The 1,025,461-nt window shown below is 38.8% G+C and overlaps 23 protein-coding genes and 4 long non-coding RNA genes across 92 annotated transcripts in view; 11 read left to right on the top strand and 16 right to left on the bottom strand.

Annotated features, from left to right (window-relative positions):
* Positions 1 to 61: 61 nt before the first annotated feature.
* DCAF17 (DDB1 and CUL4 associated factor 17) lies at positions 62 to 16,570 on the bottom strand. 8 transcript variants are annotated; one of them, XM_075153200.1, is made up of 12 exons: positions 16,214 to 16,570; positions 14,842 to 14,945; positions 13,390 to 13,480; positions 12,338 to 12,477; positions 11,481 to 11,559; positions 11,214 to 11,321; positions 8,934 to 9,041; positions 8,310 to 8,415; positions 4,704 to 4,846; positions 3,211 to 3,320; positions 2,718 to 2,805; positions 63 to 589 (listed from the first exon to the last, which is right to left on the bottom strand). In XM_075153200.1, exons 1-12 carry the CDS (start codon positions 16,376 to 16,378, stop codon positions 464 to 466), a joined length of 1,368 nt encoding a protein of 455 aa, XP_075009301.1. In that variant the 5' UTR covers positions 16,379 to 16,570; the 3' UTR covers positions 63 to 463. The 8 variants fall into 8 exon arrangements, 5 of the variants coding, with proteins under 5 accessions (XP_075009303.1, XP_075009301.1, XP_075009305.1 ...); XM_075153201.1 differs by having other exon boundaries at positions 64 to 589; positions 11,214 to 11,303; XR_012674090.1 differs by having other exon boundaries at positions 506 to 589; positions 1,874 to 2,805.
* Positions 16,571 to 16,623: 53 nt separating this feature from the next.
* Positions 16,624 to 57,534, top strand: METTL8 (methyltransferase 8, tRNA N3-cytidine). 15 transcript variants are annotated; one of them, XR_012674094.1, is made up of 16 exons: positions 16,624 to 16,743; positions 17,568 to 17,680; positions 24,766 to 24,921; positions 27,799 to 27,890; positions 31,937 to 32,325; positions 32,882 to 32,931; positions 35,420 to 35,483; positions 35,816 to 35,955; positions 39,068 to 39,174; positions 39,269 to 39,334; positions 40,478 to 40,704; positions 45,366 to 45,489; positions 49,013 to 49,060; positions 49,401 to 49,456; positions 53,232 to 53,331; positions 55,687 to 57,534. XR_012674094.1 is itself a non-coding variant. In XM_075153205.1 (12 exons), the coding sequence occupies exons 2-11, from the start codon at positions 17,676 to 17,678 to the stop codon at positions 40,666 to 40,668; spliced, it is 1,260 nt and encodes a 419-aa protein (XP_075009306.1). In that variant the 5' UTR covers positions 16,624 to 16,743; positions 17,568 to 17,675; the 3' UTR covers positions 40,669 to 40,704; positions 43,704 to 43,978. The 15 variants fall into 15 exon arrangements, 13 of the variants coding, with proteins under 13 accessions (XP_075009306.1, XP_075009312.1, XP_075009314.1 ...); XR_012674093.1 differs by lacking the exon at positions 49,013 to 49,060; XM_075153205.1 differs by lacking the exons at positions 45,366 to 45,489; positions 49,013 to 49,060; positions 49,401 to 49,456; positions 53,232 to 53,331; positions 55,687 to 57,534 and adding an exon at positions 43,704 to 43,978.
* Positions 57,535 to 57,804: 270 nt separating this feature from the next.
* On the top strand, positions 57,805 to 68,924 carry LOC142083591 (uncharacterized). 2 transcript variants are annotated; one of them, XR_012674095.1, is made up of 3 exons: positions 57,805 to 57,918; positions 58,908 to 59,782; positions 59,897 to 68,924. It is a non-coding gene; the product is annotated as an uncharacterized LOC142083591 (long non-coding RNA). The 2 variants fall into 2 exon arrangements; XR_012674096.1 differs by lacking the exon at positions 58,908 to 59,782 and having other exon boundaries at positions 57,811 to 57,918.
* A 3,210-nt stretch (positions 68,925 to 72,134) lies between these two features.
* TLK1 (tousled like kinase 1) lies at positions 72,135 to 142,650 on the top strand. Of its 6 annotated transcripts, none has more exons than XM_075153193.1 (22): positions 72,165 to 72,564; positions 97,967 to 98,085; positions 101,929 to 102,000; positions 107,712 to 107,787; positions 110,386 to 110,432; positions 110,800 to 110,886; positions 112,011 to 112,100; positions 112,954 to 113,046; positions 114,269 to 114,379; positions 116,107 to 116,243; positions 117,475 to 117,663; positions 124,876 to 124,942; positions 128,530 to 128,627; positions 131,912 to 131,993; positions 132,278 to 132,369; positions 132,432 to 132,545; positions 133,339 to 133,508; positions 134,690 to 134,825; positions 135,168 to 135,251; positions 137,368 to 137,479; positions 137,771 to 137,878; positions 140,893 to 142,650. In XM_075153193.1, the coding sequence occupies exons 1-22, from the start codon at positions 72,414 to 72,416 to the stop codon at positions 141,067 to 141,069; spliced, it is 2,412 nt and encodes an 803-aa protein (XP_075009294.1). In that variant the 5' UTR covers positions 72,165 to 72,413; the 3' UTR covers positions 141,070 to 142,650. The 6 variants fall into 6 exon arrangements, with proteins under 6 accessions (XP_075009297.1, XP_075009294.1, XP_075009295.1 ...); XM_075153194.1 differs by having other exon boundaries at positions 72,170 to 72,564; positions 132,456 to 132,545; XM_075153197.1 differs by lacking the exon at positions 72,165 to 72,564 and adding an exon at positions 90,643 to 90,663.
* A 21,084-nt stretch (positions 142,651 to 163,734) lies between these two features.
* On the bottom strand, positions 163,735 to 179,147 carry GORASP2 (golgi reassembly stacking protein 2). Of its 2 annotated transcripts, XM_075153190.1 has the most exons (11): positions 178,830 to 178,985; positions 173,712 to 173,839; positions 171,291 to 171,371; positions 170,297 to 170,500; positions 169,812 to 169,898; positions 169,226 to 169,356; positions 168,473 to 168,605; positions 168,222 to 168,345; positions 167,770 to 167,856; positions 165,588 to 165,683; positions 163,735 to 164,788 (listed from the first exon to the last, which is right to left on the bottom strand). In XM_075153190.1, exons 2-11 carry the CDS (start codon positions 173,742 to 173,744, stop codon positions 164,469 to 164,471), a joined length of 1,296 nt encoding a protein of 431 aa, XP_075009291.1. In that variant the 5' UTR covers positions 173,745 to 173,839; positions 178,830 to 178,985; the 3' UTR covers positions 163,735 to 164,468. The 2 variants fall into 2 exon arrangements, with proteins under 2 accessions (XP_075009291.1, XP_075009290.1); XM_075153189.1 differs by lacking the exon at positions 173,712 to 173,839 and having other exon boundaries at positions 178,830 to 179,147.
* A 22,815-nt stretch (positions 179,148 to 201,962) lies between these two features.
* GAD1 (glutamate decarboxylase 1) lies at positions 201,963 to 233,656 on the bottom strand. Its single transcript, XM_075153188.1, has 17 exons — positions 233,373 to 233,656; positions 231,977 to 232,123; positions 229,997 to 230,059; positions 224,460 to 224,618; positions 223,473 to 223,715; positions 220,694 to 220,784; positions 215,960 to 216,072; positions 214,452 to 214,567; positions 214,269 to 214,348; positions 214,010 to 214,064; positions 212,823 to 212,939; positions 212,600 to 212,664; positions 209,099 to 209,177; positions 207,326 to 207,475; positions 204,843 to 204,950; positions 204,045 to 204,134; positions 201,963 to 202,410 (listed from the first exon to the last, which is right to left on the bottom strand). The coding sequence occupies exons 2-17, from the start codon at positions 232,044 to 232,046 to the stop codon at positions 202,237 to 202,239; spliced, it is 1,773 nt and encodes a 590-aa protein (XP_075009289.1). The 5' UTR covers positions 232,047 to 232,123; positions 233,373 to 233,656; the 3' UTR covers positions 201,963 to 202,236.
* A 36,534-nt stretch (positions 233,657 to 270,190) lies between these two features.
* Positions 270,191 to 272,472, bottom strand: SP5 (Sp5 transcription factor). The gene is made up of 2 exons (XM_075153947.1): positions 272,422 to 272,472; positions 270,191 to 271,847 (listed from the first exon to the last, which is right to left on the bottom strand). Exons 1-2 carry the CDS (start codon positions 272,470 to 272,472, stop codon positions 270,795 to 270,797), a joined length of 1,104 nt encoding a protein of 367 aa, XP_075010048.1. The 3' UTR covers positions 270,191 to 270,794.
* A 22,870-nt stretch (positions 272,473 to 295,342) lies between these two features.
* Positions 295,343 to 483,683, bottom strand: MYO3B (myosin IIIB). The gene is made up of 33 exons (XM_075153187.1): positions 481,809 to 483,683; positions 480,161 to 480,295; positions 476,649 to 476,753; positions 476,287 to 476,386; positions 472,546 to 472,622; positions 460,316 to 460,461; positions 435,401 to 435,466; positions 421,941 to 422,096; positions 409,581 to 409,677; positions 408,573 to 408,689; positions 407,628 to 407,732; positions 404,787 to 404,870; positions 403,928 to 404,130; positions 403,449 to 403,547; positions 402,741 to 402,855; positions 402,222 to 402,348; positions 401,867 to 402,077; positions 400,621 to 400,768; positions 400,239 to 400,392; positions 398,174 to 398,262; positions 396,608 to 396,737; positions 383,045 to 383,124; positions 378,831 to 378,908; positions 372,380 to 372,585; positions 362,059 to 362,170; positions 360,964 to 361,126; positions 360,175 to 360,255; positions 350,776 to 350,896; positions 340,998 to 341,061; positions 339,971 to 340,109; positions 297,746 to 297,852; positions 297,325 to 297,371; positions 295,343 to 296,000 (listed from the first exon to the last, which is right to left on the bottom strand). Exons 1-33 carry the CDS (start codon positions 482,055 to 482,057, stop codon positions 295,865 to 295,867), a joined length of 4,047 nt encoding a protein of 1,348 aa, XP_075009288.1. The 5' UTR covers positions 482,058 to 483,683; the 3' UTR covers positions 295,343 to 295,864.
* A 35,872-nt stretch (positions 483,684 to 519,555) lies between these two features.
* On the bottom strand, positions 519,556 to 640,956 carry UBR3 (ubiquitin protein ligase E3 component n-recognin 3). 9 transcript variants are annotated; one of them, XM_075153141.1, is made up of 40 exons: positions 640,682 to 640,956; positions 625,814 to 625,953; positions 625,253 to 625,411; positions 623,422 to 623,565; positions 622,766 to 622,815; positions 618,203 to 618,269; positions 614,199 to 614,329; positions 608,625 to 608,853; positions 604,583 to 604,762; positions 603,688 to 603,821; positions 601,654 to 601,740; positions 599,631 to 599,696; positions 599,453 to 599,542; positions 598,449 to 598,577; positions 598,308 to 598,360; positions 597,500 to 597,633; positions 596,939 to 597,023; positions 595,370 to 595,512; positions 591,956 to 592,052; positions 590,058 to 590,199; positions 585,991 to 586,095; positions 584,884 to 585,057; positions 584,626 to 584,655; positions 582,708 to 583,168; positions 578,633 to 578,721; positions 570,660 to 570,809; positions 570,006 to 570,139; positions 566,428 to 566,538; positions 563,996 to 564,208; positions 563,065 to 563,201; positions 557,316 to 557,401; positions 546,792 to 546,897; positions 538,611 to 538,711; positions 531,581 to 531,705; positions 527,888 to 527,995; positions 527,278 to 527,388; positions 526,259 to 526,435; positions 524,353 to 524,562; positions 522,618 to 522,757; positions 519,556 to 522,013 (listed from the first exon to the last, which is right to left on the bottom strand). In XM_075153141.1, the coding sequence occupies exons 2-40, from the start codon at positions 625,887 to 625,889 to the stop codon at positions 521,896 to 521,898; spliced, it is 5,082 nt and encodes a 1,693-aa protein (XP_075009242.1). In that variant the 5' UTR covers positions 625,890 to 625,953; positions 640,682 to 640,956; the 3' UTR covers positions 519,556 to 521,895. The 9 variants fall into 9 exon arrangements, 8 of the variants coding, with proteins under 8 accessions (XP_075009242.1, XP_075009236.1, XP_075009237.1 ...); XM_075153135.1 differs by lacking the exon at positions 640,682 to 640,956 and adding an exon at positions 639,867 to 640,395; XM_075153136.1 differs by lacking the exon at positions 640,682 to 640,956 and adding an exon at positions 639,867 to 640,395 and having other exon boundaries at positions 564,008 to 564,208.
* Positions 640,957 to 641,200: 244 nt separating this feature from the next.
* On the bottom strand, positions 641,201 to 641,750 carry LOC142083582 (uncharacterized). Its single transcript, XR_012674088.1, has 2 exons — positions 641,475 to 641,750; positions 641,201 to 641,383 (listed from the first exon to the last, which is right to left on the bottom strand). It is a non-coding gene; the product is annotated as an uncharacterized LOC142083582 (long non-coding RNA).
* On the top strand, positions 641,238 to 652,562 carry METTL5 (methyltransferase 5, N6-adenosine). 6 transcript variants are annotated; one of them, XM_075153186.1, is made up of 9 exons: positions 641,790 to 641,918; positions 642,425 to 642,546; positions 643,207 to 643,321; positions 643,771 to 643,952; positions 644,352 to 644,434; positions 644,738 to 644,789; positions 645,482 to 645,531; positions 646,125 to 646,176; positions 646,558 to 646,675. In XM_075153186.1, exons 2-8 carry the CDS (start codon positions 642,438 to 642,440, stop codon positions 646,131 to 646,133), a joined length of 600 nt encoding a protein of 199 aa, XP_075009287.1. In that variant the 5' UTR covers positions 641,790 to 641,918; positions 642,425 to 642,437; the 3' UTR covers positions 646,134 to 646,176; positions 646,558 to 646,675. The 6 variants fall into 6 exon arrangements, with proteins under 6 accessions (XP_075009282.1, XP_075009286.1, XP_075009283.1 ...); XM_075153181.1 differs by lacking the exons at positions 641,790 to 641,918; positions 646,125 to 646,176; positions 646,558 to 646,675 and adding exons at positions 641,238 to 641,412; positions 652,415 to 652,562; XM_075153185.1 differs by lacking the exons at positions 641,790 to 641,918; positions 646,125 to 646,176 and adding an exon at positions 641,238 to 641,412.
* SSB (small RNA binding exonuclease protection factor La) lies at positions 646,326 to 671,255 on the bottom strand. 4 transcript variants are annotated; one of them, XM_075153167.1, is made up of 12 exons: positions 671,210 to 671,255; positions 652,040 to 652,114; positions 650,449 to 650,552; positions 650,107 to 650,281; positions 649,845 to 649,952; positions 649,644 to 649,744; positions 649,327 to 649,398; positions 649,200 to 649,242; positions 648,344 to 648,484; positions 647,793 to 647,976; positions 647,490 to 647,621; positions 646,326 to 646,773 (listed from the first exon to the last, which is right to left on the bottom strand). In XM_075153167.1, the coding sequence occupies exons 1-12, from the start codon at positions 671,234 to 671,236 to the stop codon at positions 646,676 to 646,678; spliced, it is 1,260 nt and encodes a 419-aa protein (XP_075009268.1). In that variant the 5' UTR covers positions 671,237 to 671,255; the 3' UTR covers positions 646,326 to 646,675. The 4 variants fall into 4 exon arrangements, with proteins under 4 accessions (XP_075009268.1, XP_075009269.1, XP_075009271.1 ...); XM_075153168.1 differs by lacking the exon at positions 671,210 to 671,255 and adding an exon at positions 670,830 to 670,877; XM_075153170.1 differs by lacking the exon at positions 671,210 to 671,255 and adding an exon at positions 657,315 to 657,367.
* KLHL23 (kelch like family member 23) lies at positions 657,545 to 664,839 on the bottom strand. The gene is made up of 3 exons (XM_075153165.1): positions 663,517 to 664,839; positions 661,838 to 661,990; positions 657,545 to 661,252 (listed from the first exon to the last, which is right to left on the bottom strand). The coding sequence occupies exons 1-3, from the start codon at positions 664,727 to 664,729 to the stop codon at positions 660,942 to 660,944; spliced, it is 1,677 nt and encodes a 558-aa protein (XP_075009266.1). The 5' UTR covers positions 664,730 to 664,839; the 3' UTR covers positions 657,545 to 660,941.
* PHOSPHO2 (phosphatase, orphan 2) lies at positions 668,465 to 671,291 on the bottom strand. Of its 3 annotated transcripts, none has more exons than XM_075153176.1 (2): positions 671,210 to 671,291; positions 668,465 to 669,790 (listed from the first exon to the last, which is right to left on the bottom strand). In XM_075153176.1, exon 2 carries the CDS (start codon positions 669,786 to 669,788, stop codon positions 669,063 to 669,065), a length of 726 nt encoding a protein of 241 aa, XP_075009277.1. In that variant the 5' UTR covers positions 669,789 to 669,790; positions 671,210 to 671,291; the 3' UTR covers positions 668,465 to 669,062. The 3 variants fall into 3 exon arrangements, with proteins under 3 accessions (XP_075009277.1, XP_075009276.1, XP_075009278.1); XM_075153175.1 differs by lacking the exon at positions 671,210 to 671,291 and adding an exon at positions 670,830 to 670,956; XM_075153177.1 differs by lacking the exon at positions 671,210 to 671,291 and adding an exon at positions 670,299 to 670,823.
* LOC142083576 (cilia- and flagella- associated protein 210-like) lies at positions 670,933 to 678,481 on the top strand. Its single transcript, XM_075153166.1, has 9 exons — positions 670,933 to 671,003; positions 672,140 to 672,366; positions 672,661 to 672,834; positions 672,929 to 673,122; positions 674,079 to 674,235; positions 675,216 to 675,355; positions 676,199 to 676,391; positions 676,964 to 677,128; positions 677,625 to 678,481. Exons 1-9 carry the CDS (start codon positions 670,955 to 670,957, stop codon positions 677,937 to 677,939), a joined length of 1,614 nt encoding a protein of 537 aa, XP_075009267.1. The 5' UTR covers positions 670,933 to 670,954; the 3' UTR covers positions 677,940 to 678,481.
* A 1,303-nt stretch (positions 678,482 to 679,784) lies between these two features.
* LOC142083580 (cilia- and flagella- associated protein 210-like) lies at positions 679,785 to 686,436 on the top strand. 2 transcript variants are annotated; one of them, XM_075153179.1, is made up of 8 exons: positions 679,785 to 679,905; positions 680,078 to 680,234; positions 681,166 to 681,322; positions 682,352 to 682,491; positions 682,786 to 682,978; positions 683,300 to 683,464; positions 683,926 to 684,030; positions 686,027 to 686,436. In XM_075153179.1, the coding sequence occupies exons 2-7, from the start codon at positions 680,137 to 680,139 to the stop codon at positions 684,001 to 684,003; spliced, it is 831 nt and encodes a 276-aa protein (XP_075009280.1). In that variant the 5' UTR covers positions 679,785 to 679,905; positions 680,078 to 680,136; the 3' UTR covers positions 684,004 to 684,030; positions 686,027 to 686,436. The 2 variants fall into 2 exon arrangements, with proteins under 2 accessions (XP_075009280.1, XP_075009279.1); XM_075153178.1 differs by having other exon boundaries at positions 679,811 to 679,905; positions 680,081 to 680,234.
* Positions 686,437 to 691,196: 4,760 nt separating this feature from the next.
* LOC142083583 (uncharacterized) lies at positions 691,197 to 692,902 on the top strand. Its single transcript, XR_012674089.1, has 2 exons — positions 691,197 to 691,422; positions 691,925 to 692,902. It is a non-coding gene; the product is annotated as an uncharacterized LOC142083583 (long non-coding RNA).
* Positions 692,362 to 720,944, bottom strand: PPIG (peptidylprolyl isomerase G). 3 transcript variants are annotated; one of them, XM_075153160.1, is made up of 14 exons: positions 720,625 to 720,944; positions 718,745 to 718,889; positions 711,976 to 712,055; positions 711,791 to 711,865; positions 709,505 to 709,612; positions 708,951 to 708,995; positions 706,898 to 706,985; positions 705,754 to 705,783; positions 705,526 to 705,665; positions 696,794 to 696,998; positions 695,565 to 695,732; positions 694,940 to 695,024; positions 693,935 to 694,071; positions 692,362 to 693,637 (listed from the first exon to the last, which is right to left on the bottom strand). In XM_075153160.1, the coding sequence occupies exons 3-14, from the start codon at positions 712,034 to 712,036 to the stop codon at positions 692,518 to 692,520; spliced, it is 2,262 nt and encodes a 753-aa protein (XP_075009261.1). In that variant the 5' UTR covers positions 712,037 to 712,055; positions 718,745 to 718,889; positions 720,625 to 720,944; the 3' UTR covers positions 692,362 to 692,517. The 3 variants fall into 3 exon arrangements, with proteins under 3 accessions (XP_075009261.1, XP_075009260.1, XP_075009262.1); XM_075153159.1 differs by lacking the exon at positions 718,745 to 718,889 and having other exon boundaries at positions 720,625 to 720,911; XM_075153161.1 differs by lacking the exons at positions 705,754 to 705,783; positions 718,745 to 718,889 and having other exon boundaries at positions 720,625 to 720,901.
* A 50-nt stretch (positions 720,945 to 720,994) lies between these two features.
* On the top strand, positions 720,995 to 743,406 carry FASTKD1 (FAST kinase domains 1). 13 transcript variants are annotated; one of them, XM_075153147.1, is made up of 18 exons: positions 720,995 to 721,193; positions 721,883 to 721,986; positions 725,835 to 725,921; positions 726,867 to 727,366; positions 727,721 to 727,789; positions 728,771 to 728,896; positions 730,062 to 730,460; positions 731,637 to 731,747; positions 732,389 to 732,502; positions 732,912 to 733,043; positions 734,055 to 734,541; positions 735,067 to 735,181; positions 735,884 to 736,012; positions 736,773 to 736,904; positions 737,957 to 738,070; positions 738,345 to 738,486; positions 739,546 to 739,660; positions 740,690 to 743,406. In XM_075153147.1, exons 4-18 carry the CDS (start codon positions 727,032 to 727,034, stop codon positions 740,777 to 740,779), a joined length of 2,610 nt encoding a protein of 869 aa, XP_075009248.1. In that variant the 5' UTR covers positions 720,995 to 721,193; positions 721,883 to 721,986; positions 725,835 to 725,921; positions 726,867 to 727,031; the 3' UTR covers positions 740,780 to 743,406. The 13 variants fall into 13 exon arrangements, 12 of the variants coding, with proteins under 12 accessions (XP_075009248.1, XP_075009250.1, XP_075009255.1 ...); XM_075153149.1 differs by having other exon boundaries at positions 721,015 to 721,082; XR_012674087.1 differs by lacking the exons at positions 720,995 to 721,193; positions 721,883 to 721,986 and adding exons at positions 723,429 to 723,887; positions 740,269 to 740,396 and having other exon boundaries at positions 740,690 to 740,739.
* KLHL41 (kelch like family member 41) lies at positions 738,480 to 752,727 on the bottom strand. 2 transcript variants are annotated; one of them, XM_075153163.1, is made up of 7 exons: positions 751,238 to 752,727; positions 748,347 to 748,504; positions 748,147 to 748,254; positions 747,117 to 747,302; positions 745,251 to 745,397; positions 744,273 to 744,409; positions 738,480 to 739,022 (listed from the first exon to the last, which is right to left on the bottom strand). In XM_075153163.1, the coding sequence occupies exons 1-6, from the start codon at positions 752,345 to 752,347 to the stop codon at positions 744,298 to 744,300; spliced, it is 1,821 nt and encodes a 606-aa protein (XP_075009264.1). In that variant the 5' UTR covers positions 752,348 to 752,727; the 3' UTR covers positions 738,480 to 739,022; positions 744,273 to 744,297. The 2 variants fall into 2 exon arrangements, with proteins under 2 accessions (XP_075009264.1, XP_075009263.1); XM_075153162.1 differs by lacking the exon at positions 738,480 to 739,022 and having other exon boundaries at positions 743,410 to 744,409.
* Positions 752,728 to 753,432: 705 nt separating this feature from the next.
* Positions 753,433 to 766,483, bottom strand: BBS5 (Bardet-Biedl syndrome 5). 3 transcript variants are annotated; one of them, XM_075153171.1, is made up of 12 exons: positions 766,346 to 766,483; positions 764,606 to 764,688; positions 763,696 to 763,761; positions 761,833 to 761,882; positions 761,016 to 761,143; positions 759,992 to 760,127; positions 758,885 to 758,980; positions 758,298 to 758,360; positions 757,319 to 757,453; positions 757,121 to 757,204; positions 755,268 to 755,291; positions 753,433 to 755,152 (listed from the first exon to the last, which is right to left on the bottom strand). In XM_075153171.1, exons 1-12 carry the CDS (start codon positions 766,405 to 766,407, stop codon positions 755,051 to 755,053), a joined length of 1,029 nt encoding a protein of 342 aa, XP_075009272.1. In that variant the 5' UTR covers positions 766,408 to 766,483; the 3' UTR covers positions 753,433 to 755,050. The 3 variants fall into 3 exon arrangements, with proteins under 3 accessions (XP_075009272.1, XP_075009273.1, XP_075009274.1); XM_075153172.1 differs by lacking the exon at positions 758,885 to 758,980 and having other exon boundaries at positions 766,346 to 766,481; XM_075153173.1 differs by lacking the exons at positions 758,298 to 758,360; positions 758,885 to 758,980 and having other exon boundaries at positions 766,346 to 766,482.
* A 2,083-nt stretch (positions 766,484 to 768,566) lies between these two features.
* LOC142083569 (uncharacterized) lies at positions 768,567 to 805,766 on the bottom strand. The gene is made up of 35 exons (XM_075153133.1): positions 805,610 to 805,766; positions 804,252 to 804,820; positions 803,089 to 803,109; positions 801,572 to 801,631; positions 800,624 to 800,677; positions 800,281 to 800,325; positions 799,434 to 799,460; positions 799,103 to 799,147; positions 798,435 to 798,479; positions 797,741 to 797,794; positions 796,405 to 796,473; positions 795,669 to 795,737; positions 793,681 to 793,749; positions 790,971 to 791,039; positions 790,461 to 790,529; positions 790,301 to 790,369; positions 789,067 to 789,135; positions 787,786 to 787,857; positions 787,130 to 787,198; positions 785,763 to 785,834; positions 784,803 to 784,871; positions 784,325 to 784,393; positions 782,278 to 782,346; positions 781,050 to 781,118; positions 780,271 to 780,339; positions 776,478 to 776,546; positions 775,701 to 775,769; positions 774,786 to 774,866; positions 773,930 to 773,965; positions 772,743 to 772,779; positions 772,059 to 772,616; positions 771,175 to 771,368; positions 770,445 to 770,535; positions 770,271 to 770,360; positions 768,567 to 768,841 (listed from the first exon to the last, which is right to left on the bottom strand). Exons 1-35 carry the CDS (start codon positions 805,764 to 805,766, stop codon positions 768,630 to 768,632), a joined length of 3,555 nt encoding a protein of 1,184 aa, XP_075009234.1. The 3' UTR covers positions 768,567 to 768,629.
* Positions 784,835 to 787,867, top strand: LOC142083570 (uncharacterized). The gene is made up of 3 exons (XR_012674085.1): positions 784,835 to 784,915; positions 786,681 to 786,841; positions 787,709 to 787,867. It is a non-coding gene; the product is annotated as an uncharacterized LOC142083570 (long non-coding RNA).
* Positions 805,767 to 832,309: 26,543 nt separating the features above from the next.
* On the top strand, positions 832,310 to 964,295 carry LRP2 (LDL receptor related protein 2). The gene is made up of 79 exons (XM_075153132.1): positions 832,310 to 832,403; positions 851,584 to 851,691; positions 853,857 to 853,979; positions 855,171 to 855,287; positions 863,352 to 863,462; positions 863,584 to 863,697; positions 864,952 to 865,068; positions 865,901 to 866,044; positions 867,462 to 867,581; positions 869,942 to 870,070; positions 871,796 to 871,965; positions 874,204 to 874,427; positions 875,227 to 875,433; positions 877,085 to 877,287; positions 877,922 to 878,062; positions 878,969 to 879,172; positions 880,052 to 880,244; positions 881,416 to 881,541; positions 881,837 to 881,967; positions 882,733 to 882,870; positions 883,782 to 884,063; positions 885,247 to 885,486; positions 886,129 to 886,248; positions 886,626 to 886,742; positions 887,455 to 887,832; positions 888,736 to 888,984; positions 890,197 to 890,408; positions 890,880 to 891,064; positions 892,010 to 892,238; positions 893,348 to 893,525; positions 895,642 to 895,770; positions 900,782 to 900,948; positions 904,449 to 904,592; positions 905,569 to 905,678; positions 906,871 to 907,048; positions 907,400 to 907,613; positions 908,097 to 908,336; positions 908,470 to 908,658; positions 909,769 to 910,689; positions 911,242 to 911,407; positions 912,259 to 912,417; positions 917,010 to 917,299; positions 918,617 to 918,820; positions 919,216 to 919,458; positions 920,551 to 920,676; positions 922,371 to 922,490; positions 923,326 to 923,457; positions 924,354 to 924,555; positions 925,010 to 925,305; positions 925,820 to 926,336; positions 928,295 to 928,447; positions 928,922 to 929,092; positions 930,366 to 930,589; positions 930,999 to 931,176; positions 932,105 to 932,301; positions 933,901 to 934,146; positions 935,086 to 935,214; positions 935,939 to 936,058; positions 936,630 to 936,746; positions 937,011 to 937,127; positions 938,544 to 938,681; positions 939,471 to 939,593; positions 940,531 to 940,659; positions 942,588 to 942,719; positions 943,704 to 943,835; positions 945,990 to 946,133; positions 946,599 to 946,764; positions 949,221 to 949,349; positions 950,658 to 950,878; positions 951,314 to 951,493; positions 952,227 to 952,346; positions 954,640 to 954,730; positions 955,305 to 955,372; positions 955,527 to 955,647; positions 957,758 to 957,887; positions 960,058 to 960,177; positions 960,273 to 960,383; positions 961,594 to 961,665; positions 962,770 to 964,295. The coding sequence occupies exons 1-79, from the start codon at positions 832,310 to 832,312 to the stop codon at positions 962,929 to 962,931; spliced, it is 13,992 nt and encodes a 4,663-aa protein (XP_075009233.1). The 3' UTR covers positions 962,932 to 964,295.
* A 2,302-nt stretch (positions 964,296 to 966,597) lies between these two features.
* On the bottom strand, positions 966,598 to 973,947 carry LOC142083849 (retinol dehydrogenase 7-like). Its single transcript, XM_075153896.1, has 5 exons — positions 973,878 to 973,947; positions 970,971 to 971,288; positions 969,126 to 969,384; positions 967,720 to 967,883; positions 966,598 to 966,886 (listed from the first exon to the last, which is right to left on the bottom strand). The coding sequence occupies exons 1-5, from the start codon at positions 973,945 to 973,947 to the stop codon at positions 966,654 to 966,656; spliced, it is 1,044 nt and encodes a 347-aa protein (XP_075009997.1). The 3' UTR covers positions 966,598 to 966,653.
* A 4,435-nt stretch (positions 973,948 to 978,382) lies between these two features.
* Positions 978,383 to 1,009,917, bottom strand: DHRS9 (dehydrogenase/reductase 9). 2 transcript variants are annotated; one of them, XM_075153130.1, is made up of 6 exons: positions 1,009,773 to 1,009,913; positions 988,296 to 988,402; positions 984,454 to 984,801; positions 982,578 to 982,836; positions 980,815 to 980,978; positions 978,383 to 979,940 (listed from the first exon to the last, which is right to left on the bottom strand). In XM_075153130.1, exons 3-6 carry the CDS (start codon positions 984,770 to 984,772, stop codon positions 979,714 to 979,716), a joined length of 969 nt encoding a protein of 322 aa, XP_075009231.1. In that variant the 5' UTR covers positions 984,773 to 984,801; positions 988,296 to 988,402; positions 1,009,773 to 1,009,913; the 3' UTR covers positions 978,383 to 979,713. The 2 variants fall into 2 exon arrangements, with proteins under 2 accessions (XP_075009231.1, XP_075009232.1); XM_075153131.1 differs by having other exon boundaries at positions 979,748 to 979,948; positions 1,009,773 to 1,009,917.
* ABCB11 (ATP binding cassette subfamily B member 11) overlaps positions 997,081 to 1,025,461 on the top strand; it is a 43,678-nt gene continuing 15,297 nt past the window's right edge. The window contains exons 1-18 of the mRNA XM_075153895.1: positions 997,081 to 997,183; positions 1,002,711 to 1,002,732; positions 1,004,143 to 1,004,190; positions 1,004,286 to 1,004,334; positions 1,006,284 to 1,006,525; positions 1,008,196 to 1,008,283; positions 1,009,151 to 1,009,284; positions 1,011,115 to 1,011,286; positions 1,013,042 to 1,013,166; positions 1,013,926 to 1,014,100; positions 1,016,430 to 1,016,543; positions 1,018,528 to 1,018,638; positions 1,019,578 to 1,019,703; positions 1,020,491 to 1,020,694; positions 1,021,942 to 1,022,112; positions 1,022,489 to 1,022,690; positions 1,023,411 to 1,023,489; positions 1,024,430 to 1,024,565. Of these exons, the coding sequence (XP_075009996.1) occupies positions 997,108 to 997,183; positions 1,002,711 to 1,002,732; positions 1,004,143 to 1,004,190; positions 1,004,286 to 1,004,334; positions 1,006,284 to 1,006,525; positions 1,008,196 to 1,008,283; positions 1,009,151 to 1,009,284; positions 1,011,115 to 1,011,286; positions 1,013,042 to 1,013,166; positions 1,013,926 to 1,014,100; positions 1,016,430 to 1,016,543; positions 1,018,528 to 1,018,638; positions 1,019,578 to 1,019,703; positions 1,020,491 to 1,020,694; positions 1,021,942 to 1,022,112; positions 1,022,489 to 1,022,690; positions 1,023,411 to 1,023,489; positions 1,024,430 to 1,024,565 (2,274 nt within the window). The 5' untranslated portion in view covers positions 997,081 to 997,107. The remainder of the gene's footprint in view (positions 997,184 to 1,002,710; positions 1,002,733 to 1,004,142; positions 1,004,191 to 1,004,285; positions 1,004,335 to 1,006,283; positions 1,006,526 to 1,008,195; positions 1,008,284 to 1,009,150; positions 1,009,285 to 1,011,114; positions 1,011,287 to 1,013,041; positions 1,013,167 to 1,013,925; positions 1,014,101 to 1,016,429; positions 1,016,544 to 1,018,527; positions 1,018,639 to 1,019,577; positions 1,019,704 to 1,020,490; positions 1,020,695 to 1,021,941; positions 1,022,113 to 1,022,488; positions 1,022,691 to 1,023,410; positions 1,023,490 to 1,024,429; positions 1,024,566 to 1,025,461) is intronic.

The raw sequence follows: 1,025,461 nt of genomic DNA, 5'->3' as shown, positions 1-1,025,461 counted from the left end.
AAAGGAAAAGTGTTAAATACCTTATCCTGCAATCTAATCAAAGTAACTGGGAGAGAAAAATATACGTTAGAGATACTATATCAAAGACTAGAGGAACCTAAAGCAGAGAAAAAAAGAAATATGTTTCTTTCATTTCATAAAATGCTTTATAAATGTTTAAAGGAAATGTTTGAATGGAGAGGCGGTAATGGTTCGTCACATTAACATCTCATTTCTGTGCCGCTGAAGTCGCATAGAGTTATGACGGTATCATGTGGCGTAAGATCAGTTCTTAAAAGAAGAGACTATCCAAAGCACAAAAGTCAACCAAGGAGAAAAGACGACAGACAGAGAGCGGAAATTAAGTAATTAGAAGTTAAGACAAAGACAGCCACAGAAGAGGATAAAGAACTCAAAGATTAACACAACTAATGGTTACAGCCACTGCACCTGAAACAAGAATGACTTCTGGCTAGCTAACATCTTAAATAATCCATGAACTGCTCTTACTCACTACATCAGTTACCTCTTGTTCTGGGTCATCATCCAGTAAGTTAAAACGCTTTTTCACCACTCGACCAGAAGCCGTTACAGTAACAGCGTCGTTCACCTTTAGAGAAAAAAGAAAAAAGTGGTTCTAGACTTTGGAGCATTTTAGTTTCTTCCTGTCTATTTTACAATGTATCTATGTCATGTCTTTTGCTTTCTGACCTTGTTTTAATCTGTCGGACTTGTTTTACTCATTAGCTATGCATGGCCCTAGTGTTGCTATCTCTTCTTTATGAGGGCTCATGAACTCAGTGGCTTTAGTTGAGATATTACTGATGTTTACTCATATTCAGAGGTTCTCAGTCCTGTAGAGGTGGCAAAGGTTCTCGGCTACCATAATTTTTAGAACAGAAGTGACTGGAGCCAAGAATGCTGGAATGAGAATTAAGACAGCTAAGTCACCACCAATTTGTTTCTTAAACTTTTATTCCCAGAAGATGGGGAAAGTAGCAGCTTAAACCACCACAGTTGCTTCTACTGGGCATCATTAATACCAGAAACATTCAAAACTGGGGTATCAGTGTCTTAATGGAAGTCAAAAGGAAAAGGTACAGCATAGACAGGATTAGAACTCATATTTCTTTGCTCTTATTGCAACAGAAGTTATCTAAACACCACCCTCCCCCTCCCCCCCCCCCCCCCCCCCCCCCCCGAAATGTATGGCAACTCATTAGATGACAAAGCCTATCCTTTCTGAATTCAATGGAAGTTTTATTCCTGAGTTAGTGTAGATTTTTAATACACAAACTTTTCTTCTGCAGAGCTTCAAAATTAGTGTCACTGATTTCTGGTACTTTACAGTACTCATCAACTATAAAAACTTGCTTTTATGTAAGACATAACCTTGTATACTGAATCAAAATGACAGTTCCAGGCACTGCCAAAAAATTTTCTTCACGAGTGTGCTCTTTAACCTTTTTGCCATTTAGATTGTCTTCGTGATTCTCTATCACAAGAGACTTCATGAAACAACCAAGGTGATTTAACAGCTCACTTCTACCAGGAAGTTCAGATCATGCCCTCGCCACTTGGTTCTACCTTTCTGCACTCTGCTGACCCACTGATGATTCAGTTCTGTTCTGTTCCAGCTCCAGTTCAGCTCACCAAGCAAGCAGAAAAGTACTCACCTTTTCTGCTGGTTTATTATTCTATTATTTTAGTGCACTGATTTGGCTCACCAAGGGTTAGGTGAATGCCAAATCTGTCACAAAGGAGTGACAAATGTGCATGGCCAAGAAAAAAACCAGATCTTTGGAAGCAATGATTGTCTTTGTTGTCTTATGAAGACTTACTCCTAAGTTACGAGAGACTTGAAACATTTCTAGCATTTGTATGGTCAGCTTACCTGATGTCCTGGTTTCGGCTGGGATAGAGTTAAATTTCTTCCTAGTGCTGTGTTTTGGATTTAGTATGAGAGGAATGTTGTTAACACACTGATGTTTTTAGTTGCTAAGTACCCTACTAGTCAAGGACTTTTCAGCTTCCCATGCTCAGCACATGGGAGGGAGCATAGCCGGGACAGCTGGCCCAGCTGGCCAACGGGGTATTCCATACCATGTGATGTCATGTTCAGTATGAATGATAGGCATGTTCCAGGAAGTAGCGATCGTTACTTTGTTATCGGTCAGTGTGGGTGGTGAGCAATTGCATTGTGCATCACTCATTTGTATATTCTATCTTTATTATTGTTATTGTTATTTTCCCTTCCTTTTCTGTTCTATTAAACTGTCTTTATCTCAACCCATGACTTTTCTCACTCTTACCCTTCCGATTCTCTCCCCGTCCCACTGCGGGGGGCGGAGAATGAGCGAGCGGCTGTGTGGTGTTTGGCTGCCTGCCGGGTTAAACCACGACACCTGAGCACCAGAGATGCACATAATTATCACTGGTGGCACCTTCTTTTGAAGGAAATCTGTCACCATCTTTTAAGTATGTTTTATATCAGTGGTACATGGCTATACCATAAAGAATGCTGAAAACTAAAGAAAAGACTGGAGGTTTCAGAAAGCTATCCTGAAAGTGTTACTGGTTTTAAATTTTTTTTCATACAGCTTAAAGTCCAATGAAGACACAGAATGTCTTTCAATAAACTTTGAATTAAGCCCATGAAACACAGTGATTACTCGCATACACAAAACCCCTATGTATTGCTCAAAATCATACATTGTGACCTCGGACACTAAACTCACAGAGTTTTCTCTGTTGGCCACAATCGTAAAATCTTCTGCAATCTCCATTTGATCTGTATTATTTTTAACTTCCTTAAGCTTCAAGACTCTACAAAAGAAACAGAAATTACAAAATAAGTCGTGTATTCTAATCCACCTACTACAACACTTCTATATTTATAATTTTAAAAAATCATGTATATTAAAACATCAGAAATAACTGAAACTGAAATAAATTATTCTTGTAATTTACATTGATCAGTGAAATTTTAACACCATGGTGCTTCAACATTTTTCATATCAAAATCTAGTATCGCCTGCCAGTGCCCACATTCATCACGTAGAAATCTGCAGATGTTTCTACCAGAACTTGTGATTCTAACAAATTAATAAATTTTACAGTTTCTAGGGCTCGATGAGTGTTTTGGCCTACAAATTGTCAAACTACTGAATTTATGCAGTTATTCAACTTTTCCTCTAAGGAAAATAAGATTTGAGAAAAAAAGGCTCATACTTTATCAAATTTGGTCCCACGTGGATTATTCTACCTGACATGTCTGGATGGAAATATATCCAATCAGGTTCCAGTGAACAGCATTTCATATCCTGTATGCCATTTTTTGCCTGAAGAAGGAAGGGAAAGCTTAGAATATTAGTATTTTGAAAGTCTCACACATCTAATTAAAGAGGAAATACTGAGCTCCTCTCCACATACCTCTGAAGGTTTTTAAGTATTGCTCCTAATCATGACCAGAAAGGATGGCAGTGGAACAATAATACTACTACTAATAAACTCAGTTCCAATTCTCAAGATATTCCATGGAACAGTTTCAACTTTTTAAATATGCAATAAGCAATGCCCTTGTACCACAGCTATACATGGTCCTACCTCTCCTGAAACTAAGCAAAAAGAAGATTTAGCCTACATTCTGCAAACACTTCAACAATTCCAGTAATTTGAGTGTCAAAGACATGAGATGTGTCAAGACGTGAGAAAAGCATTAGCACAAACTTTAACTTGAGCTTCAAACCTTAGGCTCAGCCTCTTTTGTGCAAATATTTGTGGAGCGTGTAAGCCTGGGATAGCTTGTGATTTCAGCTGCAAGCTGGTCAAAATCTTGGGATTTTGGCAGTGGCTTTTTGTTGTTCAATTTAGCTGACCCTGATCATTCAAATTTTCAAATTTCACATAGAAAAAAATAGGTGAGAAAGGATTGTCCCTTTGAATCAAAATTGATCTTCAGTTATGGTTGTGAAAGATCTGTTTTGAAAACAAGAGATAGGAGGGGGATCATTGATTTGATCAGGCTACTAAAAGAGATGAGGACATTTACAGATGAGAAGTTTTTTAGTGAAGAACCCTGAACTAACAGGTCTAGAAGCTGCTTGTATTACAGAAGTATCTTCAGGTCAAATCCAGATCCAAAATAAAAGCTGAGATGGAGAGCTCACGCAAAAGAATATATGATGAATAGTACATAAACAAAAATAATTAGGAATGCTGGATTAAACTGAGTAATAACATCTTTCTAGGGAGAGAGAGGGATTAAACTGAGGGGGAGAGAGAGAGAGAAGGTACAAATCAGGGATAAACTACAAACATTAAGGAAACTTATTCTGCAATTTCTTAAAACTTAAAATGTTTCTTTAGTCATGCCATTTGGTAGGCTGACTAGTCAGAAGTGCATTAAGATGTTACCATGCAAGGAATCAAGTAATGAGATTCTGCTTGAGCCTTAACTTTTGGGCCAAGAATACAGTGCTGTGTAGCACTGACAGTGCTACGATTATATTGGAATGAAGGAAATAGCAGCAGCAGTACTAATTCAAAAGCATTTTACACATGACTCCACTGGATAGCAGATGTAACACTGTGGGATGATCCTGTGAGAGCATCAGACTGGAAAACAAGGGTATTGTTACCTCGAGCACTACTGTTCAGAAGAAGAGATGAAGACAAACGTGATACACATTCATTTCAGAGAAGCTGCTATCTGAATATATTACCAAAGCATTGTCTTTCAGAGAACAAATATGGAAGACTCCTTTATGTTTTTTCTTGTTAGGTGTGATGATATAATGCCAAGGGTAACCTCCAATTTGAAATGCATTCTCCAGAGAAGATGCTTCAAATAGCAAAGGTGGGGTATCTGCAAATATTTGGTAATGTTAACAGCATTAGTAGCAGAACAATCATAATTCCATTGAGCCTTACAATTCTAAATTCCAATAAAGCTATTAATTCTTCAGAACTTTTGAAGACTGGTGGAAATACATTGGCTGTGATCTTTTTCCTAGCACCAGCTAAGCTACCTCATCTAGCATTGATACCTTTGACTTACTTCATTCCAAATGAGCTGGATAAGCAGAGACATAGCAAACAATTAAAATTAATCCAACTCATCTGAATGAGAGAAGACGTACACATGAACAGATCAAAGAGCATATCAAAAGGGTCACTATTCTCTTGGGAAAAATAGTGATAAATAGCTGGAAACAGGCTAACAGCAGCAATTTCAAATAACAGAATTAAATGCAGAAAGATACCTGAATCTGAATATTCCTTCTCCTTTTGCGTAATACAACAAAATAGTCTGGACCACAATGAATGCAATCTGTAGCTGAGTTCATAAAAATCAACAAAATTCTAGGAATTTTTATAATTAATGGCAAAAGGTATCTAGCTTTCCCTTCAGTTCAGTTGGGATAAATTATATAGATGTAATACGCCATTCTTACAAGTCTTCTGAGTACTAAATGAGAGAAGCATCTTTGAACAAAATGCACTGCACGGAGCTTTACAACTTCTACCAACTAGCTAAATAAAAGCAATTTCTACAGCTGCTATAACTGAATCAATTTTAGACTGAAGATCAGCTCTTTCTAACAGTACAGAGAAGTGCTGGGAAAAAAAATTGACAAAATGTGGAGAAAATCTGCAATTACAATGGGCATTTAAACAGGCAGATTTGTTGAGGAGAACAAGGTTCTTATCTGGACTTATGTGTCCCAAAGGTCTCATCCAAATTTTGACTTGTTCTTGTCCTGCTTAGTCTAGATAATTATCCAGATCCTAGCCAATGGTGCTAAGATGTCACAGGACATCAGAAATTACGTTTACATAGTGCTTCTCTCTTTTTCCTTCATTCATGTTTCCAAGAACTTAGCCATTTAGATTGAAAGGGATTAGTTCACTGCCCATGGAAATGAAGTCTTTCCTACGCTGGAAAGTGGCTGTCTTCTAGTTGTCTTTTAGCCTAACACATAGAAAATGGGAGATTCTGTGCAAGATATAACAAAGTATAGGTTATAAAAACCAAGGCACCTGCTGAAAATGTAAAGAATGTTGAAGATGAAGGCATAAGCAGAGGACCTACTGATATTAAAAGCTGGCAGAAAATGAAAAATGAGTCAAGAAAATTTGTTAACATTTTACCCTATCAACTTTTTCTGTTTAAATAAAGCATATATAGCAAGGCCCCTCAGAAATTCTGGTAGATGGACTAAATGATAGATTTAAATGCATTTCAGTAATATATCAATCCTAAGCAGTACAGGCTGCTGATAAAATATGCCTTTCTTTTTACGTTTATTTGGCAAAGATTTGCAAGATCATAGCCACCTAAATCACTGTGACAGCACCACTCTGCTGCCTCAGCTCCCTCCTTCCTGCTATGTGTCACTTGCTCTTGTTGCTCAGCACCTCCTGTTCTCATTGTTTTTAAGTCCTTTCCCTAGCATTGCCAGTTTTTAATCTCCAGTTGAGCTTCTTTGTTCACTTCCTTAAAACTCTCCAGCCTCATCTAAACATAAAGCCATAAGGTTGTTCCTGGCAGCACTAACAAGTATTTGTTCTAAATGTAAAAAAAATCTAAGCAAAGTATCTTCCTCTCTGTTTTTTTATGAAATTACTGTATTCTCTAATAATAAATCTAACTACAGTTTTAAGTTCTGGACCTTTCAGAAAGTGACATAATGAAGATTTATAGGTACCTTTTCCATTCCTTCCACTGTGACCAAAATAAAATTCCTTACCAGTCAGTAGTTGTAAGTGACATGGTAGGTACATAGTAGCCTATAAGTTTTTATCTCTATACACTTCCTCTTGGGTACCTAACACACCATAAAAACAGCACCGTAATAACTGTCATCCCTTCGGGCAACTTCTGTAGGGAGGCTAGGACTAAATAAGCAGGAAAATTACACATAGATAAATTATAGTAAACACAAGCTTAAGCTCTGAAACTGTTAAAATCTCGCCCACTGAAGCATTACATCACATTGAACAGTCAGTCGGCCATCTCATTCTTAAAAGAAAACAGCTCAAAAACCACAGGAATGCAACTATCTGCAAAGAGCAGCCATGGCAATGTCTGTCATGAGTTCAAAACTTCCTAACCACAAATTCTTGAATACGATTCAAGATCAAAAATGTTTTCTTGAGTACATTGGTTTTAAATCTCAAACCTAAAAACTACAATGATCTATAAGACATGAGAAATCTGGAATAGGCTTCCTACTAAAGCTCCCACAGCGTGTTTTCCACAGGGCCCCTAACATTAAATTGTGGTTTTGCAGACTGAGACAGAGAGGAAAATGAGGAGAAATTTCCCTTTACAGAACCTGAGACATCAGTTATAGCAGCCTATCACTTTTTTTTGATAAAACATTGCATTGTAACTGAAAGCCTTCACTATAAGTCTATATTTTATCTTTATGTATTTCCTCAGGTTTATATAAATCTGCTTTGGTTTGCCTGTTATTATCTGATACTGTTTGCGAACATAAAGATCAAAAGCATTTTTTATGCGGACAGTCACCTGTAAAAACCATTGAATACAGAAACATTCAAAAATAAAGAAATAAAAGCATGCATTATTTGATATTGGTGAAACCTACTTTTTTTTTTTGGAAGAGCCTCAAGTGTGAACTTGTGAGAATGTATTTTTAAAGTAAAAAAAAAAAAGTTTCAAAGAAAGTCTCAGGCTTTGGTCATTCATTAAGATTCTTAGCACCAAATTCTAATCTCAAATGCACCAACAGAAATGATTGTTTGGTTTCAGAGAATTTAAAGTCATTACATAAAGCAGAACATTCATAAGTTAATGATTTGAGGCATAAGAATTGTTTTTAATAGATAATTTGTTCTCTCCTCAGGAATTAATTTTATTGAAACTGGCAGATTTCTGACAACTTAAGAATTATCAAAACGCAACTCGCATAAATTGTATTCTGTCTCCTTGAATTCCCTCTGCAAGTTAGGTTAAATGTTTTCACATACTGTTTCTGGGTGTTACTAACAGCTGTCCTAGCCCTTCCTCTTTCTCAAGAGCAGTTGTGTCTCAGAAATAAGGAAGGGGTTCCCACTTCATGCATTGCATATGAAGTTTTTCAAATAGCTTAGTTGCTGTACTGGTTTTCTAGGTAAGTCCTATGTAATTAATTCTTGTAATTAGAAGTAAAGCAAAGCACATTTTTACTATAACGTAAAACCAGAAATATAGCTACAGCACAATATGAGTACAGTAATTTTAATGTTTTTTCTTGGTGCGAAATAAGTCATAATTAATCCACAAAAGCCACCAGCCAAGATAATACAAAGATCATAAATACCTGTTATTTTAATGTTACATGGAAGACCAAATGGATACTTTCCTACAACTCCCACTTGACCATTCCAGTTGAATTCATGTCCCAAATCAAATGGCTGTTCCATGAACTAAAATAACACAGAACAATTTAGCTTTATTGATGCGTATTTACTTGTTGTTTAGTTTTACTGCTCTGTTACTACTGCATTCTTTATTAGATACTGCTTGAAGTCTTATTTTTGAATTAACGTTTGATTTTTGATTGGAAGAATATAAACTCAAAAGTCTCACTGCAGTTCTGTTTCAGATGAAACAATCTTCCATGCCCATCAGTTTCTAGCCTTAACACTCATCTATAACCACAGTAAAGAAGAGCAGACCCTAGCCTAGCATTTACATAGCTCCTCTCTATACGCACTTAAGTGCCTGTCTGACCCTGTAATCTCTTATATTTTGCCACCTGTAACCGGTGCGGGTAGAATTTTCTGATAGTGTAACCATTTGCGTCTTCTGCCTGTAAATAGATTTAGGCAAGAACTCTACCCTTTGACACAGTCCTCATGTACCTATGTGGCATAACGTGAATATTTATGATTTGTTGCCCCAAAATAGCATGGACTGTATGAAAAATTTCGTATTTCATTACCTGTTCAGCGATGGCCTGGAAGTTATAGAGCCTGACCAGACCCATGCTATACATTACAATCAGGATTCCATTAGAAACAGCAACATCTGTCACACTATTACCAAATATCTGGAAAAAAAAGGAGAAGAAAAGTATTTTATTAGGGAAGAAGTAATTGAGAGACATGAAAAGTACTGACATTATGTCCTTAATTTTGCAATTGCTTGAATTTTTTATTCTTGCCTAAACCCTATGATCAGTGTTTTAGTTCATGAAGTTTTCTGTAACTCATCTGTTCTGCTGAGTTTCTATAATACTTTGCACTGCAGTAACACCTGAGGTTAGATTAGTCATATTGTGCAAGCAGATACATTCTCTAACCAATTCTCAGTATATCTTCATATCATGTTACCCAGTTATTATAATACATGAATAGATTATATTACCCAGCATCCCACAGGAATGTTAGCAAAGCTACCAACTCAGTCTAAAAGTACTGATTTCTGTTCTTTCTTCATCACCAGGGTAAAATACTAGTCTAATCGTGGCTCTATGACTGTGTACAGCTGTACTAAAACTACGTTACCCAGCTGCCACAGAATACAGGATCTTCTCTGAATCCAAATTAGACATATACATGAGAACCTGATTTACCCCTTTTAACAATTATGCAGTATTCATTTGTGCCAGCGCTTAACAGATCTCCACTGAGAAAAACCCAACAAACTAATTCTTAGTATTTAATGATTAACAACACGTGAAGTTCATAATTTTTTTTAATAGAGATGCTTGGAAATGTAGTTTTCATTTCTTTAATCTGAATCACTATGTGGAAAAGCAATTAAAACAAGGTTAAAACAGGCTTAAAAACCATTAAAAAAAAAAAAAAAGAAACCCAAAAGCTGTAATACTCCTAAGTCTTAAAACTATCAATGATCTTGTGATCAGTTTGGTCCTGAAAGGTACATTCACTCCTGAGACCTTGCCTCTTTATTTAGTCTTATGGCTCTTTCTCAATACATTTGTTAGCTTAGGTCCCAGTGTCTTCCAGACCCAAACTCTAATAGTCTTCCAGTCCTAAACTCTCCTTTCTATCCTTGAGACCTTAGCTATCTGAACTCAGAATTTATTGTGGTGTACCATCTTAGTAAAGCTGATGCATTAGGTGCATTCTGCAGTCTTGAACAGTAACCCTAATCCTAACTTTAACCTAACAGTTACATTCCACTGATCTGTATCAGGTTTGGCATTGCATTCACTGGTTGCTTCCTCTGCTGGGTGTATTCTCAAATCCCAAATTCTGCCCTGACTTTATTCCTAGCTGTAACAATTACTTTGATGAGTACTCAGTACAGGCCCAACTGAAGAAGTACTCTTTTAGACGTTTTGCCTACTATGACCATGATGAATCTGGCATGCCATTCTTAACCAGATTGAGAATAACTTTGATACTGGTAGCAACTATTTTTTCCAGTCCTAAATACTGATTTTGAACAGAACAATGCACAGTGGTCCTAAACTTTCAGGAGCCCAAATGAAAAATGTTTAACCCCACTCCTTCACTTGCCAGCACAATCTCAATTACAGCCTCAACCCAACCCAGCACCAGCTAAAACCCACTAGTAGCTCTGGACCCCAAATGAGACTGTAACTCACAGAGCTCTGAGGACAGAGTTTGCATGTTTGTACTGTTCCATTTGTAAGTTATCTCCAGAGCTCTCTTGACTTAAAATAGACTTTTTTTTTCACCAGAACAGTAAAACTTGCCATCTGGCTTGAAGTTTCCTAATATATACATTCTTACTTACAGGTCACAAACCAACCTCAGAAAGGTTGTTTGCTCTTAACTGATAAGGCAAGACACATATTTACATTTTGCCATTCAATATCAATGATAATACAAGTTTGAAACATTTGTAACTGCATATAGAATTTATAGACTATTACTAGGAGTGGGTCAGAAGCACATCTATCTTTCTTTAAAGAGGTGAAAAGAAGTCTGCAATTAGGATTCCCTAATTCTTATGACTGCTATAAGTAAAGGCTAAAGTCCTTCTACATGTCAAAGAGTAACCCAATAGCAGAATGCATTTGTGTTTTCTCTTCTGGTCATTTGAATTAAGAATCTTCCCCCCAATGCCCCTATCAGACACAAGAAGAACATTACTGCTAATTCATGTTTCAGGGCACTATCCTTTCATAAGGTGTAAGTACGACTTCTGAAATTCTGGGACAATTGCCTAAACCATGCCCCTCATACAACTACAGTACAAATCACGATTAATAGAGGAATTAACTCACCTTTTTGTTTATTTCTAGCATTCCAATGAATGAAAGAGGCAAAACTTGAAATACAGCAAGATAGAACAGTACAGACTGTTGGATACCTGCCTGGGAAGGATAACAATACTGAATACAGTTATTACATTTGAGGCATTTATTAATGGTAGTATATCTTTATCTTCTACCATAATAACAAACCATAATGTCTCCATCTCTGTCCTTGTAAATTTTTTTTGATGGATTTTGTAAAAATTTAAGAATGAAAGATTTTTTCAACAAACTTACCTGTCGTGCTGCTGCAGGGAGCTTATTCTGAGCTGACTTTACAACCATTACCTCTTGAGGAGTATCCCAGCTCAGATACCTATTTGTGAAAAGAAAGGCCTATCTTAATAATTTGAAAATCATTTAACAGTAAATACATTATTTCATATAAAATATAATCTACGATAACTAGGCAGATCCCTGTGTCCAGGCAAACCGTTCAGTATCTGATTTGGGAGAAGTGCTTGAGATGTTTGCTGTTTGCAATAACGCAAAACCCATGGAACTAGGAATGGCTTATTCCATAAAGGATTGTGAGAAAAATTCTGGAAGTGTGAACATTCACTATCTTCATTTTTCTCCTTCCCTTCAAAAATCACTGCTTATCCTTCAGCTTAAAGGAAATAATTTCTTCTGAGAACTGAAAAGAAGATGCAGTTTACCAGAAGCAGTAACTGCTCTGCTTTTAAAGAGCAAAATAGCTACCCTATGGAGCAGAACGCTTGCAAGTTAAAAATGGCTTAAACTTTAAACATATTTTCCTTACGTTTTATGAAGTTTGTTTTACAGCTTTTGAAGGTCCTCTCCTGGTATGTTGTTATTGCAACATTAAAGGCTGTAAAATTGCCAGAGAAAAGCCAACAGTAGCCTAGTTTTTGTGGCTTTTGCGGAACTTGATGCCAAATTTGAGTCTGTAATACTTGAGATGCTGAAATTCTTCTATGGAAAACAGCATGCAGGAACAGTACTCCAGGTAATATGCTAGACTAACAAACCTGAAGTCAGCCATAGGATAGTACTAAAATAAAGAAGATTCCCTTTCTCCAGTATAGTACTAATGATTGTTTATTATATAAAGCCTAGTCAATGTTTAATACCTGAATTTGCAACAGGAACCAGCAAGGTATACTTTTTCCAGTATTTCTCCACTATCAGCAGAGAGACGTAGAAGCCAGTTCTGCACTGTCAAGACTATCAGGGAAGATTTATAGTCTGATGGACTTGGCAGCATTTCCCCCTACATAACAAAAAGTTATCAGAAAAAAGTTTGTACCAGGAGGATACGTAACATTTTGACACAGTAACAAGAAAACAAAAGTTAATACGCACTCCTCAAAAACTAAAGATGGAAAGCTGCCTGCTAATCTAAGCTCATGCCTGTGCTAAACAGTCAGCTATCACATAAATAATCTGTTGTCACACTTTTTGCAAGGCAGTTACCTTTTCTAGAAATGACCTTTTAAAACTTCTTTGCCTTGCACAAATGAAGTATAACTGCTTATTGATCTAATTGATACCAGTCTTGAAGAGACAATTGTTTAAGTATTGCAGAATAAGACATTCAGTGGTAACTCAACAGTAACTGCTAAGAATGGTATTCACACTGCATTTTTAGGCACCTCAAGGACGGGATCCTAAACTCTGTGGATAGTGGATGAGAGAAAAACTCCTCAAGGAGGAGGGAAATTATACAATCTATTAGGTAGAAACAGCAGAACAGCTTTTGGGCAGAGTTGCTTTAATGGGTCTTCAGTTTATCTGCTTTTTTTTTTTTTTATGTCAACAGATCTGGTAGAAACTAAAACTCCCACCTACTGCCCTTGCTAATTAAAAAAATAAAGAAAAAAATTAAAGAGAATTTATATTGTAAGGAATTAGTTATTTGCATAAGCATAAAGGCACTGTTTTTAAAATCTTCCACGAAAGCTCACAAAAAAACATTTGAATGCACTATTGAGAAATTCAGAGAAGTATACCTCTAAACAGTCAAAATAAATAAGCACATGTTGCAAACCTTAAATGACCTAACTCCATAAAAACACTGAGAAAATAGTTCACAGGGAAAGAACACTCTATTCTAAATATGTTTCACTGAAAGATATTAATTTGGTTTTTTGCACAACAATGCTCTATTAAAAAGTAATCTTACCAGTGGGCATTCCAATAATAAAGCATCTTCTATTTTTTCTGACTTAGAACACTTTGGCTTTTGATAAAGTATTCTTGGCTCTTGTGCAATGCTGGAGGAAAATGATTGCTAACCATTAGTCTACTTTATAAACTACTTTCTATCAACAAGTAATTTCATACAGTTTTATAAATCCTGCCTTCTCTTTAGGCAGGTCAGAAACCTGAACATCTTATTTTTACTTTGTAAATATAACCTGAAATTGCTCTCAAAATAAGGCCTAATAAACAATAGTTAGTATAACATAATATTTAAAAGCTAACCTTTTCTATATTTTGTGGTTTGGTAGTGTGGGGTTTATTTTGTTTTTAAATAACAAACTTAATAGTAACGTTCTTACTTTAGTGATATACATTAAAAAGAAAGTATATTCCAGAAACTAACGATCATCCTGGAACCTTCCCCTCAAGCTCTTCCAGTGTTGCCTTTCATAATATAAAGGAGTGGCATCATGTACAGATATTTAAAAAAAAAAACCTACTACTAGAATAAAAACTTCGCAGTGTGCACAGTTTTCCCCTTAGAGAGAGGATGAGACAAAGATAAACCTCAAAGATGCTAGACAGGTTAACCCAGTACTGGAAAGCATTCAGACAATGTAGGAATAAAACACGGCTAAGTAGATTTAGATCGCTGCTGTAAGCGATAGATTCATTTAATTAGCTCTCAGTGGTTTACACTGACAGAGTAGTTTGTCTTTTACGTATCATCTGACACTGTCTCAAAACTGTTCTGACCACAACTTACTCAGCAACGCACTTCTCCAAGTCCCTGCTACCTCCCTCACAAGAGGGATGGGCAGGGACAAGGACTGGTGTATGCAGGACTTCCCGTCCTCTACTCTGCCCTGTGCTGCCTCCTAAGCTGTGCCTCTGCAGCTGATCACGGAACAGGAGAGTACATCAGATCAGAGTACATCAGATCAGAGGACTGATCCGCAAAATACATTAACAAAAACCTGCAAGTACTCTGCACCCTGTACTTTTACATGAACAATAATTCACTTCTTTAATGCAGAATTTAGAGACATAAGCTTGTTACATAGGCTGATTTTGTGACACATTCTTTAGCACACTGCTAGTTACCAGATCACAAAGAACTACCGTTCATTTGGCTTTTTAGTACAAAATTATAAAATGCTGATAATCTTCCACTCCTGTTAAAGTGCTCTGAAAGCTGAACTTATACAGTAAAATCAGACTTTCCTTCACCAAAGCAGGTGTCACATTAAGACACAACGGCATCTGAGTGTAATTTAACAAAGATTTATGCACCAGGTTATTTTTTGTTCATAAGTAAATTCCACTCAATTCACAGAGGCTATTTGGACGAGTAAAGTTAGTGACATGTCTAAAACAGAATCACAGTATTTAAACCGTAAGCCAGGGTAACTTTTAATTGTAAATTTATTACCTGCTAATACAGCACTGGTAATTGTCTAAGTAAATTCTTCCTCTTTCATAGGCAATAGGAGATGCAGAATGAGTTGTCCAAACGTTCTTGAATTTAGTACTTCCCTGAAACAGACAGTGGTTGTAACAGCGATGGCTTTTGTAACAAACCTTGCTTTTGGAAAATATTTTATTTGGCTCCTGCAGCTTAATAACTTACTTTAATTGAACCTTTGCTGTTGAACACATAAAGAAAAATCTTACCTTTTTTTTTTTTAAACCAAATTAAAACACCTATTTTAGGGAAATTTTGTCTTTTTTTAAACCAAATTAAAAGATCTTTTTATTAGCTATTATGGACAGTGTGGGTAATAAATATTTTGTCATTAACTTGCCTGCATTAAAATTAAAACTGACAACTAAACTTTAATGGCAATTTTTAAAATCAAGGACAAAACTCCCCAGAGTGTAAATATGCACATAACTCTTTTATATGTAATTTATATGAATTTACTGAACATCTGACTCCATTCTGCTGTTGGTGTTTTGTGTGAAAAGTAGAAAAATGTGTTTACAGTTATTTGCAAAAAGTGCCCGAAATGTTAATGGGATAAACTGCTCACGTAAAGTTTCTTGCATGCATTAGAGACATCAGGAGCTCTGTACCATTAACAAAGGTTCCAGTAAGTATTTGTGCAAGTCAGATGCAGTCATTTTTATTTCAATAAACCTTGCATGCCAATTGATCTAGTTGCATAAGTGGACACTTAGCTGACTTCCAGTAAATATATTTTCAATGTAACACAACTGCCAACGCACTTCCACATATTCACTTTCAATGCATTTCTATCAACTACTGCATGGGAGCAGTAATCGTTTTCGTAAAAAAAACAAGTTCGCTTTATTCTGTAATTGGTTTAATTCTTATTTTTTCCGTAACATAAATTTCACTGACACATCAGAGGTATGTTTAGCTGAAGACCTCTGCTGATTATCTTATTTTGTTGTGAGAACTTCATTCAAATTTAACACTGATGCTCCCTAAAACACTATGAATTTAATATTGGTATAAACATTAAGCCATCTTAAGGGAAGAAATAAGTGATATAAAATCTCATAAAGGCTATTTCTAACATGATTATTAGATTTACAAGTGCTTCTGCAGTTTCTCCACAGCATAGTCCTCTCTACATTTCTAGGTCTGAGCCTCATGAAATAATTTAACCGTTTGTAATTCTCTTCAGCGAAACTGCAGCTTTTTTCTCCCCAGTCTTGTCAGTCAGCGTGGCCAGGGACTTCTCAGGCACCCGGGTTGAGGACTGACGCTCAGGCCACCCCGGCTGAAAGCCAGTAGGCGCAGGGGTTCAGCCAGCGCCGGAAAGCATCGCTGTTACCTGACACATTATCTTTCTGAGGAGTCCCAGGTTTTTCCTGTGGGCGACACCAGCATCTCTGGCATAAAAGCCGTGGGCCCTGCGGGACAGGAGGCGGCAGACGCTGTGAGCCCCGCGCGCCCGGGAGGCGGCCCCCCGCCCGCCAGCGGCTGCCTGCGGGCACATTCCTGGGCCTCGGGGCAGGCTCGCCTTCCTCCCCCGCCTCTGGCTCGCTCTTGGCGGGGCGAGCAGCCTTGCAGGGCCCGGGCCCGCGCCGGATTTCTCTCACCCCCCGCCCTGCCCGGCGAGAGGTGAAGCGAAGCGGAAAAGGCGCGAGCGGGCGCTCGCTCTCTGCCTCCCGAGAGACGCAAACTGAGGCCTTCCGCCGCGGCCGCGCCGCCCCGGGGCGGGGACAGAACCGCCGCCGCGCGCAGGCGCCCAGCCGGCGGAGCGCGCACCGCGTCTGCCCCGCCGCCACAGAGCCGAGTTACCGCAAACGCCAGTCGACAGCAACCCCGCACCGCCACCGCCTTCCCCCCGCGTCCCGCCGGGTACTGTAGTTTTCGCGGGCGGAACTGCGCGGCGCGCCCGGACTACATCTCCCGCCACGCCCCGCGGCAGCCCGCCTGCTCCCTCAGGCGCTGCGGACGTCGCCCGGGGCGGGCGCTGCAGCCGCGCGGGTGCCCCCAGCCAGCGGGCGGGAGCGGGGTCGTTCCCCTCTAGGGGGGGTGCTGCGGCGTGGCCGCTGGTGAAACGCCGTACGCAGGACCGCGGGGCAGGAGGAGGGTCTCTGCGCTGAGGTCGGTGAGAGCCGCTGGCAGTGGTCGCTCGCCGGTACCGGCGGAGCCGCTTCCGCACCGGGACCTCTGCCCCAGGCCGGGCTCCGCTGCGGCTGCCTTACCCTGCGCTGAAGGGACTGAAGCGAACGCAGTGCGCGTCGGCATGCGGGGCGTGTAAATGGAAGCATCTTACCCGCTGCCTTTTTTGAACACGGGCAGGAAAGTTTCGGTAGCCGGAGTTCGGTTAGGAAAACGCGGGAGCCGATCTCCTTTACTTTCACTTATTCCCGCTGGAGAGCAGAGCCCCCCGCAGCCGGGCGGCGGGAGGCGCGCGGCAGGGCCAGCGCCCCCTGCCGGAGAGCGGGGGGCTCCCCGTGGGGCACGGCCGGGTGGGAGCAGCCGGGCTGGCGTCTGCGAGTGGCGGCCAGCCGTGCAGCGTGCCCGTGGCATCGACCACGGGTGATTTTGGATACTGCTGTGTAGGGTGGAGTGTACCCAGGCTTGGGGGTGGGGGGAGCGTTTAAAGGATTTGTTTACAACTCCAGGGTCAACAGCAACTTCTTGAGATGTGTGACACTTCCTTTTTATCTTTTTAGAGCTACATCCCAAAAGTTGTCACTATCACCAACAGCTACTTGCCAGCAGAGCAACTGAAGTCTGTAGAAAAACTCGTTTCCCTTCCTTGCCAGAGGCCAGGCGCCCTAATGGGGTAATGTGGAAGTTGCTGATCTTTTATGTGTTTCCGTGTCTTTGTTCTTCAGGATCTCTGAGTGGAACCTTTAGTCTTGGCTGATACTGTAACAAAAGACAGATTCCTGTGATTTTCTGGTGCTTTGCAGTTATTTGGATGAGTGAGCTAAACGCACAAACAGTGGTTGCGGTTGCTCCTCCAAAGAGCGGGTTGGGACAGTATGCAGGTGGGTCTACAACATTGCCAGGGACTTCAGAGCTGACAGGGCAGGTTGCACCTAAGCAAAGTCCATGTGGACATCCAGAGTCTTGCAGGGATGTAAATGAACGAGGTTCTTCAATGTAAATTATAGATAGCAGTAAAATTCATGTTGCTCTATCTCTGTTCTCAGCATCTTTAATAAAAGAAAAACACACTTTGTGTTGAGGCAAATCATATTTTGTTAGGCAATACAGTTACATGTTCCGTATTTTGTAGAAAATAGTGTTGAAAAACAATTTTAAGTGATTGAAAGATATATTTGGAGGCTTAGATGTATGTTCACTGTGCATGTATGTGTCCACATAGAGTCAACACAGCTTTTTGGTTTTTTTTTTTTTTTCTTCCTATGTGAGCACGAGCCAGCAGAGGGTGCACAGGTTAACTAGGAAGCCTTAATTCTGAGCCATGTTTACCATTGATGGCTTCCTCTTGATCTTAAACTTGTGAATAGATTAATTTGTAAATCAGTTTCGTGTTGTATTCTGCTGTATAAATAACAGGAAAGGACCTCATGGAAATGAATTACCTCATGGAAAAAGGGGAAAAATAGGGGAAAAAAGTAAAGGATTGCACAGAATACCTACGTATTTAAATCACGTATCCTACAAACACACATTGATATGTGGGAAGACAACTTGTCTGTAAAGTTAAACAAATATGCAGGTATTTACAGGATTGTAGCCTAAAGAATTATTTGTGAATTTGCCTCTTTATGTTATGTAATATTTAAGAAATTTGTACCAAAAGTGACTAGTATCTTCTTAATTTCTATTATTCAAATTATTTTAATAAATAATATTTATAACTACACTCTTTCGGAGTGTGCCTATAGTAGGTGTTACAAACAGGGAACAGTAGAACAATTAACACTGAAAATGTTATTATAAATAGATTCAGTACAAAAGTAGAAATTCCATTCCAAGAATGATTCTAGGATATCAAAATATAGTTTTAGCTTCAGTTGGAATGAAAGTATTCTTCACAAGTTGAAGTATTTCAAATTCAGTTAAAATACTTTATTGAAGCTTCATGTTAAAGACAAAATAGTCTTGGTAGTGCAGTCAGAACATCTCTATTATAAATTGAAATGATGCAGTTTCAACAAAACACTTGTCCTGATCAAAACAAAATCTTTCAACATTCCAAAAAATAATAAAAATGTTTGAATATATTAAAGTGTTGGCAGAATTGCTATATTTCTTTAAAATACTGCGATTTTCTTGAATCAGCATTCTTTGACGAGCTTGTGTCAGTTTTGTCACCTGCCTTTGCAAGTGAAAAAAGAAGTAGGAGCTCAGGTTTAGTTTGGGATAGAACAAATTACATTAGTCACCTGTAGCAACTGAACTCCACATTTTATCCATACAATTAATTCAAATAAAATGCTTTTGTTAGTTATTTCATGTTCTCATTAATTGATTAAAGATTCAGTAAATAAAATACATCTATATTTCTAAGGTAAGTGTTTCTTTCTTCCTTGTTGGCCATTCATGTCTCTTTGATCTTGCAGTTACCGTTATTTTATTTTTAGTTGCATTTTTTCAAACTGTCTTCGTTAGCTTAAAAACGTATTAACTAGTGTAGTTGATTCCCTCAGTACTGAGGAGAAAGCTTTCTTTGCGTCCACTGTCTTCCGAGATCAATAGATGCATATGCCAACAAGAATTAATGTTGCAGTTCATAGCCTCAATTGAAGAACATTTCCCCTTTTTTATAGGAATGATATGATTGCTTCTTAAAAATAAAAGAATAAAAATACAATTATAAAACCTGTAGTTTTATAAGATATTGCAAAAATGGTTTATATAGCAGAATAATTCCAACAGGAGTATCAAGATGGAGAATAGTGGCTGAGAAACAGTTCTCAATGAGTACAAAATTAGGAAATTAAATAACTTTTTTTTTTAAACTCTCAAGGACTTTTAGCTCTTTGCTTGTCCCTAATAGCTGTTTGTCTGCTTTCTTACTTTTAGAAGTGATTATATAGTACCTACATGCATTATTTTATCCCAAGTAATGTACCTTCAAGTTCTGTTGCTGATCTCCTGGGTGTATGGTGATTCAAGTAAATGTTCTCAGTAAATGAGCAGTTTTATCTCCATCCTTCCCTGTCTCCCTCCCTCTACCATTGTATAAACTATTTCCTCTTTGCTCGACTCTTTTTAACAGGCTACCTGGCAGGCTCTTTTTGCTCAACATTTCTGTACATGTGGTTAAAATCATATCTGGTGGGGTTTGGTTTTATCTGCTGTTGCTTTTTAACCAATGTTAACTGTGTTGTCTCTACAGGAGTCAGAATAAATCGAAGTAATGTTTTGTTTTGTTTTTATTTTCCCCTTGGTAGTCAGTGCTCTGCAGTAGTTTTACTGAAGCTGCTGTGTGCCCACAGGGAGGTCTGCATCATTCCTGGTGATGATGCATGAGAAGGAAAAACAGTTGAGAGTTTTAGATCTGCTGAGTTTGAAAAGTTGTGAAATATCCTATTGTTTCAAATGTGCACAATATTTTTGAAGTATGTCATTGAAAGACTAATCATGAAGCCCCAAGAGGACATGTTTAGTCACTTGGTAGAATAGGATAGCATTAAGCATTCACTTAATGAATGAGTCTGGTTGACAGTAAAGTCCCCTTCTCCCCACCCAACCCCCATTTGAAATATTAAGAAATATTAGTATGTATGTATTTTAAAAATAACCACTGGTAATTCATAGTTATACCTTCTGTGTTACCGTTATCTTGAAGAATTTTTCACTTTGTTTCCATGATTGCCACTTGCATCTGTAAGGTGTTCTGAGTTTTGGTAGTGTTTGATGGTGATAAAACAGATCAGCTACGCTTTACAGGAGAGTGTTGGGGATTGATTGTCAAATGGTGTGTAGATAATTTTCTGGGTGCCAAGCAGAAGTAATTGTATGAAGTTCATTGTTTCCAGAATACTTTTCCATTTAGAAATGTAACATAGCTGCACATACTCTTCCTAATATAGGCTCTTTTTTTTGTTTATAACAGAGACACTACAAGTAGGCTTAGTGATTGGAGATGGAAGAAGTTGTTAGCTTTGTAGTTGGAGATCAGTCAAATGTCAAAATCCAAATGTTTTCATCCAATAAGTTCATTGATCTAGGTTCTTGGACAAAAATGATAGGTTATTTCTGTTGGTTTTTGTTTGTGTGTTTTTCCTCTGGCATCACTTTCAGAACCGATACTTCTCCAGGATTTTACTCATCAATGAAGTGCTTTACGTATGTTTTGGTGTATGATTCATTATTTAAAAAACAAGATTAGAACAGTTCTTTTCTCCTGTATCTAGTTTTTCCTCTGTGGATGTGACTGCTCAGAGGCTTTAATGCCAACATCAATTAGAAGTGTATTATTTCAGGTCTAGCTGGCAGTTGATGTGTATACCTTCTTCTGCATGTCCACCTTCAAAAAGCTGTACTAAAGGTGCTGTGTTAGATTGTTTGGGGAGGGAAGGAGTTCTAAGGCAGTTTTCTTAAAGTTTCTCAACTAAACTGAGGACCTGATCCGTATTTGTAACAATGACAAAATTCTAAAGGCTAAAAGGCAGTGCCTCACAGGGAAAAAAGTCTTCCATGTTGCTTTTCAGCATGGATACCAAGTGCATTGTTTCTTTAAAGTTTTTTCTGAAAAATAGTTATGCTGCCACAAAATATAGGCATTTTTAATGTAATTCAGGTTCATGATAATATCCTTAAAGATGAAGGTTGAATTGCTTTGATTAATAATCAAACTTAAAGCCTTCCTGACCGTGGCTCTGAACAAGGAAATAACTCCTAATTCTTTTAGACAACAACATTTCTTGCTGTCATGGCTTCAGGGTATGATCATCTTATCTGACAACGAGAAAGGGTGTTTGCCTGTTTCATTAACAAAATCAATTAGAGAAACAATCGCGCAATGACTTGCTTCTGAAAATGTAATTTAGGCTTCCAAGTCATTTAGATGCTTTTTGAACTTTTAGAGCCAGGCTGCCCATTAATCTCATGACCGGTGGATCACAGTAACTCTCAGGGATATACATGCATGTCTCCAAGGAGTTCCTTCACATTTAACACTAGATGCAACAGTAAACTTAACTCCCCCACTTACCCCACTCTCCCTGCATTTTCTTGATGGTTCAGAATTTATCAGCTAAAATTGTGCAATTATCACTCAAAGGATCACATTCTCATAAAAAGAGTTGCATCTCTGGATTTTACTGATGCAAGATCATCTTAGTCATCTGACTATAATTCCCATCTGTGCATCTTTTCATGTTCTTACTGAGATATTTAGAAAGCCAAGAAAAATTATGTGACTAGCCTAGCAGCTGAATCATTGTATTTTATGTTGAGTATCAATGCTGGCACAGGAAATGCAAGATACCAGCTCAGGTCTTTTTGAATGATTGAAGAAGGAAGAGAATTTGTAAACAGTTTGCAGTGTAATAATGGAATCTTTATCCAGGCATTTCTATAATTTAATAATGATAATTTTAGATCAGATTGTGGTTTGGGGTTTTGGGGGATTTTTTTATTTGTTTTTGTTTTCAAGAACATTGCCTTTATGTAAATTACACATTTCGCAGAAATTGTCATGGTGTCTTAATTTTCATGTCTCATAATTATTATTTCATAATATCTGTTGTGGTTTAACCCGGCGGGCAGCCAAACACCATACAGCCGCTTGCTCACCATCCCCCCACCCCCTCCCCCACCCCAGTGAGATGGGGAAGAGAATCAAAAGAAAAAAAAAAAAAATTCATGGATTGAGATAAAGACAGTTTACTAGAAAAGGAAGGGAAAATAATAATAATAATAATGATAGGATATACAAAATGAGTGATGCACAATGCAATTGCTCACTACCCACCAACCGATGCCCAAGTAGTGATCCCCCTCCTCCACCAACCCCCGGTTTATGTACTGAGCGTGACATCACATGGTATGGAATACCCCGTTGGCCAGTTGGGTCAGCTGTCCTGGCTATGTTCCCTCCCAGCTTCTTGTGCACCTGGCAGAGCACGGGAAGCTGAAAAGTCCTTGACTAGTGTAAACATTATTTAGCAACAACTAAAACATCAGTGTGTTATCAACATCATTCTCATACTAAATCCAAAACACAGCACTACACCAGCTAATAGGAAGAAAATTAACTCTACCCTAGCTGAAACCAGGACATATCCCATATACGGTAATAATTATGCATTATGTTATGAAAAATGCATACATATTTTCAAAAACAAAGCATGAACAGTTTGTAGTAATTAAAGTATAAATTGGAATTGGTTTAGTTGCTGAGCCACATTTAAAAAAAATAGAGCCATAATCAACTCCTTAACATTAGAAGAGGTTTTAATTTTGTAATAGGACTAAATGTTACATTTTCACTGTATGGTGATGCTCCATATCCTGGTAACATTGCAGTTCCAGCAGCCAAAATTTATCAGTGTTTTTATTTGGCATTGACAGCCAAAAGGCAAACCCCATTTTATTTAATCTTTGACAAATAAAATTAAATTTTAATCTTTTTTCCTCTTTTTTATCTCTCTCCCCCCCCCCCCCCCCCGTAGGCTTAAAATAAATAAACAATGCCCTTTTTAAAGCATGACTCATTCAAAAGTACACCTTAAATGAGGAAGTGTTTGTTTAATTGAAGTGATTCCTTTGCCAGGCTTTGTATTGATGTGTACAAGTTAATCTTTTTTTATTCATAGTACAAGACTTGTGATCAAATAGTACTATTTTCCTCAAGATAAAAATCTTCATTTTGTAACCAATTTGCTCAGAATGTTTTCTAATAATGTCTTGTGCCTGTTCTTTTGTAACTACATTTTGTATATCCAGTGCATTAAATTTGTACGTGTGGTTTATACAGAAGAAGCACTCAAAAAAAAAAAAAAAAGGCAGGAAAAAAATAGGACTAAGAATAATTTTTAAAGTCATATGCAGAGCACTTGAAGGAAAAAGAACAAAGGCACATCAGGGTAAAAGTAGTAGGAGGGGTATTTCATTTTACTCATCTCCTAGGAAGCCTACATTAACGAAAATATGCAAAAATAAAAAAAAAAAACACCAACCAAAAAAAAGCCCAACCAGACAAAATGCTCGTACTAGCTACACACACTTGTTATCTTTCGTTATTAATTCTGTATGAAGACATTCCAAGTAAAGTAAAATACAGCAATATAAGGCAGAATTCTACATGTAATAGAAGAATCTCAAGCACTTTATAATTTGCATGAATAGAAATTTAACATTTAAAACCATTCATTTTAAAGAGGGCATTAAACAGGTATCAGGAGAATACATGGCAGAAATTTTGGAAGGCTTTCTGGTGCGTAATGTTTACACTTAAAAAATCTTTCATTTCCTATCTAAAAGCATAAAACCACAGTCACAGTTCTAGAATGAAATCTTTTGAAGACAGTTACCTAGTGAGTGGGGTGAAAAATGTCAATCTCAATGACAGTATGTACCCGCTAGAACAAGTGGTTTCTTTACTGATCATTTCTTGTCTTCTTAAAAGTACAATGTAAAACTTGGTTTATTGTTTTACTGTGTATTTCTTTTTTTTCCCCTGCCTGATAGGACTTCGAAATGGTACCAAATAATTTATCTTTCAACTGGTTTCATTCCAGTGGCCTACTTCGGGATTATTTGGGCTTTCAGCACACTCAAGGGTTGTTGCTAGTTTCTAAAAAGCATTTAAATTGATTATTATAATAAAAGATTATTACTAAAGCTGATATTGGCGCTTGATTATTTGACCAGTTTCTCATGTAAGTGACATAAACAATTAAGTTACAGCAAAACTGTAATTTGAGTTAATTGTGTTTTCAGGTCTCTGAACAAAATGAATTTCATTACAAGGCTTTCTGCTTTATGTCTGAGGAAAAGCAAGATGCAACAGAGGCACCAAAATAGTAGACGACCAGCTGTTCCACTTGGATCACGGATTTTAACTGATCCTTCTAAGGTTTTTGAGCATAACATGTGGTGAGATGTTTCTTCAAGGCTGATTTTCATGTATTTTTGTATATTATCATTTACTATGATGAATAATGGTATGTGTGTATATATATAACAATGGACTGCGAGAATAGACATGTAAAGGTAGTGCTAGAGAAAACTTGAGATTGTCACAAGTAACCTGACAGTTACAAGTTCTCAGTAATTTCGTAAAAAGCTGCTGAGCAAGTAGTTACGGAACGAAAGGCAAAATATTGTTGTAGATCAGTAATGAATTAGGAGACAGAAGGTGCAGAGATAAGATAGTCCGTGTTATTTATAATGGCAGAAAGTTACTAGTTAGGTAATATGGGATGGATTGCGAAGATGGGATTGAAAGGAACTGGGTTGTTCAGAAAGTGGATCTGCAGATGAATCCACATAACTCAGAAGAGAAAACAGTGAAACTGAGTTAGAGCAGGTGCTGCATGGAAGTTGTGAATGTTTTGATAAATCAAGAACCTGGCTATGAAGTAGGGGGAGCTCCTTGGATCTGAAGCTTGCTGAATCGGCAGGGTTCTCACTAGGGAGATAAGGGGGATCAGGATGAGTGGTGGTTGAGCTAAATAGGTCATGCAGGGTGAGCATAAGAGATTCATCTTCCCTAGCATTGATGTATGAGGATTTATGTCCTTTTGTTTTCGACTCATCATCTTTGGTACCTCATAAAGTGGCATCCTTCCTTTTGCCTGTGTGTGAATTGGCAGGGAGCCAAGAGCTGCTGCCATTGCTGCTACGAATACTAAGCAAATTAAATTTGGGAACTAATGCTTTAGATATTTGCTGTGGTGCTTTTCTGTCATTTCGAGAGAGAAGTAATGAATGATGCTAAACTTTGGAACAAAAAATGTTCTATTCAGGTTAGTAATTGGCATAGTTTTCACATGTTAGTTTTCACAGGTAATTAAACCCTGTGTTAGCAAACAAGTTAATGGAAAAGGGCTAAGTTGAATAAGCTGAACTGAAAGCAGCATTGCTTGATCTTGTCAGGCCTACTTATGTTAACAGTTCCTGGTGTGGTTAAAATGGATAGCTTCCTTTGCTGCTGTCAAAGTTCAACTTAAAACACTTCTGTATTTAAACACTTCTGTGCTTAGAATTCTTCTGTATTCTGTGTTCCTGCCAGCTTGTAGTGCTGAAGGAGCTGCCTCATTTGAAGCATCCAAACTATGTAAATAATTTGCATAAGAACTATGCTATGTCCCCTCTTCGGCAGATTTTGATGAAGTGCTGCTGCAGTCCTGTTGTTGGGGGTCTTCCATATAGAAATTTCTAGGAAAGAGCCAAAAGATCTTTCTTCAGCTTTATGAATTTCCAAGGAGGGACAAAAGGAAAAAAAGTTGTTGCTGAAGATGGAGGCCTTCAGGCACCTATAGTATTGTGTGTAGAGCCCTTAAGGGCTCTGACAGACACACAATGATGGATTAAAATTGATCAGCTAAAGCTTATACCACAGCGAGTCATCTGTCAGAAGGGCTGACTGTGTATTATTGCCATCTGAATAGTCCTTGGTTTCAGCTTGCTAGAATAGGCAAGGTCAAAAACGGTGATAGCAGTGAGGGAAGTAAGTCTTTCCAAGAGGACGGCTGCCTGGTAATGCTTCGGTCATTCAGTTTTATGCTACTGTAGCACGTCTGTCAGAGCCTTGACACTGCACAGGAACATTTGGTATACGAACAAATACAGGAAGGGGAGAGGCAACCTGCTGGGGACAATAATGAGAAATATTTCAGTAGAGATGCGGAAATCAAGTCTGAGGGAAGCAGACAAATACATACCAATTAGTCTCCCACAATTAACAAAAGAGGAACAGTGAAGGTCTAAGAATTAAATTACCTATATGTCACCAAGAATGGAACAGGAAGATGCTCGTTAGCTTTTAGAGACAATCGACTCTTTTCAGGTTGGCACCTTGTTCCTTTTCCCATAGTAACCAATGGAATTTTAGTCAGGCTCTCAGTTAATTGATTTCAGTAGGGTTAGGATCTAATAGATTATTTGAATTATATTAGCTAATTTAATTTGATTTCTGAAACTGTTCAGACTGGATGATTTGGAGAGACACTGATTTGCTTTTAAAAGCTGCCAGCAGCATGTTTTTCGGCACTCCCCATTGTGGCCTGATCCAAACACAGAATCTGCAGGGAAGGCAGTTTAGTCATCAGGGTCAGATCTTGGCTTGATTCTGTGACCATTTAATGGATTAATATAACATTTAGTGAACCACTTTACACAAATATCGATAGCATAGACTCTGGAACCGTTGCAGCACTGCTTGTCTTGTCTTATTGTCTTGTCTCATTCTTCTTTTTTCTAAATGTTTCCTGTCTCTATTCCCCAAATAAGTAGAATCCTGTTCATCAATTCCACCTGTTCCACTTGAATAGGTGGATTATGCTCCCTGTTTCAGGAACAGCTGATTGCTTTGCTAAATGACCTTTGTTCCTCATCATAAACATTGGTAATGTGAGAAGTTTCTTGCATCAGGGTGTTTATTGATAGGTCTATTATTATATCCAGCTGAACACAATTCTAATGGGACACTCAAAATACATTCCTATAAATGCACTCAATTTACAAGATATTGTTTTCTATTATTAAGAAAAAAAATGCATACTACTTCAGCCTCTTTGCAGTTGGAAGATTTTTCTTAATCACTTGAGTTTTACCTAACTAGTAATTAGTTTTTATCTATCATACACTGAAACTTAGTTTTTAACTGTCAGTCCCCTTGTGGTCATTTGCATGCATTCAAAAAGAAAATGTATTTGAGACAGTGTAGCTAATTTGTGACTCTTTTCCCTGGGGAAAAAAAGATTATGGAAAATCCTATTTAAAGGCTGGTTCTTCAACTGCCTTTTCCAGGGACCACATGCAGTGGTCACAAGAAGAAGAGGAGAATGCCAAGGAAAAAGCGGCAGAGAACTCACTTGTGAAAGTCCAATGGGAAGACCAAGGTAACAAATTCATAATGGCTTAAAAATTCCTATTTTAATGCTATTTATTAAAGCATTTAAAGATGCTTTAAAATCCAGGAACACTCTTTTTACTTCTACATTCTCGTGTCTAAATTTGTTGGGTGGTTTTTTTTTTTTTCATTTGTTGCCTCAAAAGATTGTCTCAAAGTGTGTTTTTCTAGCAATTCACTTACTTGTTTGAGCAATTTTGCATTTTGGGGGGGCAATAGGCTCTATGTAAAACAAGTACATCACTGTGGTGCAGTTGCAAGTTCTGGCTCCTTTTGCAGTTCTTCAGAATAAAACTCACTCCTACGACACAGGACTGTTACTTCATCAAAGGGAATGAATTTGCAGCCAGCTAGGGTGCTGGGGATGAAAGTTCCCATGTACAGTATTCAAATGCTTTTTAATGATTTGTGGGCTGTTTAGAGAGCTAGTGTTTGTACATTGCACCATATATCAGTTAAGTGCCATGAAAGTTGCACTGGTCCCAGCTGGTCCCAGCTTGCTGCCTTGGCCAGGCTGAGCTGGGAGTGCTTCAGGAGGCAGTGTGTTCACTTTGTGTGGAAGGTGTTCCAATGCATCATGCTGAGTCTGCTCTGTAAACGATTAAGGAATTTCGTGCCTGTCTTCAGAAGGGAAACAATGTATTCTGCGTTTCTGAAGAATGATAGCTCTAGGTTCAAACTGGCAAACTAAACCCTAGACTAAACTCTAGGATAGTTATGTATGTAAAGCTGGAGTATCAACTTGATAGTAACATAGAAGACTGGATTCTTAGTTTGTTCCTTTAGTAGATAGGTATTCTGAAAACAATTACTTGAACGTCCTGGACCTCAGTTTACTTAGCGTGTCTTGAACCTGTAAAATTAGATAGTATCACTATGATCCTATCGTGCTCAGTTTCGTTGATGTAACTAGGGCACATGTTGGAGTTTATTTGAATTACCTGTGAATGTGTCTTGAATTGTGTGCCCTTCATCACTTTGAATGCTCTGGGATTGTCATCCTGCCCTTTTCTGTTACCTCTCGTATCCTTTATCTAAATACAGGAGTACAATGTTTGTTTTTCAAAAATGACATCTCATATTTTCATTTGGTTTGTAAAAAAATTTGAAAAAGAGCCCATAATGGAAAAGTAAGCTGTGTAACCATGTGGCTCACGGAACCTTTCATTCTTCATCTATAATCAATTAGAACTTAGTTTGTGCTGGTGAGAAATGGAATAGGCAATACACAAATGCCTGACAAGAAATACAAGAATCCAAGGACATTTCCTATGAATGCCCCTCTGTTTAGAACTTGAATAGGTGAGCATTGCTGATAGTGTTCCTTCAGAAAGCTTCAGCTTCATTCTGCAAGTGATGTACATTTTGGCCTATTTGTGTAAACAATGAACTAGACTGAAGCTAATGAGCAGATTATTTTGGGGCCTTGGAAACTGCAGTAAGGGGGGAAAAGACAAGACAGATTTCAACAATACTATTATATCACTAGAATAGAATAGTTCTGGTGAGCCTCATTAAAACAAGAGAAGTTAAACTGAATTAACTCATGATACTACCTTTAGGAATTTGATTTACTTGTTAGCATGTCCAGTTTCTTCTCAGGCATGCCTGCTAGTGTTGAAAGGTTCTGTTAAGGAGAAAAATCAATTGACTAAGTAAGGGATTTTTTTGTCTCAGAAGGTTATATGTTTATTAGTTTTGTCATTTTTACATGCTTTGGAAAATTTAGTAGTCAGGCTACTTAAATACACAAAGTGAAACAAAAAATTGATAATAATACTGCATGCGTGGTTATTACACAGTGGTGCAGGAGTGACCAGTGAAAGAATGGAAAGTAAAGTGTTCTTGCACTTGAATCTATGGAATACCATACTAATACAATTTGAAAGGCTGACTTTAGCCATTGTTTTCCTTCAATTTTGAATTCTGGAAAACTTGATGGGAATTTAAGTAGAAGGATTCTGAACAGACTTGTAGAAAAGTAGTGACTATAACAAGGGGTGATAATGATTTAAGAACCTTTTGAGTAGGTTTGTGTTTTATACTGAAGCTGAGCAATCTATGAATGTGTGACTTACACTATTGAAATCTGATATATATACCTCAATCAACTCTGCACTTATATTGTAAAACAAGTTTGTACAATTACACTGCATGGCTGGGTCTTGCCCTTTAATAATACAATGGGATGTATTAAATGTTAAATTTTAAAAATTATGCAGATTTCTAGGACAAGGCATTCTGCCACCTCCTTGCCACTTCCCACTGCCTGTCTGTGCCTCTAATGATAATTCTCAGCCTTGTTTATCTCTGAAAAGCTGTAGCGATTTAGGAAATAGTATATTAAGATTTAAATGAGAGTAGTAGGAGCAATGCACCATATATTTACTCTGTGCATTTATATTAAAAGAATTAATGGGTCAGTGTGAGTAGGCACAAAATAAAGGCAAGACATTATATGATGTACACTTAGCAAGAGACTTCAAGGGTAACAAGAAACAGTTCTGTAAATGCTTTAGGAATGAGGGGAAAAAACAAGAAGAAGATTTGGTTTGGTACTTAGGAGGGATGAGGAAGGGAATTAACAGGAATTAACAAAAGAGACATAGAAAAAGCTGTAATTCTTATCTTTTTATCAGCCTTCCTTTGAAATGGTGAGCTGCAGTCCAGTGGCTAGCACTATTAGTGCTAGTGAGGAGCAGGAAAGATCTTGTTCTCGTACTGAGAAAGAACAGGTTACAAAGTACATCCGTAGAGTACATGGATGACTGGGAAAGCAGAAAAGAGAATATTTACTTTTTTAAAAAGGAGGTTGGAAAAGAGAAGAGTCAGATAATTAGTTTCAATTCCTGGAAAAATACTGGAAGAGATAATCCAGAGCTTGCAGACACTGAGTTTGGAAGAACAAAGGAGACGAATACTGGCCAACAAATATTTTTCAAGAATAAATCATGTGAAATCAAGCTAATTTCCTTCTTGGAGAAGGTTACAAGCCCTGGGGGTAAGGAAAAAACAGCAGACGTCCTGAAATTTATCCTTAGTCAGGCTTCTGACTTGCTTTACTTGACATTTTCATAAGCAAGTTAGGCAAGCGAGAGCTAATGAAACTGCTTTTGGGTGAATGAATGCCGAGAGAGATCCTTTCAGAATGGAAGGCTGTGCTGGGCGGAGAAGTGTTTTGTTCTGTGTCCAGTTCTGCTTGGTATTTTCATTAGTGACCTCAGGAAATGGGAGACTTGAAGATGATATTAAGTGAAGAGATGTTTCAAGTATGGTGAAGGACAAAATTAGGATTCAGAAAGATCTGGACAAATGGTGGAAAAAAAGGATCTGAAAGACATAAATTTGCTAAAAATAAATGCAGAATACTTTGCTTAGGAATAATTCCTTGAAAAAAATACTAGTTTTGGAACAATTGGCTAAGTAGTCATTTTGCAGAAGAAGATGTGAGGGTTGTGGTGAATCACTAGCTGACTCAGCAGTGTCATGCTGTTGCAAAATGGCAAGCTGGGAGTCATAAACAGGATTACAGCCTGTAAGCCTTGTAAAATATTCCTTTTGCTCTGCATTGATAATGCCTTTACCAGAATACAGCACCAAAAAGTAATAAATCAATTTGAGAGAAATTAATTTCAGTTTAGTATTTCTTGAATAGGAAAAACATGGAGAAAAGTTTAATTGAAAAGATGCATTGCTTTTATAATTTGAGACATGAAAGCTTGTCTAAGAAACTTACGATTGCATATTTTGGTGATGCTGTTCTATTATGTCACTACATTTGTAAAAAAAAAAAAAAAGATGATACAGAAAGCCTGTCTGCCCCATCCTAAGTGACATAAAATCTAATTAAGCCCTTGTGGGAGTTATTTTGAGCACAGATTAAGGTAAGACCCAAATTCCGAATGTTTTTATTTAAATGTGTACAATGTGGGAAACTATTTAAATTGTAGATTTGGGGTCCAAATTCCATGTTGCTTTACAGTATTTTGTAGCTAAGCTCATATTCACCAAGTTTTTGTTTTGTTTTAATTTCAGATAAATATGAGAGAGAAGCCAGTAAATATTGGAATGAATTTTACAAGACTCATAAAAATAACTTTTTCAAGGATCGCAATTGGCTGTTTCTGGAGTTTCCAGAAATTCTTCCAGAAAAAAGGAGAGAAGAGTTGAAAACAAAAGAAAGATCAGAACACGCAAAAAAACCCAGTACCAACAGTTTTTCACACAAAAATGAAATGTTTGAGGAAGGAGAAAAATATTGGAAGAAAAATTATGGAGGTGGTTCTACTTCTGTACAAGGATATATATATAATAAAAAACAAGTAAAATCTCTTACTGACAATCCTCAGGGTAAAAACTGTGGAGAAGAACTTGGCAGGCTAGAATCCTTCCCTGGTAGTGATGCCGCTTACAGAATATTAGAGGTAATGCACTGCAAATGTTCTACTCATCATATAGAACTCCACTTAGTAGCTCAAAAGGCTGATAAAGATGCTTAGTAAGTATCAAGAAAGTAAACATTTAGAATTTGACATACTACATTCATTTATGGCAGAAACTTTCAGAGAAACCTAGGATCTGGGCTTTGTTTTCCCTTTAAAGTTTCTCCCAAATCAGAATTTAAGGCTAGATTGTCAGATTCCATTTTCACTGGAAGTTGGGTTTCCTAAGGAAAGTTATGTCTTAAAGTGCAAGTACTTGACGCATTCTGACGCCAAATGGTGAAATTGGACGAGAATATTGCATTTTCCTATGCAGTTTGAGAGATGGATTCTCTCTTAAGTTTAGAAAGACATTGAGGAGAAATGTGATCATAGAAGTGATTTGAGAATTGTGGTATGAGCTGTTTATACCTTTTCTGTCCAACATACCTTCAAGTCTAATGGGTCCTACCTACCAACTAATTTAAGACAAAAATAAAAAAAAAAGAGGTTTTATTTGCTCATGTATTTTGACTTTTTGTTTCTCTCCTGATTTTAGGTTGGTTGTGGTGCCGGAAACAGTGTCTTTCCTATTTTGAAAGTTCTGTGGTATGTAGTGCTGGATTTTCAAATATGAAAGTTCTATTCTCATCTTCTCCATTTTCTTCAAATGTTGGTGCTAGACCAGTGCTGCAGGAAGTGTTGAATGGACTGTTTTACAGCCCTGAAATTCTGATTGCTTGCAGACCACAGGTAATGTTGGTAGCATTAGTACAAAACACTCCTCATACTGGTCAACCCTAGTCTTGGGGGGACCAGATTTGCTGACAAGGTTTGTCTTCAGGTGCATTCAGACTGATTTCTTGTAGTTAATCTCAGGCAGGTGAAATGCTCTCTTGTCGTATATGTCACCGTAAAGCTACCAGATATCTCTTCAAAAGGCCGAAATCAGAGACAGTAGATAATGGCATGTGATCTACTAGTAAGAAGATGTATTATTTCTGAATTTGGCTGGTACACTTTGTCATATCGCTTCAGGTTTTAGTGTCAAGGAAGGCACAAGACTTGTATTGCATTACTTAATTCCTTGAAACATCTTAGTCCACTTAGCTTTCGGTTTTAGAAAAAGCTGTTACGACAGCATGTCCTCCCTTCCATGGAGGCAGGAAGGTTTTATTGGAAAGGCTGTGTATGTATCAAGGGTTGAAATAGATTTCTTTTTATTCATGCCTCTTTTTATTCATGCCTCCAAGAGCTTGAGTATGGCACAGTTCATTATTCTATAAATGAATTCTGATTGCTAGCATCACCATTATACAAAAATACTCCATTTTGCAGATACGGAAACAGATAGCAGGAGGAATCAAGTGATGCACCAGGGTCGTACATGAAACCTATTTGTATTAGCAATGCATCTTCATCCCACAGCAAAGGCTTTGCTTTAGACAGCATGTAATGAAAGGGGAGCCCTGCTTCATATGAAAAGTTTGGAAAGTAACATTATATAGGGAAAAGATATCATGTGGCTGTATTAAAAAAGGTGAGACAAACTTTTGTGTTTTCCTCACAGGAGGCCTTAGTCATAGGCTGGCATTTCTGATAATTAAGAATCCACTCATTAGGTATTTTTCCTGGAGATCTCTATTCTTATGCAAATCCTTCAGTCAATCACATTGGTTGGTACATTGAACAACTCACACATTTGTCTTGTATATGACCTGATGGAAACATCTCTTATCTCTTAGCAGGCCTGGCTTTATAGCACAGTTGGTTTTACTCTGAATTTATAATACAAAAATGACCTTTTGTATGCATATAAAAAGAAGCCAGTGTCAAGTATGAGTGTACCCTGGCTACAAAAAAATTTTCCACTTAGGTTTGTAACGTAACTTTTAAACTGCTTCCCCCTACCCCCCTTAAAATTCAAGTTACCGCTTTTGAATACAATGCATCATGAAATCACCATCCAGCTCAAGCTGTGTCTTTGTTTTGACTTTCTACATAACTCTTATTGTGGTCTAAAAAAATTGAAATAACATCCTAACAAGTCAATTTAGGTAATCAGCTTAACCTTTCCCAAGGGACTGACTGGGACCAAAGCCTGGCTGCTTGTCCTCATCCATGATAAATATCTAAACTCATCAACTCTCATGGTGGGCACATGCTGATAAAAGTTTTGCTCAGCAACAAGGATGGAATATATTTTAGTGCACAAGGGTTCTCCTGTTGAGCCCTCAGAGAGAGGTCGCTAACTCAGCTGTGTATACTGTGACATCTTATAGGCCAGAGTTTATTGATTCCCTTTCTAAAGAAACCATCTGTCCAAAATCTTAAATATTTTTTAAAGGAGATTAATTCATCTTGAGTTGACCATGAGGTCATCCCTCAGTAGGTTTTGAGGGGCTTGCTTAGTTTCTCTTAAATGATTTTTTCGGGGATGAAAAACATTTGTTAGAGTTACTAGTATCTGATGAATGGTACGAGGAAATTTGCAGCTGGCGTAGTCTTGGATGGGAAAGGAAGGGAAAACAGTGCTACAGGAAATTCTTATTCATCTTGGCTTACAAAACAGAGGGGATAATGGAGGGAAACAACCAATACTGCTTAATCTAATCAAAAGCACAGTAAGGGAACCCAAGCCTCTACAGAACTGTGGATGACTTTTGCAACACCCCATCCTTGCCCAAATCATATTGCTAATTAAACTGCATACGTGGGCTAATGATAGAGACTTAATGCAGTGCTTCTGTAAGAAAACGTGACCTATTAATGTGCATTTATGTAATACAACACCAGGATATTGTCATCAATCCTGACAGCCCTCTGTGACCTTCTTTCTTTTCCTTTTCACTTCCTCCCTGACAAGGCTATAATTCTCCTTTTTATACTAACTGCCTGTTGGTATTCTTATGAATTTGTCTGCCCTATTGGTTCATTACAACCTATGTGGCTTTCCATGTGCTAGACATCAATAAGGCATGCTTGATCAAACCTGTGGAGAACCCCAAAGGGCCCTCTGTAGTTCCATGAACACTGATGTAGACTTTAATCTTTTACAATAATAATTTTTTAACTGATGTTGGTTTTGTTTTCCTAGCAATACACCTGGAACCTTTCTATACTGTTGTGATTTTGCTTCAGGAGCGGTGGAGCTGGTAAAGGTAATTCATATACTCACTTTAGAGTACCTTATAAGCCTGTAATTCAGGAGGCTGCCAGGAAGCCGTCTTCATGAAAAAGAATGTGATGGCTTTGACAACTTTCAACTGAAGTTTTCAATATTCCAAAGAACAAAGTCTTACTCTATGCAGAGAGGAATGAATACCATCAGTGAGCTTGCTTCTCAGCTTGAGTAAGATACCAGACAGAATAGGCTTTTATACGAGATGTTTTACAATGCTGAATAATTGAAGAAAAAAGGTTTCTTGAGTCACAGGAAACGTATTAACTACTACTGTTCTCTCTGTGCCTCTTTTCATCTTTTTCCTGACAGTCACATTCGTCCTACAATTCAGCCTGGTGTTCTGCCTTTGTTCATGATGTGTGTGATGATGCTGTACCCTATCCTTTTCCAGATGAGATCCTGGATGTCATTCTCCTTGTCTTTGTGCTCTCTACTATTCATCCTGACAGGTAAATGAAGACTAAAGGGCAAAGCAAATGGATTAAATCTCTTTTATTACTGAAGGTTTTCAAGAATAGCAAAAGAAGATGATGAATCTTTAATTTATTATTTAGTAAGCTACAATATATATAAACCAAGGTATTTTAAATGGTGTTTCCCATTTTCAGGCTTCAAGAGAAAAGCTGATCAGGCTAATTCATTAGTGAGCCTCCTGTCTCTATCAAAATACAAGGGGTATATTGTAACTAAATACATCCCTATTAAAAGTGACAGTGATTCAAGAAAATTACAAATTAAAAAAACAGACTGCTAGTCTTCTAGAAGGAAATTATTTTTAGTGATCAAACCCAAATATTTATGATTTAACACCTTACAATATGTTGATAAAGACTTAGGTTTCTGATTTAGCCACACGCAAATGCTTACATGCAGGCCTTTTAAACCAAAATGCATTCATAATTTTGTAACTTGTTTGGATTAAGAAAACTTGATCTAATTTTCATGCATAGTCTTATGTTGAGTGCTGTTAGCCTTCTTACTAATGCCTCTCAATGTCTAATGAACCAAACTTTATGACTGTTAAGGCTGGCTGATTGTGAAAATGCCCTTTTTTTTAATGGGAAAAATGCAAAAGAGGGCATGTAAGTTAAACTCCTTGACTCTTCCTTTAACTAGATCATATGAAGGGAAATACACGCTGTATGTCTGGTAATACATTTATTACTTTAAGAATGCCATTAAAATGGGCTTGGCAAACAGAACAGTATTTGCCTAAGTCTGAGAACTGTTTCCCTGCCTAAGTTATTAATGATTAGCTTTACAGAAAAATCTCTCATATAGGATATTGCTCCTTCCTGTTTGTTCAGAGATGAGCACATGAGTCATGCAAAGCCTGGGTCCAGATTTCAAAAACAATTCAAGCAGTAGATTTCAGATCTCTGTAGCTGCAGTGATGCTGCCAGGAAGAAATTGGACAATAGAGACGCATTCATTCAGTCGCTTTGCCTGTAGAAGCAGTAATCAAATGTTCTGTCAGAATTTCTGTGGATCTTTTCCTGTTAGTCATTTGAGAATGTGTTTGTCTCCCCCCCCCCCCCCCCCCCCCCATGTCAGCATCTAAAGGGTGACATGGATGCTTTTGTGTGTGTGTATCCACACATAAAGATTTCCGTGTAATTATCTGTGTTGTAAGACCCACTTTCCAAAGATTTGTTAGTCATTACTGTCATCTTGTAGAATTAAAATGACTGCATTTTAAGGCAAACGTAATCCAGATTTGTCTTGCTCAGTATACATTTTTTCTGGAAACTTTGAAAGTGGGAAATGAAAAAGAAAACCAAGAGAATGATGATGCAGAACTTATGTACTTTGGAGACCTGGAGAATATACATGAGAGGGACACATTTGTATTCAGCACAATTGTTACTTAGTGATTTCTCTTGGGCTGTTGTGTTTAGTTTTTGATAATTGGTTCTCTTGTACCCCACTTTTAACACACTTCAATTCTGCTAGAAGTCCCCTCTAAAAGTTGGTTGCAGAATTTGAAAGGTATTAAACTTTCTTCAAGCTATATAATTAATGTGCTCTAGTCCTACGGGATGAGATTTCTCAAAGCACTTACAGTTTTTGTGCATGTACATTTTTTTCTATGTGCACAAAACTTACATTTATGTAGGCAAAGTCTGTAATTCTGTGCACAACTACCTGTCTTGAACAGTCTTTTATTCTTAGGTGGTGTTGCCTTTTCTGTCTGTGGCAGCACACTTGGTTGCCTGTGTTGAGCATGAGCAAAGAGGACAACTTTTAAAGCACTCGGCTTCCCCTAAGGGAATTCTGTGCTTAAAAAACGTATGCTGCTTTTTGTTCTTGTTTGTTTGTTCGGAGGTATGATACTATTTTCTGCTGAACTACCTCCTAATTCTGTCCCTTAAAAATCAAGGTAAGATGCAACTGCTGTTGCATAAGGACCAAATTGCATTAGTTGAGTTCTGATGTTCTTGGGGCAAGGGGGTAAGGCCACCTGAGAGACAGGGATGATGTAAGGATGTTGTCTTGGTACACAGTAACGGTATGCTGATTTTGTATATTTAAGTAGGACTTTTCTTTAGCTCTTTTCAGTTACAGCACCCTGCCTTTCCTTTCCATTCATTTTACATTCACTCTGGCTCCACATGGTCTATCCGCTTCCCTGTGGGAGGAAGAGTTGAATTAGGCAAGTGGACTTTTCTACCTTGCAGCCTGCCAGGCGCAGACTGCCTTTTGTGATCTTTCATGAATGTGGAAAACCTGAGTCCTTCAGTTTATTCTGAAAGAGTGAGGCAAACCCAAGCCATTATTCATTAGTAACATATTTTGTAGAGTAATGCAAATGTATTTATAAGAAGATCTAGGTAAGGTTAAAAAGTGAGAATGAAGATGCTCTTGTCTAGTGAAGGGGAAAGAGTACTGTGTATGGTACTTATTCCTATACATACAGCAGGCTGGTGTAATCTTGATAAGGAAGAGCTGATGTTAGAGACCACTAAGATTCACAAACTTGTCAGCATTTTGGAGGATGCAGACTTTCTTCCTCTAACTAGCAATATCTCCAGATGGAGTTCTGCCAGATTCCCCTCCTGAGGTACTACTCAGATACTTCTTTCCATCCTCAACCATTAGGTGTGGAGATTTTGTGTGTATGATCAGTACCTCCATAAAGAAATCAGGTAAGTTTTTGTCTGCCTTCCAGGCCCTTGATTTTGTTACATACAGCAAGAAGGCTCAGTCTACCTCACCAATGCACATAGCTATCTGTTCATTCATTGTTTATCATATATCTGCCTGACCCATATGACCCATATACTCAAAAACTGCATTTTAATCCATCCTTGAGATTCTGTTGAAGTGAAGGAAAAGCCTCCTTTTCTCTTTCCAGTTTGTATTCTCTTACAGTTCCTTTTAAATTTTTGGTTTAGAGGCTTTTTTGTAAAGAGTTCTTTCTGTTCAGTAGTGCCTGGCCTTTTAATATTAAATACAGACACATATTCTCACTGTAGTTTCGGAAATCTATGTATATTCCAAGCATCTAGAAAAAAACAGTTATGTTTGCAAATTTCACCAGTATCCCATCTATTTTCTAAGGATGCAAGGGGTTGTAAATAGGTTGGCTAAACTACTGAAACCTGGAGGAATGTTGTTATTTCGAGACTATGGAAGATATGATACAGCTCAACTTCGTTTTAAAAAAGGTAATTCCTGAATGCTTTTGTAGTTCACTGTTCATTTTAACTCTTTTTGAAAAAAAGTGACATGTCCTTTTTCATTACTGCTCTAATTTCTTAGGTCACTGCTTGTCAGAAAATTTTTATGTACGAGGAGATGGAACCAGAGTATATTTCTTTACTAAAGGTATGAAATGGTATAGTTTTATAGAAAGGGTTGAGTGTCTCTCAAGATGATTTGGGTTATAAAAGCTCATCTTAGAACAGAAGTTTAAAGAAGGTTTTATTGGCTTTTTTTTTTTAATTCTCTGCTTTTACAAAGCCCAAAGCTAACTGTTGTAAGAAAATAATTCCCTTTATGTGTACACTTATTGCATCAGGGATCCTGCAAGATTGTTTGCAGACATCACTGGAAATTTCTCTTTGTCTAAGCATCTTGTGTCTAATGGTAAGCTCAAATTCTGTCGTTTAAAGATGTACTTGATTTCTTTCTTACAATTGAGATAAACATGCTTGTAAGCACAGTTGGTAGCAGTGCTCTGATATTTTGTTCTGTTACGTTGGTGAATCTCTTTCTGCAGGAGCTAAATTTAAATTTCTGATTATGGATACTGTTGCTCTTTGCCTGTCCACTCACTTGGTTCTGTTAGCAGTCAGCTTAGACTGGTATATTTTAGCCCAGCTACTGGAAATTATGAAAGTAAGCATCACAATACTTTTTTTTTTTTCTTTTTGCCCTCTACAACCTAGACTGTAAGCAATAGAGATGGATCACGATTTATCCCAGCCTGAGTAATTTTAGAAGTGAGAAGGAGGATCTGGGACATGTATGGGAAATCACTTGAATTCAAAGAGCCCTCTCAGTTTTTAAATGTCTTGTTCTGTGCTTACTCATGACAAAGAAGCTTAAAGTTTTCCAGTGGTGACTGACAAGAAGGAGATAATGGTGTTGGCATAGATGTGTGGATTGTCATTTAGCAGGTGAAATAGCTTTATCTCAATAATACGCGAACAGTGACCAAATGGCATGCGTTTGTTTTCCTCAACTCTGGCATACTGAACCCTCTGAAGAAAGGGGATCTATGAATGCCATGAGTAATAACCAATGTGGTTTGGGCCTCAACATAACATTTTTTACTGTAATATAAATCGAGAGCCGTGAAAATGAATTTCTAACAAAAGACTTCTTACAGGCAGTTTCCTTGATCTTTCAAATCAGAAAACAGATTTACTTCCAGCTTTGGTTGAACTGCAGGTTGTTAATTACTACATTCTACAAATGTCTTTTTTTTTTTTTTTAATTACAATAATTCTTCATATGAGAAAATAGATGAGATATGGAACATGTTCACCTTGGCTGGATTAACTGAAGTACAGAATTTAGTTGATCGGCGATTACAAGTAAACAGGAGGAAAAAAGTGAAAATGCAGCGAGTTTGGATACAAAGCAAGTTCCAAAAGCCATTGCTGCTATCTCTGAATAATCCTGAAGAAATCACCGAAAGGCACCCTTATAGATAATTGTACCATGAACTCCAGAAACTGAAGCAAATTTGAGTACGTATATTTCCTATAAATCTTGTTTTAGCCACTGAAAAGGAGAAATGTATTGAACTGAAAATCTTTCCCTGATTTTTTTGTGAATGTATGTGTGTGAAAATGATCTGGAAAAAAAAAGCAAGCGTTTCTGATTTCTGCTTTATATGCATTAAAAGGATATGCATTAATCTATTCATAACTGTGACCAGGCACTATTTTACTTCCTTGAATATGAATAGTCAATTAGTATAAGCATGTATCTTGTTCCTGTTGAAATTCACAATATGTAAAAAGTTTTAGACTGAAGCATAATTGTTTCAGAGATTTAGAGAAACAGAGTATCTGTTCTTACTATCACTACAAGCTGTGCTGTATTAATTTCTGAGTCATGTCTCTTTTAACCACTGTGTGTCTTGCAACCGTATTTCCTCGTTGGGGGAAAATTTCTTGGTGCATAAATAATGAAGACAAAATCTCTTTCTGATTTGCATGTAAGTTATAATTTCATACTAACTGCATGTGATATGCATAGGTATCAGATTAGTCAGTGGTTGGCGTTCTCCACTGTGACTGACTTATTCCATCTACATGCTCATCAGAAACATGCCAAACTCAAGTTTCTGTAACAGCTTAGTGACACATATGTTATATTTAAAGTGCCACAGGTTGTAAACTGAACATCATGTAGAAAAGAATTACCAAAATGCCAAAACAGAGCTGAAAGCAAATAGTTAACATTTGGATAAATATAGGCATTATTTTTATGATATGTCAGATATGCTAGAGGGAGGAGAAAAGAGAGTAGTCCAGAGTACATTTTATTAATATTGTTATGGGGTAATGTAATCATGCTAAAATGGTGATCTACATGACAGCTGAGATATTTATGTTGTTTACAGAGAGAGGTTGCTTTCTTAGGGCTTGAGTTTTAGAAAAAAGACACATGTTTTTGTATTGACCCTTTGGAGAGACAGTAAAAGGACAGGACTACACTAGTACGTCAAGTGATTTTAAGTAGAAAACCAAAATGCAAACACTGTTTTCAGATGCAGACCATGATACTAGCTGTTGAGCTAGTATTTAAAGATGCCACTTCTGCTATTTAAATGTAATTTTACAATCACTTAGCCACAAGGAGGAGAGGACAAGAAACAGGTGAATGAATAAAATACATCTCTTACTTCAACAAGGATATAGAATGCACGTAATCTATAACATGCATGCAGTTTTGAGTGCCATTAATATAGTGACACTCTCAAAGTCTCTTTTCTTGCTTTTGTTTAGTCTGAAGGATAAGCATGTCACAGCTGACAACGCATTTTTTTGCAAGTTGTTAGCTGCTAAGCTAAGTAGAACTGATTATCTTCTAGGAAAAAAAAAATCTAAATGTAGATGCTAAGTATCTTCATCCACTTTGACAAGATGAGGGACCTGCTTAATTTCCATAAACCCAGTTCTGTTTCACAAATGAAGTGCAATAAGGGGTCTTTGAAGGTAGGATCTCATCCTACATTTCTGGTGTATTCTAAACTCCCATTAAAGTAAGATACTGTTTTATGAATTAAGTGGCTTAGGAAGCTTTGGTTAGCAATGGCATTATTGTAACCTGCAATAAAACTCTTGTGGTATTAATCAAAGGTTAAAACATAGCTGTGTTTCTTCAAGCCCTAAGTCTTAAGAGACTGTAGCATCTGCATGGGAAATGTAAATAAATATCTGCTTATATTTTAATTAGATTGCTACCCTGTGCTATTAATCGTGACTTCTGAGTATGCGTAGCTCTTAGTCTAGTACAAAGCATTTTCAGTTGTAGAATTTTCCAGGGGGGTGATGGTGATGATAAGCTCTTGAGCATCATGCAGTCTTATTCATGTGTGTGATGTAGATTTTCCGTGTGTAGAGGCTAATGAAATGTGTGCTTTGGCTCTCACGCTGATATGTTGATTCTGGCAAGATTTTAATATGCCACATTGTTAGTTTAACAAAAATGTGACATCAGAAGAAACCAAACCCTGAATTCTGGTATGGCCTTGAGCAAAATTGGCTGTTTCTCTTCCACACCTTGCAGCGTAAGTATTGGCTGCCTCTTTTAGAATAATGATGCCTGTTTTAGAAGTAATAAGATCAGCTACTATTTGTAAGTGTAGAATATCACTGTAAAGTGAACTGTAACTAGTCTGAACAGTTGTAAGATTGATAGAAGGGGAAATGGACAAAGATGTTGTTCCCAATAAGAACTTTTGAATCTGAGTAGGACTTTCTGTATTTTGGCTTCGTGACATTTCAGTTTTCAAAAGGCTTAATCAAGGACATGTTTTTAAAATACTTTCAAATTACCTGTATTGGTTGGGAAAACTAATATTGCAATATTGCCAAAAGAAAGGCAAGTAGAACTACTGAAATAAAAGGAAGAAGAGAGACGCAGACAACTATATATGAAATGCAGTTTAAAATGGCTTATTGTTAATTCATTTCTGGGGGAAAGAAAAATTAAGGTATTGCAAACAAAGTGTGCCCAGTATAGAAAAAGGCTGTAAGTTTCACTTTTGAAATCTGAAGTGTCTTCTTTAATCAGATACGTACCTTAAATCTCTAATTATATAAATTTATAGAAGTACACATTATATAAATACTAAACATTTTAATTGTTAATTGCAAATTTTTTTTTTTTTGGTTCAGCATGACTTCCTATGCTCGTAAAACAGACTTGTGAATGTGTACAAATGGCAATTAGAGAAAGATAATATTGTTAGAATTGAGCTTTGGCTTCATTGGCTTTGGCTCGCGTTATCAATAGTGTGTACTTTTTGCCCATCTCCACTGGTATTGCATTACATTTATGTACAGGGATACATGAGGATGGTACTTATTCATTTAGACCTTGCTTAGTTTTTAAGCAAATACAAGACAGCTACAAAGTAAAGAAAGTGACCAACCTTTTTTCTTCCACTAATTCTGAAGTATCTAGGCAATAACAATTAAGTCATATTAAAAATACTGGTTTTTTTTTTTTCCAGCAAAACCAAGGCAGGTGCTTGTGCCATATCTACAAATCTACTGAATCTGAAGAGGACAACCAAAATGCAGGGCAGACAGGGAGACAGCAGGAACCCTAGTGACACTAGGGAAGTTTCTTGTATTCGAAACTGCTGTTTCTGTCTTGTCTTTTGCTTGCGACTCGGCTAATCTGCAGATTCTGCTGTTTAATAATGACTAAAAATGTGTAACAAACCATCCTGAAATTTGTATTAAACACCACTGGAAATCACTTAACATAAATTTTGCTACTTCATTTTGATTTGTGGTGTGATCTTTATTCACTGTGCCGATGTGCTCTTTGATCTGTTGACATATGCCACATTTCCCCTCTTTCCTGTGCATAGTAGACAGTTAAGCAGTTTCCACAGGAGCTATATACACAAACATTTGCAGTAAAGTTTGCTGGCTGGGTTATTTCTAGGATCGAAGCAAGAGAATTTTATTTCCTTCTGTACAGAACAGATTGCTTTTTCTTTTTGTGTGAATGCAATGAATGGTATAGATGCTAAATTAATATAGTGGTATTGGCTGTATTTTTTAATTATTTTAAGCCAAATATACCTTAGGGTGTGCTGTTTGTAATGGCAGTGATAATAATAGACAGTTCATACATAAACCATTTCTTCTTCATAGAGCGTCCTCATAATGGGTGGTTGAACAACCCGTTGGAGATAAACTATATATACATATTATAAAAATATTAAACATTGCTATTGTTAATAATACAGGTCACTTTGCCTTTCAGTATCTGTGAACTTCTCTCCGTGTTTGGAACAAAGATTGGACATGAGGGGTTTTTTACATCAGTTATGTGCCAGTCGCCCACTTCTTGAGAATCAGCCAGAAATTGGACAAGTCTAAGTCTGCTAAACACAATTACAGTTAGTATATAGTCAGTAAGAACTACATGGGTTGCCATGGGCATCTTAGCAGGTTCGTTGTCGTACCTGCTGGTCCAGGCATATAGGTCATGCCTGGGCTGGGCTTTGAGCTGAGAAGGGAACTTCTCTGTCCAGTGACCATGCTCCACCCTTTGCTAGTACCAAGCAACTAAAAGAACTTGCCTGATTTGAAAGCAAAAGCCATACAGGCAGAAGGGGAGGAAGGTGAAGATGCAGCTCAAAGGCAGACAAGAGAAGGAGTGAGTGTTTCCTCTGGGAACTGGGGTAAGAAGGAAGCTTGGATGGACTGACAAAGCAAGAAAAATGAGAAGCAGAACTGAACAGGGAGCTGAGGAACAGAACACCGTGGGCACCATTTGGGGAGAAGATGTGTAACAGGAGACAATGTGGCAGGGTGAGGACATTGGGCCTAGAAACAAGTGAAATGAAATGGAGGAGGCAAGAGGAAAAAAGGGACTGATCTGTCACAGAAATAGGGTGAAACCTGGGTCAACAAAGAAATGGGAGTAAGGATTGGAGGTGGAAGGACCTATCTTCAAAGTATTTTTCTCCCAAGTGGTACTGTATTTTCACATCATAGTGGAATATTATAGGCTTTGTCTTTTATCCATATGTGCACAGTGTATTTCAATTTATTACTAAGATGGAATGTTTCATTTGTTGTAGTTTATATGTCCTATGCACGTTTGCAACAGTGCAGGCAGGTTTATGATACACCTGCTTTTGCTTTTTCCTTAGGGATCAATGTTTTTACCTTCTTCAAATAGAACTCTATAGTGACAGAAGCTACAATCCTAACCTCAGGGGAAGCAAATACAAAAGAATAACAAAAGTGTCTGCATCCTGATTGTGTTCAATCAAGGTAGGACAATTAAATTTACTCCATATGTTCTGATGTTGTCCCATTTAAATCAAGACCATATCTGCAGATTACCACCTTGAAGTGCCTCCCAATCTCAGTTCCTGTTATACTTGCATCTGTTCAACAGAACTTAAATGAATTTATATAAACTAGAAACACAACTTAAAAGGAAAATAGCAGAATAATCTTTAGGCTTTATGTGGGATTACAACAGTTTAGAGAAGGAATATGTTTATTATTTTAAAACACTCTCACGGTTGCAGAGAAGCGCTCATCCAAGAGGCTGAAAATTTAAGTTATTTGAGGTATAATCTACATCATCAAGAATATTAAACCGTGTTATGAAGCTTCATATACTTAACGTTAGCCAAAGGTATCTTGTCAATTGTTACCGTGAAAAAGGAATTAACAACAGGATAGTCCCATTTTCAGAGGATGTTTTTTTGATCAGGTTACTACAGTTTTGAAGGGAACATGAAAGATTAAGAAAGCAAGTGAATTAGTTTAATGATGGCTAAAACCCACTGATGGTATATACAATTTAATAAATGCTCAAAGAATAATCTGAACATTCCTGTGTATTGATATTAAATGAACTTCTAAGTTTTATGGAAATTTTATGGAAATTTCTAATTTTATGGAAAAATAGAATGCTATATAGTTATAAATGTGATGTAAAAACAGAATGCTCTGTAGCTACTGCATAAATCCAGTGTATAGTCTTCTCTGTAGTGTGTCCTGTTCAGCTAGAAAAAAGATGCAGTAGAAATAGATGGTGAAAATTCCTAGAGACATAAAAAACCTTCATATGAAGGCAGGTTAGGGAAATAAACGATAGACATTTTTTTAGTTATGTTTTAGTATTTAGAAGGTCTAGTTTATCCCTTTACATGATACAAAAAGCAAGGTAAATTAGTCAAGTTGGCAGACAACAAACCTACGTCGATAAATACGTACAGTGTGCCCTATAAAAACACAAGGAATCACAATGTTCACAAGGCCAAAAGATTGGTGAGTTACCAAAAATATTAGATTTTTCCATTTTTATTTTTATATGTGTGAAAGAGAAAATCTGCATATTTACTGTTTAAGATTTTAAAATGCCTCCAATTAAAAAAAAAAACAACAATCCTACCACCTTTCTCATTACCTTTTGTGAGATCCTAACATTGTTCAGCAATAGAGCTGGACAATAAACCTGAATACAGAATGAGTCTAATAGGCAGAGTTTACTGCATTACTGAAAAAAAGAGAACATACTAATTGGCATGACAACATGTAGTCCTGTAGCCATCATACAGCAGTTAGTATTTTACATAGAATGACAAATTCAATACAGTGCCTGAGAGAGAGGGAGGGAAACATCAGACTTACCACACTTTCCTGTCATGTACGACAATATCACTGTAAACTGGCATTTGGATAAGCTAAAAGCCAAAGAATGAAAGTAATTAGTTTGCTAAAAGAGCATACAAATGGTTAATTATGCTTGGGTCAGACTGGCTGTATTGGAGGGTTTCATTGCAGAGGCAACATTCTTTTTTTCATTCTTTAGTGTGAGGCACACTCTAGCCTGCATTTCCTCCCAAATAACAAGTGCTCTTTAAATGGAGGAGCTGCATCTTTGAACTTGAATAAAAGAGTTGTTGTGCAGCGTAGGATTTAGCAGATGGGCTTAGAGAATCCGAACCTACCACTAGTCTTTTATTCTACACTAGGCAAAGCTTTGCCATTTTTAGTGGCTCTGTTTGCCACATACCCTATTAAGCACAGTAGTCAGATGTCATTCTGAGGAATCGGGCAGCTTAGTTTCCAGTGACATTGATTACACTCAACTGAGAGGGGATGAGAAAGAGTGGTGGGTGGAGAAGTGAAAAGACAGTGTGAGGCATTTCAAGGAGGAGGTTTGCACTCCAGCACTTGCATGTGGGTGACAATCCCTCTGAGAAACAGTTTTTACTCTGAAGTGGAGCAGAGTTGAATCCTCTGTGCTCACTTCAGGTTTAATCTCCATCCCCGCAAACTACTAGTGCAGCCTGTAGTTAAATGTGCATTTACTTAAAATAAAGAGAAAATAACAGTAGCAAGAAGCTGCATCTTTAGAATGGAGCTGTGATTTCACAGAGAGAGAGCCTGGCATGTTAATCCCTGGCATAAATGGGTGTAATTCGCAATGACAAAGCTAAGCCTGTTTACACATGGGCTGAGCTAAGCCGAAAGATGATACACAATGCTGTTCAAAATCAATCATTTAATCCCTTTTAAATTTTTGTGATCTAACAACCAAAGATGTTTGTGTTAATAAAAGATGGTGTGACAAAGCTGTGATTGTCACTGAGCATGACTTGCTTTGAGATAAAAATTATGACAAACACACTCATAATCTTATTTTAGATATATATTTCATCTTGTTATCCAAGAACGAATATTAGTGAGTTGAATAAATACTCAGTGATAGTTACCAAACTGTGAAATGAAGTCTATTTTTTTAAATTGGAAACAATCTGAGCTAGCTTATACAAAGAAAGAAGAGCAAAATCACACTGGCAATAAGTCTACGTTTTACTTTACTGAAGTTTACAAGGAATCAATATAATCAACAAAAACCTTGGTTTTAGTTTCTTTTTATTTTGCATGTACTTATTTTAATAACATATGAAAGCAGATGAAAAGGAAACTGCGTGGCACACAGGCTGCAAAGCACGTATTATTATATCACTTAAGATATTTAACAAACTACTAAACCACACACTTTTCTTCTTGCATCAATTGGCTTGAGGCAGAGAATCAGAAACAGTAAATATTTATTTTAATTTGAAACAGTGTTAATAAAAGGCCTCAGGGTTAAATCTCAAAGGAAAAAATCTTTGAATCTTTGACCCAGATTCCCAATGTCATTTATGTCAGTGTAAGTCCAGAAGACTCTTAAAGTCTATGGAGTTGCTTCAAGATATAGACTAGTTGCTTGCAATTAGAATCCAGATTAGCTGGTGCCTAATACTCCTTGTAAAAATAAAAATGCAAACAGAGTTACAAAAATATTCTGTCAGTAAGAACATCTACATTTATCATTGAAAAACTGAATTCAAAATCAATTGCACAGAGACAATAGCTTTGTTCACTACTCTTACTTTGTTTAAGGGCTGAAATTTGGTTTGGGTTTAAGATGCTCACATATCTGTGTTTATATTTTAGGATATTCAGAATTTTTTATCCTACAACATTTTCTAACGGGTAGTAAGTATTATGAAACTTGACAACCAGCCAGATAAGCATGGTTGATTAAGATAAGTGATTTACAATAAAATGCTTGACATGTTCATTTTTGCTATGTTTCTCTCTCAAATACCTGAGAAAGTACCTGTGAGAAAGTATGCCTATTTTTAAACTTAACGATCCTTTGAAGTCCAAAATAACAAAATTTGTGAAGATAAGACTGAAAAAAACAATAAGGGAAAAAATGGCTTTTTTAACGCATTGTCAGGAAATGAAAATGCATATCTATGTTTCCCTATCTTTTTAGATTTCATGGAAATTGTGTTATTCCATTACCAAAAGACTTTGCATAGTGGTATGTATTTCCAAGGAAATACCAGTAAAGCAGTATAATTTAAACTTACATTATGCTTTGGGCTTCCATTTTTTTCACAATTGTTTATTCTCCTTTTCCTAAATCAGTCCATCAGATTAAAAAAGAAAACAAACATAATAACACTCTTGGAAAGCCACAAATTGTTGATGATAATGCAGGCAAATATTAACTGAGTGTTGTTTCCAGTGGATGTTCCTGCCATCTGCGAGATCAAGAATGGAACGGTTTTATCTGCTATGCTACCAGCAATTTTTTTATTAGAGGTATACTGTATGTATATTTGTGATACTTCATATCATTTTCATGTTCTTGTTTCCAGCTACCCTACTTTCTGAGGTACGTTAATACTGTTGGAGATTCCCAAGTGGAATGTAGGTAAGTATTATTTACGCATTACTTACATTATCTAAGTATTACTATTTGTGTTCGTAAAGTGGATAAATACAAAGTTTAACATAAATCTCCACGTGTAACTACATGAACAGTGACAGCTTCAGGCCTCTTGGTTTTCATGCCCAGCTTACTAGGCGAGATCAGCAATGAACATGCAAACTTTCCCCAGGGGAGCCTAGAGCAACTTTTTTATCTCTCTGAGAGTGCTGCCAAGTATTTCAGTGCTCCCTGATTTAAAAAAAAAAACCAAAACACAACAACAACAACAAAAAAAACCCAAAGCAACAAAACAGTTATTGCCGAAGAGAAGCCTAAAGGGCTTAGATTATATACATACATATATATGTGTGTGTGTATAAAAATAAAATGAGAGCATAGAGAACATCAGCAGGCTGGGAGGTAGAGAAATGGAAATTGGCTGGCATCCAATTAAAGAGAAGGCGAGGCATGAGAAAAAAGAGGCATTTAATATAAGGTAAAAGAGAAGGGTTGTATGCTTAGAAGTTCTTCCTAAAACCAATGGTAATATGGGATGAGAAGTAAAAGAAAAGTTATCAATGGACTTTCAGTTTTTGGTCTGGAAAAGTGTATAACCCATAACTTTCATGTTTGGACTTTCTAAGCACTTTTATACAAGGGGCCTGCTGGGGATCCACATTCTTCTGCAGTCAGTATGGGTGCTGAGTCATCAGGAAAGATGGCCATTTGGTTTTACGTTTCTAAATATAGAGGTGAACATTTAAAGCCCTAATCTGGGAACAGTGGACACTCGTATGCAGCTTTGGTGACCTGAATGATTTCATTCTTAACAGTGCTCGTATCAGAACCAAAGCTGTGCCTGTGTTACACGTACTCCTGAAAATCATAGCTCCTATGACAAACAAAAAAAAATTAATTAAAATTTAAAGAATATTAAAAGAAATATAGAAGAGTGGCAAGTTTCAGTCTCTGCTAAGCATCAAAACTCTCAGGATAGCTTGTGTGCTCTTGCTCTATGCAGAGGAGGTGGAACAAGTAGACTTTGGGGGAGGGAACAGAAGAGCAACCTATCTTAGGGAAGGAAGCTTAGATTAAGCCTTAGAAGGGGTGAATTTTGACTCTTCAATTGGGCTTTAGCTATTGTGTTCAGAGGGTAAGGAGTGTGAGTTTGTGGGAGTCTGCCTGGAAATTGTCAGTTCTCTGAATAAATATTATCAGAGAAGATTTGTACTAACTTTCACCTTTGCAGTTGGTATATTATACCAACATTCAGTACATGGGTTGGTGGTGTTTTTTATTTCTGATGAACTTCTGCACACTTGGTTTGTTTGTTTGGGAACTTTGCTAAAATAGAACCTTTGACATTCAAAATCCTGTGACAGAGAATCAGAATTACAAGAAGGCGTTTTCACTTTCACTGTAGATAAATTTGTATGATCCAGTATTAAATAGTAGGAGCTCCTTCTTGAGAAAGCGAGGTTTTACATTGGTGATTCAGTGTCTTATTTTGACAGCATTCTGTGCCTTCTGCATAGATCCTAGCTGAAGAAATGCTGGCTGAGTGCTTCGCCACCTGAAAGTGTGGGGCAGGGAGGGAGAAATCCTGTCTGGTCAACAATTACCTCATTGCCGACAGTGGCGACGCGGCTCTCTGCCAGGGCAGGCCTCAGCCATTGCGGCTGCTGGGTGCCACCGAGGTGCCGTGACTCACTCCTGGTCCCCTCTGCACAGATCTGCTGCTGCAGAGCACGTGCAGCATAGGTGCCATCTCCCCACCCAGCTGCCGAGGTCTTCCAGGAAAGTCAGTCCTTGAACGAGCTGTGAGGTCTGATGGATGTTGTTCTGGCAGGCGAGGCGTGGCCCAGGGGCGCGCCAGTGCGTGGCTCTGCTTTACGTGGAGCAAATGCTTCATTATTTAGATTGATTGCAGTCCAGGTGGGCAAAACTCTTGGTGATTTTTGGATTAAGGGAAGGATATCTAGCAAGTGGATAGTAGCAGAGGAAAGACTGTTTTGAGGGAAAATAGTTTTTTCTATAAACTTTGTATCAAACTTTCATCCCGAGTGCCCACAGTTTGTTTCAAGAGCTATTTTTTGTAGGTGAACAGAACTTCTTGACAGGGTGCAAAAAACCTGTAGCTATGTTAAGCGACAAAGTACTAGCCATTGCATCCAACACGTAGTGCTTTTGTACAGTGGCAGTTCACGTGCAGCTGATCGGCTAGTCAAGGGAAAAAAGTCATTACCTTACTATAATATGTGAGCTTCAAAATGAGACTGTGCCCTCATTTTCTATGAGAACTTAAAACATGCAAAGTTTGAGGTTTTAAAAGTTAGTCAGCCATGTGTGAGTTACAAAACCACAACGAGTTAGCAACTCATGTTAAAATTTGAAATGAGTGGTTTTTATTTGCTGGTAGCTCAAAACCAATTCTGTCAGTTTCCTTCCAACTGGTGTAAGACTAAGACAGACGATTTTACAAAGAAAGGGGATTTCTTGACAATATTACAGCAGGATGATGAGAAGAATCTGTTTCTGTTTGAACTAGGGCGGAGGACTGCACTGGCACTTGTCTTAAAAGGCACCGTTACCAGCCTGCCCCTAGCCATGGACTTCTTGTCTGCTGCTCTCTAACACCTGCTGAACTCGTGGAGTTTCTCAGCAGCATGTAGATGGAGTCAAGATCTCTGGGCTCCAGAAGATAAATGCCTAATACATGACCTACAAGTGTATTTCTGCTGCCTGTGATAGATATAAAGAAAGCAAGAAAGTCCTGTTTTATTCCACTAGGAGAGAAATCAGTAAATGTTATATTATCCAGCCCTTTTTATTGGGACTTTCTAACATGTTCTTTGGAGAGGACTGAATCCTGCTTTCAGTTATGCATGGTATGCTGAAGGTATTGATTTGAGACTTCATTACCAGTCTTCATTATAATTCTCTTTATTTTGGGTGCTGTCTTTGCACAGCATCAAAACCAGAATTTGTCTGTTTTTCTTAATTGAACTTCTTACTGTTATTTGTCTATTTTATACCTACAACGTTCAAAACGCTAGTTATTTCATGTGTGCTACCGTAATGGATGAGACCTTGGTACAATTAAAAAAATACAGAATGCAGCTGAGATGAGATAGAGGTATGAAATCTGACTTAGTGATTGTCTAAAATATAGTCACAATTCCAGCTTAAACTCTAACATTGTGTGACCAGTTGCTACGTTTCATTTGAACCTTGTATGAAAAGAAACATGGAAAATGCAAAATATTTCCTGTATCCACAAAACTGCTAGTGCTTCTCTTCTCCAGTGAAAGCGACTCCCCTATCTCTTTAACAGTGAGATATACCCAGTTAGGTAGCAGTAATTCCCAGTAGTATCATTCGGTTTTTGTTTTCTTGTGGAATTCAATGCCATTTTCATTCAGTCTTTTTCTTCATCTGAAGGCCCTGAAGTTTCAGTCATCCCTGTTAATTCTGAAGGTGCTGCTATATGAGTTGTGGTGAAACTAAATTTCCATAGAAAATGCAAATTTTGTGTATAAAATATACTTGCGGATTTCTCTAATGAATGTGCCAATGCCATGAAGGGCCCACAACAGTTTCCTAGTCAGTGGCTACTATTATGCAGCATTTAATTTATGCACAAATATAGTCCCTTTTGTAGACACCATCTCTAATATGACATTTTTAATATAATAAATATAATATAATAGTTTTCTTTCCCATGATTCCTAAGATCCTAGCTCAGAATTAATATAACAAATATTGTTCTGACCCACAGGAACCACGTAAAAGTTTTGCCACCAACTTCACTCAAGACAAGATCTCATCATGAAGAAATTTCATAGCCAGATCTGCAGCTATTGTGCATACCTGTTCAGGTAGATCTGTTGACACTTTGATGAGTTTGATATCAAGTGTTGCTGGGCTACATTTTCTGGGACCTTCTTGATATTTGTGGTTTTACTCTTCCAGATAGGAAAATGTAGAGTCTTTTGGCAAAATGAAAAGGAAAGAGAAAATCCTGCTGCTTGAGTATGTCTGTGCATTGCTGCGTTGTCAGACTCACTTTTTAAAATTAGTTTTTCAGTTCTTCTCAGAAGTGCGTTAGTAAAAGATTAATATTGGTGTTCTGCAGTCACAGAACAGAAGCAGTCCAGAGTCTGTATCTGCTCCTTACAGAAAAGGCCTATAATAGAGGCAGCAGGATGACTTAATACAAAGAATTTTGAAAAAGGAAACGAAGCTGTTCTGTGATCTCATTTATTAGACAGAGAGAGGGAACTGAAGAGTAACCTTTAAGGAACTCAAATCGCACCTGAATAATTTGCATTTAGAAAGGATGTTCCTTTCGTGTTCAATTGGTTTATTGAACCCGTGTTAGATTCCTGCAAATGCTGCACAGCTTTTGCATCTCCAGTACTTTGCCTAAATGAAAGACTAACCTTTGGAATCTGGCTTGGCTATATTACATTTATGTTTAGTCTAATAGAGGTGATGAAAGTAATTGAACTGAATGGCACAAATTCCCTTGGTCCTTCAGAAGCAGCTTTAACAACAGTCTCGCTTGGATGTTCAGACTGACAGGAATTAACATCATTCCTATACATAGGAACATGCTCCTGCTTGAAACAGCCTTCACAAATTCGTGTGTCAGTAACCTTTTACGAGGGCAGAGTGTGGTGCCAAAGGAGGAAAAGTAGAGTATACTTTTCATTCCCGTGAGAAATTAAAAAGAAGGCAAGTGCTTTGAGTGGTTAGCAAGCCTGCCTTCATTTTGATTCTACTGATCTGCCACAAAGAAACTTGAAACAAAGCTCACGTTACTGAACAAAAATATTTTTAAAATCAGTGTCTTAAGGAGCTGTGGGGTTGGTGTGAATGTGGTCAGAGCTCATTTTTTTCCTCTAATGTACAGTATATGTTGACAGTAAATTATTCCTGCAGATAGTGGTCATGAGAAGTTTTGCCCTGGGGGTCAGACAAAAAAACTGTATCAGAAGTGTGAGAGAAATCTCGCTGTGTAGGACCTCTATATAATACACCTATTTCCATCCCTTTCTGTTTCAGCATTTTGGTGTAGATCTCTCAGGTATCTTGTACAAAGTCTTTATGAAAAAGGTAGTATTTAACAAGGTATTTGAGACCTGTAACGTTTTGGGATTTGTTTGTGATTTTTAAGCAAAAGCAAAATCATATTGAAATCAGACATGAATCTAGTTTGTGAATTACATTCGGGAAGTGCTTTGTGGAAAAATACTCATAATCACTAACAGGGATTAGGGATTTAATATTCTACTTAATATACCCAGCATTAGACACATCAGATTGTAAGTAGCATTTCTGAGTTTATTCATAGTAATAACTACTTGCTTGTATTAAGGCAGGATGATAGTTTGGTTCTGATGCTGAAAAGCAGGAAAAAGCTAATGTCTTTGTGAACTCTGCACTCACACTTTCTTTATGGGAACTTTGCAATAACAGTGCAATTGCTCTTTTGAGCCAGAGTCTGCGATCTCCTGAGTTATTCTGAATGTGTGCTAGCCTCAGTTATTGGCGTCCTGATCCCCAGATGGATTTTTTCTTCCATTGCCCTGCATCATTCCTTGCCAAAAGGGTTACTCTTACCCTTTACCATGCGAAGGAGGGCTAGAGTTTGGAATGACAGTACTGAAAAGTGAAAGCTTCTATTAAAGAGAAATCATAACTTTTTTCCCCAAAAAACCTCTGTAGACTTTGCTTTCAAATTGTTGAATCCCATGCCAAGAAGCTATCCAGTAAACAGTTTGCCATTGCCAAGCATCAGGACCAAATAACAAGAGCCATGGATAACATAACCACCTTCATGAAGGGCCACTAAAGCTTTGTATAAACAAAGGATTCTCAAACAACCTGGATATTTTGTACGTGTCACATCAGCAAAAAGGGCATGGCTGCAATCCTGGAGTTCAGTACAGCTGCTTAACTGCAACGGGTCATGAAGCTGTGTAAGAAATTGTCCCATCCTGGTGAATAATCATCTCACGTCACTCATTGTTAGCTCATGGTTGGGTTAGAGCAAGGGTGATATGATTACATGCATAGCAGTAACTTTGGTACTTATGACTTGCAGCTAGTGTAGAACAATGCTGCATATTCTCAGAGATGGAGGATACTGCCCATTTGTCTTCTGTTCCTTGCTCTGCCTGTTCAAAGAATAATAAATTAGCATCAGTATCCTGCTCTATTTTCTCTAGGCGCTCCAAGAATGAGATTTGGACTATTTAAGGGATCTACCAAAGCTCAGAAATAAAACATGTGTCATCTAGAACAACGGATCTTTCTGCAGTAATAGCAAAGCTTGACTGTGTGAGAACAGAGCTTTCTTTGGAAATGGTTCAGCTCTGTCTCAGAAGCCACAGAAAAGGAACATTTCTTTAATGTTGTGTACTCCAGCGTAAGTACCCATATTTGTGTGCACGTGAGTGTAAAACAAAATAAAATTCCAAAACAAAGCAAGCTGACTTGCTCCTTCCCAGCTCCACGCAGAGAAAATCTTATAACTGCATAGATAGCAGTTGTGTTGCTTCACGCATGCCTGAGACGTGGTCGGGAAACAATAAAGAAATACATAAAAAATAGAATAAAAAATAGAAGCTAATGTGCAGAAATGTCTTGCTGCTGTTTTGCTTGCCTCTAAATAATGTTATAAATAAATCAGTATGTGCAATTGACCATGGATTATCCTTTACCCCTGAGGATCTAAAAAACTTGATTTGGAACAAGTTTTACAGGATATTTTATAACTTCTTTGGATTTTTTTTTTACTTTTTAATAACTTGGCATATGAATTTGTGAATGTACTGTGGTACCATCATCAAAAAGAAGATCAAAATAGTGACTAGAATAAGTGAAAAGGAGATAGAACTGGCACAAAATCTGTATGGAACAAAGAAGTTACATTTATTATCTAAAGTACAACTCCCATTGGGAACTTGGGTAGGTATTATACAAATCATGATGGAATATGTCCTCTAACGAAGGACCATTATTATGGGAAGCAGGCAGTCTCCATTTAAAATAAAAAGCTAGGCACAATTATATATAAAGCTTGTTAGCATGCAAGCAGCTGAAGGAGCCCTATGTGTTATTAGGCACTTACCCTTACTACCTAAAGTGGAATTGTCTGATAGGAAAATTGGGTAGGACTTTCTGTGAAAAAAATGCAAATTGTATACAAAGTTGTCTGTATGAGTCTTATGACTGACTTCAGTGCTTTAAGGTTAAGTTTTGTTGGCAATGAAACAAATATTTTGGCTGTTCCCGAGGTCTGTGACCTTTTTTAAGTACATGAATAACAAATACACTTGATATATCTGATAGCAAACTATGTTCACTTTGCTTCCCTAGGATCCTTAAACCTTGACTGAATCCCATCATCTGAGCCAGGCATTGCTTTCTCTGTTGTTTCTATGACAGTTGAATGTGAATGTTGAATCTATCTTTGGAAGGCAGAAAATGAGATACATTGTCTTTTAGTGGTCAGGTCTGATAGATATGCTCTTTTATGTGTTGGCATTGAGTCTTATATAAGATTTTGCAAAAGTGAGAATAAGTTTTCCCTAGAGAGACAGATGAGGAATAAAGGATTAGTACATCTCTCCATACAATAACTCCTAATGTGAAATTCTAGCCCTATTTATAACAATGAGAGCATTGCCACTGACTTCAGTAGGATCACAATTTTACCCCTAAGGTGCAGTTGTGCTTTCCTAGGAAAGCTAATGTATAAAATACAGCCTCTGCCAGCACATCATCAATGCAATAGCATAGAAAGAGGATAACATTCAATGACATCCATAGCCAATAATAGCTGCTGCGAGCATCCTGTCGAGCAGTGTATTAATGTTAGTCACCAGCTTTCTGGGTTTGTATATGATTATTTTCTTCGTACCTGAATGACGTAGACTCAGGATGAATTGGGGTTCTTTGTGGAACTGTGGTTAGCATTTGTTTTTTGTCATTTTTTAAAAACTCATCTAAGAATGTCAGATGTGGTAAAGCTTCTTTGATTTTTATTAATAAAGCACACCATTTATAACTAAGTTTTTTAAGCCCTTCAAGGCACTGTTTAATTTTTCAGCTCTCTTTTTTGTTCTATCTAGTTCTGTATTAGCTTCCTATCCTCAGGTCTTACCTTTTGTAAAGCAGATATTGTCATGCATGCGTTTCTGGGAGGTATCTTGCACCTTATGAAAGAAGGAAAAAGTGCAGTCTTCACTGACTTCAGTCGGTAGTGTGCTGTGGACATCAGCACCATTGGGATCCCAGTCTTCACTGACCTCAGTCGGTAGTGTGCTGTGGACATCAGCACCATTGGGATCCCAGTCTTCACTGACCTCAGTCGGTAGTGTGCTGTGGACATCAGCACCATTACAGTATGTTGCCTACAAGTCATGGATTGAAGACTGTTGCTCCATATCTTCCAGGTAAGACTAACATACTCTTTTTGATAGGGCTGTTTAGATGTCAGCTGAGAAAATAACTCCTTGATGTGTTTGCATGAGAATGAATCTGTAGATAAAATTAGATTGCGTAATAGTTTCCTGCAGCTCCCCAGATTCTTGTTAGAGTAGTCCAAAATTTAATTCAGTCTCTCCCTATGAAATTGAATCTCTACTTTGTACTTCTGATTGCTTCTCTCAGCTCGATTAATGACATGGCAGCACTTGTTCTTTCTCTGAATAGTCTCTGGGTGCCTCCTGCCAGAGCAATGGAGATCACCTTCTGCTGAGCTTATACATATATGCAGCAATAGCAGCCACAATAGGTGCTTCAGTGCACTGTGTAATATCTTCTTCCAAGTTAAGGAGGCTCTTATACATGAGTCAGTTTTTCCCTGCCTGTGTTTGATTGCACACTTAAAATCAGCTGACTCTCAGATCAAGTGGTGCCTTGTAGCTTTAAGCTCGGCAGTGGCTGTTGTCTATGTTAGGGAATTCTTCTGTCGCTGTAAATGGTAAAACAAGATTCATACTAAAGCTGAACCTGGAATTTCTTTGCAATGATCCTCCCTGAGAAACTTCAGCTTTCTTGATTGCAAATAGGAAAACTCTTGAAGTGTGTGCATATGGTAGAGAGAACTTAAGAAGGGAAGAAAAGGATTTTATTGAATAATTTCCAAAAATGAAGTGAAAAAAATTGATGTATATCAAACCAGAAAGAGTAGAACAGTAACGTGAGGTGACAGAGTCCTTTTAGAGTCTGAAAGTACTGGAAGTTCTACTCAAGACTGGGCAAAGTTCTGCATTGTGGTATTGGATGTCACCATCCTGAGATACTCAGTTTGGCACAGTCAGACCACTTCACTGCCTCATTTCATGCTAGTGTGTTTCAGGCTACGTGCTGAGTATCTCCAGTATTTGGCTTTTTGTACTACAAAATAGATGCAATAGATTCAATTTTCCCGTTCTTACAGGCAATATCTTTAGCAGTATGCCCTGAAATGCCTTATGGATTCAACCTGTCCCTTAATCAATGTTGCGGAGGATGCAGTTTTGATCTTTTTCTCAAATACATGAACTATAATACTACATTCATCCTGGCATACATCTGTCAGACCAGACTGAAAGCATTCAGTTAGAGACACTTCATTACCGGAATGAGGCCAACAAATTGGAGACAATCTAAAAAAGGGGGATTGAAATATAACATAGATGGGAAACAGAGGATATCTCAAAATAAAGTCATAATGGAGGACTTAAATTGCACAGACAGCAACAGGACATCTTCAAAATATGCTACAGTATCTGCATACTGATACTGACTTTTACAAATATGCAACAAATATGGATTGTTTGTGAAAAGAACAGCTATGGGTCAAGATGTAACATAACAGAGAAAACAACTCTGCAAATATAAATATTTATTATTAGTGGACAGTAACTGCTTCCTACTAAAATTGGCAAGAATGATGAATCCAACCCTCTTAATATTTATTGGAGAATTAGGAAGCTAATGAGAGAGTGCAGCAAAAAACCCTCTTCTACCTTCTAGAAAAATCAGCAAAGCTAACATTGCCAGACCATAATGAAGAATACTCCAGTGTACTAAGAGGTACTAGGCTGCAGATCCACCACTAAAAACTACCAGTGCTTGATACTGAACCAAGGAGTGAAAAATACAAAATGAAAAATCCTGCATTGACTGAAGGACGTGCAGAATTTTTTTCCATCTGTAGTTTTTGTGATTGTTAATACTTCTATGAAACACTGCTGGATTGCTATAGAGCAAATTACAAGCAAGAGATGAATGTGTCTGGTTTGATCTTCAAGTCTCTTTGTTTAGGTGCAGGTAAAAGTCAATGTCATCTCTGCATACTGTGGTATGTTTTAATATCTGCTGTTACTTTCTAGGTTGGTTTGTAATTTGAGTCCTTAACTTATGACCTTTTTTTTTTTAATTTAGCCATTGATTACACCCCAGAAGATGTGATTCACTTGAACTACAAAATCCCTGTTTGTTGTGGTACTAATAAGCATTGTGCCTACTGAAAGCTGCAGCAGAAGAGAAAGGGAGGAGGCCTAATAGGTTTGACACCATCTTTTGTCTGTGTTTGCAGCAAGGGGAGAGGGAAAGATGTCTGGGAATTGTCTTATCATCATATGCACATATACATAAGCATTTTTATTTGTTTATCTAATCTCTTGGATGCTTTTTCAATGCCTGTCTTAACCCTTTGTTCTTGAAGGAAAAACTATATGACAGGCATTTAATTTTTTGCTTTCTCAAGAGCAGCTAGTGTCCCTTGTGTTGAGAAGAAAATGGGACCGTGTGGAAAGCTAGATATCAATTAATACATCAAAGGGCAGTTTGTGGGGTTTTGCCTATAACTAAGGTCTAACTGAGTTGCAGGACTGTGGGAATTTCGTGTTTTCCTATACACTCACGTATTGCATTCTTACCTCTCCTACTTCTCTACTTTTCCTCTGCTTCTCTGAAGTGGCCAAATGAAAGCAGTATAATCTTGTTGAATATATTCTATGGTTCTTGCAGATGAATTAGATGAACAGCTGCTGGGAACAGTCTGGGAATACAATTTGGTGAAAAAAAGAGATGAGATACAAACAGATTCCCTTATGATGCCATTCATTCTATATGCAGTATTATACCAGAGGGGTGGAAAGATGGGAAGGCCTAAAATTCAATTTCAATTTGAGCTGGTTTAAAAAGAAGCAATTCTACATACATTGCACCCACAAAAACATGTATTTACAGGCACAAACTTTCACTTTGTAGGTAGAAACTGCACAGTTGGTTGTATACATTTGGTGTTTTGCATGCATAAGAACTTACTTTTACAGGCACAACCATTGTACTTTCTTCTCAATATTTCCCAAAGACTTAACGCTAATTCTTACATTATATAGTTCATATCTCTTCTGTGTGCTTTAAACAAGGTTGGGAAGGGGGAGAAAGGCCTACATTTTGGCATGCAGGATGATCAATAATCCAATCCAGAAAATGAAAAGGGACTCACTGCTATGTATCAGTGTTCCCGCAAAGGCCTCCCGCTCGTATTTCTGCATTGTAAAAATCTGGCATGCAATTGTGTGTTAAGAGTGGGAATTAAAGCTAATCTCCTCAGTTGCCTTATGAATGTCATACACCAACTGAAGCAATAGGCATTTTGCTTTCTTGTCTTGCTACCTCAGTAAATTCCTTCTCGGGCCCTTTTTACCTAGCAGTGTCTGGGAAACACACACAGAATTAAACACGCCTGTCTACAGAAACAGGAGAGCCAAACAGAAGAATTACATTGATCTTTGATAAATTACCATTTAGTGTAGTTCTCATAAGTCACACTGTTTTGGAAAGGTTGATCAGATTTTTTGATGGGGATCTTGCTAATATAGAACACGTTATGGCCTTTGGCCACACATCCCATATTTTGAACCACATGTCTGTGGTTTACCAACTTGTTTCCTTTTATCCCACTGCAGGCCAGTAGTAGGAATTGGATTCTTTTCTTGATTGGTTGGGTGGGACACATGAAAATCCTCGTATGCTATGTATGTTTTGTAAACTACAAGCCTGGTCTGAAAACATAACCATTTTAGAGTTCTAGAAAAGTAATTTTAAATAAATATTTTAAAATGTTATTCTGGAACAGAATTTTTTTCATGCTTAGATAATTGGAAGAGGCCTTCTTGGTAGTTACGAAAAACGGAAAAACAAATATGTATTTTTTAAAACTAACTCTTAGAAATCATCTAAAAGTTTAATAGTAGTGATGAAGACTTCAACACGAATGATGTTTTTGTTTCTTTAAAAGGGATTGCATTAGCTCAGGATGAAAGTGTCATTAAATCAACTGTAACTATAGCTTGACACTTTGTGCCTCTGTGCGTATGCATAGCTTGATATAATCTAAGTAGCAGTAACGGTGATACCTAAGGCTACCGTGGATAAACACAGAAGGTTTCTGATGACAGCATCTTAAGCACAGGAGAAAAGCTCTCGTGTGGTTTACGATACCATCATAACCCTGAGGTGCTGACAGAGCTTCATTCACAGTTTTTCTGTGAGTTGTTTTTCTGTATTTCATATGTCACTTTTGTTTCTTGTTGAAAATCATAGATATTTTTTCTCTTTAAATAAACCCAGACTAAAATTAAGAATCAAAATCAAAATACCTTTTACTACCCTGGTTATTTTAAAAGAATTCAAAATCTCAATTTGACATCTTGATGGTTATAAAATGGATGTTTTGGACAATAGAACTGTATTTTAAGAAATAATGTAATTAATCAAGAATAATATTTTTTTAGTTAAATTTAACACAGCACTATGATTTTTGCCATGTGGTTGATCATATCACTCAATATGACAGTCAACTCCATCATCATTATTAACAGAATATAGTGAGTGTTGAATGAAGCTTTTGCAAAGATACATACGTGCAAGCTGGCTAAAAAAATGTTAATAGCATTTGCTTATAAAAATGTGGGGTTTATACATCTGTTTTGGTTTTTTTTTACATGTTTATGTTTTAAAATTGCTAACGTTAGTGTTCTTTATTTTTTCATTTTCTGAATTATTTCTTATTTTACATGGAGGTTTGTTCTATTTTACTAAGGCGTTGGCTGCCTACAACAGTTGTACTGCCTAACCTATAGCAGCCAAATTAAAGGAAACAGGTTCTCCAGTACTGAAATCATTACAGGAAAAAAAAGGAGAGGGGCAGAAAAAGACCTTAAAAGGACATCCAGTCCATCCCTGTTCTGAGGCAGGAAATGGGTAACTAGGTCATCCCTGACAGATGTTTGTGTAGGCTGCTGTTAAAAACCACAAATGAAGGGGATTCTACAACCTTCATAAACCTATTCCATCTAATCTAGACTTAAAGTTGAAAGGATTTTGTTGTTGTTGTTGTTTCTGTTTTTTTTTTCATCTAGTCTACTCTTCTTTGCTGCAAATTAGGCAATTACTTGTTATAATTCAGGTGTGTACAAAGAACTGTTGATCATGGCTTTCTGTATGCTGCCTTTTAAAATATGCATTTTCCCCCCAGTCATCTTTTTCTGAGGAAGCCAAGCCCCATTCCTTCAACCTTTCCTTGTAAATCATATTTTCAAAATAACTTATCATTCTTGTTGATTTCATTTCAACTCCATCCAAATTGTTGAAATTGCTCTTGGAGTGCATTGCCCAAAATTGCACAGAATGCTCCAGCTGAGGCCTCAGCGGTACTGAAGATTGCAAAATAATTAGGTCCTGCATCTCACATACTGCACACTTCCTAATACATCCTGGAATGCGAAATGCCTTTCTGCAACATCATCATGTGGTTGGTTCATATTTAGTTTGAAATCCACTTGAACCTTCTATCCTTTTCTGCAATCCTGTTGCCTTGTTAAAGTGTCATCATACTATATTGATACACTCCGTTTTATTTTTGTCATGGGTAGTACTTAGTTTCTCTCTATATAATATGAGCTTGTTGCAGTTATACTGTTTCTCACGTTATCTAGATATTTTGAATTCTGATCTGTTTTCCTATGTGTTTGAACCCTCTTCCAGATTTTTTGCAAATTCTACAAGTTTACTCCCTGTTCTATTATCCAAGCTGTTCAATGAAAAATTGAATAGAATAGGATGGATGAGAAATCTCTGAAGGATGTTACTGCAGTGCCATCCTGCTTTGTCAGGAAACTGTCGATAAATACTATTTGGGAGAAATATTTAACTACTTGTGTGTCAACTCTTACTTGATTTCATCTACACCATTTTTTGTATTGCAGGCAAAATTAAGAGAGGACCCAACTAAACGCTTTGTTAAAGCATGGATGTCACATTTATTGCTTCCTTCTTATTCAATAGGCCTCTTGCCCTTTCTAAGAAGGAAATTAGAGAGTTTGACACAATAATGATCCTAAGATTACATTTTAACGTCTTATTGCTTAATTGTTTTCTATCATATTGTTATCTTCATGCCTATACACTAACTGCCTAATAACCTATGATAGTATCCCTCAGAGATGGATGAAGTATTTATGAAAGTTAGGTCAATTGAACTCTAATTCCTTAGACAGGCACTATTTTCATCCTTTCTAGTCTTCTAGGACCTCCCTTGTATTCCACGAATTCTCAAATAAAACCCCCAAACCACAAAAAAAACCCCAGAATCGTCATGCAGAGATTATTTTATCTTTTTAAGTGCTCCAGGGCAATTTTTAGCACATTTTCCTATGGAAACACAGTTTATATGACCACACTGTATGACCAGTCAGACCACACCATGCCTTCTGAACTTGTTAACTCACTTTCCAACCGAACTGGGCTGAGTAGTGGTGGTCTCAAAGGTACCACATTTCTACAGTTTTTGTAAAATAGAGGTAAATAGAGAGTCTTCCATGGCAACAAGGAATTCAGTGTAAATGAAACCATGATATCAGGCATTGGAAAACTCACAGAAGAATGTTATGAATATTCCAGCCATAAATTTCAATCAGAGCTTTCGCTCTGGACTAATCCAAACAGGAGACACAAGGCTACAGGGAGGCAGGCTTTATCCACTGCTTTCTGAACTACGCTTTTAAGTCAGCAGGATCGGAAACTGGTGTGTCTTAATATCACTTAACCCATTCCCTCCCTTTTCTGGTCTGTGCTTCTTGGACCTTTGTTAAAATTAATTGCTTTGCGTATCTGATGCTAAGATTTTTGTAGACACATTAGGCAAAACAGAGCATTGAATATTTTAGTCTTCTCCGTATCACATTATTTGCTATCTGTCTTGTTAGATATTGGATTTGAACCTCCCTTTGTCTCCCTTACTTCGTGTGTGTGAGCGCAACCTTTTACTGTATTGTGTCACTAGGTCCTTTCCTAATTTAACTCATTTTGCCTCATGGCTTTCCTGATTTGTTCCCTATGTGAGTGTGCTATTCTTTTAAGCTCATTTTTAGTCATCCGTTCTTGTTTCCACTTTTTTGTGTGATTCCTTCTTTGTTTTTAGTTAATCAAATAGCTCCTGATGAAGCCTTGCTGCTCTCTTTCAGTGCTTTCTTTGCATCAGGGTAGTCTGCTGTTGTGCCTTTAATACACTTCTGTCGGCTCTCCTATGCTCCCATTTCCTTCTGTGTTTCTTTCAAAAGATCTACCCACCCATTCATTCCCTAAGCCAACTAAAATCTGCTTTTGGAAGCCCATTCTCTTTCTGCCACTCCATGCTTTCTTTGGCATCATTAATTTTATTGTTTTGTGATCAGTTTTATATGTATACCTTCCACCTTTGCTTTAATCAGGAAGCATTAACTGATAAGCTAAATAATATGGAAAACAGCCTTTCCTCTCGTATCTCAACTGTCTGAAATCACAAGTAGTTGTTCTCAGTACCCTTCAGGAATGTGCTGGGCAGCTTGTCTCCTATACGGCTGTTTTCCAAGACCTTGTGTGTGTGTGTGGAGGGTGAGAAGGAAAGATTGTCCCAAATCTGCTGACTATGGGGCTGTTATCTTTTCCTGGGAGGCACACGACGTGTCTGGACAGAACCAGGCATAGGACACTGGACTAGGGGGGTTTCAGATCAGATGGAGCAAAGCAGCTCCCCTATTCCAGCATTGCGGAGTGAGGCAGCAGACCAGCTAACCTGGAGCTGGAAGGGAACAGAAGCAGGGAATCTGTAAATTATAATGCTGTCATTTTAGTATCTAATATTTTGTCATCTATCAGGCTTATTGTTGATGTTATTTGGCCAAAATTTGAAGGCCTGATTCAACAATTACAAAAAAAACCCAACAACCCTAAACTGGTATGACTTTTGCCTGAAAAAAGCATCAAGACATGCCCCATTGCTATTAGAAACCACATACAGACATGGCTTTCTGCAAATACTGTCTGTCTCTAATGGCTTAAAATCAAAGGCAACAAAATAAGCTCCAGGAAAGACAGGTACTTCAGGAAAGAAGATATAAAGTGTAAAGAGTGAGACAGAAGTATGAAAGATGTGTGGAAAAGCATGAGCTTAAAAAAAGATGGAGAGGAAGCCTGACAGATAAGAGGGGCCTGTTTACCTGAGAGCAGCGCTATAAAAGGAAGTCTGAGTGTAGGAAAAAATTGCAGGGAGTAGCAGACAAGTAGATTGCAAGGGACATGGGAAGAAAAGTGATAGAATAAAATGAACACAGACAGGTGGAGAAAAAGAAAGTGAATGTAGATTCCATCAGGATGGGTTTTTTTATTTCTTCACCAGGAAACATTTAAAACCAAATTATTTTTTATTAAAATGACATACGCAAGACGGGGTTGTAAAACTGTCCTTGATTCTGACTGGAATGTAGCTAATAATCTTAGTAGCTAGAGCAGGGAGACTGGAGTCGAGAGGAACATTTCTATGATAAAAAACCCCCACGATTTAATTTTTGTGTTTGGTTTGAAGGGAAGCTGTTTGCAGGCTTCTTAGAGATTTGGAGTACAAGTAATCACAGCAAAGGTGGATCACTGGATCTGACTGATGGTGATGATATCAAAGGTATGATAAATGCAGTTTATGACAAGTATATGGATGATAAAAATAGATCTGTGCTTACATGGTGTTTGTGTCTATTTCTCGAATGTAGGCTTAATGTGATACCATTTTTTTCATTTTGGCTTCTCTGCATCTTGATATGCTGGTATATTTAGGAAAGATATTTTTGCTAGTATATTTTTTATGTATGTTTTTGTTACCTTGCAACTCAGAGTTGCTAGCAAGTGCTATATTAAACAAATTATAAAGCATGCAGTGCAGTATATGGCTCAGGGAGACAGCTCTAATTCAGTGAGCCTCAAAATTGATTTAATCAAGATCTAAATAACTTTTTCCTATAAAAATATTATTGCTCTAAATCAGTTTTAGAAAACTTTAACTAAACTTGAAAATTAATGTTAGTACAATTGCAACATTCCTATTTGCTCATAAATAGAAATGCTATGTGAGAATCAGGTGCAGAAGCTGTTACAATCTGAGATGGTGTTCTATGACAGCAATGCACTTGCTGTCACAGTCACTTGGCATTTTACCTTGTACTAGTGCCAAAACTGCATTTTGAGTCTTCTGAGCCACAGGACACAGACTGGAAGATTCTAGTCGTCATTCCAGCCCAGACTGGCCAGGAGTATGTTGGTCTGATACAGGGAGGGTCCATACATGTGCTCAGCTGTGTCAGAAGAAGGAAGGACAGAGTGTTTGAGCTACAAACTTCCAGCATTCACCAAGAGAGAAAACAATATTTTCTTCTCCCAAGTTATGTTTTCCAGCATACTAGATTCCATCTAACCTAGAAATGTCATAAATACATCATTTTGATGATGAAATAATTTGGGCGTTTTCTACTTAAGCTGCTGTACCAGTATGTCTATTTAGTTACAAGAATATTTTTCTCCTATGATAGTTAAATTAGATTGGCTGCTGGTGTTAGTATACTTATAGGGTGTGTGTACGTCCTTCTATATATGGAGTAGGTGTGTACATGTGTGTATACATATATCTATGTATAAAATTCATATATATTGGCAAATATACTGGCAAATATACAGTGTGGCATACTGTAATAGCTCATGCTTTAAGAAAATACTACTACAGGTCTGTTATCCAAAGTGCTAGGATGACAGGGAACTAAAAGAATTTGAAGCCTTCTTAACAAACAAAACCTCAGTTTCACTGGCATTGCAAATAATTGATGGGCTAAATCAAAGGACTTGAATATTGCTTACAGAAGAGAATTGCTTGTTTGAGAAAAGGATAGAAAAAAGGCTGGGTTCTTCTACTGTCTGTCGAAGAAGGTAACTTGCTCCAAGTCCAAGAAGATGGAAGACAGCTACATATTAAATATTTCTGATTAAATATATGAAAAGGTAAAAAGAAGAGATGTAATACCCTTGTTGGGCACATTGTAGAACTCTTAATCAAAAGAAGCAGGTGAAGGCAATAGATACCAAAAGCATCCAAAATAAAGACACTAATGATCTCTGATTCCTGACATTTTCCTGATCTCTAGCTGATAGAGACTGATATAAGTTTGCAAGCATATAATTTAATACTTTTCCAGGGATGTTGTCATTTATCATAATTCTGGAAGCTCTTGACTTTCATTCCTAGAGATACAAGCCTGTTAAGTCAAGTTCCTCTTCTACCTCTACTTCTTCTGATTGTCCTGTGAATTTGAGGCCTTCCTTCTAATTATTGACATAACTAAAAAATGGTCTTATTTAGAATCTATATGTAAACATATGTTATTCATATAATCGGTTACTTGACCTGATCAATCACTACTCCCAGGTATTGCAGTATCTGCTGCTTGCATGAAACCTAAGCCAGTGAATATCAAATTGATTTTGGTGGGAAAAAGAGAGATAAGACATACCCAGTTACTAAGAACATGTATTATTTGATGTTAAAAGAGTACCTATTTTTCACAAGGACACCAAAATGTATTTGGTGCCTGTGAGCAGTGAAGGTGAAGGTCTCAGAACAGGGAAGAAACTATAATCTCTCTGTAATTGGTCCCACAATCATAGCATATTCTTCCTCAAGAACATCTGGGATAAACTCTGGATTTTACCACATGCAATGTTTGAAATGATGTCTCTTTGTTCTGTAAAGGATGTATGTAAAAGTTCTGAAATTGACATTTAACCTGAGTGCACCATTATCTTTATAGGTGCAATACAGATGTCTCTAGAAACTTGCTCCTGTTGTAATCTTCCTTATTTTCACTATGCAGCCCATCAATTCTTTTCTTTAAGACCTTCCTTCACTGTCTGCCAGTTAACTTCTCTTACTTTTCTAAAGATTTAGGGGTGGATTGTGAACTTACTGTGCTAAAAGTTTTTTGCACAAATAATTCCAGTGGCAAAGTTGAAAGCTCTCACGATTTTAATGTTTTTTTTCGGGATTTTTGTTGCTTGGCTTTTTTATCTTTGGAATAATGGAATTTCATTATGCTTTTCTGTACTTCAAGTGTCCTTGATTTGAGGGTTACGACTGTGATAAACCTTGCTAACTTCCATTTGACACATTCTCATGAGAAAAATAGCACATAAGCATTTCACTCCTCTCCATTCTGATCTGAATTTTGAGATCCTCTTCCTTAGCCATTAGCAAAACTAAATGAGCTTTCTTGGGCTTCACCTGGAGTCAAGCTTTTCCTTGTAGGTAGGTATGTGGCACCTTCTTCATGATTATCCAGTGCAATGTTACTGAAAGGGGATTTCCCCATATCTACCACCTCCAGTTATGCCTGATGTTGATGATATGCACTGTTTACATAGGAAACCTTGATAGCAGACTATTCTGCTCCTGAAAACTAGAAGGCAAAGAAAAAGATCTAATATTTATTATATTTTTTAAAAAGAATGAGTAATATTTATTCAGTACTATTTGAGTTGGATTTAGTTTTTAACATTTTGGGTGGGTGACACTGAGTTCACTGCTCACCACTGTGAGAGAGAGGTTATCCATCTGGCTACTGGACCATAAAGTTTTCTTGCAAAATGAAGGCACGGCATTCAAGGAAAAGCATTATGTACATTTATGATGCTATGTAATAAGGGAAGTCTTTTAGAATATGTTTGGAAATTTCTAAAAGGTATTAATGAAGATGATGTTCTCTCCTGCTGCGATACCATCCAACTAGTAACACTGAAGCAATGTGGCTTTACAAATAAAGGGATACCTTAAAATCAGTGTCCGCTCTAACACATTAAGAAAGTAGGTTTTCTATGAAATACAGAGGGCAAATATACCCACTCCATGTGTTTTTAAAGTTTTATAGATGGTCTCATCTGGAGATGATCTATATAATTCACATTCTGCTTTCAGTCTACATCAACAGCTCACAAAACCAAGAAATACAGCTCTGCTGTATTATGAAAAGTAGACCCCAACCTGTATTTTGCAGCAGGTACCCATTTCTGCCAAGCAGCAGGCACTGTGTTCAATGAGTGCTCTGCTGGGGAGTCCTCATGCCCACTCACTCCTGGTCCCTCAGTGAGTGGCTTCTAACACATGACAAGATATTGCAAAGATCTGATTATTTTACATAGCATTAATGTATGACAGTTTAAAAGACATCTCGGCATTTTTATAATATTTAAACTGCATGTGTGATAGAAGAGGTAATGAATGGGAGCTTCCTCTTCATATCCCTTCATATCATAAACCGATGCTTTATTTAAACAAGGAGTCCCAACCATATCAGTGGAATGACTTACAGGCAACAGTTTGTAAGCAAAAGTGGCAGAAAGAATGCTTGTTTATGTATGTTTTTGTAAGGGTAGCAGGGGTTTGTATTAAGTGGATGCATATGAGTATAAACAGACTGAGTTTCTTTAACTTACTACTTCTTACTTGGCAGATTTTAAAACTAGCATGCTGCAGCAGGATATACTCATCAGGAAAGGAGGTGCACATTCACTTATGCTATCGTATGGATTATGGGATTATGTTTTGTTTTTAACCTTGCAAGAAGTTTCTATGCCAGCTGCTAAATATTAATATTGCAGTCAGGGTGAACTAGCACTGTTTTACTTCATGCCTAAGTACTAGCAATTTCCTGGTGTAATTTGCTTAGGTAAAGCCTGAGAAGTCCTCTCTAGGATCAAGTCCTTAAAAATAAGTAAGTCTTGGTTGAAGTATCAGATCACTTCTCTCTGCCAAAAAAAATGTATAGTTGTTAGTAAATGTGTGTCCTGGAACAGAACTTATTTAGCAAGTAAACATACTAATTTTTACTTCAAGTTAATACCGAATTGCTAAGAAACTTGTAGCTATGCTGTATACTTGTGGGAGGTGAAGATCTTAGATAATTTGACAGATGTCACTTTAAAAGAAAGAGACAGAATTGGTAATATCTGTGTTGTGCACAGATCTGCAACCCAACATCAGTAATCTACTCCTGCCATTCTCAAATAGAGGGGAAAGTAGGTTAGTAGATGGCCAGGATGTCTCCATACAGCAACCACAAAATGAGCGCCATGCAAGGCTGATGAATATACTACTTTGTATACGCAGAATGCAATATATCTGCAAAACCATGGGTTTTTTTAAGTAATCAAAGTCGTCATACCTAAGTTGCACTCATAAATTAAAAGGCTTTGTTCCAGAACTGACTTTGCCATGTATCTCACATTCTCAGTGAAGATTACGTTAGTTTTAAGGAAGGAAAAACTGAAAATTGGGTTTAAATTCCGCTATGTCTGCACTTTAGTCTAACTCAAGGCAGAGAGGTATGTTTTGAAAGATGTGCAGGTCGGGCTTGGTGCCCAGCTGGGAGCCTCAGCCTGTTGGGTGAGGCAGGTGAGAGGTGGTGGGGCCTGGCACATGGCTCCTGCCCGAGTTTCAGCGCATCTGGTGGGAGCTGCTGCTTTGCAGCCAGGCAGGTTGCACCTTTTCCCTCAGGACAACAGCTTCTCTCGGGTCCCCGCGAGTCTCTACCGCCACGCCGTCCTGTTCGGGAAAAGAAAAACACGTGAAATGCGGCAGACCCCTGTCAGCCCCCGGAGAAGCAGCTGCAAAAACAACGTGCACCGTGCTGGGAAGCGCCCCGTTCAGCCCCGCTGGTGCTGCCCGTACTTACCGCAGCAGCGGGCTGGGCTCGCCCCGTGCAGTCCCACGCCGACGTGGTGCCGGCTGGCGCGGCCCCGGCCCCGGCGCGTACGGGCTCCGCTCCCGCCCCCGCGCCTTCCCCCGCGCCCCGCCACCATGGTCATGGTGGCGGGGCGCGGGGGAAGGCGCGGCGGCCGGCGCGGGGGCTCCGGCGCGGGCGGACCGGGCCGCCCAGGAGACCTGGAGGGAGAGAAGCGCCGCGGCCGCGGCGGAGCCACCTCCGGCCCCGCCGCGGCGGCCGGCGGAGCGCTGCCCGCGGCGCGGAAGGTGCGCGCCGTGGCGGAGGCGGTGGCGGGGAGGGAGGTCCCCGCCGCGGGACTGGCGCGCGTGGGGGGGGGGGGGGGCGCAGGCGGCAGGCGGCTGCGGGCCGGCCCAGGGCGGGGGCCGAGCGGCGGGGCCGGTGCGTGCGCGGGGGGCGCCGTTCCCCGCCCGCCGCCCCTGGGCGGCTACGGCGTGGCTGGGCTCGACTGGGCGCCGGCGGAGCGCGGCGCTCGCTCGGCTCGCGATCGTGTTTGCGCATGACCCCTCCCCGCCTGCGCCCTCCCCTCCCCTCCCCGGCGGCAGCGGCGGCGGCGGGGAAGGTTAGCCTCAGACACAGGCGGCTGCTCGGCGGCGGCGGCCGCGGCGACGCAGTGCAGAGGTGCGGGCAGGTTGCGCTGGCCCCGCGCCCCGTCTCTCCCGCGCCCCGCCTGCCTCCGGAGCCCGCTCCCCGCCGGCGGCCTCCCCGCGCCGGTGTCGGGCCGGCCCCCCGGCCATGAGCGCGGCGTTGGGTGTCCCCCCGCCGCGCCGCCTCCCCCGCCGCCCCCGGCGGCTGCCGGGCTCCAGGAAAGTAGCTTGATGAGTGTCCAAAGTAGCAGTGGAAGTTTGGAGGGGCCGCCATCTTGGTCCCGGCTCTCCACGTCCCCACCGAGCCTGCAGGGCTGCTCCGCGGCGGCGGCGGCGGCCTCCCAGCTCCACGGCGCGCCGCCCGGCAAGCCGCCCAAGGAAGGTAACCAGCGCGCCGCGGGGCTGCGCGGGGGGCCCGGCCCTCGGGGAGGGGCCCGGCAGCCGCCGCCGGAGGCCGGTCCCGGGCTGGCGGGGAGCGGCGGCGGGAGAGGCTGGTGCCCGCGGCGGTGCGGGGTCAGCGCTGGGCCCGGTGGCGGCGAGGGGGAGCCTCGGGCGCCGGGCGAGCGGGGCTCCGCCGCCCCCGCCCGCGCCTCCCGCCGCCTCTCGTTAGCGCGGCGGCGCCTCGTTGTTCCCTCCTGCCGCCGGGCCGCGGAGGGGGATCGGCCGCGCTCCCTCGGCTCCCGGGCCGTCCGCCCGCCCGCCGCCGCTCGCGTCTCCTCCCGCGGCGGCTCTCCTCGGGCGGCCGCTCGCCGCGTCCTCCCCGAAATCGGTTCCCCTCCGCCAGCGGCAAAGTAAAAGTGCTGCGCCGGAGGATGCGGCCGTGGTTGCTGGATGGGGGGAGTCGGGCACTTTTGGCATCATGGAGGTGGGGAGGAGAGAGGGGCCGAGACCGGCGGGCTCGTCCCCGTGGGGAAGGCGCCCTCGGGGGCGGCCGGTTTTACGGCCAGAAGTGACAGGGCGCTTTACGGCCACCACGGAATGACTGCAACTTTCTCCTGTCCTCCATCACGCCTTAGATGATAATATTTTTCTCCTCCCTCCCCTGCTCCTCCCCTCTTGTGTTACACCGACAGCGACAGCAGGGTGTTGTGGGTGTTTGCAGGGAATATCTGTATGAAGGTTATGAGCAAACAAGTCCCTTCGCTATTCCCTTTCGGGTATTGTCTGGTTTTCCTCCTTGCGTTGAAATGTGTTGCCACAAGATGTAGCAGTTATACAGCTAGTGAATTGCTCGGTGCTTTTAGCTAAAATAACTACTTGCTGAACGCCGGTTAGTGGCGGAGGAGAACTTTTATACACGGATACTTGCGTACCGAACAGTTGTATAATTTTACTTGATTTGCCCCAGTTTAATGAATACCATGTAGCGTTTCTTTTAGTGTCTGCAAAACGTCATCGCCCAAGCAGGAAACTTGCTAACTGAAAATAGAAATAATAGTGAAAATGGGGAGTCTTTGTTTTTCAGGTCTTCCTGTAGCTGCTTGCTTGCTTTTTTTTTTTTTTTTTTTGGTTGATAAGTGATGTAAGGGCTTGGTAACAGGGATTCGACATCCTGACAACGTATAACGCAGTCCGTGTTTCTCCATTTTCCATGCCAGCAGTTGTCAGACTTGTATCACTCTGTGTCACTTTTGCACATGCTCCTGCAGGTAGATTGACATTAAATGCTCTAGAAAATACCTGGAAAGGAATTATGGTATATGTTAAAGATGCTGAGTAAAGTGGCAGGCATTTTGTGCTCGTCTTCTCTGGGAACCTGAAGCTCTTAGAAAAACAACAACCGCCAGCCAAATATGTAGTTTAAGTTTATCGAGGTTTCTTCAGTGTTGCAACACTTGTTATGAATATGTGTGCATATAATATTCATGTAGAGTGTATACATGAGGTATTTTTAGATGTATTTCAGATACCCAGCATACAAGCCTGAAACGATCATTGCAACGCAACTTCTACATCTATTTATTTTAAAGAAAAATGGTGTTCCTTGAGTACCTCTATTTAGATGAGGAAAGACATTTTTGTGAAATTAATTTTTAATGTGACGATATTGATGCTTTTTAGTTTTTTCTTTCTTACGACTCATGCAGTTGGATTTTTTTGGGTACTGTAATTTACATCCTCTAATAAGGTTCAGGGGTTACAGAGTAGTCAAAACCCTGGTGTTTGCTTGGTGCTATAATGTACATTTGCATGGTGTTCCTGGGTTGTGTTAATTGTGCGTCCTCACTAGGTAGTTCTGTTTGAAAATCACATAAGCTGCCAGCCATGCTTAGGTTTATATTTTGCATTCATGCTTGTGGGATGTTATCAGCACACTTTATGTGTGTACATTTTACAATGAAGTACCTTGCCTGAAAGCAATAGGCCCCGAAATATGACCATGTCAGTATGTTCATAGACATTGGCTTATATATGTGAAAGAATGATGTCAGATCAAACTAATAAGCGTGCAATATTTGCAGTGCTGTGTATTTATAGGAGTTTGTGCTCTCATCGATTCTGAACTTGTGATACCTTGTGATGTTAACAGAGGTTATGAGCTTTGGAGCAGTGCACGAGGCTGCCAGCCCACACTGGATCAGAGCTGCATCACTGCTAATGCCTGTGCTGGTTTTGAGTGGGTAATATTTCCAGATACAGTGCATTCGGCGCTTGGGCTGAGCTTGTGGCCCGGCCTGGCCTTCTCGTTTGTGGATTCAGATCCCTTTGGTTGGCTTCTGTGACACACACGCCCATGTTGCCTTTGGATGTGCAGGCCTTCATGAGTGCACTACGTGTGCTATGGTTTATCCGACCTTACCTGTGATTCACTGTGAAAGTTTGGCATGAACTCACATCTCTCAGATGGACTTTTAAAGGTTCTGATTTATTGAGAACAGAAACCCCCAGCACCCTGATTTAGGAAGTCCTAAAAATATTCTCTGAAGCTCTAATATGGAGAAAGCAAAAAGAAAAGCTCTGGCATATATAACTATCGCACAAAGTTATTTTTTTAAAAAATTGCAATGCCTTGTCAGTATTAAAAAGGGATTACTTGGGAAATACAGGTGAAATTAAAGAAAATAATTAATCTTCTTTGAAATGCACTACAACATGGCAGCAACATTTTTCATTGGATGTTATCTTCTATATCTTGACTTACAGGGGCATCATGGCTTAGCTGTATAGATTTGAATTTACATTTTAAGGTTTTAAAATGGAAAGACTGGGGTGGACTTGAATACAGTTGCATCTGTACACTTTTGTTGTACCAGAACTGTCTCTTGTTTGCATTTCAATATAGCTTGTGAGTGTTTGTAGTTCTGTCAATTGCTTTATATACCAATAACTTATGTGTGGGATATGTGGTCGCTTATTCAAGAGCCCTGCTGTAGATGCTGTCAGGAATTTAGGATGACTGTTATGCAGTATTATTTTACATACAGTATGTGCCTGTGTGGCTAAATCTTGTGCCACAGCTCACATAACTGCAATCATACAACTTCATGTTTGAAGTTTCTTGACTTTTGACTGCTTTATGCATGTAACTAAAAAGACCAAAGCACCTAGCTGGAAAGTGCTGTTTTGTAAATGGGCGATATTCAGGCCATTGCTGACAAGGCAGAGAGACAGAAGAGATTTTTGGGAGATGCATGTGTGTGTCTTGGAATAGCTTCTCTTTTGAGATTGGGGCAGTGCCACAGTGTCTGGTAGTCAAGCATGATGCTTTGCAAGTTATTTTTTGTGTGTGCTGTTGGCTTTGAACACTTTACTAAAAGCAAAACAGAATGCCAGATACAATTTTGAATTACCATGACAGGAATGTGAAATTCAGTTTTCAAATTTCAGCCCAAATTAACGTATGATGACAAAATGGTAAATAAACTCATGACATGTATTTGACACTCTTTGAAGAACTAATGTTGTAGATGTAGCAAATTTTGTTGGTGCCTTTTTTTTTAATTTGATAAATGTATGTTATTTGTATTTATTGTTACCTGAAATGTGATGGTAGTTGTCCGTCTGAGCATAAAGGTACAGTTTATTTCCTCCTTAAGTTTCCAGTCTAGAAAATGTTTCTAGATGCCAGGTTGTGTCACATATGCTACATACGGTATTAGTCCATGAACATGAGAACTACCTGATCTTATTAAAACTTCTGGGGTTGTTTTTTTCTGTTGTTTGCTTGTAGTGTAAAAACTCAGCTGCTTTATTTGCTTAACCAGTAAGTTCTCAGTAAGTTTGTTGTTTTTTATCATTCAGCTGTAGATAGAGAATTCTATGGATTTGGCCGATTCATGTGGGAGCAGAGAAGAATGGGAACACTTCGTGTTTAAAGATGATGGTATATTTTTACTCAGGATGAACAAGCAATCGTAAAAGGTTATTTAGGCTGGCTGTGGCATGAGCAGGTGTTGTGTAAGACTTTATGTTGTTCCACTGATATGCACAGATTCTAGCTTGTGATATTATTGCTGGTTTTGTTGCAGATGCATTTCTCAGTGAGCTGATGCTTACGCCAAATTCTTCAGAGATTTTGTAGTGTGCCCAAATGAGAAATGGGAAAAGATGACCTTTTTTTTTAATATGGGCCCTTGTTTGAATCTGGTTTTCTAAAAGGCAAGTGCTACAGAGAACAGAGCAAATTAGTACTTGGGTGATTGTTTTGTTTTAATTCTGTTTTAACTTGCCTAGAATGGAATTTCCCATTAACCTAGTCCATTTTAAATGGAGAGAGAATCAATATCTTTAAGGACAGGCTGTATTTATTTATTATTATCTCCATTCAAATAAAAAGGCTTGTTACTTCTCTCGTTCTTTTTTTCCCCTATACGTTTTTTTTCTTGTTTGCTTTTTCTTTCAGCAAGTAAATCTTTTTCTTCAGCAAGCTGAAGTAAACTTGCTTATTAGTAATAACTCTGATCTACAATTAGTCTTGACATTTCTTTGGATTTTCTTAGAGCCTGGTAATCCTAAATGATTGCAAAATACTGTTGGGACTCCTGGGAAAGGCTACTGTATATATGTGTATCATGGTCAAAGTTAGGTCTATAGAATTTTGCTACCTGAAGAATGGAGATTATGGAAATATGACAGGCTTATGCTTTCTGTATTCTTGATATAAGGTTGTGCTTTGAAGTAGTACTTGCTCCCAATCCAGATTACTCCCATTACTAAATTTCTTGCCCCCATGCTGAGTTTTTTTACACAAGAAAATTTTGTAGTAAATTGTGTTTATGCAGTAGAGTATTTCCTGAACTGTAGCTTCCCTAAAACATAAAAGCACACAAGCGGGGGGGAAGAAAAGCTTTGTCTTTATGAACTTTTTTCTGTTTGGCCTGGTGTGTTTCAGCTGTAAAAGAGGAAAAGGGAAACTTGGTTTGCCAAATTGCTCTGAGTGGAGGTGAAGGTGGGTAGAGGAAGAAGAGTGGTCAGGGTTTCTGTTGAGAATGCCGGTGCTCCAGTTGTGATTGCTGGAGAGCGGTTAAACATGGCCACCATAATATAGCCCAGTTTCTCAGGTGGGTTTGCAGGTGGAAAACTTTTAATGGTTGCTGAAGATAACAAGGGACGAGTACTGCACTTCATGTTCAGTACTTAAGGATCAAGTTCGGTAGCAGTAGAGAAGGGTTAGTGAGCATCAGAAGGTATTTTGAATCCTACATCTTGACTTCATCCTTATTGGGGTGCTTTGTTCGGGATAGAAACTAAGGGTCTGCTTCCTTCCCAGGCACCTTCTCTCTGGAGGGCTTTCTCCTTTCTTTTGTTCCCGAGCAGAGCGCTGGGATATGCCAGCAGAAGAATCCTGGCAACCAGCCTTTCCCTGGGGAGGATGCGGTAGGTGGCGGGAACATGAACGCTTGTGAGCTTTAATTGACCTCAGTCAAACTTAGTCCCAGCAGAGGGGTGCAGAAGGGCTTAAGTGAGGTTGGACGTGCTGAAGATTGACGGGGGAAGGCTGGGGCTGTGCGAGCCTTCGGGGGCGGGTCCGTGCTGGAGGGATTGACTGAAATCAGGGTGATTATATTACTAATTTTAATCATGACTTAAATCAGCGAGCAGGAAATCCTGATTAAATAATTGTTTTTAATTTTATTTTGCATTTGTGCTTAATTATTTTTCCTAAAGAAAAGTTGATTCTAATTGGTCTAATTTGATCATGCCTCTTGCTAGGCAGGAGGGTACACATCTATATGCATTTAGTTAAGTAGTTATGCAGCTTAGATTCTTAATGTTTAAGAAACATAATTCCCCATGCTTTAGACAGCTTTTCGCTAACTTTATTAGCTAAATAAAATGAAACCTAATTGTGCTAGGTACATAAGAAGAAACAAATATATCCAAATGTGTTTTGCATTTAAACCAGATTAAGTAGAATTGTCTGTAGTTTGTGAAATGAGTCAGTTATTTCTGGTCACCGCGCCTTGCGAGATTCGGCATTAGTAGATCAAATCCAGTCACCATTCCTTCTTGTTCATCATTTGGAAAAGAAAAACGGGCTTTCCTGCTTTCTGAGTTGTCAATTGCTCTTTAGCAGTTCCGAGTGAACCAACTGTTGAAGTGGTTGAACAAACGAAAATGGCAGAAGCGGTTGCTGGTGAAAGCTGGTCGAGTGCTTCAGAGCGCCCATCTGGGCGGCTCGACGGCGGCTTCCAGCGACGTGATGGTTTGGCTGCCAGCAGAGCATTAAAGTTTATATCGTTTGAATGTATTTTTCCCTTGTATGAATTTAATAGATCATAAACTTTAAACCTCACCATAGATTCTTATCGCTCCAAGTTTAGCTTAAATGTTTTAATGCTGGAGCGTATTTTTAAAATATGCAAATAAGAAAAATTACCCACCCTGTGCTCAGAAGGCCTTTTTAGCTTTAGCTGGAGAGGCTCTGGGGCTGACAAATGTCCTCCAAGGATTTAGAGGGAAAGCTAGGGGTTGTTGGATGATTACACAACTGTGACGGGAATCTGATCGCTTTGGAATGGGAAACTTAATTTACTGGAGATTTTGCGTAAAAGTAAACGTCACGGAGAAGGTCCGTGTTCTCTGGGACCGCCTCTGCTTGCTGAGAGGTGGCAGCAGGAGCATTAGGCAATGTATCTTGCCTCATCATATCTGCACAGTTCTAAGTGGATGGAAACTTAAAGGCCACGGTGCTTTCTTTATAACGTCCTTAAGAACAAAGCACTCTGCACTTCAGATTTTAAGAGATGAGGATAGTGGTAAGAAACTCCAGAGTGCCTTTTACAGGAAATGAAGCCCGACCATAATTACTTGGAGATAGGCAAGTACTGGGTCCCCTTTCTTTGGACTTCTAATACAGCTATACCTATAAGAAAAAAGGAAGAAAAATACCTTTTTGAGGAATAACAGGAAATCTTGATGCTTTTGGAAAAATCCATTGTATGATTTCACATACACCCAACCTTTTAGATATTTAATTTTATGACTGTACCTTGAGCTCAAAGCATATAGATGCTTCAAGCACTGTGTCCTGCAGCCGTACCTTCTGGTGGACTGCAAGTTTTTATTTTTTTGATAAGTAATAGAACCTCTGAATTGTATGCATAAGGGCAACAAATTGGAAAGTAATGTTAAATATACCAATAAATATTTAAGTTGCTTTTCATAACTCCTGTAAGTCTGAAAGAATATAATTTAGATCCTGGTCTTCACTCAGTGGGTCTCTGATGCCCTTGGGATCACGCAGCTTTAACGACAGAGGTATTTCCCATTTCTCTTCACCACTGAACTCTTGGACCTCTTGATTCTATGGAGACAAACTCAGATGATGCTACAAGTAGGATTTCTAATACTTCTTTCTTTCACCCCTGTGGCTTAGGCTAATCGGGCCTGTACACTGCATAGTTGTATTTGTTAAGTATTGTTTTTTCTAGTTAATGCTGTGTTCTCATAGGTTCCACAGTTTTGTCCTAAATTTTGCAGCTGTACTTCAGCCAATGCTTTTTTTTTTTGTGCCCTAATACCCTCTTTCTAGCTATTTTGGTCCTCAGGAAGGTTGCGGTCTTTGCTATTTCTTAGCTTATGCCTAGTAAAAGTGATGAGAGAAGTAGTGTCCTTTAATAAGTTGGTGTTTTCATTATAAAGCAATTGAAAATAAAATCCACACATTATTAATAATATTCTCTTTAACATCAGTAGAGACATGTATTTTTAAATTAATATATACAGAATTATAATTTAAAATATGTTTGTTTGTTTAGACAGGACAAATTTTTTTGGTTGACACTGGTGACTTACAGCAAGCTTTATATTTTTCCAAGTGATATTATTCTAAAGACCACCCGTATTTGCACATACAAGATTGTAATGAAACCAGTTCTCTTAATAAATATGTTGTTTGTATGCTGAAAAATAGAGTAACTTTGAAATAGCTTTGGTTTTTTATCTTTTACAAATATTATGGTAGTTTATGTAGGAAAACATTTTGCAGGTATTACGCTAGAGGTCTTAATTTATTGGCTAATTCTTTTAGTCTTGTTGGGTGATGATCTGTTTCTAACAGTTCTGTTAAAAGTTGTATTAAAAGATGCATCAGAAGTTTTGAAACTGTTCAGAGTAAAAGTCCTTTGTTGTTGCTAAGGTATGTGCAGGAAAGTGTCCTGCTTCCCCTTCCCAGCTCTTTTCCCCCCGGTGTGTTCCCTTCACCAGCCGGGTGAGAACTTACATTGTGGCGAGAAGAGTGGTGATGGTCTAGGTGGTGTAATTATCTTCATGAAGTAATTTTTTTTCTTTTAGTTGTGGTAGTGGTGATTATAGATTATTAAGAGTAGGTTTATCGGTATTAGTCACTAGGTTTTTTGTATGGTTTTTGTTTCTTTTGCAAGTCAGTTATTCTTTGAGCTGGCTGTTGTTTGGGAGTGGTTGCTGTGTCTTTGATCCATGTTTTAGAAACTTTTTGATAATTAGTGTTGCATCTTAGTTTCAGTAGTTTTATTCACAGTACTGAACTATGGTGAAAGGCTCTCCTGCAAGTTTTCTACAAGCTTTAACTTTGAATAAAGTGGAGTAATTCTTGTTAGAGTACCTTTGTATTTAGTATTATGAAGGGCCATTATGAGGAGTGGGATTTTCATATTTTAAAGTTACTGTAGGATACAAATAGAAGTAATTCCTGAAGGTGCAGGTTTAGAATTTTTAAATGAGATACAAAAAGCACTTTTTGCTATGCATGTTATTGCTTCAGTACGTGATTGCTTTTTGTGAAGTTCATTGCCTATTTAATTTACCTCTACTTATATAATCAGATTGCATATTACCTCTTTCAAATTAAATTGTATTATTAAATGATTGTTATACTAATAATGCCTAAGAGGGGTAACACCAGTATTCAAGCTATGAAAGAAAATATCATGGTCTTTGCTTCCTTGTCAGATTGTATTTTGTATTGTGCATCCATAGATTTTTTTTTTTTCCAGTCCCTTGCTTGATACATGCTGTCACGTCCAGAACATCCAAGTGGTTAGTATTAAGGAAGAGGCAATTTTATATATCATGCATGTACACACTTTTATATATACACAAAATGTGTGTGTGAAGTCTTGATGAGCTGTCTGTTTAGTCATAAGGAATACTAATGTTGTTGTTAGGACCCCCCATCGCCCATAGCAGTCTCATAAACAAGCTAAGCTTACACAAAAACTTCATCTGCTTTTTAGTAAAAATGTTCTAAATTCCTGTTGTCTCTTATTACTTCTTAAAAACTTGTTTCATTTTTTCAAATATGTAATTTTGTTAAACCTGCTGATCAGTATTGCAGATGATACAAAATTTGGCTGCTAGATTAATCATGCTAGTTTTGCTTTTTATATTGCTGTTCGCTTTTAAACAGAAGAATAGAAACATGTAGAGTTCACAAAAAAGCAGTCTGGTTGTGTATTAGATTATATATTAATATTATATTTCTTGTATTTTTCTCCCTATTTGTTATACTCACAACATATATTATAATTTGAGAATGAAATATTGAAGCTATGGCAACAAAATAATTTCCAGTAAATGACCTTAATAGTGATTTCCTCCCCCTGCCCCGTGTTGTGTGATTGAAAGTTGACCTGATTTGTTCTCCTGGCAAAATCGCAACGTGCTGTTCTCTCTGAGCCTTTCACTTGTTTTCCTCTTCTAGAGAAGTGCAAACAACAGGCACCAGTCTCTGCCAGCGTCTGACACCACCTTCCTGCTGTTTTCCTTACATCTCTCTTTTTCTTGAAGTTTGTTCATACAGATGGGGGGGGGGGGGGGAGAGAGAACCTGCTATTTTTACTTTTTTGTTGTTGTTCTTGCGGCTTTGAAATCCTGTCTCTCGAAGGGAAGCGAGCGATGAGGCAGCAGCACCAGTGACTATCAGAAGTTACAGAATTTGGCGTTGTGCCACCATCCCTATGGCTCTGTGGGGGGGGTGCGCCCTCTCCTAGACCAGATCCCTCAGCCTGCCCCCTCCCGCCGCCGGTTTCCCTTCCTGACTGGTGCTGGGCCACAGGGGTGACCTCCAGTCTCGTCCTGCTCCTCTGCTTCCCTAAACTGTCATTTTCCTCCTCAAATCGCAGTCCCCCTGCTCAGCTTTCATTTGTGCATGCTCTTGATTTTGCTGGAGGGAGGGTAGTCTTTGGTAAAGGGAGTGGGTCAGTGCGGTAGAAGCAGGAACCTTCCGGACGTTCAAGCATCGACCACCCACACCCAGCTGGAGGTGCGCTTGATGACAAGGGTTTTGCGAGGATGTAGCTGGGAGTCTCTCCCCTCGTGTCCTGCGGCGCGTCACCGCACGGGAGCTCTCCCGCTCTAGAGCCGGCAGCAGCGGCGAGTGCTTCGTGCAGGTAGGAGCTCGCAGCCGCAGGTGCCTGTGTCTAGGAAGACTGGGGAGGAATGTTGGTTTATCTTGGGTGTCAAAATTCTGCTTGACCACCAGGTACCACTTGAGAAGAGGTGAAATCCAGTTTTAAGATTGTTGTGGATAAAGATCCAAATGAGGGATTTTTGGGAAATAACAGATTTTGTTAGTATTTTTTCAGTCTTTACTAATGGAAATTCCTCGTGTGTTTAAGGTTTAAGTCAAGGCAGGTCATTACAATTGCTTTTTGTTACATCCATTGAGTCATTGAATCTATTGGGCTTGTTGTGTGAATGATCCAAAGATACTGAGCAGAAGAGTTTATTTCTGGCAAAATAAGACATTTTTAGTACAAGTTCGCTCAGGTAAATAATCATGTTAGTGTGTAGTACTCGCAGAACAGTATTTTATTATGTGAAAGCAGTAAATGAAAACAGTGAATTAGTGATTCAGGTAACTACCAAAATAGGTAGCGTGACTAGCTGTTAGGGATGTAAAAGGGTTTTGTTAGAGACTAAACTGATTTTTTTCTAACAGTTATACCAAAACCTGTATGGTGTACTCAGTCGTTTGTGTTTGCATTTGCCACCTCACATTTAGAAGTTTTCCTGCGTGTAGACTTCATCACGCGTGCATGCGAGCGGTGGCAGTGCGGTACCTGCCGCCTCTGGGGACGCGCAGCCTGCGTCGGCCCTGCCGGTGGCGGTGGCACCCGCTGGGCGCGGGCAGGGCCAGGAGGGTGGCCTCCAGCTCCACTTTCTTTTTCTCCCTGGGAACTGCTCTTGGTGAAACTTTCTCCTTCCTGATGTGTTTTTATGCAGTTGCTTTTACTAGCTCTTAAACTTCAGTTGCCTTTTCATCACTGAGGTAGGCCACTAAAGCAGCAGGCTGGGTGGGGAGCGTGGCGGCTGTGGCAGGTACCCCCCTGCATCTGGAGACTCGTCAGGGCGTTAGTGTTGCCTGACTGCACAGGCACTGGTCTCGTTTGGACTGTCTGCCTTTTCTAACTGATGGAGGTAAGCCTGGCTCTGTTCTGGATCCTCTGTAAGTCCGTCATAGATTTGTTGATAGATTTATTCAGTTTTTAAAAATCTCCTGTGTGGTTAGCTTGGTCTTTAGCTACCCCCAAAGTCAGGAGTGTGGAAGCAGTTGTGTTAAATGTACACCGGGTGAAACGCATCCCGGTTTGTCAGCTGTTGGTAAGGTGTGCTCCTACCTCCCGGTAGCACTGGCTGTTCTGTCTCTGTCAAATTGGCTATAGGCAGTAGGCTGTGGGAAGCCCGCTTCAGCCATTCAAGGAATTTCATGGTCCTCCCCCACCTCTGGTGTGAGCTATTTTAAGGAGAAGTCCTGCTTTGTCTCCTATCAGTTCGGGAAGAGAACTTGGATCATGCTTGGTTTTGCTTAAATTAGGGCCACAGTGGTCCACAGAAGCCAGTGTAGCATCCTTATCCTTTAACTAAGAAGAAATGTGGTTAGTTTTGTAGGGCAACAAGTACTATGCAGCTGAGTGTTCAGGTGCTTCTACGTGGTGGATGATGTTAATTGCACATAAGTATTTTTACTGGTGTCTTGAAATATGTTTTGAATATATACGTGAAAAAAAATTTTTTTTTTTAATTTGCAATATCAAAGACTTGTAACTCTGTAACTCTACCCTTTCGTAGTTTTTGGTTGCCCTCAGGGCTTTAACTGCATTTATGTTACGAAATTTTATTCACGTGATCGCAGACTTTGTTCCATGAAGTCTGTTCTTTGCTCAGCCTGCAAGATGGGCAGTTCTCAGGAAGGGATCGTGTTGAAAGGAATAAGAATCCCTTCTTTCATTCTTCTAAAACTTGAATGAAAGTGATAGTATAGCAGAAAAGAAAGCTGGTTTAAAATTAGGTGATGAGTGCTGGATGGCAGAAATGGCTGTAATGCAGATTTCTTTAATGGTAATGCTGAGCAACACTGAAACTGAATTTTTGACAGATGATTACATAGGATGTTTCTTTGTCTGTGAACTGGGGGGTGCTGAATTTTTAGAAATGTTCAGTACACAAAGTTGCAACCGAATTTAATGTATACTGTTGGTATCGACAGGCTTTGTAGCTGTGCTGTAAGAAGGATGAGTACAAAGTTTAAAATATTTTTTCCTCTTAGCCTTGATTTTTAACTGATTCAGGTGTGATTTCATACAAGTCTCATTTTTTCCCAATCTGTAGAATGGGAGCAATGCTGCAAGGTCCTAGGAAAATGTAGGTGTAGTCATTAACATGTCGGCTTTGTGTGCACGTAATTTATCTATTTGGAGCCATATTCTGAGCGGCTCCTCCTTACAAAGGACTTTGAGGAAATGAGTTTCTTCCCCTATTCAGCGAAGCTTGGATTGTCTTGTCAGTTCAGAGGCTGCTGGTTGAGTTGTAAATTAAAAAAAAAAGAAAAATCACAAAACCCTAAGGAGCCGTACCTAGTTGCCTGATCCTTTGGGCACCACCTAGCCTCTAGAGAGGGTGCCTGCAGGAGAGCACAGTGAGCCCTCTCGCAGGTAAGGTGGCCCCACTCGGCTCCAGGGGCAGGGTCCCCGCAGCATGAGCTGCCCGGTGGTGTGGTGGTTTCTCACGAAGCTTGTGGTTCTGCAGTCTAAATCTCTCAATATAAATTTTTTTGTTTCAATTTTTAGTATTTTCTATGCTGTGTGCGCCATAGAGGTATCTTGAAAGGAGGAAATTGACAGTGTTATTTGAGGTTAATACCTTTTTTTTTTTTCCTTAAAATGGTGTAATTCAAAAGCCAAAATAGTTCATGAGTCTTGTGGTTACAGTTAGAGGTGAATGTACTGTCCCAGTTTAATCTTAAAGGTGTAATAAGCTTTTTTGCGTGTTTGATGTTAAAATGTGGCCTCTTACGTAAGTATATGGGGGTTGAAGTTCTAGTGATCACAATGTTATGAGTGAAATAGATTAATATATTTGGAAAGAGTTAGGAGTTTTTGTTTAATTTCTTATTTGTAGCGTGTTCCTCGCCATGTAATGGCAAGAACAATATAGGTTAGGAGTTATGTACTGTGATCAGCAATTTGTTATGTCCTGTGTGCCCCAGGGAGCAGAGCACTTGCCCCGGCCTCGAGGGTCAGTGGGCTGTCTGCGCTGGGGAGATTTTGACGATCATGAGGGCAGAAATGGCAGTAGGAGCTACAGAAGTAAGGAGATTAGGAAGTTCAGGGAATTAACAACTGAAACACACTCCTATTGACACAAATACAGCTTTCAAATACTGAATGACTGGTATTATAACTCAGAAAAATAAGATAAATTCATTCGATGAAATTGTTGGGTTTTTTTGGACTACCTTTCTACCCTATAGGTAACTCCCAGACAAATTTATTTGGGGAGAACATGCACAATTTATATTTGTTCCTTCATGGTTTACTTTTTCTGAGTGAGGGTGAGAACCAAAAATGCTGTGGGAAGGGGCATTGCTAGCTCTCCTCCTGCTCGGTAGGTGACCTCTGCTTTTAACTTCCTTTTCACTCCTTCCTTAGATAGCAGAAACTACTGTTTATTTTTGGTATGTGCAAAAGGCCTGTGTCATTTTAAATTCTTGCAGAACAGCCATTTCATGTACTGGAGCATTTAGAGCTCCCGGTTTGTTTCCTTATAAATGAATGCAGCAAATTAAGTTTGCTGTACTTTCTGGTATTTCTCCAGGTAGATATTTCATCTTCAGGACTGCTCCAGGCTTTTAGTCCTTTTCAGCATAGAAATAGATAGAGGGATGGAAAATAGTGAGCTTTTGTTCAGTGTGATGCACTTTTTGAGAGTATCACAGATCTGGTGTTAGCTTGAGACCTGTTAGTCTGCATCGCCAACAAGTGACCCATGAACTTGCCGTGTGCTTCTCCCTGCTCGCTGCCTCTTCCCCAAGGGGACAGGGAGCGTCTGGTTTTGCAGCAAATGAAGCTGAAATGGGCAAATTCTGCTTCTCTCTTCCTGTTTGGATACCTTTTACAGAGCTGTCTTGAAGCAACAGTAATTGCTGCAGATTCCTCTACACAGAGATGAAAAGGGAGCTGGTAGAGATAGGCAGGCAGCACGTCACCTGCATGTGTGCGGCCCAGGCTGTATTAGTTTTTATCTCTCTTGACATAATGTTGTGTTCAAGGCAGATGTTTGCTACCTAGGAGGACAGTCTTTTAGTGTTCCTGCTACAGATGTCTTGTGTAACTTTGGCCAAGACGTTAGGTGCTTTCTGTAAAATATAAATAGGTTTTTCCTACCTTATAGAGGGATTATAAGCATAAACTTCTTGTCTGTGTGTTGTATATTTGTTTATCGATCGTAGTAGTAATGCAGTGTAATACAGCAACACTGATACTGTCCTATGGGACACTAACAAGGACTTTTTTGCTTTTGATTGACCAAGGATCTCCAGTAGACTAAAGCATCCCAAAGGGGTGCCATCATATTTTCTTCTAATCTTTCTTCTAACTTGGTGGAATGCAAACATAAAACAATGCATTTAGTGTAGTTTTTCCTTAACCAGAACATTGTTCTTAACTCTGGAGAAAGAAAAGTTACTGCTTTTGACCTTACAACTGTGTAATGAATCTTCCCTTTCCAGGAGAAAGCTGCATGGAACCTGGATGTGATTGTTTAAGGCCTTATGGGAGACTTTAGAGAGGTTAATGGAGGCACAGACTATAGTGGTCAGAGACAACAAGAAATATCAGGAGGATGTATTGGTTGGCTAGCCAGTTGCTGCCAAAACTGGCAGTTGTCTTGAACAAAACTTTATTAAAAGCACTTTAAATGAGTGCTTTGTATCTCTGATTATTCCATCACTGTAGCAGATGTTCAAATCAGATGCTGTCATTAAAGAATAGTTTTACTGAAGATGCATTTGTTTTTCAGTATCTATACATTTGTTCTGAATGGACTAAATGCTTAGAGTAGTACTTCAGACAGTGAGAGTCAACTAGTCAATAAACCTGCTCTTGGGTATCACTATCTTTAGCTGTGAAGAGTGCAAAACGGTCAGTGAAGACTATGTTAACAAATCTACTTGTTTCTTTGAAACACTCTGGCTCTGCCAGTTTGCTATTAAATGGTAGAAGTTGGTGGTGTTGAAAAGCTACCAAAATCTTTCTGCCAAATCAGAACCTGCTCTTTGATCGCTCTTGGCAGTTCAGAATAATCTAGAGAACAATTGCAGGTGAGTAATCCCGGTTTTTAAAAAAGCAGGAAAATACGACACTTGGGATTACATAGCGACAAGTTTCAAAGGAATGGATACCATTCCTTGTAACGAACATATTCAGGATATCACCTATCTAGTTTGTATATGTTCAGAGTGTTGACTTCTTTGTCAGGCTTGTTCTGCATACGGTATTGTAGCCAACAATTAGGAAATCTGTTTTTAGCATATTTTTTATTATTTAAGCTCTCAGTTGTATGAGTAAGTCTTTGAAGTAGGACATTTCCAGAAGGGATATTATTCACTGATGCTACTTTCCTATGGAGTATTTTTTGTAGTGGCTTTTCTGTTTAATTGATATAGGAGGGCTCTCATGATGGGGAAAGATCTTGCAATTTGGGATTTCAACATAGGAAGTACATTCTGATCTTACCTAACTCAATATTGTTTTTAAGAGCCTAGAAGGGATTACTGGACATGGAGGGGGATTTTGCATGTGGGCAGTTCTTCCTCTAAGTGGACTGTTCTGCTGTTTGGACACAGCAGGTGTTTCTGTTACTGTGCCCTTGAACTGATCTGTTGAATTCAGTTTTTGTCTAGTTAAGGTGTGTGGGAGCAGAGGAAAAAATACAGTGACACCGATCTTCAAAATGTAGTCACCTTACTGCTGTTGAAGGGTGGCAATTCCAAGATAAAAAGCTTTCAAGATACTAGTAATATAATGTATGTTCTTTCAGTTGTCCCTTCTTCCCTTCATTCACTGCACTAAACATCATTCAACAGACTCAGGAAGGACCTTGTCGTGGTTCTGTTGCTCATAGCAGTATTTGCTATGCTAACGCTTCCTGTACGTGGTGCATGTGGAGTTATATTAGAAGTTTGGGAAATGGATAGGTAGATGCAATGTTGAATGTTCTATGCTATATTTTATCTTCTCTTTATTAATTACTCTATACTTGCCAACTCCTATCATTAATATGAGAAAAACTACTGCAAAAATAATGGTGTAGTAATTTCTGGGGCAAGATGAAAAAAATCTGATTTGTGAAGAATTCCTTCAGGAGAAGCTAGCATAAAGAAAAGTCTGGCTAAAAACTCACCTCTTACAAGGATTTACATGCTAAGTAAAACTAGATGTTGACTCTTGTTTTCAATGAACAGGATTGGAATAAGACACAGCATGCCATGGAATGAAACACATTGTTTCAGTGAATATTGCAAAAAAGCTTTCAGACCCATCAGCACCATTAATTGTTAGGCAGACTTCGGTCTTGAAAGTTGCCATAGGCATGCATGTTATCACTTTGCAGGTTTGGGATGTAATTTTTAAAGGTGCTCAGTCAGTTGGGTTTCCTCTTTCTTTTCAAGTCTTTCTATTGCCTACATTAGTGCTTATCTTTCTTCGGTACTGTGCTGCACCTCAAACAGGTTGTGCTTACACCTGTGCAATAGGTTTGTTGTCTGTGATGTTGAAGGAAAGTGCAATTACTTTTATGCAATATGTAGGGAAAATGCTGTCACTCAGAAATAAGAGCTGTTGGTTGCTTCAGGAGGCCAGTGCATCGTTTTTGAGCCATATGTGGCTTTCAGGCAGTTGAGTTGTACTTCCAAGGGGTAGGATTGGTAGAGGCACTCATCAGAAAGGAGGCATCACTGCCTTGCCTTGGACATAGTTGCATGCCTGGTTCAGCCCCAATTACAATAGAACAGACCCTTGGGGAGCTATTGTTCTCTCTGTTGTATGAATCACTCCCTGAGCTCTGAATGAGCCATTCTGAGTTCCCATCCTTGTGGCATATACCCACACGCATGAGTATATATTGTTGGTTTGTGGCCAAATAAAGGCATTGGTAAGCAACTTGTAAATTCATCTCTGCCTCTGCTGCCTACAGCCGTCTGATGAGACACATAATGGCCAAGAGATCTTTAGAACAGGGCGTCTAGCTGAAAGGCAGAGAGAATTAAACATTCTTAGATTGTTAGCCACAAATGTCTCCTAGCTGATCTGGAGTTGGCCCAAGTGGTTTATTCATAAGTCTTTCTTCAAGGCGTTAGCAGAGGTTCCCTCAGGAACATACTTCTCTGTAATTCACTTTTCCTTTCCAGGTTGTTGGCCAGACAATTGAAATCCAAAAACTGGCAGCATAAAGATGAAATCTAAAGATCATTACAATTTTTTTAGCGTTAAAGAATTGATTTCTGTTGTAGAATGATTTGCAGAAAATTACTTATCTATCCAGCAGCCAAAGTTTTTTCTTTGTTTTAGATCAAATTTCTGGACTGTTGAACCATTGGGAAAAGTGAAATAAGCAACCTTCAAACAGCATTTTTTAAAAAGTGAGCTACAGTCATTTGAAAAAACCTTTGGAAAAGACTTCCAAAAAGAAATAGGCTGCATCTTGCGGAGAGGAGGGACACAGGGAGTATTCTCCTGTTTTTTCAGCACCAGAAGAATTATTATTGAATGGTAAAGTCCAGGTAACCCAACAATCTAAACAAAATGCTCTTCCTCATCAGCTCTTTAGTTCGTGAGAAATTGGTCCGAAGTTGTTGCGTTTGGGGTTTTTTTTTCCTCCCCATCAGAAAAACCTTATTTCCTCTACTTTGTATTTTAATGAGTTTGCATCCAACAATTGTACAACTGTAATCAGCAGACACAAATTTTATAAAAGCACTTTGGAAGTGGATTTTCAAATCATATTTGTCAAAAACTGCTGTCTTCTGATGTTTATAGGGAAGATGTTTTTCTTTATAATTTGTTAAATTTACTATAGTTGTGCTTTTTTAGGCCAAAATTTCCCAGTTATATTATTTCCCTTCTACAAGTTTTAGGTAGACTAAAGCCTGATCTGTCTGCCTGCTAATTATCCAGCTTTTTCCCTCCTTTCTTTCACCCCCCAGCCTCCCATAAGCAGTAGTCGCCTTTCGCTTGCCCGCATACCTTTGCCCATTCTTTTGGACACAGTCTTTCTCATTTTAAAAGGATCAGTTTGTGGAATAAAAATTCTCTTTAGATTATTAAGAAAAGCATTTTAAGTTCACCTAGGCACCTTAGCAGTGATGGGAGTGTGTTTGTTAGGAGACAGAAGTGCCTAAATAGAGAAGATAACTTCAGTGAGAAATGCTATTTTTATACTTCTTTTTCTGTGTTGTATGCTTCAGTGTTACCGGCTCAGGGACTGAGAAATACTGCATTTTCACTGTGCACTTAAAAAGACTCTTGGTTAATTAAATGGATTCTGTTTTCCTGACCCTGGGCTTAGATATGTGTCTCTCTCATTAGGAATTTCTTATCACTTAAGATCTTTTCAAACAGCTAGTTGCACTTGAACACCAGGATGTATTTTTCCCCTTTTCTGTTGCATCTACTTCTGCTGTTTGACTTCAGCTACAGTGGAGGTTTTAAACTCTAATGTAGTACCCTGTACTTTTTCATGTCGTCTGTTGCTTGGAGGTTAATAGTAGCTACGTAGTCCTCTGTAAAAGAAGTCAGTCCTCTTGATTGGAAAGCCGGTGATTATAAGCATTTCTGAATTTCCCGGTTAAACTTTGTCATGGGTGATCTGTAGCTGTTTGTTGTTATTCTGTTAAGTATTTTGGAAGAGCTGGAACCCTGCAGTCTTGGTAAATGGTGTCCTGTAGGTTTTGGTTATGTAGCTATTGTTAGGAGGTAAATATAGTTCTGGGATTTTGTTTGTTTATTTTATTTTAAATCTCAGAGACTGTATCTTGCTGCTCTGCTGACTGCTGATTTAGGTTGAGTGGGACCTTCTTGACTTCTGAGGCCGCGGTACTGAATGACTGTGGCCTCAGGATTGTGATTCATGTTGGATGGTGATGCACTTCAGAGCCTTCTGCTAAGGGCGGGGCTGTGTTTTTGCTGTTATCTTAGAATTGAATTCTTCTCAATTTACTGCTGCTTGGCTTTATGCCATCATACTAGCATCTCAACTTAGTTTTTTAGCACATTAGTAGTTTTCAAGGCTGTTTCCAATTCTGTTTTCTGTGATTCCCCAAAACAGGCTGTAGAAAAAGGCTATTCAAGACATGGTTTAGCAATGGTCAGCTTTGTGGGTTTTTTTGATTCATTTCTCAATCTCACAGCCCAAATGTTCTATTTTTAAATGGAACAGGTGTCATTTTTTCCAATTTAAAAATCAAGAAACTTGCATTCACTCCATACAGTTTGATGTCTTACTGTATTTTGGTTTGCCTTGCTTTTTGACTTGTATTTTAGAGCTCTGTGGTTCCGTCACTGACAACTTGTTCTGGGTTGCTTTATTGCCCATTGGCTTTATAAGGGACTGAAGCATATATAAAGTATAAGCTGTAATAAATAGAAAGTTTTACTATTAATAGGAAGAGACTTTGATCAACATGACGATGACTTGCTAGTGTTTACCTAACCACAAAATAGTTTGCTACCAAATAGTTTGTTTTCTTGGAGGTAGAAATGTTAGTTTCATTACCTTGTTTTCCTGGAGAATGAAAAAGTCCTTTCTGGTTGGTTCTGCAGTAAGGATAGTCCAGAGTTTAAGAAAGTTAAGAGAGAAGAATGAAGTTGTGTGCATGGTTTGGTTGGTTTGGTTTTAGGTTGATTTTTTTTTTTTTCCAAATAAGACAAGAAAGTAGCTCACTTAAAAGGAGATAAACGTGGATGCAGAGACAAAATGTATCTTCATGTTGGTGAAAGAAGAAAAGAAAAGTAGTTGTGTGGGGTTGTTTTTTTTTTTTTAGGAGACTGTTTAAGGATTTAAAAATCTGTATTTTTACTAATTTTCTGTAGTCTGTTTTGCATTTGGTATTTTAAAGCTTTCCTTTTATCTGCTGGTATACGTGTATTCTAGAATGACAAGAGCTGTCATACTCAGTTGTTATGAAGTTAAATTATTAGAGCATCAACATAATGGGATAAATGCATATTTAGGATATTCCAAATTGAAATAAACAGTTACTTAAAGACTTTAGGGATTGCATTGCAATGCTGTTAAACAATGGGTTCTATACTTGGAATGGTTACCATGCTTAAAGTTTGGTGTTCATAACTTCAAGGATTGTGTGATATCTTTAAAGGAATTTTGATTTTTAAAGGGGGGGGGAGGGGGGGGAGGAAAAAAGCTGTTATCCAGGCTGCTTTTATTACCATTTGAAATGTGTACCCTTTTTTTTTTTTCTTTTTTTTCCCACCCCTCACCCTTTTAGCTGGATACTAGTTAGCTTTACTGATCTAAAGGATGCTACTGTCAGTGAAGAGGCTGTGTGGTGGTAATATTATCAATGTTAATGCGAAGTGTTCCTAAAAATATGTTGTACATAATTCTCATACTATGTGAGTTACCATAAAATCTGAGTGTCTACTAGGAGAACATTAGGAAATTCGATTTACATTTGGGCTATTGTTGAACTGTCTTCTTCTCTTCAATAGATAGGTTTCTGTGTTGAAGTATTTTGCTTTGGCATTAAAAGCTATATGCATATAAGTCTGTTAAAGAAACCAGACCAAACCAGTATGCCTTTCACTTAAGTGAAAGGTGGTTTGTGCTGGCCTTGAATTCAGGAGAAGGGGGCCTCAATCTAATCTGGAGGGTTGTTCTAAGAAGAATCTGGCTTCTGCATAATGAACTTTATCTTCATTGTAGAAAGCTGACAATGTGTGAAGCTGTTGATCTTTCTTCATCTCGAAGCTGTAATTGATTGCCAGATAACAAGAGTCCATTCAGGGTAATAAGAGAGTCGAAGATAAAGATTGAGTCTTGGAGCTTGATTCCATATTTAGTGGAAAAGAAAAACATGTCTGATCTGTCAAGCCTTTGTGTTTGGGTTTGCAACGCTGCTCTGCAGTCTAGCAGTGTTTGAGATAGAGATCGTAGTATGTGTGTATCCCAAAAGATCCAGTTTTAGGAGGTGAAGACTTGCAGTTGCAACTCTGATGAACTTTTTCTCCTAAAATGTCAGTTTTACTGAGGTCTGAGCAAGTATTTGGTTAAATAACTGGATCTTTTGCAAGTATTTGTATATTTGGAGGCGTGGGGCCTTGGGGTACAGGCGTAGTTGTACTTTATTATTTTCTGGTCACCAGTTCTGAAAAATACAAACTACCATGGAGAATCCTCTGATTCCTTACATCTCTGTTTTGCTAAGGTAGAATACGGTATAATTGATTATACCGAATGCCATGAAAAAGCTTACAAATTGCTTCTCTGAATTTATAATTTTGACTTTTGACATAACCCATTGCTTAACAAATTCTTTGAGAAGTTTGGAGTTTTTTTCAAAAGAGTTCTTGCAAAAAGTGTCCTTTTCAGAACAAGAAATCTGTATATTTTATATTAGTTTTTAGAGGAGATGTTGTATATGGTTCTGAAAGATAAATTAGTATGGAAGATACCACCACTCCCAAAAATACAACAGCTAGGTAGTATTGGTAACTTTTTAAAAAAATTACTAGAAGCAGCATTCCAAAATCTGTAACAGTTACAAAAAATAAAGAAAAGTAGTTTTTTAGGGCTCTTCTGTGAGTTTCGGGTAATCTTCCAGGTGTTCTCTTTTGGAAGATAGTAAAAGTTTGAATGGCAGTGGTAGCAATGGCAGTCTTTCATTTAGCGTCGTAAATATGCTGTAAGTACTTGTGTAATGTGGTTGCATGTCCTTTGAGTTAGTGAGTTGGGTCTCAGGAGTAGGAGTGAAGTTGGCTCAAGTAAGAAATCTGGGTATATTTTCAAAACTGTAAGTTATGTCAGTCTTGTGGCCAGCAAGGTGTTCTGTGAGCAGGAGAATTTATAAGGTCTGGTGTTTAAAAAAATTCTGGTTTTTGTCCCTTACCTGAAGTGCCTTAAAGCTTACAGTACCTTTAAAAGTAGGTAACTTGTGCTGAGCACTGAAGGATTGTACAGAACTGCATGTTCTTGAAAAGACAGCTGTGTGTCTGGGAGTGAATGGTGTATTTTAAATTACAGCACAAACGAGGAGGACAGCTTAATAGATCTTCCTAGGATTTGCTGTGTGTTGAAAGAAGGTTTGAATCCAGCTTTTCTGTCTTGTCCTTCAGATCACAAGGATGGCAGAGTGTACATGTTAATTGTGTGTTGCTTTTTGGTTCTGGATATTTAACAACAATAACAAAACCCAAACCTAAACAAAAACCCCAAACACAGCAACAAAAAACCACTCCAGCAGAAATAATGAAGAAAATACATTAGCGTGTGTAGGCTTTAAAATCTGAGCAGAAAAAAAAATGAAGGATTGTATTTAATCTGTGCTGTGGACTACCCCTCTACCTGCTAAATTACCATTCTGACTGGTAAGGTAACCCAGGGGCGCTGATCTATTTAGTGCATTAGTATCTAGATACAGTACGTGAGACCTGCAGTAGCAATTTTACTCTGCAGCACTTCGAATAAGCCTTAGCTATCCACAGTGATTATTACTTTCCCATATTTCATAAAGTAAACAATATAGGGTATGGTAGTATCTGTTTCTGTAATATATGCGTGGTTTGTAATCCCTAGAATTATGTCAGTAATTTTAAGTAAGCTCTGAACTTTTGTGGGCAGTGACTGTCAAGTAGGCTAGTAAATCAAAATATTGCTAGTCCTGCTTCATTAAACGAGTTACTTTGGTAAACTAAAATTGTTTATTTCAGAGTGGCATGCACTTAAACACTTTCACTGTTACGAAGCAAAACAATAATCGTTTAAACTCACCTGACAAATCCGGTGTGATTAGTTTCTTACGCTCTTTCAGAGCAATACTTTCCCATTAAGGTACAGATCACATACATACTAGGAAAGATATGCTGTACACATCTGCTTTTTTTAAAAAAAAAAAGCCTTATTGCCTTATTGCACAATGTGTAAATATAAGAAATATTTTTTGTGCATATGAGAAGTGTACAATTTGTTTTTGAAACTCTTGGAAGCAGTACACAAGCACATTTTAGGAAGCAAGAGTTTAAAGAGGATTCCTGATTGTTCTGCACTGTGCATACACGTAGTAAAACAGTCTTTACCCCAGAGACCTTACAATCTAAAATATGTTAAAATTGGAGGAATTTTTACTAGGCAAGTTCAGAAGCGGCATTACAACTGCTGATAATAAGCCAGCTGCAGTTTCAAACTGGGTAGTTCCCCTGCATTGCTGGAAAAGAGACCTCCAGCTCCATATGTGGCTGCATTTGGGTAAATTCCCCCACCTCCAGAAACAAAACGCGGTATCCTCAACCTGCCACCTGTGGTTTGATTTTTCAAAAGAAGCCTCTGCCAACAACACATTTCCCAAATATCTCTTTCCCCACTGTTTTTCTCTTGGTGTGGTTTTCTTCCGTCAGAGGAGGTCTGGGTACCTGGCTCTGCGGTAAAGGAGCATGGACACCACACTCACCGTCATCTGCCTTCCCGCGGGAACAAGGGCAACTTGAATTAGCCAAATAGCAGAGCCAGCGCTTTCCCTACCAGGAGGGTTAGCTGCGTGGCCAGGAGTAGCCAAAATGTGTGGTACAGAAAGTTCTGTCTTGTTCTTGAATGTTAAAGGTTTGTGAGATTCCCGAGAGTCATAAAAGAAAGTGTCTCGTGTCTTAGGTGAGGAAAGCTATGCTGATGCCTTGGTTGTTAGGATGCCTAGCTGATGGGTAGAAGTTAACAGGAGCACTTAAACTTTGCAACTGTAGTTTTCATGAAAAGGGAATTCCAAAAGCTTTTTTTCATAGTACCATTTGAATATACATAGTTATTACTTGCAGTCCTTTCTGAACTGCTGTGTTGTCCTGTGGGACTGAAAAGCACAGACTTGATAAGTTGTGTCTTAGTTGGAAAAAGATGAGGCTATATCATTGTATATGGTACTTGAGGGATATGCTATTAAAATAGTGCATAAAGACTTCGGCATCAAATATCTTATTTAAAATAAAGCAACTGAAATGTTTCCAATTGAAGATAAACTGAATGTTCAAGTAGTTGAAAAGACAAAAACAAAGAATGCAGTTTGTGTAAATACGGAAGACTATTTGTCTAGATCATCTTTCAGACTCATTAAACAGCCGTAAGTGATTTAAATACAAATTAGAAAGCTGCACATCATGTTGCAGCCTACTCATGTAGGCTGAGCTCATCAGAAACTCCTTTTGTTCCTCCATTTCCTTCCACCTCACTTTCCCTGCCGATGCCAGCAGCACTGCTTTACCCCCTTGAGCAGGGCTCCATCCGAGGCACCACCTCTGCAAGGGTCTCGGTTACTCTTCGTGCCTTCCGTATTGCGGATCCCGCTCCTTGCTTCTCTGCCCTTTGAACCTCCATATCACCCTGCGTTCTCTTGCACATGTTGGGGACCTTCTGATTTTCCTTCTTTTCCCTATGATTCTTACTTGTTTGTCTTGGACATTGATACGTTGATAGCCTAAACAATTAATTTCCTAAATAATATGGAAAACAAGGGGATTGCAGAATTGGAAGGTTTTATGCTGGAAAGTATTTTGCTCCTGTCAGCTAGTTTTTAATCTAGAAATAATTGCCTGTTTGGCATATCGCACACTGCAGGCTCCATGTCTCTTACAGGCCTCTAACAGGTTCTAGTTTTCACCAAAAGTGACAGGGCTATTCCAATACACAGAACTTTCCCCATAATTTCTGGAATTCATTGAGTGCATTCGTTATTAGGTAGCAGCTGGTGAACCATTGTCAAGTTGAGGGTATAAATCCTTTCTTTGCATAGTGGTATGTTTGGCTTGTTTGTAAAATATTCCACTGCAGATATTAGGGAATATAATTGATTTATTTATCTTTTTTAGGAGCAATGGATGAGCTTCATAGCCTGGACCCAAGAAGACAAGAATTGTTAGAAGCAAGATTTACAGGAGTAGTAAGTGGCAGCACTGGGAGTACTGGAAGTTGCAGTGTTGGAGCTAAAGTAAGTTCTAAGAGCAGTCATGCAGATCTATCATCTTTGAAATACTAATTTATTTCACACTGTCTCACTTGTATATTGCCCATGTGATTTACTTGCAAAAGTACCGGGTTGGAAGAGGCTCTCAGGAAAATTCTTGTTAGTCTGTTATTTTGCTTTGAGATAAGATTGTTTATCCTGAACGTATCGGTGACATACGGACATTGAATTGTTCTTAAAAACACCAAAGAATGGGCTTATACAGGCTCTTTTGTGGTTTTGCCCTAGTGCACATGTGATCAGAGATGGAAGTTTTTCCCATATTTAAGTGGAGTTGTCCCTTCTGCAGATGGCGAACTACTTACAGTTCGGCTTGAAATAGACACAGGGAGTCTGGTGTGACCTCTGTTTTTAAGATTAAATTTGTTTGAAGACTAATATTTCTAGATTAACAAAGCCAAATTCTTTCAACTTTTCCAGACATTTATATCAATTTTACCTACTTTCATTGTAGACTTTCTGCAGTCTGTCTGTTAGTATCTAAACCAGGATGCAATACTTGAGGAAAAACCTTAAGAACGTTGAATAGCAGGGTTTAATTACCTTCCATATGTCATATATTACCCTTCAGTTGATACATCTGCAAAATAAATTTGCCTTTATTACAAATTCTGTTCAAGTTACTAGCTTCAACTCCCAAGACTGATTTCTGCAATAATATTGCCTAGCCAGAGGTACTCCATTTTGTATTTGTGCATTTGAATGTTCTTCACCAAGTGTAGTACTTAATCAGCTGATGTTAAAAAGATATAATACTAATTTTTAGGCACATTTTCCCCATGGCCAAAGTACTTTTGAATTCTGTTTCCAAAGTGTTTGCAGTGCCCTCATATTTTAAGTATTTTACACAAACTTGGTTAGTATTTTTTACTTCCTATTCCACATTTTAATTACCACTCTGAACAAAATACTACCCGATAGCAGACGTTGATGAAATTTCTGGAGTCGTGTCATGTATTGATGACTATTAACAAACTATAAAGAGTTGAAATCAGTGCATAGTGATCTTGCATCATACCTTCTTGATTTGTTTTTGGGGGTGGCATGAAGGTAACTGCCACAAAGCTGTAAAAAAGGTGATATATCACTGCTGTTACTACCATCTTAACCAAGAAGTGAGTTAAATGATCAGGGGAAGGATCAAGTTGGATTGACACAGTGTGGTTGATGCACTGTTGTTTTCTCTTTTTATTTAATTGCCTTCTAATTATGACTGCAAAAATGTATACTTGCCATATCTTATGATTAAAATTAGATAGAGACAAACCCACTAATTCTGGCCCATCTTTGTTTCTTTCTTCCTTGGGTTCTCTAGTACTATTTACTCCCCTATTTTATTAGCTCATTGTAATTGCTCAGGTAATTGCTCATAATTCAAATGACTATTTGTCCTTTTTCATGACTAGATCTGTACCTTCTTTTAACTTCATTTAACTTTTAGTGTATTTATAAACCCTTCTATTAGTTTTTGATACAGCTGTGTTGGTCCCTTGCCTTATTGCCAATCTCTCTTCCTCAGAATCTGTCTACTGCTGTGTGTGTAATACATTTTCTTTAAAAGTAATTACCAAGTTTCTTGGGGTTCCTTTTCTTTAAACTTTGATCCCTGTGAGTTGCTGCTTACCATTTCCATAAATCTGTTCAAGTCTTTTTTTGTTGTCTGTTGTTCAGCTGATTTCACTTTTACCCAAATTACATTCTACTTTCAGGTTCTCAGTTTTTCATCCAAATTAGCCAGGAAAAAAAAAGAAGAAATTTAAAACAGCTAATTTCCTTTTTCACTCTGCCATGTAAAACATAAATTTCTTGTCCCTGACACATTCTAAGATCTGTTTGAACAGATAATTGTATCTCAGCCAGTTGGTTTCCAAATGAATAGCTGGGTAAAGTTGGTTGTTTTTTTTTTTATATTACCAAATGCTTTGATAATTGTATACTACTACCACTGTCTTCTGATTGATGCAGATCCTCACCTAAGACACTGTTCTTCTTACCTTTGACCAGAAATATTCCACAAATAATCTTCAGTATACAGAGCAATATCTCTTCTTTTTCCTGCTTACTTTTTATTTTGTTTTGGGAGGCAGGGAGGTAGAGGGGAATACCTCTAGTCTATATCTAGTCCTGTGATTTATCCCACCATCAGTAAAATGGCAATTATATCAGTTTTGTTTGTAATTCTTTTCTTTCTGACTCTTCAATGTATCCAAACAGGTAACATGAAGTATAGTAGCTGATCTGGGCTGTGTTTGGAATTTTTTCTTTTTTTTTTTTTTTTTTAAAATATAGTCTTTAGTCTTGATGGGGGATGTTGAGAGAGGCTTATCTGATTTTTATTAAAAATCCTGATTAAACCTTTTTGATCTGATGTGCAGAGGTAACTGCGAAAATGTGATGTATAAATATGATCTCTACCGGTCTGCTTTCATGTTGAAGGCAAAAAAGAGAAAACTTCCTCTTCGCATACATACCCAAATCCACATGTACCAAATGCTTATTTTCCTAACCTAGCAAGACAATACAGAGGTTGCAGCTGCATTTACTGGTTATTTTTTGAAACATTCTAGGTCATTATTCTTCTAGTAATTAAATTGAGATGGACTCTTATTTGTTGGGACTACTATTTTGAAAGCCTACCCTTATCTACTGTTTTGCTGAAGAGTTTTGGAATTGTTGGGGGGGAAAAAGCCCATCATCTTCAAGCTTTTCCAGTAAGCAAGGGTGAAAATATGAATATAGTTTACTGAGATTATTGTCTTAGCTGACTCCGATGACGAGATACCAAGAGATCGCAAGGAAGAACTACGTATAGGCATTTCTATACTAGAGACTGCATGGGGGGGAACACACATGGAAATTTTGTGGATTTAGTTAACATTTCTCCAGAAATTTTAATTCAGAAATGATCTAGTTATTCAGAAGATGTCACAGATCAGAATTGTCGTGCAAACTGATGCAGTGCTGGAATTTAACGCTTTGAAGCAAGCTGAGTATTTGTTAGTTGTTGAATTAGTTGTTGTTTCACTTCAAAGTATTTGTTCTGCCTTCCTATATGGAAGAGAATAATCCAGCGGTATAAGATTTTTTTTCTTTTAATAAAAAGAAGCTCAACTGATGTTGGCATCTTTTGTTATGTGAATGTGGAACAGACTCTTTCAATAAAATGTCCTTGTTGCCATTCTGTGTTCGAAAGATCTCTGAATAAATCATCCGTAGGAAATTTCTAAATAAATATTGTAACTTGAGACTATTTCACAGTTTTTATCTTTTTTTTTTCCCTCACGAGTCTAAATTTGTTACTTTGGGGGAAATGGTTTGTTTTAAGAATGTAGAATAATATTGTCAATAGGTTGTCATTTTCTGTCTTTGAATGGATTAAAAAAAAAAATCTTTGCAATAGCCTTGTATCTGTCTTGCAGAAAATTAAACCCTCCTTTTCTTTGAAAAATGAAAATGTTTAGTAGTCTCTTGCACTTTGAGCAGTATTGGCTTTTTAAGCCCATTCTGTGCAATCATTTGGTCGGTTTTTCATTGGATGTTTTGCTATTCCCAAATAAGACTGAAAGATTTTTGAATGTTCTAGGGTTTTACGTGGCTTAAAAGCAGTCGAAATACAGAATTTACTGTGCTCTGTCAAAACAGCCACCTGTCAAACTTCTTATCCCCCTTGCAAGTCACAAGTGCTCTACAGTTAATCAATTTTCCTTGCAAGCATGAAATTTTACTTCTGTAACTGTGGATGATAATAGTGGATTAGCTGTTTTATAAATCTGTATATAATATTTAGTATTTTGTTTGTCTTGGTAGGCCTCAACAAATAACGAAAGTTCAAATCACAGTTTCGGAAGCTTGGGATCTTTAAGTGATAAAGAATCAGAGGTAAGTATACGGGGCAGATTCATTATTACCTCAAAAATTTGATGCTAACAAGTCATAATTTTATATTGCACTTTGATCTCTTATTTTATATGGAAGCTTTTAAAGTAAAATGCAAAATACACAGCTAGATAGGAAAAAGCATACATTACTAAAAGGTACCATCTCTTGGAGGAGGAGACATGACTTCATAAAAGTTTCTTTGGATTTTTGGTCATGAAACTAGCTGCTTCTGCTTCTTTATTATCTGTGTAGTCATGCTGTCAGGATACATAGAGCTTTTGGAGCTGAAAATGCTTAAACAGTTTGCTGCCTTTTGTTTAATAAGTTTTTCATCAGCACAGATAAACTTTGACTGGTCTTTGGCTGCATCTTTGAAAATAGGCTAGAAACTAGTTTGTTATGTTTTCTTTAAAAATACGGATTTACTCCAAGGTCAGACAGTAGCTATCATTTGCATTTGTAAAAGCTGCAGTTGGCAGTGTGTATTTTCTTACCTAGTACCACTTCCTAATCCAAAAAAGGATTCATACTCTTACTTGGTTGTAATGGGCAGAGTGCAGACTTCCCTGGAGCAGAAGATTTTCCTGTTAGTGACCAACATGGACATAGTTGCACTAATGCAGCTCTTACAGTTTACCTACTTTGGGGTCGGTGAGTCCCTCTGACAGTTTTGCCTGTGTTCATCACAGATTGCATTGATAAGATTATACCCATTGTAAACAAGAGCGTATTTCTAGCCCAGGCTGGACCTGTGTTTGAGTATGTGTCACGCCGGAGGGAGAGCTGTTTGGAATGTGCTTTTGATGTTATTTTCACATGTTAAAGCTTTATTTTGGGGCCTAATTGTTCATTCAATCAGTCACTACGAGACACTGATGTTTGCTGTTACACTGGGCTGACCAGCAAGTGAATTTAGTTGGTTCCCAAGGCCAATACCTTATAAATAAATGTTCTCTGTGTGTGATTTCATGTTTTCCTCTATGAAAAAGGCTCTGCAATGATTTTTTCCCCTTGCCTTTCCCAGCTGGGTTTTCCTTTCAATTGTATATAGGCTATTTTCTTAACCAGAAGAGTCTGTCTGCCTGTTGGTTTTCTTCGTGGCTTTTCCTAGAAATACTTTGGGCAGTGTTGCAGTGATGCAGTTCTGATGTAGGTGTGGGAATGGAAATGTGCCACAGTAGCCTGACGGTTACGATGCATTATTGCAATTCCTTGACAGAAGAACGTGTCTGTGAGTAGTCGAGTGATCTCAGAACACTGACTACACGTGTAATAACTTTCTTGGTGGAGGAAAATGATATTTTACGTTTGGATACATGAGATAGAGAGGCAAGGTTTTTCCAAGGCACGTAAGTTTGAAAGTTCAACCCGTATCTTCAGTCTCTGCACAGTGTTTTAACCTCAAGCCATGCTTCTGGGTAGGAATAATTTATTATTTAAAAAAAAAATATTCTAAAACTTGGATTCTAAAATAAAAATAGATTTTTTTTTTTCCTAAAAAGACCTTGCACAGATCTCCAGTGCACAGTGCTCCAGGTTTCTTCTGTGTTTTCTGAAAGATAAGTCTTAATGACATTGAATAATGAAATATGATTTCTTGACCCATTTTCAGAAGTTGTCAGTTGTATTCACTTAAATTAAATTATAATTGTAGTACCAAATATGTTAATAAGTTTTCAGAGTTTTGTTCTTAAAATAACATCTGGTTCCATATATGCTGTAATCCTATAAAAAGTACACTTTAGTTCTTAACATTGCAATGGTTGTGGGATTTTTTGTGTGGTGTGGTTTTTGGTGGTGGTTTTTTTTTTTTTAATGGTGTGACAATGAAGGTTTCATAATAATAGGGAGTTCCTCTTGTGGATGGTAGTGTAGGAATACAGAGACTTACTCATATGGGAAGCAGTGCCATCATTTGATGTTGAGAGAGAACTGTTGTATTACAATAGATTCTGGGAGGAAAAAAAAAGTACAAATGCAAATCTCAGAATCATTGAAATTAATTTCTAGCAAGAATGACAGTTTCTGATCAAATCGTGGTAGTACATTCATGTCGTCATTCTGTGCTTTCATCACTAAATGGCGCATTAAAAGAAAGAAAGTCTTTCACACTTAGCTTTCAAAACAAGGTGGGCTTCCCACACACACACTCTCCTTTTTGTTTTTCTGGTGTGAATTTTTTCCTTTTTACTTTTTGCACATGGGATTGCAGAAGATACAACTATTAGAACTGTAGTCTTTTTTTTTCTGTCTGATGGATGTGTGAAGAGGGGCAACTTATCTGAATAACAGTTTTAATTGAGATACTTCAGAAGTAAACTTTGATCTGCAAAATAACTTGAAATCAGGCTTTATTTTGGATTCAGTTCAGCATTGTGAGCGATAAACATTAGCTGGATGTTTGATCTTAATATCCAGACCTGTATTCCAGTTTGTTTCTAAATGTAAACATCATTTTTATTTTATTAAATGCTTTGTTGCTGTGGTACATAGGTCTTAATTTGAGTGTGTATTAGCTACTTGTAGTTAAGATAAATTCTAAATTGGCTACCTCAGGTTGTGAACAAGTGCTTTTGGTAGTCTTCCAGTATTTCGGCCTTTCTCACCATTCCTCATTGAAGTAGATTACTCCTCCTTGTTTTGGTTACAAATACATTTTTTTATTTATAGCTAGTATTTTCTATTCTCTGTAGATAATTATTTAAAGGAGGACAGCTTTGTCTATGGCTTGATTTGTCCAGTTTGATTAGTTACTTAAATGTTTTGCTCTGCTTGCTTGTAGCTGTTAGTTGCTGCAGTTCCCAATAATACAGAACCCTCATTATAAATGTAATTTCAGAAGTAACTAAACGTTTGATCTAATTGGAATTTATAATGTGTTGCAGAGGAAAACAGCACTGCTGTATTTGTTTGCTGTAGTTGTAAAGCTTTGAAGGGAGGGTAGGATTTAGAAGAAAATAATTGTGGAAAACTATCAACTCGTTCATTCTGCATATGAAAAATATTAACAACTTAAAAAATCATAACTATTAAGCATAATGGAGATCTAAGTGTTGAGAGACCAAAAAAAAAAACCAACTTTGATTTTATTACACATTATTTTCATTTTTTTTTTCTCTACAAAAATAACTTCCTGAGTTATGCTGTTACCAGTTCTACAATAATGGTAGAAAATATTTAACTGTACATAAAATATATAAAAATACTTATCTGAGTTTTTTTTTTAAAGGAGATTAACTGGTTGAGAATTGGTATTTGGAAATGTTTGTTTTATGAAAGAGAATGTGAAAGGCCAAAATTTAAAACTGTAAGTGTGAAGAGAAGGCTCAGGGGAAGCACATTAAGATTGAGGGGTAAACTAGGATCAAGACCATGAGGTATGAGGCTCTGCTAATATGCCAAGCTGTGGGTAACTTTAACATAGCTTTACAATTTAACTTTCGATAAGTTCAAAACTATTTTGTCTTGCTTATGAAATAGTGGGATTTTAATCTAAATCTTGGCTGTATGTAAATCCTTCTGAAGGGACTGAAAGTAGCTTCAGTCTTTGTTTATCAGGGGGATACTCCTCAGTCCCATTAGTCTTCAGTTTCTTGTAATTCATATGGTTCCATTCATTAGAAAGGATTTTGGAGAACATTTTCTAGTGATTGATGTACGCTGTACACTGCCATGTGAATATTGTACTTAGAAAAGGTGAACATGACCTTGTTGGGTAACCTCATTAATAACCTCATTAGTGTGCTAATACTTTTTCATTTGGAAGGTTAAATTAAACACTGAAAGAAATCAGAAGAGCTTAAGGAAGTAGACATTTATGAATTATTTGAGTTTCAGTTTTAAAACTATAAACCTCTTTAAATGTCTGGTTTTTAAATACAAGACCAGTCACTGCAGTTGGAAACTAATTTTGGTGGTGGAAATCTTAAATGTTTAGTCATTCATTAGCTTCTAAGCAACTTTTTTTTTGCTTGATATAGTAGGTAAAACTGACTGCATTAGAATGATAACTGCAAAATTGAAAGCTGGAAAATAAGAATAACATGAAAATGCTTGGTTAAATAGTTTCAGTTTAGTTTTGTGGAAAGATAGCTTAATGTTACCTATTTACCTGGCAGTAATTGCAAATTATTAAAGTAATATTTCTAAGCTATGCTTTCTGCTTTTAGAATCATACAGTCTTAAGATAACTTCATTTCCAGGAGTCTGTGTTGTACAGTTTGCTAATGTATGATAGCACTGTAAAAGATGCAGATTTTGGCTGGAAGAGTTTATTTAAAATAAAATGTATGTAATTATAACTTCATTTGTAGCCTGATAATACAACAGTTAGAATTGTAAAACTTCCAAAGATGTTTTTATGAAGCTACGCACAGAGCTAAAACTTCTGAAAAATTCATGGTATAGATACGGAAGACCTTTCTTGTCCTGACTGTTCTTTTATAGACTGATAATTTTCCTCGTATCACAGGTAACTTAAAGCAGTTCTTTGCCATAATAAATATTTTAGGATGTTTGTAGTAAGTTTATATTTGGAGATATGCACGTGAAGATTTTGGAACTGAAACATACTTGACATGCTTTTAGTGATGAGTTGAAAGTTGAATTTAGATATCATTTGCTGTATTGAGAAAGAATACTTTGAACACAAAGTGACGAATACAGTGAAATGATAAAATGATGGTATCATAAAAAAATTAAGCATCTTATCACTAATCTCAAATTTAGTCCGAGATGTTAGGGACCATTGATTTCTTGATTGTAAAACAGAGTTCATGTAATGGCTTCTGTGCTTTCTCCAGTTACTGGTGTGTGGCTGCTTGGAGGCTGAATACACACACAGCTGCAGTATCTTTTCCTTGAACCAAAGCAACTTGTAGAATTTAACTTACACTGGGGAGACTAACTGGTTTGAATCCTCAGATCAAGGGAGAGCAAATATAATTTAGAGATGCTTCTAATCACAGCCCTTTCTTGTTATCTGTGTTGTACATGCTGATTGTAGTTTCTAGGCAACTATATGTAATATTTTTTGAATAAATTTTTAACAGATCTGTATTTTTTCACTTATCATTGATGTTTTTCTTTGACTTTCTTGAGATACAGATATCATGGGGAGGGGATGATGACACTTTCCAAGTGGGTAGATACTCAAATTTTGAGCAATTACTCTCTTTTTTAAATCCCAAGCAGGTTCTAGAAATCTACGGTTTATATTAGGTTGGAGATGACATCTGCACTTCCGAAAATGAGTAACATTATTGGCTTCCTGTTGAAGCACTAGAACTTTGTGTTTATACTGTGGCAATGTGTAGAAAACACCATCAAGAATCAGCTTATTTCACTAAGTATTAAGCTTTAAAATGCCCACAACTATAATCTGAAGATTGGTAAAGTGAAACCAAATTGAGTGTTCGTAAATCCCAGAATGGATGAAAAGGTATAGTTCCTTAACAATTAATATGTAGAATTGCCTTTTGGGAAATTATTTAAGAATTATTTCTCACTTTCTTAAATATCTTTTCTAGCTTGTATTTATCTGATTGACCAAGGATCATATTATCTACTTAAACCAAGGTCTGAAATTACATCCCTGCTGAATTGTGAAATCATGTTTTATGAATGAGGATTTAAATTTATTTCACAATAATATAGCAATAATATAAATAAATAGAGCTGCTGTTGGATCGTGTTCTTTTTGTTGTTTATAGACTCCAGAGAAGAAACAGTCAGAACCTTCCAGAGGAAGAAAAAGAAAAGCAGACACTCAGAGTGAAAGCAGCCAAGGTAAACTAAAATGTAAATGAATTCGATAGTTATTGCATGTATTTAATCAAATTATAATGCACAAAGTTTTGACTGTTGTCAAAACTTAAAAAGCCTTAAAAATTCTGTATATTATTGCTTGCATAAGACAGGTGTTGGGTTTTGGATGATGAATTACGTATCCTCCTCCCCCTCATTTGTCACTGGAAGGGATGGGCAAGTAAAACCTGAACTGTGCTGGTAATTGCCCATAAGAATTGTGTGTTGCTGCATGTGTAACTTGCAGCTATGGTACAACTCTGTGTACTTTTTAAGACTTGTAGCAGCTCTTCTCATCCAGAATACCTTTGTGGTTTGTATTTCTTTTCAGTAGGTAAGGGGGAAAAGGGATTACAGATTATAGTATCTGATTGCTTGTTTTTCAGGTATATTTAAAATTTTAATTTTATTCTTCCTTTTCTGTGGATTATTGTATAGTGTAGTTGTCTAGAGGGATGGGGAAATCGGGATGAGACCGATTTCCAATTTAATATTTACAAGCATAGTTTTTGTTGTTCTTCTCTTTAATGTGACTTTTGGAGGAGGAGTGGTGGAAATTTAACCTCAAGACAAAAATTCATCACAAGGGGGGAGGAAATTGTTTAGATAATGTCTGTATTAGCTTTTTTTGGTTTCTAACTGAGCTAGGAAATGGCACTTCAGATATATATCAATGGGCTCCATATCTGGAAGTCTTCATAATGCAACATGCTATTAGTAGAAGAATTATGTAGTTTGACTAAAATTAATTTCTTTGTAAGTGTTGCTTCATGGAGACCTGCTTTGTTCAAAGAATGTGAATGAAATTTCCTATTTCCTTTGTTCTAGTAGCCTATCCTTCCTGCTACCAATGAGAGTTGAAATTAGAGATGATAGAAATTTTAGGAACTTTTTGGCATAGACAATATGATTATAATGTCTCATAATTACTATTTTACTGTCAGCAGCAGTGAAGCTGAATAGTCGGCACTGAGATATTCTCAAGGAACTGGCCTAGGAAACTGCAGCATATTGGAGTGGTACAGTACAGTTGAAGCACAGCAAATACTGCTATTGTATTGAAAAAAGGAGCAAGAGATACATCTCTTGTATATTGCATATCTAGGATTTTGACTTTGTAATATGCAAAATAATCCATAAATGTTAAAGAAAAGTATTTTTTAGAACGTGGCAGTAATTGGAACGTGGGATAAAGTCAGTGTAAATCTATTCATAATTGGCTGTGCCAAAATAATTTGATGTATTTCTTCAGTGCAGAGTTCTGTAGCATGACATAGAATAGATTTTTCTATACTGAAAAGGAATGCAGTCTATTTCATTTATCTGGATGAAAGCAAATTTTAATTTGATAAAGCAATATATGAGAATTAAGAATGAAGACAGAAATCACTAGCAGAATTACAGTGTAGGTAAAGAACTGGCTAGAGGGCAGTAGCAGTGATATGTACGCTAACTGAGTAACTACTGGAGGAGTTAGCTGTGTGCTGTTCTAGGTCTTTAAACTATTTTATCTAAATATTTCTGTTAAAAGTCTTGACACAAAAAGGACTGCCAGATGTTTCTGTTTCTTTGTGGTATTTCTTAGTGACACAAAGTTATGCAGCAGTGCCAATACAGAGGCATATTGGACTAGAAAGAATTCTTCAGGGCTGAAGCAGTAGAAAAGCTTGAAAATCTTTGCTAAAAAGTCCAAAATTACATTTTTGGACCTATGGGTAATGATCTCCCAATTTATCGCAAAAATTTCTTTCTATAAAGGAAAAAGCTTTGAACAATGGTCCATTTTCAAGATGTCTCCTAACAGGTAGTCTGACCTGTACAAGAGACAAATACAGTCTTAAGATTTACCAGTCATCTTAAGGCGAAATAGAAGAACGCATTTATGCCATTGGGTAAGGCATTGCTGCGATCTCTAGAAGGCCACATATGGGTCATGTCCTCACGTGGAAGAAAGATTAATTCACATTGGTGCTCCTGAAGTCTCAATACTGATTAAGATAAAAGAAGTTCTACTCTCTCATTCTGCTCTATTTATCTCCCTAGTTAACCCTGTGAGTTAGCTGATGCATAATCAGGTTGGGAGGAGTGGAAATACTTGTCATCCTCCATGCCATGTTATTGGCACTTAAGGAAATCCTTGGGCTGAACGTTTGGGCACAATAACTCACCTGGAGCATATCATGTTAATAGACTAGGTTAATTTGATATTTTGGAAGTGGGTGAACTTTGAGATAGTGCTTGAAAAGGGGAGGGACTTAGCACTAAAGGTTTGATCAGGACGAGAGATGAGTTTCCTGTTATCTAGAAGAGCTCTAGGCTTGCCGCTAAGTCTGCACTAATCTGGTTTAGGAACTGAAGTGTGACTTAATTTCTGATTTCTTAATGAATTGAATATGCAAATCTCTTTGTTGTGGCCAGTTCCTTAATTATCCAAAGAGGGAGATCACATATTAGCACATCAAAGAAAACCAATTAACAAGTGGTAAGACTTTGCTATAATTACTGGATAGGTAAAAATGTAAGACACATCTATAAGTAATTTATTTAATCGATTCTAATGTATTAATGTATTTGTTTCAGGAAAGAATATTGGGGGGCGTGGTCACAAGATTAGTGACTATTTTGAGGTAAGGTTTTTGTGTGTTTGTAAAATTTACTTTAGCTTTAAAATATACTTTTAACTTTTTTTGGATGTTACCAAATTTTTGCTTGTAATGGATAGGCCTCTTGAGAGGATACTTTTTTTTTCTTTATATAAGTTTATGACTATTAAACCTTGAAGTTGAGATGCAGTGGTCTTTTGGTGCAGTCCGAGCTAAAACACAAAAACCATTTTCTTTCACGCTTTTCTTTAAATGGCCAAAGGCTACACTAATACAAGTAATACAATCTAATTTACAAATTCTGTGTACAGGTGAGCTGTATCGTTCAGTAGATGTATAATGTATTTTAATAAGAAGATTGACTAATTGGAGGGCCATATCTTCTCTACAGTACCAAGGTGGAAACGGCTCTAGTCCAGTGCGAGGCGTACCTCCTGCAATCCGATCTCCTCAGAATTCACATTCCGCTCCTTCTTCTGTAAGTTTGTGAACTTCGTAACTGCTGGAGATACTTTCATAGTCTAAAAGTAGCATAATTGGAAAGAATCTATATTCAAGGGAAGAGTTTTTAAAGGAGGGAAACCTGGGAAGGAATTCATTTTTTCAAGAGGAAAAAAAAAAAAAAAGATCCAGTTAAATATTAAAACTAAAATTTTTCGTTAACGCTTGGACTTTTTTCTTAAAACATAATTTTTAAATACAAAGTAATTATGTAGAATGTTGAATAAATGTTAAAATGTTCTAATGACATCTATTCACAAGCCTCACCAAAAAAGGGGAGGATTTTTGTTACTTATGAGGAAACTGAACCCCTGACTCTGAACTTTAAAAGCTCAGTGTTTGATAAATCGTAAGTTTTTAAATAATTGACACCTAATTTGCCTGTATCCTTTTAAAATTCTCTTCATTGGTCATGCTAATTCATTTTTTTCCTCCTCATATGTACGATTTCAGTGTTAAGCATACCCACATGTGATTCTAAATGGACAAGCAGATTCTGCCAGTTACAGAAAGGATTTGTTTTCTCTGCTGGTAGACCTCAGCTTTTATTCCATGTACTTTGAACTTCAGGCATCCTCTTATTGCTAACAGTGTGGAGTGTAATACAGATTGTGGAATTTGGCTTGAAAACGGTCTCATTTGCACAAACTAGTGGGTTTTGGGAAGTTTCAATGATGGGATTTGTGTTCTGATCTGCACTAGCCTCCCTTTTCTGGTTCTCTCATGGGAAATAACCACTCCAAAAATAACTCACATTATTGTATTTTTGAGTTGTGAAAGCTTAGAATCGGAAAAATAAGACTGCGTAAGACTGACATCACCTTACGTCAATCTTGCATTGTCTTAAATCTTTCAGTCTGTTTCCCAAAAGTGACAATCTTAGTTTTTTCAGAGAATATATTGCATCCTTTCTGAACTGCAAGTGATATATAACAGCATAGTGATAGCTCTCAGTACAGTGCTCCAAGTAGTATCTTCTGTAATAAAGATAACTTATTTCTCTATTCTCTATGATTTTCCTGCCAAGGCTTGTAAACAAGGCTATGTTCATAATTGAATATTACAGTCGTATCTAAAATCCTTTGTTTTCATGCATTCCAGGTTCGACAGAATAGTCCTTCTCCTACTTCATTAGCTTTCGGGGACCACCCTATCACGCAACCAAAGCAGTTATCTTTTAAAATTACTCAGGTAACTATTTTTGAGTAGAGCTATCCTATATCATTTCAGACTGTAGGAAAAACTGATAGATATGTTTATTTCTTTGTCTTTCAACTTATAAACTCTTAAAGGCTTTCAAAAGCTTTGCTTTTTACAATCCGCCAAAGCATTTTTCTTTTAAGTTTAGCAGCTCGTAATTTAAATCTGTCTGATTGGTTTTGTATTCTGCAGTTGCCCTGCTTCCAGCGTTGCACTTCATGAGTAGTTAGATGACCACGTCGTTGGTAGGCTTTTGCTCAAGATTTTAGCTGTTGTGTGATCTTAGAAGTAGAGGCTGCTCTTCCAGGCAGTATTTGAAGTGACAGCTGCTGTTGTCATACTGCATTTAAAATATGACATTGAAGAAGAAGAATGAGATGGTAATCAAAATGATCAAGATACGGTTCTATCATGACTTTTAAAAGCCGAAAGCAACTGTTTTATCCTCTCTGCCATTTCTGACATGATCTGTTCTCTTTCACAAGTTAGTCAGAACAAGGCTACTTCACCTGTTGACCAAATACAGAGAATTTAAAGTAATTAACTGACATTTACATTCTTGCTCTGTTTTATATGCTTTTTTGTGAAGAATAACTTTTCAATTAGTGATGAAATCTTTTAACACTGTTAGTGGTTTGTCCCAACTGTTCACAGTCATCCTCATGAAGAGGGAAAGCAGTTTTGAATAAAAACCTTCCATGTCACTTTCGAAACACATGAAAATAAGATGTGCTGGTCGTCTTGAATGTTTTAAAGTAGTTTGTTTCTCTACATAACAAACATGAGAAAAACAATGCTGTAATTGTTAAAGGAAAGGATAAATATTTCAAAATGTTCTTTTTAGACTGATCTCACAATGCTGAAATTAGCTGCACTAGAAAGTAATAAAAATCAAGACTTGGAAAAGAAAGAAGGTCGTATAGATGACTTACTCAGGGTAAGTGTTAGACACGGGGTAAAGATATTTATTCAGAACAACAGGCAGTGATTCTGAGGCAAATATTTTAAATGTTTGAATAATCCTTGTTTTTAAAAATTACCCTGGAGTTACCTAAATTAAAAGGTGAAACAAGTTTTTAATTTTTGTAAACTTTTTTTCTGAAAATCCGAGAAGTCTGTAGAATGAAATGCATAAGGTTTTTCTTCTGCTTCTTTGCTATGACTTGTTAATGATTAAATATGTTTATAGACTTTCTGAAGGTACAAAGAAAGCTGATGCTGTTTTGCAGGCAGCTGATTAATTCCTTAAATTCATAATACAATTTCACCTAACAGGTGGTTTTTTGTTGTTCTAATTGTGAATAGCCGTTATCAGCGGGACAACTGTTGGCAGTTTCAGAATGGAGGTGATTGACAGAAATTATGACGGGCAATAAATAACTACTTCTAATAAGAAACCTATGCTATACTATGCTCTAAGACCTGTTTTCAGAAAAAAACCTTAATGCTTGTGCTCTTGAAAGAAGTATTGGAAAGGTGATATGTAGAAATATGAAACAAAAAACTCTGTGTTCACAAGTTGTATTTGATTTAGTGTTTATATGTGGACAAGTACATATTAACTCGTGCAATCATACATTATAAAATTGTAGAATGTTCTAGCACATGTTCAACAGTATGGGATAGACAAACCTAACCTTTTAAAAAAAAAGTCATTTATTTTTAAACAAAAAAATATTGCTGTGTTTTTTTTAAGGTAATAAGTTAAATATAATTGGAACGTAGGGAACTTGTTAAACTTTCTACTCAGATAATTGAAACTTTTATCATTGTGAATTTTTTGTTTCCTTTTAAATTAAGTTAGGATTTCACATGACTTCAGCAATCAGATATAAAGGATCTGGAGCTAAAATTAAACTTTCAGTTTAACACTAGAGGACTGGAAAAGTGATCGGTACAATGTTTTTATATAGTATTTATATGCTGAATGCTCTGTAATACAGAATGCAGCTGAGTGTAAGGGAAATAAAAAGGGAAGCAAGATGTCCTTCTACAGATTGGGATAGATCTATGAAATGAGATTTTTGCCTATATATATATATGTTTATGCATGTTCCTTACTTTAGTCATGTGAAGGTAGATACCTTTATTTTCCATGACAGCTGATTAAAAAAACAGTGTTTCAATATATCTTTTCATATTTTCTATATATTTGTTAGGCTAACTGTGATCTTAGAAGACAAATAGACGAACAACAAAAGCTACTTGAAAAATATAAAGAAAGGTTAAACAAATGTATTTCAATGAGCAAGAAGCTTCTAATTGAAAAGGTAAGTTTACTGCTTTTAAAATGTTTGAAAAACTGAGGGTGCTGTAGAACTCCATTATGATTCCTTCATTTTCACTTTAATGTTTTCACTTTAGTCTCGTGAGATTGAAACTTCATATGCATGGTCTCTATCTGGCAATAAGTGTTTTTATAAGCCTGAATAGGCAAAATAAAATGTTGAGCCTTTTTCAGATAATGGAAAATTTAAGGGTTTTTTCCCCATCATGAGTAATTCAGATATAGCAAAGCATAAAATATAGGAATTTAGGATGTGGCCAATTTTCTGGACAAACCTTAAGAATAAGATTGCAGTGGATCAAAAAATTTCTGAACATAATCTGTTGTGGAGAGGAGATGGATAAAATCTCTTTGTGAGACACTTAAGTGGCTGAAAAAATTTTTAATCTAAAATGAGAAAATGCTATGTTAGCTCAGAATTAATGGAAACAAGGAAATGAAGGTGACCATTTACCTTCATACTACTATGAAAGAAATACTTATTTCAAATGTAATGCCAATTATATTTAAACTAGCAGCAATTTCTTAAAAGACAAGGATACCTTGTTTCTCTCCCTCTTCCTTAAAATAGCCTTATTTAAAAAAAAAAAATTCTAACAGAAAGTGAATAGAAAATCAGCTTATTACAGATTAGGATATAAAAAAAATTAAGGTAAACTGCCGAGTCTGTCCCCTGACACTGGCTGCTAGATGCTGCTGTCAGATAGAAGGGCACAAACTGATCCGTTAGAGGATTAGAGAGAGCTTCCTCGCTAGCATGCCATAAAAAAGTTATTGCAGTCCTTTTTAAGTTCCAGCATAAGGGGAATGCAGGGAAAAGATGCATCAGATCTGTTCAGCATGATGCTAGGTGGGCACCTTCAGACTGAGAATATCACATAGGTAATTTTTTGTGAAAGGCCACGCAGGTCTCCTCTTCAGTCTAGAAGTCTGCACAAAGATCCTAATTCTGTCAACTTCTCCCTTTTTTGTGTGTGTGATTTTGGGCCATAGGCATTTCTTAAGAAGCAAGCATTTGTAACAGTTAAAGAAGTTTCTGTCTGTCCATCAGCAGTGTTCACAGTGCTCTTTCTTCTTGTGCTGAAGCAGACTAGGCAGACTCGGTCATTTATCACATCCCGAGGATGCTTGTGGTAGTAGTGACTGGTTCTGAGAAGGGCATCTGTTCCCATTACTGCGAGTGAATATCTGATTGCAGTTAAGTCTACCTGTGGTGCATTCCCACGTAGAGATTCCTGAGCTCAGTCAGTTTGGTACAAGTAGTAACATAGACGCTCTGTCAAGAGAGTTTCCAGGCTAGGTATAGTAGGTGCACTCTTTCTGATATCTAAGCAGGCTCATTTAGTATAATAGACATGTACAGACATAATCTTAATTATATGCCTGTATGATGGTGTTACTCTATCAGTTTTGCTGTATTTACAAGTAAAATGTTTTGTTAATTTTGAAGAACAGTGAACTTTATAGGAAAACCGAGTCAAACCCAGATTTTTTTTTTTGTGCACAAATCGTCATTACTACCAGTTCTGACAACTACAGATGTTTGGGTTCTACAGAAATTAGAATAAATGGAGTAAAGTAAGAAAAGACATTTTCATCTACTTTCCCTTTATCCCTTAGAAAGTTGTTGGAGGAAAAAAACCTGAGTGTTTTACTGACTTTTTGAACACTTTGGTATTACTAAATATGATTTTTTTTTTGTTTTTCTAGAGCACACAGGAAAAGCTGGCAAGCAGAGAGAAGAGCATGCAAGACAGATTACGCCTGGGGCATTTTACAACAGTTCGTCATGGTGCTTCATTTACTGAACAGTGGACAGATGGCTTTGCATTTCAAAATCTTGTGAAGTTAGTCAATGCTATGTTCTTAAAATTCTCACTAATTGTTAGTTCCCTCTAGTGGATTTTTTTATTACTAAGGTTCTAGGATTGGAGCGGCTTTTCATACATTGTATTTTGCTTTGCCTTTTGAAGACTGAGAATACAGTACAGAACTCCCTTAATCAACTGAGAGAATACTAACGCTGGGTGTCTTTGAAAGAGAGTTTGGTTTCACTTCATTTTAAGTATCCTTAGAAAAGCATGAACATACTAAACGAACAGCACGTAATTATTCAGCTCAGCTCGTAGAAAGAGCTATAAAACGACATCAGTGCTTTTTCAAGCAGCTAACCATGTATCACTGGTGATCACTGGGGCAGATGAGGTTTGTGAACTTCTCACATAGGTGCTGCCTGCGCACCCATCACTGTAGCAGCTTTTTCAGGCATTCAGCCCCTCGGTGCCCTGAAGGAGTAGTGGCAAATCTGGCACCCTCAGGTAGGGTCTAGTGCAAGTGGATGGGCGAAAGCAGCTCCCTGGAAAAGAGCTGCCACAACAGGTATTTCAGCAGAGATGGGGCCAAGGAAAAGGGCTCTGGGAGACCATCAGAGATGGTGGTAAAATAATTGTGCCATGCCTCAAAAGGTGTTCTTTGGTAACGAGTCTGATTCAATCTTTGGAGAGATAGATATAGATATAGATATAAAAGTAATTCACCAAAATTTTAGTTTTCAAAGGGCAATATGTAGTCTTAGCATTATGTGATTGCCTAGGGCATTGGTTTTTTAAGACAATCTTAAAAACAATCTGTATATGTGTTTTGCATAAAAGCTGTAATTGTTTGCCATACAACCAAACTGATGATTTATTTGGGAATGGTCAGATCAAATTCAGTATTTGGCTTATAAAAATCAAGTACGCTATTGACGCTGTTACATTTCTTTTGGTGATATAAAAGAAGGTATCCATTTTTTTCTTTTTCTAGTGCAGAAATCATGTGTAACACTTTCAAAAACAAAACAAAACAACCCCAAAACAAAAAAAAAACACACAACGTATTTCCAAAGTAAATTGTGCTAAAACTTTAGCAAAATTTTTCCACCTCATGAAGAACATTGGTGTTCTTTTTCCTAGGAAACATTTTCACGTGTACAGTAAGTTTTCTAAAAATTTCTTAATGCTTTATCAGTTAAAAAGATAGTTCTTTAAAAAATGCAAAATGATGAAACTTTAATAAAGCTTTTTCTGGCGTTTACAGGCAGCAAGAATGGGTGAATCAACAAAGGGAAGACATTGAAAGGCAAAGAAAGCTCCTGGCCAAGCGAAAGCCTCCAACTACAAATAATTCTCAGGCACCATCTGCCAATTCTGAACCCAAGCAGAGGAAAAATAAAGCTGTGAATGGGGCAGAAAACGATCCCTTTGTTAGACCCAATTTACCACAGCTGTAAGTTTAACATTTCAATCAGTCTTTTACATAAATTCTCAGATAATGTCTGTGTGAGTTCTATTCAAATAACAGCATAAAAAGACACTCAGTATATTCAGCATCTATATTCTCACTGAGGACTTGCTGATGTTAGGGAAATTTGCACCACTGCCTATGAAGATGTCGTACAATTGTCCAATTTATTTTTGGTAAAGTCACCAGCGAAAGGCCAATTCTGTGTTTATGCGATGTTCTTTCTGTTTTCCTGATTTAGAGGAGTCCTTATTCTGGTTTCCTACTCTTGTAATGTCAATGATACCTATTGAACTTTTCTTGATCCACATTGGTTTAGGAGCCTCTGCTTTAGTTCGAGATCATTTCGTTTTTCATATAACAGTCTTTAGCTGACAAGAAAAGCTTTTTTCAGCCTTTAATATTTGAAGACATGTCTAAAAACAAACGGAAGGGAAAAAAAATTTTTTTTCCCCTTCTGAATGCTAGATCCTGAGAGCAACTGTCAGAAGTTACTGATCCCATTTCACATATTGATAATGTTGAAATTTTTTGTCATTTAAACATAAAAATTGAGAGCTATCAAAGAATTCTCCATTTTTCAAGTGACATTTTTTCCTGCAGACAGAAATGGTATAATTCAAGACACAGACAGATGTGTTCTTGACATTTAATTTGAGTATTTTAAAAAGTTGCTGCTTGGAGATACTAGTTATTGCCCTATTGATACTAGTTATTGCCTAAGAGGCCAACAAATTAATCTGTGTTACTTTGCAGAAGTAGGCTACATGTGTTGAACATAGTCACCTGTCACCTCTCACTTGTGGAGGTAGTAATTTATACCTCTGGGGGTGGGGGGTAAATAAATTACTCTGGTTAGATCTGTGAAATCCGTATGTTTGGACCATCAATTTGAAGACAGCTGCATATGTTTTGCATAATGCATCATTCTTAAAGTTCATATTGTGAAATTGTTTGGCTGTGACAAAAATACCATGAAAATACAGTAGTAAGGTTGGCGATGTAAGCAAATCTTGATTAGTGTTACTCGTGTAGAGAGCTGAAGAGTCATTGCTCAAATTGATTTTAGTAATACTTATTGCCTACGTTTCTTCTTCTTAAAACACAATTAATACTTCTGAATAGTACGGTAAAGATTACCATCATGTTAAAAATACGTTTTTGTTTGAATGTAATACCTCTTGTTATTAAAAGTAACATTTAAGTAACAGAAAAAAGCCGAAAAATTACCGAATTTTTAATTTGCTAGCTTTTGGCCATGTCTTCATTCATGTTAAATTTCCGTAATCTTATTGTTGCTTATTGGAGGTGATAAAATGTACATTTGGGAAAAAATACAGAAGATATGTTCTACTTACTAAGTAGGACAAGGTCAATTCCTGATAATAGATTTCTGAATATTTTCTGGTGTTATGCAGTTTTAAAAAATTTCCAAATGACTAAAGACTTTTCAAATTTTCATTTCCTGTGGCTTAACCAGTTACATATTAAATGGCACATGAAAATGGCACTATGAAATTGCCAAGAGAACAACCAGAATTGCCCTTTTGTATCTAATGCTAGCATAAATGTAAGCTGATTGAATCAAAACTGTTTTGCCTTTGAGTATCCTAATTTGATCATTATATAATCTAGATATGAGATTGCTTGCCTATATGATAAGCTTATAAATTTTGTTTCAGATCTTTGAGAAGGTCTGCAATATGTCCTGAGATCACAGAATCATTAAGCCACATCATGCTCTTAGGCCTTTAGTTGAAAGGGTTTTTTAAATGTTTGTATTTAGGATTCATTGTAATTTTGTAACAGTATTATGTGTTGACTCCTCTCTGCTTCTCAGTACAGAATTAAATATGTTTTGTGTATCTTGGTAAAACAACTATTAATTGTGCACTTCCGTTTTAGAGTAAATTCGTCATCTGCTGTATGTGGTTCCCTCCTATTACATTGTGCTTGTCACTGCTCCTGTGTTACTTTGAAAGTAATGATCTTAATTAGTATAGCCAAATGGAAGAGGTTCTGTTTATATGAGACATGGGGAAATGCAGAGCTGCTTGAGATTAATGAACTGAACCAGTAGTAAATCAGTACAACATATATGCAAGTGATTAGGCAGATCTTTTTTAAACAAACAAACAACTTGCTAGAGTTGTTAGCAACAAGTATCTCTACCACTGCTTTGTTTGATTTAGAAAATGTCTCCAGCTGCAGGTATTGACAAGACAAAATGATCTATAGCTTTGTAACAAGCAGTATTATTGAAGCCCTTTCTGAAAACAGGTGTTGACTGTTTTGAAATGGATTGAAGGTGTTGCCTGGGGCATTCTTGATAAGGGCATTGTTCTAGTTTAGCTGAATATACTATGGTCTCTGATACAAATTTAAAAGCAAAATTTTTGCACTGCAGTTATTAGTGTAAATGTGGCCATCTGCCAGTGATCTGTGAGTGAATGGTGGGTTTGGTGTTTAAGTAACATGCAACAGATGAGTCTAAACACTGTCCTAGTTCTCCATCATTCTTTCCCTTTTTGTGGCCCAAACCAAAACTAAGAAGTAGTTTCAATTTTGATAGATCTCTTTTCTACCGAGCAAAGTAATTTTATTAGTTTTACATGAAAGGAATAAATTGAAATTTATTTAAAGAAAAAACATTTATTTGAAGCAGAGGTTGCCACCTTAGCCTTGGAAAAATCTGTTTGAAAACTTTATTTCAAATTCTTTGGAGACTTGAGAGATTATAATGCTAGTTCCCACTTCTGGGAAGCAGCTCTTATTTCACTAGACAATTATTTCTGGGAGCAACGTTTTATTTAGTGGAGGTGGTGTAGTCCTTCCTGTGCAGCTTCAGCCGTGTCAGTTGTACTCACTTCCCAGTCACCTCTTCCTCTGCTTCCCACTTCCTCCATGGGAGTCTGCATGCATCCTTGTCCCTGCATGCAGTTTGGAAGGGGAGAGCAGAGGGAGCTGGCAGAGTTTGTTACTGTAGCTGAACAAATGCATCATTTACAGGGAGCATTCTGTTCTGTATGGAACAAATAAAAATATTTTCAGAAACTTTTTCAGGCTGAAGTGCCAACAATGTGTCTAGGCTTTACAGGACAAGTAAAGACAGCTCCTTTCCTGAGGCAGTCTCTTTCTAAGGCAAACATGGAAACAATGGACAAAAAGACCTCATGGAAGGCTTTGACTTGGTCAGCGTCTGCCTGTCCTTGTAGAAATTTGAGGAACTAGGGTGAGAATAAGGTTGGACCGAAAAAGGAGCGCTTCAGAAATTGTAGCCAAAAACTTGTATTGGATGTGTGTATGGCTGTTTGGGGGCATGGCCGCATTCTGCTGTGCCTGTTTATCCAGGATGATTTTTGAACTGAGAAAAGGTGAGAGGAAAAATGGTTGTAAATGTGCCAGGCTTGATCGTCAAGACAACCAAGGAGCACGTGGCCATTTTGTTTTTTTGTTTTGCCTGTACCCGCTACTAAGAGTGTTTTGATCATAGAAGAAGGTTTTGTCTGAACTTGTGAGGAAGAAGTGCAAAGAAGATTGGTTATGTCTACCCATGCATACTGTGTCAAAGTCTTTGAAATTTGGCTATGAAAACATTGTTAAATGACTGGAAGGCCTATTTTTGCTAATTTAAAAAAATGTTTAAAATGGTGATAGTCAAGCCTTTCAGGCCAGGTAAGCTGTCCACTTTCTTCCAGTGACAAGTGAAGGTGGCACACCATGGCCCTACACGTCACAGAAAAATTACACTACATGCGCAGAATATGTCCAGTGCTTTTCTGGGAATTTCAGGAATTCATTGCATGTGTATATATGATTTGGCTACAGACAGTTAAAATACAGCGTTTACTGCACAGTAATTTTGAGTGGAAAAGATCACGGTCGGGACCAGACTGTTACCAGATTAATTCATGCAACCTCCCAGCTGCCCTTCTTCCCCAACGCTCCTCAGATTAGCCTCAAGCCTGGCTATCCAACTTAAGTTTGTTTAGTGGATGGCAGCAGCCTGTTTCTGGCCGACATCCCTCCCCTGTGCTTCTCAACCTTTCTGTCTCCGCATCTGATGAGACCTGTGTGTCTCAGGTGATGGAGGAGCAACCCCTTCTGCGGGAAATGATGGTGTCTCATAGGTGACTTCTGTTTTCAGAAGGTGCCTGCCGCTGCCCTGCAAAAGGTGGTGGTCGGGTGGATGCAGGTGGGAAGTGATGGGTTGATGGGAAGCAGTCTCCAGGCTGGATGTTTTCAGCCTGTGCAGCGGCGTGGTGGCCCATAGCCAGAAAACAGACAGCATGCACACTGTCATTGTTTTACTGCTATTTGTTGTATGCTATTTTAATATGAATATAAAGTACAATATATTTATAGATAAAAAGTAATAGACTCCTAAAAAAAAAGTAAATGTTTCTGAATATGAGGGAATAAAGTTTTGTTTTTCATAAGTAAATGAACAAAATCCAAAGTGACTATGTTTGTGTACAGTTCAGCATTTTATATGCCTTCCTCCAAAATGTGGTGGTCAGTAATGGCAGTTTCAAATTGCTGTGAACCATGCTGTGCCTCTAATAGAGTTAGATTTGTAAGGAAATAGAAAAATGGAAAACAGTCATTTATTGGGATATAGCATGGAAATATGGAAAGAGTGGCTTTGAATCTTAATGTTTTCAATATGACCTCTAACTTGTGCTCTGTGCTTAAGAGGGCTATTTAAGAACTTTTTGGAAGGCAGTACTTGCTAGAGCTGTCTAGGCACTATGTCAAAACTCTGTGTAGATAGCTGAGGTTTTATAAAAAGGCCCAGATTTCCTATATTATGTTAGTTTTTCAGGGGGTCTGTGGTTTTAGGGCTCTTGGTGTTCAATGAAAATTCTGGAAGGTCATGTCATAAACTTCGTATTTTCAGTGTGTTTTACTTGTGGTTCAGCTTTGCTAAGCCACCTAAATACTCTTCTTTCTGAGAAAGACAAACTTTACTCTCTGTGTTTCTGGAAATGCACCAACCTGTAATTTATACTGCAGACAAGAATCTGGAAAGAAGAATATTCAGCCTCGTACACATTGACATTGATCCTTTGCCTTTTTTAATTGAGAACTTAATCCATGTTAGAGTAGTTCGCTCTTTGAGTAGAAGTATAGAAAAAATGTCAGGGATGCTGCTGTGAGCTGTGTAGCGTGGCCTTGATGCTCTCTTTGATAGGTCTAGCAGATGCATTAGAGCAGGAACTAGAGCATTGTTTTCTTAGGTTCTTGTTATTTAGACTGTACTGAGAATGCATTGCCAGCTTTCCTAGCTATCGAGACACCCCATTTCACATTTGCTTTAATGCCTCTTCTTTTAAGAGGTAGCATAAATTGTCTAAACCCAGAGGAGATTCTGCCAGGAAAAGAATATAAACATTCAGTCCTAAAATCTGGTACAAGGGACCTTTTGCCTTTCCTGGAGAGGCAAATTTTCTCGCTCTATTGCCTTCAGAGTGTTTGGGGATGTCTGTTGACTGGAATACAAGGCTGCTTTTCATTCCAGTAGGAAAAAAAGATGCAGGGTAGCTTTGTATGATGCTTCTTAAAAGAAAGGATTGCTTCCTTCTCAAATTCTGACAGGATGTGGTCATGGGTGCTTTTGTCACCTGATCTGAGTGTTTTCTATACATTATAAACCATGGTTCATTACAGACCATCAAGCAAAGTTGATGGAATAACTACAGTCTTGTGAAGCTGTTTCCAGCTTCTTGGAAATTTAGGTGCTGTGGTCAAAAAAGAATCTAGCAATTTCACTAATATTCATGGAGAATATCTGGTCAACTCAATCTTCTCTCCTGGCCAGGTAAGAAAAGGGGCAGCGAAATTCAGTATTTATGAAATCAGATATAGGAAAGGGCTCTGTGAAAGTTTCAGAATCACCAGGTTTTATCCTGAAAAAATGCACTCCTTTTATTAACAACTTTTGAGACCCAATAAATACAGGGTTTAGAATTTTGAAAACTATGGCAAACTTAATCCAAATTTAAAAGGGAGGAAGAAGTCTTACAGTTTATTAGATTTCTGCAAATTTTATCGAAGTTGGCATTTGCTGTAAGAGAAATCTGAATTAGTGTCCCTCGCCTCTGGGGAAACTACTGGTGATTCTCAAGACACTCTAGTTCCTTAGACTTGCAATATGAACAGCATGTATAGCCTTCAAAACACTTTGTGTAACTTACCTTCCCAGGACAGTTAATAATTGAACCCGCTAAAATATGGACTTTGTGAAAACGCATTATGCCATTAGTTTTAGCTTTGTGTCGTACAAGAAATAGTAGATCTAGGCAAAACAATAAAATGTTTAATGTTAATCTGTTCGTAGTTATTTGTGTGAATCCTTTCAAGGAGGCCATACCTCTCTCTTTCCCCGTCCCCTGTTCTCCTTCATCATACACGTATGGTTTCTTTTCTGGAACTTGAAGTCTCTTTGGTTTCTTTTCTTTGGTCGTTTGTCTTCTGTGTCTTTTTTGTTCATTTGTCAGATGGATACTGCATGCAGTCAGTTTGTGGATTTCTTGGTTACTAATCCGTATGAACAGTCTAGATCCTCTGGATGATAATTGACTTTGTGTCCTAGCAAGTCTACAGACAGTGAGGGACCACTGAATTAATTGGAATCTTTTCTCAAAGGAAATTGAAAAGAGAGCAAGCAAAAGAGTCGCATGCCAATTCAAAACTGAATTTGTGGTCTCATGCAAAATGTAGTGTTAACAAACTTGGAAGGTATGGTTTTGCACTATGTTCTTTAAACCACAGCTCAAAAATCCGGTGTTATCAGTCTTGTCTAGTTGGTTTCTGGATCTCCATCCTTCGGTTCATTAATTGTTAGAGTTGAGAACCAAGCAGTGGACTAGCATCAGCTAAAATACTGGGATGGTGATATGATTCAGGGTGCACCCAGATAATCTAACAGACTATCTGAGAGAACAGAAATGGTCCAGTGGGAGAGGCAGTTAATATTCCAGAATACCAGACAGAGGCATTCTGTAAGTACGTTTTGACTCTGAAATTATGAACCAAGATGTTCAGATCATTCAAAAATGTAGTCCTAGTATTGTGGTAGTAAATCATTAACATAAGATACTGTATTTAATGTAGTAGTTAAGTAAGAATGCTATTGTTTTGTTTACCATCATATCAAAGCTATAATTACATGTTTGGTTTGGTTTGTTTTTTCAGTTTAACTCTAGCAGAGTATCACGAACAGGAAGAAATTTTCAAACTTCGATTAGGACATCTGAAAAAGGTATGCATATGGTCTGTTATTCTAAGTTTTTTTTTGACTATGCCCAAAACTATAAAAATAAGGAGAGGGCTTGTTGAGAGCTATCTGATTGGAAAACTTAATACTAAAAGTGCTGTACAATTTTATGCCTACGTGCAACTTACCATAAACACTGGGAGTACAGGGAAGTAGTAGTGAGTCCATCCAGTGTAACGCCGTACTGATACCTTGAATCCTTGTAACAGTGATGATGGCACCAATACTGCTCTTGTTTCAGAGCCGAGAACATGGAGTCAGCCAAGTTTGATATACGGGCTTTTTACATTAGTTTTTGACCTTTAAAAAGGTCCAATTTACAAAGCATTGCATTTCTGAATGAATATCATGTTTTGATCATCTACAGTGCCCACTTCAGTTGTTATCAGTTAGCATACTACCTATCACAAGAGAGAACGTAATTTTCCTACTTTTATGGAAAATCTTTTCTCTGCATCTTAAGTTATTTTTGCAGTCATAAAATCTATGCCAGTTTTTGACTTTTGAAAAAAACAGCAGTACTTTTTTCTTGAAGCCCGTCATTCTAATAAATATATGTAATGAGATAATTATGATATTAACAAACTATTGCTTATTCAAGTAAAGCTTTTGAGGAATAACCTGTGAAAAGGAATGACAGTTGAAGCAGGCAGAAATATCTCAACAAGTGTGAAAGAAAAGTACCTTTATCTGCTGAACAGTAGTTCTTGAGATGTTCAGTCAAAACAGGTCATAGTGTTTTTCCTACTGAAATGTTGCAAGAGTCTGTTTCAGGCCTGTTCTCTTCAAATGTACAAGTCACCTGTTACAAATCCGACTATAATAAACTGAACTGGGCCCCTTGAGAACACTGATGCTGCTTTTTAAAGAACATGCCAAGAAAGTACTTGAATCTGTGGTAGGGAATCTGCATATAAACTTGTTGGCACTAGTGAACTAGACTGCCCACATAGTTCTTCATTGTTAATGCTTTAGAAATAGCACAAGCTTCACATGAAATTCTGTTGTGAAATTCTGTAGGTTTTTTTCCATGCTTTAACTTTTTTGAAGTCTAATGGAAATTTCAAGTAACATTTCATGAAGGAAGCTGTTACAAAGTTGTTTAATACCTGAATTGTGTTTTCACCCTGAGCATCAATGCTGGGGTACTCTGTATAAGAAGGAACTTCCTTGACTAAATGCCAGAGGGGAAACAAATGTTATTTCTTAGCAAATAATGTTTCAATGTATCTGAAAATAATAATAAAAATACATACTTGCATTTTAATTCTTACGTGCGATACAGATTTTGTCGTTAACTAAGAAAAACAATTTTGTTATCTTCTTTTTACGTGGCTATATTTCTTACCTAGTACTTCTTTGCCAGTTACATTTTTTTCTTCTTCTGCATATGCTGTTTTGCTGTCTGCTCCTCTTCCTTTTCACTCTCCAGATGCTTTCCTGGTGCTCTTATTTTTGGTGCCCTTTGCATGCTGCCACCACCAGTTTTCTTTTCCTTCTGCTCCCCAGGAAATTCTTTTCCAGCTAGCAGCTTTGGTCCTGGAGAGAGGCTCTTGTTTTCTCACTTCCTTTTATATAGCAGTGACCTGAGGCAGCTAAGCTGGTTCATTCTTGCTTAAAGGTATTCACAGCCTGAGTGTCCTAAATAACAGCTGGAAACAATGCAACCAGCCAGCTCTCTTTGGACTAACATTGGCCTATGAACCACATTTTGAGAACCACTGAATTGCATAATATATGAACAAAAAAGCCCAAAAGAGGCATAACTGATGGATTTTTTTTTTTGTCAGCCTTTGGGAAGAACATAGACAATTGTGTGTGTATAAGTGTGTGGCCTTTTGCGGGGGGAGAAGGGCTAGAATTCTTTATAAAGGACTATTGGGTTATGAGGAACTGCATATCATTTCAGGGTATTTAACAGAGAACCTGTTAAATATAAAAAAAGAGTTTAACATTGTATGAACAGGAAAAAAAAAACACAAACTTGACATTATATGTTAGGAAGAACAAATGGTCCACCAAAATCTGCTAGCAGATTAGTGTTACTTAGTCCAGTTTTTAAATTATTAGAAATTTGATTTTCATTTCCTGAATGGAAGTTCATATACTGTCTTGTTTTGGGATGAGAGTTTTTTTCCTTAGCTTATGGAGAAGGATTCAGGATATCCACTGAAATCATCTGGTCCGGACTCTTCAACTTGTTGTAAATGTGGTCATTTAGTGTGTGTTTTAGATTATATAAATACAGTTGTTGTTTCAGGATGTGGTTTTATTGTATACAATGTTTGGAAGTACCAGCTTTACAGCATTTTCTCTCCCTCCGCTGACTTCTGCCTCCATCCCCTTGTGCTATGCCGTGTTGCCGTGTTGCTTTTACCAGCACCACCAGGTTGTGCAGTCACAGTATAAATTGGATTGGAGAACCGATCTAGCTTCTTTCCAAAACCAAATATGTATCTTTTTGTGAGGCTTGCCTTCCCCCGCACCCCCCTTAAAAAAAAAGAAAAGATTGATCAGTTTTCCAGTTTGATTCACCATGTGGCTGTACAAGAGGCTGTGCCAGAATAACAAGAGATGATGTGGGGCACTGCTTCCACTGGCACTGCTACTAAAAAAATACGTATCAGATGCCAGGCCTTCTTTTTCCTTTTCAGCTAGAATAATTCCATAATTATGAGCTTTCTGGTATGGACTAATTTTGTCTCTCCTTTATTCAAACTTTGAAGTTCTAGAGGTACTAACTCCAAAATTGATATAACCCTTTCTACAGTGTCTTCCAATATGCTTTTCACTTTGAGTATAGATACATATTAAGCATCATGAATTCCACAAATTAAGCATCGTGAATTCTTTACATTTTAGAGAATCTGAATAAACAACTATTTCAGTGTTCTTTAATATGTAGCATAAAGATGAGATGATTTTAAGTGCTGAAATTAGTTAGGGAATGTGCTCATACCTGACATGCTTCTTTTGAAATTGCACTCGGAATCTTGGGCAATACACATTCTACATTTGTAATGTTAATAAAATACAAATGGAAAAATCTTTTTAAATTAGCTTGGTTTTGGTGTCTTGTATCATCACCTTAAGAACATTTCTGCTGTAATGACTTATTCTTTTATTCTTTTTTTGATTTGCACTTCAGCCTCAAAATATTTTAAATGTCTTTTCTTAATTTGTCGGTTTGTACAAAATCTATAGCTGCACATATCTCAGTTTTTTCTTCTTTGTACCTCAATTTCAGACCGCTTCCCAGATAATTTCTCTCCTTGGCTGGGGTACAAAACCCAGCTGCCTCTCATTTCAAATAGCATCCCTACAGTGCAGAACAAAACTGTGAACATCCCATTACCTGTGGGTTCATGGACAGAAAGGTTCCTTGAAACAGGCTTTTGCCTTATCTTTCTGAATTTTTCTGGCTTTAAGAGAAAAGCAGTGCTTTCTTCTAGTTCAGCAGGGTTTTGTAATGTAATGTTCCTCCATCACCACTAGTATTGATGCGGGGGTAAAAATATCCTTTTCAAATGGGGAGTAAATGAGCTTTTATATTTCATTCTTTTCATTTGCAGGAGGAAGCTGAAATACAAGCAGAACTTGAACGTTTAGAAAGAGTTAGGAATCTTCACATAAGAGAACTGAAAAGAATAAATAATGAAGATAATTCACAGTAAGAGACTTACTGTCTTAATTTTGCGTGTTTATTTTTAAAATAATGCTCTAAAATCACGTTTTACCTACAGAGGAGATGCTTGTTCATAAATTTTGTTTGGTTCTCTTTGTTTATATATATATTTTAAACACCAACTTATTTAAACTTTAAAAAAAAATAGAATTACTTATAATTTGGTAAACTTATTAATGGTTTTATTGAATATGCAAGAAATAACATATATACACAGCTTATAGTGCAAGAGAGCTGGAACTTGCTAGACCCTATTACTAGGCTAAAATAAATACTTCTAGGGGAACCTAGTGCAATTCACTTAGCTGACAATAATGCAAGAAAATGGCGGGGAGGTTTGATGGAACAGCAGCAATTTTGTGAAGCAGTTAAAATTAGTTTCAGTTTTATTGCACTGTAAAAAAGAGACATGCAGTGTTTTGTATTATGTTAAATGTTACTCTATACTTCAGCTTGCATGACAATATATCATAATGTTAAATTGGTATTTAATATTAGCTATTACTATGTAGATTTGAAAGTAATAATTACACAACTAAAAAAATTAGTCTGTTTTACATGGTGGCGAATACAAACACTAACACCACAGTTTCACAGCACTTTAAGCTGGCACTGTTACTTGAAAGGAACTGGTTCTGCCTATCCCCGACTACTTCATTATGCCCTAGCCCTGTTTCCTTTCACATGCTTGCAACGGCATTTCTTTACTGAACAGATGCTGGAAATTGATCCAAATTAAAACCAGCTCCTGTGGTTTCTTTTTCTGGATTAATTTTAACCCCAGATCAATTTCCTGGTCTAGTTCTTTGCCCCAGTTGCAAAAATGCTTATGCTGCCATGAGGAGAGAGGGCAGTGTAAAGGTGGAATGAGCAGCCAGGGGGAAGGAGATGATGGGACTGGGCTTCTTTCTTTCTGCACTAGTAAATGTTTATGAAACAGTAGCCTTAAGACTTCAGGATTTTTTTTTTCCCCCCACTTTTTAGACACAATAGAATTATATATAGTCTAAGACTTTTAAACATTAAAGCAACAAGATGTGAAACTATACTTACCTGTCTTAATGGTCCCCATACCTACCCTGCAGGAATACAGAAAATTTTTGTTATCATGTGGCTATAGTGCTAATTGATAGCTAGATTGGTGTTGTGTTTTGGATATGAAAAATAATGGGTGTTGATGCTTACAATTCGATGGCAGAATATTTTCTTTTAAAAATAGATGTCCTACAACAATAAACAAGCAGTTCTTTGCAGGTTAAATGATAACCTTTTTTAATCTTCAGTGTTTGCATTAGAAGAGGTTTGGTTTTTTTTAAAAAAGGGATCCTTCAACAAGAAGGAATAAATGCCACAGAAAAATTACTGGCTTTGACTGTATAAATACTGTGTATGTGGGGCAAAGAATGTCCAAATTACAGTCCCAGTTGAAAACAGAGTTACAGGACATGGACAACAGAATACTGCAGCTTCACTGCTCATTTTCTGCAGTCAGTGTTGACACATTCTATGGTACAGAACGAAAAGCTTCAAATTGTGTGTTCATGTTTTTGTGGGAGTTTAGACTTGAGTATGTACCAAGTGGCCAAGCTACAGCTTACACTCATAATATAGAAGACAGAAGCAATGGAGAAGTAATTTAGGTCTGTAGCCCCTGCTGTCTTTCCTAACGTGTGTTGGCAACTTGGCCATTTGATAAGCGAGAGGGTTCTGAAGCAGCTGTTGGGTCCTGACTCAAATCCTGTTGGGTTTTCAGCTTCCAGCTGTGGTGCAAAGCTGACCCCTCTTTCTTGTTCTAGCGACGTTCCCCCCTACGTCCCTCTACCCATGTATGCTCTCCCCAGGCGTTCCAAATATAAAGTAGGCAGCAAACTCAGCTGTTCGGGGTTCCAGCCTTCACAATGAAGAGTAGGAAATACTGCCCAGTTTAGAGATGGGTAAACTTGTATGTCTGCATGTGTTCTTCACAACTGCACTGGGATAACAGGACAAGTTGAGAGTGCGGATTAGCGTTTCCCTGTCTAGGTTTAGAGCCCACGTGATGCTGGGGCTACCTGCAAGGTGCAGGTTCTGAGCCTCGGAGAGCCACACAGAGTAGCGAAAGCAGCAGTGGAGAGGGAAGTTGGTAAGGTTCACAAGATTGACCCTACTAGAGGCATACATGTAGTAGAAGGACCAAGAAAATACAAATCTGAATTTGTTGAGTGTGGTTTTAAAGAATTGGGCTGCTGGTCACATGATGTTAATCGCCTAATGATGCTACCTCCAAATTTATTTCTTCTGCACTGAGTGCATTACTTACTGTTTGTGATTTTTTTTAAAATGTCTTTAGCATTGAAATATGTATTTTCATAGTGAGGAAAAGGAAAGTTTTATGTTTAAAAGGGACACAGTAAGCAAGAACATGCATCTTCCCTCGAATACTTGACTATCTATGACCGTACCTCCAAAACTGTAGAGAACATGAAAGGATGGGATGACCTATGGGCAGACTAGCCCTAAACCCTTCCTTAAAGTTTTCTATGGAGTATAATTGGCAGCTGGCCCTACATTCATGAGTATAGTTGTCTCATCATTGCACTAGAAATGTGATGAATATTCACCTCCCTTTCCCCTGGTTGGATGGAAGGATGTATTTTGTCTTCTGCACATTTCAGGAGAGAGTATGGTCCTTTTCTCTGTCGTGCAGCATCATTTTGTGTTTGGAAGGAGTGTTTTCTTCTTGCTTTTAATTAGAGTACGAGCAGATAATTCAGTCCTTTGGTGTGTTTTCCCCATATTGCTGTTTGTTAACTTCTTAGTGTTATATAAAATCCATTTGGTTAAAAAGAGGCAGGTATGTACAACAGGTCTGGTCACGTTTCATGTGAAATTGGAAGAATATCCTCATCATCTGTTCCAGAAAGCTGAAGTTTGAGACTTCTCTAAAATTTGGCACAACAAAGAGAGAGCCCTTGTATCGCATGTTTAAATTTAAGGGTGCTTTTCTTATCCTCACAAAAATAGAGAAAAATAACAAAAAGTTTGCCAGAATTGACTGGTTTGACAATGGTGTTGTGATAGCGTTTGTACACTAAATAGTCAAAAGGTACTGAAATTGGCCATGTTATATAGATATGCCGTAAAGTTACACATGGTGTAATATTGTTCAGCATATTATATATTGCTAGTAAAAAGAAAGCTCCATTTGAGAAGTAATACTAAGAGGCTTACATTTTAGACTCTATTTGTATACCTTAAATAGAATTAAATCAATTTTTTTTTCTTTCGAGATTTAAAGATCACCCCACGTTGAATGAACGGTATTTGTTACTCCATTTACTTGGCCGAGGTGGCTTCAGTGAAGTATACAAGGTAGAGTGTGTTGGGTCTGCTAAATCTAATGTTTGAGCCATGTACATTTGTACATTTAATTTTCGGGGGAAGGGAGGGCATCTAAATAAGCAGAAGGATTGTAATGTGGTATACTCTAAACACTGGTTGAGCAAACTTCGATTAACCCGTGAAGGGAAGTAGCATTACAATAGACTTGTCAACAGACTTCTGAATTACTTGCCAATTTTTTTCCTCTCTTTATTGGGTGTTATTTTTATCATCTTTGGTTATAACTTTCCCGTATTTGTGGGTTTCTTTTTTAGGCTTTTGATCTTTATGAACAAAGATATGCTGCTGTGAAGATTCACCAGCTTAACAAAAGCTGGAGGGATGAAAAGAAAGAAAACTACCACAAGTAAATATTAATGACTTACGCTTCATATGTTAAATTGAATAGCACTTTATTGATTGTAGAAGGTTAATGTATCCGTCTTCTTTTAGACATGCCTGCAGAGAGTATAGAATACACAAAGAACTGGATCACCCCCGGATAGTTAAACTATATGACTACTTCTCCCTGGATACAGATACGTAAGTACATAAAATGATACATTTTCTAGAACTTGGCAAGGATTTTAGTGCTGTATATTAGATAAACAGAAATGAAGAGTATTTGAACAAACATAATATGTTCTTGCTTTCAGCCAAAGCGTTTAGGGTTTCCTTAAAGGGACTTTAAAAAAAATAAAACACACTAGTTGCAGAATTTTGTCTCAGCTAAATATTGCAGGCCTTCTATATGATGAAAACAGTGAAACAGATGAAAACAGATTTCTATGTGGTGAAAACAGTGTTTTGCAACACCTGACTACCAAGCCCTACAGAATGTCCTGAGGGTGAAAGGGACATGCAGTGCTGTCATGTTTTTGGGCAGAGCAGGGGCTGCTGCAGGGCAGCTCCGATAGGCTGCTGTAGCTTAGACAAGTTTCCAAGACTAAATGGCGTCAGGAGCGTTATTAGCCTTAGTGTAGCCCATGGTCACGGGGCTGCACCTCTTTGCATGAAATTGTGTCACATCTTAAGGAATAGTGAATATATTTTTCTATTGAGAAATGTGCCTACATAAATAAGGGGTTTTTTTAACTTAACCTCTCATCAGTGTGGATCCATTTTCTCTTTTGGCGAGTATGAATGTTCTCATTGATGTCAGTTTTGATAAGCTAATAGTTATGCCATGTGTTCTATTAACAATTTCATTCATCTAGTTTAATATTCAGGCAGCCATTCCTAAACTTGCCAGTATCAAACTAGGTTGACATAGCTCTGTTTCTGATTGTGCAATTTGATATGTTATTTAATTTTGTCTCCCTGAATTCTACCCTAGGTTTTGCACGGTGTTAGAATACTGTGAAGGCAATGACTTGGATTTCTATCTCAAGCAACATAAATTGATGTCAGAGAAGGAAGCTAGGTCCATTGTAATGCAAATAGTAAATGCACTACGGTATCTCAATGAGATCAAGCCCCCTATTATACACTATGATCTTAAACCAGGTAAATGAGGAACGTTACGATTCAAAATGTCAGGGTTTTTTTTAATCCTTTATTTTGTTTGTAATTCATGCCTGAAAATACCAAAATTATCTTCTGAATGTCAGGCTTATTGTAAACAACTGAAAAAAGTGTGTGCTTTTCTTTATAGTTTTATTGACAAAATTACCTGTCTTTTCTTTGGAAAAATGTTTGTCATAACTTTTCTACTTTGTATTATTTTGATTTGAATTTGTAGAAAAAATCATATAGCACATAGATAAATACATTGGTATTTAGCAATATAAATGGATAAGATCATTAGTTGGTTCGATCCTGTCTGATCATTGTGGAATGCTGATGTGTAAATAATTTTTCCCTTATGTATTTCTTGGCCTGTAAAGGATTGAAGTAGGTAATCAATCACTTTCAGCATCCCAGCATAAGCACTTCAAAACAGGACTTTACAGAAGTTTTCATCACAAGTAATAAGCATTGTCATAAACAACGTATTCTGTCTTGATTCCATGGCCTTTGTTTTACCACCTTACATAGATGAAGCTTGTATTTTTCATGTACTTTAATCTGCTACGCTTCCAAACGTGGGGTTTGTAATGTAACTCTTAGTGCCAGCCTGTTTGCTTGCTGCTGTGTAATAAATTGTTCATACAGATTTCTCTCATATTACGGAATTGTACAGAATGTATTCTTAGTCTCATTAGTTTTTGTTCTTAGAGGAACTTCATCAAATAACTTTTATATCAAGAAATTATTGTACAACTTTAACACATGGAGTAAGATTAGTAGTATTGCAGCAATTTCTTGGCATAATTTTGTGGCATATGCAAGCCCTGAAACCTGCAGTGTAGGATTTGTTCTGGGCAGAAAAATATGAAACTTCATTGTAACTGGTATACTGCTACGTTTTGGTGTTTCCTCACTACATTTTGGCGTTTCCTAGCTGTCCAGCCAGCTCCCAGCTGAGGGAGCCATTTCAGATGATGATGATAACCTAGAGAGTTCTTGAGGCTGCACTGAAATGTGTCATAGTCAAGTTACTCTAGACTTGAGGATATAAAGATGATGTAAAGTTGTCATTTACCCCTCACGAAGTTAGATGTTCCTGAAAATTGAACCTGGTTTTGAAAATAAAGCATTCTGTTAGCTTTTTTTGAGGTAATTTTTTTTTTCCCCTCCCGGGATAGGTAATATCCTTCTTGTAGATGGAACAGCATGTGGAGAAATAAAAATTACTGATTTTGGCCTGTCCAAAATAATGGATGATGATAGCTACGGTGTGGATGGAATGGATTTAACTTCACAGGGAGCAGGAACTTACTGGTAATGCCTGGTTTGATTTTGCTGTTTAGACTCTGGGACATTGTTCAGATTTCATAAATGCTTTCTTACAACGCTAATTTGGAGAGAGAGATAGAATTAAAAATATTAACATGGATGACAAAGATTTTTGTGCAGTACTGTGAATGTTGATATTTCCAAATTTTAGAATGGTAACATAACAAGTAAGATAAGAGAGTGTGAGTGTGTGTTGTTTATTTTATATATATATATATATATATATATATATATATATATAAAAAATATTTTAAAATGTGGAGATGATCACTATGATTTACAAACATGGTTCCCCTGAAGAAGCAGGTGTTTAATCTTTGGCTGCAGGTGGTTGAAGATGTTTGACAGGGCTATGATGATTAAGTGTGGGTGCTTAGTCCTTGGAAATCTTAGAGCAGGGATTACCAGCAGGTAATGTCCTTAGGACAAAAGAGTATTTACTCTTCCATCCTAAAGGTTAATGACAGCTCAGCAGCTGTGATTTGTTTTTTGTGTGCACTTGCATGCTTGCCCAAAAACCTGAAGTTTTAGAGCTGCCTGCAGAACAGGAATGACAATAAGCATTTCATTGCTTACAGAAAAGCTGTTTCTAGAATTTGCTCTCTAAAGATGCAGCTTCTTTGTGGCACAGTAGCTCTTTCAGCCTGGTAGCTGTATCAGAGTGGGTGGAATAGAAAGCCTGTATTGGCCAGGTTATTACTTGTGAATTCATTTGCTCTTTCTCTCCTCATTCTGCCTGTAGCAAGATCAGAGTCAGGAGCTGAAACCTAATTCTAAACAGAGAAGCCAGTGTTATTCCCATTTGCTTTGCAACTTTTCCCATATTCGGAAATTGCACGTAATAGAGTTTTTGCCTTTTCCTTCAGATTTTTTAAGAAAAGAAAACACACATACTCTTCCACAAATGCTAAAGTGCACATACTGTGAAAAGACGGTTATTCAAGTTTAAGTATTTTAAAGTGTTAGGCTTTTGGTACTCTTTTTAATGCTTTACCTATTTAAACACCAATTTAAATATTTTATTGTAAGAATGTATGTAAAAAAATTTTGGCCTTTGGATTTCATCTAAAATGCCCCAGGCACTAGTGGTGCTGTAAACTAAGACATCAAAAAAGGTCTGTGACATTACAGGTTCATGATGAATCCCTGCATTTCTAATTCACACTTTCTCTGAGCCCAAAATCTTCATTAAGGAGAGAAACATTTTGAGTGAGTTTGAGGTGGGGGATGAGTCTGTTTAGAGCAGATTGCACAAACTGTCAGCAGCGTAGTCCTGGAAGGGGTTTCCTCAGTCACTAGGTGCGGTTACCTGCCTTTCCAGGCAGTTAGGTCACATTATCTCTTTTGTAAACTTACAGACGTTTGTATTAAATTTAGTTAGTGTTTTGTCCCCAGTAATCTGATTTGAAGTGTGTTCTGTAACCTCAGTTCTCTGATCATTAGAAACCTAATCTTCTAATTTACAGACTGTGTTTATTTGTGGCCAGTTTATACTTGTTTGTTCCTGTGCCAACACTGTCCTCCCTGAAGTAGGTTGTTTCCCTTCCTAGTCCTTGCTCCTTGGTGTTTTTATAGCCTTCAATTTTTTTTCCCTGAATTGAAGGCTCTCCATTCTTCATATCATTTTAGTAGCTTTCTTTGCACTTGCATCACTTGAAGCTCATTTTTCTTGATTGTTGTAATCAGAATTGTACATGAGTATTCCAGAGGAGATTTTGTGATACTGTGTGAAATTCATATTTGTGTTGCATTCTTATCTCATTTTTCTGCTTATTTCCATTTCCACAAATATTTCTTCAAAATTTCTTGTAAAGCCTTATATGCTGTTAATGAAAGAATGTCTGGTCTGTAGTTGCTCTAATAGTTTTTATGCCTTTTTCAATTTTAGATATTACAGTCAATAATACTTAACTGCCCCCATATTGATGCGTTTGGGAGGGTTTTTTTGTTTTTTAAAGGAGGTTCCATTTTACCAGTTCTTTTGTAATTCAGGAATGGCACAGGAACTTCTTCAACTTTTAGCTCATTAAGTATGGCTTCCTGCAGATTATAGGAATGGAAATAGCAATCACCTTTGTCTACCATATACCCCTCTGGTTAATGTCGTCATTCTTACTAAAAACTTAGGTAAGGGGTCTTTAAGCCATATCTATATTATCTTTACAGGCCTTGCTGTAAAATGCCCTGTATGGCTTTCATCTTTTCTTGCTCTGAAAGATGGAGAAAGTTCATATTTAACCTAGGATCCCAATTAAAAAAAAAAGTGATAATTAGTGATTTTGGTAAAGAATGTTAGTATTTGTGCTTGTATGAAATAGACCTATTTGACTGACTGACTATACAAAAAATGGTAATGTCAGTTTTGATGGGTGTGCAAGATGTCGGAATGAGATCAGAAGGCAACTGTACAGTTGTCAAAAGATCAGAGATGTGTACGTGAAGTGTTTGTATAATTTGATACTTGAACAAGTTGTAGTGATGCCATACATCTACTTGCAGACACTGAGATGCATGTTTTGTTTTCCAGGTACTTGCCTCCAGAGTGTTTTGTAGTTGGCAAAGAGCCACCAAAGATTTCTAATAAGGTTGACGTATGGTCAGTTGGAGTAATCTTTTTCCAATGCCTTTATGGTAGAAAGGTAAGGAAAATGTTGTTCGAAAATCTTAAAGTTTTAGTGTAAATGCCTGTTTCCAGTGGACTGAATTATAGTCATAAAGACATGAATCTACGTGGAAAGTTACTTGTGTTACTTTTTGATGGTGTGTGTTGATATTGCAAGAAATGTAGAAAATCTTGACTGAAACGTCTTTATTTACAGAATGGTTAGCAGTTTGTATTAACACTGCAACAACTTACTATAGCATAAATATTTATGAAATCAAAGTAGTTGGATAACTCTCATGAAGAAAATCATGTGCTTATTTTTCAGCCATTTGGCCACAATCAATCACAGCAAGATATCTTACAAGAAAATACAATATTAAAAGCCACAGAAGTTCAATTCCCTGTCAAACCTGTTGTAAGCAATGAAGCCAAGGTAACTTTCATATGATCTCTTGAGTAACAGTTAAAACATTCATCATAAAGGATTCAGCTGTAAAATTGCTGTTAACTTAAAAATGCTGTGGGATGTAGTAACTAAACGTGTAGGAAAACATAATGGAGAACTAGTATTTTGATGTTTTTATTTAAGCAAACTTATTCTGGGACTTCTCAACATTATGTACTTCAAAGCGAGACTATATATATATTCCAGAAATTTGCAAGTGGTTTTAAAGTAGACCGCCTCAAAAATTGTCTGCTTTGCTTTTTCCCAGAGGACCTTATGTGTCTCACTCAAGCTGTCTCACTAGAAGTTCTTGTGAAATACTTCTGCTAACTAACAAGCTCTTTCTGAAAATAGCAAATGTTTTTCTCTGCAGCCTTATTGGCTTGAAGAACTATTTGACTACCAAATACCTGGAGGATATGCCTGCTAACACTCTTCCCCTTGAAAGGTCACATAGTATGTGTGTATGAACTCAAAGCTGAGTTTAGAAACATAAATTCTTAAGATTAAGAATCTGTAAGATACGTTGATGCTGATTCAGGAAATAAGACTGCCAAAATAGTTGATCTGCAGCAAACGTGTGGATGGCAATGTTTCCTGTATTTAAAAATTTTGTTTTTAAACACCTGTAGTATCAAACTCATCTCCACAGACTAGCTATTCAGAAACAGATTAAGGTGGTTTCCCAAATGATTGCTGCTCTGAGCATCCTTAACACTAATCCAATTCTGTGAATATGAAAGAAAATATTATATATGTGTTACTTGTTTATAAAACTGTCCCGATTTTTGAAAGATATATTAATGGCCAGATGAAGTAGAGCTGTGCTCGTTGAAAAAAATGCCAGGATAGTAGAATGCCTCTTCAGGTTTCAGCAACTAATTAAACATACCTAGATTTGGGACACAAGCTGCAAAAAATTTAGGAATGGTTAAGATTTAGCTTCTAAAGATTAAAAGGAAAGGAAACCTATTTCTAGAGGCTGTAACTTCCCAAGAAAATAAGTCTTTTGAGTACATAAACCTGCTGTTACAATTTGTGGTATATTTCTGTTGGTTATATTTTCTAAAAGTAGTGTTAGTTGAGCGAGTTGCAGTTAAGGTTATGAAAATTTGCTGGAAGAATTGTAGTTTGTCCTGGGTTTTTTGTTTGGTTGAGTTTTTTGTTTGCTGTTTTTGTTTTTTCACCCCCATTTGGAAAAATTGTGTCCCTTGAATGCAGTTGACAAATACACATTATATAACTGATAACATTACATGTTAACAGTTTATATCCCTGTCTTTTAACTTTGCTGTTTTTTGTAATTAGTAGTTTTTATATGGGAGATGTAGAGAAAGAGTAGACAGTTCAGCATGGAGAATTGGCAACTTATTTTACATTCTCTGTGTATTCCATGTTCTGTTTGTTTGTTTGAAAGACTAAAATAAACTTTCAGTGTTCTCCACTGTTATTAATATTGTCACGATAGCTGTAAGAGAGAGGGAGAAATTATTCTCTGGTGGAAATGCTATAAAACAATTTCAGACTAACTTGTAAATTCAGACCATTTATGATGACTCTGTAGAATCCAAATTGTCTTTCAGATTTATAGGCCTGGCAGTTGGAACAGAACAGCTTGTAAACTGAAATTCTCATTTGGAAAACATGGAGATGAAATAAATATGGAACCTGAAATGACACTGTTAGTTAGTTTTCAGACTGCGACTGTCCTTTGATCCTCCTCACTTTTTCCTATTTTGTGCAATGTTCTCCTTTGCATCGCAATCGTGTCTACAGTGCCACGGAAGCATGAAGTATTTTATAAACACTTTGGACACAAACTGTTACTCTGAGGATCTTGCAAACAACTCCTAACAATTCATCTGTTATGAAGGATTTATTGTGAAGAATTTGATTAAAATCCATAACGTCCAAGACCATGTGAATATATATTAACAGATGTGCATGATTTTTATTTTGTACCTTGTTCATGCTGGATATATAAACGACAGAAGTAAATTCTAGCAGGATTCTTTGGAACTTGTATCACAGACTTTTTCCTTTAATCTCCAGTTTTTAATTGGAGCAAAGAACAAACAGCTGAACAGATTTATCAAAGAAAAGATATGTAATTCTTTTAAATTAAGTTCTAAATTAAGTAATGATGTGCTAATCAGTTCTGTAGCAATAATAAGGATTTTCTATCATTAAATGTTGAAGTCCAAGCTCTCAGGAGACCAAATGTTCCGTGTATGCTAGACATAAGACTTTACAGAAACTTTCAGCACAAAATGATTGGCATACATCGTACAGACCTAAACATAGGATAACATCGTGTCTCAAGAACAGTCCTGAAGCTAGCTACAGAATTTTTGAATTTATTAGATATTTTTAAGCGCATGGGATTGAGTTTTTTCTGGGAAAGGAGTTTCAGCTAGGTAGTGGTTTCTTAAATAGTCTATTCGTTATTTAATGCGGATTGAACATGGCGACCACCATTGTAAAATTTCACGTTTTGCTCTATTCTGTCATGGCACACGTGGTAATGCCTGCTTTCAAAGGTCAACTAAAGCATTGAAATTCTGTCCCTGCATCTTCTGTCTACTCTTCGTCTACCACACAGCTGAGTGGTTTTAGAAGCTCCGTGAAGCTCCTTTCTACTTTTTCAATCCTCTGACATTTGCTTCTGATTTTACTAAGTTGTTCAGGGATAACACTTGCAGAATTCTAATTGTCTGAGATGCTAACATTTTACTTGTAAATATAGTTCCTAAACATGGAAATACATATTTGAAGTGTGATTCTTTTAAGACAATTAATTTGTTGATTTTTTTTTTTTCTGCTGTGTCATTACATTTTTTCATTGGACTCAGTAGTAAAATGTTACACTGTCATTTGAATTGAATTACATAAGAACAAGCATTTGTTTAGAAACTAGTTTATCCAGGAGGACATGCATATTTGCTTGTAAGCAGATGTAATTATTTTGAGTGGTATTGTAACTTTTTACATTTCTCTTCTAGGCCTTTATCAGACGCTGTTTAGCATACCGAAAAGAGGATAGATTTGATGTCCACCAGCTGGCTAATGATCCTTATCTTCTCCCTCATATGAGGAGATCAAATTCTTCAGGAAACTTGCATATGACTGGGCTAGCAGCATCCCCTACACCACCTACTTCAAGCATTATTTCGTACTGAAATTTCTCCAACCGAGGAATGGCATGATACCTTTGTGTAGTTTCCAGATGCAGACTTGAGCTTGAAAGCATTTGAGTGTTTTTTACACAGGACAAGTTTGATAACTCTGTTTTCAGACTGAAGTCCTCCTACATAGTGTCATTTGTATGATTGGAATGGATCATGGACTGTGAATAAATGTACCCTTCTGAGAAATACCTTTGAACATTGAAGGATGACACTGCCTGTTACACACTAACAGGTATACTGTGTTTAAGACTGAAGAAAAGGTTTTTAGTTTTTTCTGGGGAACATTGTAAATAATCTTTTTAATACTTAAAGTACATTTGGTTGATACTGGAAAGTTCTAACATGAAGGGTAGTTTTTCATTATTTAAATAAAAAAGGGTAGTGAGCAAATTTGAAAACACAGGAAAAATTCCGTGCCTGGTTATAAACTAAGTAAACTGCCATCTTTCCAAGACATTGATCTTTTGAAACCAAAGGAAGGAGTGTGAGACGGTCAAAGATATGTTCTGTATCAGATTCCTCAGATAAAATCGTAGTATTCTAGTTGGCAACTCAGGCTTGTACCTCCAAAAATGTGGTGGTGTTTCACTGAATTTAGATTGGAAGGGTGATATGGAATTCCTGGTACTTACTTCTCAAATAGATTGCTAATTTTGAAATCTGCTCAATTTTCTAAAAATACTATACTTGCTGTGGTATTGAAACTTGTGAAACTTTCCAGGCTTCTGGTAAAAGCAAGCAACAGTATGAAACCAAATGCAAACAGGTCATGTATAATGTTCTATGCAGGAATAATGATAAATTCCCTTCTAGCTCTATTGTAAATTGTTGTACAGATGTCACATTTTCAGTTAAATTTCAGCAACTTATTCCTGTACAAATGTTTAAAGTATGGCTTTTTCTAATTGGATATTGTATTTTTTTTAAGTCTCCCTCAAGGCGCTTTTAATTGCTGCTAAATGACGTTGCTTTTACTTTTGCAAAAGAATCAAATGACCTCCTTAAGGTGCAAGTCAACTGTATGTTATAGAGAGATTAAGAGTAGGTAATTCATTAACAATCAAGGCATGTAAAACAGGTCTGTGTTGGCAATATACAGTACAGTTCTTTAAGTCAGTTTATTGCGTTCTCAACCTGCAGAGCGCATTGATACTAGATGTAGAAGTTGCTCATGGTTATTCTCTATTTCTGGAAGTTCCTATCAACAAGGAAATGTTTCTTGTGGCTTGTACAGATATTTTAAAATGTGAAACATTTTCTAACTGCCTTGTATGGTAGAAACTTTTTTTTCAGAACAGTGTATCTCTCTCCCATTCGCTATTCTTTTTACTATTCCATTCTTGATGCTGAGTACCTATATGTAATTTTGTCCATGTTGCAGAAAAAGGAGGCTGTATTACCACAGGTTTTCATTTAGTATTGTACAGTTAAACTGTTGCTCTTGTTTCTGATGTTGCAAGCCATTTTGTTTTCATTGTATATAAGGAAACATTAACTGTCTCTTTAAGATGCTGCTGAAATTGTAGAGAATGTAGCCAAAACAGTAATAAACAATGACAGTTGAAATTTCAAGGTTTTCATTGCATGTTTTTGCATTTCAAGGAAGGGCAAACCAGCTAACCATATCACTGAGCTACGTTTAGCTATTTAAAGCAAACTCTCTTTAATTACAAACAAAAGGCCAATAATAGAATAATTAATTTAAGTAACGTTGGAGGTGAAAGGGGAGGATTCCATGAAACTTAAAACATCTGTCGTAATGAAGTAACCAAAACATCATTTCACTGAATAGGCCTCACAGAAACAACTTGTAAGTATTTCAACGGGTCCTTCTAGAATTCTTTAACTGTGCAGTAGAATTGGCTCATAGAATAAAATTAGACTCAAATAGTGACTCTGCCTTATATTACAACAGAATGCTGGGGCTGTATCCTTTTCACCCTCTACAGCGCAAGACTGAGTGCAGGGTTCAAGGAGAATGTGCCATAGCTGTAGGCTCACATTAGATTTCATTCCTTCTTACTCTGCATGTGTCAATATTGGAAGTTAAATCGAAGAATGTTTTGCCTAAGGAAAAGATGTAGGATTGTGTTAACAGTATTTTTATTTATCTGGAATGTATTATGGTTACCCCTAGTAAAGGGGAGTTTGGCAATCTATTAGAGAACTACTTAAGTAACTGGAAATTTTACAGCTACCTAAAAATAAGGGGGTTTATGCATTGCACTAATTATGTACAGACTTGTTTTTTGTGTTGTTAGCATTTGGGATAGGCTGTTGTGGCTGAACACATGGCACTTACTCCAGCTTTACAAATACACATTTCTGAAACCTAAACACTCACTTTAAATAAAATTTCATATAGAAATACATGAAAGAAAAGGAGAGTCACCATCTCATCTTTTGAATCAAAGTTGTGAGGTTTTTACCTGCAATATACACAGTTGTGTTTGTGTTAACGTCTTACAGTACTGTTAATAAAAGTTTTGTATCCCCACGTGGAGTCATTTTGCGGTCACAAGAAGACATCTGAGTTAGTGTGTTTGGTGCCTGATATTCAGCAATTTGTGCTTGGGATGGAAGTACCCCTGAGGCTGAGTCTAGAAGCCCGAAATACTACTGCTTGTGGAGGAATGCTGATCCACTCCTAGGTAATTCACGCATCGGTTGTTCAGTCTGTATTTCATGCACATTTTACTAATTTCATCAAGTGTCATCTATCACTAGATTTCCTAAGCTCTCTTCTGATTTAGCAGCAGGTAGACAAAAGGGATGGAGTTAAACTTCATCAGGCAGTTTTTAATGAACCTTGGAAATAACAGGCTTCCTTTACTTTAAATTCATAAATACTTTAAAATTTCCTGGAAGATGCTAAAATACTACATTGCTGTATAATTAAAAAAAAAAAAACAACTACGTATGAAGCAGAGATGACTGTAAGAGAAGTTGTGCACTTTTAGCTACGATTGTAGTGCTACAGGTCTTTGCAGCCAGTTAACCGTGGTTGGCTTGTTTCTGGAAAACAACCATGTTTTGGCACTATTTTGTTCTATTTATGTTTGCACTGAAGTTCTTCATATTTCAGTGTGGAACATTATTCACCCTTAACTTGGTCTACGCTAGTTGATAGATACCATTTTCATGGAGGCTAGTTAATATTTTAATTTTCTAAAAGTGCTTTTAACACTCGCAAGAAGACTGGAAGGGCATCGCGTTGCTGGCCGGCTGCCCAAGTGCTATTGACCGCACACACTATGGCTACGAGCAAACCGCTGCATAATTGGAGAGGCTTTCAAAAGCCCACAAAGCCGCGGGCCCTCTCGGTATGCGAGTCACGGGTGCGCGAGGTGCCGAGCCGCTGCCGAGGGGTGCTCTGCGCCGCCGGGACCCCCTGCGGGAGCGGGGGGCTGCTGATGGCGGCCTAAGCAGGTGACTGGCTAAGGTGGGTTTTAAAATAAGAAAGCCCTGGAAAGGAAAACATGCCCTGGGATTGAAGTGTCCTGGGTGCTCCTGCTCCAGCTTTGATGTCTTCCCAAACATGAGGAAGCCACAGGTCTGAGGCAGGGCCACCAGCCTGGCCAGGCCTGTCTTCCTCATCCCACAGCTCTCCCGGCCAGATTTCAGCTCTGCTGGGGCTGAAGCTGCTCCTGTCACGGCACAGAGGAGCTGCGACGGCTGAGGGGCCCTGGCAGGCCAGGTGGTGGTAGCCACCCCCTCCTCATTCACCGCCATGTTTTCTACAGAGGGCTGGAACAGCGAGGGACACTGCTGGGGGAAGGGGGCTGCCAGGAAGGGTGAGAGGTGTCTCTGGGACATTTATGTATCTTCAAAGAGCCCCCAGGACTTGCTGGTCTTCTCCAGAAGTGGGAGACTGCGTTGGGGAGCGGGACTGGGGAGCCTGCCCCTGTGGGGGGGCCTGGGCAGGGTGTCAGGGCAGGAATGGCCTCAAAATTTGGAGGCAGAGTGGTAAGAGAGTCTCCCGATTTCGGTGTCTAAAACACTTCAGTCTCACAATTGCTGTTGTATTTTTTAAAAATATTTTTTCTGCACATCAACTGCTGTCAGAGGGAGGACCCTGGTGAGGGGTGCCCGGCAGCACAGACGACAGTGTTCCACCGTCGTGGTCTCACACTGTGTGACCACCAGCCTGCCACGTCTTTCTGCCACCACGTCACCGGGGCCAGGGCATTGTCATTTCCACAATCCCAGCGTGATCCTGCCGTGGGCTTCGGGGTGTAAATACCTCTCCTGAGGCCTGAAGCATACCTGGCTCCAGGCAGCCATGGATTGTAGAGTTGAAGACTGTGTTGTGTTCGTAGGAAAGGTAAGACTGCAAACATTTTGAGAGACATAATAAATAATCCAGCAATTTCATGTCTCTGTGACCACAGATTGATTAAAGGAGCCTAATAAGACAAACAGAGCTCCCCATGACTCACCAACCTGGGGGCCTGGCATTACATACCTGCCACCTGAGGCTGATGTGTTTCCAGGTGCCCTTTCCACAAACAAAACAGGTTTTACTTGGTCCTCAATGCTTACTAGGCAAGGATCCCTGAAAAACTCTCTAGTCTCTTCCAGTACCCAAGTTTGGCTCAAGTTTACTTATATCCAGACAAATTTGTCCACCTTATTCTTAAAGATGCCCATCAGTGGAGGCTGCATTACTTACCCAAGCAATCTACTCCAGTTTTTCCTAGCATCCTGTCTTTCTTGCTGCTTATTAAGCCTATTATTTCCAGTCCTATCCACTATGGCATAAAGAACAGTTCCCTGCCATGCGTAGTACACGAGCCTTGCTTTCTGTGCAGCCTCCACGTATTTCATTTTGAACTTCATGCATGCTTCTTGAGTATCCTTTGGAGTTAAGGTTATTATCCTCTGAACAAGTAAGGTTCTTGCATTATTTATTTCAGATATTTAACTCCTAATGGAATGTTAGGGAAACTCTTGCTGTTGAAGAAATTAATTTTTTCTATTTTGCTCTAAGTCATTGAGTCACCTTGCAATCTTTTCATTGTGCTATACTTCCCAAGCCAGTAAAATTCTGTGCATAAATCAAGGGAAAATACTTTCCCTAGAAATCTCATTTTGTATCTAGAGCCTCTAGAGCTAATCAGGTATCATTAAAAAATTACATGATGTTTGAATTTCAGAATCCCCTTGTGCAAATCTATGGGTATCTTCTTCTGTGCATCATTAAAACATGCACAGAGACTTTCTGTCTAAAAAGCGGTGGAGATCAAAACCACATTTGCTATATCCTCAGAGGATGTGCTACCATCAGACCAGCAGGTCAGCTAGCAAAGTAAGGTGTTTTCTTGCTCTTGTGTGAAAGCTATGCTGTGGTATTCAGCAGAGCACAACTCTGCAGCCCAGTGAAACAAGTGTTTCCTGGGAAGCGAATACCATGCCCTCAGCCCCGAGCCCTGAGCCCAGTACTGATTCCGTGGTTTGGCAGTTGTACTTTCAGTGTAAAAAACATGAGCAGTCCCTGGACATCACCCTTGTGTTTGCTGTTACTCTTGGGAAACCTGTTTACGCATACACAGGGTTCGAATCAGTTTTGCAGGTGGCCTGGGGTTGTGGCTTCCTGTTATTTTTAGTATTGATGCACACGGGGGTTGCGTAATTGCTCCCTTCACCGAGACTGGAAGGACAGTCCTTAGCAGAGTCATTGACTTCAGTAAGGCCCGGGTGTGTCTATAGCTCAAAGAGGTGTAAGTGCTTCAGTGCTTGGAAGTGCCTGTCAGTACCTTGCTGAATCAATATCCTAGTTTATTTTTGATGTTGAAATTCTGAAATATTTATAGTTCAGGACAGAGGGAAAGGAGTCTTTAGGCACTCTTAAACCAGCTTCTTCTAAACATTGTTCACTAATAGAGAACTATGATAGTTTAAAAAATCAATAGTATGCAGCTTTACAAAAGGCAGTATATTATGTTAAATACATCGGCTGTATGTACAAGCATAGGGGTTTTTTTTTATTATTCTAGCTGAAGGGACAAAAGTGCCACACACATCTACAAGTTCATGGCTTGCGTATAATAGATGCAAAGATGCAAAGATGATATTTCAGATTGTAGTACTCTTAGGTAGGATCTGGCAATATGTGTCTCCTATTGCCCAAATGCCTTTTAATCTAAATTTATATATTGTCTGCACTGCAGTGGAATAACTGAACTGGGGCTTGTAGAGAAGGAGACCCTGTGATACTTAAACATGCAATTGAGTTTGTGGATTAAAAAAATAAATGAAGCCAGGACATGAAAAACAGAAACTTGAGAAAAGTTTGTTGTAGAAGACAGTTCATGTGGGGTTTTCTCCTCATATGAGTAGGTCTTCTGTTCCTTCATCTGAAGTGCTTTCAGATGGCATAGTCCTTTGATATTCTTTGGTAATTTCTGTGCATTGTTACAGTTTTTCTCCCTGTACCCCCCGTCCTCTCATCATGCTCCAGATGTCCAAAGCCATGCTTTGGCTTTCCTCCCTGCAGGTACAGCACGATGATTAGTGGAGGGTGCAAGCTGACTTCCAGCCACCCAGTGCTTCAGTGAGCGATACAAATCTGGTGTGCAGCTCGATGTCGTGAAGTGACGCACTAGGCAGCTGAAAGATGGCGGTGGCTTTGGGGTGACAGTGTGTATGTCTCCACTTGCTCAGCGGTGCTTATGCAGTGGCATTGCTTCTACGCGCGTCTCAGCATGCAGGGAAATGGTGCTCAGGGCTGGGAGGTAGGCAGTGAAGCAGAAGCAGAGCAATCACATCTGCAGCTTTTCTTCAGGTCCATATTCCAAAATCTCAGTTGCTTTATCACACAGTAGTTACAGTGATTTTTTTTTTTTTGTATACAAGTGAAGACCAGGACATCTTTCTTCTTTTTCTGTGTTCTGCAGCCTTTTCCCAGCCTTCCTGAAATATATCAGCCTTCACTGTCCAGTGCTATTATGAGGGTGTTGGAAATCTTTAGTTCAAAGGAAGCTCCAGTGTTGCAGTCTTGTGTCCTCTGCTACTGCACATACGTGTAACCAGGGCAGCAGAGGGTCAAGTTATGGAGACTGTATGTTGAAGTAGTGTCTATACCTTCCTCATGCCTTTCCTTCCCTGCCCAGCTGTGCTGATATGTGTGATACCGATAACCAGCCTTGTGCCTTCTTCCCTTCCTCAGAGCTGTGCAGAGGTCTTTTCCCTCCTGGGGGAGGAAAGGCAAGTATCTGATCTTTCACAGTTGACAACTGTGCTACATCTAGACCCACCGCCCCTAATTTAGACTCAAGTAAGAGACAGTGTGCGGTCCGTCAGACCCCAGCTTTTGTAAAATCTCAGACATATCAGGAGACCCAAGTGCCTCTTCCAGCCCTCAGACATTGGCCCTACATTTTCTAGAACAGCTGGGCTGGTGCTGTGTCCTGAAGTGCTCCAGCATGTCACTGTGCAGCCATATTCCACAATGTGTGGAGGACGCACTCCTGAAACATGCAATGGTTAGCAATTGGATTGATAGCAAAGGCTTCTGTAAGAATCAGTGTAATAGAGGGGTGATGTGTGCAGGGCCTTGAGGAATACTATCGGAATACACAGGCATGTATTTTGCAGCGTGAGTGCTTTCCTATTCATATCTCAGTAATGCTTCCAGAAAAAAGTTCTCAATGGTGTGAATGCAAGACAAAGACAGAAGAAATGGTTGGGACATACTCATGACTTTAGCAGGCCTGGAAGAAAAGCTGGAAAAGGGAACTGACTTCCCGTTAGCATTGGTGAGAACTTTGCAGGACAGAGAACTGTGCTGCTTTGTGCACGCGTGAGCAGATCCAGTAGATCTTCGCTTGCCTTCATTGGTAGAACAGCAGTTTCCACTAAAAATGATGGGACTAGCAAGGACTTAAAGGGTTCAAAGAATTAAAACATGTTCCCCCATGCTCCCAGATTTCTATCGCATCTGCCCTTAAGCTGAGCATGACAGAGGAACAGGACCTGCCAAACGGTCGCATACATGGAGCTGACTTAGCGAGAAGGTGCAGCTTCTTTCCTTCTAGGTTTGTCCCTCTAATCAGCCACATGAAGAGTTATTGCACAGCTTTGTACATTTGCATAATGGAAAACTTTCTTCATGACAAAAATAATCACCCTAACTAGTGCACAAATGGTTCTTTTCAGGCTTGCAGCTGTGGCTCAGTGGCAGCTGGCAGAGCTCTCATCACTGATTTCAGCACTGGAATACCTTCCCTGCATGCCCTTCTATTGCAAAGCCAGGTAAGTAACATACTAGTTGGCAACCTACACATGAACACTTGCCCAGAGTGAATTTGGAGCATCTTATTCCATTGGTTAAATGTCAATTCACGTACAGTTATATGATACCACGAAATCCTCATGTTCCTTGTAGGGTTACATAAGGATGTATCAGATGCTGAGCCTGATCTCATAAATTGTCTTCTTAAAGCTGTCAGATGTCAGGACAGTTTTATTACTGAGCCCAAACACATTCCAATCTAACAAATTAGCATATCATAAAGGTTATTGTCCTATCACCCAATTAACAAAACCTGTACAGATAAAATAGATTACTCCTCTCTCTTCCTTTATCATCTGTCAGAATTCCTGTGTTTTTAATGAACCTCATACTTTTCCACTTATATTAATATCTTAATCTATTGGTAAAATGAAAACCTTAATATATAGGTAGCACATTAAACAAAACATGGTCTTAATGGTGAAAACTGTAAAGATAGGTTTTTTCACCTTATCTCAGAGACCACTGAGAGGAATTCAGCTGAATTACATCGAAATAGCTTTTCTATTTTAGGGCGTGCTTTGATGTGCTCTGCTAACATCATGCAGCAATGTGAAGGCCTCTTTTTTTTGTTCAGTGAGTCAGGTCATGTTTTTCTCCTTTTGGGTTTTGCAAATGATTACTTAGGTTGCAAAGGATTTTGCTAGTTTTGTGCTAAGGAGCAACACAGTCGGGGCACAGAGATCATGGAGAAAAGCCGGTATGAGCCATTCCTATTTGAAATTGGGAAAAAGCAAGCAGGAGTCAGCTAGGCAAGGCTCCAGATGGATGGTGTGACTGAAATGACACTTCAGCTGTGCTCACTTAGGTAACTTGCTGTATGTCCAGAACACTTTCAGACTCAGCCACTATGCACTGGGTGGATATAAGGTGAATTGCTATAATGGCTAGTGACAAAGTTTTACATTGTGTTTCATATTCATATTCAGATATACAGAAAGAAAGCCCAGGGCACAAGGGGAAAAGTAGTGGTGCCTGAACCACCACAACTTTATAAGCAGCAGTTTGCTGCTCATAAATCAGCCTCGGTCCAAAATCAGGGAGGTAGATCAAAACTCGGCTTGCCACTGGAGGTCTGCATCAGACATACTTGCCAGCAGCCCGGGGAGGAGGAAGCACACGGTTTCCCAGCGCCCACTAGATGGCAAAGCAAGGTGCTGTATCCAGGCTGCTAAACATCTGCTTTACCTGTCTGCAGCTCACACTGGCGTGACACAGAGCTTGGGCACGGCAACATCAGAGCAGTGGATGCTGTGACTGAGCGGTCATCCCTCTGGGATATTGGACCAGGGCTTCTCTGTCTCCTGCAGGCAGAGGATTTAAATACTAATGACACTAATTTTCCTAGAAATTGGCATGGGGTATCAGTATTTGCTAGCATTTGGTTGTACTTGGCTAGCTATTGATTGAACAAATACTAAAAGAAAAGTGTTTCTCTTATAGCTTATGTAAAGCAGGGAGGGATAGCTTGTAACAAAGGGTGGAGGAAAACTTACTGGTTTATACAATCCATCTAACTTGGAGCAAGAATCTTGAAATAAGAATCAAAGCTTCCAGAGTAAAGCTTGACTTCTGTTTGGAGTTGACGGCAGTATTGAGTTGTAGCGTTTGGGAAAAGGATCTGTAAAAGAACTTGACTCCAACAATTCTGAATTTTGTCTCCTCAATTTTTGTGTTAAGCCCTAGCCTGTTATTAAGAAACTTCGGACATCTAGGTGCTCAAATACTATAATGATGAATCTATAAAATGCATTGATAGATACCTAATAGTTTGAAGCAAGACTCACAGAATATATTTATAATTGAAAATGGCTGGAAATATTGTAATTCAGCTCTTCTTCTCTCTGCTCAGGACTTTATTATTATTACTGCCATTCTTGTCATTTGAAATGACACAATCACAACTCAGAAACCTTTAAAAGTACCATTTTATCATTTTCAAGTCATACATTTCCTTGTAATGGTCACTGTTTACAATTTTTAACATGTTATTCATAGGACATTGTGCTGATAAAGATGAATTAATGATAGGAGGTAGTTCTAAACTAATTTCTAATATGGTGAAAGAAATAGTGACAGCTACTGCAATATATAATCTGCAAGAGAGTTTTTCACTTTAAAAATATAGTGTAGTAGTTACTAATCCTAATAGCATGGCTGTTGTGTTTCAGGGCAATTAAATACCCTTTTACCATTAAAGATTTTGTTGTATTTTTGACCCAAGGCAAATACTTAATGTGAAAATTATCTGAGTGCTTCACATAAGTTGATTCTATTAGGGTGTGGTTGTAACTGTGTTAAAAGTTTCTATCTTAATAATTAAAAATATTGTTTTGCACTCATTTCTGTATCTGGAGGGGAAAATGCTGTTTTATAGCTACTGAACTAAAGTCACAAAAGTTGTGAGAGCTATGATGCTCTTGGTCTTGGTCCAGGGTTTAATACCACTCAGTTTTACATTCCTAGCTGGAGATGTGGTTTTTGCCATCAATGTAAGCTAACCCAGGGCTCACCCCCACGCCCTTCGCACCCACAGCCTCCCTTGCCTCCAGACCAAGGACCACGCAGCTGTGTGCTAGGTCTCATCAGCCATCAGGCCTGGGTGACAAAACCCTCTCTTCGGCTGGATTACTTCTCAGCCACATGGGTGCGGGCACCAGCTCTGGGAAGTGGGTGTGAGCACCGGTGGGCATGAGGAACAGGGGGAGAGACACTTCTGGAAATGGCAGCATCTTAGCTTGGTGCAGGACAGGGCTCTACTTTCAGCTTAGGTGGCCCCACTGCCTGGCTCTGCTCCCTCTAGAACCGCTGGAGGAAGAGGGGCTTCCCCAGAGGCAGGCTTACCCTCACAGCTGGGCTTTGGTGTGCCGGCTTTCCCTCAGGAGGAGCACCTCTCTTAATGGGGGCAATCAGCTGGCTACCCTACCAGCATGCTCAAATTTTCATTGTGTGGACATCTTGCCAGAGATTTTCTCCTTCCCTCCACAGTTGCACAAATAACTTCCTTCTCCAGGCATGATCCAACAGTGTGCTGTATCCAGCTGAAACAACAGGGGGAAATTCAGACACAATGCAATAAAGCAACTGGAATTTGTTTGTCATAAACCCCAAGGGCATGTTCTCATTAAAGCAATGAGTTGTATCCAGCAGTTATGTTCTTTCATGTTTGCATTACACCCCTCTAAACTGCCAGAGATTAGAGTTTGCTTTCAGTGTTGTCTGTGGGTCTCTGCTCGGTCTGACAGGGAGGAAACTTTTCAGCTTCCTGAAAAGGGCTTGGAACAAAGAGCGTTCTTCCACACGACAGCTATTAATCCTACCCTTGCGGGTGGCATACTAGCTTCATTCACTGACCAAAATCAGCCATGTTAAGAGGAGGGCAAGGGGATGAGGAGAGATTATCTCTCACTTGACAGATAGAAAACAGCAGAGATGTTCTGCAGCAGCAGGCAAAGCCACCAGTAGGAGATGTGAGTCAACACCACTTCCCGTGGGGCCCTCAGGTAGCTGGTTAGTTTAGTGTTTCTTTTGCGCCATCACACAAATACTTGACCAAGCCAATGCTTTTTTAGCATATGAGAGAGACCTAGCACACAGCCCATGCTGGTCTGTGAGTCTGCTGAGAGAGTACGAAGAACCAAATTTTCCACGAAACAACAACCACAGCAGCCACCACAGTGATCTGGGTGCTACCAGCATTTAAGCACTCAGCGCCATTTCTGCATAATTATCTCTAGAGAATAGGAGTTACAAAAAAACACCATCTTTTTTAAGCGTTCCCTGACTAAACTAATGTAGGAAGAACCTGGTGTTCTAATTATCCCATATCCCACGGGCACGAAAGTGATTATTCCTGTAGGTCCTGCATGAATTCAAGCATCTGAAGCTCATATCTAATACTGCATCTATGTTCACTATCCTTTGGACACCCAAAGCTGAGCCTACACCGAGCATCAGATGCCTTTGCACACTGGGAAAAAGCAATTACAGCTGTTCTTGGCAGATACGTACTAATCCAGGATGCAAATGTAAAATGTTTTCATAAGTGCAATAAACTTGTAATTTTGACGGCAGTAAAATTCTCACTCGATCAATAGTCTTTATATGTGGTTAGATTAATTAGTAGCATTTCTGAGTCAAACAAAACCACTGATAAAGGATTAGCAATGACTGGTGCCATGCTAGGCAGTATGTTTGCACTCACTGTGCTTTTAGAAATGCTGACGACGTTTTGGAAATCTTTGTCTTCTAAGATGGGGCTTCTTAACACTGCATTTCTAACCAGACTTGGAAAGGGAAAAAGAGTGTTTGCCTCTCTCCTCCCCACTGAACTGCCCCATTCCTTCCTTTTAGCATTGGCTGGTGCAGAAATGCTTGTTTAAACCCCACCTTTCTCAAACTGGAGAGATTCCCTCACTGATGTTTTGGACCGGTACATTTTACATGGTCTAAGAATAGGCTTCCTCTCGGTGAGCAGCGAACTGGCTCTGGGGGCATTTTCTCCTGGGAGTGAGGGAGTGGGTCTCCTCTCAGCTGAACTCTGGTAGAAGACCCAGATTTATGGGGTCTTTCTAGAATCCTGCTGAAATCTACTAGTAACTGGACTGAATCACATAGTTAGAAGTAACATTTGTTACCAGGTTTGTAGTGAAAAACTGGTAAAGAGATTAAAGTTAATCCCAAAGAGGGATGGATTGGGTCAAGTGCTTGACCGAGACTGGGGAGATAAGACTCAAATTCCTGCAAACTTTGTTCTTTTGCATTTAAAGCGATAGATAGATAGACAGACAGACACATACATACACACATGCGTATTGAAAATATACTGCCTCTGCCTTGTTAAAACTATAGGGCCCTGTAGCAGGGACCCTCTCCATGTGTTCACACAGACCCACCACAGGAAGCTGAGAAGTCAGCTGAGACCTCCGGACTCTCACACAATGCAAATATCAAACACAAGCCATTGCTTAACCAACATTTTTCACTTCTAAGGGGTGAAGTGTCAGCATCTTCTTTATTTATGACTCAAGCAGACAGGTCCTTAAAACTGTTGATCTTATAGGAGAGAGAAATATTAGATATGGAGAAGATTACAACAGTGGAAGCAAACACTTGCCCTTGTGAATTCTTATGAACTATATTTAGAATTTAAATCCAAGCATAATTAAACAGTGCTAATGAGACAGAGGGACTTATCTTCATTTGGCGTATAATTGGTATCACTGATTTCCTCATTCATTTTTTCCTAGTTTTAAAGCCTTCTTGTTCCAGTGAGATTCGATGGTAGAAGTTACCCTGCAGAGAGAAAGTATCTGGCCTGGAGCTTAAATTCAGCTGGAAGCCTTTTAAGGAATGCAACTGCCTTGATAGCATCAATAACTGACAGCAGACACCTGTGACTGTGTAACCAACAGTCAAGCAAAGCACTCTTTTTGAAGTGTACCCTTGAAAAAATGTCATTTTACACAGTATTACAAAGACCATAATGGGGAAGAAAAGCTCACCCCTTCCTTCCAGTGAGGGAAACAAAACAAGAGTTTTAATAGTTGTAGGTATATAATCCACCACTATCAACTGAGGTTTGAATTTCTTCTCAAAATATGCTCCAACTCATCCAGGAATGTGAAGCTTGCACAGGAACTCTTGGTGACATTTTGTGGTGGGCATACTGCAGCAGGTCAGGGTGGAAGATGGTAATGATTCTGCCCAGCCTTAGTAGCTCTGAGCTCATAACCAGAGCAGCAGCCTCTGTTACAGCTCTGCTCCAATAGCTGATTTTATTGCTGAGCAAAGGACAACAGCTACCTGCAGCAGCAGGAGCTGGACATTTTTTTTTGACCTAGTCAAAGCCAGTAGAGAAGTGGGTGCAATAGGCAAAGTCAAGTTTAGCAAAGTCCCATTTTGCTTTTCACTTGTGAATTTGGTGGGACTCAGGCTCCTTTTTATTATGTACTACTGCCTCAAATGGATACAAATTTTTGGAGGTTTTAGTCCACAGCTGTTGCTGCAAACTGCAGCAAAATCAGCTGTTTTCTAAGAGGTCACAATAATGACTATGACTCTGTACATTTCAGTGCTGCCATGCGTGCCAGGGTGCTTGTGTCTACCGGCTGACAAGGGTGCTTAGAAACATCATTCACTTAAGACTTCGCTGTGCTTCACATCCTAGTGGGAGTGCTTGCAGCCAGCTGGAATCTGTTCTCAGTGACTGCCTGTAGAATAAAGATTCTCCAAACCCTCCTCCCTCCAAAGTGACCACCGCTAAATAAATGCCCATCCACCCACCGAGCCAAACCAGTTCAAAGAGGAGCACTACAGTGTCTGTGAGCAGGCTCTGCTGGATATGAAGAGGGTAGAGTGAGATGAATCCCACAAAACAGCAAATGTTTTTCATCTTGCTCCAGTAATTCATCACAGGCTTATTCTTTGGGTTGCTGAACCCAAGACTTTTCTGGAAGGGGATTTGAACACTTCCCTGCTAAGACTGTTATGCAGATTAATCTGAGACAGAAATTATTACAAGCGTTTGGTCTAAAGTTCCTTTTGCTCCGTTTCACTGGACCACTCTCACTATATCACCCACAGTAAATACCCCTCCCTCTTTTTGAGGCTGTCTCTTTTGGCTACTTAGGGCTCTGTTGCTGTTCCAGGAGGTGAGACTTGGAGCTGTCCTTCCCCCTCATCACTGCCTAGCTGAGCTATTCGGTCAACCCACTGGCTACTCATTCATAGTCGATAATACTGGTTTTAACTTTCCCGGGGAACAATCATTTTAGAAGTTGTTCTGCACCCCCAAAAATATCTTCATCTGCTTATATATTTCACAGAATGGTATGTCCGCTCATGCTGCTTTTTCACATTAATAGTCCAAGTGTTCAAGCACTTAACACTGCCCTGTGGTTGAACAGCAATGAGAAACACCATTGGTAACCAGAAGAACTGAGAGCAGCAGCAAGTACAGCTGCTCAACCGGTGAGCAGTCCAGTGCCACAACCACTTGTCCCTTGAGCCCAGCTGAAAAGATGCCCTTTTTCAAAAGCAAGATTTCTTTCTGACTGAGCTGTGAAACAAAGGTCCTGGGTGGCTACAGCCATGAAAAATCCCACGGCTCTCAAAGTATCAGTGACTGAAGTCTTATCAAATTTGAAAAGTCTATCACTGCCTTCTGCTGCCTTAAACATAATTTTCAATTATATTCCTTTTTAACCAACTTAGCTTAACTGCTGGGGAATCCCACTGTCAGGATTAAGCAGATGTTTTATTTCCTGCCAAAGGTGGGTGAAATAATAATCACCAGCTCTGCCTCATTGGCTGCCATGTGGTCTGGAAAGGTGCCATATGCCCAGTGCTCCAAGACTGCTGCAGACGGGAGGCTGAGGGCATTATTTATTATTTGCCTAATCAATTTAAATACTCTTTCTTTCAGAAAGCACATTTCTAGTGCTTATAAGGAGATACAGATATAGGACTCATCAAACATCCTCCTCTAGTGAAGTGCACCTGCTGTTTAAACAGCCAATACCCCCCTTGCACGGCACATGGGGCTTGAAGCAAAGACCTTGCACTTGAAACTGCACTGTGCTCATAGGCTGTTCTCAGCATCACAATCAGTCGTAGAGGTTGTTCAAGTTCAGCCCCGTGTGCGATAATAACAGCTTTCTGTTACTCTTAATCCTTTTGAAGAGTTCTCCTTGAAGAGAGCGCAGTACCTCTCCTCCAGCAGGCAAAAGGTGTGAGCATGAGCGAGCTGCTTGTTGCTAACCTGCCTCTTGAAAACCGCTGCTGTGCCTTCACAGTGACGGGATGTGGTGTCTCCGGTGTCAGGTGCAGGGCAAAGTCTGCGGGCACTCTCTCCCACCAGGTGACTCGTGATCCTCCCTCAGGCCAGCCCACGTCTTCCACCAAAGCCGCAGAGCTCTGAGGTGGAGCGCAGGCTGCGGCTGAAGGGGGGCGACCAGGGTGTGCAGAGCACACCAGGCAGTGGATGTGGGTGCTGACTTCCGCTCCTTTCTTGGAAGGTCCAAGAAGAAATAGTGCAAAAAGCATGGGCACTCCCACGGGAGGATGGCAAATGAGGAGTCCTAGGCAAGAGGTGACAGTAAGACCCCTCTGCTCTGTGGAGTAGCAAGCAGAGTGCCAAATGCAGTGATTAGTAAGGAGAAAGGCATCTGGCTTCTGTCCTTTCACAGTTCTCTTTCAGTATCTCACTTCCCATACACTGCAAGAAATCTCCCTGTGTTTTTAGCAACTCTTTCTAACCTTTCTGAATGACACTACAAGGCCCCATCTAGACATGACATGGGGAGTAAGGCAAAGAGAGAAAAAGGGGAGGAAGATGATATAGTGGACAAGAATCTGAGATGCCTTCAGGCCTTATCCTGAAATACTACCTCTGTAGCAAGGGATATGGCTGGAGCCACCGAGGCAGCAAGCCCTTTAGAGAAGGGCTAGTAATGTACTTTTATTGAGAGATGATGTTGAGTTGTCAGAGGCAGAAGTTTGTAGGCATTGCGAGGACAGGATTCAAGGCTGGAGCAAATACTTCTGCAAGTTGGTGAGAGACCCTGGAGCAGACTACGCTTATACTGAACTCCAGCAATGTAAATCTGCCAGGTAAGGATGCATGAGCATGCCTCTGTATGAGTGACATATGGCAGTTTCCAAGGAGCATTTGAAAAATGTTTGGTTGCGTTCCTCAGAGTTCTCAATATTTCACCCCGAATTCCTCAAAGTCTTTCTACTCCTTTATGATGTGTACTTTTACGCTAAAAATATTCAGAAGCACAGCGCAATCCAGAAGAACATTATATTTGTTACCTTTTTTGTAGTTAGGAATGAAAACAATCAAGAAGTGGGTTAGGAACAGTAAGTTCGTTTTCACTATTAAACAGTTAGTGCCCAGAGAGCAAGTGTGGTTTTTTGGGTTTTTTTTGGTTTTCTCTCTGAATAGGTGTTACTGGTAAGATGGGTAAGAAATCTTTTTCAAATAAAAATGTAACCTTGAAACATAAGGTAATTGTTTTACAAATTCAGCCATTTCCAGTGCCCAGCATGTTATTTGGCAATACACAGACTTCCAGTTGGTTTCTATTTTCTTAGCAGTTGCAGTTGCTCTCTAAAAGGATTTTACCCAAGTACTGTTTATATGTACAAAAACATTTCCTATTGTCAGACTTCTGAGCCTTAGTAAAGTAGTGTCACGGCCTGGGTCCACGCTTGTTCTGTTCCCTGTTTCATGTGAACACAAACTCACCTGAGGGCATAAACAGTGTTGCAAAATAGCTTCTCGTATCTTTTCTTACAATTCTGGCTTTTAGCATCATAGTTGATAAAACTTGACTGATGCCTAGTAACTGTTAATACTGAGCTGCTGTTTATAAAAATTTCAACTTTTGTTTCCACGTTCTAATGTTTCTTAAATAAGTAAGTTGCACTATTTCTCTGAGCTAGCTTCAATTCCCAGATTCTTTCTTTAAATTATTTAAGCACTGCCTGATGGCATGTGCCAATCCAAGCACATTGTATGTGCACAGCTCCAAGCCCACACAATGGCTACTTAGAAACACCAGGACGGGAGGTTTGAAATCTTCAGTTTCTTTTTAAAGACGACTATTTCGAAGACTCAAAAAAGAGAATTTCAGGGGAAATCCGCTTGAAGGATAAGGGTGAGATGGTAGCAAGATGGTCACTGCTAAGTCTTAGCTACTGAACTGTCTGTATGCTTGCTCGCTCTCTCCCCAGTGCAAAGAACTATTTTGTGGAATGCTAATGGAAGCTCTTTCTCTTATAGCAGGTGAGAATGTAGTGGTGTTGGCTGAAAATTTGTTATTCGTGACTATTGTTCATTTAGGAGCAAGAACACTGAAATGAGCCATTTGTTCATGAAAGCTGCCAGCAGAGGATGTTGGCTGATAAATTGCAAGGGCTGGGAGGAGATGTCTTCAGGGAGTAGGATCCAGGCAGTGCTATAATGTCCTTTCTGCACATCAGAAGGTCCAGACAAGTCGACCCTCAGTGACCCCCACTACATCCAGTGCCCTTTGTCAAACGTAAAGCTCATAGCTCTGCATTGCTTTTGCTAATATTATAATCTTCCATTGCAGGATTTTCTTAGATAACTAGCAAGCCTATGTCAACTACAGGCTCTGCGGCTTGAGTTCATCACTCATGTTTCCTTTTTTTAGCTCCTGTTGGGGTTTCATAGCTCACCTACGCTGCAAGGGCCATGAACGAAGTACGTGAATATGCAACCACTTGCTGGCAGAGTAAACAGCTCGCAGGCAAGAGGACTGTTATTAAAATGGGTTGTTTTGTTGGCAGAAGTGGCTTTCGCTGTTGCCATGGGTTGCCCAAGGTGAGCCTGACCTCCGTGGTCTCTGAAGCTCTCTCTTGTGGGTGAGCTGAGCAATGCTGGAATGCAGCTTTTAAGATGGATTAACTGTGAACCTAACACAGGAAACGGTTCAGAGAGGGTAAAAATACTACATTGCACAACTAAGGATGAAACATACCTTTTGATCCCATAGGATAAAAGTTCCAAGGCTGAGCATGTGATTATTTGATAGGGCTGTAGTCAGCTTGTCCGTGCAGAGTAATGTTTGCAGCCTCCTCTTAGGGCAAAATTCTGCCTTTCCGGGAGCAAGGGAGGGCAGTGGAGAGGCAGGCATGTGGCTGATGGACAGAGAAGGGATTGCACTTTCCCGCTGTGAGTGAGTAAGGCCACAAAACCATGCACCCCACCCAACCCTTCTCAGCCAGAGCAGGTGTCCACATGCCAAGTCTGTGGCCTTTGAACTGTAAGTCTTGATGCAGTTTCACAAGCCAAGTATGTCATAGCACAAGACCAGCACTTTGGTACTAACTGGCAACTGAAATAACGTGCAAAGGCTGTTCCTAAGAAACACCAGGCATCCACCCCAGTGAAATTCTGATTTGCTGGCTGCACCCTGGCAACATAATATATTCACAAGGCCTTAGGATAAACATGAATTCAGGCTTCTGGAAAAGGATGTATTTGTTCCTTGCTCAGCTTACTACCTCTCTAGCCACCCTCTGCAAATTTCTTAGATAGTCTGTAAAATGGCAGATTACTATGCTTTAACTCTTTCGCCAGGCTGCAGGGGCAGAACTGTTGGAGATTCGCCTGAGCTAAATAAAGTTTTCTGTTTGATTGGGGCAGTGGGTTGTTTGCTTTTGTTTTTTTTGAGATTGGTTCTTTCACCTTAAGTATGTCACTTTAAAATTGTGCTATGGTAGGTGTTTGCTCCCCATTATACTACAGCTAAAAAACCAGTTTCTACCACAGATGTTACAGGCAAAACAGTTTGAAGATTTTTGCTTTCTGAGCTAAAGTCACTACTAGAAGGCGGAGCACAGTGCAAGACACTGTGTACTGAGCTGCGCAAATATGTATTAAGCCATTGGCACTACCATGAAGAATGTACAGAGCAGACTACGAAGCATGAGTTAGTTATGAACTACAAACACAAATGAAGAAACACTTTTGCAGTCTGATTCTTGCCTACCATTACCGGATTCAAATCTAAAATGAGACAGATTCTAGGTGTCTAAGTCCAAGTGATGAACCAAAGAATCGGAGCTTGGTGCCAGTGGGGCCTCCATGGTAGGGAGCGATTGTGAACACATTTATTTGACTAGTACAGACAAAGCCTGTGTATAATTGAGGAAGACAGGGCGCCACGATCAAACATCACTGATCCTTATCCTGCTCCCTTCAACTTAATTCCATAATCAGCACTTACATCACTGAGAGGTTGGAAATATTACCCAGGCCTCTCCTTCAGCGTTACGGTATCTCAAACGAGTCCCTGCCTGTAAGGATCTGCTTTCTTCAAAACAAACTTTCACCCTGCCCTGTGGTTAGCTTGGCTTAAGTCAGCAAACTGCCAGCAAAATTCTGGAATTTAGAAATAGCTTAAGCTCAGCCCATTTCTGCCTTCAAATCAGTTCGTTTTACAGTTTTCTGCGATTTCTTAAAGTACTATCATTCAGCATCCAGCTGGCATCCATTTGACTACAGTTGCTGCTGGGGGGGGCGGGCAGGAACCAACAAACCACCCTCACTGCTGAGCTGCTAAATTCAGCAAAAAGAAACTATTGCACGCCATCTCGTGGCCCTGCACAGCTATTTCCCGGGAAGAAATGTTGGAGCTCCAATTGCAACAAGGAGGTTTAATGTTGGACAGGATTGATTTTTTTAAAAAGATGGTTGTCAGGGGCTCGGAAACAGCCCGCTGTATGACCCCACCAAAGCTACGAAACATTCTCCATTAACGCTTTGTCCACACTCCTGCCTTGACCTTGCAGCCTGAGCAGCTGCCTCAAGCTGCAAAATGCATCTCTTCAGCATGTGCTCATGGTTTCTCACGCAGAGCTGTAAAGATGGCCCTGCACTCACCACAAACATAGGTACCACTGAACACCACTGCCCCCAGAGCAGCCTTTGGTGGAGCAGGAAAATACCTTGTTCATTTTACAGTATGTCACACATATGATAATCATTCTTAATTATACGCAAGGCTGGGGATGTTCATGGTACATCTGTCTTCCTGTCTGCTGTCAGTACTTATTAAAGAACTCCATGTGTCAATGTTTTAAATGAAGTTACAAATAGGCATATTAGCTTTATTAACAGCTGAATATATGAACTCATGGAACAAGGTTAGATTGGCTGTCAGTCCCTTGGTATATCTTAAGTCCTTAAACCTCCTTACTCTCTTTTTTGGGGAAAAATAAGTCATTAGAAGACCCTTGCCAGAAGTGATTAAGGTACAATTTCATTAAATCTAGTTGAGGGAATTAAAAAACAGGGACGGAGTGCAATAGTAGGACTTCACGGTCCTTGCTTTTATTTTAAGTGGTAAGTTTTTGACTTCTCAATGTTTATGACTTTTTAGCTGGGAGATTACAGTTTAAAATCTGCATCACTGAATCATCTCCAAATTTGAAGTCATCTCTAGCAGAATTGCTGATGGTTACACTCAAACACTGTCTTACTTCCACTACTCTCATACATGGCTGGTATCTATAAAGTCGGCAACGAGGGACCTTAGAATAGCTAACAGAAGTGCATGACTTCAGACTAAGCATCTTATTTTGTCAGCTACTAAAGACAACTGCACAACACCTACAAGTTTGTAGCATGCTGTTGGAAAGCATAGGAACACGACAGCTAACTTCAGACGTTACTCCAAAGGACACTGTGCCATTCTGTAAGAACAAAAAAAAAACTACCCAAGGATTCTAGTTCAAGGCATCTGATTACAATCAGCAATTGCTCTAAATTTGGTATGTGACAAAACTTCTATTTCTACTGTTCTTGGGTTAGATAAGGAAAATAATAATGATGAGGACACCAGCTGTGGAAACATGCAAGGAAATTACAGGAAAGACTGTTAGACCTGTGAGGCTTTAAGAAACTCAATACTAAGAGACTTTCTCTGTATACAGCAAAGAAAAGAGGGAACATCCTTCTCATGCCAAGGTTTAATTCTGAGGTATGTGACACTGGCTTTATAAAGGTAAATCAAAAATACATTCTGAGAAACAGTGAGCCCCCTACTTAACGCAGAGGGATTTCACACTCCAAGCAGCTGAGAAAAGAAACTGTTCACAGTATAAAAAAAACAAAGTATTTGGGGTGTCTTTGACACAAGCTTTTGACACAACAGGTGATGAGGAAATGTGCAGTAGTGGAGCAGAGGAAAGACAAATACTTAAGTGATAAAGATGAGACAGGACAACAGGTATTAGAGAATGTCTCGAAGAATTAGTTCAAGTGGAAGCCTTATGATCAGCAGGTAGATGCAGCTACTATTCCAAACAGTGATCAGGCACACTACATTGCCAGAAGTGATTATGTAGCTATTGAGACAGACTTTAGCTCCAGCCTGCTGATGATATGGCTGAAGTTTGCATATGCTTGTAGCAAACACGTATAAATGAAATCCCAGTAGTATAGAAGGACTGGAGTAGTACAGAAGAGTTTTCCATATCAACTATACCTGATACCAGGAGCAAAGGCTATCACTTGGAGTACAGCACACACACCAGTTTATACAAGTGTATAATCTACAGTTAATCTACAATTTTCATCCTGAACATCACTTTAAAAAGCCAAGTATGAATCATATGCAGACAGATTTCATGACTCATTGCTGCAACGGATCTAACCACTAGTGCTGATCCTGCCTGCCATTAAGAAGTCTGGTGTTCCCTCTTGGATCCATTCCTCTGGAGGGGAGCCCTTTCATGGATCTCTACTAGAGAGAGCTGAGCTAAACACAGTTCAATGAGATTTTAAGCATTAAAGAAATAAATGTGCTATTTTGTCACACAAAGGATAAAATTCCAGGAATTTATTGCTGTATGTATGCTTAATCCATTAATTTGTCTTACAGTAGTCATGAAGTGCCAAATTGTGTGCTACATTTAACATTTCCTGTATTCCCTTCCAAATGCCATTTTACAGTGGGTGTATGAAACAATGCAGCAGCAGTCACAAAACATGGCTTGAGCATCTCTCAAGAGCTTAAAAATAAAGATTTGTGTACAAGCTGAATAACGAGATGTCAGTTAACAGGTCACTCAGCAACTTTAATAGAAATACCTTCAGGTGGAAGTTTTGCAGTGTTAAAATTTACAACTCCGACTAAACATTCTCATCCCCACTGTAGTAACAAGATACTTGCAAAGAACAAGAACTATGGTACGTAAATGTCACACGCAAGAACCGCTTCATTTCTATCAGAAGCAAAAATTGCTAATTATAAGCAAGGACAGGCCTAGCAGGCTAAGGCTGTCAGCCTATATTAAAAACATATACCTCCAGGTTTGGCAGTGGAATTCTATTTACCACCTTGACTTTTTTTTTTTTTGGTTACATACAAGTATTCTTCCTCCCCTCCCACCACACACACTTTATAAACCCCCTTTTATTTTTATTATACCTCCATATTATTTACAGGACTCCTAAAGATTAAGTACAAACTAGTATGAAATTAATGATAGCTTGCTCTTCAAATATGTATCCCATGGCTAAATAAATACCAAGCCAATCCAACAGAGCGATCTGGAGTTACGATTCAGAAGCTTGTGTATCTGTGACTCCAGATGTTTTCTCGTTAACTGTAGAGGATTCACTTGATCTGTCAACAATAGTTGCCTTAGAGGTTGGGGTAGCGCTATCCAAGGTGAACGTAGAGGTCTGTTCTACATTTACAGTAGTGCCAGGGTCGACAGAAAAGCTTCCAGCTTGAGTAATGGAGGGAAGCAAATCTGTAGGCACTGTAGATGCCTCTGTGACCAAAGGAAGCAGAGGAACACATTTGGGTGGCATTGATAGAGGTGTTATTCCCATTAAATTCAGAGGCGGCAAGGAGGGAAGTGATGGCAAACCTAAGGAGAAATGAAAAAAGGGGAAAAAAAAGGCAGTGAGCTGCTGCGTACCACAGACAGATCTGGAGAGATTCTCTGTTTGCTTAAAACTTTTACCTTCTCTAATATCCTATTTATTCTTGGAGAGGAGGAAGCTTTTTGAACTTAGTTTGAGCATGATATACGTGCAGCACTGACTCAGCAGGCTAGTTTCAAGCCTGATAATTTTCAGATTTTGGAACTTAAGAATCAGAATAAACTCAAGTGTGCTTCCACCTCCCAGAGGACCAGGTATTTAATGCATTAATACTGATGATCAGAATTTTTTGGCATTCACTGAAACTGCCAGAGACAAGAAGTTAACAAAAACCTTATTCAATGTAAGCTTCCAATTTCTTTTTCCTTGCTCCATGTGCACCTTCAGCAGTTTTGTTTTATTCAAAACCACAAATCTAATATTAGTTCATACTTTTGGCATTCAATCAGGGTGCTTCGATCTCCTCATCTAGCATACAAGGAAACACCTCATATTTTCTTCTACCCATAAAGCTATATACTTTCATTCTTGGCACAATCTCTTTTAAGATCATAAATCAGGTAATATAAGATGAAACAACTAAATACAGACACAGGTTTAGAATTAGTTTATCTAAAGACATATTCCTTGTCTACCTAATCGGGGCACTACTGTCAACTCCCATCTCAGGCAAATATTCAATTTATCCTCTTCAGGACTCTGCCAGAGGCTCTAAATGACAGCGTCAAGGATCGTCAAGGAGAGACCCGCTATTACAGTGTTTCAGTTTGCAGAAGCACATACCAGGCTGTATGATTTCTGGAACGATGTGTGGTGCAGGTAAATTAAGTTTGGATAGATCAGTCAGGTTGGGAAGTCCTGCTGGTAATGGCATCAGACCTAAGAAAAGAGTGGAAAAGTTACAGCTGCAAACTTAAAATTGTTTTTTTCTAACTGTTTCTGACATCTTACTGATCATTTAAAGTTACTTTATATTGCTTTACATCTTAATTATAATTTTTACATATAAAAATGTAAATTCACCTGAGTTTCAGCTTTTAAATTGTACAGTGAAAACAGATACCTATTGCAGGAAGTCTGGACTAGCAAATACATAATCCCAACCTTTCAGATTTTTCTGAGGAAAGCAGAATCTTATTTCAAGGAATTAGTAGGTTTGCATTCCAAGTTCATTTTTTAACAAAGGTAGTTATTTCACCGCAGCACTGTACATGGAATGGAAGCCCTCCATTCCTAATTTGAATGGCTGAAGATAATAATAGGATGAAATACATCATATTTCTGATCTCTAATATTGATTACTCTATTAGTCTTTTCTACTTAGTTCATAACTAGAGTTAAACACAAAAGTATATAGAAAAGGCAAGACAAAGTAACTTTCAAAGCCAGGAAGGACTGAAAATAGAAGAGAAACACATGATGAACACACCCTTCCACCATTGTGTTTGCTATGGAACATCTTCCCACTCTAGAATTTCCTGTCTTAGAAGGGCTGCATTTCTGGGACAAGGGCTCTATTCCTACTTTGTGTTTAGCTCAGGGAAGGCTAATTCTGAAATAAACTGTTGATACTACAGTAACAAGAGGGAGAGGAGAAAAGTATTAAAGCAAGGCCACTGCACACAGATTTTGATTAAAAACCAGTCATCTTTACCTACCTGTGAATTCATCAGCCACAAAGGCTGACATAATCTGACTCAAAGAGCTGTCAGCTCAGCTACGAGCAGCTTTGGTTTGAACTTTTTTTAAAATCTGAAAAAGGCTGAACTTCACACAAATTCACTCAAATTTTAAACCTCCTGTATATTTAATACTTACAATTCCACTAGTATGGCCATGCAAATTGCAAGAAGTATTCTAATAGCTTTCAAAAAAGCAATGATTCAGAGAAAAAGGTGAAAGGAAAATTTTTATTTGCAGATTTTGGGGAAGAGGTGGATAGGGGGCTGGGGAAGAAGAGGACATTAACAGAAGGTGAACTTCTTAGCAGTTTGCTATTTTTTCTAAGCAGTACAAGATTAAAGTTTTCTGCCCTTGTTTGCATGCATTAGCTCTACTACACATTTTTTCTATGTTAGAGAGCATACCTCCAAACATTACTTAAAACTTTTGGACACATCTTTATCCACTTGTCTCATAGCACACAAAACACAACTCCTTCAGTGTTTTGGAATGCACGATTGAGTCCTGTACCAGTGCACCAATTACATGGCAAAATCCTATACAATCCTCATCTTACCCACTCTGAATAATTCTGGAATACTAGTGCTTGAAACGTTCGTTATTATCAGGAAATAATGTGCACCACTTTGTAGACAGACTCTTACTTTTATCATACCAGTTTAAATTACTGAATAGTTCAGAAACAGTAACTGCAACATATAGTTCTGTATTGTGAGCCCTCTCTTTATACTAGGAAGAATGATCAAGCTGAGTATTAAAATGGAGTTTCCTAAAAATGGAGGTTTTATGGGTGAAAGGAATGCAGAAATAGGCAAGACATCCCTTCTCAGATCTTTTTTCTGCCATGATGTCTGAGTGCAAAGGACAAACCAGAAACTGTGATGCTATTTGCAAAAGTATTTTGCAACATACAATTTATGGACTATGGAAAGTTAACAACATATCAACTCAAAAAACGTTGCAAATAGCAAAGCTAATACCTTCCTGAGAAATCCTGAATGCTGCATCTAAGGGGGGGGCAGGGGACCCTAAGAGGTAAATGATTGTAAACTTTGTTGCCAACTCAGTCCTCTGTGCTACAGACATGCTGTGCACATACTCTAAGAAAAAAAAAAATTCTTAACATTGTAGAGGTTGTATAGAGATCTTTAACATGAAATGTGTAAGTTGTATGAAGTTATACGCTCCCACCCCCCAGAAAGCAGTGGAAAAGACAGCTGTCTTCCCTTGCTCCTTTAAGATTTTTGTTTCGGAAATGTCTTAAGAAATTTTACCTACTCACCTGGTAATGTAGTTGCTGGGTTAACTGGTGGCACAGCGGTAAGGGACTGACTGACTTGTGGTGGTAATAATGGAACTGTTGGAACACCTGGTGGAGTATACAGGAAAACAACATTAATTTTAAGCATACAACACTTTACTTCCCTTCCTCAAGGAGTACAAATAAATAATTGCTTACAGGAGAATTACTATTTGCCTTAACCATAAAATGTTGATGAAGAAAAATAGTATTCTAAATAAAACGCATCGTATTTCTGATAGAAGTTGTTTGCAATTATTTTGTAAGCACGTAGGGCACAATTACAGTATTCTAGCCTTTGTTGTTGAGCAAAGTTTGGGGAAGAGAAAATTTTATTCTCTCTTCTGCCTTCTATTAAATTGATAGAAACATCTGTCAATGCAAAAAAGCCAGAAAACCGATGCATTTCAGAAGTCAGTTACTTCCATACTAACCTGTACTGAGAACATTACTGACAGTAGTTGAGGGTGAACTAATAGAAAGTCCTGAAAGACTCTGTTCAAGGCCTGCTGACCCAGGGGGTAATGTGGCTGAGGGATTAACTGATGACAGCTGAACCTTATTGAAAGGAAAAAAGGAAAGTTACACCATTAGGGTTTGTTTCCACAAGAACCCATAGAAGCAGAAAAGCAATGTAACATCATAATCCACTTTTTACGAAGCCAAAAAAGTGACTACAGCTTACCTCTGTGAAACCATCTTTGAGGGGACTGAGAGATGGACTAGGCAACTGTCCTGGGAGAGAAATTTTCTTTCCCTCTTCAAATGGGCGCGTAGGTATCCTATGCAAATATCCATAACCAATGCCACATCCTAGGCTTTTAAAATACGAACATTTAAAAGTCTGTGAAGTGACTTTACAACTACAGACTCCATAGCAAGCAATGCATGAAAGACTCAAGACACCAACCAGTTTCAAGATAAGTGCTGTACAACTTTCCCCTCCCCCCAAATGTTGCCTCACTTTCTGTGGAGAAATAATCAATACGAAACAACCGAAAGGAAATTCTGTAGCTTTTAGCAATAAACATTTAGCACAAAATAAATTTCACTGTTATTTAAACCAAGCAGCTATATCAGGTATACAGCTTGGAATTCAAGTCACAATTGTTATTTGCAGTCCTCTGTTCTGGCTACTTCTTGTTCTGGTGCAATACTTTTAAGAATATATTACAGCCTACTGACTATTTGAAGCCTAATGCAGAAAGCAACTGTCGCACTTTGTGCATTTTTGCACTAGCTAATTTACTGTATAAATACACACCTCCCATTAGTAACTAAACCTGAATGTCGAGTAAATATATAATTTATTATAGCAGAAACGCCTTGGATATAACAACACTCTTTTCCTGTCTTTGTAGAAAACTTCAGCAAGCAGCTTTTAGGCTAGTGCTGTAAGAAAGTCATCCTGTCCTCCTGTAACACATTGTCTCCTTACCTGCCTTCTCCACCCCAGGCAGAATTTGGAGTAATCACCACTTCCCGACAATTATCTGTGTCTGTGTTGTACACATGAAGTTTTAATGGCTTTGCTTCATGTGTTTCAATAAGGGAAAAGAGATCTTCAGACTGCAAAAGGATAAAAATGAGTAAGGGCTTTCTTGTCCTTATCATTTGACATTAGAATGATCATCTTCCTAGTCCTAACTTTCTGTAACAGAACCTGGTAACTGCCACATGTTGCAGTTGTTGCAGTGCTGCTGTTTCATCACAAGGCCAACTTTAAAATGTGCTTTGCTAGCGCAACTCAGAAGACATGTGGCACAACCCAGATTTCAAATCTGCTATTTGAAATATTAATATTGGAGTACAAAAAAAGTTTCTATCTGACTTCATGAAGATATTTAAGAGCAGTTTTTATTTCCAGAATTGCATGTAAGCACAAAGAAGAGGCACCATGCCAGAGCTCCTTCCCCTTTGCATTAACTTACTTCCATTAGCACTGAACAGAGACAGAACTGGGGATGTTTCAGACTGCCCTGGTTTTAGTTTAACAAAAAAAAAAAAAAATCTTATATACTTACCTCATTCATGACGGTATCTGCTCCAATGATATAGTCACTATAAGGTCTAAGTCCAGCTAATGCAGCAGGAGAATTGGGTTCCACTTCCTAGTTTTAAGATGGAAAGTTACAAAACACTACATAACTGTCAGGGTGTAGCAGAACAGTCAGATGTGCACTTCAGACAAGTTTTGAGTCAGACGGACAAACTGTCAAGTTTTCAACACAATGAGTAGAACAGTCAGTGAACTAGTGAAACAGTGGCTAGATAACAGTCTCTTTTGATACTGCTAGGAGGAGCTCTGAGTATTGTACAAAACCACTGGTTTAAATACAAGATTTGACAGTATACTCACAGACATACAGTTCTAGTTCAAAAGTCTTTCCAAACCCAAAATCAATGAAGAGAAAACAGACCAATTTGTGCACCCCCTTGCAAGTTACTTTTCAGTAAAAAGTTTAACAGTAAGCAAAAGTAAGAAAAATACTTGGAAGTCCATACGTACCAAAACATGCCATACATTTTCATTGGCCCCATCAAAGCTGCAGAAACGAATGCTCACGCCGAGCAGGCCCTGTCCACCCCACATGTTACTGGGGGTCACTGACGTTTCTCTCAGTTCCAGTGTTTTGCTACTGTATACTAGCATTTTTACAGGTTTTTCAACATTTGCTTTCAACAGGTCCTTGAGAGTGTCATTGTCTTTATTCTGTGAATGTTCAAACAAGAGTTTGGTTGAGTGTTTAACACAGCAAGCATCCAGTTCTATAGCACCACTTTTGTATTCCAAAGGTCCTATAAACACTGTGCATTATCAGGATATGTACCTACAGCTATTTTATAACAAGCTTCCAGTCCCTCCACAATTTTAGAATACAACTCCGGTGAAAACCTGGGGTTTCACAGTAACAGGTCATGCTTTCCAAACATGAAAGCATTTTAATTAAACCTGTGATATGATGCGCCTTGCAGCTTTTCAGAGGCTTTCTTGAATCCAGCCATACTGGTGGAGAAGCTTACCCACAGCTGTTCTTTTCCACTGCTATGATGGTTTGTTTTCTCACTACAGCTCTGCTTGAAAACTTTCTCCCACGATTCCTGCCCAGCTAACAGCTTTGACAACAGCTCTTTCAATCAACTTGTTTTGACTGGAATGAGTTTGCAAGTTCTCACATAAGCAGTTTTACAGACAGAACTGGGGGGCACTAACACAAGCAACTAGTGCTGGATCACTAGGTAGTACTATCTTCTGCTGGCGCAGATGTCTGCAGAGAGCATGTCTGTCTGTCTGCATCCTTATTCTTCAGCTAAATTTTTGATAGAATTATAACTACAGAGTGAAGGAAATTGATTTCTGATGCAGTTAGGCTTTCTCATTTTAAACTAAGGAGAAATATTTTATATACATTTAAATAAAACAAATGCATTGGCTTACCTATAAAAATAAGATTCTCAACACATTGTTTATATTCGGAGTTATAAAACAGCAACACACTTACCAATCTTGAACCATTAATGGACACGATAAAATCAAAGAATGGCTCCAATCCAGCTCTATGCCCTGGTGAGTTTTCTTGTACCTAACAAAGTTAAACAAGAATTTAGCAAAAATGTACCAATGCTGATTCATGGATTAGAATTATATTTCTACTTGTGCAAACTGTACTTTTAGAAGCTACTGATGTCTGTATGTATGATTTTTAGATGTTCAAATATAATCTTTTGACAAAAAAAATCCCTCCCTTTAAAAAAAAAAAAGAAAGGAAAAAAAAAGAGAAACATTTACAAAGAATCAGTAATTTATAAATTAGCAAGGAATGACACAACAGTAGCCACTCCCTGGGACAAGCACTGCTTAACAGCTGCAGCAGATAAATTGTAGATATTTATTTCAGTAAAGGAGATTATGGTCAAAGGACAAGCTTAATGAATTCTGAAAAAGTTGGGTTAAAAAGCAGTATCTTTCCACAGAAGTACCAATGTTGGACCTTGTTTTTTATCTTACACTTACTAGAGGAAAAGGAGAGTCACATCTGTGTAAGCACAGGTTGTTATCTCATGATTAAACATCACCTGTTGACATTTTGAGACATCTGTACAACCAATGATTCATTAACATACCAACAAGCTGCAAGAAAAGGCACATGTGCAATTTTGCAGCCATGGCAGAGCAAGTAATTCAACCACTATACTAGGACAAGGCCTAAGCATTGGATACACATTGCTCCCAGAAGCTTAAAGTATGCTTTTAATTCCAAATGGAGTAACTGAGAGACATTTTGCCAGTGTTGTTTTTTCATTATTACATGCCTTGCTGACAGACAAAAGTAACTCCAATATGGCTATCAGATTTTTCCTACAGCCATTTCCTACAGCAAAGCATATCTATCTTTATTTGTAAGCTGATTCATTTTACCCGCTGGCTTTTTCTTTTACGTGCTACACTCAACTTCCAAAAAGATCTAAAAAGTGCTACCCTTTACAGTGTGGTTTCTTACATTACGTGCTATTCCATCTGACAGAACTGGTACAAGTCTTCTAGTTTGTTCAATACCAGTCTGATTCTGCAGGAATTGAGTTTTCTTAATATTACTCATCTAGAACAAAATATTCTGATATGGCCTTCCTGCCAAAAAAAGGTTAAACGAACAGTTTTATGAAAGCTGAATTAAAGAACTCTGGTTTCCTATGGTCATGCTCCATAATTGCATTCTCAGGCTTGAAGTTTCTCTTGTAATTAAGTCATTCAAAATATCCTCTCCTCTGATGTGGGTTTTCTAGTAGGATGAGCTTGTCCCATTTGTTGCTCTTCCCTCAAGCTTAGGAAGGTTACGTGACAATACTTTAATAGCCTCTCTCTCTCATTCCACCACCTATCACACGTGACAAATAAGAACGTACATTCTGTGTTTTTAATGAGCCTGACATAAAGGCTTTATACCACAATGAAATCAGCAGATGGTGTCAGATGTTATTGGGAAAACAAGAATTTTAAAGACAGAACACGTCTTTCTAAACCTCATCATTAAAAATCAGTAAATCCAGCAAACTGATACATTTATTCAGATAACACGTCAGATTGTTAGGACTGGATATATGTCATGGCCTTGAAATTATGAAAAGCCAGACTTCATTCATCCAGCAGGACAGCTGCAAAAGCAGTCCTGACATGGTCCATTCTTTATTCAGAGATTTTCTTCCATTTCCAAATGAACTTCTTAAAAAACCCCAAACAACAAAACCCCTACACCCTGACACAATATCCCTCCCCCACAACCTCCGACAGATTACATCCTGAACACTGTGAACCAACAGTGACCAGGATTCAATAAGGTAATCTTTTAAAATGAGAAGGAGTACCTACAATAAATGAGAATTACATATGTTCAGCATCCATCAATGTCAAGCTCGCTGACACCTGGGATGTGTAGATTTGGTATTCTAAGTAAATTTTTTATAGTCTGCCCCAAACTGATGAAGAGTTTCCAAGTTCCGAAAGATTAGTTTGCAAAAAGTATCTTCAGATGTTGAACACCTTCCCCCAAATCCATCCCAATCCTGAACATCTCTAAGTGGGCACATAAAAGCTACCAGGAAGCTGTATCTAAAAGAAACAGAGCTCTTATAGTTGCATCAATCATACATGCACCTCAGAAGCATGTAGCTGCATCCCGTCTGTCAGCACATTTCTTCATGCTGCCACGCGCAGGTTCAGTCACAAAAAGTTTCCTATTTCCCTAGCTTGTTTGGGCACGACAACACTGACGGAAAAGCATTTTTATGCCTGGCAGTCCCAGAAATGCAAAACAGAAGTTCTGAGTTCATTCCACGTGAAAAGTCTCCTCCTTAAAGAAGCGACACACTCAGCCCTGCACAACAACCACACCGACCCCGTACAGTTTTATGTCGCACCACCTTACTTTCAGCCAGCTAGCTGCACAATTCATCACCATCACGCAGTGCCCAGTGCACAGCTCAGCTCTCTGCTCAAAGCTCTGTGGCCATGGTTCTCTTCCAGGAACTACAGCAACAAAGGATAGCCAGGGACCTTAGGAAATACAAGGGCACAAAAACCTTCTTATTAATGATGGAAATAAAGTTTTCATGTATACGTACATAAACTCTAGGCCTCCTGAGCAACCTGGCTTTGTGCAGCTTTGCTGTATGCACCAAGTAGGCATTCAGTAACTTGCCTTTGTAATCGAATAAGGACTGAGAAATAATCAAGTATATCATTTACAACAGATGCCACTGCAGGCAAGATACCATCCATGGCAGCTTGGGAAGCTAATTCTCTCAAAGCCGGCTGTTATTTCAGGCACCTGTGGGTAAATGCCTTGACTTTCTAACAGTAGAGAAAAACAGTGGAACAGACTATCTGGAGAAGCTGTGGAACTGCCACCGCTGGAGCTTTTTAAGAGCAAGCGAAGAAAACCTCTATCAAGAATGCTGAATGTCAGAAGGCAGAAAAGGGCTGTATGACTCTTTCAGCCTCGCACAATACTGCAGGACTTCAGTTTCTCACCGAGATGATAGCACTCAGGCAGCAGGGCTGCTGAGCACATAGACTACACACTAATTACTTCACTTTTAATTCAGTGTCAAGAATTAAACGGAGAACAGGTTTCAAGGTCAAGACACTAATTTTAATCTGCATTACAAAAAGACTTATTTTTTGGCAAATACATAAAGTTTCTCTTTGCTGAACACTTTTCCCAACACTATCACTCTATGTCTACACGGTATATATTGTAGATTACACATTATAATAAGGCTGCTCAGCCACACAATGGTCACAAATTTAAGCCCCAAGTGAGCAGTGCTACAGTAAATGGAATCAGGCGTGGAAACCCTGATTTTCAGAGGCAGATGAAGGCTCTCACCACTTTTGAAAGTCAGATAACTTATACCAGTGACCACTTAAACCTTCAGAAGCTTAGCTTCAAGCACTAAATACACAACTGTCCAGGAGCTGAAGCTCTGAAGCTTTTTCTTCCCCCACACAAGAAATGCTTCCTAATATTTACTTTATTACCAACAAAATGCTGAAAGAGTTTTTTTTGTAGTTATTCCTCCCACTCTGTAATTGGCAATAAAATTTCGTTATGTATCGTTTATAAGCTATTCCTGTTAGGTCTGACAGAATCTACTTTACTTCTGTCAGCTATTTTAACACATTACACGGTATAACTGTATTGACTTTCCTTATGAAACACTCAGTTTTCAAGAGAAAAAGCTTTATAAGCTTTTTGTAAAAAAATAGATTCCCTATCATAGCATCAAATTTTATTTTAGCACAGAGAATTTAACTCGAGCTTTTAAAATGTTAGACTCCCTTAAAAAATAAGTCATCTTTTTATGGCAACATGTTTGTATCTCTACTACAATAATCAAAGCACTCAAGTAAAAGTTAGAAATCTAAACTTTGGGCACTGCTGTTCAATATCTTTTAGGGAGAACAGCACATAACACAGTAGCATACAAATCTCTCGCAGATAGAAATTCGTACATCATCTATTAGTTGAAGAAATTGTCAAGTCATTATCAAACTACAGCAGTTTCGCATTGCTGAACAAGAAAGTTATTCAAAATTTTCCTTCATTCTGTTTTGAAGAGCAGAAACAAATGCATACTGAGCTATACATAGAGTCAGACAGTTACTCTAATCAGTCACATAACTTACGTTAAAGGAAACTTATGGAGGAAAAAAAACAAACAATGGAGAAAATTCCTAGAAGTAAATAGCATTGCATCCTACCAGCCTGGGAGGTAGTTAAGAGAAAGATTTATGAGCACATTACATGAATCAGTAAATGACAGCCTAACAGCAAAAGCACATATGATGAATAAAAATGTATTCCAAAGAATTGTTTCAAACAAATGACTGATTATTAGGTCTACCTATGAAGAGACTAGGGCAACAAAACAGTTTGTAACTTTCTCTCCCTCTTAAAAAAAAAAAAGGCTACATTTCAATGTCTAGAAACCCCAACAGCGCAATCCACAGCAACTTCTCCTGTCAAGTATGCATGGGATGAAATTGCTTTCCTTCGACAGCACTTCAGTCCTGGAGTGTTCCTATTTCCTGTTACAAGTGCACTGATAATAAAGCTCATAATGAAAGCAATATTGCACTGAATATTAGCAGGAGCAGCCAAAAAGATTTAAGTAATCTGCAAAAATTACATCAGAAATCAATTATGGTATTGTTCACTTGCTGTATATATTTCTGCTCCTGTTTGAAGTGAGCAGGCTGAGAGACTTGCTGCTAGTTTTGCAGGGAGGCACCACATACAATCTAAAAGTCTCACTGTAAGAAACAGTCTTGGTTTCCTCATCCCTCCGGCAACTTGTACTTGGCTCCTATAGTCATTCTGAACAACCTTAACTCACTTGTTTCATGGCCTTGTAAAACATATTTTCCACTTACCTGCCCTATCCAAACAAATTCTTCCAATAACTGAAAAGATTTTCTGACATTTCTCTAGTATTCCAACAACTAATGAAATCTTAAAAATGACCACTATATACTATTTACAGAAGTTTGGTGTTATCAAAGGAATCTGACCTTATCTGAATCAGATCTGTAACACAAAGACTACTGCCATTTTCCTTTTACCATTCTCGTTTATCTGATTCTTTCTGAGCTCAGTATTTTAAAGTCTACTTGAGAATAAATTAGAAGAAAATAGCAGTATTGCTCGACCCCAAGTTCTACCAAAGGTCGGTCCACGCAGACAGAGCACTTGGGCAGAGCTCCTCTAACAGTGCGAGCTGAACACATCTGTCTTTAACAAACTTACTACAGAATACCAACAGGAAAATTAAACTTGGAAAACTATAGAGGAAAATTCTAGTCACTTGTATGCCACATGCATTTCAATATAAACACTCCAAATTACAACAGTGAAAATTCAGAATTTTTCTCTACTCTGAATCTACGCTTCCAATTACATATAAGCACTGGACTAATTCCTGTTAGACTGAGATCATTATGGAATTTAAGATGCCTGTCCACAGAAAAAAAATAATTGCTTATTGTTGTGGCATCTGAAGATATCAGCAAGAAGATAAGGCAGTGAAAAAACACAGACATCAGCCTATGTAAGACAACAGGCAGGTCCCTTCCTGCATTTAATGTAAATATGGCTGTCCTCTCAGAAATCAACTTCTTGCAACTTCTTTAATGTGCACCTACCAATTACATTTACAAAGACTGGCAATCAACCACTGCCACTTCAAGTCAGAGCAAAAACATTACAACCAAAAGGTGCCTAAATAAAAACAGAAAGTGCCAGATTCAAGCAAGATTACAGGAAAAAATGAGTAGAGACTTCATAAAAGAGATGCATCTCAATTTACTAGCATGCTTTAATCAAACAGCATGAAATGACGAATCCGACATAACTGATACTCTAACTGCAGAGTACTTACTGATTTTACAACCCTCAAAAATAAAAAGCACGTGATATTTACGCTATAGTATGCTAAAAAAAAAAAGTCTGCCACTTTTACCGAACTGCAAAAGTGGTTTTTGGGGGAGAAAAAACAGAATGGATTGGCATATATTAGTAACATTGGATTGTTATATATTAGTAACATTAAAAGGGAGAAACAAAAACCACCATGACTTTAGCCTATATGTAAATTTTAACAGATGAATATTTGGATTTGATCAGAACATCAATGTTTGCTTCTCAAAAGCAATATGCAGCATTTTTTAACACTTGAAAGATGATCTCTGTTCTTTTTTCACCATGGTATCCTACATACAGTTATAGCTCACTGCTAGCAAGCTAGACCAAGTAAGGAAGTACTAATTCACGTGAGTCGAGGTCTTGTGCTCTTTCACGTGTCTAAAACGTGGGGCTAGCTCTAGACAGAGAGCTGATCCAGGAAGGTCCGATGCCAACAAAAATCTAGCCCCGCACGGTGCCTACAGTAAGGGTACTCACACTCCAGCTAGAGCAGCAAAAGCGCTATGGTGTGGGCAAGGCTATCAGTAACTCCGGCAAAGTTACTGTATTGCCCCGTGCATCAGATTCAAGGACACAGCCCAGGTACCATTCTGCTCACTGAACGTGAAACATGCTACAGGACGGACTTTCAAAAGGCTGCTCACAAGACCCTCACTGCAGCCTATCAAAGTATTTTGTTGCACACAAAACCAAAATTTTGTGGCCACAGTGTGAACGAAAACTATATAACTGTGAAAAATAACACTGCCGTCACTATGAATGCTGGAGAGCAGCTCTGGCAGGTGCGACGCCCGTCATCTAAATACCTTGATCTAACACCCCTGGAACTACTGTCGAGGGGTGAAGCAGCTGTAGCTCAGATCATGGCGCAAGGATGGAGATAAAGCCTGACGTGTTACCCAAGCCAGGCACCTGAAGGGTGGCAGCTCTTAAACCGCAGTTGGAAGGTGCGCAGGCTGGTGCGCTAACAGCGCTTCTCCTCAGCGGAGGAGAAACAGCCTCGGCCCTCAAAGGCTGCCCGGAAAGCAGCATCACCTCCCACGCACCCTCCCTCTCGGCCTGCTCACAAGCCGAAGCGCAGACGGAGCAACCTGACGACACAGTCCGGGCCACCAGCCGGGGAGAGGCGGCTCGGAGCGCATCCGGGCTGCCGCCGCCGGCCGGGACAGGGCGCAGGCCGCGGGCCGGGACAGGGCGCGGGCAGTGGCAGCGCGGAGCCGAGCCGAGCCCTTCTGGCGGGGCGCCCGGAGAGCCCCGCGCGGAGAGGGGCGCGGCAGCTCGCCGCCCCTCTCCTCCGGGAAAGGCGGCCGGCAGCGCGGACCCCGCCGCGGATTTCACCGCCGCCACGAGCCGCGGCGGAGGCCCGGCCACGGGCGCCGGGAGTCCCGGCCGCCGCCGTTGCCCAAGCGCCTCACCGCCGAACGGGGAGCGCGGCGAGGCCGCCCGGCCCGGGGAGACCCTCGGGCCGCTCAAGCGCAGACCCGCGGAGGGAGAGGCCGCCGAGGCCCAAGGGCCGCCGCCGGCCTAACGGCCCCCTAACGGCGCGCCCGCCGCCCTTACCCGCAGGACGTGGTAGCCCTCGGTGCCCCCGCCGGGGATCTCGACGCTCTGTGAGGCGCCCATGGCCGGGGCGGGCGGCGGTGGCGGCGCTGTTCCCCGCACAAAGCCCCGCTCACCAGGGACGTGGCACTCGCTCGCTCCCGCCCCCTCCCGTCCGACTCGGGGGGGGGGCGGGCGGGCGAAGGCCGCGCGCGGGGCATGCCGGGAGGCCGCACCGCAGCCTCCGGCTCCCGCCGCAGCGCCCCCTGCCGGGCACTCCCGCCGCCGGGAGGAGGCGGAGGCCGTACGGCGGCCGCCCTAGGACAGACCTCGTCTGCCCAGCCCCTGGGGAGGTGCAGGCCGTACGGTGGCCGCGATGGACCACGGCCCTCCCGCTAGTCTCTGGCGCGGCGCCGCCCCCTGGCGGCCGAGGGCGGCGCTGGTAGGCGCGGAGCGGGAAAGGGCGGCGGTGCTAGGCAGGAACAGTTAATTAATGTATATTAGTGTTAATTATATTAATGATGTATAGTAAATGGGTGCACAGAACATAACGAGGGCAAGCTGCAGCAGGCCGTACCTTCCGCTGGCTTCTCTAACCCCACAGCTCGCTGTGGGAGGCAAACCCGCCACATCCGCGCGCTCTGAGCCCCGCCCTGCCGCGGGCGGGAGCAGCGGGGCTGCCGGGGCGCGTGGCGGCGGCCGGTGGCCGGAGGCGGGCGGAGGGGAGGGCCCGTGCCTCGCGACAGAACGGCTCGGGCGGAAGCGCTGTCCGCGCGCGGCGCCGTGGCTGGCGCTGAGGCGATCGGGGTGGGTTCTCCTTGCCGGCGCGCGGCGGGTCGCGACAAGCAGCAGCGAGAGGAGCTCTGCTCTCCCGCCTGCCCGCGGGGGAGAGCCGCCCGCTGGTGAAGCGCACCGCGCGTCCTGCATTAAAATCCAGCCCCGAGCCCACCCGGTGCCGCAGCGGGGCTGGAGGAGGCGGGCGGTGTTTTCTCAGGGAGTGTCGTGGACCTGAGGTTTAGACAGTCTCCTTCTGAGAGCGCCCCTGTGCGTGGAAGGCCCCAGGTGAAGCTTCTGCACAGCCTGCCCACGCACACCAGTGCCTCCGCGTTCTGGTGCTACAGCCCTGCAAGGGGAGGTGACCCCGCCGAGGGGTGCTGCCGGCGCTGGGCGTTTCGGTAATGCAGGAACAGCATTTGTTAGTGAACGGGAAGGCAGTGTTCAAGATCCTCAGCTGAGCACAGAAAGGAAATTCAGATTAGCACGATCAGAAACCCCTACCTCACTTCTTTTGGACTCATGTCCCTCTGTGTTACCACAGTGTTTTACTGGTTCGTATGAAAAGCCTCTCTGCACTGTGCTCGGGATTTACCCCAGTGCTGCCTGCAGAGATGACCGACCCCCTTCCCATCCTTGGCCACCTCCCTGTGCCCAGGTGTTTCCAGCGGAGCAGCCAGCCGGGCACTCTCATCAGGCATGGCCAGTTCTGAATTGTGTCTGCACGCCAGTTCAGGCATGCTTGCATCCCTGCGCAGTGCCTCTCCTCATCATTGCAAGAAATCAACGCTAGGATACCCAGAGGCAGCAATGCAAAGTAAGAAGGCAAAGTGAATAATGCATAAATAAACTATATCTTACAAGAATTTCTGTGCTCTTAACACAGTACGAGAAATTTGTTACAGTGAGATGATAAAGTAAAAGTCACACAAATAAGGCTAAGAACTATACCAGCTTAAGCAAATCTTATGCTTCCATGCACATGCCATTTAGATTCAGGAGGAAAATCTCAGCCATATTCATTTCTTTCTTGCTATTAGAGGTTCATGACAGACAGCAGTATAACACAGTGTAATCCAGGGACAGCAGCTGTGGTTCACCACCCTTTATCCAAAGCTTCCTAAAGGATCTATAGCTGGTGGCAAACTACCACCCACAGTCATTCTTTCACTCTCTTCTGGGAGAGTGGCTCCTGTATGACACCCCTCCTTATGCTGCTAGGTAGGCACTGTCGATTTTGTGGATTGCCTGTAGTTTTCTGTGGCCACGAGGCAGATGCTAGCCAGATGTTGTCCTCCTGGCTGACTGGCTCTGTGACGCTGGCCCCTCCTTTTTTGAGGACAAATCTATGGGTGAAAACCTTCATTTGGTGAAGGCTCTCTAGGATACATTCAGTTTCTTTGCCTTGCCTTTGGACTGGAAGACCATTGAATTACTATTACTGTGTTAAGAAAAAAAACCCAACAACTCGAGCAACACTGCAATAGGTTGCTTCTCTCCTGAGCCAAAGCCCCATAATTCCAGAGCATTTTTAGACCACACAGTAAATTTCAGTGACAATTCTGCTTCCCCAGAGATTATGAAGAGGTGAGTGGCTCTGGAGCTGACAAACATCTCATTAATGGCAGGCATTTCCTACTCAGAGTTTATGTTGGGTCAGATGTAGCGATTGTTCATGTGCTTCACTGAAGACACTAAATCCTCACTTCAGCGTGTTGCGTACCTCATCTTTAAAAAGTTATCTCTCAGCAGAGGTTATTATAACATGAGTACTACGTCGCAGTGAAACACGCTGTAAAATACCTCTTAGAGGCCCTTTCCCACGTCATTAAAGATTGTAAAGAAAAGATCTGAACTTTGATTTCTTTGTGAAAAAAAGGTGACTGTTATCCCAAACTCGATACTTCTGTCCACCAACACCAGAACCAAAAAGAGTAACAGTGTTTTGTCATTGAAAAGTTGTCACTTTGATGAGTATGTGCTTGAAAATCCCTGATGTGAATACTAGTCTTTCACACACTTCCATCTGGCCTCTCAACCTGTAAACAGCCTTGAAGCTGGGATTGGCCAAATTGCTCAGTGCTGATTTTATGAGCCTAACTTCTGATTATCCAGTTCCCAGTAAGTGGCAAAGCCAAAACCACCATGTACAAAGTAGAAGGTGAAGAAGGCCCATGTCACCGGCAGTAACACTTCCGTGGCTGAATTCTGCTCCTGCGACCACTGAGAGGTGTGTGAGGGGCCAAGGAGGAGGCAATTTGCAGCAGCTATTGCATCCAGCTGTTTGTGAAAGGAAATAGCAATTATATCTGTTCTGACTGTTGTTGCAAGAGTGAAATGTTGTCAAAGGAGGAATGCTCTCCATGTTTCCTAAAGATGCTAGTGAGAAAACAAGGTGACAGAGATCTTGCAATTCCATGAGTCTGCTCAGACCTTACACACTCTGAGAGCCAGTCAGTACCCTTGCATCAGTAGTCAGTTTGTCTTATTCTCACAGAACCAAAGAAATTCTAGTTCCCTCTTCCTCAGGAGATCTGTAAAAGTTTCATGCCTGCATATGGTGAACCCAGAAATGGGCAGCCATATTTTGTTCTTCTAATCACTCAAATCAACCCCTTCAGAGAAATATGAACCTGGCCCCTCTCTGGAGACATAAATTACATGCATTGCTGCAAGACCTGAGATGCTTTTTATTAGGAACTTTTGCCTTACCACAGCATCTCAGCTTTCCATCAAAATGCCATCACTCCATTTGGGCTGGTTCTACCTCGGTGAAGAAAGATGTTCTCTGCAGATATCCATTGATTCCCATTAAGAGCTGAACTAAACCACCAGATTTTTCTGAGGAAATATCTTTGAACTTTGTCCAATGTTCTACGGTGAAAGGCTAGTCTGTAAAGAAAAAGAAACATTTAGAACCCTCTTAGGTGAAAAAGACACAAAACTTACCTGGAAAATAGGGAACAAGATTGCCTGAAAGTATCACTTAAGACCTAATGACAACAAACTAGCAGAAATTAACTAACAAATATAACCTACCTGTTCCTTTCTGTCTGTATCTCAGCAGCTGCACTTCAAAAATAATTAAAGTTAATGAGCTGTGCTTTGTGGTAGAATCAAGAAAACTTAATTGGCATAATTAGTTGTGAGATAGCAAGTGCATCTTCCTGGATAACAACATGTCATCATTTGATAAGAATAATAATGAATTTAATAAATAAATCAGGGCCCTTCTAATATGTTAATAAAGTAATAAAGTAGAAGGCACACATGTGCAAATGATGAATTATTAGTTTGGAGACTGCATACAACTGTCTGAGTAAGATGGATGGGGAAATGGCCTTTTTGAAACTGTCAGCTACAGCTCTTGGCTAAAATCCAGTTTGCAATAGATGAAACGGCCACGCTGCCCTTGCAGAGAACGTGTTGCAAACGCTTTCAGCGGGGGCCAGCATCCCTCCGCAGAGCAGGATATGCAGTGGCTGAAGAAAAGCAGCTTTTTTTTTTCCCTCCTCAAACCCTTCTGTATTATTGGTGCTGGGCAAACAGGAATAAAGATGGACAGAGAAACCCAAGGACGTGTAGCAGGAAGAGAGCTACTGAAATACAGTGTACAAACCAGCCTGTCTGACCCAAACCATTTAGAGGCTAAGACAGGCAGAAAATGATGATTTATTGCAGAAACGGCCTTAAGCTCAAACATAGACAAATACACCAGAACAAAAGCTTTTGAGGCATTATTAAGAATCAGTAAATAGAATCATTTTAATTAATGGGTGCCTTTAAAATTAAATTAAGTGAATACTGCCAGAGTTATGGGAAGGCCTGCATCTCCAGTGGATAAAGTTATAAAAGGGATTGTCCCAGTAAGCAAACACTAAAAGGAGATTGTTTTAGGCAGAAATAGAGCAGCAGTATCCAGTGACTGAGAAGAGGGTGGGTCATAAGATAGCTCTTGGTCATAACATTTTTTATCCCTTAATCAATGTATGACCTCATTCATTCCCGCTCTTAATGTATTGCCCAAGATGAGGAATTGCAGGTCAGAATATCTACTTGTTGAGTCCAGTCTCAGCAGAGCACGACTGGGGTTGGAAGGAGCCATAAAGAGTCTGATGTATGCCTAAGAACAACTCATCTGTTAGCGGTGCCCAGAGAGATTTTATCTCCTTTGCAAGCGTACAGGGAACAAACTATGGCTACTTGGAAGGCATCCACCTGGCTCTGCACCCTCAATACTTAGAGCTTCACATCAGTAGAAGGCATAAAGCACTGATCCTTCAGCTCTACAAAAAAAAATAGCTCTACCTTGCACAAATGGCTGGTAAAAGCCTGCTGACATATAGAAGCCTTACACCCATCCATTAGGCAGCAGGAGTACTCACATACACTCGCCTCAGTCTCAGTTTAGGAGCAGTAGGTGTTTTGGAACTGAGGTTATCTAATAAAAAAAAGTAAGGCAGCGATGGTCAGCACGGGTGCAAATGTGAGAGGTGTGAGACTGTTCTTGACCTGCTGCTGGGAACAGCTGTGAAAAGACCAGACCATGTCTGAAATGTAAAGAGAAGTTAACAGTGAAGCACTTTGAATGGAAGCCAAGCATTAGTGAGCCTCAGACCAAATAACCCCCTGAAACTAGGCAGGCTGTGATTAAATACTATGGTCTGATGCTCTAAAAGTTAATTAAATACAGGAGTAATGTGAGGCTTTTGTAAAGCTGTTTTTATGGTCATTAGTTGCTATGCAGCTGGAAAGGGAATAAAATGCAAAGGAGGAAGACACTAGCTGGACAGGTTGCTCTCAGGCATAGTCTTCCCAGTGAGAATGCTGCAGGGCTGGTTCTCCTCTTGTGCTCTGCAAGGCACAAAAAGACCCTCCAAACTCAGAAAGCCTAGTCTTGACCACTTGACATTTTTTACCGCTATAAAAATCCATCAAATTAGTGATTTACACTAATGCACAAGGGAGGGCAAGCAGTTTCTGTGAGATAATTAGGAGTGACGTGTATCCAGCAGAGAAAGAGCTGGAGCTAGTAAGCCTTCAACTGAAAACTCTAACGTGATAATATGGCAACATGCAGCAGCTTCCTTATGTCAGTGGGAGGGAAGGGCCACAGTGTCAGCAGGACCAGACCTAGCACACTGCATCTCTGTAAGGGGAATGCTCAGGTGGCAGATAGCTGGCAGAATTGCTCTCTGCTTTTCCCCCAGAGCTCCTAGCATGGGCACGTATTAGAGATGTAGTTAGTGCTGTCATGCTCTGGTTATTATCAGGAACAGTTCCTCTGGCTGCTGTAATTTGCACGAGGACTGCAGATGCCATCAACAGATCAGAGGGAGAGAGATTGTGAAGGTAATCTACAGTCCTCCTCCCCAAGTGAGCTGAGAAGAGAATCCAGGCTTTTATTTCAGAAACCAGAAACTCAGCAAAATGAATTTGTGGAGGTGCTATTAATAGAACAGAGGAAATTAACTAAAGCTTTCATTACTTTGACTCTTAGAAGTGATTGACTTCGCTGTAATATGGGTTAACTCTGCATGTCTTCCCAAAGCTGCTGAAGACCCAGTAGTTTTTTGAGTTAGACACTGGTAAGTAGTTTTCACACAAATCTGTAAGGGGCACAGGTTTGACAACTAAAGCTACTATAGTCACAGGTTTCTGAGAGAATGGCTTTTTGTACAGTCTTTACTTGCTTCCTGTGGCCACAGTGGTTTCACCTGAGACTGTAAGACTGTAGATGAAACTCCAAAATAGACATCTTCCGCTCCTACAAAGCTTTGAAAATGTGTGCCTGAATATTGGAATGGGCTTAGGAAAATCAATGTCCTCACTCCTCTGCCTCCAGAAGTTATTCCTCTCAACTTGCAGTCCTTACTCTGGCTTGTTGTCCCATTTCGTATAGCCATCAGACCCTGATTTCTGGCCTAAAGCATAGTGTTAAGCATTTTTACGGAGTGTATGACTAAGAGCAGGCATAATAGAGGAGAATAACCTTTAAATACACTTATTCACTATAAAAGATGCATTGGTGAATGGTTAAGAAAGAGCACAGAGTTAATGAAAAATGTCAGAATGTTTCAAAGATTTGCTTGATTATTGACTAGGAAATAACACAATGTACATGAAATCACAGACAATAGATTTGCTTCACTGTTAATAAAGAAAAGAAGCCTCTTTAAATTATATTGGGTTGAAAACAGGGTTCATAATAGAAACACTGATAGAATCTTAATTATAGAAGCAATTGCACAGACTAAGGTTCTGGCCACCCAATTTAGGAATTAGAATGCAAGTATTTAAGAGGCTTAATAGGCCTGCTACTATTCAGATAGCAGCTGGCTTTGGGAGTACGGTAGCTAGGGGTGCTGCAGAAGAAGGGCTCATAATGGAGGATAAATTAAGTAATTTCCGACCACTTCATTACATGATACTTACATGCATTGTCAGTCATTTTTGACCCAAGTGGTTAGCCTAAAATCTGGAGTTTTAGAAATTGCTTACAATAAGAGACTTGGGTGACGGTCAAGGATTTGCTGCTGCAAATCCTTTTATTTACCAAGGACATGTTAAATCCTGTTTTCTTAAACATAATAAATCAAACAAGAGAAATGTTTTTTTTTTCACAGAATCCCTTCTGTACAGTGTCTTGGGTGTTCAGTACTTTGTACAGTGATATGTACTATTTCAGCTATAGTTCTATAAAGGGCTTTAAATTCTTTTTTTTTTAATTAAGAAGTCAGCTACGCTTTGCTTTACCTAGAGTTTTTCTAGAGCCCTTTATCTAGAGCTCAGACTGAAACATAAATGACAGACATTGGTGTACATAAACCAAAAAAAAAAAAAAAAAGCCCTACTTCTGAGTTTCCCGACTCAGATTTTATGCTTTTGTATAAAACAGATGTACACCTTGACTGTATTATCAAACTGCCAGGATCTGCTGAGGGATGTTTAGAACAGCTGTTGATGAAGACTCTCCTGGAAGAAAGCAATACGGGAGAAAGGCTTATGCTAAAAAGACCTGCATTTAAAAATGGATCATATATTAAATCCTTTAGTGTCCCATCCTGAATAATGCTCCATTTATTGTGCCTGCCACAAAGGTTGAAAACATGGCCCTTCTTGGCAGAAAGTCCAGACCTTTTCTATAGGCCTTACAGAGTTATTGCAGACACGCTGAACATTAAGAAAAGAAATTGCACTTGGCTTGACAGACTTGACCAGGCAGAAATGTCAAATATAATTCTTGAGTATCAGGGATAAAACAAATCCCTATGATGGTTTCATCCCCAATATTTCATTTTATAGATTTGGCCTTCATAGGTTTGGCTGTCAGTGTACAGGAGCAGTTCTAAAAGCCGTAAGAAACAGGAACTGCATATGTACCAAGGCACAAATACCAGAGAGTTGCCTCTACCAGAAACCCTGGCATTTTCTTCTGTCTCCCTAAATACAGAACAGAGACCAGCCAGTCTCTAAACACTGTCGTATGCTACGGATGTGCTATTACTGGGCTTCTACCACTTCGTCTTGCCTGTGACAGGTGAACAGCGTGAGAGAAGAAGAAATACAAAGGTCCTAGAAGGTCCCTCTTTACAGAAAGAAGGAATAAAACAAATGTTATCATGGGAAATTTGAGATAAACAGGACAAATACTCCACTCAGACTCTGACACAGGGATGACCTGACCCCATAGGCTACACGTTGTTCACAATACTCCTCTTCCCCCCTCACGGAGCTCCAGCCCTCTGACAGCTCTCCTGTGGCATTCATTAGTCACAGAAGGGCACATTCCTCCATCTTCTGGACAGCTACAAACTAAACACCATTAGCCTCTTTCCAGCCATGCTTGAAACAATACATTGCTAGCTCAGAGAAAGCAATCTGCTTTAGCCTCAGGAAAGGATCTTTTTAGTCTTTGTTATATTTTGAGTTGTTTTCATCCCTGACATGTTCTATGAAAGCTTCCATAACTGTGTATTTCTTAAGCTATTTTTAATCCTCCTTCAGAAAAAAGCCCCCAACACTCAACTCCTTCTCCTTTATCTTTTTTTTCCCTGAGAAGACTTTTGTGATTTATTTTCTTCTGCCCCAGTAGCTGATAACTTCTTTTCCTTCAAGCCTCAAGGAGAAGGATTCTTTTATCTTCCGCAGCAAGGAAATATATTTTTTGAACAAAAGTAGGATCTAGGTTTTTGCTGTTATTTATCACATCACTGAGACAACAGGATGCCTCTGCTGGGACCTTGTGAACATACTTTATTTATTTTGAGATTAGATTTGGAAGTTTGAATGCAATCAAACAAACTGGTAACATAAGATAATATATGCCCCAGGAGTGGCAATCCTCTGTTCTGGCAATCCTCAAATAACCACCTTAAAATCCTAGTAAGAATGCCACTTGATAGCATTATGCTGTAGGTAGAGTTTGTTAAAGCCAGAGGACCCTTCTCTTAATAAGTTGTCACTGGAGGGAACAAACGAAATTGGTTAAGAAGAGAGAGAAAACTTGGGATATAATCAGATCCTATGAGCCTAGCCATAAAGCTGTGTCATCCCAATGCAATACCCTACCTTTCTCCTCAAAAACTTGACTTTGTGTCTTCTCACATGTGCTAATGAGAGCAGCTAGAGGCTGGAGTTGAGGTTAATCCTTCCTTCGCTGGCTACCTGAGTGGTCTTGGCACTGTTTCCAAAGAGGAAATGCTATGGGACTTCCCGAGTGAATTAGCAAAACCAATGAGTTTTAGAAAGAGAAAACGTGTCAGAAGTTACTTCCACAGCTACCTAGCTATGTGAAAATAAATTGAAGTATTATAGCTCATGCCAAGATGCACCGTCCCTGGACAGGCATTTATTTCACGTGGTTTGCCATATCACTGCAGGCAGATGGAGCTCTCTCTGCAGTGTCCCGAAGGCAGCAGCAGAGGGTGTCGCCCATGTGTTGAGCTTAAGAATCAAATGAGCAGTTTGTCATCTGAAATCACCGCACTGAAAGCCAAATGACACAGAACAATAATGCTTTTCCGCGCTGCTGACAAGAATGATTCAATGGTCCTCGCTGGTGCCACCTGCTCGAACGCTTTTCTCAGCAAGCACAAAGTTTGGGATATAGGAGCTGGTGAGACCAGCTGGGTCCCATGGGGATGTGCTGGAAGATGTTTTATTTATTTTGAGATGAGATTTGCAGATGTCAATGCAATCAACAGAATTGGTGATGTACTGTAATGTACCAGCTGGAAAGACCCAGCCAGTTTCTGGAGCTGCCCCTTTATCCTGCTGTCACTGGCTGTCCTCTGGCTGTTCTGGGCCGATAACCATTAGAGCCGAGGGGCTTGAGTCCCGCAAGGATCAGAATATCTCTTTGAATGCAGGGACTAGCTTTTAAGTTATAACACACTGTGAAGAGTGTGGTGTTATTCTTGAATCTTAACCATTAGAAGGCTTCTTCCTTCCTGCTTGCACGGGTAGCATTTTGCCATGTGTTAGAGAGAACTAATGAACAAAAGCATTAATTCAGACTTTCAAAGAGGTTTCTGGAAGATGTTTTATCTGTTTTCAGGAAGACAGACAGCACCTACCAAGTATATTTCTTTGAGTGTCTTGCCTTGGTATGGTCTCAGACCCAGTGAACTATGAGATGTTCCAGGTGGTTTTTAAATCTCACCACAAACTTGGATGTTGTCCTAAGCCCAGTCACTAGTGGAACAGGGATCTGGGCTGAGAAGCTGCTAAGAAAGATGCGGCAAAGCAACATCAAGGATAGGAAGAGTTAAATGGCTGAAGAAAATCGAAGACAGATGATCGTTTGGGATTTTTCCTACTTACGTCAGCATGAAGGGGGAAAAAATGCGGTCACCACAAAGAGTCTAACAAACAGAAGCACAGAGGAAATTGCTGCGGCCAGGAAACAAGCAGGGGAAAGGCAGTTTACCCACTGGTTTCGATGGAAGCCACAGAACTGCTTAGAAAAGGAACAAAGAGTGCTGCAAGAGTCAGAAATTGCAGGCTAAGGCCCAGAACCAGCAGGAGCTGAAGGAGGCACAGGCTCACAGTCATGGGCCTACCCGGGAGCAATTCTCAGATCCAGGTCTCGATGTCAGCTCTGTCCTCCCCCAGATGCCTGTGTGCTCAGTTTTCCTCCCCCGGCCTTCCCTCCAATTGCCTTCTCTCCACCTATGGCTTCTCTGCAGTGACTACTGAAAGCCCAGTAGGAAACACAAAATCTACTGGCTGGGGGCTGTACGCAAACTTCAGAGTTGTATTTTTTTCGTATTAAAATATTAAAGTCAGTGGGACTGTTTCCATTACAAATCTCTATTTTGTATAAACAAATTTTATCTGTTAAAATATACAATGGAAGATTTGTGGGGGTTTATTAGCTCATTTCAGTTTTACCTTGTTTTTCCTCCTTGCACCCTCCCTGGTAAAATTGGCTACTCCCTTTTGCTCAGGCTTTAAAATGTCCCTCATGCAGACGCTGAGCAAATGAGAACTGGAAAGCAGCAATTTCAAAATTTGATCAGTGCAAAATGCAGCCAGAATGCAAAGTTACACAGACATCTTGGAAAAGTGGTTCTGATTTGTTACAGTTGTTTCTTTTTTTTTTTTTTAATACACAACTCATTGACCTAACTCTATCGTAATGAGAAATAGCGATATCAGAGAGCTTATAAAATAATTACTGTAATATGGGTAACAGTTTAGAAAATCCCACTCAGTTCAAAAAAATACAGGTTAGTTTCAAGTTCCCTTGAAAAGTTATCATTTGCAAAGTGTTTAGTGCAAAGTGTTAGCAAAGCTGTTGAAAGAGATCAAAGCCCAACAACTTTAAAACCAGCAACACAATTTTAAAAGACTGCCTTAGTCAATACCAGTCATTCATGAAGTAGTCCAAGCACATCAGCCACAGAGGACCCCATCACCCTACCTGTTCAATATTTTCTTTGATCTTAGGGAAACCCCTGACTCAATATAAGAGTTTTCTAATGGTTGACACCCATCAAAAATATTAAGATGACTGTGGGGAATAAGTTTTTTTCTCCATTGTAAATACACAATATAATTCTTCATCGCCTGTGAGATATTTCCAGCAGTTTAATATTATATTTGTTCAGGCCAAATAAATATAAATTGTTAATAGAGCTAAATCTTGAAATTTGACTCTTCTGATGTCTGGTAAGGGGATGGAAATATTTCATTTTGGCTCCTCCCTTTCTACTGTGTCTCTGCTTGTTTGTTTGGGGTTTGTTGTTGTTGTTTTAGTTTTTTGTAGATTTCTATTTAAGACTTTACTAACCACGTCTCCTCCCAACTCCAAGTGGAATAATCTGCTCCCACTTCCAGGTATGTGCTAAGACTTCTCCATCACATACAAAAGGAAAATAGGAGACACCAGAGATCAGGTTCATTCTCATTCTTCATCCCTGGAGATATTCAAAAGCAGTCTGGACTTGGTCCTGGGCAACCTGCTCCGGGTGGCCTGTTTGAGTAGGGGGCTTGGACAAGATAACCAGTTCATTCACAGAGGAAGTACAGTGCCCACCATTCTTACACCATTGCATGCAGCTGTTCCACAGCAGCAAAGTTGGGCAGGTTAAAGTTGTTGAATGTTCAGCCATGGAATATGAACCTGAAGTTATAGCTGGACACCCAGGTGCAGGCTGGCAAAAGGGATGCAGAGCATCTCCTGTGGTCACCCTGGCCTCATTCTCTGCCAAGCCAGTCTATTTCTTCCACTGTTGCCCCATTCCTTGTAGAACCAGAGCAGTACACCTGCTTCTAGCCCATTAAGTTTGGCCCTAATTTTCCTTTGTGTAATTTCACTAAAATTCAATAGAATTACACCAGGGTGAAGTAACTTTTTTTTTTTTTTTTAAATGTTAGGTTCTAAACTACCTCCTTATTTATACTGTTAGGTCTTAACCTGTTAGAGAGCCATCACCAGATTACAACTTAACTGCATAAATTAGGAATGTAATTTGTTGATGGTTTCTTGTTTTGTTGTTGTTGTTTTTAAACAGCAATCCCACTAAATCCCAGGAATTACAGTCAACTGCAAAACAATTGCAACCATTACTGAACCAGCTAAAAGCAATTCAACAGCTGCATCTTCTAAAATGTTACTGAGTCCAGAGACCTACAAATAATACAGACTCATAATACTAGCTACAATTACGATGTGGCTTATAGAGCATGGATAACTATGAATTACATGATAAAAAGCTTCAATTTATAAGGTAGTTTAAAAGTTATTTGTACTGTGTAGTGTATAACAAAAGAAAGCAAAACCAAATGACAGCTAAAATCTTTCTAACATTTTATATATTTTTATATGTATACGGTTTAGATCTATTATTTCATATTGTTTTCTTTGCTTCTTATAGAATAACTGATCAAGATGTTGGGTCTGACGCAGAGACAAATATGTGTATACACACACAGTCCTCCATGAGAAGATTCTGCATAACTTGCTATATAAAAGCTTTTCAAACAGTAATTGATTTATTTAAAAAAAAAAAAAAAGCAAAAGTGTGAGTGTGACTTGGTTTTGGTGGACAAGAACCTACCAGATCTCACCTCCCATTCTGATTTTATAGTGTAATAGGGAAACGGACCTCCATTTTTCTAAATCCTTGGTATTCCATCTTGTAACTGCTGAACAGCTGCCCAGGTTGTTGAATCTGCATTTCAGAGAGCACATCAGACTCAAAGCAAGTAGAGACAGAATAATCTGTTAGCTCACATTACTTGCTTCTAGAAATCATTGCAACAGTTTTCTATATAGTATATTTTCCACTGTTTTGCTTTGCCCTTTGCCATTTCAAATTATTTTAATAATGAAACTTCTGTTATTTAGCCTAGGAAACCAAGACATAATTTGATAGACATCTGCACTATTAGAAAATTAACCTGATTTAAGATAGCTAAATATAAGTAAATAAAGTGGGTAGAAGAAAGCTTTATCTCTCTACACAATTCCTCTTTGCACCCTTCACTGAGCGATGTAGATGGTAAAAAGTACTTCTAGTGCCTATGGATGTAATAAAAATATATTACTGCTAGAAAAATCCTGTGCATTTAAAGTTATATAAATAAGCAGGGAGGTATTCACATACATTTCAATGTCAAATGTATTCCTACAAAACAACATACTGTAAGCTGGTATTGATTTGAAACTATATGCAATGAGTGTCACTTACTCAGTGTCGATTCTATTATCAAGTTATTTCTTAGCTTCTTCTGATGTTTTACCACTTAGTAAATTATTCAGCCTGAAGGGTGTTGTATATTTGCTTTTTGCCTGCTGGGCAATTTTACTATTTTGAAATTGGCCCTGTGTGACTCTTCTTTGGTGTACCACCACCAATCATTTTAAGTCTCTTCCACCTTTCATTGGTACCTGAGAACCTCACCAAAGTCAGTGTGTCTGAACTAGTTTTGTTTTCTTGTGTTAGGAGAACCTCCCAATCTATTCTTCCATTCAAAAACAGGTGTAAAAGACTAGTTTGGTAGCCTAGCAGAGAAGCTTTTCTTGTACACTCTTTCTTACACACACATATTTGAAAGGATCGGTTGATCCATTCATTGGAAGGATGAGCAATATGCAGTGCTGGGAAGATGGATATACAAAGCATTATTTACTTCTAAAATTTTGTGGAGAATAATTTGTTGTTGTGAAGAATAAGGGAAGAATAATTTGGTTTTGCAAGCCTAGAGATATCCACTTGTATATGAATTACGCTCATTTGGAAATTATCTAGGTAGGTAGACAGATGAATTAATAGTTTACTACATAAACTCCAAACTGAGGACACAGTTTTTGCTAAAATGTGAAAGGGGAAGAGGCATTCCTGTTGTATATTCAAGTCATGTACATTTTTCTGAGTGTCCAGCCAAGTCTCTATGGGGTGTAATCCAGTGATTTTAGTTCCTTCTTTTGACCACTTTGCCAGCTTAATGGAAACAGCTCTGGACTGAGCTACAGAGTAAATGAAAAGAGTCTCCAAATTCCCCAGAGACCCTCCATTCTACCTCTGGACTGCTTCCAGAACACCAGTAATTGTACAATTATAGCAGCATTATATATAGAAAATCAACATGAGTTCTGAAGTCAGTCAACAATAGCTAAACATAATTATTTACATTACAGTCACAGAATTTCTGGGAGGAAAAAAAACCCACAACCTAAATTAGGCTTTCAGGAAAGGCAAATTGTAGCAATTACTGGCCTAGTAGCTCTTTTTAAAGTAATGTTGATGTATTCAAAAGGAAGAAATTTTGTTGGGTTTTCTTTCAACTGCAACGCTAGCTCTAATGCTGCAGTCAGAGTCTGTGTGTACTCACTTAAGAAAGCAGAGGGAGCTGTTTGATGGCAATTACAATTCTCACTGCTAGGGAGCCAGGTCACAAATTAGCAATCTGTGACTTCTCATCATATCTTGCAAAAAGACAGGCCTCATATCCTTGGGAAGACAAGAGAATATGCATTGCATTATACTGTAAGATAGAGCTGGTAATTAATTTATACCTACAGAACAATTACATTTCACTAAGACTGAGTGAAAACAATAAAAACTACTCCCTGATATGGGGTATTTACAGCATGGAAACGAAACCTTGTTCTTTTGTAGTGGGAAAAAAACCCCTCTTCTTGAAAAATATGTAGAATAATTGAAGAGCCACGATGATGCAAAACAGTATAAAGAAATACAATAGCCCTGAAACATAACATAATCAGGTCCAAGTAATATACTTTTAAAAAAAGCGTGACTGAGATAAGTGAATGTACCGAATTACTGCAGCAGTATACCTACCGACAAATTAAAACAATGGGTTATTAAAAGTCATAGTTGCAATGAATTAGTAAAAGTTGTATTTTCCACAAATAGGAAATCCTGCTGTAATCAAAACCACTACGGTTCTTTGGTTCAGCACTGTCAAACCCAGCACGTAGAGATCTCACCTCATTGCCCTTGGAATAATCAAGAGCCGTGCTAGTGCGTTTAGTGGTTTAGTGGCAGAAGACTGAATCAGCTGAAAGAGACAGTCAGTAAGGGCCTTTTCTTCAAAGGATGCTCATAGTCAGACACTGCAACAGGGAACCATAAAAAACCTCAAAGCAATGGAAATGAAGAGTTCATCATGTACAATCTAGTGGTCAGTCTGGCCCTGTGCCCACAAGCACAAATGTCAGTCTTACCCTGCAGGCAGCCCTCCTGAAAGTAAAGGAAGAAGCTTAATTGAGATTAATGGCCTTTTTTGCTGGGGCCCAGGGAAAGTCCTAATTAATAAGGCAGTGAACATAATTTATAACATGTGAAATCTTTAGAAGACGTATAAAGCACTGGCCAACATGACACTGAGTGAGAAATATCTTATGCCTCTCTCACTTTGCTTTTTAGGGCCACTTTTACCTGTTCAGTTTAAAACTGACACTCAAGTTGTTTTTTTTTTTGAAGGCCAATACACCAGCATTATCCAAACTCTTGCTGATGTCACACCAAGTTAAAGTAATTGCACTTACATTTGTTGATTTTGCTTGTAGTGACATTTTTCTAGGCTTTCTTGAAATGTTAAACTTAGTTTTTCTCCATTTCCTATCACCTGCGATGATCTTACATATTTTTCCTCACACTGTTGTGGGACAACACCTTTCCACATAAAACAAAGCCAAAAATTTTCACACAATAATTCCTGCCTCAAACCAACTGTTCTCAGATGAACTAGACTGGTATCCTGTTAAAAGGTATACAATTTAAGAATTTCACATGATAGAGATTTAATCATTCATATAAATACACCACACCCAAACATACTTTCAAAGGTAAGAGAAAATAATTTACTATTGCCTTCATCACATACTTGTTCAATGTTATACTTCAAGAATCTTTGCAGATGTCCTGAAAAGTCCTACACAAAACAGTCAACATCATGCAAGACTTCATTTTTTCTCATACACACTGAGTATGTACACGCATGTGTGCTTGTGTTTTATATCAAGAAATAGAAATACACTCACAAATACACATATAAAGTATACTTATCCAGTCTGAAATAATTATATTCAGATGCTGAACAGATTACCTAATAAATATCAGAAATAAATCCAGGTGTGTAATATTTTATCTTCAAATTTTTCTGTTATCATCATTACTAAACAATGTTCCACTTCTCCTCAGTAGACAGATCTATTAAAACAGAGAACCAGATTTTTTTTCTTTCATTACCAGGTCTACTTAAAAACTTCTGCTTGCATCTTATATTTTATTCTAATCATAATTTTAATTCTGCTTTGTTCAGAAGTCTGATTCTTCCAAATGCTCTAATGAAACCCAAATCCTTCCATGTTGTGCAGCCATCCTTCCTTTCAACCTTTGCTTCCAGTCAGTGCTTGCATCTTCTCATTTCCTCTTCACTAGCTTAGTTGCAGTTCTTGAGTGAGTAGTACTCCCGATTCACGTATCATCACCCTAAGCATAACTATCACAATTTGCAAATTATAAAACACTAAAGAAGAAATTCAGGCAGATGTAATTCTGTTGACTGCAGCAAGCTATACCTAACTACAAGCAGTCTCATTGTGGTCCTAACATTTTATTGAACAGTCTGTATGTAAGCTGAACATTCCTTAATACTCACACATAATACAATCATCTTCCGTCATTTTTAGTGCTTTACATTATGGTATTTGCATGCTACACTAATGGACTTAATAAGTTTCTTTGCAGCGTGTATTTTCCTCACGCCTAGTTTGCTGCATAAAATTCTTTAACTTGGAAAGAAACTGTTCTTAAGAAAACTCATCCTACTTGAAGGATGCTCATCCTACCCTAAAGCAATCAAAATCAAATTTGTTACATACTGTTAAAATCAATGACAGTTCTATGGATAATGCATAAAGCAGTAATTAATCAGAATTTGTCTATATAAAGAAAAAAATCATCTTATACTTTTATAAATTCAAAATATACTCTTATTTTTCAATGAATTTAGTATACAAAAAAAAGAATTAAAAATATTTTAACTCCCATAATAGAATAGCAGCTTGCCCCAAAATATGGTCTAGAATCCAAAATTTTTAATCACCTTTTTCATGTTATACGTGATATATATCAAGTATATATCATGCATAGATAGATAAAGACATATCATGTGCCAAAAGCTTTGCCACAAAAGCTTTAATTCATACTATATTTACACAGGGAAAGACTTGTATTTTGTAATAATTATACTTCACTCAAGTCCAATTGGGAAAAAAAAGTATTTCCCTGAAGTTATGGCATTCGTATAAATTTTACATTTCAACTATTTTATGCTCAAACTCAGTTTCTGGTGTATTTTAAAACATCTATGATTCTATATAAAATACATTGAGTTTGTTTGATGATAGTCCATTATGCATAGCCTTTTTTTAGAGAATATAAGAATTTCAGTATTTTTTCCTACCTCAGACTTAGGGTCTCATTCTGTTGTTTTATTAGGAAATGGTCTTTCGTTTCTGAGAACGGGAAAGATTGATTCATGCAATCAGCAGCAATTCTCCCATTGACTTCTGTGGTGGCAAGATTAAGCTTCCCTTGTACACCTTTACAAAATTATTCTTACAAAAACATATTTACTTTACTCACAAAATAAAGCTGACAATATCTCATTTATTTGTGTTTCAAGGAAACATTTTTACTGTAAAAGACTGTGCATTATAATGCTCAATACAAAGTGGCTGAACAAAGAAACCTAGTTCTAACTGACTGTTAAGAATACTCACAGATTTTCTGCTATGCAAACTTTAAATGCTTTTGCAGTCAGGCACCCAGTATCCTGTAGTACTGATTCCACAGTGTATTCTTGTATGACCGCGAGGGCTCCTTTTGCCATCTCTATCATTCTGCCAGACAAGCACAGAAGTGCTGAAATATAACACTATTCAAAACACCTTTAGGCCTGGTCCTGTCCTGCATTTTTTTACATACAGGAAAGTACTTTTTCAGTCAAGTAGATTTTTGATTGCATGAAAATATCCTAGTTCTGATTGTATGCGGATTTAAATGAGCTTAATAAACAAACACTGAGATCAACCAGTGGCATTGCAAAGTGTGCAAAGGTAAGTGTGTATTCAAGTCTTCCTGGGAGTAAGACCTCCGTTACAAGAAATAAGTTTTATAAATATATCCGCAGGTTAAATAGCAGGGCTTTTACCACAAGGGCTTGATCCTATTCTTTTTACCCATTCCAAAGTTCCTGTTTACTTTCTTGGGTCCTCGTATAAGTTGGATGAGGATTTCAGAAACCACAAAACACCACGCAAAGATTTTTAGATTCTCTATTTTTAGCATTTCTACACAGTACTAATGTCTCGACAATCCTATTCAAAGCCATCAAGGTTCAGAGCTTGGGGTTCTTCCTCAGTCTGTGTTGGTACAAGCTCACATTCAATTCACAATTAAAACTAAATAGTAGCCTTAGCATTTGCCTTACTGTTTTTAATGTGAGGGATAATGTTGTATGGCTTTTGTCTCATATTCTTAAGGAAACAAAGGAGCTCACAAAAATTATATGAGACAAATTAGACAGTTTTAAGATAACTTTTATTGAAAAATTAAAACTGCATTGCATATCTTCTTCATAACTTCGACATTTCTTAAACCACAAAACAGAGATTCTGTTTAAAAAATCTCTTCATATTTGTCTCCGTTCAAAAAACAGATTATGAACTAAGTCAATGGTGATTTTGAAATCTTGGGTTATTCCCAAGGCCCCTGGTTCTGTCTGCCTGTTGTGAATGGTATAATCTAACTATCTTCTCTAAAAGTACCTTTAATAATACAATCAGGATTTTTCTCATTCAAAAATCAACAGCTGCTATTGATTTTTATCCAATGGTCAATCTTTTCCAAATAAATTACCTCAGTTAATAAGCACTGCAGCTATATGTCCAGCTAAGGTCTTGCCTATTGTTTATTTGATCTGAATTCACCCACACAAAATTACAGTGATTGTCCGTGTGATTTTAAAGGCAAAATTGCTACCTTAGAGTATATTTTAAACCTCAGAAAAACAAAGTTACTCAACCTGGAATCACAATGCTTTGAATTAGTCAACACTTCTGTATATCCATACTTCCTGATCTCTCACAGTCAATAGTGTATGGATTAAAAAGCAAGAAAATTCCAGGTAAGCTTTTGTCTGAGAAGCTGTAACATGTTACTCAGATGAAAATTACCTACTGAGAAGAAAACATAGATGAGTTTTCTCACTGATGACCATAACTGCCTCTGTTAAAATCAGCTAACCAAGTGAGAAATTAATAATAGCCCTGTGCCTGCAGAAGCAGGTACATGTAATAGGGAAACACTCCAGAGTCTGATATTAGAGTTGAAAGCTTTGCAAAAATCTAATTGTGGGTATCATCTGTGTCAAGACACAATACTGCAGAAAAACAAGATAAAATGTAGAGGGTAGGAAGGTAAATTTAAACCCCTTGTCTTTAGAGAAAACATCTCTGTGATAATTGTCTCACTTCTGAAACAGGCAGGAGGACCTCCGTTATTCCCACCTAGCTGAAACCATCAATGGCAATTCGTAGAACCTCCAAAACACAAGATACTCTATTAAATGAAGAAGCAGAAATTTTAGTGAGCAAAACATTGTATATGTGCTGAAGAGATCTAGATCTATTTCTGACTACATTACAGGCCTGTCCAAGGTTTCCTGTATGAATGCCAGTAAGCCATATTATGGTCTTCCCTATAGTTTCATGATCAGTTACATCAGGATGATTCTCTTTACCTAGTTTATATGCTTCTAGGAGATATAACGCTTCAAATACAATAAATTATTATTAGAATATTGAGATGATGATCTGGATACAAGGTCCATGGGGTCAAAATATTACAGTTAGAGGATTAAGGGTAAGTTGGGATCTTTAGTAATACTGTTGCTGAAATATCTTGACTAGGGAGGTGGAGGAAGTCAGAAATTCCCACCTAAGAACTGGTTGAAGAAATCACAAGGACCATAGTGCTGCTTGTGTGGAAGATGTAAAATCCTCTAGTGAAGCTAGGTCAGCAGTTATACATCTTTGCATTGATTATACTAGTTCATATTGTTTCTCATAAACAAGAAGGACTGAAGGAAATCTTTCAATCTTCTGTAGCTGCCCTTTGAATAAAGTAAAACTGTGACAGAGACCAGATTTCAGGCAGAAGCCTGTAAATCAAAATGTGACATGTACTTTCTCTTCAAAACAAACTTCTTTCTGTACTCTAAAAAGAGCTCTCAATGAGAAGCCCTCTAGTTTTGATGAATAGCTGATATCTATAAAGAATGGCATTTAGTATTATGGAAATTGGTACTGACGTCAATGTTCACGCTGACTACTTCAGGCCTCAGGTCATACAGCATGGATGTTTACATCAAGAAATGTTAAGTATTGGAGACATGGTAAGATATCAGGGTTATAATTAAGGAAGATTGAGGTTTAAGATCAAGAAGGCAAGAAACCAACTACACTGTCTTGAGGAAAATAATCTAACAAAAGAAATACTGTACTGGTGAGATTACTGCGGGGGTTCATGACATAAAAGTAACGATGTAGATAATCTTTTGAAAGTCATACTCATAAATCTAAAAGACAGTGACAAAATTATAATAATTTTTAGATTCAACTCAAATGATTTTAAGAAAAAAGTTTTACAGAAGGTTACAGAAAAGGGAAAAGCAATAGTCCTATGAAAAGCTGGAAAGGCTGTGCTATATGATATGGAATTTACCATGACAACATCTTCCTTCTCCCTGCTCTGACCCAGCCAAAGATGTGAGACAGCATCCTCAGAAGACAACCAGTGGGACCTGCAGGATGGAAATCTCCTGGCTGTAGGCTGTTCTTCCTCAGGACTAAAGGGGGCCAGGGAGGCTGCAAAAACTGCATAGCGTGACTGCATTTCACTGAATATTCCTAAAATAATTTAATTTTATTACTGATTTGGGGAAAAAAAAAGAAAAAGCAATTAATTACTGACTTGCATAGAAGATAGCCATAGAAGCATGTATGAAAAGATTTGAAATTAGCATATTCCATTTATCATCATGACAGTAACTCAGTAGACAGAGGATTACTGAATCTTCATTTTGTTCCACTACTTTGCTTCCAGTATGGAGTTTTCCACTCGGTAGTATTGATTAACTAATGATTAAAACTGAACAAGCTACAGATGACTCTGGTGTCTATACTTTGAAAAGTCTAGCCAGTTTAAACTGTTGTGACAAGCCAACAGTATTTAAAGATTCTGAGATTACTTTTGGTTTTATTCATTTTATAAGCTCCAAACACACAGTGAATTCCATTTCACTAAAAGAATGATGCTGGTTAAAACTCCCAGAGAAATGCTATAGACCTTCAAGAATCTTCCCACAGAATTTAGTTAAGATGGTCATAGAGATTAGTCCTGAAATACAACTCAAAAACAGGGACCTTGGTTAGCAACCAATATTCACTAGAAAAGCATTCAGAACACTAATAGACAGTCTGACATTACAATAAATAAAACTGAAAGTTCTAATAGATTAAAGGGATCTCATAATTTGACAGTCTATACACAATATCAGAATTCCTTATATTCAGTAAAATTATCTGTAAGTTATTTTAAGGGCACTAGGATTTAAATGAAAGTGTCAACTAATATTTTTGTATTTTTTCTTTGGCTCACAAAGACACTAAAATACATAAACATTATTTAGAACTTCAATAATATATAAATAGGATACATTACAAATGGAAGAAAATACAAGACAACTCTTCAGCATGGTAAATCTCTGCATATAAATAAGCAAATATTTCATATACCTACAATTCAACAGTTATCTTGCTGTAAAACTATTACATTTAAATCCTTTTACACAAAGTCATTTAACAATAATATACACAATCTACACAAATTAACCTCTAAAAATACAGCAATAATATACCTGTTACAATGACTCTGCTACTATTATCCCCTGATGTGACACTAAAGAGGAAATACAACTATTTTACTCAAAGGTGCTGTTAGAGATTGCTGTTTTGTATGTGAGAGAAGCACCAACAATAAGATTTAATACTATTATACATTTTCTTTAGCTCCTAAAAATCTACATTTTAGAAATGTTTCTATATGTCTATTTTTACCTGGCAGAAGAATCTGTAGCACATTATCCACATCATTAGTTGTTGAAGGAAAAGTTAATTCTCTTAAAGTGGAAAACATGCTGTGGCTTCGATCTAAGTTTATAACCACTTTTTAAATATATATATATATATATATGTATGTGTATATATATATAATTATATATTTATTTATTTATACTGTACATATATACTGTGCAGAGTTCTTAATTTTCTATTTTAGTACTTATTAATTTCCTGCTGACTACAATAAACAAGACCAATGTAAGAGTCAATAGTACTTCAACTTCAAGATAATACATTTTCCCTCAGTAATATGATCTACCAATACATATATGTTTCAGTAGCCTATAGGTTTTTTGTTTAAGGATGTCTTAGGAGATTGGAACTTACAGAAAGAGAATTTCCTTAAAACATGTTCTGCAGAACTGGCTTAAAAAAATAGCCAGTGCTGGAAAACAGTGAATTAGAGAAATAAATAATTCAACCACTGTACTACAGCTCCTGCCCCAATCTCTCTATTTCCTCAATGAGGAAGTCAATGTCAGACTTAGTTGCTGCTGGGTTTGAGATGACCATTCGGAAGAAGTTGACTTTATCGCCCTGAGGCTGATATCCAACCATGGTAGTACCTGACTCCATCATCAGTGCTTTGATTTTCGGTGCCACCTTTATCATTCAAAAAAAAAAAAAAAAAAGACAGACAGAGAGAGAGAAAAGAGTAAATAAAAAAATTTATCCTTTCTTTGTATGTCACAACATCTCTTAATTGGGAAAAAATAAATGGACAGATCAGAAAGGCACTAGTTTTTATAAAAAGATCTGTAAGAGAAAGAGCTTGAAAAACGAAATACGTAGGACTGGATATTTAAAGGAAAATTGACAACAATAATATCCATCTTTTCGATTAGTAGACTAATAGCATCCTAGAGTATTCACTATGTAATAATTTTATATATTAAATGTACATGTCATTTCTCTGTGCTGAAGATTTTGTCATGAAGAAATATTTTCAGTCTTTTAATGAAAACCTATTCCAGAACCACTTTTTGGAGGGTAACGGATATTTTCCATGAGATTATTATGTATTCTCAAAGTCATTTTCGAGGGGGGAGGGGGGACAGGGAACAATGATGGAAATTATTCAACAAGATCTATGTCATAAAGAATATTTTCCGTTAGCATAAGCCATGGAAACCTTCCAGTAGTTTTGCAGTACTGTGCATTTACTGCAATCTCACTTCCTCACTTTAATTTACAAGGAATAATGTTCTGACAATCTTAATATCTGATATTGACTGAGCACAGTTTTGCCATTTCTTTCTCCTGCTTTACTCTCTGCCAGCCAAGGTCAGATGTCTGCTTTTTTATTGTTTTGTGGGATGCTTTATAACGTCCTCTAACATTTAACAGGGTCGAGTCAAACATTTCATCCTTCTTCCCCGTCTTATCTATCTTCCTCTTCTCTCTTTTTAGGCAATTTCTTTACCTAACATGTCACTGGATTGACCCAGGAATTTCTATTCTCTTCGGTTCTCTTTCCCCAGTGTGATGCAGACATAAAACCCTCTACAAAACCTCCCAAGTTTGCCCATTCTTCTTCCTTCCCAAACATAAAATATTGCAATTAATTTTGACAACTATAAAATCATTCTTCTGTCTCCTGAATGTTTTCCATTCCACTTCTGTCTGTCTAAAATGCTACTACAAAATTAATGTATTTCACTTCTCTCAAGTCCTAAGTAACACGGTACTTTTCCTGGTGGTGCCTCTAGAATGCCTTCACTTCCCTCTATCATTTCTTCAAATAAATTTATCCCAAAGTCCTCTGAAGAATATTCATTTTCACTGAAACGCATTAATGCATGGCTAACCAAGCACATTTAAAATCAAAATAAAGACCTGGGAAGGACTTACAGGTTTCCATGTCCTTTACCTGTCCCAGCATTTTCAAATAATTAGCCTTCCATTTCTCTTGCTGTCCTATTCAAACAGGACTGGAAAGTCTTTGTGCCTAGCTACTTTTTAAAGATTCATAACACTTTTGGGAGCACAGAAGTGATACAAAACAAAGAATAATTGAGTATGTTCTGTATCTGGTTCTATAGGGGAAACGTGACTTCAGCCTCAGTATAACTAGGAGACAAAGGTGAACAAATATCAAGGTCATAACAAGCAATTGGAGAACTGACATCCCAGAATTTGGAACATGTGTCAACACACAGATATATTATTTTTAATAAACAGAATACTTTGGGTTGAAAGAGTAGACTATATTTTTGCATTTAACAAAAACCACATACCCTGTGCAACTTTTCTCTTCTCTCATCACAGTCTGGCATGCCCCTGAGACTTGGTGGAATATACCAAAAACATACATTTGTATGCTCTGGCTGCAAAAAGAACCAAACACATACATCAATAAACAAAATAATACAGATCAATCACACACTGAAGGCTAGTCAGCAGCACATTTTAGCACAGACATGGAAGACAAAATATAGTATCCTAGTTCTGCATGTTAAAACAAAATAAATGGATTGCAGTACTGCTGGTTGCACCTGCTGTCTTAGATTCCATATACATTGTCCCATTTACAATGCTTTAGGGTGCTAAATGAAGGGCAAATGCTTTTCACCTTCATGCAGTTTTATGAGGAACTGTTTTCCAGGATCGCGGCAAAGGCAACCCAATTTTCCTTTTCTTAGTAAATGGAGAGACGAAGTATATTTGTTATTCTATCAACCAAGAGCTTACGCAGTGGCACTAGCAACAGAAGATACAGAAAAAATAGCAAATTCTCAGTTATGTATGTTAATGTGGAATCTCAGCATGAGTAGATTGTATTAAGGTAGTTTTCATGCCCTAAACTGAGAAGTCCTTTACAGAAGGGAAGGAGAGGAGATAAATCTGACATTTATGATAAAAACCACATGCATTTGGCCAAAAAACTGCCCAGATGCCAATAACCATGTAGTTCCTTAGAAAATAAGAGCAGTTTTGCACAGCTGGCTTGAAGAACTGTGAGAAGCGTGAAGACTGTTTTTGGAACTCCATACAGATTTGGCTCCTACACACAGGTTAAATGAAAGAAAACTTACCTCCCCTTCAAAAACCATCTCAAATTCTTCTCTGTTTTTGATTTTAGTGTAGAGATATTCTGCCAGCTCCAGGCATTTGTTGATCTGATTTTCAAATCCTACTGTGCCCTGTTTTAAAAAGAAAGTAAGTATTAATTATATGGTCATTTTTCCACCTCCAATGCCATCATCTTTTCAGATAGGCTTCGCTCTTAAATGTTTTCAGTCAGAAAACATTTAGCAGTGCTATTTCTTTTTATTTCTTCTATTTAAAAGTAAAGTTAATCAACACTACAGAAGTGGCTAAATGTGGCCTAACTGTAATCACTATTTGGTTTTGGTCTCATTTTAAGAGAATTTATTATGATAATAACAAGGGCTTTTGATATTTTTATTAGATTATTTTTAGCTCTTTTTTTTTTTTTTTCCAGTTTCCAAAAATATTATGACTATTAAGTCTTGGCTTCCCAGCTCTTGCTGAAAGACTGGGAACATGGAATGGGAACTCAGTTGAAAGGGTAAGAGTTGGGAAGTAATTTATTTCCTCTGAACACTTTGCTAGAAATTTGCATTTTAAAAAGTCAGCAAACAAAAGCCTGCAATATGTTTGCTAAAAGTAATTTGCCTACCTACTGATCTTTTGTCATATCTGATTTGTTTTGAAAGATCATAATCCCAGAAAAAGTAGATGAATGTTGAAAATAAATCAAATTGAACAAGAGTTGTGTTTTTTTTTTTTAAAGTACACTTCTGAACATGAATAAAGACGTAAGAAAGACAAGTACACTCTTAAATTATTGCATATTTGGGGTAAGTTCTTTGTACTGAATAAAATGACTGAAAGTAAAATCACAAGAATACTTCTGGACCTAGGCTGTATATTTCTACTGTAAGGACAAGAGTATGGTCACTCACGGTGGCTAATGCTGAAGGAAAAATTTCCATAGCTCCTAATATTTTGTTTTCTTACCTTTTTAGTAATATAATTATGCAATCTGCTAGAAACACGTTCTACCCAATACCTCAGAGAACTCAGGTCCAAGAAATCTGAATCTGTCTCAAGACCAAACAGAAATCCAAAGTAACTAATTTCTGGAGAAATTTAAATTCCAGATCAACTTAGCAATTTTAATCTATATTATTTTTAAAGAACCACATCCACAGATATCCTACTTCTGAATTTTAAATATGACCCACATCCATTATGGTTTCCACTGTAATTTTTTTCTTTATTGTGAAGTGCTCTACTTCTTTAGTGAAGCCAGTCTAACAGGTGAATATAAGAGCAGAGATAGAATCAGCATGCTAGTTTTAACAAAATGTGTTTGGCTGGTATTTAGAAAATGTTCAGTCCGTGCTTTGATAGTGTCTGTAATCAGCACTTGGTAATTAGAACCATAAACAACACGCTTCAAAGCTGCTAGTCACAGTCCCATTCTAATGTATCATAAGCAGTTTCACATTACTGGTTTACAGTACCAAAATGGTTTATTTTGGAGGAAGAACTGAGTCTGAACGGAAATGTACTTAGCCTGGTAATCAAACCTATGCTAAAAGTAATTACTAAAGTAATTGGTAAGTATTTTGTGTTGAAGTGTTGTGTTTCTGTTTCTGAAGTACTTTTTAAAATAAACAATAACTCTACAGTCTGTTTTAAAGTAACTGTATATCTAAAGTTCTGTTACTTTCTTCCCTCAGTCTTCAATATTGAGGAAATCTGCATGAAAACATCTTTTAGCATCACAGGTTATTTACTATTGCTGTCTAACTCTCACCCAAAGTGAAAACTGTTTTATGATTGTACATTTTGCCATTAAATTTAATCTCAGTTTTATAAAATATTAGACTGTGGACAGGTTACCCAACTGAATTCTCATTTTGTCAGCAGAAGAGCAAGAAGAATAGTAATAAGATGACTGCAGATAAAGAAATAAAAATGAAATGTGTTTTCTTGACTACATGGACTCTCATTTCGTAAACATGTAACCCTGTATGTAAGCCTGTGCTTAAATTCAGCCATCCAGGCATACCACAGTAGTACCAAGGAATCAACTGTTAAACCATTAGTCAGGCAAAGCTTCTTAAGAAAAAGACTGTGTTTTCAAAGTTGCTTATAAAATCCATGCATAGAAACATGATGTTCAAAAGGACCTTTGTAAGTCGTCAAGTCTACTCTGCTGCCACTACAAGCAATCTGTAATAAAATACATATGTAAGTGTATAGAATCACAACAAAAGACCATTTCGGTGTCCTGCCCTCACCGGTTTTACTGCGGAACTCATATAGTGACTTAAACCTTTCTTCTAATTTCCAGCTGAATTTATTGGTGGCTAACATTATTCTACAATTTAAATGGCTTTTTTCTGACTTAATACTCAGATATCTGTGTCTTTAGAGATTGTAATTACACAAACATTTATGTTAAAAAAAGCGTTTCATTACATTAGACTTATAAATTAAATAAATACATTTCTGATTTTCCAGCTGAACTTTTATTATTTACCTTTGCCTTCCACATCAACCAGAATTTGAAAATGTCCACATGTCGACCACACTGTATTGCCTTATCTCCAGTGTCATAGGATACATCATACTGTTTGTCTTGCTGGAAAAGATAGCCTGCACACATTTGATTGCAGCCTTGAAGTATACCCTGTAATGAAAAACATGTACTTACATGACTTATATGGCATATGTGCACATGAAACTGTATGCATTAATAATATATTAAAAATGTATTTCAAATATATACAGAAGAATTGTTCTTTAATGGGCCAAATTATAAAATACTGACCTTGTTTTGTAAACCTGAGCCACAAAAATAATTTCATAACCTAAGGTGGTTCTCTTAGAAGTCCCTGAGTAGTCATATGGTTTTACACACCCACACACCCACACCTGAAAAAACATTCTCAGATTAATTTGGATTTTTAGTTTTTGATACTAACTTTGTCCACTTCACTTTGTAAGGCTATGTTCTTAAGACTTAAATTTTTGATGCGTTAAACTACATGCTAGAATAAAACTGAGGTCTCTCAGTGCAGCAGATAGCTACAGAAAACAAAGAAAAAAAAAAGTAATTGAAGGCTTCAACTTTATATATTGTCCACCTTTATGACACTTAACATTAGTGATAAATATATTTAAAATGACCTAAACCAGATGTTTTTTTCTTACAAATAAATATGGTCCACAGACCAATAGAAACCTATAGATTACTGGCAAACATCTCTGAAGGAAACACAGAGGAGCAAATTCCTGTATGTTACACAGAAGTCTTACACATGTGACATTTCTAAAATGGTTTGCATCTCCTTTAGAGTTTATTAGTGGTTCTTTGAAGATGCTTGAAGACACTGGTGTATCTGATAAATAAAAAAACACCTATCAAAGTTCTCATATAGAGAATAAAAAATTTTGCCAAAACCCTACAATAGTTAGCATAATAAGCATGCATGCCACTAAATAATGGCTAGTGCTTCCCTCCAACAGATTCCCTCCAAAGTATTTTATAAAGGGAAATAAATGCTGCAGTCTTCAGTTTACAGATGGGTCACCTGGAAGAGCAATGGCAGACCTAGGGCTGGAACCCACAACTCCTTTATCCCAGTTCTATGCACAGGGACCACTTCTTCAACTAACCTCTTCTAGTAGCAATTGACATGCCAGAAATTAGTAGACAACAGAATTAGACCTATCCACGGATGACATGACTATTTTTTTATCATCTGAGGAAAATACAAATTGCTTAAAAGAATTAAGACACTGGTCTTGCTTTTATTGATGACAACAATCTAGAAGAAAGCCCTAAAAATACATATGGAGTCATAATAAAAGCAGCATGCTTTCTTTTCAACAGAATTAAGAAACTTTTAAACCACTGCATAAGATAAAAATATTGCTTTTTATTTAAGCAGTTTAGACTGTCACCAGTTACTAATACCAAGGGTCTATGTTCAGTATATCATAGAAACAATGGGGCAGGTGCTCAAATGAAGCATATTAGCATGGCTCTAGTGTTATTAGAATATGCAAGGATTCAACTGCTAAAGATCTGACCCATATTATCTACAGCTTTAAGAAAAAAAAAAAAACAAACTCAAAAACAAAACAGAAAAGATAAAACAACTTCCTAAACACAATGTAAATCCACACAATTATTCCTTCCAAAAGAAGCTTTGAAATTAAATGGATTTTGCACTACCCTCTTAAAAAATAGGACTTGATATTTACTTTTTTTTTTAAAAACTGCTTAATTATTAAATATAAGGCAGACCTTTTCCCGGACAAGAATGGCAGAACATTGTAACAACACTCCCATCATCTTGTGTGGATTCCAAGTGACTGAGTTGGCTCTGCAAAAAAATTACACATTCAGATAGGTCTGGAAAACAGGAACTTAACCTGAAGCAGTCACTTTTGTTTTCTGCTTTCAGCTGGAAATGTATGGAGTTTTGACCATGATGATTTCACTATGGAGATTATTACTGTCTCGAGTGTCTTCTTTCCCAGCTATACTGTCCAGGAAAGGAATTTTTCATGCATTAACATTGCAAAGTCAGACTTCTGATTAGTTTATATTATTACTAATACCAGCTAATTGGTGTCAGACTATGCTTATTAGCTGATATAGTAACTTCATCCCCAGAAGACTCCACTTCTAGAAATAGCACTAATAAAACTAACAAAAACAGTTTGACAGGTTATATCAATTCAAAGCACTGATTGGGGGAGGGAGGTGTCAGAGAATTAAGGGAATAATATGAATTCTGGGACAATACGGTTCTTCACTGAACAGCTGCTGGAAAAGTAGAAAGCAAAGGAAAAGACACTTCTCACGCTTATCTGCTTTTCCAGTTAGAGCCACAAGAGGCCTTTTCTGTACTAGCTTATCAAGCCCATGGACTGTTAAAAGGCTATAAAACTTTACATCACAATCCTACCATTCTGTATGTAAAGCTTAAAACTTTTTACGTGTAGACACAGGTGGATGCACAAGATCACCTAATTTACTAGCCAAACAGATGAGATGTTCTGTATTTTTAACATACTATCCCAGACAGTTTAATGATGATGCTAAAATAAATGTGCCAACATTGCACATCCATTGACCTCTTCACCCTAAGTAATTAATTACCCAATGTCCCCTTGATTCACTGTGTGTTCCAGAGAAGGAAAGTGTATAATCATATTTCACAGACTGTGCATGTGTTCTCACAATGTGGTTGAAAGAAAATTCAAAGATATTTCCTCCTCTTCTCTCAGAGGACACAGGCACAACCACAGTTTCTCTGTTTTGAGCAACACAATGACTCCTTCACCTCAGTCTGAGGACCACTAATTCCGTAAAGATTCCAGATAAAATTCCAACCTCTGTCTGCGCTAGGTTAGACCATAGCACCCCTCAGCCAAAAGAACAGCGCAGCTTGTGCTGTACCTGGGGAGCTCACATCCCTCTAAAACCTCCTGCTTAGGCAGTGCAAACCAGCAGATATATAGCTCAGACTTAGGAGGCAATTATCTTTTAAAAAACTTCACTAATAGTTCAGATGGAGTAGTTACAAACAGGAATTTATATAATTTATATAACAGCTTATTTCCTTTTGAGAGCGCTATGGTTTCAGTTTAGCATGTTTATTCAACTTTAAGGGTTCCAAACAAAGACAATTTCAAATTGTTTTTGCAAGGAGCATTAGTTTTACTTTAACATGAAGACGTCGCTCTCTACCCTGCACAGCCAGCCAGCCGGAGGCTATCCCACCACAGGCAGTCCCAGCTCTGTACCGTGGCAGCATGCCAGCCCTTACACGCCCATGTCTCCGGGCAGGCCAAATCTGGCCTGAGCGTTAGCAATAGACCCCGGCTGGGGCCCGTGACAGGCAATTACGCAGTACACGTGGGCCCCGTCCCATGTTTCAAGATCCGTACAGCTGACTAGAAAAGAAATAATATCACGCTTCTTGGCCTGCTGTTTTCTGTATTTGCTTAAGAATACGGTCTTAACTAGCACCTCTGGGTTGACCTCAGGTCAAGAGAGGTGTGCCAAACTGCTGTGACCAAACCTGTGTAGCTTAAGGAAAGTATTTTACAATGCTGACCTCATATTAGACATGTTGCCATAACACAAGTGACTGGCAAATTGGATTGGGCAGAGGTTGACATTATTCTGCTACTTCAGAGTACTCCCGCCACGCCACACACTGCTGTCCCTGCAACAGAAAGTTTTCCTACTGATCCTTCTGTACATTATTCTTTATCTTGTACTTGTTCTTCACTTACTGTATAAGACACCCACCACTAGGAAAGTTTGTTTTCCCTAAGGAAGAGCACTGCTCACTGTTCTCATTTTACAGCTCTACCCAGTGCCCTCGTTCAGCATGGTTGACTCAAGAAAGCAATTTGGTGCTAATTTGAGAGTACGTGGGTACAGCTTGTTTCAAATATTTTTTGCTTGTGTGGAAGCTGATATCTGCAATGATGGCAAAGATCTTATGTTTCTGATTCTTCACCGCTTTTCTGATTTTTATTCAGACAGGCAGCCTTTTATGGTAGAGCAGTTTCAGAGGAAATCTAGAGACAAACACACCCACGAGGTTATAAACATAGCATCTTCTACAGACTACAGCCTTGTCATCGTTGGATATGGGAACAAAAGGCTACACAAGGGACGACTCCTCCACATCTGCCAAAGACTACACATGAGACTCCTCCTGAATCTGAATTATAAGGGCTGGGGGGAGGGTCACACTCTCACTCCGCTATCACTTCCAACACAAATGCTTTGCCTTTTTAAATTTGGTTCAATTAATTGTTTTATAAAGGCTGGCTTCTGGTCTCAGTGGGCGTCTTGGAAACCTGGGTTATGTGCTTGAGGGCACACAGGCACTCTTTTCTGCAGACTGCACCCTGGCATCTACAAGAACTTCCTGCTTGTTTCATGTAATCCCCCCGTGGCACCAACTCATAGGCCCCTTTACCCTGAGACGTGGTGAGTATCTGTGACTCCTGGCCTCCCTGTCATTTCCCTCAATCTTCTGTCTGGCGCCGTAGAACTGTGCCAGCTTTGTGCTATCATAGTTCTTTCCAGCCTTATAGGCACTGAAATTTGCCCCTAAAAATTGCTGCTAATTCAGTCTCGGCCACATGTTCCTCTCTTTGTTGTATACACATATATATTTATGTGTATATATACAAAAAAGCAAGACAAAAGCAAGCATATAGGTATATTATAAACTTTCATTTACAGAACACTCATTTTCAGGCAGAACCTATGCTCTTTATTTTCTGGAAATAACTGCAAACATCTTTCAGGAGAGAATCTCTACAAATTCCCACCACGTCATGGCTTCCCATCGTAGGTATTCATGCTCAAACACCTTCTCTAGGTTCCTCATTTCCCACTGCTGTTCTCAAAGCTCTACGTTTCAGAGATTGTCTAGCCCTCACACTTTGTTTTTTCCTCAAATCCTCCTTCACCCATTCCCAGACTTATGATCCCTTCAAAGCTATGCATAGAACAATCTCCCTTCCTTTTTGCCAACCAGTATCCTCCTTCAAATTTGCTGAAAACTTACCTTTCACTCAGCTGTACATCACTGTTTTCTTCTGTAGTATTGTTTCAGTCTTCAGTGAACCTTTCCTGTCTGTCTTCCTTTTGTTTAATTTAGTGTTTAAACTCCTTATTGCAGCAAATTCATCTTTTCATGAATTTGTGAAGTGTCACGTACCTTATGAAAGTACTTAAATAACAGTATTACAAATAAGTACCATGTAGTACCTTTCTATTCCATTCAGTTTATGACGATGCTTTCGGGACATTAAGAGTCCACCTCCCCAGGCAGCCTGGAAGACAGGAAAAAAAGAGAAGACATTGTTTTGGAAAAGACTAATATATTTTAATTTACTCAGGATCTAGTAATAATTTTTTTAATTCAAGACAAAACACATGTAAACAAAAATCCTCTTTTGCCTGAATAATAGCACTTCATTTGGTTACTTACATCTACATGGAGCCAGAGATTATATTTTTCACATATATCTGCAATCTCCTGTATTGGATCAAAGGCTCCATATACGGTTGTGCCTGCAGTTGCATTTACAAAAAGAGGAACGTATCCCTACAATAAAAATAAAAATATTAAATACAAAATCCAACCTCTTTCAGAAAAAAAAAAATGTGAAAATCATTTTAGAAATGTTGCTATCCCATTTTCCAGCCTAAAAATGTTTTTCTTCCCACGTGAAAGGTACATATAAAGCAACCATAGAAACTAACAAATTGTATACATGGCAGGAACAAACTCTGGTTTTATTGTACTGTAACTTCACAAAATTAACTAGTCAAAAGGTAAAGAATATTATTTTGTCTAATCTCTTTCAAGGAGATTCAAACGTTCTAGTAGAAGACTAGCAATAGTCAAGTAAAGTTGAGACTTTTACAGCAGTGTAAAGGAAAATTAATTAAATGTGATTTTATAAGTTGTGATTTGAAGGCTTGAAGTTGTTCCTTTAGTCTTTATCTACTAATAAATAGAACAAAGCAGAACAAAGCAATCCAAAACAAAAGCAATAAATGTGGAACTATCAGATCAAAGTGAGTCAATTTTGATTTAGATGAAATAAATGTGAATGCCCAAATGTAAAGAAGTTAAGAAATAAAAAAATAATAATCTTGATTGTTCTAACTGGTGTTTTTATACAAAATTAATGGATTTTTCATTGCATTGGTTCAAGAAATAACAATGAATGCCTCAATGCTATATTTATAATGCTATATTTACTATACCTGCAGCCTCACACTTGAAATCTATGGGAATTTTTAGGACTTCAATAGATTTTTTGATGGTTTTGGCTAAACTTTAAAGTTTGCATAAAAGTAAGTTTAGTTTCAAGTTTTCATACTTTTTTCCATATATTTCCAAACAGAACATTCTTTTTTAAAGTCATAAAATACAGATGTGGTTCAAGAGTTGAAAATATTTTGTTTTTAAACAGTAAATGGAAACCTTAGCAAGACATATAGATAATTCCCTAAACAATACATGAATGTATAATTAAGCAGATGAAAATATTATTATAACATTTGTGTCATTATAATGTTCTCTTTTAATGTTAACCCTCAGCCTTCAAAAGAAGAGGTAATTTTACTAAGCCAAGCATTTAAGCACTAATTTTTAAAAACACAAACCTTTTGTTTTGCTTCCAAAATTTTTGCCTCCAAATCAGCTGGTATTATTTTGCCTCTGTAATTATTGTAGAAACAGAAAGACAAAGAAAATTAAAGATTGCATACAGAAATACTAGCTACAGTTGAAATAATTTAATAGGATTTTCTCAACAGGCCATTAGCAACTTGACACACTGTATTGAACCAGCCCTTAAGCACAATACAACAAATTTAACAGATGAACACATTTAATTTATCAAAACCTTAGCGTTCATACTACCTTTCATTGCATTTTATCAAAATCACATTGTCTGTTCCAAATCCAAGTGCAGCTCCAGCTTTCTTTATTGAGTAGTGACTCTGCAGCAAAACATATGCACATTTAATGCAGTGGTTGCTTAATGATGAAGCATCTTCACAACATACATCAATAAATTAAGACTTAGCAGCGTATTAAGCTCACATGTTCTGAGGTGAAGAGAACCAGTTTAGGGACTGCAGCCATGCCTTTGGTTTTGACCTCAGGGAAATACTTGTAGCGTGCAGCCATTATGCTGTACATGTTCGAGATCGCTCCTCCTGTGAATGAATAAATGAACAAATCATAAAATAGTGATATTGAGAAAAAATGCATATTAGACTAAAGACATACAAGTCTCATTTGCATTATGCAGTGGAAGTGGCAGTGAACTATGAAAAAATAAATCTCTGAAATGCGTGGTCATCTGTCTAAACAGCACAGGGACAGACCCTCTAGAAAGTCATACTGATAGTTAGAATTTCCTATCCATCATCTCTTTCAATTGCTAACATTTTGTAACACATTCCTAAAAAGTTCAGCTTTCATCGTGCTGCTTTTGCATAACTTCTTGTTAGCAAGAATAACAGGGACTTATCAAATTGTCAGAGACTGAAGAAATGTTGCGTACTGGGTGGATTTATCCCATCTCACTGTAGATATGAAAGTAGGTCCCTAAAAGGTAGATTTCCACAGCTTAGCTAGTTATTCTAAGCTTCCTTATAGTCAGTTAAGGGAAACAAGGCACTTTGCAGGCTATGATTCAACTAATCTATTTTGACACTTACTTTTGAAAAATGTGAATTGAGGGAAAGCACGTATTTCTCTTCGTTTACTGCTAAAAATAGCCCAGGACAGTTAGCTCAGTTCTACAATGCAAACCTCAAGATTTAGTAATTTGAATCTCATCCATAAAGTCTAGGATAAATTATTCCTCTAATATTTCTTCATCAACAAGAACACTGAGAAAGATCTGTATTTTTCTAGCAGATGGGACTGGAGACCAAGCAAGTGTGCATTCCTGGATTTTATGCGGGCTGTTCCAAAAGAAGGTGGAACTGTCCTTCATCCTCTGAAACAGGATGGTGTGTTCCCTACCCCAAACACGGAAATCTGGAATTCTGCTGGGCGCACACATGGACCCGGGACTTCCACATGGTTTACCAGTTTTTCTGTCACTGCTGACTGTTTTTATATCACCTTCATGGGAAGATATTTTGTCTTGGTCTTCAGAATCATACTTGTGAATCCAGTCAGATTGTGTCCCAGAAAGTGACAGGCAGTCACAGTCTTTTTCTGACTGTGAGCCCAAATCCTCACTGACCATCAAAGAAGTCAGTACATGATTCTCTAGAGCTATTGGTCAGCAGGAGTTGTTGTTGCTCAGCACCTCCAGAAATGAAGCGCAAAAAAAGCGTGCCTAACTATGTACCGGAGCTCGTAGTCAAGTTTTAAAATGTTGGCCAGCAATGACACATAACCATACTCAAAGATTCCACCCCCCAACTTTTTTGTGGGATGCTTAAACAAAGCATGTACTTCAGGGGGGAAATTCCTACTTCTAAATATCTGGTGCATTGTTTTGTGTTGCAGATATTGTGGGCATTCAGCTTATGTTTATTTTAACTTCTGAAGTTTTAGTCAAACCACCAAAACAGAATGGAAAAACTCACCAGGTGAGAATATTCCATCGCCATCTTTATTTGACCATCCAATAATCTCTCTCATCTTTCGAAGCGTTATTTGTTCCATGAGGACAAAAACAGGGGCAATTTCATAGGTAAACCTGCATGGATAAAGCAAACAAAACCAAACAAACAAGATCAAATACAGATTCTAAAAACACACAACAAATTCCCAGTCTGATTCTTTGTGAAAATTCTTAAGATTCCAAAAACTTTTCCTATAAATTGAGGTTCTGATATTGCAACCTTTACCCAAGCAAAAATCTTCTGGAAGACAATGCTGGAAATATTGGTCAATAGAAACTGCAGTATTAGCTCTTTTGCAACTTTCTGTATAACCAACATAAGACCTAATGCTCACCATCATAGTGCTGCTGACTGCTGTACAAGATTGTACTGTAAAACATTTGTTTCCCAAAGTGCCAATTTCACACTTGTGGAATAACATATTGCCAAATCCTTATGAAAACAGTGAACTTCACTGAGCTAAACACAACCATAATTAGAAGTATTGAGCCAGGGCTTCAAAGTCTAAATAAATTAATTATGTGGATTTATTCTGTTGATGATCTCCAAGGACAACTTATTTCTGCAATACCATGCGATCAATAACTGTCAAGAGTAATTATAAATGATGGTTTTCTAATTACCAATTACAAAAAACAAGTCAGCAGTAACTACTGTATCCACTTCATGAGGGAAAAAAACATTGCATAGTCTGATATGCCCTGATGTCACAGACAAATATGTGGATGGAAAGTGACAGCCATACAACCATTTTTGGTGCTCAAGGTATATGGATGTTCACATGCCACTGCTGTAAACAAACTCTGCTTGCTGTGTATGCCAAAAAAAAAAAAAAAAAAAGAAAAAAAAGGTAAAAAACAAGGGGAAAAAAGGAAGCAGAAAGAAACTAAACAATCAACAACCAAAGGAATCTATGAGAATATGACACTCCGACACTTTGGATCTGACTGATGTCTTCCACTTGAATAATTTTGCCGAAATGTATGTGTTGACTGTCTAATACTAAAATGACATTTTGAGAATAGATACAGCAAACTTTAAGGAGACATGGTATGAAGAAGGGAATGTGTGCCTGAAAAGTTTGTCTTTTATTTACAGCTACAGTTAGTTTCACAATCCTTATGTGTCCTTAGTCCATCAGAGAAACACCACCACTATTTTGAAAACTTTCCTTTAAGATTAAACAGCATTTGTAATTTAATTGTTGTAATTGCTATTTTCAGAAGCCAAAATACTGCTTATTTTGCTTTTATTATCATTAGAACTGTCAGAGACAGACAGTTGAACGCTGATCTGAAGTTTGGGTGCTGCCAATATTTACAGAGACACAAAATTAATAAACCAGTTGGTGTCTGCTAACAGTGGAGTTTTGTTTTGGTTTTAAGCACTACAAGTCTAGGATATATTCCAATCTTTATTTAGGCAGAATGACCAACTGAAGTCAACAGGAACTCACTGTAGCCTAATACAAGATATTTTTAAGTCAATGTGATTTTTTACATCAGTTTAAACGCATTTTGAATTTTGTTCTGAGACCTTTTACACTGATCCCTACATACTTCCTGGAAGTCTTAGAGGCTTGTACAAAAAAATATATAGTGTTAAGCAAGTTTTTTGTATATAAAATATGAAGTGTTCACAATGGAAATTGAATATACTTAAACCCAAGTAAAACAGCGTTTATTTATTTTATTATGTAATTATTTTCTGAGTCTCCAAAGACTGACAAAGAATAAAAGAAGACTGCAGATGATTATAAATGATAAGGCCAATGGAGCTATATTAGATGATGGCTATGATTTAAAAATCACATCTTGCTAAAGTTCACTTATTTGTTTTACACTTGAATGATTTTGAAAAATTCAGTTAAACACAGAAAATGTGTTTGGCTTGGAAGGAACTACCCAACTTTAAAACCAATCTCCTGACAAAAAATGCTGATTAGATTTTTCATACAGTTACAACCTTTACAGGTATTTCTATGAATTAACTAAAACAGTCGTGAGTCTCAGCTTTTTACTAAACAGAATAAATGAATGCGGTTTTTTTGCCAGCACAATTAAGTGCTGGCTTAATTCTGCTCTCACCCAAAGGCCAAATCATTCTAACTACCTGTTCTCCTGTTTGCCAGTATGTGAAAAGCATTCTGAGAATAAACATAAAGCATTTTACATCATTTTTCTATGTTACATTTTCATAAGCGAAATTGCATAATACTGAAAATACCAATATAATTCTCTCATCTCGGCCAACAGTGGGCATAGAGAGAATTTCCAGATAATATTACTGCTTTCTAATCTCAGCTGGCTGCTGCATGGTGAGTGAACGCCCTGCACTACAGATCCCTAGAGCTGAATGAATAATGGCAACTTCTGAAGTTTCCACCCCGAAGGTCTTATGATTAGTGATTGAGCTATGAATAGCACATTGATACATTATTTCCAAGTCAATGTGGGAAGCTTATTATGTCTAATTTATTATCTTCACAGTGACATTTAAGTAACATTTCCTAATGACAATTCAAAATTTTAAGAGTGTACAGATGTTTTGATTACTCAAAACTCATTTGCGAAAGAAAACACATATTTTTTAATTGTTCACAAATATTTTAAGTATTGTTTATAGGTGGAAAAGAAAAAATGGCAAATGGAAAACATTCCCTACCATAATCCAGCGTTAGTCACTTGTGCGTTACATGCTTGTGTAGCTGAAATAGGTTAGAACAGTTTCTAGGTAAAGGTCAGAACCTGCTCTTCTGTGCTGGAACACTGCTCAAAACAAATAATGTTCCCCAGAGCTTACAGAGATGATTTGGCTATTTTTAATAACCTTCTCTGTCAGTTCTTTGAATCCTATTTTACAAACATCTTTAACCTTACTTGCAATTACTGTGTTATTTGAAAGCATATCATGTTGACCTTGGTTTGCTGAAAAAAGAGAGAGCAATGTATTATTTTGCATTTGCTAAACCTCATACAAGCAAATAGATTCTCAATTTTCATGCTTGCAGAGAAGTATTTTCAAGATATATTCTCGTTTAAAGTATAAATGGATCAGAAACTAGCTTTACAAATCTAGCTATTTAATAATTTACTTCTAAAACCAAACAAAGGCAAAAGCAACCTCATTTAAAAAAAAAACAAAGTTACTTTTTCAGAACTGAGTGAGTTTGATATTCTTAATAACGATGGCAATATTTCATAATACTATCACAGACTGCCACAGAGCTGAGTTCTATTATGTCCTACCGGATTTGTGCAATTTCACTGATAACAAAAGGATAACTAAGCTAGGATAACTAAGTTAGTCAAAGGAAAAGGGGCTTGCAAAAAGTGACACTCTCTGAAGTATGTTTTTGTCAGAGGAACAATATTTAAGCAAACTTTTCTTTTAGAAATGTAATCAGATTTGTTTTCACTTTTAATTGTGGTGGGAAAAAAAGGCACTTGGCAATACTTGTTTTACAATTAAAATATATGTTTTCTGGGTTTTCTTCCCAATCAGCTTTTAAATCTGAATATCTCATACCAATTTTTAGCAGACAGAGAATTAACTGAGAAGACAATTATTACAAAGAGCAGGCTGGTTTTGGCTGGAGCACCTTAGGTATTTTTCTTTATTGCTAATGTCACAAAACAGGCACAGCTCGTAATCTACATAGAGCTACTAGTAATCAGCTATACTTAATGAACCATTTACTCATGGATAGGCCAGTGAAAATATTGCTCATTTTCCAATCTGCAGATACATTTCCTGTGTTTTGCCAATTAGCAACAAACTACCCAAAACAGAGGTAGCTTTAGCGTTAAAACACATCCAATACAGGACTAAAACAGAAAGCAGTCTGTTACCTGCCAAGAATTTGGACTCCCATCACATTTTTGAGCATCTACAAATCAATATCTAAATAAAAACTGGCTAGAAGGTTTTTTTAGTTTGGTGGTGTTTTTTTTTCATTAATTACACTCTTTATTGCAAAAATTCAGCATAATAAATACCTTACATTTACATCTAGCTCTCATTAATTTTGAGGTCAAGATAAATTAGGAAATGTTTCCTCATTGATAAGTTCTAGGTGTAAAAGTTTACTTTTTTTGTACGTCCATTTATTTATTTACACACAACTTCAATAAATCTTAGACTAATTCCTTCATTAGCATCAAATTAATTTTCAATGTTACATTTTCAATCATTTTGAAGACACCCAGAAGTCACTTCATTACCAGCACATGAACAGGACAAGATGGTACCCCAAGCCTGCTACCTCTGAAGTCAACAGGAGAAAAGACAATGAAGTTTTACATATTTTGTATTCTAGTGTTAATATATGAATAGCTGCAGAATTACTCAGTCTAGAGGCAAAGCTTAAAAAAAATCGGGAAAAGATAAAGAAGATTGGTCCAAGAGAAGAAAAATAATTTCATATTATCTTAGAATCAGTATGTTTTACTTACCATGTGCTCTGGGATATTTGCATTTCCACTTATCAGAAATGTAAAACTGTTCAGCTTTATATAACTATTTTCACTGTATTAGTGCCACATTAAGAAAAATACGAGACGCTTTTATTGAAGACACAGCAATCGGCATTTAAAGAAGAAAATTATACACGTCTATGACCATACATGGCTACCATGATAGATGGCAGCCCCTCTAAGCACCAGTCACAGACGCTGACGACAAGACACTGCTTACATGTTTGTATTAGCAGTTGATGTCAGCCACTCCCCAGCCAAGCCGATAATGTCCAGTCCTGTGGACAGCTGATTGAAAAAGCGAGGGTGACCTGGGAAGAGAATTGAGAGCAACTTAGAACAACTCCACCGGTATCTCTCAGGTTTCAGCTTCAAACCGCCCAACCATCCTGACACGCAGGATAGCTCTGCGCTCCTCCCGCACTTGCAGCGAAGTTTTCGAAGCAAGTCCTGCTTTGGGGAGACCGCCAGCCAACACTCATGGATGTCTTGTTAGACTTGAAAAACGGCTTTGGAGGGAGCTCCTGCATGGAATCATTGGTGTTTAAATTAAAAGAGAGAGCCGACTGAGCCTGTAAAACACCTCCGGAACCTGTGCACGGGCTCGGGCCGGCCCATCTCCAGAGGCGGCCCCCACCCCCCGCCGTGCTGTGAACTCGGGGAGGGTGGGGGGTACTTGGCAGTAAAAACCTGCAGGTGCTGGGTCATTTGCATTTGAATGGAGAAAGAGAGGAAGGCTCATCCGTTTGTAATTAGACTGTAGGGAGAAGGAAGGAGCCAGTCCCTTGCTGAGCTGCGCGGCCGCGGGGTCTCCGCGGGAAATGTCCTGGTGCGGCGGGACCCGCTGCAGCGGGGCGCTGAGCGCCCCCAAAGAGCCCCCCGGTACTGGTGGTTCCCCCATATGGTTTAAAAGCTAGGATTCACCTCATAAACAAAGGCTTTGCTATCAAACCGAAGCCAATCATATTCCTGTATTTCAGCCAAAGTTGCTTTAACAACTTTTATAAGCAATAATCCCGACTACTGGAGGTCCACTTTTCTAGCATAAAGAGAAGAAATTCCTAACAAATGATGACGGGCTTTGAGGGGAAGGTGTCATGGTTTAGCCCTTATCTCTGCTCTCTTGGGAAAGGATACGCAGATAACACACTGGGGACAGCCCAGCCCGAGAGGGGGTTCAGCCCGGAGGGACCCTGTCACGTCGCATTTGGCTCAACGCTGGGCCATCAGCACATTTTGACATAAAGAAATAAATGCGATTCTGCTCCGAGCGATGTCAGCGGGAACCCTTCGGAGGCGTGAGCCTGCCGGCGCTGCCACGTCTCGGCACATCCCGAAGAGGAGGCTGCCGCGGAAACTGGGGGAACACGGAGGCGAAGCGCCCGGGCTGCTCCCGCCCCGCGGAGCCGAGCGGCTCAGGGCTAAAGCCCAGAAATATCACCACGGCTTAGCTATTTTCTTGGCAAAGCGGCACTTCTCTCCCTTGCTGTGACACACAGTTTGGGAAGTTAATTTTAAGAGACATTTTGCTGGCCTCCCAAAGCTGTGAGCGAGCCCGCGGTCTCCTGAGGTTGGGCTGCAGATTCAACCCCGCTGGCTTTAAAGGCAGCTTCGCCTGGAGAGAGAACGTGAGCCCCCGGGGCCCGGGAAGCCAGGGCGTGTGTCCTGGGTCGTCACCGGGCCCGAGCAGTTCTTCTGTAAAGCTGCATCAGGTACTGCTTTGAACAGAGCTTGTGTCTGATCGGATACCTGCATCTCAGCTCCCGGGAGAGGTCCCGGTCCCGCAAACGCTCCAGGGGAGGTCGGATGAGGAGAAGAGCTTGGTCGACATCCCAGCGTAATGAATACCGGAATAACGGTACCAGTACACAGACCGCAGTGACTCCGGCTTTCCTGCCGGCCACCTGTTCGACAATCCACGGGTTTGGAAGTGAAATACGCTCCCCTTTTTAAGGGCACAAAATCAAAGTATACCCCTGACACTCTTGAATAAATCAAACCACCATGTAAACGGGAAAAGACAGGAAGCTAACCGCCACATTTGCGGTCAAGTTTTTCACAGCTGCATAACCAACCAGTGGAGAAAGCAGCGCCCCGTCCTTCGGGAGCCATCGCTCGCAGCTGCCGAGCCAGGGGCTGTCAGACAAAAGCCTCCCTCTACCAGCTCCCACCGCCCCGCCACTCCAGCTCCGCGGGACGACTGTCGCCCGCCATGGCAGCAGAGCTGGCCGAGCCGTGCCGTGCCGTGCCGAAGAGGGCTGCTCGCCGGGCAGAGCTCAGCAGCCCTGAAATGCTGGAGCAGGGCTGGGGAGACACGGCCCCCGCTCCGTTATGGCTCCAGTTCCTGACCTGCTTGGGTACGTACAGCAGTGCGGGTTGGTCGCCAGCCGAGCTTTCTGCCGAAACAAATGTAAAACGTTTCAGGCCAAACAGCCTGAAAGAGCACAGGCTTTGCTCTAGAGCCTGGCTACAGCTCAGCCAGTAAGAGAAGTGATTATAAACGGACATTTCTATCTGATTCAGAAGGACCTGGACAGGCGGGGCTCCTAGGTAATGGGCTGAAATCCACAGGGTTCCTTTATTGATGATTCCTACGATTTCAGTCTCTTTTTCATTAAACGTCTGGTGAACATAAAGAAGAAAAACTGCAAATTCAGTGTCATTTATGCCCTCATTTACCTAATGATATTGCTCCCCTGAGATATAGACAGCTCGCATTTCATCAAGTGAAGGAGATTACGTCTTAAAAACTTGTTTCTGGGCACAGCAAAGAGCACTGAGCCCTGCCCGCCGGGGACGGATGGAGCATCAATAGCTGAAGTTTCTGCAGAGACATTTCCAGTGCCCGCAGACAGCCCTGGGGCTGAGCCTCCAGGGAGGCGAAGTCGAGGGCGTGGAGAGGGTGTGGGCTTACATCCGTGGGCTCAAGCCCGCTCCCTTCCCGTGGGCCAGAGAAAAGCCCCAGGAGAGGCTCTCCAGAGTAGTGTGCGAGAACCTACCTGTCCTCACTCCGTATTTCAGCGTGTCCCGGCAGTCCACCAGGATCTGCTCCAGGGACTCGGGGTTGTCAGAGAGCTCCAGGTTGAAGCCCTCCATGCCCTCCAGCAGCTGGTGTGGGTGGTGGAAGTCCAGCACTTTGGTGGATCTGTCAAACGTCTTCCTCACGTAGTTGAGGAGGATGTCCACGACCTCCAGCAGGAACTGCATGGTCTGCTCCTCGCCATTCTTGGCGGGCAGCAAATCTGCGGAGCAAACCAGCTGTCAGCGCCTGCTTTGGGAGCGAGAGGCGGAGATGAACCAGCCCCGGCCGCCCGCAGCGCTTCCAGGACCTGGAAGCCGCGGCCCCGGCGCAGCCTGGCTGTAGCAGGACGGACGCCCGGCCCCGGGCTGCCCTACTCGCTCCCCGGCGAATGAAACCCCCCGCTCCCCTCGGGGGTCCCGGCCCCTCTCGCCCAGTGGGGAAGAGCGAACCCAGGTCGCCCACGGGCACAGCGGGGGCACCTCCAAGGCACCCCGGCCAAAAGCATGCCCTGCAACGCTAACGCTGTGCGGTGCGGGGCACTCACCTCCAGGGGGCCAAGAGCACCCCAAACCCGCACCTGCCCTTCTGCAACGCTCCCCCCCGTAAAAGGATTGATTTCCCTTCCCCACCCTCCTCGCCAATGGCCCCGTACCAGCAATCACAGACCGTTTCATTGCTATTTTACTGAGGAGGAAATAAAATATAAAATTACTCTCCTCCCGGAGGCTGGAATGATCGCGGAGGAACTGCTGGAGCTGATCTGTAGAGGATCAGCCCAAAGTACGTAAAATTGCATTTCAGTAAACTTGTGCAGCTCTCAGCAAACACCCACACACAGAGCTTCCTTCAAAAACAACCAGCAAAGGCACTGTCTGAACGTGGCTGCACTCCCAAGGCAGGCGAGGGCAGACGACTAAGGGACGTGCCCGAGCTGGAGCAAGCAGAAGCTGTAAAGAGCGTTTACCTCTGGCATACAAATTGGAGAAGTCTGTCTCGGTGCGCCGGAACCTGGATTCCTTCTCGCTGTTCTCGCACGCCAGCAGGCTCTTGGAGGACTGCCTTTCCTTCAGGGAGCTGACGATCCGGCCCTTATCTTCCAGGCTGTTGGTCCTTTGCAGGAACCCTACATCATTATTGAAAGGTGCACAGGTGAGAGTTTTCTCACTTCCCAACATGTTTAGAAATATCTAAAGCAGCTCTCTAGACAACAGTTCCAAGCAGTGTTGGCTCTGGATCTGACTAATGAGGTCAGGAATAAAAGTATTTATGGGGTTTATTTGCCTCCAGGATGGAGAGCTCAAAATGCCATCAACTGCAAAAACCCAGCCATGCAAAAAACAAATTTTCGTCATTTAGTGCAGTGGTAAATTCTTATTAAGTCGATCAGACAGATTCCACTTCAGTAATCAGCTACTGGAAGAGGGTTCAGGATGAGTCAATGCTATTTCAGCCTGCAGGCGAAGTTTATGGACCTAGCAGACAGGGGCAATGATGTATGATTAAAATCAGGGCCACTTTCAGTCCTCGTGGTGCTCTCACGCACAAAAGGCATGAGAACAAGCAGCCATTCTGAAGCAGCCGTCCTGAGAGCGCCAGAGCTCTAAGGACACCGGTAGCACTCATCAACCTCACCTTCCTGCTATCAGCACGTGTCAGGAGATGCGGATTTTCCACCTGAAAAGATGCTTTGATACTAACACTAATTATCCCCGGGGTCTCCAGGAGCTCCGCTCTCACCGGAGACGCAGCCCTGGCGCCCACGACCGGATCACAACTGCTGTTGTTATTTGCAACAGCAATAATAAATCCCCTCACCCCAAGAATTACGGCGGTGGGCGCCACGCAGGGCTCGTGGCGAGTAACAAGACCCGTCTACTTTAACAAGGCAGGGAGAACAATTAATTTTTAGGTTTTGATCCATAAATCCGTGCCAGCTAAAACACGCATAGTGTTGGGCTTTTCATTATTAACAAAGGCAACGGATTTTGACCTCCCGGGCTGCAGCGAGAGTGCCTGTTTGTCTGGAGGAGAAGCACGGCAGCGCCGGCCTCCTTTTTTCTTTCTTTCTTTTCTTTTAAAACAAGTAACAATTGAAACCAACGCTCGTCACGGCTGGGGATATCCGCCAGAGAGGAGGACTTTGCAAGGAGGAAAACCAACGCTGTAACTTCGCTCACCCGCGTCCCCCGACGCCGCTTCTCTCCCTCCGCTTCCCGGCCATGTGACCCCGCTCTCCGGAGCCCCGACGGCGAACCGGGAACGCGGGCTCCTCCCGTCGGGCGCCCACCGCCGGCCCGCCCGGGCCCCCTGCAGTTTGGGCAGGCCCCGGGGGCTGCACCTCCATGCGGAGAAAAGGGAGCGACACTGAGCCGCTGGGCGAATGGCTCCCGGCACGGTACCTGTGCCTCGGACCCTGCTGCCAGCCTGACAGTCCCGTAGGAGCTACCGAAAACGGAGCCCCCGGCCGGCAGCCCCTTCTGCATCAGCCGGGCACCCAAACAAGTCTCCAAGAGGGTTGTTCGCAGGCAGATTTGTCAAGCCCGTCCTTTCAGTGAACACTTCACGTTTTGCCTTTTAAGATTGACCTCGTACTAATTAGTTTCTTTCTATGATGCTTTTAGGAATACGAGTTATACGAAAAAAAACTATTTAAGGGAAACTTTCTTCGTTCAAAAGTTAAGAATAGCCGTCCAGGATCGATGACGGTTTTTTGGTTTGTTTTTGTTTTTTTTTTTTTTTTTTTTTTAGTTTTGTTGTTACTGCTTTTAACGGTTCTTGCAGCGATCACTAGCTCCTGCAACAGCTAGTGCTGTTCGCCTGCTCATTAGGTGGCGCAGCTGACACCGAAGCAGGTGCAGTCTAGACTGAATTCCGGAGCAATCCTCTTTCCCCAGGTCCTGTGGCTTCATTTTGCTTGATTTTTCCACTTGTCTTTCTTCTAGGTTCTCCTGGCGATGCTCAGTGGGAAGAACTACGTGAGAAGAGACGTCTGCAAGAACAGCAGCGCTGCCCCCGAGAGCCGTGCTCCCCCCAGCTCTGGCGCTCTTCTCGGCGTGCGGACACACGTCCCTCGGAGCCTCCGGCGGGAAAGGAGGAGGCAGCGCTTCCATAACCGAGAAAGGCTGCACTTGCCTCCGCTTCGGCTCGCATCGGGCTCAGAGAGGCCGGGGCTTCGCTGAAGGGTCTGGCCTAACTAGAGCTGCTCCAGGGAGGCGGCGGTGACAGCACGCCGGGGGCACGGAGCTCACCCTTTGCCCAAACGACTTGGCAGCGGTACTTCCCCGCGGGGGCTCCCCGGCCCCGAAGCCGGCAGTGAGCGCAGGCGGCGGGGATCAGCTGGGGCTCGGAGCGGATTCGCACGCGACCTGTCAGCGTGCGCCGCGTGGGGCCCGCGGGGCTGCGCGGTCGCGCGTGGGGCGGCTCGAGGGCAGAGATTAAAAAAAAAAAGCCTGAATGGGTCACTTGCTGCCGCCCGACATCAGCTCATTCGGCTGTAGATAACGTGTCGTTCGCCCAGGTCCCTCGGCCGCGGCAGTATCTCACGGACCTGGGGGGTCCGGTACACGGGGGAGCCCAGCGGGGCAGGGGCAGTCCCCCGCTTTGGGGCCGTCAGACCCTCTTGTTCCCCGAGCTCCTCCCCCGTAGGGCAGGGAACGCTCCCCAGCGCCGACCCGGGCTGCAGGGAAGCGCGGCAGCCTGCCCTCGAGGGCTCCTTCCACGCCCGAGGGGAAGCGCAGGGCTCTAGCAAAGCTTTCACCGGTATCCTATGCGAGAAGTAACGTTGGTGTAGGAGAGATCCAGCAAGTAGCAGCGCATGAAATAGCGTCCGCGCTGCTTCTCCTGTAGCAGCGGAGGGCGCAGCCTTTCCCAGCAGCAGCAGCTACCTCCCGCAGGTGCTCCACTGGCAGGTATTTTCATCGATGCGCTTTAAGAGACCGAGTTTTTAAAAGTCGAGTGAAACCAGACTAACGAGGGAGTCCCTCGGTCCCCAACGTGACCACAAATCCGGCGTGATTTCACACCAGACCTCGCATAAGGCAGGCGTGTGAACCCCCCTGGGCCTCGCCACCCTGCAGGGACCGCAGCTTCCGAGGCAGGGACAGACCTGCCGGGTCCCGGCCCGTGCCGTGGCCGCCAGTCGATGCACGTCGGTGGCGGCTGCAGGAGATCCTGGTTCCCTCCGCGGCCAGGGGGTTCAGCACCGCCTGCGTGACTTGGCGGCATAAATCCCACTCGCTCCGGAGACGAGCTGAGTTTCTAACTCACACGGCTGCTTTTGAAATCCCACTCTCCTGCGTTGCTCGCGGGGCTGGGAATCATCAGCTGGCGGGGGCCGAACAGCTGAAGACGCACCTGAGCAATTTTACTACGTCGAGTATTTCCATTGATGCCAAGCAAATGTTAGCAGGATTGGTCCCAGCAGCGGTAATAATTGCCGAGGTGGGAGTGAAAGGTGTAGCATGCATCTCCAGACACAGGGGAAAAACTGCCCGTACTTTGCCCGCCGTGACAGTCCATTAAACCGCTTTAAAATATGTTCTCTTTTTTTAAGTGGATATGTGCAGAGACGAAGAGCGTGGGGGTGTGGCAGCGGCAGGGCTCTTTTCAGGCGGTGGCTTTCAACCAGAAAGGAAAGGAGCTAATCCTTAAATCGGTCAGTTGTTTGAGAAGAAATGACATGCATCTTGGATATGTAATTACTGAAAATGTCGAACACATAATATACAACACAGGTGAAAGAACCGACTCACTGTTCAAGACCTGCCTTTTGTCTGAGCTCAACCCTTATTTAAAGTTTGCATTCAAAATTAATCGATTTCTGTGTGATACACACAAAAAGAACAATTCCGAAGCGCCTGGTTTACTACAGCTTTGTGACTGCACAATATTTAGGGTCCGGAATGATGTCTTGTGAAAGGTAAGGACGAGGCGATATCATCTGTAATAGTCAAACGTCAACTTGTTTAGCATGTTTAATTAGGATTCTTGGCAACCTTAATACTTCATTCTATACATTTACCAAAGGCAACCTTCCCTCTCTGTCTTTGTGAAGGTGTTAGATTCAAGTGGGAGGGCTCATACGAGCAAAACCAGCGCTCGAATCTGATTATTCCTAATCACCGCCACTATTCAGGGTATATTTTCCGTGTAAAACAGAAAGGAACCAGAAAAGGAAAATTGAACACCAAACCCGAGCCAAAAATACAGCAGCCCTGCTTGTTTTGAACTCCCTTGACAAAGCCTCTACTACACTTCCTTTTGCCTTTCTCAAAACCAAAATGGTGGGATATTTCATTTTCAGTGTATTTGATCTCATTGAGAGAAGCTGCGATGTCCCTCTGTAACCCCCGTCGTCTAGCAACACGGAACAAGCCTAACGGTGCGTTACTTTATCAGTTCTGCTTGCCGGGCTAAATTAAAATGATGATGAAAAAGCCGATTGCTCCAGCCACTGAAGGGACTGGTAGGGAAACGGTCCATTAAACCCAGATCAGGAGCTATTTATAGAACTAAGCGACTACTCGTTAATGTCGCCGGCGTGTACCAATGAAATCTCGAATAGACATAGGGCTAAACATTCGCACCCTGATTCTTTTCCAGTCCGAATTTCCATGTAACAAAACGTTTAGCGAATGAGTTTCGACTTGGGCAGGTAGGGCAAGGAGTTTAAATTTATCTTTGCTTTGAAAAAAGGCCCGTTTCTCCCACGAAATAATCCCCCACTCCCCAAAAAAGAGGTATCTGGGGAAAATGGGAAATAATTTCTATTCATAAGGGGCACGGGCTAAGCTGAACGATTCTCCGCATCAGAAAATGAAGATTTGACTGTTGTCTGCGAAGGCTACTGAGAAATCTGGAGAAGGAAGACAGCTTGTTATCTGCAAATGAATCTCTTGCTATAACGTTGCGATCTGATTGTGCATTTGTTTCCCTTCCTGCATTTCATGTGCCTGCGTGCTGACTGGCTGCCAGCGCTATCTTACCAGCACAGCAAGCTGACGAATTGCTCTTTAATAAGGCTCTCGTTAATCTTTTTCCCCCAGGAGATCCGTATTTTCTAGTCAGATAAGGTTGAAAAATTTCAGACAGGGAAAGGCGGCCAACCCCCCCCCCACTCGTTCCTCGCCGCCGGCCTCCCCGGCGGGCCCTGCGCTCCCCCCGCCGGGGGCGGTCGGCGCCTGCACACCCCCGTTTATCGCAGGAGCAGCGGCGGGGCCCGCAGCCGTCCCTGTCGCGGCGGACAAGGCCTCGGCCAACGCAAACCCAAGGGAGCGCACGGCGGCCGGTGTCAGCGGCGGGGCCGGGGCCGCGGGGCGGAGCCGCCGTGCGGCCGGCAGGGGGCGCCCGAGGCCGCGGCCGGGGGACGGGGGCGCTCGGCCGGCGCTGCCCCCGGCGCTGGCGGCGACCCGCCGCGGGAGGGCCCCGGGCCCGGCAGGGGCAGGGCGCGTCGCGAAGCGTGGGTGTGTGGGGTGTCGCACAGCGAGGCGCGGGCGGACTTACCGCATATCTTCAGTCCGATCTTCCTGGTGCACCCGTGAGCCACGCCGCACCACGAGTCGTAACCTGGAAGAGAGGGCAGAGTCGTTCCCCTGGGGCGACGGGCCTGCCCGGCCGCCGTGCCGCCCTCCCGGCCCCTTGCGCAGCCCCCTGCCGCCCCTCGCCGGGAGAAACGGCTGCTTCCCGAGCGTGGCGGGCGCGGGGCAGCTGAGGCTCGGGTGGCAGCGAGGTGACTCGCTGGCCCGGCGAGAGGAGAGGGAAAGGCACCCGGGACACGGACGTCTAATAATTTACTGGCGGGGCTCCAGGGAAGTGGCAGCTTAAAATAAAGTGGCGTGAAATGGGGTCACAAAAGAGCTCAGGAATTAATTGGGTGAAAAATAGTATTTGACTAGATGATCGGACTTGCATGACTAAGCCGCGGCCGGACTGACGAGCCGCCGACCGCCGCTCTAGGCACGCTCCCGGCCGGGCCCCTGCCCCGGAGGACCACTGCGCTCCGCGGCTCGGCCGGGCCGGGCCGGACCACTATATGGCGGCCCCGGGGCCGGCAGCCCTTCGCCCGCCGGCCCTGCGCGCCCGAGGAAACACCGCCGAGAGGCTCCTGAGCGGGGGCAGCGCCGGGGGCGCGACCGCACCGACGGAGGGGACAGGGCTCCCAGCCCCTGTGAGCCGCGGCCCGGCCACGCCCCGGTCAGCCCTAGCTGAGCCCGGGGGAAGCGGGGAGCGAAGCCCGGGGCTGAGGCGGAGGGGCACCTGCCTCGGCCCAGGGCACAGCCGAGCCCCTCTGGCCCCTCGCCCGCGGCAGCCGCAGGGCCGATAGCGGCCGCGGCGGACCCCAGGGGGCGACCGGGGGGGGGGTGCCGGGTCCACGGCGCCGAGGGGGCGTTGGGGTCTGAAGGGAGAAGGCGGCTGGGACGTGGGGCGGCTCACCTGGGCGGGGAGGGCAGCGGCCGGGCCTGCGGGGAGGGAGAACCGGGGGAAGCGCCTCAGGGCTGCCGGCCGGGCGAAGGAGCCCTCTCGGCGGGGGCGCTGCCTGTGCCGGCGGGCGGGGAGCCCCGGGCAGGCAGGGCGGGGTGCCGCTGTCAGAGGTTATTTCATTTTTAGCCGCGTTGCCATTAATTCGATTTCTGCGTGTGACACCTCAGCCGAAGGCAGCAGAGCCTGTCACCCCCGCCCGGAACAAGACCCGGTGCTGCCTTTCGCCCCCTCCCCCGTTCCTTCCAGTTGCAGAGTAATGACAATAATGAGTCCAATGCTCGTGCCTTGTAGCCCTTTCAGGGTAAAAGCTATTCCCCGCTTCGCTGTGCTTGACAACCTTTCATTTCTCGCCGTTGCCCGCTCTTTGTCTCTGATGCTTTATAGCATCGAGCCTCTTTTTTATTTATTTTCGGTAGGCGACGGTCTGAATTGCCTGGCAGGGCTATAAACTGATTCTCTATCCACCTGCAGCAGCCTCTGCCTCCCACTCACACCTCAATAACTCAAGGCGAATTCAGAGCAATTAGGAATACAAGGCTTTGAAAAGCTGCAATTAGCATCCAAATTTCGCTTGATTACAGGCTTCAGCGTAGGCTGAAAGGAAGCTGCAGCATTAGCATTTATAAAATGTAAGGGGGGGGACACCCGCTTTAAGCCACTGGTATAACTTCGCCCATTAACTGATTCATTTTCTCTACACCCCTTACAACATCCCGATTTTTTGGCCATCTGGGGGTTCACTTTATTGTCTAAATCCCTCAAATGTGGGTGTAGGATAAAGGCAGCGCTGGTCGCTGAGGTGGGCGTTTTATCCGCCACGGACCAACCTCTCCCGCTCCCACCAGGAAGATGGTTTCTTTGTGTAGAGCACTTTCCGCACCTTGTTTAACGGCGCGGAACAGGGCTTCACGGATTTATCGTTTCGTTTCGAAATTGGTCTTTCCAAGCCTAGGTGGAGAAAGCCTCCAAAATACTTTAAACGAGGAAAATATTAAAACCTACTTGTGGGTCGTAAATTAGTTGGGGTGGGGTCCGGAGCGTCGTTGGAGGACGAGGGAGCGGAGGAAGCCATCCCTTCAGAAAAGCCCCGGTCCCCGGAGTCCGCGTTTCCTCCGATATTCCTCCGAGGGGTGGGCAGCAAGGAATTTGCTGGAAGGAAGGAAGAAAAGGCGGTTTTAGTATCCTGGTCTCCTGGAGCACCGCACCGGAGTCCCGTCCGGACGCCGGCGGGCGGCAGCCTGCAGCCCAGCGTGGGCCGCGCAGGTCCCGGGGCGGCGGCAGGACGAGCGGGGGCCGGGCGGGCAGGAGCCGGCCGCGCCGGGGCCGCGGGGCCAGGCGCAAGCGGCGCGCCGGGAAAATGCCTCGACAGACTGAAGAGCGAAATCGTCCCTTCGCTAGATGCCGAGGCGCTACCCCCCGCGCCTGAATGACGGATTTAGCAGAGCATGAGGTCTATCGCAATTATGTCGGTGGCCGCTGAGCAGGGCAATTATGTGGCTCGCGTCAAATGGAAACCAACGTGCAAAGCGGGCTTCGAAATTACCAGCCCAAACAACCTACAATCCCAAACGAAGCCCATTTCTGTGCGTTATCATCCGAGCCCCAAATACACGCCAGGGTAAGCATTCAGGAAAGACTGACAGATAAATCTCCGCCACCACAAAGGTGCATTTTGCCCAGGTCCAATGACAGGCGCCACACACATGTGTATTTGCACACACATGTTTCAGCAAATGGGGACCAGTACGTGCTCCAGCACTAAGCAGCGCTCTCCCGTGCCCGCGCTCGCGGCACAAATGGCAGGAGAAGGCATGTCTGTCTGGGGGAAGGAAGGTGCTGGACCAGCCCTCGCTCCTCGCCAGATGTTCAGCTCTTTCCTGGCGGACACGGCGCTCCGATAACCGATACAGGGTCGCTGATGGAGAATTGCCGGGTCAGTGCCCCGCTCGTCTCTTTGTCCCCACGGCTACCTGCGATTTATTTTATTCCCCTTGTAAAGAAAATGAAGGTCGCGGTAACGAACGAGCGCTTTCTTTGTTAGCCGCTTTTTTCAAGTCGGTAGCTACCGATTCATTTCCACTGCTGGGCGGATTTACGCCCGCGTGTAAACGTAACGGATCAATGATTTCAGTGGAAAACAGGCATTTCGCTTTTTTTAAGAGGAAAAAGAAAACAACTATAAAGCAGAAGAGATTCTCTAGACAATGCCTGGAAGTGAAGTAACAGGTTAACACAATGTCTAAGGCGCTGGCTGTCTCAAAATACCCGTTATTCTTCTATAGGTACGACAGCGACCAAAACCGATTTTGGGGGGGGGGAGGGAAAAAAAAAAGCTCCAGATCCTGAAAGACGTTCCCAAAGGTTTGAAAAAATAGGATGCTGTGTAGAGGAGACTTACCGAGGGGGCGAGTGGACCAGTCTTACTGCCGGAGTCCAGGCAGGCAGGGCGACTCCAGCCTGGGAGCGACCCGCCGCTTATAAACTCCGCCAGAAACGACGTCGGAATACCAATCGCGCCGCGGAATTTAATGCGAGATGACCTTTTTTTCCAGAAGTGCTCGGATTTGCTTTTTTAAAGCGTGAATCGCCGGTTGATCTGCTTCGACGCAGGCATGAGTCACAGGGCTGCCACCACCCCCTCCGCGCCGCTCCGCACGGGGGCTGGGGACCGCCGGGGCGGCCGGCTGGGGCGGGGAGGGGCGGCCCACCCGGCCCCGGCCGCCGCCGGTCCGCTTCGCCCCGGGGCGGCGGGGCTGGCTCCTGCGGCGGGTGGGGCTGCCCAGCAGCGGCGGGGCGGCAGCCTAGGTGGGGATTTCTGCCTTGCGAGTCCCCTGCTGGGTCCCTGGCGCGGGCGGCGCCGGAGGCTTTCCCTAGATAGCGCTGGCTTGACCCGAGGTCGCGGGATGTGCTAACAGGCGGCAAAGCACCGCACACATCGCCGTACCGGCAGAGGCAACGGGACCGATCTCCCGCTCCGACCGTCCCTGCGGCCCCGGCACTCCCCTGCGCACGGTGCGGACCACGAGTGAGCCAGGCGGGGTCCGTGTTAAATGTAGCTTAGCAAAACCACCTCCCCTTCGCGGTGCCGAGGGCTCGACGTGCCCCGCTGGCTCACTCGGCGGCCTCCGCGGCCGGCGGCCAGCAGCGCCCTCCGCCCCGCTCTCCGCCAGAGGGTGGCAGAGGCTCGGGCACCGCCGCTGGTGCCGGCTTCCCGGCCGCGGGGGAACACCTGGGCTTTGTGACTTGCCCTCAGCGCTGCCGTTGGATTACAATTTCACACGAGACACCCTTTTGCTAAAACGCGGAAATCAGGACAACATTTCTTTTGTACACCTGCAACCCCAAATCTGTGTTTCTCCACCCCACACCCCGAACGTGCTCCGCCAACGCTTTGCGGTGGGGACCGCGGTGCTACATTTCAGCACGTCGCGGTAGCTACGCAGCTGCCTAAACCAAACCCTTCTCAAAAAGGGGCACGTAAGGGGCTGCAAGGAATCTGCAATGAGGCGGGAGGAGGGGAAACAGCCCGACGGAGCCGGAGAATTTAATCCCGTGCGGGGGTGCTCGGCAGCGGAACGAGCAGCGGGGACGTGTCCTTCTTGAAGGACTCGAAGGAAGAGCAAAAACTTACAAGCCCTTTTTGGAAAGGAGGCCGGCCGACTGACAGCCAAGTACCCAAGAAGATTGCTTTGCCAAGCACACCTACTGTCTAGGAACTGGACGTGTCACGAAAACACCAACAGCACAAAAGCCAGCTTTTAAACACAGCTTTAAAGGTATTAACAGCCCTAGATGGCATGACCTTTTCCCATCTATTCCCGGCTATCGTTTTAAAGGTAGTTTCAACCAAGCGGGCAAAGTGTTTGCTCAATGCAGAGCGTGAGATATATTAATGTAACTGTAGCTAGTTGTCTTTATAAACGTAAACAAACGTTCATAGGAAATCGTGACAAGATTGGAGTGCAAAGAGTCAACGAAAGACCAAACAAAGAACTTCTAAGCCATCAGTCACTGCAAGGCGCGACCCGGCTGGGTCTGTGCCCGGCAGGCACACAGCGTGCGCTCTCGTTCCTTCCCCTCTGGCCTCCCAGAGGCGCGTGGGTCTGGAGTAAACAGACATGTTTTAACATAAATATTTACATCCTCGGAGAAGCTGAGGCCAGTCAGGGGAAGGAGCCAGACAGTCAAGACCAGCGGGCTTTCCGCGGCACGCTGGAAGTAAGAGTCGTTCTGGCACCTCGATGCCCCCGGCGGCGCGGCGCCTCCCGCCCCTCCGCGCCCCGCTCGGGGCCGGGCCCGGGCTCCGCCGCTCCGCTCAGCACCGCGGACAGCGCCCGTCCCGCCCCGCCCGCGCCGGCCCGGGGCGGTGCCCTGCCCCGGCAAGGTCAGCGGCACGGCCCGGGGGGACGCGGCGAGGGCAGCAGCCCCGCACACGGCCCCAGGCGGGTACGCAACCCCCCTCGCTCCCGGGCGGGCAGGAAAGCGTCGAAACCAATGCCCTCGGAGCCCGGCCCCGGCCCCCTCTAGGTGGTGCTGTGTCTCAAGCCCAGACCCTCAGCAAAGCCGGCCTGCGCAGCGCCTGCCCGGGGGCGGCTGCGGCTGCCCGGAGCCGGTGCTGACGAGGGTCTCTTCTTCGTCCTGGCCCCGGCGGCGACCGGAGGAGCGGGAGGCAGCAAACCCTAAGGCTCCGCGGGTCTCCCCCTCGCTGTCCCCGTCATCTACAGCACGGCTGTACACCGCGCGAGGAAACGCTTGGTAACTCTCATTTGCAACGGACCCCCTTAAAAAACCGACCTAAACCCAAGCCACTCCAGCTGTGGAGGCTTCATTCAGTACTCGCCCCACCAACTGAGACCTTTGAAACACCCTTGCCAGATGTACAGGCCCAGGCGGGGCCACACAGAGGAGTACCGGTTTCAGCGAGAGAAACCTCCAGCCTTGCTGCCTGCCCTTTCTGCTCAACCCCTTCGCTGTTTTCTCTTTCCGTGTGTCAGTCCCTTCCCTGCGGCTATTGCTCGAGTGCACTGTAGGCCCAGGTTACAGAGGATCTCTTTGCAGGTTGGAGACCCAGAAGACTTGGGTTTTACTTTGAACCCAGACACTTACTGAGGATGTGAAACACGCAGGAAAAACCACTGACCCACAGTACCAGCAAGGCAGCAGGATGCAGATGTGTAATTCCCTTAGTTGAAGCTTGTAACCAGCGCGTTGGTTAGAACTCACTTAAAAAGGCCAGACCATGGGTCTCTTTTAAGTTCACCTCCATCCGCTAACTGAACATGCTAAAATAGGAATCTTGTGTACCCTGGGTGGGCACAGGAATGAAAGTGATGCAATAAATATCTTTAGCAACAAAGACCAGTCAATAGTTGTAGTGTTTATAACTGTGGGTGTATAAAAATTACTGTTGAGCAGAGGAAAATCTTTTATTATTTGTATTGCAGCCTGTGGCTTTGATGAGCCATTGTGTTAGGAGCTGCATACAGTATTTTTAGGAGACAGGAGCGCCTCCTGCCTACACTGTAAGGAGTTCACAATGTAACTATATGCCAATGGAAAAGCAAATAGGGGAAAGGCATTATGCCATAATGTTTCTTGTTTCTTCATATTCTGAACTGTAGTCGTGTTATATATGCATTTATCTGCAGGCAGGGCAGTAAATTGGCCTTCTGGTGATTATTATGATTGTGGTTTTTCCCTCCATGAGTGTTCTCTCTCTGTTGCCTTTTAATTGCCATTTTGTTTGGATTGTGAATATTTTAGCTGGTTGGGATCAGGTACGCTCTTTCATTAAAAATGTATGCAAGAGTATGTACACTGAACATCTGTGATATTCCTGAAATTGTGGTTTTGTATTTTCATCTTTGCAGCCTGTGATTCTTTTCTTTTTAATCACACAGTTATAATAATTTGTAATCCAGTACATTATTACAAAATATATTCATTGCATCAGGTATCTGTTTCTTTTCCCACCATTTCTGATACACAATTATGTCTCATTTACCTGTATCTTTGATAGAATGGAATAATTTAAATGATAAATTTTCTTAACTCCTGACAAAGAAAAATTGGAAAACTGTTCAAAACTAAGTATTTCAGAACGTTCCTGGCTATCATCTGCAGTGCTAAAAAATACAGATATAAATTACTGTGTATTTGTAACCAAAAAAAAAAAAAAAAAAAAACATGCCAAGAAAAACTAACAAACTATTGCTCTAATTATTTGGCCCTGTCCAGAAAATTCTACAAATGGAAATTTGATGAAGACTACAGATTTATACTCCTATTCTACAGCTAACTTTTGCTGTTTTGTGGCACTTGGTAAAAATGTACTGAAGGTGAGCAATACGTTTGCTTTGGGTTTTATGATCCGTCAGTCACTGATGTACCCAACTGTCGCATATTTAAGGATCATGTCCATCAGTCGAATTTCAAAGGCAGCTCAAGATGAGCTGCCAGCTAGAACATTCGGCACTGCTGTGATGAAGGGCATTTAGAAAAGTCTAATCTGAAGCACATTGTTTTACATACTTTGTGGCTTCTTGTTTCAGGATGTCCCCTTCTTGATCCATGCTGGCACGTGTTGCTGTCCGTTTTGATCTGCTTCATCTGAAAAACATCCCAAAAACCAACCCACATCCTGAAACAATAGCAGCAGCAAATCCCAACTCTCAATACCCCCAAGCAAACATGGAAGTAAGCAAAGAACCCCCTTACTTCCAAACTGTAACAAAATAAAACCCAGCGGAAAAGCTTATGTATCCAGATGGATCAAACAACATTACTTGAGTTGGGGAACTGTGATTGTAGCATGAAAAAATAACAAAAGTGATAGTACACCCAGTAGGTCCGCTCTCTACTAGTTTTAGGGAATTGCAACTGTTTACCCTGTGTTTGAAACAAAGTTCATTTCCCGCCTGCCCCAATAACCCTGTGGAGCCAAGACAGCTAACGCCTGGATTTTCCCCTGTGGTATGTTGTTACAATTGTCACACGTCTCGCTGAATTACAACTTTTTATCCCGTAGGAGGGCATCAGTTTACAATGAGGACGTTCAGTGATTTCAGTAACGCTGCTGCAGGAGATAATGTAGTTTGGCTCTCCAATCTCAGAATGAATTTGGAGAGCTAGACTCTGGGATTTTTTTAATACATGATGTATTTAAATTAAGCATATTTCATAAATAATCCTCAGGAAACAAGAAACATGGGCTTTTCTGCTGCTTTTAAAAAACACTTCTCAAATCGTTACTCAGTCTCAGGTATGGGCTTTCCTAAGTCTCAAAAGTTTTCAGGATCATTACAAGTTGTGAGCTTAACTAGGGTTTTTTTCTTTTTTTCTTTTTTTTTTTCTTTTTTTTTTTTCTTTTTTCTTTTCCCTCTTTTCTCTCTGGTTGATAAGTCAGGTTTTGCCTTGATGAGTTTGCCAGTTCACCCTGAATAGTCACCAGTACTAGTGAAATAGTAGGTCCTCTGCAGCACCATACTTGAAACCCTTCACCCATCTGGTTTCTTTTTAGCTACAATATTACAGAAATCAAAATAAAAAACTTTTCCAAAAAGGAAGGTTAAGTGCACCTGATTGAAATGAAAGTGGTTTAAGCAGAAAACCAACACCTAAATTTTATAACAAGGTGCAAACATAGCACAGAAACACAAACAGGATGATATGAACAGCTACACAAACGGACAACTGGCACACTGTACTCTGAGAAGTTAAGATACTGAGTTTGTCCACCAGATGGGCAGGTAAGAAAAAACTTCTTTTTCTCTGTTCGACTGAGTAGTTCATATTCCCTAATCTGAGCAGATTTCATTAGCACTCTCACAATAAACAGACTCCTATTTTGAGGTAATGGAGGAGTGCAGGAACTTTCAGCAAAGCCATCAGCTGTTACACATGCCTCTCTTTTCAATGGAAAAACTCTTTTAGTATGGAAGATTATGAGAGCATTGAGGGGCTCTCATTTTAAGGAAAAACCACTTCTCCCAGATCAAGCGACAGGTGATTCACACTGAAGACATAGGCTCCCAGGCAGAAAGTCAGATTAAAGTTCTCATGTTCCAGATCTATTTATGTAATAAATTCCTGTCCTCTACTTTGGCCCTTCAAAACTTCTCTGCAAGCCCACATTTACCTAATGCTCTTGACTCCTCTTGCTGGCATTTTGATAGCTGCACCAGAAGATGACCAGAGGAAAAAGCAGAGCCGCTGTCGTCTGGGATGGTGTTAGCAACTCAGCACTAGAACAGGAGACACAACTTAGCCATGCTATCTTTAACAGTTCATATTCAGCCACAACAAAGTTTTTTAAAGCTTACACACATCAGATAAAAAGCAGCACTGCTCTGAACAATGATTCAAGCGTAACCTCTCTCTTTATAATCTTAAGGGATACTTAATGTTTGCAAGGGTTTAAAGGAAATGTCTGGGAAGGGATTCAAGAGAATACAATGGATAGTGCTCTGGTTTCTGGCAGCCCTGTTCTCTACAGGACAGGTAACAAGGTTACTTGCACTCCTCTCCGGCTACAATGAGAGAACACCAACCTGGGACTTCACTCCTCAACTTTCTTCTACCAGTCACCTTTTCTCTTCAGAGATTAATAATCTCTTTAAACAGAAGGCTAAACTAAACTACACTGAAGGTAAGGTGAGCTAGCAAAAATTTTGAAAGATTTGACAGATATCCAGGCTCATGCTATTCATGCCATACAGAAAAGCTTGAAGTTAGAGATGTAGTTCCACTGGCTTCTTCCTTCACAGAAAATTCTGTACAAAGGCTTTAGGGATCTGAAGACCAACATGCAGCTTTTCTAGGACGTAAAAGAGTCCAGAAATTCCCCCTCCCATATCTGAAATGTTAGACCTGGAATCTGGCTTGTGTATTGCTGTAAATTGGCCCTCCATGCCTCCAGATATTAACGTGTCCATTGCTTGCTAAAGGCAGGCTATATAAAATGCTGCAACAGATTGCAGTCTGCAGTAAGTAAGACGGGTATGACTGCATTCTGGTTACTGTTCTTTAACATGTCACTGTATTTATTTGCAAGTGAACAGGCTCTTCCTTGAGACACATACAGCATGGAATCTAGGTGAGTGAAGGATAACTGCCAAGAGTTTTAAGAAATTCTTGTTCAAGTAAAGGCATTACAGATTGATCTGCTACTTTAATACGTTTGTTGGTCAACAGCCAGTTTGAAAATGCAAATTTTAAACAAAAAAAAAAAACCCACAAAACATGCAAAGTCCTTTCAGAAACTATTTGACCAATTTCAACCACTCAAAAGATCAAGAAACAAGTGTTTACTTATGAGGTTTAAAAACCCCACATTCAGCAGAAAGTGAAAACTAGTTTTATGTTTTACAGTTATAAATATAACTTGTGTCATTAGACATAAGAAATGTAATCCAAGATATTTAATTAAATACTTAATTTCCTCAAAAATGTAGGTAAAGACTGGTTTTAAAAAAAGTCTACTTCCCAGACAGCCCTGAGAAGCCCTGAAAAGCATCATTAAAAGCCTTTAACGCTTTCAGCTGAGGAGGTAAAAATCTCTTTACTATGCTTTGCATATTCAGTTTTAGTTAGTCAAAATAATCTCTATCATTATCGAAGTCACTAGGTTGATCCTCCCTACAGGTTCCTAATTTTGATTAACCAGACAGAATTCATTTCAGTAAAACTTCATAGCCCTTCAGAGACCCTCCATATTAGTCCATTTATCTTTGCTTATGCTTTTCTGTCCAATGCCTCAGTAACGGTATGTGAGCTTCTCCTACTCTCATTTATGGACACTGTATGAAGATAACAACAAAATAGCTATGGCAATCATTCAAACTTCAGAGCACCTTAAGCACTCCCCATTCCCAGGGGGCCACTTTCTGAGTACTGTAACATGTATCTCGTTTTTTTCATGAGCGTGGGACGTGCCCATTTTGAAAGTAATTTGGAAAAAACCCCACAATTATCCTTCTCTTTCACTTTGCAGTAATTCTCTACAAGAAACATGAAGAACAAGAATATGCTGGTAATGACAGGGACTCCAGGAATGACCTTAGATGCCACCAAAATACAGAGACATTGTACCTTGTACCAAGATGAAGTATTGGCGAACTGCAAACGCACCTCTGCAACACAGGAAGATCTCTTCAGGTAAAATAAATTATCTCAAAATCTGTGGTTTCATGTCCTTTATGTTGCTGGGGTTAAACAAAGAAACAGACACTGCAAACCTAAACCCTGTTAAGAGCCACAAGTATTTGATAAGCATCTTCTCTGTCATGTTTACCCAAACAGATCTGCATTAGGAATTACTGAAAAAAAAATAGCACAACACAGAGATACCACAACAGGTAAAGGCAATAAGAAACGAAGTGAAGTTTTCTTACATAGGCACATCTATCTAAGTATGAGAATATTAACCAATTACTTCTCCAAGACTTATAAACTTAGATAGTCTCGTTATTACTTGAGCATTTATTTTTCATATGAAAAAGAACATGCGAAGCATTTATTCAATAACATTTAGACACATCATTGGTAAACAGAGTTTTTTCTTACACTTAGGTAAAAGGAAAATATATCCTTAAAAATTATAGCACAAAATGACTGCTATATAGTCTTAAACATTAATATCAGGCCTTAGAATTTCTGTAATGAAAAGCAATACTAAACTTTAATGTACTTGTGTTTAATAAAATATGTTTATTGTATCTTTTCTTCTGCCTATCCAGAACAGCATGTTAGCTATGTTTGGTTTTCATTAGTTGACTCTACTGAATGTGATTACACTCAGTTCAACTCTCCATCCCCATATAACTTAAGGTTTTGTGCAATAAAATTCTTACTATTTTTAAAAAATAAACTGTAATTACAGTAAGAGTTGGGTACAAGCCTTACCTGCAGCAGCACGGCTTAATCAAAGTATTTTTTCATCATTTAAAACAAGAGAGTTGCACTATGTGTCGAGTTAGATGCATACCTTTTTACAGGCATGCCAGCCAATTTATATCCAAACTTATAAAAACATTTAACTTATTATCTATTTCTTTCAACATTGTAACATGGTTCACTTAGTCCTCACCATGTGGACACCAACTGATTTGGGGTAATACATATGGCAGACATCCCACATAGATGTCTGCATTAAAAATGGCAGAAGATATTAGCACAAAATGTAAACCATCTTGAGTTTATACATCCGATCTATTCATGAGATACTCTACTAAAAGGGAATTTGACTCTCAAGAGCATATCTGAATAATTTTAAAGTTTTAATGCCAGTCCAGAAAAATCAGCATATTTATAAAATAGGAAGAATTACTCCCAGTCTATGATTTTTCCCTGTCATTTTTAAAAGCATGAATATGAATTCATTTAGGTCTTGAGCAAATTGTTCTTTCTTAGAAAAATCTCCAAATTAAAAAACAAGCAATAGGAGCTGAATGATGTGGCTACTAAAATGAGTATCAGTGATTCAGGAATGACAACCTGAAAGAGGTTGATAATTTTCATTCCTTTCAATTTAAGTGAGAAGGGAGGTGCTCCACTTCTCTCTGGAAAGCAGCTGGCTTACTTATCTTTCATCCATTTCTAGAAACTAAACTTTTGTTCTTTCTACAGCCTAGCTGTGGCCAGAGAAACAGCTGAATATCTGCGGTAAATTTACTCAAGAGTCTCAATCCTATAAGCAGACCAAACTCACCAGGAGAATGAATTCAAACTTCCCCAGTTGAATATAAATATTTCACACTACAGTGACAGCTACCATTGCTACTGTAGTTCATGCCATCTCAGTCTATAACTTTTATAAATGTTAACAATAAATTAATACTAAATTGGTACAAGTCACAATCTTATCAGTCATGTAGATTTTCTGATCAATTTTACAACTGACACTTATTCAACAGTGCTATATGGTTTATCTCCAAATCTGGCCAAGAGACTTTCACTGAAGCTATACATTTTTACAAAGACCTCAAGTAAGGCTTTTCAGTTGAAATATTCTTAACAGCTATTTCATTAATTTCAAGGCTATAAAAATCACAACAATTTTCAGCAAGCGGTGTTTTTATTTTAAGGCAGCATTCTGTCACTCAAAACTACATCATCATTTTGCAGCATAGGGAGTTTCATATAATCATGCTGGAAGATTCATTTTCCCCTGTTCAAGTGGTGCAGAGGAATTTAGCAAGTCTAATACTCCTAAAATACTGTGTTTTGCTTAACCGACAATCTATATCACAGTTTCCGTGTGACTTGCTGCTCCAGTGGGAAAATACTTCATCAATTACCTCTGCATACATCAAGTTCACATGTGTCATCAAGTTACAGAACAAGGTAATTTTTGCAGGTATAAGTTTGAAAATATTACAAGGACCACAAAAATTCTAAGACCTGATATTAATGTTAGTAAAGACTAGTGAAATTTGTAGAAAAATTATGATACTTCAACATGCCTGTTGGAGAATCAAGATCTTCAACTGAAATACTGTAGAATCTCCAAACTAATTTTCCTCGGAATCATCAGAACTTTCTTCATTTTCTTCATCATTGCTATTTGAGCAGCTAGTACTCTTTGCATTGTTATCACCTGCTTTCATCACTTGTTTCTTCATCATCTTCACTCTCCCCACTAGCAATTTTCCGTGTTTCTTCTGCCATAAAAATACACAAGATCATTCATTGCTGCATTGCATTTTATATTAAAAAGAAGTTCAAAAGAAGCAAGTAGGGCAATTAGTTTCACCTATTTTCAATTAAATCATTAAATACTGATTAATCCTTTCTAGCAAGAGAAGAAAGCCCTGTAATGATTGTGTGGCAGACTGCAAAGTCAAAACTATGAAGTCAGCTTGTATTCTGAAATGTGCTGTGACCACTTTGCACTTGGAATTGGCTCAACATAGCTCTAAAACCAGCACAGCTGGTCACCAGAAAATCACCCGTTTATGGGAGAATGCTCAGATGAATTAAGCCACTGTTTAAGCTGCTTTGTTGTTCCTGTTTCCTGTAGCTACACAGCAGCAAGAGAATGGAAGATTCCCACTCTCTCTACCCCTTGCCCCCTTTATACCCTAATTGATACAGGGCTAGGAAGTCTTGATCACAAATAGGTGATGTAAGCTAAAGTTTATATGTGAGAGAAGAAAACATACATCTAAACCAGGCTTGGGAGTATCCAAAGATGGATTAAACTAATCTTTGTAATTCTTTCCTTCTCATTATTTCCTTCTCATATTACAGAATTCGGAGGGACTTCTTGAGGTTAACATCCTTCAGCCTAATACCCATTTCATGACAAACACAGCTTACATTTTGGCACAATTCAATTGTCTTGATCACAGGTAATATCTCAGAGCATCATCAGATGTCTTTTTGTGAATCTATCTGGGGTAGTTTAAGAACTGATTTCCTTTACTAATTTTTACATATTCTCTGCTGGAATTTTCCTGCCTAAGTGCTACAAGACTTTTCTTGAGCGTTCATCTTCCACTTCAGTGCACGATGGGCCAGATTAGTTTAAGGTCTTTATTGATACTTTGGACTAAGCTAGTTGATATTATATTGAGACAGATGATGGGAGCTCACCTGGTCCGTTCTACTTGTTCTGAGTTTAGAAGACTGTTTCTAAATTTGTAAGAAGATTTCTGACTCTTTTCTTCCCCCCTTCATATCCTGTAAAAAGAATACTTGCAATTGAACACTAACAACTAGAGAATGCTTACTCTGACATTTTATAGACCAAAGTAGCCTATTTAAGATTGAGAAAATACTTACATTACATCTGGATTTTCTACATTACTGGCTTTTTAAACACAAAGTCAAGTTCCTATTGGTACAATAATTCTCAATGTTTACCTGTGAAAGACAAGAATGCCTCTACAATAAATATTGTAGTTGTGATTCTCAAACTTACCCATCAACACCTTTTCTTCAAAAAGTGGAAAAAACTGTTTGGCCTCAGTATTTTCTGGTTTATAGATCAGAACTGCAATCTGACAACATAATATATTACAAACATGTATATGATGACAAAATAAACAGAAAAAACCTAGAAATAAGTCTGCCACTTACGGTTCATCAAAGTGTAATTATACCAATGAAAAACTTTACATATACACATATCAGAAATGGATATTCATAACCTGAAGAATAGCAAGCTTACTGTTACAACCTATGCTCTTGGGTAGTATCATAATTTTGAGTGTCTGCAATGCAAAAAAAAAAAAAAAAGATTTCTCAATTAATGGCATTAATAATTTCAGGTAAAACTTTAATTCTAGAATTAGGATGGAAAGAAGACAAATGACATTTAAGAGCAATAAGATCATAGAGATCTTATATAAAGATTGTAAATTGATATAATCATTATATCATAAATAAGAATAACAAACACAGAAAATTCAGACACCAGGTTAAACCTGAAAAAAAACCCCAAATAGTAAAACATGAAAAAGCTTTAATACTATTTTGCAAACCACATGCACACATGCACCATAAAGTGAGCAAAACCAATTGAATTCAAAAATTTTACATGCAAGAATAATTTTGAGGTGAAAACTGCCCTAATTAAGGCCCTCAAGATTCAGTTAGACAGTGGCTGTGCAGTTGTAATTTTTTATAAGATAGTACAAAATTCACTGTTCTTGTTACAGCAAAGTGCCCAGTATTTGGGGTTTTGCCATCCTGCCTCCCTTATCAATCTTCCTTCCCTACTGCATTTTCTGGAAAAAAAAAAAAAAAAAATTAAATGAGTTGAAATGAAGGTTCCCTTCTGCATCCTAAAGAACAGTGCATGCAGGAGCTTTTGACTAGCTAATGATCAGGGAGCCAGGAGAAATCAGCTGAGGTCACTTGGAGACAACAACAGCAACAGAGATGCAAGAATATAATACTAAAACCTACTCCTCAATTAACTGATGGCAAGCAGGCAGGCAAGAAAGAAACAATTGTAACCCAAACAACCCTGTGTCTGAGGCCTCCAAAGCTGTGCTGCTTGGCAAACATAGCAAAATACAAAAATATATTTATCATCAGAAGTTGTTGCTGAGAACTCATGGTAATAACTGACACAATGTACCATTTTCATCAATGAGTATTTTTCACTGTAGGCCAAAATCCCATGTAAACCTAGGTCCCGGTATGAAAGGCTGGCTAAATATGTAATTAATACCGCTGACAAATCTTGACAAGAATTAAGAAGTATTCACTGCAGAATTGGTGCCCCAGGTTACCTGAGTCCATAATACTTAGTCATGCTGTTAATTTGTTATTTTAATAAAGGAAAACTTATGTCTCCCAACAATTCTGTTGGTGCAGTAAGTTTTCCCTCTTCATTTTCACTTTGTTCATTGTTACTTTCTTCTTCATCATCTGATATTTCTCCCAGTAGCTCATCATTATTTTGATTTTCAATAGTATTTGGCTCAATTTCAGCACCAAGTTCATTACTGAGTGCTTTCTTAATGTTCCTAGATTCTTCTTCATCTGAATTAAAAAAGTAGAATAATCTATTAATGACAACGATAGCAAACAATAGCACTTGCAGAGCATTTTATATGTTCAGACTAACTCCCAAACATTTATTTATTAATGGTGATCACTGATAAGGTCTTTTTGTATATAGTTTAAAATATTTTCTATTTAATGATTACATCAGAAAGGTTCCTTTTAAAAATTTACTTAAAAGAGCTTATGAACTTTAAAAATATTAATATTATACCTAAAGAAAAAAATAACAATCTCCTACTGCAAGAATGCAATGGGACTGAGATAGCATCTTCCACTAGTAAGAACTCAAAATGCTAGCTGTCTAAACCTCTCTTGTCTATACACCCATTTGATTGTAAATGCAATCCTCCTGTTGACACATAGGACAAAAAGCTGAATGAATGTGTTCATCAGTGATTAAGTTTTTGAGTTTAAAAATCACTCTTAGGCTACAAACAGAATCACCATACTGGGCTTGATTTAGTCTCAGTGATACCAATCTTACCAGCTTTGTCCCATACGATTCAGTTGCAAAGAAATTTTTGTAAAAGTAGGCATCAAAGAATATAGTAGCAAGGAAAAAAAAAGTGAAGAAAATTTAAAATTTTATATTGTATGAAAAAGTCAAAGAACTGACACAGAGCAGAACGTCTTTATGGAAACATCAGTTGCCGTTCCAGTGTAACAATGAGTGACACAGATTAAAGGAGAGAATTGACATCTTTACTTTAGATGAAAAAAAACCTGTATTGTTGACAAATAACTTTTTTTTTCAATCACACAATTCATTTTCAGAACACGTAAAAATATATTGACCAATTCAGAAGATAATGCTAAGTTGAAAACAGATCACAGGAAACTAAATATGTACTTAAGACTTCCTTTGTTCCTAACATAACATTGTACGTTGTTTCAGACTTCTAGGATAGCTTGAATTCACTGCAATCTTGCAGGAAAGTTCATATTTCTTTCTTTTCTTTTTAAGAATTAAATTTGCTTGTTATTTTTCACAGTAAAGAGTTTTGTCTTTAGTAGAATGCATACAGCCAAATTCCTTTCTTTGAAATTGGCTGTTCTCTAGCCTTGTTCTCAGTGGAAAGTCACAGGCTAAATTCTGCCATTTTCCTAAGGGGCTTGTTTTCAAGAAAGTTTGGCCCCTCATTCCTTGGAAACTATAGTGAAAGGGAGCGTCTGCTGTCAATTTTTAAAGAAAGTAATTTCTCAAAAATTTCTCTGAATATTTTGGGGACAAACCCTTCATGCAAGACAGTGTTTCAGGAAATAGAACAAAGCAAAGTCAAGGCAATGAGTCAGTACTATGTATTTTAGGTCTACCCAACTGGGAAGGCAGTAGGAAAAAAAGAACTAAAATATGTGATTTTGTACAAACCTGCACATGTGTGTAGAGGTCCATACAAATAAGGGAAGGCAGTCAGGAATGAAGAAAATCAGAAAAGGGTGCATATGCTCAGAGGGGAGTATGCAAGAACAAGACTGGATGGAATATGAGAGAAATCTGATGCATTTTCCTTAAGAGATAATCACCTTACTCCTCCCATCCATTCCCTTAATTAATATCCCTTCTGTTTCAAAAGTACCAACTATCTTTTCTCTTGCAGTCTGACTATAGATATCAATTTAAACTCAGACCACTGTAGTCTTAACTTACACTTAGCTTTGAAGTCTTCCATTTCAATATTAGACCTGAAGAAGTGCCTCTGTGTCCAGTATTTATCTACTTTTCCTCAGTTCTGCAAATTGGTCCAACAAAAAACATTACCTCTGTCCTCACACCTTGCCTATGTCTTTAGCTCATTACAAATATAAAAATGCTGTCACAGGAGTAATTCTCACACTTGTTCTTTCCTTGCTGGCATGACGAATATTTAATAATATAATGAGAAAAGGAATAATTTCATCAACAATGTCCAACACAGCCCCTACACATAATGGCCTACAATTCGGTAATTTTTTTTTTCCCACTCCACTTGGGGAGTGGGAATTGAGATTAAATCCCTGCAGGCAAAAGAAACTGAGTTTCAAAAAACCTCAGAATGTACAACTACTCAGATTTCAGGAAACGGGAGAACAGCATTCTCACTCCATCTTTTCCTCTGTGCTAGGAGAAAGGATGGGTGCCTAATTCTTGGAAAAGGCTCAGGTTGGAAACTCTTCTGAGGAGACTTATACTCCTATTTCCAATTTACTGGCTTAGGAGGCTTCTCAGCTCAGCATGTTGAATTACAGGCATCTCTCCTGGGACATCTAACCCTTCCCCATAGTGGCTATTTATTTATCATTAATGCCAAAAAGGAAAAAATAGAAAAAAAATGGAAAAAGAGAACCCTACAAAAGATATTTGCACGGAGAATTAACAATAATTCACTTCACTTCAAACATTCATGTCCAACTTCCTTGATTTTTGATTTCTAGATACAAGTAATATAAATAAGGTTTCAATAACTGGTCATTGTATTACTTAAAAAAAAATGTAATCTATTTCTATAGTCTGAAAATAAAATTTTCACTGAACTCCTCTGTAGAATTTCTTTACACTAACCAAATCTTCTTGTCTGCCACACAAAGTTATTGATGTAATCAGAATTTCAGACTCTCCAGCTTCAGAAAGTACAAACTTTATTTTGGAGCAATTATTCTGTAGCTTGTCTGTCATCAAGTGTTAGTTCCAGATCAATCTAGCTAGAGGGCATCCACCATGTATTTATTGGACTCTGTAACATACTGCTAAAAGCCAAATCTTTTCTTTTTGTTACTACATAAAATACTATTCTCTACAAAGCTATATTCAGGAGATACAGAACTAAAAAACATGGTTCCCATAGCCTGAAGTATGTTTACAGGCAAATGCTTTACTGAGATAAGCACTCATCCCACGGGTGAAACTTTCTCCATAAAGCCAGATAAAAACAGGTGCCAAGACAGCATATTCTGACCTGAGGGGGAAAAAATTCTTTTGCACAACTGAGCTGCACAACTGTAAGTTGCTTATAAGATCTACTATAAATCAACCCATCGTAAGTGTCTCAGTTGAACAGTCACACCTACAAACCATGGGTAACTTTAAGTAAATACAAATCGTACCTGTATTTTCTTACATCATCTGGGGAGGAATGCTGGATGAATTCTTATTTTTCACACTTGGATGAAACATCGCATATATATTTTGCAAGAAATTTTCTAGTGGTGGGGGGAGGGGTGGGAGAGAGAGAAAAAAGAAAACACATGCATATAAATATAAGAAATACTAAAAATTGCATCATTATTCACCAAAGTGATCTCTAATAAGGTTTTACAGCCGCAGCAAAAAAGATACCCTGTGACAACCCTATACTAAATATTAATTCTCTACAGAACAATTATGTACAATGAGTTCGTTGAAAAATGAACGTATGTGAAAATGAAGGACAAAATAGTTCTAGACATAGTATGATGTATTAGTAACTCACTCTTGAAGCTGAAAATTACTCATTTATACAGTATCAGAAAGGAACAGTCATTCAGCTTGCTACCTTTCTCCTTTTGTGCTTTCCACAAAGAAGGAAAAAGAAATATTATCTCATATTTTAACAAACCTTCTATTATCCAAGCTTTTCAAGGAGTATGATGAACAATGAATTTTTTCTTTGCAATTAATTTCAAGGCAACTCAGATCAAAGTTGGGTTCACTGAAAAAAAACAGGTTTTACAATAGCTCCAAACTTTAGAATATGTTTATTTTAAAGTCACGTCCAGCAGACAAAAACATGCATCTCAAACCTTGTTTTCTCTGGCTGCCTGTTTTTCTCCCCTCTGTTTGTGTTCACCCGGGGCAATGGCAGATCATGCTGACTGCAGCTGCCTCATCTGTGCCACCAGTCTTTTTGGGACATCTACCATGTATCAGAAAGACAAGCTGGGATAGAAAGTATATAGTTCTCGGCACATCTTGCTAACCTGCAGTTCAAGACTGTGGTCATGAACAGGTGAAGGGAGGAGCCACAGAGGTCGGTGTGGCAAGATTTCTTACTGAGCTTTTCCTCCCAATGGCCATCAGCCACCTCCTATTGACAGACCTCTCACTGACCAACCATTAAAAGAACTGGATACTACCTAAATCGTTCAGATGATTTAAAACCTGTTAAGAAAACCCTTCCTGGTAATATTTACATAGCACTTATTAATCAAAAGTACCTAGCGGGGTGAAATCAGACCTATTTTTCAACTGGTATTTTAGAGGGATTTTTGCAAAGGAGACACCATTGTTTACCACTTGTGGTCCAAATCCTAAACCAATTTATAATAAAAAAATCAACGATTTTCCACACAGAGAAAACAAAATACACTGTCCTCCAAAATTATAATAATATTCCAATAAAAATGCAGTGTTTTTCAGCTTTTGCTGAACAAAGCTAGTGAGCTTCCAGTCTATACCATGGCAAAACAAGGTTGTGATCTAAACATGAGTCCCAAGAAAAGGTTCTTTTGCATGTTTATTTTTCACTTAAACATAATTTGTGACACAGAAAGCTTCCAAACAGTAAGTACCCATCTGGGGCTGACAGCATCATTATGTTCTTGGACACATATTAAATGATGACAACAGTGGAAATCTTATTTATTGACTCTGCATCTCTCAGCAGTTCCATTCACTTCCTTGAACGTTTTTGTTTACAATTCACAGACATCTGCCTCCCCTTTTTAATGGTTCCTTGAGAATGACACTGAAAACATTTAAGCAACTGAAAGTGCTATGAAGTAACTATGTTAAAGCATAAGGAAAGCTTATTTCTGCTTATTGAACCTTCAAATCCCCTCAATTATTTGTCATTGGAAGTCTTATAAATAGATCAGTATTATCAGTAGCTTCCACAAACACCAAATCACCATCAGCGTGATCAAATCACACAGTATTTATGCTGTTGGTTATAAGGGTGGTGAAAATAGTACTCCAATAAATAAACCCAGAGACAGAAGATTCAAATGTGAAAGTTCATGCTACAGCTACAAAATTCAGAGAGTATTTATCTAGTGTTCTAAAAGGTTTCTCTTCATCTTTCAAATCCAGACCAACAATTTTAAAAGTCCAATTATAACAGTATAGGGACATGACAGAAACAAGTTTCTTTAAACAGAGTTTAACAACCACCCTCAGAGTTTCTGCATAATGGTGCCTGCTCCAGAAGTGTATACTACTTCCAAATGGCACATACATACAAACATTTGAACCGCCATTTATGCCCAGAAGAGGTATTGCCTGAGTAGTTATCAGTCTCTCTCAGTGCCACGTGCAGCCCCAGGCAGAGTTGCTACTTTTGCCTCCATATGGGAGAAAGCAGCAGGACTAGAGGTACGCTTTCTCCTGGACAAGTTCCTGGTGCTGCTTTGTTACATGTTTAATGTGGTAGCCGAGCAAACTTAAGCTGGGGAACCCTTGAGCAGGGCTCATGAATAGAAAGGCAGTAGTCATTATGTGTCACAACTTTAGTAAACTGCACATATAGTTTCACATTACACTACAGGCAAACTCTATTTTTTTGGTCCAGAACATGCTTGTCTAGAGCGAGTATTCTTTTCAAGATAACCCACCTGGAAAGCCATACAAATGGAATAAGCAACACTAGGTCTATAGTCTTAAGGGATACAGAAGTTCCTTGACTGAGTAAACAACTTTAAACTTCAGCAAAAATACAGAGGTCTTCAGCAAAAATATAGAGGTAATGAAATAACCACTTAATACTGGAATGTGTTAACCTAGTATACACATTACAGTCAAATAATCTTCCTGTACCAGAGCTGAAGGATAAAGAATAACTTCTTTTTATTCTACCTTTCTAGAACTACTTTTTAATTAATTATGCGTGTACATATACAGAATTATGTGACTCACTCTTTTTGCAGGGAAAAAAGTCTTCCCTGTAAGATGTGGCAGAAAATCACATTTCTGATTAGCATTATACCAGAAAAAATCTAGACGTACACCCCTGAAGTCCTTAGCATTATCCCAAGTTTACATTAGCACAAATAAGTTGCCAGTCTGGCAACTCAAGATGAGTTTACAAATAAAACCTATAAATGCAAAATACAATTTTTAAGAGAGTCACAGACCAAGAAGGTGAAAAATACCAAGCTTTCAGATTATCTGAAGCAAGAAGACACATACTTCAGTTGATTAGATATTTAGGTTAGGTATCAGGAAAAAACCCCACACAGCTTCATTATGAGGGTAGTCAAACACTGTAATAGGCTGCGGCTGCTCAGTGCGGCTGTGAAATCTCCATCCTTGGGGATACTTGTTTCTTCACTGGATGAAGCCCTGAGCAACACAAGTTGGCCCTGCTTTGAGAAGGGTATTGGACCAGGTGACCCTCAAAAATCTCTTGCGACATATATTATTCCACAATTCATACACCTCTTTCCAAGAATACAAAAATCTGAGTCAGCATTTGCTATGCATACAAGTTCAGCACAGAAATTCTAGAAATTAGGTCTCAGTACATTTTCCATATTGAAATTGCCTTTCCACTGCCTCTCCCAGGGAGGAGCAGAATCTTGTCATGAAGCATCATTCTGATGCACTGAAATAACAGGATATCATTACTTCAAGATTAGAAGTATAAAAAAAGCATAGGATCTGGTTTATTTTGGCATACCCATAGCTTTCTCTTAGCCTTATAAGAACTTTAGCTTCAGTGCTTAAGGTTTTCAAAGCTGTGAAGATAATATAGGGCAGAAAACTGCACACATTAGTGCCCTTGATAAAGTTTCTGTTGATGTCAGGGCACAGAATCAGCCCTGGAGAAATATTTTCACAATAATTTTTTCAATTATTGATTCTAATTGGGATGAATTTACATATTCTATACAAAACAGACATGTTACATTTATTTATCCATATGTTTATCTACAGTAATAATAAAAATATTTTAAAAATTAAATGACAAGTCACAGAACATGAAGATGTTGAGTTCCTATAATGTACCTTACCCAATACTAATAATATTTTTTTATTTGATCTAAATAACAGTGGTGCCAAGTGAACCACAGGTTAAAGAGTTCATCCATGTATTTCCAGTCTTTCAAAATTAATTGGGTGAAAAATGATTGCATTATCGAGCTCTAATTGCATAAAAAAGCATGTAATATGTCAGCTGCAAAACCAAAGACATCTTCTTACCGTACTGCTTGAATTGATTCAATAGCCACTTCTGAAAAGCAAATACAAGACAGCTGTTTCACATTTTGATTCACCTGATGCAAATTTTGTTCCTCAACTCTAAGATTTCTTTAACTTGAAGCTGTATGGTGATCTTTTAGAAGTTCCACTTCACATATGCACTACTGAATTGCTCAATCCCATGCTTACTTAGATTTCCCTGATTAAGTAACAAGTATTTTAAAGCAAGTATCATTTTAAAAGTTAGCAATTATTAAATAATTTATCTTTTGGTCCCAAAATACATAATTTTTCATTTTGTCTATCTGTTTGCTCCCAAAATAGAAACAATAACTTTAAAAAGTGTTAATTTTCTATTCACGCTATTACTAAATTCCTGAGGCAGTGAAAATTTTCAGCAATTTCAACACAAATCCAGACAAAGATACAAACTGAAACTTTGGCATCATTTCATCTACTGCTTGAATATTTACAGCAATGGAATTTAAAACATCATTCAACAGAATATCTAAATAAGAAATGAAACTAATCTATTGCCACAAAGGAGGTGTATATCTAAGTTCTGGAGTAAGCTGATGCTTACCTTCTTGGTCTCTGTCCTTTTTAAACAATTGTACCTAGTGGAAAATAAAAAAATAAAAATAATAAAAAAACCAAAACCCTGTGCATTTTTTTTTTTTACAGTAGACTACCAGAATTTGTCCAAATAGAGATGCAACATCAAAACAAATAGAACACGCTGTTTGTTTTTTTTTTAAATATTGGGACAGCATGTTTTTACTTAGCTTCAGTTACTGAAGCAATTAATTCATATTGACTTAACGTCTAACTCAAACAAAGAAAAAAACCCAACAAACAAAACAAAGAAAACTAGTCAGGACTTTCCCAGTATTTTCTACAAGCTCTTGAGGTGGGCTTCTTCCCTGGGGTCTTCATCTCTATTAGAAGCGATCTATCCAGCAAAGTGCTGACGTATGTGCTCACGCTCTACCCGATTACGCAAACAACCGCAGTACATTCTTGTGTCTGTTGAGATCACTGAAACTTAAATGTGTGTTTAAATTAATTTCTCTGCGGATTCCTTAGTAAGCAAACCACATGAATGCTACTATTATGCTCTTTAGCATTTATGAGGTGCTAGAATTTGTAATTATCTTTTCTGAGGGCCTTGATTTTCCACTATTAGCAAACCTTCAGCAGTACAGACTGATTATGTAGTACTAGCGGATCATCACAACAGAGCAATATAGAACAAATGTATAAGGATTTTTAAAATGTGTCTAATGTATACTCTTTGTCATTAGAGAAACAAAAAATTAAGCTCCTATCTTATAACTTCCACATATGTTACTCTAGAGCCATTTGAAGACCTTATTTGCTACATCTTATTAAAATCATGTTTGAGCCCAAAAGAGTTATTTCACACCTTGCATAAGACAGGTACCTTGGCCCATCCCTTGGATAACAGCACTTTAAAACTTATCCGGGAGAGAACAGACAGCATACAGCCCCTCCTGATTCACTGAGCTATTGTTGGCATTCAAGGAGAGCAAGTGGGAACAAGATAGCTCTAGAAATGGGGTAAAGCTATAGGCCATGCATTCCCTTTTCGTCTGCCTAGCAGTTCCCAAACCAGGTAACTAGGAAGGGTTGTTTAACATTTTATGACTGTAAAATGGTGAATTTCTTCAGCATGAAGCTGAAGCTAGTATTATTCTAGCTTCTAGTATACTGCTGAGCTAGTATTGTACAAGCAAAGAGACACCCAGAAATTACTGTGAATTCAAAATGGAAAAGATTTATTGCACTTTCACAAGTACCTAACCTAAAAAGCTTCCAGTAGCTACAAAAAACTACCTTTTTTCTCAACTGTAGCTACAGCATCTCTTACATAACTACATGAAATCAAAATACAAGATTTGAATGTAGAAGTTTGAACAAACATTTATGAAAAAAGCTTAAAATCTGACACATCACAAAAATGATGTCAAGTGCAATAAGTGCCATACTTAACCTACTTTGCCCTTCAGAATGTGCACTTTTTATTATAATTCTAATTTGGTCCACTGGGTGGATTGCTCCTCTTTTATCCACTAGGCTTGATCAAATCAGTGCAATAGAAGAACTGCTGATGCATGAAATGATAGGTCAATGTAACCTTGTCATGGAGTAATATCCCTGCAAATCACAGTAAACAAATAAAACAATTCATTTTATGTGCTCTAGGTATTAGGCATAAATTATCAAAACCTGAAGCGGGAGCATTTTTACCTCAAATATAATATATTGCTGCATACTACTATATGAAAAACTCATTTAAATAACTTCTTAACACACAGTAAGGGGAAGAACACTTACAAATAAATGGTGGTTGTAGTAGCCATTACCAAATCCCCTTCATCCACCACCGGACTTCCCCAATCAGTATAACTGATTTCTTCTTATGGCCTTTGTACAATGAAGGCTTTCTAAAACCTTTTGGCATCAAGATGTGTCTTTCTTTTCTGGCCTTGTCCATTACAGATGTCTCTAGAGTAAGTTCATTTAAACAGCAGGCACAGTATATTTAGCATAATTTTTACATAAAAGTTCTTTTTTTTTTTTGCAATTTGTATTTTTTCATTTTTAATTAGTTTACCACAACAAAGTTAGCATTACATTGTTAAAGTTTCCATGTACTTAAAGAGATTTGTCTGTGAGATGATTCATGATCATATAAGAAAATACTTTGTAAGACAAGTGTAAAGGTAGTAAAAAACTGAACTACCACGCCAGCAGTCACATGCTAAGACATCATCCTATAAAATATATTGGAAACATTGATGTGTGATTTTATTCTTAGCAGCGTTAGATGTTCTATAAGAATCTCTGCTGTGCATTGCTATTAATACAAAATCTTTTTTTAAAACTTTTAGAATAAGCTACACATATGTTTGTGTGAGCATATACACACATTTCTACAGAGTAGGGTTGGTAAATACAACTTACAGGAGCTTACAAGGCTGGTGTTGTGTAATTCTGAAAGTATATACTCATCCTGTTTTTATGTAGTGACAGTAAAATGTAATTTAAACAAAATTTAAACAGTATTTCTAACTGGAGTCTTTAATCTTGAACAGTTTGCTGTATGTGACAACTGTATAGAGGACAAATTATGGGTACTGCAGAGTATCTAATGTGTGCTGAACTTCTAGGGTTGGTGGTTCTTTCCTAAAATATCTTTAGGTAGTTTAGGGATACTTTTCTTAATTAAAAGTGTTTAATTTTATATACAAACACAGAGAAACTATTTTAAACTTCTGGGATCAGTGAATGGAAAAAACCTTACATGATTACTTTATGTTAGACAATAAATGTTTAAAATACGTATGTTATACATAACTGCATAGATTAACATGAAAAAAATAGTGCAAAATAATTTTGAAGTCTGAAATATAGTGTTTATAGTTTTACATTTAACAATGGGAAAGTGGTGTTGGAAACAGGTATTGAAAAGATTTCATTTTTCATTTGGGACATGAGAGGGAACACACTTGTGTTCTCATGACATATCTCAAGTAGAGATACTCTTGAGAGTACTCTTGTCAGAGTGATTTTTCAGAAAGTGGATGTGTCAACTACACAATCTACACTGTAAAACCAAGAGACTATGCTACAATGCCATTATTAGTTTTAATCAGGGTCTGCCTGGCCACACGGAAGACAAGATACAAATATTAATAGTATTTCTTAAAAAAATGAACAAAAATTTCAAAGTAAAAAATTAGATATTAAAATATGCTATTTATGCTCTCATAATTAGCTTAATAACAAACACACTTTCCAATGTGTTAAGAAAAGACTTGGAAATTAGAAACTCTACTTAAAAAGAACCCCACATTATCTGTAGTCACAGATAGCTCATAAGAAAATACATCTGGACGGATCACTTCTGGCATTCCAAAAACCTGAGAAAATAAAATAAAACATAAAGAAATAATTTTTAAACAAGTTTGGCGACCATATCCACTATAAAATCTAGTAGAGTTATCTGAAAGCTCCTATAAACAGAATCAGCTGGGTTTTCTTTAATCTTAGGCTGAAAGGGCCTATGACACAGTAGCCATATGCCAAAAAAAATATTAAGAACATTCAACAAAAAGATCTGCAACTTCTCTGGGTCAAAAATAAAGCTATCTATTTTGTGGCCAGTCTTAAGGATATATGCATTTTCCTATAGCATACAGATCAGAAGCTCAGAAGCTCAATAACAAAAAGCAGAATTCCTCAAACTGCAGTAGCTGTGCATCCTTGAAAGCAACAGACCAATGTCTCTCTGCTCTCCTTGCCAGCACTGGCATTTATAAACATTTTCCCCTTGCTGCTATCTCTCTTTGAAGCAGCCAAAGCAAGCCGTATTTTGTTGCTGGGTTTTGGTCTCCCCTCACAGAAGGCACACAGCTGTCAGGGAAGCACAATGTTTTATGTTTGAATTCCATTGCAGGGCCAGACCCTGCTCCCTTAAAAGTCAGAGAAAGTTTTTCCTTTGACTTAATTAGGAGCAGAAAGAGGTCTTGAGTAGCAAGTTTCTTCAGTAACGTGTGTATTGCAATGGAGTAAAGAGACAGGCAGAAAACAGTGCTACCACCTGAGGAAGTAGCCGAAATTCAGACATCTCATTGACACCCCAAATGCAATCCTACTTACTCTTCTGACCATGGATGGAAAAGGCCACTGAAATAACCACGGCAGCACAGCATAGGTGATTAGCAGATTTCCCTATGGGTGCCTGTAAATATGCCTATACTTAAGAGTTGCTCCACATACTACAAGGCCTCTCCCAGAACACCGAGAGCGGGCAGCACCACCGCATGGCTGCCGCTCTTACCCTTGCCTCATTCTCACCTGCTGTTACTTTTTGTACCCTGGGAACCGATGAGACCCAGTACTCCCTCCTGCTCCCCCAGGTAGGTTATTTTTCAGTTGACTCATAGCAGCTGGATCTGGTTGAAAGACACATTGCAGGGGCTGGTTCAAGAATAGGAACAAACAGCTCAAGCAGAAGGAGGGAATTAAAAAAGGGAGAAGTAACTACTTAACCTGGCCTAAGTAGCGCAGACTCTGAATGTTGAACCACATCTCTTGCGACAAACATCTGTCACTTGAAGCATACACCTGAAACTCACCAGATCTTGTACGTTGTCTTGGGAATATATAGGTAAGACCATTAAAATGTGTTAGGAAATTTATCCTGAGAGAAATAAAGTATCAGAAGGGCTATCACCTTTCAGATGTTAACATCTTAATCATTTTTATCTTTCTATATGATGCAATAAAGGGACAAGATAAAAGTCAGGACTATCTGCTTGTCAAATCACATTTTATTCTTTAAATTAAATCAGCTTTCATGTTATACAGGCATATAAAAAGGTTTGGAAAGCAGTAAATCCGTATATTTTAACTCACTCCTTTAACTCCAAAGTTTTCCACTGATGGGAGAAAAGCTCTGGACTTCACATACCATGCGTCAGCCTACAGTGACATTTTGCAGTCCAAGGACAAGCTGTGAGGAACACAGCTCTGAATGGAAATGCTGGCACGTATCTGACCTTCAGAAACAACAAACTAAGACAACGCTAGAGCTTACACCACGGCAGTGAAAGACGAACAAGCCATGGTACAGAAATAAAAGCCGGTAGTCTCGATACCGAGTGACTTTTTTTTGAAAAAATATTGAGGGACTTGGACCTACGGTTCTGTGAAACGAGTTTCAATTTGCCGCAACAAGGTCTAAAACGTGCCTCACGTTCCCGGCAGGTTTATTTTCTCAAGTCCCCGCATCTGCCATCCGTCCCGGAGCAGAACGGGGCGAGCCCACCTGAGGGAACGGCGCCTCCAGCGGCAGCGCCGCCGCCCTGACACCGACCCCACGGCGGGCGAATTACTCCTCCGGCAAGCGCCGGGCGAACGGCCGGGCAAGCGGTACCTCGAGTACCCGCCTCTCACCTGGGGGAGTAAGGCGCGGCCATGTCAAGGAGGCCCGGGCCCTGGAGGGAGGCGGGCGGGCGGCGCCCCCCGGCACAGGGCTCGGCGGGCGGGGCGCCGGGGGCTGCCGGGCGGAGACCTCCTGCTCCGGGGGCGCGGCTGCCACCGCCCGGCGCTGCGAAGGGTGCCGGGGGAGTCGATGGCGGGAAAGGCCGGGCTGGGGTCGGAGGCGAAGGCGCCGAGCCGCTGTAGCCCCCGGCCGCGCCAGGCCGTTGTGCGCCCTAGGAGCGCGGTGCGAGTCCGTGCGGTTGGGAATGGCCCGGAGAGTGGGAAAAGGCACCGCTCTGCGCGATCCCTCAGTGTTAAGGGGCATCCAGGGAAAGCTGAAATGGTTATAAAGCCACCATGCGCTTTCTTTTCAGAGAGGATATGACCCAGTCGCACAAACAGCTATCAAAGGACGTTGCGGACCCACAAAGCGTAAATCCAGTCATAAAGGGATGAGACAAATCTGTGATGGATCGGCCTATCTGCGACTATTAAACACAACAAACGAAATGTGATTCCAGCTCAGGAAGTTTCTGAAGCACTGTTCCCCAGAAGCTGAGAGACCATGCCAAGGGGAATATCTGTTTTATATATGCCTTGTTTTTAATCCACTTTCCTTAAGCATCTGTTACTGGAAAACAGGCTCCTAAGTTAAACAGACCTTTGGTCTGGCTCATGATAGTTATGCATCTCCATTATGTTTACCATTTCCCCTGAGAAAACCGTTTCAAGCTTCTCCGTTGCTGCTTGCCAAAGGAAGCCGCGTGTAGCAGGGACCCTTCCTGCATTCTGGGACTCTCTAATGATTATTTGGTTGGCTCCCGGGGCATGTGCAGCTCTGCAGCTTCCTTAAGGTCTTACACACACAAGCCCCCAAAGGCACTGAAATTATTTTAAACAGATGTAGCTGGGATACTGTTAGGTCTTTCCTGAGAGCATTGCAGTGAAGTGGGTAAAATACTCTGACCCCAGAGGCATGAATCAGAGCCCTCCTAAGAAGTTAGAAAAAGCTGTATCTCGGTGGAGAGGTGTTAATAAAAACCTCATCACTGAGGCCTGACAGCTGAAGGTGGCAAGATGTGATCCTAACTACACTGTTCTGTCGCCACAGGCCACAAAAACTTGTGGGCGTTAGCTGTGTTAATTAACATGCCACCTATCCCTGGGCAGATCGTTAGAGCTGACCCAATCTTTTGCGAACCTCTTCAGCTGAAGTGTTGCTTATTGCAGCCTAGTTCAAAGTGATTTCCTAATGACTTATTTTAAATGAAAGTAAGTTTGATAAAAGTCAAACTGTGAGAAAAGTGTGACTTTACACACACAAATGTTAGAATTTATTTATAGAATTCAAATTGTAAAAATCCTTGGTATTAATCATCATGAATATAGCTCTAAATACATCTCACACTAACAGGCATTAGTGATATATTCAGATTACTTGGTTAGGATTAATAGAGGATCAGCTTTCTGATCAGCAATTAAAAAAATGTTGCACCTTTCTAAAAACAAGTACTCCTTGTGTCAGCCGAGCTGCTGAAGACAAATCTTTTCTTTTTAAAAATTCTAATTTTGACACTGGGTTGTAACCTGTGCATAAGAAACTTCTATACATGGAAAAGGACAACAAAAAGTCAGGTCGGCCACTTAGTTTGTCTCTGACTGATGTAAGACTTCATGGCTTAACCAATGAGAAGGACATCTCCTGCAGGCAAAAAATCAGATGAGACAATTTTGTGCTTTTGATTTACCTTTTTGAATAAATGATGATAGATAAAAGTGATATCACTATAAAAAAGTGCTGTGGAATCAGCAGCAAGTCAAGAGGTTTGGTTGCTTTGATTAAGGTTTTTCATGTGGCATTGAGATGGTAGGAACTCAGTCATTTCTGCAGCAAGATTTCATGAGAGAGACTGCTCTTACTGCTTTTGAGATCAAGAGCAATATATTCAGGACATATTAAGGATGGTATATTACATAGTCTATTAGTTTTAAAGGGGTGAGGCATGCCTATAATTGGAGGTTATCTTGGCTGGATCATTTATCTTATTCTATTTTATAAAATGTGCTTTGTTGTGTGCTGTGCTTTCCTCTTATACCTTTTAAATAGGAAGGAAAGTTTTCTAAACTGAAATAACAAATAATTAACACATAACTGGCATATGCTCCACAGGTAAGAGGCTCTGCTGTGATTTAACAGTCTGGCCATGGGAGCAAGATGAGGACTGCAGCACCCCTAGACTATTGCTCCCCAGAAGGAATTGTGCAGAGAGGAACAACTCCTTACCCAGAGGCAATGGATAACTGCAGCAGTTCCCTTGAAGCATAAAGCTCCTGTTGTGAGAGTACCCAGTCAGCTCAGGGAAAACAGAGCCATGTCCCAGAGCATCTCACCTGCTCCGGGGTGGCTTGTGCCCCTGTAGGGCACACAAGTACTGCAGCTGTTTCTGGACCTTGTGCAGAGAAGGCAAATTCCACACGCCCATACCCCACGCTGTCTTGCAGATCTGTACAAAAACCACGGGGAATCTAAGCCTACATCATCATTCTAATTGTTTTTACCACCATCTAAGTTTTTCATCTTTGATAGTGTGTGTATCTTAATTAGGAGCTGGTTCTCAAGTGTATTGAAAAGCAACCGAACAAACCAAATAATTGTATAATTCTAATACATCATTCTGAGTATTCAAAATATCTAATTGCTGTAGCTTATTAAAAACAGGCCTAAACTTACCCTCCTCCTTCCCCTTTCTTGAACACGCTCAGTAAATGGCAGAGGCTCTAACATCTACATCGGAATCCAGATCTGAGTATTATAGCTGATACCTGACACCTATTTTAAATTAAGTCTAGGATGAATGAATGCATATAATAAAAAGACAAATGAGGTTCTAATGTACTTAGGCACCTCATAAAGAATTATTTTAACGTAACATGCTATTCTGCTTTACTGGCTGTTTAATATTTCTTAGCTGATTAAAACTGTGGTTCTAATGAGAAAAATAATTGAGTAGTAAAACTAGAAGGTAATTCCCACATTTAAGTCTCAGTGATTTCAGTACTCTGCAATCACTGTATTTAGCTTAGGAAACTTTCTTCTTTATGCGTACTGAGGTATTTCAAAATAGCGTAATTGTGCACAATGATTTGGGTTTTGGGAGACAGGGGAGAGAGCAAACTCCATGAAGGCAATGCAACCGCTGCAGACCGAAACATCCTACAGAGAACTTTGGGGCTGTACCACAAACCCTCTTGAGTTGTGTGAGAAGATTGGGGGAAGTGAATCAGCTAAAGGTTTCTAAAAATTCTTGCGTCTTGTGTCTCCCCTCTGCATTCAGGGGTAGAGAAGGGAACTAGGACTCTCTCTTAGTGTTGATATTTGTGAGCATAAGCAAATGTGGCCCATGAAAAGGAAAGGTTCCCTAGCTGCTTTGTCTTCTGCCTCACCCTCCTGATCGATAGAAGAGTAATGATCTTCAGATCCATGAACCTCTTTCTTCCCCTTGTGGGAAAAACTTTTACAAGCCCTTCCTCCGATGAGAAAAAAACACTTCCCTGTAGACTGCCAGGATGCGCTGAGCATATGCAGTGTTGTTCTTTGTATATTCAAGATCCCATTGGGGTAGCAGAGCTACAGTTCCAGTGTTTACATGCATTAACTGAACTGCTCCGGCCAGTTTTAAATAGTGTTAAAGAAAACCTACTTCCCCTAACAAGATTGCTCACGGTTCTGATCTCTTTAACTTAACTATTCAAGCACTGAACATAGCCTTGATTACAGTACTTTGCAAGTAACTTCTCAGCATCATTATAAAATTTATTCAAGCATTTTATTAAGAAGCTCAGACATAGCCTTAGGTCTCATGTAGGCACATAAGAAGATTTGGTTAATATTTTGGAAAATGTAAAAGTGTACTCTTTGCCTGCTCGAAACTATTTCTTTCAGAGCAAATTAACAGAAAGAAGTCAGTGGAGTCACACTGCTGAAGGATCAGGTGATGCTGAGAGGAATAGGCCTCCTATATTGGGCTATGAAAGTGAACAAGCAACATGTAAAGTAAGCAGACATCAAGTGTTTGGATGTTCTTTGCAGGGTTCAACAAAAGAAAAGCACTAAGACTATTCCTGATCAGAAGGAAAGCAAATTATTTGGATGTAAGGGGAAGAAATGAAGCCGTTTCCACGCTCCTTTGGGATTAACATGCGGTAGCTGAGACCACCTGACATTCTCAGGCTGTGTTCTCTTTCCTGTCTAATCTTTAATGAGTGAATAGTGCACATTTTCCTTTCTCTTCTTTACATGTGCATCCTAGACTTGTGGAGAGCTGTCTAAAATAAGGGGGAATGTAGCAGCGTGACTGACATCTCCTTTCCATACAGATGAGAGAGCTGCATGTGGAGATCACAGGCACGCCATCTGATCCTGAATAAAGCATGTGGGATATGACCCCAAGTGAAGATACGGGCTTTGGTCTAATAAAATTTCTTTTAACCTGCTTTATAATTAGAGCCTGTTTTGAAAGTGTGCTCTGTGATGGCTGGTTCACGCTAAAAAGGAAAATGAAAAAAGTTTTTGAGTAGTATATAGGTTAATACTGGAAATTTGTTTAAACAACTCAGTACTGCTATAAGAATAGGGACTTACAGATAACAGGAATACACTGCTTTTGCAGACAACCCTACCTTTTAAAAAAACAAAAACATAGGCACACACTATTGTTTCTGATGAAGCTGGTGACGTGGGTATTTGTAAACAGAAACATTTAACTTGTGAAAAATATCACAGCTTATGGCATTTGAATATTATTTTTCATTTCAAATATAAGTATCTCCTAAAAAAAGTGTTGTTCTTATTTTTCATTTTCCCCATTGTGGTTCATTGTTCCTCTATACTAAATGCTATGGTGATGTAACACTCAGTTCAGGACATCTCAGTCACAGTCACGGTAAAACTCCTGTGGTAACAGGAAATTACAAATGTAAAAAAGATTGCCTTTTAGGTTGGGACAGGTTGACAGGAAGGGCAAATTATGATGTTGCCTAAAGTGAGTTACTTGCTCAGTATGGCATCGATGGCCAGCAAAAGCTGGTGACCGATGCCCTAGCGAAGGGGAATTACGATGAGCTAGATGGAGATTCCTACCTTAAGGCAAAGGTTACATTATATTGTTAGGCTAGAGAAAACAATTAAATCCAAAGCATAAAAAGTCTGTGCTCACTTGAGGACGAGGTAAACCAGGCTTCGACCACATGCTGCTGCAGTCACAATTGTGGCAACCATGGGGGAGAAAAAACCGTAACCCTTAACTGAGACATCTGCACCAGCAGAAGACTCTACTGTAGACGCAGCAGCACTTTTGCTGGTACAGCTTTTTTTTTACTCTGGAGGAGGGGAGGCAAAAGTGCAGGAGAGGAAGGGTCGCTACAGTTATGCACACATTAAAATGGCTTCTAGTACACAATATTCCTACACTGGTAAACTGTTCATTGCTTAGACAGAGCTAAAGGGGATCAGATATCATAAACTGGATTATTATGATTTCTTTGGTAGTTCAATTAGATGAAAAGAAATTCCTACTACCACTGTCGGAGAAATGTGAACCTATAGAAAGACTTTGTACAAGGCCTCTGCACCATTCAAGAGTGCACTTAAATTGTTCAGCGCATAGCGACTCAGTTCACACCTCACTACAAACTCGCCACTTCTTCAAGAGTTCCTGGCCACTAACTTCAGTACATCGCAGCATGGGATTCACCGCACAGCCACCTGCAGAGGAGATGGACCCCTACTATGTACCTACACGCCCTTGATGGCTACCCGTAACCTTTCTCAGTGAGCACACAGGATTTGTACACAGCCTCAGGTGGGGGTCCCGTTAACACGGCTGAGCAGTGACGTAATCACCAGACCTGGGTCAGGGACATGCTGGGACTTTGTGTGTACTTAAGTAAATGTGTACCGCAAAAAAATTAAGAGATGATGAGAAGAAAAACAGGATTGATGGCCTCCAGGTTAAAGGCCAAATCTCACTATCCATCATCTCCCACTGACTTGTCACAGCCACAAGGTCAAAATACATGTTTTCTTTGGTTTTCATTATCCATAATGAAACACCTATATGACTTCAAATCAGTTGGGAGTAAATATTAACACGGAATAAACCCCATAAACTTATTTAAAAGACCCTTTGAATTACACGCACTTCTGCTGATTTTCTCTGATCAAGACTATTCATTCAATCAGCCCAGGGCCTTGGATCCTTCTTCTCTATGCTGCACGTTAACACTTACCTGACAGTTATGAGCCTCGCTGGTTGCTGAACACTTCCAGGTCCTTGGTGGCTTGGATGCTGTTTAAATGCAAAGTTATTGAAGATACCTGCTAAGCAATTCCTTTGGAGGAAAGCTTTGCTTTCAAGTTCAGTAGTCTCAAAGACTTTCGGAGCCTGTTCGGTAAGCATTTTTAAAAAGTTTGGCAGGAAAATCTAAGAGGTCTTTTGAGTTGACTCCATCATGTGCCAGAGCAGCAGACCCCACAACTTTACCAGAGGATTCACAAGAATCTCATAAAAGGTGTAAAATAATTGGAGAAACTAAAAAAGAGAAAAAAGATTCTATAGCAAACCGTAAGATCTGACAGTAAGATAGGCATTATACTTTTGTTTCTCACCACTCAGTATGGGGATAAGCTGACAAGATCTATTAAATGTTACAAGGCTCATTTAAAAGTGCCTAGATAATTGTGCAACTACTTGCACAGAGATATAAATTTACCCTATTTATGAACTTTTGAGGGTCGGCTAAAAACCTTTAATATCACTGAACAGTAAAATGTATCTTTCGTCTGAGAGTTTCAAGACATCAGCATTTTATATTCCCTATTTCTTCAGTATTCAAGACTAGTATTAGATATAGGTGAGAATTTACAAACTGAAATGGTTAAATTGTAGTTACTTTAAAACTTAATGCAATCTCTCAAAATCTGCAAATAATTTAAGATTAAATATATCCTTCAAAAATTACATCTATAATTTAGTATGGAAGGAAGAATTACACAGCGATGGTTTTAGGAAGGGCATCTCTCAATATAGTTTAAAAAAACTTTATCCTACTTTTTCTATAATAGTAGTTGAGGAGGTATGAAACAACATTATAAATTTGTTGGATTATTGCAGCGAGAATCTGGTCAGTCAGGACCAAAAGGTGAATCCTGCAACCTTCTCCTGGGTGAAAGTCTTATTCAAATCAATGTGAAAGCTTTGTTGTGATAAAGCCCCAAATTTGGATTACATGATTTGGCCCTTAACTAAAAATAATTTAATTAACAGCATGTTAAATAAAACTATCTGAAGAACAATATTGGTTGCGTTTTTTTTTTAAATATTCTCTACTTAAAAGTTTGTCCAAGTATGAAAGTCACTTTTCAACTCAAGTTTTTAAACTATATCCTGATTTTTTGGTAAAGATTAATTAATTTGAATTAACTATGTGATGAATTAGTTTATATGATGTGTCTATTATACCAATGACATTTAAGATTTAAAATTCAGCAATGAATTGACCTTGAGCAGCATATGTACTCAAAATGTATAATTAAAAAGAATATTAATCATTTAATTTTATAAAATGAACAGCTGTTCTAGTTGATTGGAAACAGCTAAAAGTGTAAAATGTATTTTGTGAATGCAAAATTAAAAGTTAATTTTATTATAGAGTGCAATTTGCCAGCTAGAAATAAATTCTTGAGATGTAAGCAATATATTTTTGTAACGCTCTACCCATACATCAGAAAGGTCACATGTATATTTAAATGCCACATTACTATAAAAGTTTAACGATTTCAATTGAAAAGCTATCATATGATTTAGCTATTTAGAGACAAACATGAAACAGCTATGATGGATATGCCCTCTTTTCCCAATGAACTATTTAAAAGCTTTGGAGAGAAATAATGTTTCATTAAATATTTTTTATATTCTAAATTGTTACTTTTACTTACCTTGTGTCATGAATCCCTAATTTTCTGCCCCCCCCCCCCCCCCCCCCCTTTTGGTACTGTTCTCACAGATTAAGGTTTTCATTAGCATTTGACATCATGGGTTTTCACTTAAATGCATCTCTCTCTCTCATGACAGGTATTTAACTAATTTTTTAAACTAATTTTGACTGTACATATTTTTAACCTGTTCACTTTCATGCTTTAAATGTAGTCATTATACAACGTGCATAGGCTACAACACGCAATTGCTTTTTTTTTTTTTTTAAATCAGATACCACCACCCCCTTGACATGGTGCTGGCACTGCCTGGGCTATGGTCTTTTGCTTAAAACCTAAATTATTTGCAGGCTCACACTTAAGTGAGTGGTAAAACTTTCAGTATTTCAGTACAAGTTTTGCCTTGAGGTATGAGTAAGAACCCAAAACAGTCTGGCTAGACCAGACAATATAGATGCTGGGTAAATTCAGTTTGCCACCCAACTGGAGAAAAATCTTTCCATAATGGTCCAGCTTAGAAATCATTATGTCTACGATTATCAGGCTATTTTCTGCTTGTTACATCTGCTCTAATAGGAACGGTTCTCTAGTTATTAGTGAGGCTAACTTGTGCCAGAAACCATCTAATACATTGTTTCAGCTCACATTAATACTTCGTCTTGATCTTGGAACTTACTTAGCAGTGAAAGGCCATTACCATGTGGCAACATCCAAGTCCATTATTCTATCCTGTAAGCGGACATTTCGTACTCTGGGATGCTGTCGTTTCCCCTCTACTGCTATACTGTCCATTTTAAGTAGGTCTGATCCGAACACAGAATTAAGCAGTCCTGAACTCTGTAACACTATGTTCTTAATGTAACTTAATATCAAAGAAAGGAAGCAGGTTGCCACTGTATGCCATGAAACATAATGTTATTCCTGATGACAAATTTAAATCCTATGTCAGCAGTAAATGGGATGCACTTTTGCCTCAAAGACTTTTTTGACTAAGGACTTCTGGATCAGGTCCATCAGTTATTTCCTGCATTGCTGTCGCTCATTCTGGAACACTAAAGGTATCTTCTACTTAATATCCTTCAACAACATGCTTCTAGAGCCTAAATCTTTGGCAAAACCAAATGAGAAGTTAAACATATTTCTCACAAGGCTTCTATAATAGGACAGGTTATAGAAGATTCTTCAGTAGTAAAGAAGATAACTGCTTGGTTATTAATTTAGTAAGTTGACCCCAAGAACATGGTGTGGGAAATTAATTCAGAATCATAAACATTAAAATATTGTTGAGGAGCTGTACCATGGTAACCGTCCATTAACTTCTCATTATTTCAGATGTGAGGGTTCTGGTGGTATTGTCTCATCTCATTATTTCCCAAGACAATAGATTCTTTGCAGTATTTGACATACATACAAACACATCAGTTTTACACGTTCTGTCATTACAAACATTTATCGAGCTGCTGCTTTTCTTGATTCAGAAGTCCATGGCAAAGTGTATCTCATCTCTATCATTACGGCTGTGCCGAAGCTTGTTTGACAACTGCCACCAGAGGAACCCATCTGAGGCTGAATGGCTCCAGATTAGTCCCAGTGAAGTTTCAATGGCACTTTTTATTTGGCTGTCTCATTAGGTAACCAGAAAATAAAGCTAACTTGGTAAAAATTTAAGGAGCAAATAACGTATTCTCTGTGTTAAAATGCAAAATTTAGCAAATCAGGTTCCTTATTTGTTTGTTCAATATAAATCTCAGTTAAAAGAAGACATAGGGAACTCGCTACAGTAAAAAAGGTCATTGTTTTTAAAGAAATTTGCCAGATGAATGTATGCCTAAACTCACACTTCCTTGATGCCCAGTGAGACATAAGGAACCCTAAAAGCTGTCACTGTCTACCAAGTACTTTTAAACACAGTTTGTGCCAAGTGTCTTCCTCTGTGCAGGAGAGTGGCTGCCATTTCATCACACTGAGAGGGTAACAAGCATCTCACACTTAAATTCTGCGATTTTACAGAAAGTTAACATATGGAAAGCATGTTTTGGCTGTGCCGTGCCACAGGGACGGGAGCAGCTGGTTGTCGCAGGCTCTGCAGCCTCGACCTCTCTGAGAAGGGGCATTATTAACTTTGACTACTGCCCACCTCTGCTCAAACGTATATCCCAGTCTGTAGTACTTGACCTGCACGTTCACTCCCGGTATTGGCACCATGTTTCTCTTTTCTCTCATGGCTTCATGTGCAGGAAACAAAATAATGACAATAATAATAATAAAACCAAAACCAAACCAACAGGCCAACATCAGTCCGAAGAAGCTAGGGATTTTAAAGGTGTTTACCATGAGCAGCTCCTAGGTCACCGTGCGCTGAGCTCCGCTTGACCGCGGCGATGACGCTGGACCCGGCCCGCCGCCTCAGCGCCCGCCCGCCGCCTCAGCGGGAAATGGCGGGAAGGCGGCGGCCGCGCGCGGAGGGGTCCGGCGCTCTCCGAGCGCGGGGCGAGGGAGCGCCCGGGGACCATCAAATGAAACCGACGCGGCGGGACCTTCCCTGCGTGACCCCAGTGTTAACGTGTTTATTTCACGCTGCAGTCGCGGGTCGCTTTACAGAAACATCTCATGCTGGAGCCCCGCACGGGGCCGAGGACGAGGAGCGAAACACTTGTATTCAAACAGAACTATTAAATAACCTGTACACAAAACTTCAGTCTTTTCCCCTGAAAGCACCGAGGGCCGGGCCCCGGAGCGGCCGGACCGACGCTGCCGCCCCACTCCCGAGCGCCCATAAGCTCCGACCCCCGAGGCAGCGGCCGGGACGGCCCCGTTCCCGTCCCAACGGCCGCGGCCTCCCCTCAGCCGCGCCCCGGGGCGGCAGGGGCGGGGAGGGCGCCTGTCCCGGGAGGAGGGCGCGCGGCGGCGGCCCCGGGGCTCTACGAGCGTCCGGTCCCGAGCCTGAGGGTCCGCGGGGGCCGTGGCTCCTCCCGGCACCGCCCCCAGCCGAGCCCGACACGAGTCCGAGAACCGGCCGCCCTCTTCCCCGCCGCCGCCCTGCCCCCGGCTGCGGGGCGCCCTCAGCCCGGATCCCCGCCGCGGCGCGGCTCAGCTCGGCCCGCAGGCGCGGCGGCCACCGCCGGTCCCGCCCCGCCGCCCGGCGGTCACAGGTCGCGGCCGTCCTCCCGCTTGACGCCGTCCGCCGCCGCCTTCAGCTTCTTGTTCTGGTGGGTCTTGACGTGCTTGGCCAGGTGGTCGCTGCGCATGAAGCGCTTCCCGCACTCGGGGCAGACGAAGCGCTTCTCGCCCGTGTGAGTCCGCAGGTGCCGCTGCAGCTCGTCGGAGCGGGTGAAGCTCTTCCCGCAGAAGAGCCAGTTGCAGACGAAGGGCCGCTCGCCCGTGTGCCAGCGCAGGTGCGCCTTCAGGTGCGAGGTCTTGCCGTACACCTTGCCGCAGCCGGGGATGTGGCAGATGTGCTGCTTCTTCTTGCCCGGCTCCGCCTCCGGGGCGCTGCCCGCGGCCGACTGGCAGTTGGGGCAGCGGCAGCGGCGGCACCTCCTGGCCGTGGCCGCCAGGGGAGACTTGGTCTGCAGCAGGGCGGCGATCTGCGTCTGGTACTGGGCGAAGTCCGAGTGGCCCAGCACCAGGCTCCGCGGCAGCGCCGCGGCCGCGGGGAAGCGGTGGCCGCAGCCGCCCGGGGCGCCGGCCTGCTGGATGCTCCACCAGGGGATGTCCTCGGGCGGCGGGTTGGGCGAGAGCTGCCGGCAGGGCTGCGCGGGCGGCAGCAGGTTGGAGTAACCGGGCGGCAGGGCGGCCTGGGCGGCGTAGGGGACGTAGGCGGGAGGGCAGCTGGACGGCAGGGCGGCCATGGAGGAGGGCAGCATCTTGACGGGGGAAAACTCGTAGGGGTAGGAGGGGTCCGCCGGAGGGGTGAGGGGCAGTTCGTGCGCCCCCCCGAAGGAGGGCTGCAGGTGGTTCTTCTGAGGGGTCAGCCCCAGGCTGGGGTGCGGCGGCGGCAGCCCCCCCGGGGAGTGCGCCGGCATCTCGCCGCTCCACGGGTGGAAGATCCTGGAGGGGGATCCCAGCGTCGGGTCGTAGGAGACCTGCAGGAAATCCGAGGGCGCTGCGCCCGGCTGTCCGATCCGGCTACAGGTGGCGGCCAGAAGAGCCAGGGGCGAGTGCTTAGCCAAGTCTGGGGAGGCGCTGGGGGTGCGGTCCTGCGCGGGAGCGGGGGGGAGGGAGGGAGGAGAGCGCGTTACTCGCCGCCCGCCGCCGCCGACCCGCGGGAAACTTTCTGCGCCTCCGCCCGCGCCGCCTGGCCGCGCGCTGCCGGGGGCGCCCCGCCGCTCCCCGCGCGGCCGGCAAACTTACCGAAAACAGCGCACGCCAGGCGAGCAGGACGGGCCCGCCCTCCCCCCCCCCCACCCCGCCCCGAGACCGCTCCCGCCTGCGGCCGGTGCCGCCGGCCCCGCCGCCTCTCCTGGGCCGGGGGCGCCGGGGGAGCGGCTGGTGCGGGCAGGGGACAGCCCCCGCCCCGCGCCTCCCCCCGCCCCGGTACGCTGCCTGGAGTTACCGCTGGGCTCTTGGCGGGAGAGGGAAGTTGCCGCCCAAGGAGCCCGAGCCCGGCTTACTCACCCCCGCGGGTGTCCCTACCTACCTCTCCCGGGCCGCCCGCGGGGTGAAGCCCCGGGAGGGAGGCGGCTGGCGCCGGCTACCCCCGCGCAACGCGGGTCACAACCGTGGGACGCGGCGCCGGGCGAGCCGCCCCGGGCCCCGGGCTCAGGTACTGACCTGGAGGAAAGCCTGGAGCGAGTCGTTCCGGAGGACAGCCACCGCGGCCATGGCTACTGCGCCCGGGGCGAAGGGAAGGCGCCGGGGCACCGCCGAGGCATGGGGACGCCGAGGGGAAGACGAGGAGCTGCCCAGTTTCCTTCTCGCTCTCGCCTTCCCGCTGATCTCTTCGCCTCTGTGCCTGTCCCACCCCCCGCGCTGCGCGATCTCCGCGGACTGTCTGACTGCACCAGGATCACCTCCAAGAATTTGATAAGGACTTTGCTGGGCCGCCAGCCAGTCAGAGGGAAGATTTATGGCTTTGAAGTTTGCCGCTACCCAATCATCAAAGAATAGCGGCTCTTTCAGAAGCGAAAGCAAATCCTTTGAATCCACAAAGCTCCTATGGTGTGTTTGTTGGTCTGGATAAAAGAACTGATTATTAGGGGGGATGGGAAGGGAGGAGATAAAGGCGGGACAATTAATGAAGTAATCACTATGTGGGAAATGTATATACACAAATAATTGGATTTTCTTGATCAAAGGACCCCTTACCGCCTGGAGACCCTCACGTTGGATGTGCAAGACACTGGATCCCCCCCTCCCTCTTTTTTTTTTTTTTCCCCTCTGCAATTAAGGATTTGTGGCAGAGCCCTAAAGTGACAATGTGTCTTTGTTATCGCCCGAGAAATCTGCCTCCGGATTCCGCTGATAGTGTTTGATGACTCAAAGTAACATTAGGAGCACAGCGAGTTCACCTGATCGGGGCTGGTCGATCCCAGTCGTAAAACTTCCCTGGAGTAATTGTCGGTGGTTCCTCCCCGCTCCCTCCCTTCGCCCGCCCTTCCCCCGAGGCTGAGGGATATGCCCTCGATATGACTCCGCAAACAACCGCGCATTTTCCCCTCTGGTAGCTGGGTTTGGTTTCGCTTCGCTCAGCCGGCGCTAACCCCGTGTTATCTGCAGCCCCCGCCTGGCGCGGGGCCGGGCGAGCGCGCTCAGCCGGGCTGGGAGGAGGGACGGCGGGGTGCCACCGGCAGCGAGACTCCCGCAAACAGACACACCGACAAACCGGCCAGCCGAGAAACCAAACGGAAAAGTTTCCTCTTCCCTAGCGGGAGCCGGGTGTCAAAGACGTAATTTCTTTAAATGAAGACAGGAGTCTCCCTTGATAGCGCTGCCGGAGGCCGGCTGCGCGCCCGCGGCCTGCCTGGCCTGGGCCGTGGGCGAGAGCGGGTCTGGGGGCTCCTCGGGAGCACGGGCGCTATTACCGGGTCGCTGCCGCCACCCTCTCGCCCACCTCCTGCCACAAAGCCAAACTCGGCCCCGAGGGCTCTGCTCCCTCACCCCCCATCTTTCGGCCTGTACGTGTACATACATACACATGTGTGACTATGAAGAATCTAACCTGCTTTTCTTTCGACCCTGTGCAAGGCTATTTCCCCGGTAACCGCCACCGGGCACATCTGGGTCGCAGCCTAAGCCACCGCCTGCTGCTGCGCTCAATGGGCCGCAGAGCTGGCGGGACCCCTCGCACTGCGCCGCCTAGCAAGAGGCAGGCGGGGCTCCGCGCCCCTCCCCGGGCCCGCTCAGCACCGCGCTCCGCCGGGGGCCCTGGAAGCGCGCTCCTTTCCTCGCCGCTTCCCCATCTGCTCCGAGGCCATCGCAAACGTGTAAGCCGGTCTGTTTGGCCAGGTACCAAACGAGGACGTTCAGCTCTATCGGGGTGTGGGGGTGGGTGTGTGCCCTTTCGGGCAGATGCCGGCTGGCTCTGGTCCTTCGGAGCTGTTTGCCCAGGTAACTCGATCCTCCCCGCAGTCGCTGGGTTCAATTGTATTCACACCGCCAGTGAAGTCTCTTTAAACGCCAGCACACAGAGATCTTTATCTGGCTTTCCTGTGGAAACAATCACTGTCCGCTCAAAGACTTCCAAGAGTTTTAGGGCTTGAATTAGATCGGTTTCTTTGAAGGGATTAAAGTGCCAAGTCCTCTCCCACGGCTCCATATTGAGTCCTGGGGAGAAGTAAAAGCTCGACTCCGTGTAACACTGATCCCCTGGCAGCAGCCACTTCAAGTTCTTCCCCTGTGCCAGGTAACCGCTTCACCAGGTCGGTAACAGGGAGATAAGCGCCCCGCACCCAGCTTTTACCACGCACTTATGCATCGAGGCAGGGCTCGCCACTGCCGCAGGAGCCCGCGGCCCAGCAGCAGCCCCCGGCAGGCCGTGAGGCCGTGGGCGGCGGGGTTCCCCATCTGCCTGCGAGGGTGCGGGGCTCGCGGGGTCCAGCACCTCCCTTCAGCGCTGTGCCCTCCCCCGCACACAAACACCCCCAGCGCCTCCGGTGCGCGATCCAGCGGGAGCTGTGCCGCGTCCGCACGGGACACGGCGGGAGATGGGGAACCGCAGCGAGCCCCGGGCCAGCAGCGCAGACGCGAGGGCGCGCACACCCGCGCACACACCCGCCCGCAGCCATCGGGTGCCCCGGGCTCACTGGCCAAGCTCCAGCCGTGCCATTGGAGCCGCATCGGGGCAGGAGCGCACCCGCCTTCCCCCCGCGTCTGGGCTGCGGCCAGGGCAGTCGGAGCCGAGGGGGGACCCCGACGGGGGGACCCCGACGCGCACCTCTGGTCCCTGGAGGAGCAATAACCCGCCAGACAAGCGAAACGGCGGCGCTCGCACTTGCGCCGTCCCAAAACTTCTACATCCCCAAACTTGTGCCAACCCCGGGCTCCTACGAGGTGCCCGATTTAATTCCTACCTCGATTTTTGTTAATTCGTTTTATCAAATAATTGCCAGGATAATAATCTGAACAATATTTATAAATGAAATGAGAGTCGATAGGTAGTTCAGGAGACACTGAACATCCCGAGGTCCCCCCCAACCTTTCAGGTATCTTACTTCCCCAGATATCTCGATGAACCAAAATGATTTGTCACATTACAAAAGAGTTAGTGGAAAGTTGGATAAGTTTCTGTACAGTTGCCACACTACAAATGCCATAAATCTGCATCCAAGAAAGCACATTACTTAAAAATCGAGAATAATTTCTCATTTCTGGAAGAAACCAATGGGCTGAATAATGAAACGTTGCAGTCGTAATTTTCTGTACAAATAATTAGTGTTCAAACTCGGAGCATTTCAGTCTCCAGAAATGTATTCTTAATGAAGTGATGTTCAGAGCTGTCATTAAAAATGCAGGGCTGGAAGATCAAAGTACAATATTTATTTTAGAAATTTGTTTCAGTTATCAGGAGATACAGGTATCAAGGCCAAATGTCAATTCAGTTACACAAAGCACCATTTCCATGAGAAATGGGCTGCCGCTGCATCCTAGTGTAAAGCAAAGAGACACCATAGACGAGGAGCAGCGCGGGAGGCGGTGCAGCGCCCGGCGGAGGGGGCTCCCGGCGGCGCAGCCAGGGCCAGCGGCCGCTCAGAGAGCGGCGCGGACAAGCGCACCCCGGCGGGGAGCTCACTGCCGCAGCCCCGCTTTGGCCCGCAGACGAAGGGGGACGGTCCCTGCCGGCGGGGCTGCAGGGGCCGGAGCGGCGCTTGGGCCCGCCGGGGAGGCAGCGGCAGCGCCGTCGGGGCCGGGGCCGGGGCCGGGGCCGGGGCCGCGGCCGGGGCCGGGGCCGGGGCCGGGGCCGGGGCCGTTCCGCCCCGGCCGGGGCCAACGCGGGCCCGGGCCCCGAGGGCACGGCGGCCTGGATGCAAGAAGAGCTGGAGCCTGAAGAGCTCCAGCCACGGGGCTGAGGCGCGAGGGGGGCCCGGCTCCCCCAGCCCTGCTGCTTCCGGGGGCCCGGCCTGCCGCGGCTGGCGGGGAGACCACTGCCTCCACCACGGACACCAACCCGCATCCACGGGGCCAGAGGGACTCAGGCTGCGCTGGGTTGGATGCTAAGTGGTGATTTAAAGACAGTGGATGTAAAACTTGAGTCACCATCACCATCTTCATTGATAGGTGTCTTCAAAATCAAGATTTTTCAAATTCAGGTATCCTAGAGTGAATGTCCCACCATGCAAGGCTCTTTGGACCCTGGTTTGAATGCAGGTAGCAGAGAAAAAAAATACTTGGGAATAACAGCTGCTTGGGTGCCAGTGGTCCCTTCCATGGTCTCTGCTGTGCCTCTGCCTCCTGGGCCCTGAGCACCCCCCTACCCTAGAGCCTGTTGCAATGAGCAATGATGGCTCACACTGCTATTGCCTCCCATGAACTCCCCACCCAGGTCCTCTCATGACATCCCCTGTCCCTCCCAAGACCTCTGCAGTCCCCTGCCTTGATCCCCCCAGTCCCTCAGCTCTTTCAGCACAGCTGTGAATGACCCTGGGAGCCTGCCTGCCCCCAGCTTGGGGATCTGGGGCTGCCTTAAACGAAACACTGTTCTTCAGCAATTGTGACAAAGAATTAGAAACAAGAGCCTTTTTAAATGAGCAGTTGCATTAACACTCAACCAAGCCTTCTAGTCAAGTTCTCCATGAGAGTGTGGCAGGCTTTAAACCTGAACAGGCTTTAAATAAGCTTGCTCCAAAAGGCAGTGTCTTCACACCATCCCTCATTCTGTCTGGTTTAAAGCCTTACTAAAGCAACTGTCTGGTTTAAAGTCTTACTAAAAGAAACCATCTATCCACAACAGCAAGAAGTTTCATCAGAAGCTAAATTAACCTATGTGTATAGCTCCACGCGTGTGTGGATACACTGCCAACAGTTCTGAGTTACATGCCATTAATATTATTTACTTCAGCATAGTCACATTTTTATGGTAGGCAACATGACTGGCATAATAAGAGGAGTCACCAATTCATATTTTTAACATGCTAGTGTATATGGTTTGTTTATTGGCTTCAGATTACCAACAAACAGTTTTAACACAATTGTATCTCCTATATCTCCTTTTAACAGTTTAATTTGAACATCAGTAGATGAAAATAAAAGAAAGATTAAAAACTGCTATGGCATCTCCTGCATTTTTCTGTGCATAAAGGAAAAACACAAAACCCTAGACAAGATCGGCACATGCAAAGGCATATTTAGGATTTAAAGGCTTGCCTCAACATTTCCCAGTCTAGGTGTGGATTTCACAAAGATTAATAGAGGATTTCCCAAACTTCTGAAAGCTGAGCTGCACTTTAATAAAAGTAGAACAAATTTTATGCCTCCCTACAGTTTTACTGCCTGTTGTTAAAGGTTTAAGTACTGTAATGTATTCATCTTCTGCTTCTTCCTTGGCTGGCCCTTTGTGACTCCTCCTCCTGCTTTAGGGAATATCGGTGAACATTTTTGGATATACTTCCTCCCCTTGCTTCCAGACTTTAAAAAGGAGTCAGACTCTTATACCAATATTGAAAGTGTTATTCTTGGCTCCACTTGGAATGCCTGGGACACCTTTCAGTTCAAAACGATCGTTTCAAACTCTCTGGAAACACCTTTCTGTCTCTGGCATACACGGCTGCATTTTCTTCACCACTCTAATAGCTAGAAATGGACTTCGATAAAACGGAAAGCAAGCCAAGACTCTGGTGAGCAGCTGAAGAGGATATGCTGTGTATACCCTGCTTGTCCTCTCATTTTGGAAACATTAGGTAAAAAAAGTCTGTGCATTTTTGGTGGAATGCATTTGTTTGGGGAAGACTGGATGGGAACCTTTCATTTTATGAGTACAGACACATATAGTCACTCTTTTCTTGCATTGTAATTATTCAGTATGGAATGAAAAGGTAATTAAACTGTTATTTGCCTCCTTTTAACTACAGAGAGTATATTATTTAAAAACTGGATCTCATGGTAATTAATTTTAGTTACTTAGTTATTGACAAATTAAACAGCTGTCTGTGTCTCTACTGTGTTAAAACTGGAAACAGCACAAAGTTTAGACAGAAAGATCATTGTTCAACCTACACATAAATATTGGATGATCATATGGCTGCCACATTGCTATCGATTTGGCTGAATGGATTAATCCAACACTGTAAAAATACACCTGTTACTTAATGAACCTGTGTTGTAATTTTAGAACATTTTGGTACAGAAAAGATTAAGTATTTTCTAATGGCAATATTTTTCAATATTTCAAGAATCACTTTTGAAATAACCCATTCTTCAAGGACTACTGAACAAGAGTGTATAAAAAATTCATAATCTTTCTTATAAAATGCAAGTGCTCTATACAAAGTCTTCAACAACTCCACTTTAGCTGGGGAAAAAAAAAAGACAGGAGGAAAAAGCCCAATAATGGGATTGTGAGGGTCAAAACAAGGACACAGATATGGGACATGACCATGGACATTGAAGGTGTGTTGGGTAAGAGATACTGTCTTCACACCGAGGCAAATAATCTGAAGACCCTCTCTACAGACCCTCTGTGTATAATGCTTTTAAGGTAGCTTGTTCCAGTAATACATACATATTAGTGAAAGGCAGTCAATGCTTCTTGTGCCTATCAACTACGACATAGGTTAGTGCCCCCCAACGTGGGGGGAGTCTTTGAAAGGGACCTAGAAAAGCTAAATTCCTAAACTGAGAGAGGATTTTTTAAAAAACACCAGTCATCTTAGCTGCCACCATAGGCCCAGGATCCCAAGGAAGATTGAAATGACTTATCTCTCCTTAGCTGAACATAAAGACTTAAAAAACCTGCCCTCGTAGACTGACAGAAAAATCTTTTTAGGAATGCAGTGCATGGTATGTTTCTGTGTCACTTCATACCTTGATGCCTTAAGTGATGCAGAATAATACATAAATAGGTAAATGCATAAATTATGTGAACTATTCAAATATAAATTTGCCCCCCTCCAATTCCAAAAATAAAAATACCATCAATAAAATTATTTCAAAGGTATACAATGCTTGTATTATGCTTTCCATCCTCACACAGCTATAGAAATGTGAAGTCATTCTCACCATACTCTTACACTGTAGAGTCAGCTTTCTTCCCCTTCTTTACAGAGGGAACAACTGTGGCCATACACACAACTGCTCCAGGCTTGGAAAGAGGAGCTCCTTGCCTCAGTCCTGCACATAGATTAACAGACTGCTCCTCACCGAACACTTAAACAAATTACTCCAGCTCAGCTCAAACCTCAGGAGCACTGGCCGAGGCATGTACCTCCTGCTGGCTGGCTGGCCATGCCAAACCAAAGCAAACAATCCTAATCTGGGAATAAATCACATCTCACTTCACTCTTCAATCACCCCTATTGCTTAGGGACAAACAGCTTGACCAGCTGTTTGAGAACCCAGGACAAGAAGAGCAGAAAGGATATTCCACTTAAAGACAAGGGTGTCAGCATGGCCATGACTCCTGCTCCAGTCTAATGAACAGCGTCATTTTTCTCACACTTCTGGAACCTCTGAGATGGAGGGCAAAAAGAAATGACCTTCAAATGGGTACTCTTTTTGGCTTCTCTCCCTCAGTAAATCTCACATCCCTATTTTTCCTACTACATGCAGGAAGCCCCCATATTCTACTAGAATTGAGCTGAGAGAATCACATATGAAAGAGAGAATGGTCCATGGTGAAGGATAGATAATGCAATAAAATGGAAATGTATTCTTAGTCTAAATTACTTATACCTTATGCTGGGGAATGAGAGAGAGGCTACGGTGCTGCAGTGCTGGGACTGCAATGCCCGAATGATACAGCTCTATTACACGAGCCACTTTTAAACCCAAGTAAGTGGATTCAGGAGAAATCTGTGGTTGACAACCACTGACTGCTTCATAGGAGGCCACATTAAGCCACAAAGAACCATTTTCCAAATTTTTCATCTTAAAATAAGAAAGCCTGGAGAAAAAACAAGTGCAAAGTCATGCAATTTCTTCAGTGTCATCAGATTAACTTTATAAAATGCTGTCATCCTTACTGATGCACTAGAGTATGGGGTCGAAAAATAAGATTCTTTTTCTGTTAAAATTCTTACAGGAGTCAGTGGAATAGATGCCCATAAAAACTGAATCAGGCTCATGATTTGCTACTCTTTTTCACTTCCATTGCTACACATGCTAAGTGTACTTGGCACATGGAGTGATTCAGAAAGAAGCTGCTCTACAGTGCCAATGATTCTCTTTAATGGGATATAGTTATCAGTTGATTTATGAACTTCTCCTGCCTGTTCCCATTTACTTAGCTCTAAATTAAGAATAAGATCATTTGCATTTTAGAAGTAAAACAGTCTTTATAAAAGTACAGAGGAATCAAAATCCCTCTTAAATCAAGTTTCAGAAATGTACACAGTGAGGTTAAAGGCAGTTCTAGCAATGGGCATAGCCTTATCCATTAAACTCTACAGCAAAGACTCAAGAGAAAGCATTACATTTCCAGTTTTATCTAGTTTTCCATATTAGTATAGCATTCCCTTATCTCAGGAATTTAATGTAGGAGAGACAAAAGGAACTTTCTGCCTCAGCTTCCTGAAACCCTGATGACCTCCTCCTGGGAGATCCTATGCTCTCTGTTAATTTAGATACCATATGCCTCATTGGTCATCAATTCAGTTGCCGCTCTCCGTTTTATAGCCCTCACAAGGATTTTGATCATACTATCTATAAAACTAATCACTTCCTCTGTTTATTGTTGCTCTACCAGTCAGACAAGCCCCAGCTGATCACTATTGTCTTATACATACTTACAAATAGCACAATCTGGTCAGCTTTGTTCTTTCCTTTGGTATATGCTGCTCCGCTATCATTTATACACTATTTGCAGTGCTCAAAGTAAAGCATCAAAAACTGGGAAGCAGCAGAGGAGGGAGAGATGCACAGACTCTGAACTAACACTACTAATCAGATGTCTGGAACTGGGAGGCAGTAGCCTGGAGACCAGGACTTTCTTGTTACGTTACAGCAGAACTTTTATCTCTGCTAACGTTCCTGCAGTCCCTTGATTGACCAGGATCTGAGCTCCTATTTGTGTGTGTTACAGGGTGGATATGTTTGATCTCCTTTTCCTGTGCAAGCCAGGATTTTGGGAGGGGTCAGAAGCAAAAGGCTAACACTCTAGGTGGAGAGGCTGAAAAGGTAACCTCTGAGCAGGCACCACATTAGTGCTGAGACTGGCTGGAGAAGCTAAGAATGAGCGTGGACTCACACATACGGATGCTGGGGTCACTGGTAATGAGAATACCAAGATGAATGGAGCAGTTCGCTCTGCTCTGAGTGATTGATTGAAGCTGTTTTAATCTCTGTGGGGTGTTCTTTTTTGGCTAAAATAACATTTCACTCAGAAATCTCCTACACAGGCATATATAACCTCCTCTGACACTTAACCCATATATATATTCAACCTAGATAAGGGGTGGAAACTTTATGTCTCCACTTCCCTGTTCTCTCCTGCCACCAGCCAGTAATGCAATTGTTTTTCACAGTTCGTTGTTCTTCTTTTTGTAAACTTGCCAAGTTCACCAGTGACAGGGTATGTAAGGAAGGAGAATAGTGCCCAGATGTGTGGGGCATATTCAGGATATTTTTCTGAGTAACAGGAGTGCAGCTGTAGAGCCGGGTGAAAATATGGGAATTGGATCAACAAGCAAAATCTTGAGCCAGCCCTGAGTAAGAAGGTGGTCAAACTGTGCAATGAATGTATTGAGAGGAGCTTTAGTCAATATGAGCACATCGTCTTTAAAGCATTTATATTCACAACTCCTCTATAAAGTAGTAGTATGTTATTATTCCATTCTTACCAAAGGAAACACAGGGATACCGCATAGCTTGACCCATGTTAATCCTACTGAAGAGCAGGGAGTTGGAATGAACAGCCCTACTGAAGAGCAGAGGCACACAACTTGGGACCATATCGTACGATGTTTCACTTCATTCCCCTTACAAAATCCAAACTCTTTTCTAAATCCCTCCCACCCCCCTGATTTCATGTCAGTCTCTTCTGACACTTGTACAATCTCTCAGCAACTTTGAATTATGAGCAGATATTGATCTTTCCGTGGGAAAGACAGCCAAGGAGTAAAGCCCAGATAACCTTGGGCAGGCAGAGAGGCAGCAATGAGACTGTGTGGAGGCAGTTAGGAGACAAACATGCAGCCTATGCAAGTAGACCAACAAGCCAACATGCCCACAACACATATATTTCTACTCTTTCTGGTGGACAGTGATTAGAGCATATGGTAAGTAAAAAACCACTTTGCTTACAAAGAGAAAATACATATTAGGGGGGCTGTACTGAACAGTCAAATGTGCCTCTGTAACTCAAACACTGAACATACTGAGCAGAAGTAACTAGATACTTGCTAACTTTTACAGCCCATCCTTTCTCTGCTTTAGCAAACTCTTCACTACAGGATTCTGTCCAAGGCTCTGGTTTCACTTGCCAATCATCAAAACGACCACTCTCCGTGGTGACAACTCCCCTGCAGAAAGACCTGCAAGCTTTGCTACTAACACAACTTTGGGAATTCAGTAATGCTACCATCTATATTTCCTTGATCTCACACACGGGAGCAGTCAGAAGAGCTAATTTTTCTCCACCTCCAGCAGACCCTCTCTCTATGCCAGTTTTCTCCTCACCTGAGTCAGTGTTCCACCAAGTTTTTCCAGTGAATCCTTCTACTACCGTATATGATCAAACACAGTGAATGTAGATCTATGCCACGCGGTTATCTCCAGTGCCTACCGCTGGTTGCAGAACAGCTGAGCTATGGTAGCATTGTATGTAATACAAATTTCAGGTTTTGATTTAAAAAAGTGAATAGCTTTGTGGCCATCAATCTGTTTCCTGGCCATCAAGAATCTGATGCTCTGCAAATACATGAGGCAGCAACACACAACCATATTGCTGGATCAGCCAAGTTTTGGGACACTCTTTTTTCCCTTACCAGCTCTTTGCTGATCCATGTTTGGCTGGTTCCTTCTAACAGTCTTACAGGCATTATTTATGAGGTAACTGGCACGTTCACATCATGGAAGTTTGGAGAGTTCAAAAGAGCAATAAAAGTTTGTGGTACTTTTCATTCCTGGCCATTCAAAAAAATTCAGAGGATGCAGAAAATTATTTCTATCTAACCCTTGTTCAGCACCCTTCCTGCATGTCCTAAGTTTCAATCCAGGTTTTGTTGTTGTTATTTACAGTTATACATTGACGTACAAAGAGCTAAATGAAGACTCATAGGATATTGAGAACAAGCTTGTAATCCTGCCTCTCAGAGTGTATGTATGTGAGCTATTGTTAAACATGATTTTCCAGCTACTGATTAATTATTTTGTCAAAAACAAAACCAGTGTGATTTTAATGAAAGTACCCAGATTTAGTCTGGCTGAGCAGACAGATTATGTATTTAATTGTAAATGGGCTGTAAACATCTCAGATCTTTACGTGTGGAGAAAATAATAGTATCTATATTTAGATATTTGAGTGAAGCTTGGGTTTTTACAGGATTGAGTTGGAAAAATCAAAGTGATACATTTTGATCTCTTGGTATTTTTCTGGTATCTCTTGATCAGCTTAATTTGAAGGTGAAAAAATAAATGTATGTTAGAGATATCCAGAGATACCCATCTCTGTGCAATTTGTCTACAAAAGCAAATAATTTCTTGCAACATAATGAACTCCAGAAAAATAAGGGGAAAATAAGATTTTTTTTAGACTATATCATTCATACAGAAGAAAACAACCTCCTCAGATGAAGGATTACAACCATTTTTGCTACAATATGCTTATAAATATGAAGTATAAATCACAGCAAAACTATTTACATCAAGCCGTCTTATAGCATATTTATGGAGGTTTGTTTGGAGAAGTATTTGCTAATTAAATATACTATTTATTACCTACCTATGATTTTTATCACCTACCCAGTATCTGGAGTTCCAACTATCTTTCTGGAGTTCCAACTACTAAATTTCTAGCATACTGAACAATTACTATTTTTGAAAATTAATAATCCCAGAAATTTTTTTTCCTATTCTTGTGCTGGTATTTTCTGTAAACTTATGACAGGAAAGATTCTTTCCAAAGGTTATAGTAGATTTATAAAAGATAATGGGTTTAATGGTTTAAAAACCTGATTCCTTGCAGTACTGTAGGCCTAGAAAAAAAGATGTTTTACTTTGAACCATCAAAAAGTAAAGATTTTTTGTGGCTTTTGAAAGGGGAAACAGATGCCAAGATACCAATTTCAATATCATGGCAACTTCCTACTGTAGAAAAGCTAGGAATTTTATACCTGATACATTTTATTTGTCTTCGATTTTGGAATTCCAATTATTAGTCCATTTGTAATTTTGTATTCTAAAAAAACTTACTTGGAATCATGGTAACTATGCCACTTGCCTTCTCGAGAAGCTTCCAAAGCATCTCAAAGTCGTTTTCTACCATAGGTGTTACATGCATCTTAAGATGCTCTGCAAGATGATTTAATGCTTTATTATAGAACATGATGAGGATAATCTTCAAAATTTACTAAAGGTTACCTCTTCCATGAAACCTAATAGTTTGTGTCTTTTTTTTTTCCTCTCTCAAGTAGCTTCCTCTCTTTTCTTCTAAGTCTCCCTCATTATAGTTTTCTACTCCATTGTCCCCAAGTCCATTAATTTTTCTCTTCATCAAAGATCATTAATACTTCTCTCTTCATGTCCATCCTTTAAAATTCTTGTTCCAAGTGTCACCCAGAGATTGGATACAACAGAGATTAGCACTGTAGGAAGCCGCAGGGTAAAACAGGAAGGCTTTGCCCTCTCAGAAATAACAAATCATGTGCTCTCCGTTTGGTTCTGTGCAGCAGTTGGAAGAAGCAGTGAAGCTGGCACCTTGTCACTGTACTGTGGCAGAGACAATCAAGAAGCCGCCTCTAATTCTTTTTGACACAAAAGAAGACGGGAGAGAGAAAAACCGTGACCACCTTGATCTTCAGCTCCCCTTTCCTGTGAGAGCAGGATGACAGTGATGTTTCCTGCATGTTGTGGCTGAGCAGAAGAAAAGTTAGGGGTATCTGAAATACTGAACATTCCCAAGAGAACACCTAACAGTCCGCAGAGTATCGTTCATAGCTCAAAAATACCTTAAAAGAAAGAAAAGTAGCCTTTAACCCAGTCGAATCAATACCTGTCATAAACACTGCATCTCCTTTGAAAGTTTATATCACTGTACTTTTAGCTTGTCAGCAACATTTCTAAGTACTAAGTGTACTTCTCTTATTATCAAAGCAAAGAAATACTTATATCCTCAGAACTTCCATCTCCAAATTAAAAAAAAAGAATTTAATAAACGTAAACTATAAATGAAACAGTGACTGGAATTTCTTTTTGAAAACACTGTATTGTGTTACTACTGAGTTTCTAATAGAGAAAACTTTTTCAGATTACTTATACCTAGGGGTTTAATGACAGGTAGGCTCACCTTCTTGAATTTTACTGTTGCATAGGGAGTCCAGAGTGTTGTCCATCTTGCACTTTACCTTCTATTTTCTTCATAATTTGCAGATACACTCTAAAAATCATTGGGAATTTCCAGCTTAAGTGAAAAAATATGCAGATCTAAGTTCAACAAAGGTAGCCGTTTCCAACAATCTCCAGCAAACACAACACAACTAACAGCTGAATGTTACAAACGGGGCCTCAGAAACAGGGCTTAACAATTTTGTTTAAGATCACAAGTTCCCAACCAGCACTTGAGCCACAGAAGAATGTCCATTAGCTGCTATAAAAGCAAAATTGGTGGGGCTTTGTGATTCAGTGGAGGGCCTGAAAGGCACACACAAGCAGACACACACCAACACACTGGAGAGTAGTATAAATTCTTCAGTTTGAGTAATTTCCACTCTTTTTTGTTTCTCTCACTAATATCAAATCATGTTTCGTTTCAGTTAAAAACATTTTTCTGCTCTACATTTAATCATGTTCACATTTCTTTCCGGTTTAGTTCCCACTAGTCTCTTTGCAGTATGACCTTATATTGTGAAGAAAAAAAAAATCTGTAGCTAGAGTTGTTTTGTCCCACTGTTGTTTTCTTTAATCTTTTGTTCGATGCATGGAAAGATGCTAACCTTTCTGTGGTATCTTAACCGCAGTGATCTGGGAGCAAAGCAAATGAGATTTAGTAGATATGTTTCTGTTGTGATTATTAAACTTCATATGCTTTGCTATGTAGGCAATGTGTTTTATTTCTCTTAACTTGAAAGAGGTTTCTGTCTTATTGTTGCAATTTATTAAGGGCAAACAATCTAGGGCTTATAATAGGCCTGTAGGCAGAACAAAGCCCTTGTCAAATGGAAGGGTTGGCTGCTCAGCTGGGTAGCATGTAAATGCGCAAAAAGAACTGTTCTGTTCAAAGACACTAAACATGCTTTTTAAATAAAACATCTCATATAATTGAGAGGTGCCATTTAAGTGTTGTGTTGGAAATGTTAATTTAAAAAAAATTAATTTAACTGAAGAAATAGAGTTGCAGTGTATTTTTTTGTAAACTCTCATAATAAACAAAATCCCACATATCACTAAGGTTTTTATTGGAGCCTAAACATTGTATGTTTCTAAAATGGCAGTTTATTGTCATGTGTTATGCCAGTCGGGATAAGTTCACTGATTGCTGTATTCACCTGGGCAGACCGTGTAAACTTGATCTTATCCAAGACATATTTTGGGGTTTATTTTTAATATACGAGATCACTCTGCCTGTTACGTTGACACAGTATCATGTCTCAAAAAGTAAGACAGTTTTTCATTCTACAGCTCATTTAAAATTTCTCATTATGCGCCTCCTTTGCAAGAGCTGAAATTAAAATGACAGATAAGGATAACAACATAATAGGCATTTTTTTATGCACTGGTCCACTTGGGCACAGGCGGTTCTTTTGTTCCTCTTCTATTGAAATGGATAATCAGGACAGTATCATCAATTAGATTTTTCACTTTAACTTTTCATAATGTTTCCAGACTTCACTATTTGGCAAAGACAATTGGGACAGATTTCTTTATTTTTTCCTCTGGCCTAAAACTCAAAACCCCCCACTTTCCAAACTGTTACCACCGAAGAGTTTATTAAATGGCTGAAAAAGACAGCTGGTCTCACCATCTGTTAAAAATTTTCAGGGGCCAAATGAAACAGGTTACACCTTTAGCCATGCCAAGTCTTCCAATACCCCCTCCCTCTCACAGCCTGTGGAGGGCTAATCTGAATTTCACGCTCTGATTTTGCTATTGCTAATGTCTGAGCTTCTTATGTGTGCTTCTTGTAGTTGCTTATATTAGTTCTCTAGCAGTAACAAAAGCTTCTCTCTCCTTTCAACCTAGCTCATTTGCAATCAACGGAATCCTGGCTCTATAGCCTCCTTTACAATAAGATACTGTACCTTGAAGGAAACCCACAGAGAACCTAATATCTGACTTTTTTGAGCAACAGAGAAAACCAAGGGTACATTTCTGTTGTTTTGCAGCCACTTTTCTATAAATGCTAATGGAAGTAATTCAGATGTGCCAACAAAGACAGAATCTGCAACACACTGCAGGTGTGAGGGGGCTGAAACAAAAGGGATGCTAACCCTAATGGTATTTCTTGTCATTAACAATTCTTTGATGTTCATACTCAAGGCTCTCTTTTATCTTGTAGTTTTTCAGCCATCTTTGTTAACATGCAGTGCAACTAAATCTTTTTTTTCCTAACCTTTAAAGACATCTGCAAAATGTTTATGCTAAGTTAGTTTCCATAGCAGCTTTCTGTAACACACATTGAAGTAAAATGAGATAAAGCTTGCAAGGTTATTATTAAAACATCAGTAAGTTCCTATCATTAAGTGAAAGGAGCAGATCAATAAAAAGAAGCTCTTAATGTTACTTTAATAAGGATGAGTTTCTTGTAACAGGACTGGGGATTAACTTCAGTGTAACAGAAGCAGTGTTTATAATATAGCAGCTCTGTTGATAAGAACCAGTTTGTTTTACTTGTACTCATTAAAAAAAGAATTACAAATATCAGTAAGTTCCGATATTTAAGAGCATTTCACAATATAATATATTTAAGGACATTCTAATTTTCCAGAAGGGATTTCTCTACCGCTAAGTGGGCAATGGCATTCAGTCAAGGCGCTGTAGGTGGAGTTTCTCCATATCCATCTGTCTTTCCATGACTTACAGATGGAAAAACGCTGTGTCTTTTAAAATGTTCAACTCAGTAGGATGACAGTAAAATGAAATGAACAATCAAAGCACATAAGATGCCAATCTGAACTACTGCACAGCACTACCAGTAGACCCAGCGTTTTGCTCTCATCCCATCGGTCATGTCCTGTTAGATCACATCCCATTTTATCACAGTCTGTTGCATTATTGTTGCAGCATGCTGGAATGTTAAATGAGCAACATAATCAATACCAATTTCCAATTGGAATTCAGCTGTAAATCTGCACTGAGTTAAAAATGCTGGAGATTGCAATACAAGTTACCAAAAGATACAATTTTATGAAGCCTCCCATTTTGTTTTTCTTTCAAAACTTCATTTCTAACAGATCAATTAAATCAAATAAATTAAGTATGGGCTTGCATTAAGTACAGCAATTATCTTTGAATTTGGATGTAAACTCGATCACATTAAGAACATAAAGAACAGTGGTTACATTCATACTTTTTCTTCTTTTACAGCTTACTTTCATCTTGAGGCATAAAGGCAAACTAGGAACAGTGTAGTTAATATATTGTCTTGTCCCAACTTTCAGCTGTACGGATTGATGGACTGAGCTGCTTCTCTCATTTCATCTACAGCATTCAGCAGTCTTAGAAATGTGTATGGGAATTTGGGATCTTATATTATTGACAATTTTATCAAATTAACGATTATTTTAAATTATTTTTCTTGCAATGGCACTGAGGAGTGCTCATTCCTGGGGTGATAGAAATTACAAAACTAAAAGTTTCTGTTTCAAAGATTGTGATCTCAGTAAAAGCCGTTCTGACATAGAAGCCTTTACATAATCTCTCCCGTTGCATTAACTGTGTTAATTTGTTGCTTACAACAGGGAGCAGCAGCAAGAACAAAAAACCACTGAATAAACTATTTCACACAATTTTGTGGATGTACCTCCTCTGCATTCCTCTCCCTTTGCTAAGGGCCCCAATGTAGCACCTCCATATCGTCATTTCCCGGCTATACAGCAATGCCATACTCCAGCACCCAGATTTCTGAGGATCACTTCCCCCAGAACCACAAGACCCTGCTACCCCTGTCCTGGCCTCACCCATCCCCACCAGTGCATTACACAGCACGGCACCCCAGTTGTGCTATTCCAGTTTTAGACAGGTCTTCATCAGAGATTTGCCATGATCAGTGGCACAATAATTTTCGGAAACAGCCCTGACAGGCCTCCCTCCCTCCCTCCCAGCACTGTATTCCAGTCCAATGGATGGCATCCAGCCCTTGTTGTGGTGACATTACTTTCACTGAGAGATCAAGATGAGACTTTCAAGTCTACTTTTCAGTGGTAATGGGTCAGAAATTGGGACTTGGGTCTTTTGCAGAAAAATGCAGACATATTGATCTACCTACTTGCCATCTTCATTTGCCAACTATTTTATAAAATACTGTTTAAATTATTGAAAAAATAATCTCTCTCTGCAACTTAGTTAAAAAAATAGGCCTGCCAAACAAAAGCAAGGAATTTAATCCATTACTGGCCTGATCAATAATATGTAATCTGGTTTCTGGAAACGTTACTCCAAGATGCGTTTTTCACTTATCTGCTCCTATGTCCTTTAACATCACAGCACATGAGTACTACAATAAACACTTCCCTGATAACACAATGTATATATTTACTGTTCTGACTGATACTGGATTTATACATGTAATAAAGTAATTTCCAATAATTCTTGAGAAATCCATTAAGACGAGTTAGGGCACCAGCCTGTGTTTAAAGACACAGTGCACTATTACTATGAATTGTCGGCCTCCTCCCTTACCAGTTCCAGTGCCCAGCACAACGGAGACACAAAGCCTCTCACCGAGTTCTGTAACCTTTAGCTCTGGCCCAGAGGACTGCTCCCCGGCCTTTGGTTTTCACAGCATCCTGTGCTACTTCTGTCAGTCTGGGAGTCCTACTTTGCTGTCAAGCAGCAACACTTTCTGTTAACTAAGCATTCTGCTACTAAGCACTCCTCCCAGAGTGACCAGTCTTAAAGAAAAGGCACATGAAACGTATTTCTAGTGTTAACAACAAAACTGACATTTCTCATATTTTGTTGTCAGAGTTAAAAGCAGGATGGATAAGTTTATTACATGCCATGTCTTGTGCATATATTGGTACTAAATCTACTTACCTGTTTCTTATAGGATGATACTTTTGTGCCATATGGCTTTATTTTTAATTGTATGTACTATATGTATCTGGTTAACCAGAAGACATTTAAAAATGCCAGAGCTTGGTTGTCTCTCAAAATTCTCCTTCCATTTTGAGGAAAAAAAAAAAGGAATAAGAAAGAAGAGTATGGTAGACTTCAGTTATTTATCTCATTGCCAACTATTTTACAATAAAAAAGCAATACCCATATACAATCATAATTCTTACAAAAGGAGGTAAAAAAATTATTCAATTATAACATTACTTTTTTTTAAAAAAGGTGAAATTTTTAAATTGGGACTTAAATTCCATTTTACATCGATTTAAATTTGGTGTAAAATAGCTAGTAGTACAACCCAGACATCTTGACCTCCAGTCATTTGCTTCCACCACAAAACTACCTTCTTACTCCCTCTCCATGAAATCATAGAACTTTTTCCCAAATTATGTATTTCCTAATTTTCACTAGAATAAACTTGTGAAGAAACTCTACTTACAGTGATGGACCTGAGTTCTAAAACATGAGATTTGATCATCTGTCCTCATATACATGAAATCAAGCAAAGATCAATGGATACTGAAAAAAGACCACTGTGTATTAAAACTGCAGACTTTAGGCATACAAGTCTTGCACTATCACAGACAACCACATAACGGAATATATGAAAATCATCCTGTTTTCCTACTGTTTATTGAATTCAATATCAAATAAGAATAGACCTAAGAACACTACCTATCTTCAATTTCATATTTATTTTTAATTTTTAATATCGTCTATATTTAAAACCATACCTGTTTTTCAAGATGATAGAAGACATAAATAAATAAAAAAAAATCATTCACAATAATGGATGTTGGTCATGACAATGAAGGCTAGACATTATGCAGCCAAGACTATCTTTAAATAAAACATAGCAAAAATTGAAGGGATCTAAATATAGAAAATAGCAACACTAGAAGATTCCTTATAAATCCGTATAGTGTGCAACCGTTTATATTGACTGAGAAGTGCACCAGGAGTATGTAAAAAGTAGTATAAAGAAAGTAAATTGGTAGTTCCCTTTTACCTTCTGACAGCACAAGTCAGGAGGTCTCCAACTCAATTAAAAAGGACCACGTTTAAATACATTCCTTTTGTTTAAAACTGAAACAATAAATCCACTTTGTGTTTGTGTGCATGTGTGTGCCGTGTATAGCGTTTAGCACCACAGTGTACCAGAAGTCAGGAACTTAGTGGAATTAAAACACAATGAGACAATTGCTTGGAAGTATAAACATTCACAGTTATATAAAATACAGAAAAATATCATATAAGTATATAATTATATAAGCATTACGCTTATATTAGCAACTATGCTAAATGACATAAGATAATCAGTAGTTGCCTACTATTAGGAAGAAATTTTCCTTCCAGGAAGATGACTTTGTAATTGTCCAGTGTGGGTTACTTTCTGTACCTACAACTGAAAAATTTGGTTTTGATTGTTACCACCAAAAGGAAAATCAACTTTTGGTCTGATTGGACTTAGCAAAGTCTTCAGCTTTACATTATTTATAGCCATATTTTATAAGCTTCTAAGTAACAACAACTCCTTGGATGGCCTGATAAGGACCACTTAAAAGACCTGCAGTGCACAAAAGCCCTTTCCACCACTCTTACAGTGTATGAGTGAGGGAGGTCACAGTGGGGGCAAATTTAAGATGGCTGCAATTTACGCCTATTCTAAGGTCCCTTTATGTTACTAAAGTGATGTAAATGTTTAAGTGAGAAGCACGTTTAAAATTACCAAATGAAAGGGGCTAATCTCCAAAAGCTCCCTGCCCGATTTTTGTTGGCACAGAGAGAAGTTTTTAAGTTGCCATAACTGAAAGGCGGAAATTGTCCTCAGCAAGAACCAGTTTCTAGTGCCATTAGTGTCTGCAGAAGAAATCTACTAAAATCCCTTGTTGAGCTTCACCCTTTTCTCTCCCATCTGCTGAAAACTTTAATATATTACACACTGTCTAAGAAATTTTCTTCCTCCTAACAGGATTTAAGCTCTTTACTTTTATAAAATATTAAGAACAGGATATGTTATGAACTATTAAGCAAAATACATTAATATTTCAGGATAATATACGTGAAAGGAAATAAATCAGAACAATGCTTCAACGGTATCAAAACCAAACGAGAAAATCTAAGCAATTCACGTTGGTAGCTCCCACTGACCATGATCATCACACTGACATGTCTCTTGTACTCCTTTTCATGCACAAATCAATCAACCCAAACACACACACCCATCAATGTGGGAAAAGAAGTTCAACTCTTTGGCCAGTTTTAATGCGACTGCTTGGCTCTACAGCAAGCTGAGGATATGGCCTTTAATAATCTAAAGGCATGTATGTGCTCTAAAATGAGGATGAGAGAAGACCACTTAATAGGGGTTATCTGGTGAGGGTAAAGTGAATTGATCAAAAACAAACGAGGAAAGGGGAGTAAGTTATGAAATAATAAAATGCACAGACCAGGTTTGTGCACAGTTTTTAGCCAAGAAGTAGCAAGAATGAAAACACACTACTCAATGGCAGTTTTTACATAGTAACTTCAGTATAAAAATATTAGTGAAATTAAACTAATTTGAAAAATTATAGCAGATGTAGATAGTGGCATTGCATATAACAAGGAAAATATCGTATTTTACCCTTTCCATGCAATTAAAGACTGCTTAAAATCTCTTTGAAGTCCATTTCTGATGGCTGAGATTGATACAAGCCCAACAATTGGGACGAAGGAAAAAGAAGAAACCTAAGGAATGTACTTAGGGAGTGTGCATTTTCCTTGTGGTTTACTATTTAATGTTCTGAATCAGCTCTTGTTAACCCCATTCAGCAAAGCACTTAATCACGTGCTGAAATTTCATTGATTTCAGTGGGACTTAGGCTTTGGCTTAAGTGCTTCACTGAATTATATATTATTTTTCACTTTCCCTTACTTATTTATGAAATTAATAGAACTACACAGAGTAATGTATTACTCAGTGTAAGGTAAACTGTTGGGTTTTAGACAGGTGACGTAATACCTAACCAGAAACCTCACTACCATTTAACTAAAACAATTGATAAACTCTAACTGTGCATAATAATGATGTGAATTGCAGTAATAATAAAACTTTATTTTCCCAAATAGTTTTCATAAAGGAAGGATGGAATCACAAAACATCGATATTGCTAGAACTCTGTGTGATCTATGTGAATATAAGAATAGAGTAAGTAATTTGACTCTTTTAAAATAATGTTATTTTCCATCCAGATATGTTAGAAATTAATGGAGAATTTATACATTGCATAGGAAAAGAAAAGTTATATGTTATTTCTGATGAGGTATCATAACAAATACTTGTTCTTGTTACATTTTGACAAAATGTAAAGAAACTGATCTGCACATACGCATTCATATTAGTTGCCATTCATATTTGCACTGCATTTTTGAATATCATTAATTCATCTGCAGCTACTCAGCAATACTCTATTGTTTAAGGAGTCCCTAAATTTTAAAGGCTCTAAAGTGCCTTTAAAGTACATCTACCCAGATGTACAGCAGAGGACAATGAGGAGTGAACTGAAGGACTTCAATCTCTGGCAGGATTTTAACTTTTAGTTTCAACCTTCTGTCACATTTTGGGTGAAGAATGAGTGAAGGATTGTTCCTCCTGGAACAGCTGAATCCTTCTCTCATCCTCATCTCCCCTGCCTGACTTAATTTCTGTGTTTATTAGGAGAGACAAAGCTTTTGCTGAACTATCTATTTCATTACCTTTTCTCCTTTCAAACCCTATTGTGGCTTAAGGAGCCCTGACTGTACTTGGGTCTCATTTCCCATGCCATCTTTCCTTGTCCTGTGGTCAAAAAGTTGGTGCCAGTGAATCCTGATAGTAAGAAATTCTGTAGCTTAAGGAACAGGTGTGAACTGCACCTCCACAAGGAAGAAGGTTTGTTAGCACACATCAGGGTAAACCCATTGGAGGGGAGATAGAAACAAGAATCATCATTAATTCTATATAATACATGGTCAGATTTAATCAGCATGGTTTCTCAAAAAAAAAAAAAAAGAATAATTTTGAGGAAATTTGTAACGCGGTACACATGAACGTTTTATTTCCAAAAGTTTTTGACAAGAGCTTGTATGGAAAAGAAGCAAAGAACTGTCACAGATCGAAACTGTGGCTCAGAAACAGAAATTAAAGCGTAAGACGAAATAGTCAGCTTCTGTCACGGAAATGATTACCAGCAAAGCGTCTCAGCGTTCCATAGAAAGTTACATATTGTTTCATTAAGGATTTGGAAAGAAAGTGAAAAGCAAGTAGAAAAATTTGCAGGTGACATTTTTTTCCCTGCTACATACAAGAGGGCTGTGGAAATGTAGGAATCACTGGAGCCCAGAGATACAGGTTAAGAAAGAAATTAAATACTTGCATGGATAAGAAGAATAACGAGTCATACTGATGGTTTCAGTCAAAGGACTATATGCAGCAGTGTGTGAAATGTTAGCTTTAAAACTGTTTTGCTTCTTATATTTGAAATAATTCTTCAAGCTAAACTTATGGTAAACTAATATATAAACTAATATAAGAAAAATATTTACAAGATAAATTGAGACACAATTATTATTTTAGATTATTTTACTCATTTTTGTAGTGTTAAAAGCCATACACAGCACAGAAAGTTATAAAGGGTAATGTTTAATACCAGTCTGACGAAATACAAAACATTTTCACTATGACCCCAAATGAAAATTTTTAGTACAGAGTTCTTTTAATCCAGTTCAGTTCCTTGATCTTATTTTTCACACAGCTTTACCAGCAGTTGTGCCAGCACAACAGAAGGGATGGCACAGGGTGGGAACAGCAGCCAGGGGGGAGCAGGGAAGAAGGGGTCGGAACGGTATAAACTAACCTTGCTGCTAAAGGAACGCGTCCATTATCAACATCAACACATACAGATAGTGCTGCTCCCCTTTACTGGAATTGCTTATAGAAATACAGCTAAATGGGACAATTTACAGCTGCAAAATCAGGTCTAAATTAGTGAAAGTAAGTTACTAGCTGAAATAATATTTTTGAATATATTAAATAAACATACATGCACAAAGTTAATTAGAAGATTACTAGCATGAAAATACTCTTACCAGTATTAGTCAATAGAGTAAGTGAGGTTCAGCTTTGAGCAAAAGACACACCTCTTGAAGGAGGAGGAGATGGGGAACCGAGAAAGCTGCCATCTTCAGGGATAGATTCAACAGCTGACAATGATTTGTAATACTCATCCTCTCCATCCAGCACTTTGATTTGGCTTGAAAGAAAACAAACAACATTTATTAAGTTAAAAAATTAATTCTGTCCATATCTTCAGAAATAGAAACTTCTCTGTGGATGTGAAAATGAAGAGTCCTAATACAAGAAAGGAAAAAAAAAGATGGGATGATTTGATGAGGAAAAGATAGCTTTTATACATACTTTTACTTTGCTACTACTTTTTTATGATTATACTCTGAACGGTTCTGAGAATCAGTGAAAGGCAGTATAGTCTTTCAGTTTGGGTGTACAGAATGATAGACCAACTATTTGCATCAAATGGGCATTTCATTTGAGCAATATGGCTTTTTTCATCTGTATATGTTCCACAAGTAGGGTATGATTTTGATAACGTATTTCAGCTGATGGCTTGCTGTGACTACGAGCCAAAGACCACATCACCAATTTTTGGGGAAAGCCCTACTGACATCAAGGGGCTTTCATTTTCCTGTGATGTATGATGAGCACTGCAGTCCCATGTTTTTATTCCCTGAACAGGAATACAGACTTTTAAACTAGGGAGGGACATAAAATAAACTAAATCTTGTGCAGTTGTGCAAAATTTTGGGCTTTAACCTTGACTCAAAGACCTCCTATTCATACAGTTATATTCAGAAGATTAATTAAAAACAGAGGAAATAATACAGAAAGTTCTTGTATATTTTTGGAGTAGATGCATTTGCAAGACCAAGCATCCATCAGTTCTCTCTGGTCCATGTGATCAGTCAACGAAGTATTTTGGCAATTGTATAGTAGCCAGCCCGGCTTTTGTAAATTGTTTCCAGTGATTTTTACCTATCACCAGGTGATAAATGCTCATGTGACAATGAGAACTGACTCAGTTCAACAGAAAAGGAGCAACTCCCTTTTGGGCTGAGTGGCCTCTCTCTCAGTTCTTAAAATGTGCTCCCCCAGGAGGGCTGAAGTCCATTGCGAGTGTGCTGCTGCAAAGCTGGCAGGGCTTCTGTCCGTGTTCTAGGTCAGAGAACTTCAGTTCCTGAACTGACCTTCAGTGCCCTTCATCTGGCACCTTTCGTTAGTGCTAAATGCACTTAAAAACATGAAGAAAGCTATTTTTTTGTAGTGGTAGTACTCAGAGAGAGCTGGGGAGTGTATTTTGTAAGAATCAGTTCTAGTGTCTGCAGACAGCAGTACATGCAAGTTTTACATTTGCTTCTGCAGAAAATGTCCAACGTCAATGCACAGAAATATGTTAATTGTTTATTTTTAGAAATCTCTCTAGAAAGTTTTGCATATTCTGTAATATCACAAAGGACGACTTCTGTTTACAGTTGCTTAGAACTAAGAAGATAGATATTTACCCAAGTTTTCTTGGCTTCCTCTTGCTCCCTTGATATTCTAGAGTTCCCTGTGGAGAGGGCCAAGAACACACAGTCAAAGCAAAGCAGCAAGTCGTTAATTTTTAATTCAAAGTGATTTTGTGTTGAATGCAAGCAGATGCTGATAATATCAGAAGTCACAGCATAATTTTTTTGATCAAAGGGCTCAAGTGAGCCTGATGAAGCATGCATCTTGCTCGTCTTTGATAAACCACATCAATTATTCACCGTGAAGGCAGACATCCTGACATGAAAGCAACAGATAAAGAGCATAAGCACATGTTCAAGACGAGAGCAGAAGAACGTGGGGGTGGGGCTGGAGGGGCTGAAACAGGTATTAATAACAGAATTATTAACTGGAAACAAAGCCAGTAAAACAGCTTTATTGCCACTTTGAACTCACATTTAACTGGTTATAGTACATGTTGTCCTCAGGGCTATTCAGCATTTTGGGCTGCTGACATCGTCGACGAGGTGTTCTCAGCTTCTGTTCAAGACAGTTTTCTGAACCTACAATAAGATAACACAATTTAGTTTTAAGCTGTGCCAGGTGCTGTGAATGTCTTAGCGTATTTTAGTCTGTAAACAGTCTTTTCTTCTGTCCTATTTGGTCCTGGATTTATTAGCAAGTCTGTCCTATCCAAAGTAAGCACACAGAAACTTGGGGATCTTTGTTTTCTCTTTTGAAACTTACTTCAAACACAAGTGTTTAAGCAGAACTTCATTTTTACTTTTATAACATTTTTAATTCTTCCATATATCTATATCACACAGCTCCTTATTCATTTCACACTTTATCTTAGTATCTTCCGTTATCAAAGCAGGAAATGAGGTATATTGTGACTAGCTAGGGATATATCACTCAGCAGCAGCAAAACCATTTTTCTACAGTAGACAGTAATAAAGCCTTTTGACTGATGAGACTTAGTCTATTATCAACATTTTTATTATATAAAAAGGCTACCTTCTTGACATGGCTCTCTGTTTAATCAGAGTAATCGGACCGGTTTGGAATTATGCTTTCTTAATATAATTTGTGATGTGCTGTAAAGTAACAGTTGCTTAAAGTCATCTGGAAAGCAGAGTTTAAAGATGAAGGATATATTTCAGAAGGGGTGGATTCTGAAAAGAACTAACAGCCTTTTTATTCCTTTTTTTTTCTATTAAGGAAAAAAGACATTATGGTGTGCTGTACTCTATTTTACCAGGCGTTTTCTGTGGCACATCCTCTAGATTACCAGGAAAACTATTTTCAGGATAAATCAGAATCACTAGGTTACTAAAAGACACTGTGGGGGGTAAGGAAAGTTCATTTACTTTTCAAATAATTGTCCAAATGCCTTTGATCTGATATTTCCCTGTTAAAAATTATTTTAGTGACCGTATGAATAAAAACAGTTTTTGGTGGCACTGAAGGAAAAAAATACATCTTACCACATTTGCATTCCATACTGTACGGGAAACTTGCTCCGATACAAAAGACCAGCACAAAGATCAAGTAGCACATGAGTTTTAAACACTTCAAAACTGAAGTCAATATGGCTTGTGCGGATGCAGGGCTCTAATCTCACAAATCCATTTGTAAGATCCTGACTTAAGGAGCAGGTAATATTACAAAGGAGGTTTATTATACACCCAGGTTTACAGCTTGCAACTATTGTACTTTTCTGCAATTACCAAGTGAGGTAGAGGAGGTGGTTGAACTTTGGCCTTTTCAGCCAAATGACTGACTGTTCTGGGAGATTTTCTCTCTTTCACTGTCTTTCTCTCTCTCAACAGTAAAATTTGAAAGATATTATTTTCCTCTCAGTGTGGGACTGCAATGTCTGTGTGCGAGGGGAGCACTTGTTTCATGCCAACCGTCGTGTTCCCTCACAACATCTGGGAGAGAGGGTGGGTTAAATGGCCACCAGGGAACTGACTGCAGAGCTGGGTCTAAAATTCAAAAACAATTTTATAGAGAAAGGTTACATTTCTCCAGTAATACAAAATAACTTTGAAATAATATGCTCATGCTGCTTGCTAATTTAATACCCAAAGCTTCAATGCTTTATTCTTTCAAGTTCAGTAAACATTTATATTTTTGCTGAAGAGATTGTGACAGCTGAGCCTGAACCTTTGCTACTTACCTGTATTGTATATAAACAGACAAGGCAGAAGCTGTTCCAGAAAATATGTCTGGGGAAATTGGGTGCCCAAGTAATATCTGTGTCTTTGGAAAGTTTTTTTCTCTAATATTTAGATAGGACATAGGTGCAATTTTGTTGTCTCTGAAGTCTCTGGAAGTTTTGTGGAAGACCTGCCATAACTACCTTCTATTCTCCCTCTGTTTGCTCTGAAAGTTACTTAGAGCTTTCTGTCTCAGGACAGCAGGGTCTGCAATTTTTGCAAGCAATGTTTTCAGCTGCAAGGCCACATGAGTTCCTTTTTACAGCAATTTTACAGCAGTAGTTCTCAAATAGCTCTCCACAAATAATTTTTTTATTCTAGCAAGAGGCTGTTATGAATAAAGACTCAGGTCCTCACAGTTCTGCATAATTTCACACACCTCTCTGCAGCTTGCCAGAAGTAAAAACACAGCACACAAATATTTAGAAATTTTCAAACAGTATGATAATACGATGCGATATTCTTTTTCTCTTTCCCCCAAATGCTGTTGTGGCCTTCATGTTATTTTTTCAAAACACCTATATGTATAGCCTTTGTTTTAAAAATGTCTTTTATTCATTAGGATTCTGAGACACTAATATTTTGCTCTAGCTTTTTATCCTGACACTTAATTATTTCTGTGTATTCTATGGGTGGTCTGCAGCTTGTGTCCTCCAAAGGAAATACCCTTTCAGTGGGCCCATTTGTCTTAGTGTTTAGTAGCGTACTACACGAACAGTACAAAATCTGGTAACATTTATCATAAACTACCATATCTGGAGAAAACGGTATTAACATGTGCTCAACACTCAGCAGTTGAATAGGCATTTAAAATGCTGTTCTAAAATATTTTGCTTTGATGACAAACTTAAAGCCACCAGTAAGAAAAAAGTCACTTGTCATTTTAATAACAATAGCAGCAGCATCAGTATAATTAACAGGGTATTGTCTACACTGCACCCAAATTGTGCCAAGTGCCTCTGGCATGTCCAGGCTCCCGAGTTTGCTACAAATTTGGAGACCAGAAGAGAGAGTCAGCACATACTTCCTTCAGGTAGTAGACAAAACGCCTACTGCCAAGTGCGCTGCGTCAGCTGATCTAGCAAGTGTAGGGTAGCTGAGGTTCTGGGCATCCTCCTCCTTTCCTCACTTGAACCCAGAATAGCTGATACACATGGGTGAGCTGGCTCACGTGGATGCTTCCCTAAAGCTATCACAAAATTGATGTTGCTTACAGTGAAGGGAATTAGAAACTGGCAAATGGGTAAATCTGTTTGAGTATAAAGTATCTATGGCGTTTCTGTTTACTCCTCTATTACCACTATTGGTTATCCTTTTTATTTCTCTGATACATAAGAGCCCAAGCCAATAGACCAGGACCTTGCAGTGCTCAGATAGATTAAAGAGACGTGTGTTTTCAACTAAATGCAAAGTCAAACATTCAAGTTACATTTTTAAGAACTGGGAATTGCATAGTTGGAAAGCAGTGTCTCCAGGAGAGACCTGGGAATCATCATGGATATGCAGCTGAATATAAAGTAGACTGGGTGCAAAGCAAACGACTACTCAATAGAAATAGAAAAACAGTTTTATCGTTGAGTGCAGAATTATTTTAAAGTGGGTGCTGCAAACTACAGAATGTTTTGAGAGCAAGAACAATCTGAAATCTGGAAAACCTGCCATGTGGTGAGAAATTGAAGACAACTGTTCTACTTCATTTTTTTCAAAAGAAGGTTAAGAGGGGATTTGAAGCAAATCTAAAGCCCAGTATAGAAAAGGTGGAAGGTTTTTCACCTTCTGAAACAAAAGTCTGAACTGTCTAATGGTCAGAAGTGGAAGAAAATTTCAGACCAGAAATACAGCACATAGTGAAAACAATCAGTCAGGAGAAAAAAAATATTTAGCCGTATGATGGAAGCTCAGATTGAGATTGGACGCTTTTAGAAAAGGTATGTTTTGACTCAAGCTAAAATTAAAAACTATTCAAGATATGACATAGATCACTTCTAGCTTAATATGGATTAATATCTCTAATGTGATTTTTATCACGAGTCTCAATCTGCAGAAGATTTTGTATTGATCTTTTGATTTCTGGGATATACTTTCACCTCTGAGTTTCCATTTCTTCTTTGATTTCTTATGGCTGAAATGGAAATATTTTTCTTCAATTAGCCATCACATCCATCATACTAACAGTTTTTATGACATATCTTGGCTTGGAGATGATTAGCACATTTCTTATGCCATATCTTATTTAGATGATTTTTCTGTTTAAAAATCCATCCTTTCCATAAGCTGCAGAGGACGCTTTCAGAAATGCACAAACTGCCAAACAGTAAGATTTAATGAAAGACTTCAAAATGCTCCTGACACAAGGACTTCTGCATCTAGGATTTGGGTCCTGACCGATACTTTCAAAACAGTACCTGCAAAAATATATTTTTCTAATGACTTCCCATGAGGCAGATGACTTCACTTGATATTCAGTGAAGATCTCACCTTAGATGATGTCCTGTTTGTCTTGCTTATCTTGGTATTGAAAACTTGGGGACCAGGCACTGGGCACACTCTTCAGAGGACCTGAGAATCATCAGATTTTGCTCTCTGAAATGAAGCTGCGGTCTTCATAAACTGTTCATGATTAAACCCTTCCTTCAAAACCCCCTTGATGCTGATAACATCGCCAAACATGGCTAATTTTTCCTATATGGAGAATTCTGCAGAGAAAGTGGTGATGAGGCAGCTACAACTGCATTTGGGACTTGTAAAATCTACTGATGCGAGTCAGATTGTTTTAAGGTTGGTGCAGCACAGAGGGGGCTCTAAACTCTGGATGACATCTTACTTTTATCAAGGAATGCACAGAAGGGATCTTTGTAAATGTGCCCATGCCACAAACCAGGCTGCGTCGCCAATTCCCTTGCTGAAGGGACTCCATCCACTACAACACATATTGAAAGGTGGTGCTGAGTAGTCTCATTTTCCTTCTGAAGCCACTTACCCAAAGAAGGTTTGGAAGGGGTTAATCTTGTCTCTTTTTCTGTTACAGGTGAACACAAACCTAATATCACAGGAAAGGTAGTCCTTCTCTAATTACTTAGATGGGGAGATTTAGAGTACGAGAAGGAGCCATTTAGGGGACCATATATATTATTAACAGAGTAAGCAATAAAGTAGATAAATCAGTATGACCAAGAAAAATAGTAAGCATGTGGCTGATTTCCAATCTATAATATCAGATGAAACATGAAAGTGCAACCCTTAATTATAAGCAAATATTAGCACAGACTCATGGGATCTCATCATAACATCTCAAGGTCTACATTCATGAAAATTTAAGCAATGTTTAAAATCATGTTAATTTGTTCTTTGTTTGTTTCTTTTTCTGCCAGTCTAATTTATTCCAAAAGACTTTGGTTCTCAAGCCTGGATATATTGATCATGCCTATGTAAAGCATTGTTATAGCCTGGGGAGAAGACTTTTGTGGAAAAACTTGTCTTTGTTCTCCTTTGATAATTTATATGTATTTTGATGTTTTCAAGCTTTTCCAGTTTTGAATCATTTTTCAAGGCAGCAAGTTAACTTCACTTTTTCTCTTGAAGTCTTAGGCAAATGCAGAAATGACCTCACAGACAGTGATGATATACATCCTCCTCCTGGACCGGATGCTAAGTGGATAATTATGTGCAGCATGTTGATTTCAAGGAACAGCTACATTTTCTTCTGTGCCATACAAGTCTGTTCAAGCAGAGGACTCAAGGGGCTGGTGATTCTGGTCCCACTCATATCAGTGGCAAATGGGAGTGACCGAACGTCACTTATGCAGTAAAAAATGCTGTAAATGAACTAGGCTTTATGATTTTAATTATTTCAGCTTTATTTTAAAAAACAGAGATTTACGAAGGGCACATAATGCTGTTTAGCCATGAGTGTTCATACAAACATATTTCCTCCCTTTCTCATTCCCATGATTCTCCACTATTTGCACAAATTTGCATCACACCATAAGGGAGTAAAATGAAAAATTTGTCTGAGAAGCAGAGTGAACACTCAGGCAGTTAGCCCCCACTGAGCTCCTGCTGCGCCTGCCTGCCTGCCATACACAAGCCAGTTAACACAGAACTATCTTGCACATCCCTGTACTAAACTGTGTTCAGTGTGACTTTAGTATGAGCACACATTAAGAGATACCAGGCCCACATCACAGGGTATTTGTACACTGCCTGTTAAATGCTACCAACTATAAACGCATCAGAAACAAGGACAGGATAACAGGTCTAATAGGCTTCACAGAGCAAGTACTGTAGAATAATCTGTAGCTTCATTTGGGAATAATGAAGTTATCAGGTCTATGCTATATACTATAAATTTAATTATATTATGGTAGTTCTGCAAAAACACTGGAGGCTGATAGAAAATAAACACACTGTCTCTGAAAGATTTTAATCTCAGCACAGCAAAACCACACCAAGAGATAACAACATAGGGTAGGAGAGAACAAAGAGCAAGGCTACTTGGTGACTTAAGTAATGAGGTGTGTCTCTAATATCTTCTTTTCCCTTCTGAAGTTAATGAGAGGGGAAAGAGAAAACTACAGGAAAGAGAAATGGACAGGAAAAAGACAAAAAATGAAACAATCAAATAAGATACTGAGAAACTAAGGAAGGGGAATAAACAACCATTAATGGTGAAGCAGTAGAACCTAAGTTGTGGCAGCAGAGGATTTGATTAATCTAGTAACATCAGGAGCCTGGAGGCATATTGGCATATTTAACACTATTAACAATTGTAATTCTCTCCAGGATACTTCATGCTTACCTAGCAGTAGCTTCAGAGCTCTGCAAATGTTCAATATAGTATGACGGGAACCATTCTTGCCACCAAATTCCCTCAGTCCCTTCCTCTACAGAAGAGTGTCCAGGAATATTTATAGGGGCTGGTGCTCTTCATGCTGCTAGTGACAAGCAAGCATGAAAAGAACAATAAATCCCATGTCCTTTGAGGAGTTACAAGGCCTCAGCCCTTGCTAACTCTTACAAAATATCTTACTGGAGCGTCACATGAGTGTTGCTAAGGGAAAGGACGTTAACTACTTTGAAAAATATATATTAATGCTTAGAAAGAGTGATTAATCCTTAGCAAATCCTGCAACTCCAGTGCACTCAAAGCTCTTACTTGGATTCGGTAGGTAAGAATAGTAAGTTAGACTTAATTATTTTCAGTGTCAAGTGCTTTGTAGTCTAAGTCTGTAGCTCCAAATGTAGTTACCAGATTCACTGAAAACACAGAATCTGGACAGGTAAAAAGTCCTACAATAGAAAGATTTAAAATAAAACAAAACCAAGCTTCATGATCACCTCAGTTCCCTCACACGACTGTGGTGAACCAGAATTCTGTTTATTCAGATGGAGTGTGCTCATAGCGCCAAGAGCCATGGACTGCTAGGGAAATTAGTGTAGCCTCTTTGATGTCATGTGCATCCCAGAATCTGTAACACCCTGCTAAAACTGCGAGCATAGCTTTTTGTTTATAACCCTAAACAGAACCATTTGAATACACACTGAAAGAACTCGTAACAGAAGCAATGCATTTTCTTCCACCCAGTGATTCATTACTTACGGCTTCATTTTGGATACTGCAGTTCTATGCAACGCCATATGCTTTAGATTATAAAGCACACTAAGCAAATCATAAGTTTTTCAAGATGGTATGTAAAGGCTGTTTTTGCATCTGTTTGTTGCCAACAACCCAGATGATACTGTAATTAGAACAACAAATATTTTATGTGAAATCAATCATTTAGCCGTCTCTGAACCCTGAGACAATGGCTTTTAGATACACTTTCTTGGGAAACAAGATCCATAAATAGTTAGAATCTTGGCTTTTGTTGTTTTTTTCTCCTTCCAACACAATTCTGATCCTTCAGTATTTGTCAGTTCTTTCAGTTTCTATTGTGAGTGATTTAATTGTAGAGGGAAAAGGCAGAGATTAAACAAAGAATACCAAAGAACTAAACTGTCAGTGACTAACATGGGTAAGATTCAAACCTGTCAGCAAACAGCATGCTTCTACAAGTACGGTCCTGAAGACATGTCTTCCAATACACGTTGAATACACACACCCCCTCATATGCCCTGCATGTAATAACATCTAACAGTGGGTTCCAGAGGTGTGGCAACTAGTCAACTAACCAGTCAAAGCCCAAGAGGTTTACACAGCTACAACTTTAAATTCAGGAAAAAAATCATGCCAGACCACCCTGAATGGCAGAAACTACTTCTGGACAATGAAGAAAACTTAACTGATGATTATTTTTCTTCCCCTCCTTAAACTTGAGTCAAGGTGGTTGTGGAAGCTGCTTTTTGGTTAATTCTTGTGATCTTTTTAGAAGAGACAGTTACTGATGAAAACCAGGCCATTTCAGGTATGCTGGAATTACCACATATCACAGCCTATTTCCTGGTTTTAGAAGACCTGCTTAATCGAATAGCCACCAGGTGATAAGAAATAGCTATCTTACATTATCATGTGAGGTAAGTGATGTCTCTCTTGCTGTTTGAGCGATACTGTATAATCAATACAAGTGAATGAAGAATTTCACAGGGGAAAAACCTACTGAGAGCAATTAAATACGGAGAGATCACTTCCGGATCGGGAAATCCCTGAGCCACAAACCATGCTAGACTGGAGAGTGTTCTGGGCAAATATCTCTGTTTGCCCTACTTTTGTACTATACCCTAGGCTTTTGCTCTTGGTTACTGTCAAAGAGAGGAAATTAGGCTAAACAGACTTGGACTGGACTGGAAATGCTCTTTCTTATGGTGCGGGTTTTTTTTTTTCTTTTCTTTTGTGAGGTTGCTAACATTCAAATGACCAGGAAAGAAGTCCACTTAAAATAAATTCAAGCAGACCAAATCCCCAAGAGACACCTGCACCTGAGGTTGAGCTAACTCCTCACAAGGTGCATATCAGAGTCTTCAATGCAAAGATCATTTCAAGGTCAACTTTAACTGCTTATGGCAGGATGGTTGTATTACACTTGCCTGTTTGTCAGCACTGCACCAGATCAGCCTGAGCTTCTGGAAGGCAGAAGTAGAAATCCCATGCAAAGAGGAATACAAAGGAAAGCCAGGCATTCTTCAATTTTCTGGCCATGCTCCATTTTCCCTTCTCTGTAAGTATTTGTCTGAGGTACTAATCTTGAAGTAGAAACACCGGGACACATACACAGGCATTGTGCACCCAGAGGCTCGCCATGATACAAGCTTGTCCCATCAGCATTATGTCATAGTTGGGACTCAGCCTGTTGGTGCAGTTTATTTATTTAGTGAAGTTAAAGAAAATAGGATTAGAAAGAACCTCAAGTGACTATTTTGTCCTTCCCTATCTTCCAAAGTAAAACCACATCTCATGTTGGAGGTATAAGAAATTTTCAAAATTGCTCAGAAACAGAAGATATCAAAAAAATCCTCACAAACATAGCATCAACAATGGAGCCACTCATTATTACTTCTGCACAATAAGATGACAGTTATTCCTTCAAAGAAGAATTGGGATAATGATTTAGTCAATCTGATTGATTAAATAGCTTTGGCAACTTTAAAGTATCAATCCTAAATATCATGATAGTATCATCAATTTTAGAGATATTCTCCAAAGTACATTTGGACCTGCTAATGCACAAGTTTTTAAACTACAGATTGTGGGTCTCAAGAGCTGCATATCATGTGCTAATATGCCTCAGAAAACTCACTGGACACTTGGCACTGGTTCATCTTGTGGATTCTAGCTAAGAAAAGCAAAGCATATGGGGAAAAAGATGAAACAAACATAAAAAGTAAACACTGCGATTAACTTTTAAAAATAAAAAGTCAAAATATTCAGTGCATTAGAGAACAGTAACAAATCACAAATACCTTTCTAATACTGCTTCTCTACAGAGCCAACTACTGAAGTTGCCAAAAATGCATCATACAAATTTGGGGAGTTAGTCTGTGCAATCAAAAGTAGGGCAGGAGGCAATCTGTAAGTTCACACTCAGTTAAGATGTGGTTCATAATGGGCCTGTGTTTCAGAGTTGCTGTCCTAGCATATAGCCTGGATGCTTTTAAAGGTAATCCCTCACCTTCTTCCAAACTGTAATAATAGCATTTTTATCCCATACCCTCAGAGATTAAGCCACTTGATTGACTTTGAATTCTGGACACACAGGAAATTTGTATTAATTTAGCATAATGATGAGGCGCAATAAAGGCTCTGTGGAACCACAACAGCATGGTCTCTAAGGTTTTGTTCATTACAGAAACACAATTTGCATATCTAAAGGCTTGAAACCATGGGTCCATATTGCTACAACTAGTATCTCAAATTTGAGTGTAGCAGATTCAGCATATATTTCAAAGAATAAATGGTAGAAGCCCAAGATAAAACTCTCAGTAGATTTCTTCATTAAGAAAGAAGTTTTTTTCTGAATTCAAGGTGGTTGGCAGCAGTAACTTTTAAAAGAAGTATTAAAGAAAGCTTGACTGAAGCCTGCAAAAATGCCACTAGTTAGATATTTGCTTCCCAGTGTTGCTACAGTGATCTGGTCTGACATTTGTAAATGTTTGAAGTGAAGAAGGTATCTTGGCTAGACAAAGGAAACTAATGCTGCTGACCTACGTGCTACAGCGATCCATTCTTTTAAGGGGTTGTTAATTGCTACTGGGTCTCTTGACATTAGACCTACAACTAGCGACGGTTCACAAGTGATCTACAAATCAAACTCAAGCCAGTAAATTCTGAGGGAATATTTTGAAAGAGAAACTGAAGAAGCATGAGCAAACTATTCGGTCAATGACAGAGTTAGAAAAATAAGTAGGACTAGAAAAAACCTTCAGGCTTTAAAGATGTCTGTACCCTGTGAAAGAGCATCTAGGGTTTTTTCCTCCTTTCAAATCCAAATCAAAAACCTTTTATTGACAACTTGCACTATGAATCTTATGGTAGAATGCTAAACATGTATAAAAATAAGGGGTCATTATTTCCAGAGGTGTAGTTCATTAACTTTCATCCTGAAAAGGTAGATGGAAGCTTCCAGTAGTAGCAAAGTGTATTCAGAACATGTAGAAAAGATGTTTAAAGAAAACTGAGGGAGGTCTGCAAAGAATTTCAACACTGGGATTTAAATCCTAATAAAGCAATTTTAGGCTATGTATTTCATGATATCCAGCCACACCATCTGCAGTAAGAGTTTGGGGAGTGCTGAACACATAGAATATGTGTACTTTTCATTCAGTCCTTCCTAAAAGCATTTAAAGAAAAATTTGGCAAAGACTTCAGCTCATGAGAGCAGAGGAAGACATAAACATATGTGCACATATACAAATAAAGTGAGTTGACTTTCCAATATTATAGTGACTTGCTGATGTGACAATATGTTGTTTTGTTCTGAAATCACCTTTCTTGACAGGGCACAGCTTGCATTAGTAAATCAGCTCCCTGTATTATATTCCCCTCTGAACACAGTCTTTGTACTTGAGTGTCACTTATTTTAAATTGGTAAATGCTACAGAATTAGTTGGATTTTTTATTTTTCTCATAAATACATGACTAATTCTAGTGACTTTGATGACATTTTATTCCTCAGAGCTTAACGAACCTTTCTTTACCAAAGTGAGTGGTGATTTCAGGGTTCAAACTGAGGCACTAGGAGGGCTGATTTTTGAACCATTACAGCTCATGCCTTCTGGAAGATCAGGCTCGTTCATGGTATCTTAGTGTAGGTATACGGAATTTCTTTTCCCTCCAGAAAATACAGACTAAGTGATTTCAGAAATTTTTGGGGGGAGTTGATTTGGACATGTTTTCCACCTCTTAACTACTATAGATCTTCGATTTTTTTCAACCCCTTTCTTAGAACTCTGTACTAGATTCTTAGCTGGTAATTGAATAATATATCCCTATAGAATAGCTTGTGATATAGCAACATCAAATTCTGTTTGTGTACTGATTCTGCATTGCAAAGCATGCAAAGTTGTGAATTAACACTTTATTAGTTACTGTGCACTAATTCCTTGTGCAAATGACCTACAAAGGACCACACAGAGTTACAACATGAATAAACTAGTGCATTGCAAGTGTACCTATTGCCACGGAATGCCACTTCTGATTTATCTGTTTCGGATAGATGAGAAGTATGGCCATATTAACATAACTCTCTTCCGTAACATATCCTGCTTCTCAGTAGGACTAATTAGCTTAGGCACGGCACTGCACTCATCCAGCTATACTGCCTCCAGGATCTGATTCACATCTAGCTTGAGCAGCTTTGCAAAGCACTGGCATGCGCTGAGTCGCTATATCAAAAATTTATATTATGGCTTATTCTATACTAACTTTCCCACGGAGACAAAACCTAAAAATCAGTTTTACCGCAGTGAACAGATTCATCAAAGTCTCCTGTTGAAGTAATGCCATAATAATAATGACCATATCCTGTCCCCAGCAGAAAGGCTCATACCCTGAAAAGGCTAACATTGATGCACACTTCACTACTAGAGTTAGTTCCTCTGAAGCCAGCCCCAACACTAAGCATATGAATACAAGGGAAAAAATGGAAAGTATCAGAAAACCACGTTGATATTAATATAGTTTAGAGAAATATGATTAAAATGGAAATGTATAATAGAATTTTAAACTCCTTCCTTTAGAAAGGACTGCCTTAATTATTTTTATTATTAAAAAGCCCTATGAAGTAAAAGGCTATGGGCAGAGAGAAATACGCATTTCTCTTCATTTGTACAAGATATAATAAATTTTAAAAGTCCAGCACTCACTCTATCTACACAATACTTGAACTAACTCATGAAACAGTTTTAATTCAGAGATAATTGAGAGCCATACACTTTCTACAGACACGCAATAACATGTAGGAGTACTTACGCTAATCTTTGATGAAAAATTCTTATGTTAGATTCTTCAATAAAATAAGCACAAGAATAACTTTTGCTTTCATGGAAAGTATCAATTCCACATGTAGCTGCTCAGCATTGTCTAAATTAAATGAATATGAGCTGGTGGGTGGACAGAGGCAAACTGAAGATAATCAGCAAAATTTATGTTTCCAAATAATGTACAAAACACATAAATCACTTCAAATAGGCCCATAAAATTATTGTTTTTGAAAAAAATATTTGAATTATAATATAGCAAAAAGCAAAGAAACATGACTTGTGGACCATAAGTTACAGTTCATTGTTTGCTTTCACAAGGTAGAGTGGCAGGAAATTATCTCCCTCTCATCACACATTTCATTTTTGATTAGGTGATTTTGCATTATTTGTAACTTCAAAAAGCCGTCACAAAAATATGAGGTGCCAAAGATATTTTTTCGTCTCTGAAGATGCAATTTTCTAGAAGAAAACTGTCTACAACACCATATACAGCAAAACAAGATTTTCAGTTTTTACTGCAAACACTCACTCATGCCAGCAATCTACGTGAAGTCAATGTGTTATGCCACTGCACAATGATGGATCATGTGAGGCCTTGTAGGACGGGACCAGCATTCTTTAAAATATATGTTATTATTTAATGATTTATCCCTTTTTATTACTGTCAACCAATAACATGTACTTGTTCAAAACAAATTACTGTTCCTTCATCATTATGTTGACATCATTTTGTTCAGAACAATCCACAATACAAAAAGGGCAACATTATTTACACAGAACCATAAAATCTTATTTTTATTTCTAAAATACATAGTAGAAGTTAACTACGCTTATCATACTTTTTTGCATTCTGTATGTGTCTCTGCTATTAGGACTTGATCTGGAAAGTTTATGCAGAGATACAAAACACCTTAGGTAACTGTTTTGGCATATGAAGTCTTAGCTTTATGCGTTTTGTGTATTTATTTTTTAGAGAAAGAGGGCTCTAGTTACTATGTTTCAAAAGAAAGCCTTGCAGGGTAGGATGCGAGCAGGCAGGCTACACAGCTGCTGTGTGGCCTGTGATGAGAAGGTGCCTGTACCACCTGGCAGTGACAGCAAAGGGCTAGTGTCCTCATTATACTCATCCTTCTTTCTCTTTCCCCCATGACTGCAGACAGCCAGGGCTAGGATAACAGTTTGAACATACAGAGGATTTGCAACATCGGCCTTGCGAGGGATGAATTTCCCAGTCATCTCTGCTGAAGTGTTAAATTCAAATGTCTAATGATGACATTCTAAACATCACCATTACTTATTTCACTGGCGCTCAGTGCACACAGGGGAAGAGATAGTCAATCATATTATGAAGAGCTACATGATGTATTGCTCCGCCTACACAAGAAACAGCAGTAGCTTGTGCTACTATTCAAGAAAGACTTGAGTCCCCAAACACTAGCTATGGACCTGGGCCCACAGAAAGGAGGCTGAGCCCATCAGAGTTCATCCTTCTAATGAAACACTATGGTAGGAGAGGGTTCAGGGGGACCAAAGAGCTGAGAGAGCACACTCGATTACCTTTTCTAGTTTTATTTGTGGATGATGAAAATAGTCAGAAGTAAATGTTTCATGTCCTGTCATGTATCGCATCATTGAAGAGGAGGCAAAGTTTGTACTTCATGTAGAACCAAAGGGACAAAACCAGTAATCCTGCCTTCAACTGCACTTTTCTTATCCTTTTAAAGAACTTATGGCAAACCTGTGGATAAGAAGTGCTCTGCCAAGTGTAACTAAGATGGCATCCAGCCATATTTCTAACATCTAATAAAACCAGAACTATGGCAATTTAACTTAGTATCCATCAGAAAAATGTGCTTATTGTCCATACTCAATGGGGAAAAAAAAGGCAATGACACCACAAGAAGTGCCTATGCTTTTTTTTTTTTTTGGATGGTATCAAAAAAGTCTTTTCTAGATTACTGGATTTGAACATGAGAAACTACTGAAGTAGCGCACAAAGTCAATGAAACGATCTCACCAGACTTGCCAATGTGCATAAGGCGTTTTATCTTTAAAAATAGCCTAGTATTTAGTTGTATAAGTTCCAAATAGTGTTTAATGGGTGAAAATGCTTAAAGATTTCTGAAAGTTGTTCCTACTTCTTGGCCATTAGCATGCCGTCCCAAGATAATTTAAATCTGCTTTCAGTTCTGGGTACTTAAGATCACAGCCCTCCTTATTTCTAAAGGGGGGGGATTTCCACCTATGTAGAAGAGAAGCATCCCAATAAAAACTATAAAGCACAGCCACTAATGGGACCTCTTCAGGAAGTGCCACGACCAGACAACTGTAACTGCACCTGAGTTAGTAGTTAGTCAGGCTGCTTTTTTATTCAATTATTTCTTTACTAATACTGGAATTTTAGGGCAACAGAAACTTTTTTGTGAATTCAGGTCATATTAGCTAACAGTTTCAGCTGAAATAACATGAAAAAACTTCAGAGATGTTGAAACAATTCATTCTGGCATCTCAAAAACAAAACATTTTGATTTTGTCACAAGGGGACTCCTTTCCCAAAACAGAGGAGGTAGTGCTGCCACCCCTGATATCCAAAAACTCACTGATGAGGCCATGTTCTTGGGTTGTGAAAGATGTAGCTTCAAACACCTCCTTTAACTGATTTGGTACAGGGACTTGAACCCAAACATCACGCTTCTCAGGAGAGTAACCTAACTGCTGGGCTAGAAAATATTCTTAGGTAAGTTTCTCTCAGCCTCGTTTGTTGAAAGTGTCCCACTTTGCATAAAGTAGTTAAATATTCATTGAAACAGAGATTGAAAGCCAGGTGCTGGCCCCCTTTTCCTCTAACTGCTCAAATTACCAGGATCTCAAGTCATTCACATGCTCTCTGTTTCTGTGGCCTACTTAGTATTTAACGTACATTCCACTGATGGGAGAAAGGGGAGAAGGAGAAAATGCTTTCTTCTCTGAACTTCTGTATCTGCCTTGGGCATAGCCCAGGCCGGTGAAAATATGGATCAGTGAAAGTTTTGAGCCTTACCTTTGGAAGGACAGTAGTATGAAAGGTAAGAAATTATCACTTTCCAACATGTAGAGTAGTTAAAAATAAAGTAGTTTAATGACAAGAAATAGTATTATTTAAAGGAGAAAGAAGTGAGACATCTGCATCTATTTGTATCCAGCGTTTATCCCTACTGGCACAATTAATAAAAGCTATGCATAAATCGCACGAAGTTCATTAAATCCACTGGCTCAGGCTGCTGACTAATTGGTAAATACACACTCGATAAAAATGTAAAATGTATGCCAACTCCACATTTTAAAACTGGTTTCTAGTTAAGATGTGTCTGCTTCCCAGTTGCTTTTCCAACAGAGCTCGATTTTCATGGTTATTAGTCTTAGGAAAATAATAATGCCCAGAACAGTGCCAAAAGATCTTAGGCCCTAAAGTAGGAAAACAAAAAGCAGCTCCATTGAGCTTACAGAGACTAAGGAGTTAGCTATCTTGTGTCTAGGGTGATTTTCTAATGAACTTGTCAGTCTAAGGTCTGCTGATGCCAACTGTGACATTTCAGTAGACTCTTTCAGGCACTTAAACTCCTTAACGAATGTGGACTTCAGCAGTTGCTTCTGCAATGTTGCCTTCAACTAGTCTGATGTGAAGGTATCATTGCTCAGCGAAACTTTGATCGAGTCAAATCTAGCAATTCTGATAAAACAAAGGTCCACGAACTATGCAGACCTGTGCAGACAGACAGTCTGACGCTGTCAGAATTAGACACAAATAAAAACTAATTATGCAAAACATGACGAGTGTGAGAGCGGCTGAGGCTGGAGCCATCTACCCCAACATTTCTCTAAAGGCCACAGAAGACCCATCTCCACTCATTTGGACAGGCTGAAGCCTCTGTACTCCCCAGCCCAGCACACCCTTCTTTTCAGAGGAGGCCAGCACCCAGCCAGCCACCAATTTTTATAGATAGAGAGTTCAGCAAAAGACTTTAATACTTACAATGCCTTTTAACAAATCCATGGAAAGCCTTATCTGAAGGGTGTCTTTTTGCCACCATCAGTGATGGCTCTGATTGTGGAGGGCCTTCCTGACATCAAATAATCCCAGAGGCAGAGAAGCCTTGGGAGCTAGCCCAGCGCTTTGTCTGGGCCTGACCTCAAGTTTTCTGTATTTAAATTTTTTCCAAAACATGATTTAGAACAGATGTCACTGGACACCAGACCTCTTCTCCAGGGCTGGAGTAGAAAATCACAGCAAAAGAGGGAGATATAGAGCAGCTCAATTTACATTACATGAGGATATTGATCTGCATAGCAAGGAGAGGGCGGAATCTATCCATCTCTAATTTTAGTTTAAGTAGACTCACATTCAAACATCAGTGCTGGTTTCCCTCTATTAAGGCTCAAGCAAAATGCTTGGTTTGATTGTGAACAGCCTTATAACTAAGTGGAGTATTTTGGGTTAGGGATGGTTTAGGACCATCTCTGCTTGTATTCTCTATTTCTGCCATTGACTTTGACAGTGCCTGAACAACATATTCAAAGCACTTGCCTCAAACCACACTTATGGTGTGCATGTTTGAAACAAAGGATGAAATAATGTTGACAAACAGTATTATGAAATTGATATAGATTTAATAGTGGCTTAATGAAAGAAATAGGAATATGAAACTCCCTTCTTCTCTAGACAATGTGTGGTGAAATAAGCTGTCCGCAATGGAGGCAAAAAGCTCAAAAAGAAACATTTGGAAACAATACAATGACATATGGTCCCATATGTTGAAGTTATAATGCTTCCTAATTCCTTCAGGGTAAAATTCACCCTTCTCCTGAACAAATTCCAAGTAACTGGGATTTGCCTGTGAGGACTGAAGGAAGAAATAAAATCTGCCCTCCATACACAGACAGGAGACATGGCTATGAAGCAGCTTCTCTGCAGTTGCCATTTTACCCCTGGATTGGAGCAGCACCAGTAACGTTTTCTGATCCTTTTCTGGGTATTTATAATTGCTGAGCCACAAGCTCATCCTCATCTCTTCTCCCTGGTCAAGTCAGCTCAGTGAATGCTTTTCCTGTAGGGTGCTCCATGGTAAAGAGGGCATGTGCCCAGCTTTCTGAATCATGGTAGGACAGCAGAATAGCTAGAGTTGCTTTAAAATTTTCGTATATAGAAAGCTGCATGTTGGTGCTGATAAGGCATGCCCAGGGCTCCAGGGCACTTACATTCTACAGCAGTTTTAGATGATGCCTTTACAGCCCTTAGTTTTTTGAGATACATGATTTCCACTCATAATTCCTGGTCCCTATGCAATTCACTATCCCTGGATGAGGGACGGGGAGAGGAAAAGGCCTGCAAAATCTCGCAACAGTTTTTTTGCTCTTAGAGTGTGCTGAACACAAGTGGTCAAACATCTATCCAGCAATGAAAGTGTCTCATATCTAAATGCTCTGAATTAAACTGTGATATAATAGTAATTGTTGGAATTTTGGCACATTTTGTGTGGCTGCATTACTCACAGGATCAACTCAAGGCACAGGCAACTGCCTAGGTTAACAAATTACTGGAGATACTGAAGTCCTCACAATTCTGTTGAGTCCTCACAGCTCTGGAAAGCAAGGCTACCTAGGGCTAAGGTACACACTTGCAGTTTTCATCACTGACCCTTATGGATGTAACATCGCACTGTAATACCTCTGTTCGCACGTGAAAGGGAAACTTTTCTCACAATCCTTATTCTTACACTCCTTATTGATGGGATGTTCCAAGCTTCAGGTGCTCCAAAGATGACATACACTGCTATTTGCCTGGTCATTAAAGTGCAGCTCAATGGCCATTTTATAGGTCATTTAAGCTGTATTTTAATTTGCTTGTTTGTCACCATCTCTAGTCTGTTTCAGGAGGCAGTAATTAGCTGTATTCATTGATCTAATTTCTTTGTATATGAATAGTTTTGAAATTGTATGTTACTAAAAAGTTATGTATTTGATTCTAGTTCATATTTTTAAAAATTTGTTAAATACCATGGCCTCACCAGCCTATCTGTTAGGAAGAGGTACCTTTGCATTTTGTACATGGGTATCTCTACAGCCCACTAGGACTATCGTTACACGTTCAGCCAAATTCAGCAGACTATGTTCTCTGCTGCTGATTCTCCTCCTTCTGTTTTGACTAGATCATGCAACTGAGCTGGCTGATACATAATTCAGATTAAAGAAAAAGATAAGATGATTTTGTGTTTTACGCAGATGTGTTGGTAGTAACAGGAATGACCTGTGAACATTGGAGGGAGTAACACTGCAGTAACCGGCACCTCCGCTGAAAAATGACCTGTGAGATGATGTCTAGATTCTTCAGCTCAGCTGAAGTACATCAACAGGGAGGGTGATTCAAAAGGTATGTTCATGAATAGTATCAGAGAAAGATAAAAAAGTGTAGCAGATATGAAATGAGATTAATCAACTCATTAAAAAAGTTCATTTAGCAGAAATCCTACTGTGAAATGGGAATAAAGGCAGAAAAGCCTTTGTCCCCAGTTTGCTAGGTTGAGGGAACTAAGGCAATATGCTGAAATCAAACCAAATTTTTTAGTTTTATTTTCCCTTAGCTGTGACTAAATAAAGCACAGGCTCATTATTTCCTGCATTCCTGAAAGATACCTTTGTTCTTTACTTTTTACATCAAAGTTTGCATTAAGAGAAGTTTCTGGGGAACTGGCATTCTTAAACATTTCATCCTCCACAAATCAATAAACCTAAACATACGCAGTGGCATCTTGCAGTGCCCAGGCACAAGATGAGGAATCTGAAGAAATTGCAGGATGCTTCTCTGAGCTGCTAGTCTGGAAATTGGCAGCATGCGACATCTGGGAAAGACACCTCCCAGTACCAGACACCAGCTACAACATCCTCTGCATGTAGCAGGACAGCGCTTGAATCTCAGGAGCCCTTCAAGACTTTAACATTCAAAAAACTCTTTCATGCTCAGAGATTTGTGAAAAGACTCTCACACTATGGCTTGCACACATTGACTTCTACAAATGGTCAGTAATACTTGTATCACACACATGGCTACCAGCTTAGTTGTCACAGACTTCTGGAAGTTTGTTTTCTCAAAGGCAGAAGAATTCACATGTGCCTGTACTGAGCATCCTGGCTTCAGGAAAGGTGCAAAAATGGCCAAGAAAATGATAGCATGTGCTGCAAAAGATCTGGCTGAGTATGGACAAGATGGTTGTGTCAAACACTGCTTTGAATGAGTTTTTGTTCTTGAGTATTATCTGAGTTGACTGAGATTCTGCTTTGCTACCTTAGCTGCCCAATTGACTCAGTTCAATAGTGCTGTCCCAGTGACGCCGATCTACAGCAAATACTGGAGCCTAGCATGCAGACCTCTAAACGTGAGGCGTTGCACAACCCAGGCTTTCAGAAGGAATTTCTACTACACAGATATGCCTCTTCAGACAGAGTTGGAGCTGTAGAGAGACCGACCTTAACTTGCAACCAGATTGGAAACCATAACCCTAAGGAAAGACAGGCACTATCCTAGGGAAGTAGTGTATGCTCTAGGATGAGCATCTTCTCAAGCCAGCTTTACTCATTTGGGATCAGCTCTAAGTAGAAGTCCACCAGAATGCTTTTTTATTTTTCTCCTGGAAGACAGTTATAAAGCTGTCATAAACTCAGAGATGGATATGAGATATGATGGGGATGAGGGCTTCAGATCTCCGATTCCCCCACTAAGAGCAGCAAAGACCTTTTAAGCCCATAGGCAGAGATTAAGAAGTACTTTACTTTGCTTCTCCAGCTGGAGGACACGGACAAGGGTTATCCAGACAAAAACTACAAACGACAAGGAAGGATGCAAAGAAAATATTTAGGCCCAGAACCACAATAAACTCCCAGAATAAACTTCTGCCCAGTAAATTTCTAAAGGGCACTAAGCTAACCTTAAGGCTGATCCAAGATGAGTTTTATTATCTGATAGATACAGAGCCAACAGCACATCCTAAACATACCTAAACAGGTACTATACATGCTGTGCTACAGGAGTGAAAAGTCTTCCCTCTTCGGGAAATCCCTGTCTTGAAGGGAAAAGATGATTATCCCTCTTCCAATCACCACCACTTGTTCTTCCGCAGCTCTGAAAAGGGCAATGAAGGCTTTTCCATGGCTACTAGAAACCATTTCAAAAGCTAAACCAAGATGGGGCTGAGGAGGGAATGGTATGGGGAGGGAAGGAATGATAACTCCTGCATATTTATCTCCAAAACTACTCATTGTGTTAGTTATTTGCCTCTCTGGTTCTTGTCTCTGTAGGTCAAAATGCTTACTGACAGACACTCTCTCTGTTTATTCGGTGTCTATGACACCTCTATCAGAACGTGAATCAGCATCAGCAGTGTGTCAGCCTGTGCTGGTGATAAGAGTGATGCCTGCCAGTCTCCCCCCACTATAATGTTTACATTACTTTTTTGTTTTAAAAAATACGTGAACTTGACACTAGCTGCATTAGACCATCACCAATACTTGGAAAAGTCATCTCTCTTCTTGTTTAATATTTGGAAATACTTAAAGAGTTTGAGGAAAATATTTTCATGGAATGTTTGATGTAAAAAATGCTCCAAGGCAGATAGATTTTTTCAGTTAACATTTCAGAATTGCTTCAAGACTGGATGAAGGATCTGATGAAATACTTCTATGTTTTAATTTTCCAGCTGGAAAATGAAACTCTATTTAATATTTAAAGGGTCTTTTACAAAATACACAGACCTATTAAAAACACTACCTGGGCTATTCTGCAGGAAAGGGAACAGAAACAAACACGCCTGGAATACAAGGCCCTGCAGCCACTCAGCAGTCCACAAAACAACTTTGGTGAGCGTAACCACATCCTTCCTTCCCAGGGAGGCTATTCCCCACAGAAAGCACAGAGCCAATGCACTCTTGCCAGATACTTGAAATGACGACTGAGGGGGAAAAAGCATCAACTCACCCAAAAAGCTCAGCTTCTTCTAGATGGATTGGGGCTGACTTAGACTGGCTGTAAAGAAAGGGCACAGTGTGCAATTACTGCATCTACCTAATATTTCCTGGAAGAGGACAAGAAGCAGATGGGTCTACATCCCCACTCATCAGCCGGCTGATTGGCTAAATTGGCTTTACATACATGCAGCTGGGAATGTTTTATAGCACTCTCCTTCACATTCTTTCTCTAGTGACTGCATTTTTCTTCTTACATCAAATTTCCTCTGGCATTGAGAGGGCAGCTCCTGGATAACTTTGCTCCATATGTGTGGAACAACTGGTACCTGCTTGATGTGTTGCTGCACTATTTGCTCTAGAATGGAGTAGCACTTTAAAAGTGGATGGAAGGTTGCAGAAGAATTGTGATTTGTTGATCCACTGACAAAACAACTTTGTCCTGACCACTCTGATCTGGCAGAAGGGAACACAGCAGCAACAGTGGAGGTTTATTCAATCTTCAGAGTGTTTTACTGCCTTCTACAGCAGAATCATTACCACCTTCAGCTGGAAGATGGTCCACTGATCAGAGCCTGTTTTCTCAACCTGCAGAGGGCAAGATTTGCTGTGTAGTGATGACTACTTGTTGTTGTTACTATAGAAACACATAGGAACCATAGACATACAGGAAAGAATTAGAGTTTGAGTAGTGCACAAGACTGAGCAAGATACAACATTTTAGACTTTCCTCTCCACTCTGGCAGGCTCAGCTGTGTCTCAGACAGCCTTGGTGTATACATACTCTTCACGGCACAAACGAAGAAAAAGCATTCTTTCTGTTATCCTCAGGTCTTTTTCAGCCTGCTACAGCAAATGATGCAGTTTATTCTCTCACTTACAACACTCTGCAGTACTAGCAAAACTTGTTTTCTCATATTTCAAAGATAACTCTTCACAGGAAGCTCACTCCTCCTCTGCTAGAAGTATATGCCATATCCTTTAATATTTATAACAAAGACTAAATGGAGAACCAAAGGTCTACAGTCTTAGAGATCATGATGCACTGAATGTATCTCATATGTCTTGCTAGGGCTAATTTGTCTGCATGGAGTGTTAGGTTGAAGCTTCTAGTTCCATTGCATCCGGAGCCAGTTTTTCAAGTACTTGCTACTGTGCTGGGAGCAAACATCCCAAGGTACTTTCACCTATAAATTCCATAACAGTGAAATACAGAAATCTAGTCTAGCCCAAAGATGTGACAAATTTATGACTCATCTTGACCACTCTTGTCTAAAGTTTTCTATGAAGCAGATGACAACGTTTTCTTCACCCACTGTTGCAATCTGCATATGAGAGTTGATCAAAATCCAACAGGATTCCCATGAATTAATCTATTTCAGGGCCTAGCACTGTTGCAGGCACGTATGCTTAGGCAAGTTGGAAAACATTCGTATTTCTGCTTCTTGGATAATGAAAGGGAATTTCCATTTTAAAAGCTGGTAGTAGAGCTGATGGTAGTTTTCAGTTTTAGAATCATCTGAGATGCTTCAACAGAAAGGGATACTGCAGTGATACTGCAAAGCACTACGAAACCAGAATTTGGCCTAGCATATGAACTCAGTCTCACAGTTAGAATCTGTGGTTGAAAACTGTTAATTCTTAATTTATTTAAGAATCAGATATTAACTTTGCAATGACTTCTTTTTCATCTGCATGCAAGATTTTAAAAATAGGACTGATGTTTCCTTTAATTAGTATTTGATACAGTATTAATATTCCTATTTATCTTCTACATGCCATATGGATTAAATTCTCATTACTTTTGATCTTAATACTTTTAAAATATGTAAATCAGCAGACAGACACCCTCTTTAAAGCAATGTTTGCACACCACATCTATTATTGCCTTGGGCAATAGGAAAATATCTGCATTGCTAAAATTCCAGAATTGTGAGGAAATCCTGAAAAATTAGATATTAAACTGATCAATCTAGACAAATTATATAATAACCAAGTAAACGTCAGTTCTTTAGCTTCAGCTGTACCTAGAGATGACATTAAAAGTGGCCAAAGACTATTACAGAACATGTGCTTAAAAGGGATCAACTAAGTTAATTTCTGGAAGAAGAGGAATGTTTTCACAGATTGAGCTAATTCCAGATGCAACACCTTAGAAGAATACCATACTTTTTTGAAAAACTTACTTTTAATCTCAGACATTAAAAATATAACGATTTGTTTTCAAGTTTACAGAAGATATTGTTATCTTAATTCATCTCTTACTTTTCCAACACTATAGCACACTGCTCACGAATAGATTTGCATGGGCATGTATTTCTATTTATCTGAATACTACGGTTAAGCAGAGAGGAGAAACTTATGGGACTTATCAATACAAACAACACGCAAAGAGGATACATGGGACTAACCTCTCTGTTCACACTGTAGGTAATCTCTGATGACATGGGAAGCATTTGGATTTAGTGTTAAATGAACACGGTTCATGAATTAGTCTGAAAACAAAAGCCTACCCAATCATTTTACATTTGATCTTCCTATAATATATAATAACATATTTGCAGGTAGGCCTATTAAATCTCTCTGCCCACGTTATACTGCTGAAGTGTATGCCTGAGAGTTTTCAGAAGAAATTAAGAAAATATAGCTCTGAAAAACAGGGCTGACCCCTGCCATGCTCTGACTGAGAGGTGGAGGGAGGACACTGTGCAGCTGCAACCACGTTGCATGCCCCAGAGCATGTGTGCGGTGCCTGCATGGGGTATCCATTCCCTACCTTTCAGCCCTGGAAAATCTGTATCATCTGTTGAGAAATACCACATGAAAACTAATGTCCTGGTTAAAAAAAAAATTTTAAAAATTGCTCTTCAGTATCAGAAAAGGCATTTTCAGGGAAATTGGGCACTGCTGGGTCCATTTAGTCCCTCTTATTTTTATTTTTTCTGATCTCATCTAAAATCCACTGAGTTCGTGAGACCTCCTCCACTGTCTTGACTAAGCTCTGAGTACAGGCCAGCAGCCTGACAGCCTGATGTATTCTAGCACTTACCTTTTATTTTGGTTGTCTTGGGTACCTACAGGACTAAATACTGGTGTTTATTCAAATGTCATCTAAGAGAAGAGAGCACTCACATGAGGCCATGTTTGGCAGGGTTCATACCAAATGAAAACCTGAGCCTGAGCTCTTTAATGCTATGGTACAATGGTCGTGTATAGACCATGACTTCCCTGGGTGCACACCAAGCAGAAGGTCCGCAGCTTGCTTCCTGAGAAGGCAATGAAAGTTTCATAAGTAAAAGAAACAGAAATTTGGCCCTTTCTCTGAATAACAGTTTAGTTTAAGGCCTAGTCTACAGCAGCAAATGCTATCAATGCTTTCTTACCATCATCTGGGTTGATAAAAGTCCTCAGCTAGAAATACTGCTGGTTTTTTTGACCAGAACAATTCATTCCATCTGGCAAACTGCTTTAAGAACTGCTTTACTGTGATAAGATGCCTTTCCAGCAAGGAGGTTTGCTGGCATACATCTGTGGTACAGTTACATTTTCAAAGTCTTCTAACTGCAGATACAGCCTAACTGGCCAGTTCTGTGCATGGTAGTTTCTCCAATGAGGAGACTGCTAACTCTGCTGAATTAAAGCAGGCTTATTTTCAGATGCCCTCCTGCATAAGACTACATTTGCTTCACAGAAATCTGCAGGCTGTAGTCATACACATACACCAAAAAGAAGGCACATCAGTGTCCTTAAACTTCTGGGAATCTGATAAGCACTACAAATATTATTCTGAAATTCCTATGCAACTAAATTAAAATGTTTTCTCATAGTTATTTGCAAAGGCATCATTAGTAGGGTATTACTTATCTAAACAGCAATTGTACATCCACAATTGTGTTTAGAATAGCTAGGTGACAGAATGTCTTAGAAGTAATTTAAATTTCCCCTTTAAGTGTCTTAATGACACTGTAGGGGACAATGCAGCACTTAGTTATTGCAGCTTAAATGCTTTATGTACTTACATCACAATTATTGCTCATTACTGTTTCACAACACAGATACTATATATTATCTTTGTCTTAAACGTGAAACATATCAAATAGGAAAGTCTGTTCACAGCCATAAAGTTGCCTATATTGTTCAACCCAGTTTACTTTTCAAGTCGTACTATAAACTCCTAATTCTAAGCAGTCACTTTGAATCCACATCTCCATCTTTTTTCACATTGAATGGTCTTATTTAGGCAATGATTGTTACAGACTTTAAACCACTGCTACACCCTGAAGTGTTGGGCCCTTCATCATCAACCTCTGCCTCTCCTGCATTTGTTATATGCAGAAGGAGGAGATGTTGCATACAAGCCTCTGAAACTCTGTGTTAATAAATCAGGGATCTCTTGGCTACTGAACTCACAGCTCTGTTCTCTAGTTAGTTCACAAGTATTTCATATCAAAGGGATGCAAATGTGAAAGTTCAGAAATAAAGGAGTAGCTTTCAAATTTGAGGCTAAATAAAAAGCCTGACAAGCAATGCCATTACTAATCTGTATCACTTTTACTCAGTCTCCCTTCCTGAAACTTAAGCACAATACTCCACAGTGGGACTCAACTTCACTTTCACCTCTGCTCCAGGTAGGAGACTTACTTTGTTCAATCATAGAGCACCTACAGAAACTGCATCAGAGTATTTCATGAAAGTGACCCCATTAAAATAAATTCAAGCAGCTATTACAGGCAAAACTTTGCCTCACCTTCCATTTTTTTCATCACTAGGATGTGGAAAGCCTCCTTCCCTGCAATCCCACGACACATGGCACATTCACGTGAAAATAATCTTGGACTATCCCACTGGAAACAGATTCGTAAGCACCTTTGCAAGTGCCAGCTGAACTCTGTAGGCTTTGCGTGATGGTGGAGTCATGCTGAACAGCTGGGTGGGCTGTAGCTTATTCCAGACTCCCATGGCTGGTCAGTTCTCCCGGTAGACAAGTGCTGGAGCCAACCACTTCCTCATCTCCTCTGTGCCGTCATATACCCACACTGAAGCAGACAGAGGGTATAGTGATAGAATATAGACTACTTTCATGGGCCATACAAGAGAAAGGACAGTTCTCAAAAGCTCTCACTCTCCTGACCCAGCAACACAAGCCGCACATTCACATGAGAATAAGGCACAATCAGGATATCATATTAACAAAGTCTATTGTTTTCAAACAGCTGAACTGTTTTAGATTAATGATGACTTCTTTTCCTGTGTCCTAGTAAAAAGGGGCCTTGTTTCAGTTCTAGATCACTCCTGGCAAGTCAGCTGGGAACATGCAGAACACAATGTACACCAGATTCCCGCACACTGCTGCCTTCCTGCCCTGAACTTTGTCATCAACTTACATGAAAACAGGCATAGGCCCATCCCACCAAAACTTGTTTTGCTCAGTTTGTTTTTGTTTCAAAAGGTCCTTCAGGGGAAAGAATCTGGTCAAAAATCCAACCACAATTCAAATTGTTTATATAAAACACACTTGGGGCTCAAATCTGTGGGAGCAATATTTTTAAATGTTTGTGTTTTTTGTTTCTGATTTGTTGTTCTTACTCAATGTTCTGATGTTGGTATGAATAAAGCCAGACAAAAACCCAAGCATTAGTTTAACAAATGTAATCCAGATACAATGGCCTAGATTTACAGACCAGCCATGCTTATTCATGGTGAAGCATGAGGATGCATGACGAAGTTGAGCATAATAGGCGCAATTTACAGTTGCCCTGAGGCCTCTTCAGAGAACACCCCTAGCACAGAAGGCCTGTTTGCTGCATGCAGAGCCAGCTCTGTGTCTTTGTTCCTACTTGTCCCAGGATAGGAATCATTCTAAGGCAGGGCAGCACAAACCTGAACAAAAGCCACTAGGATACAAGGCTGCAGTCCTCGAGAAAATCAAACCCCCTCTCTTCTCCCGTATCCTCTCCTTTTTTCTAGTTTCAGTTATTGATGTTGAACTGGAGAAACCTCTGCAGATATGGGGACATCTTCCCCTGCTACACCTTTTCAGAGGTTACAAGAGGCATTTGCCCTGCACCAACCCAGCGCCTGCAATCTTCCAGTTAGCTTGCAAAGGAAATGGTGGACACACCTCTTGTACAGTTAGACTCAGCTCTCCTACAGATCATATGTACCAGTGATAATTTTCAGAAGAACTCAGCTACCTCTCAAGCACCAAACTTAGTAGCCAGGTTTCCAAGGCAAAATTTGAAACACTCACCAGGAAATGATGGTCATTTAGGCTTTGGAAACTGTAGTTCTGTTTTTCCGCCCAAAAATGACTTTTGGAAACTCTTAATAAGCTGACCCAAAATTCTACTGAAAATGCATCCTGTAATGTTTGCTTATTACTTTGCTGGTAGTAATGTTCCTCCAGTCAACCCAAATATACACATCTTTACCTTTCAGTAAAAATTCAGTATTTCCATGTTAGAGAACCCCTTCAAGCTTTCTTTGGCTCAGTTTTATCCTTCTCATCACTCCTTTAAGCATGTTTACTCTTCTGAGGTTGGCTTTTTCTGACTACAGTAAATGGAAGTGCAAATCCAAAGGCAACCAATGATATTCTCATTGCTGAGAATTCTTATTTGGAGAATTTATTTGACAATATTGAGGGAATATGCGTGTCATCTGCCACTTATTTTATTTTATTTTTTAACAGAGCATAAGCAAGAACAGAAAAATATGGTTTCTTTCAAAGTCTTTTTGTATTATTTCTTCATCAGCTACAGGCTCTAAACAGAGACCAATCTGGGACACACTTTTTCAGCAACAAGAGATAAAAGATCTTGGTAACCCACTGATAAAGGCTGACCTTAAAAATTGATCTTAAATTGTCTGCCAACTCAAAGAATAAATCTGGCCCTGGTTCTCAGAAGCAACTATCAATTCAGTTGAAAGCTGTTTGTTCTAAAGAATCATGCAAGGCACATCTTGTTCTGCTTCAGATGACTCTACATAGTCATAGGACTTCAAGAAGAGGTAACTAGCCACCACAAGAAGAATGTGAACTTGACTTAGAGCTCTTGCCAAAATTCCAGTACATTTGGAAAGGTAGATAAGATGCAGAAAGTCATAGGTTAATGAATTCAGGCCTGACTCTAGACACCCCTAAACTAGGAAATGTTACGCTCTTGCTTAGGTCCAACACTGAATAAGGAGATGGACACAAACAGAGGAATAAAAATTAACATTAGGAAATAAAACTGAAAAATTCTTCAATCCTTTTCTGCAAAGACAAAAACTGCCTGAAAGCTAAGTGTGACTCACTTAAAACCAAACTGTTTAATTTATGCTTTCAATGATCCTCATGTAATCCACAAAGAAAATTATGGCAGAATTTAACCCAGTGTGCATTAGTGGTTTAAGAGTGATTTATTTAGATCCTGTTGAGATCATCAACATTTTTACAAATGTAACTACCAAAAGGTAGAGGGCATTATAGTTGTATGGCTGCACTGGATGGGACAGTGAAGTACAGAATGTAAGAAGTGCTGGAAGTCCAGTGGAGGTAATCTTAATTTCTCCTGTCTCAGTTAACTTCTGGAATGTTGTTCTAAAGCTGAGTGAATTGCTTAACTGACTGTGCTGTTTGGAGTCTTGTGTTTTACCTTGTCTCTTCTTCTGATGTGACATTATGTATGGACATACTTTGCTCTTTTTTTTTTTTGTTTGTTTTGGATAGCCCTCAAAATTCATAAATAAGAAATAAAAAAGGGTCACTGAAGAAAAGGTTGTATTACACAAGGGAAATTTCCCCTTATTTCATCTGGTCTGTTCTGTATCTTCAAAGATTTTGAACCAATTAATGCTCCACCCTTTCAGAGACACACACTTCCCAAGCAAAATGAAAAACTATGTTGCAAATGATGTAAAATGTTGCAAACTAATGATCATAGAATCATAGAATCATTAAGGTTGGAAAGACCTCTAAGATCATCGAGTCCAACCATCAACCCAACATCACCATGCCCACTACACCATGTCCCTAAGCGCCTCATCTACACGTCTTTTAAATACCTCCAGGGATGGTGACTCAACCACTTCCCTGGGCAGCCTGTTCCAAGGCCTGACCACTCTTTCAGTAAAGAAATTTTTCCTAATGTCCAATCTAAACCTCCCCTGGTGCAACTTGAGGCCATTTCCTCTCATCCTATCTCTAGTTACTTGGGAGAAGACAACCTCCTTTCAGGTAGTTGTAGAGAGTGATGAGGTCTCCCCCGAGCCTCCTCCAGACTAAAAGTGGATGATGCATTGATATGGGCACTACTGCAAAGGAAGTAGTTCGGTAAATATTACTTACCCTTCAAAAAGATTTTGCCTTTCAAAACAGAGCACGAAGCATACCTCTCCTACAGCAATAGTGACGTACTCCTTTCAAATGCTCTAAAGCTGGAATTAAACTTTTCCCTGAAAAACTTCAGCAACTAGATAGGAGAAAAGCAATGCTACAGAAAGCAGTAGTACATTTCACTGCTAAGGCTACCAAGCGTTCTGCAATTATTGAAACTAAACTCTATTTTTTTTTTCCCATTACTTTTTCGTCTCATCCTCTTCTTTCTCCTTTCTCTATGTCTGCAAGAGTTTTCTTCTTTGATGGTATATTCCTTCTCCACTCCACTTTTGGCTTGTTTTTTACTTAATGTCATCTGTCCATGTCTCTCACCTGTTTTCCCTATATGTGAAGTTCTGCATGGTTTCATCTGTCATGGACAGTGTCTTCTACCCTATTGATATACTCCCTCTCCAAGAAAAGGTTAGGTTGGTTCTTCTTTTCCTTTTTTCTTACAAGCCTCTTTTTTTTCTTTTTTTTTTTTGGAAACAAGCAGTTAAAAGTAAGACGAAGAAGTCAATTGCCCATCCTTGCAAGTCACACCACAAACCACTACAATTCTACAAATAAGTTACAGAATTTAAGCTGCAAAGTGACTGATACTTACTGCTTTTCTGACTGTGCATGTTTATGTTGTGGGTGGGAAGAGAAGAGGGAGTTTTGTGAATTAACAGTGATTTTCTTCAATGTGTGTCAATGATTAGCTTGTGCTGTGTGGTACTACCATGCAGGCAATCTCTGAATTAAAAAGTTTAAGGCTGCAAGTTGCTTACGATGATGAAATGTGATAATGAAAATCCTGCTTCATTTACAATGCCCTGAGACGTCTCTGCCTGTGGCTCTCTGTGATGACTATGTTCTTCCCAGGAAATGTTTTAAAATAGACTACAGTTTGCAAATAAAAATATCTAATCTACTAATGTAAAATTTCATTTTTCTGAAGCACCTTTGGATACGAAGTTGAGGAATTCACCCTTCTTGGGCCCTAAATCAAGGATCAAAAGGCACAAAGCATGAACCTTGATACAGCAGAAAGAAAACTGATATATTGTGTAGACTCAACCTAACAGCTGTTCTGAATACCATTACAAGGGGCAGACCCTTATGAGGAGATTAAGAGCAGTATTACTCCCAATTTATCACTTTCTTATGAATGAAAAATTAATTGGAAGCACATGGACAACAACAGATGAAAGAAATTGATATCACTTTGTCTCTAAGTCTGATAAGCAAAATATGAGGGGTGAGCTCAAACTGGAGTCTTATATCTGTGCCCTTTTGGGACATTAGGGGAGACAGGATGCAGATCTGAACTTCATATATATTCACCTGTCTCTGAAAACAAATCAAGAGCGCAAAGATTTTTGTTACACAAATATCTCTTTTAATGATTTTTAACTCTAGCAGCTGGTTGTTCTAAATTTTTAAAACTACACCCATATATGCTGCTACTCAAATTAACTCACAGTTTTTTTGTAGAGCTGCAGCAAACTTTTTTTCTTACAAATAAGTGTTTTAAAACCCACAAGCTTACTGTTATTCATTTGATAGTCATGCTCTTTATCATCGTAACTAAGAAAATGCAGTAAAGAACAGCATTAAAAGAATGTAGAAAAAACAATTGCACCACTTTGCTGGAGGGCATTTTTGGTGTTTGCATATCCCACTACTACAAAAAGAGGCTGGAACAATGTAGTATTTTTTTCCTTATTCTGAATGTGACTTTTGTGTGTGTGCATGAAGCAAACATAAGCACACTGGTGAGAGGGAGTCCTGAGAACAGCACTACACTCACATGGCCACAAAGAACCAAAGACGTACTTCCTAGCCTACAGAGAAAACAACTAGCTGCAGCTGAAGGTAAAGAGCTGGTATAGCCCTCCAACCTAAATACCACGCAATCACACATATTCTCTATATTTGATTCCTAACAAAATGTAAGAGAGTCAGATGAGGAAGGACATGTTAAAGATGACTGAGTCTTCCATGGGTATTCTTGATGCTGTTCAGCTTGTTAGCTATCTCTGCATTCTCCCTGTTAGACTTAGCCCGGCTGCTAGGGCAGACCAACACGGCAAGCAAGAGGCGATACTTAGTAATTATACAGTTGTGTTTCCTGCCTTCTCACACTGTTCATTGCTTATGCTTCTACATAAAACACTGATTTGTACAAGGCAGGACAAACCTTAAAGTCAAAGAATGGGTACTAAGATATTTTTAGGAAAAGAAATATTAGAATTCATAGAACTGTTCTTTCATATACGTTGTGTTATGGCTAAGATACGCTTGTTGCCTGCCTGAGCACACATAGGAAAGCAGCTTCTCTTTCTCCCATTGGCAGCAATAACAATACTTCCTGTGATTTTGGTATTCTTATCTTCCCTTGGGGGAAAGGTGTTATAAGTAGGGAAGGTGGGAGTGTGGCATTATTTTTCTGGTGTACTGCCAATGTCAGCCAACGCATGAGCACAACTGGCTCCCAATAATTCTCTCCATATGCAAGGAAGATCCTCAAGAAAGATGATCCTTGCCTGGGGACAGAAATGAGCTCTGCAAGCTCGTAATTACTGCTACAAGCTAGTATTTGCTATTGCTGTATTCAACTTAACCATTATAATCAGCTGAGGTTATCCATGAAAGAACTGAAATATAAAATACTTCTAGTGAGTAGAGAGAAGTTATGATGGAGAGCCAAGGAATACAATCACTGTCATGAGCAGAGCTAATGAATAACTGGTATAAGATAATTTCTTTCCACCCAAATACCTCACAACCAGTTAATGATTTACTGAATGGAATACCTATTTATCAAACTGTATCTATGAGTAACTTGTAGTATCTAGATCTTCACATTGGTTGCAAATATTTTGCCTTGAGTATCTATCCTTTACTTGTCAGAGTCATTTTTTTTTTTCATTTACATTGATCAACCATGCAAATTATATTCCATGGTTTGGGTTTCTACTAAGCTGTATATGATTTTTGGCAGTTAATCACAATCCACTAGAATAATTACCCCAACTAGAATACAGAAAAAAATCCCAAAACATGCAAAGTATATAAGATTTTGAAATCTAAATTTTTTTCAGAAATGAATTTGTTATGGTACTTTCTGTGCTATCCCACACCTCATGTACCATTCTGTCACCATCACATTAATTATGATACTGCTTTTACCACCATGTTTTCTCTTCATAGTATCTGTGAAGAACTGTAAAAATATAAATAACTCAGGAAAACATACAGAGTCTTCTAGAAAGAAAGATCTGAAATCCAGCTATTACTACTTAGCTGTGGGGAATTCAGCAGTGAATTAACTTTTTAAAATATCAGCAAAGAACCAGAAATTATTTGGTAACATACAGATAGCAGATGAAATCATAGCTCTGTCAAAGCCAATGATTAACTGTCTTAGCCTTTTTCTTACAAAATAACCTGAAATAAAGACACTATCTAAAGTTTTCTAATAGTGGGAAAAAATTCTGAATTGTCTCTTTCTTTGCAAAACATAAAATATAATTTATGAAAATATTATTATAGTTATTCTCTTAGCAGAGAACTTTGTGTGCACCCTCACAGCTCTGTACTTACTGTACTTATTCTAACAAAGTTTACTTACATAAAACGGTGCGGTTTTTTAGAAACAGAAGAGTAATGAATTAGGAACCACACTATTTGCCTGAGTAGATCAGTCATCTGAGATACGCTGCTGGTTCAGAGCACTGGCAACTGTGGCAAAATAATAAAAATAAGGCTGCTAGAGAATACTTAGAGAAATTTCAAGCAATAACAACAGAACAGTGAAGTACTGCATGATAAAAAGCTTAACTACCAAAAAAGAAATGGCAAAAAGAAGTGCTCAGACAAATCTGTATGTCATGGATAGAAAATGAAGACAGAAAGAGCAGGTGAACTCCATCTTGGATCAGAAAGATAGTGGTAGACATTATGCGTTAAGAGGAGAAACTGAACCCCTATTAAAATTTGGGGTTTTTTGGCACAGCATTATTGTGTATATATTATTCAACTTTATTAAATTTCTCATATTTCTTACTATTATTTTTCAATATTTCAATGAGAGAGATCTGCAGTCTCTTTTTACTGCAATGCAGCCATTATGAGCTGAATTTCAACTTCTTTTATATAGAACAAGTACTGAGCTGTCTCTGGTGAATTTTATTGTAGTTTAGCTGTGCAGTTTACTTGCATCTTATTTTATCTCTCACCTTTGATACTAATCAGTCATGGCTGCAGGTCAAATCTTTTTGCATTGGAAACAATCACAATAACCAATTCAGAAATAAACCAGGCTATAATGAAGTTCACTGCCTAGGGCTAAACATAGAGCTAACGTGTTTAACAAATCAAAGCTTGTATTTATCACTTGTCACTGTTTGTGTCTTTGTCTATTGGAGGGGAAAAAACAATTAAGAAGCTGAGCAGTAAAGAAAAACTGAAGAACAGCCCAATTTCTTTTCAGATTTGTTGGTCTGTTACTTTGGCAAAATGCAGACTGCAAATCATGCCATCACAGAGTAGCAAAAGGTTTAACAGAAACCATCTATGGGTGAACCAGTTCAGAGTACAAACGTCATCAGTACAAGTCTCAGCTGAAAACTTTACATAAGGCTGAGAGAAGTTCAACTGACTTCACTTATGTTTGCAGTCAGATTTTCTGAATCTATACTGGAACTATATGGTGAAGAACTGAAATACTGAAACTGAGATACTATGTTTCTCACCCTAACGGTTAGTGAAGCTAACAGGCTCCTGCCCAGCACAAATCCAGAAAGCAGCAACTCAGTCTTTCCATGGGATGGGAGGTGATGATCCCTCCTGGGGCCTCCTGCAGGGTCCCACCACATGCAATGCAACACACAGTGATAGGCTTACTTGCATCAACAAAATCCATCTGCATAAATATGCAGCCTCACAACCCTGGAAAGGTGATTATCCTTTCTTATAATGATAGAAACAATAATGATTGCTTTGAGATGTAGCTTTATTTTCAGCTTATTTTCTCAAGAGACATCCTAAAAAATATCTTCTCCTTCCTATGATCTCTACTTATACATTTGTAAGGTAAAACGAATGATTTGGAAACATGATTTCTGTTTACTAAGCCCAAAGCCCAGCATTTATCCCAGGTATGAAGGGGTCAGTAATCCGGTGATACTCTTTTAAGGAAAAAAGAAAAAGAAGCTACTTTTTCTCCTGCTCATGCCCAGTCAGATTTTGGCTTAAAAGCCACAGAACACTACTGTAGCAGGATCCTTTAAATGGAAATTCATTATACCACACACCACACCAGCAACTCCTCTGCCCGAGGCTTCAGCTGTAACACAGCTAATAGTAATTCCTCTGCTATAGTGTGGTATGTAGTAGGAGAATACTGTGGAGATCTCATAGGCCTCACACGTAGCTACAGCATGCTCAGTACAATCAGATCATACTATTTAACACTACCTTGGCCTTTTCAGTGTTTCCTCTAACATTCAGACTGTCCCATGATCATGCTATTTTATTTGCATTTTATTTGCAAAAGAATGACCAACTCAAATCTGATCCACTCAAAAAAACCCAACCCAAATCCTCTGCCCCAAAAAACCCTAAACCCCAGATATGTAGGGAATTTTTCATGTCAATTTTTTATAACCAAGAGACCCAATTCTCTTTACTGTTACGATTCTACTGACTACAGTCAAGTTTTTCATGATTTACATTCCTTCAATGTAAAATTAGTCTCAGTGGGGGGCTTAAAAATGATGAAACGAAACTCCTGATTAAACAACCGAAAATAATTCTAAATAGATTACAAATTCTTTCACTTAAAATCCTGAATGATAGGATTCTGAAATTAATGGCATCCATGTGTCAGTATCACCCCATCTGCCAATGACAACTAGTTGAAAGTCCACGCAGCATTTCACACTACATTATGTAGCAGCAGTATTGTTTTCCATTTAAAAAGGAAGGTTTGCTATAACGGAATCAAACAGGAACTGAGTTACACAGAGAGAAACAGCTGAATGCCTTGGATTGATCTCTCTCTCACTTGCAGAAAGTGGCATCTTTGGTTACATGCATCCAGATCTTGATACCACATCTTGTGTGAGATGCTGCCTGTTCTTTACCATAATATCTATTACAGTCATGCTGGGATATTGACTTTCTGTGAATCAAATGATAAAAAGTGCCCCCATTTCCAAATTACTAGTGATTATTGCTTTGCTGTTATATAGCTGTTAGGTTTTTTAAAACAATGTACAAATAGGAATTAAATGAGATCAGAGTTAAAATTATGCTACAATGTTAAAATATCATGTAGAGTAAGATGATTTCCTATATTTAAGCACCTTTCACTTGCAAGTGCAAGACATCAAATCAAGACTGTACTCTAGGGCTGAGATTGAGGCAGCTTAGAGTATTTTCAATAACAAAGTCTGACTCAAAGAAAACTCTACTCTGAAGCAAAGACCAATCACGTAAGTATATTCTCTGTGGCTTGGGTGTTTTAACACGATTATGGTTCTGATAGAATTAAAGTTGGATCACTTCTTTAAAACTGGAGTATTAGGTCTGGCTGAGATGGAGTTAATTTTCCCCATAGCAGCCCTCATAGTGCTGTGCTTTGTATCGGTAGCTAGAAAGGTGTTGATAACACACCAGTGTTTTGCCTACTGCTGAGAGTGCTCGCACAGCATCAAGGCTGTCTTTCCAACATTGCCCCCCTCACCAGTAGGCTGGAAGTGGGCAAGATCTTGGGAGGGGACACAGCCAGGACAGCTGACCCAAAGTGCCCAAAGGCATATTCCATACCATAAGACGTCTACTCAGCAATAAAAGCTAAGAGAAAGGAGGAGGAGGGGCGGCATTCGTTATTACGACGTTTGTCTTCCAGAGCAACCGCTATGTCTATGAAACCTTACTTCCCGGGAAGTGGCTGGACATCACCTGCTGATGGGAAGTAGAGAATAAATCTTTTGTTTTCCTTTGCTTCCATGTGCGGCCTTTGCTTTTGCTTTATTAAACTGCATTTATCTTGACCCATGAGGTTTTTTTCCATCTTATTTTCTTCCTCCCTTGCCCTGCTGAGAAGGGGAGTCATAGAGCAGCTTGGTGGGCACCTGACGTCCAGCCAAGGTCAACTCACCACATGCAGTTAAGCCCTAACAATTAATGAAGTAATCATTATTTTAAATTTCCTGTTTAGGGTGATGAACCTATAAATATCATCTGTGTGATGACAACCACAGAGTAACTTTTTGGGAATAATGTCACCCATGCCCACAACGCCCCTTACTAAAACTTGTCCACATTAACGTCTGAGGTGGGCAGCAGTCTTCCTCCCCATCAAGCTATAACATTTCATTATCTACTTGCCCTCCACCAGTGCGAAAAATAGTGATTACCTTCACATGTTTCTCCAAACCCAACACAGCTACGTTCACCAAACCACATTTTTATGATTGGTTTCCAAGAAAGGAAGAGAAAAATGAGTGACATAAAAATAAAAATACATATTGCAAGGGAAACACTCAAAATGGGTCACTGACTTGTTGGGAGTCCAGCTTGAAACAGGCCAGGCCCTAATATCCACTAGTTTTGAGAATATAAAAGATTAAGGAATCTAAAAGTCAAAGGCTATATTGGAAATGGCCTGTTGACTTTTACAACTATAGTGCACGTTTCACTACCTCAGCCTCAGATTGTGGCTATAGACACTGCAAATGGCATAATACCAGATCTCTCAGAACCCTGGCAAATTTCTCTACCTCTCACAAAGTTTCAGCATTGCAGACAATAGTGTGAGGTGCAAGGCATAAATTGAACATCATCAGAAGACATATACTGTTCTCCCACAAGAGAATGTCCATGACCAGAGACTCTTTGCATATTTCTTCACTTCTTCAAAATGTCTGTGTTAGCATTAAGAATTATGTCATCCTCTGATCAATGCAAAGATACTATTAGCTTTCCTTTTACAAACATATTTCCTTTGCACCTCAGAAAATTTGTCATATTACTTTTGAGGCAAAAGTTACATTGGTCAATTAAAAAATGCTATTCTAAGGCACATGGAGGACAGGGAGGTGATTCGAGACAGCTAGCATGGCTTCACCAAGGGCAAGTTCTGCCTGACAAACCTAGTGACTACATCAGTGGACATGGGAAGAGCTACAGATGTTGTCTGTCTGGACCTCTGTAAGGCCTTTGACACAGTCCCCCACAACATCCTTCTCTCTAAACTGTAGAGATACGGATTTGATGGGTGGACTGTCCAGTGGATGAGGAATTGGTTGGATGGTCACATCCAGAGGGTAGTGGTCAACGGCTCAATGTCCAGGTGGAGATGGGTGACAAGTGTTGTCCCACAGGGGTCTGTATTGGGACCAGTACTGTTCAATATCTTAATCAATGACATTGACAGTGGGATCAAGTGCACCCTCAGCAAGTTTGCAGACGACACCAAGCTGAGTGGTGAAGTTGACATGCCTGAGGGACAGGATGCCATCCAGAGGGACCTGGACAAACTTGAGAAGTAGGCCTGTGTGAACCTTGTAAGGTTCAACAAGGCCGAGTGCAGGGTTGGGACAACCCCCAGTATCAATACAGGCTGGGGGATGAAGGGATTGAGAGCAGCCCTGCCAAGAAGCACTTGGGGGTACTGGTGGATGAAAAGCTGGACATGAGCCGACAATGTACGCTTGCAACCCTGAAGGCCAACCGTATCCTGGGCTGTATCAAAAGAAGGGTGGCCAGCAGGTCGAGGGAGGTGATTCTGCCCCTCTACTCTGCTCTGGTGAGACCCCACCTGCAGTACTGCGTCCCGCTCTGGAGCCCTCAGCACAGGACAGACATGGACCTGTTGGAGCAGGCCCAGAGGATGGCCACAAAAATGATCAGGGGGATGGAACGCCTCTCCTACGAAGAAAGGCTGAGAGAGTTGGGGTTGTTCAGCCTGGAGAAGAGAAGGCTTCGGGAAGACCTTATTGCAGCCTTTCAGTACTTAAGGGGGGCTTATAAGAAAGATGGGGACAAACCTTTTAGCAGGGCCTGTTGCAACAGGACAAGGAAGAATGGTTTTAAACTAAAAGAGCGTAGATTTAGACTAGATATAAGGAAGAAATTTTTTACGATGAGGGTGGTGAAACACTGGAACAAGTTGCCCAGAGAGGGGTAGATGCCTCATCCCTGGAAACATTCCAGGTCAGGTTGGGTGGGGCTCTGAGCAACCTGATCTAGTTGAAGATGTCCCTGCTTATGGCAGCGGGGTTGGACTAGATGACCTTTAAAGATCCCTTCCAATCCAAACTATTCTATGATTCTCTAAAAAAACAAAAAAAAAACCAACCAACCAAAAATTCCCTATGAAGCACTCACTTCTCATTAATAATTTAAAACATTCTCACTATCTCTCTCGTCTAAGGGAATACTACTACTGGCCTCTGGAGATTATATTTATATTATTTTGATTGTTTCAGTACTACTTTATTGTGACTAGAATAATTAACTTCTGGCTTAATTGTTACTATTGACTGGACTCTCCTCTCCGTCCAGGCAGTGTGTCACAGTGGAGACACTGGAGAGAATCCTTGGCTTTGCCCCACCACTCTGGCAGAGCCCAGGGGAACGTATGGGCAGTGTAGAGGCAGGCCCTGTGACTCTATGCAACCACACTGCATGTATGCACTTAACTTGCGCTGCATGCAGTTTGGCCATGCTGCTCAGTCTACAACCCAGTGTAAAGGCTTTTGAAGTGAAAAAGAGGCTTTTGTTTCTGCACTAATTACAGAGTACAGTCTTTGCAGGAACTTTGTGGAAAATTCCTGGTCTATTCTTCCTTCGCCAATCTACTACTGAGAACGGGTAGCCTGTGCTATTAGACAGCTGGATAACAAGATGGGAGTGAATAGTCTGCTTGATTAATACAAAAACATGTAAACTCACATATCAACCATTTTTCCCCTTTTGTGTTCTGCCCTCCCTTGACTGCACTAGAGCTTCACCTACTGAGGCCTCAAGACAAATAAGCAGCCTGTCTTCTCTTTGTGCTTAAGCCTGGCTACAGACTCCCTCCTTCAGCAAACATCAACACTGCTTCATAACTGGGTCATAGACCAGTGCAGAAACCTGTCACATTCCCTTCCCTGTTGGCTTCTGTGTTCCAGATCCACAGCACTACCACCAGGCTGACAGACTAGTTCTGCCTGTAATGTAACTTAAAGAGAAATAAAAATCATACTATAACATTGCAGAATAATGTTTCACTATGAAAAATAACAGTCTTCACATTGTTTGGACCACCTAGTGGACAGCTTTTTTTGTGGGAATAACAACTTATGTAGTATAGCCCTACATTATAAAACACATGGATTTTATACATGTGTTCTTATTCCAATATTTGCTATTTCACTTGGTTTTCATAATAGGTCTAACAGTATTCTCTTCTTAAAAGTATACTTCACACAATAAGACTGAATACAGATTGAGCAGTGTGTGAAAGCAGCCGAATTTCTGAACGCAAGCCATGCTTTTAAAAGCACCCACGGAAGTTGTTATTCTTCAGCAGGTTTACTTCCTTAATAGTTACTCATTAAAGTGTGATTTATATGATCATCTATCTGAATATCTTCATGCTTAAGTAGGAAATTCCTTACTTCTCTGTATTTGCATGCTTATTCATTTACACATATGTGTTTCTTAAACAGTTCAGACCAACAGTTGCATTTATCTCTTGTTCAAATTCTATTCTTCTATTGCTTCACATTTTTTGAAGTCTCTCTAAATTACTGGGTAATGGCTCTGAATCACATGCTTGCTAAGGGTGTAATTCTGCCAGTTTTACTTTCTCTAATTGTTTTACCTCAGACACAATGTCTTTCATTTCAAGGAGACTAGTTGCAGGGTAACATACAATATCCAGTGAGAGTAAGGATGACAGATTCAGGCTCTGACTGCTTTCCTTAAAAGAATTTGTTGAAGATATTTCTGTTTGACAGATTTATTGTTTAATATGTAATAATTTAAGATAGTAATGCACATATCCCCTGCAGTCCCACAATATGGATTCAAAACCCATACGGACAGAAATGCATGAAGAGAGAATAATGGACTTCTCAACCTGCTGTGTTTACATACTATTCTGTTTTTAGCATGGAAAGCACATTATGCCTGTGTAGAAGACTAAAAACATTGAATTTGCATTATTTCCTGTAACAGAAGGATCTCCCTATAAATAACTATCTTCTTACCTTTACATTGTAAATTGTTTAAATGAACTCTGTAAAGTTTAAACACACAAATTGCAGGATTAGGGCTCAAGTATTCAGATAAATATTTGTAGACTTACAAGATGAAAAGTGTCCTATTAAATATATAAACAGAAATGTTAACATATGGCACAAAATTATAAACAATTAATTTTCAGTAATAACCTAGAAATTAATGTATTATCATTTATATTTTGGCTCCAGTTACAGATATCACATTATCAACCTACTTAATCTTAAACTGTGGAAGGTATTCTATGATCCAGTATTAAAGTCTGTATTCACGGATTTGCAAGGACACAATGACTACAATAACAGAGAAAAGTATTCTGATAGGTAATGATTTCCTGGAATATTCAAAGATAAACCAGTTAAAACTCAACAAATATCATAATGTTTTACTTCAAGTTTTTAAACTGTTACTGACCATGGCAAAAATAACATATCAGCAAATAAAATAAAAAACCACATTGCATAGGTTGTAGAATTATTGCAGACTTTCCTGTGTGGCTGACTGAATCTTTGTGCGTGTGAACAAACAAGTTGTCTTTCATTCTGCCAAACATGAGAGATTTCATTACTGTCTTCCACTTTTCAGGCTGGAAGGCAAAGGAAAGCTGAAGATCTTGAAAGTCAATTTGATTTCATTAAAAGGGCATTTCCAGATTATTAACCACATTTTTAGTAGAAACTATATTTTAAAAATCTTTATACTTCTGTTTCTGTAATTCAGGTACTTAAGGGCTTTTTTATATTTCCAGGTTGAAAATGTGTAGAAGAAAGTTAGTTCCTTTATGTTTCCTGCCTTCCAAGGGATTGTTAAAAGACCTCATCAATATATAAAGCAAGTTACATGCTGACAACATGTAGCTTATAAATAGTAAACGAAAGATCTCTGTTACTTTACTATATTTCTTACCTCCTTTTTTAAGGGATCTCAAGGGACTTGACAACTGATGATCTGCAGCTGACTGGGATTGGCTAATTGATTGTGAATCATTCATTTTGAACAAATGTTTTCGAATAAATGGAGAAGCAGAAATCTCATCCAAATCCTTCTGGAATAAAGAATGCTGGTTTAGGTACATAAGAAATGTATTGATTCCACTCTGCGATGATAACTTATCGTTGTGATCTCACAGAAAGCAACTTATTTTCTACGACTCTGTGAAGTGTCTAATGCTAGATTTAAGTTACACAAGATTCTCGTGGCTTTCAGCAATACTGGCTTAGCACCCATGTTACAAACATTTGTTTACTTTCTCCATTTAACTTATGTACCCGCTTTCCTCATGCAGTTAAATCATAGCATGCACTGTATGCTGATTTCCTCTCATAGTTAATTTGTATCTTTAGAAAAAAGCTATAGAGCTATAGGAAGGTATTAATCTGCTTAACATTTCTAAGTACATCATCCAAGGGATTTTGTTTTTTTAATCTTACATATGCTCAGCAGAGTTACTGGCAAAAACTGTACATTTTCTCCATTTCATCCTTTCAACATCAAATAGTAAGCAGCAAAAATTGGATCAGACTTCAAAGACTATGCTGTGCTCCAAGTCACAGAGCGACTCCTCCATTTCACATATTGAATTCGAGCAGGATATCAAAGTGCTACCAAAGAACCTCAGGTCCTTACTAAAAAAGAGTCTCTAACATCTGTAGAAAGTGAAGTGCACAGACAAATCACCTCAGGGAGCAGCTAGCATTTATTCTCAGCAGCAAATTTCCAGCCTTTTGATTCTCTTATTCACTGTACCTCCCTGTCTTTCTACAGAACTAAAGTTCTTAGCAAGCAGGCTTTTGTCTCAAAGACTTCAAAACATCACTAACGGTTTCATGTTCAGATGGCTACGCCAAGCAGCCATGAACACATTGCAAAACTGTGGACTCAGGAATTTGAAGTTATAATGTGATGTTATTTTAGAATATAAACTTAGTAGTACCTTTTTTGTTTGTTTGTCAAGAAAATCAGGCACCACAGGAGAAGACTGGTTACTGGTTTTCTGCCTAAAAACAAAGAAAAATAAAATATGTAGTTTAAATATTGTAATTTCTTCATTCTTATAAAAGGTTTACTGGCATACACATTTTTTTGTTAATTTTCCCTTTTCCCCCTCCCCCAGTTTCTAAATATGCACATACAATCAATTCAGAGAAAACACAGACCAGTCCCATTTCCTCTTATAAGGAAGTGCATGTTATTAAACACAGTAACAGGCTATGAGCAATGAATTTGTCATTAAAAATGTGTGGATACATGCATATGTGTAAAATGAGTTTATGAGAATTCTATGAAATTGAAGTCATGTATTAAAATTAATTTGACACGATTTTATATGAAACTTTTTTTCCCAGGGCTGTGAAAAGCTGTTTTCACAAAATTCAAACTTAGACATTCAAAATCTGACAGATGAGGCAGAAGTGAAACACATGGCTTTGTGTTCTCCTAAAGCCATTTGGGTTAAGCACAGAGGAAGGAGTAAGAGTTCTTAGATTTTTTGTCTATATCTGTTATTATTTTACCATCACATTATGTCACCATAAAAATATTAAAGGCCAACTCCTACTCTCATTAATGCTAATTAAAGTATCATAAAAACCTTCTGCAGGCCCTGATCCTTGTTGGCAGGCCTTTGAAGTCAATGGATCTCTTCAATAGTAAAGTCCACCCAGACAGAACTTGCTCCAGAATCTTTAGCTATGCAAAACCAAAAAAAGACGCTACCAATTTCATTTGATGGATAAAAAACTGAAGTTCACAGATATTATTTGATATGCTTATGGTCCTAAAACTGGGATTAAAAGCAAGATTTTCTGATTGTCAAAACATGCCTCAGTCATTGCATCATCAATCTCCAACCCCCTCACAACCTTTCTGAAAATACAATTAATGGCAGTTGCATTTCTACTTATAGATGAAAACATCTGAAATCTAAGTTTCAGTCATAGATTTTGGTTTAGACGTATATATCATAGTTTTTTTCATAGATGGGGAAAAGCTTTACAAGGTACTAAGTAGCTCTTTCAGTTTTACACAGGTTATTACAACTGAATACATTTCAGCCCTTTCACTCACAGTGGAAGGGGGAATATAAAGAACAAAAATTGCTTTACTGATTAAAAAATACAATGTATGTTATCTGAAATTTCATTTTTTGTCAATATTTATGTTTCAGTCAGCTACACTAGTTAAAAATTACATATGTAACAACAGAACAACATGTTGGACTTTAAAAAATATGTCTGGCCACATGTTCATTTTACCTTTCAAAATGCACCTTTAAAAATAACACTACTGAAGGACTTGAAACATTTTAGACTATTATGTATTGGATTTGATAGCTGTATATCACCATGCATATGTATTAGATAATACATTTATTCTGTGACATCCACAAAGGCTACTGAAGTATTTCAAGCCTTATTTGCAATAGGGTTTAGGCTCTTAGGTTAATTAAGTTTGCCTGAATGTGTTACCCCAGCTCAAGAGCATTGACTTGAATTGTTTCAAACTAACTACAACAATGATGGCATCACGGTTGTCAATAAGCTACCTCAGGGTGTGGGAACAAAATGAAGCTTTCATGAACATGGTAAACATTCAACTTTTCTGTAATGTTGCAATTTTGCGAACAAAGTTTGGAATTGCTTGTCGGGTTTGGGGAATTTAAATACCCCTTTATTCTTTGACACTAAGAAAGAGAAGGAAAACATTCTGCCTAAACTGTAATTTGAATTTAAAGTGGTGTTTTCCTTGGAGGAAATGGAGGGAACCATTTTAAAAATGCATTCTCATTTTGTACTGGCACACTTCTTGTACAGGAAAGTATAAAATATGTCTAGGATAGTATTTGACATTGCATTTGTGCATGCACTATATTATCTGTAAAGTTCTTTATTACTATTTATCTTGTACATATATTATTTAGATAACTATTTATTTAGTGGAATTAGTTAGATAACTTGCCACTTTTCCCCAAAATCACTCAAGCATTTATTGAGATGATTCATTCCCCCACGCCCCAATACTGAAGAAAATAAACCACATATGAGCTAAAAATCATTAATAATCCTCAAACATCACTGTCGTGGATGTCAAAATCAAAATCTGCTGTTGCATCAGTATGTTGCAAATGGCCTACAATGCAAAACGGACTGAATCATCATCTAAATTTAAATATTCAGATTTTGGGGTGGTTTGGATCTGGATCTAAATCTGCAGCTTGAACTAATCTCTACCTTCTATAAAAAAAAAAATCTAGAATTTAGTATGGTTTTGCCAGCACTTTAACTTTGCCAGGGCTTGAACATTGTCTAAATGGTTAAAGCATGAAGGTAAAGTTCAGTAACTTGCCTTCTGTACAGCTTAAACTAGCAAAAATCAGCCTCTGGGATTCTGAAGCCCTTAGACGCCGAATCTCTATCAGGACCCCAGTGATGCCATGTTTCTGACTAGAACAATCCAAAGTTGGGTTGTATTTGGCACAAGATACCCCATCCTTCCACAGAATGTACTGTTGCTGATATAAGTATGTACTTCATGATTACTAGCTTTTACTCATGAGCTTTTTGTTGTATTTTTTTCCCCCTGTCCTGTTGAGATGGGGGAGTGACAGAGCAGCTCAGTGGGCACCTGGCGGCCAGCCAAGGACAACTCACCACAATGTCAAACGGGCAGGGAACACTTCTGAAAACATGGCATCAACTGTAGATGCTAAGCACCTTGAAATCAGCCTCTGAGCTATTCTGAAAATTTGGCTGGTATGCAATATGAAAAATGCAATAGCAACAGGAGGGCAGCTCTGCAGTAGTTAGTTCATATGAGCCCATCAGATAGCTAACATTTTCAAATATGACATCTGAGGCTGATTTTGAGGTGCAGGGTATTTTCAGGTTATCTTTGAAGAAACTGCTTGTCCTATGGTTTCCAAAAATTTTTATTTTCCACATTTGCAGGAAAGCAGTGTTTGGGTCAGAGAGATGAGATCCAGTCAGCAACTTACCTGGGAAGGATGCAAGAGATCCGGGATCATGTGCCTGGTTTCAGTCAGGCAATACAACAATTTGCTGCTGAATGTTCAGCTACTGAGCTATAATACTCCTCAGTCTTCACATATGGACTGTCTATAAATCACTCAATTAGCAAGAAACATTGACAAAAAGAGAAACATTGATTCTTAGGGTCTGTCTACACATCTGTATAGTGTACAGCCACACTATCCTCAGCATTGAAAGCAGGCAAACCATAGCAGCATAAAACTAGTAGCGCAGACTAATTTTTGCTGGAGAAAAATAGCTAGTTTTGGAGTTATTCTGGCCATTACGAGTGTAAGTCATGGAATTTGGGCTTTCATCATTTAAATGCTCTTGAAAATGTTAGAAATACTCCTAGATATTTCACTAGAAAGAATACAGCTCATTTTGCAGAAATAATATATTCCTGAACAGAACAAATATAACCCTTCCAGCATCTACATGGGTAGATGAAAAATTCCAAAAGGATGGGGAGGAGGAAAAAAAAAGATGACACTGAAAAATCGTGCCCCGATTTCCATTTACACCTTTATAAATCATGAGTAACTATTTGAACTTATGAACGATAAAGTAATTAGAAGTTCACATGACAGCAGAATCAGGCCCAATGGGTTCCACTGCATGCCACAGGAATTGCAGACCTCCTATGTCCATCACAAGCAATAACCTTAATGTTTGCTATGATTACAAATAGGAAAGTGAAGCAAATAAAGGAAAGCAGAATGTCTTCATACCAGCTTTTACTGTGGAAAGAAATGAAAATTCATATTCAAAAGATGACTTATACAAGAAACCACAGCGTGGTCTTGACAGAAAATGAAATTATCCAAGGAGGAAATTATGGAGCAATGTTAGAAAGGTGTAAGCAGTAAATCACCAGGACCTGATGGCATTCATCTGAAGGTTCTGAAAAAAAAATAGGTTTAAAATGCGGAGATGCGACCCTTTCAGGCAGCTATCCATGAAGAATAGAAGCACGCTAACACAGTGATTTTTTTTTCTTTTCCTTTTAAACAAAAGAATCCAAGGAAGGTTTTGTTATTTGACTGACTGAGTGACCCTCACTTTAGTGAGAGGCAAACTGCAGATCAAGTCAAAGAAAGCATAGCAGAAGATAGAAGAGTTTTTATACGGAACAGTTTAATTCACATTAAGCCAGTTTCTGAAGTGATCTGTGCTCATGTGACTGAAATCATGTTTATTCTCTACTCTCAGTGATACACGGGATATTATGTTTATGTGCTAACACACCAGTGTCCATGTAGGTGAATCCACATTTCAGTGGGCCTCCAGCTATTGCAGAGCATTCAGAAATAAACATTGTTCATTTTTCAGGCACAGCATCAATGCTGTTGCAAGTAAAGCTGACCCAAGGAGAATTCCTCTAGAACAATTTTTATACTTACTCCCTACACTGATGCAGCAATGGCTCCTGGCACTAAGATGCTATAAAAGCGGCTGACTTGCAATGCCAAACCCACTGGTACAGAGATGTTACATTTCAAGAAGTCACTGTTTTTTTCAAATCATAAAAAGAACCTTGGCAAATCATCTAAGCCATCCCCATTTTCAGAGAAAAATCAGCTACACCTACTCTTTTTTTCTTTTTTTCATAAGTTTGTCTAAGCTGATTTTCAAAACCGGCAGTGATGAAGATGTCAAAAATTCCCAAGGTAACCTACACGGGGCTTTACTCAGCTTACCATCAGTGAGCTTTTCTTGATGTCTAACCTAACTCTCCTCTGCTGCAATGTAAGCCCATGATTTCTCGCCTGATTCTCAATGGAGAACAGTTTGTTCCTTCCCTCTTCACATCAGCCTTTCATGATTGGAGAAATGATTCTACAGGTACCCTCAGTTTTCCATCTCCCTTAGAGATCTCCCTGTATCATGGTTTATACAGATGTGATCTTTTTTGTTGCTGAGGGACTGGCTCATTTTCTTGAAGTGCAGTGTCTAATATACTACACTAACTTAGGTCTTGACAGTGATGAGAAAATGTTATGATGCACATGTGAGGTAGTATGTACCCTCATTGCTACCACCCAGTGTAAACTTTGGACCAGGGTGCCATTACTGACTGACATTCATTTTGCAGTTCATTACAGTCCACGTACCTCTGTTTCTAATTCTAATCCTGCTCTCTTAAACCCTTGTAACCATCACTCACTTAGTACTGATACAAATTTAGTAATCAGATTCTGCTTCATCAGTCAAGCCATTAATGAGTAGAAATAGACCTATTTCTGGAACTTGACTTTCAGACGCGTATTTCCTGTAGAACAGAGAAACGCTGATAATTATTCTTTGTCTATAACTTTCCAAACACCTAAGTTGATATGCCTGTGTAGTTTTGTTCAGGCTTTATTATCCAATCTTGATTACCTAAGTCTCATGTGAATGTCACGAGTTTTACTAAAATGAATGGTTTCTGAGAACCTATGCTGACCAAAGCGTGAACATGATACCAACTAGCTAAGAAGAGAGAGATGTACGGAGAAAAATCACAATGAATTTGACTCAAGAGTGTAAACTGCTGTTCATGTCGGGTATCTTCTAACATGTGTCCTTAACACACAGAGCTCCATAAGGAAACAAAGGAGCAAGGGAAACTCACTGACATACAGTTATAGTTATAGACAAAACTGATGTGTAACAAAGTCACTTTCTGCTTTCTGCTGTACTACATAGTATAAGGCCACTGATCATGTACATATAGCTAACTTATATTGTGAGATTTAGCAGTCAGTGAGCTACAGTTCAATGAGCTAGCGGAAAAAAAGAACAATACAGGAAGTATTTTCCAGGGTAAGTATCAGATCAGTATTATTTAACACAATTTTCATTTGGGAGGGAAATGGATAAGATGATGGTGGAACATGCAGGTTACAGATGCTTTGACAAGATTCTAAAGGGATTTAAAGATATTTGAGGATGACAGCTCTGAGCAAGAACACGCACAACGTAGCGTAGATTAAGGTCTTTAGTCACTGAACTGTAGATTAGCCTGCTAAGAACAAGAACATTTATGAAAAATATATTCACTAGAGATCTGTCAGTCTAACAAGTTAAAAATCACAGGACATTTTAGAAAATTACTTCTCCCTTCTCCATAATTAGATTATTCCTAATTAGCTCAAGACATCCCTAATACTAACTTGAAATTGTAGCTATGCCATTGCAAAATGCAGCATCTTTGATTTCATGCGTTGACCAATTGTAAAATGGAGGCAGACATGAGGTGAGGCTGGTGTCTATGCTGGTCTCATGAGGGGGAGACCCTGTCACACTCCTCCCTTCTCTGCTGCCTATTCAGGTCTCTGCAGAAGAGTAAATCTGCTGTCTAGCAGGGTTGTAAAAAGTCCTCTGAAAGGTTTTCACTTTCCTCATTTGAATTTAGTCTTGACCATGTTTGGCTCTTTAAAATAACTCTGCCCTTTTTAAGTTTTGAATGAGCTACTTTGGGAAAGGGTTTGATTGTGATTCAGTTCCTTCACACCACGCAGGCCTGCAGGTTCCTCTCAGTGGCTGATGATGTCAAGAAAAGGCTTGGCAAGTGTCACACAGACTGGGTTTTGAAGGGGAATTCAGACTTAGTGTCAGTCTCCCAGGTACACAATTAATCCCATGACCCTTTTTCGGTAGAAGGAGTCACAGGCAACTCCACAGCTCTGTGGAAGTGAATGGAAAAACATTTTTTCAATGAGACAAAGCCACTTCCCTGCTAACGTTTACATTATTTTCCTATACCTATTTCTATTCCTGTCAGAGATATTTGCCAATTCTCAATGTGTCTTTAGTTACTTATGACATCAGCATCATATAGGAAAGATTTTTGCATTGAACACAGTTAATACTGGTCTTTAAGTCAAGCATATAAATGCAGGAAACTTTTAACATGCAATGTAAAATGAACTAATGTGTGCATTTAATTAGCATCCTACATCATTTATTAGCTTGAGTTTGCTTATGTCCTGCATTCACTGACTGAAGAGCATGAACTAGGTGTACAGATTCAATTTCCTTGAAGGAATTCAATATTTTTTTAAAGTGCCCATTTCTTCTGAACACTTTGAAATTCATTACTTAGTAAAACTGAGTGCTTTATATATATTACAATACTGTAACTTCTTTTTTTAACGGATCTTTGAAAAAGCAGCAGGTTGTCATACATTTAAATGTATAGTTATATTCCTGTGCATGTAACAGAACAGAACTGTATATGATTTTGCTTTCTGATCCTGAGTACCTTTAAGCTAATTTTTCATTTTCCACAACTATCGCTTAGAAAAAAACTGAAACAAAAATAAAAGAAATGAAAAGAAATGAAAGAAAATGAAGAGAAAAGAATATTTTATTATTCTATACTTTAGTTCCACGGTATGTGAAGCCACAATGAGGCTGTCTTCTCTAGGGACAGATTACCAGCTACTGTGTTAAACATCTGCACTATTATTCAGCAGCCTTCCTGTTTCCTACAAGTTTCCTGTATGACTGAACAGCCATATGCTTAAAACACAACAGCCCAGTAACAGTTACATGTAAAGTGAGGCTTGATTTACAGGAAGTAAGTTATCGAATTTAGTCCTAAGATTCTGAACATCACCTGTGAAATGCTGAACATTTTCAAGTCTCAGTGAAATCACTGGAACCTGAGGCCATTGCTGGGAAATTTATAGGATTAGGCTAATAATCTGCAATATTTGTTGGGGTTAAACTTGAGAACTGCCAGCAGTAATGGCAGTTAGCAACTCCAGGCAAAAGAAGGTAAGAATTTATTTATCTGTCTGATTGTGCATAGCAATCAGGACTGCGTGCAAGACCTGAATGGCCAATGTATTTTACATGGGCACCTTCAGGCCAGATATCTAAAGGCATTTAGACATTGATTTCAATGTAAGTTCGGTGGGTGAATATCTTTAAAAGTCTGTATATTTGTGCTTCATAGAGCCCAAATTCACCTCAACAGTTACTGAACCATAAAATCTTCGTGAGCCTCAAGGGGTGTACAATTAAGCAAGCTGTACCTAATCCAGAAAAATACATTTGTGTGGAGAGCAACAAGGAATTCCAGAAACAGTCTAATACAAAAAGGAAGGAAAACCATTCCTGGCTAACTACACATAAAACAGATGAAGGAAAAAGTTTAAAGAGGCTGTGTGCCTCCAAACAAGTCCAGGTGAAAGCTCTAGATCACTAAAAAGAAAAAAAAAAGTCTATTTACATTGTAAATAATTATAATTTGGGATGCCAAAGACTGATAATAGACAGTTTATTAGTGCTTGCTTTTAACCATCAGTGCAGACTGGAGAACAAATGACCATGTGATCATCAATAGTTCTAAAGAGATCACAAGATACACACCCCTTAAGTACTTAAGAGACAGAAGTAGCTGCATGCACGTGAAGGGAATCATAAATTAGGAAACTCATTGCCCCAGTGAGCAGTGAGGCAACCCAAAGACAGAGCTATGATGGTAAAATGCAGTGGGCTCATTTTTTTCCCTGAAAATCATTACCAGAAACAATTATTTATTCATTTATTTAGTCCTTGGCCAATGGCCTGAACCTTTTTCTTGCTGAAAATAGAATACTGCAAGGGAGAGATTCTGCAGCACTATTAACCTACAAGAATGCAGGTGGTTACACCTGAACAAAATCCTGTAATAATGCACCAGAGCATGTAGCAGAGATTATTCAATCTAAATCAATCAAAGTTAGCATGGAAGTTAACATAACTCAATGTTATGAGCGTACACAGAGAAAGAAATACCATTTTGGAGAAGTTAACAGTTATTTTAAAAAAAAACCTTTTTAATGGAATAACAGCATCTAGTTACAGTCAAGCAAGTAATAGATTTCCTCAGAGAACTCTTAAGAGGTGTAACAGAACCTGCATTTATATGCTGCATAGGAAGTATATAAAATAACAGAAACAAGAACTGGAAGGAGCACTGAGATGTCCTCATGCCTACGCCACAGCAGGAGAGTCTCATAACTCTTAGTCACTGAAACTTGCTAATCAAAGGGATTAATCCAGCAAATGCAGCTACCTCTCCTAGAACACTGTTGGAGAGACAGACTTTGACAACAGCTAAAGACATAACAGATCCCTCTTGCCTCTCATACCCAAGGAATTCTCAGGGGGACATTTGTCTGGAGTGACTCCATTGGTAAAGAAGGTTAAAATACCCTTCCTCTACAAAGAGGAGGGCATCACTATTACAGTTTACAGTATTCCTAGGCTTTCTGTCAGTGACTTGTCCATCTGCTTTTTACAGCTCTTTTCCCTATCTCATTGCTGGTCTGCATGGAGCTTTACAGACACAGAAGGGTAACTTTCTTCTCTTGAGAATTTAATAACATGCACTGCAGTCAATTCTGAAATGCTGAGCCCTTGCAATCCTGGCTGCAATCTCGGTATTCTCGGTATTTCCGAGAAGTGCACAGAAACAGGACAGCAACCCAGGACAAACACCACCGCAAATAAATCTAACTCCACTAACTGGGAGAACATTGAGATGACTAAGCTAATGGGGGGACTGGCTAACTTACAGGTGCTCATCCTCAGAAAATGGCAGACTCCCTAAGAGTTGGCGGAATCATGATGACACGCCTGCTCCTATCAGATCTCATTATGTGGAAAATGACTTCTGTTAGATAATAGACAGCAAAGGATTCAACTCACCAGTGCTCTTCACAGCCAAAATCAGAAGTAGAGCAGCTGCTCGTAAGCTGAGGACCTGCTACAGAGCCAGTGCTGTTTTTCAATCTTGTGTAGTTTTTACGAACAATATATCCCCTGAAAGCTAAAAAACATAGTTACGAATCAGAGAAAAATTCTGCAGAGCCTGAAACGCAGACTGGCACCTGGCTCTGCAGTGCAGAGCTGAATGCCCTCAACTTTTACTGAACCAGTGGACAGAAAGAACACTTAACACCTCACAGGGGTGGCTCCAGTGTCTGCAATGTTAACAACAGCTGGAAATTATACAGGGCCTTACACTCTCACTGTTATAGTGACCACTTGGCGCAGCCCAGTCAAGGAAAACAGGTCTCGAAATGAGAACATGTCTAATTTAAATAGGAATCCAGCTTAGAATGTATGAAAATACACAGTAGAAAATCAGAAGTTTTACCTGCTTTTATTGTGGGGTAGGGAGGTAAGGAGCCAGGGACAGATATATTCAATTAAAACTAGAAAAATTAATAATGTCTTTTCCTATTTTTCAATTAACTGTAACCATAAAAAAAAAACCATTTAAAATACCTGTCATACAAATAATCAGGAAAAAAAAAATCTACAGAGATTGGAATTTATACCATTCATAAAAAAAGAGCAGAACAAAACAATCACTAGAAATACTAAATGAAGTAGCAAGCATGCAGTGAAACGAAATGGCAAAGAAAATGGCAACGAATAACATTTTGAAGCTATCTACATCTTTTATTTCCATGGACTGTCTCTGGATTTGGGTACCTAAATAACTTAATCACTTCTGTAGTTATCTGACATGAATTTGCTTGAATTCTTGACACCTGTGAGCAGTTAGTAATAAAGCTCCAGCACAAACCACAAATAGCAATACATACTGCACTTAGGATAAAAAGACTAAAAAGTATTGCAATGTACGTTTAAACCCACAAATTTTAAAATTTTATTTTTGCCGGGTTTATTTCAAGCATTATTTTAAGTAGAAATACCTTGATAAAAGGGGAGAAAGGGCTGAATAATGAAGAAAGTAAGTACAGTATCAATGCCATAGTTGAAGTGTACAACAAGCAGTTGCTGAATAAGAAGGCTGAGTGTGGAGAGGGAAAGGAGCTGTTTATTAGTCTAGCATGACTGCAACTTAAACAGTGAGAACAATATGTAAAAGAAAATTGGAGCTAAGATCAGGAAATACGATTTTGAGGAAAAAAAATTCCCTGTTCAGGAAAAACTTTTAAGCACACTAAACACGTGCAAAAGCAGAGTCAGTCCGGGGACTAATTATCCAAAGGAGGAGGAAAAGAACCATCTCATTGGGGTTCCTAGAGTCTGGGGTTAAATATTACAGCAGGATGTAGGATAGGCACAGAAATGGGGTCTAGGGCAACCTCACATAGGATCAGGGTCAAGATAACATTGTAGATTACAAAGGGAAATCAGGAGGTAGAATAAATATAGAATACAGAATAAATTGAGAACAGAGAAGTTGATCGGAAGATTAACAAGTTTTCCCTGTATCTCGCGCCTCTGATTTTATGAAAACACTACAAGAAGGCATTACCTACACAACAGAGAATAAAGACCCTGTAGAATTTGTAATCCCTCAATTATTACCAATTATGAGATAACTGATTTATTTCCCTTTAACTACTCTTATTTCCCATTTAACTACTCTTACCAATTTAGCTCCCCATTCATGGTTTTTTTTGTGTAATGAAAAAATGGTGGAGGAAACAAAATAGAGCTACCTCAATTGCATCTGCTCTTTCCCTTAGGAAAGCGCTGTAACTAATCCCTTCTTTTCCATTTTAATTCCTGTACAGTGTTAATGGTCTTCTTTTCAGCCACCTACCTCTACAAAAATACGTGGTGTTGCAGTTATTTGTGCAATATAAGAAAATGAAAACCACCTGAATAGTTCAAGCTGTGGTATGCAATGCACCATAAGAATCTAAGCATTTCAGTGCTATTGAGGTTTTCAGGGTAAGAAGCAGCAAAAATTGCCTTTTAATGAGAGGTTACTAAAATGAATAACCATTCACTTTACAGAAGGCATGACAGAAGTTGGGCCTGCTGAGGTGTTGTACCGAATACAGAGCTCAGGTATCATGAGGCTGAGGAACTTTCTGCCCTGAATAATCAGACTGGAAAAGTCTGCCTGTCTGGCAGAGATGAGGCAAGCATTCACTTGCCCCATGTGATCAGGCCTCCAATCCTTAACCATCCCCTACTGACCAGACAAGGAGCCTACTCCGATATTGGCAGCAGAGACTGCTGGCCAGCAGCCAGCCCTCTGCATCTGAAACATGCTGAGTATCAGTCAGTCGATGGACTACTATAAAGATAAAGAAGCACTGAAACAAATGAACTAGTAAGATAAACTTCAGTTTTATCCTTAGTAATTTCTTAACTTTTAGTAGTTCTTTGCATGTATGTGTGTGTGTGTGTCTATAAAATCAACCCTGATACCTACTGTGATTTTATTTTTTAAACTTCTTTTTTGTTTTCCCAGAGACTCTTATTAATGTCAGTATAACCATTTTGGTCTTTCGCTCATTCACTACATAAAACCTGCTATATCTAATTTAATAAACATAGCTTTTACCCTGACTTTTGTTTTCATATGTATTTTCAAAACCAACTCCTCTTCAACTTAACATTTCCAAAAGCTGGTTTCTAATATTCTTCTAGAATACCTTGAATCTGACAGGTAAATGGCTGTATTTTTCCTGCTTTCCCTTTGACTCCTGGGATAACTGAAGTAGCAGGGTAAACAAACTTCATTGAGCATTTGTAGGACTGCATCTTTTCAACATTTATTAACTGGATCTATAATGTTTCAAAAGAAATGCATATGCAGAGAATTCTACTGGGGAAGTCTGAGAGGCTGGGAAGCTGCTCCATCGCAGCAATTTGCATTACTGACTGGTGCTGGTTTTGACACTAAGCACTTGGCTCAAAGAGTGTGAAATTAGCAGACTCATGTTGCTACTGCTCCATGAACAATCACTGCATCATTGAAGAAGAATGATTACCAGCTGTCACCTCATTTTCACCTTATCCAGTCTATATTCCAAACTTTCCAGCAACAGTATCTTTAACCCTGATCTTTACATAGCCAAAGATGACAGCATCTGAAAAGCAACATAGAAACTGAACTTAATTTTAGCACTTCTATTAGTAACTCAGCGTTAAATGTTTTATGTGCCACAATTTAGGACATGAATTTTTACTTCTTGTATGGATCAATTCTCACACAAAGCGAATTTTCTGTCAGCTCCACCACCTAGCAAACCAAGAACATATTTATCTCAGGGAGTCTGAAATTTGGTGTCTTGCAGTTAAAAACCTTTATTTTAAGGTCTAAGTACCAAGGCATATACATTACACACAATGTTGCACAATTCCAGATAGGAAAAGTCCAAGCATTTTCCCTCTGATTCCCATAGGAAATATACAGTTACAGAGCAAATTGTGAAGCACAATGTAGAAAGATCAAAGCTGAACAATCACAGGTCTATACAAGAAGTATAAAGGAAGGAGATGAAGTAGTATTTTAAACAGCAGAAGGATTCATTCCCCGTTGTAAAAAAACACGTTAAACAAATATTCTCTACACAGACACATTCTTAATCTATAATATCACCTAAAATAGCATATAACAGCAATTTGGAAATGAAAGCTTATGATTGCTGAAGAGAAGATATCATGGTAGTTTGTAAGCAGAAGTTGATTCGCTACAAACAGCATATCACTTTCTTAATTTGCCTAGTTAAAAGAGCATTCAGTAGCTTAACTAACAACATCTGAGAGGATTTGGAGCCCATGAATCTGATTCTTCACTCCATGCCAAATTAATTCTAATGAACAGTAAAAGGGATGGAGAGTCACATCCTTTGCTGGGTCTCGTGAATACCTCCCCTCTTTCACCTCTCACTCTGGATGGATATTGGGTGATGCCTGTTTAACAGCAGAAAAAAAACCTCTTGTATTAAGTTCTCTGGCAGAAGCATTACGAGAAAGCAAGTCACGAGTTCTCATGTACAAGCAGTAACAAGCAGTGACTATTAGGAAGACTTACCAAGGCTGCCATCAGGACTGGTGTCACTGATGCACATCACCACTTGGACATACATTTTTTAATTACCATGCATTACAGTCTCTGATCTTGAGACTTTGTCAAAGAAAAAAAAGTGAAGATGACTGTGAAACTCTTTGTCAGCATCAGCAAGGGAAAGGAATAGGTTTTCCAATGTATTGTTGGACAATGTATGTTGTTGTCCCTTCCTGATTTTAGCAAGGGCATGAAATCCAGTAAGAATGGTCTCCTTTTCATCTCCTCAAAAACAGGAGAGAAAACCAAAAGGAAATGCAGACATATTCACATCAGCAGAGCTTAGCTCAGAGATGGGGACAGAATATAGGACCTCATACTTCAAAACCATAAGGCCTTCTCACTTTTCCTTACATGTTCCCTGCACATGAGCAGCAGGCTTTTAATGGGTACTAGAGATAGATACTAAAAGTGAAGAATTACTGGACGCCCTAAGCTAATATAGAACACAAAGAGATGGAAGAGTAAAGTTAACCAAAGCTGTGCAGCCTGTACAAACCAGTCAGGTTTACCCTGAATGTGAAATCAAGGTAATACAATGAGTCAGTTCAGCTACCTTTAAGAGAAACACATACATCTCTTCAATGGTTCTTACACTGACAATGTAGTTAAAAGGAAGAAAATTAATTATATAAAAAAGTAAAACTGGATCTGCTACTTAGTGGTTGTTATTTTCAGGAAAATTAAAAAAGACATGTATTTTTAGATATATTTATGAAGTGCTTAGAAGTTTTTGGAACATTTTACTCATGTAATTCTTAGACCTGTACAACAGTATTAGCCGAATACATGTACACACACATGTACATAGTGATATAAATAGACGGATAAATACAGGGTTTTCAAGAAATACTTCCTCGTCTTCTACTGAAGCCAACATTAATCTTTGCTGTTGAAAATCCCAAAGGTAACACTTTTAATAAAAGCTTACATTTATTATAAATGTAAAATAGTAAATTACAGCTGTTCTCAGGCCCTTTTTTTTATTATAATGGAGTAAATTTTGCCAGAAGCACATGTTAGAGATACGTAAATAGTGAGCAACACTGCATGGGCAGAAGTTACAGAAAGAAAGCAATTTACAAAAGGATGATTCATCTGGTTTTCTTCTGAACATCCACCATTTTTTATTAAAAAAAAAAAAAGAGCCCAAATCTTGAGTTCTTGATAAAGAATTTTCCAATACAATGTGACATATGGTAAGTGTGCGAGCACGTGTTGGAGGAGGAGATGGTGGCTCAATGGATTAGTCATTTGCCTTTCACCTCTGGAAGCATAGTTAAACTCAGTCCTGACCAGAGCTGCACAGTATATTCCAGATGGCTAAAGTGGGCCTAATTAAAATGAATTCAGTGATGTCACCTCGGATCTAAGTGAATCGCGTGCACCACTCATTTGGCATTTTGGCAATGTCAGTTCACAAATGAAATAACCAGATTAAAATCCTCCCTTAAGTCTTTTGGGACAACAGTCACACTGCATGGAAATACATGCTATCATAACTAGAAAACGTACTTCTATAATTGTATTATCTGTTGTTTTAAACTCTAATTAATGCATTATTCTAATACAAAGAAACATTAAATGAGACTTGCATGGGGGGTAAATCAGTGCAGCAACATTTCAGTCAGATGATTCAGTGGATATACACTGATTTAAACCAGCTGTGAATCTGGCAACATAATTTTAAAGAATTCTTTATTTTAACAAAATATTTTTCCTTTTATGTAGACGTATATCAAAACAATACAAATCCCAATTACAAAGAAATACTCAGAACTGCAAAGTGTTGTTAGCTCAAACACTTTACACAAAATCATTCTTTACAATTGGTCTCTAAGTTAAAAATTAGCATTTTGTAACCTTCACAGTTTGGGAAAGTGTGACTGGAAGAAGTAGGAAAGACTTTGTACCCTGTGTACTATTTTAGCCATGAGTCTAATAACATCTGTGCATTCTGAGAACCCGTGATGTAGATATGCTGAAGTAGGCTAGCTTTTTCTTCCCCACCTAATTTAAATTCACAAATATTTTCTTTCCTAGCAAGGGTGTTTTCCCCCATCTGAAATAATGACTTTTTTTCATGTAATATAATACACTCAGGAATTGTAGCATCATGTATATTGTGAGGGTTGTTTTTTTATTAAGTTTGTTTTTTCTTCCAACATTTCTTCAATGGATAGTGAACTGCTGGGCCCACAGAGATCTCCAGACCACCAGCTCATGTATTTGAAAGGCATCTGTTTATTTTTAAAATGCAAATGCAGCCTACCTCAAAGACTGACTTGCAAGAAATGAACAATCTGAACAAGTCAAGAGGTTTCCAGTCAGGAGCTGTGTTCCTCCTTTATATCAGGCTATGATCACTTGCTGTCAAAACCACTTAAACAATATCCTGGAATCTGAATGAAGTCCCCCCACAATTAAAATGAGCAGGATAATCCTGCAAGAATTATTCAGGCAAATCATTTTTCACACAGTTTAAAGTAATGATAAGGTCATTTACAAAAGAAATCAGCGCCTTTGAAATGCTGACTTGTAGACAGAGGACTGCCTGGAGGAGGGCCATAGATAACAGTGAAGACTGGCCTCCTAACACTACCCTCGCAGTCTTTGGAACTGATTCTGATGAAGAGAAGGCCCAATAAGGTTAATACCCCTACTTTGATCTCTGTCAAAGCGTACCAGCAAGAATTAATTTACATTTCAGATGAAAAAGGTTGACAGCATGAAAAGGCATCTTGTTTCTGGTATGTGAATGTGCTGTAATAGATCGGGAATTCTGAAAGGAAGTTCTGAGGAAGCTAAAGGGATAAGCCGAGCGGCTGCTTTTATTGGGAAAGAGATGAAAGGAAAACAAATTTCAATATGCGCTGCTCTGTAGAAACATGTAAGCCAAATGCTTCCTAAATTTCAAGGCCTGCTTGAGTGGGGGGCGGAAAGGGGGGGCGGGCAGGGAGGGAAAGGAGAGACAAGTACATATATTTTAATTATACGGTTTTGCTAATGTCTGGATGACAAATGCAAACAATCTATCTCACTGCCTGAAATGGCTCATTTTTAAAAAAAATACAAAGGTGATCATACTCCATTTTACTGAAAAGCTGCCTTGAACTACACATTCACATTACAAGATGTGCAGGGAAGGAAGAGATTTGGAGTTGCTTTTGTCTCCATGTCACTAGGCACTTGGACAGTGTAATGTAAACAACAGAAAGACTGTCAGTTTATTTTAAAACCTGGAAAATGGCCACCATTAGCAAGCATGAGCTTTGATTTGAAACACAGAATAATTAGCATGTAGAGAAGAGAAAATGTGCACAAGAAGATTTTTCAAATAAGAAGTCCTAGATACAGGTTTCCAAAGGCAGACAGAAATGTGTTGAGGATTATTATTATTATTATACCCCTTCGAATGCAGCGCCAAAGATAGGAGGAGCAGACAGCCTAATTAATGCGAAGGTGCACTGTGTCACTCTTAACCCTATAGTCCTAATGCTTATTCACCCAGACTGATCACTGAAACTGTCAAGGGCCAGGTTACAAAGGAAGACAAGTGTGTGTGTTGGTGGGAAGAGTGCTAACAGCATTCCTCTAGCATTCGGTCCAGAGGGCTCAACAGAAGTGCCCAAATTCAAGGGTATGTGTACACTCCCACTGCCTCTGCTCTGCCATGTTCAATGCAGCATCTAAGACGTGGCAGGAAGGAATACAGCTCTGAATCTCTCCCACGTGTGCAAACAGCAGAATAGATCAGTTGCTTTCTCTAAAGAGCTAGTAATGAGCATGCATCTACACACCTAAGAAATCTGGCTGGATAAAACTCTAAGGCAGAATGTCCCCTGCAGTCTCCAAGTGATACTGCTACACACCAGCTTCCTACTGAACCTGAGATAACTCTCATCTTAAGGAACTGGTAATAGTGGGACAGTGATGGGTCAACTGTTTCACTTCCCTTTTTAACGCAAAAGGCTGTTGTAACTCAGGAAATCAAAGTCCAAGTATGGCCAAGAGTAAACATAGCAAGTACTGCAGAAAATAGTTGCAGAAGGTACTTTAAGATGTACTCTCTATGCTATCATGAAAAGAATAGAAAATGACAACACAAAGGAGAGGAAGAAAGGGAGAGTGCTTATGCAGTCCTTCAGTGCTTTTTATAATGGGAGAAAAAATTTCTCCTTAACAGTTCTCCATTTAATAGAATATTCTGCATTTGACCCTAGAGCTATAGTTCATGATTCTACATAATACTATGCATGCAAAGCTATAAATTATTATTTTATCTTAACAATACTCTGTTCCTTTCTGTAACTAGACTGGTATTCTGTTTTCTGCTAAAAGCCACAGCGATGCTTAATTTCAGAGTAGCAAACTTAGACAAAAGACAAACAAATTAATTTACTGCAAATGGCTTGAGAAAGTAGAAGAATATTTAGAACACATCTTTTTCAGATTGACTTTAGACTATATGACACAGAATAGAGAGGTGACAAAGCTTAAGGAATTATAGCACAGGAAGCTAGTAGAATAAAGGTGGTACCTTGGTTATCTGTAAACACATTTGCTACAATGCATTTTTGATCTTTCAACCTGGGGTTGGACCGAGAAGGTGTATTGCACTGCATCATATGGAGGCTGCTTCATATTGGCAGCATCTGAAAACACCATTGAGTTCACGGCACCGGTTCTTAGATTCCTGCGCCATATGGTACCCTGATCTCTACCAGAGACCTACACAGCCCTATGGGCCTGTTCCTCCAATAATCTCTTTAAAGTTTATTCAAATTCATAGTGATATGGCTGCATAGGAGTCTGGCAGAGAGTCAAAAGATTGGCCAAAGCTGGCAAACCCAGCAAGCAGTCAAAACAAAAACCTGGCAATCTGCCAAGATCAGGGCTTGACATAAAGGCAGAAGTGCATGTCCAGTGCCTCCCATCCACACTTTTAGTCAAATCAATCCAGTGCTTCATAGCAGCGCTACATATAGTTGAATCATACTGACTGTGCTTAGAAGAATCTTAACAATTAACTCAACAGCTTTTAATCAGTATGTTTTGTTTCCAGAGAAGTACTTACAAAAAGCCCAAAGTGCCTGATACCTGTCACTGATATCATTTGATACTGAAGAACAAACCATCAGAAGTAATGTTTTTGATAGCTTTTGTTTGGACTGTATGTATTTCTCTTGGCCATAAACACTGACACATGAAATTACCCACAGCAAAATAGGTGTTGGCAATTGAAATAATGTTTTAATTACCTGCTTGAATATGTATAGCGGCATCAGTTCTTCTGTTCCTTATTTCCTTGTACTTCCTGCGAGCTTCATATCCTCTCCAGGCTAAAAATATAAAACCATGTGCTGGAAATTACATTTATTTAAGGAAGTGCTACAGAGTCTACAGAGTCAGAGATGTGCTGAAACTTTCATCCCTCCTGCCATAACCACCCCCAATACCCTTCCCCACCCACCCAGATGTTGAACTCTGGGTTCACGACTGCAGTATTCACATCCCCACAACTTCAAACACTGCTTCACTCGTCCAAATTTTAATTGTCACCATGTGCTTACTGATGTCCTAACCCAAAAGGCAAAGGTGCATGATCATGTCAGCACAAGAACTCCCCTCCTCACACAGCTCCCTAAATTCGATATAAGGAAGCCTGCTAAATTACTGATAATCAACCTCTCAGGCCCACCCCACGACGTATGTTATCTGGAATTCTGGTATACGTGGAGGGGGGGAGGGCACGCTACTGCATTTCATTTATGTGCTGCACGCTAGTGTAAACATACCTAACAATATTTTCATTTTGTGCACAGGCATCACATCCAAAATACCAAAATATTTAAATAAAGACATTACCACATACTAAGATGACACCTTAGAAGTAAATCAATAATATTTGCATCAATAGCTGGAGAGAAAAGCACCTCCGGTTATTTTGATTTCATAATAAACTATGACGAATGAATAAATAATGTATATGCAATTTCACAGCTTGAAATGCAAAGACACTCAATGAAATAGGGAATGCGAACACTTACCTGACTGTATGGTAGCAGCACTATTTTCTCTTTTCTCTTTGACTTTCTTGTACCTCCTTGCTCCAAGCCATCCCTTGATATAGGCTTGCATGACCACCACCCTCCCTATAACTTCTCGCAGGAACAAATTTAACTGCTCTATATGGTAATACTTTAGAAAAACCTGAAATGGAACAAAAAAAAATCAGTATTACATGCAGGCAGTAAATAACCTCTTGCATTCTGCCTTTTCATTAGTCTTATGAGAGCCTATTTTAGGACATTGTTGCTGAGAAAACTGGTAAAATACTGGTTGCTGATATAAGAGCAATCTTGTGAATCAAATACTTGCTCTCAGTGTGCTTGTGGAATTTCATTATTGCACTGATTATAATCACCCTATTGCAAAATAAACCACATATTTACCCCCTTTACAAAGTAAATTGGCCAGGAGGATATTTTCAGGTATCAACAATTTTGAAATATAGCCTTTCTTGACAGTGGGAAGAGAAATCCTGGGTTGAATTTGTTTTTAGACATAATATTGTCTAACAGCATTCTGCTTCAGGAGGCAAATCCTATGGGTGCTTACATACACTTTATCTGGGTCTTGAGCAGGAAAATTCTCCTTGTTTTTCCTTTGTGCACTGTAAAACAACTCAAGATACTGTATAACATCCTTTTTACAGAAGTTATCCACTCCATTTTAAACCATGAAGAAAGGCTCTTGACAGAGCCAGAAGGATTTCACCTGAAACGCCACAAATGGATAATGTACTAACCAGGCTCGCAGGATGGGCCAGAGTGTGAAGTTTCAGTCATGCCATGATTAAGAGCAGGAGGAACTTCAGTGAGGCACTACCAGAGCAGGTACTGACAGATGTACTGTCCTTATCATGGCAGCCACGTGCAGAATGCATTTTGGGGAGGTACCTAATGCACCCCTTCTCTTGCAGCACTAACTCAGCTAGCTTGGGAGGGCACCTCCATAACCTGGAAGGCTAACTGGAGCAAATTCCTTGCTCTTTTTTTCATTCATGCAGTACTTTTCAAACCACTATTAGACATGTTTTGCTAAAAGGATACTATCCTTGAGAAAATGTTAGCACTCTCTACCTTGGTTTTCCCAAGAATCCAGTTGTCTAGTTTAGATTTCTCCAAAATGGCAAGACAGTTTTCTCTGCTACCAAGCGGAGTCTCGTGTGCCTTGAATGCAAGGTAATAATACCTGCAAAACCAAATGACAAAGAAAGAATTGACTTAACAATCAATATGTACTTTCACTACTCTTCTTTAGCTCAGAGCTGCATCTCTAGAACTCATAGGCCAAATTCTCCCTTATACTCAGTCCTCTTCGTAAATCATGACACAGCTGTCATGAATGCACATTTGAGCATATACATGACATAGGAAAATAAGTGGTACCATAGTGGTGACAAGAATCTGCTGCATTCTAGAAATCCCCAGTAGGTGTAATCGTCTATAAAGGTCTTTCACAAACCAGTGCAACTTAGGAAACACCCAAAGTTGCTCTGAATTTTTCAGGCAAACGAGTGAATGAATGATAGGGAGGAGACGGAAAAATGCTAGAAATCAGAGTAATAGAAAGGAAGACAAAAATAAAACCTTTTGCATAACATCTCTAAAATAAGCATGCCATCTACAGAACTGCATAACATACTTTGGCACAGTTACATCTCACTGCAAGTCTGCAAGTTCTGTTGAATAAGCAGGTGCTCCCTGAGGTGTTCAATGGACCTTTACAGATTTCTGAGTGGGAGAAAAATCACATACTAGCACCAAAGAAAGAGAAAAGCACCAAAAGTAAGTTATTCATGACCTGATGCCTGTTTCTTATGAGAAATGCCAAAAAAGGCATTTCAGAATCTTTCAATATTTTAGCTACTGGTATTGGTCATTTTTCACAAAGAAATATAAATGGCCTTGACATTCTTTGAGAAGCATAAATCCACATAAGAAGTCCAAGGCTCCTGAGCTTGTAATAAGATCACTCCCATCAATGGAACTCAGGGGAGCATCCCATTTTCAGTATGCCTAATAGAAAGACTGATGATTCTCAATCGGTGAAGATAAAGGCTGGCACTAGGAGGGTAGGCAGTACAGTGATACAGTGATACTGACTGATTATTGAAGCTGAAAGGCTGCCACTGTGTGTGAAGAATAAAGATTAGTTTACAGTAAAAACAACTCTCATCTCAATCTCAATTTACAGACAGCAAGATGCTTAGACTCCATGAATATCCACCTGTGTTTCACACCTCCAGAAGAGGTAATATATGTGCATAATTAAAACAATTGGTATTGCTATCATATCGGCAAGGATTTTCTCAGTGCTGATGGTTAAACAGAACTAGCAGCTATTTAAAAAAAAAAACAAGTGAATTACTCCTCATATGAATGTAATAATTTTCTTTACTCTCAAGGATTTCTGTGGTTATGATTAGGTTTGTAAGTCATTAGCCATGATGTCTTTTTTCTGTTTGATTGGGATAAACAATTAATTGGAACGATTATGATCAATTTTAGTGGCCTTTGAAGCAGGCCCATAGTAAACAACATTGACTTTTCTTTTGTCCATATTCCCTTGCAAAGAACAGTCCCCAACAATTATGTGAAGTAACATTATTGTGCAAATAATTAATGAAAAAGGGATACAAACATGTTTGAACTGAATTAAGAATGAATGGACCAATCCCTACCTGTAAAGCCACCATGCATTAATGAAGAATGGTTTTATAGTATTTAAGTAACTCTACCTGCAAATAGTTACGTTAAGTAACAGCAAGAACATATGCCAGTTAGTTTACAAATTTAAGGTTATTTTAGCACAAGTACACTGTTAGATGGTAGCAACTGCCACCTCAGCTCTCATTTATGAACTGCCATGTGTTGTCTTGGTCTTTAATGAGTTATACTTCTACAGGTGCTACTCTATTTACGTTGTGTTTGAGAGGAACTGGCAGGTTGAGCAAACCATTCTCCTAATTATTAGCATGGGGAAGAGCCATCAGATGTTCTTTAAAACATAAAGAGAAGAATCCGACCAGTGAACCTCAAAGACAGATTCCTCTGTAGCCACATAGAGGCAAGAAAATATCCCACCTCATATTGAAGAAAATATGGAGAAGCAATTACAAAGAATGGAATAGCGCAAGACTTTTTTTTTTTTAATCAGGAGAATGTGATTTTCAAATATTAATTCCAGTTACTCTCTAGATACTAGCTCCAGTTGTCACAAGAAAGAAAAAAGAACCACTAAAATAGTCAATAAAGATCAAAAGCGAACAAAATGATGTCTGAAGGCAGAAGCACTGGAATCAGTCCTGGACCAGAGACATAGATATTCACCAACTGGAGACACTGCCCACTCTGAATAATGGTAGGAGATTATGTATTACTGAGTTATTTTTAACACAGTGACTTTCTCAGTAACATGATATTGCAAATTCTTTAGTCAAGTCTTTAAAAATACTAAGAGTCATGCCATTTAGTAGGTATGGAGAAACATGGTGTATTTGAAAGAAGAAAAGTACATTTCCACCATCTTATTACTGAACTTAATGGTGCCAGTTTTCACAAGACAAACAGTATTATAAGTTGCGCTAATAAAACTCAGATTTAACAATTTCAACAGATTCTTGACAGATACATCAGGGAAGTTGCACTAATAGTAAATTGCTGTTTGCTTCAAAAGCCATTTCAGATAGCCATGTTATTTACACATGTATGTAACTTAAGCAGTTCCTTTCCTTAAAAGGAAGGAATGAATCAAGTGAGCAATAATATCAGTTTTCTCATTGTTCACACACATTTTAAGGCATGTTGTAGTTGGGAATTTTAAAAGCACAGAACAGTTTTTACAGCACTGATGCAATAAAACAGTCAAGGGGGATCTCATAATTTTTGAATCTTACTATCTTATCAATGACATTCTAATTACTGAGAAGTTGACTTCTTATTTGTGACAAATACCTGACTAAAAATTATTTTTGAACTATGCAATTTACATGCATGACTATACTGTTTTGTTTATGCCAAACTGCAATATCTTTCAAATGTAGTATCCTCTCCATTAGCTCTCTTTCATGATCTAGAATGTAGTTGCTTTTGGTACTCAGAAAAAAAAACATAAATAAAACAATACCCATTTTTCTTATCAAGTCCTGTTTTAACAATGGTTTTATAAATTTAAATTTTTCGGTCTTCTAAGAAAGCAAGCTATTCAGAATGACAGTAACTTTACAAACCTTGGGAATAACTTCAGTTTCTGTATGTAAACATACTGTCTCCCAACATTTCATAAAAAATTCCCCTAAATGGTGTTTTTCCAAATGTTTTGATTGATCCAACCACTGCACAGAAGACTCCTGTAACTGGTTAAACACACTGGGATGTCAGATTTTCAGCATCAGGTCTTCCTGTTCCTTTTCAGTTATGTCATCAAAAATAAGGCAGAAATGACTCTAGTCATCAGAAATAAGGTCTAGCAATATGAGACTGGAAATTTTTTTTTTATTATTTCTCCTCCAGAACTGCTTTTGGAGTTTGCATTTTGCACATAGATTAGTGTTCCAAAGCTCAAATCCATGTTTTTTTTTTTAAGCAAACACTTTGTTTTCTATCTGGTGCCTGTTTTCATGTCTGAATCACATAACTACAGATGCACAAGTAGTTTGACCTGATGTGCCCAGGATAACTGTATGGCAGCACAGCATGTGCCACATAGGGTCACCCAATTATTTTACATAATCTAAAATCTTTGTACAGCAATGGACCATATAGAATATTTTGGAGGAAGATAAAATGTTTCACCTTAATATATCTGGTATAAGTGTGCAAATAATGTACATGGTGAAATGGTAGAGAAAACGTCTGGGAATGCACCCAGAACTTTGGGGTATATGCAACTACAACTGTTCATTTTGATTTATTGGCCTAATTTAATGTCTATCATATTTATGTAAATCTACTGTACAGAGATCACAGAGTGATCTCTAATTACAACATTTCACTAAGAGAAGAAACCAGATACTTAATTTCAGAAAAGTAGAGCTAGAAATCACATTTGCTTCCAGATAAGATGAAAACTTCACAACTCTACTTTTTTATTTCCATATTTGCATTTGTTATTCCAGCCGAAAATGCAGTAGTCTGGAATACTTCAGTGATCTTCTATGTTAAGCCAATACTTTAATTTCTGTTTTTAAAAATAAAGTTTATGGTCCTTCATGTGTTGTTTCATAAACATGCACATATTTATGCAAAAATACATTATTTTCTTGGGTTATACATCCTGCTTGAAAATTTCCTACACCTGACACATATTAATCTACCTGTTTCCTAAAAGTACTTGACTAATCACATTCTCAGTAGCAGTAAGACTAAGTAAGAGGAAAGTAATTTCCCCTCAGAAGAACTAATTTCTCAGAGCTGATGAAACTCTGCAATTATGTATTTCTTAACTAGTGGTTCTTACACTGCACTACAAACTATCCTTCATGGACATGAATAGTGTTCCAGACAAAACATACATTAAAATGGGATTAACTGTACTTAGTAGTCATTAAGGATAAGCCAGCATTTTTTAAAAGTTGAATTTATCCCCAGATCAACAGCTGCAAAGCTAAGACATGCAGAGTTAAGGTTAAACGTTAAAGACATCCAAATATGCTAAGATATGGAAAACTTCAGAATGATGCCATGCATTAACTATCTAATTATGGCCAAGACATTTTAGTGTTGGTGGTTTTAGATTAGATAAACTGATTGTAAACAAATGGTTCAATTTCTCTCCCCTCCTTAAAGGGTGAACTGTGGAACGGTTCAATAAATAGCATTTAAACAGCACAATTAACTACTATACCAGTGTCTCTTACTAAAGTTCCCTTCACATTCCAGACTTAAAGGCAGCACGAATTCTACACAATTAACTCAAAAAAGTAATGATTAACCCTTTTTCTCTTTAAAACAAATCTTTGTACTAAAATATACTGGCCTGAAGTAGAGAATGGATAATGAAAAGCATGAGGTGCAAGAGGGCAAAATCCCTTTCTAGCCAGACCCCCAGCAATAGTAGGGAGATTCTCAACATTCCAAAAGACATTTGTTCCTTCTCAGCCCTGGAGCTGGAAAGTTTAAAAAAAACCACATGTTTTTAGCACTGAAAGAGCCATTAAATAAATTTCAAAAACTCCTAATTTGTGTTGGTTGTATCTCACCTCTTCCGGAAACTTTCACATCTGAATTCAGAAAACTAATTACATTTGACTCTATACTGAGAGTATGAATGAAAAAATGTAAATGAAAAATCATCTAAGACGCTCTTGAAATTCAGTAACAGATACCTAACACTTAGGTTGTAAATCATCAGATAAACATAGAATCAAAGAAATACTGTCAGAAAAGCATAATTTGGTCCATTCTGCATACACAATTCATAAGGGGTTAGCACTTTTAACTTCTAGAGTTTTCCTATCTTCTCTATCCTGCAACCGTTTACCAGTGTTCTGTGAATGACAAGAGTCTAGAAAGTATATGTGGAAGGTACAGTAGTTCACCATATTTAAAGTGTACAGGAACATTATACAGATCTGGTGAAATCTTAAAGTCACTGAAACAAATAACAAACATTTCCATAAACAATAGTAAAATAAAAATACGGGGTCTGTTACAATTTTGTTTTAAAAGCATGCATTTCTTTTCTCTTTAGCAAACCTGTTGATTTCTAATTTAATTCAGTGCTTCCCTGATTTTGAATAAGAAACAAGTCTATCGCCACTGGGGTTAGAAGAAAGCATGTAGTGAGGTACCATGTTTTATAGGATTTTGCAATATTTGACCAGTTTTTATTCCTAGCTCCACTCAACGCAGAATGTGACTCATTAAGGTCAATGAGGCTTTATATGGTCATGAGAAATGTAACACTGATGCTTTAGAGACTCTGTGTACCAGGTGTACCAACACTGACCTTATGCAAATTTCCACTGTGAGATTGAAAATGCAGAACCAGCCTCACTGGGATCACTGTTACGGTAATAGCACTGGTATTGCCATGAGCCTATGATCTGAGTAACATCATCTGGCTACTGTGGCGTAGGTGGCGCTTATAGGAAAAGTCTATCCTGCATCCTAATGCAGTACAAACAACTTTAATGCACAACTTAAATGGGTAGAGAAGAACAAAAAAGACAATCCTTAAATAAAACTTGTACAAAACTTCTCAACACATTCCCACGTGCTTATGAGGCACTTCAAGCATGACAGCATTTAGCACCATTAGACTCTCAAGCCCCTTATCTTTCAACCCATGGTACAGTACATGCCTGTGGTAGTGCATCCCCCCACACCTCCTGGGCTGCTCCACGATCACAGAAACTCCTGTTAAACCTTGATCTTGGTGTAATGAGTCAGGCGGTGAAGCGTCCCTTTACCATATCAGGAACTCTTCTGCAGCTGAGGTTAGGGAATGCACCAATCGTACCAGAAACTTCTGCTGCCTGGCCCAAATGGAGGACGAGAGCGGGGATAATTGTCATCCCCCGATACCCTTATCTGAGTTGTAGCTCAAGTGGAACGATACTATTGTTACCGAAACCTTCAGAGTTTTGATGGATGACTAAAGTCAATCATCTTGCAACCCTATAAACAGCGGTCCCAAGTGAGACCCTTTGAGCTCTCCTGGACCACAGCAGGCTGCGCCCAGCATCTCCCTCTGAGTGGAATGCTCCTCAGAGTTTGCAAACTTTCGAGTTTGTGATATTCGGAGGACCATCACTGACTGGCACGGGGCCTGGGCTGCAACGCTCCTCGAGGCTCAACCCTTTTGAGAAATGCCAAGACATTTGATGTGAGTATTTCACTGAATTCAAGGAGGCTTTTCAACAGGTATATCTTTGTATATTTATCTATCTTTGTATCTGTGTGCGTGTGTGTGAATTGATGGAAGTACCTGCTAGCAAATATAGTCTGCTAAAATCTTATGATCTATCTTAGGATTGTGAATGAACCTTAGATTGCTGCTAAACACATATAATCCCTTAGACATATACCATTGACCAAGTCTGGGACTAGGGGTTGATCCAGCCGGCTCTACTCTGAACTTTCTGACTCAACGGGAGGGTCTTCTTACCCTTTTTGTATTAGACATAAACCGTTGTCCAAGTCTGAGATTAAGATTGGATCCAGCCGGGTCTTCTCTTAACCTCGTGACTCAACCGGAGGGTCTTCCTTGACCTTTTCGTCCTCAGCCTCTGTATAAATCATTCCAACTCAATTCTAACACGATAGCTTGATTTTGGCTGGGATAGAGTTAATTTTCTTCCTAGGAGCTGATACAGTGCTGTTTTGGATTTAGTATGAGAATAATGTTGATAACACACTGATGTTTTAGTTGTCGCTACGTGGTGTTGCTAAATCCCCCTAGTCAAGGGCTTTTCAGCTTCCTATACTCTTTTCCTTTGTATGCTTCTTCCTTGTAGTAAGTGATAGAGTGAACCTTGCCATTGAACTCTGTTAAGTTGCGCTCTTATAAATTTCTATTAAAATCACTTTCTGTTAATACCTTCAACAGTGATTCTTTGAGCAGCCTCTAAACCACTCATTCACGATAATGCCACATTACATAAAACGTATATACAGCTGGGGGATATGTGGTGAGGACACACCTGCATACCACATCATGTCATGTGAAGCTCCAGGGGCCTGGGCACTTGGATATAGCAAGGAGCATCCCATCCAGTGGCACTTTCAGCGCAGGTCCCCACTAGAAAGCACACACCTCCCTTAGCTGCTGTGCGGTGCATGGTCACTATGCGGCCCCACAAGCCAGGCACACCTGGTTGCCTGATCAGGTTAATAACCTGTGTTTGAAACCTGGGATTCCAGCCTGAGAAAGGGGCCATGCTGCTTCACAGCAAACACTTAAGACAGACACATGATGGCATGGGGTGCGAGACAAGGCCAATGGAGATGAAGTGCCTAAGACTTGACAGGTCCACAGTGTTTACAGGGGCTGCAGATTACATTTTCCTACTTTAAGTAAAAGAATATGTATATTTATATACATAAAACAGATGGTTGTATACTTGGCTGAAGAAACATTGTGTGAATGAGTTACAATTAAGTCCTCTCCTCACCATCTGTTTTTTAACCCAATAAACTACCTCCAGGTTTGCAAGACTGAAATAATCTGTTCTACATGAAAACAGAAGACAGTAAAGAGTAACATTAGACAGAGCTTTATCTTTTGTTTACCTCCCACCTGATAAACCCTGAATGGTTCTGTTCCCTGCCTTTGATTGTTTTGTCCTCATATTTCCTGCTAAGAGTTTACAAAACAGCATTATTGAACAGGCAGATAAGAAGCACACCTATTTGTTTAATAACATCAAGGGAGAAAAATTGCTGGCTCATCCATTTTGTTCAGTTGCTCAAAAGGATCAAAATACCAATTAACTTGCTGGCTTAGAAAATCTTTGATATCCTCACATTTACTGACATTTTGAAACTCTTGTTCATACTTGCCTAATGTCTTTTTGATTATGAACAAAGAAGTGCCAATCTGTTTAGCATTTGACCTGTTTTCTCAAACATTTTTATGTATTCAACTACTTAGTTCCTAAAAACACTTGACTACTCACGATTGTAAGTCGAAGAAAAATGTTTCTTGTTCCATTGATAGCTTTTTAAAGCATTGTTCATTTTTTTTTCAAGAGTAAAACAGAATAGAATTTGTTTAAAAATAAAGCATGAACCTTCCCTCTCCTGAGCAAGAACATTCCCTCTCCTGCCCCCCATTTATATTCTGAACTCACGGAGTCTTCTATGCTGTTGGGCAAATTGCTAAATCTTCCCCCCACCACTTCCCTTGTCCTGTTGACTTTCTTTCCTGAAAGAATTACATCAAGTTGGACTAAAAACTTGGGGAGTATCTGACAAGATGTTAAACACAACTTGCCCTCATCTGCAGGAATGGAAAGCTACAGTGAGCGCTGCTTTTATTACCATTACTTTTCAAGGTTGTACTCAAATTCAGTGCACTTTTGAATGAAAAGAATCTACTGATAAGAGGAGCCTAATTTCTCCTCAATTTACACTAATTTCAGTGGAGTTAATCTTAGTTCACTTATGTGTAAATTGGATAAAAGTTAAAGTTAATAATTCTGCCTTCAGCCCCTTCAGGATCTTGCAAAGATGTGTTAGTGATCACAAAAATTAATCTCTTCCTTTGTTAAACCTACTTTAGAATATGTGACCTTATTAAAATTAGTCATGTAACACAAAAAAAAGTTGGGGGAGATCATGTCTGAAAATTAAATTGCTTTGATGGACAAATGAACACGTTAGTTATCCTTCCTGGGATATATGTCTCTAGTATTTTCCTATTACGTATTCATTTGGCATACTAATATATTATAAAGCAGAAAATGTCATAATTTTTCAGAATGAATTGATTAAGCTATGGTTTATCATTCAACATCTCTCAATGCAAGGACCCCAGATTTCCAGCCCAAATGACTGATTTACACACATAAATTTACCCAATCTCTGGGTTTTAGAAAGGCCTGTGAAACTGTTTATGTCTCTTCTTTCTCAAAAACATAATCAGGTTCTTCCCTCTAGCATCATATGAATGACTTGCTTTCAGTAGATTCATTAACTCTGTATTGTCTGGATGAGCAACCTTCAGTTCAGAAAATACCACTAAATGCTTGATTTAGCCTTTCACTACTTGTTCCTACTGTTGAGTAGTTGGTTGCTTATCGGTACTGCTTCTGCTCCATTATAATCAATCCTACAGACTGGAAAACAGTAAATTCTACACAAAAACATACTTTAAATCTAGAGGAAACCATAATGATCATATAAACATATTGTCATCATAAAGACAATAGCATTTCCTGAATCAAATTTATAACATTTTGAGATTGAGAACAGTATTAAAGCCAGTAATAGTAGCCATGACAAGGGTTCTGGTGAACAGAGTTCTGGTTATAATTCATGATATCTCCAAGATAAATGACTACGAGGCTATTATGAGGAATACTTCTAAATCTAAAGCTTTTGTATCAGTTCATTCTCAAGCATGTGCACATTCTTCATACGATGGCTGAAGGTCACTGACCTTCCAAATCCTTGTATTATCTGAGCATGATGCATAATTTCCACTTGTTGCCTTTACTGAGGGAGCCATGGGGATGGGCTTGCTACTAAATACTAAGTGCTCACTGCTGGTCTCACATTGACTTTTCTCCGTAAGAACTCAGATATCTCTTGTATATCTGATAGTCACTGCTCTCATTAGAGAATCAGACCATACATGTACAAACCAATGTTTGTAGAACTTTCTGTACTTAAACATAGAATACATTTTATTGAATGGAGTTTTAAAACAACAGCCATATTATAGAAGTCTTACCTTTTCACAAACTCTTCAAAAAGGATGCGATGAGAATACCCTTTTTGACGTATTTTGACAGTTTCCAGAATTCCAGTGTATCGTAGCTGCAGTAGAACTCTCTCATGAGAAAACGTCAGTGCTTCTCGATCATCGTTAGGTTTAATGCAGCGGATAAAGTGAGGCTGTCCAACAACCATTTTGGATAAAAGATCCATGAGGGAATACTAGTGAGGAAAATAAAAAAGATGCACACACTTGACAAAAAACTTCAATGCAACTACTCAAGCAGGAGATATGTATTTGTAAACAGTATGTAATGCTTGATTATATTTTAATCTGTAATGTTAATCTGCATCGACATGTTATTAAACTTTAAGCTTTTGGCTAAAACCCAGAACATATTAAAAGTTTTCAATTGCAAAAAAAAAATTATTATTCTAGTTCTTATTTCTTACTTCTTACACTTTTCTCTTCGTCTCTCCTTATACCACATTTCTGTAGTTGAAGAAGGCCCATATTAAAAAAAAAAAAAAAAATTGAAAAATGTCCTAACTATAATTCTACTGTAAGCACATTTGACCAATCAAAATCCCCAACAGAAGCACAAGCTTTACTGTGAAACAAACAATCACGGAAATTCACAGAAAATCATGGGGGAAGGGCTGCAAGAAGTCATCAGTTCAGTCCTCTGCCCAAAGAGAACACTAGATGTATCTGTACCATTTCAGGCACATCTCTGTTTAATCCAGTTTTCAGGATATAGAATCATAGAATCATTAAGGTTGGAAAAGACCTCTAAGATCATCGTGTCCAACCATCAACCCAACACACCATGCCCGCTACACCATGTCCCTAAGCGCCTCATCTACACGTCTTTTAAATACTTCCAGGGATGGTGACTCCACCACTTCCCTGGGCAGCCTGTTCCAAGGCCTGACCGCTCTTTCAGTAAAGAAATTTTTCCTAATGTCCAATCTAAACCTCCCTTGGCGCAACTTGAGGCCATTTCCTCTTGTCCTATCGCTTGTTACTTGGGAGAAGAGACCAACACCCACCTCGCTACAACCTCCTTTCAGGTAGTTGTAGAGCACAATGAGGTCTCCCCTCAGCCTCCTCTTCTCCAGGCTAAACAGTCCCAGTTCCCTCGGCCGCTCCTCATCAGACTTGTGCTCCAGGCCCTTCACCAGCTTCGTTGCCCTTCTCTGGACACGCTCCAGCACCTCCATGTCCTTCTTGTAGTGAGGGGCCCAAAACTGAACACAGTATTCGAGGTACGGCCTCACCAGTGCCGAGTACAGGGGCACGATCACCTCCCTAGTCCTGCTGGCCACACTGTTTCTAATACAGGCCAGGATGCTGTTGGCCTTCTTGGCCACCTGGGCACACTGCTGGCTCATGTTCAGCTGGCTGTCAACCAGCACCCCCAGGTCCTTTTCCTCCAGGCAGCTTTCCAGCCACTCTTCCCCAAGCCTGTAGCGTTGCATGGGGTTGTTGTGGCCGAAGTGCAGGACCCGGCACTTGGCCTTGTTGAACCTCATACAGTTGGCCTTGGCCCATCGATCCAGCCTGTCCAGGTCCCTCTGCAGAGCCTTCCTACCCTCGAGGAGATCAACACTCCCGCCCAGCTTGGTGTCGTCTGGAAACTTACTGAGAGAGCACTCGATCCCCTCATCCGGATCGTTGATAAAGATGTTGAACAAGACCGGCCCCAGTACTGAGACCTAGGGAACACCGCTCGTGACCGGCCGCCAACTGGATTTAACTCCGTTCACCACAACTCTCTGGGCTCGGCCGTCCTGCCAGTTTTTTACCCAGCGAAGAGTGCACCTGTCTAAGCCGTGAGCCGCCAGCTTCTCTAGGAGAATGCTGTGGGAGACAATGTCAAAGGCTTTACTGAAGTCCAGGTAGACCACATCCACAGCCTTTCCCTCATGCACTAGGCGGGTCACCTGGTCATAGAAGGAGATCAGGCTGGTCAAGCAGGACCTGCCTTTCATGGACCCGTGCTGGCTGGGCCTGATCCCCTGGTTGTCCCAGACATGGCTCGTGAGCGCCCTCAAAACGAACCGCTCCATGATCTTCCCCGGCACCGAGGTCAGGCTGACCGGCCTGTAGTTCCCCAGATCCTCCTTCCGGCCCTTCTTATAGATTGGCGTCACATTGGCAAGCCTCCAATTGTCCGGGACCTCCCCAGTTAACCAGGACTGCTGGTAAATGATGGTGAGCGGCTCGGCAAGCTCCTCCGCCAGCTCCCTCAGTACCCTCCGGTGGATCCCATCCGGCCCCATAGACTTGTGAACATCCAGGTGGCGTAGCAGGTCATTAACTTCTTCCTCTTGAATTATGGGGGGTTTATCCTGCTCGTCGTCCTTGTCTTCCAGCTCAGGGGGCTGAGTACCCTGAGGATAACTGCTCTGACTACTAAAGACTGAGGCAAAGAAGGCGTTGAGTACCTCAGCCTTATCCTCGTCCTTGGTGGCAACATTCCCCCCCGCATCCAATAGAGGATGGAGATTCTCCTTGGCTCTCCTTTTGTCATTAATATACTTGTAAAAGCATTTTTTGTTGTCTCTCACGACAGTGGCCAGGTTGAGTTCTAGCCGGGCTTTTGCCTTTCTGATTTCCTCTCTGCACGACCTAACGAGATCCCTGTACTCTTCTTGAGTTGCCTGCCCCTTCTTCCAAAGGTGATAAACTTTCTTTTTTTTCCTGAGTCCCAGCCAGAGCTCCCCGTTTAGCCAGGCCGGTCGTCTTCCCCGCCCGTTTTTCTTGCGGCACATGGGGACAGTCCGCTCCTGCACCTTTAAGACTTCCTTCTTGAAGAACGTCCAGCCTTCCTGGACCCCTTTGCCCTTCAGGACTGTCTCCCAAGGGACCCTCTCGACCAGTGTCCTGAGCAGGCCAAAGTCCGCCCTCCGGAAGTCCATGGTAGCGGTTTTGCTGGCCCCCCTCCTTACTTCACCAAGTATTGAGAATTCTACCATTTCATGGTCGTTAAGCCCAAGCCAGCCTCCAACCACCACATCTCCCACCAGCCCTTCTCTGTTTGTGAACAGCAGGTCAAGCGAGGCACCTCCCCTAGTGGGCTCGCCTACCAGCTGCATCAGGAAGTTATCCTCCACACACTCCAGGAACCTCCTCGACTGTTTCCTCTCTGCCGTGTGGTATTTCCAGCAGACGTCCGGAAAGTTGAAGTCCCCCACGAGAACAAGGGCTAGCGACTGGGAGACTTCTGCCAGCCTCTTGTAGAATATTTCCTCTGCCTCCTCGTCCTGGTTAGGTGGTCTATAACAGACACCCAGCAGCATATCTGCCTTGTTGGCCTTCCCCCTCATCCTTACCCACAAGCACTCGACCTCGTCATCACTACCATTGAGCTCTAGACAGTTGAAGCACTCCCTAACATACAGGGCTACCCCACCGCCTCTCCTTCCTCGCCTGTCCCTTCTGAAGAGCTTATAGCCATCCATTGCAACACTCCAGTCGTGCGACCCATCCCACCATGTTTCTGTGATGGCAACTAAGTCATAGCTACCCCGCTGCACAATGGCTTCCAGCTCCTCCTCTTTGCCGCCCATGCTGCGTGCATTGGTGTAGATGCATTTGAGCTGGGCTGCCGATTTCTCCCCCAACATTGGCGTGCGGTCCCTAGGCTCTTCTCTAGTGAGCCTGGTTTTATCCCCTTCCCCCTTCGAACCTAGTTTAAAGCCCTCTCGATGAGCCCCGCCAACTCATACGCGAGAATCCTTTTTCCCCTGTGAGACAGCTGAACTCTGTCCATCGCCAGCAGGCCCGGTGCCGTGTAAACCTCCCCGTGGTCAAAGAAGCCAAAATTCTGCCGATGGCACCAGCCCCTAAGCCACGTGTTGATCCGATGAGTTTTCCTGTTCCCTTCAGTATTCCTCCCCGCCACTAAAGGGATCGAGGAAAACACTACCTGTGCTCCCGATCCTCCCACCAGTCGCCCCAGTGCCCTGAAGTCCCTTTTGATCCCTTCGGGGCTTCTCTCTGCAACCTCCTCGCTGCCAGCCTGTATAACCAGTAGAGGGTAGTAATCAGAGGCCTGCACAAGACTAAGGAGCTTCCTAGTAATGTCCTTCACCCGGGCCCCAGGGAGGCAGCAGACTTCCCTGTGGGATGGGTCTGGCTGACAAATTGGGCCCTCCGTCCCCCTCAGAAGGGAATCACCTATGACAATTACCCTCCTTTTTTTCTTAGCGGAGGCAGTCGTAATTTGTGGGGCTGGCTGCCTCGCCTCGGGCAACCCCCTGGATGGGCCTTCATCTGCGTCCTCCCTTGTCTGCCCCTCAAGTTCCAGAGCCCCATATCTGTTCTGTAAGGGCAACTGGGAAGGTTGAGGTGAGGGAGGCCGGGCAGGGGTTTGCCTGGCACCCCGAGCAGGGACCTGTGTCCATTCCCCTCCGTCGCCTGGGTCTCCTCCTTCTGCCTGGTGGCAAGAGGGCAGGGGTTCCTCCGCTTCTTGCGGAGCCTCCGTGTGCTGCCCTTGCCTCAGGGACGGTAGGGTGTGGCTCCACCAATCTATGTCCCTCTCACACTCCCTGATGCTCCTTAGCCTCTCCACTTCCTCTTTCAGCTCTGCCACCAGGCTGAGCAGGTCATCCACCTGGTCGCAGCGCACACAGGCATCGTCTCTGCTGCCCTCCTGTCCAAGGGACAGCCTCAGGCACTCCCTGCAGCCGGAGACCTGGACAGATGTGTGTTTGCGTAGGGGCTCCGTCTGGGTTGCCACGTTTCTCCTGGCAATGGCTTTTGTCCGAGTGGATACCATGGCCAGGTCCTCTTCTGGGACGGCGACGACCACGAGTTGAGCGAGCCTCTGGAGCCTGGAGAAGGGCTGCGCCCTGCTCGCACGCCCTGCCGGCGCCAACTGCCGCGCCACGCCCTGTTTGCCGCGCTCCGGGTCGCTCGCGCTCCCTGGGGGCTGCTCTTGTACCTGGGGGGGTTTGGCCGCCATCCCGCCTGTCCCCGCCCACGCTGAGTCAGAGCTGCCGCTCGTCAGGAGCTCGCTCCTCCGGCTCGGGGGAGGGGGGCTGGGGCACGCTGTCGCTCCCTGCGCTTTTGCCTTCGCGGTTTTTGCCACGGTTTTGCCGCTTCAGGAAGGGTCCCCTGGCGCGATCCTCCGCTCCGGAGCCCTTCGCCTCGGTGGCTGCATGATCTCCCTGGACAATCTACTGAAGTGCTGCATTATCATGACTATTCATAATGTTCTTAACATCTAACCTAAATCTTCCTGCTGAAACGTAGGTCCGTTATTTCTTTTCCTATCCACTCTGGATGTGGAAAACAATTCATTCCATTGCATTTTACACTAAAACGAAAAAAGTGTGATCAGATCATAGATATCTGCTTTTCCAATGAAAAACTCCTCTGAATACTGATACTTCTGCTCCATCCTCACCTCATTAACCCACTGTATGAAAAGTATTTGTTGCAAATACACTCAATCTCGAAATCATGTACAATTCCAAGCTGACTGGTCACTTTGCTGTAGGCTGCATCCGTATTATGGTGTACTTTCACACTCATTCCCCCACTCCACTTTTTTTTTTTTTTTTACAGTTCCTACACAGCTGACATCTGCGTAGTTCTTTGCAAGAGCACTCTAAATCCACACTTGTATTACTAGACAAGTCTGAATATGTGTCCTTGTACCCTCCACACTGGGGCAACATCTCAGTATACATCAGCTTCCTCTATGCCTTTCCTTACACTATTTTGCACAAGAAAAAAGGTATTCCTACATGGCATGAAGCTTTGACCCACACTGGCTAGCACAGAACTGTGAACTTCCCCATTCTGCGTAGTACAAGTACGGCCCAAGGACTAACTGCTCAGAACTTTTCCACTCTGCAATGACCGCAAGAAAAAAACATTAACCAACAGCCTTGGATTGGCATGTGGGTTTCCTGACTTCTAACTTTCCAGTTCCAAAATTCTCAATGCCTTTTCCTTACCTGTTAGATTTAAACACACATGCAGAATATACATTACCCCAAACAGGATTACTACTGATAAAATGGCAATGTATATGATTTATAACAGTACTTCCAAAAGATGGATTGTTTTTACTTATTAGCACAAATGACAAATCTTAATCTTTAAAAGTAGGTATGCCTGAGCTTGTGAAAAAATATGAATGCTGTAGTAATGACAGCTATTTTATTTGCACAAAATCAGTTCTCTGTTCACGAAGAGGCCTGTTCTAGACCTCCAGCATTTTAGATGGAAATAGTCTAGACTCTAGATTCTGTTATCAATGTACTCAGCAAAATTATAAAAGTACAAGTATGAGGAAACAAAAAGAAAATTTATGAGTCTACAACACAGACTCACAACAAAATAAAAAAAATTATCGTATTATTCTCTTTGATCTCACAATCCCACAATATTTTAGATATATCTATTGTTCTTATCACTAAAATGTTTGTTTACAATTTAACTTTTGTACCCTAAAATAGGAAGCCATAGTTTGCCGCTTCATGTTAGTTGTTTCCTCAGGGTGTCGCATAACCTCCATCGTGTCAACCTGGAAGACAAAACTCAGATGTTAGAGCTGTTCCAGAAATACTGCAGATCCACCCCACCTTGCCCATGAAAGCTGGGTTCAGTTTTTGTTATGGTCATTCCTTCAGGTGTGAGTACTTTAGAGTACTTTATCAGAGGTAGGAAGGCCAGCTTCTAACAGATGCAGGACGTGCTGATTTCAGAGATTGCTCTAAGTGTTCCGAATGATTTCATACTTTTGTTATGATAACATAACACTCAGCCAATGAAGAAGCTGTCAAGATGCAAAAACTCATTAACTGATTTCTAAAAAGCATTTCTCTCTACAATGAACTCCATCAGGTCTTATTTTCTATATAAGAAGAGTTACCATTTTTGTAATGACCAGGAAGTCAAAATGAGCTGCCTCATTTTGCTCATGTATGGAAAAAATGTTGTTGTCGGATAACAAGTGGCAAACAAAGTAGGTAATCTCAGAATATATAAGTCTTTTCCTTTCTGCTGTTGTGGTTACTATTAATTACTTTAAATTGCCACTTTGATGCCAAGAATTTCAGCAATCTTACTCTGCTGAACTGCTATAGCTTCAAATACTGCTTTTTCAGCATTTCAGAAGAGTTATTTTTAGAGGGTATACATGGACAGCAAACATATTGCTCCTTGTATATTTTAGTTATATTGTCAGTACAGCTGTTCTTATAAAAATGAAACCAGAATTTATGAATGAGTATAACCATGGTTACCAATCACAAGCAGATTGTGTTGCTGTATTACAGCTCAACAAAATTAAAGAAAATCAACCAGCATCCTGTTTGCATGGAGCATTAACAACATTTTAGCATTCACTCGCTTTGTGGCATTTTACCATCTGCTCTGACCAGGTGGCATTTGTATAAACCAGATAATGCTGTTGTCAGCACCTGTGTTACACTTCCTGGACTTTGCTCCATATGATCATTTCCAACACTCACTGACTTAAGACCACTCTTCTGAACACTAAAAGTAATTGCTGAAAGATTACAGTTCTCAATAAAGTAACCGTGTCTCTTACCTTCAGGAGATATTTAGGAGACTGCATGCAAAATATAAAGGAAATGAAGCACTAAGTAGTAATACATCAAGAAAATGGATTTTTTGTTGGGGAAGAAATCAGAAGAAAACTTGTGAAGACAAGATTCAGAATACAGATGGTGCAAAGGGAGACAGATTTCTTTAAGGGTGACCATAAAAATTTCAGTATGTTTTTGTAATCTGTGATGTTCTAGCCCAGAGTGGTATATGTGCATTAGTACGCATCTCAAACTAACACATGAGGAAAAAAAGAAAGATGCAGTTTGATTTCAGTTTTAAGGATGTTAACAGAAAACTCTGTAATATATCCCAGGAAAAATGTCTTATCAGCACAGATAACATCAAACACCTTATGAGGTCACCTGACAAAGTAAACATCAATGACTTAATCAGAACAGCAGGCATGTCCATGGGGAAGGATATGGGAATGTTTCAAAACTATCTTGGCAAGACAACTGCTTTTTGAGAATTGGTCTCTAAACCTCTAGTAAAGATCAGGTAGAAGACAAAAGCCATACCACTGAATATTGACAGTAAGTTCAGAATAACTGGTAACATTTAATGTTAAAAGACAGGCAATTTAATCATGAAGAACATCAAATCAAGAGCAAAAGCAAATAGTTTGAGGACTGCCCTGAAGCCCAAATGCCCATGAATTTGAGCTTCTATATTGGATTCTTGTCTGTCTAGAAAAGCAGAGACTCTTAGTGATATTGTTGGTGGAGGTTCAGCACTCACGATCTCTCAGTCGTATCTGGAATATCTGCTGGCCAATAAAGGGTAGCTTATGCTCTACCTGTAAGCATCTCCTTTTCACAGTTGCTTATTTTCACCAAACCTGTAGAATCTTACGATCTTTGAGACTGCCACTCTGTCAAATATGGTTTACTACAGCCTGCTGGGTTCAAAAGGATTTTGTTTTGTTTCGCGTTTTTTTTGGGGACGAGTGAACACACAGAAAGACAGATGGTCAGAAACATTCACAGAGGTGATGTAATACACTTTTTCTCAGAAAATCAGGACAAAATCAGTATCGTGAGATTCCTTTTTCTATGGATGGAGCTGTAAATTCAGATCTGTACAATCTGTAAGGACTAGGATCAATTTCCAAATCTTTTTGACAAGAAATATTTGAAGTTTCCATTAGAAAAATTCTGATATACCCTGAAGCTAGGGAGATTTTCCTGTAAGAATTTTTAAAAGTTTTGTCTCTGGTTAATTTATAACATTGCGTGTCTATGAAGCCATGCAGTTTTATGGTAGGACAATAATTGCACGTACAACAGGCAATAGCTTTATCACAATTGGCTTGGTAGAAAATGATAGAACATGTAAGTAAGAATGTCATGATATAATCCTGTGTTTTAAATCACTAGCTACTCTCTTTAAACTAAAATGAAGACTATTTCAACTGTTGTCACAGTTTTACATGAGAGTAGTAGTGACGAACAATATACATTTATACGATTACAACTGAAATGGAAAACAGCTAGACCTACAAAAACCAAACTGTTTCGTCACTAAAAAAAATTGCTTATAACAGTTTTGAAACAATATTAAAAGAATGATTTATGACATCATGTCACCTTATGAAGTCACTTGAAATTATTACTTTCACATATTGACCACACCTGCTGCTGGCATGGTATGAAATACTGTAAAACCAAAAAATACATTAAGCAAAAAAGCTCATAAATTAAATAATAAATGAAAATTTCCAAACTTCCAAACAAAATTATTACATTTGGATTTTTTTAACAAATTGTAAAATAGTAATTTAAAATCTTCTTCCTGAAGTTGTTTTAATTGGAAGTTTTATGAAATTATAAGAAAGATTTTTTTTCAGCTAGAAACTATTTCAATTAACATTTTCTGAACAGGGCTGCACTTTATGCATGTCTTTAACTCCTTCTTTAAAAATTTGAAGGGTGAGTAAAAACCACTTAAACACTACTTAGTAACTGATTGTGTTTATTAAAGCTCTAAAAGAGAACTGCTCTATTCTATTCCAGCTGTATCAATAAAATGCACGCTTAGAAAGCTTATGCTGAATATAGCTGGATGTGGAAGACAATGTGTGTATAACACAAGAAAATTGGAAAGGCCATTATCTGTCCTTCAGCACTGAAAGTGTTTATATTAGAAAGGAAATCTCTGAAATCCACATCTGTATTTGCAGGTACAGTGAAGGATATAGATGTCTAGGTGACATGAATTACTGTATCAACATTTGAGCATGAGCTCCTAATAACAGGAGAGAATGAAAAGAAACAGAAAACCCAGAACGTAAAATTCTGTAGACTTTTGAACAGTCGCTGTTACCACATTTGTTTTTAAAAATTATTATTGTTTGCTTTGGAGGCACCCCCCCCCCCCAAATCCTTAACTAAGCTAACTCTAACAGTACTACTTAGGAAGCAGGTAGGTGGTGTACATGCTATCAGCTTGAGGCACAAGAGTTTTCCTCACAAATTAAGTGTACTCAGTTGGCAACACATCCTATTGACTGCCATACAATTATCCCATCCTTTTGCAGTTATGCCACATACTTTTATGGCAAAATTCAGCAGCATTTAAATTCTACAGTTGTTCTTTTTAAAGAATAGTGGTTTTGCCGAGTCGTTCTTTTCTGGTCATCTATCAGTCACAAATATCCCCTGGTTTTTCACTTGCAAGTTGAATAAAAAAGGAAGAGATCGGTTTTTTATTTTGCCTTTCATACTGTTAAATACACTACTCAAATTTTGCCTAATTAAGTCTCTTTCTAGGCCAAAATTGCCAGAGGAAAACCTTGACCCCATTGAAATAAAGAGGAAAATTGCTATCAATGTCAATGTAACTGAGATTTCACTCAAAAAATCTAAAGATTAATCAGTAGTAAATCGATTCTTCACTGGAGTCTACAATAGGGTCCTCACTAAAACTGGAAACAGTGCTCCCAGCTGAGGTGCATGTTTTCTGATATTAAGGCAGACTCTCATTTGGTAAGAACCTCACTATATACCTACATCAGCTAAGCATCGTGTCCATAGTCTCGCTGTAATATTTTATGAACAATTGCCTGTCTTCAAAGGGAACACTACTAACCTTGATACGCCCAGCACTAAGCTGTGGAGGCAAAGACCTAGATGCTGCTGTCACTCTGGCTCTTGCTTGTGCCAAGTTACCTGTTCAAAAAGAAAGAAATACATACTGCAAAAACTGTTCAAGAAGCTTAGCAGGTAAAAATTTGTATGGTGGAAAATCAGTTTGTACAATCACACTAAAAATAGCAGACACCACCACACTTCTTCCACACCCCGCTCATTACCAATTGTGCCTGCAGAGCATTCAGCACGGGCATGACAAAGTGCAGTGTTGATTTAAAAGGGAGGAAAAAGTCAGTGATGAGGTGGTACATCGCTGACCTTAGCTACTGAGCTGATGAAAACAATGACAGCGCAAAGGCATATAGCTCAATCACTAGTAATCAATTTCTCTGTGACTCATTGAGAGATTTAAAAGAGAAAAAGACAGCAGAAACAATCTTGTTTCTATGAAATCATGTGGATCCTGAAGTGTTTAGACAGCATCTTAAGCTCACAAACTAATGAAAGAGATGAGAAAATGATAAGACGGTATCTTTTTTTGACCTTTTGACATATAGGCCTGCTTAATCCCCAATCTTATTGTCCCTTGGGGTTTTTAAAGACTGACTCAATTCCTCAGGCAAAAACATATTGTGGTGTTAACTGAAAGACGAGTGCCTTTTTTTTAAATATACAGTATGACGTGTCCTAAACTTTTTCCTCTGTACTTGTAGAAAGCCAAAGTCATCACAAAATAGCTTTTCAAAATAAGGCTCAGAGAAGAGAAAGGAAGTGATTCGGGACTGTGCATATGCAAGACACTCTGTATATTTCAAAGTTTTAGCAAGTCTAGCACAAGATGTCCAAATGTTTTCTCTGGCTATATCTTCAGAGGCTAAACTGTGATTAATAGCATTGAAAGAACCCTTTGAAGCAGGATTGGTGACATCAAAGCCCTAATCCATGGGTGGCAGGATTTTTATAATGAGTGGGAAGCATTTTAACACATTTCAAAGGATTTACAGCATGAATAAACAATAGACCTCTGCAGATGTACCACACACCTTTCAGAACCAGAACACATAAATAAGTGTCCATTTTAATTTAAATGTAAATAAAGTGTTAACACTTCTTTCAGATGCTAAGTGCCTTGTTTGCATCAACTCCAGTGTTTAGCTGTTTGCTTTACAGAAAGCCAGTAACTCTAAACAGTCTTCGGAGTTTTGCTAAACTATTTATTACATAACTGGTAACGAGGCAAGATGGGAAAAACGAACACCAAGAACACTTAATCGCTGGTAATTATTCCATAAGGGAGCAGAGCAGACCCAGTGTCCACATAACACTGAAACTTTCCTCTGAACAAGAAAAATACCAATCCCCTGAAAACAGTCAGGGGGCCAGCACTCAAACACAGCAATGACATTCTTTGGAGCGCTTCTAACATTCTGTATTCATTTCAAAAAGTATTTCTCTTTTAAGCTGCTGGCATTGGGATTGACACAGTGCTGCAAAACTGGCACATTGTTTCCAGATCTAACAGCGTATGTTACCTGACAGTCTAAATCACAGTGCAGAACACAAGGTATGTCCACATTTTTGGAAACTGCTTTAGGCTATCCTGTGTAGGTTAATGAAAACTGCAACTCCGTTTTGAAAATTTGGTATATCTATATGCACACATGGTACATATGGTATATACATATATCTCTCTAAAGTTAAAATGAGGACTTTAATGAGCAAGTAGTTGGTGAATGTATTTTTCTCTTAGCTGTAATTTTGATATTTTTCTATGTTAGAAATTACTCTTCTGTGCCTTTTATGGCTAAAGTAGACAACCTGGAAAGGTTGGTTTTGGCTAGGCTTCGGATTAGCAAGTCTAAAGCTTGAAAGCCTTGCACTGGAGAACTGATGACACAAGATGGGATAAAAGAGGGGAGCTGGGAGAAGAAACAAATTTGAATCAGATTATTTAAAATGACTAAAATTTTGTTGCATTTTATAACAAGTTACAAAACTCTATTAACAAAATAAAATTAAAAATGATAAGATAGTTGCTCCAGGTTTACCACACTCACTGCTGGCATTAGGTTTCTAGGCTTCATAATTAATATCCCTGAGCTCTCCCTTAGTTCCTCATGCAAAACTAAAACTAAACTTAATGTTTCTGATCTGGCAAACCAAGCAAATAAATAAACCTTTTTATTAATCAAAAATCTTTCATGACTTCACAAACCAAAAAAACCCCAAAAGTGGTCAGTTCCTACTTGAAAAAAGAAAAGCTTTACATATTGTGATTTTGTTCACTAGTTACTTCCTTCTAGGAATGGATTCTTATCAGTGCTTATTTCATGTGTCAAGTGAATTCCTATGTAATTACTAACTACTGAATCAGATGAAATCCATAGAAAAAATGTTATCAGGATTTTTTTTTCCAGATCAAACACAAAATGATGCTTCAGTAAAAGTTCGTGAATTAGTCATCTCAAGCAGTTCACATTCAGGAAAATAAGTACCTATCTTTAGCATGTATAAGGCATTGAAACTAATAAATAGAACAAATGTGGTTTGAAAATTAGTCTGCATAATAACAAATATTTCACCCAGAGTTAGCATGGTGTTTATAGTCAGTAAACATTTGGTACCTGTCCCTGCATTTGATTTTCATTTACAAGGTCATTTATTACTTTACACACCAAAAATAATTAAATGTTATTCCACTTTGTGAAGAACATCAATATTTGAAGAACAAATGTTTTCAGATAATAACATAGCCAGTTAAAACTGCCCTGGGTTCCTTGAAAGGTTAAACCGGTTAAAGGTTAAAAGACTGCACTGTGCCTTTCTGAAGTCTAGCTTCACACCTATTATATGGAAAATACAAGTGACATCCATGTAGCCTTAAACAAAATACTACCTATATTAAATCCAAATCCATAAAATGGACCAATTAAGCAATTTAAAACCCTCTCAAAATTTTCTTAGTTTTTTTGGAAAAGGCATTCATGAGGGAGGGGTGAGAAGTTAATGGTTAAAACTAGGATTAATCTTTTAAACATATACATGTTTAATTTTATTCACATACATTTCCTTTTCAGTTCAACAGACTGTTCATCTGAAAAATTAAGGGTCCTACCTATGTGTCTGCCGGATCAGAGACTAAGGTCTCTGGGATTCATTTGTGTCAGTGGGGTAGTCAGTCAGCCTCAATGTTTCTCTTTTTTCCCTCTGTTCAATACAGTTAGGAATGTCATTAACACTTTGAGAAGTTTCACTCTTTAAAGTTTGTGAAATGCTCCGAGGGCTTCCAACAGAAGTCACAGCACAAAAATCCATGCACTCACTGGCTAAGCTCACTGTGCCAATGCTCAGCAAAACTCCTTTTGTCTTGAAGCTGTGTAGGAGATCTCACATCTCTGCAAACATATTCTTTACTGATGCCTCCTTTCAGCTAGGTGAGAAAGACCATACTGTCAAACCATACTGTATCTCTTCTATTATGCAAAGCCAAGCAGGAGAGGTTTTGAAAGTATTTAAAGTATTTACACAGCACAGAAAGAAGAAATGGGTTTTCTTCTTTCAGGTTGGACTTTGGAAGTGCTCTCTAGATCTCAGAAAGGACTAGTCAGCATTCCTGGCTTCTCACTTGCATCCCTGGCACTTACTCACTGTGTGATCTGGTCAAATTAATGATTTGTCCAGCCGTTGACTTTCCATACTAATTAGGAAAAGTACATGCTCTGGCTGGATGTTCTCATGTTACTTATGGTTTGTCATTGCTTCATCATTCTTAAGGTGATGTGTTCTGTAAGTAGTATCAAGTAAATATTAGTAATATTAGCACTGTATATACAACCTCATTTTGGTTATGTCTGCAATAGATCACTTCTCCCAAAGTAAAAGCATGCCAGGTAAGAATTACATTAAGCTTTGATACAACATTTAGTTTGTGAAGTGCAAACGACTTACAGAGAAAGAGCCTAATGACAATGTCACCTTACTGTACAAGCTGTACCAGGGATATTACTATTATATAGAGGGCACAGTACAAGCTCTTTCCTTATCCTCATATATTTTATTAATTTCTTTCATGCTTCTGGTTCAGATAAAGAGGGGTTACTTGAAACACCATGTAGATACAGTATAATATGGTCAGAAATGCTACAATGCATTCATATTTCATTGACACTTCTTCTAATCACAGCTAAGCACTTGCACTCCAGAAGAGGTACAGAGTCAGACAATGTGTTTGACATACACAGATCCTTCTCTGTCTTTCCTTTCAGTACATTTTATCTAGCCTAAGGAAGTCGACTGCTTATCTCCATAATGCATTTTCATCTTCTGCTACTGTAAGACTAAGCTTTTCTTAGCTCAACTATAAATGAATACATGTACTTTTTTTATTGGGTACTAATTTGGATCTGGTCACTGACTATCAAAACTCTATTCTTCTGAGTCACTGAAGTAATTTAAGCTAATCTTGTGCAATAAAAAGCTAAGAATCCAATTTTCTCATATACTACACATTTTACACAACAATATATTTATAAAAATACTGTCTGTAGAATACATCTATCAATACAGACACACTTCCACTGCTGCTTATTCTGAAAAGAGAATCACTTTACTTCCTATTCAGAATAAGTAAATAAAAACTGAGAAATAGTATTTCCAAAATCAGATCCATATTACAAAACAGAATCTGATAACCATGAAAACTTAGTAATAGTGAGGCCCACCTGGGAATAACCTAATTATGAGTAATTGCTTCAGGAGCAAAAAAGATGCACTTTTTGGCCCAGATTATTTGAAACAAAAAATCCATGCCATAGTGAACTGATCCGATTCTCAATCAGACTAAGGGTTCCTTCAGTCTTATTAGCATGAAGTAGACACAGATCGTATTTACAGATACTTAAAAGCTTTACATTGCTAGACTGGGATTGGAGAACCTGAGTGTAAATTCAGTACTGCTATGATTTCTACTGCATACATTGCAGACACTTCAGTGGTCACTTCCCATGTTAGTATGGCACACACTGGCAAACACACAGCATGATGTTTACAGCAACAAATAAAACTTTGCTTGTAAGCATCATCCCTGTTATGTTTAAATATTGTTTTAACACAGTAGGTTAGTAGACTTCATGTAGACTGCCAGGGAAGACACTGACAGCAGCTGAGATGAAATGGAGGTCAAACTGCCTACTATATGTAAATGTATGATCTCAGTAAGAAAGGTCTTAAATTTTACCCTTACCTAGTAAAGAAGAACAGATTATGGTATATAATTAGTTAGTGGTAGTGCCCAAGATATTTTTAAAACTCAACCTTGAGTATTAATGGCTACTTTAAGCAACATGCCCAATTTTCCAGCTAAATTGAATCAGACATGTGTAGCTGTCTACTCAATTGGGAGTGTGTTCACTGAAATGCAGACATTTCCTGAAATATCACAGGCATATATGTGATCATAGGATACACAAGCAAACTTCATGTGATTCTCAGAACATCATAGTCCCACGACATGACCAAACTTAGAGACAGCAGGCAAAGCACATATGCTATAGTCTGATCACGTGATAGACAGGTTCCCAGGCACAGGACAAGGGAGAGTCATGCGGTTCTGGAAAAGAGGGTGGCAGAGGGGGAGTGGATTGCCTGCTGCACAAACTCTTTATCTGGCCACAGCCAGGTGGGCATAGATTGGGCACCTCTGTCCAAACACAGGAGTAATGATAGGAGTGGCACACTAAGTACAGCTGAGAGCTAGCTATCTGAAGCTGCATCCGGACAAAAATGAAAAAAAAGAAAAATTGTTTGGAAAAAGCAATTAGAAGTTATAGTGTAAACAATGCTGGAGTTTTCTACTGCTTGATGCCCAGCATCTTCTTTAGTCAGGTCTGTAGCCTGACTAGCTGGAGACTTGAATAATAGGCTGGAGACTGACTGACAGGCTGGCCACAGTCTGGTCTGGTCAGTCTCCCAGTTGCTGCATTACAGAACAAAGTGGCTCAGCTTTTTATGATTTATACATTGTCAGAAGACACGGGCCACTTCTTTCGGATATGGTCCTAAGCAACTTCCATCCACATCTTCGGTAGTGTACGTTTTGATGCTTTGGATGTAATCAACTCAGGACAACAAGCCTTGAAATCTCTGGGGAACAGCAAGACAGTACAGAACGCTGCAGTCTGTGTCATCGGCAAAGTACCTCACCATCAACACGAGGTTTTCTGTTGCCCCAGCAGATTGCCCTGGTTCCTGTACCACATCTGTAACTGAGATAGAAGAAAACTACAGAGGTGTATTTTCTGTGAAGACTTCATTGTCGAGGAATTCTCCATTAATTTTCAGCATTAGCCAAAACTCCCTTATTCTAATTACCTCTATTCAGGACAGACAAGAAGTTTATTTCTTCTTCCAAAGTTATGTGGAAGAATACTTCTAAAAACATATACAGGTTGAAAATATGGTTACCACACATGCTGATTCAGCTCTGCTGAATTCAGCTCCCTCATTGTTTTATGTAATTGACATCCTTTCTCTTGCATATTATGTACGATTTTTTTTCCCCAAAATCATATATGCTTTATCTAGAAAAGTAAAAGTTTGATTATGAAGAACATGGTCGTTATCTCAGTATTTTATCTATGCTCCCTCACCAACATGAACCAACAGCAAGCATCCTGGTAGATCACACTTCAGCATCTCATCTCTGATGATCTCAGGACTGTCCTCAAACACTAATTAAGCTTCACAGTACTCAGTTTAGCCTGAGGCCAAAATAATTTTCTACAAGAACAGTGAATAAACAGGAAACCCAGAAGTCAAGAACTGTTTGTATTTCCACAGTATGTTCCCTCTCCATACAATGTATAAAACATTTTATGGTATATACTCCATCACTTAGGACCTGCTGCTGAAGCTGCTCCATACATACGCAGTCTGATCAAAATCCTACTAAAGCCAGTAAAGATTCCCAATGAATTCAGTGGTAAAAATTCAGATATAAAGATGTCACTGAAAGCACATGGAATAAAATGGAGGAACATTTTCTCTGACCTCACTATGACTATCAGTTTTCTCAGTGGTTAAGACCCTAAGCTAGACAGGATAAAAACAGTGTCAAAACCAGCTTTTGATAAGAGAAGAGCTGGGAAATATAAGCATGTTCTTTGTAAAGGACACACCAAAAAACATTATGGATATTCAAACCAGCAAGGTTATCTGAATATTCAACAAATTTATCTGCTCTACAAACTCACTAGCAAATTTAAAAATAATTGCTCTTCTAGGATTTGATCTTGAGAGCTACTGAATGCTTCCAATGACGTAACAAGCATCTTTGACACAATTTGACCTTACAGCACACAGTGCCTGTAGAAACTGCCTAGTAAACTACTCATTAAAACAACTACTGTATAATGTTCTCTGAATATTTCTCTATTTAAATTCCGTATATGCTGCACAGTGAGATCCCACAGTCTACTAGTGAATATTAAAAACAGTAACATCTTCTGTGTAATACATCTTTTGCTTCCTCAATAACAACGCATCTTTATTTTAGTTAGTATACAATGAAGTGTTAAGATTAATTATTGTTCACTACTGTGACATAACGTTCATTATAAAATTGAGAAGTTAGGGTAGAAACATGAAAATTGAAAAGATATCTCCTCTCTTCTGAGAGAAAGGTAAAGAAAAATTATTCTCAAGATTTGTTCTACACAGAATGGCCTATTATGAATCAAATCAGTAAGCTCATCAGGATCTGTTCTTAAACTTGCCCACTTGTACTTTTTTTTAGGGTTCAATTTGCAAGCACTTTGAGACAAAAAAAATCTATGCCTTTTGCCCATTTTCAGCACAATGTAATCTGTGAAATCTCATATTAAAAACAGTGGAATTCTGCTTGGGCAACACCCTTTACCAAACATAAACATGATAAATCTAACTTGACCCTTCTCAGCTGTTGTGCTTACTGCCATGTGCAATTCCAGAGATTCACTGACACACTTTATTTATAGGGAGTTATTCTCAACAGTAAATAATTGTTATGTCTTATATAAAGCTTTAGCAGGACAGAGACCTTAACTTTGATCTGATAAATGGTTCTGTTTCTAGATAAGTTCCATTTTTAGGGCTATTTTAGGGAATGTTTTGGATCCTACTGCTAGCAAGTCTTGTGAGTATCTGTCTACTGTATTTGTCCTATGACACAAAACCTTAGGATATGAAGAAAAAGAAACACTGAACTGTAAAATGCTCAATGGAAAAACTAAATAAAAAGTAATTCAACACTCTATCTCTCAAAATCAGTTAAGCTACATTTAATTTAGTTTACTGATGTCCCACATCTGCAACCCAGTAAAGTTCACAATTGTTACGTTGCACAGCTGTGGTTTAAAGCCTCTCTTTGCACACAACACACTGGCAGCAAAGCAAAAACAATTAACTTTTATATGCTTTTAACATATGGACCAGTTAGAAGTAGGAAAACCTCTGTGTCCTGAGTGAAAATATATAGTTTCCATTAACTTGACCCAAATTCTTACAAAACATAAATTCTGATTCATCTTTAAGTAGAGAGATTATAATTACAATGGCTTTGTTTCTAATTATTTGACTTAGAGTGTCTGCAGTTATCTCTTAGAGGTGAAAACACTAACACAAAAGTACCATTATAGAAGGATTTTATTGTAGGATGAATTAGTAAAATTAAGATGTATTTCAGTCTTCTGCTCTATTGTGATGTGTAGAATTAAGAGAAAAAAATGCGCTAAGCCCAAATGGAAACATGCTATATTTCAGTCCGTAAGTAAGACACACACCAAGCCAAGAGACCTGCCACTATTTATTGCTAGAGTAAGGGCTTGTACTCAACAGGAGTACACAGTGACAAACATGACAGGTCAAATCATGGTTCCACTGAAAACAATGGCAAAGCATCTACAATTTCAACTGGCCAAGATTTCACTCTATGCCCAGTAGTATCTGTTCAAGGGACTGAAATGCAAGAAAATCCATTTGTTTCCCTCAGTTTCTGACTCTTCATGAGGAATCAGCTGCTATCAAAGTTACAGGCAAATTAATATTGAGATAGTATTCTTGTCACCAAGGAGTGGTGAAAAGCGGTTCTTTAAAGTGATTTTGCAAAAGGCCCTAGTTCTTTTGTTCTTTAGTGTGCATAAAGAAAACCTGAAACATTTTTTTCACGTTCTCTCACAGCACATGGTCCGTTAGTTGTTTGTTTTGGTTTTTTTTTTATATGAGACATACATTGTTTATAATTACTTTTTGTCTGAGGGCTATAAGCAGGGCTGGAGAGTCAAAGGTACAAAGAACAGCCTGAAAATCAATACTGAGGAGGAGAAATGACCATCAGGCAGGCTAATTATAATTAATTTGGTTTTGGAAAAAATCTATTTTCCTCAAATTTTGGACAAAAAAACATCCCTTGTTAAAGCATCGCTATCCTAACTCTTCAGTGAAGGTTGTGAAAACTTTCATCCCAATTCTCTTTGACAGATTATGCTCAAATATCTAGGCATCATGAACGTGGAGTGTTTATTAGCAATGGATGATATATTGATACTGTATCACTCTGAATGTGTGAGCAATATCTAATGCTACCAAAATTATTAGACGTGACATTGCTGTAGCAGTAATGGTACTCAGCTCTATATTTATTCTATGCAGCCAAGCCCAGCCCCTACAGATCCTCAGAGCTAGGACAGGGATGTTTCCCAGCATCTCTACTCTGGTGGTAGGAAGGCTGGAGGATTTCCCCTTCCCTCCCTCCAGGTGGCAACTCCCCCCCTCTCTCCAGCAAGGACCTAAGGCAGAGCAGAGCAACCCTGACAAAAGCTCTAAAGGTCTGTGAGTCATAGAAGGGGAAAAAGTCTGCAGAGATTGTGTTCCAGGCGTAGAGAATCATGTTGTGCTGCAGCTTTTCTGAGAAGATGAAACCCCTCTGGCATACCTCCCTATCCCGCCAGCATGATCTGGTCAGCTGGGGAACATAAGGTAAGAGAGAGGAAAAGTGGAAGAGAGAGCTGCAGTCTCAAAATGTCCCAGTGGTGCTTTGCCCAAGCAGTCCAATGGTACCACCACTTAAAGGTGATGCTGCAAAAATTCTTGAATATCAGCACAGAGAGTCAAATGGTCTGACTCCTCACTGATACCACTAGTGAAGGTACCAAGGCTCTCCTTAATTTTTCCAATTAAAGCCCTCTTCTCTTACAAGGAGACCCTATTTTCTAGATCACATCATTCCTTTTCTCTCTGATGTTTTAGCTGCAACAGTGATAAACTAAAACTAGAGACAAGCAGGAATGCATTATATCTGAATGGCAACATGCATATTCAACTGGAGTATGGCAACTTTTTTTTTGTGGCTACTTCTCTCTTGTATTTGGGGTAAATTCTATTTTAATTTCAGAATATACAGAATTCTCAGCACAAGAAGCTGAGAAAAAGTCTGTAGAAAAAAGTGACAAATATGGAAGCAATTGGGAGAACTGGTAGGTTAAATCAGAATATGTTCATTCAGTTTTGAGGTTAAAGGTCCCTAGAAAGTGCAAACAGATTCCAAAACGTGTCGAACCTGCCTAAGTTTCCACTGAAAGATGACAAAACATGCTGTACACACTACAAAATTAGTGCCATAATGTTTAAGTTCTGGTGTCGCACTCTCTTAACTATTACAAATGTATATTTAATGTCCTGCTGTTAATTTCTAGCCCTTTAAACTACACAGCCTGCTACTGTGAAATAGAAGCATTTGTTAAGAGGGGATAAGTATATTTGATAAATTTCAGGGATTAACATGATCTTAAATTAGTAAAAGAATTTAGTCTTTTTAATATTTATTTTCTTGCTGCTGCTCAGTTTTTGACAGTGGAAGACATGGCAGTTATATAAATATACTTCAAACAGAGGATATTCTTAGGATGGGAAAGGCATCTTTTTGTTCTTACTGGTATTTAAGAACTACATTTTCAGCAACTATCAGACCCATGTTACCAGTCTCAAATTCCCTCTTGCTTCTGGGATAGCACCACCTAGTGACTATTACACATATTGGAGATTGTACTTGGCAAAAACCACCTACGCTGCAAATTCCAGAGCTAGTTGCAAGCAGATGTGAGAATATGCTGTCACCCATCTTCAAACAAAACACCAGAGATACTGGCAGAAGGCTCATTTCAGATCAGGGTTACCTGGAAAGATGCAATATGGCTTCCATGTAAATTATTAACTTTCACATCAGTTGGTAATCTACAAAAAGCTGGAGAATATTGTATCAAGATTATTAATCTTAATCTATATTTTTTCTGGTTTGCTTTAGGAATGAAGCACATGTTGAGTGGCGGGAAGAGGGCTAAGAGGCAAGGACAGAGTATGATGGGACATTTACATAGTCACTATTCTTTTGTTTACAAAAGCCTCTTTGTAGGAAGTTAAGAGAATAGCATTATCTTTCTTCACTGAGCAGAGATGAAGCAGCATTGCCAGCGATACCTTCTGTTCTCAGCCAAACTTTTCATTTATCTTGCAAGCTGCCAAAACTAAACCTGGCAACAATCTGATTTTAGAACACACAGGCCCCAACACAGGATGTGAGTGCCAATTATGTTAGACAGCTGGAAAAAATAGACCAAAATCACAGAGACTTTTAAAAAATAAAAACGACATAAGGGTTTTAAGTTATTCTTATAACACCATGCACAGGAGCACATGCACAATAATTTTTTTAACAGGATGTCCTGTACCAACTTGACAGAAATGCAGACAACACTCAACTTGCTGTGCGCTCTTCATGGAAAGGTAAATGTTCTATAACGGGAGGCAGAAAGCACGCAATTCATGTAGGTAGGAAAGAAGGAAGGAATGTAAGGAAATACACCAACATGGTAACTATACATTACTGCAATGAGAAATATCTTCTTGCTGAACCTTTTATGCATCTTGGGCAAAATACCCACATTCAGCGCTGCTGCCACTGAAGATATCTCTAAAAAGCCAGAGGAAGATAAGTTTGCATGAAAGCATCAGCATTCTGATTTAAAAATAGCAATAAAATCAAAAGTATAACATTTACAATAATTGCGACTGATAACTGGGACAAAGCACCTAATCTGTTTCATTCTGACAATAGCTCCAAGGTATAAAATGGCTAGTAAAGAAGCGTGTGGAGGCACATTTGGCCAGATATAAGCTTTCTTTTTTGCTTTGCTTGATCCATCCAGCATGAGTAAAAGAATCTCTTTTACCAGTTTAACACGGACTCAAATGTCAGAAGTAGACACAAAGATTCTTTGTTCCCCACTTGGGCACAAACCAATCCTACTCCATCTTAAACTATATCTCCCTCCATCTAAGCTTGTCATAGCTGAAAGAAGAAGCAGATTCCTCATTGGATCCTCACCTCCCAGGGACCTCTAAAAGCATAATTTGAAGGGGTAATCCAGAGCCTTCTAATTACAGGAAAAGAACAGAGACATTGTAACAGGAATCTATCTTATGCTGAATATAAACAGATATTTTGCTATCAGCTTTACATGTGCAAAAAAGGCTCCAATATTCTGCAGATGTTCTTTTTCTACACAGAAATCTCAAGAGAGGTTAAAGGCATCACCAGAGGCTATGACTGGGCTACTGAGGGTCCAGAAATCCCAGACAGAGCTGCTGCACAGGCACAGAATTGCATCTACAGCCCATGTACAATAAGCCTACACAGCACTACCTAATGCATGTACACTTATTTCTACCTAAAAATACAACAACCTAATTTGCATATGTCACATCAGATCACAAGAATTTTGCAGTCTAATACAATCCATTGCATTTAGATTATTCCTTAGTATTACATCTTTTTCTTAGCCATTGTGAAAAAGATACTTCAAAAATGTGGACAGTATTGAGAGATGTGTACATTTGTTGGCTTGTTTGCATGTATACTGCAGAACTATCATTGGTATAGGTTACTGGTATTGTGGCATCTATCCATGGAGTAATCAAACTTCATCTTGCTGTTTTATTTAGCTATAGATCTGTGCACTTTCATGTAAGTCAGTGTCAACAAGCTTTAAATCAACTGAATTAATTAATTCTAGCAGATTAGTATGTTTTTTATAATTTGTAAGAAACTTTAAGTATTGAATCAATGCATCTAAATAGATGGAATTTACCACCAAAACAACTCGATCTACATTACATGATTTATGAACTGTAAGACACGGTACACAAGAATCTATCAATGGAGAACTGATCTTAGTAAAGGACTAACAACAAAGAAACTCCCGTATTTTCATCCTGCTCTGAGAATGAGTTCTTGCCCTACATGTCAGATAATCTCCCTTTGAGTGAGGAATGAATTTTGCTGCCTGGGTTTTTTGGAAGAATTCATGTCCACATATTTAAAAAAAAGAAGATCATAACATTTTAGATATCTAGGAAACTTTAAACACCAGAGCTAAAAAAGACTTTAAAAAGTTGTCCAGAAACAATTAGAGTTTTAGAGGAGTAGGTAGCTGAAGAGATTGCAATGTTAGCAAAGCAGTGGAGAAAATACCTGTTTTTGTTAATGGGCTAGAGAACAGCTGCTGAAGAAGTTTGTTCTCTGAAGTTCGCAACACCACCACTACATCAGCAGGAAGAGTGTCTCTGTTCTTCTCAAGGAATGCACAGGCATCATATAATACCTAGCATGGGAAATAGAATCAGAAAAGTTGCCAAAAAGGGTTCCCAAAAACTACTATGATCTTTAAAATGTGAACAGTCAAGATGACCAGGTAGAACAGTTTGGCTCTGACAAGCCAATGAATTACCTGCAAAGCACTTAAAAGTGTACAGCTACAGCAGTGTCTTCAGAATGTGAACTGGTTATAAACAGCACCTATATTCATAGCATGTCACTGCGCATCAGATTGGGTTAAATGGCATAAATCATGTTGTATTATGCTTTGTCATGTCAAACTGTGGTACACATGATGCAATATAACAGAGATACCTCATTAAAGCTTAAGTTGACAGTTTACGTGTGAAAGTTGCACATCTAGGTACATTAAAATAGGCTTCCCACTGCTTTGAAAATGACAGCAGGAAAACAAAACATTCATCTATTTAAATTATTTTAATTGTTTTTATTAGAAATTAATGCCTGGCTATTTGTATTCATATAAGAATTAGTTAATTTTGCTTAACTTTTTATTTTTCTTTTTTAAATTGCAGTAATTTTTTAGACTTCTTTCATTATCACTATCAATATTCCTCTCTAGCCTAATTCCACTGCAGTCCATTAGTTTACAGAGAAATTGAATGTTCTCCTGCAACAGAGAACTGGCCAGTAGTGGTTTTATGACTTGGCTATTTGGGTACAAAGAATTTACTGAACCTGTGTGAAATTTTACGGTTATTCTTAACAAGCCAGAAAGCTGGACAAAGTTTACTAGAACATAACTTAAAATTTTGGAGTCTTATAAATGAGCCAGAGATGAGACTTCACTGATAACTATATAAAGCATGGCTATTTCATTTTTATTTTGTTTATAAACAAAGATTTGGACCCAAAATCACAAGCAAAACTCATGGTATGTGAAACAACCGGACCGTTATTCCCCATATAAAATAATACGCGAACTGCTGAGAACAACAGAAGTTAGGTGCTACAGAGTACAAGAAAACATCTGTGCTAGCTAGCTCCAGTCTTTCCAATGCTCTCTATAGGATTTTAAATTCTGTTACAGATGCCGCTTTACACTGCATTTTATCCATATACTTATATATGCACACACAGAGAACTACTTGTAGCATTCACACGAAGTTAACAATTGAGTAGCCTGTTCTGGCTCCACAGAGTTGCTCCTTTGAAGTCATTGCAGTAATAGTGTTTCTGGTGCCAGATTTCTTTCAGAATAAAAGGTGGTTACTGTCTACACAATTTGTGAAAGAGCCCTAAGGATAGGCTCTAAAATGAACTACTACACATGAACATTTTATTGTAGATTCTAGGTTTCCGTAAATGTTATCATTTTGTCTCTCAAAATGAGAAAAAAATTCATAAAGCAGAAACTTTGGATAAAACAAATAATGACCATTCCACTGTTATTTGAACAAAATAAAAATCACATGACCTTACCTTTCCAGCATAGTGCTGAATGCCAAATGACAGTTCTACTCCTTTTGGTCTCCAAAAGTATTTGCATCGTAAGTTATCTTCAAATTTATCTAGACATTGATAAGAGACATATATAAGTGATATAAGTGATTTAGCATGCTAAGTAAAATCGTCATCCTAATTAGGGAGACTCTGCTGCTCAGGAAGCCAGAACTACCATAAACACATATATTATCAGACTGCTCAGAAATAGCTAAGCCAGCTTCTCTGTGCTTTGTTGCAAGCTGCCACTTCTGAATGGAACAGCTCAATCTAAACTAGCCCAGTAAGACTGTCTTTCAGGTCCCACTGTTTGTGGATAGTTTTGTGCATGGAAAACTATCGAAAGAGAGACCAACGAGAAGGTGTGACGACTTCTCATATTTTGCTATGAATTTGCTTGTATGTATATATAGGGCTTGGGGTGGGTTTATGTCCACTATGTACATTCAAAGCTGTGCATATATCTCGCTTGCTTAAATGCCTATTATTTGTATTTTCCCTATCTTCCTTTCCCCACTCATTTAGCTTTGTGCATCATGTTTTAAGTATATGTTAATGTCCCCAGGCTGGGACTATCTCTCATTTACCTTTGGACTTCTACAGAAAAAGAGGCTTCTATCTAAAACCTCTTCTAAAGAGGCTTTCTGTTTCCCATGACTACCTCTAAAGAGCCGACAGAAAAAGAAACACCACTTTCTAAGAAAAATGTCTTTTATGCCCTGTGATATTTTGTATGCTCTTCAATATTCTGTAATGAAATTAGTGCTGATGCTGTAAAACTTGCTATTATATTTCTTTATATGAACAAGCAACTAGAGACCTGAGGCCAGATCAATTGATAAAATTCTCTGTCATGTTGTGTAGGTCAGAAAATATTATCAAAATGTTTTTCCTAATGTTAGAATCCATTAATATTTTGTGTTAGGTTTTTCTTTCTATTAACATTTAATCAAGCTTGTATTTGAAGCAAAAAGAACTAAATTTGGAATTTCGGGGGTGTGGGGAGGAGGGTGGTGGAATTAATGATTGTCTGGCACATCTGGAGAGGGCAAAATATCCCACTTTCCTGTCTCCTTGAGGGACCCAGCTGTAGTGTGTACAGATCAGCAGTAAGACTGATCAGCCCTGGACCAAGGAAAGTACTTCTGTGAAAGTGTATATTCAATATTCACTATTAACTGATTTATAGGAGCACAGGGAAGCACACAGCTTTAGTACACAAATGAGGACTGGAATGAAACCATAACATTCATTCTATCTGTGACCTAAATTCAAGTTTCAACTCAGCCTAGCAGAAGTGAAAAATCTTGTACATATATCGTGCAATTCAACAGGCAGCTGTTATTTTTCTCTCATAGTTTGAGTCTCTGCTGCACATTCCATTGAAGGAATTGGAACTCTCTTTCATATCGCAGGAAAAAATGTAGCACTAGTAAATAAACGCAAGACAACAGTTTTAAACATGGCATGCACTGCACGTTTTAAAGTTGGCACCAAGATTTGCTAAAATATACCTAAAATATGCATGAAGGAAGGGAAATATTCAGCCAGATGGCACAGCAGAAATAACACACACTTTCTATTTATGATGAGATAATCTGGAGTGAAGCAGTATTTTCTAATTGGATAAACATGGGCCTAGGAGCCTGGGAGATCTAAATTTTACTCTCGACTCTAATGCTGCTCACAGGGTGGTCCTAGACACAAGATTCCTCTATGTCTCAGCATTCCCTTCAATAAATGGGGATAAATGCTGCTTGATATACCTCACATACAGGGACAAGACACAGGTTATTTCCTTGTAACACTAGAAAGACAATAAGCTCTTGACACCTGATATATAAGATAACTTTTGCAATATAAAAGGAACAGAAAACATGTAAGTAGAGAAAAATGATGAAGCATAATGAAAAATATTCTTAACATGTCAAATGAAATGGCACAGCATCAGCAGAACAACTAGGCTAGTAAAACTTCAGGAAAGATGTCATTCCACCCTCTCAAAAGATATTTGTTATTTCCCAGAATTTTTGTTTGCACATACCAACTAAAGTTAGGTCTGTTGCCTGAGGAAATCGACTTTCTTCATCTAGTAGAGACAGGAGACCCATGGGTTTCTGGAGGAACATATCTAGAAGTGGACGGTTGTCCTCATACTCCACTGTAGTAGCATCAATTCCCTCACTCTGATATTCCACCTGCAAAGTCACCAGCACAGTTTTAATATTGAACCAGTAAAAGCAACGTCATCATTAGGACATTTATGATGCACAGCAGTACTCTATAGGCCCCAACAACATTATTTACAAAACTTCAACTGAAAGAGGTCATTATCTTGGATTGAAATCACATTCCCATTTACTCCTGAACATGATCTATGGTTCAGGATGGCTGATTCAACTAGACCTCATCAGAGTTGAACTTACCTGCTCAAGTGCAAAGATATGTTGATTGAAATAAAACTGGATCTGTTCATTAGCAATATTTATGCACAGCTGTTCAAAGGAATTTCTTGCAAAGTTCTCAAATCCAAATATGTCTAGTATTCCAACATTCATCCCATTTTCAGCATTGCTGTATGTGAAAATACAAACAAAATTCATCATGGGCAACACCAAGTTAAAATAAAAACAAACAGGGTAATTAAGATTGCACAATTGATTCAATCTGCTGCAAAAAGAGAGGAGAAAAAGTGTGTTTGAACCTAAGACAACTTGTGCATTTCTTCAGCATCGTTAACACTTTTGTTTTCCACTTGCTTCTTGCAAATTTCCATGAAGAAGGCAGGAGAATCATAGGTACATAATAACAGACACTTAGTTATTAAAACAAGTGGTTTCAATAGGCAGATCCCAAATAAAATCTATTGTCTGCTCCTCTAGGTAGACAAAAGATGTCAAGCTTTAACAGTATGTTTTTGCTATACTCAGTCAGAAGGGTAATTACCGAGTCTGCTGCTGCTACAAGCTGGACGGTTAAGAGCCCATGTGCTAGCTCAAGTGTACTTATACCACAGTCACCACTAGAACTGCAAGTCTGGATGAGGATATGCCTATATGATATAGTGAAGTGCCAAGTAGAGATCTCAGATCAGAGGCATTTTCACATCACCTAAGGGGTTCTCTAGTTTCTAAAAATCTCTACAGCTGCTTGAAAAGACCAAAGCAGACAGATCAGTACCTGGCAATGAAATCATAAGGATGCACAATGTGAACGTTTCTATAATTATGAAAAACAAAAAATCATCACTTACATCTCAAGTAGCAGCACAATAATAATCCAAGATCTGTATTTATTACTAGCTTACAAAAGCAGAAGAACTGTAAGGACTGTGAATACATACTAAAGGTTTTTGGTGTACTCCAATTATTTACCAGCCTTTGGTATGCTTTTAATGTTCACTACATAGGAAACATCTTTTTAAAGAATTGTACAGCACTTTAACTATTCAATTTCCATTGACTTCAATAGCTAAATTCCACTCAACTCTTTGAAAATGTTGGGGTTAATGTCCTGGAAACAGAATTCAGTATCACAGCATGAGAGCCATTTTGAAGCTTTAGCCAAAATAAACACAGCACCCTTTCTGTAAAATCAAAAATATACAAATGGATGAACCCATCAAAGACATATGCACAGTAAATACACATGATTCAGTGATGTGTAACTTGCCATATATTTTTATCTGGCTGAAGCAGCGTATTAATACGATTTACGATCCAGCTGAAGAGCCGGCCATAAAGTGCTTTAGACATGGCATCTCGCACGTCAGCTGCTTTGTCCACTGTGTTTGTTCGGATAATAGTCTCCCCTCGTGTTACAACACAGTGGGAGGTTAGGGCCTCTTGAAGTTCTTCTGACCCAATACTTAGTAGTGCAGCAGCTAAAAGACAGTGGAAAAAAGATACACGACTATGATTATGCAGTGGAAATCACCAGCATTGCCCAACTGTTACCACGAGTTAGAGATTCTCACAAATACAGTCAAATTGCATTTACAGAACTGACAATGCTAAAATGTATTTACCATTATCTAAGGCTTCTGGGTTGGGAATCTCACTTTTATCTGTTTGGTGTTGTGAAGAAATGGCAGCAAACTCAATATTTCCGGTATTTAAGATTCCAGTCAGAATTCTGTACACTGAGTACACTTCCTGTAAAAGATGACAAGAAGCACTTTTAAGGAATCCAATTAGATATATAGATCACATTTAGGCTATGAAAGAAAAAGGTGGGCATTGGAATGGCTATTAAAGCCTGTAGCTCGCTCTGAGACCACGTTCTACAATTCAAGTAAGCTCCTATTGACACAGAAAACAGCATGATACAGAATTGTCAATGGACTTGCCTGAGTACCAACTGAGACCTCAGGCTGGTCTTGGCTTCTGAGTGTGTGGTTATGCTTCCACAGCTCACTTCTGTCATAAGAGAGATTCTGTGGCAAAGGTGTGTATTCACAAAACCAAATGGCAGCCTGTGCATAGGCAGCACTGGAAGTGATTTTTATAAAGAAGGTCAATAATGGTTTAGCAACTGGATCTCTTACCTCATCAGTGAATCCTATAATTCTAAAGCAATGCTGAATCGCTTCAAATTGTCTTCCATAGGAATCTTTAGTAACAATATCATGCATTACTCTTCCAGTTTCATTATCAATATATCTAAATAGAGAGGGAGAAAGAAAGCACCATACTAGTAGATATGCTAGTACAACCTCCAGTGACTTCAACGCAAGTATCTCAGTAACTGAAAAGAACATTTATTTCAATATCTTCCCATTACATACTTCTAATTCATAAGAAGTTTTTGTTTCTGTTTCACTAACTTTTGCTTATTCTTTGTTAATATCTATTATAGTGTTACCAACATTTCACACACATCCCCTCACCCAGATCAGATGCACCCAAAGTACAAACACCAATTAAAAAATACAACTCCAAAGTATATTCTGGGTTCTTACTAAAGCATTACAGTAACAAATCATAAGGTGATTGTCCTGATTTGAAAGTATGACAGAATATCTACATAATAATAAGCTTGATTCTTCCTCCTCCTCTTTAAATAGGTCAAGTTCTCAAACAAATACAAATAATGTAATGCCTTATTGTCCATCCTTTTCTTTGCCTGGGAGGATTAAAAAAAATCCTTAAGGGATGGAGAAGGATTAAGAGAGATTTTAAGGCATCATACTGAAAGCAAGAGCTGATCAATAGCTAATTACAACGAACAGGTAAAACAAGTGAGTGATAGTTACCTAGGAGGTTTTTTATCAGGAAGTCGATATTCAGAAAGTTTCTTCTGATGATAAAGGCCAGCATAAATATAATAAAATATATGGAAATTTTTCTCTCCCCTGGAAAAAAAAAGTATCCTTTTAAAGCACATGTGTTTATTCTTGTGGCATCTTGTACAATGTAAAAGTAGTTGTTCTTATCATGAGCTCACTGAAGAAGGTAGCAAATCTCCCACTTGTTTTAATGGTGTAAATGTGTGCATGTTTTAATGTGTAAAACACAGAAAACCCAGCCAACCACCATATTTCTCCAAAGAATGGAGCAGCTCTGGCTTCAACTCCAAAAGAACCTAACTGATTATTCTTGACATCATAGCACTGTACAAAGGATCACTGCTTTAGCAGAAGATACAAAAGCATTTAAAATAAAGAATTTTGGAGAATTAAAGGGAATCCAAACATTATATAAATGTGAAAGGACAGACAATTAATACACCTACACAGCCTGTTTTATGACCCTTGATTTTTCAAGTAGATATTCAGAAATCTTTGCCCCCATTACAGCTCCCGTAGGTGTAAACATCATTTCCAGATATTTTCCAAAGCGACTTGAGTTGTCATTGATGGCAGTGCAGGCATTCCCAAATGCTTCAACCAGAGGATTCACCTGAAGAATTTTCTCACGCAAAGCACGGTTATTGGCCTTGACAGAACAGATACAGATTAGAAGAATCATTAAAAGAATATATTGCTTACCCACAATCCAATTCTTGCTTCAGAAGCATAGCATCCCTTTTTTATGCTTGTATGCGTTAACCTTTCGACTTACACAACAGGGCCAACAAATTGAGGAACTCTCCCACAAGTAGGAAAAAACAAATTCTTCTTTCTTTGCAATCATTCTGCCTCTGAGGTGTCATGTAATTAGTTAGAGTACCAAAACCATCAAAAACTAAACACACCTACTTAAGGTTGACCTCACACACTTGATTTTCCCATCATTTTGCACTAATAGCATTACTCATAACATTTAAATGTTTATGAGCTGCTAAGATGAGAGCCATAGCAAGATCTGTCATTCTTTTTTATATAATGAACAATGGTATATGTGATAAACACTGTAGATAACTACAGGCACTGAACACTCGAGACCTGGCACCTTCTCTTTAAAAAAATATTGAATGGCTTGGTGTGGGTGTATCTTAATTCAATACTCTCACATGCATGATTACTCTGACCCTAACTCAAGTGGGACAATTCACATGAGCAGCTTTAAGTATTAAAGATTAAATAAAGTGGAAATTGGAGGTGGGGTTGGGAGGATTTGTTCATAGTTTTACATGATTGGCTAAGAAATACCTTTCCCAAGAAGGTCAAATGTTGGACAATCAGATGGGCACTTTCTGTCTTTCCAGCACCACTTTCCCCGCTGATGATAATGCACTGAACACACAAAACAAAACAGTTAAATGCACAGCTCACCACATGGTCGATTTCAGCTATTACTGCTCCTATCTGTTATTTAATGTTTAGTACCAAGACTACAAAATACTTTAAGGTATTCAACTCCCTTCTCAACTCCCAACTCAACTCCCAACTCCCTACTCAACTCCTTTCTGAAGGGAAAGATCAGCAAAGGCTCAGTGTTATACTTGATTTCCTAGATACTAAAATGTGTCTCACAATGCCTGGTAGCAATATGCATATGTGTGAAGCAGTGACTGAATTTCTAAGGGCTAAGACACATAAACGAGTGACTACGTCTACAGGCTAACACACGCTATGCACATGTGTGGCTTGTTTCAAATGCTTAAAACTCAGAAAATTGCCACAGCTCAGTTGATGCGACATAATTCAGCAGTGCATCTGAGCTCACTGCATTGACTTCATATGAATCAACATGAAACACAGGGTACAGCTGTATTTAACACACTGACCAAAAGTCTGCTCCTGGCTTTAAAACTAATCTTAAATAATTGCTGCTGTGTAGAGAGATTCTTCTGTAGGTGACGCTGATATTCAAGCTAGAACAGCAAACTAGCATCTAAACATTTCAGAAAAATATGCATCTGTTCATTGGATGATTCTGGGAGAACATAGCCATCTTCTTCCTGAGTCAGCAGTCCTTAACACATGGTATTTTACAGGCTCTTCAAATGGCTTCCAGACTCAGGGATTAGTTAGAATGGTCTAAATCACTTGGTATCCTCCTCTCTGCTGTTACGCTTCATGGACGAGAAGGAAGTAGAAGGCTGATATACCCTGAAGGCCAGTTCACACCTGAACACTGAAGCGTGAACACTTCAGGTCATAGCAAGTAAGAATTCTAACAGCATTTATTATTTTCCCATTTTTTCATATGTTCCACAGATCACCAGTACAAATATTAGCCTACTTATGGTACAGTATCAACTGACATATAATTAAAATGTTAACACTGAGCAGTTGCATAGATTCGTGTGTTTTTATGCAAACACCTGAAAATTATTTGCACTACACTGTGAACATACAAGATTCTTGGCTGGGAGAAGATACAAGGTCCTAAAATACTTGATGCGATGACACTTCATATAGAACTGAGCTTTGTGAAAAGGTTTGAAAGGTAAAGCAGTTCTCTGGTGGTGTCTTGTGGTGTCTGATAGCAGGTGTAGGGATTGACTCTAAACAAAGTATGACATTTGAAGCTCATTTATTTGCTTCTTGTCGGGTATATTTGTTCTTCTTGGAAACAGATAACCCAATGATGGATTTACAGGATTACGATACCTAAATTAATTGTCTTTGTGTGACTAGAGAAGTCATGTACAACAGTTTATGCAGTTAAAGCCCATGAGTTCTTGTAGAACTCATAAAATTCTTGTAGGACTGGCCAGAACTTGTCTTTAGCTTCAGGAGAAATGTTAGACCTAGAGTCAATTTTCAGGCTTCACAGGAAAATACAAGGTAAAGCTCAATGGATAAAACAAACAGAATCAATACGTTTTTGATCTGGTTACAGTGTTTATCTAATGCACCTTTACCTGAAGAACCAACATAACATTGGCCAGGTAATGGAGATGAACACTCTCCTGTAATCCTTTGCAAACAGAAAATAGGAAACTGGTTTAGATCTAAATGCAAATTACTTCTTAAACAGGTATGAAACATATAATATTAAAGATGTACAATGTTAGCCTGATGGGCTGATGTCAAAACTAATTTTTTTCACCAGATAACAAGTTCTTACACAACTTATTGTACATGAGTGCTTGTTTTCTTTAATGAGTCCATCAAAGAGCATATAAGCCATTAAAGAAGTACTAGCCATCTCAGGCCACTGTACTTTCACATACTCAGTAGAAGTCCTTTTTTATTCATCTTCAATGTCCCTTTTATTTGTCGTCTTTACTTGCTATTTCCTGATTGCAGGTTTTTTATTATTTTATTCTGCTTTTGTGATTTTAAAAAAGCATTTTCTATGAATTATTGTGTGATGTGCAGAGTAAAATCAGGAGGATTTTACAAATAAAAATAATTATTAGCCCTCAATATTCATGTATATACAGAACATCAAATTAGAAAGAGTACAAAGTTACAATCTTAAGAATGTAATAAAAAGAAATCTAGCTTCTACAGCATGGTATTTCATTCTCATTAAAATCACTGCTATATAATTGGATTTGTGTCCTTATTAAATCTATATTAGACCTATCCTTAATATATTTTACTAGAAAAATTAGTTAATGGTTCCTATTTTTTGTGACTTGTAGTTAAAGGAACTGATTATCCATTGCTTGATAGTGTCTTTATGCAACCAAAAAGTGGTTCAAACTCTGTTAATCTGCTATGGCATTGAGACCCTCCTATTTTACACAGGTGTAAATTATTACAATACCCAGTGCAAGACAGGCTAGAATCAGAGTGTGCAGCAACACTCTGCAGCTGGTGTCAACTGCCAGGACTTCATGGGTGTCCAGGAAACTATACTGGTCAGGTAACCCTATCATCTTATGTGACCTTTTAGTTTCTTTTATGCCATTGTGTCCTCTTTGGAATTCCCAAACCTGACTGGATTTCTACTCTGGTTTTCCTGACATAGGAATAAAAGGTTTAAAGAAAAAATTTCCCAAAGTACAACACAACAGAACATTAGCCATAGCCATGTAGCATAGTGGCAGTACGATTAATGTGAAATCTAAATCAAAATGAACAGATTCTTGCCTGATCTTTGCTGAATGTAACCATACTTTGGTAGGCAGCATCCGCAGAGGCAAATATGTGGGGGGGATTTGATGAACGCTTCACACCATGGTAAAGCTTGGAGAACTAAATTTAAAAAAGAACACACAATAGTCAAAATACGCAACTTAGCTACATAATTAAAAACTGAAAAGAGGATAGTGACTATCTTCTGCCTGTTCAACAGAAGGTAGTTGCCTGTTTTACCACAAAATTTCCAGTGAATCACCTGGAAGAAGAGTGGTAATTCTTGGCACTGCCCAACTTCCAGAATACATATTACAACATCTAAAATGCACTCTGATGTTTCCCGCACAAGACAGTGAAGAGAACTGTATCACATGGAACAGAATTTCAAACACAAGCATTCAACCTATACAAAAGAAACTTCAAAGATAACAGCGAATCTGAAATCTGGTCCCTCTACCTGCAACCCTGATTTAGGCACCCATGGAGACTAAGATTTATGGCTCCACCCCTCTTCATATTTGTAGGGAATTAAGCTGCCTTTATCTTTACAGCATTTGATTCACTTGTTTCTTTTGAGCGGCAGCTGATGGCACAGGACACGTAATAACCCAATAGTCAGAGCAATTCTTTAGGAAGCAACAGCCTCAGCATGAGGAGGTTCACATAACCATCTTCTGTTTCCCAGAAGAAAGCCCTAAATGCCAGATGAGGCACAGCTGTGGCTGAGGTAATCTTCATCCCTCCTGTGGAATTTGTGCCACCAAGCAGAAAGGAATGAAATCAAATGAGACCAAATTAAAAAAAAAAAAAAAAAAGTGTAGCCACACTTTTCTGGAAGAAGAAAAGACTGCAGTTTAGTCTGTGCTCCTAATCCAACATTACTTAAGTATTCTACCCAGTGGTGTTAATATAAAATGTAAAAAGTGAGTACTGTCCACAGCTTGGAATCTCTCTTACCTGGGGAGAATAAATGCTGAGATTCTGGAAGGGGTTTAAGGCTATTAAAATGTCTCCAACATAAGTATAAATTTGTAAGTCAGCATAGCGTTTCTGCAGCTGATGGATAATTGTATCCTGAGAAGATTACAAAAAGTTTGATAGTTAAACAGTATTTTCCCAGTTAGGAAGATTTTTGTAAATATACTGAGAACACTGATTAAGAAATACTTATTATAAGTTTTACTAATTATTTTTCAAATGCCAACACCACAAAACCAAACAAATGTTTTCAGAATTCTTGTTAATGCCATAAAACTACGTTAAATGGCAACTCCTACTTCCAGATTAGTACATATTTTGTTATGCCAGCCTGAGAAGCAAACCTTCTGAAGAGAAAATGGCCATGCACATTATTGCTGCACTTCATAGTACATTTCCATTTAATTTTTTATTTGACCATGAAACAAGGATAATAATTTTTCAAGGATTAAATTTTAAGTGGTAGTAAGAGACTGTTTTAAACAGGACACTAGCACAATTTAGTATTATGTCTTTTTTTTGCTGTCATGCAATTTAAGGATCGTTAAAGCAAAAATTTACAGATACTCTGCATATAGGTGATATAGTGAAATATGCAACTGATGTTGGTTTATCACGTTTTATCCAGAAGCTGTAGATACCATATTACTCTATAAAAATTAATCAATTTTAGGAAAAATCACTTAAATCTAGATCTTCATGACTAAACTTCACATTTCAGGAAAATCACAAAATAATTTAAACTAGCATCACTTGTAATTAAATTCTTCCACATAATAGGATTTACTGCTACTGCTTTTATGTCACTATATAGAATATTAATGAAGTGATGATGGCAGATCAGTCACGTGACAATTCCTTTGCCATGGTGAGACAAAAATTTGCAAGAAAGAACTCTTCTCATTCTGTTAGAAGAAGCCAAAAAAACAGAAACAGGCAAAATGTGAGGCACAATTGTCAGAAACTGCTACTCAGACAGTACAGTACCTCGTCTAGAACTTCTAGATTTACCAGATCATCATCTAGAGAGTACTTGTCAGCTCCATCCACATGGTAAGGTCTTCTAGTATGTATTCGTTCATGCCTGGAAGTTTGTTAGTAGAGCACCAGTGTTATAAAACTGTATTGAAGACAGCAAACATTAAGAGGCAATCGGAAGTCATGGGTGGGTGTTTTTGTCATGCAGAAAACACAGACACGCTCTCTGAAATGCATATTTTTGCTTGAAATATCCTTTTATAAAAGCAGTATGTCAGCTTGCTGTCCAGTATAATATCTGTTTTCTCTTTCACAATATATAACCCTATCTATTTATCAATGCTCAGAGATGAAGATTGATCTGTAGGCTTACTACTCTCCACTCACACAGTAAAGTATAAAAAAATTCTCCCTCTTTTCCCTTCCCTTCTCGTTCTAAGTTAATAAACTACCACTCTGTTTAATTAAATCTTCAACCCACGTACCCAGCCCATAGTATTGTCATCTAACGAAGTTATAAGAAGCAATAAGTAGTATAAAATCCTTCTGTTACCTCGGTGTATGCCAAAGTGCCTCCTCAGATGACCTTAGATCTGGCTCAAAACAACATTTTTGAACCACAGCTGCCATCAGAGTCTAAATTGTATGGATGTTCAGTCAGCTTGCGCTCAGAGATTTAAGCCACACAATAAGCAGCAGAGACAAACTGTCACATAACCCCTTTATAATCAGATTATACTGAAGGAATCTTTGAAAATGCTGTGTATATGTTTTTAAACAACACATCTTGTTGAAACAGGGACAAATCAAGAGGCTGTAATATGTCTTCCACAGAGAGGGTGAAATATGAATGCTGTAAGCACAACTAGGCTTTTCTTTACAGCAAACATAATCAAAGCATAGTAGGAGGACACCCACCGAGATACAGTCTGCATCCTGCTGAGTAACATTTAGCATTGATCCTCAATGACAGTCCTTGACAGATTGTTTCTGCATTGGTTGCCATGTAGAAAGTAGGAACCACACGACCACACATCCTGAAACAATGCTAAATATTATATCAAGCACTAACAAAATGGTACTGTGACTTGGCAGGAAACACTGTTCATCTATAATGTTGAAGGTTAATGTGAAGATGTAGCAGGTCTTTTTTTCTCTCTTTCTTTAATCATATCTTCATATACTCATGGAATTCTGTTCCAAAAGCATGAGGCTTTTGCTTTTTTCCCCTTTTTCCCCTTTCTACATTTGAACCTACTCAGCCTTCATTCAGTAAAGAGAATGTTTTCATATCTAAGAGCTATTATATCATCAGAAGAATTATTGCATGGAAAGCCCCTAACAAAGAGGAAGGAGGAAAAGAGTGTTAGCTATGAGTGCAGCTTCACTGATAATTGTGAATCACATTTAAAGATCCTAATTTTTTTATGTCTATTTTTATTCATTTTCCTTATTTACTTTTCGCTACTCGATGAGTTCTGGAAAACTATTCTGTAATGGTTTATTTGAATTGTAACTAAATAAAACCGTGCAAACTGTTTTGTCAGCTAGGAAATAAAATAGTGGGAACATAGCAGGTTTTGCTGACAGTCCCACTTACATTTTACATCCTACATTCCCAGACATGGTAGTTTGCTTGATGTTGTACATACGAAGAAATGAAAGAAGGAGAACACAAATAAGCTATGAAAGAAAAATTGTTACAGTGGGTATTATTTCCCGTGGGCAGCATGGAGATAGTGTGAATTTGTTGAAAGGTCCATTCAATTAAATTTTCCATTTTCAGATCTTTGATAATGTGGTGAGTTGTGGGTTCTTTTTGGCTTTTTTTTTTTTTTTTAAGCAGTCACTATATTCAAGAACATCAACTTCGCTGACAAGCCAGATCCTCAAAGAAGTAGGAATGCATGTAAGTGGCCTAATGTACTATTGTTTTTTCTAATTATTGTTTCCATTTCAAACCAGAATTTAACCTCTTCACTGCAGAGAAAAATGCTGTTGTAAATAATGTAAATCATTTAGAGGTGGCAGTACCCCTCAGTCTACAGATGAAGCAAATATTTTAACAGTTGCTTTACTTTATGGAGATGTAACTAACAAAGCGATGGCTACACATTATAGCTAACATAACTCATCTGTGAAGCTTTTTCTTCCTGGAGGAAACCATCACAACATTAAATTGCAACAAGCTGCAAGTACCTACCAGAGCAACAAGCTGCAAGTATCTACCAGAGGTGCAGGGAGGAGTGGGAAGAGGGCACATTCAAATCTAAGCATCTCTAATTGCAGAATGGCTTTGTAAACTTATCTGTTATCTGATTGTGTATTAAATTCCCGCTGTTTGTTCTCCTTAAGTGATAAATGAATCCACTTTTTTATTGGAAAGGGGTTTTATTAACACTATGTAAATAAACAACTAAGGAAACTGGTCTTACTCAAATACAAGTAAAACATATATACCTTTGTGCATGTATTTTCTTGTGCTTAACTCATTTTCCTAAGTACATGATTAGGAAGAGGATATTAGGAGCATAACATCACATTAGCTTCAAATCTCCTGCTGGCCTCATCAGTTTTCTACTGCCCTATGTCCTGCAGATACATTGACAGAGTAGGAAGGAAGAATAGACAGCAACCTTTAATTATTTCCACAATTTCACATCAGAAATACAATCTGCTTTTAAAATGTTTTAAAAAAAATTCTTAAAAAGCAGAAGGAAACACTCTTAATTGGGGAAATAATTGTCGATGTATTTTTTGCATTAAAAGTAGAATTATCAGCCATTTTTTCAATTACCCTTCCTTTCTGAGGACATATAAAATGTACAAATTCTAAGCAAAAGGAAAATCAAAGGTGTGAGGTTATTTGCCTTAAGGTTCCAGCAATGTTCTGAATCATCCCCTGGAGGATGTAGCCTCTTCACTGACAAAAGAACTGGCATAAAGGGCCAGTCACTCAAGGTACCTTATCAAACCTGAAGAGCAGCATTAGATTTATTCCAGAACTCTAGTGATGAGCACTGCCTGTTGAAAAAGGTTCTCTTCTCCCAAGCATCTTCCCTTTGCCTTTTTGTTGGGCAGGAATAGCTGGAAGGGACAGAGTTCTCCCGGATTTTGGAGGAGGAGCAAAAGCGAGAAGCATTTCTCCCTCAGGAGAAAAATTTCATGAAGAGGGTGGGAAGCATGCATTTGTTCTACTTGTGGGGAAGAGATAGTTTGAAAGAAAATAACCTCTTTTTGTACTAGACACCAGCCATAGTAATAGAAGTGCATTGTAAATAGCTCATATGAACCTGCTATCAAGCTGATGACGGGGAAGGAAAAGCTAGATGGACCACATAGACTTCTAGATTGAAAAGTCATCTTGCTGACAGGTCCAACCTGAGGAAGAAAGCAGCATAGACCAGGAATTTTTATCTTCATTGGGAAGCTTCCTCTCTGATCTTTCTCCCCTCCACCGTTAACATTCTTTTATGAATGCCTTTATTTTGGCCTCTTGGTGCAGCTAAGCATTTACATTTACTGTTTTTTTTTCTAGGACTCACATAGGAAGAACTGTTTCTGTACTTGTTCTTCTTTACATTATTACCAATTGTAAAATGAATTAAAAAACTGAGATTTACAAGAAAATTACTCAACACAATGAGAAAGAAAAAAGAGTGGAGAGTGTGCTACTGCCACACAGAGAAACACAGCCTATTTCCTGTGTATTGCCAAGGGTGAATTTTGCTCCTGTACATCAAGTTTCAGCCTGGAGTAATTTGTTGGAGCAAGGCCGTAATAGAAACACTGACACAGCCTTAACTACAATATAAATGCTGCAGCCATAACAGGAATCTGTTCAACCTCCAGTAAAAACACATACACTATAATCAGACCAAGGATCACTTCTGGGGGCCCGAGTAGCTTTGTGATTTTTAAGAAAAAAAAGAAAAAAAAGGTTTTAAACTAATTTGCCTAATATTCATATAGATGAACGCTAGAAGAATTGCATTAAAATACATTGTGTATAGCATCAGAGGACTATTTTTGGTTCTGTTTTTGTTATTATCTCTGAGCCCAAAGGAAATTACTGGCTGGATGCAATCAAGTTCCTTGCAGTTAATTGCTTTCAAAACTAAATGTGAGCTGGCAGAGAAGCTAGATATCTGGTTGTAAGAATTACTTCCTTGGATGGACTACTGCTGTAGTCCAGCTGGCTAATAAGAAGGGGGAAGCTGCCAAGCCACCGTAGTCTCATCATAATATCTGACAAGGTAGCCTGAACATACCTGGCCTTCTCAAACTATTAGATGCTTAGATTTCTTTTTGCTTTTTTTCATTTTTTCTTTTTTTTCCAGGCTTCTTCAAGTTTGATTCTTCCTGATGTACAGATTTGCATTTTATCCTTTAAAATGCGAGGTTTCATAACTGTCTGTTTCTCATTACAGAAACAAACTTGTAAATGGTGACCAGCAGTAGCACACTGACCCAGCATGACCCAAAACAGTAAACTCTGAACTCTTTACTGTCTACAGTAAACATTGAAGTTTTTTCATTCTTTTAAAAACTGAAACCGGAGGTTAGTAGAAGACCTTTTCGGGTTGATTCCTATGAAGCAGCCTGTTTACAGACAGGAACATAAGCTAACTAGTCTATAGGAAAACATCTAAGAGAATAATGAGCCACATCTGGAGTTGGCCTCTTCAAAGCTGCTGATAACTAGGAAACTGCCACTTCGAACCATATAACCAAAATAATTTGATACTTAATCAACATTAACTCTCAAACCTCAAATCAATTATAGAATTTTCAGGCCAGGAGTTATTAATCACTTGAGGAAATATAGAAGACCATGGTTTTGCCCAACTTCGGCTACTGTGACATTTGATAGACAGGGCTAGCAAAATAAATGTAGATGGCAACTGGTGATTATTAAATATTTTTATTACCTCACAATTATTAGAGACTTATCTACTGCATTTCATATAGCTGCCCCACATTAACTCCCCCTAAAGAACAGCCAAATGCCACACGGAGACCCACACTATCTAAAACTTTGCAAGACGGCTTATAAGAATACTACCAAGGGCAAAATTTTTAGAATGCATTCTGTGAAGACTCTTCTTCCCTGTTTCCAATTCTAAGCTTTTAATCATTTATTTTCCTCCGTGATGTTCTGCTCCTCTACCACAGTCAAAAAGCAGCTAATAGATCTGCTACTACATTTGAATTTCTCCATCTCCTATGCTGTTGTGACTTCTTTTTTTTTAGATTTTCTCCTGCATGCTATAATGGATAGAGCAATCTGTTATTTTAAGATTGTTCATAAATAGATTATTTCTTAACTATTGTACATTCAAAGGGGGAAAAAAACCCCAGAACATTTTCATTTCATTCACTTCTGCTGATGGTCAGTATTTTCAAACCTTCAGTTAAACATTAAAAATCCTGCAGTTTTCCATTACTTCTACTCACAAGCCACCAAAACATTTTATATTTTTCATTTTTTTATGGAATAAAATGGAAAGTTTACTTTTTTGAGAAAGTCTTCCTAAAGGATGCAAGATTTTATCATCAAAATTTATGCAAGGAAGGGCTTGGACAATAGACAGGATATTGGGGTTCCAAATTTGAGTTTCCCTTTTAAATGTCTCCATGATAAGCTCTATGGTATTTTTAAACATTATTTATGGAACTTGAGATACTGCTTATTTTGAAGGACCTTGGAAGTTGAAAAACATGTTTTTCAACTTTTTTAACACTGAATCAGCTGCCAGCTTTGCCAGGTTTAGATTAAGTCCTGCAAGGACAAAAAAATGGGGATAATACTTGATGTTTACAAACAAACTCCAGAGAACATGCTCACTTTTTGCGGTACATTTTGCCAATGCAGACAGCACAAAGAGTCATTTAACATTTAGGAATATTAGGAAACAGATTAAATCCCTTCTGACTTCTTCCTTCGGCAGGCTGGCACTCAGCCTGGATGTTGGAATCTCTTGTGCTATGAATCAAAAAAGCAACTGACCACACAAATGAGTTCAGGAGATCAAAAGGCGTATTTGGAAAGTGAGCAGCTCTATCTTATAATCACCCTTAATGGATTATCAAACACACCCAAACACTGTTTAACAAAACTATAATCTACACAAACAGAGCAAATGTTTACTGTTAAGTGAGAATTAACAAAATCCATAATCTGTAACGTATCTTTGCCTAGAGTCTTCCCAGACTCTAGGGCAGAAAGAATGAAAGAAAAAATGGCTAGAGCTTCTGGCATTATGCATGTTTCTCTTCATTAGCAGGTTTACAGTGACCAAAGGTATAGTATGGTGTCCTGGTTTTGGCTGGGATAGAGTTAATTTTCTTTCCAGTAGCTGGTATAGTGCTGTGTTTTGGATTTAGTATGAGAATAATGTTGATACACACTGATGTTTTAGTTGTTGCTAAGTAGTGCTTACACAAGTCAATGACTTTTCAGCTTCCCACGCTCTGCCAGGTGCATAAGGAGCTGGGAGGGGACACAGCCGGGACAGCTGACCCAACTGGCCAATGGGGTATTCCATACCACATGATGTCATGCTCAGCATATAAAGCTGGGGGAAGAAGAAGGAATGGGGAGATGTTTGCAGTGATGGTGTTTGTCTTCCCAAGTAATCGTTACATGTGATGGAGCCCTGCTTTCCTGGAGATGGCTGAACACCTGCCTGCCGAGGGGAAGTGGTGAATGAATTCCTTGTTTTGCTTTGCTCGTGTGTGTGGCTTTTGCTTTAATTATTAAACTGTCTTTATCTCAGCCCACGAGTTTTCTCACTTTTCCCCTTCCGATTCTCTCCTCCATCCCACTGTGGGGGAGTGAGCAAGCAGCTGTGTGGGGCTTAGTTGCCAGCTGGGGTTAAACCACGACATACGGATTTATAGAACAAGTTCTTGCCTCAGACAAACTGCTATCTATTTTTTGTAGGTATAATGTATTAAGTAAAGCTATTAATAGCCATTTCATAAATGGAGAAACAGAGGAATATTGAGGGTAAGTGATATAACAGAGGTTACACAGTAATTCAGAGAGAGACTGAGGAATAAAACACAAACCTCTACCATGTTTTTATATTATAATTCAGAGGGTGCCTAAACAGTCTTGGTATTTTACTGACATGCAATTGCATGAATCTCTATCTTGAAGAACTTATTCCTGAAATACAGCAAGATTACTATCAACTTGACTTGTGTACCCTTCTTTACTTAGAGAATACAGAATTAGCAACAAAGTCTTTATCAACACTCAGTTATTATTACTGTACCAAAAACATTTTTATAATTCTGCTTATCATTCTGGCCAATGTTTGCATGTTCTGTTGTCCACAGCTTACTGTAACTTAGATTCCTACTTTTTTCCAGTTCTGCAATTTAATGCTACATAAGGTACAAGTCTTTAGGAATTAATTATATTTCCTGTTCTCACAATGTTATTATGCACAAGGACACTATTTGAATAACCTGAAAGCATTTCACAGTCCTTGTGCGAGTATAGGATTGGTAAAGCAAAAAAAAAAGAAAAAAAAAACTGAGTGAGAGCCTGTGACAGAATCCTCTCTGATTTTAAGAAATGCTTTCTGCCTAGAGGCAGCTATATATTGATGGGAATAAAAGTGTTCTGGCCCCCAAGGTGAACTACAAATCAGTATCCATGTGTTAAAAAGTAATGATGTATTTGACTTTAGAATAGACAGGAACGAAAAATTCAGCATTGCTGGAATGAATATATGTGAAGCAATGTTCTGATGTACTAACCTCTATTTTTTAAGGATTAAAGAACTTTTATAAAAATAGAACTAGTGGACTATTTAACACCGAATATATTTCTTAGAATTAAACTTCATATAACTGTTTCTATGGCAAAGCCGTTAATGAAAAGTATATTGTTAATTAGCATTTATGCCCTGGCATTGGTAGAAACCAGACAAAACATACACATAGTTAACTGATAGCTTATAAAAGGGATATGGAGAAGAGAGAAAGATAATACCCAGAGCTCATCCTTATGCAGCTGTGACATTGGACATTCTCACAAAGTTTTTCCCCATGAGAGTATAAGAAACAGGCAATGCAGGAGCGGAGTGCTGATGCTGAAATTTCAGCTTCACTCAAGACCATGGCAAAACTCAAGGTCTAAAAGATGCCAACAGATGAAAAAAGAATCTTCTTCCTCATTACAAGTGTGGAAAGAGGCGTATCCTGGCTGGATTTTCTGAAATTGAAAACACCTATTTGCATAAGGAGATATCTGCATCTCACTGATGAAAATAATTTAGGGAAAAATAAAGCTGGTGGAAAAGTTTTGAAGAGCATCTTTTTCAGTTAAAAAAGCAGGAGCAATTGTTAATGCCATTTTCATTTTAAAAGTAATCTTTTACTAGCATAAACCTTTTCTTTTTATTATTAATTTCTAACCTAAAGGAAATAATAGAGTATAAAGCTCTCTAGTAAGTTATCTCCTGGCAAAGTGACAACAATAGGTCTGTCAGCAACAAACTGATGATCACAACAAATGTGTGCATTAGTAGGCTCCTTTGAGCTCAGCAAGGACAATGAAGTGCCCCTTCAGTTCAGAGGTATGAACAACTGTGCTGAAGTTAAGCCTAGCTATACTGCACACAAAGAAGTTTATAAATAAAGAATGAAAGAAACTGAATTAAGGAGATGCTTCAGTCTGTGGCTCCAGACGTTGACCCATATAATGCTGCCAAAAGGGGACAGCTAGCTTCTTTCTACCCCTCTCCCCCTTATTCCTGGTCATGTGAAGTATTCCCTCCTTTCCTTCAGCTGTATCAGTTGAGGCACCCCTCTGCAATCACTAACAGTAGAAAATCATCTGCGTGTTTCTGCTGGCTTAGTTTTTTTCTCTTTCTTTAGAAGTTCTAGCTTAGGAGGTTTTGACAATCACTGGAGCTCCAATAAAAACAGCATCATGAGCTTGTTCCTGGGAGCTATGGGAAAATGAGAAAAGCCAGTTCTCTCCTTTTCAGTAGCAGTGAACTGCTACATCAGCTCTCCACATCTCTCCACCATACCCTCTAAATCAGTAGTACTGACTTTCTAGTCTGCAGGCTTGCTCTCAGGCACAACGACCTTAAGTGATGTCCCAAAACAGGCAAAACTGGCATGGCTCAATTGGAAAGAGAATCCTACTAAAAAAACCACAGGTGCTGACTCAGTAAAGAATCAAAAGATGCAAATGCAAAGCACTGATGCTGGAAGACTTTCGAATGAGACAAAACCCAGATACCTCCTGATCAGTTGTCATCACCAGTGACTCCCTGGATTCCCTCACAGTAGAAGTGCTGTTAACACCAGCATCCTGATGATTTTCCAGTTTCTGGAAATTTTCAGCCTGAGCTCTGAGAACATTTTCTTTTACTCATCTTTTAAATGCTTGATCTGTAGTGTTGCTGTACTCCTAAAAAAGGGCATCTACTTTTCTTTATCTCTGAACATCAGGGAATTAATGCATATTTCATTGTACCTGTCACGGGCACATCAATACAGAAAAAACATGCACACATATCCAATGGTATAATAGAAAGGTTTTACTCAACATGGGTTTTGATTGGCCTATTTACTTTGAAGTGGTGACTATACATTCAGATGACTTCTACAGATCACCACAAATGAATGCCAGTAAATTTGTTTACAGTACCATCTGGACAGGTGTTCTTCTGCATGTCAGATTCTGTGCATTACAGAGTTTTTAAGGGCTTTTAATTGGTACCTATTTTCCTAGGGGGTACTATCTCCCTATTACAGAGCCAAGCTCTTTACTGTTATGAGACTATGCCTATCCTCTGCGGAAAATTATAAATAGATGCTCCTGGTAGTTGGTTCTCTTGTAATAATCTTCTGTTTGTAGTCCAGTATTAACTGTCTGGCCCATAGACTTGATATTTTGCAGGGATATGCTTTTGCATTAAAGTTTGTACCAATCTGATCAAGTTTCAAATCTTTGGAAAATCAGCAAATTCTGAACAATATGTTTTAGATTTCAATGGTCAATGATCACTAAATTTTTGTCCTCACTGAGCATGCTTTCACCCCTGATCAAAGTGGGCTGGTGCGTCAAAGAACAAGTAAGGATACCATAGTATAATGCTACAACAATCAGAAAGACATTCTTTAATAGCAGTTAGGCCCATTGGCTTCGAAGTGAAGCCAATAGCAAGGCCCACTGGCTTCAAAGTGAAAGTAAAGACAACTATTTCTCTAGCAGCCTAATTATTTCTCCCCTCTTATCGTTCACTGACAGAGGAAGAAGCCACCTAATTCAGAGGCATGGCTAAAAGCAAAACAAGCGTCCAGAAAAGAACAAGATGGTACGAAGAGTCTGCTGAGAGTAGAGCTTTAAGAATAGAAGAGAAACTATAACAGACCTGGGAAAGGTGAATTCAGTAATGAGAAAGAACAAGAGGGCTGCAAGCTACACTGTCAGGTGAGGAGGAACACCAAGAACAGAGAAATGGCTGGAAAAATAGAAGAACCTGGACTTGCTGAAGAAGGTGGAGGATAGAAACAGAAGCTATTGGAGTGGTAGAGGAAGAAGACACAAGAAGCTGACTCTAAGAGCAGAACAAAGCCTTAAGGACAAACAGAATGAACAGTGAATGGAGACTGATGGGAAAGATGGGTCAGATAACAACTTGAGACAGGGAACCTGGGACAGGGAACCTGGAACTAGTTGGCCAAGTAAATTTGGGGGCATCAGGGACAATAGTAGAACTTAGACTGGTAGAGAGGATAAGAGTAGGACTAAACCCATTGCAATTGAGTCCCCTTCACCACTGCAATCTGCAGGTGCTACTGCACACAAGTTGCAAATAACCACCCTTGGCAAACAAAATATTTAAGATGGGTTACGTGGTGACAGGATGGACAAGGAGTTAAACTCCCTTACGTAAGCACTGATTCATACTGGGGATGCTGGGAAGCAAAATCCTTCCTACATTCCAGTAATGCATAAGCATAAGGTGCAGAAGCTTGTCTGTCACAGCACTTCCAGGTAATATATGGAAAGGCTTGAGGAAAGAAATACTGTCTTGGTCTTAATTCCTTCTCACCCCACATTATGGAGATAGATCCCAGAAGAATGTATTGGAATATCATGAGGAATCCATTTCAGAGCTCCTCTTAGCACAAGGATCATTTCATTCTGTCTATATCTTCTATTTGGTCAACAGCTGGGAAAACTCTGATACCTTTTGGGCCAGCCAATCCACAGCTGTAGGCAATCTGATCTGTGAGGTGTTACATGGGGGAGGTCTGCTTAGGAGGCTAGATAAAGCAGAAATTTCTACTGTAACACTGGTATAGCTCCCTCATCCACAGCAAGCAGCTCCTGGTATATTTTTCCAGAAAAGAAAAAAAAAAAACAAACCACCACAGAAGTCAACTTCACCTTGAAACTGTACTTAGAGCTATGCTTTTATTTTAACTTGTACATTTTTGTTTGGGCTTTTAGCATTTAAGCTACAGAGTCTTATGGCATATAAGTATATACATGTTTATGACTTATGAATCATGACATTTAATTTTCTTCATCAACATTAGCAGGTGTTTGTTTATAATAATGGGCCAGGGCTTATCTCACTCTAGACAAATTTCGTATTACAGAATGATTGCTAAGCTTGGGAAGGTGGTTCATTTGCATTTAATTCTCTTTTGAAACAGTGAAATTCTGCCACCCTCTGGACAACAACTAAACTAAGACATATTTACAATCAGCCTCAAAAGTAAAAAATCCCACTGCTGCTGACAAACACTCATTGCATTTTAAACAGATTTTAAAATTAATTACTAGGCTGAATGAAAAATAGCAGTTACTATTAAACTACAGACAAAACAATTACTTTAAGTACTGAATAGCCTTCTTACTAATAGTATCTAATCAAACAGCAAACTTTAAAGTGTTCTGTTCTTAACCTTTTCTAGTAGTCACTTCATTGTTCACAGTTGTATTTTTAAACATCTGCTACCAAAATATGATATAATTTTTCATCATGCCAATATGTATTTTCACAAACCAGAACATTCTGGAATTATTAGCATCTCTGTGACTGAGCCAAAAGTGAATACATATAGAACAGAGTTCAGTGGGAGAAAGAAGGCTAAGGAGAAGATTGCATTATGGCTGATCAAATTAGCTTTAAAAAGTATCAATGGGAAAACATGTCTCTCGCATTCACATGGCATGCAGCACTTATTGCTAATAATACTGCTAGACAATGCATTAATAGCATCATTTGAAACAGTAAATGTCTGTGCATTCAAAGTTTCAACTTGTGCTTCCAGGATTAGTGTCGAGAAGGAGGGCTGCAGCATATATGTTGTACACAGTACCTTGTTTTGGCTATGGAGCCTAGCTGCTGTTGTTCTTGGATGAGCTCAGCCAGCTGTTTTTGCAGAGACATATCTTTACCATGTACTTGTTTAATAAACGGATGCTCCAAAAGATGGGTGACTGAAGGACGCTTTTCAAAATCCTTGATAAGGCACCTGTGACAGAGAAATAGTGGTCTCAGGCAATGATGTTATTTCATTACGGCATGATTTGAGTCGGCTTACTGTGTGGCTGTTATTGTACACTAGTTTCTTTTTCCACAACTTCGAGTTCCTCAGTACGCAACAAGACTCTTCCTCTACATTGGAATAAATCTGGCATAAAATACTTAACTAAGTGAATTCACTCTACAAGTATACTAGTATAAAGGCTATGAATTTGAGCTTATTTAATCTCTCTTTTTAACTCTAACTAGCTTACTATGAAAAAATGGCATCGTATCTTGTAAGTGCTGTGCGGTTAGTATACATTAAACATCACCTAAGATGAATAGACAATACTTCATTCACTTTAATTTTCTACCTATTCTCCGATAAGAGTTTGACTAAGAACTGTAGGATATAGCCTATTAAAAACCACAAGTGAAACCTCTGATACAACACTAGTCAGAACACTTTGATATAGAGCTTTGTTTTGCTTTTAAAATGAATGTTTCAGGTAGCTCTTCTATATTGCAACGATAAGTGTTAACATAAGAATCATAGACAATTCTGCAAACCTACATAATTCAGACTGGAAGAGAAATGAATGACTCAGAATTAAATGCTAGCCAGGGTACCAAAGTTCTGTCTGTGATAGGAACAGGTGATCTAGTAATGAGTAAAGAGATACATCCTATGAAATTAGCATAAAATAAAATATCATGCTAATTTATATAATCAAGATTTAAAATTGAGGAAGCTATCGTTAAAGCTGAATTCTTTTCTGTACAATAAAACTGAAATAATACAGTCCAAACAGAAGAATGATCTAAGAGGATTAGACTGCTTTAAAGTACCCTCTAATTCTTTATATTAAAGTATTCTCTTTATCTTGCTCAAATAATAATATTGACAGTATTTGAGAATGTGAAAAAGAAATGCTGCAATTCAGTATATATCTCCCTTCTAGCACCTATCATTTCAGCCAATTATAGCCCAAGATGAGTTTATTTGATGAGATGCATTCGTATTACATACTTCACAATTACATTTCATATTTGCTGATATTAAGTGATACACCTAAAGTACTTCCTTAGCAGGGCTAAATATCACAAAAAAAGATTATCTTTTTAGCCAGAAGTTCAATGAAACTTTAAAACCTTTTAGAATAATTTATATTCTAGCACTATCAATAACAATTTGCAAAATTTAAACTACATCTAAAAAAAAATCATACACATGAATTGATTTCAAATACTACCAAACACATTAGCAAATGATTAAAGATTAGCCTCACCTCAAATACTTTACTGAAGCCTAAAGTCTGGTCTTAAAATGATCCTGAAATATCTTTGAACATAACTTCAATACTTTAGGTTCCTGAAAACCATTTTCCCAACCTCTTCTTGTTATATCTAGTCCAGAAAAGACAGTCTGTAAAATGTGATACCAGTTTTATAACTATTTTGGCAAATTTTGCTATAGGCTACAACTGTAGCCTCCTGATAGAAAGACTAAAGTAACAGAACCTGCTTTATCTCCATCCCTCTGAGTGCGAGGCTATAAATACCAGTCCTTCCCCCCCATGAGGAGATCCATCATTAGCCTTCAACAGGTTCTGACAACCCACACACACACTTTTCCTTTTGTGATCCATGGTTTTTAGAAGTCAATACACCCACAGAGACAATATGATCCATGCCAATCCTGGTTAAATTTATATGTTTCCTGAGAAAAAGGAAAAAAGCATTTGAAAAGAAAGGTAACATTAATCAGGAAGGCAGAGGAAAAAAAAAAACCAAACAACAAAAAACTATGTAGTATACAAAATCAGAGATTGATGGCAACTATCTGAAGTGAAGATTTCAGTTTGAAAAGCTCATCACTCATGATTTTTACCATTCTAACAATAATAACAATTTTATAGTATTTATGCTATATTGTTAATATATAAATTTTCTTGATAAATTTGATTACATCAGGAATTTTTCAGTAATATAACTGAATCCAAGTGAAGCTATGTCATAGAATCATAGAATAGTTCGGGTTGGAAGGGACCTCTAAAGGTCATCTAGTCTAACCCCCTGCAATGAGCAGGGACACCTTCAACTGGATCAGGTTGCTCAGAGCCCCGACCAACCTGACCTTGAATGTTTCCAGGGATGGGGCATCTACCTCCTCTCTAGGCAACCTGTTCCAGTGTTTCACCTCATCATAAAAATTTCTTCCTTATACCTAGTCTGAATCTACCCTCTTTTAGTTTAAAACCATTACCTCTTATCCTATCACAATAGGCCCTAATGTCATAGCAGTCGCTTTTCAGATAACAACAACATTAGAGTTTAAACAGATTCTCTTCAAGAAATTACACAGTTCCAGACAGAATATCTTGTGTTTACCAGAAGTGTGAAGAACATACAAATCTTTTACCTGGTGGTATGTTGTTATTAATATGAATTCTAGTGTGAGATCTGGAACAATGCACACTCCAAAGACATTCTATGGACAAGATCCAGAAGTTGCAAGAGAAATTTTTCCATATAGATGGCCCCTAGGTGAAATATCCAAATGTCCAGGATACTGCATTCATTAAGCCGAACAAGAAGAGACGGAAGGAAAACATTTTAGGGAAAAAAGTTCTTAGCTTCTCTATTATGTGCCTGAAATGCTAGCTGTTTAGGTCTGGCAGGTGTTTTAATGAGCATAGGTAAGTTCCGTCAGGGAAGTGGTCTTGAAGACTACTTTAGGATTACCTTTGCTTCTGTTGCATTCTCCTGCCAATCCCCCGCTGACTATTCACTTTGCATGCATGTAACTCTTCTGCTTTGCAACTATCAAAGTTTATATATTGTTTCATCTATAGGCAGCCTTCATTCTCTGGTAGTAGGATATTTTTGCAATCTGTGGTCACTTAGGATTTCACTGAAACACAAGTAAAACTTCATGAATTCATAAGATGACCAAGCTAATGACACAAGACACATCCACATGATTCCGTGATCAAAGTCTCTGTTCCAAGCTCAGACAGAACATACCTACTATGGTGTCAAGTTTGTGCCTATATCGGAAATACAGAGCCCTTTCAGATGGTTAGTGAGATGCCACAACAAAGCAGAGACCTAGTAACTAATAGCCACGCAAGGGTGAGGGACAGCTGCTTAAATTCACATCTGTAACTTCTTGTGTGAGTACTTCTACTCCAGTTCAGGGAAGAGACTGACAGAAGAATGTACATCTCCACTGAAGTTGGTTTAATCCATCAAGTTAAATGGCAAGTTCCTAGCACATCAGGAACACAGCAGTCACTTCCAGAAACTACTCCTTATTATATCTCAAGTGCTAGTAACTGGCTTGCAGCTTAGTCACAGTAGGTGCTGTGGGCTCAGTGCGTACTCAGACATTCAGTGCCAATTTGGTGTATCACCAGGCCTGCTGCGATGGAGTGCAGGATGGAGAGCTGTCATGTGAGACTGAAAAGAGAGTCCTTATGTTTCTCCTCTTGGTGCAGGTTCCTTTGTCCTACTTCCTCTTTATGTAGACAAGACCTATTAATATTCTGAGGTATATTTACATGCTCTGCTTCTACACACTGTCATTTCAACTGTGTTGCTTTTAGTGCCACACTGAATGCATGCTGCTGCTGTTCTTAGTCAACATTACCTGTAAAATAACAATTCTTGGGCCACCACCTAAGTGCTAGGTGGTGAAAAATGATGCATCAGACTGCCAGTGTCACTGCGGGTGTTCAGTAAGGTATCATCTCCTACGCTGGCAGCAGTACTGACATTATACTGCTCTTCAGAAAAAAATAATTTAATACAGAATATCAGCTCTTAAGATGCTAAACACTGCATGAAGGTGAGCATTATCACAGTGTTTTCTACTGATCTGCACCCTGAAATAGAACTATAATGTGTGAAAAAGTTAATCAGATGGGTGCCTGAGTCCAAAGTTGCCAGTACATTCAGTCAGGAGATGTATTCCATGTAAAGGCCAGAAAAAAAGAAATCAAGAAGTAATACACAAAAATCAGCAATATTAACATTTGAAAGATGAAGAGTACAGTAACAAAACAGCTTTTATAATGTCACTTATCAGAAAATAATCTTATTCAATGCAGCCAACAGGAATCAGTGTGTGCATTGTGCAAGTAAAAAACATATTAAGAAGTCATATCACTGAAGGAGAAAACTAAAATATCTTCAGATGCTCATCTAAGCATTCATTTAAGACCAATTTGGACAGTTAGCTTAGGCATTGTCAAACATCAACCATGCTGTAATTACATATAAAAGCAACAAATGTGCTGCACCTGCAAATTAAGCCAATTTGTTTGGCCCATGGAAATTAAAAAAAAAAAAAAAGTGGTGAGACTGCCTTGCATTGAGCAAATTGACTAGCAAATCATGGGTTTCATATAAGGTATGATGAAAATATGATCATATTTGGTCTGCTATTTTTTGGATCTAAAATAATGGGAAGGCTAAGTAAGTAGAGATAGAAAACGAAACAAACATTGTACATGTTTGCCTCGACGAAAGTCAATCCATTACCTAATTTGAAATTCTAGTATCTTCCATCATGCTTTCTTAGCTGAAAATTAATTCTCAGAATTCATTAGTGTCACTACATTAAACATAGGTTGCAGCCATTTGCTGCAATCTCGCAGCCAGGCTCCTAAGCTCCATTTCCATTCTGCCACAATTACAGGCAAAGATGAAGCATTTATTAGCAGGGGATAAGAGCAGACTCCCATACACATAGGCCCGTCTGAGATGGCCTCTAAAAATTCACTGGCAGCTAGCACTTGGACAATAACATTGTTGAAATTGCTAGTTCTCAACAATGTAAACTGCCATCTTGCAAGTAGCAAATCAGACGACTGAAAAGGAGAGATATTTATCAGCATTCACAAGCTAATATTTACTAATGAATAAATGGAAAGAAATAGATTTCACAGGAACTGCAGTGGTGGTCCATGTCTCCCGTGTATTCCAAAGTAGAAAACAATTACTAATGTCATTCACTATTGCAGCCAAACCTAAGTAGAGCAGCAGCAGTTATTTCTTTCAGAAATTCTTTTTCATCAGATCTATTATGATCTATTTGGCCACAAGTACTTTCTTTAAAAGTAAAGAAACCAAGCAGCTCCAACCCTTATAGCTTAGTTACATTACGATTTATCTCTGGTATTTTGTCTTCTTCAATTATTACATTTTGTGAATGCTACATTTTCTGATGATTTCTCATCTGCTGGCAGTGGATTTCTGGAACTTATTTTGTCTCATAAACCAAATATTCAACCAGACATCTAGCCACTGTTTATCATCTACATGCACAGAAGATGCATATGTTATTATTTGGAAGAAATGATGACTGTATATCAGACTCTATTAGAGCTGGGGAATCCACACTACAGCCTCAGAGTGACAGAGATATAACGTCTCCAATCTGTTCAACAAATGGTTAGATAAAGTCCTCATTGCCACTCCTCTGGTCCCTATCTCTCTGCCACTCCCTGGCCCATCAGGGTGCTCTCCCCATCATCTGCTCCTCACACAGCTCTACACCGCTCTCCCCTGCCCTCCACTGAAATACTTCACTGCTTGTGCAAGTACCTGCTGCCTAGCAGTGAGGAATCTTTCCAGGACTCTCCTATTGGGACAGAAGAGCTTTCCAGGGTCTTGAACAGGAGTTCAGGTCATCCTGAGGTGCTGAGATCCTCTCCTCCCAAACCCAGAAAAAACAGTTACCAGGTTGCCCCCAAAGGTAGAGACGGCTCAGCTGGGAATCTAGAATGGAGACTTCCCAGAGGGAGAGGAGAAAGACTAAGGTCATATTCTCTTGATCCTCTCCCTAAGCAGGGAGAAGGAGGTCTCTGGGTTCTGAGATTTTTTTTTTTCTTCCCCATACTTTCCTGGCTACTTCTATCAGAAGGTTGTTTCACTGTGGAAGATTAACAAAATCAAGAGCATGACCCCAACTGGGTTACCCCTCCTACTTAGAGAAATGGAAGGACACACACTGACAAGCAAGATCATCTAGGCCAGGTACATCAAGTCAGAAAATTTCCAGTCAAGGAAGGAAAAATAACAATCTCAGACTGTTTTTAACGGGTTAAAATGCTCTGTTCCTCTCTGTCACTCTGACTGTTCCTCCTACCTCTGTACCACACATAGCTGTAGCAGACACTGGTCAGTCACAGGCAGCAGAGAGGTGGAGAAGAAAAGACATTTCATGAATTACATTTGTAATAATGATGCAGGGATGTGCCTGCTTCCCTAAAGCCTCCCTGCTTCCCATTCCCAGGCCTGCCCACCCCCCACTGCTGCAGGTCACTCGTTTGCAGAAATGAACTGAAAAGCTGTGACAGCTTTGCCAACAGCATTTCTGGTTTTAGTCCTAATTCAACAGGACATACAGGATACAAATAACCTTATCTTCAGAACTATATATAGTTGCCCCTTTGGAAAAAGCAAACGCTGAGCACTAAGGGTATGTATATAGGTTAGACAGGTCGCCTGCCTTGAACCAGCACCCCCTGATAAGTAACAAGGATTTTACTGTTCCTTCTGCTACAATCAGATATAGGATGAAAGATTGAATTTATGACAAAGTACTCAATCATCACGTGCATAATATAAATTCTGATAGCCAGAACACATTTATATCTTTATTGATCTGCCTTTTGGAAGCAAATGCTGTAAATTACTAATCTTCCCTAACAATGAAATACTCTAACATTGAAATGTCACCAGCACCTGTTTTCTTAATAAATCTTCTTTCAGTTTAATTTTTAACATCAAGCACCATATAGTGTAATTTAAAGCACATATCTGAAACCTAAAAAAAGTTCACTCACACTGAAATTGTAAAATTAGGTGTAGTAAATAGCTTTACATCTTCTAAGGCTTCAAAAATTACAACAGGTTTCCCAGCCTCCTTTGGGCTGAGTAGACACAACAATTTATTCTGGCTCATATACATGGTTTAGAGAAGAAGCAATGGAAACTCTATGGAGTGGCACCTCTTGCAGCTCTTAGAATGGGCCAGACTTTGCTCATGTTGAAACCCTTAGAATTTTACCAGAGACAATAGAAATTCTAGAGACAGAACAATTCTAGCGTCCCAAAAACACCAAATATATTTATTTATTGTATGATTAAATTGGGGGGTTTGTAGCCTTTTACCAGTAATGGGCCTGCTCTATTTCTTTGGCCTGTCCTTGAAGACCCAAGAACAAAAAGAGCCTTCAGAACCTTTTACAACAGAAGCTTTTTATTAGAAACAGTATGTTTTGCATTTGTACCAAACATTCTCCCTTAGGTATCCATCCCCCTTTGGCACTACAGCATGCAGCTGATTTGAGGCAGTTGGAGCACAGAGAAGGTAGGAGATAAGGAACGCATAGTCTGATACTGGCAGTTTCTTTCTTTTACATCTTATGTCATAGCTGGAAAGGCAGCTAAGGACAGAGACATTTTTCTCTCCTTTGGTGTTTAGTGCATTCTTTCCTATCTTCCAGTAAATAAGGACAGCCACTAAAAAGGCAATTGTAGATCCACTATGCCATAATCACAGAGCAGCTAGTAAAAGTTTCTCACTTATACACCATTAAGCTGACTGCCTGATGCCCTCTGCTGTGAAACCCCAAATCCAGCCATGCTATGATGTCTTCATTTGAAGTAATTCACAAACACCTGGGCAGATGAGATCAGGTTAGTTCTACCAGTTGGGAGTCCACAGGCAGTAGCAACATTCTTCCCATTACTGTGTGCCAGACCTGGTCTGTACCCCATGTACAAGAGGACAGCAGGCGCATCTGTGCTTCCTGGAGCTTCTCTTAATCTAAAAGTATGCTGGACTGCTTCATTCCCAGCTCTGCTGAGTGACTTTGAGCCAGATGCCCTTTGTCTCGGTTTCTTCAGTTGTAAAAGAAGGAATTGAACTCTTGTCTCTATTCTACAAGTACAGATGACTTAAAAATCTACTGACAGAAATAAGGCATTACTATTCTACTGCTGCTTCATCAGCCCAATGCAAAGGTACTATTATCAGGCAGAAATGCTGGATTATTATTTGGTTTATATTTTTTGCAACTCCATTTTTTACTGCTTTCCTATTTAGGTACTTCTGCCTTTCATACCATCAAACATGCATTCCAAACAAACCTGGATCATCTAGAACGCATCTTTTCTTTGAGAACTAGAATAATTTAACTGGAAGGAATAAGTCCACCCCTAAAAACAAACTAGTACAAAATCAGCACAGATATATTTCACTTGTCTTCGCTCCTGCCATCTTCCTTCCTTCCCACCCTGCATGTTAGTGTTCATGCCTACCACTTCTGTCTTATGTCCTCAGTCTTCTGCCATGCTCAGTCTTTACTTTTACCAAATACTATGGAAATGAAAGCCATGTAGTAACCGGTGGTAACATCCTGCCTTTACATTTCCTTTCAAGTAAAGCAGAGAGATGGCAAACATTAGCTACTACAAAAGTCTTTCCTTCCAATAAATGGTAATAACGCTAGAGCTCCAGAAGCATCTAAGCTTGAAATTAAGCTTAAAAAGCATTCCAGTGAAAGAGCAATAGGCAGAGACTACTTGAGAAACTAAAATACTGGCACTTAATGACAATAGGAGCTTGAAGAAGGGAGTAAGGAAACTTTGTCTCATCAGACAATTACTTCACATGCTCTGATACTATAATCTTCTATGCAGTATACTATTCCTAGAATTGCCAATACTTCTCAAATAGACTTGTCACTCCACCATGGATACATATCTCTCTGACTACACTATACTTACTACTGTTAGTGTTTATAATTGAGAATAGCAAGCCAATAAACCTACAAACCATGGGAACCAAGGGAAGAATGAGTGCTTATCACTAATGGTAAGGAACTCTATACTTTAACTGAGTGAAAAATCTTGATACTAGGACATTTGTAAAATCTAGCACGATTCTTTACAGGGTCAGGACTTCAAACCTGCATGGGAGTTTCTCACCTCTACCTAAAATTGCAGTTTTTTACTACAACTGCTCATTAGAAAGCTGAAGATAATTGTATCCATTATATATGCCCATTCATCTGTATAAAAACATCTCATGCAATACTCAAAAGTGGTGGTGATCTTTTGTCAGTACTACAATTTAGTATTTCAAGTTCATCTGTAGACAGATTCTCAGAGTCTACATCAATGAATAAAATGTGAAAACTTACAGATTTGGTGGTAACCTTACACGTCGCAATTTGTATCTTTCTGACATTTGCAAACCTCTTTGTCTTCTTAGACACTGTGAAATTAATGAGTTATGTCAAATGCATATCATGTTCTCAGTGACAGAAACAGTAAAATGTTCTTTATGTAATATGAAAAGAATGTCACTAAACAACTGCTTAGATTGTGAAAAAATTTGATCTGCATTCAGAGAAGTTAAATATAAATGGAGCACTTAAAACCTATATAATCTAGATGATCTATTAATTGAATAACTCTGAATGTAGACTTATCAATATGAAATTCAGCTTGCGAGGCTGTGTTTAAATCGAGTACAAAAAATTAAGTTTATCAAGACTAAAAATTATATTTGTATTGTATTTGCAAAGTCATCGCTAAAATAAAAGTTACATTCTGATGATAAATGTGACCATAAATCCTGTAACTTCACATTTTGACTTTAGTACTTCCTGAATTTCTTAATTCTTTAATTCCCTCCAGCTCAAGAATGAGTAATTAATTCAAAGAACCATAATAGCTAATCATTGGTTAAATAAATTTAAAAGAAGAATGTCTATTCCTGGAGATACCATTGCTCATTTTAATTAAAATTACCATTTTGTGATGTAACGTAAATAAAGTTTATTGTATCCTTCTGCTCCAAGAACTTACTAACTCTTCTATCTACCCACCTACCCTATCAGTCAAGGTTTAAACTGCCAAGAAAATTATTTGCAGCATGTGAGATAATTGTAATGAATGTGGTTTTTTTATTAATTTTAACATACAGCCTGTGTTATTTTATGAACGAATTCTGAAGCACTATATGTCTAAAATGGTGGTGGATACAAACTGTTATCCTAAGAGAGCAATGTCATCTATGCTGTAGCTATCCAAAAAAAAAAAAAAGCTTCCTGAACATTCATGGGCAACGAATAGAGTGAAGTCTTCAAAATTATGTTATTTCTCTTCAAAACTATGTTATTTCAACATAGAAATAAACACAGGTAAAGTATATTGTTTATAGGACCCAATCCTCCAGCAACTGATGTGGTTATTTACATGGCCTTATAGGAATGGTAAGCCCTATTAATATGCACATAAAAATAAACAGATGATTAATTTTCTCACATTATGAGCAGAGCAGCCAAGTTCTTCATGGACAATTACAGTAGTACAGGTAAATAGGCATACACAGAATTTTACTGACCTTTTAAAAGTATATATGTGCTGTGTGTATCTCAGAAGATACCAAATACAAAATTAGGCTGCTGCCAGAGATGGCTTGGCTGAAATTGTGTCTCGTCTGTATTTTTTTAAAACAGATCTAACTCAGATTAGCTATCTCATTGTAAAAATCCTTATGAGGACAACATATGACAGTCTTCATCTCAAGTCAAGGTTAACAATGCTGGGAATAGAAACATAAATTCACCAAGCTAAGAACTATCTTGATCCTCTCTCCATTCAGATTTTGTAAATAATGCATCTGACTTTAAAATGCTGCTGCAAAATCATATCTCTTGAGGCAGTAGAATCATAGTTAAAAAGACAAAATTCATTTCTGAAAAATATATGATTACTATTTTAACAGTTTAAAGAGTTACTTACAAGAGTACATTGAAACTTCCAGCTCAGGCATGTTGTAAATCACTATAATACGTGAGAGAACACTTATAACAAAAATGCCTCTTGAGACAGTGGCATTTCAAGAGATGAGAATGGGAGATGAAAAAAGCTACAATGACCAGGTTTGGCAATCCTGGCATAAATAAAACTATTGTATAAACAGAACTGAAGTCAAAACTATGCTTAGCCAAAGCTGCACACTTGGTTTTTGTCAGTACACAGGTCTGGCCCACAACTTGAACCAGATAAGCTTGTTATGCAAATGATGTCAGCCATCAGGAAGGAGGTAGATAATGAAATTACTCGAAAGCTAACCACTCATCACAAGGGTGACAGAAACATCAGGCAAGGTCCTAACATATGGATAAAAGGCAGTATGGAATTTATACAATCACTGCTTTTAATTTTTCATAACTAAGCTGTCACAAGGTGGGCATCAACAAATGCATAACTAACACATATAAATGAGCCAATTATCAGTAATGGCTAAAAGGTTTGCAGTTGTATGATCCAATGTTTTTGTTTTTTTTTTCCTAGAAAATCCACTAATGTAAATCCAAGCCTCCAAAAAAATATCTTGTAACCTCTGCATCATAACAACTTTACTAACACATGCCCAAGAACAAAGCAATGTCACAGAGAATTCCATTTCAGTGTTCTCTTAAAGGTAGCTATAAAACCAGCGTATTTATTACAATTGTTGCATTTCTCTGTGTTAAGAGATTGCATATGAGCATACTTCCTTACTTCATTGTGCGAATTACTGTAAAAATGAAAAGCAAGATTTGAGAACCTGCAGATGTTGCTGGTGAGAGGAAGTAATTAAGTAAAAGTAATTAAAAATCAATGTGATTAAAAATATACAATTTGAAGATATCAAAAACCCAAAGGACAAGATTAAAAACAAGTATAGTCATAACTATAATGTCTGACTTCTTTTATGAACAATGCATGCTGAACTAAAGGACTGAACAAATGTTAAGAAATGTTAAACTTAGTTTTTTGTATTGTTCTCAAGCTCAGCAGGGATTTCTAAAAAGGAAGCCACCAAGAAAGAAAAACCTGTATAACAATGCTGAAGGTTAATGCACAATGTTTCTGAGAGTAATGTAATCTTATTTACCAGGTACACTGACTCTCTAAAGCACAAGTGGAATATAACCCACCAGTGCTAGACTCCTCCAGAATATAGGCTACAGTCCATAAATATTGTAAAAACAATGCTTCTCTATAATAGAATGGAATTCATCCACCACCCAGTGACTTTTGTAATTAAACACTAATTCCACCATAGAACACAATGTACACTGCTGTGTAAACAAGGACATGCATTATGAAGAAACAGAACTTGGGTCAATCTGCTCTAGAGGAATGTACTTCTACTACCTACACTGGAAGAGATTTTGAGTTACATTGCAGTAACGATAGTAATGGTCTTCCTCTGTAAGCCAACCATTACAGTGTACCTCACCTTCCTGCCTGATTAAAGATCAGCATAGTAAATACAAATATTTTTCATGGATTATTAATAAAATTTGCATTAGTCTTTCTATTTTTAACTTCTCCTAAAATGGGAAGACACTACTACACAACTGACTGAAAAAGGTATCAGGTAGGGATATTGTACTCCACGAGTAACTAGATACATTAAGGAACAGAACAGATTCAAAATGCAGATGTGCATATTTTCAAACCTATCTTGAAAAGTCAATACTGAGGAGTGGTGTTCAAAGTATTTGCTTATTTGAACAGTGTAAAATTCCTGAGAGTTTGATAATATTACTCCCCATGTTACACAGTTTAGGCTGTAATAGGTCACAATGAAATCCTGAAGAACCCTAAAAATCACTCATAAAAGTTGCTGTAAGATTTTTTAATATAATGCTAGCAACTACTAAATTGTGATTTCTTAGTTTCACTGTAAAAAGAAAAAAGTAAAGCAAAAGCATATTTTAGTTCAGTGACTGCCACATCCAGTACCAGTTGGTGACATCTAGGTAACATATTACACTCTTGGTACATCTAGTGCTGAATTACATATATTGGGTATACAACCTGCTGAATATTAGTAAAGTGGAAAAAGGCAACTGTTTTCTTTTTTGTCTTTCAAATTCCTACATTAAATTGACCAGCAGCCATTTTCACTGCCCCTTTTTTCTCCTTGACACAAAATTACACTGCAAAACCATCATGGAAATCAGGTATATTTATCAACCTGTCCCAGGTCCATCAAAGTCAAGAAGCAAATGAACTAAGGAGTTCAGAGAAGCTGTGAAGCAAATTACATGAGAAGATCAAACTGTGCTGTATAGCTTTCAAAAAGTGAAGCATGGTCTAGAGTCTATGAAAAGAAAACTGAACTTAAAAACCTGCAAAAGCAACAACTCCATAAAACAAATTCTGTTTTTAGATTGACACATGTAGGCCTTGCTGAATAAGCTGTTTTTAAAAGAAAATAAAACTCACTGTGAAATGAAATGGTTGAATCCTCTGCACCATTTTTCAGGATGTAGCAAAGTAGGAGGAGGATTTCTGAAAAAATACAAGGTTTTGGGGTTTAAAATGTTAATGTTTACTGGAATTATCTCACAAATAGTCAACAAAGATGATACTGGTTCCACTAGGGAGAAAATGATGACCGAGAAAGTAATGTTCAAATTGTCTGTGTCCCTTTCAGATGCCTGTTGGGCTTTTCTTGCTGCTTCTTATTCACTGACAGTTCTCCTCTTTTCATGTCCTTCTCCTTTTATGTCAATACCTTTGAAGCTGGTAGTCAGTATAGCTGACAGTGCACTTCCCAACATTTCTCTTTCAATTCAGCCTGACTCAGGAAGGATTAACTGAAACTGCAATATTAACCTAGCCATCACACCACTTTAGGTCTTTACCCCAGATCACTGACTCTGACCAAAACTTTTTAAAGTATGGATATCTTCATCATAAGGACTACCAAACTGTCAACAATCTGTAGGATTTTCAGTCCAGCTTTCAATCTGTATTCAGTTTGGATGACACTGTAAACTCTAAAACTATTAAAAACAGATGTTATTTTTAAAGTGACATTTAGCAGACAGTATTTTTACATTACATAGTAAGACGGCCTTCCATAAGAATAATCTTTTAAACTCTGATGTGTTCCATGTTAGTTGGCATATAATTACTTTCCTTTCTGATTGTTACTCTTATAGTTAAATTACATAAACATACAGAGCAAGGCCTACAGATCATATTAAGTGGACCAAAATTTAAGCAGCTCAAATTTAAGTGGACCAACCTATAGCAGGAAGTTCATGAATCACATATTATATTATATTATACTATATTATCTTCCAGAGGTTTCTTCTGCAACTTAAGATTTGATAAGTACTGAAGTCTATTAAACTTTTTAAGATTAAACTTGTGTTTTATGAAACCTTAATGATTTGTGTTTTGCTGCATTTGAGGGCTCAATGAAAAAGGTCACATATTACCGAACTGGCAGAAAAAAAAAATCACAATAAGACTTATTCTACAACAGAAACACTCACTAATATGCTGGATTGTATCATGAATCACCTCGTTTATACCAGGGCCACATTCCACAGCATGACACTGCTTGGAAACATCTCACAAAACAAAAAGGCAAACAGCATAAACAACGTAAATTAGTGCTGATCTGCTTAGCAGTCTTGAATTTTTCACGCATATTCATTCAAAGAGTAGTTCCATTTAACAATTACCCTTAAAAATCCAAACAAAATGGTTTTAAAAAAAAATCACAATGTGGCTTCATAATAGATGGACCATTTTTGTTCATCTGTATCTATTCAAAACAAATGCAGCCATCTAATTTCACTGCAGGCTGACATGTTTTCTGAGATTAATATGTTATTACTTTTTTCATTACAGAAGATTCAGGGAACACAGTTTTTTTCATGAAGTGAAGAAATCCACAATGTTTGAGATGTGCATCACATCAAATTTATCATTAGGAAAAAAAAAAAAGATTGGTTATTTTCAATGACAATAACATTTCAGGGTTGTCTTCCATTTATCAGGCTCATATGTTCATGCACATCACAGAATCTGATTTTTTACAAGCATAAAAAAACCACAGGAAAGTATTTCTAGAGATACTCCCAGAAAAAAAACCTGTATCAAAGAAAGGTAAACTTTAAAAACCTGTTTCTCCATAATGAAAATGGTTATCAGTCCACATACATCCCACACGCATGAAAACTGCAAACAGCCTTAAGGGACAGCCAGATGGGGTTAGTATATATTTTTAGTCTTTATTTTGCAGGAATGGTACTCTATCTGACAATTTGGATTCTGATAAGACCAACTTTTATTGTACTGTGAAGTACAGTGTATTTCTTTTTCAAATGATACCTGCACTGTCTACTGAATATTTGCTGTGAAATTTTGAATTTCACCACAAAGTAATTTGCTTTTTCAAAAAAGCTCAGTTACTATTCATGAAATACGTAGTTTTGTCTTTTCTGTTCGCAGTGTTCTTAAAGGCTTTCCATGGTGGTAACAACGGTGCTTACAAAAAGCATATGGTTTGGAGGCTCTATTAATAATCTCAAAAGGAACTTTTTGAAAATAGACACAGAGATACTTACATTAGTTGCAGATGTTATGATGGAAACAGGTAGGATTTCATCATGGATGAACAGACCAGCAGAGCAGATGTCATTCAGGAAATACATTTAGTCATTTGCGGATTAATGATTAATGGAGAAAGCCATGTTTTTAATCTCACGGAACATGTTTTGTCCAACAAATTACTAAGCTACTAAGCTCTCACTGATAGCTACTCTCTTAGAGGTGGCAGAGCATGCCATATACCAAATCAACACAACCAAGGAATCTATAACTTTTGCATTTGTTGACAGAAGATACTATGTTATTCTTAGTACCCTTGTAGTAAAAACATAGAACTAATGGTCCTCTGTCCTTAAGTCACTAAATTGATGCTTCAGGTACCCCATCTATAAAATTGAGCTGATAAACATGACCAAAACCTTAATTCATTAGCATCTGTAAAGTACATCGGTTCCCCTTGATGAAAGACGTTACTTAACTACAAAGTACAAAATCAGCTCACCCTTTTCTGGTGTCATGTCCATAAAGAATTTCCAGAAATTGGCATAAGAGGGTCAGATTCCTACCTTCACTTTACCTAAGACACCACAAACTGTTTCATGGTGACAGCAGAAAACACCATTGCTTCCATGGCCCCTCCAGAGGTGAATTTCTGCAGTAAGGACTCAAACTCAAGTTCTAGGATAACACAAAAAGCCAGATATGCAAGGGTAACTCACTTTAAGCTTTTTTGTGAGCACACTAAGTCTTTTGCAGTTTGAAATTAATAATCCATTAAGATACCTGCAATTCATATCACATTAAAGAGAAAAGGTAAACCAACTCACATACGTTATCAGATGCTAAACCACAGAGAAGCAACACTTGCCTCACCACTTCAGCTCAAAGATCAAACTAGGGCCATTTGTGATTCCAGACTATATTAAATCCAACACATGGAGTTCTATGGCTTTTGTATACTTGCATCAGCCAACATCACTGCATTTCACCAACATCTGGCTGTTTCTGCAATACTTGGAACACATTCATAGAAAAACTAAAAAGCTACCTCTTGTTAACTTGCTGATGTAAACTTATTCTACTCCTTTCAGTTAAAATTAGAATGCTCTGCATGCAACATTTCAATCATCCTTGCCACATATACAAGAAGCTGAAAGACAATATAGTCTTATTTTCTACTATAAGTGATGGAAATTGTGAGAAATAGATATGAGTATTATTGCAAAAAGCAGGTATGGGCTTGTCTTTTGAAAATGTCCTCTTTTGATACAAGATGAGTAATCAACCGTTTATGTCCCAACTTTGTGTCTTTTTTTTTTCCTTTAGTTCTTTCTATAATTCATAATTAGTCACAGAACTACATGCTTTATTTCCTTAGACAGATGCATTGCTCTTGTGAGGAGTTTTTCTAGCCTTGTATTCAGTGCTTTCCATGGTCATACTGATGCTGTTTTTCACTGGGAGTTTTGCTTCAGTGAGGACTGCAGGACTGAGCCTGTACAAGACACCCCATACAGGAGCACAATGTTCCTTAGAACATGAAGACATTAGCAAGCTTATCAAGCAAGAACTGCTGCTGAATTCTGAATGATACACACACAGTTATGTGCTGGAAATATTTTAATCTGTCAAGCTTTATGTGTTCCCTGTCATTCAGCCTGCCTCCAAAGTCACAGCTGGTAAAACAAAATCAGTCATTTTACCACAATAAGGCCAATGATGCAGCTCAGCGAGCACCATTCGTCCTTTATGTTAAACTGTGAGCCTAATTACAGATCACTGATAAAAGATATTTGTTGGCAATGAGAAAACAAATATTTTCATCTTAAAATACTTCTATGACAAATTTTAAAAAATTGAAAATGCATACTATTTTTTAAACTATTTCAGTAAACGTAGCCATATATTTTATAAACAGAAATCAGGACAGGCCCTCCAATGACCAAATTACATCATCAACCTACCACATTGTTTCTAATAAGAAATTAGCAGATGAACATCCAACACCTGTCACCGTGAACAGGCCCTGGCAATCACACCCCCGTACATGCATGTTGTGAATTATTTTTCTAGCAGACTGAAGAGACAATAGTTCTGTTGACAGTTGCCTAGGTTTATACATAGACATTTTTTACATGGAATTAAACCATTCATGCATATTTCAAAAAACTAAGTGAAACAGCCATAGAAAAAGCACAGTCAACCATGCATAATAATGAGATTTTCTTACAAAAGGTTACGTAAAACAAATGGTTTCTATTAAAATACGTGAATAATTGACATTAATTAATACCTGGTAAATTCTCATACAAGCTTAAAGTCCTGCCACTCCAGAGCATCCCCACCTTGGGTAATCCTCCAAAAATAACCAGGCAATTCTTGACAGGGCTCAGAGGATTTCCTAATGCACTCAGTTTGTGGCCCATTCTGAATGAAAAATTCAGATCCAAAACACACTTCCATTCATCTGTCCTACTAAAGGCTACTCAAGTTTGACTGACTTCCAGTAATACATTTCACCAAAGTCCACTCAGCAGGAAGTAGGGTACTGTATTCAGCTCTGTAAGTTTAAGATAAAAACTGTAGAGTGGAGAATCAGCACAAAATCCTTTACGTATATGGAGGCACGCCTTTGAAGTTGCTTTTTAGGTCAGTGGAAAGCTGGCATCAATTTGAATGCTGCTGCATGAAGCCTCCATGGTTGGGAACCACAGGTAACACATTGCCTCAAGAGACCAGAAGATCAGAGAAAATACAGGATCGACAACAAAATTGGAAGCAATGTCAGAAGCATGGGATCTGGGCAAAATGGCTCCAGGCCTAAAGCAATTGTCTGCCCAATGAGTTGATCTAGGGGGCTCCAAAGGCAATTGAACATCCTTTCTCAAAACGCCTAGAATTGTGCAAGTCTTAACCATACTGGGCACCAATCTCCCTTAAGTCTTCTTAACCAGATCTATAAGCAAGGCATTCCTGTGCCTATCCAGCCTAGAAGTCATGAACCGTATGTTGAGACCATATGTACCAAATCACAGTATATGAGACAGCTGGAAAAGGCAGTAACTCCTCACATCATCTTTAGCTTCTTAGGGCTCAGCATAGTTACATTAACCTTTCTCAGGCAAGGGAACAGACTAATGCCAGATCATAGTACTCTAACTATACAATTAAGGGGCACCGGCAAAATTACCCTTATTCTGTGAGAACGAAGGGTACGGTACATCCTAGGAAAATTCACTCTCCAGACACCTTCTCACTGCAACTGATTCACTTCTAAATAGTTTCTCCTTTTCTACTCCCCCTCCCTTTTCTCTGAAAGGACTGTTTTCCTTGTGTAAATATCTATCAAAACTGTTAACATGTAACTTCAATTTCTTATCTTCTAGAATATCAAAGGCATATATCTATTCAAATAATGTGTAAGTGCCTTAATTATAACAAGGATATGCTGTTTTAAACCAAGATCAAAACTTACCGAGGGAGAAGAATCGACTAAGGGGAAGCAGAACACAAGACATTACCACCTCATTGCTGAAACAAAAATATTCTTCTTGCTTAAGTATTTTATTACCTTTTAATTACAGAGACAGAGTTATCTGATATTTCCCTCTTTACTGGAATGGATGCTCTTTATTTTCCATAGGCCATACACAGTTACAGAAGTCTGGACTGAATCTAACAGCATATGATAAATTTATATTGAGTTGAAACTTAAACAGGCAAATATAACTAACAGATCCTAATTACTTGAAAGGGTCGAGGGTACCAATCCACCTTTTAAGCTTTTTTTTATAATACAGGGTCCTGATCTAGTAAAATACAAATTGGATATCTGTTTTCACTCTTTCTCAGAAAAGAATGATGGCTATATGTCTTATAACACATAAATACACATTTGCCCCCTTTTGCTTGTGATTTTACATGACTATTTATTTATTTGGCTGCCACTAAGTAGGTGACTTAGCAGATTAACAATGAGATACGGGCTCACCTGCAAAACAAATGCAAATCCACAAATGAACAAAATATCAACTACCTCTTTAAAATACACTTAAATCAAGATTTATTCACAAGTCTCTAGCTTAGAATATCTCCTCAGCCAGCATAATAATGAGCAAAAATAAATGGTAAAAGGTAGTCAGTTCCAGAATTACGCACAAATCCCCTTTTGATTTTCAAGATTCACATTATGCATCGCCAAAAGAAAAGCGCTTCAGGAAGAATAAAAAAGGCTGTCAAAAGAAACCTTCTAAGAAACCTCCTTCACACGAACAATCCTGTGTTTCAAAATGGTATATATCTGATAAATTAAAAGTCACCTTTGAAGTAATGAGTACGGACAGAAATAATGTGCTAAGCACATTAAATTATTTTGCAGGTAAACTAATAAACTTCAGAAAATGTATTAAAACCAATCTCAATTATATAATTCTCTAGTTCATACAGACAGAAAGAAAATGAATGAAAAATTACTGCAAAGTGTTCTGCCTGGGAACATCTGGAATATCTTTGACTTTTTCCCTTGAACATTGCAATTCAGAGGTCACCGGTTTCAGTCAGGTTTGGCAGCTGCAAGGTTTCATTAGCCTTTTTCGGGACTTGACAAGGCATCATTTATTTCTGTCATTTACTCTTCAGTTTCCAGTTTCAGTTTCTGGCTTCATTGAGACAGAAACAAGTATTTTATTTAAGAAATATTTTTGGATGGAGGTGAAAACATACAGCTTTGCATTCCAGTGGTCAAGCTTCAAAACAAATATTTAGTATAATTGAATTATAATCATGCTTTGCCATCTCATTTATTCACAAGTTTCAGAGAGCTAAAGAGGCACTAGCAAATTAACAGCTATTGAAACAGAGGAAGTAATAGTATAGATTTTCATTTATAACCAGTTCACATCTTTACTGCAATGTAGTATTTTGCTTTTCTATTAAAACCATTACTCTGTGAATTTGTAAAGCAGGAGAATGTCAGTTGCCAAAGAAATAAAAATGGGACAGTAATACTTCCGTGCCTGACTGAAATACATATGGTGTTGTCTAGACACTACGCTTTTGTAGCTGGAATATTAAAATACTGCAATTACACCACATATTTGTAGAGTCGTATGGGAAGGTAAAATATCTGTTAAAATCTGAAAGTGAAAATCCCACGGATAAATTTCTAATGGCAAGTCCCAAATTGTACGTGTTTCAAACTCCTACTGTACATCAGCCAGTTTAAGAGGCCTGAGTAGGCCACCTGCCTGAAGGCACTGCCCAGTGGAGCAGATTCACTCTTGGAAAGCTAAAAGTTGGCTCAACGAGAGGAAGACTTAGAGGGATGCCACAAACTCTTTCTTCTAGGAAGCGGAGGAAGATTGCCAAGGGAAGAACTAGACAATTTGGAGTCTGACACAGAACCTGGTCCCACAGTTCTGTGCTCCTGCTGAGACCTGCCTCTGCCCAGGACACACAGCAGGAAAGGCCCTGTCATACCACGGTCAGTCTGCCAACAGGCTTCATATTTCCTGGACACACAAGGTGACATAGGGTACCTGTGATTTTCCAACTGGCTGAGACATGCTTTTTGGGGCCCTTCTTTCCATCAAGAGTAAAATGTTTTCACTACATTACTCCCATGAAAAGGGGGACTTACTTCACAGAACCACAGAAGCGGTTTTGCCACTTGTGCTGCTCCTTTACCTTCGTTTCTTTGTCTGACTAATTTAGCTCTTATCTTCAAAGAGGAAGACACCTTCTTATCCTTCCACTTCACGGAGGGGAGCCTCTTCTTAGTTGAAATACAAATACAGAAATACAAATAAACCTAACAGTGACCCCATAAAGAAGTTTATTACCATATGCTTGATATGGCTGGTACTGAACATGGAATTCAATCATTATGCTTGACAAAAGCAAGCACTTAAACTCTGCATTTTCAACAGGAAACAAGGATTACTCCTTATTTGTACTTTTTTATGACTCAAATCTTACTTACTGTTTTAAGTTTAGCCTGGTTCATAGCATTGTAAGAACTGATATTGTTCTGATAGCCCTACCAGTCTGGTTCAGAAATGAGTACTTATTGAGGGAATACATTAGTTAATGGTGGCATATTTCCAATGGACTATTAGGAAGATCATTATAAAAATTCCGAAGTAATAGACTGAAGAAATGCTGAAGCGTAAAGAAAAGTACAAGACGTGTAAGAGTACAATTTTTTTAAAAAGGAATTATCATTTAAGGTAATATGCCTTCTGAGCATGAGGACTGTATGTGGAATGGAATTTATTGGTTCTCTCTCCTATTCCATCCAATAAGCTTTATTTTAAAAACACTTGAATTTTTGTCTGCTTTTAAAAAAGAATTGTATGACTTAGGAATCCCTGTAGATTATAACTGGAGTGAAGATTAATAAACAAAGCATGATAAATATGAAGAATTTATTCACTAAAGTCCCATGACAGCAATTCAAATAAACCCTCTCTTATGCAGAACTAAATGACAATAATATCAATAAGACCGTATCCCAATAAGCCTGTAAGATGCCAACTTAACACCCATGCATCTCTTGAAACAACTGGGCAGGCTGTGGAAAATACCCTTGGAAAAATATTGACTCACATAAGCTAGGGAATCTGGGAAAGGATGAAGGTAGTTAAATTTAAGGCAAGAAATGCTAACGGTGCAAGTAATGTGTAACAAAGCAATTAGTGATGCAGTGAGAGACAAAAAAACCCTACAAAGCTGAAATATTAAAACATCAAGGAACGTGTGAAAATCAAGAGGGATCTGTCCTGGTTTTGGCTGGGATGGAGTTATTTTTTTTTTATGCAAGATTTAACCAACACCTCATGCTGAACATTCTAGGGTAAGCTTTGCAAAGAAGCATCTCCTGGATAAGTTTACACATCCAGAGAAAAAGAAGAGTTGAAAGGAGCAATGGTAAATGACAGACATAGGACAAAGAAGTGTTCTGAATGTAGGAGGCAACATCTTGGCAAAAGGAAAGACAAGGCAATGCCAAGATTGGGAAAAATATCAAAGGAGTAACAAAGTGAGAAAAGCAACAAGTAAAAATGAGAGACAAAAAGGAAGATGAAGACAAGCAAACCAAAATCCCCAAAGGCAAAAATAGGGTATTATCTCAAAAAAAAAAAAAACAAACCCAATCCCTGCAAGCACCATTCACTAAACATTTAGATAGGACCAAAGAGGACAGAAGTGAGAAAGCAAGAAGGTTAGCGGAGAGATAATTAAGATATTTAAAGTAGGATAGTAATGAAACATGGAAGAAAGAAAAGAGCTGACATAAATCATTCTGTGTGGGTAAGAGCATTGACATTTGGCATGGGGAGATGAAACAGGAAAATAACCAAGGATATAATCTATGAAACTGAAATATAATACAGACCTTTAAAAAAGGTATGTTTTGAAGACAGACTCTGTCTACCACAGAAGGCACACTACCATATGATAGTCTGCATATCCAGGCATGGGTAAAAACTGCAAGGTAGCTGGTGGTGGAGGAATGAACAAAAGGAATACATTAGAATAAAGAAGCAGCTATGAGCAAAGCATGTTGTTAAAACAAAAAGCAAAGCTTCAGGTGAAATTTGAGTGCCCTGAAAATTACTAGATTTTTGCCATTGGGAAAGGATATCATCTTTTGTGGGCTTCAATCAGAACCACAGAATAAACAATGTCTAGAATGCAATGGCAGTAAGCGTTGAGGATACACAAAAGTCTTTTAGCAGTCTTTTTTCTACAGTAAATATTAACATACTGAACAAGAATCTGAATCATAGCACTGTTTTACATTTAAAACATTAGAAAACATTAGCTATTTATGTTCCAAATAAAGTCTGGTGGTATCAACAAGCAAGCACTCTATTTCCTCAACAAATCTGGGAAAAAAATGCATTTGTGTCTTTTTGGAAAGACTGAAATTTTCTGGCACCTAACAACAATAAAACTATACAGTCATGTCTTCCCTGCTTTTTCTGGAGTGCAGAATTCTCACACAGCTCTGTTGAGATCCTCCCAACTGAATAGACCAAGAAGTTAAATCTTCCTCAAAGGGAGCTCTCACAAAGAGCATTTACTATATGTTTGAGTTGGCTGGGCACTATCTGCATCTGTGGAGTCTTTAAAAAGTCGTAATAGGTTCTGCAAGACTTGAATACCCAATATGAGAAACAATGAAATTAAAAAAAAAAAAAGAATCAAACCCCAAACCCAATCAAAACTTTAAAATAAACCAGCTGAGAAGTAAAATATATTTATACCAATAACAATACAGGGTATAATATGGAACACAATTCTTCCTTCCTTCCTGAATTTCCTCTCAGTAATTAATTATGAGGAACTAAGAGGTGATTATGTAAGTGTTGACATGACATGAGCACTCCATTTTAAATAACATATAGAATGGGTAAACATAGAAGAAAATTACACTTTCATCAAGTCAAATCTCTGTTTTTGTTCCAGTGTAAGATGTTTTTTGTTCTTTTTGTTTCCCCAGACAGTTCAAGCAGATGCTGCCTGTAAAAGTCTGATGCGTTTGCATGCTGGCAACAGATCATGGATCATCAACTTGCCCAATAAAGCTATCTTATTGTAATTCAGAACATCCTTACCCAGCACTTGTTCTAATATGTGAACAGTCTGATAAGAGGGAATCTGATATAATCTATTCTGTGAATGAAGAAACCTAGAAGTTACAGTTTGGCTAATTTAACCAAACTAAATTGCATAAAGTCAAATCACTTCAGTCAGCCAGGTAGAAAGATGAAAGCTGTTACTACTATTTTTTTCCTAATGTTCTCAGAGATTGTGGTGCTGGATGCCAAAGTACAGATACCAACTCTCTCAAGAGGAGAAACGTCCCTTTCCCCTGCCCGCCCAAGCTACTGAAGCAAGGTTTGCACAGAAAAAAACGTAAGTGCTCCCTTTCCAAAAGCACAAGAGTAGCATTTGATGTCTTGCCTGGGAGTTTTTCTTGGCCTCACGGCAATGGTGAAAACTTGCACCTCCTGGAGGAACTCTTGAAAGAAGATGCAACACAACTGTAAACTAAATGGCCTTTCATTATCATAAAATAAACCCACTGAAATAATTATTAACTCCCTGAATACTGTAGTTATAAAGATTTATAACCAATGTCCACTCCAATAAATATGTCTTTAAAATTTTTACGAGTTCTAACTTATGATTACACCTGTGATAGGAAAGAAATATAAGACCCTAATTGTTAATAGTAAATGTGTAGATATGCCTAGTGCATTATTACTGCATTAATCATGAGTAATGACTAAATATACTGCATAGAATTTTAACATTAATCAAACTGATAACTGTAACAAGCAAATCAATACCTTTCAAAGCACAGCTCCCTTTCACCAAATATGTTTGCAAATAGTGTGATTACTTGTTATTGCATATTCTGGAAATTACTTCAGAGGGCAAAGCTCATAGGCATTTGGTGACTTTTTATTACAAAAATAAAATAACAAATGTACATTCATTACAGTCCTAAGGATAATTACAATCTTGCTAGAATGTGACTAGTATCTAAAAAGTTCGTCTTTCTTTTTCTTCTGCTTCTATCAGTCAGTGGATTAATTTCTTTACAAGTATGAACATCAATATTCTGAGAAAGGCATCTGTTTTTCAATTACATCCCATGAAAATCTCTGGTACCATGAAATGTATGAGGTGCCTTATTTTCTCTGCAATACCAAACTATGTGAAGGGATTATCTTTTTTCATGCGAAAATCTAATTTAATTTACTTGGCTCAATTCATTATAAGTGATGTGGACTACTGAACTCCAACATTAACCATAGGCTATAAAGTATGTTTTGGAAATCACAGGGCTAATGGCTTGAAATGCAGTTTCACTTCTTCAGGACTGCACTCCAAAGAACAGAATTTTATTATTTTCATTCAAACGTCAAGTTCTAACTTGTATCTATAAGGCACAAGTATAGCAAGTTGCCTGCACACCAACTGCCCTGCAAAATCATAAACTCAATGCACAATAACTCAACAGAACACAAGTGCGTATTTTGCATGTGCAGCAACCTATGGGTAAAGATGTATGCAAAAAAAAAGGAAATATTTGACAAAGTAGACATCAGAGGGAAAATACGCAAGTTTTAGGAATGCAAATTTTATACATGCATTTCTAAGTTGCCAACTGATGTGGTTTTAACCTGAGATAGTGTTCCAGACGTAAACAGAAAAGCAACTTTTTTGCAGCCCCCTCTCTCTAAAATTGAGTCACACAGAGATTGAGTCTCTAAAATACCTCTCTCTAAAATTGAGTCACATAGAGATGAGAGACCTGCAGAAAAAAAAACCCGTCTGGATTAAGCATGAAGATGGATATCATGCTAGACCATTCTTGACTAGCAAAACCGCAAGGTGAGGTAGGCTGACTAAGGATGTTTCATAGCCAGGAAGTCTAAGGGAATCACTCATCCAGTATATTCCGCAGGCAGCACTGATTGCAAGTCTCTTGTGAACCTAGACTTCAATGCAAAGCTTCCCTCAAGGAAGTTAGATGTGGGAACATCATGTGTCCTCAACTGTGGGTGAGTCCCATCCCCAAAAACAACGTAGGGCAATTTGCAGCCTCTACGTGCAGTTGCAATACTTGGTATTTGGAGCCAGCAAAAGGAATTCAATGAGGAATTCAATTTTCCTTCTTTCCAGTATTTAGAGAATTTAACAGAGTAACTAAGGCTTCATTTGCCTGCAGCTGTTTCAGAGAGAGAAAGGAAAAAGAAAAAGAAAAGGGGGAAAAAAGCCCCAACATGAGCTTACACAATTTAAATCCTGAAGGACCATTTTAAAAGGGAAGCAGAATGCAATTTTAACAGACCCTAAATAGTCTGCTTCATGCATGCTTACTTAATACCGAACCAAGACATTCTTAAAATTTCAAGCAGGGAAACCTGCTCTGGTTACCTTGGTGATAAACTAAAGACAAAAATTGCACATAATTGTTGCTGATGTCACTGCTCCCAATTGTTTCCAAGGTTACAGAGTACCTCAAATAATTGTGATGTTTCATTTCTAGACTGTATTGGAAGTCCATTTTCTGTTCTCAGTAAATTGTTTAGTGCTGCAGATAATCTATCTAAACCTTATCTAATAAGGCATCAGCAGCCTCTCAGCAACCTCTGGTAATGATGTAGATTTATACGTTCTTTACTGAGCAATTTGACTCCTAGATTATCTCAATTATTTTTATCCTAAGAATCTATTTCCATAACAAAGTATATTAATCAATCATATAAAAATATCTGAACACCAAATGTCTTACTGCGAAGCAGTATTACATGTGAATTATCTACCTGGAAGGAAGCTGTTCTCTTGGCTGAATGGTGGAAAATTGGCTGTTAACTATTTATAACTGACTGATTTTCCTACCGTCTTCAAACTCATTTTAAATGCAGAGCACAAGTATTTTGCTGCACTAAAAAAATTCAGCCATGCTACATCTTCTCCATCTTCTTGCAACCTCCAGTTTACTGTGCACCGTAGCATGACTCTCCTTCAAAATCAGTAACTACTATATGTAAGGATTACTCTGCTACCCTCACAGTATTACTGCCTCAGGACAACTACAGACAATGCTGTTAACTACTGTGGTTCTCTGAAGAAATGGGGAGCAGTTTTGAAAACCCACTAAAACCAATCTATTTTTAGTCTACAATAATAAAAGCAAGACTTTGTAGCTTAGCTCTATCCCCTAAATCTAAGCCACATTTCAAATCCTCACTTCTGAGGGAGACAACAGTTAGAAGATGTCCGTCTACCACCTCTCCTCCTGCTGGATGTGCCTTTCATCACTTGACTGCTCTCAGACTGCAGGGCTTGACCTTGTCAGCATGAAATTTTCCACTAGAGCAAAACAAAATGGCACTTACTGTATCTTAGCAGTCTGATATTACTTATGCAATGGATTTTGAAAAGTAATAATTTACTTTAGAAACTGGTTGACTAAAACAGTTTATGTGCGTTTAATGCATGAAATGAACTGCATATGGAATCACTAGAAACATCTGTCAGGCATCTCATCTTTACCTAGAGGTGAGAAAGGGTTAGAGTGCAGCACAGAGAATAAAACAGAATATCAGAGGTGATTCTTTTTATAACAGACTACTCAACAACAAGCCACAGAGCATGAATTACTCGCTGAAATTAGGCTCTGAATACATCTGAACAAAGAATGCATCTGCAAAATCAAATTCTATCTGTACACAACTTATGAAAAGGAATAGAAAGACAAAATCAATGAGAAACAATTATGTCATTGGATATAAGTTATGTGATAACTGAATAGCAAAGGGAAGAGACGAGGGAAATTGCACCAAGATGATTTAATTTTAGGGCTGATTCTCCAGTGTCTTATGTAGCACATAAAAATATTTATAATATTTTACCACTTTCTCCAATATATTAAAATGTCATAAGGTAATGGGGAACAGACCCCATTTTGCTACAATATGGCTGCTAACTGCATACACTTCAATTTTTAGATCTATTGCCAGACTTAAAAGACTAGTTATCCATACATATTTGGTATGGTCTTAGACACAGCTCTCTGCTTTCTAGACACAGATGATGTAATGAAGGTAACACTACTACGAGCCACTCATTACTCAGTTCAACCCTGGCACAAATCTATTTAAGTCTGGTATTCAAACCCTAAGATGCATTTGACTTTTACCATTCACATACCTGTTAGAAATGACTTAGTAATGAGTAACTCCTATACATCTTCAGAAGGGCAGAGCCCCTGCCCTGGCGTGTTTTGGCACTGTTGCAAACCATGAGACAATGTGATAGTAACGACATCAAAATATCTTGTCCTCATAGCACAAAACTCTTTCCCCATGGAATTAATACATGCTTTGCCAGATTATACAAACAAAATGCCAGGACATTCATCCATCACTAGCAGTGTACCCCAGGGCTCAAAATGGTCCGGTCCCATTCAACGTCTCGATTAATGATCTGGATGATGTACCAGAGCACACTGTCCTGGTTCCAGCTGGGACAGGGTTAACTTTCTTTCCAGTAGCTTGGGGGGTGTGCTGTGTTTTGGGTTCGGTGTGAAAGGAGCGTTGATGGCCCATTGATGCTTTGGCTGTTGCTGGGTGATGCTTGCACCGGGAGGAGGGAGCACAGCCGGGGTGGTGGACCCAGCTGGCCAATGGGGTATTCTATACCATGTGACATCATGCTCAGTATAAAAACCGGGGGGGGGGGGGGCTCGCCCCCGTTCGTGACACGCGGTCGGCGGTCGGTGAGCGGTTGTGTTGTGCATTGCCTGCTTTGTGTATTCTGTTATTGTTGTTGTTCTCATTGTTATTATTACTGTTCTACTTAGTTTTATTTCAATTATTAAACTGTTTTTATCTCAACCCGGGAGCTTTCCTACTTGTGCCCTCCCGATTCTCTCCCCCATCCCACCGGGGGGGGGGTGATCGAGCGGCTGCGTGGCGTTTATTTTTGCTGGCTGGGGTTAAACCACGACACACCCTCAGCAAATTTGCTCATGTTCCAACCTGGGAGGAGTGGCTGACACACCAGAGGGTTTTGCTGCCTTCCAGAGGGAAGGAACCTCAACAGGCTGGAGAAACGGACCGACAGGAACCTCATGAAGTTCAGCAAAGGGAAGTGCAAAGTCCTGCACCAGTATATGCTGGAGGCTGGCCAGCTGGAAAGCAGCTTTGCACAAAAGGATCTGGGGGTCCTGGTGGACACAAAGTTGAACATGAGCCAGCAATGTGCCCTTGCGGCAAAGGCGGCTAATGGTATCCTGGGGCTGCAGTAGGAGAGGTGTTGCCAGCAGGTTGAGGAAGGTGATCCTTCCCCTCTCCTCAGCACTGGTGAGGCCACACCTGGGGTACTGTGTCCAGTTCTGGGCTCCCCAGTACTAGAGAGATACAAAACTACTGGAGAGAGTCCAGCAAAGGGTCACTGAGATTGTTTAAGGGACAGGAGCACCTCTCACTTGAGGAAAGGCTGAGACAGGTGGGACTGTTCAGCATAGAGAAGAGAAAGCTCAGGATGGATCTTATCAATATGTGTCAATATATGAAGGGAGAGTGTAAAGAAGACTGAGCCAGGCTCTTTTCAGTGGTGCCCAGTGACAGGGCAAGAGGTGACGGGCACACACCGAAACACAGGAGGTTCCGCCTGAACATCAGGAAACACTTTTTCACTGAAGACTGGCACAGGTTTCCCAGAGAGGTTGTGGAGTCTCCATCCTTGGAGATACTCAAAAGCTGTATGGACATGGTCCTGGGCAGCCTGCTACAGGTGACCCAGGTTGAGCAGGGTGGTTGGACAGGATGACGTCCAGAGGTTCCTTCCAACCTCTGCCATTCTGTGACTCTGTGGAAGAAGATATAGCCAAGCACACACACTTACTGACATTTTCAAAAACACATCAATAGTTCACTTTCTGTGAAATCAGTGATCCTGAACTCTTTGGAAAAATCAAACACAGAATGGAGATTAGAAGAATTTTAACAGAAATGAAACACAGAAATGCTTCTCGAAAATTCCACTAGCTACCAAACAACATATTTAGGGACCTAAATAATTTTGAAAATCTAGTCATATTTGACTTGTTCAAGATTATATGAGGAGTCTGTAACTTGCTGAAGAACTAGGAACTTTCCAATCCTCAGACACAGATCTGTATTCTTTTCCACCTACAGATAGACACTATCCTTGAATTGCTTTGCTATTCATACACCAACCAAGGCGGATCCTGAGGACCTTGTATTTCTGCTCCTTAGATATTTCCACAGTACTCTTAGATGTAACATGTCACTTTACATTTTTAGTAAAGTACATTTCACATTTGGGATTTTCTATAAAAATACAATCACAAAGTAATGAAAGTCCAATGTATCAGACAATAAAATAACGTGTAAAAGTCAAATTATTCCTCAGACAAGTATACATAGTTTTTATGGATATCATGATGCCCTACCTACTTATAACCATAGGCAGAATCTGGTCTCTTGAAGTAGTTTAGTCACATTGCTATAACTGCATTTCACATTTCACATTCCTATTAAGAAAGAAACAATACTGTGCTCTGAAACTTGTATACCTGCTGTCAGATTATTCATCATAAGACTATATTAAGCATGTTCCTTTAATTACTTTAAACACTTCATTTTAAATAACTACAATTCTATTAATTCTTTTGGCTTTTGTTTTACAAAAGCAATCAACTCTAAGCTTTACTGTCCTACAACACATACTTGTATTTCTTTACTGTTCCAAGCAACAGCAGTAAAAGTGTATGCTATGCTATGCTGTATCAGTATGAAGTCAGTACCAATGCAGACGGCAAAATTACAAAAAAGTTGATAAAGCAAGCTGCAATATGAAAGGCTACGTTAGAAAATGTTAATATTTAAATGTTACCTCCAAAAAATAAGAATAAGAACCCTACAACGGTTCTTACCTGTTGAGATGGATGAAACTACCTGCTACTACCTACTACCTGAAACTACACCAGGTGCTCCACACTGTATACAACAAAGCAAAGTGAAGGTGCAAATATTTTGGCTGCTCTGCCTCGTATGACTGGCCCACAGTCGCACTATCTATTGAAGTGAAACAGGTCTACTCTCTTTCGTGACATGATCATACCTTAAAAATGACAATAGTTGAGTACTCTTAAAGAACTTCTTCAGAGATCATTACCAACATTAAAGATGCACAGAAAGTACAAAGATAATTATACTGCCTACCTGCAAACTACTGGGAAGCTGAAGTTGTGATGGGGTAGGAGGTGGAGACACCAGGTTTGGTTCTGCTAGAGCCAGGTCAGCTCCTGAAGAAGTCAAGCATCATGAAATTCAAACTAATAAGCACTCCCAAGAGCTTTAGGTCTCAACACAGTACAATACAGGTGAAGAACTACACCATTCAATGAGTACTCTCAAGCTCAACTCCATTCCACTCCTGGCTATTTAACATGAACTAATGAAGCATAATAATTTTTAATGACATTTCATTTAATTCTCAGTTTTTGTGGGGTAGAAAATTAAATAACCCTTTCTTATCACCCATCAGTCTTGAAACAAGTGCCTTCTACTGCTTTCAGAAGAGCAACATTTGACTGATACAAATATGAGAGGAGAATTTGGTTCAGTTTCTGTTAATGTCAGCTGTCTGTGTAACCTAGAAAATTACTCTTAATTTACCACCTCCCTGTAAACAGGATTGTAAAGAGATAGACCCTGAAACACAGGATCTTTGCAACGTGACCTGAAATCCCCACTTTACACTGGTATATACACCCACCCATTCCAGACTACAATGTACTATCTTTATCTTCTCTTTGCCACACTACTTCTCATAGCCATTACTTTTCTTTTCAAAATTTCAAATCACTGCTACCTTAAGAGACAGTACTGATATGATGTAACCTTTCTCACAAGATAACATTGTTTGAAGAATTTATGGACCTATTTTACTTTAAAAAGCTTAGGTGTAATGATATTTGAGAATCTTTTACTTTGTAATATTTTGCCAAAACAGACACACCTAAGTAGTGGCAGCAGATGGAAAAGGTTAAAAGTATCAACTCCCAAATTACCAACTTTGCTAGGCCACCTTCCCTTCATAATTTAGACCCTTCTGTTGGAGATTTGAAAACATATTCTAGACAGATGACGTGTTAACAGAATCATTTCATGGTTCAGTGTCTTCGCAGTATGATTTATCTCTATCTCTAGGCACTGGAGGTCCCTTTTCAGGAGATTTATAAGTTAGATCCAAGAATTCATTTTGATGACGGAGAACGTGTGCATCATTGCAAAACAGAACATTAACATTTGCTCTAAAATAACGCTTCCTTCTCATTAGCAGTTTTAAGAATAAGTCTCATGCATGTAGTATCACAACTGTTTCCAAGACACTGCACATACATATAATAAAATTTTCATGAATGAAAGAGGTTTTTAAAATTTGCATTAGTCCATGAACATGTATCTCCTTCTCTACCAAATCTACATTATACATACAGAAACAAGGTCCAGAAGGCTAGTGTCTAATGAAACATATGACTTAAAATTTAACAGCATTTTCTTCTTCACTCCATTTTTGCTATCAGATATTTGCTGCAGACACTACATTTTCTGTAGGACAAGAAAAGTGGTTAACCACTGGAAGATGCCTAAGCATCTGGTCCACAGCTCAGGCTATATTATCAAAAAGACAGAGTTAATACTTAGACACCTTAAAAAACACAGTGTTTTCAAAAGTGCTCAGCATCTAGCATCTCCTGCTGTGAAACACTGGTCAGGTTTTCAGGGGAGTGCAGCACAGTGGGTTCACCTATTTTTCATGCCTGACTTGACACACTCAGTGAATTCTGAGGGTTCACCTGCCCTCTTGAAATCAGCTATTTTGTTGAGATAAATTCCATCTCTAATCACATTTTGTGTTGCTTGACTCAGTGAAAGGAAACCTTTTTACTGTTCTGTTCAAACAGAGACTTCTGGTAGCTGCAAGACAGAATTCTAGATGTGAGAAACAATGTAAGTTTGTCTGATTCAGGACAATGATCAACAATATCAGATCACCAGTGCATGTATGTCACCCACTTGACACTGCAGGGAGTTTGTAGTTACAGTATAAAACACACTAAAAATGAAAGACAGGGAATAACACATCTTTTTGCAGTCTTTCAACTAATGCTAATTATCTAACAGAAGCATTTATAGGCCTTTCACTAGAATCTTCGTAATAAAATCCTTACCCTGAACAAGATGGGGGAAGAGAACTGTAAATAAGAAAGATAAGTCATGTTCTTTATTTAGAAGGGCACAGCAATCAGACAAGACAATTGCTGCTCATGTTGAGGAAATGGAGGAGACAGACAGACATGATTGAGGCCTTATCTACAATGTCCTGTTAAGAACTATCTTCAAACAAAACACACTCAGCAGACAGGATCCTGATCAGAGACAAAAGTATTTGAATCTTTTTCCAGCAATGCTGAAAGGACAGAGATGTGAAAACTATAAAATAAAAACAGTCACAAAAATACAGAGTTAGGATCCTCAGCTTAGGAACTAACGGAGAATGCAAAAATCAAACATCTTAGTGCCAACAGAACTTTCCTTATTATGAACTTCTGCCTTACAAACCAGCCTCCAGTCTTATTTGACAGCTCACAGGGCTACCACTACAAGTTCTGTCATTTCTATATAAATACTAGCCTGCACAGAGAAGTATGACTGGGAAAATCCTAATTTCAACAGTCTTCCAATGACATATATACCTAGGGTGGGATAGAGAGAATGTTCATGGCAACTGGAATGTTTTATTGTGAGATATGTTGTTTTCCATTAATGTCCTCCAAAGAGGGGAATGTAAAATATTTCAAATAGAAATGATGAAGATAAATCTGGATTTAAATGGGCATAAGGGGCCTCCTCTTCCAGCAATACCATATGACCCAAACATCTTGGGGTCCTATGATGTATCCACAGACATGCTCCTTTGCAGACCTCTGAGCCATTCAATCTGGAGCTTAGTCCATCCCTGGTTCAAGTTACATAATTCAGACATGGACCTATGTTAGTTGGAGGTGGTAAGTTTAACAGAAGTCTTAAGTTTGGGAATAAAGTTTTCATTCCCCTAGAGAGTTTCCTGGGGACTGAAATTTTGACTGTGCTTTGCTGAATATTTAATTTTCTAAAGCAGTGTCACTCTGATGTTCCCTTCCATCGTTACAAATGCTGTATAGAAAGTGTAGAGAAGTGTAATTTCTTACCTACTGGAAGAATATTTAGGCTTTGTAACTAGTACCATCTGAATTTAATACCTTATTTGCTTCTTGTTTAGAGAGCACAAACAGTGTAGGATGTTTGGCTACTGTTAGCTTCTCCCATTTTCCTGCTTAAATTAGCACATAAAAACAGTAAAAGCCTAATCCTTGACTTGAGTTCTACACAAGAAGACATCTCCAAAGGTCTTGGGGGTACGTAACTGCTGAAAATCATTCATTCAATGGTTGATTCAAACCCTATAAAGTCAAAGACTCACTGATTTCAATTACATTCATTTAAGACTAAGGCCTAGCTCCACAGCTCACTAAATTGAAACTCAACGCCAAGGCTAATGGCACAATTACTGTCTGTCTCTAGGAAAAAGCCAATGACTAAACTGACACAGAAACTTAACTACTTTATTCCCTACTTGAGAATGGAAGAATTCTGAGGAAACACACACAGAGATTTCTGTACCTAGCTTTGGCAATTTCGCCATTACTAACATTTTTAAGTACATTCATGAGAACAGATTATTCAGTGCTTGGTAACAAAACTTGAAAACTATTGCAAAATTTTCTGCTAATGTAAAGATATCAGCAGCACACAAAACCAGACCAGTCTAACACACAGAAGGCAGTATAAATAGAAAGATATGGATCAACTGTAGTCAAGAATGTAAGGGAACAAGGAAATAATTCTTGATAAATCTCTGCCTGAGTCATGTCCAAGTGTCATTTACTGTGAATAGCAATTTCACCTCTTCTCCAAACTAAAGTCAAATCAGCCCAATCAACAAAAATTATCCTGGGAGAACACAGAAATCAGATATGTGCAGTAAATAAATAGCCCATTACATTTATTGCTCATTATTCGCAGTACCTTTTTACACTTCCAGATAAAATGGAGCTTGACTGTAGGGTACCACAGCCACACCATAACTGTGCAACGTGCATTGGTGTCATTTGGTATTAGTGCATTTAGTACATTTAAGAATAGCTGAAACCTGATTTGCCAGTTTCACATCAAACCACAAGAAACCGCAGCCGAAAGAGGAGCTGTTATCAATAAATTAAATTATGTATGTCTCTGTGAGAAATTAAGAGTATGGGTACATACACAATTGTTTCCTGACCTAGGTCTTGAAACTACCTCCAGAATCCCAGAATTAGAATTGTGTACTTTAGTATTCAGCTCCATTGTACGCCAATATTAATATGGTTTGAATGGCAAATTACAGTTGTGAGATAATTTCGGAAACTGCTAACCTCCTGCTAGTGGCCATTTTCCAGATGAAAGCAAAACCTAGCCGAACAAGTTATTTCTCACTATATCCCTCAGGAGCAGTAAGCTCCAGACTTCACTTGAGAGCACTGCTGTCACCATTCGTGAACTGAGGACAGTTAGCTGAGTGAGCCCTTCCTCCATCTCACCAGATGTGCAGAATTACATCTTGATTTAAACAATGGGTGGAGCATAGCCCACTGTAGGGAAAGGTCAGGCAGGCAGCCTCTTGCAGAAAGCAGGGGGTGGCAGGTGTTAGTGGTTACCACCCCTCAGCTGAGACAAGAATTCGAGCTGCATGAATACACTGCCTCTCATTCACCCCACCCTAACCTAAGCTGTTTGATTGCCAGTATCAGCAGAGCAATTTTAAAACATGAAGATCCCTGTGCACAGCACAAATGCATCTGGAGATGTGACAAGTGCAGTCTCAATTAAGAAACTTGTCGAGTCCAGAGGCTAACTGTATTTTCACTGAGCCAAAAACTAGGCTGAGAGCTTTGGCTCAAATGCACGATGGATGCAGAGAAAGTCTTGGGCAAGAAACTGAAAAGCAATAACAAAAAAGAGAAGAAAACAACAAAAAAAGAAAGAGCAGGGTTCCTTTTCTTTTGATTGGATCTTACAATGACATTAAGTCATGTGGAGAGGGGAAATAGGGATTGACTGTACCTCTCCTCTTCTCATAAGGCAGCTAAGGGTTACCGAATAAAGCTAGCAAGTGGCACACAAAAGGAGAGAGTTCTTCCAATAAAATATAGCTACCCTGTAGGCTTCTTTGCTACTAGGTGTTATAGTAGGTGAGAATTTGTATTGGATAAATTCAGAGATGATACTCAAGGATACTAACTACCTACCTAAGAATGACCAAATGGCTTAACATTTGCATTTATAACTTCAGATGCAGATATTATCATAAAAGCAGAAAGCGTAAAGATACCAGATCCCTGAGCTCAGAGGATTTTGGATTGAAGAGTCTCAGGTGGTGAGCTGCAATGCTTCTATATGTCGCTCAACAGCCAGTGCTTGGAAGAACCACTTTCAACCTGAGAAGAGCCTCAATGCTCACGTTGAAAATGCTGTTAAAAATGTGTGAATTGCAGCACAGATATCAGGAACTGCACTAAGATTACTTCTAAACTGTCAAACTACTATAAGAGGGGAATGCACCTTCTGGTCATATTTACTATCCCTCTGAATTGACTTCAAACAAGTATCAGGAGAGAAGTTCTATCTCCTATACCCCAGGCCCTTACACCATCCAGCACTTATCATAGTCCACTTTACCTAATATGAATGCACAGTTACCAGCAGCAGGGTTATTTTATGCTATGCATAAAATGCAAAGCAGAGAGAAATCTCTTTACTTGAAAATTACTACCATTCTATTCAGTAAATGTACCCATTATTTAATTCATCAGATAGATACTTCACCTTTGTTTTGCTAAGTCATACAGAGATGCAACAGCAAATAGGGAAAGAGGTAAACTATAGATAGAAATCAAAGCCTCTACATGCCCTATTCTATGTATCTTCCTATTGCTTGCTGTTACTTTTGGTATGACTTCTGTCCTTTTCAGCTGTTTTGAATGTTGATAAAATTTATAGATACTGCTTCACTAATCTGAAGCCTCCCTCGCTGCCGTAATGGCCAGGACCTGTTTTACACTTGTGCAAAGGCAACAAAATGAACCGCTGCTTCAGCATGAATAATTTTGGAAAGAGTGGTGGCAGCTCATGTCTGAGCTGGGTAGAAGGAGATAAGTATATGACGCAGAATCCAGCACAACTGCATCTGCATATAAATAGACTTAATCAGAAATGCAAATTGCAATCAGAAGAAATTTTTAAAGCCTATGATAACTGTGCAGATAACAAAAGGTCAAACACTTGTATTGCTGAAGGTTTTAAACTGTTATCAGTCAGTGGTGAGTTTTTCTTTATGAGCAAAATGTGGAAAAGACCAGTATATGCCAGTTTAATCAATGATGGACAAATTCTTTCTATATTTCCTCTATTATTACAAAGGTTCTGTTGTTAAACTCTATTTTACACTGTCAATCTCATCTTAACTTATTCAGGAAGACTCAACAAAATGAAAACAAAATGAATCCAAAAATAGACAGCATGAAATAATACAGCTAATTTATATGGCTATACATAGAGGGAATTTCTATCACTTTTTCATATCCATGTATGACAAGCCAAATCTTCGCATTTTAACATCCTTGGGTAAATGAAGAAATAAATTATGACTACAGTTTGCTGAAACTGCTGGACTGCTTCACAGCATTGTCAAAACTGTGTGGTTTTCTTCCACGGTAAAACAAGCCTAAGACTCTAGGGGAATAACATTTGAAAATGTTATTCAACAGTTACAAATGTTGGCTTCTTCCTCTTTTGAAACAAATGTTTTCATCAATAGTAGCTAAGAAAAGTACTTTTGAAGGGCGGTACCTTGATATTATATGATTTTATATTCTAAGATACGAATAAAATAAATACGTAAGTCTTTATCATTTCAGGGCGTTCTAAATATAAATTATTGTAGAAGTCAGGCTGGAAAAAAAGTCTTTAACATTACAGCTTTTTAATGTCTTTTCCTATGAGACATTCTTAGGATTTGAAGCACAAATGTTTACCAAATATTTCTTTGCCTTTGAACAAACTAGTGAGTGAAGAGAGCCATCTAGTGCCATACCTTGGAATTTTAAAAAGGGTTTTCACTGGATGCATGTCAAATAAAGGAGGATCTCCATCCCCCAGTTCAATAGCTGTTATTCCCAAGGACCATACGTCACATCGAGCATCATATGAGTAGTCATACTGTTGTTCACAAGCAATGACCTATCAGAAAAAAGCAGAGAAAACAAGGCTTTAACCTAAGGTACAATTCACGCCATCCTAGTGTGACATGAAAGCACTTTTTTGAGTCATGTCTAAAATCCTATGTAGCTTTCAAATCCATAGCTTTGCTTGTATATCCCAGTTAGGAAAAACCCCACAAAAATGTAACAGTAAATTAGAACTTCTCTTAGGTTTGTTTTCTTTAAAAACAATCTCCCTCTTTTTAAAAATACATTAAGCTCCATGGGATGCTTCAAATATCTATACAAAGAACATCACTCTACTAAATTCTGTTTTTGAAAGCACTTCTTACAGAAATCTATTACAATAGCAGAGAACCGATTGATGTTATTCTTATTAACTTCTATGACTATTCATGAGGATAGACTGATTCGCACAGCTGTTTTTTAGATAAGAATATTCCATCAGTCATTTCTGCCAATTTTTTTTTTCTTTTAGTTTGTCTCTATTAGATTTGAGTAGTTTAAAAAAAAATCTTAATTAACATACCATGTACCTTGTCTAAGAAAAACTGAAGTTAACAGGAATCTCTCCTTGGACATCAGAACTGTTTTACATCACAAACTGGATGCACACTTTCAGTTAACACACTGTTTGCATTCTAATCATAAGCTAACCATTCATATAAGCTGGAAACAATTCTGCATCTAAAAGGGAGATTCAAACTGAAGTTTAAATTTAGCCCTTATCTTTGCAAAGATATGAGACAAAAATCGCAGCTTCACCGTCTTTTATTCTATCATGATTTGGAATCCTGTCTCAAGTTTGCCTTCCTAAATCTCATCAATTAGACCAACTGCTTTGAAAATTTGTCAGATCCCCACATATTGCTAGTATTGGCTTCCATGATTTTTCTCATAGTTTTAAGTATTGTTACTAATTTGTACTTAAGATAAACAGAACTTCTGACAGCATGTCTTAGGGTGGCTGTATCTATGTTCTAGAAAAGATTTTTTTTTTTTTTTTTACTTCTGTATTACTTCTGAGTTCTTGTGTTAGGGCTTCAATTTCGGACAATGCTTTGCAGAGATGCCAACATGCAAGTCAGCACCCCAGGTAGCTGCTGGCAGAGCGCCGCTCACAGCCTGCTGTAAGAAAACCTTTCCTGAAGAAGCTGCTGATTCCAGCTTAAGCTCTTGCTTACTTTCGCCTTAAGCTGCACCTAACAGAGGCGTTCCTGCCTCTAGTAGAGATTCTATCCAACAGGCTCATAGGACCTGTCAATTTCTTACTCTGGGACTCATGACCTCATCATACAGCACTCATATATTTTATCAGAAATCACGGGTGTTGAACATACATACTAGTTAAAATAATACCAAATTTTTTTTTTTTTGCAGTGAAGCTGGACATTAGTTAATTCTTTGCTATATACTAATAGCTCAGTTATTTTCCTAGAGCAAATCAGTCCAGAAAAATTAAGACCTTCCCTGAATTTTCTATCAATCTTTTGACAAGTGTTGAGATCTCTCTCTTCCTCCTCAATTTTTCCAGGCTAGTATGCCAAAGAAATTGCTTTTCATACCCTACTAAGGGTGGTATTTCCCCTTTATTGTTGTAATGTCAAAGAATCTTCTGATAGAGTATTAGACCAGTGTTTCTCAACTATTGTCTAAGGGTACGCTGGTGATCTGTAAGACATGATAAAGTGGTCAGCAAAATGTCTCCAAACCATCTGAGAAAAACATACATAGACATTCCCCTACACATCAACTATCAAATAAACAGAATGGGTAAAAATGAAAGTAAGCACTGCAAAAGAGGGTTCAGAGATTTTTTTCTTCAACTTGAAGAGGCAGAGTTTTGTTAGCTAAGGCGGTGTTTTTCAAAGTTGTCACACGAAGATCATTCTCCCACCTCCCTTCTCTCTTCAACAGAATGTCTTAAGTGAAAGCTCTGCAATATTTCTTAGTTCTTCAGAGTGCATTAAAGCCTTGATCTTATCCCAAAGATCCCTCTATCTCTTGAAAAAGATGAGTTTTACTGTGCAGTAGATAGGTTCTACGCAACTCAAGCAGAGCGCTTTAAACCACCATCCTTATTTCAGAGGTCTATATGATAATTTCATTTCCTTATACCATGACTTAGAGAGAAGGTAAGAAATCAGATTTGATGTAAAAACTTGTAAGAAAGTCAGTGTGGAGATCCATCAGAGATACTTAAATAATATATTCTGAAGAGGTCAAACTTGGTGTTGGCTGGAGTTTCCTTCATTGCAGTTTTGCTCAGAGATTGAAAGGGAAGCTTGTATTTCTTGATTATTTTTGTCTCTTTATACAGTTCCCCAAATTATCTGTATACTCAAGGATACTTCCTCAAAAAAAAAAAAAAAAAATCATGCAAGTCAGCTTCCAAGGCCATGATTCAGAAGTTGGAAGTAGCTTATCCCTATGTGACTAATTAAATGCACTATGTTCTCCCTCCTTTTTTAACACATGAAATGTATTTATCCGCTTAGTTAAAAAGCTGCTAGTGAAATAACTTGAAGTGACTACCTCAGAAGTTGCCTGGTTCTCATCAGTGTGTTGAGTCCTTTGCAAATACTTGTTTATTTGTTCTCAAGCTTTATGATGCAGAGGAATGCATTTTCAGTTTCAAGGGAAGGAAAAGAAGGACCTGCTCAAGGTCACACTGGACTTCATCAGCAGTGCCACAAACATAGCTGGTCTCCCACATTCAAAGACACCACCACTTTTTCCTCTATCACAGTTGCTTCTAACTAGAGGCCGATGGCAAAACTTGCTATGTATCTCAGTCTTAGAAAGTTTAACAAGCTAGTTTAATAAGCTACACTAAAATATGAGTATCAGAGGGTTTTGCACTCATAATGGATGGGGAAAAGAAAGTATACTGCAACTGCTGTTTTAAAAAAGAAAAGAAGTCTTTGAGCTTTTTTTCAGCTTCACAATGTATTACATACCAAACAAAGAGAAAGGATATATAACGCATCTTTGTATGTCTTCTGCTCCACAGCTAACAGCTACACCTCCAGTAAATATGGTACATGGCAGTAAAATGACACGATGGCAAAATACTGGCACTCTAACCAAGGGGAATTAAACACTATCAGATTCTCCTCCATTCTGATATCAGAGCCTGCAGTGATTCTTTTAGAAAAATATTCCCCTTAATATGCATTCTCTTTGTTTACAAAAATTCAGCCAATGGACCATGCAACCCAGTATGTTTTAGACAGTTAGCTTGATGATAGTGAGATCAGCCTCACAGAAAACATACAAAATGAACTGCTCTTCTGACACTGAGTATGCAGCTTGTATATGAATTTAATGATCTCTATGGTTTGAAACAAGTCTTCAATTTCTGTGGGATTTATCATTAGAATCTTACCAACTTATGTACCACTTAGAGAAACACAAATGCCACTAATTTTAATTTTTAAAGCAAGAATCAAATTTTACAGCTTTTTCCTTGATGAAAGGTGCACATCAGCAGTTTGCTTTATATGTTGGCTAGCAGACAACACTCTGCCTCGAAATCTGAAGAAGAAAGAGTTCTCTCAGTCATAGTTTACAAGCTAAGTCCTTGGGAATGCCCCAGTCCTGTTCTGCCTTGAAAACTATTGCAACTCCTTGCAGAGCAAAAATCTTTAAAGGTCAAATACAAAAAGGAAAAATGCCATTGACTTATCTTTTATTATGTTCCTGTCTCTATCAGGAACTCAGAGATACTTATTTTTTGGAAACATCTGTCCTTTTCGGTCGGAGTTCTGGAGCTGAGAGTGCCTCTCAGCAGTGCTGATGCCTGCTCTGCCCAGTGGGGCATGAAGACAGAGAGCCCAGAAGAAATGATCTAAAACTGAAGAAAATGCTACTTCCTTTCTCTACCTTGTGCAAAGACATCATCATATCTGTACCTATTTTATACCCAGCAAAATCCTCTCCTGCTTGTACAAGCAAAAAAGAAGATTGCTGCAAACACTGTGTTCATGCCAAAGCTTCAGGGAGTGATGTAGTTAATCCTGAGATTTGCCAGTAAACACCATGGGAATAAGCACCAACTCTTTCACTTTGGCATGGGCTGGTTATGTGCCCACAGTGGCCTAGGTTGCTAAGGAGACAGGCTGTCACCTTTTGTATTAGTTGTAATTTCATCATTATTTCATGCCCAGCCATACTGCCATAGGATGGAAAGCACCTAAACACCACACAGAGAAACAGACAATGTGATGGTAGTTGTCAACACTAATTGTGCTGAGGGGACAGGGTGAGGTGGAGGAGAATTCACTGGTCTGGCAAAGACAGCACATAAACAAATCAGTCACACTAATCGGAGGGAATTTAGAGAAGCCAGTGATTAGGCATTCTGTGTGATTCATCACTTCTACAGAAACACAAAACTTCACAGAGATACACAAGATGATTCACACCCTGACAAGAAGACTTTATATTCAAGGATATAATTCTACTTGTTCTGAAATCAATGCAAAGATTTCTTTGAACTTCAGCAAGCCCATAAGTAGATCACAGGTGGATTTAAAAGAAGGAAAACAGGTAATATGGAGAACTAGCTGTTATTTGTACTGACTTGTGGGCAGAGAGGAAGCTATACATATGTTTAGCTGAAGCAAAATACATCAAACCCTTTTAAGTTTACCCAGAATTATTAGAAGTGAACTTACTTTCATTTTGCCTCAGTATATACAGTGCACATACAAAGTATAGCTGCAAGCATACACAATACCGATAATAGCAGTACAGATGTGCTACCTGGAGACGATTGCTACACAATTAGCGCTGGTGACCCACCCGCAGAAAGGAGTCTGGAGTTAAAAAGGTTGATGCTCCTGAAGAAAGGCGGTGCTGTACTCATCTGACGTAGCTAACTAAGCAGCTTATGAGGTGTGCGAGCACAATGCTGAAAAGCACTGCGTATGTAAAATGAGTGTGGCACAAAATTGTTACCCTTGCTGCAAGGAGAACAAAATTGCTAGCTATGCAAGTCAAATGAAATAAACCAACTGAACTTCTGTGCTCCACCTGACACTATGTAACCCAACTTAATTTATCTACATAGGAAATATAATATTAAATATTCTTCTAATTCCTATGCACTGGGGGGGAGGGCGGGGGGAAGTCTTTCATGATAGCATTTAGCAGCACTGGGGATACTGAATTACCCGGACCAAATTGATACCTATCTATCTCTATCCCCCCGTCCTTTCCTCTTTCCCTCCCTCCCTCCCTCCCTCCCCTCAAACACTTTCACATAATTAAAAAAAGAGCAAATTTGTGATTGAAATTGATTCCATATTCCCCCATTTTCTTATTTGGATTTCAGTTCCTTATGTGTTATCATCATACAAATTTTTCCATGGTGTATCAGAAAATGATTATATTATTAGAAACGTTACTAAAATAAAAAATAATTAATATTTTAAATAATTCTTATGAGTAATTACACAATTGATGTTGATTCATTGAAAATTAATTATATGTCAAGTAGTTAATTGTGTTTTAACAGCTGTGAGTAATCAATTTTTATTTTTATTTTTAACTCACCCTAGTGAAATTTTCCTGAGACCATTAGACTGCTCTGGCAGCACGCTACATTTATAGGGAAACATAATACATTTTATTAGACCAAATGACACAGTGAGGAAAAACAGATAAGCTTTCAAGCACACAAATCTATTTTGTTTTATACCACAAGACTATCACAGCTTCAACATTGCTAATACTAATATCATTGACACGTTTTGTTTCTGACTCACAGATTTACTCCTGAGCAGTAAGGATATACACTACACACCTCACACAGATTTGTAAACGGTGTTTCACAAAGAAACTGAAAACTCAGAGGCAACTCCAGCCTCATAAGTAAACACATTTCGTATAGGGATCTCAGTGCAGGGCAGCATGGTACTGAAATGATTTTCTCTACTGCTTTTGGTGGGTTTTTTTGGTTTGGTTTTTAAATCTTTAAACACCCTACATGACAGTTTTACAACCCCTCCATAGCTGCTGTTTAGGTTAGAACAAAACAGAAGCATCTGCAACCCCTCCACACCCCTTCACAAGAGTATGTCCACGTTATCAAGGTTACTGGCAAGGTTCCCTGAGGTTCCCTCCAGCTGCCACGTCCTTTTCAACCCCCTCCTGCCATGCTAGCCCATAAGAAGGTCAGCTCTCCTGGAGGCAAAGGAGGAGGTGATGCGTTCTGCCAGACCCCGCTCTGCAGGGAGAGCTCATTGGTGCTGTCCTACTGCGCTCTCTGCCTCTCTTGTGTGCCTTTTAAGAAATCTCCTTTAAAGAAATCTCTGTGTCTCCTTTAAAGAAATCTCTGTATTCCGATTCAGCTTTCTGAATTCCGCTGCTTTCCTTCTGGACTTTAAGCAACTTCAGCGTAACTCCTTACTACTTGTTAAAGCTCCAGTTTGAGAGCCACAGAAAATTAAGAAAGTGGGGAGAAAAAAAATCAAGGCAGAAACTGCCATTTCTTTTATTCAATTCCTAAAGATCTGTGTTTCCAAAAAGATAACTTTGTTTAAATCATGCCAGTCAACTCTCAGAAGGTGGCATCTCAGTCACAGGCATTTCAGTCATATGCGGCCATTTAGAGACCTAATTCTATCCCACATTCTGCCACTGACCTGCTGTAAGTCCTTAAGCAAGTCATTTCACTTCTATGTCCCTCGGTTCTTCCAGACAGTCTTGCCCTAACTATTTAGAGCAATGGTTCCCACTCTTCCCCGCCCCCCTGCCCTACCACACTTACACTGTAGTAGTTCCTCTCTAGCATGCCCATACCTATTTACCACATGTACCACAGGACCGCAACTCAAGCCCAGTGCTGCATTTCAAGAGGACAGCTAATATTCCCTAAAAATAATTTCTAACACACCACGGTATCCCACTACTTTAATCTCCTGAAAGCAGGGTTGTCATTTCAAAATGTATGCCAAGTAGGCAATTCCTTTACACCCTAGGTTTAATATACTATCATAAATATAATAACGTTAAACAACAAGCAATTGTTCAAATCACAATGTAACAAAAATCTATGTTATGAATGATTTAATGCTACCATTATTTCTCTTTAACATTTATTTATCGCATTTATTATTTTTACCCACTAAATGTGTGGGATTTTCAAATATTTCACTATTATTAATCTTGATGCCAGATAAACCCAAATTCTGTAAAAGTAACAGAAGTTTTTTTCTCTGTTCCGATCTGTGAAGTTTCTTCCTAAGGACAATCAGTTATTTTTTGTAAATTACGTTTTCAATCTTATCTCATTTACTGTAATTCACGAGGTAAAAAAAAATGTAGTAAGAGCTAATTCAGTAATCTATCTTATCATTAGCTGTAAGAGAATAGTTATTACACCTTCATGGAAGATGTTATAAGGAAATATTTTCAATATTTTCCTTATTAGAGAAGGTATATAGTTCCTTATGTTTCTTTATCACCAAATACGCATACTGTTTCACTGTACAAGTGTTTTTAAATGGCTTTCAGGCAGAAAAATAAGTGTATACATTCTTGAAATCTATATCCTATTTATACTAAGTGGTGGATTCCTACAGTTCATTATAAATCAGCATTTACAAAATTCCATGCTTAGTTGGCATTTAAAGAAGTAGTGAAAACATGCATATCAGAAGAGCTAATTTTAGCTAATAAGGAATTAAAGTGAAGAGACCTAGAGCTATTAATAGGATGCTGACCTTGAGTCCCATAATGTAAGCAAAGGGCTGGGAAATAAGCTAGGTTGAAGTGTGACAAAATGAGAATATATTCAATAGTTTCAGGGGAATGTATCACTGTACTTGTTTAGAGTTAATTAAAAACATAAGCCCAGGTTAGTGATGGGGTTATCTTTTCTATGCTGTTTTTCCAACTCAGTATTTAACTACACATGAGATGTATTTACTATAAAATGGATTTTTTTGTAAATTTTTCATGTCTCCTACAATAGAGAGGTAAATAAGAGAAATCAGCCCTAATCTACCAAAAGGAAGATGGTTTTTTGACCAAATTCTAAGGCCTGAATACAGCCCTTACTGTAATATTGACTTCAGTGGAAAAGCTGCTGTGAGTCTTTGCAAAATTAGATTTTTCCCTTTATATATTTTTCAACTACATTAATGTAGTTTAATGACTTTTGAGGGTGCTTTTTTTACCAGTTTGGTTGATTTTTCTTTAGATTATGCAGAGACACAGCTTCATACTGAAACCATGCAATATTATTCATTGTTTCAGGATTAGACTTATTGCACACACATATGATCAGATTTAAAGTTTAAAAAAATACGAAGGAACATTGGAAAAAGAAAGACAATTTAAACTAGTCACCTATTGTTCTAGCACTTCAGAAATTTATTCTGATGCTCAGATGTACTGAATTTTATCCCAGGAAATATGCCTTGATTCGGCAGGGGGAAGGAAAACAGTCTATTTTCTCTGGGGCAGTCTTACTGATCGTTACTTCATCTTGGCAGGATGGTAACAAATATCCAAAATACAGAGTTGACACAGCTTTAAATAATAGTGTGACATCTGAAATCCCTCTGAAATCAATAGCAAAACAGAGGCAAGATTTTACCTCTGGTTAACTCATTATTACAGAACTCATATGATACCTTTACCAATGTCTCAGCCTTTCCTAGTGTCATGTGTCATATTTCAACAGATAGTTCTTCAAAGGATCAACTATGTTCTAATTATGTTCCTTTTAAAACGTAAGTATGCATGCACCATTGTTGTTTTTTAGCAGTTATCAGTAAAATATAACAGCATACTCCCTGTGGTTTTAAACTACCTTTACCATGTCTCCAGTTCTTTCTGACTTCAAATGTCTTTTCCTTTTTCTATTTCTGTTCTTAAAACTAGATTTGGGCCAAAGAAAACATGTACAGATTCTAACTGAGCTTGTTTCAACAGTCAAGTTTCCAGCTAGATCACGATAATATAATTATATTTGGGAAAAAGGAAAACTGCAATTCCATTTGAACTAGATTTTGTTCAGTTCTGCACTGGAGTTTGAAAACAAGACATGTTAAGGTTTAGAACTAGAGATGTAAAGGTAGTTCAGTTCAAAAGTTTCAAATCTGATTCTTCCTGCTAGCATTCAACACAATTTATTCCAGCATAACAGAAGCAGATTTTAGGTAACTTAAGTGTTTGGCAACAGGCAGCTTTAAACATCCACCATACTTAAACTATCCTGCCTTATTTATCTTTTTTTGGCATGCCTGTATTCACTGTTCCAGTTTCTGCATGTCTGTTTGTAAGTGTGAGACGACACTAATTAGGTTAAACAGCAATGATTGATTTTCAGTGAGTCTACTTTAAAGCTGCTCTCAAACTGATTCATCCTTGCCAAATTCCTCTGTTGCTTCCACACAGCCTAGTTTTTCCCTGTGTTTTCATTTTTCAGCAAAATTTTTGTTGATCACATGCTCTGCTCAAAACAAATGCTCAAGGACAAATCTTTTTGATTTGTCCTGTTGCAGCTAAAGAAGCCTCATCAGAAAAAAAGAACCCTCTAAGACGTTCGAGTCACTCAAAACTGTTAAGCTGCTGCTTTTCTTGCTGCCAGTAAGAACACTGAGCTAAATAGAACACCTTACGCCACCCTCAGTCACTGCTATTTTCCTATAACTTTTGCTATTGCAAGTACCATGCCATATAATCCCTTTGAGACATTTTGCAAACTTCATCTTAAAATACAATGGTTTTCCTCATTTTACAGATTGTTCCTGATCCAGGCTGATCTAGTGATTCTAGTTTCCAGCATATTTGTCTCCTGCTTATATCCAGTTATTCCTATCTGTCAGCTTGAATAACCATGTGTCCTTCTTCTCCAGGTTTTATTTTCCTGGCGTTTACCTTGGAAAATATTCCCCGTTAGCTTCATTTCACAAGGTGTGTTTCTCTGAAACACTCCTGTAGTCTCTTTCTCCAAGGCAAGCTTTTTCATCTCCCCTCTCCACTCCCCCTTCAGATTAAATCCATCTTTCTCACCCGTAGATAAGATGAGGTCCCATGATTGCCTTATGCATTGACTAGGCTACTATGTTTCACACACAGATAGTAAAAGTCCAATTTACAAAAAAAAAAAATTCCTAGTCTTCATGCTTTCTATTTCTCCGATTAGTAACATTTCCTTCCTGTCCAGTTATTTTATGGTATTTTTGGGTTTGACATAGATTCTATCCTATATCAAAACTTTTAGGCAGCAAGATTTTTGCAACTGTTAAGTGCTTTTCTAGTTTTTACTGATCTCACCATAGTCTCATCTAGAAAGCATTGTTCCTAATAAGCTGTTACCCAAGCACAGTTTTTCAGCTTATTGCAGTCCTAATCTTTCATCTTTCACATAAAAATTTGGCGTCAGTTGAAATATGTCATTCATATGAACACAAAGAAAGTGACTGTAGTGACTTCAGCACGAGTGTTATGCAACTTGTAATTTAAAAGCCATTTCAACAACAGCATAACAGATACCTGAGCATCTTACAGCTGTTTTGCAGATTGGTACATCTATGAAGCCTGATCGGCGTGGCTCACACAGGCATGCAAATGTGATATGAGTTACTATGCTTATGGTACTGGGTTGGTTATTTTGACAAATCTTTTCAAAACAGGAAGCATTCAAAGCTACTTCTGTTCCTGTTTTGATGTGCTATGCACATAACATACCTTGGTTACACGTGTTGTATTTTCAGGTCAAAATTTTTCAGATCAAAATCTCTGTTTATTTCTTTGGCTTTTTACCTTGAGAATGAATATTTTCAAGCAGGATGGGAGAATAAATTTGGTATGATTACTGCCTTTGATGGCAATTATTCAAGCAAAACAGTACCGTAAAAATAACTTCTAATAATCCGAGTTCAATAAAATATTTCACAGTACGTCCATTATTGTCCAGAGGAGTATTTTATAAAGGTTTCAGAATGACTGCAACCAAGGTGATTCCATAAATAATGCTTGCACAGTGGTTTCTAAGGTATCTTGTGTCTCCTTTGTGACGTAAACTGGTTGTTATGGAGATGGTAAAATTTCAACCATTCTTTGTGAGACTGTGCAAGATCAATTTTGGAGCCGTTGCAGCATCTTCTTTTCTCTGCTCAGCTATAATCAGCCTTCCTTAGCAACAGAAATAGATGTATAAAAAATACAAAATGTTTTAAAACAAATGTTTGCACAATACTTTTAACTGTTTGACATACAGAAATAGACCTGTGTGTATTTGTAACAGATGCAAATTCCATCCCAAATTCCCCAAAATTCAAATAAGTCTAATGGCATTTAACAGAAATGAAGCTACTATTGTTATGAAGGCTTAACAACTTAGAAATAAACAGACCACTCCCTTTTCATTCCCTATGTTTTAATTTCATAATCTGTACCTTACAAAAGTATTTTTTGTTTCTTAAAGAGGGGAAGGCAAAGATTAACATCTTTCACCCCAAATTTAGGGAAAGTACATAAGGGACTTTCGTTCAATAGTGTGTTAAAACTTTCTAGAGCTTCATGAAATAGAAGAAAAAGGGTTACGTCTGGGGAGTAGCATGTAAAAATATGGTCTAAGATACTTGGCTAGGCCGCCTGGAGACTATTTTTCTCCGTTTTTAATCTATGCTAGCCCATGTGTCTAAGTGCGTAGGTCCCCAGTCAATGATTAAGGTTAAAGAACATATAGCTGAGTCAGGGTTTTGCAGAGTCCTTATAGCAAGACAGGAATGTGGGAATTCCTCCTTCTCCTCCCAGACTGTATTTAGAGGCACAGACAAGCACACCAAAACATACAGTATTTGACTGGAAAATTGTAAAATTTTCAAGGACACCCTCAGTTATTTGCAGATTATCTGTACTTTTATGGAAACATTACAGAGAAGAAAATAATGAAAATTTTTAGAAATTCATTTTGTATATTCTAATAGTACATTCATTTTACTGGCCTAGATGTAGAGTAAAGTAAAAACACAGCCATAGGGAAGGGAAGAAAAGACACCCTTTTCTTCTACTATGTGGAAGAGGCAACAAAGCGTGCAATGCAATGAATGGAGACAACCAGACAGGAATGTTTGCCTACCTCAGGTGCCATCCAAAAGGGTGTTCCCACCGAGGTGTTTCTACGCAGCCGTGTGCTGGTGAGCTGGGCTGAAACACCTGGAATAAAACAGATCCAAAAAACTTGGCTTCAAATTCATTCTGTCATTTCAGTCAATTTATTTCAAGTATGTGGAAAACAAACCCCAAACCTGGGAGTACAGTTGCGGAACGCCTGGGTAAAGTAGGTGCAGCATTTGTACTGAATTCTTTGTTTGATTAATTTCAGCTTGCTGTTTTCATTCAGAATTGCTGAGAGATTTTTTGTGAATGACTCTCAGTTTGAAGTACTTTCATTCAAACTCAGAAATTCAATTGGCACCTAACTATCACAGACTTCTTTCTGCTGTTTTCATCAGTATAAACAGGAACTATTCAAATTGCAACTTGACTTTAAAACTGTTTCAGAAATTTACTCCCTGAACACTTCTGGCAGGAAACTTGTTCACTAGAGTATTTGCAGAGGCTCCTGTTCAACATAACATTTATGCACTTGCTTAAAACTTTTCCTATTGAGAAAAGCACGGAAGCTCAAGTTCACACTGTGGCTTGTACTTAGGGAGTTAAGCACATGCTTAAAACAAAGCCTGTGCTTCAGTGCTTTGCTGACTGGGGCTGTACTACTGAAGCACGGCTGAAAAAAGGAAGAATGAACTAGAGTGAAGTCAAACAATGTTAACAAATCAGAATGAACTTTCACAGCAAATCTTCTTCTGTGGTCTGGTCAACATATAATTGAATTGTAGAGTTCAGGAGCATTCCAGTAAGTTGACACAAAACAAATTTTGACTTAAAAACATACTTCACCTTAACATTGTTTAAAAACAAAAAACACAGTGGTCAGCTCCTACGGCATTACCCAGAGACAAAAACGGGCAGAAACACATTTAATAAGCATTGCCTGATGCCAATAAATAAGAAATTGGGACTCATAATTCGTAAGTTAAATAATTCGATTGCTGGCTCCAAGATTCAATGCTTTATTTATTTTTCATTTTTCAGTGTGATTGCAAGCCTTCAGTGATTTCCTGAGTACCACTGTGAAACAGTTAACGGCTAGGACTTACAGCAAGTGTCTGTGCATTTAACTCTGATCTCTCTTCAGCTAGTTTAATTTGTAGCTGCTATCTACAGACACTCCAAAACAGTGCAGAATACCAAAGAGCTGAGAGAGGGAGACAGCGGGAGAGAGTGAGCGAGCATGAGCATAAATGAATGATAAGTTGCAGACATTTTGGGTCGACTTACACCGTGACCAACATTTATTCAAATACATCATGCTGTCGAGAGCAGTTGAGGGAAGAAATGTGTGTACATTGAAAAAGCAAATTGTAAAGTCATGCAATAAAGGCAAAAAAAAAAAAGCCTCAATTAAGGATATCTGTTTAATCCTCTCTGTGACCTAACATCCATATGTACAGCCTTAAATATGAAGTAACTTTTTTTCTTCAACATTCTGCCTCATTCTGTGGACAGAATGCATAGCGTTCTCTGAATAGGTAGTTGTTTAATATTTTTTTTATTCCCATTGATTTGAGTTCTAGCTATTTATTTAGTATATCCAATCCTATACTAAATTTAAAATTATTATTTTCTTTTCCTTTTGACATGTTTCCTTCCCTCCTCATCAAACAATAAATCTCCTTAACATTCCTGCAAAATGGGAGAGGATTATTGGTTCCAGGGATTAACCTAAAAATATCCAAAGCATCCACTGTTTTTGGGTACTTAATCCGAGATCTTTCAGTTTTCACGCACTCCACATGCCTCGAGTAGAGCTGGAATAGATCTCAGCTGCAGTTCAAGAACACTTAGCTCTTCTGCAAAGGAGGACAAGATGTTTCAAACTGGCTATTGGGAAAATGAGGAACACAGTGGCCACTTCTAAAAAGTTTGATGCAAGTGACCTGCCAACATCACAGAGAAACACTGGAAGAAGCAAGAATAGTCTCCAATTTGATGCCATTCAACTGTCTGAACTGCGAGTCCCTTCTCTTCCTGAACTCCTTGCATTTTTCACTATATATCTTCCACTTTCTGCAACAAATGAGACAAACAGTTCTACAACCAATATCACCTGTGACTCAGTCCTAATTCGTTCCCAGAGTCCCTTCTGTGACTACGGCAGTGGGCTAGAGGTGAAAAATAGCAACTTAATGAAAGCTTGGTGTCTGATGCTTCTTTAGTCAGGAAGCCCACAGATATGTGGGCATTTCTTGGCACTTCCTAACTGTTACGTGTTAGGAGACACTCAAGATTTAACTCATGTCTTTTTCTGAGGTAGTCATATTCATTGTAATTTCCTGGTGTTACTGTTGTAACTTAAAAAGTAGAAAAAAAACCCCTAAAACCTAAATGTGGAATCAGAGAGACCCATGGGACACCGGAAAGGTTGGGATTCTCAGCTTCCTTGAATATGCCACTTGGAGTTGCAGCACACTGATCTGCCTTTGAAAGCCAGAGCTCCAAGCTGAGCTTCTGCTGCAGCTAAGGCCTTTGGTACATCTGATAAAAATGTTTTGCTCTGGGGAGAAACGCCAACTTTTCCCAGAATGGAGTAGTTACAAAGATCATACCACCAAAATTCCCCCAAATGAGAAGGGATCTTCCTCCCTTGTACTAGGTCAGGGACTCACTCCAAGTTTTGTTTCAGGCCATGTTTCTCCCAGCACTATTTTAATTGTTACCTTTACCACTCAACATAATGAATTTCTGTCCCTAGAAGATACTAAAGTCTCCTGTTTCCCAACTTACTTTAGCATCTTCAACAGACTTTTATGTTAAATTTATAATACCATGACAACATCAATATTAAATTTTCTTTCCACTGCATAAATTTAATATTTTTGGACTTTTTAAAAAAATATTCCTATTTGCAGAATGTTTTGGCACACCATTTTGCACTACTCTCATTTTGTGAACATTTTTCTTTACCTTCATGCACTGCTAAACAAATATCTGTTATTCACACAACACTATTCTCAATGATAATTGCCTCATGCATTTTATGGTTTCATTAATAAATCATATTACTAATAATCTGTTTCTGTTACCTTTAATAAAATTGTCCATTCCATTGCATACATATCTGAGGGACTACAGCATTTCCTTATATTTCTAAGTGCACGTTTAAAGGGAAAAAAATTGCTGAACTGAGTTAAATTCTATTGCCAAGTCCCTTTCTATCTACCTATCTATCTGCTTGTCTCTGTCTCTCTCTCTCTCTCCCGTTTCTTATGCAATGCTCAAATCTAACAGCAATAATCACAAATTAAATGATGTTGGGTTTTGGACTCAAGGGACCATTTTACCTTCTGCTCAGAGGGGAAAAAATATGCTTAAGGCTAGCAAAAGCCATTTCAGAGAGAAGAATGTTTCCTTTTCATATGCAAAAGATAGAATATCTAAATTTAAATTAGGAGGACAACTGCCCTGAAACATCCCTTGTGAAATGCAAAAGAGCTTTATAAATAAAAAGGTACCTTCAGAACTATTTTTAATTATTATGTTTAAGCTTTTAAGTTAAAAGCCTATTACTGATGTTTTGTTAGAATTTTTATTCTTGCTGTATCAGGTTCCTTCTCCGTTCTCCTTCTTAAAGCAATTCTGAGTATCCTTCCGAAAAAGTCTCTCACTATGGCATTCTGCCTTCCCAGGGGAAAGTAAACAGATGCCTTTGGCTAAACTGCATGTATCAGGAAAACAAATGGGAAGTGGTCATTACCAAAGTCAACGAGCTTGACTCCACCTTCTGTTGTCAGAAGAATGTTGTTCCCTTTCACATCACGATGAATGATCCGGTTATTGTGTAAATGCTGAAGGCCCTATATACCAGCAGTAACAAAAATAAGTTTACTCCCTTATTTAAAAACAATTACCCTATTATTAGGGAATGTAATGAAGACAATCTGCACATACTCTATAGAAACATCTGTCCACTGGATTACATGCTTGATACAACCCCTGCTGCTATAATAGCCCGCATAATATTGTCAACATTACCATACTTTATAAATGGAAAATGTATGTATGAGATGAGTAAATTGCACCCTCTGCTGTCATTACAAGCCCAATGAACATCCTTACCAAGAGAGCACCATACAAGATGTATGAGATTATAGCTTCATCCAACCATCGGCCACACTTCAGCAGGCCTTTGACAAGCTCTGTGACAGAACCTCCATTGCACAGCTGTGAAGGGGAGAGTTGAGAGCGGGGAAAAAAGCAAGACCAGTCCTCAGTCACCCAATATACTTTTTTAGGCTGTAAATACCTACCGTGCAAAACTGCACAAAACTGCAAAACACAAGTCTGGGAACAACTAGATTTTTACCTTGCAATTATTTATATTGTCACCGCACCTTAGAACATATTTTATTAGCAATGTTAATAACAAATCACATCAGCCTGGTGGGGGGAGGGAAGTCAAAACCGAAGATTATAAAGTGTAATTTATAAAATGTAACTAAAAATCAAAATATTATGAACAGCACTGTGTTTTGTTGTTAAAAGAGGATTTATAAGTCCAATTTACATTATTTGAATATTTTCACCATAATACGTGCATTGTCTTTTTGAAAAACTGCTTTTGTGCAAAGAAAAGGCCAGACAGAAAAGATTGATGCTCTTGATAACTCGGAGGCAACAAATTACAGTCATTTTAAACTTTCACTCCATCAATGCTCCTGCTGGCAGGCAATATAAAGTAGACAGAAGCCATATCTTTATACTCAGATTTGATGGCATGTGCTGCCAACAACTGAGATGAAACATCCTGATCCAGAAAAGCAGCTTCTTGCAAGCATTTCCCACTAATGGGCTGCCATACATCAAAAGAGGAGGAGAAAAAGTAAAATTAGAATCTTTGTAAATATGTTTTCACCCACACCATTAGTTTACTGTCCATGCCCTTCTAAGCAGCTATTCGCCTCTTTCCTTTCGCCTCTTTCTCTGTCCTTTTCTTACTTTAATATTCACAGTTGTTTGACAAAAAAAAGATGGGAAAATTGATTGCCTTCCTTTCATTGAATTTTCCCCTCTAGACTTGTTTTTGTAGCCAGCAGCTGTACCAACGTTTCTGCCATACAGAAATCACATGCATTTCAACACAAGTTCATTTTACGTTATCAGTATTAGTTTAAAATACTACAGCATAAGTCAGGAGAATGGTATGAAAACAGGAGTTCTACAAACTCTCAAGTTTTGCATCTCTCAAATAGCTTTTATGAATTGTGTATCAGTTCAAACATTAATTTCTGTGATATGTCGATGTTTTCCTTCATTTATTACTAACTTCCCCTTGCATCAAAAAATTTCACTAGACTAAAAGTGAAAACTAAAATTCATGGAAAGGACCATATCGCATGATAAACAAGACATCCTTTATGTAAATAAGTTCCTGAAGCAAAATTTCATCACTGAAAATTGATGAGTTCTGCAGGAATTTGACTTTACCTTTTAATTCATTAGTAGAATTTTTTTTTTTTTTTAAATCAATTAGGTGGGTGCATTCAGCTCAATATCAATCATCAAATGTATTTACAGGAGAACTTCATTATCTCGCGAGAGAAAGTGCATGTTTTTCTTTCCATGCTTAACCCTCTGCTGACAAACCATTAAGTCAAAGATTTTTGATAAACAAAAAGCAATAAATGCTTTCATTGCACTAAACGTTCTATTGAGACAGGCTGTACTAAACTTATCTCTGGCCTGCAAATAAAATATAGAAACGCATGCCCTCACTTCAAAAAAAAACCCAAGCTGGTTGTGACTGAAAAATTATACAGACTGGCAGCTGTTTGGTAGCATATGTTAAATGAATGACTGACTCTGAAAATAAATATATCCCACAAACACTATGCAGCTGTCAGTGACACTGTTCTTGACAGTCAGCAAAGATCTGGCACAAAATGAACTTGCAAACTTCATTACCATTTTATTCCTAATGGTAATACTTTAAAAAGTGGGCTGTTGCACATTTAGATGGAAGAGTAGGGAAGCTTGCTTTACAGATGTCTGTGCTACACCTATCCGAGAATACCCTTCCTCATCCTAGGCATTTATCAAAATAAGGTCCTGCTTGTAGTGAGTAAAGATGGCAAAATTGTGCCTACAGGAAAAAAAAATCCACCTTTTTATGACAAATTTTGGAAGTCACATATCCAATGAATATATTTCATCAAAGACTCAGGGATCAAAGTCTGAGGACTTTGTATATTCCCTTTTACTGAAAAAGTGTCATTAATTTGTAATATAAAAGTAACTGCTATGCATACATAAATTTGCATGTAAATTCCAAGGCAAAAAATAGTTTGCCTTGTCTGGTAAATTTATCCATATAATGAAAACATAATTTTTTTAAAGTCAAATTTCCTTAAAAGTTTGGATAATGTGCACCAAAAAACACCTGAAATGAACAGACTTAATTGATAAGGTCTGTACAAACACCTAACTCTCCCAAATTCTATATTCAATTTTGTTACATAGAATATGTCATGATTTTGCTTTACAAAATTTTGCTATATGGAATACCCCATGTGATGCATCTGTCAGATATGCAACACTTGTATTAAAAAAGAAAACACATGGGAAACCAAGCCCAAACTCAATACAAAGCCAGCAGGCATACAGTAAAAAACACCACCAAAACAAAAATACTAAAGCTCCTTTTTTAATAGTTACCAAAATTTAAGATGAAACACATCCAAAAGTTTTCATTTAAGCTGTGTAATTCTGCAGTACATAGAAGTTAGATGTATTGTTGGGATTCCACAACTTGAAGTGGAAATAAAGATTCCCTATTCTGATTCCAGTCACCATTCAAGAACAGGGAGTGGAATTTCTAAAATGATCAGTAATTAAAAAGTGAATGCTAACTTTTACCGGCCTACTTATAACAGAGAGAAATGTTTGAATGGTCTGTTACTGCTTATCAGTCTGTGCAAAGTTCTGTATCAATTAAGCCTAGAAAACATCTAGAAGAAATCCTCATCTTTGCAACCATCTTCGGCAGTCACTTAACTGGCAACAAGACCACTCAAATACATTTTTCATTGCAAGAATACTGATTGCCACTGAACAAGAAGAGTTAATAGAAGGCATTTCTGCTGCTAGGTTTTCAACAACAACCAGCCTCTAGTATTAAATTACCATAAAACAGACTTTCCCATTACATTTTCTCTGTTCACTTTTGCAATAGGCAACGTTTGTTAACTGTCCTCCATGTTACTGCTTCATCATCTTTTGCATTTCCCTCAAGTGCTTGAGCTCTCTATAAGTTTAAAGAAATGTCTTATCTAATGTTTCCTCCAACATGAAAAAAAACAAGCTGTTTTTAGACAAACCATTCTTATCAAAAGGATTTGCTTGTTTTGGAGGCAGAATGTACCAACTTGATCAGAAATAAAATGCAAGGACATTCCCTATTAAACAAACTTTAAGTTTGGATGTTTCAACAGTAGGCTACCACACATCATCTATCACCAGGCCTTTGATTAATGGCCCCAACCAGAGAATCATGAAAGCCTGTGACTCTTCTAGCAATAAAAACCAGAAACCCAACAACATTTGCTAGTTAAGATGTATCAAAATGTTTTTACCTCAAGTACTAGCCAGAGCTGTCCTCCCACATATTGATCTGCTTTGTAAAACATCCCATAAAATCTAACAACATTAGGATGATTGGGAAGAAACTGCAAAATATTATATTCTGCTTCAATTTCTTCATCTACATCCTAAATAAAAAACACAAACACACAGAACATATAAACACAGTAAGTCCATACAAAGCAAGAACAAACTCTCATGGATAAAAAGAACCATTTTTAAATTAGTTTGTACTTTTAAATGATTTTACTTTAATGCAGCTGAAAGTACTCACACAATACAGGAAATTTAATCCACATCAAATTCATGCCACTTTTGCTTTTTTTACATACAAAAACGTGAAGTCTGTGTAAAGCAAGCAGTTGTTTTTCAAGGATTCCTTTAGTGCATAATATACTTATCCAGAAAAGTAAAAATTATACTTAACTTTGCTCAGTTGTCTAAATAAGAAATTTACACAGGTATTATTTTCTAACCTGTTTTTAAACATGCATATTTTTAATGTGTAAGCTAAATGTCAACACACGAACCTTTGCTTCATGCTTTTTTCGATGGTCATCAGATTGGACCAAACAGAGAACAATTTCACAAAACCTCAAAGGAGACATCATTAAAAACAAAGACATTCTTATGAGGAAAGACATGCACCAGAAACAATTAAAGAGAGACAAAACAAAACCCGTGAAATAAACAAATGTTACTAAATATTTGTTAATGAAAGAATTCTGTGACAATTAAAAAATTCTGTGGCTGTTTAATATCAGCACATAGGCCAGAACTCAGAACAGTACTTAAGCACTGAATCTTTCCTTGTTTCTGCACAGACTGTGACTATTAGAAAATTTAAGCTCTTACATGCATTTTCCTTTTTTTGCATTTTGCTAAAAAGGATATCATCTGATTTATTACCTTCTTCAGATTTATACAAGAGAAAACCAAGATGAATTTCAGTAGTGGTAGATGACAGAAATGTAACATTTTTTAGTAAATATTTTAGCCCAGCTGACATGATCAAACTCCAGCTTGATCAAACCTGAGCAGCTGCCAATTAAATCTTCCATTGAAAACTAGGGCCTTGGTTCTCAAGGGACACTAGGCATTTAATACCCACTAAAACTGGAGCTGGCACAGAACTACCTCTGAGAATTTGGGTTGTGCTCTTCTGGTTTTATCTTAACGATTGCCTCGCAGTATTATCCACTTATAAAAGATAACTATAAAATATCCTAAAGTTCACAGCACTTCTGTGATGGGAAAAGTAATTCTTTTAGGGAGTACACAGAATAAAATAAGAACATTAAGATTAACAGCATTTTGTATTTTCCCTGCTATAGCAGGCCCCTAAGAGGAATGCCTCTGTGCCTTCTCATCATGCATGCTCCAAGCACAGATATCTAAATTTGTACCAGAAGAATTACATAGACCAAAGAAGGAAACTAGGCAAATGCTGTCTTCAAATAACGTACAAGATGATGAAATTGTAAGTTGCAGCTTTCAGGTGCTGGTACCAACTCCTTCTGCCAATGCATTCTGCAAAATTGTTCCCTTCAGAATGCTTTCAATATCTTACACATTTGATTTACATTTCAACTCTGTTTGAGAATTCCTTTAAATTAACAAATGAAGTTACAGTTTACTTACACTGACAGGATCCAGAATCTTTACTGCTGCCAGACTCCCATCCTTCTTATTAGCAACCTTATAGACTTTACCGTAAGTGCCTTTCCCAATAGTCTCTATAATCTCCCAGATATCTGAGGGATCAGCTAATGATTCTAGTCCAATCATACTGGAATTATATTGAAACAATCCATACAATGGCTTCCTGGAAAACAAAGCAGACACACACACAGTGGGAAGTCCTAAGTAACTCTGTACTAAAGAAGGCATCTTATGATAAAGAAATCAAATATGGTCCTAATTTGAGAAGAAATACTGATAGAATCACAAATGAAAAGCAGACAGAAAGATAAGATCAATAAATGAAGGAATGCAAAGAAAACCCTGGGGACCACTTCTCTTTACTTACTTTGCTGTGTGTATTTGCTTCAAACATTGTCCCATACACTGCATCATTCTGAACACATTTTAAGAAGTTCTGACAAAATCTGATCCCTCCCTCTACTGCACGCTCTTTTAATTTTACACAATTGGTTTAACATGGCTCATGAAATGAGGCCCTATTTCTTGTGCATTAAAAAGCCATGTCATGTTTTTAACATATTTTTGTCTAATGCTCCCTGGATAATAGCCAGACAGTAGGTATAACACCTCATCAGATCTGATATATCTACAACAGGGCTATGTACAACTAGTTTAATAAAAGTTAAGACTGGGCTGGCTGGTAACATAAAATACAAACCAACCTGATAATAGGCAACAGGTACACCACTGGGGTGACATTCTTGATTTTTGAAGATGGATCAACTAGCACCTCAAACATACACTTGAATTTTAAGGTTTGAGCATTTCTTTCTAAGCATGTCTGATATCTGCAAACCTGCTTGAAATAATTTTAAAAACCTGCTGTCTTATTTATCTCTTTACCAGTTCCAGCATCAGTGACAACCATCTGGCATGAGAAATTTAGTCAGAAAGAAATGTGAGCCTGAGTGGGGAAACTGATAAAACAATAAGGAATGAAGCAGCAGCCCTTCAATCTAATTAAAGAAAAATTGTGCTTTCTGTTCATTATAGAGAATAAAATAACCCGTGTGCAAACTTACATGCAGTGCAGGTCTGTATAGCAATATTCAAAATGGAAGCATGTGTATAAACTCATTTACATGCTTTGTTCCTTTCCAGAAGAAATTTTAAAATTCCTTTAGACCCTAAGACAAAATGTTCACATGTTGTTAAAGTAATTTACCATATAGCAGACACAAAACATGGCTGTTACCAAAGTCAGTTTAGAAGAAGTATAATCTTTTTTTAAACAATGGCAGGCACATTTAGAGAAAACCTCTATTTCCCTTCTTGGTTAAAACTGTATTTGCACCAAAGATGGTGCCAAATAATATACCAAATTGCTTTGGTCTCTTTACCAAAAAAAGGCAAATAAAAGAAGGAAAGAGAAGGGAAGGGGAAAAAAAAGCTAGAGTCAATGTCATTTATATGTTGTGGGTCAACAATGTAAGTTATTAGGACAGTTTCTCACGACTTGGATCCAATACAGCATGCCGCAAATAAAGAACAGTATTCTGAACACATACAGATAGCACCTCAACAGAGAAGCAGGTCAGGTGAAAGACTTCTCTGAAATCAGTGAACAGACTGTACTACATGCACCGAAGACAGCAGCCACAGACATGTAGCTCCTGATAAGCTAACCTTAAGAGCAAGGTTTGCTTGCAGGGTGGGGGAGTGGTGAATACAAACATAAATTGAAACAATTGCATCTCAGGTTAAAAAAAAACATATTGAACATGTGTGATTTTAATGCTTTAGGAGAAATGCTACAGATGTTCACGTGCAAAGAAACAGAGAAGAATAGACTGCAAACAGCTTTGACGTAACCTTACCAAAAAAAAAAAAAAAAAAAGACTGATATTTATTTCACTGTCGCTATAACAACTACCCTATCACACAGATTGTACAGAAAATGATGCATGGAACTCTCTGTATGGATGTAATATTTATTATGATGCCTCCCTCCAAGCAGCTGTTGTGGATAAATATGTTTTTCCTTAAAACAAATCAAAACAACCTAATGTCATTGCCTGCTTTTGTTCTGATTAATAAGTAACCCTTAAAATGGTGTCTCCACATTTTTGAAATACATTAACATTTCTTTATACCAGAAAACAATGTTGACAAAATAAAATCTAATGCAAAATTGTTACAGATGGAGTCCTGGTGGAGGACTGAAGAAAAATTTTAGTAAGTGAGCACTTCTATGCATTGTGATAACAAGGCAGCATTTACAGGTAGCATGTTTATGCATTACATGGAATCAGATTTGCCAAATATGTACCATTCTCTGCTTAAACTAAACACACCTGCTTAAACATACCTTTTCTGCTTAAACTAAAACAACCTCTTCTTGAACTCAAGCAATACATATCTAAATGAGGTTCTACATTTGCCACCAGTGAAAGTGCCCATTGCACACAACATAGCAACCCTTTTGACATTCCTATGACAGATTTGAATGTTTTACAGTACAAAAAAGCAAAAGAACGGTATCTGCTATTATCATCAATATTGTAAAATCCGGATTTCTTTTTTAAAACACAAAATGTAAACATTAAAGGAAAAAGCTGAAGTTGTAAAGTGAATTTGCACTTTTCTTTTTCTATTTCCTGACTTGCTGAGCTTCAGAAAATAAAATGCCCTTGTTTTAACAAGGGCTGCCATTTACTTTTTATTTCTACAGTGAAAAGTTACATACAAATGCAACCACTTTTACAACAACCCCATATTCAGAAGACCTTAACACTAAAACGCTGAAGCTGAAATTTCTTTAGGAAGAAATTTCTCCTTTCACTCCCCCCACATCAGGCCTCACACCTCTCTGAGCTTTGAAATGATGTACAGAGTGGCTTCTAGCTGTGAAAAACTTAGCAATGCCCTCCCCAGAGGGAGCCTCAACCTATTAGAGACCTTCTGATTACAAGTATTTCATTATTTCTGCCACCAGCTGCAGAAAACTTCTCAGTGGTTAAATCTGTTCCATGCAGGCAAGCAAAATAGCCCACACCAGATGATGAAAAATTACACTTTGAAAAATTAGCTCTACTGGATGGGGAACATCTTACACAAAGCTATTTGGGACTGCACACACTTACGCCATTTGAGGAATGACTACATGCTATCAACAAGCCCATAGCACTCTACCAAACCCTGTTTTGCATACTTGGGAAGAGACAGAATGCAAAGTAAAAGTAAGGACAAGTTGATGGAGTCTAGTCAAACTGCTCTCAGGCTGAAATAAGGACAAATAACATGATTTTTTTGTAAGGCAGAGATAACATACAAACTTAAAATAAATCTTGTAAAAGTTAACCAACCAAGACAAACAATAGAGTAAGACAAAACATTATTAACAGGCTTCAGACATTGACAGGGTTTCTTTATCCATGAAAAGAGATATTCTCCATCAATAAAGTAAATTTCATGGGTTTCTTTGTAACACCTGGATTTTTCTATCTTGAAAACCTTTAATAGTCAGAACAAATTATGTCAGACCAGGCATGACAACTTAGATGGCAGTCAGGCAAATGTGCAAGTAACATTTATCTACATTTAAAGAAATTATTTCTCTGTAAGATCAATATCAGAATCAATGATTGCATATTATCACCCCTTAACAGTATCCCTAACACAAACAGACTACATGTATTGTTTGATATAAAAGATAACGTAAAAGAAATATGGGTTACGGACAGTGCACAATTCATTTTTCCCTCTGTGAACTACAGCCTCCCAATTGTATTCCATGGCTCTAAATAGCCTCAAAATAGCCATCTGGAAAATTATGTGGTGTCCTAGAAGTTCTACTGTGATCTTCACTTATGTTGTGAAAACAAAACAAAAAGCCAAACCCTATATAGAATAACTACATGCAAATTTTTTTACAATACAATTACTTCTGGAATAAAATCAGCAACTTTTTCTTACAAATTTATTATCACAGCTATCTTTCTCAGAAATTATAGGGACAAGAGGGACTCATAAGCAAGAAATATTTCAGTGCCAGAAATAGCTTTACAATTACTGTTCTATTTTCAATACTGCCTTACTCAACTTCAACAAAACAGTGATTTGCCTATTGCCTTCCAACACGCACCCTTTTCCAGCTCACAGTAAAATGGGACATTCGTAGAGGTTTTGAAATTAGTAAGAGCCTCACTCCAGCCTGGTGCTTTCTAACAGTCATGGTATACAGAACTAGACAGTTTTGAATTCTAATGTAGCTGGTAGGGACATAATAGCAATATCAGTCAATACTAGTGAAACAAAATTGAAGATACTGTTTCCATATGAACAATTAATGCACAGGGCTAATTTTTGCAATGTTCTATTTGTCTAACCCCTCTTGTCTCTCTTGTGAAACAGCTGGATTATACTCTTCTGGCATCTACACATACTGTGGAAGAATAAAAATGTCATATTGAAAATGAAGGTATTTCACGATTTGTACGGAGCTCAATATTGCTTCTGTACTAAATGAATAACTCATAGATAGAAGAATTCAGAAGGTAAAGTTGACATTATCAGCTATGGCTTCACCCAGCCATGACAGCCCCTATTCTGCTGGCTAGTAATGGTCACACCCAGACAGCTACCTAAAAAGCAATTGTTAGAGGAATTAATGAACCACCGAAAGGCACAAGAAAATCAATAGTCAGAACAGCTTCCTCTGCTAGTCTCCTCCTGCTGTTTCTCACTGGCTAGGTTAAAACAAAGAGGATGTCAATATCTTGAAATGAAGCCTAGAAAAGAATCCATCAACACACCATCCTATAACTGTTCTCAATTGGTCTCAGAAAGAGAGACTGCAGAATGTGATGTGCATAGTTCTTTCCGGGATAAAGGTCAGTGATGGAAGGAGATGAAGGACAAGGATAAAAGTATGTTTAAAAGCTGTTATTGATGCTATACAACTTACAAACAAAAAGAACCATATTTTAACTGATCACATTGTTTCACTAGGCCAACATAAGGGAAAAATAGGACAATCAGGAATAGAACTGCTATTATTTATAGATGAAAGGTAGATCTCTGAAAACACTTCTGCTAAATACAGTTCACAGAACTCTGTTGAATATACAAACTATGACACTCTCCACCAAAATGGAGATGGAGAGGATGTAACTGCGAAACATGTTCTCCCTTTCCACATACTCCAACTTTTTTAACTTTTTACTAATTGTGCTTACATATGCTCTCTTTCTCTACATAAGTCCTCTAAATTCAGGAATATCTTTGTTACTTTCTTTCCTTCTGCTTCCTTTATATGGATGGACTAGAGAATCTAAGCTTTTAGACTTGTAATATCAGCCACAGGGCCAGAATAGAGTGATAACCAGTGGCAACGGATTGTGTTTGAACACTAGTTCTGAGGAAAGCGTTGCTCTCTTGTCTTGTTTATGCTTCCAGTTCATCACAGCACGAAACACAACCCCATTCCTAGGATCAACTGTAATAAACTGCCCACAAAACAACTTGATTTTTGAACACTTCAGTCAAACGGTGAAAATTTCACATCACCACTCCTAAACCAGTTCTGAACCACAAGCATTTGTAAGATTATAATCTTAATACAAATTATTGGATCAAATGTTTGAGTCTAAACCAGAAAACTCTCCATTAATATCCTGGAAAATGCATAGTAGGAAAGATGTATATGCCTAGTCCAGGCAATCCAGTTGCATGTTTTCATTTAGATTCATTGCATCATAATCTGTTGCATTACAAATTTTTATAAGTAAACTCCTATTGCACCCTTATATTTTTGAGTAAAGCATTAACCGTTGTCCAATAATGATTGATCATTTCTGTATTATTCATATAAATCAAACAGAAGACTACTCTGGGTGGGCAAATACGTCCTCGCAATCAGCCAGTTGCATAAACAAACAGATCTAGGATGCGTGTAGACAAAGGTAAAGTACAGCTTGGCCCCTGACCAGCTCCCCTGCAAATCTAATGCTCTTCTTACTGGGTATGCATTTTCAGTCTTTTCTGAAGGCCTGTGTCAGATCAGAAGGCACTGCTGACTCTGTTGATGAGTCACAGAGAAGCTATTTTACTCCAGAACTATTTAGCACCTCATCCTGCAACTCCCAAGCAAGTGCCACAACACTCTTGATAAACTTCCATCTTCCACGGGGTCCAGGTAACACTACTGGCACCTTGGGTCCTTTATAACTGCATCTCCCTCAAAAATCAGGTTTCTTCTGCTTCCCAGGAATTCATTCTGAAGTTGCTTCTCTCTTAGCACAGACCCATGGCTTCGTGTCATCTGCTGTCTACAACAGTCATACCAGTTTGCTTCACCTCAAGCCATTTTCTAGTTGAATGGGACTTGCAAACAGTGTAACATTAGCCTTAAAGAGATCTGCTTAGCATGCACAAAACCGGGCCACTTTAAGTTAAACACTGCCTCAATCTACTGCATAATCAAGAACACAACATGCAACCACTGGGGTTTTCTAGAGTACGAAGGTCTTAAAGATGAGGGTGAACTCAAGCCACTCCATCTTTTTTAATAAAAGTGATCACTAGTCCTTCAGAAAGTTTCTTGGTGCTTTGATTCTTCTATCTAATCTTCATTGATGTCAATGGTATTATATTAGTAATCAAATTTCTTCCTGTTAGAATCATTCAATCCCACTAATTTTCATAGGATTTCATAGATGCAACATGCTTTATTCTGGTTTACCGTAGCTGAACTTCTCTAATTGAATATGCACAAAAGCTGAAATGTAGCTAGATTTGTAAACAGTAATTCACAAAACTAAGAAAGCCACAAAACAACTTGTTTCATGAGCAGTAAAACTAATGAATTTGATAAATCTGCATCTTTTTAATTTACTACCATCATAACAGTTATCATTCTTTCTTTCCTCTGATACCCCCAAAAGACAACATCTGCTGTAGCTAAGCTGGAATTGTTAGCACATGGATGGAACAACCAAAGCAGAATGTATCAAGGACAAAATTCAACCTGTAACCCCCTCAGAGGGGACACTGCTTATGGTTCATTCCTCTAGCCTGACACAGATTTTTATGAAAACTGTAGGAACTTATTTATTTGAGGGATTTCTACTTCTCCGTCAAATCTGGATGCAATCTTCTGTGAGAAAGGATTTTCTCACAAAACTTCAAAAGACTGTTTCATTAAGGTTCAACATAAATATCCTAAGATCAGTGTTGACATTGGAAGTTAAGGAAAAAAAATGGTCAAGCCAAGGCATATAAAGATTGCGTAATTCTCAGAGATGACTAGTAAAGCAAACCAGCACTTCTCACTAACATGCAAGAAATATATTTTTCTTCTGTTTTCACAAGATTAGCAAAATGTATTATTAACGGAAAATGACATTTCCAAGGTTTCTGGGACCTACTGTGTATTTAAGAAAACCTATAATGGAAGCTGGGACCATCAGAGAAAATTCAGTGATGAAAGACTGAATGCTTTGCTGCGATTCAAATTATTGCAAAAAATCACTTCCTGCACATGCTAAACCCAGTGTTTTTGCAGAGTTGTCTTATCCTGTGAGGTAAAGGGTACCTTGCTACTAACATAGAAATCAACAGAAACTTCTAGTGAAGCTTTGAGTACCACTGAAAATAAAGCCCCTGATCATTCATGAGGAACTCTAATACGTTTCATTTGTTTGACCGCTAATTAATCAGTTCTATATCTACAACTCCGAGGACCAAATGTTGAATAAAATTATGGACCTACTCAGTTACCATGATACAGTTCATAATTATTACATTATAAATGTAATAATGAAAACCAGAAAGACCCAGAAAATATTAAGCAGAAATTATTATCCGAGACCAGATCCAAATATCTGAAAGCCAGTTAAGATCAACAACTCAAACAGTAAGTTCTAAGCAGTGGCATTTCTATTGCAAAAATGCTATTTCTATTAGCCATCTAAATAGAATTCCAACAAGCAAAATACATTAAAGCAGTTACAAATTACTAACAGCTAACACATCAATTTCATCTCAGGCTGGGAACTCAGTGCTAAAATGAAGTTTATAATCCCATGAGCCCATTCAGTTATAAACTGCAGGTGGCAAACCAAGTGACTACAAGCTACAGTCCCCATGTGTGTAAAATCAATACCTGAGAAGGTTTTCTCCGCCTCCTTTGGCAGCAATTTAACAGGGCAAACAAAATGCATGTGTTAGTGTTAAAATGGAAGGATGAAGGGCTATAACAGAAGGATGACCCTTAGACCAAAACCAGGCTCTCCACTGCAGTCTAATCAGAAAAGCTTGATATGCTTTGTGTACAGATGAGTAAAAAGAAATCTAAGACATTAGAGTTCTGGGTAGAAAATAACTGCAAACCTACATTAGCAACCTATTTTCTGAAGCCAGCTTATCTTATATTGGATTTTTGTCCCGCTAAGGATATCGGAATTTTTCAGGACTCAGATAGCTTCCTCACAGGGAGCATTTGTATCGGTCAGTGCTGCACAGAACTGTGTGTTCTGCGTACTGGTTCCCATGCCCAGTACTATAGAAAATGCAGTGTGTGTTAGCTTAAGATGCTGTCATGAAGGGTAAAGATAAACTAGTTCAATCCTAGCAGCTTTGCTTCGTTAATACTAAAGATCATTGTGACACTAATTGATCCTGAGCCTGATCTATTTATGAAGTCTTTTACATGCAGGAGCTGAAGAATTAAAGCCACTGAATCATTCACAGAGAGTGAGCAGCAACTGCTTAATTTTTTGAAGGGATCTTCCTATTGTTTCGCAATGTACCTTAACTGTATAATGTAATCAATCATAATTCATTACTATAGTTCTCCAGTATTACTTTTACAGCAGTTTTATTCTAATGAGGATTTTTAATAAGAACACTCTCCTTTATCCATAAGAAAAATAATAATAAACTGTTAACCATGATACAAAGAACATCTCTTAGTGCTGACAATGACTCTTGCTTAAGATGAAGTATTTTCATCAACGAGCTAGTTGTTATGCATTACCAGCATGTGTGCAGTAGCCTAGCATGACACCAATTTGCATAATTTCTCTTCTCTAACAGGCTTCAAAAATAATAATAGGCATAAGAGAGGGAATCCATTAATTTTAAACTTCCTTCAGCAGCTATCTTCATGGAGCAGTTACCAAAATAACCTTTAAAGAATTAAGTTTAATGAATTAAAAATGTATTATTCGGGTTATGCTATCTGGGCCTATAACCATCTAAGTTGAGTTCAGTAAGAAAGACCAAGGCAAATCCACAAGCAATTGGCTTGACATCTTCCCAGCCAAAAAGACTGACAAAAAGGGGCAGGACAATGCTAATATCCACTGTTAATTACTGAACTTGAAAATCTGTTAGGGATTTTGGGGTACAGGTAGGTAAAAGAAAAGGACAGATAGTGATACACATAGAAGCTACTCGGAGCTGTTATACGTTATTTAATAATGCCTTAATCTACAGAGAGGAACAAAAATAACTTTGTTTTTTGCTGATCTGAACCCAAAAAAGACCTTACCATTTGTTAATATTTAAGGCAAGCAGAAAGATTAATGTGTTAGCAAACTCTGATGGGAAGCTAGTTTCAGGAAAAAAAAAGTGAAAATAGCTTTCCACAGTATAATATAATAACTGATGGACCTTTTCTTATCTTCATGACTTATGCATTTGTATATTCTGACTTGCATAGCAAACAACATTGCTGCAGTACTCTGATTCTCTCGGTTATTCATCCGTTAAAAAGTCTGACTTTGTAACTTCGAAGAGTAATTTAGACCTTGGTACACTTTACTATACATTCTGCTATATGGTCATCAAGAAGAAAGATCTGATTTGTCTTTATCGCACAAGGGAAGATGCCTGAAAGTCTACACAATTCACATACAAGCCTAATGTCCACACTACCAAAGTACTCAGCTACCCCATTGAGGGAAAAGGTACAAGGACCCCAGGAGAAACAACAGATGCCAATATGGACACAAGCAAAAATTCTCAGAGCTTGCTCCCCCCAGGTATTTCATGCTGAGAAGCACTGATCAATTTCAATTCCTACTGATTCAGGGGATTTGAGGGAGATTAACACCTCCAAGAGCTGTGATCTTGAAGAGAGAACAATTTAATAACAACAACAACAAAATTGTCCATGAACTTTCAGAATAGAATTTAAACACAGATTAATTAACAAACTGGCCTCTTTTTCCAGATTAACTCTTGGGCTGCTGCAGGTGCTCCTGAAGAAAGTTAAGAGACTGCCTGAACTTAATTTACAAAGAGAAAACATGACACGTAAGGGTTCTGTACCATGCACTGGGTACAGTAACTATGACCTGGAATAACCAGCCTTTAGCAGTTCATTAGCAGCTACTCAGTTTTCTTTTACATACTGTTCAGTTTATGGAACAGCTCTGTGTTCAACACTGGGGGCTTTCAGAACTTGAAAGAGGAAAACATTTCGATACCATTCAATAAACCAAAAAAAGAGAGAGAATAGATAATATACTTGTATGTCACCACAAGCAACACTGAACTGAGAAATCAGTTAAGGCTTTCACATAAAAATAAGTAAATTAGACTCTACACACAATATGAAGCAGGATCTACAGCACTATGTTTGCATCAAATTTTTAACAATGCTTTAACCTACAGACATTACGTTCTATCACGTCATATAGCAATGGGTCATTTTTCCTCAGTGAGGATAACCTCTGCAAAAAAAAACCAGTTCCCACCTCTCTGTTTAAGCAGAGAGTACCTACTAAAATAAATAATTTTTTTTTCACTACCGCAGAAATCATATTTTATACATACTTCAGGTTCTCCATTTACAAATTGGACAAACTAGTACCTTTCAATAGTAATACCTTGTACTGAAAGATGTCTCCTACATCGGCGTCCCCAGCTACATCTCTCTGAACATTACAGCAATATTCTGTTGCAAGAGCCCTCACAGAAGTCTCATCAGCTATCCCCAGGTAGCAGTGCAGAGGCGACCCCCCGGATTGCTATGTTTATAAGTGTCCCTTGAAGCTCAGAGCACATGCATTTTGGCTTCTGTTGTTGGACACAGTTTTGTGGACCAGCTCAGCTAGCCACAGAGGTATGCTGGCAGCTTGTTCTCCAGTGCCTTGAAACCCTCCCTCTGAGCTCCACAACACAAGGGTATTTTTAAAGATGTGTGAGGTGAAATAGATATACGCATAGACTTAACAGGGTTTCTGAAAACCCCTTTACTTTAGCTATTACAAGGAACATAAACAAACAGTCAAAACAATAAACATCTTGTTTTAAGACTTCACTGTCTCAGCTTCCTGACGTCTCAAACTCTTTCAGCTTCTAACTCACTATAACCAGGAGTCCTCAATCTCTTCTTTCAAGCTTGCTCTTCTTTTCCAGGTCGTTCCTCCTGATCTGTGCAGCGAGCACCCTTTTTGTGGAAAAAGAGTCTGATTTTCCTTTAAAAAGCCTGATAAGAATCCCCTTCTTTTAATCTTCCAGCCTTCCTTGTTAGGTGGTTCCTCTTCAAACCCATTATGTGACCAAAACCTCCCACTGAAGTCTAGCCTCCCAGTTTAAGTTTAAAGATTGATAACTGGCTTGTCACATAGAGTATTCAATCCTTTATTGAATGCCATTCACTCATCAAAATTTTTATTTTTCCTCTTTGTTAGCTTTTGGCAAGTGCAAAGTTTATTTCAACCAACATACAGAAGCAGAAGTACATAGACATGGCAAATACACCCCCATTCAAAATGATGCTTGTAGTCTGGTAGACTTACACACAGAAACTTCCCAATATCAAACAGAAATCATATATTGAATACAGATCCCCTAAATTGTCCCAACTGTCAATATACTTATATTATATGCACATTTCTGGAAATAGATTTTCTTACATCACTACTAGTCACACAATGGAAGGTTTGTTACCCAGCTTAGAACAGCAATGGTTGCACCAAAAACATACTCACTTGAGGGTGTTCCAGCAACACAATATATTGCGCTGCTTTTTTGGAAATTGCCATATCTGATTTATATCCTTGTGGTATCAATTGTACAAAGGTAATTTTCTATAATGAATTATTTATTTCCTGTTGTAATCAGACATCTGAGATAAGTAATAAATATTTATATGTCCAGTTAATTCACTAATGAAAACTGACCTAATTCTAAAAATGGGATGCTATCTTAGAGGCATGCTGACCTAACAGTCTACTCAACCTTTACATTAGTGAAGGCAACCACCGTATGGGAAGCAACTAACAGAAGCTGGAAGAAACCTGATCTTGAAAGCATGATATAGGAATAGGCGAAGGTATTAGGACAGAAGAATTTTGTGCATACCCTAGAAATATTATCTCACTTTTCTCTATCTCTCATTTCCCAATTTGTAAAATTTGCGATAACGTCCTTTACCCTGATACTCCTTTGCAATCCTTGGGCTTCTCACTAGCATCTCCCCTTCAGCAATGGAAATATTTCTTCTTCTTAGGCTCTGAGTTACTGGCTTGTGCATTGCTCTGTGCAACTCCACTATCCTTTACAGCCTCTAAGAAATGTTTTGAGGTGCTGGCTGCCTGAGAGTAGTTCAGTACCATCTATAGATTGCAAGAGCCTATGGGCACAAATTCCTTGAAGTTAGCTGGCTGTACTGATATCATCCCTCACTCAAACCAGGTCAACGTAAATGGCTAATAAAAGGGTTTATTTACTACATCCACAATAGACAATGCAGTTTACCAAGGTTTATAAAGTCACAAGAGAATGGAAATTAAAAGAAACAAGTCTACATCCATCTAGACTCAGATCAGCCTTGAAGGGTCTTCTTATCTAATAAACTCACAGCTCTTTTTCAGCTCATATGCCCCTCACAGAAGGAATCCTACTTTGGCAACCATTTTTGCTTTATAATCCCCATCTCTGGGGCAATTCGCCTTTGTCCACTCTCCTAAAACACAAACTACCAGTCATTTATCCAAGAAGGGAGTAATCTGTTCCTCCATCAAACTATTGCCTGCCACCTTCTAGAGAGGCTGATGGCTTCAGGCCTGATGTGAAGAGTCTCATCTGCCCCGTAACACACTTTAGTGATGTCCTGGTTTTGGCTGGGATAGAATTAATTTTCTTCCTAATAGTTGGTATAGTGCTGTGTTTTGGATATAGTATGAGAATAATGTTGATAACGCACTTATGTTTTAGTTGTTGCTAAGAAGTGTTTACACTCATTAAGGATTTTTCAGCTTCCCGTGATCTGCCAGGTGCACAAGAAGCTGGGAGAGAGCATAGCCAGGACAGCTAACCCAACTGGCCAATGGGATATTCCAGACCATGTGATGTCATGCTCAGTATATGAAGTTGGGGAAAGAAGAAAGAAGGGGGGGACGTTTGGAGTGATGGCGTTTGTCTTCCCAAGTAACCGTTACCTGTGGTGGAGCCCTGCTTTCCTGGAGATGGCTGAACACCTGCCTGCCGATGGGAAGTAGTGAATGAATTCCTTGGTTTCCTTTGCTTGCGTGCGTGGCTTCTGCTTTACCTATTAAACTGTCTTTATCTCAACCCACGAGTTTTCTCACTTTTACTCTTCTGATTCTCTCCCCCATCCCACGGGGGGAGTGAAAGAGAAGCTGTGTGGTGCTTAGTTGCCGGCTGGGGTTAAACCACAACAAGTGATTATTCACATTTGGCTCAACTTTTCACAATCTGTTAGTCCACTGTGAAGCGTAAGATTAGTTGGAAAATGGTCAAATCTCAGAGGCAAAGCCCCTATATGTTAACATTTAGATTTTTATATATTTGTTATGTTGTAAATTAACAACCATACTTTAAGCAGACACATAAATGGGATCAAGGCATATGTCTCATTTAACTGAGTCTTTTAATAGAAGCTGCATGTGATAATAATGAATGTTGCTGGAGTTAGATACTCGTTTAGCATGCAATCCTATTTTTGAGGGATGCTGTAACAAAACACTTCCAAAGTAAGACTACAGATCCCTTGTCTAGTTCAATCCAGAACACAGGGGAAACACTGCTCTCATGAGTCTGGAAGCAGAGGTACTACTGCAAACACTAGGAAATAATGTTACAGACTATGAACACTCATCACTACTGAGAAAGGTCAGCCAGAAAAAGGCCACAAAGTACAAAGACTGGAGATTTTGAAACTGCAAATTCATGTATCTTAGCTTCAAGGGAAAAAAAAAACACCCCTCTGACAGGGACAGGTTAGAGAAAACCATGTTCTGCTGGACTTGTTCTCTGAATAATAACTCCCTCTTTCAAGGACCTCAGACCTATAGTAATTTTAGAAATGATTCACTGGCCTCCTGGGCTCCAGGAACAAAAAAGAAGGAAAAAAGAGGAGTTGTAAACCACAGTTCATTCTCACAGTACCTTCAACTACTGGATGCCAGTGAAAAATGAAGAAAAACTTTCAGATGACAGCCAGATTCTGAAGCAGTCGATGTATTTGCTAATTCAGATGTAAAAAGGAAGTACTTTGCAATGTCACAAAACCAGAAGGAATATGTATTCCATGTAAAAATGAAATCCATCAGAGGTTTGGTTTTTGCTATGTGTACAAAGAAAACACTTAAAAAATGTGGCTGTCAAAAGCTGAAGAGACAATCATGCAAGTTTATGTGTTAAATAAGTCCCTGATAACAGATCTTATCATGATCACTCAAAAGGAAACTACTGCAAAATCCAGAATTAATCCTTGACAAGGCAATTAGATTGTGTCAGCAACTGAAGTTATCCACGCCAGAATGACTCTTATCTTGAGTGGGCTGTACTCTGACATAACAAAGGTGTTCAGATGTCCAAAATATTAGGAGAAAACAGACCTGCAGCAGACAGGCATGTGAGCTCTGACTCGAGCAAGATCAGCATGTAAAACTGTTTATCAACTGCAACAACCAGCACAGAATAATGCCCAGCACATGCAAAGAGACATAAGCAGCACAACGGATTACTAATTTTGCAAATGTCTGCAATGTCAGGGCATCTGCTTCTCTTGGGAGCTGCATTTAACCTGAGGCCATCACCTTTGGTCCCTGCCCAAGCCAGCCTACAGCCATGCCTCTGCCTGAGCATGTACCCCATTCATCCAGACCCAAGCCCCAACGCATGGACTTGATCTCCTCGCCAGACCTTGAGTCTGCCTTGTTGCTACAGACTCGCCTGGCAGTAATTGGACTGTCGGCCAGCCCTGGCTGCCATCCCTGGGCCTGCCCCCCTCGCTTGGCTTGGGTCCTGCCAGGATGCCCCATGCTCAGTGAGGCCACTGCTGCCTCGCTGGCACCCGTGGCTCCTGGCTCACCTGCCCTGGCAGGGCAGCCCAGCCCTCACTGCAGAGTGCCTATTGGCACTTTACCCAAGCCTTTTTTCAGGCTAGCTTCCCTGAGAACATGCAAAAACTTGTACGTTTTTCAAACCAAAGAGTAGCAAGACCTACAGATCTACAAATCCTTGAGTGCATATCAAGACGCAAAACCAGTGAGATCCAACAGCCTTGTTAACAGATAAGCCAGATACATTTTTCTCATGGTCACTATTTTCACCTGCTTAAATGAAGATACGCATGCTACAGTATTGCCCGGTGATAACTGTTAGGGTTCATAGATTCTTAGACTAAACTTTAATGTCCGTTGTCTTATTCTAGATACTGTTTACACAGAAAATGTTCATTGAAATCAAGAGGAGTGTGGTGTGGTACATGTAAGGTGAATATTTTAAGGCAAACAAACTCTTTTTTATCTTTTCTTTTTTCTTTTTCTTTTCTTCCTTCACACAGAGTAAGCAAGCATTTGAGGCCATAAGGACACACTGTTCTTAATTAACTGAGTAATTATTAAGACAACCAATATTTAATTACACAAAACCCTACGCTGTAAAGCAGAACCCTATTTCAGGACCTGCTTTAAAAAAATCCTCTCCCCCAAAACCTATTTTCAAATTTAATTATTTTCTTCCTTCCAGTTTCCTGCCTCATGTGCTTGTTACCAGAGCTTCTGCCATTGCTCCCTGAGGAACTGTTTGTAGTCCTTCCTTCCCAAGTGGTTAATATTCCCTTAATTCTCTTTCAGTCAACTCACGTTAAAATGCAAGTAAGAGTTGAACAGAAACTCTGCTGCAATACCTGAGTTTGTGCAATACCTGCGTTTGTACATGCATGTGTTATCAGCAGTAAGTACAGGTTAATCAGATGTCAGAGCAACCTGAAACTGCCAATTAAAAGAGAAACTCAGATTAACTATCTCCAGAGAACTCTCTGAAAACTGGAACCTACTAGTATTTGGCAGCTACAGCCACCCCGTGATTTCCCACTTCAGGAACACCTTGCCAGGAATCAGGAGGAATGACTGCAGCATGTGGAGGCAAATATGAGGAAACCTTAAGAGCACTGTACCAAGAACCATACCTTGAGGAAGTGGCAGCATTGCAGCCTCCTTGTCCACAGTGTAGCCCTGAAGGCTAAAACGCTTTTTCCCATTTTGATTCTCATAGACCTAATTAGTTTGCAAAAGATGTGCCCCTGGACACACAGACTTTTACATGTGGAAAGATCACCCTAATTTATGAAGGGGCGAGTGGGGTGTGGACTCTTCACCACAACTGTTTACAGCTGAAAGGACATCACCTGATTTAATAAGTACTCTAAATTGCATTCTTAGCTGTTCCTTGTACATGTTGCATCTCCCATCTTTCAGCCTGTCACAAAGAGCACTTGCCTTCCAGCTCAGAGAGAGGATGAATTTTCCAAATGCCTTTTCACAGATTGGTCAAAAGAAGGTGTTCATTTCACAGCAGCCAGTTTGCTGCTATGAGGGAGTGTGAAACCAAGCACATTTTCTCAGCGCTGCTGAACTCTGAAGCTCACAGCTAAGCAACCTTATGCCATCACAAATCACCATGCCACCACCCTTTGTGCAGCTATCAAACCAGCTAATTTACAATATATACATTATTACAGTCAGTCGTGATAGTCCTTCACTCTTGAAACTGGAAAGAGGCTAAACTACCACTAGTGAGAAGCAACTTACCCTACTTACATGAGTCACTGACATACTCCTTTTGTTTGCTGTTAACTGACTTCTGCAGACCCTCCAAACCTTCTGCCAGCATATAAATTGCTTCTGTTCCCTGGACCTATGAAAGGAACACCAGCAAGAGAGCTGCGCTAACATCACCTTCCTATTTATTATCTGTTGCTAAACTCAAGTTACTTTCTTTGACTAACACTCGTCCTTCCTCTACATTTGATGACAATATATATGATTTTCAATACAGCAATCAGTTTAGTTTTATAATCGTTTTTCACTGAGACAGTGATCTTGCCACAGAACATGAGGCACCATATCAGATGCATTTTATAAGCAAATTCCTTACCTTTCAGCATATTCAAAATATTTGTTACAAAAGAATGTAAGACCCACAGCTGAAAAATATCCTTTTAATTAAATTAATGAGGGATTTTCTCTATAAACATAATTGCAAATGATTTTTTAACACTTTTCCAAAAGTACAAAAGATAGGTGATTTTTAAATACACTGTAACTTTTGAAGATATACTCTCCTTTCTTCTGCTCATTTTTAATCACACAAAATTTTTTGAATCGTGTACCATTGTTTATCTAATTTCATAATCTTTCCTGGCTTGCCTCTCAGAGACATTAATTCAGTGCTCCATCTGCTACAGTTGCTCATACTGCAGGTGACATTTATGTTAGGTTTGTTTCCTCAGACGAAAATGTATTAGAAAAAGTAGTCTGACAGGTCTTTATATCCACTTCACAGGCTACCACAAAGTATAAAGATCATCCATGTTGCTATTGACAGAAATGACGAAAGAATAAGTGAAGACAACAAGATGTGCACCAAATACGCCCTCTTCCTACAACTGAGATGGAATTAATCACATCTATCATTCAGCCCTCCAGTAAGTTTAAAATATAGTGTGAAAAACATACAAGGAGACCTGAAAACTGCCATCCCACACTACACTTTTTACTACTCTTCTTGCTTAACACACTCAGCCTGAGTTTATTCACACATCCAGGAAAGCTTCTAGCAACAGCGGTATTACATACTTTGAATATCAGAAATGGGGCTTTTAATATTTTTTTTTAATTTTGCTTTCAGAACAGGTTTTATACCAATTCTTTAGAGCAAATGCAACCATGTAACAAATAGCTCAGTGACAGGTTGTTTGTACATGCTACAAACATGACAGGATTGTCCCATGGCAGAGGTGAAGTAACTGGATACTGGTTACACAGGTGGAATCTAGACTGCCTAGCTGACATATTTAGAGGTCAGGAACCTGAAGAAGAATAGCTTCTGCTCTCCCTATACCTCCAGGTTTTGCTGGCTAATCTCAAAGTTAATACATTAAAAAGTATGCAATAACTGGCACAGGGAACTTTCCAATAATTTCTCCTTTTTCTAAATCAAAGGGCAACTATACTGGAGAACAACTGTTAAAAAATGGTTTCTAAAACAATTGCCTCGATAAGATGACAGATCCTGCGAAATCTGGGGTTAGCTGCTGAGCATTTGAAAGCAAACCACTTTATACCAGCCAGAGTCTTGGTGTGTTCAGTGGACTGACCCTCAGACCTTCTTAACCCTACAGGGCAACCCTTTCTCTGGAAATCATTGCACCACACTAAGCTATTTCTCCATTTCCATTTTCTCTCTGTTTATGGTAATTCTTACTTCGTGTTAAAATTTACTGCCAATTAGATAATTTTGGATATATTTACTCAGGAAAAAAAAAAAAAGGAGAGATCTTGAAGAAAGAAATGTTTCTGAAACTTCTAGCCCTGCCTGTCTTTCAGGCCCAAATTAACTACAGTTCCCTTCTACCCTTCAGTTCATGCTAGGCTGAATAACAGAGAAGAGCAGAAGTAGGAGGACCATGGAAGGGACGAGAACTGGCAACAGTATTGGTCACTAAAGAATAGTAGAACTTATAGCTGAACTATCATAAACCATTTCTCTTTCCCTGACATTTGCTCAATGCCTAAGCTGAGGATAGAAGTAGCAGACAACACTGAATCAGGAAACTCTCCACCTGGCAGAGTTTAGTAAAATTCTGCTTGCGCAGGGAAATATTTATGAAACAATGGAAGGGATTTTTCTTTTTCCAAGTAGTAGTCGTAAAGACATGATCCTTGGGATCAGCATCACTCTTCTAGATCTATGCCTACCCAGGAAATTAAAAAGAGCAGAGACAGCACTCTTTCAAACAGTTTTAAGCAGCACTTTCTGTTGTTTCAGATTTCAGTGGCAGGAACAAAATTTTCCCTAAATATTCCTATCTTTTCCTTTATTATCCACAAAAAAAGGCCAGAGATGCCTCTACCTTCTTATACCGAATTAAGAGCTCAGTCTATTTTTGCGTACAACACACCATTTCCATATGAATCTCAGATCTGTATTTAGTGTCAGCCTTGCAGCGGGACACAAGCAGCCCATGGTAGAACAAGTGTCCTCTCCCTTTGCAGGATACCTCCCCCACTGCAGCCTTTACCAAAGCATTTACAGTATGCTGCTTATTAGTGACACAGAGTCCTCCTAAAGAATTGTTCTGCAAAAAACTTCTATCTCCTGAAAGCCATAAGTAGAAAAGAGCACACTTGGAACAAGGAGATGCAGGACTGCAGTTAGCAAGCTCTATTTGAGACTTGCAGACCTGGGTCCAAATGCAAGAAAGAGGAAAGGCTGAGAAGGCAGCAAAGATAACGCGCAATTGCATACCTGCAAGTTCAGTACAGCCTCCACAGTAGAGCTGGAACTGTGTCAAGGACAGAGTAGAGGGTTTACTTGGTACTAGGGCAATCTGATACACTTGGGCCTTAGGGCAGCCTTACCAGAGTAGGTATCATTGCAACAGTCCAAGAGCCTCCAAAACGTTTATATATTTGCAAGTCACAAAGCATTTTGGGGAGGAAACCGAGGCATATAGTACAGATCACTGTGCATTCTATAGATATATCTATCTTGCAAAGACAGCTCTGTCAAGGACACAGGCATCTGCTGGCTGATAGGAGTCAAATCTTTTATATACATGGATAACTGCATATCTCTGCAAAAATGTGCTAATCTAACTATATTTTGTCTTGCAAGAGTGAAGATCACCTTAGCGTGACAGTGCCAACTGTCTTGTCATTAGCTCCATTATCACAATGACTTAAAAAGAGCTACTCCCGTTACTATACACATACATAAGAGCCCCATGCAAGAACTTCTTGTTTTCTTTTTTTTTTTTTTTTCAAGGAGCTAACACTTAGATATGTAAATCCTCAGTTGGAAACTGTGTTACCTACAGCATTAATATTCTCAGTGAACTTATTTTTCTTTTTAAAATTTTTGATAATGAAATCCCTGGGTTTCATTTCACAATAGGTTGATACTGATGGGGCCATGAATCCTGATGAGAAACAGAGCTACCATTTTATTTTTTTGGCAAAGAACCCAAGCAGGAAAAAGTATACCATGAGTCAATTCTTGAGACAGGAGTTATAATGAAAGCAGTACAGGCTGCACTCTTCACAATCCGTTCTTTCTTATAGTATCAAGGTTGTAAAAGCTTATTCCTCTTCCAATACTGTAGGCACTGCTCATCATCAAAACCATCAACACTACAAACTCGTTACTCAAGACTAGCAGCTTTTACGGTACGATTTATAACAATCACTCTTTTGAAGGAAGCTAACAGGTAAGGCCTGTAGAAACTAAGCACTGTATTTTCTTTCAGAGATGAAGCTGAAGAGTTCCCTAATAAATATACCTAAGAATTTTACCAGTCACAGAGATCTGTATTTCATCATGCCATGCACCACTCAGTTCAAAAGTCTCTCTCTAGCAAGTAGTTTCTGAACAGCAGTAGAAAAAGAAGTGGCTGAACAAGCCCAGAATCACAAGGGCAGTTCTACCTTTAGGGAATGTTTGTGAATGGAATTAACACTTCTAGTGCAACCTGAATCAAATACTGCTATGCTCCTACAAATGTATGAAAGCCACATTGAGAAGCAACAACAGTCAGTAACCGTTATGTTTAATTACACGTTCTCAGTGAGTAACTTTCTTTCACAATGTTCTTGGTGTTATGATGAAATCAGGAGTCAGCTATTTTGCCTTGCTTGATATCTTTAATTTCATTACTTGGTAAAGAAAAAAAGAAAAATGTTAAGAAATACAGCTGCAAGCAGAGCAACACTTCACAGCTACTTGCTGCCCATCTGTAATATTATTATGATGTGTTAGCAGAATGAGACAAGAACTTATCTATTTTGTGGGAAGGGAGTCAGAACAACACAATACATTTGTTTTTTTTCCAGCGTGCCATAGCAGATGATGTTTAAAAATTCTTTCTTACCTAATCCAGTTTGCTTCAGGACTTGCTGTGTTCTCAGCTGCTGCAACAACAAACATAAAAAGCACTCTCAAGACACTTGAGATCTCTGGCATTTCTCCAGCTGTTTCAAAGTAACAGGCTACCCAAGCTAACAGTTGTTGACATACACAAACCCAACTGCATGCATTATAGTTCTATTCCAAAGCTGATCAACAACAAAAGAGAATAAGGTGAAAAATTAAAGGTTGCATTCCTTACCTGACATAGCTGCTGTTGGCCATATGCTGGACTCAGCCAAAGGTACTGTCTCTCTGAGCAATAAACCTAGAATAGGTAAAGGCTGAATTATTAACAAGAACATGAGGAGGTCTCAAAAGTACATGATGAATGAAACAGAAATTCAAAACGCACAGTCTGATTTAGTTTTTAAAGGGAACTAAGAGAGTTTCCTGAACTCTTGCTCAATTGATCTACTTCAAACACTAAATGGCATATGGAAAGAAGCAGGATGATGCTTTATTGCAATGCAGGGAAATGATGAACACAGTCTGTTAAACTGTCTTCATACCAGTCTGTTACAAAGTAGAATTTGACTAAAATGGAAATATCTGGCTTTTATCATATGGTAGTTGTATACATTCCCATACCACTGATCACCTCTCTTTTCAGTCATTAACTGCTAATGTGCTTCCAACACTGTATTTTGGCCTTCAGCTTTTTGTACCTAAGACCATAGATGTGCTCTTCAAGCAACTTATAATTGCACTGATACAGTCTCTAAGTTCATACAGTATTTCAGGTTTAAAATGGGGTCATCCAATTAACTTTGAATACGGCACAGCACAGCGGGAATGAAATCTACGGATTTCTGGGCAAAGGCTGGAACTTCTTTTACATAACTTTGTGTCTTTTGATACTGCTGATAGCAATTAGAAAGTATGGACCACCATAAGAAACCTTGCCAGGATGAAAGGAAAAATTGACATCAATTTCTTCTCTGAGGAGAGAATTTTCTAGTTACTCTGTATTCTGTTCTGCAGAATTCTTATTATTACTTGCAATGCCATGCAGCAGACACTAGTGATTAGGACAGCATTCAGAAAACGACATTATTTATTCGGACAATTCACACTGCTCCACCTAAACGCTAGGTTCCTAATTCTAGATGTGGGAGGCACAGGACTCATGTTAAGTATTCAAATATGAATATCCACATGGAAGCTGGACATTTAAACTGACATTCACAACAGAGAGAAAGTAGGACCAGCATGTGGAGCTGGGAGGGGGACATCACTCAGGAAAAGGACGTATCTGAAACTCTCTTAGTCTGCATGGTGCCTCTGTGAAACTGGGACTGAGAGCCTTAACTTGCTTACTCCACTTAAGTACCTCCCCCTACTTGGAATTCACCTTTCTTTTTTATACCTTACTCTGAACTCCCTCCAGGTTTGAATCTCAGGCAGCCAAAAGTCAAGTGGCTGGCTCTCACATTTAGACACAAAGGAAGATGGACAATTAGTTCTTGTCTTCTATGAATAAAACCCAGCTAAATACAAGGCAGGATGTATACGTTTATTAACAGAGGTGCTATCTGCTTTACAGAGTTGACTTTGCTGTGGAATACATAATTTTCAGTCATTGCACACAATGTGGGAATAATAATTCAATGCAGATTAAATACACACAGATCTTTTTTTCACCAAAATGCCCAGTTTAATATATTGTTGAAGCTTTCAGCCATGAACACTGACCCACTGGAAATTACATCCCTTTCAAGTGTTTCAGGTTGCTTACCACAGAAATCTCTGGGGGTTAGTGCAAGCACTGCTCTGCGAATTGAAGAGGTAAATGATTCCCTATTGTTTCTGCTGCAGTAGTGGCATGACCAGGAGACTGAAGAAGATGGAATTTTCTTGTGAATCATGGAAACTGTGTGTAAGGTGAGAAAGGTCCACGCAAAGCCAAAAAATGTAGTGTCCATGCAGAATGTTAGACAAACAGCTGCCTTAATAGAGTGATAGCAGTAATTATGCCATTATCTCAGGTGGGCTGAACACATTCACCAGTGGACTGAACGCACCTCTCTCCACAGTCAATATGGTACCATCAGCACAGGAAGAAGGAAAAGAAAATTGACTCCAGCTACTTTAATTGTCATCAACCATAACGCCGTCAGGATAAGCAGGCAAAGAAAGATCCGCCTTACACTTTCTCTTGATATCCTGACCAAGAAAGTAGTGGCTACAAGGGCAGAGGAACAGTGAAAGATGCAAAAGGACATGTGCTAGCTTTAATTCTTCCCTTATTCTGAGATATTTGTATCTTAGACATGCTCTACTACTAAAGGCTACTCCTTTTATTAATTCATATCATGCTATGTCAGGAGATGCATTCATTTTCCTGAATTTTCATCTATTTCATAAGAAACATTGTAAAATTAACTTAGTCCATTGTTTTCAAATGAACATTTGTAGTTCTGCAAACGTCTCCTTTTTCCACATATAATATCAGTACTCCCTCTCCACACAGCGGGGTACAGTCAGTGCCTGAGGAAGGAACAACTGGATGAGGGGTGGAAAAAAAGAGGACCGGCCAGCAAGAGGCTACTGACATGCCTTGTTCCTTACAAAGCAGCAGCAAAAAATGAAATATCTCATACTTCCTTCCCCCCTCCTCAAGTGCCATTACCACAGGCCAATTCTCAGATGTGTTCAGCAGAGCTTCTTGCCTGCTGTGCAGCATTCAGATGGGAAAGCTCAGCCTTACACTGTCAGACATTTATCCCAGAGTAGTGGCATTCTAGCCACAGCCATCCAGCTTTCCAGTTTTGACACAAGGAAAGCATGTATGGCCTTACACAACACATTATTCAGAGAACTTCTCTTCCCCAGAGGGGGGGAAATTCCTTGCAGAAATTTTGCACAATTAACAATGGCAATTTCTCCAGTTATTTTTCAGGTTTCTGACGTGGCGCGTCAATTCCAAGGCCCTGCTTTGTTAATGCTGTATCACATTCATTCTGGGCTTTCCTTTTGCTGAAGTACTACACAAAGCAGTCACATCTCATCACTCCAGACAAACCACCCTTTCCCCACTATTTATGTCACTTGTCCAACTCCCAAAGAGCAGTGCAAAGATGTGAAAGATGCACAAAAGGCAGGACAATCTAGGAGGGAACTAGCAGGAGACTGATTTAACGCATTAGATGGTTGCTCCTTCTCCATTTACTACCTGCAGAGCAGTCCCCCCACTTTCCACAAACAGCAGAACAGGTGTTTTCCTCAGCTGCACACAGTAACTCCTTGGGTGACCACCACCTTCATTGTGCACTCTTCTGTCCTTTAGATTCTTGTGCTGCAGCTCTCTTACCTTCTTTCTATCTCCCCTCCCCGTTTTAGGAGCTACATGACTTTATCAAAGAGCACAGTGATAATCCATCACAGAAAACAAGTCCACATATTTGATTCCTCCTGTTAGCACTATGAGGAATGTGGCTCCATCTTTTAGTCTGTAAAGCAGGAGTCTTTACTAAAAATGCCCACTCTGAACTTGTGTCCTGGATGGTTGCCGGATACATTGCAGCTTGCTTATTCTGCTGCAGTACAGCTCAGTTCAAACTCATGAAAAGGAATTAAATAGTAACAACAACAAAAGAAAAATTCCTACTGAATGAAGTGCTGATTGTTCCTGCAGGTGCAGAGCATGCCCAACTTCCCTGAAACAATCAAGCCAAAGGTGCCTTTCTGTTCCCTGGCTCTACATTTCTGAAATTCAACTGTAGAACAGGTAATTGGTAAAAAGTTTAGTGCTCACCTGGCCAGTTACGCTCAGGGTTTGTACAAGACTTTTTTCTGTTGCTGATGCATAGGCTCTCCTCTCATCTCACTTTCTCCTCTCTTGTATATCCTTGCGTTAGATCACTAGAATTCTCCTCTAAGGGAAGGGAAGTTTGTAATGAAAGAGAAGCTACAGACACACAATGTATCACACTAAGTGTGTTCAGATGACAGCTTAAAACTAGGGCTTGGGGGTGGGGGAAAAGAAAAAAAAAATCACCGACCAATTTTTTAAGCAGAACAAAAGCAAACCAATACCATAATTTTCAGTACTTCAAAACCCCTTCCTGAACACGAATGTTCTTTGATTACCCTCACAGCACTGCACAGTGTGTCAGCACTTTGTTCATTATTCCCTTCTCCTCCACTTCCTCAGTGGCAGAAGGCTGGTAAAGACAGTAACTTCTGTTTTTGCGACACAAAATGTTTCCCTTTCTCAGACAAGCTTGAACTCAGGAGCCCCTTGTTAGTGAGCCTCTCCAGGCATTAGCACAGCAAGAATCATTGTCTTTGTCCAACGAACTTTTTATTCTGAATGCATTTGGCAAAAACACTGCAAAACTGGTCCTGGCAGCTCTTAAAGCAAGCAAACAGCCACTGTGCTGCTCACTAAATCTCTCTTCCCTGTAGTTAGAAAGTCAATAATACAGGTACAATATTTCTTCTCATCAAGGATTTTGGATGGTACTGGATAAATCACTTACTCTGCACATACATCAACAGGGCACCACATAATTCTGAGGATGGAAACACACAGTGGCCCTCACTCTCCAACGTGCTCAAATGTATTGCTGCAGATAATGTTCCTACAGGTGGAACGCCATGGAGCAGCAAGTACCAGCACAGGAAAGCGAACAAATTCATCTGTGTTTCCAAACCAATCCCTTTGCACTTAAACTGACCTTCCATTTTAAAAGGGTCTGAAATGGCTTTTAGAAATCTATAACCACCTTGCCTGCTAGCCAGGCTACCACATGAAAATCTTAGCCCAGGAGAAAAATAGCTCTGCTTGGTTCAAGTCACATTTTTATTTTTGGAATAAAACTTGGGTGAGCTCTTCTATTTTTAATTTATGTGCTACAATGTTAGAAAAATAAATGCAGTTTGAAATTGCACATTAAGAACTGAGCTGGACTTCAATTTGGGGGTACAAAAAGGTCTAAAAAATGGATTGTGTATTTTCAGAACACATTCCACAAGATTCCACAGTAGGTTAAGATATAACCAATTCACTGCTTTTGCCAGAAAAACCTTAGTAACTACATCTGATTTGCTGATGCTGAACCTGTATTATTATACTTCATACTAACAGAAATTTCTGTAAAAGAACATAGTTTCCCACTTAATAATTTCAAAATACCTCAAAACAAAACACTGATCCTTGGTTTTCACAGTGCAATGAAATCGGAATTCCAGAGTGCAGATTTTGAAGGGGAGAATGAAGTGAAAAAATCTAGCTTTTAATTATGAAAATTAAAAAACATTTTGTATTTACACAGAACTGAATGTATTGCTTCAGAGAAATAAAACTAGAAAGATATTTTAAGTTAGTCTCTTCTTCTCGATTTGTGTGCAGCATTGTCTATGGATAACGGTACCTTTTCTTTTCTTTTGTTAATAATGGCATACCTGTATGTACCAAGGAGGAAGAAAAGGATACATATATTTGCTTGAAGTAATTTATCAAATATTATAGTACTTGCAATGTATATTATGGTTTGCTAGTTACTAGTAGATCCCTTAAAGAAGTACTATATACTAAAGCCAGGTCTATTTTGGTATTTAGGAACTTACAGAGACTTTTCTTCAGTTATTCATGGCTTTGTCCCGATGTGCCTGAATCCTGTGTCACGCCTACTTACTTCTTGCCTTGTAGTATCTTCTGTCATTTTTAATCATTTAGCCATGGAGATTTTATTTCTGTTTGAGTATTCTTACCTATAGATTTTGGAAAAAATAGGTACAGCTGGTCGTCACCTGCAGAGGCAGGGTACCCGCACAGCCTCAGCAGCAGCACTTGTACGGCGCTGCACAAGCGAGCCCCAGGCAGCCCAGGACCCCCACCTCAGTGCAGCGGGCGCCGCGACCTGTCAGCGGGGCAAGAGGTAGCCTTCCCTCCCCTCCCCGCCGCGATCCCCGGGGCTGAGAGCAGATTTCCCTAGGTCTCGGGAAAAAGACAAGTTCCCGGCGGTGGTGACGAGCCGTGCCAGCGCCGACTCCTTCAGAAAGGTGACAACCCCTGCCCCACTCTGTGCGCCAGCGGACTGCAAAGCAAATGGCGACCGCCATTTCGAAGCCCCTCTCCCTTGAGGCGCGATCCCCGCCCCACATGGCGGCGGGGCGGCCCCGCAGGGCCGGAGACCTGGCGGGAGCGGAGCCTCACCCCGCCGGGGCAGGGCGACACGGTGTGCTACGAGGCACAGCTGACGAGGCGGGGAAGGACCCTCCTCTCCCCGAACCGGCCCGTGCCCTGAGGCGGCGGAAGCGGCCCCGCGTTTTGCTGGAGGCGGAGGCTGCGCTAAGCCCTGTCAGGGAGCGCGCGCGCGCGGTTACCTCAGGGCGGGCGCGGCCAGGACTGGTCCCTACGAAGCGCAGCGCTCGTGGTCTTTCAGAAAAGGTCGGTTAAACACCGTAAAAGAAGAGTAATGTTTAGTGAGTTTTTAAAGGAATAGTTTGGAGCAAGAAATAAAATTAATGCGTATATATGCGTGGTTGATACTAAATAGCTTTCGCTGAGACTTACTAAAGGCCTCACTTGTCTGTGTGTATTCACTTCATTATCCAGAACAATGAATTGCGAGTGCAGCTCTATCTGTGCTCTGAGAAATGGGTCCTGGTGAGGGAAATTTCTTTATAAAGCACTTCTCCCCCTTTGGGAGAAAGTGTGGAGAAGTCCCCCCGTCTTTGGGCTTCTCCTTTTGTACCTATTAGTCGTTATTTGAGCTCAGGCATAACGATTTTTCAGGTTGTTTCTGGTTGCCTGATGAGAAGAAATTCAGGTAGATATTTCTCTGATACATTTTTCTTTGTTTATAAAAAATCTTGGAGAAACAAATGGGAGGCTGTTCCTTTGCTCAGTATGCCAATGCTTTTTTCAAGTGAGCATGTCACGCTGGGCTTTCTGTAGCAATCTCTCTGTAAGTGTTTTGCCAGCTCATCATGACCACCCTCTGCTTCTTCTACAGAGTTTTTAATTGTATCTGTCTCATATAATGAGACATGCTGATCCATAAGATAAGCAGATCTCTATTTTGGTAGTCAGAAACATGCCATTGGGCTCTGATCGGCCTTCTAATTTAATCTGTTACAAATAAAGGGCAACTGCTGTATTCATCAGCTTCAGTGAGGTCTGACTCATTCCACAGCATCCAGTATCACTTCAAATATGAAAGTGCTAGATCATTGTTATCTATATTTAACTAACAAGTAGTCTGTAGGCAATCTTCATAATAAAAAAAAAAGACGAGGAAGGCTTTTTATATATATCCATGTATCTTAATAATTATTTAAGATGCAAACTTCAAAGACTGAGGAGCAATGGCATTTCTCCAGAAAACTCTTCCAGCACCATCTTTATCTATTGCTGTACCAGTTTTGTTTTAACAAGGCAGTAGTTTCTAACAGTGAATCATCATCATTCTGACCAAAGCACAGTAATTTTTTTTACCTTTCTGTTGGTTAGTGAACTCTGTGCTTTGTCCTACAGACACAGATTTTTTTCTAGCATCCACATTCTAGTAAATTACGTCGAGATAATCCTTTATCAAAACTGAAAGTAACTGAAGGCAAACCTTGATTCAGATGGTCAGTAGGAGATGTAAACCCTAAGCATTTTCTCTGAATTTAGCCCATGACAACATTAGAAAGAAACTGAGGTGATATGAGAGTCTCCAGAAGTTTTGCTGAGCAGTGCTCCATTTCATACTATTGTTGTTTTGTTGAATTTTTGTACACTGGAGTATACAGAGTCTTCATCACAAGCCATTATTTTCTCTGGTTGTCTGCAGTTGTAAAATCCTGTAGTATACAGGATTAAATAGACACTGTAACAAGAAATTGTAATATAGACAGCAAATAGTAATATAGACACACATGTGGTCAAGCTGACCCTGTTGGACAATCAACAGGCTTGTCCAAGGGGGATCCAAATGTTTAATCCTACACGCCCTCAGTTTACAGAAGTTATAACATACTTTAAAACATCCCCATTGGTTGTGCATAAGGTTCTAAGATGTCATTGTTCTTTATGAAGTTGTGTAAGAAGCACCTAGATTCAAGCAAAAATAACATCTACATGCACTATTCTGCACATTTTCCCTCAGTATTCTCAAGAATTCTTTGATAATCAGAATCTAGAAGCTCTGCGTGTTCCCAGATTTCTCCCAGATCCATATGTTGATTATTGAACCATAAAAATTTCCTCGATTATCACTAAATAATTTCAGCTCATACAATCTAGACCTTCGTGAGCTCTGTTACAAAAGGTCATTTATATCTTAGTCTTCTTTATTTCAATCTCTTGACTTTTTATTTCCTGTACCTGCTTGCTTTGTTCTGATGCTGATGATTTTTCATTAGGTCCTTGCAGGCCAGCTAGAATCACTTTTCCAAGCACTGCCAGGCTGTTCAACATACCTGTTTCCAGTCAGGGTACAGTCACGACGGGTAACTACACTGTATTGGAGTGACATGAGCAGTATACTTACAAACTTCATATCCCGTGGTGGATTTCCAAACAGGCAATGGGCTTCCATGGTGCAGCAATTTTCGTTGCAGTGGCTTTGTAAGTACAACTGGAATTCACAACTTGCCAATACAGTCATCCATGAATCACAGAAATACCATAATACGGAATTTGAAAAAGCAGCTAAGGATTTAAAATTACAAAAGAAAGAAACAACCAAAAAAACCCCTTATCTTAATTCTAACTTGCCCATTTCAGCAGGAATAAATTTCAGATCACATAACCCTTCCATTTTTGTAATGTTATACAGGTTAAAGGAATAGGTTTATTTTTAGTCATGTTCTTTACTGTCACCTGCACTTCAAAGGTTTGCTTTTGTTAGCAGTCAGACAATGTTACTGTTTGCAGTAATAGGAAGAGTTGTCAATCCTAAACTACAATTTATATGAACATTGCTTATCTTGAAGCCAAACCGAAACAAGCCATATTTAAGTGCAGCCATTATTTTTTGTTGTTGCTTGCAAATCTCGGGTAGAAAAGAACAACTCTTAACAGCTGTAGTATTTCTGATTGCACATACAGTGATGATTGATCCATTATACAATGTATCCACTAATGCAAGCTCAGTGGGAGATCAAGCCATTCCTAGCCTTTCCTTAGACTGTATTTGAAAATTAAATAATTTGTCATTTGTATGGCCATGACTAGGTGCCAAAAGGTGAAAAGCTATTATTAAATGAAATGTTACAAAATGCTATAGCCTGAAGAATTGAATAAGAATGGAGTATTTCTTAGGCAGTAAATAGTCTACAGTATTTAACTGATGAGCTTTTCCACAGTGTATTCTATGGAAGCATTCAATTGCTGAACATTAAGTAGGTTGGTTTCTTGTGTGAATCTGTTAATGTTTAAATTGACATACAGTACTGGTTTGTAGTGAAACATGTAACCAACAAATTATAAATGGAAGTATTTTAATCATAAAACATATCATTATAATGGAACTTACTCTTTCTGTAATTAAAAAGTTGAGATGCATTGTCTTACCCTGATTTATAATTTTAAAATCTCCTTATTTAAATGGATATACACAAACATTATTCACTACAGTAAATCCCTTTAAAAGTCAGGAGGACTTCATGCCTTTTACATACCTGTTCATCTCTGTGTGCATTTTTCTTTGCCCAGAGATGGACTTGTGATTACAAACAGAATGCATGATTGCATTAATCTACACACATCATAAACACTAGTGAATCAGAAGTTAATGTAATAATACTAAAAAGGTTTACTGGAAGGGAAAAAACAGTTGCTAAAGACTTTAAGGACACTGCTGAAATGCGTACTACTACTGTGAAAATCTTGAGGCAGTTTTAAATTCTGGCTATGCAAATATGGATACAGCATTCTGAACTGTAAGTATCTGAGTTAATGCGTATTGCGTTATATTGTCTTGTCCTACCACGTTAGGTGGGTGCTGCTTCAGTTTTCCTTTCTTAGCTTTTAAATAAATGCAAATGCACCTTGTTCAAGGGTTGCCACCATCTTGGAGAAAACAACATAAACAACTGCGGTTCAACCAGTTCTTTACATGTCCCTTTCTTACTTCAGGAGCTCATTAGCCTTCTGCTTCATTAATAGGAAGAACTCCCATTAAGACTTCCCTCCATTAGTGCTTGCCTCCTCTTCCAAATCATGTCATATTTTGTTCACATGGAAACATCCCCCATCCTACCTGTTACTTTCCTCATCTGCATCTCTGCCTAAGATTAGAGTTGCTGTATTTCTGAGAGCAAAAGAATAAGGTAAACGGAAGGATAAGGTGTGCAGAGACCATGGTGTACTGTCATTTCTAATAGCTCCCTGGGAGAGTCCCAGAGCCCATCTCCAGTCCCAAATCTGGGCTCAGGCTGCAGGAAGGTAGGTCAGGGCCCCTGAAGGAAACAAAGCTGCCAGTTCTCAGCCTGCTGAGCCAAAGCCCAGACTCTCTCTGTCAGCTCTGTCCTGGAGCAAGCAAAATGCTTCAGTTCAGAGTTCTCATCTCTAAATCATAATTTCATCCTGAGTGCCCCCCGTCCCATTCACTGCCCAAGAGGAAAAGCAGGACATGTGCAGATACAGATACAGTAAGCTGTGTCCAAGGGGTCTAGTAGCCAAGGTCTTACTGCAGTTAGGCTTTCATTTAGACAGACGTCTGAAACGACAGCTCCTAGCTTTAACACATCTGTGCATACTTGCATACAAAGATGGTTCCTCTAGCCAAGACATCTAGTTTTGTCCTCATTTGCATTGGTAGAAGAAAAATCTTGAATACAAAACTGATTACCTCAATACAGAGGACAGCAAGGGCAAAGCAACTGAGAAGTTTTACAGCATGGATTCCAAGCAAAAAACAGCAAAGGGGACTGAAAAGGAGAGAGAACCTCCATTAAAAAATTCTTCAGCAATGAGGGAAATGGAATACCGGCAATGTTAATGTAAGAATGGATTCCACTGCCTCTGAAATCAAGTAAGTAGTGAGAAGAATATTGGAGCTTTATGCATATATTCAAAGATTATTTAAACTGGAAGCCAGCAGCTGCATAGTCATCAGATAAGGACTATAGAAGTGCAGCAAAAACTATGTAGGTAGCAGCACAGCATTAAAAAGTAATTACACTTGCATCGGGAAAGAGCAGGAGAAGCGGTTCAACAATATAAGAGTTCTAGCCAAGACTAAAGTGCAAGGTACATAACCATAGTCCAGCCCTTACAAATCATAAGCACAAACTGCAGACCTCAGGCAGACGCCTGGAAACAGAAGGGGGGATATGGAATGCATGATGTGGCGATAGCACTGAAATGTAAATAGCATCACTGAACTATAGTGAGTTAGAATTATATTGGATTCAGTCCCAGCTCTAAACTCCAGACGAAAGGTGACTCAGAGGACTTAAAAGCCGACAACAAACAATACATATAGAAGAGCCTACATGCTGTATATTCTAGATACCGATCGCCAAGAGAAGGATCCACAGATTCTAGCAAGCGATGTGTACCACAGTTAGTGGTACCTAATGCATAGCTCTTCCACCATATAAGTCAGGTTACTCAAATACCATAAACTTACCCTTTATTTTGCAGAGCTGGAGCATGATGCTCCCAAGACATCCTTAGTCTTGCTTTGTACAGCTTTCTTCACAGAGGCAGCAGTAATATGACTGGGAGTGCCATTACAACCTCTCATGGCTACATTAAGAATTATTGGTGGGCAGACTTGGCATAATTATTATGTTTAAATCTCTGAATTTACCCTTAATAGATGAACATCTGAACCACTGAGTGGCCTATGTCACTCAAGTGCTAGGCCTGAGTAAGTATGCAGGACGTTATTAATAAGTTTGGAAGATGAAATTATCCAAATAATAATTTCCCTTTCTCAAAGTTCTTTCTCCTTCTCTCTTCCCACATATAGCATTTTTTTTCCCCTGTAGTACAGAAAATTAAAAGCTGCAGAAGAAAAAAGTAAAATGAGATACTTCACATTAAGAATATCCTATGCAAATTCCCAATAGTTATGCTGTATATGATTCTAATAAATAGCAATGCTGGGTAAGAGAAAACTACAGTTTTTTATTTGCTGCTTTTCTTCTTAGAGCTAGTGAGTTCCCTTAGTTTTCTAAATCCATCTTTGCTGCCATATACTTACAAAGGTGAATCACTCGAATGGCCTGAGCTTTCTTCTATTTATTGTTGCAAGGGGAACTACCTTGTTGGTATTCACCAATGTTGTAACATGTCTTTTGACATGCGTTTCTGAGGACCAGATGCAATACAGCTGTGCAGCATTCAGTGAAAACATGTATTGCAGCATCCTTGGAAATACACAGAAGAGCAGCACAGCTCTTAGCTTGAGATTGTTTTGGATTTCTTGTTTCTTCAGACAGATAAAAATTGTAAGTTTATATGTAATAATCTGAATAATATTCCCTAATTCTGCCCACAATTTAAACAGAAAGAATCCCAGTCTGTGAAATAAGTGTTGCTAAAATAACATCCATCTAATTTATCTTAAATACTCTTTTCCTTGTATAAGGGAAATTTTCCTTATGAAATCTTGCTATTATCAGTTATGTGACTAAAAAAAACCCAATCCAACTAGGGATAAAGTGAAAGCACGAGCCATTTCTGAATAGCCAGGTATCTGAAGGTTATTTGAATGACATCAGTCACCTGCTAGAATGTATCAATTGTACAATACAGCACAGACTCATGAAAGGCAATAAGCACCTTTCACTCTCAGAATATATTTGTTTCTTGACATAGCAGCTTCTGGCAGGAAAAAAAAAAAGATGATGTAGAGATATTGAAGAGGTATTGTTATGTCCAGAGTCACAGCTGACTATGGGAAACAAACCAATTTTTATTTCCTGGTGATTTTGATTATTGCTGAAATATCTGTGTGGAAAGGAGTGACATTTGAGGTTGGAGGCAGCAAAGCACGAAAACATGCAGAAAGCATGAAAATGAACCATAAAAGGGCCATATGTCACTTAAGTCCTGTGTGCACGTTTATATTTCTTTAATGATGGCAGTTCCTACTACCTGGATTGCTGTAACACCAGTTGATCTACCATTATAGAGCAGCACTTATTTGATTTACTTACTGAACCAAAGAGGAGGTGTTCCCTGTCTTAAAGGAGCTTTCAAGCTAACCAACAGGCTAAAGCGGACAGCTAGAGAATGTAAATGAAACAATACCTAAAGTCCCTTCAGCTGCCCTGAAAATTTTAGTTTAACAAAACCTGCAAGTCTATAGTTTATATTACGCATAACTTTACATCAGCGGTTCTCACTAAGTACCTTGTTACAGAGCTCTCCAAGATTAAAATGGCAGCCCTGTACTAAACTCTCTCAAGAGCAATGGGAAGTTGTCCTAGAACACAGGCAGTATCTTTTAGGGCCTCTGGACGTAACTTGAAAAAATGCGAAGCGAGTTTTAGGTTTTCAAAGCAGATATATAACAAATCTAAAATAACTAGCACTATAGAGCAAGAAAGCAGCCACAGACTCTACAAACTAGTTTTCAAGCTGTGCCCCCTGGCTATCCCTGCATAAAGCGCTTTGAGAGAATGCAATCTTACTTGTAAAGTATTGCTATACCGTTGCAGGGGGCTCTCCAGCTGTTTTAGGCTTCTTTTGTTGTGGAATACTACACAAACAGGGTAGTTGCATATACAATAATCAGACAACAAAGACATGAAAAAAGTGGCTGCATTACATGGAGAGAGCCCCAGCTTTTCAAAGAAACAGAAGGAAAACACTTCTCACAGCAAACTATTAGTGGCTTCAAGAGCCAGGTGCAAAGGATATTCCTTGACACCTGAAAAACAGACAAAGGCTCATTATCTGCTTTAGGTACTTGGCAGTACTTAACATGTAATCCCCAAGAACATGTTGTTCTGCTTTGGTAAGTGCTTCAGTATGCAGTTCCGTTCTACTTTAATATGGGACCCATACACATTTGGTCACCACATTTAAGGCCAAAGCATAGAGACAGTAGATACACCCAACACTTAGAAAAATTATTGTTAAAATGAAGCAAACAATACATTTGGGGTTTTTCTCCAGTTTTAATCTCTGAAAGGTATCTTGCTTTTTTTTGTTGAAACATTAAAAAAATAAAACATCCAACCACGAGGAATAAGCCCAGCATAATCGTTTTCAGTCAAAATTGTTAAGAAGTTTAGTAGTCATGAGTTGAAAGCAGTCCTACAATGGGAAATCTATTAGGCAACAGGAGATGTAAGCAATTCCAGTAGCTAAAATAACACAGACGTTATGGGCAGCATAAGGAATTGACTGAGGGAGTTTGATTTTACAGGAAAACAGTTTTCTCCCAGAAAATTCCTGCTCCATGACAGCAGGTAATGGAAGAAAAAAAAAAATTTAGTTCCAGTCCTTAAAACATATGTTTCCATACTCGGTGGAAATGGAAAGGTTTACCATCCATGTGGTACATAAAAGGGATAAAGACAAAAGGAATAATAAGTTGTTTATTGGGTAGTAAATCATTCAATGATGTGAGGGGTTTCCATGGAACCAGCTCCCATTTTCACAAATTAAGAGACCAGTCTGCTCTGCATCAAGTGACAGAATTACAGGAAATGGCTTTTCAAATAATGGTGCTTTCATGAAAGCTCATTTTGAGACATTTTAACTGGGACTCAGAGCTAAATTTAAAATGCTTTTCAAAAGAGTGGGTTTTTTTTCACTTTTTCCTGTACCATGCAAAACCATATATTGCAAAAATCATATTTTAGGGTAGTAAGATTAGCTTTTTAAAACTGTTTATTTAACAAGATTCAATTTTGCTTTCTCAGTAGTATTTCAAAGAAACACAACATTTGAAGCATGTGGCATTAAATCTCCTGAATAGTATTAGTGGTAAGAAAGTACAAATGATACAATGAATAAGAAAAATAATTAAAACCTGTCAATTAAAAGGATTTTTAAAATTTTTTAGGACACCATGGCCATTTATACAGCTAAGAATTCATGAAGAGTTTGACTTCACTGAGAATATGCTTTTCCTACTTAAGGACATCCATTTCCAGGAGTTAATAGCCAGTACAACCCAACAAGATTACAACCGCAGCGACAGGACATTATGGTGGCAAAAGAGGCAAGTTAAGTCACCAGGCTGAACCCGCAGCAGCTGGGGTTCTTTGCAGTGTAAGAGCACTTGCAGGCAAACAACTGCCCATCTGAGAAAACACGAGAGTGGGTGCTTGGGGCACTGTGCCTTACCGACAGGAGGCATCCATGTAGCGTGGCCTTCAGACCAGCAGCATGGATCTCACGGACTGCAGTGAGCAATCCACACACCACACTGTCACACAGAGCCAGCCTCCTCCGGTTACAGGCACTCCCTCATATCCTGCAGTTGATAACTGAGAGCTGTGAACCTCCACACACTGGGTCAGCTCATTCCTGTGGCTTTCTTTGCAAACAGCACTTCATTCTTATCTAGGCTAATTCTCAGACAAGCTCCATTCATCATTACCCCCACCTCTGAGAAAAGAAAATGAAAAGCAGGGCTCCAGAATCTGGGTTAGATGAAAATTAGATCTAAATCAAGATCAGCGCAAAACTCAGTGTCTCCTCTGGCAGCTATACACACAGCACAAACTGATCTCGTGGGATTCTGAAGTAAAGAATAAAATTTGTTAGATACTGTAGCAAAAGACCCTCTTTTTAAAGGAAAAATGTAATTTGCTTGTGAAATGCTGAGAGTCATGCAAGATTTCTATTGCAGAGGTGATGAAAATATTCACTGAAAACTTCAGGCCACCACTAAAAGAAGACACTATTATCCAAAGGTCAAGGTCAAAACAAGACTGTTTCACCAAATTTCTCAAAGGTCAAAAGAAAAGGAAAGATTTAATACATAAATATATACATTCATCAAATTGAAGAAATAGTTATTCCAGAAACAGATTTGACAGCGAAGATCAAGCACAATTTTCCCAGAAGTACAGTTTCTCAACTCAGCATTTTAATTTTAGCAGTTTGCAGCAGCAACGCTGTAATAGCTGGCATAAAATTAAGCACAACTTTAAGTGGTATAGTTATGAGTAAAATAAAGTAATCCAAATTACTAATACAAAATACATGACTGTGTGTAAGTAACAAAAAGAAAAAAACATACCAGATTTACTCTCTATGCAAAGTACTTTTCAATGTCAAAAGCTTATGCATGCAATAACTGCCTGGCTACCGGGTAGAATTCAATAATAATTACATTTTGGATGACTGGGATAGAGAGAAAAAATTTCACGAACACACAGATTGACAGTAGACTTTTATTAACATATCTTACAATGTCGATTACTGTATTCCTAGTTTTATACTCTTCTGATGTGTTATAAAGATTGATTTAGATCCTACAGTAATGTACTGTACTTAAATGATCATTCATACAGGATATCACACCAGAACATTTGAGTAATACACGCACACACCACTCTAGTTTGGACCTGTTATTTTTTAAGGTTAGCTTAATAAAGTAGGATTAAAAAAGTTATGGGGGAAATCAAAACTCTTGTTTAGCAGCATGCAAGGATATTCAAGTACAATTTTTCAACCAAGTGATTTTTTTTGTTGTTGTTTTTAAATTGACTGGTGACTAATTCACCAGTACTAAAATAAACACTATGAAATACCCAAATGTTAAAGTTAAGGCTAAGAGTTTTACTTCACATCCATATGCACAACCAGAGAACATTCCATTTTAAATAAAACACAGTAATCAAATTCTGGATACATTATCTCTTGTAAATAGAGCATTGGAGCTTCAAACTACAGATTACTCAAGTTCATGAGCCCCGTAATAATCTTATGCTGGAGATGTAAAGAATCTTTTTGCTCTTTAACCACACTTACAAAATGGCCTGATATTCATAATGAGCAATGCAAAAATACTACAGGCAGAACTTATAATACAGTATCAAAAAAGTAATATTTTGGAAAAGACATAGCCATTTAGTTGGTGAAACAGAGTAATTCTAATCTTACATGAAGTACTGTAATACTTTTGAAATATATATATATTTATATGTATGTATAAAAACCAGCATCCTTTATTGTGGGGGTTTTTTGAATTGCAGGTATCCAGAAAAACTCATTGTATTTACTTATTTTTCCTTCTGTCCATTCTCCTTGATTGCTATACAGTCATTTTATTTCCCCTATACACTTTTCACTAGATAATGACTTTCACTGGGGAACTGTTTCCATTGTAATTGTGGTTTTATCATAAGATGTTTTTATTTTACACATATAAATTTTATTTTACACACAAGCTATGAAAGTCAAAGCTACCAGGAACTGCTTGGTAGTACTGTATGGAACAGGCAACAAATGTCCAACACTTGTGAAAAACATTAGTAGCAATATATTACATACCAATATTTCAACTATGATCTTTCCTACCTACTTACACTGTGGGGTTTAGCCCAGTCATGCGTATTCTCATGAATTTTTTAGCCCTCTAAGCATAAACTGTTTTGGCATTCATCCAATGAGGCTGCACATGCATTGGTTGTTCATCTAGGCTATCTCTGTTGATTTTTTCTTCTCCTTTTTAGGAAACCAAGCAGAAAAAACAGTGATTACTCTAAACAAATACAATATAGAAGAACCTCCTGAAATGACAGGAAAGGTACAAAATTATGTTTGATTTGCAGAATAGCCTACACATTTCCAATCTAATCATTCTGAAACATACATCTGGTTTGAAATGACAGACAGGCTTATGGTTGTAATGCTTGTAACTGGGATCTGCTATGTTGGGCACCATACAAATTCTCTATATACAGCCATTTCTGTATGTGTTATCACTAACAGTTTATTCAATTGATATGGAAAAAAAAAATCTCCTTTCTGGAAAAGAAAAAAAAAAAAAAGGAAAGAATATGTGTTCTGGATTACATTAAGAGCAATAAGATACCCAATTTACAGCTAGTTCACTTATTTATGGAGGAAAAAAAAAAGAAATTCCTGAGAATGCATAAGTTTTCAGTAATGCCTGAAATATTTCAATAGACCTCTCATGATAAGTGAAATACTCTTTAAAGAGTCAACTTTCAGACCAATTGTTACCATGCAGTCTCACAATCATTTTACAAATCCTAATTACAAACGTGTATCAAGCAAAAACCTCAAACCAACACAAAAAAGGCAAAGAAATTTTATCAAACATATTTAGTAGATGTAGTAGACATATACACTGTTTCAGCAAAAATTGCTAAAAACTCAACTCCATGCAGAGAAAAAATAAAAACCTGACAGCTATCGCTGGAGCCTCTAAACAACTGTAAGTAAAATTTGTGCTTCTTAACAATAATGGGCTTTAAAAAACAAAAGAAAAATGGACTACTGAGTGCAATCAGATTGCTCACACCATTTTGAGGATTTAATTGCAAATTATTGTATCATCATTTAGTAGCAACAGCAGCTAATTTTGCAAAAATTTCACATGTTGACGAAGTTCCATTTCCCTTTTATACCCATACCCCGCTCCACCCCGAGCCAAAGAGCTAAACTCCCGTACAATTAAAGCTATTGTCAGTCAAGATGCATTCATTCATGGTAACAGCAATGATATGGTGTGTAGATGATGATGATGATTTACAAGCCATTATAATGTGGCCCCCATCTTTTATTGATATGATCAAAAGTATGAGACACCCACTGCTGCTCAAGCACTTTGTATCTTTCCTTGCATATGTAGAGAGGTTTACCACGCCTATAGAGGGGGGAGAAAAACAAATGGTTAATATGCCAAATAAATGAAAAACTGCTTCATTATATTATCAACACACGATACTCATACAACTTTTTTCCCAAGGGAAGCATGCATTTTTATTGGTGAAGGGCTTTTGGTTTTGCTTTTAATAAGGTAACTGCTGGGACTTCCCTTCCTCCCTCTTGGATAGCAGAATCCAGAAAACCTCTCTTGTTCTCTCAGACATGTGTAGCTTGGAATCTACAGTCCTTCCCTACACTGGAATCCAACTGCATCATTTGATTAAAGGCCAAACAACAACTTTGGGAGGGAAGTGTTTCACAATGCAACGCTCAGAATTGACCGTCATTGGGAATGGCAACATAGGAATCTGTCTGTTGGGTGCCTGGTGTGTATAACTCAATGACCACGATTACACCACCTTTGGGCCAAAAAAAAAAGAAAAAAGAAAAGAAAAAGAAGTCAGTCCAACTTACAGTAAATGGGGATTTTCCACTCAAGGAAAGTAGAGATCTATTATTATCTGTTATTGCATGTATTGCATAACATAAAGTTGATCTACACAGAGGAGCAACAATGAACCACATTGTAATGAAAACATTACCTAAGATCTCTGTCTTCTTCACCATGTGCATCTAGATAAACAGAACCCCAAAGGCAGAAGCGATGGCCTCGTATGATGATGATTACAGATGCATTGATCAAAAGAAATATTCCTGTCCCAGCTCCACAATTTTGAGAATGCTGTAATATTATGGGTGTAGAAAGGGAAGAGTGCAAAGATGCTGTTAGTGTCTGTCAACTTTATAACAAAAAGGATTTAAAAAGCAGTAATTAGTTTTGCGCGAAATAACATACAGACATTATTTACTACGAAACAGTTTGACAAAGGATAGCCTGCCTCAAAATTCTCCAAGCAAACTAGAACTCCATGTCTTGTGCTCCCATAAAAACACTTGCATACAAAAGTGGCTCCCTACTCAAAAAGGGAGGATATTCATTATCATGTAAAAGCAGAATTACCTAACAAAAATGAGCAAAAATATTCTCTGCAATATTTTGAATTTGTTGTTGTATAGCAAACTGTATAGCATGACCAAATATTTTTCATAGATGGCAAGAACAAGAGAAAGTATTCAGAACAACTTAATATTACTTCTTTTACAATAGTCTCTATTGCTAAACATTTGCTTTCTCTATCCATGCTCACGGATCTAGTCTATGGCTCTACAAATCTAGAAAAAAAAAATTTTTTAGTAATTCTTGCTTGCTTCAATATGTCATTCATCTCGATGAATGGCATGATCTGTATTAATCAATTCATTTTAGCAATTAAAAAACGTGCTCTTCCTATATAATTTTATTACAATTAGAGGCTATAATCTGATCAACTATAATAAAATGTAATTAATTATATAGATTTTTAAGGCTTTTTTTTATAACTTTCTGTTTTCATGAAGCTTGACACCTTAAATACAACTGTGAATTCTATTTTAAATTTTGCCCACCCCTCCTTCTCCCACCATATTAGCAGTATGAGAGAGAAAGGTGAGTTCAAACAATTTCAAAAAGGTCCGAGATTCCTCTGAAATTTCTTTGGGTTTGATTTTATGCCCCTCTTGTAAATATCTCCCCAACAAATTCCTCTCATAGTTTTGTAAAGCCCAGCTTTCTACTAACTGTTGTATAGTAGGAAACAGAACAGCTGTCAAAGCAAACATTTATCATAACACAGGAAAACAGTACTAGATGCTTTCCAACTCAGGTTTCTGAAAGAACTTATATATATGCTGACTAGAAAACTTTGCTGCTAAACTCAAGGCGAAGGCCTTAAAATGATGCTTATCTAGCTAGAGTCCGTAAATCACTTGTAAATGGTCAGGTGTATCAGAAAGTGCTCTATAAAAGGAAAAAAAAACACATACGTTGATATTCTTATGTATGCATAAAGCAAGGAAACAAAACAGAGGAAAATTAAAATAATATACGAACAATCAGAATGTAGACAAATTTCAATTGGTTATGAATCAAAACTATGTGTCAACATTAAACACAATGGCTTTGTAAGAGTTTTTCAAACAGATGAAATAGGCTATGGGCTATGGGCTTAAAAAGGAAGCTCTCAGGAATCCAGCGTAGGTCCATCTATCAGAAATAAGCACTAAACATTATTATTGAGAGCTGGACTAGATGACCTTTGAAGATCCCTTCCAACCCAAACTGTTCTATGATTATATAAACACATTTTGGAAAGAAAACCATCAAAACTGAGCAATGGAGTTAGACACTATCCATGAGTGTGAGAATCAATTACAGAATTTGAATTAACTCTCTCTTACCAGTACACATTCACAGTAACTCTGTTGTTTGCAGCAGAGTCCTTTCAAGCATACAAAAGTACCGCAAACTAGACAAACAGCAGGATCTTTAGGAACCTTTGTACAAACAGTACAAGTCTTTCTGTGATAATACTGAAAAATGGTATTATAATTCTCAGGCAACTGAAGGAGGCGTGGCAAGTCCCACTTAGGCTCCTGGATAAGCAAAGCCTACAAATAAGATAAGAACAATGTGTCAGTTCTGTACATTCATTTATGCCTTTATATTTTCTAAGATAAGAGAATACCAAAGAAAGGAAGCATGCAGTTTAAAAATCTCTCACTTCTGCATTTCACAAATTTAAAGTCAAAAGTCACCTTGCGCTAGTCACCGGCCTCTGGCTGAACACCCTCCCCAACTGTGGTCACATTTCATCTTTTGTACTGGGTGCAAAACGAGCGCTAGCCTGTTCCCAAGGATGTTTTCTATATGTGACACTTTTTAAGCACAAAAATCTTCACAGCTAAAACAAGAGGATTAAGAGTGATCTAAAGGGAAGACTCCCAATCACTACACTAAGTTATTTTGGCAACATCAACACACTCCTGCCAAACCCTGGCACTGACTACGAAAGCTGTCTCCTAGCTAAAATTTAGACTAAAACTTTCAAAACCAAATATCTATAAATGATATTTGAAGACATCTGCCTGATTTCCAAAACTGTGCTGCACACATACATTTTGAGGCCATTAGCAACTTACCAGTACTCACAAATTTTTGATAAGCCAGGCATTATCTGGCTAAATACCGGTTCCAAACCTAACTCTTCTCTTTTGCTCTTAAAAACACTGTCCAATTTTATGGGGGTTTTTTGTGCTTTTTTTTTGGTGTTTTGGGTTTTTTTTGTGGTTTTTTGTTTTTTGTATTTTTTTAAGAGAGTAACGTGTTTTCCTTCAACCTACTCATTTTTACTGGGTTTATAATTGACGGGCATAGCGGTCAGATGGGATCTTTCTTGTAAGCTGTAAAATTTTTTGAAAAGCGCACGACCTCAAAACCTACCTTGAGGAAGAAAAAAAAAAAAAAAGGAAGAAAAATGAAAATTGCATTTGTACCTGATTCCTTTTCAATCATGGAAAGAACGCTATCAGTTTCACTGCAATCTCGCTCAAATGCCTATCAGATTGGCAGCAACTGTATTTTGAGATTAATCTGAGTATTCGAATTTTCACTCACAATAGCCTAATTCTTGCCTGCAAACATGCAAAGGCAGATCATGTTGCAGAGTGAAGAATGCATGTGGCTTGCCTGTTTGACACCATAAACTTAGGAGAGGGGGACTTGAATTGTTGAGATGCAGCTTCTTCATAAAAACAATGCAATAATGTTGAAATATTTCCATTTCACAATTGATATTCCAATTGCACTGATTCAAATCTTGGTATTGTTTCTTTAACCTTCAGATTAAAAGATGTACCATCTTTTATCAGTCAACTATTAAACAGCTTTTTTTTTTTTTGATCTTTTTCAGTATTGCAACTGAAAATACTCAAAAATATCAATAATGTCTAACATGCAAGAAAAACTTCTGATAAGTATTTTCTTAAAAGGCAAAGCTTCTGTTACATGCCCTTGATAGGCTTCAGGTGCAGAAGATATGGGTACACTTAGTATCACCTAAGGATAGTGTTTCTATTTTCTGTCTCCAGCAATCATATGAAAAACAGACAGGTTTTCTTACTCCTGTTTTTAACCAATCCAACCCACATCCACTAACTAATATTTCTGATTACAATTTCTCTCTCATTCACAAGTCAGGTTCTCAGATCCTTATCCAAAACAATAGTGTATGTGCATAGTGAATCAAGCAATCAATAGCTGCTTCCACATCAGCACTACTTTGGAAGAAGTAATTTTGCTACATACCTTTACTTGATCTGGATGTCTATCTGCAAATGAGGCCAATTCTGAGCACCACTGTGATATCATGTCAAATGCTGGCACTGGCCAATCGAGACAAGAGGCACTGGTGAACTGATGAGCCGACTGAAAAGATGGTAATAGACCCAGGCAGCTCGCAAGAACTGTGAATTCTTCATCTTCCTTTTAGGTATGAAAGCAGAGAGGTTTAGATTAATAACTACACTCTGAATTTTTAAATAGTTTATTAAAAATGTGTCTATTCCAATAAAAAAAGTAAAGACATTCTAGTACAGTGATGCTAATAGTCATGTCCAGAGACACAGAAAAGCTTCCATTTTTTCCAGATTACCTCAAACTGGCTTCTCAAAATACAAGAAAACTGGTCAGAAAAAAAAAACAAAAACAAAAAACCAAAACCCCAAAACCCACACAGAACCACAAATCCAAAAAAACACAAACAAGAAAACCCAAAACTCTGCAATAATTTTCTTCCTGTTTAGTACCCCAAACTGGCTTGTAGCTGTTTTAGAGATGAGATGATTTTGAGGCAAGGAAACGAGGGAGCTGACCTGCATCAAACTCTACTTAAATCAGTCATGGAACTTAAACATAATTGTCTGCTGATGCAATGTCTCTGAGAATAAAGTCCAAGTATTAACAGGCATTAAGCAAAATCAGGACTGAATTCCAGTCTGTGTGGAAATTATGCCATCTCTGCAAACGCTGGACAAGTTTTAGAAGTATGTTGATATTTTATGAGACAGGCATCTACGATCTGATAAAATAAGCATGTATTTGCTGAATTTTAAGACTATAGCACCATTTTTCAGGGAAACTGCCTTGAAAACAGATTTATAGAAGACAAACAATGCTGCAGAGCAATGCTATAAAATATGATTTTTTAAAAAAAAAAATCTTAGGATAGGAAATACATACCATGAAAAAAGACATCTTAAAAAGTCTTATTTTTGATCTCTAGCTTTTAAATGGAAACATTTGAGTGTGCCCCTCTCAATCTGTACCTGGCAACTAGGTAAATCCCCTCCAAAAAGATGGTGTTGAAGAAGGCTTGTGATCCTGAGGAAAGGCAGGCAGAACTGCTGCAGATAGCACTCTACAGAATCAGGATTCACCTACGGGGGAAGGAAGCAATTACTAAATTCTGCCCCAGGTAACTTGTCTCCTATGTAAGAAACTCCAATATGAACCAAATGTTTTTTAAGCATGCTATATAAAACACTGCATCAAACATACATTCCAAAGGCCAGCATTTCGCTAATAATCTGAAAGAACTCTGTGGGTTTTCCTTCTGCCTTGACAAATGTTTTTTCTACTTAAATATTCATTTTTCCAAGTTTCTGAAAGGTTTTCATACGTAATATTAAAAACCACAATTATAAGAAGTATGTGTCAATAACTTTCTCAACACAGCACTGGCCATATATGATACTAGTTAAAGAAAGATTTGCACAGGCAAACTGTCCCAAAGGGATGTGTTTTGATCTAGAAGTAGAGTTGTACTGCAGTCTTTAGCAAGACCAGAGAAAAATCACTATAACAACGAGGCTGAAAAACTTAATAAGAAACAGAAAGGGGACATGCTGGATAAATTCTCAAGAGATTTGCCAATACCACTGTTAATTCTTCAGTCTCTCCTTCTTCATATATCTTCCCCTTAGACAGCTCACTAATCACATGACCCAGCAATACTTCCCAAGATTTTTCTCCACTGGATGTATTCTGCAAATAAGAAGGAAAGAAATTCAAAATGCACTGGTCATGAAAAGGAGAAAAAGTTCCTGTAAAAGTAACAGCAGATCAACAATGAATTTTGATGAATTGTGACCTACAAAGATACAGAGTTAAAAAAAAAACAAACACAAAACAATCTACAGAAAGGGAATGCATTTAGCTCACAGAGTGAAACGTGAATTGCTACTTCAACTACATATGTTCTAAACTGAGTGTTATATGAAAACACTTTTATAATGTTGCATTTCCCATGTTTTTTCTGTGAGTATAAAAATGCTTACTTTAAGATTAGGAAGAATCACTTTACGGATACGTCATGTTTTGACAGAATTTGAATTTAATACAACTAATTTAAAAAAAAAAAACCAGTAATTTTCTAAAATGTACCAACCAGAATGAGTTACAAAACACTTGCTATGTATTTTAAGTTGAAATGAGTCTATCAGAAAATGGAAAGTTGTGATTCAAATGAACAGTATCTACTACAGATGGGAAAAAATATTTAGTGGAAAGAATAAACAGCCACTCAGCTTTGTGCCATAGCATTTACATTTAAAGGCAACGATTATAGAAAGCCATCAGAAATAGAAAGCAGTATTCCCATAAATATTTTTCTTCTCCGTCATAATAAATTCTACCCAGGAAAAACATGATTGGATGTGAATTTTTAGCTCCGTTAGTATATCATCAACATAACATACACCGAGGGAGTGGAACGTTACTGGGATTCTTTAAAAAAATTTCAAAGCAACTTAAATATATAAAGACTTCAGTACATCACAACGTATATCATTCATCAGTTGGTTTCTTTAGTGCATTTTGACATCAATTATAATTGTTAATTTTAGATGGGGTCTTCACCTTTCAGCATCGGGAAGGCAGACTTGCTGTTTATGCTCGAAGTCTAAGAACCAGAAGGCAACACATATTTACATCGGCAGTTAGGAGAAACCTTTCGTCTACATAATTCCTGGAAATTTACTCCACAGGCATTTACAGTGTGCTCCTTATGACACTATAAGGCACCTTCCAAAGATAATAAGAGTGAAGTTGGGAATCAAAAGTAGAATATCCACCTCTCAGCCCTGCTGTGAAATTAAACTCTTAATGTTGTTCGATCATTTGGCATGAATATAGAGGAAAGCCTTCAGCTCGTGTTTAATGTTTGGAATACTAAACTGAAATAGATTCACTTGGCATTATCCACAGACAAAAGGTAAGTAAGGTGTGATCTGTGTAGTCATCCCGGGATCAAAATGTCACTATTATCAGCACATAAGAAAAAGCCAGCCTGAACCATACATTTTAAACCATGTGGGCCTCAAGAAACTTTGAAGAAAGAACCTGGATTCCTAAACTAAAAAACAGCTTCCCTTGTGACGTGCAAAGAGAAAGAATTCATCTGAGAATCGGCTAGGTTCAAGAAGAGAAGGGCTGCCAAGGGGCTGGCAGAGAGGAACAGGGAGCTGTGCGATTACTGCTGGCCGGTCCTCAGTGCTCAGCGGTCTCTTGCACACACGTAGGGTCCAGGCAGCAACATTAGGCAGGAGGAGGAGCAGGAAACTGGAAAGACATCTGGGGAAGGGCAAACTTGCATGTGGGACTTTTGCAAAGGCTCTGCACTTGGGGTCAATTATCACTGGGGTGGGATGGAAGCCAAGTAAGTGTAGGAGTCCCTTGAAGGCCTGAGGATCATGCACAGATCGCCCTAAGCACATACTGCCAAGCTGCCGTCAGAAGTTGGACCTTTGTACACAGATGATCTACACGAGACAGACAAGAGGAAGGAGGAGGCTGTTTCCAAGGGAGAGTCAGAGATGCTGTCAGTACAGCACATACACAGCAGGGAGCAGCGCTCACATCTACCTCCTATCTCTTTTGCTCTCCCACTTGGAAAACTGTCAGCCTTCAATGGGCTTCTCCCAGGAGAAAAGTCAAAATTCTCAAACTGACAGAAGTTAATCTGTTGTGTTATTTGAATTATGCTAAATCACAACATCCATTCACAGTTTAATGCGCTACTATTTCCCACTCGGCCTTATCATCCATCAAAGACAAGCACGCTAGTGAAAATTCCACTAAAATGGAATAATAATGTCTTTAATATCAAGAGAGATGGCTACTTCATAAATCATTATCTGAGCCATTATCATAATTTGCAAGCCTCAAATACAAACCAAATGTATGTGAAGCAAATGCTTTCACATGCTTCTATAAGAAAATGTCTTAGTATTAATAGGTAGTAAGCCCACCTACCACATGCCCTAAGTCTATTTTCATACAATAAAATCTCTCACTGTAAACAGAAAATTAAGCATTGTAAATGTATGTCCAGATAAAATCCAACCTCTACTACTAACAAAAAGGCAGTCCATGTTTATCATATGGACTATGAAAGAATATAAGCTGGTAACACTTCAATCTATTTATACGCTTTCTACCACAAACGTTAAACTGCAAAATTATCTATCACTTGGGAATCACTTAAGTAAACAGAAGAATGGAAAAAACCCTCACCAGCAATAATCTCAAGCAAATGTTCTTGAAATTCTAAGAAAATGACAATATATTGAAACAAGAGGGTGGAGAGGGAGCTAACAAAATGCAGTACTGCCCAGTGATCTCAAATGCTTAATGCAAGTCCAGAAAAAAAAATCCCGCATAGTAGCAGTTTGGCCAGCAGATAATTCGTCTTTACTACCTTGGAGCTGTGACTGACCAGTGTGACAAATCTAACTTATATGTGAAAAGCAGGTCATGCTTCTCAGTGTGCATTTCATTTTACAGCCAACATAACCTAAGGCCCAGCTGTTGTATAAAGGGGTATTCCGGCTCCCATTTCCTCTCCTGGCCCCAACACTTCCATCCTTTCCCTTGGTCTGTCGCTGGCACTCTTCTGACCTTCTGGGGAATCAATTAATGGAGCACAAAAATTACTGAAGGATCAAATGAATGCCAGTGCCAGGGCAGGGAACCGTGTCTTTCGATGGGAACTGGCATTCAATCAGCTGAACTGAAATAGCAAGATGCACCTTCACTTTACTTGTAAATACTATCAAAAGGCAAGGAAACGATAGTGAAATATCTACCCGACTAGTCTACAAATTTCCTTCTGCCTCTTCATCACATGAGCACTCTAGACCACATATTGAGAGAAATTTATACGGCTAGCCACAAATAGCATGAACAAATAAGAAAAAGACTTTTCTTCCCCACCAACAAGCTTGCCTGCTTTTGCTGTAAAGGAATGCATCAGATCCACCCACAGTTACCTAGGAAGGCTTCAATTTCACAGGAAGGAAAGCTGCATTTACTCGATACAACAAACTCAAGACTGAAACTACGGAGATACAGCATCAAATCTGAAATTCAGTTCTGGAACTAGATATTCATTGTGAAGCTTTTAAGTCTCATCACATGCCAAAACGTGCAAAAACTGCACACACAGAAACAAAATAATGGATTTTTTGTGAAGCAGAAGCAAATTATTACGTGCAAAGCCAAAGTATCTGCTACATTCCTACCAGAAATACATAAGCAAAATTTCATAAATGTTTTAATAAATTAACCAACCTTTTTGAGAGCTCCTGACTCTTTCCATGCCATCCTATCTTCAGCACTGCATTTAACAGAAAGTGCTGCCAAGGCTTGAGTATACAGTAAAGTGAACAGCACTTTTATAATGCAGGTGAAGTGTTCTGTAAAACAAAGTAAGTAATTTTTAAACACTTGACATTTTTAGCAAATATATTGATTACAGAGTCTCTAGTTATGGAAGTGATGCTTCTCAAATGAAAAGCAAGCACTATACAAAAAGTACAAACCCCCAAAACATACAAAACAACATAAATATATTTACTGGCTTTCAAAAATGACTTGGCAGCCATAGTGAAAGGAACAAGCACAGGGCAAGTAATTTTCCACTGCTCCATATGTTCATCTTAATCCTGATCAGCAGTGACTTTCTCCTAGGGACCTGGTGATATTACAAAATTTATTTTGTCCAAACGTAATTCAAGTTAACCTACTGATTACTGATAGCTACAACTAATTGGGTGATGTAGATGTAAGCAAGTGCATATCCTACCATCTCTTCTGCCAATGATTAAACCATCTGGGGTAAGTTACATTCATACAAATATTGAAAAAGTTAAGTTCCCAAAGAAATCACTGCAAGGACATTTAGTATACATCAGTTTCTATCCCTTCACTTCCAGATATGGATCCAGCCATACAAGACCTGCTGCAAATCACTCTTTAGTGAATACCTATTTATTGGACCTCATGTGAATACAGGAGGAGGACAAAAGACAGACTGTCATTTTAGAACTTACCTTCTTTTGAAAGATCTTTATTTGTTTACAATTTTTCATAATATTTAAAGGACTATTATCTCCTACATATAGGCTGCAGGAGAAAGGCTTTAAAATCCTTTTGGGGAAGCTAACAACAGAGGCAAAATAAGACTTCCTAAAATTGAAAAAGGTGAATGTGATCATTCTCTGAAATGAAGATATGGTAGCAGTCCTTTTTTCTCTTTTTACTTTAGGTTGTATCTTCCATCCCAAATAATCTGATTTTTTTTAAATCTAGGCAGATCAAAGAAGTTTCTATCATCACTTACATCATTCCTCAAGCACAAACATAACCATAATAGATATCTAAAACAATGTATACAAAAATGAGGGTTTTAAAAAGCCCTCTCAGGCTCTCAAGTCAAGCAAAACAATTTTATTTACATAAGCACCTCACAAAAATTGGGTTAAATTCATTCTTTCTTCCTAAAGGATTTAAACAAGCTTTGTATGTTTGAAAGGAGGTAAGGGAGATGAAACTCTTCGCTTCTCCTTTCTTGTATCTAATATCAAAACCCACCACTGGGTTCTAAAACAAACACAGCCAGGACTTGAGTACATAATTAAATTTGTGAAATAACAGTTGCTTTTTTTATGTAACAAAAGTTTACAAATCAACGCAGACATGGATTTTGAAACTTTTTAATGTCACTGAGTATATACAATAAGCACAATTTAAGCACCTAAATGATCATTTGTAACTATGTAATTAAGTGTATTTTCTTCTGTATTATCTTCCTATGGAGCTTATGTTAAACATGACAACGAATGCTGCTATACTTCATCTGCCCCATTCTACAGCAGGTAGCATTATAATTATTTTTCCTCTCCACATTTACCCGGAAGGAGAATTCACCAGATCCCTCTAGGCCCCACTTTTTTCCTCTGCTGAAACCTCCACTTTCTTAGCAATCCTCCTCCTGAGGAATAATAGCAGGCAAGCTTCCAGTAAATTTTCTGGGACTGAGATCTACAAGATTGAACCACATGCATTCACAAAATTGTAAAAATTGCCTCTTCGGCCTGAGCTACGTCTATAATTGTAGCTCGATCTGAACTCAAATACTGAGCTCTGTCTCCATCAATAGCAGGTACAAGCAACAGAGATCAATTTTACACTGTGAAAGCATGAATGAAAACCACTGCACTTACAGCAGCAAAACTAGACTGCTGGTCAACGTTCACCAATCCGCCATAGCCCACTTCGTCTTCTAGTTCTGCCTCTGTTCTGCTGAGGTGATTACACAGTGCTCAACACTGGGTGTCTTAGCACCCTCTAGAACTATTGCATTTTTTTAAATCTGTGTTTTGTTGAATATAATTACTCCTTGTCCCTATCCCCACCTTAATACTAATTGTTCAATTCACCAGAAATATTATATCTAGCGTATTTTATGTTTTTAAAAATAAACTAATGTTCTTGTATTTACTTACATGTATGTGACTCACAAATGAGTATGAATTACATTTTCAGAGAATCTAGAATTGGACAAAAAATGCACACTCCTACATCTGGGTCACCCTTAAGAAGTCCTGACTTCTGCACAAGCTTAATCTTTTTTTTTTTTAGGAAAATATCACAGGAGCAGCTCAGAGGTGGCATGCTGTGTAATGAGCGCCAAGGTTTTGAAAACAAGTATTTTATAGTCACAAAAACATCCCATGGGAGACATACCAAAAACCCCAGTCAGAGGATCAATTATCATTTCATTACAACGTCTTATCTCTTATTTGTAAAATGCAAAATCTTTGACAGCTGTAGGTATCCATAACACTGGAGCTGTTACGTTCTTGTCTACTGCAAAGAGCGATTTTATTTGCCTTTCCGCAACACATGCATGGGGGCTGCGTGGTGTTTTCCTGCTGCCCCCCTGGTGGAAGCTGTGGTTTTGCTACATCATCTTTTCAATTTAATAATTCTAAAGATTGCTGGTATGTTTGTATGCTGTGAAGTAAACTATGTAAATGCTGTCAGTCCCTTCTGTTGCAGATGATATACTGTGCGATGTTCTGCACTAAAATGCAGTTAGGACTTCTGTGTTTGTACATAAAAAACCTAATCTGATATTCTGACAGTCTAAAAGTTCTATTATTATGGCTAGGCCATTATAATCAAAACAGAGGTTAATGCAGAATTGTTCTACTTACTTCTGAATAATATTGAGAAATGCTTTTATGTTCCTATTTTTAAAACTTTTTTAAGCAAAACTTTTTGGAACCGTATTACTTCACACCATCCCATCCCATTACACGCATTAAACAAACCCCCTTAAAAATAAAGTTTATACAGGAAACACTTCTAGAACTCTAATTTTAACATTAGTGCAAGAAACGTGCAGATGAATAAGTGTATTACTAACAGTATGCATCTTTTAATTTCAATATCAAATTAGATGATATACGCTGGCTGGCAATGACTGCAGAAAGAATGCACAAAGCGAACCAAATGCAAAATTAAGGACCCAGGACCTTTTTTAGTGAATTCGGATCTTTATATAAATAACCTTTGAAAATATTCTTCTTCGTCTAAAGCTTGACTAGTTATTTGAAAAAATAACTTCAGAACAAAGAGAGACAGCACTGAACTTCAGATAATCCATGAAAAGGTACATTGAAAGTTCCAGGATACAGTAAAAATTTCAGCTTCCACATTGAAATTGGATACTATTCAAGTTGATTACATTCATTCTATATTTAGTCAAGATCCTTATCCAATCATTAAAGAAAAGTGCTAGTGTTCGCCTGAGTGCTGCTTGCTGTATTTTTGTTGCATGTCATTGAAACTTTATAGAAAAGGAATGTGTCAGACCATCCAGGTCAGATTCTTCAGCACCTGGGCCTTACCAGAACTGCAAAAGAAGTGGCTGAATTTAGGTGTTACACACCAGAGAAGAAAACCTTTCCCACAGTCCACAGAGGTTGGGCTAGACTCTCAAAACCAGCTTTCAAGTTGGAGCACATCCACCACTCCCAAATCACAGATCTCGTAAAAGCAGCACCGTGGCCTAAGTTAGAGCAACGCCAGGCTGTGTAACAGCGTGCTGGCAAACACCCATGCTGCTGCATGACCCTCCTCGCATGTGTGGCACCAAGCATGCTGCCAGGCACTGCTGGCGAGTTGACCACCAATGCTATGCACCTACTAGCCTCAGGCGCCCCCCTGCTCACCCAGACCCCAGTATTTTTAAATACTTTGCAAAAGTATGATATTTTTTACATTCAAAGCAAAGCAGAAACTGAAATCACGGGAAGCTACGAGCACTCTGTACTTCTAGAAATCTGGCCACGGGGGTCCCAAGACAGGTACTGGTAAAATAAAATTTTTTACAATTGATGGTAACAAAGAAGAATGTCCAATTCGAAATAAATGACTTGTTCAGCATATAGAAATTGTGTTGCAGAAAGGGGTGGGGGTGTGTGTTGAATTCAATTTACAAGGACAGGTTGAAGTTTTGTTAACCACCGAGCCGCTGTCTCCATTTCTGTACTACCTTTCTTCATATGCAACACCATTTTCTATTTCTGTAAGAAAGGAGCTAGAGATTCTAGAAACAAAATCCTCGTTTTCTAGAGTCCCAATTCACAACACCATGAACACTGTCCATCCCCTGCCACAGAACAACTGCCACAGAATTACCCTAGAAACGCCTATGTGGATTATTATGTATTTAGTCTTGCATAATTTCAAAATGCTGAGCATATGAAGCCTATAAAAGCTCTGCCCATGTTCTAGTGTCAAACAAAAAAAAGATTTCACAAATGGTTTTAGTATCTTGCACAGTGTTTATTTTGCTGGCTACACTACACAGGAGGTACACGCTATCTTCCTCATTCCCTTCTTTGTAAATTGCTAAGTGCTTGTAAATGCTCTGACCTCCACCACAAAGTTTCCCCCGTAAAAAAAAGAGATTTAATTTGTAGAGTTCTTTCTTTGTGATGTGTTCAGATCAATTTTCCTCTCTGAATGAAGAGGCTGAACAGTAATGACATTTTTATTGCTTTAATCGACGTCAGATTGAAAAAGATACCATATATATATCTATCTATATCTGGTATATCTGAAGGGCAAGAGATGAAGTTTGGGTCCTCCCTACAGAGCACTCAGTGTTTTTAAAAAACCCTGTGTAAACAAAAAGGATTTTGGAATACAAACATAAAGAAGATTTAACATTTGAGGAACAGTTGCAGTTTCCTGTAAGGATACAAATATGGTTTCTCTGAATACATCAACATACCTACTAAATGATACTGCAAAACCAGTACCATTACAGGAAAGCATCCATGCTAAAAGAGGAAGAAAATCTTTCATGGATTCTAAACCCTACAGATTCTTCCTTCATTATTAGTGTTCTAACACCACTGCAACACCACCTCGTCTGCAATGTAGTTAAGTCTATTGTTAAAGGCATATACTGGAAATACCTGTCAGTGCACACAGGCATCAACCTTCTGTCTGCATACCAGTGTCCAGCCAAGCCGACGGCTCCCGCACCCCACAGTCATGCCAAAGCAGCACAGGCAGTTCAGGAGCAGTAGGGTCAAATGTAGATTTTGTTCACCCCTATCCCTGACCCACCATGTGACCCTGCACAGCCATTTTATGCCTCAGCTCTCTATTAATGACAGCAAATTCAACTCTGTGACCTCCACACCCATTACAAAAGTTCTAAACAAATTTGTTATTACCTATTTTTCTGAATTCCTTTCTACACCGCAGGACAAAGAAATCATGGGAGACTTCCTTTTTATTCTGCCTAACCATTTTGATGAAACAAAAATTAGAAAGATAAATGACAATTTATTTCCAATTTAATGCTTCATAGATTTGAAGTGATTACATTCATCTTCTTCCTGCCACTTGCCATTTCCCTTTCAACTGCAACATACACTAAACCTAAGAGCAAAGGCAAAACATGCTGCTGATATGTGGCATTTTACAGAATTCTCCACAGGATGCCTTACTATTAATTGAATGTTGTCTTTCCTAGGATAAGGTATACTTTCATAAATGGTGTTTTTCGATGCCTGAATATAAACTACAAAAAGACCACTGTTTGTTCTTTGGCTTCACTGCTCCCCTCCCCGCATTTCAGAAGACACTAGTCCTGTTAAACTCTTGTTTAAGTCCTTCCAATGAAAGTTAATTTAAGTTAAACTGTAGTAAAAAAAAAAAAAAAGTATATTTTTGACAATAGGCTTCCTATTAAAAAATATTTTATTCTCCTGGTGTTTTCATATTCTAATAATTTATTAGACACACTTAATCCATAAACATATACACTGAATCGAAAAAACACAACCCACAATGTTAACAGATACACACAGAGTCACTTGAGCTGAATTTGAACATTCAATAGTGAGGACTAAACCTCTTAAGGGGAAACAGAGTTTCTACTATACTTTGTAAGTTAGGTGTATCCATCAAGAGCAGAACAGTCCCTCTATTTACCTATTCACAAATCACCAAAACTCAGTAGATATCAAAATTGCCACACAGACCCTAAAGCAGATACTCTGTTCATTATCAGTGAAGTAGTAAAGAGATAGTTGTTTGTTTGTTCTCATTTTAAAATAAAGGTATAGCTATAAATAATGAAGCCAGCGACCAGAGCATCTGAACTATCCATCTTCTGGAGCATGCACTGTCTATTAGCAAGATGGACCAGGTTCAGCTGTTCCTTTCATATAAAAAAAGAAATTTAGGTTTTAAAATGGTTTTGATTTTAGTAATGAAAAATTTAGTTCTTAAATAGCTATTTAATATTTATTCCAAATTATACTATTATGCTGCCTCTATTGAAGTTGCTGCATTACAGCAATTATCATCTTCATATATAACCTCCTATTATGTAAGACTGCTGCAATTTAAACTCTGAAATTCAAACTAAATTACAATCTTTCACCCTTAGGCACTCAGTTCATCTTGAAGTATTGAGCTGCCCCTCTAAGCAAAGAGACGAAGGTCAAATAAAAGACACTTTTTCCTTCAGTAAAAGTACTTAATAGTTTTTGCTCAGCTCTTGTATCTTTTACTGAATAGGCTGACTGATAAGGTGAGAACACAGGGGACACAGATAAGCCTGTCAATCCACAACAAAAATTTCTGTTCAATGCCACCTTCTGTAGATAAGGCAGAAATATTATTTTAGAATACACAGTATACCAGCTACAATTTACCATCCTGGAAATCGCCATGAATGCAGCCTCATATACATAATCATCTAAATATACATATTTTTGTAACATACCTTTGTGCAATGGTTGGGGCATAGTTAAAATCTGGATAAGCAAAAGGGATGAGACATCTCTGTAAAGCACAGGAACTTCTGGCAGCTCTTCACTTACCAGCCTGGAAAGAAAACCCAAAGAAAATAACTTCTGATACTATAAACCCATTTTTCATTTTCCTATTTTATTTTGCATTTTATTTTAAATAGTATTACATTTGATATCAAGCTTACAGAAGCCAAATACCTGATAATTCGCTAACTGATCTCAAGTTTAAAACCTAATGGATTGTAATGATACCTAATGTTAGTAACGGATTGTAATAACTCATGAGGAAGTTACCATTTGGGTACCTGATTCGTGTTAAAGTATTTTAAAACTTTCCAAAACTGCCTAAACTAGTTATTTATATGTACAGACTCAAGGCACATTCAGTATTTCACTTTTGCATAGTAACATAGTAATTTAATTGGTTTTCAAAGCATGGCATTTCACAAGTATACATACATCCATGCTGTAACAACAACAAATCCTCAAATTACTGTTACAGGGATTGCTCCTATTGGAAAACACTGAGAACTTAGAAAAGGTATTACTTTCCTTTATGTAAGGAAACGAAGATTCAAGCAGCCATCACAGGTGGTATTATGCAATCTTACAGTGTCTTTATTAAAAATCCCACATGGCTAGAAGGACAGCAAATAAGCACATAAAGAGATACTGCAAACTTTTGAACTATTCGGGTTCACTGAATGACGTAACATCACCTTGTAGTCTTACACTTAAAAGCAGAAAATGTTTGCAGATAGGAGGTAGTATTTTTCTAGCTTGGTGTAGCAATATCCAACAATATTCCAACCAACAATATTTTACAGGTTCAATAGCTGAGTCAAAATGGTGGGGAAAAAAAAAAAAAAATCATTCTCCACTCTTTAATTGACAGAGAGTGTGAAGGAGATCTCAAGCAGGAGCAGCTGGTACAATGCAATATGCATCCTCCATTGTCACCTTTCCCCATCTGCAGCACGCACAGAAGAAAGTGCTGTTTGGGTTCTTATTCCCACTCCCAAACAGTGGTGGTGCTAGCTGGTCGGCTGTTGAATGCTAGTGGAGAAACTGAGGAGGAGATGTTTGTTTGAGATATTTATCTGTACTACTACTACTACTACTACTACAGGAGCTGTATCGTCAGGCCCTAGTACAACTGACCCTGAATCTCCCACGGAAAACAGAGTCCTCAACAGCTTCTTACAAACGGATGCAAATGTTTCAAAGGAAAGCATCACACGCTACCGCATTCCTTCCAATTGCCATGTGATCGAAATGCTATCCTTCTGGAAGGGCATCTTCTTTCTATTGCTCCTTAGGCTTTTCCATCTTTTTTCCCTCCTCTTTTGTCATTCTTCTCTCTGGTCAGAAACTGCAGGAAAAACAATTCTCTCTCTCGTGGTAGGAGCTTCCCTTACTTAGCGTAGCTATCGGCCTCCACCATGTGGCACTTCACTGGGCTCTCCATAAAAACCATCCGAGAATGTCAGGAAATCAAAATACATCCACCTGCTAGAGTTTCAAGGTTAGCTTCATGCTTTGTTCCAGCAATCTTAATTGTCCTGCAGGTAAACCACAACTGATGAAGTGCTAGATAGTTGTATTGAAAACATACCTATATCCTTATTAAGATCTACCCCCAAAAGCACAGCCTCACTCTCCTCCTTTCGGTTGTTCTGCAAGACATTGTGGACCCCAGAGTTTCCCAATGAGGCCTTCTTAAGCCCTGCAGCAAGTGCCCAAGTTGCTGTACAAACAGAATCAACTCAAGGAAAGAAACATTCAGACAGGACACTTAAGCCCTTTTCTGTCTCAGCTCTGCCCTTTCAGAGTGCGACCGGTGACCTATTGTTGGATCCAATTATTGCCTCTTTTCCAAGAGCGCCAAACTCTTCCTCTGATCCAACTCGGCTGGCACTGGCTACTTCATTAGCGCAGTTGATGCCTCCCCATACGAAGGCACCAACTCCCTTTGGTGCCATCTATCACACACACAGCAGACAAACAGAGCTCCTGCAGACCGTGTACTGGAAAAGGTTGTCCACATGTGGTGGCATGCAGATGCATGCGTAAGATCCATAGTGCCTTCTAATAGCTTTGGGGGTCCAACCAGTTTATCATCTCTGAGGCACATAAACATGATGCTGCTCCGAAGGAGGCCCCTATACAGTTACTGATTTCATGAAAACTCAGACTTCTCTCTACAAAAGGCACTGCTAAGAGTCATCTGTGATATGAATTTTAACAGGCAGAAGCAGGAGGAGGAGGATTAAAAGAACGCTCTTGGTCATATTAAGTGTGTTATCTAACTCTACATTTTCTGACTACTCTCCTTCCCCTCTCTCCCAGCTCAGTAAGGCACATTCTGAGGCAATAGTTTCATTAAATGGTAAGGTTTCCGGTCATTTTATGCAACACACTCGATTGTGAGAATGAGCACAAATGGATTGGTTGATTGGTCATATAAAATGAAGTCACAGAAAACATGGTCTAACCGGTCCTTTTGAATTAACGAACCCAAACAGCTACAGAATAAACATTATCCATAACCCCTTTTGCTATAAATCAATCATTTCATAAAATGATTGTTTTAAAACACTGTAACATACATAAATATACATATCTATATATAGGAGCGTCCTAAGCAAAAAAAAATTCTAAAAATCATTATATTGAATTCTAAAGATGACAAAGGGGGGCAAAAATTTGTATCACGCTACCAAGTGTCATTTCCAAAATTATACAGGCAATGAAGACGCTAATCTCACTAAGTCTCTCTAATTCTACTTTTACCTACGGCTAGTTCTACTTTATGATCTATGACACTGAGTTTTAAAATAACCCTCATTATGTAATGACTTTAAAGGCACGGACATCTCTTAAATTACTTCTCACATTCAATCATTAATTTATATACAAATTTGGGAAAAAAATCAATTTGGAATAACATGAAGACAAAAAAAAAATTAGCTCCCTCTGGTCACATTTAGCTGAACACCTCTTTCCGTCAGGGGTATCAACATCAGTATCATTTAACAGTCATGTAACAATTAGGTCAATACCAGTTCTGACAAAATTAGGAAATACTCTTATGTATACAGAATACCGTGATTGACTGGCAACATCACAAATAAATCAACTCGTTTTCACATGCAGGACCAATCGAATTCTTTGTCCGATTTATTAATTTCATATGAATTAGAGAAGTAAAGCTACATTAAATGCCAGGGTTTTAGATAAGCTGCTTCCGTTTACATCAAGCGCTGCAGAATACGAAGCACTTAAAAATTGCTCTGTCGTTTGTTAAGAGCCTAAGCAACTTCTTCATTATGACACTGAAACTGAATTTATAAAATGTGTTTAGAAATGTGCTTTATGCAAATTGCCCATCCTGTTAATCCCTAATGCACATGTGAAAGCTTGATAAATCTGACTTCACAAAATATTGTGCCACAGAAGCACTGAATAAAATGAAAGCAAGTACAATTTCAGATGGGACCAAAGTGATATAAAATGATTCAAATGTATTATAGTTGTATGCTGTATCCATTAAAAAAAGGGAGGGGGGGAGGTGGAAACAAACTGCACAGTACAATATAAACACGTACCAAAATGAAAGATGAAAAATGCATTGCTCGACTTTCTCTGTGGAACTGACCTCTCCTCCAGTCCAAGGTAATTGGGCTGCACCTCTCTCTGTGCCAATACCCGAGCTGTCTATCAGCTGACAGCTGAGCAACTCTGCCTCTGTATTCTGCATCCTCCTCCTGATAGAGGTTATACGGGAATCACTTCTTTGGGAATGGATACAGAGGAACAGAAAATTCTGTTCTACTTTGAAACGAGCAGCATTTGCTTATGGCCTTCCCTTACATATATGCTCCCCTTTCCCTCTTCTCTCAGCTAGAGACACTTAAAATTTTTGTTTGATGCTAACTCCAATGGATTATAAAGTTAGAAAACCAATAAATAAAGTGGAAGTTTTGAGCCTCACACCTCTTCTAACTGTCAGGTACAGAAAACCTGAGACACAGGGATATGGATACAGCTAAAGGCGGGCTTAATCAACTAGGGCAAATTTATATTCTCTTCAGTATTTGCAGATAAGAAATACAGCCCACAAATCCCAGCCTGCAGAAAGGTCAGAGTAATATATAGCTTCTGATGTTCATAATAAGAAAGCAGAATTCTACTATTTATTCTGGCTACACTCTAGAATATAATCACAATTTCATATATGCTCTTCATTGTGTCACAGCAGATTTTATAGAAGGTCAGTTTTTCTCATTATACAACACAGGATTTCACTGACAGTACCAACATGAGGCATCTCCCATTCCCACTTTCACCACTGTGCCCCCAGCGCTCCCTTGTCACCCATTCCCAGACTTATTCAAATTAACCTTTTTAAACACATGGATTAGTTCCTTGGCTTTGTTCATGATGCAGCCTGCTCAAGTTACATCAGCACAGCTGAAGAAGATGGTGAGCTACAGTATACGGGAAGGAAGAAACAGCCAAGAGCCAGTACTCCTGAAGCTGGCATTACTGTCGAAACCTCCATATCATATGTCCTGAGACATTGGTGTTTCAGGCAGGATTTGTGTGTTTATTGAATAGATCACATAAGTCCTGCTACAGCATGTGTATATACCACTTCTTGCACAAACCTTAACTACGTCCCACTGTCGCATCATCCTACTCTCTGTCTGCCTTGGACTATCTTCACAAAAACTGTTTTATTTTTCCCATTTCACAACAGTTTCTGCGATGGAGATGTGACTTAAGAGGTTCCCATGCACAGTTGCTCATTCCCATCCCTATGCTGCAGTTTGTTGCCCCAGTATGACACTATAAACAATCACCAAAGTGATCTACCTTAAAACAAACATCAGCAAAACACTTCCCTAAAAATAACCCAGTATATTTCAGCATTTCAGTTTGTCATGCAGTTCCCACCTGCAAGTGCTTCTACTGCAAAGATCCTTAATGCTTTACCGAATCATTCTTTGCCAACACATATTGTCTGTCAAAATAGACAAAAAAATTCCAGCCTTCGTAGAGATGTAAAATTTAAAAAATGTATATATCCTTTCATTTCAGGTTTGCCGTTCCTGAAACTCTGCCTATTTGGACTAGTCCATTAAATTCACATCTGGGTTTAGTAATTATTGCCTCCAGCTGCTCCTTCTCTGCCCCCTGCCAGAAGCTATTATTCCCCACTTACACCACAATAATTGTTTATTTGATCACCCTTGAAACCAGATCTGTCCCTAGTAGAACAATTTGCTTGAGCACAGCCTGTGGGACCAACTGTATGTTAAATTTCACAATGAACCGCATAGGAGAAAGAATCCACTATACCATTCACAGTTCATCGGATTTAGCTTTATGTTTTTTCTTCCCTCTTCCTTCAAACAGTTCACATTATTTAGGCCCTTTCCGATAGGGTACCTTCTTGCTCAAAATTTCCTTATTTCTACTTTACCTTGGTGTGACTGCATGAGCTCCTTCCTATCTTTCCTCTCAGCTGCCATTTTCAACTATAGAGCGATCTAGGTACAGTTGTAGAAGATGGCACCAGGCAAAACCAGGGGCTTTGGGAAGCGTAGCAGAGCAATGCTGTGAGAGTCTTTACAAACTACTTCGATCAGTTCTCCCAGACACATCAAACTAAGGCATGGCTTATGAATAACGATAGCTGGGTTGTAGAAAACCAAGCTAAAAATCGTGAGCTCTATAACTGGTTAGTTTTAATTGTAAATATTTATGTATTTAAATAAAGTAACTACAATTAAATAAGGGTGAAAAGATAATGCAGTGGCACTGGTATCCCATGGATTATTTTCTTTTTTAGTTTTGAAAATTATCCTTTTAAATACATAAAGATGCAGCTAACTTCTCCGGAAAATTGCTTTCAACTGAAATAATAATTTAAAGTAAAAATTAAATAGACAAATATAGCACGTTGGTTTAAAGTTATTTTGCTCCTGTGACTTTCCTGGTGTTAAATTGTTTGGAATCACAGTAATATAGTCAGATAATATAGATCTTTTCCTCTCATTGACATTTTTTTCCTACAAGTCTCACGTACTGGTCAGGCTGATGATTCAGATTACTTGGTTAGCTTCAAAATGGAAGAGTGCTATCCACACCTTAAATCTGCAGTGGTGTTTCTCCACCACCCTCTTCATCTTCTTCAGTTTACAGCAGTGTATCACCTGCTAATTGCTCTGAGCATGAGGACTCTTTCCTGTACCTGAAAAAATTTGCTATTCTGGATTTCTCAAAAGGCTGTGTGACTCTAAGAAGCGTGCAATTAGATCATACACACCAATCATATGAATGCCAACTTAAAGTGAAACTACTACTTCAAATTTCTAAAACATAATTACAGAAATCCATCTTATGCTCTAATTTATGCATTAAAAACATGTCCCCAAGATGCCTCCTCTGCAGCTTGCCGGGGCCTCCAGACCAAGGTAGGAAAAACGTTCCAAGGAGTGAGCAAAAAAAATCCAGCTTGATTGCATCTGTGCATCTCAACAGTAAACTATTTCACGGCAAAATGGATGATCTCTCAGTTATAGCTTCCTAAACGATTTAGGACTTAGTGCCAAACCAACACCAGCAAGTCTACCAAGAAAACTTGAAAACCAGTGCAGAAAACAAGACAACTGCTCAAATGCATTCCCAACACGCAACACCACCTGCAAAGCAAGCCGTTATGGTCTCCAATACCATTCCTTTCAAAGTGATTCAAAATATTGCCTAACGAAATCTAACTTGCAGCAATCTAACCTCGATATGACCAATGCGTGGTGAATTCCATCAAGTCTGTAACAGCGAAAAAAAGTTGCGTGTGCAGGAAAAGCACATTAACAGCTCTGTTAACAGCTGCTTCTGAAGCCAGCAAGCTCTTCAAATACCAAAATGAGAAGTGCATGATCAGTCCTGCAGCCATTCTGACTGTCCACAGCCTATCAACGTGATCTTAATTTTGTCTGGTATAACTCAGTCAACCATACACCAAATTTAACAACCTTGTTTCACTGCTCAATCTGGGTCAGGGCAGAGTCACATGAAAACATACTCTCAAAGCGGTTTGAATGCATGCTGAATAACATAGGTTTTCACATTATAAAATTCTTGATGCTTTGTTCTGCTAATGGTTTATAAACTAATCTGTTAATCTAGACTAATTACTGCAATAACCTAATGTTGATTGCAAAAAAAGACCTGGGTCCAAGAGGACAAAATCTCAACTAAAAGCAAGCACAAACATTTTAATAATTTTTTCTAATTTGCAGATTAGAATTGTGGCATCACTATCCTAGATGAATTTTTGAAATCCCATGATGCTTTCCACTTCAGGCTCCTAGAAACACACTGACAAATACACAGCTGGATAGGCACTAAAAAGACAGTCTTTTCAACATTACTGCAAGCTACAAAGTTGAGACTTTAGCTATGAAGAAGATGCTCAGCGTGCCTTACAAGGAAAAATAATCATCTGGTTTTAGGCAAGAAGCCCTTCTTCTCACTGTCAAGGTAGAATCTGAAAAGTGAAGGGTCTTAAGTCAAGTAGGGAGATGAGTCCTTGTGGAACACAGATACATGGCTGCATTTATTATATTATTAATCCTTGTACAGCTGTATATGTAATGTTTTAAAAGCAACCTCAGGTAAATAATTTGTTTAAAATAACAAGTATGATAAAAATTTTTAGCTTCAAATAGAATTATTTCTCACATATATTAGGCCTACCTATGTTATTTCTGTAACAGCTGTTAGTCATTGCCCAACTTTCAATAAACTATTTATGAACTCAATCTCAATGTAAATTTTGTCTAGCATCTATACCAAAAACAGCAGAGCACCTATCCACTTACCCAATACTATTAAATTTGCATGTGCTTAAGCTTGCAAGTGGTGTATTTAAGCTTCAACTCCAAACTGGAATGCATCAGATTTTATGTAAAAGAAATTTGAAAATTTATTTTTACAAATATATACATACAATTTTTAGATGTTAAGTTCACCAGCGTACCTCACAGAGAATTTAAATTAAGACAGAAAGTTACTCAAAGTCCCCCTGTAAAGATGTTTCTTTCACAAGATAAAACTGGTATTTGGTAAATTAAAATACTTGCTCTGAATTTTGATCCTGTGTCGGCTGGGTTAGTTTTCTCCAGGGATTGTATGCAGAATCTATACTGTAGAGGCGCATGTGCATGGCCAACACGTGGAACAGCTGATCTGAAAGGTGAAGAAGATAGATTGCTGATTATTATATACAACAATATGAAGTATTTTACATTAAGCTGCCATAATTTATTTTACACGATTCTGAAAAGTCTGTCATGTCATTCCAAATAAGCTGGTACCCTAACAAGCATCTTTTTTTTTTTTTTTTAATTATTTTTTAAAAAAGGTTTTGAAGAGAAATAAGATTTCAATAGAAGGCAGTGAACATATGCATGTATATGAAAATTTTTTTTTTTTCCCTTCTGAAATTCTGAAACAGAGGCAGGCTGTTTAGAAAGCTTCGACCAGATCTCAATTGTTTCAGTGCTCATAAAGCACCAGCTCCACATACTTAATTATAGGTCTTTTTAAAAATCCTGTTTCATATGCTATTATGTTGCTAAGGTTCCATGCTCCCTTCACTTCCCTTTCCAGTTTATGTCAGAAGACATGATTTCCTAAACATTTCTTCTGAACAGAGACTGATATACTTTTAACACAGAGCTTTTATTCCTCTCTCTCACAGTTAAGTTCTGTGCACAACATATTTGAAATTAACCTAAAGTTGCTGGAAGTTCTGGCCTATAGCAGGGTCACTTCAGCCTTAAAAGGTTATTATTCCTTCCGCCTTCATAAGGTTATTTTGTAGGTAACTTTTGGAAGAGAAAAAACCCCAAACTTCTGACCACACCATAATGACAATAAAGTAGCAACGGTCTTCATAACAGCATAGATTTGTCTATACAACCTGCAGGCAAAGTTTGCTGATATTCATCAATTCTGTACATACACTGTGTCAAAAATATCATTTGCAAAACACTTCTAGAACCTTTTGAACAAAGGATGCTTGGTTTATTATTCATGCACGTTACTGCAGTATCATATATTAAAATGCACAGTTTTCATTTCTCTATAAATCATATGATCAACACAAATAAAGATAACATCTAATCCTTTCTCCCCTTAAGTGAGCCAAGAAGTCAGGCAACATCTATGTTGACAGCACTTTCAGAGAGGTATGTACAATAAGAATCTCAGACTTCACTTCTTTTTCTGTGTTTATAATACAGTTACAGTTTGGGAAAAATGCATCTTTTTTATCTTCATAGGTTTATATTAAAATCACATTTTAAAATACTATTTCCCACGATTTTGCTCACTTTTTTCCTCCTGTCATACTATATCTTGCTATTTGCTGCCATGTTTGCTTCTCCTGTTCAATCTCCTGCTTCTTTCCTTCCTTTCATTTTAACTTTTTCCCTTAGTATCTTGCCATCTTCTTTCCCCCCCACCCCTCTTTTATTCTTTCAATTGATCCCTTTGCCTCCTACTCTTTTAATCTCTCTCCCTTCTCTCTACAACCCAGTTGCTCAACCTACACACTCACTCACAGGTCCCTTTTTTTAAGTAGAAATAGCAGCTATTAATTTATTTTCCATAAATAGACAATTACTCAGAGGTACGCAATGGCCAAAAAAGTCGCATGATGAAGTCAGCTGACTGCCAGAGCCTGAGGGCTGTAATTAGCTCCTGGGGTTTGTAAAATAATTGGAGATGTAAATGGCATTGGAATTGATTGCTGTCACCTGCTTTCTGAATAAAAACAGTCAATGAGGAAAAAATAAGTCATCTTTTCTCCTGGCAAGAGATTCTAACAAAACATTGCTTTGCTAGCAAACTTCAAAACCCTGAAAATATACTGATATTTCATCAAAATAATAATAAAAAAACCCCAACAGTATAGTTTTATTTGGAATGAAACCCATGAAGGTATCCGTTCCTTCCCTCTTGCCCCTCTGCTACTAAAAGGAATGTAATTTTTTTCTGAACTGCTCCTTGCATCAAACGGATATGGGCAACTATGTAAAAAAAAATGCCTAGCATCATTAATTAACCCTTTGTTCCTTTGATAGCTATTTTCCTGAGCTTTTAGTGATACGAAATTAAGCAGGCAAGCATCAAATTCTAGCACTGGAGAATTTATTTGTAATCTCCAAGTGTGTAACATTTATGGACTCAAGATACATTTTAACATCGACTGAATCTGAACAGAAAAATTCAGTTTAGCGGCCTTGTCAGACAGTACTTTTTGTTTGTGATTAAGGCAGCTATCACTCCTTTGCAAGAAAACGTGTTTAGCAGGTAAACGGAAAGCTAGGAAGTAGGTAATGAGATACGGTTACAACGACCTTTTATGAAATATTTTTTATGAATTCACTTAAAAAGGCCGGGACGCGCGCCCGCCCGCGCGGCACAGCCACGCGCGTTCCTCGGCGCGGGGTAACCGAGGCATAACACTGCCCCCTAGCGGGGGCACTGCCACACACCCGGCCTGGCGGCTGCCGCGTCCATCGCCTCCCTATGCGCGTTCCCGAGAAGATTTCCAACAATTAGGAAAAACTCAGGACTAGCCAGAGGGAGATACAAAGGTTTATTTCTTCACAAACATTTTTCTGCTTTACACCACAGTGACTCCAATTGCTCTACCTCAAATTTACTGTGATTATGGAGTGTTGGAGAAAGCCAAGGAAAACACCAGGGCGCCCCAAGCTAGAACTGGCAACTTCTTCGCGCACAAAGCGCTTGGTCCTCCACCACATTCTTATGCTTGAAGGACTGGCAGAAATCTGCCTTGGGCCAAATGAATACCAGAGGTTTTTTTCCTGTGTATTCATGTGAACTTATCATTCCGAAACGTAAACATAAAAATAGAGAATATCCTCCCATTTTCTTATACTCTAGTAGCTTAGAAGCTTCTTATACCCTATACCTTAGAAGCTTTAAAATACACTACCTTTTTTTTTTTTTAAAAAAAACAAGTAGCAGCAAAACGTTACCATGACAATGGCCCACAGCCAACCACCTTGCCTAGTCTTGTGAAGAATGGAAAGGGAGGCCACAACCCACCAGGCATCCCAAACCCCTCCACCGCTCACAGTGTATTTACGGCCAATTCTCCCCAGGACAGCCACCTTTGCAAATGGGAACGACAGGATCTGAGTGTAGCTCAGAGTCTCCAAATTAACATTCTTAACAAAATTTGGTAGGAGAATATTAATTTTAGAAAGCACAGCAGCAACAAAATTAAAGAATGGTAATTATGAAGTCACAACAAAATGAGTATTACAGGTTTATTGATAACAAATCATGAGAAGTAAACAGTGAAAAGAATTTGAATATGGTCCTCCTCTCCTAATAACTTCATAACATTTGAGACAGGCTGCATCCAGTTAAATCGAATAAATATAAAAATCACAAAATTTGAATGCACAATATAACTTACTGCTGCAAGTCATCAGAGGCTTGGCAGGATTCCAAGATTTAGACATTTAAGTGGGCAAGATTATTACTGGCTTTAGAACATGTTCGTATGACTCAAATATTATCTACATTGAAGCAGCGCTGTTGCAATTCTCCCAACCACTTAGATGGTCTTTGTTTTCACAGAATACATGTAAAGCTTAATAAAACACTTAATAGAATCATCTAGATTAGCAGTTAGACATTAGCTTTAACTTTGATTCATATTAGCCTTCCTAATTCCATTTCTAAAAATTACAAAAATAAATCTATTGTTCCATACGCTGCTGCTCTTGGTACATTCTTTTCAACTCTCCCAATACCAGCTCCACCTCTCAGGGTTATCCTGTTGTGAGAGAGGAGCAATAAACTCAGTTGGAATCAGTACTTACAAAAGGGCCACTCAAAGGATAAGACCCCGTCTTTGCACTGGAACTGAAGCTATTAGGGGAAGTGTTCTAATGCTGCTCCTCTCAAAAAACAAAGATAATGGGTATTTTGTCTACATATCCACACTGCCTATCCACTAGCACCTGCAGCTGCATTCTTTACTATTTTTAGTATTAAAGCACACTGATTTTACAGATGTTGACAAAGCTCTTAAAAAATATTCTGCTATGCCAAAGTGCATAAAGCAGGAGTCTATAAAGGTGATTTCACAGCTCTTTTCATGTCTAGCGTGGTACGCACAGCACAAAAGAAGCCTAGATTCAGAGAGATGACCAGATAGGGATTTGATAGATGAATGGCAGAACTTATAAAAATGCTGTACTGAACTGACAAAAATGAGTGATTCAGGAAGCTACATGCAGGTCTAAGTTGTGATCCCACTAGTAATCTTGGCTTGGTCTTAGCCAAAGTGATCCCAAATTTCTACATGAGTTTTGCAGCCTTTTTTTCTTCTTTCTTTTTTCCAGTCTCTTGACTGCAAACACAACTCTCAAATAACCAAAGTTGAAATCAGAGGATTTTTTCTGTGATTGATTTCACTTCTGCAATGAATAGCAATGTGCCATAATAATGATGACAAAGAAAATTAAGGAATTAGCTGACTTTGTTTTGCTTGCAAAAGTCTAGATGACGTGTTTATTCCCCAGTCTCTCTCATATTTATGTTTTAGAACGATGTAAATAACACATACTGCTGTCATGAAAATCTCTACTTTGATCCAGTCTTCTCTTTTTTCATTCTATAAATCAGCATTCATATTTACAATGTCAAAAGATCACCAAACACAGTGACACAGCAGTTCACCGAAAGTGGAATTGAAAACATTCTTGCCTCAGCTGCTGTGTGAAGATCTTACCAGATTAGAGACATTACACCCTTCTTCTCCCAAAGTTTGCTGGGACTATCAAGAAGAATGTAGATTGTAACAAAAAACACTTGATACAACCAGATGGGACTTGATTGTTAATAAGGAGATTGAGGAATTTTTTTCTCCTTGTAGAGATTTATATAGTCCACTTAGCAACAGCAGCTGCAAAGATGTGCTGACAGCTTCTTCCCATTCATCACTGATCCAGTAGATTGGAATCAGTGAAGAAAAAAAATGTGAAGGTCAGGAAAAGCCTATTAAGGCATTAAGACATGAATAGTCTTTACAAAATCTTAAGCCTTAATTGGTGATGAAGCAGCTAATTATCCTCAACACCAAACTTGCCAGTGTATGAAATCAACTTTAGCAATAGAATTCTAACGGTATCTATCTTTGCCTTTCCCATGCTAGGTACGAATGGCATACCAAGCTTTTAGGAAATAGGATCATCTGTTGGTAAGAAAAACTACTTTTCCAAAGTTAGCATGAAGGATGGGCACCAAAGATCTGCAGATTGCCAGCTCCTAACTAAAAAATAAAACAAAACAAAAAACCACAGAACCAAACCAAAAAGCCCAAACCAAACCAACCACAGAAACCCACTGTACTAAGGCAAAAAGCATTCCTGAAAACTACTTTTATTCTTTTTATTTTCTGCTGCAGAGAGCTGGGTAGGAATCTTTGCAACCATATTCACATTCATAGATTACAGGAAGGAGACTGTTGGAACTGAGCAATTCAAAAAAGAACTAGGTTCTTCTTCCTACAGGAATGAACCGTACTTGGTGGTTCCAAGGATCACTGGCCATATTGATAAAATGGAGACAGCCATTACTATCAACGTGGTTGAAAAATTTGATACAGAAGGAGCATGAAGAGCTTAGAAAATGCTTCATGTCAAGATGACTTTCTGTGCTCACAAAAACACTAAAAGCACTGATTAAACGGATACTAACATCATAATTAAGACAGATGACACCGCTGAGCCATGTACAAATGCAAAACACAAGCTTCAAACGAACAAGAGGAGGAAAAAAAAAAAAAACACAACCACCCAAAAAAACCAGTGGAACAATACAGTTTCTCAATGGTTAGAACCATCACAGAAGTTATGAAAGTGCTGGACATTTTATTTAAGGTGAGCTTACACAAGTCTTAAATACTTTTTTGATGTCCACTTGTAAATTAATGTCCTTTCCAATTAATGCAGTAGATGCTGAAGTGCCAGACTCTGCTATCTGTGGGAAGTGTAAGGATAAGGAGCTCCTATACAAGGACACTGGAGGCAGAGGACAAGGTGATAGAATATTTAATCCTTCCCCCCAAAACCCTAATCCTATCCTTATTACAAAGGGAAAAAGAAAAAAAGAAAAGAAAGCAGCCAGAAAGAAAGAAAAAATAACTATTTAAAAGTTAAAAGGAAGAAAGGACTAGATTATAAATTAATTTATAGATAACTTTTAAATTTTGTGGAATTGTTCACCCACTATTGCAAGATTACCAGAGTAACAATGACAGAGGAAAACACATATACACTAGTTAAAGAGAGATACAAAAGCTGCACAGAGAAGTCCTAATTATTCAGCCTTAATATTGTGTTCTGAAGCTGTTCTATAAATACAAAACAATGAAAACAAAAAGCAAATCATTAGATCTTAGAGAAATAAGACCTGTACAATTGTTATATATCATAATTATCCCCTAAACCCAAGAGAATTTTCAAGGTCATAGACTGTAAAACTGTAACGTGGTCCTTAAAATAGGCCTTGATTTTTAAGTAATAAGTAAATAGGACTCTCTTTGCATTTTTGGTTGCATACTGTTTAGTAATGCACACTCATGCAAACACACATAGAAAACTTTAAACCTTAAAATGGCAATTTTATAGCCAAATTTTCTTCATCATTCTTCTCGTGCAGACTCAATCACTGACACTAACAGCTACATTAATCATTCTTAATTTTACTTCCCAAAAGCAGCTGCCATCATGGTGCAATCTACTAAACCAGCTCTTGACCTATTTGTTCCCACCATCTTCCCTGACATTTGCTGCTGTAACAGCTCACCTGGGACAACATATTCTGTTTTCTGCAATATCTAATCACCAAACTTTACAGTTGTTACAAGACTAATACAGAGTGGTATGCTTAATCACAAGAGAGACACTTCATTATCTCACACATATGAAAAACAAAACCGGGTTATATTTTAGATTACTTCTGCTGGTCTTGACACGAGTGACGTTTAAAAAACAAAAGCAGTTTCAATACTGTACAAGCACCACTTCAACAAAAGAGTATTCAAGTTCTAGATAGGGTATGGATTTTCAAAATCATTCCTTCCTCACCGCATAAGACAATGAAGAAGTTGAAGGTACATTTCAAATGAAACTTTAAAAACAGGATTACCTTTTGGAAAAAGAAATTAGTATGGAAAGGTAATAAAATCTATTATAGAACATGTTTCTAAAGAACTGCAATTTTTTATCTCTAAATGCACCACGGCATGGAAGGGGCAATGAAGGAAACTCATATAATGGTTTAGTGAAAATAAATGCTGCTATATATGGAAAACTAATTCTGCTCCCACTAGTCATATTTAGCTTAATGTCCAATACTAAATGGAAGTACTGTACAGGTCTGTTCTAGGAGAACTCCATTACCTTCCATTAAAAATGAGTCCACTGTAATGCAAGATTAAATATGACTAGTTTGCTACGTAACAATTTTACAAAATAAGTACCAATATAGAACATAACCAGCATGTGAACACTTTAACAATCAATAGACGACATTTATGTCTCCATGCTGTTTAAAACAACACCACATTCATATACATAGCGCCTTTCACCTCAAAGCTTTAAAGGCCTTCTTCAATTTTTCTGAAGCGCAAGATAGATATTAAAAACACCAACATGACTGATTTAGATCTAAATAAGAAAATTTCCCATTCTACCCAAAAGTGTACAAAAAGCAGGTGCATTATGTTTAAATGCTGTCCCTGCCCCTTCTTCAGAAATATGCACTAGAATCCTCAAAGTAATGCAACTGCTAACGGAAAAAGCACTATTTCCATGTACAACACCCTCAATAAGCAAAATTACACAACAATTTAAGAAAGGAACAGAAAAATATTATAGTAAACAAAAAATGCAATATATTATAAGTAGAAACAAACAAAAAAATCAATAAATGTTATCATGTTAAAAAAAAAAAGATCATCAACACATTTTTCAGTTACAGTAAATACTATACCAATTTCAGATTAAGCCCTTGTGTGCAAGTACATGAAAACAGCCGAATCACATCATGGGGGAAAAAAATTTCTTCCCTCTAAATATATAGACAATTCTGAAGACAAGGATTTAAAACAAAGTTTTCCTTATTGGGCTATTTTACTTTTTGTATAGACAACTAATGCACAGTTTAACAACGGATTTGCTGCTACCAAGAAGTGATGTATTTCACAAACATTTAAAGTTTTGTATTTTTAAAAGCAATAGTTGTAAACTAACACTTATTTTTAAAAGCAATAGTTGATGTAATCTTACTTAAAGCTTCTCGTTAAGAAGACGATTTCCAGACTTCTCAAGTGTGAGAAGTATCTTCAACTTTCTATAAGTTTAGTTTGTTCCAGTAATCTATTTTGATGAACAGACAACATTGGTTCATTTTCTGAGACACAGTTAATGGCAAAATAGTAAAAGTGCTGGAAAAATAGGTAAGTATGATATATGAATTTAAACAGGACTTAGGTTTGTCTTGTCTTGTTGTTGAAGTAACAATCCAGAATAAGACAATTCTCCAGTGGAGATACGTCCTCCATATATCGTTTCCAATTTTGTAATTCTCCAAAAAGAAATTTCTCCAATGATTACAGTATTCTCCATGCACTTCAAGACTTGAGGAGTATGTATTAAAAATCCTGACTGATCTTTTCACTGGCTGTCAGCAGAAGGTATGCTTCTTTTTAAAATCAGGTCCTAAGTATGTAAGAGCCCTTCTTCATGCAAGATGAGGTTGAAGGGATGGTGTGGTAAGTATAAGAAAAAAATTAAATAATGTATTACACAAACCACTTAGTGTCAGCCACCAGGCCTCAGCTTGGTGGAATTTTTTTCTTTCTTTCTTCTTTTTTTTCTTAAAAAAAACCCCAAACAAACAAAACCAACTTTGAGGTAGTTCCTGCCTTGGTGTCAACTGATAAAGTTCAAATAGAAACAATGGAGCTATACAGATATACACCAAAGAAGATGCCCAGCACTCTGGTGGTTCAAATTTAATACTGATATGACATCAAACATTTCAGTGTTTTAACATGTAATGAATGTATTTCATTCCACTTCTATCTTTAAAAAAAAAAAAAAAGCTGAAATCTCCTGACTTTGAAAAACTATCAGTAAGATAAAAATATGACCTTACAGATTACAGGCCACCTCCCCGCACACATTCTTCTAAACTTTAAAATGTCAAGACTTATAAAGATCTTGTATGGCTACTAAAGCCATGTGAAAACAGGGGTACACTCTCATCATGTGTAAAGTCATTATGCATTTCTCCACTTTAAATATTTCAATATTTTAAGCTGAAATCTCTGCCCTGAGCTGCTCATCATCGTCTTCCAAATAACATGCCTGTGAAATAGGTAACGCATCCAGTAAGTTGCTAAAATTCAGGAAGTAAGTGTCCATCTTACTAGGTGAGCATACAATTAAAAATATATCGTAATCCAAGCAGAAACTATCTGTAGAGTCCTGATTTTATTAAATTCTTCAAATTTCCAAACAGTGATCTAGTGATGTCCTTTTAACACATGCATTTTTCAGGTATTTTGCTCTGCTGGGAAAGGGAGGTAATGTTGGTGGAGAGAGACAATGTGCACTAGGGTTTAAAAGTACTTTTCACAAATGACAACACATGAATGAAATCAATTTAACTACATTTCTTGGCAGTAAAAGAAGGCTTTTATCTTAGAGAGGATGTGGACAGCATAGCACATGATGGGATTTCTTTGGTGGCTCATCACCTCAAATGGTGAGGAAAGCATCACCCACAAATCATGTACCAAAAGGCAGAGGTGGGCCCAAGCTTTCTGACATTTTTACTATTGAATCTGTCGCTACTGCTGCATAAGCTTGATTTAAACAAGCATTAGTAGTAGTAGTATTCTGGCAGGCTTTCCAATTTTTCCTGATAAAAGAAAATGTTCATTCCTAACAGTTTATATTCCAGAAAAAGATAAAAAGATTTTATGTTAAGAAAAAAAGCACTTCTGTCCACCAGAAGTGCTTTATTTGCCAAACATTAAAGGTTTCAGAACAATGAAGATTTGAGAGTTTCTACCAAAGAAAATTTGCAAAACTGTCATGTCAGAGAAAGAACTAGGGAAATTAAAGACATGGGACATGATAGCTGCAGATTTCTAAGTATAAGACCTAGTCATGAGCTACACTGGCACTCAGAGAAACAAATTTCTTTACTATTACTAGCAGCCGCCAGGGTGAAACAAAGCTTTCCTGCTCTATCCTTAAAATAGTTCTAGTTTTACTCATAAAAAATATTACATGGATACTATGACGATTGAACTCTAAATAGATTATACTCACAACATATGAACAGCTCTAATGAATAGTTTGTGCAAATTACAGATTACAGATTTCTCCAATTGCAACAAAAACCAACGACTCATTATGGCAGAAAAAAAGGTTCTTAAAAGAACAAAGTTGACATAATTTAGAAAATGTTAGAAAGAACTAGATATCTTCATTCAATATTCTAATAACTTATATTGCACTTCATAACGTGAAACTTACTTAAACATGATCTTTTCCCAGCTGTGCTTGCACCTCCTGAACATAAATTGCCTCCTCGATGGACCAGCTCAAGTTCCAAGTTTGTTCTGCAAGAAAAATGTAACAGTGTTGAATGGAACAGCATTATTCAAGCTTCTGTGGACACAAAAGTCATCACAAACTCCCAGCGTACACAAACTCCCAGTGTACACTAAATAAAAGAATGCTGTGAACTGACCTTTAGTGTGAGATACTGCCAGAATATGACTCAGAATAAAACAAACTTTCTCAAGATATTGCCATATGTGATTTTAAGTACTTTGAGTAGCAAGTACTATATTAAGAGAGCTTCTACAGTTGTGACCGAAGAATAAAAAAATGTTAATTCTGCTTTTTTCTGTATGCACACACAACTCCTTGATAATAAGGGAATTTATGTGCAAATCTGAAAAGACAACGTACAGATTGGCTAAATTTCAATGAATCGGGTATGTCTAAAAAGTGTCCTCTTTATTGGCAGGGCTTTTGTTTTGCTTTAAACAAACAGACAGTACAATGGATATGCTATCAAGTAACTAAGTATGAAAACAGACTAAATTATAATGGAAGCACTGACCTTTGTAGATAAGTTAGTTAATAAAAGCCTTGGAGGTTAATTCTGCATGAAACACTGGTATTCACTGCAGCTCATTAGTATGAAATAGGAGTTGTGTCACTAAATCTCTGCATGTCACACTGATGCTTTCTTTCTTAGTATTATTGTAATCTGATACTTAGGCACCAATTGTTTAGGCCAAAGTCGATAGCTTTGTTTAATTTTGGAATTGGATGTTTCAGTACTGCATTATCTTTTACACCCAAGACTTGGAGCAAACAATTTGCGTTATGTTCTCCAAGAGTTTGTTTTAATAAGTCAACATACATTCCTTTAATTAAAATAAAGGAATGTAATTCTATTATTCTGAAATGTTATTTTGCTAATTTAATCCAAACTGCAAAGCTCAGTCTAAACATATTCTGTCCTTTAACTAAAAATCAAACAATTTTAGGTTCAATATAATGCGACCGAATACATATTAAAACTTATTCTAGAATTTTAGGCACATAATGTATCTAAGCTAAGAACACACACCCACCCATACACACGTATTTAAGAAGAAACTACAGGATGACTATTTTATTCAAAACAAACTATTTTTTAAGAATTTCAGCTCCATCAGCTTGAAAGAATAATACATTTTTGATATGCAGTGTTTGTTAAGCTACTTTCATGTGTTTTTAAAATAGTAACATTTCAGAATATTACTTTTCCTAAGTTTGCAGCTTATGCCACCCATTTCTGAAGGAATGCTTTAATCCTCTCTACTCAGAAAAAGCAATTTAACATTGATAATGTGCCGGCTCAGAGCTCCATCTGGTCGCTGCTGATAAGGGCATCTGTGTGACAGGGGAATTTTCCACTCTTCAGGCAATTTGCAGTGCTCACTGAACTTCTAAAAATCTACCAGCAAGGAAGCAGGGACAGGGATTTCATATTAGTGGACAAAATAGCAACTGTAGATCAGCATGTGCTAGTTCATCATGGGAATATAAAGAAAACCAGTATGTTTTATTTCTACAAACCTTCTGATAACTAATTTGTAGAACAAAATTAATGGCAGTCTTCCATTAAAACCAAGACGATTAAGATTTAAATCAAAACCACTACCTGAATGTCTAAGAACAACTTTCTAGATCTAGAATTTTAAATTTCCCTTTCACCAAGAAATATGTACAGTTTTATAAAACAAACCTCAGGGACAATTCTGAAAAAAACTCTTCTTCATACGTATGAGGTGTTACATAGTACTTTCTGCTGTAAGGAATGTATGGGGAGAGATTTCTGGAAACATACTCCATCACACATATTATACCAGCTCTCACCTCCCACACTTCTTCATTGCCTCCAGCTCCTCAAAGACAGCAGCTTATAGTTCAGCTTTCTTGGAAACATAAATATTAGCCTTTTCCTCAAAGACATCTCTTTCAAAGCATACCTAAACTTTGGCATTAAGTGCATAGCAGAGAAAGCATCTTCTGTGAAACTGAACACTTCTCCTTTATAAAATGTTCTACATCAGGTACAGCCCTAAGTCATTTTTGAAAGAGACTAGTGTATCTCCTCCCTAATTCAAACTCCCTTCTACCTTGAGGATCTGAGTACCATCTGCCCTCTACTGAAGACATGTAGAGCTCTCAGTGCCTATTCTCCCATCAATGAAGAAAAACTTGGGGGATCTGGTAGAAGCGTGGAACACAGTGGTCTCTGAAAGCTATCTCAGTGCTCTCAACGTGAAGGAAAGAGAAGGAGAAAGAAAATCTATATGAGTGACTGTTTCCTCTATCTAGAAATCTTGGTGTCATTCATTGGAGCAACACATTTTGTAGAACACTGGCTTTATCTTCCTCACTCACAGAAAAAAAAACTGAGAAGATGGATTTTGCTCAGCTATACAGACTCCCGATTAAAAAACAGCCCTACTTCATCTCTTCTTGTGGGCTTTCATTAAAGGAACATCTTGGGGGCGGGGAAGATGATTGCATATTTCTCAGAATTCATATCAGGACAGAGTAGGGGGAAGTAAAAATGCAATGCCCTTTCCAGAAAGAGAACATATTTGGATGGACCTCCTCTTTCTATTGGGACACAAGAATCAAGTTAAGCACTACCATTTTTTCCACTTCACTTTACAAAGACAACGTATATATGAAAAAACCCAGATACTGAGACGCAGACTGGAAGGAAAGAACACGAGGTTCTTTATGAGTCTATACATACCTAACAGCAAAACCAAAAGCTTTGTTTACACAGCCAACAAAAGTACGAGACCTATTGCTATGCAATACAGAAACAGTCCTCCAAGATACTGCCACAAATGACAGTCATCAATGCTATGAATGTGGAGCTATGAAAATTAAAGCTAGGCACACATGATTTGTGAATGACACACTATACTAATCTCATAAATGTCAGCAAAGACAAGGAGGGATGCATACGAAAAGGGCATAAATTTAACAAGGTAAGACTGTAGGGAAAGGGGGAGGTAGCTAAGGAGCTGCTTCTCCAGCTGTGCATGCAAATCAGGATGCCAAGACTCTGAGTGCCTCTTTTGCTAGGAAAAGAGACAGGGGCTAGCTCTCCCACTAACTAGGTGGCAGAGAATTTGCTTGTAATTTCTTTTCTCTGCTACCAGTGACATCTCTCTGGGTAAGCAAAAGTGAAGAAAGTGCCCGTTTTCCTGAAGCAGAAAGGATAAGCTGGGGCAAGTGGCTACATCTTGTTTAACCAGTAGTATTCCCATTCCAGCACGCAGAAATCCACTTCAAAGCTGGACTCCAGCTGTAAACTAGCACCTTTTAAGAAGACTGCAGATGATGTCATTTTCTGATTGAAAATGGAACATGACTTCTAAGAAGATTAAAAGTGTTTAATTCACTTGCAAATATATGGAGTCAATAAAAATATCATTGCATGGAAATGCTTATTTAAACAGGGGCTACTTATCATCTTGACCACTTTATCTGTATGTTAGATTAAATACCAGGAAGAAATGAATAACAGCTGTACATGGTCTGACCAAAAACAATGAAATGTTTCAGAATACACGAGACTAGAAATGCTCAAAGGTAACTGGTTGGTAAGGAACACAAGGATATCATTACCTCAAAAAGAATTTGATGGAATTAAGGAAGAAACAGGCTGAATGACAGGAATAACTTCCAGAAAGCAAGTTACTTCAGTCTGTCATTTAAGTTGTAGATAGTCCACTGTTTGGATTCTTTAACAAAACATACTAAAATCATACAAAGAAAACTCTTTCGGTCTGGGAGATGACCAGCTCACTTACATATTTATTTCCATAAATACAAACTGTAAGGTTCTATTAAAATTAAAATGTCTTTCTAAAAGTTTAATTTTTTTTAACCTGTAGTTCTTATGCAATTATCAAGTAGTAGAAGCCTGTAAATCTGGATTGCTGAATTGAAAGGCAAGAGAAATTAACCATTTTGTAGCTGATCTGCCAGGCACCCTCATAAGTGATCTTACGACTTATGGTAACAACACCTGAAATCCTTCAGCCATGGATAAATGGAAAATTGCTGACACCAGTCTAACCTAACAAGAAGAGGTCACAATAAGTACAGGTGGATATCCTAATCTTAGTGGTCAACCATGATTTCTCTCTCCAGCAGTGCAGACAGCAATGAAATGCTGTTCTGGTTTGAGGTATTTTTAATTCTCGGAATGAAAACAAAACTCTTGGGCTTAGGGTGTTAATATAAAAATCATAAACTATAGATATATTTAAAATATGTTCAGCTAGCATTTTTTAAATTATGTAATATTACACCCAGAAATATATTATAACACCATTTTTGTACCTTAAATGGCATGTCAAGTTATGGTTATAAGAAACCATACTTTTATATGTGAAACATTAATTTTGAGTCCTTGGTATTTTTTGAAGGATATTAAATTGTATTGACCAAACACATCATTGCTAAAAATCTCAACATTATTTATCCTTGTATAGTATATACCGCTTAAAGTAATACAGAATAATCTTTTAACTTGCTATGTATAAAATTTAATTGCTCTTATTAATCAAGGCACAGTTAAGATACTCTTAAAGAATACAGAAAATATTTCTTTTAATAGAAACAATAATCTAGGTTGGAAGAGAATTCTGGAGATCAGATGGTCCAACCTTCTGTCAAAAGCTGAACCTTAGATTTGATTATCCAGAGTTCTGCCGAGCCAAGTCTTGAATATTTCCACTGCTTGTATACTAAAGACACTCAGCAACCAGAGTTTATGAAACTGCAGTAAAAACTGCTACTGGATGATATCATTTGTATGCTTGTACTTTCTCTGCAGTCAGCACCTTCCCTACAGGCCTCAGTAAGTCAGAGTTTACAAAATTATTTGCTTAACGAGTATTTCAACAACTTCTTATGGGAAAACCCTGCACATTACAGTAAATCTGAAGAAATTAACCATTAAGAGCATCTTAACATTAATGGTACAGATGGAAAGAGGGACTGTTTTATTTTCTTGGAGATGGTGTCTGTGAACACTGACAGCTATAAAACTGGAATCAAACATCACAGAGAAAATGCTGGTAGTTTTGACACTTATTTAGAAGTCTTATTCACATGAAGAGAGATTCCTGGTTGCTGATGTAGAAAAGACTCCTCCTTTCCTCTCCTCTCCTTTCCCCTGTGATCCCTGTTTAAGTAAACAAAACTAATGTCTGACAGAGAGATTAAAAACACCCTGTGATTTAAAAAACCAGCAATATGGCAGTAATATAGAAATAATCTCATTCTGCTAATAGTAGTAGACAATCTCATTCTGCTAATACTAGTAGAAGACAGTTTGGGAAAGGAAGGTAGAAAAAGAAATTCAACATAAAATTTTGATATATGGAAAGCAAAACCTTGAATAAAGAAGAAAACTAAATAAGCAGAAGACAAAATGTTCTCCAGGTTTTGTGCCACTGCTGCATATACTAAAAATGAACTGAAAGGCACATCTTTCCATCTTGCATATGCCTGCATATGAAAATCAGAAAATGTAACCTTGATGTACTAAGTACTCAAAAAGTACTTTCTGGAAAAGATGGAAAAATTTTTAAATTTTTTTTTAAAGAAGAAAACTATCTGGTCAGTAATACCATTAGTGAGAAACACAAATGGAAAAAAAAAAAAAAAGAAAAAACATACCCACCTGGCTACTGAATACATAAACAGAAAATCATTGTCAGGTGATCCAGGACTCTTACTATAATCTGTATACTTCTTCTGTGTGGTACTTTTTATATCTTTCATTACAGATTCCATTTCTTTACTGAGATTAGTTTCAGACTATGAACAAAGACACACAAGAAGATTAGTTAATTTTACCTGAAGAAATGCAATAGCTTATCACAAAGCATAGCACTTTCATATTTATAAAAACACATTTGCAGCTTATGAAAAATATGCATTAAAAGCCAATATTCTGTCTCACAGAAGTGTCATAATATTATGAAAGTTATTCTGATTTGTTCTGAATATGAAAACATAACTCTTTTGTCCATCTCCTAAGTTCAAGAATCTCACTGCTTGCATTATTTTGAAGTATATTTGCATTGCACAAGTACATGAAAATAACACAAAGTATCTCCGTCAAGACTGGAAGGCTAGCAAAATTTAATAGAATTAATTCTATCATTCAGAAAGACCTCATGAAGCTTTGTAATACATGAGCATCTGCAAACTGCTCTTTCTGTAAAACAAATAATCCATACCTTAAAATGTTCTTAATGGACATTCTTTAAATAGCTTCCAGTTACAAGGATATTGGTGTTTTTACATTGTAAAGAAATGATAAATGAATTTTATGTAAATTACTATGGAGAGAAGTGAAAATGTACTCCATAAAAAGACTATATTAATCACATTTTGTCACAGCTTTTTAATTGTTTACTTTTAGTAGGGTAATGCAGTAAGTGCTGTAAATATTTTAAATTTCTTGATAGGAAAAAAATAGTATGCTATCTTCCATATCAGAAGAAAATGAAGTTTCCCAGGTTGTCAAGTTTCTAAGAGGTCACAAATGCAACATAATGTAAAAACTGAAAGGTAGAGGCAAATTAACAAGGATCTTTCTGCCTTACACTGATGCTTACTGGGAAAGTTCCCAGCTGTTCTTGAAGATCTTCCACCTCTTGTACAAGATCTTGCATACACTTGTTACTATGACTTTGCCAAAGGCTTCTTTCCACATTGTTTCCAGGATAACAAGGAAGAACACTGTTAGCAAACTGCCTACAGAGGGGACAGGTAAATTCTCCTTTGTCGACTGAAAAACCCTGGAGGACCTGGTCATTCTAAAAGAAAATAAAGAAGATGTAGTTGAAATTTGCAAAAGATTATAATTTTTACTTTGATATTTCAGGTGTACAGCTAAAGAACTAAGTCTAAAACCAAAAAATGTAAAGAAAGAATAACTGGAATAGCAATAGCTCTTCATTTTAGTGAAAAAGGTCTAACTACTAGAGACTATCTTACAATCCTCCAACTCAACTAATTTTCCTAATTTTTAAGTACTCTTCATTGTCAACAATATCCCCATAATAAACTAGAAATACTTCAATGGGGTACTTTGAACATTTCACATGTGTTGCCTCTTTCTAGCAATTCCCAATAAAGTTTTGAGACTCCCTTGATAACATCTTTTAATTTATCAAAAGGCCATTTTATTTTCAGTCATGAGAAATATTTGAAGATATTTCTCAGAAGGAGTACAGGCTGAAAAACCTAATCAAGTAGCCACTGGAGGGCAGCATGACAAAAAAACATGACAAAACCCCTGATTATTTCTTCTTTATCATGAAGGATCAAAAAATGGACACAGAAGTATGTGTTTGGGAAGCAGGGACATCTCCCGAGTACTCCTGTTACTGGCAAGCAACCTTGCTTCAGCCTTGTGAATTGGCTCAATAGTTTCCCCCTCCTGGGAGAAGAGAACTGCTAAGTTAATAGTGACTGTAATTTAAACCTCAGCAATGAGCCCAGACTGCTGAGGCATTCTGGTGGGCCTACTTTTACATACCTTTCTGGATGTTGATCTCTGATTGTATTATGTAAAAATAAGTGTTTTATCTAGATGAACACAAGTCTATATAAGTTATTTCAGTACTAAGAATGCTAGGAATAGTCAAAATTATTATGCACTCATCTAAGTAGTAGTAATACATGCTAGGATCAAAAGTTCACTTAAATAATCTAGAAATCTTCAGGAATACAATGAGATGGAATTAACAGTTTATTGCAAGTTTAAGTGAGAATCCACCAGGAAAGGGACTTCAGTGTCTATATGATGCAAAAGACTACTTTTCCAAAATTCTGTAAAATTAGAGTCTACCATGAAAGCCCAGATTTTACTTAATTATCTTGATGACACAGTTACCCCTGAAAACATCTTTACAGTCATATGGAAAAGAACAATTCATCATGGGATTCAATAAAGGTGGCATGGCTTCCAACTTCTCTAGAGGTAAATTACACAGTATGACCAATGCTGATTCTGAAAATACAAAGCATTGCTCATAGTTTTTCTCAAAATGGAAACAAATCAACAAAACTTATGAAAAAATAAAATTAAAGTAGTATCACATAAAGTCATCTTGAATAAAAAAGCAGTTACATATGCAACAAGAAGTCACCGTTTAGTCTTTATTTTATTACACTAAATAATACAGAAGGAAATGATTGCTTAAAATCCAATGGCTTCTACCACTGCTGAGCTTGTGATAACATTCTATGGTGCCATTCAGAAGATCTGCAATTGGGCTGCAAGAGGTTGAGGGGGGCGAAGGAGGCCAACAACATCAATGGACCACTACCCTGTTTACTCAGACCATGTGAAAATAAAGATGTATTTTCTGGCCAACAATTTCTGAGGTTTGACTAACAAACTGTATTTTAAAACCATGTATAGCAGTAATTTCCCAACAGTATTTTCCAAGGAGGAAAAAAAAAAAGCGTAATTCACAAGAGTTAAACTATTTTAACTCATTTCTCTAAACTGCATGTATATAGGTAACATATACCATACGTAACTGGAGATAAAAATCTAACTTTTTGTAACCGAATTTTCATATTAGGAATTAACCAAAACCACAAGTTTGTATTTGTAAAATTCCCCTCTCATTTTTTCTTCTGTTTCTCTGTAATTTCTAACACACGTTAAACATCAAAATAGAAATCTATGAAACAGAAATGGAAAATGTAAGAAATGCTTTACCTGAATATGCACACAAGAAAAATACCCCAAAACCAGTGATTTAATTTTTTAAGAACAGGATTAATTTAGTCAAGTATTTTTTTCTGATATATCAGAATAACTGAAAACAAAGTACTTTTGTTAATAATGTCAAGATGTAATATGAGATTTAGTATCTACAGTTCTTGAAACATAGCAGAAACATCGTCCATTCATGTAAACCCAATCTTTCTTTTTCTTAATTGAACAGCATAAATCCAATTGACTTCACTAAGAACAGTTCAGATGCAAATAAAAAAGATGATCTTTAGTTTTACTTACCCGTAAAGATTCCATGTAAGATTTGTGACAATCTATGTGTAAAGTGTGACCACAAGTTTGTACATAAACACCTCCCTCCCAGCCTATTGACACTGCTTGCAGGCAGGAACTCTAAAACAAAGCAAAAACAGTAAGAAAAAAGAACAGTACATATAAAGTTATAAAGGTATTTACCACAACTTATTTAAAGATTTTAAAAAATACATAGCTTTTTATTTGCATGCTATCTAATTAAAAGATATGCTGTGGAAATAAAGAAAAAAATTATTTTATAAAGTATTTACTTTTGCAAACTTACATGGCTGCCATTATGCTATTCTTTCCAACAAAGAGCCAAACACTTAAGTTAAACTTCTGCAGTTCTTGTCACTTAAGATAATGACTTCTTTAAAGAACCTCTTGTATTACAGCATGAAGACGGCTCTAACTCTACCTACCATCTGTTCCAACAGTACAAGTTATCCCATGTCCAAAGGCAATATACTGCTCCAATACATTTAATTCAGTTTTGCATGTAACCAAAATAACAAGATCACAGTTATATAATTAAACCCCAATCTGTTATTAAAATTCAGTGTAAACACTTAGGGTTTTTAATGAGTTATTGAACAATATTGTATATAACACATAATGGGAAAAGAGAACAAATACTTGTTCAGTGAATTGAGTTTTATACTAGGATTGTTTTGAAAACACTGGCGTTATTCAAAGACTGCACTTATAGCCCACATGTCAAAAATCAAGTTACCTCACTGATAGTTCCCAGAAAATAATGAACTGAAAAAACAGTCACCACTGGCAAACTTATGATAAGGAATTCTAGAAAATTCTCTTGCAGAATACCTAGCTATATGACCTAGCTACCTAGCTTAGTCAGTCTAATTATCAAATCTCCATTTCTCAAAAAAATAATTTCATACACAGATTGAAATGTACACTCTGGTAATACATTTAAAGAACAGAAGAAGATTTATGGCTACCAGAATTGGAAAACCATTTTTAGTGTAGACTCACCCTCAAGTGGTCTTAATGTATGATGCAAAACCAGGATACTGCAAGTAACTAACTCTGATAGTTGCATTTTCTAAGGAAGTCCTAGCATCTCATTTTTTTTCTTGCGTACGAGCAGGAAGTCAAAACAGAATTACAAATTCTATCTATAAGACATGCTCCTATTTACCTTGCCTCAACCTGACATTCATAATGTGCTATGACCCTCTCAGGCCATAGAACAAGAAAAACTTTTTCTCCTGCTGGTTGCTGCATAATTTAGTAGACTGCACTATTAGTAAGGTCGTATGATATACCTGGATAAGCCCCACAGGACAAATGTTTCGTTCAGGAAAAGCATCATTTATTGCATGTATTTAACGAGGCTACTTAGTAGCATTTGCATAAGGAAAAAATCCAACCCCAAAGTCTTTGCAGAAAGGCTTTACTCTATTATTCTTCAGTTCAGAAATAAAGGAGATTCCAAAGCAAGCCATAGGCTTGGGATGGAGCACACCTGTATCAAGTTATTGGTTACAGAGTATATGTGATTCTGAAAATAGTCCTATTAATCTAGTATATGAAGTTTTATCTCCTAACCCTTAGTCATACCTCTCCATATTAAAAATAATCACTTTCGGTGATTTTTCCTTTAACGGGCAAGAACTCTACTCCCTGACTGACAGCAAGCATCAAATTTCAGCTAAGAAAAGGAATCTCTATGGACAGAATTGGCCTGTTTTGCCCAATCTGTATATAGCATGTAGATTTTGAATATTTTTTTTTCTTCCAGTAGGATAAGCTAGATCATGTTTCATAATTTAAAATTTTCACATCTAAGTGAAATTATTCTCTTGCCTCCTGAAATCTGTTGTTAGAGGAAGGACACTTACTGGGAAGGACACAGTTGATAAACAAAAGGACTTCCTATTGCTTAGCTCAGCTGAACAAGACGCTCAAGACTCTAACAGATGTTTCCATTTTTATGCCAAAAGAGATTTAAGGATTAGTTCTTTCATGCAGAGACATTTTTTAGCACAGTAGTGACCTGGAAACTTGAAAGCAAAAATAGCTAATTCAACTAATGTTTGAATCAGGACTGGAATTTTTCAAAGCAGGATGCATTTGCTCATTGCATTACAGTATATTTTAGATTAATCTGTTGGTAGTGTCACTGCACAGAAAGGGAAATATACACTTCAGTGAGTCAAATTATTGAGTAACATTTTGCTTGGAACTCCTTCCCTTTGTAGTATGCAAACATGTAAAAATAAAGCTACAGTACTGCTTCAATGTTTTTAATCACTTCAGTAGGAAAAAATATTCATTAACTATTTGAAACAATAAAGAAACATCATCGACGTTAAAAGAAGAAAAGCTTGTCCACAGATTCTTTCTGAACTAAAATATCTTTTGTTCAGAAATAATTTCCTGCTTACATCTGTAGAAGTTGTACTTTCTAGCAAGGAAATGTATAATATTTGCCTCAGGAGAAGGTGCTGTTCTGAAAACGTTGCCCAATTTTTAAAACTATATCAATTACTAAATTTACTCTAAATTAATCTACTCTACATAAGCAAGCTTGGTTGCAGTTGGCAAATTTCAATTATCACAGATCAATTATGACAGATTATGAAAAAGCTAGCAATCGTGTCAGAGTAAAAATTGCCACAGTTTTTCCTCTTTAAAGCTTCTAAAGGCTGATTATTTAGTTAGATCTGCCTAACAGCTGGTATGTCACCTGGGACGAGTTTAGAGGAGCTAATTTAGGATCATAGGTTACATATTCTTCTCCTCCAGAATGATTTCTCAGAACAGTTATGTACTATCTTACATGGCTGTTTTATACACCAGCAAGGAAAGTCACAGGCAGCGCTTCCACAAAGGTCTACAACTGAACAAGTCCTGTTAAGCAACAAGAATTGGCTCTCAAAATTAAATATGAAAAGCTGTAATGTGGCTTTGTGAAGCAATGCAAAACTCTGCTTGGAACAGCTAACAGAACTGCAAAACATAAAATAACATACCAATTAACGTAAAACTGAACTTCAGTAATGTTGTGCAAAGTTGAGGATTCAGCAGAGAGGGTGAAGTCTTCTGCTGGTCCCTCCTTCCCATCCACTCATCCTCCCCTTCTCTGTACTGGCTCAGAAAACTGTTACAAGCTAAAACAACTCTTTCCACTTACTCTGTGCTGCCCAAAATACTTTTAACTGATTAAGAGTAACTGAATGGCCACAAGAAAACTGGTGTTTTGAAAGTAATACCTAAGATAGCAGAAACACATCTCAATTGTGTGGTCACACTGAATTGAGAAATATCTTCTAGTGAACATCTGCATGGATATTTAATGACTATGTAGCCTGTAGATATACTAGATGCCTATGCCAAAAATATAACTAGGGAAAAGCCAGACACTATTTAAAAATAAGGACTCTATCAAATGTAAACATTTCATAACTACTGCAAATGACAAGAGTGTTCACTAAATGTAGAAATAAAACTAGGAGGACTCTAAGTTGTAACTTCATTTACCTTTTTACACAATTTTTTCATAAGTGGTAGTATTGTTCATATGAAATACTTACATCTTTAAAGTATCGCTGTAAAGTTGTAAGCCTCACATCATGCAGTGCTGCACAGGTATCCCAAGGGTATATTTGCTCCTCTTCAGTAGTTGGTAGTTTCTTTGGCTCAGTGCTATTGCGGCATTGTCCCAATACTGTATAAAGAAAAGAAGCAATAAAGAATGCAATGGATAACAATATGCTAAACAATTAAGAAAACAGTCAGGAAATTCTGGTTTGTAACTACAATGTGCTTTGTTGATGTTAAACAGTAAAAAAATTATTAAAGAAACTGAATATTGAAACTTGTGCTTTTGCACTTGTACATAAAGTATATATACACATACACAAACACACACACACACATACATATAGATACACCGATGGCTATTTTGTTTTCTTTTTCTTTCAATACCTGTTTTCCTGCAGGTCTATTATATATGGCTGGGTTTGCAAAAGCTAACAGGATCTAGGAGGGAATGAAACTGTTTGCTCTTTTCCCAAACATTTAAAAATTTTCTCAGTACCCTTAGACCTACACATGTGCTTCATGGAGGAACATCCACAAAAAAAGGGAAGACTGTTTTTCCAGACTCCATGAGACGCAACAGTATTTATGCACACATACTAAAAGCTGCAGAAACACTGCTTGTCCAACAAGTCATACATTCATACCTGAGGATGCTTGTAATAGTACAACTAGCCCTGTAGGTCTGTCTTCAGTAGAAGGACCACTTTGTCCACAAATAACACAATCATATATTGCCTCAGAAACGTGCTGTTCTGATGTGGCTACCTCCATGGCAATATCAGCATCTGGAGATTCTAAAAAAGGATAAGAAAACAGATATTGAACAGAGGGAAAGAAACTCAATTGCATCTGCATTGAGGTAGTGATGAAAAAACTCCAAAATAATCTCTCTAGTTTATCTACAACTAAAACATTGACCGTTACTTGAAACTTACCTTGCCTGCTTCAAACAGAAAGACACCTACACGACAAAGTACAAGTTTTCCCATATTCAAAATTATTCCCAATGGAATTAAACGTTTAGTTCAAGTTTTGTATTAAACTTGATCTCTTTAAAACTTCTATAAAACAGAGATCTATTTCATTAGATACTATATTGAAAACTCTGAACAGAGAGAGATGAAGGGCAACAAATAGGAATCTCTACTAAAACCAGATTTGCTCATAACTGACTCTAACAACAATTTGAAGGAGAAAGTTTATCTGGAGACCTTAGAAATAATTTAAAGATGCTTAGATAAAGCGAATAAAATGTGCAACTAAAAATGAAGATTTTTTTTAATATGAAATTTGGATAATCTTTAAAAATTTGGGGTGCATTAAGAAAGTAATCTGCTGCTATGTAGCAGATGTTTAGTTTAACGTTTACTGTATAAAAGACATATCAGAGATCTTTTTTTCTAATGGTCCACATTATTATTTCCTAGGTGCACAGACAGAAATGTTCAAGGCTAAGGACCAGCTTCAAAGTATTGAAGCAATTGCACTTGATGTAGCTTTGTTCACATGACGGTGGTGGTGGTTTCAGGGCAGGGGGCTAACTAAAATAGAAGCAATTTTATGTTATGTTACAATCCAAGGTAAGAATTCTTTATTGGCTTGAAAGAAATGGGCCTTAGGACTAGATGATCCTCTCCCGACTGCTCAGGAACAAATACAATCAGCCTCTTGACCTAAAATATAAGGGTGCTTTGTTTCTTTCCTAGAAGATAATTTTTCCAAAGGAAAACACTTCCTCCCTACCTTCAACCATGCCTTTTATCTCCTTGATTAAGTAGGCCAAGGTGCTGGACAGAGAACCCAAAAACCTTGAGTGCAGCAACAGTCCTCATGCAGAACTGCTTTTAGGAGAGCTGCTCTCTTCTGAAAGTCCACTACAAGTTCAGCACAGGAGGCCTGCTGCTATAAGGGGAGGTGTGTTGGATGCCAGGCAGCATCCTTCTTTGCTATGAAAAGCTCCATGCAATGCTCTTAATCATAGGGCAGAATCAAAATTACACTGTTTTAGTAACTACTGATTTCCCAGTCAGTTATTGAGGGTCATATGAAAATGAAGTCCGATCTTCGTTGCCATACACTTAATATTGTACACACGTCTATCACCATCTAGTGGCAGTCAGATGTACAATGAAAGAAAAAGCAGAATGTATCAACTGCAAATGTTTTTTATTTTTTAAGTCCAAACATCCAGAAAACCTAGAAGCAACTGTAGCACAGAAGGAAGAAGTAAACCCTAAAGCTATTTTTTGTATTTAACATCACCTCGTAACTGTGTAACACACACTCACATATACCTGTGTATCAGAAGCACATGACACGAGAATGACTAGAGTTCCAGCCTTCTTATCTTTTTCTAAAATATTGTCAATACAACATAAAACATGCATCCATTCAATATTTTTAAGAAGTGTAGTAAGAGAATATAGTGTGTCAATCTGATTTTGAACAACTCAATGGAAGTCCTCAAAATCAGTCAACATTTAATTTACAAAACACCATTGATTCATCATAAATTCTTATTTTAACCTTAAAGAAAAAAACACAGATCTTAATATTTAAAAGGCGTTTCAAACCAATTCAGTATAAGCTTCTATACTTCTATTGCCTATGGGCAATATATGCAATAGGCACATAAAAATCAGGCTAATATAATTTTAAAACTCAATGATCAAATGCATGTTTCCTTCACAACTACTTAGATTTAGCGCTAGGCTACTTTGGCAAACAATAAAATTTCAAGGGACCTAAACTTCTAGCATCAAGGAAGACTTCCTAATAAAATAATTTCCCCCAGAGCTAGTGAAAGAAAACAAAGTCAACTTATGCAAAATCCATGGGTAAGAGAAATCGGCAAGAATTTAAAATCTCAAATAATTAAGCAAACCAAAAAAACCCGATCAACCAAAAACCCCCAATTCTTTTTGAATGGACTATGATAAACCTTGATTACTGGCTTAAACTAGTTGTTAGCTTCTTTGGAAGATAAGACTTGGGCTATGGTTTGTTTGAGGATACATTTTGGCAGCGTAATTCCTGAAGTAAAAATGTATCAGTGGCAGTCTGGAAAAAAGAAAGCAAGCTGTGCATGCAGCAATGATCTCAGTCTTGTCTTTCTTGCCTTCCTGAGTTCTGCCTCTGTGGAGCTCCTCTGGAAGCCACACACCCTGCCTCACCAGCTACATGATCTACCTACACTGTCAAGGACCAGGACAAACATGTTTCAACTCAAAATACTGTTGAAAATGAGACAGACTCTTTCCTGCAAACCTTGTTCTAAAATATTTCATTAATGCATTGATACTTGTGAATATAAAGTAATTGGCATGTCTCCACTCTCCTTCACTTCCAGTTATATATTTCCTATTTCACATGGAGAAAAATAAAATTAAACTGCATTTTACTGCTATAGTACTTATATGGAAGCTTAAAATGCCCAGAAACTTGTAGCTCCACAGCTTCTTGGGTTTTTTTCTTTTTTTTCTTCTTTTCATATAAACAAAAGTACAGAATTTCTTTGTGTTTTCCATGGAAACTTGTGAAGTATTTATTTAAAGTGACTGGAGTTGTACTGCTATCTTATTCATTTGATTTAGAAAATATAGTTTCTTACCAATTTTTACAGCATGAGCTAACATTTTCTAGCTCCCAGAATGCAATTATAAAAAGACAGCTTAATAAAAATGATTATTTTATTAAATATCCTTTTATATTGATGTCTTTATAGTTGAACGTTGATTGTAATATAACACAAAATTCCTCCTATTCTGGCTAAAACTCCCACCCAAATCACCACCAAGAACTGTCACATCAACAAAGCTACATCAGTTGCAACTAAAAGGTGAAGATTAATCTAAAACTCCTTATTTTGCTTCCACTGGTGCACAAACCCCAACATTTCTTGCCGACACTAGGATATTTCCATGAAAATAGCACTTATGTGTTATGTGCCAGAACAACGTTGCCTTATTGAGTGCCAAAGGAATCTTTTGCCAGCCATTTGCTAAGATACTGATCTTGAGGCATGTTACTCCTCCACCTTTCAAACAGGTTTTGTAGGAGCCTGCAGTTTTGTTTTCTGTGAAAACCACTGGCACCCAAAACAAGACATCTCATGTCTTGGAGATTCTACTGGATCTACTGCCCAGGCAGCAGTCATACAAGACAGCAAGTGTATTTTATGTCAAGCATTCTTTGGAATACAAAGAAAGATGCTTACAATTTAGAACTCTGACTCTCCAAAGATTTAACCTAATTGATTTCACAGAGACTTGTCCTGATGATGTCAATGTGTGTGAAGGAGGAGGAAAGTGAGAAATACAAGGTAAGACATGCAGCATTGGTATCAATTCACAAGTTTCTCTCATGAGGTTTGTCTAATGTTGTAACACACCCCACCCCCTTTCAGTGGGTTCGGGGACTTTTCTTTGTCCTTGTGAATTATTTCAGAAATCTGGATAAATATGAACTTAATTAAAAACAAAGATAAAAACACTGAAGGAGGATGAAAACATTCAAACTGTGACAGAAATTCAGGGTAGTGCCAAACACTATCATTTCCATGGGTTTTTAAAAAACTTATTTAGCTCTTTGTTTGGTTTTGTACCAATAGGAGTAAGAGACCCAAAGTTAAGAAATCCTAGCACTTCCTACTTCCTAGCAAATACTGATCAGTCTGGTAAAACCTAGCACACTTTTATTGCAGAATACATTGCTGCCTGAATTTTATTTCATTTGTACTCTCCAGAGTTAAAGATTCACTCCCCTTTTTTCCCCCTACCCAGCAAAACCCCAGGACCGAAAGGGGTCTGTAAACACAGTAAATAGTTTACAATCCCTGTTGACAGTAGTCAACATTTTACTGCTGTATACATTGTATGTCAAAGTGGTCCCTTGGCATCAAAGCAACCATTAGCATGCTAATATTCTTTGCCCTGACCCAGCATATATATCCTCAAGAGATCAGTACCTAATTTATTTTTCTATCTGGGTTCAGAAGATTGAGCATCAGGAAATGTATGTCACCTTGCATTAAAACTCTGCACTTCTTTTTACCTCTAGCTAAGGAACGTTTGCTTGAAGGACAAAATAATGTCCTGCCAAGACTCACATCATCAGAAAGAAACACAAAGATCATACTGCATACCTATCAGGAGGCATTAAAAAAAAAAAAAAATCACATTGGGCACTTCAGAGACAGCAAAACTATTGAAGGAATGTGAGATATCTTAACATTTGTAACTCACAAATTAACCAATTTACAAATTTTCACAAAGATACATTTGATTAAGTAGTTCGGCAGCTTGCCTGGAATGGATCTAATATTTCGTATTTCTGTTTTAGATACTCAATATTTCTGTCTTAGATAGACAGATCATTACAAATATCACTGTAATTTGTTAAAGGCTACTATTAACCTGCAGCAGAAGGATTTATTTTTGCTCTTATCAAGTCCTGCCTAGAAGGCAGTGAAGTTTCAAAAACCTCTTGCACAGAGTTCCACATCACAACAGATAAACCATAGCGATAAGTGCTCTCAAAACAAAGATGTAAAAATAGCTATTACTAGGAGACTAGAAGGCCTATGGAGTTGACACTGTATGTGACTACATGACAACACGTTTTTGACTGACTAGACATTCTCCTCAGGTATTTCTGAGGAGTTCTGCTCTTAGAACGATGTTTCTTGGTTTATTTTTCTGCTTTTTACATTTGTTCTGCAGTCAAACAGCTAAAGACAGCACAGTGGATTCAGTTCCATCCTAGTTCATTAACATAACTGTTTCTAAATTTCACTTAATGACTTCCAGGCAAGCTTGAATGGCAATGCAGTTTCTGCAGATGTCACAGAATATAAATAGAAAGTAAGACGGGGCACAAATAGAAAGGGCTGAATAACGGGATTATATGCAAGAAAATGCCAACCTTTACTTTCAGAATCTCAGATGAATTTGTGAATTCCAGTTCAAATAAATAATTTTTGCTGGTAAAATAAGACACGTTTAATATTGAAAAATAAACATGTAATTGGGTAACTTCCTTTTAAGACATGTTTCATTGCAGCCAACAATCATTCAATTCATTGCAATCCCAACAATTAAACAAGAGGAATGCCTCAGGGGATTAACAGTGGCTCTGTGCACTTTAATAAACATGAAGTTTATGGGGTTTTAATAAAATAATCTTAAAGTTTTGGCTATTCTCCATTATTCCTATTGTCTTCTAGACATATTTATTTTCCGAGTATTTTCAGTCTTTTACACTGTCAAGAGAAAGCTATTATGAAATTTTTGAAGTGCTATACCCAAAAACAATTACACCAATTCTCACTTTTTACCACTGAATCACATCCACATTTCATAGATAGAGAAGTTTTAAAAGTTTATTATTATTACCATCATCATCATCATCATTTGCTCAAATGACAGCAGCTGAATCGGTGACAAAGCCAGGGAGCTGAGGCCTCGCCATCCCTGCATTCTGACAGTGTTATTACTGTTACAACAAACAATCAAAATTAAGAAATAAACCTACTGCTGAATTTCAACCTATAATAAAAGTAATAGGTAACAGAGTTTGAATGTGTGAGAAAGGAATGCATTTTAACTGACTGGTTTTAGTATGAAAGGTTTTTTTTGTTTTCAACCGTACTATTTCAGCACAGCTATGATACAATTCAGGGTAAGACTATTAAATACTTACATTAGGTTTAAATTGAATCACCCCAGAAAAACTAGTTTCAGAATTCCTACCATGTCATGTTTTAAAATTAGAGTAAAAATAGTTTCTGCAACTTTTTCAATAATTTCTGTAACATATAGAGACTGTATTCACAGCTGAACAAATTACTTCATTTAAAAAAAAAAAATTAGAGCAAACTGAAGAAAATATTCCTGGCAAACAATTCATCTAGGTTTTTAAATAAATCCTACACACTATATTGGAATATGTACTTCCTTTCTGTGAGCTATTTTAATGCCAGTCAGAACCTAAAAGCTAGTTAATACTGCACTTTTCATCAGAAACTCGGAAAATAGTATGGCAACCTAGAAGACACTGAAAAAAGTTAGTGAAAAAGCAAAGCAAAAGCAATTATTCAGCTAGCACAATGCCTGGAATTCTATTAAGTTGTTGCCAAGAAATGTCTTTATGTAAAACAACTTTATGAAAATGTAGTCCATTACATTGATTCTATCTACTGCTATGCATGACCTGGTATAACTGACACAAACACTACATTTTATGTTGAGATATCTGAAGTTATTCATTGTTTAAATACTAAGAAACAAAAAAAATTAAGTGTTGCATGCCCAAGAACTTTTTAATGCACAATCATAAGCACAAAGGCCCAGGTCTGCCTGTTACAGAAATTAAGCGTTCTTTTTAATATTTGACATACACAGTTAAGTAAAAGCCAAGTGTTCCCACTCCTCCACACAAATAAATGCTGTGTACTTTATTGATTTAACTAGTATGCTTCATCCACAAATCAAAGCAGTTACCTTAAACATAGCTTATAAAACTCAAGCATGGGAGTATTTATGCATATGTATTTATATATGCAAATACAGCTATGACAGGTAAATACATATAGATACATGTGATTTCATAGATAAAAACATCAACTTTAAAGTTGCAATATCAAGAATTCAAAATATAGGTGGCTGCAGAATCAAAGTTTCCCAGTCACTTTCAATTAGCCTTGGCTGTAAAAAGACTTAAATTTTAATAAGTAGAACTGTGTGTTTCTTCTTCCTTTTTTCCTTACTTCAACAAATAGATTAAAAAGAAATAGCTATCCATTTAATAAGCATGACTTAAACTCATTTTTATCTGTGAAATTTGTGTTGTATTGCACACTCTCCAAACATAATACCATATATATAGTCATTAATTTGCTAAAGAAATTTCAATGATTGCTGTATCCAAGACCTTCATAAGTATGCAGGAATAAATCTTCTCAGCAACCTATGAACTGAAGGGAATTTAACAATTTCAAAAAGCAGACTTTTTCAGCAAAAGCAGTTGTCAAAATATTTCTAACCAGTGTTTAAACTCAAATCAAAACTACATGGCAGATGAAAAGTGATTGAAAGAGGGAAAAAAAGAAGAGGTTCCTGCTTTTTCTTGTCTTTCCAAAGTGCTAATTATCAATGAAGTAATCCAGATGATGAAAATATTTTCCATTCCTCAGTTAAACACAAGCAAGCTAATCAAGATTATGCGCTTCTACACAGCAGAATCTGAAAGAACTTATCCTCAAGAAAAACAAGAGCTGATTCTGCTGTAAAGCCTGTACTTTAAATAGAATACAATGTTATCACTTATAGCAACTGCGATGATCTAAAAATTATGCTTTCCTTAATTCTATACATAAATCTAAAATGCAAAACTTTTACCTTATCAAAATTTGAGGCTCTATGAAGAAATAATCTTAAATTTTATTATTACAGATTAAAGAAAATGCAATCTTTAAAAGACAAACTAACTTTGGGACATTTTATATTAAAAGGTAAGTGCTTCCTTAATATGAACATGGAAATAAACAAAAAACAAAAGAAAACAAGAAAAAAACCCCAACAACAAAAAAAAGCAAGCAGTGAACCACACAAAAACTTACCAACATCCATGGCAGTTTCCATGAAGCTCTTCTGCCTTGAGGCAAATTCAGCCAACAATTTCTGTTGCCTTTCTCTGGCCTTCTGTCGTCTGAGTGAAAGAAGAGGGGGAAGGGGGTGGGTGGGGGGAATAGGATGTATAATGGAGGAAAAAGAATTAGTTTATAGTGGCAGGCTGATTAGTCACCACCTTCAACAATATAATTCAAAATTCAAGTTCTCTCTAAAAAAAGGATTAATTTTCAAGCCTAAAAAAAGGAATCTCTTGCTTTAAAAGTAGAGTTTTTCAAGAAATAAGAGTTATTTTCTTTTGAGTCTGAAAGAAAGGAAAAATTCCTGTCCTAAAAACCCTTCAGAAAACCAAAGGATCCTTTAACAGATTAGGACATAGCATCATAAGAAAAAGAACCCAAGACCTTCCTCTTGAAAGTTATTTTTCTGTTACATAAGGGAAGACTAACAGAGTGAAATGTCAACCGTTGTACAAAAACAGGTACTCTTGTAAGCAACTAACATTTACAAGTTGTTAATAACAGTAATAGCCTACCTCACTCACTTTTGGTATCAAGCTTGATTCCAAGGGAAACAATTATGAATAATTTATTTTCCAGCTAAGGCTCCTCATACTGGTTCCTTCTCCCCAACCTCCACCCTAGATACTGGTTACCAACAGCTTTTATACCTGAACTTAAAGAAGTTTGAGATTGCTTCCAGATTGAAGGCCCTTATCTCCCTGGAGCCAAGCTGACTTCACTAACTTTTTCCTCATCGTTTAACACAGCTCTGGATTTAAAAATGGAAGACATTAGAGACCCATTCTTTATCCTTCTGTTTAAACTGTATTAATGATCTGCACAAGGCTATATTACCAGCTATTCTGTAACTCCCTATGTATACATACTGCAGCTGGTAGAGGAATATTGATGGATGTAAAAGATAAAGAAAACAGACATTGATTTTCTTCTTCCTGAGGTACCAAGAAAGGATCTTTACTTTCACAAAAGTCTACAAATAGAGGAAATGGGAGAGTTCAAGTGGGAAAACCAAACAAAACTCACACCACAGCTGCACATGCAAAGACCTACGTGCCCCATGGAGGAGGACTTTACGCAGCACCTCCCCAGTGCAGCTAGAGCAGCTCTATCACAGCTACAAACTCTGTGCATCAGCATTTACAATGAATTTTTTGCCCCCGCTCAGAGATGATTCAGATAACTAACAAGGGATTTAAAAACATCACTTGGCATCTGATATGCTGATGAGTTGCTCTTTAGTCTCCAGCACTGTTTGATTATCACTGTCCTGGCACAGGAACAGACGTGCGCAGGCTCAAAGCAACTAATATACTGCAACCTGTTATCCCGAGTTGGCCTGTTTATAAGTCAAAGCTTCTAACTTGTTTTCATAAAGGCACCTTAAAACCCCAAATATCTCTGCCCATTTATCTGTCACATTGTACAGGCACCATTTCTCAAAATAACTTCTATTTACAACAATCCTAAGATTCATTATTCTGAGGATCATAGCAGGGCATTCATTAAACCTGTTTTCATTTGTTTCTCTCTGGGAATTTCTCAAAATACGCTGTGACTAAAAGCAGAATGACAGTAAATAGAGGCCTTTAATAAGAAGACATAAACAAACTCTGACAGATTCAGTACAGCTCAGTAATTTTCCATGATGGCCCACGGGAGTATGACACTGCAATTGAAAAAATACTGCAAGCAGCTCAAGCTCTCTTCTAGCTCTGTATTTCGGTTTCTATGGTGACAACCCATTGCCTGAGTGACGCCAAGTTTGTTATTATATGTTGAAGTAACCAAAAAGGGTGATCACTGAACACTCACAGTCTGCTTGATCTTCACTAATACAAAACTGGAGTTGGGGGAAAAAGAAAAACAAACCAAAACAATCAAAAAAGAAAGTAAAAATTGCAGCCTGACTATATGAGCGCTCTCAGGCTATGAGATTCGTCAGTTCAGTTATCACACTGTTCATTAATAAACTTCCTGGGTCCCCAATGCCATTATGAATTTGAGGAGAAGAAAATAGTCACTCAGAACAACAAAGAATTGGAAACATTTATTTTCATTATTACGTTAGCCCCAGAACTTAACTGGAAACGTAAAGTGCCCACAATAGATCCTTGAAAATATCACATCCTTTATAGGAGAAAAGGAATGACCTTACCCTTTTCTGTATGACAAGTTACTTGATTTACTGATTCCCATGCTTTTCCTATACATATATCTAGCACTACTAGTACCACAATAACGAGTAGGTGTCCAAGATGTAGCTGTGTTTTATCTAAAGCAGCCATTCAGTCTGGCATTTTTCTGAAAGACACTTTTATATGCTAACCTTGACTGTTTCTCTCATTTACGCAACTATTACAAGGGATGTTGAAAATTAAACTATTAACTGACCGCTTGTAAGAAAAAACTAATTTTACTTTGTAAAGTATGTAACTCATAAAAAAATATTAAATCTATTTTTAATTTTTTATGTTTAATTTTGAAGTACAGTGTAGGTCTTGGACATATCAGAGAGAATTTAGTGAAAAATTTATTTTCAAATCAATAAAAATAGCAGGATAAATAAAGGTAATCCAGAAACCAACTGAGTCAGATAGCTGTGTGTTTCGACCCAAATTTCTAGAACCATAATCATATAGTCTGGTTACATAAACCATTAATACATCAAAATACTGCACGGACAAGCACTCAAGAGTATTCTTGTCCATTCCAGCCTGTGCCCTGTCTCTACTTCAGTGAACATGGTAAATTCTCTGACCTGACCACCCCAATCTCTACCTCCCAACCTTCTAACCCTATCCACCGTCCCCTCGCTTCAAATGCCATGTTTCAGTCTTTTGCACTAACCAGTTCCCAGTCTCTTCCCACTGCCCCACTCCAGCCAACTCATCTTTCTGGCTGGCTCTATTACATCCCCCAAATGCCAATCTCTGTCTTACTCGTGCTCTCCAGGCATTTGCATTCCTATTCCACATTCTTCTTCTCCTATCAGCTCTCAAGACCCCATTCTCTCCCACTGGGATTTTCACTAAAAATTGGTTCTTTCATTTGCTACTCATCTCTAAGTATTTCTGTCCTGACAACCCAGTTCTTCCCTAACATCTCCAACTTGGCAGCTTGAGTCTTCCCACATCAGCTATTCACTTGACCTGGCATCTTCCCTTTGCTCACTATTACATCAACCGGAAGGCTTCTCCTTCCAGTCCCAGTCTTCAACTCTTTGCCCCGGCCAGTCCTAGTTTTCACCTCTACTTCTCAGCTCTAGTTGCTGTCCTCTAGGCATTTGAACTGGATGATTCCTCTTCCATAGGACTCACATGCCAACACAGCAGTTGCTGAAAGCAGAAGAGAAGCAGGCTCTCTGCATTCAGTTTCAGTAGTGCTGGTACTCTGGGTGGTCTCAGGACTCATTATGCCACAACCTCAACCTTAAAACTGTCTGAGTTTTGTCCCCAAAAAATTCAGCCCAAGACAGACACCTGGCATGCACGTTTTCAGGCCACATTATAAGAAAATATGAATATGATTTTTTAAAAAATTAAAAACTCTACAAAATTAAAAACATAATTTCAAAACTGAATGTGTCAGACAAGCAAAAAAGGCAGCATTACTAAACCCATATATAGTAAACAAACAAAAAGAATCATGCTGTGATGTGTGCATGTGAATGAACAGACAATACAAATAAAAAAAAATTTCTACCTCATCTTGAGGTTGCACAGTTAAGCCTCAAAAGTTAATACAATCTTAATTCTGCACCTTTGTATATATAAGTGGCATATATGGCAATATGAAGGTTGAGTGTCTGTATCACATAAAATCATTATGAAAGTTTTCTAATTTAAAGATCTAAATTAGCAACATGCAGGTTCTTCCTGAGTACCCATGTAAATCATGTATATACAAAATGGATAGAGAACTGTAGAATTAAGACCTACTCTTTTAATAACTAATTCATGCAAAGACCTAGAGACAGATCAGTCAATAGATGCACAACACACACTCCCCCTCTACCACCCCTTTACTTTGTTCTTAATGTTACCTTTCTTCTTTATCCAAAGTTTTCTTCTCTGCAGAACTAATCTTTTTTGGTGGTACAGGAGGTGTCACCTTTCTGCATATCTCTTCAATTATACGTTTATTCAATCTGCTCTGTACAGCAGCTTTCAATAAAATTCTTTCTACTGCCGTCATTCCATCACCGTGAGAATATCTTGGAATTTCTGGGTGGATTAAAACATCCACATCATCCAACCACGGAGGATAGTAAGAGTTTTGTTTTCCTGAGAGTTTGTGATGCAATTTAATCAGCAATGACAGTATGCTTTCCTTGACTTCTAGTATGGCTGTGGTTAGCTGCGGAGTTGCACCAGGTGCTGACCATTTCATTGATGTTTTGGGCCGAACCACCTGATTTGCCTCACTGGTGTTCCGATTGATGATCTCCTGAAATTTCTTCCTACGTTCTGCGACCAAACTGAACACTTGAGCTGTCCCCGAGTTCTTGGGAAAAAAATTACAACGTTTTATTTTCAAAAATACAAGTATAAATAACATACATTTATAAAACTATAGAAAATATTTCAAACTAGGACGAAAAGCACGAAACATTTTACACTTCCTCTCCCCTTCCAAACGTATTGAAATTTGGTATAGCAAAATACTAACCCTACATGTCATATTTTTACACAAATCTGTTATATACAGCTGCATGAAAAGCCAACTACAAAATGAAAATGTCATCCATACCAAAATAACTAGCAACTGGCTTTGCTCTAGTCAAACTTAAGAGTTCTGTTCTCCAAGTAATATTTCCTTACTTTTTCTGGAATATTCATAACTTCAGTATCTTTATGTCATTTAAATGTCTTTAATAAAGTCTACTGACCATTGCTGCACAATGTAACTCATAATGCCACACAGGTGAAGACAGGTGAGCCCACACATCCCCATGGGCATTGTCCATTTTGTGTGGATTTATTAGCTGAGATCCAGAAGCCACATACCCATATTTGCAAGCAAAGCTTCCTATTCAGGACACATGAGCATATGAGTGCAGTTACAGTAATGACAGAGCCCATTCAGATGTTTCTATTCTATACTACCCTTGCTTTCAGTCCCAAATTAAGGATACATGGAAGCAACTTGCATATATTGAATCCATAGCAGAGAGATGTTTCCTGAATATTTTGAACTTGAAATTCAGAACACACTAACATCTTACCCTCTCCTTCTCAGAAGCTGGGCAGACCAAGAGATACCATATACTTCAGAGATCAAATATAAAACGGGATTCTGAAAATCATCTCACCTACCTTCTTTATGTTTTAATCTATTTCATCTCACCTACCTACTTTAAATTTTGATCTATTTTTCTAACATTAACACGCAAAAGAAATATCCATTGTATTTCACTACATCTGGCATAAAGCAATCTGAAGTGCTGTATACAAAAGATACAAAAGCAATCCTGACATAGAGATTGTATTATCTACCAGCTATAAATCTTTCAGGATCCCATCATTTACATGTTCATTTTGTTTTCACAAAAAACCCAAATAAACTTGCCATTAATAATTTCAAATACACTTTCAATGTAAGGTTAAACTTACCTAGATTCAAGAAAGCTAAGACTACTCTACATTATTAAATGTTAGTAATATTTTGGCAAGACAAAACAGGCCTAAACACAAAGCTCAAGCAGTAAACTATCAATGACATTTTATATTTGATAGAAAGCTTTTATTTCAAAACATGTATTAAAAATGTAAAGGCATTTCTTTGCTTAAAAGTCTACTACTTAAGATTACAATCAAGAATATGAAAAAAGCATGAGTCCTTGCAATATGAATTAAAAGGAAACAGGAAAATTAGAAGATTTCACTGGATGTTAAGGTGAGCACAATTAAAGCCATGTTGCTAGTTAATCGCTTAGGAGAACAAACTGCACACAGATCTACCTCTCTCTGGAGGCTCTTCCGCCTTGAACTCTGGTAGATTGAGGACAAAAAAAGTCATTACATACATCATTTGGAAGGAGGTATCATTTGAAATAAATTCTATATCTGTTATCAGTACACTTAGGAAAGATTACTGGAGGAAAAAAAAATTCTAAGAAGTCCATAAAAACAGTAACAAAATAATCCTAACAATAAAAGCCAAAACAGGCAATAACTTAAACTAATCCAGGAAAAGGACTGGTATTTGTATATACTTACTTGTGATGAAGCTAAACCATCAGAACTTGTACTTGCAGGTGGTTCCCTCTTTACCTCTGGAGCAGTTTCTGGTACTCTTACTCGGACATAGTTAATGAAGTGACGCATGTTAGAAACCAAGTTACTACCTGGAAACCAACTATCATGGCAACGCTCTTGTCCACCTGCAGATTCCTAAAATAATGAAAAAAAATTAGTATACCCTCTCTTATGTGTTACAATAATTCATGTTGCTTTTATAACTGTATTTCAGAGGCCATCATCTCTCCATTAGATAGGAACAATATGTTGAACAGTATATACCTCACTAAAGCTGATATACCTCTTAAAAATTATAATATGACTGATGCCTACCATGAGTACTACAGGTCTGATAAATACATAAATCTACACATTTGATTTGAATGTAATCAAATACCTGCCACCAGTGCTATCTAGCAGAAGTAAAAGGAACTATTCAAGTTAATCCAAAGCTGTACAATCTAAGATTAATACAAAAAACCCAAACTATACAGAAGTCAATCTCTGAAAAAAAAGTGGCAGATCCTTAGTCACATAAGCAATGTTAAACAGTAGGAAAAATTATGGAAGCAATATACCATCAAGGAATCTGTAATCACGAAAACAACAGCTCTTTATATTCAAATTCTCATCAAAAGCACAGTTAAAATTTTGGCTAATTCACATATTTTAGAAGATACAGAGCTTTAGCAATAAAATGCTCAGTGATAAAGGTTTCAGTTAAAAATCTAGAAACTTAAGTAAGTTTTAGATTCAATCATTTTAAATTTTTTTTGCACCCAATTTCAAGTACTAATTTACAGGTTAGTAAAGATCTAACCAATCTGTGTTGTCAGGTTATATATACAGGGTTATATATACAGAAACTGTTGAAAAACATAACAAGATACCATACTCCTCTTTCACAACAGTATGCAATTTTCTTATTTTTGTTTGCTTAATTGATCCCTGCTTAAGTAAATAAATAAAGATGTTTTATTCTAATTCCTATGGTAAAATAATAATTCTAATAAACATCTATTTTTAAAGAATATTGAATCATTAGACAATACTTTTATATTTTAATGAAAAAGATGGTATTCTTACCTCTTCATCTGACTCTTGTTCTGGAGAATTTTCTAACCCCAGCTCAATCAAATACAAAACCATGCAAAGCACGTGTTCTGATAAATTCTGATGATCCATTAATATCTAGGCAGAAAAACAAGACATTCACATCTTAGAAGGTTTTATCTTTGATACTCTCACAATCCCTATTACAAAAAAAACAAGAACTGCCAAAAACCTGATGGACATCTCTAGCCTAAACTGGAAAGTAAAGAAAGTAGCCAGGAGTCTCGTATGAAGAAGCTCAAAATACTTCCTACAAATTTTATCTCCAAGCATGACCTTCCAGGTTTGCCACACTAGGAAAGGTAGAAGGTACTGAGCCACACATGTGATTTTGGCCTGTTTTTTGTTTGTTTGTTTGGGGGGGGTTGTTGGTTTTTTTTTTTTTCTGTTTTTGTTTGTTTCTCCTCCCCCCCCCCCCCAATTAATCACTGTGCTCACAAGAGCTGTATTATGAGATATGAGTATCAGTTAAAAAGAAAAGACTAGACAGGCAGAACACCGTAACAACACTTGCTACCCTAGTATATTTTTGGTAAACACCGAGCACCAATTTTAGCATTTAAAATAGTTTTCATTTTGTTGCAGATTAACACTTTCAAAGTCCTATCATATGCATAAAAATACAGTTAGCAAAAAATTATTTTCAAGAGCAGTGAATTGCCTCTTAAAGTTCCTGGAATATCTACTCTGAAACATCACCAAGATATTTTAAACTTCATTCTTGTTTATGACTGAATGATCCAACAAAATATCCGATTAGTGATTATGCTATAGGATTAAAAAAAAGTTCCGAGTAGGCCAAGAATAGTAAGAGTAATAACATTAATATAGCTCTCCAATAACAGTAATGGAACACTACTACAAAATAAGACATGTAATTTTGGATGTGATGGATCAACAGAAGCGTTGTATTTAAAAGACAGGAAATCATTATTCCACTCAGCCTATTAAGACTTCAGTATATCTAAACATGCAAAAAGAGTGTTCTTTTTGGACTCTTCAGTTTTTAATTAATTTTCTTAAGATGATTAACCTTTGAGCATCACCACAAAAGCAAAATTTAATTTTACATCTCTTTCCAGTCAAATGAACTTGTACCTTAAAATTGTTACCAGTTCAAGCTTGATTTGCTTTAACACTGAAGTGCCAGGTAAAGCTGCACAGATACCACTACTGTCAGCTACAAGCAAAAAGCTGCATTTAGCCTTCCCTCCCTTTTTCACGTGATCAGTCACTATGAGGCCTCTTGAGGTCTTAGTCCTATAAGCGATGCCCTGAATAACTGGGAACGCCAGACGGTTAACATGAATTTAGTTCACAACCATCCTCACATGATCTTTTTTAATTACAAATAATAAATAACCTTGTCTTTAAATTAACAAATGCCCATATCTTTCTCCTAACACAGCTTTCAATGCATTCGGAGGAAGAACCAGTGCTGCTGACATTAAAAACCAGGACAACTTTCCTCTTGATAATATTCTGATTTAAAGGGAAGAAAATGGCAAGAACCTGCAAGTTACCAAAGAAGTGGATGAAAAAAGATGTTTAACATTTCATTGTAGACAGGCTACTATAGAAATTAATATTTTTAGAGTGTAGCCTAGTAAAGTTTTAAATAGAACTTGGTTTTAAAGGGACCAAATCTCATAAGTAGATACACCCATTAGAAACATGAGAGAAACAAAGTTCTTGAAACAAATATTGTTTTACAATAGCATTTCTAAATTATGTTTGAGCAGCTGATTAGATCAAACCGAATCAAATCTGAGATTAGAGATTATTTAATTAAAAAAGGCACTCAGTATTACATTAATATGAAAACCATGTGCAGTTGTATCAGTCAGAATCAAAAGTCATGTTGACTAACACCTCTGAAAAGTCAAATAATCAATTGTAGTTTACTCTTCTTCTGTAACCAGTCACAAAAGTCAAGAGATACAAAGGCTGTCATAAATTGGCAAAATTTCACAAATAGACAAAACATCATTTAAGGCAATCCATGGAATCAATCAATACATAATTTCTACCCTCCATAAATCTGGTAGAAACTTATTTGGCATTCCAGCTAAAACAGCAACCCAGAAATTTTAAGATTCTCAAGATGGAAGTCCTTGAAGCTTCTTAACGGAATAAGAGAAAAAATGGCAAAAAAAATTATGAGCAAGACGGTAAAAGATGATGCATTCCTTCCCTACATTCTCCATTTTTGTTCCATGTCAAAATAGTATTTCATCTATATAATCCCAAGCTCTTCTTTTCATCAGCAGCCTTCCTGTAAGTCTCCTGTCTAGTATTTTCTCCAGGTATGCTTCTTCCCCAGTCTCTGCTACGTACTACCACGTCTCAGTCTTGTTCTTCACCCTGCAGTAATCAGGCAGCCCAGCCCCTGCAGTGGGACGGGGCTCAGCAGGGTTAAACATACTGCACACAGCTGCTTCTCTGGCCAAAATTATGGAAATCCCTGGGAAACAAGGTACTGCCACTCCAGGCAAAGTTCTAGTTAGCTCTGGTGTGGGGCATGCCTGGTGTGGGGCTGACTTTCTTGGGACTTCAGCAGTTAACAGAACAAAATAAGCAGCCACTGAACATGCACACAATGTAACTTTGCAATGCCTACAGTTTGGCCAAATTCAGATCCAGAATCTTGATAAAAGAATGTTTAAAACATGCGAAAAGGAGATGTATTTTGTCCTTGCTTCATTCTTGGAAACTCATGCCAGAACAGGCATTCAGCATGAAAAATGGTTAAATTCAGTAAGATAAGGAACTAAATGCCTGACAATGGAAAACCATGACCAACCATTAGATGTTGTACTACTGAGCTTCCAAAAGGTATAGTCTCTGCACATAAAATTCAGTCTTCACCATAACATGTCTCATTCTATTATGGGTAAGGAAGAATTAGTAGTAGAACAGTCAAATTTTTATATTTTATATTTTTAAAGTAGATTTTTGAAATTGCACTAATTACATAGCAAAACCTATAGTTTACTGAAGTCATTAATTTGTAAGCAATATGAAGCTTTTGAGAAAAAGTCCTTTTCTGTCATAAAGGTGAAATCTATTGAATGAATTCAGGTAAAATCTTAAGGTCTTCATTCATCTTAATGATATACTGACAACTTACACGATACTTCGTTAGAGAAAGAAATCAGCTGAATAAGCATGGCTCTTTGTGAATACCACACAGTTATTGCTATAATTAACAACAGATATTTTCTACTCAACAGAAGTTTAACAGTGAAACAAAACAAGAGCGTTAGGGGAGCTGGGAGCACTTAAAAGAGCACAAAAGGAAAGTCTGCCCAGGAAAAGCACTACTGTGCCTCAGTCAAACCACTTTTTATAGTCCCCCATCTGCCTCTGCAGCACACTGCTTTGAAAGCACTTTCCAAGTACAAAGACAGATTCAAAGTCCCATTTTCTGATTAACATACTCTTCAAAAAGGATGCACTTCTCTTAAAGAGGCCAGCCAACTACCAAAGACAAAACCAAACACAATTTAAAGGTATCAATTAGTCCTGAAAAAAAAAGTGCTATAACGTTATCAAAAGCCAGAACATATCTGGAAAGTGATGTTCGAACCAACTGCAGCTATGAGATGTACTTGCCATTTAGGATCTAAAGCCATCAAGGTTACACGTATTTGAAAAGGCTGCTCATGCCTTAAAACTCTGCAGTGGGAGCCAAAGGAACATCACTCACACCACCATGCTCCCCGAAACCACCATGGAACAAGAATTCAAATGGCAACTCTGATGGTTAAGATAGTGTTCCTCAGAGTAGGATGGTTCATCCACTTGGGTACCTGACTTAGTGTATGTATATATGAAATAATCATTCATGAAATAATGAAAATGGTAGAAAAACATCATCATACTAGACTTATAAAATAAAACAAAAATTAAAATGTTATATAAATTTGAACCTGACTACTGTAAATAATCTATTAAAAAAAAAAAATCATAATTCTAAGAACTCCTGTTCTGAAAAAGTGGAAGTAAAATACTGGACTTAATGAGAATTATGACTGTACCTTGTAAAGAAGCGTGAACAGCACAATGTGCAGAGTTTTACAGTGTAAAAGCTTTACGAGACCTTTGTAACTTGGATGTAGTGGTGTTCTTTTCTTGTAAGGAGGCCATGGGTTCCCAGGGAATTTACCACTTTGCTTTAAACTGTTGAAACAAATGAGACTCAGGTTAAACACTGCAATAATATAGACAACTGCCACTGTTATAGGTAACTATCCTGCATTCTTTTTGTTTAGACCAACTTTAGAATTGATGAGCATTTCTAAGCCGTTTGATTTATTTAAGCGGCATTCCAAAAATTGGAATGTATTCACAAACTGAATCCAGTCTTATTTTTCTGTCCATTACCACCGATTTAAATGACCTTTATTTATAAAATCAAATAAATTTTTAATTACTGCTATGAATTTAAGCTCTGAATTTAAGAATTCCATTTTCATTCTAAGAGGCACATAGAAGAGATGAAAAACTTTTCATTTCACCCAAATTCACATTAGTCAGACATCCAACATAGAAATCTCACACTTGTAGGAATGGATTACAGGCAACACCAGGAAACGCTAGACATAATTAGCTATAGTTGACAGTACCAGCGCTATCGTATCTATGAACCTAAAAATTAAGCGTTAAATTCAAGTGTGGACCCACATTTCTAATAACACGCTGGAATCCAGTGCAGTAGACAATGCAATTATTTAACAGAATACTACCTTGCTCAAAATCACTTACAGTACACGTTTATGATGACCCTTTGACTTAACAGTATGAGCACAAGGGCAGAGGATTATTTCACTAAGTTTATTCTAAGGGTTTTTTAAACTTGATCTTAACTCCCAAGGTGTGAAATAGAAGTGAACCAAATTCCATTAGCTGAAATAAGAGCCAAGATCTGTAATGGTAAGAAGCTGTAAGGGACAGAATGTTAAGGAACAGAATTAAGACCAAATCATCTTGCTTCTTAGACCTTAAAAGGGTGCCACGAGTGTTTTTTTCTGTATTTAAATCAGAATTTAATTCACCCATGGTTTCTGTCATGGGTGAGTACATAGAAAAAAACTACGTCTTCAATATAATTTCAAAACACAGAACACTGTAATATTGTGCTTCATGTACCTAAAGGTGAAGGGTCTGGAGAACAAGTCTTGTGAGGAGCGGCTGAGGGAACTGGGACTGTTTAGTCTGGAGAAGAGGAGGCTGAGGGGAGACCTTATCGTGCAACTACCTGACAGGAGGTTGTAGTGGGGTGGGTGTTGGTCTCTTCTCCCGAGTAACAAGCAATAGGACGAGAGGAAATGGCCTCAAGTTGCGCCAAGGGAGGTTTAGATTGGATATCAGGAAAAATTTCTTTACTGAAAGAGTGGATAAACATTGGAACAGGCTGCCCAGGGAAGTGGTTGAGTCACCATCCCTGGAGGTATTTAAAAGATGTGTAGATGAGGTGCTTAGGGACACGGTTTAGTGGGCATGGTGGTGTTGGGTTGCGTTGACAGTTGGACTTGATGATCTTAGAGGTCTTAGAGGTCTTTTCCAACTTTAATGATTCTATGATTCTATGATTCTAAATGTAAAATAACTGAAAATAGATAATGCTGCTTTCTTTCGAAGTGATTTGTAACTGATTTTTAAACATTAACTTTTGGTTAAGTATTTTATTTGTGATGACATTCACTACTTTGTAGCACTTCAGATGTATTTTTAAACATTTATGGAAGAGTAACAGACAGACTAAGCTAACCAAAACCCTGATACTGCCTGTATTTATAAACTATTTACTCAAGAACAAATCTGGGGCCTGAAAACATCGATAACATGATTAGCATTACCAGACAATGAAAACAAAAAATTTTTTGTGCAATGAGCAACAATACGATATTACATTTCTAGAAGTGATCCAACTTACAATGCTGTATATCTGTCCATTGCAGACTGCACATCTCTACGGTAAACCGTTCGAAGTATTACCATGACAGGGTCAAATTCCTTATCCCAAACTTCAGCTGTTGTTTAAAAGAATTCACATGTTAAAATTCCCTTTACAGACCTTACAACAATTCTAGATTCTCTTCTTAACTAGCTTTAATTTAATAATTTTCTATTATATAATAATTTTTTTGCATCAAAGTACAATGGCTTTTTACTAATTCCTACTAATAGTACTTACTATACTAATAATTACTACTCCTTACCAAGATACCAAAATTTCACCAAAAATATTTTTCTTAGTTCCAAAACAAAAAATTAGCAACCTATTAAGGCAATAGATCTTTTCTATTAACAAGCTTTATTTTAGTATCTTCTAGCTTTCTTTTCTGTTATGTAATAATTTACAATGTGGAATAAAAGATAAAAAGAAAAATCACATATTTCTGATAAAATAACAGATTAAACACATGCTGAGGAAAGTTTTAAAAAAAAATTTAAAATTTAAATTTAAATTTTAAAATCTAAGTAAATGTATTTATCCAATTGTAAGTATATGAAAGCAGCCCCAAAAACGCCTTTTCCATATGCATCTTGTTTTGCTCTTTTTAATTTCCAAGTACACATACGAAAAGGTTTTAATTATTTTTCACTTGGTACTTGATAAGCACCAACCCTCTTGAAAATAGGAAGTAAAGGCTGCAGAGCAGTTAGCAGGTAGGTGATATTTAACTCTTAAGTGCAGTGAGCCAAATGACTACAACAACACAATTTTTTGTTCAGTCTAGAAAATGGCCGAGTTTCTTATAAAATAACATGTCATCAATCCTTTACAGACATGTCTTTGTTTTATAACTAATATCTATATATTATTTTGGTATTCAAATCTTAGTTATCTCTGTTTAATTTAGTAGCTCTAAAGTAACAGCCAGAGTGGCTTTTCCAAGCAATCACAAACAGAAAAGTTTAAACAGACTATAAATAAAGATATCCCATTTAAATGCTACTTTTTTTTCTATTTACAAGTTATTAAAAAACAAAACTAAGTTTCCAACCTAAAGCCAAATGAAGCTGTTCATTCTATTAATTGTTTGGAAGTGTTTAGCTCCTGTAACACAGCAATATTCAAGGCAAGATTCAATGATCCCATCAAAGGAAAAAGAAAACCAACCAATACAGAATTTTAGCTCCACCAGCAGGCATAACACAACACAAGTGCTTACAACATTCTTTAAAGTTTTCACAGGCAAAAGTAGGCAGCTTTATCATGCTTTTGAGATTAATTTCCCCCAGGCGGGAAGACAAGTGGTCTATACTCCTATTAACCCCTGCTAATGTTAACGGTTCTACAGATACCCTCATACACTGCTGAGAGAGAACACTTAGTATAGTTTCTACTATGCATGAAAGATGATCAAACTTAGCTTGCAAAAAATCCATTTTTTCTGAACAGAGTTTACTATTGCAGTCTGAAACACAGACCAAGCTTGTTTGGGCTGCTAATGCACAATGAGGAAAAAGCACTAAGTGAGGGAGCCAAATGGGGAATATTTGAAATGCACACAGAGCTCATCTTCAGCATACAAATCCATTGAGAACAGGAAGAACTATGTCCTTTTTTTGGAAGTTAGTTTGGTTTTTTTTAACTGATGGTTAACAGAAGCAAAATCTGGGGCTTCCATAAAGTAGACTTTTTTCTCCCCCTAAATTTAGGGAAACAAGGGATTAGAGGGAATGGATCTCAACATGACTTGCTTAAACTGTGACAGGTCACAAACTACAATTCTTAAAAGCAACTGGAATATCACTATTCTTTTTGAGAACCTATATAGTCTTATAAAGATTATAAACACTTAAAAGGCTATAGTATACAAGAAAACCATGCTGGCTTTAATTCTTGCAGAAGCTCTTTCAGTTTTTTATTACTTTAAGAAAAAGGGATTCTGCATAGTGTTACGAATTACTTCAGTATTAACTGCTATGGATGAGATACTTGAAGTTTTTTTAAGATAAGCAATCTATTCCAGAGATAAACTATGCTAAAAAAAAAGCCAAACACCAAAAAAACCCAAAACATTATAATCTAGCATCAGATTCCATAAATATAAAGTGTTGTAATTAAAAATACCATAAGCCATCTTTTTTTTTCCTTCCTGTGTTATGAAAAAGACCAGCATCTCACAAGCTCCAGAAACCAGACATGACGTAAGGAAATGCAGTTTACAGAACATTAAAATAAAGTTATTTTAAATACATAGGTGTTAAGCTGCCTAATTACATATCAAGGAACCAGAATGAATCAATTCCCAAAACTCTGGTTTCACAAAATTACTTCACTGGTTGTTAATTTGTATTTAAGTAAGAGCTTCACTGACTCGTCAATCTCCCAGTACAAAAACTGGCAGTATTAGTTCCCACATTAACAACAACAAAAAAAATCCACAAAAGAATACAACCTACAAACCAAATGGTTTCAAAATTGTCAGACCCCAACCCTGCCAGTTCTCAAGTGAGGTACTCAGGGGAGGAAGGAGTTAATCCCTCTTCAGCTTTGCCATGAGCTGAAGCACAACCAGAGCACATGGAGCATTTCAGATTCCTACAGGCTTATCTGCTCAGTGACAGGAAACAGTAATGGAACACTGAGTTCTTAAATTCTTCTTCTCCTTTGATATATCAACACTTGTTGGTATATGTTGAATCCAGTTTAGATGACAAGCTGGTCAGTGGAAGAAACTTGTCATTTTTGCACTGCATGCATTGTGGAATTACAGAACAATATTCTGTAACCAGTCTAGTCTGAACTTTGTTCTAGACCCTCACTATTGACTGGGAAAAATGTTACAGGCTACTAAGATAGTTAAGCAATATAAAAGAAAGAATTATGTATCATGATATCTTTAATAATCAAAATGTGGACAAGTTCAAAGAAAGAAAATCTTTGAAACTGACACCTCACTAGTGCAAACAGTTCTAAACTCTACTGAACATACATCATATTTTTTTAAAATCACACGAATGATTAAGTATGGAGACCAGTGAAATATAAATAACATCATTTTTTCATTCTCAATTTTTCCCTTGCTTTCTAGGATACCCGATTAATACGAGAAGCTGATTTTCACTCTAGATCAAAATGAATCTATTAAATCTTTAGCAGTGCTCTTAAATATAAGCAAGAAACAATAATGAAAAAGTCAAACAAGTTTTGTGGTTTTTTTTGTGGTGGTGGTTTTGAGTTTTTTAGTTTGTTTTTCTTTTTTTTGGGGGGGTGGGGTTTTTATTGTTATTTGGTGGGTTGTTTTTTGGTGTTTTTTTTAAAAGAAAAAAAAAAAACCCTCTGGTTAAGCATCTTACCACTGAGAATGTTATAAGAGGATGCCGGTTACCATACCTTTAGGTGTGTACATTCCTTGTTGCATGGAACCTCCAGGTTCAAAAACAGGAGCTTTAAAATCAGCAACTGCTGACAAGACTGATTCAAAGCTTAAGCTTCCTGGAATAATACCGCTTTTAGGATTGGGGTTTTCTGGAATGTAACGTTTGTGTTAAGGAAAGCAAAGTTAGCTTAGTTGCAGGACACAGCATTTTACTTGACATTTTCAGTCACTCATTTCATTTCAGAAGCTACACTTCAGCAATGCTCTGTGTTTACCACAAGAGGTCTGTATGCTCCAGCTGCTATGGAACAATAACTATTACTGAGTGAATTAAAGCCTCCTAGCTAGGACATTAAACTTTCTAAAGCCAATTGCTACATGCTTGGCTCAAGAGGTAAGTATTAAATGAGAAATACAAACTAGTATCTGTAGTGTAGATAAAGATTTTGTACTCGCCTTTATTTACTAACACGATGGCTCTCTTCATAGCAAGAATATTTTGCATTTACAGCTAAGCGTGGAAAAAGCAAGTAAATAGCTTGGGATCCACAAACACAATAAGTAATTCTCCATCCTGGATTAGTTATTTCTCATTTTTGGTAGAGATAGTTAATTGACCTACTGACATTACCCAAATCACAAGTAACAATTACAAATAAGGAAACTTCTGCTTGATGATAAGTGATTGCTTGTATTAATGATTCACTTATTTTACATAGTTAAGTGATTCACTTTAAGGGATTCGCTTATTTTACATACTTAAGTGATTGAGTTACTAGGTCATATTGTAATAATTACTAATTCTTATTACATATTTGTAACTCTCAGTCTCCTCCTTTCCTATCTTTATGAATTCGTAATGTTTTTGCTCAATGCCTATCCTTGGATTGCAAGCTCTTTTGGGCAATCACCACAAGCTATTTAATTTGCCTACACAGCTTAATACATTGTTAGCAGTAAAACCTGCGTATTTGTATTCAGCTGTTTGGGGACATGAACCATATCACTGTGCAGAAACACTTCCTAGACATAGGAAGTCTTTCTATAGATATAGAGATTGCTATTCTTCAAGTAAAGACACTTTCCCCCCATAACACATGCATTTCACTCTAATTTCAAAGCAGCATTCAGAGTTGCTATTATTTGCATTTTCAGCTATTGATAGCAAAAGCCAATACAGCGTAGAGTGGCTTCTTTTTATACTGGCATAAAATTAGCAGTAATCAAAGGCTCAAATCCAGATAAAGGTGACGCTTGGCTAAACTTTCTACAATGTTATTGGAAAACAGACTTTTCACCTCACACCTAAAAGACTTTTGTAGTGTTAAAAAATAATAAAAAGAGCAGTTAAGCATTTTGTATCAAAAGTAATTTAAAACTACTACAAAGTATTGCATATTTTGTAAGAAAAAACAAAGCTGGAGCAAATGCCTTTGCTGGTAAGTATATGCAAACACACCTTTACACAATTTGTTACAATTATGTAAGCTGAAAACATTTTGTTCAAGCTCCAAAATCCCACTACTATCCAGGTACCTGTCATTCTCATTCATGCACATTAGTTAATATATTCCAAGGATATGAGATCCAATAATGAACTGTGTGTCCTGTCATTCATACAGAGTTGGGCTACCATCTCTGCTCTGAGAATCTCATCATCTGTCATTCCTAGAACAATAAAATTTAAAAAGCCATTAAAATAGCATGATTTTAAAACATACATTCAGCATACATTTGTCATTAAACACAAGTTAAACTTGATACAAACATTAAGTAATGATACAGTGCTATAAAAATACAGCAAAAGAAAGGGAAGGGCGCAAATGTTATGAGACACCTCCTCAGTCAGAAAACACAGGTACAAACTAAAACTGCTGTCTTTCTGAAAAAGATACAGAATCTTCATGTGATCACATACACAAATCAGCCACTTCCATTAAAGCCATTTTTCTCCATTTCTATGTATTTTGTCTATTTCTAATTCATAAAGGATTAAAATTCAGTAACTGGCAAAAATGAAACCAAGTGTTGAATGCTTTAAGTTACTACATGGGTAATCAGCTTTATGGTAGCTACTAAATGTTGAATATAAATGAACAGGCATGTTATTTACATACAAGTATTCCTAAAGCAGTGATTCTTACCTAAATGTAAACGAAGACTTAACAGAAGGACCAAAAACGTTAAGGCTCCTTCCAACATGGACCTTTCATGCTCTGAATCAAGAACTGTATTTTGATGCTGTGATGCCATCGTTAACAGATCTACCACCTTAAATCTACATAGCAAAGAGTGAAATCAGAAACATTATTCTCCAACATTAAAACATCAATGTGAAATGTACTGATAAACTCAGGATACCATTCACAACAACCCAAAATGAATACAAAATAAAATGTATATAATGCAGTAATATGCAAACATACATGAAAACGCTCTTATTTTTAAATTTGGATTTTTATTTAAGTACCTATGAAATGTGCTATAGTGATATTTACTCCACATGAAAACACTCTACATTTATGAACATATAAAAGCTAATGCCAATTAATCTGTTTTCAAACCCTGATTTTATTCTATCCAGAAAAGCAGGCATCCTTTCTGTGTCTCTTACTATTGCAGCTCTACTTATCTCTACTACTTCTTCAGGCTAGCATATCCTGAAAGCTTACATATGAACATGTGCAAAACTTAAAAAAACCTAAAGATGCTCAGAAAACAAATGTCTGAAGGTTCACTACTGCACTGTAAACCAAAAGCCAATCCTGTATAAAATCAAGGATATGCCTTGAGATACCTCTTTCAGTAGAGCCCTTAGCTAAGTGTTAGTTTTGGCTGGGCAGAGTTGTACCACTGAAGACGTATATCAGATATACACTGTTTCTGTCACATGGCATAAATTAGTCAACAGCTAGCACAACACTGAACAAGAGCATTCATCTTTAACCCTACCTTTCAAAAACAGATGAAATAAAATAATCTGGGTCCAGCCTAGAGGCACAGACCTGTGGAAAGAGAATAAATTCATTTTATTCAGTAGTTTGTTTGTTTGTAAACAAGCATTGGCTTGGCTTCTCAGAAAACGTAACTTACTTGCAGCAGATAAATGTCAGGATCAATCATTGAATTGCAGAAATGAGACTGCACGTAAGTCATGGCCTGTCCTTTAATCTGTAGACCATTTCTAACCCACATGTTGCTGTGAATTTCAGAAAGACTTGCCTGTTCAGGTAAAATAAAATAAAATAAAAATTTACAAACATTTCAGGGATATTCAGCTATTCAGATCAATGTTAGCAGATCATCAATATATTATCACACATATACATACATACACACTACACCTTTATATAAAAGTATACTTTTTTATACTATTTACTTCTCCTGGGGAGTGAGGGATGAAAAGGAACTGCAAGCTTATGAAACAGCTACCATACTTTCATATGAGAGCATTTTCAGACAACAAAAGTGATCAAAGCCAATGAAGTGATTTATTAAATAATTATTTATTAAAATCTTGAAAAGTACTCCAAAGATGAAGGCATCATGGTTAAAACGAAGTTAGATATAAAAGCAGTGATTACAAATACTGCTGACTACCACTTACAAATAAATACAAATTTGTAAATAAAAAAAACCCCAAACATTGCAGGGTACATCCGTTCTTGAACTCATTCTCAATTTAAAATATGAAATGTTCAGATTCAGGCGTCTTCTCAACTTGCACTCCATTGGCAGCTATTCTATGAACAAGCAATTCCATGTTTTCAAAGGGCTGGTTCCTCCTACCCTTTTGAAAAGTGCTATAGTGAATATTCCTATCATACTTCTCAGAGTATGATAACTAATGCCACGTATTTAATTTTGGAAATAGGAAGAAAAAAAAGACTTTATCCTAACTACTCAGTATATTCTAGTTTTATCGTCTAATATTATTGTCACATATTGCTTATTTTGATATTCCACAATTAAGACATACTCCCCCTTGTTAAATACTTCTAAATATATTTAAATGACTGGGGTTAAAAGAAACAGACAGCAGCTCTTTTTTGTTGTATACCTCTACATCCACATCAAAGTCAGAAGTCTGCCCGTACCTGAATCTGAAGTGGGTGAATCATTAATTTCATCAGCATCTCCTGATCTGGCAAGATAGTATCTAGATCTAGTTCTTGGCATTTGACAGCCTAGAAACAAAAGCAAGCACATGCTGTACTGAACAATCGCACTCAACAGGGAATTTCCATCTTCTGTGTGACTAAAACATGTGCTTACCTTACTTAAAAACATGGCAAAGTAACGGTGCAACGGCAAATGAAAAGTAACTTGGTTAGGAGCTGGCTGAAAGTAAAATAAAGATATTTTAATATCATATATTAAAAAACCCAATCATATATTAAAAAAACCAAACCTACAAATGTCTTTGTCACAATCACCAAGAACTGTATCTTGCATGTCTTCATTTGATGGACTTACTTTCCACTAATCTAATATTACTTTATTCCCCTGCAGTTTCCAATGATTCAGAAATTTCCCTTATTCAGACTGCTGTAGTTAATCTCTTACTAAGCCGCCAGCAGCTAATGACACTCTGAATTAATTGAGAGTATTGCTTGCTAAGATGGCAAAGCTGCTCCCCACTACCATATCAGAAGAGGACTTCTGTTTTGCCATTGCTTCAGCTCTTCATTCAGCAGAACAGTAGTACATGAATGGCACAGCCTGACCTCGGTAGTGGGGAACATTATGGAGTGGTTCATCTTGAGGGTGCTCACAAGCCATGTCTGGGACAACCAGGGGATCAGGCCCAGCCAGCACGGGTTCATGGAAGGCAGGTCCTGCTTGACCAACCTCATCTCCTTCTATGACCAGGTGACCCGCCTAGTGGATGAGGGAAAGGCTGTGGATGTGGTCTACCTGGACTTCAGTAAAGCCTTTGACACTGTCTCCCACGACATTCTCCTAGAGAAACTGGCGGCTCACGGCTTAGACAGGTACACTCTTCGCTGGGTAAAAAACTGGCTGGACGGCCGGGCCCAGAGAGTTGTGGTGAACGGAGTTAAATCCAGTTGGCGGCCGGTCACGAGCGGTGTTCCCCAGGGCTCAGTGCTGGGGCCGGTCTTGTTCAACATCTTTATCAATGATCGGGATGAGGGGATCGAGTGCTCCCTCAGTAAGTTTGCAGATGACACCAAGCTGGGCAGGAGTGTTGATCTGCTGGAGGGTAGGAAGGCTCTGCAGAGGGACCTGGACAGGCTGGATCGATGGGCCAAGGCCAACTGTATGAGGTTCAACAAGGCCAAGTGCCGGGTCCTGCACTTGGGTCACAACAACCCCATGCAACGCTACAGGCTTGGGGAAGAGTGGCTGGAAAGCTGCCCGGAGGAAAAGGACCTGGGGGTGCTGGCTGACAGCCAGCTGGACAAGAGCCAGCAGTGTGCCCAGGTGGCCAAGAAGGCCAACGGCATCCTGGCCTGTATCAGAAACAGTGTGGCCAGCAGGAGCAGGGAGGTGATCGTGCCCCTGTACTTGGCACTGGTGAGGCCACACCTCGAATACTGTGTTCAGTTTTGGGCCCCTCACTACAAGAAGGACATGGAGATGCTGGAGCGTGTCCAGAGAAGGGCAATGAAGCTGATGAAGGGTCTGGAGAGCAAGTCTTATGAGGAGCAGCTGAGGGAACTGGGACTGTTTAGTCTGGAGAAGAGGAGGCTGAGGGGAGACCTCATCGCGCTCTACAACTACCTGAAAGGAGGTTGTAGCGAGGTGGGTGTTGGTCTCTTCTGCCAAGTAACCAGCGATAGGACGAGAGGAAATGGCCTCAAGTTGCACCAGGGGAGGTTTAGATTGGACATTAGGAAAAATTTCTTTACTGAAAGAGTGGTCAGGCCTTGGAACAGGCTGCCCAGGGAAGTGGTTGAGTCACCATCCCTGGAAGTATTTAAAAGACGTGTAGATGAGGCGCCTAGGGACATGGTTTAGTGGGCATGGTGGTGCTGCGTTGATGGTTGGGCTCGATGATCTTGGAGGTCTTTTCCAATCTTAATGATTCTATGATTCTAAGACTCACACAGCTTAAGCTTGCATCAGCAAATCTAAATCATCAAGACTCTACAAATAAAAGGATCCTAGGACATAACATTGCAACTATTAATTACAAACTCTAATTTCAGCAAGGCAATCCTTTTTCAATCAGTATCTAGAATGATGATTTAATTTAAAGGCGGGGAGGGGGAAAGTATATCATCTTTAATCAAATTTTCACAATACTTTGCTTAAATTCACTAAGGATATTTACCTCATCTACAAAGTTGATAGCATCAAACCAGTCCTGAAGCGCTTCAAGGCAGTATCTGACAACATTTCGTGTGTATTCCTGTGTTTCCTGCAGTAAGAGAAACCAGTGTACTACATGAGCCAAAACAGTTTTAAATAAGTGTCATTGTTTTCCTACTACAAATAAATATGATTGTTTCAAGAATATTTTTACAGTACATAATTTATGCCCTCATCATATGGAAATTAGTAAGTATTAACATGGTTTCATTGTTACTCTAAAAAATTATAATTTCAATGGTGAGAATTAAGGCACCTTCAGAATGGTCAGCTGGTCTTAGTGCCTAGTGTTGTTTAATTTATCCACTTATTTTTACCAAAAATTTAGAGATGTAAGCATAAAAAAAAGTCTTTCCATGCAATCAAAAGGAATGGCTAACGTCCTGTAAGTTTTATCTACTGAAAGGTCCTTACAGTTTGCTAACACAATGCATCTGAAATGCAATGATAACATAATACTGCATAGATTTTAACAATAAGCAAATCTTGTTATGATTGTATGATATAACTCTATAAAAATGCCCTAAAACTATAATATATTTCAGATTAAATCATGTATTTCAAGATTAGAGCTGTACATTGCCCTCCAGGAGCGAAAGAGTGATGTGCAAGAAGGGAAGGCGGGAGGGGAGCTAAACCAAATTGCTCTGTGATCAGCAGAGCTTACAAAGCCGCATTTCTTATGGACTTTTCCTTTAATCTTCCCTTCCTCCTAAACACAGACTCCAGACCTGCCTCAGACTCTTGGGATATCTATGAAACACTTTTCATGCAAAAGCCAGCAGTGCTTTGGCCAGCCAGAAGCTGTGCAAGTGCCGACTGGCTCAACCAGACACTTTTTCTCATAGGAAATACAACAGCCACACTCCCATCCTGCTGCTCCACCCTCTGTAGTGGCCAGGCTCCACCAGCTTTCCCTCTCCCGCAGGACATGAGCCGGAATCTCTTCCCACCCATCAGGTTTTACTAAACAAGTACAACAATTAAGCTACGAGATTTCTAAAACTCTTTCAGATTTATTGAGAACAACCAAAGGGCTCAAACATGGGGGTGAAAAGATGACTGACATGCCGACAGGCAGAGCAAGGAATCATACAGGCCTTAAACAAAAGGCAGACCTTCCCATCCCTAAGCTAAAAAGAAAGGGATACTTCAAAAAGCCAGAAGCTGTAATTCAGTTTTCAAAAGATAATTTAGACTCATAAATTGATATATTCATAATGTATCAGTATAACTTACATCATGGAAAGGCTTTTACAACTGCCTGATTTAAACTGTTTTAAAATTGCATGGTATGCTTGCGCACATTTTTTCAGTGCACAGTTCAGTTCAGGTATTACTGTCTCATGGATGCTATTATATATCTTAATAAGCTAATTTCAAATATAAAATATAAAAAATAACCAATAAAAAGTTTTTTCACATCTTAAGTATTCCTATAAGCTGATGGATTCCATTTTTACTATAATTTAATATAATTTACAGTCTAGCAAATAGTAACAACTCTTTGCTCTAGTTAGGTTCTGACATCTAATGGTCTCCTAAGAGGGTTTCACCTCAAGTTGTTAGTAAAACAACACAAAACCATAAACTACTCCATCCCCCATCATAATGAAGTGTCTGCTTGCAGACACAATCAACATTGTAATCACATTTGGGACAACTTATGTATCTCCTTTCCCACTGAACAAAGGCAAAATGACTCAGAGACATTTATCAGATTAGAAGTTATTCCATATGTACAGTCATATGGAATGACTGTACACATCCCAAACTTGTAGTCCCAGTTCTGGAGACAATAAATTAGGTACAGGCATGAATCCTATACTCACTACACACAGAATCTGAATTGATCACAGTTTTGTATATTTGATAGACAAAGACAGCAAAACCCAAGTCTTTCCAAACACAAAACAGACAGACCTTTCAGATTTGAGAACTCTAGAACAGATCATGAATAAAACCAAGAATAATGACAGAGAAATGTTAGTCTTACCCTAACTTTGCAGTGTGACAGAAGACCCCACATTGGCTGGGCACAGGCTTCCAGCTCAGCAGCAAAGGCAGCATAGTATGTCTGCGATTCAAACTCCACATGCTCATTTAATTCTCGTTTATTTAAATTCATACCTTCAAAGATTTAAGCAGAGTTATGCAACCAAATATTTAACTAGGGCTAAGTGGAATGCAGTATTTTTAGTGTTATGCATTCACACACCTATTAAGAGAAAAAAACCACTAAGCGTAACAATCTATCGTATCTAGCGGCAGAATAATAGATAAAATATGAGAACAAGCATAACAGTTTGAAAAAAAGTAGACTAAAAAAGAACAATAGCGCTAAATTGGCTACTAACTGTAGTCCTTGCTGTTCAGGTGACGTTAACATGGACAGTAGCCCTTCTACTTTGAACCTCATTTAGTCAACGGGAACATTTGGATGGAAAATACCTGATCCTCTTTCTAGGCAGAACATTTTTCAGAAATGGAAAGGTCACGATTTTAAAATATTTTTTTAAATAACAAAAAAGTTTCTTTGCAGCAACTTAGAAAAAGATCCAGATTTATCAGATTAGTTTATCCGATATTTAAATTTAGAACTTCACCAGTAAAACACTTCTAGCACAAGTTATGATTTGTACTGATAAGTACTTTGCATCAGTCAAGTGTGATGCAATTGCTCTTTAACTACTCCACACAAGACAAAGATCTATTAGATCATTTTCACATCTACCTGTTTTCTAGAACATACTGTTCCCTTTCAGGAATACAGACTTATGAGAATACTAATGAATTAAATATTTACATACAGCAGTGTAAGGATTTTGCTACTGCGAACATTAAGCTGTCTTAACATCGTCGTATTAGTACTGATTATAGAAGTCACATACCTTGAAAGAATGATACAAAATTCATCCATGTTACCAAAAGACCATGATCTTCCAAAAATTTCTTTGCCACACTTTGGTGTGAAAGTATGTTTATAAAATCACTAACCAGGGGCCAGTAAGTATTATTCTTCAGTAGTGCTTCCCCACAATTCACCACCACATGTAAACTATTTTCTTCATCTAGATTTACAAAAGAAAAAGAAAAAAAAAAGTAATACTTTTTTTTTCCTTCTTGCTCTAACTTTTAAATAAAGTACAAGATAATGCAAAAAGACCAATTAGGATTTACTGTAATGTTGCGATCACACACAGAGAAAAAACTGCAGAAAAAAGAATTATTGTTTTGTGATACCTGAGGCGGTTTTCTCATCATGGACTCATCAACATAGATCCCACCGTAGTAGGAGATACACATACTTTGAACAGTATCACCACCTTTGAAAAGCAGTGCATTAGTAAAACCATCACATCTATACCTTTTTTGAATATTCTCAAGAAGTATAAAAAGACCAAACAATACAATTCCTAGCATGAACATCTGAAATCTATTTTGAATTTGACACACTTCCAGTGAGCAAGCTACCTTATAGCATGCAAATGGGAATCTGGTGATCAAAACCTACACTGGCATGTTGAGTCCAAGAAGGACAGCAGAGAAAAGCATTTCCACTCTAAATCTGGGACAGAGAGAGTTTATGCAGCCTTCCTGAGAGTAGGGCAGGAGAAGGTTCCCAAAAGAAGGGGAGAAGAAATCTGGGCGGGGGGAGTGCGCGCGTAGAAGTCGCCTCCCCAAATCACAGAAGTACATCCTCTACAGCTGTCAAATAAATCTCTTTATTAGTTTTTCATAAGAGGGACCCCTGGAAAGACCAGAAAGGAAACAGGATTGGTCCTGGATTCATGATCCAAGGGAAATAACTTCCAGCATCCATCTGTTAGTTGCTATTCTATTTCAAGCAAACAGAAGAAAGAAAATCTTGCATCTGATGATCAGCCTTGGGGATGGCTCTTGTCCAGTTCAATGCACTGAAGGACCCTTCTAGTTACCCTTTAGACAATGAAAGGGTCATAAGCAGTACGGCACAGCCACAGCTAAAAAGACACTGTTATTAAGAGACTCCAGTCTCCGGCTGATGAGGCACATCTGTATCTGGAGTGGTTCCCTTTGGTACACATGTAAGCTTTTTTCCTCCCCTTTGTTGTAACTACAGAGGAAAATTCTTTCTTTCTTTTTACTCTGAGGTTGTTTATTTTGTTGGTTTATTGGTACCAGGAAAAAAAAAAAAATTACTCTCTTGCCTGTTATGTCAACAGGTTTTCTAACTTGAAGTCACACAGTATTTTGATCTTGACAAGTTTTACTTCCCCAGAACACAGCACAGTCAGAAAAATGAATCAGATTTCATCCTGAAAAATATGCTGCTTGAGTTGCACACAACTATGAACAGATACCTTCTTGTTACCATAAGGTAATATAAGAGCTCCATTTCTTAAGACTGACTCCTATCTAGTACACTGAAGCACTGGAAGGAACAGGAAGCCAGAAGCACTCTGCACAGCTTCTCAAACTTCTCTGCCACAGTTGATCAAATACTCTTTAATCTCTCTCTTGTTATCTGGTACATCTGCAAAGAAAGGAAACTGGGTCTTGCTGCTCAGCTGCCTGGTTCCCATGTGCTCACACAGCCTATCCAAGAACAGGATAACATCTCAGCTGACTCTGCCTGAACCCGCTGAAGGACTTTGCAAAGAGCCAACAGTTACATGTTGCTGATTCTCTGCCCCAGTATAGATTAGGCAAATCCAGAGTTACTTCAAATTGGCACTGGCATTGCCTCTTATTCAGAGTACTCTACAAGCCAAGGTTAATGTAAGGTCACAGTCAAAGGAAAAGTTGTTGTTTTTTTTTTTAAAGGATGAACCATTACCAAAACTTTTCCTTGGGGTATAAATTCTTCTCCCATGAAAAGTTCAGTAGGAGGAAAGTGCTGATAGAGAGGAAAAAAAGTCTCTGAGAGCATGGGGACATAAATCTTCATAGGGAGCCAGTTTTATCATCTGCACCCATATTTGACCTCCTCACCCTTTCACACCACGTGTAAGAGAGGTAAGCTGAACTAGTAACATTTTGGAAGTTGGTATCAACACAACTCCTAGGTCAACTCTGTTTCAAGAACACAGTTTGTCACTTGGCATCCACAAATACCCTTAATGAACTGTATACTTTTAACAGGTGTCAGCTGTCCAAAAGACAATTAGGATCTGTGAGCAATGCAAACTAAACATGCCTTAGCAGATACAATTCCTGCTCCATGTTCTCCTTGCTCCTCTCCAACATATTTTCTCCATCTATCCGTTGGCTGGATTTGTAAACTTTGTCTCATTCAGATACTAAACGACCTACTTGTTTGCACTAGCTGCAGAAACAGAATTCTTCTGAATTTATCTCACCAGCACAGACTTCTAACAGACTTGTCAGTACTTCCAGCATCATAAGAGATACCTTGAACTAAACACAAGATGCAAGACCACAGAACTGCAAAAGAAGGCCAATGAGAATGACAGAGGGGAAAAAACCCAATAAAGTATTTTATTAAAATTTTTCTTTCGATTTACAGTATGCCTAACCCCTCATATATAAAGCAGTGAGGAGGAAATGTTGTGAAAACACTCAAAAGCACTGGACAGATTCCATGATAGAGTCTTAGTAAGACAAATCACTGGTGCTGGGGAAAGGAAACAGGTAACTTCATGTCTTGGGATAGCTGCTCACAAATCTATCACAAATATGTCTGATGTTATTTAACTTACCAGCTCCAGCTTACATAATTAATTACCAGGAAGTTTCTTCAGAGAATGTCTATCACAGTCACAGGCTTTTTCTGTGACTTTTTCAGGCTGCAAATTCCGATCCGTTACAGAACCTTACCACCATGCTAGCAACATCCCATACTGACCAACAAGTAAAAGTAACTACTTAAAAGCAGTTTCAAATGACATTCTACCCATATGCAATTAGTATAGCAAAAGCCACTTGATAAACAAACTTAAAGAGAAAGATTCAATATTTTTCTTTGAATACCGTAAAGCAATCAATGTAGGGCAACAGAAAAATTTCTCCTGTTGAAGTGCAGCTGAATGAGGGTACTCTTCATAGCTAGATGACTGAGGATTTCCCATTTCAGTACAGTCATTCTGTATGAGGCTATACATAGAGTGGACTCGGAGACAAAGGATACTTCAGACAAGAAAAATGACAATTTCATGCAGAAGTTGATGGTACTTATTTGGCCGCACCGGTCAGCCAATCTAGAGAGTATTTTCAAATTCAAACTAGGATAAAGAGGGCTGAGAGGTCTGCAGTCTGTTAGGTACGTGAAAGCGTCAAAAAGAGAAGTCAGCAAGATTCATTGTGCCACCATTTTCAGATAGGGACAGGTAAAACAAGGACGGTAGAAATAGGACAGCTGTTTTCACTGGAAAAGTTACACAGTGTACACTAGTTTAAATTCAAATTGCCACTCTGTCAACAAAAAGCTTGATCAAATGACTATATTTACAAAGTATTAAATCATTCTCCTCTAATTATATCAAGTTTTATTAAGGCAATCACAGGTGAGAAAAATTAAAACAACTTTAAATACTTCAAATAGCTTGTGAAATACTTTGAAAATATTTCTTAAATTCAGGTCTCAGTTTGCATATTAATTTCTCATTCAGATGAGCTTCCCAAATAGTGTTTATGCACTTTACCCAACAAATGAAGCACCTGCAAGATAACACTCTGTCTTACAAACTACGTAACATTCCTACAAAACAAAACCCTACAAATCAAAGGATAAAACATCAGTATCGCTCTTGATAACTATCTTTACATTTCTAGGAAATTTTGAGATTCTGCCTCTACCATATATTGCTAGATCCTGTGCATTTTTGGGAAGGGGTTGGGGGTTAATTGACTACCAAAGAGAGAGATTAAATTTTCTCTATAATCAATTTATTATCCATGGAAACAAGCAAACAAACAAACAAATCAACCTACCTTGCAATTCACTTTTAATAAGGCAACTTTCCATCATATATAGCAGAACAGTCACCATAATATCCAGCAGCTGACATTCTTCTGTTACTTGGCGTGCTAGCTCTTCATTGCTGAACAACTGAACACTGATATGCACAATTCTATTAGACATTGTGTCTGATTCATGGCTTTTCTTCAGTGTTTTCATAATAAAAGCATAATGCTGAACAAAAGTTTTGGTAAAAGCAATCTGCAAATTATAAAGAAATTTTGATGTTAACAAGCACCATACAAAAATTATAGCTTTCTTGCATTATAAAATATTCCTTTACAAAAGTACAATCAACATATCCTAGGAAACACCAGTTGCCATGACAAACCAAAACTGATGGTCTAACTATCCCCTGTCTAGTTTCTAGAAACAGTCCACATGAAAAGACCTATATATAGAGAAGGGTAACTTATGCCTCCAATTTTATTACCTTATACCAAAATCTAACCTTCTCATTCTATACTTTCCATGCTAAAAAAAAAAAAAAAAACCAAAAACCAGAAATGTTGAAACAAGGAATATAAGGTCTCAGCATACCTGTAAAAGCAGTAACGTTCTAATAATGAATTTATCCTGAATTTTTTACATCCTAAAACAGGGACTAATGTCGCAAAAAGATGAACACTATGAACAATGAGATTAGTAGTTCCTAAGAAAGCTGCCTTAACTTACCACTTGCACTCATCTACCCATGGAGTAAGGTTCCATTCATCTGTCAAGGATGACATTTCAACACTGAATTTCATCTGCTATCGTATCATCCTACATTTTTTTAATAAATCTTTAGCGCTTCCTCCTAAATAATTAAAGTCTTTAGCAAGCTTTGCTATTCTTCACACAACTGTTTGGGTTTTTTTAAATCAGATCAGTATTTAAATGTATCAATACATATACATATAAATCTTAGTACAATTTCTTGTCCCACTCCATTAGTCTCAAATTGCATTATAAACCAACCTTCTGCACTGCATATACATGTGTGCATATCTGCCAGCTTTGAAATCACTTCTCACTTTAGTACTTTAAGTTCTGAATTAACACCATCTGGACTTCCTTGGCTTAATAAGAAGAGATAATACAAGCTGTGTAGTGATGAAAATTTTTAGCTCGAAGTCTAAAATCCCCAGTCTATTCCTTCTGGAAGTATTAATCTTTCATAAGCATAAAATTAGAAATTTTAAAATCACCCTCAGGCAGCTGTGTTTTCACCAGGCTGTATACAAATTACTACTTCATTTTACCTGCCTCAGACTCCCATATTTTTATTATAGCACTACCATGTTATTTTCATTTAGAAAATATTTCTAAAAATATCATAATGCCATAATGCTGCTGTTGGGCACAAAGACTGCTTCTTCCAGCAAATATCCTCAAAAATAAAGTTGCTTATGCAAAAAAATTGACCAGAGTGGGGATGGGGATGTCACTGCAGGAAACACTACAACACTGTTCCACTTGCCTTCCTTTAGCTGGTTCACAATGATGGAAACCTGTGTGATAATTGAAAGTGTCTTCTACATACAGCACACAGCACGATGGTAATTGTTTTCAGCTAAAGCCTTCTTGGAACAATGCATTCGCAATACTTGCCTAATACATGCGCAGAGTTAATACAGTATCATTCTGGTATTTCAAGGCAGAACAACCTATCATATAATTTCCTTTAAATTAAAGCTCGATACAACTTTAATCCCTGGCAATGACACTTGTAACAAACATCAAGACGTTTACACTATTAATGTTAAGCCTCAGACACAAATGACGCACCTGATATTTTAAGAAGTTAGTGTATTAATGCTTCTAGTAAAAAAAGAATACTTTATTTATATATTACTTCTTCACATTGTATTACGTTTAAATAGGATTTTCAGGTTCTGTGATGCAGGAACTACATTTTAGTTGTTTTACACAGCATTCTCAATTCAAGTTGATTGCAAAAACATGGTCCTCCTCTAAGGACAAATTTTGGATTTTTTATTTATTTATTTTAAATCAGCACGCGTCAAAGCTTTTTGTGCCTCACCTATATACAATAATGACTTTCTGAAAGTACTGTAGATTTGCTATCAATATAGTGTAATGATAGAGGTTCTGTAATACACTTAAATAAAGAAAAGACATCAGCTTTACTCCTACATTCACTTGGGAGTTAAACCAACAAATACAACCCTTTCCAATTTTGAGAGGAAGAAATTAAACTCATTTCCAGAAGTTAAAATGCTGAAATGCTGTGGTAAACTGCAGTCTGTATACAAAAACAGCCATAGTAGGTCAAATCAGCCCATCCAGCTCAGTATCCTGTCTTTGAGTGGCCAAAGCTGTATACACAACTAAAGAAAAATATCGAATGGAGAAAGAATGCAGATATTGACATGACAGGTCTCTCCAAATACTTACTCAGCTTCCAATCATTTGCAAGAAGTGGCTTCCCAAGACCAGACATGTTTTCTGTATATTTAATTACCTTCACTGACTTACTCTCTATGATCTTGTGCAGCTTCTAAATTTCTAACCTATGCAAAAACAAAGTTAATTTTTCCATCTGGCCTTTCCTCTTGGTGGCCACTCAACAATCCCAGAAATTTTAGGAGCCTAGCATTTACCCCATGTTTCAGTTAGAACTTGCATCTCCCATGTTTATGTTTTCAATGCAAAGAAAAAGATAGTCCTGCCAGGTGAAAGCTGTGCTAAAATTAACTTTCCAACAGAAAAACTGTTCTACAGAATTTGTAGAACAGCATATCCAGGGGTTAGTGAAGTCCTATTGCTGTAATAACTGCCTCAACATTTGCTATGGGAGGTGTCTGATGAGGCACAGCATTTCTGATAATTATGTTTGTTGATTCATTATCTCTACCAGATGCTTTTGCATTTCTCTACTTCCAGTACCCAGATTTCAGCAAGGCTCTGCTCTTGGATGATTTACACTCTTCCATCAGCTTCCTCTTTATTGCAAACCTCTTCTTTGCCTTCTCCTTGGTCACATGAAGGTCAGTCCTATTTCTCTGGCCTTTTATTTTTCTTCTTGCAGAAACGTTGTCCACATCATAACACCTCTAATTTCTTGGAAGCTCTGGTAAATTTCTCTTCTGTTTTCTTCACTTGTAAGTCTTCCAAGCCTCAAATGTCAGAGAATGCTGGAAGGGATGCCTCAGGCACAAATCCTGTAAGGCAAAGACCACACTGTTTGTTGTGCTCTCTCTTTCATAGGCAAAAGGTGGGAGGCGGGGGGGAAAGCTAGTTAACCCAGGGTTTTAGCCCACCCCTTTCAATACCTCTTTTCGATACTGGGAATCCTAAAAGAGAAGTTTGTTCTCCTATTTAAAAATAAATCTGTGCAACAGAGATTGCTAGTGGCTCACTGACTGCTGCATAGAGCATGGTGGATTCAGTCAGCTCTACTACATTTACGCTGGAGGTCAGAGATTTCAACAATTTCAGAGCATGCACAGATAGCCAGCTCTGTGTCTGGCTAGCTCACTCCATTTATCAGAAAACCAACCTAGCAGAATTCTGCTGATTTAATGAGCTAAATCAGCTTATGAAGAGTCAGACAAATTGCACAACAGCAGAGACAGAAAAATTAAGACAGTACATGTGGTGTAGATGGGATGGGAGAAAGTAGCAGACAGCTGAGAGATCACTTGGAACAGTTTATATCCCTACAGGTGCTCCTACTGTTTGAGAATGCAACACGATTAAACAGCAAACAAGCTTTTCCTTCATAAAAGCTAAATGGAAGTTTGAAGGATAAAACATTCTTTTAATTCATCCCGAAATAGTATGTTCTCTCTGTACACATGTAGAAGGTAGAGCCACTCCTCATAAATTAGCCACAATCCTCACAGACATGTTTAAAATTCATGCATCATTGACACAGTTTTGCAACAAAGCACAGGTAAATCTTGGGAAAAATAGTGCTACTGCCTCCCTAGTATTGCTGTGTGATACATTTCCTGCTCTGTTTCCTTATTACTGAAAAATACCTTTTAGACAATCACAGCAATTAAAATAAACAGAGATCCTAGAAGATTTCAAATACTCAGGATTTGTGCTAGTAATAAAGTTTGCACATAGAAATTAACTGTTTAATCAAACACAATATGAAATTGGTAACAAAAAAAAAAAAAAAAAGAGAATGTTGAAATAATCCTTTTGCCTGAACATACAATATTGGTAGGTGGAAGAACAACTATTTCCATATAAAGGTGGCAGCCAGTAGAGAAACCAAATATACCATGGTCTCCATTCTGAGTACATAGTGAAGAAAGATTATGAATACAGTGAAGAAAGCCACTGAAGACTGTGGCTTGTTGTCAAAGGAAAAAAGATCCCATGATCATTAAAAGTTGTTGTTATTACATGGTATAGTAAAAAGGTAAACATAGCAATACTTACCACATTCCTCCACATGCTGCTAGCGGTTGGGTGTTTTTACAGGGAGGAGTTTAGCTGGCAATGGACCAGGAGAACTGGATGTCCACGTGAGTCTCCAAATATCAAGAAGAATTCAAGCTTCACAGCAAGAGACCATCAGTCAAGAAGTCCTCATGTCTCCTCATGTATTAGCTGAATCCAAGACCAAGATGAATCTATGCTGGTATCCCAATTCAAAATGCTGTCTTGACACGGATAGAGTATTGCTGAAAGCCCATATCTTATCTTTTTCTTCCTTGCAAGTTATCTTCATATTCTTTGCTTTGATTCAGCAAGATTTTAAGGGGGCACGAATACAGGGCTGTCCCATTATAAACAGACATTTTTGAAGAAATCTGCATGCCTGGACTTCAGGATTTCTTGATCTTTGCCTCCCAGCATGGATTGAGAAGGTCCAAAAATTTGCATGGCTCAAAAGTATGACGTGATCAGAGCAAAATGTTAAGCCTGATTGCTATGTATACTTGGTCTTGCAACATGTAGAGCAAACAACCAAACCTGGCTGCACACCAAGATGTAAAACAGGAAGATGACATCCAGTCTCCATGACTCCAGGCCAGGAGACACTTGGTATGGACAACTGCAAAACTCTGTAAGGAAGCAGCTGGAAGGCTGCCAAAATCACCTAGGGCATAGCTGCAGCAAAAACACTCACAAATGTAATGTCTTATATGGAGAAACCACTGCCTACTACAACAGCTGCAACAGGAATGAAGTCACTGAAATTATTTACCACTCTACAGAATCATTTAGTGCTGATCCACATCTTTTAACTGATAAAAATCCAATTTACAAAGTAAAATAAAACAAAACAAAATTCAACGCATGCAAATATGCACTAACAGCCAAAAAAGAAAAAAGCAAACCATGAGAACAAAATTAATACTGCTGCTCCAGAATTATCCATCTTGTTTTGTCCACATCTCTCTTCACATACTATACACTTTAGACCTTCTAACCAAATACTCAAAACAAGGTAAAACATCTGCATTATTTTACTGCTTATTATTCAAATATAAACATCTGTGGTCTTATGCAAGGCATAATACACACTAAGTATGTGAATAAGAAAAGACATTTAAGTTTGAATGAAGTAAGGCAAGTACCTTATAATCTTGATCTGGCAGCATGTTGAGTAAGAAAGTCACCATCTTCTGTGGAAACTCATATTTTATTGTCCAAAATAATAATTCTTCTAGAAAACATTTATGCTTCAAAACATCCATGATAGATTGATCTGCATAAAAGGTTGGAGGAGGGGATGTGTAATGTAATAATTATTAAAAATAAAAATAATGATCGTGCAGTTGCACTGTCATATAGAATTCAGCAACAAAAATTCAAGAACATCTTAGTGCGCTCTGTAAGTAAGTTTTTTTCAAAAACACTGGGAAAATTAACATGGCCAACTGCACAGTGTCAGAGTCTGTAACAATAAAAAGGACCTCCCAGAGAAGTCAATGAAAGTTTTCAGTACAGTTCTACCACAGAGTCCAGTCTACATTCATTGCATTGAATCATACCACCTTACTGTAATAACTCCACTGACTGTAATGAATCACAGCAATTTGCACAATATTTACACAGCCACTTAATCGAGGGAAACTGTTAATGTAGACTACTACTTAGCTAAAGTGAAAATAGCAAAACAACAAAGTACAATTATAAAGTGATGAGTTCTATCACCTAAGAACACTTCTGTTCTGTTTACAAAGCTCTAAACAAGCTAAATAGAAGCAATAATGTACCAGTTATTCTTATTTTCAAAGCAATATATGTACTGATTGACCAACAACAAAGTTTTTGTTTGGTTGGTTGGTTTTTTTTTAATAAAAAAATTACCATAATCAGATAATCAGGCACTAGCTCCTGATGGTACCAGAAAAGACGGTCTCATCTTTCCCCATTCAACTGCTGGCCATTCACTCTGCCCCCTTCCTCATGCTGACAGTACATTCCTGTGGGGTACCTACGTAGGAATCAAGTCATCTTTCCATTCTGCCAGCTGCGCTTTCAAGCAGATCAGTTTCGTGATTGCAAAGCTGCACAAACTGACCTCTGCTAGAATAAACTGTTCATGAAGCTATGGCTTGACAGAGCATAAATCATATTAACCCCATTTAAAAAAATGACTAAAATAGAAAGATTCTTTATCATCATTCTTCAAGAGGTTGATTATTTATGATTTAAAACTACAGCAGGCATTGTTCACTCCCATAACATATAAGGACTAAAGAAAATAATAATAATGCTCCTTTATACCTAGAAATCAACTAGACCTGAGGATATACTCCCCCACCCCCAAATCCCATATTCCAATGAGACTGTATGAAGTGCTCCCATCAGCATAGATTCAAAGACACTTAAGCTGAACATCTTCTGGCCTTGAAGACTCGCCTCTTCACTGAGGTATGACAGCATTAGGGACTGCACTGGATAGCTTTGTGCCTATCCTAAGCAGGGTAGCCATTTGTGCTTTTCCTAAGCAGGAATACCTCCATTTTCCACCATTACCAAAGGTCAGAGTTCCCCAGTCAAGTGACCAATCAGCCCAAAACATCTCAGGAGTTGCAAAAGATCACAAGAAATAACCAATAATTTAAATTTTAGGGATCTCCTCAAGACTTTAGCAAGCCACACAAAGACAAGAATATGTTTTATTCAATATATTCTACAAGCGTTGAAATAAAAAATTACCTTCACAGAATCATGAAAGATATTTTAATATTAAAATATTTTGTAAAGCATTACACATCACCTACTGCAGCAAACATGATGATCGTTTATGTTCTCTTCCTCATCTCTTGTTAAGAAATTGCATATGTGATTTTACTGCCCATGAAAGCTTGGCAGGCATGCAGACTGAAGTCCTCAGTCCACAGAACAGACAGCACAGGTTTAGGTACATGCCAAATGCTCCTGAGCGAGAACACCGGGCATGAAGACAAGTGACACAACACCTTATCTGTCACTGATGTGCAGCTCTCTCTGACACATATCACAGTTGAACAGTGCGTATCAAATTCTTTATACAGCAGTTTCAGGCAGGGACGGAAGAATATATATCCACTTATACCTGCTACAGAATTTAAGTAGGCAGAATGCTCTTACCCAACTTGGAAAATTTGTCAAGAACACTGGGACTAATGTTCCCACTCTTGTGCAAAGCACCACATGATTTTAAATTTCTTTCAACAAATAAAAAAAAAAAAATACAGTGCCTGTGGGTTTAAAATTGTCTTAAACATTTCAGATGGATGCAGGATGCAGGTTTTAAAACAGAGTAAAAATAAAAATTCTCTCAATACTCAGTCCCATACCTGTATCAGTGAACCTCGGCATAAAACCTGTATTTTCTTTAAAGAAAACTTTTATTCTTTCCTAGTGCCACAAAAGACCCCATAGACTGTTGTAAACATCTCTCTGGAATACGTGTCTTAGCATTCCAAGATATCCCTGGTATATAAATAACCCTATATGAAAACAGTACCACTAAAGACCTAAGATGGGACAGGGAGTCTGCTTATACGGAAAAGGTAAATCTGTTTTTATTCAATACTCAGTTTTCTAAAATTTTCTTTTCATACTCTTATTTTATACCCTATTGGACATAAAATATGAATACTGAAAACTTCAGAAAACTATTCAATATTTAATAAAAACAGATACTTACCCTTCCCCCATTGGCAGACTCCCTCCTCTGGGGCTGATATTAGGAGCTATCAACATCATGAGCACAGTCCATGCTGGGATGCCTCAGAGGGGGAAGACTACAATCCTGGGGGGAAATGAAATGTTGAATTAAAGTATCACTTTTCCTGAAATGCCACTGCTGATAATGGTTTTCAGATCTGGCAGCTTCTCAACCTGAGCTTCCTCCCTGTCTATTTCCCATAATCAGTTTTTATGCATCAGAAAACCAGCATTTTTTCTTGCATTATCTGGCTCTAACATATCTTTTAGACAAGCTAACAGCCTCTAAAATTCAATAAGAGAGCTTTCCTTGGATGTCTGTAAGTTTTCCGCATTTCTCCAAAACTACCACCTCTTCCACATTATTATTCTCTGCCACAATCTTTCCCACACCGTTTCTAAGATTACCTCTTAACACCACCGTTGCCAAAACATTTAGTTCTCTGCTTTTCCAGCTTCCCAATCTTTTCCCTTCAATCTGAAACCACTAGAAACAATCAATCTTACTCTCCCTTACTCCTCACAACACCTTCATACCTTTTTACTGACTTCATGAACCCTTGCATTTCAATTCAAGCTCCAGACCTTCACTCCAAAGCCTTTCCAGAAATTTTATTCCAACTTTCACCACAGTTTTTCACCCAAATGTTCTTTTCTCAGGGCTTGCAATTTCTTTGTGCTTCCTATGTCGGTCTCCTCATAATCATATTAAAAAAACAACCAAAAAAAGAGTTCTTTATTTAATAGTAAGAGTTTAAATATTACTATTTAAACACTTCTTAGCACAGAAACATGTCAAGGACAAGCACAGGATAGGGCTACCTTGTCTCTAGCCTATGTTCACTCTTGAATTAAAACTTGCACTGATCTCAATGTGAGTGCTCTGCATGTTGGACTAGAAATTGCACAGAGGACTAATTTCAATCTAGGAAAAGAATGGAGTGGTTTCAAAGGAGACTTCATTCAAGTATCTTTTCTTAAACATTACTAGAACAGTACAGAAAGACCAACCAGAACCAGAGAGAACCATTCTTGCCTGGCTGAGAATACACTCATACTGTATAGTGGCATAATGAAAAAAATTTGTTAAGAACAAATATATCAAAACTTGTTTGCTAAGCTGTATTGCAACCTTGCCAGCCACACAGTGAAAATGGAATGAATTTTTAGAGGTCAACTTTCGACATGAAGGTGACAAAATGACTGGTCAGAGTCCCAAACAGTGGTACTCACTCAAGGGAAATCAAAGTTGCCAATTACCACAATTTCACTTGCTATTCTTTTTTAGACTTTGCCATGTTTAATACCTGTCACATGCAGCACTACAGTGCTTGGGAAGTGAATGAATATCCCTAGATAATTTTTAAGATAGACATAAAGCAAATATGATAAACTGAGATCAGTACTTTATAAATACCTTTGGTGGTGCTGCTTAGTTTCACCCTCTTGCGCTTGCCCACACCTTGGCTACCATCCTGGTCCTCCTGGGGTAGGGGAAGAGTTTAAAAAATTGATAATCGTATATTTAGAATTTTACTGCAAGAGATGGTATGGTCTCAAAATTCTGGTTTAACTATCAAGCTAAAACAGAAAAGCCCTGAATGTACTCTCTTACCAGGAAAAATACTGTTTACAAGAACCATGGACTCCATGCAACTCATTAGAAACACACAATTTTTTAAATTGCCTTTTTTCCCCTACAGGCAACATTATCATCTGCAAGTTCAGACACCTTCATCTATTTAATTCAAGGTTACTTGCTTTGGTTTCTGAAACTGATTGCTACAAAAATTTCCAACTGTTGCATATCCAAGGTTTCACCTTATTCAGGGGTTGGATTTTTTTGTTTCCTAAAAAAAAAAATCAGCCAACATATTGGCTATTAAAGTTGGCCACACAGACAATTAACTAGACATTTTCTAATCAATATAAAGTTTTGATGCAAGAATGAAGTATTTTTTTACACCTTTGAGAAGCCAATTCTAATTGCTGAATTCTAATTGCTTGTTTCCTACAGAATAATGGAAACACTTTATGCAGGCACTGGTCATCTGAAGCTTTCAAGGCACTCTGCAAACAAAACAGCAAAGGTTCCAAAATGCAATGCAAGTTAAAAACATCATCACCACCACTTTACAAAATCTAACACTGGGTGTTAAAAAAGAATGTGACATTACAGGACTATATTACATGCTGCATGGATCTTTCCTAACAATGGTAGTCCTAATGAAACTGTGGAAATAAAGAAAGATTCCTACTGGATCTAATAAAATGAGAGATAAGTAATGCAGATATCTACTGTTAAAAATAATAATCAATATCCTTCTCCTCTAAGCAAATGCTGTATTTTACTTCCAAACTTCACTGGAGTGATAAAGAACCTAATACTCAAGAAGTGACTACCCCTCCTTGGGGAGGAAGATTATTCATATTTTTTATCTAAGGACTGACCGAAAGTATCATGTTAATGAAAGGTCTGAATTTTCCTATCCTTTCAGTACCTCCATCTGAAAATTCATTTTAAGATGCACACGCATTTGAACTCTCAGGTGTCCTGTGGTCTTTGTGAACACATGCTACTTTTGTACTTCAATAGAGAGCCAGTCGGTTCTCAGGATGTTGCCACTGCCCACTCCCCTATCAGAGGGGCCAAGTACTCTAAAGCAAAAATCAGACCTGCTGAGATATTAGTATGAATTGCAGGACTCTGCAATTTAAGTCTCCTGCCCTGAAGAAAAGGAATCTAAATTCCTGTAGCTAGAAAGTTGATAGCTGGAGGTCTCAAGACCTCTCCAGCAGACTCAGTTAATCCAGAGAGTTGCTAGAGGGGCCTTAATCAGAAAATAATGCATTTGGGTATACAAATTGTGATTAATGTGTTGGATTCTAGCCTCCAACACCACCGCTCTGGCAACAAAATGCATTTCCCCTTCTACAGTATGAGAAAAATTTAAACATGTAAGAGTCTTCATTGCAACTTTTGAAGTGATTTCACTAAAAAGGAGAAAAACTGGGTGACTTATGAGGAACGCTTTCTCGAGAACTCTTTTTTTTCCTTAATAATGTTAGACAATTGGTTTCCATTGCTTCAGTAAGGTAGGATTAAATCTTAATGTCAAGTGCAGGAGTTTTAACAGCCTAGTGAGTGCTAGGTCATGTGGTGTCTGCCAAGCCCAAGGATAAAGAGTAAGAGAATGAGTAAGGAAATGTAGAACACCTGATTTTCACCCATTGGATAATGCTGTGTAAATATACCCAGATAACAGCAAAGATCTGTGTAGATTTACTTTACATAATATGCCTAAGGTGTACATAGCTGTTGTAAATTCAGATAATAAACTTTAATATTAGATACTATACATAGATTTTTGTACGATTACATTAAACGGCAATTGGAGTCAATAATTATATAACTGAGTAATAACACATTCAGTGCTCAAACTACAAGGGCAGCCAAATAGAGATATCCAATACAAAAAGATTTATTCATCAGTGTGGTAAAAGCATTCATGGACAGGGTTTTATTTGATTCCTTGGAACATAAAATGTTCTTAAATAGGTTTAGAGAGGGCCTTTTTTTCTCCTTTTGCACAAAGGAAAACATTATGAAGAAAAGCTAATAAAGGAAACTAATGGTGAGTTCTCTCCAAAATACCACAGAATGGAACACAAACCATTTGAAAAGTAAAGCACAAGTGAGCCTATACTGTTTCGGGGGCGGAGGGAGGAACAAAACAAAACAACCCACAACACATATCTCAGGATGAGTTTTAGTGAAACTAAATACTGAACTATGCAAAACTTTTTAGTTCCCTGCAGAACTAAATAGCAGAAGCACTGCTCTAATTTCTAGCCTATGTAAATTCTGTAATCTAGCCTTTCATCTGTGAAACAATGCTACCTTTAAGACTTACTTGGTAAGAAATAACATTCATCTTAAATACTAGAGGAAGAAAATCCAGTTGAAAGAGTACTCTTCCACATTTCTTAATTAGAACATAGTTTTACTCTGCTATAAGAGAGTATAATAAGGCATAAAAAAAGCTGTAAGTGCCCTTTGTAACTTACGGGGGAGGGCAGGGAAGAGGAAGAGAAGTCATAAAACAAGGTAACTTTTTGTCATTTCTCTAGGAAGCATTTCTCTAGTAACATAATTTTTCTAATAAGCATTTCAGCCTTCCACCTGCACAGTTCTGTTTTGGCTTTTGGATGAAAGGACTAGACTTTCTTTTCAGCAATTCATATTTGTCAAGCAGACCATGATTAAGAAAAAGATTATAAAATAAAAAATTAACTTTCTTCAGAGATGCCACTACCTGAGGTCTTTTTTGTTTTTTTTTTTTTAAAAAAAAATCAATAAACTTTTGACATTATTTTTAATTGCATCCTATACTGTATCAATGTGATTTTATTAAAGATAGGAAAGGAAAATTCAGAAGTGAAAATATATACTAAAAAACATTTAAATTTTGAGTGCTTATTGTTTTATCTGCATGTTACTTCCTCATTCTTTTTTAAAATTTTCTAAATACAGATTTCAAAATAGGGTCTTTTGCTTTCTTACAGAGTAACTTAATAATGTAATTAACATCTTAAAATAGATTCCAGGTATATGAGTATATGCAGAATTTCAATTTAGAAAAATCACATCTGTGGCAACATAACAAAATACCTATATGTATCTTTATATCCTGGAGATCAGAAAGAAAAATCTCTCTAGAAAACAGGTATCTTTAACTAGCAAGCTATAATGCAGTTGCTGTAATTCTTCCCTTTTTTATTCATAAAATATCTTTTCCTTGAAAAAAATTATCTTTTTTGATAAAAAAATCCTTCTCCCTAAAATACATCTCTGTCTCTACCTCCCTCTTGGACTTCTTTCCCAAAAGAAATGTCAGTGATATCCAATCTCTCTGCAGACTCTTAACAACTTCAGTTTACTCCCCTCTCCTCATCACTTATAGGGGTAAAATACAAAGAAGCATGCTGAGCCATTTTAAGTTTATTTGAAAATATTACTTGAGGTTATTAACATTAACTTGAATTGCCTTCTTCTTTCATGGGCCTTAAAAGTGATACTGTCAGCAGCCTTTTGCATGTTTTTTTTTTTGTCCGTTTGTTTGTTTGTCAAGCGATGGTGAAAAAACAACAAGCAATGCTTTGAAAAATGCCAAATTATAAATAGCACTGCTGAAAGCTTAACAGATGCTGTTGTGCTCGTGACAGAGGCAAACATGTCATACAACTGTTTTAGATGCACATAAACAATTGTTTTTACTTCAATACTTGTTCACATAAAATTCAATATAAGCAAAAATGCTATGAAAAACTATATTTTACGTTACTATAAATTTGTTATACTACTCTACCAGAATGGCTGCTAAGGCTTACTAGTTGAAAGTAGCTTTTAAATAGTAGGGCAAAAAAATGAGAATAAATTGATAAAGTAACTCTACCAGAATTGAACTTTCCTCATTAAATTCCACTTATTTATTACAGCTCAATCTAAAAGGAGATTCCCTCCTTTTTACTCCCACTCAATATGTTTGGTACGTAAGGTCAAGTCTACACATGGGAATTTATCTACAGAGAAATTCTCACTGCTGCTATCACCAGTTCAGCAGGATTCTCAAGTGCCAAAAACTGCTAACACCATTCACAGCATCACACGCTTTAAAGTTTGCTTTAATCAAGCCCAATTTACTTGATAGTGACTTTTGAACTACCTACACAAGTTTCTTCTACATTACATACATAAATTAAACGGAAATAGTATTAGCAAAAGTAAGGATTTTTCAAGAGGTCCTTAGTAAATCAAAGGCATGAGATCTATTCCTTTATATCTCCATTATTTCTAATTATTAAAATGGAGAGAATATGTAGTAGATAGAACAGCTAAGGTTTGTGGGATTTGGCTGCAAGCATTCTCTCTATTTAATATTCCGTTGCAGTTCATTATAATCTTTAAAAACAGTCTCACCTCATCTGAAGAATCCCCTTGTCCTGATGTTGCCGTAGCACCTGCTAAACCTTTTGAAATAAAAAAATTCAGAGATTCCTTTCATAAGTCTTATACCGAAAAAAGAGTATTTTATGATATTTCATGAGTCAGTATGAAATGAACACTACATTAACTTTCTTTAAAAGATACACAGCAGTGGACTGAGAAGTTGGAGTAAGATTTCCAAGCAATATAAAATTAGGGATGTGCAAGCACGTTCCATTGCAGAACTTCAACGTACTGAGTTAAGAGAGACGTATTCTTTCAGAAATTGCAAAAAACTCCGATGGCCTTCAGTGATGAAGAAAAAATCCACAGCACTTTTGTAAGAATAGGTGGCTTAACTTAGTTGCAGTGACAAAATTCCACTACGAGCAATTTCATCTTGCCTACTCAAATTCCACTAACACTATGACTGGGAAATGATGCTTAGTATATTAGCAACAAAAAGTTAATATGTTTAGCTTTGTTGATAGAATTAAAATGAGTCCTGTAATTTGGTGGTGCACTAAATAACAGGTAATTCCTTAAGTTTCATTAAGATTTGGGGTTTTTTTTTAAATAAACTAAAAGAACAGTTTATATAAAAACCAGCAATAATCAAGTTTTCTCTTAAAATAGTTTTCTACACAAACCTTGAACTGCTAATGTGCTAGTTCCAGCTCCTTGTTCCTGCATACCACATGCAATTTTATCCTCAGGAAATGCCAGTCCAGAGCCTTTCAAAGCAATGAGGTACTTTTCATGACTTTTCTTTGCACATGCATTCTCTCCAACACCTTGAATACATACGTAAAACAGCATTAAAGTACAACAGCAGCTACTTGGTTCATATACTTCATATTCTATACAAGCAATCTGAAAAATGGTCCACAATGTTTTAATAAGGTGTACAATTATGAGATGTAGAAGCTAAAGTTGTGAAATCCAAAAGACCAGAAATGTTCTCAGTTTTTCCCCTCCCACACAGTGTTTTCTTCTAAACGATGTACTTCAATTCTATTTTACCAGCACTGCCACCATTAACATGACAGCAAAAAAAGGATTTGTTTTGATATTTCAAAACAGTTGGTTTTCGACAGGACAGGGACCTACAATTTCCAATGGGAAAAAAAAAAAACAACAAAAAAACAGTAGTGGTAATACACCATATATGATTTCTAATACTTGGAATTCTTCTTTCAAAGTTCAAGTTTTGACAGCTGCAATTAACAGAGACTATTCATAAAGATATCATCATTTCAACTGTGTGATGAAGCAAAGTCACACTGCACGCTCGGAATACAAAATTTTCCACAAAGAAATCAACTAAAAAAAACCCAACAGATTTGTTATATAAACAAAAAATAAACTTCAGAGAAGCAAATTGTGTCAAGTGTTTAAGGAAAAGAATACATGAAAAAGGTGACAGCATCTTTTTAGCTGTGCACCTATTGCATTCAAACTCAGAAAGGCAGTTTTGCTCTAAAATCCCTTTCTTTGCTTTCCCTACCCAGAAACTGTACCTACTCAGACACACATATTCTCCATTCCAAGAGTCCACATAAGAATGCCTCACTCCCCATTCCCTCTCTACTTTTCTGTCTCAGGAAATCCATCACATGTAGGAAAAATCAAGTCATTAAATTTCTCCCATTCAAATATTATTAAACAGGAGAGAAAAAGAGGAAGGAAACAGAATAAAGACAACTGTCCCCGAGGCAGCTTTCCTAACTGTTCCTCCTTTCAAATAAAGATTTGAAGATTGGCTGTTCTTCAACTAGCTGCTGCGCAAGCCAGTTACAGCAACTTAAATCTACAGTAATTACTACTTGTTCCATACCTATGCAAAAGAAGTATGCAAAGGACTCAAAAAAGACACCTTCTAATCACAAGAAAATAAGATGGAGTTAATTTGATTTATACTAGGTGGTTTAGGGTTAATAGTGACTGCTCAACATTTTCAGATTCATTGTGATTTGGTTCAGGATGGAATAAATAATTGGGGGGGGTGTTCTAAGAAAAAAAAGAAAAAAGGCTTTGCACAGAAATGCAGGACAGGCAATGGCCTTTTGCCATTCAGGTCTCCTCCAGTAACCTCTGTGAGGGCAGATCCCAAAATAAGTTAGACATATTCCACTTTGAATAAGCTTGATATGCCTTATTTGGAAGTACTAAGCTGCCATGTTCACTTCACTTTAAAGAGAATGGATTTATTATAAGAACTCTTTTAAAACAATGTATCTTTATACAGTTATTTGGGACACAGAAGGTAAAAGGTTTGCTCTTACCGGTCTTAATAACAAATATTTCCAGTCGCTCCTGAAGCCCACCCTCCACAACAAAAAAAATCTCTAAAAACATGCATTTTTCTGGGTTTTGAGCAGTCAAATAAAAACATGCAGAAACTGAAGTGATAAATAAAACTTATGCCCTTAAATTCTTCATAATTTGAAAATTTAATTCTTAGAAATAACACAAACATACCAGAGCTAAGATCTTTGTAGAACTGTTGGCTAGTCAAAACCTGGGTAAGAACTGATCGCATTGCTCCTCCCATTTTGGTCAAGTCTTCCAGAAACGAAACATGAGGCTCCAGAACCTGGAGGATTTTATGAAGGTCTTTCTCTGATGGCAGATCAAGAGCTGAAAACCACATAACAAGAACTTTTGCTGTAAATGTAACGTAATTTGGCTACGACCTTCACAAGGCAGAACAGCTATGACCACCACAAAAGAAATTAATTTATATATTCATAATGCTCTAAAATTCACATGTACGAGTTTCAAATTAATCCTGATTTCATTTTCTGGAAAAGCTCAACACAATGCTAGGTAACCCTTAAAAATACTTAAGAAGCTCTTCAGCAGAGGACAAAATCAAATTGCCTAGCCAGGCAGTAACTTTGTTAGGAAAAGAGACACAAAATTCAATGATATAAACTATAGATAGCATTCATGTATTCATGTACTGCATCTTCACAGACTGCAAAGCAAGAGATAGCAGCATGGTAAGATATGCTAGATACATGCAAATTTAGAACATACCAGGCTCATTATACCCCTCTCTTAAGTGCTGAATAAGACTAAAGATGAACTGTGGAAGAACTAATTCTGACATCATCAATAAGTCTTTCGGGACACATGGAACATTTGAATTTGACTTAATCCGGTGTCTTTTACAAAACCTATAAAACAGATGAGAAAAATGTTAGCCAAGCACAGCTCAGCAGAGTTAACATATACTAAGAAAACCATTACTTTTTCCATTTTTCAGAGAGTATATACTTTTACATAAAAGGTAGTGCGGAAATGGTATTCTGAAATTCCAACTACTATGTTCAAACCCATTTTGTTTCTGAGTCCAGCAAATTATAAAGGTGCCAATTTTTTTTCCCTTCTCAAAGTTCACATATCTAACACCCCAGTTTCTTCCCGTACATGTTAGAAGCATCTTCCATTGAACAATGAAGAACACTGAATTTTTCATTATCAAGACATACCTCCCAATTTCTAAACAGCCTAATTGAAAATATTGAACTAAAACAGTTCTTCTCTTTTCTGTGAAATAGTCAGAGGCTGGCTTTATTTTCCAAGTCCTCATTCAGACAATGTCTTTTGACATTAATAAAACAACTTCCAAAAGCATAAGAGTTTGCAGGACCAGTATTTATTTCAAATGTATAGCAACTAAGATTTACTTATCAAAGGATGATAGAAACACCTTGCAAAAATTGTTCAAATTTTTTCATTTAAAAAGAAAAGGAAACATTTCTTCTTTGGAGAATTCCTGTATGTAGTAGTTGAGGCTTGGCTAATGCACAATGACATGAGGTTGAGCCAAACCCCATTAGAGCAGACTGAATGATTTCCCACTGACTTAACATGAGCCTGACTCAAGAGCCACTGAATACTTTTCTGTTCCCAATCTATTTTTAGAAAGGACATTTACTAACATCAGAGTTATTTACCCACATCAAAAAAGAAGCTAACAAGCAATAAAGAGTCTAAAACCACAACATACAAGAGTAAACTTTACTGGAAAGATTCACTAGATTTTACCAGTAATTTTTCAACATAAAGATTTGGAAATGGATTCAGCTTTGTTTGAATACGAAAATTGTTTTCTAAATTTATTAATGTCTTCACTATATTTGCTATGCCATATTTTCCAGAAGAAGCCTGCTACTTTTTACAACATAAGCCTTTCTTCTTTGAGGACGATTAAAGTATCTCCTTCAAGAGAAGAAAGAAATAGAAGAAAGCCACAAAGCAAGTATCCGAATTTAGGACACACACACAAAAAAAAAGAAAAGGAGGATACAAGTCCACCAATTAAGACGGCATCTTCACAAGAATGGCTAGCATCTTCACAAGACTAAAGATTAAGAGCTTCTCATTTGCTCTTACACATTAGAGATGACACTTTTTATTAAGCAAAGGTAAACAAGGACAGTACTAACCAGGTGATTTGTAGTTTGTATATACAGCCTATCCATCCTTGGGTGGGGGGAAAGAGCCTGCCAGAAAGAGCTCAGTGATGACTGACAACTTTCTGTTAATTAATGCACAAATGGATGGTTTTCACTTTTGTCATTCACTTTTGTCTCATCCACATACAGAAACCTGAACTGCCATAAATACAAATCTGGCTTGGTCTATGCTGCAATATGGTATCTCATTTATTATCTTAAAGATATGTGGTTTCCCTTTCACCACTATCCTTATGAGAAGAGATCAAAAGTAAATAAAGTCTTAAAAGACACACAAGGAAAGAATTACTATGCAGTGTGTTTTAAAGTCTTTTACTGGTGTCCCCCCCGCATATTTTGCATTCAGCCAAAAAACGTTTTCACCGGTTATGACCACAAGCTAAGGGAGCCACAGTAACAAAACTCACATGTAAACTCATTTTGAATCCCAGCTTCTGCTAAGCACAAGGCTTCCTTCCACAGAGGATAAAAAGCTCTGCTCCCCAAGAAGCCTATGGCAGCATACCACTTGTGAATCAGCCTATGGATTAATTATCCCAAATTTAACATATCCTGTAGCTGAAGGTTATGAATCATGTCTTCTCTTGAGATTCCCAAGAAAGCACTACTGATTTACAAAGTGTGATATTGTTACTATATTAATACAGGCTCTGGAAAATTAAGAAAGAACCCAAATTTGAGTCACTGTAAGGAAATGTCCTTTCACTGTCACATGCACAAATTACAGCAGTTCCAAACAGGGAATGTTTTCTAGATACCAGGCCCTAAACCTTAAAGTAGGAATGCCAGTATCATTTTACAAGATGAGCCATACTCTATATTTATGGTTCAAAGGCCGCCGTATTAAAGTATTGTCCAAAATCAATATACTATTGTAGCCATTCTTAACTAACAGCTAGAAATGTGTTCATGGTAAGGATCCCAGAATATGTCCTTACTGACATGACTTGCCACTGGACAAGCTATTGGCCATACTGAATTTCAAGGGCAAGAATTAATCTAAGCCACAATGATCCAGAAAGCCAATGCTTAGATTTTATTACTTATAAATCAGGCTGAAGAAATCTTACTGAGCCCAAGTTTATAATATTCACCCATGAGACTGTTTTATGCTGAATTACAGAAGACCAATCCTGCCACTGTATGGTACTTCCACAATCCTGAAACACCAATACTCTGTTCTACTCAAAGCTGTATTGCCTTTACAGAGTGCTACACACTTCTTCTACAAATATTGACCAAAATGCCAGACAATGACTTGGAAGATCTTCAGAGTTAAAACAACAGCTGTTTTAGCTAAAGAAGAGCCAGAACCCCAAGCTGTGCCAAGGAAGAAACAAGCTGAAACTTCTTATACAGGCAGAAAGAGACACCTGTGACAAACTTCTCAATGAGTTACACAGTTACTGGACAAATAGCAGACAAGGCTATTCCATAATCAGTTCCTTGTACTTCTAAAAGAGCTTCCTTACCACAGCATCAGTTAAAGAATTGTCTGTCTACATAAATGTACATTCCAAAATGCTCCTGAGACTATCAAAATAGGGATTTAATGGGCAACAAAAAGGAGCATTTTACAGATCTCTCCTGGTAACATCAAGCCTCGGAAATCCACCATTTGGAGAAGGCAGAAGTCTCTGACAGGGGGTAATGAAAGGTGGATATAAACTAAATATGAAATGTATTTTTTCTAAGGAAGCCTAAAAATAAAAATAACTACGGAGAGGAAGACTGACTACATAACTAACAAGTCACCTTGATCTAAGCTTTATTACATTATTTCAATATTGCAAAATACTTTGTCCAACAAGCCTGTAGTTCCTATTTAATCTTCAGTACTTCATATTTCTTGTGCTGCACAGTCTTCCTTGTAAATGTTTTTACTATTACACTATGATGAGCTTTAAGAATAGTAGTATTTCAGTGAGAATGCCAATTCATTAGCCAGAGATATTCAAGCCCTATCTCACTGAAGGTGTAACATGGAAGTACTAAAATACTAGTACTTGTATTTTGTCTGCGGGGAGACAAAATCATCATCTTTTTTCCTTATTCTTTTCTCCAATTCAAAAGTATATTCTGGGTTTTGTTTTCTGTGCAGTTTCCTGCCTTTGAAATTGCTTTTTCACAAAAACACAAGGCTAATTTCAGCTAAAGGAGAGAATAACACAGTAACTTGGAATTAAATAAAAACAGAGCTTTAACAAGCTATCCACATGACTTCAAATATAATTCCTGAAATTTCTTATGCTGCATTGATATCTTATTTGTAAGATGTAGAAGAACATTGTTGACATCTACACGAGTAAGGAATACTATGTATTATTAACATAAGCAACATTAACATCTTTTCAGCAACCTTCACTTTAGATCTTCCAGATTCATTTCGTTCTCTCCTACCGTTTCCACCTTTAATAATTCTGTCATGAATTTTAGAAGTGGCTTCAGGTAAAATAATTCCTTTCCTTTAGACTATAGTTTCATAACTGCTTAAGTTAAACTAGGTCAGTCCTGCTATAATTCTGTCTTCAGCCCTCTTATTTGTTCCAGCACTGGCACTCGATTGATCCAGTGTTAAACCAGCTCAGAAGCTAAGCTAGCAGAAGTTATTTACTTTAAAAAAAAAAAAAAAAAAAAAAAGAATTTCATTGGGCCAGTTTAAATCCCCAAATCATCCTGCCATCATCCCTTTCCTCGTCCACCTGACAGGGAGCAAAACACCGACGACAAAAAACCAAAAACCCAACAATGCAGGAAGATGCTGTCCTGACCAACCAGCAGAACCTTGTAGATACAAGGCTCGCTGTGAAGTCCACTCCTCTCCTTCAAAGGAGAATTTTTAAACTTCCCCAGCTATTACAGCAGCTGATAAATGCCTTCAGTACCAGCCAGACCACACCTTTACAGCTTTTGAACATTTGCTCAGCCCTCCTTCCACTATATCCCACAGCGTCTCAAGTTTCAATTGCATGCCAGAAACTTGACATAAGTTCATGCATACACAGAGGGACTACTTTTACCCCCACTTTTCTCTTGCCTCTGCCTCCCCATGTTTAAAAATCATTTGTTTTAAACTGGATCATAAAGCTGTCAAAAGAAGGCATCCCATTTTCACAAGTCTTACAGTACTACAGCACTACGGGTACCTGACTCTGACAGAAGCTTTTAGGGACAAGAATCTGGGATCCAGGTGACAGGACCCAAGTGAAAACTACTGGAAATCAATTCCTAAGCAAAGAAAGTAAACCTCTACTTGATTCTTCAATTCAGTAACAATGCCATATCTAAACTGAGGTTTTATTTAAGACACTACATACATTTCATACTGTCTACTACGTGACTGACAATGTAATGTTTCATAAAGTATTCAAACCAAATGAGTAAGCTTTGTAAATAAGAATTCAACACACACTTTAAAAAGAGTATGCATTTTGTCCCCACTGTGAAACTAATATGCAAATACTATTCTTACATACACTGAATCTACAAAATAGATGCAAGATGCAAAATATTTTTTGAGTGCTACAATTTTCTCTCAGAGTTCTTGTGAACTGATTTTTCGTTCTTTTTCATTCTTTACTACTGGTAAAGAGTGTTTAAATGTTTGTTCCTGCTTTTGCAGTTCACATTAAAACAAATCTTAATTCAGAACAAAATATAACTTGCATGATCAGGATTAGAAAATTATCTTGATGAAAAAGGACTTTGATATATTGTAGCCTTGCTTTATGTAAATCCACTGTCCCTAACCAACAACACAAACAATGGTAACTCTGAAGAAATGTGGAGAAATAAGCTAACTGTTCCTCTGAAAATTAAGTTTTACGTGGTTCCCACACACACCCTAGTAATTAAATTTCAATAGTTAAATTCCTTTCATCTGCAAAATAGGCTTCCAAAAGTGAATCAATGTGGTACTGACTTCAAGGTCTGAGGAATGACAGCACTTCTGCTCTTTAAGAAAGCTGCAAGCTACAGAGAAGTTCAGAGACAAAACTGAATACTTGCATTTCTGCTATTAGGGACTGCAACAAGAAGCAAACCCAACTGGAAAGATGTCAGTCTAACCCTTCTAACCAGGAAAGCTCCAAAGTAGAGACACTAGAGTCAATAAGGGAGGACAATGAAACATGGCAGAAGAATTAATGGCTTCTCAAAAAGAAAAAGCCCAGAACGCCTTTAAAGGACATCTTTCGAGGCTCTAAGCCTTCATGACAAAGCTGTTTGGCCAGGTTAGGAGGCTAGAAATCACAGATTAGACCCTTAGAAGTTATTCCAATCCTTGCAGAACAGCAGGAAGAGAGGCAGTGAATCACCAGAAGCTCCCCTGGTGCTCAGTGCTACATTGAGCATCCTTCAGCGAAGCAAGCTCTCCAGCTCAAAGAGAAAGCAGACAAAGAAGCTCTGCAGAAGAGCATTTCTATTATTCTCTGTTAATCCTCAGACGTAAACATCTTGTACAGTAGATAAAACTCAATGTGTTTCATTAGTATACAGGTACCCACTATCAATCAGAAACAGTAGATTTGGCAGTTTGAATTGTAAGATCTCAGAAATACAGTGAGAATGAGAAGGAATGGACTTCTGAGTAGAGCTGAAGCTGAGCCTATGTTTGAATGGACCCACAAAGTTGTTGAATTTGAGCATTTTGACAGACAATAGAGTAATTCAAGAGAGTAACACAATCTTCTGCAAAAATATTGTCTTTATAAAAAGGGTGGATGCTCTGGGATATAATTACTGCACTGTAATTGCATTTAAGTATAGCTTACATTTACCTAGTAAATGATCGAAAAGTCTCAATTTACACACAGCTAGCTAACTTACAAACATAATACTCACTCTCTTTGGTGCAGCTTTTTCAAACATCACAGTGATTGCAAAGTGAAGCCCTTACAAGTTAAAAGGGCCTCGATTATGCTGTTAATGGCAATATTAAGATTATTAAAATGATCTTAATTCATCCACTTGTATGTATGAATACGGTCTCTAACCATTTTGTTCAACAGGAACTGCAGCCTTTTCAGTTGAGAAAAGGAACACTACTTCTTAAATGAGCAGTTAATTTAGTATTTCACTCTGCTGAACAAGGCATTGATGAGAATACTCTTCAAACTCAACTCTAAAAAGCAATCTTCATGAAGGTTAATATTAAAAAAGCCCACAAGAAAAATATTTACATTCAAAATTCTTTTGCAGCATGAGTCTAAAGGTATCTTTTTTTTTTTTTAAATATGGACCCAAAGATAGAGAAATTAAGATACAATACATATTCTAGTTCTGGACGCTTAATTTCATAATTTTTAGGATCTGATTTTTCAGAGTTCTTACCCTTACCTAGCACTCACAAAGTAGAATTCCCAGCTGACTTCAAAAATAGGTCTGAGAAACAAGCAGATCAGCAAATAGAGTATCTGGTCCTGAGCCCTCATCAGCGCCATCTTTGCTTGGCCCTCACTCTTCCCAAACCATTAGTTCACATACAGTCTCCCTGCCCAGTTGCTTTCAGAGTCCCATCAATTATCTACCTTAAAGCACATGGACAGTACATCTTCTATTTAAAGAACAAAACCCAAGTTTCCAAAATAGAGTTAACAAACATATTTTTCTGGCTAAGAAAATTTTCCCAAGAAAATTTAAACAGGCCAAACATACAGCATGTAGTATTTCAGACCAAATACTTCATCTGTCCAAGTTCTAAGTGACTGCATGGTGCTACACAAATGTAAAAACAACTTTCATTTCTTCAGGATGTAAGATGTGTGGATTTTAATAAAAGCTATCAACTTAAGCTGAAGATACCACTTTGGTCAGGCCTCCAACAGACAAGGTGCATACATATGTAATTTGCAGTTTTCTTGGAAAGGTAAGGGTCCATGAGCTTCATACCAGAGCTATTACCGCTGCAGGCGCTGCGCAGAAACGGAGAGATGCATCCTGATGAAGGGAACAGAGTTCATTATATAGTCCTTGTTATCGTAATACCCAAATGGCTATCTCTGTTACTTCAATCTAAAGAAAATTCATCATATTATTTTCAAAGCTTAATACCAGAATCCTCCATAGAGGAGGGCACCTAGAATACTATTATTTAAAATCACCTGCAGTTGTCAGATACCATTCCAGGATTTTTTTAAAATGTAACATTCCTGATATTCTGCAAGTAATATGGAAGAATGGGCTGAATTCTGAATCAACCTATATTAATTGTCATTAAGAAAGATCTAAGAGACAGAAGTTCTTTAGGAATGTGTTCCCCAAACATACGCCCAAAATCATGTTTATTCTTTTGCCAACAGATCCATCGACAGCTCCATGTAGATCAGATATGTACCAGACAAATAACACTCCACCCTGGCATAGCAAATTTAGAATCCTGGACAGCTGATAGTTTCACAAAAGGGCTAAAATGAGCTTTAGAAGTTGGTGAGATCAAAGCAAAGAAACTGAAAATCAACACTGGTTAGCCCAAACCTAAACAAGACTGTTTCCACAGACCTCCAAAACACCAGTTCTTCTTAAACTGAATATATACCAAGGTATATTACAAAGCAATAGACAAGTCATAGAATAAATAAGCCCATTTCAGACAAGGCAAGATATACAGCAGTCATATCTTGTGAGCTCAATCTTCAGAGTACTGTTCTGTTCTTCAAACCAGACTGGCCCTATCAGCAAAAGCTTTGGGGTAGAACCATCATTTATTTCAAGTTTGTTCAATGACTAACACAGCAAGAGTCCAGGCTTCTAAATGTTTAAAGTTATGTATCTCAATACATTTGAGTATCTTACTGATGCCTTTGAAACAACTGCATGTTATTCCTGAGGCATGTATAAAGTACATGGCATCTAGTCAGGCCACAGCTCTAAAAGCAGTAATACAAAATTATCACTTGGCTGTTAACCATTTCGAAAACACTGCAGCAACTAATTTAGAGGCTGATGTAGTCCTAATTAGAGACATTCTTAAGAGAAATCAAGACAGGCAGGTCTGTGAGCTGACTGTATGTCATGATGGACTTAATCAACACAGTGATCTGAAATCTTTTTTGCTTTCCAAGGATAAGACCTAACATGAAGCTCTGCAAAAACTATTGAATGTTACTGTGGAATCCTAAGCAGCAATACAAAATATCGAGCTTTATATCTGGGGGAGGTGGGGAGGAGGGCAGAGGGAATCAATTATTTACTGCATGGTAACCGTAGTTCTTTGAAATGCTGTGGTCAGTGTGAATCCCAGCATGAATTCCTGTACCTTGTATGTGGAAGATCAGATAGTGGAGTTTTTGTTCTGAAGAGTCACACCCACCAGAAGGACATGACCATGGGGTTTATTCAGATTCTTATGCCAAGCGAACAGGCAGTACAACCCAGACTTCTCTTCAGTGCGTTCAGCCATAAGTCCTTGGTAGCCCAAAGGACTTCAAAAGCAGACAACATGCATGGAGTTGACAGAGGTTCTACAGAACGCCATTTGTACCAGCCCAACAATCCTGAACATTTTTACGTAGTTTCATAATGCTCAGAGGCTAAACTCCTTGACAATGTGCAGGGTCTCAGCCTGTTGATAAAGCATCTGTTTCAGCAGCTTCTTGAAGAAAGGTCCAAAAGAGCACTCCTCCCTCCTTGAGGCTGCATTACCAAACCTAGCCTAGGTCCTGGAGAATTGAAACCTTCTTGTCTACAGTTAAAGAATACAATTGGTAGAGTCACACTGGAAGGGATAACCTTGAAGCAGCAACATTCTACATGTATGCTGAACAGGTGATTCACACTCCGTGAAATAACCACATAATCTACTTAATGCCAGTAAAATAGTTATTACCTGTATGTCCCAGAACTCAGCTGCAGGCAAATCTGACTTTTCTGATCTGGAATGGATCACAGCTGCTACAACTTAAGATGATACAAGAGACCTTGCCTGATGAATATGCACAGAATACATCCAAAGGTAACTATTAATAATAGCTTTCTCAACAGCAAGCCTGCTTTTTTATTGTCATTCTATTGTTAAAGTTTTCTCAAGTCTAGAATAGGAAAAAGGTCCTTTACTCTTACTTAGCAACAGAAAGTAGAAGAAATGGAATATATTCTTCCATAGCTCCAAAACAGCACAGGAAGGCCAATCCTATTGAAATAAGTTCCTGTAAAGAAGTCTCTCTGAAAAGGGATAAAATAAGGAATCGAGTCAGAAGGAGGGAAAGAAGGATATGGGTACACAGTAACAAAGGTCATCAATACTAGGTATCTACTGTCCAAAATTTAAATTTAACTAAAACTAACTATTCAATAATACTTACTGGGTGCAAACATTTTAATGCACTGAAAAAACAGAGCCAATTCTAAATAAATTAAAGCAGGAGAAAATTAGCAGGCTAGAAACTAAGAATATACTTCTCATACTTGTTGGCAGCAAGATGAGGCAAAGAGAATTTTCCAGCCTTTTCATAAGGGATCATGGTAGACCTAACAGATACATCAGTCCCCGAGAAAGACATATGGAAAAAAAAAAAAAGAGAGAAGTCTGATCTAGTGTGTAGCTCAGACAGGATCTCCATGAAACCTCCACTGGTGCACGCTCTAAGACACAAAGCTATATGGAAAAGTATATATGGATCATCAGAGACAGGACTGCACAAAGCTTAGAGGTAGGTACCTGAAGGTGCTTTTGAACACATGGCATATAACATCAATATGTAAGTTACCTTTCTTATAACTATAGGTTTTTTTACTTCACACATGCTGATAAAGAAATGGCCCACTGTCGCAAATGGGAATTGATAATTTCTTAGACCCTTTGATATAAGTCATAAGAGAAGGCAATGCTCTATGTCCATGATGCCACTGGTTGCCATAACTACCATCAAATACACAGCAAACATCAATGCAAAAACCCGTTTAATGAAATTCTTAACCTGGCTTTTTGCCTTTCAGCATATGCAACCCTTGATGGAGATATTATTGTCTTTGTACTGTAATGCAGCACTAAAACATCTGCTTCCCACATGATTAATTTAACAAATAAGTCAACACACAGTGAGGCATACTCAGAAACAGGACACGGGGGAATGAAATAGCCGAAGTGTAGAGGCTCTCTAGTATATCAGGTTATTGTCTACAGATTTAAAGGGGAATCAGAACAAGACAGCCACAGAAACAAGACGGTACTCATCAGTAACAGATTACTGACTAGTTATACTCTTATGATAACCACGTGGCATATTGCTTTCTTCAAGCTTATTTTATGAACTATCAAGTTTCATTATAACACAAGATCATCTACCAACCAAAAAATACTCCAGTCTGAATTTCGCCCTGTCCAACTGCATGGGTTTTTTTTTCCCTCCAACAGATGAACTCGCCTGCTCAACTATAAGCATATGTCTACTATAAATGCTTTAGAACTGAAGATTTTGCCTTCTTCAAAACATTATTAATTATCTCTGATGGAGCTGCAAAATTTCATTTGCCCATGGCTAGATACTATATGGGAGAGGACTACAAACTATTTTCACCTACTGACGTATCACTGGATCTTAAAATCTATTAAATCTTGCCACAGTAGAGTTTTTGACATGCAGCTACATTTACAAACTTGGACATTTTTTAAAGTCTAAGTTACATTCTAGTTGATCAGACCAACTGCAATTAACTTCATCATCAAAAACACTGAAATTTGTACAGGAATCAAAAGGTTCAAGAGTGTGACAATCTGATTTTTCTAAAACAAATGAGAATTACATAAGGTACCTAAAGCAAATCAGCATCCATCTATTATGCTATATTCCAGTTCCCTTATATAAAGGCATCAGAAATAAAAAATTAACACTTGGTTATCTCTAAAAAGTTAATTATAGATTTAATTAGTAATAAAAGATTAACACACACGTCCTTATACCCCAGACCAAATTATCTCTAGGTTTACGTTAGACACTCTAAAGAAAATGAAAAAAATACTCCAGACGGTAAGCTGGAGAGATTTCCTTTACAGCAGATCAGTTAAGAAGACTTCATCAGAAGTATTTTTTGAGATGCATCAAATCAAAAAACTCTGAACATAGAGACTAGATAACAAGAACCAACAGAAACAAACTACTGTTACTATAATATTCGTATACAGTATCTACACAAAATTTTATCTGAGCAGGCAGATGGTAGATAAAGTTCATAAATAGGCTCCACATTTGATTCCCTTGCTATTAATAGAAGCCTAGGCTGTGGTGGCCAAGGTTATATCAGGCTAGACACACTCCGGTTTCCTGAATCTACCATGAAGGCCTCCTAACTTTAACATGTAAAGCATTACCTTTGTAATTGTGCAATTGACTTGTATACACAAAGTTAAACTAGTTTATCTAAACATGCGGCATTGAAGCAATTCAAGTCAACAGGCAAAACTGTGTGTGTGTTCGCACACGTTAATGTTTTTACATTGGTTTAAGCTTAACTTACTTTGTCTTGCATAGCAAACAAAGTTTCTAGTTCACTTAATGGCACTGGCTTAACATCAATTCTTTAGATAAGCAGAGCGACCTTATGTTGAGTGTATGTCCAGGAGGACTGGAAAATCTACTGCTCAACTCAAGAGTGTTGTTTCTGAACGGATACTATGGAATTCTTTATCTAGAACGATCAAGCCTCCTGAAGGGACTTACCTCACATGCAAGACAATTTACTCCCGAATTCTACTTTTAAAAGTAATAAGTAGGGTAAATATAATGGAGAAATGAGAATATTCTTACTCTCTCGGGGTTTGCATCTGTTTACACTGCAAATTTAACAGCATTTTTTATTTCTTCTTTATTAAACCAGCTTTCTTCAAGAAGAAAACTGTTTAAAATAGGAAAAGACAATTGTGAAAGCTATAAGCTCTGGGATGAGAGCAGTATCAGAAGTCATTTTAATATTTACCTAAAGTAGATCAATTTGTCTGTGCTCTATTAAAATCCTACCACTAAGAGGAGCCCTAAATCTATCCCACACTGACCACTGGAAGAAGTGACATTACATTTTTTTTTCTTACATCTCAAGATCAAGGAGAACTGTTGCTTCAGTGATACTGAGGAAAGCAGGATCACCAGAAGTTGAACAGGAACTGATAAAGAAAGAATCACTTCAGGAGTAGCCTCTTGAAACCATTGAAGATCAATGAAAACAAAAGGAGGAAAGAAATTCCTCCACTGGAGGGAGTCTACCAATAAGAAAAGATTCCACCAAAAAGGAAGAATGAAGAAATGACGAAGGTAGATAGTAAGAGAAACAAAGGGGAAAAAAACATACCAAGAAACAAAGAATCAAGCCTCCTCAAGGCCTAGAGCAGGAGAATGGTGACTACGGACACAAAGAATCAGAGCCAAGATGACAACCTTCAAACAACAGAAAAAAGCAGAATTAGCGAAATCTCTAAGTAGAAATGCAAAAAGAGAAGGAATCTTAAGATGCAGAGTGAGTGATGCCTAATTATACATTATAAACGTTAAAAACATGAAAGGAACCAAGGAAAACATTTTACTATTTCTATATGTTTCTAGGTATGCCTAGAAATGCCACAACTCAGGATGTATTAGGAAGAGATGAGACGGCTCTTATGAGAGCATGTCATCTCACCAAGGCTAAGACAATCAAGGCAGAGACTATTCTAGAAAGCTAGTTAGAAGAGAAGCCTCACAAGCATTCCAAATTGTCTTCTGGTGAAGTCTTTAGCTCTCTGGTGAATGAACAGGAACACAGGGAGCTCCAAAAAGACACCCAGTTGTGAAATTTGAAGTTTACTAGCTAGGTATAATCTCCACCCAACAACTGGTTGACTGATCTTTCCTTTTACCGTTGAGTACAAAGGGAACAAAGGAGGGTATAATGAGGTACCACATTCCTCTTCTTCTGACCAGGTACTTAAGTCTTGCCTCCAGTAGGTCTGCAGGCTTACAGAATACGAAGGACATATGACTTCCCCAAAACCCTGCCCTGTTGTACCCATCCAAGAGCTACCGAATTCCTTGATTTAAAGCTGAGAATAGCAAAAACAAAAGGCAAGATGAACTGCAGACTGGGAAAACACACAAAAATGGCTCCCTCTTACTCAATCTGTTCATTTCGGCGTATTTGCTCACGTGAAGTCCAAAAGTATTTGGACACACTTCATGGTTAGCTGTGCTAGGCCAAGGCAGCTAGCTGGGAGCTGATAGGTACTGCCTCCCATGCACTCCGCCTCATCAACTTCCCTGAAGGCAGGCACTCGCTGCAAGGGCAACGGGATTTGCATAAGCGTCCTAAAAAAAGGCACACGCACAACAACAAAGAAGGACGCCACCTCGCCGGACCCCCGCCGGGGCTGGCGGCCGGGAAGGCGGGGCTGACCTCCCCGCTCAGCCCGGCCCGGGCGCCGTTTCCACAGAGCCTCGTCCGACCCGCAGCCAGCCAGGGAGGGAGGCGACCCAGACGGAAGCAGGTGCCCCACTTACTCCCCTCCCCCGGCGCGCCGGGAGGCACCGGGCAGACGCCGAGCTCCGGACACACCTCTGCCACCCAGCGGGGAGGCCGTCTCGCCCGCGAGGGCCGCCCCCGCCGGCAGGTGCCCGCCCGCCCCGCCGAGGCCGCCCGGAGCTCACCCGGCCTCCCGCATGACGTTGCTGTCGCCGCAGTCGCAGGCGCCCCCCGCCTGGCTCCGGAACATGTTGTAGTCGTGCCCGGCGTGCTCGCCCTGGTGGAAGCACTCGGCGCACAGGCTCATGCAGGGCGAGATCCCGCACGTCCGGCAGCGGTAGGCCACGAAGTTGGCCGTCCACACCAGGCCGCACAGCGTGGCCGGGTCGTAGGCCCGCACGGCTTGCACGAAGCTGTCCCACGGCTCCCCGCCCGACAGCAGGCAGCGACACCACTCCAGCGCCTCGGCCGCCGCCTCGCCGCCACCGCCCGGGCCCGCCGCCGGGGCCAGCACCCGCTCCAGCAGCGCCCGCAGCTCGCCCGCCGCCGCCGCGCCGCTCTCGCCGCCCAGCGCCGTCTTCAGCCGCGCCGCTGTCGCCCGCTTATCCCGGCCGCTGGCGCCGGCCCCCGCCATGATGGGAAACTGAGGAGCCGTTACGGCTGCGCCGGGCTCCCGGCTCTGGGGCTCCCCCCGCCGCCCTCTCTCCCCTCCCAGCGGCGCCTCCCTCTCGCGATAGCCGCGGAACCGGCGCCCTCCCCGCCGCCCGCTCCCTCCTCCTGACACTGCCTCTCCCCTCCCCTGACATTACCCCTCCTCTTCCTCTGCCCTCCCCGCCGGCCCGCGCCCTGTCAGCGCGCAGGTGCGCGCCCCGCGCCGCCGCCCCACGGAAGGTCGGCGCCCGCCGGCCCGAAACTTCTTGTCAGGACGGGGGCACGGCAGCCGCTGGGTGCGCGCCGCCTGCCATCGCGGCCCCGACCGCCGTTCGCCTGGAGGGCCAACCTGGGGAGGCCGGCGCCCCCGACGGTAGCGGAGTCCTCTTTGTTACCGGGCCGCTCCTCGAGCGAAGCGGCTGCCGCGAAGACACCGCGCTGCCGCCGGTGTGTCCGGGCCGCGGGGGTCCGGCCGGGCTGACGCGGTGGCGGCTCTGGCGGCAGGGGCACAGCGGGGCACCCGCGGGGGACGCGGGAAGCACCTCTGCGACCTCAGGCCCGCGGTTGCGCGCTCGCTCCCACCGGCAGCCCCGCTAGAGGTGGCAGAGCACCGCCGAGCTTCGGCGGTAGCACCGCGCCTCGCCGGCAGCTCGCGCGTTGGGCGGCCGCGGGCACGGCGGGCTGACCGGACTGTCCGGGCCCTCCGCAGCCCCGCGCCCTGAGGTACCGGCGTGCGTCTGCACGCTCCCACCAGGAGAGAATGTATTTGGATGGGAGTTACCGTAGGTTGCATGTGATCGACAGTTTTAAAGCTCGATAAATAGATTTTCAACTGTGTAATGGGAAACCTTAACAGAACAAAACGGTCCCTAAACGAAAGTAACCTTTTATCTGACAGCAACAGAACCCCCAGTCCCCAGAGCGGACACCCCTCTGCTGGTTTTGCCACCGTGTTTCCTGAGGCCGTCCATCTTCTGGTGGCCGGTGTGGCGGTGCGGTTCCTGAAGGGAGGGCATGGCGGGCAGGCGGTGCAGTGTGTCTCCCAGCAGGACTGTAGGAAGGAAAACATGAGAAAAGTAGGTAAGTCTGTTACTTTTCTCCCACGGACCGGCCTTTCCGCCGGACAGGCAGAAGTCCGTTGCCTTGCTTTCTGTCCCCTCATGGCTCAACAGCTTGACCACTAAGAACGTGCTGGGGGACAAACCCGGGAGACCGGGCTTTCAGGAACGCGTAGCAGCGGTAACACGTAAGGTTGTAATGAAATGTTTCATGTTTATAACACACGATAGTCACAGCTAACGTGTGTTAATTAAAAAAAGGGGAAAGTTCCCGTGCGTTTCATTCTCGCAGGTCCCCGGTGGCCCGCGAAGGGGCGGCGGCTCCGCGGCCTGCGGCAGGCCCGGCAGCGCCCGCCTCGCGCCAGGGGGGCGGGCCGGGGCGGGGCGGGGCGACCCGTGGCTCCGCGGCTGGGCCCGGCGCCGGGGCCGGCTCGCGGCGAGGGCCCGGGCGGCGCGGCGGAAGCGTGCGGCGGAGCTGGGATCGGCACGGCCTGGCCCGGCCCCTCAGCCCGCCCCGCCGGGGCTGCGGTGAGTGGAGGCGGTGTCAAGGGGCGGCCGGTGCGGGGGCGGTGGAGGTGGAGGTGTGTGCGGGTCAGCGGCCTCGCGGCCGTGGAGAGGGCCCTGTCGGGCGAGCGGCCGGTGTGGCTGGTGGAGGTCCCTGGGGCTCGGTTCCTGCTCCGCTTAGGGCTGGACGCCTCTCTCGGCGGCGGGCGGGGCCTGTCGGTGGAAGCGGAGCCGCGGGCCGGAGCCCCGGCCTGAGGCGGGCGCGGGGCCTCCTCGGCGCCTAGCGTGGGGTGGGAGCCGGTTACTGGCGGGGCGTGAGGAGAGGGGCAGCCGCGGCCCGGGAACGGCCTCGCGTTAGCCGGCGCCGCGCTTGTTCCCCGTCGTCGGTGCGCGGTCAGCTGGATCCCTGAAAACAGCATGGAAACACTGGGAAATGCTGAGGAGTACAGTGGAATTTTAATATAAAATATTTTAAGATAATACGTAGTTTATTTATATTGTTGTAACTGATTACACATTATTTTCCTTAGTTAAACTATAAACATGAAGAAATTAAAGCTTAAAGAACTGGAAAGCTGTCTTCAACAAGTTGATACCTTTGAAAGTCCAAAACTGCTCCTTGAACAGTATCCAACAAGACCTCATATTGCAGGTAGAGGTTACCTACAGCACTGTTGTCTCTTTTACTCATTCTTCATCAGCACTTCAAAATAATAATAAAAAAAAGTGTTTCTACTGCATTATCTCCTTTGAAGCCTTTACACTAAAAGTAGTTGAGAAATTGTATCCAGCAGGAATGTAATTAATTATTTTTTAATTGTCTGTTAACTTCTTTTCATTAGAAGTATACTGTTAACATACAATCAAAAAATCAAGTAAATTGATTTAAAAGATAATGTTGTGATAGAAACATCTTAATATGTAAATGAGAAAGCTGAAAAGGACTTATTTCATGACACACAAAAAACAGTAGAAGTGTATATACAGATACTCATCCATACCCTAATTATGATTTTTTCCAATATTTTACATCCTTCTATTGTTTTTCCCCAGGCAAATTTAGAGGCATACTTTTTCCACAAACAATAATCACAGCTCTATGTGTAATCTCTCCACCAAAGATCTAGAATTCTATAACTCATCAAAATGTTTTTGACTTGTTTTCACATATAAATGAAAAAGAATTACATCAGCTTAATTTTGCATGACAAGGAACCTTTTCAGAGTTTTCTGGAGGCAGAAGTAGCTATTCTTGATTAATTAGATGCATATTTGATATTATTTACCTGTGGGTTTTTTTTTCCTCCCCCAGCATGTATGCTTTATACAATTCACAATACTTTTGATGATATTGAAAACAAAACAATTGCAGATTTAGGATGTGGTTGTGGCATGCTCAGCATTGGAAGTGCAATGTTAGGAGCAGGGTAAGTATTTAATACTAAGTTCTGGTTGTGGTTTTTTCTGGCATAGAGGAGTAGAAAATAAGATTAGAACATAGCAATGCTTAACTAAACTAATTTTAGGTATCTAATGTGGTACATAATAAGGCTATTTAATATGTTTAGACAGTCAATAACCATTCAAATAGTGGAAGAGATAGACAGTTGCCATGAATTTGGAAGTCATAATGTTTGCTTTCCCCTGAAGCACTAAATGAACACATGAAACTTCCTTCACAAACTTTAAAAGGATATTTGAGAAAGGGCAACAGAGCTACTCGCATTTTTACCAGCACTGAATTTATAGTGTATGCTTGTTACATTTCCTAGATAAAACAAGTTATGTACACAGATCCCTTTCAAAACTTTACTATAGAATTTAAACACCATTTTAGTTTGCAGGAGACTAATACGTGGCACTTTTTTTTTAATAGATTGTGTGTGGGGTTTGACATAGATGCAGATGCACTGGAAATATTTAATAGCAATATTGAAGACTTTGAGCTCACGAATGTCAACATGGTTCAGTGTGATGTCTGTTCTTTATCTGACAACATGTCAGAGACTTTTGACACAGTTATTATGAACCCTCCGTTTGGCACCAAGCATAACAAAGGTTGGTAATCCTGAAAGCCAGTTAGAAATTATTAGGAATTAAATAGCAAGGGAAATACTTTTAATAAAACATCTTCCTTTATTACAATTACCTATTGTAATTACCTAGAGTTTTGTTGATCTGGAATCAGTTTCCTAAGTACAGATTAACAACTTCATCATTGTAACTAACAATCGCTGGATTTCAAATAAACAATACTAGCTATTTCATATCTCTATCATTTTTCTCTTTTATTAAAAGCAATGGGGTAAGTTTTAGAAATACTTTCTGTACCTTAATGTATTCAGTGCTGTTTCTCAAATAGCTATTACTCCAGACAAATTGAAGCATGACGATTTTTACATCCTCTAGTTTAAGCTTGCATTTAATTAAGTTTTAGTAATATCATCCTTCTTTTAGGAATGGATATGATTTTTCTGAAAACTGCTTTACAAATGGCAAAAACAGCTGTATATTCCCTTCACAAAACTTCAACACGGCAGGTAAGTTCTTCATTTTAGTAGGGCAAGCATTAACCAGGCAATGAAATAGCTGGCATTTAATGATGTCATCTATAGCTTCACTGATTTGTTCACATCTTTATGGGGTATGAAATTTGTTTTGGGTAAATACTAATCATGTCAAATAACTGATCTCACATACATCAAGATAAGTGTGCGATCTAATCTTTCAGCTTGAAAAGCAAAAGCACAGGAGACTTCTTAAATAAGTACAGGGGTGTAGATGTTTATGAGACAGTGTAGAAATGAGCTTTTAAATGCACCTGTATCTATTTAATATTGTAGCACATTCAAAAGAAAGCAGATGAATGGGAAGTGAAGATGGAAGTCATAGCAGGTAAGATTAATTTGTTGTTAAAGAAAAAAACCAACATTTTGTTGGGGACTAATATCTATAACACTACTAGCTAGTCTTAACAGCCTGAGGTAAATTTAAGTGTGACTTAACACTGAAAATGACACAGGTTTTTTTTTTTAAGCTTTTTTTTTAATATACCTTGCTACCTAGCTAGAATACAAGCAGGCACTTAATAAAGCTCTGAGGAATACATATTCTGTACAGAATTAGAGTTGGATTTCTTCCTGGACTAGATTTTGCCTTCAAGCACAAGTTACCTACCTTCCTGCTTCAAAAGGATATTGTTGCTGAATAACAAAAGCAACGTGGAGGTCAGTTGTCACACAGAAAAGCATCCTGTCCATATAGTCACCTAAATATTTTCCTGACAGTTGTTCAAGGATCTTCCTGATTCTTAAATACCACCAGCTGGATGCTTTATAGAGTCATACAACTCGAGACGTGGAAGTTGCACAAGCGCTTAAAACACAACTGCATTTCAGCCATCCACTTACTGTCTGATGTGGTCGGCTTAAATGTTCAGTCATAATCTAATCCAGAGGTCAAAACAGTTACCTAGTCAGGGGGCAAGAGGTGGGCAATAGAAGAAATAGAAGAACATGGGTGTAGGCTGTAAGTCAATTGACTAATAATCGTTCTAGTGTAACAAGTATTCTTTGTACTGTTCACAGAACTTAGGTATGACCTACCAGCATCATACAAGTTCCATAAGAAGAAATCAGTAAGTATAAAACATAACATAATTGAGAAAATGCTCTGTCTTGTACTAGGCAGGTAAATAAATTCTACTTAAGAAAATATAAGTTTTAGGGCCGTATGTACTGGATGAGGAATGCTCACAGCACTTGAGAGAAGTTCACTATGATAGCATCAAGTTCCATTGCTGTAACTACGTTTTGTAGTTGAACAGGGAAAAGACCATTGTGATGCAAGTCAAAGCTATACACAAAGATTAAAGCCAGCACTGCAACTAGATGTGAAAAACCTAAGGGTAGCCTCCTTGACTCAACTTCCAGTAGTTATTTGCTTGATCCTATCTGCAACAGGAGCTTAGACTGAATTAAGTAATGAAGGCCAGAGTAACTCGGATTTTACAGCTGTAGCATTACTGCAGTGTTCTACACTCTGTACTGCAAATAGCTACAGCCAGTGAAATCCCTCATAGAACCGTCTTAGAGGGGGCAGGAGGAAGCTGTGCACTTCATCCCACAATAGAAGATGTAGTCAGGATGCCAGAGTATGGAAGCTTAAGCCCACAAGCAAGTTCCTGGGTGCTGAATGCTGGCCTAAGAGACCTCTATCCCGTTACCACAGGCAAAGTAGAGAGAATCCTGGAGTAGACTGAACACGATTTGAAGACTGTTAGGTATGTTGAGCTGCAAAGACTAGAAGTTTTATTCAGCTGTACCTGTTCTCTTAGTGACTCGAACTCAAATGATGGAAGTCTGTCCTTCAGCTTTGCTACTTCACAGTTACAGCTTTATACTACATTAACATCCAGGCTTCAGTAGTAAGCAGTTTTAAGTTCTGAATTTATTGGCAGCTGCTATTTAACATAACCGCAAGATTACAAAGTCCAGAACCTTTTATATTTGAATGAGGTGCCAGAGAAGTTGAGAGGATCTCACAGTATAAACAAAACTATATAAAAGAGTTTTCCAGGGTGGTATGTTAAGAGTAAACATGCTTCTTAAACAAAAAAAAAAAAGCTGTAACCCAACAAAATGAAGCTTTCCTCTCATTGTAGGTTGACATTGAAGTGGATTTCATTAGATTTTCTGCCAAGAAACTCCTGAACTGAGGCATGTCTTAAAAACCTATTGAAAATGGAACAATAAAAACAATTTTTTTTTAAAATTTTAGTATTACTGATCTCCATCTCCATTTTCTGTTTTCAGTTGTTTTGGTGCAGGTTCTTCTTTTTCCATTTCCTCTAGTGGTCTCTTCTTGGGACTTGCTGGTTCTGCAAGATTGAATATGTAGTCATTTATGGTAAAGGAAAGCATTTCAGTATTACCTGAAATCTTCTGAAAAAACAAACCCTTCGTACCATGTACATTCAAGGATGAGTTCTAGTTTATCCACAGGCACCGCTATGCTAGAGGGTTTACTTATTACTGTGACTTAAAGCTTCTAGATGTTCTAAACCACCAACTTTGAAGAGCTTCCTCCCTGTATAACTTCACAGCAGGAGGGCAGGTAAGAACATGAAGGAACACAATCTAACAGGAGTAGGTTTCACTGGGTTTTGTTTAAGCAGGTGCCATATCTAATGAGCAGAAGCTTAGCTCTTCACCTTCTCCAAGCTAAATAGCAATATGCAGAACTATTAGTCTTCTCATACCCTCAAGGAAAAAACAAACAAAAAAATCAATCACCAACTCAAGAGACTGGGTCTGTACAGTTGTGTAATGTTGCTGACAACCACCATCTTTCAATGCAGAATGCTTTGAACAGCCCTGCAGTACAGCCTCAGCTATCTAGTAAATTATATTAATATGCTTTTTGGACAGTTCTGGAAGGAATCAAGCACAAGATCCTTAAAATTACTTTACTGATACTGACAAGAGGACAGAAATACTACAATGTAGGGCCAAATCTGAAACACTTGTAAGAAACTTCTCCAGAAAGTAGCTCCATGTACTAAAGAAGCTGCATCCAGTGCACAGAATGACATACCTGTTTTAGTATCATCTTCACCACCTCCTTCTTCATTCTCAAACTTTATTTTCTTGCCCTGAAACTGTACTTTTCCTTTGTGTGCACCTTGAGGTATCTTCCCCCCTCTTCCTTTTCCTTTAATTTTGCGCCCTGTGGGGATATAAGATGTCAGGAACTTTGTATCATTTGTCTTTTAACTGGCAAGCTCAAAAGAATGCTTTACAGTTAGTCAGTGTTTAGTATGTATTCACTATTTACAGTTACTTTCACACAATGCTACTTCTAGGACATTATAAATGCTTAAATCAATAAAAGGAGGACCTTTTGTTTTCTGTTTCAGCAATTCTTGCTGATCTTCCAATATTTTTTTCAGAGCTTCTTTCTCTGCATCTCCTTCTAGCACTTCCCATGCAACATCCTTGTTCCGAAGCTGTAAGTTTCCGTTATGTGCTTCTTTGGCTTTTTCCAGAGCTTCTTTTGCAACATCCTTAAATAGGATAATTCCCTTAAAGAGAAGAGTGGCATCTGCATTTCAATCTTACTGCGAAAACATTCAGCTAGAATGAACAACATATCGCGTGATGCACCTCAGCAAGTTCATTACTCTTGCATGATGTAAAATGTCTAGACTGAAGCAAAACCCTTAGACTGTCCTAACAAACATTCTCAGTCTCAGTTTTGACCTTATCAACTGAGAAGGCTGGAACCTTTATCTGTTCTTCTGAAAGAATTTAAGGGAAGAATTTAATTCTCTAAATACTCTGCAATTCCACAAGTCAAATAAATAATTTATTTGATTACATAAGAGAACAAGCATTTAATCATTCAGTTTAATACAGAGATCTTAACTCCTTGTCTAAGATTCTACTGACCTCCTTTGCACCTCTGACAAAGTGTATCCATTTGATTTCTCCGTGATCAGAAAATACATCATGGAGGTCTTCTCTGCAAGTTTGATCATCTAGATCACCAGAAAATTTCAAAAGACATCCTGTCTTTTCTTCCAGAGACTTCTAAATGAAATAAAAAACCCCACATTTTTGTGGAAGAGTCAAGCTTGAATATTCATTTTTTTTCCCCTTCAATCCTATTAAAACATGATAGTGATAAATCAGCAATTGAAGTCACCCCCCCTTAGTACCATCAGTAACCCAGGCATTCTTGCTACATAGCTTATTTATGCTGATGTCCGAGTCTTGCATGGTGTTTCCCCTCACCTTTTTTTTTTTCCTTTAAATTTTCTTTGCTTACTATGATACATTTATGTGGAACTTTCTTGTAAGAGAGTTACAGTCTTTGAACTCTACAAAACAGTTTTCTGAAGGCTCACATCTCAGGTTGAATATCTATATAATACTGATTAAATCCTTACTGGATCTTTTAAATACCACAGAAGAGAGATAATCTCAATGGTGCATTTAGGATCACTTCTGAACAGGTAAACATGCCTAATAATTTAAATTCAGGATATGATCCTTTAAACAAAATTAGTCTCTTGAAAATAAGATTAAATACCATGACAAAACAAAGTCCTACTGTAGGTTAGTTGGAGAAGCTGAAGGGACTTTCTAGAAAATGCTCTATATTATAGAATTTCAAACTCTGAATATCCCACGTTAGCTTTACAAAATGTAGCTGCAGGAGCATGTTTGTTATGTATGGATTTTCAATCCACAGAAAAGCAAGCATTGCATAGTCTTCAGGTATAGAGATTTAAGAAAGCCATACCATTTCAGCATCTGCTGCTTGTTTCTGTTTTTCTTCTTTTTCCCTGTAGAAAAGTTAAATTAGTTAAGAGTTGGTTCAAGTGTGGTCAGGTGAGCAAAACCAGGTACTTCAATTGATAATGACTTACTGTTTAGCCCTTGCTTTAGCTTCTACTTTGTTTTGTCTCCTTTCTTCATTTTTCTTTGTACAATACTCCTCCCTTCAACAGAATATAAGCTAAGTTAATACCACTTAAAGTATTCCGTTATAATTACTTTATAAGACAGCAGTAGCCAAGAAACAGTTGAGATTATCTTTTGGAGTTGAGATGCTAGTCTCCAGAAGGTACAGCTATCAATGCCTGTACAAGAGTGTAGAAACTTACACTTCTCAGGTCAAGCCAAGTTCTTGTCTAAATCCACCCTTCACCATTTATTAGTTCATACATCAGTTAAGTGGACTTACTTGAAAAGTACTATCAGCTCTGTGTCTTTGTACTTTTGGTTTGGGATCTCTGTGAACTTCTTAGCAGATTCAACACTATCAAAGACTGCAAATATTGAGCCCTGTTAAATGGTAAGAGACATTCAGTGTTAGCGTAATTGAACAGAATGTTGTCCAGGGGGGATCCCTGCCCCAGGTCTAACTGTTCATTGCAAGAGCTACCTTAAACGTCCTCTGCAATGTTCTCCTCATTTGAATGTTTTCAACTGGACCTTTATCGTCAAGCCATTCTTTGATATCATCAAGAGTTGCATCTAGTGGAAAGCCTTTCTGCAAGATAGCAACAAGCTTCAATTATATGCAACAAACTGACACTTAGTCAGAAATAATAACCTATTAGTATGAGTTAATTCAAGCTTTACTTAGATGGTTTTCAGTCGAAGTCATGCAGAACAGCACAGAGCAAAGGAAGAAGTTTACTTACAACATAAACAGATCTGTTTTTAATTGCAGCCTTATACTGGTCATTTAATTCAGGAAGGGGTTTGTTTGGAGATCTTCTGATTTTAGTTTTGTCTTCATTTATTTCCATTAAACCAGTCTTGGATTTTCTTAGTGCTTCTACAATAACACTAAAATCTTTTGAAAGGCGACTTAACCTATTAAGTAAGCAGACACAGGTTATTACAAATATACAGGCAAAGCTGAAGCCAAATGTTAAAACAGCAATAGGAGTTGTACATGCAGACCAGGGACATTTGGCCTCAAATAGAGATAAATAGCTGAAAGTTACCCTTCCATCCAGATTAGTTGTACTTTGGTTTACCTGTTGAATTTGATCATTACTTCTAAAGGCACCCAGCCATCATCTAGTTTGATCTGTTCCTTTAAGAACTTGTCTCTTGGTAGATTGTGATTGCCAAAATAGTACTGCAAAAAAGAAGGGGGAGGGAGGTGGAGAGAGATTTGTCTTTGAATGTTCAGTCTTAAAAGCTCGTTTTCATCTCACAACTTACTGCAGTGGATTGAGACATACTGAAATTCATTAATCTGAACAATTAGAAATTCTGAAATTATTACTTTCTGCTTTAACGTGATACTTTTCCAAAAGTTAGCTGCAACACGTAAGCTGTAAAAAAACCCAGTGCTTCATCCAGTGGGACTAATGAGGCAAAGGTAGACTGCAGGTTTTTTTAGGAAAGGCGTAAAACTTATTCTGTTAACATAATTGTTCATCAACCTAATCAAGCTCTGCAGAGTCAAAAGTCAAATTTGTCACTAACAGATTCAGGATTTAGTCCTTATTTAAGGAATATATAAGCGAGAATATTGTATTTGCCACACTGAGAAATCATATACATAGACTAGAGTTTCTAGGTCTCATTCAAGAAAATACTGCAAGATAAAAAAAAGTTTTTACTTTAATTTACTACGTTCTCATTTTGATCACGTCCAGCGTGGGAACACAATTCAGTACAATATAGACAAGTTAATCAGATTCTTTTCCTTACTAGCAGTCATCTAACTAGGGTTAAATACTTGAAGCCACAGGATAAGTTGGAGTGTTTCCACCAGTATCATTGTGCTTTAAAAAGTCAGTGCAAGTTTTACAACAATACCTCTCCCTCTAGTATACCTCAAACTCACATTACCACAAGTCTAGCTTTGTCAGCTATTTTTCCTCAAATCTCTGGTTTTGGGTTTGTTTTGTTTGGGTGGTTTTTTTTTGTTTTGGTTCCCCTCCCCCATAAATAATGACTACAGCTCCATATGCTAATGGGGATTCACATGCAGCTGTGTTTTTGTCCTTCAGGAACACAGTTTTGTTCTAGATGTCATTTTAAGTGATGTGCTCACTTTTCCATTGTAGGGTAACCCTCCAAGCCTCTACAGTGAGAAATAGTTAATCTAAAGTAGGCACATAAGTTTAGTTATAATTTGTAGCAATAAATTACAAAGCAGTAAATCATAATGGCAAGTTATGCAATGTGCTAATATTTCGACCAGCACAGATTTCCGAGTAGGATTTTTTTCCCCAAAAAAAATTAAGACACAGAATTAAAACACATCTTCCTATTTGCATAGATAGAATAATCCCAGTGAACATAGCAATAAATTGTTTAATGATACATTCACTTGCTATAGCACCTAAAATGCTAGCAAGTTAAACCTTTTGTGTTTTTAAATGGTGGTCTTACAGGCAGCTCTAGCCAAGTATAACTTCCAACTTAGACTACAATTATGAATTATCTTAAAGTATTAAATAGAGTCATAGACCTGTGACGGACATTTTTTAAAGAACTGAAGATTCAAGTCTAACTCCCTATAAAGTTAACTTCCTGTTAGCCAAGTCCCTACCAATGAATGTCTCCAAAACTACATCTCTGTCCAAATCCCAAACTATAAATTGAACTTACCTCAATTTGCTGACAGATTTTGCTTTCCAAAATAGACATGTTTTCACCATCTCCATTTTCAGCCATTGTCACCAGCTGTGTTGAAGAGAATATAGAGGCACTAAGTATCCAATAGTACTTTCTACAGACTTATATTCGTATAGTGTTGCATTTCACTGCAGCCTCATCTAAACAAGATAACAAGTTCTTTAGCCATATGTTTATGCTTGTGAGCCAACTTTAAACATGACTGCAGAACTCCAGGGGGAAACTATGAAACAACTGGAAAAAAAACAAGTAAAATACTTTGGTTGTAGCATTTGGCATTCTACATTCAAGATAAGTAAAAAAAATGGTGGCACTGTACAGCATTATTTGTAATTTACCTTTTTCTAGGCACAGATCCTCAGTTGGTACCTAACAGCAACAAACCTGAGAGCCAACAACATTTGTTCTTTAAGTCAAATCCAACCTCTAATCACTAGGCAAAACATCAATAACAAAAATTGTTTAATACGCCTAAACAGGTGTAATTAGAAACTTTTCTGAAGTTTTGCCTCCTAATTAATCTTCGAAAGTTCAAGGAACTTACTGGAGGAAGGAATGAAAATATCTGCATTTATTAGTACATCCTAAAGATGTCTAGTTCTCTCCTTTACAAACCTGTCTTCACTGCAGTTCTGCCTGAATACTAAATCAAGCATCTTTGATAAGAGGTAAGATGTTTTAACTTGAAAGTAACCTCCTCCCTTAACTGGCATTAAGCATATAATCCCAGGACATCAGATATAGTCACTACATGTACTAGAAGGTTGGTAAGAAAGCAGCTACTGGCCAGAAAGTTAATTGGGATCAGAAAATGTCTCACCTAGTTGCTCTTAAGATAAGGATAGAGTGTGAAGAATAATCCTTGAGGAAAAATGCAGCTTTATAAAGCTGTCAGAAATCTGTTTGAATTCAGTTTTGAACTACGAAGCACAGACTACTTCTTCCTCCTGTTGGGCACTATCACACTTGTTAAATCCAGCTATAGAATATGAAGCAGTTTCATGACCCTCAGTTACCCCAGTACACCGATCAGTGATCATTAAGACTACTGGTGAAGATGGGTTTGCACTCATGTCTTGCATGGCTTATTGGGAGATTTAAGCATACACATTCTGCTCTTCTGCTACTCACAGGACAGTAACACCTTTCAGAGTATCAAGATGACTGACGACGTATAAGCAGGGAAAACCCCCCTGAGACTCCCTTGTCACAGGAAATTGTGTCCTTCATCAGAACACCCGCCTGGCAGCCCCATCTTATTTTAGTAGTTTAATTCACCAATCATTGTTCAGCCTACTGCAGTCTGCAGTATTCACCCTCTTCCTGATCTCAAGGCTACGTTGCATCCTTTGACTTGCTTGTAGTTCTTTTTAATCTAGGCACTTACAGCCTTAAAATTTGTATCCCGGTCTCTACTACTGGAGTTCCACCTGCACCTAACATTGTAACACACTTTAAAGCATGACTTCAGCAAGTGTTAGTTGACAGCTATGCTCAGAGCATGACCCATTTGTCTATAAAGCGCTTCACTAAAATCCAGGCCATAGTACACAAGCTAACGGTGGCAGTTACTTTAGAGATGTCTCACATTACCCACCGTGACTACAGGAGGCTGACTTAGTTCACCACCACATTCAGGTGCTGGCACTATCTTAACACTCCCCTGCGATGTTGTCCCCAACACCCGACTTGTGAGAAACCAGTGTTCTATTTTACATTATACCTAATTTGGTGTAATTTAGTGGCAGTCCATGGAGTAGTCTCAGCTTTTCCCATTGGATCAATTAATTGACCACACTGCTTGTGTGCTACTGTAACACCTGATCCAAGAGAAAGTTAACCCACCAAAGAAAGGGAAGAAAGTTTCATCAGATACATTTATCACTGACTTGATTCAGCTTGTAGAATACACTAGTGATGGAACTGTTAGGGCAGGGAGGACAGGAGAAGAAAAAAAAAATCAGAAACACCCTTCTTTGGCAGCAAGCAGTTGTAGTGGGTTAGATTTGACATTAAAACTATATCCTCAGGGTCAAAAAAAAGTACTGAATGGCAGCTATGTGAATCTTCATATTCTTGAACCTTAGTTTGGTGATTTAACTCACATTGCAAAACCTCTTCTCCAGGTGTGGCAGATTTTTTTTAAGCACTAGGCAACATATTTAAGTGAACCATTTTCTTATGGGCACTTTTCACAGTACAGCTCAATTAATGTTTGACATGACATTTTAATTTACTAAGAGATGTGAAAAATTTTGCTTTCTTGCATATTCTGAGGAAAAAAATTAATTTGGATTTTAGTCATGTATCCCATTTTAAGAAAAATGCATTAACAATATATTCTGGAACTCTAGAACAGCAACAATCTGCAGGTGCGCACTGAAATACAGATTGAGCTGGACAGAGGAATCTTCCCTCACCACCTTCGATTCGGTCAGCCAGTCTCAAGTACACTGTTAAGAAAGAGCTGTGCGGAGACAGCTTCTTTGTAGTATTCTGTAGTGTGAAATACAGACCAGCCTCCAAGTAGGCTGTATCTGCTTGCTCCTTCAGTGGTCTACGCTGTTTCACCTGTCATACTGACTAGTGCATGGATTTCTTGGAGCAAATTTTCCCTTGATACAAGTTGTTGTTAAAATAAACTTGGGGCCTTTTGGCTGCATGCTGCCAAATCACGAGCAGTTCTACCCCAGTTAACAAGGTGAGGGTTATGCAGAGGCAGCATGTCTGAGATAGTATAGTTACAAAAGAATCCGTTCGTAAAGCTGTTGACTTTGCTTTGGTTTTGCCATTTAGAGAGAACCCCCCCCTCAGTCTGTCCAGGGTAGCCTGGCTCTTCTAGCCTGGCCAAAAACCACACCAGTCTGAAATATGCAGGACAGCCTTCTTTTTACTGCTGGATACCCAAGAAGCCATTAAGAAATGCCAAGCTAATAGTGCTGTGAAGCATAATGGAAGAACATACGTTTTTGTCTTCACCTAGCTTCTGCCACCTAAACTCCTTCAGCCTTGTTATATTCTTGCACTTCCCCAGCTCTCACACTGCACCATTCTCCCAGTCTGCCTCACTCTGGGTACCAAAATACCCAGAACCAGCAACGCGCTTTCCACATAATAAGCCTCAGCTCCATTGCTAAGAAGAGATGAAAAACAAAGTCTATTTCCTTAGCAGTATTTTCAAGGTAAAAACCAAACCATACAGAAGTGCAAAACAACACAAGACCTAGGACAAGTCCTTCAGATTAAGTCTTACACCTGGAAAAGTTTTTCTAAAAAGCACCCGTTCAGCTGCAAGTAACAACAAACTGAAGGCAAGACTAAGAAAGACTCAAGCCTGCCATATGTGGAATTCAGTTCAGACACTGATCAAGCTCTAACCTATTTAGAATAAAAGCAGAAGCAGCCTTCTACTTTAAGAGAAATTCTAGTCTTGCTGCACATGCTGTCTTCAGACTCTTTAGCTCAGTCATTTGGCACAAGCTAGTCTGCTAGATCCAACTTCCAGATCAATAGTTTTCAGCTGCCGTGCAGCAATGAAGGCTGATAAAAAGCTAGCTCCATTGAAGAACAACCACAGTTGTTGTCTGAGCAGCATGCAAAATCCTACAGATTTTATTGTAAGTGCTTTCTTAGTAGACCACACTGAGTTTTTCCTTCTGTGTGCCAACAGTCTGTATCAGTACTACTCAAAGTGAAAACAATGCAAGTAGGCATGAGATTTAAATTACAATTGGAAAATGACAGTCAAGCCCTTTAACTAGAACAATTTGATTCCACACTGTATTAGCTAGATCATCCCAAAAGAACTCTCAAATGGATTTTTGTCTTATCAGTCATTTTGTTTACAGATTTAAGGTCTGGACAAAGCTTAGTTGCAGGCTAACTGCTTTTACCATTACTGTAACAGAGAGTGTGAAAGGCTTTATTTAAAAAAAAAACAACTTCTCCCAGTAAAGTAAAATGGAACTGTTATTCATGCAATGCATTGTTCAGGAGCCTTCTGACCAGATTCTTACGTCAAAACACAGCTTTTTATTTAAGGTAAGGATTAACTGCCACCACTAATCATCACAGATGTTATTTGCACAGCTGGTTTTTGAGTAGAATCAGTGCAATATAAGAAGGAATTTCTTACAAAAAGTATTTAACTGATAGAAATGTCAGCTCCTGAACCTTATGTCTCTGCTAGGAGACCATCAGTTTGTTCTAAGACACTTCCATGCTGCTACAGCGGCAACATACCCCTCTTCGGACAACCTCGACCCCGTGGCCGAGGATCCCGCCCCACGGACACAGCAGCCTGGCTGCAGCGTGAGCGCTGCCCTCGGCCCGCCCGGCCGGCGCGCCGCTCCGGGCTGCTCCCGCGGGGCCGCGGCCGCCCGCAGGCAGGGGCAGCCCGCGGCCCCTCGCCAGCAGCAGGGGCAGGAGGGCGGGAGCGGCGCCCTCGGCGTTCCTGCGCCCGCGGCGCTGAACAGCCAGTGGTAGGGCGCGCACAGCCCGGCACCGCATGAGGGCTCCCGCCGAATAACCACCGCGGCGTCGGCTGAGCAGCACCGCTGCGAGCGGGGGAGCGGCGGCAGCCCGCCCTGCCTCCGCCGGGCACGGCTGGGCCCCGCACGGCGCTCCGGCCCGAGCCGGGGGAAGATGGGCAGCCCATGCTCCCCCTCTCCGGGGACTCCTCCCCGCCAGCAGCCGTGCCCGCAGGCCCAGCCGCCGCTCCCCTGCTGGGGCCCGCCACCCGCGTTGGGGCCCGCCCTGCCCCAGCACGGCCCCTGCCCCGGCACGGCCCGCCGCTCCGCAGAGGGGCCGGGCCTGACGGAGCGCAGCGCGCCCGAGCAGCGCCGTCCCCCAGGCGCGGCCGCCCGGCGCGGGAGCGAGGTCGCCCCGAGCACAAACCTGCGGCAGCTCCGGAAGCAGCCCGCACGCGGCCCCGCTCCGCCGCTTTAAAGGCCGCAATCGGCGCCGCGCCGCCCAGCAGCCTCCGCGGCCGCCGCCCGCCCGCCCCTCACGTGGGCGCCGCTTCCGGGGCGGGGCGGTCAGCGGCGGGCGGCTGCGCGGGTTAGGGCCCTACGCGTTGCTCCCGCCGCTTGTCTCAGGCGGCGGACCCGGCAGCTGCCCAGCTGGCAGCCTCGGCGTCCGGCCCCGGCCCCACGGACGCTCCGCCTCGAGCAGCCCTTCCCGCTCCCCGCGGCCGCTCCTCGGCGCGGCCAAAGGGGTCCCTGTGCCCGCAACGACTTGGGAAAGATACCTGGATAGAGAGAGCGGGAGGCGGGGAAAGCGTTCGTGCTTGTCGTTCGCACCAGGGAACGCACAGGCAGCGGTGGGAAGGGCTGCGGCGGGGCGGTGCCTTACCCCGGCAGGCCACGGCGTCTGCCCCGGACACCGGCCCGGCTGTGCAGGGCGCCTGCTCGCGTGCTTTTGCACAATTAACGGAAAAAGTAACTCAAAAGTTTGTATGTGTACACTGATGCTCTATTTACGTTTATTAAATACTACAAACATTCACTTAAGTGCTATAGATGTGTTATAGACATCTATAGCGCTACAAACATGGGGATCACAGGAGTAAAAATTTTAATAAATAGTACTGACTTAACAATCGATTCGACTTCTGTATTAGTTCATTTTCTAGCTTACAAGTGAAACAGTAAAACAGTGCCTACCATAACCCAGGTCCGACAGCACGACAACTTAGTGTTCACATGCAACTATTAGTAATAAAAACACAGACGGCTGAAGATCCCCTGCTGTGAGCTTTCCACCTCCCGCAGGACGCACAAGTTACCGGCCAGGAGCCAGAACCCCTGTTCCTCTCACTGAACCGTGTTCCTGCCCCTGCTCAAGACCTGATTGCTACACACTTTCCTGGGATGTGCTACGGCCAGGAGCTAATTTAGAAGGGCATTGTAAAAAATAGCACCAGTTAAAATTTAACAGCAAGTCTGAACTTCTACACTCCATTTATTCTAACGCATTCAAAAATCTCTAAAAAGTTAGGACTTATCCAAAGCCCCGGGCAGAAGTCGCAGTGGCTTTTTTTTATGCCAGATCAGCACATGCTCTCCTAGCGTGTCAGAACTAAAGCCTTTTTTTCACTTCGCAGTTACGCTGAGGCCGAGCAGCAGTGAATCGCTCGCCTGCAGGGTGCCAGAGGGAGAACGTGGACTCTGGCTCCAACCCCGGAACAGCGCTGTCTTTCACCGACATTAAGCACCTAGTTTAGGAGCAGCAGACAGGTGGACGCTGAGAGGTTTTGTTAGTCCTTGCCTTGCTCTTACATCCTTTCACCAAGTTAGGGCTGTCGGTGACAGGATACGGGCTGGAATGAAGCTTAGGGCCAGCCACGAGCAGCTGTTCTATGCTCATGTTTTTCGACAAACATGAAGCTTCACGGGTACATATTTTGCACTGAAAAATTACATACACACGTTGAGTTCACTGCGGCTTTGTTCAATACAAAGATCATCTTCATGCTCTTGCAACGTTGTCCTTTAAATCTCCACCTGCCTTTGAACAATTCTTGGTTGTGGAGATTTCCAGGAGAAACAAACTCACTTTATTTCTTTCGCCCACCTGCCCAGCCCACGCATTTCAAACAGCGTCAGAGCTCAATTCCCCACACCTCTTTACAGTCTTTAAACAAATTACACTGGATCCTTCAATAGCTCTCAGTGGGACGGCTAACGAAGTAAAATGCTGAACCCACGCACACCTGAGCTTCTGACAGAGTCAGGTGACACACAAAGACATCAAAACAAGAACTATATATACACCACAGAACTTCACATCAAAGGTCAGAGTTGAGCGCCGCCTGCTACCAGCAGTCAAATGCAAGCGAGAAATATTACAAAAATGTGAAAGAACAAAAAAAATGTTGAAAATGCCTATGATCAAGAAAAAGAAATATTACAAACTCAGGGCTTACCTGCTTGGAAAGCTGCTTCCATCATACCTGATAAATCCAGTAAAACTAAAATTTCGTTTTTGGCAGCAGTGCTGATGTAGGAAGTTCCCACCACACCCTACGGAGCCCTGTGTTGTCCCTCCCTCTCATGCCAACGTCTAACAGCTGTTTCTGCTGTCATTTTATAAGCTGGATTGGGGAACTGATCTGGGCTAATAGAGCCTCTCTGCTCCCCGAGGCATTTCTGTATTGGGATCACCGCTATCAGACCACGCGGCCCCACAGCAGCTGAAGCAGGACCAGGTGAGGGGCAGCAAAGGAGCAGGAACGCTCCTCACAGCCACCTCCTCGGCACTGGGAAGGCTTTGCCATCTTGTACTTTCCATACAACTCATGTGCTTCCTTTCAGTCTCTCTCTCCCCCCTCGATCCTGTTCCTAATTTTCATAAAACCTGAAAAAAAAATGTGTATTTTTAAGGCCTATACCTCCCTGTAGAACATGGCTGAACCCAGACAAGTGAGTCCAGTGTTGGAAGGGAGCCGACACATGCACAGAAAGACAACACAGTTGCCCCTTGCTCCCTCAGGGAACCAGGCTAATAAAAAGCCCCACATTACAGCATCTATACAAGCTAAGAGGTGAAAATAAATCCTAAGAAGTCACTGCAATAACAATTCAAATGCATTTGTATTACTACCTACATGGCAGGATGCAAAACAAGGACTGGTGAGAAGGCTGGGGACGGCAGGGTCAAAACATCAGCTATTTAAATACCACCTATGGATTCTGCTTTCTGCTGGTGCTGCCACTGTCATGCTGCGCTGGGAGCCTGCCGCGGGAGTCTCCCAGTGAAGAGGTGACGAAATTATGACCTTCCCGCCCATCTCGAGTTGCTTTCTAGACAGAATTTGAAGATCTCGTATTACATTTTGAGAAAAATAATAAATAAACCCAGTGGACCACTTAGCATTCAATTTCTCCATGCATAACATATTTTGACAAGTTTCTTCAGTTGTCGCCTTTGCTCAAGTCACAATTTAGCACTCTAAGAAGACCAAATGGTATTAAACAAAATAGAGAAGTTTGTATCTTGGGGGGATGTTAGCAACTTTCCAGTCTCTCTCATTTCGTCCTTCCATTCCACAAAGACACACATCTTAAATTTGATTTAAAAAAATAGTTACCATGATAAGGCTTTTCCCTGAAAAAAAAATCACCAATACCTGTGCATCAGCCAAAGAGCCCATTGCAGAGCCATGCAGTCTTTTTTTACTTCTCAAGGGCCCTGACAGTGTGAGAATGGCAAAGTGAGCACTTTTCTCAAACTGCCTCGAACTGCAGAGCACCGTTCTCCTTCTGGAAGACTAGTGCACGCTTTCGGCTTGTGCTCTGGGGCTACTGCATGACACTTCTTCCCTCATTCCCAGCCTGTGCTCTTCGCTCTGGCATTTGAAGGTAGAATTAGAGGCATCCTGTAACTGCCCATGATTTCTGGATGCGATAACCTAGTTATCGAAGTAATATTGCTCTATATGTACCACACGCTTAGCTTGTGGCAATGAACCATTTCTATAGCTACCTTCGGAGTACCAGAGATTTAATCTTAAGCCCAGTAGTCCATAGAAATGCAGAGTATTTTGTTTGGCTTTACACACCTTAGCACCAGATTATAGTTCCACCCCGTGATTAATAAAAGCAAATCTGTTTTTCACAGTAGTTCCTATATAACTGCACGAAGTATTACAAGAGAGTCATTTGAAAACTTTCATGACAAAGAATGATTGGACTGAAAAATATACGGAAACCTTGTTACCACATTTATATTTCTGAATTGTTTAAAATAAAGACAAATTATACCTTTTTTTTTAATGGTGAGCGCTAAGAGATTGTATTAGACATCTCTTTCATGAGGGAATCAGTACTGTACTGCATCTGCTGTTTTCCGTAGCAGCAATATGAAAGTTAAATGTTTACACGTTATATACACAGACACAGCCATGTGACCTCATAGCACTGGGAAGATTACCTACTGCTTCCCATTTATTCAGTTCAGGGTTGTATTTCTCGATACTCTGCAGATACGTTCCTTTTGAATAGGAATATCCTCCTGTTACATAGATGCATCCGTTCATAACCACCGCGCCACACTCCATCCTTCTCTCCATCATGTGAGCCATCTGCTTCCACTCGTTTTGCTCTGGGTCATAGCAGTCCGTGATCGTGGTCTGTCCACCCACAAAATAGATCTTGTTTTGTAATGTAATTGAACATAATCCGTATTCTTCAGGAAGAAAGGAACACAGTTCAACTCAGCGTGATAATGTTAACTTAAACTGCGGCTACATGACCAACAGTGACCACCACTGGGGGTGGCTGAGTTCTTCACTGAGCTTAGGAGACACCTTAGGATTTTCTGCTACACTTGGTAAAAGCAAGCTCAAGGCATTACAGAAGATATAGACATGAGCAGCAGTACTTAGGGAGAATTGCATTAAAAACTTACTGTTACCAAATGTAGAACATAGAGAAAACCCTTTTAAAATTAATATAAATTATTTTTGCCAAATGCCTATGGATAGATTGATTTTATAGAAAGTTAGTTTACTATATTATTGAATAGAATGCAGCCATTCCTTAGTTCAATATTTATATAGTGATTTCTACAGAAATTTTCTGCTTAAAGAGGGTCTTCCCTTCCCCCCTCAGAATCTGGAAATGGGAGATGATCCCACCCTGGCCCTTGCTGCCCTAAAGGCATTGCTTCTTTTATTAGGAACATGCCAGAAACTCTTAAGTGGGCTTAAAGGCTCCCAGATACAAGTAATCAAAATCAAGCTCTACGCTTGTTACAGAAATTATTGTTTACCTGGATGTGGACTTGTGGTGACTATACTCCACTCATTGCTACCTGAATGGTATCTCTGGATTTTATCATAGGTGCAGCTTCCCCTGTACCCATAGTGACCTCCGGTTACGTAGATGACTTCATGCAGGACGCAGGCGGTGGCATTTCCAACACCTGTACACAGCGTGAAAGTCACAACACACCTTCAGACTGCACACAATAACCATGGGCACTTCCATCCATAATCCCATTTCAAATAACTTGTTAATTAATATTTTAGGGTGAAATTATGCTTGCAAGTTTTTAACTGAATGTGAAATTAAATAAACTTATCAAGACACCTTATTTTATCAGCATAAGTCAAGAGCAACTAAATAAAACTGCAGTAATGGATACATATTGCATATAATACAGCCACACAACATTTCACAGAATTTTTATGCAGTAATTAAAGACACATTGTCTCATTGGTTTTGGAATAGGGAATTACTTTCAATATTTCACTAAGTTAAAGAGATTTTTTGAAGTCACTCATATGGCAAGGACAAAGACGATGGGAGCTGAGATAATTCAGTGTCTCGGGGTATCTTTTCTGACACTTTTAGTCTCTCTCATGGTATTACTAATTATGCTATTGTATAAACAAGGACACAAACAGAACGGAGCCATGTTAACTCTGTCTCTAGGAGAACAAAACAAAATAAAACAAGGGATCGGGCAAGATAAAATGGACCAAAATTAGGAAATTAGTGTGGTTTTTTTAAGCATCTAAGAAGTTTCACACAGAAAACGGGACGAAACAACTCCACAGAATGTGTAACTGCTCACTGTATTAGTGTAGCATTCCTATTATCAAAGGAAATAAAAAGAGACTAATAGCAACGTTTGTGGAAAATATACAAACAATGAAGAAAGTTGTAGGAGCATAAGTATTTTTTCCTGCTAGAGATACCTCCAAAAACTCTCATGTATGTAGCAAAATACTATGTTGCATCAACTTAGAGTAAAATTTTATAATTAATTGTAAATAATTGCATTAATTTATAAAAATGTATGATAAAATGTATAATTGTTTATAAATTTTATAACAAAATAATACCCTTTAGTTAGGCTATGATCCAAATTCATACATTTTTAATAGATCACTATTTTGGCTCCTAGAAACAGGTATTAGTGCTTTTCATTATCCTCACACTGAAGATTAAATTAAGGATCCTGAACAGATGATACACTGAAATATGAGGAAGCTGCATGCAAGAAGTTTTAAATGAAGATGACACCTTTATAAATGATTGCACAGAAAATCTTAGTAATCTGGTCTTATATTAAAATAATACAATCCTTTTATTGAAGCTTGCTCTTTGACCATCTACTGAATGACCATCTACCATCTAATACCAGGTAACTTTCTGATTTCTTTCTAATCTGAAGAGAAATTTTACTCCTGAAAAGGCAAAATTACACTGAGACTACCACTTGCTTTTCGACCCTAGTGTTCTGTGGCAGAGCCCAGCATAGTGTTTGGATGTTTGCAGTCGTTCAGGTAGTAAAGGTCTGAACCAAAGCTCACCAACATTAACAGGAGATTCCCATGGACTTCACTAGAACTTGGATCAAACCCTAAATGCGTCCAGCACTTAAAAGCGGCAAACACAAAAGGATCGACATTTGAGGCAGACGCTGTACAAAAGCTTACCTACCTTTGATCATGTTTGCAATAGGAAGCCATTTCTTTTTTAAAGGATCGTAGAACTCAGCTTCTTGCACTGGAGCTCCCTTTCGGTAACCACCCAACGCGTAGATGCAGCCAGCCAAGGAAACTGCGCAGTGGTAATACCTCGCGTCAAGCATGGGGCAGCCTTCTGTCCATTCATCTCTCTCACTGTTATATATCCACACGGCGTCAAGGGCTTCGATGCTCTCTGTTCTATAACCTCCCGTCACATATATGTCTGGTCCCAAGCTAGTGACCCCATAGCTCTCTCTCGTGTGATCTGGCATCTCTGTTCCCTGGATCCATGCGTTGGTTAAAGGATCCCAAACATGCACTTCTGATAAGGGATGCCAGTAATATCCTCCAATCACATACATGGCTGCTGTGGGTCTTCTGGAAAGACCTTTGGGATTGAGGTTCAGGGCACTGTATATGAGTGACCTTATCTTATTGTCATTCAGTCGGCATTTTTTTTGTAGGCTTAAAGCTGACCTCAAATACATGTTATCTAAGTCTACTTTGATGCAGCTCAGCAGTTCATAGATGTCTTCAATTCTTTCTTCCACGTTGTGTGCAACCCACTTAACGACAGCTTCAATGGCTGCCTCTTCTTTCCAAACATTGAGATTCTCTCTGGAGAGAATATAAGAGAGCTTCTCCTTGCCAATGTCCAGAAACTCTTCCTGCTTCCACACTTCTTCAAACTGCCATAACAATATCCTCCTGGACTCTTTTTCCAGCTCCGAGCAACCATGGTATTCGGCAAAGGAGTGCATCCCTATGCAGTTGTCAGTATCTAAGTGCCTCACCAGAAACTGCTCACAGGCTTTCTTTACTGACACGAACTGGAGGAGGTCTGCAGCCTGGAGCAGGCTTTGGACATTTCTCTTTGTTATCTGGATCTGTGATGTGTATGCATAATTCAGGAGGGCTTCCAGTACGGCATGGCTGAGCCCGGGAAGTCTGATCTGGTTTTTAGATTTCTCTTTCATATCGGCTGTGAACATGGCTTTAAAATAACTGCTGCAAGCCGCTAAGGCGGCTCTGTGGCAGTGGAAGATGACCCCCGAAGCGCACTGCAGGCTGATGTCGGTGAACAGCCCGTCCAGGTAAAACGCCCGGAACGCCGCCAGGAAGCCGGCGGGGTGAGAGGAGTCCGTGTAGAGGTACGCGTACTCCTCCTGCCCGGCCGCTGCCATCGCCGTCACCCGCGCACAAAAGCGGGCAGCCGGGACGCGCCGGGCTCCCCGCGGCTTTGTCCGCGCCCCGCCCGCGGACCGGAGAGCCGCTCCGCGAAGCCCCGCCGCCCTCCGGCTGCGGGCCCGCCCCGCGCCCGCGCAGCCTCCCCGGCTCGATACTTACGCCCGGGCGGAGCGCGGCCGCGGCGAGGGGCGCCCCCGGCCCCGCGGCGGCCCCGTGACCATCTTCGGAAGAGCCGCGGCCCGCGGGAGGCGGCGGGGCTGCAGCGGCAGCTCCTATTTTGGTGCCCCGGGCGCCTGCCCGCCCCCGCGCACCCCTCCGCGAGGTCAGCGAGCCCCGGCGGCCAGCCCGGCCCCCGCCCGCCGGCTCGCCCCGGGGAAACTGCGGCCTGAGCCGCTGGCGCTGCGCTGGCGCTCCCCAGCCCCGGGGCAGGGGGTTCAAAGGCTGACCGCGACGATGACATGAGGCCCGGCCGCGATAGGGACAGAAGCAGATGCCTGGGGAGCGTCACCAGCTTGGTGGCACTCAGCCACACAACGAAGCAAGGGGGCCTCTGACTGCCACCGACAGCGACCTGGAGCCGCCTCCCGCAGAGGCACCCCGCTCTCCCAGGAGGAGCGATGCTGGGAGGGGCAGCAAGCTCCGGGATTCCCCTATTACAGAAGGACGAGATTCGAGAGGGGGCGGCCAGAGCTCTCCTCACACATCTGCACCTGGCAGGTGCAAAGGGCAGTCACAAACTATGCTGACAAACAGACTCCAACTATGAGCAAATTATTCAGGAAGGTGGTTATATTGGCTTTTACCACTTCTGAAAATGCAGTTCACATTTTAAGAAGTCTTTTTCTTCTCTGCTAGCAAAACATTTTCTGCAATGGAGGCTTTTAAAAGTATTTGAAGCACAGCATCCTCTGGGGTTAAGCAGCTGTGCTCCCTCCTTCACCTGCAGCAGGGTTTGGATCCTTTGGATCCAGCAGCCAGGCTCCCCTTGCCCTGCCAGAACTCTGCTGGACTGAAAGGACTGGCAGCGGTTTCTCCTACCTAAAGGAGGTGGCTATTTGTTATTATCAGCTAAGTGCCAGCAATACCCAAAAGGAGAGCTCCTGCTTTACACAGATTGTTTAGCATGAACTACAGAAAGAATCTCAACTGGAAAATGTATACATACCCCTCTGCCATCCTTCCTCACAGTCCTCTGCTAACCGTGCCACAGGACTCAAACTTGCCTTTGGCCTTTACATAGTAACATGAGACATAAATAAGCCGATCTAAATAAAAAACAACAAACCCTTCACACATCTTTGTGTTCAGTTTTCAACCACTCTTGATGCATTGTTAGCCCAGGAAATCAGAGTTTTGTGGTGCAACCTAAGAATTAGCAGTAGCCCTGCGTCTCTGACCCGGGTCTGTCCCTCAGCTACATTACTCACTCCATTTCTTTCTCTGGAGCGTTCCCTTGTACGGCCCTGAGTCTGTTTATACATCCCCATGCCAACAGCTTTGTTTTGCTGTGGTGTTACACTTTCCATTTCATCAGCTTCCTATGGACAAGCAGGAACTTCTCCCAGGTCTTGGCCATCCTACTAGAACATAACACTAAGGCCAAGTACTCTTCATAGGTGTACAACAGCAGATCCGTTACCATATAGAAAATTTCCCATACACACACACGCCTTCCATTATGCATTTCTTTTCATAACATCTTTACCCAAGTCAACTCCCTCCCAGAGAGCATGTTGACTTAAACCGCCAGCAAGCCTGGAAGTCAGCAGGACCAAGTACTGAACACGCGTCCCTTCAAGGAGCTTCTCCCTTTCTCTTTTGGCTGGGTTACCATCTTAAACCAGCTTCACCCTTTGGAGATACTTATCTCCCCTCCCTTATACCCAAATGTGGAAAAATGTGTTAATTGTGGTGCTTCAAAAAGTTCTCTCTTCTCTTTTACTAAGAGGAAAAAAACACCCAAGACCTCATACTAATAGCTTAATGGCCTACCTACTGGAATTGAAAAATTTCTTTTGTCTCCAACATGCACTTTGTCTAGCAAATAGCATCAGCTCGACCCTCTACTTGAAGTGATCAGATCATAATAGCTAATATTTCAAGTAGTCTGCTTTGCTTAATCTACTCTCAACTCCTGCTTCAGTACTTTCATCAAAACCACAAAACACCCCTTTTTGAGCAGGAAGATTAATTTCTCACTCAATTTCTCACTCTCACAGCAAACTACAAGGTAGGTTCCTTAAAGCTAAAAGAACAATAGTTAATATAAGTGGAAGAAAAAGCTAAATAATTATTCATATACTAGTTTTTTGTTTGTTTGTTTTTAAGTAAGCAGTAACCGAGATCTGTGGACAAACTGAAAGCAAGCTGTCTCAAAACTAAGTTCTGAAAAGCACAGAAGAGACCAGCACAGAATCTGGAACATTAAGCAGCACATTTAGAATGGGAGAGACACATAAGTTAAAAAAAAAAAACATAACCATACAAAACTGTACTATGCAACAGCCATTACCATTCTTTTGTATGACCTGTAAATCAGACAACTTAGACCTGTCACAGTTTGAGACCCACCAGTTCTTCAGATGCTGTCTTCATGCCCTTGCATAAGACAATAGGGTAAGATCTCTAATACAAACATCTCAGGCACCTATCAAATATCCATCATTAAAGCAATGCTCCTGAGAACTCAGATGTGTTATTCTGGACATCTTAAACAACAGACTGTTCAAAGCAACTTTCTACAATTCACTAAAATAGGTAAAGGGCTAAAAGCAGGACCATTTACAAGGAAGCAGTCAAAGGAAATCTTGATTTATACACACTATCAGCCTGAGAACAGGCAAGACCACTCCTAAAAATCTTCAACTGAGAAAAGGAAGATAGTGACAACATCAAGTGTCGGTAAAAAATGAGAAAAATGCTGCACAGAAAACAGAGGAAGACAGCTACAGCAATCGGAGGCTGCTGAGCTACATCTCAGACATCTGCAACCGAACCGCAGAAGTTCGACTAATTTTTCAGTTATTAGGGCACTTAAGCTAACCAGACATCAATTTAATAGCAGACTACATCACCATTTTGGACCTTTTGTGGGACTGTAAGAAGGAAAACATTTGGCATGAAAATACATTATTTAACTTCAATGAGACTTATTTTTAATATCTCTGTATGCATAGTCCAACTCTTGGGGCTCCTCTCGCTGTGAGTGGTAAAGAGAAAGACTGCATGTTCACAAACAATTCCTTAAACTATTTAAAGCCAGAACAATTCTGTTAAAAAGTTAAAATGGACACAGATGTTCCTTTCTAGCCTGTAAGAGAGCATTATACTATAGATATGGACGAGAGTAAATAGGTAAAATCAGTGTAAACATGTATACATATGCACAATTCTGTGGGCCTGTACATTGCAGCAGAAACCCAGCAAGAAAAAAGCACCTGGCTGACTCAGAGCTGTGAGCACGGAGGATCAAACCAGCGTTAGCTCTATACGGAGTGGCAGCAGCATACTGTCAGGGCAGCAGTCAGGAGAACGGGTCAGTGACTTTTCTTTAAACAGAACAGCAATGTCCTTACTGCTCTCCAGAAGAGGAGGGGTCTGACTGATAAAATAAATGAAGGTGTTATCCAAAGGCTGACACCTACACCTGTGTTCACTCTCTCCAGGCCCTTACAAGAACAGGTGCCCGATGACACGCAGGCCAGCAGAATACATTACACAAATCAGGTGTGTTGCTTTTGTCAGCAACAGTAACTTTTATTGTCTTTACAATACAAGATAATACAAACTATTAAAAAGTAATTTTGTTTGGTAAAATATTTCGTATATTGAAAATATAAATGCATCTTCAGATCAAACAAGATTACAAGCATACCAAATAATTTACAAAATCAAACATTTATCCTGATCAAAGAAGTATAAAAGCTAACAGTTCCGGAACCATGCTCCTGGCACCTAATGTTTTGTAAGTAAAGACTTTAATTCTTTTGTGCACTAAGCCTACTCCTTCCCCTGAGCACGTGGAACAGAAAAGGTCAGTTATATAGTCGGTAAAGGCTTGGGGGGGAGGGGAAAGACCAATAATAACAGCAATTCCTCTTGCAACCCCACTCCTCCACTTATGTTGGAATGTGTACTATGTTAGAAAGCCATTTTAACTTCACTTTCCCACTATTGCCAAGATTGAACATAAACAGTTTTATATTGTGTTTAAAAAACCTAAGTTCAGATAACAGCCCAATTTTACAATTTTGTGCTTTTATACACATGCAGTTTTTCTCTCCCAGGAAGATAAAATATAACTGTATTAGTTTCCTTTTATCATTTGAATTATTCCTTTATAAGCACTTTCAGATGAGACATAATTTCAGCAGCAGATGACCAAACGAGAACAGAACACTCGACAGGACTGAGATTTTGGGCCAGCTGAGAAATCTTTTTCTCCAAGGTATACCCCCGCCTAGGCATAGCAATATCATCCTTCTTCAAAAACATTACTGGACATAAGTCATTCCCACCATCACCTATATATACAATTTGTGTGTAACTTACTCCTCGCTCCAACTGTTTATCTAGAAATTCTTTTAAAACTCTCCTTTTGCAAAGGTTTTTAGGGCACTTTGCACAATGGTGAGCATGGAAGTTCTGTACAGTAAGATAGCCAGTACTGCTGAATGCTGCAGGGTTTGTAAACACTTCATCAAACACCTTATGGAAGTCAGCAGCTTTCAAAATCCAGTCAATAAATACTGTATTAGAATCTGAAACAATTATGCAGTCAAAGAACTCTTTGTTCTCGCCAATAAAACCCAGAAGATCTACCATTCCCGCAGTGAAAGGAATTGTTGTCATAGTTCTTTTCATCTCATCTTCTGTGATGCCATTGTCTCCCAAGTAGACAAAGACTCTGCCCATATATTCTGTCCAGTGTCCTGGTCGGTAGGATTTTCTTAATCCATTAGGAAGTTTTTTTTCAGGAGCACATTTCACAATCCAGGTATCACTATTTTCATCTACGATTGTATGGTCAAAATCAAAAACCAACAGAAATTTCATAGCTGTCAGAAAATAGTTTCCAAAACAAACAAAAAAAGAGAATTATTTATATAAACAAAAGTACTGAATTCCTACCCTCATCTTGTGCTCAGAAGAGAAAAATTCTGCAAGAAAATGAAGCATTAGGACAAATATCTAAACAAAGTAAACTATTTATGGCCACTACAGCTATGGGAAGTTGTGTGGAAGCTAAAAAAGCAGTCTGTAAAGGTCAAAGTTCTAGTTCAGTATCAAACCTCTGTTTAAAATAGACAATGTGAAAGTATCTAAACTCATGCTGCATAGTTACTAATACTTGCTAGCACAGTGTCAATCTTCCAGTACTCATGCACCATCAATGTGACCGACAGTTCTAAATTTCTCCATTATCACTTGCCAGCGCAACCAAACTGGCATTCTCTTGGCAAAACACCTTAAGAGGTATTTTGAAAGGAAGCTACTACTGAACAGATGGAGCCAGACTTTTTAACAAGGACACACCAAATCAAAGCAGCCAACAAAAAGAAATACCGCCATTTGTGGATCTGGGAAAAAAAAAAAATCAACCGGTCTGCTTGCTGTAGTCCTTCACCTTCAGTCCCTGCAGCCCACCCCTGGGCTACGAAATCCCTGGGAGCAGGAGACACCTCATCTGGTACCGAGAGCCGTTCCCTCACAGGCAAGTTCTCTCACACCCGCACCACGAGCACTGCCGCTTCCTCAGCCCCAGGCGTCCCTCAGGCCAGCTCCCCGGCGCCCGCAGCCAGCAGGCCGCGCAGCCACAGAAGTAGCGCCCTCCCAACCGCAGCACAGCGGCTGCTGCCGCCGCCCGCCCGGGGAGCAACGACCGAGCCGAGGGGGAAAGCAGAGCAGCCACCCCGGCGGGGGCACCGGGGTCGCCCGAGCAGCTGGCAGAGGCTGGGGGGAAGCCGGGCGGCAGCACCGCACGGGGGTCTCGGCAGCGGACCTAAAGCCCGGGAGGGGAGGGGAGGGGCGGGGCCGGGCCGTTACGACCCGCGGGGCGCGCACCACCCGCCAAGGGCCGCACTGCCCCCGACCCACCTCCGCGCCCGCCGCTTCCGGCTCCCTCAGCTCGCCACGTGCCTCCAGTCCACGTCATCACGTGACTCCCCGCCGCCGGGTTGCCAGGCAACGGCGCGCGTACACAGGCGGCGCGGCTCGGGGCCATGGCGGCGGCGGGGCCCGGGCTCCCCCGCGGGAGGCGGCAGCTGGCCTGTGAGTGGGGCTCCCCCCGCGAGCACCGGGACCCGGGGGGAGGGCAGTGCCGAGCCCGTAGCCGCACCGGCTGCACACGGCTCCGGCAGGCTGTAGGGGTGTTCCTTGTCCCCGTGTCCAGGGTGACTCTCCCCAAACCTCCCCCTGCTCTCCCAGCTGCAGACAAGGCGACAGGGTGTTTCTAGAATTGCCTAGAAAGAACTGACCTGAAACCAGTGGAGGTACAGTATCATGCGACAGCTGGAAGTTCGAGAAGAACTGGGTGCCTGGCCGTTCCCTGTCCCTAGGGAGCAGTGTCTCAGTGTACGTTTACTTTTGGCAAGGCTGCCTTCACCTTGGACAGAGGGAGAAGATCAGGTCTGGTCCCCACCATAAGACACTCAGATTAGCAACTGCATCTGAAAAACAGACTTTGACATAAGTATCGCTGTAAGAGAAAGTCTCCTTATGTTTTAGACATGGCATGTCAGTCTGCTGCAAATCAGACGAACAAGTAGAATTTCTAACAGGACATCCCTCCATACAGAGTGCCATTTCCTTCGAAAATACTGGTGACAGTTTGAAGGGCGTTTCACAAAACTTAGGAAAGCTGTATTTATGCATGCACATGTGTATGCAAGCCTAATACAGGAAAGAAATGCTAATCTTTCCAACAAATCAAGAAACTGTTCTACAAGCCAAATCTATTTTAGTAAATATGATGAGTGCGCAGGACAAGGGTGGTAAGGCACAGCCTGTGCCCAAACTGCTGTCTCATCCAGCCAGAAAAATGGCTTCAATAATATCCCCCCTTTCCTTTTGGGAATGCTCCCTGGTCCCGGCTGTTCTCAGGATCATGCCCAAGTACTGCCTGGAAAGTGTTAGTTACCACAAGCCAAACCTGTACTTACAAACAAACAGAGATGGGGACATACAAACAGTTAAGTCATTCAGCCACAGCCCAAGTACACACACTGGTCATAGTTAGACTACAGATACAGACACCCTGTCTTAGCTCTGGGGTACTGGTTTAGGGAGAGAACCTGTTGGGAAAACTTAGTGTTGTTACTATGCAGGAATTCAAATCCTGATACAGGTTTGAATATAGGGTTTTCTGATATCAAGTAACCTCAGTATCCTTTCTTCCCTCTGCACAGCGTCACATCATTTGGAAGAAAATAATGTTCTAGATGGATATTTTCTTCCAAATGAAGTAGATCTTCATCAGGTAATTGTATTGCCAAAAGCAGAATGGGAAAGGATTCAGGGTAATCTTGGCAGCAGAACTAGAGAAGCAGCACGCATCCTTGCTGAGAAGAAAGAACGGGAAGAAATGCACTTACGCTCCAAAGCGGCTGTAAAAGACTGGCCCAATACCATTATGGTAAGTACAAGATACATTTGTAAACAAAGGGATTCATTTTCATATATGCAAAACCACCCATGGTAACATTTCTAGCTGTACTCCCTTTGTTTAACATTTGCTTTTAAATATGTATTTTAACTAAACTCCATTTAAATACATTTAACATCTAACATCAACATTTAAATTTTTTAATTAAAGCTAAAATGCAAAATTAAAAAAAAACCAAACATTGAGTACATCACCCTCAGAATAGTTTACAAGTTTTTAATCCATGTGCTTTAAATGTGATTTCCAATTTTATCTGCACTGTAGGGCCTGGCACAACGGAAACTTAAAGCCAAACAATTACGTGAAGAAAGGGAAGAGGAAGAAAGAAAGTTACTTGATTTAGAAGAAGAACAGTTCCAAGCAGCAAAACGGAAGGAAGCTATTGATCAAGCAAAAACCTACCTATACTATCAGAATGAAAGAGTGAAAGGGTTGCATGTTTGTTGACAACTTATAATTTTTAAATTCAAATTGTACTGAATTTCTTTAGACACTTCTGAACATGCAAATTACTTTAAATGTTCTCTTGCAGAGTGCACTTCTACTTGCTGAGGTCCTAAAAGAAAGAGATGCTCAAGTTGAATTTAAAAAGGTAAAGTCAGATGTTAACAAAAAGAAGGATGAAGAAAAGGAACATGAACGTAAAGAAGCTATTCTCAGAGAGCAAGAAAAGGCACATCAGCGTTATATGAATCAACAGGCACTACGCAGAGATCAGCTGGAACAGTAAGTAATAATTAATCAAAAGTAACCCTACTTTATTATTTACTTTAAACTCTCTTCTCGCAAATACATTCTATAAGGTTTTTACAGAAGCTTACTAATAATTTGATTCACAAATGGGACACTTTAAAAGAAAAATCCAGAGTGCCACAAAAGACCTTGCACAAAAGGGAAAAGCTGTGATATACAGTGTCTTTTATTTGCCAACAGTCTGCATGTAAAATCGCCTCTGGTAGGCATCAATAGGTTTTAGTCAAATCACTATTCAAAAGTTCTTACTGAAAGTGTATTTTAACTCAGTTTCGGTCCCAGAAAAGGAAAAGGTTAAACCAGGTTTTCCATTTGCCCATAACTAGATTCCAGAGAACGCATCAAGAGAACACATCACTGCCACCTCCATTCTTTCTCTCAGCTCTTACAGAAACCTTATGGATGGGTCCCCAATGGTATTTATAGGACTGGCCCTGGTGGTTTGATAGAAGAAATCAAATTCCCTGAGGCAGAGGAAGGGTTCAAAGTCTGGTCTCACTTATTGCAGGTCCAACACATAAAGCCTTGCAGAACTTAGTACAGGACACTACCAGTTTAAGCTGTTGCCTGCATGTCCAGAAGGAGAAGCATAGATACGGTGGGGCTTACTGGGGAAATCTTGTTCACTGAGGATGCTGCGGAGATAGGCCAGAATGTTATGAATGCAGTGGTGCTAACGGGTCATCCAGATAAAACCTGTTACCATCAGACTGCGATCTGTGAACATACCATAGCTGATTTCTGGTCAGAGGATTGAGGGTTACCATTACAAACAATGATGCTATTTTTCACCTCTGATATTCTACCCACCTTCAATTCAAAATATCACATCCTTCAGTGCAAGGTACCTATGGTTATGCAGAACCCCTACCTGTTCATTACTTTATGTGATCCCTAGCCCATTTATTCAACTCCTTTTCCTGATTCAGAATAAAGGAGCACAAGCATCAGGCAGCTCTGGCCAAGCTAGAAGACAAAAGGGAAGGAGAACAAATACAGAGGTTGAACCAATTGTACCAACTGGAAACTCAGAGAAGAATGGAAAAGGAACAGGAGGAAAAAGTTGAGCGCCAGAGGCTGTTCCACGTAAGTAACAGGAAAGCAGAGAGTTCAAAACGCTTGTTTCACCTTGGCTGCCTGGAGTGAAACGATAGCATTCATGTATCTAAATGGTCCTACTGGCAACAGGAGGTTCGCTGACAGCTTGAGTAGCATTGGATCATACGCCTACCCTGCCCGTTGCAGGCCATGTCTTTCCTCTGTGCTTTTGAGAAAGGCCTCTTGGAGGCAGGTCCCTTCTCTCAGCGGAAGGGACATTGGCACCTGATGCTTTGATGTCTATGATTAAAAAGTTTGCTGTGGACATCAAGGAATATTCTCCTTGATTTGAGAACTGGATTTAAGTTCCACATATCTACTGGTTTAAGCCCATTTTTCTTTGTTAGGAAGAGCGAATAGCCTGAGTCTGAACATAACAGTGTCTTTTTAACTTGTCTTTCCCTTTATGATTGGAGAGGTTTAGAAATTTAGTCAAGATGTGCTGCCTTCTCTCTACCTTTAAAGGCATCTTGCTAAATGCAATCTAGAAATGCTTCAGAACAGTTCTGGTCAGCATACAAAAGAGAGTTGGTTTTTTACATAAAATTATAGAAAACTCTTCTTCAGCTATGATTTGGATTAAGCTCTCAGACTGGGAGCACGGTCTGTGTATGTGTTGGTGGGGGTTGCACAGTCCCATTCCTTTCAACATCCCCCTCTCCCACGTGTGTGAATGGGAGCAAGGGATAATGCTTACTACATTGCATAGCAATTTGTTTGTGTAATGGGCTGGAGAAGCAGCTGTTCGATGCACAATTCCCCTTCTTCCTCATATGTACTATCTCCTCTTCGTGGACATTTGAACAGGGAAGCAGAAGTAAGTGGAAGTACTGAGAATCCATTTCCTCTCTTATTTCTTTGAAAGAAACACTAAGAGAGAGAGTAGGGAGTGATTATTTTAAGTTGCTACCCCAGGCCCAGATTTTCTATACTTCATCTGTTACATGGGGACCATTTTACCCATGCAGGAGCATGTAACTGACCAGAAAATGATCAAAGCAGTAGAGGAACAAAAACAAATGGAAGAAGATGATCGGATTAAAGCTCATTTTAAAGCAAAGGAAACTATTGCCAAGCTGGTAAAAGAGAAAGAAGCTGAAATGCGTAGGTAGGTACAAAGCTAGAGTATAAATTGTAAATAAACTAAAATTTATACTGTAGTCATAATATTAAAATCTTTCAAACTGATGATGTAACACAAACTACAGTTATTCTAAAAATTAAATTCTACTGATAGGGAGAGTAGAGAATTCAGGAGAAAAAGGAAATTCTTTCACAGGTTCTTTAGTAATAGGTGTGTGCGGGAGCGATCTCTCTGCCCTTCAAAGTACAAAGACTTACGGAAGTGCAAAGCTCTACACCAGTGTGTTGGGAACACTGATTTTCCATATGGCCTGCCAAGCCTCCACCTCCTCAACAATTAAAAACAATTAAAATCCTTGATGAAAGTATTTCTGGGCATAAGCTATATTTGCCTGAGTCAGATCAAGAAAAATAATTTGACTTCTTAACTAGGCACCTATATTAATTAATTACATTGGGTTATTATTAAGGGAAGATGGTTTACCAATTTAACAGTGAGGGTACAGCATGAAGATACCATTGAGCCAATGCAAGAGCTCCCTTCTCTTCCTGCTTCTGGCCAATACTCCCACCATTTCTCTCCTGATGGCAAGATGCTAGGCAGACTCCTCCCCAAGTGATCCAGCTCATTATTGCAACAGAAAGCTAGTGTTACAAGAATACAGGGAACATTTATTTGCTAAATCAGATAATTTTAAAAAAATAAAACAAGAGGAACACAAGGAGATCAAGGAGTTGGATGGGCGGGCTGGCCTGTGTGGCAAGAGGAGAGACTAGAAGCAGGATTGCTGAGTTTGGTAGCAGTAATGCTTCAGGTAGACCCAGGTGTGTACCCTCGTATGTCATGGTAGCTCATGTTCTTCTGCAGACTAACACAGGAACATCAGGACAAAATTGTTAGCCAATTAGCTGTACAAATGAATGAGGCATTAAAGAAGGAAGATGATCGTCTTGCTAGAGACATTGCAAAAAAAGAAGCTGAACAAGAAAAAAAACGCAAAGAGAAAGAAGCAAAAGAAAAGGCAGCCATTGAATCTATTGCTGAACATAGAGCCACTGTGGTAAGAAACCTAGCCTGTTCTTATTCCTCTTTCTGTCATATACTTGTACTTCTGAATACCTTTTAGAAACACCATCGATTCTAGCACAGTTGTCTTGAGTGAGACACACATGCAAGTTCTCACTTAGCAGCTGCCTCTCGTATTTACCATCTATAGTTTCAGAACCAACTCCTTAAGAAAGGTGCAAGTGGTACATGTGATGATCCTCTCTCAAAAAATTAGAGCTGGAAGGCTCTATAATTGTTGGTAATTTGTCCAAACATTTTCCAGACAGATCTACTGTCCAGCTGAGGAGCCTGGCCCAGATCACAGCTGGTGGCTCTGGTGCCATGCATCAGCATGCTTCATCAGGTCTGCTGACATCTTTCGTGGGGTCTTCTCTCCCTTTCCCACTTCTGTGTTGGGTGCACATCTGCCAGGGCTGCTGAAAAGCCTGGAATTGGACACTGGCCAGCCAAATGACCGTGCTTATTAGAACACTGATACACGGCTGCTTCTGCTGAAAGATACGACTTCCAAACTAGCAGGCTAGCTCCTTGGTTAACCTCTTTTATGTATTTTGTAAAATACAGATGAAGATGAAAGTGGAAAAGGAGAGAGAGGAAAAAGCAGAGGGTAAAAAAGAACTTAATGAGTTAATGGAAAAGAACCGCATCTACCTGGAAATGGAAAAAGCCAAGAAACAAAGACAACGTGACGCAAACATGGAAGTACAGAAAATTCAGGTCCAGCAAATGGTAGGTAGAAGAGCTGTACCCTGTCAGCCCCTTCAGAAAGAAGCACACATCTAAACAAACAGCCCTAGCTCCTGCCTGAGAGGAAGAGAGGGAGAAGCAGCTTGCTGTGTTTTGTTTGGGGCTTTTTATTTGGTTTTGTCTTTTTTAAATCATGGATGCTCCACAGTGCATACAGAGCAGTGGTGCAAGTCAAGGCTGGTTTGCAATGACAGATCACATCCTGTCCTGTGCCATTATGTACTGCTACTGCTGCCCTCTTGTATCTTCTGGGCAGGTCACCAAAGAGCAGCAGCTGATGCTGATGTTCACTCAGCTACTCAATGTACCCTTTTTGTGGGGGGTACGGCACGGGAGAGAAGTGGGGAGGGATGATATTTGCCAAGTATCAACTAACATCACCGCAGATCTACTGTAAGCTTTTACCCTCTCTAAGTTTTAACGGATAGTTATGTTGTGAAAGAAATACTAAGCTTTTTTATTCCCTTTTCTTCATCAGGCTGAAAAGCAGGCAAAAAACCAGCAGGAAAAGCAAGCAGATTTGGACTATGATGCTCAGAGAGAGATTATTGCACTTTGTAAGGAACATGAATTTCAGAGCTATGCAAAGCAAGTAATTGAATCAGAGTCCAAGACTACACATCATCTTTATCCTCTTCTCAAAGCATCCAAAGATGGAAGAGGATTTGGACACGGGTCATTTTCCAAAGGAAGAGAAGGAATAAATACTAGTTTTCAAGCACAGGATGGTGCTGGGACCCAGTTACCTTATTGTAGCTGTACTACTGCTCAAGAAGTTAAAAATAAGAAATAATATTGAGACTATCCAGCAAGGAAAGGCAGAAGCAGTTTTCATGTGGTCAAAAAAATATCTTTTGGAACCTTATGGGCAGAGTTAAACTGTAAATGATCTATATCGAATATAAGCTATGAATCTGGAAGTCCATTGGAAAAAAAAAAATTGCCAGAGGACTGGTTATATTCCCAAAAATCCCCAGCTTGTATTTCATGAAAGTTAGTTTATTAAACTTGAGACAGAAATGCATGATAATTGACCATCAATGTAACACATTCCAGCCAAAAGCTCACTATTACTGTTATATTTCTATTATTCATGATTCTAAAAATTCATTGTCCCAGGATCTTTTTTTTTTTCAGGCCCAGGATACAAATTCCCAGTGCAAAAGATCACATTTTTCACTAGCCCACTTCCAGTTAATTATTCCCCATAATAGAAAAAAACAAAACAAAACAACTTTACAGAATCTACAGGGGAAGAAAAAACAACCTAATATGTGTGAAAGTTCGAATAGTTATGGTACTGCAGTTTTTATAGCATTTTGCAACTACCTCTGTCACAAATGTCACGCTATAAATTAGTTATAATATATGAAAATACGAATGTGATTTGATCACAGCCCTTAAAAGGTCACCTAGGAGGCAAATAAGTCCCAATATAGCTGTAAATAGCTCCTACCAAAAGAGCGTGGCAACAAGAACAACATAGTTGGATTGTTCTTTCAAAAAGACCAACAATGATTCAGTCTGCGGTAAACAGGTCTGGATCCAAAATTGTTTCTCAGATTCCTCAGCTGACTTACTCTCCAACACCAAAGTCGCACATCTCACTCCTTAAGCTTAGTTTCTTTGCTGAAATTTTACCATCGTGTGCCTGCCTTGGACAGAGTTAGGGTTTCCTGTAATGACTTCCTCCATGAGTATCCTGGCCTCTAAACAGGGTATCCCCCTATTCTGGGGTCCACTGAAAACAAAGTCCAAGAAACTTGAAGCTTTGCTTTGTTGCACACAACCTTCTGTTCCAGCCCCCCAGCCGCCAGTCTCTGTTGGCCAAACTAGAAAATGATGCAAGTTCTAAAAAAAAAAAAAAAGGATGCTTGACAATATTTTAGTTTGTAAAACGGGTCTTTTGTGTGCCTTCAAGGTTCTAAGCCTGGCTTCTGATAGTAACAGGCCTTGAAGAAAGCACAAGACTTCGAGAAGATGGGAGGCTACCCTGGAGGTGAGGTCCCTCCGGCAAGCTGAGGGCCAAGCAGAGCTGGTTTTACCTCCCCTACAGTGTAGAACAGCTGGATGCAAGATGGACGTACTTCACAAGTGCAGCAGTAACCTCCTCGGGGAGTTTCTTTTGGAAGGAGGGGGAGAACCGACCTCCTCCCTCATCCAGCGCCAAGGGCCTTCCTCCGGGAAAACAGCGTGCAGGGGTCACCTTTTAAGGTCAGGTAATGGATACAGGCGACAATCCAACAACCCCAGCTACAGGCAGGCCTGGCGGGGCGAAGGTTACGTGTGAGACGCAGCAGCCCACAGAGCCAGGCCAAGGCAAAACGCCCCACCACCGGCCGCGCAAAGCAGTGGCAAACCAGCGGGAGGAAAAGCCGCCGAGGTCGGAGCGGAAAGAGGGAGGCAGAGGGGGGCGGTACAGCCTCTCACCGGGTACAGCCTCGCTACAGGGAAACGGGTATGTCACGAACCGGCTGCGGAGGAGGGCGGCTCCCGCACGCGTGTGGCCGGGTCGGCCGGGGCCTCCGCGGTGACCGCAGCTGCTCGAGCCTGCTCTGCTGCTCGGCTCGGACCGGGCCGCGGAAGGGAGGAGGGCGCCTCACCCGCCGGGCCGGGCCGACCCGAGCCTCCGTGCCTGAAAGAGCGGGCGGCGCCCGCCGGCAACGCCCCGAGGCGGGGCACTGTACCGTGGGCTGTGAGAGCCGCGGCACACGAAGCACCGCTCCTGCTTTGTCTTCCGCTGCTGTTCGCGCCGCCAGGTAACGCCCTTCTCCCCTTCAGGGGCGGCTCGGGGCCGGGGCTCGGGGCACTGCTCGCCGCGGCCGCGTGGAGCGGGGGGAGGGCGGTGGCCGCCTTTGTTCCCTCTCCAGGGCAGAAGAAAAAGCCCCGACTTCCCGGGACCGTCGGTAGGGATCCGTCTCTTTCTCTCAGCAGATTTTGCCGCTTCCCGGAGGGGCCCTGGGCCGGCCCGCGGCGGGGAAAGGCCGACGATGGACCGGGAGGGGCCGGATGCCGCCCGCCGTGAGGCAGAGCTGGAGCGCGGCCGTTACTTGGACCGCCGGGCCGTGGCCCAGGAGCAGCTGGCGCAGTGGGTGCGGCCGTGCCTGGGGGGGCGGTGGCGGCGGGGCCTTCCGGATTTGGGAGGGGAGCGGGCTTCGGGTTAAAAATCTTCCCGTGGGCAGCTCCGTGCTGTCAGGAGGCGCCTGCGCCGGCGGCGGGGTGGCGCGTCGGGCACGCAGGAGAGGAGGGGGGTGATTCGGGGCTAACCTAGCTGAGGCGACCCCGCCCTGGCGGAGCAGGCCTCCGCCCTGGGCGGGGCGGGCTCCCGCGGCGGGAGCAGCGGGCCCGGCGGGGGCCGTGCCTGGGGCCGCATGCCTCGCTTCTTTTAAACCATTGTTTCTCATCCTCCTCACTCTGCGGTCAGGCTGAAAACCTGTCACCTCTCCTCACCCTCCGTGACTCTGTTCTCCAGCTTCAGAACCGTCTCTTGTTCCCAGTGGCTATGTCTATCCAAATAAATTAAACGAGCCTGTCTATATTGTGGCACTGAGAGCACGTGGCTTGTCTCCCTAAGGCAAAACCCTGTTATTGCTGCTTCCCCCAGCCCAGAATCATTCACACATCCAGCTAGGACAGGCTGACGACCATGGCCATGTCTTGCACAGTGCCGTGGTCCTGCGTGGAAGACAGCTAGCTGGCCCAGCTTGTACAGGAATTGGGCTAACAATTAAACAGGCTAATCAAATTCAATCACATATTTGAGTCCAAATGCTGGTCATGTTTGCTTTTGCTAGTATAGGCTTAATCAGCACCCTTGCACTAGGACTGAGCTTTGGCCAAAGGATTTGCAGCTACCTTTTAAAAACTGTGATTCAGTTTTTGATCTCTGCCATTCTACTTTTACATCAAAGTATCAGGTTTTTTTACTGTTAAAGTACCTGTAGATGTGCAGAATCCGTATCTGTTCGTTACTTCATGCAGTCCCTAGCTTGTTTATTCAACTTCTTTTCCTGATTCAGAATAAAGGAGCACAAGCATCAGGCAGATCTGGCCAAGCTAGAAGACAAAAGGGAAGGAGAACAAATACAGAGATTGAACCGATTGTACCAACTGGAAATTCAGAGAGGAAAAGAAAAGGAACAGGAGGCAAAAGTTGAACGCCAGAGGCTGTACCACGTAAGTAATGGGAAAGCAGACAGTTCAAAATGCTTGTTTCACCTTGGCTGCCTGGAGTGAAAACAGTTGTATTAGGCCCGCAAATAAATAGGCCTGCTGGCAACAGGAGGTTTGCTGACAGCTTTAGCAGCATTGGATCATACGCCTACCCTGCCAGTTGCAGGCCATGTCTTTCCTCTGTGCTTTTGAGAAAGGCCTCGTGGAAGTTGTAATGTGGCACCTGAGCTTTGACTGATCTATGATGGAAAGTCTGCTATAGACAGCAAGGCAATTCTTGACTTGAGAACTGGATTTAGGTTCCATGTACCTGCTTGTTTTAAGCCCATTTTTCTTTGTCAGGAAGAGCGAATAGCCTCAGTCTGAACATGACAATACCTTTTTAACTTGACTTTCCTTTAATGATTGGAGATGTTTAGAAAATTAGTCAAGACCTACTTACCACAGCTACCGTTTCCCTCCCCATGCCTGCTTGAGCAGGGAGACTGAAGTGGAGGTACTGTGATGGCACGTGAGAGAGTAAGAGGAGAAAATTCCCACTGAAACCCTACTTGCCTTCCCCCCCCATACTCCTTCTCACCTCAATTATATGCATTTTACCCCATTTGTCCCCAACCTTGTATATGCAATAAAAGCTGTATATACTCACAACTGCTATTTCTGTGTGATTACAAAATGCCTTGTGCCTTACATTTTTATGGTTCTACAGACTCTTACTGTTTGAGCCCTTCAGAGTCTGCTGTGTGAATGATATATAGGATGGGAGCAGTACAACTGGAGCCAGTGGGGAAGTAGAGGAAAGAATATAACTTAAAGATACTGTGCTTGGGGTTGTAACCCCATACTAATTTTACTCTTGTGGTAGTTTGTGGTAAGTAGGTCATGAGAATTCTCTTCCAGCTCTGGGTTGCTATCTTCTATAGCTTCTCCACTGATACAACCGAAGAACTCTTAGCTAGATTTGGTTTTTTTCAGTTCATGTTTCCAAAATCTCATTCTACATAAAAATAAAAGTACTTTTCGCTTAAACAGGAGTATGTAGCTGAACAGAAAATAATTAAAGCGGAAGAGAAACAAAAAGAAGATGATGATGATGATCGGATTAAGGCTTATATTAAAGGAAAAGAAATGAGAGCTGATCTGACAAGAGAAAAAGATGCAGAGACTAATAGGTGGGTCTAGGGCTACAATTTTCAGCATTAAGATTCAAACTTGCAATTTAATTTTGTGACAAATGTTACTCTCAATTTTTATATCAGCAAAATCAGAACTTTGTGATACGAGCAATTTTTCTGTAATTAAAACTTGAAAAAGAAGTAGAAAGTCCAAAAGAAATGTCTACCAGTTCCAGTAGTAATTGGTGCTGTTGGGGGTAGAAGTGGGATTGTTGGCTTTGTTAGGAGCAGCGCCTCAGGTAATCTAAGTGGATATCCTGGTATTTTACGATAGCTTATGTTCTCTTGCAGGCTAATGGAGGAGCGTAAGGACAAAGCTTTTGAACAACTAACTGCACAGATGAATGAGGTGTGTAAGATTGAAGATGATCGTCTTGCTAGAGGAGCTGCAGAGGTAGAAGATGAATACCAAATGAAAAACAAAGAGAAAGAAGCAAAAAAAAAGGCTGCCATTGAATCTATTGCTGAACACAGAGCCACTGTGGTAAGAAACCTAGCCTGTTCTTACTGCTGCTTACTCCAGCTGAGGAGCCTGGCCCAGACCACAGCTGGTGGCTCTGGTGCCATGCATCAGCATGCTTCATCAGGTCTGCTGACATCTTTCCTGGGCTCTTCTCTCCCTTTCCCACTTCTGTGTTGGGTGCACATCTGCCAGGGCTGCTGAAAAGCCTGGGCTTGGACACTGGCCAGCCAAATGACCGTGCTTATCAGAACACTGATACACGGCTGCTTCTGAAAGGTATGACTTCCAAACTAGCAGGCTAGCTCCTTGCTTAATCTTTTTTGTGTATTTTGTAAAATACAGATGAAGATGAAAGTGGAAAAGGAGAGAGAGGAAAAAGCAGAGGTTGAGAAGGATCATAATCAGTGGGTGACAGCAGATCGTATCTACTTGGAAATGGAAAAAGCCAAGAAACAAAGACAACGTGACGCAAACATGGAAGTACAGAAAATTCAGGTCCAGCAAATGGTAGGTAGAAGAGCTGTACCCTGTCAGCCCCTTCAGAAAGAAGCACACATCTAAAAGCATAGCACTAGATCTCCTGGGTGGGAGAGAAAGAGGAAGCTTGCTGTGGGTGTGATGTACGCGTTTTGTTTTTTTTTTTTTACCTGCGTGCACTGCAGGTGCTGATGTTGGGGACCAACCTCCTCTCAGAGCAGTGGAATAGAAGCCTCTTCCAGGCTGGTCAGGGGGAGGGCTGGTAGTAAGAAAGAGATCAACAATGACAGATCACATCCTGTCCTATGTCATGTTGTTTTTTCAGCCATGCCACTACTGCTTTCTTGTATCTTCTGGGCAGGTCACCAAAGAGCAGTAGCTGATGCTGATGTACTCAATGTGTACCCTTTTTGTGGGGGTTGCGGCAGGGGAGAGATGTGGGAAGGGATGATATTTGACAAGTATCAGCTAACATCCCTTTTCTTCATTAGGCTGAAAAGCAGGCAAAAAAACAGCAGGAGAAGCAAGCAGATTTGGACTACGGTGCTCAGAGAAGCTGCTTTTCATAAAGACCAAACATTTCGGTGATAAAGACAGTGAGTTACTGAATCAGTGCCATTAGTGAATATAATTTTTATTCTCCTCTCCAAGCATCCAAGGAGGGAACAAGCTGTGGGCTTCCTAACTAGGACAACTACAAGAGTGGCAGAGTGTATACATATGCAGTATTTAAAAAAAAAAAAAAATGGGAGGAGGTGGGGAGGGATGGTTGATGTAACAACTTCCATGTTCCTCCTGCCAAATGTACACAAGCCCCCAGCTTGCTCAGGGACTAAGCAAACACTTGGCATTGTGTAGGAGTGTTACAGCTTGCATGCCCCTCAAAACCCTGCTTGAGGGCAGGGCCAAGAATTCTCCTCAGAGCCAGCACAGACCCAGGTATTCTTGGTTGGTCAGTCCTGCTGTGGTGTGGGCTGCTGTGCTGTTTTTGGACAGCAGGACATGGCTGGGTGGAGCTGACTGACTCTCTGTACCCATGTCACTTAGCGTGGCCCCTAAGGGGCTCATTTGTGGAGTGAGGAAGTTGCTGCTGAGAACTCGACACCCATGATGCATGTGTTTCAGAGATTTTGGTTTCAGAGGTTTTGCCTTGAATAGCTCTGCCCTGGTGTCAGGGCTGAATGCGCATCACTGGTTGGAGCATATCTTCCTGTTTAAATTTCATCCAAAAGGGCCCAGTTTGTCATTGTTCTGTAATATGAATAAAAGCACAATAAGTAGGAACAATCAAGAGACTTTTTTCAAAAACTCACTTCTGACCTAAAATAAATGCTAATGGTGCTGCATTATTAACTAGAAGTCACAGAGTTCTCTCCAATTATCTTGGAGTAATTGATTTTGGAAATGATGTATTTAAAAAAAATAGAGATGTGGCAATTAACTTGTGAAATTGTCTCTAAATAGTTTTTTCTTAGTTCACTAATGAAAAATAATTTGTTCTGTTTCAATAGCTAAATTCTTTCAGATGCCTGTTATTAACCTACACCTTTCTGGTATCTCTTGAATTGAAGAGTGCCATGTTAGTCTGTAATCTTCCTCGTTCTGGCAGTGCATCCTTGTCTCTGATGCTGATTCTTCCTTCTTGTTCTGGCAGTGCATCTTTGAGAGAAGGAAAACTCACAACTTATAAATAGCTCTCAAAAACCGCCAAAACAACCCCAACACAAAAAAACCCCTCACCTCTGAAGGCTAAGACTTCAGAGAGAGTTGAAGTGAAGGCCAGAGGTGTGACAAGACTATATGAGATGTCTTCTTTGGAATTATCTTAAATTAATTCTTTCCTATTTAAAATAAATGAAGTTGTGCTATAGGCTTTGTTACACTTGTAATGTGTATAGTCATTCTCTTTACACTCCTGCACTGTCACCACTACAGTCTAAGCTTCTTTTTGTTTTGGTGTATCGTGGCCTTTGGCATTGAGAACTAGATACCTGAAATGATTCAAACCTGCCCTCTAATCTGTTAAACGAATCTCTAGAAAGCAGTCTTAAAGCATCGTTGTTCATACCTGGTTGATACTGTCTTGCATAAACCAGCATGGCACTTTCTTTTTCTGTGGGTTTCCTCATCTCCAATACATTATCCAGAGAAATGCACAATTCTGAAGGGCTTGAACATCAGAACTGCAGGTCCAATAAAATTCAACATTACATCTCTGTTAAGATAATAGTAATTGCCCCCCTCAAATGAGTAGCACCTGGTCTGACTCCTTTTCTATGTAAAGGAAAAACGGGCAAAGGTTAGAAAGCAGCAACATGTACTGGAAGAAGCAAGCAAGGGTTGCAGACCAGAGGCGGCATCAAAGGCATGAGACTACTAAGATCTGGGAAATACCAATCTAGCAACTGGTACAGTGCCATAGCGGACAAGGGAGAAATTGGACTATCTTTGGTAAAGCTTAGTATTACATTACTGCTATAGGACAAGTATTTCTGCATTGGTTTCAGTTACAACCTATCAGTGCATATACAATTAATTGCACCGTAGTTACTAATTATATAGTAAGACTTAAACTGTTTCTTTCTTCTTCAGAAATACATGTGACAACTACAGAAGTATCTACTAAGGAACAAGAAGCTAGCCACTGTCTCCTTACAAGTTACACGAGCCTGCAAAACCTGTTGGTGCCTAACAGCTGAAGCTAACTCTGGAGCAAGTGGCAAGGCATGCTATTTGCCAGAGCTCAAGAAGCTTCAGCTATAGCTTGCAACTGTACTGTAACTACTCTGGTTTTATTATGGAACAAAGCAGTAGATTGACTTTCTAGGAAGTCAGGAGGTAACAGCCAAAAGTAAACTATCAATTCATCTGTACTGTACTCCTCAAGTATTGCTGGGCTTCCAGGCTTAATTCAAACCTTATGTTTTGGCTTAAAAAAAATTCTTACTGAGCAAATAATGAAATTGAGTAAACTGTTTAAAAACATCTGCCTGTAACAATAAGATCCATGTTGAGTGTACCTTTTATTTGTGACAGTTTTGTACTTAATTTTACTTTGGAGAATGCAATGGAAGATAGAAATACTATCTGGAGAAAGCTGTGGCACTGGCTGAGTCTAATCCTTTATGGGAAAGAGACATATGCAGCAAGACCGCGTGTATCTAGCACTCAGGTTTCTAAACTGACTGTAGGGAATGGGAAAAGCACTTTCCTGCTTTCTCCTAAGCGCTCTGCTGCCAGCACAGCCAGGTTGCCAGGCTGGGATACTGGTGTAGGTGACATTTTCATCAAAGCTTGTTCTTTCACTCAGTTTTAAACTGACTGTAAGCTGTCCTACCACTACATTTAAATTCGTATCACCAAACAGGTATTTCTTCTGTAACTAGTGAAAACTATTCTGCTTCACACACACACACAAAAGAATGTTGTATTTGTGTGAAGTACAAAATCAAAGTTTGCAACTAGCAAAAAAATTAGTGATAAGACACTAGATCAGCTTCATTACATGGCTGTGTTTTTATATATGTTATCAATACATAGATAGTGAATAGACTGTCATTTGTGATTCTGTAGTAGAAACTCTAATTCCATCTATAACTCAACACTATCATCCAATTTAGCATGGAATAAAAATCTGACTATTCAGTAGAAAACATATAGATCTTGGTTTAACTGAAGAGGTAGTGTCCTGACATCAAATCACCATACCTTGTAAACCTGTACAAACAGTACTACCACTTTAAAAGGCTGGAGATTTGACACTCAAACACATTTACACACACAGGTTGCACCGTATGACTTAGAAGTATTACTCTAAATACAGAAGACACTAAGTAATACTGCAAGAAGCACTCATGGCAGACATATGGAATACACTAACAAATATGCAAAAAACCATTTATTTCTGAGAAGTACTTTAATACAGAAGTTGTACATTTCATATCAAGAACTCATTCTGCCAGCTGACAACTGGATCATCTTCCCTGTTGGGAGCTATAAATTACAAAATGTCCAAAAGACTAAGGCTTCCAGATACTCTGCTAAATACTACATGCACAATACTGCCTGTATAATTAACCACAATTCTTGTAGCTGGTGAAGGAAACCAGTTATTAGCTAGTTTCTCTTACCACTGATCATAAATTAATAGGCCTAACTTCTTTCCAATCATTCCAACCATTCTTTTCATTAGCAGTTACGGTTAAAGCCACATGCTGACTACTTTCTATATACAGTTATAAGGATATGTACAGGATATGTAGAAATGTGTAACCTGCTGCCAAAAATAGCAAGTTTCCTTACGTGCTTTGCATGCTGCTAACTTCAAAGTCAGGGTGCTGCATAAGTTGAGTTTATTTAGTCCTTTTAATGTTAGTGTTAGAACTTTTATGAATACAAATATAAATTTAAAACCAATCATACGCATATTTAGCACTTTAAGATCTGTCCTCTGAATTTACTCATGTTAACTGCCCTGCTAGTTTCATTTGAACAATGACTTTATGATTAAGGAAGGACACTAATTTAATTCTTTAACAAAATGTATCTTTACCTTTATGTAGTTTTACTATCTAAACTCACCACTTTTATTATATTACTGCTATTCCTTTTGTGAAATTTCATACTAAGATTAGAAAACTTATTTTGGTATGATAGCTTTTTTAAAAAAAAAAAAAGCAGGTGAATATTGTTTTGTTAGAATGGTGTTCCTAACTACATGAATTGTTCCAGGGTAAGAAATAAGAATTACACTAAAAGTACACATGCAACAAAAATGGAAAGCTAAAGTTTTATGCTAAGCAACTGCAAAATTGTACCAAATTCAAATTTTGCAAAATGCAGAGTTCAGACTTTTTGATATGCATTTTCTTGAATAGTTTAGTTAAATACTGCATTAGGAAAATTACTATTTTCAGCAAAAGAAGGGAAGTGCAAGTAACAGTTTTGTACACTTCTATCACATTGACTGTAGAAGTGTGAAGATTAATTTTGTCACTGGTATCCTCCAGGTTAAGTTGACCAAAAAAAAAAACAAAGAACACCAAACAACTCATGGCCACTGCTAAAATATTACTGCCTTTTCGCACAAACTTGTTCTTAAAGTATTGGAGAGAGAGAGAATATATAGATGATTTAAGAGAGGTCTTTGATAAAGTATAGTATGTGTATATCTAGGTTTTCTATTATAATGAAAGTCTTAAAAGCAGGGATATACATTTTTGTCAATTCAGGCAAGCAATGAGTCTACTATGCCCCTAGAAATTGTGTTCCCAAAAATACTTTATTTGCTTCAATAAATCAACAATAAATCAACAGTTCCAGGAAAGGTGGCTAAAGGATTGCTGCTTCTATGTTTACATTAATCTAAAATCCACTTGCCAGACTGACGCAATTACAAATTAGACATTGTTAGGGGATCACTGCAAATTCTTCAGGGCATCTGACAAAGACCGCTGCAAGAAAAGTCTGTAGTGAGGGATTTCAAGTAGAAAGTGAGAAGTTTCAGGTTAAAATTTTGACAACCAGAGAAAAGAAAGAGTTAAAATGTAACCACAGCCTTTTTTTTTACCCTTCCTTAAAAAAAAAAAAAACCAAACAAACAAACCCCAAAAACCCCAACAAAACCAAAGCAACCACTGAAACACTATGGCTGCATCAAAGAATTAGCAGACAGTAACACATCTTTACAGGCAATAGTGTCTACACAACCTTACATTATATCCACCCACCCTCAGTAAGAATTTGTGCTGCTGAGTTGATGGTAGTACCCAGAAAATCCAACATCAAATAACGGTCTCTTTCTGATAGTTTGGAAAGCTACTGCCAAAACTAAATTCAGCATTCCATGTATACATAGGCTGTACGGATTAGTAAAATGTCAGTATCTATTGTCAATACAACAGAGAATGCATGTCTAACCTTTGGAAATTATTTCAAGCCTGTACATACACTTAAACGTATGCTTACAAAGGTAGTCCAGTACTCCATGCCCTCGTTTTATCTCGAATCTTGAGGTTCACAAATTCTCTGGAGTAAGGTCAGTTCTGGGGTACTGACAGAAAAAGCTATCCCTTAATGTACTACTTTTTTCCTCATTCGCAAGGAAAGACCACGAGCACTGTTTTGGTTACCTCTGGTACACATAAGTATTGCTTTCAAATATGGTTCCAGTTCAGTTCTCTAAGCCAAAAGCCAACGACCTGTGACACAGCTGCCCACGGCAGACAGCACTGAGCTACGCTGTGACTACAGCACAACGCGGTTACCGTGAGGCTGGGAAAAAGGGAAGCTCTGCCAGGACAGCAAGAGCGGTAGTCGGTGCCTCAGAAGGCAGCAAGAGCTCACTGGTGCTTGGGGACATCTTGCTGTTCAGGGGACTGTGCTTCAGTCCCACCAAATTTTTATCAGCATTCTCAATTTCCAGTTAAAGGAAAGCACAAATCTGGCAAATCCTCCCTCTTACAAGACTGCTATTGTTGTGTTTCAGTTTAAACAAAGTGATCGGCACTAGAACAATTTACCATCAAGTATGACAGAGGCAAGGCATGCACTCATCAAGAGATCAAGTGTATCCCACCCATGTGCAATTAAAAGTAACCAACTTCTTACAAAGTACATTAAAAACAAGGAAATGAGCTTTGTGCCACCAACTCAGATGAATTTTAACGTGCTGTGAAAGAATTAGAGCTCGTTTAATTTGTACAAATAATTTTCTGAACTGTAACAAAGAAAAAATCCATATGAAAGGGTATACAAGTCCATCTTTTGAAATAACTAGTTACACGCAACTGCAAACTACAATTGGATATAATCTTGATTTTGAGATTTTGAATTAAAGACTTTGTAACATTTTTTAACAATTCCTATGGATTGCCTTATTGCTGACTGCTTGCATTTATTCCCCCTCTTCTACAGCGGAGTCAATATAATTGAGTTTTTTTGTTTGTTCGCATGCTTATATGAGCTTCAGTGGTATTAGCAGGAATATTCTCAGTAGTGCAAACATACTTCTTCAGCAATAGTTTGCTGCGTGTCAGCTCCATAAAAAATAATGAAAGAACATTGCAAACAGTTTTTAAATGAGACTCTGAAGCACATGGCATGCATAGCACAGTATAAATGCACCAAGGAAGCCTTTGTCCAAGCTGCCATACAATTCTCTTAAGTCTAACTTCCTAGCTTTTTCTTACTACAGTCCCCCAAAATAGGACTACAACTTCTCCAAGGTCAGAGTTCAGAGTGGCTTCACACAGAACACGTCCACTATACAGGTCTTCGATTCACTCCTATAAGCTCTCTTAAGTAACAGCTATATCATCCACCCACACATGGGCTTGGGAAACATTTTTACACATTCTGCATAAAATGACCACTGCAATGCAAAATTCATACTAAAACATGGGGGGAAAAAGTTCATAGCCAAAGCAGCTCCACAGCAGCTCCACTAACTATTCTGCTAAAAAGTAACACTAGACACTTCTAGTTTTCTTCCCTTGAAAAGGTTGCTCATGTTGTTCACAATCCTGTATTTTCTTTTGCTTTCAAGGCATTAACTATTTGTCTTCCTTTAGAGTAACAACTGTCTGGATCACAATGTCAAGCCAAGTTTCAGCAATGCTGCTAATCTGCTGTAGACACACACTGATCACAAAGTAGTTATGTACCAAAAATGCTGACAAACTCGTAACAAAGACAGTAAGAACAAGTTATGTCATACACTCAAAGATCTGCCAAAAAATCAACTATTAAAACATTGTTTCACTTTGATACAGCTTTACATTAATGCTTGTCACTTCTCTTCAGGAATTTCAAGATTTACCAACCTTTGGTGTGAATAGGACTGAAAGAAGTGTTGGGGTTTGTACCAAATCTGCCCTCCTCTCAGCCCACTACTTTAAGTTACCACATACCGGCTGCTCTTTGGCGATCGTACATATGCAGGCACTCCTGCAGCAACACAAGCCAACCTCCTTCTCTTTCATACGAAGGTGTGGTGGTGACAAAGAAACAGGGGTGGGTCCTATAGGCAGGAGGGGAAAGCAGAAAAGGGAGGGAATTGGTTTGAGGAAGGCACACACATAGTAGAGAATGAGGAGGAATTCACAGTACAGTCTTTAGAATGAGGGGATGCAGGGAGGAAAGCAAATTTTTGTTTTAAAAAAAATTAAGAGCCTGTCTGAAAACATTACTTGAAATTCTGCTTCAACTATCCCAAAAACCAGTATTGGAGAACTGCAATATTTTCTCATAGACTGCTAAGAAGCAGCAAGAGTAGAAAGGATTTCCTGGTTCCTTATTCCGACACCCACTGTAAATTCTGGTAATCTGTTTCATCTCTGTGCATCCATTAATTAACAACTGATGCTGGGTAGTCTGAAGCATCCAAGCTGAATTTTCTCCAGTAGACAAACATGAAAGCATGGAACAGAAAAAGGAAGTTACAGGGAAAAAATTACACTGATGAGCACTTAAAAAAATTTTTTTTTTTAGGACAAAGGAAGAACTCCCAAACACAGATGACTGCTTTACAGCATGAATGAATTCTACCGTTGGTAGTGATGGAAGTACAAACAGTGAAGATTTACTTAAATTAATTCACTTTGTGATTACAAAAAAAAACAATGTAATTTTCCTCTATAAGTTAATTTTCTTAGGATTATACCTATTGAAATACAGATGTAGCAACACTGGAGTGACGGACACCTTGCAACATTCTCCTAGCTTTAAGATGACATGTAGTATACTTGCAGCTTTCTTCTTCACACATGAAACAAACTTCTTCACAGGCAGCCAGTTTGCACTAAACTAAGTTCATCAGGTAAAAAATAAATGCAGCATAGAAGTTACCTTTCTAGCTGCCAACGCACAAGAAGGATACATAAACCAATGAAATATTTAAAACACAGCACACTGTATTACACATATAATTCATTTTTCATTTCAAGTTTATTAAAACTTTAGCAGTACAAATGATCCAGGTTTTAGATTATCAAAAGACCAAACTGAAGTCCACATCTTAAAAAAAGGCGTTCCCCAAAATGTCTCTAAAATTTTGAGACAATGGAAACATTAAGTCCACAAACTCATCCATGCCTGTCGTCATCTGTTCCAGGACTTGTTTCATGATCAGACTTTTTATCCTTGCTAGGGGCATGATCTCTTTCCTGACTCTTTGATTTTTGGTTTATTTCTTTTTCTGCTGAGGATCCGGTCTTCTCCTTTTCTTTACTGCTGCGTGAATATGATTTTTTTGATTCTCTCTCTTTGCTACTTGGTCTCTTTTTTGAGTCTGGACTTCTATCCTGATCTCTACTAGACTTCTTATCTTTACTGGATTCAGGACTGCTACTTTCACGGCTTTTTGAACGCCTCTTCCTTTGGCTTTCGGTATCATTCCTCTTATATGAGCTTCTACTTTCTCTATTGGAATACCTCTCTCTGTTTCTGCTTTGACTTTCCTCCCTCTCTGAGCTCCTTGATTCCCTCCTCCTTCTATTTTCTCTTCCTCTGTATTTATCTGGTGTACCTCTCCTTTCTCTGCTTCTTGATCTTCCTCTTCTTCTTGTTTCTCTATCTCTATTCCTTGAATAGTCTTTACTTCTACTGCGATCTCTGTCTCTGCTTCTCGACCTTCCTCTCCTACCCCTATCTCGGCTTTTGCTTCGATCCCTTGTTCTACTGCTGGAACTATGTTTTCCTCTAGCATGCTCACGCTCTTTGCTTCTTGACTTACGTTTCTCCCTGTCTTTACTCTTCCTATGGTCTTGTTCATTACTTCTTGAGCTTGCTCTTTTACTTCTGTCCTTGCTCCTACTTCTTTCTTTATCTCTCCCTCTAGAATCATAGCGCTTTTCTTTTTCTCTACCTTTTTCATGGTCTCTCTCTTTGCTCCTTGATCTTATTCTCCTATCATCATGTCTACTGTGCTTAGAGTCTCTTTCTCTACTTTTTGATTTCTCTCGGCTTTTACTATGGCTTCTAGATTTAGCTCTTTTCTTGGCCTTGCTTTTGTTATGCTTGTCATCTTTTTCTGAATTCCTTCTTGTCTCCCTGTCTTTACTGCTGGATTTGTGATCTTTTTTCTTCTCTTTTTCCCCTCTTCTGCTTGGACTTTCAGAAACTTGCCTGTGGTCTGATATTTTTCTCTCTTTTCCTCTTCCTGGGCTTTTCTGATTATCTTTCTTGTTTTCATTTACTTCACTCCTTGGAGAGAGAAAGATACAATTTTTAAAATGTTTTGAATCCCCTCCACTCTGAAAAATTAAGTCAGAAGTGAGACAGCTTCACAACTGAAACTTAAGTCGCATTAGGTCATCTATATTAATAATGATATATTTACAGTAGCATGATTAAAATCAGACAGAGTTAAGTAAAGGGATAACCAAATCAGCGCCCTGTTTTTTTGGAAGTAACTGTAACTGAAAATCTAAGACAACAGGTATTACTTTCAATATATTAAAAAAATTTCAATACATATACTCCAGAAAGAAGTAATCTTACTTGTCCCCTTTTATCCATCTTTCTCCACTAGACACTCTCATTCTTTGAGCTCTTTGCATTTCTTGCCTCCAATGTGGAGGAGTTTCACTGCGTCGGAATCGATCTCTCGACCTGGACCTGGAAGGTGTCCGGTAACGCTTGAAGGGAAAAAGAGAAAATTGGCTGTAAGTTTGAATTTCACATGCTATGATAGCTAAGCAAGATTTTTATCCTGGCAGTCAATTCTACATAGCACCTAATATGACACTTTACATGTATATACCAAGTTTACATTGACAGGTTATTAACTTACTGAAAAATATATTTGACATTCAGCTAAAGCAGGAATACAAAATATCTGATCAAATAACTATTTTTAAGGTAACTTCTATTTCAGGATTTTTTGGACTCTGCTGAGAGGTAGTCTCCTGTTGCTTTTAATTAGCACAAATGCAACTCACTTTTCTAACAATAAAAATTCTTCTTAGCTTTGACAAGCAACATGAAAACAATATTCACGCTTTCTTTAGTTTTTACTAAAAATTTGAGGCATAGAAACTTCTGTTATTAAAAACATTTGCTACAAGCAGTGCATAGCATATGGCTTCACAAAAATCAGAAGAACCAATCTGACAGCTGCCCCCTGCCAAAAAGGGGAGAAGTCTTCTCCACATTCCTGGCACTGATGTCGTACTGGTTCTGCTGTTCACTTGAAGCCTTTTTGAGCTAATTCCATTCACTAATTCACAGAATACTACAGTAACACAAAGAAAGCATTTTTTGTTCCCCAGTAGGCAAACAGGAAATGAATTTAATTTTCCTTGTTGTCTTCCTTCAAGCATCAGTCCCCAAATCAACTATGATGCACCATAAATCCTGCCTTTTTTTTTTTTTAAAAAAAAAAAAAACCAACACAAAAAACAAAACCAACCATCCTAATGAAAATGGTTAGTAACACCAGCAGCAAGACTACGGTGCTACAAGTGCTACCTTGTTTATTTTGGGGAACAGATTGTAAACATTTACCCTTGGTCCTCTTCCTTTTATTTTCCTTCCAGATCTGGTCACTAACAGCCTCCTCTGGTACGTTGATTGTGAATTCGATAGATTACTAAAAATAATTTTTAAAAAGTGATATTGTTTATAACATCAAAGAAAGAAAGGAAGAGAAAATAAAACCAATTTTAAAACTTCTTCAGAAATTAAACTAAATGAAAACACACATTTAATTTTATTTTTTATTATCAGTGCAGACAATAACAACCACACAGTAAAAACTTCAGATTTTGTGACCACAAAATATTTTGCAAGATTTCCAGGTTTTTCCATTTTTGAAAGAAGAATAAATTATAGATTCAGATTGGACAGTTCTAATAAATTCTAAATGAAATTGGAATGCATTTTACTTTCTTTTTCTTGAATCAGTCACTTTAGATTATTCATTCACTGAAACCATTTTCAAAGACTAAGCCTTTCTTTTAGGACAAAGACAACAGTTGACAATAAACTGAAAAATCCATTTTTCATCCAGCCGTGCTCACAACATGGAACTATTTAATAGGGAAAGGACTCACTTAACAGTAGAGTCCTAAAACAGTAACGTGACCATACCACTGTCAGCGTGTAGTCAGACTCAATACAGATATATTACCTTTCTCTTTCCTTCTCTCTGCTTTTCCTCTCTTTTTCTTTCTCATCTACTTTAGGAGGACTTTTCCTCATCAGGAACCGGTTTTCAGGTACAGGAGGAATTTCTTCAGGACGGACAGTAGATAATGGCTGTGCTTCAGGGTTTTCATCTTCACTTTCACTGGATGAGCTTTATTTTTGTATAAAAAAGTATTTATACTTAATTTGAGTTACTTGGATGAGGGAAGACCTTTCAATCTATTTAAACAATTCAGAAATTCTCTTAATTCAATACACAATGATACCACAAGAAACTCAGGAAACAGAGATATTTCAGAAGCAACTTTTTTTTTTCCCCCAATGATACCTTTGCTCCAAAATGTACAACCGCGGAAGATTTCTGACCAACATTTTTTACCTATAAATTCCAATGGTGCAACACTGAGCATACATTTACTCTTTGTTTAGATACAGCTTTTTTTTTAAATTTATTTTCTTTTAAAAACACAATCAGGAGAGTCAAATTCAGATTTTACATTAGCATGTATAACTGACTACAAACTATTGTAATTCCAAGCAGTTGATAGAAACAAACTTGTGTGAAACGGGCTTAGTCCCACAGAGACAATGTTTAGGCAGCATTGCCCTAAGTAACCATTTCTTACATTTTACTGCTAGCTTAGAAAAATGCGACTTGCACTGACACAGCTTGTGTCTCACATTGAACTATAAGCAAAACTATTAGATTAGAAATAACATTTTCAGAGGCAAGAGTGCCTTTTGAGTTTTATTATCTTCCAATGAACCTGCAAGACTTTTGGCATATCAGACAGAAATAACGTTGTTAAGTATGTTCATTTATTAATTTTTTGTTTATTTTTGCTTTTATTCCTGCATACTACATTCTCGTAAGTCCCACTGCATATAATTTAAATTGAATTATAGAGAAGTGAATTTAACGAAACAAGCTATCACCACTCGTTTCAAACCAAGCGCTCCTGCAATTTTTCAAGCCAAATATACGTAAGTCTTAGTCCATTCCTTCACTCCTTTACAAGCCACAGCACGTATGCACATGGACACTGTCCTTTGCCATCATACGAGAAAAATTTAAGCTTGTTTATGGAAACCGATTGTCTCCCAAATTTCAAAATACCTACTTCACTAGTTACAGAATACTATTCTGTAGTTACAGGACAAGAAAATGGTACTGTATGGTGTACATGTAACAAAACAAAACTCAAAACTGACCTTTTCTTGCTTTTCTTTCTCTTTTTCTTTTCTTTCTTATGTTTCTTGGAATTTTTCTTGTGTTTCTTTTTTCGTTTTTTAGATTTCTCTTCCGAAGCACTCTCGGAATCTGACGATGAATCAGAAGATGATTCTGAATCAGTTGAACTTTCCGAGTCACTGGATGAGGAAGACGACTTGTGTCTTTTCTTTTCTTCTTTCTTGGCTTTAAGTCAGAGTAGCAAAGACACATTTTAATATCAAACACTTCTAAATAAATCTCAGAAAAATCAACTTATCTAGTATCTGCCTGAGCTTCTTATAATTGTGTTATGAGACTACTTCATCAAGATACTTAAGAACAAATTGAAATTTTGGAGAAAACACTGTTTCTCCCAAGTAGAATAAACGGTATGTCTAGAAATACCTAAGAAATTTCCAACATTTTATATTTATGCAGCTCTAAAGTATAAAATTTATACTGTCAAGAACTTGTAGAACTGTGTAAGTTTTCAGATGATGTTTTATACAACATAAGCTACATATGAAGCATTATTTAAAATTTATTTAGAAAGTGTTTATAAAAAAAATTTCTTTGGCTTCAGGTTTAACCTGACTGTATAAAATCTATTCAAATCACAAACAAGAGAAGTTTTGAAACAGAAAATAAATGGCATAGACTAAACTGATTACTCATTGAATTTAGCTCAGAGGGAAGATTCAAATAACCAACCTTACTGCTAGGTGAAACCATGCTCAGAGAACAGTCCTAATCCTCCAGCTCATCACATATTGTTTGGTTTTTTGTTTGTTTGCTTTGGATTTTTTGGTTTTTTTTAACAGAAAGATGCAAATAACTTACTAACCATCTGGTATGAAAAGGAACCCTGCTGAAGATCAGACTAGTCCTTGATTACATATTTCACCATTTCTCGTGTGGCTGCTGGAGCTGCAAATCAGCAACTTACTGGCAATCTGATATTAGTCTGACAGGAAATAATCCAAGAACACACACACCTTTTTATGCCCTTTAACTGACCTGAGACCTACTTAAACTATTAAAAGTGATATAAGTATTATGTCAGTGTCACATTAATTTGAAAAAAAATATATACAATAAAGAACATTCTATAAAGACTTCACTAAAGGAAGTCTAGGCTTCTGAGTTATGACGCTTCAGGTAAACCAGTTAAATGGTATGAATACTCTTCAAATGTGTTATGAAATTCCTATAAGGCTATTGTCCAGAAAATTAAATGCTCTATCCAGAAAATCCAGAAGAGCACACTGGTTGTCTTCGCACTGCTGTAGCTGACTTTTCTAATTAGCATCAAATACTGTTTTACTTTGCCATTGCAAATTGCAAAGATAGCCTGTCATTCACTACACAACATACTACAGACACAAACAGAAGAAACAGAACCTTCACTACTAAACAGCTACTTGGAAAATGAATTATTTTAATTCTATATAACAGATAAGAGATCTGAAGGCAGAAAAAAAAAGGTGATAGTCACGTAGAGAACTTGCGGCAGAGGAAACACTTCTATTAATAGATCTGGTAACTGCCCTTCTGAAAACACAAGTGGCTATTTAATGGAACAGTGTATCAATTTTTGGAATTATCAATATTAGATTCTCCAACTGCTTAGCAGGTATTACTGAGTTGACTGACTCTTGAGAGTTAGCAGTAGGTAACTGTAACTGTAATCATGTGAGCTCAATGTGGAAATTCTCAAATTCAACACTAACTTGGTCTCATTTTGGAAAACTGCATGATGGGAGGTAGCAGTTTTTCAAGGATGATCAAAAGCAATAAAACTTATATAAAATTCCTTGCTAAACTGGTTAGAGAAGAGAATAAAAGAGAGTCGTGGGGATAATGAGTCTTAGTATAACACTTAGGGATGCATTATTTGTAATAATAAGCTAGTACTTCCCCCCAACTTAACTTTTCATGAGAAAAAAATTCTCATTTAGGCTAGAATGATAAAAATCAGTGAGGACAGATCCATAGTTGCCCAAAACACATTTCTAGTTGCACTTCAGGCAGCTGCTTTATGTCAGATGATATGCTGTGGGAACTTCATGTTGCCTCTTGGAAATTGGACATAACTGGGTACGCTTTAGAGTAGCAAAGTTAAGTGTGGATGTATTATACCAACTGCAAGGACAGTCAGTTATGTGTTCCTAATGGAGAAGAGTGTCAGCATTTCTCAGAAAAGCAACAGTTAAGCTCTCATTCATAGCATATTAACTTTTGTTCTGTATATAGTTACTGAATGCAAAACAATGAAATCTCAAATATATGAAGTTATCATAATTTACTCCCGTCAATCCATCTTCTCACCTACCATGTCTTGCCCAGAACACCTTCTGGCTGTAGACTGTGATGTGTTGAGATGTTCTAGATCTATCAGCAGCCTTCAGTATTGTTCCAATGTTTTCATGACAATATCCGTAATGAAAGCTAAGGCAGTATTGTTCTTTATCTTCAGCAGAGTATTAGCTGGTAGCATTAGATCATCTATGTAAGCTAACACCTCTTTTATAGCAATCCAGTATCCTACTCTGTCAGATCTCCCATTCAGAATGCAGTGATATATACAGTGGTGAAAGGTTTCCTCTTCACAGTGGTGCAGAACACTTGATTCCAAAAGAATTGGCTGAGATAAAAAGATCTGGATGACAGGAAGCTAGCTGGGGCTTAATTCAGGTAACAGTGGATCAAATACATGGTGCAGAAAAATCTCAGCAGAAACAACTAAGTATGGCATCTTGGCCTCTCTTTTTGTGGTCATACTCTTTATAGATACTTTTTTCTCCTTCTAATATTACCGAATCCCCACACTGGTACAACGGATGAAATCTAATCCCATTGCACTAAATTGCATTAATTTTTCAGATTAGCATCACAGACACAAGTCATACCTGTATGACTTCTACAGTGACTTTTTTCATGGTGTTTTCTATGTGTTTATTCACAAGCCTTATTTGATACAGACTAACGAAAGCCTGACAACCAACTGAAACACAACCTATGTACTTCATAGATTATATTAGCCTTCTGGTCATTTCTGGGTGCAGTATAAACTAGCAAGTTGTCTTATCCGTTTAGGACAGCCTGCTGATTGAAATCAGCTGGTTCTCATCAGATGTTTTTAGAGTTTCTTGCAAAATGCTTCCAAAAGATAGGTCTCTTACTAAATTTTTTACTTCCCTTGTTGGTCCAGACCAAGATACCTGGTCTCTTTTCTCAAACTTTTGCTCAACATCCTTATTAAAGCACTATATTTAATAAAAAGTCTCTGTAATATTTTATATCAGTTTTAGATTGTCTAAATATATATACATTCACAGAGTGTAACAAGTACATATTTATAAAAGAAAACTGAACAGTTTCCAAATTAATTTCAATCAATCAAAGGAGCCTGGTGTCATATAGGCCTGGTGACGCCCAAACAAAAAGAGGAATCTCACCTGAGCTCTAAATATCATGAACACAAAAAGTACTAAAAAAGTTAACTAGTTTCTAAGTCCCAAGACACCTTCAAATGCTTTTTATCTATTCAACACCTTTGGTTTTAGCCCGCTCAAAAAACCCACTATATTGCACTACACTGTTTCCTACATGTCTTCAGGCAAAACAAGATGTCTTCAAGCTCAATTTCAGAAATGTCTGAACAAGGTATTAATAAATGCAGTTATTTCCTGTATTTTCTCCCTCCTGCATCTGTTTTAAGTGTGTCAAAAATGATCTGTGACAGTTTTATCTGCATTCTTGTAACAAGTTTAGGTATGTTATAGTTACTACTTTAAAATGAATAAGTAATACGTAGAAATGGAGGTGAGTTAGTGAGCAACTACCTCAACAAACATAATGTGATTCTTAACATGCAGCAAATAACGTCAATGGCAGATGTATTTGGGAAATCACGTGGCAGGCAGGGAGTGAAACAACGAGAAAAAAATAACAACAAAAAAAACCAACCAAAAAGCCCAGAACTGTTTACACAGCAAAGACAGAATATCTAGCAAGACATTTTGGATATACTTTCTGGTGACATCTATCTATCTGTCCAGCAGCAAATGCTATTTTGAATACTGAACCTGGTGCTGTCCAATTACAGATCACAACAACAAATGAAACCAGTCCTGCAGCATGAAGGTCAGCGAGAAAGAAACAGACTTCTATTTACAGTCCAACTGTTCCAGCTCATTAACTTCAGGATCAAGTTTCAACTTATGACCACATCTGAAATAGATACATCACTTCCTACTCCATTCACTGTGACCTATAGTATTCGCCAGACTTCATGAATTACATGATCATGCTGCACAGCACAGTCAAGCACTCTCCGCACCTCAGCTTGTTACGGACTGTAGCAAGTCTTACGTTAGCCCATGATATCAGACTCCTGGACTTGAAATGAAGAAATGACCTGGCCAGAAAGCAGTTGGGCTCAGGCAGGAAAGTCAGAACAGCTGATCTCATCTTGCAATTCACAGCAGTGACAGTCAAACAGTTACCTTATATCAAGTCCAATAATCTGTGTTAGACTACAGCAGTCTCCAAAAAGAGGGTGTCTTTACTTCAGGACATTTAGACAGGTATTTTCCCTGATAATTTTTTCCAGTGTTTAATCACCCTGCTCTTCAAAGTATCAGGTCTTTTTTTCTATTTTGCATGTGCCTTGCTTCAATTATTTGCCATGGGTTCCTACTATGTCTTTCACTGCTTGATTAAGGACCCATTGTTTCTTACAATGAAAATCATATACAGTAATCAAGTCCTCAGAGATATGCATTAGGGAATGCTACCATACTTGATTCTTGTTCATCAGATGACATTGTTACCGTGAGGAGTCCTGTATCACAAATGCCTCTGGACATAGCTGTTTTTGTAGACAAGCAACCTACCACACAACTGCAAGAGCGGAGGAAGGGGAACAGAAAAAGAAAAAAAAAAAAAGAAAAAAAAGGGGAGAGGGGGGAAAAAGCCATCTCCAGCTTCACTTTGAACAGTTTTGGCTAAAGCCAAAACCTAGTGGCCAGTTCACTAGGAAAAAAAGCAATAATCTGGAACAGAAAAGTCTGAAACAACTGTTTGTAGCAACCAGCTTGTAGAAAGGGGGCTAACAATGATGCGTAACAGAAGAAATGAGGGGTTGAATGGGTAAGAAAAGAGGAAAGGGAGGATACACAAACAAAAGTCCAGGTAAGACGTGACTTACCAGAATCACCACTTTCTAAGACTGTTCTTATTCCATAGATATTTCATGATTCCTAAATGTGTAACTTTGTACTCTGTAACACTGCTTGATAATTCGTACTGATACTTTTTATTTTAAAAGAAATTGTACTGATAGAATGACCTAATTACAATATTGTTCTTTGGTGAATTATGAAGGCAGCCATAATCTGCCTTAATTGCAGAAAGCATGCTTTTACAAGCAGTGATTCTACAGGGATATCTATAACATCAACGAAGATCATGAATCAAGACTCGCACTGCTCTGTGCGGAATCCCCTAGAAATACACTTTTCATGAGAAATTTTCATTAGAGGGTCTTGTTAAAAACTGCCCAACGCACAAAGCTGTTTAATTTTTTTTGTTGTTTTTGCATCAGAATGTCAGTGTCTTACATTCTCGAAAACATCCCAGATACACCTTTGATTAACCAAAGTCATGATCTCAAACAATGCAGCCAGGCTTGTTTGACTGTAAAACTTCTGTAAAACTTTGTCAATTGGTATCAAAATCCCATTTGTCTTTAAGAAAATTAGTATTATGTTACTTGTTCCACAGTTTTTCTTGAGAATTATATGAATTTAGCTAGTCCATAATGACCTTTCTAAATACTGGCTTAATACTTAGTCGTCTTCTTTTCCGCTCCCTCCCCCCCCCAGCTTTCAGGATTTTCCCTGGAACTTTAAAATTTTCTAAGAATAATACCACTTGGCCAGAGAGATTCTTCTTTTATAATTTAGCTTCTCTCTAACTAACTCCTCCAACTTGAAGGAATAAAAAGAAAAGAAAAAAAAAACAAAGGAAAAGATGACAAACATTCCACTTTTCTACGTGATCATCCTCTCAAATCCCAGGTGAAAACCTCTAATCGAGGCCTCTGCAATATTATAATTGTGATCGCTGTATCATTCAATTTACATAGCATTCAGTAAGTCAGTTCAGTCAAGTCATCATCCACATCCCTAAATAAATCCAATTCTTCTATACAAAGAGATAGATTTGCTTCCTTCATAAAGCGCTTCATCTGGATATTCATCATGATACCCAAAAATCCGATCGCCTTTCCTCAACTTTAGCTCAAGAGAAAAACATTCGTACCAAGCACCTAACTTCTATTGCGATTCCTTCTGCTAGTGCCATATTGGCTTCCCTGCTAAACCCAAGAAGTATCAGTTCTATTTTCATTCCATAAAGACTTGTCTAATTTCTTCCTTTGTGTTGCCTACCAGACAAGCATATACAATAAATATTTTACTTTAAGCCTCCCTTGCTATCATAATGTACCCTCCCACAGAAATTCGCCATTATACTTCACTCACTGGCAACCTCCTTATTCCTTTGTCTTAACAGCAAATTCTTAGAAGCAGTCTCCTCTGGTAACTGCCTCGTATTTCACAGTTTCAGTTCCCTTTTGCCTCCCCTAGTAATGTGCTACAAAGTTCCACTGTTAGATGACTCTCTGTTGATGATCTTCCATGACACTGCTCACCTTCCAGAAACTGCTCCTCCTATCTGGATTCCCTGACCTCTTCCATATATTCACAGGTCCAAGGGCCTCTCCTGCTCTCCGGCACTTGTCAGCTTTGGACTGCAGCTTGGCAAATTTCCTTCTGCTGATGTGATGACAAACTGTCCCTCTTATCTCCACTGCCTCAGGTCAGCACAGCTCATCAGTGGTTCCATGTTGTGCATTTAGCAAACAGTTCCAGCCATACTACCATCTCTCACAGTAGCGGCGGATTTCCCTTTGCAGGTCCTACAGCCAGCCTTCCCCTTTCAATAGCAGGATTCTCCACTCACCAGGATCTCCATCATGGTCTGTCAGGCAGCACCTTCATCAGGGTGGCTCTGCACTAGTGCCCATTAGGGCCCACATCTCCCCCCACTCAGCTCTGCCCTCCATCTGCCCGATCCTGGTGCCTAAGGCCTCTTGTTCTCCAAACACTCCTGCTGCCCACCATTATCTAGTATTGTGCCTTATAGTCAGTTGAGTGGGCTATCCCATCACCCTGGCATCAATGTCCCTCCTTGGCACACCAGAGCAGCTACAGGAAGTAGAGTCTCTAGGATCCCAGCAGCACCGAGTCAAAGAGGTACAAGGACACGGACAAATGGGTAGGACCAGACAGTCAGATCTTTCCAGAAGCCTGTTCTCTTTTAGGAGAAGTTAAAGGAAAAAAACATTTTGTATTTATTTTATTCACTCTTTTGATGACAAGTACTTTAAAGCCCTGCCTAATGGCTTTAAGTCATGAGACTGCTCAGTGCCAAAATTCTCATTTAATCATTCAATTTCAAGTATTCTAGAGTGGACTAAAAAGGGAGCGTGGCAAACCAAGGAAGACATATATACAGAGTGGGTATCTCACCCACTAGCTTCACCCTTTCCATATCTGTACTGTTCTATTTTATTTTCTAATCTACGCCACCCATGCATTTTCTAACAGATATCATATTCCTGAGTACTGTCCAGAAAAACAAAATTATGTCCTAACACACAGGATGACTTATGAGTTAATCTAAGAAGTTCTAGAACCTTTGAGAGGTCAGGAACCATAAGACAGCTTGGAATTCTGAGGTACTGAAGAGATCAATTCAGACTCCAAAGTCATTCTGCTAGACATCACAACAGATGAACACAGAACTGTACCAAAAAGGAGAGGAAAAACTAAGAAGCTCAAGTTTGAATGCCTGTATTTTCCTTAGGCCAAAGAAACAATTACTCGTCTTGTGCTTCAATATCCTTGGTGCAACCCTTCATAGTATGTATCAGCAGAAGATGCTACGAATGAAAAAGCATGACGATCCCTATCATAGTTCCTACCAAACATGCATCCTGGGTTTCCTCTAATGAGATTCTCCAGGGTTACAGCAACATCTTAGATTGAGCCTTATTTTGTAAGAGAAGCAGAATCCAATCTCCAATATCATATTCAGCTCTGGAATGGCAGAGCAGGGCATCCCTTCCAGAAAGAAAGGCAGGTTCTGTCATATTCCTGTTTAAGAATATAGTTCATAGTAACTTAAAAGGGATCTGCTAAAGGGCAATTCCAGGCTTTTCTACTCTAAGTGCCTGTTCTGAAGATTTACCTGAAAGAAACTTGAAATAAGTTCTGAAGATTTACCTGAAAGAAACTTGAAATAAGTTCAATACCTGCAAAAAAAGCGGTAGTTACCATCAATCTTCTTAACATAGCACTCTACTTTCTATGGGACAAGTGCTTGCCAGCTTTGTACTAAAATTCAGCTGGTATAAGGAAATCAAAGACAGGAGAAGCTTTGAAGAAAGCATATATGATGTTTCTTTAATGTCTTCTGCATCAACACCTTTTAAGTTTTTTAGAAGACAAACTGTACTGCATTGTTATTCACCTTTTCACCAATTGCCCCTCCATTCATCACAAATGAGGTTCTAAATATTTTTATAAGCAATCAATAGGGAAGAAAATGAGCAAAAGTACCTCATAGTTTGCATCTATGTAGATGTACAGTTCAACTTTACCTTTAGATTTTGGAATTAGCTCTCCACAACTCAGTATGCGTACTTCAGCATATGGTTTACTAGATGCATCTGTTTTCTGGTTTTCTATTTCTCTCACAACTTCCTGACCTGAGATGACTTGTCCAAAAACAACATGATGTCTGAAGAATTTAAACAAAAGTAAGAATTCTTAGTACTTAATTTTCTCAAGGCAGTTCCCAAACAAACATAAGAAAATAAGATATTTACCCATCTAAGTGAGGTGTAGGTTTAGTTGTTCTGTTGTTTCCAGATTTTAATTTAAAGAGAAAAACAAAGTCAGTATTAGTGGAAAGCAGTCAGCATTTGAAGCATGTCATATGCACATATGAAGGTAAAAGTTATTTTGAGTGAACTGATAAAATTGAACAAAACCAATATATATTATTCTAAGTTTGTGTGCAGTTAAAAGTATTTAATGTTTTATACATTAAACTACCTATTAAATTCCTTACTTTATCACATTTTGCTGAACAAAAGTGCACATAAATTTTTAGACAGCATCTTCATATAGGTTATAAGTATTCTATTTATTAAATTATATAAATACTACCAGGAACAGATACAAAAATTAAGGTGACTATCTCGGAGCAGGAAAACTGCAAATAACCTTCTATACATTAGAAAATAATCACAAATCAAAGGAAGAAAAAACTATCTGTATGTACAGATTATTTGACATAGAAGTAGAACTGACTTTCTCTCAGCTTTCTCCTATACTAGCATTACTAAGGCATACAGATGTCAGCCATGGCAGAAGTAAAAAACTGGGATAATTACAGTAATGATCAGTCAGAAATCCCCAAATAAGGGTTTAATGGTAAGTGACATCCACAACTCACCATGTTAATTAAGGTCATGAAATATGGGCAAGAGTGAGGTATTTCAAGAATGTAGATAAATTAGATTTAAGAAGAGTCTACTGCAATGTATTTTAAGAATTTAAGTTTTAACTGTAAATGAGACTGCATCGGAGAGTTATTTTGTGACAAAAAAACCCTCTACTACTTTTGAGAGCCCCTAGAGCTGTTTTGCTTCCTTCCAGACAACACTTACTAGAAGAAAGTGGTAAGAGTTCTACAAGGAACTAACAGGTTTGCTTTATTGCCCAAGTTAGAGCACAGCTACTGAAAACTACCAAAAGCTCTTCTGCGTAGACAATAAGCACTAAACACAAAAGTGATTAAAATAGTCAGGCTCCCTAAACAGTGCATTAGGAAAATGGCTACCTCCATGCAACTTTGTGAAAAACCATCAACTTTGGGTTTACACAGGAACAAGTCTTCAGTATTTAAAAGGATTGCCTTTACAGCTTACAAATGGTAAACACATTTCAGGACAGTACAATACTTACATAAAGAACTGTGAACCATTTGTATCTTTCCCTCTGTTGGCCATTGAAAGGAGAAATTCTTTGTTGTGCTTTACAGCAAAGCTTTCATCTAAAGAAAGTGTTTTCAGTTACTTCAATATACCACATATGCTTAGATAAATGCTATGATCTAAGTAAACTCATCCTTATTAAATAAATCTGCTAGTCACTTCAGTAAAAAGTTGTATTAAAAATAGATTCAAAATAATAGTTATTTTTTAAATATATTATTCCTTCCATTCTAAATAATGCATTTTAATAAGGAGAAATATTAATTAATGGTTTATAGCATGAGAAGAAACTAAAAAATTGAGTATTCTTGTTCAATAGATTTGTTTCCTACCAACATTAGCAGAGACCTCATCATTTTAAGTTGTTGCTCTTTCTATTCTGCACATACTGATTATTGTCTCTTTGAAGCAGACGTAGTTTTTTAGCTGTGCATTAACTATTAAGAAACCCCACATTTTCAGGCAGTTTTGTTATTATTTTTTAATACACATGGATATCCAGTTTGACAGCAATCCCAAACAACTTCTGTTTGTCTGTCAGACACACAGATGAACTTATCAAGCTGGCCATTAAGAAAATAAGTTTAACCTGAATGAATCCTACTTCTGATGAGCAAATCATTGTAGCAGTTCAAACTAAATCCCAATGCAACTGAAATGTAATCATTATTCTTCATTTAAGACATCTGTAAGAGATTATCCTATCTCCTTCTTTTCCCAAAACAGCATAAAGGCTGTTGGGGGATCCAAACTCTTCAGACAGAGGAAGTTTTCTCAATATTGTTTAGATACAGATGGCAGGAGCAAGCATTAACAAAGAAGAAAAGTACACTATCTGTAAGGCTATGGTTTCGTATCACACTGTGTCACTGGCAGTGGAAGGGACAGTCCCACTCACTCTCCAGTTACCTGTACAATTGCTATCTGGCAGAGCATCTAGTGTCAATCTAATCCTATGGTGAGTTGGTCAAGGGATCCACAAAAGCAAACACTCCCATGAATTCAGTTTCATACTATGGCTGAGTTGAACAGCCAGCTTGCAACTGCCAGAAGGTAGGTAGAGGTTTTGCTCCTTCTTCCATCTCCCCCAACCATATGTTTCCTCAAACCCAGCTACTCATTTGTTTTGGTTCTGATGCTTGCCAAATTACTGAATTAGGTCCACTCACTAATATGGAAATAAATACTTTTTTTGCTGCAATAGTCTTTGGGCCTTTTAGCAAGTTGAATCAGCTGAAAGTTTGATCTGAATGAGAGTCAGTGCAAGGCAAGACCTCCTCTCTCTTTTGGCAGTTGCAAACTGTTGATTCAGCTTCAGATCTGATATAAAATTGCAGCCTGGCCCTACCAAAGTAGTGAATAATTCTTTTGATTGTTTGCTGCAAGCTCAGAGAAGAAACAATGTTAAAAGTGGAGGGAGGAGCACAACCACTCCTGCTGGTGGCATCTACCATTAGGTGTAATACAAAAACTGCTCTAAGAAACACAAAGATGCTCCACTATATTCTGGACAAACACTGGCTGAGAAACACACTGGAGTGCAGAAGAGGTACTTCTTCTGCAACACTGACTGAAAAAGAACCAGGACTGTGAGAAAACTGATGGCCTCTTTATCATTAATTCCTCTTGGGTTCATAAAGCAGAGCTTTATGCTTTCTTTTAAACAAACATTTGCAAGGAAACCTGCCACCACCATGCCTTTCTCCTTTTCACTGGAAGAAAAGAATCCCCAACCTTTAACTAGCTGCTCAAGCCAAAAGTGTACGTTTAAAAACAGTTATAAAAATGTAAATCTGGTAAAACAGACAAATACAAAGGAGTTCGGTTTTACTTTTTCATTGATTAAAAAGGTTCATATCTTAAAAGTAAAATAAAATAACCTAAACTGGACAGTTAAAGGCCTTTAAGACCAGACAAAATCTTACAAAAACAATAGAGTTCAGGTTTACAGAACAGAGACTACAGAATGTAAAGGTGATTGCTCATAGCAACACCAAAATAAAGCAGACTGACAAAATGCTTACCTTCAAAAAAGCCACCATAAATGGATTCTCCTCCCCTGCCATTTCCTTGAACGAGGAAAAGTGACAGTTACAACTTAAAGTAGTGATTAAAAGAGTCACATTATGTGGAAGGTGCTTCGTAATACGAAATACTGATCCAACTGCATCCAAGTCACTGACATTATTCTTGAAGGTATGCAAAGAAGATCAAGACACATCTTTGTAGTCCCAAAGCAAACTTGGAAAACAAGAAAGTATTCTCCCATGTATTCTGCTATAGTCTCTCTTTTTTCTTTACTTCCCAGCAGCAGATATAATATTTTACCCTCACATTTAAACTTTTCAACAGAAAGTACTTAGTACTCTGAATACTGAGATAACGGAGCAAAAGTGTGCATGCATGTGTATGTTTATATAAGTTTATGATACAAGTTTTCACGTAAAGGTGCTTACGCAGAAAAAAGGGAAAAAAGCAGTTGAATCACAGAATAATTAATATAAGTAAATGATGCTACACAGAACTCCTGCAATATTCTATTACATAAGCATTAAAGTTTTCTTCAAAGAAATCATACCTTCACTGAAGTCACCTCCTTGGATCATAAAATCTTTCACAACCCTGTGAAACAGACAACTTTTGTAATGCAATGGCTTTTGGGTGGATTTTCCTGTACCCTTTTCACCTAAAGGAGAAGAGGAGGAACAAAAAACAAAATTACTCTCTGTACCTGTAGAATCTCTGCTACAAAAAAGGGCTACGTAAGCGCTTAATCAAAATCATCTACTAAGCTCTGAAAAATTAGCTTGTGAGGCAGACACATACCTGTAATATCAATAAGAAACTAGCATTTAAGAAAGCAGAGACAGAAACTACCTACTACTACAGTTACACCAGAAGAACTCCTTACTGACATTAGTATACAACTCTGGTCTCTTCCATGCAGACTGACTGAAATTAAACAGCCAGTTGAGGTTTAAGATAACTGGCATTGCTCAGAAGCATGCAAGAAACACTCAGATCTTCAATTACAACGTGGCAGGGTTAAGGTACTATAAAAGCTTATAACAAAAACAAAGAGGCAGGGGGAAGGAGAAGGAATCTCATTCCCTCCCCCCACTCGTGATTACAACTGCCATCTTCCTTCCTTATGTCAGCTCTGGTGTTCAAGACCTATAAGAAGACTCTGCTTCAGCTACACCACTATCTACTTTCCCTGCTAGCCTCAAATAGATAAGGTCTCTGCCGAGTTAGCAAGATGAATGGCTGGTGGTGGGTCCTGTGAATGGCAGAGCCAACCTCAAGGTAATAGTGAGGTAATCAGTGGGAATATGTTGGAAGGAAAAGGATTTCTTCCTCTCAGTGCTGGCAAACCATTAGACTGTATCTTCCTATAACCTTATTCTGAGCTATTGAACTGGCAGGTTTTGTCAAGGGCAGTTGCCTTTGAACTTATCTGTAACGGACTGGTGCCTCCATATGGATCTGACTAGATAGAAAACACGCTTTTGATAGGAACTTTGATAAATGTAAAGTTGTATCTGTCCCACTAACTTGGCATATGCCAGGAAAACACAGAGCTGTTGATCCCTGTTTTAAGAAGACAGCATGTACTTTTCAAAACTGCCTGAAAAAAATGAATAAGGAAAACAAATAAAATCAAAATTTGAATAAATTTGCTGATGATCAATATCATGAACACTCTGCCCATGTATTTTCCTCACTAGGCTTAAATCCGTTAAAGCAGCAAAATTGTTCCACATCTGAATTTGATTTTGAATGTCAGCAACTAAGTATGAACTTAGTAGTACTTGTTCCTGACCTGAAATGCTGTTGAAAGACTTCAAGTCAAAAATTTAAAGCAGTAGCAGGGAATAACACCTTTATGCAATAAATTTGACTTTTAAGCAGTTGATAGCAGATCAAGAATGCCATGGTCACATGATAACATACTCACAGCCATTAAAAAGAATCACTTTAAGGTTCAAATTTGTTAACAAATTTTGATAATCTGATTTTGTGCCAGTAAACCTCATGTCAGATCAGATAATACCTACATTCCTGCAGACATCATGAACGGTGCACTAAGTGTTCTAGCTAACTTGACATAAATGTAATTATGCACCCACACCTGATTCAGATCATATTAGTACTGCTGAGTGATTCAATATTAACAGCTACAGAGCCTTGACCTGAAAAACAACAGAGCTGGAAGGAAAGGAAGCAGAAAATGCTGAAGACAGAAAGCATTTATGCTATTTATATATTCACAAAATTTTTCTTGTGATAATAAATTTAAGTTTTGCTAAACTGTCAGCATTTTCAACAAAAGCATGTGGTCCACAGGACAAATAATTCTGTTTGGAAATACTGGAGAGAATCTTCTCAGTATTTTGTTCAAGAAATAAGCTGAATTTCAATAGGAGTGGAAATCACCAGTCTCCATCAACAAAGAAAAATTAAAATGAAGAAAAAAAAAAATACTAATGAATACCAGCAGTACTTTTCAAATACCTCAAAGTATCATAAGACTGAAAAGTAAGTCGGCATGGTTGACCTCTTATTGGCTACCTTTCAAGACTGGATGATGTTATATAATGTGAACAGTAATACCTATGCTAGTAACAGAAAATCAGCTTACTGTGTCCGTATTTAAAGTTGATTAGTATATACTCCCTGCAACATACTAAGCCAAAGCTACAACTGCTTTGATTCTACATCAGATGTATATGCAAAATCAGAACCAATGTTTTACATACTTATCTTTATATGTAAGAAAATGTCAGGAAAAATAACATAGACATCAAACTAGCTAATATGGTATTACATTAAAAATTATAAATAAAATTAAAAATCTACAAACCTGTGCAAAGGCAGCGAAAATTCTCACATGTCTTTGGACACACATCTGAAAACAGTTCAAAGACCACTCTTCCAGCTAGGAAAAAAAAAAAGCCGTATTTATTATGAAGTTAACTGGTATTTGTATTATTCTTATATATCTTATATGAATATCATGTTACTGAATGGATATTTTAATTTTCTTACCAGGTACATTGTTGATGGCTATGTCAAAAAAGCAACGAGGTCTCTGGACCTTTACTCCCATGGCTTCAAAAGTTTAAATACTGTAAGTAATAAAAATAAAATTCAGTTTTTCCTCTTGTGTAGTGAAACTACGTGTAAGTCAATGTAGAAGATTTTACAGAGACAACAAAAACTGCAGAAAAGCAAACCTTCAAAAAAACCAAGGAGCAAACCTAAGTATTTTTAAAGGTTCAGAAACCACAAAGTATTTAGGTCATTTTTCATGTTTTGTAGATCCAAATGAGTGATTTTATTCATGTTTGCTGCAATAGTATTAAATTTAAACTTGAGTGACATACTTCAGATAAGGAAATACAAAAAGAAAAGATACTGTAAGGTATAGAGATAATAAAGCTTGAAGTCTTCTTGCTATCCAGATGGTATAGGTAATCATCTAAGTTGTCTGCTCCTAGAATTCTATATCCTAGGTAAAATAAGCATCAGAGAGGAAAAAAAAGAAAAAAGAAAAAATCAGCTTTGAGACCAAACAATTTGTTTGAGTGCTCTCAAACAACTTTTGGTAACTGCCTTTCAACTGTTTAAGAAGAGTAATTTGCAATCTCTGTTAGGCTCAGTGTCAGTGGCTGAGGACGCTGACATCTCTGCATGCCAAGCCACCCCTCTGGTCAGTTACCAGCTTCAGATCAGGCCTGTTCTCCTCAGGAATACATCAGCTGCTGCAGGCCAGAACCCAGGTCAGTTCATCTGTTACTATTAATTACCTGGGCCATGAACTACAGCTGCTCAAGAGAGAACATACTGCTTGTCTAGGAGCACAGAAAAGTGAACAGGCCAGGATGGTGAACTTCTTCAACTGCTATAGGTGAGTAAAAATTGCCCAAGTCAAGTAGGCATACTTTCAGAAATATCAGAACTTTTGCCACAAATAAAGAGAATGGTCAAAGAGTGGAAAATAACTTATGATTGATTACAACTTGACAAGTCACCAACGTATTGTCATGTTAAGACTTAAGCATTCAATTTCTTAGGAATATATTTCCTGGATTCCTGTCACTGCAGTTATCAGGAGCTGCTCTAATTAGAATCCAAACCATTCTACATGAAAAAAATCCAAAGATGTAGCTCTTCCACATAAGTTAAATGATTTGAGCTTTTCATTGTTTCTTTTCCTTTTATGTCATTGCTTATCTCTTTTGAGTCACCATCCCTGGAGGTATTTAAAAGATGTGCAGACATAGTGCTTAGGGACATAGTTTAGTGGTGGACTTGGTAGTGTTAGGTTCACAGTTTGACTCAATGATCTCAAGGGTCTTTTCCAACCTAAATGTTTCTATTATTCTTTATCAAGAATTTTAATGCAACTTTTCCCTTTTCTTTCAGTACATAAATCCCTTTATTTTTGTGTAACAAGCAATGCCTAATCCCATTTGCATCTCTGGTCTTCCAACATTATGTACAATCATGATATTCTTTTCCTTTTCTGAAGCCTCATCCTCTCTGAATTACTTCAGAGAGGGAAAAAACAATGATGGCAAAAGGATCTGTAAGACTGGAGTACCTTTTCCAAAATTTGGAATATAATCTATAAATTTTCAGTTCTAATTATTTTTTATTGCCAGAAAACACTACTCAAATCTAGCTGACATACTGCATACATCTCTCCTAGAGCTCCACTCACAGCTCTGCCACACAACAGCCTCGAAAAATTCAATTGTCACCATCTGTCACTCTCAGCTTACGAACAAGAGGCTATAAGAAATCAAAAGACAGCAGTGTAATCATGTTAGTCTATATTATTCTCTCTACTTGTGTTCAGTGTCACTCCTAACATTTTGCCAAGATTACACAGTAAAAAAAAAAAATCACAAGAACAATGCGGGACTGGTTTAAATTAAACACCACTCAGTAGTTTATCATTCATGTGATTTTTAGCATGAGAAGACTTTGCAAACATGCAGAATCTCACTAGATTCCCTCTTAGCTGTGTAACGAATATATTAATCCACACAAGCCAGAGACTCGTCAACAGCAGCAGGCTTGCCTTAGTCTGCTCGCTCCTCTCCCTGAATTACCACTTCTCTTCTATTAGTACAACAAATTTTGTAGCCAGGCAGAGAAACAGATAGAGAAAACACCTGTAGCTGAGAACTTTGATGTTGTGGGGTTAGCAGAAGGCTGACCTGCTCACCACACTGCTGCACAAACTCTGGGGCAGCGCAAGGAAGGTGGCAGCGCGGGCAAGGGAAGGGAGATGAGACAGGTGGGAGGGGACAGACTGCTTTCAGAACTGAGACCAGCCCAAAGGACAGCCATCAACTCATACTGTCAGCAGCAGAATAGACTATACAGCTGCAGGGAGGGATGGGGGGATTTTTTTTTCTAGGAAACCTCTCAGAATAAATGCTACAATAAATATTGTTTGGTGGTAGAACTGACTGTTTTAACTGACCTGAGACATTTAAGGACCAGTAGTACCACAACTGATTGATCAATTGTACCCAAACTTTAAACATTTAGCTGTAGTGCTTGAGTGAGGAGGGATTTAACTGCTGCTTTACAGGCAATTTGCTTGAGAAATGTAGAGGTATGCCTTAACGTTTATATACAGTATTTTAGCCAAAATAAATGCAAACTATCTTAACATATGACACAATTTTTTTTTTTCAAACATTGATAATGACTAAACCTAAATTGTAAAATAAATGTCAATATACCTACATCAGTCAATTTTTGATTCTGCTTTGTAGACAACAGGGTGGAAGAGAGAAGGAAGAAATAAAGAATTCTACCTGAATCCCTATTCTCGCCAACTTTTGCTGATTTTGATGTTTTTCTACCTCTACATTGTCTCATGAACAGTGGAACAAATAAGTGTAGTCCGTGTTCTAAATGTTACTTCCAATGTCCCCTGCACTTTCCCTAAAACCTCCAATAATATTCCCTAAATACTGGCTGCGCTTGGTTCTAAATGACAGTTATGTCAACTGGTCAGTATGAACACCCTGACTGGACAAACACCAGGCCAAGTAAATACACCTAACTCTTGAGATGATGTTGCCTAGTAAACCAGGCTAAAGACATTTATCCTACCTACCTACAAGTCAAGTGAGCGTTTTCTCTCCAATATATTTAAGTATCCTTCGCACAGTTACTACTTCAGACAGACCTTCTCCTGAAGTGTTACAGGGAAAACTACTGAGTTACAAATGATCCATAAACTATTAATTTCTATTCATATATTATTTAATACCAAACACAATCTTGTACATACCAATCATTTACAACTTGTCTGTATTAAAAGCAAGGACATGGGGTATGAATGTTAAATACAGAACCAACAAAGAAAAACAATTTGAAAATACCAAGAATAAAGTCAGAAAATTACAAGTAAAGGTCAATAGCACTATATGTCTGGTAACAATGGGGCTTACATGACTTTTGTATTTATCTCTTCAAATTTATTTTCAATTAGAATGTGGATACTCTTAACCCACAATACTTTGCATTTTTCAGTTGTGAACTTGATGGAACTTTAAAATCATACTCCCTTCACTCGTAAAGTCAACCCAGAAGGTGCTCACTACACATACACACAAAAATGTGCCATGTAGAAGGGCAATTTTGAGAAGTCAGCTCACTTCTTCCTTCCAAAACTCTGTAAAAAAGGACAATATAACAACCCAAGTACTATCCTGAAATGTTCAAGCCATTCATCATTCTCAATCACCTCCTGTTTAAGGAGCCTTTTACTAAGTCTAAGTAGAAACTATGCAAAAAAAAAAAAACCCAAACAACCAAAACCAAAAAACCACTTCAGTATATCTAACAAAAGAGGCCTGTTTGTTTTATTTCTGAAAGTGGAATTACAGTTCAGCTTAGAGCATATTTGTGTTTATTGACAAATATACCAAAAATATTTAGTCTTGTCAGAACAGCTGCATCCATAACCAATGCATCACCAGCTGTGTCCGTCAGGGTTCACATCCCTTCACACCTCCATCAACCTCATTATTTTGTTCAAATATTTGCAGGAGAAAGCTGGCCAATTCATGGCCAGGCTGCAGACAGCTGTTCTTCAAAATGATCTGTGCCAATGGAAAAAGATAACCATCCCAAACTGTTCACAAGCATCTCTCTGCCAGAGATTATCACTTATATGTGCTGATACGCTTAAAAATACATCTTGGGGATTTTTTTCCAAAATCACCTGTGCTAGCAAGGATCTGGTAATAATACTGTTTATATTAAACTAGTTCCTTTTGACTGAAACGGGTTAGAAAGCACTCACAGATGCACACCAACTGAAGTATCAACGTGTCATGCATCTCACAAGAGATGATGGCAAGCAGCAATACAGTAGTATTTCCTAGTTTTATGAGGGCAAAAAAACCCCTTTATTTGTAACTATGCTAGGTCATGGGACTACCTATTTGGTTCAGTCCATGCACAGGACAGAACCGATTTGGAGCATGAATTCAGTAGGAAAAATATATATTGTGTCCTATTCCTTCACTTCTTTCTCTGTCATCATCAGCTCTCCCCCATTTTTAATTTCTCCTTGACCTTGCCTTTATATTTGTTTCCTTGCATCAATTTACAATTATCTTCTGCATTGGTCTTCATTCAAAGTCCAAATGAAGTGAACAATAAAGCGCATAAATTCACATTCTTAGTATTTTGTTTCAGGCCATCTACAAATGCAGAAAGACAAAAGTACATTGATTTATATTGCAAAGATAGCCATCTGGAATCTTCAGAAATATATTTTTAAGCAAAACTTTGAGTCCAGAAAATGCAAACGCACAAAGTGAGTACTGAACATATATCACATTCACTAAGGCTGTGGTTCCACTCACTTGAAGCCAATATAAATGTGGGCTGATACCAGAATGGAGGACTCATACATCCATGCGTTTAGCTTTCATACAGGTGACCACCTAGCTGCATAAAAACTATCCTTTCTTCCCCCCTTCCAAGAAAAGATTTGGCAGCAGCATGAATCAGCTTAAAGTTACGGTGGAGCCATAGACTAAAAATGTTATATGTTCTTTCCAGTATGAATTAAACTGGAAATGAATTTATGATTGTGAAATGGGAGACATAAAATTTTGTTCCTAGTTCCATTCCTTTGTCAGAGCTTTCAGCTGTGTTAGGATGATACTGAAGGTGTCAACAACAAAAATCCAACCAGCCCAAGCCTCAATCTCCATCACTTCCTCAGCATTTTCCCCAAATGCCACCAACTTTTCCTCTGTGTTTCACCATCAAAAAACTCTGAATTAGCAGCAATGACAACTAAGGAAATTAATTTTTTTTTCATTTTACTGATCAGCAGCACAGGATCTTTGCTGTCAGCAGATTTAGGAATAAGGTACTACACTTGAACACATTTCAGGTTTAGGATGCTGTCTTTGCAATCACGTGGACTTAACACATCTATAAGAAAAGAAGAAAACATTTGCGTTCTACACAGGTCTATGAAATTTCTACTCATCATCAGAAATCACAAATTATAGGTTTTCAACCTGACTGCCCCTTCTAATGGTACTTAGAGGGAAAAAGCCATCCACAAAAGAGACTTTCAACATTTTTGCAGGCAAAAAGTCATTGACACCACTTTCCATCAGGCCTCCTTCTCCAGAATAATGCTATAAGTCTTCTTTGAACTACTGACATAGTATTTTCTCCCCCTAAAAAAGAAATCAAATTAAGAGATACTGGCAATATCAATCATTGTCTTCCATGGACATGTGGCAAAAGCCTGCTATCCTCTTAGGGAGATATTAGAAAATACCATCCTCAGATAGGTCCTGACTAAATATGCAGTACATACTCCTAACACTACTGCACTGCATAGTTCATTTACATCACTTTCAGTATGATTTTTTGCAATTATTAACATGAATTTAGTCTTCTTGTACTGAAGCATATAAGGAATACACACCCAGTTATAACATCTCAGCTGGGAGAACATAACATTCAGCTGAGAAGGTAGTAACATTTTCTTAAACTATTTAAACAGAAATACGGGTTCCTACTAGATCATGCCCTTTGTTTTATTTTTGCTAGGAAAGAGACACCTACAATAAAAAAGATGTTTAAATATCTAACCACACTCTTGTCAATAGCAAGTAAAAAGCTTTGTTGTCAAGAGGTAGTCATGATTTTCTATTATCTAATCTATGCAGACAGTACTTTTTTTTTTTTTTAAGATTTGTGAAAAAATACACGTTTTCTCCCAGGTCTATGCACAAATAAGTGCCTTTTTTGGTGTTCACTGCTCCCCAGCAGCAGCAAAGAAACGTGTCCATTTCGATTCTACTATTCGTAACCAGAAAGTGGATTAGCATAGGTCTGAAACCACGAATTTATATTTTAAAACTTATAAAATGCTAAGAAAAGGCAAGTTTTAGCATTGTATGAAAGGGAAAAAAGCTTTTAAAGGGTCTAGGGTAATCTCCAAGCCATTTACCCATTAGGATCCCCAAACTAAATTTCAGAAGTGGAATGAATCCCTTCCTACCCCTGTTACTGAATATGAGAATAAGGCAAGACCATGCAACAGTAGGAGATAGTTCTTAATGCTGACCCATATTTGCCAACCATAACAAAAAAAAAAAAGAAGTTTGTTCTATCATCTTTTATTCTCATGTTCTCCTTCTTTCTCTACTACTTTAGCTCCAGATCCCTTCCCTGCCTCATCCCGGCCTCCTACCTAGACCTCACTCCATTAGAGGATGGCCAGATTTGCTCTCTGGCACTCACTGACTTTGCTTCCAAATGCAAGATGGCTCCTAAGCGCACATGGCATGGAGGAGTGAACTGGTAGTGGAGACATCATGCTGCAGCAGAGTAAAATTGCAGTACATATTCTTCACTCAAATTCCCTCATAATCCACAGATTTTCTGAGATCCTACGGGAAAAAAAAATAAATCTTCTTTTGATAACAGCTTGATGACTGCTTAGCTAACTTAAAAAAAAATGTTTCTGTTTCACAGAAAAGGACTGGAAAAATGGGAAGTCTTAGTAAGAAATACAGTCTCAAAGGGTGCTCTCAGAGGATTATGGATGTTGGTATCCTTTATATGATCCACTTCAGATCTACTTCATATACAGGAAACTATACTTTTTCTGAAATCTTTATAAATAATTTTTTAAAACTGATAAATCAAGCTCTGCGAGTTTAGATAAACTAATGCTGCATAAATCATGTGTGTGTAATTTCCATATTTTTATCATGGTAGCACCTAAAAATTTGAGTCATGCTGGACCCCAATGCATTAATGAATGGGAAGAGTGAAATAAAATGGGGGAAAAAAGATAAAGCAAAAAAAAAAACCAAAAACCGCAGACAAAACTAAAAACATTTATCCCTGTCCAAAGAACAGCCTCTTCTGCAGGCAATATAGAACAAAAACATGAAAAACAAAATATTCTCTCAGAAGAAAAGATACATTTTAGAAAATAGACTTTATGCAAAAGAAATGGTCTCATGTTCCTCTTAAAACAGGTCTCGGATGATTACTAAAATATAATTAACTAGTCAAACATCAGGCAACTACTAGCAAAAGTGACTTCTTTATCATCATTATGGAAGATGCTTTTCTAATTGTGACTGAATTGTAAGGCAATGTTTAACACTACAATAGATATTTTGTCCACAATTTCAGTAAACTTTTTTTTTTCCTCCCAAGCCTCTCTCCTTCAAAGCCTCCTCAGTAACTCAAAGTACAATCACATACACGCAGTACTTATAGTTTGGTCGTGGCTGCAAACAAGATGAGCCTGAAACCCATTACTCATAAAAATCTCTGAAGTGCCTCAGAAAATCCTTAAAAGAGAGAGGCAGAGGACCCTCCTGCCAGCCATGGTAGCTCCTGTAGGCTCCACTTCCCCAGGAGAGGCCTGCAGAGGGGAGGAGAACATGTGGCACGCAGACAGCCCGGTTACTTCGCCTTCTAGGGGAGGAGGGAGGACTCATTCAAACTCCCGAGCAGGCACAGAGCAGCACCCGAGAGGCCGACCAGAGCGCTCGCAGCGGGCAGGCAGACCCGCGGCGTGCCCGGGCCGCGGCTCGTTAGGCTGCGGAGAGGCAATACCCGGCCTCGCGGACCCTACCACCTGGCGCAATTTTCGCCAGGCCCCGTCCGCCACTTCACCTACCCCTCCTGCTCCCGCCTGCCTTCGGGCCCCGCTCGCAGCTTCTCACACACCCCCTTTCCTCTCAGGGGCCACCCTCACCGGGAAGGCCCCGGGCGCCCCCTCAGGGAAGCGCTGGACGCCCCGGCCGCGGCCCGCCCGCCCCTCGCACACGGGCCGCCGGGCCTTGCGAGGGGGCGTGTGTGCGCGGGGAGCCGGCGCGGGCGACCGCGACTGCCCCACGCCCGCCCCGGAGCGGCGGCCAGGCCGGGCTGGGTAGCCCCCTCGACGGGCCGGGGAGGGGCCGGGGCTCCCACCCCCGTCCGTGACCGAGGCTCCGGCCGGGGCTCCCACCCCCGTCCGTGACCGAGGCTCCGGCCCTGCGGCGCTGCGACCTCCACCTACCGAGCCCCTGGCGCCCACGCCGCGGCCTGGGCCGCTGCCCTCGCTCGGCCGCATGGCGACCGCGCCGGACGCCGGCGGCGCCCGGCTGCGGCGCCGGCACTCACCCCGCTCACGGCCCGCGTCGCCCCGCGCTCTTCAGCGCCTCGCCGCCATGTTAGAGCTGGTGCGGCACAGACTGCGTCAGTGGAAGGAAAGGGCGGGAGGGGGCGACCCCGGGGGCGGTGCGGCGGGGGGGGGGCGGGTGGAGGCCGCGGAGACGGGAGAAGCGGCACTCCGGCCCGGGAAGGGTGCGGGGGGTCGCCGGCCGCAGCACAGCCCTGCCCGGAGGCGGCGGGGGCCGCTCGGAAGCAGCCGAAGCGGTTGGGGGAGGGGGACGCCCGCCTCCTCGAGCTCGTCAGAGGCGCTCCGCCCCCTCCCGCCGCCCGGCCTGCCGGGGCTGCCGCCCCGCGCTCCGCCGCCGGCCCCGACCGCCTGGCCCCGCCGCCTGAGGCGAGGCTGGGCGCAGCGCGGGAAGGCGCCGGTGTCGCTGGAGCGGCAGGAGGCCTTTGCCTTGTTTCTGCAGGTACACGGGTGCTTTCCAACCAGACGTGTCCGGAGGTAGTGGTGGCCTTCCCTGCTGGCGGGACGCCGATGGGTGGCTCAGCGAAGAGCCCGGAAAGTGGCCAAGGGATTGGTAAATGAAACGTCCAGAACAATACTGGAAGGGCTTAGGGGTACTCCAGCAGTACTTGGCACACGTCGTTAGGGGTTGTAAAGAACTAAGATGGGAATTTAGACCAACTGTATGCAAAAAAAAAAGTTCCTGATACTCCTATCCCATATGTCTGTATTGCCATTCAAAGTTAATTTCAGTTTATCTTAAAAACAGGGACATGAACGTCCATGACAATGCATAAAGCTGTAAGCACCTTCAAAATTAACGAAGACATGGAAGTACGTACCTCCTTTGAAGGGTTTTAATTCAGACCAGTGGGTATTGGGGTTAGTAATCATACATCAGAGGAGATAATGGAAGTCCTGTGACTGGCTATTGAGAAGTCTGTTGAAAGCAGGAAAACAATTTTTCTCCTGAATTTCTGGGAAAAAAGTTAAAAATTGAGAAATTGACCCCTGTGTGTTCTGAAATCCTGAAGAAGCTGGTGACTGGACTTCTGTTCAGTAAATCAACACTGGCTTCAGCACAGCATGCTTTGATGAATCTTGTTTTCTTCCCCTATGTGTCCAACTTAAAATTTAAGGTAATTTTATCTAGCATTTTTAATTTGTTTTAGGCATTATTAATTGATTTAATCCAAATGTACTTGACAAGTCAAAAGTAGGAAGTTCAGCATCTTGTAAATGAAAAATCCGTATGATTTGCAGAAGTCCCCTTCATATGAACATGGAATAGTTTTCCTCTAAAGGGGGAGAACAGATGCCTTGGAGTTCTTAGTGAATTTGCACAAGGCGTGAGATTCTTGAAAGAGGCAAGTGCCACCCTTTGAGATCACCTGACAGGGTTTGGGTCTCACTCTGTTGCTTGCCTGCCTGTGTAGACTGTAACTAAGGCAATCTGGATTTGCTAGCGGAAGGGTACAGGAGCTGTTCCAGTCACAAATTTTACAGTTAGAAAAATTGTTATAAATCCAGTTAAAAATTTTACGTGCTGTTTTTCTAAAACACTACAACCTATAATAAATAAAATAGGGGCTATTTTATTAGTTTGAGTGAGTTCCATATTCATATGTATCCAATATATGAGGTACACGTAAGATCAATAACAGTTGAGTAAAAGAAAAAGTAAAAAAACCAAACCTTTGATAGATAGCTGCAAAACAACTAGTCAAAATTGGTCATGGTAATAGTCCTGGTTGTGATTTTAGATAGAATTTTAGAACTATCTGAGATTGTTATCATTCTATCTAAATGACTTTGTTATTATCAGTGGTGGTGAGAAAAGGTCCAGAAAGATGACCTGGAGCTATATGTATATAACATAAGCAATATACATGTTGCAACATATGTTAGATGTGTTCCAGAACTCGTACATTTTTAAGTTGTTTTTTTTTTTTGCAAAGCATAAAAAAATTATAATGTAAAATAAAGTAATGTTAATTCCAGTACAGCGAACCCAAACTCTTGAACTTCACACTTCCTGAACTTCAGTCCCTTTGTGATTTTTCTAGCCAGGGAAAACTTTTTCCCCTCAGAATGTGTTATATAAATGTTGGTTTTATTAATATGACCTCAATAATCAAGATGACCTTCGAACATCTTTATTAGTTTTTTAATTTCCTTTGGAAGGTCTAACTGGCTGGACTTTCACCTTTCTCCCCACATTTCCTGACACCTCAGCTCACGGGAAATGCTCTGTCTTGGGGCACAGGCACAGTGAGCAACGTTGCAGAGGCACGTGCAGTACTGAGGCGAAACCACGCGCTTGTTTTGAGTGAGCAGTATCCACCTGTGGCTTGAGTACAGGAAGGGTCTTGTGAAAAAGTCATCTCAGGACTTCTCAGATTGCGTTCTGCGGGCGCACGGAGGTCTCAAAAGTTGCGCAGACAACACCGATTCCTTTGTTTTCTTATTTAACCTCGCTGGGTGCTGGACTTTGCCGTTTCAATAGCCCTCGCTCAAGCCAGCGCTAGCAGACACCCCGCCTCCCGCGCCCCGCCGGCGCACACGCGGGGCCGGAAGCCGGGGCCGCGGCTTTGGCCTGCCGGCAGCTGACCCTGCCCGCTGCCCGCCCCACAGCGCAGCCCGCCTAGCCTGGGCGCCCGCTCCGCAGGCGCGCAGGGAGGCCCGCGGGCCGTCCCTGAGAGGCCGCCGCCACCTCTCCGCCAGGAGCGAGGAGAGGCGCGAGGAGAAGGCGGGCTGGGGCACGGCCCGGGCAACGCCGCCCTCCTGCTGGCGAGTGCCGGTACGGGCGGGCGGGCGAGCTGGGGCCGCGGCACAGGACGACTCCCGCGGGGGCAGGGCAGGCTGGGCCGCGGCGGAGCGAGGCGGTTCCGGGGTGCCGGAGCTTCCTCCCGCCGAGCACGGCAGAGCCCTTTTCCTCCCAGAGCGTACGCGCTTAATGCGGCCGCCGTTGGGCTAAACGTGGCCGAGGGAGCGCCGGGCGGTGGCGGGGAACGAGCCTAACGCTGCGGTGTGCCCCCTGCGTGCGGGTGGGGGGCAGCGGGGCTCCGGCCGCCCCCTCTCCACCCGCCGCTGCCGCCGCCTTAAGGCCTGTGTGGCGACTCAGCCCCTTCCCCCGCTCCTTCTGAAGCGCTTCTGGGTCAGAATCTCCCCGCAGGAAAGGAGGAGGCGACCCGCAGGTGGGAGCAGGCGGGCTTTCCGGGTCCGCCCGGTGACCCGGCAGCAGCGCGGGACGGATGCAGCCCCGGCGGTGCGGGGCGAAGGCAGGACATGAGGTAGGCCGCTGCTGGTACCCGTGTGACTGGGATGTTGTACTGCCCACGGCGTGGCTCACGAAAACTGAGGTGACTCTCGCAGAGAGGTCAAAAACATCCATTACCGCACAAGCAGCTTTCTTAACACTTAGTTACTTAAATCTTTAATACTTTTTATACTTGGGGAGTGGCGGGTGTCCACATTTTCTCCTTTGTGGAAGACTTACTGGCTCACTGTAGTTTCTAATACAGCCTTGAAAATGCTTATTCTGTTTCAACTGATAGGAAATTATTTTAAAGAATTTCTTGTCCTTTTAGTGTATATTTTGCATGGTAAGTAGAACACTTTAGAAATAGTTCTTTAGGTAGATACACATTTCCTATTTTTAATCTATGTATTTGTAAGTTTCAAAACATCCAACGTTTTCTATTGATTTCCTTTTTATAAGATATTAGAATTAATTACAACTTGAAATTGCATACAAGTTTGTGGTAAATCACTCGCATCTGCTAAATACCTTCCAGAAAGAGAAATATTTGGAAACTTCCTGCAGAGTGTTTTAGATAGAGATCCTGGTTACCAGGATTAGGGTAGGGGATGCAAGGTCCATTGCAGCACGAGAAGGGGAAAGAATGTGTTACCTGGGTTTACAAGGAAATTATTTGAACCTGAAATTTTTATATTCTCTCAGGTATCTACTTCATCCTGACTTCTGACAGCTTAGCTTGCCAGTACTGTGGGGAGTAAATGTGAATTGATATTGTAACTATTTTTAACATTGGATGACATATGAAAATAGAGGAACAGTAAGCAAGGCAAAAATAAGACTAATAAAAAGCCTTTGCTTAATGTTCTATAATACAATACATGAAATCTTAAAATCAAGTTTAAATATATCAGTATTCTCTTAAAGGTATTTGTCTGATGCTGTCTTAGTTCTCTAAAATAGGATTAAGAAAAAAATTCTGTTCGTTTGCAGCTAGGACTTCGGACATGGTCATACAAAAAGGTTAAAAATTTGTGCTGGTTTTCAAGCTGTACTTTACTATCACATCATTAGAAGGGAAATGCTTTTTGCCTCTCTTTAAACTAGGTAGTTTATATAGCTCAATAATTATGATAACTGTATTGTGGCTTCTGCTTAGAAGCTGTTGGTGGAACAGTCAATCACTTCTGCTTTTGATTATTGTCACTGTATCTGATTTGCTCCATCTACATGCATCTACATGACAAAAGGGAAGAGAAAAAGTATTTTTAATTAACTGGAAAATCTGTGGGGTAAAAAAATTGTCAAATGGTCTGGTAAACGTGGTTAATTTAGTGCTTGAGATTTTGTGGAAGATTACTAGATTGTGATTTAACAGTGGCTTGACCAGCCTCTGATCTGTATTTTAGCTTGCTTAATACCCGTTATAAAATCTCATAAGAAGTCCCAGCTAATTCTAAAAGCATGTGGCTGTGCACTAAGAGGGAAAAGCCAAAAATACTTTTTGTGGAGATTACATAGAACAAATAATATCACACAACTTTTCTCAGTGATAAAGTGGAATAAACTCTTTGTACAGACAACTATCTTATGGAACAAATAGAAGCAATAAAAGCAATCTCTGAAAAGGGACTATAAAGCAAATCTTTGTTATAAAAGGTACTTAATACATAATATCTGGAAAATTTGTACCTTTTGTTTTTGTATGCTTTCATTTTGCACAGGGAAGAAAACATTTCATATTATAACTGAATAATCAGATCATAAATTAAAATTACTTCATTTCAGCTTTCCTTGTATCTGCCCCAGTGTCAGTGACAGCAGTGTAGTACAATACGTCAGATGACTTTTTATTCTCTGAAGCTGATTGTGCAGACATCAAAAGAAATCCAGCTATATCCAATTTTGTGGGATGATTTCAGTACTTTACCTCAAATAAGTTTTTTTCTTTCTCAGTAGACCTAGTCCGTGCTGCTGCCATCGCCTTGATAATGTTACATTGATGGAATCATGCCTACAGTTGAAGAGCATTCAAGTTTGCTGGTATGATATGTTGATAATTTTTGTTGTTACTGATTATATCTGCTAAAGTAAGACTTCCAGTCTTTTCCACGATCTCTGAGTTAAGGGAATTTGATGGGTCTTTTTTGGTGTACCACAACATTTACTACCAGTGGTTCGTGTCCTGCAGCTTGGAACCAATTTTGTAGATTGTAGAATCATATTTGTTAGCACTGTGTACAGATTGGGGGATATATTAAGAAAACAAATTAATACTTACTAAATTTCAATAGATAAGTCTGTAGCTTCCGCTATAATTTGGGGAATTGGGTTGCTTTTCTTTTGCGCAGTGGGTCATTTCAGCTGATGCGTTGTGACTGATCAATATCCTATATTACAAAGGTGGTCAACCTTCCCAACTAGAAGCCATATACCAAAATCTTCATGTGTTTACAAGACACAGACCACAGACTAAGGAGAGCAGAGTGGAAAGGAAACTCTGGGAGAGGCTTGTAGACCGGATGCAGTAGATATCACTGTGGGATGGATGCACATACAGAGCCGGAGGAATCCAGTGATGCCAGCTCAGGAGCTTTTGCCATCTCACTTCCTTTTACCACGAATAGTTGTATTTTATGGCAGTTCCCGGACCACTGTCTGGGATTATGGAGTGGCCTCGTGAGAGCAAGCCCCACTTGACTTAGTCATGCAGCGCCTGCACATTAAAAAGCTCAGCTTTGCCTTCTCAGTAGTATCATGATAGCACATGCGCCTTTTAAAGGCAGGTTTCTAAATTTGAAAACTTACCAAGTGGACTAACTTTTCTTAGTGCTTGTGAGCATGTCAGTGTTCATTGTTGGGAGCTTCTCTGAGAGGCTGTAGGTTCCTCTCAAGCTTACCTTACTCAGAACATTAAAAAGTAGAGACATTGATTTTTAGCTAGTAGTTACGACTGTACTTAACTGCTTTAATTCTATCTCATTACAGGTACCTCAGAATTGAATTTTTCTTAACACAGTGACCATACAGGATGAAAGAAGAATGATCAAGTTTCAAATACTTGAGTTTGTTCTTTGTAACAACGTGGTTTACTATGAAAAGTGAAAGAAGAATCTTCTGGACATTTTAAAGACAGCTGGTTGGCATAGCAAAATGTTTTGTTTGAGGCAGGTTTGCTTGTTTACGCTGAGACATTACCAAGCTCGGACTCTGAGTAGTGATCTGCTTTTGAGCCAAATAAATAGCTGCACCAATGAAGATGAAGTGTTCAGCCTTGTTGGAAGGAACAAGGCCAGGCTTTCTGAAAAACATGTGGGAATTGCATTGAACGTGCTGTGGCAATTGCAAAAGAAGAGGCCGCTTCTCTTAAGGACTAGTGACTATATAAGAAATCACTCCCAGTTTCTTACTCTTTGCATTTTAGCAGAAAACAAGGTGGAACACATGGAAGATGAGGCCATAGTGGACACCCTATATAGTATTCTGAGGTAAGCAGCATTATGTTGAATTCCACATCTCTACATTTTGTATTTGGTAATAAAAGAATTTTGTCTACAAAGCCATCGTATAAGGAGATTGGGAGACTGCCCTGTCCCAGCTTCCGTACTCTGTGACACAGACAACTTAACAACCTGTGCTTCAGTTTTTGAGATGCAGGCAGAACTATCTGTTTTGCGCTCCCAGTAAATGGAGTTATGATTATTAATGCACAAATGTTTATAATCTGTTTGAATGGAGGGAGTGATAAAAAAGTAAAACATGATGAATAATGAAAGGACATAGGTCTTATTTCTTTATAACTTTTGAAACAAACTTCAAACTATTATGTCTTTCTTCTGAAGGCTCAATGTTGAAGACCATGACTCTCTAGCAGAAGTGCTTGTTACAGAAGCATGGAAAAGATTAGAAAGGCAAGTACTGTACTCCTATGCTTTGTGAAAGGTATAAGTTGCAAGCATGGTTTGCTTCATGTGAGGCTACACAGAGTTCTCAAAGAGTCTTTACAAGATGTTTTAAACGTAATGTGAGTATTTTAAATGACAATTGCATTTTTGAAGGTTTTGGAAATTATTTTTATACATATGGAGGCTTTGAGTATTGATGGACTTCGGTACACAAGTGCTTGAGAGATTCAGATACTGCAACAACAGGGACTGATACTTAAGATTTTGAAATATATTGTCTGTGTAGGTTTATGTGTTTGAAGTAAATTGCAGGTTTTAATATTTACAGTTTTATCTTAGAGCTTGGTCCAACTCTTAAGTGGTTGTTAGAACGCTGCTTATATCAATTTTAGTAAAAACCTTTTGTATTAAAACATCAACATTTTCCCTTTGTGCGGTTTTTGTTGTTGTTTTTTGTTGGGTTGTTTTGATTTTTTTTGGGGGGGGAGGGTATTGTAATTTTCATTCTTTAATCTCAGGTTAATGGCAGAAGCTAGTGTCAGACTTGGCACCGGCATCACAGAATTGCCTCTTCCAGCTTAACACTTGGGGCATCTTGACAATTAAATAAATTCAGAGTACCTTGAACACAAAATGACATTCAGGTAATAAATTGCTCACATTCATTTTAGCTGTTTCACATCATTGCTTGAGAATGTAATCTTTATAGATTTCTTACGCTGATCTGGTTAAATGAAGAACTTCTGATTTTTCTAGAGCTCCGAATGCACAATGTGCTTTAATATAAAATACCTAAGTGTTTTGACTAAGTCCGAGGTATCACTCTAGGTGACCAAACAGGAAATGCTTAGATATTTTATTTCCTTGTTTGGTAATTTGAATATAACCTTGTCTTTTATATAGTTGTTGAAGTAGATTTTTATCTTTAGTTATTCACTAGAAATGAAAGGTAAATATTCTGTCTGTCTGTCTTTGATGTCTTGACAGGCTTAGTCTGCCAGCTCTGTCTAAATTCGCACTGTGTTTACACAAGCAACGCAGACATTTCAGTCCTATAATTGGCCAAGTAGCTCATATTGTGGACATGAAACTGGATTCTATACAGGATATAAGGTAAGTGTCAGAATGAAATTGAGTAGCAGGAGAAGCAATATGTCACAATTACAGGGCTGCCTTTGCTGAATGCTTTCCCTTTTTCTCAACTGGAGGTTGCTTTTCTTCAGTTTGGGGTTTGTGGGGAAGAGGTGATTTGTATTAGTGCATTGATTTTCATGGACAGGTTTGCTTAGGTGAATGCATTTTTCCAATGATGTTGCGAAGAATTTCTTTATAACCACTTACCGTGTTTAAATTTCCACTTACAGTGGAAAAACAACAGATACTGCTTTATCCTGATTCTAAATTTTTCTTGGACTTTTTGAGAATTTAGAGGCTATTGACTCATCAGAAGATATTTTTATTCCTTGAGATTGGTAGTTTATCTACTATGGCATGGATTTAGTTTACTATTGTGAATAGCAATAAGGAGTCTTAAAGCAATGTTATTTTTATTTATCATCAGAGCATTTTTTTTTTGTCAAGTTGAATTAATCAATTCTCTTGCAAGCATGTCTAGTGCATTACCCTAATATTAAAATTAGTTAAAACCTGTCCCTAGTCAAAGAAGTCCAAGCTTCTTTTTCTTGCCTCTGTTACCCCTGGGCCGTTATAGCAAAGGCTGCTCTTCCCTTTTTCTGCTTTATACAGCACTAGCAGTCCCAACACTTATTTTTGTGGATGTGAGGAACCTGCTTATGAAACTCATTGAACGGGAGTGCATTTCTTTACAAAACTGACTCTCCCTGTGGTCATAAGTTTTATTCCCTTAGGAAGGGATTCTTTCTTTAGGAGTGACAATGACTCTTCTCCCCATTCTATCACTTGAGAATTGTTTGGGTTTCTTTACTTTCCATTGAACATTAAAGATCTTTTTGCAAATTTGAATCAGGCAAGTTAGAGTCTTGCCTTAGGCAAATGCTTTCATCGCATACAACTTTGTAAGGATGGTTGAAAAACCCCAATCATTTCAGAAATTCACTGAAAGCAGAATTTTGACTTTAGTAGGAGAAATGGTTTTTGCTCATCTGTTTTTTCTGCATTAGATTTAAAATTCCTTTTTACACAGAAGTCAGCAACACCCTGACTAATGTTCCTTTATTTGCATAGTTTATTTAAGAAATCTAAAATTTATTACTTATCATGTTCAATGTGTAAGTGTAAAATCTTTTGAATTTTTTAGGATCTTGTCAGTTTTGATGATCAGCATATCTGATGTTATCTCACAGAGTTTTCGAGATCGATTACTGAACAAGGCTGAGCAGCTCTTGGAAGAAGAGGATGAAGTCCACTTCAACTATGCCAAAAGAATACTACAGTTTCTTCAAAATGTTAAACTGAGATATCATCCGTTGGTAGAAAAATGCAACAGGATTTTCCTTAAAAGTGCCTCCCGTCTTGATATACACAGTATTAGTCTTATTTTTGGACTGTACGAGCAGCTGGGTTTTGACAATGCTGAATTCCGCTTGGTTGCTAAACAGCTGCTGTCTGAAACTATAGACGATTATTATGATCCTGAAATGTTTGCAAAATTATTTTTTACTCTTGGACCTATGGCAGGATCCAACATAAGAGAAAGGTAAGTTTATTAACAATTTTGTCTTATTTATGATATATACATAGTCTTGCACAACAATTAAAAATGTACTGGTGTTTGGAGGAATTTCTGAGCCTATCTGTGAGCTGAGCATTCGGTTTCCTAGTTGTAACTTTGTAGCAAGGTATTATTTCATTATGGAAACACTGTCATAGCAGTTTGTCTTAAAACAGTTGCATAGAAAGCTGGATCCAGTAATCAAGAGGTATGTGAATGCTGTTATGCAAGGCCATCTTGTAGCTCTGTCTCTTAGACTACAGCCTTCCTTTCACAGTGGATGGTAGTAAAAAACCTTCTGTTTTTCTCCTGAGAAATATATGCAGTGGTATATGTTGTTTTTTCCTTTTTAAGACTGGCAGTAGCTGAAACAGCCTGAGTCTTGTTCTATCCCAGTTTGCTGTACATCCTATTCTATATGAAAGGTCGTCAGCAGGGAACACTTCAGCATTTATTTAGCAATTAGAGCATAGTGGTGTGTGGCAGATTTTTCTCTGCCTGTTTTTCTTGTGCTACAAAATCCTGTTTGGGGGTGGTATTAGTCATGGGTCTCTCAAAGTCTGCAGTTTTAGGCAGAGTTTGCTGTGTTAATTACAATTAGTCATATTTTCAGACTTTTCTTCATGAACATTTGCCTCTGTTCAGAGATCTGGATATACAGCAAGCCTGTGTTGGTTTTGCCATAGCTGACTTAGTTCCAAAACCTTTTCCTAGATTTTTTAAAAATTTATTTAATTTTTGGTAAAAATCAGTGTGAGGCAGAAAAAGTCATTAGCTTTATTTGCCCCAGAACCAGTTCAACTCATGTTTGATTCTGTTATCTGTAGCTTGCTGATTGATGGTGAATTGTTTAGTGTCTTAGAGTACCTTCTCTACTTCTTGTCTGCTTTCAGAATTGTTGGACTTGCTAGTTTCTAGTGTCAGAGCAATATGTACTGATCTAACACACTCACATCTCTTTATCTGTGCCATACAGATCAATTGTTTAGAAGAAGGGTCCACAGAACAAAGGTCTCTAAATTTGGGGGGATTTGTTTTCCTGTGTTTCCTGAAGTAGTCTATTGGTTCTTTCCTTCCTAGACAAAGAAAATGGCTGCAATCTTTGCTGGAGATTTTCAACTGTTTTTCTTTGGAAAAGATATATTTTCTTTTCCTCTTTAGGTTGCTAGTAACTGCAGTGCGCATGGCAGAAGAATTTAGCAGTCATCAAGTATTGGTAATACTGAAGACGATGCAGAAAATGAAATGCAGAAATTCTCATCTACTCAAAAAGTAATTTTTTTGATACTACTAAGAAGTTGTATTCTCTAGGTAAACTACTTCCATTTAGTATGAAAAACTATATAATACCCATTAAGTTGGGAGTGGAAAGTGAGTCACATGCACATGAATGCATATGTGCTATATCTAGTTAGCTATTACAGGTTTTAGAATATCACAGCTTGACCCAGAAGTAATTGAGGCAATTTAGGAATTTCATAGATAGGCATTTCAACCCTACTAAGTTAATGTAATACAATTTTTGGCTTATTTACAAATATGTGATCCTATTTGAGTAAACTTAGCCTCTAACAATTACTGTAAACTGGTGAGACAAATGAGAATATACTAAGTTGCAGAGAATGTGTCCTATCTAGGAGATCCTGTTACTGATGTGAATTGTTTCTTCAAAAGTTATTGTGCCCTACTTTGAACTATTCAGTCTTGTGTCTTTAAGAACCTGGGCCAGATTTTCTGCAGTTGTAAACTGAACGTTGTTTATAGGGAGAGGTAATATCTTTCATACAATGAAGGAAAAAGCAGTTGAGGTTTTGGGCACAGAAGATGTAGCATCAGATATGTCACAGATGCAGAGGATTAAATGCAGGTTGTGAGCAATAACTGGATTGAATGTAGTTCTATGAACCGAACAGATCCTTGGAAGAAAAAGGACAAGTAGTACTGTGGAGCAGAGTGGTATTAAAAAGAAGACCAGGTGAATTCATGCTTTTTCTCCTTGAAGCTCACTGTCTAAAGAAGGTCTTAAGGTATTACCTTACCCTACAAATTAGCCCCCTCTTGCAGCTTTAGACCAACATAGCTGTAGCGACCACTATTTCATTATAAGTGAGCACAGTGGTGCTGAAGCTGGTGATGCTGTTCTAGTTTATCCCATTCTAAATTTAACTGATTGTAAAATCTGCAACAGAAATTATTAGAGTGAAGTAGCTGTTTTGCTGCGATGAGGGCTTTAATTTTGATTCACTAAGTGGAGAGAGGTTGTTGTGTCTTAGTGGAACACCATCAAAACTGGAGTGGAGAGGAGTGCAGGTGTGTGCAACCCTGCACTTAGGTACTGTGCACCATGGGACACCCCTTCTTCATGTGGGATGTTGGGTTTTGCAGTATCTTCTGTATTAGCATAATACCATGTCATCTTTTTCTCTTTGTATTCAGAATGGCTTCTATTCTGCACAAACACTTGGATAGCTATCATGTATTACAGTTGGTAAAGTTAACACAGTACTTGGTGGTGTTGCGTTGCCACAATCTGGAGCTGTTTGCCAAACTAAAAATGTTACTATTTGGGTAAGTGTGTATTCTTGGAAACATAGCTATTTAAGTATTAAACAGTTGTCTACTTAGTATTTTAAATAAGAAGCTAAGATGTTAAATTGTTTTGTTTCCATAAAATACGAAGAAGTAACAAACTGTTAAAAGTATTTGATTCTATTCACATGTAAATTGGAGGATAGGAGGTGGATATTGTCTTGACTGTAGACCGAATGGTACCTGCTAATAGATATGTCGTCTTTTAAAAATAGATTTTTTTGCCCCTCGCCCTTTAGCTGCTGCAATATAATGACATTGAACAGGAAATTTTGATTGGTACTTTATAGGAAGGGTAGGTATTAACGTCGTCTTTGATGGTTGGAGAAACAAGTAATGAAAAACATACAGTAAGAATGCCATGGTTGGAACAAGTGAAAGTGTGAAGCGGAAGTATTCTTCTTTTGATTGAAGAACTGTCTAGTTAGTTCTCAGGCTTGTCCAGTTGCAACATAGAAAGGGAAATCGTTTCTGGAATTGCGGGAGAAGAGACCTGCCACTGTTGCTTCCATTGCTCAGCCTCTATAGGAATGCAGTGCTCTGGCTGTACGTGTTTTTTGTGGATGATGCCTTCGTGTTCCTCAGGCACCTCAGAACCTGGTGGTCCCCAGGACAGAAATGACAGAAATTATCCAGGCCCAGAAACCCACAGACTCCGTTAACAAAGGTGGACCTTCTGCGCTTACTAAGGACTTCTGTGTTTATCAGTAACACTTGAAGTCTCACCAGCTGACTGAGATGCTCCCTGTCTTCCTCCCTTTTTCAATTTTGAATAAATTAGAAGGAAGAAGTTAATCTCAATGAAAAAAGATGGTAGTCACTAACTGTGTGAATTTCTACCATGTCATTAATATTCTACTTATTTTATATTTGATGTGCAGCTTTTGACTTTTAAAATAGAATTTTCACGCATGTAATTTATTTGGTTTTTTTTAATATTTGCGCGTTGTCAGTACTGATGGTCTGTTTTTATTTCTCTCTCTTTTCCAGTTTTTTAAAATCTAGTGTCATACCTGCTGATACTGCTGCAATAATTCGTGTTCTGGCCATGCTTCCTTCCTTTCAAGTGGAAGAAATAATTATAAACAAAGCAGCAGCAGTTCTGCCTCAATGCAGGCTCCACCAGTTGAATTGCATTGCTACAGCTCTTGTCAAATGGAATCATTATGACCAGTTGTACTGGCAAAACAGTTCTGAGCTATGTGTAAAGCTTCTGCAAAAACTAAATGACTGTGGATTTCAGAGGCTTCAGAAAGCCAACAACTTAAATCTTCTGTTGGAAGAAATTACACATGTGAATGGACAGTGGTTTGAAGAAGTCCTCAGTGAGGAAACTATGGCCATGTGTCAACGCTTGATAGACCAAATAACATGGGCAAATGTATTACAGTTGTCTTTTCTTCTCATGAAAACAAACCACCGTTGTCCTTCATTACTTGACAGAATAGCTTCTGTGACTGTTGAAAATATAGACAAGGTATTACAGTTTTTCTTTCTATCTACTGTGTAAGTTATTCAGTAAGAAAGGACAGGTTAGTGGTTAATGTGTTTCAGAGCACAATCCACACAGTGTTTCTAAGAGCTTTCTTCAGTGTACCTGATTTGAGCTCATCTTTTCCTATGTTCACTCAAAGCTGTTTTGCTTCCATGCAAAACTTATTTAAGTAAGTTCTCTTAAATACTTCTCTTTAATCTTCCTTTCTTATTTTGTTGTTCAGTCAGTCAGTGTTAGGTCAACCATAAGCCTTTGCATTCAGCTTTACATTTGACCATCTTAAATAATTTTTTTTAACCTCTTTACAAATAGTCACGTCACACAGTGTATATTTTTACATTACTCATTCTTGTTGGGATTTCCCCAATAGCCTGTCTTTTTGGTCAAAATTACTGTGTTTTCACAATAAAATCTCCCAATTTTGAATGAATTGTAAAACCCTTTTTTATTGTAAAGTAATATTAGGATATTTTGCAGTGATTGAATTTAGGATGTCTTTTTTTCCAGATCCACCCCTTTGAAATCTATTTTATTCTCTTCCTTTTCTCTGCTCTGAATTATGACCCTCCTGCCAGTGAAGAGTTCTTTGAAAGTTGTATCCAACATCTTACTTCTAACTTGAGTAAGTGCATTAGACAAAGATATTCTGATACCAAATAAATGAGTGTCATTGGAAGATATTATTTGTACTGAATAAAAATTGGAATAGAATGGCATTTTTTTTTAAGCAAAGAAAAAAGTGTGTCTGTATGATACTCCTAATACTCTGCCTACTGGGGTTAAACCACGACAGAGATTCAGTATATGCTTCTGTGGGGTTTTCTAGCTTCATTTCACCCTTTAAAAATTACTGTTGATAAGGCATTAGCAAGGTATCTTGAGCATAGTAAAAAGCAAGTGAAAATTCTGATTAATTTGCTGTGCTGTTATTGGATAGAATTGTTGTGGTGTTCCCCAAAGAATCATCATTTGGGGACAGGATACATTTTGTGATTTGTCACAAAGAAATGACTAAGTTGTAAAGGAAATATGTAGAAACTTTTTTTTTTTTTTTAATTGATGATACAACCTCACAGAACTATGAAAATTTGCTGGCTACTGAAATACTGTGGCGTTACCTTTTTTTAAGAGTAACTAGTTTCCTCCTGCAAAGACCTGGCAGGAGTTACCTTATGTCTTGGTGCAGTTAGCAGAGGTAGTCCTTAATCTGCCTGAGCATTCATTTAGTAGGTTAAGAGAGAAACTTGAATGATTTCGGAGGACATTGCAAATCCTGTCAACTTTATGTCATGTGTTAATATGAATTTCTGTTTGCTTTTTAAAGGTTCTTTTGAAACTCACCACTTGGTGCTGCTTGGTCATGTTTTGGCAGTGGCTGGGTATTTTCCTCCTGTTCTGATAAAGAGGATATTTAATGTTTCTTTCCTAAGCAAATTGGATGCTCAGCTTGAAGGTAAATATCTAGCGCTCTGTTGAATTTGATTACGTAGCATTTGGCGTAAAGTGGAATTGTGGACCTAGATATGACTTGAGAAGTAGAATTACTCTTTAAACGATTCAGTTTTCTGGAAAGACCCCGCTATGTAATCTAGTCATTATTTGAGTGCTAAAAGGGAAGGAATGAACAAAAATTTGTGCTTTGTTTTAAAAGTACAGACTTGTATTGCAGGTGAGAAAAGCTCATTTAAAGCAAATTTTATAGTCAACTTATTGCACTCAGTATTTAATAATTCTTCAATTTTATTAGAAATAAAATTACATGAGTGTGGTATTTATTATTAGAAATAGTCTTAAAGCTCAAGAAATAATGTGGGATTCCTGTCTGCAAGAAATGAGTCCCACCAGTCTCTTCTCTCTAAATAAGAGACCGAGCGTTTGACTGTTTCCTTCCTCTACCTGTACGTTGTTCGCTATCAATGTAGTGTTGCCATTTTGCCTTCAACCACTTCATTAAAAGATAAACGATAGAGGAGAGTTTAAATTGCTGCTTTCTTTTGTCTTGCTGTTGTTCTTAATATTGAGCAAAACTGTTACTTTTCATTTTTTCCTCAGGGATTTTGAGAACCTTTCCAAGATTCCACAGCAGTAATTTTATAAATGCCGTAATATACAGATATTTGCATCTCTAGTAAAGAATTGGGAGGTAGCCATGTAGTTCAATGCGTTGGATTTTTCACATTCCAGTTCACACCTTTTTATTTTGTTTAACTCAGTCCTGCCTGATACCCTAAAGCAGAGGGTCCGCTCACGCCTCATGAAATTGAACAGAGCAGTCTGTCTGGAATGCCCGGAGTTTCACATCCCTTGGTTTCATGAGCGCTACTGCCAACGTGTCTTTCATTACAGTAAGTAACTTAGGAGAGGAAAAGCTGCCCTTGTTACTAGTAACAGTTTTCAACAGTGTGCTAGACACTTCTTCTAAAACTGTCATGTTAACAGTAGCACACAACAGAAGCTCAGAAAAGCGCACCCCACTATTTGCTGAGGATGTGTTCTTGAAAAGTGCAATGGCAAAGTAGTGCGACAGATCGCAAAGCAGTTTTCCCTGAGAGAATTAATGTAATAGAGATAATTAATGTAATGTAGTGTAAGATAAGAAATAAAATCTAAATACACAGAAACACTGTATATGGAGAGGCAGGAAGAGGATCATTAGGATTGTCTCCTGGAGGAGATGGGTCACTTTGATCCCTGTTTCTCTTACAAGACTGAACATTTGACTTAAATTTTTCAAGGTGAGCATTTTTGCTGCCTCCTTTTGAACTCACCGCTGTCATCTTCCTCAGAAGAATCAAGATCCATCAAGGATGAGAGGTGGAGAAGTAGGCTAGTGGTCAAGTGTAGCAGCTGAGATCTTTCAGAATAGTGATCAGTTCACAAAATCCATCTGATGCAAACTCAGTATCTCCTCCACTAATTCTCATGGAGGAGATCTGCTTTGCTATCCATCGAACTCAGCTGCGTTATCTCTGAGACTGAAGATGTTTAATGGAGCAAGGTATTAAACAATCTACAACAGACAGAGAAGAGACAGATAGTGTGGTGTGCCTGTAATAGATGCAAAATGAGTAAATATTTATTTAAGTGTGTAAGCACGTTTAAAAGCAAACAAAATCCAGCCGGTGAAACCTGAAACTAAAGTGTTTGTAGTATGTGAATGGGAAAAATCCTAGGATGGAAAGTCTGGATTTGAAATTCGTGCTTAATAGGCACCTGCCACTTTCCACCCAAAAGATGATCACATGGTCTCTGAATTATGATGGAATAACATGAGGGATCTGTGGGAAAGCTTTAATTCAGTAGGCTGGCTGCCAAATATGCAGTGTCACAAAGTGCTATTTTCAAAACTTTGGCTGTGGAAGTTTTGATGTATGAATTCTTTATTTTGTCTTTGTAGGCAGTAGCCGAATAAATCCACTGCGACAGCATGTTCACAGAATGCTGACAGAGATCTTAGGAGGGAGCCATTATGCAAGAATATCTGTTCTCACACCATACTACTATGAAATAGGTGAGAAGTTAATCCTCCAAGGATTATTAAGAAGACCTCTGATACCACTATTATCACCAAAATTAGGAAGCCCCTCGTCATGTGGCCACAAGATACTGCAAAGAAGAAATTGCTGTATAAAATACAGTTTCTAAAAAGTTCTGCATAATATAAATAATGTTGGGTATCTCTAATTATGGTTATCACTTAGTTTTTTCTAGAAGTAAACACTGTACAGATCAAATTCTTTCCCTTTTTTTTTGTCAGTAAACAGGTTTGTTGTGTTTTTTCGCAGATTTTGAGTGCGTTCTGGATGAAAATAAAAAGCCTCTTTCCTATATGGCTCAGAATATACCTTTGGATGATGTGGAGGGAATACACTTGAGACACGACATCAAGGGTGAAGGGAAAAAGGCTCTGCCATCAGGAGCTCAGAGGTTAGTACATCGAATTCTTGCACATTAGCTCGTCCAAGCTTCCAAGTTTAGATCAAGTTTAGATCAGGTTTTTGATGCTTATGTCCTAAATGGTTGTTGCAGCCCCTAGGCTATTTATTTTTCTGTTCCTTCTTCCAAAGCCTTATGAGGTTTAGCCTTCCTAGGTGTGGTGGGTTGACCCCAGCCAGCAACTAAGCTCCCACCCAGTTGCTTGCTCACTCCCCTGCAGTGTGATGGAGGAGAGAATCTGGAGGGCAAAAGCGAGGAAAAAAAACTCCTGGGTTGCAATTGAGACAGTTTAATAAGTGAAGAGAAGAAAGAAGGAAAAAAAAAAAAAACCAAAAAGGTAAAAGAAAAAAATTGATGCGAATGCAGTCACTCACCACCAGCAGACCAGTGCCGGAGCAATGGCTACTTTGGAAAAGCTCCCCCGTTTTATTGCTGAGCATGATGTTATATGGTGTGGAATATCGCTTTCGCCAGTTGAGGTTCCAGCTGTGTCCCCTCCCAACTTCTTGCCAACGCCAGCCTATACACTGTGGGTGCAGAGTGAGAAACAGAGAAGGCCTTGATGCTGTGCAAGCACTCTTCAGCAATAGCCAAAATATTGGTGTATTACCAACATTGTTTTGGTCACAGATCCAAAGCAGAGCAGCATACGGGCTGCTGTGAAGAAAAGTAACTCCATCCCAGCCAGACCCAGGACACTAGGGCAAACAGGGCATTCTTGAAATGTGTTTCATGAGATTGGAGTACTGTTTTCCTCCCACCTCTTCAAATGTAAGCCTTGAAAATGCTGGTTAGCTGTTTTTGCCATTTGTACAAAAACAGATGCAGGGAGGAAATGCTTTTTCTAAATTATGTGAAGTTCGAGTATCTCTAGATAAATATGAGGAAAATGTTTTGTCTAGTTTCAGGGAGTTGTTTAATTTTCTTTTTCTATGAATTGTCAGGTTTATCTGGTGATAGTCTTGCTAACTATCAATACTGAACTAGAAACACCACTTCTCGCTATTCAGGTAGGACCTGAAAGTAAATGCACATTTTTATTGTTTGCAGAATTGCTTTGGAATTTCTTGATTCAAAAGCTTTTAGCAAAGATTCACGTCACCTGAAAGGAGAACCTGCAGTGAAAAAACGACACCTGGAAATGCTGGGGTACCGGGTAGTTCAGGTGAGCAATCAGCAATATTTTATGTCTTTTCTGAGTTGTATCAATAGTGCAGATAGATACATTTTCCTTGCAACAGATTTAAAGATAGTTTTAATAGTTAAAAGCACCTACTGGGTGAGAGCAATTTTTGTATTTAGGGGGGGAAATTCCAAGCTGTTCTCAAGATGATGTAAGGATTTCATAGAACTTGCACCTTCTCTGACACTGGCTGCAGCAAAACTGAAGTCAAAAGGTCTCAGTCTTACCTTACTGCAGGCAAACTAGCAATCTTGACCTAGCCTGATTAAAGCAGAAAAAGTGAAACGGGAGTTTCGTTTCAATTCACCAAAGATTTCTACACTACAAAAACACTGAACATACCCTCCTTGGGTGATAGAGAGACAGTTACAGCAGCTGCAAGATGGGATATGGATGCTGTCTGTCTGCTGCAGTGATAGTGCTGTGATGGGGAAGACTAGCGGCCAGAGATAATTCACAGCCACCAGCATAGAAACATTTGGGTAATGGAGGCTCATGAATGCAGATTCTCCTATATATAATTACTTACCTACCCTAATTTTAACGAGAATCCTTCTTTAAGCTTAAGTTTGGGTTTTTTTTTTTAACAGGATAATAATCCTTTCTCATATTGCCCTGATGGTAAATGTTATGCTACTGATACACCGTTCTAGTTTGGTCCATTAACATTACAAACTACAGTAACCTGGGATTTTTCTCTTGATTTGGGTTTCAAAAGGTGGGAGATGGTGTAATGGAGTTGTCATAGCCATAAAGTGTGGGCATCTGCTTTACATCTCTGCAACTATGCTGCTTTTTGGAAGCAAACTGACTGTACTTACATGAAGCAGAATCTTACACTGAGAAATTAATCTTTTCAGTATTAGAATAGGCCTAGCTTTTAGAAGGATACAGGTGATAAAATAGCTTCAAGTGGAGAACAACAGATATCAGAGCGCCTTTTCTTTGCTGTAAGATGGTATGTGGCTTACATCAATGTTAACACGCAGTTTGTATGATTCTGTTCTACAGATTCCTCACTTTGAATGGAATTCTATGGTTCTGTCAACAAAAGGTGAACAGCTAGAATATCTGAGAAGGCATCTATATGGAATACAGTGATGTCAGACATGCAGTCAAAAGTACTTTTTACAGAAACACTTTATGTACCATTAAACTTCTTGTCATCCTGGAATACTTAGTTTCAAAACTCTCTTTATCTGTGAGTCAGCTGGACCAAGGCTTGCCATGGGGCATCAGGTGTCAAGAGATTTAATCCTCAATTTGTTAGGGATTGCAAAAGGCAGGTCACAATGGGCCATGAAGATGCGATAAGGATGCTTAAAATCTCCCATTATCTGGGAGCTACTCTTTAAGTAAATGAATCTGTGACAGTTTTGCCATAACATTACATTATTATCTCCTAAATAAATAGCACAGAGGCTTAGCCAGACATCAAAGTATCCAAAGAAAAAGTTGGAAATGCTCTTGACTGTGAGAGAGGAGGCAGCAGATGTACTGGAAACTATGTCTGTCCTCCAGCATGTGACAGAATGAGCAATGGGGATCGAACAGTATCTGTACTGTGAAACCAAGAAACCGAAATGCAGATTTACTAAGAATAGGACTGCTATTACAGCCATTCTGTTTCCGTCTTCCAGAACAGAGGTACTGTGGGTGACTGTGTTGGGGGAGGGTGTCGTGCGGTGAGGAACCTCCAGCTGCTTCTACCCTGTGATGTGGTGTGTGCAGAAGAAGTATGGCTTGAGCTTTCTGGAACACCTTCATGTACTTAAAAGGTAGACTAGTTCTAGAGATCTGGCAGCCAGCCAGACCCTTGAAACACCTGTACTCCAGTTAAATGCACCTTGGAAGGGATACCTGAAAGGTTTATACGAGATAAGGAGACAATAATGCTTATGTCAAACGTAGGCACTTACTAGCAACTGGATAATTAATGAAATTTATTATTATGACATTATGCATTGAACTAGCCCTTGCTAATAGAAATAAAACAAAAGTAGACAAACCATCTAACCTGCCTGTTCTGTAAATAAGACAGTGTAAAAAAGAGCAAAATTAGGCTGAAAATTGAAACCAAGAATCAGGACCAAGAGAAGTCTTCAGAGAGTGACAACCACCTTGGTTACTACTGGTGGTGAAAAGCATTTTTAATTTATTTATCATGTTTCAAAACCATCTGCCAGTTGGTTCAGGCTTCCTGTGATCGCGCTTAGCCAGGGTTTGTGTCAGGAGGCATAAGATACTGAGACGTAGAAGGAAAAAGTGGAATAGCCAGGAGAATGTTCATTGTAGAGCAGCAACTGTAGACTGGTTATACTTCTGCAAATCGGCCCATTTTCAGAGGCAGCCATGTTGTGACTACAGCTGCCGTTACCTCATGACGACTGCTGGCTGTGCCCATCTCTTTCACGCATACGTGTATATGTTTTCTTGCCTTTTTAATAGAAGCAATAGACATTCTTTTTACCACTTCCTTTGAAACCTGGCAGAGGTAAGCAACTGCATTTCTGCACTGACCATTATGCACCTGGCTGTCACTTTTTTTTTTTTACTACTTAGAAGAAAATTTTTTTGTTGGCTGAATACAAATCAGGGCACTAATGAAAATCCAGGAAAAACCGACAGAACTGATCGAAGCTGCAAGGTGCTTTCTTGCTGAGGCAGCCCTCATGTTGGTGGGATGACTGAAAAAACTAGTACATGATTGTCTGCTTATGGTGTCAAACAGACAAGGGCTCCAAGACGTAGAAGTGCTTTGAGGAAGTGTCATTGAAGGCACAGCACATAGAAAGACTACATGCACATTATATTTTGTATAAAATGGAGAAGACAATCATAAATATAGGTTAGGATCTCAGAAGGTGGGCTACAAGTCAGAGGGCTCTTGCATGACCCTGTGTCTGTACAGATGGCCTTCAAGTAGCAACCTTTGAGCGTAAGAAAGGTGGCAATGGCTGTAGCTGAAGTGATCAGTCATGGGTGGTCATGTGTTTGAGCTGAGCCCTGCTTTTCAGGTAGCCAGCAGTCACTGTGTGCCAAGCCAGGTATCTTCAAGTTATATATGGATAAAGTTAGGAGTATTCACAATGGGAAGAGGATTAAAACTTGCTATGAGTGGATTCAGAAAAGGCATCTAAGAAAAGCGAAATATAAGAGTATTTCAGTAAAAAGTGCTGCTTTTGATCCTTTGCAGTCATTCTTTCTAAATTAAATCAGCAAGTGTTAGAGCAGATGGGCTGATGTAAACCAGTGATTTAACTGGAGCCAATGAAAAGATGCTAAGAACAGCTGAAGATTTGGGTACTAAACGGGAAAACAGAAAAGATGTCCCACAGATTAAGTACCGGTGTACAGTAACATACTGAAATGAGCTATGATGGCTGCGCCTTCGCCATATGTTTGCCTCCATCTCCTAGAAAGGCAATGCAAGGGGTCATTTGATAGTTGGAATTGCTATTCAGTCAGGTGCGGTGGGCTTCTTTTCCAGTTTTCCTGCTATATCAGTTGTAATTAGATTTAGAGTTATGACATCCTTTAGATTTATGACACCCTTTTCATTCAATGGAGAAATCCTTTGAAGAGATACTCTATAAAAATGGTGGGCATGCTCTACTTTAAGAAAACTGAGTGCTCTGTTTTGGGCAAAGGCTGTACTAAGAATGTGTCCTGTCAGTATGATGATGAGCTGATCACTAAAAGAGACACCATCAAGTGATACTTTTATAGTTTTAAAAACAAAGTTTAATTGTTAAAAGTCTCAACATCAAAATGCATCAACTCTTTATTAGATGGAAAAGTCCTCTCTGCTATAGGTATTTGCTAATGATCAATTCTTCTAGGACTTTTTAATGAATGCTTGTTAATGGCCTCAGATCTCTGAGAAAAGCTTTCATAAAATATTTGCTTTGGAAATAAATATAAAAGCATAAAAAAGTGGAAAATCCTTGTTACCAGAAGCCTAAACATAGTACGTGAAACAGCAGAGCTATTAACCTTGTGAACTTCTCTCTCTTTCCTCATGTCTGGCTATTAGTACAGCTTTGACCGAGACTGGCATTTCTTAGGCCACTTTTGTTTTCAATATGCACTTCAATTCCAGGCTAAATTATTTTTAGAAGGCTCTAATGAAAATATTTCAAGACATGGCTGAAGAATGCAGGATTTACATACATTGCTGAAGGGGGAAATCAGGCTGTACAAGCAGCCAGTTAAAATAAAATTAGCTACCTACTAGTTGTATTTAACTTAAAAATTAATTCATGGGCATTGTTTGGAGTATAAGCCACTAATATCCTGGATTGTCTGAGTGTAAGGAAGTCTAACTAGTTTTATTGGCAATTTCACAGAGTGAAAAATGGAGTTCTCTCTGAAATCTTCATTTATTCTAATCAACGTTAATTAGAATTCTTCAGGATTTTAAACGTTGGCAAAAATTCAGTTATTGGTTAGGTAGTAAATATCATAAGACTTGGACAGACGGATGAACTGTTTACCAGTTAACAGTATAACTAGTATGGTGCTACAAAACTCTGTACAATTTGGGGACATTTTCATGCAACAAAACCAGAAGAGCCTATCGAAACTCCCATACCATATCACATCTTTCAGCATTTTATTTACAGTTTTGATAACTTGAAGAGGTTTAAGCGTGTAGCCAGGCAGGAGGCTCCAGTAGCATATCGGATCTCTTTCAGTATGCCAATCCATTCCTTCTTTTCATCATCATACCTGCATTTAACAAAATAAGGTCAGAACATAGCTTCTTAAAATTTGAGTTTGATGCTTCATCACACATACATGAAAAGGAGGATAGTCCACGTGTTGCAAAGGCTTGTAGCAACCATGTGCTGAAGGATGCCACAAAAGGGCTGCTTTTGTCCTCCAGAAGAGAACAGAAAGATGTTCTTGCACATGTGATTTCTCCTTTTCCTGGTCCCTAAAGATTGTTGCTGGCCTGTGTCATACTTTAATTACTCCTATAAAAGCTTCCTCCTTGTCTTAAGTATCCCTTATATCCTGGGAATCCTTCCTATCCTTCTGCCAGTTAGAACTCCTGAATTTACCTTAGCAACTGAAGAGTCACAGCAGAGATGCGATGTTTCATCACTGCTACCGTGATTTAGATTAAAAAAAAAATCTAGGAGATAGGGATTTTTGATTCTCTTGGAACAATTACTCATTTGACTATTAACACATGAATATGCACAAACCTCTGTATATACAGGCTTTTCTGCATAAGAATGTCACGAAACAGAGAATGTTTTTATGGTACACTTCCAAGGCTAAACCTGCCAAGAGATATGGCAAGTTACTCTCTTTAAGACTAAAAGAATCTGAAGATCATGGCTCAGACTATTCAAATTACTAGTAGGTAGAAGTAGTCATTAGATCCAAGTCTCATGTTTATTTGTTACTTTCTGACAAATATTTCTGTCAACAAGTGCTTTACAACCTGTGCCATGGTTCATTTCCAGAGTTAAACAGAAAACTAATTTTACCCTCCAGTGTCTACAAACCTCAATTTTTGATACAGCTTTCCACCAGGAAAGGTGATTAAAATTAAACTTACTTCCATATGTCAGTGACTTCACTGGGTGCAAATTCTTTCGATTCAAGCTGAATCATTGCAAAGCCTCCAATAGCATACAAAGCTCCGCTTAAGGTGACTAAACTGATGGAACTTCTCTCTTGGGGAAATTCAGGCATAATCTCCCACCTAAAGGTGAAAGGAAAAAACCCAAGTTAAACAAACACATGAGAAATATTCTAAACTGAATGCTCTGGATGACATAAATTCAGGTACCAAGGATTGCTTGAGTGAAAGGGTTAGTAAAAGGAAAAAATTCTGAGATTTATCAGCAGTGAGTTGCAGTGTCTCCATCCCCACAGGGACTTCCTGCAAGTCTTAAGTGACGCAATTACACCGTGATGACATCTCTTCCCAGAGACCACTTCTTAAAGGTCAGCTGGTCTCATCATCAGTAATATGTTTTATACAGATGTTTTGTTCCCAAACTACTCTCATTTTTTCCCTATAGTTTCCAAAATGCATCTTCATTTCAAGTGGCATTGACATAATCATTTGACTAAAAAAAAAAAAGTCATGGGAGCTCATTAGCATAACGTCAAATTTTCTGCCAATTCACACCTATGAACATATAAAACATACGGACATCCCACTTCTGGATAATGTCAACATCAAAACTAATAGGCTAATTTGTCTCTCTCGCTTGTGTGACTTGACAGTAACAAAACAGAGTAAACCAACACCAGATTTTTCAGACCACAAGCTGCACGTGTTTCTGAACAATGGAAAAGCAGAATGTGCCAAACATCATGGTAACAAAATGATCTTTACTTTCCTTTGCTTTCTATAGAAGATGTAAAGTCCAAAGTTCACTCATAGAATTATTCTTGCATAATTCACATTTGTATTGTTAAATTTTATAAGCAAGTCTCTTTGGGATAGCATACATTTAAGTTAAAGCTTTTGTTGTGAGGTTGATGGCTGCAATGCCACCTGTCAGTGAAGACAGCACAGCCAATTGTGTTTATATACAATAGAAGTGTTTATTAATAAAATAAAGGTGTATCCAGGACCACTTACAAGGTTGAGCTATCATAATAAAGCTTTACTGATATTATTTTAAATGAAAGTTTATAAATAAGATGATAGGAAGGAAAAGTAACAAAAGTAACAAAAAGGAAAATTAAGAGGAGAAAGACACAGATACAGAGTGTATATACTCCTGGAAAATCATAAGCATTTGAGGGATGCTGACTGCAAAAGATTCTGGCTGTGAAGAAGAACTTCCTGGAGTCTTCATATTCAGTCTTCCTGGAGTTTTTATATTAAATAAATAGGTTTTATATTAAATAAATAAGCAGAATTATCTGCCTGTCGCTAACTAGTGGTAAATGGTATTTGCTGACAAGGTAAGTGAACGGCAAGGCATCACAAGGCCAGGTACCTGAAGGACATTCAGCTAGTCCTGTTCAGGCACCTGATTTCTCTTGCTGGGGTTTCATGTTTAGTGCCAGTGCTGTTTCAGCTAGATTGCGCGGCTCTTGCCCATGTTTCCCACTTCTCCCCTATTATGCCAGCACACCTGTTTACGTGGCTGTGTGGTCAACAAAATTGGGAAACTAATCAGACTTAAAAAAAAGATTAGCGGGTCGGTTATTTTCGCTACATGGGCTCTTTGATCATGTTTGCAATGTAGCATAGAAAATGCGTGTGGGGGCAGGAAAAATGGCCAGAGATACGGGCTCTTTAAGCTGCTGCTGCTGCTGTTGTTGCTAGAGATGTGAATGTAGACCAGGTGTCTCAGTGGGAGTTTAGGCACCTGAACACCTTTGTGACTCTTATCTCGGAGCTCCTGAAAGCCTAGATGATAAAACACTTGCTTAAAAATAGCTTAAATATTGCACTCACTTATTGGTGGTCAGATCAAAAGCTTCAACAGATGCAGTAAGGCCTTCTTCAGTGACACCACCTGCAATGACAATCTTGCCCTTATGGATAGCCGTTCCAAACATTGAGCGAGCCACTTTCATTGGAGCCAGGTCTCTCCAGTCTCCTTTCTTGGGATTGTATACAAATAGTCTATTAGTGCATTTCCTGGGGAGGAAAAAGAAAAGCTGTGATCATTTCTAATGAACTTTTGGCTTGTTCCAAGTGAGACCTAGTTGAGGTGGATTGTGTGGGTTTATGTATAACACCTCTTTCCTCTCCATGAGATCCTTTCTTGTATCTAATCTGGGAATCTTTGCATGGCTACAAAGCACTAATCACATCCATAGAACTAAATCCAATGTTAAATGCTGCTTACTCAAGGCAGCAATTTCACTGTACCATATAGGAGAAAGACAACGTCCTTTCCCAGCGTATTCTATTCAGATGGGTTTGTGGAGGAATGTATGTCAAAGGTTATAAAAGAAAGCTTATGCTGCTGTTTTGGCTGATTTGACAAGCTTGTGTCTTAAATGTCCCCTATACAAACACTGAAAAATTACCACCACGTGCTCAGTGTGAGTGAAAACTTTGATCTTCCTAATGTTATACCCATTAAGGTGTAACAGGCATCACAGGTGAGAAAATTGGAAAAACTGACAGAGTAATTCCATGGCACCTAAGTATTTCTATCTGGAAGGAAATAACACTTTCAGTGAGGGTCCTCATAGCTATATATACTAATGTGTCTGCAATGTAATTAAAATTTGCCTTGGAAGTGAGTACGATCATTAAAATAACTAGTTGGGATTACAATTTATATGCAATTTTACCTTATCATGAAAAAGATATCTTATATACCATAATGTGTTCCCTTCTGCCAAATTGTTAGCAACCTTAATCCAGAGATGTAAAAAAGGGAAACCCTGACTTCTGAGAGTGAGGACATATAATCTACAAAGGACCAACCAAATAATGTTATAAATTGTGATGAAAAGACTTAGAGACTCACTTATCATCAGTTTTTCCGCCAAGACAATATATCAATCCATTGTTTGAGATAGTAGCATGGCCATATACTTTGATGGGTAGTTTTTTGATCTCACCCCATTTCATTGCCCTGGAACAAGAAGAATATCACTGTTAGGCTCTTTCAACTAACAATGGGCTATTTACATGTCCCCAGTGGGCATAATTAAGTTTCAAACATACACAGGATCATAGCACAATACTGAATCTAGAGACTCCTCAGTGCGAAGGTCCTTGCCTGCAATTACATAGATCTTGCTGTCTGACTCTCCCAGCCCGAAGAGACACCTGGCTGATGGCAGTGGAGGAAGGGCAACCCACTCACCAGCGATGCTATCCAGCTGAAAGAGCATCAGAACAGGAAGTGTTAGGAAAGGCAAACAGTAAAAATTCACACAACAAACATTGTTCCACAAAATTAATCTAATTGCACTCAGTGTCTCTCAACAGCTCATCTGCGTGCCTGAACAATCTACCCTTCCCTCAGTGCAGCTAATGCATGATGACTTCTACCCACCCATGCTTCATGGTGCTGAGACGTAGCAGAGTCAATGCCACACAGCTCTCTTCGCATCTGCTCACCCTCACTCATCCTCACAGAGTTTCTTTGCCTCTTTATTAAGCTCCTCTTCCTTGTTTGAAGGTCCCTGCACTCTCTGGGTTCCCTATCACATGTTGGAAAGAACAAGTTCTTCTTCCTGCCTGAAGGGAGTAGACACTCCTGCCATTCCACACCTATACATTTAGCCGGTTGTGCTCATCGCTACAGTGAGAGATGCCAGACATCCTCACACTGTTCCTCTTAATGATCAGGAAATATTACATGGCAAATGGCACAGATGTTTCTTCTGCAATCCCTAGGGCAAAAGAGGTGGTATCTCATCACAAATACCCTCAAAAGCTCCTGAGATCTCTGAAGGCACAATGAATAAAGACTTCACTCCTAAGCAAAAAAGACAAGCAGTGCAGCTCCATTGGCAATAATATTGATGTCATCCCTACAGAAGTAGTCCCATGGCTGTCTCAACTCACATCCAGTATGCTAAAAACACCTATGGAGAAGCAGCAGAAGGAGGACAGAAGAAAAAACAAACAAACCAACCAAAACAATATTTTCCTAGAACTGTGGTGCTTAATTTTTGTTTTGATCTGGGAACTTACAATTGAACCTGAATGCTCTCTAACATTCAAAAAGAATATGTTCTCTTTTCTATTGCATATAGATTTGCTTCACGATGTACAGGAAGGGAAGGTAAAATGTAAGTTTGCATGAGTGTAAAGGCATTTGATAGAAAGCAAGAGAAAGTTCAGTCAAAGTAATCAGAACCGCGTTTAGCCAGTGACATCCTTTCTCCAGAAGTATGTTCCACAGTCAAGGTCTCCATGCTAAAATGCGTCTCCCAAATTTAAGACCACCCCTACTGGACAGGAAGTTTTATTGCAACAGTGAAATTTAGTTCACAGACATGGATTGCCCCAGTAGCTGGATCTGGGTGGCGTAATGAGGAGAAGATGTACTCATCACAGATCACAGCATGCTTAGTGAATCAGTCTTGAAGATGACATATCTACTGATGATAGGACATAAACTAGTCATGCATTTTTGAGCCACTGGCAGCCTTGTTTTCTCCTGGGTTGCTAGCTACCAAACAAAATGGTAACAGGTCCTTCACGGGTAGGGAAAGGGAGGTCAGTAAGTGAAAATTGGTTTGGCACCACATTAACATTTTAGAGGGAACAACAGCCACATGGGTAATGCAGACGGTATTTTAACTATAGGCAGTAGCAGCAGCTAGCAAGATTAAAGATGACAAGCGAGAGAGCAGGATTTCAGGAAATGGATATAGACATATAAAGTAGGATTCTGAAAACTTCATCAATTTTTAATATCAGTCTTGAGGTTTAGTTTTTCAGATGCCCCTTTCTAGTAGCCTGAGACTTAGACTATTCAGTTCTAGATTATATACATTATGACATCAACACATTTCTATTAGAAGAATATTTCTGTAACAAGTTTTGCACTTCAGTGATTAGTGTTTTACATCTACATAAGGAAATTAAACAGTGCTAATCCCTCTAGCAAACTAAGACTTCCCTCTGATAGATGTAACAAATGCCTGAAACCAACTCTTTCATTATGTGTGAAGTCACAGTGAGCCATACTCCTATAAACACTTAATATTTGCACTTTTTAATATCTGAAGGCTTTAAAATTCTATCACTGCTTATCACTCTGCTTTATTTTATACTGAAACAGGACCTACTTTCACTCTTCTAGGCCAATGTGCCTAAAGACAAGACATGGCCAGCAGCATATTGCATAATTCATCATGAGATAGTTTAAATATCCCCCAAAGCATATAGCCAGGTACCTAAAAACACAACAGAATTAGTTTATGGTGTAAGCATGCCAATTTTTCTGAAATACATTGTGAAGTTACAGTTTGTATTAATCAGCCTTATATTTATACAGATTTACAAAGATATAAAATTACGCTCTCAGTTGAAACATGGTATTTAGTGTACTGACGTTGACAGTTTGCCAAGAAAAACAACCTTCTACCTCTATATTACTTATTTTAGAACACCCCTAGATTTTCAAATGTAGATGTGAAAAAAGGACTTCTGGAATTTTAGTGACAAAAGTTGCATTTAAAATATGCACATTACTGCTGTCAAAAAATATTTCAGATGCAAAAAAAGAAAGACATCTCATTAGATCTAAAGCAGCTAAGCACTCAACTTTCATGGAAGTTAAGAGAAATTCACAAAATATTTTACAAAAATATTATTAGGCTTAAATTTAGGCCCATGAAAAATCTGGGCCTTAAACAATGAAAGCCGGTGCCTAGATATAATATACTAATCCTTTTAATCTTTTCTGAGATCTCACCAGGGGCTTGATCTTGAAAGAGGAGATGCAAGTCCCTTGGTTTCATTGATCTCTCCAAGACAGGAATAGCTCTCCATCGACCGTACAGAGAGACTCGACAACTCACTTGCATAGACTCAGAATACTTTTCAGTAACTCTTATACGCACCTATTATTGCACCAACAATTATAAAGCTTATACCTGGAAGAAGTATGACTGGAAAGGCTGATCCTTGTTCTCCTCTTCCACATACAGTCCTCCAACAATGTAGACCTGATTTTGTTTGGTGACTATACTGGAATGATTTCTGGGAATCTGTTCTGCCAGGGCTGCTAGGTAGCATTCGTTTTCAAGAGGATCATAAGCTACTGCAGCAGTGTCATTAACCAGAAGTATTAGGTCTTTGACAAACATGCCGTGCCTGGGAAGGTCATTTAGGTAGCCAGGCAGTAAATCTTCATCTCCTACATCGCCATTCACCTCCCCTTTGGTTGACTTTTCTGTACTTTTGCTAGAGTCAGGCAGTTTTCCAGCAAAAGCATCCTTCACAATCTTTACTTTTTTCTGAAGGTCTGAGTTGCTTTTAATTATATCATCCTTCTCAACATGTTCTTTGAAATATTTTTCTGGCATAAGACGAAAACGTATGCAGTCAAAAATTTCCCCCAGGCTCTTTACTCTGTTCTCCTTGTCTGTTCGGACCCATCTCATTACTGCTTCAAATACCAGTTCTTCCTTCTCTACATTTAAGCTGTCAGGTGAAATAACTGAGATAAGTTCATGCGGGGCAAGCTGCATGAAGTCCTCTTCTTTGCAGATCTGCACAAAATGATCTGAAACAAAATCACGGGCAGAAAATGCAAGTCTTGGGCAATCAAGCAGAACACCTAATCGAAGGATGGCCAGACAGTTACCAACAGCAAGCCTCTTCTGAAGATAGGAGACGCACACAGTGAATACAGAAGGGATCTGAAAGCGACTGGCCAAAGCAAAAATATCTTGCACGTTAGAATCATTAAGATCAATACTTGCTGAATAAAGGTATTTGACAATCATATCCAGGATGTTGGGGTCAACATTATCTAGAACTACCTCCTTCTTTTTCTCTTCATTTTGCTCGGATAAGAAATACTCACGAAAATAAGGGCTACAGGCCGACAGAATCAATCTGTGGCAAGGCAGGCTTCTGTCACCAGCTTTTAGAGAGCAATCTATAAACTTCTTCTCCTCAAGGAGTTCCTTGAGGCCATCCTGAAGAAGGGTGGATTGGTAAAGTCTGAGCTCTTCAGTGAGTTCCCTTTGGGAATCCATTTCGCAAATACTTGGGAAAGGGGAGGGAGCAGAAAGCTTTAGCTGTTGCCTGCCCAAAGCTCTGTCTGTAAAAAGGACAGACCAATGTGCTTTGCCCTGCCTGAGGCCTCTGCAACTTAATCTCGCTAGCTAAATATAGGTACATACTCTTACAGGTCGGAATTTAGGATGGATGGTTTGGAAAAAAAGAGTGGCTCTCGCAGCTGTCAAAGACTGAAAGAAGCAACTGTTGCTTTTAGTCACTGTGGTCAGGATTTGCCATCATTCTCCACATTGAATCAATAAGATTAGGTGCAATGTAAGAAATTATTTGACATGAGTAAGGACAGCACAATCTGACCCTCAGTGAGACAGCTATGAGCAACATTGTAAATATACATGTTACCAAATATTCTGAAATAGAAATATTATTAATCAAGTTGTTAGCTGCAATTACTGTTCACTTTTTCAGTTGCTTAATACATCTTATTGCTGCAGTCATAAAGATATTAAAAAACTCCAGAACTTTGCATCAATTATCTATGCTTTAAGATTATTTTTTTACATACTCATATCACATCTGCAACCTCTTCAGATATTAAGACTTTGAAATTAATTTTGAGCTTCTTCTTAATATCCATTTGGTTGTATTTATTTGTAAACAAAACCCTACTGTTTAGACATAAAATATACATTATTCAGGTAAAATTCTGCTTTTAAAAATAATTTAAAATGAAGTCTGCACCCCACCTTAATAAACACCATTCTTCATTTCAGAGAATCTGTAGACATTATCAATCCTTTTAAATTCGACTGTACTAGAAATGGTGTTAACTGCTGTTAAACTAAACCGAAAACAGTACATAGGAAAGGTAGAACAGCAAATGAAAAACATGTAATCCACCATATTAACATTATTTAATGGATGTGTAATTTCAAAACCCTAAAAATTCTGAATTTAAACTAAAAACGCCCCAAATCAGACAAGTAGTTTGAAAAGTGAATGTGAATTTAGAATTATGCATGTATGTTGAACGTTTCACCATTTAGACTGGGAACATTTAAATTTTTATTAAAGGTGGTAATACAGTTCCAAAGCAAATTTGAAATTTTTAGTTGTTTAATGTACCTTAGATGAAGGACTGTATTTTGCCCATACAGAGAATGCTTTTTATCCATATGGTAAAATGTTCTTTGAATATAATGGAAACAGGATCAAAACACAACTATTTGAATGCAAGATCTACAACGAGGTATAACATTTTATTGAAATCATGATTGCTTTTCCATATAGGTAGTATTTCATTAAAATATATACCTTGAAAGATTTTCTACAAACCCCACAATTATATTCACACCACAGTTACTTTACTATAACAGCTGCTAAAACAACAGCTGAGAGTAGAGCTCATTTGACTTTTTCTACTTATAGAAAATAGCGCAGAGGTCTTATCTCACTAGAAAACGTAACAGCTGCATCTTCCTTTAAACAATAAATGACTCATTTCTCTCTAACACATAACATCATAAAGGTCTAATGACTCAGACACAGAAGCTATTTGTGTGTGCACTTTTTTCTAGATCATTCCTTAAAAAAAGTGCTCCGGCCAAAAAAAAAAAAAAAGAAAAACTGTATAAGGATATCTGGATTACAATTAAGTACCTGGAATGATATGTGCTGATAATATGTCTCACAATTTAACAAAATTGTAAGATATGAAAACTAATATTTGGAACAAAGTTATCAGTAACACAGCAGTGCTGCAATGACACAGCCAATATGCATAGATACAAAATGTTCTGCATATAACGATATTTCTATGTTGCACAACATTAAACAAGTTATGGAAATTTGATTTAGATATAATCATTATGGCAAAGTACATCACTGAATATAAATACATGAATACTTCACATTGAGCATCATACTATATACCACACACTGCCCTATCTCAAATGGTGGTCTCTGTGTACATAGGAAGAGCGGCTTCCTTTTCTGACATACTTCCAGGTAAAATGGGAGGCGGTGGCTGGTCCTGGCAGCCAATCACAGGGCAGTATGTAACACATGGGTCATGAAGTTGTAAAAAAAAAAATGGTGGCTACCTGCCATAAATGGTGGCTGAAACACCATGGCAGACCCTGTGTTCTTAGGGGAGGGGGCTTCCTGCTCTGACAATCTTCTGGGGGAAGCAGGATGGGGTCGCTGGTCCTGCCAATCACACCCCTGAAAACACCAGGGGTATGAGTGTGTCAAAACCCACAGTCAGCCAATCAGAAAGCAGTATGAGAACATGGGGTATGACATTTTACATAATGGTGGCTGAAATAAAATGGCAGCTGCCATGCATGTAGTGGGGAGGGACTTCTCGGATCCACCATGTACCAGAGGAAGGGTGGGACTCCTGAGGCTTCCTGCAGGGGGCCGGGCTTCCACCAGCGGCTGGGGCCCCGCCCCTTCTTATCTTAGATATTGGTTGTCCTCCCACTACTTACAGAAACAATGTAATAAATACAAAGCTTTTACACATACGATGTTTTGAATAATCTTTCCTTTATGACATATCCTGAGGGCATATTATCTAATATTTGCCTGCTCTTTAGCTTTGGCATGTTCTTTCTCTGCTACTCTGGTATTTCTAAATTATCTTCTACAGATCGCCCAAGCCCAGTAAGAACTGAGAGTTCTTCCTTGCTTAGGAAACAAACGCATGCCAATCTAAATCAGGTCATTACTTCCCAGAGTCCCTGGAGTGTGAATCCGTCCTTCAGCTTCTCTATTGCAAGTCCTAGTTCTTCTGAAAAAACAGGCTCCCGATCATGTTGCTTTTTTGAATGCACAAGATATGAGAGAAAATAAAATAAAGCAGAAGATACTTTTAAATTTTATTACCCCATTTTAACAACATGAATTTGACAGTATGAAAAAAGATGTTCTTACCTTGTTTTCGTCAGCAAAATAAGCCTGCAAAAGAAAGAAAGAAAGAACTCGCAACCTTGGAAAAAAAAAGTCTAAAACCAAATCTGCTAATAATTCCTTGGGGTCAAAACCGTATTTGGTAAGTTTTCTTCAACCAGTCTGTATGGTTTTTATTTTTGTTTTGTAAACAAGATCAGTTTTTTCTATGTTGAAATAATTTACAAAAGGGTTCTAGCAAGAGTTGGTGATTATGTTATTTTTCATTAAATACCAATCTTAGAATTTTCCTCATAATAAACAAAGATTTTTAAATGGTAAAATTTTCATATTACATTTGTTACACTGACAAATACTTTATAGGGAATAAAATGTTAATATTAAGGCAAACTGACAGCATCCTAGCATCTTCTGCCTTGTGCAGCAGCATTTATTATTCCGTTTCAAAAACTAACTTAAAATGTGCAAGTAGTATCAAAATTCAGTTAACATCATACTCAATCTAAGAAATGAACACAGAGTAACTGAACAATTAACCACATTTTTCTACTCTCAGACAGAGATCTGGGAAAGAGATACAATCTTTCCCATTCTGTGTGTATCGAAATTAAGGCTCACACACTTCAGGAAACCAGATCTCTGAAAATATCCACAGCTCTACAAGTCTCTGGACCAGCGGGCTCTAGATCTTCGTATTTACCAAAACAAGCCTGATCTTGCTCCGGCTGCCCCTATGGGCTGGCGAGGGGCAGCAAAGAAAGCGTTTTCCTGCTCAGCTGGATCTCAAGCTATACAAGACTCTACAGAACAGCATCGCCATCAAGCGTCATGGAATATTGGTGTGGAGCCGCTCCTTGGGTCCCGGACGATCTATGTCTCCTATAGCCACCACCTTCTAATCATTTACAGCTTCCAGGTTTTCTTTCAGAATATGCAAAGCACAGCTATTTAATCCAGGTGACAAAGGCACCAATACAGCAAACAGAATCTACCTTTAAGGAAAAGGTAGGTCTTCAACTATGTTGATGACCAAACAAAAATATGCAAAAATGGAAAGAAAAAAAGGCAAAAAGCGAGGAAAAAGGAGGGAAAGGAAGAGAAAAGACCTTATCTGCATCAGTAAAGGATAGCAAAAGAAAAGAATGTGGAAATAAGATTGGTGGTAGCACTGCTAATTTACCAAATTTCAGAGATGAATTAAGAAAACATGTCAATTGTCAATGTGTCAAGGCTAGCACTTGAAAACATGTGCAGTCTACCTGTGCAATCATGCAACCAGGTGTTATTGGGTTGCACAGTAAATTTGGAAATTCCTAGAAAGAAGGTCATCAAGCAACCTAATGCATTTAAAAGTCAATTTTCCTGAAATACTGGGAGACAGATACTAATAGAGTTTTCTAAACTGGTATTGTCAGGAATGCAAAGGTTGTCAGGAGTGACTCAAAATTATTGCTGCCTTTCTAAAAATCTTTCAAGTTTGAATCTTAGATGAATGTTGAGCATACAGATATCAGCACCTATTAATCTGCTCCAAGGGAAGGAAGACTTGTTTTAATATAATGTATCTGAATATACCGTACTGCTGGTTTTCAAGCTATTCCTGATCTTAATGTGTTGAGAAACTACATGCAACTATTACTTCAAATATCTACTACTATTTATTTTGAATAATAGTTTGTTCTTAAGTTAAAAATCTATACACAGAGTAAATTCCTGTAGTAATCACAATTTTGAATAAAAGGTATGTAGGTGTGTTTTAAAGATAGAAAGTTCAGTTGTAGCTTATCTTTAATAGAGGTTTACAGCTGTACATTGGTTACATTTGAATAATCAAACAATAATTATTATATTTTTTAGTTTTCTGTGGAGTAGCTTACCACAAAAGCATCTGTATGTTCATCAGATTCTATTTCCACATCATCTTGAACCTGCTCCACTGTTAGGTCTTCAAGAGGTTGAGGCTGCAAATTAAAACACTGAAGTAAATAAATCCACATATCTAATATGTTTAATATATTTTTATTACTGCTGTTAACACAATATTGTATCTAATTCAAAATAAATGAGTGGAGTACCTTTTCTTCCATTTCATAATCCACTCCAAATATAGGGTTAGCTGAATAAACTCTGTGAAGTGAATTAATTTCTTTCACTGCCTCCTGTAGTTTCTCCACAGGGTCTATTTTAAAACCAAGTACATATCCTCCACTCTATATAAAAGAAAAAAGAAGACATATATTTATTAGTGTTGCTTATTATTTAAATAACGTTTTCCCCTTGATAGGGGTTTGCAGTTTAATGATAGCAAATTTCAGTTTGCTGACAGAACATTATCTGTATTTTGGTATTATCTAATTTTTATTCTGCCATTTAAACCATGGGTGAAATAAAAACAATGACAATGTTTCTCTATGAGGTAAATAAGCTTTTAACTGTTAGCCCATTATACAAATGGGGAACAAACTTCTTACACAGAAAAACAAAAGCAAACAAGGGTGGGAGAAATTCAGAAGTAATATTAATGATTTATTCCTAGCTACTCAGCAAATGTTTAGTCTGTTAGATCTTGATGTTGTTATTAAAGAAGCTTTCAGATACAGTAAATAAAGTTAGTTGAACTTTAAAAAAAAATGCCATTAAAAGCATTTCTGATTAAGGTCAAACTGAAGAAAAATAATTTTGTCTCTTACAGCAAAACAGATACACAAGTGAAAAAGATTAAAAATAATCATCTTAATTAAATATAGAAGTAATTAGATCCCAAAGATAACCTGTCAGAAGACACTGCTTTTAACAGTTATTTTACTTTATTTTAACTAGTCATGCTGGCCTATTGTTGCTTCGCTTAGAGAAACCATAACTCACAATAGCGATATTGACCTTAACATAAACATTTTAAGCAGTGCAAAGAGGACTTCTTAAAAGTTGTGTTCAAAAGGCCACACAGAAGGAACATTCTGAGTACCTTAAAAGTAGCTCTGTAACATTTCAGAATTAGGGAACTATTATATATAAAAATGTAACCAATGAAAGAAGGCTATTAAAGCTTCTTACCTGCTGAGAACTCTCTATCACAAGTGCCAAGCCAAACTTTGAGTCTCTTATTTTTATTGAACGCTAATGGTAAAGAGGTAAAAACTGTTAAAAATTTTGGAATTACTTGATAAAAATCTCTTTTATCTATTTTTTTTTTTTTTTCCTTCACACTGTACTAATTACAATTACTGGTTCTGGTTCTGGAAGCTTGGCTACCACCATTCCCTCCCATGTACCATTACAAATCTGAACCCCTGAACCTCAGGGAAAAGTGTTTTTATCAGAATTGGTACAACAGTAACAGTTCATTTCTGAACATCAGGTTCACAAGATCATTAATCTCAGTGTATGTAGGTGGCATGAAACATCATAGTAAATAGTTTGAAAATTGGAAATACAAGCCATTTTTAATCAACTGCCCGTGAAAGCCCACAATTGATCTGGACAGGAAAAAAAAAAAATCCACCCTGTGGTTGATGCTGGTGAGACTAAATCCCTCCCTGACTGTGGGACATGAAATACTAATTTTGGTGAGCTGGGCATTTTAACTGAAGCCTTGAACTTATGCCATTTCATTTGGAAAATGGTTGTTTTAAGATACTTACAATTTGTAGATATGGTATGCTGACATTAAAGCTGTCATTCATATTTGCATGCCAAACTATTCTCACATTAGTAATAAAAAAAGTTCCCAAATTTCCCTATTAAAGAAAAGGTATGTCAGAACTGCTGTGAAGTATAGAGCCTTTTTTCCAAACACGATGATTACTGCCATCCATTTAAACACAACCAGGATACAGCTTCATATTTAATTCAATAAAAGCCTGATACTTTCCCACCAAAACCAGTCAAAATGCTTCTATTGATTGCAAAGAAGCAAAATCCAATCTTTAAAGGATACAGCACCCGAGTGGTGAAAATAGCTGGGAGTACCTATTACTGCAGCAAAGCAGGATCAAATCACAGCACAGCAGACCTCATGGGAATACATGAAGCATCTGAGAGTGTTCTTAACTGTACAGATCTGGAATTGGCATATAGCGTTAAGTATAATGGCATGTGGGTTAAACTTAGGCAATTGTGGAGATGCATGCCAAGGGAATGTAGAGGAAAGAACTTTTTAGCTTGTCAGGATGGATCCTATTTCCATTCTGGACTAAAATTGCACAGACAGAAATAACAGCTTCCATTTTGTTTCATGGCTCTGGGAAATACTTGCTACTAATGCCCTGTAAATTAATAGAAATGTTTTCTATTTTTTCCTTAAGGTCTTTATTTTTCTATGTTTTAAGACATAGATTCCTATTCCAATATTTTCAATTTCCAGTAATCAAAAGGCAATATAGTCTTACACTGTAGTCAAAGCTGCACATGAACATACAAATGTTCAGCAGAACACTTTGGAAACAACATGATTGTCTTTCAGGATGATACAGAGCTTTAGACTACTCATAAATATACCTTTTTAACAGGAACTGTATATCTAGTTCCTTGCATATTAGCTGAGTCATGTAGACTTCAGGTTGCCAAAAAAAGACTTTGTTGTACTGATTAGCAAATATATGGGATCAGCTTCTCCGCATGCATCAGCTGATAAACTAAATTAAGGGTAATTCCTTTGAGGTTACAAAACTATAGTAGTACAATTGCTAGATGAAAGCCAAAACATTTTAACTTTGCTGTAGTCAACGTAGTCTCATTTTTCACTATACCTGGTCACTTGATAAATTCCAAACTCCATTGATTTTATCATATATTTGTTCTTGTGGTAATAATCTCAGTTGCTTGTTTTGAATCAATGCACTTCTCAGCTTCAGATCACGATACATTTTAGAAGTTTCATAAGCTCTGCAAAAAATAAAAAATACACATTAGCATTTCAGTGTTTTCTACTATCTTTACTGTTTGTTTTAGCACCAATATGAAATGTTGTATATTTTCAACTTTTCTTATCACCATGTTGCACAAAAATGAGAGTACTATTAAAACTTCATCAATGTAAACCATTATATTTCAGCTTTCCTTAATGAAGTTATCTTTAAACTTAAAAGGGTTTTTTTGACATCTGTTTTGATCTCCGGTATTGTTCATGTGTATACTATTTCTTTCTTTTCCTTAAGATATTAATCTCCCAGCCTCTATTGCAAAGCATAAGTCTTCAGGTCCCATGTTAAACGTAGTATGGACATCAAGAATCCTTTATTTTTCAGTGCCGGTTAAGTCACAAACATCCGATATACGTACGTCAGTATTCCATAGCTCTTAAACAGAAACCTATGGTAACGTATTATGCACACATTCATGCAAATGGGAATGGTGGGAAACATCCACTGTTTTGTAGTCAATTAGAGTTTTGACCGGGATTTAACTCTTCAGTTCCACTACATGGTCCAAAATTATGGGAAATAATTATAGACAGAAATTATAGATAGAAAATGCACACTGAAATTAGCTCTTTTGTACTTTTATTTGTTCAGATAGTTTATACACACAAGGTGTATGAACTGTCATCAATAGTTGGTATTAATACACATTAATTTTCATTACGCACAGTTATCTACTAGAATTTGTGATCATTCTCTCCCTTCCTTCCAGAGATTGTGTTCTCTTCTTTTGGGAAATTTTTCTGAATGTTAAATAAGGGCAGTTATATACTCGGCCTATCAGCAGTAGTAATCCCACATATTTGATTCACTGAATTTTGTAAATGACCAAACACTATTTTAAGTATGCTACCTGTGTACAGCAATAACTGAAGTGAAGAGTCTGGGACTCCCGGGGACAACATTGGTAAATATGAACTCAAATCGTGTATTGTTACATTTAGTCAATATATACAGAGCTTCTGTCTGTCCTCGTAATTTCTGTAAGGAAAAAATGAAATTTAACATTTTAACAATATAGTAGCTTGACTGTACAAGCAATAAATAATTTGACATATTTTCTAAATTCTTGTTCTAAATAGTATATCTGAAGGTGTAATCTTCATTCTACCACTGATCTACTGCTGTCTTCAACTGAACTCAGTTCCTTTGGAGAAACTAGCAATTCCATCAACAGTAGAACTAATGAAGCTTGTCTCCTATGCATTTGCAATATCATGACTGAAACAGTATTTTTGGCTTTGTTACCGTGTGGCTGCCTGGGGAACCTACATAATCTCCCTGCTAGTTCTTTGCTGCAAGCCAAACAAATGGCTTCACAGTGGCATGTAATTCAGGCTATGTATTTGAGAGCTTTCTTGCACAAAATTAGTGCCTCTCTAGACCTTTGTTAAATTTACACAATGAGCCAACATGTGCCTGACTTACCTAGAGGGGAGAAGAATCACCAAACAGTATGATTACATGAGTTTTACTGCCTTAGGAAACTGACTAAAACCACACTCCTATAGAAATGTAAAACTCTCTTAACTTTTAGAGTAAATTTCCATTATTATTCTATTACTGTTCTTGCAAGTAAATTTTCAGATTATTGTTGATATAGTGCAATAAGTATAAACAATGAATTACAGCTTCTTTTATTATTTTAAAAAGTATTTTTTGAAACTTACTGAGTTGGCAGTTCTTGTAGTTATATTTATAATGCAGTTGTAACCAACAGCTAAAAGTTAGGGGAGAACAAAAAAAAGAACAGTTTTGAGAACAAGAAAAAATAATAGTCAAAATTACAAAGTATAATATTGAATTTTGTAGCACAGCTTTGGATGCTAGTTGTGAGAATTACACATTGTGGTTAACGGTCTTGGCCCTCATCACAAAATCAAAGACTAATTTAAGCTGGAAAGGACTTGGGGAGGTTGTCTGGTCCAATGCTCTTCTCAAAGCAGGACGAACCCCATCTGGCTGCTCAGGGTGCTGTCCAACTGAGTTCTGAATATTTCCAAAGAAGGAGATTCTACAACCACTCTGGGAGCCTGTTCCACTGTTTGACTGTCATCATTGTGAACATTTTTCTCCTAATATTTAATCAGAATTTCCTTGTTTCAGCATTTGACTGTTGCCTCAAGAAGGTCTGTTTCATCATGATGTTGCCTGTAATTTTACCCTTATAAATAAAACTTTCTGCATCGATATAGTACTTTGTAGAAGAGCTAATGAGATGACAAAGAAAAAAAGCAGCAAAATGGAAAGTATAAGTGAAGAAGAAACAAACAGAAGAGGAAAAAACAGTTACAAATTTCACTTTGCCTCTTCTACAGTAGTGCTGATACAAAATAAAAACAGAAACAATCCCAGCCATTCTTCCTAAAACAAACAGATGCACTAAAATGGTGCTGGGCTAAATCTGGACGTCAATGACAATCCTGCTACTGATACGAACAGCAGCACAGCCAGGTTCCAAAAAAAAAAAATCAAAGGAGAACTGGAATTTGCTTTGGGAAGATTCTGCTTCTCCAAAAGCTCAGATGTGGCAGCAGTTACGTAGATAAGAATATTCAGTCTTTACGGAATTAATACTTATGAAAATACCAGAAAGAGACTATTTCCTAGGTTGCTTATGAGAAATTTTCTAAAACTAAAAGAAACAGCAATGGTCAAAAATGGCATCCAATAAAATATTTTTTTTGTCTATATATTCCCTTAATGTAAGAAATAATGCATTATCTTGAAAGCTAGAGAATATTTTAAACCCTAAAAGCCATAGGTTATACTTCCTTGAGCTTCTATACGGCTGCACTGCTCCGTAAGTTTCTTTGTAATCTCCTCTAGAAAGGTCTATTCTAAAACTTAAATACACAAGCACACAATTTAATTTTATAAATACATATAAAAGTAGCACTGTGTGACCATGTATGAGATAGCAAATGCAGAAGAGCAAACAGGCAGAGGGCATAAGTTTATGTACATTATGAACGAAATATAGATTTTCAATATTGACTGGCTATTGGGAACTGAGCACTGGAAATAATTTGGGTACAAAGTAAGTACATTCTGCCTCTGTTTCAGCAAAAAAGCAGTCTATAAATTAAATAGGAGTAGCCCTGCTAGCTACTCATACAGTTAAAATTAGCAGTTTATTCAGAGCTTACAATAGTAAATGTGGAAAGGCAGGTACCTGTGGGGAATAAAAACTGTAGGACAATACAGAATGTGAATAAACAGGTGGCAAAGAGGTACAAGTAAAGCAAGGTGTGAAGAAACTTAAACTTTTGTTTCTTTCTAGAAAAACAAATGAATCCCACATAGGCCAAATGAAGTCTGAAGTACTCTTCCACTTCTGTTCTGAGAAATTAACATTGAATATTAATACTTTACTATGAATTATTCCTAGTAACAGTTTATTTCAGACTTTACAGAGCAACAGAACTATACTTTACTATTTTGTACTGTAATCAATACTACTGTGAGAGCGTAGCATACCACCACAAAGGAAACACAAAATTTGCAGTTGTTTAACAGGAGATGATACTTACAGAGATTGACTCTGGGCAATGACAATGAGCGCCAAATAATCCGCAAATTTGTCACAAGCAGTCTACCTGGAAGCAAAGAGTGTAGATATTTTTAATCTGAATAACTTCCATTAAATTAAATGTTCCATTCTGTGGCACATATTTACCACTATTTTTGAAACACCAGAATATTCCTTCCCCTTGATAGGAAAAAGAAGAAAAAAGCACAGGACACCGCAGCAGAAAAATACTAAACACTTTTTTTTTTGAATGCTAGGAGAGAAAATCCAGCAAGGAACAAATGAAACAACCTCTAATATATACCAGCATTCCTCAAAACCAAACTGAGAACAGTTACTGATTTCACATCCACCTGCCTATGGCAAAAATGAGGAGACACAATCAGTGCAGAACTGCTCTGGGGAGGAGAAGGGGAAGGCAGTGAGTTAACTATCGCAGCTGTCTTCATGAATATCCTCACCCCTTTATGTCACATGCAAATTTATTTGATTCTGTACCCCGTACAGCAGCACATCCAACCCCAGGAAGGGTCATCTCAGCATGCTGGCAGCTTTATGCCCTTGCACACTATATATATATTCCTCACTGATTCAGTTTAAACCAGGTTAGGAAAAACTAAGCATTAAACAGGATTACAGCAAAAGATCACCACAATGTTTATAAATGGATTATTCTTACAAGGGTTTCAATTCTAAACAAATTCTGAGACAAGATTATCACCTTCCTATAACTTCGAACACGAGATCCTATTTGAAAATACTCCAAGGGGAGACAGATCTGTGAAACAGGCAAGATCTATTTTCTGCAACAGACCACTGACACCCAGTTCAGTGGAAACCAGACAGGGCTTTCATGAACCTACATAGGTTAAATATTAGAAAGTTTACAATTTCCCTGAGTATGCAGTTACCTCTGTCTCCATTATTTCCTTTGGTATCTTCAACAGACTCTAAGCAGTCTATAAGGACCTCTCCAGGTCTCATTTTCATTTGTCTAAAAGAAAAAAAAGAAGAAAAAATTACCTAATGAAAAATATCCTCCAAAAGAAGGCCATTTCTATCTCCCCACTTCGCTTTCCTTTCTCCTTTTTTTGCTTAGTGTATCATACAATGAAAAATCCACATATGCCACATACACACAAATCAACATTATATACCTGAAATTGTTATCACTACATCTGGCATACGAAAAATATTAATACCTTTATTATTAAATTATAACAGTAAATAAATAATTATGTAGCAAGTGTGACCAAGCAAACTATATAATAGGGAGAAAGTGTGTGAAAATGGGAGGGAAAAGCAAAAAAGTTGCATTCATATGATTTTTAATGGATAGAGTTTGTTGCCTCTTGCTGTACTCTTAGGTCATAAGTAGTGGAGCTAGGCTCAGGAAAGAATAGATGCCAGCAAAGGAAATATCAGATGTATACCAACATGTGAAATGCTCTGCTAAATTTTCCACAAAGGCTGTGGTTTGCTTATTTTTTTTTAATTATTTTGCTTGATTGAACTGGTCTAACCACTTAATTACCTAACAACAGATATAGTGTGAAATTTTGCTGTATTTTAATTGTATTTTGTAAAGGAGCCAATTCAGTGTATTGGCATGACAAAAACAAAAGGCATTCTCAGGAGGGGAATTCCATGTGATGCTACTGGAGATCAGGATGGAGACACTAAGTATGGACTCAACAATACATCACCAGAACAGCACAAAAGATATTAGACAGGAGGTAGCAAGAATAGTAACATTAGCATTAAAGAAAATATGGAAGCTGGCTCTGTCTACATGACAATTCTACAAGAAACTAAGACAGAACTGCTTAAACATCCAAGATACAATTACATGTTTCTAAAATTATTGCAGGCAGCATGTCTGACGGACAAGGGGTGTTCTCTGTAGGGTCAACTGAGTAGAAGGGAGGTGAAGCATGATAGTACACTTTCAGCCTCCACCCCCAAAATCATCACCAACCAGCTACTAATTTGTAGCTCCATATTACAAAAGCTATGCAGGGTTTTGCCACAGAAACCAGAGCAGAAGTTTTGTGTCTCAGATAAAGTTGACAGCTCATCAGAGGTCAAGGCCCACAGAAGTGAGGAAGCACTGCCTCCACGAGGATGAATGTGACAACCCTTCAGCCCTGGCTCCTCAGAGGCTGCACAGCCACTGCCCGTTACCGTGAGCTCAGGCTGCCAACACCACGGCAGGGACACCGAGTCCTTGTTACCAGTGACTGGTACCGTCCCGTCAGACACACACCTTAAGTTTGTTTTTACTTCTCAGCGCCAGGTAACGCTACAGGCGGCTGGGAAAAGAACACCCTTTCCTCAGTCCTCCACTTTGCGACCTTTTCTTCCCCCCCCCGCCCCCTTTTCTTATAGATTGGAAACGGTGACTAGACTCCACCTACCAAAAACCCCCCAGCCAGCCCGCCTGAGTCTCAACGGCCACAGAAGCCTTTTCCCGCCCCGCCAGGACAACACCCTCCCCCCTCCACCGCCACACTGGGAAGGCTCCCAGCATGCACCGCGCCAGTAATGGCGGCTGCGCTCAGCCTACTGGGAGGCCGCGCTCAGCCTACTGACAGACGCCGGGCGGGTCCGAAAGCCTTGCTGTAAGGGGAGAGCAGGGCAACGACACTCACTGCGGGGAGATGTCGAAGCGGACATCTCTGTCCTCCCACAGCACGTCCAGCGCCGCGCTCATGGCTGCCGACGCGGCGCGCCGCTCCCTCCGGCGGGTCCGCGCGCCGCCGTGGCAACGGGGGGCGTGTCTCGCGCTCCCGCAGCGATCGGGATTGGCTGCGGTGCTGCACGTGGGCGGGCCCGCCGCTCTCCCGCCTGCCCTAGCCCCGCCCTCGGCTCGGCTGAGGTAGCGGCCGCGGGTGGCGGCGGGCTCCGCGGTCGCGGGGGGCGGGCCCGCCCGGCGCCCTCCCCGCTCTGGCCGTCGTGCCTTGTGGCCGGCCCGGTGGCATGCTTGTACAGCCTCGGCAACGCCAACGGCCTGGCGCTTGTGAACGTTTTGTGAAGGAGAGCGGAGTGCTCCGAGTCGTTGGAACATGTAGTAGTTGGAGCTTTTCCTCGCGTCTTGCTTTTGTCTGGTACGAGGTAACATCCGTGTTGCCGTGGACGATCGTCAAACCAGTCCCCTGTACAGTCGGTAAACCTAAAACCTGTGAAACTCTCGCTTACTCGGTAAATTACAGCTTTAAGTCCTGTGTTTTTTGGCTTTGTTGTGTTTTTTTTTTAAACTGGATGGGATGTATCATACTATTTTAAATTTGGAATAACTTGAAAATTGTATCTAGCCGAATATTAATTGCAGTATCTTACTACTTTCAAATAAAACAATACTCCAAATAAGTACGAATCATAGCAAGAAACGTGTCCTTTGACAGTCCTTTCCCTGGAGCTGGTCCCTGGGTTGGTGAGGAGCCCGTTGCGACCCGCCTGGAAGTGGATGCGAACTCGATGAAGTACAAAACGCCGCCGGCGCTGCCCGCCCCTGCTGCCCGCCCTCCGCCCGCGCTGGCGGGAAGAGCGGCGTGCCGCCGCGTCCAGGCAGGGCTCTGCTCAGGCGGCGGCAGGAGTGCGGCCGGGGGCTCTTGAATTGGGAGGGGTAGCGGGTGTTCGGCTTGAGGCCAATCTCCTTTTTTGTTGATATGCTGAACTTACTATTTGTTCAGGAAAAAAACCCATAAACCCAGCCAAAAATGATCATCGGGTTTCATATGCAGGAGCGCCTAATCTGAGATGTTCAGTCTTGTCAAGGACTGTGGCAGAAATCCAGTTACATCACCAGGACCACATTACACAGAATGTGTAATTTAGCTGTGAGGTAAGTTTTTAGTCCTCTAAAGGTACCATTATCCATTCTCTGTCCTGGCAGTAAAACCAGGAATGTTTTATTAGAAAGAAGCTTTTAAGAACGTAAGTCAAGTAATAGGAAATACATCATATACAGGCAGACATAAATATAAAAAGCAATATGGCAATGATGGGCAATAAAGAATAAACTCTATGCTGCATTGGATGTTTTGAACATAAGCTTAAAAAGAGATGAAAATACTAAAATGCATTTAGACTTGGCTTTCAGAAAAGAAACACGTGCCAAGGACCGCTTTAGACATGAACTAACTTAATTCAGTGATGCGAGCTATGGTATAGTCACTCATATAAATCTGTGGATGTGTTTTAACTGCATTTGTATCTTGCCAGCAAATGGAAACAGAGGAAAGTTTACAGAAAAAAGGACTAAATGTAACAGTGATGTGGCTGGGAAAGGTGGGTAGCTGAGCCACCTCCCTGTCTTGTGTCCTGGAGAGCACATAGGCCACAAGTTGATGCATTGCTGTATTTCGCTGTACTGAGTAGTACTCTGCATGTAATTTGGAAATGGATATTTTATGCTTGAAATATTAAAATAGGATTTGTGGGAACACTTTCGCTTAAAAAAAGTTAAGTTTTCACTGCAGAATCCGTGTCAAATATCAGATTTCTGTAACAGAGAGAAAAGAAATTACATAATTTTAATGACCAAAGATTGCTTTCCAAAGCCATATATATAATTTAAAATGAGGTATAGTTAGTGATTGTACAATGGTACATTGTACATAGTATTTAAAGATCTAGGTGAAAGAAGGGCAATTACTATGGCAAATGCTATCCTGGTTTTACTAAACCTTAGTAAAAAGGAAATTTTGTACTCTTGATACTGCTGAAAAATTGCTATTTTGTTACATAAGGACTACATCATACAATAAATGCAAAAAGAATTAAAGTGATGTTGCATAGGTAGACAGATTTTTATTTAGTGAGCATATGATTTCGTAATGTTAGCATTCTTTAAATTAGTGGGTTTGGTTTTACATACCACGCTGGATACTTGATAACAAACCCAAACAATCGATAGCTTCAACTTGCTTGTTATTAATGTAGAGATAAATTCCTACCTCCAGAAAAAAAAACACAAGCCTCACTACATTCCTCTTCACTCTCAAAGCGGTTTGCATTTCCATCGCAGCCTCCATACCAAAACTGAGCACAAGCATTGGCTTGTTTATCATAATACCATTTTATGATATAAACACGGCATGGCCCTTGATCTAGCCTTAACTTGCACCGGAGGTCCAGGATACTTTCTAAAATACAGAAAAAAAGGAATAGAAACAATTCAGTTTGTAAAAGTAAATTGTATTGCATAGATTTTAACTTTTAAACTCTGATTTTATTTTATTTTTTCTGCTAATGTTATACAGCAGTTTAAGATTCACTTTTACTTCTAAAGATGTTAGCATTGAAGGCAAGTTAAAAGTGCATCTTTGTGGGTTAAATAAACTGTTCCTTTACTGGCACGGTTCTAGTAACTCCAGGAATAATAGTATTATGGCTCCACATACAAGAAGAGCAAACAATATGAATCTGATAATTTTGAAATCTCATTTTTGAAATCTAATTATCAGCAACCAGTCTTGTGAGCAACCCAAAATTGTAAGCCAAAGAGCTGTAAGCTAGTTGCATCTGCTATTTTTAAACGATAAGTATGACCATCATCCTTCTGTAGTACATTGCTTCAGTACATAGTTCTCTTTGTGGTGTGGGGGAAGAGGCATTAGAATAGTGAGAAGAATACAAAACTTTAGTCTTTCTTTTGTAAGATGTTTGTGCTACTTATCTAATACAATGGTAGTAATTATGTACATACTAGTTAAGTTTGAATGTAAAGCTTGTTGGTCTAATAATTCCTACAGATAGGAATTAGAGGACAGTGACATCCTAATCTAGTCTCACTCACTTCAATAATACCATGAGATAGAAAATACTTTTTTTTTCAAGTTTAATGTTGTGACATCAATATTCTGTCTTTGGCAACTGGTACCCTGACACTTGGGGAAAAAAAAAGTTATTGCCAGAGACAGAGTATTAGTCATGCCCATGTTCCCAGGAAGCGTGCGAACATGTTTCTGTTGCTCTCTTCTGTTGCTCCCATCATAATACACTATTACTGGAACTCAAAACTATGAATCCCCCAAATGTTGAACAGAATATATTTGGACATTTCATATGAAAAAAATCAATCTTTTGAGCAGTCAGCTAATTACTATACTTTCCTTCAAATGACTAAACACTCATTTTTCCTATTTCTCCTCTGAAGGAGAAATCTATTTTTTCTGTCCAATTCTGAAATCATTATTTTCTCTGTCTTTAACGAAGCCTCCCCTCTCCATAGACTGCCCCTTCAAGGCTCATGAATTACCCGTTCACTGGCCCACCTCAGCTAGCACTATCTTCTCTTTTTGATGCCATTTATGAGCTCTGTCTCAGGTTATAGCTGATCTTGCTTCTGCTGTAAGTGGAGCAGTGGCATTTGGAATTTGGGAAGACAAGAACTGGTGAACAGGCTAGACAAGAACTGCAACTGTTATAAAATCCTGAAATGGATTCTCTTCCACAGCATGGGCTCATGAAATCTTCAGAGTGGAACAAAACTACTCTGATTTAAAGCCTTATGAAAAGTTAGCTTTTCAGGGTAAGAGGGAACAAAATGAAAAACTAGTTACAATCTATAACCTGGTCTTGGTGTGAGCCCTGCAGTTGAAAGAGATGATGTCATCACTTTATCTGATGATGGTGGTTTAGATGGCAAAAATGGTACCACAGCTGCAGGTGAAAAGAAACAGAATGAGACACTGATTTTTGATCAGCCAAAAATGAAGATGAAGAAATGAACGATGATAAAAATACCTCTAGTGTCCACTGTCAGCAAGGATGACTGTTCCTCCTCCTCTTGTTCCTCTTCATAGGCTTCATATACTACCACAGGAGGTACTTTGGTCTGAAATAAGCATTTGATTTTCTTTGCTTTTCAGATATTGTGAAGTGTTTCAAAAGGAACAAGCCCTTCATCACTTAGAGGTTTTCTAATTTTTTTCTTTCCCGTTTACCCTTACTTCAGTGTTAAGAATCAGGATTTTAACCTCACCTGGTTTGTTTACCAGGAGGGCTGTCAACCCTAAGCCTGGGATATATTTTTTTTTTTTAGTTGACCTTTACAGAATTTTATTTACAAACTTAAAAATATAGACTACAATTGAGCTTAATTACTATTCTTAGACTTAATTATTACAGTGTAATTGCATTTTAATAATGTTATGTTTCACACTGTGGCACAAATGTTACTGTATTAAACACAGGAATAATAATCCTTGTAATAGTATCAGGAATAAATTATAGCCGTTAGATAACTGCCTGCATGCAACATCAGAACTCTTACGTGGAACAACCAGCTCCGAGCATACCAAGTTAAAGGAGCTATTATAATACCTGTCCTGTAGAAAAATAGGGGGAATGTTCATACTATATCAGGCAACAGAGAAGGAGATACATATAAAACTTTTGCTCATTAAAACCTGCTAAATTTTCATACCAGAGCTAATGGTTGAGGGAGACCGCCAAGACTCAGAGGATTTTCTACTGTAGATACTCCGGGTGTCTGTGCTGAAAGTGATTGTCTATTAACATTGTTGTTCTGAAGTATGTAATGTAAAGAACTTGAAGATACTGAATGGAAAGATGGTCCACTTATGCTTGCACCATTTCCATTACGGTTGTATATTAAGGTACCATGTTCATCTTCACAAAATTGGTTGACTAATTTGAACTCCAGAGCTGTTTAAAAAAAAGTAAAAAACTCATCATACTGAGAAATTCAACGTATTTTTTGAATTTGGATTATTTATATACATAAATAATACACATGTAATCCAGTACTCCTTTAGATTATTTATATGCATCTAAGAAGATTATTCCAGGCTCTCTGGACTACGGCTTTTATTTGTGACAAATTTGCCAGCCCATAAGTCCTCTACATGGTACAAAATACAATGAACTCAACTAAAGGTGTTCATCTGAGCTTAGTAACAACTACTAGTTGGTAGTGGGAAAATAACTGTTTACCTTGCTCATGTGAATAACCCAGTGAAAATGGGTTGTTTCCCAATGGAAGTAAGTAGAATTTACCCCAGTGGGTTTGATTCTGGATTCCAGTCCAGCATATTTACAGTGCATTTACAGTGCATATTTACAGAGCACTTCCTCAGCTTAGAAAGCTAGTTTAAGCAGCTGTTTTCCTACACTGTAGGTGACATCCCCCATTGGTGTGATGAATCATTGCCTTATAACGTGACTCCTTAAAAAAAGGGAATCTGTATCTCTGTGTTCCTATTACTTTGCACCTTGTAACTAATCCTGATCAGCATCAAAACATAACATATCCGTGAAGATAATGCTTCCTCCCCACCCTGCCCCGTTCTGAGAAGCATCAGATAACAATGCAGAATAAAACTGCAATGAACGCACCTGGAAGGGTATTAAAGTCATCAATGAGATACATGTGTTCTCCGTCTGGATCTGAAGCAATCAGATTTAGTTCACGCACAAACTCAACCTGTGTTGGATCTGAAGTATTTACAATTCCTATTGCATACATTTCGATGTTTGCTGCATGAGCCTCTCGAACGACAATATCTAGTTTTACAGCTTCTCTCTTGTCTGCTTGGCCATCTGTTAGCACAATAGCTACTTTTCGCACTCCTGTTCGAGCACCAAAAAATCCTTCCTGGGTTGCTTTACGGATAGCAGTTCCTGTGTAAGTGCCTTCTCCCATATATTGCATTTTTCTAATTGCTTGTTTAACATCCTGTTGAGTTGTATACTTGTTGAGACCAAATTCTAGCCGAACTTCTAAACTGTATAACACAAGGCCAATTCTGGTAGCATTTCTGCCTACGGTTACTCTGTCTACTAAAGCAGTTACAAAGTCTTTGATGATCTCAAAATTTTCTGGTCCCACACTCTCAGAGCTGTCAATCACAAATACAAGCTCCATAGGAATTTCCTTACACTTAATACCGCAACCTGCAAAGGAAAAATAAAAAAACAGATCATGATGACTTGACTTGGTATCCTTTTGGAAAGGAGAAGAATGTAAATGCAATGAAGAAAAAAATAGAATCTGAAATTAATGATTTCCTGAGTACTTACCACATATCTCTTTAATTAATTTAATTATATCTTCTCTCTGGATATGAAAAAATTAAATATAAAAATATTTTACAATTTGCCTCTTTCAAATGAGGTATAATATTGACATTACCAAAGATTTTGTTTATAATGAATATCTGTGTCCTACAGGGACTTACGAAAAATCTGACTGACTGACTTTCAAACTTGACCTTCCAAGCTTGGAATGAATCCCACATTTTACAATGAACTGTTCTATATGACATATAAGAATCATTAACTTGACAACACAGTAACACCTCTATCTAAAATAATTAACTACTGTTATTGTAAAAAAGGTTTTGTGATTATTTGGTTCTCATTAAAACTTAAAGTCAAAACCCATTCATATTTTAGCATCTGAATAATATGGATATCCCTTTTAAATGTATTGGGAGTGGAGAGATAGACCCAACTTCAGGAAGCGTATTACTTGTAGTAAGCTGGCATATGACAGAGTGCGCCAACACAGAATGGAATTGGGATTTGTGAACCTTAGTGTACCTGGCCCACTATATTACCGAGCTTTCAGCAGCAAAAAAAAAAGCTGCTGCCTTCAGAGCTGTCTGTTCAGAGAAGTGATAGCTTCTGTGACATGCAAACAAAGTGTTTCTCATTATTAGTGCAATCATTTGTTACATTTTTTAAAGTGCATGACAGGACTCATTTGGCATTGAGTCAGTCTTTCAAATACAACCTTTTGCTACTGCCACTCAGCTTCTACCATAAACCTCAGTAGTATTTATACACTCACTGACATGCTTTACTGAATTTGGGTATAGTGCAGTTCAGGCTTAGCAGAAATATAATTAAGTTTATAGCATTATAGATTGTGACAGGTTTGAAGATCTTTGCTCTTTAGACTCTTAAATACTTTAAAAAAACTTTCCTGCAGGAGGTACATACCTGGGTCATCTAACACTAACTGTAAAAGAGCATGTAGCAGAAAAATACCTAAAATCACCAGGAACTTTAAATTCCATTTCAGCATAAAGTAGATGAGAAAAAGTCAGAAACCTTTGCGTGGTTTCTTTCTATGTTATTACTGAGATCACTTCTAGTCAGAAAGCTCTTTCCAAAATAATTAACATAGGATACATTTCATCTGATAGCATCTTGTATTGTTTGTATCTTGCCGTAATGGGATTTAAATAATGGAATTTGCTTACTGTTAAGCCTTGCTCTCCTTTTGGTCCAGTTTTGCCCTGTAACAGTGATTGTTAATTAAGCTACTGCAATTAGCTAGTAACATTGTAATTCAGAATATGACTTCATCAGTACTATTATTAGAATAATATTTGGCCAATAAGAACTTTGGCTAGAAAAAGTACTGTTCTTGTGGTATTACCTTGTGCATGCAGTATCTACAACCTCCTAAGATCATGAGGTTTTTATGGGAATTGGATGACCTCAAGTCTCCCAAGTAGATCACCGATTGTCAGTTTACATTAGAAAAAGAGAATCTGTGCAAAGCTTTCCTGTCTACCATGGTGTGTTTGTTTCCTTTCTCAAGAGACTGCATACCTGCCTGACACCCTTGGAATGATCAGAATTCTGCTTCATATGTGAGTCTAATAGGGCCAGTGTCAGGGCAAGAATGGCAGTGGTATTTATGTATCCCTACTTAATAGTATGCAAATGTCAGAATAGATGGGCACCACATTTTGCTATCCAGCTTTTGGGTTCCTGCCCATCAGCAAAAGTTACCATTTTGCCTCCCTTCATCTGTTCATCAGCTTTGAGAAAAAGTCTGAGCTACAGTTACTTGGTAGCCATAGAATAGAATTGCATAGTTTTGTCTTAAAACATGGCAATTGTCTTTCACTGCCTTAAGAAAGAAACCACATCTGTGGGAAGTGGGGTATTCAGCATGGAAATGTCTTCTTTATGCTTTTAAAGGTTTTCATAGCTTCAGTTTCTTAAGTATTTCAGATTATATGTAGTTAAATAGCAAGAAGAACACAGAACCTGGCTTTATTTTTAAGCAGTTTAAGAAAACAAACATGATAAACTTGAGTTACTTACAGGTTCTCCAGATAAACCAGGGTCACCCACATCACCTTTTTCTCCTTTTTTCCCCTTTTCACCTGTAGCTCCTCGATCTCCCTTTAAAACCACATTGGTAAGCAGACAGAAAGTGTAAGTCAGTTTTTATTACACTTTTCACATTTCTCTTTAGCTGCCTTTGTTGAATTCACCTTCAGCTTCTGACATGAGTTAGAAATCTTTGTTAGAGATCATTTAAATCAACTGGTATTTCGTGAATAACTTGTAGTATTGGCTAAGCATTTTTATAGGAAAAAAATAGCTGAAGCAGTTTGAACAATGAACCATCTCAAAAAAGTACATGCAGACAGAGGGGTTTCATGGGATATTGCATGATGGAAATTATTATCTGTGTCTGAGAAAAATAACAGTAGGAAAATTGAGAAGAAAGGCAAGGACATAGTTGGAATGAATAATGGGAATATCACTCTGAGAAACCTTTTGGCCCAGAAAAGGTGTTTGGAATAGCAAACAGATGAATTAGTGCCTCCTGGTTTGATTTTTGGTAGGCTATAGGACTTTGTACAGCCTTTCTGAGCAGATGTGATCACATCCAAAAACTGATTCCAAACCACATTTCTCTTTTTCTTAACATTGACTAGTCTCCAAATTTTGCATAGTGGGTGGGTAAAAGAAAGGCAGTGATATTAAATCTAATATCTATATTTCTTCTAATTGCAGTAGAAGATAAGCCTCATATGATATTAAAATAAGCAACACTGAAAGAGATGCTGCTATAAAATATTAAAACGATCACGTGAATCACTGGGGTTTTCCCAAATCCCCATTCCCTTTTCACAGAATTCACATGCCTTCAATGAGAGCTGACTGTAATGAGCATTTTCAGTATGTTGGCTTCGGTCTAGGACATTATTTCTGATTTAGATATCATACCTTCTGTCCCAAAAGCCCTTCTCCAGGGGGCCCCCGTGGTCCTGGCATTCCTTGAATTCCTTGTTCCCCCTAATGATAATCCAGGTAGTGATATTAACCCTTAATCATTCATCATGCATTAATTTTAAATGTTCAAAGCGGAAGTGTTTCAAACTGCATTTTAACAAGTGTCTTGAGGCACTTGAGACAATGTAGTAGCTAGCTTATATTTCTCAAATACTTCATAAGTTTGTCTACTCTAAAGATATATAATATTGAAAAACCGCATGATCATTATTGGTTCTAATTCTCCTGTTCCCTCTTTCCATCCCATTTTATTCCTTCTTGTTCCCCCTTTTTTATTTCTGTCTCTTGAGTCTGTCTCATCTGATCTATGCTTTGGGTAAAAGTGCATATCACAGGGAAAAATTAATATTACACATAGATTCGGGATGGAGACTCTTTCTCTACCATAGGTGGTAGTTCATGTAACTACTTCAGATTGTCTCCGTGGGCATGAGAGTTGAGGAAGAGGGAATGATATTTTTAATTTTGTAAGGCTATCTTTCACTGATAAAAGATGTCCCTGCTTCCTCCTCCCTCAATACACATGCCCTTGGGCTTGTTGTTTACAGCAGTAGAGACAGAACATACTTTGCAGGTGCTCATGTTATCCTCCTCATTTTCTAGCCTGAGGCTCTCCTCATACAAGAAACAATGCAAAATCCCTTTAACACTCTGATCGTCAGATTGACCACTCAACACAGGTTAGATATTGAAGACACTGAGTCTTTTTACCTTAATTCCTTGAATACCTTCACCAGGAGGTCCCAGAGAGCCAGGTGGCCCTGGGCGTCCTATGGTTCCCTAGAGAGAAACCCTGCATATGTTAAATACAATATTCATCATAAAAATACACGATAAATTGTTATACCACCGTGTAATTTCCTGTCCATCCTCTACCAAATTGATGTCTTTTTGTAAGTAGTGAGGATAAGATTGCTCCAGCTGACAATCCTTTATCAGATTATTAAAATCCAGTTTATACTTCAAAGGAGTCACTCAGGGCTTAATGCTCATTGAACACTAATCACCTTGCTGATAGAGATATACATTGCATTGAAGGATGGATTGTATTGGTGGAACATTGGGGACTGAATTAAGATTTAAGAGAGGATTATTATTGTTGTGTTATCTTTCATCACCATTAAGCTTACACAGTAAGACCTATAGACATACATACTAATATGGCATTGCAAATAAACACTTGTTGCTAATTTATAAGCTAGTTTTTAAAAGAACTCTAGAGAAAATGTTTCCATTCCGTATGTTATTCAGAGGAAGCAATCAAAACCCACATAGTACAATATTAATTTTATACCTATATTGCTCTTCCAGTATCCCTGCATGAAATTCTCAATTTCCTCATTTGTAAGGATCCTGTGCACGTGCCAGTCCTTAGGTCTAGCACTGGCTGGGGAAGTGCTTCACCACCGCTTAGCTCTGGACCTAGCCTTCATGCCAAAATGAACTGAATCTCTGGGACCAATAAGCCACATTGTGCAGGTAATACATTATTATGTTGCAATTTCTTTGCATTTCACCTTGTTCAGTTGATTTACAGTTACATTCTAAAACAGTTCTTTTGTATTAATAGACTTCTAAAACTGAGCTGTAGAGGCATCAGAGTTTCCAATTTGGGAGGTTTCATAGTGAAAATCGCTTTTTATAGTTACAATTATTTCCAGGTCATGGTGTGTATTATAATTACACAAATAATCCTTTTTGCAGGGATTGGTCATCATATTGGTCATTACATTATTGATTTACTTTATACAGTAAAAAAGAGGAATTAATTCTAGAAGAACTCAACGGTATGCCTTAGCTGTAACAGTAGTATAGGCAAGACATGTTACGTGCTTGCCAGGCCATTAATTCTGACCAGTGCTAGGTGTGAAGAAATTTTTGCTACTCAATTGCAACTGATGTCTGCAGGAACTAAATGTTTTGTCACTGATCTTCACTGCAAGATTATCACTTTATAATTTATCGTATGCAATAGGAAGAAGGCCATGGTTTATGGCTGATCACTAGAAACATTTTTAATTTTCTACAAAATAAAGACACTGTATTCCTTAGTTATCTTATTTGTTGAATTAGTTGTTTCTAATGAAGAGTGAAGACAGAAAACATGTAGATCATAGAATCATCATAGAATGGTTTGGGTTGGAAGGGACCTTAAAGACCATCTAGTTCCAACCCCCCTGCCATGGCCAGGGACACCTTCCACTAGACCAGGTTGCCCAAAGCCCCATCCAACCTGGCCTTGAACACTTCCAGGGATGAGGCATCCACAACTTCTCTGGGCAACCTGTTCCAGTGCCTCACCACCCTCATAGTGAAGAATTTCTTCCTTACATCTAATCTAAATCTACCCTTTTTCAGTTTAAAGCCCTTACCCCTTGTCCTATCACTACATGCCCTTGTAAAAAGTCCCTCCCCATCTTTCCTGTATGCCCCCTTCAGATACTGGAAGGCTGCTATAAGGTCTCCTCGGAGCCTTCTCTTCTCCAGGCTGAACAACCCCAAACTCTCTCAGCCTGTCTTCACAGGAGAGGTGCTCCAGCCCTTTGATCATCTTCATGGCCCTCCTCTGGGCTCACTCCAACAGGTCCATGTCCTTCATATGTTGGGGGCCCCAGAGCTGAACGCAGTACTCCAGGTGGGACAGCAGAGTAGAGGGGGAGAATCACCTCCCTGGACCTGCTGGTCATGCTTCTTTTGATGCAGCCCAGGATACGGTTGGCTTTCTGGGCTGCAAGCGCACATTGCCAGGTCATGTTAAGCTTCTCATCAACCAACACCCCTAAGTCCTTCTCCTCAGGGCTGCTCTCAATCCATTCTCTGCCCAGCCTGTATTTGTGCTTGGAATTGCCCCAACCCATGTGTAGGACCTTGCACTTGGCCTTGTTGAACTTCATTAGGTTTGCATGAGCCCACCTCAAGCCTGTCAAGGTCCCTCTGGATGGCATCTCTTCCCTCCAGCATGTCAACTGCACCACACAGCCTGGTGTCATCGGCAAACTTGCTGAGAGTGCACTCGATCCCACTGTCCATGTTGCTGACAAAGGTGTTAAACAGCACTGGTCCCAATACCAGCCCCTGAGGAATGCCACTCGTCACTGGTCTCCACTTGGACATCGAGCCGTTGACTGCAACACTTTGAGTGCGACCATCCAGCCAATTCTTATCCAGCGAGTGGTCCCTCCGTCAAATCCATGTCTCTCCAATTTAGAGACATGGATGTCATGTGGGACAGTGTCAAATGCTTTGCAACAAGTCCAGGTAGATGACATCGGTGGCTCTTCCCTTATCCACCAACGCTCTAACCCTGTCGTAGAAAGCCACCAGATTTGTCAGGCATGATTTGCCCTTAGTGAAGCCATGTTGACTGTCACCAATCACCTCTTTATTTTCCATGTGCCTTAGCATAGTTTCCAGGAGGATCTGCTCCATGATCTTGCCAGGCACAGGGCTGAGACTGACTGGCCTGTAGTTCCCCAGGTCTTCCTTTTTTCCCTTTTTAAAAATGGGTGTTATGTTTCTCCTTTTCCAGTCAGTGGGAACTTCACTGGACTGCCACGACTTCTCAAATATGATGGATAGTGGCTTAAGCAACTTCATCCGCCAGTTCCCTCAGGACCCGCAGATGGATCTCATCAGGATCCATGGACTTGTGCACCTTCAGGTTCCTTAGATGGTCTTGAACCTGATCTTCTGCTACAGTGGGCGGCTCTTTATTCTCCCAATCCCTGCCTTTGCCTTCTGTGACTTGGGCGGTGTGGCTTGAGCACTTGCTGGTTAAGACTGAGGCAGAAAAGTCGTTGAGTACCTAAGCCTTCTCCATATCCCATGCAACCAGATCTCCCGTTTCCTTCTGGAGAGGGCCCGCATTTTCCCTAGTCTTCCTTTTATCACCGATGTACCTATAGAAGCTTTTCTTGTTGCCTTTGACATCCCTGGCCAGACTTAATTCTATCAGGGCTTTAGCTTTCCTAACCTGATCCCTGGCTGCTCAGATAATTTCTCTGTATTCCTCCAAGGCTACCTGTCCTTGCTTCCACCCTCTGTAGGCTTGCTTTTTGTGTTTGAGTTTGTCCAGGAGCTCCTTGTTCATCCATGCAGGCCTCCTGGCATTTTTGCCTGACTTCCTCTTTGTTGGGATGCATCGCTCCTGAGCTTGGAGGAGGTGATCCTTGAATATTAACCAGCCTTCTTGGGCCCCTCTTCCTTCCAGGTACTCTACCGAGCAGATCCCTGAAGAGGCTAAAGTCTGCTCTCCTGAAGTCCAGGGTAGTGAGCTTGCTGTGCGCCCTCTTCGGTGCCCTAAGGATCTTGAACTCCACCTTTTCATGGTCACTGCAGCCAAGGCTGCCCTTGAGCTTCACATTCCCCACCAGCCCCTCTTTGTGGGTGAGAACAAGGTCCAGCATAGATGTGTATGCATGATCACACATTTTTATACTGTACTTTTTTTTTTAAAAAAAAAAAAAAAATAGACATGGGAGACATAATTGTTTAAATGGCTTACTTTTGGTCCTGGCAGGCCTTCTCCTGGGGGACCTGGGAGACCAATTGGTCCTCTACTACCGGGATCACCCTGAAAGTCGATACTTTAAAAGATAAGTAGTGAATACCAAAGTTTAATTTATCTCTAGAATTCCCAGCATCTGTTGTACTCAAATGGGACAAAGAGAGCAGAATGATTGAACAGCGCAGTGCAAGTCTAAACAATGCTAACCCATGAATACTGCAGGCAGGACAAGAAAGTTATTGGGGATAAACAGTGGCTGGTGGTCTAAACATATTCAAGTGCAATTGTAATTGCACAATTACAACATTGTAATTATGCAATCGTTACACAGGAATTACAGTTCCCATATCATAAAATGAACTCCAGGTTCCCCAAATGAAAAAAAAAGTTTTTGCTTGCTGCCTGTCAGTTGAATCAGACTCTATGTTCACATTGGCACTGTTCTAGCTTTTTTCCTATCAGTGCCTTCAGACAGCTAGGGGTTTGAGGTGAGTGGAAAAAAAAAGTATGTCCTTTGAAGAGACATTAAGCATATTTAAATAGGTGTAGTCAATCCTTCAATTGCCTGTATAATTCCAGTAATCCTGCAATCAGCATCAGGATGACTTCTGAAGAGAAGCTTGAAGATCTTCTATAGGGTCTACCTTTTATATTCTGACAAGTAAGTTAAAGCTGGATTAAAAAGGTATTTTGACTGTGACCTATGGGTAGGAATTATATCTGCATGAAGGAGAGTACATACATGCATTTACTTTTCTAGAAGTTAAGGTCTGTACCTTAGGTCCTGGTAGTCCAACTCCATCTGGGCCTTGTTCACCAGGAATCCCAGGAAGGCCTGGCAAGCCCTGAAATTATATGCACAGACAGAATATTAATTTAATTTACAGCTCTATTGACTACATGCTTTTATTAATGTTAACATGGTAGTATCTTGAATATATTGTCTCTTAGTGGGATCACTGTGGTCTACAATTGGTTAAATTCTACTCTGATAAGCCAGAATTGGTGTCGTGGCATTTGCACATGTGTTGCATGTCATGCAGGAGGCTTGCATGTGTTTGAAGACAGAGGAGTCTGATCCGGAGAGGCAGGTGCAGAAGCAGTTCTGCATCGGATTGCACAAAAATATCAGGAAGTATTATAAATCGAATTCCAATTTCCATTTTGACATTCATTAATTTTTATTCCTCAGTGTGGCAATTGCATGCACTTTTACTGTTGTCTTTAGCACAGATAAATGCTAGTATATCATCAAACTCCCTGACTCTAGCCAGCAGTCTTCCTAGGACTTCCTCACTGCACAGGCATGTAACTGCCAGGGCTGGTGGAACGCCCTGTTGAGCAGACTAGATACGTGAGGCCAGCACTGCATACACGTGCAAGGAAGGGAGAAGAAGGAGCCTTTTCTCTTTGTATCCTTTTTGCAGTCCCAGTAGGGATTGGTCCTATCTACCAGTAAAGACCTCTGTAAAGGGCTGTGAAGTAGATCAACCAATTCTTTGCCACACCTTCAACAACCTAATGAACAGAACTGAGGACGGTTTGCTCTTCTGGCTCTTTGGACAGTAGTTGCTTCTTTAGTGGTTCTGGAAGATAGTGTTGCCCTGAGTTCACACCCATGTGTATGGACACAGCTGCTTAGCTGGGCTACATTCTTCTATTTGGGAATAAATTTTGTATGGTTGGGCAGAAGACAGTATCCTACATCAAGATACTGAGGGCTTTGATTGAAACATCAGTGATACTATAGGGGAAAAAAAAGCCCCACTTGGAATATGTTACATTATGTAATCAGGAGGAGTGGGGGACATGGAAGGTCTTGGACTATTTCAGAGGGAGATTTGTTTTCCCTTCTTTGCTGAAATACATTTCCACAGTTAAGGAGCCTTTTTAGGCTTTTAGACCAGCAAATCTTTCCTAGCATGTCAGCCACGGAGGCTAATCACTTTGGTGTAGCACCTATTTGTTCCCAATTCACATTAAAAAAATTGTCTGTAAACTTACAGGTGGGCCGGGATAACCATCTCCTTTTGGCCCAAAGGGCCCGGGGGGTCCTGGAAGACCTCGGTCACCCTGATGAAGGCAGAAAAAACAGATGAGGTGAATGCCAATACAATTGCTAGCAGGAAATTTTCCATGAAAGTGAAACTTCTTTGGCAACTATACTGCAAGTTGATTTTATCTGTCTGTCTATGTGCTAATGTATTTTACTATGTGAATGATTATTGTAGGTTATTAATCCTGTACTAAAAATGGGATCTTTAATAGTGCTGAGGATTTACAGGACCTTTCATTTCTAAATCACTAATTTGCATCTTTTTCAAGAGCTCTGTTTGTTGTCATTTGTGGCCTTCAGTCACATTCCCCATAATTTTATCATGATTACTATTCCAGCTTTGGGGGAATGAGCCCAAATTGACAGACAGCCAAAAGTCTAGCATGGGAATGAATTACTCAGTAGCTACTTTACATAATTCTTGCAACTGAAGATAGATAAACTGCTGCAGAGCATTGGGAAAACTCTGTATAGCTTCTGTACATGCTATATGTTTGTGTGGTGAGGCAAGGGTTGTAGGGCAGGGGACTACAGTGGTTTGTGTGGCCAATTTAAAAATGTTATTTTCTATCACAAGGTTTCTGTCTGTTTTTGTATTTTCCTATAATGCTGTGGAACCTCATTAAAGCTATTGAGTATAACAGGAGCTTCCTATTGGAGATGTACAATTAAGCTCCTTTCATGGATCCAGATAGCTGGAGTATCTCAGGAACAGATTTACCAGGGAAACTAAGAGGAGTTTAACCCTCCCAGCCATACTGGATGGTGCAGTGAGTTGCTCAGAGTTACAACTGGATGGATGATCAAGATTGTGTTTGTCCCTGTAGCTACCCAAAATATGGGCATGCATAACAGTGGCAAGCAAAGGCCCATGCAAAAATAATTTTTAAAAATGAGACTGTAAAAGGTTTTACCCTGTTCAGCTTAGTGCAGATGTGTGTCTCAGAGTGAAGCAACGGCAAAACCACTAATACTGACAGAGACAGCAAAAAGTGAAGAACATAGTCACAGAAACATGCAGTGTTGCCCAACTGAAAAAGTTTTGGGGGCTCAAGGCTGAGGGAGAGAGACTTGCAACTCTGAGCAAAGGACCTACTTCCTGTTGGTAGATTCCTGTTGGATTCCCAGAAATAGGACAACATGCAGTTCTCTGAATTAACTGGACTGCACCAGAAAAGTACGTGATTCCATCATCATCATCTCGTCCTGATGAAAATAAATTTAAGGATCTTGAAAACCACTAACTGATCGAAAAAGGATAGAGATTGTTACATGTTTCTCATGCTTCTGTTGCTGTGTTCAGTTCACTCAAAGAACAAGGGATAAGGGCTATACTCAAAAGCACTGTCAAATTCACTAAGTAAAAAAAAAGGGGGGGTGTCTGGTTTATTTTGAGAAACAGGTTTGTATGTCCCAAGTGTCTTGGTGTTCAGACAAAATCAGCCCTGGAATGAAGAGTGGCTTACAAAGGTTGAATCTAGGTAACACTGAGGCAATACTAGAGAAGTGCTAGAGAGAAATCCTTAGAGATTAACTACTTGTTCATGTTCTTCTTCCTCTACTTAAGGCATTTCTTCTCACATCATTGCCAGTTTGGCCCATGTCCTGACATCTTTTTGGAGTCTGTGGATTACCCTGTGTCAAAATTAGGAATGAAGAAAAGGAGCCTGGTTGAGAAAAATTAACTGTGCTTGACAGGTGAGCTGTTGTAAGCACATAAATCAGGTGTTCTCTCTGTATTCACTCCTCATCAATTAAACCCAGTAATTTTTCTCCTGGTTCTCTACCATGTGAAAGCTTATGGATGGTTCATGGAGTCTGGAAGATTGACCATCCGTGGTTTTCTGGCTCTGCAAATCCTTATACTCTGCCAGTGTTGTACGACATACACATTAAGAACTATGGAACCCTTGGCCATCCTAGGCGATTGCTTCACTGAAATCCTGCCTTATTTTACAGTTCTATCAAAAATTAGTTTACCAATTTAGGAGCTACCTTTGCCCCAGGAAGCCCAAAACCTGGTTCTCCAATTGGTCCAGCAAGACCAGGTAACCCAATGTCACCCTGCAATGAAGAAAATATATATTCTAGTTATGTATTTTATTAAACATCAATCACAGACTGTGTTTTTGGATTTCTGTCATACAAATTTATATGTATCAAACGTAATAGCTGAATTTATTTATCGCTATTGCAAGCATTAAACACCAAAAACAGAAGAAGGAAAAGTATTTTGATATCCAAGGTTATCCAAAACAAACAAATACATAGGTAGGCCACACCTCAAGCTGGCATACAGTTAATACCAGGGCATGGTGGTAACTAGACTGGATAAAATCCATAATTCTGTTCCTAGGAAAGAAGTTTCAGTTGACCCATAAGGCTGAAATTATTTTCATGAGTAATAGCATGGCCTACTTCACAGTTTTCATCCTGTGTTTATAAGCTCTAGGAGCTGGCGTGTGGATGTTACCTTTGGTCCAGGCACAGCTCTTCCAGGAGGGCCTGGCATTCCAAGACGTCCTGGTGCACCAGGCTCTCCCTGCAGTGAAGGAAGGAGAGCAAAAACGATAGATTTTTCTGAAAGTGAGCATGAGCATCTCATAGAGAAAACATTTATGCAAAAATTTATAATATTCCATTAAAATTCTATTAGAATTTCTAATATTCTCTTCTATGTGGAGTGAAATCTAACTATTTGAAGAACTGATCACAAGCATAGTTCTGCTTTCTCAATGGAAATGAGGTTCTTCTCAGTCGCTGAACAAATATATGTTATTAGAAATCTCTTTCTTAGTGTATTCGAGACTTAGTCCAGCACATCCAGCACTCAAGCCTTCCTGCCCAGCTGTGTAGTACTGAAAACATGTATACTTTTCTGTTAGAGTAGATTTTTTTAAATAGTCCTTTCAGTGTACTTTTTTTACTCCTTTTAATTTTTCCTCTTATGTGAAATACACACTTTTGTGTGTATAAATAGCAAAAGACTTAATAGGAAACTGGAGGAGAAACCTGGAGTAGCCCTTCTCTTGCTTTCAGTAAGTACTGAGTGTTTGAATAGAAACTCCCAATCCATAAAAGAATATCAGCCATGAGTCAGTGTAAGGAAAAATAAAGTCCTGTCACATATGTATATGCCATACACCATACTATCTTTCAAAATATTTCAGCATAAAAATACCAGTATTAGTGTTCCTTAACTTTTCCCAAACCAACAGGGAAGCAATATGGTAAATGCAAAGTTTTTTAAAAAATGCTTCTAGATGTTTATAGGGATCATGGTGTGTCTTGCTAAAAGAAGCCTTAGCTGAACTTTTTTTTTTAAATTATTTTTTAAGAAGCAAGTTCATTTCAGGACAGTTGTTTCTGAGATCTAGAACAAAGCACAGCTTTGGGGGGCTATTTTACACACATAACGTGGTAATAAACCTACTTTAGCTCCAGCAGGTCCAGGCACTCCTGTTGGTCCTGTTAATCCACGTATTCCTCTCTGACCTTGATCTCCCTACAAAAATGGAAAAGACATGTCACACATACCAAATAATATTAAGAATGTGTTAACTGAAATTAATTGTAAATATCAGTGAAAGATAGTGAAGTTCTATCTCATAGCTGGTGCACATGAGCTGTTCTTATTGCCTTCATTGGCAAGTCAGTTAATTCTGCTCAGTAATTGTCCAGTTTGGGATTCGTACAGTTAAAACCACATAGATTTAATCTGAAATTAAACTAACCGACTTACCAGTGAGTACTGTGAAAAAAATTAGAACCAAAAGGAATCTTAAAGATTGCATCCTTGCAGCTGAAAAATCAAGTTAAGTAATTACATGAAAAATTTACTATCTAAGAGAAATAATCAAAACAGGAAAAGATAATTTACTCAAAGATACTTTTTTTTTTTTAATTCAAAGGCAAATAGGGCCAATCAATTGACCACAATGCCCTCTCTGGTTGATCAGCTTATACTTCCAGGCAGAAAAATCTAAGAATAGATAGTGTAAAGTTTGTACAGGGATAACTCTTACTTAACCATATTATTAGGCTGTAATAATTACAACAAAAATGAAACAGCTATGAGTCCAGAAACATTCTGAAAACATTCCAATATAGTAATTAATTTTATTTCTGCATCATGTCATCTGCATGTATTCCCTACCAAAGTAATCTGAAAACAGGTGGATGCCTTGATTTTCCTTCCTACACTGTTTTTTAGCCCTTCCAGCTTCTTGCAGTTGTGATACTTAATATCTTTATTTCTCTTCTGTTGTGACATTTAATCTCTGTATGTCTTGTCCAATGTCTTGGACAACTATTCCAGAAATTTCCAGTGTCTTTATTTCACACGATACAGATGCTGATATGAGAAACCGGAATTACTTCTCCATCTGTGAATCAGTACAGAAGACCAGTACAAGAGCCAGCACCTAAAAGAACAACCCAGTTATTCCTACTAAGAGAAGTAGTATTCCCAGTTAGCTCTTTGTGAACTTCTTGGACCAGATACTACCACAGGTACTGGAAATCGTGAGACACTGAACTGTTGTGCTGTCATTTCCAAAAAAAATTTATGAAAAAGATGTCCTGGGTGGTCTTTTATTAACTTTGCTATTTAAAAAATCGTTGTTTTAGGCTGAGGCTGAAATAAACTCTGCAGTTAACCACTTTTAGAAGCACTCATTAAGCTATTCCTTGAGGAATATTTTTTCGTTACTTATAATAGACCAAAAAAGAGAATGCTTTGACAAACCTATTGCTGGAACATTACAATTTTGAATGTCACTTTTAGTAAGAAATTCTCACCTTTTCCCCTTGTATTCCAACCCCTGGAGCACCTTCAGGACCTCTAAGACCAGGTAACCCTGGTTCACCCTGGAATAGAAAAATCAAAGCAGCATTTCAAAGTACTGCATAGATATGGTGCAAGATCAACTCTGTATTCACTTGAATAAGCTCATTAAAATCATAGACCTTTTAGAGAGCAAAACTCCCACTGATGTTAGTGAGCCCAGGATTTTCTTCCCATATTCAGAAGCAAACATTGTAAAACTCTGGGTGGAATGCATGAAAGTAGCATGTTTCCTTAGTGATGGCTGAACACTCTGAGTATATAATCTTTAAATATATGGGGTTTCTGATTCTAGGAAAATACCACGATTGGAAGGCTATGAAAGATTGCCCGTAGCCATTTTAGTGATTTCCCTTCTGAGTTGCAGGGCATTTGGTGGATTAAAAAAAGCCAACAACTGTAAACAAGATAAGACAACCCCCCACCCCAAAAAAAAAGAAAAGTTTTCCCTAAAAAAGTATGTTAGAAAGAGAATTTTTTTCACTGAAAAATGCCCTACTTTCCCCCTTGTCCATGAACACACTCTCTTCTAGGTTTGGGTATCAGCACAGAGAGAACAGTAGGAACGCTTGGAGGGAAGCAGGCAGACTGCAGACAGAGATGAACCAACCTTTTGTCCAGGGGCTCCATCTTCTCCTGGAAGACCAGGCAGACCTGCCAGTCCTGAAGGGCCTGGCTCACCCTGATATAAATAAAAAGTAAGTCCTTCTATTAAATGCAGACTTGGTACTATTCTTTCTCTGAATCAAGGAAATCTATTTTAAAAAGTTTACTAAACTGTATATATATTTACAGCAAACATTTATGCATGTGGACCCAAATCTTGCTGTTTTTTTATAAAGACAACTCTCATGTATCTGGAACTATCCTACCATCTGTTTGAACTGTGCATTTTATCTATGCAATTAATGTTATTAGCTATTAATGCTCCAGCTCATTCTTAAAAAATAGTGCCATCATTTCATTCAGTGGCAGCATTTGAAGTAAATAGCAGATAGAGCTGACTGTGACATAATGATTGACATCTTGCTGGTGAATATCAGTGCAAATCTGTTAATGGCAGTGGAATTGTCATCAGCCTATTTATGTAAGGTTCAAGAGCCTGACACGGTTGTAGATGAAATGGTATCATTTGGGGTCAAATGGGTTCACTCAGCATTACCATATTTTGTGAAATTAAAGAGAGAAATTGAACAATTTCTTTCATTTTCCAACCCCCGTCCCAAATCCCTAACAAACAAGAGCAAAACCAGGACAGCCCTGTGCCTTTCCACTATCACAGAAGTACTTTTTCATCTATCCCCATATTTTATGTTAATCTGGCTGTTAATGACATAGGGACTGGTTAATATCTTGGTCACTTTAGCAGTAAGATAATCTGGTTACAGCTTCCTCTCCTGGAAGCAAGTGTGCTTTCTGTCTAGTAGCACAGCTTGTTTCCTCTATGAAGGTGTGAGGATGCAGCTGCTGCTGTTTACATCCTATCCTGTGTGAAAAGGGAAGGAGCAGTGCTTTTTTTCACCAGCTCTGGTTATAGCTTAGCTTATGCTGGGGACTGCAAGTTCTGGCAACTGTTTAATATTCTGGATGGTTTTCTGGACAGAGCTGTAGGTGAGCTGTATGCAACACTGACTTGAGCATGGCACAGGAAATTTTCACGTGGAAATTTTCAGTCACAATAAAGCTTACTACTTCTGTATGGAACTGGTGTGTTTAAAATGTTCCCATTTCTGGAGGTTATTGAAAGTCTGTGTTAAAAATTTTAAAGACTAAGAACCTAAATTTATTTCTAAACCTATTTTTAAGTGCCTACAGAAAGGGTACTCAGGAAACACAAATTTCAAATCTGAATAAATAAAGAAATTAAATAATTCCTCTATTAACAATGTACCTTAGAACCAGGTGCTCCAATACCTCTTTCTCCTGGCACTCCAGTCTCTCCTGGCAAGCCTTGTTCACCCTTAAGTAGAAATTATTTTTTAACAGCGTTATCATGGAAAAATATAAAAGCATATTCTTGGTTGCTTATATTTAAAGAAAGATTAGTGTGATATTGTCTTTAGTATGATGTTTTAAACCCTTGGTCACAAAGATTGGGAATCTGCAGCATATTTTGAGCTGTCACCAAAAAATTGTTGGTGGAAATGATGAATGCTGTAAATCTATAATTATATGTCCTTGTGAATGTTTCCCACCAAAGTAGCTGATATTTCAGGAGCATACCTGACATCCACAGACAATTCACCCTTCTCTTTCTTTTTACCAGTGGTAAAGCATATCCCTGCACAATCACTTAAAATGTAAGAGGTGATCTCTGATGCTGCAAAATACTTTCTCTGGCATGGACCCTTGACCCACTTATACCTCTAGTTCCTTTATACTATGCTTTAATAGCCTTTAGTCATTCAGAACTTTATTTGTCACCTCTTTTAAAAAAACACTTTAAATCTCCATTCCAAACACTTCAAGGGTGACGTCTTTCATTAACAGTTCTGTATGTTGTGAATCAGTCAAGGCTAAATTATTCTGACAGTTTTCCTTCAGCAAAGGTAATCTTCATTATACCTTGGACCATTCTTAACCGCTAGATACAATAAATACAAAGTCAGGTGAGACAACAGGCAGCAGAAGTAACAAGGAAGGCAGCCAATATGTAAGGTATATATGTATTTTTCTGGAATGGAAACAGTACAGTGAGGATAAAAGATGATATTGAAATTTTGGTGTTCTGCTGTGTTAAGTGCAACTACTTTTTGGAATTCATTCACTGCACCTGCACCTGATATGATGAAACTGCAAGTTCAAGGCAGGCAATGCTTTCCATGGAAACGTGTCAGACAAAGTGCAGTTCACTGTCTGATATGTAGTACCTCAAAGGTTCTATGGTGAGCCAAGCCAAAACCTAAATAGATAGCTATGGCATTTATCAAGGCTTTTCAGTGGAGTAGGACCTGCTGTACAGTTTAATAATATTAACAAAGAAAATAATTTCCTGCCACTATGTCAATACTTAGATTGATGTTCAGCACTTTAACAAGCTTAAGGATAGAGACAGACCATTTCTTAATCTGGAAACATAACAGTAAAAACAGCACAGTAGTTTTTACTTCAGAAAATTCTCTAACCTTCGGTCCAGGTAGTCCCTGTCCTGGTAACCCTCTAGAGCCAGGTGGTCCTTTTGGGCCCTCCACTCCCTGAAAAGATTAGTTAAGTAATTATTAAAAATAAAATATTCTCTATTACTACACATTTAAGTGTGGGGTGAGGGGAAAGTGAAAATTGCACCTTCTCTCCTTGAATTCCAATTCCAGGTAATCCAATTGGCCCAGGTAAACCAGGAGGACCGAATTCACCCTGGCAAACAAAGTACAATTGCTTAGTTGTGTAAAGATACAGAAACAATCATCTGGGACAGCTCCTGTGCTAGTACATGTTGACTTAACCTCTCTTGAAGTCAGTGAAGCTGGGGATCTGACCTTTTCTCTTTCATATATGCATTTATTCACTGCTGGTTCAGTTGCAAACAACTGCTAGTCTCTTTTTCCCTTTTTAAACCTTAACTTTCCCACAGAATCAGATGCTTTTTGTAACACTTCCTATTTTAATATGAAGAGATGTTAAAATAGGTTGGGAGAGTTTATTGGGCATAAATCTCTCTACAAAATACCTTATTATCAGGGCCTGATGTGGGTTCCTTGCCTCATTACACCTTTGTAGTGAATATCAACCCTGTATTCCCTGTATTATGTAGATTTATTGGCACTTTGTTAATCCCCTGCTGTGTTTACTGCTCACCTTTTCACCTTTTATGCTGATGCCTGGATGTCCACGAGGGCCTTTTGGTCCATCAAAACCACGGTCTCCCTACATGAAAAAATAATATGTTGTTAACTGTAGAAACACACAGCTGTTCTCTTTGAAGTAACTAGAGACACTGTTTGCTCTGTCATCCTGAAAACCAAAACAAGAACCAGAAAGTAGCTCCTGGATCTGTTTTCCAGGATACCAAAGAGGTCGTCTTTTCAAATGAGCTTGCTCTGCAGTTTGAAATTGCTGATGAAGAGCTGAACAAGCTGCTTTTTATGTCTCTGCCCACCTTAATTGCTTAAGGTTCTGTCCTGCTTCCCCTCAAATCAATGGCAAAACCACAACTGATTTAAATGTCAGCAGGGCTGAGTAATGAGACTAACTGAAAGCTGAATTCTCATGGGTTAATCTCATTGAAGTGTGGCAATGAGGATCTGGCTCTCACTAAGAATTTTGCCAGAATAAAGACCAGGCCAAACTGTATTGTTGTAGAAGTCTATTTGTAAATGTCATTGTCTTTCTAAATGTTTATTTATAAAACAGTGGTCTTGGGGAAAATGCAGGTTACTGTTAAGGAGAAAAATATTGTGCTTTCTTGTACTTCTATTAATAAAGCATGTAGAGACAGATCGTTAGCTTGTGTAAATTGTCACAGAATCACCCAAGGCAATAAAGTTATGCCCCAGACAGGTCTTTTCTCTCCCTAATAACGAATTCCATCATTTTAACTCTGACTGAAATACATTATGTCGGTTTCTGTTTAAAATAACATTCTTTACTCCTGATGCTTTAGAATACCTACCTTAATTTTCCTTTTTACTGAACTGTAAGCTTGTAGTAAAAACGTTCTGAAAAAAGCAACTGTAAAATTTGCTTTAGATTAACAAATCACCTGTTTAAAATGTGTTTAAAACCAGAAAGCTGACATACTTGGCAGCCATAAATAGGATTAGAGATACGTATAGACTCTGTTGATATATGCTTGGCTCCAAGTCAGACTTGGCAGTAAAAAGTAGTACATTTTTTATAGAATCAAGGGTTCCAATAATGCTGGCAGAATTCCACTTTGGTTATTTTATTCTGCCTATCTCAATTGCTCAATAGTTTTGGTTAGATTATGCATTCTTCTGCACTTGTTTCCACTGTGCATTGTTGCTGTGCTTTACTTCTTAGTTGTAGTGTTTCTTCCCACATGAATTGGTATTTCAGTGGCAATGGGGTGATTTCTAAATGCATTTTCTTCAAATCATTTTTATGTTTGTTTTCATGCATGAGATCTGCTAAGCAAATACAAGCCATCAACAATGAGGTTGGATAATTCCTCAGCACAAGAAATACATGGACCTGTTGGAGCGGGCCCAGAGGAGGGCCACAAAAATGATCAGGGGGATGGAACGCCTCTCCTATGAAGAAAGGCTGAGAGAGTTGGGGTTGTTCAGCCTGGAGAAGAGAAGACTTCGGGGAGACCTTATTGCAGCCTTTCAGTACTTAAAGGGGGCTTATAAGAAAGATGGGGACAAGCTTTTTAGTAGGGCCTGTTGCAACAGGACAAGGGGTAATGGTTTTAAACTAAAAGAGGGTAGATTTAGACTAGATATAAGGAAGAAATTTTTTACAATGAGGGTGGTGAAACACTGGAACAGGTTGCCCAGAGAGGGGTAGATGCCCCATCCCTGGAAACATTCAAGGTCAGGTTGGATGTGGCTCTGAACAACCTGATCTAGTTGAAGATGTCCCTGCTTACTGCAGGGGGGTTGGACTAGATGACCTTTAAAGGTCCTTTCTAACCCAAACTATTCCATGATTCTATGATTCTATAAAATATATACTGGATGTTTGAAGATACTATGTTGCTAGCACCAATCAAATTTAAACCTAGCTGACTACAGTATTGTGCTAAGGAAAAATCCTACGATTTTTAGTAAAGGGACAGTTGGGGCCTGCATCTGTGAAACAATTTTTTATTCTTTTCCCAACCAAAATAGCCTTAGTGCATGCATAAAAATGAGTGAACCATTTAGTTATTTATTTAGCTCATGTACAAGCTATGTCACTTTGTTGTTGTAACCAAAGGTCAAAGTGACAACTCAGCCTGGGAGTTGGTTTTCAGTGGGCAGCAAAAGGAGCTAGCAGTGGGTCTAGTGAGTCCACCCCTGTAGGTGGAACTACTACTGTCATTACTTCCACTGGATCTGAAAATTTGTAACAGCAGCTTTCTTTTCCCACAAACTGAATTCAGACTTCTGCTAAAATGCATAAGCCAGCGGCTGAGGTATTTAAGAAGCTTAGAAGCTTGTCTTTAGTGACAGCAAAGATCTCTATGTATAAGGATTTAGAAAAAAGCAACAACAAAAAGCTAAATTTTTTATCTAGGAATCACTTTTATAATATTTTATTTAAAGTCACATACTCGAGGCTGTTTTAAAATTATAGCGGGCATTCTTTCCAGGCTTACATCCCACAAATCAAGCGTCAGGTGAATTAAATATTGGCTTTACAGGCCCCAAAGGCTAGCTGTGCCTAGAAGTCATGTTTGGACCAACTGAATTCTGTGAAAATATATCGGGTTAATTGATGCCAAATTTTAATATTAATTTACAAGCTACTTTCTCAGATTCCTGGGTCTGCTATGGACTTGTTTTGGCATGCAGTCATTTAATGGTGCTGCTCTGGTCTTAAAACCCTTCAGCTGCTGTACCTTTGCTCCTGGAAGGCCTTCTCCTGGTGAACCTCGTTCTCCTTGAACACCTTGTGGTCCTTGAGGCCCCTGTTAACATAAGTTTAAAATGGCCTAGAATATGTATTAATCACTGAAATCAACAGCAGCATGTTCTATGTCATTCTCGGTTTTAAGCACGTCTTTAAATGTTGGCGTAGTTATAACCTGTTAAAAATAATACAGTAATACGATATTCACAGTGAGTAAATGATGAGCATTCTGGCCTGCAGCAATAACAAGGCAGACAGTTTTACTTTTCTGGTTACTTATGAATTGCAGGTTATGTAGCTGAAATTCCTATTCCTTAGACTTTTGAAATCTTCACTCCCTAAACTTTAGTTTGGTTTACAAATTATTACTAATCCTTATTAATGTATCAGTATAATCATGAGAGACAGGGAGAACCAGATTAAAGATCATGCAGAGTAGTACTGAAGAAGATGCAGCTGTAGAGAGATTTGACTGTAATTGGTGAAGAGAATAACAGCATGCCCTTCTCTTTTTGAAAGCAGATGTGATAGGAGCACAAGGGGCAAGTAAGGCAATTAAAACCTTTCACTAAATGCAAGTCCAAAACGTGTGCATATTGAGCCTGCTTCACAGTGTTTTCCCTCATCTGTTTTTTTTCCCTCTGATTTATTCCTTGAGATTACACACACATCACAGAATGCTGGTAGATTTGACTCTGCATAGCCTAAATATGCTTCTGTTTCTTCTGCATAGAGCTTTAGAATTATGCCTAGTTCTCAGGTAAAGATAATTACATTGCATTCAGCCATAAAAAGAAAACTCTTTTGAAGCAAATAGACTTCAAAGTAAATTAAAAAAACACCTTTAGTATGTTTTTTAAAATCAGAATCTCTTGTTATACCAGTACAGCTGTTGTGGCTAACATCACAGGCACTTCTTCCCCACAAAGTGGCTCTTTTCTCTGTGCTGTTATTGAAGAGACTCAGGAAGCATCACTGTCCCACTTTGACTGACTGTTACCACTGGCCTTAGTAGTAATGCTCTTCTCTTTGGGCTCTTCAACAAGAACTCACCCCTCTCCAGTAGTGTATTTTCAAGCAGGTTTGAGATCAGTCAGTTCAGTTACCAAACCATCTTTCTGTTTTTCATGGGAGCATCTCTTTTGAAATGACTATTACAAATCTTTCCTTGTCAATGGGGAAAAGCTACTTGTGAAAAAACTGCAAAAAATTTCCTTTGTGGTTGCTCTAGGGCTGATTTCATCCAGGTGATGAGGAATGAATTTGAGTCTGCTGTATTGTAAATAGCTCAGTAAAAGGTGCCATCTGACACTTTGAAAAAAAGCAACCATAAAATTGGCGTACTGATTTTCTGAATTACCACAAAGAGACTGAGTTTACAACTACCAGGAGGAGGAAGGGAAGGAAAAGAAGGAATAGACTTCAGAGCCAAACCTACTATAAATTTGGAAAGTCAAAAGTTTTTTTTATTTCTCCCTCTGTTATCTCCAGTAAAGGTAATACTCGTCAAATTGTTACTTGGGACCACTTATGCAATCTGAATGTCTTTACGGAGGTTGTTTAGGTATGACTATTTCTAATGTTACAGTGGTTGAAATGGAGTCTCTCCCTCAAAGCCATGCTGATGTTAATGTTCTAATGATACTGAAAAGCAGTCAACTTCGAAGTTACCACGTGTGCATTTGAATCTATCAGGGGACAGATTTATTTAAATACTTAGGCGGTTTTGTATAAGGTGTTATTTTTTCATAGCTGTTTTGGAGACTAAGATAATTAGAAAAGTTAAGGAATTGGAAACGTTTCCAGTTTATTGAGGGAAAGGAAAGTCAGACCATGTAGTATGTATGAGTGAGAAATAGTGGAAGAAAGAAAAGAGATGGTATAATTTAACACACCTATATCCCTTTTAACAGGGAAGCACTGAGAATTTTTCCTTTCTGTCCTGCTTCCCTCTCACCAAACAAAAAATAGACATACCATAAGTCCTGGCTCACCAACTCCGGGTGGGCCAACAGGGCCCGGTCTTCCTGTCAAACCAGTGTCACCCTTCAAACAAAGATGTATTTTGAAAATGCCTGATTTAGATATTTGTATGTGTGCAGCATATAACAACTCATCAGAGTTGAAATACTTGATGTAGAAGAATACAGGAATGGCAGAGAAAATCTGAGTGTCCTCAGAGTCATACAGCATGCAAGGCCCAACAGACATTGAACTGGTGTAGTTTCACAGCATTAGGGAACAGCCTCAGTTCTGCATTTGAGAGAAGACAATGTTGAAGCTAAACGGTTAATTATTCCCATCATATTCTTAATACGTCACGTTCACTTATTGTCCTTTTCCAAGAAGTCAGTATTGCTATCATAGTGTTTCTGTTTTCTTTATACCACTCATCCAAACCAACAAGCCTGTTTTTCACAGGATAATTTTTGTTTAAGACAATGTATGCGTTTTTACTCAGCCATACACTGCTTGGATTGAGTTATGTCAAGTGTAAAAACTACTGTAAAAAAGTCCTTTGAAGTACATACTTAAAATGTACTTTTTTTTTTCCAAACAGTTTTGATCAACGTACAAAATTCCTTTCCAGAACCATAAAAACAGCATTTGGGGGCTTGAAGTTTCTCATGTACCAGCAAGTATATTATCTCAGTCTCGGTCTTCGTTCTTATCCTACAATAGATGTAATATAGAAGATGAGAGATACTTGTACCTTTGGGCCTGGCAGTCCTATTCCAGTCTCTCCAGGCAAGCCAGGTGGCCCAGGGAGACCTCTTTCACCCTTTTCAGAGAATGAAAAAAGAAACAATTCTGCTTATGAATTGGTGTCTAGGGAAATCAGTTTAACTCAGTTTGTAAGTTCATTTTTTGTATATCCTGAATTTCAGCCCATTGGAATTGTCTTACACAGTACTTCATCTGTTCACCCTTTCAATGCTTCAAAATTCCCTTTATTAAGAGCATAGATATTTCCTGTACAAAGTGATACCACATTAAACAAAAGGAAAAATGTTTTGTTTCATGTGGGATACAAGAGTTTTGACACCCAACTGCTCTATGCCTCACTGTTGGCCAGCAGGCGCTCTAAATATGCTGCAAAGGAGATATCAAAAGAGATAATGTCCTTTGTAGACTCATTTTCAAGTTTTTCTCCACAACAATATACCTTTCAGTAGCTGAAGAAACCATTAGCCTTGGCTGAATTACTCAGTTTAAGGTTTTTCTGAGAAGCAAAGTGTAACTGTGGTCTCTCTTAATGAAGTTAAAACAGTTCCCATAATTGTCTATAACACCCAGTGATATTTGTATCTTCCATTAAACTACTATGATAAAGATATCAAGTCATCGCAGAACCACAGAATGAAGTAATCTCCATTGGTATACCTGGAATTTACAATGGGGTAAGAGAAGTAAACCCAGCAAATCTTAAGGATTTAATAAATGTAAATCATATGTTTTTCAAACAAACAGACAAAAAATATTTTATGTTTACAGAGGGGACTGGATCTTGCAGTGAAGCACTGTGTGATTTCTGGGGCCCATCTTCAGAGGGTCCATTGCAAGACTGTGTCCTGAATTGCACTCATCCTCGTGACTTTCAGATATCTTCTGCTGAGCATCAGTAAACAGTGGGACTACTAATTTTGAGCTATAGAATTTTTCTTGAGAATGTGCTGTTTCAAGAGAAGAGTTTGTTTGAGATCCCAAACAGGATTCCTGCTTGTCACTTAGCGAAAAAAATAGTTTTAAATTGAAAACTGAAGAAATGCAATGCTACATTGCTGCTAAGTAAAGATGCTGCCATCTTTTAACTGTTTGTGAGAAAAGATTGGAGTGTGATTTGGACCTGAATCCAAAACAAAGAGCAAATGAAGGTCTTTCTTAGGAACCTTCTAAAATAGAAAGAGTATATGATTTGCTAGCAATGTCACATTAAACTGCATCCCCTACAAGAAGGGTATGGGGTATAAGGATAAAAGCATTATTGTTGTGAGGCTGTATTAATACCTTCTAACATTAAGAAAGAGAAGAAATAATGCAGTTCTTGCCTTTGATCCTTGCAGGCCTTCAGGCCCTTGATCTCCAGATGCTCCTTGTGGACCCTATTAAAACAGGAGTGGTTTTAATGAGACTTTTCAAGCTTTCAGAACAATGGCAGCTTGAAAAACAATCTCTAATTTGCTGTAGTTTGCTTGAAAATATGAATTACAAACATTTCAGAATGGATGCTTTGCTTTCTGATGCATGTATGGATTCAGCTACTCAACTCAGTTGGAGCTGGGTCTCGTAATCAGGGGAGAGAATTTGGCTCTCCCTTTATTTGAATACAATTAAAGGTAATCTATAGTCAAGATTTACTGAAACATCTAGGATGGGCTAAGCTTCTTGGCCTTCGGTCCAAGAATATTGGGATGAAAAGAGACTAAAGTGTTTCTATGTACTTCTGTGAGATAATGAAATAGTTAAGACACTGAATGGGAAATGAATGATTTTGTTTTTTATGAACTGTATTTGCTGTGGTCTTTGACACTGAATGAATTATAAAGATGATTTATTTGTCTAGACTGCTCCTCCAAATTCTTGTTAATTTTGCTGTTTAAGAAGAAAGATTTTGGATGCCTTGAACTCAGTGACTCAAAGATTCCATGACGGTCATGGTATGATATTATTTCAGAGCTTTGAATCCCAGAGAACCAGGTGTTGTGGGTTTTATAGTTTCTTTCTTTTTTTTTTTTTTTTTACCTGTAGCCCTCTTGTTCCTCTGGGGCCTACTGGACCTTCAGGACCCTGAAAGGCAAGTGAAAAAAAGGATACATTTATGTGTATTTAGATTTGGTCAAAAACACTTTTAGATAACTTTTTAATAAGGTATCTTATTTAGATATCTTTACATTAAAATAAAAAATAAAATCCAGAGAAGCTCAGCAGCCAGCAAGTATTGAATAAATGTTTTTAAAATGGACTGTGGTCATCAGATTACAGAGTAAGAATGAACAGAGTTAATTATCAAGGACCAGTAATCCAGGATTAAACTCTGTTTGTTTCATTTAAAATATTCACAGCAATTATACACCAAATCTTGAAGATCGGTGTTAGAAACCTTGATTTCATTTTCACCTCTCATTCCCTTTGCTTACTACTTCAAGCCTTCTGCCTCTGTTAAAAGTCAAGTAGAGTTTTACTATTGTTATAAACAGGCTTAGGCTTGGGCCTTAAGAGGAATCACATGAAAATATAGAAGGAGCTGAAAAAGTTACTGAAAATGGTACCCTTCATTTTTTAAAACTGTCAGTTGTTAATTTCTCTCAGCCTTAGAATTAATATTTGCCTTAAATCTATCACCATGGTTGTTATTAAGGGAATTGTAGTTTTTCTGTATTTTAACTGTGTTTCCTGAAAGCATAACTTACTCTGTCTCCTTTTATCCCTGGGATTCCACATTCACCTCTTTCACCCTGGAAAGGAACAAGAATGAATATTTATGAGGTATATTGAGCATATCATCCTTATTCTTTGGGTGCTTTAGTTGAAAACCTAACTTATTCTATTCATGACATATTATAGCAATTGTGCTGTAAGTTCATTGGGGAAGGGACACATCATCTATTAGAGCTTGTGTAGCAGCTGATAAGATGATGTTATTGTTCATTACTAGTATTTATAAGAAATATGGCACTATGCATAATAAATAATAACATCAAATATCTATATGTGAGCAGAAGTTCTGACTAAAAGTAGTACCTTCTCTCCTTTATATCCAGATTTCCCCTGGGAAAATAAAAAAGCAAAGCAGGTTGTGAGGATATATCACCCAAATGTAAGAATGTGAGTATTGGCACTATTAACATTCTAGTCTCTCTAGAAAAACAGCATTTCAGGTTATAACGAACAATTAGGTAGAAAAGGTGACCTCTGATAAACATGGCCAAATGACTCTAAATGCTGCACCATCATGATGGATGCTGTTGTATACGTGAACAAATCTTATGAAAGTGTCATTTTAGACTAGGATTTTGATGATGTAAAAGCAGATCAACTAGAGTTCATATTTCCATCTTAGTGAGAAACATGCTAAAATAAGAAAGCAAGAAAAAAGTCACTAATTGAAAAGGATATACTGAATAAATAAGAAAATACAAAGTAGAGTGATTCATATGTGATGAATTCAGAGTTAAGCACTAAGAGGCTGGTGCTACAATTACTTCCTATATGTATTTCATTCAACTTTTCCTTGCTATTACACACTGGATCCTTTGTTTGCCAAATGAAAAATTTAAACTGATCCATAAAGGTGCAGGCAGAATGTAAATCTCTGTAATGTTCTTAGATTATCATATCAGAGTTTTAAACACTTTTAAGGAGGGACTACGTATTATTAGAGAATATTTTCTAGATCACTCTTATAAGAAGGAATTATTCCCTTTCTTTAAGCAATGATAATGTTTTCAGTTCTTTTAGTGTTAATGAATCATTAGCTGGTAAACCAGAATGGAAGTTTGCTATTATAATTTAAAAAAAAAAAAAAAAAAAAGTGCCTTGAAGGAACACTGCTCATTGGAGAAGAAGTGAAAAAAAAATCTTTTGTTACCTCTATTCCATCTCGTCCTGGGATTCCATTAAGACCTGGCTCCCCCTGTGAATAATCCAACATCAAGATCAGTGAAATCAGGATAAGATACTATCGTCCTGATTACCTGAGTAGATATCTCAATGCAATACAGGAAGCATACCAGCTCCCTCTTTTTACGCTCTGATGATTTTACACATTAGATATAAGATTTTAATTTGTAAAGAATCTTAGTCTTTACTCCAGCAAAAGGGGGATTAAGTTTAAGAAATTCACAGGTGGAAAGTACATGGGCACTATTAGGATAGTCTTTCCATATTAATGACGTACAAATCTTTTTCCTAAATCTGAAAAATCACATCACCTTTGCTCCTTTCAGGCCTGGAGCTCCATCATCCCCAGTGCGACCCTTTTTACCCTGAAAACAACAAAATAAAATTCTTATAATATACGTTAGTCAAATAATTTTATTTTACAATATATACATTAATTTTTTAATATTTAGGATATTTTCAATTAATTTGCAATTAAAGTGTGCTGTACTGTGCAGGATAAAACCGGTGCGTATTTCTGTTTATGTATGTATAGGATGTTCAGGTCAAAAGGATGAGGATGGGCAGATCTCTAGGGTTCTGTTTCACACTCTGACACTGTCCCTTCACCATAAGCAAGAGCTATAAGGTGCTATGGTGCTTTAGTTCAATGTTAGGGATATAGTATCAGACCATTCAACTCCGAGAGTTCTTTTTGAAACATAAACCCTCCAGTTTAGATCACCAAACCTTGTATGAAGCAATCCCCTAGATTTGCTTAGGGGTTCTAATTGTAAGACTATACTGAAAGAAGTCAGGTCTATTCTACCCTCTTTACAAGTCTCTTGTCTCAATTGTTCCTAATGCTTCAGTCTCTTGCTCTCTCTCTTGCTTTCAGAGAGCTTTGCAGATATTAATGTTTGATTTAGGGCTAGTTAGATCCACCTGGTCTGGTTGTCTGACTGTAACAGATGAATTATTGTTCCACACAGGAAAGTTGCTCCTTCCTGCTTTTTAAACTGCTGTGGCTAAAAGGAGAGCCTCACATCACACTGTTCTTTTTTCAGAGGGAGTGTCTCATGGCATTCTCGGGTCTCTCTGTGCGTTTCCTACTGGTGTGATATTTCCATGCAATGTAACTATGGAGGACTATGTATTGAACCTTGAACTTTTGTTGTCTCAGGATTTGGGTTCAAGTAATTTCCTAAAAAAATTCCAACAATGAAATAAATCTTGATTTATATTGTATATCAGTTATTTAAGAAATGACAGCTACTTACAGCAGGGCCAGGAAGGCCTCTTTCCCCCTTCTCACAGTTACATGTGGCAGCCTGGGGACACTTTGAATGAAAATAGTCCAAATCAGCACATTTTAATAGAAGAGATAGAAAACACATGAACATTGCTTTTAAGTTACTGTATGGCTAGTCTGAGTACACCAGTAATGACCATAAGCCAGTTACATTTACATGTTTTACAGAAATCTTTTAACTGTCAGTTTACCACTCATCAGGAATGTGACCTCCTACACTCCATCCAAAAATCCAAATCATTCCTACTCCTGAAATTTCAATCATCTCGATAATGGCTTTACCTCCAAACTCTTCCTAAGGTCGGTTTATTGGTATGCTATGTCTATGATTGTAGATTTGTTTTGATTACTAGTCACTGTAGAGATAGCCAAGACAATGGGGTACAAAAACATCTTACATCCTTTTTCCACTTTACTCCGCTATATGTAGGATAGATCATAGTTTAGCTCTATCTTGATCTATAAACAAAACATGTTATGGATGTATACTTTTATCTAGTTAATGCAATTCATTATAATAGTTTCTAATCTTTCTTTTTCTTCTACCATCAGGTAGAGACAGTCAGACATCATTATGGTATGTAGTTATGGATCTTTTTGAAACTTTAAAACCATTACATAATACAGAATTACTACAGATACTGGGGTTATTTTTGGAGGAGGAATAAGTCATGTTGTCTTTATTTTTGGTTTTATTATTTATTAAACCTCCACTCAGCTTGGAGATGTCTGGAAGTGAAGGGTTTAAATATCACTTACCTGAATACCCTAATTATAACAATACTCTTTCCAAGGATAACATTGAATGTCTTACTACTTCAGGATTTATTCTGACAGAGAAAAATCAACATGCCAGTGGAAATGAGTGAAAAATTAAATGCTTCAAGTTTTGCAAACACTCATAATATTTAGCAGTTTCCTTGAGCTGCTCATCAGAACAGTCTTTGCCTGAGATAACTGTACCTTAAGTAGGACTAACATCTTTAAAAGGAAAGCTAACTTTATTCCCCCCAAAATTGCAGCCACACCTACCAATGCCTGCAGCCAGGGTGACACAGTGTGGACAAACTGGCAAAGTGCAATGGCGGAGCTTTGTTCCAGTTCCTTCCCTTTTTTTAACTCTATACATAGGAAGAGCATTAAGGGCTAGAACTGCACCACAATCAGCTCTGTGTCACGTTTTCTTATCCACTGAGTCTGTTGGATGACGTGCCGAGACGTATCAGCAAATTCTTGCTAACCTGAATACTCACACATTGTTCTTTTTCAACTTTGAAAATAAGGAGGGAAAGTAAATGACATTAGGATAACAAATTAAAGCTCTGTCCTGCAAATACAAAAGCATGTTTTACTTGAAGGCAATCCCATTAGACTCAATATTTAACCAACTTCCTGAGTGATCAGTTTTCTTGAATTATGTTTCCATATAATTGTAAATGTCTATATATTAAGTAGTAATTCTGTACAGGAAAAAAACATACTCACCTCTTCCTCAGACAGATCTTTCTGTAAAGACAGATATTCAGAACAACGTTAGAAACTTAAAGTCATAATCCAGCTCTACAGGAATGACACTGAAAAATGTTAAAATAAATTGCTTCAGCAGCTAGTTAATTAGATTATGCAATTAACATATTAACTAACATTAATTAAGCTTTAATTGCCGAGAAACATTCTAGCAATCTCTCCGTTCTAAAAAGTAATTTAAATAATTTCAATTCCTATTATATATTGTTGACTTCAGAAATCACTGAGTCTCCTTGTCCAGCCATAATTTGCTAAAATTGCAATGGTAAACAGACCTAAACCAACATAGTTAGCTAGGTATATGGGAACAATGCACCCAGAAACTACACTGTTTCTAAAGTGCTGAATAGCAGCAGCTTTCTAGTAGAAGTGAATGATACATACTCTACACTTGAGAAAATCAGAAGCTCTTCTATGCATACTGTTAAGCATACACAGAATGAGAACAGTGAGAACACCTTAGAAAACATTTTACTTTGACAGTGATCACATAAAGTTATCATCATGGAATTAGCTTTGCTATTTTTTAGAAGATCTCTGCAGCTGAAGTTCACATGCAGAAAAGAGGCACCCAAGCAAAACTTCAAGCTCAATTTACACATTTCCTCTAGATTATGTGGTAGGTTTTCCATGGAAATTTAAAGATGTCTATGGCCAAGTTCAGATTTTATCTACATTGACATATCTCCATTAAGGTCCACAAATTAACTTTCACTTCTGCAAGAGCTGCTGTGCAATGTCACATTCCTACTTGCTACAGAAGAAAGCACTAGTATGTCAAAAATTGCTTGTTTTTTTAAGAAAGGAGGTTTAAAATACCTTTGTTAGGAGGAAAATAACTTAAGGGATAAAAGGGATAAAAGGGATAAAAATAACTTCACAACAGGTCTCTTTAAGTCTAATTCAGTTTCCAACCTCAGATATTTTGGCTGGCAAGATCTGAATGGTGGGGAGAGAAAGGAAACCTGTACTTTGGCACAGTGATATTACTAATAAGTAGGCCATGTAAACATGTAAAAAGTACAGGTTTCTTGAATAGCATAAGTGTTTCAAAATATTGGAAATAAGACCATTTTTTACATATGTTCCTATAACTATTTCAAATTCTTTCTCATACATACCATTTCTTTGAGAACCTTCTCCACAGGTTCTTTCTCTTGGAGGTTGAAAACGAATCTGGATGCTGGGACGCTAGCCAGGAGCCGGAGCTTGGCAGCATTGCTAACCTCCTCAGCCACTCTGGTCATTCCCATTGTGAAAAATACAATTCCTTGGTGTTTAGCATCAGCTGTAGCTGCAAAAATATCTGGGTTTCTTGGATGGTCCACTCCATCGGTGAAGAGCACGGCTACTTTCACACTACCCAGAGTCCCTTCAGTCATGTAGAGTTGTGTGAGGTTAGTTATAGCATAAGTTGTGTAGGTGCCATGACCTATGTAGGTGATGGGAGCAATGTGAGATTTGAATGCTTCAGGACCTTTCCAGTCATGGAAAGTTTGCTCTATGAGAACAGTGCTGCTGTACTGAAGTAAGGCCATCCTCCAGCTAAGGGTACGTCCAGAACTAAGCTGAAGACTTTTCATTCTGTCTACTGTTTCCAGTACAAATTTCTTCTGCTGTTCATGATTATAGTACTTGGCACTTTCAGAGCTGTCCAGTAAAAAAGCAATTTCCAGAATGCAGTCTTCATCTAGAACAAATAGGTAGGTAGGTGAGTGGAGTGATTTCATACTAAATCTCATTCTACCCTTACCCTTACATGTATTTTAGGCTTCAAAAGTGGGAGTGCAGTTATGGAAATTTTTGAAAACATCTGTGATCACACATGTGACACCCTCATGAAGATAGAGCATATAGAGGCTGAGGAATTTGCTCCAGAACAGATGCCCCAAGGAATAAGAAACTGAAGGTGAGGTGATTTCAGGTAGTATGAAATGAGGAATGTTGTAATGGTTTTATACAGTCATTCTGTCCTCTTGCCTGGTATTTCACTGAATATCCTACCAGGATGAGGACTGGGAAGGTGGAAGTCATCTACAGGAAAATGAATCTTACTGAATAAGACACTGGAATGTGATTTGACAGAGCTAGATTTTGTCCCTGGTACTGACACTCGCATCCAGTGACATTAAAGTTTCCAAAAGCAGGATCTGCAGAGTATTAATTTTCTGATGACATTACTTCTACAGAAATACAGTTATATGGGCTATTTTTCTTGTTGTGACAATAACAGGCTATCAGCCATATCATGTACAAGCCCAGAAGTAATCTCCTTTTCTGAAATACACAAAAGGGGAGGCAAAAGATGGGAGTAAAAAGATAAAAAAGTGCAAAAATAAGGCATGTGAAAATGCAGGATGAGGTAAGCCTGGCTGGTTATAAGCAATATCTTCGAGGGCAAGTTAGGCATGTAGTCCAGAATCCAAATAAATGAATTGGAGAAAAAAACCCACACCTGTTTTAAAATTACAATATTCACCTTGATCACTTGGGCTGGGATATTTTTCTACAGTATTTGACAGAATGTGTTTAGGTTTTGGTCTTCTCAATCCGTATCTTTTTTCTTCCCTGAGATTTTCTGCTAAAAACTCATGGTATTCAAGTATCCACAAAAGCCACCAGAATCTGAAGAACATCATTTGTTTGGTTTCTGTTTCCTAAACAACACAAATAATAATACAGAAGTACAGCAGTACGAGGAAAATAAAACATTATTCAATTTTGCTTGAACAGGTTGCTTAGCAGGCTGTATTAAAAAGTATAGTCCTAAAAACGAGCTGATTTTATTTTCTTTTGGTAATATCTTCTCCAAAATATGTAATAAACAGAGACATACTGGAGTGATTTTCAAGCATAGTGCATATAGTTCTAGCACATGACAAACTGAGGACAGATATTTTACAAACATACTTCAGTTCTCTCTCACTGCCTGGTAGTGTTTGTACAACCAGCATGTCTCAGAAACCTTAATCTTGGCTGTACCCATCTGGATGCAGTGTGAATCCCAAGTGTAATTCACAGGGGTGTTTTTTTTAAGCCTGCTTTTTCCAGAGCTGGCATGGAGAGAAGGAGGTACAGAGGCAGACCCAAGTTTTCCCCTGTTCTCTTTACTTAAGAACTGAGGGTCATGCATACTTCTCCTTGCTATCGCAGCCCCTCTGTCCTCAGCAGTCCTACAGAGGAACAGTCATGGCCTGAGGGTGCTGTCCAGGCATGAATGTACCTGCTGTGCAACCTGGGGACATGCGGGCCCAGAGTGCTGAGCCCAGGCTCGACAGCTACCTATTCATAAGACTTTTTCCTTCTGCAGGAACCAGAGCTGTTTGTCCTGGGTTCATAGACACACCTGGAGCTCACAGGCTGCTCAGGGACTGACAAGTCAGTCCTTCCCCACTTCGGTTTCATTGTCATCTCCCTGCAAGCTCTCCCCAGTTAGGCACAATGCATAGCAAAAGGGCAGCTCAGTGGCAAGAATGAACCTGCCAGGACTGAGCATCTCACAGAAGTCCCTAACACAGCCATGTCTGCAGGCTTTCTCAGCTCCTGCTAGTTTAGGGCAGGAATTCTGGTGCCCACAGACGCAGAGAGGGCAGAGGGTCCTTACCTCGATGTTCCTAAGCAAAAGGCTCTGCAGAGATGCAGGATGCTGCCCCGGGCTCGCTGGCAGCTGCGTTGTCCTCCCTGTGCTGTATGCTCTGTGAGGGAAGGACAGAGAAGTTGGGCTGCAAGCTCCTGTGAGAATCGGTGTCATGTGTCAGGAGGAGCCAGCAGACAGAGGCAAGGAGAAAGGGGAAGAACAGCAATCCTGGCTCCCCCTTCTCGGCACCCACCCACTTCTCTCCTCCTCCCCAGGCTATGCGCATGCATCCTAGGTTTAGTCCCCCACAGCCATTTCCACACATAAATCCTCATCCATACTTGCACATGTGTAGAAGAGGACTGTTCTTACCCCAACACACTTCCCTACACACCAGCCCAGCTGTGTTCACTCTCTTCTCACATCACTACCACACACCTTTCACCCCCATATTTCTGCACATCTGTCATGCTTTGGCAAGGCAGCTTTTGGTACTGGGCATCATGTTTTCAACATCATAGCGGTCCATGTCTGTAGGATCCCTTTCAGACCTAAATGAATCTCCTCATAACGAGGGATGCCTGTTACTGCTGTAGAAAGGTATTTACTGTCCCATGGACTAGGCCAACTGAAATTTCAGGTGCTGGTGAGATTGCCCAGCATGAGGAGGTCAAAAAAGACAGACCAGTCTAAAAGCCGTACAGTTTCTCCAGGCTTGTCTGTCACACCTATCCTTTCAAAGACTGTAATAGTTAGAGAACAAGGACTGACACATAGTATGACGTCTTCAAAACCTAAGCTAGGTGGCTATGGATTCTGAAGGCTCTGTCTTTTACTGGTGATTGCAGCTTGTCACCTAATTCTTCAAATATCCTCAGAAAGCTTTCGCATTACAAACGAACATATTAAACAAGTAGCTCTTTTCCACAGAAACACGTACCTTTTTTTTTCTGTGAACCCATCATTTTCCACCTACACACACACAAAGAGGACCCAATGCTAACTGCTGTCCTCCTTTCTATCTTAAGTGTCCACAGCTCAGCCCACTTATGACAGTCATAGCCAAGGAGGCTGAGGAGATTGTGGGGAAAGGATGCAGCTTTAGCTTCAAATTAAATAGGTGGGAGGGATGGGTAGGACAATGCACCTGGATGCTGAAGCCATTTGCTATGGTTCTAACCCTGTTTTCTGTTTTCCATCTTTGCCAGTAATTAGTGCTAAATTGGTGAACTAGGATGGCTGAAGTGCAACTCAACATATTGTACGGCTGCTCATCCTTACCTAAGCTGAAACTAGCTCAGATACAGCTATTTGTGCTACAGTTACAGCTAAGAAGGAATCTTTTTTCAAGGTTGGAAAGAATTGATGTTTATTTCTCTTCAGCCACTTTTATTTTTTCATGCTTACACTGACATACTTAGATTTTGATTAAGGCAAGAAATGAAAAGGCAATTTTTTGCCCTTTAGGGAATACAAATAATATGGTGTTTAACTGAAATAGATATAATAAATCTCACAAAGCCCCTAAATCTTACTGAGAAAAAATCTAATTCTAGCAAGAAAAAGCATGTTAACTATGGTTGGGCTTGTGTTCCTCCCATAAGCAAAACATTGTCATTCTTTCATTTTCACTGCTAATTCCTACTTTAAAACATAGCTGGCAAATAATTTCTTAATTAAGTAACTATTCTGCTTGTATGTTTAGTAGCAAGTTCTTGGCCTCAGGATATTTCTTTCTGTTAATGAATTATGTTTACCCTCAGGACAAATTTGTCTTCTTTTTTTTTATCCAGGTGCAACTTTAAAAGCTTAATGGGGCCTCCACATTTTTATACCTGTTTGCGTGGGATGCATGGTATTACTCTGTCCAGAATTCCAGGTATGTGACATACCATACAGTACACCTCTAGACTTGCAGTCTTCTGAAGTTGTGATGTTCTCAATACCTGCACTATTCTTATGGTGACAGTTTATCAAAACCTAAATGATACCAATGTAAAATATGTATGCATTGATGCTTCTGAGATAACTCTTAAAAATAAAAATTATCAGCAAGCTTTCTTGCCTCATTTACTACAAAATTTACCAAATGTTAATTTAACATTTTAATGGCATTACACTGTATGCATTTTTTAAATAGAATTAAGTGTCTTAAAAGCTATTATTAGGAACATTCATGCTGTAATTTAGATGTTATAAATTTACTGCTAAAATTCAATTCAATTTTTTTTTGTAAAGGAAGAAAAGAGTTTCATATTTTATCTTAAGGAATAGAGATATTGGATGCTTCAGCACACAATTAATTACATTTCTCTTCACCTACTATTTAAACATATTTAAGTATCTTTGGTGTCTCTGGGAGATGACACTACAGACTTGCATACTTAGTTGACTAAGTTGGGCCCTGCTACCCCAGCTCACATAGGCTTCCAACATGACAGTAGTTGGCATTAAGACTGGTAATCTCTGCAGGAGTAAAAGACTGAAATGAATATAAAAGCTATGTTACAATTGCACCAACTGAAGCTGAGGTTACAAATATTGCTGCATATCCAGATCTTTGGATTTTTTCCATCACTGTTTGAAATCCAAGAGTTCTCAGCTGTCTGATCTCAGTATTTCAATCTGAGAAATAAGGCCTAACATTTTTTCAAAGAATAAAGGGGTATATGAGAGCTATTTAAAACGACAGCTAGATAGGCTATACTCAATCAAAGGAAATTCCTTATTTTAGAACCATGAGGAGAGAGATCATGAAGAAAGATACACTCTTTCTGCAAGTGAGTGTGTTTAAGCACTATTAAGAAGGGAAACCAAAGTGATATTACACCCTTTTGTCACTGCTGTTACCATTGCATAGGTGGTGATATCTTCAGAACTACATGAGGTTGCAAGGCCACTTCGAAGGGACGGTGAATGAAGAACTGGGGCTTAGAGATGCCAGTTGCTGTGGTGTAGCATGGCCTCTTGTGTCAGCAACAGCCCTCACTATCACTTCCCAACGGGCAGAAGTAGCAGCAAGCCTGACTGTTCCAAACTTCTTTCCTGGTGCTCTCTTCTTTGTCTGTCCCTCCCCTCTGACTGTGGGTACCTCTCTTACAACCCGCTCTGGCTCAACTGTGACCACTTCATCCATTGTTTAGCAAAATTCAGTACATCATTGAGAAACCTTGAGTAATTTCTGTTAAGCTTGATTAACTAATGTCTTCCAGCATGATATCATGTCACTAGAATGTGACAGAGCCCTGACTAGTCCTTCTTCAGCTGTCCAACAAGCCTTCGACAGGACTGGAGATGGAGTAATCATGAGCCAGCAAAATAGCTGGCAAAATACTATCTGAATGTTTCTATATGCTAAAGCAGTACTTAACCACCAGGGAGGCCAGTTTTTGGGAGCAGCATGAAAACAGACAGAACATGCTTCTGATTTTTCTCTGCTCTGATGGTAATTTTTTGGTCCCAAAGAGCTTGACATGATGCTTCTGAAATGTGTTTTCATTTTTTTGCCACCTCAATGTGAATAATGCACATATCTTGTCTGCTGTGAACTGTTAAAAATACGCACATTTCACACAATCTTCTTCTAGTGTTTCATGGCCTCAAGATAGTCTTGACCATTTAACCTGACTGCATCATGGTGTAATGGTATTTCAAGAGTATTTATTTCATTATACTGTACGTGTCAGTACATGACCAAAGTGCCCAGAAGAAACAAAAACCTACCTGACTTGAACTCGTATAATAATGAAAGCACACCATTTACAATATATCGAATCCTGATATTAAAGAGCAATGTTATAAAGAATGTGATTCACAGTCCCATAAGTTGTATCACATGCGTGAATTTTAGGAAAAACAGTTCAAAAGTTCAAATACTCAACAGAACAAGAAAATTTAAAAAATCAAAACTTAATTTCACTTAAGATTGTATCTGAAGAAGGATAAAATAGAAACCTCTATTTTACCTTTTGACTGCAAAATGTGTTTTAGTGGATTTGACAGCTCAGGATTCAGGCTGAATAATCAGCTGAGTACAGTAAGTCTTGACAAATTGACTCCTATTTGCCAACTATTGTGGCTGCAGTTTTAAATTTTTTTAATGTCGACCTATGTTCTGTTACAAAACCTGATTGTTCTGTATGAAAAATGATCTCTTAATGGCACAGCCTTATAAAAATCTATAATGAAATCTTGGCGTACGCAAAGGTAGTGGCAGAACTATTGATTCCAGTGAGGCCAGGATTTTATCTTTGCTTTTTGGTACAAATCTTGAGCATGCAGTCTGAAAGAGCTGATCAAAGCAAATCAGTTTTATTGTGTTTTCATCTAAACTCACTGTCACGGAAAATGCTGTAAGCAAGGTCTTTGATGGCAAAGAGTTACTCTTTGTGTAATCCCAATGGATTTTAATGATTCTTTGGGACTGTAGTGGTAAACATGGCCTTCTCTTTTGCAGCTGGTATGAACCTGGCTCTCCATTTCCTCCTTTTTTAACATTGCTCTTCTGCAATATTTTTCAGAGGTGCAGCAAGAAAACTTAAACTCTAATGAGGCATAGGAGGGAGGAGGCTGTCTTCAGTACTTTCCCATTTTCTCTCTATACAGTACAGCCAAAAGTCACTCTGAGCATTTTGATGCTAAGTAAATACTCATAATCTGTCTGTGTGATATCTATATATTAGCTTTTGTTTTGTTTTGAAGATATTTGCTTATTTCTACTTTTATTCTAATAGTTTTCCTTTCATTTTTATTTTCCCTCACTAAGAGATATTTTCCACCTTACAGCCTAAGTATGTAAACACATCTAGTACCTGAGTAACAGTTATTTTAAAAAGTATTTGTAGCATTCAGCCGAACAAGGGAATGAAAGCATATAAATAAGAGTACAGATACATTTTTAACATACTAAATATTTGACTGAACATTTGATGATATTGAACATTTAACTAGATCAAGAATACTCTTAAAATGAAAACTAAACCAAATCTTAAAGATTTTATTTGCTATGTTGGTACCAATGAAAACGTACTTAGACAAGTAATTATTTTGAATTTGCTGTTGCATCTCAGTTACTTCTTATTATAAAGTATACTTTGCACAACTATTTTCTTCCACCTCCCTGATTTTCAACAGCATGATAACTGTAATTAGCAATACAAAACTCTTTTACACTGTTCCTTTTTAAATACAGTAATTACATTTTTCAGGAGTAGAAGCTCATATATTTTGATGGAGTTGCAGTAAAAAGCAGATGCTTTAATCTCACCTAGCACATTTAGAGAAGATATTGTCTGATAACTGGAAAAGGAATTACTCTGCTGGAAATATATTTATCAAGTTAAAGCATGTTGCTGTAGTAGTACCCAGTATTTTGCAAATGAAAGTAATAGAGATTTGATAGAAAAAGTCAAGTTCCATACAGTTCTAAAGTTGTAATCCTTTTAAGATTGGGAATAGATTTTGCCTTTCAGAGGTGTGATTGTTTATAGTGTTATAAAAAGACAAACATTTATCTTACAACCATTGTTGTCAGTATGACTCTAAACTTGCATAAATATCAGAATTTGCATCTTTTGACCTATGGACTTTTGAAAGTGTTTATACAAGTAGGCAGTAGATTCTGAGCTCATAGCAGTAATTGTGCTAGTAAACTAGCTCTCAGAGCCCTTAATGCGCCAATAAGCCTTAATGGTCCTGACCAGCCTCACCTGATACCCCCACCCACACCCCTGCCCATGGGTTGGGAGGCTCTATTTCAGCTCAGCCTGAGGCCATCAGTCCTGGCTCTAGTGGTACTGTGGGATGTTGGTCTCTGGGTCCATCACAGCCCTGCCTGGACAGGCTGATCTGTAGCTGATGTCCTGTCCCCATAGAGCTGCCTGATACCCTGTGGTGGGGCTGCCCCAGCCTGCCCAGCTCCCTTGCTGGGGACAGTGGGATTGGCCCCGGCTGAGAGACCCTGCTCTGCTGTCCTGTTGGGGAGCGCCCGTGCCTCTGCCCTGGGGATGCAGCCGGCCATCGCTGCTCCTGACGGAGCTGGTGCCATTATTTACAGCTCGGCACGAACGCTGGTAGGCATCTGAACGCCAGTGGGTGTCCGTAGCTCTTCACAAAACCCTCGGTGAGCCCTGTGTGAAACATCAGCCCTATTACACAGCATTTGCTCGTGACTAAACGCTATGCTACTGGAGCTGGGGGTAGGTCTTCACTCTCATAAACTAGCAAAACTCTACCTCATTCAGAGGTTTTAATAAAGGTATTATTAAACCTATGTTTGTAAATGAAAACTTGTAGAATACAAACAGCATAGAGTTGCTTCTGTCATCCATTTTATATGGTGTTCGAACAGCTCTTTCCTTTAGGTGTGCCTGCAGCACGCTCCGTGGATATGTTTTTGCGTGTAGGTACACGTTAGCTGCAGAAGGAGTCTGTATTACGGCTTGGTGAGTTAAGAGCTTAATGAAATGCAATTATTGTTGAAAGGTATTGCACAAATACAACCGACAGCAGTAGGCAGTGTTTAATCCTGTCTATTCTTAAATATTTGGAGCACTGAGCCAACTGAATCTTGCTGTTTAGCCTTAAAAAATGTCTTTAAGCTCAGCACCGATTTTGTCTCTGACTGTTACAGGACTTTAGTGTAGTAGAGGCATTATAGAAGGTGGTTAAGATGCATGGGGATAAAATGAAACTTGGTAAAAGCTAAATTGCATTTGACCTCGCAAGAAAAGCGAGTAGATGGGACCGAGCTCAGGACCTCCCCTCTAGGACTTCCCTGGCGGGCCGGGCCGGGGGCGGCCAGCAGCGAGGCGTGGGTTCGGCGGCGGCCGAAGCAGTGCATGCCGGGAAGCGTAGTTTCCAGCCCTGCGGGGCGGGCGGCTGTCGGCCTTTTCCCGCCGGCTCCGTGCTGACAGGCAGCGGGGGTTGCTCAGCGGCCTCTGCAGCTCTGCCCAAGAGGAAACAACAAAAATTTTTAAAAGGAAAGTCTGATTGTCTGTTGCCGCTAAGCTGGTACATAGAGCTGAAACTGCTGCAGCACCCCTGCATGTGCACACCTCCGCGTCCGGGGGCAAGCAGCTTGGCTCTTCTCAGCAGCTACTGTAAAGGCCTCCTGAGTTTGTGAGGCAGAAGTCCATTTAACCTGAGAGGAGTGTTTTCCCATGAGTGGACACGACAAATAGTGTGAGGGACAAAACGATTAGTGGCTTTCTGCAGAAGAGACTTGGTTCCTACTGCAGATTTGACTTATTAAATTGCTTAAGCATCTGATACAGCCATAAAATCCTCTGCAGGAGTGAAGAAATACAGTGTGCAGTGTGAAGCTGAGGGAAGGAGGTTGTGTTTTTAAATGCTTAAATATTAACAAAACTGGCATAACACATTTGGTGCTAGTATAACAAGGATTTTTGTAGTGAAGAAAAGTATTGGTTCCTTTAGGTAAGAATAGGCTTATTGAAGGACATTAATAATTCTCTATAAATATCTACCAGTCAAAATATATTCTGCTGTAATCCTTTGTATCTAGCCTAGCAAAAATCTAAGTAGACCTTTTTTCTGGCTCTGAGGATTGCTATAGAAACTAAGCTATTAATGATGGTGGGGTTTGTTTCAACAATGTTTTTGTTTCAGTAAGAAATTTTTTAATTTATATTGGTTAGGTTTGCAGCTATCCGTGCTGAAGCTCCTGAATTCAAAGAAATGTGTGAAGCTAGTTGTGAACTTGTTAGCTCCATATGCCAGAGAAGAAAAAAATTGGTAAGGCTCTTCCTTACAATAAACTGATGTATCCTCTTTCTTTAACAATACATAAAAACATATAATTGTTAGTTTAAGTGAAATTTAAAACGGGATGCCATGGCTTTACAAGTACTGAAGTCAAATAACGTATGCAAGCACAACTTGAAGAAGTTTTGTCTACACCACCTTTTTCATTATTAAAAATGTAAGATACCAAGAAGTCTGAATGTTAGCATGACTTTAGATACTTTAATTGCCACATGAACCATATTATTGTCAACTGTAGTCAGAATAATATTTTCTTAACTCCAAGGCCTTACCTCATAGTGAAAGTCAGCTGCTTTACCTTTGAAGTGTAGAGATAGGAAAAAAACTTGGAAGTAATTTTTCCAAATACTTCAAGTACTTTCTCAGATGTTCTTTGTGCAAATGATTGGAGCATCACTCTTAAAGAGGTGTTTCCTCTCTCAATTCAGGCTATGGAGGCCTTGTTGGATACCAAAAGGGAACAGCAGGATGTTCCCTGTCTCCAGAGATTAATATCAGAGTAGTTACAAGGTGCCTTGAAAATATCAATGGCTTGTGTGCTTATGAAAGATGAGGATATTTGGCTACTGAATAAAAATGGTCTAGGTGTTCAAAATGATTTGGGTTATCTTTACATGTAATCACTGAATGAATGTGGGACAGTAGTAAGAAGTTTTCAGCTTGTGTACATTACTCCAAGAACAGGGAGGACAAAAGGAATACCTTTGAGAAAATCTTCTGTTTTACTGAGCTCATAGTTATGTGTCCTTGCACTTTTCCAGGTATATGCACTTCTGGCTCATATCATCTCTCCTGTAGATTATCAGCCACTGATGGCTACAGACGTGGATGCAATGCAGGAAAGAATAGCTGCTACACAAAAAGGATCTTTACATCTTGCTATTAGTAGCAAGCTTATAACTCGGTTTACATAGAGTGAAAGTGAATGTAACATTTTGCACCAGGTATAGATGGTATGGACACTAAATTGTAGACTCCAGTCTTCTGTGACTGCTAGTATTTTATAAATCTGCACGCTAAGTGTTATTCCGTGCCTTTTAAGGAGCAATAGAAAAAATTTCTGACAAAAACTACTGGTACTTTGAATGACTTGTTTCAAAGTGGTTTGTGTTTCAGCAGGTGATCTAATTGACCTGCCTGCAGATATTATTTGAATCGTAGATGCTACCACAGTACTATCCTGTGCTATTGCTGAACTGGGTATATTTTCAGCCGTAGCTCTTCTGGATTCTGCACTGCAAATCATGTACCCTAATCCCATAGACTCACAACACTATGATGTGGCTTGCGCTATAAAGAAAATTCCCCTGGTAGCCTGTTTGTGCCCTTGCTACTTTCTCCTATTACTATTCAAATGGGAAGCTGAAATACTTCAGCAACTGACATTTCATAATTGGCGTCATGTGCAGCATTCATCTTCCATCTAAAATTATTTTGAGAGAGGATTTAATTTGCATCATCTTCTCCAAATAGGATTACAAATAATTTCAAGATATTATTACTATTCTTGAAATGGATATACTGTCTGAGGAAGACTAACTATAGCTCAGACTCAAAATTCAGAGACTTTTGTCTCAGACTTTTCAGGATATTGAAGTTTTCATTGGTTATGATGGAAAACCTAGTGCCTCTGAAAGAAATGATTCTCAGCTGTTTTAGCTGATGAAACAGTAACACCAATCCAGCAAAGTGGTATTTTACCAGATAAAACACGACTTTGCAGGATTTATGCTGTTCTCCCACCTTTTAGTGGAGAACTTCATTCTGTTAGTCTGGTATGTGCTGCCTTAGGGCTTGATTGCATTCGCTAAACTGCTGATAGTTTTAGTGAAATAATAACCACTTATCATGATAGCCTAGTGATATTTGCATCATTCTGCCATATTTTGTTGACCATATTGAAGGGTCATGCTGCTAAGCATTTACCAAAGATGGGACATGCGATAAAAAAGGCACTTGTTGCTAGTATTGCAAAACTCCGCCATACCATCTTTGGATAAGCTGAAACCTTAATTCTATGTGGTTACACCTGTCAAGGCACCATGCATGGACAAAATCATAACAGCTGGTGTCTCTGAGGGAGAATAAAATATGCCTTTTTATTTTGAAGTAGCTCACAAACAAGTACATGACTGACTTATCTCTCAGTTAGATTTAATGATACTCCCCCAATCAAAATAGACTTGTCTATTATGGTATTGATGCTTTTGAAATAAATGAAGCAAGAGATACAGAAAGTAACTTATTTTTTCCATGTATGATGATCATTTTACATGTGTTCTGTATTCTACTTCCACAAAAAAATTACTTCGCTTGGAGTTAGATTGAAGTTCAATGGCTAGAACCTGTGTATTAATACTGCATCAAGTGAAAACAGTCACGAGTTAATCACTAATACTTGAATCTAATATCATGCTTACAGTTTGTAATCCTTGTAAAAAGGATTATGTAGAAATACAGAAAATAGATGTCAATTTCTGACATAGTTGACCTACCACAGTGCTTTAATATCAAAACATCTTTCTCCTCTCCTTCTGGTATTATCCAACCATAATGATTAGAGAGGTGGGACTAGATTCTCTACATTTTTTAAAGCCTGCGGTATTCTAAACTTTTTGAATGTATGTGCGTAGTGCTACAAAACATCTGACTTGTTAGAGGCTCTTAAGGAAACAAGTAAGTTTATATATAGTGTGAGTTTTCAGCTGATTTATTTTTATATTATGTATGCTACAGAACAATTGAAGCTTTTCGATTGGTTTTCAGAAGAAAAGGCTGAAGGTCTGGAATAGAATCTCACTGTGGAATCTCAGTTCTTAAAAATCAGGTTGGCATACCAAAAAAAATCAGTTAAAAGATGTGGCCACTGGGTGTCAGTCTTGACTCAAGTATGAACGTCTTGTGGGCATTGCTGACTACAGAGATTTGCTTTGAGAAGACTGATAGAGCAAGGCTATTAGTATCAGCACTACGACTAACATACTTCTTTTTTTAAAACTTCAGGAAATTGATCGGTCATGTGGGAGTAACAGTGCTGTGACTATAGCCACTTTCCTTCAAAAAGAGACCAAAACATGTACTGTGGCGGTTTTATAGTTTTGTTTTTCTGTTGAATGGTCTGTTTGGGCACTGCACTTTACCTTGGATCAGAAATATGTAGATGGGAATAGTGATCTTTCCTCCTCCCTGACCCGTGGAATGCTGTCATAAGTAACTCCTGAGCAAGCACTGGCCTGTAATGGAGTGTGGGCTACCAGAGGTGTCCTTGAAGTAGAGAAAAAGAGCGGGTAAGATCTCTTGTATGTATAGCCTTGCCTGCTGGAATGACTGAGATAAGGCTTTGTAAGTTAACCTAGCCTGCTTAGTATATCGCTGCCCTTTGCATGCACTTTTCCTTTATGTAAGAACTTAGTCCTTTTTAGAGTTAATCTCATGTGACAGACTTTCAGCCTTCTCTTCTGAAAACCACTTGAAAAACTTCAATTGTTCTGCACTGCAGAAAATAAAGTGTTTTTTTAAAGATAGCATTTCTACACTCTTTTTCCAAGGGTATTCTTAATTGAGCTTTGGATATTGCATATACAATAAATGTCTGAGGCTATATTACATTTCCTAATGTTGTCCATATGTCCACCTGACAGGGAGATAAAAAAGTTACTTAGGGAACATCAAATAGTAGTAGGTGAGTTTTGCCAAGCTCTGAATGGGGTTCAGTGATTCAGCTGAAATGAAAATGCTGATTCAAAATGTTCTGTAATGTTTTCATGGTTAAAGTTAATTCTGTTTTGAGTCATCTCAGAGTATGAAGACTTTCAGAAAAGTATAATCAAATTCAAGAGAATGCGTAAAGATATAATACTAGTTAAGCAAAATTAATTTCAGAAGCTTTCCAAAATGAGCAAATTACAAGCTCATCTTTCCTGTCTTTTTGGAGATCCAAAGGTAGCCTAACAGTCTACTCCTTCCCCCACTTCTTTTAATTACCTGCATTTATTGCTTATGTTTTCAAGAAGTTTTTTTTCCTGATGAAACTGCTTTTCAAGAGTGAGGCAGTAGTACTGACAAAGCTGACATAACTGGGAAGGAATGTTCCTCACAATTAAAGTTAAGAAACTTTTAGTGCTGCATTTCTTATATTCTTGGGACTGTATGTTGAACTGAGATAACTTCAAATACATGCTAGCTGAATATTAGAACATTGAAGTACCTTCTGTGAGCAGGATCCTGAAGCATCTTCATTGCGTCTTTTATGTTTAACTAGGCAGTTTTTTTATGCGAACATGTCAGCTGCAGCTACGTATCTTACAGATTAGTGGCTTTTTTTGTGGAGCAACTTTAATTGCTTCATATTGGTTTGTAGAGATTAGAGATGCTGGGGGCTTTGTGGGACAGAACTGCCCAAAATACGGTTCAAACCTACTTCCATGAATTATATAATGACAACTACCTCATGCCTGTAGAGGTTGCTGAGTTCTGGGATGATGCTTCTAAACTGTAACTGGGAATTGGGAGAAGATGGATGATGCAATAAGGTTAGGTTGAAGGAAACAGTGGTATGGTTTTTTTCTGCATGCTCACAAAGCCTGACCTAGACAAAGCAGCAACCACTTATACCTGCAGTGCCTGTTGCTTGTAGTGTGGTGCAAAGCAGTGAATCTTAGACCTTCTTGCCTCCTTGGCTTGAGAACCTCTTGAGAAGTCTGGTCTGGAGTAGAACTTCTTACCCCACTCTAAATATATAAAGTTCTAGTGCAAGGATTTTAAAATAATAAAAAAGTGAAGTTGCCTGAACTAGAAGAGGTTGCTCCTGGTTCTGATCATTGTGTGTTATAAAGCATGCTGTAGCATAGTTAAGACAGTTAGTCTGCCAAATGCAAGCAGGAGGAATTTGCAGAGTTTACAAGGATTTTGATGTAAGATTCTTTGAGTGTTGTGTGTTTCTTTCCTGCGGTCTTCACTGTATCAGGTATTTGGTCCTGTTACTATCAAGAGGAAGACAAAGTCAAGAAGGAAGAAGTCCTTTGTCAAAGAATGAGTTGTTAAATGTACTGAATGCATTACTATTTTATTTGCTTTTAGAAGTCATTCATGCCATAGGCCTTCCTGAGTGGACCCTCGCAGTCCATGTCTGTTTCCCAGGTCTGTTAAATGTCACCTCAGAGATCAGGAAAAAATTCTCCTCCTCTGCTTAAACCCTTTTAGCCAGGGGCAGCTGAAGTAAAGATCACTTCAAAGGCCAAGCATGGCTTTTATTTTTTTTTACTTGGCATTGTGGTGGCAGTAGATGGTAGCCCTAATTTTACTGTCACGGTTAAATGTTATGTCTGTGCCTGGTTCTCTTCATATTTGCGCAAATCAGGAACATATCTTGTAAAGATGCTGGAATTGCAGTAGCTTAAAATTGGTGTTGTAGGAATGGGATCATTCCCCATACATGATAAGAACTCTAAGGCAGAAAAGGCATGTGACTCAACATCTCTTATCTTCAGCTGTAACTCCTTTCAGGAGTGCTTAGATAAGATTAAAAGAACCAGGCTTCCTTCCAACCATCTCCCACTTTTTCACCTGAAGAAATTTGCTGAGAAAAGGAGCAGACTCTAGCTGCAGAATTTGAGTCAGCTTCTAGCATGTCACAATGCAGATGGAAATTCAAGGAAAGTAGGGCTTATTTCTGCAAATGTGCCTGTGAAACTGAGCTCTTTTTTGATGTTGCAATTGAGTTGATAGCAAAGATTCTGTTGACTCCTTTTTGTCATTCATTCTGTGGAAAATTGTGTAAACCAAATACTAAAAGAACCGCAAACCAAAATCTGGAAGGATTCTGCCAGATAGTTTAAATAAACCAAAACTAAATTCAACAAACTGTTAGAGTTGCAAACTTAAGTAGTCTGAAAATGTAAATGCTACTGTTGCCTACAAAACTTTACCTCTGATCCTCCTCACCAATGTATTTTTTTTATCTTAAGGAAACAAGTGACAGTAGCAAAGATCTCTGCTTTTTTTGGCAGATAGGGGAATGCAAACATAAAGATCAAAATGACATTAAAACTAAAAGGAAGTATTTTATTATCTTGTAGGGTGAAACCACCAAAACAATTATTTAGTGTATTCAAATTGTTTATAGTGATTTGCATTTATTTTTGGCCTCTCCCTTCTGTGACTGGATTCTAAACTGAGCAGTGAGTTACATAGGTGCTACAAGAGCAGGAGTATGTGATTAAGTCCCTAAAAATATTGAACTGTTTTGTACAGCCTACTGTCGACTGATTTTGTGCTTCAGCAAGCAAGTGTGCCAGCAATGCATCAAAAATGTAACAAATGCAGTATTCCTGTAGGTGTTTAAATCAAGGGCAAAGCTTCTGTTTGGGAACCTGATATGAGAGCCTTTGTGCTATATAGCATGTTCAGACTGAGCACATCTGAGAGAATGGGCTGTGGTGGAGACACTGAAAGATGCACCCACATTTTTTTCTTCTTCCTTATTCCTTTCCCCAAATCACCTAAAATAACACTGGATTAGTTCTATGCTCTTTTCTGTAAAATTTACTGGTATAATTGAACTTGTACACTGAGTCAACATCACATTTGCATACTCTTGTTCTTCACAAATACAAAATAGATCGAACCCAATGAAGATATTTTCAATTAAACTGCATGAAATGGGTTGTCTGTAGCCATAATGCATGTAGTAACAGCTGCTTACGATTGTGCCCTGCCCAGCAGCTGGGTGGGGGAATGCCATGGAAGAGGGGTAGAAAGAGGAAGAAAGGCAAAAAGGGTCTCTGACTCCCATAGCCCCTGTAAATCATCATGATATCTTGTGTCTTGGAGGCTAGTTTTCCAGTAGTGATTTGGTACCAGAATTAAATCTTAGTGTGCGGACCGGATTTTCCTATCCTACAAATGCTTATCTGGTTTTTAGACACTGCTAATAATTCTTTAAAATGTAGTACTGGCTTTTGAAATTTTGAAAGCAATAGATGGAACTTAGCTACCTAGCAATTGCTATGATAGCAGAATGGTTTTATCATAAATCTGTGTAAGTAGGTTGCAAGCATCAGTTAATATATTACTGTGTTTTCCAGAGCAGGAGATAGCATTAAATTTTGTATTTAGAATCTGTGCATGTCCATATGTAAAAATCAAAATATATATTAATATCTAGACTACTTAAAAATACTGGGAATACTGGTGTCCAGTGCAGTTATTATTCAGGCTTCAGTAATAAAACAATTATGAGAATAATTTTATACACTTATTTCATAGTGGCACATGAAGGTTCAATGAGGATGAAGAGTTAATTGGATGGAACAGTGTAAAAATATGATTAGGCTCCTAGATACTAAGTTTTAATGAAAAGCATTACTTGAAATATCCTTATGTCCTCTATGTTTAGAAACAGTGAAACATGAGCAGGGATGATAGATTCTTTAGCCTGATTTTGGGAATGTGACCCATGGAAAACTACTTTTTGCTATGGGGAAAAAAAAGGCATCTCCTGCAGCATATGATTGAGGGCATGGAGTGCAATCGTGTCCCCGTGGAAATTGGTCAGTTGTGACAAGTTTTTTAATCTCAAAAGTAATAATGGTTCTCTTTGGTATTCTAGAATACAGGAAATCCCTTATTCTTATATTTTAACCCTTAACTGAATCCCAGAGAGAATGGTATTTTGAATAGAGCTCTTCTAATTTAACCTGATTATTATACTGTTAAAACCTAAAGGTCAAACTAAAATGGAAAACTGCCCACAAATCCCTAGTCTTTCACTGTGTTTAACTCAGGATGAGTGTGAGATGATGACAGGTGGCTTTAAAGTACCTTTTGTCCTTTCCTAATCCTGGTTTATGGGGATTTAAACATCATGGGCATAGTAAGTAGTCAACAAACTGCTCTCTCATACATAGTTGTCTGGGGATCACTGGGAACTAGGAAAATACAGAGGCTATAGTGTTGTACCTTCATCTATTCCTGGTATGGACTCTAGTTGTGGTCTGGAGTAGAATCTACTCTGGTGACCTTAAAACATATTCAGTTTGTATGAGGTTTTTATACTGGTAAGTTAGTTCAAACCAGCATCTTCATAGTTGTGAATTTGACCTTATATCTTGTACTGTAACTTGATCAATATGTCCGTTTACATAAGACGTAATTGTGTTGTGCTATGAGAAGAGTAGTAGGAACTACTGCACATATTGATTACATTCTTTTTGTTTGCACTTCTGTTTGCTGTCTCTTGTAACTTAATCTTTAAAAAAGCATATTAATGCCTGCAAGGCGATATTAGGAAGACAAGAATATACTGGGAAGGAAGGAAAAGGAAATGGCAATTTAGAAGAATATGTGATCTGTACTGGGATAAGTGAGGGTATAGCAACAGAAATAAACAAAGGGGAGAGCATGATGTCCATTAAGAGAACAGTAAATGATTCTTGGTGCTGTAGCTCTAAGAGCAAGGTTTGGCTTTAATGTTCTCTTTCATCAAAAAGGCCTTGGTGCAGAAATGGAAGAGTGCTGGCAATAACATTATATATAATTTGAATCTCTGCTGATTGTAGTCAGTGCTTCAGTATTTGAAACAGTTGTAGTGTGATGACATTTGGAAAAGTTGGATGGTAGTAAAACATGGGAAGAGTTTCATGTATTTTGAATGTGTTCTGTAAGTTTTATTGAAGCTCACTTATCTGAATTGATTTAAAATATGAAAAAGCTCATTTAAAGCTAATGTGTTACTGCATTCATGAGACTTCAAACCCCAAACAAGATGGAATCAACAGTGGTTATTGGCAATGAGGTGCATAAGGGAATAGATATGACTAAATCATATTACAAGGATGGCGTGGGATGTCTGTGTTGATTACTGAGGATGTAAATGTTTGTCTTGAGTTTTCATTAGGTTTCTTTGATTGCTGAATATAAAGAAAGAGATATCTACTTCTGCTGGAAAGTAAGGTAAACATGGATCAGCAGAGTTTCTATTCATAAGTCTTTACTTCAGCATTTCTTAGTATCATTATCTGCCTGTCGGATGATGACAGCTTTTTAAATGAGAACTTCACCATTCATGTATACGTGCCTTTGCTCTTCAGGTTGAATCACTTTATTATGCTCAAAAGGTAACAAACCTTGAAGACCACTCAGAAACAACAGCTAATAAAAATTCAAGGGACTGATTGTCTGAAAAGTTGACTGGAAAAACTGACTGTTGATTACAATGAGTTCCTGCTTGTATCTAGGACAACTACATATCTAGTTTCTAAAGTCAGGCATGGGTTTTTGTCATCTTTTCTTGACAAATACCTTCTTTTCTTCCTGCAGTAGATCCAGGTGTTCAGAATGTGTTTCATTTGATAATGGCTATGGGGAGCTAGGCACTGACTGATGAATCTTGGATGAAACTGCTGAATTTTGGAGTTTTCCCTTGTTAGTCTAATGGAGCCAGAATTTAATCTAATGTATAAAAGTTTTTTTAATCCAGAAGAAAGCTTTATAACTGTGACCTGTGGAAATCATCTGAACGTTTTGGGAGTTGAAGACATACTTATTGGTATGTACTTGATCACCCATCAGCTTTTCACAGGTAGACGGCAATAGTAATATATCAGGACTGCTAAGTCCCCACTCCCCTTTTTCCATTGTGCAATAATTAACTGGATATCCAGCCTCATAATTCAAAGGTCTAAGGTTTGATGTTTGTCCTTTTAATTATTTCTGGAGTTTTGACTACAACACTACAACATGAATAAAACATTACTTGCAGGTCAATATGAAGGTTCAAGCTGATGGCCTTCAAATTTATGAAACAACTTCTTGTAGTGTACCTAATCAGCCAGAAAGGATTATGGGGACCTAGGGCATTTTCATTATTATCTCTTAAAGTGCCTGAGACAAAGTGACATAGCTCCAGTTTTTCTAGAAAGGCTAAACATTAATAAGTCATTCTTAAGGAACAAAAGGAGTTTTAATATCTAGGGGAATGTGGTATGTAACCTCCTATTTACTTTTAATAGTTTGTGGTTCTGACTTACAATGACACTTAAGCACAATTGTTTATCTTAAAGAGGGAAAAAAGCAACGAACAACCCCCCCCAAGCCTTCTAAGACATCAGTAATTACAATGAGTATGTTGCATAGCTCTGTTCTCATAGATTTTTTTTCAAACTCACAAACTACTGTTCCAGTGGAAATTTAGGTGAAATGAGTAAGGAATGTGTTCCAGTTTCTTGAATATGCCCTTCAGATTATGGTGCAGTGCGGCTGCACTAGAAACTCAAGTGTTATGTATCTGAAATTCTTAAGATAAGCACCAGAAAAGTAACCTTCCTGTTGTTTTTAATTTAAGATCTCATCCTGAATAATGTTGATCACTCTGTATTCAAAACAGTAAAACAGCAGGAGGTACCCTTTACTGTGCTGAGGTCTTTAGAAATATCCTAATCAGGAAAAATCTTAAATTTTGGAACTGGATTATACAATAACAACTTCCGTATGCAAGAATGAGTGCTGAAAGGAAGGAGGAATTCGGTTAGATATCTTGCAAAATACAAGACACACCATTAAGCTGTTTTTTGATGGCAAACTTCCACCTCACAATTCTCTGTTCTGTGAAGTGGCTATAAAAATAACATTGTGTGCTCTCCTGATAGTAGCTCAGGTGGATCTAGCTTCTCCAGGCATGCTATCCTGTTCCTCCTGGGTTGTAAAGTACAATCTGATGAGACGTTGTCATGAGCAGTAAAGTCGGTTTAAGGGTGTTGTGCCTCCTACTGCCATTTGCAGCTCTACCCCGCGTTTGTGGGACTGTGCTGTAAGGCAGGCACAGCTGTCATCGCTCTCTTGAGGACCTGCACAACTGAGGGGACAAAAGTGAGTGTGAATCGCAATGCTGCAGCTCCGAGAGAGGATGGATAAAGGGGGAAGGGTGGACTTCTGAAGCCAGTCACCCTGCTTACCAAAGTCTGTGCTCACTGAACTGTCCTATATCTCATTCCTGTGAACAAGTCCCCCAAGGAGGAGAGAGGTTGTTTCTTTTTAATTATTGTAATCCTTTTAACCTCATGCATTCATGAGTTTGGTCTCTTCTTGTCAAAGTAGTTTTGCAGGTTGGCTGAATCAGGTGCTATTTTCAACGCAAATATTTTGGGTATTGTTCCTTAGCAATCAGTTCAGAATTGCTAAAATGTGGCTTATCTTGAGCTATCATTTTCTTCATATTTTTCCATTTAATTTAATATAACAAAATATATTTATGCTATGAATATCTCAGTATACAAGTCAATATTTGGCATGTACAGGGTGTTGCAGGGTAGCTATATTTTGGTCATACACTGAGTAACTTTGTTCTCAGAAAGACTGTGTTTCATAGGCCTATTGCTGTCTAGTCCTCTTTTTCAATAAGCAGGAAGGCTTGTTCAGCAAATTCACAGAGTAAGACCATATTTTCAACTTTTCTATTAAGTAGGCAGTGGTTAATCTCTGATGCTCTGAAATACATATCAAAACTGTGAGAATCTGTCACCTGCAACCCCTATACTGCTAAACCATGTTCTCATTTGCTTAGTGTTATTACCCTCGGTTTGGCCTGAAATTCAATTAATGCTACTGATCTGAAGGCTTATTATTTCTTTTCTCAGGTGCTTTTGATGGGCTGCTTTTGTGATCTCTCAAGCATTTCATCCTGGCTGTTGGAAGAATGAGACATAACAGTTCTTAGTATGCGAGAGTCCCACTTATGAAGGTGTTTATCCTGAACAGACCTCAAATCTGTTATTAATAAGGATATATACCAACAAAAATAGATAATGTAACATATGACACATGGTAGATACTGTTGCCTATTTGGTAATTAAGTTTTTAAACTAACTCTGTGGGAAGTGAGAGGAAAAGAAATTTGTAGGATATTCTAGCTTGAATGATATATGAAAGAATAGTAATCTTGCCTCATACTAGGTTCACTCAGTGTAATCTCTTATAACATCACATCTCTATTTACTTGTAACAATAGCTGAGATAGATGGTATACTGTTTTCTCCTGCTGTCTTTTATACTACTTATTTTTCACTGAGAAACAGCTTACTAATTTCCTCTCAGATTTTTTTTCTAGTTCTCATCTGTAAAGTGCTTGAGAGATTCATCTAGTTTTATGCATAGGGATTTGATGCACAGAATCAATGGTTAAAATATCCTTTGGTTTTGAGTTTTTTTTTTTTTAGTACCTCAATTAAGATATCAAGGGCTCAGAGTTTGAGAGTACTTAGTATTACACCTTTAAAGCACAGCTCCCACCAACTTTGATTACAGCAATGAGCACTTCAGGTTTTGCTAAACAGGCCCAGGTGTCTTAAATCAGAAAATAATGAATGCTTCAGAAGTTTTAAGTTACTTCCTATCTTATAAGGCAGGAGCTTTCCTTCACTATTTTATCCTCATTGATTACCCAAGAGCAGTCTGCTGGTATATTGAATAAGTTAGCATCCTATAAAAAACAGCAGGTCCTTGTGTAATTAAACTGTTCCTGAGTTACTACTGGCTTCAGAAGTGAAGATACGTTGGCTCTTACTTTGAAAGACATGCTATGTATTTCTCTCCTTTATGCAATACTGTGTTGAGATGCATAACCTTGAAAGTGAATATTATCATACAGAACACCTAAATAAATGCGGGAAATGCTCACGTTTCTATTGTTTTTGGTTTATATGTGACTGCAGTGAAACCCAGGATAGATATTCACAGAGTAATTATTTTCTATCCTATGAGCACTCTTGGGATGTGCACTTGTGGTTTTGCGATGCTGCCCAGGCTTGGTTGGTAGAGTGAAGTGTGGTTGGAAAAACATCAAGAAGACAAGGACTCCAGTCTTGCTTTTTCTCAGCATAGTTCAATCTGCTCTTGTAAATTCCAGCCTATCCTATTTCCCTTGTTAGTACCCTGAAAAGTTTTTAGAATATAAGTAATTTGGAAATGCCTCTTTACTTCCCATTCCTTTTCAAGTACAAATTCCATCTGTTGCTTCCTTGCAGGGCAGAGCAGGCACTGAAGGGCCAGTGAACTGGAGCAAAAATGAGGACCTCTGTTCCTCAGAGACAGAGAAAGTGCCAAAGAAGTCTGCTTGCAGTAAGGCAAGTACCAAGAGCTTTGGTAACTAGAGATATAGCTGGGGTAAAGCATACTTGCCATTACTTTGTGATTGCGTCCCCAGGATAGGGCATAGGGACTTGCACACTGGACCAGACAGTGCTGACCAAAGGGTGGAGGGCACAACTGGAAGCTGTTTAATCTTTTTCACTTCCTTCTGCCTTCTAGGTAAATAAACTCTCTCATCTCTAAACTGTTATCGTTAAACTGCATCACAGGCCCAGTTCTGCAGGTGAAATACACGGGGGTTGTTTGGAAGCTCATTTAGTAACTGTCTCTCTGCTAGTCTGACTTGTTCAGTGGCAGTTACCAAAAAAGTGCATGGTTCCCATGCAGTGCTTCTTGTTCCAGGGCACAGTGATATAATTTCAGGTTGAAAGAGAGAAGTTGTAATGTGTTACTAACCAGGAGACCTTGAGGAAACTTCTTGCCACAGTGCCAGCTGCATTGTGCAATCCTGGCTCTGTGATTTCTGCTCTGGCCCGATTGACATCTCCTCAGTTTAATGTTTCTCACATTCTTGTGGGCTGGCGATCTACCTTTGATCCAGTCTTCTGGAAATCTGTGCTCTAGTTATGAATATGTGTTAGATGTTTGGGAACCATATCAACTCAGGCCCTCTTTTTCTTAGTTTGAGATTAGGTGATTTACGCTTTAAATCCTTGGAAAAAATATCTCCCTGGCAAATAACTGCCATTGGTTTAGATACTGTGAAATGTGATGTGGCTTATTTCAGAAACTTCGTGAACTCGGTCTGCTTTCTGCTTTTCTCTTCCATATGTTGTAGAGTTGAAATCAATACTGGTTCTCTGTACAAGATGCAGCTCAATTCCCTAAAACGTGACCTTCCTATTTACAGAAACTTCTGCTCACACTACATGTACTTTGAAAGATTAAGTGGTGAAGTCCAAATACACATTGCTACTGTCCACCCCCATGAAAACAACTAAGTCTGCTTTCCCTGAAGTCTGATGGCTTTGATGCAAACTGAATTGGGCCTTAGGTGAAGGAAATGCCTCAAGAGTAGTACCTGTAAAGAGGTACCCTCCTGGCATTAATAGCCTGTTAAGAAAGGAAGCCTCTAAAACACACAAATATTGCTGCTTGCTGTAAAACAGAGGTTCAATTAAAGAAATGGGACACTTTAAATTGTAGAACAGCAAAGATATAGATGAACTCTGAGGCATTAACTGCTGCTGTTGCGTACTTACATTATTACCCAGGCACAGAGAGAGAGTCTTTAGATTTGTATGACTTGTCATTGCCAGCGTTCTCTCAAAAAATGAGCATGGCTACAGGTAGCCTTTCTTTAGTATGATTAAACAAAAATAACCAAAAAGCTTGTCATGATAAAGGCATAGGATTTAATGATGAAACTTAAACGCGAAATTGAAAACACAGCTTGTAACGTAAAATGCTTTCTATGTGGAAAAACCTGGGTTTATCCAAGGACAGATTGACCACAAGATTACTGAATGCCAGTGGCAATTACAGTGGCTTTATTGGATAATGCACTGGGCAGATCCTCATCCTCTGTAAACTAGCTAGCCCTGAGAAGTTCAGAAGAGACAAATTTACAGGTGCAGATCTGACCCACTGTTTCTCTTAGTGAATGTATCTTTTTTTTTTTTTTAATTAGCCATTAGCTTTGTATTTTTATCTAGTCGTACATCAACCCTGGTGTTTCTATCTGTCTGTTAAGAATTGGATGAGTTTGGACACTAAATTAGAACTGAACCCTGGTCAAAAATCAAGCCTTTTAATTTTTAACTTCTGTGCTTAGCATGCATCTTTAATGTGTAAGCAACGTGGTGGTTCGTTCTAAATTACACCTTTAACAGCTTTTCTGATGGCTTGCTTACAGCAAAAAACAGGCAAGCAAACACATCCCAAACTGTATTTTGAATTAAAAGCAGAGTTCAGTGAACAACTGCATTGCCTATGTTTTCTCCCTCTAACCTTCTAACAGTTGTAGTCTGCATCTTCTTAAACCTGAAATATAAAAATCCGTACATCTAGTTCAGTCAGAAAACCATCAGCTGACATTTTAGTCAACAGGAAACTGAGAGGGAGAGTTGTGTTACACCGGCATGGGCGATTTTGGATGTAGTTACGGGAAAGCCTTGAGGTGTTTTGAATCTGATCTTGCAGCTCTAGTCTCGCTGAAGTTCCATTTGGTTGGATGATGAGGTGCCACAGTCAAGTGAGAGGAGAAAATTTTAGATGAAGTAAATGGAGAACAGCATTGTCATATGCTGGCTCCTTAGCAACTATCATTCTTCAGCAGTGAAGCATCTGAACTGATCAGTTCATTTGTCTCTGAATGCAAATTTTGTCTTCTGAGTGCAAAGAATATTGAGTGGGGAGGGCCTGACCTACTGTCTCAGCACAGAGCTTCCCCTCACTATCAACAGCGTCTCCACCATTCCTGATTGAGAATCCCGCTTGCCCACCACCCTGTTGGAAGTACAGATGTGTAGAAATGGTAATGGTGAATGGGGCAGAGCACACCTTCTGGCTGCCAGCTGTGTGCGAGTGAAACATAGGTAGGTGCCTCCCAAAGCTTGTATCCAGGTCACCTCAAACATGCAGTGACAGAAGAATGCGCATAGCTCCCAAACTGGGCTTGCAGCTCCCAAGTGCTGTTTGCCCTGTCTGTGTGTTGCTGCGGTGTGAACTGCTTTAAACAATTCCCCTTCTAATTAAATGCGGTCAATCTGTGTGTTGGCTTTTCAGGCACCCATCTGTACAGAGCGGATCTGCTTGCTCCCCTCTGAGGATCCCTTCCTTCCCTCCCCATCGGCGTTGTTGGGGGATTAGAGCAGCGGTGGCCCCATACACAAACGCAGCTGGTTCCGTTTGGTCAGCCTGAGCCTTGCTGTGAAACCACGACAAGAATTCCAGTAAGTTGGCAACACTGAAACACAAAGAAAACAACAATAGGAAAAGTCCTTCCGTGCAGAAAGGAATGTTTCAAGCACTGTTCTCCTACAGTGAAAGGAGAGAGGGTGGGAGGGAGGAGAAAGATTTGAAGAGGGCAGGTCCCCCCCCTCCCCCGGCAGCTCTGGATCTTGTGATGGAGAGATCTTATCCTCTCTTTGTGATTCAGAGGTGCCAGGAAGCTAATTGAATATTCTGATCTGCCCCCAGTGTTTCTTGTGGCTTGACCCCGGTGCTGTGTCGTACCACTACACCAAACAGCCCTGAACCTGCATAAATCACAACCTTGCAATAGCCTATGCTCCACATCATCTCCCCCTTCTCCCCCTTCTTCCCCTTCTCCCCCCCCCCCCCCTTTTCTATCTTGATAGATAGAAAACCTTTATGGAAAGGTTTAGGAGGATTAGCGTCCTACAGGACCTGGAGAAAAATCACAATCTGCTAATAAGCAACAACATGTTCCTCCGCAACTTTTGCAAGAGTAATGCAGGCACCTCTACCCCTTAATTGAAATTGCAGTCCATGGCAAAAAGAGGAAGAGTTAATGCTTTGAAATATTGCTTAAGTTCTGTTGCAGCATCAGCAAACACCCATTGCAGTATAATGAACATGGCATGAAGCAAACGTGAACAATATATGGAATTTATAAAGGTGCTGTCATTAAAATTAATCTGACAAAGCCTCTTGCAAGACAAATAGATCCATCTTTCTCCCATGGTATGTATGCACAGTAGTCATTGTTCACATGCATGTGTATGCACACATACAGAGAAAGGAACAGCTTGACATAACTAAATTTTCTATGAGAAAGACTATTTCTGACTAGTATAAAACAAAATAATGATTTAACTTCACACAGCTTATATATGATGCTTCTGATCCTGCAAGCAAAGCCTCCAAAGTGTTTGCCCTTTTCCCAAGACTGCATTCCAGCCTGAAGTATTAGGGTATCTTTATCTTTCTGCTGTGATACCATGCTCTGTTCTACCCTTGCTAGTAGGTATATGATTCCTGAAATGCAGCAGTAAAACACAGGCAGACATTTCACGTGTGCTGCACACACAATTGGAGAGTTAGAACCAGAGTAAGGTGTCTCCACCTCATATCTTAAGCATTCACAGCCGAGGCACTTTACCAAACTGATTTTATGTGCTAAGAAAGTGCAGAAGTAAGTTTCATCCCTACAGTTTTCCTTTCACGATATTTATGTGAGGAATAATAATAATAAAAAGTTCTAAGCTTTATCCCCTGCATTGATAAGTAGGTGTTTGACGTTTTTCAAAGTTGTCAAAAATGCTTTTCTTGTTTGGAGCATGCCTTTGGGATGCTAAAACTTGGGACATATGTCACTTGCAATCTGAAATTCCCCTGATCTACTCAAAGTACGCAGTGTAGCACCAGTGGACTCTGATATCAAGTCTGCAAAGTGCAGGGACTTGGAAGCATCTTGCCTATCCTGCAAAGTGTGGAAGGAGGGGCAGAGGGAGCCTGTGGCTGCAGGGCCTGGAGCAGTGCCTGATTCCCTCATGCTAGTTCCGGGGCCGCCGGGTATAAAGAGCTTTATGCAATGTCTGGAGGGTGGGAGTTTATAGAAAACGCGATGTCTCAACAGGCGAACACGCCTTTCTTCTGCAACTAGCGGGATAAGAAAAAGACACCAGGCTCCTTGTGCTGCTGCTGTGCAGATCAGCACCCCGGAGTCAAGGAGCCAGCTTCTGAGGGAGCTGGAGCATCCCAGCCCAGATGGGACCTCACCATCGGATGGATGGAAGAGCAGCAACTGCTTGCAAACTCCTCATATTATTCACTGCATGCATAATGCAGGGCAGTTGCCAAGGTAAGCGCTATGCTCCAGCGTCTCCGGAATGGGACTTGCACCCCAAGGAGCACATCCCTGTCCTGGGGACTTCTATGAGAAAAAGACCAAAGCGCCTGAAAGTAAAGGGTTAACAGGAGCCGATTCAAGTTCTTTCTAATAGCTAGGGGAGGCAGTTGGCTCTTTCCAGGAGTCATTTGATGGAGTTGATTTCTGTTGTGGAAAGGAAGTAGTGTCTTAAAAAACACTACAAACACTACCGGCTCTCTAGCTTCACTTCATCTTGGTTTTAAATTATCCCAGGATGTTTTTTCTGATTGTTTTTCTGGTTTGTACAAACTTTTTTCTGGTTGTAGAAGACAGCAACACACAAATGTTGCTAAATTTGGAGGGACAGCTCAGACTTTGCAACTCCACGGTCTAAACTCACAGTTTTACAGAGATGCAAGTGGGCAGCTTTTCCTGTAGCGAGTACTGCCTTACTGGCTGTGGATAAGGTTTTAAAAAAAAAAAATCGCCCCAGAGTTTTTGCATTTTTTCCTTGCGATCTTTGTGCCCTTCTTGCTACTGAAGTATGAGTGGTTTTGCAGAGCAGAGTTCACCTGCATTCCAGGAGCAGGTTTGGTGACCGCTAAAATTGTAGCTAGGGTTGTTCTTGCTGAGAAGTGCACAGGCTGTGGCACTTGCACGTAGGCAGGTTGTGCCTGTGGGGGGTGTTATGTGTGGACAGGCTTGCGTACGTATATGCAGTCATTTACAGAAGGCTATAAGAAAGAAACAGATGCTTAGTCTGGAGCACAATAAGCTCCCCTCAGTCGGTCTCAGACGCAGATTTGAAGTTGAGAGAGGGAGAACTTTTTCTCTGGGCTTTGCTGTTGCTAGGCGACATCTGGGAGCATGTGACGGGCAGAGCAGGCTGAGTGCCGCTCCTCTGGTACTAATCTGGCTGCTAGGGATGGCGTAGCTGTGTCTCCAGTCCTCTCCCCAGCCTGTGACAGCAGCCCATCTCTTCCTGTCTCCCCCTCTTCGCGCAGTTTAATTGCCCTGCAGTGAAAATGAAGCCTGTCTTGTTGGAGCAAGAGTGGCTGAAGTGCATTTCCTTGGCCCCATGTATTGACCCAGCAGTCTTGCTGGTTGTGTGTGTGTCTGTGTATTAAGTGTGCGTTCAAATTGTTAATCTGCTTTCTTTGCTCAACTCTTAGTTTAAGCTCCTTAGACAGAATCAAGTAAGTAATTATACAGCAACTGTTGCTAGCAGCTCCCACTTACGAGCAGGGAAATGGGAGATAGCTAATGTGCAGCAGGAGACCCGCAAAAGCTGTAGCCAAGGAGGTCACACTGGGCAGAGTTAATCCTATGCACTATTATTTTACATTGGATAGAATGGAAGCTGCAGTGCTGATCTAAAAATTTATTTCTTTGCTCTACAGCCACTTTTGACTGTTCAGGACGTGCCTGGTAAATGACATGACAGGATAAGCAGGGGGAAGCTTTGAACTAGCATCTGTAGGCAGTGGAAGTACAGAAGTTTTTTACTTTGATGGTCACTCCCGTGCCCCCTTCAGAGTAGAATAACTGCAAATGAAACAATATAGTTTTAGTAACGGGAAACTGATACTAGTAAAATCTCTGGATAGCAATCTTGGCCACACTGTGATTATTATTGTGAAATATTTGGTATCCTTAAGTTCCAGCTCCTGGAATGTTGAGATCATGTCACTCTCATTTAAAAAAAAACATTAAGAGAATCATGAAAGCAATACCAAGGCTCAGAAGGAAAATGGTGACAATCATATTATCTTGCCTAATCCTCAGTATTTTCAAAGGTGCTTCCATAATGTTTTTGAAGGTTTTTGTTGGCAGTACCTGAGTGTTCCCAGTATAAGCTGGATGTTTCTAGAAGTAGTTTCACCTGAACATTTGCTGAAATGATAGTATCATGATTCTTCCTTGATTTATCTAATTCTGGATTTACTGGAATTAAACATACCACTTATAAACCAAATAAAAATACTGCCTCTTGTAATTGCCAGTAGTACAGGGCCTGGTTCTGCAACCTTTACTCTGTAAGCCTTGTTGCCTGTGGGGTAACTGTTGTCAGGAAAAATTGCAGCTGGAATCTAAAAAACTACCTAAGTGAAGGTAGTGTCAAGAAGGAGCATCACGGGACTAACGTTAATGTTTGTTTAATGCTCATAGTCATAAACTAGAGACACTGGATGGATGTTGTACTCTCAGCAGTTTTGCAGAGGGCAAATGAGAGCACTAGGGCAACTTCACATTTGAACAATGAGTTCTTTAATGTTACTGCAAAGCATACCAGATCTACATACTCATGCAATATTCCACGTAGCATCTGTTATCGGGCTCACCTTATCTAACATGGAAGGCCTGCTGTACTTTTTTTGATGAGGATTTAGCACCTGAGTGTTTGAATTTTTTTCTGTTCTTAATGGTTCAGCATCAGAGGAACTGTTAGTTTAGTTTCATTATAAAATCATTCGTATATATAAAATAATCTATAAATCATTCATAGAAACCTGCTTTTCTTTATAAAAAAGAACCCTTCCTTCTAGACACAAAGTATTAAGAACATTCTTCACAAATCTACTGTAGTTAATATTTCTGTAACCTATATATTTAAGATCACTTAAATTTCCTTTGTTGCTTTTTGGTGTCCCTTAGGTCCTGATGACCTACTTTCAACAGAGATGATGTAAATCTTCCAGAAAATAAATGTATTAGTATTACAATAATATGAATTATTTAATAAATGACATTGGTATTGATTTTTGTCACCAATTCTGTTAAATTAGTGCAAGTTACAAAACAATGCCGGTATCGTCTTTTTTCAGACTTGCATGTACTTACACTGAAATTCTGGCTTTGCTGCAATTTATTGCAAAGTACCAAATCGCTTACATAAAGGCTGGGATTTCACTGTATTGTGTAGTTTACAATGTTTAAATTGCCGTTTGCCTCCCCCGTCTTTCTGGTGGATACTTCTGAGGATCTTTTTATTTCTTTAGCTTCATGTATGGAATCAAAGATGACAGATTCATATTTCTGTAATTATGAGATCAATGATTGCTTAGCCAGGCTGCTGATAATCATAATATTCATGTAAACTTTTGAATTCTGGGAAATGCAGCTGGAAATGCAAGCATCTCTATTAATGGTCTTTCTCTCTAAATATATGCTAATTTTTTGAATTTTTGGATTCTGTATTGAATTAAGAGGCCAGAAGATCACAGCTAGTTTGACTTCTAGTATTTATTCCCCCCCCCTTTTCAATAACTCATAGTTTACTGACTCTTTTTTTTTAAGGTTTCTGTGTTGATCTCAAGATCAGAAGACTTTTAATTTAAAGTTGGTTTTTTTTTTTTAGGAAAACTGATTATCTATTCTGTATACATGTTGGCAAAATGTGATTTGTGCAGAAACTTTGCTGTAACACAAAAGTTAGTGCATCAAATTTGATTTACATCCTAAATCTCTGCAATGATAAATCATGAGTTTAAATGTGTCCTAGGCCAATACAACTAAAATTTGTTACCATTATAAGGTCTTTATTAGTCTGAGAATGAAGGCTATTCTAAGAATGAATCTACATGGTGTGATATCTCAGAAATCACAGTGAACATTTGCATGAAGTGAGGCCAGTAATGAATAGGTACGATAAGACCAAGAAGAGAAGAGCTACAGCAGCTCTTTCCAGAATGTCACGGAGAAACATGCTTTTCCATCAAGCACTGTAATAGTTCAATCTCCAGATTAATAATTCAGTGTTTTTTAGACATTGCCTTCACTCAAATCTATTTAATCTGTCTATAGGATGATGTATAGTGACGTTGCTGTAAGCGACAGGGCAGAGTCAGTATTCATACTCCCTTGTACAGCACTATGCACATTTAAATGACAGAGAAGCCTGTCTGTAAGATTACGCTCCTGCCAAGACCTAATGTTTGAAGACCTTGAGTGAGACTTTCCTTGGGGACTGAGGATTTGGGAGTAATGAGAAGGGAGAAAGGATGGCAAAGAAAATGAATACACTAATGTAATCCTGACGTACGATTTAATAGGTGTTGTGCATGACCTATGGGCTGCAGCGTTCATAATCCTGCACTAGTATGGTTTTCTTGGTTTCTCTTGGATATGTACTCGCACAAAATCAAGAGCAAAAATCCCACTGAGTGTCCATCTACCTGGCTCTGAACTAGTTTATTTCCCGAGGGCTGACAATCTAGAAGTACCTATCAGTGAAACACATTATAATCTTCTCACATTTTAATTAATGAGTGGTATTTCTGTGCACTGACAGTCATTTTTTTTGTATGGTTCTTTTTAATGAGTAGCCCTCTTTTAGTACATCTCTTGAATTTTCTTAATAATTTACTCTTTTTCTGTATTCTGTTCAGCAAAGCATATCAGGAATTTGCAAAGTAATCACCTAAAGTGAAGAATGGGACAAACCCCAGAATTTTAGTTAAAAATTGAAAGCAATAATTGGACACCTGGTTAGATTTAGGTTCTATGCCAAATGCTATAATTACAGTAAATAATTAAGCTACAGGAGTCAAGACTAATAGAGACAGAGCATGTAAGGAGATTTCAGCTAAGATAAATGTGTCATGTATGCAGTGCTTCTATTTCCCTGTAAGACAACCCAAAACCTTCTTTCATATATTGAGCTGATTGGAAATTTGAGCAATGAAATCCTGCTTTAATCCGGATTTACTTTCCATGTGTTTTGCAGGAAATGAGCAAAGATTCATTTGGGGGCAAGGTAGAATGTAATTTCATTAAAGCCTTTTAATTCTTTTCCTTTTGGGCTTCCTGGATTGACATGAAATCAATCACACTGTTTGGAACCTTTCCCCCTCCATATGCCTTCTTGCACTGTTAGATTATTGCCAGATCAAAGCCCAATGGTGTTTTTTTAACTTCTCATTATTTAGCACCGAACTTGGAGGTTCTTCTGCGGAGATTTTTTTTTTAATCTGAATACTCTTATTTTTAATTGAGCAGCAAACAGGTGCATTGTAGAGGTAGTTTGTTTTTATCTTTATGAATATTGGATCAAATGCCATTCAGTCTTCCTACAATACTTATTTTTAGATCTGAGAGCTTGTGAAAACTCTTCAGATAGGCAAATATGTAACTTTGAATCACGTTGTACTCTCACTTTTTTAAGGAGGAGTTTATAATTGTTTCTCCTCTTTTAGAGCTCTGCTTAAAAAGTGCTGGAACCATATAGCACTTTGGATGTTTCAAAGGAAATTACACTTTCTAGAAGTTGTCATTGTTGAAAAATACTAAAGGTCCCTTCCAATTAATGATCTACAGGTTGACATCTATTTAAAGAGAAGTTTATATTTTTATTCTACTGTGGCTAATTAGCGATGATAATCAGATAATTTGTCAGCTTCTTTTTAATAGCTTACATTTTCTGTGGCAAATAAAGGACAGAGCTGTTTTTCAAATTATTTAAAACTGACGTGCTTCCTTGTATAATTTGATCATTATACTTTATTCTTAGAGATACCTTGAGCTGTTTCTAGATGAAGGAATAACAAGGTTTCTTCTGAGTCAACCCAGTGCAACTCCATTAATTTCAAAGAAATTATCCCTGAGTTGTACTGATCTAAGAGATAGAAATAGGATCCAGTGAAGAGTAAACATCTCTTAATAGCTTATTATTGTTTGAGATCGATTTTGAAGTCCACTTTCTCATGACAGTGTTCATTTTATTAACTGCTTTTTGATTCCTTAACTCAGCAGTTTTAGACTTTTAGAACATTTAGAAAATGAAGTTCAATGAGTGAGCATAGAAATGTTTAATGGAATGGATAGCCTTTAGCGGATTCCATAAGCTTTTACTGTTGGTTTCAAGGCTTTTAATGTTTTCTTTGTTTTGCAATGCTTAAAGTGGATTAGAGATCTAAGGATCATTGTTACAAGTTTTGTTTTGGATTAATGAAATGACATAGAAGAGCTGACTGAAATTGTTCTACTTTCATGACCTGTTCTATTTTATGCTTTTAACACGAATAAGTTGCCTTTGTTTTACAATCAAGAAGGCAGATCTTCAGCAAAAGGGCACTGTTTACAGCAGCAGTGTGTCTGCCCAATTATTTTCTTGCACAAGCAGGTCATGATACTACACCCTGCTGAGTTGTGTCGAAGAATGGGGGTCCGTTCCAATAGGGACTCCCTTTGAGGGGGATTGCAGGCTCATGCTTTTGTGGAGCAAGAAGGATGAGGGTTTTAGTTGTGTTCTGTGGTATCTCTAAAAAAAAAAAAAAGGCATAGTCCACAACATATCCCAGGAGCTGATACTTTCACTGATATATTTAGAATCTGGGTAATGGGTTTTTATCTTCAGAAGCCATTGTGCACATTATCAGCTCAGATAAATATACCGTAGAGAGTTTAGTTTAGTTTGAGGAAGTATAGGGCCTGCAGAACTGGAGTACATACATGTATCAATAATCCTCCCCAGGTTTGCCCAGAAGAAGGAAGCTTACTATGTAAAGTTCACATCCTTCAACACCAGTTCACATCATTCAAGATCATTTAGATCTGATCAAGCTCTTGTCATACCTTGTCATCTAAGGGTACAGTTTCGTGAGAACTGATGAGCCAATTGAACAATTCACTGCTGCTGCAAGCAGGAGGCCCCGCTATCCTTCCCTCTCTCCTCTAATGTCCCATTTCCATGTTGCTGCCAGCCTTGAGTTCTTGCTGCTTGCTTTGTGCTAGCACCACTGCTTATCGGACCTCTCTGTGAGCTGCTTTCACTTACAAACCTGGAGGAAAACTAAACCAGGCCTAGGGAATTAGGTGGTTTCCTGGTGGCTTAGCGATTTAGAGCAGCATGCAGAAAGGTCTGGTAGTTACTGGAGTTTGGAAAAGAAAGTGAACCGTGGCATCAAGTGGGAGAAGGAGAGGAGTTGGAAAGAAGGAGAGAAAAAGAGAACCTTTTTCCTACGGTAAGTCAGTGGGTTGGCTCAGCTGGCCATGCAACCACTGCTTAATGCTACTGCTAAGAACATACAGGAAATGCTTGGCTAGCATGCTAGTTACAAGAGTGGTCCCATCAGGGCCATAGTGAACCAGCATTAGCACTGCGGGAAACCCTTTTGTAAAGTTGTCTAGTGTAAACAGATGGCTTGACTTGAATGGGACTGCTCACGTGTTCACTTTTGAGCAGGATTGTAGGGCTGTTCTCAACCTGCAAAGCAGTAAATGAGTTGGACCATAACCAAGCACATGGAATGCTGCTGCAGTTTTTGTTGGCCTTCTAGCTGTGTTAATAAAAATAACTTACACTACTGCGAGGTCTAATAGGTTTTCAGACCACTTCATGTGAAACAAATGAGCTCCAGTTTGTGTCTGAAATGAGTGACAAAGTTTGTGGTGTCTTCTGTATGAATATATGAGCTGTTCTTATTAGCTTTGCAGTTTTTACTTTTCTGTATGAAGTCAGCCACAGAATGCACTTTAAAGCCTCACTGAAAATGAGTTTTTGTTTCTAGTATTCTGTAAATGTAGCAAAGTACTAAAATTCCTTTTGTCACCTCTGCAGTACATGAAAGGTATTTAGTAGACTAATTAAACTGCATCTACTTCAGTTGTTAATCTGAGCCTTGACAAATTTCTGTTGGCTGAACCAATAGGAAATGTGAGTAGAGCCTCAGACATAGTTCAGTTGTGGCCTGTCTTTTTGCTCAGGCAGCGTGGCCATCTGCTCCACCGGGAGCTCTGCCTGAGTAAAGAGGGCAACAACGACAAGCGGGCTCCTTTGGCACTTGCAGAAGTAGTATTCTGTAATGGAATTTGTGTTCTAACTGTAAGCAATTGAAAAAAATGGTGATTTAACAGTGGAAATGCAAAAATGCTTTTATTAGTTTTGCAGTTTTTAGCTTTATTAAGCCTGCCACAGAACGCATTGTCAAATGGTTATCTTACAGTGAAAATACAAAAAATAATAAAACTTTAAAGCTGAACTTTAAATTCTTTACAAATTGGGGTATCTCTTGGATTTGTTTGAGAAAAAAGGAACTAAAAGACAAATAGTGAAATTCAATAAAATAATGGGTAGCAAAATTTAAATTAATTCAGAGTGAGGTAAAAACTCCAACCTTGACGAAGTACTTTATGCATACTAAGACTTTATCACCTATTAGATAACAGAAACCATTCTTCCCTGGTTTTTGTTTGGTTTCCTAAAGAAAAGGCGCTTTAGCAATTGATTTCTTTTTTTTTTCTTTTTTTTTTGAGATGTTTCATACTTTTTGGCTTGTTGGCCTATTCAACTTTTTCTGATAGGGGTCAAGAATTCTCAGAGACTTAAATCCCAAGAAATTTCATAAGGTAAGGGGCGGGCGGGCGGGGGGGGAGGGGAGAGAGAGAGAGAGAGACCCAAATTATCACCCCATTAAGGGAAAATCTCGGTCGTTAAATATTCTGTATGCAGATACGGACTCTGTGGCCAGCAGTATACCAGATACGTTTGCAATCTTCTTCCTAGCAGGCATTTTGAAAGACTGATGGGAACTATTGCTGTGAGGAAGGGATTATGATTTAAAGGCTGCAAGTCTGTAGGCAAACGCCTGCAGTTCTGTGAGCAATGTTATTTATATGTTGTGTGCTACCGCTGTGAAATTTGGGAGACAGCGTGTGCCTTTCCTGTGGTTTTGTGCACTTGCTTCCGGATGTTAAGTACATAGTATGCAGTACTTGTATGCTCTTGTGCTTCCAAGGATGCAGCAAGTGTAGGGCTTGTCCAGCTACACAAGCTAGAGCAGGAGACCTTTCTTCCCTGCTATTCACCCCTGTGCCTGGAAGGCTGCTTAGAGTAGCCAGCTAATGTAATTGAAAGAATTACTTAACATATTACGCCTAGCAGCCACCAATGAAGGGAAGTAGCAGCAGAATCAAGCATCCTTAAAAAATCCAAATGGGTGAGTAAATCTGACAGTTGTAGAGTTCGGCTGGTTATGGGAGATCTAAGTAAAATGCTTCCATTGGGGCTGACAGGAAGGGTAATGTTTCAGTGGGAGATGATATTTCTTGTATTTATCCTCTTTTGATGAATTCAAGGACTTTGTCTTTTTAATTTGACAAACTCATTAGTATAACTACATGGGTGAAAGGATTTTTTTTATTATTTTTTAAACTGAAAACTATAAAGAAAATATACCACATTTAAAAATTAAATAGCCAAAAGATGACTTAATTCTTATTGTTCATTTTCATGTCTATTAAGATAAAGTTGCGTTTTCTATGAGCACGTTGGACAACATTGTTGTTTCAGTTCAGGTGATCCTTCCTTTACTCAGGCCTGCCTTAGCACATGGAATTTCCTTTTCAAGAAGCTTGATAAGGAATGACTAGCCATAGCTATTAGCTGCTAGCTGAAATTGAGTCACTACTGAATAAGGGAGAAACATGATGAGTGCCAATGCATCCAAAGAAATATATATAGTTCCTAATGTCATGGGCAGTAGCAAGTAGCATTAGAATGTCTATCTAGGCACACTAGATGCTTGTAGCATATGATCTATCTATTCTATACTGACACTCAGTTTTTCTGCTTTTCTGTAAATGTTCTCACATGTTTAATTTGCAACAAGTAACAGTCACTATCTTTGAAGTGCAAAATGATGACTACTACCCTGAGAAGCTTTGGGACACAGCTTAAATTGTCTTTTTTTTATCTAGAGTTCCACTAGTTAGGGTGGCGCTACTCAAGTAGTGAAGAATTTTATTATAGATATGGGTTCTGTGGTGGGAAGAGAGAAATAGCTTTCACTTTATGTGCGTACGTGTTTATTATCTGTAAAGGAAAGTGGTTTATTTTTTGCATTACAAGTTTCATTTTTCATTTAATAACTTGTGATATAATATTCCAGTAAGGTTTATGATTTGGCAAAGTGTTATATGTTGCATAGCAATTTTCATTCTAGCAATAATACATAAAAGAAATATAAAAAATTACGCAATTTCATTGACACAAACTGGATTGGAAGGCTCTTACTGTGGCTGATTCCTAGTGCTACAATGACTCATCAGCTTTCAGGAGAGCATGACTGAATGGAATGCAGCTCACCATCGCAGCATGAGGTCTAATTTTGAGAACAAACAGCACATTGGCTGGAAAATTTATTTAAAAAACACTACAGCTCTCAAAATGAGAATAGCTTCCTGAGAAGGTGGGTTTTATCATCTGCTACTGCATCTATCGGACTTTCTCAGTGGTATGTACCGTACATGTTCTCTCTAAGTTGTTTAAGCACTTTTCCTTCATTTTCTACACACTGTGTAGTTGTAAATACTTCCTAGTCTCGAAGATTTTCCTTGCTTGGTCATATTCCCCTCCTCACTCTGTTACCCAATTGTTATTCTACAGCAGCCTTGGGACCATTAGCAAGGTTCATTCTTATGAAAATGCTTGGGATGCTTCCTTCTGTGAGTAACTGGGGGTGTCTTTATTTCTACTGTGTTTGCTTGTTCTTCTTCTTCTTTATGTCATTTGGTCAATTAGAACAGATTTTTGCATATTTAATGTACCATTCATGAAAAAGAAGCTTCTGGGATTTAGTAGAGCTCAGACATGTATGCTTCCCTAGAGATCCACAGTGCTTGCTTTGCTTACCCAGCTAACAGAATCACGATTGATTTATGTGGATTAAGACACCTAATGTCAAGATAACTGGTTGAGGGTATCCAATTTAGTGCAGAACATGTTCTTTACATGTAATATGTGTCTGAAATACACTTATATATTGTGAAGGCTAATCTTTCAGTACTGCAAATACTGGTTCTGTTGAATTTGGCCATATAGATAACAACTTTACTAAATTTTCTAAGAAAGGAGTACAGACAGTTTTTATTATTCTCAGCTTGGAAAATACTTTATATACAGTTGGGGTTAAAGAAAGTGTCCAACAAAAATTAATGGCTCATTCTCAGTTATCACTGAAGTATGAGAAATTTGACAGTGACTTAAACGGAAGAAGGAACCTGGTCTGTTCAATATAAGGAATATTTACTTTATCAGTAGAAAGGAGTATCACCTCCTGTCTATTAGAATTAGCCCTTGCTTAAAAGGATTATTTCTTATTCCTGCCTTGTTATAGAACTAAGAACATAGTAAGAGTTTATTTGTTGCTTTTTAAAAAGTGTGTGAGTTGAAGCAAGATTATAAAGGAACTTAATTTTGATTAATTTGCTTATAGTACTGTATGATGGTAAAGATGCATGGTATGGATATGTGCTGTTTGTGAGCATGTATGGTAAATAAACTGTCATGATTTTAAATTTAAGAAGTTTATTTTTTTTACATTTAGGATCAGTGTGAATAATTTAAAAATATTGTATACCTTATTTTTTTTTTACTTTTTCTAGAATGGCTAGTTTTAAAGTGATAATGTAGAAACCATAGTTATTTTGTTCTGAATACCAGAGCTTTAAGAAAAAAAAAAATTTAAAACTGTGAGTTTTTTCTAAGAGGTCCATATGTGGTTTATCAGAAAATTAGGAGCTTGTTCTCTTTATTATTAGTTCAGGCTTATACTTGAAAAAAAGAAAACTGAATAGATTTGTTAAAAATGAATTTATAAACTGTTTCTATTTTTATGAGGCTGTTTGCATTCGTTGCTTTTTCAATTAATAAAGCTAAAGTAAGGTAGAGAGAATGAGGATTATGAATATCTTTAACGTTGCTAGGAGGCATTTACAGTGTCATTCCTTTGAACTTGATGTCTGCAGGAGACTTGAACTCTTTTTTCTTTACAGGAAAGCTTTCCTGCTTAGTTTCAGTAGATTAAAATCCTGAATTTCTTTGATTCTTGGATTTATGTTGAGGCATTAGAAGAAATGAATCTATAGTCCTTTTATAACTGTATTAACTGAAAGCAAATAGCTTAGCATCGAATACACTAATTTTAAGTATTTTTAAAAAAGACTTTGCATGTGAGCATTATTAAAATGAGATTTGATGCTTCAGCATCAAAACCAGCAATGGTTTTAGTTGACAAGTGTCTGTATGTGCAAGAGCATGCAGACACAAAGCACAGAATATAATGTAGATTTTGCTGTTTCCAGCTTTCCTTTTTTTTTTTTTTACTACTTGGCAAGTGGTGTTGAAAGGGAAAACATAAAAATCTGCCATTTCTGCAGTGAAACATGGTGTTTCTAAGTCCATACTGAAAGACAAAATTTTCACTTTTGTTCTTGAATTTTAAGGTGCTTTTTATTAAAAATCAGTGAGTAAAAATTTAAAATGTAGGTATTGGGTTCTACTCTGACAGGCAAGATTCATTTATTACAGCTTCTGATACCCATCATTCCACTGAACTCAGGACATGGTTTACTCAAAATTTCCTCTCCAGTGAATATGGAATATCTAGCTCATTCATCTGAGATGGAAATAGACTCTGCATATCCAGGCAGGCTTACAGAAACAAACAAAGGAGCGAAGATTAAACTTAAGTTTCTCTTCTGTTTTCATTCCTTTCACCCTCCTGATATCAGTTCTATTTATAATCCAATAATATATGAAGTTCTACATGTGATTGGATTTTTAGGGCAAAGGGCTAGAAGTATAATCTTCTGCTGTTTGGTGGAGGAAAAGCTATTTTATTATCATCAATAGGTTTCTGCTAATTTTTGAGGAAGCTGTGCAACTGGGACTTGGGAGCCAAATCTCTTAGTCCAGTTAGACTTAGTGGAGAACCAGATCTGTTGCTTCAAGTTCAGTCCTTTATTATTTCCCCCCGCCCCATAAAATAATCTGAAATAATCTGTATGATTTGTGTACCAGAAAGTTTTCTAAGATGACTGCATCTTTGCTTGGGGGCTAGGGAGTGCATAATAAAACAATCAAATTAAATAAACGAAGTACTTCTGCATATGCATCACATGATGTTGTTGGCATTCAGAAGAATAAACGGACTCAAAAACAGAGTAGACAACTTTTGTGAAGTTGTCTGGTCATTGGTCACTGTTAAACTCACCAGAGTTGGAGTCTCTGGCTAGGAATCCTTCCAACACTGATTGGTAGAAGGTTGGAGGCCCCTCCATAGGAAGGATCAAGGTGTATGTGCCTTGTTTCTTGTGCTGTTTAATAAATATACCAGCAAAACAGACTGTGCATGTCAGGTACTGTGACTTCCTGGAGTGCTACTGGAGAAACGGTAGAATATGAATATGCATTGGTGAAGGGAAGAACAGCACCATTTGGCCTTTGCTTGTTGACATTGGGGCACCCAGGTGAGTTCAAGTGCCTATCATCTTTATGCTGCAAACTATCTAGGGTATGACCCTTCTTTTTGTTCAGTGTTTGTACAGTGCAAGGCACAAAGAGTCTATGATCGACTACTGAGTCTGTAGATGCTATTTTCCTGACAATAATCTCACTATAATATGTAATTGGATGATAATTGAGTAATAGAAATCCTATTCCCTATTAATATTATAACTCTGTCTCTCTGGCACTGCAGCTCTTCTGCTTCAGATTGCCCCTTTACTAGTCCCCTGTCCACCCTATCAGTCTGTATACAGAGCTCTGGTGGTCATGTGAAGTGGGTGCAGACTCACATTTGTACTGTTGATATTGTCAGTTAAAATTATTTTTCTAATATAATCTAGTTTAGAGACATGTAGGTACAAAAGAGGTTCTGTGTTGCAAGGTCTTGAAGACTGAAGATAAATCTTGTACTGCTTTCTGTAATACTTATAAATGCTCGCGTGGTCTGTGTTTTTTTTTTTAATCTGAATAGTTTGTATTAAATGTAATGGAGTTTGCAGAGTATAGAAAGACTGAAAGTTAAATATTGTCTCAAGGTATATGAAATTTAGCATAATTTTATCAGACTCTATTTTTCTTTATATTTTAAATAATCTTTGTTCATTTGCCTATTATAATTGCTAGCAGAATACTACTTTTCAACATTACAGGGCATTTTACAATAATAAGCAAAGGTTTTTCCTGAACTATGGATTTTACTACTTTCTTCATTAGTGTGGGGGAACACAGATGGAATTTCCAGAGGTTCAGCTTCCCCTCCCTGAGCATTCCAAAACCTTGGGCTGTTTGACATGCAATTAAGCTAGGCAAAAATCTGACATCAAAGTGTACGGAAGGTGATTCTCCAGGATTCTTCCACCTGCAAGGCCACTGGAGTGGGCTGTTCTGTTTGGGGGCTGAATGGGAACAAAGAGTACCTTTGTTGGAAGGCGAAAGGGAGAAAAGGGAGCTTGTAACTTATTTTTCTTTTTGTAAAATTTATGTGGAAGAGGCCTGTAACGTACAGTTTGTTTGCACTTTTTTGTTGAAAAACTGCAGATGTATTAAAGGTGGAACTGTTCAGTTAAAAAAATACCGCCTTCAAGAATGTTACTCTTTTAAACGCAAAAAATCTGTTGAGAGAAGTGATTCCTGAAGTGTAAAGTAATTGCAGCAGTGTAAGTTTCATTTTTGAGTGGACAGTTTGAGAGTGGTACAATCTACCCTGGGCTTAATACATTCTTCATTACTTTAAATCTTTCATTCAAGCTTAACTGTTAAAGAGGTGTTAGCGGCTCTCAAAGGTATTGTGAGCACGAGGAAGAAAGAATGAATGAGGGGTTTTGGCCTATGCTGTATAGTCAGAATAGACAGTCATGGTGCCCTTAATCTGTGGATGACAAATGTAATTGGAAAGATTTGTAGTCAAAGTTAAAAGTATGAGGGACTTCAGGGTTGAATGGGCAGGTAGAAAATGTGTGAAAAGAATTAGAAAAGACTAGAACTGTTCAGAGAGGAAAAGAAAGGAGTCTAAAGTAACGCAAAGAGTGGCAGAGAGTAAGGCAGTATTGGTTTCCATTATAAGCCGAACATAACATTCTGGTTTTAATACAGGAGGATTGAAGGTAAGATTTAATTCTCAATCTAAATATTTCTACACAAACATATTGGGGCAAATGAAGCACAGGGGAGGTTGAGAGGGTGTAATGGGCTGCCTTCTTATTGAAGACTATAGCCCTATGGGTTAAACCATTGTGCTTTGAAATGCCTGAAGCTATTAACCTTTCTCTCTTCTGCTGGAGTTCCATGTGACTTAATGTGACATTGAGTAACATTCATTAGTGGTGTGAAGGTTGACTACCATCCTCTAGTGACAGTGGGGTTTGTCTTTGGCAGTGATTTCACTTAGGAATTGTCTTGCAGAACATGAGGTAATTGTATTGAATGGTGCTTGTATTGCATTATTTCCTTTGGTAAGATACACATTTATTTTTAATAAATGAAAAGCAGAAAAAGGTATTTTGCTTGTTTAGTGTTTTGTTCAATCTTTGCTCTGACAAAATCACTATTATGTCGCTTTATTCCAGTGGAAAATGACTACCTGGCATAACCTTTGTGCAAGTAGCTTACCCAGAGCCAGTAATACTAGCCTTCTTGTTTTACCTGAGCAAATTGTGAATCTTAAACATCCACTCAGGAGTCTATTATAAGAGAATCCCAGACACAGAGAACCATGGAAAGTCTAGTGACAAAGTTAGCATAAAGCCCAAAGATAGTAAGTATATCAAGAAGTTTAGGAATAGTGCTTTGGGCTGTATTTTTCCAGTGATGCTTCTGCTCTTTGGTTTGCATTTGTCAGTACTAGACTGGTTTATATTAAAGATGATATCATACTTTTGTTTTTTCCTTGGTGTTTTCCTGAATATTGAGTAGTTCAAACAGATCTTATCTTTCAAAATTATTTTTGTTAATCCCCAGACGTTCTTCTTTATATATGTTCTGGTGTGATTCATAAGGTCTGCCTTGCATTTTTTAGTTCGTATTTTAGTAGTGCTTTAATCACAGTCAGAAGACTAAAACTGAATTGTAGTAAAAGTAGTGCAACACCAAAAATTCAATCATTTCTGAATTTTGAACTTTCAAAAGTCACCTAGCTTCTTTTCTATTAGCAAATTTTAAGCATGACAGTGAAGACTAATTGTTTTACTCCTTGTTTTTAAACTCGGTGGTTATTGCCTCCAGGAATCCTGCTAACAGGATTCTGTTTGCCTGAAAGAGGTGTCTGGTTTTATCAGCATCTGTCAGTGTAAATCAGAATTCCTATGGAAATTAGCTCATTAGTATTAATTGTTGGCAATGTCTGACTGATTCATGAGCTGCCTTGCCATTTAAAAAAAAAAAAATCTCTTATTGAAAGCAAAACCTTCCATAAAATTACCAATGACTAATCCTTCAGTGAATGGCAATAAACAAGTGAATACCCCTTGTCTTCTGTCAGTCCCCGCTCTTGCTGAAACCCAGGTGCTGCATGCTCACATTGCATAGCATATACCAATGGAAATAGTCCTTTTGGACTCCATATGCTTCCTCTGTGGATCATTACTAGTCAGTGTGAGTAATGCCTGCAATATTTTTACTTAAATTAATACTGTTTAAAATGTGTAACTAAATTCATAGTAACTAAATCACAATTCTTCAAATCTCGTAAGTTGCCAGTACTTGTTTTTAGCAGAGTATGTACAGTTAAGTTTTGAGAAAATAGTCTCTGTAGTTCTCTATAGTAACAAGCCTGGTTCTTGCTGACATGGTTACTTTTCTTTCTTTCTTGATATTTCTCCTGGGTATTTGTAGCAGTAATTTCGTAATCACGCATTTTTCCCCTGATTACTTTCTCCTTTATCGAAATTAGAATTGTTTTTGTTCGCAATTGAAACACAAGCTTTTTAGAACCTTAGTGAGAAGCGCCCTTGATACTGCAGATCACTTTTACTTCCTCCATATTACTTATTTTCAAAGATTGTCTTTTTAATGAATTAATATTATTATCTGCTATGTAATTTTCTTTGTTCTAAAGATAATAGAAAACAGTGATAAGTGAAGTATCAGTCTTTCGTATTTTTTATAGGTGTTTCAGAGCTCTTTGCCTTCAGTTATAAGTCAGCATGGAAGATAACATTTGAAAAGCCTAATGCCATAATTAAATGAATTATAACAGGTCTGCTGAAGAATTGTGTAAACAGACATTGATACAGCGCTTACTGTATGTAGGTGTGAGCAACTTAAACTATAACTCTGCAAAGTATTACGGAGTGTAGGAGAACTGCATGATTTGCAGGTTTTCTGTTAACATTCAGTTACCATTTCTCATACTGTACAAAGGCTGCTATGTTTATAATGCTTTCTAAAAAGTTTATCAGTGTTATCTCCTCATTTTTATCACTATAAGGCTATGTTTAACTATAGTAACTTAATACAAGATAGGCAAAATAAATTAGCAGTGTCGTACATAGTGCTTGAAATTTTTTTGGCTAGCTATTATTTAGAAATAATATACAAATTGCTGATATTGCTTGTTTATAAGCATCTGTTTCATTAGAAATTCTAATCATGTGGATGCAGATTTAATTCTGTATTGTACCTTCTTTTTAAGTAAGTGGCTATGAATATTCCAGTGGTTTTGAATAGCAATAATATACTAAATGTACAAGCAGATTTAGTATTTGCTTTGCATAGTAATTCCAGTTGATAAATGGTGGTTTATGTGTTGTGTTTATTAGAGATTTAACTGCTAATCTCATATGGAAATGTTGCTTTGTAGGGCAAAATTCAGTGAGAGGGCCTGGGATTCCAGAGTGAACTTGTACATTCCTTCAGGGCATTTTTGCAAGGGAGGTTGTTGTGTTTTAAAGGTAGTTGATAAGAGACCTGCACCACCAACCCCAGACCTGCACCACCAACCACCATCATGCATTAGTCTATAGAAGGTATTTGGGTGAACATACTCCTGTACCACTCCGTACCACCATTTATCCAAGTGAAATTTTTGACCATTTGCAGGATACATTATAAATCAGGATGTCACTACCAGACAATCAGATTTGAACATTCCTTGCATAAAGTAGCTTGCCTATATCCCTTAGGAATACATCACTTAACTGTGTTTATGTGACAGTGTTGATATGCCTGGTTTTACATGAAAGTTAAGGTAGCGTGTTATTTATGTCATCATGAATTCAAAAAGTAGGTGGTTGTGCTTTATGTATACTGAGGTTATCTTCTCTGGACAAATCACTCAGAATAATTGAAAGATGTAGTTTTATCATATGGCTATTAATTAAATCAGGAAACAGGATCTTTTTTCTTCAGAATTGGGCTTTGCTGCTACCTCAGTTTTTTTCAGTGTTCCCTTCTCTGAGGTGCTGACAACAGATTAACATGAAACAGAGCTCTGTTGAACCTAATTATGTTATAGCTCATTGTTTTGGGGACCTATAAAACTGTTCACTCCCTTTTTATGAGGCTGTAGTCACAACGAAAGGCCATAAACAGTGCATTTTCTCTTTCCTACGGACTGGAGATTTCATTAGTTGACTGTGATCTAGTTGCATTTACACCTGGGAATGAATGCTTCTTTATCAGGTCATAATCCTTAGTAGGTCAAGCAGGAGGGAATGACAGCAGGATAGCTTTTGATCAGCCATAAATGTCTGAAAGCTTAATTTCTTTTAAAATTATTTGCTATTCAAATGTTGACTGAAGACATGCTTTCCTGTACTTCAGAGGAAAGATTTTAAATATTAGGGCATTATTAAAAAACAAAACAAAACTGAATTCTTTCTATACTTTCAAGCAGTCACTGCTGAAACAAGATTTCCACATCAGCTAAGGGGATTATTATTATTTTTTTAAATCCTCAGAGACTCTGGGGAGGACTAATGTTTAGCACATTTAGGCCTTAGAAATAATGTGGAAAATTATGCCCTACCTTTATTGAAGTCTATACTGCTTGTGAATTTAAAACTGATACATTCCTGCTAAATAGGTTTCTGTAGTGTAGGTACTCTTCTGAGATTTGTTTGGGTTATTTTTCCTTTCTTTGTTTGTTTGTATAATATACAAATACTAAAATTATGGGAATTTTCTAGCGATTTAATTGGGAAACGTCCTGTAAGATTTAAAGCTGGTTCTTTTCTCTTTTTAGTTGACTGGGTATGTAGAGATCTTTTTTTATATATATACTTACTTATATTTTTGTATTATCGTAATACTATTTTCTCTCCTTTCCATGCTGTAAGGTGATGGATAGATTACTGTAGCTTGACAGGTATGCACTCCACTGTGCACTCCACTGTGTCTGTTTTTATGTGCTGGTACTGCTAACCTGCTCGTTACTCTCCTTTGCCACAGGATGTGAGCGGGGGCAGTTTCGCTGTGGAAATGGTCGCTGTATTCCTGCTGATTGGAGGTGTGATGGGGCTAGAGACTGCTCGGATGATACAGATGAAGCTGGTTGTCGTAAGTGAAACAACTATAGAGCCACTTTTTTATAATATAAGAAATACTGAGATGCCAATGTGCTCAACTGTACCTGTAGTACAAGAAGGAATATTGGAGGGGGAGAAAACTCCTAGTTGTCTTGAGATGACTGCAGAATCTGCTTAAGAGTCCATTGGCTTTGGGAGTCAGAAAATCAAGTAGTGCTCAACTTCTAACATGACTTAGCCTTCTTTTAAAAATCTGAGCGTCCAATAATGCCATTTCATTTGATGACTAATGTTCTAAGTAGATGTAGAAATGTATTGTATTCTATTATTGCAGTAATCCTGATTATTGGATGTACATACAGCTACCACTAGCATCACTTGAGCACCAGATCTTTGGATCTTTCAGGCACTAGACAATAAGCTGTACCTACTGCACCTTAAGTAGAGTCTTGGTTAGTTGTCTAGAGTTGGTCGCGTTATCCTCAGTGCCAGCAGCTCAGGGACAACAATTGCATTCAGATGGGCTGTAATATCTATGCACAAAGATTCTTTCAAGCTGAATGTTAAAAAGTTGTGAAAATGAAGGAATTCCCTCCACAGTATGTTTTCAGGAACTTGCCTGCATTTTACCTTCTCGGTTCTAGTGTTCTTTGAGGTCTTGTGGGCTGGTGCAGTTATCAGCCCACTTATAGGTTAGGCCAGTTTTTGCCCCTCAGCTGATGGAGAATGAGAAAGACTAATTTATGTTGGTTCTTTTCACACTGGATTGTTTCTTTGCTGGTTGACCCATATAATAATTGGAGGTCATTCACACAGCTTGGCAGTCTGGTTTGTTGCTTAGCACTTTAGTTAGCTCCAAAAACCAGTGCAGTTCTGGATAAAGAATGCCTTAAACTGGCAAAACATAATGGTATTGTCCTATAGCTTGCTATTTCAGCTTCTGAACTGCAACTGGAAAGAAGTGGTTGGGCTTTGAATAAGGAACGGGTAAAATTCACGTTGACTTTGTGAAAGATAAAAAAAAACCCCCGACACTTAGGTTTGTTATAGTTACAAACACAAAGTTGAGTTGTTCTCATTTTCATAGATGTGATGAATTAGGAAGACAAAAATTAAACTTTTCAGTTTTTTTCAGTTAATTGTGCTTTTAAAAACAATATGTTAATGTGCTATAGGTAGTGGGGCACATAAGAGTCTAGGAAGATAGTTTTAAACTGTTTAAAACTGGCCTAAGGTTAAAATTATATTACAAGATTATTCTTTGGTTCTTAAAACAGGAATCGAAAAAAGTATACATGAAATGCGATTTTATCCCTCTAATTACTTTACCTCTACTGTAATTTTGTACTTCTCAACTCTAAATCTACAAAGTGATTTAATTTTCTCCGTTGATGCTTTGTTTACATTGGTAGTTGTGCTTGCGTATCATCCCATGAGCACAAAGTGTTTCTAGTTGACTTTGCAGTATTGCAAAAACATGATCCTGAGAAAAAAGACGGTTAAGACCGGAGTCCTGTCTACTGGACTTCGTTGTGCTAGTGATTCTTCCCAGGAGTATTAACTAGGGATAGAGTAAGCTGTAACACAGTTTCAAACATTTATTTTGATCTTGCTCTCTAATGGCTCCCTGTCGTTTGGCTATTTGAAAAATACAGAGTGGGGCTGAGACAACAACATTCAGATTGTTCTGACCTGACCCTCACTTTTGCCTCATGAATTCACAGTGAAGAGTCATGGGCTTGTTTTGAAAGACCTTCTTCCTACCAGGTAGGAAGCACCTGAGGTGGAGTGAGAGCAATTGAACAGACGCCTGTGAGACTAGGGAAGCTAGCATGACTCCATATATAAGTGGAAAAAAAAGAGGCTCTGCCAGAGGGCGGTTCAGAGCCTTAAGCTTTTGCTGTGACCTGCCTTCTAGAGGAGCCTGTGTCTCCAGGGGAGGATACAAAACTGAAGATTCATACGCAGGAGTTCACTAAACTAAATTTTGCCTTTGAGCATCCTTCTGCTGGCCCACTTTCCCCTCCCTGCTCTGTCCATTTTCTTTGGTTTGTCAAATGCTTCATGTATTTAGTGGAAGTTACAGTCAAAAGACACTTGAACCTTAAGTCTTCTTTTCCCTTATTTAGTTGTTTTCTTTGAAAGTGCTTTCCTAGATGTCTGTGAAATGAAAATTTTTTTCATTGCTTACACTAGCACAACCTACCTGTGAAGGAAATCAGTTTCAGTGTCAGGCTGATGGTGAATGTATCCCACAGTCATGGGTTTGTGATGATGAGGAAGATTGTGAAGATGGCTCAGATGAGCATCAACAATGTCGTAAGTATTTAAGTTCTAATGTTATACCAGCTTTGTGAAATAAGGTAATTCACATAGCAGCATATTGAGAAGATACAGAAACAAGCCTGCTGTAAGTACAGCTTTTACCAGAAGAGTCTCTCTAAAGCAGTTTCTAGAAATGAAATAATCTGAAATAGATAAAATACAGAAAATATGTGCAAAAAGACATCTCCAGGTCTTGAAATCTGAAAATTACTGATGTTTCAGTTAATTAAAAAGAGAAAAAAAGGAGAAAAATATACAGTGCATATTAATTTTATAATTGATATAAAATTTAGTAGTTCTAAAAATGGTGAAATACACATAATACTCTGATGTCCAAACACTCTCTCAGTCACTGAAAAAGCTGCTTTATTCATTGGATAACAAAATTCACGCTGCCATCTCAGAATTATTTAAAAAAAAAAAAAGTTCATGTCTTTCTAGAAAATTTTGAAATTTATATGTATATAAAAGAAGAGGAATTATCAGTCAGTTGAAGAAAACATTGCTAAAGATTCTCGTACCATCTTCAGTGATGCTATTTAATGGCATTATTATTTAAAATGACCAGAGCCGTTCTTTCTCATATTCGGATAGAAAGGAATACCAAAAGTCCTGGTATGGGACTGTATGCACAGTTTTATGTGGTTGCTTTTCACTGACACAGCTGTCACAAGAAGAGACGTAATCATTCTTGATCCTCTGTTAGTTATGAATGTAAAATATTCCTGACTGTTGAGGCCCTGGCTGTGTTAGAAAGCAGTGCCTTACCTCTAGCTCTGCTGTTTACATTGTGGTGTTCTAGTTGATCAAATAACTTACAATTACTGACGGATTTTGACCCAGTAAATGAAACAATAGAAAAAACTTTAAAATGGTGCGAATTGTTAATTTAATCTTTTAGGCAGAACAATTATAAGGAGGTATTTTTTAACCTAGAAGTCAACCCCTTCAGTGGAGAAAAGCAGTGACCTTGCAGCTACAGAAGGCCTCATAGAGCTATGTTATCTGCCATGTGCTTGTCAAGTGTTCTTTAATCTCCTTGAGTACACAAAGGTACAGGGGGAGAAAGTCTTATGCTAATATTTGTGAGAAGGATGGAGTAGTTAGAGGAAGAGGGAAAATATTTTTCTGCATAAAAAAATCTTAGTTGATAGAAAGGACTGATTGAGTGCCTGTTTCTTGCAGCGGGAAGGACATGCTCAAGTCAGCAGTACACATGTTCAAACGGACAGTGTATCCCGAGTGCATACTGGTGCGATCGAGTAAAGGACTGCACTGATGGAACAGATGAAAGAGTCTGCCGTGAGTCTTAACTCCTAGCACTAGATCTGGTTTCATTTCATCTCTCTGTGGCATTTTAATAAATTTGTAAGATTAAAGGGCTTGCTGAGGGACAGGATGACCACAATATGCTTCTTGTTACGAGAATTTCATTTCAGATTCTTTTGTGTATTAGAGCTGATGTTCTGATACAGATCCATTATTGCAGAACTCAAATGGAAACTGCTACCATTGGATCAGGGCTTCTTGTTTGTCATTGTCTGAAAGATATAATTAATATCGCATTAGAAAAAAGCAACCATGTTTAAATGGCTTAAAGCCTTGGGAGACTCAAAGCTAACTTTGCCAAATTTTTTCATATTCTTTTTGCATACTCCTTATGAAATCAGTGGTAACTATAACCTGTATAGAAAAGCAGAATTTGACCCCAGATCACTTCTTTGAGGGACTTTGACCCTTTCAAAAGCATTTGTATTCTAGACTGCAGTTTCCTGTGGAGATGAAGTGGCACTGGGTCATATTGTATTTAGATAACCTGTGCCAACAAAATGCAGATGGACAAGTAGTTTTTTTCAGTCCAACTTCCCCCAGAGTTGAGACTGCCTGACTTCTGGTGACAGCCTCTCTAGAACCTGGCCTAGGTTGAATACTGATGGAAAGGATAGCTGGCCACAGAATAGAGACCACATTTTTTAGAGATGTTCTTGCCTAATACCTACACAATGGTGTGTAACAGCATGTCTGTTCATTTTTAATATTAAGGAAAAGCTTTACACGTGTCATGAGTGCCATGTAACTTAAGACCTGTTATTCCAGCTGTTAGAACTTAGTGTGCCTTTGGGAAAAAGATATAACTGTAAACTTCACTCAGAACCAGACCTGGGGTGGGAGGTGGGGGAACACGCTAGGAAGCTAAGGAATGGATAAAGAAGCAAGAAATAAAATGTTGTTAATGGCTGCGCTTAGAGGAAAAAAGGGCATATGCACATGCTGTGTAAAGGAAAACCAGCATATTACATGGTCAGCCAACTGCTAGTGCGTTTTATCCCTGACTCACAAGTGGCTAAAATGTACACTTTGTAGAATGAAAGGTGATTTAGAACTATACGGTACTCTGGAATAAAAGGCTGCTGAGACAGCCAGCTTGGAACCTTTCCGTGTGATAAACTCACAGCCAATTCTGAAGTCACCAAGACAAAGCCAAGATCCAAAGTACTCCATATCATTGCTGGAAGAATATCTTCCGTAGCTTGGCATTTTTTCTCTTAAAGTTTAGAGGAAGAAAAGAGATTGGTAACTTAATTTAGCAAATCTATGACACATTAAAAAAAAAATTCTGAAGAAAAGATATTAGTTTAAAAAATGCATTATCTGTGAATTAAAAAAGAGGAACTGCTCAGTACCTCTGAGAAATCTGTGAGTAGTTGTTGAATACAGTGTAGAACAGACCATGAAATGGTGTGACCGTTATAATGCAGTAAATCTGTGGCAGACTGGGAGTGGAGTCCTAAAGGCAATACTCACAATTCTTTCTTCAGACTAGAATCCGCTGTGATGTTTGAAAATTGAAGTGCACATTTTATTTCATGTTTAACATTCTTAACTAAGTAAATTAAAAAGGCAGTTTGAAAAGGGGCCTCTAGATACCTTAACAGTAGTGCTCTACTGCTGTGGGAGTGGGAAACCCAGTCATTGCTGCATCAGCCAGTAGGCCCCATGACTGTTGTGAAGGCAGCATATTTAGCCCTAGGGAGAGGCACTGCCTCATATCATTCAACAGCCTCTACTCTAGTTCATTAGAATATGTGTTGACAGTCCCTCTAAGACAGAATAATGACTCTGACTTGGAACATTGAAAGTAGGAGTGTTGGACTAGTTTAAAGAAATGTGATGGTGCTGAAGACAAGAGAATCAAGAAGAATGTAATGACAAGACCCTTCCAGAAAGGCTGGTTAATTTTATTGCCTCTTGATCTTTTCAAGACCTGGAACTTTAAACAGAAGCCATAAGATAAAATTAATAATTTGGTGATTTTATGATTAACTGTATAGTAGGAATTAGTTTAAGTATTAGATTTTACTTGCTTTGAATGTTAATTTTTCCCACTGTTTCTTTCATTTCCTTTTCCACACTATCTGATACAAACAAGTCTAAGAGGAATATCACTATTTTGGCCTTTTCCTTTGTCATTATTTTTCCCTTATTTAATTTAAACTAAAAGGTTTCATAAATAAAATGAAACATCCATGAACAATGAAAGAAAAAAGCTATTTAGAATTGATTCTGTTATTTCACAGAGCATAACAAAATGCAAACTTATCATGTCCGTTTACTTATGCCTTGCACTCACTGATGTGTCTGGAAGCAGATTTAGATTGTAAAGAAGATAAAGTTTTGTTGCTGAATAAGATACATTATTTAACAAACTAGTCAAATGCAAAATGTCACCATATGAAGTAACTCAGCAATTAAACATGTAAAAAAAATAGAACAAAGGAATTCAAAGCCTTAGTCCATTTTACTGCTAATGGGATTAACAGCAAGGGAAAACTACCCATGCAGAGGCTAAGAAAAACATCAGAACAATGTTTCAGCTACAGGTCATGTAATTAGTGCGTTGAAGCTGTTCTAATTTCATAAAATTGTGGGTCTTTATTTTGTTTACATATATATATATCAGGTTGTTTTTCCAGCTTTTTTAATAATCGGCAGCTAGCAAATACTTTCATTTTAAAACTTTAGAAATGTAGAATGAAATGGCAGGCTATTTGGGGTAGCAAATACTTTTGGGGAGTAAGCAGCCATTACTGGTGTCATTTTTCTGTGTTACATACTTTATTTCTTTCAATTAAAGGTAGAATTCTCTCTCTTGCCTCAGCTTCGTAGTTGAAAAATGAAAATCCCAGCCATGTCCATTTTACTTTGCTGTGACTGACAGAATAACCTTCCTGGATACAGCTCTGGCAGCTGAGCACTGCACTGAGGCCATGAGGGAGAAAGGGGAAGTATTTTAAAGACGTGTTGTTTGAGGCTGATGGGCTGAGTGCAGGCCCAGAAACTCTGGAGTTTTGATTCTAATTTTGATGTTGAGTTGCTGCCATGGGTCAACTGCCTATCTTGTTAATTCCTGCCTCTTGTTTGCTACGCTAAATAGCTGTTGTGGTCAGGAAGTCGGCAGCCAGGTCTGGGATGAATTTGCAGAGATCAGGGTGAAAGTGAACAAAGAAGAAGAACTGAAGAGATCATAAGGGATGTAGTCCAAGAAGGAAGAAAAGGGCCGTGGTCAGAGGCTAGTGTTCTTTATGTTGGACAAATTACATGTAACAGCTACAGGACAAGGCAGAAGTTCAGGCTGAAGGAGAGTTTGGGACAGGGAAGAAGCAAAGCTGGAGCAAGGTAGGGAAGGCAGCCAGAGACTAGGGTGGCAGGGATCAAAATCTGGAATTAAGGCCAGGAATAAGGGTCTGGTCAGTCTGCCAGCTCTCAAAGCATCTCTGCTATGAACACTACCTGATATCATGTAGCTCACAGGACTCTTGGACTTGGGGTAAGTCCTCGTCCTGGTGTCTCTGATAGGCTATGAGCTATTTGGGCAATGATTTTCTCACTGTAAGGTGGTGACTCATGGCAGTGAGTCAAATGGTTTTAATTAATTTTATTTTGTAAAATGTTTTGAAATGTTGCTGCAATAAAAGAATGACACTTGGAAATAGGAAATTGCTCCTTTTTTTTCTTTCTCCTCCTTGTAACTTGGCTTAGGATTACAAAAGGTTACACTTCCTGGCTGTGTGACCTAAATTGGTGTCTGCTGAATCAAATACCAGTTGCAACTGTTTACCGTTACTGTTTTTGTATGAATTTATTTCCAGCTTGCAGAACAAAAGTGTTAGGCAGAGAGCAAAATAATGTAGGTTTATCAATTCCTGTGACATAGCTTTCAAGCATCTTCCACATGTATACGTTGAAACATGCCATTTAAATCTGTTTGCAACTGTTGCCCCAAAACAGTTTGTGGGTTACAAGGAGCAAGGTGCCTCATCTGTCATTTGTCTGGTGTTTGCCAGTTGTTTATATTTTGCAACTGAAGTGCTGGCATACCATGGGGAGACAGATTGTGGAGAAGTATTCTGGCTACGAGAAAGAGAGGAAGGGGAGAGAAAAAAGAGCTCCCTTTCTTCTTGAGCACTGGAATGAACGTAGCTGGATTTTCCCGTTTTCACAAAGCTCGTATTATCTTCTAGGAACTGTGATCACTAGGAAAAGATCTCTTCTTTTCAGTTTTCTGTAATTAGCCAAAGGTTCTTGGGAGGAAAAAATAAAGGAAACAATGTTCATATTGGAGACTCTTCACAATTAAAAGCAAGGTGAAAGAAAACAGTGTTTATATTTTTCTGTCCCTTCACTTTTCTCTCCTAATCCCATGTTCAGTCTTACACTATCTCCTTTCACTCTCTCCTCTCATACAGCTGTATTCTCAGACTTTTTTAGGTGCAAACTACCTACCTTTTAACTCAGAACTTATCCTTCCTTTTTAGCTCTTTCTAATCCATCTGTCACTGCCCTAAAAAAACCAATGTGTCTGACTCCCTAGAAGAGAACTCTTCCTTTGGTTTTTACATAGTTCCAGGTCACTCATAGAACGCTGACATTTTTTCCATGTGCCCCCTGGAACAGAGACAGTATGATCAGCTTCTCTGAACAGCATCAGTTTTTGCATAGCTACTTGCTTTTATACCCAAATGCATTGCTCTGGGATCAGGTGCGTACAGAGAAATCTTAGTTTTTTAAAAAAAAGAAGTCAAAAGCTAGGAAATATTTATTGTGCAAGCCCCAAATGCAGTGATTAATGTAAGACCTTCCCACTTAAATTCAAAATGTCATGATACTCACTTTCCAGACTTTCTTTGCTGGAGAGCTTTTCATTGAGCTAGATTGTGTAGGTCTTCCAGTTTAGGGGGTTCATCTCATTTGTATCCTCCCCACTGCCAAGGTCCAGATTCTTCTTTTCCTATTCAGACCTTTCCATTTGGTGATAGGGAGTAGAAGAACTCAACTCACTCATTGCTAATGTTTTCTAAATTTTGGAGAGAAAGAAAGGGAGTTTAAAAGTCCTGTTTTTTTTGCAACTGCAAGGACAGGCACTCCTTCATTTTCAGATATCCTAGTATTGTTATGAAGTTCTGTTTTGGCTTCCTTCGTTCTCTCAACATTGACGAAGTCCACCACAAACGCACCGTGTGATTTCCACAGGGGCTTTAGCTAGAAGCTATTGGAACATGTAACACAGTGGTTGGCCCTCACAGAAGCCAACATTTCTTGCTTGATTCTTGTATCTTTGCTACTTCTCCTCCCATAAAAGTGTGGATGGTTATCCCAGCTACTGTGGAACTGTCCTGCTGGCACAGATGCTCCTGAACCCTGCAATGTGTTGGCTACAGCCTTTGGTGTAACACAAAGCTTTGCCATTATTCATGAGGATTACTTCTTAATGCCCCAAATTATTAAAACTATTTTATTAAAATAATATGCTATAAGGTACAAAGAGTACAATGTACAATGCACAATGCAGTGAAAAATATCTTTCAGATCAGTGAGAAAGCTGTGATCAGAACTATAATTTACTAAGACTGGTCTTTAGACAAGGGATTGGGAATGGGATTACCTGTACAGAGTTTAAAAGTTAAATTCATCTCCATCAGGCTTTTCAAAGAATGTTCATGCTTCTGCAATTACAATTAAAATAAAGAATCTCTACACCAAGCAGATTTGAAAAGAAAATAAGGAAAAAGAAGTATTTGTTCACATTCTAGTAAACCACCAATATAGTCAGAATATGTATTTTGAAGTGTCTTCAAAATATCTTTGCTTATTGCCCTGCTTGGTATTTTTATAATGATCTGCACTTATACACTAGATTATATAATATAATAAAGATTTTTTTCAAGGCTGAGGAATTCTCCAAGCTTGCTGCAGGTGAGAAAACTTGGACAAAGTCTCCCTTCTTTTAAGGGAGCTTGAGAAAATCTTATTACTGACTAGATCTTTAGTTTGCCTGGGCATTCTTGAAGAAACAGGCAGTGCAAGTCAATGGGTTCAACTTCCTGTTTGTTTGACATTCAGTCCATCAGAAACAGTTTGGAACATCACTGGAGGTATTTCTGTGGAATATGAAGAAAGATGAGGAAAATTACGAAACTGTCCATTATAAATGTCCTTAAAAGCTTTCCCACTTCAGTGCAGTTATAAAACAAATACCTTTTATTGTTCTTTTTCTTAGATGTGTCCCGTAGTACTTACAGTACTCTTGTACTGCCATAGCTATTTCCTGCTATGCTGTAGAACTCCTGATGGTTCCTCCCTGTGATGGCTTCTCTGCTTCCAGACAGGGAAGAAGCATTGATTCCACAGTGAGCATAAAATGTGGCCCCAGGTCAGGCCTTTCTTTCCTTCTGTAGGCAGTTAAGACTTCAGAATCCATGTTGTTTCAAAAGCTTTACGAGTTGTTCATAAACCTAACCCAAGCAAGAAATGGATAAGATGTCTGTGTTAGAAGGGATTTTTTCTGGTTGAGAAGTGGGGCTAAAGGATGCTAATCATGTTTAGGGCATGTGTTGGCATTGTCAGTGCAGGCTTTTGGAATGGAAAGTCTGGGAACTAGCACCAGAAGGCCACAGGTAGGAATGCTGTAGCTGGAAACCTGGTAATCTGCAACTACCATTCTCTGATTAGGCACATACTGTTCCTGCCTGGCGGTTGTGGACTTATATTAATTGCATGTAAATGAATCAATCAGGGAGATAGATAGTCTGGCTAGACTTGTAGTGGATGTCAACACAGCTGTTTATGCTCTCATGTTAAGAACTTAGCGGTTAAAATAATGTAAGCCTATTCCATAGGTGATTGAAGTTCAGTGGGAATGTGATGATATATGGAACAGCAGAAGCAAGCAAAACAGTTTGCCACTGCCTGGAAAAATTGCAACTTTTCTGAGTTCTGCTTGAGTAATTTTATAATCCATGATTTGAATTCGAAGAGTATGAATGAAAATGTGCCTAAGTGAGAGCTTGCTCTATCTGCTTTATTAACTTGTATGGAAATAAAATGGGATAAGAATTCAAACTGAAAATCTGAAAGGTGCAAAATGAAATTTGGTTATTCTGTTTCTTGAGTTCATTTATCTATCTGTATTTCCATATAGAGGCAAAGGTTCAATAAATCTCATTTCTAAAAATAGTAATTATTTGCTTTCATACTTGCCATTTGCCTGAAATAAGTAACTTTTGTCTACACGGCAATGAGCTAAACTAAGCTCATATTCTCCTACTCAACTCTAGCACGTGCACATGCTTAATTTGTTGGATAGTTCCACTGAACTCACTGACTGCTTGTATGCATAAGTATTTTCAGAATTGGTTTTAAGTTGTTTGAAATAATCCCTTGTGTTGGCCTGTAGGTCATCTATATAAGTAGAACAGCCAGAAACTGAAAAATCATTCATGCTGCAGAATCTTTTTTGTTTTGGGAAGGGGGAGACAAGTAAAAAACAGAGGTCCTAAAGTTGATCATGGACTTGGAAGTTTAACATCCTTGGCTTAATTAGAACAAAACCATAAAAACCTGAAGTCTCTGAGTCTGAGAACTCACAACATTCTAAGAGGACCTAGGAACTGTAAATTTCAAGAAATCCTTTTCTACCTAAGCACTTTTATTAAGATCAATAAAGTGTAAAACTGAGGTACAAGTAAATAAAATAAATATTCACTGCTTGCCCTCCCTTCGTGTTGCATTGTTTTCTATCATATTGTAAACTGTCTGGGTTGCAAATCTTTTTGGGGTGAGAGAGGCCATCTAATTTTTCCCTTGTTCCTTGTGAGGTTTTGTAGCATCTGTCTAGAGGATATTCTTAAATATTGTTGGAGGAGACAGTATACTAGATAAATGGATTGTTTGTCAGTACTAGTATGGGAAGTTTTGTATTCCTTTTTTGTTTTCCTATAAATCAATTCTGTTGACACTGGATATATATGACTCATTATACTCTATAGTCTAACATTCATGCTAATACTGAAGAATTTCTTATTGTAGACTACCCAAGATGTGAACAGTTATCATGTGCAAATGGAGCGTGTTTTAACGCAAGCCAGCGATGTGATGGCAAAGTTGATTGCAGAGATTCTTCTGATGAAGCTAATTGCAGTAAGTACCACATGCAGAGTGATCCCAAACAAATATGCTTTATAGGCACTCTTTTAAAATTAAAGATTGTCGTTTTCTGACAGATTTTCTGTATGTCTTTCTGTGCTAAAATATCTTTCAGCACATGGATGTACCAGTACGCAGTTTCAGTGTGCTAATGGAGAATGCATCCCACGAGCCTTTATCTGTGACCATGATGATGACTGTGGAGATAGGAGTGATGAAAACTCTTGCAGTATGATGTTTTTGGGTTTTTTTTTCCACTTCCGTTAACTATTTTATTAATAACTGGTTCAAGCAGATAGCAGGAAGTAGATTGCTTGGCTATACAGCCATCAAAAGCTAGCCACTGTTCTCAAGGACTTTTTTGTATGGAAAGATGAAAATTGCAGTGTTACTTTGATAGACTTTTTTCAGGTTGTCTTTGCTGCTAAGTGCCTGGGTGTGTGGTTACTATTTGAATTTGCTGGATTCAGTGACAGTTTGCTTGTCAACATATATAGTTTCACTTCATGTTGTTGTCACTTTCTTCATTTCAGCATCACCCAAAGGTAATTCCTTCACTCTGAAATCTCAATTAGATACAGCATGCTATTGTTTTTTGTCCAAATTCGTTTGGCTCTTTTTCACGTTTTTATTTTCTGATAGATGGAATGGATCTTCTAGAATTATTCCCAGTGACTCTAATGTATAACTTTACAGACAGATAACTGTACAGATAGTTGTCCTTTAAATGTTCACATAAGATCTTTGTCTGTTCTGTTCCTGGAAATTTCTTGCTCATTCTTTTCTTCATGATCAGAGTATCCCAAAGTATTGCATCTCCAGCCAGAATCATGGCTATAGAGTTATCACTTGTGTGAGCTACATATTTAAAAAGTGATGTAAGTGGGGGATCTAAGTTAGTTTTATATTGTGCATTGCAGGAAGGCCACATGTTGCCATTTAGTTGCTCTATCCTACCAAGGACCTCACAGCAATATGATTCCACCCTTCCCACCAAAATATTTCTCTTTTATACCTTTGGCAATGCCTGTCCTTTGGAGGACCCACAAATGTTTCTGAACTCTTAGCAGGGAATGCTTCCCAACCATGGAGGGCTTTGACATAAATGCTCATTCGTTTTTTTTACTCTGTTTCTCTGAGTACAAGGCATACAAATATTTTATCTCCTGATGTCTTCAGTATCATCTCCTTGTCATGTCCACCTTCAGGAATCTTGTTAGTAAGATGCTCTGCATCTAGTTGCACAATTAATTGAGAAATTTAGCCTTCCCTTTCGTTTCTGTAAAAAACCAAAGTATTCTAAAATAAAGTTCATACCTAAAAACAGAGCAAACCAGCAATGTTTACAATATATACAAGATATGCAACTGGCTCCGTTTTTCAGGAGAGATTATAAATGGCTATTCATCTATGAGACAATATTACTATTTCTAACCTTTTAGTCACTTAGAGTAGTTTGATTTTCTCATGTTTCTTTCCTTAGCTTACGCAACTTGCAGAGGCAACTTCTTCACTTGCCCAAGTGGCCGTTGCATTCATCAGAGCTGGATATGTGATGGAGATGATGATTGTGAAGATAATGAAGATGAAAGAGGATGCGGTATATACTAATGCTAACTTCTAATGATGACATTTTCAGAGCAAGACCTCACTAAGCTAATTCTATGAAATTTTGACGAATCAAGATGTTCTGGATCCATTTTAATTCTGTGAAAACCTTAGAATTCCATCTTCACCTGTTTGTTTTTTTTTTAGTTATGCATTTTTTTTTAGTATTGTGTGTATGAGAGTTATTGCTGTGATACTGAGTATGATGCAAACTAAGTTTAGCAACATCTAAGATAGCAACGTCTTTTTTTCTTTTACATCTTCTCTTAAATCTTTTGGTTTTTTTTCCTGTGGAGATTTTTCAGGTCATCTGTTAAGAGATGTGAGGCTGCTAATAACTCAAATCAATTGGTTGAAAATGAAAATAACTCAGTTCCTGCGAAGATTTGTCCGGTTTCCTGCAAGAAACAGAAATTTTAATGAATGAAAATGTGGGCTTTTTTCTCTTTCATTGGCCTTTTCTGTGATAAGCATTATTCTCTTTATCCGAACAGCCTTTGCGTGTTTTGAAACCACAAAACTATAGTTCCGATTCTGGTGCAACAGTTAGTCTAAAGCTAAATGGTTTTACTGCTTCTAACAACACAAAAAACTAAAAGGATTCATGTGTCTGCACAAGTATTGTTTGCATTGTACTTTGAAGGTAAAAGAAAGCATGACAAGTAAGTATAGATGATGTTTCTTTTATAGTCTTTCCCAGCTGTGTGCAAGAACCAGAAACTGAATAATGAAGGATGGAGATGCTTTATAGAGCTGTTAGGGAAGAAATTCTAAGTATTATTCGAAACATACTCCTCAATTATTCTTGTTTTTCTTTTCCATAGAAAGTAGTCGCCATGAATGCTACCCAGGAGAGTGGGCCTGCCCTGGGTCAGGGCATTGCATTCCAATTGGGAAAGTGTGTGATGGGGCTGCAGACTGCCCTGCAGGAGAGGATGAAACTAACATCACTGCGGGCAGACATTGCAGTATGTATTAGCATCAAAAACATACACAGAATAGCAGAAACATCAGCATTGATATCTTTTTACATTCACCTTTTGTCTCCTAAACGATGCTGAAATTTTGGAAGCTAACTATTTTTGTTGGCAATCTTTTGACTGGATGATGCCTAAAAGAGGCATGTATGCTGTGAACAGACCATTCCTTTTGTAAATCTGTACATGAAGTTTCACAAATAAGGATTTTGACTCACTCTCTATATCCTAAAATGTGTTCAAGGTGGCAGGGAAAGGTGTGCTATATGCCTTTTTTGTTTAAATATCTGTGGTTTTCCCTTTTTATAAGTAAGAAGGAATGTTGTGTACTGATTGGAACACAGGACTGAATTAGCGTATCCTGAGCCTTGGCTATCACTTAGATTAGAGTTTTCAAAAATATCTTTTCAGCTGGGGAGCCTGGTTCTCCAGCTAGTCATATACTGGGTTTTCTCTGTTGGAGGCAATGAGCATGCATAGTTCCTGTTAAGTTCACTCGTATGAACATCGATTCCCTCTGAGAATCAGGGCCAGGGTATTTTACGTTTTTAATTTCCAGGAAGAGGAAAACTCCTGTTAATAAAATCATGCCTTTGGAATAGGAGGGCAGAAAAAAAGATAGGAAATTAAACCTTATTGTAAAAAAGCGTCTCTTGCTTTGCAGAGTGGTTTAGTAGTAACATCAGATGTGGGCTGCAAAGCAAGGTGTTTAACAGAAGAAACTGAGGAAAAGGAAGGTGAAAAGGAAGGAGGCGGAAGCCAGCAAGTGCTTTACAATCATAATTTGATCACCTATCACTGAATTGTTCATTAGGTAGTAGTACAAGGAAAGGGAGAATTGGTGAAGGAAAAGAAGAGAGAGAGAGAAGAAAAAGATAAAGAAGAGTTTCTCCAGGGACACAACCCAATCAATATATTCTAATATATTGGAGTAATATACATATTCTTCTTAATATAATGTAGAAGGTTTTTTTCTGCATAAAAGAGTAAATGTTGAGGTTACGTACTAATAGATGGAGCTCGAGGATGTGTTGTTCACAAGCAGGTCTTGTGGAACCAGAGAAAGGTGTGATGCATTGCAGATGGCTTCCTCTGTGCAGCTTTTTACATGGCACTTACTAGTGGTTGTTCATATACGATTGATGCTTATTCTTTAACTCCGTTCTGAAAACCTGTTATAAACAGTAGCTTATCTTCTGTGTTCCATTTCCTTGTGTGCATGTATGTAAGCATATATGATTTCGTGGGGCTTTAGAGATAATTTCTTGTGTAGATTTAAGAAACTGCTCCTGAAATTGTAGACTCATCATAGAAAAGACTATTGCTTTGTAACTGTTAGTAAGGCAAAAAGCTGTTCTACTGGTAATACATGTAATTGTATTTCTGAACTATTTTATTTCCTTTTTAGACATATCACGCTGTGCTGCTCTGAGTTGCCAGTATCGCTGTCATTCTTCTCCATCAGGAGGGATGTGTTATTGCCCTGCAGGATATACAATAAGTAGCAATGACAGTCGTACTTGTATTGGTAAGTGAAGTACAGTGATTGCAGATATCTAGTACCTTCTCACAGCTCATTGGGAAAGTTTGGGTTCCAGGAAGGCGAGTAAGTTCTAAATGGGTGGATGTACTGGCAAATAGAAAATCTCAAGAGTCAGCAAAAGAATAAAAATCTAAGTAATACAATGGCAGCATGGTGACACAGAAACAAACTTGAGAGATATCATAAAGATCTCTTTCAATAAGACCATTAAAGACATAGTGAGAGCATAATTATGTTTAAAAAGATTTACTCTTGGATGGCTGTTTTATTATCAAATTTTTTTATAGGTCTTTTAGTGATTAGATGGGGAGAGTTTGTTTCTGCTCCAGGGAAGTGTGGTGTTGTATGCCCGGAAAAACAGTTAATGATATTGAAGTATTTGGTACTTTTTGAAAGTGGCTGTATATGAAGACAGTAGAACATTGTACTTTAAAATGAAAAGGATGCTTTGTATTTGCACTATGGAATGGCTGTATCTCCTATGACATTTCAATATATAATTATTTATATGAAAATGAAGAATATTTGCAGGAATGTAAAGGTAAGTGAGGTATTTTGGTGTTGCATTTCTATTCTGTAGCTGCTGCAACTTGGTAGCAGAAACCCTTGGTAGTACGAATGATTTATCACAGTAACTGGAAATAGAGTAACTTCAGAATCATGTAGTTTAGCACTGCCTAATAAAAGAAACTGGGTAAATATCTGTTATGGGTTTTCAACCCAAGCTATGCTGTTTGTGCTATTCCAGGTTCTCAGTGTCTAATTAGATTTCTGTGTTTTCGAGAATAGTGGGTGGCCTAGGGCTGTATGAGCTGCTATGACAGCATGGTTGCTCTTAATAGAGAGGAGGAATCAATGCACTGACTCCAGGCACAAAATCTACTCCGTTCTTGCACTGTTATGTGGGAAATGCATGAAAGACACATTCGCAAACCTGGTGCAGTGTCAGTGAGTGTTCTGTTGTTCTTTGACTACCCTGTAAGCCTAGCTATCTGATTCTGACTTGTAAATGAGTCAATGTGTTTTGGTTTGCCGAGATCTAGGCATATATTTGTAGTGGGAGTAAGACTTGTTATGGGGGAACGGCTCACAGTCAGTAGTGTATAATTCCAGATCTTAGTTTAAATCAATGTTATTGATTTAAGGCCAGAAGAATGAAACTATAGTGTTAGCGAAGTGTATTACTTTTTGAAACCATAATCTCTTCAATTGTCTTCTCTTCATTTGCTTCTGGCTCACTATATACTGAAGGTTTTTAACACATATGAAACTGAAAAGCTACTGAGAACAAGATTTTTTCAGTACTAAAATGTACTATCTAGGGAATACTTAATTTTCACTTACGTGTTAATAAATGTTTAAAACCAGAAGTTCCTGTAGGAAGAATATTTGAGATCTCATGTTCTCCTTTTTTTGGCTTAACAGTAGAATTACCAGTTTCCAGCAATGTAATGTACTGATTCTACTCAGGTTTTCAAGTGAAGGAGGTCTGACTTTTAATATCAAAACCATGTGTTAAGTAGTGTTAGAAATCTCCTGGGCTTTAAATAACTACAGATAGGATGAAACAGCAGACAGTGTTCAGATCTGAGTTTTTTTCTTTTTTTTAGAAAATCAGAATTTTTAAAATCCTTGTTTTTAAAAAATGACTAGTTAAATATTTCACAATTTTGGAAGTAAGAGATTCTGCCGCAACTCTGGAAATTGTAGAGCACATCTGTGAGAACTTGCTGGGTTGTCCTAGCTGCAGACTCTACCTGTATGGTATTTTGCATGCCAAAGTGCACTTCTTTGTACTTTTTGTTGGCTGGTTCTGGTGCACAGCCAGCTCTTAATTGGAAATCAGACACCTGTTAGTATGGTACCAAGTCTGAGCTAATAAACGCTGCCTTTTCGCAGGACTTACTAGCTTGAGCACTGCACTAACATAAAGGTAGGGCTGTCCTTCAGAGTGGGCTTAAATCCAGCTGAGTGTGTGTGTGCAAAGTATATGGATCTGTTGCAGGAAGAATACTGCATAGACACATTCTGTATTGTGGAAAGCAGACAATGACATCCCTTCCAATGATTTTTCCTCTTCTCCTAACAGGTGTGGTGTCTTTTTTTTTTTCGTGGGGGAGAGGGCTCACGGGTAGGTCCCTGGGCAGCAAATATTAGTTGTTTTGTTATCCAGAAATAGAAAATGGAAACATTTGTGGAAAAACATATAAAACCTCTTTTCCCATGCTAAAGTTTTGCAAACAGATATAAAGCAAGCAGAGGGGACAAACTTGCAGCTTCCCAAATATAATAACATCCCTTTTATACAAAGCATTGTTTATAAATTTGCCTTATTCACTTGACAGATTTTGATGACTGCAAAATGTGGGGTGTCTGTGACCAGCTGTGTGAAGATCGTGTGGGACATCACCAGTGCCACTGTGTGGAAGGTTATTTCCTAGAGCATCATCGGCATTGCCGGGCCAACACTTCAGGTTAGTGTGCAGCAGTGCAAGTCTCTTGCTGTTGTTGGACTAATAGATAGAACTAGATAAAATGGGGCGTTTGCATGGCTATGCCATACAACTGTGTTTGATTTTAACTTAACTCTGGCCTTAAGGACTTAAGGTCAGGACAGCATTCAGAACATCAGCAAATATCAAGAGACTCTGCGTCTGCTGGCATCTGTAGGTTGGTGGAGCTGACTGCCTCATCAGGGCTGCTTCTCCTCAAAACAATGTCTTCTGGCTCCAGTGCTTTCTCAGTATTCCTGACTTCCACAGAGTTGGGAGGTCGTTGCCAGAGCCCTCCTTAATAGACAAAATGTTGCTCCTGTGGGAGGCAGTTTCCTGACCTGCTCTCTGTGGATCTCAGTGGGATCAAGAAATCAAGAAACCTCACTTTTTCTGGAAAGACTGTGTCATGCAAGAAGATGGTTTTGCTGAATGATGAGCTCAAACACTTAGCTGTGAGAGAAACCATGCTCGTGGCTTCTAGTGTCCCAGAGTCTGAACTCTGCAGGAATGCTTGCCTCGCACAGAGCGTGGTTCCCCATCAACAGTAGGCAGCTGCTCCTGGTTGTTCACTTCCTGCTCTGTTCTGAAAGGAGGCCCTGGGAAGCCCTTCTTTGTGGAGATGTAATAGCCTGGCAGGCTTTTGTGTGAGGCAGGTGTTCCTGCCTGCAGGAACTCAGTGGGAATGGGAGTCCCCAGTCCTGTTTGGCATAGCTGATTAGCAGTTTTGCTTCTTAGAAAAGCATGAAGTGCGCAGTTCCCTCCCCCTTCCTTCTTTCTTCAGCCACGTCTGCATCATCTGAGCAGTCATCATCTCGCAATTTTCTAAGTATGCCCTCAAAAAATAGGGAGTTTTCTGAGCTAATGAAATATGCTTGACTGTATTAAGACATGCATATGCCAGCACTGGGAAAGATTGTTATGTTTCCAAAAAAATTCTGTATCTTTCACAAGAAGCTTTCCACTCAAATTGGTGTGACTTTTGGGCCAGTGAGTTGTTTGTAAAGTGTTGATTTTTCTATCTTATTAATGGGGGAATTTCATACTTGCTCTAAATTAGTTTCCCTGGATTAATTTCTGCTTTCATTGGGGAGGGTTTTATGTATAGGGTGAAAAGATTTGGACTTAAATATATTCTTGTCAGACTTAAACCAAGCTTTTCAACAGGCATCTACTTTGAAAGTGAGCTTTCCTTCAAAGACTTGCTGGAATCTCTCTTCTATTGTAAGATACAGCCAAGATTTTCTGATGAGATGAGAGAATGAAGAAGGTGGATAGGATAAGAGCAGTACATAAAAAGATAAGAAACATGGCCTGCCTGCTAGAATCAAGAAATATCTGAATCTCATGGGGCAGAAAAATCTTAAGAAAGCTATACTTTGATTAAGGGAGCTAAAGCAAGGAAATAGAAGAGTACAAATAGTCTTTTGGAGTTTAGATGCACAGGGGTTTTGTAAAAGTTTTACTTGGTAAGGCTTTAAATACATATTCCTGCCTGGTTTGCTCCAAGTCTAGAAACCAAAGGCAAATCAAAGTATGTTAGTACTCACATAGAAACGTTTATACAGATTGTAGTCTGAGCATCTATTTAAACCTTTGTATCCAGGTATATATATTTTTTTTCTATCTATCTATCTATATTTCAATGCCCCTTTGCAAAATAGCTTGCCTGCAGAGTAGTCATATATTTGTCACCCCTGGTTTCAGCTGGCGTTGCATCAATTATTTTTTCCAATGGCCGTGATTTACTGATTGGAGATCTTCATGGAAGAAGTTTTCGTACTTTGGTGCAGTCACAGAATCGTGGGGTTGCAGTTGGAGTGGACTTTCACTTTTACCTGCACAGAATCTTTTGGACCGATACAGTGCAAGATAAGGTGGGTAGAAATTTCAAGAAGAATATATTTTTGCATATGTGGAAGTAGAGAACTGCAAGAGGCAGAATGTGTTGATAGGCCTTCATTTTTGAGAGCGGGAGCTGGCTGTATTTTTGTTTTCTAACAAAAAAGCTCCTTGAAATGTTTTATGTTAATGACTGTGTTTTTCAAGCTATACTATTACATGTGACATATTAAACAAAGAATCCTATTATATGGGAATGTCTTGAGCAACTTTTAATTTTACTCGAGATGGAGTCCAAAAAACTAATTAAGAGAAATAGTAGACATTCTTTCAAAACTGAACAAATTTTTCTTGGTAATTTTTTGAAACATGATCATTTAAAATGTAAAAGTTGTGTTCCTTCCAAGATGATAAAAATTAGTTTTCTTCATATACTTCAAATGGTACTGTAATTGAGCTTGGATAACAAATATTGACAGTATTTTGTGTAATGGCCCAATATTTTGTTACCTTTTTTTTTTTTTTGAAGAGGAAATATTTTAGCTTCAAGATACAGTAAAACAGAGTAGTTTTAAAAAACAGTCCGGAGACCCTTGTGAAAGTTGGAATTCACCCTTGTTCTTTTTCTCTGTGCATAACTTACTGACAAAGTAACAAAAAAAGTCCTAGGTCAAATGCTGAAACTCCACAATCTTCATCCCCATGTTGATTGTCATGCAGAGTGAAAGAGAATCCATGGTCTGCCTCCTGCTGACACCATGTATGGATCAATTTTTTGTCACTGTCATTATTCTGAACCTACACATAAGCTGTAAACTATAGTTTTTACTACAGTGCCACGTTGGTTCTGTTAGAAAGCGCAGTGCATGGCTGTCAAGTAGGACAGGATTTGTGTGCACAATTTTTGACTTGTTCACAATTCTGGCATTTTTATTTTCACTGCCGTGGGTTCCCATTACTGCAATTGCATTGACAATGGCTGAATTAAGTCAGGGTCAAATCTGAACTTTCATGAGACAGGAGATTTATGCTATCTCTGTAAAAGGTATAAACAAAAGATAATATGTGTTTTTTCACTTGCACCCCAGATGGCCAGGAGTGCCTTTTTATCTGCCACAATATAGTTAAATCCTAATTAATTAATTAGGATTAATTAATCTAATCAATCTAATCTAGAATACCCAGATGAAAACAATGACATTAAGAATTTTCTTATATGATGCATATTTCTACCTGATGTCTTAAAATAAAAGTATTATTAGGGTATTTGTTTTGGTTGTCCCTTTTCTTTTTTTGTAAGGTTAAGATGTAAACTAAACCAGAAAATTGTGGGTTGTGTTCTCTGTCATCTTTATCTCATTTAGTGTACTGCCTGATAACCTAATGCCCATAAGCTCTTCCGTCAACAAGGTTTCCAAAGAACAGAATAGACAGTTAAATGGTTTGCTTGATTATTGTTAGCTGGACCTGAAGAATATTTAAAATGATACAACTATTTCAGCTCTTATTTTTCTTGCATGTATTTACTTGTGGTAATCTGTATTTTCATTTAAATACATTCCAAACCTTATGCTGTTGTTCCAAAAAAGGGATAATGATTCCTAGCTTTTCATATTGCCCAGTGTTAAAATCGTCTGATTGCTGTATATATAAAATTATCATGTTTATACTGTTTGCTTCATGTAGCTCTGAGCTTGCTTGTAAGACAACAACACTATTTCTTCTTGAGCATGATGCTGTTAAAATTAGCCTTAAATAAAGGAGACCAGAAGCAATGCTGAGCCTTCTCCTTTCTGTCAGGACAGAGAGCTTTCCCTTTCTTTCTTCATTTTGCAATTTCTCCTTAATGGTTGGTGCAGTAAGAGCTCCCCCTCTTGTTTCTGGTCACTGATGAGAGCTTTGCTAAAGCATGTTAATTTGTTTTCAATTAATGAAAATACTGCTAGATTCCAAGAAAGCAAGATGCATTTTTCTCACCTGTTTTTTTTAATCCAGCAATTTGTCATGTTTGCTAGAGCACAAGGCTGTTTTAGTTTGTTACCTTGTCCATTTTGCAGAAATACTAGTTGAAGGCAAGCTTCTTGTAGTTTTTGTGTTGTTTTCCAAATCTTTGCAAAAAACCCTAAGCTAAGGAATAGCTTAGTGGTTAACTTTGTTGTATCTACAGGCCAATTGTGGATCTGTGCTCGATGTGATGATAAAGGACAAGTGCCATGTGTCTTGTGATTAGCAAAACATCATGTGGACACTGAAAATATTTGTATTGTTTTCAGGTTTTTTCTATTAATATTGATGGCTCTGATTTCCAAGAAGTTTTAAACGTTTCAGTTGACACACCTGAAAATCTAGCAGTGGATTGGGTTAACAATAAACTATATGTGGTCGAGACCAGTGTGAACAGAATAGATATGGTTAACTTGGATGGAACAAACCGTGTGACTCTTATTGCTGAAAATCTTGGAAATCCTAGAGGAATAGCACTTGATCCAACTGTTGGGTGAGTTATACATATCAGGTAATGGTAAAAGATGTCAGAAATTCCTTTATTCCCATGCTAAAGGAGGAGAACTAAGAAATAGCTAGGGTGGTCATTTTAGAATCAGATACAGAATGTTTTAAACATTTACATTCTATCCTAATCTATTCTACACCTTAAATTGTTATGGAAGGGCTGTGCACTGCTTTTATTCCCAACGTGCGGAATCTGTTTTATGGCTGGAATTGTATGTGCATGAGCATCTCTGAAAACAGGGGAACTGTGGAATTGCCCTGCAGAAGAGTAGAAGTTATGCTGAAAGATTTCTATTGTGATACCACCCACAGGCCTCCTACTATCTGTAATAAAGTGGTGGAGTGAAGCCGGGGAAGCTAGTGTCTCCCAACGCAACAGGCTTCAAAAATGTGTGTGAGCCATGAAAACTTGGATCCTCAGAGAATGGGAAGGGGAATTTCATGCAACTTGTAGTGATGGATGCAGCTTTCATGATGCATCTATTTGTCACTGGTTTATTTCTGGCAGTACCCTTAAGTCTGTATTTTACTAAGGAAACTCAGTATTTCTGAGGTCTTTTGGGTGAAAGCATGTTTCTTTCTAGATTCATTCTATAAAAGAAAATGCAAATTACTTCTTGAGCAGGAGGTATAAAGTGTGTTTTCATAGTATGCCAGCTGAGAATCAAGCTCTGTCTGAAAGGGTGCTGGTTTTCAATTCCATATAAAATGTAGGGTTTTTTGTAAAATCTCAAGGAAACATGGGACTTTTTTGTTTGTGTTTTGTTTTTTTTTTTCCTTTATAGTTATTTGTTTTTCTCAGACTGGGATAGTCTGTCTGGTGATCCTAAAGTGGAAAGGGCCTTCATGGATGGCACAAACCGTCAGGATTTGATAAAAACAAAATTAGGCTGGCCTGCTGGAATAACTCTGGATATTGTATCGAAGAGACTTTACTGGGTTGACAGCCGGTTTGATTATATTGAGTCTGTAACTTATGATGGGCTTCAAAGGTAGGAGAAATATTATTCCTTGGAGGTTACAGATACACTGGTTATTTTGTATCTAGTTCAAAGAAAGATTTGTCTAACAAAATGAGATACACAAAGGATGAAAATTACAACATAATGAATGTGATGCACCTTGATATCTATGGTGTCATGCTACTTCGAGACAATCCTTAACTCCTCCATCATTCTTTGTCCTTTTTCTACTTTGAATACCTATTGCACTTCTTTTATAATGTACTTTTTTTATAGTCCACCACTACAGTACACATTTTTATAGCATTTGCTTTTTATTATTTTTGAATTATATACATTGTCTTCCATCATCCTTTCTTTGCATCTTTTTCATGAATGAATTTATTTGAAATATTCCACTCAAAAGCACCATTTGTTTAATGGGTATTAAGTGCTGCTCTTACATTTTATAAATCTTTGCTGACAGAAATTAAGTCATCATTCACCCTATTGTGATGCTGGGGAAACTATATCACAGCATGCAAGAAAGGAGTCCTTGAGTTTTTATGGGACTGTGTCGTATAGTATAGTGTTTAGAAGCCTGCTTATCTCTGCATCTGTGATTAGTCTCTTACTCAAGCACAAGAAAAAAATTGTCCCCTTTAGCATACCTCCTACATATTGACTTGAAAAACAGTCTTCTGCTCATTTGACAGGTTTATTGCTCAACGTATTTTTTCACTTACAAAATTATAAAAATAATGCTGGTATCTTTGCTTCTTTATCAGGGTTTAGTAAGACAAGAATGTGTTTAGTAAAATCTCTGGTTTTTGGAGATAAAAACTTATCACTTACAGCAACACCAAAAATCTTGTAGATGTTATGCAAGTGGGCAAGAGGCAATGGCATAGTCTGCAAAGAATGTTAAAATACAGCTTACTGTCCACTTGTGTCACATCTTGCATGCCTACAGCATGAACCTAAATCAGCCAGGAAAATGTTAGAGTAGAGCTGTAGAATTAATCTGATTTTGTAGACCTTCCTTCATGACTCCATGAAAATAATATTGTAGTGTTATTGTTATGTATTGTGTAGGACTTAAAACATCTCTCTCTATTTCCTAATATTTATCCAGAAAAATATTGTCACAATATCTTGTGTAGAATAGATAAAATTTATTAGCATTTGATTTTCTTTGTTTTTGCATGAGTGATTAGTTCAAGCCAAAGAAAGTGTGGTTGGGTGGTTTGTTTTGTTTTGTTTTTTACTGCATACATAGGACTTTATTTTTGGCCAGTGGCTGTTGCAGCCATAAATTTTTTACATTCAAGGTTTCTTGAATATTTCAGATTGCTACAGATATCTTTGATTTCCTCTGTTTGGCCTCTTTCTCTAATTTTCTCTCAGTAATTATAAATCTTCTACATTTTTGAGTCGTCGTCTTTACTCACTGTGTTTTCTTGGAAATTGCTAACACATTTGACTGCTCTGTTTTCGCTGCTGTATCTTTCATGTTTATGTACCCTGTATGTTTAGCTTCATCTCTTCAGTTCATTTGGTCTTTTTCATTTGTACTTTGGCAGCTTCTGTGTAGAAGCAAAAGCCAGTGAATGAATTAATAATCCTGTATCCTTTCCTCTGTTAATAAAGTTATTTTCTCGATAATATTTTGTAAATAATTTTAAAACCATCTTTATAACAGGAGAACAATAGCTCATGGAGGCTCACTGATTCCTCATCCATATGGAATAACTTTATTTGAACACAATGTTTATTTCACTGATTGGACCAAAATGGCAGTGGTGAAAGCTAACAAGTTTTCAGAATCTAACCCTCAAGTGATCTACCAGTCTTCACTGAGACCTTACGGAGTGACAGTTTACCATGCTGCCAGGCAGCCATATGGTAAGACAGTAAGTAGATTATTAAGGGAGGTTTAGGAGCTATCTTACCAAAAGTTGGTAAAAATTATAAGACTGTTATTTTGCTGTAAAGAACTAATAATTATGATACATAAATTTGTATTGTAAAACTGGACTGGTTTTTATCACGCAGTGGTTTCATCCAGCTCCTGTAGCTAATGAACTGTCAAATGCAACATTTAAGGGGCGGGGGCGGCGGGGAGCTTATTAAATGTATTGATATTTGGAAGCGTCAAACTTGTGCTTATGAGCAGTGTTTGGGACTTTTTTTCCTCAACACTGCAAGGAGGGTGCTATTGGAAAAGGCTACCAGTGTGAATGAATTCTGAGATAAAATTCTAAAGTAGATCTATATGCAGGAAACTATAGCCAGGATTATGGCCTCAGTGCTGTGTGCTGAGTATCTCTGTACAGAGCTGAATACCTTGAATGCCAGTTAGCTCTGATGTGATTTCGGTGCATTCCACGGTAGAACTGGAGTGTATGATTTCCATGTGATGTAATTCCCAGAGTCCACATGATTTATTGTGGATGTTGAAAAAAATCCTGAAAAATCAAGATAATGATGCCATTAGGTTAATAGATGAAGTTATAATCCTATCTGTATTATTTTCCAGTAAGAAATCCCTGTGGAAGTAATAATGGGGGATGTGAACAGATCTGTGTTCTCAGTCACAAAACAGATAACGATGGACTAGGTTATCGCTGTAGATGTATACTGGGCTTTGATCTACACGTAGATGGACGACATTGTGTTGGTAAGAGAATGCCTTATGATTGTTGGAAATAGCACTATTCCATTAGCTCTAGAGTTATTTCTAGAACATCCTTCCTCTCCAAGAGCTTTGTGGGTTCAGTAGGCCAAGGACTTCATGTTTTTCCATCACAACTCTTGTTGACAGCTTTAAATGTAATTATTTCTGCTGATGTTCATTTCAAGCCGCAACAACTCAAACTCACCACCTTTTATGAGCATTTTGAGAGAGTTAGATATGGAATATGTGCAGACAGCTGTAGGATGCTTACTAATATGCAGACTTTGCATTATTTTGAACACATAAGCCTGCTTTCCTGTGCAGTAATGTGCAGATTAGGTTGGTCTTCTCCCTTTGAACACATATGGCAAGAATAAGAGATGCATTTTTGGAGCTGTGGGCTTCCATCAGCAATCTGCTGCCTCCTGTTTGAGTGCAGAATTGTCACTAATGGGAGGTTTACCATGCATATCTATTAGCAAAGTAAGCCAGATATGTTGTCTATAGTTTTACTATTTGACCATTTATCTGGTTAGCTCAATACAGTCTGGTTATATGGTGGCTCCACAAAGCCTGTGAGTTATTTTTTTATAGATGATTGTAAAGAGGTGAGCACAGATGATGATTTCTGCTTCCATAGGCATGTTTTCTGTGAAGGTGTATTAGGATCACAGTAACAATGCAAGAGGAATACCTGACCACATCACCTAATATTCTAGGTTGGGTTTTGTTTTCTTCTTCTTCAGATTTTGGGTCTATGTATATTAAATTCCCATTTTCTCATTCTTCTTTTTTTTATTTCCAGGCTGTTAGTGTTGCCAAAGGAAAATAAAGCTTTACAGTAAATTAATGCTCAGTTGTCTCATCTCGTGAATACGCAAAGACTGTGTCTGATCTTTTCTTTTGCAGCTGTGCAGCAGTTCCTGCTGTTTTCATCCCAGCTGGCAGTCCGGGGGATCCCATTCAATCTCTCCACCCAGGAAGATGTGATCATACCTGTAACAGGGAGCCCTTCATACTTTGTTGGAATTGACTTCTGTGCTCAGGATGACACCATTTTTTTTTCAGATACAAGTAAAGACATGATCTACAAACAGAAAACCGATGGTTCGGGTGAGAATCATTCTTAGGAATTGTAGAGTAATTGTGGTAAGGAGAGTAGAATATATATTTCTAAAAAGAAGCACAAAAAGTCACGTTGTGAGATATACAGGTAAATCTTAGTGTCACCCCAGTAATCTGGAAAAAATGTTTGTTCAACTCATATTAAGCTTGTTGAAGTCTCCTGTTCTGTGAAAAACTTGCTGAATGTGTTTGGGAATGAACTATTTGTAGCACTTCTCACAACTAGTATTTGTCACCACCAATCTGTTTATGCAGACTATCATGCCTTTCAGCAGTATGAAACTGAGTTTCTGTTTTTAATTTCCCTACCTGGAGAGCAGGATGTTTGTTACGATACTGTAATACAGAAAAAGAACATTATGGTTGTGAGATTTTTGGAAGTCTTATTTGTGGTAGTGTGAAGAATGTTTCTTTACAATTTATAATAATGATCAAATATATATTAAGTCAGCATATAGTCTCTGAGCTTGCTTGCTGCCTTGGGTCAGAGTAATGGTAAACTGCAGCTGACCATTATTATGCAAAGAGTAGGTAAGGTCTGGCTGTTGAGCAAGGTGTCCTTACTGCACTGACCTTACTGACCTTCGTTCATAAAACTCCTCTCAGTTTAAACTTAGTGACAGATTTTTCTCTCGTCTTTGGCTAGTCTTTATTTCTCCTCTTTTGGGTTTGTGGTCCTGAACATATACTTCCTTCCCTGGAGCAAAGGGCACCCCCCTTCCCCTTGGTTATTGGTCTTTATATAAAGTAGCACAGAAGTAGCATTTTTACCAGGGAAACCAGTAGTTTTGTGAACACAATACTGCATTAATGTTATTTCCTTTGTTCCTAAATATTTACAATCATTATGTGTGTTATAAATTCTAGGAAGAGAAATCCTGACAGCTAATAGAGTGGAAAGTGTTGAAGATTTGGCCTTTGACTGGATCTCAAAGAATCTGTACTGGACAGACCCTCGATACAGGAGCATTAGTGTGATGAGGTTGGCAGATAAATCTAGGAGAGCTATTGTTCAGAATTTAAATAATCCTCGATCAATAGTGGTTCATCCTGTTATTGGGTAAGTTTAGCTTTGATTTTCACTTGAAACTATACAAACAAATTTATGGTCTAAGCAGAATTGTTGAGGTTAGATTTACATCTCATTCTGGATTTCTGTTTGGATTTGTGGTCTTTTCTGAAATACCATCTCTTTTCAGTTCTCTTGTCTTTATTTTGTTTGTTTTATTCTGGCCTAGGATTCAGCACCCATAGGAAAGGGCAAGGTGATACAGATTCCACATGAAAGCAGCGCTCAGAAGAATTCTCCTTAAAAGCACCAATGTTTTTTTCTTTTACTCCTGTGTGTTGATAAACACAAAAGAACTTTTTTGCTTTGTATCACTCAGGTTAGAAAGCTATTTCTCGTAGTTGAAAGATAAAGTTTTCTAAATTATTTTTAATATACTTTCAGTTCCCAGAATGCTAACTTTAGTTCCTTTATTTTTTCAATCTGAGTTTCTTTATTCGAAACATATTGGATACTACTGGCTGTATTTGATACAGACCTTAAAATATGTGATTCTGTGCCCTGCTTTTCTTTGATGGAAATGCTTAACTTCAAATTCAATACTCTGTTATTTGGCCATGCCAAAACAGCATTTCTTTCAACGCATAGTTCAGCTTCTACTGAAGCCATACTACTGAATTTTTTCATTCTTGGACATTGAATTTTCATGTTAGTAACCAAATATATTTTGGAAGTAATCTCATAAGAATAGTGTTCAGCGTGGATCCTTGGGTATCCCAACCTTTTTTGTTTGCTGCTTTGTAAAGTTACTTAACACTAGCTTCAACTCTTTGACTGTAGGCATAAGTCAAAAGGATCGGGAGAAAATTCTTTGTAGTATTCATGCTTACTTGTAAGTATTACCTGGAAGATGCATTTTTACTTGATTCTTCTCCCTGTCAGTACTTAAATGAAATCCTTGACAATTTTAACAAAGTTACGGATCTTTTATGTCTAAAGAGACAAACCACTTCTGAAGATTTTGGAAGTTGTTGTGCACAGGATAAATATTAATTGTTGGTACCGCTACCAATTGACGAGAGGGAGAGGGTCAACATAAAATAGTATTTTTTTAAGATATGTGAAGATGCGGTACAAAGAAGAATGTTAACGCTGTTCAAACATTTGCTCTGTTTAATTACGTTATATCAGTGGGTTTGTGTCTTCTGACGTGTCCTTTCAGGTATATATTCTGGACAGATTGGTTCCGTCCTGCGAAAATCATGAGGGCCTGGAGTGATGGATCCCATGCCTTGCCGATTGTGAATACAACGCTAGGCTGGCCTAATGGCCTAGCCATCGACTGGAGGTAAGGACAACACAGATGACAGAGAAGCTTTTTGAGCAAGTGTGTTTCTTCCTTTAAATTGTTAGGGATTAAAAATAAAGGAATTGTGTCAGATTGTGTGCACTGGCACTTTCATATTGAAGACCTTATTTTTCAATTTGTTGAAAAGCCTGCAAAATGTATCATTTTGTCAGAATCCCTCCCCACACACCCCAATAGCCTTTTGTCAGGATTAAGATTATTATTTGAGAAATGTTAGTGCTTCCTAACGGACATAATGTTATTTGAAGAGATATGACATTTTCATTACTTCTAGTTCTCTAAGGCTGTACTGGGTGGATGCCTTTTTTGATAAAATTGAGCACAGCACCTTTGATGGGCTGGACAGACGGACTCTTGAACGTATTACTCAGATGACTCACCCATTTGGCCTTACTATTTTTGGAGGTAAGTCTGGCATTGAAAAATACTATCTATTATTATCACAGATTTTTTTTTTCATGTGATGATCTGTGAGTATGTGAGGTAAAATAACATGGCCTTTGTAATACTGCTTTTCCTACAAAAAGTACTGTTGAAAGTTTCTATTAAAAATATATATTTAGTACTTCTTGCTCATTTTTAGGACTGTTTTTATGTATATTTGTGTTTAAATAATTTGAGGCAGATCGGGTAACTCTTCTAGTGCAACAAGGCAGATATGCTGTACTAATTATAGCTTCCAAGGTGGGCTACTCATGCTGGACAGACAAGGTAAATCATCTCTCTAGAAATGATTAGAAATTTCAGGATTTTATTAATTGTATATAGGGTTTATCACTGGATTTATGTTGTGTGTGAAGAAAGATGTCAGCATCTGACCCCTTTTGATTTTGTGTAAAAATATCTTCAAAAATATTCTAAAAATTTCTGGAAAGTTGTCTTAATGAAGGACTTTTAAAATTGCCTTGGAATTTGAAATTTCAGTTGACTCTGTTATATCTCAATTTAAGTGAAATCTGAGAGGGCTTGTTTTTCTAAGTTATGTCTGCCTATGACTGAAGGACTCTCTTTGACTGCATTAGTGATAAAAGTCCTTTTGTCTTTTTCGTGAAACAGTTATGAAAAATTATTAGATTTACATAAAAAGCCTTGCAGTTTTTTCTCATGATGCTTGATCTTTTATGTCATATTGCACTGTAATTATTATATGTTAAATGTCTTTCAAAACAGGTTATGCCTATTTCACTGATTGGAGACTTGGTGGAATAGTTCGGGTGAGGAAGTCTGATGGAGGAGAAATGACTATTATTAGGAGGGGCATTAGTAACATTATGCATGTTAAAGCATATGATGCTCATTCCCAAATAGGTGAGCTCTTTTGTTGTACAGATGAAAGACATGAAATAGGGAATAAAAGACAAAATATTAGGACAGCAGGTTTCCACTCTCAATTTTAGAAATAGCTTTACTGAATTGTAACTGACGTGCAGGGGAGGCAGCACAGGCACTTTCAATCGGACGTTGTATATTTCACTGTTTTGTGACTATATGCAGTTTTCCTCCACCTTTTCTGTTACTTTATTTAATAACCTTGTAAAATGAAATTATGATTCCCTTGTATTTTTTGTAATTGTATTACCAATTACAATCTTGTATTTCTCTTTTTCTGGTAGAAGTTTTAGATAAACTGAACTATTTATTTTGAGGAATCGGGTAAATGTTTATTAATTAAACTACTATTCTTAAAGTAATCACTGTGCATAAGTCTCCAATTTTTTCTTCTTTTCACTGCTGAATTCTATGCAATTCTATGATCTAAACCAAGGATTTGGTATTGTAGTTAATTTAGTAAAACACCCAAGGTGCTTATCAAACATATGATCAAACCGTGTGCTAAGGGTCACCACCTATTTGGTGTCCAAAGATTGGATCAGGTCTCCCAGCCTTGCTCAGACAAAGATCCTCATTTGTGGTAGTATACTTGTTTCCAGACAGTTGCTGAAAATTGGCAGAAAATTGCATGAAATTTAATAATATGTTCTTGGCTTCTATAGCCATTTGTGTCAATGAAGAGTATATGGAATGTGGGACTTATTATTATGACTTACTCCTACTATTACTGTCAGTGAACTCGACCCTGTTTTGCAGTGTATGCAAAACCAGGATTTGCTACAGCATCTTTTTTTGTAAAACGTTCTTTTACTACAACTATGCACTTTTAATTGTTCCCAAGCTGTTATCAGTAGTGTATACATTGATCTTTTCTATCTCTTTTTAAGGCTCTAACTACTGTAATAGAGGAACAAATCCCAATGGAGACTGCAGCCATTTCTGCTTCCCAGTACCAAATTTTCAGAGAGTTTGTGGTTGCCCTTATGGCATGAAATTGGCTCCAAATCAGCTGACATGTGTTGAAGATCCATCCAATGAGCCACCCACTTTGCAGTGTGGCTCCTACTCATTTTCCTGTGGTAATGGAAGATGTGTGCCTCGATACTATCAGTGTGATGGTGTTGATGATTGCCATGATAACAGTGATGAACAAAACTGTGGTTCTTTAAGTAAGTAATCCCTGTAATTTACAGTTAATATTTGTTGTTTGCAGTTCAGAAAGTTTGATGGGTCAGTCTGATTTTCTTGGAATAAACCCCAATTTTTTAGGGTTGCATCTGTGGATAAATCCTGAAATCCACCTGGGAAATTAGTTACTTTGGAAATTAGTCGGATAACTCATGGGAATATGGGATTCAACATTGACCACCTAAAGAATGCACGAAAGTATTCATATCTCAGTAGTTCTCAAAATTCAATTTATAGAGTAACAAAAATTTATCTTCTAAAGAAAAAGGTTGTCTTTATTCCTAGTTTTTTGTAAATTTTGAAAGATATTGGAATATCACTTGCTTGTCTTATTTTGATGCTTGGGGAGGGACAAACCATCTTAATAAAGATGAAAACATTTGAAAAATAGCACCATAAGAAAAATAACAAAACCATATGCATTGTCTAACCTTCCTCTAAGAGTAGAGCAGCACCTTTTATTTCATTTGACATCTGAACAGAGATTTTATGGTTTTCATTATATTTGGGCACTTCTGAACTATTTGTTACATCTGGATTTTTACAGTGAAGTGGATTAAAAGCACATTGGTTCATTTCCTGGTTTTATTGTAAAGTGTCTCACACAAACTATTTTGCTGATCCAGTACATTGAGAGAACAGTGGGATAATTTTAGTTGATAAGATATTGAAGAGTTCTTGGCTTTTATGACATATTTGATGCTTCTTTCTTTGGAGTTAATTCTTTCTTTTAAATCACAAACAAGAAAATAGGACATATTAATAAAATGTGTTCCGTAATGCATAGGACTAACTAGTATGACTAAGGTATAAACTCTATTTCTTATTAGTGGGCTATTTTAGAATAACTAGAATGTCTTTTGGGGAAAAGGAAAGTATAAAGCAAATGGCTACCTGAAGAAGTTATTTTTCTTGTTCTTCAGATTGTTTTGAAGTGCTTAACAATTTAGTTTTTTTATTGATTCTTGCAATTTAAAAAAGCTTCTAAGTATTCTGTTCAGTTCTGCAGCATGTTGGCATGACATTTTAAGCAATGTGCCTTTTAGAATTTGATGCATATTTTAGACATTCTGTAAGTATACTAAAGGTACTGAATACTCTGGCAGGGAAGGCAAGTTTTGGAGATCTTTATAAAAGTGTCCTCCTGTTTTGTTTTTTATTTAGACAATACTTGTGCTTCATCAGCTTTTACCTGTGCCAGTGGACAGTGTATTCCAGGTCGCTGGCGTTGCGATAAACATAATGACTGTTTTGATGGCAGTGATGAATTGCATTGTCCTACACAAGGACCCACTTCATGCCCTGTAACCCTGTTCACCTGTGATAATAGAAGATGTATTCCTAGGATCTGGCTATGTGATACTGATAATGACTGTGGTGATGGGTCAGATGAAAAAAACTGCAGTGAGTATCACAACTGTCTGTTGTGTTTTAAAACAACTGTGTATGTCTACATAGATATGTCTGTTGGTGTAAGAATGATAAACGAAATTAGGAAGAAAGAACTAATATCTAAGTTAGACTAATATTTTGCAGTCCATAAGATGTGGAAAACTCATCTAATTTGAATGAACTACCAGAGCCAAGTAGAATGCAGAAAAATAATTAAAAAAAAAAAAGGGGGCAGCTGTGATAGTTATAATCATGGTGCTGCATAATGTCATCCGCTGCAATTTACAGCAAAAAGCAGCTAAAGCTTGGATGTTCTAAGCACTTATTTCATGAGTGATCTCAGTAATGACTAATGGTGTAGTCAGCTAAGCTAGGCTGGAAGTTTTTACCAGAAGTAAGACCAGTAGTTTTTCCGTATACTTTCTTTAGCGTTATGTACCACTGAGTGGAATCTTCTGTTTGTTTTGCATGAGTCCAAGCCTACATATGAATAAACAATTACCTAATACTAATGTATTAGTGCTTGTAATTTATATGATCACTAGTTGCTGCATTACATGCTGCAAGTTAGTGAGAGTTTCTACTGTCTCAGTATTACACTGATTTCAGAAGAGAGAAAAGAAACACATTCGTGGTTTTTGTCATTCTTAATAGCTTTCACAGGTACTTGTGAACCCCGGCAATTTCAGTGTCCGGATCATCGCTGTATTGACCCATTCTATGTCTGCGATGGAGACAAAGACTGTATAGATGGTGCTGATGAGCATGACTGCAGTAAGTGTAACTTTGTTTGTTGAACACCTCTTTATTGTTTTCTCATTCTTGCCCCCTGAGGGGTCTTTGGTGACCTCATATTACCAGCTCCAAGATAGCAGAATGCATAATAAACCTATCCATAAATTAACCCTGTTTGTGATGCTTGTTTTAGCATTTTAGTAAGCTCTTTGATCTCTGGCTGGTTGCAGAGGGCTGAAATCTGCTTCCTCTGTTTACTGTAGATTCCGATTCCAAGGTCACTGCATTTTCTGTGTCTTCAGTGGAACTTGGACTCCTGATATCATATCTGACTTGGGCACCTGTAGAAAAATTGGGTACAGTCTAGCTCTGTAAAATAAATAAATAAGTAACATCAATATTTTTTTATTTTGTAGTATATAACTGCAGTGCCACAGAGTTTAAATGTCTAAGTGGAGACCAGTGTATCAGCACTTACTACCAGTGTGATGGTGTTTTTGACTGTAATGATCACTCAGATGAGACTGATTGCCGTAAGTATATTGATGCTGAAAGAAAGGCTTCAGTTATTAGGTGATGCTTCTGAAAATTTCCTTTATCTGCTATACCAAATAATTGGCACTACTGTCCTTAAAACCTCAATATACTTTTTAGGGAAACTTGTCTATAAATCATTTTTCTGAGCAGAAATTTCAAACACAGTAGGTTCCAGCTCAAGAGTAGATTTTTCTGGCAAAGAGTAGAGTTTGCATTCCTTTTGGCTCTAACGTTTCGTTTTACTTGGCACCTCAGTCTCAGGGTTTAAAAGTAAAATTAAGAAGTCTATTCATCTAGAAAACTGAAAACCTTGTATCCATGACAGTTAGATTGAAACTTTTCCTTGAGTAATTTTTTACGTTTAAGTTAGTTAAAATGTTGCAGTGCAGGGTGGTGAAAACTAGTTTCAGCAAGTAATTTCATATTGCTTTGGGCATGTACATAGATATCAATATATATAGATATCAATATGTGCTTGCTCAAAATATAACAATAGTTGAATTGACTTGTTCACCATATTATAAAGAAGGAGTTAAATTGGTCATATTCTGAAATGTCATGTAGATTGACTGTGATTCTACGGCCTGATCTAAAAGCAACGCAGTTCTCAATAGTATTGTAACTACTTATGCAAGAGATGAACTGAACATAGTGATTTTCTGTTTAAAATTGAAACAGCTTCTGAACTGTTGAATGTCACTGTTTTAGCTACAAGACCACCAGGGATGTGCCACCAGAACGAATTCCAGTGTCAATCAGATGGCAATTGTGTTCCTGCTAACTGGGAATGTGATGGCCATCTTGACTGTGCAGATGGCTCAGATGAACATCATAGATGTCCTGCCAGGACCTGTCCTCCATCTCTCTTCCGCTGTGATAATGGGAACTGTGTCTATCGAGCATGGATCTGTGATGGTGATAATGACTGCAGGGATATGAGTGATGAGAGAGATTGTCCTACTCAACCCTTCCGGTGCCCCAGCTGGCAGTGGCAATGTCCAGGTCACAGTATCTGTGTGAATCTGAGCAAAGTATGTGATAATTCTGCCGACTGTCCTAATGGAGCTGATGAATCCCCATTGTGTAGTAAGTTACTGTTCAAGCATCTACTATAGCCTACTATGTGCTACGGCTTCAGAAAGAAATGGAATATTCAGCATGCTGTGTTTAGCGCAGCAACATTTCTAGCAGAAATTGTAAGCACGCTGAAATTAGAGTGCAAATTACTAAACGGAACTTCCTTGCAGTGAAAGGAGACTATGATGATGACTGATGAATTCATTAGCTATGTCCAATCTTGTGCTCTGAATTCAAATGTGACTTCCACTGACTTCAATACAGGTTTTTATATAGCAATACGGGAATGAGCTTTGTGTTCCTGAACACATTCTCACTAAAGCATGATATGCTTTAAGTTCAGGTGAAATGCGATTCAGTCCTTAATATTTTCTTTTAAATTTCTAACTTCAAAAATCATGAAAAAAATCTAAAAGCTCATGTGTAGCCAGAATTTGTATTTATGTTGATTATAAATTGATTTAAGCATAACCTTTTTCTTTCTTTCCTTCTTTCCTCCTCCTTCTCTTTAATCAATGCACATTCTCAGATGAACCCCAGCCAGGTATGGTTATAAATGATTTAAAATTATTGTTTATTAATACAATTTAGGTTTGGAGTGATACAGTACATTTTTGTATATTTCTGGCTAGTTTTGAAAAATTTGTTATAAATGCTTAGACAGCCCTCTGTTTAGCATTCATTTAATGGGATTCAGTAGTACCTGCTATGTTGTTACCTGCCTTTATGTGCATTGTGTGTGTTATATATTTTGTATAAGGGCCTCAGTCCAGTCTCACATTGCATAACTGATGATTATGCAGTCATGTTTTAGCAGCAGTCTTAGGCTAGTAATGCAATTGCAAAGTATTAAATTTAGCATAAGAAGCTTTTGTTACTATTTCCTTATTTCCTTCCCCAACCCCATTTCAGATCAGGAGAGCTGCTCTGACAATAATGCTGGCTGCACTCATGAATGTATTCAAGGACCCTTTGGAGCTCAGTGTACCTGTCCTATGGGATACCAGCTTGCAAATGACTCCAAGACCTGCGAAGATATTAATGAATGTGACCCTCCAGGCTTTTGTAGTCAGCATTGTTACAATGAGAGAGGGTCTTTTAGGTGTTACTGTGATGAAGGATACATTCTAGAAACCAATGGGAAGACTTGTAAAGCTGCAGGTGAGGAACATTGATGTCAACCTAAAGAATGAAAACAGTGTCTGGAAAATGTCCAGCTTTGCCGTTTTCATATTGTTCTCTTTTAAAAGAGCTATGTAAACAGTCACTTAAAGTTGTTCATGGCAAATGACCTTGACTATTAAAATTGTCAGCTGAGCGGTTAATTGGAAACTATTATTTCCTTGAAATAATATATTTAAATTAACACTGTAATATTTAACCCTGGAATGGTCAAAAATAATATTCTGGAGAAAAGCAATGCCAGGCACCCATAAGCCATAGTTTAAAATTTGCTCTTTAGAAAGTTCAATGTTCACAGAGTGTTTAAATCCCAGCCTTTCACAAGAGTGTTTAAATCCCAGCCTTTCACAAGACTTACCTAGTGCCTATGCCACACTTTTTGCTCATTTCTAAAGAGCAAACACTGACACAGCTTAGCTGTCCGTTGTTCTGTATCTCTTACATGGTACACTGACAATACGGAGGAGCCATATACGCAGTGGAATTTGTCACCACAGGTTTCCTGGTTTAGGGATATACTTAGGTTGTGGAAGACTCTTGCGATTTACCTGCAAATAGGTTTGGCCCTTACTAATAGGGAGTTTCTCATAGTTTGCTGTCTTTATGGTTGCTACTTTTCAGTTAGTTTTCAGCAGCTTATCAGTGTAAGCTGCTGCACAGCAATCTAACGACAGCAGCCTATGGCTTTCCTGTAATCTGTTTATTCTCCTCCCTGTTCCCCATGCAGTCTAAAGGGGGAAAAAAGAACAGGCTGGCTAAAAAGGAGGAAGAGCCAGGCTGAGTCGAGTAATTGGTGGTACAAAGAACTTCGGGGTTTGAATCAGGACTGGGAGCTGAGAGTGGCTTATGGAGGAATGAGGCTTGGATGTCAGCAGCAAACTAGTTGGACAATGGGGAAGAGGACTCAAGGTCCAGATATGAGACTGGAAGGGGAGTCTAACAGAAAGAGTAAATGATAGAGAAAGGGTGGAGAAAAGCCACAGTAAATCCAAAAGTCAGGATAGACAGACTGGATATGATATCCAATGTCTTGGCCTAAGAATTGATTTGAATTTGTCTTTTCAATATGCATATTTAGATACAATAGATTTGATGCTATAAAGCCATGTCAAATTACTCAGTGTTTCTTTTTCTTACAGAATTACTGTTGAATAGCTTATTGGTTTACTTTAATTTATTTTCCTCTGACAGAGTTTCGGAATCTTCTTTTGCTGGTGGCAAGTCGTAACCAAATTGTGGTGGACAACATCACCTCTCAGTCACACAGTATTTATTCTCTGGTTCGGGATGGGAGGAATATTGTGGCTATTGATTTTGATTCAATCACAGATCGTATCTTTTGGTCTGATACAACACAGGATAAAATTTGGAGTGCTTATCAAAATGGGACTGACCGAAAAATAGTAAGTTTTGCTGAGTTATTCTTGTCTCTTTGTTGCAGAGAGAAAATGAAGGCACTGTATCTCCAGTTAACAAAGGGGAAGAGGGAAATCCTAACATAGTAAGAAGAGAAATAACATAGACAAAATGAAACAAATTTGTAGATACTAAGCCAACATTTCATATAGTTTATTGAAAAAGAAAACTGAATGTTTTCAAGAAGCTCTTTTTTAACATCAGTTGATTTTCCTATTACTAGATGCTAACTTCTTCAATAGACCCACTGAAATTAGTAGGAGTGTTTGGGTATATGCTTTGTCAGCACTTTGAATATGTACATTGTGACTCATTCTGCATAAGACACCTAGAAAATGTTGGAGATTTGGTTCCCCATTTTCTATATCTATAGAAATGGAAAGGTTAAAAATTTAATATCAACTAGTTTGTTCTCTCTCTCTCTCTCTCCTTTTCTTTTAATTTTTGTTATGAAACAGGTGTTTGACAGTGGTGTCACCGTGACTGAAAGTATAGCGGTAGATTGGGTAGGTCGCAATCTTTACTGGACAGACTTTGTTCTGGAAACAATTGAAGTCTCTAAAATGGATGGGAGCCACAGGACTGTGCTGATTAGTGAAAATATAACAAACCCAAGGGGACTAGTGTTAGATCCCAGAATTGAGTAAGATTTTTTTTTTTATGTTTTGTTTTGAAAAGATGCATATTTTATGATGTAACAATATTCAAATTTGAGATATGCCTAAATTGTATTGTAATTGTAAATGACAAGTGGAAGAGAAAACTTAAGACAATTTTTTAAAATAGTATGTTTGCAGAGTTGGTTTAATATTTAAAGTCATATGGTAATTATTTGTAATCTGTTGCTCTGTTTCCCTGTAATAAGATGTTTTTTTCCCTGTAAAACAGATTTTCCTACATTTGCTTCCTAATTAAAAACTATTAGTTCAAAATTCTGATGTATCGTTATCAATTGATGGTATACCACAGACTTATATATAGTAAGTAATATAATGTGGTATGCCGACCTGGCAAGGAACGGGTTCCTTCATAGCCCCAAGTCTAAAATAATTATCTATACCGTATTAATGTTATCACAAAAACACCTTCCCATTTCAGACAGCAAGTGGCATATAATAAATAGAATGTTATGATTTGAACTGTTCATGTACAAACTTTTACTGTTTTTTGAGCTCTTCAATGCCTAGAACTCTGTTTACTATCAGCCACGTGGGGCTCTTCCATTATAGCACAGTTAACATTACCAGTGCATGCCTGTTAAAGTACAGACCCATATTAAATTATTATTTAGCAACTGGAGGATCAGATTATAATCAGCGTTGAAAACCAGTGATAATAGTAGCTTCTATATGCTGCTATTATTGACAAATGAAAACAGCAGTAGAATTATTAAAAGAATTTTTACAACAGAAATTGTGGTAATATCTTAAGTAAGCATATTGCTGAAATGAATTATTTCAGTATCATTGTGTAGGGCTTCTCTTGAAAAGGTTGTTTCTAGTTTTTGGCTAATGAGTCTTCATGTAACTTTTCTCAATAGGCAGCTAGTTTTTTTTTCAGATTGGTAACCACAAGTTACTTTTTTCAGTGCTCATGTAATGTTCTGGACTGACTGGGGCCAAAACCCTCGAATTGAAAAAGCCAGCATGGATGGCAAAATGCGAACAGTGATTATTAACAATAAAATCTTCTGGCCCAATGGACTCTCCATTGATTACCCAAACAAACTTCTCTATTTTGCTGATGCTTATCTTGATTATATTGATTTTTGTGATTACAATGGAAACAACAGACGACAGGTGGTTGCAAGCGATCTGGTAAGATATTAAGAAGAAACCATTGTTTTCCCATGTCCTTGCTGATAGTACTTAAAAATGTATTGGCACTGTCATAGACTTGGATGTATTTTTCTTCAAAATACTTGGGTGAAGCAGATATGAAGTATTTTAGCTGCTTGCCACAGCTGGAAAAAGAAGAATTGCATATCTTATTCACAGTCTCTCAGGAGATCTTCAACAGAACCTGGAGCTGAGTGTAGACTTAGTGCTTTAGATAATTCTCATTTGTTTTGTCTGTACGCTTGAAGTCTAAAGGTGACATCTGACACAGCGTGTGCATTTGCTGTAGGCAAATACAATACAAAAAACCTGGAAGAACTTTCCCCGGTCACCTTCTGTGAGTGATGATTGCTGCTATTCTTGACAGCGGTGAAGGGTTTTGTGCTGACAGGACTTGCTGCTTGCAGGGCACTTCATGAAGACCATCCCTCTTACAGGCTATCTCCCAATGAAGAGCTGCTGGCAGCTTGTAGCATTGTCCCTGTACCAGCACAATAGTTCAGATGTTCAGCTGGTACACATAAGCTGGTATAAATAACCACACGTATCTTTTCAAGAATTGAACCTTGGGGCTTTTATTTTTGGCTAGAGAGACAATTCTTGTGAAATAGGAGCCAGTGCAATCTTTCTTGCCCCACTCCTAGTTTTCTAAAATTTAGATAAGCCACCTTCCTCAACCCTCTGGTAAGTTATAGGGGAGCTTATCAGAGATGCAAGGTCTTGACAGGTCCATAATTCTCACTAGATATTTCCTCTTGTGCCCTTGAAAATCTACAGTTGGGTCTTTATCTGTTGGTTCTCTGTGTTCTGCCCTACAGTTAGACTGCTTTGTTAATTCCTCATGCTGTACATCTCACAGGAATTATTTAGCATTTTCATTTTAAAAAATGTATATTTCCCCCATAATTAATATCTTGTTTTCAGGCAATAGATGGTATTTCATATTCTTTTGCTGAAAAATACCTTTTGAGACACAGCTGCTTTTTTTCTTATTTTTTTAAATTGTGCTCAGCTCTGTTGTTACTTCATTGCAAGCTTTACATATACAAATCTTCAGAACTAAATTGATAAACATCCTTGCCTTTTAGATATTGCAGCATCCACATGCTCTAACTATCTTCGAAGATTTTGTGTACTGGAGTGACCGCTATACTAATCGAGTAATTCGGGCCAATAAATGGCATGGAGGAAACCAGACAGTTATGATTTATAACATTCACCAGCCTTTGGGGCTTGTGGCAGTCCATCCTGTAAAGCAACCTAATGGTAAGTTCAGCAAAACAACTTTGGTAATTACAAAAATAAGCCATGCAGTAATGTCATGCATAGGCACTCCTGGAATCAGGCTTGTCAGCAAATGGACTGGATTAAAACAAGCAAATAATTCATACTATTGACTTGCAACTGAAGGCCATTTCAGCCTGTCCAACCTGGTGTTTAGGGAAAGAAACCTAGGCAGCACGTAAGCATAATGACTAGCCAAAAAGAATAATAGGGAAGTAGTATGTGCCATTTTCTTGCACTTTGTTTTGAACATTTTTATAAGAAAATTGGAGCATTTTTGGAAAACATTTTAATTTAAAATTTGTCTCTGTGGCATATCAGACTCAGTTCCTTGTATGTTAATAATATCGTTCTTTTAGACAAGATTACTGTCATCGACCTTCTCTGAAATCACTTTTGCATTAATTTACTTAACGAAATAATAATAATAAATAAACCCCTTCATTGCATTCAAATTCCCTCTTGAGATCATATGCAGGTGATCTTTTGCAGCTGAAAGACTGCAAAAAAAAAAAAAAATTTTTTTTGTCTTTCTGTTAGGTAGAGTTATCTTCCAAATCAGACTTTTCATCATTTCATAGCATGACTTGAAGAGTGGGAAATATATTGACACGAATATTTTCTTTCATTTTCTGCTATATTCCTTGTGTATGGAGTGTTTCTGATTAATAAATATTACAATGACTTACTTTTTTTTTTTCCTCAACTTTCATACCAGGGAAGGTGGAGACTTGCATCTGAGTAAGGCACTAGTAATTTCAGCTCTATATTTGTTTTAGAAAAAAACCTTCCTCAAACATGTTCAGAGCTAGAGCTACTTAGCAATCTCACTGCAAATTGTTCAGTCACCAGAGGCTACCATTAATTTATACATCATAAGAGGTTTTATTTTACAACCCAAGGTTTAAAAAACTTTCTACCACTGGTGGAAAAAATTGTTTATTTTTCTTCATTGTATTAAATTAGTACATTTTATGATTTTTCATTTAGAATTGTTCTGTTGTACTTTATGTGGCCAGACAGAGAAGGCGGCAATAAAGCACTTGCAAAATAGCAAAACATGCTAATGTTTACAAATGAAGAAATAATTATTTGCTGATTGAAATTCCAGATACAGTATTAAAACTGTCATTCACTCTCCTTTTTTGTAAGTCATTACAAAAAATGAAAAATTAAAATTGTCTTAATCTTACACCAACTAGAGTTTAGATTCGTTATACTGATGAGATGCGTAATTTTCTTACAGTTTGAGTTCTGAGTTTATGCCATTGTTTTATTGTCATCTTGTTAATTTGTTTTCAGTTCTTGTTAATTTTTATATTAGGAACAATTGTGTCATTTCCCGGATCTTCCAAGCTTCTTAGAATAAGGCCTGCTGCAATTGCTAAGGATATACTCAAAATCCGATTTTTATTTTCTTATGAATATGGTTCATCCTGAAAAATCCTCTTTAGCAGCAAATTGGTGGAAGTGATCTAAATGGTTGTGTATAGTAATAATAGCAGTCAGTAGAGACCTTCACTGTTGTTTTTACATTTTATAAGCTTAGACTGACAGCTTTAGAGTGATCCAAGAAATTATGCATTGAACTCCCACTACCTTTGAACAAGATGTAGGCAACTATTTTATCTCTTTAGTTTTCTCCAAGAAGGTTCAGTAAATAATTTAAATCCCCCATCTAGAAGGGTTATAATGATCAAAGACTGAAAATCCGGCAGGCTTCCTGGTGCAGTTAAGAAAAGTTTGAAAAGGAGTTTGAAAGATTTTCTATGATGCAAAAAAATTGAAAAGAGCACTGTGATAATGGTACTGGTTTTACATGAAAAATACTCTCCTGTTACGAGGACATGGTGTAGTGGGCATGGTGTGTTGGGTTGACGGTTGGACACGATGATCTTAGAGGTCTTTTCCAACCTTAATGATTCTATGATTCTATGAGTGTATTGTATTGCTTGTGGTTCTTGAAAATAACTTAATTTTAAGGAAATAGCAAAACCGATGTAGTGCTGGGTTGATATTATCAGTAGCAATGAGATTGAATATTCTCTCCAGTTGCTCATATTGTTAGAGTTGCTAATACTTTCTTTTTCCTTTTCAGGTATCAATTCTTGTGCATCGTCCCCCTGTAGCCACCTCTGCTTGCTTTCCTCATCTGGACCACTTTTTTTTTCCTGTGCTTGTCCTTCAGGATGGATGCTTTCTCCTGATAACAGGAACTGCATGAGAGGTAGGACAGTAATAATAAGAGCTGAAAAAAAAGACCTGACACTGTCAAATCCATCCCTCTGTCAGGCAAAAAGCATACTTCAGATCTGTGGGCTGCTGCTCATGTAATCAAAGTTTGGGGCCATTCCAGGCAGACTACTTTTAGGACGCATGGAGTGTACTTGGCCTAAAGGTTTGGAGCCGGGTTCTGGAAGGAACTCGGTCAGATTCAGATGCTTCGTTTGGGGAAAATGGATGAACTCAATTTTCTTTTAAGCACTTTAAAGAAGCCACATTTTAAAATTTCTCAACACATTGAATGTTTTGCTGTTGGAATACATCTGGAAGGAGCTTAGTATCCGTTAAAAAAGAAAACATACTCTGGCAGAATGTTGTCCTCATTATAAATATTCAGCCTGGAAACTTGTTTTTAGGAGTTGCAATTGTAAGAATGTCAGGATGCGGGACTAGAAGGGACTTTCTCGGTCACTCAAGACTGTTTCCTTCTTGTCCTTGACTACCATATCATATGTGCCCTTTCACCAGTCAGGCTCCAGTTTAAGATTAATTTGGTTTCTTGCCCCTAAAACTCACTGAACATTTTTGATATTTGGAAACATTCTGATTTTCTGTTCAAATATAGTCTTTCCCCAGTTTATGCCCATTTCTTATGCCATTTCTGTCCTTCAGGATACGTAGCATCAGTAGTTCTCCTTCATCCCTGGCATATGTTCTGTTGTATATATTTGAAGTAACGATGACATTCTTTCTCAGCCTGTATTTTGCTAAGAAGTAAGTCATGATGTTATGGTTTTCTCTAATCAGGAGAGATGCTCTCCCTGTTCCTCATCAATCTCTTCAGCCTATCTGAACTAATGCATTTTGGAATTCAAATCAAAATTTCACAGCTTGAGCTTTTTCCCTCCCCAGTGTAAAAAATTAGTATGCCAAATGCAGGAGGTTTAGAAACACGGCCTAAAATTACAGACGCTACAGGTGATGCAGCTGTAACAGAGCTAACCTTTGCAAACAAAACTTCGTATCAAAAAGTACCACTGAACTTTCTTTGAACAGTCCACAGACCTCAATGATTTGTAAAAATCATTTAGCTAATTCATTTTAAAAAGTCACAAAAAATCAAATTACTGGCAGGCAGTTTGTGACCAGAAATTTGATGAGATTAATTTTGTCAGATGAAGCATTCATTATTAATTTTTCCATCAGTTGTACAGATATAAAGTGTGCTTTGGTGCCTCCCTAATAAGGAAGCTTGAAATCACTGAAATTTAAGTAGAAATTATCTTTGGGATGAGCTAATACTAGAAAACTCTGTCAGTCAAGAGATCCTTTTCTTTTAAAACTATCTAAATTTTAAAAACCATATCATGCTGTTTTCCTGCTTGATGCTTAGCAGTGTGTTCTGTAAAGAGCAGTATTGCATTCATGTTTTTCTTAGCAGCAGTAAGAGAACTACCAATTTATATAATCTGAAATGAAGTGCAAGTTTGTTTAATCTATTAAAAAAAAAAGAGGGTTTCTTTTAGAAATCTGTACTGGTTTTAGTATGTGCAGGCTTATACATGGATCATGATGAAAGAAATGGAATGTGGCAGTAATGAAGCACATGCATGTGTAGAGGTTGACCCAGTTCTGCCACTGAATCAAGCTATTGACAGTTCTTATCTTTATTTCCCACATGTTGCAAAGTTCCCTGTGTCTACTTAGGTACAGTTGTGGTCCTTCTATAAATTACATAATAGCTCAATATAAATTGTGTAGGAGAGAAATAGAAGTATGCTTCTGTGAAGCACAATTCTTTTAAACTATATGGGCTTATTTTTTCTTTTTAGATGGAATTTATACCTTTAAAATAGTATGTAAAAAAAATCTACAGATTTGGAGAATTTTTTTAAATAATGTATTTGCTGAAGGTCAGCACATCAGAACAAGTTATAAAAAATATGCTGATTCCTTTCATCGTAAAAGATTTTAATTATTGCTAATGATTACAAAGGAATAGGCATTTACCATTTCTTCTCTAATATTTACTATTATCCTTATCCTTGCTGTCATTGTTTACTTTAATAGGTCAGCACAAACTTTCAGAAGAAAGATTAAGCTGAGCTGCATGCATTTGGTTGTCCAGTGTCCCTACAAAACAATCATATTGCTGGTCTCTGCCTACTTAGTTCGCATATTAAATACTGCTAACTTCATGTTGATGGAAAGGCTTTGATTGTAGGATTGCACCGTATCCTGCTTTACATAACATGAATAATGCTAATATTATAAGATTGCCTTTGCACTTATTTTGCTTTAAACTGCATTTCAGATTGATATTAAAGATGATAATGTAGCAAGCTGGCTTGGAAACAAAGCAAGGAATTTATGTGTATTAAAATCTTGTATTAATACGGTAAATTTGCATATTTAATATAAGAATACATGAATTTTCTATGGATTATCATTTGTCATGTAAACCTGTATTAAGTTTAAGAATTGTAGAAGTTATATTAATGTCTATCTGATGAAGCTACACAGATTTTAGATCTGTATAGATCAGCAAATTTGCTCTATTGTCCATTATATGAATGAGGAATAATCAGAGTCTATAGATTTGCATAGGTGTTAAACTTAAAAAAAGCAATCAGCAAAAAATTTCCTGTATCATATAATTAGTTTAAATGAGACTATCATCTTCTAAAGTACAAACAGCCTAGCCTAGAGAATTCACATATCTGTATTTCAGCAGGATTCAGTAGTGTTCTACTGTGTACAGTTAGAAAGGGAATAATGACTCCAGGGTCTTGTATGCGTTGGAACAATTTCACATGAATTTAGCTGTTCTCTGCAAATGTTTTATAGAAGACCACTGGCGTGCCACATTCTTAGGGAAGAAAAAATGGAAGAAGTCCAAGAATTTCACAGGCAGAGCTAGCTATGTGTCTTCAGGCAATTATTTGCCAAAATGTGATTTTTGCGCTGAGACAAACGATATCTAAGCTTATTTGTCAAATTTGACAAATAGTGCCAGAGACAAGTATGGAGAATAATTTTTGAGACGTGCAACAATGCTGTGGTGTGTGGTTTTTCATGTCAAAATTTTCATTGCAAAATTTATATAAATGTATTAAGCTGTCAGTGAAGAAAATAAAAAAAAAAAAACCAAAATCAAAAGAAAAATATCTTTGATCTATTATAAAAGAGGAAATGGGTTACTACTACCTTCTATGCAGCAGCAACCCAGTTCCCTATCAAGTGGTAGCTTATGCCTATGGAGAGAAGAGGCTAGAATTGATCGTCCAAAGGCAAAAGCACAAGGAAGAGAGGAATTGGTGTTCAGGAGATTCTGTTCCCCCACTCCCTAGCAGATGAGAAATTAAGGTGCTGATCACACTTTACAGCTCTCCAGTGCATTTTCTCAGAACACCTGACTAGATGCCCTTTGTTCATAAGATTTAAGCATAAGGGTACAAGTTTACCTAAAAGTAAATATACTATAAGGGAGTATGTCTACTTCCTTAGAGATAAAACAGGAAAACGCAGTACTGCAGTTATATTTAATAATAAAAATCAGCAATTGCAGCTGTGACATTGTACCTTGCTGTTGCGAATGAGTGGTTTAGAGGCCGCTTAAAGAATCACCATCAAAACAGAAAGTGATTTTAATAGAGATTTATAAAGGTGCGACCTAACAGAATTCAATGGCAAGGTTCACTCAATTACTTACTACATGGATGAAACATATAAAGAAAAATCATCTAAGGGTTTACATCTTAGGGACTATATGTGTTTAGCAGCAGTCTAGGATTCATTCACAGTTTAGCAACACTTAATCATCACCTAATCATTAACAAACTTTAGTAGCACTTAATCATTAACTAATTTAATATTTACGAAATAAGTGTTAGTAGAGTCTACTATAATCATGACTTAATTACAGATTATGCTTACTATTAGTCCACACGTACACACAGACAGAAATTATATATATACACACATACAGATAGACAGAAATTATATATATATACACACACATGTAGAGAAGGTATACCTGTTAAAAATTCCCCTTGAGTTCAGTGAAGAAATACTCATGACAAATGTCTAGGTGTTTTTTCTCAACGGGCGAAGGGTTGAGCTTCAAGGAGTGAAGGGGTTCAGCCCAGGTCCTGTCGTCAGCTTTCGGCGACAGTCCTACGAATATTGCAGACTCGAGAGGCTGCGAGCTCTGAGAGGCGTCCCACCCAGAGGGAGATGCTGGGCGCAGCCTGCTGTGGTCCAGGAGAGCTCAAAGGGCCTCTCTTAGGACCACCGTTTATAGGTTCGCAAGATGATTGGCTTTAGTCATCCGTAAATTTCCATCCTGGCCACAGTCCCAGGTGGTAGTTACTAAAAATTCTCAGGGTTTCAGTGTTGTTCTACCTGACACTTGGGCCAGGCAGTGGGAGTACGTTCCCAGCCTCACCTATGCAGAGTTTCTGATACGGTCAAGGAGCGCTCAGCCGCCAGACTCAGTACACCAAGGCTGAGGTTGCGTGGAAATTTCTGAGATCAACAAGCGGCCTAGGAGCGGGGGCGGGGGGGAGGGGGGAAAATGTACCACCACATTTGCTTGTGAGTCCTGCTCAATAGGCATTAGAACCCATCTCAGGCATGTCCTGGAGAGCCCTCAGAGCTTTGTCCTGCCGGTTCCCATTCTCAGAGATTTGAAAAAGCTGCTCAGAGCAGCTGCATGAATGTACTTCTTCCCTTGGCCAGCAATGAGTAATCCTGCCTTATTTACTTCCTCTTTCTCAGAATTTGCTTGCACATGCATTGTGATTCCACAGTGCTGAAACTTTAAATGTTACAACCATTACAATAACTGTTAACCTCACTCCTAGTGAGGGAAAAAACTTATAGGTAAGTGGTTGCAAAACGTCACTGGTAACACTCAACCATTCTCAGCATCAGGGAACTTTTGGGTGGGAGAGGGGAAGCATGACATTTTCTTGATCAGAAACAACTCTGAATTACATTATATGTTTTCACAGTTGAACACCCTTTCCTTATTGCTGTAAGAGATAATATAATTTATGGAATTTCTCTGAACCCTGAGGAGAAGACGAATGATGCTATGGTTCCGATAGCAGGAGTTCAAAATGGTGTTGATGTTGACTTTGATGACTCTGAACAGATGATTTATTGGGTTGAAAATCCGGTAAGTTAGTATTTGTGTTCAAAATGTGCACTAAAATAAGACTTTTTGTTTTAAAATAATGTTTTTGACTGAAATGTATTATAATTGAAAGGAATGAAAGGGGTTTTTGGGGGTTTTTCTTGTGGGGTTTTTTGTTTTGTTTTGGGCTTTTGTTTGTTTGTTTGGATTCTTCCCCCCCCACCCCCCTAGGTTAAAATAAAGAAGCTTCATCTCTTTTGTAAATTAGTTTTCATCTTTGTCAGCTGAAATATTTGATTAATGTTATTTCTGGCTCAGCCAGACACATGAACAGGAAATATCAGAAAGCATTGACAGAACCATACTCTCAGCCTCCCTCTGCTATAGTCCACTCTTTCTCCTCTCTCTTGACTTAAGACTTAATTCTGCAAACACAGCCAGAACACTTCGCCATGGGAGCAGTACATTGGACAAAGTGGCACTAAAGATTAGAATGAAAATACATGCATCTAGTCTGAGCACTTAATGAAGTAACATAGTAGAGGCATCTTTCTCTTTAAATAGAAGAAAATGGTCGCAAAGTCACAACAGTTTCCAGGTAGCACATATAAGGCTTATAGATCTAAAAAATAGTTTGAACTAATTTTTAATAGTTGATTATAATTGTTTGACTAAGCATTTTTAATGCTTGTCCTGAACTAAGAAACGATATGTGTTCCCTAAGGCTAACTTGCCACAAAAAAATCCCAATTTTTGCAGGCTGGACTCTTAAAAAAAATAATCTATGGCAGTCTGGAGGATGGATGTGGTAGGAGACTGCTGATTCAGCAATATGTGTTCACTCTTGGAAACTTAAAAGCAGTTCTTTTTTCAAGAAAAGCAGTGCTTAGGTCCTGGAGAAGTATAATGGTAGATAAGGAGATTTCCGTAGTTACGTTTTACAGAAAAAAATCACACTAACTTGTTACCTTTCATCCACACAAGGTTTACCTTTTGTTTCCCAATCTGTTTCCCTTACATTTTGCAGGTTTGAAGTAAAAATAAGTTTAAAAATCACTCATTTTAAAGCCTATTCTGTGTCACTCATAAAGGAATTATAATTTATTTAATTATTTATTATTTTAAAATTAGAATGTTTAGTTCCCATGAAGTATTTAAATAGACCTATTTAAGCAAACCTTTGCCCAAGGAACTAGATAAATACTCAGGAATCTACTTGATCCTCTGTGCAGTCTGAAAAAATGTTGTTGACAGATCTCAGCCAGCGGATACAGCTGACATTTACAAGAGGTTGAACAGTTCTGTAGGAGGTCATGGGCTGATATATCCATTAACAGAGCTGGCAAGTGAAATGCCAGGTGCCTCTGCAGGCTGAGTGCGGGTAAGTGCTGTATTTTAGTTAGGTCTTGAGCTCCAGCCTGACAAATGCGTGACTATGGGCTGTGCCCCCAATCTGTACCCCTGACCTGCAGGCCTGAGGCTGCCATTGCTCCCAAACAGAGCTGAGACACCTGTGTCAGTCATGGCTCGCTCTCTGAAAAAAGATATTTCTCTAGTTTCTAATGACAGAAGCATCTTTGCCTACTTTCTTAATTGTAGTGCGTGTCCATTACCACAAGGCCTCTTCCTTAACACCCTGTTTTGCCTCCATCCATTGCATATTTGGGTTTTCCTGGGATTTGTCTACACTTGCATAGTTTGTAGCTGTAATTTCACTGCCAGTGTTGGCAACAGTTGAAGCTGTAGTTAGAGCTCAAGTGAACATCCATGAACTTGTTCACCCTGTCTGAAGCAAACTCAGGAAACAGAGATAAATATCAGAGTCCTCCCTATTCTATTTGAAAAACACTTCCGAAGTATCTTTATCTTCAGCTGTCATGTTCCATAGTTTATTAATTGTAAATGTCAATAATAGGCAGGAGAATTCCTGTCTGTCTTTAAAGTGCCTATCATACTAGACACTGTTGTAAATATTCTATGTCCATCAGGCTCTCAAAGTAGGGTTTATACAGTACCAAAAGTTACCCTACTTTCCTACTTTTTTCTGTAGGCCTAGGTATTCAAGGACAGGTTAATTTGCAAATAGCACTACATTGTTAGGATTCAGGAAGCAGTGCTCTACCGCTGTCGAAGAAGTTCTACCTATTTAAGCCTGTAGTGAATTTGGCCTGGAGTTCTTGTTCAGATTTTTGCCATCTGATATGTTGATTCCTTTCTGAAGCTCCATTTTCAATTCTGCACTGAGATATTTAGACAGTATACTGATATCATGGTAACAAAGCAATTAAGAATATGCATGGACCATTGAATGATCGCTGGGTGCTTTTCCTAAAGCTGATTCTATCTTGTTTCTGCTCTGAGATGGCAGCTGCAACCTGTTCACCATTTTTTTGCTGCTTGGGCCTGCTCTATCTCTGCCTCCACCTCCTCCCTTCCTGAACTGGGCTAGCGTTAGCTGCACAGCTTCCGTCTTCAGGTGATGCAAAGTTCAGTGTATAATGGTGCACTGTATGTTCTGTCCCTTCGAGTTGGCAGTGCCCCTCTGTCTTTCAGCAAAGTGCCAGAGCAGAACAGACCTACTGTACATGTTGCCTCAGTGAAGAACTGGGGTGGTGGGTCCCAACGCTACCGTGTCTGGGAGCCTGCACCACGGAGTGAGATCTTCTCAGAACAGGCGCAGCAAGTCTGCATCAGTGGAGGAGGAAGCAATTAGTGAGGAGAGAGAACCAGATTTCAACGCTTGCTCACACCTCCCCTAACTCTACTGACCTCTTCTCCAAAAGGCTTAATAATGTGTGATAGCTGATGGTATTTCAATTCTGCATTAATACTAGTTGAGAAAGATTCACATGATAATATGCAGGACTTCTGCAGAACTTCTGTAAAACTGACACAACCTGAAGAAAGCTCAGGAAGGTGGCTATAGTAACCACTTCAGACCTTTATCTGGCTTGTCTCTCTGTTTAGTGCTTGTTTATATCATGCTTTAGCATCACACACTGTAGCTAATGCCATAGAATCTGCAAGTCATCAATTATAATTTCAAGAGTTACCCTTATGAAGAAACCTGCAAGGATAATCTTAGTCTTGATTCTTGCTATTACAGCTTATTAAAAATTTGGTTCTTAAATATTTACACATGGAGAGAACATTATTTTCCTTTACTAGATTTCAGGTATATCCAAGATGGTTAACTGAGGTATCCTGGTAAAAATCTTTTGATAATGAAATACAAATTACAGAAGTGTCACTGCATATAGCTTAAATATATACAGTTCAGCCTTATAAAATATAGTCATTTTATTTCTGTCAATCAGGTTTTGGTTGGTGAATGGTAATGCCTCTTCACACTGGATAATTATGATTTACAATAATATTTTTACCATGTTTATGCATTGAGCATATACAAATACATTTCTCTCGACTGGATTTTCATTTTGCTAAGAAAAGATTGTAATATAAAGTAAGTGCTTATGTAGTTGGAATAGAACAGTGTTTTCTGCTCTTGACATTTTTTCACTTCTGTTATGTTTTTTTCCAAGGGTGAAATTCACAGAGTGAGGTCAGATGGAGCCAACAGGACAGTTTTTGCTCCAGCAGCTGTTATTGGTGCTCCTATTGGTCTGGCACTGGACTGGATATCTGCTAACCTGTATTACAGTAATCCAGGGACGCAGTCAATTGAGGTAATTATTTAAGAGGGACAATTGGAAAGTAAGAGCCTAAATTTTTCAGTGCTATGTATACAGGTTGAAATTATTAATTTTTTTTTTAATGAAAAACTGAAATTAGATTTATTTTAAAATGCAAATAGTCTGTAGAAAAATGCTTTACAAACTTGAAGAGATAAACCTAAATTTGAGCATAGTCAAGAAGATTGAAAGCAATATATTCTGGCAACTTTATTATTTGTGCATAGATCTTTTTTTTTCCCCCCTTCTTTTTTTTTTCTCCTCCCTCCCCCCCCCCATCCCCCGCCGTTAGGCTTCTGGTGTTTGATACACAACCTCTCTGATCGCTAGAGTTACTATTATTATTACTATTCTCACTTCAAATCAATGATCAGAATGCAGTGCCTCTGATAGTAAAGGAATGTTGCCATCAAATGCAGTAAGATCTGCTCCCAAATGCTTTGATATCATATTATGCAGCTTTCTGGAGACTAGCAGTCTGATGGTATATGAAGGATAAAATTGCCATTTAGTGTAAGGAAATAGAGGATAAACAATATATAATAGAGTAATGACTGTGAATAAGCCCAGTCATTAATGTCCTTGTCCCAAAATATAAATACATACTATTAAATTAAACGGCAGCTAATTTAAACAAATAAAATTGAATACTTTCTAAATCAGCATTTCATCAACCCGTTCAGCCTGTAATACTTTGAAGATATTATGGAAGCTGAAAGATTAACTATTTTTATACCTAGGATGCCTACTTGTTAACACAGGCAGGTTCTAAGCTGCAAGCAGCTCATTCAAGGGGTGCATGTTAGAGAAGGGAGATGGTTAGTATACAGAACAATGTGCTTTTTCTTCATAGTGTTTGAGAGAGTCTTCTGCAATTTCAACTCCTGTGGATTTAGGCTTCCTTCCTTTAATTTGAAAATCTATCATAAGTTCTATATTACATGCTCTGATAAGTTCAATGTTTGCATAGGTCCTGAAGTTGCGTGGTGACATAATGTACAGGAAAACACTGATTACCAATGATGGCACTTCTCTGGGAGCTGGCACGCCGATTGGTTTGACAGTTGATCCAGCAAGGGGGTAAATTTCCAAAATTACTGTTGTCTTTGCGCATGAGTATACTCTCCACTTTTTTCTTAATTTTTAGGGTCTTCAGCTTCCATCCTGGATTTGACACGGTGTTGGGTTTTTTCATATTTGTGCAGAATTTAATTACTCTTTTTAAGCCCTAGAAAATAATTGCATGGCTTCATAAATTGTATCATAGATGTTAATTCTCCTTAATTTACCATATACTTATATGGTAAAATTTTTTAATTAAAAAGGATCACAGAATATTATGATTGTACAAAAAATCTCTGAAAAAGATGGGAACCCAGAGTAAAGAGAACTCTAAAGTCTGTCTTTATAATATCTTGTGATGTATATCTTGTATATCTTGTATATCTTGTATATCTTTATAATATCTTGTGATGTCTGTCTTGAGGCCTATCTATAGTAGAAAGACACACTTCAGGGAAGAATGTCACATGTTAAATAGTATAGCACTAAATACAATTTTACTGCTTTCTCCCCCAAAAAAAGCTGTAATTTGCTTTTTTCCCAACAAACTACTCAAAACTGCAATATGATGCTTTTTTTTTTCTTTTTCCAAAATCAGTGTTCCATAGGACCATATTAGTAATGAGGCAGTTCTGCTGGTGACTTGGCAGGCTTTCAGATGAATTGACTTTGTCCCTAGTTGGGGGTCTGGCTGCCATGTGCCCTACGTGTTCTTCAGCAACTGAGGCCAGAGCAGTGCACATACTCCCCAGAGCCAGATAATAGAATTCTGTTGCATATAGATTTTTTGAACTTGTAGTTTTAATTCCAAATTGGAACCAAACTCACTGCTGAAACCTTGCAGCCATCTGTGAAACAGAATTATTATTCTCTCGCTTTCTTGTTATAATCCTAATACTCTACAGAGTTTACCTGCTGATGGTATTGTGGGATGATACAGGGGAGGTTATGGATTTCTAAAAATTATTTAACAGGCATTATTCTCTTTTTTCAGGAGAAACAGTATTTCTCTTTTGCAAGAGAACAAGCATTTTTCTCTTTTTTCAAACAAGATCTCTGTTTCATTGTGGCCTGTTTCAAAGTGATCTCTGTTCAGCATGTGCTGAAGTATTTAACTGACGAAGGAGATGGATTTAAGCATATGCTCAAGTGACTCTGGTCTATTGATCTTTATCAGCTTTGCTAACAGATATGATAATGTGTGTTACAGGAAGCTGTACTGGACAGACCAGGGAACTGACAGTGGAGTCCCAGCAAAGATTGCCAGTGCAAGCATGGATGGATCAGGCATACAAACCCTCTTCACTGGCAACCTTGACCATGTAGAGTTCATTACCATTGACATTAAGGAACAAAAGTTGTACTGGGCTGTCACAAGCACAGGAGTGGTAGGAGATTTTTTTTTTAACAATTTTTTTTCCCCTGTTCATCTATCTCTGAGTCTGTGGTTCACATGAGTAATTCAGTCACTTTAGTTTACTCATGTAACTGGGATTTGCAGGACCGAGCAAAATCTGAATAACTGTTGTTACTAATTACCATTAAAAATATATGATGAATTTGAATGAAAAAACAGCAATCATTATTGGCATCCTGCTGATCCTTTCCTTCCTACCTTGTACATAAAGATCTCATGCATGAAGAGATTTTAGTAGCATATGTTGCATTTTAATTTTTTATTGTAACATTGAACTTTTATTATAAGAAATGTAATATTAAGCTTTAAACTGATTTCTTAGATTGAGAAAGGCAATGTGGATGGTACAAGTCGTGTGACTCTGGTGGTTCACCTTTCTCATCCATGGGGAATTGCTGTGTATGATACCTTTCTGTACTATACTGATCGAGATTATGAAGTTATTGAACGAGTTGACAAGTCCACTGGAGCAAACAAAGTAGTACTGAGAGATAATGTCCCAAGACTGAAGTGCCTACGTGTGTATTACAGAGACAGTGAGTATTTGCAAAAGAGGTATTTCAGGATATCCAACTTGTGAAAATTCGACTTCCCTCAGAGACAGAAAGCACACCCTTTCAAAGGAAATGGTTTGATTAGGCTTTCAGGAAAAGCATCAGAAGCATTTTACCTGGTTTTGGTAAAGAGATGTTCCACCATTCTGTTGAGGCATCTATTGGCCCATGTAGTTTTACTAAAATATTGTCAATGTAATATTGACTGAATAACAAATTTTGTTACTTTGGCTTCAAATTTATATAACCGTTTTATCTGATTCTTGGCCCCATTGATGTTAGATGACAAGAAACCAGCAAATCCATTGCTAACGCTTATGTGCTAAAATGTACAGTGGTTAAGATCCTTATTTTTGTCAGCTGGTTGTTAATACTATGCAAGTATATGAATTCGGTTATATATCTGCGTGAGTTTGTGATGATACAGTTCAGATTATTTTGTGTTGCCATGTGTGTCTTTCACAGATTCTGCTGGTTCCTCAAATGGCTGCAGTAATAATATTGGAGTTTGCCAGCAGCTTTGTCTGCCTGTACCTGGTGGATTGTTCTCCTGTGCTTGTGCTACTGGCTTTCAGCTAAATCCTGATAACAGAACCTGTTCTCCGTACAGTTCATTTGTAATTGTTTCTATGCTTTCTGCAATTAAAGGATTTAGTTTAGAGACATCTGATCACTCTGAAGCCATGGTACCACTGGCAGGAAGAGGTATGTGAATATTATAATAGGAAAAAATTTTATAATGCCTAATATTTTGGCATTTCTTGCTGGCATAGCACATGTTTTAAATAAGTTAGTTTATATCAAAGATATTTAGTTATTACTTTTCAAAATATTTCAGGACGAAATGCGCTTCACGTGGACGTTCACATGCCTTCTGGTTTCATTTACTGGTGTGACTTCAGTAGCACAATTTCTTCTCAGAATGCAATACGTAAAATTAAACCTGATGGTTCTTATTTTAGAAATGTTGTTACAAATGGAATAGGACGAAATGGGATCCGTGGCATTGCAATTGACTGGGTAGCAGGTAAGCATAGCTGAATTTAGGAGAATGTTATTCTTTACAGATTGTAAAATTTTTAGGCTAACATAAATGGATCCTAATGGAACTATTTTGAATGGAAGTCCTATGATTCTAACTTGTGTGTCTGTGGACTGATTTTAAAACAAGAGGAAGTGATGAATGGCTTTTATGTTTATATACATGTGTAAAAATGAAAGTTTATCAGAGCAGATGTATAGAACCTTTTCTCTCATGATGCTTTCATATTTGTCTTAAGTCTCTCTTCTTGCCTGTGCATTCATAAGTAGCTGTTATCCAGTGTACTGCTATACTTTACTACCATAGTGAAAAAGATGTACCAGAGAAAAGTGCACAAAAGTTGTCTGATGACATTGTTAATAAGAAGGAAGGACCCTTCATCTACGCTCAGATTGCTGTGTACAAATCCTATAAATTATAGTGAAAAGTAAAGAAAGCCAAAGAAATACTTTGTCTTCGAACTTTAATTTCCCCACTTGCACTTCCTGTTTCTACTTAAAGATATTAGAGATTAATTCAAATATTAACTCTTCAGCAAGCATTCATCAACTCTAAGTAGCTGACTGTTGCCATTAATACCTTTATTTTATACGTATGCGTACCATATATATGTTTTGCAAATGTTCTTCTGTTGATTGATAGGCTTGTTGGGATGAGTTTTAGAATAATCATCTGCTGCGTACACTTAATTTAGTTACTGTATACAGTGCTGTGCCATAACATGGATTTCATAGTTATGTGTTGTAAAAGGTAAAGGGATAAGAGTATGGAAGGGCAAGTCAAAGGCTTAGATTAAAAAAAACAAAAAGTACACTTAAAGAACAACTGTAATTAATGCACTCTAGATCTTATGCCACTGATTTTTCCCCATGGCAATCAATGAGGATTTAGAAATTAATTGACTATTGTCAGTTTAGGTGTCTTCTAATTCCTCAAAGTGTAGGCAAGTACCTTATGCTTCCAACTACTAAGATGTTTATGGGTATTCATTTTATGGTTTAGTATTTTATCAGCTCATGTTTCTCAGGTGTTGATGCTATATATTAACTTTCTGTTTTGTTTTTCGGCTTTTTTATTTTTCTTCTTTAAATACAGGAAATCTTTATTTTACAAATGCATTCCTGGCAGAGACTTTTGTAGAAGTACTGCATTTAAACACAACTTATCGCCGTGTTCTGCTTAAAACTACCATAGATATGCCAAGGCACATAGTAGTCGACCCAAAAAACAGATATCTGTTCTGGGCAGATTATGGGCAAAATCCGAAGATCGAACGTGCATTTCTTGACTGCACTAACAGAACAGTTCTTGTGTCTGAGGGCATTGTCACACCTCGTGGGTTGGCCATAGATCACAGCAATGGCTACGTTTACTGGGTGGATGATTCCTTAGATATGATTGCAAGAATTCAGCCTGATGGTGGTGATGTTGAAATTGTGCGTTATGGCAGTCGCTATCCAACTCCATATGGTATCACTGTCTTTGGAAATTCTATGATCTGGGTGGATCGGAACCTGAAAAAAATCTTCCAAGCCAGCAAGGAGCCAGGCAATACTGATCAGCCAACAGTAATACGAGACAACATTAATTGGCTAAGGGATGTTACCATTTACAACAGTCATTTCCAGTCACGTTCACCCCTTGATGTCAACAACAATCCTTGTTTGGACAACAATGGAGGCTGTTCTCATCTATGTTTTGCCTTGCCTGACATGCAGACACCCAAATGTGGTTGTGCCTTTGGAACACTAGGCAGTGATGGCAAGAGGTGTTCCATTTCAACTGATGATTACCTGATTTTTGCTCTTGAGAATGCCCTCAGAAGTATCCACTTAGATCCTGAAAATCACAGTCCTCCCTTCCGCACAGTGAATGTGTTAAGAACTGCAGTGGCCCTGGATTTTGACAGCATAAACAACCGAATATATTTTACACAAAGTTATCCTTCAGGGACAGGAAGAATCAGTTATGTTAGTATACACTCAGGAATTGGCTCTCCAACAGTAGTTGCATCTGGTAAGTGCACTGAAATGTGATACAAAGTAATTTTGAAAAAAACGGACTGCAGCATCTAGCACTAGCTCAGCAGGTATTTTTATGCTTAATGGTCAAGGTAGACTATTTAGTTAAGATATCTAATGAAATGCTCCTTTTGACTCTTCTCTTCAGTTTTTTCCTCTTCTGAGATTTTTATTTCATCTTGATCACAATGAGATGGAACTATAAAACTGGTTAAATATTATTATATATATAAAATTATATGTAATAAATTAAAATTATATATAGTAAATTAATATTATGCAGTGAGGGATGGTTCCTGCTACTTGGAGAATAGCAACGAGAACTTAGGTCTATGTGAGGAAAAGGTCTTTGTAACCTTACTGCATACACAGGACTGCCTGAGTCCTAAGTATTGGTTCTTCAGATTTTTAAATGGACAAATTTGCATTGATACCAATGGCATTTCAAAGAGATCTTTGGTGTTGCCACATTATAATAGGTGAAGAGTATTGCAATATCACAGGAAACTGTACTGAACTTGTGCGTGTTTGCTTGCATGTGTCTAAGACCTGGGCACTCCAGATGGCATAGCCTTTGACTGGATCAACAACAGAGTTTACTACAGTGACTACCTCAATCAGACTATCAGCTCGATGGCTGTGGATGGATCTAACCGCACAGTGATTGCCCGGGTTCCACGACCAAGAGCCGTTGTATTAGATCCCTGCAGGGGGTATGTGTTGCACTTTGTATATTTTATTTTGACTGCAGGTGAAACTACAATTTAGACTTTGACGAAGACTGCCAGATACTTCCTGTTCTGAGCCCTAAGTTCCAGCTGTGCATAACCGTCCTAGATCTAACTCTTTAGGTTTAACTTTTCTAAGCTGGTCTCAGCCTCAGGATTTGAATTTTCTTCAGAGATTTTTAGAACATTTATGAATGTGTAGTGCATGAGGCTCCACTTAGTGAGGGTGGGAGCCAGGTGCTGGGGGTAAATGAGAACAATGTTCAAAGCAGGTGTTTGTCAAGCAACTAACCATCCTCCATTTGCTGTGTAAGGCAGAAAAACAAAGGGTATTTGTTGAAACCAAGATTTCTTCAAGAATATGATATCATGATAATCAGGTAGCGCTGCCAAGAGATCTCTCTATTTAGAGTCTTATATGATCTTTCCCTTTTTCTGTTGTATTTCCTGAGTGTGTCAGAAGAATTCTTGTTTCAGTATCAAAAACCCCCCTGAGAGACTGGGGGCATTACTGTATTATACTGTATTTCTAATTTCGTTACTGATTATACTGTATTTCAAATGAAGAAAGATAGGAAAGGCATTAATTGACTTTACTGGATTCTCATAGAAGCTGGAAAAACTGTTCTGAAGTTCACTCCAGTGGACCCCAGTGTGATCCCTTCTAGAAGATTCCTTTGTTAATGTGGGCCAAAATAGAGGAAGCAGTTCTTTTCCACTAGTTTTGCACTGCACACTTCAGTGAGGGACACCAGTGTGGAAATACCCGGGAGCAGATAAGAGCTTTGTGAGCTTTATTTGCTGAAAATATAACCTTGTAATCATGTTATTGACAGGTATATGTACTGGACTGACTGGAGTTCAAATGCAAAGATAGAACGAGCTACACTTGGAGGAAACTTCAGAACACCTATTGTGAGCACCAATTTGGTATGGCCAAATGGGCTTACCCTGGACTATGAAGAACAGCAGCTATACTGGGCTGATGCAAATCTGTATGTATTGATAACACACTTGTTGGTTTACATTTGGTTAATTTTTTAATAGAACTATTATTTATTTTTCCTCATTTTTTAAACTGTTTTTCAGCATTTCAGTTGAATTTGGTACTTTGTATTACAGAATGTTAAGCGTTACTTAATAGCAGTGCAATGTAAAGTCTTGATATTGATGTGGAACTACTGTGCAATAAGAAGTTTTGTTATGCCACAGTGTAGATTTAGTCCACTGCTTTATGGTGTTTGTGCCCACTGGCAGTTTGTTCATTTTACGTGCAACTCAGGACTTCTATAAGCGTCTTCTCTAACAAATACAATCCCAGTGCACATTTTACATCATTCATTGCTCATGGTTAATGCCTGTCACCTGTGAAATTTGGCATGATGTTCTTGCTGTTGCCTACCACACAGAACGCCACCAGAATTTCTGCCGTCAGCAGGAAATTTTTTAAAAATAATTTAGTTTGTATCCATTCAAATTTATGCATGGTCTCAGAGAAATCACTGCAGCAATCAGACCTTTCCCCTCTGGTTCCTTCAGCACAGCAGTTCTTTTGCAGGCTTTTCCTTTGCCATGATGGAAGAGTTTGTCTGTAATGTAATAACTCTTATGGTCTGTGCCTCTATTGGATCTTCTGGGAGGAAGGCATTCCTGTTCGGATTCATCTGTATGTAGGAGGGCAGGGCACCTGTTATGGGACCCTCTATTTTAAGGGGAATGCAGGATGTCAAATGAGACATCCTCTTTTCTCTTTCAAACTCTAATTAATGGAGGTAGGGAAGCATATGCTTAAACAGTGTGAAGTCTTCTTTATTCTGACTTTCACGGAGAGGGCCTTTACCCCTTCAGAGGGACAGATACCAGCATGGGGTAAGATACGAAGACCAGACACTCAAAAATGACAGTGCTCCTTAGCTCTGAATGTACCAAAGGAACACAAAGGTGAGCTAATATTCTCCTCCATTTTTACTCTTGCTTATTCTCCTCTTGTTTATGCTAGTCTCCCGAAGGTGCTATCCCTCTTTCTCTAAAATAGTGTTTCTATTCTTTTGTCCTAGACCCTCCTGTTTCCTGGTAAGTATTGTGATACCATTGGGCACACACGCAAGTCTTGAGATACATCTCAAGTAGATAGAACGTATGTGCTAGTTGTACACTGTTCCTTTCCCATATCTTCACAGTTGCTGCATGCAACATAGTAAGAATCCCTCACCAGATAGCATGTCGACACTTGAGAACTATGTCCAGGGTTCCCCCTACAAAGTTCCCTGGGGCATGAAAGTGAGAAATTATCAAAGCCTGTATTGCAGGAGAGTTGCATTTGAGCTTCTTTTCTTTTGTAGAAGTGCAGTTTCATAGAAAAGTGCCTTCCTGCACTTTTCCCACAACTGTTCTTTCACATTAAAGCTTTTGCGTTATAAAGTGTCTGCCTATTATTATTTTCCTGTAGTAATTACTAAAATTCTGGGTTTTGTTCTCCTGCTTATATGAAGTGCAGCTTTTTCCTTCCTACTTGTGATGACAAAGGAGACGAGCTGTTCAGCTTCTTGAGAAATTTCTTATCTGCTCATTTTCTCTCATTGGCCATTTCCATTCTTATTCAGCCCACACTGGTCGTCTAGTGAATGCCTTAAATACAACTGGTAATAATTAAATTTTGTCTCTAGCGGAGACTTAAACATACAGTTGCTTTGAGGTTACATAAAGTAAATTCAAGTGATTTTCTTACTGCTAATGCTAAGTTGTTGGAGCATTTCTCTGTTTCTGTGAGAACTCTTTTGGTGGCTTGAACCAAAGGGTGGACCTTCCGCTTGGAGTCTCCGACAACATTTGGCCCTTCTGACTTCACAGGCAAGACGTATTGCCACGGAGTGATGAACAGGGAGAGAAGCTGCTAGCAGGAAGAAAATCACCGGGTATAATGTCTTAAGTCCCACAGCTTCCTTATCCTTACCTTCCATAGAGCCATTCTGGGATTCTTATTAGCTCCTTTTCAGAAGTTTGTGCGTGAAAGATGCCACAGCCTCTTAGAGAATTGTTCTGTTCCATTGACATTGCATAAACACTGCTCCACTTCTTAGGCATTATGCCTTTATACATAAGCATACACATTCTCCTTCCTCTAACTGCTCTTTAGAGATGAGTATTAAGAGCAGTGCAATTGAATGATGCCATATTTGATGGAACAGAGACAACCTGAAGTCTGTTCTTTCTTGTGTTCTAAGCGGCTGGCAGCCATGCCATGTGAATGTTACAGTGCGACTGAACAGCAAGGTGCTGGGAGCTGGAGGCAAGGAACAGCCTTTATCCATGCTCATTCTTGTTCTACTATCTTCAACTTGCTGACAGTACCTCATCTCATTTTCAGCATTTACTTATATCTTGATGTTTTTCTGTCAAGCTTTTTCTCTTCCTTTGAATAACCCCATCTATAACTCATTAATCTTTCTCTTGTTATCCTCACTGCAAATAACTTTTGAACATCCTCCATTTTCTCTTCTCTCATGCTTTATTTTTATATGGTCTGCCTATCTCAGACAGTGTCATGGTTTAACGCCAGCCAGCAACTAAGCCCCTGTCGTGGTTTAACCCCAGCCAGCAAAAATAAACGCCACGCAGCTGCTTGATCACCCCCCCCCCCGGTGGGATGGGGGAGAGAATCGGGAGGGCACAAGTAGGAAAGCTCCTGGGTTGAGATAAAAACAGTTTAATAATTGAAATAAAACTAAGTAGAACAGTAATAGTAACAATGAGAACAACAATAACAGACTACACAAAGCAGGCAATGCACAACACAACCGCTCACCGACCGCTGACTGCGTGTCACGAACACGAACGGGGGGGGCGAGCCCCCCCACACACCTGGTTTTTATACTGAGCATGATGTCACATGGTATAGAATACCCCATTGGCCAGCTGGGTCCACCACCCCGGCTGTGCTCCCCCCTCCCGGTGCAAGCATCACCCAGCAACAGCCAAAGCATCAATGGGCCATCAACGCTCCTTTCACACTAAACCCAAAACACAGCACACCCCCCAAGCTACTGGGAAGAAAGTTAACCCTGTCCCAGCCGGAACCAGGACAGCCCCACACAGCTGCTCGCTCACTCCCCCACGGTGGGATGGGGGAGAGAATCAGAAGGGTAAAAGTGAGAAAACTCGTGGGTTGAGATAAAGACTGTTTAATAGGTAAAGCAAAAGCCACGCGCGCAAGCAAAGCAAAACAAGGAATTCATTCACTACTTCCCATCGGCAGGCAGGTGTTCAGCCATCGCCAGGAAAGCAGGGCTCCACCACAGGTAACGGTTACTTGGGAAGACAAACGCTATCACTCCGAACGTCCCCTCCCTTCCTTCTTCTTCCCCCAGCTTTATATGCTGAGCATGACATCATGTGGTATGGAATACCCCATTGGCCAGTTGGGTCAGCTGTCCTGGCTATGCTCCCTCCCAGCTTCTTGTGCACCTGGCAGAGCGTGGGAAGCTGTGAAGTCCTTGACTAGTGTAAACACTACTTAGCAACAGCTGAAACATCAGTGTGTTATCAACATTCTTCTCATACTAAATCCAAAACACAGCAGTATACCAACTACTAGGAAGAAAATTATCTCCATCCCAGCCAAAACCAGGACAAGACAGGAAAAGGAACCTCTAACATTTATCATCATTTTATAAACGATACTTAGAAATAATGTCCTTGCATGAATAGTGCATATTGAGTCTCCTGGCATCAGCATGTCTTCTCCTGCTTCCCTACTGACCTTTGCTGAAGTGGTTGTTAGGGGTGGGAATGGCTGAAGGGCAGAAGCAGTGACAAGGTGGTTGTGGGTCAGTAGTGCTGTCTGTGCGAGTAAAGAATGGTTCACATACAGCAGAACATGTCTGTCACAGAACTTGGAGTTGAACTGTGATTTTCTGGGGCTCCTTGGAGTCTTGTTTGGACTCCTTGGAATTTTGTTCATCATTGCAAACACTGTTCCTAACAGTAGAATCAAAACTGGAAGATCAACTAGGAAGAAGTATTTATCATACACCATATATTTGTGGCTATTAGGTGTAATATATGTGGTCGTCATTATATATTAGAACTGTTTTTCCTTCCATATTCTTATGTGAGAAATAGCAGAAAATGCATGTTTATGGTCTCGTGAATTTGCTTGTATTTCTGGATTGTGTAAATTTGGATCTGCAGAAGATAAAACTGAAATGAAAACATGTCCCATTTCATGGGACTGTTGGTTTTCTCCTGGTACAAGAAGTCATTAACATCATACCCATTTCAAAAGTGTATTCTCTCATGAATTTTTGCATTCATTTTAGCTCTCAGTAGCGGAGTTTAAACATTTCAATCTTCAGCCTGATTACTTCCAGTACATTATTGTGTCAGTATTACAGAGCTGCTACGCTGCATCACTATTGAAGCCATAGATTGGAAAATTTGAGATTTTTAACTCATAACAGCACCCTACTTATTGGTGCACTTTACTGAAATGGTGGATACTAGTTGCCAGACTAATTAGGGCATGGCTTTATACATAAGTTAAAGGTTTTTTTTCTTTTAAGATGTAATCATTTCTTTGTTATTTTAGGCAGAAGATTGAGCGATGCACTCTCACTGGTACAAATCGTGAGGTAATTGTTAGCACTGCTCTGCATCCATTTGCAATGACATTGTTTGATCAGCACATATATTGGACAGACTGGAACACGCGAAGCATTTACCGAGCTAATAAGTATGATGGTTCAGATCAGATTGTAATGATCATGAATCTTCCACAAAGACCGATGGATATTCATGTCTGGGCAAAAAGTAAGCAGCAGCAATGTACTAACCCTTGCAACCAGTTCAATGGTGGCTGCAGTCACATCTGTGCACCAGGTAAGCTGTATATATAACTATAAGCTATTAGTGTTGCCTCTGTTAGAGTTCATAGTATAACAATTTTAGTCACATGGAGACAGATGAAATATTTCTTAGTGTTCCTAAATACTTAATATTTATTTTATTTATAAATGCAATCAAAATGATTGCCATTCAAGGTCACAGTATTTTGCCAACACACCTGAGGGTTGTGTCTGAGAATCCTCACAAATAAAAATTATGGGTTTCTCTAATTTAAACGAAAACATTGGTTTCTGGGATTTCAGCTTCTTTGACCTCTGGGATGAGACATGAAGTGAGCTCTGCAGCATATGGTTACCTTAGGAATACATACTGATAATGCTGTATACTGATGTTTCCTACCACATATTTAAAAAATCTTTATGGTCACTACTTCTTTATCACATGATATTATGAAGTCTTTCCCTGATAATTAATTTCCAAAATAAATGTTTCTACTGCCTCATTTTAAACGTTGGACAACTATTAAGAAGATAGAAATCAATTTGTGCTATCTACACTGTGGGGCAGGTGTCCTTTTGAGTCATGGACTCCAGAAACATACTGTGTATCATCAGCTGCATATTGGGGTGAGACCTGAGTGACATATGTATCCTATCTTTTATCTCTCCTTGTGCATATGTGAGGAGAGCGTCAAAGTGCTCCAACAGATCACCAGTCCAGATGGTCAGGAAAGCAGAATGGCAGTATACCCCAAAGAGCATACCTGTTACAGAGCTGCTTTGTGTGTTGTGGGTTTTGGAAGTTATGATCCTTGACTTTGAAAAACTCATTCAGTGCTTGCTTTCATTTTTCATTTGTAGCATCTTAAATGCCTTTAAAAAATCTGTCTTGCCTGAAAACAACTCAAACTTCTCATTGATTTTGAGAAGAGCAGTTAGTCTAGTGCAAAGACTTTTGAAAACCCTGTTTTGATTTTGAGGGATAGAGCCTCAGCTGATGTAGCTCTGATATTTGAAAGCATCAGATGCCATCTTGCTGCCACCCAAAAACTATTTGGACAACACGCAAATATTAAGATACTCCAAGTTCTGATCTCAGTTCCTCTAGGGAACTCTGAAATAACTCTTTTGTGTTTTAATGGGTTTGCATATGCTTAAGTGAGATAAAAATCTGGCTAAGTCACCACACTTGTAGGCAGATAGATCTTACAGTAGTTGTGAGAATTTCATTGTCTTTTCCAGTGTTACAGCTGTGAACGGTTTCATAGGACCCTATCTAAAGCATCGATGTTAAATTTGTTCCATTTTTTGTCTGCTTTTTTTTTTTTTTAACTGTCAAACATAAATTTAGGTCCAGCTGGTGCAGAATGTCAGTGCCCCTCTGAAGGTCGCTGGTATTTAGCCAATAATAACAAGCACTGTATTGTGGATAACGGTACCAGGTGTGATACTGGTTTCTTCACATGCCTTAATGGGCAATGTATCTCTGAGCGATGGAAATGCGACAATGACAACGATTGTGGTGATGGCAGTGATGAGCTGGAAAGTGTGTGTGGTAAGCATTTAAAATAACTGCATGAGAAAGTGATGCATACTCTCTTGCCTGTACTGTATTCTCTATCGCTTTTATGGCTTTATGATCATGGAACTTAAGGCTGTAGTTTGGATATGGCCCCTTGCTTGCTCACAGACTTGAGGTCTGAATGGCTAATGATTTGCACTAGAATTCAAAAGCACTATAGTATTGAATTTTTATCATGTATAGCCAATTTCTACTTTGTTTAATTAAAGTATGTATTTTACTTTTCATGCAGTCCGTTTTGCAGCTGTGTTTGCCCTGGCAGGTAAAAGTATTGTGATTTTACTTGTTACTTTGTCAGAGAACTTAGATTACATTTTATTCGTGTATATTCTTTTTTTTTCTTGAATTTTGTTTTTTACTTCCTGCAGCTTTCCATACTTGTCAGCCAACAGCTTTTACCTGTGGTAATGGGCGATGCGTACCCTACCATTACCGCTGTGATCACTACAATGACTGTGGAGATAACAGTGATGAAGTTGGCTGCTTGTTCCGAACTTGTGACTCCCACACAGAATTTACTTGCAATAATGGAAGGTGTATATCTCTTCAGTATGTCTGCAACGGAGTAAACAACTGTTACGATAATGGCACATCAGATGAGAGAAATTGCCGTAAGTTTATACTAATTACCTAGGACCTATTTGAGTCTAACTCTTCAGACCAAAGAAGAGGCAAATGTGTTTGTGTGTGAAGAATTATGACAAAATCAGCAAAGAGGATAAAAGATTTCCTTATTTAGATAGAGATCTTTACAGATTCTGCTTTGTGTTGTTTGAAGCAAATAGAATTGTTAAAAGATATTCCAGAGTACCCTAAGATATTACATAATAACTACTGCTTTAAATAGTCTGCCTTGATGCAGCGCTTAATGTTAGGTCCTGTGAGTAATCCCATGGACTTCAGAAAGATTATTTCAGATTAATTGGATGCAGGGCTTATATTTTTGCAGGATTAGCCTGGAGTTTGCCAGCGGGTTTTTACTTTGTGTTATGCTATATTAATTATACTAGATTTAATCATCAGGAGTGTATATTGTGATGCTTATACAGACACAGTTTATGTTTATTCTGTTTAAAATTATATGCCTTACAGCTCTCAAAAAGTTATCAGTTATGTTTGTTTTCCTTAAGATGTAAACTGTGATTAGTTCAATATTGGCTACTATTGCAGTTAATCAAACTAACCATGTCTTTGCACTAAGATTACATTCTTCAGTGGAAAATTTATATCTGAAGTTAGAGAAATTGATGAAAATGTATTTAGAGAATTATTTTTTTTTTACATTTTTGTGTGCACACTTTTTTTTGGAAACATATTATTTGTGACAATGTTTTTATTATCAGTGAAATCTGAATATTTTAAATTCCTGCGCTATTAGTCATTTGCAGTTGGTCTGATGATTCATATAGTACCAGCTGGTTGCAAATGCAGACATTACAGTGTGAATACATGTCAGTTTACATTCTCTCACCCCAAGTATTGGCATGTGTTTCTTTGATCATGTTTTTGTCAGGATTTTTGTCAATAAAAGCAATTGTCTAGTTGTTTCCACATAGCACGAGCAGTATGAGTGCACTTTAGCAAGTGAGTGGCATGGGACTCTTTTTAACAATATTATGTATCTTTCAATGAGATACAGCGTAACAGTATTTAAAAAAAAAGCTCTAAAGAACTTTTGCTTTTTTTTCCCTCCCCCCTTAAAGCGGAGCGCACTTGCCAGTCTGGTTTTACAAAATGTCAGAGCACAAATATTTGCATTCCTCGAACATATTTGTGTGATGGTGATAACGACTGTGGAGATATGAGTGATGAGAGCCCTACTCACTGTGGTAAGTTAATAGGGCCCCGGTTACTTTTCTTGTACTTCAGTAATTTATTCCACTGCTCTTTACCTTAACTCCAACTGTTCTCAAAACATCTGCTCTTGTAATACTGAAGAGTTATAAGGTATATGCATGGTATTATTAGCTCTCAATTATCTAAATCATGCTTTTATCTAAGAAAATAGATCATAATTTTTTGCAGCATTTTTATACAGCATGTGAGGGATCATTCCTTTTGCTTATTCTGCTCTGTATCCTTTATGGTTTTACAAGGTAATTGGCAATTGGTAATTAAGTATTACAGCGAGTTGGCTTTTACTGGAACTTTAACATTGCAATATTTTTCCTTCTAATCAAATGAAATTGTGTACAGTTTCAAATGTAATTTCTTTTAGCTCTTTCATGTAGTTATGTATGCCTTAGCATATGATTCATTTTCATTGTAGCTTCCAGTTAGTGTATAAAAGTCCCTGGTTTTCAATATCAGCCTTAATTACAAACCAGCTTATCTTTGCCAGTATAGACATTTGTATTAGGTAATTAGGTAGTACTTTTCCCATATAAAATGTTTTGGATCAGTTTATAAAACATAATAGATATTTGCAGATAATGATTTATTTTTAGTATTGCCTAGGTGGATTATTTTTGCTTTCACTAGTTTTCCTAAAGGTACCTGCCTTGAATTAACTATGCCACAAACTTTCTAAAATATAAGTTCAATTTTTCTAGCCAGAATGTGGCCACTTTTATCTATGCACCCCTATGTGTCGAAAATACGTGGCTATATATACAGACATAGTGAGTCTTGTGCTGCTCATGAAAGGTGTGCTTTGTCCCTTCTACTGTTTATGTCCCAGCAGCACTACTGAATTACTTAAATTGAGAAGTGGTGAAGGGCAAGAAAGAGGGAGAGAAAGGGAGAATGGGAGATGAAAGAAGCCCCAAGACATTAATGAGCAATGTGTTAATTGCCTTTGATTTCCATCATTAAAGGCACATAGAAGAGCAAGTTAAAAGGCCAGACTGGGTCCTTTCTGGACCATCTTGAAACCATCAGAGGGTACAGGAAAGTATCAGTAGCTACTGAAGAAATTATCAAACCCACTATACATGCCAGGATCAAGGGACTTAGCCAAAGTGCAGAAGGAATATTTGCAGTGTGCTTAGCTGGAAATATTCAGTGTTACAGTTTGTTCTTCACTGCCATTAAGAAAAGATTCCTACCTGCAAGTGAAGAAAAATCAGTGGGAAAGCATTATCTACCATGAGATATTACTTCCTTACTGCACATTTTGATTCCTTGTAAAGCATGGAGTCTGCTACCGCCTGGTTTGGGCACTGGAGAAATGAGTATATTGGACTGTGGTCATTTTCTTGTGCACAAATCTCAAGTATAAACATAGAACATATTTACAGTTACTGCATGCAATCCTATTTCCAGGACAAATTCTGTCTACTTATTAGCTGATATGATACCCAAGAAGAGAATTAAGCCCATTTTTTGCATACAAAGATCAAGCTAGTTTGTACAATGAAGTCTTTGCAAATAGGCTGTGAAAAGACATCCTTCCTAGCATAATTTTTTCTCTTTCTTTTTTGGGGTCTGTAATATTTTTGCATAACATGGACTCAAAAGCAACTTAAAACAAGTTGGAAAGGTAACAGAAAGAAAGAAGTCATACATAGGTTTTTTCTTCCAGTCTCACTGACTTGCACAAATAGTGAGTTTCGCTGTACATCGGGACGTTGTATTCCTGCTCATTGGTACTGTGATCAAGGAATAGACTGTGCTGATGGCTCTGATGAACCTGCCTCTTGTGGTAAGTTTACACTCAGAAGATATAACGCGATGGGTTATGGGAAATCGGTAGTTTCTCTTGTAGGCAGAAGCTTGAATCCAGACTAGGTGAAAAATAAGTGTCTTCTGAGGTTTATTCTGACTCTAAATAGTCTGAGTCACTGAGTAATTCAAGTCTTAAATACTTAAAGCTGTGTATGGAATACACAGGAAGGCTTTTAATTGCCACAACTGGTTGCTTTTAATGTGATTACTCTTAATGTATAACCTCCTGTCTCTTTATAAGACTGTGATGATGGTGAATCAAGTGATGAAAAGTAGCAAGTGTTTTGATATTGTTCTGAATGTAAAAGCAGATGTCATGCTGTACAGGAAGTGTGCGTGCAATATTGCATTTGGGGAAAAAAGGAATGTGGGATGCAGAGGAACATTGTTGACACAGTATGAGGTAGAGTATCATAGTATTACAATAAGCAAATCCTGTATGTACAATAGAAACTGATGGTAATAAGCAGCGGAGGGGGGAAGAAGGTGAGAAGAAGTAGCATAATCTCCAGGGAGGAAGAGAAGGGGCTAACTGAAGTCACTGAGAATTGATATTACAACATAGTCATTATTCTCACTGTAAAAGTTGGCATAACACAAGGCAGAACAGATTCTTCTATGATTTAAGCAGGGTTGATAACTCACTTCACACATTGCTGGAGTTGCACCGTTAGCTTAAGAAAATGTCTTACACTTAAGCTTCTATTTTACATTTCACTATCATAAGAATCTCCCTAAAATACCCTCCTCAGTAGATTTTCATGGCAGTGCAGGTTAGTTTAACAAGCAGAGTGATTGTGTTCATTTTTAAGTGCCCCAAGTGCGGACTTGTTCAAGCGACCAGTTCAGATGTGATGATGGCAGATGTATCCCAGCAACATGGATCTGTGATGGTGATAATGACTGTGGGGATATGAGTGATGAGGATCAAAGACATAATTGTGGTAGGTGTTTAATGCAAATAGATACTGCACTTTCTTTGTTTGTCCTACAGGCATTTTTTAGAAAACAACCAATCAACCCACAAACTCCCACCCTCTGCCAGTTTTTCTATCCATAAAGGTGCACCTTAAGCACGAGATACACTCTTCCTGTATCTTCATTTTCATTATATTGAATTAAAATTGAATAGTTTACTGGTAAAAAAAAAAAAATTCTAATTTTGCTATTACTATTCGAATTGTTGAGTTCAAATGGAGATATAATTAACCTGGGTTGTTTGTATGATCTGGGCAGCAATAGCAGCTTCAATGGACATACTCCCTGATCGTCAGGCACTACATCTTGTGCATATTAATAATCACGTAGTTTTGGCATAATTTCTTTAAAACTTAGTGGGCAAAATAAGCGTGGCTGTTTAGAGGGTCAACAAAGGGAAGAAGGTTCACCAAGCCTGGTCCTGCTCCTTGATTCTTTTAACAGCAGCTGGATACATTTGCAGTCTTGCCCTTTTTAACTGCAGTGGTGCTCCCTCTGTTTGCTCCCTGGAGCACAGAATACCTTGAAGAAAGCAGGGGATAAAGACCTTAAGCCTAATACCTGTTCAGCTCCCAGAAAATCTGGCCAGACGCGTGAAAAGCTTATACTAAGAATCCAACAAGATCCAGAGTTCTGCACATGCCAGCATTGCCTAAGGAATCCTAAAGTGCTTTGGCTCCCAGTCACCCTCCATGAAGAGCAATGCTCAGTGAAAATTAGTGGCAATCTGTGTGAGTCTTGTATATGAGAGGGTGCAGTGGTGCATGGCTCTGTTGTGGATTACGGGTGGATATCCAGGCTGTGTGTGGCGGGGGAGGGTGTTATATACACTGGTGTGCCAGTGAACGTGCTTTTCTTTCAGCAAACCGCAACTGCACAGCAGCAGAGTTCACATGCATCAACAACCGACCCCCACTCAGGAGGTGCATTCCTCAGGCATGGATCTGTGATGGTGATGCTGACTGCAGTGATGCATTTGATGAACACCAGAACTGCACACGAAGACCTTGCACAGAGAATGAGTTTACTTGCAGTAATGGCTTGTGCATCCGAAACACATACAGGTTTGTAACTACCTGAACCGCTGCAGAAATTCTCAAAATTTGCTTAAAGTGAAAGAGCTAATTCAACCTTTTTTTCACACTATTTAGTTGTTAAGTAGATCTGCATATTGTAATGAAACTATTTATCTGCTCTGCATTCATGCATTAGTTTTAACTTGAAAATGCTCTGGAATTTTCTATGTTAATATCCCCAGTGCTCACCATTAGCATTTAATCGTTTTTGTGCCTAGTAACCTCTCCTGGGGTGATTCTTTTCAGTTTGTAATGCATATGGGGAATACAAGCAGGACTCACAGGATCAGACTCTATATAATACGACCCTGACTTCTGAAAGTCTCTTCCATTGGAGCCAATAATATCTGACCTTCTTTGGAAATCAGGAGAGTGTATCTATCCGTCTGCCCTAGAGATAGCGATTGCCTTCTTATATTTGAAAAAAGTGTTCATTCTTCAGATGTGACAGGCGGAATGACTGTGGTGACAGCAGTGATGAGAGGGGATGCGTCTATGAACCATGTCAACAGCACCAGTTTACTTGTCAGAATGGACGCTGCATTTCCAAGGCCTACATCTGCGATGGGGATAATGACTGTGGTGATGAATCTGATGAGCTGGAACAACTCTGTAGTACACCAGAAGCAACCTGCTCTCCGCATCATTTTAAATGTGACAATGGAAACTGCATTGAAATGGTTAAAGTCTGCAATCGGTTGGATGATTGCTTAGATAATAGTGATGAAAAAGGATGTGGTATGTGTCGATTTATTTGTACTGTCTTATTTAATTCAAAATGCTTAGGCAGCTTTAAAGAAAAATTAACTCTTAAGACAATTGCTTAATTACAATCATATCTATTCCGTGGTTGTCTCTCAGAAGGATTATAAGAAATGTATATATCTAATTTTTTGTTTTAATTAAATCATACTCATTATATACTGTTTTAACAAAACGTGAAAATGAGCTAATTATATAAACTAAATATAGTTTATACATTATTATGTATTGCCCTTACATTTCCAAAATACACCATTCATAAGTGCATATTTTGCACTCAGTGTGTTTGGTGACAAACCTCAAAGGTGCTAGAATAATTTTATATTAGATTAGATTCTTTGCCTTGCTCCTTTATTACAGCAGCCCATATTCATATTCAGCGTTTTCAGGGGGTAGCAGGGAGAGACAGACAGAGAGAGTACATTTGAAAGCGACTGCACTGTTTTCTGTGCTAGCCGGTTCCCTGAATAGAACTCCTTTCCTTCCGCAGGTATAAATGAGTGCAGTGACCCTTCAATCAGTGGATGTGATCATGACTGTACAGACACACAGACAAGTTTCTACTGTTCTTGTCATCCCGGATACAAACTTATGTCTGATAAACAGACTTGTGATGATATTGATGAGTGCAATGAAACTCCTTCAGTATGTAGCCAGATTTGTGAGAACACAGCTGGCTCCTACATCTGTAAGTGTGCCCCAGGCTATATCCGGGAGCCTGACGGAAAAAGTTGCCGGCAAAATAGTAATATCTCCCCATACCTTATTTTTAGCAACCGTTACTATCTGAGAAATCTCACAGCAGATGGCCAGTCTTACTCTCTCATTTTGCAAGGACTGAGAAATGTGGTGGCACTGGACTTTGACAGGGTGGAAAAGAGGTTGTACTGGATTGATGTGGGGAGGAAGGTCATTGAACGAATGTTCCTAAATGGAACAAATAAGGAGGCAGTGATAAGTGATGATGTGCCCAACGGGGAAGGTATCGCTGTTGACTGGGTTGGCAGGTAAGAAAATACGTTTTCTGTCTTTCTGGACTACTAAGGAAATGATGTGTGAAGGAGTTTATCTTAGGGTTTTACTCCCACTTCATATGAAATTCCCGATGAGTGCTGAAATAGTTTTGGATTGTGGATGCAGTCTTATACAACTGCTTTGGAATTGTTTATCAGCATCTAATATATTACATAACACTTAAATTGCTCGCATATCTAGTATACTGAGGTTATATCAGAGTTGCTCTCTCATCAATAATAAAGCGCATATGACCCTTGGTTTCCTAACAAGTGTTTCCTATTAATGAACAGACTAGGAAAGCAGGCAGGTGGGATGTTACATGTGGCTGTGGGGTAGGGATTCTGAGCTTAGGCTCTTTATTCCTTTGCTAGCAGTTGTTGGGGTTGGGATGCAGGCTTTACTTTATGTTGAATATGTAACAATATGTTACAACAGGTAACTAGATTCCAATGAAATAATAACAAACATTAATGAAATTTAGCTCCTGTACCAATGCAAAGAGCATGTTTCTTTTGCTCTTGAAAAATGCATCTTTGACGCTCAAACAACATGATCCACATAATTTGCTGTAAGGAGAGCAGTATAAGGGTGAGGTAATTGGAAAGCACTTTGCATTATGGTCATTTTTTAATTGTCTGCTGTGTGTCAAAAAGTAGTCTAATTTACTCCCACAGAAACTCTGTCCTTGTGTGGTGCCCTCTCTGACAGTGTTCTTGGCTGTGTTTCATCAGGTTTTGCTTTCCGAGTGCAGTACTATCAGTATGAAAAGTTTAAATGTCATGGATCAGACTCTGCCAAATAAAGAGAATGGTTCAAAAAGTCACATTTGGAACTTGTATGAAAGTTTATATGAATATGTCAATATAGTAGTTTTTATTTTTAAACCACTTTGTCTCTAAACCTAATGATAGTTAATGTTGCCAGCAGTCCTAAATGCTTTATGATTCATGGAGAGGTGAGGAAAGAAAAGCCTAATTTTAGCCGAAGTGGTCCTACTGCTCCATTACTAATACAGTTACTGAATTATTTCAGCTACCATTAGTTGTGTCTTCATTCAGTTTTTGTTCAGGTGTTTCAGAAAGGCTGAAGGACGATACAATGTTAGATGAGGTTTTCTGCTCACTTTCAGTACAGGGAGAGGACAGGAGGATGCCATGAGGTGCAGGTTGGGGAAGACTACCTTCTCCTCCTCCCTGGTGGGAATGGTACTGCTTGGGGTGGTGTAGGCAGAGACTGTATCTGTCAGGCTATTTCTGGAATGTCCCTGTGGGTGTTGGAGCTGACCAGCTGTGCAGACAATTTCAAAGCAGCCTGCTGTAGTTCTAGTTAAATTAAATGCTTTGTTTTGTTGCAGGCTTTTTTAAAATCATTGCTTCAACTTGCATGATTTCTTTGATTACAGCTGTGTATAATTCCTAGGCAAAGTAATAGAAGTGTTAGAAAATTCTAGGTGAAATTTAAATTAGGCCATCAAACTGCTTAGGAATTTTCAAAGGAGAACCTGCCAACTGTTCTACCTGTTTGATGAGAGCAGAGGTGGCAGCATGGAACAGATGGTGAATATTTCCAATACTTTACAGCCCTGGTCACAATCCATTGCACTGCATGTCTGTTTTCCTCCTCCTTTTCACTGGCCATTGTTGGTAGGAGAGGAAGGGAAAAGAAGGGGGGTTTAGGAATTTATAGGCAAATGGAATATTATTATTCAACTGGGCAACTGCAAGTTTGAATTTGGCACCAATGACTGTGGATGCAGGAACAGAAGGAGTGAAAAGGGCAGTCTGGAGCATGGTGTAGAAGAGATGTCAGTACAGTATGTATATTCTTCCTTTGCAGTGGATATATTGCTTCTAGGAGAAAAAAGAACTGTGAAATTTAAGATGCTGTGAAGCAAAATAAACCAAAAAAAGTAAATAAGAGTAAATAAATTAATTCTAAAACATTTCAGAAAATTGTACTGGGTGGATGCCTACAAAGATTGTCTCTATGTCTCTGAACTTGATGGAAGATTCCGGAAAAAACTGGTGGATCAGTGTGTGGATGCCAACAACACTTTCTGCTTTCAGTACCCCAGAGCAATTGTTGTTCATCCAAAATATGGGTATGAAATTTCAAGAGTGCTTTTCCTTTCTTTTGCAAATAGTCTTGCACTGTCTCTGAAAATCTGAAATAAATTTTGGCTGCCTGCACTTAGATTTGCGTGGTATTAGATCTTAGTTGCAGCTTAGGAAAAATAGTAGCTTGCCTTTCGTAGGTATATATGCTGGGCTGTCAGATATCGTTGAAAGTGGAATTTGGTTCCATGTGGACAAGGAAGTTTTGATTGCAAGACTAAAAAGGTTGATAGAAGTGCGTGTGGTTTGATAGACAGTGGGGCTGTCTTTAAAGACAATTGCATTCTTTAAAGAATTCTGCTGTAGCAGTTAAAAGTAACAAATATATGAACCTTTTTCTTATCTTCCTCAATCTCTGCTTTAGTTCTGTTGCAGGAAATACTATATTTGAGGTGTGGCTTCTAATATTTACTTCAGCATATTTTTACTGCAATCCTAACTGTAAGTATTTATTTGAACAGACAGATTTACTGGACAGACTGGGCAGATCGAGCCTATATTGGACGAGCAGGCATGGATGGCAAGGAGAAGACGGTGATTATCTCTACAAAGTTAGAGTGGCCCAATGGACTCACCATAGATTACACCAACGACAAGCTCTACTGGGCAGATGCCCATCTAAATTACATTGAGTACGTACGCGGAAAAGAATAAAACAACTGAAAAATTGCTCATGTCAGATTGCAGTGGTAGCATTTATAGATGCTGTAAGCATCGTACGTATTTCTACCCACTGACTCTATAGGAAACCAGAGTCAGAATGTCTGGAGTAGTAGGCGATACAAATCACTAGATGACACAGTAGCCTAGTTCCTATATTTGCATCCTAGGTCCCACTGCAAGTGGTCCAAAAATTACAGTGAAAAGATTCACAGTCTGTACTTGAATATGCAACTTCTCTAGGTGTACAACCTGAACCAAAGCAAAACTGAATATAAAATCACTATTTTTTCCGATTCTCTTGTTTCTGCCTATAGATAAAAGTTGACTTGTAACTAAACTAGTTATGTGCTAATAAAACAGTATACAAATCATTAGAAGATGTCTGAACATTTGTCCATAGGTACGACATGGAATTTCCTGTTAGCATATGAGGTTTTTTTGTTAATCAAGAAAAATCTATTAATTGCTTCTAGTTTTAGAAAATTTCCACTTAAATATCAGTAAAAATTAATAACTAGCATTCTGGTTCTTGTCAAGGCATTGAAATACTTTAAAAACAATCCTTTGTATTTATATTAGTATTTATATTTGTATTCATATTTACATGTACATTTAGATTTATATTTACTTCTATTCTTTACATTTGTTCTTCTGGCAGCCTTTTCTATGCTGAAGTCTTAGAAATGTCTTTTTTTAAATGTATATTAATTATATGTATGTTTCTCTCTCTCTCTTTTTCTCTCTTGTATTTTGTAATTTCCCTCTATAGCAAGGTGATAGTAAAAATATAACATCTTATTAAAGATACCTCATCAGAGGAGGCTCTAAATCAGAAAGACATGTAAAATTTAGGAATACAGGAGCCTATTATTGTCTTAAGTGTTCCATTATTAGCAGTCTGAATGATCCAGGCAAGCTAGTCTCCTGTGTGACAAAAATAACTTGCTGTAAGCCAGTAAATGTGCAAAATTTCACTGGACTAGCTGATGCGCTTCTGTGGGAAGACTTTACATTTCAGTTGAATTTCCGTTTATTTGCCTAAAATAACCTGTTTTACTTTCCTGCATATCTTAAAATGAATTCACTGAGGACAGCGCTCTATCATTAGGGACTAAAGAAGCTGCAATTCCACATTGCATGATCCTGTTCACCAATAATGAAGTACCATAACCATACATAATAAAGGTGTGAAGATGTCTTAGCATTTATCTGAATGTTTTGCACATATTTTTCTTTGTGTAGGTTCTCTGATCTGGATGGACATCATCGTCACACAGTATATGATGGGACTTTACCTCATCCGTTTGCAATAACAATTTTTGAAGACACGATATATTGGACTGACTGGAACACAAGAACTGTTGAAAAGGGAAATAAATATGACGGATCAGACAGGACTGTTCTTGTGAACACCACACACAGGCCATTTGACATCCACATTTACCATCCATACAGACAGCCATTTGGTGAGAAAACGGAATTAGATTTGCATTTAGAGGGTCAGCTGTTATCCGGAGACTAATTGTAAAGGCTCCTGAGTGCGCTCAGCTTTTGCCTTTGCTAAGGGGAATAAAATGCACAGAGTAAATGTAGGCCTCTTCTTTACATTTATAAATTGCCTTTTCTTTCAATAGCAATGACTGGAAATGCATAATTTTAAATTGATTTCTAAAACGTCATGGCTTAATAGCATACATTTCCTGTATATGAAATCATACATATTTATCTCACTAAGTGCCTACTTACCTAGGTTTTGTTTTTCAACTTATGACATTTAGGCTTTCAATACATTATTAGAGGAGTCTGTTGTAGATTGAGACCTTTGTGTCCTGGGATTTGCAAAGTATGGTAATATTTATTCTTCTGTTTTACCAGTTAATAATCCTTGTGGCACCAACAATGGTGGTTGTTCCCATCTTTGTCTAATAAAAGCTGGTGGTCAGGGTTATTCCTGTGAATGTCCCGATAACTTCATGATAGTACAGTTCGGCAATACAGCCCACTGCCTTCCAATGTGCTCTAGCACCCAGTTTCTCTGTGCAGACACTGAGAGGTAAGTCCACTGCTCACCGTCTTTTTTCCAAAATCTTTTTAAGGATATATTTTACAATTTAGTCTCTTCAAAAGGGCATGAAATTAGGGATTCCTTCTGCTTTCACTATGAGTGAGTTTGTGGTGTGCTTGCAAAGACAAAGCCAGGACCAGACAGGCTTCCGTTTTGGAAAAATACTTCTAGACTCATTGTTTAAATAGTGTTTTTTTCCTTTTCTTCCTGTTATATGACATTGCTAATGTAGCAAAGTTTGGGTTGTTAGAAACATGTACCTCCAGAAACCATTTCCAGTTGAATTCACAAACCTGGAACCTTCTTTTATTTTTTTTGTACAACTTTTACAATGTATCTATTTCTGCCAAATATATGCTGTCTGACAGTGGCCCAGGAAAGCCATTTAGCTGATGTGGGGGCACATTTCTGACCCTTTTTCTGAGACAACAGCAGTGGAGGGAGAGGAATGGTGATATAAGAGCTACTGTGCTGATATTGTATCACTCTGGAGCTGTGAGACAGGTGTGCTTATTGGGTGGTCTTTTGAAGCAGTGTTACAATGACAATCCCTAGTGAAATTCTTGTGCTAAAGTTCAGGTGAATTATTAAAATGTTACCTCATTAAAAATCCAATTGAAGATTGATTTGAAAAGCATGAGAGATGGTTACCACAAATAAACATAAAAATTAAATCCGTATTAATTTGCTGTGAACTTCCTTCTAGAGGCCCACCAATATCATCTGTTTCTGGTGACAGTATTCTGGCATATTTTGCTAGCATTTGACTTATGAAACAGAGGACATGAAATTCAAGACGTCTTGGAAGTTTCAAGAAATAACACTGAGACAAGACTGTCTTTTGTGCTGTAAAAGGATGGTTGTATATCTGTAGAGACATATCCTCAACAAAGAAAACACTGTTTTCTCTTTGTAGGTGTATTCCTATCTGGTGGAAATGTGATGGACAGAGGGACTGTCGAGATGGCTCTGATGAGCCCCCTACCTGTCCACACCGATACTGTCCAGTTGGTCAGTTCCAGTGTAATGATGGGAACTGCACAAGTCCACATTTCTTGTGCAATACCCAGCCAGATTGTCATGACAGATCAGATGAAGATCCTGTACTTTGTGGTATGTTACAACTAACAAATTTAAGTGTTTTGCCAGTACAAAACATGTAAACTATATATAAATTTCAGAATCCTTATCCCTTTTTTACAGATGAAAAGGTGAGTTAGACAGGTACAGTCTTTTCTAGTCTTGCACCTGCTAGAGCAATTCACCTCAGTGCAAAAGCAGGGTAAAGGAGAGCAAAAATGTACTATATCAAAACATAAACATTTTCTGTACCTTTGAGACAGATTTGCACTGGTGTAAATTACAATCTGAGGTATAAAATACTAGAAGCAGGACCCACTTCGTTTTGTTCTGAGTAAAGCCATGGTGAGTATGAGGAATCTAAGGCTTCCTGATGCCCAGGTCAGTCTACCAGGTATGCTAATTATCCCTGTATTCTAGAACTTTGCGTTATGGGACAAAATTATTTCACCCTCTGCATTGCACAAAATCCACTGCATGTGGGAAGATTTGTTTTGGAGAGCTGTTTGTGATGGCAGTATTTTAGAAATATAGTCTAATTATGCTTGTGGGAATAATGTGATTTCCTTAAAAACCTGTCTTGTTCCACATACTTATGTCTGATTTAAAAAAGCACATCCTTAGTTCTCTTTTTGTAAATAGTGTAGTTCTGGCAGTTGCAAGCTTAATAACATAAAGAGGAAGTGTGGGGGGGAAAGCAGTGTGGTTGTGTAATTGATAATTTCATTGCCTTCCGTTAGCAAAGTGTTTCTAACAATGATAGAATTAAGTGAAATGTCAATTTTACCTGAGTTTCAAATGCTCTTAAGTGTAGCACAGGGGAATATTAAATAAGTAGCAATGTGGCAGCTGCATAATGTGTCACCAGTTTTAACGTATGGTTAGTCAGTTTAGGTCTTTATAATTCCTTCTGCTCATCATCTCATGCATGGGCACAGAATCCTTTAGTGTAGAAAATGTATGGAAATCATAATATACTGTTTCCTCTTGAACAGTTTGGCAGTATATGTGAAAAAGTAGTAGGATGGTGTCCAGTGAGACATACAAAGTCTGGAAGCAGAGATTAGTGTTGACTCCTATTTTCATAGATCTTCAGAGCTCCCCCAGTTTGCCAGCACTGCTGATATCAGCTTCCAGTGCTTTGCCCTTTGGAAATAGAGGCTGTACATTTATAGGTTGTGGAGCTGTTATTAGCATGGTCTCCTGCAAAATTTTCTGGCATGTTCATTCATAGTCAGAGGAACAGGCTCATCAGGCAATGAACATCTGAGTTGGTAGTATGACCAGAGCCACAATGTCACTTAGCTCCTTTGTGAAGTGACTGGGAGCCCCTGCCTCAATCATGTTTGAATGCTGAGTTTACTCCCCTCTGCTTTAGGAGAAGATAGTATCTGTCTCGCTCCTAGAAACATGTAGAGCTTTAATGAGCTTCTCTGAAGATGCCTGTGGGAAGTGTGCCATGTGACTTTAGAAATCTGTACCTTAACTGGGCAAGTAAATGTGATGTTTTAAATTTTTAGTGGCTTTCTTTTTAACTTTTGATGTAGGGATGATAACTGCTCAATTGACATAACAGCAGCAGACCATTCCTGTAAGTTTCAGTATTCTAACAGCCAATTTGTATTCTTTCAGCTAATCACCAGTGTGAAACTCACCAGTGGCAGTGTGCCAATAAACGATGTATCCCAGAAGCCTGGCAGTGTGATAGAGAGGATGACTGTGGTGACAACTCGGATGAAGATAGTACTTACTGTGCCAGTAGAACCTGTCCTCCAGGCCAATTTAAATGTGACAATGGCCGCTGCATCCCACAGTCCTGGAAGTGTGATGTGGATGATGATTGTGGTGATAACTCTGATGAGCCATTCCACGAATGCAGTAAGCACACAGCTGTAGTAAACTGCCTATATTATAGTGCACCAAAAGCAGAGCAAACTGCATTACTTAATTTTCCTGAGGTTGAAAATTTATTGGAAAGGAATATTTTCAGCAAGCTAATTGCCATCATGTAGTAAAGAGTATTAGAAAACATAGAGGCTATGTGATAATTTACTACTTTCTTATTCTTGAAGAGGAGAAATCTTATTTGTGCTGGCCAAATTATCAAGAACTGGGAGTGTCTCACTCTGACTTGCTTGATGCTAGCAGCATCCTTTGCTTGGCCCCAGCAACACTTTGTAAAAAGGATATATGCTGATCCATTGCTTATGTGGAAGCAGTGAATGCCAGTTCACCAATTTTTACCTTATTCCACTTTGGAGCATGATGCATGTCATACTTCTTACAAAAACAAAGTAAAGTTTCATTTCTTGAAGCTAAAGTTTCTCATGATGATAGGCACATGATTTGGAAACAAAAGCTTACAAGAAGAACAAACGCAGAGCACAGTATAGCCTATGTTTAACAGCAGGATTTTGCTGTGTGCTCCAGTATGTCTCTTTGAGTCACTGGCCATCTGGAAGAACTTGTGACCAAGTTTTGCCATCTGAGGACAAGCTGCCTCCTCTGGCTTCTGGATTTGGGGCTTCTATTACCACCGTTACCAGCTCTAAATACTTCGGGGAAAAACACACTGAATGTCATTTGAACCTGTCATGGGTTTGTAGCATACGCAGAATACAAGCAGCATAGATTGGAAAAGATAGTAAAATCAGATACATTTAACGCTCTCTCTTTTACAACACTGAAATTAGCAGATAGCTCTTTTTAGTAGAAATAATTGACTATAAATCTTAACAGATTTTGAAAGGCAGAATAGCAAGGAGGACAGTTTAATGGCTAAGTAACACAACTAACTTTGACAACTGCCTCTTTCAGTGGGCCCTGCCTATCGGTGTGACAATCACACGCAATTCAGCTGTAGAACCAACTACCGTTGCATACCATTTTGGGCAGTGTGCAATGGGAATGATGACTGCAGAGACAACAGTGACGAACAAGGCTGTGGTATGTTTGGAGGAGAAGGTCATTTCAACATAACTTTGTACCTAAAATATTTCTCCAATTTACAAACACCTTGATTTTCTGAAAGTCTTCAGTAATAATGTACCTGGGCATATTTCCCTGGGCAGATTTTGTTTGATATCAGTTAATTACCCTGGTAGTTATTTGTCTTCAGGAAAAATTCTATGATGTGCAGCAATTCATTGTGTAGCATTCATGAGCTCTGAAGACCAGGATTTTATTATTTTGCCCAATATGTCATCAAATGAAACACGAAATACTTTTCTTGAGCTGAACTATTTTAGACAATTAAAACTGTTAGTGTTTTCTACATTTACTTAACTTACCTCCTGTGCTGGTGAAACCATCAGTATGGGAAGTATGATGATGCTTTCCCAGACTCTCACATTTGTGTTGAAACTTCTCATACACTTATACACAAAGCTTAGAGCACATCGGATCACGATATCAGAACCAGAAAAGACTTGAAAGTGTAACACACCATGAGGTCAAGATGCCCTCCTTTGACAGTACTAAGTTTATCTCTTTGTGTTTCCATCTTGGTTCTATATAGTTATTTCAGCTGTTTCTTAATCATTTCCCTATTACTTGGCCCAGTCTGTGGCATGAACATCTGTATCTACTTCCATTATGTTCTGTGCATTCCATCTTCTCCAAAGTCTATGCTAATGTGTGCTGTTTTGTTGGCAAACTATGTACACTGCAGAGGAGATGACTTGCAGTCCTTTTGGAGATTTCCGTTGTGACAATCATCGATGTATCCCTCTGCGCTGGAAGTGTGACGGAGATAATGACTGTGGAGATAACTCTGACGAGCACAACTGCAGTGAGTTCTTTTTTGGCTGTCATTATATAGTCCAGCTTTTGACTTAACTATCCTTCTATTTCTTATGAGAAGGGGGCAGACTGCTCTCAACTGCAACCGTTCTGTTGTTTTACTCTATAGCTTGTCTTTTCTTTGCTGAAATACCACAGCGATGTCACAAGGAAGCATTTTCGATACATAAAAACACTGATAAATCCAGTCATCACAATAACACAAACTCCTGTTTTCATCTAAGAAGTGACATTTGAATTCTGCCCTGTGTGCAAATGTAGTATTATATAGTTCCTTAAACAATGAGAGTGGATCTTTTTTTTTCTGATTTGGAATAAAAATTTCTGTATAATTCTGTGATGAAACAAAATCCACAATGAATTTCCTTTTTATTATGTCAATAGGGACATAGAATGTTTAATATAATTAAAGAGTATTGGGGGGAATGCTGTTTTAACATCATTTAGTTTTAAGGATTATCTGCCTATATTACTTTTTGTCTGGTTTAATGAGACAGGTGCGGATGTTTAAATCTACATCTGGGGAATTTTTCATATTTGTACATTCATTTTAAATGAAGGTCCTCGTGAGTGCACAGAAAGTGAATACCGTTGTGACAATTTGCGCTGCATTCCTTCCCGATGGATCTGTGATCATGATGATGACTGTGAAGACAATTCAGATGAACGTGACTGTGGTGTGTATTGTCTAGATGCTACCTTTGATATGTTCACACTTTTGTTTCTAATGTGATAAATTATTCTGCAAAATTTTTTTTTTTATGGGAAGCATCTTTAATGGAGTAATGTTGACCAGATCGTTTTAGTCATTCCACCAAAAGTAGAGGATACCACGGTTTAATGGTCTGGGATTTTGCAGTCTTTTTTAGGATGTTGTTCTCAAAAAGTTATCTAGATTTGAACAAGAAGGCATTTCAACAGTTACTTCTGAATCTTTTCAGAGCTGAGGACCTGCCATCCAGGTTATTTCCAGTGTGATAGTGGACACTGTGTTGCAGAGCGCTTCAGATGTGATGGAAATGCAGACTGCCTTGATTTCTCTGATGAAGCAACTTGTCGTGAGTTTCAAGCTTTGCAATTGGTGCTTATTGAGCTCACTTCCAGAAATATTTGCACTTTTCTCTCTCTTTAAGTGAGATGACTCCTTAGAGGTACAGAATTCTGCAGCACTCAGTGATGTCAGTAAAAATTCAGGATAAGTATAATATTTTGAATCAGCTTTTTAATATAATAATGCATTGCCATTTCTTACACTGATTGTAAACACATTCCCAATGCTAGGAAATTAATGTGTTTACAAGGTCCAGCAGAAGATACATATGTGATCAAGTTAAAATTTTTGACTATCCCAAGGACACTGCAAGAGTCACTGTTTCAGTTGTACCGTATTCTAACAAGGTTCTGTAATGGGATTGGTTTTTATAATGCTCAAAGGTGTGTATAGTTTCCTGAAGTACCAGTGAAGCCAAGGAAGTAAAATACTTCTCTGTTTCTGTCTTCCTTCTGTATATTGATATACTGTGAAAAAATGTCTGTACACTTAGCTTGTATGGAGCTCCAGCTGTTTACCCAGGAAGTATTGTTCCCAGTAGGAATGAAAATATCACCTCTGTGTTCTATCAATGTATGACTGACATCGGCTTTTTAGGCGATATTGAAATGTTGGTTCTGACTTATATGTTCAAATGATTTTAGGCTTCAGTACTCAGGAAAATTCCTTTCTCTTCATGTTGGTATCAGGGCAGTTCTGTACATCTTCTTGCGTACTTAATTTTAACACCTGTGCTTTAAGTAAGAAGGGGCATCTGCACAGTAGGACCTTTATTTTTCTGATGGTAACCACATCCTGGAATGTACATTGCAACAGTTAATCTTTCAGAACCTGAGTTACACAACATTTGGCTGTTCTTAAAGGGAGGAAAAAGCATGGAAAAAGCAATGGCAAGAAGCCATTGAAAGGGCAAGGGTATGGTTTATTTATGTAGGTTGGAAGAGTCATATTTTTGGTTTCTCTTTCTTCCAGTTCAGTTTTTTTCACAGCTTTTACAGAATCTGGGTATTTTTTTTACTATACCAACATGAGTCCTTTTGGAATTAAGTATCTTAGGTACTTCAGTCATTCACGTTTGGTGCCAGTGACATTATTTACCTTTATAACTGAACTAGATTTGTCAGTAACAAATTCAAATAGCATTTGTTAAATTAATGACAGTTTATTTTCAAAAGCTTCTGGGAGTGACTTATGTTGTTTCACTATTCATTCAAACCTGAATTAGTTACGTTATAGCTGCTAAGAAGTCCTCAGTCCTTGTAGTCTGTTGTTGCTGTAGATCTTTGCAGTGCCTCATATTATATCCCCTACTATGAAGAGAAGAGTATTGAAAAAATAATAGAGGGTTGGGCTGAATATTTTTCAGGAAAACCTAAAATTTTCATTGTAAATGAAAATGTCATAATAATTCTCTTTTCTTCAGCAACACGGTATCCTAATGGTACATACTGTCCGCCCATGCTGTTTGAATGTAAAAACCATGTCTGTATCCAGCCATACTGGAAATGTGATGGTGATAATGACTGTGGAGATGACTCCGATGAAGAACTTCACCTTTGCTGTAAGAGAGAAAAAAATATATTAAGATGAACAATATGTGTAATAAAATCTCTTAATTACAATAGAGAGAAAAATTAGAAAATAAATTTTAAATATTTTCTTTTCACTGGAGATTCTCACAGACTTAATTTGGGATGAGTGCTGAGAATATTGCTTCATATGCAAGTTCACTTCATCTTCCTACAGTATGTGTCTCACTGCTTTGCAGATGTTTGTATATGTGGTTATAAAAGTAGGGAGAAACATATCAAAGAGATAAGGACACTATTTCACATTTTCAAGTTGGTTATCTAAAATAAAAGCATCTGTTTGCGATTAAAGATTAATTCAGATAACGTGTATTCTCAAAGGTGCTGAGCTTTTAAAGCTATCAGTATAGTCGGGACATCTTTGTAAATACGGTTGAGGAGTCCTGACTTTAGCTCTAGAAATGAGGTGTTGGAGGTGCTGCTTAAACAATTTTTTAGATGCCCTATATAGCCACTTAAATAGCATGTTGGATTTTCAATCAGTTTACTTCATAAACAAATCTAGAAACTTCAGTGTTACATGTAGTCATAGGGTATGCCTTTGGACAAAGATGATGTACTGTCGTCTGACAAAAAATGTGTAATGGCCTAACATACTATCACCAAAATGTGAAGAAAATATTCTTTTGGGTCTGAATGCCTCCACACCTTTCAAAATATAGGAAACATATAAATGTTACCAGATAAAAGTGATTGGTATAATTTGTGACTCAATGGCATGAAGTATCAAAGTGTGACTGACTTGATCTCTGTGGTTTCAGTGGATATTGCTTGTGACTCTCCGTTCCGTTTCCGATGTGAAAACAATCGCTGTGTATATAGTCATGAGCTGTGCAACCAGGAGGATGACTGTGGAGATGGAAGTGATGAGAAAGAGGAACACTGTATGTTTACACAAAATTGAGCAGCAAATTCAGTAATTGTGATGTGCTTAATGTTTAATAATACCAAAGGACTATAGAAATGTCAAAATGAAACATAAATTATGAAAACTAGAGCTCAGTATGAAATAATTTGAACTATGATTATTGGTACTATGTATTTGCAGCTCTCCATACAAGTAGGAAAAATCAGCAAACATTTGTCTGAAAAGTACAGAGCATGATTTTCAAAATCATATTGTATTTTATTATGAGAAGCAGCTAAATTGTGTCAGCTTATTATGAACTCCACTTAAAATAAGGAAAGAATTTGGCTTTATCATAAAATAAGGATGGGATGGATAGCTGGGACTTTTAAAATAGAGAAACGGGTACTTCTGAATTTGTGGCACTGTTATGCACATAGTAGAATTGTTGATATTTAGGCCCAAATCCTGCAGAAGCTCTGTTAACATTAAATAGGTTTTTGCCCTCAGATATCTTATGTAGTTCTCATTGACTGTCTTGATTTTTATATTATCAAGTTTAATCACATTTTTGGTTGCTTAATGATATTATTTGCTGGCTTTATTGTACAATATTCTTAAAGTTAATAGTTTACTAATAATCTCTTGAAGTCTGCAGTAGATGTATGAAGTATATCGCTAAAGGATATCAACAGATTTGCGCTATTAAAAAGGAAGTTCAATCAACTATTAACACGAAGAATTTTCCTTCTGTCTTTATAAAATGGAGGGACTTCTTTCAGTTCATGGGGATGTGACTGGAAGTCAGGAGGCCCCGGTTATAGTTTTAGCTTTACTACGGACTTCCAAAGTCACTCTAGCTGTTATTTTACCTGACTGCATCAGCTTCCTCATTAGCAATGTGGAATAGTGCTGTCTGTTGGAACTGTGTAACTGAAACTGTGACAGAGGAGTGTTTCTCTTGTCGACTGTAGGTAGAGAACCAACCCCAAGACCTTGTACGACTGAAGAATTCAAGTGCAGTAACGGAAATTGCATTCCTCTACATTATGTCTGTGACAATTACGATGACTGTGGAGACCATTTTGATGAAATGGGCTGCAGTAAGTAATAATGTCAATAGAATACAAAATTACAATGCTATTGAAATAAAAATTTCTGAAACTGATAACAATACATGTTTCTTCTTGAATAGCATACTAAGAAGTATTGCTTTTTAATTAGCCTATGCTAGGATATCTTCTGTTTTCCTTCTTTTGGGGAAAACCCTATGAAATTCAGTGCTCTAAACAGTCCGTTTTAGGCTTAGAGTATTTATGCATCACAAAAAAGGGTTTGAGCTTGGTTTTGATCTTGTTTTGAAATGGGTTGCATTATGGAGGCAAGAACATCCAGATATTTCAATCATAATTGCAATAGGCCAACTTATGGAATTATTCATGGGCAGACTCTCAACTGGTATAGGTTGCTCTAGCCCTGTTAAAAATAAAAGTATATTGAGATGCTTCTATTTTCCTGTTTACAGACATGACCACAGAATTCTGTAAAGACAGCCAGTCCTCGGGCTGAGGGCCCTCTCAGATCCTCTGCACAACTTTTATTAACTATGCATTGTAAATTTACTAGCATCCATTTAGATGCAAAGCTTTGACTTGAACCTTTGAGGCAAGAGAGAGTATTCTCATGGAATCTGGAAAAAAAAATATAATTCCTAACTTTTTATATCAATATAGAGACAGCTGCAGAGTGATAATATGAGCATATACTTGCAATTTCAATTTGTCAGACTTTGATGGCTTCAAGTGAAAGTATGCCAAATGATGCACTGGTGATTTACAATCCAGCATGCTTGCAAAATGCAAATAACTCAGAAGCCTATAGTGCAGTCCATTTTTAAGCAGCTGGTTTCTCTGTTTCACATACTATCCCAATGGTCTTTAGGCAATATAACCTAATGCAATGACTTGATGAAAATATAAAAGTATAAAAAAAGATACGAAACAGTGCAAAACAGACACCTTCTGGCAGTCAGCGTTCTACTGTTTGGGGATAGATGTGAATGCAGATCAGATGGTAACGTTTGTAGGCTTCCCAATATCAAATACCTGTGTTGTAGAGAAAATAGAATATTTGTGTGTGTGTACAATGAATTTATGCTTCTACATGTATATGAAATTGAGCTGTTTAAACTTGATTTAGTCAGCACTGGGATGTGTATGTACAAAGGAGATAATCAGCTTAATGTAATGTCTTTGCCATACCTCTGTATCTTTTTCTCATGCTCTGTCAATAAACATATATTATTTACCTTTCCTACTTATATAACAGATTTGAGTTTGAAAGTACTTTGCGTATATGTAAAATATGTCAGAATCAATAGAATTCTATATGTACTTTGAGAAGAGTATTATTTTCATTATCTGTTACAGAGTATCTATTATTCCTGACTTGCCTTTTCCATTATAGGCACATTTTAAAGGGCAATGCATTCTGTGCAATAACCTGTATTGGCTTTAGATTAGGTACCGCGTGAACAAGCTGTCATCTTCTCTCTAATTTCCAGATATAAATAATGTTGGGCATGTGTTACGCATGATAGCAATTGAGAACATTTTTTGTTTAGCTGGTAAGAAAGGATTGGGCAAGAAAGAGGTAGGTTGGCAAAGGTAGAAGTTAGAGTCAAGTCTCTTAAGTAGTTTCTGCAGCTGCTGCAGATTGGTGGTAACATAGAATGCCATTTCTCTTAAGGTGAGGTTGGATGGTTATGGCTCTTATCCTGACCCTGTTCACTTACTTCTAGAGGTTAAACTTCTTAGTTGACAGCTGTCTTGACCAGCATTTACCACCCTCTTCTAGTTAGTTATGCCTTAGAGAATAGATGTTCACATTAATTGAGTTTCAGTTAGAAAAAAAAGGAAATAAAACTACTTGAAAACCATTTTCAATGATAAAGATCAAAATTATGACAACCCCTTCCCCCTTATCACTTTTTTTTCTTATCATTGTTTGTTTTTTTTTTTTTTCCCCCCAGATCCTGGAACAGAGCGAACATGTGCAGAAAATATCTGTGAACATAACTGTACCAACCTGAATGAAGGAGGCTTTATCTGTTCCTGTAGGCCAGGGTACAAGGCCAGTGAAACTAACCGAAACTCCTGTGATGGTATTTTCAGTCTTCTGAATATCTTCTCACTGATAAGTGTTCAGTGACCTGGCACTTCATCATTCTAATGTGACTACCCATTTTTGCATTCTAACAGGATTTTTATACATTTAGCAGATGCTTCCTAAAAACTTTTGCTGCTGAATCATGTTTTCTAACATGCAGGCCTCATTCAACAAAGAACTGGCTCCACAGTTCAGACTTGTTTTAAGCTTTTGGTGGCTGTAAGGTATATGGTTTTGTTTTACTGTATATAGATTTTGTCCTATCTTTGCAATCTGAGGGACAGAGATTTGCTGGGTTTTTTTCCCTTATTGAAAGAAAACTTACTGAAGGTTATACTCTCCTTCTGTTCCGCTCCAGAACAGACCTCCAGTAAAGGTCTATTGTGCCATATTTTTGCCCTGGTTATATGCAGATAAAATATGTCGAGGAGTCTACCCAAAGGCCATTGTTCGTGGTCATGCAATATCATACCTTCACAGTTACTATTTCAGTATGTTTTGACGAGAACACTTCTGTTTGTTGCTCCCAGCACTTGTGGACAATTTGTGTGGTTTTATTAAACGTGATCCACCCCTCCCTTTCCTTCCTGCTGATATTGTTTCTGAGGACTAGGTATCTTTGCTTCAGCATTTCAAGAAGGCTTTGCTCTTGCATCTCATTGTAGTCATGCCTCATCTTTTGTCTTTCCTTGGTGATTTAACACAAAAATACATGATCAAAAATGTCTCTCTGAAAAGCAATCTGATAAGCAGGAGCAATGCAGTTGTTATCAATCTGTAGTTAAGACATGTTAAACAGTAGATGGTAGTGGGGACTTCTGTTAGATAACAGATGCTGATGTTAAAGATCACTTATTAGGTCACTGATCTTTTAAAGGATGTGGAGAAGGGACAAACCTACCACTTCATGGAGTAAAGGTGACCAGCCTGTGGAAGAAAGAGATTAAGCTCTAGGTATCTTTTCTCTACTTATGCCTAGATATCAATGAGTGTGAGATCTTTGGGACATGCACCCAGGACTGCCAGAATTCCAAAGGAAGCTATGAATGTTTCTGTGCAGATGGCTTCAGGTCTGTGGGTGATCAACACGGGAAACAGTGCGCAGCTAATGGTATGTTAACTGATAGCAAGATTGATTGCTACCTGTAAAGAGGAAGTGGAGTATAGCAACTTAATGAATATAATCGTCTCTTTTTTAGGGAGGGGATAATGAAAACCAGACTTTATTCTGTAACATAATATTATCTGTGTATTCCACCCATTCCATAATAAGGAATAGAAGTGCTCATCTCTGCTTCCAATTGTAAACAGTAAAAATAATATCTTGATTTGGATGCCTGCCTTCCTTTCTCCTGAAATTTTCTGCAAACAAAAACCTGCTTATCCTGTGGTTGTCATCAGAAGGAAATTCATGTTGCCTATTCCTGAAGTTTAGGTTTTCTCAGCAAAATAATGCATCAGAAGAAAGTTGCATTAAACTGGTACAAATCAAAGGCAGTTTGATGACAGATTGCCATTCATTGTTCATAGACTGATGCACACAAACAGAAGGACTTCGGACAATGTTTAACATCAATCATTAGCTTTTTATCATACCTCAGTGCAGTGACTATCGTGTGTGACAGACAGTGAATAGGTGCAGAGTTGATTCAGAAAATAACAGTTATAGAATAGTAATAATAAAGAGCTGAAAAAAATAGAAAAAAGTGACAATGCAGCAGTATTATATAAAAGACAGAAACAATACTGTATTTGGAAAAGTACTTACACTTTAACAGATGTAAGAGATACATGATAGAAATGTGGTGTGCCTAGTCAAATAGTAAAATCTTCAGAACAGCATCCTTGTGACCAAAAGTGCATGCTGCTGGAGGTTTTGAAACCTAAAAATTATTTGTCATATGAGAAACGATACAAGAAAACCAGGTCTCCGGGTTTCCAGTCCAGGGGCCTAATTCAGCAAATATTTACTGTTAAGCATGAGACTGGAAATACAAAAGAGCATTTGCACCTCAGTTTCTGCCTGGCTGCCTCTTTACGTGCCTGTGTCAGAAATCTAGTTCTTTGAAACCCTTCTTCATAGGCTTTATTCAGGACACTTATAGACACCCAAAGTTTTCAAGGCTGAGTGATAGAAGATAACATGAATATAACATGACTGTAGCTGATAACATCATGAAATGTGTTGTGCCTGAAGTTCTACTTCTATGTACGCCCAGAACTCTACCACTCTCTATAGTACAAGCTCACAGCACTCATAAATGAGGGCTTCCTTTGCCTGTGTCTGCTGCAGGCCTGATCAGTAGGCATTTTCAGAACACACATAGAATATTAGGTTCCCTTTTTCCTGTTACAGGAAATGCTGTCAATTTCTACACAGAATTGTATGTTCATCAGAGAATAGAGTCACTTGTCTCATTCTCCCATAGTTGGGCATGACTTAGAGAGAAAGGGATTTTGTTCAAATGAACACTTCATAGGAAATTGAGCATTTTTATTTGGAAAAGGCACTGGTAAATGAGATTTTCCTTTCCCGGGTGAATGCCTTGATATTTCTCATTGGCTCTGTGAAGATGTGATTAATGTAGGAGAACTTCTCTGGAAGAAGGCCTAGAATTTAAGTCCATGACTCCCAACTGGACTTTGTCCTTAGCAAAAGGGCTGAACAATTAAATTTTCTCACCAGCAAAATCAGCCAGGTGGGACTGATACTCCCTATAGTCAAATTATTGGAGTATTGAGGCTAACCGCAAATTAACCTGTGGATAGGAGAACATTCATCTGAGTACGGAGACATCAGGATTTAAAAACTTTCAGGTAGAAGAACTCAGACAGGTCATGGCTCAAGGTACCGGCAATTTATTTGTACTTTCAAAACCGTTTCCTGTACTTTGAGGGGGGGAGCTGAACTGCATAGTGTGTATAGCGGCATTCTATTTTTGAGATGTGAGGTGGTGATATGCCAACACTGTAATGTTTAAGAATTTTTAAGGAATTATCCCTTAATGATTACTACTGCACAAAATCTATGGTGAAAAGGATAATACTATCCTCAGCGGTAGGCATTTCCAGAGTTTTTAATAAATTTTGCAAAGCCAAGAAGTTTGAATAGCTCTGAAGCTTTAGAAGTGGCCCTGTGTTCCTTCTGCTTCTTATGCAGACAAAACTTGTGAAAACCCCCATTTAGTTTTGAGTAGAAGTGACTTTCATCTGTTTCTTCTAAAATGAGAAATACATGAAAGTAAAATTCATGATCGTTTCCCAGGTAATCCTCCATTGTTACTGCTGCCAGATAATGTGCGGATTCGAAGATACAATATCTCATCAGAACAGTACTCTGACTATATTGATAACCAGGAGCGCATCCAAGCTCTGGATTATGATTGGGACCCTGAAGGGATAGGCCTGAGTGAGTATGTGTAGAACATTAATACTCAACCATGCAGTGGTCGGTTTAAAAAGATGCATTTCTGTAGCATGACCAATAGATCCCTATATTAGCTTATATCTTTGTCTCTTTATCAGCTTCCCTGCTTTTGCGTTTTTCACAAGGCCACTGTCCTGGGCCATAATTGCTCCTTAGGGTCATGAGAATCTAAATTACTCTCAAAATCACATGCAAGGGCTTCAAAGCTAAGACCCTCTTCTCTTGAAAAATGTGATACGTATTTCTCGATAATCTAGATCAAGATGATTTTAGATGTGCATCTTGCCTACGATGAATGGCTTAAAAATTTAATTGAACAGACAACTCTGTGTTATTCATAAATAAATGGGTCTGGTATCTTCACATAAGAGCCTCAGGAAGATTAGAATTTTCCAAAAATATGGAATAACTAGACATTAAAAATTATCTTTGTCAACTTTTTTGAAGGTATTGTGTACTTCAGCATTCTGGGACGGGGTTCTGAGTTTGGAGCCATCAAACGTGCTTATCTGCCCACATTTGACAGCAGTAGGAACAATCCTACAAAGGAAGTTGACTTGAATCTCAAATACATAGTTAATCCTGATGGGTTAGCTGTTGACTGGGTTGGAAGGTAAGTGCACTGAAAAGCTAGAAAAATGCCATACATTGAATGTGTCAAGGGTCTGATCAGGCAGTGCAAAATCTTTTCTTCCTTATGAACTGTCTCTGAAGATATCTAGTCTCAAAGTAGTTCAGAAGAATATAGTAAGCTCTGTTTACCCAGACAGCAGGTTAATAGGTCAAATGCATGTTGCCGACTGCATCACATATTCTCTGAGGAAACTTGTATTACTCCACAACTGGCAGATCAGTTGTGCATCAGTAGAGTGATAATACATTGGCCTTCATGTCAGATGGATTCTTCTTCAAGGACTCAGGTAATGTCCAGGGAACAAGATTTCTCTGCTGTTGGAAGGAGACCTCTCCAGTTCATAACGGAATTTGTCTTTTATCTTTGCTCCTTTCTTACCAGCCTTGTGCTATATGAGCTAATCCCAAAGCAGAAGCAGCTCTTAAGTCTGATGAATAGATGTGTTTTCTCAGAAAATGGCTATATTTTTGTAATCGTGCCTCAGGGTTTTTTCTCCCTCTTGTTGGCTGTGGATTTTTTTAGGCTAAAACATGGCAATTTTTTAACTTTATCCTAGAAATCGTGAGATCATGGCTCCCTTGGAGAAGAGCTGGGAGATAGTTGGGCATGACTTTTGGGAGTTTGATTGTGATGTCGATGGCGTCATTTCTTATTTGCAATATAACTGTTAAAGGATGTGGTGGACAGGCATAGCTGTAGTTCATTTGCTATAATGTTGAGAGGATCCTGGCCTTTGTAGGTAGACACTATGAAATGTAGTCAGGATTCTGTTTGAAGCTGAATGGACAGAGGTTATAGAGATGAGCCAATCTTCTGAATGCTGTTGACAAATTTTGGATGTTCTTGGTTAGGCAGTCAATAGGGTGAAGAAGAAGGATGTTAAGATCGTAGTAAAGCATAATGTTTCTGGAAAGCTGAAAAATGAAAGAAGGAACCTAGGGAACCTAGCTATGTGCTTCCCCTCTGTCACGTGGTTATCAACTAAGTGGATGAATGCTTCACCTTTTACGTCCTCAATCAAAATATGATTGGAAGGTGCTTAAGATCTGGATTGCGGCTAGGTAGCACTTAAGTCTGAATTCTGTTTGTGGCAACAGAGCGTTTTTTCCTAATCATTCAAAAAGCTATTGTATGAGTAGGCAAAGATTGGGAAAAGACTTATGCCAGTTTGGGGCCTGATATGTAGCTTTCATTATTTAGACACTCTGTGTTAGGTGTTGTGTCCTATGAAATAGTTATGGAGTTGCTCGTGCAGTATGTCACCCTGATTTCTAGAGCAGGATAAAGCCAGTCTAGCTGTCTGAAGTGATTCACTAGCCTGAAAAATTGTGCCAGTCATGATGGAAAAAAAGAAGTGGAAAATTGTATCTTTCATTCCAGCAGTTTTTAAATATGAGATAGATGTACTAAGGTCTGGCCTAGCCTTCAGTTTTAAGGTTATTTTGCTGTTTGCTTTGTGAACTGCAGGCCATCCAGAAAACCAAATGTCTCTGAGGGCAGAAGGGGGTGTCTGAGTTTCTATTCACAAATCTATATGGTCATGAAAGCAAGGATAACGGATATATATCACCAGCATCCTGCTGAGGCTAGCACCTTCAGCACTTCAAACATAGTGTTACACTGATTCCAGAACAATGTTGAAACGTATTTTAAAAAAACATATTTAAGTGTCTGCACATTATATAAAAACTGAGACACTTAGTCCTTCTTCCCATCTGCAAAGTAGGAATTACAGTATTTTCTCACATTCCCAAGCCAGTTATGAGATAATTTATTCCATCAGAAGGCACTGCATGATTAGTGAGAGCATAATAATGAGTATGTTTATTATCTAAGGTGAAAAAAGTAATAAAGCCATGACGATAAAGATAAGCAAAATTCAAGGAAGAGCAGACTGAGTGCCCTGTTTGTAAGGACTAAAAGCATTTGCATCTGATGTGGTAACAATTTATTCATAAACATCTCTGTCAGAAGACAAAAGTCTAGAGAGGAGCTATGGACTAATAAGCTGGATACCTTCAGAGTTGCTGTATAAATTACATGGTAGAGAGATTTTTATTTGTAATGAACCTCATTGTCTCCTGGAAAACTGAATCTTTAAAGATGCTTATTAGCCACCTCTGGTGCTTAAAAGTAACAATGAATGTTCTCAGTAGTCCTTTAACGAAGATTATTTGACAAGGAACAGAGGCAGCTACAGAAACTTTGTCAGAGGAGAAAACTAGTGAGCCAATAGATCACATTTGCTAAACACCTATATTTAGGGTCTGTATGTTCCAGACTGAAAAAGTTCAGATGTAATCAATGCGGCTTCATTATATTAATTTTGTTCAGGTTTGATATAGCTTTTCTTAAAAAGATTTTTTTTTTTTTTAATTCCTCTCCCAAGTATAAACTACTTAGTTTTGGAATGTTTTGTGTTTTATGTAATTCAGACATCTTTACTGGACTGATGGAGGGACTAATCGCATAGAAGTGGCAAAATTAGATGGACGGTACAGAAAATGGCTTATCTTTTCTCTACTGGATCAACCAGCAGCTATTGCGGTCAATCCAAAACGTGGGTAAGTACTACAGGACTTCCCAGAATTATTTTCAATGCTATTCAATACCAAAAAACCCCACAATGGCAAACTTTTAGGAAAGACTAAGGGAATGCTTTCTGGAGTTTCCCTTTACTAATGCTAGGAAATTTATGTATATGGGAAAGTATTTTAAGATTAGATTTCATATGGGTGCTTGTGTTGGTGACAACACCAGGTAGGTCAAATAAAAATCTCCTTTCTACAGTATTGTGCACCCACCGAATTTTTCTTACTACTGAAATGGGGAAATTGATGGGAATGTCTCTTTACCAGCTCCAAACAATACAGAAAGCAGTGGAAAGCAGTGTAAATGCACTGGTACATTCAACAGCTGCGCTTGCTACATCTTGTATTATATGATGGATCACCAGATATCGCGATATGTGCTTCTCTCAGCTGGAATAAAGCAGCCCAGCTCCCTGAAGTCACCTGGGCTCTGCAGCTTTATCATGACTGATGGATGTTCAATGTTCACAGTCATTTTTCTTCCACTGAGAATGAGAAACTGTCATTAAAACCACTCTCTCCAAATCAGGACAATTGCATCATGATGCAAACATTCTTCTTTTGGTATTTATCTTCTGTACTTGAACGAGCTTGTTCAGTGAACTCGCTGTGACTTTCCTGATCACATCTGCAAAACATAGGTTGCTGAACAGCTTTATGTTCCACAACTGACCTTTTCCATTGTCGTGGTTTAACCTGGCAGGCAGCCAAATACCATGCAGCCGCTCGCTCACTCCCCGCCCCCACAGTGGGACAGGGAGAGAATCGGAAGGGTAAGAGTGAGAAAAACTTGTGGGTTGAGATAAAGACAGTTTAATAGAACAGAAAAGGGAAAATAATAATAATAATGATGATGATAATGATAGAATATACAAAAATGAGTGATGCACAATGCAATTGCTCACCTCCCACGCTGACTGATAACCAAGTAGCGATCGCTACTTCCTGGAACATGCCTACCATTCATATACTGCGCATGACGTCACATGGTGTGGAATACCCCATTGGCCAGCAGGGCCAGCTGTCCTGGCTTTGCTCCCCCCCAGCGCCTGTTTTGTTTTGTTTTGTTTTTAAGCTGAATGTCCTTGGCTCCCAGGGCACTTAGCAACAACTGAAAACATCAGTGCGTTATCAACATTCTTCTCATACTAAATCCAAAACACAGCACTAGGAAGAAATTTAACTCTATCCTATCCGAAACCAGGACATCCATGAAACTCCAAAGGATAATCATGGTGACCAAATTCTGAACTGTATTAAATTCTGGTTCCGTCCTTTCAGGCTCATGTATTGGACTGACTGGGGAAGGCAGCCAAAGATTGAATGTGCTTGGATGGATGGACAACAAAGACAAACTCTGGTCTCTGAAGACCTTGGCTGGCCAACAGGTCTTTCTATTGATTATTTGAACAATGATAGGATCTATTGGAGTGATTCTAAAGAAAATATTATTGAATCCATGAGACCTGATGGGACAGACAGAACCATAGTATTACATGGAGGTAAGAACTTATTATGCAATTAATATAATAATAATCAAGATGTATGCTAACAAGCACTTGGGCTTCACAAGTGGGGCTAGATTCGGGAGCTTTTCAAAGAGTAAGTCTTGGTAGTGTTTTCTCCTCCTTTATACAGGGATAAACGGCACACCAGGTTCCGAGCTCATGATGCCTGGTAACTACATTCCCTAAGGGTAATTTACATGACCCAAATAGGGGACAATGTGGAAAATTGGATTCTTGCTTTTTCATGGATATTATTAAGCAGTCTGCAGGTACAGTGGCATGAAGTGGTCAGGCACATGAGGATGTCTTAGCTGCAAATGTCTTAAAATGAAAGGGTTAGATGATATATTTAAGGTGAAGAAGAGGAGCAGTTTTATCGCTTCTGCTAGAGATTTGCTTGCTGACAGTCGATTGTTTGGTTCCTTTGAGAAGTAGGCAGTCCATACAGCCTTGATGTCTTTGAAGGCCATTTATATTGGATAGCTAAAGAACGAGGAGAAGTCTGGAAGAAAGATAAATTTGGAAGTGGAGAAAAAGTGAAAGTGCTGACTGTAAATCCGTGGCTTACTCAAGTGCGTGTCTATCACCAGCACAGATACAATCAGTCAGGTAGGTAACCAGCATCCTGGTAAGCCATTCCTTGCTATGAGATCAAAGTTGGTCTTGATGTCTTCAAAGAGCTTAGTAACCTTCTGATAATGTGTCTATCAGTATGTGATAATATTCATTTCTGAAAACCTAAAAATGGAACAGAGGCTGGGAAGTATTTTCTGCATACCCGAAGTAAAATCAACAGTGGAATACCACATACTGCTCTTTAGAGTCTCTTAGTTCTAAGTTATGACCCTGTCCTTTCTTTTCCTCCCCTCCATCATGGAGTTGTCATAGAGGTGGCAGTCACAATATGAATTTATCCTGGTAACATACAAAGTGCTGGCCATTTAATACTGCCTCCAAGGGGGATATTTCAACAATGACATGTCCACAGTAATAACAGGGGAGGATGTCCAGAGGAACATCCAGCATACCCCTCTTTAAAGGTGTTTTAGCTTTCAGAATCAGAAAGTTCTATGTTGCTTGGAGATGTTCAGTTTCTCTTTGGTGCTATGCTGGCTCCCAACAGCCATAGTCTCTCCCTTAAGAATATAAGAAAAGGCAGAGAGAAGGTTTTGATATAAATGTGATATTTAGGCATCAGTTGTTTTAAAAAATGGATCTAGACTTGTTTAGATTTTTGGTGTGTGATATTGATGAGATAAACTACTGAGTAGGGAATTGCCCTGTCTTACCTCAGGAATATGCTGCATTGCTTCTTCAACTGTCTTTATCACTTTTTTTTCAGTGCCTAATCCTTGTAAAGATGTCTGCAGCCACCTCTGCTTGCTGAGACCAGGAGGGTACACCTGCACTTGTCCTCAAGGGACTCGATTCATAGAAGGCAGCAGCACAGAGTGTGATGCAGGTAGAATAATTTGTCAAATGAAAGCAAAGGAAGCTTTTCTTTAGGAATGCAAATGCATTACTGAATTAGAAATATGGAGGGATGAGTTAGCTGATATAATAGAGGTTGATAAGTCAGGACATCTGGCTTTTATTCTCTGCCATCACTGATTTGTGGTCACCTTATGCATTTCATTTAATCTCTTTGCATGCCATTTGTAAAATGGATATGGATATATCACTCCAACCAGTCCAGACCCAGCTGCAAAATTGGTCACAGTTTCTGATTTTTGTTTTGAAATTCAAAAATATTCTATTTTCTTTTTTTTTCAAATGCATTGATTTCAGAACTAGAGATTTTCTGACAAATTATGGTTTACAATTACGTGTACAATTCTGTACAAGGTATTGTTCAATCAGTATAATATAATACGATAGAAACTTGAAACAAAGCTTACAGAACTGACAGTCTGAACAGAGATAACTTCTAGATAATTATCATATGCTGGAAAGCCTTTTAAGCTCTAGAATTTAGTGCTTGGTTGTTGCATTGCAGCAGAGCCCCCACAGTGCCTTCCAGGAGAGCCAATAAAATAGAAGTGCTCGGCCTTTCCTGAGAAGAAAGAGCATACCACTACAGGATTTCTATTTCTCTAGCTGAGAGTCTGCATTCTTAGCTTACAGTGATGTGGGTGGTAGCCAGATGTCCTTGTACTTGTCCTTGCAACATATCTCTAAGAAATTATGCTTTATAACATTGTCTGGCATCTTTCCTATGGTTAATCTTCTCTGAATTCTCTTCTTTTTGCATTAAAAGAGAAAATGACATAATTTTTTACACTGCCTTACCTCTTAAATTACATTTTCTTAATAATTGTTAATGCTCTTTCCTATTGCCACATGGTGTGAGCTGCAGAAAGAGGAGCATAGTGTAGAGGAGTAATAGTGAATAGAAGTGTGCAGTACATGTTTAAATTAGGGATCAATAACGCTGTTGATTGCATTTACTATTTGCTGTTTATTGCTCTGAACACACTACATTTTTTGTTCTTTGCTGAAACTGATTTACATAAAATGTCCAGGAACTAAGAAACTGTGCTTGACCTTATTTTGAGGAAAAGGAGGAGGCAGCACATAGGATATACAGTGCTGTCTCCCTTTTTGAACTTCATTTTTTATCTTGACTTTATGCAAATTTTTTTAGCCAGTGAACTGTGACTGCCATAATTGATGTACTGACCAAACATAGTTCTTGTATATACACTTGGCTTATTTGGTCCTTTTCCCATATTGCAGCTACTGAGAAACACAGCCTTTAAGACCTCTGCATTTCTTCTTTTTGTATCCCATTTACTTGAAGGGAGTTTTACCTGTAAGGAACATTGTAGCAACAGACTTCCTTTACCTCTGGCTGATAAAAATTTTATGATGAAAGTATTATGATCTAACTTATCAGTGTAAGACAGACCGTCAAAGTCCATCTTTAATTTATAGCCTATAATGATGTCTAAGATCCAGAGCTTTTCCTATGTGAACTACATTTTTCTGACAGCATATCCTGAGCTCTTACTGAAGGCTAGTACAACTTCAAGAGACTTCACTTTTTTTTCACTTGACTCAGCATTAGAATAACATCAGAATCTTTGTGCCTGTGTGTTTGGGCCAGCTCAGGCCGCACTGCCACCAGGGCACCTCAGGGCTCCTGGAGTGCAGCTGAGACGCTGGCGTGATGAAGAACAACAGGCTTCTGTGCTACATGGTGCCAAGCTGTCAGCATGTGCTCTGTACTGACAGAAAATTCTGAGGACTTTGGGTTTCTCTCTCATTCTCACTGTCAAGATGTATGAGAGTTTAGAGGGTCCTCCTGTACGTGCATTTCCATCCACCGCTTTTCTTCATAAGTAAATGCATCACAGTTTGGCCCTCTCTGTGCAACTTCAAGCTGGTTGGATGGAAGAGTCTGGGCAAAGGAGATAAAGTATTGCTGCTTTCTGAATGGAGAGCTTTGAAGGGTGGTAGTGGGCTGCATTGCAAGGGCAAAAGAAAGTGATGGGACATACGGCTTTTGAGTCATCTGTGCCTTCTTTTACTGAATAAGTCATTATTTTCTGAGAACAGGTTTTACTTCAATTAAAATAAGCTAATTTGGCAGAAAAATAAATATAAGAGCATGTGCTGTTAAAAGCAAAGCTTCTGAAAAGTAGCCTGTGAGTTTGCATATGCAAGTTCTGTAGGGATAAATAAAACGCTCTATGGTAGTACTTCTTTTGTTGAAGATGTCTTGATAACACATACGTGACTCTTGAATTTTGCAGCTATTGAATCCCCTCCCACAATGCCACCAGCATGCAGGTGCATGTATGGAGGAACATGTTATATAGATGAAACTGGTCTTCCGAAATGCAAGTAAGTCACTATGTTGTTAGGGTAGTCCTGGGTCAGATTGTGCTGATTTAGTCTCACAAAACAATTAAACTCTTTGAAATGTGCTGGAAATGCTTCAGGAGATGTCATACATCTACAGTAGCATGTTTGTAACAATCACAGAAAAACACATATGCATAAAAATATAAGCAAGTAAGCAATGTAAATGCATCAGTTTGGGAAAAAAAAACACCAAAAAACCAGAAATGCAAACCTCTGAAGATTCTAGTAAAAGGCTATACCAAAAAATTGTAACAATGGAGAAGAAATGCTCAGTAAATGTAGCTTGGAACAGCCAGTAGGTGCCACTGGCGCTCCGCTGAAACTGAATCTTTTGACTTCAGTGACTAGTTTTCTGACTCAGCACTTTTTATTTCCACTTTTAATTCTATGAAGATAGCAGATGTACTATATTTACAGTCAGTGAAATATATAATTACTGAGCATGGAGTTACAATTTATGGCATGTAGATAAACATTACAGAATATAATAATAAAGCTGAGATCCTAGACTTAATAAAAGCCATTCAGTCAGCTGTCCTTCTGACATTTACAGGTGTTCTTATGGCTACACTGGGAATTATTGTGAAATAGGATTGACAAAGGGAGTGCCTCCTGGAACAAGTAAGCTTCAGCTATGTATTGCATTTGATATTTTGAGCTAAAGAATGTATCATACTACAATACCTGTTCAGGGTCAAGCTTATAATTCTCTGGGCTCTTTTTTACTCTGAACTATGCTTGCTTGAATGTTTGCTTGTTCTTCTGTCTTTGATAGCAGCAGTAGCAGTGTTGCTGACAGTCATACTAATCATAATAATTGGAGTGTTAGCAGTTGGAGGCTTTTTTAACTACAGACGAACAGGCTCCCTTTTACCAGCGCTTCCCAAACTACCAAGGTATGTTTTGAAGGCTTTCATAGCTGGCATGTCTGTGCACTGAAAATGTATGTTTGTTCCTAAATATTTCTGAAAAATCCAGTTTGTTTGCTGTGTGCCCATTCTGTTAGAATATGGGCAGTGCAGTGTTGCAGCAATTCCAGTGGATTTTTGATTGCAAGCAATATCATAGCTGATCATTATTTTGTTACAAAGGACTATTGTAAAACTCTTCTGCATTCTAAATTAGCTTTTAAATAATGAGCAATACAGAAAACTTTACCAGATCTGGAACTGGATATTTAGTTCAAAAAGATACAAAAGACCATAGCTACATACGTTTTAATTTTTTATAGAACTTTGTCAGAATTGACAAAGATCTTTCTAACATTGAAAGGCTGAGCTTGTCTGCAACACTGTATTCATCTGTTTAAAAATAATGATGTGTAGTGAACTTCTGTTTCCAGTGCCTGAGAAATCTGGGCTTTTTGTAGGTCCCTGCTCTCCTGACAGTGAGAACTGTCCAGTGAAAACCAGCTTTGTGAAATATTATTCAAAAATATTTGATGTTTTAAATCAAAGGAAGATGAAGAAAAAAAATATTTTAAATTAATTTTTTTAAAAAATATGTCAGAAAATTATGCTTCGAAATTGCTTTAGCTTTAAGCAAATTATGTGTTTTTAAAGGCAAAGCTGCATCTTCGTAGTCTTTGCGCCAATTTCACAGTAGTAGCTCTTAAATCAGTGTAATTAAATCATTGTAATCAGTAATGTGGATGTAGCTATAACTGCTTCCTCACTGGAGGACTACACTGAACTAATTAAATTTATTTTTGACTTGACGCAGTTAAATTGGGGCAAAATTTTTGTGCAGATCAATCCTGCAGGACAAAAAGTTTGTAAGAGATCTCCAAGCTGCTCACTGAAATTCCCTGTTTCTTGTTTTCTTGAATGGAAATTTTCTGCATCATCCGATAGTGAACAAGTAGAAATTTTAATGCACTGACTTGAACTTTACTGTTCCACAATACCTCTCATATAAGTTATGAGGCCATGAGATGTCAGGTTTTTGTCTGTGAGACTTGATTCACAGTTTTCGTTTCTGCCATGAATATGCCTTAGTGCTGCTATTGTTCAATCCCTTTAAACTGTTAACTCATACCTTTACTGCAGAGTTAACTCAAGCTATAGCTTAGCTGTTATCCTTAACATGGAAGTTGTCCATGTACAGGAATCATAGCTAAGATTTGCGTTTTTTTAAATTGAATCAGCTGATGCCTACGGAGCAAACTGGTAAAGTGTGTGCACAACGCACCAGCTGTAGGCAAGAGTTTTAGCACAAGCCAGCTCCAATGAGGACACACAAATGGAAAGATTATTTCAATGCTTCTATCTTCCTTCAGGTTAGGCAAATTTGGCAAAATGAACTCAAAGGTTAACTCTGCAGTGGATTTGTAGTTGCATGCTTTTGGGGAGTTGCATGTTGAGAGTTTTGTGCAGAATGTCCTATATTTGGCTACTCACTACTGTCTTTCACTGCTGCTATTATTTTGAGCCTGACAGTGTTCTTTCAGCCCATTTCCAATATTTTTCATGCAAATCTAATGTGCAGTTGTGGCTACTGTAAATCTATAAGCAGATTGAACATTTGCTCATATGAAAACAGTATTCTGTAGGTATCTTCATGATTTGCATGCATAGACATCTTTAGTGTAGGTGTTGTTGGAATTATATCCACGAATTTGTATGCCATTTCAGCTGCATTTTTTTTAAATCAGTTTAAATGAATTTGAATAACTGAGTGGATTCATGCATTTGTCTGTAAATCAACACTGAATTAAGAATAGTCAAAATGTAGGTAAATTTGGGGGAATTGTAATTAATTGAGTTAATTTGATGTGGCTACATGAGCATACATAAAGATAGTTGTGATCATTCTGAATGGGCTAACTTAGGTTAAAAAACCCATTGAACTAATGCAGGAATACTACTTCTGATGGCCTCTCTATCTTGCTTATAGCCAGCAAAAATTCCAAGTGATAATTATGCTTAGAAGAATAACTAGAAGAATCTGTTTTATAAGCTCTCTTTCTTTTTTTTTTTGTTTTGACTTGGTTTGGTTTTTTTGTAGTTTAAGCAGTCTTGTAAAATCTACTGAAAATGGCAATGGGGTAACTTTTCGATCGGGGGCAGATGTGAGTATGGACATAGGAGTCTCTGGCTTTGGAGGAGACTCTGCTATAGACAGAGCAATGCAAATGGTAAGGTTTAGTTCTGAAATAATTTTTTAAAATTGTGTTCTTTTAATGTCACTTTTAGCTGATAGAGGGAAGTCTTTTATGTAAAAAAGATAGTGAGATGATAAATGTGTTCTAGAAAAAGAAGTGAACATTGATTGATAATTTCCTGAAATAGATTTTTGTAAATTGAAGGCAAGGACAAATGCAGGCTGTTCTTCAAAATAATGTGACTATTCTCAAGATTTATATGGTAGAAATTAAGTCAGTTACCCCCCTTTCCTATTTCAGCATATTAATGGAATATATGGGGAATGAATAGGCAAATGAAAATATTGTAACAAGGAATTTTTTGAGGGCCTTTGTGTTCTATAGAACAGATTAAAATGTGTCATTTTCAAATCCAGACCGTATGTTAGAAACTTCAGAGGTAAAACTCAGGTCTAGCTACAGGATACACTACTTTGCACAACAAATTATACATTGGACAGTTTCTTATTTTAGCAATTTTAAACAAATAATGCTTAATAGTTTTGGGGGCATCATCAAGTGTAACTCTACTTCATCCATGTTTTGTTATGCACATCTGAGAAATAGCACATCCTTGTGTTTCCTATACTGTATAGCTTTTCCATGGAAAAAATATTCCCGTTTACCACAAGAAGTACAATGTATAAAAGATTCTTACTTATAGGAAACAGATCACAGGTATGTTTGAATAATAAGCACTTGCTGCAAAGTCTACATTGGGAGCTCCCTAAACTTTTAAAGTTAAAGATAAATTACAGACTTAACTGACAGTAAATTAATATTAAATGAAACAGCTAGTGAAGATAAGCTCATAATATATGTATATGACCTTCTCCTAGATGAAGAAACACGCTCTTTGTTAAAACTGGGCAGCTTGTGTAATGAAACAACCATATGAACATTTCAGTAAATACTGGGAAAATAGCTTTAGGCTTGAATATTACCTCAAATCTTTTTCACGCTTGAAAAACTTTATGGTACTTTCCATTTTCTGGCCAAATATTGACATACTGAAGTCCAGCTGATGCGGTTTTTACAGTGCTAATAACAGGTCTAGATACAGGCTATTTCTACTTAGTTGGCATTAATTCTCCCTATGTATTCAGAGTATAAACAAAAAATTGTATAGTTCACTGGGAAAGAATTAAAAGGGTTTGGTTTATGGCAGCGAAGAACTGTGGGATGTGCCTCCTAAAATCTTAACATCACATATGCATGAGTAGATCTTAGAGGGCTAGATTTCGGTGTGGCTGTTCTTAGCCAAGCTAGGCTGATTTGAGGGAGCCGACAAGAGTTCACTGTGTGGTAAAGAGCTATACTCTGATAGCACAAAGCATGAATCCTTAAGGCATGAAGCATGCAAGGAGCAGGACAAGTGAGTCTGAGTGGGGTTTTGCTTTCATTACCCTTCTACCTGTTGGTGCTTAGCTGACTAGCCCTGGGTGGCTATCCTTATGTGGCACTAAATATTTTCTTAAGAAATACTTAACATCTTTGCCCACCTGCTGCGAGCACCGTAGCTGCAGCTCAGGGTTTGGTACAATATGTGTGAAGTAGCTCCTATCCACACAGTGGTTTTCATGCATGGGCGAAGTATTGATTTCTAATAAGAGATATGCTAAAAACTGTGAAACATTTTATTTCTGACATAACTCATAACTAAGGGGATGCACTTACTGCTTTGTCTCAAAAAATATAGCAATCTCCTTGCTGGGACAAAATGAATGAATCCCATTCTTTTATATTTCAGATAGTGCTTATTAATTTGTATGTCATTTTGAAGTCTCTAAAATGAAATATTTATTTTGGGATTATGCTTCCTTTGATATCTCTTCCCTGTTGAAGGTATTATTTGTGAGAGTCATTTTTCCTCATCATAAAATACTTTGAGTCAATTATTGAAATGTGGGGTTTTTTTTGTCCAGCTAGGAAATGGGGTAATATTGGAACAATCAGTGGTCCAGGCTGCTGAGTCAGAGGGAGTAAAACAATGCATGGTAAACTAACGTTATGATTTTAACAGATGCTAGATTTTGTCTAAGCCTATGTGAAAGTAAACATGCATTGTTCCCCGAGATGAAGAATTGGACTATAAATTAATTCCTAGGAATATGGATATGTTTATTGCACTGCAGTTGTTGTTTTGGGTTTTTTTCCTTCATAGAATGAAAACTTTGCAGTGGAATCAGGGAAACAGCCGATCACATTTGAAAATCCAATGTATGCAACCAGAGATGGTGGAGCCAGCACAGCCAGTGCAGTTACAGTCGTTCGGCCAACACATGTAAGAGAAACTTAGTCTTGACTTTCATCTTTCATTTTCCTTTATGACCTTCTTTTCTTCTTTGAAGAACGTTGATTTTCCTTCTTCTCCTACAGGTAGCAGCAGCTGGTAGCGAGGAAAAAAATGAAAATTTTGAAAATCCTGTGTATGCCTCTGTGATATCTGCTAGTCTGAAGGAACCCCCTCAGAGTACAGATGCACCTCAGGTAGGACATAGAAATGCTTTAAGGCTGCTTTGTTTTGTGCTCCAAATCAGGGAAATTGAATTATTAGGGAAGCTGCAATATAGTTTCAATTCTCTTTAAATAATGCCATGGAGTTGGCACATAATCTGCATCAAGTCCAACTAACTGGACCATATTTACAAAAGCTGGTCAGGAACAGTTTGATAAGAGAAAAGCAGCGCAAGCACAGAATTGCCCAGGGCACAAGGTAAGGATCTGTTTGGATCAAAACCCCTCTTCTTCCTGGCCCACCCAGTTTCCTTTCACTGTTGTGCTTCATTTTGAGGGCAGATACTAGTCTGAAAATTGTAATGTAACTGCTGTAAATTATCATTGCTCCCCAGCAGAAATGATTATAACTAAGGCTTTACTTTGGACTTTTAACAATTATTTATAAACCTCTAATGAATTATACCTTGATAGAAGCAGCAGTGTGTGGGTTTTTTTTCTCTTTTTTTCCCCTATAAAATATGAAAAGAAGACCCAAGAAAAATTACATTTTGATTTAAAACAGTGAAAACCCAGGGGTTTTTTGGTACAGAAAATTGAAATGAGACATTTAGTCAGTGTACTGTCATCATTTTTTCCACATTTGTTTGTAATTTTATCTATATTTAAAAGTGCTAGCAAGGACATTTAAGAAACTTGTTCATGTGTTCTTGCAGGACATTTTAACAATCAAGATCAAAGTATTGCCTCATCTAGATTATTCATGATTCATGGAAGATACATTTTTATGTCTTAAAAATCATCTGAATGAGCTGATGGTGGCTTTTTTACACGACTATTTTCACACATTGTGCACTAAAAAGCACCTCTGATGAGCTTTGAAATGACAGCTCTGAAAACCTGTTGTAGTTTCATGTCCCTCAGTCATTTCTCTTGTATTGTTTTCATTTTTTTCCTCTTTGACCTATCTGTCTGGAATGATAGGCTTCCACGAATTAGTCACTTTTATTGCCTTCTGGCCTAGCCTCATGAATACTGCTTTAGGTAAAATAACCATAACTGGTTATCTAGCAGAAAAGAAAGTTGGATCCCATGCTTAGAATTACAACATGGTAATGTAAGAACATCCAGCTGAAATCACTGAGTTAGCGGTCAGTGCAAGTGAAATCCAACAACAGTGATGTCAGTTTCCAGAGAAGTTGTGAGAAAAATGTGTAAATTTCTAATAATTTTTATATTTCAGGAATCAAAGTGGAGTTTCTTCAAGAGAAAAATGAAACAAAACACTAATTTTGAAAACCCAATATATGCGGAGGTATTGCTTAATATTGTATAATTCTATTTTTCAGCTAATGTACTGCTGGACTTTGTTCTTGCTTTCATAGGATAAAGATTATGGGTAAATTCTGCTGCTAAGTGAAGCAGCACAGAAATTTGAGCCCAGGTCAAGGTAGGACTGAAGTGGTTTTGAGAAAAGTTATGAAGTCTCATGCAGAATGAGTTGTTCAGCAGGCATCCAGCTCAGGCAGCACAGCTGCATTGCCCGCATCTCCGCTTTCCCAGCCCAAGCACTGCGGCCCGGGATCTCACTCAAGCTGGTTTCAGCTTGCTGGTGTATTCTGGTACAGCTCAGGGACCCAGTGCAAGTGGGAGGCTATTGTACTCTGGGGGTGAAGTGTCTATTTCTGCCCTCTCAGTTCTGGCTTCAGCACTGCACAAAAATTCAATAGCTCTGCGTACTGCAGCCCTGTTTCTATACAAGCCCTATTTTTTTCATCCATACAGTTGGATGAGACAGTTCTTTTAAGACGGTGTGCCAGCGGGTGGTATGTGTGCTGGAGGAGTTCTCCGCTGGCTTGGGTGTGAAGGTTTGGAGTTCTACTGACTTGAGCCAGTAATTCCAGCCCTTTTCATCTTACAGTTTAAAATTTCCAGATGGCCTAAGTGACTTAAGAACCTCAGTTCCACAGTCACATGACTGCAACTAGCTGCCTTTTGTGAAGAATTTAGGTTTCTAATGCTTGAACAAGGTGAGAGAGAGAGTTCAGGAAGCCAGGGATTCATTTCCCTGATGCTAATGAATGTAACTATTTACAAACAGTAGTAGTGCCAATGTTATCTACATTCATGTATGTGCATAGAAACATATCAAGCTACTCCTGACATTAAGCATTAAAATAGAAGCCCCAGTGTGTGGAGTAGGTTTGTAGTAGTGTATTTACACAGCTGTACCATCCGAGGTGAAATTAGCATTTAATTTTGTTACAAGCGGTGATTTGCAGAAATAACTTATACCATGACACTTGACTTTAGCAAAACACTCGGATATTTATTTAACATTTCTGAAAGTTAAGGTTGGATGTTTTGCACATTAGAATGTAATTTTGGATGTAATTGGATTTTGTGATTATTGTTTCAGATGGAAAAGGAACAGCAACGGGAGACAGAAAATGCCCCTACTCATTCTCCTTCATTGCCTCCCAAGATTACTCTGAAGAGAGACCAACCGTTAGCTTATACAGCAACAGAGGATACATTTAAAGACACCGCCAATCTTGTTAAAGAGGACTCTGTGGTATAACTAGGTAACTGATTTAGGGAAAATTAGACACATCCATTTGCACATATATTTTTTATAAACAGAAGAGTAAGGTTCACATTCAAATGCTTTATAAAAATATATACATCTCTTAGCCAGTGGCTGGAGATGTATGTTGAAACTATGCCTTGTTTTTTGACAAATGCCAATTTCTATTTTTATGAACAATTATCATGATGTACTATATGTATATCTTTGCACTGAAGCTGTCTGAAAGTAATGTTATAAATATATTGTACATTTGTAAATTTTTGAAAGATTATCTTGTTCGGTGATGTTGCTAGTAGAAATCTGTATGGAATTGGTTGTATCGTTAGAGATGAATTCATTATATAAATGCTTAAACTAAAAAAGAACCCAACAAGGCGAATATAGGAACATTACTGATTTACAGGATCTTTAGAGTATATATTTATAACAGCACCTTTTAAAAGTTCTGCTGGTGCTTTGGGCATCTTTACCACCCATTTTATATACTCCTGTATGTAAAAATGGGTGTGTCTGCTTATCTTGTGTTAAACAAAAGATGGAAGAGTCAATGCAGCATCATTATGCTGAATAGTTACTTGTGCAAAATGTTCTTACAATATTTTAACTGCCTGAGATAAAATAATTTCCTCTCAATCCATAAGACACATACTTTTCCTCTAGGTTCCAATTAACACCATTCCATTAATAGTGTTCTTAAAAAGATCTGATATATTTAGATTTTAGTGCCATGAGTACTTAATTTAATGAGATTTTCTCCTGCTCATCAATGGAATAGCTCTGTTCTTGGCTGGAGTCTCTGGAAGTAATTTGTACTATTAAATGAAGTAGCTAGATTTCTATAACAGCTTATTTCCAAACAGCAAAACATGGAAGATATTGGTTCATTTAAGAAATTATTCAGGTTTTTTAATGTGAAAATTTAATTTTATTGACTATTTATTTCTTGAGGTGGACATTAATAGAAAGGGAAACAATTTCTACTAATGCAGTCTTTGTAGTTATCTGGTTATTTCTATAATCTTCCAGTATAACAGAATATACTGTACATCTTATTAGCTTTTCTATTAATTAGCCAAAGTAGTTTCCACAACATGAACCATTTGAGGAAACTCTGAGTACCACTGCAGGAATGTGTTATTCAGCATTCCTAGCTAGTTACTCATATAATTTAAAGATTCCGAAAGTTATAATCATTGGGACTTCTGCTATTTGATTGTTTTATATCTGATTTCTCAAAATATATACTATTTCTAATTAGAATGCTTATAATTACTTTGTAATGTACTTTGATTAGAAAAGACAACTGGAAAATGATGCTGCTGAATAAATCTAATAAATGTATTATTTTATCACAACCTTATTCCATAATTTGTGTCAAGGCTCTATGTACTTTTTTCAGTTGTGGAGACTTCAGTGCACTCTGAGATGAAAACAACAGTGCTTTAGATAAAGTCAAATAAGAATAGTGCTTACTGCTTCACACAACTGTCTAAAGTTCTTGATATAACATCACTGACATTGTATCACTGTAAGTGTGAAAACTGCCCCATTACACACATTAAATAAACTGGCCCTTGAAACAGGAAACTCTTATTATTGATTGTAAGAGACTGACTATCAAAGTAGTATGGACATAAGTGGTTAAAACCTTAGTTCAATTAACTTTCATATCTGAATGCTTCAATGTAGAAAATTCCTTAGAATCTGGGGCACAGCATACATATCTGTAAGGCCATGAGAGGATTTCTTTGAAAGGCAGGTTGCTGTTTTTAAGGAAAGAGCTCACAATGTTTTTTAAAGAGAGAAGGCGGGGCTAACATTTCCACAAGACTCGCCTCTAGTTGCATACCACAAGAAAAAGTAGCATCGGTTTTGTGAATAGTCTTTGTCAACAGAAAGATTTGGAACCAGTTTTGGAGAAAACTGCTAATATGTCAGCCATATATCAGAGAGACTTTTTTTCCCCTATAAGAATTTCAACTTTTCAGATGTGGAAGAAAACCATCCCTAGGATACTGTATAGGTAAGTGGTATGTAGATTTGATTGTTTAACATACCTGATGGTGAATGATTCCTAAGCTTCAACTGGGCCTCTTCCTCTCAGTAGCATACGACAATGGACCCTTCTGATGATGTAAAATTTAATTTTAGTACTTTGTTCAACAGAAGCTTTAGATTCTATTTCTAACTTAGTTTTTTCATTTGTATTCTTTTTCCCTTATGAGGACAGTCCCTGCTTGGATTCTTGAATTCTGGACTCTTTCAAAGAAGGACGATTTTTAGAGATTTCAGCACCTCCCTGTAACCTGCCACTGTAGGGCTGATAAATCATACCATTAAGTGTTTTCATGCACATTCTCTTTACAGCTGTCAGGCCAGAGAGAGACAACTATCTCTCTGCAGGTATTTATCATGAAATGAAGTAAAATAAATTTATTCTTGAAGCCATTTGCCAGAGAATAGAACCTCAATGAAATACTTACAGGTTACTAAGCACTTTTTACATTCTGTCCCTTTCTTGCGCATGTACAAACACACGCGCGCACACACGCCCCCTCTCACACACAGAAAGTGACGAAACTCCTTTTCTTACATTTGGAGTTCTGACCTGCACATGGTATTTTTGTAAGCTTAATTGAATTGCACATTAATGATTAATCATCAGCGCAGCTCTTCAGCAAATAAAACCTTTACCCCTTCAATTTTAATATCTCTAGGAACCAGTTTGTGAGCCTCTGGCCAGCAGCTTAACAGATAGAAATAGTGTACAAGAGGCACAGTAACCTCAACTAACATTTTGCCATTCTGAACACACTCTTTGTACAGTCAAAACAATTTACCATAGCATACGCTAATGACCTGTTCCATCTAATGAGTGAAATAATCATCCTTTTAACTTGCAAAGCACACCGAGGACAGTAGAAATGTGAATGCATGTTATTTTTAGTATTTTACTCATAAAATATACTAATATTAGGAAGAAAGTTAAAATATAAGTTTGGATACTCTGCCTAGTAACAGAGTACAATGTAGTTTTGATTTTCCCTGCAATTGCATATCTGTAAAATAGCTTGTGTTTTATCTCTAACAGTTGAATAGTCAGGTGACTAGATGTGGTCAAATACTGCAATTGTAATTTTTGGAATATGTTGCAATAGCTGGGCTTTGTTATTATTTGATTTCATGTCTTGTGTTCAGAAGCTTGTGAAGTTTAGCAACTCCTGAATATGACCATGAGCAAACCCCCAAGAAATAGATGACTAAATGTGACTAAATACATTCTGTAAGGTACATGTCTAACATATATGTTCTGAAAGGCTATTGTTTTATTTCAAGTTCACTAGCAGCCTATATCTTGATGAAGTCTACTTGAAAAACTGATTCTTTTAGTGATTTTATTTTTCTTATTTAAAACTTTTTTATTGGGTGAGTAGTATTAACCAGCTTTGTAGCTGAATATTTTATGAATGCAGATCCTATAGAGGTATCATTTCTGAGCATAAAAAATTACCTTCAAAAACATGCTGGATTTACAAGCCTATCTGCAAACTCAGAAATTCCAGGTAAGGAGGGGTGGGGGATGGAGAAAGTGTCTTCTGAAAGGAATTTAAGCAGTCTAGTAACTGGTAAAGAAGAGGACGTCTGGTTTTGACAGGATTAATATTTATTTCCATGGAGCTGATACTGGTTTAATACTAAATGTTAATTAGAACTCAAGGAACTGATCTCCCACTAGCTGCTGGAGCTGGAAACGTCATACAGAGCAGCATGTCAGATAAACAGCTTGGGGCATAGGAGAGAAACAGCGAAAAGAATTTTACATCCCATCCAGCTCCATATCGTGTCCTGGAGTACTTTGCTATCAGGCCATTTTCCACGCATTTTATAACCTTAGAAATATCAGAGTCACACAGTCTTTTCATTGATGATCTTTGAGCTTTCATATCTGTAAAGAAGAAAATAAACCTGAAAGCATTTAGATGCAACATCCTCTGCGAGAGGATTCTTTATATTGAAAGGTTTGGCTACAGCTTCAGGCTTGCTTTAAACTGCTGGCTGAAGTATTGAGACCAGTATAGCTACAGCAGAGCAGAGACCAGAAAGGCTGCAGAACACCCAAGAGCCCAATAAACAGAAACATCCCTGGCCCATATTGTGAGCCAGATGTTCCCTACAGTAAGTGCAGCGTGACACAGCACAACTTTTCAGATATCAGTAAGCCATAAACTTAGCTTATGGTCATAGCAATTCATTCCCCCTGGGTATTCTACCTCTAAGTAGGGAGGGACTAAGGATGGTAGCATGATGTCACATCTCACCAATCTCATATGGGAACTAATAGCGCAGGCCTCATCTAACATACATAGAGTCCAGAATAGTCAGCTAATGTGTTCTTAATGGAAGTTAATGAAGTCCAGCAAACGTTCACAGAATCACAGATTGGTTGAGGTTGGACCAACCCCCTCTGCTCAAGCTGGGTCACCTAGATGAGGTTGCCCAGGACCATGTCCAGACAGCTTTTGAATATCTCCAAGGATGGAGACTTCACAACCTCCCTGGGCAACCTGTGCCAGTGCTCAGTCACCCTTACAGTAAAATGTGTTTCCTGATGTTCAGCAGGAACATCTTGTGTTTCAGCATGTGCCCATTGCCTCGGGTCCTATCCCTGGGCACTACTGAAAAGAGCTTGGCTCTGTTGTCTTTACAGCCTCCCTTCAGGTATTTATATACATTGATAATATCCCCCCTGAGCTTTCATACAGTCCTTTTTATACTTACATTCAACAAAGTATTTTTCTCCGTAAGAGTCCCTGATCTCAGGAGTCAGTCTGTTCCAAAGTCTTAAGAGGTATTTCTTGATGACATCTGAATTAACTACTCCCGCCTTAAAGAAACCATGCTCAACAATGCTTACTTTCACTCCAAAATGCTGCATCTCTATCCTAGAAGAAAAAAACCCAGTAACTATCCCTGACTACCCAATAATGCCATAACCATTAAACATAAGTCAGGTGAAAGTCTGTCACATAAATGAATATTTGAGAATTTGATTCTTATCTTCAAAGGTCAGAATAATTTTGAGATGTTCAAATTCTCAGTGTACCTATCCTATAAAAGCACAGCAGGCAATTAACTCTGAGGAAAAAAAGCAGTGTCAGGTAGATTCACAGCTTTCTGTGTGGTTTGTGTTGGACTGATGCAAAGGATGCAACAGCCAGCTGCATCTTAGCCATGTATTATCAAACTAAAACTTTTGACTATTTCAAATACTGTTGCATCATTTCAGCTTCCAGCAGGAGCAGATTATTAAAGTGCCTGGGAAAAAGTAAAAGTGAGCAAAAATTTTCAATTGGTTTAAAACTTTGTTCTCCATTGTATAGTTAAATGCCTATGGTTAAGTGATTAAATGTTAGTGCAATAAAGGTTAGTGTGTTTTCTGGAAGCGTGGTTCCCTCTATGTAATTTTGAGTTGCAATGCAATTCCTTTGGGATGAAAATGGCCTCTTTGTCTTGCTGGGCAGCTCAAGAGACCCAGGCAGCTACGTTCCAAAGTGTGCAAAGGAATGGACCACATGTACATTAGCTGTTAGTTTATATTATATTTCCTTGGGGCAGATGCTTTCTTTATATAAGCATTCATAATGGTTTGCAACCAACTTTCCTAGTCCTTGTGAAGACTTGACTCGCTGGGCTAGGTCTTAGCCTTCTCAAGGCAGTACAACACATCTGGCTTCAGTGAAGGGTGCTCAGCTTAATTTTCTGAAGTTACGTTTGGTAATGTGGTTGCTGCCTGGAATCACTCAGCTCAGATTGTTGTGGAGCATTAGAGCAAAATAAAATGGATTGTAAATGGACAAGTACAACTTGCCCAGGAAACTCTGGGTGTCTGACCAGGCTACACTGTTGATTTACTTTCATGTATGCACTGGATTCACATGCCTGAAAGCTGCATGCTAGCCATTTGTCCAGGATATCAACATTTTTCCCAGTGCAGTTTCCTGGTGGGTCTGTTCATAGTACTGGAGATTGAAATCCCAAACAAGTGACCAACATCCTCTTATTTTCCTTTCCCCCTTTAGGGAGGATTCCCAGAGAGAAAGCAAGAGGGGCAAACATACAGTCACCCTTCCTCAGCACATCTGGAATCTGTTCTTGGATTCATGCTTGTATTTCTAGCTACTCACCGTAAAGTGTCAGAGAAAGCTTCCATGCCCCATTTGGACAGGCTGTAGCCACCCCCTACAAAAGCCATGAGGCCTTTGGCGTTAATTAGATTGACTGTTCTTCCCTCAGCTTTTTTCAGAAGTGGCAGAAGCTTGAGTGTGATTTCAATCAATCCCAGCAGACTAACATCCAGCACTGAATGGAAGTCTTCAATCCTCAGCCAGTCAGTGAGTGCTACAGGTGCTGTTCCTTCAGCATTGCTCACCAAGCCAAAAAGCCCTAAAAGGATTACAAAACCATCTATTTCAGTATGTGGCAATATCTTACCCTAGATACCTTCATATGTAGCATTGGGAACCAAGCACACAGTTTGCAAAAACTTTAGTGAGATGAATACAGTTGTCTGGGGTTTACTTGTAAGATCTACTCTGTACACCTGGCAAAAGTTGCTGAAGGCCTTAGGCAATGACTCTAAAAGAGCATGGGAAAACTATTTTGGTTGGAGATATGGGCCACCACACGGGGCTTTATTATCCAGATCTGCTCAAGTATGTGGGCTCTTAATATGCACTTACATTCATGTGAAAATCAGAGTCTACAAAAAAGTGGGACTGATTTTTCTGGGTTGGGGTCTAAAGGTCTGAACCAGATGTGCGGAATTAGTCAATGCTTTTAAAAATATTAGCTTAACCCTGTGTATTGATAACACTGCTTTATTGCCTTATAAATTACTTGAGGAACTTTAGATAAATAGTGACGCTTCCAAGAGTTTACTGAGGACAGCCTGTGCCTGAAAGGAGCTGAAAGTCCAGCACTCAGCCTCCATAAAGAGTTTCTCAGATTGAGGTGACAGCATTAGCGGTGGTTACCCCGACCAAGAACGTGCAGCTTTCCACACGCTGGGAGCAGGGGCCTGCCGGAGGAGGTAAGCACTAATGATTATGTTGCCCTTCCCTCAATCACTGCATTCAAGAATGGTCTGGAACTGTCATGATGAGACCAACAGTGTTTTACAAACTTTGAGGAAATCATACTGGTAGAAGATACGTGTTTTGCTGTTTTAGGTAGTTAATTAACAAGCCTACTGAATATTTGGTATAACTGCATTACAGCTGGTAGTTGCAGTGCTGTGATCCCCTTTGGCGGCCCTTACAAATGTCTAGTCTGAGCTGTTGGTGCTGAGAAAGAAATATGTATTGCCACGGTTGAATATAGTTACCACGCAGATCTTTTTATTGCCCTTTGCCAAAACCAATACTTAAGTCTTGTTTTTAACTCCATACACAATCTCTTCCTCTTTCAGACAAGTGCTCAGAGGTGTATGGTAGCAGTAGTGAGAGCTACCTATGTAACAACTCTTAAGAAAACTGGCTGAAACAGCGTTTAACTGTTACAGTCAGGGCAACTGTTGTGTGCATTGCAAAAGCCAGACTTACTCAGCCATGTAAAAACACTCTTCTGCTTACTAGAGGAGGGCTGAAGAAGCCCTGCACCAGTCATTTTTAATTGGGTGGGCTGGTTTTATTGTCAAGAAAGTTCTTTCTGGTACCAGGTAGCACCTTCCCCCCACGAGGTTCTTCAACTGCACCAAAAGGAGTCTGAAAAACACACCTGGGAATGATCTGGTTTTAATAGACTGAGCAACTAGATTTTTAGGCACCCTGTTGGTGAAAACCAGGAGAAGCCCAAAAGCATTGCTGGAGAGAATCTCTCTGAACTGAGAAATGACAGAACTGAAAAGTGAATGCATTTCATCAGTAAGACAAAAAATGCCTCTGCAGAGAGTGGAGAGGCACCAGAACTTTTAGCTACACCAGATTTGGTTATATTGAATCATTTTTCTGGGAAATTACCTTGCCACTTACCCTTGCCAGCTGTCTCTTCGGTCACAAACACCACAGCCCTGGCAATGCTGTTGGAGTCAGCTAAGTTCAGGTTCACTGTCTTCAGTGAAAGTGAGGAGCAGGACTGTAGCTCTTGGCCTCCTTTTTCTGCGGCACATGCAGCAATGACACAAAATCCCCTTTTGTCAAGCCATTTAGCCAGTGAGTTTCCAAGTCCGGTGTCACAGCCTGTTATGAAGACATGCTTGCCACTCCGGTTTCTCACGCTGTGACTGTCTCTGATGAGCCAGTAAATGATAAGAGAAAGTACGGAAGCCAAAATTGCTATGTGCAGTGAGTCTGAAAGTGAGAGCTAAAGCAAATACGTTAATGATCTAGAAATGCAATGAAGCAAATGTGCTCAGCCAACCCCTCAACTTCCTCAGACACAATTCCTGTAAGGGGCTTTGTTTCTGGTTGCGGCCCTTCCAGCTCACTGTAAGTTAGGGAAGAGCAGGGCTGGAAGCTTTGGCACAATGTGATCGGGATCCATGAATAATACATGCCTTGGCAAACCCTTCCCTATATTCTTTTTCAATAGATTTCCACTGTTTTCAAGCTTTGTTGACCAATCTTTCTAGTCAGCCCTGTCCTTTCAGGACGTTTGAGACTGAAAGGAATGACTGCATCAGTTCTCACAGTAGCGTCTGGAGTTTTTTGTGGACACTGGTGATTATTTGTGCTAATACTGGAGAGAGGAATTCCTCTGGGAAGAGGATGATTCTCTTTGACCGCCTTTATGATGCCACCCAGACTGCTCTTCTAATCTGTAGCACGGAAGCAGAGTGACCCCAAGAACAACCAGAAAAGCCTAAGCTGTAGTGGTGGGTCTGATGATTAATTTGTTGTGTGACTCGTGTTGTGTGATGGTGAGTGGTCTGCTTTCTGCCCCTTAGACAAGGTAGACTTTGGGGCAGTTCCTGAGTCTTCTGTCTCCTTCCTCATTGCCTGTTTGACACTGATACACAGCACAGTAGAATATCAGTAGAATATAGGAAGTGTGTTTGTATAAAGAAATGGGGAAATGCATGGAGATGTTGCCCTCAAAAAAAAAAAACACTGACGGAACACAAGGTTTCCGAACTTTGGTGGGGAGGATACTGTTTGCTTATTACAAAAATTTTTGATAAATGTAGAATACAGTTCTTGCCATCTAAAATATTGATGATTGATTACTGTTTTTCTATTTGTATTTTTGGTTTGTGCAAGAATTAAACCAAAATAGTTCATTAAAACCAATATTTATGGGAAGGCTGGTAAACATTTTCCAGACATCCTGTTAAAGAGAACCTTTTTTAGAGGTGCTAAGCAGTCACCTAGGCTCTAGTTAGCTACATATGTGTAGAGGTGCAGACATCTGGCCTTTAAACTGTGATTGTATTCAAAGAATGAAAAAAGGAATTTGTGATTATTTTTACATCCCAAAAGTACTCAGAGAGGAAGGGGTCGGTCTTCTCTAACTCATAGCTGTCTGAAGTTAAGCATTCATTTGGCTGATTTTTGTGTAATATCCTTGCTATCTTCAGACATGAATATTAAAGGAAGCCCAGTGTATTAGGCCTGGTTGCTAGAGCCCGCCTGGTGTTCTTGTTCCTACTGAGTTCATGGAGTGATTTGGATTTATTCTGATTCTAAATTTTGCTGTCACCTCACCAAGTAGGAATGGAAGGAATCTCAGAATCTGATAATGAATGTTGGACTCTCACTAAATAATTAAATCAGTCACATAGCTGATAAATTATAACAAGTGACAACATTCATTGCCACTTAATGATTTTATTTTACATAGTTGGGTGCCTCAATAGCCATCAGTATGGACTTCTGAGCTACTGGTTAATGCTCTCTGATTTGAAAATGTTAAGCAAATATATACAGATGAGAGTTTGCTTCTCCTTCTACTGCAATCTACAGGCAGGCTCCCACTGAATTTTTGGGGTGTTAGATTGATCCCTGGGCTGCACTGGTTATTTTAGCAGTCCACTTCACTGTTGTTTTGAGGCTGATGTAATCGGCCCTCTAGTTCAGGTACTTCACTTGTCTTTTTTGCTGTGAATGTCCTTGTTAAGTCTGACAAGGATTGCAGTGTTCCTGAAATGTGTGCACTTTGGAATCATCTTTGTAACATTTCAATGAGTTGGTGGCATTTATTTTCTGAGACGACTCACAGAGTGTGCTCTGACAAAGTGCCATTAAAACTGTGTGAAAGAGCTCAGGCTAATTCAGGCTTTTGTGCTGTAAAATAAAGTCTGAAAGCAGGATGTTGCAACAGCCGATCATAGATACCCCCAGTCCATTTGCAACGGCGTACCAGGCAATGAGATTTCCTTTGACTGCTGATTTAGGATTTGAGGCTGAGCTAGACACAAAGAGAGAGAGGAGTTGCTACCAGCAGGTTCTTGTAACCCCACGCCAATAAATCTCAGCAAGCTACTCAGCAAGCTAGTTCTGCGATACATTATTTTAGGACTCAATTCACCTTTTTCCCAATACAAAATTAAATGAAGTAATTAGAGATTTGGGGAAAAGATTAACCTAATTGGAAACAGGAGCTGTAAATCACACCTTCCTTCCTTGGCTGTGCTGTAGGGAGGAAGCAGCAGGCAATGAACTTGCACTACTGGAAAGCAGGTTAAATTTGAAACTGGTCTCTGTGGAGAAGTCCTGGAGTGTCTGGCCAGGATGCCTACTTGGCTCCTGTAAAAGAAACACCTGGGACTGCTCTGGTTAGTGTTAGTCCCTGTGTTTAGGTAGCAATAATTGGCACAGAAGCGCTGTAAGACAAGGGGCTGTAGGGGCGACAGCTGAAAGGACAGCGCTGTGTGAAGCCTCTGTTGTTCTTCTCTCCCCTATCAGCCCTGGGCCAGTCTTCCTAAGCCTCTAATCCCTAACCGCCTAGTTCTCCCTGAGTTACCAGTGCTCCTTCTCTGATAATACATGGACATTCCGTGCCGAGCACCATGGCGGGTTTTGCTCTGCTGGAGCCTTCTGCCAGTATTTATTCTGCCAGATGATGTCGTTGCTGCTGGAAGGAGTCTGGGGTCAGAATCAAAGAAAATAGTCTCACTTAAAGTTTTCTTCCAAGAAAATTGTCTAGTTCTGTAAATGTACTATGTTATGCAAAATATTCCTAGTTTGATAATTGTGGAGCACTAAAAAAGCCACTTGTCTTCCAGGGGCATATTGATTTTGAAATAGCTGCCTGGAGTGGCAAAGAGTGTGTTTCCAGAGAAAATGTCAGCATGATATTTCAAGACTATTGATATATCTTCATAAATATTGAATTCTGATTACTAATGTAGCCAGTAAATAGCTAAAGGCAAATTCTACTTTCCATTAAAACTTTGATATTTGCCTGGCAAATTGAGAACTCTTGGGATAGAGCTTGGCTTCTTATGCCTAGACAAGTGCCATTATAAAAGCAATTGATTTTAGAGAAAAGCAGCATGACTACACCGAGAGCCCTTTAAGATCCTTAGACAACTGCAAAATATAGCATCCCTCTGCTTCTCTGCACTAAAGGAAACTGAAGCACATAGACCGTATTGAAGGGGTGTGTTACTGTTTTACTCCCACAGCAAGTTTGCTTTGGTAGTCGTGCCAAAGAACCTCAGGTTGGGGTGAGGTTTGGGGTCTGGGTGTGCTTTGGATTCCTTCATCTGCCACTGTGCTGGCAGTGCAAACCTCCAGAAGTCAGTGCTCTGTAATGGGTTAGTGACCTGCCAGGCGTGCCAAGGAAGAACTGCCAAGGGGAAATTTAGGGACTGGCGTTCTTCAGAAACAGCACTCATGTAGCACTCAGTGGAAGGTTTAGATGTATCAGACAATGCTCTGACAGATCACCCAACAGCTCTGCAGAGTCTAGGAAGTACAAACTTTAATAATTGGTCATCCTGCCAGAGCTACAAAACCCCTGGTCTTCAGTTAACAAATTGAAAAAATACGCAGGCACAAACACATCACATCTCCCACTCTTAGGTGAGCTATTCCTGCACATGCAGGGCTTTGCACTTTTGTTTCATGGAAAAGGAGTGCTTTTTCGTATGCTGTGTAAAAATGTCAGTGTGATAATTCAGTTTGGCGGTCAACAGATAACTTAAGATCTTCATTAATATGTCACCTTAAAAGAAATACATCTCCAAACTCCCCAGCTCAGCATTTTGCAGGGAGATGAATGTAGCCAACTTCTCAGCATGATTGTATCTTTCCTTATATGGCTTGCACTTCAGATTTTTACCATAGCATCGGCAAAAGACCCAGGAAAATAAAACCCTGTCAACTCTTAGGTGACTGACCCAGTAATTCAAAATAAAGGAGTAGAGAAAGATTCCAGATGTCGGGAAGAACACTTCTGAGTTAGTATTTTATTCACCTATTCTGTAGGTGCTTAGATAAGCAACAATTGTTAAAATCACTCTAGAAAGGAAGGGACTGCATGTTCTCTTGTCTGTGTACTCAAAAACAAGTGCTTAATTTGTTCTTAGCTATTCTGCAAATGCATGTAATGGGTACTGCTCACTATAACGATAGACACGAGTTCTGTTTTTGTGCTGGTACTCACATTCTGGGGAGACATCTGCAAGCTCAGTCTATACCTCCAGGTGCTCATGAGTTGCCTTTGCCCATTATTTCCAGTGTCAGAACATAGAAACTGCCCAAGTCAAACTCATAAGCTTGTGCACCAAGTCCCGCATGGTGATAGTTTCCAGAAAAATCTCTGTGAATTCTGTGTCTGATGGCTGTATATCGGCTGACAAGCACAGCCCCTCTTCCAGCTGTTGATAATGACTTGTGCTGTGATACTTCTACCTTGGAGACTTACTTGGTATTAATCTTCTGTTTATGCTCCATGCCTGCCTATCCTACCTATGTTGTATAAGCATTGCTGCCTATACATAGTAATCTACAGAGCCTGTCAAGACTCATTAGGGAGAACTAATCTACTCAGCTGGGAAGGACTGGTCTGTGCTTCATCTTGAAACCAGCAGGAGTCTTTCCATTGATTTAACAGGGCTTGGTTCAGACCTTCACCTTTTCTCCTACATGTGAGCGAGTTGTTATTGATATGACTTAATCTTTTAAGATACATCCTTGTGTGTGAAAATTTTCAGGGATGAAATTATTTTTCCTTGTCTAGGGGCAGCTTTTTGCTACTAGAAGCAAATTAATTGCCTGAGTAAATAAGTGATGTTTTTCAAATAAAAGCTCAAAATTCTACAAACTGTGCAAACAGAAGCTCTGCAGTTTGCATGGGAAAAGACTCCAGCACATGATTGCTAGGCTGCTTGTTTGTTTGCTACCTGGCCCAGAGTCTGCTAGGCACTTCTGATCCAGCTTTGAGTGCTATTGCATAAACATGTAAGCAGAACTTCTTTTCCCCACTCTCCACGCCTCCCTGTTCACAGCGCCGTGCAGTGCTGGATGCTGCAGGAAGTGAGGAGGCTTGGGCAAAGACCTTTCTCAACAGCAGAATGAATCAATAAGCTTTTTATGAAAATTAATTTGAAACTAACTGAATGAGAAAGAAATTAAAACTGGGGAAACCAAGCAAGGTGATAGGATGGAGCTGGAAGTAATCTGGTCCCATTCAGTTGACCAGACCATGGCAATGGCAACCTGTCCCAGACTGGCTGGTGATCCCTGTCCGGCTGCTCCCTCCCAGGAGCAGCAGAGTTGTTAGTTCATCTTCTGCTTGGTGGGCAGCTCTTCGCCCTCCAGTTTCTCTCCCTGCTCATTTTGGCTTGGGCCTGGAAATTCTTGCTTTTTTTGCCACTCTGCCACACCAGTTTAAGCTGGTGTTGGTTGTTACTGCACTTTCAGCACTCTCTGGGCAGTCAGGACAGGAGATGTGTGCCGCTCGCTGGAGACTTGGTGGCTGGCAGGGATTTCCTCTCTAGCACAAGCCTGGCAGACGTGCCTGCTGGGCCTGCCTAGTCCTGTCTGGCCTGATTCAAACAACAGGCTCTAGAGCATGGCTGAAATGACCACAGAACAGCACTCCACCAGCAGGCAAAGCCCGTCGCAGGGGAACATTTCTTCAGCAGTGTCAGGTCAGGAGTCCTGCTATTGTAGGTAGCAATCCTTTGCCACATAAATGAAGGAGAGAAAAAACATAAAAGGAGTTTCTCTTTCTCTACTGCTGTTTTTTTTTCCAACCAAATTGCTTTTGAACTGTAGAAAATAATTTCAGAAAGCTGAATAGCTCCTGCTTAGCATCTCGGAAAACATTAAAATGGGGAAGTTTTCCCAGTAAATTCCCTTTCTCACAGAGGATCCTCTGACTTGCTCAGAGCACAGCATGCCAGGGAGCTTAACAGAAGAGAAACCACATAAGCAAAATATGAACTCCATATGTAGCTTTTCGTTAGAGAGCTTGGCATGAGACAGTCTTTCATCTGCAGAATGCAGCACTTGGCTGTCTGATTTCCCATTGACTCCTTAGGTATATTTCATAATGAAATCCCTGGCTCCTAGAAAGGATGTGGATGGTTCTCAAGTGAAAAGCAAGAAGCTAACGTTATTCCTGCTGGACAACTGAAGGTTTTGAAGCACACCTTTGTGTGCTGGCTCTAACAAGCTAACCGAAGCCAGGTCCTAGTGTGGGTGCAATCCCCCAGTTTTGACCTTGCGGAAGTCATGTGTCTTCTCCTGAACAAGTCCCTTCTAGTCCCTAAAAACATATGTGTAAATATTCACCTGCCTCATACAATCTTTTGAGCAGCACAGGTTTTGATAGCCATAGCAGAGCACACTGTGGTTTGCTCACTTCTAGAAGTCACTGACTTTTGTTGCTGGCATTTGTGTAAATGAGGCATCTGGTTCCAGGAGAGAAAATGCCAGCAGAATCTGGCCCTCCATACAGTGAGAAGTAATGCATTGAGCAGCTGACATTTTTCTAATTTAATTCTAATTTAAATAATATATTTACAGCTAGTGTAACCTGTCCCAAATTCTGTTTCTATTTTCCTTTAAATGTTAACCTTTGCAGTGCTAGTGTCTCGCAGCAGCTGACAGTATACTTGTGGTCTGACAGGGACCAGCCAAACTGTAATTTCTAAAGATAAAGATCAGAGTAGGTGGTGTCATTTCAAACTATCTTCGTTTCCCTAATCACTTTTGACTGAGTAATCTTGGTGGGGAAAAAAACAAAAAGCTTTAACTTCCAGAAAAGCTCAGTGTGAAATGACACCAGGGCTGTCTGCTAAGTTCAGAGGACAAGATTCACATCCCTGGGGCCCAATGCTGCCTGCTCTGCAGGAGCCAAGAATTTCACTGACTGGGATGGACCGATCTCTTGCCTGGAAAGCTAACAGCTCATGCAGATTGGGACAGGGAAGCTACTAGCTCACCAGACAACCACAAAGCAGCCTTTGGATTAAATGTTAAATAAAGAAAACTTGGGTTTCTGTCACTTTTATTGACAGAAAGTCAACTTTGAAATAAAATCTACTACAGCAACGCCATCAATACCTCACTAAGAGCAGCCAGTTGAGAGGTATTCACCTCAAACCTGCTCTAGAAGGAACAACTTATTCAGATAACTGAGATATAAATCAAATGACCCCACTAAAGCCTACGCATAAGCTGCACTAAGAAAAGTAGAGTTGATGTTTTGCAAGCTCTATAGAAACTAAATTGAAAACCAGCACAATTTGGATAGCCACCAGGTAACTTGCTCTTTAGCCCGATCATGTCACAGCAAATTCGCCAGCATGAGGAAAGCAGTTGTTTCATCGCTGAGTAGTTTCCATGGCAGTGGGAAATGGCTTCCTGAGCAACATGCAGTTACAGACTTGACGTGGGGTCTCTGCAGTTCTCAAGCACTTTGCCATGATTAATTCCAGTGGAGCTGGGTCTTAACAGGCACTTGTGTCAGGAATTGAACAAAAGCAGCACCTCTCCACAGGAATTACTCAGCATCTCACAAAACACAGGGCTATTATTTTTATGCCAAGAAATAGCTCCCAGACTTGAAGTCTTGCAAGCTCAGATTTTTTTTTTAAATAAATAAAAAAACCCCTTAGCTCTTCACTATCTTAATTGCAGGTATTGGGCCCCTGTAATTGGATCCACGTTCGTAGCTATGGATCCTTTACAACAGGGGGGTAGAGCTGGACTTTAGAGATCCTCAAGATTTAGCATGCTGACCAGGAAAATGCCTCACCTAAGCCTTGCAAAGTCCTGTGAGTAGGAAGGGGTGTGAATCCCAACCAGCTCAACAACTTAGGCACTTCATTTTGCTCTCTCTCCAGCTAGGACTGTACCAAGGAAAGGAAACCAGAGTTTCATTGGCCTCAAAACTGAATAGGGGTGACTGCTAAAGAAAGCAGTATCAGCAAGAGGATTTTCTGCCCTCCTTCCTAGTTTATATTGTAAGAGTTCACTTGTCCCAGAGGAAGGCCCTGTTTCCATTCCCTCCTCTGCCTGAGATGACCGAACTCTTCCTGCTGTAGGGACTTAAAGGCACATTCCCTATTTTCCTGGGATATTTTTGTCTTAAGGATCTTTGTGAAAACTGGAGCCTTCAAGGGTTCTCAAACTGAGCACCTTAAAGAAGAATGAAATAATGTAATTTTTTTTTAATAGTAGCAGATATTGGAGAAATAGATATGTTTCTTACATTTCTAGGGAGTGTGTGTGTATTTCATGTAGTTTGTATCATGCTGATGTAAAGGACGGAGCTTATAGAATCAGCCTTGTCCGTGATGGGGGATATACTGGCGAATATTTACTTTGCATGGGAAACGGCAAGCTCTACTCTGTTCCGCAGCAGTAGGAAGTCTTGTATAACTGCTGGCATTCTTGAGAGGGGATTCCAAAACAACTTAGCATCCTGCCCAACAATGTAATGGGCACGTGGATGGAGGCTTGTTAGGGCATGCTCCATGCACTGGACAACAGGTGAAATGTCCTTGTTAAGACAGATCTTGGACAGCTTTTGTTTCTTTGCTGCATCTGTAAAGCTCAAAAAAAGAAGATCATTTAGTGACGGCCAGGCAAGGTGATTTTTAACCCTTCCCCCCACACTAATCTGTGCAATTTCACTAAGGAATTGGTATTCTTGTTTCTCCCTACACAAGAATTGGTAGCAGTTTCTGGGGACCAAGTCCCCATCCATAATGATCTTGTGATATAGTTGACCCCCAGAACAGTCTAGTTACCCTTAATTGTGGAATAGCTATGGCAAAACTGGGCCTGTATGGTCTGAGGACAGGCAACCAGCATTGACAGTAGCTCAGAATAAACGTAACTATATAAGAGGCAAACGGAAACAGAAATGCTATACTTGTAAATGAGTCTCTTGTAGTAAGGAAATTGCTTTGTGGAAAGTTGTGAAACACAATTGTAAAGCAGAAATTTGAGGGACAAGAAAGTCGAAGGATCAAAAGACAAGCAGCCCCTGTTCAAGCAGGCTTAGCAAGTGTCTGTCAGACAGGAACTGAATGGCTTCATCACCGCTGGGGCTAGCAGAAGCAAAGGGAATTGATCTCTATTTGATTACTAAATAAATAAACAACAATGACAGAAAAACACATCGAGCACATTGATTACATCATCAAATAAAAGTTTTTCTGTTTGGGAGTTTGCTCAAAAGCTTCATGCCAACACGAATAATTAATCTTTAACTGAGATTTGAATAAAGCTTCCCAGAACAAGTCTTTTTTGCGGATAGTTATATTGTGATGCAGATGCATCTGAAGAGCGACTTTTCACATCACAGTCTTTCCAAAAAGTCAGAATTATTAGAAGATATAATGCTACTTTGCAAGGCTTTCTCAACAAGAAATGCATTGCTTCTTTTGATACAAATGTTTGGAAATTGCCTTACCTTTCTGAAAATACTCCTCTCCATATTGCTTTTTAATATCAGGGGGAAGCTTATTCCAAATAACTTCCTTCTCTTTCATAATCTTTGCTGGATTGGTTAACGGTGTTTTGAACAGTCCAGGTTGAATGCAAGAAACCTTAACTCCAAAAGCTTTCATATCTCTCCTGCAAAGACAGCCCAATGATTTAGTCGCATTAGACATTATTATTAATACTGTGGGATTTTTTTCTGTATTAACACTTTTATTTCTGTCTTTACATGTGTCCTGGTTTCGGTTGGGATGGAGTTAATTTTCTTTCCGGTAGCTGGTATAGTGCTGTGTTTTGGATTTAGTATGAGAATAATGTTGATACACACTGATGATTTTTAGTTGTTGCTAAGTACCCTGCTAGTCAAGGACTCTTCAGAGGCTGGGAGGGAGCATAGCCAGGACAGCTAACCCAACTGGCCAACAGGGTACTCCATACCATATGACATCATGCTCAGCATATAAAGCTGGGGGAAGAAGAAGGAAGGGGGGGACGTTTGGAGTGATGGCGTTTGTCTTCCCAAGTAACCGTTACGTGTGATGGAGCCCTGCTTTCCTGGTGATGGCTGAACACCTGCCTGCCGATGGGAAGTAGTGAATGAATTCCTTGTTTTGCTTTGCTTGCGTGCGCGGCTTCTGCTTTACCTATTAAACTGTCTTTATCTCAACCCACGAGTTTTCTCACTTTTACCCTTCTGATTCTCTCCCACTGGGGGAGGAGTGAGCAAGCGGCTGTGTGGTGCTTAGTTGCTGACTGGCGTTAAACCATGACAACATGGCACACCAGCACACAAATACTGTGAGATTTGTTCATGGTTGTGAACTTTCAGCTTGTTGTCCCTAAATGAAAGAGGAATGAACTCTCTTACCTGCTTCACTGAGTGAGAACATGGCATGGGTAGTGACTGTGCAGTAGCTGGCATAGTGTATTTCACATCCTAGTTCACCTCGCAGTAGCTCATTAGTTATCTGACTTGTCTGTAAGACTGGCTGGCTGCCTAAATGCAAGTATGTAGAGCCATTTTACATGTCTTAGGGAATCCCTCACGACCTCTGGCTGATGCTCCAGATTGGTACAGTTCCTTCCGTCCCCATCTCGTATCTGTGAGCCCTGTGTGAGTGTCCCGGTATCTAAAATGGCACTATATGTTTAGGCACACAAATCTCCCTGTCTGTGGTACAAGGAGAAGCCATGGTGGTCCCCAGGATTAGTTTGCTATGTTCTCTAGATTTCTCTAACGATCGATATAATTAAGAGAAGACACTTTGGAGAACAAAGCTTAGACAAAAGTTACTATCATGCAATAACTCATGGTATGTATTTTTTCTGGATGGGTGGCTGCTGGAGGTTTCTAGGTGCACTTTTCAATTAGGAGAATTAGGTTCATATTGCAAAGACATCTCAGTTCCCTTGAGTGGAGCTTCCTCTGTAATAAGGCCTCTGTGCACACTAAGATAGGTTAGTTGTGAATCTGTAAGAGTACCAGCTACGCTGCAATAATACTTGAGGACAGCTTGTGTGCCCAACAGGCTTTGTACCGTTTCAAAAGTGGCATAATCTGTGTTGAGCAAAAGAACTTTTAAGAAGAACTAGTCCAAAGTGTTTAATGTTTTTTAATTTTATACCAAGTGTCAGGATTGTAAATCCACTCCTATTCTGCATGTGCCAGTTTTTAGTTAGTATATGAGCCTTAGGAAAAAAAAGAGTGGTCTTTCCTCATAGTGAGTGTTATACCTTAAGCTGTCATTAAATCCTTCTACCCCAAACTTCGAAGGAAAATAGCCTCCACCACTGAACGCTAGGCGACCTCCAACACTGGATACATTTACTATCCTTCCCTTTGCTTTTTTTATCAAGGGAAGCATATTTATTGTAACATTTATGAGTCCAATTAAATTAACTTCAATTGGTTCTCTAAAGTGCTTAATATCCAACCAGTCTGTAGGAGCCGGTGGCCCCATAATCCCAGCGTTATTGACAAGTCCCCAGAGACCTGTAGGGAAAAAAAGAAGAAGAAAGTCAGGAAGCAAATTTTCACCTAATGTGTCAGATTAATTGAACTGGGTGATACTTCACAGAAAATCAGTGAGGGACCAAGAAGGTGATGAAGATTTGGAGGAATTGCTTGAGAATGTCCTGCAGTATTCAGCTTTATTCTCAGTGTCCAGGTTTTATCAGCATGCTTTCCATCACCCTTTGCGTAGTCTTCCCCCTGCCACAGCATTTTGGGCAAGGGGTGGTGTTGGCTTTTTGTGGGAGAAGGGGCAGTAGAGGAAGGCCAGGCATGGCAAAGAGCAACTCTACTGGGTGACAGGAAATGTGTAAGAAATAGACCTGGTCCTTGGTACAGTTAGAATGTCCTAAGACGCAGGTAAGTGTACCCTGGTTCTGAGATGGGTGAGGTGCCAGAACAGCTCTTGATAACAAAAACATTTTAAAAATCCTTCTCAAAGGTTTGAAAACAAGATGGGAACTGTGTGACAGAGGCAGCTTTTGCTATTCTTTTTTTTCCACATTGACATTTTTGTTGTAGCAGAAAACTTATGCCTCATGTTGACTGACGTGCCCCAACTGGAAATGGGAAGGATTTTTTTTTAAATGAACAGTCAGCTCCAAAAAATGAGGTGGAGGCAGGGAAAAACCACAAGATTGATTTGAAAAACATTACTGAGCCCTCAGAAGTGAGAGAGGAAAATACAAAAATGTAAAACCAGTTCTTCTCTTGTATCGGCTGTTAGAGTTGTGTGTATGAATACTTTTGCTGGTCTGACCTTACTCACAGTTTTTCTTGGGGAAAACATCACTTTTGGCCTGAAACCAAGCACAGTATCAAACTAAAAGCAATTTGGCAAGTTACAAGCAATTTTATGAAGCGATGAAAGGTCAAATGGAAATTGGAATTTCGCATTAAGTATAATTGGTACTATGGCACATCATAATAGACCAGGTTTAAGTTAGCAGAATCCAGCCCATAGGATCTTGGGCCTTGTAAACTCTACTGCAATACTACTCCTACTGAAATCAATTAGCATCAGTAATGGCAGCAGCATCTTGTCTTGCACAACTCGTTGGGTCAGAGATGCGGGATTTTTCTATTTTTCAGATGGTCTGCAAGCAATATTCCAAAATAGTTATATTCAGATTTATTCAGTAGAGTTCATATGTAATTTTTACTTTTGATAGAATGAGTGATTACTTACAAGTCATTTATTACATGTATTCAATTTTTAAAATAAAAACTCTTTAACCTTGTTAGGCGGAATTTATTTAATTTGTTCCCTAGCCGGGTAACACAGCACGGGAAGTGCTGAGCACTCGTGCCATAACCCAGGTATGCATGTGAGTGCAAACGGTCCCAACGAAGGTTCCAGGAACTGGATTCCTGTTCTGACAATGATGTATCAATAAGCCTGACTTTTTGAGCACATTCCCAAATATTTACCTACCACTAACTAGATGTATAAAACATCCCTTAGTGAGGTCTTCTTCCACGTTTCCATCCACACACACTTGTCAAATGTCAATTAAAATAAGCTGTGAACGTAGCGTGGTATTTTTAGGAAAACTCTATTGCTTTTTTTTTTTTTAAGACAGATATCCTGGCACTTACCTTCTGACTGAACTTCAGTTTTGACCCATGCAGCCACTTTCTTAACACTGTCTGAATCTCTCACATCTAGCAGTACTGTCTGAAGCTGCTCCGAGGTCACAGCTTTTAGCTCTTTGGCTCCTGTTTCAGTCAGGCAGCTGGCAAAAACACGGAATCCCTTTTTATCAAAAGTCTTTGCTGCCATATTTCCAAATCCTGTGTCACATCCAGTGATGAATATAAATTTTCCAGTGAGATTTGTAACCTGCATCCTGTCTCTTGCCCTCCAATGCCACCACAGAGAGACAATGCCAAGAAAGAGTAATACGTAGAAAAGCATTTTTACTGAAGTCTGCTGGACATGTTCTCCTGAAATGAAAAAACAAAAAAGCTGCTAGTTTTTAAGGGATTGTTAGTTGGTTGGATTTTGTTTTCCTTGAGTTGGCTAACTGCAACTATTCAGAGAAACAGGCACAATTCAGAGCAGTGGCCTCCTTACGGTAAAACAAAAAAAATCCTTCCTTAAGCGGAAATGAGAACTGGAGATACATTGTAATAAGGTTACAAAGAATGATGCATATTAAGTTACTGCTGCCAGGTCAGTAAGCTCCCATATCTGGGAGAAATGCTGACTAGAAAAGAGTAGCAAAAATGAAATTTTGCATGGAAACCAACAGAAATGTCTGAACTTAGTGTCAGTTCATAGAGAATTAAAGAGTAAGACTGGGGCCAGCTGGCAACAAAAGGTCAAGCAATATCAGCAGGACCCAGAACCTTTCTCGTTACTGTGGATACTTAAGCAATGATAGCGGGGAAAAATGATTTACTTTAGTTTACTAAAACCTTTGGTCGTCAGTGACAGACTCTCAAGAAAGAGGGTAGCAAGTACTGCCACTTTGCCTCTCAAGAAATAAATTCCCACCAGCTAGGCTGTGGGAGTGTGCATGTGGTCCCTGAGCATGGGAAGGAGGGTGCAGGGTGGAGCACTTCACCTGCTGGAGTGGAGCTCGGGAAGTGTGACAACATCAATACTGCAAATATGTTTGGGAAGAGCCTGCGTATCTGGGATTATACTCCAACTGACTTAATAGTGAACTTATAAGTAACTATTGATGATGGATGAAATTCCGCTTAGAGAAAACAATTCAGTTATACTTCTTCATGAGCGCTTATGGCCCGGAAAACAGGAGATGTCTAATGCAATCGACTAAAAAAATAATTCTAAATAGCCGTAAAGGAGTACAGATCTTTTTAGAGATTGCTTACAGACAATCCATCTCTGCAGGGCAAGATGCAATGAAATTGCATTTACTATGGCCAAATTCTCCTCTGGCAAAACTTAATTTAAAAAGAAATTGCAAACACCTGACACATTTTTAAGCATCATAATAGGAACAGGAACACTGCTTTTATTTTCTGCACGTAGAACTGATTTCTGTTCTGACACAGGAAGTTCGATATATCTCCATTTTTATTGCAAACCCCGTGGCTGCTCATGGTGCTTGTTTACATGAATACGTATGCTGGTGAAATGCAGCTTCTTGTGCTGGCTGGAAGTGACCCAGGGTGTTGCTAAAGTTGCAATGCAGAGATGCTAGTTTTTGTTGCTTAACTTCCTCTGCAGCATCAGTAGTGAGGAGAGTATAAAGAAGTGATTAGGTAACTGCCCTCCCCGTGTCGTATTTCATGGTTCCGTTGTTAAGACAAGGAAATTTTTCTCTCGGCGTATGTACTTGTGCATAGCAAACTCAGCACAGCAGCTGGCTTTCCCTCTCCTGCGACCCTTATTAAAATTACCATTCTCTTTATAATATCCCTTGCTCTGCTTGGAGTTGCCATATTCCTTTGCAGCCTTCCTTCACCTGCAGCTGAGTAACAGCCCGGGCAGTCCCTAGCTGTTACACATCAGAGCCAGGGCCAGGCTTGCTCCCGGAGGCTGCGCGGAGACTTGCCCTCCTTGGCACGGAGGCACTGTTTCCCTGCCGCTCCTGCCCTCCCACACCCACCTGCCCCCGGACCCCAGCCATGCCGGAGAGCTGCGCCTTGTGCGTGCTGAAGCCTGTGCAGGGTCCGGCCGCGGCAGCAAAGCGCAGGGCCCAGGGACGGAGAAGGTTTAAGAAGAGCCCCTCTAGAGAAGAAGGCGTGTGTTTCATCACACCCTACTTCAATTATAAAGTAGATATAAAGTATAACTAGTAAATTAACATAAATAAAACAGAGTTTTGGCCTGATCTGTAATCTGGTAATAAATAAAAATAAAAGCCAATTTAGCTAGACTGAGGAAAAAGGCTCGCCTAGGCCCGTTTTTGCCATGGCAACAGGCACGTCTACAAACATGGGACGTGGACAATCAGGGTTAACTTCTGGTCCCTGTGATCTTTAATCAATGGGTCGGTGTGACTTTATCAAATTAATAAAGTGCTGAAATTACAAGGTTTTCAGTTGGAGTGCTTTGTACAGGCTGTGTTTCCAACTCCACCCTTCCAGAGAGACTGACAGGTCCAGCGCCTGCCCACAGTGGCCCGACTTTGCAGTGAAAAGATCTACCTCCAATTTTTTGTAGGGGCCACAAATCAAAAAACAAAGAAGGGCTCATCAAGAAAAAATGTATTTTCCTCTAGTTTCCGGGAGGGAGAGTGATAAGAGGCACTCAGTCAGAAGCCTCAAAGGTGTTTGAGTGGCAGCATTCAAGAGTGGTTGGGAAAGCGGAGGCGCAGGGGACAGGCAGGCTGATGTGGACGTGCCACCTTCTGACAGGAACAGGCGAGGTGACCGTGGGGCTGGTTGCCCAGAGGGTGGGGCAGGCACTCTCAGAGATGTCTTTGTGAAAGAATTTTTCTATTTTAACACATTGAGTCACTTAATTTTGATATAAAAGTTATAGTTTGTATTTAAAATTTACAGGTTTTTTTTGGTTTTGGTTTGGTTTGGTTTTTTAGAAGTGTTGTTGCTATCTCTGTTATTTTTATTTGCACAAGTGTTTGGAACGGAGAAGAAAATCCTTACCGGCTGCAAGACTTGGGTAGGATCAATGGGATAAGTGAGTGCATGTCCTGCTTCTGGTACTTTCCAAGAGCAGATGGTGAGAGTCTAACTATAGAAACAAGGCGAGTAACTAGAGGTAAGTCCCTTGCTGCCTACCTCCCAGCCTCCCTGCTGGACCCACTCCAGACAGTATTTTGCAGTTTCAGTATAGCATATTTTTGTGATCAAGAAATAAATATACCATGACTTAGTGTCCCTGATTGTGATTTAGACCATGGGAGAAGAAATAAGTTTGTTTGTTTCTTTGTGCTAGCCTCTCACTGGAGGTATCCGCTCCCAACAATCATGAACTTGGACTTTTTACTTTCCGTAACAAGAGAAAGTCACAGAAACGACCCCATTGTGCCCAGAGGTACTTTCCTTATTTCACTGTAAGGAAAGTATCTGCTATTCCCCATTTCAGTATGAAGAAATGTAGTTTGATTGCAAAAAAAAGGAAATTGACTTCTTATCAACGAACAGCTTTTTGCTTGCAACAAAAATGATAAAACCGAGCCATCAAAAGAGGAAGTCTCGCTCCTAGGTGCAAAAAGGAGGTTTCCGTGTACATTGCTTGCTAAAGATCTTTGGAAAGGACAGTAACTTTTTCAAAAGTCATGCTGCATTGAAGGAAATAATGTACATATGCACCTCATGGGTGCCATGCCATTTTTAATAGCATAAATCACAAATCAGTAAGCTCTGTGTAAAATTCACTTTGCATTGTACAAAGTGAATACTAAGTCATGTTTGTGTAACTGCTGTGGTGCCCAGAAAAGAATGAAGATGCAGCATGTGGGTACTTGCCAACCTGACCAACTGTGTGTGTGTGTACTGACCTTTCCTGAAGGTTCCCACTCCTCCAGTCTCTGCCCTGATCAGAGTCCCACAGAGGAGCTTCTTCTCTTCCAGCCCAGTTGGTTTTGTCCTCTAGATACCTTTATAACTGTGAAAAATTTTTTAGATTAATTTCATAAACAGTATTTAACAAGTGACAGTCCAAGAACAGATGTGGAAGTCATCTGCCTAATAATTCAAGCAGCAAACTGTATCTGCTTTATTTCAATTGTCCCTTACCTTAAAGTACCAAAAGAGAGCTGTAACTTGTTTTTATTTAGAGTTCACTTTACTTTCGCCTTCATACTATTTAGGTGAAAAAATTGTGATAACGTGAGCAAAATAACAAAAAATATTTTCGAAAACTGGGAGAAATAAAGATGCGAACAAAGTGTTTTCCTTTTTGTTTTTCAAAGGATCAGAGGACAGGAAGATAAAGCATCATGCAGAAGTGGAAGTAGAAGTGCACTACAACACTGAGAGCTGCCTTTCACTTCTGACACTCTGAGGTGCTATCATTGTAAGTGGCACAATTAAGATGGGGATTATACTCGAGTGAAAAATCCAGTGTCTGGCTTCTTGGCCCTGGAACCACTGTATGCTAGCTACAGAAATAAATTTGACTATGAATGGTTAAAAAATAAATTAATGAAGCATAAGAGCTGTCTGCTCAATGCCTTCTGTCAGGCAAGAGAGTCCAGACTGCTGTAATTGCATACAGACTTTAGCGCAAAACACAGAAACAGGCTGGTCATCTGGAGTCTCAGCCTGCAGTGGCAGACTGAGTCTATTCACCTGGTAGAAAACCGTGGCCACCTACTCCTCCATAGCTGCGAGCACTCAGTGCTAAATTTCTGGCTATCTTTAGGAAGCTTTGGAAGCATTTTATTTGATTGCTGCTACTAGCTGTTGTCAATACTGGAATAAAGATCAATAGGTTATAGACTACAGCTTAGAGCTGAGGAGTCCTGTGCCAAAAGAGCGCACGGGCTTTCATTTCTTACTGAGAAATTATCTGTCTGGGAATAACTAAGATTCATTTTTATTCACTTGCTCTTATGAACTGTTGGAAAAAATCCAGAGAAGAGAGGATAACTTCATTTGGAGTGGTAATATGCTGGAATAAACAGCTACTCAAATTGAGGGAAGAAGCAGTTATTTTACTGTATTTGGCTCAATGAATTGTGATATTTTTCTTTCTGTGAAAGAGGTATTAAAATTACGTGAGCTGTAAGCAGAATGTTTCCCTTCAACTCAGAACACAACTGAGGGGAATTCTCCTGACACTATTACTCATCTTCCATGAACTAAATAGTATCTATAACCTACCAAAATTCAGAGACTTTACAAGTGTCCCCTATGAGAATTCAGGGATGGGAGCATCTGTCCTCAGTCTCCTCGATTTACTGAAGTCCTGCTCTCTATTGTTTTAGTTCAGTGGCTAATTCTTCATTCGCTGAAGGGCTGACTCTAGCAACAGCAACTGAGTTTTCCCTTCCAAGGGTGTCAGAAGGAAACAAAGTACAAGAAGGCTTGAGGAGATGGAGTGGATTTGGCTAGTTTTTCTACTAGCAGCTGTAAAAGGGGAAAGTGACTCTCTGGGAGTGGGATCAAAACTGAGTGCTTTATGTTCTCCACTTTGCTCTACAGAGACGGATGATTTTTCAGCATAGATTCATTTTTATGGCCCGTGTCATAAAATCGTGTCAGAATTTATTAATCTTCAGGATTTTTTGTAAGGATGAGTTGAGAGAAGTGGAGGTTTAGAAGGGAGCAGAGCCCTTCAAAAAGGTTGGGGTAGTCTGTGGTCTCAGCTCCAATTCATCACTGCCTTAATCTACTTGATTAGCAGTGTGAGACAGGCTCTGCACACACTTTCCGAATGCTTAGATGAGCAAAGTCTTTAAGTGAAAAGACTTAAGTAATTTGTGTAAAGCTAAAATTACATTCTGTCTCTGGCAAGCCAAGCCTTGTCTGGAGATGCTGGACTTCCTTGCATGCTAAGTGTGAGCTCTGCTCAAGTACCTTGAAAAGCTAAGCCATTGCATGACCTTTGGCCATGTTGCTCCTGAAGAAGCTGTCAGGGGAGAATGAAGCAAAGCAGAGTTCTGCTCCACCGTATAATTTTTCTTCCAGCCTTTCCACTCCTGTGCCCTGCACTGCAAGTAACTATTTTTTTTCTCTAGCTCTCTGATGTGGTGGACAAGATGATTAGCACTGACATTATCTCAGATAGTGTTATTCTGAAAGCTATGCTGTGTACATTAGTATAGATGTAGATGACTTTTTGTTAAGAAAATGGGAGAAGACACCAGGTTTGTGTTTGGTTATGCTGTCACTGTGAACACAGTAATGATGCTAAACAAGGAAAACAGAGTTCTGGTTAGCTACATTTAATCGTGATGCGCTTTTGTGCATGAGGCTTTATTATGGAAAATTTGAGAGCACAGAAAGCTTGAGGAGAGCTGACAGTCACTAAGATTAAGGCATTGCCTTTCTATCTTGTCCTATCAGTCAGGGCTCTCTGTAGTGAGAACTAATTTCAGAGGAGAACTAAACCACGTTTGCCATTTTCCTCTAAACTCTGTGATGACATTGGCTGAGGTCATAGCATTGTCCTCACCAATGACCCTTATTGAAAAATCCATAGAGGGCTCATCTCCAACGAGAATTCACTACTACTCAGGAGCGTCCATGTTGTAAAATCTTCATTTTAAAGGAAGAATGGTAAAATATTAGAAGCCATGGGGAGAGGGACAAGCTATGGGTTAGAAAACAAAGCTTTTGAGCAAGTTTTTAATCTGAATTTAGCTTAATCTCTGAACCAATTTTCATATTATTCAGCTGATGCTTCTATTTACTGCAAGGACAGTACTGTACACTGAATTATTGCATGGCTAATAAAGTAGTTCTATGCTAATGCTGATAAAATAACGCTGTAATAATCTCTTCCCGTACATTCATTGTGAGCTTTATTTTTGCAGCGAACCGTCTGGTCTCCTCCTGTATAATTGCTTTCCAAGTACCCTGACTTTATGTTGTGAGATTACATTAGTCAAATTTAAACCCTCCATTAGATGTCAATGAACTGTAACCACTGTGACCGCATGGTTATTGACCCAGGTGCAAATAGCCAATGCCCAATTTAAAGATTCAGTTCTGACAAATGGGTTAGAATAATGAAAACATGATGGGAAATGGTTGGGTGCTTCACTGACTAATTGAACAGGATCTGTGCAATTTGTTCTATGTTACATGATTTTTCACAGCCACGGGTGAGTAACAAATCTATCATGTTTCATGTTTCAGAGTTAACTGATGAAACTTTCTGAACTGAAAGGTACCTGTATTTTTCCTTCAGACCAATTTAAGCTAAATGCTAAATTCCCTTTGCACAGTTAGCTGTTGTTGTTGTTGTTGGTTTTGGGTTTTTTTGAATGGGACTGTTTGAAGAACAAGATATTCAAGCTCTATTTTGAAGTAAAATGTCTTTCTGCACGTATGCTATCACTAATATCTGAGGAACCTAATTTTAAAGAAAAATGAAGGATAGTGCTTTCAGGGCCAATTTTCATTGTGTTTCCCCCCCATCTCTTCCCCCCCCCCCTTTATGTTAAATAAAGATCTGATCTGAATAAAGATGTGATTTGAAAAAGATTTCAAAGGGCTTTGGATCAGGTCCTAATGTTACTTCTTTCTATAGGGTATGTTCCTTTGCTAGCATTTTCTAAGTATTACTTGTTTAAATCTGGATTTTGAGTTCCTTAAAAATTTTATTTATCAAAAAACCTGCAGCCATACCTTAATTGGCTAGAGTAAAATGCTATTTCACTTTAGTGCTGTTTCTGAGGTATTCTCTGCTCCTAGTTTGTATTTTGCACACACGGGGAGATGGAATGATCTAATGCCTTCTATTATCTCTGATTTCTATTATCTAAATAATTTCTAATGCAGACATCAGCAACCGTATTTTTCAAGATGTTGTAAGTGATCACCAGTTAAACATTCAGACCCTGAGGAAGGTTATTTTAATATTCTAACACCGCACGCTAATCTGCTATACTAATCTGTTTAAGTCAGCTAATGAATGATGCCTGCTGGACAGGATAGTATGTGGATAGTATTTGGTGTGCTGAGCTTTAGAAAATACAGGAAAAATGTGTTTCCTTTCAAAAATGTGGGACAGTCACAATTTTATAGGAAAAGTGACATCATTCCAGAAAGCTTAGCTCTAGCAAATGTTTGTAACTAGAATCCTTATTCAATTCTATCAATCATTGGAGTTTTTTTCCACTTTTCCTATTATTTTAAACCGCATCAGCATTCAGGCTTAAAAAAATCAGTTGCCAAATACATTTCATAGTGTTAAAATACAGTGTCAGAGCAAGCACTGAAATGAGACTTCCCAGCATGATGTTCTATACTGGCATTTAAAGGACAGATTGATTTTTACAGAGCTGCATGACAAAATTTTGTATAGATGTTATGATTGCAAAGTCAAATAATAAATAGCTGAAAGAGGACAGGCAGAGAGTGACTTTGCTTTGCTTTACTTTTGCCTTCTTCATCAATTTACAGTACGACATTATCCATTATCTCTCTGAAGCAGAAATGCAGTGGGGGTGTTTTTTTAAGCACTTCATAGCTTTTGACTGGGAGCCACATTCAGTAGTATGGTTCAAATGGTTTATATCACTTAATTTAAAGAGGTTTATACTTCTGTGAAATCGTAAAGTATTTTAAAGCTGCTGGAATGTGTGTGTAAATACCACCCTTAAAGTTTAGATTTATTTTGATAGCAGAACAGGTAGGAACATCACTTCTTTACTCCAGCAGAACACGTTTTCATAATCCAAGTGACATTTCCAATTATACTAATTTCAGTGTAAAATCAGCAGTTTGTCTATTAGCTCAGCTTAATCCAGTTCCATTACTTGTGTGCTACGCAATGCAAAGCAGTCAGTACTAGATCTAGAAACAAATGATGGCTTCACGTTTAAGGACAAATTGCTAGTAAAATTACCATTGTGGAGGATTATTTTTTGCAGAAGAAAATATGAGTGTATGGTTGCAGTTGGTATCTTCTGCATATTATTAATTCAGCCAATGATGTTTAACCATTTGAACAAAAAATGTGAAAAGCTTTAACAAAGATACAGACATTGTGATTTGATTATTTTTCTCACACTGATGGCTTTCTTTGAAATTTATTCATTCATGGTTTTTTTAACTGTGTCCTTCCTAAAAACATATACTTAAGGTAAAAAAACTGGCCAGCCGTAGGCCAATTGCATATTTAAGTTGTATTTTCCTTAGAATCATGTCACTGTGAAGGGCTCCCCAGTCTGTGCCTGCTACCACTGTCAAACTGCTTTGTAAATGGAGCAAAAAGTCTGTGTCTTCAGATCTCTAGCTCCAACCTCACAAATGAATTGACATATAAAAAAAAATTGTCTTGAGAATGTGATCACTGACAAAACTGCCAAAAATGAGCTGGTTGAGAAACTTTTTTTTTCTTAAGAAACTTCTGGAACTTTAGGATGATTTGAACAAACAGGTTTTGGAGATCTTCTGTTTCAGACTATTTCAATCAGTCAGACACAGCAAAAGGCAGGAGGGAGGGAGCAGAATAAGCTCTGTGTTTTCACTGAAGAATTGAGTAAAATTTTTTTTCCCACTTGAGGAAAATTGTCACTCTCATCTTCAGTGAAAATACAGTCTCAAGGGACTTAAAGCTGCCAGGAATATATGCTTGCTTTTTTTGGGAAGCTACATTTATTTCAATATAAACTGAATAATGTTAACTGGAAATTAAGCCCTTGTTAAATCCGCTTCCATATGCTTGATGCAAATCCAGCTGAAGTGAAATTTCATGATTTGTAGATAGGTCCCATGTGAAACAGTGATACGTATATGATGCTTTCCTTTCTTTCTGGTCAGAAGCAGGTGTTACATGCTTTCTCTGTTATATAAAAGAGCAGAAAGAGAACTTGGAAATGTGCACATGGTAGAGACTTTAATTAAGGAAGTAGCGTAGCTTGTTCAGCCCATTTGCCATCTGTCTCAGAGAATGGAAAAATTATGATTAAGATTGTAAATTTTTTCACTGTATGTGGGTATGAATAAAAACTCCTGTGATTTTATACTGTAAGTGACTATTCTAGTCCTGGCCAGACATTTTGCTATTGCAGTGGTGATTTGGCTTTAGGCATTTACTTAAGGAGAGAATTTGGGTCACAATTTAGGGGGTCACAGAATGGGAGGGGGTCAGAATTTACTGACCAGTGGATGAATAAATCATCTCTGCTCATCAGAAACTTTTAGGCAAGAAAAACTACATCCATAGAGTAGCAAACAATGAACCAATGTCCAAATGAATGGAAGAGGTCTGTCTTGCTTCTGGTATAATCCAGTAATATTGATAATGATGTGGATTACACAATTATTAAATTTGATCATGACATAAAGGTAGGACAGACTGCAGATATGCTGAAGAACAGGACTAGAAATCAAAATCCTCTTAACAAACACTTAAAATGGGCTGAAGAATGTAAGATGCTATTAAATATGGACACTAGCAGGCAGGATTAAACACCTGTGAAAATATAGTTTGGAAAGCAACTGGCTCTGTAGCAAATTGTTTGCAAAAAATTAGTGGCTTTGGTGGATTACAAACTGAATGTGAATCAACAATGTGATACTTCTGTTAAAAAAAACCAAATGTCATCTGGGATGCATAAACAGGAATATAATCTGTGAAACGTATAATAATCCTCCTTTACTCGGTGTTGGTAAGACTGGCGCCGTAGCGCTGTTATGCACTCATCATTTCAGGAAAGATGTGCTAGAATCCGGAGGAGACCAGTGGAAATTATCAGGGGTTTAGGAAATACACCCTACCGAGGAAAATTGAATGAGTTGCTATCTTCATCTGAAGAGGGAGACTTTCTAGTATTATTCAAATAAATGCGAAAGGCAAAAGCCTACTTACAGAGTGGAAAGGAAATATTATGTTCCATATCCTTGGTGGATTGCACAGGAAGTAAGCGGTTTAAATTAAGACAGGTAAGATTCAGACTAGACGTTAGGAAAAAAATATTTTAGCAGTAAGGATAGTGAAGCACTAATTGCCTGGGGAGTTCTTCAGGCATCTTTGATAAACATCAGTTACAATGACACAAGAATAAATGAACTTTGCCTTGGATACTTAGAATTAATCAAGACACTTTGGTCTTTCCAGCCTGACTTACTGATGATTCAGTGATGAGCCAGAGATGTACACATAAAATTCAGGAGAAAAGGATAAAAAAGAGAAGGGTTTGGTTGGGAGTCAGCAGTTCTTGAAAGCCAGTTTGGAGGGAAAAGTCAAAAAAAAAAGAAAGGTTAGGACCTTATGGTAAATGAAATTATTAAAAGTCACACATGCATCCTGAGCCACTGGACTGGCTCCTGTTATGTTGCTCCGTTTCAATCTAGGAATGGGTGTATTTCCTTCATCCTCCGGTCATCTCAGAGCCAAGCTGCTTCTCAGCCCTTCCCACTGGTGAGGAACTGCCCGGCTGTGGCTAATCACACAGCTGTGGCCAATATGAAGGGCTTTCGTAGTTTTAATATTATTAGCAGAAAAGAAGTGGTTTCTTTAGAAGGCTAAATAGGTAAAAACTCAGCTGGCTGGGAAGTCAGGTAGTGTAACACAAATAACCTGTGGAAATGTGTCTTTTACACAGGAGACTTCTTGTATTATTTGGATAAAAGATGTTAAAGTTTTGATATCTGAATGTGTTGTAATATGCTTAAAATGAGAGGTTATAAGAGGTTTATACAGAAGTATAAACATACAAATGTTGATGTTTAATGACTGGAATAAGGTATTGTAACTATGCTTTGGGATACATTACATTAAACAAAGGTGTGGATGAGATGACTTTGGTTATGAAAGGGCATGTTTTGGGGAGGGCTTTTGCAGCACTTTTCCCCAGGTGCCATCTTGGGTGCCAGGCCTGCCTGGAGAAAAACTAGCACTACCAGCAGATTATACCTCACAAAAGTGCTTCTTTAACAAAAAGGCGTTAGCTTTGTCTCTTATTTCTGCTCATGTATGACATCTGCTCAGCATGTCAGTGTGACTAGTTAGGAATAAACCTGTCCAGAGGAGCAGGTCTGCCGGGTAACTTGTCCCAGCTGAGCGCTGTGGGAGTGCAGCTGGTGGTGGTGATGTCGCAGATGTCGGTGTGGTCCTGGGGTGCCTCCCCGGCCACCCCTCTTCTCCCCTGATTGTCCCCACGTCACAGCCCTGCTGGCTGCTGCCAGCCGGGACGGGACAAGGCAGGGGCAGGTCTCCTGCCTGCCACTCCCTTATAACCGAGGCAGCATCTGTCATATTAGTGTCTCAATCTATAACCTATGGATGTCACCTGCACAAAAGCAGTAGTTGATTTTAATACAGCCATTAATGGGGACAGGGCTGTTTGCAGTGGGCTGCAAAGCCCTGCAGAGCAGCCCTCGCTGGAGGCAGGAGGCATTGCAGGCTTTCGGAGGCATTGCAGGCTTTCAGAAGCCTTGCACTTAGGGGTGAGCTGGGCATGCTTCTCTGAGGTGTTTTTCTACTCTGTAGTTTCACTGCGTCTGGGACATCTATTCTGTTATAACTTGTGCTGTAAGCAGTGGCATTGCCCTGGGATAATGAGGGCAAACCTAAGGTAAGCAGGAGTTTAATGTAATATTATCATATGTTCACAGGCAAACATATGCTGATACTCTTTTTTTTTTTCCTCCCCTTCTCTTCAGGACTTCTGATTTAAGTAACTAATCATCATGTCTGACCCTGTTGTTCTGCGTAGCATCAAGAGATTGGGAGAGGATAACTATGCTTTTGACTTGGATGGCAAATGTAAGAAGTTTATTTCTCAGTCAGCTCCTTATTTTATAAAGCATGTAAAATAGGTGGTGGGTGGCCTAAGTGGAGCAAAAGTCTACAGAATACAAAGCAAATAGTCTGTGGAATAAATATAGAGTTATGTGGTACCTGCTGTTATGGGTATGCTGCCTGCAAAACAACTTTTCTGTAAAAACTATGTATAACAATCCCTACTCATGGACAATCTTTACTTATCAGCCTAAAAGTTCATGGTATCTACCTAGGTTTTTACACTGTCCTGGTTTCGGCTGGGATAGGGTTAAATTTCTTCCTAGTGCTGTGTTTTGGATTCAGTATGAGAAGAATATTGATAACACACTGATGTTTTTAGTTGTTGCTAAGCACCTTGTCAAGGACTACTATCCTCTGCTACCAAGCTAGACTGGGAGGGAGCACAGCCAGGACAGCCAGCTCTGCTGGCCAAAGGGGTATTCCGTACCATGTGACGTCATGCTCAGTATATGAAGGGTAGGCGTGATCCAGGAAGTAGTGATCGCTACTTGGTTATCGGTCAGCGCGGGTGGTGAGCAATTGCATTGTGCATCACTCATTTTGTATATGCTATCATTATCATTATTATTTTCCCTTTTCTGTTCTATTAAACTGTCTTTATCTCAACCCATGAGTTTTTCTCACTCTTACCCTTCTGATTCTCTCCCCATCCCACTTGGGGCGGGGGAGTGAGCGAGCGGCTGCGTGGTATTTGGCTGCCTGCCAGGTTAAACCACAACAACGCTCAGCACTTTGATGTACAAGTAAAGGGCCTTTACTGGGAAAAAAAATAAAGTTCTGTCTTCCATAGTTTCTAGAGCTGCTTTCAACAAACACATATATCTGTAGTCATACTTATATTAGGCAGAATTCTTATGAGCTATTGCTATGCAAAGATCTGCATTCCTTCTCCTCATCAGAGCTTTTCCTCTTTTCTTCCATTTTTCCTTTGCAATGTGCACTTTTCCATTTTGCCAATCGAAATGCAGCAAGAGTCGAGGAGAAACATGAAGAGAAAGTGCTAAATATTTTGAGTTCTGTTTATAAGACTTGAGAAAAGCTGATGAAGAAAGGGGCATTAAATATTTATACTGAATGTAAGGTACAAAGGAAAGCAAAACAGTAACACATAACAGAAGATAAATTGCAATACAGTGCAACATACATGCTCCTCACATAGAGTAAAAAGGGTTCACAAAAGGATTCCAGCACTCAGATATCACCAGATTCCCTAAGCATACATACATTTTGTATTTTCAAATTCCCTGACAGCTGTGGCCTAATCCTGGAAGTGTTTAAGCTTTCATTAAAAACATTCTCCTAGGACCCAATCAAATGCTTCAGACCATGCATGAAATAGCCTGTGTTCTAAACACAGGCCTTATTGGGATTTACGAATGTGGCATTCACTCCCAATTTCACCCGCTTCATCACAAAAATAGGTGCTTTCGGGTGGGCTCTTGAACAAAACACAGGTTGAGGAGGAGGGATGCTTTTTTATCTTGTGTTCTCTTTTTTTTCCTTTTAATTCACCAGATGTATTGTTAGAACAATCAAGCTGGAGAGTGATAAAGACTATGCAGTTTTATTTCACTTGAAATACTTTATGACAGATTACCTCCAGAAAACTGGAGACTCGTGTTGAAAGACAGTCCCTCTCCCTTGGAAGTATTTTCACCAACAAAAAGAAATCAAAGCAAACCATACTAGACCATAGTGATTTTTTTTTTCCCCTGCCTAGACAACAGCTCAGGTTTAAAGCAGTCCAGCCTCAGCTTCTTTTGTTCCATGGGGACCATACATCTACCTTTCGTTAAAACTTGTGTCATGCTGCAAAATTCTTCACATAACCATGTATATAATGAAATTTCAGACAATAATCAAACTTTTTCAAGACCTTATGACTGATTTTTAATAAGTGAGCCCTCTTCAAGCCTCTCTCCCTGCTATATAGCAGCACAGTGTCCCAGCTATAATTTGATCTGTGGTGTCTGTTGTTATTTTTAAAACTTAAGTAGTTGCTGATTGACGCTAAGTCTGTATTTCAAATCTGGTATCTTTCTTTGGGCTTGGGATTTCCTTCCAATCTTTATCTGTAATAGGATGTCTCATATGACTGTGGGCATAACTAGTAGAGTCTGAACACATTTGGAGTATTCAGTCTGAGCTTGGACTAAGCCTTGATTGTGGTTATTTTTGTAGTGATTGACTGATATCTGCAAACATAAAAGCAGCTGTTCCGTTAGAAGACAGTACATGTGCTTTTTTTGCTCTGACATTAGAAACTGAACAGGAGCTTCATGTGCAGAAGGTGTTACGTTCCCACCTTTTGTCTCTCTCTGTTAGCCAGATAATTCCTTTGGTTTTAATCATCCTCTCTCACTTTGCTGGGATTATTCTCCCAGACTAGATAATCTCCTATTCAACAGATTCAAAGGTCTGTTTTTGTTAGGAACTTCAAATCTATTGTTACAGCTGGTAAAAAGATAGTGTAGGAAATTATTCTCCGAATAACTTGAATGTGTTCTTAAAATCAAAGCTGGTGTGCTAGATTCTGCAGCTGATTTTAAAGTCTGCAACACAGTAGCAAGTCTGCAATTTCAGCTCCATGACTGTGAAAGAAACCAATGTGAATGTTTTCTGAAAGTCTGCTCTCTCCCCAGCACACTGCTCTGCACCCTGCTGGAATGAGCAGCCATCTGCGTGCTGAAGCAATACAGATCTCCCCACTTCCCTCTCCTGCTGTGTTTTGTTTTGTTTTTAAAACTTCTCACTTAGGCTGCTAACTAAAGGCAGTTTCAATGCATAGGGCATTTGTGGGCTCTAATATTGGTGAGGAGAGGGGAGGAATGACTAGAAAAAGGAGTGAATAGGTAAAGGGGTATGTCCTTCTACTTTTGGGACAGAAAACTGTTCGTCTTTTCCAGCCACTTACTTAGAACTCCCAGATTGCCCAGATTTATCTAGCTGGTTTGGGGGGGTGTTTTTTGTCTGCTAATTTGTCTTACGTACTTGTTGCTTTTACTTGTTATGGGATTTTGGCAAAAGACTTTCTATTGGGACCAAAGTATTCCTCTTTTCACAGTTGGGTTTTTTTGGCCTATCAAGTAAGTTTGCCTCTGGTTTCTCAGTTTCCTTGGAATTGCACTGTATTTTCTGCTTAATGTAGTGAGCAGTTTGTCGAACTGCTAGAGCACCTTTCCCAAAGCAAACATCATTGCTTTAAAACCTTACTGGCATTCTGCTGATTGATGTCTTCTACTCTGTAATCTCCAGTGAGGTTTGTTTCAATAACCATCTTTTGGACATATTAGTAAGAATTAGCCCTCTCTGGATCAACCCTTGAACACCACATCTGTAGGTGTAGTTAAGAGCCAGCTTTAGCTGGGAGCCTTTTGAGTACAATTTTTCATCACTTGAATCAAATATCAGATTTCTTCAGGCTTAACTTTTACTGTGTTCTCACAATACCAGTAAAAACTCGAATTCTTGGCAATGTTCTTCAGCTTTTCCTTGATTCTGTGCTTTTTACAAATTGTAAAATTTCTTTCTTAAATGCCTTAACTCCTCCTTCAAAATTTTTTGAGCATTCAAAGATTACTATAGCTTTTTTCTTTAGGGTTAATAAATTCTTTCCTCTTCCCTACATTCTTTTCTTTTCTGTAAAAATCATGTTCTGTCCTCTTTCTACTTTTTCAATTGTAGCAATGTGAACTGTTACTCATCTGTTTCGTTCTTTCAAATGAAGCATAGGTAACATCATTCCAAATTCTCCTCCTGCTTAAAAACTGCTGGCCCTCAAGAGCTGGCCCGCAGTTCCTCGCACTCTTGAATAGCATTGATATACTCTTGTTTTCCTCTTCAAGTTCATAGATTAGGGTTTCTTCACCTTTGGCGAATGCTTATTTTGCTCTGTAAATTGATATGATTCAGAAAGCTATTTCACCAGACTCTTTTGTTCCTCCCATTTGCCTCCCAGTTCCTTCATTTTTTGCAAAACACTGCACTGCCAGCCTGCAGAGAAAGCTTTCTCTAAACCTTAACTTTTCCGATAAACCCTGGAGAATCTTCTAGGCATGGTTTCAAATCACTACAGCTGTTTCCAGCTGCCAAACTTCAAAAAACTGCAAACAGATGTTTGTTTTTCCTTCACAACTGGCTCTTTTCTAACACCAAACGATTCTTTGTAGTAATAATTTTACAAATGTCTGGGATTCTTGGGATACGCATATGTCCTTATTAAAAGAATCTTTTATTTTTACCATTCCCGAGTAACAAACAGAGTAGAATAAAACAAAAAGAGTCATTGTTAGCTAAAGCCAAAAAAAGTTGCCTTATTAACCCCCAAAAGGAGATGTAATCAGCTGTTCCCTCAGTCCCAGACTCAGGCTGCTTCCATCTAACATTGTTGCCTTGGGAAATGCAAAACCCTGGGAGATAGTGGAAAAGCCTCCTTCCCTTGGGTAGGAAAACGATGGAGGCAAAATTTGTGGTTGCAGTGACTTCTTTGCACCCTCTGTGAATTGTGATGCAAAGTTCCTCTGTGTTTGCTCTGTAAGAGAGGCCTGCGCATGCTCAGTGTTGAGTCACTAGATGTGAAGAAAGGAAGGCACTGCTTGAAAAGCATACCATGGTTCTCAACCTGAACCTGCTGCCAAGTGCATCGTAAACAAGCAAGGTGCATATGCCCAGTGCCCTTAGATTATCCAAACTATGCTGTATACATAAAACTAGCTCTTTATTCATCGTCATCTCAAGTGATGTAGAGCAAATATTTTCTACGTCGGCCCTTATGATGACACTTCTTTGGGGCCCCTGCCAACACAAGCTGTGCCTTAGGTATGACGTCCTTAACAACATCTTTTGAAAGGGAGCTAAATCCAGACCTGTTCTGGGGACTAAGGAGTTGCTGAACAGCATAATTATATCTTGTAGTATAATTTCATTTCTCTAAGCTATGGTTCCTCAGAGAGTATCCCAAGAATAGACATCAGTGTGACAAGTTCATCTTACCCTCCAGCGGTACAGCTGCCCCTCTTCCACAGGATTTACAGTCTCTAAGTTGTTGGAAGGCAAGAGTGAAGAGCTACCACTCCTCCTTTCAGGGAGCATGCATGGACTGCCAGTAGAGTAGTATTCCTCGATGAGACAGTGTCCAAGAGAAACAGTTGAATACTAGCAAACAGTTTGCAATGAAAGCGAGTTGACTTTTGGGAAATGTCCTGAATAATGTATTTAGTGAAAACCATTTTGTCATCTGGGAGATTGAAAACTTGAGACTACTGCTTCAAGAGAAAGCAGGCATAAACTGATATAAACTTACCAAGGAATTTTTGGACCCATATCAGTTCGTGTCCCTGGCTAGATGTATCAGTGGGAATGAGATGCTTATAACTCAGGAATGATCAGGTCCCATGAGGTTCTAGGGTTTATGTTTCACATGTCTGCAGACGATGATGTACTTTAACAATAATTATTAACTAGGCTATGCATTTATTTTCCCTAACAGGTAACAGCTTCAAGAAATCAGAGTAAGTCATGTACACAAACGGAACAATCAATATTTCTAGGAATATTCAAAGAAGTTAATGTCATCGGATCAAATTGATGCATTTATAGAATATATGGTATTTAATGAAAAGCTGTTCTCTAGGAGTTGAACTGCCTTATTTGATACAACTGACACAGGTAGACCAAAACAGTCCTAGAAACCTTTAAAAACATAGAGTAATGGCAGCAAAATACGGTCTTTCTTCTGAAAATGTTTTTGATACTTAAATTTATCTTTCTTCAGTGCTTTTAGTTTGAGAAATGAGTTTTCAGGAATTTTAATCAATCTTGATTAACTTCTCTTAACACTTAACTGTGAGACTTTAAAATAAAAGGAATTAACTCACTTCATTTGAGCTCAGATATTAAGATTTAAACGTAGAATTCTAGATAGTTAAAAGCTGAAATGATTTGGAGACCTTGACCTTCAGCTATAATGTGAGATTTGAATGGGGTTAAGAGCTTCCCTCTTCCTAGCTCTTGAGACAACTCTGTAGCAGACTGGACATCCTAATGGGTGCTGTAATTTGTGCCAGCTCTTTCTGACACAGTGTACACAGTCTGAGAACTACTCCTAGAATGAGGAAGCAAGAGCATCTCTTAATTTTTGTCTTCGTAAGGTTGCCCATCTCAGAGAGCACCAGCCCAGTATTCAAGGTCTACCATGGTCCTTGCACATATCTTGAAACCCAAGTTCTGTTGGACTTTCACATGTAACATGCATATGGTCCTACCTACTACACACATGAAGCTTCCTTCAGGCTTTCAAGGATCTGGTTTCTGAAAACTGTTCATGACAAATATACCTTGAATTCATTTGTTTCCTTAAAAAAAAAATCCAAATTGAATATCCCTACTCATTCATCACTGAATGTACACAGCTGATGATTACTTGCTATAGTATGGATCCCATCCATAATGGTGCAACTAGTCCTTTAGATTTTAACTGATCATACAGAATAGCATAACATAATGTGAGCACTAAAAAAAACTGTATGGTAGGGTGAGAGATCCTACTGCCACTATGGACATATGAACATACAGGCAATATAGGAGGGAATCGGAACAGGACTTTTTTCTGTCTTAAAGAAAGGACTAGCCAACAATTTGGATGGTAGGTTTTTCTCTAACTGACCTCAAAGAACCCACAATCCACATTATAGGATATTATAGTGTTTTGAGGAGCTGCTTATGAAACAAAGCATAAACCCCCAGATCATTTTAACCTAACCTCCCTTCTAGTCCCTGTCTAAAATGTAAAAGAACCATCAAATCACTGGTTACAGCTTGTCTCTTAAAGTTCTGGGCAAAATGTCTCAGACAAAATGTAATTTCTGAGAAGTAACCAAGAGAATAAAAAAATTAATGTAAAATCTTATCCTTTTTGCTAGGAATTCCTATACATATGAAGAACCTTTTATAGAGAAGAAAAGTGAAAAGTGAGTTAAGTTCAATTCTGTGTACTACCTTTGCATATAGAACAAAATATGTACTAAAATACAAGTTTATAATTTTATGTTTTCTGTTCTTGAAGGTTGTCCAAAAAGAAAGAAAACGGTATTCGTGTTGGCTTCTTTCAGCTGGTAATGAAAGCAATGGCTATAAATATTTTATGTGTACTGTGCTGCAGAATAAGTGACAATAATCTATATGGTTGTTTTGGGGAATAGCTGTGACTAAGCCAAACTTTTAAGGATTAAACCATTTGGCATGAAATGCCACCATTAAAGTCAATGGGAATTTAATAGAACCCTTTGTCATTTTGTCAGCTTGGTATCCATTATTGATATTGGTGTCATAATTGTCTATTAAACACGTTCTACTGAACCTACAGGTAGATATGGGGAAAAGAGTTAAGATGCACAGCAGGGATCTAGATGACCTTGGTTCATTCTTATTTCTGCCAAAAATTTGCTGTGTGATATTTGGGAGATAATTTAGCTCCCTTGTAATTGCTCCATGGGTATTAGAAGATTTGGTAACTACAGATACTTGGGAATGCAGAATACTGTATGGTATGTCTAGCCTTTGATGGGTCTTGGAATCCCATAGGGTGCATCTAAATTTTAAAATTAATGCAGTAGAGAGATGTCCAACCCAGCAGCATGCAGCTAAGAGGTTTTATTACTTCTGGTTTGCATGTAATCTAGGCAATTAGCCTGTAATGTGTCCAAACTAATATGGTCCTGACTGTAGTACTGGGTTAGTCCAGTTACATCCATGTGGCTTGTACTCTACCTGGCTAAGTATCTCAACTCTTAGTTGGGTGGAGAGAACAGTCTGTCCACACAGAGGGCTATGTCTGTCAAGGAGAGGGGTTTGAATTCTGTTTTGCACAGATGTTTAACTCCTAAAGTGCAATTGGTAAACACAGTATGTTTGCATCAGATGTGCAGAGAGATTAGATATCACATATCTGTGCATTTTCTGTGTGGTGTTTTTTTTTTTAATCAAGGGAATTCCTAGACTTCTTATGAGCAAGGTTTGCAAAACAGTGGTAGTGCTACAGTTTTCTTCTGACATTTTTTTGTAGAAAGACCTTTTATTTATTTCTCTTTTATGTTAACTGGTTTGTTTTTCCCTTTATCTTGTCTCTGCTCTAATGTCCCTTTTCCATATGTGCTCCAAATTCCCACCCTTTCTTCTCTTAGACACATTATAGCACCTACAGAACCTGGACAGGTTCTTCAGCAGGCTATGATTCCTCTTTACACACCTATTTCAAAATATCTAGCATTTGATACTGCTATTGTATATGGACAGTTTGATCTATATATTTACGCATGACTTCAACCTGAGAACCAAACTTCACACAATCATGACAAGGGTAACTTAAGTCGCTGTATCTTAGCTGAGTCACCAGCTGCATGTGAGCATGCTCTTGGCCCATGACAAATGTAAGGTAATAGGACTTAGCTCAATCCTTTTTTTACTGCATACTATGTCATATTTCTATACATTTCTCCCAGATTAAGAGCCAATGTACAATTGCCTGGCTCAGCCAACACGTTTTAGAATATTAACTATGAGAACTTGCTCTGAGACATTTAGTTGGCTTTCTACCACAGCACCCCAGACTTTTGAGAAATTGGCTAACTCTATTCAGAGGCTCTGCATAATGCCCTAAGGCTTTTTCCTCCCTTTCCTCTCCCTCCATCCCCACAGGAAATCTGCAAAGCAGACTATATATATGAATTATAATTACTATTTTTAATCTTTTAGCTAGTTTCTGGAATAATGATAATGTGGAATGATATTGAGCTATTAATGTTATATGATAATACATTCATTCACATGGTCAGATTCTGCTGTCAACTAAAAGGGAACTCATAATAATTTATGAGGCTGTAATCACAGGTGCAATTAGATTAGATTGGAGAGAGAGATTTGTCTTCTTTCTGTATTGAAGATAATTCTGAAATTTAAAGAGAATGATTTTGTATCTGATCCACCTGATTAATGATTTATCAGTATACAACCAGCATGAAGACTGCATCTCAGCAGAGACCATATTTTTTTCCTGTCTCTTTAGTTTCGATTTTCTTCATCTATGGAGATTTTAATGATGGCTTTTGGTAGTTTCTGTGCTGTTATTCATGGAGCAGCCCAGCCAGCTGTGTTGCTTGTGTTTGGTGCAATGGCAGACACATTTATTGAATATGACATTGAAATGCAAGAGCTTAAAGACCCAGGCAAGACATGTGTAAATAACACCATAGTGTGGATTAATGGTACTATCCATCAGAATGAAAAGAACGCCACAATAAGATGTGGGTAAGTAGTAGATGTATTTGTTTCTTTTCCTTTGTTATTATGGCTTGTCAGAGAATGAATTGCTAGTGAAGGTCCAGTTCAACCTTTAAACCTTACATTTTCTATCCATAAGGTGGAAAAGGGGCATGGTTCTTGTTACAGAGTCCTGTTTCTGAGCTGAGATATTACCTGGAGGGAGAGAAGTTCAGCTTGGGTCTTGGTCTTTCAGCTATAGATGTCAGCAAGGATATTCTTTGATTATGATTGTTCTGATAACAGATGTATCTGCTACACAGCTGAGTTCATTAATCTGTTTTCTTTGATGACACTGTAGGTAATAATGACTTCTGGTCATTTTGGTTAGGACTTAGGTACCTATAGGTGCCTGCTGACTTCTGAGCAAGTTAGCTAAACTTTATTCATTGAAGAGAAATGAGTGCTTCTAGGATGCAATTCATCTTAGCTTATGGGAGATGTCTAAGGCAAGTCAGATGAACTGCCCTATAAGAGTGCCAGTTTCTTTCCATTAACTACAATAAATGGAGTCTAGATGATTCATTCAGATACAGATATCTATCAAAGCCAAATTTGAACCTGTATCCTTTCCTAAAGCTCGTTTTTCAATGCATCATTCCAAGAGTTTTCTAATCTCTGAGTGACATTTAATTAGCTATTTAATTGGAATTAAAAGTTACTTGTCTAAAGGTTTTTGAAATTCAGAGCACATGGGAAGTGATTCACATTCCTAGATGTAGGTGACTGGGGCCAAATTATTTGTGCCAGGCTGTCCAAGCCTGCCCCCTCCAGATGGGGCTGGCAGATAGAATACAGGATTTGCTATAGACCTCTGCTCCTCTGAAGCGGGATCCACCAGGCAGGATAAATTAAGACATTAAAAATGGTACTGGATGTCTGTGTCAGGCACCTGAGTTGTTTCCATGATTGTTTTTTGCAAGAGATGAGGTCAGGTGCATAGTGTTCCCTTTTGGCTTAAAATTTCAGTGTACCAAATTCTGGGTAAACAGAATAAAATTTGCTGTCTGCAGGATTAAAAGTTAGATAACTTTTTAAAAAAGTTGTCTAAAAGCATAACCGATAATGACCTGAAATGCTCATTTCAAAGTAATCTAAATGCAATAGCAGCAACTCAATGCCCTTCACTGATATTAGGAGTAATTTAATACTCCTACTTGAGCTAAAAGAAATGATCATTTCAGATTAGCAAGCTTATGGTACAAAGTAATACTTGAATTGACTTTAGCAGCCCTCATTTCCCTCTGTAAAACACCGTTTAAATCTGAGTGTTACTAGTTGGTATAATGGCACAAACCAAGCTAATTCAACATCTAATGAAAACTTGTTGGGCAGCTCTTCCCTGAAACACCTTCTCACCTGTGCTGTTTTGGAGCATGCGGTCTGGTGGGGTTTCTCAGAGGCTGCAGGGCTGCTCCAGGACGGCAGAGCGTTTGCTGGTACCTGCCAGCGCCCTACCCCTACCAGTGCAACAGGCAGAGCAAGCAAACCAGCCACCGCTGGCAGTAGCCTCAGTATTGGGCAACAATACCTCTGTTAGCAAAACAAGCTGACTTGCCAGCTGACATGACTCTAACTTGAAGAAACACCTGATTATAAATCTGTGAGAAACTTGAAACAGTATTACTAACTTTTTTTTTTTTTTTTCTTTTTTCCAGGTTACTGGACATTGAACAAGAAATGACCAAGTTTGCAGGTTACTATGCAGGAATTGGTTGTGCCATACTTGTGTTAGGATACCTCCAAGTCAGTATTTTGTTGCCTATTCTGATTTCAAAGTTTAAATCACTAAATAATTAAGTTTATAATAATTATGTTCCCTTTAACTGCTTAGTCAGCTGCCCATTTGAGCAGAGCAGACACTTTCAGTTCCTATTCTATTGGCTGAAATAGGTTAGCTCTGGCAATCTGAGACCTCCTTGGATTTGTGCATGCATACATTTGTACTCGGATACGTTTTACCCAGGGAGATGAATGCATGCTCCTTTCACACCACAAGAAATACTTGCTCAAGCATGGATACTATGGAATCCACATGCCATCCCAAAATAAGAGCTGAAGGGCATGCAGATTCCCAGTAGGCATCTCAACTGTGTTGAGCCCTGTCTTTCTATTATAGAGATATTACAGAGTAATACTAGTGTACAACTAGTCTCGGAGAAGAATCACATCCTACATATTCTGTAGTAATGGTTCAATCCGTCTGACTGAGATGAGCCACAAGCTTGGATGATTCCTGCATAATCTGCTAAAGGGTCCACTGCTTTTGAAGCTTTTCATAATTGCAAAAATCACTTGTCATTCTCCTTCCTGAAAACTATCCCAGAGTTTTGCATGTAACAGCACAAGTAATTTAACTTGCATCTTCTCTCAGCCTATCAGAACTGAGACAAACGCTTGATTCAGAGGCTTTATAAAATTCTTGGATTATTTAAAGATCAAGGGCATAAAACAACTATCATGTCTGTGTAGTTAGAATGTATTTTACCTGAATAGTAAGTTTATCAACAGCCAAATTGCTCTTTCCCATTTTAGCCAAATTGCTTTTTCCCATTTGTTGGGAGTAGAAAGACTTTTTACTGCAATTTATCAGCCACTTTATGCTCTTCCCAGATCTGCTTTTGGGTTATGGCTGCAGCTCGTCAGATACAGAAAATCAGGAAAGCTTATTTCAGGAAAGTAATGCGAATGGATATAGGCTGGTTTGACTGTACATCTGTAGGAGAGCTGAATACCCGAATTTCTGAGTAAGTAATCTAGAAAAAACATATGCTACAGAGAACATTTTGCACTTCCTTCCAAACACAACAGAGTGCCAATAACTAGGCATTTGACAAACACTTTCTAATGTAAAATACAGCTATGTTCCTGGGGGCAAGGACCGGGCTGATTATCTCCTCCATCTTTGAACTGAGTGCCATAACTGTTAAGCCGTAATTATTTCCCTTTTCTGTCTTGTCTGTTAGTAAATGTGGTGGGGTTTTGCTGGGTTTTGGGGTGGGTTTTTTTTTGCTAGCTTGTCCTATCCTTCCCTTCTCCTGTGCCCAGTCCTTTCAGAGTGATCTATAATTTGGCTGCCCGTGCACACTCCCCTGAGGCTGGAGATGTGGGTTTGAACCCTCTCTCACTTCCCAGAAAGGAAAATTACATTAGGGGCACACTTTCTTTTGTTGGTTTTTAAAAGAAAAGAGTGAGCCTCGCTTAATCTTCTGCTAAAGAAGGTACAAGCACCTACCTTTAGAAAGGGACCCGAGGTAGATGGAGAAACCTTCTTATCCTGGATAAACATTTAGCCCTAAGAAAAGCAGAGTTTAAGGCGTGCTCCTTTTCTTAGTTGTTCCTGTTTACAGGCTGAAGGCAGCTGTGAGGTGAATATGCCGACTCTAGATGGCTCAGTCGTGCCTGCATAATAGTAGTCACATTTGCAGATTTTTCTGTAGTAGAAGGGGATTTTATTTGCTTTCACTCACTGCCCAGTGGTATCTACGTCTTTCTGTGGTGTTCTTTTTGTGAAGAATAAATGCCAAGTGTAAGTTGCTGTGAAGAATTTCTCTGGCAAAAAATGGGAACTGAGTATGTATTTGTCTAATAAGTAACACTTAGTTCCCTGGTTTTTCAAACAACATTGTCCTGTGCCCACAAAAAGCTTCCTGACTGCAAAAAACATTCTCCAGAAGAAATATAAACATGTTCTTCAACTCAACTCTCTTAAATTTTTCAACAGAGGACAATAATTTCACTTGATATATCAATGAGCTAACAACTTTGCACTTTAAACCTCAGTGCCACTTACTCCTATTTATTTCATGAGTTCCCAGTTCTTCTAATCTCAGGGGTGAGGAAGTAGCCAAGAGTGGCAGAAGTATGATGACTGTTTTGCTTTAAGACATTTTTTCTGTGTTGGTAATGCATAAGAGAACAAATGAGCTCTGCAGCTGCGTAGGGGTTGAATAATGTTAACTGGTGCACCACTGTCCCCCACGTGATAGAGCTGTCATGTTTTCCCACTGCCTCCAGTGATAAAGTAGGCCTCCTCAGTTTTCCCACTCTCCCTCTCATTTAGAGAACAAACTACCTGATAGGGTGGAGAGAGGAACTGGGAGGTGATGGAAGGTGGAACTAGAGGAGAGTAACAGCCCTACGCCCTTTTCCTTCCCCCTTGGCAAGGCGGTATTCTCAGTAGCCCACGATGGGAGGAATGCCATATGAGCTACACTGTTTTTCCATTATCAGAAAGCTGCATCCAGCTGGGATGTCTCTGCCCTCTCCTTTGAATCAGCTGAGGCACAGTAGTAAGAACCAGCTAGTGAATGAGTCTGCTGGCAGGACGACTTTTCCTGGGAAAAGACAATATCTTCTCTGCGGTATTCATGCATAAAAGTCTTCTGTCATTGCAAAAGCACCAGGTTTTCTCACTGTACCCCAGGGTCTTTGGAAGGGGTGATGGTGGAAAGAATAGGGGTGAGGAAGGGCCCTCTCCAAGGGAAAGCAACTAACCCAAATGGGGCCAAGATCTGCAACACAAACAAAATATATGCTCACCAATCTTCTGTTGGTTTTTGTTGTTTTTTTTCCAGTGATGTTAACAAAATTAATGAGGCTATTGCTGACCAAGTAGCAATCTTTATCCAGCGCTTAACCACGTTTGTGTGTGGATTCCTACTGGGATTTGTCAGTGGCTGGAAACTGACCTTGGTTATCATTGCCGTCAGTCCTCTGCTTGGGGTTGGAGCGGCTGTCTATGGCTTGGTAAGTGAATTGTGAGAGGTTCGTGTTGAGGTATGATGAGCAGGGAAGGTCATGCCATACAGCAGGGAGGCTTGGTGGAGGAGAAGGCTATTACACGCCCTTTAAAGTCAGGAGAGGCAGATTATGGTCACAGCAGCATCGGGGTGGGGAGGTGGGCTTTGCTCCCACTTTGCTTATTTTGATTCCCAGAATAATATATCCTGCTTCTAAGACGGGAGTGTAAGCATACCTTCTTTTGGGTCCTGTGGATGGATATTATGGTTGCTGAGATCAGAACCTGGCCTATACCTTCTCTCTGTTACTACACACCTGGTTTAGATGGTTACTAGACATGGGGCTTGATTTCTCTATGTAGATTAGGAGCTTTTAGAGATGATCAAGCTTTGGAGCTGTAAAATAGTTGAAAGCAACTGCTCAAACTTACCTCAAGCTGTCCCTGCTCCTGGCAGCTGCTGCATCCTCTCCTAGTTCTTCCTGTTCTGTCCTCCATCCGCTCCCTATAAACTCCCTGTCACTGTGCAGAGGAACAACAATGAAGAGGGAAACTGCAGGATCCTCTGCCCTCTCACCTCCTCTCCCACACCCAGCAGGACTGGGCAGTTCCTGCTCCTCTGCACTCTCTCACACTCTGCTCTTTTGTTGAGTTCAGCCCTTTGGCTATCTCTCTTCCACATCAGGAAGAGTTTGCTATCATTTTGCTATGAAACCTCTAATGTAACTCTGACTAATTTCTTGTCTTCCTGCTCTCCTTTAGCACCTTGTGCTGACTGCAAGTAGATGACATGAGTAATGACTCAGTGTGAAGTGGGAGAGCAGAATCATGGCAGGGAATGAAATAAACTAAAAAATGCCTCTTTCCTTCATTTGCAATTTCTTTCTGAGCTCATTCCCCTTTAATTTTCCCTCTTTCCCGTCTTATTTGTCTGTCCCCATCTCTTTCCTTTCACATACCCGCTGTTAAGTGTTTCCTCCTTATTAGCCTTTCCAGCCCAAGTCTTTGTTTTTTACCATAAAGAAAACAGACCCAAGGTCAATCTAGCCTGGTTTCCTGTCTCCAAAAGAGGCTAATAGATGCCTGGGGTAGGGTATTTGAAGAGAGAAAGCAAATAATGACACTTTGCAATTTCTAGTGGTATGTCATTCCCAAGCCAATGTGTTATCTTTGTGTAGAATTGTACATGACTACATTTTCTTCCATTAATTTGAGCATTTTTTTGAGCCTAAGTAAGCTTTTGGCATCCAGTGTGCTCTGGGTTGCTGTGGACCTGTTTGCTGCCAGCCCAAGAAACGAAGTACAGCGGTGGGCAACATCTGTTTCCATCCTCCCCCGTCAGTACTATTACCTCTTCCTTTTGAAGCTGGGCTCTGCCACAGTGGCTAAAGGGCTGCTCTTGCTGCTTAAGCTCTCCCTTCCTCCCACCACGCACAAACTGCAGTCTGCTTAAGCCCAGTGAGCAGCAGAAACAGGGAGGGAGGGAAAGCAGGTGTTGTCAGCTGCTCTTTCTAGCTACCTGGAGCAGAGCTGTTGGCCAAGGTGATCACTGTTCTGCAAAACATGTGCTACAGAGGTATATGCCCTAATACTAGAAGACAGAAGTCTTCGAGTGTGCAGCGTGCCTAATAAAAGCCTGCTCGGAGTGGAGGAGGTGATCTCATGCAGAGCAGACAGCACAGTGTGACAGCCAGCACTGCTTACCACTGTCCTTGTCTGCACCTACAGTCCAGGTGTAACCGGCACTTCTTATGTTTTTGTAGGCTGTGGCAAAACTAACAGGCCAAGAATTAAAAGCTTATGCAAAAGCTGGAGCTGTGGCTGATGAAGTGCTCTCATCCATCAGAACAGTGGCTGCTTTTGGTGGGGAGAAGAAAGAAGTTGAAAGGTTTGTTTGGACAAATTGTGAGGTCTTTGATTTCTTTTTCCTGTAGCAATGTAATGCTGTAATGCACTTCAGAGTCATGGCAATTAGTCTCTATATTCTACAACAATGACCATCTGTTAGCTTTGAGAATTATATGCATGTATGTTACAGAAATTTAGGTTTCAAATAACATTACATATGCAAAACCAGTTTCATAATTCAATCAATCAGTGAAATGAAACATCAGCAATATTATCTTCAAGTCATTCCCACTTGTAGGAACGTACTGTCAAATTTTCCCCTAAACGTTGTCTGATATATCACTTCTGCAGCACATCTGAAAACTCTGGGTACTTTCAAGCTAAGTAAGAGAACTAGTGCCAGCAAGACATAATGATTTGATAATATTAAGCTGCAAATTTCTCTTAAATTTGTTTAAAATGTAACGTGGCTGTAGGACATGCTCTGAAGCACTGGCCAAATTCTCAAATCCTGTGTCACTGTGCTAAAACCGAAAACCCTGTGGCAAGGTATCTGCAGTGAGCGTGACTTTTCTTGTGCTTATTACACTAGAACATAAAAGGATTTCAGGATCTGGGAGCATTGCTGGTTTCAGCAGTGGTCTCTCAGTTCAGAGTGAGAGGTATCAACCTTATGTGGACCCTCTGTTAACTGTAGCACAGCTAGTCATTGAAGACGCCTCATTTTGTTGGTCTTTGCGCATTTTGAATTTTCTATCGAATTCATTTCATCCCCTTTTATTTTTGTCTCTTCCTACAGATATGATAAGAATCTGGTGTTTGCTCAGCACTGGGGAATTCGAAAAGGAATAATAATGGGATTATTCACTGGTTACATGTGGCTTATAATTTTCCTGTGTTATGCATTAGCCTTTTGGTATGGCTCTAAACTTGTCCTTGAAGAAGAAGAGTATTCACCTGGCACTCTTCTGCAGGTATCCATTTTAGCTTGATGCAACTTTTCTGGACTCTTTCTTTAAACATTAATTCTGGAACACGTTTGTAGTGTTCTGGTATCTGGTGGCTCAGTGGTAACAAACACTATATGTGTCTTTTAAAGATCATTACTCAGTATATGTATGAAAGTATACGACACAATTGGATAAGATTAAAAAAAAAATCCATGCTTATTTTAAAGATTTGAAATGCTGCCTACTGTGATCAGAATAACGCTTTCATTTGAGAGCCTGCCACACAACTGGCAGAGGCCTGAAACTAGCTTTCCCATTTTGTGGGTCAGCATGTGGCTTCTGGGATATCGGCTTCTCTGAAAAACTTAGTCAGTGATGAAAAACCCCATTGCGGTAAAGAGAAACCTGACCAAAGAAAGTTTTATCAAATCTAACCTCTCTCTCATGAATAGTTTCTGTTCCTTTGAATCACCATTTTGTGTTGCTAATTGCCCACCCAGCTCTACAGATGACAAAGAACGTGTAAACATATATGCTGATAAAAACACACATGGCTGTGGCTCCTGCGGTGTATATAAAGAACATACTAACCTGCACGGCACTTATGCATCCACTTCTGCACAGTAGATGCTTTAGACACTGATGACCTAAATGCAATGAAACCAACATCTACAGATATTTTGGTTATTTGCTTTAAGCCAGGACTGCCCAAATGGCAGGTTCCAGTCCAGACCCAGAGTAAATTTTTCCTGAACCTTGGTAAGTCTTGGGTGTTCTGATGAGACATCTATTTCTGATCCTTCTCTGCCTGTTGCACACCATGAGAGCTCCCAACCACCTGCAGCATGCAGTGCAAAGCTTCCTGTTAAATGGAGCTTGGTAAATTACTCTGAGAACATTGTGAAATTGAGTCATTCTGTTCAAGGAGGATGTCCCTCACAGGAAAGAATTTGCAACTGCTCTTGACACCAGTAGTTGGTATGAGGTAGTGCCGTGAAAAACAAAGCGAGCAATTTCCTTGTCTTGCACATAATAACCATAGTTCAGTGCTTCCAAATGACAAATGGCAAACAGTGGGGAGCTACCCTGTAGCTGAAAAATTGTGGCTGTCAATGGAGAGAGTCTCTCTTATGCTCCCCTTCCTCTCTCAGTTTCCAGTCATCTTTCTTGTACTTCATGTTTTCTACCATACACTCCTAGTCTGGCAGGGGGGGAGGAGGGGATGATCTGTGGATACAAAACATTTAAATATGCTTTTCCTGGTCTCTGAAAAACTGTCGTGCACCAGCCATACTGCATTGAGATACACTAAGCATTGCCTTACCTTCTTCTTCTATCAAATGTACAGAACCTGCTCCCTCATGTTCATGATGGATTCTGGCATGCATATAACCTACTTGCTTTGGGACTCGTTCACACAAGAAAATTAGTTTGTAGTAAAGCTGAGTATGAACTGATGGCATGATCTAACATCACAGTGTAGATATTTGCAGTGCACAGTACATGTACAGTAGATTCTTCCACTTTAGCCATGGGGTTATTCTCAGTAAACATCACTATGGTGCAAGGGAGAACTGAGTCCTGTGTACTTTTATTTCTTTCTCAAGAGTAGTGTTTCCTTACACACCTCGTCCATTTATCCTGACTACTGTTTGTGTTGTATTCAAAAGGCCAGCTGAGTCCTTGATTGCCTCTTAGCAGAGTTCTCAGGTATTGCCAGACTACAACAAAGGATTACATACCAGTTCTCCTAATGCTCAGGGTGAATGTTCAAACTATCAGCCACAACAAAGCAAAAAATGGACCAAAAGCCTACACCAAAGACATTATCCAAACCTTTATAATCTGCTCTGCCAAACCACCTCTGTAACTGAAAAACTAAGGAGGAATAAAGCAGAGTAAATTCTAGGAAAGATACGTTCATTCTGACAAGCACACCCTGGTATATTAGCACTGAGAAGAATAAGCTATACTTACAATACAATGCAGCTCACTCCTGGTCGTAAAAAGAGACAATTAATGCATTTGCATCTGTGTGGTATGTAAGTGGCACTTGAGTAAATTTACCTCAGTAAATATATCTAGGTGCACACATTTTTAGGCCAGGGCAAATATGAGATAAGTTGATTTACTTCAGCCTGGAAGCAAAGTTGTGAAAGACAGTGAAAATCCCTTCTAAGATGCACTTGTTTGCTTTATGGTGGGCTAATTATGCTCATATAGTGAATGACTGCAACTCAGCTGATGCACAAGAAGTCATTAAGCCACTGTAGTTTGATTTGCCTGTCTAAGCTCTAAACTGTAATAAAAATGTGACATCATGTTTTGTTAATTTCTTTTTGCACTTCTTCAGGTTTTCTTTGGTGTTTTAGTAGGAGCTTTAAATCTTGGCCAGGCATCTCCCTGTCTGGAAGCCTTTGCCACTGGCCGTGGGGCTGCAGCAAACATTTTTGAGACAATAGATAAAGTAAGTAATGAATTTTTAAGCTGTGTTACTTTGGAGTGGAAAAATAATTAAATAAGCCTCAAGCGGTAGTAGTTTTATCTACTGTGTAAATGAGGAAAAATGAGTGCAATTAAAGAAAAATTGACTGTGCAATAGAAAGGTCTAGTGGCAGGCACATGGGCTCAGAGAGGGCGTTGAACAGATTTCTTAAGTGGTCTGTTTCTGAATAATGAAGTTTTACTTCAGCTACTGCTGTTTCTTACTCCCATTTCTCCTTACGTATAATTACTGATCAGTGCTGGCCCACGGAAAGTGTACAGGCAGTCAGTAATAGTCACCTTGCAGCAAGCATCTAGCTCCCAGCCCCCAGATGACATCAAAAGATGTGGCTCTATTGGCGTTAGTGGCAAAGGTGGTCTCTGTCACCTGTCCCAGAGCTACCCTGAGTTAAAATGAGACCAAATGAGCACAGGCACTGGTCACGCACCAGTCATAAATGTTAATCACAATATTATCTAGACAGATAGATATTTGAAATAAGGTTGTCTGAGAGCCACTGGCATTTATTGATGAGGATTCCTTTCTATGTCTGTAAATTTAGTGGTTGGCAAAATACTGCTGATTTCTTAGCAGTACGTAGTATCTCTGGTCATTAATGAGCTTTATTGTGCTAAAAGCTGTGTAAACACGTTAAAATGCTGCTTGTCTTTTACAGAGCACATAAGGGTATATAAAGAAGTCTAGAGGGGCTGTGGTAATGCTAATGGACTTTTTAGTAACCCTTCAATGTTCTATAATAATGATAACACATATGCCTTATAAATGCACTTCATAAGCTAAAGCTCTAAGATAAACTGAAAAAGAGATGAATAAGGGAAGTGTTTCTTAGAGAAAAATTTAAAAAGCACAGAAAAGTTGCAACAGTAAGAATTAATCACAAAATTCAAGATAAGGCTGAGTCAGATAACCTTAGGGTAAAAAAAGCAAACTAAAGTGAGATTTCATCTGTCTAGAGAAAGGGTGACAAAATTAGATCCATCTGCTTGCCGCATTTGTAGATTTGTGATTAGACAGTAAAAGCACAGCTCTGCCCTGATACAAATTTTTTTCTGGTGCTAAACTTATAGCCATGCTGAACTTCCCATTTGCAGGATCAGTGAAACTTTTCTTCATAGCTCAGTATCTGAATTTAAGTAAGATATATTTCTAAAGAGGAACCAATCTTTTAGCTGTTCTTAACATCTTAGAACGTACACATTTCTCGTATTAAAATTCCCTTCAATCTGTTAGGCTACATAAAAAAATCATGCACGTTTCAATTATCAAATATTGATGTTGCTATAGTTTTAATTAATTCTCTGTTTTCCATGCTTCAAAATCTATCCTTAGAAAATTTTATTTCTTTGAGATTCCTCAAATTTCTCTTAGTTCTCTGCTCATGTCTAGCAGTCCACAATACCCAAGGCCTGGCCAAAGGTATGTGAGACCCAAAGCACTTCACGGGAAAACTTCAAATCAGGATTCCAGCTCTTAGGACTGGGTGTGCAAGGATGGATGTTTTAAATGCAAAGTGGTGAAGCGTGCAGAATTTCAGGAATGAATTGGTTGTTCAGTGCTGTAGGAGAATGTTTTTATGAGCAAAGTAGTGCCATTGTATTCCTGAGGAGATGGCTAAATTAACTTAATCAAAATGCCTCACTCAGTCAGCTATTCTGTTCCAGCAAAAACTAGCTGAGTGATTGACTGTGGTAATTGCAGTAAGCCTAAAATGAGAAGAGGGTGCATTCATCTTGCCCATACTGGTGACAACTCCCCCATCACTGTGGCCTTCAATTTTGTGTCCCTTGCCTGCTAGCCCTGGGGCAGAGCCTGCTGCTGGCTCAGTGCAGCCAAGGGCTGTTCAAACAGAAGTGCCAAGACTTTGTATGGTATTGGGAATATTTATCTACTGCAGCAGCGTTGGCTGTTTAACAGCAAATAAATAACACAATAAATTCTATCCTAGAAACCCACCATTGACTGCATGTCAGAAGATGGCTACAAGCTGGATAAAGTACGAGGTGAAATTGAATTTCATAATGTAACATTCCATTATCCCTCCAGACCAGATGTAAAGGTAATTATTCATCATCCATCCTGTGAACACAATTACTGTAAAGAATCAAAATATCCTGGTTCTGCCAGCAACTTCTAGATTTTCAGTGAAGTTTGTTTTCCAGAAGCCCAGACCCTCTGTTTAAAAGCAGACTAAATAATTCTTCTATTAAAGGGTTCTTCTACTTACCATTCTGCTTATTTTACCATTCTGACATATCCATTGCCATACATATTCCTTGCTGCTGAAATAAACTCGTAGTAATTTCAGACAAATTCACCTGCATACAGCTTCTCTTACAATCAATTATGCACTTGTATCAACAAGTGCTAGGGTAGGACACAAAGTAATAAGCTGAATGGTGCAAGGAGATTTTATAAAACTCTTCCATTATCCTGGGGATGCCCCATGTGACCCATTAAAATGCTAGGAAAAGATACAGGAGCATTGGCTATATACCTCATTGTTTCTCTACTACTGTGTTAAATTGACAAATTCTCCTTAGAAAAGCAAATTATTGGACAAACAAATGAGTGTTATTGCTTCTAAAGACAGAAGCATATGACGTATCAGATTTTTCTACATAATTTCACTGTTACATTCTTAATATTTATGTTTTAACAGGGATTCATAATACATATACAGTATTCTTTAAAGGGGATTTATTGCCAAGTTCTCCAATGGTATTAACTTGAGTAGTTCTTAATGATGAACAACAGGAACAAACAAAGATCAAAATCTGCCTGCCTGTCATGAAAAACAGTGCGCTGCATCTACAAACTCTTTAAACAATGTAAAAATATTTGGCTTTCTTTTTCCTCTTTCTTCATAATATTTTTCTGAATTTTGTAAAATTGCTTTGAATCTTCATTTTAAGATACAGAATATACCCACTTGATTGTGTGACTGTGAGAGAATTAGAATGGATAGATTCTGTTTCCTTTTTTTTTTCCTCTCCAGATTTTGGATAACCTTAATATGATTATTAAAGCAGGGGAGACAACAGCTTTTGTTGGAGCTAGTGGAGCTGGAAAAAGTACAACAATACAGCTCATCCAGCGTTTCTATGACCCCACTGATGGCATGGTGAGTATACCAGTCTAGAATGTGTTTCTCTAGCCTTAGGGACTTGAAAGAATGACATGGTTTCTTCTCCAAGGTGGGAAGGAAGACTCCTAACTTTATTTTCTTTTTTTTTTTTTAAATGAGCGAAATATCCTCTTGTGCATTTCAGGGGAATGCTGAACAGTCTTATCAAAAATAGTTATGTGAAAGAGAAAAACTGTTAGGAGAAAATAAAAATTCAGTGCTAAATCTGAGTAAAAACTATACCTATAAATATGATAATTAAGGAGTGACAAATCATTTTCCATTCTGGAAAACACTGTATTGAACATTTAATCATTCCATAATATTGCTTTAGTATATGCAATTACCATTTAGTAATGGATCGGCTAAGAATATGATTTACATTTATTAATAGTCTCATTCCATTTATGTGTTCCTAGTTGGCACAAATCACATACATGGGGAAATACCTGTATTTGAATATATAAAAGACAAAGAACCGATTTATTCTAAACATATAATCATAATTTTGATGATTACTTCCCACCTGGTTTTCTTTCTGAGACCAAGCAAAAACAGATATTGGGAAATGAAATCAAAGAGCACAATTCCTAGGCCCAAGAACTAGTGCAATGCCACTGCATTGCATTCTTTTATGTATGAAAGCTATTTTTTACACTGGTCGTGGAAATACAGCATCACAGGCCCTTCATTTCCATTGTGTCTTTGTCTCTGAACTGGAGGGGATAATGTCCCTGACTTTTTTCCTTTTTTTTTTTGTCCATGTTTTAATTGGCTTCTGTAGATTACCCTGGATGGCCATGACATTCGTTCCCTTAATATCCAGTGGCTACGCTCACAGATTGGTATTGTTGAACAAGAGCCCGTGCTGTTTGCCACCACGATTGCAGAGAACATTCGCTATGGTCAGGATGAGGCTACCATGGAAGACATAATCAAAGCAGCCAAACAGGCCAATGCTTACAATTTCATCATGGACTTGCCGCAGGTATGCTGTGCCTTGTAAAATGTTTGGCAGAATTTGATGGAAAAATAGAGAATCATTTTGTCCCTCCACCCATGCAGCCATTTGTTCTCAGATGGAAGGGCAGAAGATTAATATAGACAGTAGGCAGTAACCTTTCCTTTGACTAGAGCTAGTTAGGTCTTACTATGTGTATGTCACCAAGTTAAAAAAAAAAAAGAGAAGACTTAGTTCCTCAGGAATCATATGCACAGCATTCAATGTCACGGTAATAATCATAGCATGGTTTTAAAATATGTATTTTTCGTGCTATGGAGATCTGTTTCTGCTCAGGCCAAAAGCAATTTAGACCCCAGACTCTCATTAGCCAGCATATGTTTTTGAGCAGTCTGTACGTTTTTGAGCAGTCGTACCTTGTACGAGCTCTGTAAGTTAGCTGGCGGTTCCCTCTTCCCCAGTTCCTTCTCTTATGATGGCAGGGCTTTGATCAGTCCTGTGGTATCCTACTCACAAAGCCCATATTTGATAGTACTGGGCTGTTTACTTTTCAAGAATGTTATTTTGCCAAGTAGCTTCTCAAAGGGACATGTTACAACAGTGAACCTGATTGACAGGATTCAAGTACTATTAACTAATGTCAGTACATACTTTTTATCCTCCATCTATGCATTTCCAGGCTTCCAGGAAACTATTCATAGAAAGACTGTGTAAAGGCCCCAGTTTATTTCCTGGAAATGGAGGAATAAACAAGATTTAGCTCTAGGTGAATATAATTAACCTGCCTCTTGAGATGCTAGGCTTTATGTATTTATTTAATTCCTATCTGAACCTGATGCCACCAGAGTATGATGTCCATGAATCACAGACACAGTGTTCATGAACCACAGGCCATCACCAGACAAGTCCAGCTCTGTGGAAAGTTTGCTGGTGAGTCATCTAATGGAGAGTGGGCAGGTGTTTCCTCTCCGTTTCAGCTTTTGCTGGTAAAGTCGTTTTGAGCCAAACCAGAACATTTCACCTTTTTATCAGTACATAGTTTTGGCCTGGGGTTGGAACCCCAGTTCAGGCAAAATTATGTTGTTCATTATGAAGGAAGTTATTTCATCAGCTCTCCTCTGAATCTGGTGCACTAACAATGTTTTTCTCTTCAAAGATAGTAATTTTTTAAGTCTACTCACAGGACAAATCTGAGAGACATTTTACCAATGTCCTCAGAAGCTTAACAGACCCTTTTGCCACCTGTTGCATTTTCGTTTTTTTCCTTCACACAGCAATTTGACACTCATGTTGGAGAGGGTGGAAGCCAGATGAGTGGAGGTCAAAAACAGAGGATAGCTATTGCTCGAGCTCTTGTGCGAAACCCGAAAATCCTGCTACTGGATATGGCTACGTCAGCACTTGATAATGAAAGTGAAGCTACTGTCCAAGAAGCACTTCATAAGGTTTGCTGTAGCATAGCATAAATCAAACTTAAAAGGGCAGAAATTATTTTTAATGCACTCTGCAGAAGGTGCTGCTGAATTGCAACAAAACTGTGAAAGGCTTTTCTTAATAGCTGTTTCATATGCACAAGTAGAACCTTAGTATTATTGACAGAAAATAATTTTTTCTTACATTGGGACATTAACAGAAATCTATAGCGCCCTTTGCTCAGAAACAGATGCTCATCTATGGGCTATGGATGGAGTTCAAGTCAAAGTCAGCTGAAACTGCTAGAAAGACTCCTATTGATTTGACCAAACTTTAGATTACATAGCGCTAGTTCCAAGCATTTCTGTTTGCTGTCCTGGGAATGGGGCTGTTGTTGTTCCCTGTCAGGCTCGCCTTGGCCGCACAGCAATCTCGATAGCTCACCGCCTGTCAGCCATCAAAGCTGCCGATGTCATCGTTGGGTTTGAGCATGGAAGGGCTGTGGAGAGAGGAACTCACGAGGAACTCTTGAAGAGGAAAGGGGTTTATTTCATGTTGGTGACCTTGCAAAGCAAAGGAGACACAGCACTTAATAGAGAGGCAATGGAAAGTAAGAGTTTTGTTTTCTTTTATAAAATGACATGAAATTCCACAGATTGCAGATTTTTTTTTTTTCAATGAGGGCTAGTTCCTTCTTTTTTTTTCTTCCGCCTTTATGGCTGAATTTTAGCATTGATAGAAGTAATACATTAATAGCCCTGGACAAAGTGTTTTTACTGCATATGCACAGCATGACCTTCCTAATATAGATCTGCCCTGAAACATTAATCCTGACCTGCAATACCCATCATTTTATAGCTCCATTTAGTGCTGACAGTCCAGTCCTGCTGCATTTGAAATGCAAGCAAATTACAGAATATGCTGAAACCACCCTATTTGTTTTACTAGAGGCAGATTTGAATCAAAACTCTCAAATGGAGGTCTAATAGAATGATCTGTTGTATTTTTGTGAAGTATCATACCTTGGATATGATTATCTTAAAAGAAGAGAGCAATTACAGTGCTAAAATAGGGAAACAGCCTTTAGCAGTCACATCCCAAGTGAGATGGTCCTTGGGTTAATATCCAGTTAACTTCATCATGTCAAATACAAATATAAAACTTGTGGTACGTGTAGGTTGAGTAGCAAGGTTGTATTACATTCCTTGCCTTCTACAAAGTATTCCAGTTATGACTTGGAGACGCTGCACTTTTTTGCAGAGCCACAGTGGACTTAGGTTGTATTCAATTTTTGCCCAAACTGAAAAGCTTCATATACTATATTTTACAGCAGCAGAAAATAACATGATTGAGCCAAATCTTGAGAAAGTGCAGTCATTCAGCAGAGGAAGCTATCGGGCCAGTTTGCGGTGAGTCTTAAAAATGATTGTAAATCTCAATATGTTTCCAGATCTGTATACTTTGTCCCACTATTCCAAAATCCCAATAGTGCTAATGAATCACTTCTCTGTATGTTGCGTAAAAGAGGGTGGATGGGCTGCAAGCATTTTACTAAGACAGAGTTCACTTGGAAAGAAATAGCTTGGGTAATATGTTACTGATTGAAGGCCCATGGATAAATAGCAAGACTCTTAATTTTACTCCCCTCTCTATCCATAGTACCTTCTCTCCAATTCTGGTCTACCGTGTTAATATTCTATTTTTAATTTTACTGCCATACAGCCATATATTTGTATTGCCTAATGCACTTTCAGTCCAGTCACTTGAAAAATGACTTGCTGTGCAATTACTTGAGAAATCAATGCAATGTACAAGGACATTTTTATTATGGCTTCTGCTTGATGAAAGTTAAAGCATTTTACAAGCCAGACTGTCTGGTAGCTAGACACTTACTACTTCTTTCAGGCAAGCCCATGTCAGACATATGCGGCTGAATACATGTCTCCTGCATTACAGGGTTATGTTTTCTCAGGGGTGCAGGTGGATTGTTTCAGCATCCTGTTTTGCTGGACTGAATTACTTGATAGTGATAACAGTGAATTGGCTTGTGCAAATATAGTAGCATACACCACAATTTTGCTTAACAAATTACACAGCGCAGGGTACATATAAGACAACGTCTGAGTGGTGGGGGTGGAATATGATTTTGAAAAGTATTTGTCCCTGTTGTGGGATATTTTCTTCTCAAGAAGTTGAGAGAACATAGAAGAAGAAAGAAAGAATCCATGGGATTTCTATGATTTGCTTCAGTGAATCCTGATGTAGTTGATATGAAAACTGCACCTGCTTTGCAAGCAAGTATTGTGTCACTGAGCTGTGAAGAACAGACCATTTCTGTCCTCTTTACAGAGCTTCACTTCGGCAGCGCTCCAGATCTCAGCTCTCTAATGTAGTCCCTGACCCTCCACTATCCATTGCAAGAGATCATGCAGAGTCTATGTATCTTACGCCTTCTTGTGAAGAAGATGATGGACAAGCAAAAAAGGTCAGGTCCAATAGTTTGTTATTAAATTTTCAACTGAACAAGTTATATTACTTGATAATGATAACTTGTAGATATGTGCCTCTGTTATAGGAGTTGTTGGCAGATAGGTCTTCTTGGATTGATCCTTTTCTCTCCTTAAACAAAACCACAGTTTCAGTTCTTATCCTCTGTATAAGCCCTAGGGTGCATTTTGATGGCTGTTATGCTTATTGGTCCATGTAAAATTTCTAGCAGAGCATGCCCTGTTGGTAAATTGTTGTATGTTGTAGATTAAGTTGAAAAAGACATGTTCATAAAAGCTGAATTAACTGACAAAAAGTAAAATACTCAGTCTGTGAAATGTAATAGCCACTCAGTGGTACAAATGACAGTGCTTCTTGTTCAATAAAGAGTAAATTCACTTTCGTCTCAAAATCATCTGGAGACTTGAGTAAAGAGAGACCCTCACTGCAACCTAACCCAGACTCCTTTCACTGACAGTGTCCTTGTGCAATCAACTAACATAGAAAATTAAGACAGCATGCCTTAAAATTGTGCAGAATATGTAGGAATATACACAGAGGGTTTCCAAAGTGCTTATGGAGCTCCCTGCACCAATTTGCATGGCTACGGTTGTTCAGTGCAGAGAGCAGCAGTTAAAAGTCACTGTTCTTGCTATTGCTAAGCCTATTCTGTGGATAAATAGAGGGCTTTAGTGCTGTCACTCTGGCACTAGCTCAGAAGAAAGAGAAAATACAAGATGCTTCCACCCATTCGTGCTTGCACATTTCTAGCGGATAGGTCTTCACAGTATCTGTTTTGTCTGGGCATTTCCAACCATATGAACTGAGGGAGATGAGCAGGGCTCAGCACACTGAGTGTTACAAAAATTCTTCACAAATGAAACTGCAGGGTAA

The sequence above is a fragment of the Calonectris borealis genome, chromosome 6 (genome assembly GCF_964195595.1).
Source record: "Calonectris borealis chromosome 6, bCalBor7.hap1.2, whole genome shotgun sequence".
In the NCBI taxonomy this organism is placed as follows: Eukaryota; Metazoa; Chordata; class Aves; order Procellariiformes; family Procellariidae; genus Calonectris; species Calonectris borealis.
Note: the sequence above shows the minus strand (reverse complement) of the source record. Positions and strands in the feature narration are given on the sequence as shown.

Excerpts from the sequence above, each read along its gene's own strand:
- DCAF17 (XM_075153200.1), bottom strand. The coding sequence starts at position 16,378 with ATGTGCCCGCAGGCAGCCGCTGGCGGGCGGGGGGCCGCCTCCCGGGCG. Across the intron at positions 14,946-16,213 it reads TCAGAAAGATAATGTGTCAG|GGAAGTACTAAATTCAAGAA; the intron begins GTAACAGCGATG and ends TGTCTGTTTCAG. Across the intron at positions 590-2,717 it reads TGGCCAACAGAGAAAACTCT|GTGAACGACGCTGTTACTGT; the intron begins GTGAGTTTAGTG and ends TTTTCTCTAAAG.
- METTL8 (XM_075153205.1), top strand. Across the intron at positions 27,891-31,936 it reads AGTCCAATGGGAAGACCAAG|ATAAATATGAGAGAGAAGCC; the intron begins GTAACAAATTCA and ends TTTTAATTTCAG. Across the intron at positions 39,335-40,477 it reads AGTATATTTCTTTACTAAAG|ATGAGATATGGAACATGTTC; the intron begins GTATGAAATGGT and ends ATGAGAAAATAG.
- TLK1 (XM_075153193.1), top strand. The coding sequence starts at position 72,414 with ATGAGTGTCCAAAGTAGCAGTGGAAGTTTGGAGGGGCCGCCATCTTGG. Across the intron at positions 131,994-132,277 it reads GCTTCAGTGAAGTATACAAG|GCTTTTGATCTTTATGAACA; the intron begins GTAGAGTGTGTT and ends TTTCTTTTTTAG. Across the intron at positions 132,370-132,431 it reads AAGAAAGAAAACTACCACAA|GTTAATGTATCCGTCTTCTT; the intron begins GTAAATATTAAT and ends TGATTGTAGAAG.
- GORASP2 (XM_075153189.1), bottom strand. The coding sequence starts at position 178,892 with ATGGGCGCCTCACAGAGCGTCGAGATCCCCGGCGGGGGCACCGAGGGC. Across the intron at positions 169,899-170,296 it reads AAAATGTATGGCATGTTTTG|GAAGTGGAACCCAATTCTCC; the intron begins GTACGTATGGAC and ends TCTTAAAACTAG. Across the intron at positions 168,606-169,225 it reads GCCTGGGGTGGAGAAGGCAG|CCTAGGATGTGGCATTGGTT; the intron begins GTAAGGAGACAA and ends GTATTTTAAAAG.
- GAD1 (XM_075153188.1), bottom strand. The coding sequence starts at position 232,046 with ATGGCTTCCTCCGCTCCCTCGTCCTCCAACGACGCTCCGGACCCCACC. Across the intron at positions 214,568-215,959 it reads CGATGGAATATTCTCACCTG|GAGGAGCGATCTCGAACATG; the intron begins GTGAGTTTTTCC and ends ATTCATTCACAG. Across the intron at positions 207,476-209,098 it reads CCATTCTTGTCCGGGAAAAG|GGTATACTTCAAGGCTGCAA; the intron begins GTCTGCCTTATA and ends TTTTCATTACAG.
- SP5 (XM_075153947.1), bottom strand. The coding sequence starts at position 272,472 with ATGGCCGCGGTGGCTGTCCTCCGGAACGACTCGCTCCAGGCTTTCCTC. Across the intron at positions 271,848-272,421 it reads CGCTCCAGGCTTTCCTCCAG|GACCGCACCCCCAGCGCCTC; the intron begins GTCAGTACCTGA and ends GCTCCCGCGCAG.
- MYO3B (XM_075153187.1), bottom strand. The coding sequence starts at position 482,057 with ATGCCTTCTTTAGTACAGAGTTACTTAGGACTTCCCACTGTGTGTGTG. Across the intron at positions 409,678-421,940 it reads GGCTCCATAGCCAAAACAAG|GCATGAACGAATACATACTA; the intron begins GTACTGTGTACA and ends ACAAACTTCCAG. Across the intron at positions 360,256-360,963 it reads TGCTGCTACCATACAGTCAG|CCTGGAGAGGATATGAAGCT; the intron begins GTAAGTGTTCGC and ends TTATATTTTTAG.
- UBR3 (XM_075153135.1), bottom strand. The coding sequence starts at position 640,315 with ATGGCGGGGGCCGGCGCCAGCGGCCGGGATAAGCGGGCGACAGCGGCG. Across the intron at positions 597,024-597,499 it reads AAGTCTTCGTTTACATTTAG|GAATGACAGATGATGAGATT; the intron begins GTAAGAATCACT and ends TTATTGTTCTAG. Across the intron at positions 538,712-546,791 it reads ACACAGGATCAAAATTCAGA|GCTGGTAAGTGAAGAGCTGC; the intron begins GCAAGTATTTTA and ends TTTTCTTTCCAG.
- METTL5 (XM_075153181.1), top strand. The coding sequence starts at position 642,438 with ATGAAGAAATTAAAGCTTAAAGAACTGGAAAGCTGTCTTCAACAAGTT. Across the intron at positions 643,322-643,770 it reads AGTGCAATGTTAGGAGCAGG|ATTGTGTGTGGGGTTTGACA; the intron begins GTAAGTATTTAA and ends TTTTTTTAATAG. Across the intron at positions 643,953-644,351 it reads TGGCACCAAGCATAACAAAG|GAATGGATATGATTTTTCTG; the intron begins GTTGGTAATCCT and ends TCCTTCTTTTAG.
- KLHL23 (XM_075153165.1), bottom strand. The coding sequence starts at position 664,729 with ATGGCAGCGGCCGGGCAGGAGGAGTACGCGTACCTCTACACGGACTCC. Across the intron at positions 661,991-663,516 it reads TATTGCAAACATGATCAAAG|GTGTTGGAAATGCCACCGCC; the intron begins GTAGGTAAGCTT and ends CGCTGTGTACAG. Across the intron at positions 661,253-661,837 it reads CACCACAAGTCCACATCCAG|AATACGGATTATGTTCAATT; the intron begins GTAAACAATAAT and ends TTCTTCCTGAAG.
- LOC142083576 (XM_075153166.1), top strand. The coding sequence starts at position 670,955 with ATGGCGGCGGCGGGGCCCGGGCTCCCCCGCGGGAGGCGGCAGCTGGCC. Across the intron at positions 672,835-672,928 it reads AAAGAGTGAAAGGGTTGCAT|AGTGCACTTCTACTTGCTGA; the intron begins GTTTGTTGACAA and ends GTTCTCTTGCAG. Across the intron at positions 677,129-677,624 it reads AAATTCAGGTCCAGCAAATG|GCTGAAAAGCAGGCAAAAAA; the intron begins GTAGGTAGAAGA and ends TTTCTTCATCAG.
- PHOSPHO2 (XM_075153175.1), bottom strand. The coding sequence starts at position 670,956 with ATGGCCCCGAGCCGCGCCGCCTGTGTACGCGCGCCGTTGCCTGGCAAC. Across the intron at positions 669,791-670,829 it reads CGGAAGCGGCGGGCGCGGAG|CTATGAAATTTCTGTTGGTT; the intron begins GTGGGTCGGGGG and ends ATTTTCTGACAG.
- SSB (XM_075153167.1), bottom strand. The coding sequence starts at position 671,236 with ATGATACTGTACCTCCACTGGTTTCAG. Across the intron at positions 652,115-671,209 it reads TGTACCTCCACTGGTTTCAG|CTGGTGACAATGGCTGAAAA; the intron begins GTCAGTTCTTTC and ends TCTTCAACACAG. Across the intron at positions 650,282-650,448 it reads GTAATGATCAAATTCAACAG|GTTAAGTCGCCTTTCAAAAG; the intron begins GTAAACCAAAGT and ends CTTACTTAATAG.
- LOC142083580 (XM_075153179.1), top strand. The coding sequence starts at position 680,137 with ATGGACCGGGAGGGGCCGGATGCCGCCCGCCGTGAGGCAGAGCTGGAG. Across the intron at positions 680,235-681,165 it reads GCCCAGGAGCAGCTGGCGCA|AATAAAGGAGCACAAGCATC; the intron begins GTGGGTGCGGCC and ends TTCCTGATTCAG. Across the intron at positions 681,323-682,351 it reads AACGCCAGAGGCTGTACCAC|GAGTATGTAGCTGAACAGAA; the intron begins GTAAGTAATGGG and ends TCGCTTAAACAG.
- PPIG (XM_075153160.1), bottom strand. The coding sequence starts at position 712,036 with ATGGGAGTAAAGGTCCAGAGACCTCGTTGCTTTTTTGACATAGCCATC. Across the intron at positions 708,996-709,504 it reads AGGAGGTGACTTCAGTGAAG|GAAATGGCAGGGGAGGAGAA; the intron begins GTATGATTTCTT and ends TCCTCGTTCAAG. Across the intron at positions 696,999-705,525 it reads GCTAATTCCAAAATCTAAAG|CCAAGAAAGAAGAAAAGAAA; the intron begins GTAAAGTTGAAC and ends TCTGACTTAAAG.
- FASTKD1 (XM_075153147.1), top strand. The coding sequence starts at position 727,032 with ATGTTTTGTTTGAGGCAGGTTTGCTTGTTTACGCTGAGACATTACCAA. Across the intron at positions 727,367-727,720 it reads ACCCTATATAGTATTCTGAG|GCTCAATGTTGAAGACCATG; the intron begins GTAAGCAGCATT and ends TTTCTTCTGAAG. Across the intron at positions 733,044-734,054 it reads CTAAAAATGTTACTATTTGG|TTTTTTAAAATCTAGTGTCA; the intron begins GTAAGTGTGTAT and ends TCTCTTTTCCAG.
- KLHL41 (XM_075153163.1), bottom strand. The coding sequence starts at position 752,347 with ATGGATTCCCAAAGGGAACTCACTGAAGAGCTCAGACTTTACCAATCC. Across the intron at positions 748,255-748,346 it reads GTATTGTGCTATGATCCTGT|GGCAATGAAATGGGGTGAGA; the intron begins GTATGTTTGAAA and ends TTCTTGTTCCAG. Across the intron at positions 744,410-745,250 it reads GAAGTCACTGACATATGGAA|GTATGATGATGAAAAGAAGG; the intron begins GTAAGTTTAATT and ends TGTTAAATGCAG.
- BBS5 (XM_075153171.1), bottom strand. The coding sequence starts at position 766,407 with ATGAGCGCGGCGCTGGACGTGCTGTGGGAGGACAGAGATGTCCGCTTC. Across the intron at positions 761,883-763,695 it reads ATTGCCCAGAGTCAATCTCT|CTGTTGGTTACAACTGCATT; the intron begins GTAAGTATCATC and ends CCTAACTTTTAG. Across the intron at positions 755,292-757,120 it reads AACATACAGATGCTTTTGTG|GCTTATTTTGCTGACGAAAA; the intron begins GTAAGCTACTCC and ends TTTCTTTTGCAG.
- LOC142083569 (XM_075153133.1), bottom strand. The coding sequence starts at position 805,766 with ATGTTCTTCAGATTCTGGTGGCTTTTGTGGATACTTGAATACCATGAG. Across the intron at positions 799,461-800,280 it reads CAGGACGAGATGGAATAGAG|GGGAAATCTGGATATAAAGG; the intron begins GTAACAAAAGAT and ends TTATTTTCCCAG. Across the intron at positions 796,474-797,740 it reads AAGGCCTGCAAGGATCAAAG|GGTGAAAGAGGTCTCCCTGG; the intron begins GCAAGAACTGCA and ends TTCTCTGAAAAG.
- LRP2 (XM_075153132.1), top strand. The coding sequence starts at position 832,310 with ATGGGACCTCACCATCGGATGGATGGAAGAGCAGCAACTGCTTGCAAA. Across the intron at positions 922,491-923,325 it reads TGATGAACCTGCCTCTTGTG|TGCCCCAAGTGCGGACTTGT; the intron begins GTAAGTTTACAC and ends TTCATTTTTAAG. Across the intron at positions 949,350-950,657 it reads GCGGTCAATCCAAAACGTGG|GCTCATGTATTGGACTGACT; the intron begins GTAAGTACTACA and ends CCGTCCTTTCAG.
- LOC142083849 (XM_075153896.1), bottom strand. The coding sequence starts at position 973,947 with ATGGTGCTCGGCACGGAATGTCCATGTATTATCAGAGAAGGAGCACTG. Across the intron at positions 971,289-973,877 it reads AACTCAGGGAGAACTAGGCG|ACTCACTGCACATAGCAATT; the intron begins GTTAGGGATTAG and ends TCTCACTTTCAG. Across the intron at positions 969,385-970,970 it reads CGAAGAGACAGCTGGCAAGG|GGCTTTTTGGCTTGGTGAGC; the intron begins GTAAGTGGCAAG and ends TAATCCTTTTAG.
- DHRS9 (XM_075153130.1), bottom strand. The coding sequence starts at position 984,772 with ATGCTTTTCTACGTATTACTCTTTCTTGGCATTGTCTCTCTGTGGTGG. Across the intron at positions 982,837-984,453 it reads AACTGAAGTTCAGTCAGAAG|GTCTCTGGGGACTTGTCAAT; the intron begins GTAAGTGCCAGG and ends TTTTCCCTACAG. Across the intron at positions 980,979-982,577 it reads GGATTTAATGACAGCTTAAG|GAGAGATATGAAAGCTTTTG; the intron begins GTATAACACTCA and ends CTGTCTTTGCAG.